Here is a 1,044,259-nt window from a genome sequence, read left to right as displayed (position 1 = left end):
AGTTTCAATAATACATTGAGAATTATTAAATCATTGACTGTTCAAATAGTTCATAGCTATTATACTACTGAAATTATTGATTTATTTGTAGGTATATGTTACATTTTAAGTAGCCTACTGTGCTTGATTGTAATTAAAGCTTAGTGTTGCAATCAGTATATTAGTATATGTACATATACTCACTTTGTAATATATTGCTCACAATACTTATTAATAATATATCATGTTTAATAGGAGTATAATACCTACGAGTTTATACGATTCAATTCATTAATTGCGAAAATATATATTTCTACTTATTTAAAAATAGATATTTATAATCCCAGGAAACAACGATCATAGAAAAACTGAACACGTTTGATAAATATGTACTTGCAATGAGTTTTTATACTAGCTTTAATGTAGCCAATAATAATAGATAGAAAAGCTTTTCCTGTTTACCCTGATAATGGTTACTTTGTTAACTCGAAAGAAGATAAAAATACGTAGGAAGCAATAGCTAAACGCGAAAATAGTATAAGCTGAAACAAAATGGTCACTTGGGTATAAAATTTATGACGATGTAAGAATGAAAGAATGCTACGGAACTCGTTCTGCAAGTGTGTTTGTTTTAGAATTTCTCCTCTTTTTGACTTTCCTTCCTACAAATTTTCATCTTATGTCTGACAATGCCCATTGTGTTACCTCATCGTGGTAACAGTAAGTAACGGATGTGCAAAGCGAAATATCATGTTTTATCTCGTCCCGAATTTTTAATATAATTGATCGAATCTTTGTTTCCATATCAAACAAAAAATTAAAAATATTCAAGTAATAATGTGTAAACCAAGGTCTTTTAGTAGATTCAATTAACTGCAACTAATTCTACGTAACAATATAAACGATAATTCTTAACATATCCACAATACATCATTTATAAACATTGTAATACTTCAGGAATTATTAGCGATTTTACAGTAGTTGATATTTTAATTTGAAAGTTTTCGTGATTTTATGTAAATGTATTTTTACAGGAATAATATCAAGTACTATTTGTATCAATATATTTGTACCATAATTTGGATATTTAGTATACTTGAGTTTAATATCAGCTTTTAATAATCGTTAATGTTTCGCTCACCTCTTTACTGCAGCGATATTAAATAAATTTTCAAAGAATAAAGTGTACGTAACCTAAATGCGTATACCAATTGCAAATAAAATATCTTGAAAATAATCGAATCAACAAAGAATGAGGAAATATCGCGTGTGCATAAAAACAAGATAGCTATTGAAGATCAAAATCAAGATTTAAATTCAAGATAAAAGACATTTGCATCAATTCTTCAAATTTCGCAATTTTCTTTACAAGAAATTCAAATTCCCTCAAAATTCCTTGACACAGGTGAATTAATCGCTACACAGATGCTTCTTCTATTAACTTTACTATTCTCGAAGAAGTTATTACGACTATGACGAATAAATCGATAATAATTTTCGTTAATTAAATTTACCATACTTTTCGAAAATGCAAAATTCAGATAACCATAGAAAGGGAACTTACAGAGGATGCGATGACAGAAGAAAGACGGAAACAAGCACAAGACAAGGAATGGAAAGGGGGTCAGAATGGAAGAATAAAAGAAGGAATGCGAGATATTAGCGTAATATTATAGTAGAAAGCAGTAGAAATGCATAACATCTTTCGAATGTAGAAGATCACCGAGTAGTTAATATATCAGTCTAGTGGCGCGTCCACGTGTCGTCATCAGAATCGAGTGGCTCATTGTTAATTCACACACCTAAACGTCACCTAGGTTCCTCGGCGATTATGAAGAAAACTAGGTGAATTGATAACAACGGTACGGAGGAACGATTCATCCCTGTACGCGAACGTCGAAGGGCGCCGGACACTGGTGCGCAAGCGTCTCCTGGAACGAGGTTGACGACGCTGCACGGAATCGCGACGCTGACGGCGCTCACTTGAATTCTCGCCGCGTGTCCGTTGGCCGACTCGCCGTCAAGTCCCATTCGGAGCAGAGTTTGAAACGCGACGGAGCCGGAAGTAGCGCGCTTCCGCCACCAATCCTTCCGTCGTACGAGATCGACATGTCTTTTTAGATAACAGAGATATATCCCTTCAGATCGTTATACTCGATTCCGTCGTTCTTCTCTGTCATCGAGCTTCACGAGGTTAATTAGTTATTTCTATAATCGAGCTTTAATAGCTTCGATACACTTGGTCGAGTTATGTGGTGCGCGGGTGACGAGAAAAGACAGTGGAAATCGTCCGTAATTAGTAAAAGCCTTAGAAGAATATGTTGTATAGAGTCTCCAAGAACGATGTATGTATTTTATCAATCCGTACGATCTGAGTCTCCGGTAATGCTATTTTACTGCTAGAAGGGATCTTGAAACGTCGATACACGAGTGATGAGGTAGGAAGAAAAATCGGGGATATGGTCAGAGTACTTTGACAATAAAGAGAATACTCTATCAGAGGTGAAATAATTTTAGGATTTCATTATTCCTGGCAAATTCTTCAGATTCTGAACCGTTCTAATACTACAACTCTCGAATTATTCCAACACGGTTAGTGAATTCTGAAAATTCGAAAAAGTGATGGAACCTTTCGTTACCAGATTATTTATTAACTGGGGAATCAGTAGTCGATTCTGGTGATATTTGCGCCTTTTCGTTATCGCTGACAAGTCGAGTCAATTTTTATGAATGAAAAACATTCTGTTGGGTTTCCTTCCTTGGGTTTCTTGCGGTGATATCATTCGTGAATTGTTAAACTGTAACGTGACAATTCTGTACCGATCCAGAACTTCGAAATACCGGAAGATGAAACTAAGAACTCAGACAGGCATGACAAAGTGGAACACCGAGAATTGAAGTTTTGGGGATTTATGTGGCCTACTTCGGCGTAGTCCTTCTCTCCAAGGATACACAAGGTATGTTACCTATTACTTGTTGCCTTTACGTACTTTATTTATTCCTGTATTATAATTTTGTATCTCATATCTTGAATTTTCATTATTTTGCATTCGAACGTTGTATTATATCGCCTGAGCTTCAAACATTTCAAATCCGTCTTAAATTATAGCGAAACAATGTAATCTATACCTAATAAGACATGACTTAATGAAGAAATTAATTAATGGAGAAATTAATAGAAATTTTTATTGGAACAGTGAATTAACAATACTCGAATAATTAATTAATATTCGAACAATTTAATTTGAATATTATTGAAAGGCCACTTTTCACTAAAGCATTATCAATCCTTTGTCAGTTATAAAAGTCGAACTAGAATTATACAACTTTATCAGTGACAAAAATATCATTTCAATTTTATTATATTTCATTCGTAATTGGAGAAATAAAAATTCTGTATTATCGAAATTTATTTGCAGTTGAAAATATTGTCGGATAACTACTCTTCAGTGACAATATCTTGTGATATTTATGAAATTCCATTTGTTTAATTTATTTACGAGGCATTAAAAGCTCCTTTACATGCCTGCAAATTTGATATTCGATTCAATTTAACATATTGTTTTAAGCTTTCGCGATTTTCACGGTAATCTCCTTTCCCCCTTGAAACAACGAATATATGGTAGAACGTACGTCGTTTTGCTTTACTATTTGTGCGTGCGTGAAGTTGTCGATCGATTATTGAAAAAATTATACATTCCAACGATCACGCTTTGTTTAATAAAAATGTAAATTCATTGCCCGTCTCACTGAGAAAGGGGAAATGGTTACATGGAAAATCTTCCACGCGGAACAAAATGAAAATATTGGAGTTTATTCAAATTCGAAAATGACCGATTGGTACCCTGCGACTTTCATGCTAGATAAAAACTCCAATTTTCAATGGTGCCAACTGTAATGTGGATGGACTCAGAACCATTTATTCCACTCAACCAAGCGATATTCAAACTATGATTGACACAGTTAGAATAGATAAAAGGAATGCCGTGACAAAAAAGAGTGTCATTTTGGTTTGGCTTTGATGTTTATATCGATATCATGGTTTATTTTAGAAGATGAGTATTATATAGAAATCTATAATTGAACACAATCTGATACCAAGATATAATTCGTTTATACACTTTAGAAATATTTTCATATATCATACGTTTGGAATTATTATTTCAAAAGAGATAATTTCATATTTATTAAGTAGATTGATTATTCGAAAGAATATATTTTTTTTATTATTTAATTTGTACTTTACAATTTGTCCAGCTGGAAATTCGGTAAATTTTCCTAGCTTTATTGCTAAATAACATGTGGATGGCTACCCCCAGCGGGATACCATCTTTGAGTTTGTCTATTTTATTTCTTTAGCGAGGCCAGTGAGGTGTTTTCTCTTTAGTCTTCTTTTTACGAGGGTTTTGCTCGCTTCAGCAGCCAGCTGGTTTGGATTCGAAAGAATATGAATTACAAATCTAATATTAAATAAGGGACCATCATCGAAGAAAAATTATTGGTTTAAAATTTCTAGAACGTGACAAGAAATTATTTATTTAATTAAAGAAAAAATGTATGCATGGTTAGAAGGATTTGTATATCGATTCAAATTTCTATACCAGAATATAATAATATGATATAATATGTTGTATATAATAATATAATACAATATGTATAATACAAAATTATATGTATTTCTCAAATACTTCTATATTGTTATAAGGATTTCTATCGGATGTATAAGACAAATTTTATATATGTAGATAATGTAAAAATATTTATCTTTATTAATAAACAGTATTTTATACTCTTACAGAGACCTTATAGTAACATTTTTAGAAGGGTTCTTTATAAATACGCAAGACATACTAGAATGCGGAAATGATAATCTATGTATAATAGTATTAATCAAAGTGAATATTTAATTTTAGTTTTCAAAGCAAACTTGATTACGTAAAAAGTATGTAATTGATATATTGAAAGCTAGTAATATTATAGGTTTTCACTTTCCAATTAGCACTTTTAAGAGATATTAAAATAAAATTACAAAAAACGAAATTTCATTTTCTATTAAGTTCAGTATTTTAGCATGATCGGAGGATTAGTTGATAGTGAACGCAAAAGGATTCTAGTTCGTGCGTTCTATGTTGAACTTCTAAAGGATAATCGATAAATATCGATTAGTTAATTCTTTGTGAATAGAGAAAGGTGTATTTGTATTATCCTGTCATGGTCACTCAGTTCAAAGAGTGATATAGGCCGAAATACTCATTATTCTAACTAACGCTGTTAAAAATTAATATTGCACGAATAGCTGTAGAGAATAAAGTTTTGTAAAGTGTAATGAAGCAACGTTGAATATAGAAACCTATGAAACTTCTTCCCTTTAAGCGTATTATTACAATATACGATAAAATTAGGTTTCAAGGACGTTAATGCAAATTTCCTACTATGTTCAAAATATTCATCTGTATTATTAAAAATATTCATTCGTTGTTTCTGCAGAAAATTTTCATACACATATGTGTTCTAATATCTTTGCATAATTAAATTGTAATCCAGATTAATTGATTGTAATATATATATATATAATATAATAAAATATAGTATATATAATATATATATAATAATAACTTCTTTAAAAATTTGTGGTTCTCATGTAACGTAAAGTGATTACACTAGTTTAAAAAATAAATGAAAGAGAAGAGTATGTCGAGAGTAGATTAGTCACAGTGATGCTTTGTAGTAACTAATACGTTTGATGAATTACTGAGTAAATAATCGATAGCAATTGCGATAGCGATTTAATTACATGCTAGTGATACGACATTTTCATAAAATTATCAACAACTAAACAGTGCTGATGTGAAAAAAGACATTAATGTACTACTATGTTGTTTAAATTGTCGACTCTACATATTTCAACTTCGCTTTCTTACTCGGTAATAAATTAACTTAACAGTAATAAAAAAACTTAAGTAACAAATGAAATTGGAAAAATTATATTAAATTTTATTTTTGGTAATTAAAATGCAAATTCATATTTATATGTTGAATATAGATCATCTTCCGATATGTAAACAAAAGTTGTTTAAACAGAGCATGTTAATTCAGCAAACAAAAATTCCTCTTAAACGATTTCCATGTTCAAAACTAGTTAATTAGTACAACTATTGAAAGGAAAAAATTCAAATTAGATTATTGTATGGAAAAACGTGAATTAATGAATGAATTAGAAAGTCTGTTCTCGTATATACTTTTACTCGAAACGTTTATATCAAATTCTGTAATAAAATATCTTTCGATAAACTGGAGTGTTATAATCTGAATTTTATCGACAGATTCAGTGAAATCTACTTAACGCACACGGAAATCGTTAAAAAAAATTCTGGATAAATAGTTACAGCCGCTGTAATATATCACGAAGAACGACGAATCACATTTTACGAAAGAGCTGATAAAGTGCACGCTACGAGCACACGCCACCCTTCTTGAATTTGTGTTTAACTTAATACGGAAAACCCGTCACGAACATCTTGAGTAATAAGAAATAAGAGCGAATTTCACTCTTAGAATATTTTCGACGTAATGTTTCTACATGTTTTGCTGAGACTTTATGAGTATGGTCAGTTTGAAATAATTACTTACCCTCGCACGCAACGATTAAGGGAACACGTAAAAGTTTTATAATTCCAGAAATTAATTAGGATATTAGTTATGAAATATATATTAATTAATTAAAAAATTTAATATCAACTTTAAGACAGTATTATATAATATCGTCTAAAAATAATATAGTGATTTTTATTTTATATATCTACTTACGATGATGGAACAGGAAACTATGACTATCTAACTGGAACTATTTCTAAATATGTTAATGTATTACAACTAAAGCAACTAAATCGGTACAACTAATCAACTTCTAAATGACAACTCACAACTCACAATTTACCTTAATCAACGACAGCAAACCAACACTTTCTCCACCAAAGCATCCCTTTATAATAATTTTCGTACTTTCACTGCACACACGTGTTTCACAGTTGCCCATAACTAAAGATGGTCACCTATGCCTTTCCAGGTATCCACTTTTCTTTGTTTGCTATTTTTATTAACATTTTTGAGATAAAAATAGCTATATGACAAATATTATTGTCTCTGAATTATTTATATATTCAACTCGTATTTAAATTTATTTATTTAATTGATATTAGTTTATGTAAATTATTCTGACCTAACAAGCAGAGTTTTGCAACTCGAAATAGATTACGAACATCAAATAAACGGAATATAGTAAACACGATAAGTCACGTTTTCTTTCTCTGAATTTTATTCCGATTGAATATTGAAGTGCACGGTCAAGCATTGAATCGATAAATCAAATGTTGAATTTATTTAACCTACAAGGACTGGTTTTTCACGAAAGTATTCTTATATTTAACAATTCTCAACATTCATCCGCTGACATTATCCTTGCGTAAATTTGATTTTTTCTCGCTTAAGTGATCAATAAATTTTAATAAATCTCAATCACAATGGGATAGTTTATTGAAAACTATTAATTTCAAACGGGGGTTCGTAATTTTAGCGTACAGAAGGAAACGATGTGACGTCAATGACAACTTTTATAAACTGAAAGGTGTCGTATTAGGTACGTCATAGCTAGCAAAAATGCTAAACATAAACATACATACAATTATAATTAACTGCGAATATCTATGGCAGTTCATATTTTTGTGAGCCAGAAATGGAGAAAATATGACTGAAATATTATATAAATTTTTGCATATCGTGTGCATTCTGTATGAAGAAATGATAATGATTTTCTAATTTTGATGCTTGACGGTTAGAAAGCAATCTATCCTATACCCTATCTAAATCTAACGATACAAAGTTTTTAGAGACTGCTACTAAATCTACGAAGTTTTGTAACAAGTGTTATGACATAGATTTATGACAATCAATATTTTTGAAGCGTTCAAGGTAATATCAAAAACATACATATACTTGATATTAAAATCATATAAAAAGAAACAAATTGGTATTATGTATGCAGTTGATTTGAAATTTATCATGCAAATAAAATATGAAAAATATAATTTATTATGTTTTCATAAATGCATAAACATGCGCAGTCCAATTTTCACCTCAACATGGATTAATTTACCATCTTGTATGCGAATACCACGTGACGATGTAATATTACGAACACCTAGTACCAACAACTACCAGTAACAGTATTACTTTCAATAGTGATATAGCTGTAGTCCTATTACACAAACGAGATAGATATTCAGCGTTCCATAAAGGAATAAACTGAATGCTATATCATCGGTCACAGAAACGTGCACGTTGAAACTACTCGGGGATAGCAATTACACTCTGTGTCATTATTAAAGCGTAATTCTACAAAATTGCTGTTTCTTAACCGTGACGAGTTTAATTGCATTTATACGAACTCCCTATTGGACCGATTTCTAGACAGAGGACGTAATAATCGGCTACGATTAAAATGGAAGATAATAGCGCGAAGATTTCGTTTCGTCTTTTAGCTAAACGAAGAGTGAGAATAGTTCGTGTCACGTGCCACGTGTCACTGATGTCACGAATGTAAGTAAAGTCATGAAAAGATCAGAAATTCCACTGGACTGTGATGGTCGCTTGCGTAGAATACTGAAATAAGAAGCATTCTGCAAAAATGTTTCCTAATTGTAATGCTAAGTCAATGATTTAGGTATTCTTGGGTTAAATGTTGTTTATGGTATTAAAAGGAACATTATAAAATAAATCTATAAAATGTTGAGATTCTTTTATGCGCAAATAATAATCCAAATGTAATCTTTCAGATGAAGTAGTATATAAATCGTATGAAAATTACTAAAATTAATAAATTCTTTATATGTATACATTTATCATTCATTTATTCGGAAATATATTTTATGCCGCGAATGCAACGTTTTAATACTAAAAGAAGATTAAGTATCGAATAATGCAGTTCATCTTAAATTTATAGCGTTGTTCCTGCGTAGAAATAAATGATGAATTTGTCTAGGACATGTTCGAATTTATATAAGAGATTTTATAGCATAAAGTACGATAAATTTTTTTTCAGATCCTAATATTATTAATTCTATCCCTGACTGTAATTTATTACGATCAATTTATTCATACAAGGTCGTGCTTTATCATTAGATAATATCAACAGACTCAAAGATTAGGAAATCATCTCTGCATCGATGTTTGGGTTTAATTCGCAACTAGTTTATTTATCGTGATAATAATGCAAATGGCTCTCAAAAATAGTATTAGCAGGTTCTATTGGATGCGTGCGATCTATTCTCATTATACTTATCTGTCTATAATAATCGAACGAATTTCATTATATTTAAATAAAGGATTCAAATCGATTCCTCCAGGAGAAATAAATCGAATGTACGCAGTCGCACAGCGCAGCTATTGCAATCGTTGCGTAGAAATTTGTATTTATTCACGCTATTCGAGACGCGAAGAATAGGAACGTTAGGTATAAACGTGGTTCGTTCTCGAGATATTATTGGGTTGTACACCGTTATCGCGATTATCCGTTTTCATTGTTACATACAATATATGTTAAAACATATATCGACGTTGTAAAAGTCGTCTGACTGCTATAGTGACGAGAATATGCATTTCTAAATCGCGATGTAACAAATATCAATGTAATATTATTTGTATAGCTAAGACACTTTTAATAATATGCATAGTTTTACTTTGGTTTAGTTAGTAATCACATGTTTGATTAAAAATAATTACGTCTAATATGAATATAAGCATGTAACGAATAACTTATTATTAATGGAAGACATGAAAATGTTAAGAAAAATGATTATATCACGATTTTTTGCAGAATATGTTATTGTAGACTATAACAATATTATATCGTTATTCATGTTCGATAAAAGCAATAGGTTTATAAATATCAGAACTATTGGACAAATCCTACCAAATGAAATATCATCGTATTTGGAATATTATATTTCTTGAACATCTTTTATTTTTATCTCTTTTTAAGAGACAAAATTTATAACACGCGTGTGCTAGACGTATATCGAATATATGATACTAGACATGAATATTTATTTTAAGATTAATTCTTCTGCTACAAATTATACGTATTACAATGTCCTATTATCGTGTATAACGAACCAGAAAAAAAATGAATTTCATTTTCAAGATAGAGCATAGAAAGATACAGAAACATGTATGACCATAACAGAAGAAGTAATAGACCCTATGGCACAAATGTACAATAATGGACCACCTAAATCCCTAAGTGATGTTTAAAGCCGCTTAAGAGAAGAATGAGAAGCGTTTATGACAATCTCGCTTATTTGATACGCAGTGGAGATCGATAGCAATATGTTGAGCGTCGTGTCATTCAAAGGAGCATTTCGTTCGTATAGGTACTTGCCACTTCTATAAAAAGATATTTCGTTACTTTCATGTCCTTTACAATAACTTTTCATACCCTGTGTATCTATAGTCATATGAATAACCCTATTCCTGCTAAATTATCCCAATATAAATTGAATTTAATATATTCCAATAAATAATTATAATATTAAAATACCTTTATATGTATAAGAGATGTTTGCATGATTTTCAATTATAAAATGTACTTTGTTTTATAAATATTTCTATGTTTATTAATGGAACTACCATTTCGCTGGAATATTTTTGTCATTGAGATGCAATGTCTCTAATACTATTCCCGGAAAATATCTTTCTCCGAATTTTATACAGTTTTGAGGATTTTACCCGCTATTACAAATTTAGATACCTAACGATGAATAGCATGTTCATTAGCAGTAACCTCTTCAAAAACTATATTAATATTACGTGCGGCGTTGGCCGCAGGATGGCTAAGTTTAACGTTAGAACTAACGATCTGTAATATACTAGAATAAGTGTGCTACACATAGATGATTATAATTAAAGTGGAAGGATGAAAATAGATAGACATATAATTCTGCTTGGAAGACAACTCTTGTTTTTTTTCGATAGAAGCTAATTCCGCCAAAATTACCTTCCGTCAAAATCGCTTGTTTTTAGATACCGCAAAAATAAAAGATCTGAAATTCGTCATTTTGACGTTCTGATAGTTTTAGCGTTAAATTTACAAGAAGAAATGGCACGAGTTTCAGGCACATTTATTGTAACTTTTCAAAGAAAATTCTACAAAATTCTCAACGCTATTTCAAACGAAAGTTACACGAAACAAAAGAATATAGATCAACGTTCAATTTTATGCAATCTATACTGCAGAAAAGGAACTTAAAGAGTATTCAAACGAACATTTCATATGATGTTACAGCCGAATATTTATCTCGACTTTTAACTTTCAATTCCTGAAATTATTTGAAACTGAAGATTATTACAAAGCAAAGTTGATGATAGTCACCCATGAATATGACAACAATCTTTGATGTAATACTTTCAAAAGTAATCAATCACTGTAAAATTTGTTCAGACTGAGCACAATTTTCGGTTATTTTCGATCATTTCACGCGTGAATGATAGTGAAGCAAAATAATTACTAGTACACGCGTATGTGATTGATCGAGACCTAAGACGTTAATCGTGCATGTCAAGCAATATTTGTCCGATTTTTGATCAGATGCACCGACGAAAGAAAGAAGGAAGAAAAACGAAACGATCGATTCAGATTAATCGCTGGGAATCTCATTAAAGTCAACAGGAAGGGAAGAAGCGTCAAACTAGGTTTATCGGCAGTTTTTTCTGCTCTTGGGAAAATATATTTGTATAGTTATATATCGATCTAATTCCAAGCTGCAGCGACTTTCATCTCCGCTGTCGAGGGATATTCAATCAGCTGACTGGAAGCGGCAACTTCCTTTGCTCCAACTAAATAGTGAACACTTTTCACTACTTGTGCAAAGCCAAATTATCTTCTATTTAAACAGTGTCTGAAAATTTTACTCTAGAGAGACGATAAGAAAATATTTTCTAACGCGTGTTATATATTATCGGTTAATAGAAGATCTCCAGTAATTAAGTTGCTTCTGGTATTATAGCGGAAATTTTAAATTCGTCGTAGGATTGATTAAGCGAGATATCAAAGCCTAAAGATCCAAAATTAGTCGATATTATCAAATTAATTGAATTATTTTATTCTTTTATTGTCCTTCAAGTTGAAGAGACAATTCGATATTCGTAAATGAAATAAATATGAATTTTAAGCTATTAATTTACTGCCTCATAATTATCGAGTGGCTGATTACATATTTGTAAATGCAGGGAATATAAAATTTTGTGAAGTGTTATTACTAAAAGGATATACGTATACAAGATACTCTGTAACTGTAATTGGTGATGCAACTCAAAAGGGGATGACTCTACATAAGAAAATAAATGGAAAATATAAAATAAAGCTTCTTCATACGAAGCTTTGCAAAAAGAAATTCATTTTAAATACTTAATCTGGTAACTATATCCTACTTACAATATTTCGCGTCGGAAACAATTTTTGTTTATGTTTTGACCAATATTGATAAAAATTTGATTCGTCAATGTCCCATTTCACTTTCAATACTGAGCAATCATTAATGCCTTATTATATTTTAATCGTTTTAATAATCGGAGTCAATTCATTAGAAAACCATCAAACAAAAGTTAAATTTTCAGGAAAACCATGCTATTATCTAATTGATTTTCACTTTATCACGTCGACCAAACAATTTGAGGAGAAAAGAACGAGCAAATTGATCCGAGAGTAAAATAGCTCAGAAAGATATTAATTTATGCAATATATCTTATTGCCATTTAACTGGAAGGTATATTTCGTTTAATTTATGCGTATGCATAATTCATGTCGTCGAAGATCGGAGCAAACGACTAAACTACTTTTAATCGAAAATCCATTTTTCACTGTGAATCTATATCTTCCGAGTTACATTGGAGTACTGTTAATTGGTAATCGATGTGTCGTCATCAAGCAACGCGCATGTAGTAGCGTCAGTATTCAAAAAACAAAAAGTGAAAAACAAAAAAAAAAAAAATAAAGAAGAGTAAATCGTAACTGTGTGGAGACAAGAACTACCGGTTGCAAATTGTTTGAAATTCGTAGACGGAAAGACAAAAACGGGTAGGAACAATCAGGAGGAAAAAACCGGAGGAATTGTTCGTGGATTTTCAAGCTGGTCCAAAGCTCTGCTTAGCTGTTCGTATCATTTGAAAAAGCAATAAATTCGAAACGAATTATCCACAATGCTATCGGAACGCGATCGTTGCCTGATTCGTTGGTTCAATTGTTCAGAATGATTCGTCACGTACGTATAGGATTCGACGTTCGCATGCTGTATGCTCTGCTTGTCCATGGGATAGACTTCGTGCGTAACTTCCCAGATATTCTGAATAACATTTTAATCCGTTGATCAATATTCTGTGGGAAAATTTAACGCGTCAACAATATTGGTTATACATGTACTATTAATTTTCTATAAAATTGAAGATATAAGCTGCACAAAATACTTGTAAACACGAGATAATCATTTTTAATTTTTGTTACTTTCACTTTTATTCTACTTAATATCGATGTGAATATTTAAAAAAAAAATGATTTCTATTCGTTATTAAGTTATTACATACATAGTATAAGTCAATATTTTCCGGATAATAATTAAAGGCAATTAAATAACATTCATTTTATACGAATATGAAGCGTGAAATCAACTGAATATAATAAGATGGATGAATGGTTAATTATTTCAAAATAGCAGGTAGTACTAATACAGAGAACGGAAAATAGAATTCGATTTTGAATGCACTTCTTGTGTGAGTCTAAACTAGGCCGCAGTGCAGTAGAAGCTTCTCGCAGTATTACCACTGCTTTTGGAGAAAATGAGTATACTTCGTGAATGAACAATTCGACGTTGCTTCGGAAAATGTCATGTTAACGATAAAGATCTGTAAAATGAACTCCATAGTAGTTGTCCTAAAAGTGTGATTATAAAAACAGTGTCATATACAAATTAAAATTGTAATTGAATATGCCAAAATATGGCTAAATTAAATCTTCATTCCAAAAAAATTATTATTAATATTTTGTAATTCATAACAGGTTTTATACAGTATTTTTTCTGAAAATTAAAAAAGCAGTGAACACAAAGGAATATGGTATAGAATCGCAAGAAACCAAAAATATTCGAAATAATACTGTGAGCCATTTTAATAGTTGTATATATTATAAATGTAAATATTTTAAATAAAATATGCAACAATCTCCTATAGATTTCTTTAGCTTAATATCCTCAGGGAGGAAGAAGAGTTGTTCCTGACTGATTTTAATTTGACTTGCTCGACCACTGGTTCGCGGTTTATGACTTTATATCATTAAGCTACATATTCCCCGAAATTTCCGACTTGTCAGGCTCTTCTCACTTTCCGTAGCCGAGGTCTTCTCCCCGTTCCATTTTCATTATCTCTCGTCCGTTTCACATCGGCTGCACACAGAGGCACGACATGTACCACGAAAACTCGTTTGACCCTGCGCCCAAACACCGCAGCTACGATCTGCAAGGATGAGAAGAAAAAATATTTGTATCGTTCACTCGCATCCGGACGAACGTGACGTGTGCACAGATAAGACGTGCGGTTAGATTCTGGTCTACGATATTTCTGCTGTTTGACTAGTGCAAAATGAAGCATGGAATATTGAGGGTTGAAAGACGAGGGAACGAGGGATAAGAAAATATATGCTCCTTTAAAAGTCGAATGTTACCGAAAAAAACCTTTAAGGAAATAACGCGATATGATAGAATTCTAGTCACAATAGAATTACCCGATCTGATACAGACAAACGCGCTGCGATATATCTGCGATCTTTATACATCAAAAAAAAAAAAAAAAAAAAAAAAAAGAGATGAATATTAAGAGCGAAAGTAAAGCGTAATAAAATTAAATTGGATTGTTAATTGAGAATTTTTATATGAAAAATCTGTAAAAATCAAATGTTTTATGAGAAAAGCAAGTTTTAATACATTTAATAGTGTCATCGCATATATATTCTTGTACATTTACTTTTATTTGTTTTCATCACAAGCAACCAATATTATAATCTGAAAATAGGCAGTATTACTATAATAATCCAATGTACATACCAGAGCTAATTTATGTGTATATAGTCAAGTTAGAGCGAAAACAGGAAAGCAAAAATTTTGTTAAAATGCGATGTATTCGAAGGAGATCGCACTGAATAAAAGTGGCCGAAGTAATTTATGTTATTTTTCTATGTATTATAATTTCGTGTTCAAGTATAATTCAGAATGTTATGCTGTGCAATACGTTTTTTTTTTAATGAATGGCAGCAAATTACGAAGGTCAAGTGAATCAAATACACAATCGTTGCGTGTTGCATGAAATTCGGTTTATTCTATCGCGAAAAGAAAACAATTGCATGATGTAGGGCTGTTTGTAAAAACTCTTTTTTCTTAATATATTCTAGTATACTAATTCTTTGTTTATTAACGTAACTTACGTATCTGTGTTTTGTACAATATTTTCTGAAGTATATTCTAATATTTTCTATCACTGTAACATTTTTTCATATGGAGGAATTAAAGTAATTCACAGTTTACGTACAAACGTTGGAATCTTTCTAAAAATTGTTACCTTAATTTACTCTTTCTTCTTGCAATATGGGATCCAAATTTTATGCCTTTGGTAAATTGTTAAGTCGAACAACCTTCAATTCTCAAACATCTCTTTCGACATAAATGAATATCAATTTAAACGAAGATCAATAACAAAGGGATCTCAACAACATTCGTAAATGAATTCACTTCAATTGGGTGTCCTTATCTGGTTTATATACTAGCTCTTGGAGACAAGCCGTCGGTGAAAGAGGTATTTCTCTGTAGTATTTGACAAGATTCCAATTAGCATGACCTATTACAGTACTATTCATAATCGTTCCATCATTTTGTCATCAAGCACATTATATTTTACTATGTGATATTAAGATACGATTTGTAATATGTAAATATGTAAATATGTAAGAAACACGTGTTTTCAGTAGTATAGATAAAGAATAAATCAAACCATTTAAACTTTGAAATAATGCTTTATCTTTATTTGCTATCCTTCACAAATTGTATGTACCTTCTATTCATATCTGCAGTTACAGATATTCTTTATCTGTGTTTTAATATCAAAGGATCGAAAATCTTTACTCTCTCGCAAATGATTATTATTAAACTGAAAATCTGAGTCCCATACTCGGGTGAAATTATTTAAATTTGAAAATGTAATAGATTACTACAAGAACGAATTATGTTCTTTTCAGAATGCTGAGGAGATGATTGGGTATTAAGGTGAAGGTGTCAGTGGTTCTGGAAGTTACTGCCACCGTAATTTTTGCCTAGTGAAATGGAGATAAATGGAACAGACAGCAGCCTAAACGGCACTGAAGCTAATCGCACTACTTCTCCAGTCTTCATTATCAGCACGCGTTATATGACACAATGGTGAGTATATTTATACCTTTACAGCATATACATATAATTCTTAACTGGTGATGTATTAGAAATACGTAAAGTTGTTAGTAAGATTCTGTAATATTTCCATGAAAATATATAAATCTAACCTTATAATTTTTAACGTAATCCAAGTCTATTAAGACATTTATGGTCATGTATTACTTGAGAGCGAAATCAATGAGAGAGAATTAATCCATTAATAGTTGAATAGAATTTCGAATTAATCGCGATCAATTGGAAAGTCGACCTCATCGTGGCTTCAAAATCTTTCCTCCTAAGATATCAGACAAAATAGAAAAGAGATAGGAGCAAACTTTAGGAAACCGATACATCAAACACTGAACTTAGATACTTAACTTGTCAATGTGCACGAAAGTTTTTCAGTTAATAAAGAAATGACAATACGTATAAGATTAAAAACATAGGACGTAGAAAAGATATTCCATGCATCAATGTTTGTTTGAAAATACAATTATACGTAGAATGACTAACATTTAAATACATTTACTTAATATTAATATTGAAAACATTTAATAGTTTTTGTTATTTCGAAGATGAAACTAACAAAAATCAGATGGAATTCTAAAAAGCTGCTCTTTTAAACCTCAGATTTTTTTTTCAAACGTTACATTGTAACTACTTACAGAATTCTGTACATACACAAAGTGAAAAGATGTTATTTATAATATGTTATGGAAGAGATTAACTATGAAAAGTTGAAGAACATTTTTAACTTTCTAGTGAAGGTTTAAATACCGTTTACCTGCAAAAATTTCAGAAAAAGGTAAAAAATAAATTATGAACAAACTCGTGTATTTTGTTTTTGATTTGTGCAAATATTACGGTCTTTTTTTATTTCCATTGGTAAGTATTAAAACATGGACTATCGTGAAAATCAACACGCTCAGGTGACAATCACATTCATAATTCATAATACTCAAACAATGTCGATCATCACAAATAAATTGTAACAAATTTTCATCTTGAAACCTAGAAAAAACTGAGAAAACCCTCTCTTCTCATTTAAAATTTCGCTTCAATCTGTAAGCTAATATACACAATGATTCGTAAGTTTTCTAGAAATATGATAAAAATTTCAAGACAAGTATGTATGGTTTTCAAAATTTTGACAATATCCTAAGTCTTAAATCCTTTGACAGTATTATAAATCAAAGAGATTTCCTTAACATAAAATAGCTATCTACATTTTCGTTTCTCGCGATAACAACAATAATATTCTAGGCATGAAGAGAACATTTACTAATATTATAATCAGCTGCAAAGTGAAACTTCTTGTATCAAGTACTACCGATGTGTATTTATGGAATAATCACCTTCGGTGAATTACTTCGCTCACTAGTAAGTATTCAGGCTGTGCTTGGTACACGCAAAATTTTCGAACTGTTTCGCTTAAGGATATGAAGTTACGAAGCAATTTAGCAAGAGGTACCGGGCATTTATAAATCCGCTCTGTAATGGGTAGGAAAGAAATGTTGACCTACATTTTCCTTAACATTAAGCCATACGATTATAATACTTCACCAAACACTTTGTCGATTAAAAAATATCTGGATGCTCTATTTATCAGTGCATATATGTATCAGTTTTATTAAATTCAGTTTGATAATAATAAATATATCACGAATTACTTCCTTCTTCAAATAATAACTTGTAACTTTTCTAGAAATATGATAAGAATAAAAAAATTCAAGATAAGTCCATATGGTTTGCAAGTTGATCTAATAATTCAATGTTGTTTGTATTTTTAATATATCAATCGTTTAAAATCTTCAACTTCTTTAATCATTTTTTCTTCTTCTCACAACACTCACACTCTTTCTGATTATCGAAACAAAGGACACGAGATTGAGACATAAAAATTCAAAGATCTCATTTAAAATTAATTACAAACTTTAAACTCTTAATTCTCCAAGAGAATATTGAAATGCAGAATATCGTGACCTCTCTAAGCTAATACACAACTTTAATTATTAACCAGACTTTTACTTTTACTGTGAAATACGTTTTTCCGCCGTTGTGTTACAGACAGAATGATTGACAGAATGATGACGGAATACAATTGCATGTAACAGTTTTATATTTACACGATTTTGCATTCTACGTTCGCCTGGTTCGAACGGATGGTTTTTCGAATTTCAAGTGGCCGCGTTGGTCGTAATCTATCGGTCGTTGTTTCCACAAATGCTCATTATTGAAGAGTAATGGCATCATGTGGTTTCTCTCGTGCAGCCGATATTGGTTGTCTGCGGGCATGCTTAGGAAACACCAAGGTTGGAGGAAATGAACTTTCGCAGCGGACCAAAAGGAAGACAAAAATTTCTTGAGGGACTTGTTCCTTTTCGAGACACCATTGTTCTTCTGGTTGTGTTTAATGAGTACTGCTGTGTATGCGGTAAATGGGTATTCGTTTGTGTCTTGTAGCTGTTAAAAGACGTCTAGAACTGGAGATGCATCGTTTTTGATATGAAAGTAATATATCTCGGAAAATGCGTATCTCTCCTAATAGCATTATGCATTTCGAAATAAGAACGAATGAAATATACATTTTTATTGTCAATTAATTTAATTTTATAGCCTTTGCTCTTGTAAATGTTAATGACTATTTGACAATTTAATTCGCGGAAATTTTAATGATTATGAAATAACTGTTATCTGAATCTATCATAAAATAATTGTTCGAATAAAACAATTAGTCATAAAATTGCTTATATTTTTTTTAGTAAAAATCATAGTTATGCGAGAACAGAAAAATTTGTTGGCAGATAATTGCCCAAGATAAAGTGATATTTTAGAAACAAAATTTAGATTGAATGTGCGTATGAGTTATTCAAATGTATCAATTTTTAACTATAACATACATTGTTGAGTAATTTCGACTACGTTTTTGAAAGATAGCCCATATGCAATTAAAACTACGATACTTGACATTAAATATCAGTAATAGCGTTATAACGGCATTATATTATTTTTCGCAAATAAAAGATACGATTGATACTTTAAAAAATCTCTTCGCCGTAATTGATTTTGTTTCAACTTTCAATTACCTGTCTTAATAAATGTAAAATTTCGCTTCAATCTCATTTATTACTACTAAAAACATTATGTAATGATTGTGTACCTCTAACTCTATCACCTTACCATAGCATAATTAGGTTACAGGCAATTTATTTAAAACTGAACCTACTCTCTACCATTTTTTTACGACATGAAACAATATTCCTCGATTAAATTGACCAAAAGAATAAATATCATAAAGCATGTAAATATAATTATTGTGAAAGCGTCGTTTCAAAAACTAAATATGCATCAAACTGAATAATTACATTCATGTTACGAATATTATTAAGCTAAGCTTATTATTATCGATAGGCATCAGGTTGTGCGAAGTAAAATATAAAATAATAACTCTTCTTTCTTCTGTATTTTTAACAAATTTATAATGATACTATAGAACAAGCTTGAATATCAAAATTTTCGTATAAATATTAACACATACAGGGTGAGCAAGTTTAAAATTTTGCACCAGAGATTCGCTTTGTCAGTTGGCTGTGGTCTGATACGACACATATACGGGTGAATTGCAAACAGATACCTACAACGAACGTTCGTTTCAAAGGACGGCCTCTGCGTTTTCCGATAATGCAAGCGGTGTACCTGTGAAAGGCAATTACTATCGAGAACAATTTCTTTTAAAGGGGATGCCTGGCCAGAATATTTTCTCCTCGTTTTTTCCTCTTTTCTAATAAATAATCGATACTAAGCAAGGAATAGAAATAGTATAGCTTTCAAAGTTACACGTGTAAAACTATTTTCTTCTTTTATTAATCTATATAACGTATATAATTATAGCGAAGGAATTTCAAATTTATATGGTTACATATAATATATTTACTATATGTTGCCACGTTTGAACGAATGAATACTATTTTTAATCAGCCTTTTATTCCCTTGACCGAGATAGCTTAAACATATCGGAACTTTTCTGCAGCGAATATTTCAAATGAAAGATTGTATTTCAGTTAATATGAGCGACTAAGCGAAATTGTATCCGACGAACTTCAGGGAAATTGTATCGCAGCGCTTGTATTGCTGCTACAACTTATTGTACGTGTACAATACGGTTATAATGTTTTCGTTTACTTTTTGCACGTAATCAAGGGGAAAAATACGTTGGGCAGTAAAAGTGTTTCGTACCGAATGAAATTCTCCTTCTTCCTTTCTTATTCTATAGTCTGTTGAATTACAATGTTTCAGATTGGGGAAAATTTCTAACGGAATGCAGATTTAATTTTTGATTTTTCAGGGACGCTATATTTTTCTTTAAACACCGTAAAAGTTGTTAATATGTATATTTTGCTGGAACGTTCCAAGTGATTTGGAATTATGTAGTACTGTACAAAATTTTTCATCGATTGCAATAGAACAATAGATTGAATGAGATTTTCATGCGATATCATTCAAGCACAACAGTAACAATTAATGCGTAGTCTCCGTGGGAATTCCCTAAATGCGGATTATTATTACATAATACCATAATACCGCACGCTTAATATTTCCAATACAAAGCGAAGATCCAACTATTGTAATATTACAATATTGCACCATATCGACAGCTTTAATAAAATTAGATTTATAATACGTAATTTTTCTTTCTTCTGGCGACACTCCTTTTAATTTCTCTTCAAGATATCTATTTCTATTCAATACGTTTAACGTAAACTCGAGCGAGGCTCAAATTTCTTAATAAACCTATCTTTATTTGTAATTAATTAACTGCAAAAATAACTAATTTAATTGTTACAATATTAAAGGCCCGTATGAGAATTTTCGTGGAACTGTTATGTAATTGTTAAATCATCATCCGTTGTTTGAACATGCCCGCACGTACCAGCGAAATATTTATCCGAGGCTATCGATTTAAAAAACATATACGTAAATCGTTTCATTTTAACAATTAAAATATGAACTATCAATTACGAATCGAGTATTACACACGATAGATTATGAACAAGTTTTAGTTAAAATATAAAATATCGCAGTACAGAAACTGTTCTCACTGTTATATGAAACTCTCAAACTGTTATATGAATTAAAAAGAAAGATCTATAGAATTATATGTTATAGTCGTTATAGTAATTCACGATTTGCGTTTGAAGTACTATTTAATTTTCAGTAGCAAATGAGATTTGAGCAATCAGCGGTTTTAATAAATCCTTTCTCATTCGCAACTGATTTTATCTGGATTATTTCTTGAAATTATCTATTATATGCGGCAAGATCAATGAAACACGTATTCCATTCCAATTAATCTTGTAATCCAACCTGCTAAATTTCATTCTTATTAAAGTGTATAGAAAAAAATAGAATTTCCTATAATCACATGCACTAAAATATAAAATGATAACTCGTCCTTTTCATACGTCTACTACATTCTTAAGTTTTCTTATTGTATTCTTAATTCGGGTACGATAAAAATGTCTTTACAATTTTGTTATATTCACTGAAAAACATTTTATAGAATAAGGAGATCAGAAAATAACAAAGTTCCTAGTTCGAAGAACGCCATTATTAACTTATCTGATTGACCATATCAAATATGCGAATTCACGCTTGTATACGGCTATTTCTCGACTCTTTTAGTCTATAATTTCGATCTGCTTGTATTTCAAGCATCAACTGCTTTTGAATACTGTGTTATTAGCAACAAATCAACTGTTTGCATGATCCTTAAAGGTATATGACTTAATCTCAATATACGAATGTTTTACGAGCGTTTGAGGCATGCTGTGGTTAACGGAACGAGACTTATCGGCGACTCTTATTGAAAATTAATTTGTAATATCACTAAAATTATTTGAGAAAGAAAGATAAGATGACTAAAAATCAGGCGTCAATTTAGATAGTATTTTAAGAAATATTACCGGTTATTCAAGACAAAGAACAGGAAAATTAGCGTTTCAAATGAAAGTAATGTTGTAGCATTGTAAGCAGAATTGTTTGTCACTTGACTTAAATAGAAATAGTAAAGAGAATGAACAAACAGGTAGCTCGTGACTTAAGAGATACAGAGAAACCTTAGCCACCTTGTTTCTTCAGAGAAATAGACAGGATCTACTTTTGAAACGTATCCTTACTTGCGACGAAAAGTCGACCTTGGTTCAATGATTCGATAAAGAACATGCAAATCACATGCCAAATTTGCCGGTTCATCTACAAAAGATGCCTACTCCTTTTCTACAGAACTTACTGATTACCTCTTCTTACGACTTAGGATTATTATTAGAGCGTACTCATATTATAAACGATTATATAAAATTTGTGTGGAGATAGTAAGAATAAAATAATTTGTTATTGTAGAACAAGTGAAAACATTAATCCTTATGAACGATAGCGAAAGATTCCTGGGAATAAAGTACAAAATTTTATTATATTGTCTTTGTGTAATATCTAGATAATTATTTGAAGAATTATAAAAGCAACATTCGAAGAATCTTTTAGTTCTAGAACAGAACATTTTTATCAATCTGAAATAATAAAACTAGTTAATCACTGGCGAAAGGAACATGGAATATCATATGGAAACTATCTTAGTTACATATACATATTGCTTTGAAGAAATTATCCGTATATGTGTATGTTATAAAAGTTTTGTTCCAGGAAACGACATTTCATACGCAAGAACCCCGTCTAATTAAAAGCATCACATATCAGTATCACAATACGCATGTAGAAATCACACTTCTTTTAATTCGCAATATTTATATAAACTAATTATATGCTTGTTAAACAAAATTTATCAGACCGCACCAGTTTGTAATATTAACATTCGTGGAATATTCTTTATGTCACTTTACACTCTCTATTGATTCAGACAAACAATCTTTCTCAAACGTGCTCTATACATCACTAAAATTATGTATTGCTCTGTTGCCATAATTTGGAAATGAAGCAGTGTCTGCTACAAACTTGACTTCGAGTTTTGTTTTCCAACTTCGATAAAGGTATAATTCAATATTACAAACGAGCAAGAATTCAGAGCTAGCTTTGATGAGAAAGAAATGTTTCAAGAACGAGTAGAGCAATGGGAAAAGTAGGCGTGACAGTGAGCTGGCATCGAACAAAACTAATCTGGGGCAAATTGCACCCTTGACCTAGCCACGTTAATTCGCGTATCCCGTAGAGCTGAGGTTATATGAACGAACTGGTGAGTTTCGGTTGATGGGGCCAGTTGTTGAGTGCGTGGGTACATGCTTGTGCTGGCGTAGTAATTTCGTAAAAAGAAGAATCCATGTCGTGCAACAGAAACGAAACACGCGAGCTACGCTCAACTCCTGATCGACCGATCGGACACGCGATACTGTCGAAAAATTTCAAATATTTGCGTGAGTCTATCGATAAAATGGTCAAATAAATGTGTATCTAGCGTATTTGATAAGAATTTACGATATTGATTTATGTCATATCAAGAGTTACAAAAATTAATTTTTCGAAACATTTTCTTTAGATTATTGGTGACTATTCGCAAGAATAAGCATTTAATTTTATGCTACTTTTTATTCTATTATAGAATTATACACAAATAAAATGTATCGAATGTATAAAATGCTTCCAATATTGGAATATCCTCATTATTATAGTAGGATAATAGGTATTCTAATATTAACGTCCGGTAACGTACTGAATTGTAATTCAATTGATTGTTGAATTGTAATTAAACGTAAATCCTATACATTAATATATGTAGTCACAACGTAAGAAACTGAAATGTATAATTAATTAAAAATTGATTTCCATATACGATTGGAATATTAATTGGAAAAACAGTGTAAATAGAATACACATGGAATCGAGTATTCCTCTTCGGATTTGTTGATTAAAACAATGTTCGTTTGTTAATGCCGATACGGTTTCATAAAAAGAATTTAAATTAAGTTTTATTATAAAAAGATTAAAATATTAATTTTAATAATGACGTCAGTGACAGTAGTTATTAAATAGTAATTTTGCATATTTGATAATTCATAAAATCATAATGTTAAGTTCTTAATATTTTTATATGTAAACGCAATGAACACTTTTCTTAAAGAATTTAAAGATACAATTACGTATTAAGAAAATTAATACCCTAGTTTTTAGAAAGTAGAAAAGGGTAATAAAAATAAAAGTACGATTTCTAAGTAACTATGCCTCAAGTAATTTGATACTACAAAGATTTGAGGGACCCTTGTTCAAGTCCAGGTCAAATACAGGGTAATGATAATGTCCTCGCCTTTTGGTATTGAAATCCTTTTTCAATAAAACTCTAAACTAATAGGGTAGACCAAGTCTTTTCATTCTTATCATATACAAAAGGCGCTCTTGAATACGGGTATTCGAACATTACCATCTTTTACAGATAACATTATTTGGTAGCGCTGCGTCATTTCTTTCACGACTTATTGAAATACGATAAAACCAAATACGTGTCCTTTGATGTGTATCATTTTCTGCTATCGTGAAAATGGGCTTCGGAACTTCCTTCTGAGTTTTATCTTTAGTATTTACAATATGAATATGCATATGTGCGCGTGCTACATTGACAGGAATTTTTTGTAACGAAAGTTTTACAAATCTTAGATAATCTATATATAGAACTAAATCGCGGATAATATTTAATTGAAAAAAGTACTGAGATTTATCTAAATTTAACGTATTACTATCGATAAAATATTAGAACTATATAAAGTTACTATCTTGAAAATATTTTATTCAATAAATTTATTATTGGATATACAAAATTTACTTATATTTATATTTATATTCTTAATTTATATTATTATTTAATTTATTTATTATTATTATTAACTTATTTATATTATTCTTATATTTATATTCTTAATATAAAAAATTATATTTATATTTATATAAATATAAGTAAATATAATTTTTTATATTAAGAATAACTAGTTTCTTTTGAAATAAAACTGTAAAAAAATTTGTTGTTACATAAAAAGGTTTACTTTGCCAATCGTAGAAAATATTTGTTGAATGTACATATATTTATTAATAGTCGTACAATATTTGTTTCTTTCTCACAGATAGAAGAACTTTTATCTATCATATATAAACATAATATAAACACAGTTTATACATCTATATACTATATTTACTACACTGTACAGTACATATTCTTATGCTTGAAGGCCGTGTTTCGGCACGCTCGTTTTCTAGAACGTATTTAGCGAAACATCTTTTTTATCGCTCTACGAGAGCTCCATTATGCTAGATCGTCAGATTTTCGTGCCCATTTCCCACCTCTTACATACTAATTCTCTCTTCAAACATTTTTTTTATAAGTCGGCTATCAGCAGTTTTTTCTATCTTTATCGACTATTTCATTATTCAGAAATATTTCAGTCTTTAATGATCTGACGAAATAACTTGACCTACATTTGAATTTGGATTATAAAAATAAATAATTAATACGTTATACGGTGTGAGAACTATACTGACAACACTAAACACGCAAAAAATTTTGTTGCGTATCAATAATCGAACAAAATCGATGAATTTCACTTTCCTCCACAAAACTCGAAAAAAAAAGGATGAAAACTATCAGAATTAAGATTTTCAAACATACATGTTTTATTAAAGACATACAAGGTTGAAATATATAATATGTTAAACCTCAATGCGTTTATTTATCGTTCATAGAATCGTCGTTCTAGTCGTCACGAACTTGGAAAAATCTTTGCAATTCCAATGATCTGCATATCATCTGCATGCGACTAGCGACATGTAAGGTATAATATGATTTTCCTATTACTGAATGTGTGTTTCTCATGAAACTCGTTTCACCTTCCTTTGCGTAATTAAACTTCGTATGACACAATACAAGAGAACTTCCAGCGTACGTACAAGCCACTGCAAAGTTATAAAAATTTGAATAATGGTTTATAAAATCTAACGAACTAAATATAGTAGCAGAAGGGAAGCAATCAATTTCTCAACTCCAAAAATTAAAATTTTAAACCTGATCTACCCTTTTGTTTCGTATTTTTCGTTGATCTCGTGCATTGAAGTACGCTGACCTATAAAAAGGATTATAAGGTTTAAATTATATTGGATATTTACATTTCGGTAATAAAATAAATATTTTAATCAAGAATAAATAATGTTTTATAAATCTGAGTTCAGAGTTTTAAAATTTAAATGCATGTAGCATTTAGACGATAGTTTTTCATCAGGGGTTAAATTCATTAAAGTGTGATTATTCTGTTATTTGAGGATCGATTATCCAAATACGGCGTAATCTTTGTCCAATTTTATGAAATTATAATGAAATTTGATCTATATAACATTATACGAATTTCTGTCATCAACATCATTGTTCTTATACATTTTAGCAATATATTTTTTAATTGAATAGATAAAATCGATAAGATTTAACTCATTTTCCTTATTATAGTATTGCAATACTATAGGTTGTGAAATTAACATTGGAATTATAATTTTCAAAAATATATTCCAAATCTTCAGCTCTCAATTATTTCCATCAATCAATAACTCCATTTCTTCGATCTGTTATATTTTGATTTTAAATCCACTAACACTTCAGCTTTCTTATTTCCTAACCACTCATGCATGACATAGTTTTACGCCTAAAACGGTCTTGAAGTTTTCATTGTTGATGTTTCAAATCAAGTCAGAGTCCCTGCAGCAATTCTTTTTAGAGTACCAGCGGTTGGCATTTAAAAGAATTCTGCAATATTGCAGTAACGACACGTTTAAACAATAAATGTTCCGCGAGACCGTCAACTGACAAGCCTGGCTCATTTCTCAATTGAGTGTCGAGAAGAACGAAGGGATGGAGGTTAAAAAAATGGAGCTGATGAAGCGGCGTAAACAGAACCATCAGCTATTTGACTCGCGAGCCTGTTCAAAAATTGAAACGCGGCCTGTAGTGTTTGAATGAATTGTGCTCGGCTGTCCAACGAGAGGAATCTGCCATTGTTCAGGTTGCATTTGCTCATGTGAATTCTGTTTTACGTTCGGCAACAATGCATATACTCAGGATCAAACATACAGCAGAATCATTTAGTTTACACGATATCAAAGCCACTGTGCGTTATTACGGCGTGTTAATCAATTGCAACCACGGTTATACCATGGATGCGAAAGGGCGGAAGTGGATACAACGGGGGTTGTTTATTATATTTTAATTACTTCTACACGGTTGGATCGCATACTGTTTTCATTCTTTTTAATCTGACGTTAAAACGCGTTCACCGATTTGCGATGTTCGATTCAATATGGTTTAAGCGACTGAAATAATGCGTCGGAAAAGTAAAACGGGAACGTGGACGTTCTTCAAACAGTGATAGCGTTATGCTTTTGTTCTTTTACATGTGAGCAATGTTCTATACGGCATAGCGTACGGCTTCGCGTTGTTCATTTCAGGCACCGAATTATTACAAAAATATGAAATAATTGAAGAGTTAATATAATATACGTAATTTATATATTAATTTTATTGGCGCTAAAATTGGCTATAATTTTGTATGTAGTAGATATATTTTTTATATTTTTGAAATGGTCAGTGAGCAACGAATTTTATTTCGGATCGAACATAATTTGTGACGCTATGGATAATTAATAAAAGGTAATAGGATAATTAATAAAAAATTGTGGGTAATAACTCTGTCTTGTATATAATAAAGTATGTACAGTAGTTTTACGTGAGTATGAAACTAATGAAAATTAAGGATTTCTTAATTAAATATTTTCCACTTTTAAACAGAATATCCTCAAGCATGTGGAAAATACGCACATTGGAGAATATGCATTTATCTATCTGATGATTTCAGTAGAATTTTAGTTGAGTACTTCATCAAAAAAGAGAATTCGATCAATTATACGAATAAGAGCAATAAACGTATATTTTCCCGTACAAAGGAATTAAAAAGTGATAAGCAAATACACATATACGTCAGCAATGAATTTTTTCCTATTTAGGTTTGAATTATATTCATCGTTAAACTGTATACTTTTTTATTAAATTGAGAATGAAGAGATAAACATGTCTTCTGAAAGAATAAAACAATATTGAAATACAATTTCAGTTGTATATTCATTACAAAACGTTTTTCATCAATATCGGAAATGAAAAAAGAATGAAATTTCAAAATAAAGGTTGTTTGTATTGCTAAATTTTTAAAAACTATTTTTATAAAAATTCCATTCACAATAAATATTCGATATCATTTTAAAAATGCGTAGTTATAAGGTTTCAATATAAAGTAATATCTATATTTTATTTATATTCTACGCAGTTAAAACATATTTATGTTACATAAAATATGAAACTTGTACACACCCGTTTAATATAAAATATTATTTTTATATGAATAGTATTACATAGAAGAAAGAGTCAGAATAATTCCATTGCATTGTATGGATGTATATGTACGTCGCACATGCATATGACGAAGATAAAGCGAAGAAAAATAAGCACAGCACTGGAAACTGTGGTAGGCACATTGTGATGACATGGAGGATATTGATTTTCGAATTTTCATTGCGCCGTACAGAGAATAAAGGCAAAAATGCATTTTCTATGTTGAACCGAAGCGTATTGCTTTCAAATTGCGTACTCCAGTTGAGGTTCTCAGCACATGTGTTCGTATATATGTACGTATGCGCATACATTGTAAATATTTAATTTAACCACGATACGGGAAAAGCTCTATACATCAATTTTCTTACGTTGAACACGAAATATGATTTATGAAAAAGCAAAAACTTATACATATATACCTCTTTGCTCGACATAATACAGCAATTAAGATTGAAGTAAATCTTTATCTTTAATTATGTACTCTAAATATTTTAAATATTTAGTACATTTAGTACAATATCAACAAAGGAGATTATTTACACGAATCTGCACTTGAAAGCCAAATTAATTCTAGTCCTCCTTTTTCGTTAATTAAGTTATACATATATATTATAAATGGTAATAAGTTAATAAGTAAGTAAATCATCTTGCCGTCTTAGCAGAATGTACTAACAGAATAATGGAGATTCGCGTTACCATCAAGTTGGAAGATATTTAGTGAAATTAACTACTTTAAGTAGAATGCTCCCTTAGAGTCAGACATATGCACATTCTATATCAACCATTTAGTAATTTTATTCAACTTCATTCTGTTTAATATTTTGTATTCAACCTGAAACAGCTAATTTTTCTGTGCTCACTGAAAACTGTTTATTATTATTTTATTTAAAACAAAATAAAACATACATACGTAACGTAAAAACCTTTACCTTCACTCAAATTGACCTAAGTTCTCTGTTCTAAGTTCTAAGTTCTAAGTTCTAAGTTCTAAGAAACAAAATAATTTTCGATATATATTGAAATTGTATTTATATACAAATACATGTAGTTCCTGTATGCTATTAACTTAATGAAGATGGATAAGATTAATTAAAATTAAAGGATTTTTTATCTATATTACGACATGAAGCAAAGTGTGAACGACCATGTACACATACCGAAAGATGATCTTGTACGTTACATAATTAATTATAGAATGTATGTTTTTGCATTTGCTTTAATCTATCAAAAGCAACGAGAGCCAATGAAAGGAATGATCGTCCATAACGAAAGTAAGTTAATTAATTAATCTAAAAGAATATGAAAATTGAAGATAAAGATTGTTATTCCAACATAAAGTATATTCTTCTTTTCAGAGAAATTGACGAAATTCAATGACAGTGATGAGGTCAAGAAGCTGCTGAGCTTAGCAAGTTTCACAGTGCACACAATATGCATATACCTACGTATAATATATTCAGGTCCGAATAGAAAATCAAATGTTCGAAGAGTTTGCAAACTCTCTAGAACTCGTCACTAAGAATTTTGAAGAAAATACATTTCAGTGGATTCAAATACGTAGCAGGTTACCAGGGTTTATAGGAAACTATGAAAGGATAAAGATGATCCTCAGAATGATGTCTCGAGATAATAGAAGTGATAGGGGGAAAGTAAAAGAGAGAAATGACATGGTGCTAAACCTTAGACCGAGGAAAATAAAATTCTGCCGTGATTAGATTAAATGATATGGTTGTCTGATTTGAGACTAATTATGAATGTAGGATATTTGCACATTATAGAAATACGTTCTATAAATGTTACAACATACTCACAATCAAGTAATTTAAAAATTTCGTCAAAATAACTTCCGTAAAGTAAAAATATACGTAATTCACCGATGATAAGGGAAAATATGACAATTTTGATTTTTATCGGCGAATGACACATTTAACGTTTAAAATTATTGCTTTCATTTGAAATGATCAGTCATATGAGATTGGGAATATCGCTTTCTACTTTTCCCTTTGATTCTCTCTTGATGTTGTGTCATCTCTTTCCGTGTGGTAAAAAATATAGGAAATACACAAATATCGTACACCAATTAAGTAATTACGAAAAGACCTATTTTGGAAGAATTTATCTTCTCTATGAAATATTATAAAATCTTTATTCCATAATATTGAGTATAAAAATATATAATATTTAATTCTTTCTCTATTGTCACAATTCCCATATTTTCCGAAGTGGCCAGGAAATAAATATATTCTAACAAAAATTAATATATAAAATCATTCTTCTTTAAATATAATAACAGTGTAATAAATAATTGATCATAGATATTGTAACTGAAATTTTATTCTCTGATTAAACCTAGATGTTTGCCAAAATATTTCTTACCGCGCGCTATTGACTTTTATTCATCATTAAATCATTTCGGCTCACAAAGGACTGCATTCAGACTGTCAGCAATATCATTTGTCTCCTCAACTACAGGTTGAGTGTGACATTAGCATAATAGGTATAATAGATAGCATAGGTATAATAGGTATAATTTTAGGCAACGAATAACATCCCCTATCCTATTTATATTAGATCTCTTCTACGCAAAATCTTTAATTATGTTGTGTACAACAATAAGTACAGACAGATACACAACATTCATGATATACGTATTCCATTAAGAGAACTAACATATTAGGAAGATCAATCATGTCGGCTAGTTGGAATCTATGCCTAGAGAAGACTATTCCTAGATCGTTTTCTTCTGATTTTATCCCGATCAAGTTCCAGAAATGCGTGCCTCTTCATGTCGTGTCAACGATGATAAATCAACTTGAATTTCGGTCCTATAGCTGTCAGGGGGATACAATCAAGACATGAAAGCGAATCAATCTTTTCAGGTAAAGCGCTAGATAACTGACGATATTGCCTCGAATGCTTTTTATCGACTATATCTTCACGACCTAAATCATACAATATTGTCTGTAACTACTTTAGTACGTACTTGTTTCAGTGAAATTGCATATTTATCGATTTCATAGAAAATTCAAATTAACGTATTGCGAGTCTAGCTTTTCACTTCAACGTTAAAAGGTTCTAATTTATCGTTGTTTTCCAAGAAACCATTATAAAACACTTTATTTACTTCATGTTAATGTCTGTTTTGAACTTTTTGTTGTACAAAGTTAAACATCTGTTGTCTAATACATCAAGAGTATCATTAGTTCCTGATATTTTGTGAATTTGCCTGCTTTTATCGCAAGCCAGGAAGTTTTTGAAATAATTAAAGCACCTCGGAGATAAGTGTGAAATTACTCTAAATAGATTTGTTTCAAATTGCTCACATAGATAATGAGTGTCTAATTTTACTGGTGAACATTCTGTTGCAAGGACACATTCTGTTACAAAAACTTCATTGCAAGTTTAGGTTTTAATTATCATATTGTTTGTAATATCGAGTAAATAGGAAACAATTTCCTATAATATATATCGAATGTTTAATTGAATATGTATATTGAATCATTAAAGCATGAATTTACAATATGCGAAAGAAAATTATGAATTGGACATTCTAATGAAAGTCCGTAATTTGTGTTATCATATAATGAGTTGAATCAAGGTACGTATTTATATTTTGAAAGCTCTTCAATATTTATATGAGAGTATATATTGTTAAAATGTAAAATTTCTGTTTCTCAGAACGACATAACGACATAAAACGAAATAGAGGGCAACAATGGCTAGATTTACAATAAAAACGTGAAACTCTCTGAGGCTCGGGATTCATTTTTTTTTGTCCCTTTTTTGTTTCTTCTCTTTTTTTTTTGTTCTGCATTCTCTATCATTCGTATTGCCCACTTAGCTTCTGTTTATTTTCTGTGAGTTGGAAATCCGAGTGCTTAACGGTATGTAACATTAGCTATCTTCTTTTGTAAAAAATATCCGTACAGAAAACTAGATACCTTTCACATTTTCCTTTCTGTTCCTCCTTGTAATCACATGTAATACAATACTGACCGTTAGATGATCGAGAAATAATTGTCGAGTAAATTGAAATTAAAAGTAGCAGAAATAGCAGTAGTAGCAATAGATACGAAATTGGAATAAAAAATTGAAACTGATGTAAGATGATTAATGATGAAATATTCAGAACGATGTTTACCAATACACACACTTTTGTAAACCATAAGTGGACGAATGCTCGGAAATAATTAACAATTGCCATTGATAGTAACATCACACAATAAAGCTTTAAAAATCAATCATTAATGATTATTGGCCAATAAAACTGAAATTAGTCTTTTATAATAATTCAGCTTTATGTTCATTTCGATCTGGCAGAATCTCAACATTTCTAGGTATATCCGACGGAACTGTCAAATGGCGATGACACGTTGATGTAAAATGAATAAAGACACCACACCGTCGTCGCGTAATTACTGGAAATTGATACGCATACTCATATGTATGACGTATAGGGGAGCAATGATGTATATACATAGATCATTTCAGCTAAGCGATGACAACATAATGTTCCCTATCAGCAATGTCTATACACGTCACTTAATTATGAGCCAGTCTTTGTCTTTTCATGAAACAGAGATGGAGGCAGACGAATAGTGAGTGAAAGAGAGAGAGAGAGAGAGAGTGTGTGAGAGAGAGTGAGAGAGAGAGAGAGAGAGAGAGAGAGAGAGAGAGGTTAGGGTGGAGAGATGGCATTAAGCGTAACTTGATTGCTATATATCAAGAGATTCCAGAAACTACTGATTAGTATACGATTAGAAACAAAATAAGCGAATAGGTAGTGGATGTAGGTATCAACAAAATTCTAGGTATCAAACTAGTATTCGCACTATATACTATATCTATATCACTATATCACTATAATACATAGATTATTTAGTAAATAATCGAAATTAATACTTGCATCTTTGTATAAATAAGCCGTATTTATTGACACTTTGTTAATAGCTATTTCTACTGTCCAGCCACTTATTTTTGTCCCCGACTGTATATGTTCAGCTCATAAAATTACATAAAACCAGAGTCATGAAAAATCTATGTATTTCTCGTTTTTGCAATTTCCTGTGCGTAATATGTACACTAATTAAACGAACGTGTAACCAATTTTCACGCTGAACTGTGATCCGTATGTCTAGAATCAGATATACGTTACTAAATTAAGTATTATCAACTATTAAATCACCAGGAAATTGGATTTCCTTGCTGGCATAAGAATCAGTTGATGTGACGTTAATTATATTTGTATAAAATAGTTGTTTAAAATTGAGTTTACAACTAAATGAACACCGACGCTCAAAGCTTTAGGATTAAAAGAAAGAAAAAGAGATACTTGGATTTTTTGATGGAAAAAATATGAACGTATATGTTTAAAATTTTATATTAATTAAATTAGATACGAACCAGAGAATGAAATAAATCAATTGATGTTTAATTCAATAGCGATTGAAGATAAATTATGAAGAACACAATCAGTTTGAGAGTCGAGTTTTGGATTATGACTTCTGCTTTAAGGGGAGGATATAGCAATACAGCTTTTGTTCTAGGATAAAACTTCAAATCCACAGATTGGTCCATAAAAAACGTTAAAAACTATTCGCTGGCTTGTTCCTGAGAGACTTCTAAATTTATGGCACATTTATTCATTACTGAATTAAGCCATCGAGGAAAAGCGAGAATCATAAGGCGATAAATATTCATTTCTATTATATTACGACGATATCTTCTACTTACGATGAATAGACGCTAATTTCTTTCAATCAAAAATTTATTAATGTACGAGAAGAAGAATTAGTAATATATAATTCGAAATGCTTTATTATTTCTTCTTCATACTATATATTATAATATTTATGCATTACATTATAACAATTTTCATAATGAAATTAATGAAAGCTTCAATGTAAAATGATATCTATATAATCTACAGTTTTATAATTTAAGATAAATAGTAATCAAATAAGATTTCCTTTCTGCAGATAATAAGATAAGATTTTTAAAGAAATTATATATTACAAGATGCTATCGCGAACGAATACCAGGAAAATTGTATTTATATAAATTTATTACGAAATAAACGACAAAAATGCGTCTTCATTGCATTTACTCGTTCAGAATTTAGGAATTTTAGTCATGGTGAGTGTTATACGCTTTAGGATCGACTAGATAAATAAAGGACACTATTACCAGAGTAATAGACTAGTGATAAGAACTTTAATACCCTAGTATTAAGAGTCGTGAAAGCTTGTAAAGGGTGGATAACAGGCAAAACAGGAGATTGAAGTACATGCAAAGTACGTAGACAATAAGAAATGTTATGTTTTTAAATGTACCAAGGGTATTTACGTTCAGCCTTGGGCCAATTTTTAACGCGTAAGGATAATTTAAAGTCACGCACATAGTTATCTCATTACTCAGTGTGCTGATCAATTGAAACGGAATTAACTTCAACTTACACACACAAACAAGATTTATACATTTTAACTCAATCCTTATGATAGAAGGAAAGGGTCAGTAAAGAAAAGAGCTCACAAAAGTTGAAGAACTCACAAAAGTAACTAATTTTTTACTCCTAATATTATAGTGGAAATTTATTTGCAAATAAGAAGTATTGTAGTGTATCACAACACATACGTACAAAATTTTTAACTATCGTTACTCTGGAAATTCTAAAATCGTTTTGTTTTTTCTTGTCAATTAGCCTAGTCTCACAATTTATATATCGTTAATTGTTCTTTATTTTCATGTAATAAATATGATTTAAGTCCTAGCAATATCATAGAACTACTTTTATGTAACTGCCTTGATACGTAACCTTAATAATCAATCGAGTGACAACAGCACAAAAAATATAATTTATCTCCACAACGAACTGCCAAATTCTAATCTGTGTAAGATATATAGTTTCATTCCACAACAAATACAAACTCGAACTCCATAAAATTTATGATATATTGAAATTTATTAGGAAATAAAAAGTAATTCATAAAATAATATAATGAACAATTATCTATTTACTCATCGTTAACAACTTACGAAAAATCTTCCAAGCTCTCAATCAAAAAACAATCTAACAAAATACACATTCTTCTTCATACACATTTAATAATCTTTAAAAACAAAGAAGTGCTAAAAATTTTAGTTCTCTCGATCGCAGAAATCCATTTTACAATATAATATACACATTTATACATATAATATATGTATAATATACACAGATATATACATATATGTATATATACATATTCTACATTCAATTCATTGAATTGAACTACGCCACAGTTTGTATTTCTTGTAAAAGGAAAGGAGAGTTCTATACATGATGAAGTCAGAAATTAATCGTACGCTAGAGAAGATAGAAGAGATACCTCTATCTTGAAACATCATTGAACAGTGATCATGTGACACGGATAACTCGACATAGGTTGGCTACTGATGATAACATTGGCGGGTATTTCCTCCCGACTTTCCGCCGAGGGTCTCGTCTCGGTTGTTGGATGATTTCAGTGTCACGCCGTGGGCGATCGTATGCCAGCATAGTTATTAAACGCGTTCGTTCAATTCCCCCGAGCGATCAAGCTTCCCCTCCGTGGAGTTTGCTACATCACTTCCATCAGCATGCCATCGTAACACTGATATTTATGGAACACGCCTGCCCTCCGTCCAAGTGTAAATCCGATTTGATCTCTACCTATATTAAGCTTCCAACAAGCCCTTGAATCGGTATAGAAGAAAATCGGCCTACAATATGGATCGTCAACACCTCTGTTTTTGACAACACGTCTTCTAGAAATTCTCCATGGTACTATGGTTTTGCATTAGTCACGGTGTATCGACGTTTTGATCGATTCTTTCGTGAATTCAGAATGGCTAGAGCAAACGATGGAAGCTTACTTTGAATGAAATTTACAGCTTCTACGTTGGTGAACAAATCACTGATAGCGATCGTGTAATGAATAAAACTAATTGGCGGTTTTTTATAATTAACACAATGGAATTCTCTTGTACATTACCGAAGCAATAGTTTGGATACTTTAAAATTGACGAACGAATTTAAAATTAGCAAATTTGAACGAAGTGTATTTATTAAAATTATTGGATGTGGATACGAAGGAATTGATTGTTATTAGATGTACGGTTAAAATAATGAAAATATACAAAAGCAAGTTACTGCGATGTTTCGTATAATTTATACGAATTTGAAGAGTCAAGGTTTTAATTAAATTTATTTCCAGCTTGTGTTTTTCATTACAACGGGACAAAACATGAGAAGTAGATGCAATAATTAAAAACATGAGAAATGCAAATTTATATTATAAATTACTGTTTCATATCAAGGTTTGTAGCCGGGATCGCGGTGATACCTTAAAATTTGTAATATAACGAAACTGTTTGTTGCTTAGTAGCAACAGTAGAAAGTTTCTTACTAAACCCAGAAGAACCTGGAAAGAAGTTGCCGAATTCTTGACAAGTGATAAACGCAGCCTTAGCGCCAATCCTTCTAACCGCAGCTACGTCCAATCTCGGCAAAATTTCTGCCAACTTCGACTTTCATCTCTAGACTTCTGCACGCCGAATTTCATTTGCACAGAGAATGGAACTAAAATCAACACAAAACAAGGGCAAAGTCGAAAGGAAATTAAACGGAAGATGTAGCTTCGTAAATTGCTAAAAACTTGACTCACTATTCATTCTTAATATACACATTTCTTGCTAATGGATATTAAATTTAAAGTATTCTACAAACACTTGAAGAGGATTATTTTCGCTATTTAATTATTTTTGAGATAAACTGGCGAAAAGTAATATAGAAAAGATCGTAATTGTTCGTAATTGTAAAATATTATTAAATTTTTTTATATTATTCCGAAATAAATGTACATACATTTAACAATACGTGTATTTCTGAAGATATTTTCGTGCTATGTCTATTTGTATTTTATTTCAATGTGTAATATTCTATATAATTTTTTTTCTGTGTAACATTAAACATTAATGGAAAGTGAAATTTTTCTACGTTTTACTTCAATTTTAGCAATATTTCTGCGAATTACATGATGTTGAAATAAGAAATTACCAATTCAAGGCACGAATATACATGGTATATATGTATATGTAGAACATATTCCCCTACATATTGTAGTTTCTACTCATCCTCACTCGCTCTCATTTTCTTTTATTTTTGCCGTTGGCAAGCTACGACCAAGCCGGTAAAATTCAACTGATGATGAAAATGGTAGAGTTTTCAAATACAAACAGCAACAGTCTCTAAGAGCATATTTTGTCAGTAAATAATTCGATATAAATCCCCGAGCTAAGAATCTCCGGAAATGTGTACATACCCGTTAAATGATCAGATTTCTAAATCAAACTCAAAGACTGGAGAAGAGATTTAAATCCTTTGATTATGACATTTTAATCCTCTTAAGTCATAGTGTAGATCTTTTAAAGGTAAAAGATCTAATACTTCTCGCCCTGAGGATTTTTATGATGTAATCAACCAGTAAATCTAGCTCAATTCCATGGTGTATTGATACTTTTTAAAATGTAGGATTTCGTTTTGAAGAGATAAAGATAAATAAAGATAAATTGGTTTATATCGTAGTTTCCTTACTTTATTTTTTATTTATAAAAACAATACGACGAATGATTTTCCACATTATCAGTATCACTGTAATAGCGCCAATAAATTACCAAAATTAGAAGAAGACGGTAGGATTGAAACAACATATTTATGACCATAAAATATAAAAAAAAAATTGAGCTTCGATTAAACTTATCCATGAACGAAATGTTTCGTGTACTGATTTTATCCATCAGGGGTTGCATGAGATATCTCCTAATTCGAAGTTGTTTATTTGACGCTTTGGAGTGTCCTAATATTAATTCTCAGTACTATATGTAGTCCTTGTTTAATGAAGTGTACTAAAATCGATTACGGGACAATATACATACGTATACAGAGGCCTAATACTATTTTACATCATAATAGATATCCATGTAGACGTTGATGTAGAGAGATGTAGATAGTTACAAAGGTACATTATATTGATCAAAATTTACATAGCTATAGGTTTATACATACAATTAGGAAATTATGTATGTAATATTTTATACATCCTATTGACATTACGATATTTCATTTTATTGTAATATTCGTTTAAGTAAAAATGAAAGTATTGTTTAAATAGAAAAATCGTCGTCTGATTCATAGAACAGATATTTTACCCCGGAGGAAATATTTACTATTAAGGAGAGAAATCAGGCGAAAAACGATCAACCTGTTTAAGATCGTGCCGCTTTCCTGTACAAATGCCTACCACTTAACAAAACGTTCTGTAATAAATAAGAAGAACGAGCAATGTAAAGAAACAAAATATCCTTGTTACTGTTGCAATCTAGTACCATTATGTTCTAAAATATTTGATGGAAAAGCAGAATGAAATGAAAAATGTATTATATTTATCTTATTAATCATACACAGTCGCGTAGATTCAACATCAAAGAAACTTTAAATGAAATGTTAAAAATATTTCCTCTCATAAGAGAATAATTCGATATTCTATAACAAAATCTAATTTCCTGTAGCGTATTCCTCCCTTCATATTATCAGTACAATAATTATAATACATCTATAACATCAGTATAATTGATGTAAAGATAAAAACCAATTAAAAAATATACCTTCATAGAAAGATAAATTATTTATAAAGTGAAAAGAAGGTATCGAGTATCAATTTCCTGAAAAGGATAAAAGAATGAAACCAAAAAGGAGACGTACATACCAATATTGCATTCGATAATATAATATCGTCGATAGTAAAATTCCTTAACGCAAATATCTATCCATTGACTAAAATGAGAAAACGTGATTTGATTCATGCACGACATAAGTTTCTACGCCTACCGATCCGAACTTCCCGGAAAGACTTTTTTGCGATAACGGCCTATTTCTCTGAAGGGGTGTATCGCGGAATTTAAGGAAACGATGTCACGGGAAGCTGTGTACCACCGAAGAAGAAACAGCGGAGCTGATATCACCCCTGCAGCTATGGGTTATGTATTTCGTGCATGGCGAGACAGGGAAGAAGCACCTTTTCAAAGACTGCATCCAGTTGCGAAAGAAGAAAATAAAAATAAGGTTTCCCTTGAGGGGGTCGTGAGGAAGTATTGTGAAATGGGGATGGTGTGATGTAACAATTCGTCATGGTTTTCCCAAGTCCTTTGGTAAATCACTGCCATCTCGCTGAACAGGTACACTGTTCTGTCACACTACCCAGATATATTGAATCATAATATTATGTGTCATAATATAATGGAGCTGATTATTCAATAGATAAGTAAATCCTTACTTGTTAATAAATATACATATACGAAAAAGTTTTAAGTCCTTTTAAGTTAAAAAATAATAAATAATTCACACTTTAATGGAACATACATGTGATACTTTTTGCAGATTTGAATTTAAGATTTAGCGAATTGTATCTTTGCCTAAATAGAAAAAATATAGTTAAGAGAGGATCAATTTTTATCGAGCGTTATCTTATATCTTGTGCGAGATATTACTAGATTTTTTATGACTTAACAGCACGATGCACACCTCGATTTTCCGACAACAATCGATTTTCCATAACCACTTGAGGAGACCGTAAATTGAACCTTCGACATTGAGAACGTCTCGAATCCTATAAATCTCATAAATTTTTAGCTTACATCATTTCATTCCTGTAGATGTGAAAATGCAAGTAACCTCGATCTTTTATTGAAAAAAAAGTTTTTTGAGAATTCTTCATATTTTAGTCTTTTGTTGGCTAAGTAAAAGGTTAAAAAATCCTAACAATTATTAGTTATATTGTAACAATATAAAATTAATTTTATATTTAACTGTGTCTATAAAAGTAGAAATTTTAAAAACGTCGAACGTATGTAATATTTCTGATTAACAATTCGGAACGTTTAAGCTACAATTATCGTACTGTTCGTATCCTTTATTGCCTCCTAATATACGGAGGATATAAAAATTTTAAAACATTTTTTATAACAATGGCGAGCCATCTGCTAACATTCTGGGATTCGTTCGTATTCATCAACTCCTACAGTTTAAGCTCGGTTTCATGCAAATAATACTCGTGTAGGCCGTCATCTCTTCTAGTAATCCTAGTTTGTTCTAGTTTTTCAGTACCACTGGTGAGTAGCAACAATTAACATTGAAGATACTGAAGAATATAGATATTGCAAAATCATTTTCAAATCATCTTTAAAGAGTTATGTAGAAATGAAGAAGTAATCTAATTAAAACGATGGAAAATATTTTAGTATCGTAATAGTGGTTATAACTTTTAGAGGGTTAATTTCTTCAACGTGATGCGAGTATATTAAAATCAAAATGTGTTAAATCATAAAAATATAATCTCAGTTAATTTCTGACTTTTTCACATATATCCCATTGTTTCTTCTACCATTAGTTTTTCGGATTATTACTTCCTCCTCTTAAATTAGATGCGTTTAATACGAAATTATTCATTGTCATTCGATTTTCAATTAATTAAGCGTCGATCACCACGATTCATTTTACAATTAAGATCGAGTAATGTGAGAATCATTCTCGAATCAAATCAAAACAATGAACGAAGAGCTTAATTAGTCACCAACTATTTCAGAATTAAAATCACAAGTAATCACGGTATTATCAATTTCTAATCAGTTCCTTTTCGAGATGCTTTATATACTATGTATAGATTTTAACTCAGTGGTATGCACAAGAGATCCTCCTACACGCCTTTGTTCTCGTTCATGGTTTGTTGGTCGAGACAGAAGAATAGACCACATTGACTAATATCCATATGTTTCTCATATGTACACATGATGTATCATGAGCCATATAATTCCCATATTATGGTAATAAGAAACAAATTAGGAATGTATGTTCAATTTTTAAAGTTTATTTAGTTGAATAACGTGTGATCGTGACTGGAGGGATATTAAAATCTGTCAAACCGTGCGAAAGTGTTTTACGTATTCTCAGAGTGGAACCAACAAATTCCAATAATGTCGATCCATTCCTGAAATAACTCATTTTATAACAAGTTATACTTTATCAAAAGAATTGAAGAGAAAATGTCCAAATTTTTGGCGAATAGAAGATTACGATAAAGGATCGTGACATAAAGAACAGCGGTCAAACCATGCGAAAGTGTTCCACGAGCTCTCAGGGGGGAATCAGCAAATTCTGACAATGTCGCATCATTTTGATAGCTGTAAGGCGTGTCATCCATTGCGACTCGATACAATGCCGATGGCAACGGTTGTTTTGGTTCATTGCGGGACGAATCGAAACTGCGAGTAGCATTCACATAATGTTGGAACGATGCCTGTCTGCTTCGGTACTTGTTGCAGTTGCTCTCGACGTTTGAAATTCCTCTGGCTGCCCTCCCTTTCCCGCAATTTTTTTTCCTCCTCGTTCGTTTCAACTCTTTCCCGCTCACCCCATCTTCGTATTGGTTCGCCTTGCTCGCTCATCCTTTCCTCTCTGTCTATCCGTATGATCATGCCATTCCACGGCGATGATCCTCTGCTTAACAGGGCTTACGTAGCAGCTACCCTTCACCGTCCTCTTGGCACACATATATACAAGGGTGAATCTAACATACCGGCAAAGCAGCGTCGATTACTGTCCATGTATTTGGGCCGCCTGTTTACATAAATAAAACTTTCGATGAACTTCATTCACCTTCAGGCATTTTTCTCTTCTCCTTTTTTTTCTTTTTTTCTTTTTAATTCAATTAAATGGAAATGTATGCGAATTATATTTTGCAGAGTTCTCGAAGAGGAAAAGGTCAAGGAACAGGTATGAAGAAGCGAGGTACTTGAAGTGAATGAAATTTAACTAGAACTCTCTTTTAAATATGGTGGATCGCGTTATAAGTTCTTGAAATTTCGATAGGTTGTGCATTCATTCCATACGAGATGCTTCGCTTTAAAGGGATGAAAAGCTGCTTTCTATAAGTGAATCGAATGGCAGATAACTGAGATGAAAGTTATCTGGTTTGCGGAATAAGGTTTTATGATATGAAAGTGAAAATTTGAGACTTGTTTATGTCGTGAAAGGAAATGAGTTTGATAATAGAATTATTGTTTAAGAATAATTAGAGCTTTCTAAGTGTTCGTTTTAGAGAGTATAAAATAAACAAAAAATGAATATACAATGAGGAGTGGGGAGATGTTCCTCGAAACAAATGTATGCAACGAAGTTCAAAAATAAACAGAAGATGTTATAAAGTATATAGAGATGTTAAAATATAATAGCGTATCTATATACATAGGTATATTGTACATTTAAGTTACTATAAGAAGTATCATTCTTACAAAAGCTAAAAAATCTCGATATAAGTATTTATTTTAACATTTAATTGAATACTTTAATTATTACTGTAAAGTTTAGTTAAATGGAATAATGGAAAATTATTATTTCTAAAAAGTTATAATTGTGTTAATTTCGTAAACTCATTCTCATGTCCAAAAGCAACTACTATATAGATCATTCCACAATTTCGTGAATATCATTAAACTAAACCTTTGCAAATTAAATAATATTTGACAGAATACGTGGAATTCACGAACGAATGGAATGATTCAGGTTAAAGCACTTTTGACAAAAACGAATCAAGTTAATTAAAATATTTTAACGAAAGGCATCAGCGTGCTTATAACCGAGAACATTCAGTGTGCACACGCTTCTTTAATCAAAAAAAGATTTTTCATATGCTCAAAGTCATTTCTCACATCCTACTCTCTATTTAGCTTCTCTCAAGCTTCCTCTCGTTGAATTCTCCTTTCATCCAAAGGTATTCAAGAGGAACTGAATATCCGCCACCTGAGTATCGTTCATTCGGTAAAGAGACTCTTGCGTAAATCCCTCAACGCAGAAATGTATACTCTGTCATTCGGTTGAACTATTGAACTGTCCTCGAAGAAAATACCTATAGTCAGTTTAAAAAGTATTTACACAACGAATAATTTCAGAAGAAATTTCGTACAACTTATAATTCGTACATATTGCTATGAATGTTTAAGATGATGAAAATATGTAAAAAACTCAAATGTTTTGCACATTACGGAAACATTTAAGAGAATTCCATAATTGATAGAAATAACCACGAAGAAGTGCTTTTTGACAAGTCTCCTCTTTAAATGTGCGATGTAGCCAAAAGACAGTTGACTCTGTCTCTGAAAGTCCTTAAGACTGCAGTACGTATACTCGTTGTACGAAGTAAGTTGACATCTCGCGAAACACGCGTTTTCTTGCGCAAGAGTAATGAAGTAATTAAAAGAGAGGTAGAAAATGATAAATTGAATCGTTAATGGATCACAATATAAAATGCAACAAATACTTAACTTATCCAAATCACAAAATACTGGAATAAATAATTTCAGAAACGGAAACATTCGCCAAATTCATTTAAACACTCACCATTCGTCATTCTTATTCGCCAAAAAGAAATTCAATATTGACAAGTATCAAGTGCAAAATTATTGAAAAATTCAGTGCCAATATAAATTTGAATATTTCAACCACTATTTTAGAAGTCACTTACGAAAAAATAGCTATTATGACAAAATAACACGTAGAAGAAGTATCATAAATTAATGAAATGAGAAGGAAAGGGAAAAATTTGCAACAAAATAGAAAAGAATGTACATGAAGCAGTAGAATAGTGTCATTTTTACGAGAGTAAATTTATCATCTTTAGCTCGAATGGACACCGTACAGGGGTAGAAGAAGCAAGAGTACAAGCTTTTTAATGTATAGTCTACGATAAAGTATAATGGTGCTTTTATACGTGTTCAGTCATTGTATGAATGTTGCTGGGCATTAGATGTTATGTGCGAGATAATGGACCACCATATACGTATCTGTAAATATTTTCACATGCGTTTTCTTGTTAGTCCCAAAAGAATGGGAATTTTAAAATATAATTTTGTTTTGCTCCAAGGGAATAACACCGAGTACACTATACCCCGAGTCACTTACTACATTCTTAATATATGGGGATACTGTATAATACAGTCATCCTAAATCAAATTTACTAAACAGTTGTGGTATTATTTACAATAAAAGCAGAAATAGTACGACATAATATATCACTCAAAAAATTTTTTTTAAATGATGGACGATAGAATTTATAAGAAAAATATAATTATTATCACAAATAATAGTGGCTTTTTACTATTCTAATATCCCACATGAAGTTTTTCTAAAATCTCTTACCCACAACGAAGCTCTTGGGAACCCTATTTATCTTTACCTACCTTTATGGAGCACATTTGCGTTTTCGTTACAGACGCTTTCGGAAACCAAGACTACTGCAGACTTTAACTAAGTGTACTTGAAAATTTTTTCTCAGACCTACAATCTAGGTCACCTGTGCAATTTCACGACATCTTAATTACGAATCGCCCGTAATTAATAAAGAATAAGAAAACAATTATCTAATGCAACAAGAGTTTAACGGATAGTTTCCTTTTAAGCAATTAATTTGATGATTGTTTACTACCAATGAACTAGCTAACTACTAGGTAATGATATTGTATCGCGAAATTTTTCTATTGTGATTGTTGGATGATTTTTCGAATAGTTACCAAGCGTTGCGAAGAATATCGAAATAAAGTGGATTGAAAAGTTGCGAGTGCTCCCTGACAAGGGTGTCTCTGGCTGTTCGACTCACGGTTGAATGACCTTGATGAGCGGGCATTACAACTCATTAGACAAAACGGATACTTTACCCTTGTTTCGATGCACGAGTTGCGGCAACCCATCGAGCACCCTTTCCTCTTCTAAAGTATCCTGCAAGCGCCCTCTTACCCCGAGCCACCCTCCTCGACATTCGGCTCTTACCAATACTCCCGTGCTCCCTCTTCGAACTCGTTTAAATACTCTCTCTTGTCTTTACAGTTACAGTATCTTTAATCTTCGTTATTTTAAATCGTGAACTAATTTTCTTGATTAACTTTCATTGTATCATTAAAAAAAAAAAAAAAAAGAGAAACATATATTCACTAGAAAGCTTATATTTTAAGTTAACGACAAATAGGAAGTATTAGATTGATGAATAAATTTCTGTTATCAGATTCTGCTTATGTGTATATCTAAAATTTTGTTCTGGAATTTTGCCAAATTGTTGTATTTTAACTATCGAAATATAAAATATATAAAAAGGTAGTGTAATATTATTAGATAAATTGGATAACTTATATTTTGGGGGAGTATTAATCACAGCAAAATTTTTTAGCAGAAAAAGCGTTCAATATCCTGAATCAGACTGTTCTGTTACTCTTTTTTACTAATACACTTTCCCATTTGATCTCTTGTCTCTAAATATTCTTCCCTCATGGGGATATCTTTGAATATCTAGTATTAAAATATTAATATTAGTATTTAATCTTACGAGTTATGTTTATAATATGAATTTTGAGACATGTTTGTGGTGAAATAACAATTAATGTGGCACGGGTATTGGGTATTGATCTAACATGTTTAGGCCCTGATACATGTACTGTACTGATACGAAGATTTGTTCTTTGTCGGTATGATGTTCGCTCGAAGTTATAGTTAATTACAGGTAGTTGGCTCCTCTTTACGAATCATTTCACTTGCCAGAGCCATAAAAAAGAAATGCCGCCATAACGAGGACAAGTATTTACGAATCATTTCACGGTGGTGCAACTTGAAGAGAAAGCCTGCTATAACGAGGACAAGTATTTACCCTCGAGAACATTGAAACAATGGATCTCATCTCTCTCATCTTTTATTCGCGTGGCTTCATTGTCTGCGTTCGCAGAAACTTGTTCTAATAATCTTAGAACGATCTTATTGATTTGCAAATCTGATTCGAAACCGAAGACGTTCGAGTTAATTGTATTCGTGTAAACCCTTCGATTAACTTCTGGCTGGAAGGAAGCGTAAAATTTGAAGCCTTGCTTCTATCAATAATTTTACAATTCCAAAAATTTAATTAATCATTAAATTAGTTATTATACTGAATGTAACGAAGTAGAACGTTGAAAAGATCTGGTACGAATTGGGATTGTTGAATCGCAAAATACGATAAGCCATTTTTCAGATAAAATAAACTATTTAATTGTCTGAAATTTCAAAAAAACTATTTTAACTATTCAGGGGAAGAACGATAATGAAGGACTATTATCAGGATCGTTTCTGGCAAAAATTAGAGCAGTAAAAAGAATTCTTTGAAACGTGTTTGCTTGAGTATATTACTCTTAATCTATGGTTTTCTTATTTTAAAAATATTATAGTCACTAGACCGTTTCACTGAATATGCATTCTTAAAAGGAACTTCCATGTAAAATTATATTTTATCTGTTTAAAAAGAATTCTAATTATAGTAGAACAAAAGTTTAGTATTCATAAAATTGATGTAGAATTTATTAAAATTTAATAGATGTAGGAATAAGAAAATTTCACGTAAAATTTCTTTATACCTGTTTTTTAAGCAACGCATCCTTTTCAGTTTTACAAAAAATTACCCGCTTCTATGAAGTGCGAGTTTATAGCTCATATACCTCATTACCATATTCATGAAATTTAAATACCGCATTATACTCATATTTACAATCACATGAAGTTAAAATATTTTGGTATTTTAGTATTTCTTTCATGGAAGTTTCTCCTCCTATACATTGCTGCACTTCTTCTTAAAGAACGTAATTAAAATAAAAAGTTGTATATGATAGAAGGTTTTTTTTATCGAAAAGTGTGCAGTACATCCCAGGAACTACAGGATGCAAAACGATAATATGAAATATAAAAATAGCAATTAGCTGAATATTTACAAACGTATAAAACATCTTTTTTTTAACCACATCAATGTTAGTAACAATAATAGAAATAATTACGGTATTACAAATACACTACCAGCTATAAAAATTAATACATCAACTGTGATATTCAGTATAAACGCTTTTAACTGCACTTATATTCTAATTGCCTTATTACAAACTTCTTATAGTATTAAGTCTTATTTTATAATATGAAGTACTAAGCAAAGTAGGAATTTTCTAGTCTCTCAGTAAATGCAAAATAATTGATATTTACTGCAGGCAGTGTGTATATAAGCCATTTACAGTGGATTCTAAATTACAAGTATATCACTTAACCCACATTTTAATTTTAATTTTGGATGGTTTTAATTTTATTAAAAAAACCTATATAAAACTGTATGAAAAAGCAGTGAATATTTTGTAAGCTAAACTCATGAATGAACGACGTTAATCAGATCTTTCATAAACGTGAAGCTAGAAAATGCAAGAGACAGAGGTATGTTTAACCCGGAACAGTTACGATCGACTGGCTAAATTATTTAAAAACGAGTCACCCTCTTTAAGGCGCAGCCCATCGTTTCTTGCCTAGCGGCGACAGGGACCTGCGAGAGAGGAATGGATGTGGTTCCATTCATGCTTATTTCAAGCTCATTGTGTGCCCGGTGTATTCAGCCTTTGACTTGCTTCTCGTGTTGCCACTGCAGCAATGTTTCATAGAGAGCAAGAGGCATGTGCATGTCACTAGCTAAAATCAGGAAATATCGCTGTCACATTTTCTTCGATGCTAACGAACATTACTAAAGAAGTAACGCCCTTATGATTCGATGATACCTCCTAATGCCTTTTGTAGCAAATCGTGACACACTACGATTTTGCCAATACATTACTGAATCACCAACTTATATCTAGAACAGATATTGTTAATATTCTGTTTGAAAATGAACACAGAATAATAGTTTTGGAATAATAATTTTCTTCGAGATAAGGAAGTAAACTTTGAGATGATCGATATTGTATATGTTATTAACGACGGCTGTCAACGCTAGAATTTACCAGATCGATCAAAATTGATCAAATAATCTTAACTATTTCTCGTAGAAATTTCATAAACTCGCGACTATACATTTTTAAGTTTGAATGATCTTTTTGTCAAATATGGGGATGAAAGTTTGCCCTGTCTCTTGCACCGTGTATTTCTTTTCTATACTTTTCAGTTTGATTTCTTTGGTACAAGTTCCATACTGCTGTCGATAGTTCTAATATTAATTATATTTTTTAACGTTTTTACTGTGTGATTGATAAATCAGGCAAAGGGAGTCTGTTTTATATCTATGCTTGCAATGGAAATTCAAATAACATATTTTAAAGGTTTATATCAGTTGTGTATATGCTGAAAATTTCATCAAAATCGATTGATGCAGAAGCGACAGGCGTCGAAGGATGAAGATCGTAAAAAGGTCTTTACATCTATTTTCACGATTTTCACCATTTATCACCGTTTGTCGCTCATAGCAGTACGTCTATATGTAACTGGCGTAAATTCTCAAAATGTGTTGTTTAAATTGTCATTATAGACCTAGATAAAAAAAGCTTGTAGAAAATTTTTACTTTTACTTTTTTCTTCGCGATTTCGACCAATACCAATTTTTCCTAAACTTTTTTTACACGTCATCTAGCAAACTAATTTTTCTAACTTCTCAAAAAAAAAGATAAAGACAATAAAAAAATTTGAAGATGTTTGATTCAATTTTAAAAAGGTTATTCCATTTTAAAGATTGTCCGATTATTAATAGAAGTAATTGTGTATCAGAATTTGAAAAGGTTCAGTACAGTATAAATGATGAAATCTTAGTATATAGCGCATTTTATATAATAATTGTCTTTGTATGATGTCATCATTGTTATATTCTGATTAACAAAAACTATAGAGATAAGTAAAGTATATACTATCTATGTAAAGAATTAAGGAAACGAAGTCAGCTTATCTTCAAACGACGCGATATGAAGTCAAACTAATTCAGAGTATAAAGTTTCATATAACGTCTCCAGAAGACTCCAAGAATCAACAAGAGGAAATTGAAGCAATTAAATAACTTCCACTAATGCGTATGTTCCAACATATACAGTCTATCATACTAAAATTTTCAACAAGTTCTAAAATAACTATGCGCATCCAATGTCTAAATAATTTCTGCCTCAACTTACTCTGATCTACCCCAAAATTAAATTCTTCAAGCTAAAATATTACTTTGTTGTGCAACAGTGAATAAGTTTAAAATCAAATAACAATAAATGTAATTTCTGAAATAGAAAATAGCAATTAGTTTAACTTTGCGTTTTTAAAAATAAAAATTTCTGATGAAAATATCCTTAACGTGTTTTTCTTCAGTATTTTGTCTAAGTACGAATACTCTAATATTTGTAATACAATTTTTAGGAAACGGGAGAGGCAACGGGAACGTCTTTGTCGCATGTACAATCAGATTTTGACGGAATGCTCGCAGCTAAATGGAAGTTGGCCTGACCCGGATGATCCGCGCTGGAGCAGCGGGGAATATGTAGAACTTCTGTCAGACTGGTTTCCGTCAAATATTACCAACGGAACGATAACAGGAAATGCAACAACCTTATCAACTGGTAACACACAATTAAATTTTTCTCGATGCCATTACTCATACTTAGTGAGCCACATTTACTCGAAATTGCTTTTTATCATTAAAACGTCGTCATGAATAATTTTAACAAACAATTCTAATGATATATATATCTAATTATTTAATTAATATATTATAGTATATTAGAGTGTATTATATATCTACTATTCGTTATAACATATTACACACTAACTACTATTAGCATATTACTTAAATAGGTTAGTTATAAGTCATGAAATTTTTTAACTCGAAAACAATAATATTCTCTACTATGTTTGGTGCTTACACTTTATATATATACATGTTATTTCAAAATCAACTTTGGTAAAAAATTAATTAATGATGGTTCCAACTTAATGAATAAAATAGTGACAAGATTAAAACATAACAGCATGCAAGGACCCAATATTAATACTTCTTTTTATTTATAATTGAACAGAAATGAGAAGCGCTTTTTTACTGAAAAGACATTCTATATATTAAACAGCGGAACCTTTTGCGCCTGTTCTACCGCCCTTCGAACTTTGGCAGACGATACTGATTGCTTTCTCCCTCGCATTATGCATACTGTTAACTGTCGGCGGTAACATTCTCGTCCTTCTGGCATTTATCGTAGATAGGACCATCAGACAACCGAGCAACTACTTCATTGCCTCATTAGCAGCTACTGATATGCTTATTGGTAAGTTTTCCTGTTTTTATATTTTTTTATCGTACAACTATGGGTAAATTATTCTTATTTTTGTAAATGATATTGCCTTGAAAAGATAACAAAATATAATTACACTTTATTTATTAGAAGCGTTGGTCATATTGACACAAATATTCTGGACTTATATATGTAGAGTAAAGGAAAATTGTGTATGAAACATTAGATAGTTAAATTATTACTAAATTAAAATTATTAGTATATAGAAATATTATGCATTACAATACAATTACAACTTGTATTTTATTACATTTCATTACACGTTATACTTCAGTGAAATTACGTAGTGGGTTATTTTTTTCCATTTTCCTCTATTTCCTCCTTGCTATTTTAGAAATAATACTTTAAAATATTTGTATTTCGCCTTAGGATTTCAGTACATACCAAGCTTGCAATCATAGAATTTTGTTAGAATAATTTACATGCAGTGTGATACCTTCTATGTTGAATTGATCTAATCGTGACACAATTGTTAAACAGGCACCGTCTCCATGCCATTCTACACGGTCTACGTTCTGATGGGATATTGGAATCTTGGGCCCTTGCTTTGCGATTTATGGCTGTCCGTAGATTACACGGTATGCCTGGTATCCCAGTACACAGTATTACTGATTACGATTGATCGATTTTGTTCAGTGAAAATAGCGGCACGATATCGCAGCTGGCGCACGAAAAACCGCGTAATCTGGATGGTCACCATTACTTGGATTATCCCAGCCTTGCTCTTCTTTATCAGTATTTTCGGTTGGGAACATTTTATCGGCTATAGAGACTTAGATCCTGGCCAGTGCACTGTTCAATTTCTCAAAGATCCAGTTTTTAACACTGCTCTTATCATTGGCTATTATTGGACGACACTCGTGGTTCTATTTATTCTTTACGGTGGTATATACAAGACAGCTTATGACATGCAGAAGAAGAGCGAGGCAAAACAGCGAAAGATGCAATCCATGGTTGCTCTAAGTGCCGGTGCAATGTCTGGCATGGCAGGTCGTGCAGCAGGAATAGGAATATCGAAGACACAGAGCACTCTTTTGAGCCAGGATAAGCCAAAATTGAGTGCATCGGTTGAAGAAGGAACAGGTGGAGATGGTTCAGGACAGAAATCTTCCTCAAAGACTTCTGGAACTGGTGCAACCGATTCGACTGAAAAGCAAGTGTATGGAAGCACCGTCCCCACAGAGACAGAAAAATCAGAAAGATCTAGTAGTCCAGCGTTTGATTCCGACGAAGAGAGCACTATGGGCCCGGCTCAACAGCTCAGTAGCATCAGAAAACGATCCTCTCTAGCTGGACTGGTTGCTCAATCTGGCGCTCTTCCAGTCTTCTCGACTAATGGCCACTTAAATGGAATCGTACCCGCGAAGATTGACATGAATATGCAGTCGAAAAAGTTTCTCTCGGTGAACTCGACGTGCGACATAGGTACAACGACACAGAAAGCTCAGACATTGCCAAAGATCCAAGAATTGAGTCTCTTAGATACAGACAACGTGCTAGATCCTGACAAATCGAGTAGCCAGACGTTGACACCTGAACAGTCTCACTGGAATGGTGATGGTCCCAATCAACAGCAACCCTTGACCTCCGCTGAGACATCACCACCCACTCATCCTACTCGGTCTATTAGCAGCAGCCAACAAAATATTATACCACCGCCTACGCAATTTCAAAGTAGTCCACAAGTCTCTGACAGTCCTTCTACTTCGTTATCTGACAGACCTAAGTCACTCGTTGTGTCTTCTCATGGCACTGGTACTTACGACATTTTGACTGGCTTGGATGGCGGAGACTTGAGATACATGGACGAGAGTTCGGTAATTTTACCAAGTCCTTCTTACGAAAGTCCATCGTCTTCTTTGTCGTACAGCTTAGCGAATCCTCTATCGAGTGCACCATCATCTCCAATTTTAGGAAACGTGTCTGCAGCGCCGAATACGAGTTTGTTACAAGCTGCTCTAATCAGAGCTACGGCGCAACAAGTCAACAACCAACAATCGGGTCAGAATAAACAAAGTCAGCCTCAACCGGTGATGTCTAATGCATCCAGTCAGACGCATCCTCCCCGTGTATTCATCACTCAGAAATCAAACGCTGCTTCTCAGACCTCACCAACCGTTAGCAAAGTGCATACAGAGGTTACAGTAAAGGCGAAGGACACGAAGCAACAGCCTGTGACGACCATTGTCAGCACACCTACAGTGGAAAATTTTAACAGCGCGATGAATCAGTTTTCGGATCCGGATACGAAGGTCAATCCTCCTCAGAATTCATCCTCTAGCGGTAGCATGGTTCCAACGATCTCTGGCACAACAGGAAACGAACAGGATCCAAAGAAACAATCGAAGAAAAAAGATTGTAGAAGCAACGAGGAAGGTGGGTCCAGGAAAGATTTCGTGAAGACAATTGGCAAACGTTTGAAGACCAAGACGCAAAGAAGGGATCCTTTATTAGGACGACAGAAGTCTCGAACAGAGAATAGAGCCAGAAAAGCGTTTAGGACGATATCTTTTATTCTGGGCGCGTTTGTCGCCTGTTGGACACCGTACCACATTTTGGCGCTAGTGGAGGGTTTCTGTTCGAACAAACCGTGCACGAACGAACATCTATTCATGTTCTCATACTTCCTGTGTTACACTAACAGTCCTATTAACCCATTTTGTTACGCCTTGGCTAACCAGCAGTTTAAGAAGACTTTCACGAGAATATTGAAGGGTGACCTGCACATGACGTAAAAGAAAGGATAAAGATGGAAGGAGACGAGGAGGAGATAGAAGATGTAGCTTGGAGGTGAATATTACGAAGAAGAAGGCCTTCCATGATTAAATACCGAATTATATTTACACGCCATGATTATGGTTAAATTGGAGAATAACGTAGTAAACAGTTTAAATACAGACGAGTCGTGTATCGTGTGCTTCATGTATATAGTGATAGAGGATGCGTTGGTGTAGTTTTAGATCGCAGTCAAGGATGTACATAATGTATATGTATGAATATTTGTTAAATTCTTGTGCAGAAACATGCGTAAGCAACATGTAGAAAAATAACGTATTTAGATAGCTTTAGGTAACTGTGCGTATTACAATAATAATCGCTACGATAAGTGCTTCAATATATATATATATATAGATTATAAATCACCGATTAAGTATTCTTTAAAAAGGAAATAAAGATATGTAAATCTAGTAGTTTAACGAACGATCGAATCGTTCGATAAAAGGAAAGAAGTAAGATTATAGAAAGACATCGATTTAAAAAAAGAAAAATATCACTGCATCACGATGAATGTTCTCGAGTCAAAGACGAAAAGCTTTAATTATTCATTTTTGCGGCCAATTGTATGTGGTGTTATTGTTGTACGAGCCTCTCGTGCGAATATTATGGTTTCATATCTTCAACGATAGAGAAATATTTTTTACGAGCAACGAACCAGATGGAAATAGCTCGTTTCGAAGAAGTACCAAACAATCAAGGATTTTATTATCTATGTACACACTGCCTTAGGGTGGCCTACTGTTACGCGGGCCTTCTTTCTCCGAATTCAGTTACATTTGGTGCTGTCCTCGCGAACGAGCGTCCACGGATTTCTAATCGATAACGTTTCCTTTTAAAATATTACGTAAAACGCATTGACTTCATCGGATGAAGTTTTCAGAAACTCATCGATGACATTGACATTACCTTCATTTTAGATTTTATAGATCGAAGAGGATTCCCTATTATGCAAAAGGGAATTTTGCTTTTCTTTAGAAATTAGATATTTTGTTGTACTTCTTTGTAGGTATTTTAGTTGAAGATTTCGAATGGTAGAAGGATGTTACACTTTTCAAGTAACAGAATGATCACCGAAGATTTAATCGTTAAAATCGCTTGAAACTTTGAAAAAATTACTTTAATAATATTTCTATAAGAAAAGATAAGATCATTACACCTTAATTTTTTTAATTAAATTACATTTCATCAAAATGAACAAAGCGGAGACTTTTGAGCGGTAATGTACATTTCACAAATAAATCTAAAAATGATTATGTCAATGTCATTTATTCATTCGTAAAACACTAATCGTAATAAGCGACGCAGTTTGTATAAATCAACGTAACCATCACAGCATATACTTATATAAACGTTACGAGGAATATTTCACTTATTCATAATAGGTGCATACATTTTACATTTTATTAATCTTCTTCTATCCTCAAATGTTAATTATTTATTTTTTTCGTCATTGAGATGCTCTACTTGTGTAAATTTTAGAAAAAAATTCGGAATTTTATAAAACGTTTCGTTACTGTTTTGACTGAGTATGCTTTCTATTTAAAAAAAAGGCATATTAATGAAACTTGAGAAACAGGTGAAATTGGTCTCGCGAGACTAATCCATTAACGATGTACAACTTTGATACTGTTAATCGAGCTTTCTGATACAATCACTAATTAAATAAAGACAAAAACATTAAATCCAAATTCCTTTCCAGATATCATGCTTTAAGAGGAATATATTTTTAAATAACGTCTACACAGTACGACATAAATCTTACATAAAGTTATCACGGTTATCACCGGATGGAATTATTTCCTTATATAAAAGAGGAAAAGAAAATTCAAACGTTAACAACGTAAAAAAGAACGTCAGATTGATATTTTTCGCTGTTCTTCGTAAAATGTACGTTGTGAAACTTACTTTTATAATAGCTTTTATGCAATATTGTATTAAGCAAATGAAAAACAGGCAATATTTATATTTCCCATGATTTAATCATTTTCAAGCGTTTGTACCTTTTTTACGAAAGTGTAAGCATGCAATTATCTTGCACGGTAATTTACGTAAACTACAATTTGCTCGTAAAAGTATAATTTTCGTGTTTCATGAACGTTAAACGTGATCGAAACAAGAATACAAACGTGAGTCACTTTATATTTTAAATGATTGTACGGCGGCTAATGTAATTATTGTAACCTTTGTTAGAAATGGTACGAACTCGATTTCGTGTAAACGCGAAATGAAAACACGCGATTTTCTAACTACATATATCACATTCTGATAAATAATAAGAAAAATAGGAAGAACATGCAATTATCAAAATTTCCTATTACATATTTAGTTCTGTATCTTTTTAACTCATATTTATTGCATTTTATAATACTAATTTGTTCTTAACTACATTAATATCTTTTACATTTCTCGAAATTCACTGCCAATAGCAACGGTCGTTCTATTTCTTTTTCATATCTGCAATTATTTATTTCATCTAGTTAGGGCTGTGATACCTGATGAATCTGTTATTTTTCATCCTAATCTCTTTGGAATTCTGTTATATAACAAAATACACGTCTGGAGGAAACTATGTTTGGGAAAAAGAAGAGAAGGCATGGAGTAAGTTACTAAAATGTCCAGTCGAATACTATACACAGTACACATGTACGTACAATATATATGATATTAACAATAAGCCAGAAAACGTGTTATATCATCTTCCTTTCTTTGAAGTACATCAGTATATTATATTAAAAATATCTAAATAGAAGTTTCTAGATGGCAAAAGAAGATGAGAGTGAATAGGATATGCTTGTTAAAATGTCAATTTTTTCAGAAACTCAAAATACATGGTTAGTGTATAACACGAATAACACAATAGATCGAAAATCGATCTTCTAAAATGAGAACGTGTAATACCGTGCAAAAGTGTTAGATGTTCATGGTGAAAATAAAATGTATATTCATAAGTTTATTAAACAAAATGTATTCATACGTTTACATAAACAAATATATTTTATGTTATCGTAATCTAGATACATTATTTTGTAATTAAGGACACTTGACAGAGCTGATTGAGAATAATTTCAGAACAAATGGTTCATTGCATTTCTTTGTCGGCCTGCTAAATTGATTAATGTGTTCATAATCTCATTCATATTATGCTAATATGTTCTTGAACATATGAGATGTAAGATCGAAATTTTACATCTTTTCAATAATTATTCTCATAATGTACAGGCCTCAAACATTTTATTATTAACTTCTTGGAACATCAGAATTATCAAGCTGCAGTCGTTTAACTTGGAACAACTTGACTGATTGAACGTGCAATGAAAGCACACAGTTTTCTGTTTTATTACTTTTTGTCGTAATCGTTTGGAATGAGCAAGCCATTCAGGCAGAATAACATAGAATTTCCATTGAGTATATTAAAAACGTTTCACTAGGACATTGTCAACTAACGAAGCACAATGACAGGAGATACTTGACTCAAATAATTAATGATTCTAAACTAGAACGAAGACAGGTGTCACTCAAATTTCATATTTCTATGTTCAAATTGTCAGTATGTAAAAGAGGAACGAGAACATGTAAATCATTTAAGACTTTTGCACAGAATGACTATTACCAGAAAGTTCGATGTTTGTGTACATGCAGAATAATTAACATACTCGCTTCCACACAGCTGGCGTTCCAGCAATGATGTTCTTCTCAATATTCTAACAATTTCTGTGTCAAGTTACACGCAAAATAAAAGAGGTAAACAAATAATGATTGCTTGCGAGCTACATAAGCGTAGCGTGAATGCATAAAGGTAGCATAATCAATAGAACATAAAGATACATAGAGAGTAAGCGTAATAGCGTTAGAGAAGATTAAAGTTAATGTTTGAACGAATAAGAAGAAAATAAGCATGAGAAGCCTAGATGATAAGTAGACGATCGTCGTGGAGAAAGTAAATATCTTGCGCTCTGCAATTTCTTTCTGTGTGCCGAAGCTTTCATCGCCGTAGTATTCTTCATTAACGCCTACCAATGAAGCAGAGTCATTAAGAACGAGAAAAAAAAAAAAGGAGGAGACGATAATGAGCTATAAGACGTTAGGTACAAGCCGTGGAAAGGAAAAAAAGTCTCCACGTTTCGTCTCAATTAACAGAGATCGAAAATCAATTAAAACGTTCGTTTCTGGGTATAAGTGCTCGTCGTGTTTCTAACCATTAGAAATGGTTCGTGGTGTCTCCTGATGAATTTCACTCTTCCTACCTCAAAACAATATACGCAAACACAAATATGAGAGTCATGCTGCGGATCGGTTTTTGATTCGCTATGAAATATATGTACTGATATTTTATAAGATATTTGTTGCTTTGCGTCATTAGGTTTTATATACGATTGATTTTGCGCCGAAGAAGTTTCTGTAACGTTAAAATTTGTATGTTATATAAAATTTTTTGACACGATATACATATATATATATAATTACTTTCTTTTAATAAATTGATGAAATCTTGTTGCTTCTATCATTCACTATTGAAGTTACGAATTAATCAATTGATCACTTAGCTCTTCAATAGTATTTTTAAGTAAATTTAAGTAATTTAAGTTGTTGTTTCCGTGACTGATAGTTTATTGACTTGCAACCATTGACTGACATATATTGTGAAAATTACCTATTTATAATAAATTACCTAAGATAATTTATTACTTATTCTGTTAAAACTAGTACAAACAGTTATACTCAACTCTTATAAATGAGATTTTTAGTGTACATAGATCTTATACATTTTTGTTTTAGAATTATTTATAGAAACCATAAATTTATCAAAAACGTACAAAAAAAGTTAATGAGGTATTGCTTGATAAGCACTTTATATCAATATATATATATGATAAAAAGAAATTGATGAAATATTACATTCTTTTAATCCAAAATTGATTGATAACAAACACTTAAATGCTTCTTACTATTACTTCGTTAAAAAATTACTTTATTTATGATACTCATTTTTTAGGACAGAAAGATATTTAAATTCGCTCTTGAAAATTAAATTCATTTCTCTTCGATTTTTAGTAAAAATAGAAAACTGATCTGCTACAAGACAGAAGGAAATATAATGTGCTTTCATGGACATCCTTGTCTATCATGGGATCAATGAAAAAACATTTCGTTGTAATTAAATTCTAGACAATACTATGCGTGCACTCGCTCGACAATCTGAACTTCAACAACCCTTAAGAGCTAACAATAACATTCAAAATATATTAAATTTTGATTATCTTCGTTAAAATTGTTCTCTCTTTGATTGTGAATATGATAACAATTTTTTAAGTAAAGAAAAAGCATATCTACAAAATATATAATTGCATTAAAAGCTTAGAACAATTAGCTTTTAAGGGTTAATTAAGGAAAAATATAGAGCAAATAATCTAATTTTATCACAAATACAATATCGCAAGCTATATGTACAATACGTACAATAAGATTAAAATTGAAAATATTAAAAACTTCTTGTACTTCGTCAATCACTGTAATGTCAACCGCATAAGTTAAGATATATTTGCATTTGACATCTTTGATCTTAATCTATTGCTTCTAAGCAAAAATTTACAATAATTTTAATATTTAACGTTAAATGTTCCTCTATAAAAAATTATATTATGTTCTAACAAAATATGATATTTATCGTTTCTTGTATAAATTAAGTTGACAAACTCGTATAACGTACAATTTAATATACTATACAATTCATTTTGAAAAGTATTGCAAAAAATATCTGTCAAATGTGAATGTATCTTGAAAGCGTTAAAAAACAGACTTTTCCAAAACCTCGCTGTTTTATTAATACACGGAAAGCAAGTCCAATAAACAAAATAATTGTTATTACAATCGTCATTAAATATGAATAGAAGTGCTTAAATGTCACGTGTCTGAAAGTAGTTCTATAGAGGAAAAAAGAGTTGTGTAATCGCCGTAGAGAAACTGTTCTTATTAGCGACAGTCAACAGTGTAATAAAGTGTGTGAATATATGTTGTATAATGAAATAGGACGCAAAACGAAAACGGACGCATCTATATCAAATCTGTACTAGCGCAGTAAAATTGTTAACATCGCACAGCTGCGCTTTCAAACGCTGTAATGTATATGACGCATGTTTATATGCTGGATTCTTAACAAAAGTTACATTCTACTTATTTTAAAGAAGAAACTTTGCCAGAGTGGCATTTATGGCGTTTATGTACACGGTGCAATAAAAATTATGATACATGATATATTAAATGAAAAATAAAGAAAGTTATGGAATAAATTTGGAAGAGGGACGTGTAATAGCTTGTGCTTTAGATAAAAGGATAACTTAGCTTTGAAAGAAAGAATAATTCTCTTTCAGGACAATCTTTGAAAGAAAATTCCTGGATGTACGAAAAATCTTACAGTGAAATATGAAAGAAGACATAAAATGTCTTATATCATTTTATAATCTTATTACGAAAAGAATTATTCCACAGCTTCGATTTATCTTCAGATGCACCCTGTACATACGTGGTTTAATACTTCTTAAGATACACAACTGATTACTGGTATAGTGGAGAAAAACTCGACATTGGCAGCTCAATCATAACTATATAAATAACGTAGTTACATGAGTACAGTGACATAGTTATAATTAGATAGCAATTATTTCTTTTTAATTATTTATAATGCATTGTGCACGCAGCTGTACCGATGTACAATATCAATTATGATGGATGATAATGTACCTAGTTATTAAAACTAAATAAAAGATATATATATATATATAACATATGCAGAAGCAGCTACAATAAAGTGAATAATGTGATATGATTGTAAAAATCTATTGTGCATAGCATTAATAACCTTCAGCACCGTTAATCATTCATAATATTTTAGCAGCTCTAATGTTTAAAAAAAATGAAGATTCGTTTTAAATGATGACTACATTCGAGTAATAAAAGGTAATTTATTTAAACAATAATAAATACAATATCCATGAATTTTTCATTTATGAACAACGAAGACAATGTTATTTCAATAACACGTTTCTCCTTGTTTATTTAATATCTTAGTAGAATGGTAATTTTATTAAATAGATATACTTTTCGTATGTTATGTATGATAAGGAGAATTCACTAAATAATACAAACTAAAAAAGACACGTATTTATCATTAAATCGGCATGTAAATAGCTACGATAATAAAAATATGTTAAATATGTTTAATGAGATCCCTTATTTTCATTACATAATTTCGTTTTGAATATAAAGTACATATACCAGTAAATATGTCTTCAATTTTCTCTATTAAATAAATGAATAGTAAATTCATTATTAGCATTCAATTGGAATAGATTTGCAAATTCATTATATCAAATTGGAATAATATTAATATCAAACCACAGAGAAGATACGTTAAATCATAGCCCTTTCTTCTGCAGTTCGTTTGCTATTTCACTCACATACTCATGATATATCCACGACTTTTAGATTTTTTTTCGGCGAAGATATCGATATTCCACTTAAAGTAGGTTTCAGTGCGGAAATTAAAGATCCAAAGTGCTAAAGAAAAGTAATCTGATGCTTTCATTGTAATAAAAAGTCTGGCCATTTCTTTTCGTATTACGGGTCTCTACTTCGGAAACTAGGCGACGAGGAGAACATGAATTACATACAAAATAGAAATGGCAGATTTTCGCCATCGAAGAAAGATGCTCTCTCTTTATTATGAATTTTAAAACATAATGAAAGGGGAAAAAATATATAACATTTTTTTTGAGACAAAAATTATTTTGAAATGGATGAAATGAATATTAAGATAAAATGATAGAATGAATTATATCCAACTCATAAAATGCACTAATCATATTGCAACAGTCTGTGTTGTATGGTTACTATTTTATACGTATGATTGCATTTTGTATACTTTTATTATGCATGTTATTGTATATATATGAAAATGATTTGTGTATATAAATAACAAATTAGTTGGACTTGCATTTCATTTTTTAATCAATTTACGGGAATGTCACTTTAAAAACATATATAAAAGAGTAAAATTTAAACATTTATTTTGTCTGTCTAAGACAATTCCTATTTTACTTAAATTTTTGTTTCAATATTAACTACTGCTAATGTAGTAATGTTATTTTACGTCCAATTGATAAAGTATAGAATGGTATGAAAACCAAACACCCAACCGGTAAAGTAGAGAATCGCATGGAAACTGAACACGCGAGGTACAGGTGTCACAAACAAGTCTGTAATTATAATAATTTTAGCCATATTATCATATCCAGATGTCGCTAGAACGTGCAGATGATTTCGCCATCTAGCAAACGCTTGCAGCAACTACATGCATGTAATATATGAGTTGGGCTGTGCTATTTGGCTCCGGTGTTTGACCGTTTTTGGTTATAGGGCTGGAGCGCGTGTGTCAATCGTTTGTTTGCACATAGTTTTTATAATAAATAGTTTAAAATGTCAGAAATCTCGATGACAGAAGCGCCGCATCTGCAAAAAATAGATTTAACTACTTTAAATCTTCAACAACTCACAGTATTGAAGCAACAATTGGACCAAGAACTCGGTGTTTTCCAAGATTCGTTGCAAACGTTAAAAATTGCTCAAAGTAAATTTCAAGAATCAGGATCATGCCTCGAGAAGATTTCTCCGTCCATGGAGGGTATAGTTACATTAGTATTCTATCCCGTAAATTCTAGTGTAAAGAATCTTTTTGATATTTAGTACTTTAAGGTTAGAAAATGTGAGAATGCTTAACTTGCTTCATTTTAGTAATATCATTGAATTTATTTTAGGTAATGAAATTCTTGTACCACTAACTGGATCCATGTATGTGGTTGGAAAACTGGTAGATACTAATAATGTTCTAATTGATATTGGAACTGGTTATTATGCTCAGAAGAAGGTGCCAGATGCAAAGGACTACTTCGATAGGAGAGTAGCTTATGTTACCGAGCAAATGGAAAAAATTCAGCAACTGGGTCTTGAGAAAAGTAAAATTAGAGACGCGACAGTGGATGTAATAGAAATGAAACTTCAAAATCAAATGCCGAAGGAAGATTGAGAACGCTTATAAAACATCAACTTTTTTAAATTATGCGTTTTTACCTAATCTGTTCTGTACTTTTATTGGTAATGTGATTAAATTACATTGTTCTGTACTTTTGTTAAGCTATGATAATAATTACTTGACATTTTAAAGGAACATTAAATTTTATAGTGATAAGATATTTTAGCTATCATTTTGTGATATTCACATTCTGTAAATGTGTGTTATTTATTAATTTGTTGGCACTACTTTTTATTTTATGCTTATATACTTCTTTCTAATAAATAGTAAACAAATTTTACCACTATTGCAATAAAAGTAACAATTCTATATTTGAAAGTATAAACTATTGCATTGCAAGATGATTTGATCAAGACGAGTAGGTGAGGAATTTGAGTAAAAAAAAGACGAAAGTAACGAAGGTGAATTATTTATTTGTTTTTCACTTAAGTAAAACTTCATTCACAAATAATAACAGCTTTTACCTAGAAACTTGTGATGATACAGTGTGGCAGTTATGTTTTACGGAATGTTTTACGGAAGAGGTATCAAAATCATTGTCAGAGGATAGAAAACACGATATAATAGTACTGAAACAAGTTCTCGAACACTTTGGCGCGACACATCGTCGATCTAATACATAATATTATGACATGTTATTCAGGTTATAAATTCGTCTCGTTGCAACGAGACAGCGCAGGTCGTAATTACATGTAGATAATTAGCTAAATTTTTATCCTATTTACACGAATAACATACGGTCGATATTTATGTTAACGAAAAATTTTTGTCGATCTTCCCTCGTCGCACTTAATTTCAAAATTTTACAAACAATTTGCCCTCTCATTTCGATACAGTCATATACGTATAGGGTGATTAACGGGTTCATCGTTGTTATCTAAAACTGCACAGCAACAGCGTAACTGCGGCATTCAAGAACCATTCTTTAAATTGTGTTGCTGCACCTCCTGAAACAAATAAAACAATACATACGAATCTATGAAAAAAAATATATATAGAACATACAAGAAGATATAACTAGACACTAATATTCATAGATAGTTCTAGTTGTTGAATAGTCAATCTTCAATGATACGAAGAAATTGTTGTTTTGCAATTAATAGTCTTTAAATTAAACGATATATAAAAATACTACATTTACGTTTGTGCCGTTGTACTTTCATTTCTATTGTATCATATAGATGAAAAAATTTTAAACATAGATAAAAGAAATAAAGTAATGCAAATGAAATAGGTAAAATATACTTGCGATATTATAAAGCTATTATTAAAAAAGTTAAAGAAAAGAAAAAGAAAAAGTTATATCTCTCGAATAATACGATTAATTGATTCAGTGCTATTTAAGATCCTGATATTCGAGATTTAAGATTTATAGTAATAGATAGGTACTACACATAAGACATACTTTTCTAGTTAATTTCTTGTAGTATATATTTTGGTATCGTAATACTTTTACTACCATTTATGGTAGCATCAATAAGATTAATTTAAACAGTTGAGAAGAACTCTTCTGATATTATCATAATTTTACATTTCATGCTAATTTCAATGAAACTTTGACGTTACGCTGTGATTGATGTATAATTTCAGTTATTATTAGCATGATTATAGTTTGATTAGCATATTACACGATTGAGTTGAGATTAGCATATTCAGTTGATTATTACTTTGACCTGATCAATATGTTATCAAGTTACTTTTTTACGGTATATACTAATGCTCCATTATTTGTTCTCCGTTTATATACAAGATACTATGTAGAATTTTATTAGTACAGTAATTGATATACAATAGACTTCCATATAATTTGGATTTGTTTATGTGAAGATTTACCATAAATCTTTAGAAGAAAGAAATCTTTGCTGAAGGCGACCTTTGAAGATGTTAACTCCATCATTAATCGGGGATCTGACAATGAATTACTTGAATAGGATATTAAAAAAGGAATTCATCTAAATATATATTTATTCTTTTATCTAGGTTTCTATCGTTAGAATTAGTCGTTATGAATACACATCCAGAAATAACAAACATTTTAATTTTGAGAAGAACATAGTTCATATAATAATTAAAACGGGAAATTATGTAGCCGTTATTTTCTTTCTCTAACGTAAAACATTAATAAATGATGAATATTTATATTTCTCAAAAATGCATATTTATTTTGGGTACGTTGAAAAATACATTAAACGAATATAAAAGGAATTATTAAATATAAAACACTTGAGAAAAATCTCTCCTTTATATTTTGTAATTGATAAAATAATTAATTCATAAAAAGATTCGTTGCCGTTAATCGGAAACCACGTAAGGTCACAAAGCTTTGTAATAAATCCAGAATGCATTATGATACTTTTGATTACGTAATTGATACTTAGGAAAATCCTTGCATAAAGATGAGCCTGATATCATAGGGATTTTAAACAGTACTAATTGCAAAACAAATGGAAAAAATAAGTACCATCGGCGAACAATTATAAATAGATCTGTAAGATATACCGATGTAAGAAGATTCCCGAGTTCCTAGTACAGATGCCAAACGTGGCCGTTCCTCGATCAAAAAAACACCAGCTTGTTTTTTATACAAATGAAAGACATTAGCGTTGCAAACAATATGTAATCTTCCGTTGTTAAAGCTATCCGGTATAATCTCGAAATCCAATCCTGCGATACACATTATTTGCTGATTGTCACTGAGCTTGTCCGTTACGTTCATTATGAAACTGGAATTCACCTGAAATAAAAAATTTCGTTTACAAAACATGAAATTAGGTGATAATACATGACTAATGAGATTTAGCAATTATTTTATTTGCTAATCATTCTGGAACTAGTAAAGATGAAAACAATTAGGTAGGCACGAATACTTTTCGCACGTTGTCTTTTGTGTTACTAGGAGTATAATTTTTTAACGTCACTGGATAATGAAAGTTATAAAAAGATAGCATTATATGAGATATTTTTAATTTTGTTTTAGATTTTAAGTTTCAACGCTATTTGGTTAGATATAAGATATTTAATTAGAGATCATGTTTCAATTACTATTTTTCGTTTACACGAACAAAGGACGATAATATTTTTAGTTTAAAATGTCATTAGATATTTTATGATGGTAATAAATTAATAGTCCGTTAAACGTCCGTTCATGAATAAAATATACGTGTTATTGCCATAAAAAGGACGAAAGGAAAGGAGAATGAACAGGATAAGGACAATACTACATACAGTAAGTACTTCCTGCTTCTCAATAACACTGTAATACTTCTCTCTAGGGAACCATAAATAATTTGTGGTGTATTCAACTACAATTATAATGTTTATCAGATTGTTAGGAAATCCATAAACCGTTTCAGATTGCTAGTTTGCACCGAAATGAGACCTAGGGTTAAATGAAGTTGCTTGTAGTTGAGGATAGCCGAACCAAGTATAATTTCCTGAACAACTTTGTACTACGCTTATAACGGTATCGTGTCGTTGCATTCGCGAATCGATCATTTTCTCAACACGTTTCTTACTGTTGTTTTAATGTTTCGCTTTTTACCTTAATATTACAAGTGGTTATATCAGATTTAATCGATATTCGTTACATACATAAATTGAAAAAAAAGAAAAAGTAATTTACCAAACTTGACAATTTATATTTATTGAAATATTTTGGAGATATTAAAATCTATATTTATAAAATGAAATTTTTTCATTATCTGTAAAATTAAGAATTTGCTTCTTCTATTTTAGTGACTTTCAGATTGTTCAATTATCTATTTATATATGTATACTAATAAAACATAAAATATTAACAGCGACATTACAGTCAAAAGTGAAATATTAAATTCCAATTAAAAGTTCAAGCTTCTTTTTTGTTTCTCAATAATCATTGACGTATGGCGAATTTATGAGAACAGCAAATACCTGTACAGGATCATATGATTGCAGGCCGGTATATTAAATTAAAGACATGTGCAACATGCCTACATCGATACCCGTGTGCCTATACGCAGGAGGAATACGTAAAGCGTGTACAAAATTCAAGAAGTTGCTTAAAAATGATTTATTATTCTTTTTCGACGTTCATTTGCATTTGTAGCGTTCCGAGAACATTTTAAAAGAAAATATTGGAATATAAGTGTATATTGTAGCACATTATTTATGGAAATTATACCCCATATAGGAATAATCAGCACGCAATTCCTTTAATTTTGGAGCTTCTATTATTAGGATAATGTAAAAATTACTTTAGAGATCATTTGCAATAATTTTACACTTCAATATTTTTCCCCTTAACAAATAGTCGTTTACTTTAATTTCCTTAGATTTATTAATTTATTATTTTATTAATACACTTGGGTTTATTAATTTTTAATAATTTTAATTTTTAAAAGTAACATTTAATATTATTTAATATTATTGGATATTGAATAGGGATTGAATTATAAATCTGTTTGTTGTTTCAAAGCGAAGCTTTTTTTTATTGAACACTAGGTTTGATTGAAAGCAGATCAATAAAATTCATTGAAGAGAATGAAATATAGCAGACAAGAGCAGTAACATATTGATTCGAGTTACAACGACAACTTATCGGAAGCGCCAAACATCTCTTGGAAGTTTTTACATCTATCAACCTACCGGTACCCCATTGACAGTCCACGTGACATTTGCCGGAGGGTTTCCCGAAGGAACAGTGCAGTTTGCACGCACAGTATCTCCTACTGCATACCGCACCTTCTCGACTCTTACTTGAGGTTCGCCATTCGGGAGGTCTGAAATCCATTGAACTTCTTAATAACGGAACAAGATTTCGACTTACTAGGTGATAATTAATTTCACATTGGTTGATTTTTAATTTTATTTTAACATTAGTCGATTACTGGATTTCTTTATACGTTTTATATCAATATTATTATTGTATTTATTAATTATTATATTTTGGTACATAAAGTCATTTAAATATTAACGTGTACAACTGTATAATAATGTATAATTTATGTACTACATAATGTATAATTATTTCACTTAAAGAGATTTTTTTGTATAAAGATGGAAGATTTTGTATTAGAATAATTTATAATAATTCTTTACTTTGAGATGGAAGGACTAATATATTATAAAGAGTAGGTTACGAAGGAGAAGAGAAGTTCAGTTTTATTAATGACATTATACTTATAGCTCCAGTACGAGCATAGAAGATATATGCAACAAAAGATCAAATCTTCGTGAATTGCAAAGAATTATATTTTGTTCGTTGCAACGAATTTAATTGAAAATAAAAGAAACTGAATTAATTGTTGTTTCATGTAATTCTCTTAAAACATTGAATCATCGATCGAAATTTTCATTAAAATGTCGTATTTCGAATTATCACAACTCTTTTAATTGTCTTACTAACTTGACGATATCCATTATTAATTATATATTATCCGACCATCATCCGATGCCACGTCGTTCAATTTGATTTATTGTCATTCATATATTTCAAGAGCATATACAGGTACTGGCGACGCGCCATTGTTGGATGAGGTGGACGCTACTTTTTCACCTTGTGGTATCCTGCGGTAAGATATTCCGTATACATAACACGTCATGTACATCTCGAGGGATCATTATGCTGTCCACAGAAGGCAGTCAATTTCCTTGTAGCGGTAGCTGTCAAAGAATTGTCTCACTTCTGAGCTTGAATGACTTCCGCCTGGTAGCTAATCCTCTGTGTCCCGCGATCCTCTCTGTATCACTCTCAAGGACACGATCGCTGAAGATTACCATTTTGAACTTGTTTGGTAATGTTGTGAATGCGGGACGATCATCCCGTCTCGTGAGAATGGAGAAAAGGAAGAAAAGCAAGAGACTGTCTGAGGGATACAAGGCAAGATTCGAAGGCTCGATTCAGTATCGAGCTTTTACGAGCGATCCGTGATCGGAAAGGAGAGGCAATCACCTCGTCTCTTCAAAGAAGAATCGCTACCGTGATTGTGGCGTCGTTAAGTCGACGTTCAACGAGAATACGAGACGGTGGGAACGAGACCCCGATATTCCTTTACCTGCTTGTCTCCACTTCATTTTGTTTTTTCATTCCTTTTTCTATGTTTCGTTGCTCTACCCTTTCGAATCATGTATTAATTTGTCGTTATCGCTATGATCACTCTGTTCATCGCGTAGAGCGTAGTCAACGGCCATAATGAAAAGTGCCATGATGCGAATTGAAGACGCACAGTGTGAATCGATGAAAAAATAATGGGTCACGAAACGGTTGCCGACTTATTACTGATATTCGAGTATTCATTCAATGTATTCATTGAAAGTTAATAGTGCATATTAAAAGGTCAATCCGGAGGAACTAGGTGAGACGATATTGAATGGAAGTAGGGTTATGTTTATCAGGAGTGAGCTGTTAATTAACAGTAACTCGGTTAAGAGAACCGTGAAAGATAAATGATGAAATGAAAGAAGCCTGTTCGGTGAATTTAATGAGACCCACTGTGGTCTCTCTTCTCTTGTTCGTGTGTTTTGTTTTGTTGAGTTTGACGTCGTCGTTTATTTCAATAATCCTACGGTTAGTTTAATTCTGCGTGGATGGAAAATTTTATATTTGTAAAATGTGTTATAAAACAAAAATTGATAAACAAGGAAAGGGGTCTACTTCATAGATTAATTTTGTTAATTGTATGTGCGATCGAAATAATAATAATAATAATAGATTAATTTATTTAGTTAATTCTAAGATAAAATAGCCATGAAGATAAAAACTAATAGACGAGTACAAAACGTTTAATGATCTAACCCGTAGGAAACAATGATTTATATATATAATTCATATCCTAAGGAGAATTTCATCTTGCAGGTTTTTTTAGGAATATTAAGTCAGCGCTAATGTTACAGTGTTATGCAATTTCTTAATATTTCAATGAACAAATTATCCCCTTTGACTGTATTTGCTTATATCATGCAGCTATATATGTAGATATCGGAGGTTGTTAATGTCTTTTCGTGGTTCTAGTGTGAATAGATCTTTGCTTACGAAATGACTTGATGATTACGAGTTTGCATACTAACGAAGAATAGAAATATTGTATATTGTAGTCTGCATGCACTTCTTCTCTTTCAGCCAAAAGAAGCGATGTATGCTAATTTCAAATTAACTTGCATATGTTACGAGCAAAACATCATATTTAAACAACTTGCGTTTCGTACTTAGACAAATTGCGTTTTAAATCAGCAAAAATCTGAGCTATTTAATTCTTCTAAACTGTAGACGTATATGTCAAATTTAATTAGCATCTAACGCAAGTAGATGCAATAACTATTTGTTATAATATTAGTTTCTATGTGTCGGCCGTTCTTCGTATGAATCGAAAATAAAATTGCGGTACTTACTAGCCACATGCATGTAAGCAAGGTCTACCAAAGTAGTGAATGATGGAGAATCGCCAGAAACCTCGCAGAGATATTTTCCAGTGTAGTTTGGCTGCAGGTCCCTTAAAACTACGCGATGATCATCACTTTTATTTAGCTGCAAAGTATCAGTAAAAATCTATTAATCACACCTGAAACAGGATATCAATTAGCTGCAATTGAAGTTAAAGAACGAACACAAAAATATAGTTAAATAAACGAAGAAAAAAAGAAATATAATGAAAATCTTCAAAACAAAACGTATTTTCTATATCTTGAAAATTTAGTGATGGGATGGTAGTCGGCATCAATATCAATCGTGATGGTTAGTTTCATATTTGTTACAAATGTCGATAAAATATTCCTGTAAATATGTTTTCATCATGATGCAACAACAAATTTCAGAGATTTTCCACGTATTCGATGCATTTCGATGAAACATAAATCTTGAAACGTTGTGTGCATCTATCTGTAATACAGAATAATTGTTTTATGTCGGCATAACTTATTCGAATAAAATTCGATATCGATAGTTGTACGATAAGATAAGCGCATATTTTTCTGCGAACGTCATCGTAATCGAATTTGGAACGATGTAATTAAATTAAAATTGAGAAATCGCTCCAATATGAAGCCGGCCGGTTCATGCTACTGTGACTCGATACAGTTCGAGTAAATTCAGCGGCGATGATTACAGGAAGGTCTGAACTGCGAACGGAGCGCGTACCATTTATTGCAAATCGATCGCATTTACTCGTTCCCTTTGACATCCTCGCACATTCGCCCGTTTCTGACAAACAATACCTCACAACATCGATTAATTACATGTTGCCAGTGGCAGCATATAAATCACACAATCAATTTTCGTCGAGTGGTGTGAACACTCTCATGATCTAAGTTGCCAATCGACCGTACATATTCATTGAACGAACACAATAACTTAACATATTTCTTCATACTTGAACGATAATCTGGATGCGCGATAAGGTCGAGCTATGGAATTTTTTAATTTTGCAAAAATGCAAGGAATATCGATATTCAATTTCTTGTAGTGTCTCGATACTTCGTGGCATTTTAATAGATAATTAAACACGCGGATAAACTTTTAAAAAATGTAATTTTAGTTTATTGTAGCATCGCTTTAGTTTATTAGTAGTTTATTGCTTTTCGGTGATAATTTTTATTGCGTTTTTTTTTATACTTTCATGTTATGTAATATTTTAACGTGGTATATCGCTAAATAGATTTTTATGTATGAATACATGTAATATGCAAAAATACATAAAATATGTATAAGAAATATGCACACGCGTTATAACATCTAGCAGGTAAAAATATTCCTAATTATATATTACATTTTAAATATACAGAAAACGTAACACAATATATAATACATTAACTTAGAATTATATTTCTTCGTGACTGAGATATAGTCAGGTGGATCGATTACCAACGCTAAGAAGAGGATAATTTCTTCCTTCTGTTTGAATTAATAATAACAATAAACGATATAAACGATAATATTTACAATTAAGGCACTTGAAAGTAAAATCTTGTCCCTGGCTTAATCACAGAACCTTGAGTCTCAAAAGAGCAATTTTTAATATTCCTACAAATGTAGGAACTTTGCTGTTTCCTAATATCTTAATATCACTAATGTGACTTTGATGTACTATTTCAATTCTTGCAGACGTGTGAAAAAAGCAAAGAAGTAATCTCGTGGAAATAGCACGCCAGATTTCGCTCGGAGGTTAAGTATGGCTCGCTCGTTCGTAAGAACCTTATAGCGTTCCGATTTCTCAGCATACGCACGAATCGGGTGTATAATTTTCATTCTCTGAAAATATAACATCGCGGTGTATTGTTCATGCATTCGAAGAATTATGTGGAGAAGAAGAAAAACGGATTGCACGGAGAGAATTACGGATGAAACGTATCGCTGGGAAATAAGTAGGGATCGATCGACTATATTCGATCGGAGTGCAGTCACGCATCGGTTCGGTTGGTTCATTGTACATACCATTTCACACCATGTCTCTCTCTAACCTCCATCGATTCGACAATTCGCTGCCGGCCACCACGCATAAATTCATCCTGGCTGACTGACAATTTTAATAATGTTACTGTTTGTGAAATACGAAGTGCCAGTGTCTGTTAACCCCATGTACACCCTATTCCCTTCGTTCTATTTGCTACTGTGTGTGCAATTGTACCTACAGTTGCACCTATGATTCCCTTAGGGAATACATTGCGACAAAAATGATGCAAACTATGTAATGGCCAATGAATTTACATGATGATTACGTGTTGAGTCGGTGTGAGTAGCTTATAGAGAAAGCATTTCGAATGAAAGAATAATTTTCTAGCTGAGAAATTGATTTTAGTTGCGATACAAACAAATAAATGATCGAACGGAATTATGTCTTCATCAGTCTTTCGTCTTTACTCGCATTTAAGTATGCAGCTACAGTATGTAATTTCAAGTTGCCTTGCGTTGAAGTATTTATCTTGTGATGAACAATGTTGCTGATTTAGTTATCGTGTATAGATATCCTGTTTATGTGTAAGATGTATACATTTTTTGTATGTTCTTATAAATAATAATCTTTATTCTATTTTTATTAATTTTATCTTTGATTCATATATTTAGATTTACGCTTTTTACAGGCTGTCAATCGGAAGGAAACGATATAAGGTATTACTATAATGATATTACGTGACGTTGAGCTGTTACGAATGAATGCTATTACCTTGTTACTCTATGTTTTATTGCGTGGTTATTATTGACTGATCGATGTGTTATATTAGGATCCGGTGTTTACTCGAAAGTAAAAGTTATAGACGATGTACTTGGGAACGCTGGATACAGTAGAAATTTTTTTAGGAAAAAGACGGAAGTATCTGGAAGAAAATGTTGCCTGCTAAACAGGTTCCAGCGTTTAGTTTTCTATAAGATATTCTGAAGACGTTAGGTACGCTAACATGCCATAAACGAGTTCTAGAAATTTTCTTTTCCTTGTAACTTTAATATGAAAATAATAATATAATTTGTTAATTAAATTTTATACATATGCATCAGTAAGCAGTTCTCGAGTTATAAATACTAAGTATAATGCTAAATAAATTCGATTTTAATTTTATTTTAGCAAGATTTTTCAAAAATATGATTTTTACCTAAAGCCGACTGTAGAAGTTTACTATGCTGAAGCAATTTTTAACCGGACTAGGCCATAAAAGTCGGTATTACTAACTTATTTTCTCTCTTACAGATCAAAGGTGGCTAGAATCTTTTGGCGCATCGTGTAAGATTACAGCGCTATTCAGTAGTAGACTTAGAACGGGGCTAAAAAGAAAAATATTCATTGCGATCACGATATCCATTGACCGAGAAAAAGAAAATTGCAAGGGAGAGGCTAACGCTACATCTAGCCTACTAATAAATTTTTATTACTTTTATTAGTGCTTTTAAACACTTTTTTTCCCTCACTTTAAGTACATATTATTACATATGTTATATACTATGGATAAGAAACTTGTATAAATATAGCGAACAGAGTTCACGATACATAAGTACACACGTTATAAACATTAGTTTGAGAAGATTATTACGGTTGTCGAATGAAATTATTTCATTATTAACACTTTATACAACGTTTGAATATATTTTATGAGATTTGCAAATTATTCATTATTGCAATATTCATGATTTGTCTACCAATCACATTTCGATAAAGCAAGAATATACCTACGTAAATTGAACTACTTAATTATTATTAAATCATAATTATTAAAGTTTATAAAACATTATCAATTTGAGAATTGAGATCCTCCTGAAGTTTATAGATCAAGTTATATATATTGTTTTTTCTTAAGGGAGATCCAGGTAAATATTAAAACACAATATTACGTAACATTACATCACAGCTTATTCGTTTTATCTATTAGAAAGTAATTGATAATTGATAATTCTCGTATAAGATTATTTGTAGATCTAAATCTATCAAAAGAATATAAGGATATAAAACACTTTTATTTATAATAATCTTTCCTTTCACAAATATTTAATTCGACGAATACAAGTGAGGTTAAATCCAGTATTACACCAGTTTCCACCTAAAAACAGGGTGAGCATACATCAGCTCCAGAATTAATCTTGTCGAAAACAAAGTTTCCCGGCGAACATGTATCCGTATAAAAAAGAGGTCGTATCGAAATTTTTGTTGCTCCATATATTACTCCCCGTGAAGTGGTAGGTGTGCGTTACGATTTATCGATTCAAGGGGTTGTCCGTACTTTCCGCCGGTAAAATCTAATTGGAAAAGCATTGCGTGCATGAAAACGCTCCAGTGGTTAGTCGGTCGATCGTCCACGTTGGTTCGTGTACATGGAATTCGTGACGTCGCGTAAAGCCCTTAACAGATTTTTAACTTGCATCGAAGCGTTGATTTTGTGGCGTCCACTCGTTTCTTTTCTCTGATACGCGTTCCGCACTGCACGCGAACACCGTGTGCTTTGTTTCGTATTGTATCACTCCTATATAGCTCCTAAATAGTTCTGAAATAGCTTTATGGGATCAAAGAAAGTTGTACTTTTTATGGAAGAAAGATACTTTCGATACGGATTTCGTGACTTAGTCGGACGATAGGATAGAAGATAATTTTTCAGTGATTTGTGAAGATAGCTCATTGTATAATTTTGAAGAAAAATGTTTCGTTTTGAAACTATGTTAACTCTTTCAGACTATCATGGGGCGAAAGTTCATTGTAATGTATGAAGATTACAGGGAGAGAACGTAATGAGGTACGTTTTCTATTTTTTACAGAGAAAGTAATTTTGCGATTCGTTATGCTGTCCATTCATCTCATTATCAAATTTGGGTTTCTTTATTCTCTTCAAAATTAAAAGATATGGATAGATAATTAAATTTTACGTAATAAATAAATCGAATTAAAGTAGTACAATAGTTTTAAGCGTAGAATTGCTTTGTTGCTTCGATGTATTTAAGAAGGGTCGATAAGAGAATTCAGAGGATTGTTTCAAGATTTCGTTAAATTAATTAAACTGTCTAAAAGAACATGGTTTACACCCGGAAGCTTCGAGCAGTTCCAACTAATCAGGATTTCTTCCAGATCAGCCAGTCGTAGCAACGGTACATTCTGCTTGGTCACCAGTATTTGTGCACGCTTTTAGCAAATTAGAATGTGACTGACGAAATTTTAACGTTCTATCGATTGTCTGTGTACTAGAATGGAATATATGTTTTTGCATTTTCTTAAAAATACCGATCCTTCATTGATTTCCTTTTTTCTTTGAATTTTCAATGCTTAATATATAATAATGATTGATAATAATATTTTTTATGTTCTATCTTTATTTCTTAAAGTACTTGGAAGATAATAAACTAATTTAAATACTTATCTATTAATTCAGATAGATGGCAATACAAGAAAGATATACATATTTCGTATCTTCTCTGTTCCCTGTTCAAATGTTTAATTCCTGACAATTTCATCCATTAGAAAGCTCGCAGCAGTATAGAAAGTACAGAGCAATATATCTGTTTCGAAAGCTTCTCTAATCAATGTTTCGAGTATTACCCTCACATAAATCGTTGCCACCCTCACTATTCACGGTACAGCACCGTAGACATAAAAAAATTAGTCAATACGATTTAGCAGTTAAAAAATAATTCTTGAAAGTCAAAAGCTAACGTTAAAACAAGAATTATTATTATTTATATTAGTTTCACAGAATTCAAAATTATACTTAAATTATGTTTTACGTAATATATAGCAAATGTATTTTTTTCAATGACACCAAAATATTGAAGATATTTGTTCTGAAAAATTTTGACATGAAATTTATAAATTATTCTTTAATTATGTATGATATTTTAAAGATAGTTAAACATTGATAACGAAGATACTGCTGTGAAGAACATTTTAAATTAAAAACTATGGGTAACAAAATGTCAATTGGCCTGACATAATTGGGAAGTTCATTAACAAAGCTAGGAAATGAAAATTTCGTAGATGTTCATGCCATGAAAAATACAGCGAATACAGGGTGTACATTTAATTACTTAAAAGATATGGTATATGTGCTCGTATATAGGTATGTAGTTTGTCAGGTACAACTATATAATAAAGTAGGACATGAATGGTACTAACAAACTTTCACGCTTAGCGAAACTTGGGGAAATATAATCCGAGAGACTCACTTCCGTTTCCTCGGTTCTCGACGATTGCACGTCAGGTGCGAATGTAAAACGTGATTCGCACAGGGTCGCCTTCCAACTTTTAATAAGTAAGAAATTCTGGGAGTGTTCCTAGCTCGAAATAACTCGACGACAATTCTCTGAGTAGCGTCCAGCAGATTACTGTTGCGAAATCTCAAAAACCGCCTTATTTAACCAACTTTAATTAGTGAAACAACCGATTATAAGCCATCGTTTAGATATTTTTCAAATCTTAACATAAAAACATTGAAATATTATGAACTTATTAAAACAGAAATAGAATAATTTATTTAAGTAATGTAAATCAAATAATCGAAGGGAAAAGATCATCTTTGACATTGTGCAATTTTATAAAAATAAAATATTTGTGAATGATACTGAATATTATATGAATAGATCGTAAGACATGAATACTTACAATGACCTTATTACCCAATTCTCCAAAAGTACTTGTCGGTGGCAACTCTTTAGGAACGTATCGAAAAAATTCAGAACCTTTGTAGTACCATTTCATTACGTATAAAGTATCTGATTCTAAATCGTATCCGCAACTCATATTGACAGTCGTGCCAGCTGCTACAGCCAATGGAATATCGATAGATATATTCTTAAGTCCGCGTACACCTGAAAATAAAATAAAACGATATGATTGTTCCACTAGCATTTATATACATATAGTAATATATGATACAGTACGAAATTTGTTTCTGTATATTTTGATGCAAGAATTATATAATACAAAAATTTCTTATGAAGATGATTTGTATGTAAAATGTTACGTTTTATGAAATTGTCTATAAAATAATATTTTAATCAGATTTAGGAATTTTGCTTAATTTAATTCAGATTGACATAATTGTGTTTGTCTATTATTAGTCGTTTTAATATATTTGAATTCTCTTTCTATCTAGTTGCTATCTTTTTTCTACATCTTTCTATCTCTTCGCCCCATTTACTCTTTAGGATACATTCTCAAATTTTTTGTGAATTAAAAGATCTAAAGTTTAGCATTAAATTAACCACGTCGTAAATGTTATTATTTAGTAAAAAATCGAATGTTTACTTTTTTAAACAAGTTTGTCAGATAAAGGAAAAGCTCTCCTATAGAAATTGTAAACCTTCCTTTAAGGTATACAAAGTTAAGCGACAAGCATTTATCCTATAATAACTTAAACAGACAAGTACTTACGAAACTTTCTACGTAAGCTTAGCAACGTCAGCGTCGACGTTATTCGCCCATGGGATTACATTCCCAAGAAAAGAATTGCGTGAAAAGGGTAGGAAAAAGTTTCGACATTGACATCGATTTTTAAATATTACTCTAGGGAACTATGCGGTCTTACTCGTTTTTCAGATGGTAATAATACGCGTTTTCAACTTTTGTCGCCTAATATTTCCATATACGTAGAAGCATCTAAAACTTTCTATTGTGTTAAATTCTAATCACGGATAAGGCTTACTCTCGTGAAAGTTCCACACTTTATCTTTAACTGTGTGAATTAAAATTTACATTTACCTGAAATGATAGTTTTCATGGGAAATATGAAACCATATTCGTTGTTATAGTATCATGATATTTACGAGAAATAATATGCTGTAAATATAAATGAGAGAAATAATTATGCCCCTGCGTTTGTTTTTTCCTTTAAAGGAAACAATGTTTAATAGTTTAAATTGTATTCAGGTGCTGTTGATATTTAAGATTATGTATTTTAATTCTTCTTGATTTCTAGTAAACTGTTTTTACATTTTAAATTAAGGCTTCAGAACATCAATTATTTTAGCATTTACAATTATATTCTTATGCATTCTGAAAGTAATAGACTAGAATTCCTGGATATTTTAAACGTAAGTATTAATTAAGCATAATTTTAACCTTTTCATTCTCAAAATGATTACAAACATTTGTCTGTAATTTTTCCACCTAATACGATCATACGACAGATAAATGATCCCCATAAATATTTTATAATTAGGAACATATAAGGAAATAAAATAAAACCATATCCATAATTATAATATATAATTGATTCTCAATAAAAGCCACGTTCTTTTTTATAATTCTAAATATCTAACCATACAACTACACCATCGCAACAAAAGGGTTGATATATCGACTGTCGTATGAAGTTCGATTTTATTCCAATCGAAATATTTTTTCTTAATTTCCTTGTATTTATTGTGGTTTGAAAATTGGATAATTTAAATAATTTTCAATCTAGAATTCAATTTTTCCATTATAACGAGAATAACTACTGATAAATAATTTTCTCGCTTCTTGCTTCTCCGAATTCAATTGAAACTTGTATGTACGTATTTCCAGAATAACAAGATCGCTGCGGTAGAGATCCAAACGGTACATCTTATATTTATGATTAGACCTATAACAGAATGAATATGTGATGCAACCGCCTACGGTAATGTTTGTCTATTCACGATAAGAGGATGTGCCATATTCCGAGCTCACAGTTATCGCCAACGGTTTGAAAACTTTGTCCGTTTCGTCGGTGTTTCGGCTTAAGGGAGGAAAAAAATCTGTCGCAAGTTAAACGTCTAGCTCGTGGATTTGCGAGATCAGCACGCGATGAACGTGAGTGGCATTTGCGATGCCAGACTAACGTTCTAGCTTCGTCATTAATTAACCGTTTTTCATGGAAACGCGAAACTTGTTAATTATTCATGATACAACGTATACAGAGCCAGGATACTGCACGTGTAACGTAATTAGTTCCTAATTGATCTAATAAATAATTATAAAGGTACCACATTAAGAAGCATGATACACGTTTCTTATCCTTCTATATTCCTTTCCCAATCTTACTGTGTTTATTATAGTAAATTTATTATAATAATATATCGCAGTAGCATATTATATAAATTACGTTCTTAATAGGTACAAATGTTTCGTTTTACGAGAACGAATATTCTCACCTGTTGTGAATAGATACCATTTAGACTTACGGAATTATAGAATATCGTTTTCATACATTGTCTAAAAATTCAGCGGTATCAGAATTATTTATAATAAAAAAGGGAATGGGAAAAATATCTAATTTCCACTAAATATTTAATCTAATGTTTATGACTTCACCTCGTTTGGATAACAATCTACCAACGTTCAAATTTATTCGAATCCATGTTCTATCATAGTTATCATAAAGCTTGGTGCGTTGGCAAAGGCTAATTAGATTAATGTAATGGTTACACAGGTCTCGGAATTGTGCATACATAGATGATGATCGTGTAGAATCAGTTGTATGACTGAAGACACAGCGGGAGACGCACACATTCATCCGGCAGATTGTTTCAGTGAGATTTAAATACCCGCTGGTCGCTAATCACCTCGCTAATCCTTAATTACTGCCCTAGCCCGATTGTTATTCGCATCACGGGTTCGTGGAACACGCACCTTCCATTTTTGGAAGATGAAACCTTCCCATAAATAACAGTACCCCGAGACAATGGCGTTGCATAAACTCGCTACCTATATATCAACTCTCTTGCCCTTAAATTATCGCTGGAATAATAGGGCAAGCGTAGCTAGATCCCAAAATCGTTTTCCTTCACGACCACTTTGCCGCGTTCTTCGTCAAATTGCGCAGCCAAACGTTAAACACAGACCATTCGGGATTAGGTACACTACATTCTGTTATTTAGATTTCGAAACCCTCCTAAAGAGTTACAGTTTATATAATTGAAGTAGGTTTCAAAGACGACAGATTTTATATGCGATTACAACCATTTTTTTCGTTAGAAAGTGAACGCATCGAAAAATAGACCCATGATATATATTGCTAATTTATAATTTATCTTTAGAACTGGTCATCTGCAATTTATCATTTTTATAAGTATTATCATTCGCTAAATTTTTATTGTCTCATAATATGTAGACCATAATATGTAGACCCCAAGATGTAGACGATACCTTACAAATCGATTTAATCGGGATATATTACATTATTCTGTAGTTCGTTTGTAAAATGAAAGTGATAGAATAATCAATTTATAAAGGTAATTTAAATTCTAGAAAATCTCGAAAATATTATGCAAATCTGTTTGGAAGTTCAATACAAGTTATTCAACTGTAGTTAGATTAATTTATTTCCATTTTAAAATTGATATTTTACAAGACACCCACGATACACATCTTTGTAGTATATTATTATATAAAATTTTAAGTAAAGAAAATACTTCATTTATACTATTTTCGATAATGGCTAAATGTTATTAGCCGAACATACATTTAAACACTGTACTTATTTAAGAAAATAGTTTTTAAACGAGCAATTTTTCAGTAGATGAAATTACATTCCCAAGCAACAAAAAAGGTAATTTCCACACACCTCGCTGTGGGAATTGTTTCAGTTCACAAAAGAGGGTGTGTCAATGCTATAATTAGATCGGTGCTATAATTAGCGAACGAAATCAGATTGCGTAAAGGAAATCAGATGCGGAAAGGAAATCAGATGCGTAAAGGAAATCATATTATACCTACGGATTTCTTATGTTAAAATTTAATTTGCGCTCTTAATTGGTATACAGTTAGCTGCGGCAATTTCTACAATCATACAGGGATTTATGTTGTGTCTTTATTAACCACAAGACACAGTTGTCACACATTACGATAAATTACTTTTAAATGCTCGCTTATCTCCGAATGAAGATTTTGCAAACATTTTTAAGTATACGGCGATGCCCGTTGAATTTTAATTAGGCCTTAATTACTTATATATTTCAACGGCCATATGGCGTTAGCCCCTCTAAAAAGTCTTCAAAGCATTATGCATATCCTTGGCAAGATCCCTTACGGCCGCAAAGACGGAAAAGCCAAAGGCGTAAAGAGCTTGTACTTTGAAATGAGATTCCTTTCTTCCTTCAGAACTCAACTAAATGAAACCCCATTCCTGATACACCGTCGGTTGTGGACCCTTTTATTGTTTTGTATAAAACCAGGAAAAACGAGTGGAAGAGAGTCTCGGGAAATATTTGTTACAAAGAAAATATCGTACCCGGAGCGGTCTATACCATAATCTGCTTCAGCATCAAAAGAGCACTGGAGTTACAGATGATAGTATGTATATTTATTGCTTTCATGTTATCAGGCATCTTAGGTCTCGTATCCTTTCTATTTCAAAAGAATAATAGTGCTAATTAACTGAAAGTTATAACGATCGGCAAATAAACAAATAATATATGGTTACATTTATGAGAAGATGAGGAATATTTCGCCTAAAAATTATTCGTTTTATTTTTTCAACGAGCGAAAGATACTTGTAATGTTTCAACAAATATTTTCGAGTAAAATTAAGATAAGAAATCGCATACGTTAACAATGATCCTTTCATATTTCTTTCTCATCCTCCTAGATGTAAAAAGAAATGTTTTAACAATAACATATTTTATAGAAAAGATTCAATATGATCCAAGAAACGTAACAGAGTTCAATATGTAATAAAAGATAAGTTTTAAAATGTTGAGACGCATTTAAATACTTTCGTAATACACAAGAAGCGAGTTTAATAACGCTTAATAACGTCGAAACCCCTCTGATATGAATCCATGGAAAACTAGACATTAATTCTGACGATTGGTATCGATTCGGTGAAGAAAGTGGCTAGAAGGCGGCACGAGGCCGATCTTTTAATCCAACAGATGGAAGTGTTACGATCGACTTAGTATTGCTACGTATCCGGAACGGTGCCTTGGCCGTATTTAATTTCCAATGGAAATCGAGAATCTACCAGTCGAAGCGGGCTGGCTCAGTTAATATTGTAAGATTCAGAAGCGCTCGTTGAATCTTTAAAGTTTCGAACCCGTAGCGGGAGAGACGGCCAGCAATCGGAAGCAGAAAAAGGATTTCGCCGAGTCCAAAGCGATACGAACCCTCGAAATGGTCTTGAACTTTTATACGATGCTCGTAAAAAGTTTTATAATAAAATGTACACCGGAACAGACTATCGAGGATAAGTACCTGACGTCGTCTAGTCGCATATGAGTATTTTCAAACCGCGTCTATTTCCCGGATCATTTCGTGGTTTAACGTAGCACGTATCTTTGATGTATATCACGTACACCGAATAGCTTTTTTACGTTCGTTTTATACTAAAGCTTTCAAATTTATTGTATTTAATTGCTTTTAATCTTTCATCTCTATTTATTTCTTACGTTAGAGGAAACTCGAATACTTTTGTAAATATATAATAATAGCGTGAGCTTGTACCGCTGAAGTATTGAATATTTTATATTTGGAATAAATTTTGAAGCTACTTCAATCTCTAATTTATGATGCAAGCTTCATACTTAAATATGTTCAATAAAAGTGTAACGTAAAAGAGAAATGAAATATCTTAAATTTGATAAATGCTTTTTAGATGTCAAAATATGGGCAATTGAAATAACTTGATTTAATCTTCAATGTACAATATTATATACAATTATTTGATTGGTATCTGCATGTATAGAAAGGTGCCAATCTATAAACTTTATTATTAGAAGAAATAATGAAATGGAGAAAATAAAAACAAAGTCCATTCCATGCGATTATGTGCTTATATCCCTGATTATGAAGTACTTTAATATATTTTCGGTTTAACCGGATATTTGATTCTTTCTGCTGCTTTTATAGCAGGCGTACAAAAATGTTTTAAAAACCAATTTAATGCTGATTTTAAGCAAATTTAGTGTACGTCCATTAAACGTGAATACCCAACGGTGCAGTGCGGTGCACGCTCGAAATACTTTCGAGAGATTTTACATGTTATTAATATTCTTAACCTCTAAAATTACTAATAATTTCATCAATTCTCTCTCTATATATAATTCTGCTTTGTAATATTTAAATAGTTCTTATCTAAATGCATGGATGAATTCAGAATGTTATCGTAAAAATATTTGAAACGATATTTTAAAATACTGAAAAGTTAATTTGAATATCAAGATATTGAATAAAGAAATTTATAATTTATAAGATAAATATCACTTTTATTTTCATGAATATTTTATTTCACTTAATAAACTAGTAGCTTTAACTCAGACAAATATTTATAAAATTTACTTCTCAAGTTACAATATATTTTACGTACTATACACATTCCTTAATTAATATTCTTTTAGTTTGCATTTGTATATCTATTACAATTTTTCATAACAATAATTAGTAAATTATTTTACATATATTCTTTATTGTATATAAAAATCTTAAAAAATTAAATAAACGTTTTGTCAATGAATACAAAATAAAATGTTTCGTAATAAGTACTTTAAAGTTGAAGTAGTTTAATATTCGTAACATAGTGATGTCTTCTTACGCAGACATTATGTACGCTAATTGTAGAGATTTATTTTCACATTATGGATACGTGCTTGCAGGCAGTAATTTAATCTGTATCGCGCTATTGTTCTTCTATCTCCAAGGAGGAAGTTTACTGTTTCAAAGTACAAGCTGTGTTAACTGTTTGCGGGAATATTTTTCTCTAAATAACACGCGAGGTCGCTTTATGTTACACAATAATTTCTGACTAATGTAAAATACAAGCTACAATTAACGCCATTTAATAAATTTTATATAAATACATGAAAGAAAAGTAAATAATATATGCGTAAATTTAATAAATTCAGGAATTTGATATTTTTTCTTATTATTTTGAGTATTTTATCGATAAAAATTCCGAGAATCAAAATGGGTCAAATCGTCAATCCAATCCAATTTATCATTCAGTCGAGAATAAACAAACTACTGGAAAAAGAAATACGTATTTCTGCATAGTCCGAATTGGTTCATCGTGGCAAAGTTTTGCTACAAGAAAGTCGGCGAAGTAAGTAACTCCTTTGATAACCTTTCTTTTCTTTCCTTTTATCTCTTTCTTCCATTCTCTTCTGATATGAACCCATCCTACTGAAACTGTTCCTATTGAAAACAAATGTAAGAAATCTCAATACAAATATACAGAATTTTCCATTTGTCATGACTAACAATTTTCCTATTTTTGTTGCTATATTTAATTTCCGCTACATTATATAGATAATTAGAATTGTTTAGAATTACAAAAGTTCTTTTAAGGAATATAGTCGATAACTACTTAATTTTTAGATTGCTACAACAAGAGCTATATACAGAGTTGTAAGTAATAGTTTAAGTAGAATTATGGTTTGAAACAAACATATTACAAAAATCTTGGAATATAAATTAAGGATGAAGTTTAAATGAACTGAAACACACTGAGACATATATACAGTTCGATACAGGAAGTTAAATAACTTAAACTTCATAAATAGCACTTTAACGTAGGAATTAAACCAATCTCTCCTTTAGAAACACTGTTATTTAATCTATCCGTATTTAAAACAAACATATTATCTTAGAATTACAGGTTACTATAGACTAGGCATAAAACCGAAACTAAATACAAAGCTAAAAAGAACTAAGATAAAACACATTAAGATATATACGCATACAGTTGTATAAAAGAAATTAAACAATTCTAACACTATAGATTGCAAGTAACGATATAAAATAGAATGCTGGTTTGATTATTAAATCACTCCTTGTTTCAGAAACAATTTTCTATCAACCGATCCATGTTTGGAACAAGCGTACTATGGATACGAAATATGCCACAATAGAGTTCCCAATTCCTCGTTGTCTTCTCTCGTATCAACCTCCCGCGTACCCACCCAGCTACCCTCAGTTGAAACCCTATTCTGAGCGAGCTTAACTTCGGAAGTATGTGTTGCGTGTTTGTATACGGTTGTGATTTACTCGCTTCGAGGGCTATGTATCTTCCTATGACTGGCTCCTGTGAAAACGTGGAGAGTGGCAATGCCAAGAAGAAAGCAGAGGGCGAAATTTGTCCGTTTTCTGTTGATGGTGTGCGGCAGTATAAATTCGTCTATGTATCAGTGGTGGTCTGTTGGATTGCTTTCGAAGCTTCCAGTAACGCGTTTGCCTTGCAGCATCGTAATCCTTGGAGAAGTTCATGCTGGTCACATAGTGCTGATACGGTTCCAGTTTCAAACTGGTGAAATTCTGAAAATCAGGATTTTCAGCGCTTTGCGGTTTAATTGAACCACATTTACTCTATTTTCACATTAACTCTTTGTCGACCTTCATTTATAATTTAATCTAATCTATTGGAAGTTAGGTTGCACAAATCATTTTTGGTGCTTTTCTATATGTCTATTATATTTTATTATATATATTATGTGTATAAAAATTTAATGCATAACTCACGTTATTGGTGTGTTTTCATGTTGCTTTATACTATATCCAATATGTGTATAAAGAAATTGAATATATTTTTAAATTATGTATTCATTTGAATAATTCTATATACCATTCATATTCAAAGTCTACTCATTACGAAGTTTGGAACTATTTGATAATTCATTAGTGTTAAAGAACGAAAAATTTGTGGATTACATTTATGTAAATTTAAATTTCATAATTTTCTTATTAAGTACAGATCCATGCAATTTTAAAGTCAAATTTAATCTATAATGCATTCATATTTTATATTCCGCTTTATTCTCGTTCATTTTTATTGGAAATACATTAAATTCTCACGTGTTTAAATTTATAGTATTCAGTAGTTAAAAACACAATGTTTTCTCTAATTCCATAAGACGAGGTATTAAATTGTGAATAAAAATTATAACAGATGTTATATAGGTATATATACGAAGAATATTAATGGTAATCGATAAGTATACCTTAACTAACAATAAGTTTACTTACTTATTGTAAAAGTACTTATTAAGTAAGTTAACTAACAATTAACTTACAACAAATACTTTTTCATTTTGTACATTAATTGCGTATAATTATATTACCAATTACGTATTCCTCTTCGCTTTGGTTTTACATGCAATCAAACTAGCACAATATTTTACAAAATATTTTACAAAAGCACACAGAATCGGGTTTCATTTTATATGGATTTTCAATTTTAATTTACTCAATGCATTGTAAATATTCATCCTATTTGTTTATGTCATTTGTACACAAAATGTCTTTCAATATGAAATTTCAAACAAATTTCTAATCGAGGCAAATGTAAATTACCACTTACAATTATAATAATTTTCCATATGCGTGTAAAATAACACTCACACTTCCAGCGAAGTTTTCATTATCAATTTATTTACATTCTATTTAATTAGTAATAATAGCTATTTAATTACATTCAATTATCTTATTGTATAACGATATTTTCTATTATTTTGATTCCGCAATTGTTATTGTGCATGAACTTTTGCTTTTTATTGTATTTTTTATTTAATATAATTTTGCTTTGTAGATTTCATATTATGTGAAAATGAAATAAATTCTCTCTGTTAATTATTTGTAAGGTTTTTTGGAAAAATTGGTTGACAGACAAACCTCCCGCCTGCGATTGAATCATCAACATAATGCAAACACGTCTTTAGTAGTGACGATTGGCACGTATACGAGATTCTAAGAGAAACCTGGATGGTTTAAAGCCATGAAAGTCTGGTTCAACAACCACGAAGGTGAGAAGAGTCGTAGAAAACATGAGAATATGAGTTCATTGTTGACTACGAAGGCTTGTAGACGTGTAAGGGGATTACACTTTATCCCCTCCACCCTATTGGTATAATATACAGCTATTGTTGCTGGGCTCGCTTCCTCGTAACTTCGTGTATATATCAACGAAGATACGCATATTTCTTTTTATTGCATTTTTGCACTCTCGAAACAAATAAAAATGTTACGTCGCACCTTTCCGGCATCTTAGGATTATTTCACAAACGACTTTATGATATTTTATCTTGGCTTGATAAACAGCGTGCGTGAGAGGATGTGTAAAATTTCACGGAAGACAAGAATTGCGTCAATTAGAATTGTTATTATGTTGTAAATGTTTACTAACCGTTTTCTGACAAGGAACAACGATAAAATGTAAAGTTACGGAGGGAAAGTGCAAGAAGATGCATTTATGTGCAAACGTAATGCCGACAAATAAGGACATTCAGAATTAGCATTTAAAGTTTTGTTCATTACGTGCAATTAGATTCATTTTGTAGAGTGTAATTGTTGGCTAAGTTGATAGCGATTTATTTTTTATTAGATGAAAGGATTACGCTTGTTCGCTGGAAACTTGGTTCCATTCCAACAGCAGATTGCTAGTTTTTGTCATTTGGAAGCATATCTAATTAATAGAGTTTCTTGCGAAATTTCTTTTCAAAGTGATCCGCTACACACTATCTTACAGATATCTACAAATTTTATTTTTATTCTGTTAGATGTAAATGCATTTTTTTAGTATTTCTTATTCAAACATTGGACGTCCTCTTTTTATAATTATACATAACTAATAATTGTAAGAAAATAAATTTGGAATCAGTACGTGTACCACGCAATCTAAGAATTGTAAAAAAAATGTCAGCTTTTAAAGTTTTGCTACCTTACAAATTTCCTTCGTCAAAAATTTACCTAAATGGAGAATATTATTACTAATACCCGTAATATTCAGATTAGAAGCAACATTATCAAGAGATACATTACAAGTAAAATTAAAAAAGCAATTCTAAAAGTTTGGTCCGTAGTGCATACTTGAAACAGTACAATAAAAACATCCATAATTCGACGTAACCCAGCATCAGGATTTATTTTATAACGTGAACAGAGTAGCACAATTCTTTTCATCCGGCGAGTTATTGCGTAATGACGGAATAAACTAAAACAGTAGGCATTATCTGGAAACAGGGCGCAGGATATATTGGATCGTTCGGTCATCGTAAAACTGATTATCGATAGCGGATGCGGAAATGGAAGCTCTATCTGTACCACCTGTCGTTCATACGTTACGTTGAAACGAATGCTTCCTTCCGTCAAGATGACACGTGTAAATGCCCTCGATGCGCCGTCATTCGATGCGACAGAATAACACGCGTCTGTCACAAGATAAGCCGACGGAATCTAATGTTTCCTCCTAGAAACGTACGCGGTACAGGACGAAACAAAGGCGTTGCGGGTAATCATCGACAACTACAGCTCGTTCGCTACACCAGCTACTTACGCGTTCTTCCCGGTTTTTTTCCGTTACGTGAAATTATTTTAACCTATCATTCTCGCGGAAGCGTGTAATGTTTATAGTGCAGGGATGTACGCGTGCAGTTTGATGGCGATTTCGGTTCTTCGAAATCGAATCGCGCTATTTCGGGATATTATTTTGTTTTGCATATTGACTAGGAAAGCAATAAGATTAATTTACAGCGAATTTCATATATTAGTAATTGATAATAAAATTACAAAAATTAGAAACACATTATTCATTTGAAACTTAAGTAGAAATTGTCATTTTATTTCACATACCGTTTAGGGGAGTAGCAAGCAGTTTAGAATAAATTTTATGCGTTAATGGTTCACAATAGGATCGCAATATAAATTAAAAACACATTATCTGATTGAAAATTATGTATAAAGTACGTAAAGTTTGAGATTACCTGTGTTGATGCTCACGCGTCGCAGTCGCAGTAGAATGGACCGTTCTACTTCAGACACTCGGGAACAACATCAGTAGAATTATAAATAAACAGACATAATGAATAGTCATAATTGAAATGATTTTCTGTATTCATGTTAATATTATCGTAATCAGTGTTACGTTAAATTGTTGAAATCAATAAGTTACGACTATATGTATTTATTATTTTGTGCTGTAAAAAAAGCTAGTAAGAAACAAGTATTACATTAGAAATCAGAAAGATGAAACAACTAATCTAATTAAATATTGCGAACTATTCAATCACAACTATTTATCCCAATTTTGCAATAATTTGGTTTCAACAATTAAGACATACTGATTCATAAAATTGTTTAATTACTTATAAGCATTTTGTTCGTGTCAGTTGTTGCGAATAATCGGAGAAATCAATTTACTTCTCCTCAATGCGTTACAAGAATCTGTTTAATTAAAATTTCTCCGACTCATCCATCGATATCTACTTCCTAAGTTTGCATTATTGAATTCGTTATTTCTGCTTCGTCAAATTTTTACCCGTTAAGAGACGGATGAAAATTCGATGAAATGAAGATATATGAGATAAGTGCTTTAAAATACGCATTACACGGAGTCTTTCTTTTTGTTGTGTAAGTTGGAATCTAGGAACGGAGAAGCAGCAGAAAATTTACGAGAACCGTACGTGTCGGCGCGAAGCGATGTATGTATGCTTCTTTCGATCATCACTGAGACATAATGATTTTGTTCCACGTTCCATCAGGAGTCGTCCAGGTTTTTCTACGGTGCTTGATATCTCGCGAACCGATACGCAACGCAGTTCCGCATTCGAGAATGCCTCTTCCTGTTGTTACGTCTCTTTGCACCTTTTATTTATCGTTTCATGCAGTTCAACCGCTTACGGTTCTGCTCGAGACTTTCCGGGACTGGTGTAATGAGTCGGCCAGACATCATCGCCCCCGCATTCTTTCGCATTCCGGTACCCACGCTTGCTTCGTGTAACTCGTGTCTGCATCGAAAGTGCAGTTCATTGTGAATCGCGACCTTATGCGATTTTTAGCTTTATCCAAATGCTTTTCTTTTTCTCTGTTTATTCAGATCATACATTTTTATTTTCATCAACAAACTTTTAACTCTGATAGCATTAAAACTATTAATGATATGACTATTCTGACTATATATATATAAAGAAAGAAATATGTTATATATATTATCTCTTTCGATAAAAACTAGAATATATTTTGTATTTAATGTTTCATTTGTGTAAGTAATTGGAAATTTGGGATAAACAATGTAATGCTTTAATACTACATAATAATTTCATATTATATTTGATATATTAGATATGTTACACGATATATGTTACATGATTGTAATATGATATGTATTATATGATATGGTATGATCTGATATATACCATATGTTACAGTTATAAATTGATATTCTATATTGCAACGTATTTTGTATCAATTAGAAAGTATTAGAAAGTTGATAAAAATATTAATAAAAATTACGCTTTCCTGTCAGTACATTATAAAAATGCTAATACTTGCTCCCAGAAATTGATTATAAAAGTTAATTATTGATATAAAATTCATCAAGTAAAGTATATAAAGATTCCAGTAAGTTTCTTTTCTAAAGACGCTAGTAATATTTAATTGAATTTATATATCCTGTAAATTTGATATATATTACTAAATTTAAGTAAAATGTAATTGAAATTAATTTATAGAATTAAAATAGTAATCAGTACCAACGCGGGGAAAAATGTCTTGTGCGTAGGAAATAGATTGCAAGATGAAGAGCAACACGCGGTACAAACTACGAGATGCAATGCAAACACGATACGACGCGAATCTGCAAAAGCAATTTGAATTTGCCGAGAGAGAATTTAAATTGCTTTCGAACAGTCTGAATTACAAGGTAGCTTCAAATTGTCTTCTAGCAATTCACATCCGGTTTGCATGATAGAATTCATTTCTAGTACATACAATATTAAAGTGAGAAATTTGACGATGTCGCGTCGTATCGTTGCGAATAATTCGAACGTATCGTTGCAAACTATGTCATAAAACTTCAGAATGTGTTCTCTTTTTTCTAAGAATAAAATAGACATACGCTAATAATGTATAAAATATAAAAAAATGATAATTTTTTATATTGTTGTACACTAGTTTTCGAATTTCCAATAGTTAGTGATAATAATTAGTAATATTTCGTAGTATTTCATATAACTTAAAAAAATGTTTCAACTAATAATAGAATATTCAGAAGAAACAATTTCCATCCTGTTAAATGGATTGGTGTTATTATCTAAAAGTACGATCTAACATCACCTCTTTTCATCACGCTATTTCTATTATATTTCAATTCGATCAAAATTTGATTTTGTTAAACTTTGATTAAATGCGAATTTTATATTCGATGAAATTTTACCACGAAAAAAGAATATGTATTATATTTATTTTATATTCTAGAACAGGTTATATAACATAACGTAACACGTATTGGTTTTTGTACATAAATGTGTTACGCAGAATTACAATGTATAATATCTTATTCGTCCCTAGGTCTGATAAATTGACGATGATACACGCTATGTTTGAGTTTATACAGACTATTTATACATACATGTGTTATTTAAATGGAGATTCATATATTGCTTAGTTATTAAATTTTCATTAGTCACGTGATGTTTCGAATTATAATGTTTGGTCTGAATGATAATATAATTTGAGAATAAGATGATGAAAAGCTGAGAGGAGGAAGTGAGAGAGTATGCTTCAGGGTGAAACCCGTCAGTCCCTCAACCTTGTTGTGACAACTAGGTCTATAAACTCTGAACGCTTACATAGTTGGTGATTTGCAAAGGAAAGTGTTGGCAGCCACGAAACAGGTGTCTCGTGTAGCAAACTTTCCCTGCAGATATGCATTTAATCCATTCTATCTAATAATAAAGCAATGTCTGCGCTAATCGCAACTAGCATTACGTGCGTGAATAAGTGTACATAAAATAAATATTTATTAAAATCGTTGAAAATAATTTTAGTTTTATTATGTTGCCTATATTCTCATATCTTGGTAAAAAATTTATCAATCTGCAGTTATTAACTATTTATCAATCTATAGTTATTATGTCGTATAAAGTTGTACTTTTCTCTGTGATTAATGTACCCTTGAAGGTAGACGAAAATTACGATAAATATTATCATCATAATTCTGAAGCTTCATTTGGTAACAGCAAGGGAACGGATATAAAGAAAGTAGCAGCTAGTTGATTAGATTTATTACACGCAGTAATGAAAGGACATTGGTACGTGAAGTGATGAAGACGGCAAGTCTATTAGGAAGTCAGGAGTCGTTAAGCTAGGTTTAACATACGTGTAACTAATGAGTCTGGTTTTATTTCGCAATAAATAAAACCCTAGTTACCCGTGAGATCCTCAATTTACTTGTTAAATAATGATAAATGACACTGACACCTCAAATAGATCTTGGAAATAAATTAAAAATATAGTATACTGTTTTACTAAAATGTGTTAACAGTCTGTATAGCAAAGAACATGATCTTGAAAATATCCTAATAATGGAGCAATGCATATAATTTAGTTTGCAATATTGTGTATAAATATACTATAAACAAATAAATCTAAACGATAGAAAACTTTTGAAATTAGAAATAAATTGAAAGTCTGTTATCGACGTCGGAACCATAAGTTCAATTAAAACGCGCGATATTCGATTTTGTCATGTGGGACTACTATGTCATAATATAGAAAAACGAAGCAAAATGCAATAAAATCCACGATAAAATTCCGATGGTTTTGTCGCCAATTTTCATTGACTATTCTTGCAAAATCATTTAATCGTGACGAACTCGTTAAAAATTAAATTACGATATCTACTCGCTCGAATCTTTTAAAAATTTGCAATTCTTAAAAGATTATTAATCGAGGCTCCTCTGATCAGAATTCGAATAACAGATTTAATTAAATTCCGTGCCAGTGGGTTTTGATTTTCTGTTATCGTGCTCGCGGATGTGTTCAAACTCTGCACCACTTTCCAGTTCGGTTATCAATACAAAATGGTAAAAATGAATGTTCACGATATAATTCCGCGAAAGTTTATTCTTTGTTATATTTTACATACGTTGTTGCATAAAATACTTTGTTATTTAATACTGTATAGCTTGACAGAAAATTAATATCTGTAGAATATGTATCTACAGATATCTACAGATATAGTGTATTTATAAGATAAATATCAGGACGTGTAGATTGTCCAAAGTTATTCACCAAAGGTTTAACACAGTTTCTGCCTCTCATTTGTAAAACAATTCCAACTTTGCTTCTTACACATCCTTTTGAACTTTGAACCTTTTTATCTTCGTATGCCTTAATCCTTATCCTTCAATTTTCTGTCGTCTGTATTTCAACTTTTTTGTACTTTGACTCTGATTGTCCAACTTACTTTTGATTCTTATTCTTGAACGTCGTGTCTTTGATTTTTTGAGTTTTTAATATCTAAGCTTCCGTTCTCTAGCTACATATATAAAGAAATTTTTAAGTTCGTCGCTTAAGATTAAATAAGCTTTTCTATCATGACTTCTTAACATAATTATCTAATTACGATAACATATTGATTCGCATAATTTCTAATTGTACATTATATTATATCAAATTACATCTTTTTATGAAAATTCAAAATTACATCCAAGTAAACGCTACAGAAAGAACATCTAACGAAACTCGCTAAAACACCGAATAAACTCGTCTAAAACATTCGACATAGAATATAAAAGGTTAGAATATAAAAAGGAAAACTGTGTTTCCAGTTTTTGGAAATTAATTGAAACGCGATATTCGATTTCATTGCACGCCATACGTCCAAATCCGCAAGTGATTGTGTGGTGAGAGGTGGAGAAAAAAAGGAAAGAACAACAATACATCGTGCTCCCTGACTGAGAAATTTTCTCTACGTGTGGCCAACGAATAACGTTTAATTGCCACGCGCGAAATTGGGACAACGCTGGTTGTCAGCTACGTCTCGTAACGCGATTGCTTTCGTTTCTCATTGCTCTTTACTTTATCCCACTCGTCTGGCCGCCGAGTTTTTTAATTAAACGTGGCTTTTCTGATGTTAGTGCAAAGGTAATTTCATGTGATGATATAGGAAATTCCGTGACCAACCATAGGAAGCAATTCTTCGATTGATTCCGCGTCACTTATTTCCTTCGTCCCTAATAACATGAGTTAACAAAGCCATAATAATTTCAAGTACACATTCTCTATATGCAGATCGATATTCTATGTTATTTAAATCTACATTCATTAATTACTTCCTAATAACATTCTTGATCAGATACATTAATTATTTGCTAATAAGATTTTTCCTTAAATAGATACTTTTTTTAAATAAAATGGAATAAATAGGGAAAGTATAATGAGATTATATGGTGAAAAGTTAAATGTTTCTTATCATTAAAAATTAATATATTATATATTAATATATTATATGCATAATATATTATAATATTAATTATTATTAAAAATTACAAATATAATGTAGTTAATTTATGAAGCTATAATTTTGTTCATTTGTTTTTAATGTTAATTGTGAAGATGTCAAAAGTATAGTTATATATATATATAATTAGACTGTAAATATTTATTGTTCATAATATGTGCGTTCTGTGCACTTTGCAACGTGAAATTTTCCATATATGTATAAAAGTCCACAGTCCATAAACACTATTAATATAGCGGCTACCAACTGCGGAAGAATCGTACGCCATTTTAGTTAACTGAAGATTTACGATCTTGAAAAGGAAAAAAACAATGCAATTCCATAACGACGGTACAAATACTAGGTATAACACGACAGCTGGCCATCAAACGCGTCAGGTAATGTCAGAAAAATTTATATTTTTGCAACGTTACAGTTTAAGAGCATTCTTTATCGTAATTCGTTTGTTTTAGTGCAGAACGATTTAGTGACAGCCAAGTACTTACATGAAAGAGAGTTAACGAAGTTCGTGGCGTGGTTAGATAAAGACTCAGCGTGGTAAAGAACCGAGGACAGTGGAAAATCGCAGCGTTTATTTAGAGCTTAGAAGAGGAAGACAAGAGTAAGAAAAGAAAGTATTTAGAAGGAAAAATTTAATAGAAAAGGATCTAGTTCCAAGTCTAAAGGATACACGTATGTTACCAAGGATGTACGATGTGGAAAAGAGTGTCTTAAGAGTGGAGAGACAAAAAGAACAGGAAACTGGAAATATTTAGAGAAAACTGGCAAGTGAAAGCCATAGAAAAAGCAGAACGAAATACTTCTAAGAAAAATACAAGATAGGAATGTGGTGATAATATTACAGTGTAATGTAGTTGTCACGAGTTTATATTTAGTTAGTTGATTAAATTTAAGTTACTTTTGATTATAAAATAGGTGTAGATTAGATAAATTATAAGAAACCGTATTAGTGATGTACGAGATGTTAAAACAAAAAGATTAAACAATTCAAGAGTCAAATCTAATATTGATTTTATCATCCATACTTTCGACGTAAATAGTAATTTTGTACCTCCTTCCACCATTGAGCCGCATATAAATGATTTGTGATACTATCGATTAAGCTATTTAATTTTATGTTAATTCGATTGTTTTAATTTAATTTGTATTCTGTATTTTATTTGTTAAAGACTATTAATGGTACTTGTCCTGTAAAATAGTTAAGAGTTTAATATAATAACAAAAATTGTAGCAACTACTTAACGAATATTTCAACGATTGCATGGTTTCTTTTGAATAGGAGTTTGACAATATTCGGATTAAATTCGAAGTAGATGAAAGTTCTGCAACGGTATGAAATTTTCTTCAGGTTCTGACACTTTGGTTCCCGCACCGTTACAACTAATTTCTAATTTACTTCTCAGAAACTTCAGTTTTATGACACGTAATTAAACCACGAGGAATGGGAGAAATAAACTTCTAGAAACTTCGAGAAATAGAGCCTAGCCATCCAGTTAGGATTTACATTACTCTGCTGAATCTATGTCAGTAACAATCTAAAAACCCAGAACTCTCTATCATTTTACCAACATTACGCGTTTAATTAATAATTTTCTTTGTAAGTTTCTCCAAACAGTTTTTCATTTCCCCTGAGAAACTTGTTTAAGTTGCGTCATTTCTGAAATACACGTGCGATAGGTAGGTTCGTAATTTACCAATTTTCTGAAGAAAGAAACAGTCGAATTAAATGTATAATATATTACTTCATATTTGTTGTCAATAGTTTAGCAACTTGTACGTCAACCATGAAGGCTTAACATACTCTGCAGAGTGCAAGCTTCTATTAGAAAATACTCGGTGTAGAAAGATGCATTAGTGAGCTAAACAATGAATAAGGGAATAATAAAGTCAAGCATTGTTCAACATCGGCCAGATATTCGTAGGGAGTATATAATTCTTGTATAGTTTATCGCGCGCTCCTCTTCGTGGCACGCGTTGTTTCACAGTTGTACCTGATTACCTGTTGTTGACGTGCGTGGTATAATGAAGTGTAAACAGCTAGAAAGAAAAATGAGCTCTTTTACTGCAGCGAAGTACTTTATTACCAGGCGCGACGAGCCGGCAGGTGTAGTCGTGCATTCATTGCATCTATGCGCATCCGGCAAATAGTAGAAAATTACATGCAGCCCGTGGTGCACTCCAGCATATCTCTCGGCGTGTTCGTTAGCGTTTCAACGTTTAAGCTAAAATACAATCAATCCAAATTCTCGCGTTCCATTTCTGAACGATGTCGTCATTTTAACGCGGCGACTGGGTGAAGTATTAATGAGATGCAAAGACACAGACATGTAGCGTTCTTTAATAAGAGTTGATAATTGAAACTTTTCGGAATTACAACAAAGCGCTGTAATCATAGTTAGAGCACAAGATGTTATTCTGGAGATAAACGTAGTTCCTCGTAATTTAAGAACCGTTATATAATAGTGGGTGATTCATTTATTTGCGTGTTTGGTTAGTTTTTTGTTAGAAGTAGTTAAATTTGCATGGGTGTGATGATTGAACGATGGCGTATTGATGTAGTCGTTAGGGTACTGTGATTAAAAAACAAGAACAGAATGATTTTTAAATACGAAGGATAATGACAGCTAAATAAATTCGTATATGGTTATGGTGTTAAGGAGAAAATGAACAAGTATTTAGAATGCATTGAATCGATCACTCAAATATTTACTGATATATTCGAATAGTTTAGCAACTTTTAAATTGTAATAACTTTTAAACCAATAATTTCAAGTTTCAAGATATAACTATCTTAATAATACTAATTTGTAATTTGAATTCAATAGGATTCAATAATACGAATTGACTAAAAGGAAATTAGTGATGAATGTAGTCCTTAATGTGTCAATCACAAAACAGATATCGTTTTGCAGTAGAATATATAGATGGGTTCATTCAATCACGATTTACGATTCCGGGTTAAAATGGGTATCCCCGCAGACATTTAGCTAAACTTTCGTCGTTATTACCAAGGATTCTTCCAACTTTGAATAGTTCCATCGAGATATTTAAAATTCGATTCTTCTGAAAAATGGGAACATTTGCGGGCACAGAGTTCATTCTTTATCGCCGTTTGAATGTATTTTACAAGTGTACCATCCGGAATTTAGTTATACGACTTATTATGTATGTCTACGGCGCTAGATTCAAGAACTTTTAGAATATCAACATTACCCATCCTTATCTTACAGTTCCTATGCCAAAGTTTATGATATTAACGATATCGAAAGATCTTTAAGCTTGCACAATTGAAATTTTGTCCACTAGAGAAAGATTGTCGTCTGTTATAGTTCCTTAGTTCAATTTGAAAACTAAGGTTTAATAATTTCTATGAATAAATTAATTCAATAAACTTTTTTTTAGAGTTATTAGTCGAAGTATCTTATTATTGTCACTATTTAATTGAAAAGGATGTTTAGTAAAATAATGGGAATATAAAGTATACGATACAGACCATATCCGAAAGAATAGAATTGTCATTTGAGCAAGAGAAACATAAATGTGAAACAAAAATTATTCGAATGTATAACACCTTAGTAATTAGTAAACTTTATTGTATACTTATAATATATATTATAACCGGTACGTTTGATTTTATTACTACACAAATAATGTAGAAAATTTTAGATGGTCCTAATGCACTGAGCAAGGACTGCATTGGATCGTAATACATGTTCTCAATCGTGTCAAAACAATAACTTGTTTTATACGCTTTTTGTAATGATGTTATTACATTTATGGAACTCTTAAACATTATTTCACCTTATTGTTCGTTCTTTAACGAGTTAAATTATTTCGAGTAAAAAGTTTCGTCTAATCGTACACTATCTGGAAAACGTTGCAAAAGTAAACGAACAAAGATTATCGTAGACACGAGCTAATATATGGCGATGACTTCGGAAATGTTTTTACTTTCTCTTGAAACCCTACCGCTGGAAAATGGGAACGTCTGGGGCGATGTGATTTCGAACTGGATTGGAAATTCATTCAGATGGTGCTCCTTGAAGTTACAGAAATTCGTTTCCTTTCGAATAGTCGAGGAAACTTTCGAAGGGAGGCATTGCAAGTTTAAACGATGTATAGCATAGGCTATGGTTCATTATATTAGCGGAGGAACTCCATTCAATTTTTCAAAGACATTGAAAAGAAGGAGCACGGTGAACATTCGCATTTCTCCGCGAAAACGACGTGTTTCCCCTGAATACCAAGACGCTGAGCGTATCTTTATGGGTCGATTACTGGGATAACAAAGAAATGTTTGGAGATGTCGTGACATTTGTATTAAGTAGAATCTCGCTTCTGCTGCGCGATAGCGAATAATTTCTCGTAGAAGTGGCTTTGTAAATTGCAAATAACAGAAAGCAAGTTACTATAACTCACCTAACGAAATATTAACCCGTAATATTTTTCCGCGTTTAGTCTTCATTTTAGATGCATTTCCATAAAATTCTTACTTTTCACAAGTTCTCGGGGATAGCGGAGATAATACGCAAAAATATTTTTAACATTTCGTAATATTCTGTTTGTTAAATTAGTTCTTACCGCGAATAATAAAGCTCCATTTCCACGAAGAAAATAAATAACCAATGGATTATAGAATAATCTTTAATATTTCCTTCATTTCAGTTAATTGACGATTATAATTAATGGTACATTATGTGACAAATTTTTAACAGTAGCATATTAAGATGTACGAAATAAAAGAAAGAAGATTACGAATATTATATTTTTATTATTTTAGTTTTGCGTAATTAGTATTTATGTGAAAAGGTAATTACAACAAAAAGATGGAAGTCCTTATAACAGAAACATGAAAGTCGTTGTTCTAATAAAATAACAATATAAAAATATTTGAATGTTTTATTAAAATATTAAAATATAATATACTTTGAATTAATTAAAATATCTTAATATAAAAACCTATGGATATTTCATTAAAATATATATTTGAATACATGAACGAAAAATGTAATTAATTCTAACAATGTACACGAAAAAAGATTAATGGAAACAATATTATGAGAAATATTTCTCATTTTGTTACTATTCGGGTTTTCTGTTCTGAAAAATTTAATAATCGAGCATTTGATAAAGTAATTTCAAATCGATCTAACAAACCACTCAGATGGAAATAACGGGTCCACCAATGCTCTAGAGGCGATGTTATGAAGTAGGAAATGTTACTGGGAAAGTTTGTTTCAAGTCAGTTTCATTGAAACATAACGTAAAATAGTAGAGGCTTGAAGGAGTAGTTAATTGATTTTATCAAGCTTCCAAAGCTTTTGCGCTAGCTGACGTGCGAAACGGAAACGTTTATAAGCAATTAAATGAGTTCGTGAGATTGCAAGGCTTTAAATTAATTAATAAAACAAAACAAAAAAAAACAAAAAAATTGCGAACCTGAAATTGTGTTTGACAAACACAGAACATTCTAACTTTAGATTATTTTCTCCAATAGGCGATATGTGATTTAAATACACACACATATATATATGTACATTCTTGAATTCTTAACATGTAGTGTAATAATAATTAGTAAACTAGAAAAATAAAATTAGCCTTATTACTATCCTCATAACTTTACAATCATTAAAATGGGAACATGTATATCGATAAAAATATATTTAATATTTAATGTATAATAAGTCGTAGGTATACTTAATCCTGTAGATGGACATATTATCCAGTTCTCAATGTATAATTGACATTGATAAATGATACTTTATATCAGATTTCATGTTGCGTTTATTTATATCTGGGAAAACTCAATATATCGATTGTCGGTATTTCATAATCAACGTCAAGGCTGTTCTCCATTACACGATGAATGTATTATTTATGATTATAATATACATTCATATGATAATGTCGGCTTTTACAGTAAATGGTACTAATCATTAAATGCATTACAAATTTTTCTAGGATATTTGCTAAGATGATAAAGAACTCTATTCTCCTTTTCTTTTCTTTTCACATTTGTTCGAAGCATTCTTTTCCATTCTGCATAGTTGAACAGTTATAACGAGGAATTTTTCTTTTCGAGAGAAACTTCAAGAAGCTGCATAATGTTAAAATAAACGTGAAATAGATACACAGGCTTACGAAAATATTCGAGCGCTTGTAGATGGCTATATACTAATTTTTTGTTAAATATACATATGTTCACAATAAATATTTTATAATTTCTATATACATTGGTTCCAAATTTGACCAATATAATCATGACAGTCGTTTCACGATACAATGTACATCAAGTACTTATGTACCATACATTTTTCTTCATTAGAATAGAAAAGATATTTTTAATATATATATTCATAAAATTATTCACTGTAATACGTACACAATCACACATCAGTCGGTTATCAAAGATAAACATTTTCAATCGTAAGGATTATCCGATAAGATCATTAATCGCGACAATCTGCAACGATACGTGGTACATTATAACGAATCGGATCTCTTCGAATTTCGAGACCCAGTTTACGCAGATTATCCCGAAGGAATAGTCGATCCACACTCGGAGTTGAGCCCAAAATCGCTTGAAACGGAAACGAGGATTTACGTGAGTACACTTGATCGAATTTGCCCAGCATCTTCGGCTGCGCTTCCCCGAAACGTTATTTAACAGGTATCGCTTTCCTGAAACTCAGCCCACACCTCGATGCTTGCTTTCTCCCCAGTCATCCCCAGGATCAGGCCAAGCGACTTTTAGAGAACCAGCCAGAGTATCGATCCCTCTCCTCTGCTTCTCCTTGAGAAGTTTGACACCGTAAACCGGTTTAGCGAAAAATGGCTTAACTTCAGAGTAGATCAGTCCCATAACCTTTCCTCCAGGATCATTATACTATCTTAGGAAGAATTGATTGTGATTTACCGTGACCGGGGATTGCGCGTTCTTTGATCCCGTAATTGAGTCACCATCCGTGTCTGTTGTTCGGAAGAAAGAATGTCCGGTATGGTATTTCAAGCCGGAGAACTACTCGGTTCTAGAGGATTGGTGACGCTTAATAGCAGTAGCTTTTCAACGATGCTCTTGTTCTCGTTTGGTGGGATTCGAATGCACCCGGTAAAACGATAACATTGTAGAATCGATAGTATCGAATATACACTTTCGTTCATAAGTATTGGGATACAACTATTAGAGAATTATTAAGCCGCGTATATTCGTTACTATCGAATATAGATGTTTCTGTTCATAAGTATTAAAACATTTATAATAAAAAAAAAAAGAAACGAGATGTACTTGACAAATCATTAGAGAATGATTAAATTGCGTATATTCATTTGATAGCACACTTTTCGTATTTCTCGTATTTCCCTCGTTCTTTGCTCGATTTTTATGTGAAACACGATTTTCAAAGATTGAAGATAATTTCGATATTGCTCTCGATTCTTAAAATACTTTTATAGAAATTTTATTCCGAATAACTGTCACGAGAGAATTTGTGTTTCGGTTACGATTCCTATATATCGGATTTTATATTGCTGTTAGATTACATTTTCGAATGGATTTTTATACCGGGTTCAATAAACGAAATCCTATGTTCCGCTGAAACCTGTTCATTTATATATTTTTTATTGCTTTTTATTGTACAGTTCCTTTAAATATGTATAAATAATTTTCGCCAATAAATTTCGCCAAATAGTACATAAAAATTTTATAAACGAAGCACATGAAACAATCGTGAAATTTTTAAATATTAGGTATCTAACCAGAGGATAGTCAAAAACGTACCTTTAAATAATACATTTTGATTTAAATCGATATTTCGACTGATTCTGAAGATGTAGCACTATAAAGTACAATACGACTCTAAAACTATAGAACTATAAATGACAATCTGCAGCTGTTTGACCTACACTTTTTCCAGGAAATGCGTATGTTTAGTAGTAGTAATGGTAAGAAAAATGCAGACACTGTCACTGACCAACGCGCTGTTAAATCTGTGAGTGTGTGAGAGAGATAGCCATAAAGAGTTATTAAAAAATTCAGTTCTTTTCAAGCGACGCTATCTCAGCAACAGAAGGTTGTACCGAAATGAAACAGAAAGAATTTTGCAGAGGAAGGTTTGTTCTCTTCGAAAATTCTAACTAGATTTGAAGATGTTTATTGGTTTTGTAACAATAACTGTATAAACTTTTAGTACTTTTAGTAGGTGTCGCACGTGTCTTTAAGATTTATTGGAATAAATATATATATATTTTTTTTAACAATACCGTTTATAATAGTATTGTTAACAGTTCTTATATTAACGATGATGTATTTAAATTTTCAAAATTAACTTTATGAAATTATTCAAAGCTATATCTTACAAAAATATTGTTTACGCAAGAGTTTTGTGTGTGAACTGTCTTTATATATTAAAATTATCTTCTGGGTTAAATTTACCAATAAAGGCAATAACGCTCATAAAATAGAATCAAGTATCGTTTTTCTTATTTTTACGTGAAAATACACGTTTTAGAAAACGTTAGTTTAAGATTTTCTCAAAGCGATAGACCGAAAAATACGTTTCCGAAGTAGCGTCAGTTTCGTGGCAATGGTACGGTACGAACGACTGACAGAAAATCTACAATGTTTTTCAAGTTTCCTATCAAAGTTTGAACGAAGCATTCCGCTTTCGAAAACGGAGCGCAGTTTCTCTAGTCCTATCGAAAAGATAAATCGACCTTGCACCAGTGTAACAGGAAATGTTACGTTTCCTTGACATTTGATGGATACGAATGGCTGTAATTTCAATCTTGAACGCCGCTGCCATGGATGGTTATCCTGAAATTGTTCCATGAAATAAGAAATCTAGACACGATGAAATGTGATTCAGCATTCAACAATCTATTACGATCGATTCATGATTTTATATAATTGGAATGACTGTAAAGAATCGCATCCAATTTATAACGAAAAATTTAATATTCAATATATTAATCATTATATTAATTATTAATTCTCTTGTTTTTAAATGTACTCTATATATATATACTTTGTAGAATTAGTTATGCAAAAATAATTAATTATTCCCAATTTGAGCTGTAGATTCCTTTCCTTATAATATTCTATATTTAACGTTGTACAATCTGGAATTTGTAGGATGGACAGGTATTCAATGAATATCCAATTCATAAATTTTAGAGACGAAACTAATTTTGCAATTACCGGCTGCCTAATAAATGAAACATAACTACAATGAAAGTATTAATTGAAATCGATAGTGTCATAGCATAAACGAGGTCTCTATTAATATTTATTTCATTTTAATATATATATATATATATAATTATAGATAAATTATCAATTATAAATTAAATAATTTCAGTACATTTATATTTATAGTTTCTATTATAAATTTTAGTTATAATGTAGATTGATGATGATATAAAACATAAACGTTGGTTCCTGAAATTTCGAGTTTGTGATTTTTCATTAGAAGATTAACCAACAGGAAAATGCCGTCGAGAATGTTTCAAGAAATATTACTGTATATTATTCACGACATACAACAAGGGAAATAGCAGACAAAAAACTTTTTTTGAACAAAAGTAAGCCATTCTAGAATTATTCTTGCAGAGAAGAATTATTTTAAAAAGAAAAAGTAAGCTTGATTCAAATAGGAATTGTAAAAAGCAATGGATAAATGGATTCCGTATATTGTGAATATAGCCAGATGGCTATCCTAGATAGCTATCGCAAAGAAATATGTAAAAAGAATCCATTCTCAAAACGTATCTTTGTTTTTGATGAAAAGTTAGATTTTGCAGCAGTATTTATTAACGTACTATAAGAATATTGTTGCTGCTATTATGTAATAATTTCATAATATTGCTATGATAAATAATATGCTACGACTAATAATAATATTATAATATTTCCTAATATTAATATACGGTATTGAATAATACTAGCGTTTATTAATCGTAGTGTCTAGTTACAGCACTCTTGTTATCTGAATCTACTTATCTGAAGTTAATCTTCTATTGTTATAAAGGAAAAATCCATACGTAATGAGAAAAACCAATGAATTTCTATTATGGCGATGCTTGTTTTTCGATAGAACGTTTTCGATATGAACAGAGTTCTACCGTATAATAATAACTGAAAACCGTTTCACGCGCTTCAACAATGGTTCAATACAGGTGAACATGCAAAGTACATGCTGAAACCACCTAGTGATTGTTTAATGGTCATGTGCAGAATCTATCCGTTCCCGTTTACTAACCTGAGGCTACAATTACAGAAGAAACGTATTGTAGGCAAATGTACGGAATGTGTACGGAATTAATAAAGAAAAATAACCGTTAGTAAATAACGAGAAATGAATATTTTCACTACAACGTAAGATCTTATGTTTAAAAAGAAATGACCATATATAAGATGTTCAAATATTAGGATACGAATTTTTGTCATATCGTCATATTCCTCTGATTTTTATGAATGACCAATTTTTATTTTTTCAATTGATATATAAATCTGGTATTGTAAGATTAAGTAATTATCGAGAGAATTGTATCAAAGCGCAGAGAAATAATTTTGGTTAATCATCATACAATGATTGTAGATAGTACAATCCGAAACATCATGTTATCCAAAATAAGTACGAAAACATTATTTATTATTTACATGTCATATTTACAAAACTAACATACACGCGAAATTATTTTCTTTTTTAGTAATAGAAACGAATAATTTTCATAAAATTTTCTGTACTTAAACGTGTATATTTTTATATTAAAGCAATCAGATTTTTTGACATTTCCATAAACCGTATAAATCATCGCATTTGTTATTTACACTCTTTCCTTTGCATTCCACGTGAGTAAGTACGTAATTACGTGAAAATACTCGACCCCTAGAAAATTAATTACTACGTTCCCGCCTAATGGAATTCTAAATAATTTTGATTGATGAATGGTTCTGTGATGATGAATTTTCCTCTCGAATCAGGAACCGTGTCAATCCTTCAAGATGTTACGTAGGAGGTTAGAATCGTGCGGACGAAATTCCGAATATCGATTTGTAATTTGGCACACTGGTCTCAGTGACACGTGGATATTTCATCGATATCTCAGAGCTGGATATTAGCTCTGATTATGGCCAATTGTTCTTACCGTGAATGTATATTGGTTTATCCCTTCTTCATGTTTGCGTTCGTTCATGCTGAATTTGTCGAAATTACGAGTCGTGAAAGTTCACCAGACCTTTATTAAAACTACCGGGAATAGACGTTTGTATTCGTCTACGCCAAACTATTGTTATACTCTTTCTCGGCCCGGCAAATCGATAATCGTTCGCTTCATTGACTTCATTCGATGAGCACGTATGAAAAAGATAGGAAAAGGACGTTTACTCGTAATAAATATCGTGGATCCCAAATTTATCATCTCGCTCAATTGACTTTTACGAGCCAAGAAATGCTTCAACCTATCACGATTAATCTCGCGATTAATTAAGTACAAAAGATTCCTATAAATACAACGAATTAGAAACTAAATTATTGACGATAAGAGCTCTTGTCTCGTAATTACACGTATCTATATTGTCTCCGATTTAATGGTAAATCTGTAATATATTGATTTGTTATGTTCGCGGCTGCATTTCTAAATTATTGACAATGGCTATTCTCTTTTAAAAGTATTTACTTTAAAATAAGAATAAGAAAGAAATTCTTAAATACATTATTTATTTGTTAAGATTTTCATTTAAATATTTCCATAATATTGATATTTTCCCTTTGGAAGATTTCATTAATTAATCTTTAATTAGTATTTTTGTTGCGATGTATTTTATTAAGGAATGCAAAACGAAAGTTCAATTTGATTAGTTTTAAACCTCGTTTAAGATTGAAAATAGAATTAAAATGGTAGACAGAATGAAAGCAACGTGCGGATAAAATTGTTTAATAAAATCAAAAGATGAAGTTTCCTGTTGAATAATTTTAAATATTGACTTTGAGAACTTTAAGTACACTGTTTCCACTGAAATGGATTAAATATAAAGAGTCTTTTAGTGTGAAATGTTTTAGTTTTAGCAATATCCGCTCAATCTTCTGAGAATATTCAGCTTTAAAAGCACGTAAATGTAAGGCTGCGTCAAGAAGGAAGATTCATAAAGGATGTAAATTATAAAAGCGAGGAATTCGGTAAACTTATATACTTATATAACTTTGAAGAAATATAAATTAGTTTCTAACTGAATAATACACTCGAAGAAGATATTTTATACATGAAGTAAAGGGAAAGAATAAAATAAAATTGCGTTGTATTTAATCTTTAAACTTATCTAATATACAGGGTGGTTGGTAACTGGTGGTACAAGCGGAAAGGGGGTGATTCTACGCGAAAAAAGAAGTCGGAAATATGGAATAAAAATTTTCCGTTTGAGGCTTTGCCTTCGAGAAAATCGACTTTGAATTTTCGCTCGGTACGCGCGCGGTACGTTATAACGAATCTCACTGTAGATCGTTGTCTCGATGGAAATAGTTAAAAAAAAAAAAAAATTTTTATTCTATATTTCCGACTTCTTTTTTCGCGTAGAATCACCCCCTTTCCGCTTGTACCACCAGTTACCAACCACCCTGTATATGATTTTAAGAATATAGCAGAGTTATTATCTTGAAACATTTACTTTTGGTTAAATTACTGACAAGCATTAAACTTTTTTAAAAAAGAAATCAATTTACGAAAAGAGTTTTTCATATATCTACTTTATGTTCCTAAATATATTAATTCTATTAACTATTTACAATTTATATCTTGTCTTTCATTCAATCTCTCAATCTCTCATTTATATCTTATTTATTATACGTACATTTTTCTAACACATTCGTTTAAAATCACTTTTGTTTTTTTCGACGATATAACATGCCATAAGAAAAATTATCTTTCTCTATGGAGTAAATCATCGATCCCGCACGTCTGTTGTGGATATTGAAATATTTGTTAGCATTGCGGTTTCCTTCGTGTTTTCCATACTCTGTAGTCTTCCTCAAGGAGACCTAACTTTATGCGACAGTGAATCTCGCGATTCGATGCAGTACCGCGTAATTTACATTCTATAAAGTGTGAAATCCAATTTTACGAACCACGTCGTATGCGCTAGTCGCCTCCTTTGGTCGATATATCCGGCGAAAAATATATTTTCTAGAAGACTTTAAAGATGTAACGCGGTAGAAGCCGTAATCTCGGTTACTGCCGAGACGTCGCGACGCCAGCTCAATATCGAGTATACCTTAAAGATCATTACGTATCCGACGGCCATCGCGCCGGTGGTCAGGTATATTACCAGGCACGGAATTCGACGTATCGATTTGCAATTTAGCAAATTGATAACTGCACCAGATGGATAGCCCATTGACTCGATACAATAGAACCAATATCGATGTTAGCGAGAATGCATCACGATTTTGCCTGGTGAGGACGAATAGGAATTTCAAATTTTATCGCAGAACTTGAATTTTCCTGTCGCCGATTTTCCCTTCGAACTGTGCAAAATTGCTAGTTTTCTCGTTGAAATGTAACCTCGTCTTTTATCATTTTATCATTTAGATACGAAGCATGTTTTCTAAAAAAACCGATGAAACGTCACAATAATATTACAATTTTTAAAATTGTATTATTTTGTCTTTGCCATTTAAAAACCTTATTTAGTATTGTATATCGAGAAACAAACTTTATTTTTAATAGTATCAAGTGCATATATGTGTATACTGTTGTGTAATAACAGGAGAAACAATCGGATTATTTTCTCGTTCATTGTGTATTGTCACTGCTACTGAGATATTGAAACACACACACACACACACAAAAAAAAACTGTCGAATATATGTAAATTACGAGTGCAACAAGCTTGAATCCGGAAGCTCGAGTGGACAACTCTTCAATATTCCGATAACGAGTGATTTGAGCATTTGTATCACAGATAACTGAACATTTACAGTTCTCATTTACAATATACTAAATAGCTGGAGTCCTCTTTTATCAGAGATTTAAATTGCGAATTGTTGAAATACTTGGAAAATAAAGTGAAAGATTTTTTACGTAGGAATTTGTATACTTAACAATAGAACACAAAGTTTTAATATTTTATATATTTAGAACTTTTAGATATCAATAAGATATTAATTATTAGCAATGCGCACTCTTTTAATACCCAAATCATGTATTGTAAATTACAATAAATGATGTTATAAATATATATTACAAATAATATTTGACAAGACCAATAAATATAGATATACTTAATATATACTTATATGTATAATTCAGAATAGACGTTACCAACATGTTAAAATATTTCTAATTGAAAAGTTACTAATGCAAGTACAACTTATTCTATTATTAAACATTTATTATTATATATATTTTACTATTAAATCTTCAAATCTCTTTACCAAACTAAATTTGTTAAAAGTTATATGCGCTATGATGTATTTATAAAATAGTATACATATTTACAATTCCATTGTTCAATTAATTTTAAACAAGTAACTTTCATGCACATTGGTAAGTAGAAAGAAAGCGGTGATAGGTTGGAGATTCAGGAAAACCAGACAGCAGGAAGAACTTCTGAAGAATGGTCGTTTCCTTTTGGCCTTTTTCTTCTTCCTCGAAGACAAACAGCTTCAGTTTGTGTACGACAGCTACTGTATTCGTATTCCGTATCCTTCCACGCATAACACTTCCCTGTGTCTTTTCTGCATGAGGATTATCTCACGAGACGTTCTTTCATACAATTAAATAAGTTATGGCTTATTCGTCACATACGAGGCATTCCAATTTATTGTAGTTTTTGAAATTTTAACGCGACGACGTATTTATGGACGTATAGAAGTATATATGGAAGTAATTGATTATAGATTTCTGTTATTCTAATAAACTCGCTCTATTGTTTGCTTATTCTTCAGCGTAGAAACATTATTCTCGATGGATTCATTTATATTCCCATTCTCATGTGAAATAAAACACAGAACTGTATAGACATTTGTGAAGAATGTTATTTTCATTTTACACTGCAAACAATTCTGCAGTAATGAACACTTTATATTAGTTAAAAATATTTTTTTGTTTCCACTACACATAACAATATTCTGTGGTCTATATATTTTCACTGTTATGATTCCTATGCTGTCTACTTTTTATCATCATGAAGATAAAATTTTCAACTTTAATCTTGGCTATTGATTAAACTTTTATGATTTTTATCGTTGCACATTTAAAAAACCATATTTTCGTCACTTTATGATTAATTCTTAATTGTGCCAGAATTACCTAACCGTGAATTTCTATAATTTATCGAATAAAGCATTCATGATTAAATTGCGGATTTTTGTGCATTTATGAAAAGCTTGAAAATGTAGGAATGCACAAAATGCACGTAATATGTAGAAGCACATAAAATATTCAAAGTACTTTTTATAATATTTGCTAGGTAAAATATTTTTCAACTAAATATCCATTTCTTTAATTACATTCATAAAAATATAATTTTGCATAAATATCCGCAGTTTATTCATGATACTGACATAAGATTCCCATTATATTCCTTCCATTTCTACTCCAGCAGTCATCTCACGCATTTATGTACCACTTATACACTCCAAAACAGGAAAACAATTATCTTTGCGAGAAAATAAAACACTCTACACAGTCGTTCGTAGCATCAGTTAGGCCAAAGGCCAGAATGTCAGAGCAAGTACGCTGTAACTTTAACGCGAAGCATGATTCAAATATGTGGCCTATAAATTCATTCGCGTTTTCCCTTTTCCGCATTCCCTCCGGTTTGATCTATACACCAAACTGTTCTTTTAAATCTTCCCTTCTGGCCCGTTCCTCGCCCATTCATCTCTTCCTCATACGCCGTGATTTCTTTATCCTTCGCGAGTAGTTTACTGCAAATTGAAATGGATTATTCAGACAGCCGGTTTTCATTTCGTACTCTATATTTCTCGAACCCTATTCCTTTCTTTTTCTCTCTCCCTCTTCTGACAGCTTACAAAGTAAAGAGCGATATCGTTGTTTGGAAAAAGGATTTCAGATGGAAGTAATGGTAATCCCGAAGATTCCCTTTCAAATGTGGCTAAAGTTCAGCAAGAATCAGCAACGGCTTATCGGGGTTATGACACACCGGAACCCTGTTACCAACTCTATCTCTCCCCTTCGCAACTTTTCTTTATCATGTGAATGTGAAATCACTCCCTATCCTGTATACATGTACCTGCTTTTCTACGCAGTAACCGTGCTATAGATTTCTAGAGATGTCTTCGCTAACTCTAACTATATATATTTATTTATAAAATTTATTTACAAAGAAGGATGAAGTAAAAAATGGCCAATTTTCGCGTAGCTCAGCCACCAAAAATATTTGCAGAACGTTATTCTATGGGTTCCAAAGAATTATGTAAGCACAATTTTCTATTGTGATTGGTGAGTTGATGTGTTTGGAAAGTTGTAAAAAAGGTAATTAAAGTATGAAGTGAACAGAGCGAAAAATTGGTGATCGTCAACTTCGAGTCATCATAACTTTGTAACAAATGAACCTATAGAATGACGTCCTATAAATATTTGTGGTATCTGAGTCTACACAAAAATTGGCCGTTTTCTACCTTCTTGCTTTATATTTTGTTAGAAGACAATTAAGAATTATGCACCAGTTTTAATCTACCATAAGAGTAATATTTAAAATAAATTCGATTTTGCATATTAATGGAATAAATATGTTAAAAATTTGTTACGCGGGTACGATATATGTAATTAAAATTAAAATGCTGTCCCACAGAATCTACTTAATTAAAGCGTTCTATCTACTACTTTTTTAATTTTCCAAGATGAAGTGCTGCGTGCCTCCGAATCACTAATTATCATTCTATAGATTTCTCACTCGCACTTTTTCCATCACACGCAATTTAAGTGCCTCAAGAAAGCTATGAAGGTCGTATTATGCCACAGCCGAATAGCATTATCTCAACTAGACAATCTTTATAAATATGACGTTGCTAAACAGTACGATAATTCTTTAGCCCTTTGATCATCACTCGAAGTTTGTCTTCACTACAAATAATTATCTTATAGCACTAAGAAAATGCGAAAATCAAACCCGTACGAAGAACGGTACTTTTAACTCTCTCTCTCTTTTCGCAATTACTTTAATCACTTCTACTTTTAACTTTAGATGTGGAAAATTATTAGAGTTTTGTCTTAATTCCTTTATTCTAGAGAGATGCTTTGACAACTCTCTCGTAGCAACACAATTGAATTTACGATGTAAAAACAACATCGTAGCCCGCTCTTAACGATTCGTTTGCGCCGCTCGAGGATCCACTTTGATGCGACGAATCGCTTGTCTCAGTTCCAGAAGTAGCACCGTGAGTCATTTTATCAAAAGTTTAATACAAACGGTAACTTTCTTCGTTATTCTCTTCCTTCCGTCAACATTATTCTCGTATAATGAGGGCCGAGGAGTATAATTTTACGGCGAACACACTCTTATCGCTTACATTCCATTCGTGATGAATTGAAACGAAGACAAACATTGCCACAATTTATGGCAAGTGCAGCGTAATTCGTTCTATGAGTGATGGGATTATTTTATTGTAACGTATGATCGAAATGTGAAATAGGAAACGATCATTGTGCAACATATGCAACAATATATTACTCGTTATTGTAATTTGATACTGTTATGCATTGATGCATACTGGCTTACGAAAGTATTCGAACATACCATACTATTAGTCACATACCCATATTATACCCACTATACCATAGAAAATTTTCACGTCCATATTGCATGTGTTATACGAAAGATTTTGATATTTCACTAACACTGTATAGCGTGATACGATTATCATAACTATATTGGTCAAATGTGAAACCGATCTGAAAATCAATTTACATTTGATAATAATTACTGTACTGTAGATTGGTATCTTAGAAAGGAGTCTTTTTTATTGCATTGTTTGTAAAAATGTGGGCTGCTTGTTTAATTACATCATCGATTAACATATTTTTTATTGCTTAACATTTAGTTTTATATTATTATACAAGTTATTGTATATGACTACTGATATATGAAAAATCAATTTTTTTCTCTGCACAAATTATATTGTGAACAGAAAGCATAGATTACTTCGAATAAGTTTTGGAGACCATAAGACAATACCATTCCCAGCTTCATAGAACAAGTAGCTTCTCCTTCAAATTTAAGCCAAGGCATTGCGTTTTCTTTGAAAGAATGAGAATGCTGCTTCCATTGACAGAATCAGAAATAGCAAATCGTTTGAAAGCAATAAATCAGACTGTTGATGGCAAAATGTCGAACCGCAGTATCGATTCGCGCATTGCTACGAATTACAGGCACAGGTGCACATTCTTCGCAGAAAGCTTGAGATACACGCTATTAAGCAAGTTATGTAATTAGGTTAATAGGATTTGCCAGAATTACTAGTAAGATTAGTCTTTATATAGACGGAAAGCCTCCGAATGTTACTTCTGTGCTTCAGTGAGCTACTTGTTTTCTCAGGCAGAAGTCCAAATTCATTTCAATCTAAGGGAATAGGAAACGACTATAGCGATTCCTCTAACAGAGTTATATGTACTTTACACTTACGGTAAAGAATACGAGTGCTTGGTAATTAATGTCACAATAATATTTCATTAATGTTTGATAAATGTAGTAAGCTCGTCTGACTATGACTGGTATCATTTCAATGTAATACTTTGAATTAAATAAAGGAATAAATTTTAAGAATTGCCACGCAATATATTCTGACGTTTCAAAGGGAAATGTGGAATATCACTATAACAAGATCAGATTTTTTAATTTTCATTTATTAATGTTGTTTTAAGATGAAAGATCGTCAACGAGTGTAAATAACAGATTTTAAAATAAACATTTTTTATAGTTAGAATAACTTTCGTTTAATTTACTCACGATCAACATAATTCGCAATTATAATTTCCATATCTCTGCAATAAAAGCACAACGATCCTGATACATAAACATATTTATCAAATGAAATTCATAACTACGATTTCTTAACCTTCTGTTCATTAACATCGAAATTATTTTAAAAATGAAATTCTATATGTATATAGCTTTGGAATAACATCGTTATTGTGGTACACCGGTTCATAAATATAAGTCCCTAATTATTATTTAACGACCTCTGTTTGATAGTTGACCAAGATATTAGAGGCTGGCTACGAAAGTTATTAATAATGGCTCGATGGGCACGCTAGTGGAATTTAATTACGAATAACTTATTCGAAGTTCGTGTTCTTCTATCGGTTCTTTCCTTTTTCGTTTTCCTTCGTTATAGGTATTTTTCCATTGATACTTTTTTTTTTTGGTGATTCGTTCGTGCAGATCTCGCGTTACATATTCATGCATATCTTAATAATACAACTGTACCTGTACTCACGGTCGTGCAATAACCAACGACTTTACATCGGAAGACTGGCTCATGCTTGGAACTCGGATCTCCGGTAGTAAAATACGCGGCTTAATTGCTTAATTTCTCACAAGTAAGCCCTCGCTCAGCGTCAAAGAACAAAGGCGAGCACCCGTTACTTTGGCCTTCTTACTTTTACGCGCTATCAACGTTGCTCGTCGCGTGACACTTTAATTATGCTGTCGTGTAAATCCAACTAAAACTAACTTCCACGCTGAAAATTCGATTCGATTGGTAATTAACGTGCACCATGCTAGGGCATTTTCTATACTTGTAGCTTATTCTATTGGATTGCTTGTTTCTGAGTTGGTTTGTCTAAGATATTAAATTCTTTTCAAAACTGGTCTCTTAATTTTAAAGGAAACAGTGACATAAAAGTAGCATTCAAAAGGTAAATCCATTTTATACAACGGTCTCTCGGCAATCACAAAGCCGATACTAAACGATTGAAATTGAGATATTTATGAAATTACTTTTAATTTTATAAAATGTATTTTATTGAGCGCGATTGTTAGAGTGTAGATGTTTGTGTCTTTAAAACGTATCGAAGTATGAAAATAGAATATGCGACATATGAAAATTTAATAAGCGAATGAGAATAAGTACATGTATTGAAAATATGATATTACTTGGTTATTGTGATTATAATGTGAATTACAATAAATTATAAACATTTTTCTATACTGGCAGTGATTGATTGATGATCTTCATGAAATAAAATTAATTTATAGTTCGACATATGTTCGTAGTGGCACATGACATGTGATAGGAGCATATTTAAATTTACTTCATTATTCAACTTCCGTTATTATTGATCACCTCACGTAACATTGTTTTAAAATTGAATATTTTCTTCGAAATAATGTTTCATTTGTACAAAATTCTCTTTCTAATATTTCCATTTACTTATCATTAGTAAATAATAATTACTTGGTAATGTGTGTATATAGCCGTATGCACTTTATAAATTTGTTCGATGGTCGAGTATATAATATTAGACTTTACAAAGTATAAATATCACGTCTGTATATGAACTATGCAATACAATTTTGTAATCTTCAAAAAGTTGTGCGACATATGCAAAATAATCGATATATGGTTAGAAAGTTTTAGAAAATATCTTATTATCAATTTTCAATAAAAATATACAGAAGTAATAATAACCGATGCAATGTCAATGAGTAAAACATTCTTTTTCGTGTTGTTAGCAAATTACATAATAAAATTAAACATTCGATTTTCACATTAGTTCATAATTTGATTAAGTTTGACAAATAAGCGAAATCATAGTTTGTATTACTAAACATAAAACAAAGCCTTAGATTACATATTGTTGTTGAATACAATTCTTTATATTATCCAAATTGCACGAAACATGTACATATTTCATTGAAGTAATAATTCAATAGGGAAATGAGTGGATATGTTTGGTCACATAATGAAATACAAATGATAGTGCTTTGGATACAGTTAGCCATAGACAGTATACGAAGAACCCATTTCCCAAGTCTAGATACTTTCCAATCTTTGTTAAGTGTCTACGTATAGTATTACCATAATGCAGATGGAATTCAGTCTTTCTGCTATTTCTGAGATTAAATTGCTTCTACTTCGATTGGAATTCGTAATGTCTTATCGTGAAATTCTATTGCTCCACCTAATCACTTTCTGTCAATTCAAACACTTTTTGCGATCGTGTTGACATTTCCTTCAGTTTACACAATACTATACGATCTTAATTTATAAGGAACGCGGTATTATAAATGGATCCTATGTCGCAGCATTATAAATAGTACTATAAATGAATACTGATTCAATTCGGTTCGTTCTATGTTATAGAAATGTCAATTATGAAACTTTCATGTTTACTTAAAAGTAAAGGACAATCGGAGATATACTGGAAATTTTGAATGCATCGAATAGACACACACAGCTTTTTCTGCAGCAGAATTTTCTGATTAACATTAGTGCAGCAAACACAAAGAGTTTATATTATACGATGAAAAAAAATATCATGGAGTTTGGAATGGAAAAATTAACTTTGTACTTTCTGACTGATTTTGATGCAATAATTAATAAAAAATTTCGTTTTTATAATTCGCATTGTACTCATGCTATGAAAGATTTTGTCATATATATCATGATTTTGAGAATAGTTTCGCTGATAGTAATAGCAATGATAAAATGACATTTAAGCTACTGCAAATATGTCATATATGCAAAGTATCTGCAGGGGGCAATTAACAACATTATATTATCTCTCAAATGTTATTCCATTTACGGCATTGAATGTTACCAAACTTCGTCTCTATTCCATGTTCATTATGTCAATCAAAAGGAATTGTTCGCAATAGCAAATGAAACATGTCACTTTACTTATAATTATAATATTTTGAATAAATTTATTTCAATTACTTTATCATTGTATAAATCTAATGTAAATGCCGTATCCCTTCACAAAATTTTGTTTCTGATATTATAAAAAATCTGTATTTAAATATTCTTTGCATAAATAAAACACTGACACCAGTTAATACATAAACATAATATTTAAATACTTAAATATTCGATGCATTCACTGTTAAATAAAACATGACACTTTTTCCTATCTTCTTTTATTTTTTAACGCCATGCTTTTATGCTAGGATTATTCATCGTTATATCTTATTATCGAATCATATTTCAATTAACTTCAATTTATTCTTCACGAAATCCGTCACTCTTTCTGATCAAGGATGGGGTATTAATAGAGTTCGACGATTTATGGTATTAGTTTATAAACAATTTACGATCTAGGATTTATAGGCCCTTCACGTTTTTATGCCGTTTTGGAGAGTTCAACTTCCCGCTCGTTCACGTTGTTTTAGTTTATTTCCTTTCGCGATAGTTCTATCAGAACATATGCGTGAATTTCTCTCTCTCCTCTCTCTCTCTCTTCGTGATCCGCCGATTGCACACGAAATAAAAATAAAGTGCAGTTTGTTTTTTCTATGTTGTTACTGATTGATTGACGTGTAATTTTTTTTTTATCCTTCTGCGTGTATTCTCTTACCAAAAAGCTAATTGCATTTCCCTTTAAAGTAAAAGGACTAGTCTTTCAACTTCAATGATAAGACATTTTTTGATGTCTCATTGTTAATACATTAAAGTCGATTTGTTATCAAGTTGCGTTAATTCTGTCGTTTGAGGCAAATGGCATTTCTATTTAAGCAGAAAATTAATTGAATTTTTTTCAGCACGACTTTTCATAATTACGTATCCCATTCGTGAGGATTCTGTTAATGAAAATTTGGTTTGTATGTTTAATTTTTCTCTTCTAGCACATCTTGATTGTCCTTATCGCGAAACATAGACACTATCGATGGTTAACGGATATTAAAGTCTACACTGCACAGAAGTTAACGCTTCAGTTTTCCAATTACGCTTCAATTTTCCAGTTATACAATGTTGGTATATGTTGTGAAATAGGATAGCCTTCTAGATACACATTGTTGCAGAATGGGTTTGCACAGAAAATGATTCAGACAATATAGAGTATGCTAATTTTGGAATAATGTCTTGCATCCGTGATCCTTTTCATTCCTCTTTCTTTCTATCCTTCGGTTTATTTTCGGTGAAAATGGATTTTTAGATAAATAAATAGTAATCTTCCAATTTTACATTAAACTTTTCTTTGTATTGATAATTTTTACTAAAGTATGAGTCTTTCGAACTTATAGTATAAATTTAAATTTATTATACTTATATAAATTTCTCTTATATTTGTAGATTTCTTTTTTCTTACAAACATTGTATTGGATTTTGTTTCCTTCTGAATGAACAGTACAAAACTGCGTATACATAAGCACACTGCACATGCAAACACGTTATATTTTAAAATTATTTTATACCGTGTTTTCGTTTCACAATAATAAATTAACTTGATGCACGCATAATGCCTACTCTGTATACACTCAATTAAACTGAATAATTGCACTAAAATTGATTAATTGTGTCATTATATGTTTACGAGATCTCTAAGTTATTCTGTAAATTAAATAAATACGTATAAATTGGGCTAGAGAATAATAAGTGAAAAGAAAGAAAAAGCTCAATAAAATTCACAAATTAATGGAATAATTTATATATTAATTAAGTTATGATTTTGATATTATAATGGTGCGTCAAACACCTTAAAATTTAAACAAATGCCTGGAACTTAGTACGTTTTTCACCGGCATAACGATTAACAAGCGTCTGTACTTCTCGACGGGGAAACATAATTGTTCCAATATATAGTGTAGAAGGCAGCTATTAGTCTGATATATATCTGCATGTATTAAAGTACATGAAGTAATTGATGTGACTTCTGGTGTATAGCATTCACTTTGATACTCTATATAATTCATTGAATGAAATAGTCCTCGGAAGATGTATTAACTTCGTTCGATATACTTATTGTTACGTCGTCATTGACGCAACACCGGGTATGAAGTTTTGATTATGCCACGGTAAAGCTCCACATTATTTTATTAAAGTCATTTTCAGTGACACTGAATTTGTTACGAAATAGATTTCCTGTTAGCAGTGATTTGACACAGTTTATTATAATATAGTGAAACAATAACTTTCTCTGTCGAATCTAATCTCATTCTTCTTCTTCTTTATATCACAATCTTTATCTATTTTCATGTTTGCAATATATTGATTATACATAAAAAGTCAGATGATCGAATTATATTAATATAATTGTATTGACTGTATATTTATTGAATTTTTCATGAAATAGAATTTTTATCATTCATAGCTTTCATTCTAAGAAATTTCAGATTCTAAGAATTTTATATTTCGTACAGAATTTATCTTACAAGGAGATAGCAAGAACTGCGAAATCTGGAATGACTTGGCTGCATGTATATTCGATGCTTCAGGTTGATAGTAAAACAACCCCAAAAGGATTGAGTGTATGGTCCTTTGTTCTCGAAGAATTAATCGAGAAATTATGTTCTCGGTGTAGCAACTTCTTATGTTTTAAACGTTCTTATTACAAAAAATTGTAAATAAATTAAAAATTGTAAAAATATGAAGGAGCACTATAATAAATAAAAATAATGAAAAATTTATCAAAAAAATTGTAAAAATTTAATATTAAGAAGGAACATGACATTAGTATTAAAAGAATTTGTAAAGTATAAGATTAAAAAAAAAGAAGCAAGCAAAGAAAACAAAGGGTCGTGCCGTCAAATCCTTTTGTTTTGCCATCAACCTAAGGCATTTAATTTCGCAGTTCTTGCTATTTCCTTATTAGAAGAATCACTGAATCACTGAATGTAAATCACTGAATTTATCGTCAGATGACGTATTTAATACACAAATACGAATATGTGCATTCGACGTAGAAGGAGTCTAATGTTGAAAAATGAATTTTCTTAACATTCATAATGTAATTCCTATACGACTGATTTACTGTATTTTGAAAATTAGCTTAAGTGTTACACATGATAGAACGAGGCTATACGAGATTTCCTACATGTTTTCTGTAGCTCATAACTATATTTTGTATTTTCTATCGATATTAATTGCTATTACATCCAACGATCTCCAACAGGAATAAACAAGACAAAACACTACTAACAAGTTAATAACTTCATTGGTAGACGAAGTACGAACTTCTACAATGGCGTGATTTCCCCTTTCTCTCGAAGATAAATTGGTTACGCGTCAATAAAAATTTTTAATTGAGTCTAGACACGATCGTAAATTGATTCCGGCCTAATAAAGAGATATGCTTGCACGCCTCTGGGGTTTCTCGGGGGAAAAGGTAATTTTATCTACACGGCCCATTCACGTTCGTTACCGAATTGTATTAATTGAACACAGAAAGTTCGTTGAAATAAATTCAAAATAATCAGAAGGCTTTCATTTCTCGTGCAACAGTAGCGAGAGATCGTAAACATTGCCAAAAAGGAAATTATGTAAGTTTCCAGAGAATCATTTCTTTTACGTTATTTAGTAGTTCACGGTTACGTTTCACTTCAGAGAAACAGCTCTCTTAGTTTGACTAATGTTTTCTACCTGAAAGAACCAGTTCTTTCAGACAGCTTTACGTTCGCAATTTAAGTTTCTTATTTCTAAATGCCCCGATATCGTCCGGTTTTTCGCTACATTTTCACTTTAATTTCTCGTTACGTTTGCCTGTATTTAAACTTTGCACTTTAATCCTATAGATGTGTATTGATTTGGCCATAATTTCCGATATTATTCGAGTGTTGTATTTTAACAACATTGTGATTCTATCTTAGAGTAAGTTAATCAGAGATATTCTTGAATTTTATTGAAAGAGTGTAGAAAAATATAGTCTGACATTAAAATGGAATGTCATTTTTTAAATTTACTTTTCATTTATTAAATAAATCTCTTCTAAAACTTATAAAACTCTACCTATAATTTCAAATTACAATTTGTTATAGCGGTTAATACCATAGTGGATATAAAGAATAATTAAAAACAAAAAATAAAAAGAAAGCTAGTTGCTTTGTACTGATCTTCACGTAACTCGTTTCGATTTCCCTTGTATTGAAAATTTCTGTCGAGTTTCATATTTTCTAAATTTCATTCATTTATTTAATCCCAAGATAGAAGCTTTCATACCAAAATCTGCCTACGCTGAATGTATGCGTGATTCACTTCAATTTTCCTTATGATGACATTTTTTGTCAAGCTTTGTTTTCTAAAATTTCAGCCAATTATTACCAGATCCTAATACGGAAGCTTTTGTACGAGAATCTGTTCACGTAGGATGCGAACGTAACTCGTTTCGATCTTCCTTGTGTTGAAAGTTTCTACCGGGTTCTGGTTTTTGAAATTCCAGTCAATTATTACTTGATCCTAATACGGAAGCTTTCATACGGGAATCTGTTCACGTAGAATGCCAACGTAATTCGCTCCGATCTTTCTTGCGATGAAATTTTCTGTTGGGCTCTATTTTTAAAAATTTCAGTCAATTATTATTTAATTATAAGACCGAAGAGTTCGTACAGGAATCTGTCCACGTAGGAAGCACACGTAGCCTGTTTCGATCTTCCTTGTGATGAAATTTTCTGTCGGGATTTGTTTTTTGAAATTTCAGCCAATTATTGCTTGATACAGGAGCTTTCATAGGAAAATCTGTTCACGTAGGATGCGAAAGTAACTCGATTTTCTTTCTGACGAAAATTTTGTGGCGGGTAATATCGGTGAAAAACCTTTCTTAATCCTATTCCATGGCGGTTCTGTCCGACATAAAAGGAGGAAACTGTAATGTTCCATCGAAGCGGGCGCAGAAACCCATTCTCCGCAATCGGTGAGCAAATGTCCCTTCGGTAGATTACGATTACTATCGACATCTAATAAAGACGGCCTCGAATTCCGTAAATGCACTAGATTTTCTTCAGAATCGAATACTTCCGGTGAGATATGTTTGCACCCAACATTTCTTTCGTTGCCTCGATACTTTATCTCAACGAAGTTACGTGGTGTAAGTCAAAACACGGCTCCCGTGTACAATTCCCGGCAGCGATTTCTCAACTCTCGAAAACCGAGTTTCAAATACTTTTACGAAGACGAATGAGTTGGCGTGTCGTTTCGAAAAAGCCCCGTCGCTTTCAGCTGTAGAAAAGCGCGCCAACGAAAACTGATTGAACCTTTAAAAATTACAGACCCCTATGAGATACGTCGCTCCATACGGGTATATCATACCGAAAGCTATATGAATATTCGTTCTCCCCTTATTTATTATGCGATAACGATTTTTTTAAATCAAAATGATTCGATCATTATTAATTTTATTAAATATTAAATTTATTAATTTCGTCTGACATGATATGAAATTCGCGAATCTATTACGCTAACAACTGGATAGAACATCGTCGTTCTCTTCATTTTGTCTATTATCTCATCAAGACTTTTTTAACGATGTTTAAATTTATTTAATTTGATTTGAAATAAAATCAAGAAATTATAATATGTTACGTCGTGTGATTTGTCGTATGATGTTGTAGTAATTTGTATATTTCAAGAAATTATATAAGTAAATTGCACCAAAGCTACGTGAGATGTTACGTTCTCTTTTTTTTTATTATTTACTTAATTTTTTTTAACACGATTTGAAGTAGAGCAAAGAAGTTATGTATTACCAAGGATTTGTACATCTAAACGATTAAGTATCTTTAATTGATTTGAAATGATAGAGAAAAGTTATGTATTAATAAGAATTCGTATATTTTAAGAAATTGCACTGTTTCTGTTTTTATTTTTGAACGCTTGAAAATATTAATTCTGTCGTTTGTTTTCTTTACGTACTTGTAAAAACTGCAATGATATTAAAAAAAAATCAATATGGAAAAAATATGAAAGAACATGTACAGATCCGGTGATACGCGATGAATTGCAATGGAATGCGAAATGCGTTGATTATTCGCAGCAATATCAAACTTGACGTAATTGATCACTTTCAAGTCTTTTATATTTAAAGTTTCAAACGTAACTTTGTTTCGGCCCGATTTTTTACTCGGTTATACGGAGGATATTCGATTTCTAGATCACAACTGGCAAATAAATTTTCTGGAGATTGAATCAGCAACATTGGCGGATGAGGTCAGCGGCAAACGTAAAAGAACCATTCATTTCCCGCTCTGATCTTTTAATAATCAGATAGCTAACACGAACTTACGTATTTATTATCCATTGAAATTTAAATATTCGTAATTAATAATCAAATTAAATTAAAGATTTTACATTCTAGGATATTTAATTTAAAAAATTGCAATTGCTTTCGTTTAATTGTTCTTTCACTTTTTAAAGATTATTTAAAAAGGTAGTGTAAAAGAGGTCCAAAATTGTTGCGTCTCAAGTAGTAAATCCTCCTTTTAAATTATCATTGATATGGTACCAGCGCGCTTCCTTAAAATGAAACAAGGGATGAAAAATATCGCAATGGATCACTGCGTATCTCATTCGCACGGTGATTTCTTACCGATCACAAAAACGGCGAGGACGACAAAAAGGGACGCGAAAAGGGGAGGTCGCGCTTCTCGATATCTTGTGGCACTTCTCATCGTGTTTCCGTGTTTCCAATTTGTTTTTTCTTTTTGTTATATTATACACTCATACGCTCACGGTTCACTGCTCCGTGTTCATATTAGCACATCCTCTATCTACTCGTTGTCACACTTATTCCAAAGATCCATTCACCAGACACTTCACCAAAATGACAAAATCCCTTGTGTTCGTTCGTTCATTCGTTTCGAAACATCCACTGGTAACAGAGAGAAACTTTCTGATTTTTAAATTAAACACCAAGCGAGCGAGTCTTCTAATTAAAAAAAAAGAAAACGAACGAAACAAAAGCGAAGGGTTGACTCGGTGAGACGAGAGTTCGATTCGTCGATCTCTGGTCGGCGATGGCGCGCTGCGCGTCTCGGGACGGCGTAACGCGAAGAGCTCTTCCGGTCGACGTACAAGCGGCTACTGAGGCTCCCGCCGCAAGCACGGAAAGCTTCCAGTGCGTCGACTCGGTCATGCAACCCGAAAGCTCGTTTCTCTCTCCTTCGTCCCCTCCTCGGCCTCTATTCGTTTCACCCCCTCGGCCATTTTAGCGTCGTCGTCGCGATCAGCCGCGCCAGTGCAGGCTGCGCGCGCGAGAGAGCTTTCACGTCCTAAAGCTGGATAGAAACCCCAGGGAAGGGGTGATTGATTGGCGATGAAACTTCGCGACTGATTGAATCTTTTTTACGTTTCAATATCGATATCCCTGAGTGGGATGCATGCCACATACCGGAAGTGGGTACCGGGTTGCGCCGGGAGCACTATGTACTGTAGGGATGTTAAGTTTCTCGAGAATGGGGGTGAAATACCAAAGGTAACGATAAATGATTACAACGAATGCGTGTTCTTAAGAATTTAACGATTTGAAAATTAAGACTCACAAAATCAAATACTCACAATGATATATGCCTACTCCCTATGTTAGATATCATGACATAAAAATTTATTGATTATACATAATAAAGTAAGATTTTGGTTATGCATATTCATCGATTATAGCAATTTAAACATTCGTATTATTATATCCTTCACGATATTTTATATTAGCTACTCTATTGTATTCTTTTTTTATAATATATTTTATATGTTGTTATCTAATTATGTAGCGCTAGTTCATTTTAAATTTTCAACGGGGAGAGAATTAACCAAAGAATTGTGATTGTCACCACGTAGTCATTAATTCATTATTTTTGTCCAAGTATTGTAAATAGTAGCTTTCATACATTTTTTCTTATTGTATTTTGTGCGTTACGTTATTCGAATACAAACTTCAATTTGATTAATCCCTTTCTTAGTAATCTAGTACACATTTCATTGCTTTGGCGTATTAGTCAGGACACGCATTGATTATGACCATAGTCCTATTCGTATTGTAATTCTTGAGATTTGGATAGACTGACAGCGACGCATCATACATGGACACTTTGATCTATTGCTTCCGTTTATTTGTCAAGCGTATAGTAATCCTTGGAACGTGAAAATGAATGGGTCACGTGCAATGGAGATGTGAAGTTTCACGTCTCTTTTTTTTTCAATTAGTACTGGAATGTAGGTTTTAATGTTCTTATTTTTTGGGTATATAACAGGGGTTTGTTTTAATTAATATTTAAGAAGGAGCTATCACAATTGCGTTAGATAAAATTTGATTTTACGCAAATATAATTTAAAATACATTTGTCACGTTATATATCTCTTATCTTTGTGAAATGAATTCTTCTTCAGTTCTCTTTTTTGATAAGCTTCGACAACTTATAATCACATTGATTTTAACGTAATTTCTCGATGATCTTGTTAGTAAAATCGAAGTTAGCTATTCAGAGGGAAATTACTAGGATAGATAGAAAATAGGAAAATATTGTACACATTTTGCATTAAACGATCTTCAATCCTATAAGATAAAGTTAAACTTGGAGCTACAATTAAACTTTATCTTAAATTTAATTATCGTTTGTCACGTCTGGAGCATAATTCGTGTGGGAACACGCAATGTTCGGACTTCCTTGCAGAACCGTTATGTGAATCTCACACGTCGTTGTATGTTTTATTTAAGTGATAACGTATGTAGGAAAATTCGATAATTAATTTTCTACCAAACAAATGAAGTATACTTTGCGACAGATGTTTATTAGAATTACCAAATTTATCAAAATGTTATATTTTTAACTTGATAATTATTTAAAACGTGCGAGAAAAATATGTAAGATATAATAATATCTTGTGAAATATATAAAATCTTCAAATCTATCAACAGTATCAAAATGTTATATTAGGTGCACAAAATGCTCTTCATCAACTTCCGAACATTTATGCTCTCTCGTTTGAATGGATTGTTGTGCTGAATGAAGTCAACATTCGTACATAAATTACGCCACAAATGTTGCTCATCAAGACGTTTCAAGATTATTTACGAGTACATTATCATATTTTTCTTCGATCTTCGCGTTACTACATAAAGTCAAAGGTCATAAATTAAAAATCATAGAATTGCGCTTAAAACAAACAGGTATCTGGAAAAATCAAAGTTAACTCTATCTATATATAGAAATATTTTGTCTACTACAAATGACGTACCACCCATGACCACGAAAGTTTCAACAAATACTTTTTCGATATCGAAAAACTTAAAATGTGGCAAGATGTTATGAAATTTCATAAAATTTATTATTGTTATGTTCGTTATATATGTTTCGAGATATCGATTCTGGATATGTATTGTACGTATACTGTGAGTCCCTGGCTGTCTTTTTAAAGTAAGATGTTGATAGAATTTCTATCAAACTTGAAACTCTGAAACACGCTCGTACTTTTCCATCTCACCTCATTATTGTGCTGGATATAAACCGAGCAATCCGATTTAACCATGGCAGAAGACAAAACAAATTACGCGCTTACAGAGAAAGTTTACTAATATTATCTGTTTCGCTGATGCAGGATTTTTTTTTTGCAGAACATCAATCGGTTTCTTCAGAAAATTTATGGCGTGATTATTATAAGTAGATGCTGCACAAGATCACCCTGCGGCCCCTAAACGTCTTTCAAGGAGGTAGATACGAATCGCCAGTAGAAGGTTCTTATTAACAAGCTGATCTACCTTCACTCGCACGAGTTTCACAAAAGAATATCTCGCAGCGCAGTTCGGTGAATTTTAAATCTCCTACCACCGACTTAACATTTGTATTTTGGATTTATATTGATACACAGTGGCTACTTCTTTTAATTTCGTCTGAATTACTGCTCTTCATTTAACGAGAAATTTTTCTACCGATATTGCTCATCTTTATTCAACAATCCTAACAATTCAACGATCCTACAACTCATTTGAAATCACATTGATCGACTCTATATGTTGAAAATTTAATTCTAAAAATAATTTTTATAAATCGGGAACCTTAGAAATGAATATTCTATATATTCTATATACATAATATATGTTCAAAATATTGTACAATATAGACTGATATTATTTTACTTTCGATACTTGTCAACATTTTCGTAGTGTATTTGTATAATATTTTATTGAAACTAATATTATGCGTCAGTGATTTTTAAAAGGAGAGAGATACGGGAATTTTTGTTAGCTCACATGATGCCAGAAAAGTGAAAACGTGTGCTCGATGGCGCGTTAAGAACAGCGACGTGAATTGCGTTTATAATGTCAACGTGACTTCTTCTCTATTTTCTCAACCAAGAATTTCCACGTGTTTTTTCCACAGCATCTTTAATTTGCTTGTTTAACGTTGAATACAATTCCAGATCTCGATCTGGAACAGCAAAAATTCTTTTTCATTTTTCAACGTAACCTAATTATAAATAATTGAGATTCAGAAAAAACGAGAAATTATTATCATAAAATCTATTTTCAATTGTGACATGTATCACTAATATTTCCTCATTTTCAAAAATATCGTGGATATAGGTCAAACAATTTGTCTAAAAATTTTAATCCAATAAATGTGAATATTAAAAACTGGTCATAAATATCAATTGATTGCTAACTTTCCATTTTATTTCAAGAATAGATATTTTTGTGTAATTTACAAATAAATAGGTTGGTTGGTGCTCTTTAAGAAACATATAATTAGTGAACACAATTATTATGTTCATTAAGCTCAGATGAATAACGCAAGATGACATCTGAACGGCCTTCAACTGCAATGCATATATTGTAGCATATCACATCTAATTAATCCGTGTTTGCCGATCAACATCGACAGATCACTGATTATAGATAACATGGTATTCAACTAAAGTGCATATGAAAATGAGAACGACATTTAACGATTCCTCTAGTTGTTATAGATTAATGTATGCGATCAGTAGAAATTCTTCTAAAAAAATTGTAAAATATAATTGAATTTTAAATTAGAGACATTATGTCACTTATTACCACGTAAAATTATTTATTTCCTTGAATTAACACACCAATGTACAATATTGTTAGATTGGTACAATTTTTAAATAAAATGCTAAACATTTATAGATTTATCAAAACAATTAAGATACTATTCGTTTAACTCTACGATTGGATTATAGTTCAGTGTAGAAATATCCTAAAGATTAATTTATAATATGTAAACATTATTATAAAATAAAACGAAATAAAAAACCACAGATAGAAGAAATAAACCTCAATAAAAAGAAAAGAATAATTATGATTTGTTAAATTCTTGTATCTATATTATTTCCAAGAGATTAATTACGATTAAAACATTATTTTGTTCGTAAAGTTAATAACAAATACATGCAAACATAAGAGAGTAAATAGTATATTCATCAGATTCTATAGACGCAGTGAGGGAACTATCATCAACTCGTAAGAATTCAATCCTTCAAAATTAGATTTGGGAAAAACTATCGTGATCATCGTGATAATCGTTCTCCACTTATCCGACTGGTTTGGCATAAATGACTTAAGCTGATCTAAAAGAAATCTGGCAATCACGACCATATCATTTAAGAAGAAACAACTGTATATCACAAACAGTTAAGTTAATTAAGACCGGATGGATGAGTCGTGTTCGAGTAAGTGACCTGGATTCAAGACAGGGTATTAGTCGAATCGAAGTATGATTGACGTTTACACGGCAATAGCATTTCATATGTAGCTATCTACATTTTATATTTTAAGTAGTATCATTGATCTTGTGTAAGATTTCCATAAGCTTATGTTCCAAGAAGTTATCAATTAGTATAATATTTACTTATATCACATAATTACGAAGAGCTTTTAAAAGGGTCCACAAGACAAAGTAGCGAATTGAGTAAATTTTGAGGAAGCTTCAGTTCTAGTTTTTTAAATTTGATCATGTTTAAAATGATAATTATAGTTTTATGATAAGGTTTCTGAAGAGTTTTGTTCTCCTAGATTAAATGAAAACAAAAAAAAATCAATAAAAACTTCATAATATTTTAACTATTTGACTAAAAGATATCCCCACCACCTATAAATTTATTGTAGACCCATGGGCTCTGTTCGGGGAAAGCTTCTCGATTATTAATAGCATATATTTTAGAAATAGTACAAGTAATAAAACATATTATTTTATTATTAAGACTGTGTCTTTCGAAGTTCTTGTGGGGGATATCTCAATTCTCATTACGACTATCATCTCGTTCTTTCTATTTGGCGCGTGAATAATTCTCTAGGAAGTGAGAATTATACTGCTAAGAAGTTACTTCGTTCCATTGTTTCCACTTCTTATTTAATCTAACGTTTTAAAATCATTTTGAAATCTCGTAGACATTGAATATTATTCAAACTAATGTTTGAAACAAAGTCTTCAATTAAATTCTGACAAACATTGTTATTATTTCATAACTTCTCTGTGAACTATATGCTTCATAGTTACATAGGGTTATGCAATCCTTATTTCACGTATTATTGATTTATCTGTACATATGTATACTTGGTTTATTCCTATATAATATTTCTCGCGTTAACTTAAATTTGATTAATTTTTTATCCATACTTTAGATTCACTAGAATTGTATTATAGGTCAGATCTGCTAAATATTATAAATTTATCTCCTTCTTAAAATTATGGCTATTAACAGGTTATATATTCTGAAATAATAACAGTTTTGGTTTCATTGTTAAATTACTATAAAATGTCCATCTGTGCTAATAAAATACATTGAACATAATATATTAATATAAAAATTTAAAATCCTTCTGTGTGTATTAAATACGCGAATGCGAACGATCATTGGTTAACTTATGAAATATTTCTGATATAAATTTCAACTAAAATTTATTCCGTTCAATTCTTCTATTTGACAATATTACTCATATTTACGCGAGTTTTACTTTAAAAGTAAATGGATGATCCTGAAATAAAGTTCGGTTATACTTGATTACATAAACTAAATTTTAGGACGACCATGTTGGTCATGTTAATTGCATGTTGAAACATTTCTTAAGGACGACTTCAACAAGAAAAGAAAGAAGGTAATTTTCTTTTGATAAAAATGTCAATATCGCGACACTGTTGATTTTAAGCTCGGGTTATTTTTGAAAGACGGAGTTATTTGGGTTTTGTTATTTCAATTATACCAACTTATGTAAATCTTATATAAACGAGACCTTCGCGTATTTCAAATGCATTACACATTTTTACCATCCAATGATCACTTAAAACCAATTGGATTTAGTTTTTATTATCTCTCCGTAAATTATTATTAGATATAGTTTAGTGATAAATTTTCATAACTGAAGATGACAAAAGATTATTTCAGAATCTAGTGTCTCCAGTTGACAAATTTTGCAAACAAACAGGCTTATATTTCAAGAAGCTCAAATAATTAATGTCACCATGGAAACAAAATATGCTCGTTGAGCACAACACGATCTGTCGCCCACTAAAATATACTGCTTCGTTAACTTGTCTAGCAGACGTGCATAAAAAATATGAATTTCATTATTAACTAGTATTTTATATGTAGAAAAAGCACTTTAAAATCAAACCGATAGTAAACCTAACAATGTGTGTGGCACTTTATGCAATACTCAATTAAAAATGTGGTTAAGATTTGTTTGTACAAATCGTATCTTTTAAATAAAATAAATTATGTTAATTTATAAGATTAGGTACATTACACACACACACATATATATATTACAGTGATTAAATGTAATTTCATTCTCCATTTATTTCAATTATTTTGTCTGAACAGGAATGTATGGAGAGCTAGTTTAAAATGCAAATTTTATTTAGTAAGCCTATATTCATCTTACACAAATTAGGTTCAAGTGCGTTAAAAAAAGTTGTGATTGAAAAATCGAAACGTATAATGGAGTTCTAAGTGCAATAAATGGGTGTGTCATAGGATACTTCACCTTTTTATTTTTTAAAACTAATAATAAATTCACAAGCTCTGAAAGCATGAAATGCAACTTTTATCGTGCACTTTCCAACGATATTTCGCGTCGTATTAAACATGCTTCAAATAAATAACTGAACTGTTCTACATACGGACACATTTGATAATGTTATGTCGCCAATACTCAAAATACTGATCATTTAATTCGTAATATTTCAACGATAATTAAAAAATTTCCATAAAAATGTGTAAAACTCTTGTATTTTATAAAGCCATACTCGTAACATGGATTACAAACCCGGCTTAATAAGAGCAGATTATATAATACGTGTACGTGAATTTGTAATAAAATTTAATTTAAATTCTAACTTCACTTCACTTCTACTCAGATCGAAGATAGTTAAATATACATTATATTATATTTCAATATTACAATATGTTAAGTTCGGAACACACAGAAGAACTACGCGAGATCTTTGTCGGCAAAGCTCATAGCACGTTCGTGTCGACGTCAAGGAATTAACAGAAACGGACACGACATCTTACGATATTTTGCAAGCTTCACTCTCTTTTTCATTCTTCAAAAATAATTATGAGCAGCGAAAGTCTATCACAATGAATTGCTGTGAATCGTTGATGCTGAAATGGATAATTCTTTTCCAGGAGCTATTGAACGTACCTTTTCCATCAAAAATATTTTTAATTTGTATGATAATATTCGCTTTAATATCATTGTTCGTTATGTTGCCTGTTATTTCAACTAATTTTTCATAAAACGATCCAGTAATATTATTTATAATTTGACAATTAAATTTTAAATAATTTAATGAACACAACAATGAATATACGTCATTAGCAGCGAATATTTTAATTGACCATATATTGTCCAATTTAATAAATCTATAATAAGCTATTTATTTTTCTTCAATTTAACAAATATATAGAACACTATTTAGTTTCTACCAATCTAATAAACAATTTCCTAAACCAAATATTTCCAAATAAAGACCTAAATATTCGAACAAACTGAAATATTCAGTGACGACGTATTTACAGTTTATGCAGAGAGATTCCTGCTAAATCCAGTAGGAAGGAATCTTTCGCAAGAACACCCAAAGAGACACGTTCAGTCAAAATATCGAAGCAAAGGAGTTTGTATTTCCGTGTGATGGAACGCGAAAGCATTTCGGATCTCACAGAAGCTGATTCTATATCAGTGGACAAACATCGTGCTTAAACTTGCTCACGAGTCTCTTACCTGGTCCTGACGACCGACGTTCCGTCGGATTTTCCGATAATGTTCGTAACCCCTCTGCCTCGAGACGAGACGAGGCTACTTGGATCTCACGAAGCTACGCCAAAGTGTGAGTCGCTCTTCTGATTCCTTTATACGGCACCTCTTTGCGTTTGAATTCCTAATCTCTTGCTCATTACGTTGGCGGCGAACTACCGCGAGCTGGAAGCGACATATAGACTTCGCGCAACAATAATCATGTTGTGGCATCTTTCTTCAGCAGTGCCACTCTGTATATTAAATATAATAAAATTACGGAGCACGTTTATTCACACGAAGATAGTATCAAGGGAAGTGGAAAATCAAGCTGATGTCGTTAAGTCTTTATAAAGTGTGTGAAGGGAAATAGAAAATGAAGTGTAGAAACGTAGTGTTACATGTTGGTATAACAGGTGGCAAAAGTGAAAAACGTGGAACTTGAGGTTTTCATTTAATTTCTAACTTGTGTGCTTTCTGAATGGAAAATCTTTTGTTTTATCGGATTATACAGCTGTGAAATAATAAATATAATTTTATAGGCAATATTGAATGAGTTTTAACTTAATTTGTATTATAGGACCAAAAAAAATCTTTTTTCCTTTCAAATTCTCTATGTCTTATGCTTTAAAGACCTACATACACATTAAAGGGGATCTCAAAGATAGTTGTATATATATCTCATCCTTCTTAGATCTATATTCAATCCCTCTAAACAAGGTGAAGTGACGCTTTAATAGCATAATGCAAAACTAACTTACACTTAATGTAGAATTAACGCGGTTCTAATCTTAACTTAACTCAAATCCAACTCATCATACTGCATAGTAAGTTTAAGCCAGCCTACATAGTATATACTTTGACTACAGCCAGCTTAACACATGCCTGTAAGAGTACAAGTCACCGTATCTACGTTCAGTAGTGTAGATCAACGATAATTCCAGTCAAATATCAATTTTCAAATTATCTTATCATAATCAGCTTTTATTCCTCCAAATTTTATCAATTCTCGTGTATCTTATACGATTATAATTCACCATAAGGAAAATACAAGCGAATCTAATCGTTCCCTTATAAAAGAAATAAGCAAGGTTTAATCTTTAGTGTGATGGAATCGAGAATTAAAACGAGAAGGGTATTTATTGATTCATCTCGCTATTATAGATTAATGTAGATTAATGTAAGCAATTAGCAGAGATTCTTCGAAGAAAATTATGAAAATCAAGTGTATATTAAATTAAGGATATTGTACATCTTTTATCACTACAGACAGAAATACTTTTATTAGTCGTTCGAATGCTCGCTAAAATAGCCGAAAAGATTTTTACCTTCCTTATGACTTGAACATCGATATATGTGTTTTGTGTATATTTTAAGATTTCCTTTTGTTAATTTTTAAATTCCTTCTGCAATTTTGAATAGAAGATAATATTTTTAAGTCTATATCGCAAATTATATAATGATATTTTCTTCCTATTATAACTTGTTTCTTAAGTAGATATTTATCGCAACGCAGCAATCTTTGCATTTATGTATCTTTTCTATTTGGCGCGATAGTAAAATTTGTATAAAACAACAAGTATTCTTTTAGGGTATTTAATATATTTTCCGTATTACGTACGGCCAAGCACTTAAAGGGTGCGTTACAAGGAAACGAGATGCAATCTTTTGTTCGAATTCTTTCGATTCGAACTGTTTCGGCGAAGATTTACAATTGATTATAGTGTTTAGCCGGTAAACCACGGGAATCGAAGCTGGTATGCACTTTTGCGTACTCGTGTACCCTTTAGTGTATATACACGTAGGGAAGCGAGGGCGAGAGAAAAATTTCGGTGGCCCCAGATGCGGCCGACCGATCGAACTTTAACGTCGTTTGCAAGCGGCTTCCCCTGGCCGCGGCGCCGCATTCTCACGTTCCATTGCGAAACTGTCGAAACTGTCGAATCGCGGACAAAGGGCGTATAATGCGAAAGTTAGAAACAGAGAGACGGTGAACGGTGCATGCGCAAGAGGACGCGCATTGCTCGCGCGATACGACACAGCGGAAGTTCTTCGACCGTATAATATTCCACGTACGAGTTGTCACTTCGCGACCGCATTTCAGTGACTAATGAGCGCTTTCGAAAGCACGTTAGGTACTGTCAGATACACGCTCTGTTATATCGTGGACCTCTGTGAAGGGATCTTGATACATGCGCACGTACAAGTACACACATCCTCGAGAGCGAGTACGCGATTTCTCCGTGTGCAGACTTATCATCCTTTTCGGCGAATACGTACACGTACGTGCCGAAAGGGAATGATGGCATCGAGGACACGTATGTGTCGCCATTCTCTAGAGTGGAGTTAATTAAAAAGTAATGGACTGGTTTGACGAGGTGCGATTTTTAGGAACTTACGTGGTGAGCGAAAAATTGAAGGTACTTTGATGGAAAATATTTCCAGGCGTGAGTCTGTGGAAGACAATCTTATGATCTAGATTTCATGATAAAGATATTGGGATGGGGATTATTTACGTTTTTATCTGTTCGCAACTTTTTAAGAATTTTCTGCATATAAAAAAATACATAATAACATGAGATGGGATATGTGTAGGATATATTATAATCAAAATTTTATAAAAATTATTTCTAATCTTAAATGTAAAAAGATGTATGTTTTTATACTTTGTAGCTTATTAATTTTAACAATCTGTATGTAATAAAACATTAATTTATTCGTTTTAATACTTCGTACAGAATGAAACATCAGTTTGTTGAATTCGTATAAAGGAGTTTTGCATGTTATTCAGTACAGGAAGCATTATCAAAGAATTATTACAAATATGTATATCTTGTTTCTTATAATATATATATTTATTTATTTATTATTACATATACTTATTTCTTATAAATATGAAATATCTTTACATGAACATTTTTACGGATTTATTACAATGTATAACGATACAACTCAGGTAGAATTAAGATAAATAATTATCACGGATTTAATAAATATTTAGAAAGGGCATTTCATTCATCGATATTATAATCATTGACCAATATATTTAGAAAGAACATTTTGTTACACAGTTGCTTCGATATTATGTTTGTTTAAACCATATTTAAATAAAATTGAAATTATGTTTCTAGAGATGCTCTGTGACGTGGATTTTCGAAGTTTTATAATTTGTAAGAAATATTTCTTTGTTAGAAAAACACGAAGGGGGGAAACTTCGCCGACTACAAACGACGGTCTATTTAAAATGTTGGTTGCTTATTTTGAAAGGGGAGGGGGAGGAAGGAGAGGAAAAAGACAAAAGATAAAGTATGATGCGGCTTGTCTCTTTAGTATGAAAGAACCTTTCATTTCGTGGTAAATCAAAGTTTTCTCGGAGTACAGATGGTGCATTTGGAATTTTTTAAAAGAAACAAGGAATGCGCTGCGCGCTCGGATCTTTGCTACTTATCCATAAACATCTTCAAATAAAAACTCTTTCCGCGAATCTTTGTCATTCGTAACAAAGGAACCTTTTTCACGCTGTACAAATACCAAGTTGAGAAAGAATTGTATAAAATTCAGGCACGAAACCGCTATATTTCTGAAACTGTGTATTATTACTGAAATTAATAAACATACACTTCGACATAGAGATTAGAATCCTTCAGCATGATAATATTCGCAAAAATTAACAGATTTTATCATTTTTTCACCACATATTATAGAACAGTTCACTTGTAACAAGGTAATTTATTTAATACAATAACATAGATAATCTATAAAATTTGCTTGGAAAATTCCATTCATTTTATTATCAAACTCATTGCTGTAAGGATATTCACTAATACTTGTTATATGTAACTTGTGGTTCATAAAATTTTGCTAATTTAATTAGTAATAAATTGTGTGTGAAAGCTCAGGAATCAAGCAAGATTCATATAAAAATTTAAACCGAAATTTTAATAATTTTAATGTAAAACCATTTATTCCATAATTTATCATCTAACATGGAGAATATGGATTTAATTAAAAATGCAACACATTTCAAAAAATACAAGAAGAAAACGTTTAATATGTATAATATATTGCGAGCAGTGTATACATTGTTTCCGCAGAAGTTGGTGTAGGAGAAAATGTAAATAAGAATAACAGAATACATGTATGTCACTCTATTGCTTGTACGATAGGAAAAGAATTATATAACAAGTTGGACGCAATTATAATAATTTGCTTCAAGAACGGACTTATTTGATAAATCAAACGTTACAAACGATATAACCACTTGATGCTCATCGGTTTATCTCTATAGAAAAATATTAGCGGAGCAAACCGTTTGATCGATATTATTCTATGAACTATACACATTTGAGATCAATGAGGTGGTTAATCAAAGTAGCAAACGTAATCGATGCTATTATATAAAATTTCAACCAGGTAAACCGATGAAATTATGAACAGTCATATCGAAATTAATCATATGTTTGAGTAGAGCAACTTACAGTTCGCAAAACTTAAACGCTAGAAAATAATATCATAATGTATTGGTTATCTATATAATAAAGAAATACTAATTGTAATAATTCAATGCATACTATACCAAAATCTATATATAACATCTAACTTATCCGCAGAATCTATTATTTCCTTCACGGTGTTAATATAGACTTATACTAAACGATGATCAAAGGACTCTGAGAAAAGAAAAATATTTAAAAACAGGTGAAAATATTTTAAACTGGTGAAACATGAAATAAGAGAGGAAAGAAATTTGTTATCACGTTCGCGGTTTATTATATCAATGTCTCGTTTACTTGTGTATTCGAATTAACAAAAATACGTATCAAAAATATGAAAAGTTATACACGTTGGCATTTCGCGTTTTACTGGCAAACTTTTCTTAAAATTTATGACTCATAAATTCTTATATTTACGCTATAGAAGCCCTTAGAGGCTAAATTATACTTAGAGCCCTTCGATCTTGGCCCTGTATACTCCTAAAAAGCATTCACTTACAAATCTTACAGCTATTGTGCAATTTACGGTCGCGACCAGTTTCAAATTGTTGTGCACGAACTAAGGAGCAATGAGTAAACGCGTAAAATTGTGACACAAAAAGAGTGTTCGTAGTTGAAACGAAAACCATAAAAATACAATGTATGAGTCACTTCACGTGAAATTACATATCCGTTTATTCCTTTTCAATTTTTTTGTATTTTTCATTGATAGAGTTCAGACTATAATTTGTATAAAATTCTATAAGTCTAGATAAAGCTTTCACGCTTAAAATGCAGTTTAAAATAGAGCCTCTTACCAAACATTAAATTACCATTCCTGTAATGTAGGAATAACATTATGATAAATATTTTTTAATGAACACAAGCTTTTGCTTCGTAGTATGATAGATTTAATTCAATATGTTCAGACTATATTTCTAAGTTCTTTAATGAATTTTCTGCAAAATTAAATAAAAATCTATAAAATTAAGGTTAAAACGTTAAAAATACATACAAGTAATAAAGTTTTGGATTAATTGAAAATTTCAGGAGAAAGAACTTTGCTCGAGGTGGGATAAGGTACCGTGCATATTTATTGTATTCATCTGGTTTCGAGATAGCTCGCTATTAAGTTCATGGTTTGAGAACAATTTTCAGATCGTTAAGGAAGAAACATGGAAAGCTTAAAAATCGTATATTAAATGGGAATACCAGAGAAAATCCACATTGTTGAATCGAGCCGTTAACGAAAAAAGAATAAAAAACAAATAAAAAAATTCATGGGTCAATAAGAGATAATTCTGAATGATAAAAGTTTGTACTTAAAATTTCAAATTGCAATACATAAGAAGCATTTTTTATTGATATCAGTCTATTTGCTTCATTTGATCTTTAAACCTAACACGTTACTTTAAGCTATGAAGTTGGAGCATTGAATAAACTATACAATTAAGTAGATTATTAACAAGTATTGTGAGTTTTTATATATTTTATGTGAAATGACTCATACAAATCAATAGATTCTTCACCATTATAATAAATCCGACGATTGAGACAAACGTAATATTGTTCGATACATTATTATCGATCGAATAAAATTTGTATAATGCAATATACTCAGTATCAATATTAGAACTTTATTGTGCTTCTTCACTTAATGAGTACATCCTCTTGCATCCTATATCAGACTTACGATAAAAACGTTCGAAACTCGCTGACATTGGAGAACTTCGAGAAGACTCGATTTCACGGTTGCTTCGGCAATTAACAAGCTTCTTCTGTGACTTCACTTACAATAAGACTTTTTTAATTTTCTCTACTTAAAAAGAGAGATAGAGAAGGAGGAAGAGTGAGAGTGTATTGCACGTGACCTGTGATTAGTCACGAAGGGAAGATCGACTACAGACGAATCAGTAATTAAGCTGAAGTAAGAATTAACCGAGTAACAGTTTTCGTAATGAAAATAGCCTAACTAAAATTTATTATATCGATGCATATGATATGTTTTCGTTTCGAAGCTCGAATATTTTCTAACTAACAATATGTATTAAATTTTGTTTTATCGTTGATTAAACCTGTCAGAAGCCAAACTAATCAACTCCATTTTTTAACAATTTCTCAATTTCATTACATAAGTACACGATTAATGTTTAATTCTGAAGAAACAAACGGTGCTCTTATAACTTCACTTGTTGCAAGAAGATGGCATACATAATACTAAATTTTAAGATAAATTTAACAAGTAATGTTTGTAACATTTCTCTGTTACCTACGTGGCACCTTGATTTGATGGCTCAATTGGCGACCACGTCAAAGAAGAATATACTGATCATAGACTACGTGTATTGAGCATTAGAAAGACTGAAACTTTATTACTGTTACAGACATGTCGCTTATGTTTATTCAAGATAGAAAAATTTGATCCTTAACGATTCTTCTAAATTTAAAACAATGAAATCAATTAATCAATGGGAAAGTGCATCAAATCGCGTGAAACTTGCATTGATTAAATAACATATTTTGAACAAGCAATACGCGACTAGAATTGCATTTGATAAAACGACATTTCACATGCAGTAACCTAACAGAAACAGGAAAGAAACAACCGTGTTTTATCGTTTCTCGCAAACGTGATCCAACTTGAGCGATCGCGTCTGCCGGCACAGACGATTGAAACGCGAAAAATAGTCCTTTACAAGTAAAAGGAGTGTATCTAGCGAATCTTAAAGAGGATAACTACGATAATTTGTTCAATTTGTTGAAGAAAGGGCGACGGTCGTGGCGCGCGGGTATTACCCTAAAAAAGGAAATCTTTACAACCTTGGGGGGGCAACAATCAGGGCAGTTTTATGTACAATAATCTCTACCGTGGCTGAAATTTGCTTCATCGCCGGTAGCATCGCTTTGTACAACCTCGAAATGGTACTCTTTACAGCCTGCGCGCCCAAACCTACACCGTTGATTTTTAGTATCCTGCACACGCCGGATTGTGTCCTTTGTGATATTCCTCCTCTATGGCGCGTAAAGCTTGCATCTACATTTTTCAATTCCACAAACGTCCGTCTCGGCACAAAAGAACGCGCTGACCTTCGTACGTGAAACAATCGTCTATCCCGGGATTGTTTGTCCCGTTAAACATGGTCGCCCCAGACTGTCACCGTTTTTGCTTTGTCCACCGATGCGAGGTAGGCACCGTGCGGATGCCAAGAAACTGCTGTCACCACAGTTCTGAAAGACATAGTGTAACAGATTGATTAGATCAACGCAACTTTTTTGCAATTCGTCGTACATGACGGCTGCAATTTAGAGATTTCCGGATTTTACAATAGATTAAAGTCGGCGGAATTAGTAACTTGTTTCTAAATTTAAAAACATATATATATATATATATATATAAGTATATATACATATATATATATTATATATATATATTATATATATATATATAAGTATATATATATATATATGTATATATACATATATATATATTATATATATATATTATATATATATATAAGTATATATATATATATATATATATATATATGTATATAATTGGTGATAAAAATAAGTGGACATATAGTGGAATTAGATAATTATCAATGAAGTTTCGTTAAACGCATCTTGTTTATGCAAAAATATAAATATTAATTTCATTTACTTATTAAACGATCTCTATAAGGACATATGAGAAATAGACTTAAGTATATAATACTAGTAGTAGTAGTATTATATAGTAGTATTATAAGTTTATTAAACTTCATTGATACTTTTATTACTTGTTCATTTATTTTTATCTCTGTACTTCACAATATTAACAGCAAGGTTATCTGAATAAAGGTGCTGGAAAGTTGACAACGAGGTAAGAAGAATTACAAAGATTACACGAAACAACATGCAATGTATTAACTGACTGCTCCGAGGTGAGCATCATTTTGAGGTCAATTGTGGATCTCAGATTGCGTTTTCAGATCGTAATAGCCTGATCGAATCGCTGCGACCACCGGCTAACTGTTATAAAAGAACACCGGTTTCCCATGACTGGTATATATCGGTAAGCGAACTGCGCACACGTTTCTCACTCGTCTGGTGAATTCGCTGTCTCTGGAAACAGGAAAGCACACGCAAATATGTCCGACGTGGTTGATTCGAGTTGGCCACGGCATCCTTTGCGGTGCCGGTCATACCGTTTTCTCTGTTTTCTCGTTTCTATTGTTTTTGCGCGGTAGCATGCGGTAAATATGTGCTAGAGGATTGTCGTAGCTCCGTTCGTTTCATCCGCCGCTGTGAATCGACATAATGCGGTGAAGGACACGGTCTTAATTAGGATGACTGAATATCATTGTCTTTCACCAGTCTTGTCTCGTCAAATGAGAGAAAATGGAGAAACAGGCCGCTCGGATACCACGATTTTTGCAGGTAGATCTTCGCCTAATATGGATTTTTATCTGTTTACTGGTGAACTAGTTTGAAAATGCTGCTAATGATTATCGATAAATTACATTGATGAACAAATTTCTATTGTATGTGTCGGTTTATGTTGGATATTTTTTGAAAGAAACAAGAAATACTTTAACATTTTTAACTTAGAAGTTATCATTCAAGGAAATTGGAAGAAATTTTACCTAATTGTAAGTAATTGTATCTTATTTAGTTTATACAACAATAAAATCAAGCATAATGCATTTCTTTTATTATTATATAAGGTTACATGATTTTATTTACGTTATTTACATACGTATTTCAGCTTTTTTATTACCAGATTCGTTCGAATTTCGAATATGTCGTCGTTGAATTTAATTCCATGGAAATGTTTCGTACTGAGGAAGTAACTTAAATACGAGACTTTAGTTTGTCTGCAGCCAAGTGTTACGCATATACATAAATGTTAAAAACTAACTGTTTCCCTTTTTCCACAGATTTAAAGCAAATGCCATTCTTAAATAGACCTAAGGCATGAAACTTGGATGTATTTCCTGCAACTTTTCTACTGTTAAATCCAATTTTTAAATGTGCCGTCTGATACAGCTCATTGTATTCTAAATTCATATGGAACATTATTAACTTGTTAGATGATGCAATCTGCCCTGAACAATAATTCTTATTAGCTAACTTATACCAAGATTGTATTAGAATCTATTTTGTAATCTGTTCGATAACAATCTGTAGTGTTACATATATATTATATAATCATATAAATATATATTATATATATTATAATATTTATAAACATATATTATACTGTTAAAAAGAGTTCACTTAAAACCTTACATTTCAGTTTTTGCCTTTTTTGATTCCTAAAACTCTATAAAATCCAAATCTCGAAATCAGCGAATGTCGATCATTTACCACAAAGAGAGCGTATTTTCTTTTGTCACATTTTTACGTTCCTACATATATCCTGCCAAAAACCTCTATCACATCATAAAACGAAAAAAGATATATCATTCCGTTGAATGAAAGAATAAACGTAACATTCACATCTCGAGAATACCGCCTATAAAGATATTATTACCGCAATACGATACTTTTCTCTTTGTGTATCTTTTGTTAAAGAAAAACTTTTGTTCTTGGAACCGCTAAGTTACGGAAGCATTAAAGCGACAACAGACCACCCTATACGCGAAAATCAACGATGGCGTGCACCGCTTTCGCTAAAGATTTCATTTGAATGTGGAAATACACAGTGGTGCGTAATTTTCTGGTCCGAGCGGCTTTGCCCATGCAGCAAAAGGTCTATAAAACCTGAATTCCCGAGGGTGATTCACGGGGCTCCGTAGAATCGTAAAAGGGTGTTTCTATGCGAGGACAAACGTGCTGAAAATGACATACCTTTTGCGTCTCGAGTAAAACTTCGCCCGGAGATAGTGCGTCGAGAAACGGGTATAAAATGTCTGTATATTTGGAATACTATAAAGGTCAAGTACAAACGGAGAGAATGATGTGCTAAAGGCAAATTGGATTCGTAAAAGTATGATTAAAAAATTTATATGTCGATTGAGAAACTTTTTGGGAAATGTCTATGGTGGATATAGACGAACATTACAAGAGAAGAACATGATAGATACAGTTTTCATAATTTTCTAATATTAATGTCGCTGTATGATTAAACAAAAAATTGTTAATATGACGCAATTCAAAGAAGAAGTTAACGTGTAAGATTCACAGATACGTTAATTTATTGCCTCTAATGTTACATAGTAGAAAAGCAATTATGTATCATAAATACCGAAAATATTCAAAGTAAATTCATATTTTTATAAATATACCTGATTGAAAGAAATGAAATCTAGAGAGAAAAGTATTTTACTTATTAAATATTACAGAGAGTACTACACTTTGGATATTTTACATATTTTTGTAAATTATGTGTAGTCTATGCATTTTTCACTTTCAAATTTCGCATAAATGCATAAAAATTTGCAGTGTAGTCATGATCTTTTACTCTGAACAATGATTAAGTTGTCGTATACATATATAAACCTACGAAACTATAGACAAAGTAAAAATTTCGAGTTCAGTTGCTGACAACGTTCTGCATACTAAACCAGGTCACTTGCAATATGATGGATTGATGCTGCAACGTAGAAAAACTGACCAAGAGAAAAACATTCCGGTGTTATTTTTTGACATCCATATCATTTTTGCTTGTACCTATACGCTCTTATATTTCATTTATATTGTACGCAGCTAGCGGAAAGCAAATGATATTTATACATATATATCAATTGAAGTACTTCGTACTTTATAGTTAGAAGCTGTCATTTCTTAATCAACATTGATTTTGATTTTGGTGAAACTATGATAAAGACTCTTCGACTAACATTGACATTGTAAAATAAATAAGTATTCTGATAATACAATCATCGTTTCATTAATTTATCGATAATCCACATAATTTTATTTTTTCGTTTACAACATTGCGTAATTTTATAGTTATAACAAAGAAGTTTATTAATTTCTTAGTAGACTTTAGATACATGTTAAATGCATATGCGAGTGTCAATATACGCTTCTATTCTTAAACATAAATATGCAGAAAATGCAAAATACACAACACACATTTTTATAATCTTCCTAGTCGAAAAACGAATTAAAATTTAGATTTCCCTTGTCTATTTGCATTCTATAAAAATATGCATTTGCATGAACATGCGCTTGGTTCTAAATAGAAGGACAAAACGAAAATGTAGAATACCATTTTTTTCACTTGAAACTTCATTTTTGAATAAATCGATATCGAAGTCACATCGAGTGCTGGCGTTTACGCGCGGACTCACTTATGCTTCGATCAGATATCGTTATAACCTACTTGTATTGGTGCTCGTAATCACATATCAAAAAATGAAAGATGAACAATAAAAGTTCTCTATTAATGCAAAAATTGTCGGGAATAACTCCCATTTCTCTACCAAAGTAATTGCGTCCTGCGTACTACGCTCGTACGATTGCTTCCAAAAGTATTCTGTATTTTCACATATTCCACGTATAATCATCTTCTTTCGAATTATACTCAGCAGTACGGTGACATCATACATGGAAAACGTTAATAATTTAATATTTAATTTAATATAATTTGCTACTTATTAAATTCAATTTGTATGAATTATGAAATTCCAGGTAATAAAACGAAGTTCTTACTAATTATTTATGGTATATGAATATTTCCTGTTGATACTGTAATCCACCTAATATTGGATAGCTTATGAAACGTGTACATATAAGCTAGAAATGTATAGTTGACGAAAATAGAAATTTACATTAAATAGAAAATAGAACAAGATACTAGACTTTGCATTTTATATTTCTAGGAACATATAAATCAATTGATTCAAATGGGAACATTTAAAGTTCCAGTGCTTTTGCTACAGAACTAGGGTACTTATTTTCGTTTCTAGTTTCTAATTAGGACATTAATTTCTATCTTATGGATAGCAGAGTTAAATTTATGGAATCTTGTTTCCACATAAACTAGAATATTAAACATTCGCTCTTTGAATAAAAATGAAGTTTTATAACATTTCTTGCTTTTCCACCTTCTAATTAGTATATTAAGTGTTACACTATTTCAAATTGTACATTAACACGTAGTACTTGCCGACCTATAGTGTCTATAGTGAGAATAAAAAATGATACTCTTTAGAACATGGTTTTGCGACATGCGGGTATACTTTACGCGAATATTCATGTTCGTCCGAGAGCGAAATAAAGAAAGAAAAGTCGGTAATATACATGTATGTATCGATAGCAAAACAAGCAAATCCGGGCAAAAAATTGCGGATTAAGTAGAAGGCCAACAATTAAAGAAGTAAAATCGCTAAAAACCGCTAGAAATGTTCAATAAGTTTCAATGTAAGATAGATAGGTGGCAAATAGTTGATCCTACAAACGAGAAAAAAGAAAGAATCAAATCGATTGTACATGGACGCTTGATCGATATGCCTATGAGTAAGTAAACTTTGTTTCTGACAAGAAGGCGGGCTCATATGGGAGGAAACAACAATGTCGAAGAGAGAAAAAGTATTGGAGGAGAAACGTGCGTCGCGACGACCGCCCGTCGTGCACGGCGTCCGCCGTCGTCACCGCAGGCAGTGCTACCATCCACGACAACCAGCAACGACAACCAACCACAACAACAACGATATTTTTCGAAGTGTCTCGGTTCCCTATCCGAGATACCTTTGCGAAACCAGCTACCTACGTGGTGTGTATTGCGAGTGTGATAAAGGAGCCCTATCCATTTTTGCCGAAGGAGTGTGGAAATAAGCTTTCTCGAACGACGTTTCCAACCGTTACTTTGCCTCTATGGCTGCCCCCTTTGTTTCTCTTTTCCTTTCATTGCATTGCATTTCGTTCGGTCGCCTGTTTTTCCCCACCCACCTTCTATGGCGAGTGTGCTAGTGTTTAACCAAGAAAAAAATGACTGGAAGAAACGCGAAAAAGATTGGTTAACCGAAGAGAAGAAAAAAGCCGAGTAATATCATCACAATTATTCAATCGATTCAGTTTAATTTCGCCAAGTGTTATTCTATAATTGCACCTGTTTTTTAGGAAACTTCGCTAGTTATTTGCGTTAGGATAAGAGAAAAGGAAAGCAGGACATTAATTAATTCTTTTATAATCTTCTTTCTTCTCTAGTACTATTTCTGGGTTTTTCTTTTATACATTTTTTGATGATTTACTCGTAACAATAGTGAATAAAATTTGTCTAATGTACTTGCTTCTGTTCCGACAATAGCAAGAATCAATCTTGATAGTGAAGTATGCCTTATCTTTTAGTGATTGTTGAATAATTAAGAAAAAAAACTCGATTTGTTATAGATCAACATGTAAACGTCGATAGACGATGTTTTATAAAAACCAGTGGCAAATAATTATAGAAGAATGAGGAAGGGAAGTGGCAAGTGAAACGTATTCGCTAGGAGAGCAACCAAGGATTTCAGATTTCAGCTTCGGGCGATGGATTATGCGGAGCGCAAGGATTGTAAGAAAGAGGATATTGTTGCCGGGGGATCACTTAAGGAAAGAAAAGCATCGGAAGAGCAGCGTCGCCTATTTTGTAGCATAAGTGCGCCTCATTTATCCGGTGGAACGCGAAATAATTAACAAAATTGCAGAGAATATTGTGACTTAGAGCTTCAAGTAAAAAATTTTAATTTACATACTATAATATGAATTTATTATAAAAACAAGTAGTTGTTTCCAATGTGTATTACTATGTGTGCTATTTAAAGAAGTACACAGATGACTACGTTTTGGTTGGAGAAAAGCAGTTTTTTCAGGAATTCGTTTACATTCGAGCGTATTGTCAAACTTTTATTCAGAACATTCTTTCTCAGATCATCGAGAGTGTCTAAAAAATCATAGCTTATCATTACACAAAATGACTAAATATGCTTACCACAGTTCACAGTATAAAAGCAATAATATGTAGTTAGAAATTCCATACTGTAATTTGCATAAAAGAACTATATATTTATTATTATTCAGACACTAAAGACGTGTTACGATACCAAAGTGTAATACATAATCTAATGATCTGAAAACGTTAATAACATATTCATCTATTCGCTAAAACTTGTATCATAAATTTGGTTCTTAGACAAAAACATAAGTGTACAGGATACCGATAATATCCAGTTTCCCAACAGCATTTTCATCGCAAATCTCTATAAATGTTATAAATTATAATAATTAACGAGCAAAAGCACCTACCTCTTCACATTTCGGTATTTATAATTATTTTTAATTTTCATATTATAGGAACGACGAGTTATCACCAGTGGCTAACACCAAATTCATATGCAACCGCCAATTATTAAGTCGGCTGATTTACGCGCAACGTGTCGAGACCTGTATTAAAATGAATGAGTGAAAAATATGATTTATCGCACGGAAAGATTATCGAAACATTGTTTTATAAGTATTAAAGGGGAAGCAGGTTGACAGGCAGGAGCTGGTCAATTTACTCTTTGGCAATGCGTCTTTTATCATACTTAGCAGCTCCTTTGTAATATGTCAGTGCAAAATGATGAGCACCACCTGTTGACACAGTCGACGTAGGCGATGCCTTAAGGCGATAAATTTGCAGCACCGGCAAAATGAGAATCTTAACGCACCTAACCGTGAGATATAATCTTTCATTGCGCAGCAACATGTTGACGCATTCACACAATGTATTTTAGATTTTTATGAAAACACTGCATCTTAATATTTTTCAGTGTATTATATCATTAATGGCGGAACTAATCCAATTTGAAAATTATTCGAGTATTAATAGAGTAATACCGATTATCAATATGTTTTTCAACGAATAATAAGACTTTTAACATTCTAAGAAAAACCTTAGCATAAAATGGTTGGTTTTCAATATTACTACGTAAATTTCATTTCTTGTTTCTGCCTCTAAACTCAAAAAACATGTATATTATTTACCGTAATTTAAAAAATAAATACAATGATTATATTAAATAAATTGGATAGAAATAAATTTACCTTGAAATATAGAATAATATTCGTAATAAGTATATATACTTATTTTAGGTTATAAGATAAAGGATCCCTTTATAGGCAGTAATTTATAAAAAGGAATCAATTTCACGATTCTGTTTATGCAAGTAATTCATCTACACTGGCACGTTGCCATTTAATCAGGGTAAAAATGTTTGTTACATTATATATGTATCACCGTCCATGTGTTTATATAAGCTAAATGAGCTACGGTTACGTAGGCGGATGAAAAAGCGCATAATTTGAAACATGATTTTCCTTCTACTAACAAATACACGGGGCGGAATTCGGATATTGTTGTACGGTATTAATGTTAGAAAAATTAGATATACACGTTTCATACGTTTCGGTATCCTATTTAGAAAAATAGGAAATTTTGTTACAATTTAGCTTTGAAGATGAATATAAAGATAATAATGAAATTAGAAATTTGTATTTAATTATTAACATTTGAAGTTCTCTTACGAATAACGCATTATTACTTAAAGTTAATTATTATCACTTCTTTTGTATTCATTCTGGTGTGAATTATCATTTAAATACTTTTTGCGATTTTATTTTTCGTCGCAAATATAAAAATACATATAATTATAATTAAATATATATAATTGTATCGTATAATTATCGTATTTGGTAAAAGATAAGGTATAAGAAATAACTACAAATTTCGAGGTTAACCAACAAAGATGTCTTTGCAAATCGTATCGTAGTAAACATTCATGCTTAACTGAATGTGGAGCGCAAAGCGTTGCAGGGTTAACTACCTTTACGTCAGAATTAATTGATTCGGAAAGCTGTTGGATGCACGCCACAAATGAGTTTACAATGAATTTCAGCTTGATACGTTCTGTCATTTTAAGCAATTCAGTGATCAAAGATCTCGTATGATCGTAGCGGACACTTGCTTCAGTTTATCAATTAAAAAAATATCAAATAAAGTTTATTTATATGTACACATCCAAAAATCTTTTTCGTAATAGCTTCTATTATCATTATACATCTTTGCAGTACAAGTAAAGAATCTTAATTTATCTCGTTTAATTCGTAACTTGTACTTTCTTATCTTAATGATATAAATTTCACGAATTTTGTAGTGAATTTATAGTCGGAAATCTTTAATATTCAATTTAAAGGTTGTATTTTGCGTTGTGCAAAAAATTCGTTCTCTGCACTTTACATATAACAAAATTATTTTATTCAGAAGCAATTATTTCGTGAAATAACTACCTTCAACATATTTTTCCACGTTTTCATCCACAACACGTAGATATATATCCTTCCATTAATACCAATTTACCAACGTCACGCCAAGAATAGCGATGTTATAGCATAACGAACTCTGCAATGTTTCATGCATTGAGCCATGAATCTCATTCTCGAGTGCTTCGTTTGATTTTCTCAAAACTTTCTTTTCTCTTTTCTATCAAATAATTCAAATTTTCCTTTGCTTTTTACTGTATACAATCTTTTTACAAGGAGAGATTGGCATGTCAACATACCCTTTGGTGAAAGTTAAGCGCTTCCTATTATTCAAATCGCTAATGACTGCTTTTCCTAATGACGTACAGCTATGCAAATTTGCTTCCTTTAATCTACGGGCTACTGATTTTAAGAACATGCTTAAATCAAGCCTTTCAATTACCTGGTGACGTGTAATGGTAGGTTTATGTCGACAGTTCTTTACAATTCGTTTATCATTCTTTTTGTCGTATATACGATTTAGAACTAATGAAATGTATTAAAGTAAAGATTTTACTTGCTTCAAATTTTTTTTAAAACAAATTTTAATGTTTTATATTTTTCAGTACCATTTATATTATCAACCATTTTAAATCGCCAACTAATTTGTAGTACAAACTTTCGTCGTTTTTATTTGTTTAACGTAATTATGCATAATAATGGTCGAAAATATGTAACATTAAATTATCATCGAAAGATAATGTCCATTCTATCTGTCAGATAGATTGAAAGCGTCAAATAAAGATTATTCAAAAACAATATAATCTATTCCCATTCATTATTTTGAATTACTACAATCGATACAAAAATAATTTTCACAAGCATTTCACATTCACTTATTTTCCAATGAAACTTTCATCAATCATGTTCTACATTTTCTTCTGGCATTATTAAATTTTTAAAAGCTACATAAAAATACTATAAAATTCAATACGTTTAGTATTAACTAATTGGCATATAAATGCTACAATAAAAACAATAGTACGTAAATGTTTTTTATAATGCTCACTGTATATAAGAACCAGCAAATGCGCCAAATGCGTACATATATCAATAAGAAGATAAAACAAGCGGGGCATCTGCATGATTTTATTATATGTCCGGCATGCAACGCAATCAAGGGAACGGTGTAGAAAATCGAGTAAATCTAGCGTTGTATTGAAGCAAAGAAACGAACAGGCCCGCGAACATCCGCGGAAGAGTTTGAATAGCGCGATGGCGATTACTTTCTCCGGTGTATTTAGCGGCCGAGTCACGGAAGTGAGTGATCGCGGGGAGCAATTCATAGACGCGTAGGAGTCGCGACAATTCTGCAAGGAATTCCGCCGGTTATCGAGACAATCGTGTATCTCTGCCATCAATCTACGTGGCCGCGAGCGACGCGTATCTGAATGCTTGCTCGGCCACGAACAGTGGCGCCTAATGGCGCGCTCATTGACGTACAGTTCCCGGTGACTCTACGGGCTGCAGGGTACGAGAATGACAATACGTACGATGATTAGATCGGCGTCGTTCTCACGGCAAATGACGCGAAACGTCGCCACAAACACTATCGTCGTAAAGAAGCAACGCCTGTGACACATCATTGCGCTCGTAAGCAGCTTTCACAGGCTCCTCTTTTGTACCTTCGTTGCATACGCGAATGCGTACACGACTCGGATAAACCTGTATGTGAAAGGCGGTTCATTATTATTACAGATATGTAGATTTATCGAATTATAAAATCGCTAGGTTTTTCGAGATACGACCGATAAGCGCGAACAGGATGTTCCTGTTTGGTGTCAAAGCGCCTTATCGACCAGATATATTGATAATCAACATCTTTTCCAGTATTCAGGATTCGCGGAAGCATTTCTGAGAGTGTTTCTCAGAAATTATTTCACCCGCAGGTTTATTATTATGTGTGGCTGCTAGTGGTAGTATAGGAATCTGATGAAATCAGAGAGTAGAGATACAGTGGATTATAAATGGTGTACTAGGAAGTATCTTTATGATTTAGATGTTTGCGGTTTTTCTAGTAAATGATGTGAAAATATTTTAAAAGAACGTTATATGCACATTTTACCGGTTATTCTCTATTTTGTTATTTAATTGGATATAATGTAATACACTTGTCTGCATAATGTACTGTATGATGTAATCTAATCTATTTGTCGTTCTGCATTTATATACAATTTTTAATCAATTACAAGATTTCTTCTTTATATTCTGGAATTCAGATGCGTGAAGATATTTCTTCGTATACTTACAAGAAACTTTCATATTGTGGTTCGACGCAGTAGGTATTTCAATTAAAGCACTATACAATTTAAAATATACGCAATAATTCCACAATATACAAATGAAATCAAACACGGAAGCGTCGAATAATACAATTAAAACAAGCATTTAAAAGAGATTTCAACATTCAATAAAAATTTAACGATTTATAATGAAAAGGTTAAAACTGTCCTACTTATAAACGGAATAATATACAAATGTTGCGATTAAATCTGTAATAAACTTAGCTGTACACAGTACCTTAAGCAATGTATGTATCTGTGTGTTTAAGCGCTTTAGGTAGCGCTGTAACAGGAAAATCTGGAAGCACGAGGCAAACGTATACACGTTGCCATAAACGATCAAACGAAACGATCGTGACAATGAATTCCGCTGTAACACAAATTCTCTTACTTAACCCATGTTCGCGTTACGGTTACGAGTTCATATTTGATTCGAATTCACGCTTGGTCCCCCGAACGTTTTCTCGAGTGTATTGAACATACAGTTTTAGTAAACGGCAGCGAAATTCCACGCGGTTCTCCGTTAAAGTTTCGCACCGCTTGTGCGAAATTCTGCTTCACTTTCACCACCTATGTAAGGCTTCCTGGGTACATCAGCAGTGGTTGGGTGCAACGTTGAATCCCGTGAATACTTATACTCAAGATCGATGTGCTGCATCCTCGCACGGTGCTCCATTATTCCTACGTTAGAGTTAGTTCACCAGCAGTGGCGAGCAAACTTCCTGCTTTTTTTACCGTGCCCCTTTTTAATTCTTAACGTACGATACACGCTAAAAGGTCTATTTCCGTTCGGCAACCATCTATCTCCTTTTTCTAGTTTTATGCAAAGGGAGGAGAAGAAAAAAGAAATCAAAGCTGCAAATGGAACGGCTTGATAGAAGGAATGAGAGAAATTGAAGCAAATAAATTGCATAGGTACATTGAAGAACATTCCAGAAACGAAATTACTCTGTAATATAAAACTCCATTTGTTGGAACAAGATTGTGATTAATGTCCGATTAACTGAATTTCTGCTTTGAATTCACATACCTGAACGTGGCTCCTATTACGTGAACGAAAAATGATAGACAATGAAATAACTACAATACGTGAACTTCTATCATATAAACTCCAATCATATAAGCCGTTTGACTCTCGAAAATTTTAGAATAAAATCAATGAACTTAGACTATAACATTTATGATTACACAGTTTTTAATATATGAAAGTAGTAACGTACTTTATATACGTCTGACGTGCATTTAAAATAATTACAGAATGCTTGGAATTGATGACAGAACGATTTAGACTTTTTCTAGAATTCCTATCTAGATCAATATTTCTTAGGAACACAAAATTAAGAACGAGGGAAATTCAATCATTAGACGAGCTTATAGAGTTAACAGGAAGCGGAGATATATCTATCGGTTAAATTCTTCCTACTTGATTATTAAGTGCAACGACGTGCATCGGAAGGAGAGATTTATGCTAATCTGATAGGAATATAATATGAGGATATTGCATCGAATATGATAGAAATTAACTTGCCGTGATAGAGATAAGCATGTAACAGTAGCCTTTTAACAACTTTTTGTTTCGAAAAGCCCAAAATTAAGGTAAATTATAACGTGAAAAAGGGCCCCTTGGCGTTACTTCGGATGCAGCTGGCGCGTAACTTTCATCGATTTATGATGGTTGGAAGTCTCTGCGTGAAAGATAAGTGAAATATATGTACCAGCACTTATGTATATACTAATAAATTTGCGGTGTCTATTAAGTATTAATATAAATAAATTTTCTGCAAATTAATTATTTTATCAGTATGACAAATAAGTAGCAGTTTGTCTATATTTAGTTCAAAGCAGATACTTCTGGAGGATTGCTAGGATTTCAGGAGAACTGTAACAGCTGTTTATATGGATTTAAAGCTGCTTAGTTATAGTATTTCCAGATTAACGTGCTCTTGAGCAACGTTATCCGATCAGAAAACTCTTGCGTAATGGAACTAATATTAGGGAAATGTTGCTAATTATTAAGTTATTAATTAACAACGATAATGAAGTTATAACACTTCTGACAAAAATTTGTTTGAAATTACACGCCAGATAATTGTTCCATCCGACGAAAATTTTTAAAGCTACTTGTGTAATAGTTCACTAGTAGCCAATTCTCAATTACTATTATTAGAGAAATTTTACTATAAACGCTAACAATGATATTTATAGTGGCAACAAGTAATAAAAGTGAAATTTGCAAATTACGTGCTAGTTAATTGTTTTATTCAATACAAAATTGTAAAAATGCTATATGTACAATAGAAGTCTCTAATAATCATCAATATTATTAATTAATAAATTATTGTGTAAGAATTCACTGATATTCTTAATTAATAAATTGTTGTAGACAGAGACATCGACATCCACAAATCCCAGACATCCACCACATCTTCTCCTGTAAAGTTTATTGTCACACAATGGCCTAAAATCTCTAATCATAAATACGACCACGTTATGGAAGATGCGCAACGACCTATTTAAAAAATATTAAACTGATGCCAGTAACCGCAAGAGAAAAGATCTATACGCGGTTGATAGAGAGGTTTTATCGAAAGCTGATCATCAATAGAAAAATATAACGAGCAAAAAGGAAAAGGGAGGATTGTTAAGGGTATGAAAGGGAGGGAAATACGAAGGAACGGGGGTGGAAGAGAAGGCACGAGGTTGAACTGACATGTATATCCGTACCAGCTGCCAGCTCCTGGCACGAAGGGACCTAGGAATGGGAAAAACAGATAAAGAGCTCACCGGTGCTTGCCTTTCCGAAGATACGACGAAGATAAATGACATAATATCGTGCCGGACTGGCCGATCATTGCCCCAGAAACGAAATCGAGTTAAGCGAAAAGAGTGTTACGGGGCAATTGATCTCTGACGATGCTTCGTTACGCTGGGCGACAATGAAATCCGTCTGATACTCATCAGGGAATGCCAGGAAGATTGCTTTCCTGGCTGATTCAAACGGTTAGGATACACGTGTACGGTATACGTATCGACACATTCAGCCAATATAATGTAATCCTTTTTTTCTTCATCCGACATGTTTACCGTCTATCTTCCCTCTTCACTGTCCTGAAGGAAGAATCGCTGAGTATTCATTACGCCTTTTGGTCGCCGTATTCACTGACGGCTGTGTTTAATTCCTTGGTGATATTGATTCCTTACTTACAATTACTCGGGAACTGTCGATAAACGGAACGATAAAATATGCGCCATTCGAAGAACTAACTTCACGAATCAAGCTAACCATCTGGATAAGGAAATACCTACTTTTGTAACAACAGCGTTACAATGATCACTGGACATCGTCATATTTCACAAAGAAGCATAATAATAATCGATCGGAGAAATTTATGAATACATCAACTAATTACTGTTGTTGAGTTTACGACATCTGTAAATATTTACTCGGCACGGTCGTAAACCATCGCCATAAATCATTGCCCCGTCTCGCTACCGCGACTTTCAGCATTATCGGCAGCACGCTTATTAAAGGACCAGCGGTTGAATAAGAGAGCAATGAGCGTTAAGGCGGCTCACGGTATTTAGGTGTCCGGTGGTATATTATATCTGTATAATTAGGAAGACCCAATAATTTCGGCGTGGCTAGGGGTACTCGATTAATACGTGGTCTAATATTAAACTGTTGATCGCAACCTCTACCTACCAATCAGAGAGTACTGTCTGAAAGTGGACAAGTTTCCAGAAACGGTATCAACTAGAATCTTGACTTTGCCTTATTAGGAAATTTTTGCAATTTGTTAAATTCATTCCAGCCACCGTATATTAAAGCAGTCTCAAGTTTTTAGTTACCTTGATGCATAGTCTATAACGTTTAACTTTGTAATTACTCGCTGCTGCGTGTGCTAGGATAATATATTATATACATACTTTTTTTTAGGCATTCGTAGTTGAAGTATGGTATGCATGGCTTGCTGGAACGAAAAATATCAGGTTATCCCAGCGATATAACTTGCAAGAATCTCGAAATCGCTACTTAGATTTCTCCACTTATCACGAAGCCAGTTTATGTATGGAAGCACCTAATTTTCGTCTTCCGTTGATTTATCGTTTACCACTTACGATTTTGTTTTATCCTTGTAATCGCGGATTTATTCGAATATTTCAGGATGAATTATTGACTGGTATATTTAAGTAGAATTTTTCTGCTGTGGAGGTTAGGTCTTCTTCGTTTCTTCTTCGTTCCTTCTTCTAGTATCTTCTTCGTTTATTTTGAGTGAAATGAGATATTAACTTCTCTTTATTTATCTGAGACTGCTTTTATTCTGTATAGGTAAGCAGTTGTTGCGAAAAACGTTTTTTTCAAATGGAAGTGAATGATATAAAAATAAATATATTCTCGGATGAGAAGTATTTTATTAAATGTTCAAAATAATATACCTGCATTTATAAAATCTTTCATGAATTTTTAATATTTAATAATAGATATTAATGGTATAAGCGAAATGCACAGGTATTTCTTTTTCCATTTGTTTCTTTATTATAGAAACAATAATCATTGCATTGTGTTCTATATAATATCATAAGAACCACAGGCTGTTCTTTTACTTGCTTTAGAAACTATTTATGTTATGCACTGTTTAATAGCAGCTGTTACTATATATGTACAACAAGGTATGACAATTATTTTCCCGATTATTACAAACGTTAAAGCTGCTAGATTCTGATAGACCCCGCTTACTAGTTACGAGTTAATTTCAAATAACGCATTAAAAATGAAAAATAGTTATTAACGTGCTATAAAGGTGTGGTTACTAGCATTATATCATTCCATATCGCACTGCTTATAGTAAATAGTTCATTTTATCATTTTCAGTGGGTATATGCGAAATGTACTCACGAATGCGTTGTAAATATACAAAACCATAGCCTTTGGCAATAATAACGGTAGAGGTATAAAGTAAATCTTCAGATAATGTTGCTGGCAAAGATTGAGATAGGAATTATTTACTTTATATTCATCTACTCTTCTTACACGTGTGGACATTTATGTATTAGAAATATTTCACGAGATATTTTAACATCGTTTGGTATTAAATATTTTCACTTGATTTATCGCTTCTGGTACTAGTTTTAGTTGGCAATCTACGCTTTAGAATTCCAATGACAAATGTGTATGTAATCTATCATGATTCATTAGCTGTTATAAGAGGTGTTTCTGGTGTTTCATGCCAAGGCCGATAAGTATTTGTTACTTATCCTTTATTCCAAAATCTTACGATTAACAAGCCACTATGAAACAATAATAGTCCCTCTTTAAAGAAAGAGTACAAAATTTAACCAAGAGCTGCAAAGGATTACCATAAACACGTATTGTTTACGGGTATAAACGATAAAAAGAGGTAAAAGTGTCCCATCTTTGTAGTCGAAGGATCGTGGTTGATACCAATACACGCGACGCAGGTTGTTGCAAGAATATAAGAAAGAAGACACGAAATACTTGCAAAAACCCATGAAATACACTAATCGAACTACTTCCTTAGGGGTCCAGTTATACCCTCTAACTATCGCGGTGAGCCATCTACTCGTAAAGTACAAGACAAAATCGCCATAAATGCGTGCGTGACTGAAATATGGCGCAGTAATGTTTATGAGATGCTGTTACTTGTCAGTTACCGCTGAAAAGAATAATAACCCGTGCTGTTACCACGCCTGGCTACGCACTTATTTATTAATAACAAGTTACACAAATCAAGGTATCGCTGGCTTCGCGGCGGAATGATAGCCTTTATTCCCGCTGCTCTTCGTGCACGTGGGAAAACCATTGTGCCTTGGTTTGAGCACATCCTTCCATTTTCCGCATTCTGGCTGCTCGAGTTAACGACGTTTCGGGTTATTTTGCTTATATATACTTTGCGTTAGCGCGTCCTTAGCTACGCGATCGATGCGATTTTTCTTCGATGGAACCAGTTATCATAAACCGCGTGTTAGCCGCGCCTAAGCGAGTTGCTTTATTTGAAATGTAAATAAGGATGTTATCAATTTTAGATCATTGATTATCGGATAGAAAAAATTTCGATCAAACGGGAACGCGGCTATTGGTCTTTTTCTTTTTTTCAAGAACTTTTTACGTGTCAGATTTTATTGACGTAACAGTGAATGTATTCTGACAGAATTCGATAATTAAAAGATAAATGAGAATGATTGTGAGACATTAGGTACTTCAATTTGTTTGAATTCTTCATTTCGATCATTATAGGAAATTATACGCGATTTAATTTGATTAAATTACAAACATGCATATAACTCTTTATTAATAGCGAGGTATGTAGTGAGGTAGTAAGTTATGATACGAATTTAATTAGAAGAACATTATTGGCGTCGACTTATACTGTATTTATTACATCGCTTTATAGTTCATAAATTACTTAATTTAAAGCAGAAAGTCTTATTAATAATACTATGCACGAAAATTGTATTGGATCAAAAGATGCAAGTAGAATTATTTATTAATGTCGAGAAAATCGAAGATTGTACTATACTATAATTAATTATATAAAACGCTTAAGTATTAATGAAAACAGTCTCGGTGTATATCAAGGAAGTTTTCAATTACAAAAGTACCTTAACAAAAACTCATGATCTTTTAAAGTCTTATACAGGGTATTTTATGTAGCTTTTTTCCCTCTACATCTGAATATTTTACTACCGTGACACTTTACACGTTTTTCTCCTTTATGACGTTACATCATTCTGCATAATATATCCTATATTCAATAACTGAACTTTTCTTCATTAGGAATTACCAACAATCGATGCTTTAATTTCACAACTTTAAGAATAACTCATTATATTTTAAGATCTACGAGATTTGAATAAGATGCCCGAGGGTTGCCCGACTACCTTCTCGATTTCCTTGACAAGGAAAGCGAAATCGAGAAAGCTCGTTTTACTCTTCTAAAGCTTGTTTTACTCGAGTAAATCTTGTACAGCACTGCTTTAAATATATCTCTTATGGAACAGAAAATAATATTACGTTGATCTTTTATTATTATCTTCTCAGTAAAGATAATTTCGTAGTTACAAAGGATATCGTTTTATAGGTAAAGATTTTAAATAATGAATTAAAAAATATAGATAAATTTTTTTAATTAATGGAATTACTACGAGTCAAAAAATTTCCCAGAAAATATATAAAAACCAAACTCAATAATAAATATTGGAAAATTAATTAACAGATTAGATAACGAAACTAAATAAATGTTAATTCCAGAGTATAAAATTCACAGAAAAATATTATATTTACCCTAAACAGCATCAAGCATTCCAAAATAACAACTGCTATAAACGCGAACGTTTCTTTTCCAAACTAGGCTACATACTAAGAAGTAGAACGTTCAGCGAGAACACAGGAGGCAGTCTTGAATAACGAAGGAAAGGTTTTATATCTAACCATAACCCCTTGGTCTTTTATCAGGACTGGTTCGCTTGGTATTTTTCCTATCTCGGCGAGGCAAGCCAGATAGCCGACAAATAAGAAGAGTATCGCTCGCAGTAATCTGTTAACTTTGAATCTAACATGCAGTTACATATCCATTGCAAGGATGGTTTGCGTGTTATAGGATTTCGCGAAACGGCCGAATCTCACGCGTTATCCGTGATAGATACGGTTACGTGTATCTGACTATCGAGAGCGCGCATTAAATACAGGATTGTAGAATCATTGCGGAGCGTACGCGAAGCTTCGACGCGGACGAAGGAGGCGGGAGGCGATTGTAAAAGGGCGAGGCGCTTATTAAGTTAGTGCCGGGGATTCCTGAGCGCGCGAGTACGCGCCACAACGTATGAATTACACGATCCAGCTTCGTACGTCCGACGATCATGAGAGAAAAAGCGGAGGGAGGAGAATACGACAGAGAACGAAGGTGATGAGGACGACTGGAGGAGAAATGACGACGAAAGATGACGCTTCGACCGACCCCAGCCGCGGCCGCGCTTCGTCTATAGTGAAAGTAATAACAGTGAAACGTGCGCATACACCGGCAAAATCACGCACGCAGACCAACTCACTGGACCAGCTTCTACGTGACTGGTACTTAAGCTATTTTTCGATACGACCGGTACTTAGGTGCACGCCGGACTACACAACCGCCCGCTGGGCTCTCCCATAGAAACCACCACCGAAGATCTCGTAGCGTCCTTGGGAAGCTCGAGGAGGCCGAGGACGAAGCGGTCAACGACTAAGAAAGGGGAAGGAAGGAACGGATAATTGTAGAACGGGCCTCGCGATATATCCACCGTGAAATTTGAGTGAAAACGATCACACATGCGCGCCACCACTGAAGAAGAAGCGGATAGTCCGCTTTCGTTTTTCTCATAGTCCCCTTTCCTCTTCCTTATCGTGACTTTGTCTCGATGTTACATGTAAGGATTGCAGGATATGTGATGGATGATGTTACGATATCAGCGGAGATTGTTTATAATTTTTTAGATCGAACCTGTTTAATAGACCAACAGAAAAAGCAAAGACATAATGGCAATGGACAGGAGGAACACGAAAGGAGAATTTCCTGGAGTGGATTATTTAATTGCGATCAAGCTATGTTTTAGACTATAAGTATAATTCATTGAAATCTGAGCAAGTTAAAAGTTTCTTGTAGTATTTGCACTATTAAATCTATTGAAAAGCAAAGCATATTTACGAAACGCAATTGCAAATTTAATAATATGTCGATAACTTTGTGTGAAAGCAAAAAGCTGATATTTTATCAATAATATTCGTCTATACAATTATAATAGAATGGCTACAAAAAGTATTCGCACACCACTGTATCTATTATAGCCTTCACATATCAATTTCGATTATGTTCAAGTATATATATACTTATTCATATATACGTAAACATGAAAGAACATGATAGAAAACTACTTCATTGGAAAATAAGGGTACAAATGCAAATACTTGCATTGCGATCACAATATGTCATTATTTGATAAGTAATTAACGCACACCTCCTGTATTTTATACAACACCTTTTTTGTTTTCAATCTCACGTACAAATTGTGGTACGGTGACTCCCTTATCACGCATATTTTATTATACGAAAAATGAATGTTCGTTCGATGCGACAGTTTGAATTGCGGGAGCCGACACGGTGGCTTGAAGAAGTTGCTGGCTACCAAGCTACCGTATAAATTTGCGATATCGCGATGTATCCCCCATATATATATGTGTGTATGTGTGTATACGTATATACATATACATATAATAATATATAAAAATACTATGTGCACAGAGGGTCTAACGTAAAATGGGCGGGGAGTGTCCACAGATATACATGTAAGTAGAGAAGTTGGAGAAGGAAATCGGGTCACGCCGAGATATTTTTCTGCGTCTTTCCACTTTACTAGGCGAAGGTTAGGGGATGTAAGCGTTCGAACGTGTATGCTCTGGACTAAAGAACATACATACACAATTTCTCTCATCGGCGATACGTATGCAAAGCACTGGAAGGTGCTTGCAACAATTATGAACGGTTTGGTGATTCTGCACGCAAGAGTAGCGCGCATTCGAGTCAGGACGATCAGAGCCGTCAGAGAAAAATGAGAAAAAGACAATGAAAAGGAGCTGAAGAATGATGCTATATACAGGCCTTGATAGCTTCGAATAGAATGATTACGTAAAAATGATTTTTAGTTGAACGTTAATGTGATTTTAAGGCTTGCTTATTCAAATACTCTGCGTCTCATAACAGAATTATGAAACCAATCTAAAATTTCCAATTGAAGTGCTCGGAACGAGAACCGGTCAACTCCACTATCGGAAACTTCACAGTATCAACTGTCTAGCTAACAGTAAGTTCTCCTGTAAAAATTGTTTAAACGTGTAAAGATTATATTAGTAACACATTTTTCACGAGAGATAGTGTAACTAGTAGTGACAGCTTCAATAGAATTTCTTCTTCTTCAGTGGAGTTGTCAGTTTCTTGCATCGAAATTAAGAATAGATAAATGAAAATCTCTAAATGCAGGTTTATTTATCAAGAACCATATAAATAACGAAGATTATAAATTCAATATACGTAATATTCATTTACTATCTGTATCAGTTTGTGGATTTAAATTTGGACTAAGATTTGGACATCATAAGTCATTTTTCGGTACATGTTTTTTTGCTAATGAAGAAACATCTTCTAATTTTGTTTTTATCTAATAGGTAACGAATATTATGTATACATCTTCTCTATAGACAATAAAGAGATAGCCGAACTTTTTTTAGGCGAAAATTTGGAAAACATAAATCACTGATGCTGCATTTTAGGAACTAAGTGATTTTTACATCTGGGAAACTACATTATCTCGATAATCAGAGGTGTCCTAGTTTTGTAATTAGCAATGCGGGATATATGTAGTTAGAATTACTACTACACGGAAATCCAATCTTTGCAAAAAAAAGAAAAAATAAAAAAGAAAATAAAGGTTCTTGCGCCGAATCTTTCGATTCTTATGCAGTTACAGATTCAAGATATTAGATCTAATAAGTTCATGACTTTCTGTTATGTAGAGTTTACAGCTTTGGTACTACATCCACTTCTTAGAATACCAATGGGGCAATTAATTTAGAACATTGAATAAAATTTAATCTAAATAGTTATGAGTCAACAGTGTAAAAAATGGTGGAAAATTCAGACGTAATTTGCGAAGGTCCACAGCTTAAGGACTGGTTTAGTAGAACCGATCGATCGACAATAATTTTAGCAGCAAATTGTGTAACGGTATCGATACCAGTGCATGGCCTCCCGTAAAATAAACGCGCGATTATTTCCTAGTATGTTTAAATAACGTATGGAGGCGATTTACGAGTTTTCTGCTTCCAGAATGTAATTTCTAGCATCTTCAAGTTGTCTTTATTACAACCATAAATTGGGTGCTACATAGAGTAGACTTACCAAAATCGTACCACTTAAAATATATTACGCTGTATCGCCCATTTAGTGTTAATTTTTATGCAAGCTAATGTTGGAAATTAGAGTTTAATGGTTGAGGATCCTGCTATTATATATGTTTAACTTCTTCCTAAGAGCGAATTAATTTTTTGCGAGGAACCAATCTTCTAAAACTATTGATATTTAAACACGTGTTAAAAATATGCAGTTTGTGCTAAGAATATTATGCAAGTAATAAATACAAAAATTATTCAGTACCTAAGAATTAATAAATATTAATATTTTTAATATTCCCTTACTATATCTAATAGTTTGAAATAAATTATGAAATATTTCATTTAAAAAGAGGAATGGTGTATATAATACTACCTATATTTTATAATACTAGTTTAATAATAATTATCCAAATAACTCAAGACTGAAAGTAGTCATTTAGTTGTCGTTGCCGAATTAACTTTTTGTACCGATAATATGAAAATTTATGAATTTTTCTTCGAGATAAGCTTTTGAAACAGTTATCTATCTTATACAGGAAACGGTAATTAGAGTAATGAATAAGATCGTGTAGAAACACGGTTGGTACGATTAATCGTAAACCTAAGTTCATTCGATTAAACCAAACACAATGAAATTAATGTAACTGATTATACCGTACAGTTTGAATTGGTAGCATGAATCACCAATCGTTGCTTCAGGTCTGTGTTTGGTTACTACATACGTACTTGTATGATTCAATTAGGTTCATTTCTGATTACGCGATTTGATATGAATGGTTGTAATCAATATGGGACTGATACAGAATACTAATATTCTCAATGATACTGACTTATAATTTCAGTTTTTAGTATATTTTAATATTACAGAAAAAACTAGTTCTAAAGTTTATGAAGGTGTCCTCCAAATAATTCACATATTCACACAATACAGAGTGAAAAATACTTATTAAATATTCTATTACGTATGATAAGTGAGTTTAATTAACAAATTTTCTGACAAACGAATATCCACCATTTTAATATTCATAATACAAGTATAAATAATGAGTACATAGTATAAACAGTGAGAAAAAAGAGTGTTTTACATATTCCCATAAATTTCAATCACCTAAATTTTCATAACAAGATTGTAAATTTGACTGAACATATATATCACTGTAGTTCATGAATTATTAATTGAAAGATTTTATTTTGCTTAAAAATCAAACAGTACCACATAAAATCATTAAATATTCTGTTACTTTGAAGTTATTGTATTTAATTGTATATTATTGATTTTGTAACAGTTATGAATAATATAACTGAAGTATTTTACAGCGTAATAATATTAAATAATTTCAAATGATGAATTAAAAAAAGATGGGACTAGATTTGAGTTAGTAGCATTGATTAAGCATTACTAATTATGTAGGAAAGTTACTTACGAATGGTTTTTCAGCACAGTTTCAATCATATTGGTAGTGACTGACCAAATGAAAACAGATCCATCCGAAGAACCAACCGCTATGTATTGGCCATCTGGACTGAAAGTTGCTCTCGTCCAATCAAAGCCGACTTTAAATCCATCAGCACTGAAAAATAAAGTAACGCACGTAATTAATTTCCTGTTTCATTCGGAAAGATACTTTAATGCAACGATTTCATCGAAATTAAATGTTTGTTGAAATGTATTTGTGTTATTAGATATTAGTGTAAGTACGATACTACATTACTTTGCACATAACTATTAAATTGAATAGTTACCAATGAAACGTAAAAGGAATCAAACATTAAAATCTTTGAAATTCTATGAAACCGAATAAAAAATTTAAAATATATTTAACTGAAGATGCTTTGGTTCGAGTTTTGATAGCTCAAATTATATAAAATTGTACAAAATCGATCATGCAACAGGCCCGTTTCTCTACTTCTGCATCCCACTTTGTAAGTCGTGTAATGTTAAATAGATTCGTAATAAAATTATACTCACCTAAATGATCCAATGATCTTCTTCATTCGTAAATCAATGAGTTTTAACGTATCGTCTCTGACACAACTCAGAAGGTAATTTGCATCTGGAAACAAGCAGGTGCCGCTATTTGAATTTGCATGTCGTTAATGTTAAAGTTAAATTGGTTGTGCTAATACGGTTAGCAATACAACAGCTTGTCTATTCTGTTTGAATAAACATAATCGCTGATTATGTTCTGATTGCATTTACTTCATGCCGTGGTGAAGTTTCCGCGGTGTTGCTCTATTATTCTAATGGCGACAAAAAGAAGAAGTACGTAAGGAGAGGAAAAAATACGTTTACTACGGCTTGAAATGCACTGAGATGCTAAGTAAATAATTCCTTTTCGAGACGCATAAATCTTATGGGGAGGCGTTCGAGAAAGGTTTCATTGTGAATCTACCGGCCACATTTCCTAAGAAATGGTACATTATACTTTAATGGAAGTATACATAATGTATTACGTTGAATGATAAAGGAAAACCATTAAACTGGCGCGATGTAATCGAGCAGAATTCTACAGTCTCTGGCAATATCGTTTCATTCGTGTTCTATTCTCGCTTTTGCCGAAATTAATGAAACGCGAGCTGCATATTCCCAAAGAATTCTTTAATAAGTATGACAACCTAACAGATGTTTCTGGATATGAATATTTCAAATGTCATCATAGAGTGTTCAGTGTTCATAGAACAGACAATTCTCAAGTGTTCCCTCAACTGAAATTGTAACCGCACTTGGTTTCCTTAGAACATTTTACATTTAGTCAAAATAAATTGTGCATGATTGCTTGTAGCTTTTTACCAATCAAGTAATTTCATTATTCCAAATTTATAAGAATCATTGTCAATTCTAAAATTAAGAAGTTTTTGCAACAGAATTGTCACAGTTTCTTTATTAATTTTAAATTTCTTTTAAAGTAATTTATGACAAAGTATTTTAAACATTGTTTAGATAAAATAGATGCCTCTAACCTTTCTTGGATTTTATTCGTGGGTCTTTTTTACAAATTTAAGCTTATATCAGATAATCACTCGAATATTTCAATTACGTATTTATAGCGTTAAATAATGATGTTTGGGTATTTTTAGAAACCTTGTAAATGTTTGATGTGCATAATTCAGAAAAAATATGATATATCTTTTCGGTGACTAATTAATAGCGAAATAATCACCGACAAAGCGTTACCAATAACAACGACGTTCGCTTCGTAGAAACAATTTCAGGAATTAGAGGTGATAACTCCATGACAGGAATGGAAAAGTTATACAAAGTATCTGAAAAGGAAACTTACCGCGAGATAAATCTAACGACGTCACTTTCCCTTCCAATAAAATATCATTCGAACTGGACTCGGCTCTGGTGTCCCAAAATCTAATTCTCTGATCGAAATGGCCGCTAATTATTGTAGAACCAGCACCATCAGAAGTTACAAGATCGTTACAACTGGAACCCGCAAACTTTGTCTCTATACCTGTAAAACAAAATTCAACTTACATCAAGTATCTGTATGGAAAATAAATTTTGTAAAACGTTTATTTGCTAGAAGTATTTTATTAGATTAATTATTTATATAATAAAAAGTTATTACACATATGATACACATTCGAATAATAATTTAACAACTGTACCTATGAATATTTACTGGACGATAACTTTTACTATTTTGTGAATCTATATTCGTGATCTCGTACGTTTCATATTTTATCTAGAAGAATTAATGATTAAAAATTTGCTTTTGCAATATTTACTGCATATGTATGTACATTGTAACGTATACTACAATACCCTAGAAAGAATAGACGCAATCGTTTCTACATCTGAAATTTCAATCAGATCGTGTATTTCTGTATTCACATAAAATCTGCTTACGTCGGTACACCTAAGTTGACGGGTATGATGCATCGCCATGAAGTAATTGGACCCAGTAATTCCATCTTCACAGGAAGCACAGTGCCTCAAGCGATATCAATAACCGACGCGACGTATCGTCGCGGTAAGTTCGACAAGCCGATTGATCGGCTAGTAAATCATCTTTGATTTAATATAGATCACCACTGACAACGTAAAACGGGCAGTTCTATGTAAAATATGCAATCGTACGAATGAACAGTTTGGGCATAGTCAGCTGTTTAACTTTATTCGCGATTTCCCCGTTCCAAACCCAATAACTGACCATTGAATTCTCGAATAATCTTTATCATAAGACTTTATTATAGATATTTAAATGCAAATTTAGGTAAATTTTTTGAAAGAACATATCGATGTCGTAAGTATAACACAATATATGTATATACTTTGCCTATTTCCTTTGAATTTCCTTATGCAAAATAAAAAAAAGAATAGTAAATTTGAAAATATGTGTAGAAATACGTACATAAATTAATTAAAAGAAAAAGATGTAAAGAATAACTATACGTCGTAAATAAGTATTAGACATTGTATCCAAGAAAATATGGTATAATATAAAACTAGTATAATTAACAGTAGCAATTATATTTCCTTTGAGACATATGGTCCAATTCATATAACAAATTTATTAAATATAAAATTAATTTATAACCTCAATTGATTCTTTGAGAATCTGCAATAGAAATTAACTCTTATGTTTATTTTACTTTCTCCAGTGATATATAATTATAATTTACTTTGATAAAATCAACTGAATTCTAAATTCTTATTATTTTGTTACAGCACTCGCTGATGCGTAAGTATTAATTGCACGTTCGTATACATTTACGCGAAGTTTATAGACACATTTTATGCCCTTTGTATCCGTTTCCTCCGTTACACGTTACAAACAGCAACAGTTTCCGGATTCGAGCAACTGAAGTACAGTCTAAAGTACCTAAGCGTTTCTCGTCGTCGATTCACTTTTCCTGCTGCTACCCGTATTAGCTGAGAAGGGTTCTCAATGGATTACAGTTAACTATAAACGCGAGTTTCCGAGCGCTTTCAATCTCGCGAACACGCTCTCTTTTGTGAGTTTTTGAGGCTAATCTACATTTCTAACGACTTGTGTCAAGCAATTCATCTGCCATAAAAGCATACATATGGTATAAAATGATTTCCAAGAATGAGTAATGGATCTTTCAGATATAACCATGAGCGAATCGCAAAAAGTTATTAAAACAGGAAACAAATTACTCTCTGCCAGCTAATGACGCCATTTATCATTATTCATCAATCGAAATTTATTAGAATATCTACGATAACTTAACTTAAAAAGTAACGAGGACGAATTAATGAGCTTTAGTTTTTGTAAATAAAGATAGAATGATATAAATTTGCTATATAAATTTAAAGATAATATTGAGGAACCAGTAAATTTAGAAATAAATTATTTCTTGCGTCCCATAGATTGGTACTTTAAATAATGAATAAGCATTCCTAGAATTCCCTAACAGAGAAGATATAAAAAGTTGAACACAGAATATACGATATAAAACTTGAATTCCTTATTTACACGAAACTACATTAGTCTCCGACTTTATGGTATATCAAATATTCTGAATGGAACAATTACTATAATCCATTTACCCATTATCCTAAAATTATTTAAGGCGAGGAAGATAAGGAAATGATACCACTTTAAGTGATAAATCTTCATCTCTCTTCCCAGATATTCTGGCTCTGCTAACTATTTGCTGTTTATAAACAGGAATATTCCAATTAAAATGGAAGAAACGCAGCAATTGTACCCGTAAGCCGGTGCAGCTGCGAAACATTAACAAAACGATAGGAAGAGTAGCGAAGAGGGATAGGTAATAATCCGATAGAAAACAGCTGATCCACTTTAAGCATCGGTTTTTGTCTTAAAGCGTCCTGGCTAAACAATAATTCACGCTTAAACGCGCTTTCAGCAACGCCGTTCTCCATTGTCCGCTCCTTGCGTAGCGAGATTTATTTGCGCTAAACTTTTGTACATCTCTTCCACCGTCGTCCGCCTTTCTGTGATAGCACCGGGCTTGGTTTTCACTATTTTGCCCGTAGGACCGCGTTCACAACAAAAGCGTGAGAACCCTGAACCAAAATGAATGTCCGGCTTGTGTCTGTGTGTATCAACCTGCCCCCGGTTCTTCTATCTCCGCCTATGTGAAATTAACTTGGATTTAACTCGTGAAAGCGTACAAATTTCGGCGAACGGTTCAAGTGTGTCCTACTGGATTTACTAAACCAGCTTTATATTTATACGTGTAAAGAATATATACGACAGAAGAGAAGAAAGAGGGGAACGTCGAATTGGAAGAGAAAAAAGAAGAGCCCGCACTAGTACGCTTACGCTGTTTTTGAAAAAAAAAAAAAGGATTGAAGTTTCGCCTTTCCGCGTTTAAATTCATCGAGTGCTCGTATCCGCTTGGGACAACTTAGCAAAAGAACTCCACTTTTTGCGTTGAACGAGTACACGATCCTCCGTTCCAGTATTGCTGTACAGAGTGATTTCAGAATGACTGGGATTATCTGCAGAGTTTGAAAGTACACAGAGACAGCGGTCGTTGGACAAACGTGTACGTAATATGAGTGATATTCGCAGATTTGAGGAAAGATATAATAAGTCACAAAAAATAAAATACTAATAAAATAAGTAAAAATAAAATAATAAAATTCGATGAGTATTCAAATATTTTCATGAGCCGCGGTGTATTAAATCGAACTCGAGATCGAATTTGGGAATTGATGTTCCAGAAATCGTGATCTCCCTCGTGTCAGTTTTATCGCATTGCTTCGATTCACCTTTATCGTAAAAAATTATTCGTTCCTCCGTTATGCAATCTCACCGAAACTCCTTATATTTCCAGGGAAATTATGTGGAATAGGATTTTTATTATCGGATTGATGATTTAGAAAGGGATAAGCCGATTATTTACAACCGTTCGAAACCGATCGTATCCCGAAAAAGAAATACAGATCGTAGCTGAAGATTCAGCAACGGTATATAGCTAGACCCTTGCACGTTTTCAAGCCGCGATCTTTACGTGATAAGCGGTGCTTTGAAGAAAGGGGCAAAAGTGATAATTTAGTAGCGGGGTGAAAGTGGCTATTCGCCGCGGCGAAGTACAGAGTAGGTGAGACTCTTTCAGCAAATAGGGGCGACTTTAAAGGGTACGAAAAGTAAATTGAACGAGGTGAATGGACATGATCAACCGATATGAAACGCGAACCAACGAAAGGCATGAATAGTTTGCAAATGTATGCAGAATTTACAATTCGATCCCTATGGACGGTTGACTAATCTCGTGAAACCATATCATTCGAGGAACCCCGTTCGAGATATCGATTTACACTCTGGTCAACATTGCTACAGAGGTAGCCGAAGTTGTGGGTGATGTGCGGCCCCCAATGGTAGGTGGAGTTCTATTGACAAAGGATACACGATGTAGCCTGCCGTGGATGATAGTACACCGGTCGTATTAATTTGCAAGATTCGACTGAAGGATCATAGCGAAATTTACCCACAGTTGCCGAGATTGTTGCCACACGACCTGTCGACAGAGAACTTGTAGGTAAATGATCGAAAAGAGACTTAACTGTTACCGTGGAATACTCTATCCGTTATAAACATTATAATTTCGTTCTAAAATTAATTGCATGACGTAAAGTCTCGTCAACAATGGCTCGCAAAAATATTCGGGCACCTGTAGAAATTTTTTATGAATATATTACGTGTTATACAAAATTACCGTTATACGTAATGAGGCAGGATTATCACGGTTATGTTGGTAAGGTTTGAAACAAATCTGAAAACCTACATAGAAGCCACACAGATAACGAAAGTATGTAAAAAGACAAATGTGTAAAAACTGTTTTAAAAATGAAATCTTTCATGGAGTAGAAAAAGAAGAATATGTAATCTTTTAAAACTGTGCAATGGGAAGATATGTCAAATCGAGAGATAAGAGATGACATCTAATAAAGAAAAAAAAATAAAAGGAATCATGTATTGAAAACATTATTGAGCAGAATATTTCTCACCTAAACGGCTGACAATTGCCGCGTGCACACAAATTGATATTATAGATAGAAACTAATGGCTTTATTTCTATGCGATGGTGGTTTCCGTGGATTTGTTGACTGTTCTGGGTAAATATTTGAATAATAAATATATCATGTCGAGGCATTTTCGTCGCTGCACCGCGAATATATTTCATAATGATCCTCAATGAACGTGACAGGATCATAGCTTTTCACTATTCCCTTAATCGTTTTCTTTTTTTTTTTTTTCTTGAACCGATAAAAAATTGCATTACTATCTTCTTTTGCAGAGATTCTATCTGAATATAGAAAAATTAGTGACCGTACAGTAAAGTTTGCAATTCCTCTTTTTTGCAAATAAATTATACAGAAGTATCCACATAAACTTATGCACGCATCCAATACAATATCGTAAATTGCAATCATTTATACAAATTCGAATCTAGAACATGTATAAAACTTGACGTGTTACCTGATTACGTTGCTTTCATTCTTTAGAACAAAATATCAGGGAAAATTCAAAACCTCCTCGCTGCTTTAGGTGGAGAATAAAACATGAATATTAAAAATATTACGTGACGCTTCTTTTTAATACAGTTCGAAAGAAAAAAGAGGAAAATAAAAATCAAATTTTCTTGCCAACAACGACACGTATTATACATCTTCGTTAACGGTCTGTATACAAGCAATTTGCATTTCATTAAAATTTTCGCGCTAAAATATTCAGTTTAAGACACTAGGCGATTCGCCAAATAATCTATTCAAAAAACTTTGCAAACTTTTATATTAAAACCGGTGGAACAGAATTAAGGCTGTCTCGTTACATGCTGATCTAAATTAAATTTCTTCTTGTCGGAACTTCCGTTTAATCGTTCGTCCCATCTACCTTGAAAATGGGCGCATTCATCCTGCATGAATTTACCAATTTCTTATCGAGCCCTTTTTATCGAAAAACATCATCCGTTAGAGCCGTCACTGATCAAGAACAAAAGCTCGTCTGCCGACAAGAAAACTGCAGGTTGAAGCAACTTCGAAAAGATTTCGCTAACTGCTGATAAGAACGTTATCGTCTTAATTAATCTCACGAAGTGACGACGCAACGAAAGATCACTTTTATTCGATCCTTTTACGAACCAGTCATCTTCCAACCGAATATATTAAAAATCCTTAAGAAGATCCCAAAGTTCGAGCATTAAATTATAATCAGTGACGAACTACAAGCGAAATAAAAATAATATGATCCGACAACTATTATGGTCATTGCGGTGAAGTTTATATTTGCTTGAAAGTGTGTAAAAGTGTTTAATGACTTGGAAGATCGAAGAATACTTTTACGCAACAATTGAACGTTAAGTTTATATTAGGTCTAGAAAAAATGTTTTGTATTTTTAATTCCACACTTTATGTATTTTATGAACAGAATGTATCGTCATTCTTAAACGTTGAAATATTTCCAGTCGCTGAAGTATTCTTTAGTAACATCAACAATTTTCTTTTCATTTTTCGACCATTTTTGGTTCAGTAATGTTTGTTGCTTTTGAACCTCGAACTTCTTGCAGTCACCGATACGTAGTCTGTGGACATTTTGGCTTAGAGCCAAAGTCTCGTTTGAGAAATCTTTGGTATCACTTCTTACACGTGACATTGTTACTACTTGCAGGAATAGAATAATCTTAGCAGTGTCAGTAACATTTTTATGTATTTTTCACTATTCTTTGATTTTAAGTAATAGCTATAACCATAATGCTAGGCGCAAATCACGCTATAAATTAAATAAGAGTATTATAGACACGCTAAATGAGGCTCTTTTTATATTCAATAGAACTTTTTATTTTTTTACATGAAATAATCTCTCTTTTATGTATCATAATCCGGCAAAGTTATCGCACAACATCGTCGACGCTATTTTAGATTCCTCTATTACGGCAACGTTATGCCTCCTGATGATTCGAATTAGGCGTGTAATGGCTTTACGGGCGCTCGTAAATAAGGGAAAGCAACGAGAAGATGCCGAGAATCGAATATAAAGGTGCGAGGAAATTGAACTACCCACTTGCAAAGAATTTTTTATATTAGTAACCGATTATATTAATATAACGAGACATTATAATCTATTAAAACGTGTAGAATTAATTTATTGTATCAATTTATCCATAGATTATTTAGAAATATTTTAAAATAATTCAATGCTATTATATACTTAAACTGAAAGTAACACTTTACTTTTATATAAAATATAAATATTAAAAATTATTATATTATCTTATATATTCAGAAACCATACATTTAGGCGCAAATACGTGAATACAACAACTAGTAAAAATTGTTATCTTGAGGATACTTTAAAACGCGTATGATTAGAATATTAAACCGTAGAAGAATTTCAAACGAAAACAATGATAATAGTAGTTCTACATTCGCTCGCATTAATTTCACGCTTTAATGGTTGAAGAACGTATATGTATATATATAATGTTCAATTCTTTGACCTGTTCCACTTGTAGTGCCTTATTTTTATTCCACTACGGATTAAACTAACAAGATCTAGTTCACGTATCAATAACAAGGCAATATCGCAGTACTTCAAATGTAAAAAAAGAAAAAATACATAACTATCTGAGAAAGAAAATAGGCAATTACGTAAAGGAAAAAAAGAGACAACTATTCATGGAGATACTACATGTTATAATTGTAATCGTAAAAATCAATTACTTTCTTCAAATTACTACAATATTTCTACGTATCCATACTTCTATCTACAGGTAGAACTATTTAACTAATTTAACTAATTGATAATATAAATAATGTATATAAGAACTAACTAAATATTAGTATATTATACAAATTATAATATAAATAATATAATTAATAGAGTGCACCCTATTAATTAATTCTATTGTCATTTATAGACTCTGTAATACGAGATAACAAATAATGGATTAAGCAATTCATCTCATGTTTCTACGCAAACCTACAACACGGTGATTGATTTTACAGTCGTTAGTAAACTCTGTAACAGTCGTTCAATTTTCTCAAAACAATTCGTCCACGTACAGTACAGTTAAGGGTGGCCTCAAACTTATGGCTCGTAATAGGCGTACATACGAAGAGGCAGAGTCGCGCACCTTTTATTGTCCCACGACGCTAGTAAGTATATTAGCATTATTCATGACTAATGGCAATAATGAGGAGCGTGATTACTGGTAATGCTGTACATTATTTTCTGTCTATAGCACAACAACGTTCTGGTTACGGTTAAGGATAAGAGTGCGCCAGTATACTGTGTACGCTAAACGCTTGCTATTTGTTTGGCACTGGTTACTTACACGCTTTGCTACGCAGGTCCCAAATTTTTAGGGTACGATCGTAACTGCCAGTAACTACTTTTGAAGGCTCGCCAAGAAACTTCGCCGCCATCACCTTCCCACAGTGGCCCGTTAGAGTGTGCTGAAACAGAAATGGGAATGTCGTTTTGGAACATTTACCAACTCGTTCCGCGTGATAATAGGATCATTTGTAATCTACGTGACGTATTAAAAATGATTCGTAGCAATTGGATGCTTGGATTCTACTGGCGAGCATATTGCTGTGGTTCTGAACTGTGAAAAGTTCTCTTGATAGCATGAGTTATGGAAAGTTATCTATTAAATTCTGTAAAGGTACTTTTTTTAACATGGAATACTTGTAATTCTATGACTACGAAATTTTTATGCCGAAAAACTCGTAGCTTTTTCATATTAATGGTTTGATAAATCTATTAACTGTCAGCTTTTTTTATATGTATAAAACTTCTATATAATTCTATAGATTAGAATTCTTTTAATTCATTTTCTATTATGAGTCAGATTTTAGATTTTTTGTAGATTACATTTTATATAACATTCTGCAACTAAACTCAGTTAAAAAATATTTTTCGTTAATCGTTTGATTTAGAAAGGATCTTTATATCTGGGGATTGATGCTACGAAATTTGTACAAATCTGTATATAGAATACGTTGCTTATTAATATATGTGTTGCTTTATATAACTACACAATAAATAAAAGTAAGATACAAAATGGAATTAAACTTAAATTTTGTGTAATTTTATTTCCCGTGAAATAAGAAACATGTATAACTGATTGAAACTGTAATGTAAAATAGTTATGGTATGCACTGTATGCAAGGTACGACGTAATTTATGTTGCAACCGAAGAGGTTTACAGTGTATACCAGGTTTCCTTTTCGAGGAAATTGAGTTTGAAAATCTGAGTACATGCGACAAAGATGCCTCGGTGATTCTACATGTATGTCACTATTAGGCTTCGATGTAATATACTCTACACTCTGTCTGCATCAAGCTGATACATGTTAACAAGGAAAGCTATGATTGATCAATTAATAAAGTCAATAATTTCTTAACGTGCTGGAATATGTTGTGAGGTACTAGGAATATAATGCATCGCTAACGTACTAGGAAATAATACATCATATACATGTAATAATACATATCATATTTATTAACTGAGTAAAATAAGTAATTAAATAAAATCAAATAGAAATAGCATGAAATTAATAAATATGAATGAAATATATAAATTACTTCTGCTAAAATAAATTGAATTTCTAGCTAGGATCGTATTATTGACACAGATAGATTTTTTGTATGTATTCTCTTTACTGAATTCTATTTACATGTTAAAAAAATAAAATAAATATAGCATGTATATCGATTTCTGGAATTATATTAAAAGAGTGTGTGTAATTGAAATACGATAATTTTTTATCAATATTAGAAAATTGGCTAATGTAAATATAATTGTTATAAGATTCTAATAATGAGTTGTTTCAGTTTAGATTTATTAGAATGAATGCAATAATAACCATCGTAATTCATAGTTTAGTCAATATAGACATTTATAACTTAAATAACAAAAATATATACGTATTTAAATGAAACGATAATATAATACGAAAAACTAATGCGAATATGGTTACAATATTTCAATTGTTAGTATATCCACGTCAATCTCAATTGTCCAGTTGCGTGACTTTGATTAAATCAATGAATACGCTTTGAAGTTACGTGTCAATATTCATATTAATTTCGGTTAGTATCCCAAAACATGATCTAAATGCAAAACGTATTGATCATTTTAATTTCAATATATTATTATTGCTTATTCCCTTACATCGTAGAATGAAATATGTATTGAGGTATTTAAATGACATGACGTGAATTTTCATCGTAAATTTTACTGCATTATAATACAGCCAGATTGCTAGTAACATTGCTAAAGCAATCCTGAAAAACTTTTCATAAAATCACGCCGCATCGTATTAAGAACAGGTATTTATAGATAACCAGTTTATAATGAGAGAAAATTATTATAACTACGGATAATATATATTTTATGAATTCAAATCTAGATAGCCTATATGTCTATATTTATATATATATTTCGTTTTACATAAATAGTACAGTACAAAATGGTGTATATAATTAACTTAATCTTATGAGAAATAGCCTCTCCAATAACTCAATTACGAAAATAGAATATTTTGACATTATCGATATATTAACGTTTATGAAATAATTAAAATGTAATAATAATACTAATGTATAATAATTTGGTAATTATGTTTATCAGTAATCACTGTATAATCAATTCGTTCCTGTAAGTAAGAAATATCCCGGATATGAATGAATTATAAACACCAATTATTAATTCATTTCAGTCATAAATGTAATCAAATTGAATTGCTTGTTGCCTTACTCGTGAGATACGATACATGTACATAACACTTTCATTTATATTATAACATTAATATATATTTTATAGTACAGCACTAAATTTTTCCAATCATCAAGAAGTCAATAATAAAATATCTTAATACACCAATTAATAGCTCTAAATAGTACACTAGAAATATTTTCTAAAAAACTGAAAAAGATCAGGACATTAAAAAAATAATACGTAAAGTATTGTGTAAAATGTAGTACAACAATAGAAGGAGAAGCTTCCTCAAGTAAAATTCAGACAAGAATAGAGTTGAGGATTTTTTCATGTACATAGTTAACTATTTTAAGGAGTTGGAGAATGTGGAAGAAAAATGTTTATTTCAATCTGCTATTCTATAAAATATATCAACCCTGTGTCAAAAATCTTTTCACGCAATTCTGAATGAGTTTTCAAGTTCTTGTACATTCATTTCCCCGTCAATTTCTATTCTGATGTCTGACCATAATTGCCGTGACTACTATTGACGCTTACCCGTTACATATACTCCTTTCAGAAGCCAAATTGACTAATTCCACATTTTCTAAGATTCACAACTTCAATATCTGGATACGTGACTAGTATCGAGCTTTTCAAAAAAAGCAAATGCTTTATTTCTATAAACTTATTTGTTTTCAGAAAATGATAAACAAGGATAAATTCTAAGGGAATTATTATATTCAACGCAGTTTTCTTTATTATTTAATTTATGAATCTAATAGATACGGCTAATATCATGTGTTATAATCACATCTTTTCAAACAGCATATTCTAAAGAGCATCCAATTTATCGAACATGCATAATTGTAAAACGATCTCTAAGTTATCAAAGTGTACGCTTTACGAAAACACTTTACTTTTCCCTCGCGTACTTTCATCCCATAGAACTGGTTATCCAGAACTTCCGATCGAGATAGGCGCGTGAATTATAAATATAGTTTGCTCACTAATTCATTTGAGAACTTTGTCATCGTCCAATAAAAATGTCACCGTGTAAAAGTCGCGACAACGGTCGGCCACTATTTTCCATTGACGCCTCTAAACAATAAAAGAGCGAGATATACAGGCTAATAAAGTTATCCGACACACATGGCCTGTCCTCTCTGCTTCGCCATTTAATGGTGAAGAATTCAAGCGTAACGTCGACAAGGGAAACACGAACAACTCGAGGGCTGTTCCAGGGTACGGGGCGCCGTGAAAAAGAAGAGTTCGCCAATTTTAAGGTACACGGGCGTCGGGGGCTCTTGAAAAATGTCCTAATGTAAATTAATGGGCCAGAAGTTTAGCCAGAAGGGCTGTAACTTGAAAGAAACACAGGTAGGAGGGCACCGGCACCCACCTACGTTATACGAGTCAAGAAAAGAACTTTTTCCACGGAAAGAGGGCAAAGGGAGAAGAGAGAGCGAACCGAAAGTATACTATAATCCCACGTCTCGAGAAGTTGGTCGAAAGTGCAGAGGTGAGTTCCCCGTTTCTTACAGGAGCATCAAACGATCCACTGGATTCTCTCTTCCGATTGTATCTTCCGCTCAATCAGATCCGAATTTACGATTGCACGGTCTTTTGCGATGTTTATCAGATTCAAATTTCTTTTATCGTCTTTCTTCTTCGATAGTGAATCAAATAGGCAAATTTTGAGGTAATCTCGAAAAAATCCAGAGTAGAAATTTATTGTCTTAGAAATTGACTGGTTCGCTTTAAATTTTTCTGGAGATATATAAATTACATTTCTTAATATATGGTTATGCAAAAGGTACAAAAAAATGAGAAACGCATTAAGTAGGTACTAAGATAGATAGAGATCTTAATTAATCGTATGTCACAATCATATCTGCAACAATGATTACGACGTCATAAAATAAATTATTTTAACAATAATTTTAGAATTTGTTTATAATTTATAAATACTTTGCAGCCTGCATCAAGAAGTATCTTTCTTGAAAAGAAGAAAATTTGACATAGGTATATACAAGTTTCAAAAAATATATTAATCTTATAGTAAACTTATTGGTATATCTAGTGAAATCAGAGGATCACGTGAAATTCGCTAAAATTCAAAATGGCAATAAAAGATTTAAAGGACACACAAATTTATAAGCGTGCGTGCATTTTTTAACATTTATGAATAATAGAAAAAGACACAGTATAGTATAGATACAAACAGCAAAAACAAAGAAGATATCAGTAATGTTCCGTATTAAACTAGTTGCTGAAGACACAAGTTCTACAAATAAAGAACTAAACGTAACTTTGTTTCAAACCCAAGAAAAACCACTAGAAAAGGTAAAATAAAATGCCGATTTCACGGTAAAACCACTGGTCCGCGAGAGGTTAACTTTATATATAAGAACATTACATGGCTTTTTCCAATCGCACGATTCAACGTTCGAAGTGATTTTCCTCTAAGAAAATCACAGGGCATCGGTGTAACGATTTGCCAACTGCTTTTATCGTTACAGTTTTAACTTTAGTTCGATTCTTTTCCTGCACTGTGCATAAACATGAAAGAAGCGAAGAGGTATTCAAGCATATTGCATTCGAGTATTCTTCGCGTTTCTGTTTTGTTCATGTAGCAACAATACCTGTGTGATTTATACAACATTTCAATGTAACAATTAAAATACTTTTTATTTAATAATATTCTATCGACAGCAAGCAAGTGTCCAAATATTTTCGAGCGGTGGTCTACGTAAACTTCCTCTCTTTCTCTTCTTTACGCCTGAAAACACGAAATCACACGTTATACATCGTTCTTGGAAGATACAGACCAAGATTCACGAAATGTAGGTGATATCGTCTTTTTATGGCGAGCCTGAAACGGCAATGGGAGACGTGTACCAGATGCATCGTTGCAATAAAGGCATAAACTCTTTCGTAGAGTTCTGTCGGAGAGTGAACCGCCGGCAAGATTCGAAGCAGAAAGAGGAATACTGCGAAAGAGAAATAGATGGACCTTCTGAGTTGTACGAAGGTTCAATTAAAGTCGGTAAAAACAGCAAAGAAGAACCTGGTAACCTTCCTGGAAGTAACTAGCGACCTCAGTTTTACAACCAGTACGTTGTCTTCGTTTTTAAAGCCCACAACCGCGAGTTGTATTCGTGTTTTGCCACTGTAGGCACCTTTCAGGTTCTTCTTTTACATATAAAAGTATGTGTATACAAAGGTATAGCGACAAATTGCTGTTTTTGAGTAAACTTTGCACTTCATTGGCTTTTCTCTAAGATCGTATTATTTAGACAGTTGATCCTACGAATGTGTATTACAAATAAAATCCATATCTTGCATTGCTGAATATATCATCGATATATTAGAAAAGTGAATGATTCAATCAAAATGTTTATAAAATGTTTATAAAAATAACAAAATGTTGTCGTAACTAATTTATCATAACTTTGGCAATTATCATTGAAATAAATCATCCATGTCACAATTATTATTACTCTCACTATAGAAAACCTTCTCGTACTTTATATAATATTTCTAAATAAAAATGGTCAATTGTACTTTCATCGATAATCAAAAAAGAAATCTAAACAACCTCACCAATTAACATAAGACAAGATTTTCCACTAGAAATCGCAAGAAATCTACTGAGAAACATATAGCGAAACGTAACTCAGTCGACCACGGGAATGCGTTAAGGATGTAACCTAATCCATTCTAGTTTTCCCAAAGCAAAAATATGCTTTACTCGACTGCACAAAGTTTTATCGTATCATGTATCGATTCACGTAAATCGGCTGTTGTTAGCTGCAAAACAAACATCGGCAACTTCCGCGGAAAACATCTCAGGTAAGACACGAAGGTTATATATGCGTTGCTCTAAGCAAAGTTTACACATACTGGAATACTAGCCAGGCGAGCGCCAAGCGACGGTTCTATAGCGTTCTCATCGTTTTTCACTGCCACTTCGTTAGTACAGCACGGCACAGAGTGTTTCCGCGAAGCGGAATTCCGCCGCCTTAACGTCCTATCCCATAATTACATCCAACTTGGCCGATGGTTTGGGTTTGATTGGCCGAAGGTTGTCGTAGCCACGCTCGATACTTGATGAGAAGACCGAAGGAGGAAGAATCGTGGCCGCTTGGTCGCGTGCAAAAAGATCCGATGTACACGTGACTTAGTGCGCCATCATGAAATGTCGACCAACGACACGAGATATCGCCGTTTTATTGGTTTTCCCGGCCGAAGATTATAGCATGTTAACCTGTTACATGGACTTTTACGCGGCAAAAACCGCCCGCTATAAAGTGACACCGTATAAACCGACAAGTGAATGGTGAATAGCGCACATAGTCAACTGGAAAATCAAATTAATTAGAAGCCAAGAGATGGGGTGGGGATCGAATTAATAACAGGATCGATAAATTTCCGTATGCGCGCGCGGTTATAGATATAATACATGCTACGAATTACTAAACAGGACGTTTTAAAACACTTTATGCGCCGTAAATATTAGTGAAAAGGTATTCGTACAGGTAAGTATTCCAGACGTTTATACTGTAAATGTTAAATATCTGTTTGATAATTTAGTGGATTTGTCGGCGTATGTGTTTCGAATTTTATTCAATGTGTAACTTGGTGTAAAAGGAAGAACGAATCAATCTGTTTATTTGATGTATGTTTTTAAGAATTTTATTGAGAAAGGTTGAAAACATTTGACGTATGCGTGCGAACATATCGATATGTTGTTATTACTTGCATATATGATCACATATATCATGGATTTATTGCATTTAATATATAATTTGCAGGGCTTTATGTTTAATGGATGTAAAAGAGGATTTATAGTTTGGCATTTGATATTTAATAGAACAAAATCGAAATCTCTTTGAAATTTTCTGGTACTGGATGGTAATACTGATCATTTGGCATTCTTGTATATACTAACAATTTTCATCGTATCCTCTCCTGCTAATATTGACAACTGATTTCGATATAAAATGACATATATACAATTCAACATAATATATTGATTAATTATAATACTATACTAAATAAATTCAGATATTCCAAATCAGAGTATAATAGCATGTGCATGTAAAATCATTTCATTTAATCATAGCTTTGTTTACCATTTCCTTATCAATTTCTATTTTCTCACATCCCTGAGTATTCACATAAAACTAAAGTTAAAATAAAATAGATGAATATTTAAAACAGCATCTAGATCAATTAGAATACCTTTTATAGTATTAATGAAGCATTACTAACCTAAGTTTCATAAAACCAACATGAAGAGGAGCAAATCCCAACACAATGCAAACGTACATAATCAATAACTCAATTGTTCACTTATTAATTAAGCTGTCCTATGTTAACGATACAATGACATATGCTTCACAATAATATCGTTTCGACCAAAAGATCTATTAAGCCGTTATAATGTGGACTAGAAGGGGTTATATACAGCGGATTAACAGGGAACGTCATCTAGCAGCGTGTCCCTCCATAAAGCGATAAAATATGAACATTATTCCGGACACGTCTCAATATCCATTATCCCAAAGTTTCTAAAATTTGCATTTACCACTTTATTGCACTTTCAAGCTCCTCAAAAATATTGCGATAAAATTCCCTATACTGACATTATTATCATTTGTATTTATGTGTGCTGGATCCTTAAGCAAATAATATAGTTCGAAAATCGTCGTTTCGTGAAAACCAGCTAGATCTATTGATGCACGTCAAAGAGCCGTATAATAAAAAAAAAGAATAAAGAAATCCAACTATACGTAACATGAAGGATAAGTACTTAGATGCTTTTATCGAAGACTATTTGGGTGCGACCCAGGTATTCAACTGCTCGACTACATCTTCAACATCTTTAGTTGCAGCCTAGCATCTATATTTCCAGAACTGCAATACTGGGAACACATGAAAAGCCATTTCCCTACTTTACCATTCTTTCTTGACAGCCTTGTTTCCTATCTTTTTCCAACGATTCGATATTGGCCACTGGTCGCATTTTTCATCGAAATTATGGACGTTATATATTCGAAAAATAAGAGAGAATATCATGAAAAGGTAATAAATTACGGTTGTCGAGTAAACATTCCCGTTTAATTAATCCCATTAACGGACCGCCATTTACCGAAATTGAGACATCCCGTTCGTCCCAATTGGATTATCATAACGGAATTTTAATAAAAGCGTTACTGTTATAATTGCTGTAGTGAAACGTGGATCCTTGAACGAAGCGATCTTAATAAATAGGTTAAATAAGGAACAAAGGATGCTTAGGTACAAATGGATTTTTTAAGATAGACCTAGAACAATGCTATTGCATTTCGCGGGCGTTCTTAAATAAAATTTCAATATTTTAAATATTACTTACTTTTACCGAAACACTTGTTTCCAGTGATCTCTCGACATTTTCGGAAAATATAACTGCAACGTATTGCTTTATTTAAAGGAAAGAAATGAGAAATTATTTCAAAATACAAGTTATTTCAAATACTAAAATTTTATCATGAACTCCACGCTTGAGAAATCCAACGGCGTTATTCTACTTCTAACCATCTTAAAAAATGTCCCCTTTGAAATGAAGTTTCCAACTTTTCTTTCGATAAACTCTTTTTACTATATTAGAAATAAGAAGATTAAACAAGAATTAAATACTCTAAAGTTTATTTATATGTCAGTAGATAAATTATTTACTTTTAAAATTTCGCACAGGCGCCACAGTGTCATTTTAGAACTAAAATTAGAAATGTTTTGTTAGATCTTCGTGTTAGATGAGAGTACAGCGTGGAGCTTGAGCCTAAACCAACATTACATCATTCTATGTCAGGCAAAAGTGATTTGTCCTATGTTTCATACGGTACGCGTGAAAAACACATCCTGAACTCACGTATGATTAAGCCTTAAATTACGCACGACTGCAATTATTCCCGGTAGTTTATGGTTGTAGTCGACGAATTCAGATGAAATGACTCTTTGATCTTCGTAATAACATAAATGGCTATAAGATGTAGCCCGAAGCGTAAGAGTCGGAGAATGTGAACTAATGTCGTTGCTGGTATTTTCTGGTCTCTGGTCGTTGCTGGTTTCGTAAATTGAATTGTGCATTAAACGTATTACTTAAATGTATTGCTTTGTGCGTGTCATTGCAATATAGTTAAAACGATGGACAAAAACTTCTCACTGTGATGAAAGTATAATTCTATTATAAAAATGAAACATAAATAAAATGCAGGCATCATTATTGCATTTATACTTCCACATATTTTTATATTTTTGCTACAGTATTATTACAGATACATTGACATTAAATCATCATTTAATACATTGAATTAAATAATTTTGTGTAACCGAATTGTTTAACGATATCATTAGTGAATGAATTCAAGTCGAGCGCGAAATCCAAGTTATTTTCTTTTACGAGTTTCAACTTAACTATTCTAAAATGGAAGCTACAGTTAATATTAACAACGAACGTATAATTTATTACTGACATTTCAAATATTAATTCATTTTTTAAAATCTAAGATAATGATATTCTACGAGAATAGTACAGGAAATATTGTATCTCAATAGTAAAAGTATCAATACCAACGATACGATACTTAAACTGGCGAACTTAGTACAGTGGAAAGGAAAAGTCCAAATGATGAAAATAAACATTTACGTTTCTCGTGCTTTAGGTAACAAACAATCAATTATTTTACTCAATATAAATATTTGAAAATAAAAAACGTGGGAAACTAACCAAACTTGAGAATTTATTGTGAATATGAAATTTATAGTAACCATTTGATCACTGGCATCAGGCCACACGTTGCTTGGCGAACATGTCTCTCACGCATCAATGGAAACAAACGCTTACCGTTTCGTAGAAAACTTCGGCGAAGTACAAGGCGTAACGGAATCTTACGTGCTAAATATAGAGATGTCAACTAAACTCAGGGATGCTATGAACAGTTAGAAACAGAATGCATGATGTAAATACTGTTCTACTTAACATGTAAATACTGTTTTATCTATATACTGTAAATTAGGAAATTAGCTCTATATGTATGCTTAGAAACGTGTGTGACGTAAGCTTGTTAAAAATACAAAAGAGAAAATTTAACCTACACACTAGAGAAACGACTTTTAGAGTGGCCTTAGACTATCAATATACAGCGTATCTATTTTACCTCGATACAGTTAAAGATATTTCACTGTATCGAGATAGAATAGACACCCTGTATATTGTCAATATTTCAAGGTTCTCAACTAAGAGGATCAATATCTATTGTCAATACACTATTGTCAATATTTATTGACATACCGAATTTACGTTCAGAACTTTCAAATCTTGACGATATTATTGATTGTCAGAGGGAAATTGACATTCAATTACGTCAATACTTTACATTAATTCATTTTACAGATATGACATTATGCACGCGCTTATTTATCAAGCTGTAGTTACTCCCAATCTTTCTAATTTTTTTGAGAATTACATCCTTCATAATATTTTATTTCTGTTTTAATGTTACAAACGAAACTTAAATGGAACTCTATATATTTATGTGTGTAACATAGTGTGCAACATTACAGGAGGAATTCATCGATCTATGTTCTATTAGTGTTTCAAGATCATTTAAAGTTTCCCTTCGTTAAACGGCTACAAGAGTTTCCATACTTTGAAACTTCGTAACTTCAAAATGAACTTCAAGTCTTGCAAGACGTTTCACTCGCTACCAGAGTACGGATGTGGTTTCAACATGATGATGCATCTGGTCATAACGACCGCAGGGTTCGAGAAACGCTGAACAACATGTTTTCTGGTCGTTGGATAGGAAGAGGACGTAGAATATCCTTTCCGAGATTCCCAGATTTCATGTTTTTACTTTTTTTTCCTTGTGGCGTTTTGTAAAACATAAAGTTCGTTGAGAAAAATCTGCTGCTCGGATCACTGATGTCTGCCAACAAATTACCAGAAAAAGTTTCGAAGAGGTAGAACTATCAGTCAAGGACGAAAGGTAGCATCGCATTGATGCTCAAGGTCATTCAAGAGGAAAAACATCGGGATGCATCGAATACTTTGTGGACGGTTTTTCACGAAGGAATTGACATTATTAGTTAGATTTTGTAAATTTAACACATTTGTTACAAAGTTACAAGTAATCGGCATTAATAATTTCATAATAAAGTTATGAAAGTTTTACAAATAAATTTTACCAATTAACATAATTGATAATTGATCACTCTGTTAATGACTTTAACTTCTAACAAAAATCATTCATCTCTCAAGCTGTGTACAAATTTTGCAAATGAAAGTTTAAAATGGGATTTAAAATTTATCAAAATTATCAGTACTGTTTATTAATTAAGTTTGCGTTTGAGATCTGCTTTGAAAACAACTAGAGGATATGAGGATGAGAGAAACATATCGACGTAAGGTAGTACTTAAAATAATGGCTTAAAATAGATTAAGGCAATTCTCCAGCTTCGAAGCTATCTTTTTCTATTTCTCATAATTTCGATAGGATACTTTCGAGACGAATTGTTATTGCCCGGGGTAAAATTGGAGATTTACAATTAATTTGAAAACATGAAGATGCTCGTATCTATTAATTTCCCGATGTTGCAAAAACGTTGACCTTTGATATAGAGATAAATTGTAGGTTACGGAAAATATAATTATAGAGAGAAATGTCCATAATCGGAATTTTTCTTTTATTTATCATGGACTTGTACATTTCTAGCATCATTCACATCAGTTAAAGCTTTCAGCTGGTTTTCAAAGTTTATTGGAATTCTTCGGGCTTGGTAAACATTTTCGCATTTTTCAGGCGTTTGAGTTTCCAAACGATACGCGGAGAAGACGTAAAATTTTAATCTCTCGTTCCAAAGGGCATAAAGTGTTCCGAGTGCACGGCTAATCACACTAAATCGCAGGACATGGTGGTTGTCCTTTTATTTTCTTTTTTTTCTTTTTTTTTTACATAACGATCGCAATGAAGGTTCGCCTCGCGAACTTAAATCAAATTCGCTATATTATCATGGCGATTTCAACGTCAGGAGAGGAAAAAAAGGAAAGATTCGCGATGGCGTCTCTGTCAGTGGTACGTGTTCAAGTAGAACAGAGCGCATCGACACTCTCGTTTTGCCGTAGGTATTGCGTTAAAGGAGAGCGTTCATCGGAGAACCAGCGCGGTTCTCCTTTCGATATTCCTCCTAATTATTGGGTCCGGTGCCTATCGAAGACCCCTGGGACGTCATTTCGATGCGGTTGTTATCGGGAAAGCTGGTAGGCGACCGTGAACATGACAAAGAAAATAAGAAGGTTGTCTAGGTAAATCTAAGCACTTGTTATTTAGTAGGAACCTCCAGCTTTGAGACGCGCCGGTACTCCAGAAGCGTGCGAGCCAAAGAAAGAAGAGTCCAACTCGAGGAAGAAGATGCTGAAGGTGGCGGAGAAGCAATAGAAGAGGAAGAAAAAGGGAACTGGATGGAGGAGAGAGAGAGAGAGAGAGAGAGAGAGAGAGAGAGAAGAACCGGAGGAGGAAGCACTGGGAGGCACTTTACTAGGTGTACGTATACTGGGTGTTTCCTACCATACAAAATATCATAATACCATTACGATTCATAGAAATACGAAAAACAATTGTGCAAATGTATATATCAAATATTAAGATATATAACATACTTTATATACTTTGAATTTCTATGTATCTTAACATGTGGACGTTATAAAATCAAAATATTATTATTTATATACATCAAGTATATATATGTATGTATACATATTCAATATCGGTTTCTAATTATAATTTGCACGTGTCAACAATTTGTTCGGGAAATCGGACAAGCTTTTACTTGAAAATACAATAAAATAAAATAAAAACACACACGTGAATTAATACGAATCTCTTTCCTTCGTTACAATAAAAAATGCATTTGTAGTTTACTTACTTGAGCTAATATGTAATTAGGATGTACTTATCTGGTTTACCTTGGTATTAAAGTTATAGGTAGATATGAAACAAATGAAACTCTATTTGTGCATCTACTGGAACGAAATCTTTCTTAGTGTCTGATTAACATGATCTTCTGTCGACTGAATCTATTTATTTGAATATGAAGGAAAAACCATGAATAGTAAAGTGAATTAATAAATTTCTATCATATGAACTGTCTGTCTAATGACTTTATTCATATAACTGAACTACTAGAAATTATTTTACTATCCCAATAACAACTTCAACAACCGTACTTACTGTCTGATTAAATGAATTTCTGCGGACTGAATTCACTTATCTTAATATGAACTCCTATTATATGAATGAAAATTCTTATTACAGAAACTGTTTATCCCCCTAACGAATTCACATAAATGGACTTCCAAAATGTAACTGAATTATGTATCTTTACTTGCCTTACTACTGTCCAATACACTCTAGCTCTATTAATATCCATTTAACTATTACTCTTCTTGCAATGACAATTTCAAAATACTTAGTGTCTGATAAAATGAACTTCTGTCGACTGAATCTACTTATCTGAGCATACACTTCTACTATACGAACGAGAATTCTTATTGTACAAACCGTTTATCTAGCGAATAATTTCCAGAATGTAACTGAAACACCATGTATCTCCATCTGTACTGCTACTGTCCAATACTTTCTAACTCTATTAGTATCCATTTAACCATTACTCGCCTCTCAATGACTGTATATCCGTCCTGTACGAACACCATGCAATGTAAACAAACGGCAGTTTTTATGCTCGGTCATGGTACGCTTAAGCGATGCAGAGCATGACAGGAATAGCTGGCACGTATGAGGATACACCCTGTAGATCGTGGGCGCCTAGACAGCGAGAGCAACGTCGACTGAATGGTAGGCTAGTACCTCCCATACGTACTTACGTTACGTACGTACGTACATACGTAGATCATGGTTGCGTTAGTAACATCGCTAACGTAGATACGTACGTGCGGGCTGAGCACAGCGCCGAAGGAGGTTCGTTGACCGCCTGTGAGACTTCTCTCTTCCTTTATCGCTCTATCTGTCGTACTGTCTCTCTCCGTCGTCGTCTATCTACCTTCCTTCCGTCTTCCTTTCTCCGTCAAGACTTCACCGCGACCTTGGCGATTCAATGCCCGCACCAGATAACTCCCCTTTCCAGATAATAGATTATTTCATACGTGTAACTAGTCGTTGGTAGCAGCCTCTCTCCTCCTCTCCTCCTCACCTCCAACACAACTCCTTCCAACGTGTATCGACTACTCTCTTTCGCTTTCTCCTTTCCCCTCTCGGCGGTTCTTCCTGATAACTCGCTTGCTGAACCGCGCGAACGAGCGACCAATGCTCAAGCATATAATACTATAATACTATACACACTCGATATGTACATATACAGAAAACGACCTAAAAAGAAACTCTGATGTATTTTGGAGAAAAAATTACACGATTTCTTTTTTTTTCGAGATTTTTATTACTGCTGAAGACGTTGACACGAGTGTGTCGTCTGCTTTTTTTATTAAATATTTTATGTTGCCCTCGCATCTTTGTAAAATAAAAGAAGAATATGTAAAAAAAAGAATGCCATGGCGATAGTTACTCGATGTCTTGAATCACTGAGTTTTTGACAATCGTTTGTTTAAATAATAATTCCCGATCAAGCTGTGTGCCAAAATGTTTCTGATGAAAAGATTATATGGTGAAAGATTGTGTGATTATATGTCGCTCTTGAGGACAGAAAGTGAAATTTCAATAGTAGCAAAAACGTTAAGAAAGAATTTTAATCGTCGAGCACGTGTGATTATAGTAATTAGACTAGCGTTTGGTGTAGACAATTTTTGTTGTGAATTTTTAATATACACCTCTTCTGAGTATATAATGAAGGATTTAAAAGACATTTGAATTTTTGTTTCATTTGGCTGGAAATATTATTCTCGCTGTTCGTGTAGATTAGTACTTGTCTTATACAGGTTGAAGGAGCTCCCGCCAAGTGTTGTGATGCCTGTTAAGCTAACTTCTAATTAAGTGCGACGAGGACTGTTAAAGCAAGTTCAAGTTGCAGCTAAGCGCTATGAACACTATTAAACTATATACCAAAATCAAGCCCAATTTCTATTAAATAATATGTACATAGCTATAAAATAATAATTTTGGCAGTCGTTCTTCGTTTCAATTAGAAGTAGAATAATTAACAGTATTTGGTGGAAAATCGAATTAAATAAATAGGTATAAATTAAATGATTAAAAAATAATTGCGATCTAACTCTGTATATGTACGTAGCTTAATACGTACACGAAGAATAATTATATTGGAAATGTTGCAGATGTCAACTAAATTTCGCTCATATTCATATTTGCCAATTTTAAATATGATATAATCTCAAGACCACAATCTACATCAAGTACTATAAATAATTTATGCGTGGTTACTTGTTAAAGAAATAGAAAATGTATGGCGCGAAGAATCAGGTTCTATTTAAAACTGAGTGAGCGTGCCGAACACATTAATATCGTTATCGGATGTAACACGATTAAACGACTGGTTTACATTTTTTTCAATTCGAACGAGTTTTTGATTAGTTTTCCGTGTATTGTCGGACACCTCGATTAAGAAACTGAGAATGAGAAACGCATTTAGCCTCTGGTTTCTTATAAGGATTGGAAACAGGAATCTCTTGATTTACAGAAATAGAAGATTCCAGTTTATGATTCTAATGAGAGTTAAACGTTTATGTATACATTGGAAATGTGGATAAGAGAAACCTTGTCGTTTCTCCACATTTGGACACCTTCCCACGATACGGTTAAGGTAGGAATTATATTTAAATATTTAATATAACTTCTATCTTATTTAAAATTTATCAACATATACGGAATAATTACCATAATATATTTACTTAATAGAGATTATATCTTGAAAGACAAATAATTAAAACAATTTAGAGAGTTTGTTACTAAGAAAATTACGTTAAATACGTTAATTCATTTTGGAAGCATAAAGATTTCCACTGAAATGAAGATATCAAGAAGTAAAATATGTATCTTAGAACATTTTAATCAAGGACGGTAGTTTCCTTCTTCCATCTCTTATTTTCTTTTTCTTTTACTTTTCTCTTGTGGGATCTCGATTATGTCGACTTTTATTCGTCAAAAGTTATCCTCTCTAACTGGAAATAGCTGACGCCAATCGCTTGCATCAGGAATTTTTCATCATCGTTTGAACATTCCGCATGCGTGAAGAAGAATTCGGCTTTCGTTATTCGCAGTTGATATTACTGTCTTTCATATGTTATCGGATGTTTATGGCATTTTCAGATCGGTCATACGAATGTATTAGATTTTCTATGTAGCTATGACGATCAAGCTGTTGTAAAATGTTATACTCTTTTGTCAGATTGAGTTATTATATTTCACGTTCTACGATTTCATTTCTATTGTTAATTGTTTATATTAACGGTAATTTATATTGTGATTTTGTAGGAAGAATTATTACATCGAATGAAATTGCTCAAAATGTCAATATGTAAATTCCAATGCCACACTCTTCCAATTTGAATTACGCCACTTGTCTCATTCAGGTTAATGGTACACATTAAGAGAAATATGTTTATAGTGTGCATAAAGTTCTAATGAATTTGAATCTACAATTTCATGATTTAGTTCTCTGTTAATATATTTATAACAGTTATATCTCATAATCATATCAAATATCACATAATGGTATTTTTAATATATATAATATATTATATAATAATATAATAATAATCCATAAAATTTGTAAAGCTCGGTCTTATATAAAATATATATTTCAAATAACTGAATACCTATAGAAATAAAATTTCTGCAACAGACTACGAGAATAGCTGATACCTAGTCGCTCGAGGAAAGAATTTTTCATCTTCCTCGAATATCTACGATTATACACATTTTTTAAATATGTCACTTTATTGACTGTTTATGTATTATGTATTATTATATGTTATGTACTATTTATAATTTATTAAACTACTTATAAGCTAACAAACAAAAAGATGAACTAATTTCTACTATTATGACTTAAGTCAAATGGCAGTATAACATTTCATTGAATCAATAATTTTTTCAAATATATCCACTAAAATGTAATTATATCTATCAAGACGAATGTAATTACGCAACATGTTGGAAATTTAAGGAACTATTTATTCTCAAGTTAAATGTTACTCGAGACATTCCTCGATTCTATGCTAAAGGCGCTTCTAATTGTCTCGTCTGCGCAAACTTTGTATATGTCCGACACCTTTTACACTGTTGTTACGCTTCCGTGAATGCATTGCCTGCAAACTTATCGTGAAAACATCAAGACTAGACAAAGATATATAAACAAAATTTCCTGACGTGTCGCGTTTAATTATCTATCTTCTTCGTTAAAATTCTGGCAATGTTAGCATTTTTTATCACGTTAAGAAGGAAATAGATATATTATATTATAAAAAGGAGATAAACTGTCCTCCTTATTATCGTAAACCTAACCTGTTGATAAGATGGAATTATCCAAAGACGTATCAGTTAGTTGGTTAATTTAATTATTTCAATTTCTTTGCTCGATAATTAATAAAATGGAAGTATAGATTAAAAAATTTGTTCCTTTATGAAAGGGAAATTATGAAAATAAAATATTCCTATTTCACTTTTAGCAAACAAAAATGGTTTATAGTATTCTGAGAAGATGCCAAACATGAAACTGAAACAACAAATCATGCGTATCAATAAGAATATTTTCATATTTTATTCGCACTTGGGATATTTTCTAGTGCTAGAAAAATATAACTGGATAGAAGATAATCGAAAGAATGTGAGGTCAAAAGTAATAAAATAATAAAAACTAAATCCTATAATAATAACAGAAGAGTCCATGATAAACTATGTAGATAAAAAGAAATAACGCTGATTGTCAGCGAACTGTGAATGTATTGCTTCAAATGTAATATAATTACCCGATAATGCAGTTATACGTGGGTTTCAGGAGTCGACCGAAGTGTAACCATAATGTGCTATCCGTGGTCACAAATTGATTGTAAAACGTTTCCCGGGGTTTACGATAACTGTAAAGTGGTGGTCATTGTTTGGTAAATAAAAGCAGAATGGTTATGTAGCCTTGTGGTAATTGTCGCCACTTATTACATTGCTACGTGCTCGAAAAGGAAGTAATAAGACTTACGTGATTTGTAGCAAATTCTTTACGTGAAAGCAAAACGACCACCTTATAGGGCGAAGAAAAAAAGCGAAGCAAAGCTTCGCTTCCACGTAATGCAGTCCATTCATATTATGCAAACGGTATGAATCGAACAGAGCTGAATAAAATTGACGCAAGATATCTTATTCCATCTTACTTTAGCCACGTAATGTATCGAAATTTATTCGTCGGAGAAAGATATTTCGTAGATATTTCCAAGGGAACTAATGTCGAATATAAACATGGAATAATTCATCATTGAGAGGAAAGAAAACTGACGAGTTAAACTGGCCGCTTTATATAAGAAATTCGAATGCACGATATGACATGAATCTACGTATATTTTCTTCGTACCATATTACAGTTGTTAACGAAAGTATTCGAACATTTGTCCAAACATTTTACAAATATATTATATGCGTTACACGAAATATTTTACGATTTTAATAATATCCGATTATATAAATGATATAACTAACTTTTCTTTTAACGTAATCAATAATATTTTACCATTGTCTTCTAGAAGTTATCTTTAGTAACATTGTGAGTTATGTCACATTTGAAATATATGCGCTATATCTTAAAAAATGAAAAAATGTTAAATAAGGGTTTTAATTAAGAAAAAGAGAGGGGGAGGGGTACGTAGATAGTTTTGGCCCCGTTTCATTGATCGTCACGTAACCGGCGGTGTAGACGACGGTCTGGAGGCGGCAGTCTCGCGGAAACCACACACCAAAGCCATGATCGCCTGCGGGGAAAACGTGGCAACGCGGAAAAACACGGTACAAGGAACCCGTGTGCAGTGTGCACCGACCTTAATGCAAATTCAGTGGCGGCGCTCTTTCTGTCTTCTTCGTTCTCTCTCTTTCTCTCTCTCTCTCTCTCTTTCTTTTCGTCATGCATCCTCTCGTTAGCCGATAGTACGACGAAACTGATCGCGCTGCAGGAACGAGACTACACGAGGATGAGAACGCGATTGAACGTCCGGAGTCACGGAGTTTCTTTCAACTCCTTCCGCCTCTTCCTCTTTCCGGCTTGCGTACATTCCTTGCGAATGTTCGCGCGAACGTCCTTGCCACTCCGACCGTTCATTCCTTTCTAGCAAGCATCACGATTGTGCCTTCATTTGTTTAATACCAAAACAGAAACAGCACTCCGACCGTTTTATTATTTTCATTGTTCATTCTGATAATTATGCGACTAGTAACTTTATGCAAATTTTACTGTTTATCTTCGGTCTCCTTTTTTAGGAAACTTTATACTGCCTACAAAATCAATCGAGAGAGTCTGAAAAATTAATATAATTTTCATTATTTTATTAAGAAAACGATAATTTTAACAATTTTTTCTTATATCGTAAATATTTTGGAAAAAGTAACTAAACTGCATAGGTATTTTCGTAAGAAGTAAATTTTGCAAGCAATGCTTATTATGAACGTGTTTTATTACGATTTGAAGAAATTTTAAGTTTAGTTTTAATTACTCGAAATGTCTCAATTACATTCGAAATTTGACATGAAATTTATTAAGCGATATATTTCATTTTTATTTTAATCATATCATATAGAAATGATTGTTTCTATGGTTATTCGGTTTGCAAATATATTTATAGTTAATACTTCCAGTTACATATCTGGATGACTGATCAGACATGAGTTATGTTATTTTGAATTATTAAACTCGTTATGCAGAGATGCTGTACGCGAGATAGCAGAATGTAGCAAAGCTGGATGTTTGTAAAAAGAGATTTAAATTTAGCATCGCGTTTTCCCTTTCGGGCAGATAAATATATTTATATCTTCAGTTCGATAGTTTAACCTTGTTTAAGAATATTGAACGTATTACTATTGCTTACTATATGTAAATACTTTATCTCACCTATATTTGACAATATATATATTATATAATATTCTGTGGAATTAGCAACTTATTACTATAAATATCCTAATAAATATATATTTATTAACATAATTATATATTTGCAAAAAGAATACTTTCATAATCAAATTATTTCAACAAACTAAAGTACCATACCATCATAGTGCTATATATTAAAAGCTAATTGTTCGATTTACTTCTCTTTTATTTAAAGAAAGCGCGATGTTTCTGCCTTTAGTATCCTTCTCCGCGTCGGTTCATTAAACAGAGATTTATTTATTTACGCAACAGCTCATGAAGGTAGTAAAAGCGAGCATAAAAACATGACGATTCGTGCATTACCTAAATCAGATTTTCGCGCATCGCGAGAAAGTCTTTTCAATTTATTTTCCCCGATTATTATCTCATCGGATATTCTCCTCGGCTTGAATAAATTGTGAAACTTAATTGGACACCCTCGAATAATAATATCCTACGATTAATTATGCATTGAGTCGTCTCGTATACCTTCGTACGTGTACGCGAAATTATTCAGCAAATCGTCCAACCAACGAACAAATGCTTGTCCAGCCAGAGTGGAAATTGGCTCGAACCAGTTTTAATGATGAGTGCACACTGTTCTGCTGGTAATTTAGCATTCATAGAGTGGGAGCACAGGGAGTGTTCGTCCCTGGTAAGTCTTGAATTTTCGAAAAATGGATTTTCGTTGTTTCAAGCTGAACGATATCAGGCGTGTTTATAAAACACTTTTCTATTAACCATATAATGTTAATTGATTCGGTGATGCATATTTGTTGATAATGGCGATCCATCAATCAACCAGTACTTGATATATCTAGCGTATTTTATGTAGAAAAAGCGCGTTCACTTTTCAAATTTGATGAAATGCACGAAGAAGGAAAAAAACAGGCAGAAAATAGTTAATTGAGCGAATAATGGAAGAAGTTGCTCAATAGGTCGCAATGTTCGATGTGAAAACGGTGTGTAACGCGTGGAATTACTTGCGGAAGATTATGCTCGTTCCTTTCGACGCTAGTAACGAGTGCAGGTGCGTGACGATGCCTATGACTCTTGAAATTAGCTTCCTGATCTTTAGAATTTCATGAAGAGTTTCGAGCCGAGATGATTGTTCAGGTGGATGTCGCATAAAATACAATTATGAAGGAATGAAAAAGATGAAAATGATGCGAGATTATGGAACACGGTAATTTGATATGGTCAAAAAGCATTGAAAAGTTTATTAAGTGTGTAATTGACTCACTGAATGAGTTCAACGTGAAATGTCACAATATTACAGAATTTTTAACACGATGCAGAAAGTAGTTCTTGAAAACTACTAATTGATTAGTTATCTAAGTTTGGAAAATTTTCTAAATTTCAAAATAAAACGTAGAAAACGCACAAATAAATTATTATTTTTTAGTAAGTACTTTTCATTCCAAGTAACCGTAAAATTAATTATAATATCTCGCAATAGTATGTTCAGATGAATATAGCAGTTTATTACAACTGAATAGGGAATAAAATACAAATTTTGTTGCAGATATGTGGCAAATTAAATAAAATATTCGACTAATTGAGTTCCATACAAATAAGGAAGTAACATTCACGTCTGCCTTATATAATAATAATAGCGCCATTCCCTATTGTTCTAGCACATAATTTAACACGAGTAACTATCACATGCTATTAAAAGAATTATACCATGTGAAGAACCTAGATGACCTTGATTTCTTCTTGGCGCCTATCTGGTGAATGAAAATAAATTCATGTGGCGCTTCATTATAAAGGGACGTAGTTGTTGAGATATTAAAAGTATGCACTTTTTAAATATTTATATATATGTAGGTACGACTATAGGTAGAGAAAAGAAATTTATAAAGCGTTTGTAAAGCGTTTATAACCAGTTAAAAAGTTTAATACTCATGATGATCTTTATAATATTTATAAATATTTTTTTTTATTGTATTTATGATCACTTTTGGAACACGATATATAGGCAATATTCTAAAATTAAATGCTTGATTGGCACCAAATAATTGCATACGATTTAACTTATATGTCAACAGACAAGCTATTAATTTTACGCGTCTGACTTCAACTGTCTAATACTACTTACGCTCTCCAGGTCTCAGAATTCCATCGTAGTTTTTCGTATTTAAACACCTTTGTGTGTTTTTAAAATAAGCCATGTGATTTCACATACCAAAGTATATACACTAACAATTGAAAACAACTATCTTCAGTTCAAACCTAACTATCTAATCATTTAACGCAAAACAATCACTGTGACCTTAAAGCTACCTCGATTTCACCAATCATCTCATATTCCTCGTAATCTAACAATAAGAAATAATGGAAGATACACGCTTAAACCAAGTACATCGTAACATGAAACGTGGTGAAGATGAAAAAAATGTCGAAGGAAATTATGACGCAAATAGAGAATGCAAATACGCTGCGGTTGAATATGGTTGTTTGAAACCAGCCTGTTCCTTCCGCAAACGGACAAGCTGTTCTCAGCGTCTTGTACAATGGTTGCGGCGTTTCGGTATCAGAGAGGCATGAAATTCTTCGCGGGGAAAAAAAAGTTTCGTTCCCGTTTGAAGTTTTGTTTCCGTGCGGGATGCAAAATACGAGGCACGAGGCGAATAGATATTTCGTTCTACGGGAATGTCTCACTTCTAAGGAGCGGCCAGACAAAGATGCAAACCGTTTCCAATCGAAGAAACGTTAGAACACACTCTTCTAGGAAAACGAGGAACAAAACGCGGATTGTTTAGAAATATATAGGTAAAAGAATATCTATGCTGACCGATTTAGACAAACCAATAACAATGCGCTTTGTAAACGACGCTCTTATTGTTTACTGTTATTGTTGACTCTTACTGTTTACTTTTACTGTTTACTCTTATTGTTACTGTATATGAAAACTGATAAGATTTGTATACCTAATATCATGATATGATTTTTTTAATGCTTCACAATATTGGTACCATAGAGGTGCATGCGCATGTAGAATTCGAATCGGTGATTCTTACAAAATATACGCTTGCATTTTAAATATATCTTGTAACTTCTACATCTATAAATAATCTACTTATAAGTCTACAAATTGGTTTCAACTTTTACCAATGTAATCGCAATAATCGTCTCTTACTAACAATGAAATTTTAAAATGTTTCATACCATATACCTAATGCATCCGTAAAAAGTTTGTACAGGAGTTCAACCACTTTCATAAACCATTGTATATAATATATACAAGTGTAACATGTTAATAACTTCCGCAAAATATCTCCATTTGTCACTCGGAACGGTCAACTGTAATTTGTATATCGGAACAACGCGAGACCGATTTAGATATATATATTCTTATTGTTCGCATCTCTCGGTAGTGACGTTCATATTCCTCGACACAATGGCGGCAACGTGCCAGCAGACACAGTCAAATAACCGTCCTAGACGCGGCTACGAATAACTGTTTTGCATTTCGGAACGCTCGCAGACTTTACGGCTACGAAGGCTGCTCGTAAGTTTACATCGGCATGCAGTGCCTCTCCCTTCTTTCGATCTTGGAAGAAATTGCTCATGTAACAATTCGATAACCCGTCAAATAGGGTCAATGGTGTAACCGCGGCCTTATACACGTGCCGTTACTCTTCGGCTACCGTTTTCGTTCAGCAAAACCAGTCCCTGTCTTGAAAAGACACTGGGTCAATGCCTGTGACTAATGGGTTAAAGGTCATGTGACTCGCACGTTCGCAGATAACATTTGATCCTTTTTTCTGGGTCTCTAGCTCGTTTTCTACGCAGGATAAAGGCAGTTCGTGCTACATATTTCGATACGCTTCTGTGAGAAATAATACGTCGACTCTAAGGTAATATAAGATATTTGCGACAAAAGTGTGAATTATGCATGCTTACGGGATTTTAGAGGAGTACAGGTTCGTTTTGAGAATTTTAATAAGGCTTGATGGTCTTGGTCATAGTTCGCCTAGCCTCGATTCTATTTGCGTGATTTTTACACGGAAAAATCTGTTACTCTCGTAACTGTCGTTAACTAGTTTGTGTGATTAGGTGGAAAAGTATATCAGTGGAAACATTCTTCAAATAGTTTTGGTAGAAACGAATGAGTGAATAGAGATATTAATCGTAAAGTAGTTGATACAATTGAAGAATTATAATTATTATCCCAAACAAATCCACAAACCGCTTTATAACTGAAAGTCTATGTGAGAATAAATGGGAAATATTTTTAATTAAAGGCGAAACTTCTTTCTCCTTTTTACCGAGGGAAGTATTAACTGAAGATTATTAACATTAAAAAACTACTTTAAATATTGTGATGGTAAAATAAAATACCAGCAATAAAAGAATCATTTATAAGAGCAAATAATTTCCAATGAGTAAAAGATATAGGAAAACCAATAGTTCCTTTATAATAGTGTATTTAAATACAAAATACGATTGGTATTAAATATTAAAACTAAAAATAAGAAGGTTTATAAAATTCACACATTCTATGATCTAAGTTTCCTATTTAATTAATGAATCCCCTCATTTTCATTTAATATCGCAATATTCGATTCTAAGAATTAAATGCCTCTATTGTTTGGCCATTTATTCTGTCACGCGTAATCATTAACGTACGTGCTGAAGCCGGGACAATTACCGCAAATTGCTAGGTTACCTGATACCTGACACAACGTTCGATGAAGTCCCACGTGAGACTAGACAGAAGACTATGCTCTCGTGGGACGGGAACCAGACGAAAATATATAATTTGCATTCAATGTCGAAGGTATTTATACTCACCTCTGTACAATATGTGTGCATAAAAATGACTATGACGCTATTAACAACGGCACGAAGGCCTATAAGTAACTATTCTATTCCTATAGCTCTAGAAGCTACCTGGAGGCAAGGCTTTATTAAGATTTTAGTCAAGGTCACATTGTCTGGTACGCTTTGATTTACTGCTCCAATCGATGAAGAATGGAGCAGCCCACCTACGGTATCGTGTGTAACGAGCCAGAGGATTCTGATGAAGATGCAACGAATAAATTCAACAGAACCAACTGGAACGATGCCTTGGTTAACTGGTTTCCTGCTCTCTGTCTGAATTTCTAATATCTTAATCAACTTCCGCCAGATTACGAAGAGATTAGACTAATTAGGACGAAACGATGTGTGGAAACACGATTTGTCTCGACTAGTTCACAAATAGGAATTTTATTGCAATAAGAATGATACATTGTCGAGTTGCAGCATGATTTATTAATCCTACTATGGTTTCGAATTTCTAGATCCTAATCTCATTCTTGTTTCAATAAGCAAACATCCAAAGAACAACTTTTTTACATATTTAATACAAGATGCATATCAAGAACAATTCTGTATTTTTCGTATTTCCTGAAACATAAAAAATTCCCGAACAATAAAAGGAACACGATTGACTCTAAGATGTCCCAAAGAACGGGGTAGAGTTAAGACCAGAAATTTTAAGGGGAGAAATCTGCTCTTCGCCCATACGAATGCTATACTTAAATACTATTACAGTTGAAATGAACCTCGTATAAGGTTCCGAACGCCCAATACAGAAGAAAGATAGACGAAAAGTGATAGAAGACGGGAATCGGAAAGATGTGAACGTTCTTGAAACGATGGTTCGATGTGCCGCTTCGGAGACTACAGATCTACGATATTGGCTACCCCTGGTACGCTGCTGTTCCTGCGGTCTCCGTCGCATCGAAGGTTGCAAGACCCTTGCTCCTACCAGCCAGGAAATGCTTGTCGAGAAATTGATTTGTCATTACTCCGTGTGTAAAGCGGAGCTATTGCGCTTCGCCGATGTCATGGAACGCATTCATGAAACCTAGCACTACACACGGCCAGAATGCTCAGGGATTTTTAAGAGTTATGTCTCCGGGATATATACGACTGTGTTATTCACGCGTGTGTACGTACATGCGTATGTTGATCGTACACGCCGTCTATGTACATACAGGAACCAGCGTGGCGAACTGTCTTTCCCTTTCTCTCTCACTCCGTCGCGTTCGAACGAGCAACACACGAGGGCCAAGTAGTTCGCCTACGAAGCACGTGATAAATCGATGCCATTGAAGCTTGATGCGGGAACGGAATAAGAATGTACCATGAGGCTCAGATTATTCTCGAGATTCCTTTCACGAGGAGGCAGGGCTCCTCGTATTCGCTCCCAGGGAAACGCAGTTCGGGAAGCGAGGTTTTACGAGGATTATCGCGCACAGGGTTCATTATACTTGAACGCGCTTGCTACTTTATCCGCACCTAGGATATACGAAGCTCGCGTGGAACCTTATTCCAGCCTCGCGTTCATTGCGTGCATGTCACTCGGTTCAATCTATCGACCTACAGGAATTTATTATTGCCACTGCTTCGTACTTCAATCATTCTTAATAACGTTCGGCTGGTAAAAACAGGATCATTCAGCAGCAGGAAATATTACGACAATGATACGTTCGGTATCGTGAGACACACGGGTTCAACTTAATAATAGACGGAGATAGCGAATAGCGGGTCATCGAGATATACCGTGAAACAAACTATTGCACAGTCTTAGAAGTTTAGTACGAACGATTTGTATAAACTGACCTAGTTCGAGGATCCAGAACCTGCTGAGCAATGCCTTCTTACGAGCAGTGCTTCTTGTTTAACTGACAAATGTCTTTTTCATGCTTAGATATGTGCTATTTGGATTGTAAGATGGTTTTAGACGAATGTTGCAACTAAGGAATTTCTTGTCGGTGCTCAAATCGAAATTTAATTGTGGGAATGTCGACAATGGGTTACTGTGAATTCGTGTAAAAGTATTCTACTCGTTAATGCTACAAGGTTTACACGATTTGTAAAAGCAGCGAGAATGAGTTTTTACAAACAAATAAATAATTGTAAAAATGTAATTCAACGTAATGGTTGCTTAAAAAGTAACCAATGTACATGTTACAGCGAATACTTTGCAAAAACCTATAACACAAATTAGAGACACGAAAAAGAATTTGTATCATTCAGTGCTACCATCATATGATCAGTAAAATCTGATATTATGTAAATGAAATAGAGAACTTGATAAAAAGAACGTTCTTTTATCACAACGCAATACATATCTCTATCTTCATTATATGATTTTATACAAGCTTCTCCTATCGTTGTAGAGGGGAAGGATGCCTCGATTTGACAATAGAAAAGATCTTTGGAAACTTGATTTGGAAGCGTCATATACGAAAGAGAGATGTACAAGATCATAGAAGCACGAGACATTAATGAAAAAGTAGTATCGTCCGCTGCTTAGCCGGGCAGAATTTAGTCGGTGTAAATAAGGAAACGAGCAGCTCGACTCTCCGTAACGGAACTGCGTTAGTCATCGGTGGATTTGCCGACGAATAAGCCCACGCATACCCGAACGGGGCTACAAATTCTTCAAAGTGGCGGCGCACTTTAAGATGACGATAAGACTGGTTTAAAAATATTCTGCATAGCTTGGTAACGAACCGTCTCTGCCGACAAGCGTGAACTCATCGCGAAAAATCACCACGTAGCACCAGCTTTGCGTGCACGTTAATAGGCAGATACTAATTCTTTTTTTTTCCACCGGTTGGTTCGAGTACACCTTTCAAGGTGTAGCGTACTAGCGGTGCGTTCTTGATGTTCAGATAAATCTGGCGACACACAGATAAGATCTGCCAAGGATAGGGGAAGGGAGTTATGCGGATTTTTCCACGAGGGGTTACAGCTTGAATGTCCGCTTTCCTCTGGCTTCTATCTCGGTGGGCTTATCAAGGAGACACCGTGTTTGCTGGCACCGGAACTGATGAGGTCTTTAGCTGCCGCTCTTGCTTGATGGATGAAGGGGTTTACGCTGCGCCTGTAAACCTTCCCTTTCATAAAGATCCATAAGCAGGATTACAAACAGACTCAATTAGGCTGCAGCGCTCAGCGAGACATGGTCAAGATGCGAAAAAACCGTAAGAGATTACGTTTTTTATGAGCTCGCGATTCAGAATATCGCTTCTTCGACGAGATAGGGATCGACTTCTGATAGGTGTTGCATCGCTAGTCCTCGCGCCAGTAAAACGAACATATTATATTTGCGAACTACGCGTGTTGAATTTTTATGCATTTTATGCATTTATAATATATCTGAACGTGCGCAATAGCATTAAATGCACATAATACGAACAAGTACATAAAATATCCAAAGTATAAACAGTACTATTTATATAATACTTGATACGTAAACAAGTTTCCACCAAGGTTTTGCGTTTTTAATCATATTCTGAAGAATATGAATCTTGCATAAATATCAGCAGTCTATTCATCAACCCCATAGATTGAAAGTATTACAAAGTCGGTAAGAGATCGAAATTCAGAAAGGAGGAGAAAAAGAATGAAAAAGCGGGAAAGGGAGGAAAGTTAGAAGCGGATGATGTGATCGGTAAAGCCGGATGAAAATAAAGGATCCCGAACAAGCTTTATAAGCTGTAACGTAACGCGGTCACTAATCGCTTTTCACCTGTCGTAAAGTTAGAACGGCACTGAGGTAATTTATCGAGAGCACCAGTAAACGTGTAATTACTCATAAACAGCGGCTTTGTGACGAGTTCTATGGAAGGTTGCCTTTCTCTTTTAGTTTGCTCCGTAGCTAGTCACGTTCTACCCGTTGCAATTTGACAAGTGTCGAAAACGCGAAAACACAAAAGCATTCGAGCCAAGTTGTAATCGGATCGATACAAGAGAACAAGTGTACAGCGTTAGGTAGATACCTCGGTTGATTCGAGCTGTTATGGTTAATTATTCACACGGAAATTGTCGCGCTGGTATCGCGCGCACCTGCGTTCTTTCTCATTTTCGAAATTCACAGTGTTTGCGAAATAGAAATTGGAAACTGACCGACCGTGCGATCTTTGTGAAATTACAAATATAATAAATAAACGTGTGAATATTGTTGATGCAAGTTATTAACTTTTTCACTGCGTGTTACACATACAACGAATTATTAATTAAATGATAAATGTATTTGCCTGTGGTAAAACTGGCTCTAATTTTACCGTACCATGTCGTATTCCAGGAAAATAACGAAGGATATTGCTGTTATGCATATGTATGTTTCCATAATTAATAATTGGTAAAGAAGGTTTTCCTTAAAAACTCAGAAACATTCAGCCCTGAAACGATGAACTATTACTAGATGTGAAATTTACAAATTCTGAATTAAGATCCAATGATAATGAACTTCCCATTTAATTATTTAAAACATCTTAATTCTCTTTAATCTGTGGCTATACAGAAATTATAAGTCTGCGAGAAGTGTTTATGGATATATTAAGTGTAGGTTCTAGTTAAAAAAATATTGATTACATATCACAAACCACCAGGAAACTAGTAGATTTGACATAAACTATCGTTTAGAACCCTATATTTCGTCACGTTTAAAGCGTTCTAAATGTGTGCCTGTGTGATGCTAGCGCATTTAGCGCTGGAATAGTTACCACGGTTTTGAATAGCTGCTATTAAATCGTGATACCAAACGTTTATATTCTGCTTTTACTGTTCCGCTTATTTTTTTACAGATCCCAAACCTGGTAAACTTTTGGTACTTAAAATTATTTTAGAACCATTTATTTATCCTAAACCATACTCATCTTCGATGTCATTAACGTAATCGCTACGATATTTCAATTAACGTTCATGAAATCGAAACACTTGTAAAGAATCAAAATGTTGTTGTAGCGGTTATAAACAGGATCGGTTTTCTTTTATGTTGGGTCTGTTTCACTACCTTTTTGAGGATCGCTTTCATATTGGCTCGATTCTCGTATCGTTTCTCTGACAACCGAAACCGCTATTGCCTGAGCCGTATTATTATTTACGACTGTAGGGCCATTTACAAGCACAAAATCCCGTTTCTAAGCCAAAGGGTATTAGAAAAGGAAACGTTTCTTGTGTCGTTCCTTGCCACATGATTACTTCGGTTCTTTGGATTTATACTACTCGCGTCCGTTATTCATAGCAGCACCTGATCACTTCATTTTTACTGCGTGACTAATTACGTATGAATTGTTCGTTTAACCTAGTAAAGTTGCTAATACAATATTTATAAAAATCTCAATTGGAAAAGTCAAAAATATATGGAATATTCAATCAAGATGGAGAAAACAAGAAGAGGAAAGAGTACTCGAAGCCCTTAAGTACAGACGTCCTCATTCTGATCCATTATCACAAACGTGTTGCCATGCAGAGACTATTTACTTGTTGATTTCATTTATCAAATCGTTGTATCATAACAGTGAATCTAACATGCTTATTTTACTTAGTAATGTACATATGTTTCTCTGTAAAAATATTTTACGATTGAAGGCATTCAAACTTTACTTCATAATCTACATCTTCATTTCAATTCTTTAGAATTCTTACAAAAAGTAACGATTATATAAAATTTCAAAAATCGCAATCAATATTAAGATAATTTTTCATCCTCAGCGAAACAGTTGTTGGATTATAAAATTACTTTATAGAAACTCACGACAATACACGCGTATATTTCCAACACGTAAAACAGCAATCATGCAGGAGTGTCTTTTTCTCTTTTTCCTTTTTTTGTTTCTTTTTTTTTAATCGGTTTTTGACAATTTCACGAGATCAATGGACACTGGCGTACATCAAAGCTGGATAAAACTATTACATCGGATTCCGGCTGCTTTTTGTTGAATTACGCAGATAGGACGTATCAAGCAGGCGCTATATAAATGTACATAAAGCTTCGGTTCGGCAACATCAAAAACGTACGCGTCCACGCGAAAAGCGAACAGTGTTAGTACTACCCGACAAATCAATACTACACTCGGACAACACAATAGGCAAGTGTCACTGCATCGATAGTATGTGCCATGTGCCAACAAACTAATGAAAACAGGGCAGCCGGTTGTTGTACGAAAGTTAATGATGTTATAAACACCGCCGGCTTCAAAAGGCCTTGTTAGTCGACGGTTATTTTTTTTCTGTTGGTCCATTTTCTTTTTTTTTCTCGTTTTTATATTCGTCCTTTTATTCCTATTCTAGTGGACAAATTTGATCGTGTGCACGTAAATATTGTCCCTCGCGTCGTTGTAAAGGGGAGCCGGGATCTGGGGTCTCGAATGTAAACTGGCCGAAAGAAATTCTATCGTCTTTCGATTTGTTTGGAAAAGAGTGGGCGTGTGCGATGGCTATTGTATCCCTTCGACTGTTCGCAATCAAGTGCCAGAAAATATAGAGGAATTGTAAATAGGGTTGACATACTACCCACGATCGCAATACGGCTTTAACGGAAATCGGAAATCGGAAATCGAAAATGTTCGCTTCGTTCGAAATGAGATCTTTAATTTTATGTACACCGTATTTTGAATATATATTTTAATATTAAATAGTTAATTGATAATACATATTTAAGAATATATAGCTGTCACTATAATAAGCTTGGAATGGAAATAATTTTTGTATAGTGCTAGTAGCAGTTTCTGATAACTGGGAAAATATATTATGCGTGAATATTTAAATACTTTGTGCAATATGATAAATTGTTGTATAACGAGTCTAAGTTATAAATAACGCGTACATATGCTTTTAACAAAGAATTAATCGATAATTGCGACGCAGCGAAGGAATTAATACTATCAGCGTTTCATTGTAATAATATCTTAATCTCCCACCGAGGCTTAACCACTGAACGTAACAAAGCAACCCACATCTGATGTTCCATGTATTGTGACGTTTTAGAGAAAAAAGACATATTAATGATGACATTTCATTTTGTAATTATCGTTATTTAATATACTTCTAACAATTTTATAACGCCCATAATTTTTGTTTCATAACTTTTTCATGGCTTCGTGGCTTTTATAAAGTAATAAAGATTCAAAGACGATGATAAGTCAAATAAAACTCTATAATATCCTATCTTTACCACTTTTAAAAAGTGAAATTATATAATTCAACAGAATGATACGAACGTGATTCAGAGAACATGTAGATTAGAAATGTCCCGGGCATCATCATCCAGGAACTTGTACGAAACATATTTATGATACGTTATAAGAAAATGGATTGTCACGATACAGGTGACTAATTGATTATGACTATGTCATCAACGCGCATTAACATGTCCATAAACAATTTTTCTCCTATAGAACGAGAGAAACTTTTAATATCCTTATTTTCGACGTAATTAATATAGAAAGAAAAGTTCGTAGGCTGCCACTTGTTAACGCAATAATTGGCATTACTGTTCGCTGATGAGTGTTGTTCACTAGCCGACCTGGTATTATATTTATTACCAGGAAAGAAGAACATTTACGAGATACATATAGCACATCCTGTTAAAAGTGCACTAATGCATTATATCGCTGCTTCGTATTATAATACACCGTTTTAATAAAAGCTTTTCCCCATACGATTTCCAATTTTTTTACAGCATCAACGTGCTAATTATACGATTCGCGTCGACTGGTTAACGGTACTGTATCGGAGTAAAACAGCACTAAGTTAATTGTAATATTGAGTCATACTTCTGACACGTCTAGTTGCTCGAAACGAACCATATTGCTTATTTGTATAAGTATTTTATGCTCTTAATTGTGCTAAATAATCATATTTAGACTGTGAATTTTTATGTAAATTCATATGAAAATAACATGAGAGAAACACGATAAGTACATTTTTATTAATTTTCTAATTTTTATGTCTTTTTGTCGTAAATAAAAATGAAAAGATCCTGTTAAATATAAAAACGTAAGACCCTTGAAAATAGCTTTTAATTAAAAGATTCGTTTTATTCTTGAAATTTTCAATATTGCAAACAGAACTTTACTCTGAACATTTTCTATATTTTTGAATGTTATGTGAATTTTCTAAAGATCCACAATCTAATTATACTAACAGCGAAAAATTTTATTCAACAGCACTGCTCAAAACAAACGAGTATTTCCCAGTCGTGAGAAATAAATGAAGGGGTTCAGGCACTCATGGTAGATCTATGTGATTCGCTGATGAATTACTTGTTAAACAGTTTTAATATATAAATAGCATGTACTTTAATTAAAGCAGGAAATAGTTTCTATGAGAAAATTACAGTTCATTTAGATTCATTCCGGTATTTATGTTACATTTTAACATCATTCAAGTCGTTTTCTCTTTAACTAACAATGAAACGCTTGTTTAGTAGAACTTAATCAACATGTAATATATTCACCACTCAGTCAGTCATCGCTTAATATATTCAAATTGGGATATAATTACTATTTAACCAGTCGGTCAATTATCTTATGTTGAGAGTTAATTATTTCATACTCGGATTTCAATTCTATATTGAATATGCACCGTTACGTCGTGTAGTATACTGAATTATATTCCTAAATTGTTAATTATTTCCCATATATATCATGATAGATATCTTCGCATTTTATGTGCTGCTATCAAGAAAACAAATAAACAGGGAATATACTACGCATCACTATAAAAATATCTTAATGATACGATGGCGTCCTGAATTTTATGAAAGGAGTTTCATTCTATTTTGCAATTTTCACTTTCGTTTACAGATAACTTGTTCGGATTGGAATACATCTTTATAAGGCTTTATGGATATATGTATAAAGAATTCTATTTAAATAGATAAATATAATACTATAATATAATAAATATAATATTTTACATACATAAGTGTTTTCCAGTTACTATATGGTGACACAGATAACATTAGAAATTACGATTTTTTTCTTATTATCATTCACCTTTCAAGACTACCAATTTATTTCACCCTATGCGAATTTCGCTTTAACATTATCGTCCTGTAACAACAGCATCGCTGCAAGAAATCATTTGTCTACTCTTCAACTCGTATTGAATAAGAGCAAAATATTCAATTCCACTTGTTTGTTAGGTTTCTAATTTAAAAAGGATGCACGGCTATGAACTAGCACTGTTACTGGAAAAATCTTATAGACCTTAAGGGTAAAAAAGAATTTTGCATATAAGAAAATGCAAAATTCAAAGAATACGACATCTTTCTCCAAGTGCAACGACGCATGTATATTTAGGAGATGGAAAAAGGACAGATAAGGCTATATTGTACAATAATAGCTGGGGACAGGTTGATGATGAGTGCAAGTACGCTGAGAATATTCGACTTTTTAATTTCTATGTATATAATTTGCCAATTTTTACAAAGCATCTCGGTTACTTGATTTAATACTACGTCGCGGCATTTGCATAGCACTTTTTCATGAAATTTTATATTATCCAAGGTGAAACGGGCAATGGCGTGCAAGGGGTTCTATCTAGAATGTTATATGGTGTTTTCTCTGAAAATTATTAAACATAGGAGCAAAATGTTGTCTCGTATGTAAGATTTACCGAGGTCTTTTACATGAAAAGTAGGGTGCTGCCAGCCAAGAAAGGATAAAATGGAAATACCCTTTTCAGTTTTTTTTTCTCAGCGATGTGACACATAAATCAATACTTAAAGTATGTGATAATGAATATCGTTGTCCAACCGATAATTAGGTTCCAATGGTATGAAACAAAAATTACGCAATGCTTGAATAAATTACGCACCGTATTATAATAACATTGAAATTTGCAGTTACAAAGATAACGTACCATCTGATTCCGAACCCTTTCTTTTTACTCTTTCTTTAACATTTCAAAATTGAAAAACACCGAACTTCAATTATTTTCTTTGTACCGTTTGCTTCTCTTCGTTCAATTTAAAATCCAGTCGTTATTTCATAACGACCTGCAGAGTGTATAACTTTACATAAAACGTTAAAAGCGCGAGGAATTTTAAATACGTACTTCAAAATATCTTGTAAAATGGAAAAATGCTAAACAGAACATTTTAACCAAGGAGTGCAGTTTTCCTCTCGATACCTTATTTGCATACCATCAGTTAGATAAATAGCAGCATAAATGTGATCGATAAGAAACAAACTACGATTATAAATGTCAGCCACTATCGCTGATCGGACTACTCGCTTTATGATGAAAATGTGATTGTGGGTTTGAGCGGTAATTGCGTCAAAGTGCGTAACGAACTGTCACCAAGTTGTAATCGGTTGCTTATAGGATTCCAGCGGTGACATCAGAGCCCCGTTGGCTTTTTGCTGGAAACACTCGAGCTGGGTAACAATGCGAGACATTTATCTCCGACAGGTCGCGTTGCAAATTGCAGAACGTCCCTTCTAGTTGGTTTCAGAATGAGTCCTCTGGTCGTTAAACCGCATGTACATTTGTTACGCGCACCCTTAACAACGCGTTCATACATTTCCGCGTTCTAACCAGCCCCGCTTTATGCGATTATAGTCACAGTTATTCGTACGGTGTCGATTCGCGAATCGTTTACGCTACCAATTTACATACGTGCCAACATATCCTATTAAACGCCATAGTAAGTTTCAACGTACGTATACATTCGGACATATTGAACGTAGTTTGATATGCGGATAATAGAATAACAATTCTTTTCCGTATATAACGTGCTTGCCTCTCTAACTCCATGCAAAAGCTCCATGTCATATGATTACTTAGATACAGTACTTACAAAAAATACGTATAACATTGTATTTATTGTAGACTTATCATACCAATTAATTAGTCCTTATGAAATTTCGTATCATTTAATAATATTTCTTCATACGAATACAAAAATTTGATATATAAATAAAATGTAGAAGCTGATAAAAGAAGAAAAGAAAGAAGTCTCATTGGAAAGTGAGGATGTGTACGAATATTTTTTGTAGTCACTGCATGAAGATTATTTACAAGAATTGGATAAAATTCGTGATTGCTTATGTGATCTGATCCTGGTCTAAGACCCAGTGAATGTTTTGGGTCAATTCATACAATATAATTGAAGAATTGCATATGAAATATGCACGTTGTAATATATATAGAAAATATGCTATAATATAGAAAAATAGCTAACATAAATATAATCAAGAACATAGTAATGTGAATGCCTAAAGAAACGTAGGCCACGAATATATTGAAATGTACGTGCTATGCACACTTGATTATTTTTGACAGGATGAAAATAAATGAACAGAGCAAAAGATAAATTTTCATTGAATATTACGACAAGTACTGTACATTTGATATTTTATATATTTTATCGTAGTATATGCACTCTGTGTATGTTTGCACCTTTAAATTTCCTATAAATCCAAAAACATTTGCAATCAGTTTCGTAAAACAGAGATAAACGAGTTTTATGAGTCTAACAAATGAAATACAGTTTATAATCGTTTTAATCTGAACTAGTTAACATTTATGAATGTATTTCCCATTTCCCTAGGCATCAAATAAAATCACTGATACACTAGCGCATTTGTCATATCGCAATATTTATTTAGATTATCTACGCCTACGCATACGCGCGTGTGTGCTTTGATACGATTACAGCTACTTGTCATCTATGGTTGCAGCGCTGCACGAATAAGCAATCTACAGTCTACAGCCCGAGGGATTCCGCCGACGAATATATTAACCATATCGAGAAATAAGGTTTCTGATTTATTTGATATCTACTGACTCTTAACAATTGCACGAATCGTGCTCAGAATATAAAGAATATTTCAATTTATTTAAATACCTTATAATAAAAGTACCATTTTTGTATGTAAATCATCAGAAAATTAATGTTATTGGACAGTGAAGATTGGTGCACGTTAAATGCAACTTCTAACATCGCATAACAAGAAGCAAGTTCTTTAAGTAAGTGTTCTTTAGAAAATGTTTATAGCTTCGTAGAAAATACTGTAACATTTGTTCCGTTTTATCGGAAGACTTATGACACTTTAATTTCGTCTTTAGTATACTATTCGCAACGTGCAACAGTGAATCTACAAAGATATGCTAACAATTTCTCCGTTCCTCACTGTTGACTTTGTATCACAGCTTGTGTGAGACATTTTGTTATAAATTTCTAAAATTTAGAACTTTATTGTCCGTAGTGAAAATTTAAAAACAATGTGGCTCTTAGTTTGTAATGCATAGCTTCTCTGATTTTTATTATTTTATAGAAATATTTATAGAAGTGAACGCTATTATATGTATAACAGTAAGCAATATTTTCGAATTGAAATTCATTTTTCATTAGGTTCACAGTCTGTTTAATTTGACTTAACTGATATAATGAATTACTATGGTAACACAATTGCAAATTATGAATAAAATCCTGCTACTATATTGTTTAACACAATTATTGTCTTATTCAATTCTACAATTGAAGTAGTTTGGGCTCAATATATTTGTAACCAATTTTTAATGTATTCAGAGCTAATTTATAATTAATGATAAAAATGCCTTTATTATTTTGTTCTCTGAACACTCATTTCCTTACTAGTACAAGTAAAGGATGTTTAAAACTCCAACATTGATTTTCCAATTTGTCTCATAAAAATTGAAAGTAACAATGATTACTGGATATTGTCCAGAAATTTGGCAATATCTCAAATGCCAGTATGACAATTAACAGTAAAATGCAGAACTCTTGAATCGGAAAAGAAAACGTTACGATTGACTAGTTTAACATGTCTCGAGCAAAAATAATAAAACAAAATATCAACACCCGTAATAGACTGCTTAACCACATTTCTCGTATCCTTAAAATAGTGTGTGAATATTCTAATATAATATACCGTAACATTTCTAAGCGAAACGTGCAGCCATTACTCTTGAACGTGGGTGCAAGAAAAGTTGGTGCAATAAGGAAATATCCAATAACGCCAACCCACACGTTCCACTAAGATTTTGTAACAGCAAATTCTGAATTTTTCTATGCCCACCAATAAATACTATACAAGGCAACCATGATTCGTTAAAAATTGGACTTTATGCAATAATCAATAAAGCAAAATGTTAAATCCATGCGAATTATAAAAAGCAACGATCGATCCTTAAAAGTTAGATTTTATGAGATAAACGACAAAATAGAATTCTAACTGCATGCAATAATTGTTCGAAGGATTCGTACTCGTTATATCTGATTAAGATGAAAGCGATCTTTCATTTGGTTGTATAGGATGTATTTAATTCTACTAGAAACTATCTCGTATCGTATCTTCCATCTTTTTAGCGTCTCTGATTACGTGATCTTCTGATGAAAGATATAACTAAATCAATCTTAGATAATTGCATCGCGTAAGAATTGTTTACTCCCTTTAAATTAGTAGACAAAGCTGAACCTACAATTATCTAAGTGTCATCTCCAGAAATAAGAAAAAATTTGGCGTAGAAGTATCAGTTATCCGATATACTTTCCATTAACTTCTCCATATACATATAATATAATAAATATCAATCCTATCCTAGCTGAAATTAGCATATTATCCACCGTATTAGCATATTAAATATCGTCTTAATTTTTCAACGTTTAAATACATTTTGATTTAGCTCATAATTTCCTCCTAATATAAGTATCAATAAGCTGACATGAGTTTTCGTGTTATTGATTTTTCTTAACCAATAACATTGTATTTTGTATTCCGTACATTGTATTTTAAAGAAAGTATAATTCTCATTTTATTTCCAATCATTCACAGCAATATTGAACCAATAATCATAATTATAGTTTATCATTATAATTATAATTACAGTAATGAAGGATTCAACTATAGCGCCATCGGTGTAAAATTAAAGAATCATGTTGATTAATGATTATATCCAATATATTTTTCCACGTTTCCATAAACAATACACGCAACTAATAACCCGTAATCCTACGTAAATTTCCATAAACTCATTTTACCCTCAAAGCATTCAAATTGCATTGCTTGTCCCAATATCTTATCCCAAAGGAATTTCTACAAACAACACACTCTCCTGGCAGCCCACCATGCGACATAAATTTTAATAAACCTATCAGCTAACTTCATTCGCCTCACACTGAAAGGATTCGAATCGTATTACTTGTCTTAAGCTCGGTGAAATTAATCGTAGTCCCTAAGAAGCGACTGGCTGCTAATAGAAATGCCCGTTAGAATGTTGGCTACGACGTGAAGCGTAACCAGTTCGAAACGCCGGAACGGAATCAAACGAACGCGCTGGCTACAACTCCGAACTATTACGCTGTTCGCTTATATCTTGATAGCCTCTGTTACTTAACACATGGTTGTATCTTTAAAACGATGACGCGAATCTCATTGCTCCACATGTTCTCTGTGTGCTTGTTCCTCGATGACAGTTCCCAGGACTATTAAGTCGCTTGAGCCTTCAAGGGGGGAAGGGATAATATCCAACAGCCAGGAGCAGCACGATTTACAAACGGTCAAGAGATCCATGACAATTCCTTGACGAGTGTGAGTCAAGTTCGTGGTAGCCAAGATTCAACGCGAATGAAAAGCTTCCGAACAGGTTGCTCGGACAAGATCCACTTGACGTTTTCCTGAACGTTTAACGTTAGCGCGGTGTGTGCGCAGCCGCGAAGTAGCTCGAAGATTTATGGCATCCGTTTTACTACATTTTAATGCGGTACATACGCCGGGCTTAAAGAACGGGATCACGTTCGCCGGCAATCATTTGCGATATTATTTTACCCGATGATAATATCGAGACGCGCGGCGAATACGAGTATGGCAATTCATTTGACGTATTCTGCGTGTTACGCCATCTACGACCCATCCAGATCGCATCGAAACGTAATTATAGAATAGGAATGAGAAAGGATAAGACGTTCGTCAGCGTGTTTATGGTCAGAAGGCTCTCTCTCTCCCTCTCTTTCTTTTCCTTCCTTTGATTGAGATACTTTGATATGATAAAGTACTATCGTGCGTTTTGGAAATTAACGTGCGAAGATTACCCGTGGAGAACAATTATATATTATAGACAATGTTGCGAACACGGAGGATATAATTGCCATGAGTTCTTTGACAGTTGATTGTTTCGTTACTTGTGAAAAGAATTTTTCAATTTAAATCTTGTGCTGATAGTATCTGTTCTTAATCTTAATAGCTCGTGTAATTTCTCTGTCTTCGTCGGATACGTTTATTAATATCGAAGAGAGAACATAATTAGAAGATACCTTGCAGAACTTGTACAATAAATAGGAGAATCAATTATTACTATCACGCAAGGAATTTAAGGAAAGTAGTACAACTACAATTTTTTTTCAAAGACAAGGTAATTACAGGCGACGATATGTGATATAAGATACGTATTTACGATATCTACAAGATTTCATGAATTTACATGCTATTACGACAACATACAGCAACGTGTCTTGATATTTCGTGGCATACTATTAAAATTTACCATTACCACAGTTTTCTAAGATTAAATATTTTATTCTACTACTTTTCTACTAAAATTCTCATTTGAGAACTGCATATGAAAATTATATCAACTTCTTCTACTTCGAAAGTTGTCGACCGGGAAGTAATGCAAATACGTAGTTCGGCAAACGAAGTCGATGCTCAAGTCGTAAGCTTGTTAGGATCAACTTCCACGCGTTTAACTGGACAGAGAAAACTGGAATGATTATGGAAGATAAAGCAGTATTACATTGTAATAAATCAATCACGAGAAAACGTTCGTAATGCAGCCTATAGAAGTTCTATAATACACCCTGCGAGAGAACGATAAACCGGTGCGTATCGATTAAACTTTAGTGCAACTAATTGTAAATAATTGAACTATTAAGTTGAGTTATAAATAACTTCCACTGTGACTAAAAGAAATTTGCATTCTTGGAGAAACTTATGTGGCACATTGCAGGTAATATTTTTTCTATTTCTGTAATAAATACATGCTCGCAATTTTCTGGTCACTGATCTGAAGCTAATCAGCGTGTTTGAAGTGTGATTTTGAATTAAAAATAGTGGAAAACTTGAAAGTGAACACGTTCGTATGAGTCTCCGGGTATTCAAACAGGAGATTAATGACGACTGAAAAAGACATTTTAACATGTATGATTACGTGACGACATAATAACATCGGACAATGTGTAAATGGTTTTTAAAGTTTCATTCAAGAGACATCAAAGATAAACTGGAGTAAGATCATTTACTAGACACAACAGTAATTTCCAGTATAATAAAATGATAACGAATTCAAAATGAATGACAGAAAATAATTATTTCTTTATTAATAAGACTTTCTAACTTACTGGTACCAAATACAGAAAATAAATTTTTCTACTGTTTATAGAATATAAATAGGTACTGATAATTGCATTAGTTATGATGACATTTACAATGTGGAATTTATACAAAAAGGATTAAGCTGTTTTCCAAATTATTATTTAACCAAAACTTTCAATGACATGAAATTAAACGTTACAAGAACATTATAATTAATGCAAAGTTTTAATAAAACGTCATAAATGATACAATATAGAAGCTGTGTATCGAACGAATGAATGCACCTTCTTTGTCGAAGTGTCACTGTTTTCATCTTTTTAAAATGGGAAATTGCAATGGCTACCAGGGAGATACTAATACAGACACTAATGGAAGAGATGTATCCTTGTAATTTGTAAAATTGAACGAAAATAAACTTGAAATCGTAACACGTACCTACATCCAGAAATTGGAATGAGTGCAGCAAAAACTTGAGGAAAGACGTTGTGCGCATATCAATTGCAAGGATGTGGTTCCATTGCATGATAATGCGCGACCGCATGTAGCAAAACTCACACGGCAATTGAATGGTCAGTTTTATCACATTCACCATATCCGCTCAACATCGTCTCTATAGATTACCATCTTCGTGTAAGGTTAAAAAAATGCATTAAATGGGAAAAAATTGTAAAACGCAAGAAAACATGATATAGCAAGTTCTTTATAATTGCACAGAATGCATACAATGTGCAAAAATATATAAAATAATCAAAGTAGAGTACTCGTTAGAATATTTAATAGGTAAAACAAACTCTACTTAAATTTTGTTTCTTTAATTGTACCAATAAATATCCACAATTAAATTGTAACAAATTAGTAAGAAGAAGAATAAAAATGAAAGTTATTTATGGTTCGCCCCAAAAATTTGAAATTATTAATAGTACTCGAAAGGACGTAGAAATTAGAAATTGACACTGTGTGTCATAAGTATGTTATGTTAACTGTAATTAAAGAAATAGTGAACCGTACATCATAATCTTCGAGTACCGTATTATCGCACTATTACATATTCCGACGTCTACGAACCATTTATCCAAAGTGCACGAGAAACTAACGGCAACGAAAACGGGTTGAAAGTAAATTTTAATTTCAAGTGCAACATTAAAGCAAGAAACGTGAAACGTTGTTTAGCTACAGCAAAAAAGAAAGGAAACCTCCTATTGGATATCCTCTTTAAGGATCTCTCTTATTTAGTCATTTTGCTATCTATGAAAATAACGACGATCATCAAACACCATTAAACAACAGGAAACAAAAACCAAATAGCACAATAAAATTATAATTTCTATTCTTTTAATGCACGTTATTTTCGTCAAGTGCTCCGGAAGCTCGAACTAAAAGACGAAAAAAATTTAATTTTCATTACATTAGATGTTTATACTAACTAACTATGTAATTGGCAATTACACGAGGTAAATTGAATCCGATAGAACGATCTTCAATGCTCAAAAATAGACGAGCTGCAAATGACTTTTATTGTTTCGCACGCGAATATGGCTACAAAAGGAATTTCAGCTACTGATGAGGAAAATAATTGAAAAAATAATTAGTATCCGCTGACATGAGGAAGCGAGACGACGGGGATGATAAGTTGAGCGAGGCGTGTGAGGAACCAGCAATATTTAGCGTCCAAAGACCTTAAAAGCGAAGGCGGGCAAGGCCAGGAACCCAAAAGGCTCATTCCGCGAAACCGCGGAAGCGCAGTGCCGGTGAACGTACTTGAAATCACACGTTGAGTTGCCCGAATCGCGGGGGCCTTCCTCCCTTTAGTATCCCCTCCAGAGTATCGTTTCTTCTCCCCCCTCTACCTATCCAGGCAAACACACCACTATCTCCTCTTCTCCTTCTCCCTTTCCAGGACGTCCCGTCGCACTAATAATTCGTGAGTACGTTGCGGTGATGTTGAGCATTCCACCTGCCAACAGCAACCGGGCACATCCCCCCACCTGGTGGTACCGGCAGGAAAAGTGGCCGCACGCCTTGCAATCCCAGCATTTCTGTGTTGGTTGTGGCCGTGAACGGGGCTCAAGTCCAAGGGCACGCGAGGGAAAGAGCGAGAAAGCGAGAGAAAGAAGGAGAGAAAGAGTAAAAGAGACAAATGAAGAAAGAGTAAAAGAGAGAAAGCCATCCGAGTGCTACGACAGTCTATCTTGCGTACGAGATCCACCACGTCTTGTCGATCTACCCTGGTTCCATCAGCCAACCGTCCCAGTCAACGACACTCGACCAAGGTACGTAATTTCTCACGAATGACAGTTCTCTTGCCGTTTAGATCCTACCGCTCTAATTTATCGCTGTATTTCACGCGCGTTCGTTATTTTATTGTCACCGTCAAGTAGAGTCACGACAGAGTCAATCGCCCGCGACAGACACCCAGAGTTCAGTAGGTAGAGAAGATGAACAAGTGATCCTTTTAATTTCGCTCGATCGAGAGATTCGGTCTAGGGAATCGAATCTACCCTCTCCTCGGATGTAGCGCGAATGAAAAAAGCTGGTGATTTATCTCGCAGTCGACGTTCAAAGAAGCGTGGATTGAAAATTCCCGTGAGAGAAGTGACGGTTTGTCGCGCGTTGAGGACCTCCTCATAGATCGTCGCGTCGCAAAACGTCGCCCCAACGATGCTAGGGAAGTGCCTGTACCGAATGAAAACGATTCGAGGCTGTTGGGAGGTATCGAGCACCGGCAGAAATTCTAAATCGGATCCTTTCGAGAGGTTTGGCCCCCGCTGGTCCTCTTTTTTTCAATTAAACGCGAAAACTCTACTACTACCACCACTATCACCAGCCTGATCGGGCCAACCTGGCCTCAAATTTTTCCATTTCGCGTTTTCACGTCTCGCCGATTGCTGGACGAGACATCTATCCCTTCATCCCGCCCCTCGGATCGTATTCCGACGAACCGCGCTGTATTCTCAATAAAATCGATAAGTCCAATCCGCGACGGTTATACCTATCCACTCTACGTATCGCGAATGGCGGCAAAACAATTTTCCACCTGGATGATTTCGCCCACTCGGAGGGAATTTTCGGTTCTTCCCTTGGTGCGCCTGCACACGCCGGATTTGGAATAATTGATCGCTGCGAGGAACGGAAGTGCGTACACATACGTACGACGTGTAAGACATTATCCTCATACTGGCGCGGACAGCTCTGTTCCCTTGTGCTTTCAATCAAAAAGCGTATTACCTTGTTACGACATCGTGGTGTAAATGAAAGGACTGCCGTTGACTAGATGTCGGTTGATTTCTACGATTGCTACGGTATACCACTCGAAAGGCAAGCAAAAAGGAAGCTCTTCGCAGCAGTTTGCTAGGAGGTGCTGGTGATTCGTTTCGAACCGTAAAAGGGTGGCCGCACGATTGTTTTTGTGCTACACCTAGAGACGTAATTCGCTTCTATCTTTTTGACGGATGATCTCTCACATTGTATTCTTATTTATGTTGAGATATAAATAAAATAATTTTCAAATAACAACACCGAAATCAGTATGTGCAATATATAAATAGGATTGTTGATAGGACATTAGGAAACAGGAATACCTAAGTGTTTCAAGGAGCGCGCGTTCGGTGTTCGGTATTCAGTAGCCGCGATCTTCCACACACTGATATTCAATTCCTGGTTGCGCGGTGGTATTTGCGAGAAAATCGGTTCCTGTAATTACCCTAATGAATGGCAACAAAGGCAAGATCCTTATACCAAACGATATTATGTTCTCTCTTGCATAGTCGGTCTTTCTTCTTCTTGTTCCTTTTTGGTCTAGCTGCAAACCTCGCGGCACTAAGACCGTTTCCTTCGCCATTACATTGTGGCGAACTGTTCGACTAACTTTGAAATAATTAGTCCGGATAATGAAGTTCAGCTGCACAATGGCCTTAGCTGCAGAGGGTAATGAGATTCACCCGCCGTTCCCCTGCTCGCAACTCCTCCGTTTTCGTGCGATATTGATTACTTAAAGCCCTTCAATGGTTTTACAAGAGGCTTAAGGGATAGGCGAATCAATCTTATCATCCTTGAGTGGAAACTACATCATTTCGCACCTCTCTCTGTACGTGACATGCCAGCGGTAATTCAGTCGTTAATTAAATACGAAGAAAGAAGCCAAGTCGCGTTGAGTGGCTCCGGCCGTGTCTTCATCAACAAAGTCACCTTTTAAGACTGACTAGCATAATTACTTCGCTCTTAGATTTATCATCGCTATCAATATTTCTTCGCGATTACACATCGTGTTAGATTAAAACTTTGGACAGCTTCCAGTAACTGTCTCTTCGTGTCAGTTTGCATCATAATATAGCGTTTTCATTCGGAGAAATGAACTCGCAATCTTTTAAACAGTGCATAATGCATATATCGTTTTATAACACAGGAATAATGTATCTGAGTAATCGTACGAAATTCAGTGAAACAGGTCGTGAAACAGACCGTGAAACGTATTAAACAAAGCGCACGTTATATGTATGTCGCGATCGTATTTGCCGTTCTCTATTTCTTTCTTTCTCTTTCTTCTCTCTCTCACACGCACACTGTTCTAGTCGAAAGAAAATAGACGCTGAACGCTAATGAATGAGAACATTTAATTTGCGAAAAGAGAGTAAACAAGTGTGGCACATTTAAACTGGTCGTTCTGTACGAATTGTGTAGCTAATTGAGCGAGGGCGGAAGCAAACGTTGTTCGTACACTGTTCCAGAGATAACTGTTATCGATAACGTTCATCGCAGTGCTTACCGGATGATACTCCTCGCCGGTGGCGAGCGATTCTTGCGATTCGATATAAGGAAGAAGTTTTTTTCTTCTAACTTGAAGAACGATTAATCCATTTGCTCTCATTAAAATACGGCGAAGTTGGAATTACACGTTCTCTTTTTCTTCAATAGAAGTGTCTTAATTTCAAATAACAATAACTACTTTGAAGTAGTCATAATGAACATTTTATCCCTTGCTTTGTTTAATTGTTCAATGAATTTTCTTGAAGGTAGAAAAAAATAAAAATGCAACAATCTCATCAGTAGCATTATTAAAATAATTGCTTTGATGCGCCGTGTTAAATAATAAAATAGTCTTATCGTTATTTATAAGAAAAATCTTTATCTGTGATGCGATACTCACGCTCTGATTCCATCGCTCATCGAAAAAAAATACAAGAAAGTGCCTTTCATTTATTTTTTAAGATAAAATATTTATAGACTTATTAGAAATCCTTTTTACTTTCATGTTTTCGGCCTTGTGGACAGTGGACGTTAAAAATAGACCATTTTTATCAATTTGGCTTACGAGAAATATTCTATGATAAGTAGTATTAATAGCTTTGCTCCACTTGCCTGTTCAATCGAGTGCGAATAAAAAAAGTTAGTCGACGCGATATGTTACTAGATTCGCAGTAACCGGAAAACATAATATTATTGTCGATAAACCTTTTATCAAATAAGTCAATGATGGCTTTCTTCTGCTAGCAGTTACTTAAAAATACAAGGTACTAAAAGGATCTTGAGCGTAGGAAAATTTAATGAAATTTAACTTAACGAAGGGAAAAATCGTTCTAGTCCGGGAACATTCCAATTCGTTGGCTAATCGAGCAAAAGGGAAGAATTCAACTCAACGAATACTTGCGGTCCATTGTTTCAAGGTACTATGGCTATCGACAAAATTTGTCATTACAATAGAAATTTACTGAGATGATTGACAATTTATATAACTTGATAACTTTCAATTATAGTCGTGTATTTTATAATCACAATTTTCAATCATTATCGTATAATTTTCAATCACAATCGTTCATATTCACAGTCTTCTTGTAGTTCAAAGCAGTCCACGAATAGAGTATTAAATCCAGGTATAATTATTACATAACAATTATTTTTAATATTTCTAATATTCATATGATTCGAAATCCTACAACCTGATCGGTTCTTTGATGATAATTTTAGCGAGACATAAAGCAAACTTCCATAAGCACCAATCATTCAGAATCATTCATGAGTCGTAACAGTTTATTTGAAACAATCTTCTGCTATTGAAAAATGTGATCTTTATTTCCTGAAATTTCTAAACTCTAGTCTATGATAAATCTGTAACTAAACAGATGGTAAGCTACGCGAACTATAAATATTGTAGCTAAATCTTCAACGTGACAATTCAGAATGATGCACTGGCCGATTTGAGAGTGCATCAATAAAATATTAACGAGTACTGCGATATTACTTCCTCGCAAAAAACATGCATCTAGCAGGAGGGTCGAACGTCACGTAATATTAACGCTGTGGCTAACAAGCCGTATAAATTGCGAACAAGACTAGTTTCCTTCGATGGCTTCGTAGAGTTTGTAAAGACCAGTGAAATCAATCTTATCGCCCTTGACCGGATGCAAACCCGCTGGTGACCTTAGAAACAGCGTAAGCTCCTAACAAGAGTGACATGATTGAAAATGATACAACAGGTTTCCTCCATTAATTTATTTGAAACCTGGTTTGATACGGTAGAGTCTTGAAATAACGTTGCAGTATTGAAATGCTGCCACGCGTTATTCGTTAATATTAAGTGGATATTAAATTTTTTAATTTCACTAGAATTTCTTATGTTCATAGTAGAGAATGAAATAGATAAAATTGCGGTGGCTCTATATTTTCAAATTGTTCGAAGTATTAGTAGCATTTATAGATAGAAACCTGAAAGTAAATTTAATTCTTCGAGGCAGATTCTCCTTTTAACAACGATAACAATAATGTAATAATATGGACTACGATTCACTGAAAGTTGAAAAAGTATGTTCAGCATAATTTTCAGAATAAAATACCTATGTAATTTTATTCATCAAATTCAGGTACCAGCGATGTCAGAAAAATTATAACGATTTAGTAACTTTTTTAAAAGTTACTTTAGAACACGTTGTCCCATTAGTCTCCAAAGAGTTAAATTCATCTAGACATCCCTTTAGTATTACTTCTGAAATATTTTATTATCACATATCGAGTACTAACATTGTAACTATTAATAAATTTCCTTAAAATAAATTTTATATGAAAATAAGAGACGATACAAATCAATGATAAATAAATTTTATCATAGATAACAAACGATGCTTTTAATTTTAGAATTGGAAATTTTACTTTACATATTACGACAAACATCTAACGAGAATACACACTGCTCTATGAGCATAGTTCATCAGTGTAAAATTACTTTTGCGTACACAGTAATTGACTTTCCAAATATCGCAACGAATGTATACGGAATTATAGTAATCCCCGTTTCGCATGGTAAATTACAGTTGCTTTGAAATTAAATGTGATTGCATACGGATCGAACACGCGCAGCTAGGTGTTACTGAAGCGTAAAATGAAACATCCCTTGATGGCGAGGAACGAAACCATAGATACTTCTGGTTTGGCCGTCCTTGAGCTAGTAATCCGTCAGTGAAGTTTTGCTGGCAGGGGAACATCGAGAAACTTAGCAGTGACATAATCTGCAATCTGCAATGTTGCAGATATTCTCTTTCGGCACTGTTGAGTAATTGAACTAGTTTCCGGAGATAAGGTATTTGCCTGCGAGCTAGACGAGTTACTGGCTAGGATAATGAAACACTAAAGACATTTTTAAAGAAAGTTAGGGGCGTTTAGTATCTAGAGGCTAACGCATAGGATGCTCTCTTGGCGGATTTCAAGACACAAATCATTCTCTAACTATAATGAAAGATAGCATGTGAATATAGAGAGTTTATGTTGCTGGTTCGATTTCTTGCTTAGTATTTATTCAGAGAAGAAGATACATTTTATGATGTATGGTTGATTAAAGATAGATATGTTCGAAAAAGATAAATAAATAAGTTCCTGTTATATCAAAATGATAATTAATCCTGCATATGCGTGCTACAATAATCGATTTTAATAATGAAAATTAATCTTTATTCCAATCATAAATCTGATGTAGAGCCACGCTATACTGAATCACAGCATCAATTTCATGATTGAAATTTCTATGGTGAAATTATTACTACATAAGTATAAGTGTATATTGCCAGTTGTAGAAACGCTTTGCTTCAGTTGAACGTCGAAAAGCATTTGCTAAATAGACCTTGAACTAAGAACATAAATCTTCATATCATAAAATATTTTTCTCATTTCTCGACTTTAAAACCGTTCTTAAAGTGCATGCATTTGAGAAAACATATCATATATTAATATTGACCCCTGGTTTATGTCAGTGGAAGTAATTAAGTGACTTTTATAATGTGTCGTAATTAGGGTTAGGATCTACAAGTAGGAATTGAACGTGTCAATTAAAGCTAGAACGATATATGCTTGTCAACTTGTGCACGATACTGTGACTTTCATGAGATATACGATGCAGTAAATTAAATACTTGGTTGTGCGTAACCGAAGACATGCAATCACTTCGACTCGTTTTCGCGTTCGATCGATGAAAATTTATTGGTTAATTAGATGTACGGTAACTGAAAGAACTATTTTCCTCGCTCAATCGGCGAATAGTGTTGGCTTTTAGTTCAATATTTATTACTCTTTAATGGATTTTATAGTTAGCTGTTAACGTCCGTTGAATTTGAATTAGCATCGAATTAATATCCAGCGTAACCTGCTACTGTGCACTTAGAATGTTAATTCTCCGAGCCTATAAAATTTAGAAAGAAGATTTTAATCTAGATAATCTGAATAGAAATATCTATTTTATGAAATATTTAACGCGTTCGATCAAATATGTCCATAAAATGCATAAAATATTTCGCTCAATCAAACAGAGAGACTCTGTTGAATTAAATAATAATACACAATCTTCGAAATGTTCTAGATCTTATTCCATTTTCCATTGGATTATTTCGCTGAAACTCGAACCACGTGTTGAATGTTCCAAGGGGAGGGACGTGGCATAGTCGGAAAAGGAGATGCTAAAAAGAATTTTTTGTTCTTTCATAAAGTTCTGTGTAGAACATCGGTGGTCTTGCACAAATTTACACACAAAGGAACGCGTTTGTATTCGACAGAAGGCATTAGCGTGCGGGAACGCGTGCGCGTGAATGCGTGCATTTGATTCCACGAATCCCAACGTACGATTAAGGCACCGTATCTTTTAAGTATTCGTTCTTAATGAGGTAACGAATGCTGCCAATTAATCGTTTTAACGCTGTAAGTCTACTACTGATATGCTCGCATTCCTGTGAACCAGAGATTGTTGATATAACAGAATGTAAGATAGTATATGTACAGTGTACACACGATAATTTCCCTGGGAACTAATACTGGATATCTTACGTTTTAGAATCAAAAAGAGAAACAAGTGTTTAACGAACATTAAGCCGATGTACTCTATAATTCCTTTTGTATTGTCTTGTTGTAATTGAGTCATTTTTTTTAATAGGTTAATATAACAAAGCGTATACGAGGCATTCTATACAGTTGGAATAAATTGTAACTTTAGCATAGTTAGAAACGAAAGAGAGTATGTGAAATGTCGTAGAATAAATATATTCTATAATTAATTTTTACGCGTTAGTGCATGATTTACATCTTCTTCTGCAATTTCTGCTCGTGTGTTTCGTGTATATTAATAATAGGATGGAAAATTTTTGTTTTTTAACATTTTTAAATCAACGCTATGTTTTATTGCATAAATAATCGTAGAAAAAGCTTAAGTTATGTATTGAGTAATATGAAGGAAAGAATGGACATCTTCTGTATCGCTTAAACAAGAGGAGAAAGTTTACGTGGACGCTGAAATAAGAGCTAATAAACATTTAGATCGACTATCGAGCACAATGCTCTGAAATTACACTGAAAGAGTGAGTCAAAAAGAAATCTGATGAACGCGACGTTTGTTTCTGAAACTCGATCTTCCGCAAACACAGCTTCCAAGAAAAGATGTCCAATAAAATGTAAGGATACTTCTGTACCCTTGGAATCGAGCGTCACCAGCCAGCTGAGAGGATTATAACCGCCTCGCTGTTATAACGGTACAACCATATGCGTACGTATATACGTATTACAAGGATTCAGCTCCGAGCGAAATCGGAATAATATTCTTGGAACTCCTAGCAAATTTTCGCGCCACCTCGAACTCGTTTCTACGGAAGGAAGTGACCGTGTTCATTCGGTTACGAACTGCTAAGAAGCCGTAAAACTTCTTGGCTAAGAAACTTCTCATTAAGACGCGGAGAAGTAAAGAATTAACTCGATTACGATTGGCACTCGAGTCGTTTTTCTCGAGTAGTCGAGAACGACGAGCCAAGAGAATTATATTTATCTGACTTATTATGATTTCTATCGAGACATGTGCGATAATTTTAATTATTTTACTGTTGTTTAAAAATTCAATAAAGATGTATATTAATACTTATAACATTTTTATGAACAAATTATTTTGCTACAAACTTGATCAGATTTTAATTGTTACAAGATTCTAACTACTTGAATATCGTTATCTTACAAACAACTTAATTCAACGAGATCAAATAAATTATTTTGAAATGATTTTTCTTTTTTAGATAACATCTTCCAATAAGATAACGTTCAAGCTTGTTCTACGAACTGTAGTACTGTCGAGTAAAGTGTGATTCTCCATAAAAAGAAGAAAAAAGAAATGTAAAGAATAAATGTTTCTAATGAGACTTCGTGTTTCAGAGAATCAATTTTGAAAACAACAGGTATAACTGTGTACTTCACTCTGATATGAACATGGTGATACATATTTTTACATCGATAAAAATCCAGTAAGGTGATACATAATAAATTACAACGTCAACCATGCGTATAAAGGTATTCAAGAACTCCAAGGCCAATTCACTACCTGTTAGAAGTGAAGTGCGGTGTGCAAGATACGTTTTCAAAATCGATCTTCTGGAAGACGAAGACTCGTTTAAAAAATTCTATTCTTCACTTTCGACTTAATATCTTATAGGGGGTTACCTACGTGTTCATTATGGACTTATTCGACCTCAGCTAGCACGTACTTCAACGATATACACGATAATGGCGATCTGAATGTAAAAGCCAAATTAAAAGTCATAAAATTTAGAAGGGAACTTTAAAACGATTCAAGCTTTTAATACTAAAAATTATTTATGGTAGCATATAGTGTGTACAAAGTGTAATGTTAATTATTTGTACGTAAATTAGATCAATTTTTAAGACACCACAACGCTAGATCTACTATACTTAAATACGAACGACGTTACATTTCGACCTAACGTCGTTCAAAGTGAACTGGAATAATCTAAAATGTACTTCTTCCTTCCCAATTACCGATAATGACATTATCTCAAAAATTTGTAATTATTCGCCTTTCGTGCCCTCTTCAATCAAATTATATCCTTCGACATTTTTGCATGGTTTATTGCGAGTCACGGTTACAACGATTCAATTAAACGTGACCGTAATTGGATTAAACACATGGAACGGCGCCGTACGTCTCTCGTATCATTTTTACACAATCCTAACTATATTTTTAGTTCGATATCTGCCCGATCTAATTAAGTCTCTGTTAAAATGAAATGCACGAAGATTGTCGATGGCTCCTTATGCGCGAACGATTTCATACTCTTTCTTTCTCTCTCTCTCTCTCTCTTTCTCGTTGCTTAGTGCTCTCGTTGATGGCTCAAACAGGTACTTCTCCATACCTTCTGACATCCGAGACAGATGATGGGAACGCGTTTGAACACGACCTTGCGGCAAGGAGAAGCCAACGATCCCGCAAACAGGCACTGGCTGTCGCTTCAATTTTCACGGAGTTTCGCGACTCCGCTAAAGCTGCTTTTTACCGCAGCGGTTTCTCATCAACTGCGTTCTTTGATGCAACATCATTAAACTTCGTAATTTCGCTTCTCCATATCACCACAAATAATTGTTTTCCACCGGGTTCGCGCGGTTATTCTCTAACAATTAAGGTTACCGCTCGTGTAAAATTTCATTTAAATGCTTGTAGCGTCAGAACACTATAATCGTATAAATAGAACGCCAGCTCAGACATCTTTGTGTAAGGCTTAAGTACATGGACATTGTTTTCATAGTTGATTGAAGGAAGCTGGTTTCTCACTTTTACTTAGAAGCGTTGATCTAGGCTAGTTTGTAGCAATTAGTTCGTCACTTAGTTTCATCGTTCTACGATGAAGTGCTAGCATATTTGATCGTAGATTAAATTGCATAAAATAAATTCGAAAATGAACTTGCACTACACATTCAAATTTCTGTCCCATGTTCCGCATGAATATATATAAACGTGTATAGTCGAGCTGCATTATAGAAATGCAATTTTATTTCTATCTATCGTAGCCGTGATTTTAGTAAATAGAAAATACAAATCAAGCGGTGAATTCATAGATAAAATGATTTTCGAAGGAAAATAATTTGAACAACATTGATACGAAACATTAATTAAAACCATTTCCATGTCGGTCATCAAAAACATCAAATATTTAAATTCATAATACCGAAACACTTTTAAACAAATAACTATATTAAGAATTATTAGATCGCAACTCGTCGAAGGGTATCACGATTGCGAAGCGGTATAATGGATCGCTTCGAATATCGATTACCATATCGATGAGCCAATGAGTTCTCTTGTATTACAAGATAATCACGGTACTAACGTCATTCAGCTGAGAATTGTGGCATCGCGAAGCGCGGATGCGGCAACTCGTCGTACAAGTCGCTCAATTAGAAGACCACACGAAAGAGAACACACTCCCCCTTGGTTACCCTTATCTCTTAGTTGGAACTCTCTCCTCGTGCTTCTTCGGTTGTCTGTCTCCTTCTCCTACCCAGACTGAAATTCTGATAAGGATAGCGGCGGCCGGGGATGGAGAACGCAGCCACTTCCGCTTCTAGATCATTGTTTGCGAACGGTTAATAGCCCCCTGGGTACTCCTACCCGACCACTAGAAGTCTGGCCGCTCTCATGAAAGCGCAAATCATCTTCCATCTCTATTCTTCGACGCTGTTCTCTTCCATCTCTGTCTAGATACGCCAGTTTCCCTTCTTTTCACCTCTCTCGGTGTTTCTAGCTGTCTTTTTCCTTTATTCCTCCTCTTTCTTTGTGCCCCCCAATGTTTCCAGTGATCGTCTCCTTTCTTTTTCTCTCTGCCTCTTCCTTACACGGTCTTCTTTCTCCCAATTTCCTTTCTCGCTTCTTTCTTAGTGTTCTCCGTCTCGGTTTCCTCGAAAAATTATGCGCTCTGGGAGGTGAACATCCGTTTTACACAAGACCAACAACGTACACGATGCGTGTTTCGCCCCTCTCCCCGTGTGATTGTGCGCGTGGACCTCGTGCGTGTACCACCACTGTTTTCCCTTCGAAAGCGTATTGCTCACGCGCCGACACCACTGTTCACAGCGAGAACGTAATTGAAGACTTCGGGCTAGAATGGGAGTGCCACGTGGACGAGCGAAATTAATTGCCGTTGGCACCGTTACACCTATAGATCGTAGATGGCTCACCGTGAACCATGTGTATCGGCACGCTTCTCGGAAACAGAATAAAGGATTCCTTCGTGGTTCGTTGGATTCGCCAGATTCACTGTATTTTCATTTGTATCGATCGATATCTTGCATCGGATTTAGGAGTCGTGGAACACCTCGATGGTTTTATTGTATATACAGCATTGAATTCATGATTTTTCCGAATGGTATGAAACACTTAGAAATTGGTGATTTATATGTCACGAAAGTATAGAAGGTTAATTTTGATAAAAAACTTTTTTCGATTGTTACAAATTTTCAACTGGCGAAAAAAGTCTATTGCCAGATAATTTGAATAATTCGAAAGAGTGCTGAATATCGAGTAAAATGTCGAATATAAATGAAGTATATTTGTGAAAATATATGGATTCAAAAATCTGTGGAATTAAATGACTCTCTGTACAATGTCCGTAGAAACTCCATTCGACGGTTGTTTTAATTTTCTTCATACTTTCGATTCCTTTCAGCAAGTTTTCCAAATTTCCTCCCTTTTTTTACATACTTAGTGTAGAATACCTTGCAAAAAGTTTCAAGAAAATTGATCAAAAGTAATTTTCATTGCATTTGTCAGCACTGGCGCGAATACATTTTCAAGAGAAAAGCATACCGGTAGTTTGCAAGTTTAAAGCGAAAAATTTGCATTCAACGGGTCACCACTAGTTTCGCAAGGTCATACGGTACTAACTTGATCGAGTCGAGAAATTAATGTCAACCACTTTTGAACGACGTCCTGACTGGTTTGGGACAAGTAACTACGTGATCTCCGGAAGAATTAAAATTCAGTATATAATTGCAGTGGAATGGAGTAAAAAGATGTATTCGATAGTTCATAAATAATTCAGGAAAGGTACATGTATTTTATCAAGTTCACGATTAAAGTTAATTCCATGTCGAGAAATTTGATATAACGATACTATTTAGGGATAGCGATAAAAACTATAATTTTAGATATTTTTCTTTTAACATAACAAGATCTCACGAGGTACTCCAATTAATTACATACGAAATTTAGTTTAACTTAAGAATGCATTCTATATATACATATATACATATTTATGAAAGTATGATCCCTATGAGAAAAATCATCATTAAATGTAGAGCAAATACTAAAACAGGCGAAAAGATCGTTCTGATAAATTACTACATTTATTGTTTTGCATAAATCTACATGAATTCAATTTGACTGTGAAACACTCGTGCATAGATCATCAAATATAATATGAAACATTACAAACTTCACGTTTTAAATTTTACCATATACAATGCAATTATTAACATTTATTCTCTATGAAATTTCACATTATCTGTATTTGCGACCAGTAATGCACGAAATCTTAACGATACAGAAATATTTCTTTTTCTTTTCTTCTTAAGATTCTAAACGTCATCAAATAATATTGCAAATTAACTAAATTATTAGTTTTTTTTGTCAATGTTAATAGAAACAAGGAGTTGAAACATACGATAGATCTATTACTTGAACTGCAAGCTAAGCCTACATATAATAGCGCTATCTACAAGTGATAAAAATTAATAACACGGAATATCTCGAGAAATGGTCTATCGATCTCTTTGCATAAATTAAAAAAACGCGAATACGTGCACGTATTCTCGTTCAATATACTTCTCGACTTAGTTAACGGTGCAAATGACTAACACCCAGCGTCGGATTAGTTAATTCCATCATCTACGTGCGTGGGATTCGGTGCTTGTCTTCGAAAGGATTAACGGTTACGCGTCTCGATCGAGAAAAAGAAAGGAAGAAAAAAGGCGGATTGAACGAGGAAATGATATTCGTTTCGATGTTCGATCGAAGGAACACGCATTCACTCAGCAAAACGTTAAATGAACGGCACACGTCTGTTTAAAAATAATTGGCCAACCCTGGAGGCGTTCTACGACGATCACTGATACATGTATCATGGCCAGGAAGTAGTAACAGCCCCCGAAGCGGCGTTTGAACTGGCTGGACTTCCCCGAAATCGGCGATCGACCAGAGTACAGGGTGTTCCTGTTCAACCTTGCTGAACGATTATCTCCGATACCGTTGATTGTTCAAGGAACTGCCTCGGATCGTTTCCACGAGGAGGCATCGCATCGTCGCGATAACGCGACTTTGTTCTTGAATGATGAGACTTCTGGGATCCTAAACTTGTCCCCTTTGTTCCGATGAAGCTTTATCTGACCGCGTTCGAGCGAACTTCCTCCGTAACATGCAAAGTGTTTTCCAAGTTGTTTAAAGTGGAATTCCGAAAACGTGCTCGAACCACTTTTGTTTCCACGCTGATAGCTCGCAAGTGGTTCTTCGCATTTCTATTTCGAGCCACTGGTGATTCCATGAATCGTTTATCATTGTGAATTTAAGTAAACTAAAGGGACTTATGGTTTTATTAGGAGTTATACGCCATTATTTCTTTTCTGTTGAGAAATTTTATTCCGCAAGTTCCGTTACGAAGGAAATGATAATTGCGACGAATAACTTTAACAGAACAGTCAACGGGTTTCAAAACTATACGATCTTTAAAATAATACACTCTGCGTACTTTTATACGATGAATCTGGTTTTCAAGATGGTTTTGAGAAAATTGTATTCGACGATTGCTATATTTAAAAAAAGATTTTTGGGACTACGGAGACGCGAGGTTAATTGGAACAACTTAACGAAGAATGAATTTGTGGGAAATAAACGAAATTGCCGAAAAGACGGTCGTTTGATACAAGAGATAACAAACGTACTAAACAAGGTATCTGATGCTGGTATACGATCGAATTAATTAAGTAATTACACGGCTTGAAATACATGTTCTCGACTTCCTGTATAACCGAAATGCTGATCTCCAGCTGTTTTACGTGGATTGCGACATCTTCGATCGCGATAATTGGGAGAACAATGTCCGGAAGCGCGCTTAATCAGAATCAAAAGTAGCTGGTACGTATTACTGGATAACGGTAGACATTAATTTGAAAGTCTGACTGGAACCGGAATGATCCGCGTATACGAAAGCAGACAGGAAGCAAAGATGTAGATAAAGAGAATCAAAGTCACGAGATAACTGACGATCATGCTACATTTGGCTATACAACTACCCTAATTAGGTTTTATTCTCTTTGCTTTTGATGTTTCAAATGTTATTACTGTTAGTAATGCTTGAAAATCATTTTATAATATAGAATTGCAGGCAAAGTTTAAGAATAAAAAAATTATTGAATTACTTATCTGATAATATCAATCGATATAAAATATTTTACAATGTATTGATATCTTTTCGTGAGTTTAATTCAATGTACAGAAATAGAAGATGAATTAAAAATTAGATTAAATTCAGAAAAGAAACAGAAGAACAGAAAAGAAAGAAGATGCATATACGACAATTAATTAATATTTCTTTGTTCGACTTTATGTCTTGGTGTTGCGTTACTTAAAACTAGATATTGTTATACTGCTAATATTTATAACAATATACGTATAGATAACACGTGTCATTATACAGAATCTACCAACAAATGTTATAAAATAATTTATTGTCAGCCTTATTTATAGTTGTCGCTATTACATTTAATATATGTTAATATTATAACATTAGTACTAACGAAGTTATTTTCTGGCAACTAATTTACTCTTAACCTTCAAAGATCAAAAAATAAGCTTGAAGCTAAAAAATTCTATATTTACTTTGGTCTGTTAAGTTGAATTAATCGTTTGTAGTGTATCATAGTGGAAAATTTTGTTTTTCTACCATAAAAAAACCGTGTGACGAGACAAATTCAACCATGTGTTATAACATGGCGTTAAAAAGCCAACAAAAATAACCTTCTATTATTGCAAAACTTCTATCTCTAGTTTCCGTATGGCGAAAACTAGAATCAATATTTTCTCCAAACATTTCGATTTTTATAGTTACAATGTACATTTTCGTTATTGACCAATCCACTTAACCTTCTCTGTAGGTATATTTTCTTACATTTCACGTGCCCAAACTAAGCCCATTTGTGCCCAAATGTAACTTTTTCGCTATCTTACACTTTCAAAAACATTAAAAAATATTGTGTGATACTTATTAACATTTTCACCACGCTATATAATCGTTCATTAAGTCGAATGTTTGAAACTTTTTCCAATAGGAATAAAGATTCGGAGGGAAAGAATTCAAGTATGAAATTTCTCTTAGGCCGTAAACAACCCAGTTTACCCATGGAGGATTAATTTTAATAAAAATGTACTGTTAGCTTTTACGATTATGACTCGTACGATCAAAGCACTAATCATTTCCTTCGTCTTCTCTCTTCCTCTTCGCTTGAGTTATAAATATAAGATAGTCTTGCAGATGTATAACGTAACAAATGCAACACAATGTAATTACAAAACAATGGCACGCTTTGGGTGGTACACTAGGCTTACTAATCTTTCCGGTAATGCGAGCAGAAAGAATGGAATCGACGTTTCTTATGGAATTCCCTTGAGGGTTCGACGATGTGGACGATGCAAGGCGTCGTACAACCACATGTACTTACGCGATCTACCGCTAACGAGCATGTAATATTTACATCAGCTGCAATAAACGAAGGTTGTTCACATCTCCTTCGCGTAATCGAGAGGCGAGAGTCCCGTAACGAGGTGCCGGACTTTGCTCATGCTTCTCAGCTATGGAAACGTATGTGCACGTTGTTTTTTCTTCCTCGCCTCTCCGATACCATCGTATTACCATTATTAACGCTATGCTACGTCGAACAATAAATTTCGTAAAGAAATATTTGTATCTGTGATGAATAATGAAGGAACATTCATCATTTTGAAAAATTATTATTTTAATCTTCTGTATTCTATGGTATCATAAGATTTGGAAAATAGATGTAATACATATAATAGATAAGTTTGTTCGTTTTCTGGTGTTATGATTATTTCATTATTTGGAAAACTTTAGCAAACAGGATCTAAAAATAGACGTATTAGAATTTTCTGATAAAAGGTAAAATGTAACGATAGTTCTTTTAAAAAACAAATGTGAATAAATCTATGGAGCAAATAAAAAGACATTTTTCTGAAATGATATTGTTATTTCAAAGCAAATAATACTATTGAAACTAGAGATATCTCTGATCAAAAAGGATATAGTAAAAAGAAGTAACCATTTTTTTTATAACAACGAATCTATTAAGAAATATAAAATATCTACATCTATATCTATAGATACTATATCTATATCTATATTTATATCTATATCTATAGATACTTGTAGATACTTTATATTTCTTAATAGATTCATTGTTATAAAAAAAATGGTTACTTCTTTTTATTATATCCTTTTTGATCAGAGATATCTCTAGTTTCAATAGTATTATTTGCTTTGAAATAGCAATATCATTTCAGAAAAATGTCTTTTTATTTGCTCCATAGACAGGGAATCAAACGTAAGTCGAAAAGGTTGAAGATAAGAATTTCTCAAATAGCGAAACAATTTCGTAGGATTTCATACCTACGACTACCAATTTTGTTGTAGTATATTATCTTATAGAAATCAATTTTATCTTATCAACATATTTCATGATACATCAATGTAGCAATAATAAGATTAAAAATCGTAGTACATCCTTTAAACCGTAATTTTGTAATCTTTAACCTTGAACTTTGAACAAGCTCGTGTACACGTGTTATAATATAAATTTCCATGTAATTTTATAATTTTCCTGGAAAATTCACAGGAAGGCAGTAGGAGTTTTTCTTGCGGTCGGGACCCGAGTTTGATGAGAAGTAACTGTTAATTTGAACCTTTTTAATTTTTATATCTCGGGGATCTCCGACATTTCCAAAGAACGTAGACACGTATCTAATAATCTACAACGCAGTTGTTTCGCAACGTCTCGAACATGGATTACGCATTAGAAATCCTTAGTAGAATATGCGGTTTTATTCCAGGGAGTGTAGTGGAAATCTGTTCGTCTTGACCTTTATCGTAGAATGAACATCTCTCCGGTATTTTATCATGATTATATGCCTGAAGGGTGTGGGAATTTAGAGATTTATAAATTACGGAAATTCGTTACAAAAGCTGATAATATTGATGGTGGATGGATAGCGAATCTGTTTTTTGTAAAAATGGTTAACATTCCGAATCAAAATCTGCGATCTTTATCTATCTCTACGTTTGCGTGTTATATAATTTTTGGAATAAATACGACATAATAAAAGTAAAGGAAAATATAATAAAAGAAAAAAAGCGTAAAAATATTAAGAATTAATTATAAAAGTAAATGTCCAACTGTTTTGTTTAAAATGTCGCTTTCAACAAATTTGGAGCATTTTATATCTCTTCTTTATATAGTTCATTTGGTTAATTTAAATTTATATTCAACAACAGCTAAGTTAAGCTTAAACAACGATTTTTATATTGGTGCATCTATGTACTTTTTAATGAGTTTCATAAAAAATGCTATTAATTAAATACACATTTTTAAAACAAGTAATCAAGAATGACTATAATTCCGATCTGACAGTTCGTTCTCAATACACATTTGACTAACGTGCGTGTATTATAATGCGGCGATGTGATGTGGCTTTCAATTTGTTTAATGGAAGGATAAAACTGCTCGATGGACGTCAAATTGGATTTTATAAGAGATGGGAGGAGCGATATTTATTTTCACGCCTCCTGGTATTTGCTTCATTTCTCGCGCTTCAGGAGAATGTATAAAAGTGGCTAACGCAATGAATTTCGACTTGAATATTCGTTCTAACGAGAAGTGAAATATCAATTAATATCATAAAATTGATTTTTCATACCAGCGATGAAGCAAAGACATTTATGTGGACTTTCCTTAAAAAGCGTTAATGTATAATAAATAAATATCGAACGATAACGTGAGATACCGTAGCTCACAAAAATATTTACACGTTTATAGAGACTTTTCAACAATATATGATATGTATATAAAACACTTTGAAATTTTATTTTCACTGTAACGAGACAGCATTATCATAATTATACTGATGACATTTGAAACGAATCCGGAAATGTACATATACAAATGCTTCTAGATCTTTGTTGTAGAAATCGTGAAATAGTGAATTATTCACTCGTATTAAGAATCTACGATATTTCGTAAGACCACTCTGAGCATTAATTATATATATATATATATATATATATATATATATATATATATATATATATACAATAATATATATTTCAGATTACGTTTCATTCACTACATGATATGCATTAATTTTTCACGAATCGTATATCTGCAGTAAATGCCTTGTAACTTCCATATATATTTTCAGATTAGTTTAAAATTTTGCGAATATAGGTAATCAGGATAATCGTATTTCATTATAGTATCAACAAAATGTTGAACAATTTTTGATAACACAATTAGTAGACATGTATATATATTTTCTATGGCAAATGTTCAAATACCTTTTGCGATTCACTGTATCATGTCAAAGATCGAATTTATTGATGTACTCGAAGTATAGTTCGATTTTGAAAAATATCGAAATAAAGTACCGTACCGTGCGAATAGCTAGCGAGAAGAATTATCTACAGTTTTCCCTCATAACCATGGGACACGGGATTACTTGAAAACCAAGTTCTTCGATGGCGTCGTAAATGTCAGAAAACATTCTTCCTCGAGCCAGCTGCAAGAAACGTAATTCGAACGCTTAGCAGATTGAAAGCTGTTACGCTGATACGATGAAGTACTTCTTTGGAATACGTTTTTGTCCTACACAAAGTTTCCACACTTTTCTCTTAAACGCCTGGAAACTGAAGTATCGAGCAAGGAAGCTGGATAATACAGAATCAAATACCTGGAAATACTTGACTTACATTAATACCGTTGCTGGACGTTCTCAAGCGAGCTATAAGGTAGATTGAATGAAATTTCTTGGGACGGAAATGATTTCTTTTTTTTAATACGTATGAAGCCACATTTTCCGGTATTAAAATTGCGCTGTTTCGTGTATTAAGCTTCGCTTAAATACGATTTCCTCCAAGTTTCTGTAATGATTTATGTTGCACTTTGTAGGGGCTTGTAATTTTTCTATGAAAAGGTTAGCAAATCTCTTACGTTGATTTTTCCTTCCTCCTTTCCAACTTTTTATTTATTCGCAAGTAGGAAAACTGGAAAAACTGAACAAAGAATTTCACATGAATTAAACGATATATAAATGATGATTTTATTATTTTATGATGCAAAATACATCTTATATGTACCAAGCAGAGACAATTGCTCGTTAAAGACAAATATGCAAAACACGTACCAAACCACTTCATTCGAACAAGATAATGGTGACTGTTTGGTGGCCATCTGTAGAACTTACTCATTACAGTTTCTCATAACCTGAGGCTACAATTACAGCAGAAACATATTGCAAAATAGATGAAACGCATGTACAATTAATGACGAAACAGTTCTACATATGTTCTACACATTCTATGAATAATCATTTGTTTCAAACGTTCGTTGGTTTGTTAACAGAGGTTATCAACTTATAAAATTGTCAAGTTGTTTCAGAAGTAGTATGAATTTTGCAACAAAATAATAACGATAAACTCATTCAATATATCGTGTTAGGTCAGTATATAAATCTCTGATGTTCTTTCCACAGAGAATTCCGAATTGTAATCTTCCTTTCTTATATAAATTAGGGGGACTTTGTTTGTTATTTAGCATATAATTCAAACATAGATAGATAGATAGAATAGATATAATAAAAAAATTAAAAAATAATAAAAAATTAACCTCTTTGTAATAGTACAAAGAAATTTTTCCAAAGATATATATAAAAAGAGGATGGCAAAATATTTCGTAAAAACTAACAGTCTTCGTTACTATTTTACAACTTACGAAAGAGAATATGTATTATTTATAACATGATCTATTACAACACACTGCAACTTAATCGTGAGAACTGGGTCGCATACAAAATCGATTCGAGAACGTAAAACATCTTACGAAGAGATTTCTCGAAAATCCTGATAATATCAAGCGTATCGGTGGTTTTCTTCTGATCTGTTAAGTGTCGCGAATTGCAAATCACTGGCATGGAAGGACGAATAGGATTGAAATGCCTGAAGGTACACTGAGCGTCTCTTCCGGGAGGCAGCAGTCGACCGAAGAGGATTACAAATGACGTTTAGAGTTTGGAGGCGAACTGTACCTCTCGGGTAATCTACAAGATATTTCGTGTTCTACCGTGATAGTTTTAAAAGTATCGAATTTTAATGTCCCATTTAATTTATGTACCTAGAACATACGGCGAGTAAAGATATTCCCAATGTATTACATTCCAGTTGATGCAGGAATTCTTTTGTGCCTGTAGATAGCGCGTAAATCATTCGGACATGCCAGAGTTAAACGTGAAATTTTCTTCCAATCAGGCCAGTTGCCAGGTTTCCGGCACGTAATTAAAGACACTCGAATCGCTACTTGGCGATAACGAGACAGCGAAGAAAAGTAGGCGGATAGCGAGCTGGACAGCTTTGAAAACCGTGACTAACAACTTCATAGATGAATATCACGTTCAGTTTCAAATTAGTCTTGCAATTAAATTCTTACGACATAGTTTACGACATTTCTTATGTACCATCTTAAAGATATTTCTTACACAAAGTTACCAAACGTATAGTTTCATGTGTGGCCATAAATCCTCTTTCAAGTTAATTATTGAAATTTTGCGTTTGTCTGAAATTACTTGTCTTCAAGACTATTTTCCCTTAATATTTTCAATGTTTTATCATTTGACACGATTTCAAAGTAAATAAAAATTATGAAAATTAAATATCTATTTACGAGTGTAAATAACTTTCTCATACATAGCAGATCGAAAGTTTTAAAATACTGGAACAATAAAATATCAAATTTAACCAATATGATCGTGACAGTCGTGCCTCGTTGCAGTACTGATAAAATTTCAAAATATTTTATATAGCACATACAATATGACCATAGAAGCGTTCCATGCTAAGCATTGAAATACTTTCGTGAACCAATGCAGGTGCGTTTAATATTATTGGAGTCTGAGCGATATCCAAGAGGCTAAAGATAAAATGTCAAATATTTACCAAAGAACGGCATTCGAAACTGCAGCCACAGTTAAGTGAAGCTTGAAAATGAAATTTCAAGTGGATGTTACTCAGGTGATCCCGTTACTCCCCCGTAAAGGAGTCGACGCGACAGTTTCAGAGGCACAAGTGGAAGCAAACGCCAGCCAGTATATTATACACATCTTTTTAACCTTCGCGCTCGGTTTCTACGCTTTGCAAATATTCAAATGGCTCCGCTAATGGTCTCCCTTTCCATCCATGTGCTTGGGTCTTGCATCAAAGTGGCACAACGTGGAGCAACCGTTCCAAAAGGAACATGCATCTTCCCTTGACCCACCCAATGCAACTTCTGGAATCCGAAAATTACGGACTAACGGAAAGTCTCCAACCGTCTGGGGTTCCTTCTCTCGTCTTCTTTTTTTCTTACTCTTTCTCTTCTTCCTCTTCTCCTTCTTTCATTCACTCTCTTCTTCGTTGTATCTCGAGTAGCCCCATTCTTTTACATTGGTCGTTGACTTCTCTGAGGATCAGTATACGGAATCCCAATTGAAATCAGTTGGGAGCCAGTTTTTATGTACCTTAAATTACATCGTTACCGCAAGACCTTTATGGATATTCGATATACGATACTCCTTTCGGCTCCTGTTTCATTCAGCAAAGCCAATATGGTGTGAAGTGTCCGTACGATTTTATTTCTTCGAAATAATTCGGTTGTTTCGGGCAATTGTAGTAGACGTTGTACATAAAGTTTCTGAGGTAGCACTTAAATTGGTAGACGTTTATTTGATACAGAAAATCAATAGAAAAGTTTTAATGGATTTACGAGACGATACTTGTAATGTAAGGATGTTTGGAATGTTACGTGTTCATTTGATATTCTGATTAAAAATTCAATTTATCTCTGACATTTTTTTACTGGTAGGATTACAAGAATATAGTATGCAAATTTGATTATATGGTCTAGAATTTTTCTGAACAAACAGAGAATACTTCCTCAAGTAATTTGTTATACGCGTTTCTTGTTAATGATCTCGATATACTAAAGGCTGTTAAACTTCCTCCACTTTATCAATTCAATTTTAAGTATAATAACTCGGTAACTTTTTATTATACTGTTCTCGCAATCATACATCTTATAATCCATTTCTAAACTTGTTGATCTACATAGACATTGAAAAATTTCTTCGCGAGATACATACATCGAGATATATTCGATACAAATTATTACAACACAAAAGATTCAACATGTAACGTTACTGAAATATATTTTCATTTTACGAATACAATTTCAAAATCAAGTCACTGTACATATAGGAAACATGGTAAGAAGTTCGATCCATTTACGAGCGAATTTCGAACTAAACAATATAGTAGACCTATATTAAATAGGCTGTACAGTGTTGAAACGTCTGCTCTCCGCCGCATTACGGTCTCCCGGTACATGTAAAGTCCAGTAGCTAGTCGTGGAACACTTGTACCACCAAGAAAGCGAAATTTTGCGAAAGTGCACGCAACATGGCAGCTGCTGGGTAACAGTCAAACTTGCTCTAGGCCATTTAACGAAGTCGTCGAACTCTCCGTAGGAGTTCTATCGCTGGCAGCTTTGCACGAGAATACACCAGCGCAGCGGTCCTTGGTATCGTGCGATAAGAATAACAGTCGAGTCGCGTTAGAGAAATGTAAAACGGGAGACTACCCACGCAAAAGCGGACAAAGTTGCCTCATGATTTCTCCGCTTGGGTCAGCGGAACGTCCGTCAATTTTTCTATCGAAGAAAAAAAAGAACAAAGGAAATGATTATCAAACGAACGCATTCCATACAATTGTAATGCTCGTAAACTCTGCTTCGTTAAATCTTCCGTATAATCTTCAATTAGAGATTCTAGGCCGATGTAGCCCTCTCTCTCTCTCTCTCTCTCTCTGTGGATGAAGAGATAGGGCAAAAACTGGTCGATAAAAAGCGCTGCGGGCAATTTGCAAGATTAAGCAACGACGTCTCTGTACTCTCGTAGGCGTTTTTACAAACTTTTACTGTCACTATCATTCGCATACAGTTTGGATGTATTGTGAATAAACATGGATAGAATTGTGAATAAAAACATGAATATATCTTTTTTAATGTATACATCACAGATGATGAATTCGTAAAATCAAATTAACTTTCTGGTAATTGATAAGTCGAATTAATAATTGAGAATCTTTCGGATGGTACACAATACACTTATGTATAACAAAAAGTATTGAATGAGCATAATACAACAGCAACGCGATGTGTTATGGTCATCAAAAAATTACTTTCAATTCCGGAATAATTCTTCGATGAAGATATTTATTTACATATTATATAATTAATTTGATTTTATAGATTTATCATATATGATGCATACATTACGCTACAAAATGAACTTTTATTATACTTTAATTCAACTTACATTTTATTACGTGTAATTTAATGTCACATTTATTGAACTTTATACACCATTCCGTATCATATCTACATATTACGTTATAATGATATTCGATTATAACATTGACATGTTATTGAACGGAATACATTTAGCTAATAATTTTTCGCTGTGTAATATTGTTAAAATTCTAATTTCCATTTTAAGTTGTCAGTGCTCGTGCTCTTATATCTTTATCTTAAACAAGTTCCTTAACATCCAATTATATATAAGAGAAAACTTAATTTTTCTCGCTTTATTTAATAATTTTTCTCAAAATTTGATTTGTAATTAACACGAACACCGAAGTATAACTCACCAACCAATTAAAGAGTAATTCTATGAATAATAATTCTCGTCCGTGCAATTTTTCGTTTTTAACCATGAAGCAGAAAACATTCGCAAGAAAAGAAAGAAATATTCGCATGAAGCCCGAGGGACGTGGCGCGGGAACAGGTGGCGAGGGAGTAAAAATGACTTTAGCAATTAACCGGGAACGTGACTGTTTCCTTGCTAATACGTTCGAAAGCTGGGCAAAGCGTTTTCGGGGGCAGGGGTGGTTTCCCTCCCATCGTTTACCGCGCGCAAACAGGGAAACGTACAAAATTCTGCGCAGAGTTCAGGATACAAGCGTACGGTGAAAATAAAGGCGGGAGGGAAACGCTTGCGTTCGGTCCCGTTATGCAGTCTCTCTGGTACACACCGAAAATGGTTCTGCTTCAGTTGCCACTAAAACGATGGGAATTTCGCGTTACATGCGGCCAACGGCCAGATGAAAGGAGAAAGAGCGAAGCTGCTTCTGCGGTAACAGCAGTTACAGCGGTAATTTTACTTTACGCCGGGGCAATAAATGCGCTCCGCTCACGCACGCTTCCGCGATACCTGTGCCTTTCCTTCTCTCTTTTCCGCGGCGTCTGCCCTCATACCTCCTGCTACCTGTTCCTTAAAGTCCAGCGCCTATGGCGTGGCACGAGCCTCGAAAAAAGAATCAAAGAAAATCGACGATATACATCACAACCTGCCTCGTATTGCTCGCGTAAGATCTTTATTAGCGCGCTCATCGCAAATCGCGTTTCACTTCACTGCCCTGATTAAACGGTTCCCCTTGATAGGAGAGATTCGCGTTTTATTGGATGAATTTTCAAGCCGCCTGAGCACTGCTTACCTATTTACTTATATATCCAGTCGAATGGAAAGAAGACCCTTTAAACCGTGAAAAGGAAATCCTGTTGAAGGAGAGTTCCGAGGTGAGAGTAAAATGTTACGAGAATAGCAGCAAGTGTGGAAGATACGTAAGAATGTTGTTGGACTGAGTTTCAGATATCTCTAGTGAGTCAACATTTTGATTATTTAGTGTAGAACGTTTTTGTGGATACATTATGTGCGTTGTATTAAATGTTTTGGAACTTCATTAACACTGTAATGAGACACAACCGTTGTAACTATGTTGATAAAATTTGAATTAGATGTAGAAATGTACATGGCAGTTACAAGACATTTTGTTGCAAATGTAATATTAATTTAGTTATCTACAGAAATCTTAATGTTGCTTTGTTCAAACAAAGAAAGTATCCTGTTACTTTGATTTTTACATTCACCCTTACTGTCGAATATAAAAGATTATATTATTAAAACCATATTTACTGGTATCATATTATATTTTCTCCTTTGCTTTTTATATTGCATTGAAAAGCACTAACAAGGATTCACACAATTTTTTGTTCTCACAACAGCAGAAAAATATGAATGAATTCTCTCAAACACGCGAAGCCAGCAATGAGTTATATTTCACGACGAACGGTTACTATTTTATGGAGAAGCAAGTGTCCATCGATTGTGCCCATCCGCCCTATCAATGTACAACCGCGAATTTCCAATTGCTTGCTGCCACTGGAATTAATTTACACGACTTTCGGTAAACTGAATCGCATAGGTCTCTCGTAATGAGAATGTGGATTGGTTCGGGCACTTGAAATTCTCCAACGTGTATATAATTAACCATTCGAATAGGAACAAAGAGACCATGTCACGAACTACTAGTTTTGTGGTTCACACAAGAGTCCTCTTGTAGTAAAGGAAATCTGGTTTTCGATACCACCGATTGCTTATACCAAATCGTAACACAATTAAGCAAATCTATTATGTTGTTCGATGTGAGGCGAATCATTGATTGTACGTGATGTGCTAGTCTGCATAATTTAATGTTAATGTCAATTATGAGCGCTACCTTGACAGAATAACAGACGACCATATATGCTATTGCTATTAGTTGCTACACATAATAGGCAAGTCTGAAATGTTCCGAGTATTGAAATCGAAATTAGATACATTAAATATTATATTTGATATATAATTATATATTAATTATATATTAGATATATATTATCTACATCTATTATCCAAATTATGTAATATTTTAGTAATATACTAAACATTTAAATATAGCAATAAATATTCTGTTTACATATATAAATAAATCTTGATTACTGAATTTGTAAAATATGTAAATTCACACATATACATAGACAATATGAATACTTATATAAATTTCTCCGATATCAATTACTTACAATTCGATTGTAATTTGGATATACATAGAAATCATTGCAACATTATCAAATTTTAAAGTTCGAGTATACATAAATTCATAATACCGAATTTCTTCAATCAGCTATATTAACGCAACGACATTAAAATCATTAAACAATGAATTCTTTTAGTCAATAGGATACATCAATTAATAATATTAATTAATTAATTAATTATCAATTTTAGATAATTAAGCATCGTATCAATATTATACAAACTTTCATTGTGAACGCTTTTATTCAATTAATTTTACTGCTAATACTTCGTTTCGATACGATTTTCTAGCGAATTCAATTAAATATGCGTTAATGACGCGATAGTTGCACTATCACTGTCGCTATCAGAATATCCGATCGTTTTCAGCATACGACCGCCTGACAGCACATAATTGTTCATCACATGAATGGGAAATAGATGTGTCAATCTCCTCAAGAATAGAAACCCCAAATCTGATCACTGGCATACAATAGTGCGATAGACAAATCGCAAGACAGATGACAAACATAACCGATGTGTGTCAATATCTAGATTATTGGAAATTATATACAGTTAGCAAGATAACTACACGATTAGTCAATTGAAACTGATATGATTTATCTAGTACTTAAAACGATTAATTAATTAATCACTTGTCAAATATGTAATTTGATTATTACATACAATCGTACCAAATATCTTCCACATTCATTGCACTGACATATATTGTATTAAATGTCCATTACAAACTATGATATATATATAACACTATATATAATACTAGATATATATACTATATATAATACACTATATATATATATATACTATATATAATACACTATATATAGAATACATAGATATATAGATAGAATACACTATATATAATAATAGATCACATATGACGCATCAAATATAGTCAATTTAAATTACAAGAATTCGATTCATTTATTTGAAATGTACAAAAGTCGGAATACATGGCAACGATCCGTAACAGATTACAAGGAACTTCATTATTCTTAATATTCCCACCATCAATACATCAGAAGCTAATAAGACTAAGTTGTTAAAACGATAGCCACAGGCGACAAGAGTACTAAATCATTTTTACGATTCACTTTACGATCTGCCGATCATAATGTTTCAACAGGCAATTTTATAGAACCGTTAGACCTAAATTAGATATTAATAGAGGTAATGTACCAAAGATCCGCACAGTGACCACAACACGAACACCTTAAACTAAACTGTGTCATTCCTCAGCCCATTGACTTTGCTGCTCCATATCTAGCACTAATTAAATACTTTGCACTGGTGGATATATATACTGGTGACTATTACGAGATATATTATAGTAGTTCCTAGATTAATCCATTCCAGTTACTAATGAAAAATTTGAACATGCAAACATCTACGAAGTACATATAGTATGTAAAAATGTACATAATATTCAAAATAGAATACTGATTAGAATATCGGAAGCTTTGAATAGATCTTTATTTCAGTCTAAGGTATTTTCCTTTTACCAATGAACGTAATAATACGACAGTACAGATTATAATACACTGAAATTTGGATTAAAAAATATATATGTATACATATATATATATATACATATATATATATGTGTGTGTGTGTATATATATATATATGTATATATATATGTATATATATATGTATATGTATAATGTATATATATATATATGTACATTATACACACATATATAGTCAAAAAATAATTTTTACATGACATTCATTCGTCATAATTTTCCTGACATCGCTAAGACATATTAGAATGTAGGATTCCATTTAAAATAACCATAGGTCGTAGTGGTGCCAAGAAAATTATAATAAGCTAGTAATCTTTCTGGAAGTTGACTTGGAACGCATTATCCCATTAGTCTCGAAAGCATTCATTCGTATTCCATTTTCTCCATCATACTAACAGAGAAACAAAATTGTACAAGCATTCGTAACTTATCGATAACTCTTCCACCATAACTCCCATTTAACCATAAATATGGATAAACCTTTAAACTTTTGCGTATTTGCTCCAGTTATCGTTACTGTTCGCAGCTAAAAAACAAACTCTGAAAACGTTATTTCTTCCGAACAAGGTGGTCAGGACGGAATCAAGCGGTGACGACGCGTAATTGCTTTTGCGGGTAAACAACCACGGTAGAGTTTCATCGAGCAAACCCTGAACACTCTTAGTGGGATGCTGGAAAGCGGAGAAAGGCGAGAGGGATAGTCCAGAAGGCGCGGCGTAACTCTCGGGCGCGCGTATCAAACTTTGTTTTGTCACGGGAGGAGTCGTTTGCCGCACGCCGACGTAACTTATCCCCGTGTTTACTAAACGCAGTTACGTCCTGACTGCGCTACCTAGTGCACCCTCGTAGTCTCTTCCTCCACCCTCTTTTCTTCCTACCTCTATTTCTGTTTCCTGCTCATCTAGAATCTCTCTTTAGCTGTGTCTCGAACTGCCTACCGGCGGGTACAGTGGCTGCAGGATAAGCGCGCGCGCGCCTTTTCACCAGCCGCACAGGGGCACTTTATCCAGGGTGCACACGCCATTAATTCCCTCCCTCCACCCATTCTCCACCTAGTTCGCGTTTCTCGTGTGAGCGCAGAAATTTCAGATGTCTCTTTGTGAAATGGTGTATCCAGAACGTTCCTCCATTTACTCGGTTCTATCCACGGCGCCGCTGTCGACACCGCGTAGACAAGTGTGCTTGGAAATTGCGCGGGGTGTGGAAAAGGGAAGCTCGAGGAATGGGGGATGGTAGGCAAAGTGCTAGGACGTTTCGCGGCGCGTTTCGTGGGTACCGAAAGAAAAAGCCATGCCCGTGGAGAACACGGCTAAATGACGAACAGAGAACCCGGAAACCAGACAAACGTTTCCACGGGGTGAACGCTTTTTTCGGCTACTTTGATCTTTGTATTATTTCAGGCAGCTACTCGAAACGGTCCCTGTAATTGGTTCAAAGGTCTGTTGTTGGCGTGAATATTAGTACGATGATGTATAGGTAATTGCAACGGTTAAAGATGCATTTCTAGAAGAATCGTCTTGCAGAAGATACAATTTAAATTGTAGGCTGATATTTGTTATGTTGGTCGTAAGCGTATTTGAACGAAGTTTTTGGTTGATATAGTTCGTTCCTAGATTGTGAATGATATGTTTTCATAAATGCAAGTTCGTCCGTAGATTGAGTCTATATATTTTCCTCTCTAGAGATCGCTAATTAAACACATTACACAGATCCACATCGGATTCACTCCAAATATGCAATAAAATGTGAAATAAGAAAGTGGAGATGTTTCTTAAAAGGTTTTAAATTGAGAATCTTTATCAAATATATATACTTAAGACGATTATCTGTTGATATGAGAGTTAGATTGAATTTGAATAAATTGAAAAAAATGAATAAAATTGATGTGCATAGAAAATATCTACAAAGAAAGTGTATTACTTTTTGTAGACTTCAATATCCCTTTTGTTTAGTTTAAATGATTCATAACCTATAAAAATTGATATTTAATTAAAGTTTGCAGTTAAGTCATCTCGCGAAGTAATGTTTCGAAATCGTTAAAGCATGATGATAAGTTGGCTATTAGATAATTACAAATCAATCAGCATTTAGAAGTATTGAAAGCATTTAAGCTTTCAATTAATCATCAATTACTCGTCAGTTACTCGTCAGTTACACGTCAGTCATGCGGAAACCTTAGAAGCAACCAGCTTTCTAACAGTTTGTCGAATTAATTACCAGTCACTTACTAGATTGAATTAAGTTGTTAATGTCTATATCAATAAGCAGATCAAACAAACGTTTCAATCAATTTGATATATAATTCGGACGTTTGTAATATGGTGTGGGGAAAATGTATTTGTTACAATTCATTTTAACGTTATTAATGATTTCTCATTTAAATTATATTACCCTATGAATTAGTAACAAGTGTGTTTTTAATTAGATATGGAATTGAATATATGATATTTGATGATCATATGATATATGCTATATTTGAATATAGAACATCTAATTTTGTAACATGATAAACATGTTCTACATACAAAATTCTACATACAAAAATGTAGCAATGATAATAATTCGAACACAATTTCATAAGCTTATAAAATCTGATCTAATATTCAATAGTTGACAATTCATTTTTAATATCCATCAAATACACCCTATATAGATATGGATGCCTGTTATTTCAGTAACCACAAACATACAGCGAGAACATTTAATTCCATCAATTACGAATATTAACGATCTCAATACATTTTCCTAAAACCCTTTAAACTGCCAAAAGAAACTACTAACAGAAAATCAGATTCACGACTCAAGAAGTTCGATAAGGCACCTTATTATACACATACCTTAAGACGTTCAATAACTGACCAGTTCAATACTTCAACCAGGAAATCAGTCTTCATAGTTAATGCTTAACGCGTTAATTGCCAATAAATTTCCCGGAATAGTAATAACGAAAATCTACGTGATCGAACGGACAGTTGACTCGGAACAAGCGTATTGAATTGATTTTGAACGTGTCGTATTAAAACCACCACCGACTCATTTTTCAAGCAGCATTCCGCGTGCTAATGCAAAACGTAATTTATACACCGTCTGTGACACGAGATAAATAATTCCCGGCGAGTTTATTTGGCATGCGTTATTCGAATACATGAACAGTTCACGCTGAAAAACGAATTGAAATCACTTAGCACGCACAGAGATTATGCAAGTGGAAAAAATTTGTTTTCAAACGAATGTTAGTTGCCTTATCGTATCGCCTCTTGCGACAGTATGAAGCTCGCTAGGAAGGAAAAATAGAGAAAATTCGGTTTACAAAACAGGAAGCTAGACCACGTTGTAACACGGCATGTACCGTTTGCAAAACCGGCTTAATACGAGTTGCAGTACGGGTTATTTTTTCAAGTAAATGGGGTTTTGCACAGCGAATTATGCATACATGTCTTCTGATCGGCGTTTAGATCCAGTTCATGAGCAGTTGCCGGTGTTTTTCTTGGTCAAGGTTCGCGGGTCTCATTACGTTAACGAATCCGTATTAAAATTCACGACTTACGTGTATTTACGTATACGGGGCTAATGGTATTATCGTGGAAAAATATTCGATAAAGTAAGCTTTACACAGTTATTTAAAACGCCTGGTTTTATCTTTCTATGCGTGGATAATGCAGGCGCATTTTAATAATACTTTAGTAATTATGTGAAGTATTTATTTGGACAAGTTTATCTTAAATTTTTATTAGAAATATTATCGTTTCGTTAGATTTATCTGATATTTTAAACAACTAGTTAAGAGCAAAAATTCTATTTGTTTTTGTTGAAACACGCATTTAAATCTTATTATTTAATTAATACAACATTCAGAATAATATTATATACAGATAAATATGATAGAGTAATTATACGCGCAATCATCGTTACAAAACTCGTAATAATATACACGTTACTCAAATAACCGGTATCTGTAATCTAAAATTTCATTCGGTTCGATAGCTTGTCTCACGAAAGTTTCTCCTAGGCTTAACACGCGAGGCAACATCTGCTTTGGTAGAAAATTCATCGTAAATTGTAGCACCACCATGCTTCTATCCTTTCCACGTTTTCACAAGGGGGATTCAACGACAACACGCAAAGAGATCGCGTGCGAATTACAAGCCGCTATAATGCTTTGCGGTGTAAATCCTAGGGCGAGCATTGGCTAGTCGTTCAGCTCGTTCGTCCATCCGTATGTACGTTTAACGGGTTATCATCGGGAGCCCTCGTAATTCCGTGGCTGGTGTGACAGCTCAATGTACCACAAATAGGGCCCACCTAGGAGGAGGAGGATCGTCATCCATATTCAGCGTGTTGAGGATTCCGTAACGTGGAACGCGGCTATCGCGTCAGCACGATGTCACGCCGATTCAGATTTCACCGTAACGACGTTGCTACGTAGCGTGAAAATCGGCATGCGTCAACCCACGACATCTATTTTCGTCTCATCAGCCAATTCATGCGATTCTCCACGCTACTTGGTTATTTAATTACACCGTTACATTGTCCTGTTCCACGATCATCATTTAACGGGTATTGATAGTTAAGATTGATTAGGAACAGCTAACAACCGGTATCTACTACTGGAATGTACCGGTTGTCGATGTTCCTGGACACAGGTGCATAGAAAAGTAATTCCTGTAATTTGTGGACGGCGAATGTTTATGCAAATGTCTACTTTTATGAACGCGAGTAAAAACATGGAAAATGTTGTTTACCTACTGAATATCATAACGAGCATTCCTTTTTGAATATTTTATATATCTTTACGTGTTACACACATTCCACGCAATTACGCATCTTTAGTTTTCCCATAAATGTATGCATAAACGTATGCGATCTAGTTATGTGATTGATAATATATAGAGTATTGATAAATAGTGGAACTTTATTTGGTATGTAAATTCTGGGAATTAAGTTGAAGGAAAATTTTTTTAATTTTCTAGTATTTCGAATATAAAGATTCTTATTCAATTTAAATTCAGCAAACATATAATTTTCCGTATCCTTAAAAAATCTTATAATTAAATAGCAGTATTTAAGGGTGTCCTTTAAGTGTCGTACGTATGGTATATCGACAACGAAATCGATTGTTTCCCAAACGCGCAACGGAGATACAAATGATCCAAACATCCAAAAGATGTCAAACGATCGAAGCGATGTTTTGAATAGTCGCATACACAAAAGGAGGACGAATTTGCCGCGAATGGTGCGAACAGTTTGGCCTGCGAGGAACGCCGACAGAGTGCTGTGAATCATCCCGCGGGCAAATAAGGTTGCAACGCGCATCCCGGTTCGCGATGCCCACGCGCCATACCATTCGTCCCACATACTGAACGAAATAACAGTACCGTTGTTTCGAGATCAAAGATTTTCGCGTTCGAATGAGGCAACGGCATTGAGAAACTCGTCTAAATGGTGAGAAATCGGTCGGCATCGCGAGCACTTAGCCGTTATAACGCCGCAATAATTGAGATATTCAAAGATATCGTGCGTGTTCGAACAACAATAGAACCTTGCAACGTGTTATTTTCCAAGCGATTTGTATGCGGTGATTGCATCGCGTGGTTCATCCTGTGCGCGACATCCTGCATGTCGTAATTCCGTCTACACCCGATTGATTGATTTAATATCAAATACGCGGACGTATCAGATGCGTTTCATTTTCTATGCGCGATCTGACCTTTCAGCTGTCTGTTAATAATTGTCTCTCGATGAAGTTTACTGACTTGTCTACCAGTCTTCAACGCGTCCCACGATTGAAGCATCGTAAGCGTATGAACGTTCTTAGATACGAATATATCTCGATACATGTGGCTCTCTTGCTTTCAAAATTTACTTTAGACGATGAGCGAATATATATATATATATATATATATATATATATATATATATAATCCATATATATAGTATTTAAGAGACAGATTGACACACTATGACTGGCCAAGTATAGCGAATTGCTGGTAGATCGTGTCAATTTCTAAGGAAAGCTTCGATAAGAATTTGACAAAATTCGGTAACTTCCTTTTAAAGACCTTTCAATTTAAATCAGTCTCGCAGTTCGCTAATAAGTTCATAAGTTTGTACTTTGCGTATTGTTGAGGTTGACTGATAGAAGAACAAGTAGATGAATTTGTATTAGAGAAATATATTGAAATAAATAAAGGTATAAGTATAATGTATATAATAATCTGCTGATCTAGATCCTCGCTCTTATAGTGTTACAATACGATAAAAGCGATAAGGAGCACGTTCATATATTTATAGCAAAGGACGTTACCGAAAAAGTTAACCTTGTAGCTCTAGCTGAAGGTAACAAGAAACAGCAATAGGAATCTACTTATAGCTCTTTTGTTTGTAGTCCTTGTAACCCGAAACATAATTTATATTCAAGGGCACAATAATATGCACCTTATTTCGAATTTTCTGTTTCATTAAATTCTGTTCTCTTCGTAACAGGGGTCTTCAGGTCACGGATATACAAAAGTAAAGATGTAGAGGTATAATTTAAAAGTCAAAAGTATCATTTACATAACTTCTTATAATTTCATTCTCCCTTAATAATCCTATCGAATCTTTTCATAATTACAAACGCAAACGCTAGTGTCCTATCATCTCTGTCATAATAATATTAATTAATGTCATTCATTATTTGCTACCTCTGTAATACATTCCTCCTCCTTTACAATTCATTTACACGAGCCAAAGACTCTTCCTTAAGGAGGGGAAGCCTCATTGCGACGGTTGGAAGAATGTTAAAACCATGATGAGCGGTATCGATGGTAGGAAGCATATTGCAGCGTGACTTCCGGTAACGCATGGTGACACAGGGATGCAAGGGAATAAATTCCGCGAAAGGCCATACTTAATCGAGTCGACGACAGGGCACAAGGGGATAATTGTACATGTCCGCGAATGTTCGCAATACGGTATACGAACGATTGTTCCCGGAACCCGATCTTGCGTCACCGGGATACTATCTTCCCGCACCGTGAACGATAAACTCTTTCACCTCCTCCCTTTTCCGTAGCTCCTCTCCCAGCCAAGACTTCGGTTCTCACGTAGAAGAGGAATTCACCAAGACGAATGCTCGACTACCGGACTGCAAGGGTTCTCGTGGAACGGCTAAGCCTCCAGCCCGGTAATTAATGGCCGACTATTATAGTCTTTAATATCGCGCGCATGAAGTTCGCGCGTACGGTTTTCTGTTACAGCGAAACGTGCTGTGGGTTTTCGTAGCCGGCCACGCGATCAAACCGGTATCCATGTAACGAAACCATTTGTTAAAGGCGCTTACCACAGATTTTCGTTAATGCCAGACTATTGTCAGCGTTAAAAAATATTCGTCTACTTCGGTCTTCTTAAAGCAGATTTACTGGGGCTGTTAAAACGCGATTAGAAACGTTTCGATAGCACTTTAGCGGGAATTGTTCTATTCCGCGTAGACGTAGAGATCAGTTTCTCGGTGAATCGTACAATGGTTTTTATCGAAGGATCAAATTATTAGATTTAAGGTTCGTAGAATTATTAAAGGAATAGTGTTATTTTGAATCATGTGTTTAATTGCAAGTACACCAGACAAAATAGTATAGCGAAGATAATCCATTGCTACTTTTCAAAATATAGTAATAGTATTGAGTCCTATGATGTGTTTACTATATCATTACATTTTATCAATTGGTTTAATGGAAAGATATAAGACATCAAATTTTTTACCTACAATTTTTCTAACTAAGAAGCTAAAATACTACTATGAACTGTTCTATTTCTATTACATATTAACGAAGGCGATCATTTAACAAAATGAATCTTAAAATGACAAGGAAAGCGATCTAAACAGCGATTGATAGTCTCCTCTACAAGGGAAGGATCCCAAATATATTTAGTTATTAGGTTTTTATATCTTGAAATAGCCGGACCTTAATCCCTATAACTATGACACATTTTCGTCACGCAATATTTCCCACTATATCGCGCTATTATTTCTGATTTGTCGTCTCCCCGTCGATTATGACATTTAAATAATTCACCGCTTTCGATGCCACGGTCGGCGTTCAGCGGCGTCGAATTAATGAGATAGCCGTCGGGCGAACGACTAGAATAAATTCGAAATCACGGGCATGCGTAATAGATCGTATTTCCACGGGAACACCATGGGAACATAGCTCGTGACAAGGGTAAACTCTCATAAAGCAAATTCGCCTTGACATTCCCGGATTTATGAAGATTTCCAAAGTATCTCGTAAAAAGTGTTTACTACGGGCAAGAATTCCAACGACCGCCGCTTACGAGAAAGTCGTGCACAAGCTTCCTCTCGGGTCGTAGGCTCGGTATCCTGGTACCAGAAGAGCGAGGTCGATGCCCCAGGAAAATCTCGTGAGTCGCAAATCCTTCCGAGCGTCCGCGAACCGACGTCCAGCGAGCGTGAAACGTCGTTAATCACGGTAGGATTCGGTATCGAGTTTCATCCCCCGCCCCCAGTCGCTATACTCCCAGCCACTATTCTGCGTTTTGAGTGTACTAGCTCGTTCCACTCGCTCACGAGCAAAGTATCAAAAGTTGAAACACGCTTTCTCGATGAGTTTCTCGCTCGTGCTCGAAATAGGTCTGGCCGGGGCTGTTTAAAGAACGTTCTAACTCCAACCTGATCGTTCGTTCCTCACGAAAGGGGATTCTATTGCAGGTAAAATATTTAGACGAGACTTATGCTGGTATTGAGATCTCTTTTTACGAATGAATATGGCATAAATGTTTCGATGATGCGATCGTTTTATCGTATATTCGGGAGCAATGAAGATTTGTCGCCAATCACGTGCAACTAGCCAGACAAATTATATTTAAAAATTTATCTCGACATTTGAAACAATTCTGCTTCTTTCCATAAATGTAACTTATGCCAGACACAATGCAAGTATGTGTTTCGTTTAGATGACATTTCTAGAAAGATTGCTTTCGAGATTGGGAAAGTGTTAGCGTTTTTAAAATCCTTTATAGAGCATAATATTATATATAAATGCAGCGTCATACTCTGTAGAGAAACCAGAAATACATATTATATCAATCTACATATATATATATATATATATATATAGATGATACATGTACATATTGATAGTATGGAAATATGTATTTAAAGAAAATATCTGATAAGCATCATCAAATTATTGGAAATTATAATATTACCATGATTGCTCGTTTACTGAAACGATCGGTACGTTAATTTATCTTTATCGATAATGTGAATAGCAGACGCATTAATAATTGACAAAAATAATTGTTAATATAGTCACAAAAAGGCTTCACAGCGGAGAGTAACTTAAATGCAGTATTTCACGTGATTGCAATTACGTTGCGGTTCGAATTACTGTTCAAAAGTGTGATAATATTTTGTGTAAATAGTTATTATTATAATTTTTATGAAAAATAAAAATTTCAGTGTATATATGTGATCAGTAGAATATAGACATTTACTCAAATTGATATTTTCATTAATATAACTAACAAAATAGAATCTAAATGTTCACTGAACTCTAAATATTATTGTGACGAATATTTTACTTTGGATATTTTACATATTTTAGCATATTACGTAAATTTTGTATTTTTCTCATTTTTGCCCATATAAATTTTGCATAAATGCATAAATATTCGTAGTCTAGTGATTAGTTTATGTTATTTTGGCATATTTCATACATTGTATATTTTCTACGTTCTTCTACATTTTTCCACATTTAAATATCACTTTTACAATAAATGACATATTTAAAAAATATTAACAAACTAGCAATCAATTTATATTATTTTTCTAATAAAAACAGATCTGTCTTCATAGTTATTGAGCAATTAATATTATTAATTTTCCAGCCCGACGTAAAAGTAATTTCTAACGGGATAAAGAACTGGATCAATATTGTAATTTCGAAATGCAATAAAACCAAAAGACGAATAGTAGATATTATATGTGTCATCAATGTGCTCGTTGTGAAATATATAGGTTTGTTAGATATGCATTGGACGTCATGTAGCACATATACATCCGATAATTCATTTTTCAAAATAGCAGACCAAATAGAAATGTTATTTCCGGAAATATATCATTTCCTTTTTATACAGATAAGTGTAAGAGCAACGTTCAAATCTGATAATATGATTCGAATACGATTCAGCCGCTCAATCTTGTTTCGTACTTTAAATAGTGCGTGAAATCGTTTAATCGATTATGTTTAAATTCACGAATATTAACCGATAACGTCGGTGACGTTTTAGTCGATTGATTCCATCTCAAAAATTAGAACATTGAATTTTTTTCTAGTCAATCTGTTTTGTTTAACAGTAAATGTTTAAACAGTAACCGCTCACAAACTTTTTTTTTGTCACACTACTTAATAAATATAGTCGTTGAGCATGTTAGAATTATGGAATTTTACGTTAAAGTGAATTGAACAGATTGAGAAGATGATCATATGGAAATAATATAAGAAAAAGCCTAATTCTCGATATTTAGGAAAATTTATATAGTAAATTTACATACGAAACTTTTAAGAGAATAATTTTATTGTAAAGTAACATATTAATTAATTTGATATTTTTTAATTCCACATAAAAGTTTATTAATTATCAATAGAATATGGATGTTTACACATTTATCAGATAATTTTGAAAATGTACAGAATGCACATAATATGCAAAAGTATGTAAAATATCAAAAATAAAATACTTATTATAATTTAGTGAACGAAATAAATTTCTGCTCAGGTTCCACTTTTCTAACGATACTCATAAAAATATATAATAAATTTACTAATGCCCGTATAAATATATTTAACCAAGTTATTGTTTTAAAATTGCTTTCCTTTTCAACAAAATTTTCGATATCCGTTCGATCATAAAATAAGGTTGTTGACTGAATGGAACGTCGTTAATAACGCGAGGAACGAGATTTCGGATAACTGAGTGACACGCGAATGACACGCGCAGGAATTACATTGCACCTATTACGGTATGCCGCCGCAGGGTGCACGTGTTAGTTTCACGTTGTTTCGCTATGCAATACATTGCATCAGTGTTCTTGATATTCTGGCAAGTTTCGTTAATACAAGCGTATGCGTACACGATCGAATACGCAGGCCACGTGATTCTGTTTTCACAGAAAGAACCATCCATCGTGGTTAGCTTGAATCACAATACAAATAATAAACTTTCATCATGATTATCGCTAACGACGAAGAGCAAAGTTTTACTAGCGAAAGAGGTGAGACGCCGCCCTTGAGTTTCCCTGTGCACCGCTGAGTCAAAGGTCTCCGCCTTGAATAACGTCTAATTGGCCGCGCCGGGAATGCACTGTTCCAAATAGTGGTCTGACCCCTTGTGCCAATTCTACTTCCGTTCAAGCGGTCTGCTGTCGAAAATCAGCTGAAACTTTCCTACTCGTCGTCAGTTATTCGTATATCAGCTAAGCAACTGTAAAAATTAATCGTACTCTTCAATGAAAGATGCAACTTGCAGTTTCTTTACGATCTAGTTACTGTTTGCCACAATGAAACTAATTAGTAGAATATCAAAGTTTGCGATATAGTTTCTTTTCCGAACAAAGTTCGTCTATTGGGAAAATCAGTTTCAAAAGGTTCGTGATTATCTGTATAAATACTTCATTAGTTATTTCTTCTCTTAAAACAGTTTGATGATTCCAAACGTGTTAGTAATTTACTAAACTTTAAACGTGCTTTCTGAAGACTAGGCTCAAGGAATCAGAACTCCAAGGTTCTTTTTACAAACAATAGGTTTCACCACTTATTTATTGAAATATTTATCTCGATTTATTGTATAACCTACGCTATGCTCATACGAATAAATCTCCCATCTTTTGATATACATATTTTTCCAACGCCACTATACCGTTACATATACAACATAATCGACTATCACCTTCGTAACATCTCTGCCACGTCGAACTTTCTCGTCTTTATTACTCCACAAGCGACCAAATCGATGTTTAAAATGTTCGATCACGTCTTCCACTTTTTTGCTAGCTTTCTGTTACTTCGTACTACTTGCTCCTTTGTCTATATAAATATGTCAACTGTCTATTTCAAGCTGTAAAATAAGAGCAATATATTTTCACTTTAAACGATTTCTTTCACGTCTCGATTTTTTCTCCAAACTCGTTTGAAACGTTCCATCATCTATAGAATTTTACGTGGTCGATGCATTGTCTCTTGGCCGTTATCTCCTGTCGAGTGTGCCAGTGTGTGTGTACGTACGTGTTGTCGCAAGATTCAGGTTCACAGACGATGACTACGCCCCGAAGACACTGTCGGAGCAGACAACCAGTCAGACAGCGGCGTAATAAATTGCTACCGTATTAATGACGCTCCCGCGCACCGACAGCCGAGGTTAGGTCATGACATCCTTTCGGCCTCTGTTAGCTCATGTGCACCGCTGTACCGTACCGCTGTCTTGCGGCCGCCTCTTCCCCAAGATTGACCACCAAGTGATTATCATCAGCTTGCTACGAAGCATATTGCTATCATTATCGCCTTAATATTCGCCGTACGAAGCCATTTTCTGCTACAATGAATTTATTTTAGAGACTGCCTTACACCTTCACGAGTCATAAACGAGATGACACGTGGTGTTTAGCCGGTATTCACTTCCGTGACCGTGACGATCAATTTGATTTAAAAGGACTGAATAAACCGTGCATGGTGTAAACTATATATTAAGCACTTTGCAAGGGAACGAGCCTTGATATGTAATGGATAAAGAATTCCTTGAAACTGGCATAACGTGTTTTCGTTTAAGAAATAGAAAATGGGAGTGAAGTTATTGTTTTTTGTCACTTTTTCAATAGGTAAATTGAACTTTTACGAATTTCACAGATTTCAACTTTTTAAGATTTCATAGATCTATTTTACTTTATTACGGATGGCGATTCTGATTTAACGAAGATGCAGATTGTGTTTCGTTATTTTTAATAAATTTTGTGACAAGAAACATTGAATACAGATTATGTTTAATAACATAAATTGGCTGAAAAAAGATTGCAAAATAAATATTGAGTCAATCAACTGCCCTAATATATTTATACCTCAACTTGATCAAATAATTAAAAATGTTGATAAGGGGGAAAAATGACATTTTTACATATACATCGTGAAAACTGCAAAATTCCCGTCTCGATTGTTCTTTTCTTGAAACATCGCGGTAAGAAAATTGAACTATGATTGAAAACACGGGTCGGATAACTCAAAGACGGATACACTATATGAGGTTCGAATCAGGAAGAAAGATGATCGGATGGCAGCCTGGTGTGCTCTTGCGGCGGTCGGTTTCGAGTCGATAAAAGATCGAGAAGAATCATTTAATTCTTCGCGGAGGCTCGGCCTGGGCGTACGTGATTTGTGTTCAAAGCAAAGGCCGTTCGTCATTGCAGGCACCGTTACGTCCCACGGGCTCTCGTGGCTCGAAAAGTCAAAGTTAAATTTAACGAGCTTAACCGATAACTCTTGCTCCGATCTCTGGCTCTCATTGCCTCCCTGTGTGTACCGGTACGGCTCTCTTCTCGTAGGTATCACGTGGAAATAGATGCCAGCGGCGAAGGCCCGCATCGCATCGCGTGTATCAAGCCATATGCCGTGGAGATTCGAACAGTGATCCTGTGTGTCAGTCGGCATATCAAATCGGGGCTGCATGTGTTTCTATTCCCAGGCGACGTTGCGTCTGTCGCTTGGAGGCTCCGCGCGCATTTAGTTTACCGGTCGCATGTAAACTCAGTGAAACGAGACAGCAGATAACGCGAGAATAGAAGGCAGAGAGCAGCCGCACCAGACTACGAGAGAAACATAGATATAGCTATACAGAGTGTGCCAGTAATCACGATGCAATTTGCAAGAGGCTGATATTACGTGGAAAAATAAATCGAAAATATGAAATAACATTTTTTTTTCGTGCGGTTCTTCGTTCCTGATAAGATTCCATTTGAAAATTTTTCTCAATATATGTAAATTTGTAATTCAATTAGTAGGAGCTTATTCTACACGCGAAAACGAGACAAACAGGTAGAACAAAAATTTTTCGCCTAAGGCCAGAGTTTTGGAGAAAGTAGAGGTAGAACGTGTTAAAAAACTGGCACGTATGTACTTGCCGAATGTTGAAATTGAATTTTAGCCAAAATAAAGAGCCTTATAAAAAAATTGTATGCTACATTTTCGGTTTATTTTAACGCGTAGAATAATTTTCTGTTGATTTCATTTTATTTAAACCTGACAAATTTTCTAGCTCGTTCATCTCGAAAACGAAACGTCACACGAAAAAATCTTGCTCTATATCTTCGACTTGTTCTTTCATAGACAATTGTCATTTTGTTGATAATATGGCGTTTACTCGGACACCCTGTATGTATAGAAACCTCTATAACTGCGTGGCGTCTCACCGGTTGCGTTCTGAATCCCACATGTAGCTTCGTCCCCGTACGAACAATGATATTACGGTTATTTTTCAAAGGCTGTACTGCCACCACTGACCCGCTATTACTGCAGATGCAATTCATTACGCGGCACTGCGCTAAAGTGTATAGTATTACGGTATGATTGATCGCGCCGCGTGATCCGCGGAACTGCCACGTCCCATCTGTCACCAATAAATATCCAATTTCATGTTGCAATGATATATAAGACGCTTTAACGTGAAGTTTTTCCTCCTGGCTCGTAATAGGATCATTTATTAAGGAAATTGGTCGTGGGCGATGTTGGTCCGCCCGATCTTCTTTACAACCTTTTAGTACTCGTCACGTCTTTGCCTTGGCCGGATGACGATGAGTTACCAGCTAGACGTGCCTTCGCTTCGCGTGGCTCCGTAACACACGAGCCGCTAAGTTTTTCTTCTTCGGGGGAAGGTAGTTGGTTCGGTGTTTCCCTCGGTCTATAGATGACGGCGAGGCTGGGTATAAAAGCACACACCATTTTTCAAGGCTTCAGTCAACGCAAAACGAGTGGATTCTTTCGAAGGCGTGGCGTATGTGGTGGCTCCACGCGAGCAACTTGTCGATATGTCACGTTTGCCTCGGAATAAAACTGCCTGGGAAAACTATTTTCGACTTTACCGTTTCACTAGGCTACTCAACTGGTATTCGATTCGCTGGAGGAACGTTACTCCTTTTGATCTTTAGCCTTATCCCCCGAACTACTGCGCGCAGCAGTCCTGTAATCTCCGTTTGCGGTTTCCTGTGCGCTGGGAACATTAGTTATCGCTTGTCGAAAGAAGAAAATATCAGCTTAGAAGTTTAGAGGAATTCAAATTTAAAATGTTTGAAATGGTAAATAATCATTTTCAATTCATTTCGTATTGCTTAACACGTTGACTGTCACAGTGGTCGTTGGTGATGCATGTTTGTTATTAAATTTTTTTAGAAAAATTGATATATGTTCATTCGCTTGGAATTCATAAAGGAAGACGATAGTAAATTGAGTAGTCAAAATTGAGTAATTGTACACTCGTTACGCCAAATTTTACATATTTTTAGATATTTGGTTTTGATCATTTTAATTAGTTTACAGTTGCATCAACCATTATGATAGGTTATCAATGACTTGGTTGAAGTTAAAGGTTGAGTTTTACAATTGTGGAAAAGGATTGGTTTATCTGAAGCATTCTGACAGTCATGGTGTTTAATTAGGAACAATAATTTATTTTTTTATAGAAAGTATGATCTAACAGAGTAGATGCACGGAATAATTACTTTTTCAGTAGAAGATTCTCACTTTCACTTCTCTATTTCACCATTGCGAAATTCAATTAATAAACGCAATTAACGATACGCACAAATATATGCGGGCATAGTGACAAAGAAATTAAACGAAGCATAATCAGCGTAACTGATAAACATTGCATCTTATGTGTATATTGTGCACATGGCTATATATGTTTGTTTGACGCTCCATACGTGTAAATTAGTTGGACGACTTAATTCAAGTTCTTTCGATGCTGTTACACATACTTCGTATCAGATACGCGCATGCAATCTTCGACTAATCTCGACTAATAACATGGGCGTTAACGAATCAGTCACGCAAACAGAAAGGAAAATATAATTACATTTTTCTTGAAAACATCTCGCCGAGGCGATTATATATTTTCTACGTAACTCCGGGTGCTTTGCACGAAATTATAGCTACAATAAAAGAACGTGTTAATTGCTTTTGCTATTCTACCATAATATTTCGACGATTAGAAAATACACGGACGTATATAAAGTTCAGATCTGGGAATTTGGTTTTTGCGATGATGAAACGAAACAGATGCTCGAGAGATCGATACTCAAAGAAAAGAACGTAGAACCGTAGATTTGTTTCGCTTTTATACCTCGTGTACTCGAACAAGTTGATGAAGAAGGCCAGTAAAAACTTCCAATCGTTGATCTTTGTTTGTTGCGTCCAGGCTCGAGCTTCCTGCGGTTCATGAACATTCTAACAATACCGTTCCGATGAATATCGAGAAATATGCAGGTAATTCTCAAGCGGAACATTAACCGAAGAACAGAAACTATAATCGTTATCCTTAGTCGAATAGTTTCAGCAAACCTGAATTCCAAATTACTTTTTGAAAGTCTTATTACGGAAAACTATTTCCATTGTATATTCTGTGTATATTGGAATATCTATTTTAATTATTAATTGGTGTCCTTTGGTAATTTTCGTAAATTCTCATTAGCGATGCGTTTTAACTTTTAATCTTTTACTGGATTTATAGCGTTGGATTCGTTTAGGGACTTATTTAGGGATCTATTTAGGAATTTCGTCAATTTATTTAGGGCCCTTTTTTTAAAAATCACTTTAGGGCATCCGCTATTACAAGTAATAGGATGAAAACATTTTCCGCAGAAATAAATATTAAACAATTAAAAATATTACAGAAGCGCGAATAAATATTAAAGAGTTCAAAAGAAATGGCCATGGACAATAATTTTTTCTCGCATCGTACTTGATCTCCGAGACTTCAATTAAATTTATATTACGTACACCCGATAGATTTTAAATGATATCGTGAAATAACTAATACAAATAAAAAAGGGAAAAATGGATATAATAAATACGAGTACCAACGAGCACTCAATCGAACGTAACTAAAATCAATAACGTAATAACGAGGCGTAAAACTGTAATAATACCAAATACGAAACGTGAATAATAATAACAACGCATCAAGAAGATCGTTTCCAACATTTAAAATGCATTTCGCGTCGGTTGAAATAAAATGTGTCCCGCCATTTTTATCTGGCTCGCTTAAGAGGATATACATAGTCACAGTATAAAGCCCAGATTCGAAATGAGGATAGAAGAAAGCAAGAGCAGAGAGGAAAGAGAATGGTAGTTGTTAAATGAATAATACCGGAAGAATTGAAGTGTGTAAGAGTACGACGCACGATTCTATTGAGTATAATTCTTGGCGATTGCGTCATTAACTCTGCAAGTAGAGGAAGGAACTGGTAAGAAAAGGAAGAAAAACGGGGATGCACTGCGGATATTCCTTCGTAAAGAGCGAAATGTGCTACATAGTAAAACTGTTACAATGCACGGGATTATTTATCGATTGATACAAATGAACTGTATATTGTACATTTGGGAAACAGCGCAAGTATGACTAAAACGCGTGTTTTTCAAATCTGTTACGTTTTAAAAGTTGTTACGTTTGTCAGGATTATCGCCTTCGATCTCTATTTTCTACATTTCAACGATATTTCAATTTTTAACAAAATATTTGCAACTGTAGGATCGAAAGACATTTTAGTTTCGAGTTATATAACATTTTGTAGCGTAAATTTTTTAGTAAAAAATATAAAATAGTTTCTATTATATGAAAAAAACATGTCGAAAACGATTGGATGAAGCACACATATTGCGTTCGAGGATTATGCATAGGTATGGAGATGAAAATTGTGTGAAATGAAATATTCATGTTACAAGCGAAAATCCAGTTGAATTGTTACTATCATCTAGTAATTAGTGAAAGTTACTTACTTGCTGCAAGTTTATTAAAGTATCGTATGTATGTATCAGGAATGCGACTAAAATATTTCTTGAAAATTCTCCAGATATCTTGACTGTTTAAGAATTTAATATCTCGTTCGTCGTAATCTAATCGCTTATTTTTAGTTACTTATTCAGGCTATAACTGGCATCTAAGAATTCGCCGTGTAAATGATTCAAAACTGTTTGTCGGAAAGTGTGTTATCGTTTAACTGGCTCATATTTAACGATACATTACAACGTAACATAGTATTTGCAACTATACGTAGAAAATAAATATGAGCACAAAGTATTCAACGTAACGTCCAATTTCTTTATGTTATCTGGGTTTGATTTAAAAACAACGAGCTCCTACATCTTCATATTTTTGAATCAGCTTACTGGAATGAATTAATACTATAAATTCACATTCAGCAAGATTATAGCTCACTCCCATTTTCCTTCCAATAAGTCATATTATTCCTGTATATAGATTATACCCATCCGAGAATCGAAGGAACGTAGCAATATTATCTCGTGCTTTTCGACTGTGGAGCCTCTTAAACATCCGCAGCGTGCACGCTTATTACGTTATATCTATGTGCAATAATATAGAATTATCTATTGATTTAGTGAATGAGGGGGTGAAGGGAAACTAGTAGATGCCTGGGGGATGACAGTGGCGTTGGCGACGGCGGGAGGGGCGTAGTTTAGAACTGGTATGCGCAGGAGAGCGCTGCCTTGAATGCGAGATTCAAAATTATCGCGACGATTCGGAACAGTTAGGTTCGTCTACCGGTCGAGAATGGCGCGCGAGAGAGAAGCGAAGAAAACGGAACTGCTTCACCCAGCAAATGTATGCGCACTCGCAGAGATAACGCGAGGAGCCCCTCTCTTTCTCTTCGTTTCAGCAACCACACACACTCTTCCTTCACCTCTTTCCTTTTCGTTGGCATTAACGTGCTGATGCGGTCTCAAGCTTAGGTTAAGAGTAGAGGTTAACTCTAGTGTCCATCTTTCGCTCTACACGATGGATAATTCAGCGTAACTTAACCGTGTCTACGAGCGGCAAAAGAAACGGCGACGGCGCTGTTAAATTGTTGCAGAATGACGACGGTCGGCTAGTTTATCTCCCGTTTCCATTGTCTCTGCGAATGTCGGTGAAGGTTCTTGTTCCGGGAGATTTTGCCTACCGAAAAAGATCGAATCCGCGTTGTATCGTAGCGCAGCATTAGCGTCCGCCCATGCAAATTGTTTATTCATCCTGAGGAAACTGGCTGGCAATAGCTTGCTAGCTTGTCGGTTTACTCTTGCCACGTTATAAAGGCTTTTAAAACCTCTGCTAGGAAAGATAAACGCCAGTTAAAGGCGAATTTACAATGGCTCATTTTGGTTGTACAATGTCGTTTATTCAACAGAATTGAAACAATGAAATTGAAAGGCGAGTATTTACACGTTTAAATTTCACATTTCCTCGCGAGAGAGCTCTCGAATATTTAGGTCGAATAAAAGTGACTTTACCTCGTTTCTCGATATGCTAATTTCTGTGTATTTTAGTTCCGGTTTTTGTTTTACAAATTCTAATGTTTTTTTGGACAACTTGTTAAATAATGGAATTTGCTTTTATCTACATTTATGTTATTCTCATTGCCTTTGAAAGGGATTTTCTAGTAAGTCACATTTAAAAGCTTGAACCGAATTACATGTTTTCAGAGATTATAGAGTTTTAGTTTTCTTTCATCTTTAAGACATTTTCCGTGTATAAAGTTAATTTAGTAATAACAATACAAGTAATCCCTGAAATTAAAACAGGCAAACAACAATAGGTTCGAAAAGTATTTTAATCTTTCCTTTATATTCAAATCGTAGTTGGATTTACTTCAACAGCAACATAAATAACATGCATATCCAAGCCCAATAATTTTCTTCTTTATTCTATCCACGTTGCGGATAATGATAAATTCAAAATCGAAGAAAATAATAAAACATTATCTACATATTGTTACGTCAATCAAGATCCTCGTAATAAGCACTTTTCATACAGCTAGTAGTCGGAACAGAAATAAATCCTGTCATCGGTGATGTTATCCACGGGTCGTTGGGGAATTATAATGATTGGCTTGCCTACTTCGTAGTAGCTTGTCTCTATTGTCTTCTTGAATGTCAGAAAACATATAGGTTTACAGGGCTTCAGTTTCGCGAAGATAACGATCGATGTTAAACTATGACAATAGAATCGAAGCCTGCAGGGGTTTATTGAAATTATTACATTGGAATAAAAATTTTATTACGATTGTATCGATCGTGGTCGATAAGGCCAAGTAAGAAATACTGAAATGGCATAGTTGATTCGAAACTTTCAGCCATTCGTTAGCATCTATGTTCTTCCTACATGGCATCCTAGCTCCATGGAAAAAAATTGTTCGACCCTTCGTGATACTCCATCATGGGTGGTCTACCGATTCCGATAGCGATCTCCTTTAACGGTAATATATACTTCAAGAAGCTGCATTACTAGCGGAAAGATAGTTATCTCATTCGATGAATATTGCCAATGATCCCAATATATCAATTGAAAACAGTTTTCTTAATTTCCACAGTTCTGTACGTGACTATAAAACATAGGTGTTATGATCATTTTTTTTAATTCACTTAGTCAATTCAATAAAAATCAACTATTAGATTATCATAAGGATTGAACATAAATCATATCTTGTTTCTTGCATTTTTGTCTCAATATCTAAAACTTCTTCTTTTTTAACCAGTCACGTCAGTTATACGATATATCCATTTGTTTCGCAGCTTGAAGGTAAACGTAAATTTATCTGAGAGTGTCTGTTTTATGCGATTGGTAGCGGATGTATTATTACAACACATATTCTGTTCTCTTCAAACATTTGTATCTAGTTATACAAAGAAAATTGTTTCCGCTGTAACAACGGTAAAAACGTCGAAAGACTAACTGTATGCGATAAAGAAACTCTCTTTTCTTACTTACTGAAGAATTACTAAAACACATCTCCCCTTTTGGCAGGAAAGATGAATTAGTGTACTAATGAAAGTAAAAGCTTAGGAAGAGGGAGAGATAGTAGAAAAAATAAATGGTTTGAGCAAGGGGAGGATGCTATTAAAAACCAATTGTCGATCAATGCCTCGTCAGTATCTAGTAAGCAATAGATAAATGAAGATTTTGTATGATATATGATGTCTAAAATTATTCGCTAAAAGTGTTTTTAATCCACCATTTCTCAGTGTTCAATGTACAGTTGTATCATTGTTGCGCACGTGTTATTCAAGTTATTTTCCAATCGTTTTCATTACCTTTCTTTATCTTACCGTTTTCTTGCTCGTTCCATCGTGATTTACCTTCCCAACCTGTCTACTTTCTTCGTTCTTGTTATCTATCGTTTTATCTCGCCCGTTTTCACAGTTGACTCGGTATAAAAGTCAATATTTGTCCTCAGATCCTTTTGGTGGTCACGATGTTCTCTGATTTCGCTCATGAAAATTGCTCGGACTGACCTCTTTGAAAAACACGCGCAAATCCTGGGCGCAGCTGCGGCCGAAAGCTTCTCCATTTGACACAAGCGTCAATACTGAAACATTAATGCTTGCACACGATACGACTCTGTGATGACTACTTGAAAAAGCAGATCCTTTGCTAGACGTTTTCATTAAATTTCCTTCCAAAGAGAATACATATCGACGTATGATAAAATTAAATAATGATGGAAAAGGTCACTTTTCATCTCTGCTTTCCTACACGGAGCTTCGAATACGCTTTATACATAAATAAGACGTTTCTAATTCATTTTGAAATCTTATGATTTCTAAAATTAAGAAAAGAATATCGTATAAAATCTCTGCCTCTAAAAGTTTTATATATTTTTAAATTACTGTCTATCCGTATCTTGGTGTTTACGCAAAAATACACAAAATGTGCACACGATGCTCAAACATATATTAAATATTCAAATTATAGTACTTCTTATAGCATTTAGTAAGTGAAGCAAATTTCTGTGTAGCTTCCATTTCTTTAGACGTGTGTTCACAAAAATATAAAAATACATATACAAATGTAAAGCTATAAAGATATAAAAAAGTAAAAGCATAGGAAATTGTAAAGAATTCGCAGTCCATTAATGAGAAGAGAAACAGTGGGCAATAAAGTGGAACTAGAGAGCTGAAAGTGTTGATTGAAACGTGCAGATGAAATAAGTATAGAGGGATACCGTTAGACGAAACCGTGGCCTATCTCTTGACGTTTTCTATCATAAATTAGAATATCTCTCTGATCGACCACGAAGGACAGTATTTTCCAATAGGAAGCTGTCCAACCCCTTGAATCATTTGTTACATCGAAAATATAATTCTATGTAGCAAAAAGCGATGGACAACAAAGCAACGGAGGGCAGCAGAAGAGATACTAATCGAAATGTCGTACAAACGGAATGGAACCGATTTACTGTTATTCGAAGACCAGACGTGGTTCTATTTCACATGTCAGAATAAGGTTATATCGGTTTATCTAGACCTCGACATTCTTTGATAAGACCCGCATTAAATCTCGTTCGTGGATTCGTTCGCTCTCTATTCCAAGTTCCTAATACCTTCTTACTAGACTTTGCGGAGGATTCGCGGACTCAAAGCGAGGGAGCTCACGAGAGATCATGATAATTATTACGTTCGAGTTAACTGTGCTCTCCCTCTCTTCGATTGATTACTTTCTTCGATAGCTCGATAAACCTCTAATCATAACTGAACTGGAATTCGCACTCGTCAAATACAATTGGTACGTTGTAGTTGTTATTAGAGAATATCGTATTAAATTAGCTAAGTACATATTACTTAATTAAGTGTAACATTTTCTGTCGTCTGTATCTGTGTTGATTTTTCGAAATTATTATTGTTATTTAAATATAAAATATCTAAATTAATAATTATGAATAAGTTAATATCCAATAAATAGTAGTTAAATTTATGATGTTTAAGTGTACCGTAATAGAAATTGTAGAAATACTGCTAGAAATAGAATCTAGATAAAAATGTATCATCTTGTACATTTTTATATTCTTATAATCGTTTATTTCTCCCTTTAACTGTATAGAAAATAAAATATGTTTCTTTCAACAAGGCAATCAAAATAATATAAGGCAATTTATATATGTATATGTATACAATTGTTTAGATCCAGCTTTTTCTACACTTAAACAGTTATAGTCATTTATATGTACAACTGTTTATTTCATCATCACGCAATTACATAATGTTATTACATATATCAGTTATCAAGGACTTTTACTTTATTCTACACAAACGTGCAGAGAATAAATATGACGTGAAGATCTATTCGCGGAATTACATTACCCGGTCATCTTTTTTAATGCCTTTTAAGCCTGGGAACTTGCTTCTGAACGTTCTTGTATATATGTAACAGTCTATTAGAACGTACAACGAGAACAGAGAGATGCTGTCTAAGATGGTCGATTTATACTCTTGTGCTCAGAGTCTCGAGTAACGGACTGCAAAAGATAATTATTTTGGTGCCAAGGGTTCATCGTATATAATTGAGAACGTGGGTAAACACTTAAGTGACTTTACTTCAATTTTCCTCGTATATCCTTGCGGTGTACCTCATCATGTGCGCGGCGATCATGTGCCGTTTGACGACGATCATGATTCCGTTGATATAAGCTATTTCGAATTCACTTACATGAACCGGCAAAAATCGCAATACCAGCGATATAATTTGAGGAACTAACACGGAAGTATAAATTCTGGTCCATCATTCGACTCGACACGTTATGGACTTTTTCTTTCGACAAAAACTGTTCTGAAGACTCCAAAATTATGGTTCCAGTAAGCGTAGACTATATATACTTTAGTGTATGACTAGTCGGAATTTTAAAATTCTTTTTGTTCCAGAGAATTTATTCTGGAATTTTATAAGCTGCTATTTTATACATTAAACTTGCGTTCTATACTACGTGAAATTTCACTATTTCACAGAAAATAAGTGAAACGATGATGATATTAATGAATAGGTATCATTGATCATATACATGAGACTTTCTAAGCGTGTATTTATTAAAGCTGGCAATAGGACGATTACGTAGTCATTTAACTGCGTTCATTTCACATGGACACTTTTGCTCGTGCAAATGCCGGAATAATGACTAAAATGACTGCGTCACGGAAATGATAATAAAGGGAATTAATCTTTGTCATAGGAACGACCATGGTTTTCCGATGTCCTCGCTGTGTTATACTATTGCCGTAAAAGCCGGTTTAATGGTAGTTAAATCGTGATCTAGTGTGATGATATTAAACTTCGGTAAATGTTTATCTCAAAAATGAAATTCGACAATAATATTAACGAACGCAGTTTAATCGTAAATTCAAAATTTGTATACATAATTTCATGAATTTTATTCGACTTCAAAAAAAGACAATTAACTATATAACAATACGGTAATACTATTTCACAGTATAATACTTTTTCTTCTAAGTGTCATTGTTTCTCAGAAAACGTTTAATAGACATCAAAAAATCATGTTATGCAATTAATAAGTTATTATATATTATGTATATATGTTATCAATTACGTATCTCTCGCCTCAATAATATATTATTGCTTTCTTTAACGAATTTGACCTATTTATCCTTTAAGTCTATCTTTTCTGCAGTTTTTGAACAAAAAAACAATTCACATTTAATACGATACTCTAATACACGTATTGTACGTTCAGAAAAGGCCAATTGTTCAGGTTTCGTGCCATAACTTGATCAAAACGATCGACTCATTGTTCACGAAGAGGACCATATAGCTACTCGTAATTGCTATTGGCCCCGTTGTGTACATTCAGGTCGGGTCATAGGCGACGACAACACAAGGAGCAAGAGGTGAACGAGGAGGGTTGGCGGGGGGTTACCGTAGGAGTGTGACCACGTATAGATACGACACAACGGTATAGATACGAGGTAACGGGAGGAAATTAGAGGTTGGACAGTGATCTCCGGGTCAGTACCATGCGACACTCCCGAGAGACCTCCACTCTCCTCTATGATATCGCTCGATTCTAATTAGCCGAACAGTATCGACATCACATTAAGGAAATTAAAACTTTCGACAACACTCTAATCAAGATCGGTACACGCATATAATTCTTGTTTATCCAGTTGGTCCGGTTTACTTAGCTAGAGAAATTTCTCTTACTGGCCCACGCCTTTATCGATTCAGTTATACTTCATGAATATTATCCATATATATTAAGATTATTCCTCGCGCACTCAAGGAGCATTGGTTTGCATTTTCCGTATAAATAATCCTGATAATCTGACTCCTCCTACTCGTAGGAACTAATCTCTACCAGCGAACTTGTTTATCGATTTGATAGCCTCGTAAACCAAGCGGCAAAGTTTCTCGTGGGACCAAACGTAACTACCAGGGTACCGTGGACGGTTCCAATCTGGCGTGTACCGTTAAACCCGACGACGTTTGCCGAGTCAAGTCAGTTCGGTGCATACCGTGCGCTGCTATGCGCAAAAACGACAGGCGAGCTCCTTTCGCAGGTAGACCGGTTGCCTCGCGGCCTCGGATTCGTGACAAGAAAGTGGGACGCGTGAAATATGCGTCTGGTTAAAGCAGGCGCCAAAATAACACATAATACCTCGAAGCTTACATCCTAACCGGAAGGGGAGCTTGAACGTCGTAGTAAATAGCAGCGATGGAGGTACGCGCACACGTAACTGGCTAGTTCAAATAAATAACACTATCTCCATATATGCTCTCCCATGTATGCATTTCGTGACAAATTTATCCTAACGAATATAGAGGCAGGGCGACGAAAGGGAACTAAGAAATATCGCGTTATCTAACGATCAACGGAAATCCAAGACGGCGTGCAAATGGCTGCGCAAAGAACGATCTCGATAAATGTCGTTACCATCTAGTTCCATTACCCGATTTATCGTCCCGCTGATTCAAACCCGCCACACTAAGATCGCCCGTATACGATAGAGAACATTATTAAATCAGCTGTATAATTATTTGTCACCCTGATAACGCCCGTCAGATAAATCCGGTTGGATACGTTTTCCACCGTGTTCCATACACAGCCTCCGACAACCGACGATTCATTTTCTAGTTTGGCCGAACCTCAACGTACGCGTAACAAACCCGATTTCATCGGTTGGATCGAAAAGGTCCTCGACCTTCATGACCTATACCCCATCGTAGTTGTAGCACGATACCTCCCACGCTCGGCATCAAAGAGCTTTCATCATCATCAAATATATCTGTCTCGTAAATTGCACGGTTGCGCAATAAATTTCACGGGATTTTTTCGACAACAAACATTACGAAAGCCTGCTCAATCTATCTATTCGACAGACTCGAATACCGAAGTAATAACCGGCCTACTGTAATGTCTATTTAATTTACGATTTAAACGTTAATAACCCCGAATCGTTCGTTTGATATTTCCAATACCTTTTTTAAAAAAAAAGTTTGGTTTCGTGCGCGATATTCGTTTCAAACGTAACCTTTTGAAGTACGAGGTCATCGTGACATCGTTAGTTTTCTCTGGACCTTAACAGTTATGCCAGATATTTCATTAAGTACAGTAAAAAAAATTTCTTTAAGCGGATATGTGTAATTACAGGTATACACGATTGATTTATAGTAGATAATTATTTTCATAATTATCAATACTGAGGCAACTGCGGTGTTTCTTATAAAACTTGATCATACATGATTGTATATTTCCAGCTATTTTTGAGGAATCAGTTTATCCGCCATTCTATTCCTAGATTTGCTTTCAAAATCTTACTTGTCATTCATTCATTCATTGTAAATCTTACTGATCTTATTCAAAATCACTTAACGCATGACATTCATAAGTAGGATGTGGCACTAGTCAGACCTACATTTTGTAACTCAATGGAAAAGTAATAAAAACTAAAATACAACATTCGTGTCAGCAGCATTACCTAAATAATTGAATCATCGTACCATATGAGTCATTAGTAGTAATTCTGTTACAACACAAATAACAGTAAATTACAAATCTCTATGCTGTTACTATGCATACTTGTTAAATTGGAGACAGCACTTTAGATATCTTTAAGCAATTTCTTCGCGTCTATAATGAGCCACATAACCAGTAAAACGGACATCATCATGGCGAACAGAGTTCGCCAAGAAGAAGTCAATAAACCAACAATAGCGAACGTTCAATTTGTCACATTCAAAAGTAGGACTCCCAAAAGGCAAGAAGCCAGGAGAAGCACGCAAAAAACTATCAGATATCTTCTCAAAGAGAATTTCCTATTTCTGCTCGTCGCTTTTACAGCTCCCACAGCAATTATAATAAACCACATCAACGTTCCGTCATTACAGTGCAAAGGTATTTTACATATATATGATCATTGGTGAACCGCAAGTGCCACGGGCTCGTTAACCTACTCGATAACGCTCACTAGCCTAAATGTCTAACTTTGGTTTGTCCCGTCTGACGAACTCTCGAGATCCCCTGGCTGAAACTGCTTCACGCAAAGACCGTTACAGAAAGCGCGTACGAGTTGGCATACGAGCGAAACCACACGAGCCCACCTGTGCACTGGCCAAGTCAGCTTACAAGCACGTGGATCGTCACGGCGCCGTACAGTGGCTCGCGAAAGTATTTCGACACTTATCATAAACAAACTATATGTCCCTATTATCGACATCTACAAAATGTTGACATTTCATTAAAACTTTGACATTAATTTCATTAACACTGTAATGCTATAACTGTAACAAGGCTATTGTGACTGCTTTGGTAATTCACTTATATAGAAAGTACAGGGTATTTGTTACAAACATATATTTAGAAAAATTAGTACATAACAGGAACAGCTATCTTAAGCATATAATGAGTGTCAAAGATCATTCTGAATATTAAGGATATTCACGGAATATTAGTTCCAAATTTTAAAACACACGATACACCTATTCATAAAATGCATCTACAAGTGTTCAAATACTTTCTTCACCAACTGTATTTCCATTCTGCGTTTCGTTTAAGTGTAACGAAGTGATCTCTATTGGCGTTAAGCAGCTCCCACCCTCGCTTCCTCTTTTCCGCATGTACACGCGTGCGTGTCCATCGCGTACAACGATGACTCTCTCTCTCTCTCTCTCTTTTCTTGTCGCGCTCTTGTCCCTTTCCCCTGGCCTCTTTATTGTTCCAGGTACACGCTACTCAGCTGGCAATTTATGTAGGCTACTTATGCAACGGCTCGAGCTGGTTACCGGCTAGGTCAACGAATACGGGCATTGCTTGCACGCGGCAATCGCATACCAAGCCTGACCGCAACCTATATACTGCCCTCTCGGCGACTAATTAATATTTTTACAACCGGCTCGCCGTGACGCTACCGATCGATAAATCCTTCTCGATAAAGATCCGAGTTACAGGGATAAGGGGATACTTACTCGGGAGTTATTTCGACTCGATCGTTCGATCTGCGAGCGACAATGCAACTGATTACTCTTCCGTTTAGTAAGTTAAGCAGCTGGACGAGGCGAACCCGCTGTTATCGATGCCAGAGTGTGGACTCTGGTGTTTCCGTGAGAGAGTCGGGTCACTCGTAGAATTCTTGAAGTTTATGACATTTGTCCGATTAAATATACATTAAAATTGATCGTAACGTCAATCGAAATCAATGCATATTTGTTACCTTTCCACTAATTCCCAGAATTTATGTCTGGCTAGTGACATACTCCGCTTACAAACATCGCATATGTACGTTTCGCTCGTTGTTAGAAAATATGCGGATTACTGAAATACGTATTAATGGAAATGATCTCTTATAAACAAAAGATTGGGAGCCGATAATAGAAACTGAACGAAATCGTTTCATTCTTATTCGAAAGGTTTGTTCGTTCAATGTTGATATTTATAAAATATTACTCTAGAAACAAAATTATTCAACTATCCAAACAGCGTATGTCATGATTGCTTGGAATAACCAAGATTCTCCTCTATCTACTTGTTTTCCTATAATAATCATCTGCAACAGTATCTTGTAGGGGCAGCAGTGAATTTCAAGCTGAATTTCTTCTCTCTTGACATAAAAGCACCCGAAGCTTCAAGTCTAAAGTACACAGGGAGCATCTAACTTCTGTAAAATTTGAAATGTTGTTGAAGTATGCGTGTTTGGAAGACTGGGTCGGGCGACAGGCATTTTTGAATTCCATACGCGTCGCTGCACAGTTTCGTGACCGCCGTAGGGGCCTTCGTTCGCGAAATCGCAGGGAATGGGCACAGTTATGACCGGTCGTCTAGGTCGTTAGTTTGGTCGCGGGGAAATCAGAGCCCCGGACGATAAAACGTGAGGAAATTCGGGCGAATATTCGGTAGAGACGTGACTCGAGCAGGAAGGTTAATAGGAACTGCCGCACGTAGCTCATTCTACGGTTGCAGCAGGTGCATATTATTCACGTCTTGGCCGGATAGATCTCGCGCAAATTCATAAAGCAATCCTTTGTACGGATACTTCTGCGAGGTTCGGTGCTCTTTATGGAAATTTCCCGGGATGGTGGCTGCCTTATGAACAAGTCCAAAGGAAACCGTAATCGGTAGAGGTGAAACGACCGAGGGGACAGTCGACAGAGAAAGATAAAGAGAACTATTTCTAAAATTTTTCAAGAAAGACTTAAAATATTGTCGACCACCTTCCGTGAAAAATTCTTCCCTCCATTTTATTTCTCTTCCTACTTTCTTTCACTTCTATATTTCTTTATTATTTTCTTTCGTTCTTTGAGTCTACCTCCCACGTGTCGAAGAATTCTTTATCGAGCATTAACAGCGCTAAAGAGCGAGGGCGGCAAAAAATTGTTAACGATCTCCTTCGGAACAATCGATGGTTTAATCGAGTACAGTTTCACGGCCATTAATGATCGGCTAGCGAGGTAAAGTCGAGATCGGTTCCGCATCTTTTCCATCCTGTCGTTGCGAAGACATTCCCTGCTCTGTTGAAAAATCCACTCCCCCTTCTTCTCTCCCCCTGGCCATTCTTTTCTGAACGATGACGTAACCAGAAGCTTGTTCGCCGGAGGAATTTAGTTTTACTCGGGACAAGTTGCCAAGACGTCCCACTAATTTTACGATCAACCGCCAACGTATACTTTGGCCGACAGTGTTGAGTCCGCAGCAGGTACAAAGCAGGTACCTAACAGTGTACTTTGCCCGATAACGATACTAAGACGCTTCCAAGGGATCACGTGACGTTAATTATCTTCGAAGTAGTTGCAAACTGTGGTAACGCAATAGAGTAGGGTTCGTGAATACTTTGTGTACCGGATCGTTCAAAATTCTTTTGACTGTCTCTTTCCAAGGAAAATTGTTTTCTATCAAAGTTCCGGGTTGATGAGTGATGAAATTATGACGAAATCAAACTCGTTATCACCTGGCAACTAAAGAATAGGTTATCTCTGCATAACTTAGCTAACACCTAAGCGACTGCTATCGCTCGTTTTGTGGTTGAAACTAACGAAATATCACATAAATTCGAGACGTAAGGCTATTTTTGGTTTGCCAACAGCGTATTTCTTTCCATGACTGCAATGAATCCGAAAGTAGCGATAGACCGTGTTGAAGCAGAAGAAAATTTCTTCCTGTTCGATACTACCGGTCAGACATACGTCCCAATATACGAGCCACTTACCAGAGAACCACGTATGCGCATTCCTGCCTTTAGCGAGATAGGGATACATGCACAGTGTCTTTAATATGCGACAGACAAGTTGACCTCGCCCTTTTCGTGGCGGTACTTGTTTTAGACTATTATCCAAGTACGTAGCTACGTAGCAGCTACCTACTCCGCGGTTACTGCCAGAGAATTTATAATAACCAAGCTATGGAGTTACCACGAGACCGTGCCACGCTCATCGTCGCGAACAGCCACGCCGTGTGCCATCTTTGACCATATTCTATATCCAACATGCTGTATCGACAAATATATGCGATCCATTCGAATGACAAGGTGCTAACTTCGAACAGGAATTAGAAAAACACAAAGCTAGTATAACTAGAAATTATAAGTAGATGCAGAAGATTCTTTGTAAGATTCGCGAATTATTCGGTGAGCTGAACGTGGTATATCCTTAAATGGATCTTGATAATATCGTTTATTGATGAGTAGATGTAACATTAGGATTAAAGTTGTTCAGTTTCCTTTATTCGATGTAGGAGATAATTCTTTGTAGCTCAAGCAATTTATATTTTGTTCTGAGTGGCTTGTAAAGAATAAATTGGTTCGAAAATCTGCTCGTAATTTCTGTTTATTGTATTTCTATTACTTATTGATATTGTAACCATTAGTATATCTACAAGTTAAATTATAACATAAAAGAATAAACTTTATATATATTGGAATCGAAAAGAATTAAGCTCCGGATTGATATAGGCCTGCAAATTATCGTTTTTAGTAACAATGATTACACATTCGTTGCATATTTCACACATTTACTGCTACATTCATTAAAAGTTACGCTTTTTATTTCACTTGACCTCTTTTAATTCGTAATATCCTTTATATCCTTTTAATCGAAGATGCTCAAGAATGGATGATGCTCACGATTAGCGCCTATAGGCGACTTATAAATGTACAGAAATGGAATTTATATTGGACAATATCCATAAAAAGCATCGACTAGGTATTAAATTAATAGAGGATACAGATTCGGCCGTCACTGTCAACATAAATTACCACATCACGCAATTATTAAGAAAACAATTCTATGGAATGTTATTTCGGTTTTAGTGCATGTTAACCAGCAAAATACATAATAAATCCGGATAATAAATGGATAATAAGAGCTAGTAAAGCCGATAGTTATAGCCAGGCTATTGGTAGCGTCTATTCTGTTCAGCATATGATCGAGCAGACGGTAGGTAAGAAGGATTACAGCAAAATCAGATAACCCAAGAGGAAGCAGAGATTGGAAGAAAACATTAATGCAAAGAACCGTTGACGGTGTGAAACTACGATGAAAACGATAATACGAAGGCGACTCATGCTAGGATTAGATGCTGATGGATTCTATAACCTCGGTCGTTTATTCGGCTATTCAAGAACTGGCCGTCTCTTCTGAACATATGTCATATAGCAAACGACGTTGTAAGTTCCTCCGGTGCATTTTGTGCTATAAACCATGCCCCATAATACTCTTTTCACCATTCTCTCTTTTCTTCATTGGATTATCTACGCGACGCGGCCGGTTTAGCAACTGGTCTAGCTACTCTTACTGCTCTGTTACTCTTACTGCTATGAGCCACTGAATCTCTATTAGATAGGTCTGTCAACATGTTATATTTCAAGTGACGATGCAGATACTTAGAAAACTCTCGATCTATATTTGTAACCCATTTTCAATATCCTTCTTTCTTCTATTGGTACGTCTTCGTATTCTATATCATTGCTTGTGAGACTGGAAAGTATTCTTCAGACGTCGTGACTCATTAAAATTATTTATAGATTTTATTACCTTGAAGTATAATTGTTTATTTCTTGATAATTGAACGATTAGATTCTGTAGATATTTATTGTTTTTCTATCTGTTTCTGTACGAAGTGATTATTGAAAATATTTATTACCTTGTGTTGACGTAATAAATGAGCATCAATTAAATGACATAATCGCATTGTGCGGCAAGACGACTGTCAGCCATCTGCCGGTTCGATAATCAAGACGAATGCGTATTCGTTGTCATGGAAGATTCTCCCATGATGCATGTCCTCTGGTGAATCTGAGGCAAGCCCTTTGTAAATTGCTCATTGTGGTACGCAAGTCTATTAGTATGAAAGTATTACAACGTAATTTATGAATTGTCGTAGTCATATTTTATCTCATAAAACCAATTTTCCTTATGAATACTAATTTCTATATCTTATATTACTTACGTAGATAGCCTTACTTAGTAGCAATTCTAAACATTATGTATCTACTATACAAATCATAATGAATCGTATCGAAAACTGAAGCACTGTATGAGAAATATTTAATTTTGTTAAAACAAATTCAATTTATAATCATCGAACAGCATGTAAACATTCCATTATGATAGTTATATGGAATATAAACATAAAAAATGATCGATTAAATAGAAATAAAATAATGAAATAAACAGTGAAGAATCAAATATATTGATCGTAATTGCCAATCCATGAATGCGTAAAGCTTCTATAAAATTCGCTACAAATAACGTTTCTAATAATAACAATAATAATAACAACTTCTGAAATACGTTAGAAAACCTTTAGAAAAAATGTACCTATCAAACGAACACAATCTTCACACGATTAAAATCTGATAATTGGTTGTCGCAAATTGCTACTTTGTCCAATTACACTCCGCGTGTGTATATCACCCTAAACATTATCCTCTGAGCTCAGGGACGAAAATCAGATTAGAACGGTAGCTGGACGATTTAATTAAAGGATCGAATGGCAGTAAAGTCGAAACAGACTCTTGACCTCGCGGTTGAGTGTTGGAACGACCAGACAGGGGCGAAAGCGTTGGCGTCTGCGCAAAGAGGAACAAATCGGCGGCAGTTGAAACAGTTGCACGCAGCAAGCTAGACAAATATGTGTATCTACGTATCTACGTATCTCCGTTGGAAATGCCCATTATCGGCAGATTAAACGGTACAATTTCAGATCTCGAGTGGTACTTGAGCCTCGATTCGCCGATTTATGTCGACTGTCGTATTAAACGATCGTACCGAGCTCTACGCAGTATCGTCTGTGACCGATGAAAAACCGACGGATCGTTTCGATGAAATCGTATACACCGGGGCCAGTAAATGCCTAATCGATCCTAAAGAAGAAAAAAGGCAAACAAGAAAGGACAAAAGAGGTGGGAAACACCGGAAGCATTGCTTTTACGACCCTTTTCAGTCGCATTAGTCGCATGACAGCATGTTACACACTGTACGCTGGCTAATTATTAATGTTACGGTTATTACTGCTGCATTCGCCGCGGTTATGAGCCATAAAATAACGTTTTATCGATACGCAGAACGTGTTTCACAGGAATAGTTGATTGATCCTCTTACCGCTTTTAAATGCCGGCGACCCATGCCTAATGAAAAGTAACGTGTTTAGCAGGATACGTTGCATCAAAATTGAAAAAATATACATCTAGATATTAATAATCCATCACTTTGGTTTAATTGATTTTAGTTTCTAGCTGATCGACATATTGCTTTGTCAATGAAGTGGAAACGTTGAAGATACACGCAGCAGGATTTCTGGATATTTCGAAAATGTATATATATTGAATCTTTCTGTAGTTTTGAGGTATTTGGAAATAACTATTTTTGCAAATAAAATATACAATTTTTGATAAATTATTGGTATAACCTCTGCATTTTTTCTATAGAACGATTTATATATAAGTGCTTCTGAAAAGTCACACACCAAGCAATATACTGCAAAGTTAAAGTTTATAATAAAAAACGGAGATAATTTATAGAGCAATTAGTTCAAATATAACAATAAATAGGATGTCTTCTTTTACCCTTCATACGGATATCATACAACACCGAGTACACATTAATCGAGGAAACTATAATTGAATTTGAAAGATATTGCGAAAGGCTATAATAATTTTTACACACTTAATATTAATCTTACTCAGTTCATACGTGCAATATTTCCACGTGTAACACTTTCGCCAAGACAAATAATTAATTTTGTCTAATCTCCCAATATTCCAAACTAACGTTGAAACCAAACTTACCTCATAAACGAAATCATCCATAGAAGCATACTGTAATCATTTAAGATAACAGTACAAGCCATAACAGTACTCGCAACACCATGCGTTATTTCACTGCTAAATTTGTTAAAAATTCCGCTATGAATTTCATCCACGCCTTTCAATTACTGTCGTCATTACATGATTTACGATTCGGGTATTGAAATAACGAAGCGATTTCTCAATCAACGCCAGAATTATAAAATCAACATTAGCCTCTGTTGTTTAAAAAATTACTACGTAATGCTATCACGCCATAATATTCGTACAATGAACGACCCGAATCTTTTTCGGCCATTGTGCCCGAGCCGTTCGATTTAAAAGTTTCACGCTGATAGATGTTATTAGCTGGAGGCCCGTGTTCATCCATTACCAGCTTTCATAGACGGAAATTTATTCGTCATCTCTACCTTCTTGACTCGGTCCCTCGCAAGCTCCGCTACTTGGAATATGAGAGCCACGTATAGTCGCACCTTCTTACAGGCAGGGCAAGAGAAAAACCTGGAATTAATATTTCTTTCTACGCCCTCACCCTATCTACCCCTATCCACTCTTTTCCTCTTCGCTCGTTTTCTAAGGCGGATTCTCCGAGAAACTGTGAAAAGAATTTAAATTCCGTAGCCTGACTTCTTATAACGGCTGGTACGAAGGCTATGTGTCATATTAAAAAGTTCAGCGGAGGTCTTCCGCTGACGTTTATTTCTTAGACCTGGTGATAATACGACGCCAGAATTTTCATAGCTTTATCGCTGGTTTGACTTGGCCAGGTGTCTAACCAACCGCGAGATTATAATTCATGTAAAACCATCGAAGATACCTGGATTCGTGAGACTCGTTATTAGATCGTCATAAGATGCAGAGGATACTATTTATTCCTTAATCCGACCGTGAAACAATAACTCGCTTTCCTTTCCTTCGTAGTATACGCAGTGGAAAGGAGATCACAAGGAAAGGATTTAAACAGACTATGACGAGTGAAAATGGTTTCACTATTGTTGTGTCAGAATTCAATCTTGCTATACACAGTGTGTTGAGGTTAGCTAAGAATAGTTAAATGTGTCAAAAAATATGAATGAAACGAAAATGTTCTTAATAAAAATTGTACGATATCGATGATCTCGATGTAAAGCTATTCAAAGAATGGAGAACCGAAGCAATTTTCCGATATTTTCAGCAAAAAGTAAAAGAATTGTCAAATAAAATATAGACATTTTCTTAACACACGCTGCAACTAAGAAAACCTATCAATTCATTATGTTTCTGTCCTTTGAATCAACTTTACGACACATCAATAATTCAAACCCAATATCTATTTTATCAACACACTTAACATCTATCATCGTTACGTGATTCCTTCCAAGTTCTGGTCTATCAATTAATCACGTAATACAATTTATTGGAGATAGATAATTCACTTGTATTTGGATCTAACGTAGAACAGATTAAAATAAATGTTCTTCTCATTGCATTGCAACACGTGTAGATAAGACTAGTTAATGCAGCTAGAACACACTTCAAATAGACGTGATCGCTGGAAGGCAGTAGCGATTTTCATGGGGCTGATGCACGCATACCATTTCAATATTCACAAGCGTTTCGCGTCTCGCGTGCGATATTGCTAACTGTATTGCACGTGTCATTATAGTAGCACTAATAACTTACTGTAATGGTATTACGTGCCGTTCGGTATATTACTTGGAATGTCTTTATGTGAGAGCTATCCGCGTGAAACGATGTGTATGATCTATTCTTCGAATAAATCGATCCTCAAATAGACGGATATATCCAAGACATATTGAACACTTTACCATTAGAATCTGAAATTTCAAACCAGTGTAGTTTTATTTATGGAGCTATCTGAAATCAATGGCTTCAAAAGAATGAAAGTTATGTTACAAGTACAGCGATCAATTTTAGGAAAGTTACTTTAGTAGAGTTGTTCAAAATATACACAATGTATTTCGTCATTCTTGTTACATTATCACATGATTTTACTTTCTTTAGAAATATACTTGTTTTATTTATTTAATATCATTTTTAATTGGAATATTTTTGTGTCTGTTTCAGAACTGGTTCAGAAGAGCCAACTATTGCGTTAATATTGGTAAGTAAACTATTTTATGTTTGATCGAAATTAATTTGCAATTGGATGATCATTACCAATAAACTAACAATAATTAGTTTAACGGAGCTAATAATATACGAATATTATGAAATATACTTTAAAATAAATGACAAATGCTAATGATAAACGCCATGCAAGCGTGAAAATAATAAATATTCATACGTTGCTAATGCATCGATCATTATTTGTCTTCTAAATTATTTACATTTTAATATTGTGCATAACTTATTGATAATTCATAACCTATTTCTTCAAAATAGTCAGTGATTTTAATACTCAAATAGTTGTCAGTGGTAAAACAGCATATTCTGTAATAAATTAATAATTATGGTTTTAACATCCGCAATTCATTGAACATAAAATCACCAGATAATAATGTAAATCATCTGTCTTTTATAAAAAAAAATCATATTTATTATTACAAAAATTATAATCGCAAAAAACACGTTTCAACCACAGAATAAAAGCAACATATCACAACATTATTAGGTATGTAGCGGCACATGATTCAATGGAAGATTTGAATCGGGAGAGACTCATATTGTTGTGCTTTGGAGTGCCAACATTGTGTTCGGTTTGCTAGGTTTAAAGGTAAACGAACTCCTGACGAAACATTATCGCCGTTATTTGTGATTGTCAACCGGAGTTACATTTGTACTTTTTACAATACCACCGGTCGATATAAATAGACGAACATGCTCTCTAGGACAATCATTATAGCGGATCAATATAGCTAGTCATACAGTCGAATAGCGTAGAGTTGATCAGTAGCATTGAGCGAGCGAAGATTTCGACCGGCATATACCATCTCTGTACTTGTATTTAAAGTGATTTTAATATACACTGACTATTAAAATTTTTAATAAACCAACCAACACGTATAATAATAAACCAGCTTAGGTATAAAACTAAAATTAACTGAAGAACGAAATCAATTCAAATTCTTAAAATTTTTAGTTACATCACTATAATTTTTAACCTTTCGTATATTTGTTATCTCTGTTCCTTTCAGATGCAATTATTAAAGTTGAAAAATTTAATATCAGTACCCTGTAACGTTTCGTCGTAAAGATAAATGATAAAGAAGACTCGTAATAAGCAGTTGGTGGTTTCTTCAACCTACGACTCTTCTTTGTTCTCTGTCGTGTCAACGCGAACTTACATCTTCTTTTCTCAAAATAAAGAAACGCTTTATCGCGACAGTAACTAAAGGGAATTTCTGTCATCCGGTGCGACATCTTGACATATGACTCCTTAAAGTTTACTCGCACGAAAGTGCAGTTTAGATTTCTCTCCCGACGCGAAGTCTCCTGACAGTCGTTGCAGTCCTTTCACCCGAACGGATTCACGTTATTCATTTTCTCATTCAATGGCTTTATACATTTGACATCCTATCGTCCACAAACTGTCAATAGCCATAAACCGAACTATTTCAAATGGCCAAGCGAATGGAACCAATAAATGATGTGTTAATATCTTCATCGTAATAAAAATTGATGAAAAAATATATATTAATATTTCTTTTTTCTTCAACCATTTAGTTTAGAATATATATGCATATTATAGCCATTGAACAATCAAAATCATATTTTAACAACACTTATTCGAGATATAAATATTCAAATGTTTCTATACATCGACAATTTATTCCACGGACAACAGATCTTACAAAGCGGATTGTTATATCTAATATAATAAATGTATTATAATTCAATTAAATTGACATTCAAATAGGATTGTTTTTTAACGTACAATGACTGACAAAAGAGTTTAAAATCGATACTCGTGTAACTCTATGAATGCTGGTAATCTTCATACTAAATATTTTTGTCATGTTAATAACGTTTAATTATTCTAAGATGTATATTATATCTGTTGACAAATAAATTCATTTTTTGATAGTAAAATAAAATTATCTTATAGAGTGACAGGGCATGTACATTTCTAAGGATATTCTATACGATTTGCTATAATCTTTTCTTCTATCTATTCTTCTAATAGCCTCTAACACTTGCTACTGCTAGTGTGACTATTTCACTGACGAATTAAATTGCTTGCAGCGTAAATTAGCGGAGATGTTAGATTGGTTTGATTTCAAGATATGCAAGAGGCTAGTGATTCAGACGTTTCAACGATAAACCAAGTTATAGAATACGTAGCGTGTATAAACGCCACGTAAGCGTGCCACGCACGCTTCGATTGGCCCGAGTCGATACACGAGGAATTGTCAATTTGCTCCTTTTAATGAGGATTCAACTCGATTATGTAGGATGGGTCCGTTCCGCGAATGTAATCGATTTATTTGATCGCTGATCGAGTTTCCAGAATAATTACGCCACTGACAATTAGATATCAACCATGCATTAACGAATCATCAGCTTCTCTGGCTTTTGTTCGAGTAAAACGAAAACTTTTCTGCCTTTTAATGACGATTCGATGAAGTATCTTAGCTTTTAATAAATTATCAAAATAGTGAAAAATACTTTAGGACAATCTGAATTTTTTTAAATGAAGAAAGTACATTTTTTAAAATAAAGTATCCTGACAAAAAGTACCAATGACAATTATCACATAAAACATGAACAACATTATATGTATGTACGAATTAAAATTATATAGTCTAATTTAAATCTCATTTAAACTATAGTAACTACTTATGATCACAATTATACCAGTTAGTAGCTAAATACCAAAAGAGTGTTGGTATAATTCCAGTAAGATTGCTGTTTATACTAATAAATCTCAAAATGATGTCCATTAGCGATGGTACGTTGTCTGAAAAGAGCAATCACGGATTGTGATGGTGTTTCGATTATTGCCAGAGTAATAACAACGTAAGCTCTAATTATTTGATCCATTATGTCTTCTAGAATGATAGGTTATTGTCGGTAAACATCTTCTTTTAAATTTTCCCCGCAGAAAGAAGTCTAATAGTCTCAGATCTGGTGCTTGCCATAATATACGTCCATTACGTCCGATCCAATCATAAACACGTGATTTGATAAACGTAACAGTACATTCAACGTTTACCAACCTAACGCTTCATGAAGCTGTGATAAATCGAATAATTAGAGCTCGTGCTGTTATTACGCGAGAAATAATCGAAAGAGCATCACGATTCTCGTTTTACACGATCTATTAACCACGATGAAAAATCATCTAGAACTCTTAATAACGTGAACAGCAAGTTCTCTCTTCATCCTAACACAGTTTTGGAGTTCGATCATCTCTTTTACAAGTGAAATTATCACATTCATATTTTTCACATATACATAAATTTTCCTTTTATTCTGTGTTGGTACCAAATCTAGTAAACTTTTTCACATGACTTAAAACTACATACGTTTACTCATGATTGGCTAATAAATTAGTCTTTAAAAGGAATTATCGCCTATAAAATTAGGACAATAGATCACTAGTTATAGCCGTGATAATCGATGGTAAGAGATAAATTCCTCGGAGATATTACTTCATAAAAGTGAAATTAAATATTCAATTGATACACCGATACGCGCTCACGGTAAATATTCTTCTTTCGTGTTTCGTGATGCGATCGAAACGTCAATATATGCTCGATTACGTTCGTAATAATGCAGGCAATTAAATTATATTTACTTTCAATTTATATCGTTTACAGTTCAACCGACTCCCGGCAATCAAACTTGTCCTGTACCTCAATTACCCCGCGTTTGGCAGCTGCTGTACAAGTGCGTTCGTTAAACAGTGATTACCATGCAGCATATGTATGTTAATAATAAAAGTAAAACATTAATTTGAATGATGGCCGTACCTACGTTTATCCGTAAGATCGTAAATCAGTGATAACGGCATCACCTGCAAATAAATTTTTATCCTCCTATTTAGCAATTAATTGTAAATTATAACTGTCATAAATTTTCCTTTTGTACAGTCTATAGCAACACGTTAAACCAGTTGTTATTAGTCTTTTATGCTTTTTATTAAAAGCTGATAAAATCATTAAAAGATACTTATTATATTATATTTAGATGCTTCCGATTATTGAACTGAAATATACATTTATAGCATTCATAGAATATATAAGAAATACGATAATTAGTAAATGAAAATTCTGCACTCTTTATAAAATTGTAGATATTAGTACGTTTAAAATATTCTAGAGATATATGGCAAGATTCGTACGACCGCATTTTATTACATTAAATTCTAATTAACTACACAACGTACAAAACGTAAGCCTATTTGAAGTATAATTGTTTCGTCCATAAAACGTACACGCTGTACCGTGAACGAAAAATCAACTTAATATCTGATTCATTCCCAGAAAGTTTCCATTTCGTATCACTAATGGACACATTATACCTTGAAAATGGCTCTTCGATTTAATTTCTAATTACTGTCGCGACCATTAGTCGAAATAATCATTAGCTTATCGGTGTCATTCGTAACTGCCACGCTGTAGCGCTCAACATTCTCGGTTGCACCACTGCTCGAAGAAGAATTAGAGACGATTATAACGCGAGAGTTTAATGTTATATCAACTAGCATACGACAGCTGTACATATACATATATAGAGGTAGAATAAGATAAGAGAAATGAGGGCAGGAGGATTGGCTGGTTGGCGAATAAGGGTAGAAAAAATCGTAGAAGAAAACGAAAATCGGAACAGTGGTAAGAAAAAGATGGACGTGGAGAAGCGGTTCTGAACATCTCGTTTCCACCTGGCCAAAGATATCTCGAGTGGCTGTGTAACGCGGTAGGACGGCACGTAATTAACGCCTCATGTAGATGGTATCGTGTTGTGGACGATCCGCGTGACGACCAGTGATGTACGGTCTCAGTGCTGTAATGGAATATTATTATCAGTCAGCATCAACTCGTTGAGGTTGAATTAGCGACGGCGAAGGCACGTTGTTGGCAACGAAACGACGCTTCGAATTGCCTGATCCGAGTAAACTGACCAACGACGATAGCCGATGGTCCGTCGATGCAGCCGTGCGTTGCAAGCTACCACGCAACAGTGAATGGTTCCTTGGAAGCTAACCGCCAGAGACAAGCCAATTCATCTCGGAACTTTCGCTGTCCAGGTGCTCGATCATCCAGCAAGCGAGCGAAATACTGCATTCTGGAGATAGCTAGACTCGCGGAAGTGACTAAGGGATGAAGAATCTTAACGGGACTAGCGAGCGTGCCGATCCGTTCCAACAGAAAACAGGATTACTCCCGAGAGATATTGAATTTGGCGTGCACTGGGCGAAATGATGCACGACATTGAACCACTCGATGAGCAGAGAAGGGGCAGGGGGTCTTTGGCGATGAGAGAAGAAAGTTTCCGATTAAGAAACTAGGAAATTATCAAACTTTGTTTTGACGAACTTCATTCTATCAGATCGATCTGCTTACCTTGTTATGCAGTTCTTTTTTCATCTTTCTTTCTTTCTTCATTTTTTTTTTTTTTTTAACGAGCCTCAAGTTTCAAACTTAATTACGGACCCCGGCGCGACAGTAATTTCAAAACAATTTAACAAGCTCGCCTTGAAAACTTTATCTAGGACAATCGGCATAAAGGGCTCGGTATTGCCCAGCTCCTGGAGTTCCATGGCGAAGACGTTCGACGACGCGATGAAGACAATGGCTGAGCAGAAGATCGTTCTCCTCCCTCGAGAGAAACGAGGAATGAGAAAACGGCGGAAAGATCCGAGGCAGCCATTGTGCGAAAACTCGCTGTCGAACTTTGTTGACTTCTTAAAAAGTCGTAAAAGACGGGCCGAAGGTTCTGTCCACAACTGACGAGGATGTCCTTTCCGACACCCATCCACGTTGCCTGGAAAATTGACGTCGAGGACGTTTTTCCAGCCTCGTTTTTGTCACGCTGTCCGATGCGCTTTAACGTACCCCCATTCCTCCTCTTTCCGCTGTCTTCTTTCATCCAGCCGGTCTCCATCTTTTATTACGATTGCTTCTTCGAGCATGATTGATAGGTTTGCATCTAAACGCGTTTCTTAGCTCCAACAAATTGATTACCTAGACGAGCTCCACGTTTTTCTTTCTTTCTTCGACCGATAATCCGAACTTGAAATCCCGCCTTCGTGATTTATACGAAGATTTAGCTACTCCGCACACCGAGATACCATTTTCTTGAAACATTCTAGATATATTCCTACTCCGATTCTTATGTGTCCTTTTTAGGTCGAATAGTTTTAGTTCCTCTTTTATTAGATTTTGCAATCTTCCTTGAGGTTTATATATAACATCTCATAAAATTCGAAGATATTATTTGAATGTATTAATAACAAAGAATAATGCAATGCATGCTGCTTGAACTTATTTCATATTTAGATTGATTGTAATTAATGGCAACAGAATTATACTCACGTTGCTTAAATTTATTTATAAAGAGGTTTGCAAGATTTAAATATAAGATTACTCATCTAATATAAATATTTGAGAAATTACTAAGAAAATTACACGTTATAGACTCAATACGGAACAACATTTTTAAGGATCAGAACTTGTTCACCACAGTTTCCTTGTAAGAAAACGATACTCTTATTTTTACTGCGGACAATTACGAGACTTTAAAACCAGAAAATCAGAACACTTTCTCTCACCGCGATAAAATTTCAAGCGTCTAAAATTTCAAAGATCGAGCTCGATGTTATCTTTTACTCATCATCGCTCAAAGAGAAGTTCGTTCGACTAACGGTTTCGTATAGAGATTGTAGCGTGTCGAAAGCAGAAACGGCATCACGCCAGGGCGAAATTACAGAGAAGTGCCGTTGGATGCACAGCGAAGAGGAACTGCGACAAATCCAATTTTACTGCGATCAGCGCACGGTTCTGTAGCGGAATTTCGAGAAGCATAGACGATTTGCATCGTTGGTCACCATGGCGGATAAGTGTTGCGGTCAATGGATGATCGTCAGGACGCTTTTGATTAGCACAAACGAAAGTGAAGAAGTTCTAATCTGTGGTCGGCGCACGTCAGCCAATTAGAGTTCGCCGCGGATAGCTCATCGAAGTTAGATTGCCAAGACTCTCTGGCAAACTTAATGAGGAGATTTATATGATTTCCACGTCGAATAATCCTGTTTCGCCTCGGATCGCGTCTCTTCCGGATGGAATTCCAAATCGTAGGCCAAAACGTAAGAGCTACCTTCCTTTGAAGGGAACTAGACTTCAGTGAATCCCTGTTTGTTTCGTCAGCCGCAAATTGTTATCTCTTGCGATTAAAAATTAAAGGGATTCCAGCTATTATGAGCTATTCTAGTTGCTATAATATATATTCAGCTATAACTCCATTTTTCAACAATTTCTATTATTTCGAGTAAATAAATAGATACTCAATTTTTGAGATTCAAATTGTTCTTTAAATGTGAATTCATGTGAGTTTGTTATCGATGTCAACTAATTTTCTTTGAATATTATGGCCCTCCTTTATCTAGATCAGTTAAACGTTACCCAATCCGAATTCACTCTATTATAAAACCAAAAATCATTTTACGTAGTTTCATAGTGTCTTATAGTTTATAAATAAAGCTTGGTCCTTTTTGCAACTCAAGCATTATATTATCCTTTAAAGTGGGGCTGTCTTATTGCTGTTAACCATTCAATTCCTAAAGTTTGTACCACATTAAAAATACATAGAATATAATATTTATTCCTTAATCTTGCCCTTTTGATAATTTCACCTCTAAATGTTTTTGCATACATCTTCCAGTATATACCAAACTACTAAACTAAACTTATAGTTTGCTGAACTATTCGCTTCCTCTCTGACGAGAAAATAGTGGCTTAGAAAGTTCGACGCTACTATCACTGATTGTTTGAACGCGCGAACAAAATGCTCACGGGCTCTTCGTACAATATAGCAGGATTGTCGCTTTGTTTATAATTATTCAGCCTAAATATGTATGACTGAGTGCACGTCGCTTTCACGTGAGTGGTTATGCGCTCGTGCCTCGCTGAATATTTATACCTCGCATAGATATCCAGGCCACAAGACGGAAGATGAAGCGAATCGAAACGGAATAGCGAATGGCTCGGAAGAATTCTATCATCATGGCCCGTTGTATCAAAACGAAATAAAGAGGAATCCTTTAAGGTGAATAGAGCAATCTTTTATTTCCTTGCTCGGCTTGCCTGTTTTCCCTCTCGATACGATCAGGATCAAAAAGACGAGAGGATCCTTTATTGCAAAGAAAGGAGAAATTAATCCGAAAGGAGAAGGAGGCAGAGCATAACCGTTTATCTTTTATTGGCCGCGTACTCGTCAAACGAGAATAGTCAACGCAATTTTGGGGCCGAAATATTACGAAGGCTAAAAGTTATTTCCCTCTACAAAGCTCTTTGACTCGGCACACAATAACTGTTCCTCAGAACGCTTTATTGTCGTATTATCTAGCCTTCGAGAAGTTTATCCCAGTTAGAAGTTTCCTCGTGAAAAATTGGCATTATTGAGACTTGTTCTCTAATTGCTCCACTCTCTTCGAAAGTAACCGAGTGTCTGATCCCAATCTAGCCAAAGTTGACACGAAGCATGTAATTATCCGTTCCCTCGAGGTGTTCATTCTCTAACCACGTTTTATCGAGTCTACGGGGATACGGTATCTCTCAAGATCGAAATGAAAAGATTTAACGTGCTCCAGGGGCAAGGAAAAGACCAATGAAACGACCTCGCCGAGGCGAGAAGAGACCCAACGTTTCAAACGAAACGAAACGAAAGGAGAAGAGCTACTTGCATTCCTTCACGCTTATTGGTTTCATCAGATTGCTTTGCTTCTATTAGGTGATGTTTATACGTATACCACGTACCGCCGACACGTTCTCTAATACTCGAAAGAACATCAAACAAATGGAACGGCGCACTTATTTTACGTTCTGTCATTTTATTTTACCTCAAAGCCTCGCGGAAATCTATATATTCCTTTCGCTGATACTCGATCTCCATTATGTAACAGAGACACCAGTCTGCGTTAATATTTATAAATTCGTCATCTTGCATAAGTAGACCTCATATCCCTGTGTTTGCAGACCATAAATAGAACCGTAGACAGAACTATAGACACGTATTGCATAACATCTTTCAGACGTATTATCTTAGCTTTATCGTAGTTCAATATTTTCTAATAGTAACTGGTAACAGTTCGAATCGAGAGAAAATTCTGGCTCATCCGTTAATATTGGCTACTGTTTACACAGTATAGCATGAACAATCGCTAGTGGCTACTCTATGACGTCGAAGCTGCATGGAAGGAAAGAAAAAGAGGGCTAGCACGGGATAAAGAGGGTGGACATTGGATATCGCCCCAGGGTACTGCTAACAAACCTCAAAATGTAATAAAAGCCAGATTCTCGGTATATGAGTATGGGTCAGTGTAGGTGTGTTTTCCTTAGCAATATCCAAGCAACATCGTTCGTCCACGTTCTGATCCCAGAAATAAGTATCATATTCGATACCTACGAAGGAGGAGGACGGTTAAGAAATGAAAATCTGTCAAAGACACAATGAAACGTTGTATAGGTAAATGTATAGTCGTGCACCAACAGTTGCTTTCGAAAGTATCGTATCGTAGGAGTTGACAGTCAGATACTTAAGTAGATTCAGTCAGCAGAAGACCGACACTAACTGGAATAAATTTGTTCCGATAAATGGAATTCTACCGTATAAAATTTTCTCCTATGCTTGGAAATTATGTACGTACATTTTTCTTCGTCGCTTAAAGATTATATATGTACAATACATATGTAGATTATATAAAAATTGGAAACATCTTGTACTATCAGATATTATCTCATAAGTAGTGCGATTTTTAGAAAGCTGAGTGTGAAATTTAAAAACTGTCATATTATAGCGATAATAAAATTTCCAAATTTTCTATGATAGACATCCAAATACTTTCGTGAGCCACAGTACAATAACCTTAGATGATTGTATAGATATCTATTACATACAGAGACACACATGTACGTGCGTATGTTTGCGTGGCAAGTTAGAGACATTCGTTCTCGTTATTGATCACCATCCATCCTGTGGCCAAGGGTTTTCGAGAAAGGGTACGTTGACTGACGGGGAAAGGGAGGAGTAAACGTCCATTGTATCGTGGTCAGCCGCCGGAATATTACTGGCAAAACTGCCTACTGAGTTTACTCTTTGCCTATGGAGGCCGATCGATAACTACAATCTGCGGTCACCGTTAACGACGAAGGTCAATACTGACAACGAACACGAGTTACAACAATGACGAGGCACGGGACCCGCAATGATGACACCCATGAACTCGACGAGTATAATAATCCGTAAATTACGCGTTTAACAGGCTGTCGTCATCACGCGAACATTTCACCGAGATTTTACATGGCTCACGTACCTGCCTGCATTTCTTGTTTCATGTCCTTCATTCACGCGTCAACACGTGATTAGCCTTCATTTCTTTTCTACTGCTTTTTTTTTTATGTTTACGCTCGTTTTCTTACTTTTGAATATTTTTGGCAACTTCTTGGGTTTTGGAAACTATTAGAGTAAACAATAACATTATTTGAATTAATTAAGTACGAATATATAATTCAGTGACGAAAATTATGTTTACATGTCAATATGAAAGATGACAATAAATTATACTTTGCCTTTTAATCTGCATTTTCAACGATGATGCTTTGAATGATGTAAAGTATTTCTTTTTTTTTATGAAATGTCAAATTATATATTTTTTTAAATTATTAATTCCGAAAGATTATATTTTTGCATTTGATTTACTCATATTCTTTGATTTAGATATTGATATCTAATAATGAACTCAAAATAACGAGGCGATTGAACAATAATATAGTGGTACGCAGAAAATGTATTAAAAGTATATGTAGAATATTGGTTTTCCATTATTGCCTTTATATTCCATTATTTTCTATTATCGAATAATATTATTCGAATAAGAGATGTTCAAATAATAAAGATTCGGTTATTCCTTTGTTGTATATAATTTTTCCGCAGACCTGCTCAGGATTAACTAATCATTCAGGTTTCCAAAATGATTTTATTTTAATCTCTACCGTGAGTAATTTTATTCGCATAAAGCTATCACTACGAAGAAAGGCTCATATGATCCAAACTCGAATATCCGGAGCGGAAGTGTAACATTCGTACACGTGGATAGAGGAGAGACCGATAACGAAGCTTCAACACTTTAAAACTTTAGTAAAGTTACGTTGACTCGAAAATTCGAGATCATCGTCGGAATATTCGCGATTAATGCGTTAGGGAATGAGATGATCATCTCGAGGACGTGTACATGAAATTCTAATACAGAATGATATCATAAACTTTTGCTACTAATTTACTCGTCTTCGATCATCATTATACGATCATAGAACAAGAGTGAATTTTCATCTAAAACGAAACGTTCATAATTTCGTCTTGCTTCATGTTCTTAAATACTCATCCAAAATTTATGAAAGAAGAGACATTTTCAAGAATGGCTTCAGGTTATGTTCCATTCTTTTATGAAGAACGTCGCGTTGTCTGCGCAAACAAGTCTTGAATAGCATAGTGTAGCATTGTGCCCTCTACGACGCTTCATCGGTCTTGTTTTCGTGTACTTACAATTGTAATACAGCGTACACCATTACCATATAATTATCAGTATTAGCAAGTTCACAAAGAGACGCATCATCGCGTTTTCGTTGCATACGCACCTTGCATAGTATTTCCTCGCAATAGAAATGTGGAAGAAAAAGCGAATATAATATTTCAGCGGAAGGTATCAATAATCTAAAAAGATAAGTTAGCACACACAACCAGCGATTATCCAGGAATATTAAAGTGTACCTACATATCGTATTTATATTGAAAAAAAATTAAATTTTATGTATCAAATTAAACGTACGAATCTATTTGTCCTATATGATAAGAATGTTGCAAAAAATTCTCAAAAACCTAATCTAAACCTATCGTATAACGAACTGAAACTACGTAAAAGATATTATTCTACAGGAGATTTTCTTCTTTACAATATTCAACGAGCTGATTTTTACGAATTCAGTTATTTTTATTTATCAAAAACAGCAGTAAATATTAAACGATATGAAATATTATATGATTAAAATACTTAGGATGTACCGAGAAATAATATTCTGAGGAAAAAAGTTAATTGCACCAACCTGGTGTCTAATGAATCACGTTCCACACGTTATACATTACAGCTCCTTCAGAAAGTTGCCGAAGGAATTTCAGATACACTGAACAGTTAAGTTCTTCGACCGACTGGAACCGGTAGGAAGTCGTTCATATGGATCCAAGTACGTTGTAATTACGAGTCGGACCAGTAAACAGGATCTTGCTCAGCTTTGTGGAAAGGTGGTTTCAGGTAATGAGAGGAGGCTTTTATTCGAGAAAATGCACATGTTACGTAAGAATACGTTTCAAGTTCTAAGCAGGTGTTAGTTCGGCATAAACGTTGCTCTTATGATCAATTCTAAATAAATCCATCGTTCTCTCCGGTGAATCGTAACCATCCACCGCAAGGATATTTCCGACAGAACGATTGTAAACGATGTACGAGCAAGATTCCCGAGCCAGAGTCGAACGAGTTTCAATATAGTCAGCCTCGCGGAAAAATACTGAAACCTATATTGTTAATCAGGCAAAAATTTCCGCGGTTACGCTGGCACGAACGAAGAGAGAAGAGCTTTGGACAAGTGCCAATCTAGCATCAAGGCGCATAGCCGCAGCCAAGAGCTGCCACGGACGAATTGGTACATGATGCTTTCACAGGCCAGGTCGTCGAAATCGCGTATTTTTTATTTTTTCTGCCCTGTTCTTTCGAAATCCATGCGCGCGAACTACGTTGAATTTCTCGTGTTTCCTCGACCAAAGAAAAAGAAGAAAAACGATCCTTTGAATATGGCACCAAGGGTTCTTCCGCGAAGAAGAAAATTTCCAACACTCCGCGAAGTTGAAATCTCCAACTACGGTAGAATTTCATTTATTTGAATCCATTGGGAACGAACAGTTCATGTAACTGGAGTTCATATAATATAATAGAAAGTCACTGATTCTTTCTCCTACTAGCGATTCTTTGTTCATATAACAGGAGTTCAGATTTAAATAAGCAGATTCAGACATCAGGAGTTCGTTCAATCAGACGGCAACTAAAATTTCCTACCAATGAATAGAGTCTTATTATACTTGCAATCTTTCGTTCATATAATAGAAGCTCGCGTTTAAAAAGTAGACTTAGACAGTAGTAGAACGTTTAGTCAGACATTAACTAAAAATTTCTCCGCATAAATGAAGTTCTACCATGTAAGTATACTTTCGCCTCTTCACTCTCCCGTCTGTCGTTCTACTGCTTCCTTCCGAACAACGGGATTTCGATTAAAAGAAGGAAGGCATCGGCAACTGAGGGTAGCGTATACTGCTATACCTAGTCATGAAACAATGTTGCTGTCGCGATTTTCCGTGTTCGATTAGCAAAGTCTCTCGTGCTTGGAGCTTGAAAGGTAAACGAGAACCTCCTATATACCTATCTCTGTATGCATCATCCGTTAGAAACCGCGACGCCGAGGTGAAAAGAGAATAGGATAAAACGATGGAAGAGGAAGGTCGAGGAAGGAGATCCTGGAGCCCTTCGGGAAGAAAGTGAAATACGTTACGATCTGTCTTAAGCCTCTCTTCCGCGGACGATACGTCGTGACTGCTCTCAATAATAGGACTCTCTTCGTGGCGCGGCAGCGGGTGGAATATAATACCGGCAAGCAAGTAGAGTGAGGGAAACATAAGATCGTCAAGAAACGAAGAGGGAGCTGGAAGAAGGAAGAGAGAAAGACGGAGGAACAGGAGATGAGACGAAGCTTTCCTCTGGGTACCGTTATTTCGCCAAGGTTCTTATTTACCTTTCTTTCCTTCTTGCCGTTCTTCCTTCTCCACACATCGTATATTTTCGGGGCGGAGGGCTCGATACCGACCCAACCACTTCGTGATCCACTGATCAACCTCGCGACGAGTCGTGAAACCTGGTCTTCCGGCGACTCACGTGGATGGAACGAGGATGCTTCGTGCCGTGCATACCGCGACTGCCCTTTGAACGATCTCACTACGTAACCTAATGAAAGCACTTCCGAAACTATTAGCTTATCCCAGAAGTAATGGCACATACGCGTAGGATAACTCGCGGAAGTATTTCAATGCTTAGCATAGAACATTTTTACGCATATACTTGTATGTATTATATGAAACATTTTGAAATTTCATTGGCAGTGCGATGAGTAGGGTTTTTATACGTTTGTGGGAAATTTTGAATGTGCAAAAATGTGCAACAGAATGCATACAACAGTCTACGCATCAACGAAGTCTCAGTATCTGAGCGAAGAAACTTCAGTTGATTGAATCTGTTTAACCTAAACTCTTATCATATGAACAAAGATCATACGTAGCAGATAGAATCAGTGTGTAGACAGTTGTACGAACTGTCTGTGCAAATATATGGAGTTTTACTGTAAACGCTTTTCTATAAAGTTACATTCAAATAACGAACGCAGATCGAAATACGAGTCTCCAAAACATTCGGGTATTGTATTTTGAAACGGGAGTTAAAGTAATTTAAACAATCGCTATTTCTGACAATAAATAATCTAAATAAACATCACGTAAATATATAGAGCGGAGACGATGGTTTTTAGTCTGGAATACAAAATCTATATTTCAATCTATGTTCAATATTTGCTTATAACTTCAAAAAGCGATTGCAACAAATATTTAAGTGACAGCTTTTTCTATTTTCATTTGTAAATTACGCTCCTATAGTTATAAAAACATTTCTACAGTCCTGTATAATTTTTTTTACGATCAAGTATACGGAACCGCGCGAGCCAACGGAATTTCTGATGAAACGACACTTTTTGCAGATTTTCAAGGTTTCGCACTTTTTCATTCCTTCTCTCTCTCTCTCTCTCTCTCTCTCTCTTTCTCATACCAGCTCATCCTTTTATGTTTAAAAACTCGTCTTGATCGAGTATGTAGCTAACAAGTTTCTGACTCGACAGTTTACCGTATCTGTCTGCACAACTAACGAGGACAACCTAACAGCTCATGATTCTTGTTTCCTGTCTTACTTCGAACTATCATCGACCATGCAACACTCCCTCTATCCGGTGAATTTATGTAATTCTGCAAACGGTGTCTCGTTACGAGGCACGTGTAGGAAAGCTGACACGAAGGCGACGTTATAGCCACGTCGAGCCGATAGTTTCGGGCCAGTTCGATGTAGATATTGCTCGATAAATAGTCAGTGTATCCGCGACACGCGAAACACATAAACAACCGGACACGTCACCGCCACGAACACGTGAAATTGATCGTCACTTCGCGCCGCAAAATGTGAAACGCAGACCCTGTTGGTGCATCTCACGTCAAAATTAATAATGGCGATGGTTGAATTTCAAGAACGACGGATTATAGTATAGATCCGAGCGTGTACGTTTGTGGTCTGAAGCGAAAGCCACGCCTAATCAAAGCTAAGAGCTTTGGTGCCCAGGATATTCCGAGGTAAAGTGGCTTTGATTCTATAACATAGAAGCGCGGTGTTTCTGTTCTATGGGAATAATAATCCAATGAAGACTGACTTTGGTAAAATTTTATTGGGAGAAAATTCTAAAGAGTACTGTTGAATCCTACGTTGTTCGAATTAATTCTTACAGAACCATATTTTTCTTTCTTTCCTTTAGAAATTAATCCTCTTTTTATATATTAATAGGCTTTTGTTCATGAATAGGCTCTTGATCTACAGATCACTCGTTGAATTATGAAATTTATGTGGGTAGAAAGGATTAATAGAAAAAGAGTGTTTGAAGAAGCGAATTTTCAGAGTTCTATTGCATGATGATTTCATTATTAGTGGGAGAAGGTTTATTGAACTGGAAGTATTCTCTTATTATGTCAGAGTGATGTAAGTATTTCACGATTGTACATTTCCGTCTTTTAATAATGGTAACTATCCATTCTTCTGTACCGTGTTTTTTTTTTTTAATGATGAAACTGCACTTTTACTATTCTCAAGTTCCTTGGTTGTCTCCTTTAGTCGCTGCAATTAGTAATACGCGTTTCCGTCTCCGTGTCATTAAACTGCCATATGCTATACAAACGGTCCCAGGTAGATTCAAAGAGAATAATCTAAGTAAATACAACGTACGGATAATTGAGTGTTCCAATTGTGAGATATTTAGATAACGGGATATCGTATAAGAAAGATTCTACTGCATTATCTTCGGAATACTTAACGTGATACTTAAAATTCATCTACAGTTATCCTAAATTTTTCATGTTCTCAAATTTATGTTGCGTATTATTTATCTATCGTTTGATATATTTTTACTTGTTACGATATAATGGCTACTCTTACTTACATACAACCATACTTCATTATCCTCGTAATAAATCAATTTTACTTGTATTAACATTTCTCATCTTTTCATCGAAACTACATCATTTTCGTTCTTTGAATATCATCTATCTAGAAAATATTGTTGCGATCGAAGTAGATCAGGTAATTCGAAAGACAAAAAGAACCAGACCACACAATTATCATAAAAAGTATTATACAAGTATTCTGTTACGATTCTCTTTTTATCGCTACTATTAAGGATAAATAATACTATAAATAATAAGGATAAAAATCAAGAAAAATGGTAATAAAATAAAGAATTTCAACAATGTTAAATGTTGTTCAATACTAATATGATAAACGAATGTGACTATTGCTTGATGCTAGGTGTCGTCTGGTAGGTCCTTCCGGGGAACTTGCCTGTGCCAACGTGAAATGTCTCTTTTCGTCAGTTACAGTTCAAGGTTCACCGCGTGGCAAGGGAAACGTGTATATAATACCGAATTCGGTACACGAGCATGGGCGGAGTGAGATCGTAGATTCAACGAGTAACTAGCGCGCAGCTGGCGAGCCTTGCAAATTCACGATATTCGCGAATCGACGGAAGTTACCACGTATGTTCGGAAGGCGGGTTGGTTTAGGGGCACTTTGAACCAATGCCGAGGCTCTTGCCAAGCTCAGAGCCCAGCTTCCTCACTCCCATTCGACTCACGGTGAGGTTATTTCGGAATGGGAAAATTATTTCCCTCGGCATACAGGAACCTCCCTTGACGGGAGGAACAGCCGCAACTGATCTCGATGCCGCGTATTTCCGCTATATTTTAAATATGCCACGAGATCGGACCGAACGATACGCGTTCCAAACTTCCCACTGCCAAGTAGTCGGCTGGCTGCTTTACGCAACTGCTTCGACAAGTCGACAAGTATTGATCGTAGTTAAAATCGTAAAATAAATCTGATATCAGAGATATTAAGTAATATTTTGATGTCTATATTGTACTCAAAATTGATTTTGGTGCAGCTCTTTGTTAAAGCAGATGATATCTTTTAATTTGACGTGCATATTTAATATTCACAGTTTGTTTACTTTTCTCGAGTCATCTCTCTTTGCGCGGACTTCCACTGTTGTTGGCTCGCAATCGATGCAAGGTAAAAGTCAATTAAATACTTTAGATTTGAAATTTCCACGATGATTAAACCACATATTTATGATCCTTAGGGTTCCAATTGTGTTGTTAGTATTAGTTGTTAGTAGCTAAACGCAACTGATAACACGATTGCAACCCGAAAAATCATAAATATGTTAATATAATATGTTCCTTTAAGGGTCCGTCATAAGCAGAACACCACAAATCTTCTCTCCTCGTGTTACGTTGTCGATGAATGAAATTTTACACGAGACAAACTTGACGGGTTGTATATCTCAATTACACAACAAGTTACTCTCGATGTAATTACAGAGTTAGGAGGGAAGGGAGAGAATACATTCGCAGAGGTACGGGAATGAAGGCGATGCGATGGCGGTAATAGGAGGGTGGATGGAAAATCTAATTTTAAAGATGCTTGGCTGATGCGGCTCGGCACTTTAACGGCACTGCCTATGTGTCCCGGTAATATAATAATATTAAATTATGTCCCGACGCTTTGTACGCTTTACGAGTTACGCTAATATCAGGGTGATTAACGTGCGTGCCATACCCTAATATGACGTACGAAATTCCACAAGATCGCCAGAGCATAAAATCCCATAAGACGTATCAAAATTCTGTATCAATTAACCTGATACTCTGCATTTGTGGTACAGGGTATCGTAAAGTATTCGAGGAATATTTATAGACTCGATTCTGTACATCAGAACGAGGGAAAAGATCGATGTACAAAAAAGTCGTTCCACTCTTACTTTTCAAGTCGTGAACAATTTTATTTTACGCTAGAAATATACTTCAGAGAGAAATCTCATTCTTGGTGTTTCTTATTCTAATATCCACGAACCTACAAAAAATCACTAGGATGTGAATAGTATTTTGGCTGCCAGAATGTGAAATAACCATTGGCGTTAGAATCGATTACTGTTGTCCAGGGAAATAGAAAAAAAGGTTTGGCAGCCACTGTGAAATAGAAATTTTTGTCTAATTTGAAAGATAAACTTCAGACGATATTCTTGTACATGAACTTTTTTCATAATTTTCATGCCCAGAATTGATCCTATAAATACACCGAATGTATTTTGTAACAAACTGTATATCCTTGTATAGAATATATTAGTGCGAATGTTTTTTTTTTTTATATAAATGGAAGTGTATAAAGCTTACTCGTTCGCAAGATTTTTACTGCTTATTACTTGAGTTTCGGATATTCGCATAACGGAGCCACCGCCCGTGAAACCTCATCCCTTTTACCCAACGTTGGATCGGAGCATAAATTTCACTTTACCCAGGAATTCCTGATTTCGTCCCACGATCTTCAGGATAGTGGGTATCTCGCCTGATTAATGGATGGTTGATGGACGTTTTACGAGGTATTGGTTCTCGTGGATCCTCGTGGATTCGGAGGAAATCGATTGATCCTCTCATAGACGAATATTGGTAAAATAGAATCAATTTCAATAGCCAATCGATAATTTTCAGTGAATCGTTAACGGTTGAGAGAAAGGTATTATTAAACCTCTAAAAGCGAAGCTGTCAAATATATTACTATACCACTGTACATGAGCTTCTTCCAGAAGACAAATTCATTAAATCGATTAATGATCAAATGGTTAATTATTGTCAAAAAACAAACGAATATATCGCCTATGAACTTGTACAATTTTACTCGTCGTTCATAGATTCTCTATTTTGATCCGAATGATAATGCCTATGGATCGCGGCTTCGAATGAAGAAACGTGCACGAAAACGAAAACGAGTACGTAACGCGCGATGCTCACAGTGAAAGGGAGGAAAGAGAGTGGTACATCCGCGTTACTGGGTAATCTACTTTGAGACTGAAATATAGAACATAAAGTTCAGGCTATATCAAAGACCAGGTGCGAAAATTTAATGCGCCGGTAAATTAGCATACTAACGAGGACAGTAGAAAAGTGGGAGAGAAAGGAACGGGCATATCCAAACCCTTGCCTATCACGTGCCGGCTAGGTCGATGGAGCAGCTTTTCCTGTGATAGTAATCAAGCAAAATATTGTAGCAACAGCCGCAGGCACTTCTGTCGAGGTTCTTGACTCTCCTCCTGACTGTATCCCAGGTCCGTTGTACTGGTACCTTGGGAGATTATCGGACTTCTTTCTCTGCTTCTCCCTTCCTAACTTATCTTGCAGTATCCGTCCCCCACCTTCTTCTTCCGCTTCTTCGTCTTCCTCTCTCCATCTTTCTTTACTCTCTTTCTTATTCGCTTCATTCTTACTCTTTCTATGCTTTGGTCATGAATAAGTCGATACTTTCGTTACTTACGAGAGCAAGTACCGCGAAAGAGTGGGTCTATGGACAAAGTAAATGAGACGAAGGAGGGCAGATTGGAAGAAAGATTAATAAGGAAGGGATTAAGAGACAGAGAGTAAGAATGTAAGGAGGGAAAGGGTAGAAACGGCGAAAGAGGAAGCGAACGAAGGGAAGTTTAGGTGGTTATACGATTCTATGGCACCACGCTAACCGGAGTATGGACCAACCCATGGCTAAAAGTTGGGAGAAACTTCCTAATGTATGTAGGAGAGTCGGACGGGCGGTGGCTTGCATCCATTCTACGACCGGCCAGTCCAGGTCGTGACCTGCCAACTCTCCCTTCCTTCCAATCCTTACTTGCTTGCTTCAGATCTCCCTTGAATTTCAACGTCTCTTCTATACCCTTTATGTATTTTCTTCCCACTTCACCTCGATTCGGTATCGATATGCGCGTCCAACCGTACGTGTATCCAATTGCTAACCTCCTAACCTTCTTTTACTATGTTCCTCGAATATAGTATTCTCGTGATGTTTAGTCATTTGAGAGACGTAAGGAAAATTAAGGAAATCTTTGATAAGGTAGATATGGACCGTTTTCTACAGTTGAATTAATATTATTACTAGCGCGAAATTACAAGTTCCCATATTAGTAAATACATTTGGATAACAGTAATAAGTTTGCTAATAGCATAAAGAAAGTTTTGCATGTAAATTAAAAAAATCAGTTTATCTGATTATCTTATTTGACAAAAAATTATGAAACTGTAAATTATAAAAAGAATTGCAGAGCTTATAACCTACAATTTGTAACCTGTTAATTTATTAATATCGTTAGTCAGATATCATCGGTAAATTATTGTGCAGGTCACCAATGTTTTTTTCAAACTGCACATCTTACGAGCACTGTTTGTGAATGTGTATACTAATGAGTATGCGCCTTTAAATCGTTAACTTGGTATAAATACGCATGTTCATTTATACGTTTTGCATATATGCGTATTTAAACGGGATCCACTTGGTTTTTGTGCTACAGCTAACACATGAAACCAAAGAAATGCAGTTTAAGTAAGGTAAGGAAGATGCAAATTAAATGGCGTTCTTATTCTTGGCGATTCCTTCCTATCGATTCTATTGGATCTGAGCACGTGTTTAGTCTGCACTAAGTTTTTGCCTCCGCTAATTAGCTAATAACGAACCTGCTTATTTTATCTCGTATTTCTTCATTTTCCTTATGAGAAAAATATGTGACAGCAGGATACACGAGCAATGAGATCCTCGTGATGCTAGTTATCAAGTCCTGAATAATAGAAGGCCCATTATTTCTAACGTGTTAAGAGTTCTGGTGATTTATACACGTGGATATTCTCGTAATATTCGCGGCGACTTATCGACAAGTCTTGTATGATAATATCGAACGATTAGATTATTTGACAAGCAAGTGTTACAAAGCAGCAAAGATCGCGACATTCAAATCCTCGTTTCTGATTTGTCTCGATTTATGCGAGATCTTCTTTGCGCTTCAACATTTGTCCTAGAACTGTTATTTATGCATGTATTTCTCCCGAGTGACCGCAAACGCCTACTCGATTGTAGTTTGTTCGAGAAATGTTTTAGAAGCATATACAGGATGGTTGGTAACTGGTGATACAAGCGGAAAGGTGGTGATTCTACGCGAAAAAAGAAGTCGAAAATATAGAATAAAAAAATTTTCTTTTTTAATTTTTCAAAGTCGATTTTCTCGAAAACAAAGCCTCAAACGAAAAATTTTTATTCTATATTTTCGACTTCTTTTTTCGCGTAAAATCACCCCCTTTCCGCTTGTACCACCAGTTACCAACCACCCTGTATATCTGAGAAGTAATTTCTATCAGAAGTTATTTTTATGTGTCTCAAAATAATCCTAGGATAATACTTAGAAGCTATTATAGAAGTGATTTTTCATGTTATGTTATTAAAATATATTTTGTTCCATATCGATATTATTCAATAAATTAGAATGTACATTTCGATGGTATTTCTGATTACCGATAAAATATTAAGAAAAAAAAGAATGGTACATTGGTTATAATGTTACAGCAATATACCAAGAACAACAGAAACTATAAGGGTTTTTCAAATATTCTTTAAATATTCTTGTCCTATTTAAAAAACGAATATAATTACATTTTAAATACAGAAGGAGGTACATACCATTTAATTTTCTTGTATGATATATTTTTTTTAATCTCTAACCATTTTACGTGCTGTTTTAGCTCCGCCTAATTGCGCGAATGTTCTCTATATTTAAATAAGTAAAAGTATTTATAGTTCGTATTCCATTTGATTTATTTTTTATTTGTGATTTATCTGATTGATTAAATGCGATAAAAATACGGAAGGAACGGAGAAAAAAATAGTAAGAGGAAGAAGTGAGGAACCTTTTAGTGGTCTACTTCTATTTCCATTCTTGGTATGCAAGAATTTTTCTCCTAAGAAATCCAGTTAGGAGAGAAAAATTCGAACTCGAGAGGAAATTTTCAGGTTTCACAGTTCTACGATTCTTTTATTTGTCTTCTTTATAGCATTTCGAACGTACGATTTCAAATCATTATCTAGACGCAAGAACTTTATTACGACTTTTGTTAGTCTCACTTTTTTCCTCTTTATTTATTTCACATTTTGTTTCACTTGTTTTAAATAAAACCTTTTGTTCTGTATACGATTATCGACGATATCAACGATTTAGTCACGTTCTTTCGGGCTACGCACGTTACTTGAAAAAATATGGAACGTTCAAAAAATTTTGGTGTAACAATATGTAGCCGTAAAAAAGCTCCTAACGAATCGTGATGAATGAAAGAGCCTTTTGTTCTCGGATACAATAAAGGTTGCAATAGAAATTATACATGATATACGAGCTCGTATAATTAAATTTAATAAAATTATGGTTTTGAAAGAAACCACCCTGCGATCAAAATTCCAGTTGCTAATAAAATTAGTATCAGCATTAAGCTGATAAAAAATGAATAAATAAATAAATCTAGTTTGGTACGTATTCTATTAAAATATTGTAATTAATTATTCAACGCAGTCTTCCATAATAATGTTTTTACTTCCTTTATCGATGCACGTTTAATACCTATAAGAACATGAAACTAACTTTGCATATAAAAAGGAATTGTTGACCAGTCCTAAAAATTTTCAACTTAGTGAATACAGCATCCTGTATCGTAGAAAATAATCAACTAAATTTCTGTTCGCGATATTGTATCGACATCATCCGGTAAAAAACATTTCCTTTATGCACTCATTAATAAATTTATGCACGTTATTTCATTGCTCTCTTTCACTTTACACAAGCAACAGTAAAAACCGCATAGTTGAGTGATCGCAAAACGCAAATGCGTTTTCAAAAGATCTCAATTGCTCGCCATAGGCCTCGTAACATTCGTTGAACACGTGTATAAAAACTAAATTCTACATAAATGTTTCCCATCTGTCGCGGTGCTTTTCTTTCTCGCGGTCTTACGGAAAGAGGGATAAAGGCGAGAAGTGAAACGACGACGAACTTTCCGTAGCCTTTATCCCCGTTTCTTATTGGACTCTCAGGTGCAAAAACTTGTACGGACTGGTACGTGTATTTCTGCTAAACATGAAAATATCCAGCTAGTTACATGCTGTTACAACAAATCGAAAAATTCTTACGTGTTCCGAAGCCTGTATCTCTCTCGTCTGTACGTGTCAAACTAAATGCACCACTTACCTGCAACAAAAAGGAAATATGCAATTTAGCGTACTTTTTAAATAATTTACATAATTAACATTTTTTAGCTTTTCACTACATATCCTGAGTAAAACTCATCATATTTTATATTTTATTATTCGTTTATTATTGGCCACAAAGACGAACTTTTATAACTTTATATTTGATCTAAAAAAGCGTTTTTAGCGAAATATGAAATAAATTTAATATGATGATAATAAGATAATTTAACTCTATATGTCTAGAATGAATATCATTTTTATCATCATTAGAGTAAAATATGAAATAATGTCAGAATTTTAAACACATTTGATACAATGATATTTTAAAGTACGTTTGTGACAATATTAAAGGTAAAACGAATGTATAAAACATATAGCAAGTATAACAATTTAAGATGAAAGCAAAGGGAATAGCGGTTATAGAATTAATTTACAACAAAGATTCGAAAGTAGGAAAATATCGCATTAAATTTCCATACCGTGAGATTTACAAAATTCGCGATTTACATTCTATTGTTGTTTCGACGCTAAATATTCGATTTAATTTTAATGTTAAACCGGGTACATTTCATAATCTCTCTTACAAAAGTAGTACTGCAAAAAAGAAAATTCGAAACTACGCGTAATACAAGATAATTATGTAAATCCTTTTTACTGGGAATTACTTCATGCATCAAATGGCAGGAAGGTTGTAACAAACTCATAACTCGATAAATATATTATGAAATTTTTAAGCGGATTTCCAACTTTTCTCTGCAATTCTTCAAGTTTTTATAAATGCTCCGCGACACAGCCAGTGAAGGGTAATCGAATTTCTCGAGGTAAAACACAGAAACAGCGTCTGAAAACTGCGAGAGCGTAAACAAAATACTTTGCAAATAACGCAATAAGTAGCGGAGTATGTTGGAGAGTTAAATGAACCGACCTGAGAAACGTGCGAAGGGAGACAAATAAAAGAAACAGATGTGAAAAAGGCTGAAGCTCTGTTTGCCGTGTCAAAAATCAACACAAATTGAAATCACCGGCGCCCTATGTTGACTGGAGAAAATCGACTTTATCCGTCTTGAGCTACCAGATTTTTCCACCATCTATCGTATTTTCCAGATTGGCTATTCGATGAGAAAAAAAGCGAGTCACTTTGAAATACGAAAAAGGTTTAAGAAAATTTCACGTCAATGTCACGTTGGAAAGAGTATAACATTTCACAGCAAAAAAAGGAAGACCATAGAATATAAAAAAGTTCATTCTCTATGAAAGAAGAAAACAAATCGAAACAGAAATCCTTTGTAGATGTTTCTGAAAAGTCAAAAGTAAATTTAATTGGATGCTCTTGATGAAATCTCGTTCACAACCATTATTAAGATTGCACGCGATGTTCATGCAACAAAGCACATAAACAGAAGTAATTAAATTCTCTTGTAATTTGGAAGGAATTATTTTGAAGAAGAGTAATTAAATTCTTCCTTAATTTCGAGAAAATTATTTGGGACAGCCGAACGATCAGAGAAAGAATGGAAGCATGACTCGTCTTTTAAATAACGAAATAGAAAAGTTAAAGATCTGATCCTAAGATAATATCTTGCAATAATATTCTTGACAATTTGTTTAATTCTACATGATTTTAGCACGTATACATTATACTTTATTAAATTTCAAATAACTTCCATATCTCAATGATCAAATTTCCTACTTCGTTTACTTCAAGATATTATGTAGCAGCGAAACTAGTCATTCAAAGACTACACGTATTCTAAAAACTAATTACACAGGAAACTAAGAATAAAGTTAAACATTGAATTAAACGATAAACTTGGTGCATTCAGACAGGTTTGAAATCCTATTACGAAATATATGGTATCTTTCTTTTAACTAGATTATCGATCGACAATCCATTACTTTATTTCCAAAAAAACAATGTTAACGTATAACGGAAAAATTTTTCAGTTGCTATTCATTAGATTCGGCAAGCTTTTATTAGGAGAAACCATTTCATTTATAATCGTTCGTTTTTGTTACGTAACGTACGAGGTGTTGGTTCCTATGCTCACTCATTATGTGTTTGGCGTGACGTAACCTTGACTGAAGATTGAAAATCTCGAATCGGGACTCTAATTGACTCTGCTCAGTGAAGAGGAAACGGAGAGCTCGAAGGGGAATGCTAGGTTTCAGGAATTGCTACCGGATGACGAAGCAAGCTTCTCCCCTTTCCCTAAATCAATAACCCTCTCCCCCGATCTTCGAGAAGATCTCGGCTAGATTACGTTTAACTTACGTGGATGATACGCGTAACGTGTACATCGTCCTCATTGCACTACTGCTTCAATTAGAATTTGTTCCGTGTCGCGACCTTCTGAATCATTCATGGATCAACATCGAAAAGCGATACAGAGGAAATCGCGGTGCATATAGAAGGGAATAAAAATCGACCAGATATACAGATGAATATTTACTAAGTATCTGGATTTCCATTTGCCATAAATTGAAGAAATTCTGTAAATACTTAATTCAGTCGTAAATTACAAGCATAGTGTTGTTATAGATATGTATATTAGGTGGTTGTAAAAAGTAGGATTTAAGCAACACTGTAGTGATGAAGAAAAAGATTCAAGATTGTTATTTGAAATAATCGTTCTTTGCTTTGATACAAATTTGAAAATGACGTGATTAATCATTAGGACATGGACGGTATTTAAGGATATATGATTAGCTTCAAATTAGCGTATTTCTAACACGAATCCTTGATACAACATTTTCTAAATCACTCCTGTATTTTGCTATTTCGACGAATTTGTTAGAAAATCTGATATCGTAGACAAATGTATTCGACATCTTTCACAATTTCGATCATTGTTAGTGTAAGTACTTTAGAAGTTATTATTTTGAAAATTGTCTATTTATTTCTACTAGAAAACATCAAGTAGGATTGTAATATATAGCAGGACTACGTACATAAAAAAGAATTAGAGAGAAATAATTTATTGAAACAGTCGCTTTATACAGCTATTAAGTAAGAAATATCTACAGTTTCTAATAGTTTGAAATAGATATACTTCTCTCGCAGTCAAGCAAGTAACAAAACACATAAACGCAGGGATTTCTCAAATTCTATTTAATTGCAAACTGACTTCAAGAAACTTCAACAAGCAAAGTCCAAGTGTACTACCCAAGCTATCTTCAGTTCTGCTTACCCGCATCTCTCAACCCACATCTTCTTGAAAACGTTCGTTGTCCAAAAAATACAGATGGTACTTCCATATAACCTACTACCACCCTTAAACTTCCTAAACTTTCCTATAACCCAATATCTCCAGCAAATTTCTTTATCCAATTGATTAACGTAAGTTTATCGATATTATCGATTTCAAAAGCAACGGGGGAAAGATTTATCAGTGTTAATTCTTCCCCTAGAGCGTTATTTGCCTGGAGGGTAGCCTGTGACAGGTATAAATGACAACTTAGTAACGAGGCGGAAGCAAACAATATCGTTTAACGTTGCCGGTGTTTTCATCGAGGCGATCTTTGCGACCTTGGTTGGCCGAGAATCGCATGGTTGGTAATTAAAAGAGGCAGCGGGAGGTTCTAGGCGGCAGCATATTGATGGGGAAATTTCCCAGCGTGTAAAGCTGCCACGACTTTGGTATCCTCTCCCTTCGATTTCTAATCTGACCGGCGTAATGTCGTCCGTAATTAATACAAGTTGTAATCCCTAGCAGCATTCCGGTTTTGCGCCGGACAAGATATTAGTTGTGCCGTAGTTGTGCCGCAGTTGCACCACCAGGCAACCCGCCTGCACATAGATAGAGATCGGCATTAGAGGTAGCCTAGACCTCCAACTATCTTACTCGTTCCGTGCTTCGCTCTCCCAGCCCTCTCTTCGTTTCCTGTTACAGTTAATGGAAATTCAACAGCGGCACGGCTTCCTAGTTTGTGTAGTTTTCCTATTCAAGTGGAACGTTTTCGATGTTTTTCTCTGCTACAAGAACCGACACGACGTTGACATCTTGTTTTGAAAGAATACTTTGATCCTGAACGATACAGACGTATTCCGGTATCGTTATCGTTCGCGGTTTAGAAGAAAAAAGACTGGTTTAATAGAGATATAAAACATGAAATTCGTTGTCGGATATGGCAGCGGTGAACGGTTTTCGAATGGCTGGGAACATGAACCTTTAACATTTTCATGTGGTTGTTTTACGAGACAACTCTTCCTGTGAATTTCCTATTTTTTGAATATATCGTTTCTTTATTTAAAGACCTTATATTGTATCTTCTAATGTATATCGTATCAATGATAGCCGAATGTAACCGATCTAAGTCAAATAAATATCTCTTAAATTGATTTTTAATGTATAAGAGAAATTCATGATTTAGAAATAATCCGACTGATAGGTTAATTGCGAAATATAGAATATCACGTAGAAATATATTGTGACAATTTTCTGTGTAATTTACGTGTAAATCTTATATGTATTGGAATATGAATGTATAGTTTAATAATAATCCTACATTTGACAATAACTAAAATTTGCTTCTGTAGAGCGACTAATAAATGTATATAATAATTTATTTTTCTTTTTGACTGGAATATACATATAATGCTTATACAGATCGATGATAGATGTCTCAAAAAATGTTATCGTGATTATTTTCGCATTTCAACGCAACGGCATAAAATTCTGAAAAGATGTATAAATACAAACCGATGTAAAGCATACAAAATAAATAACTAGAAACCGAACTTCATTTAATAAAATTCGTCGTATACAATCATTTATCAAGCCCGTGCTCGTTTTTATTTGAGAATTTTCTACATTTAACGAAACGTACGTAAAAACTGAACAGCGTGTAAAAAATTCATGACATCGTTATATTCTCGAAATAAATTTCGAGCAACCAAAAGTTATACCTCGAACGTTCGAATATGTATCGTGAAATTCCATCCAAATTCAAATTTTCGGGCGCAGAAACTATTCTTTGTCGATCTACGTGTGTGTAAGTTGGAGCGAGAACATGATTTCGAAATTTCTATCAAACATGGGGCATGTGTGTGCGTACGTCGGTAGATTAAGTTAAGCGTAGGGATGACGCACGCGATGACATCTCGGTGTTTTCCGTCTGAAATGCACTTCCGGCCTACGTGCCTGACTATCCGCTAGTTAAGAAAGCTTTATGGAAATATTCGTAATTTTCTCACGTAGCCGAGCATACGTTGCTCGACATAACTAAATCTATTTCCATGCATGAATATGGATGGGCTTTGTTTATGATTCAGTAGAGCCGTTTTCAGCCGAGGGATAATGGATTTGCTATTGGAATTTTTTTTCGAATGAGTATTTTCTCTGCGTGATATTTAACGGCGATTAAACGAAATATTTTGCACTGCAGTGCGTTTGCAATTAGTCTGTTTTATTTATCGCTCTTATGATTTTTATACCATTCGACGGAAACCTCAAGATAATGAAATATAATAGAAATCTTAATATGAACATAAATCGTCTTCATAAAAACACGTGGTAGGTAGCAATGTCTGAAGAACGGAAATTTTTAACGTTTAAATCATGACAGAATTGTTTCGTCGTGAAGGACAGTTTCTTTTGTTAGAGCTCATAATTTGGAAAAATTGAAGTTTTATTGCGTGAATAAGGTAGACTATTCATAACATGAATACATTTGTGTGCGAACAGATTTTATTTTAAGTAAACTTTATTTAAGGACGACCACAGGTCTTGACGACATGACAGAATTTTAAATAAACAGAGTCATAAGACGTACTACAAGCCACTGCTGTTTTCATAGAAAATATACTTCATACAAGTAAAGAATCTGTTTTTCTGACATGAAGAATATTCTTCACATTTTCTATACAAACTATATAATAGACTGACAAATTGATTATGTTGTACTAATACATTGATGATTGTTTTACAAACATCTTTATACGAAGAAACATTTATTTGAAAAACAAACTCTGTTATTGTATATTGATGTATTTTATAGATTGTAACACACATTATGTGCTTTATCTAGATTGCAACATAATTTATATAAATTTTTATTTGAAACTGTCGAACTTGTCAGATTCATCATTTTGTTAAAAATATCGGATTTTGTGTATGTCTTGTTTGAAATTGCGTTTCACAAAATCTAGAATAGAAATATTTTTCGAAAAAAGGTGATAGAAATACCGCATTTCTGTACTAAAAGTATTTCGGTTTCAAAGACAGAGTATCTGCATTAAAAAGGAAAGGCTAATATTTTAAATCACGGTATTTCACCTGAGACTGTAACAATTACTATAAAAATGAAAATCACGATTCTCAGCCTATTCAGTCAGCCGTTTAAACACGTGTAAATCCCTACAACGAAAATTCATTACATTTGCGGTAGCCGGGGAATGAAATTATTCGATGGGCAGATAAATACGAGGGGAACCACCATGAACGCCGTAGGCTTAAAGAAATTATCCCTTCCCATGCCGCGCAATGACTAAGGTCGATCCCGCTGTGGTTTTACGCGTTAACGTTTGGTAGCGTGAATCATTTTTCTCGAGTGTGGTAACGATAAATTTCTCTTCGCAGTTTTCGTGCCGAATTCGATACCACGATAATCTCGTTCGCGGTCAGCAGTGGCGTTGCAGACCCGTTGCAAAAAGCATCCCGCATCTTCCACCCGACGAGCCCGTACGATACTTTTTGTCGTAAACTTTTCCCTTTCTTAACCACATAGAATTCTTCATCTAACAGGTATACGAAGAGAGAAAGAGGCTACCTAGAGCACAGAAGTAGATTTATCAAGTAACTTCTCCGTGATACGCGTAGAACTAGGGTATGTTAGATGGGAAGACGAACAGTCTTCGTAAAACCATCAACGACTCGCCAGAATGTAATCTGCTAGTCACTCCTATTCTGGCTTTTCTCCCGCGAAAAAAGATCTTTCCAGTTCGTATCGTGACAATCGTTTTATTCCCTGATGGAAAGTGGCGAGTTAGACGACGTTCAAGGGATGCGATCGCTGCTGAGGTTGAAATTCAATTTTGCACTGTCATGTCGGCTAGAGTGTCCGACCTGACAAGCAACACCGGTCCGTGTAAGTTCTAGTGCGCCGATGTAGTCGAACGTTTTCGACGTAAATCTTTTCACGCTGCATACTGTAGTTTTTACAATCTTTTTATTTTTTTTTTTGAGACTGTAGAGATTACAAAGCATACGTTTACATTCTATATTGTAAAATTTCGTTTTGCTATATTATATTTTATAATCTTCGTATGGAGTGTAGATTTAAATAATTAAATGCACAAAATTCCTGGAAGATCGTTTTAACTTTAGAAAACGTTCCAATAATTTTCATTTTACAACTTTTACGAAACACTGTAGTTTGAAATCTATCGCTCATTCTACTATTTTACAATAGTAACAACAACCCATGGGCATAGATAATTTAAATAATTAAATGCACAGTGTTCTAAAAATTTTGCTTGGAAAGAACGAGAAAAATCTACTAGATAATTTTTTCTACGATAGCCATTTGCTCCATACAATAGATACGTCTATCTTATAGCAACAATACCAGCAATCTTGATTTCGCGATATATAAAAATAACTGTAAGTCACACGATACAAATTACGTGTACGGTATGCAGTTGGTTACTCTAAAATTAAAATAGTAGTCCAATTTGCGATCAAAAATCGCGACAATCTCTGTGTCTGATTGAACACACCGCAGGAGGCAGCGTCGATCTGGTCCAGCGATCTATCTAATACTCCCGAGCGTCGCCTGACATTCGCGGTTTTTCAGGAGTCCGGTGCTTCTCTTGGATTCCTTTTTATCCCTATAGCTCCGTAGCCATCGTCTATCTGAGGCCGTGATCGGCGACTCGATGTTGTTGGAGGCTGGTGCCGCAAACGAGGAAGATGGAAAGGCGTAGGGGGGTCGATAGATAAAAGGACGAAGGGAGAAAGAAGAAAGAAAAGAGCAGCCGCGATAGAGGAGAGGGAGGAGGAAGAGGAAGGAAAAATCCACGGCAAAATAGCGTGGCTGTTATGGCCGCGGCACGAACTGTCACCCGTTTCCGCGTGTTTCTTACTCGCCGCGTTCCACAACTCCTTTATCCTCGGTGGCGACACGGCGCTCGCTGTGTGTGCTCTTGCTGATGCTTCTCGCTACACACTTGCTGCTTTCTTCTTCCCTCCCCTTTTCTTCCACTGCAGCCCTCTCGTCCACCCCTTGTCCTTTCCTCCTTTTATCTCTCTATAGTCGTATGATGAACAACAATCGAGGCATAGTCGCATGGAATACGCCGTGGAAGCGTGTCCCATTGATCTACGAGCGAGACCACGCGCGTTCTCTCGACCACCATCGGATACTCTTCGTGGCTGATGCTATGCTCACGTGCATACGTGGCCGCACACCGCGTGCACGCGCGCTCCTGCGTGCAGGTGAATACAGGAAGAGGCCAGATATGAAAGCTGCGTGCCATAACGCACGCATGTTGCATCTACCTGCCTTATTACCACGGCTTACCCTCTCTCCTGGCTCATATTTGTGCGCAACGTATGCTTTGTGATGTACTGGTTCAAAGACCGCGACCCTTTCTTTCGCGGTATTTAATCCGTTAAGGACCAAGCAATAGCCTATCGTAATACCATAAATGTTTCAATTTCCTTATAGTTTGTAAGATTATAGAATCTGGGTAGAAGTGATAGCGATGAAAAAGATAAGTAACCAATGTTCGGTATTGCCTTTCATGGATATAGAATTTGGGAAAATAAAGTAATAATTAGAAAAGTTGATAATGAAATGTGTTAACGCAATGTTGAACCTTGCAATTAGTTGGTTAAACGAATGTCTAGCTATGGGATTAGAAAGAAGTTGGGAAACAGAACATAATCTCTTTATGTAGAGTAGAATTTGAGGTCAACAGTATTTGATTAAAGTCTGTGTATTTAAATGGAAAATTATAGATACAAGGAGAATTACTAGTCCCAATTATGTGATAAATTAAGATAATCCACGTTTTAGTATCTTTTAGTTAGAATGATAAATGTTAAGTTAATGTACAAGTTTAGCATTTACTCGGTAGCCTTCAAATAATTCGAATACAAGAAAAACCGAGTAAACGGATGAAAGGATTTGTGTAAAAAGGGCAATGGGACGTTGCATTCCTCGTTTTATCATTTCATCTGTTAGATTACTCGTAATCGAATTGTGGAATTACAGTTAGTAGACACACAATCTCTAAACGGATTTTGAAACATCGTTTCGGATATCTCGAATATTCCATAGAAAACTGTTCTAAATCACGTAAATTTTAATTAAAAAGATACGAAATTAGATCTGACTTCTTTATTTTCTATTAAGATAGACCTGCTACATCCCATTCGAAACATGCCGTACGCGCTATAAGCGGAATAAGACGTTCGTAATTTTATTGACGTCGGTAAGATAAGAAGCACATATTAACATTCGTATACATTTCAGTACGTTGCGTTCAACGCGATAAGAATGAAAATCGTGTTCTAGATCAAGGCGTTAGAGCAGGAGCTGGATCCCGAACGGATGAAATCAGCTGAAATAACGAGGCACTAAAAATACTTGGATATTCTTTCACAGTTGAATGCTCGCGCGCATCTTCCCTAACACTGATAGAATAAAACTGATACGAGCCGAGGTAGGATTCAAACTAGCCCAGAGGTTCTTCTATTATCCAGTAAACAACCTTGTTGAAAGAATGGCTAGCGGCTCGTGAAGCGACTGTTCCCCACCCTAACCTAGACCATAAGCATGGTCAACCGATTATTATCGCTTTGGTTATATTCTTCGAGTATACAGTGCATCTTCGAGACTATCGAAGGTAGCCGGAAGGTAACTCCTTAAGTCCAAAGAGAGCCTTTGGAATCCTTTCGTTTCTACTTTGGTACCGATTCGATCTCACACGGTCTATCTCTAGCTTGTTTTACTGTTGCAACGCGACAAGAACTCGTTGCCCCGTTCGGCTCGATTCGCCCTTACGTTATCTGTCTCATTTTCCTCTCAAACAGTTCACGGCCATCTTCGGGTATCAGTGTCGGGTTCGTGAACCTTCGCTCGAGCTTGCTTTGGTACCAAAGTGAATGGAATGCGGACTAATACCGACCATCCGCCATCCATGTTTCCTCCAATAGATAGTTTTTTTTTTATTTTACGACGAACAACTGAATATCGTACAATTGGAAATTTTATTTAATTGGAACTGGAGTTGTTCGAATTTAAAGGACGAATAGGGAAGGGACGTTAAATTCCTATCGTTTTTTTTTTCATTTTACAGGCAAAAATTTTTAGCACAATTTCTCTTTTAAATCCTGATTTTAATTGACAACAATTTAATTTATTCTACCACGAAGACCGACCTGAAAATTTGATCCCATTAATTTCTGTTTCATTTGAAAATGTCATAAAGTAAAACGCGTTCTCCGTTACTAACTGATTTCTCCAGCCATTTTCCGAGCTTCATTCCGAAAATGTAGAAGTTAATTCGAAACATTGCTCTGTATGAATAATAGCTTGAGTCTATGAAACCAAATTTTTCGGAGCTTTGACTGGAATTTAATTATTCTTCGTATGTATGTACCTTTCGAGCGATATCTGGTACGTGTTTCACTGTACATTTAACATTAAAAATATTCATTTTCACATCATTGCAATTGCATATTAGCAATTTGTACGTTCGTAATATTCGTTCCTCTTTTAACCCTTTGCTCAAGCTTTTATTTCGTTCCATTGCTTGCATTAGTAATAAAATAGATTATTTTATATCAAAACATAATAGAAATAGACCACTGTTCATTAGTAGACTGCAAATTTTTATGTAAACTTATGTCTTTATAGATATAAATAATGGAATGGGGATACTAAATAATGATTTGTTTTACCAACTAAATATAACATGTATTTTATATACTTTTATGTATTTTATGTATTTTATATACTTTTGCACATTATGTATATTCTGCACATTTTTGTACCTTTAATAATATGAATATTCTTATAAGTTGTAAAAATGTATTACTATAGCCAAATTATCAGCAGCTTTAAATTTAACCTATTAAATGTGACTCAATTACAACAAAATTTCAAATATAGAACCACAAAGTAATCATTAATATTACTTCTCTTATATCTCAAATATCATAAGAAGAAAACAAACATCAAATATTTACAGATAAATGAAATATTCTCCCCCAAATTCGCTTCTCGAAACGGACTCGCTTTTCGAGGGAAAATGCTTCATTTGAAAGGTAGATGTAATTTAAAGTATTTAATAATCGCCGATAAATATGACAATAGCGGGGATATCAACCTAACTGGTATCTTGTGTTGATGAAAAAGGAAAGAGGAAACGAACAAAAGTTGTTCTCTAGATGGGCTTTCAAAGCAGAAGGTGGGAACGATGGCAAGAGGGAGGGCGGCTCTTCTTATTGAAAGAGGAAATAATACTCTGCTACAAGATAACCGCATTACCCCTCTGTTCCTTTGGGTTCTCTATTCGCCTCCGCTGATCTACCATCCCCTTGCTCGACACGCTGCAAGCTACGACGACGAATACTAATTTGAAAGCGGAGACCACTAACCACGCCACCCCCGGAGGAATTCCCGTGATATCGAGTTCGATTGACAAATAAAATATGTGTGACGTGGGTCGACCGGAGAAAAGTATCTTTTCGTTTTACGAGAACACGTTCCTGTCCGAGTAACGTGATACTGGCCACATTTCTCCGTCGGAATGGTTATGAACTTCTTGGAAAATCTTTTCCCATTTTGGTGTAAACTGGTTTCAAATTGTTTCCAATGATAATACTCTTAACAACGTTGTGATTTGTGATAAATTCAATTTATACGTTTAATTTGAAATTATTTTTTTTATTTAGTAATAAATTGAAACAAGTTAAGTAAAGGACTAATTATACGGAACTAATCGGATTATAGGATATTTTCTGCGATATAGTATAATCTTGAATTTTGATTGAATTTTGAAATAAAATCGTACAATTTCTTATTATGTGTAAACGAAGTTATGAAACGTCGATTCGGATATCTTCCTTCTTGCGAATATCAAAAATATTCTTAAATGTGTTATATATTTATATCAAATTTTTACGACTGGAATTATATTTTCTACGAGCTGAACTTTTGAAATTATTTGCTACGAACTAAGCAGCGAAATAAAAATATTCAGAAAATATGGAGGGTAACGTCATGTAACTTTTAACGAAACGTGACGTTGATCGTGTTTCACGTACGCGAAATCGTTATAATCTTCGCGCGAAATCCTTTACCATTTTTACGTAAGTTGGAAGGGAATGTGCACGCTACGGAACTTTTCCCAGCAGCCTTGTTATTTCTCCGATTCCTCCTATGGTATAACGTAGATCATTCTACGTTCGTGGAAAAATATGACGAAAGATTTTCTATTCTTTCTGAATGAGTATTATGGGATTCGCCCCGTGAAATAGAAAACTAATGGGATTTGCATCGAATACGACGATGTAAAATGTGGTCAAGAATAAAACTAAAGTGTGATGTAATAAGAGGAAAGGTACAATGGAAAATTGATTCCTTTCAGTGGTGGATTTATTACGTTACCTTTATCGACTCTTTATTAGAGTGGAAGGAAACTGAAATATTTCAATAGACGACGTGGCCAATGTATACAATGAAATAACATTAAACTTATCAAATACAGAAATATTCTTCATATAAATGTGATTTGGTTGTATAATGAAGCAATAGGGGATAAAATAAGAAATATAAATGTTTATAAAAAGATTTAGAAAATATTGTTGTGACTTCAGTTATTTAAATGTCGATAAAAATATTCTTGAATTTGATCAATATTTCATTGATGGATTTTCCTGTAAATTACTACGATCATTAAAAATTAATCAAACGTTAACCAAGGATTAATTACAACCCAATGAAAAATAATTAAAAGCATCAAAGACTCTTGTTACTCTACTCTTTCGTCGTAATGACATTTTCAATATAAATACAAAATCAACGATAAAAACAAGAGAAATACACCCTTAAAAGCGTCAGCAATTTTGTAAACGGAAGTAATACACGGAATTGACAGTTTGTAGCAAGATCGGTCAAACACAGGATTAAATGCACGCGGTGAATTCAGTGAGCTCGCAAAATTCATTTTCATGAACATGAAGCTTTATATAAAATACATGTATTTCACTTTTTTGATTTATCGCTATACCAGAAACCAAGCCTTGCCCTGTTCTAACATTCACCCGACCTCAATCTATATATTGTATAACACACACTGTTGCAGAAAATTTTGCAAAATTATTTAGTTCAAAATAGAGAACGTTTATCAAACAAACTGAGTGGTAATATGCAGTAACTAATAAACGTTGACTCGTAAAATTTCATTTCTATCGATATTAAGTTAGTTAGAAAATCCATCATAGTCCGAATAGTTTTCAAACTTGGTAAAACGAGAATCACTTTAACATTAAAGTTTCATTGAAAGCGCCTAAGTTTGATAATAATGATAATGCAAATGCAAGACATGGCTTCGCAATTATGTACGTACGAGTTAGCAAGGAAGAACAAGAGTCCGTTCTAACATGCAAAATGATCATCTTCTAAGGCTCATGATAGAATTATACTTTCCAGCTCATGTAATACCACCATGCGAAGGATCATCGAGTCGTTTCACGTGGCAAGAGGTTAAGGGGCAACAATTTTGCCTGCGCGTTGTACCGCGGCGTATTATCGCGCTGCTATCGCGCATCCTTTTGATAAACGCGAATGGTGAATTCAGTCGTTACTAAGAAGCTAAGATCCTGCCGGTTTGCACGCGTGTGTGTAATTTTCTTATTCCATCGTCTGTTGCTTCCTCGTTTGTCCTTTTCGCTTTTCCTCGTGGCGCGCTGCGCTTCCTTTTCGAGAAATGTTCCTGACCATAACTACCGGCCACGATGAATAGTTAAATCGTGTATTGAGATACTCTTCGATTATGGTTGCAGCCGTAGATTGATCGGTAGCTATCTCGTGTCGTACCTAAAACGACGAAAACGAGGGAGAGAACGGGGATTTAAGTTGAAGGTGAAGGTAGCGAGGAAGAAGACGAAACTGAAGGTGAAGGTGAAGTCTCGGAGAAAGGAAGGTGAAGGTGAAGGTGAAGTCAAGGACGAACGACAAAGATGAAAGCAAAAGTAGAACAAGGATGGACAACGAAGCGTTTTCCATAAGGGACATCGATCGAGGCTCGCGAATACCAAGTCACGATTCGAGTAGAGCGATTGTCTTGAATATCGAAAACAATCTTCAGTTGCTTCAGAACGGAATTACGGAACGGATATGAGACACAGGAGCAATACGATACGCAGTTCCGTTTTCATCGTTGAGACACGTTTCGAGTACATAGTAAAATCCATTCTGAAAATACCAACCCTTGTTAACAAAGTCTGTACGTATCTCGGTCATTTGAGTAAAGATTTAACGCTACAATGAAAAAGTTTGAGTATCTCTAGCGAATTCATCGCCGGCAGACCAAGATGTCTGAAGGTGTAGGTTTCTTCCTTTTTATCTCTCTGTTGCCTTCCTCGCTGAACTGTTCTTTCATATAATCGATGTATTAATCAAGCAGGCAAAGGCTCGGGTTAAGCGAGAACATAGAGAAACGGTATCCAACTAGTTGGAAAGGGTCAAGTATATCATAAACACCGTACGGGAGTAAGTTGATCTCGACGCGAGGGATGCTAGCTAGTTGTCGGGATAAACTACTGCGCCGATCGTCCGATGAGCCTTATCCGAAAGCATCTGTACGACAAATAATAATAAGCCTGGGTTATTAACGTGCCGCGTGCATCGTTGAAGCGAAGATCACACGAAAGATGCCGGCGATAAAGATTATTGGCTCGAGGAACGTATTATCATACTCGAAGAAGATCGTAGCCAAGCAACGATGCTGGCCGACTCTCGGTGTAGCGGAACCTATGTAGAAGAGAAGACAGTGTTGCGAGAGAAGAACAGAACCGAGCGCGCCCGCGCGCACACTCACCGAGGGGGTGAGACAAAGTGTATAGAGAGGGATCCATAATGGCGAAGCTTGGTCCATGGATCTCGTGGTAGGGACCACGTAGAACAGCAAGAGGCACGTAGAAAGACAGCGCGGACAATGAGAGAAGAAGAAAAGTGGAGAACACGTTTGAAGAAGAGAATGGGACAGTATCGAAAGGGTGATGAGGGTGGGGGAGAAACAGGACAACGGCGGGCGCGGGCAGGTTTATAGAGAGGATTTAGATGCGAACGAACGAACGGTTCGAGGCATTGTTCGATATAAGACACGACTTCATTAAGCATTCAAGTAATGTTCAAACATTGTACATTGAATTGTACTTGCGTCCCCGTGGCCTCCTGGCCCCCTCTGTCCTTCTCTTCTCCTCGATATACAGCTACCCTCCCTTCTCCCCCGATACCGACGACTTCGGTTTTGCCCCGGCGTCTACGAACATTGTCCACCCAGGCCAGCTATGTATTGCTAAGTGCAGGCACAGCATACAATGAGAATATCGTCCTGGTGGAACTCGTGATGCCGCAATATCGAATAATGTATAACTATATCACCAGTCGAAGAAGGCGGAGCGAAGAGCAGACCAGCAAACGGACGATGAAATGAAGAGAACCAGTGAAACAAGAAAGGGTTACGGGATATAAAGACGAAGAAGGCAACGTCGTTCCGTTGATACGATTCAGCCATAGTGTGTCGGCAGGACCTAGATAATCCGATACATCTGGACTACGCGCACATGGAATACTTCACCGCATAAGCGAGACCCCTGTGGTCTCAGAGATTACCGGTTAGGATGCCGTGATTCTTGCGCTGTTTGATTCGTGGCAAACAAAGGAGCCGCCTCTTCTTAATGCCGCCGCTTTTTCTTTTTTTCGATTCTAATGCTATCGACATCTTGGATATTTAGTGAAATTCGTTCATCTCTTGACTCGTTATTGATTTCTTATAGGAAGCTTTCGTGTTTATATCAGGTGAATCTTCGCGATTCTTCTTTGATGCAATAAGATTGTACTGAAATAGAGGAACTGACTGTGTGATTTGCGAGAAAAAAGAATGCGAGAATAATATCTTTGGATTCGTAAGGATGAAGAGAGGTTGTAATAATGAAATTAGAAAATTTAGGTAAACGATTGGCAGAGAATTCTTATGCTCTTTAACTGTACACATAATTTTAATAGTATTTCTGTTTCAAAGGAGTATAGCTTTTATCATAACTTGAGCTTGCTATTAATTTGCGATTTTTGATTATAATAGTTTTGTTCAGTTTTATGGGACATAACATATTCCGGAATTTGAAAAATTTGAGGTATATAGGATCCAGGAGCTTCATTCAATTTGGAATACTGAAATTATGTAACCGATAAAAGCTATTTTACAGAGAAGGGCCGCAAGTTATTTCGAATAGTACTCTATAGATTTTATGAGGATATAAAGTTGCTTCAGGGGCCATGGTTCTTGCTACGACAGCATTTTATGTTCTACATTCTTGATAAGACGCGTACCTTTTACATTCGGCTACAGTTTCAATCCGATTGCTTGTCGGCTAGCGATCGCAAATTCGAAAGAAAATTGTATACCGAATTTACCGTGGTGCTAATAGAATTTAAGATGTCGCTATTAGCGAACAATACTAAAAATATAAATTCTTAATAAAAACAATATAATATTGAAGACAATACTGAATATTTATTTGGCTGAAAAATATAAAAAAGAAATTTAGTTTATTTTGATTCAAACACAAAACAATCTCATCATATTTTTGTTGAAACATATACGCGAAAATTGCTAAGTGAATTTATATAAATTGCAGCTTTTCTTTTGGCGCGTAGGCTGCATACTCGATATGCATGACCAAAATTAAATTCGCCGTTGAATTAACATTTTTTCTTCAACTAGCTCACCTGTTTTTAAAAATACCATCCGATAATTTGAACGTGGAAAATTGAATATTCCCTCGCGCGTCTTTACATGGCCTGTTCGTTTTCTTCGCGCGGTAATTTAACGAAATTACAGTCGAAATCCTTTCGCGCGAAATAATGCAGGACGCCAGCCACAGGGGCTGTCTTAACAACGAAGATGTATAACGTTGCCAAGGGAAACAATGACGATGTGGTTTACTGCGGCGTACGCGGAAAATTTTCACGATCCCAGGAAGGAGATCATTCCGGCTATCAGCACAGGGTTGAACACAAGGAGAGCTTGGAACATGCCAACAGCCTAGACTCTCCCTCTCTTGCTCTTTCTCTCTCTCTCTCTCTCTCTTTTTCTCTCTACATGCTGCCACAATGCTAACTTCAATGTAAGCCAGGTGTATTGAGTTTAAACGCGTTTTGCGTAATTGAAGGCGCACACACCGGTATGGAAACGTTTTGCCAGGAGAAACGGTAATAATATCTGTCTTGCGAAGAATTGTGACTGCAATTTTCGACTACCCAGAGCTCGGCCATCCCCCTTTTTCCTTTCCCCTACGGAAGAGCTACGCTTTTCTGCTTTCATCCGCGCGCGAGCTCAGCCTCCGAGCACCAGCAGGTCGTCGTGCCGGAAAAAATAAAAAATATCACGCCTCCGCGAACGTAACACGAACCTTAATGGCATTGTTAACATAATTCTCGCGCACGAGCTCGCGCATAACTTACCAGCTGCGCGGGCTACGACGAATTATTTCGGGGAAGATACCCCATGACGGCTGAAATACATCACGCGACGTAACACCTTCGAAATGCTTTTATTCTCGACTATGCCATCCTACTTATCACAGTGAGATCATGATTTAATGGAATTCCTGGAATTGACATTCACGTGCCCTACGAAATTCCTGGAATCTACGTTCTAATCTAAGTTCTAACTAAATGTCTGTTCGAAAATTCCAATGTCTTCTAAAATCTCGAAGAAGCATTAGAGATTATCATGGCTAGATTTTTCAGAAGATTTAAAAGCACGAGTGTTGTACTTGGATTTTTAAGTCGATGAACAGGATCAATGTAATTCGATCCATGTAGTCGACATTCATGTATCAAGACGTTTTATTTGTCTTTTACCGTTCAAAACGTGTTTCAACGTGTGAAAGTACAATTAGGGCAGCTATCACACTATGCAATTATGTGTATAATATGAGCTAGTACGTTGTAAAGCATGATAAGTATTTTCAGAATATTATAACGTCTACCATATAATTTTGGGTTAATAATCATAACGGAGAATTGATTCTTACTATTTGTTACGTGAAGTGTCGAGATTACGCTTTGCAATATTCTAGTCGCTAATATTCAAATACCGTAAGCGGAAGATTAACAGGTTTTTGTAACATTTTGCGGTTGTGAAGTTTAAAACATTAATCTCTGTTTTAAATATCTTGTTACAGCATAGAGTTTTGGCCCATCTTCTTTCTTAATGTATGCTAATTATCCTATGACGGAGGTACTAGTCTCACATAAAAATTCGTTTTCCTTTTATTGGATATGTAGCGGCACATGAGTCAACGAGTGATTCGAATCTGGTGAAACTCATATCGTTGTGTCTTGCAGTGTCAATGTTGTTTCAAAGGTAAACGAACTTCGGACAAAACATTATCGCCGTTATTTGTAATCGTCAACCAGTGTTACATTTGAGCTTTTTACAATACCACCGGTCGATACAAATAGACGAACGTACTTTCTAGGACGGATTATTATAGCCAGACAGTCGAATAGCGAGCATAGAGTTGAGCAGTAGCATTGAGCGAGCGACTTACGCGATTAGGACCAGCATACATTCTGTACTTGTATTTAAAGTGATTTTAATATACACTGACTATTACAATTTTATCACTCGTCTCTTTAATAAACGAGGACGTATAATAAACCATCACAGATAGTTCGTTTATTTCACTTACTTTATTGGCTGGTTTAAAGATGGTTAATTATTGTGAACTAATTCTTCGTTTATTTATACGCCAATTATCGAAATCCAATCATCGTCCTAATAAAAAAAAGTCTTCTTTCCAGAACTGCATACTTCTCAGATGTAATAACAATACGTTATTGTACTGCAATCAATCAAGTCCTCTCTAGGTTTCCTATTACAGTAACAGATTTTGTAGAGATATTATCGTTTTTAATATTAATACTGACTATTGTTTGTAATCACTTCATTCTTTAGAATCGTCAATCACTTTTTAGAGTCTGACGGTACTTCGTTCTTTTCAATACTTTTCTTAAGACTATTCATTTCTTGTCTCTTTTCGATGTATCCTCTTTACTATATCCTTGACTACCTCGTAAAAAACGTAAAGACCTCGCTAAAAGTATATGAACTTACACCATAGCGCTATATTAATAAACGCCATATTACGCTAGAACTGCGAATATCATGCAGTTTGCAGTATAACAGAATTTGTAATTTTCCTCAGTTTCATATCACTACAGGGATCTAATAAAATAAATGTAAAACTGTAAGACCAAACTAGTGTTGCCCTTTTGCAACAAAATAATTTTAAATGGAATTTCGATCTGTAATTATTTTCCAATCGCTCGTTATTGGAAGATGCTTAATTATCAAAACGGAAATACGTTCTCCGATACAACGAAAGAAGACGTGAAAACAAAAACTAGTTTCTCCATGTACGCATCACCTTCATTTCCATACCTATCCATACGTTCCATTTTTGCATGACAGTAGTTAAAAACAGCTCTCAACAGAAGCATTTTCACGGCACCTTGTAAACGACATATCGTCGTATTAAATAAAGTATTTCTTTCATCTTTTTCATACTAATTCCACGTTGACGCGTCCATAAAAGTTATTCGTCGGCCGCCCGAGGCTATACACCGCGCACAGTATCGAAGAAACACGAGACGAGAAAAAGATCTTTGGTTCGATACGACAAAAGATATTGAAGACTTTTAAATGAAGTCTTCACTTGTCAAGGCTAGTTCGTACGTAGAATGGCCGTCTTTATCCTTATTATGATCGTAAGTTCACAGTCGTAACTAACCGCTGATTATTTTCATTAATGAGTTCTGGAAGTAATAATAAATCCGGTCCTGAATAGCCGGTAATACCCGCGCTATTGCCTGGTCATTTAATAAGACGTTTCTTACCTCGAATAACTTTTCTACGTTTCTCTTACGCACATTTCGCTCGTAATAATATCCCGCGTAGCGAATTGTGCTCCATCCGCGGCATCGTTCATCGAACTTCGGCGTAACATCCACTGTTCCACCAGGCTTAAGTTCATTATCATCTTCCTTTAATGGGATCAACCTACGATAAACTGGATTTAGGCTACTGCTTGATAGTTTCGACATGAACATATCTGCGAAATTGAATTGCACCATACGTCTATTTTCGTATCCCCCATTCTTTTTAATTTTATTCTTTTTAATCTAATTAAATTTCAAGTGTTTGTATTCACATAGATTTGAAATTTCAAAGGAAAATTTAATTTAAGGCATTCCGTGTATTAGAATTGGCGTTCTAGGTTTTATATCGATTGAAATTTTTTATACAAATTCATATTTCGAACGGAACTAAAGAAGTGGAATTGATGTAAGCAAAGACTCGTTCATCCCCTAAATACTATAACAAGATATTGTATTTACTTTGGTAACTGTATAACAAAAGTTCTAAAAATCTGTGATATAAAATATCAACTTTTCAAATGAAACTTCAACAGCATACTACTACTATACTATAGATACTAGATAAATAGTACTATAGATATTACGTGTAGTTATCTAATAGAAGTAATTTTCACATGATTTATTACACTTCCTCAAAGACTAGCTCGTTCAATTATTCTAGATTTACTAGACTTATCAGTTGTTTGATTATATTAATCCTATTATATTTTGAAAAGCTCACATATAGTTACAGAACCATTTGAAAAACAATATTTCATATAAGCTAATCTAATAACTAGATATATGATACCTATTTGAATGCAAGACAAAACTACAATCAAAACGATTGTGGAAAAAATCTTTCATAACAGTCCATATCGAACGTATATGCTAAACTTTATAAAGTAGACGGGTATTACATGAAAATAGCGTGTTAGCATACAACATCGTAGATAATGAGAATAGGATCGACAACAAACGTGACAAGTGAACTCTAATTTTTAATACACGATATTTCTTATACATAAGAAGGGATATAAATGAACTAGGATGAAGCTAATTTCTTCTGGATAAAGTAATAAATAAGAAACTGGTAATTCCACTTATGTAATAGTAATAAAAATATATTTAACCTTCGTGGAACGTACAATCATCGCTATGAGGAAACCAGATGTTTTACAAGTGATTCTGAATAGATTAAATATTTTATAATTATAATAACACCGCCACAAAGGGAAAAAACACGTGTGTAACAGCACGCGAGACAAAGATGGTAAAACGATAAAAAAAAGTAATTTGGCGGCACACGATACGTCGAAAAGGCGTACACGGTATTCGTCTATTATTACCTGCGCTCTTTTAAGGCGTCATCAGCTGGCAATAAAAAGATTCTACGACCGACTAACGCGGCTACATCTAGCTGTAGACTTAGCTATAATTCCGTATAAGGCTTTCGTGCGATTAACAGTTCGAGAATGCGGTGTATATATACGTTGATACAGAAGTGAGGGTATATGCGGTGTACAAAGGGACGTAATTATCGTTAAACTGTTCGAACACATAACAAGACACCTGGTTTCTTTCGTGTAATTGAAATTACACATGAAACCAGGAGCGTATGTACATTACCTCGGATATGGAATAAATTAGTACTTGTGTTTATTAATTGTTATATCATAGGTTCAATAGTATATGACACGTTCTCGCGTTGTGATCTGATTAAATTGTTTTATGGACAATTTAACACCAGTATTAACTGGTTATACTGAAGAAACGATTGCGTTGAGCGATGTTATGATTTAGTTAAGTGTTATTCATTTATATTTGATATATGATTAATGTAGTAATAGTCGTGTAACATAATTTGAGTATGATCCTTATTAGAAACCTTCATTATTTTTAAATGAGAAAGCGAGGGTGATAGGTAGAATTCAATTAAATAAGCCAGTTTAAAAAATCAATCAAATACAGATAGAAACCAATCAGATAAATAATTGACCTTTGCCCTGTGACAAAACATAACTGAAATTTATCTTCTTTGCTCGTTGCCTGCTGAGGCAACTCATTCTAGTAGAGAATTGGGAGAAATTTCAGCGCACAAGTCGTGCATATTAAATTTCAAGCGGACGTTGCAGACTGAAGCTAGTACCTTCCAATGTGCAGAATGTCAAACAAATCCTGATTTCATCAAAAACCGATATCGGTCTATCTGACCGTCCACTGGCATTGCGAATTTTGCCGCGCGATGGTCATCTCGTGTGTTGTTCCGCCCTAAATACACGAACGATGGAACAAAAACCAGATACCATAGGTTGTCGAATGGACGGCCAGCAACGTGAACTAGCCAAAAATGTGAAATCATTGTTACCGTATAATTCACACCGTCACGGCCACCATGGACCTTATTTCTTCCGATTTTTCCCCGAATCTCGGTTTTCTCTGAATACTTAGCCAATTTTTTCGAGACATTCCTTTGTATTCAGTTAACAACACGTATCATCGTAACATTGAAAATAAAATTATATCTCTAAAAACAGAGATATCATAGAAAAGATATTTTCGTATTTAATATTGTATATTTTTTAAATGATTTAACTCTGAAACGAGCGAATTTTCGCTTTGGACAACGAAATTTGTTTCATGCGATGCTCAGATTATTTCAATAGTTTCTGACGGGTTTATGAACAGTAATTAACATTATTTCACTGAAAGTTTGTTCTGCCCGGCTTGTTTAACTCGCATGTCCTATGAAAACACAGAACCATTATATAGACCTAACTATACCATAATATATCCACTGTTTATTATAAAATTTGCTTCTTCATTTTGATTATTTTGATAATATTGTATATTTTCTGATTCAACTGTATATTTCATGAAGATTAGAAAAATATCCAAACAGTTCACTGTCCATTGCATTAGATTGATATAATACGTATTTTGAAATATTTTGTAATTTATACACACATTTCTAGGCTGGTTTCGAATTCGATCAATATAATTCATACTTCATCCTTATTTAATCCTTAATTCAACCAATAAATAGTAACCATTCAAGTACTTTCGTGAGTCAGTGCAAGATTATATAAGGTCAAAGGTTTATTAAAGATCAAAGAATGTATCGCACAAGATTAACCGAACGATTATAATAAATTTCATTTCTTCCCATAAATAATAAACCAAAAGAAATACCTTAGTGTACAACCGAATAAGATATAATCTCCCATAACTGTACTCACACGAAGATACACATCGCGTTCGATTCAACGATTGCGACATCGGCAAAACTCTCATTGGCAGAGTTTGAGAGATATAAGAAGAGGATAATTTCATAGACAAGACGAACATGTTTAAAATCGATGCGTGACACGACGGTATTTACATGCTTTCCATGTTTCACCTTTACACACCAGCCCGCTTAATCGAGATCACGTCAAGCTATAATTTCGTTTACGTCTATTCATCCATCATCTTGCTAGTGGCTGATCGTGACTTGCCAACGCTATGTATGCTATCGCGGTACCGCGAGTCGGCAAATATGCGAATGAAGCTAAGCAATTGATTGAGTTACGTCACGCGTCATTGGTCGCGTATTTATGCAGGAAAGAGCGATGCGTCATTTTGACAGACTCCCTGATACACAGTTTAACACCTTGGTGAATGCTGCGTATCGGAAGAATGCAGGTAGCGTGGTTACCTCGGCCAATGGATTTGCTCGTAGTGAAGAATTCACGATTTTCAGATAAAGGTGAAACCGTCGGTGAAATTGCAACGTTATTTTCCCGTGTATGCGTTCTTCAACTATAGTTTGTCGGGTATATCCTTTTAGAGTAGAAAGTAGAGTAGAGTAGAGTAGAGTTGAAAAATGAAGGGTTATAAAGATGCTAATTACTGATGTTAGTTGCTGTTATTGACCTGAAAAGTTTTGAGAAAAGAGTATATGAATTAAGAATTAATAATTTTTCATTGTATCATTGTCTATGTAAACTTGCAATTCAATTTGTTTGTATATATTTATATATAATATATATCTAGTGATATAGATGTTACATCAATATTGAAAAAATTGATTAACGTGCCAATAATAATTATGTATACATTAATATCATGCACATAATAATGTATATATTAATTTATTATATTTCTAAAATTGGGAAAGAAAAGATTGTTGAAGATGTTTATTAATAGCATTAGATATTTATCAAATGCTTTTTATATCTAAATCTGCGTTATATTTTTAGCTACAATTTAAATTGAGATATTTAAATAACATCAAACTAATTTGTATTTTGTACATGAAATCTGGGTCTAACAATCATTCTACTTACGAATTTTCATTTCGTTGTATGTCTGTATTGCTTTGGAAATATTAATTTTTGTCCAAAATTACTTTGAATGCTTCACGAAATTTAGTGCTATAGGCATAGCAATTACAAGATAACGATTATTATCGGCTAGAATTTGTACGAAGGAAAGAAGTAAACTAAGGAATGAAATTGGTAGTTTCTAAATGGGTCTCATTGTGAGAAGTCGATACAACATCGCAAGTCTTGAGACTTGATAGTTTAAAGGAACGTGATTAGTTCAGAAACAGTTCGATCGTATATAACATCGATCTGAGGAAGTTTGTTCTCAGCGCTGATGAAGCTATTGCGCATTGTTGTATATATGTATAACGGAGAGGAATCTTGGAGTAACGCGTGTTAACGAGCCGTACAGATGTCACACCATAGGACTGTGTACCAACTTCTAATGTTCCGTATGAACATATACGTGTCCTCTACATGCAACTAAGAGAACAAGCCTAGGCACAGTACAACAATGATTAACTAAGCAAGAGGCTGCAATTCATAGAGAAATGGCAAACAGTGAGAAAGCATCTTTTTGTTGAATAATGGTTTAAATGGATGAATGCCATTTCTCACAAAGAAACACTTTATGTAGCTATCATGATATAAACATATCTCATGTCTTGTTTCTTCTACAGAAACTAATGTATATGACTTTAAATTTTTTAAGTTTTACTTTATTCATCTATCACTATATTCTTGTAGTATCCAAGCATGCACAGTAACTGCATTTCTTTTAATACAGGATTCTTTAGTGTGAAATTTTTCATTCTTTTCATATGCAAATGACAGCTACATGTTATATATTATATAATTATCACAACTCTAAGATATTCTAAAGAAATATTCAAATTACATTTTCTAAATAATCGTTATCAAATAGTTTCCATTATTAATATATAGGAACGACAAAGTATTCGCTAGTAGCACGATATATTAAAAAATGATCGATAAAGATACTACCTCTCTAGCACTCCAGGAGGGAAAACGTATTACTCTCGTATAAACAGAGAGGGGAACTTCTGAAAAGTAGCTAACGTCATATTCATAAAAGTCAATGTAATCTCTTATCCGTAGCCAAACTTTTATATAGATGCAGCATAATCTGCTGACGATCGTGTACATCGGAACGAGGTATTTGGTGCCTCAACCGTGTAAGTTGTATGTAAACACACCTGCATACTTTAGAGGCGATAGGTGATTGGATAAGAAGCTATAATCCAAGATTATGGGTATGATGCATCTTTCTTCATTTCCCACATTAGGATAAGGAAATGGAGCAAATTAATGAAGCCGCCAAAATTATCGAAGCCTATCTGATTTCTATAACATACGAGTACATAATTACATTCTTTCACACATTAGTTACCTTACCATTAATAGTCGTGTTGATATGAAATTGTATTTTGCTACCATATTATAGTTTCTCATTTTCTTGATTTCGTGATAGAAGGACAAAATTTAATCTTGAATTGATTTTTCAAGTATACAATACATTTTGAAACTTGAGGTAGAATATTCGAAATTGGAGGCTATTGTCATTCTTTCCACAGTCCATGACGATGGCGATTAAATAAACAGTACTTTTAACTGTTAAGTAAATTTATGATAATTTGATCAATAATCGATTTACATAAAAGCTCACTTAGTTGACTTACCTACACTGTGACACTTGAGTACAAAACCGGTAAGCATAAAACCCGATGTTGTACCGAGAACAAACGTTGGTCAATGAAATGATGCCTATAATATTAATTAAATCAGACGCCAAGAAAATTATTCTTTTATTTCAGACACGGTTATATAAACAGGTCCGGACATTTGTCAGGGAAAAACATCCAACCACGTCTTACTTCGGGCGCCATGTTGATTTTCTTCAATTCTCTCTGTGGACACTTTCGTCTGTGCTTTCGGTATATATGTATGTATCCAGACTATTCCAGATCTGCTTATATGACCGTGATTTCCAACTTTACCTTATCGAAATACAGCAACTATAGTTGTCAATTCTGTCGTGAAAGCTTCTATCGCGAAACCTAATCCAACAGCTAATGTCAATGCCCAGACGTGAACGGGGTAGGAGAACGTGAGAGAACCTGATGAGCGTCTGTCAGAACATCCCCTCCTTAGAAGATAATGTAATTACTCTACCTCGTCTTTATCCTCACATTATCTTCCTGTCTCTCCAAAGATCTTCACTGGGCACTGTTCTCTGACACGAAATCACGTCTTCTACCATGGCACATTCGGAACCAATGCACACTGCAGATTCACATAAATGCGAACGTGGGCAGTCTGCTCATTAACCTTTCGCACACGAACGACACATTACACGGCGAATAAAAACACTAAGATGCGCGATATATCCGTACTACAAGAATGCGTACATGAGAGAACGACGAGATTAATTCCGTTCGTCACGAACACACGCGTCAAGCATTCAACCAAAACAAGGAGTAGCTCCCAACTCCGCGCCGCGGCGCATCACTTCATCGACCGTTCTATCGATTATTGACATTGTGAACTGCGTCGCAGACGAAATCGATATTCCTTTAGCACCCGATGCGCATCCTTGCCGCGCAGCCGAACTTTCGGCGGTTACAACTGAATTTCTATAGCCGCTCTGAATTTATCAAAAAATATTAAACATAACATAACATTATATATAATATTATATATTATAAACATAACATTTATAAACAATTTTTTATGAGAGAAATGGATCACGATCGATTAATTTTTTATTTCATTTTTGACTTCCATAGAATTTTATCAAATTATCAACTGCTTTTAAGAGATTTACAGTTTTCATTTTCTAATAGTATGCCGTATTAAGATTCTCCTACTTAATGATAGGGCGAAAATCAACAAAAATGTAATAATAATAAAAATGTAATTAATAATTAAAAAATGTAAATCTTTATGGACAAAACTAAAAAAATGAAATCTGAAGATTAGTTACATCTAGTAAGTATAACAATAAGTAATCCACCTTTGATATTTTATATCCGTATTTCTATCTCTACACGTTATATGCATTCTATAGAGTTTTTCATTGTTAAATTTCACAAAAATGTGAACATATCTGCGGTCTAATTATAGTAACGAGACCACTTAATGTCAATATTACTGAATCCGAAAAATCAGTTACGATCGTATTAATCCAGAAAACTAATTTTTCCCTCCGGGGTGGAAAGATTGTTTCGTAGCTGTAGTACCGAAAGTAGTATGCTACTCTTACTAGGTGAAAGTATTCGTTACTGTCCATTAATGTTCTTCCTCTCTGGTGAAAAACACGTTTCCTTAGGGAGTGTGAAGTGCAGGCAGGTCGGTACAACACGATTTCCATCGACGACACGGCAGAATGCACGTCGATAGGATCGCGCGATAACGCATACGGAATTCCACGCGCCAGTTTACACGCGGTCGGGGAAAAACTTTTATCTAGCCGGAACGTGCGGAGGAAACGAACCCAGCCCACCATCCATGCGACAGTTACTCGAGCTAGCGCCATTCCTCCAACTTTATACCGAACTTTCCACGAAATTATTTCCCTGATAAAAGTTTTCCAGGGTGTCACTGGAATCAAGGCCGATGTATAACCGGATATTACGCCCCTAAAAAGTCGCGTGAAGCGGTACTTACTGTTGAAGGTGATGAAAATGTTGCACGGAAGTTACGCCGCCGCTTTCATACTCGCCATTGACGCGAGGCGATATAACTCGTAATACCCCGTGAATGATCAAATCAAAAACAAAAGGAAGGAAATAATGATTCGACGTACATAGATACGACATAAAAGACCGATGTTACAAACGGCCGTATGATCAATCACATTACGAGCATCGACTTCCTGCGAGGCATAGTTAACTCTACCGTGAAACGAGTTTTTACCTATTCGCCTTATATCAGACACAGTTTTTCGCCGACTGTGCTACGCAGTTCTTCTATTGTTGCATATTCATCATTCTTGACACTTACGGCTTTTATATTCGCGAAACGAGGCTACATTTTCTTTCTTCATGGAATATCGTTGTCGAGCTACTCAGAGTGACGTTACTTAACATTTCTTTAAGGGAAACTCCGTAGTAACACTCCATGTACCAAGCGTTTCTACGCTGAGAGAGGTAAAATTGTAGAAAGTGTTCAAAATTAAAGGTAAATAATGAGAAACAAAACCAGAAATAGATCAACAAAATTTGGTGCTTTTAGTAGAAAAATAAATAACGATTAAAGCTACATTTCGTTCTTTTCCGAAGAGTAGTGGTTTACTGGCGAGGGAGTTAAGAAAACGACGGGGTTATCGTTTAAACGGAATTAGAATTTCGAATGGGAGCGCAAAATGAATAAAGACGTTATTATGCAGCGGCGTGGTTAAGTGTTTCATCGCGGACGAAATATCGCGAACTTCGCTGACCGCCTTTTAGATGAGCCGGATGAAATATACTTGGCCCGTTGTGGGCGGCGGCCGACTCTCAAAGTTCCCTAGAAATTGCGTTAAACGTCTTCAGCAATTTCGCCAAGTGCTTTTATCCGCTGACAAGTGAATCACGGTTCAAGGAATTGTATAACGTTCGCATTTTGTTGGTTATACGATTTAAAATATACCATTCGCAGCAGTTTTTCCATTAATATTTTCTTCTATTCTTTATAAGGCTTGAAGTGGTATGATTTATAACAAGATTAGGACAATTCTTACTTTTTGGAAGATAAAGTATCTATTCTCTTTGTTTCTAAACTTCTACTACCTGTACGTCGAGATTCAGACAGAATGTAACTTACTACTTAGATCATATTCACCTTACTTTTTGCAATAGCAAATATCCTGTTATAAATTTTGAAGGAACTTTCCACAGATCTGAATAAATTCTTGACCACTCCTATAACAGAGGACCTCTGTTCTCCTTTTAAAAATACAACGCGTTTTGACGACATAATGGAAGAGAGGACATGAGGTCATAAAATGTTCAACAGTACATCGAGATACCACGTTGGGAATAGCCACGAGATTGTCAAACAGAATTCATCAATAAACAATAAGTGACTTCTTCAATTGTGAACATTGGTTAAGTAAATCAACTTTCGTGGACCTTGTAAATTCATTTAAACTCAAAGTTTGTTTATGCCAATTGAATGAACATTGCTAGAACCAATACGATCATGGTGAAAAGACCCGCATCTACCCATGAAACGTAACTTGGTTGATATCGTTGACACTGCAAATTGGTGTGGGTGACTCGTTCAAAGCCGCAGCCACTAAAGATAAAGCTAATTTTTCGATCCCAACCAACTCGTATCGTTGCAGGTGTTTGTACGATTTTCTTATCAGTATCCTAACAATAATGTACAGACAAAGACTGCGTCTCCATAGGAATTGTGAGTTTCAGTGTGGTCTTCTTTGAGTTCTCAATGCAAGCATTATATGTATAGCAACATAGGTGCCTTTTATTCTATATTTATAACAAAATTCATGTCATTAGTAATATTAGAACTAAATAAAGTGATCAAAATGATCATTCGTAATGTCTCATAAATTTAATATGCTGCACTTTTGGGGATTTGAATGAGTTTTTATGAAGAATACGGATAACTAGTTTAGTAGAAGGTAGTTCTAATGTTAATTCTTAATCCCTATTATGGAGTCCTGGAATACCTTTCAATTGTCACACTTTCGTTTTGAAATAACATGACGCAAAATTTCATCCATCTGCAATTACATTGAATGTTGTAATTAATAAGCTGTAAATTATGATTCAAATTTTCATATTGAAATACCTCAAAAACCCATAAGCTTTTACCTTCATTACAATTTTACAATAATTCCCAATAGCAACACCAAATCGTTCCCCAATTGATCCTCAACATAAGAAGCCACCTGATGTTTCGCGATTAATAACACGAAACTCCTCCGTGCTTATGGCGTACGCAAACAGCTGCATTCCTTTTTGCCATGGGACAAGGGGATATAAATGACTGTCGAAAATTCATGATAAATGCGAGGTCAGTTCTCCGTTCGAAACTTCGCTAGCAAAACGATAGTCCTCCCAGCCTATGTATACGTACAGTGGGTTCGCATAAAGTTTGCGCAATTGTGGAAACGGCTGACGTAATTTATGTGGATACAGGGCTCGCGGTTATATGATATTGTATAAGTACGGTGGGGAGAGTACGTATATGTACATTACGCCCATTAATTTTCGTCCAAGCTGGTTCGTAGCAGCGCGTCAGAAACAGCAATGTAGTCGTGAACCGCGAAAAAAGTTGCTCGATTAAACCGGATCCCACGGTATTCCCTCAAACCCTTGGCTGGATTAACAGCTTTGTTATTATCACTTGGTCGGTCACCGACTTTTTTTCCCGTTAACAGATTACGTATGAACTTTTTGATTTGCACACACCCGAAGACATTTATCCGATAATATGTATCCCGAGATATTAACGCTTGAATTACGGGGTTAAATCCGTTTAGCAGCCCTAGTATCCAATTTTCAACCAGGGGAAAAGGTATGCCGTTAAATTAACGCGATGTCGCCAATATGTTTCGCTTAACAATGCTTTTATTTTTATCTTTCCGAATGAAACTTCATTTGAAACAGATTACGCTGTAAGCTTATTACTTGGGCCAACGATTGTGATTGTTAAACATAGGTTTTATCGATTTCGTTGAGTGTCCGCGGTGAACTAAATAGTAAGGTTATTATCTTTTTTATCATATTTATTATATCTATTATATTATTAAATTATTAAAACGGGAGACTTCAAACAAATCGATTTTATTCTACGCTTTTTACTTATTTTTTCATATAATTTGTTAGCTGTTCATTCGTATCCAGTTGGGAATTACGTAATCACGTTGGCGCATATTACACTTAACTTTTCATATTCGATTTTGTCTGAAATGGAACCCCAAAAGAAAAAATTTGATTCTACGTTTTCAGCTTATTTTACCACGTAGAGAAACTTTTTACCTAGATCAATTTTTTATTTTCTAACTAAAAGTTATGTAATCAAGTTTGAATGTGTTTGATAAATTTTCAAATTTGATTTGCTTGAAACCGAAGCTTTCGATAAAAACATTTTATTCCATATGTGTACAGGATAATTTTTAGTCTGATCGAAGCACGCATCTTGCGATATTTTTTGTAGCTAGTATAATATTTATGAATTTTATCAGCTTTTACTCTTACCTAGATTTTCAAAAACTTCTGTACTTCGTAAAAGAACGAACTATGTAAAACGATATTAATCAATTTAATCTAAATTTCAGTTGTTACCATCGTAATCGTAGATCCGTGGAAGCGAGAAGTGATAAATAATTCAACTGTCTCCCAGTATAACAACGTACTTTAGATAAATCACCCCAGATAAACACTCCTGCTATCAGATGTATCGCTGTACCTGTTCCCCTAAAAGAATTATATCCCTTCAGTATCTTAATCTGCTGGTTGTTCTGTCAACATTTAGATATCTGTCCGCTACTTAATAGTGATTAAAAAATATTACACGGATCAAAGTATCGATTTGTAACGTGAAAAATAGGTGTTTGCCTACGGGTAGTTTCCTAACGTAAACAAAGATTCTTATCTTTCCCAGCCAAAGTAACGTAAAGCTGCTTCTCATGCTTGCTAATAGATGTGTTTACATCGTAAAGATAACTTAAACAAAATAACTTTTTGAAACGGTATCGTGTATTTCTAACACTAAACATAGGAAATTGAGAGATAAGTGTGTCAAGATAAGCTGGATTATGTTAAATCCTGAATACATAATTTTTACGTTTGGTAATAGGTTAAGACAGCAGACGTAGGTATGAGCCACTCAGAAGCTAATTCGATAAACTCTAAAACGTTACCTTTTGAAAATTTAGAATTTAGTTTTTTCTATGCTATTTCGAACAAAGACAATAAGAGCCTTAACATTTTTTAAATAACTTTCCCATTATATTGTAACACATAGATCAGCGTTTCCAAAAAATTATATATACCACTACTTTGCATGAAATTATCAAGAAATACATGAAACAATCCGATCCCACGTAAGAATGTCTAGATACTGAGAGTTGCTAAAGGTCAAGCAACTAGGAAGATAAATTCCTCGAAGACCGAGCAGAATGTTCGATATAAAATGAAGTATGCAGTAGAAAGTGCTTCTATATCAACTTAAAGACACGAACGTCTCGCGCGTTACAACTCAATACATGGGCCAAGAAGGCAAGCTTGCTATACACGCGCGAACGCTGCTCGTTTCCCGAAACAAGGGTCTAGCTGGTATTGAGTTACGTTCGCGAGACCGCCACGGGAAACAATCCAGATATTTTATCGAACCATCCAAGTATATCACCAGGCTGCTTCGTGTACATTTCTATCCTCCGAAGGATTTCTAAGGTCGCCACCATTATACGTTCAACGCGGGCGTTTACGCGGTTACATCGACCGGAAACCCCAGTGTTCAATGCACGCGTACAGGAACACAAGCTAGGAAAAGGGGACAGAAGAGGGGGAGACGCCTATTGTACTTAACGTGGATGCAGATACCGCTTGTACAGGTGGACATAATCTCTAGTGCGACTGTAGAACCTTCAGACCTCGAATGCCTATCGTAATCCGCGTTTCAGATCAGCCTTACCAAAGCACGATCAACTTGGAAAAATGTATAGACTCTCTATGAACTATGTTCTACCGTGCCTGTCTTTGCTCCTTTTCTTTGACTTCAATACAAGCTTTAGAATTGAATATTTTTCCGTTATTATTCAACCTCGATAAATATTACGTGTGGTGATTCGTGAAAGTATTTGAAAAATTAGAACAGAAAGCCTTTATGAATTTTTTTTGTATATTATATAGATAGAGATTTTCTTGAATTTCATTGGCAGTGATAGGAGACATGATCGTTATAATTACATTTGATTATTCGTTATCGTTATTATTGATCGTAAAGTTACATTTGATTATTATTTCTTAATATAGTATCTTCCTAGTATCTGTACGAATTTGTTATGAAGTAATTTATAAATTGCGACTTCAAAGAATTTGTGGCTAGAAAATTGAGTATTCGTGTCATGGATCACGGAAACGACGTTGAAACCTGCTTCGTGTAGATACAGATACACGTTAATATGCGGGTGTGACATAGTTTAATAGGTCAAACGCCTTTTTCTCGCATTCTCCGTCTTATCCGATGTTAACTAATATCGTATTTCCGGTATTCCAACGCCGCGATCTACATACCGCAGAGTACCGGTTGGGACTCTGGGAAACCGGTCGATCGTGCCTTTTATTGCCTTTATCCCTCTTTTTCTCAGCTATTCGCGGTATAACCTTAACCTTGAATTAGCTTGATACATTTTTTTTCTTCTTCTTTATACTGTGTATAATTTACGTTCGTTACGGAGTCATTGAAAAATTGCTACGTTCGCGAGTAAAGCAAATGGATACATGGACTTTGTAAATGCCGCTTCATCAGCTACTACGAGTCGGAACGATCGTTTGAAATTCTGAAATAATAATTTACATTTTTCAAAGCGATGAAAGGATTAAAAAGTTTTAAAAATATAAGAACTTTTCTCTTATTGATTTATTTTCTTATTTATGTTCTACAGCAAGTATAAAATTACTCCTAATTCCAGAAGAAAGTTCCATGTTCATTACACACTTTTTACCTCCATCACTAGGTAGCATAAACTCATAAACTTTAGGACCTTTATATTTTAGCACCAAATATAAAACTTTTTTCATCTCGTTCCTTGAAGAAGCTGGAGTAACATTTCAACAAAACATCAAAGTGAACTACACTCCGAAATATCTGACACCTATAGATCACTCGAAATCAAAGTTTCTTCGAACTAATGTCTATGCTCTGAATCGTCTGCTGTGATTTATACCTTGGATCATTTAACGAGAAAGTTTGTCATAGTAAAAATTTACGGGTACAGTGTACGAAAACACAGTGGGAGAGAGGGAGAGAGAGTGTATGTGTATGTGTATGTGTGTAGATTTTTCGTGGCCAATATGTTCCCAGCAGGCTTCGCATACTAACTGCAGAGTTAACGATCACGGATCGATATCTGGTTTGAACGGCGAGACTTTACGACGCCGGGGCCGCGAAATTCGAGGGACCGAGTACGATTTTTGCCTCGGCCCGCGCTGTTTAATGCGAACGCCCCGTAAATCTTCCTTTCGCGAACGTACGAAACCTGTTTTGCATGCGCACGTCCGGTAACGATGTTGTCCATGCAAACACAATCATTGATGCAAGAAGAACGCATCGAATAGATTACACGTAACTTGCGGCAACGTAAATCATCGGGGCCAACGCTAAGGCAGACGCGAAACGATGGATCCTGAAAATGACAATGAGTCGCGTCCGCAGCGTAAATCAGAACCGCGTTGATTTATCACCAGCTGCCTGCATCCGCGCAGTTTTAAATCCCACATTATAAAAGAAAATTATCATCGAAGCGATTTTCCGAGGAAATTATGCAAATTTACTATCGGCTTCGCGCGTACGACGATGTTCCAGGTTAATGGAAAAGGAATGACGTCATCAATGACGCAGCCTTTTAATGCTATTAATCGATGATTTTGTTGTGAAAGTTGGGACATATATGATATATTTATCGGGATGTCTATTTAGCTGAGAGCTTTGACTTTGAAAAAAAAATGTAGGTATTTGACAATTTTTCTGAAAGATGGAAAATTTTCCGAGGAATTCGTTTTTAATGATATTTATTTTTAAAGCGTAAAGTACACTTACATTTAAAAAGTGTTATTGCGTGAATGCGTAAGAAAATGAAAAACTTGATATGGAAAAAAAGTATATCAAAGATTAAAAGCAAAAATTATAAAATATTCTAACCAGAGGATACTTGACATATCAAAAACAAGTGTTACAGTATAATATTTTATAGTTTCTACTGTTAATTTTTAATATATCTCTTTTCACATCAAGTTCTTAATTTTCATTCAAGTAACAAGCATTTTACAAAGCTAAGAAATCTAGTATCTGATGAATTTATGAGATAACATTTCTTAAAATTGTGTATATAAGTATTTCGCTGTTGTGGAAAAGAAGAAAAATTTTCATCTGATTACCGGGGGAACGTAATCGAGTTTGAAGAACAAAGTACAAAAGATAATGTAACACAGCCATTATTGAACAAGGACGTAAACGACTCCGCAGGAAATTCTCTTCAACAATTTTAAGAATGCTTTTACCGTGTCTGTTAAGGTATCTGAACTATTTCAATTGAAACTTACAATTCCGCCGAAGTTACGAAGTGAAACAACACAAATGTTCATTTTACATAGGCGAAGTTTTACAATTCAAGAAACTGAGACTTTCTATGAGAGCATCAATCTTTAAGGACACCTCGCGCTTTAAAGCGTTTAGGGGAAGATTAATCTGAATAACAATCCAATTGTTGTAATCATATAAAATGAAGAAGAACTTATTCCTCCTTGTAATCTTAATATTCTTATGTCCCAATTTTAATTTAGTTGCAACAAATTAAAAAATTGTTTGATTCGCAATAAGTGAAATTTTCAAATCAATCGTCGATAATTCTTCCAAATTTTTCTCAAATTTAAGGACTCTTTTAACGATGGAATAGCATGATTAAGTAACAAAACTGTGGCGAAGAATGAAGAGCGAGGTTAAAATTTCGTTTCTCTTTTTCAATGAAATCGATCTACCTTGGAAATATGATTAAAATGTTAACTTCACGCGTGCTGGATACAAGCTCCTCCTTTTTGCACGAGCAAGTACCAGCAGATCGACATCGGGGACGGCCAAGCCGGGATTTAAGAGCGAATCGCCGTGGTTTTTCATGCAAACGATAGCTTGCGCACGTCCAGCCGCCACGCGAGGCATGATTTCTTTGGCCGACGCATTCGTCAACGTCGCACGGCCGAGTCGCAGAAATTTAACCCGCTCGAGAAATGGACGGCTTTGTGGCGTGCTATTCACGGCCAGACTATATCCACAGCACAAAACGTGGTCCATGAAAAGCTTCGATTTGTATCCCCGTCGTATAACCACCTGATCAGGTTATCCTTCCCTCGGAATTTTTATAAAAATTCGAACATCTATTTCATGATCTGTTATAGCAATTCTGTATATTTTATATACTCTATATATCTCACGTATTTTATATAATCCCTATATCCTACATATCCTATACATTTTACATAGATGATGTAATATTTTAAATCAATATATGACTTTTTGAATAAAAGATAGTGAAATAGTGGATTTAGAAACGGTAGTTTTTTAAACCTTATCTTCGTTTAAAAGATGCTTAAATGCAAAATGATATAATTTAAAGTACCACGAAGAAGTGCTGAATTTGTTATTTAAAAATGTAGAATTGCAGTTTCGCTCGTGCGCATGTTTGCTCGTATAGTAGCCAATTTAAATATTTTAATCTGGAATCTATTTAGAAAACTGAAAAATTATATGTTTTGTAAAATCTTTTATTGTATTCTGGCGATGCGATTTGAAATTAATCGCAATATTTTCGTAACGTATTATGTCCCTTCTCATCTCTTCATTATTTAACCAAACCTTACAATTATTTTTCCAATTAAACTATTATTCTCAACTGTGATGTTCTTAAAACATTTTTCCCATTTCTCTCTCAAAGAGAATACACCATAACTTTAAAATAAATTACTAAATATCTACTAATATTTCCTAATTTACAATTTTCAACAACTGTTAGGAATCCTTTAATTTAACATCAAATTGAATATTATTCTTTTAGTCGTTCATTATATCTACAAAGCATACGCTATAAAATATATGTAGATGGGGAATTTAAATGCATTAAATGCATGAGTCTTCCTATCACAAAGTAGAATTTAATTTCTCATGTAGAGGATGTTTAAAAAAAAGTCTCGGGTGAAGTACACATAAAAATGATGTAATACAAATCTGGCGTTTAAACATAATTGTTTAAAAATGAAAATAGTTACAGTTTATGAAAATATGTGTATCTTACACGTGCCATAACATAAATCATCTCTTGCGGCAAGGATTCGTGTGCATTCGCTAAATAAATTACCACGGCTTTATACATGAATATTTAATCACCATTATCATTTATTCCACCGGTGCAGGATTCGCTACCATGAAAAAAACTTCCGTCAAACTCGATAAATTAACTAAACTCGCCGACTAAACGTTGATATCCTGACCCCCGCGAAACTTCCAACATCGTTTTCAGCATAAATGGTTGCACGCCCTCCGACGAAAGAGTAAATTTCTCGTTTCGCTCGCGTTCGCCTGGTTATTTCGTTAAACCAATACGTTCGCACAGTTTTATTATCGCACAAATTTTTAATCATATTATACTTGGTTTAATTCTGTACCTCTATGCTGTTATGTTCATTGAGCCATATGCTGAAATGTTTTTTTACAATAATAATTATTTAGAGATATATATATAATACCATTCTAAGATTTTATTGAAAAATTATTTAAATCATTGTATAGTGACCAGAGAAAGTATTGATGCATGTCCTTATTATCCAATTAAGCGTTCCTTTATCAGGTTCTACTTTTTTTTCATACCATCAAATTCTAATTGTTATATGAAAGTACTATTAATTCATACGTACTTTAACGTAAGTGGTATTATACAGTTTTCATATTTGTAAAATAAAGAAATATTCGGTTAAAATACAGGTACTAACAAGATATATGGAAATATTTTCCTCATTTTGGTATCTTTATTTATTTTATGTACTGTTGTTCAAAGTTTCGAATATAGTAGTAATTAGTTACTAATATCTTCACTCTTTAAATAACTCGAGAATCGGAGACTAAATGCGCAAATACTTTTCCGATCTATAGATCTATAAAGAGAAGTTAAGTATCTGACAAAAGATAGTACTTTTATACAACAGTGGAAACATTTCCACTTGTATAACCACCAATATAATTATTATAAAGCAATTAATTTTGGAAGCTGACATGAGATAATTGGACATTGAAGAGATCGAAGGACATCAAAACTTTTTAACCAGATGATTTAAAGGGAAAATGGAAAGCGAAGGGGAAAGGGAAAAAATATAATAAGAATAAAGCTCTCATATGTGCGCAGACACATTAGTCCCCGCCTAAACCCTCGGAAGCCGGTCTAGTGGTCGTTCCTTGCGTCGGGTTTAATTTTATTCCGTTGAGCGAGAAAAGCGTCGCTCAGACGAGGGAAAAAGAAGGAAAAACATAGGAAACGAGGGTGGCCGGCCTCGTTCTCGGTGGTTTCGTTCCTTGCCGCTGCCACTGGCTCTAAAGGACGAATTAGATTACCTCCGACTCGATTAAACCGGCGTCATTCGAGGCTCGCCCAAGATAATCTCGGACGTTGCCTCGCCGTGGTTCGTGTTGTCGACACGTTCCACAGGAATCCGTGATTTTCGTGCGCGTATTACTAGCCAGCAACTTTTACGAAACCGTAATACCACAGCGAAAACTATTCCTCGAAATAATTATCCGCGGATAATTATCAACAAGCAAGTTCTCCTGCGAAATATAAAATGCCGTATAATGAACGATAATTTTAATGCAACTTCTGCGTTCTCTCTCTCTCTCTCCCTCTCTTTCTCTCACTCTGTGATAAATTTATTCAACGCGAAATTTCGGTACGTGACGTTCAACGATTCCCCGGCTTCCAACCCGAGTTAAATATTTGTCGAATTCTTACAATTGAATGTCTGTGATTAGCATTTAATGTGCTCACAGATACGTTACGAGGGAATCTCGTGAAATATATCATCGATAGCGGATTTTGAACTTCGAAGGGAGAATAGTTAGGGACATATTTTATAATTTAACCCGTGAGCTGGATGTGATATAGTTTTTATACTCCTCTTGAATTATCTATTTGTTCGATAATAAGCGGATCATTCATTTTTGAAAATCTACAAATTTAAGGAAATAACATACTATAATTGTAATTTGCGTGATGGCGTATACAATGTACTGCAAAGTAATTACCTGAATATGCAAATGTAATCTTACATTGGTCGTTATTTTTAAATTATCGTAACGTGAGTATAAGAAAAAGGAACAATTTAGTATCCGAGAATAACCGTTGACAGCCCTGCATTAACTCGTTGAATGGATGTAATCAAAAGGGTTGTAACAGGAAGTATAGTGAGAATTAATAGCGTGAAAAAATTATAATTATTAATCCGACCTGTCAGCAATATAGTGCACTTACAAGATCTCGTAACAATAAAATTAATCTTATGTCTTAGAAACAATTCATTAGTACCATAACGAAAGTAACAACCATCATAGATATAATTAAACGCTCATCGTTTAACAAATTAATTTATTAACATTTATTAACGTTTTCCTAATAGGATATTATAGATATATTTTTAACCAATGTAAGAACAGCTACGTTCTCTTATTACGAATTTATTTGCATGACTGATTATTAATTATTGACTATTGATTAGAAGCGATTGAACTCGGCCTGTATTAATGAAAGTACATAATGCCAGTTCGAATGCACGTCAATGTGTTTATATGATCGCTATTAAGGGATTGAAACGTAAGACCAGAATATTTAGGAGCTCAAATAGCTAAATAAATTTCTTGTAATAATTTAGAGTATTTTAATTTCGTTAAAAAAAGTTCCCCTTTTTATCTAAATATTCCTGTATTATTATAACTAATTGGAAGTAAATGTAAATAAAAGATTCTGGATATTCCATTTAATTTGCTGACAAGAATATGTCACAAGAGTGAGGTTGGTATCTATCATAAATCAATATTTTTTTACAAAACCGAAAGAAAAACGAAGGAAAACGTTATTTCAAAGAGTACCAGTGTCAACTACGATATTCATGCAAATATTCAATGTTAAAATTTCGTAAACTCAGATCGATCTAGATTCACAAAAAAAGATTCATTCGTATAGAATACCTTAATTTTTCATACTTTTAATTATGCTTTGGTAAACAAAGTCTACAATACCTCCAATATTTTGCTAATGTGTAGAGCAACGTACATTTTGCAGTTATAATTTTACACCGAAAATATCATATACATATTTCTACATACACTTCGCATAACATATTAACGGCAGGAAAACGGTACCTTAATGAAACGATTCCTTTCACTTCTATCACTCTCGGTTTTCTCCACTCTCTCCTTTCTCCCGTTCGCTGTATACAAAACTATTAATAATCAAAAACTTTCCTAGCTCACATTCTCATTTCAAGCTACATTTAAAAGCCCGTCATCCCCATAAAGATATTACACCTCTAAAATATTGAAATTCTACGTGAAATATTCCTATACGATTTAACCTTTGCATGTTACATATATTTTAAAAAAATAAATTCTTCAACTTTACCGTGCATACGAAATTTCTACAGAGACAGAATTCCAGCTCGGATAATGCACTTCGTTAGAGTGTTTTATCGCGCCAGGTTGGCGCGCGCGTGCTCGTAGATAGAAGGAAAAAATTCATGCAAGAGAAGAGAGCCGGTGTAACGGTAAACTGGAGTGTAGCAATAGCAATCGAGATTCGACGGTACGTGGAATCACGCGATGCTATAACTTGTATACGCGTCGCGTATCTCGATTCTTAAATCGTGGTTGTTTTCCGTAGCCTAGGTTTCTCGAAGCCTCGAGCCAAGGGGGTTGTGCGTTATATCGTGCCGAATTGCGGTGCCTCGGCGATACGACGGTACTCTGCGTTTATGTGTGTGTGTGTGTGTGTGTGTATATATGTTGGAGAAATCCTATGAAATAGATGCGCACACACCGGTGGTACACGGTGTTGCAGAAGAGGGGAGCGATGCGACGCGGTACAGCGCGGCAGTAAACGTTAATTGAATGCGCTAATTCACTCTCTAATCTTGTGTAACCGTATTTACGCGTAATTGCAAAATACACGGCCGCGATATTGCCTCGCGGGGCGTGGTGCACTTCTGCGAGCTCGCGAAGGTCGTCGCATACAGAACCGGGATTTTCAGCCACCTACGGGAATATTAATTTACAGAGAGGGAGAGAAAGCGAGCAAGAGAGAGAGAGAGAGAGAGAGAGAAAGTTCGTTGGGACGCCGTGGCAAATACCTATAGCCGAATATCAAGCACGTAACGCGACGTACCGCGCTGGTCCCTGTACTCTCGTTCCGAGTATGGCACTGGCGCGCACGAAACGTTCCCGTAATTACGTTCACCTACCAGAGGAGTTGCTGCCGGAAAATGGGCCGCTATACCGTTTGCAAAAACATTATTTACTGTTTGTTAGCGTAATCTGCGAACGATTCGCTAAGTAAACCGACGTTTTCCCTTAATGTTTTCCTGATATCTACGGTCTACTTCATTTCCTTCCTTCTTTTGAAAGATTGCTTTTTGAAATGGAACGTGGGACACTGTTTTTTGGGAATCATATCTTTTGCATGCGTTGAACGTCGAAAGCGTTTGATAACGTCTTTTGCGTTGGCGATTTATTCGAGATAATTTCCAAATTGCGATCGTTTTATAAATGTGGTCGTCGATAAGAATACAAGTTTATCTTATTTTCGTTAATGACGCTTTTTCTTTTAAAACATCAGGGTTAAAAGATAGAATTCGGTAACGTAAATTAGTCGAAAAATAGGAAACGTAAATTTTAGAAACAACTTTATCGAGCTGAATGCAAATCCGACTAACTTCTAAGTTATCCAACATTCTGCGGATATTTCACGGTATCTCTCTCGGAAGTAGATGAAACGGAAACAAGGTAAAAAGCGAAACGTGACTCTTGTATGTCGATAACGAGAGCAAACCTTATTCTCTCGGAACTGTTCTCATTGTATGCTCGTAGCAAGTTTATGTCTATACCAGCGATTTTAACATTAAAATCGGTCTCTAAATGAAAATTGGAGCTCCTCATTTTTCCCGTTTAATGGACCTGTCGTTCGAGGAGCCCCGTCTCTCTCGAAATAGAATTCACGGCTCTGCCAAGAAAAATCCAACTATTAACACTTCCACTCCGATTTCCCGTATATGCTAAACGACAAAGAAGGAATCAACGTTCGTTGGAGAGGAGAGAATCCGAAAGAAACGAACAGGCGAGCAAGAAAGGCTGATTAATACTCGAGGTATTGTTTTATGGAAATTTCCAGTAGCGCTGGACACTTTTTATTCATCAGCTCTGCAGTCGTGTAACCCATTAGAGGCAAACCCGCGTTGCATTGTCATGCTAAGACACTGATTTTCTTTTACTCCTGATTACCTGCCTTAAATCTTGGGCCAGGTAGGCGGGTTGACCAAGGAGAAACTTGTGCTTTTTCTCCGCCGAAGGCCGGTTGGAACGAGTCAACCTCTTAGGACGGGATCCTTTGACTTAATTACGGGCGAACAAAGGCGAGGAAATCGCGCGGAGTTTGTAGAAAAAAAAAAAGAAAAAAGAAGAAAAAAAAGAAGGAGGAATTCCTACGAATTGCATCGGCAATCCTGCTCGCGTAACAAAATTACGAGATGGTCGTTTGCATTCGCACGAGTCGCTGATGGGCGTCCCGCGTTGAATTACGTAATTTCCTAATACGGTCAGAGGAGAAGTACAAAGAACGATCCATGGACCCTGAAATGGAATAGAATAGGAAAGGAACGGAATAGAATAGAACACGGAATACAATGAATATATAAAGTAGATCCGCGAACACCGAGTGTTATAGCCGGGACTAAAAGTAGCTCTACGAGAAGGTAAATCGTTATCCACGTGTATATACAGGTTTTTACTCGGTGGATCTCTTGCGTGCGGTGCCCATTAGCGTGACATATCACATTAAAACACCGGTCCTCTTTTTGCCTTCGATACCCGTGTGCAAAGTAGAACGCCGCCAGGTTTTTACGATTCCATAATGTGTAGAAAATTCGTAGGCATGAGCCAACGAACCGTGAGAGCAATGAACCATGGAGAAATTGATTTTACGTAGTTAAACCCTGATGAAGAATCGAACCACGGCTTAATGGTCGTTGAACTCGAAATAAATTAAAAATACTGTTAGTTTCTGCTTGAAAAAATAATTCACCGACCACCAACTTGCGTACCTTTAATACGAATCGAGGGGGCGCGAGACGAACGGTTCGATAAATACGTTTATATATGATACTTCGGCATAGATATCTGGCCAATAACATTTGCAAACTATGTAGTCCTTTTTAATGAACAGGCTATTTGATTTCTTTGGCAAATATTGCTTTGCAATTGCTCGTGCACATTAGCTCGATACAATTATATCGATCCTCTTAATTGTAAGACTAATTTGTTTTCTAATTTGCTGGATTTATAGTGGAGTCTTATGTAACTTAGCATGATTGATTAGAGAACTTCGTTCACAATGACTAGGATATAGAAAAATAGCAAACATTTAAATAGACGGAATAATTGGAGGTAAATTATGATCTTCCTTTTTTTAAGTAAAATAAATAAACAATAGGTTTTATGATGTTTAATATCTTGAACAAGTCTAGCATAGAAATAGCGTGTTAATAAGATACGATATCTTTTATGGATCAAATGAATGACATTTATACGTATAAGAAATTTTATTAAAAGAGTTGAATATGTAATACGATATTTTAAACCGTATTCGTTAGAAACCGATGTATTTATAAAATGATCCAATTTTAGCAAATTTTCTTTGATTAAAACATCTGGCATTTATTCAATACTATTCAACACTCATTCAATATAATATTATCACATATTATCACACATTCGTTCAATATACTATTTTAATACTCAATTTTGAACCTCATTAATGCAACACCTGCACTAATAAAATCTCAAATTACCAATTCACGCTCAAACTTAATTAAATAATCCACTCTATACCATAAAATAATCTCTATCTTCTTATTACGTTATCTTGTTTGTTACCACGAACGAATTTCTATACAATGCCAAGAGTTCCATTTCCCACTCTAAAGAGACGTAGCACCTTGTGACGCCTTACAAGCTCATCCCTCTCCAATACGCGTTTGTTGTCACGTAATGTTGACGGACGTTCGAATAGATGCTAATCTTGGTGCGTGGCCGGAGCAACGAAAGTAACAGCGTCTCTCGAAAGTAAACGCGTACAAGGAACGATCTGTCTCCGTGGTAGGCGCAATAAAACTTTCGAGAATGATACATCGGGGTTTCAGCGGCAATGAGAATTATTCGCACGTGAGCGTGTGAACGTGCCTCCGTGGAACACGTGCATAGACACGGTCTGTTGTTGGTCGACGTGAAAATATCATTTCCGTTCGGAGGAACTCTGCAGGATCTGTCTCTATTACTCGTAGTAACACAGGGTACATTGAACGTGGTTGCCGGTATGCGTTCTATCATACGCCACTGCGTATACGAGTGGATCATACGCGTAACCGTTTAAATTGCCGTGTTCTTAACCTTTTATCGTATCGTTCGTGCGTGTTAATTAATAATCTGCGAATACGACGAATGATCCGGTTTGGTATACGCGTTCCATTGATTTTGTCTCGAATTACTCTTCCTGGAATGTTGGTGATCCTTTCTCTACCCTCGGGATCGTTGTAGGAAGTGGTGATTTTAATTGGCGGTCTGATAATTAACATTCTCAAAACACGATTTCGAAGGTTATTTCGAGTACGGCACGAAGTTCTTATCTTGTCGATTTAGTTTCTTTATTGGCAATCATAATTCCTATTTCTTTAATACCCTTAAATTTAGCCGAAACCAGATATACATTTGGCGCAGGCCAATGAACCTATCCCGCGCATTGCGTGGCTTCGTAATTTTTCTCCAGCTCTTCTTTTTTCCTCTACCCGCGGCAGCTCCGTTACAGGGTCGTACCCGTCTCATGGGATATTATCGATTTAACGACGGTGAATCTGCTCGACTTCCTTATTACAGATGGTTTCGAGACTCTCGAGCGTGCCTCGTTCCCGTATTCCGAGGAAACTATGATTGCGTACGCCTATTTTTTATAGTCGCGCCAACGATACCGTCGACCACTTAATGACAGCGTGAATCGCGTCGTATCGCATACGAAATGGATTTCCTTCGTTTTTGAACGATCCCGCGAAGTACACTTATCACCGTGCTACATCCAATTTAAATCAACCAAGGGCTATAGAACAGTGGAGACCACCAAAGTAACAAGGCTGTTTTATCATATCGTTAGGTTTAACGATTTCTTTAAACCTTCAAACATGATTACTTCCATAGATATTTTTTTAACAAAACAAAACAATTATGGAACAAGAGTTTTTATAGAGGTCTTTAAGATCTTTATCGGGGATGCTAGAAATTCATCAGACATGAGGATGTTGGAGATCCAAATGAAAATGGTTCGAATTTCGTACAATAAATTTCGAATAACATCCTAGAGACTTGGTAATTATTTTTATGAAGGCGATTAGATAAAGACTTGATACTTTCCAAGGAAGATTGTGTCCAGAAGACAAACGTCCACGCAGTAAAGTTTTATCGCGCGCTTTCGACTTGTTTTACCGTGAAGAATCGATTCCAGTTAGTTCGCTCACGCGAGTAGTATAACTTTTATTATACGCTTGAAAAATCTTCAACAGTCTCTCTTTCTTTTCCTTTTCTTTTTCTTTTCTTATCTATACCTACGCATTATGAAGCGGTGCTGATAGAAACAACGCCAAGGCCCTCTCTCGTTTAGTTTTAACGATTACTGACCGCCTAACTAGTTTTTCCAATATCCTGTATTATTAGGAATTTACATATTTATGCGCTTGTAAAGCGGCCGCTTCTAGCATGTGATTTCATTCGGAGTCCTTTAATATAAACTTCAATGGCGGTTTCGCGTGATACATCTACAGGTTCTCGAGCGGAAAGTAACGGGCAAAGGGGACGGCTGCCTTGTTTACTATTATCATAAATACGATCTAGTAACATCTTCCTGTCTTCTACGTCCGTGCGTTGCGAATCAATTTCCTCGGCGAAATCTTTAAAACGCGGCTGTAATGAAAGATCACCCTCGGTTCCCTCAATCGATAAGTTCCGAAACCTTGCAACGTTAAGCGGTACACTGGCCTATATTTAAGAATGCTTCGTAAAATCGAACGACGTACTATTATCGTTAGAATCTTTTTGCGCGATTGCACGATTACCACTAATCGCTTTGGGACTAATGAAACAATACGTTTCAAAGTAATGTTGAGAAAGATTGGTAAATCGTTATATTTTTTGCGACACCACTGAAACCTATCTGAACATATAATTGCGTTTTTCAAACGGAAAGAAAAGTAACGATATTACAAATACTGTTTCTAAAATTTACCTTGGGATTTACCATCATTTAACAGTGAAAACAATTCCCTATAATATTAGAATAAAATAATTCCTCATAAAATTAGAATATTCCTCAGAATGGATTATCAATTGTGTACATATATAATGAAATTAAGAAATTGCTAAAAAATAAAGTTGATCGATCTGGCTTCTCAGAGATTCGATTAATAACATTTACATAAACTTATCGTGATAGTAGAATCACGCGAAAACAAACTGCAATGTTACAGACCGACAATGAGAAAACGTTGGCAATGCGATCCTGCAACTCTGACATTCTAATGATGGTCGTTTTCTGTTGGCGAAAAATTTCACGTAGCGCCGATTAGCTGCCGCAAATATATTGTGCGTAACGCCATTGCCTTATACGCGAACGTAATTAGCCGCTCTTACAGCGGGACTGTCGCTAATGAAGGGTACCCGCACGCATTCACCGAGGCTACCGTGTACCCAACGATGAGTAATCCCCGCTTGTGTCTCGTTGACTGATCGTTATGACTCGGCTAACGACAGACACTGTTTCCTTTTCTTTTTCTTCCTTAACGAACGAGAAATCGACTAAGAGGAGAAAGACGAATAGGCGAACGAACGAACGTTCTAAAGAGGCAACGTACGTCCCTGGGAAACGTTTAACCCCGCGACAACGATAGAACCGATCGTGTCCGCATACCAGTCGAATTGACGGGGCCAGAGAGACGATGATAGACGATCGATCGTAGAGCTTTAATCACCGTCAGCGAATCTGTTCGTGCGGGAAGGGATCGTTCGTTCTGCTTGGCCACGAAGAAAGGGAGAGCCGAACATACCACAGATGTATCTGCGCACGCAAAGAAGATCGACGATCGCCCCGGGTCTGTGTTTCACTTATCTGAACCACGGTTGCACCGTATCGGAATTACACGCGTGATCTTCTTATTTCCCGCTGATGAAATTTGAATTATGATAAGAGATTACGGCAAAAGCCGTCGCGTATATATAGCAGGAGATAGCGAACACGATAAAAATGTCTCTCCATCGTCGCGGTGCTAAAGCGCCCGTGTACACGTGCTTCGAATACCGTAACGTTACCTTGAGTGCCCAACAATCCCGTCTCTACCCGATTCTTACCTCAATCCTTTCGTGCTCTATCTTGTTCGGTTAATCGGACCGTCTACATAAATTGGATTATCGCGAATTCTTCGATTAGCTATCGCACGGTCTGCACCTTAGACACGAATCGTCGACGCGCCGTTGTCGCGATTACACCAAAGTGGATTCTTTAAAATCTTCGTGCATATAGTACGCTTAAATTATTATGGATATAATATCGTGCCGACTAACGGATTGCCTCCAAGTTTTTGATTATTTATTATTATAACATTGTACAGTTTTGGATTTCAGATCTTTTTAATCGCGGAAGTACGGTTGAGCTCTTATGTATTTTAAATTAACATATAAAGCTATAGAAAATGCATACATCACAATGATTTTCATTATTTCAAATAGCGATAGTTCCATTTCCCCTTACTTTTCTTTCTTTCTTTAGTACAATTTATTTTATGAAAGAAATGTATCAAAGTAATATAACTTCTGTATCACGGAGTTACCAGTAATACGTAAATTACTTTACTTCGTAGGGAAGTAGAAATATATGCCATTTGCGGATATGATACACAAGATCATACCAACGATTTAACTAGTTTCGCGAAAGTGGAGCGCGATAAGAACGAAGAATGGTAGGAATTCTTATTTCTTTCCAACCTTCAATTATCGTAAACGATAATGGGCACACCCGTGGGAATTTCAGCGTGAACGAAGATCTACGATTTCGTGGAGGTCTACCCAGTTTGGATAGAGCTTCGAGGTATGTTCACAGAAATAGCAAATAACAACGCTACGGAAAACGACAGTAAACTGTAGATTTCCAGGCTGCATTCCGAGCTCTAGCATAACGAGTAATTGCATTTTCCTGGAAGTTCCATATTTTCCTGAGATGCTCTACAAACATTCTTATCAAATATCTTTTCCCTTATTTACAATAGGTTCGAGAAGATTATAGCGTTTTAGATAGTTGATTTATTGCATATTTAATTAGATGTTAGGAGAATCATTTGTTACTTATTTTTGAAAAATACTGTCTTCAGTTTCATTGAACGTACACTTATCGAATCAAGCAATTCAAAGTAGATAGGGACTTCATTAAACAGATAAATATCTGTATTCAAATGCTAAGATCAGTTGATAGTCAGCCAATTATATCTACCATCATTTCATCGTTATAGTAAAAGTTATCGATTAAGCGTCGATTGCAAAAGTTTATCAAAAGAAATGTAATATTGTTTAACGAAATACTAATTCTATAAACGTATTGTACAATATCTTTACATCTTTTCCAAATATCGTTACGAACTTTTTAAACCTTTCAGAACAGTTACATATAGAAAATCATAATGTTAAATTAACATTCATTGTAAAACATTATCGGATTGTTTATACGAAGTATCAAATGCAAATAACATTTTATTATATAATAATATTTGAACACGAGAAGATGCACTGACAAACAAGGTACAATTTCGAAAGAGTGTCAAGGAGATAAAACTTAAACGCCCATTAAAAGTCGGGAGGAAAAGAAAGCTCTGCACTACGAGGCTTCTAGAAATTTATTTGGAAGGGAGCAAAATTACTGTTTGCGGTTTATGCAGATGAGCAAACACGGCCAGATTTACTTCCGCGTGACATCGTCGAGACGACTATCATCACGCAAAATTACACGGAGATATTTATATGGCAAATAGCTGCTTCGTCAATGTTCTTTCTCGCGAAGCGAAAGCTGCGAGAGAGGAAAAAGCAAGATTGCACGCCCCCGTTGGCAAAAGAGCCAAGTGCGGAGTGTACTTCCCCCGTGTCTAAGGACGAGAGATTCTGTTCGTGCTTATCGAGTAAAATTGAGTGGGTCGACGGAGAGTTACGGAAGGAAAAAGGAGAATTAATAAATTATTCAGTTCTCGGGCACGTTCGAACGTACTTGTCTCTTCTGGAATATTTGCCACTGACGCGCAATCGCGATGATCAAATGGAAGAGATAATAATTTCATCGTCGTTTCCCGTTAAAAGTGTATAACAATGAAATGTTTCGCGTAAGATATTCTGGAATGATTTGAATAATTAATTGCAACAATTGATTTAAATGACGATAATTCAGGTGTGATTTAATTTTAATTTCGTCAAATCAGCTGACAAACTTTTAAAGATGGAAGAAGAAAAATGGTAATGATATATGACGATAAAATCATTTTTTAATATTTTTACAGTTACAGTATTTTGTTTTAGTTATTTAAAATTATCTATTCATGCATTTCTTTAATTACTTATTTCTCTTTCGAATGTTCAATGTCATTACATTTTTTTAGAAGCTTAACAAAGAGATCGATAATTTTGTCGAAATTATATAACAATAAAATAATAAAGATTGAATTTATTTCGATAATAATTTATTTCACAAAACCGCAGATTATTGTTCAGCTATTCCAATGACCTGAATCAAAGTACATAATGCTATAGCACCAGCGCATATCATCTATCAACACTCTCAATTGCCTCACAAATTTCTAACTCTATCTAACTACAGAAACTAACTATTTCTATGTGAAATCTGTGAGTCAGATACGCACGTACTATCTCCATGGATATTAAAGCCAACAATTTTCCATTAGGTCGGACATATGTATGAATGTTGTACGATCAAATAGATTCTACAGCATACACTATAATATATTAACACCGCTAATAGAGCTTTTCACAGTACGGATGCATTATTATTCAGTCATTAACTGTGCGCCAATTTGACGTATAGCTACGCAACGCGTGTCACGTATTATTCGTTCAACCAGGATACATCTAGAATTGCGCTCGACTCCCGCGGATTTTTGTGGGATCGCGATATGATTGATGCCGGTTATTAAAACGAGCCTCAGTTATAACTAATAGTATTATAAAAGATCTACGGTTAATCCGTTATTTACGTCCATGTCATTTTCTGTTCGCGCCGATTTTCGTCGAGCTGCGTTTTTCTTTTTTTTTCATTCGTTTCGTAATTTGCATCGCCGTGTGTGATATGCATATGGACGAGATTTGATACCATGCATTAATAAGTTGGAAATCACTGTTATTAACTACCCATAATAATTTTTAATAAATATTCAGAAATCCGTGTACACCAAACGTTGCATCCAGTTATTTGTGTTATACGTATACACACATACCTGTATGTATATATGTAGTCGTGTTTCTAATAGCCTACAAATATCCACAAGTAGTTTAATAAAAGAGGGAACGCGTCACCAATATTAACATGCAAATGAGCTAAATTAGTGTTTTCGAATTTATAGTAGTACTTATATTACATATTATAAAATCCACTATTATATATCTGTATTAGTATATAAGCATTAATGTCAATACGTCATAGAAGATACAATTTGCAATTTAATCGTCAAAATGGCAGTAGTGATTAATGCGCGTATGGAATATTGTTTCTATTTGGGAGCTAAAAGTTGTTTCCGAATACAGCACAAATCGTAGAATAATTTATGACTTAATTGCATCGTTTAAAATTCTTATACAGCAATCATTTTTGCATATGAACCAGTTACCAATTTCATGTTTCACGAAGTACTCGATATATAAGTAATAAAACATGTGTTTTTAAATTTATTTAATGAATCATATATTTAATAAATAACTTTTAAAAAATTTGTAATTGTTCTTTGCATTTTAATTTATGTAATTATTGAAGTTGATCAACATGAGTTTTGTACTACCATGTGTAAAATCTAAAATATTATAACAGAGTTTATAAACTTCATCGACGTTGCGAAACTAACGTCAAAGGAATCTGTTCTGTAAAATACTGATTGGCACTACATCGTTATTCCGCAATTCCTAGTGCGACTACTTCTTTTATCATAAATATAAAATACCTTCATTTATTTATCTCAATCCATAAATATAAGAAAAGCACCGAACCCCAACCGAGTAAATTAACCAATGTTATTAAATAATTTCGAATCTCACATATAATGTTTCGCATAAACCTTTGTAATAATTCATCATCACATCTTCATTTACTTAGAGAAAGAAGAAAAGAGAAACAACGAATTATCTACCCCACACATACGTAACATTTGTCATCTGGTAGCCCAAAACTTTTAATTAAAAGAATCGGCGGGTGCAACAAACAATATACAAGTAATCCAAAGTCGTTGAGTTAAGAAACCCTCCCTTTAACGGTACACGGATCTTAAAGCAATAAGGTTCTACTAGAACCGCAACTGTTACTCTCGTCTCAGCAACACGAGTCAGGGAAAAGTTTCCAAAGAGACGAACGTGGCAGACATAGGCGGCAGGGGGTCGATTCTCTCCGAAGACTCCGAGCAACCACTGCTTAACTAAAGGATGGGAGTAGTGACTGAGTGGTAAATCGAGCGTAGGGAACGTAGGTTCTGCACGATCGAGAAAGTGTCCCTAGTTGTAGGATAGGGTATTGATAGTGGTGGTGGTGGTTGTCGTCGTCTTTCTCGACGAGATTTACGTTCGACGATCCGGCAGGCTTCCAGCAGGTTATCGATTGTACGCAAGGTGAGTTAATTGTCGCCCTCGTCTTCCTGTCGTTCATTTCTTCGTACACTGTGTGGTTTTATTCCACGCTATATCCTTTAATTATGTTCTTGCTGTGATTTCGCGAAACGGGACGGTGGAATAACCGTTTGAAACGTCGTGGGTGAACAGGAAGGAATTTTAAGACGAAGAAACGAGTGCAATCGCATAAAAGGACTTGGGCTATATTGTTTCTACTACAGAGGCTTTATCCCGTGATCAACGCTTTCCTGGAGCAAGCTATTGGCTAGCGTGGTAAACCCACGCGGTGTTGTGCAAGCACGAAGCTGATGAACGCGGAAAGCAACGGTAATGACAATCAGAGAACGGTAGTCCCATTATACGCGGTTAACTCGCTAGACACGCAAGTGTCTCACGACCTTGTGCGAACACCTTCCTCTGCTCGTTTTTCATACCACTTTTCTTATCGTTTCTGTATTTGTGCCGTATCGAACATAAGTCGTGTTCCTAGGTTATAGAAGATCGCACATTATGGTTTTTAGTCGTTCTGATGAACCGTTGGCACTTTAACCTGCACCAGTCTTTCGTAAATCATTGCGCACATATGTTGTGGCTCTTTAACCTGTTAACCGAGTCATCCTCTTAACAAGAAATTTCTGCAATCGTAGAACTGAAAGATACAAAGAAAAGTCAGTTTCGGTAAATGTGGTATGATTTATTTACAGCAAAAATGAAATAACATATTTAGAAGAATAAATTCTTAAATAAAGAAATTTTATATTAATATCCAATAAATTGAGCTTTCCAATGACGAGTTATTGTTAAGAAGTTTAGTCACTCGTTTAACGACGAGGAGATATAAATATTTTACATATGCATAAAAAATCGACAATATTGGGGATGATCCTAAACACTTGAGCGATAGTATATAATATGCATACATTACGCGTATATTACGCGTATATTATATTATATATATGTGTAAGAAACAGCATGCTTCAACATACTAAAATAGTATTCACTAGTAGCGGAGCCTCGTTAAAAGATAACGTCACAATTTTTCCGGGCAGCACGTCACATCATTACGATAAAACTCCATCATTTGAATCAAAGATTCGATAATGCAGAAGGGTAGCGATCCATATATAGACCGGCAACGTGTTACACGTTCGTACAGTTACACAAACTAACGAACGTGTCTCTGTCCGTTCAGAAGCACTCAGTACTCACACAGGTGAGCGCCATAGACACATCGAATGGCAGCATCAAAGAAAACTTATCCAACGATGGCGAATACATGATCCACATATCGGATCGAAAGAGTTGCCTACCAGCGACTCGTCGAAAAAGAGACAAAGAGTACGGTAGAGAGAAGTGGACGAGGCGAAAAATAAAGAAGTTATGAGAAGGCAGTAGCAGTGGGTACGCGGTGTCTAACCTTTATGCAAATAAACCGTTCTCGCGGCCGATAGAGACTCGAGCTTACGGATCGTAATGCCGTTCCGTGGCCCGTGACAAGATCTTTTATCGCGATTAAACGCACGAGTCGCAACACGCCACCTCTCCTGTACCGTCGCGATAACAGCCACTGATTCTTCGAGAGACAGTAAAACCAGAAAAGCTACGACAGGCCATATAGCTTGAGTAGGACAACGAAAGAGGCCTACAGAGTAAGGTGGTTCTTCTTCTTCGTCTTCTTCTACTCGAGAGTAAAGGAGGCTAGGGTGAAACTACGATGTTGGACCACTATCAATCTCGCCATGACACTCTCGTGGTGGAGGACGCGTGAGGGATCGTGCTAGGGACAAGAGAGGCACACTGTAGGGTAAGGGGATGACTCGATGTAATACGACCAAAGTTTAATTACCACATTACTTTGGTACGCTTTATCCATCGTATCCCCGTCCGCTCATCCTTCTTCCACCAAATCCATCAGCAGTCAGGACGGCTGATTGCGAAATACACGGGGATCGTGTACAAGCAAATAGCCTCTTCTCGAAATTCTATACACTATTTTCCTTGAACTTCATCCTTCGGCTCAATCATCCCACCACCTTGACGCGTTCGTGATCGCGGGACTACGTGCAACGCCAAGGTAACCGCTTCTTTTCTCTGTCCCTATCGTTCGCCACTGTTCCATCTAATGGCCGCAGTCCAGCTTTATTTCGTTCCAGCCAATCCCCTCCTAAGTGTCTCTCTCTAACAGTATCCGTGAACGTGTAGCATCTATAGATGGTAGTGGGTAGCCACTTAGAGGCGCGGAGCGTAACCACGCATAAACCAGTTTCCTGGTTATCCGACTCCTCGCATTTTCCTGGTCGACGCACAGCGTGTCGAACCCGCACGGAACGTACCATTAACGGAGGCTCTGCTCGATTCCGCTGCGATCGCCGATCACCAGCAGCAACCTGGAAACCAGTGGTGTGCCGATGCCGCTGCTTAAAGGCCTTTGCTATCGTTTTAAAACGACCACTTCTAGACCACGTCCACGTCATGATACCGAGCATCGAATAATTACGTAACGAGCTATACCTTCGTCTTCTGACCGTGTTACACCCTATACGTACGATACCTGTGACGTTTAGGAGAAGAGGAAGACATTATCCTGTTCGATTGGTATGCAATCGATACGATAACGAATATTCCTAGAGAAACTAACTATTTCATACATTTAGAAAAAACCAAGCGGATTAGAATAATCTGTACCGTGCTTTTTGTAGGATGATGATGTACTTGATGTAGAATGGTTATATATTTAGAATTCTGAATGACTATGATAATCGGTTTTCATCTAGTACTTGCCGTCGTTGGCAGAATTAACTTCCTATGTATTATACACAGACGGTATATGTGACTGATCAACAATGGACGTATCTACTTACGCTGCCGCTCCAGAGTATCCGGACGTTTTACGCGAATAGAATTGCTTGCTATTAAAAAGGAAAAAGTTAAATAGTTCCCTTCTAGTGCCAAAATTTTGCAGATATTTTAAAATTGACAGTTTTTGAGATACGTAACTATTTTAGTAAAATCATTATACTAATAACAACAGTGAATGCTGCTAACTTTACTAAATGACGTTCGACCAAAGTTTTCTAGGTCATCCACTCGGTCACCTCCAAATTTTCCTAAATATCATAAAACGCGCAATACCTTTTTTCGTATTCTAAAAGTCATACACAGTCGAAGGAGTTTTACAATCGTAACGTGTCATATTTTTCGAGGACAACGGCGGCGCGGCTAAATTGACCTTGCGACCCGTAAGTTCGTGAAAGGAGGACGGATTCACGAGAACAAGTGGTCGCAAGAACGTTGTTAAACGAGAATAAAAGTTTCAGAAGGGATCGGCAAAGAAGAGTCACGAGTTAACTTTGTTTCTCGGCATCTCGTAGACGGGATTGGATGATAACGTTTAGCAATTTAACGTCGACTTAGAGCAATAAAGAGGGCGGGAGAGAAAGAAAGAGAGAGAGAGTGCTCACGTCTCTTTCTCCCTTTCACACGGATAAAGTGGTACGAATTAAATCAGCATGGAAGACTTTCTTTACGACGCGAGTAACATCCATAAATTTCGAGAGATCAGAGAGCCGAAGAGCGTATATCGCGGACAAGATATTCGAGTACACTCTTATAACCTTCTGCATAACTTTGAGAATCCGCTTGACCGAGAACCAGTATCGAGAACGGCCTTACGCCGTTATGCGATAAGTCGCGTGCCCGTTAAACGTTCGCACCAGTGATTCGTACGTTTCGTTTGTTGCACGTTCGCTTGTTTGGAATCACGGTTACGCTGCATGGTCGACAGTAAATTAAATCGCGCGAACTAATGAATTAAAAGCGGCCGAGTTAAGTTACATAACATAATTCAACATAACGAACAATGATCCCCGACGAGCTTAAGCATTACTGCTAATTTGCTTTTCAACGTGGATTTTATGATGCCGCGTTGATAAGCGTGTAACGTGATAGACGCTGGGTATTCCAATGATTCTTACATTTCCATGCCGTACTTCCGATCGAATTACGTAACAGACAGAGGAATCGTAAGTAATTTACTTACTTTCTAGTTGAAACATAAGCTAACACTGTAATTATTGTCGAGACAATTAATACTGGAATAGCTTTTGCTAAAAGAGGTATTAAGGAAGGAATTTTAGGAATTCAGTATATTGGTGGGATTTCGTGGAAGGATATTTTCATCTTCCGATACTCGTCGTAAAAATAAATCAATGACAATATATACACACTTACATATTGTAACTTTTATAAGATAGAGACAAACATTGTAAAATTACTGAGGAATTTTGTTTTCTTTTTATCATTTAATATCGTTTAATTGTTTGTTGTCATTTCTAACGTTAAAATAGTTGCACTAAAAGATTAAAAAGATTAAAAGATCTTCTTATATATGTGAGAATATATCAACGAAAGCCTTTAAGCACGATAATGCAAAATTACTAAATTTACGATATTAAAAAGATTTCTGCTTAATATAATTTTCAACTACACATTCATAACTGCTTTTCAAACAACTTTCTTCCTGAAGAACTCGAAATACATGTATAGAATCGCAGAAAGAAATCGACACGTAGTAGGTAGGAAAGATTTTTAATTGGCTCACTCTGAAGTCATTACGAGAATGTAACAGTACAATTTCCATCCGGAATTACTGTCGTCTATTCAATTCAGTTAGTTCAAGATATCACAGTACATATTGGTCGATACAGTCTGTTTTGTGGCCACTAAAATAATCCGATCGTATTAGCGACTGGCGCGAATATCAATTGGACTACTGCTTTGTACGCTCCTAACCTCTTTACATAGTCAAGTATTATTACGGTATCTTATTTACTCGGTTGATATTGGATCGCATAGGAGAAACTTCAAGTAACTAGCAGTAATGCGGAAACATATCGCATTACGAAGAAATCTAGTGGTAACTGAAATTCATAACTTCAGAAATAACATGTCGTATAAAGAGCAGGTGAAATTACAAAATCTAAATGCGTTTCTTATATTCCTCATTGGCCTAAAATTCTCAATAAAATACGAAAGGGACTATGATATTAGATCATCCCATAAGTAGATGTTTTTCTGGGAGTTAAAACAATGTCATTAGTGCTAAAGTTTTATAAAATTGGAATAAGGAACTAATAGGGAATAACTAAGAAAAGGTAAAGAACTATGAAAAGTATATTATTTTATTTTCAATTTTTTATTCTCATCTAGTATTCAAAAACCAACGACTGCGTTACTTATGGAATGATCCAATAATATGTTCGATAAATTTCTTAAAGATAAAAAGCACCATAATATTACCGGTTTGACAAACATTTTCAGACAGGAATCTTATACCATTCACTTTCTATAATATTTAAAATTTTAACATAACGTTAAATCAATGCAATCTAACGTCCTCGTTCGACTCGTTTTACAAGTTCAGCTTCTGGTTAGACTAGTTTATCTAAATATATGAATAAACAAACCACGATGAAGCTGTTCGAATTACGATTTAGTTACACATTAATTATATTAATAGTACCAAATACAGACCAATATGGAATTTACGATTCATAATTAGGGGTTATGTCTAACTATCCATTTTGTAGACTTAGTTATACGACTAATTACTCCAACGTTAACCAGAATTTAAAATGTTTACAAATGAAGTCTAAGATGATAAAGTACCTATTTTCAGTATTCCTTCAAACGCGTAACGTTCGCGCCTTTATTGGATATTTGTGATTGAAGTGAAATATTTAGAAATCTGTAATTACTTATCAACTACATAGCCTCGTCGATAACCTCTACATTAAGTTGAGAAATCATCGTTAATCACGAATATGCGATAAACGACGATAAACCTACCTATTTCTATTATTATTTGTTTCCAAATGCAAATAAACGGAAATGTATACGAATTTTATTGAATATTAATGTCCAGCGATCACAATTTCATCGTTTTGATCGATTCTCAACTGCAGGGATGAAACTAAATTTACAGGGGTAAATATAACGATCGAAAGGCGTAAACCAAACATGTTACGTAAAAGAGAGCAATTAAATGGGATGGCGGGAACGTGCGGCCTGACTTTATTAGAAACGAGTCCGCAAGACACGCATCAGCGGATGAAACGATACGGCCAGGGGGCCATTGGGTCGATCGGTACTCAAGGGCGGACGAATAGCGGCCGCTCGTAAATCGACGAAGACAACGAAGACGACAAAACGGTCGTTTCCTTGCGAAATTCCGCGGCGGAAGATTGTCGATTGCGATTGAACCCGATGAGACATCCAGGCACCGTTATTCCAGCATGGTGACGCGATGGTATAGGCACCTGGTACGAGTGCTACGCGTCTCTCTTTCCATCGTTTGCGCGTTCTTTCTCTCTCCACTCTTTCTCACCGGCTCGATGTTCGTTTCGCTTCTTCCACGTCGAACAGCCTCTAAGCACCGCGTGAATCGACCGAGTGTACGTACAGAGGGACACCGACGCGACGCCCGCTTAGGTCGCACTGTTCACACGTGCATCCGATTTTGCTCTCTTTGGGATCTCCTGCTTTTCCTGTTCCTCACCTTTCTTCTCCATCTTCCTACATTCTTCATCCGTTCTGGCCGCGGCGCCGCCGTGTGTACACTCGTCGTCATAATTATCATTAATTCGGTACGCAAATTCTGGGTTAGCTGTCGGCTAATCACATATTATGATCCACTTTTTGCTCCAATTGATCCGAATAAAGAATCCTTTCGCATATCTGTCCACAGTCTTATAATATCCATTATACACTTAATTGGACATTGCGCGATTTAATTATCTTTCCCGTTATTACGTTCCCTGATACATAGTTTGATATACCTACCTTGTTTTCAATATAGTTTTCATAGTAAAATCGTACGTATTTCGTGTTTTATGGAAATCTTAAATCACCCATCGTTTTATTAATCGAAATAAATAAAAGAAATTTTCCTCTCCTCGTAGCCATCATTAGTCAGACGTTGGTCTTGAAAAAAACCGTAATATTACGTCAATGGCCGTTAACGTGTTAATTCAGGATGCGAAGAATCGTTGTGTACAAAATACACCGTATAACAAAATTACATAATTACTTTACACGGTAATTCAGAGTACTCGGTGAAGCTATGCGTGCAACGTTTCATGTAAAACACCGGTAGACATTTCAATAAATTTTCCACATTCGCAATTGTCCACGTTTACGTAGCGTTCTCACGACTGGTACCCCTGGTTGTCCTCGTACTAATCCTACCGGATTCTGTTGCTCATTAATGTCATTTGCAATCACTGGCTCGCGAGAGTGTCGCCAAAGCAAAGTGCATTCGCGTGTACAAAATGAACTCTTACATTGCATTAGACGGCGAATTATTGTAACTTGTTTGGGGGGGGGGGGGTGTTTTCACAGTTTACAATATTGAAATTCGAAGGTGCAACGAAATAAATTTCATGGGTGTCCCGAGGTTACGGGTTACGTCAGAGCCGGGTCCCGAAAAACCGTTGCTTTCCGACTAAGAATAGAATTTCACCCGATCGCCTGGAAATACCTACGTGAACGAAATCGAGGTCTATCGGTACGTCGACCGGGGTCGAGGGGGGAGAAGAGAGTCAGAGTCGCGATCCCGATAAGAATACGAGGAAATAGCGGAATGGGGGAAGAATTCGGGTGGAGGCAATGGACACGCGAGAAAGGGAAGGAGAGAAAGAGGTTGGCTTGTTTTCAATGGTGTCGAAGCCTACGATCGAATTGTGCGTACCGTTCTGTCCTCCTTAGTCGGCAGCGGTCCCAGTGCCCCCTCCCCCTTCTCCTGTTCGGTCGAGGAAGAGTCGTGCGCCGCGGCTCAGCCAGGTGTACCCAGTGCCTAAGAGCCAGCCGGTCGACGTCGTTATACCCTGCAGCGCGGTGCTCGCGAGGTCCGTATTATCATTGCAAATCGTCGTTTAATTTCTTACGAGGTGGTAACGCGCGCGACTCGATCTCGATAAATCAATCTTAAACGTTGGACGAATTTCTGTGATTTCGTTCGATTTTTTGGTGCATTCACCACCGCGCGTTCTCCTATTGTGACCCCCGGGAACAACCAATCATTCTCCTCCACCGCTTTCGTCGTCGTCGATGTTTCTTGCATCGATTTCATCCTCGTGAAAAACGTCCTTGTGGTATTCCAGAGGAAAGAAGCAAAATACAAGAAACGCCGTTTGGCCTTTTGCCGACTGCTTCGAATTCGATATCGAGACGCGGAAGCGTTATCGATAATCTCGACAGGTATGTGCAACCCACGAATCGCCGCGAATGGAAGCGTTTCGGTCTATCGAGCAAGTGCATCGGTGTAATTATTTCAACGTGTCGGGGCAAAATATCGTGCACGAATGGTTCGTTGTATTCGAACGTGGTCGTTCGTTCTACGGGTGCGATCGGAATTCTCGCAACTTTTTGCCACTTAAGCTTTTTCGTCCGTTTCGTTGAGCCACGCACGCGCACGCGCGCCAATCTCGCGGACGCACGCGTTTGATCGGCGATGTCGAAACCAAACTAATTGTTATTTAGTTTCGCATGACAAAAAACAACGCGATTGCAACAGAGGTGCGTAAAAATACGCCGTTATTTACGTACCTTTTTCCCGCGGTTGAAGCTACGTGTTTTGATAGAAAGGGGGATAGTCATATGAACGACACAGCTTCGAGAGGTACAAATATTGTTGGAGAAACAATTTGTACCGTTGATCTTCAATTTCTGTGATGTAAAGATGGGAATGTGTACGGAAGAAAAGAATTGCTTGACTGAACTTGGTACATCTTCAGTGAAACTCGCGAACCCGGAAGCATTTGTAAAGTTTGAAATACGCCAGGAGTCTTACATTTTTGATTTTATGTTACTTAAAATAGATTAAAATGGACGTATAATTTACTGGTGTTAAATATTCGATCGTATATAATACAATTTTCTAAATTGAGATAAATAATATCGTTTTATATTAAAAAAGGTTACGTATATACCAAAAATAATAAAAATAAATAACATTGTTCTATATATAAAATTATATATATTTATATCAAAATGAAAAATATGAATATCTGTCATTTAAGAAATCTTAAAGATCGTGTGAATCTTTCATGGTAACAAAATTTCGAAATTGACATGACAGAAAAGATCACTTTCACGTAACAAACACCTGCTGATTACCGCCAATTGATAAAAATAGAAGTGTTCAACAACTTCCTGTTTTCAAATCATAGACTATACAGCATCTATTTTGCCATTTTAATCTTGTTAGTATGCAAATAAAACACATAACAACGCGATGAGAAAGAATTGTCGTTAATTTTACGTTACAAGATTTCTATAGAGTGCTTGGAGAACAGGTTGAACGAGTTGAAAAACGGATGCAAAGTGTCGAGACAAATTGAGATTCCTATAGATTCAAATAATGGTCTCTAACCTTATACCAGATTCTACTTTAGAGACTAGTTTATATTTAAACACCAATAACTCAGTACTTATTAGCTTAAGAATAAACTAGAAAATTAATTTTCTCCTCCAATATCAAATATATTCTTCCTATAAATAGAAATTCAATATAAAATCCACCTTAAAGATGATTTAAAAAGTTACAAATTAATACCAGGACTACTAAATTACATAAAATGCACTAGATTATATAGGAATCTATAATCGTGGCCATAATCGTAATCATAAATTAACATAAGAACTACTAAATTGTCTAAAATACTCTACCTTACGTAGCAATACATAATCGTAACTTTTTATCCTTCCGACAACGATCGATGCATTAACGACTTATAAATGAGCATCTCAGGAGTCACACCGATCAGCTCTGCTTCCTATCAATTTCTCGATTTCATTACGTATGAGTACGCGACCAACGTCTCATTCTCGAGGATTTGTGTATGCACATGATTTTTGTGTATCTAAACGAGCATTCTATCATTGTCTTTCTCTACCTCTTTCAATTTGACGAGTTGATCAGTACAGCCTGTGAACGGCTGAAACAATAAAAAAGCAAAGAAAAACAGGTATCTTCTGCGAAAGGAATTGGATCGATGAAGTAATCGTGTGTTTTTTCTGTTTACAGTTAAAGATTGCGAAACAGGTGGAGCGTCACGATGACAAGACTCATCACGGCGTTGTTGGTGCTGCAGGCTATCGCGAGGTTGGGTCGCGTGGCAGCCGCGGAGTCGACGCACGCGGCTGACCAGCAGCCAGTTCCTTCTGCGGTCCCATCGGGACTTTCTGGGCCAGATTACACCGGTCCATCTGCCGGTTCCGACGAGTGTGACCCAGAAATGGTGGGCTTCGAGCTGGTGACTGGGTACGTGTTCACCGCACCCACGAACATGCTCGAGTCCATACCGGGAACTCTGATGCTCACCGATTGCTTGGAGACCTGTCAAGCGAACGATTCCTGCCAGGCGGTCAACTACGAGACGGGCCTGTGCGTTCTGTTCAGCTCGAACGCCGACAGCAATCCAGGTAAGATTGAATCGTTATCGTATCGTTGCGCGTGGATGTTCCGTGTCGTGAAACTCGATCAACGCGCGATATCCTGTAAGACTGCAAACGTATCATGGGTCAAAAGACTAAAGCGTATAGCGTAGAGCCAGAACGATCAGTCTTTCTCCCGATTCGTCGACGTTGAACGGTGCCACGCATCCGCTGATCCTACATATATGTATGTTCCTGGACGAATAAGGGAATTCCACGAAGCGTGGAAGCGTACCGCAGAATGATTAAATGCCTAGAGACGATGGATAAAATAGACGTGTGTCGTTTCGTACGAGCCAGCCATCGCCGCTTTTATGCGGCACGTGAGCCGCCTCTCTGAGGACGTAACGGGTTTCCAGACGATATTCGGACGGTTGACGGCTATTTGCTTGTTCGATTGTGAAGAAAGTATGCGCTGAGGTAGGTCGGACCAAGATTGAGGTCAGCCTATGAATACGCTCGTACAATTGCTCTTATATCATCGAACCTCCATTTACCTTCAATTTTCGTGAACGGTACCCTCGTTTCTTTCCTATTTATTCAGGACTTTGTAGCTAATTTTTTTAGTTAATTGTGTAGAGCTTAGCAACGCGTCAGATGTAAAATTATATGTTATTGAAATCTCGTTTGTGTTTAATCTTTCCGAAGATTATCTTTGTTTCGTTTGTATTGCAGCTTTTCAGTTGATCGTAAAGAGATTAAGAATCCATTTTAAATGTAAAATTTCGTTACATCAAAATTCGATTTATCTTTAATTTTTATAAATGTCGACTTTACTTCGTTTCTGTAGAACATTTTTAGTTAATTGTAAAGAAGCAAGGAATGTGTCTACCATGTTTCGTATTATCGAAATTCCGTTAGCCTTTAATTTGTGAAGGTCAGCTTTGTTTCATCTGTACTGTTTTATATAATCGTGGAAAAGTTGTGTGTAATACAACTTGGGGAAATGGGACAAGAAGAAAGAGAAACGTTTATTTATAATTGGCTTATCGGAAAACGTCGTAAGAGCGATGGTTCAAGTAAGAAGTTGCGTAGTTGTACTGTTGCTGTAATATCGTATTATGAATTTTAATATTGAAGTTTGAAATGTAGAGACCAATTAGAAATAATGGATCGTTACGATGGAATATTTTTTCTCAATTCTGAAATTGAGAACCCTCTAATTAGTAGTTACTGGATGGAATTTTTTAGCTTCTACCGGAAACAAGTTGAAAGAATTCGTGTTTAACTTATAACGTATAAAATGTATAAAAATTTGGTTTATTAAATTCATTAGAGAAATGGCATTGTATAAAACGTAACTGAAATGATATTTATTAAGACTAATGGTTCTAAATTATCTTACCAGTTATATAATTACTAAATATGCATATAATCGTATGAATATTAGGAATGAGTATTTTGAATGTATAAATCGTATGAATTCATGAAATATTGAAGGAATTAACAAATTTTCGTGCAGTGATAGGATTAAAAAAATGGTAGTATTGCAAATCGAAAGAATTTATGCCTAAATGCTTAGCAAATCTGCAATTTAATCATGTTATTCGTTTGATAGAATTTTCTGATTCGTATTTCATTTTTCAAACGTACATATATATTCGATCGTTATTAATCGTCCATTTCGCGGATTATACGTCCAGGTATCGCGTAATCCATGTTTGTCGATAGAATCGCAATAACCCACGTATCGATTTTGTACGCGCTGAAAAATCCACAAGCTTTTGAGCCCCTGGCTAACATCGGAAAGCATTCCCATTTTCCAAAATATTGTTGACTCGGTGAACATTAAGCACATTTTCTCTTGCGGGAAAATTTTTCTTATTTTTACGGATTTAGATTACAAAATATTTTCAACAAATTGCTTAAAAATAGTAAAGAAAAGAATTATACGCAAATTGTAGTATATTTAAAAAAAATTCACTTTCCCTTTTCCATCCTTTTCTTTTTTGTATTTTACTTCGTGTAAATTATCTATTTTTTTTCTTTCTTTTTAATTAATTTGCTTTAATTAACTTGACACTATAAGAAAATGTTACTTGACTATTTTTCTGAATAGGAAATTGTAGTTTCAGTTTATAATATTATATTATACAATCTTCTATGTGTGTGCTCTAGCTAAAACGATAGACGTTACCTGAGACGGCTATCTTCTTAGTCAACACTTTAAGGTGGCACGTGCTTTGACTTCTTAATTATTTTTAAAAACTATTACTTTCCTTTCGAAGCATGAAAAATAAGATCTATCTTCAATGGCTGTAGAAAAATCATTTTTGATTATAAAATTTATGAACTAACATTATAAATAATCCAAGTGAATTGACAATTAAAATAATGAAAATGCAATTATTGTTAAATGTAAATATACCAAAATATTGAATCAATGTGAAATTAAATCAAAGTTAAATTATAATTCCATTTTGCAAAATTTACCAGAGTATGGAATACTTTCTCAGTTACACCAGTTTCCCCAAAATTATAATTTTAAATCGAAATACAAAAAGTTCCGCCAGGGGAAATATCGGAACAAAATTTCGCAGGTGGCAAAATGTGTTAAATTCCGTGTGCTCTCGGTGATATTTGTACGTTTGAACACTTGACAACTGCGGAATGGTATTGCCTGGAATATATATAGCCGGGAAGACACTTCGTCTCTGTAGAATCCCCCAGGTTAAAGAATTTGATTGAGCCACGTCGATTGAAAATCACCTTACGTGCTATCTGTCTTCGATTCCCCTCGATCTTATTTAAATTCTTGTAAAGTACGAAGCAACGTTCGCACTCCGCGGCACAGTTGATTTTTCTACAAAACGTTCGAGCGAAAAATCGAGAGCCAGGCGAAGGAGATTTGTCAAGCACTCCTCGACCTACTCCTTCGTCGCGAGGCGTCGAACCGAAGACAGTTTTAAGCCATTCCACGGAAGAGCGTCGCTCGGATTACGTGTTAAAGTTTCACTGTGTGTAGTCGCTCATTTTTACTGCCTCTCTTCCTCTTTCTCTCTCTCTCTCTCTCTTTCCCTCCCTCTCCCTCTCTCTCGCTCTCTGCTCTTTTTCGTCCCGTTTGAACGAGTTTTTCGCGTGAAAAAAACCGGCAGCGCGAATTTCTGCGCTACGCCGTCAATTCGCGCGTCGATTGCGCGTTGTGCACAGTTTCAAAAAGCAAAAGAAAACATCAGAGAGAGAAAGAGAGAGAGAGAGAGAGAGAGAGAAAGTCGATGTGGAAAAAAAAAGAGCGGAGAGAATATTATTTTCACGACTGCTCTCGAACGGATGGAACTGAAGCTGAAACGCTCTAAAATATCTCGACAAAAGGGAAAAAAATCGAGTGCTCAACAGCTGAAATTCGTTGCTTCGCGCGACCAAGTATTAGATTATATCGTCATCGAGGAGACTAGAATTGAAGCAAATTTGCCAGGCAACCGATGTAAATACGGATCAAACTTTAAAACTTCTTGAATTTGATTAAACCGAAGGGCAGATTAACTCTCGCTAAAAGTTATAGTGGAAAGTTTGATCCCCGTTGGTTGGTAACATCTATTAAAAATACAATTTGCTTAAAAGTCGCGGCGGTTGTCGTTAATGTAATCAAAGATGCATCTACTTACAAAGTAAAATGTTAAAACGTGAGGCTTTGTAAAGAATATTTAAACACTTAAATTAAAGTCGTGTTTTTCAAGGTATAATTAAAATAAATAATAATAAAAGATAGCAAATAATAAATTTTAGCTTCCAAAATTATGAAAACACTTGTATGTATACTTGTATACTTGTATATACAAGTATGTATACTTGTATATAGATCAGCTTTCTCTGAATTCCTAAACTCTTCATTCTTTTTTGTCATTTCTTACTACAACCTCAAATTTCAAGGCAATTGATAGGAATGTTTTTTGCAGTACTTTAATTGTAAAAATCTAGGAAGCCGTAAATCACATCAACCAGAATGAACAAGTGAGCGACATCAAATAAATCATACATTGAGCATTCAATATTATAATCCATTCATTCGACGTTCATCCTAACTACTGGTGCGAAGATGTGTGTATTACGTGTAACATTTCTCAATTGAGTTTAGAAAATTACGTGTATATTACCTAGCTCGAAGGCGGAGATTAAGATGTCATTAATATTCATACGGTGAATAGTATGAAAAGTATGAAGTCAACGTATGATATGATAATGCAAAGTAGGACGTTAGAATAATTTTATATGAAACGCATAAGAGAAATAGGAATATTTTTCGAAATCATAAATTATATTTACACAGAAATGGAAATACATATAAATAAAATAACCAGAGGAATTTAGGAGGAAATATTGCTTATGTGAGAGTAAAACATTATCACTGTATACGCAAAGAAACGGAGCAAGGCATAAAGTTTTATTTCCTCTTTCGCAAGATAGAACTGTTTAATATTTGATACGCCTTCCCTTACCTTTATTTAGACATAAGGTTGTTTAAATTATGATTCGACGTGAATATATTTTTGATTCTTTTCCCCTGATTTCGCTTAGTGTTGTAAATTAAATTTCTGAGGTATCTTTAAAGGAAAATGATAAATTACATTTCATATCTTTTAAGCTACTTTCATATATTCATTGTGTATATTACATATGGCTATTACTTTGAATCCAATAAATTTCAATGTAATGATATTTCGATAATTCGATAATTTAATAATTTCAATAATTCCATATAATCCAATTTTCATGAGAAGAATGCTAGAACTTGCCTTGATATCGTAGATATAATAAATGGAAATAACATAAAACGAAATACCTATATACCGTACATATAATTCATTTCATAGTACCGTATGCTGCTTTCTCTTTAATGATTTAATGATTTGAATAAGAAGCAATAAACAGTGATATATAAGCAATGTATGTAATAATCGATATCTATTTCGAAATTATAGTATTTTAATACTTTCTATGCCGTGGATTTATTCAGAAGCAATATAAACTAAAATTAACTTTATGAGGGCATTATCAACAACAAAAAAGAAAAAAGGAGTAATTCCTAACTCATATCAGATTCTTTCTTCTTCTTTCCATTCTTCGATTCTTTCAAGACGTATTTATTTCTCTTTCAATGTCGGACTACAGTAACATAATAATAATTCGCTCATATTTTCGAAAACAAGACAGATAGATTAAGTACGGTTATAAAATAAATATGAAATCTTACCCCATCTTATAAAATCATGTACATATTAAGATAGGTCTCAATAATATCGAGAAAATAATTAGAGAGAAATTATTAAAACGATCTCCCATTATTTAAGAAAGAGTTAAAACAGATTACATAAAATTCATCCACTATACTGATCATACTTTAAGTGTTACTTCACTTTACATCAAAAAGCATGGATTTCATAAATGATAGGACGAAGAACACGATGCTTAACACTTAACGGGTTAACGATTGCTCGATGTAACAAGCAAAATTCCCGGTAGCATTAACAATGATCCGCGAAAGAGGTTTTCATTAACGAGGCAATCTTACCAGCCGAGTGTTGCGCTGGATGCATTTTCATCGACTGTCATGAACGAAAAAGAGTTGTTACAACAATAGCCTGTAACGATCACATGCATTGTCAGGTAGCTTCACCGCGCCGGTTTCTCATGAATAATGGATACTGCTATAAGTAAGTGTAATGAGAAATGCACTAATTGAATCTTCCGGGGTGTAATTAATATAAACTATGCGTCCGTGGTTGGCCGACCTGTAAGCATTAATTAAATAGTAAATGAGTTAGGTACAACAACAGAAAAACGACGTTATTCCGTGAAGAATTCCTTTGACTACTTGTTAGCATTTTCTATAATGATTACCTATTCATTGAGAGAAAAGGAATGCTCCTATTTATTACATCATTTATAACCTTTACAATTGATGACTAACAACTAAGCCTTACACCTCTTTTTCTTTTATCTTGAAATTTATAATATCTCCGGATATAGGAAGTTTCCATTGGTCCCAATACGATCTACGAATATACAATTGAATTTGAACAATCGCCTGAAAAGAGTGGAGCACTTTTACAACAATGAAAACCAATTTCCTGCCGTTCCGTGTCGCGCGAATTCTCTTGGAAACGCGGCCGTGAATTCGGTATTTCGTAAGGAGGAGAATTATTCAAGAAGCCTCCTCTCGCGCGATCGTTCCCACTGAAATACATAAATTTCCTACGAGTTGTGATAAACGCATGGCTCGTGCTTGCGAAAACATCGAGAAAATAGATCGGTGGATTGAACAAACGAATGATCCGCTCGTTTTATTCATTCGCAATCAGTTTTCACACGGGGGTCCGAAAACAACGTTAGCGAACTGGGGCGAGTTCGACTAAAAAAAAGAAAAAAAAAATACTATTTCACGGCAATCTATTTCCATTAGCATTGCCCTCTCCCCGAAAGGAATGGGATATTCTTTGTTCACGCTTCAGGAACACTTCTCCATTCCGATTCGAGAATTCCATTCGAGAGTACGTTATTGTTAATTTCTGATCTCTTCAAATTCTAAAAACTGGCTTGCCTCTGAGCTATTATAGTCGGCTCATTCTTCTTTTGGCTATTTCTATAAGTGTTCTGTATTTTTAATCTCATAAAATTGTAGAAACTTCCTTACCAATTTTCGTTATTTATACTATTTGGTAATTTTCCAACTACCACACAGTAGCGCTTCTCTACACTTGTTCGAAGTGAACGTTGTGTTAACTAGAATTACACTTTCCACCCATTAAAACGTTTACTTATTTTCATCAGCCGAGATAGTTATAATTCTTTAGTATAGTATTATTTCTCTGAGATTAGAATTGGATCGTAATCGAAAGGAAATGTAAATGCACATTACGCATATTATAAATCGATCACGAATCTTCGTCGATAAATGATAATTTGAGAGGGAGGGCGGGTAGATTCGGTGGACGACCATTTCGTAAGCACAGAATCAATTATCGACGTTCTTCGCGCAACGAGGGCAGAAATTGACCGATCGTTGTTTCGTAATTAACGAAATGAAACGGAGGGAATATCTTCGTCGGCCTTACGCGTGTTTTTTGCCTCGGGACGATATCAGAAAAATTAAATCTCGAGGCACGCACTTAATGATGATGACTACAAGCAAAAAAGTTAGTAGGGTGAGATTACACGGACGGCGGGTGAAGCGAAGTCAAATAGGAGACGAGCAATAAACATGCAAAAGATTCGAAGTGTCTCGCTCATTGGCGATCATTTACCTCAAACTTCTCGAGTTCTCCAGTTGACATGCAGATATACTGCTTGTGACAGTTTGACGTCTACAAACTACATTTTTCCTCCTTTTAACATATCTGTTCTCTCCGCCTATTTCCTATGTCCCCATCTCTCTCTTTCTCTCCGTCTGTCATTCTCTCTAATTTCTACCTGTTTCTTTCCATTTTATTCTTTTACTTTTCATTCGATGGCATCTCGGCAGTCGATGAAACTCGAACGCGTACGAATTTACAGGCTAATTGCGTCACTTTGAGCGAGCACCGTAAAATCGGTCGCGTCAAGCGTGCTTGCCTTCACGGTATTTTCAAGCGATCGAGGAAAAAAGCAACGAAACGGGAGAAGGAAAGTAAAAAACAAGAGGAAGAAGCGTTCGAACGGTTTAAGATCGGCCAATCGGCCAACGTGGTCTCGACGCCTCGAGGATGCAACTGACATGGTTACGCCTTGATGACTTCCTGATTCAGTGGCTTCTTGTAACAATGATCCACAAATAAAATGTCGTCTCTTAGCAGTGTCGCTGCTACGATCGGACGATTCTAACGCTTTTTGGTCTCTACGCTCGTTGCTTCTGTCATTGTTCAAAAATTCTGTGAGAAATCATCGTCAATACCTTTAGGAGTAATAAAACTTAATATTCAAAAAAATCTAGATTTATCACTTTGCCAATACAAAAATTTCTCCAAAGATTTGAAGTAAAAAATCTTTCCTACGTAACGCTACGATTTCAAACTAAGTTCAGAAACGCATGAAACATCGATGAGGAAACAAAGATAAATATAATGAACTATAGCGTAAAGGAGAAAGGAAGCACGAAAAGTATGTACCATAAAAACGACAAAAAAAACTTTCTACAATTGAAGCTACAATTCCAAACCAAATTCAAGAATGTATAAGGCAGATGATGAGGAAACAAAGATAAATATAATGAATTATAAGACGTAAGGTAAAGGAAGCACGAAGTGTACTTCAATAAAGGGCCTCGCATAATTCTTGTTCCGTTTAAAGAGCGTTAGATCTAAAGTTACAAGCATTATTCATACTCGTGATACAACGAGTAGGTAAGATGTATGTATGATGATAAGAGACGAAGGCCCCATCGTACACTTGGAAATTCCACGTAACATTTCGCCAGCGGGGGAACCAGCTTCTTCGTCAGAGAGGTTTTGCACGTTGAATATTTGTTTCTGTTCAAACGGGACCAGCGGTAGGTTCGCAGGCTCCGTGTAACCGTGGTTCATGATCGACGATGGGACAATGACGACACAAGCGGCCCGCGTCACGATCACGAAATTTCTGTACCTGGACCCCGTTACTCGATGATAGGATCGTCTTACCAGCAACCTAACTGCTGTCTACTTTCCCATTTCTCCTCATTCGTCTATAAGCCGTCTCTCTATTCGCCACTATCGAAGAACCATTTACAGAATAGAGTATCTAGTATCGAGCACTGTTCGGTAATTAGTCTTCGGATAATGTATTCCAAGTAGCACGTGACCAGGCCAGTCAAACGATCTCTCCTTCCTTTTTTCGCCTGCAGTTACTCTTATTTCGCTATGTGCAGTTCAAAGTGGATTCGTGATGGATTTATTTGCGAAATTAATCTCTCAGCTTCTGGATACGATGTGCCTAGAGGTAGATTTTATTCGAATAACGTAGTTTTTCCTTTGGCTGGAATCGTGGCAAATGAACTATTTAAAAGTAAAGTATACGTTCGCTTGAAGTTAAGTTATTAAGGGATATAAAACTGAATTATATAGGAAAACTGCGCGTGATCTACGTGAGATTGAGACTCTTTCTTTTTTGGTAGTTTTTCTGCTTCCCTATAAAATAATTTAATCCGGCATGCGAAATCAAGGATATGTGTATATTGAGTTCTTTAAAAATTCGTATTAACATCTGAGAAAAACTTGAAGATCGCATATTGTGTGTGTATGCGCGCGTGTGTGTACGTCATAAATGATATAAATTGTCTTAATGAAGAAAGAATCTTTAGCTATCTTCCCTTTTCTGACCTCTTCGTTTTTAACTACGAATTCCTTCGAGTAGTTTTTGCAGGCTCTTAGAGTATCTAATTTCTAGGCATTAAGAAAACTTTGTAAAAACTAAAATGATTGATATTGGGACTAGGTTCTATCCGGTGAATGGAATGTCAGCCTTTATTATTTCCTTTTAATAAGCTGTTAACGACTTTAAATTACTTATAACCTACGAGACACTACAATATATTTTATCATTTACTATACACGTCCATATATTTTGTGGAAAATATTTTATCAATATAAATGTAGCGGCATATGAGTAAACGGTAGATTCGAATCGGAGGAGACTCATATTGTTGTGCCTTGGAGTGCCAACATTGTTTTGGTTTGCTAGGTTCAGAGGTAAACGAACTCCGGACAAAACATTATCACCGCTATTTGTAATCGTCAACCGGAGTTACATTTGAACTTTCTATAACAACACCGGTCGATATAAATAGACGGACAATCATTATAGCGAGTCATACAGTCGAATAACGAGCGTAGAGTTGAACAGTATCATTGAGCATACGACGATTACGACCGATATACCGTCTCTGTGTTTGTACTTGAAGTGATTTTAATATAGCCAACTATTACGATTTTATCACTCGTCTGTTTAATAAACCAACCAACAGGTATAATTCACTTCAGAAAAGTATTTTTCGTCTAACTTATAATTTAGAAATTACAGATAAGAACTTCATCAAGTAATAAAATAATGACACAAGATTTTACAATTACAGCTACCAGTTTTACATTGACTTTTACAAACAAGTTTAATCGTCGTAATATCATCTTGTCTTGATTAGTACACACATGTCTTGTTATAAATAACCGAATATCCAGATAGTTTCGAAAAATGTATCCAATTATAATCTCACTTTGGTATTGAATCTGTTACAACTTTCTCGCCTTTCTTAAGGTATAAGATATTAAGTAAGGTAAAGATACTATAATCTCCAAATATGTCATAGAGATATCACACACATAGTAACATATAAAATGCAGATGCACTGCAGTTATTCCGAAACATTATCGAAAGAAAAATGTACATAGCTGGGCATACATTATCGATACGTTTGCAGACCGATTTCTTACACTTTAGCAGCGCGTTCTAGCGCAATCAGTATTCAGAATTCCAGCGTTTTCTTTGTGGTTGATTCTCTTCACTGGGGCGTGCAAGTCTCGACAAAAGAGACAAAGGGGAGGCTCCGGTACAAGTCTTTCGAGACACACAATTGCTTTGTGGATATACGTATGTATAGTATGTATGTATATCCACTCGACGCTCTTGAGCTTGCCAGCGAGTCATTTTTCACTCTTATCGGTCGGTGTCTTTATTTAAACGCGAATCGAGAGAGACTTCGTGTATAGGGAAGCTCGTAGAGAAAAGGAAAGAGAGAGAGAGAATGATAAAGAAAATCGCGACAATATCGTCGTCGAAACTTTTCCAACGATGTAGGTGGGATAAGTAGCTCGAACGAAGTGGGGGCTGGTCCCATCGAGTAAAAAGTTTTCCTCGCGCGTTTTGATGGAAAGTCGTGCAACTAACTGGGCCGATACCAAGTTAGCGCTCCTGGTGTCCGAGAGATTTAAACTTTGTTGTTGCATACTTTGGATATAAAGAGGTTATAGTGCGCTCTGGGCGAAGCCGCGAAGCTGAAACCGGAAACTGAAAAAGAAGGGCGGAGGGACCGACGCCCGTGGGAAATTGTTTATCAAACGTTCCGAGGCTGCCACACTTTGAATAAATAAAACTATCCGGTTGAAACCAAGTCGCGCGATATACTGCCCTTCTACTGCGAGTAAAATTAATTTTACGATTTCCACAGCAACTGCCTCAAGTCACAGAGGGATAGTCTTGGCCGATGTAGTTTAGGATCGTTATTTGGAAAATTGAAACCAACGATCTCGATTTCCAGGCGGGATACCACATGCATAAAATATTCCATGATTCGACTTGGCTTGGTTTCAGCTTTTAGCATTACCAGCTTCGAAACGTATGCGCCACGGTTAAATTCTAACTGCTGATCAAAGAGGATTATAAGCTTAAGTCAGTTTGCCTTGCAACAAACGAGGTTGACAACACCGGCAAAGGTCGGCTACGGAATCCGATAGAATTCCAAAGCTGGCTGCCGCTATCTCGTACCCGCTACCGGGTGAAACCGGAGAAAAATATAGGAACATCAAGAGAGATGGAAATGGAAGAAATGAAAAACTGTGAGAAATTGTAGCATGAGATGATAAAGTAATATGAGTCAGTAGCATTCCAACGAATTCCTATGATATTGCGTACCATCGTTTTATTTCAATTCCTGCAATTTCATATGAGATACGCACGCGACATAGGAATGTTCAAACACATAATTAAACTTTCTCAGTCAGAATTAATTAAGTGAAATCGGTGTCACTACGGTTTATTTAAACCTGGCCTATTAGCTAAAAACGTTTATGTCCCTATAATAACGTTAGTACTCCTTTTAGTCGTATTATTCGTTCGTGTCATTCAACTGTTCGAAAAAGAAGTTTCAAGGATCCCCTAATTGCGGTTACGAGCGTTATCCGTATTAAACAACAAATTGTTTCATCTTGCTACGGATTGGATATTATCCGATAGAATGCATTCCAGAGCTGCAACCACACAGAACGAAAGCTCGGAAGGAATCACAGAAGCGTTAACGAAAGATCAAGGAAATGATTTCACGATCTGATTGTCCGGTTATTTACTGTCACTCGCTACGTTACGTCGGGTTATTCACCATCGAACCATCCTTGGATAACGGGGCCTGGCCGCATTCCAACGTCTGTGGCGGCGTTGCAACGCCATAACGCCGCACGTGCATAACGCTAGGGCCCCGATGCATAATAACGATTTTCAGACGAAACGAAAAAACCACACGAAGCCAACCGAAAGCGTTTGCTGGCTAACATTAACATTTTTATGCGTGTCATCGAGCCGCAGTTTTACGCAATGATCGCAAGGGCGCTACCTTTTCATCCTTTAATAAGGATGGCTCATTCTGGAATAGATGAGACCCATTAGAAAGTAACGACGATCAACATTATACGGGTCTGCAACGACGTGGCTAAAACGATTTTAAAATGGAAAGAGATTGCTTTCAGCTATTTCCATCTATGGCTGCGTTGGTCAACTAGGGGTACCCAGGGTAGGGTTTCAAACGGACAATATTACTGTCGCAATTGCGTTGTAAAAATATTACTGCTTTTTATGCGATAAAATATCGTCGTGTAACCGAGAGCAGAGTTATTATTTTGCGCGAAACCGAGTCAAAGTCAAGTGGCTTGGTACATTTTTGGCTGTGAGCTTCAGCTTAATGAATTTTCAGTCGCTCTTGGACGTCTGGCGGACGTTGAACGAGTAAAACAAACGGTTACACGAGACTTTTGTCATGATTATACACACATATATCTCGTCAATTCATAGCTGTTTGTACGTCGAGGAAAATTTCATTTAGAATTGGATAATAATATTACTTTTCATTGTGGTGAAAAATATGCTGAATTGAAATAACAGACAGTATACCATTGCTATGAATAATGCAATATGTGGCTTCTAAGAGGCGTATTGTTTAACTTCATCCGCCGAAGAATAGAGAAAAGCGATGACGAAAAATCGATAAAAATTAAAGTATCAATTCGCAATTAAAATTATTGATAGCAAGGTCATAATAGTACTTTGATTGATTTTTCACAAAAAAAAATTCCCAAGCTGAATACATTTTTTTATCCCTCGAATTCTGTGGAAGACCTAGTAATTGCAAACTTTTGGCCAACGGTATGTGAACTAAAAGTTGATAAAGTGAGTAGTTTATGATACGTTGACATTTTATCTCTACTATTTTGTTGACTACTCTTGGTTGAATTTTTTAACGATACATTTGGTTGTTGAATCAAAGCAAGTTGCACAAATTTCCAAATTTATTATCTGCGGACACGCATTGTAACAGTTGCCGCATTCTTGAAATTGTCGTTTCGCCTAAGGTTAATTGCACAACACGGATGCCGTAGTCGAAGGGTGAGCTTCACGCGATGCGACATGCATGCAGGATCGTTTACGGTGGGCGCAGCCATCGGTATAACCGCGAAGTCGCGGCTCGGCGCCGCCAGCAGACTACTGTGACAAATTACACATAATTCACGAGTCAATTTCACACACGGTTGTCCTGCCAGGAGAGACAGCGCCGTTGAATACGAGCGTGCCAGGTTAATTCGAGGAACGAACGACTTGAACCGTGAACGGAAGTAAACACGCCAGCAACGATGATACGTGCAGATCTTCGTAACGAATGATTGGTTGCTTTGCCGAGCGATAACGGTCGGTCTACGCAAATTGCTTGGTTTATTCTAATTCTAAGAAACAGGTGTCTTCGGCAAATTGTATCGGTAATTCATATCGGTAATACCAGAGGTGGTATTCAAGGAAGAAACATGAAATATGAACTGCGATATTGAGCTATCTAAGAAATTCTTGCTGATTTTTATTGGTTGCATTTGAATACGTGGAAGTAAATGAAAGTCAATGAATACGATATATGGGATTCCTGTATCGTAGATATATTCAAGTAGATATTCAAAATTGGTATTTTTTTTATGTAATCCATAAATAAAACAAACTCTACTCTTGATAAATATTTGTTATTTTGCTATACAGTGATGATGTAATAATTGGAAAATAATAAATTTTTAGCTGGAAAATGAGGAAGATTTATTAGTAAAATTATACATATTTCAAACGGATATGACACACTTAAGCAGATATTTTGCGACTGACTGCATACATAGTCTAAAGAGATTCGTTACAGTTGGTTAAATTCTCTGGACGTGATAATGTCTCAAACATAGAGAGAGATCAAATGTATCTCTGACGTTTGGAGTAGCTCATTCAATTGTATTGATTTCCCTGAATACGTTCATATAAATGAAAAAAGGTGAAAACATATGAAATTCATATAACAATTGTAATTTAACAAATTTAATTATCTTCTCATATATCCTTTAAAACGAGGTTCGTTATAATTGGTTGGTCTTTCTAGCAGCTATAGTAAATATATTAATGGCGAAGAGAGAAAATATTTAACGTTTTAGTATTTATGTAAACAATAGGAATAAAATATCAAATGTGATTTGAACCATCAAAGATCTTTATAAAGACAAAATCATTCCATGTTTTTTAACTATAATTTCCATCATTCCTTGAAATCGGAAATTTAGTACAATTTAATAAATTATGCAAAAATACGACATATCAAGTTACCGTTAAATGTGTGTAGGAAGATCCGTTACTCGTCCCGAGATCGTCCACATTTATGGCAAATTTATGTTATTAATTCGACATTGGATTGTAACAACGTGTTTCACCTTATATATATAGTAGACATATCAGGTGTTTAATAAAGGTGTTTAATATGAATAGTAATTAACGAAGTATCTAACTGTACCGTATTTTAAGAAATTACTATGAAGGGATAGGTCGACATTAGCATAAGAGATAATAATTGCTTCTTGAATCATATCTAAACATGAGAATATTTATAAATATTATATTTACATCAATGCTTATCAACTTTACGATAAATTGTACTTACACTGTATCTATTTATAGTACGTACAGTATACTAACGGATGAACAGGAATTAAAATTGAGATTAGTTTAATCAACTTTGTTCGTCATAAATATATTTCTACTAAAGTTTCCTTTTGGATCCTACGTGGAAGAAATATCTATAGAATATAAGATTCTTCCGTGATAGCGTAACTGGTATGGAGTTATAACTTATGGCTTATGTAGCTCATCACGTGTCACCATTATCACATGCCACAGATTAGTACGTAATATAAGAGCTCCGGTAATACACATATGCTGTACTGTATTTAAATACCGGCTCTTAAGGAATAATAAATCCTTCGTGCTACCGTTATTCAAATCGTAAGAGGCGAGGTATTAGTTGAACCGTTTATTAGAGATTCAACTGTAAATGTAATTATTCAAACATCTCCAATCTTCAGTCTAGATTGGTATCGTTGTGTCGCAGGTGAACCGGAACAGTTTAGGTTACGTTATATAATTTGCAGTGTACTTTGTTTTAATTCGTGTTTCACATTTTATGTGGCATGAACTATCAATGATACTTATCGTATAACATATAGAATACAAGTTAAAATAAAATATTTTAAAGCTAAATAATGTGATTTAAACTTAGTTCAAACTATATAGTTGACTATAATAAGATAACAGCAATTGGAGGTTAAGATAGTTGATAAGATTCGGTCATGAGTATATTCGTTCACAACTCTGCTGATCAAATTTTCCTTTCTTATTATATTTTATATTAGTTAATGATGATAAATGATTTTATATAGCATTTGTTCATTGTCCACATATAATATATAACTTCTACATACATTCTCGCATGTATTTCAAATTACACAAACATAACGATCGTATCTCATCACGGTAACCATTAAAATTTAAAAAGATTCCGTATAACGCACATAATATATCTACAAGAATTTCCCATAAATATAGTTCAAATATTTTCCGACGCTACATTCCGTTACGAACCCAAATATCCCTCGACAAACATGTGAAACCACCATTCTTTTACCCCCATACAAGCTAAACCTCTGAACATTCCACTTGTCGACGTCAAGGTATCGTTTTCCTAGCATCGAGTCCACAAGACCGAGTTCAAAAACCTTAGCGATTAATACGGGCTGAGTCTGTTTTCGTGTGTCCAACGACAAGGAACGCGGAGCATTGCGTGTCGAGTGATCGCGTCAGCGTTGAATACCGAAAGAGTGTACACAGTGGATTTGAAATAGCCGTGGGAAGTACCGTGGGTCCGATGCCTTTCGAATACTAAATACCCCCGGCAGTCGACTACACTTGGTACACGTAGGCAGAAGGTGGCAGGTAGCCTGCTCGATCGCTCGGAACCAAAGCGTTAAAGCGTTCGTTGTCGCAATACGGGTGCCCGCGCCTCTAGACACGCGCGTGTGCGTGCAAACGCGTGTATCGTTTCGCGGTTGTGGCCGCGGATATCCAGGTAAGTAAGGCATACGTAAGCGAATACCTTCCGTGTACGCTTACATCGCGGTAGTATATGTTCACGGTGTCGTCAAACGACCAGCCACGAATGCCACAACATAAACAGAGAGAGAGATAGAGAGAGAGAAAGGTTGAGATCATTCGTGTCCACCGGAATTTATGGGGTCCGTTCGAACAGCACCGCTACAGCTTGCTGCTGAATTTGCATAGAGTCGAACGCTAATAGTCGGAGATAACCGAGCCAGGAAGAGACACCTCCGACGATCGCCGGGGACGACGCCTTCATGCCACGCGAACTTTGTGTCGACAATCTTGACGAATGAATTTTGATTTTTTTTTTGCAGAATATTGTTTCTCCCTTCTTTAATATTTATTAATACGTTGAGTGCGGGTGATTCGATGTCATCGACGTTTAACATGCGAAGAAAACAAAATTTCCGGAGCTTTATTATGTAAAACTTTGACGATGAAATAAACGTATGATAGAATATGAATATCGGGAGTAGTTTTGTCATAGCTTCGATAAGAAATAAAAAATTGTTCAGAGAAATAGGTATTGAGCTGCAGGTATAGAAATAATATTAATATAGACCCTTAGCTATAGATATAGGTGTGGTTCTGCCATACTAGGATTAAGCAACTTCGATTAAGATTGAGTTTTGCTGTGGTAGTGTTTTGAATAACGACTGATTGATATGTAGGTACGGGTAGTTAATAGTGGTTTAAATATTCGAGTAGTACTTATGTCAAGTTGTAGTAGGGAGACTGAGTGGAAACTTGTTGCATTGAATATGTAGTAAACTAAGTGGAAAGCTAGTTAATGTTGATGCGTATCATTACTTAATTCGAACTTGGTTAATTACATCTTTCTTAGGCTTAATTCGTATTTGTAGTTTGAACTCTTTTAATATGTATTTGAAATATTTAAAGAATATAAATATAAAATATATATACAGGAATATAAGCGAAGTAAAATGAAGTTTTTAAAACATCAAAGATTTAAACAATATAAATAATTGATTTAGTTAATTCTATAACAAAGAATTGGATATAAAGATGGAAGAAGAAAGATCGACTATTATCGAAATAACAATAATAAATAATTATAATACATAATTAAAATAAAAATATTCTACTAAAAGAGTACTAATACTTCACAGAATTATTATTCATTAAAGAATTCATTAATATGTATTTATAGATACACAAATTATAATAACGAAAAGATTTTTAAAGAATAAAATACGTATCTAAATGGTCTTCATTGGATTAGAATCTAAAAGAATAGATGTCTCCATTATTTAGATGGACAGACCCTCGTTCTGTTTATGGTTTCAGAATCTACAAACGACATACATCGAAGTCGTTTAGTCATCGTGCTCGGAGCAACTTCTCTGAAAGCTTCCGAATCGATTAATACCAATGTTGCATAGTCATTCGTAGTTCAAAGGTTACTGCTGGTCGTGAAGGTATAACCAGTAGTCATTGACTTCGTCATACCTGACCATTCGACTATTTATCTCATCTTACAGCTACCTGAGGTAGCCAATTGTGTTCGATAAAGCGTATTAAAGTCCTACACGTTGGAACTACCAAGTAGAGAATTACGTGTAGGAAGATCGTTCTTTAAAGGATTTTACCAACACATCATTACACGCTGAGATCGATGTATGCAAATACTGAACAGTTTAAAGATACTATAGAAGAGAGTGTAAAGCGCTTTCAGTGTTGAATTACCGTAAGATAAGATCCCTGTTCAGAGATTGATGAAAATACGCGTGTTCAATAATTGTTTTATTGTTGAGATATACTTTTATTCTTTCAAATCAAGAGAAGAATACCAGATCAAATTTTTCTTAAATACACAAAAAGAAAAGGTATATTTACACATATAAGTAGAATTCGCTATAGAATACCAAATGCGATTTAAATTTTGTTCAATCCATTTTCTAGTTCTATAATAAACATTTAGATAATAAACATTTTTATTTCAAGAAATGACATTCTTCACAACCGATTCATATAATTAGAAAAGGAGATTAGAATAAAAAAGAAATATAATCTCAGTTAAAATCACAATATTCAGACAGTTCCAGTTTTGTCACATTATACAACGCTATATTTCGTATTATATAAATTCCAGTCTACTTTTAAACATTACTAGCAGTCTCAAAGTCATTACACATTAATTCCTCCAAGAATCTACTATCAGATCCATAGATTGACAGCGCCCAACCTTATGTATACATAATCAGAGGTCTTCATCGTCTATCCTCAACAGTAACATGCTCATGGCTTCCATTAAGCGATCCAGACAATCTATTCCACGGCTGACTTTCTCCTACGTGTAAAAAGTGCATCAAAAGGTAAAATCACAAGATTACAAGCATATTGAATAGACAGAGCGTGCGTGCTCGAAGTGCGAACAGTTTCCGGCGAAGCAACGAAAGTAATTACGTTATTGGAACCGCTCCTCTGTTCAGTCGTGCAGATCTGGTCGCGTGCTCGTGACTCAGCTAGTACGTGGTGTTGTGCTTGAACGGCACCGGTTTGCATAGGTTGTGCTTTGTCTCTCTCTCTCTTTCTCTCCTTCTATCTCTCTCCATAGACCCAGCTAGGCGTGGTTTCGTGTATTAAATTCTTGCCGCGCCTGATGGGGTGCACGGTGCATGCACGCAAATTAGAAACATACCATCACAGATACACGGTTTGCGCCCTCGTGAAGCGTACTCGTTCTGACGACATTACGCGGCCTGAAAAAGTGACGAGCCAGTCCGCTGCGAGCTTCTGCCTTCAGCTCGCGTCGCGCTTACGTATTTACGACAATTATACAACAGCGAAATGCATATTTTCGTGTCTGAGGCAAGATGGTCCCCGTTGAAGGCGTGCGCGTGTTATCGCGTCCTCGTTGCGCCCGACAGCTTTACGTCGCGGTAACTTTGTTACGATTATCGTGGCTAGACTCTGCCTGAAAGGATGCTCATTTCATTTGCCGAGGAATTGGTTGAACTAGAAGGAACACGTGCTTGGAATATTGTATTCTCTGCGGCTGCGGACCACGCAGTCCCGTTTCGTGACACGTTTTAGGGAAGATATTGCTACATTCAGCTAATTGTCCTCACGTTTGGTGAAAATATTAAGACGCGTTGGAAGTACACACTGAAATTTTGGATAAATAATTAGAGAAGATTGTACGAAGATATGTATACATTTATGAAATGTCCATTTTCCATTCGAAATGGTTGGCTTATTTTTTAGACTTATTTTTCAGATTAAAAAGTATATACATTTGGAATTTTAAAAATGTATTTTAAGTAAGTCCATCAAACAGCAATTAAAGCATACAGAATTGTATAAAGATTTCGTTGTTGAAGAATTTGTTGAAATGTACATTCTGTGTTTATAATATGAGATCAACATATGTAAGAAATATACATTCAGAAATATATATATCGCATTCTTTTCTTATTACTTGTTTCTTTTCCAGTAACAATATTATTACAATAAATTAGTACCGGCATCAATACCAACATCTCGGTATCTTTATACTACAGAATGAAATAATTATAATACATTTATTGATAAGGAGAGAAACAATATTTCCAAAATGCTTCGAACGTTTCGAAATAATTCAACGGAATACGTAATGCAGCACGAAGGGCGAATGTCGCGACATTTTTGAAAGTAAAATTTCGAAGACACGCGGCTCTGGACGCATTATCCCCTGGCGTGTCACAGGGTGAAAAGAAAAAACAGCAAGGGCGATGGAAAAGTGGAAAAAGAGAAGTGGTCGTGACGAGGAGGACAAGCACGACAGTCGAAGAATGTTAAAAGTACGAATGCATTCAATTCCTCGAATTGCATCACTGTCTGCCGAGCAGACAAGAAGGCGGAGAAAAAGAGAGCCTCTATCGAGTGCAAAGGGCGATTGAAAATGTTGGCGCTGATTCAACGAGAAGACTTTTCTTATTCAGACTTTGTATACATGCTAAACTTCAGCGTACGCTTCGTATTCGTTGTACGGACAAATTTGAACGAAGCAAAATATTTTATTCGAGCATTAGTCAATAGATGAATAACTATAACGAGACGATGCTAGGCAAACAAAAAAATGGTCTTCGTTCTTCTTCAGATTCTTAATCAGTTTATTACAATTCAGGCGATTTAAGTTTAATTAATTTGATATCATATTATCAATATGAATATGTTATATATCGTCGAGTCCTTATGCTGAGTCAAATTACTTGTATTGAAATGTAATAAAATGTCACTTACCTGAAATTATCGAGGAACAAACGAGTTTATAGAATAATGTAACCAGATATGCAACTAGAGTTTATATAATAAGAATTTGTTGATTTCTTTCATTGCATTAGATTTTTCGTCCATTTAATAGGAGTTCAGACGGTAGAAGCTCGTTTAATCAGACACTAACTAAAGCTTCGTTCCAATAAATGGAGTCCCACCGTAGCTTGAGACCACTTTACTGATGTGGACCTATTATTTTACTTGACTTGAAATATCCTTCCTAATTTTAAGTTGAGGTTCTTTCAACTGACTTGACTTGAAAGAATCAACAGCCGCTATCTAAAGGAATGTTATTTCTAGTCTCATACTTGGTATTACTTCCTTGATCTAAATCAACTTTTACTATCTAGTTTGTATTAAGTCCTGTTCAAATTGATTAAATTGTTCAAATTCGAATAATTTAGTATCGAGTAGTAACACTCGTACAGTTCTGCAAGTTACTTCGTTTGAATTAAATTCATGTAAATATCAAGCGACTTAAATATCAACTTAATTAATTCGAAGAGGTTCTAAACGGTTGATTGCTAATTAATATTAGAGCGAATTTCATTGAATATGTAAAAGCTGATGGCAAACAGAGTTTGGACAAAAATATTCAACACAAAGTACCAATACGAAATAAAATAAAACTCCTGCACGTATATCGTATCGGGTTAATAATCGCCGGTCTATCGGTTTATTAAAGAAATGGAGAAAAACCGAGTTATTTCGATTGCGATTCTTTTGCAATCGTTTGCTCGGTCCGATTATTTGTCGTTTCTTCGTTTTATGGAGGCTGCGTCAACTCGTGAAAGCCAGTACAATTGCGCAACATCCGGTTGGTGGCTACTTGAAAAACTGTGACTTTACACGGCACGTTAAGCCCGCGTAACGACCGGCCACAATTATGCGCTGGGAAACGAACGTAAAAGTACACGGCACAATCTTATTGCGGGTGGTCCGGCAACCATCGTTACCTTAAAAAAAAACTTATAGAAATGAAACTGTACATGAAAATTTGTGTAATGACAGCTGCCAAGATAAAAAAGGTTTTACTATAACAACGAATCTGCACTCTACACACGTGCTTATAGAAAATAATAATTATTAAGGAATTATAAATTGTAAGTGAAATGAAACTAGATTGGGGAAAAGTCTAATGCAAATGAGAGGATTGCGTGACTTTATGCGCACTGATTTCTTCTCCAAAGTATTCGTACGAGTGCACTCTACTCTTAAACAATAACGTATTCTGTTCTGTGTAATATATCACGAACATGATACGTAACATTTAAAATCACGGTACTAGAGGGATAAACGATAAACGTATAATTCATTGCGTTAGATTTTTCTCCACTGGAACATCTATAATTACAACTCTTCCCTTTGATCAGCTCTGTAGTATATAATCCAAATTAATTCAAACCTGAATAAGCTCGAAAGCTAATGCGGTAATTAAGCAGCTCGATTAAATAATTATTCACTGTAGTTAATGTAGCGTTGTTAAACATATTTACAGAGTGTGAAATAGTAATTATTAAGAACAATTACTGGACAGAACAGGCTTGGAAAAATCTAGTCAGTTATCGAATGGCGTGGTATTCAATTTTACTCTAATATTCAATTTGCAATAATATAGATGTTCACGCAATTTCTTACGGTTCGTTAAGTGTGAAGGTTACGTCGATGATGGTGTAAGCTTGTACGATAGTCTTTACTTCTATCGAGTTGTATTTAATTTATTTATGAGAAACGAGCTATACATAGATATTTGAAATATGATCGCATAGTGGAGTGGAGTGGAGCACCGTTTATGATTCTTCGATAATAGAAAATTATCTTGCAATGGATTAAATTAACTTCTTCCATGATTGCCGCCAATTAAAGAACAAAATTAAGGGACTTAATTTGTAGCGCGTAGCAAATCTAATTTCTAAGGAATTATGACCATAGAGCGTGGTTTCCCATATGGAAACCTTTATTATCATAATCGATTGCATCTTTGATTTGCTACAATATTAACACAGCTAGATAAAGAAAATTTGTGTTTGTATCCGAATGTCTAATCCGTGATTCTTAAAGATACAAGAACACAATCTTTAATACTTTCAAGACTGAATATTTTTTATTGAATGTTTTTTCTATTGATTATTAATAATAATAAATAGTAATTCTAATGAGATAAAATGGTATGAGAACGTTTATCGTGAAATAATTATCACGTCAGTAAATTAATAATTCCACCACTTAACAGCGAAAAATATTTCTTTTTCTTCAAGAAATATTATGTACATCTATCGTATATTACTGAAAGAAAAAGATTCAAAACAGTCTCTAAACCACGACATTCTACCCTGGCTCGAGTGATCTCGGTAATATTCAAAGTGGAATGCTTAGCGAGACCACCGTGTATCGGAATGCGAGAAGAATCGTGGAAAGTCCACGTAAGGAAGGAATTTCATTGCCTTTGTTCGCGAAAGGAAGAGAACCGGAGGGACGCGACAGGGAGGAATAACAGCGGTTAGAAAAAGAAAGCGAGAAGAGAGAAAAGGGGTATCCGAGAGAAGATAAAGAAAACCAAGATTGTACATCAAGTTTACCGCGACGAGGAGTCCGAGGAAAGGGTTGGGACATTGTCGATGCCACTTGAGGTTGAACCGTATCTAAATGTAGCTCGTATATCAGAAATCGAACTATTCCACGGGTACCATGGAACACAGACGCTTTACTTGCATCATTTTGTGCGATCGCCGTTCCGTAATACCGACGCTGCAGATGCGGCCAGCCCTGGGCCGTTCCGCATTTCCCTCGATGTCGTGACAACTTACACGTGGAAGTTTCCTTTCTGTTACTTCCTTACTAGCCTCGCTCACAAAGAATCCCTCTGTCTCGGTATATGAAATGATGTAGAATGTTGCGGTGGAACGGTGCACCGGTCGATAAATCTGTGCTAGATTTATGACGATATAAAGCTATTTCGTTTCGCTTAAGTACGGAGGCGCACGTCCTTCCGAAGCGGAAGATTTTTCCGGAGCGAAGTGGTCGGACGATAAGACCCGGCCCCGAGACGAATAACCCGCTGATAGAAATGAGCTCGATACGTTGCCGGAAAGTAGAGAAGCGTCCGGTTTTGCAAGGAGACGACGATAGCTTTCAAGGCAAGCACGTTAATCTCCCTACTATTCCACTTTCGTATCGTGACAGAAATTAAAAGATTTATGACTGTACGCAATCTTGCTTGGAATCTGCATCCCCAGCCGAAGAAATGGAAGTAGGAATGTAAGGGAAGCTGGACTAGCGCCAGAGCGTCGTGCTCTCAGAGATTGGCAGTTTCGATCCGACACGCTTATTGTTTTATTTCGCTTCATACGCTCAACGAGCAATTTGTATTCCTCCACGTTGATGGATAGCGTGCGACTTCCGTTACCAATACGACTTACTAGATTTTATATAGTGCAAGACGTACGACGAGGATTGGTACAATTAAATAGTCTACTATGGAAATTATAAGTTTGATTTGTTGAATATTAAACGGAATTTCTTAAATTCTTGCATTCTATAAAACGCATAATAGTTCCAAACTTTCGATCAATATATATGTGTAAATATATAATTCCGTATGTATGAGTGATATGAATAGTATAAGTGAAATTGAGTCAGACTTCGTGTCAAACACGATCATGTTATAATAAAAGTAACCATCGTTCTAAAAAATTATCGTCTATTATTATTTGAGAATTTGTCTTAAACGACATGGTAAGCAGAAATTCATACTGAACGAAACCCAGTGAAATAAATAACGAGCATCAACCGTTTCATGATAAAGTTAAATTTCCCTTCAAGAATTAGTCTTGCTCGGTACACTTAACGACTAGTATTTATCACGCATTTGGGCGTTCAGGTATTCCAACAGTAGTTTGTGGTATAGCAGGTACGGGAACGATATTTTTCATAGCGAAACGAGCGACGCGGAAGGGAGCTGGTTAAACGAACGGTGAAAAATACGGAACGATAGCAGCGGTCAATACCACGGCCTACGTGTGACGCTTCTTTTCCGCAGTCCAGGTAGAAACGTTCTTTTCCTACGTGCACAACTACCAAATCGATTCAGCTGGCTGATTACTTGCCAGGACCATTCCCATGTTAAAAAACCGAGAACGGTTAATTGATAAATCGTGTTTTGTGTCAACTGAAGTCACAGTTCTACGGATTTTTAATTAACCACCGTCAAAGGTTATGAATCAGAGCTAAAAGAGATCGCGATAATGCAAATAATTAAGGTGACCGTATTCTTTCCCCTTTACAATATTCGTTCTTTCTCGCGTCTACGAATATTCCCTGTAATTTTCGCTAACATAGAAAAAACACGAAAATATGAAAATTTCCCATATCGTATTTAATTACCCTTTGAAGAAGAAAATTCGTTATAATACAATTTCATGATAGCGATAATTTTGTTAAGTGTGAAACTCGATCAATTCCATATTATCCATTATGATTTCTATAAATTTATTTATCATAACGAGATAGCACAAATAATGGTAAATTTCAGAAAAATGAAAGAAAGATATCTATAATCGTCGTTCTTCCAGGTATTTTAATTTATCAAGTTAATCAACATAGCTTCTGAGCGATTCGTATCTTGAAAAATGAAAGGATGCCAGATAGGACATTTAGTGGCTTGGATAGTGGGTTTCATGACATTTCTAATTGTTAGAAGGAAATTCAATCGAGGAGAATATTTGAAGTCCTATTATACGTTGCTTAGAGACGAAATACATGAGAATATATGAAACTATATAAAGCGTACCCAATGCCTAACAGAGATGGTATTTTTCGATTAGAATAGGAGAAACGAGAGAAACGGTTGAGAACAATGTAAGAAGCGTGGAAAGCTCTCCAATAAAATTCTCTGGGTGCCTGTAAAATATTTACGATCCGACGATGTTCCATTATCTGGTAATGCGGTAGCATTATAACGAGTAAATGGTACCTGTCTTCTGCATATAGGCCCCCGGAAGTGGCCGTTGATTACTATAATGCGCTTATCCTTCGGCCCGTAACGAGTGAAGATCTTCCTACTATCCGACGTTCCACGAATGATTCGACATCGTAGATCGTGTCGAAGCCGCAGAACGAACGTTCGTTTAACGTTGTGGTTATCGTTGTGGTCTTTTGCCGACCATTAAAATTAGCTACAGTCATTAGTCCCGCGAAGCCTTCTAGAGCCAAGTAATTGAATATCTTTAGCGCCTGCTGGAAGATCGATGTTCCGTGTTTTGGCGAACCTGTTACCGCGTTAACTTGTTCTTCTCCCCGTGGCAGTCCCCCACTCCCTCTCTATCTATCTATCTATCTACCTATCTCTCTCTATCTCGCGGAAAACTTTTCGACGAATCACGATCGAAAATGCCCCACCTCTATCCGTCAAGTTTGCCGAGATTAATTATGATTTCGTAAAAGAGGGATGATGCGACAGCGACACTAGGGCGCAGAAATTATTCCACCACTTAACGCGGCCCCTGTCCTTCTCGACTCAACCATCGACAGGGAAAGAATAACGAGCTGCCCCGAGCGAGAAGTACTTTCGTCCGCTCAGAGTATAACAGTCACTCATCCGCATCAATATCAACTTGCGAAGTTGAATTAGAACATTCATAGCTTCGGCACTGCGCGCCGTGCAATTTATAATTTGTAAAACATATTTTAATCAAGAAAAATATACACGCTGTGAGTATACACGCTGGTATTTTACAAAAATCAACGAATTATCTCCTTGTCTCGTATCGTGTCGTATTATTATTAGAAAATTGGGAAATTTAAAAACAAGTTTTCAAGCAATGACATACACGTATCACCATGATCTAAAAGTTATTTTTAATAAAAATCAATAGTACTCTTTTAGACTAAAATTTTTACTCTTTTACATTATTCGACATATTTCTCGATAGAATGTATTTAAATATTTTAATCCAATTATTAAACGACGTGGCACCTTTAACGATAAAATTTGTAAATATCTAAAACCTTTCCTCCCCCTTTAACTGCATCTGTTTGTTTAAGAATATTCTCGTTTATATTTCGGAAGCGATAAGAAGAGAAATCCAATTTTTATCGGCCTAAATGTGTAACCTGATTCGACGATTTCTGTTGTTCCAGGCGCTCTTTCACAATCCCAGTTTCCAGTATTCACGATTTACGCTCAGAAGAGCTGCTTGGCTGTGAAACCATGCGAACGTGCCTGGTGTATCGACAGGGTCCAGGGGCATCGTCTTCAGGGGCACACACGCAGAACTATGAATGCCTCCTCGCGACAGCACTGTTTGGAGCTCTGTTTAGGCGAGAGAGACTTCCTGTGCCGGTGAGTATGAAACATGGCTATTTTTCGTTTGCTGCATCGCGAATCCTATTCAACGGACGGTCGTTTTCCGGCGACCTGGTTCTTTTTCCCGTCTTCGGTCGCGATATCCGCCTCCAGTGTTGCGGGTGGCAGAGGAGGCGGACGCACTCGCCTCGAGATTCAACGCGAATCGACACACGGCGCACAGGGCTCTTCTTCTCTCTTTTCGTCTTCCCCGAGTAGATCTTGGAGAATCGAAAGCACCTCTACACGCTTCGGTGCGTTTTCCAGTTATTGGGTTCCTCGATCGAGAAGGAGGACGTTACATCACGCCCCTACAGAGTCTCGAGTGTTTCTTGGTCATGAAGCGGCCATCCCCGACGTTTCATGCAAGCTGGAACATCGAAGGGAACGGTCGGGCTATCTTTCTGGAAAAGTTGCAGAGAAATAGCTGCGAGCCACCCAGATTCCTCGTATATTTGTCATTTCACTGGATTTTTCCCTATTTACAGCTATAAAAAGTATTTGTTGTATGTGTTAGTGTTATAAGTTAGTTAGTGTTGTAGGATGGAACGATATATAGGGGCAACATTTTCTTTCTTTGCCACTCGTGACTTCTGAAAGTGAACGAGAGAGAATAAACCCTCCTATAGCAGCGTTTAATCATTTCTATCGATTTCATGAATTTTTCGTGATTTTAGTAATTTACTTGCTGTTTCTAGCGAATTATGTTTCTTTTACCCGATATTTGCTCGTTATATCACGAACAACATTTTATATATTCACTCTAGAATATTAATAACAGGACTACAAACTACTATGCTGCAGTATGAAAAATTCGATACTGTGAAAATGAAGCGTACATAGAGTCCGATAAAAAAGACGGAGCTTTATTAGATAATAAGACTATGCGCAAATACTCTTTTGTATCCACGGTACGACTCCTCTGCCCCTGTGCGCCAGTCAACGCAGAACGTCGATTTTGTTTAAATATTTTTCTCGCTAAATATTTTACCGCGCTACATTCCCGCGTCTGCACGCGCGCTGTTTTTCATTGTTGTCACTTTGCGTTCGCTCGAGGGCATTAGAGGAACGCTTTGATCGTGGCCGGACTAATTATGCCCACGTCACTGCGTTTTCTCCTTTCCCCATAGAAAATACCACGAAAGAGGGAGAAATCAAAATTGGCACGATATCGTGGCTATGCTACAACTGCAATTATACATCGATGACGGTGCGTCAGATTTTAGAAAAATTGACGGGATCTCGATCGTTATAATGATCATTCGGTCTAATTTGTAGTCGAGCTCATTACCGTCAGTTGGATCGACTTTTCTTCCGCATTCATCTCTGAATACAAGGGTTTAGATACTGGCTCGAGTATACAGTTACCAGCCGGTTAAGTATATACGTACATGTCATAAGATCTCGTTGATTTTATTCCAAAGATTATCGGAAATTGCGTAAGTAGATGCAGTAATGCATGTTAAAACCTTCTCATTATAGTTGCCCATAAAGGGATGATCGGTGTAGGTTGAGTCAAGAGAATCAGGTGCCTCAGTGGTTAGATAAGAATTCGCGATTTTACAGATCCGTTATCTTCGTATCGTTGCAAACGACGATAATGCGTGCACGATTAGAGAACTTCTTCATTACGTTTGAATAAAATGAAGTTTAAATCAGAATCTAAATTTAATTGAAATTAACTAACTGTTTAGTTGTAAGTTTGTAAGTAGATTAATTATATCTTGAAAATGTTCTTCATAGTAATTTCTATATGGTTTTTGACGAAGTTAGTTTTTAGGTAATAAATAAAAGAATCTTTTGCCATTACGAATTGATATTACCTTTAATATTCAGAAACTTATAAGTAAAGATTTTTGGACAATTCCTACTCTCTACTAAGATGCTTTTTAAATGAATTTAAAATCTTTGTCTAATTTTTAAATATTTCGAAGGAAAAAGTGCGTGTTTTCAATTATTCCACGATTAAAAATGTACCATTTAGATTAAACATATTTGAAGCAAAGCTTTCCGCAAATAGTTACCGGGGAGATTTTTTTCTCCATATCAACAAAATGCACGATCTTTTTTCAGTTATACGGTTTATAGTTATCTGTTTCACATGAACATTATTCATTCATATGCGTCGGTATTCTTACACTTAAGACACAGAAAGACCCGTAGCTTTTACACAAACATTTGCGAAACAAGTAAAGCTAAACGGTTTTGAAGTTAAAAATATTTTAGTGTGGAAAATGGTAATGAAAAAGAAAAGCGTAGAAAGACGGAACAAAGAGAATATTCCAGCGTTTCAATTATATACCATCGACTCATTTTACTAATCGGATTTTTTCAGCCATAGGAGCGCACGAAAGTCCTTTGACGCAAAACGATCGCATATTTAATTCTCTTTTTCAAATAGTCTATTCTCCTCTGCTATCTATTTAATTTCAAATATTTATGTCAAAGTCAGAATTTTTGAAGCCTTTGTTGCCTAAAAAGTGGGAATATCACGGATATAATTCTTGAAGCAGATCTAAGGTACAACAAAATTGATGCTTGATAATTGTGTTGCAATTTCATGCATTTTTGGTCGAACATTCTTTTCTACTTACAATAAGAGGTATATGTTTTACTTAAATTATTTTCATATAAGTCACGTTTAGATAATAACACGAGAAAAAGAATATTCTTTCGCGTGAATGTACGAAAAGATTCGTTTCTAGTAGACCATAAAATTAAGATTTATCTGTCACAACCCGCAATGTTAGGAATCTAAGGTGTACAGTTTAGACGTTCTAGATGCTTTTGATTGAATGCTGCGTTTATACACAAAAATTTCCCCTTATGTTTGTATTGTAATATACGAAGAAAAAGAAACCTACTTCTAAAAAATTTTCGACTGCCGTATTCGCATTTGACGTTAATAGGAAATTCTATTGAATGTTCAGTGGATCATCGGTTGTCATACGTTTAGTGGTTGACAGTCCGTGGCTCGTTTGCAGCCAGTTATTACCTGTCATGATTATGACATGGTTAGTTATTAATTAACCTTTATACGGGGATGTTTGTCACAGTTCTGCTACTAGGAAATTTATATTAGTACATCTGAACGTTACAACGCAGTATAGTTTGTGCCAAGGGATTTATCATAGTGTATATATACTATACTTACTGTATTGGAGCTAAGTGACAAATAATTTTGATTTTAAAAGTCAGAATATATTGCTACATTCTGCGGGTTAGAAATTTTGAAACGATGAGAAATACTTCGGAGAAATTATTTTAAAATAATTCTAATAATTAAACTGCATATCTTTATATATTTTTAGAAAATTGAGAGATACAAGAATGCGTAGAATGCATTGACATGCAAAAGTATCTAAAATATAATATTTACTAAGTAGAAAAATTCTCTATCTATCGAATTAATTCTAATTCTCTATATTCGCAAAGAATATGAACTTGGATAAATATCTGTAATCTAATAATACTAAAATCATTATATAATAAGAGGAGATTGTGACTCAAGAGAAGATTCAGTTGCCCTAATATATAATATTAGGTTGTCCGAAAAGTTTCTTTAGTTTCATAAGATGATAATAGATAAACTACAATTTCTGTTTTATATTATTTTATTAAATTAGGTATGATCCATTTCGTTCTATTTCTATTATTATATTCGTGCACAATTCAATAAACTAATATAAAACAAGAAACATTGTGCGTCTATTGTTTCTTTATAAAACGAAAGAAACTTCTCGGACAACCTAATAGATACGTACGTTTTAAGTTAATCAGGGATCTTATCCTCAGTAGTCCTTTTACGGTCAATTCGATAATTAAGAGACGTCAGGAAGACGTTGATTCGAGGAATTTTAATCTATTAGCCATGTGAAATATCGGAGTCCGGTAAGCATGCGGAAGAAGGGAGTTTCTTCCGATTTCGATAGAAACGCGCGTTTATGCGATATCACGCCGACGCGTCAAGCTTCGCATTCGTGAGCAAGATTGAACGTGCACGTGCACACCTTGAAAGCACCTAAGCGAAAGGTCTCTGCCATCTGGTCGCCTCGCGACGACCCTCGAAGCGAAGCTTCGACCCGAGGCAGGGTCGAGAGGTCCTTGCCCAGCCGGAACCATATCAAAAGTGGCATAGCTATGCGTTCGTATCTCGGAAACCGTGGAAAGGGGAGCAAGGACTTGATCTCCACAAGAACGAATGAAGTTCCGGATTGAAGACTCGTGCGTGGCTCGCGGACCCGACTCTATCATTCCGGAATTTCAGTTTGTTCAGCCGTGTATCAAATCGTCTTCCGCTTTCTTGCTATAGGAAAATATAAATGGAACCTTTCCTCCCGTAGTTTTATTTCCGTGTTCGTGAGGTATTTCAAAGCTCGTTCGCAAGATCCTTCGTGTTATCTTAAAGTCGTTATTATATATATAAAGGTATATTTATAAATAGGTGTAGACTTAAAGTTATAGATAAGAACTGATTAAGTTTGATAATGCACAAGATGCATGTAATATCAGAAAATGTATAAAATAATTCCCTATCTACGAGATATAGTACTTTATCTAAAGTAAAAAAAAATGTACAAATTTGTACATCAAAATCTTTTGATACAGACAATAAAGCATCTTCGCAATCTCCTATTTAAAAAAAATATAATTTCCTGTTTAAGATAAAAAATTAATCTTCAAAAATTCAAATAAATTAATAAATAATAAAAATTCAAATCTAGTTGTCAATTAAAGTTCCACTAAAAGATCCATTCTCAATTTAAACTATTATAAAATATCACAAAAGAGAAAGAGAGAAAGAGAGGGAAAATTTATTGTCTCGAATGTTATATGTTTACGAGAAAAGGCACGATGTAAGGATCTGTAGAAACACGAGGGTTTGGTTTGGTATCACGCTCGCTGCTCGAAACGCGGAAGAGATAATGAGGAGGAAGCGAACGTCTCCATTAAAACTGGAAAGACCCCTAGACATGGAAAAGGCCCTCGTCCAAGAGTGTTTGATGGTCGGTGTTTGCGGATAATCGAAGGTAAGCCACCAGAACGGCGTTATTGCGCAACGATACGTGCGTGCGGCGGTGAAGTGGGTCGTCTTGGCGCTTAACTTGGCCTCGGTTGAGAATCGAGCCCCGCGGTTTCTAAGGATCGTCGGTGTAGATCGCATTAACATTCCATAGGAACGGTATTTCCTCGGCGCAATCGGCTGATTAGGCGTCCGCGGTTCTGACTAGCATCGTGTTCCGGCTTCTCCCGCATGATTGCCTCGATTTTCAAGCACGGATCCCGCCGGATCTGTTACATTTTGCTACGCCAGCGAAATTCTACCCACTGTAATTTCGAACCGCGCCGGATCAAAAGAAGCATTCACGACATTACTCATGATGTATGACTCGTCGTTCGAACTAATCGATATATTATGTTTTCTTTCAAGAATATTCGTCGGACTACGAAAGTACTCAAATACTTTACAGGAATATGTGTTAGACAAAATATTTTGAAATTTTGTCAGAACTATGACAATGTCTTAAAATTAAATATCCTAATACAAGGAATATCAGTGAAGGGTTAATCTCTTGTAACTTTAACAATGTTGAAGTAATTACTTCAAGAAAAACTTTACACCTTTTCTTTTGTATATCCGTGACCTGGAAACTGCTGTTACGAAGAGAATAGAATTTAGTGAAGCAAAAAGATTCGAAATAAGGAGAGGTTCATATTATCGTGCCCTTGTTTTGTTTTGGGTTACAAAGTCTAGAAGCAAAAGAGCTATAAGTAAATTCCTATTGCTGTTTCTTGTTGCCTTTAGCTAGAGCTACAAGGTTAACTTTTTTAGTAATGTCCTTTGTTATAAATATATGAACGTGCTCCTTGTAATGCTTTCCTATTGTACTGTAACACTGTAAGAGTGAGGCTCTGGATCAGCATACACTATACCTATACTTATTACAATATATTTTTCTATAATAAATTCCTCCATTCGTTCCTCTATTAGTCAACCCCAACAAACAAGATCTTCGAATTTTTATATTCTTATGATGTTTTCCTAACGAAAAAAAAATTCATTGTTTAAGAAAAACATTGGCATAATAAGATCGAATAGCAAGTGTATAAAATTTAAGATTTACCTGAGATATATGCGACCACAAATAGCATGATAACAGTATAACAAACTGAAGCTCGCGATTTCCCGATCGTTTAAATAATTTCATATTTCTGTAACACGCGATAATGATGATATGATAATAATTTTGGAAACAGTAATAGAAATCTTCCAATTCTTGTAATCTTTTTCCTTGAAAAACACAAAACAGAAAAGAAATGTTCATTTAAACAAACCATCGAAATCGATATTTGGAGCGCAGCTTTCAAAAGTAAACAATATTAATTATTATCCTCTCGTTTCAATTTATCATCGGCCCGACTCAAAGGATCACAAAAAAGAAAATGGATCGGTTTAATCATTCAATCTCGTGACAAGATCCGCGGCAAACCCCTGGATCCGGTATATGCTGGAAGTGTACAAATAACGCAACGAAGCGTGGAACTCGCAGAGGCAGATTCAACGCGGTTCTCCGCTTTCGAAATGTTGGCGATTTGTTACGAGCAAATGGTAAAGATCGGATAAACTCCGAGCGGTGATGCGCTTCGTTCTGGAGTGTTTGAGCCAACGACGAAAGGTAGAGGACGTAATAGAACGAGAGCGAGCGAGAGAGAAAGAGAGAGAGAGAGGAATATAAAAAAAGAGCAACAGCTCCTGCAAAAGAGAAAGCACGAGAAAGAGAAAGGGTTATAGCTGTGTAAGATGGAACGAGAACGAACTGACAGTTGTTGTGCACGAGGTTTTACGACCGTTGAGATCGGTCGAGGGATCGATCAAAAGCGAATCGGTCGTTGGAGGATCATTGTACGCGCGCACAGGCCTGCGCCCAGGATCTAGCAACAGGAGAGATAGGTTATTACTGGCGGCGCGCCGTATCGGCGTTCCTTGTTACCGGGTAATGAGTTTATTGTTTAAGAATCACGCCGCAGTTACATGTGCTGCAATCAATTACAATAATGTAATATAATCGTAGCAAGGACCAGCGGCGCGCAGCCGTATAATGAGGTCCCTTCTCTAATGAGAGGATTGCTAGCGAATCGAGTTAAGCTTCGGTGTAGGCACATTCACCTACCGGTAAATCGTATCGATGTGTTGGTGCACTGAATCGGCCAGGTATTCTTAAGGTAGTGCATTCACGTAACGTCTCTCTGTGTACACTCTCGGGTTAGGTTCAGCCGGAAAGAAACGTCGGTAGCGTTACTCCGTATATCAACGTCGCGTCGACGCGTATAACCTAAAAGAGTAGATGGGAGAAGACGAGGCAAAGGAGAGAAAAAGAGGGAGTATAAGCGGGCAGAGGAAAGTTGAATTCAGTTTCAGCCACGTCGCGACGAGATAAAAAGTTGAAAGTTCGTTGCCAGCCGAAATTTCACCGGAGATACAGCTTAGGAAGAACGCGCAAAAAGCCATTAACTTGTAGCGCGAAAGAGTTTTAGACGAAAATTCGCCGAGCCGCGAAAATTCTACTTATCCAGTTCTAGATATTCGCCCTCCGTACTTTCAAAGAACACCAACATCGGAGAGGGTTTAATCGCGCTAGAAAATCTAATGGCCCGTTACCGGTACATTTACCGAGCAGCACGTTGTCCGATGTTGCTCCTGATCGAGTTTCTCGAGCGGGCAAATTACGATTTTCAACGGATTCTAGACGGAGGACGTATTGTGCTTACGTGTTGCGAATGCGTGAAGATAGTGAAAGCAACCGAATACAGAATATATGGGACCCTGTTCCAAGCTGTATGCTTAAAGTTCTAGCCTTGGAATCTTTTAATTTATGAATCAAATTGTGTAATCAAAATTGTATTTATAAAAGGTCTTCATAACGAACGTAAAATAAATGAAACAAAATGGAGACGTTCAAATAGTACTCAAATTAACGATAAAATAAACTGTTATCTCTTTCCAATATCTTGATAAACTGAAAACTGCAGAAGAGTGATAACGTTAGAAACATTTCTAATCATTTGATTCTTGTGAATTGAATATTAATAGTCTTCCTATGTAACGCAGTTAAGAAATTAACAAAATGATCAATTTGACTTCTGACAGACTAACCATATGATTTTATGGTATTTGTACGGTTTTATACTGATTTCTCGTAGCGTAGAAAAGAATATTCACGTTTTCAAACGAAACGATGTAAAGTGTACTAGACGATAAATGAATATACAAATGAAGTAGCGTTTCTGTAACGGAGAGTTGCCACGCAACTAGTCACCGTGGGGTGACTTAGAAGAAAACTGCGACGAATTGACCTCGTGAAAATGTTCGCCTCATGCAAAAACCTATGATACCTTCTATTTTTTCGACTACCATATTCAGGAAGAACGACGCCAGCGAATTATGCGAGAGCTTCGCAACCAACGCTTCCGGTGCGGTACAGTGTTCGTGAACGCTTGGAAATTCACGCTATATCGTTGAATTCGGGGGTGGACGCGACGTGCACGTTTCCGCTGGAAGGAAGCGAATGCTCGATGGAGGAAAACTTCACGGCACATAGAGAGAGAAAGAGAGAGACAGATAGACAGACAGACTGCGTTAGTTTTCAGCTTGCTTTGCCATGCAAATTTTCCGCGAATATTTTTGTCTTCGGTCCCGCAATTCTCACTAATATCGCGGCATTAAAGTAGAATTGTTCTTCCGTGCCAGTTTCGATCGAGGGATTTTATTATGAAGAAATTGCACGTTCTTAGTGTATTCGTATTTAATTTCTACACGACTGCTAGAAGGACCTATGATGACTCGTTATGAAATAAAAACTAAATTCCGAATAATAGAATACACTGCATAGGTAAAAATATATTAATTTCCATATGGTCATCCGAAAGGAACTCCCAAGTTTGTTGAATAGATCATTACACGAATTAATTGAGGATATAAATCGAGCATACTATTACACAGATGCACTGACGATATATTAAAATTGAAGGTATGAACTGAAGATATAAATTCATACCTACATACACTACGTGTTACATTGTAAGGATGAAATTATTAAGTACACAAATTATTAAACTGTGTATTTTCATGAACAAAATATAGCTTAACTTTTATGAAGTTGAAATTCTTCCAATTATTCCAATGTTCTTCGTTAAAGTCAATGAGTCCTTTTAATTTGTCCGATTCAAAACTATTGAAACTTAATCGAAGATCCGTAAGTAGAATCAGTCGTTCGTAGCCAGACATGAAATCGCGCGATGTTTAGGAATAGAAATGTATTACAGATACGTACTTCGAATGAAGAATACATGGAACTATTACAATTAGGAATAAATCACTCTATATTAGTCCATGTTATAAAATTCAAAATGAAACATTATATGAAATGAGGAGAAATCTAAATAAAATGTTTCAGAAAACAGAAACCACCTACTGTATCAATGATAGTGAAGCTAATAAATGTCTATTACTTCAAACAGGAAGTTCCACAATGCTTAAAAAGAACAATGCACTGTATATATTTAAATTGAAAAATACGAGGAGACATCGAGCAGGAATAAGTTTTGAATTGGTGTTAATAGCATGCTGGCTGATCCAGTTCGGTTCGATGTTTGTCGAAACACGTGTTCGACGCATTAAGCAGTAACAGCACGTTCCTGGTGACAGTTATTGCGCTCTAGTTGGACTACAATTTCCTCTGTTTCCTCTGAAAGTAGGTTACTCTTCTCGGCCTGCGCTTCCCGTGCACTTACCATTAAGAGCACTGCCCGTAACAGCGACACATCCAATTATAAGTGCGAAATTCATTGTTCGGGGAAGCGGGCAGCGGTTCAGTGGCTGATCTTGTGCTCCGTGCGCTTGAACGACTGCCAACTTGGGCGAGATACCTCTTGGTAGAGTGTACCGGTGAACTACTCAGAGGCGCCAACAATCCCGGAGTCAAGGAGCTCCCTTGAGAAATCTTCTGTAGATGTGTGGCGAAGAGGAGAGAAGAAAGGAGCTCGCAAAAGGGAACCAAGAGGATTGAAAAGTATGAAAGCGAAGTGCACCGACAAGAAAAAAAGGCTCTCTTGGAAATAGACAAGGTCCATCGATGGACCAAAGATTAATTCATTTACTTTCATCTTGATATGTCAGTCTGGTGACTCTCTAGATATTTTAAGAAGAAAACCTGTGTTAGATAAATACATATAACTATATTATGAACATCTTATAAAATGAAGGAATTTACCTACACATGTGTTATTAGCGTGTTTAGTTGAATTTTAATTGGAAAAAAATAATTAATCTTGTCGAATAAATAGGGACTACAATTACATTTTACTAAAATTACTCTAATATATTTTCTTTATCGTCTGAAGTACAAAAGGAAATATTTCTTCATATTTTTAATAGTACTTTCTGAATTTATAGAAAGTACAACGCAAACTCTAAGACCTTAAGATGACTGTACGTACGTAAATCCATTGTAGAAGTTTGCAACATCAGCAAGAAAGAAATTAAGGCACGAGAGGACTAAATAGCGAGTTCAGTTGGAGAAAGCAAAAATAAGTAATCGTTTTATTTGCAGAATTATATAGATGGTAGACGAGGAAAAGCCCCGATCTTGATCAATAATTGTAACGATGCGCATTTCAAGAGTGAAACCCGGATTAATTTCCGGGCACAAAGAGAGGCAATCTCAATAATTCGTCGATAATGCTATTTGCGTACAAAGCTTATCATCGCAATGTATAATTCCATTTGTTCGAAAGCTAACTCGGCTCGCGACTCGTGAAGTACACTTTGTAGAGCACTTCGTCGATTATCGGTCGTAATTTCAGTTCACAACGAATACCGTTGCTCGTCATTGCCACTGAACCATGCTGGACGATTAGCATTCACAGCGATTCTCCTGATATTCTCCACGACAATCCATTCATTCGTTATCTCATTAAAGTACTCTATACACGTACATTTATAATTTTAAGTATAACACTTCTTTCCTTCTTAATAAAATATTATAAAGAGTTATATGACACATGAAATTGTTAAAATAAATAATTATAAAATCTAGTATTTACAGTAAGTAACTTTCTAATGTAATTTAGAAATTATATACTCATAAATACCTGCATTTATATTTTTTTAATTGTTTTTACTACTATTTTACTACATTTTACTACTATACTATTCTCCCGACTAATTTATTTACAATAACTGTTAGTTCCTAGATTCTACATTGCAATTAAAGGCAGTGATTAAAATCGTAATATTTTTTCATAATCGAACAACATTCTACTTGATAAGTTAAGCGAACAATCTATTCAAACGATAATTATAAATGAATTAATATTCTTAATGACCAGATTTTCTATAAAGCGAAGCATTATAAATTTATTTATCTAATTTCTTATTTCTAATCAAGAAAGATATTCGTATATTTTCTTATACATTCTTCCTCTACAAATGCAGTTTAGAAAAATTTTCACGAGAGAAAATAAACAAGAGCTGCATACATTCAATTCAAATAACAAACACAAGTTGCCATTAGATTTCAAGTTTAGTTAAAAAGTACTCAATGCATTTCGCGTAGACATGCTTTACAATTCATTGATTCAATTTAATTAAAATCGTCTTTTCAGACTCAATTACATACTTTCTTTACTAACCATACCATGCAACATTATTCGCTGTACTTCTACCCATCAAATTATTTATCAGTAACTAAGGGACGTCAAGCAAGTAAATAAATATAGCGGGTAAAGAGACCGTTCAGCGAGCTAGCCTCTCGTCTAGCCACTTTTTCCCTGTTCGTTCCTAGTCGTGTAGCTGCGTGACCGGACGCTGCAGATAGCTGTCGATTGAAAACAAAGCCGTGAACTCTGTCCACCGAGCAGAAAGGCGATTCTTTTCTTAAAACATCCCGAACATCCGGTCTCGCGATATCAGGAATTGGAATCAAACACTTCTATGGTCGAGATGAAGAAAGATGAATAAACGGCATTTCTACGTAGCGTGCAATGAGCAATTATCGCAAAGCCTGAGTTAGATGTTCGTGCTCCACCATTTTCTCTGGTGGCTTATAGCTACGGGCGTATACAACATCGTGCAAAAGTGTTGAGCCATCTTGATTGCATAAATCTTGGCTTCGAATTACGTACGAGCTTCGTGTGTAATCCTCTTATGCAATGCCGTTGAATATTCTCACGATAATAGAAGTGTCTAATTTCTATGATTTCAGAAAAAATACATTCTTGTGGAAGGTTAAGTATCGGGATTGTTTCATTTTGATCGAAGAAAAACGAGAAAATGTATTTCTTGAATTTCTATGAAATAACGAAGAAATTCAAATTAGAAATGGAAGATTCTTCATTAAGGTGTTTGGAAACTTTGTAGCGTTCTTGACAACAGATGCGTTTGAAAAGGAAGAAAAATTCCTGGCAAAATCTTAACACGATGAAGGATACAATAAAATTCTATTTCTATCGAAATACATTGCCTTTAAATGTTTCTTAAATCTCATATAGAAATAGACGAATAAAGATTAATGACATGAATAAATGATAAGAAGTATATGAAAATAAGAAATTTGTATCCATATATTTAAGAAAAAAATCGTTCAAGTACCCAAAACCGCATCGTTGCGAATGTATCAAATTTCTGTTTAAAGAATTCCATAAATTCAGTATAATAAAATAATCTGAGACGAGTGTAAGGGATTCTGAGAATTTCGTGAAATCCTATACAACAATATAAAAGAGAATCGTGTCAAGATGTAGATAAGAACAGGAAAAGAAACGCGTCGTGTTTTTGTTGGCGCACGAAATTCGCGGACACTCGGCGTGCAAGAAAGTTGCGAAAAGCTGACACTATAATTACCGAGGTACGGCGATTTAATTCGCGAAAAAAGACAGATTATCACAAAGTGGTTAACCTGTCGAGGAATTTAATGAGTTAAGGATTGCTCGGGAAACACGTGCACGTATATAGTAATTTGATCAGCGAAGACTGACGTTTTAATTGCAGCCCGAGGATGTGATCCGAAGGATTGAAGAATAAAACGTATATTGAAAGAGGGTCTCGATGAACCAGGGACGTAGCAATTACTCGGGCGAATACTAATAACTAACTGGTACGACATGTGGCAAAGCAGGTGTCCTGAATCGAAAAAGAATCAAGAAGAATAAAAACGAAACAGGAAAAAATTGGTAGAAAGGGCGTGAATGAAGGTGCAATGAGAGAACCATCGAATTAATTAAAACAACAATTTATTAAGTTTATTGAAACGAAGCCAGCGTTAGTTATAGGTTTATAAATTAAACATCTGTTATTGACGACAACGCTTACAAAATGAATAATTACGTAGAGAGAAATTGATTAGCATCGCCAACTAAGAATAAAGATAGAAGGAAGTATGAAATAGATAAGGATCAGCTACTATGTGGGTGGCATACTTGCTGCAAGAAAGTTTTAACATCGGCGAGCATCAAGCAATCAATCATCTGGTAAAGTTGTTTAATTCCTTCGGTAACTCGCAACATATATATACTACGTTATGGTCCAGAATATACGTAGTAACTTATATGGAAACTGTATTGATCGGCGATTATTCGCAACGAAAACCTGCGTGATACATAGATGATAACTTGTGACGTAGCAACGAATACTATAACATCGAAACTTTCATTAAAATGTTCTTATCGATAGGGAAATCTGATATATTATTCGTACGCGGTCATTATCGTTGAGACTAGAAAATCCCTTTTTCAACTTTGATTAAATCGGAAGGCATTTTTCGCTATAGACGTACTAAACCATTATCAGGAAATTGTTCCGAATCCCTAGCAATTGCGTGCAATCCACCCGAACGCTCGCGAATCGATTCCAACAACTACACTCAACTTCTCTGTAAATCGAAGCACGCGATACGCTTCGTTTTCCTGTCGAAAAGCCTGGGACAAAAGACTTTGAATCGACAATGTGTCACTGAAAAACAATCAGTCCGACATATGGGGGGAAAAAGTTGTCTGGATTTTATACTATCATCTCACTTTGCCAGCACGGGTTTTAAAATACATGACTCTTTGAACGATTAACATCGACGATAATTGTTAAAAATACATCAAGTTCGAAATATATATTTACAGTGATTCGAAGTAAGAAATCCTATTTAATGGAACAGAAAATAGAAATAAAATTCATTTTATTGATTTTATTAATTTTTCATCACTTCGTCTTAGTTAGTTCTCATCCAATACTAAAATATTATTTTTCTAAATTTGGACTGAAGTGAAATAAGAGACAAGATATATCATGTAATGATAAAAGCCTTGTATTCTAATAGCTGTATTATATCTCAGATATGTTCTACTTCAAATGGCTCAAGGAAAATAGTTCTACATCTAGGAGTCGTTTCTTTTCATTCCTTCATTGCTGTACGTTTCTCTTGCAGCCGTCGATCTATCTTACATTGCTCTCCGACCCATCGCTGCCGGACACACAATTCTCTGCTTCATTCGATAGCTATTACCGCGAAACCACAGGCGTATCTTTCTTACTGACGGACTACACAGCTGTGCCGCTACAAAAATTACGCGTACACACACTATGAAGCTGAAAACGCTGCGTTTTACTTTCGTCTTATTGTACGAAGCTTCCCATTCCCGTCGACAGTTGTATATACCATCCTGACTGCTTTATGTCATAGCTTTTAGAGAACAAGAATTTTAAAGCATAAACATAACAGCATTCTACTAATTAACACCTTGTCTGCGGTTAAAATTGTGAAAGAATTTTTGTTTAACGGGAATTCTTTTTAATATCTCGTTCAATTGTTATAATATTTGGAGCTTGAATGTTCATAAAAATTTATGATATATATGGCTATTGAAATAAAAGAACTTAATTATCAAAATCAAATTATAATAAATTATAAGAATATAGAATTGTATTAACAATAAATTTCCGAAATATTACTACAGTATAATATTATACTTCTAGCAGATTTCTACTTATGCGTTTCAAAATAAAGATCACTTAAAATTATCAAATCCTAACTGCGCACCGATTGATAAAACAACCTTCTATACAAAACGACAATAACAGAATATTTCTTCGAGCTGATAATTCTGAGAAATATCTCATAATGGATGAATATCACAAAGATAATATAGTAGTAGTAAAAAAGAGTAAATCTTAACCATTCGTTTACAAAATTTCTATATAAATCCTCTTCGCTATTAAGATCATTTCTTTCTTTACAATTGAAATTTGAATAAAAGCCGAGCTTCGATAGCGTTCAGTGTAGGAAAAAAGAATAGGTCTTAACCTTTCATTTAGAACATACCTCCTTCATCATGAACACCATTCTTTTACACCTTTTCTTCGCAGTATTTAAATTTGAATAAAAATCTACCTTCGACAACATTCAACGTAACTCTAACATACGATAGAATCATGGAACGTACATTCGTTTTGAGAAAGCTTCGTGTTACCTATATGTAGAGAAACTCTTTGTCTTGCGTGCAGCGTATCCCTCGATCGACACTCCGCGAGCGCATAAACGAACGCTGAACAGTGATCGAGCTGAAAGGGCCGGAGTTGAACAGAGGACAAGCAGACAGTTCTCGCGAGTTGGATAATCGTCCGGACGTTGCGATCCGGTATTACTCGGCCCCTGGGGTTAAATTGCGATCAAGGGCTTAGCGGTGATTCCCGAAGGCCGATGGAAGTACGTGACTGATTTCTACGATTTATTCGCGTGCGCACACATTGACAGTCCACGGGGCCTCTGGCTATAATCGATTCTATTCGTCGTCGAATATCCACCGCGTGTATTCTGCCATTAGAAAGGACGACTCGATGGTCACTCTAACTTTCAGCCCTGAACGAGTCTGGTCACACCTTCGAGCCACAATCCTCCAACGGTTGACATCGACCCGTTTAGGCGACATATCTGTGGTATGTAATTAAAGCGGGGATTAACTTTACTCGCTCGCCATCGAAAGAAGAGTTTATCCAATCGGTCCATATTGGTTTCCATCAGTCAACGTTTTTAAAAATTCCCTACGAAAAACGACGTTGATTCTTTCATCGGATCTCTCGTGTGATCTTTATATGATTTCATAACTTAATTAATATTTTTGATGGAAAAACGTAGAAAATATCGTGTAAAAGGAGGAAAGACGTAATGGAGTAGGTCTATTTCAATTTCACTACGAAATTCCATGTTAATTGTTTACCAACGTGTAGTGAGACTTCTCGATTATTTTATAATCTACACGAATTTCTAGATTGCAAAAATATAGAAAATATTATGTAGACCTGCAAAGCAGCTACTCATTCTACTGTACTCGTTCGTTAGTCTTCTTTTTAGCATAGTACAATTTCATCCTTGTTTCTCGATTTGTGTAGAGGTTGTTTCATCTTGTGAGTTCACTTGATCGTTGTATATATATAGAATATACAATATTTAGTACAAATTATTCGATGCAAATTACTTAGTGTAAAAGTTGAATGTCCCAAGAACAATATGATTTTACAGTATCATGATTCAGGAAAAATTGAATGATCAAATAACACAGAAAAAAAAACGCCCAAAATGACACATTAATATATCGCATACTACATTCACTCATACTCCGCAATATATGTAGATTGATATATTGGTATAAAACATTTATTCGACCGAGAGTTTTTTAAAAAAAGATTTCGCTTTAGATAATAAAAGGATAACCGTTAGATTGTCCACGAAAGACCATTCTAAAGCGACAATGCATTGTAGACACAATCCATCATCATTCATTCAGGCCAATAAATCATGTCGGATATGGCACGACTAGGGGTCAAGGTCAGTGCACATATCTCTTCGACGAATTCCACCGAGCATTTACGAAACACGTATCTAATTGCAACGTAGCTAAAGGGGTTCAAGGCTGGCAATCTAATGTCACGAAATAATTACTCGAATTTCACGGGAAAGCAAATGTGTCATTAAAAGGATATATGGCCGACGCAATTATGTAGTCGCTGGACGTGTTTCAGTCGATCTCATCCTTAGCGTGCCTGTGGACCGGGCACTTAAGACCGTGCGCGAAATTAACGGCACTGGCCGTTCGCATAATCCAACCAGGCGAGTAACGGCGCTCGCGTTGCAATTAGCTCGCAGGAAACACATGGGCAAACGAATATTCGGAGCCGAGAACCGACCAGAGAGAAAGAGGGACGATTACACCCTCGACAAAGACACCGTTACCCAACGATGTGTCCGCTATACTACATCTACTGCACGACATGTCGTATCGAATCGTACACGCGCAATCAGCCTTCGTCTTTCCCTTCCGTTTTGCATGATCTCTATAAATAAGCCCGCGAAATGCAAAGCAAAGACGATCGCTGCTTACAATGAGTACCAATATACCGTGGGAGGTATAATGAAAGCTTGCCTCTAACCTTGCTATTGCTCTCAGACTGAAGAGCAAAAAGGATCGATCGATGATCGGGTCAAATCTATTTGCAAGCGAGATGCCACGATCTTCGGCCTATTGTTCTTCTATCGATCGAACGGTCGTTGGAACGATACAAGTGCCAATTTGCGGAACGATTATAACAGTACCATTACCCTGATTATCCTGGCATATTCGTATAGCGTAGAGATCTAAGTGTAGTTTGCTAGTCCTCCAGTTACCTGTCCCACTTTCGGGACGTGTTCCTTGTATATCTCGTTAGACAGCCACCCACGTGGCTCCGAAATAACCTACCAGTCCGGTGATGGGTAGCGTTGAGGTTCGGTCGGTGAGCTGGTGATGGTAAAGCAAGTGCATCGAGAGGAGTAGTAGGAAGCTGAGAGAACAGAGAACCGAGAGAGAGTGAGAGAAAGAGAGAGAAAGAGAGAGAGAGATACAGAGTAGGTAAATGGATGGATAGGTGGACACGGAGGGAGACAGAGAGAAGCCATCGTGGTAAGCGATGAGCACACGCCTGTCGGATCCGACATAGCTACTGAGAACAAGGTGGCATTGGGGGATACAGCCAGTCTCTCGATCGCAGTCGGCCGATAGCTGCCGCATGACAAGCCCAAGGGGTGTACATAAACGGGTGAATCTACCTAGCCAGGCCTCTCCACTTCGTGCGGTGCAAGAAGACCCTTGTCCACTCTGTGTCTCTCCCTTAACCGTCCTTCTCCCTCTAACTCGCTGTAGGTCGGGTCTCTTGACTGGATTTGGTCGATAGCCTACATACCAGGTTCGCCTCTCTGGTACCTGTTACCATTTCGATAATTGTGTACGCAATGTCGTGGTATGGATAGAATGACGACGCCGCTGCTTGGGCTCTCGGGACTAGGGCTTCTGAGGTTTCTAGGGACGCGGCATTGCTGCTCGAAAACAACGAGCACGAATACCATCGCGAGGCTGTTGGTTAAGTGTACACAGTAGTGGCAGACGATACCGTTTCTAGAGGGCTACTAGCTGATTAGCGATGCGCTGCGGACTCAAACGTCTCAGGACACGAAGAAGGAAAAGAGCAAGTGTACGATCGCAAGAATCCTACCGTCGTAAATACGCCACGAATCGTCCTATCGACTTAGGATCCCGATACACCGTCCTGGGAACGTACATCCTTTTCGTTCGACTCTTACTTTCTATTTCTCGTGGTCGTTTACCGGCAATCGTTATTTGAAGACGCACGCCGCTGAATCTCGCGACCTGATCGCCTGACCAAACACAAATCGAGTCAAAAAGAGAAGAGACTTTGAGGGGGATTCGAGATGTTTCCATTGATAGAAGCAGAAAAGTATCTTACGTATAAAAAGAATAAATAGGTTCGTTTTAAATGTATGCTAAAATATTGTCTTATACAAAATTCTATAAAAGAACGTGTCATTCATATAGTCTTATAAAAGCTCAGTGGATTCTCTCAAACAAATCTTGCTTACAACTTAAAGACAAAGAGATAACATAAAGCGTTAACTTGGTTAAGAAACTCACGACAACTCGCCTTGTTCTGTCTTCAAATATATATCTGTATCTATGTTTATGACTGGTTTCGCAAAACGACACAGAGAAATAAAGAGTAACTGAGCTTCCCCGTTGTTTCTCTTGCACGGATGACGTCGCACATTTATACGTCAATACATAAGTTCAACAAAAATTAATAACTCACAAGTCCGACAGAATGTGCTTTTACCTTACCATTGTAATTTATAATAACTAAACATAGTAATTCTTGTTCCGCATATACTTCGCAACTATTGACAACACCCAAAGACACGAAATACCTTCACTTTCAATCACATCCATGGTTCTATAGAAAGCTCCTCCTCTAGAAGGTGTTGCTGAAAGGGAGATAATCTGCTCATGGAAAATATGATTATGAAGTTTCCTCGTATATAGCGAACTTTTGCGAAAGTATCTATGGATAAACATGAGCCTAGTCTTCCACGAAAGCTTTAGTGCAAAATTCAGGTTTTCCTGTTTGGAATTTTCAAATTAACCTCGTTCTCGATACGTTCACACCTAGAGGGTGTCTCAGTAATTACGGTACAACCAATAAGGGGGGTAATTTCACCTGAGGAAATGAATACAAATAAATATAAATAATACAAATAAATAAAAACAAATATAAATTCGAACATATAGAATAAAATTTGTTCATACCGTGTCTCGTTTTCGATAAAATTAAAAATATTTTTAACATATGTGCATCAGACTAATTATCGACTGTGTGTGAGCAGGAGGTTATTCTACGTGTGAAAATAATATTTAAAGAAAATAGAATTAAACGTGCTTAGTCGGGAATTGGCCTGATACACGTACATTTGATAAATTTTCAAATTTAATGTTCTCGGGAACGGAGGGTCCTATGAAAAAATTTCATTCTACGTTGTCGATTTATTTCCGCACGTATAATACTCTCCCGTGGATCAGTCGTTCCTGTGCAGTGTTGAATTAGCTAAGGTCAAGTACACTTGACAAATTTTCAAACTCAATTTTCTCACAAACGAAGCGTCATACGAAAAAATGTTATTCGACGTTCTCACTATATTTTCACATGTAGAATTGTCCTCTTGCCGGTCGTACCGGATGATTACTGGAGCACCTTGCATGAGAACGAAAAAGAGACAGGAATATCTGCTTCCCCTGTTCGTTTTCGTAGCAAGAATTAATATCCAACGGACTGTATAAGAGAGCATTCACTTTTACCTTGTCCGTTCAGCATCGTCCCACAATAAATTCTTCTCTCTTTCTTTCCTAACTCAACTCGGTAAATGCTGGCGTATGCGTGGCCGTGCACGTACGTGCAACCCTAACGACACTAAAGGAAATTTGTAATGAAACGTACAAGACATAATGGCGAAGGAGGCCGGGGGAAGCCACCGGAGCGATTTATCACGAACGCGATGTGATCGAGGCTCGCCTCTAGCGCTTGGACGTTAATAACGCTGGCTGCGAATCACGAAGTTCTATCCACCGCCACCTTCTTCTCCTTTCTCCGCCGTGTCTACCCCGATGCATACCTAATAAAGCAGCACAGCCGCATCCTCGACGTTTGCGCATCGCCTTTTCCGTACAACTGGATAAAAAGGCGTGTAGCAGCCGTAAAGACGACAGCGACGCAAAGGCGCTTGACGTTGACGGTGCCGCACAGTCTCGATGATTTGCCCCAAGCTAACTAATAAATATAGGATGCGCAATGAAAATTGTGTGACGCAAGAGGGTGCCAGGGATAATTCTCTTTTTCACGCCAATCCGCGACGTATACCTCGTGCCGCGTGATTGACAGTTTTAATCAAGATTGGTTGAGATTATCCGGGATATGCAGTTGAAGACACAAATTGAAGAGAATAACCTTGGAAGGTCGTAAATGTTTCTATAATCGAAAGTTTATACAGAGTGGAAGGTTACACAGAAGGTCGTTCAGTAATTGCTAGTACAACCGAGTAAGTGGTGATTCCTTATGGAAAAATAAATTGAGAATATAGAATGGAGTTTTTTAATCATAATAATCATTACAACCATAAAATATAATCATATAAAAGAATGAAACGATCAATTCATGTAATTAATATTAATCGATCGAAACAAAAACACGAGGACTACGTACAAATTATCCCAATACAAGGACTTTTTTTAAACGTTCGAAATCACGATTCACAGATTTTTGCGGAAAGGTAGTGATGACATTCTAGTCGTTTGTCGGTAAACACCTACTTTCGAACGAAACGGTGCCCATAAACCTAATTCCAGCATCTTTCTGTGGTCAGCAGAAAATGCAGGTCACTCCCGCGTGGCGCGTTCTAATCGGACAACTTTCAGGAAGAGAGTATTAGACGGTGGTAGTTGATCGTGGTCGTTGTCGTCTTCTTTTAAACGACTATTTCTTTAAGGTCGGTTCGGAAAGGGCGTAATGGAGAATAGCACGAGTTCGCGTCCCGGTTGTCCAGTCATCCAGTTTTTTCTCTGGTTTGAACGAACGTTTAGGGGGGCGGAAAACGCGCGGTTGGTACGGACACTGAAAGTTCGTGCTCGGTATTCGTAGTAGCGGCGCGGTTGTACGCCGTGGAACGACGGGCTACGTGTATAGCGATTGAGTTAGTGATTGTGGTGGTCCGGAACTGTACGGACGGATGTATCCTGCCAACTAGATAGCTTTGGTACGGCTGAGCTAGCTAGAAGATGAGAAGAAGAGAATGGGCCTTTCCGAGGGAGACAGAGGCGATGTTGGCGAACGAGACACCGGTATGTGTAACAATCCGTGATTGCTGTACTGCCGGGTTCGACGTTCACCTTCAGGGTTCCTCTCTATCACCCTTTCCTTACCTTCATCTCCTCCGCTTCCCTCCTTTCTGCTTGCTCGCGTTTTATTTCTTGCTAAGCGTCCCTCTTTGCCTCCCTTCATCGATTCGCCGATCCGTTCGAACGAAACGACGGCAGACTCTCTGTGTATGCTCTCTTCTACCACCACAAAAAGACACGAAGAAGCAGCGAAAACGGATAGATGTATATCAGAGGCTATGTCGGGGATATACGTTTGATGCAAAAGTGCAGAAACAAGCGAAGAAACGCGAATCGACGAAGCGAGGCAAAGAACCGAAACGTGCTAGCGAATCAGCCAACCAGTCATCCAGGTTAGAACTAGCCGAGGTAGCCACTATCGAGTTCGAGTCTCATTCAACGAGTTGGCAAACTGTTCCCAACGCTGCTCGTTCCCCGTTTCTCTGACCTCCGCTAGTATTACCACTTGAACAGAGAGAAGGAGGGATATACCCCAGGGAAGAGGGAGAGAAAAGGCTCGGTGCAACGCGTTTCCTACCCTCTTGTAACTTTTATGATCCGCGTAAAGCAGCGATTTTCATCGGTTTTGCGCTCCCTACTGCCTCGCACCGCTGCTGCTGCTGGGTACTACTCCTTTCTTCTTTCGCTTCTCTTTCTGTAGTCGTCACTGCGCGCGGCTCTAATTAATTCGCGCTTTCCCCTCCAACCTATCTCTCGTTCGTTTCTACACGTACAACCAAGCTTCCCCGATGAACGTAATACCGAAACACAAGTGGATGCTTGTGGATAATAAAGAAAGTATGAATCTAGTCTTTCGATTCGCCTGCGCGCTCTTGTGGTTTTAAATCTTCTTTATTCTATCGTTTTGTCCGTAGGAAAGATTTTGAAGCGGTGAATATTATACGCTTATATTATAGTATTTTATTCCTATTATTAGTATTATTCTTTCCTTTCCTTTCCAAAACTAAATTCTCTGTGTAATTTTATTTAAGTTACTCGATTCGATTTCGGTTTTTAAAGTGCGAATAAATATCTTGAAGATATTTCGTTCGTTCCACAATTTGCAAATCGGTCTAAAATCTAACTTTTCTAAATTTGTTGCTCTATAATTCATGGGAAAATCAATACAAATAATAACATTTATTTCTTTGTATTGTAATGTTAAAAAATCTTCTTTTGCGCATCTATACTATTATGTTTTCTACTTCGAAATAATATCGAAGTGTATTCAGTATATATATATATATATATATATATATATATATATATATATATATATAGTCAAACGAAACACCAATAAATAAAGCATCAATTGACCTATTGTTCCAGCGATGTATATTTTAATCGTTATGAATACTTTCGCGATGGTGTAGGGGATAACCGGAGATATTAACATCGTGTTTACATCCATGTAAAGACAGGAACAAAGTAGAGAATCGTTTTTAACAGGCGGGTCGGAGACGGGAAAAATAATAGTGTCGTATTTGCGTAGCAAGTGTCATAGAGGAGCTTTACCATGCAAAGCTGACAGATGGCTCAACATTTCGAGCTTATGTTGCAAGATGGAAACGAATACATCCGGATATACGTCACTACGTGCACGGATGCACGTACAGTTTAGTATCAGCCTGATTTTCCGACAAGTTAAAACCACCGATCCCTTCTACGTTCTTCTGCAACAAAAAACACATGCCACGATTACCTGGATAAACAACAGAAACTATAAAATTGATGAGTTTCGTACACGCAACGCGTTCGAGGCGTAGTGTATTTATTGGTTTGGTCGAAGCAACGCCGTTATTTTTATTCCTCGGGGCGGAACTTCTGCTCTAAAATCGATTTTATCACGGTGAATCGATTAAACATTTTTATTGCTCTCTATAGGAGGTGTGGCTCTGATCCTAATTACCCGAAATACCTGATTCCCTTTCCGAACCAGTTAACCCGGACCCTGAAATTAAACTTAATTCACGGTTTCCTTTGAGCTAGATGGTGGTACGTGATAATGAGATTCAACCATTTATGTATAATCTAACCTTGGATCCCATTTATAGATACATTGCTAAAAATTAGTTCGACTTGCTATTAAGCAGTAAAAGATAACATCAATCGATACACCATTCTTTTGCTCACTATCGTTCGTTTATAAAATGAACTTGACAGCGATTTAAATATGTAGAGCTGCTTCATTTCACTTTTCGCTTGGATAATTCTTTTCTATAACGGATAATTATTAGTTACACGCAGATTTCAGATTTATTTAATTTGTCACGCGAAGGAACTTGAACAGTACGTTTTTTAGAATAAAAGGGATGTATTTATGTGCACGAATCGAGCGTAAAATTTGCTTCGCTAGACGACGATTCTTCCTTCGTTTTAATTGCTAACAAATGAAGAATTATATAATACGTTTGGAAAGGAAACAATCTTACATAAATTGCTCGTCTGATTATTTCTCTTTGGTGACTCAGTCTACTCAAAGGATATGAAATTCTGATTTTAATATTTTCCGGTGAAATGTTATTGATAGTAGCGGAGGATGAGGACGCGGTATTAAAAGGCTAACGTTCCTTTGATTCCACTAGCGCTCGTTGCCTTCTCTCATTTCATTCCCTTTTTCATTGATTCGAGACTTTAAATGGGCTGATTAAGACGAAACAGTTCCTGATGAAGAGACGATCATACAATTTCAATTTATACATTTACTTTTCTGAGAAAAATATTGATTTCATAGCAATATTAAGTAACATCATGGTGCTACTAGTTACAAAATTCTTCGTATATTCTTTAAATTTTTAATATTATAACACAGATGTTAGATTCGATTTTTTGATTTTTATATTGACATATTGTATTTTTGTATCAAGGAGAAATAAAAAAGATACTAAACAGTTATGAGTACGTAGAATCACAAAAAAAAAGGAATAGTACAATACATAGAATCTTTTCAACAATGATAAAATTAAAGATTTTCCAATTACTGGTGCTATTTCGTTCTAAGACTTTCGTAAGCTAAATGATTATCGTTTCTTAATTCATTCTAACAAGATGTTAATACACTGAGTAAGTCTAATCATAAAACACTTCATGCTGATATGTAAATGTACAAGATTTTATAAACATTTTTTAAAGCAGAAATTAAAAGGATAAAATATTTCTACTTCGGCATATAAATACGGAAATTGCACAAAGGCACGAAGAATATTTCTATGAAACCATTTTCTCCGTTGGAAAATCGTTCAAGTTGGCAACAATCGAAACAGAAATCGCAGGCCGGACAATCAAGTCACAGTAGGATTTCCGTGGAGAAAGAAATCCCTCAATTTTAGTTGGTTTCCAGTTGAAACGCGATAGGTGTGAAACGTTGTCGGAGGCGAGAAGTCGGTTGACGAGAATTTTTCCCTCGAGGGACGTTCGAGCGACCGGCGAACCGTATTCCTCTTACAAAGTCAGGGGAATACGGAAATTACGTATTCGCAAAGCGCTCATTACCGAAGATATTTCGAAAACTTGGATGAACTTTCGCGTGTGCAAGTCGAAAGACAATGTTGCAAGTTCCAAAAACTACGTCTTGCATGGATAGATTTCAAAACGAATATCGAGGAAATTACGCATCAGAAAATACCGCGTAATTTAATCTATAAAAAAGAAAGATTGAAACAAAGATTCTCAATTTCCAGCTACTCCATCATCATTTACCAAAATTAACTAAATTACTTATTCAAGATAAGTGGCGCCTCTGAAGTGCCTGCTGAGCTAATTGCACGTCCCTGCGGTAATTATAAAAATTACAATTACGAGTAAAAGACAGATTCCTAAATAATATTCTCCGCTAGTGCAAAGGTCAAAAAACGTAATCTCGGACATTAAGAATCAAATTTTTTAAACTGGATATTACAGCGCAGAGCCGAGCGGGCGTAGCTGGAATTCCAGGTCACATTTTTCTTTGGCAGCATCGTCCTTCTTTTTCTCCGAATGTCACTTCATTTAGACTAACGACCGACAGCAGGCGACCGAATCAGCCACGAAGAATCTGGACTATCGTGCCAGAAAATCTGGAATGTCTAGTCTCGTGCGTCACGCCTATGCGACTATAGGGCTGCTAGCTTTTCAGCCGGCTCGATAGCCCAATATTTATTTCGCATTGTCTCTGCCCGCTATCGTTCCCCTCGGCTTCTTTTCGCCGTTCTCCGTACCAGGCGGAAGTCGTGAGCCGGTCTGCATGCATTGCATGCCGCGCGATGCGATGCGATGCGCAACAACGTCAAAGAGACCCCGCGATTTCCCTATGCAAATCGTCTGCTCTCCTCCACCGGGGCTACCAGGTGAATCAAGGAATCATGGAGGGGCAAAGGGTGAGCTGGTACACCAGCAATGGGACACACATCGACCAAGGGAAGAGGGAAGGGTGAATCAGCTAAAATAACCGCCGGGAATAATGCCATAGATTGGGAGGACGAGTTAGCGCGCGCATTGCGAGAAATGGACAATATATCGCTGGACCGGCCATTACAGGGGACCATTAGATAGTCGACACGTCGAGATAACGAGCATTAGCCACACAACGGCCACGTTAGGTAGGTGCTCGCTACGGTAGGAGTCGCGCCAACCCAGCAAGATCCATAGGCAGAGTATCACAGCTGATCATTCCTACGTTTCGTACCTCTTGTTTCCTGTTCTCGCTATTTTCAGTCACGTGTTCTCAGTTACCTTCACGCGATCTCCTACTTTCTTAGATGTCTAGTTTTTCAATGAAAAATGTCGCGCACGTACTGTCTCATAAAGATATTTAAATTTATCATAAAAATTTGGCATGTTTATATCGTGCGTGCTATATGAAATATTTTGGAATTTTATTGGTACTGTAATGAAACACTAGTGTCATGATTATATTGGTAAAATTTTCAGTCAGTCTGGAAATGTATATTGCAGTTACAAGATATTTATTGCAGACATATATTTAATTAAAAAAAAAAAAAAAAAGAAATGAGTATGCAGCATGAATTCACATCATGTATTCTTGTCCAACCGTTCAGCTTCGGTTCACAATCCAATGTTCTGAAATTTACTCATGCTGCTTGCACTAATGATGATTCGATTTGGATAGATGACTACTCGTGCACTCATGTGTACCGAGGCCTCTTAAATTGCGATGTAATCGGAGTAATTATTTGGAAAGATAGAGAAGATTGAGATCGTACCTTATTGAGTTTGATCTCTATTATGGTTCATTCTTTGATTAACGTACTACTGAGCAAAAGTGTTTATATAATTTTATGTTGCATGTTAGAGATTTTACGTTTAGTAAGAATTAATTTTAAAACTTTATTGGATCACTTTGAAGTTGTAATGGATTTAGATGTTTTTGCTTATGATTGTTTCGACTAAAATTTGTTTCTTGATCATCAATCAAATCTTACAATACCACGATAATCTTACAAGCTAATCTCACTTCTTCTTCATTGTACTCCATAATCACAGAGAAGTACATTAAAATTCGATCATCATTTGACATTCCACCCTATAATCACAGAAAAATTCCTTAAAACCAATCGTCATTCAACACTGCTCAATAAAGCTAGGTTCCAAATACCCATAAATCCCATAAACCTCTCAACGACATCAGATGTTCAATTATCCGAAGTAAAACCTTCCTCAGTCTTAAATTCCTGAAGACAATGAATTAACTGAATGCTCTTTCACCTTCGTTAAAGTGTACGTACTTCGAATGAGTCTCGGAGACGAAGAGAACAAATAGGACTCGTAATTTCAGATGGCTAACGGAGGAGTTATAAAAGTGTTATTTAAAATCACGCGGGGAATAGTATAGGGAAGGCATTCAGGCCGAAGTACCCACGCTAGATCTCGTGTAAAGAGCAGACTTCGCGATGCAGGACGTTTCCTTTTCCGGCGAGGTAGATGTTGAGATCGACTCGGGCCCGTGTCCCCCGTCCCTCGTTTCGCCATCGTTCTCGTCCCATCACTAACGAAGAACAGAAACGCTCTCTCATGCGGATTTCTCTCGCGCTCTTGCATTATTGCACGCCTCCTGGTTCCGCTGCTACAGTTGAATAAAGAGGCTGCTAGGCTACGCCGGCAAAGAGGAAGCATACCACGACTCAGTGGCACGATACTGTGCGTAATTTCCTTTGTTTCTGCCGCGCCGTTAGTTTCCAAGTGATTTCAAGAACAGTTCGATTACCTTCGACAATTTCGCGGAGCAGCCAACGTCTATCTTCCTCTCGGCAGTTGGCAAGGTGAATGTGTAATCGTTGGAACGATGGAAGAAGCTTCCTCCGTTCGCAGGAGAGAAAAAAAGAAAGAAAGGTTATGAGGAAGAAAAAGATAGAGGCAAGACGAGTGAAGATCGAAGAGGGTTTATAGGACGAACAGTGCAAAGTAATTTTGACGTCTGCTAGACTAGATCGTCGGGGCTTTCTCACTGCACTGATTCGTCGAAATACAGAACTTTTTTTATCGCGCTTTTTTACCGAGCTTCTCTTATCCCGTCAGCGACGACGTATAAGCTCGTCGAAATCTAATTTTCTACAAAATGATCGAAACGAAGCCAAGAGACAAAAAAGAAATTTTGTCGGCGCGCGTATCGATGTACCTCGTCTTTCGAAAGACTATTGCAAACAAGTACAGAGAACGATCGCTGAGATCCCTTATTTGAGGCAATGTTTTGCAATAAAAAATATTTCCAAATATGTTACGTGTCTATCAGAACATTGATATGTAGTTTTTAGTATGTTATTTCATTGTCTGACTACAAGTGAAAGTAGGACTGTTCTACTTACAAAAGATCAGACCTTCTGATACGTATAAAAATTAGTATGAGAATATTGTACAGAATAGGTAATAACATTCTTTTGAGAGAATTAGCAATTTCTCGCTTAAAAATAAACAAAAGTAACGAGACTAGAACCGAGTCGATTAACAAGAGGTGGCTTCCGGCCACCTTTCAATCTCGAAATTTCCTTTCGTATATTTAATCAAGGTTTCTAAGGAAATTATCCTGACTTCGTCTCAAGGTCTCAACCTCACATTTTCATTACCAGATCCTCTATATTAAATTACTGGGTATGTATTAGGAAAGATAAGATCTCCCCATCTAACGATACGTAATTTTAGCACGAACATTACGAATCACAGAAACTCGCGAAGAAGCGAACAAATTTATTAAACCTTTGTTTTTTTCCCGACAAACATGAAGAATTACTTCCGTTTTGATCGTATCACATTGTAACATCTTACTCTTTATGAATCACCTAGCGCATCCCTTAATCGAGGCGCCTCTAAACGACGCGGAGCATCATAATTTCCCGAGAAAAATCGGATAGGGCATCGTAAACGTCTTCATATGTAATTCCACGAGGAAGAGATTTATCTGGACAGGAGGGAGCGGCGAGGGGGAGGGGGAAGATAGCACGTCGGCATCGTTTGTATTAGCCTTGGCTGGGCCATAATTTGCTGCTAATTAATGCTAAAAGCCGCGCCGCGATTTGTCTTAGCCGGTCGGCGTTTACGATAATGATATCGTCGTAGGCAAGTAACGACTAAGTAGTTTAGTCACGTCCCACGCTGGAGAGAGTATACCTTTCTACGACGGGCGAATCGTGGTGCTCGATCGATCAGGCTTTTCTACCGGTGTGTCCCCGAAGGCTAGCCCCATACAACGGCGAGAAAGGGGCACCTCGTTAGTTTCAAATCGGTCAACCGCACCGAATCCAGCAAAGGACCGAGCCCCAGAGTCGCGTCCAGTCCGAATTCCGCAATAGACATCGACTTTGCGTGCGTTCATGCGGAAACACCTCTTCTCCATGTGTGACCGTCACAAAGGGGGATTCTGGAACTGGTTGGTCGCAAAGAGGACCAACGATCGTTAGGTGAAGCTCTTCGGATCGCGCCCTCGAGACGCGCAACCGTCAAGACTCAAAAGGGAAGAAGCTAAGAGAGGAGGAAAGAAACGAGACGAGATAAAGAAACGATAGAACGAGATACGCGGAGAAGAAGGATAGCTTAGTGGGAGGGTAAAAAGGAGAGACGGGAATGTGGTCGATATCGCAGATGATTGCGCCGTAATCAGACTAGCCTCTCTACCAATCTCTCGAGCAGTTGTCATACCATCTTACCTTCTCGTTACCCGAACCCGTGGTCCAAGGAAAAATCGTGTAACGAGCCGGATTCGCAAAGGAGAGGAAACAGACGGTAAATCGATAACGATCGATCCATTCACAAATAGACTGGCACGTTATAACAGTGTCCGAACCGCACCAGCTATTAAAATGTAAATTGATCGGCGTACGTTTGACTAAACAGTCACCAGGGGCTGCCGGACGTATAGCCATTCGATTGCATTGGTCCGGTTTGGTCCGCGATTCCCATTCCTATTATGCGGTGCATTCCATTTAATTCAAGAGCGAATACGGGCCACAGCTATTTCTAATGAATGACGAAAGACGTCGTTAGGATTCAGTTTCAAAGGAAACTGTGTATCGATGTGTTCGATGAATTCCGATTAATTTCGTCGCTGTTTTATGACACTGTGTTTTGGAAACTTGGTTTAATACATGTTCTTTTTCATCATCATGCTCATCAGATATGTTTTGTTTTAATTCAACATTCAATTTCATTCATTCTCAGTCAATGCCTTTAGTTGATACTTACTAATTGTGGAGCACTTGGAAGGAACCATCCTTCTTCTTGGAAGGGATCCTCAAGATCGAAGTCATCGTCTTTAAATTTAGCAAATTATTCGCAAATAGTTCTTTCACGAACACCGTCTTTTTTTAAATAGTATATACTTCATTTACTTTTGTTTGTAATTATCCTCTGCAATCTTAAATCGGTCACAAAATTAGAAGCACAATTCCTTTAGTAAGAAAATATACGATCAAATTTTAATATCATTTTATATTGATCTCATCGAAACTCTGAGAGTCGTCTATACAGGTCAGCGAAAATTCATCACACGATTCAATAAAAGTGAACTATGTCGATATTGAAGTAACGAAACTAATGGTCGGTTATTCTGCTGTTACAATTGTAATCGTTTTACAAGAAACTCGACGCGCAGCAATAACGTATTCGCGGGCACGCGATGAGAAATGGCGGTAGTGGGCTTCACGAGAGAACAAGTTACGATAGCCTACGAATTACGGCAATTCAACGAGAGTAATGTTTTTCCATCACGTTCCAGCCGGTGGGTACACGACTTGGACAATCGTAGTACTCGTACGAGGCATTCATGTAACATTCATCCTCTAGACCGGCCGCTTCCGCGTCTATTGTCAACTCGTAGGTTAAATCTGGTCTCCCTTTCGTTTCAGAAAAGAGAGACGTATCCTCGACACACGCGATAGTTATCATACTGATGGTTATGTGTCAAAGGGATTAAGTCGTTGTTGCGTTCGCGCCTCATTTATCATGCGATAAACGTCCGTGCCAGAAAATCGTTACTTGTTACCTTCGAGTTCAGACGTGGGCGTTACGCCGGATCTTCGTTTCAGATTCACTCAAACGCGCCTTCCTGATCGTCCCTCTAAGAAAGACTGATCCTACGTGGTCCCTGCAGCCACTTCTATAAATCATTTGGCATCAGTAGAACGTGCGTGTCTGAATTATATCAAGAGGCTAAACCATTTATATTTCGACCCTCAGCCAGGTATAGGCAGAACAAATATATATATACATATAGCAAAGTCGTAAAATTGGTCAGTAGTCAAATATTACAAATCTCCCAGGGATCGAGAAATCAGAAATTTCAGACGTTTTGGCTGACGCAAGTATCTAGATTCTTGTTTAAGGGCCGTTCAATGATAACCCAGAATCAATTTTTCTTTCGTAGTACAATAGAAATTTGATTATCAAACATCGATCAATGGAACTATCTATTATCTAAACATAGTATAACAGGAAATTGTTAGATTTTTGTCTCAAAGCTTTCGTATTCTTGTTTCATTCTAATATCTATAAAATGATTCAAAAGAAATAATCATTTCTGATCTCATGACTCGTAGAACTGCTGACGAAAAGCAGAACTTGATTCAGAAAACTAAATATTGGTGCTTGTTTGCGTAGTATATGTCCAGTTCTAAATCTATGAAATTGGATCAATCAATTATCTTACTTCCTGATTGCTGTTCCTACAACAGAGACAATCCACTACGAATTGCTGTTCATCTGTCGTGATAATGAAAGCTAATATTTCTTGGATTGTGATAATAAGAAAAGTTTAAAGGTAACGCCAACGAGAAAACCGTCGTCGTTACAAACATCAAAGTCGTACTGTGATATAATGTGTTGTATTTCGCGATAAACATCATGAAGCTAATTACATTCCGCGTGAATGATCTCGCGATCGGCGTATTTGAAGAGCAATCAGAATATTGGGAAATCTTAATCGAAAGCGTAATAGCTCCTACTTCGTAAAATTCTTTAGAAAAGTTAAGTGGAAAAATCGCGCGACTAAGAAAGATTAGAAGGACGCGGCGCGTCGCGACGTTTGGACTTTTGTGCAGATTCGAGAAGAGATTTCCAAGGTTCTTGGGCGAATCAGTTACACGGGTTTGCTCGAACAGGCATCTCCATGCTCGTTAATTAGCCGCGACATCCTTATTGTTTCTTTATACAAGAGTTTCAATTACCAGTAGCAAATCGAGCGATCGGCCCGATGTTAAGATTTGTACTCGTTGTGCGTATTATTCCGCGCACGGCCCCGATAATCGCATCGGGAACATTCATACCGTCTTTAATTAGTTGTCCAGCTCGCCTGCACCGATTTCCAATATCCATGGACTAACGAAGCTATTTATTGTTACTCGGGAATCCGTTCAAAGTTCTCGGATGAGATGATACTGGGTTTAGCCAAGGAAGAAGGCAACTGCAATAACGGAAACGGGTGGCCAATTATCGAACATTGTACCGAGGCACCGGGGACACGCTCAAAAATTTCTTCGTTAGAATCTTTGCAAATTCTCTTGGTTAGAGTCTTTTGTATGCGAGTGAATGGAGGTCGTATAAACACGAAGCTACGGAACTGAATTCGCGTTATGTTGAACGTACGAGATAGCGGAAAGAGGGGCAGAGAAAGAGAAAGGAAGAAGGAATTTCCTGTGACATTTAAACGTACATTAGCCTGTCGTTCTGCGCTATTTCTTAAGTATTTATGAAGAGGGAAATTTACCGGGAAGTAAATGACAACGTGTATTTGCGACGTAACGACGCGGATCAAGAGGATGTAAGAGACAGGGATAATAGACACAGGACATTATAAAAGATCTTTGCCAGGGAAGTAAAATTGCTGGAATCGAGCCTGTGCAAACTATTGGGTTAAACATTTGCAGTTAGAATGTACGCGTCGTTCTGAGCTATTAAAATACGATTATTATGCTACACGATTCTATCCCGTAATTAAAACTATATATTTGTATGTATGTACCTATATGTTATTTTTAATGACCAACTGATCGGAATCTAAATGAGTAAGAAGATAATTAAAATTAAAAGCTGGGTTGATCTTAATATATACATTTAAAAGTTCTTCACTTAAAGTATTTTAAAGTTTGTTACTTTTTGAGATAACATTTAAATAATATTATTAATTGTCAAGCTATATAAATATTTACCATCACATTATTTTCATTCGACTCTTCGTTTCAATAAATAAACCTACGTATAGAATTATGGTCATTGAGCTGTCAATGTACACAATGTACTTCATTGTTTATTATTCCATTATCAAATATTCCGTCTTCATATCTATAGATCACTCAAAGGTTGCTTCTGACTGGATTCGTGCAATTACATGGTAAATATTTTGACTCAAATATCCTATCAACTGAAACGATTCCACTTTATTTGATTATTCCATCCAAACTTCGAGCTTGAATTTTAAGATATTGGAGCTTAGCTGACCCTAATAACCCGATCTTACTCTCTTACCCAAAAACTAATATTCGAAGAGTACATCAAATAAAGAAGATGCTTAAACTAACAGACGTGAAGTTACGAGTATCAATCACAGTAGCTCTTTCGATTCAAACGAAGGAGAACTAATACACGAATCAATTGCTCTATTAGTAACTCCAGAAAGAAAAAAACATGATCCAGTTCGATTCGATCCGCGAATGTAATTGAACCGAATAGACACGAGTGTATATTTTGCATCCTTTAAAACGCAAATGTAATACGCACAGGCTGCAATCAATTAGTCACCATATAAGGATCAGGCTGTACAGCGATATATCTGCGGTGCAGTTGGTACGCGTTGAATGCAGCCAGTGCAGTAGGTGTACTGGCTGGTCAACCAGTAGTCCCGCAATCGTCGGTACTCATCTCGACGGGTAGAAACCCCGCTGGGCCCCGTCGTACCGCCCCCACTTTGCTGAGCCTGCACCTTGTACAACGACTTGATGGCAGTGACAGCGACCCAGGCAATCGCTACAGCAATACCAACTTACCTGGTTACGAGATGCATAGTGGCACGCGAAGACCAACCAGTATCCGTACGGGTATAGCGTTTGTTTAAACTAAACAGTGGCGAATCCAAGTAAATCATTCAAAGCTTGAGATGGGAGAATGTTAAGGACCGCCAGTTGTCAGTTAGATCTCTAATACGTATGGCATACCCGACTGTTTCGACCCTATGCCTGCCTCGTCCGTCTCTCTACCTGCCTGTCCAATCTATTCCTATGCTTGACTCGTCCGTCTCCGATACTTTTGCTTCTCCTCGCGAAACGACTTCCTTGAGTATAGGAAGATAGAAAAGATAGCGAAGTGCATGTGGACACTGTGAGGTTTTGGAGAATTGTGGAATTTTTTGTATTACGATTTTTTAATTAGTATTTTGCTGTTATATTGTCTGTGTATGAAAATAATAGAACTATGATAATATAATTACATCTTTTAAATGTTATTTTATTTAATGTCACTATGTAATTATTACAACCGTTTATTACTTCAAGTTTCCAAGTCAAGGAACAAAATTTGCAATCTATTTTCTCATGAATAATCAAGACTTCAATTAGAATTCTACAGGAATCAATTCTAGACGAAGATTATCGAAGTATAAACACTATTACTTTTTCTTCGAAGCTTAACCGAAGCGTAAAATTGCCGAATAAAACCAATACCAAAAGAAACTGTTAATGTAACACTGTAAAATTGCATGCAGTAAGAGGAGCAAGTTGATAAGAAACGGGATCGGTGTGAACTACACAATACAATGCTCTAGCCTCTTTTTTCCCCTCTTCTTCTCCAAAGAAGTTATATCTATGCCAGTAGCAAGAACTTCGGTATACCTTTTACGCCGTCATGCATAAAAGTATGCAAAGGGTGCATGATAGCGAACTCCTTCCCCGTTTTGATTTACATAATTCGTTATACGCGGCGGAGCATCGAAGGCATTGCCGCGAATATCATTGAAAAGAATTGTTACTACACGCGTCGCGCTTAGTGGAAACTGAATGAACGTTCGCGCACGCCAGCATAAATAGAATAGAAGGTTTTTAGAAAGAAACAAGGAGTCAGCCAGCAGGTGTGGAAGCGAACAAACGACGAAAATGTCCCGTAGCTTTTACGGACGGGGTTAATGATCTTATAGTCGCGAGGCCAGGGATAAAATGTAGCAACGGTTAAAAGAACATTCGCTTTTAACATGCATCCTTCTCGTCTCCTACCTTCGCCTCTTCGCTATTCCAGTTCTGGTATGCACTGCTCTCTATCTCCCCTCCCCTCTCAATCTTTTTCTCTCTCACTGTTTCTCTCGTCCCTACTAGCTCAACCCCCATTTTCCTTCGGTGTTTGCATGACGTTCGTACGGGGTTGGTTGCGTCGTTACCGTGAAAGATAGGGACGTGCATGCGCGCAGAAATCCGACCATTAAAATATATCCTGTCAGTATGCACACCGCTGTGCACAGATCTCGACAGTGTGTACGTACAAACAGGCGTACAGAGCAACGTTGCTCCTGTCGTCGTACTGCTTGCTTGTTTGCTTGCTCGCTGCTGCTGACCGTACTATTCTTGCGTGTTCGTTCCTAGCGACTTGGGGAGAATTACGGCGAAGATAGCAATAAGAAAGATACGACTTTATCGCGACTCTGTTTCTATCTACGTACACCTCTGGTCCGGTGTTCTTCGCCAACATCGTACTACCCATTGCCGGGACGATCGACCCTCTTTTCTGCTCTGTGGACCCTTGTTCCATTTTCCTTTTATATCTTCGAACGTTATCAGATCATAGTCTGCTCGTAGCTCGCATTACGCACCATGAACCCGTGGCAGATTTTAACTTTGACGATGTCGGCTTTAGATACGCTCGACAGTGTTGTTGCTGTTCATTAGAGTTCGGACCGACGAGGGATCTCTCCGAATAAAAGGCATGGTAAATATATAATAGAGGCGTAAGTAACTTTGGTATAAACACCGACAACGTTAAGCGGATTATAACATGCTTATAATTTCGCGAGTTACAGATTGGATCGATATATCGTGTTTAAGTCGATAAAACGAAATACATATTGTTCAGATTACAATGCACTTTAGATAATTAAGTTAGAAATTTGTTTGGTATATATTCTTTATGATAACGAATTATTCTATGAATTTTTTACATCATACTTTTTTATATGGTTTACGTAATTAGGTTAGGTATATTTTGCTAAAGATGTAAAGTTAATATTTTTATTATAAAAACCAATCGCTGCATGAATAATTTTTCACTGAACCTTATAGTTCCAATATTATATACTTTATGCAAGTACAGTTAATATATTCGACTAAAAAGTGGTACTTGATGCCTTTATCATAAAAACATGTATTCGACAGAAATTTAATAAAAAATCTTCTATTAGCTACCTTGTTATAAATTTTAGTAAAGAAGCAAATTTATTTTATGATATTAACAAGAGAAAGATTTCTATCTTCAATTGCACTTGATCATCCTGCACCATGTATCAACGAAGAATTAAGAATTCCTAATAGATGTTCAACTAACTAAAAATTTCTCTTATAGAAGAGCCGCGTATTGAACGATCAGAACAAGCATGTACATAATGTCTATAAACGGGGCTATCGAGCGTCGTTAACATGAACTGTTACAAGAACTCCTGATAGAAACGAATTCCACGATAAGTGGAAGTTCGCTCTTTCTCTCTATCGTTTTATCGTTTGCCTATACAGGTTACACCAGCGATGATAGCAGGAAATTTCTTACCTCCAACCCTCGTCCCTTTTTCCTCTCTCGTTCTTGTTTCTCTATCTCTCTCACAGTTTCTCCAAGTCTGCAACTCTGTTGCAGCGATTTGCATATGCAAATGGAAGCGATAGAAGTAATTAATTCGCAATCAGGCTGGCCTTACCGTGCTGTTATATGTATTCGCTATGATTAGAAACCACAATTCATTAGCCGTAGAGATATTTATTAATTAGCATCGTGAATGTAGGCGTACACCTTCGATAGCAGATTCAATCCTCGTCATTAGATACACTTTCTTTTGTTTCTTCCATGCCACCATCGAATCTATTCGTCCTTCGATCTTTCAAACCCTTCACGAGAGAATATTTCTTAGTTATGTAAAAAGCTTCTCCAATCAGTTACTGGTAATAGAAATACCTTATCTTTTGTGATCCTCTTGTGAAGAATAATACTATATTAGAATTGGAATCATATTGCAATTCACAAATTTTCACAAATTCATCAACCTATCTCTCGTTTAAACAAACAAAAACTTTCATATGCTAAGGAAATCCTTAACATAAAATTATGCATATTGATAATTCCTTTATATTCCCTCTACATTTAAGAATCTAACAATTATTTCATACTTTCTTCGCATTTAAGGAATTCCTTAACGATAGAAAAATACGATTAATGAACAATGCGATAGAAAGTACGATAGAATGACGAAGATAATACATCAACATTGGTGATATTTTAAAATACAATGTTGTTTATATATAATTCCAAATATAATATTCTTCCACGCAATGAAAGGAACATAAAGATCGAATTTCTTCAGTTTTTATCAAAAGATGGAAATGTTAACACAGGCGACAGTTCGTTCGAACATCATCTACAACGTAAAAATTTGCCGTTGAGTCGAGTTTGCGAAGTTTTCGCAGCACCCTATTTCTAAGACACAGCTGGGCCCATATCTTAACTGCTTGCTTGCTGGCCGACAAAAGCGCTATACCGATGTTCTGAAACTCACAAGGTAGCACCTGTTACACCCAGAACGTCGTTGATCGACCTTAGAGCCAGCTGGGCCACCCGACACACCCTTACATTAACTTTATCGTAATTACATCGGGCGACTGTACTGTACATATAAACGCTAATACCAACGAACGTAGGGACTGCGTGTGAGTTGCGTTCGTGTGTGCGCGTCCCCTAGACGTGTGTATCGTCGCTGTAACGTCTAATTCCTTGCACCTCGAGGTGCTTACCGAGTTCCGAGGAAGCAACTATGCAGCCTCTATGCTTTATTTTCTCGCAGCCAGGTAATTCAAGCATCGCGATTTCTCTTGAATCGTCGCCAAGAAATATCGCGCACAGCTATGAGGCAACGTAAATGCTGCCACATGATTCCTTAGAGTTCCCTCAAGTGATTTCTCGAACCTTTACGATCAGTTCTTCGACCCCTTTTTTTCTTCGAATAACATGATACGAGAGCGCAAAGGTAGCAAATGCTCGAGATAAGATATATAATATATGTGCACACGTTGGTAGTAGGAAGTAGCAGCACCGCAGGCTTGATTCCTTGATACTTTGCACGATATAAGAGGCAAAGGGTTAATTCCGTGTTCCCTGACAATTAGCTTTGGTTTCTGCTACCAACGGCCATTTATATTCTTAAACGTTACCAACGCTTAATGCTTTCTTACTACTGTACGTTAGATTTATGTGAATAGAGATGTAGAAAGTTAAAGCGTGATACAGAATGAAAATAGAAAGATTTCTTAAGAAAAAATAAGGAAGAAAAATGGGTCTAATCCAATTACGAGACTGTAAATTTATTTGAAACTTATGAAGGAAATATGAAACGCTTAAACCATTCGAGACCGGCGACTCAGACGTTGAGTCACGCAACCTATTTTTCACTAATTGTGGACTCAACGTTAGCACCATTTACGAAAAATTTACCGACCAATTCTTCCGTAACTAAAATAATTAAATCGGAAGAACGAATCAGATGTTAAGATAAAGAGATAGATCGTAGAATGAAGTGCCGAAAGCATAGCATACACGCTATCCCCAAAACGAACTAGAATAGGAATATTAAATTCGTAAAAATGAATTACCACAATACAAATTATAATCGAAAAAGCTATTGTACCACTGAGAACAGTTTTATCGAGATACACGAATCTCCCATTCGTTAATGCTTAATAGAAATACAGTGAAAAAATCCCTGCACCCTTGAATTCCTAGATTACCCCGACAGCTTGGAAAAACCCTGATAAAGAATGTACCGTTTGCTCTTCGAAATAGTAGTTGTAGAAGCCAGAGTCGCCGAAACTTTTTCCCTGCCGGTGTCGTTTTTCGTCCCCAAGGCCAAGTGATCGAGATGGTGACGAGGGGAGGAAAGAATGGAGAGAAGAGAGAGCCAGAAGAGAACGAGACTGGCGAGATAGAAAGACGTAGATGCGGTATCGGATGCGAACATCGCCGGAAAACGGACGACTCGTAGTGGTGCACTTTGTTCGGCCGATAGATAGGTGGAGAGCGGAAGGGAAGCAGAGAAGTGGGATTGGAGAGAGGGTTGTGGAAGACGAGGGCAGCAGGGTGGGTTATGTATTGGCACATGAACGTAATTGTAGCTATTTGTCGGGAAAGCGAGAGACTGGAGAAACGCTAGCAGGGAAAGAGGGTGGTGAGTGCTGGTGCAACGGGGAAAAGTCGATGTACAGAGGGATGAAACGGATGGTAGAAAGAGAAAGAGAGGAAGAGAGAGAGAGAGCAAATTCGAAGCGTGGAAAGGGTGTCTCGTCCAGTAGTCGCGGCTGAACGCGCAATGCATCACGGGATTGCGTAGACGACGTATATCTCCGAGTAATAGCACATGGATACTGGGTGGGATACCGAGATCCCAGCTCGTGGCTGTTCGTAACTACCAAAATGTCCGTTCAAACTCCTCTTTCCTCCCATTGGTTATCTCCTTCGATCTTGACCTATCTTTTATCTCATAGCCTTTTACTCCTTTGCAGTACTTTCCTCGTTTTGTCTTATCCCTCTACCTATTACTTAACACGACTCGACTTTTTAATACTTAGGAAGAGTGTCGTCGAACGAATTAAATAAAATATTTATTGAGTCGATTGATACTGGTTGAAAAGCGGGATGATCGAACCTGGTTGATCTACGATTTTATTTAGTAAAGGTAGATATTTATAAACGATTTCGTTTCAACTACGATATTCTCTGTATCAAAATTTTCGAGACATTTATGTCACCTGTGAAATATTTTTTAATCAAGAGCTCGAGAGAGAATCGGCTGCCTATTTCGCATAAAAGTCGGACGAATTTAATATTTCCAGGAAGCAGGCGAACAACGAGGTTCATTCCAGTGACGTATAGTTCTGATATACGTTTACGAGTAACGCATAAATGGAACGGTCGTTGTATGGTAGAGCATGGGCATACAATCTGGAGTTGATTAGTTTATTCCAAGCCGAGAAAAAATGGATGCAGATATGAAGCCGTTTCGGGTAGTTCGGTACAAAGAGCCGGGACTCGCCACTAGCTTGTTTTTGCCAGACGATCATTAATATAACCGCTTATCCTCTCGGATTGTGTTCCGACGTCGACTCGTGGGCGTAAAAAGGGACCACGAGGTTATAAAAGAGTAATGCAAATTAGCGTTTTTCAGCTCGTATACCGGTATACGAATACCGGTGTGCACCATAAAGCGCAACATATGTGACGTGGAACAACGAATGTCGTATTGCACGGGATCAGTTATCCAATTCATAGTCGATCTGCCTTTTAGAACGCCTCCTCCTCGTTTCGCCCTTTATCGCCTATAGACTGTTAACGGATCAATTTAACTTTCGCAACGTTTCCTAGCACGGCTATTTTCGTCGAACTCTCCGCGGGCCAGATGACATCGACAAACGTAACGCAACGATGTTCCCGCGTCCACAATATTTTATCGCTCCCGCAGGTTTGCGACGAAATTTTCCTCTTCGCCGCGACACGCCCGCGGAGATTTCATTGGTTCAGCTGGAAATATATGGCACTGTGTGTTCCAAGTGTGATCGAGGATAGAGATCGTTCGACTGCACGGTGAAGCTATAATCGTTTGCATTTTGATGCGCGAATTTGATTTTTAATAGACTGATCATTGGATATAATCTTTATAAACTAGCTCACCAGCTGGATACCTGCCATAGAAATCTTTTACGTCTATGCTGTGTGTGTCGTATGAAACGTTTTGAAATTTCATTAGCGTTGTTACGAGACACGATTGTCATGACGACGTTGATCAAATTTAAAATCAATCTTAAAATGTATATAAAAATGACAAGATACACTATTCTTCTAGCAACTGACGCAGGAAAATTTGTTATATATCAAATTTCCGTTTTGTGTGAAAAACAGAAGGAAGAGAAAGATTAATTTCATATTCGTAGCGACCTTCAAGCACGCCTTGAATTATCTACATTGATAGACTTTTTAGCTTCTTTCAAGTGTAAGTTAAGACGACGATTTCCAACATGCAATATCAATTCTAAGCAGTCGAATAAAATAAACTCAGCAACAGAAATAAATAAAATACCAGTCGACCAGTACTGGTGTAACTAACACAAAAATCTTGAAAATTCTTAACGAAATATACGCATATGAAATAAAATCTGGTACTAAAACCGTGTTTTTTAATTCGACGAAGAAATCGGCCTTTTTAATACCTGAAATTACGTGAAATTCTTGCGTCTCTAGATGGCACGGGCGCGCGGGAATGCCACTCGTGGTGCAAGTACGAAATTTTTCTTCGAAAAAATTACGTCAGGAAAGCGGCTTAAATACCGGTAGAAATTCAATTACGGTTGACAAGCCGCAAGGACTGTGTACGCCGTAAATGGTGCTCGTTGCGTTCCGCTAAAATTACGAAGGGAAATGCGTCTCTAATGCTCAAACACGTAAAAAGTCGTCTTTTCTCTCTCTCTCTCTCTTTTTCTTTCTCCCTCGTCTTCGTGGGGATCTCACTGAATCGCATTTACTTATTCGATTTATTTATTTGACCCGACCCGGTTGCCAGCCAAGCTTCATCGCCTTCGTTCCTCGTTCGCGGCTGGATGGAAATTTAATGCAAGTTAGATGCGTCGAACACAGTCGATTCGTTTGTATTGAAACGCCTCGTCCTGCCGCGCGACGAATAATTTGAGATTCATCGAGATGCAGCGGGCCGAGTCACTTGTAATTCTTTTCCGTCGTTGCCTCCAGCGCAGCGGCGCGTTTCCACCGTCCTGACTCGTCTTACTCCGCCCCAACCGCCCCTGATCCGCGCTGTCTTTTTTGTCTCGCCATTTGTTCGAAATAGTCCCGGCGTGGAAAGATGGTAGGTGGAATTACGATTGGCGAACGGAGAATGGGAGCAATTGTCCTAGGAGCTGAAGCAAGAGGGAAACAGTTCGGCTGGAAAAAAAAGGGGATGAGGGTGTGGTCGATAGAGGGGGGTGAAACGGCACGCCCGGACATCGCTCTGTCGAAGTTAACTTCGCATTTAACATCTGCCTGGGAGGTTAAAATTTCCCTCGAGGTTTTAAGTCGTACGGCAACGGTATATCTTTTGCCTCGATTCGAGAAAAGAAAAATCAGTGGTGACTTTATCGTTCGAAGAGACGGTCGCTCACTGGTCAACTTCTTGCTTATGCACAGAACAAAGAATAGATAACATTAAATGACAGTAAAAATTGGACTGTGCATTGAAATGTTTCATTATAGCGTTAATCAAATTTTTAAATGATTTATGAAACACACACATACAATGTGAATATGAAAGTTATCTATGATAAATGATGAATTTCAAGAATTAAAAGGAAGATATTAAAAGAAGAGGATGTATTAAAAATGAATTTCAAAGATGGAAAATCGAACCTTAAATTTTTTTAAATTTAATAAAATAAAATTTGATGGAATTTACGCAGCATCTAATTTAAAGAATGTAAGTGTTACAGGTGTCTTACATACAGGTTTCTGCATACTTTTTGACGTGTCTACAGAATGAATATTAAATTTCAAACAAATGCTCAAAAAGCAAATGATCCACAAACAGCTATATTGATTTCGAGTTCTTGAATTAACTATTGTACGACAAAATCGATAGATATAAACTTACTTTATAAAAAACAGACGATTAGAAATTTTTTAAACATTTAGCAAGAAGTAAAATAAAATGACAAAACAAACAAAATCAAACCTACGTATATTTGAAAATAATAGCAGATTGACAGACAGACTTATGAAAAATGTATTCGTCGAAGGGGAAATAAAGAAGGCGTGTTTAATTTCTCCATTCGAATGGCAATATTGGTGGAGCGGCAATTTGCGCGAGGAAATATCGTTTGACGTTTCTATTAAAGATCGATGACGATCAGACCGATGCGTAGCCGCGCGTAAATCTTGTCGCGCCACAATCACAGACCGGATCAGCGAATCGGATAAAAGTAATTCGCGATAAAAGCGATTTCCCGAACCGCGTGCGCGGAATGAATAATAAACGCCGCTGGAACGCGCACATCGTGGTCCAATTATTCGAATCGCGAACAATTCTGCCGAAACTTGTTGATTTAACGAACAAACAGTCAACTAGATACGTCCGATTACGAAACCCTTCATTTCTGTTTGTGCTGTTTCATCAAACGATATCATTTGAATTTGATCAATTCGATTGTCACTGGATCGATAAAAACAGCGCAGCCACTGGCTTTCCGTTGAGACCACCGTGCAAACGATATGTTTGAGACGTCGCGTAGTTCTCTCAGTTAACTACATTGTTCAACGACTTAGAGATAGGATTCGGGAGTTTCAATTGAGTTTTTCGTCGAAACGATTCACAGAAATGTTACGTCCTCGTTCCGAACTCTGTGAGAATACTTTCTAGCTTAAAACTAGTACTATACTATCGTTCGATCTATCTACGATAGTATCCTAATAATAACCGTATAACGAAATAAAAGTTGCCGAAACATTTCATTAAAAGAAAATTGGTGGAACATTTTTATTAAAAATATTTGAAAACATTCTAAATCAGAATGAGTGGTATGTACCTTGAATTTGGTAGTTATTCGAATTCACTACACCTATTTGTGTTTAATTGAACATTGCGAAATTTTTTGTTAAAAAATATTCCAGATCAAAATGTGTGGAATGTTCAAGCGTAAAGAATAACATTTTATAGTTAATTGGATTTACAATTATTTCAATCGTTTATACTTGGGCACCAGGGTCGATAGTCTTCTCTGAATTTTTTGACTCTGCTCTGTTTTTTTTTTTTTTTTCATCTTTTCTCTAAATTTATATTAAAATTACTATCGACCGTAACATTTTTCTGTTCTATTAAATAACTTCAACTTCAAAGAATCAAGTCACTCAGAATACGGATTACCGAGTTGATAAGGAACGTCTCGTTGGCAAATACGATAAAAAGAAGCTCTACGATAATCGCGAGACCTGCAGACGATTCGATTATACGTTCGACTCAATGGCGGCGTTTATCGCGACGAACCGCATAAGGGCGCGGTGATTTTTCGACTTGGATTCCCTTGGACGAGAACTCTGAGAATATTGAAATCATAACGTACCAGCCATGAATATTATTCAGGTCTTAAGGCAATATAATCCAAAATCGATCGAGCGACGTGGAATACATTTGGCTCTCCGCTGCTCACTTTGAACCTGATGTTCGAGGAATGAGAGAAGCATCAATGTTCTAACCTAACTTTAGGTGCAAGACGATGATGATTTAGTACTTCAACTTTTCATAATCGAAACTTTCAAATTTCTTTGCTTTTAGTTTGATATATTATCTATTCCATTCTATTATAATGGAAACCGTAGAGATTTTATCTAACAATTATTTGTAAATTATTAGAAATATAATATAAAAGATGAAAGAGCAAAAAACATAAAAGACTATTCTACTAAGGCTAAGTAAAATTACAATCGAAATTAATTTCGAATCATATTTGAAGATAAAGGATTCAGCTGTATAAAAATTTCGACAAAATTTGTTATTACTTGTTCTATTCATAATTTACAGGAATCAATTTTAATCATAAAAGTTATTCGTATTCCAATTATATCATATTACCATTAGTAGAAAATTTCATATTTTCATGAACACACAATTTAGGAAACAGAGCCTAAATTCTTATATGTACAAGCATTTTCCTGAATATTTTCTATATTTATACATATTACCTGTATATCTTGTACATTTTTGCGTCTGTAAGTTTCCTAAAAATGCATAAACATTAGTGGCCTAATTAATGTAAGGTAAACAAGAATATCACTCTTCTCGCTGCGTTTACATCTAAAATAGTGAAAAAGGGAAACTAAGGCCAAGCAATCAAAAACTAAACGTCTTTACTTCCGGAGAACTATACGTTCATTACACGCAAGCATTAACGAACATGGACAAAAACGAAGAAGAGATGGGAAACTGCTCGGTTGAATCCTCTGTAAACGCTGGTAAATTAGTGTTTTCGCAGTTGAACTATGCACTATTACGGGGCACTATTACTAGCTAGCATGTAATAATTGCTTCGACCTACGGGCGCCAGGCGTCTTTGAAAAATAGAAGAAAACCCACTTAATACGCTCGTATATTTTACCGTGACACGTTTAGAGAGTGAGCGGTTCTAAACGCAATATTTCTGTTTCACGCCATTAAAGACGGGTTTCTTGTTGATTAAACGCACCATAGAACAATTTCGCTTCGTTTTACATTAACAGTCACTGATCTTCCGAGAAATATTAGTGCCGAGTCATGTACAATAACTCATGAAAATATTCGAACATTTGTAAAAACATTTTATAAATATCTTATTTGTTGAAATTTTGAAATTTTATTAACACTGTGATGAGACTCCACTATCGTGATTATGTATATTGCTGAAGTTTCAAACATACACACAGCATACTATTTAGTGCATGTAATGTGTTTTGCAGAAATCGTGAAATATTAATAAATTTCAACATTCGTCAGGACTATCGTTAACACTTTATTACATTTTAACCTGGCTGTTCATACAGTATACTGATTTTACATTAGATATGTTTGCAATAAATAATATTGTTTGCCAATAATATGATAGTATTATCATAGTATTAGTTTCAAGATGTTTTATATAATACATGCAATATATGCATAAAAGTTTTCTATGACAAGTATTTAAGCACTGTAATGTGCTATAGATGCAAAGTAATTGTGTCTGCGTTCATATAGGCGTTGTAGTTCGTTTTAATGACAAATTTGCGAGAAGCTACAGTGATTCGTTCAATTTGTGCTGTCGCAATATTTGGGAACGTAAAGCTCGTAGTTTTGTGGAAATTCATTAGTTAGCTTCTATTACAATTTCCCCTATGGACTCTGTGATTCCGCTTTGCGTCATTGAAACTTAATATAGTTACACACTGTTTCATCGGAATCCAGAGGTTTGCTTTCTCTGTTACTTACTCCGGCGGTTTCATGTATTAATAGTCGCAGTAGCTTAATAGACATAGAAGGATTCTGGTCATTTTGTCAGATGTTGTGCAACAGGTCAATTCGTTTGACAGTTCGATGGAATACTGGGTTTTAGCGTGAAACATAGTCATTGCATATGGTTTGAAATGTCATTTCTAGACTAATGAAATTATTGGTGCATTTGTATACGGATTTAGAAGATAAAGATCAACATTTTAAGTGAGCATATTTCTTCTTTTTATTCAATATATTCAACATAGTCGAAGAAGTGGTAAAAAAAAATGTTTTTTTCTTTTTGTTTCAGATCTGCCAACTACGCAAACTCAACGAAACAGTGTGAACTTTCAGATATGGACCGGCTAACCGTTGCAGGATCAAGCGCTTTCCAATCTGCTAAAGATTTTGATTATCTAGAAAACCACTGTGTGGACGAACCGGTGAAACTTTGTGAATTCAAGAAGCTGTCTGGGCGTATCTTGAAAACTGTGGATTCCGTATATCAAGATGTTGGCAGTGCAGAAGAATGCCGAGAACTTTGCTTGAACTCGCCATTCCGTTGCCATTCTTACGACTATGGCGACACTGGTGATATGGTGTGCCGTCTTAGCCATCACTCCAGAGCTACTCTTTCGGATATTCAGGTAAAATATTATGCCAAATTATTATTTCCTTGACAAATTATTTTCAAACAACTTCCACTTGGATTTCTGCAAATCGCATTTGTCACTGTCTCTGTATCCTGTATTGCACCGGACGAACAAAAGCTTGAGCAAAGGCTTAATTAATTAACACCGCAACAACTCGCCATATTAATAGTAATATTGAAAGTCTGATTGATCGTAACCATAATCATTAAGTATTTAAAAAGATAGGACAAAAATTAAGCGAATAATATAGAGACAACTGAAGCTTAAAATAAATCCTACTTGAAACATATCTAACGATAATAAAATTTAGTACATCGACGAAGTATTAAATTTTTCTCCGAGAACGAAATTTGTTTCATTTAGAATAAAGATACTAAATTAAACTAAAAAAAAAATAACAATCTGCATCAAACTACATTTTAATTTTAAAGTTAATATTCTCAAAATTGGAACAGAATTGCTATTTTTTATTCAACCAAAATTTACAACAGAATTTTTCTATTAGTCGTTCATAAGAAGAAAAAATAAATCGAGGACTATGACGCCACGTCACGTTTAATTCTCGCGGAACAACTGGTCGTTTGTTCGTTTGGTTCATGTTTAATAAAATGCTATTTCGCGGCGTTCCTGTGAAATGCCGTGGGACGCTGTTCGACAATGTGAGATTTCTCGTTACGTGAACTTACTTTAATTCATTTGGCACGACGAAGTAAAACAATTCAACGTCAATTCCGGGCATAGAATTCGCTTGGAAATCGTAGACCACACATTTCACCAGTTCTACCGTGCACCACGTACTCTTGAAAGGTCCGGTAGGGATTTTCTGTAAACGTGATTACATTGCACACGTGCAAACCAGGTCGAACAATTCGCCGAGAGCGCATTCATGGAAAATCGAGTTTCCATCGCAGATGCTTACCCTATCGAGCCTGTGGGTGGCTCTTCAGTTTGCGCATACGAGAGAACGGGTATCTCGTGGTCCTGAGAAAGTCAAGACAAAGACTTTTCTTCTCGCCAACCTGTTGAAGAATCGGCTCGCTCTATTTCCACTAGCGTTCTACTATGTCGAACTGAATCACTAGTACTTCTTCCTTTTTTTTTTTTTTTTTGTATAATACGTATCGTAAATCGCGTCATGGTTCTTATCGCATCTTTATTTCTTCTCAATTTGATATACGAGAAGTCCTTTAAACCGTAGGAAAGAAAAAAAGTCGTCCATTTTGTCATTTAGAAGGATATATCGATAATATAATATTGCGTGATATGTCACCATGGATAAAATATTGGAACGACCAGTGGTATTTTGGATGACGTACTCTCGCAACCTTCGGTCCCTTATTCGTGTCGTTAAAAAGAGCATAAACATTTAAACGTGGCAATTTGAAACTCGTTTCCTATATCATTATATGTCTTAAATAATACGTTAGGGTAATTGTATAAAGAGGTAGTATCTCAGAGTTGATGCTATAATTTTGGTAATGAACGAGCAAAACCTGGCTTGATGCATTTAGCAATTTGTTAGGGGATAAAACGATAAACAAGAACACATTTGTGACAGTTTAAGTTCTGTAAATAGCAGGCAATTATAACACTGGTTAGCTATTCTAGTGGAAATATGCAAATTGTTATTACCCCATCGACACAGATTATCGTATTATCGAGAAGAATTGGCAAATTAGCATTACAAAATGACATACATATACTACTACAGTTATGAGATAATTTGGAATTTCGTGGAACGTATATCACAAACCACCATCATTTTTGATATAAGATAGAAAAATGTTTTTGACCATGTAATCACTCAGTACACGTCAATCTCGTATTCGAATAATTTAAATATTCTACCATTATAGTCGATACAAAATTACAAAATTACACATCTGCTATACCACATAAGAAATTATGATACGACAGGTTAGCGTTTAACATTTAATGATAAATACAATCTCAGTTGGTTCGAACATTTCAGTAGTGATACATTAAAGCATCACGAAGAAATAATGGATTAAATTACAAACAAACAACACAGAACTAAAGAGCTCATGATATAATGATAACAACGGAAAATTCATGCTTAATTTCAGGAACCTTATCTTGACGTGCCTGAGGGCTCAACCTACGAATTAAGCTCTTGTTACAACGTGACGATCGATTGCCGTGCCGGCGACATGGTGACAAGAATCCAAACGAGCAAATTGTTCTACGGCAAGGTGTACGTGAAGGGTTCGCCAAATTCGTGCGTACAAGACGTAAAGGGCGCCTTGGAATTCGAGTTACGAATGGCTTACGACGATTTGGAGTGCAACATCAAACAACAGGGTTTGGGCAGATACTTAAACGACGTGGTGATCCAACACCACGACACCATTGTTACCAGCTCCGATCTTGGTTTGGCTGTCACCTGTCAATACGACCTGACCAATAAAACAGTGTCGAACGAAGTCGATCTCGGTGTACACGGTGATATAACGCCCGCGTTGTCCGAGGAAGTGATCGTCGACTCGCCGAACGTCGCCATGAAGATCACCGATCGTAGTGGAAACGAAGCCATCCCATCAGCCGAAGTCGGTGATCCGTTGGCACTGAAGTTCGAGATCCTCGACCCTAACAGCCCGTACGAGATCTTTGTACGCGAGCTAGTGGCTATGGACGGCGTGGACTCCAGCGAGATAGTCTTAATTGACTCGGATGGCTGCCCCACCGATCACGTCATCATGGGTCCGCTCTACAAGTCCGCTACCACCGGCAAGGTAAGTTCCAGGCTAATGGTTATCATTTATCGTTAGCTGTAGCGCGATGTGAACCACAACGGCGCCACCATAAGCACGCCAACTTCTCGGTAGAGACTTTTTAACGAGATCGTAAACGGTTACGTACGGAATTAGTTTCTTTTTTCTTTCTTTTTTTTCTCTTTTTTAAGGAACACGTGTCTCGTTACCCTCGACACTCTTTAATGGTTTCGATCAAGCTTTTACTCCGCAAAAAGAAAATTGGGTGCTTCGAACGTATTCATAGAGCTGTTTATGGAGCAATAAGAGTTTATTATAGAGCGAATGCCAATACAAGTGGAGCTCCATCTATCTGAACATGACGAAGGACACGCAATTCACTTCGTATAATAGAGTTCTTGTAATATGAGGTCAAGAAATTTTCTCCCCTATCTACTAGTACTTGTCATTCATACGATAATAGTTCAAATCGAGGGATTTAATCGACAGATCTATTTAAAGGGCATTAATTAAAATTTCGTTTCAATTAACGTCCGAACTACTAAGTCAAAAGATATAAAGTTCGCAAATTACAAGTTCTGACATATTCTGTGCAACAGCTGAATTTGTTTGGCTATCGCACGATCACGTTAACGTCTCGATCAAACCTAAGCGTTTCGAGGAATCCACTGTCCTAAAAATCCTCTAAATAACTTCTTTCAAAAACATTGTCGTCACGTAACACGATCATAAATCACTCTATACGACGTCATTAATGAAACTACTAAAGACTACGAACGATACGTAACCAAGGAAGTATATGTTAGACAAGACTAGAAGACATCAGCTGTCACAACAAGAACTGTTATATTACTCGCGTCGGTTTCAAGATGTTTGTAATTCCTCCTACACGCGCTTCTCGGAGTTAATGATAAAAACGGGGATAAAGACCGATTCTAATGTGACGAACATAGCAAGTCAGTCAACGAGGCAACTAATAGAGATGCTTGGTATCGATAATGTCGATACTTGGCCAACGAGCGTTATAGGAACTTGTGTTACGTTGTTTCGCGTTCATAGGTACATTCTATAAGGGTTAGAGGAAGGAAAAGGGGAGGGTTGGAAGAAATTGCGAGTCAACCAGTCAGTCCGACTGCATGCTAATCAATCACTCAAACGGATTTTACGACGGGAAGCAATTTGCTCGCGCCATAACAAGTCGTGCTATGGATGCACCGCCGCGCTGTCTTAGCTATAGCGCTGCATGATGCGTTGATAACAGCTTCGGGGGCTCGTTATTATTTTCACCGTGTAATGCTAGCTGTCGTCTGAAAATTTGGAAAGCAAACAGCTCTTCGTCACGGTTGACGTAGAACATGATACATGGGCATGTTATAAACGCAATTGTGCCTGCAAATTGGCAAGAATACTTGGTTATGCAGACAGCTTCTGATGAATGAAATACGTTACATCGAAGTAAAAATTATTTGGTAATAAATAGACTGTGAATTTTTATACATTTATGAGCGTAATAATAATATAATTTCCCATGTACATTCCGTTTTTAATTATATTCGAAAAATATGAATTTACATAAATATTCTGTCTAGTAATAAAATAATTGTGATAGTACGAATACAATAATTTTCTAATATAATTCTTTCAAAGAAAGAAATTCTTCGAGCATCTCAAGTTTTTCCTCTGATTGAACTAGTGATGAATATTCGTATCTTAATTTGGAAATAATTCAAAATTTTTCTCTATTACAAAGATAACATGGAGATCATTATAATTATAGTATAGGACTGCCCAATATAACGATGTGGAAGGAAGATTTTATTGTTTCGTGGAGACAGAACGTGTAAAACAGATAGCAAGGTAGTGACAACGTAAATAAAACTCCCTCGGGTTACCTGGACCCATGTATTTCACTTACGAGTTAATGCAATATCACTTACCATATACCCCAGAGATATTTCCATTTTGATTTCTGCTTCTAAAGAAGGGAGAAATAAAGAACGAACGTTATGAAAATCAGGATCGTAAACTGCATATTTTCCATTTTTTCCCTTCATATCGTTATATTAACGTTGATAATATTTTACTTTCATATAAGAAAAAGTCCTTCCACTAACATATCATTGTTTAAAAGAATTCTATGAACAGTTGCAATTTTGAATGATAAAATTGCAAAATTTATCTTCCTACGCAAATCGCCGAAATTTTTTTAAAAATTAACGGGAGTTAACGGAGATTCTCTCGTATTCAAGAATTATTAAACGTTCGCTGAAGATAAATCTCCGTTCGACGTTTTGTTAAATTTCTCAACATATTTACAAGATGTTAAGGTATAAATAAAGTAGGTGGGGGAAAGGGGAAATATTGGATATACATCGATGTAGGTATCAAGACGTTGATCAATGATCGTACCACGCCCAATAACCAAATGGATGACATTATCGATGTAACAACGATTCAGACATTCGAGCGTGCATGTTATAGTGTCAAAACATCGCTGAATCATCGGCGAGACGTAATTCCACGCGTGGAGTGCAAAATCTCTCGAAGTGTCAGCGAACTACAAAGAATAAATTAATTTTGTAATTGCATTACTATCACGGTGAATCGCCATAGAATTTGCCCATTTACCCACATCACGGATCACGCATCGTAGAAACTAATTTGCATAATCTAAAAATTTTCACCGCTGTACGTATCAACCCTCTCGCTTAAGTATTATTTATCGTTCGCCTCGTTTATTCCCCTATTTCTCTAGCGAAATGCATTAATCATCGAAAGATTCTGTTATTAAATTCGGTTTAATGAAATAGAACGTTAAGTAGAATAAACGTGCGTACGAGGTACGACACTCGAAATTAATTATAGTAATCAATTACATGCAGAATTTATATGATCTTGAAAATGTGAGGTATAACGTAATGAATCCTTCAGCAAATTGCAAATTTCAATTATACTCATCGACCGCTTGTTATGATTTTATATTGGACGTCAGATGAAAAGCTTCTTGAAAATAAAACACCAGAAAGATGATTCGCCTTAATCATCAAGAATGATGGCGCATAACTGTCTTAACATGATGTGAGAGATCGTTCTCTCCAGTAATGATCATTCCTTCCTCATGAGAAAGCGTAAAATTAGCCCCGTGATCGTGTTGACGAAGGAAGGATACAATCTGTTCGACAGAGCTAGATACCTAGGGAATGTTACAGCTGGCCGCTAACCATATTGGATAAATTGAATGTAACATATAGCAAATCTACCTTAGAAAATTAGAAATATTAGGTGCTTTAGATAGATTGAGAACACAGAGTAAATTAGATGGTTCGGGCATCTAGACAAATCTATTATTTTCGACTAAACCTAAAATAAATTTTAAGTATAATATATAAAGTCCTTCTTTAAGACTTTCTTTTAGAGAATTTACCTATAGTTTTGGTTAGTGTAATTCTTGTTTCACCATATAATTTGTTCGCGAAGTACCAAATATACGATATAATATAATATAAAGGATAAGGTTTAACAAAGAAGGAACCTCAAAATCGGTCTGCGGTTTCAGCTCGTTAACTTTTCGCTGTATGAATAGCCAGGCTATTCGTTAAAAATTAAAGCCGCATCGACGAATAATGACATACGACTATCTTAACGACGTGAAAGATTATTCGTCCAATAATGATCGTTCCTTCCGTGTGTGCCGCATAAGGAAGCACAAAATTAGCTCCGGGACTCTTGCATTAGTACGTGGAAGACGGTCGGTGCTCGCGAGCCCGAGCATCATTAATTCTTGCAAATTTTATCGGCATCCGATCGTCGCGTAAGATAAGAAACTTCACACGTCGTATGATTTAAGAGGTAGCCGTCATAGTCACGAATGATTTCAAGTTTTCTAACCACGATATAATTATGCTCCTTAAGTGAAGTTCGCGCGTACGAGATCCATCCGGTCCGATAAGCTCTTGAACCTTCGCCATTTTTTCAATCGCTCCGAGTTCCTCATCAACTCGCGCGAATCTACCGATCGCCTCCGATAAATTAACAGTGTTCCACGCTTGCTAACGTTATGTAACCGAAATTTTTATCGAAGTGTTCAATTATCTTGGCGAAGCTGTCTATCGATCTTTAAGGTAGATGTGGATGATGAATCGCGCTGCCGGATAAACGTGATAATGTTTATTTAAACAGGAAAGATAACACAGAGAGATTTTATACAGTGGAATAGCGAACGAAGAGAAACGAAGTACCTATATAGTTTAACCTCAAATATATGGTATTCCGATATTTTGCTATATACTTTATGATTTATCAGGCATATAATATTTATATACTGAAGTATGTTCGAAAGTATTCATATTATTAAAGTAAACTAATAGAGAACTTTTCTTTGTACGCGAAGAAACTGTTAATAATCTGAAATTTTGTTCTCTGATTATTTCTAGGACTCGAATATGTCATCATAATTGTTTTATTAAAAATATCTATTATCTTTATAATACGATTTTAATATATGAAAATCAAATAGATCTTATTAAATTATCTTCCTATAGTCTCGTGATACATAAATTAACAGTTTCAAAGTATTTTATCATATTTAGAAAAGTCATGGATTCAAGGGTAAAAGATAGTAATATTTTGCTAATTTTTCATTATCGTATCATACGAACAGCAAAACATCTGATCTCTTCCCGAACGTCTCAAAGATAAAAGTTCAAAATTCTCCTTCAGGATAACCACTGAGTTTTATTACCAATTGTTTCGTATTATCAAAGCAATGGCTAATGGTTCACAGTAAATCTCACTTCATCGATTTCGAAGAACACGTTCACCGGTTTGAAGGTTGAACGTCCTACGAGATCTTGTACGCGATTGATGCTTCGGCTGTCGACGAGTAAAACAAACGGATCGTTACGATATAGTCGCAGGTAGAAAGAAGAATGCAAGGATAGGGGGCAAGAGGGGGAGAGGGGAGAACAAGGGGCATACCGCCTCGTTAACTCTTCGTTCCACATCATTTGCTCGCGCGGGTGCGGGCGCGCCATGGAGCAATATCGCTTTATTAGAAAGTAATAACAGTCCCGGCTTGAAAGAAAGAGCAAATTTATATCCGCTAATTCAGGAAAGATGCGGCACATCGAGATATATCACCGAGTCGTGTACACCCTTGACACCCCTCCTCTGGCTGAGAAAGAGAAAGAGAGAAAGAGATCCGTTCCATTCGTACCACGATCTCGTCCCGCGCCGATTCCACAGATCACGCGAGCTAACCTCATTTCCTCCCGAGACTTGTCCAAGTAACGAGGCCTGGATCTACGAATAGCTGCTTGTACGTGCCCCCTCGTACACAGGAAATTACAATTCGTGGAACAAGAATCTGACTAGAAGAAGCCCTGCGAATAGCTAGACAGCGCTACATGGACACTTGTGATAGTCTTCCGAGTACATAGAGTGTTGCAAGAAACGGCTCGAAGACTTTGTCAGCTTATAACGCTCGTTGAGAGGGAAAATATGTAACGTCCAAGCTACTAAGCTTCGATGGATAGCTAAACATAATGTGGACGTAGATGACTATAATGAAAGTAGTACGGTGAAAATAGATTGCCGTTTGTAGAGATAGTGGCGAATTTATTCTTGAGCAGAATGTTTATAATTTGCGTAAGTATTTATGTTGAGGTAGAAACTTGAAACACTCGTGTATTAAGATATAACCATTTAGGTTTTATCATGCCTTGAACCATGATGGGTGCATCTATAGATAGGAAATATTTACGATACGAGGGAAATATTTACGATCAGAGTGCCCTGTACAGTCCAATAATTGGAACAAGAGTTTCTAACGCGCTGCGCACATAGCTATTAATTACATTTCTATCGTAATAAATAGTAATTTAGCTAGAAGCACTTCGTCAATTTTTAAATACATAACAAAAATTAGAGTTTGAAAATCTAAGTGCCAATCGCAATAAATTCTAAAATTATCCCTTTAATGGAAAATATCAAAAATTTGTCTTTGCATTTATAGTAATAAATAATCTCTTTCTCGAGTAAACAACCGCTGAAACAATTTAAAAGAATTCTTGGTGAAAAAATGACGGATGTAGTTTTTTCTAAAGGACCGTTGCTTAAGAATGCGTTAAGTGGCTGATTTTCATTGTACTGCTCGAACAAAGAGTCGTATACTTATCATGTTAACCATGGAACTAGGTTTTCCCAGACTACGAGTGAGTCCGATTTTTTTTTCGCTTTATCCATTCAACGACGTAACGTTACTCGTTAATAATTTCCGTTGCTTTTTACGGGCACAGAATTGAACGAAGGAAAGAGGGATCATTAACGCATAGAATGGTTGATTAAAGCCGTGGAAGAGATAGAATTGGAACTTTAGGATCAGTGAGAGACGAACGTCGAGACTAACAATTATAAGGATCGTTAGAAGCGTGTACGTTAAAGTAAAATAAGTGAATGAATTATTCGGTGAGAAATAATAAAGTATGTAGAAAGAATGAATAATGTAAAGGAAAAGGACATTCCACAAAAGTATTTGAACAGTCAATTATTCATTATATGATTAAGCTGAAAATTTAATGAAATTATCTTCACGCATTAATTTTATATCTAAAACCAGTATTCACAGTGTACAATAATTTTTTATCAAGCGTATATTTACAGTAAATGTGTGCTATAATTCTATAGTATATTCACAGTTGGCTTCTAATTTCTATATTTATATCTTTCGGATTGTATCGATATAATTATAATAGTCGTATTTCTTACTTGGATCGCGGATTTTTATGCGTTTATGAAAAATTTGAATATGTAGAAATATTCATATAGCGTATACGGGATAAGTAATATGCAAAACTATAACATTTTCGAACCAAACTCTTTCAAACACATATTTAGAAAGTAAAATAAATTTCTATTCAAGTTTCATTCCTTTAATTGTGCCCATGTATTTGTATAAAAATCCACAGTCTATTCGCTACAATATCAATGAAATTTCAAAATATATTCATAAAGGTTTTCTATGATAAATGCTCAAATATTTTCGTGCATGAAACCCCTTTTGGAAACCACAATTGCCGCCGGTGAACTTCTCACTAACCAGATAGCAGAACAACTTTTCACCCAAATAAACACACTGAGTTGAAACAAAAGAAAAAGAAGAAAAGGATAAAAAGACGATTCTCTTATGAAAATAATCCTTCCCCTGATACCTCCACCCTCTTTTACGGCCTTCTATGACGTGCAATGTTGCAGCACGGAAGAACAGTCGCAATCTTGTTAATTATAAATGCTTATTACAAAAAGACTGAAAGAAAGTCGGATATTAAAAAAGGATTGTGTTTAATATCTTCTACTTTATTTCAAATGAGATAAAAGCTTGAGAACAATATATTAAACAACAAATCTTTCATTATTTCTAAAATTTAAATCATCATTTAAAAAAGAACATTTCCTGCCAAATTATTAATATATAGGGTATTTTACATAACTGAGCAAAGTCATAGCTCTAGATCAACAGAACATAGACAAACATTTTATTAGGCAAAATCATATGATTTCGAATGGCGCATGAAAGATTAAGACTGGAAATATTAAAAAAATGTTAATGTTTTGTATTTATTCTCTATACAAAGGTATTAAGTCACTTAGCTCTGAAAATTCTTAGTTGAAAATATATTTACAGCTTAATTTTGTGAAACTTAAGAAAGAAAACATAAAGCAGTAGTCTGGTACTTACATTTTCCTCATTTAATTTTATCTTTAATTATTTTGAACTGTCGTTTCATTTACTTGCCTGGAACATCTTGTATATATAGTAAATAATACAATACACACATATATTCGTAATACGATAATTGAAAAAACTCTATGAATATCATCAGAGGGTTTAATTCGTTTACTCGATGAGATTACCCATCGATGATTCGCTTCCTTTATTTGTAGCCTTCAGTAATTTGATTAACCTTGAAATAGCAAGAAATACGAAACATGGAAGAAACACTCGGTTGGACCTGAAAGGCCTGGCAAAAGGATTCGTCTCGTCTAACTAGGAATTTGCCAAAAGTCGGGTTTTCCGGTATGTCTGTCACGTAGCCAAGCCACGGTACCGGGGCTCTTCCATTTCACAACCGGTTTGAATGAAATTGGAAACATTTCTCAGCCGCCACACTCGCTCCTCTGTGTAGACACTGGTATAAGCGTACAATATACAAGGTATTTCGTGACATATGAGTCCTACTTTGAGTGTACGTTTACGAATTAAAAGCAAACGTCTTCAAATTTTGGTTAATTTTTCCTGTTAGATTACTATTTGTTTCCGATCGTAAAAAGTAATATGCAAATTTAAATAGGAATTAAATAAGTTGGATGCAACATTACTTCCATTAATATGATTCAAAACTCTCTGAGTTGTCTTCCGGGTAAAATATACACCTCTTTTCCATCGTATTTTTCCTGTTTTCTCGTTTTTCATTGTTTATGTAAATGGTACCTCTACGTAGAATATTTCAACAAGTTAGTTTTCTATTTATGTTAAAAAAAGGATAAGAAGCAAGATTATACAGAGATATGTACATTTAAATTTTAAGTTTTTAAGTGTTGTTAAGATAATTCTTAACATATTCGTAATATTTCCTTGTTTTGTTAAATGTGTTAAACCAGTTATTTAATCTGGGAGAATATCTCACAATAGTTGTTTAATCTAGACATCTACTATTTCGCAAATTTTTTAAATACATAGGCAAGAAGGTAATAATAAAGTACATTATGCACTCTCTAAATTCATACTTAAATGAGGAAAAAAGTTAATTATTTTAATAATATATTAAAATATAAAGCAGAACATATAACGAAACTATAATTAGACTCAGACAAAAACTTCACTGCTATTTAGCCTGGACGGTAATTCATTATCATTTTTTCATCTACGCATCCTAAATTTTGCTAATCTCTAAATAGTTAACCGATTTTTAAATTTATCCTTAGACAAGCCAAAAAGTATTACTTCAAAAACATCGTGACCAAATAAAAAGTGACAAAACAGCAATTCTAACACAAGAGTAAAAATCCACTTTCCCAAATTACATTCGCGAATAAAACTACACGTAGCGATCCATTTTAGCATACTGTCTCAAACTAATAGGATGAAGGATCAAGCGGAAGCGAGGACGAACCTGTACCTCACCGACGCGAAGTGATCCACGGCGTGGTACATTTATGACAGCTCCGTCTACTACGTTTTACGGGAGTACTGTCATCACTCTCGAGTTTGCTACTAAACGCAGTCGTCGTCGATGTCACGTTCGTCGACGGTTGCCGTGTATTCCGGTTGGTAAGGAACGTAGAAACAGCCCGTACCAGATGCCGCGGATACACCGTGCACTTCTTTCCTCGCATTTTACTGACCTTCGTTCTCTAAGGCTTTCCGCCGGGCTCTCAGCGTCGGCTGACATGGAGTTAATAAAGTTCCGCTCGTTCCGCGAGACGCGTTCGCCAAAGAAACAGCTAAATGAAGCTGTACGTGGAATGAAGCATATTTTAATGTCTTACTTCTTACCCCTCCCGGAACCCTCTACCCCGATAATGTACGTGCTCGGTGTGTAAATACGGTGAACTTGGTAATGCGCCGCAGAAACCAGTTTCAAAGGAGCACACGCGCGTGGCGCTAAGCGCTTTATAACTAAAACCGATCGTGAATCGTGGAACGCGATTCCCAGTTCGATGAGGAATCAGTAAAAGTGAACGAAACAACCGATGAAACGAATTGATTTCCTATAGCGCCACAGGTTAAACGTTTAGCAACGATAGGGAGCGAATAATGATACGCGAGACTGCAGTGTTTTGTTGAGTTACTTAAGAATTTTATGGAATAAAGGAGGAGATAGGAAGTTTCTGTAATTATAAAGCGAATACGAAAGAGTTTGGTTTCAAATTTTCAGAAGTTTTTTTTTATTTGAGTTATTAATAAACGATCTGCCCGAACCTTCTTGAATAATTGAAGTAATATTACTAGTTAAACTTTACAAGTCACAAGTTGCAAGTTACTTTGAATTATAGTAACAACATTGCTGATCACGCGAATGAAACTTGTAACTTGTCGATTCGTTCTTTAGTTTTCGTCCTTTATTACATATTTCTGTGTGACTAGTATATATTAGGTTGTCCGAAAAGTTTCTTTCGTTTTATAAGATGATAATAGATGAACAACAATTTCTGTTTTATATTATTTTATCGAATTAGGTATGATCCATTTCATTCTATTTCTATTATTTATGTTCGTGCATAATTCAATAAACTGATATAAAATAAAAAACATTGTGGGTCTATTATTTTCTTATAAAACGAAGGAAACTTTTCGGACAACCTAATAGTATATTATTAATCCTTACAATGAAGGGTAATAAATATTAACGGCATGTTAAATAAAGTACGTAGAAAAGAGAGACGTAAGTAATGAATACTTATCGTCGACAGGCTAACATTATCGAAGCAGTTTGACACTACCAACGAGTATAAAACGTCTAAAGATATAGCTAAAGGGAAAAGAAAAATTCAAACGGTACGATCCTAGGTACAGGTGCTATTTATATTGAAATAGTTTCAATCTCTGGGGACTGGAAATTTTCTAACGACACAAAATCGGGGTAACTAAATTGTTTTCCATCGCATAATTCTGTAATTGTCGTTATACGACTCTAGATCTTAAAGAAGAAAAAAATTGGGACGCGGCTGGTATAAGGTGCGAAAACCAGTTTGCCACGATCTTCTATGACGCACATTGCGTGCGACGAGGAACGCCTGTACGTGTTACACGATACCTGTGTTCTACAACGCTTTCTGATTTTTTTATCAGCACGCGAACAAGGGCGAACGTAATTTCAGTGGACGCCCCGTAATTGACGGGATATTGAAATACTTTGTCCAGAAGCACCTTACGTACGAGTTACGCCGGAGATAAATGGTTTTACCTTTCATTCGAAGAAACTTGATTGAATATCGATCGAGAAAGTACAAGCGTATGGAAATTGAATAAGTTCAAAGACCATAAACGGAGTGTTCGAGGAAATGTTCCGCAGATTTTTCAAATATTTTTCATTTCATTAAGTAGTTTCTAAAATCCTTCGTTTTTAATAAATTTATTCATTGCAATGATTTCTTTTAAGCGAAGTTCATTTTTTTATATTTAATTATCCTCTTTTAATTTTCGAGATTATCATTTCACACATCATCCTGAGTGAAATTATGTAAAATTGTTACAACCCCGTTATGTCCTTACTGAAGCCCGTAAGGTACACAATGTCGTAAATGCTCATCTTTCACAGACGTTTTTCCAATCTAATTACTACATTCTTCAAAATACTATTTTATTGTAGTATATACCACGCATTAAAGAATTGGGGTATCCTTGTGTTTGGAAATTTTATGTATCAAAAAGTGATCAGAAACCTACTAATTAGATATTAATTACAAACCAAGATAAGGACTGTATTAATTGTAGACTTGCTGATTACAGTTTAACGTTCGTTACATTATAAAGATAATATTTCGAAGCTCCACAATACGTGAGTCGTGTTGTAAAATCGATGTTTGATGACATCGTAATTCGTCTATTGTACTAGATGAAAACCATGAAAATTACGAAACATTGTGTTGTATTCAGTGAAGAAACAATTTAAGTTTACAATGAAGAATGAGGAGAAAGAAATGAACGCGGTCGTCAGTGCTTAACAGCATCCAGGCTATTTCTATGAATGGTAAATTGCATCAGAATACGCAAAAGTCTTTGTTGCGTCCGAAGAAGTTATTTGACACAGCTGTTGACGTATTATCTTAATGATGAATAACGGCACAAAACAATTCCTCGCGTGACTTGCAAATCCTCCGGAAGTACAGCATTTTTGCCTCCTTGATTGTTTTCACAATTCAGAAAATCTTCAACGGTTCACGCGTACATATATCTTGATCTATTTTGACAACCGCGAAAATTTTGCGGAAGAAAAGGGATATATTCTACGGAACTTCTCGAATAACAATTTGAAATTAATTGTTTGACTGCGGATTTTTATACAGTTTCATGTTTTTAGAAACAGAATGATAGGAATGAAACCTACGTTAATCTGTTTCACTTATTAAAAATTATAACGATTATTCCACTTTGGATATTATATTCGTTTCGTGCATTTTTGCAACTTTCGATTCATTACCGATGCATAAAAATCCGCAGACTATTAATTACATTTATTCAATTAATTTATTATAAAATAAAAGTTTTCATCATCTTTTTATAAGATACCTGATTATTGCCTTAATACTTTAACGTAACAGGTTCACTTAGGTTTGTCTGTAGTTGATCAATCTCTATAATGTTTATTTTAATCCATATCATGTAAAGTACAGAATGCAAATTAAGGTAAAATACCTTTCGACTCATACAAAAATACTAATTGAGAGTTAAATTAATCTTTCGCACTCTACCTCTAAATTACCATTATAATCACGAATATATCACTTCTTTATTTCAGATCCTCCTCTCGCACTTCGACGCCTTCAAATTCCCTAGCTCTGAGGTGGTACAATTCCGTGCATTGGTGACACCTTGCATGCCTACTTGCGAGCCGGTGCAGTGCGATCAAGAGGAAGCCACCGGCGAGCTTCGTTCCGTCATATCCTTCGGCAAACGTCGTCGTCGTCGTTCCACTGGCTCTTCCGCTCAAAGCCGCGACGATCTTCTTTTGGTACAATCCATTCAGATCACGGACAAGTTCGGATTCGAGCACGACAGCAAGACATCGAACGCCAGTTCGGCGACTAGAGACACCGTATTCGTGGAAAGCGAGGACATATCGTCAACGATGGGAATGTGCATTAACTTGGGTGAGGCTATCGTCGCTGGTACCGTCTTCCTCGTTGCTCAGATCGCTATCATCGCCGCGTGGACCTTCACCTGGCAAAGACGTCGTCAGATGCTCAAGCATCAAGAAGCCCTTTCGGTCTCGGTTTCCGTTCCCGGAATGCATTCCGTTCCAGGACGCACCGACAGCCTCTGTAAGTTGTACGACACCGGATATTCAGCGCGCCGTTTTTGAATAGCCTTCGTTTCCTGCACCCGTCCTTCAATCTCGTCTTCCTCCACTGCCGACGTCGTGAACCTCCAGACGACTTCTCAGAGATCTTTACGAGCAAACAAAACGCACGTAATTCCTTCGTTTTTTAAGCTTCCCAATATGCAAAATTAGGCTCGAATTCTTCAGAGGAAGAATTTTGCAAAATACTTCGGTTTCAGATTTTCGAAGTATTTAAAAACTAGTATTTTTTGTGTAGTTCTTAGAAACGCCTGTAATTCAGACCCGAATAGAAATTTTGTAACGCCGAGAATCTCTGAAAGTACTGGAGGAATCTAATTGATAATGTTAATTCCTGGCGCAGCAGTTCGTTGCTTTGTAATCGGGATTTGTGCAAATTTAGAGTATTCGGTGAGGTTTCAAATCGATACACTGGGCAGATAGAAGAATTTTCTTTTAAATCGTAGGATGTCTGGATAAGAACTGCCCGTATGGTCGACGACACTTCGTGCTCTCTACTTTATAAGAATTATCGCGTGTATACCTTTCTTCTCTTTTCTCGAGGATAAACGATCGATCCTAAAAACAAAGCTGCTTCTTACCTCATTTTACTAACATCGATGGTAATAACTCATCAGGAAGTTGAAAAAATATGATTCAATCATGGGTGCAATTTCAATTAACGAGTATTCAAAGGAACAGAAATAAACGTAGCCTTCTATGATCGCTGATTTCTTCTTTAGCTGTATGAGGATGCATCGTTTATAACACCTTTTTCTATGATTCCCCTGTTGCGTGACGGACAACGTCAATTAATACGACACGTGGAATTAAACACCGTGAAATGCATACACGCAATACACTCTCGAACATCGATCATCGCAAATTAGAAAATGTTACTGACAACCCGCGTAGCTTTCTACTTAACTAATTTCACTAGAGAAAATCGTCGTGATAAAGCCCGACTATAATTAAATATCGAATTAAAACAGAAGCTCGCAACAGCTAAACGAGGAATCTGGAGGAAACTAATTACACAGTAGCAGTTGGAAGCAATTATGCGATCAAAGGAGGCCGGCTCGATCGATTATCTTGCAGCTTCGTCATCCTTCGTTCATAATCGCGCATAATCTTCCTGCTTCCTTTGCGACATTTACTTCCTTCATTTTTTCTATCCCCGTTCTTTTTTCTTGTCGTGTGTGAAACGACAGGGACAGGATAAAGCGAAATAAACCGAAGCGGGATGAGGCGTGGTTCCGAAGGTGATGGAGGTCGACATGTACTTGCTACGTTGGATAGGGCACCGGTGCGGACTCTAATTAGCATTGGGAATCGAGCATGATTATGCAGATGCTCCAAGTGGGATATCAACAGGAGCAAGGGTGGGATAGAGAAGGTCAGAGGGTAGTGGTTGAAACGGAACGACTAGAAACAGTAAGAGACAGCAGTAGGAACTGAAAGGGAGGGGGGGTGCAATGCGCGTCAAGGGGTTGGCGGAAGGTTAATTGCCTCTTGTGGCGTCTCGGGGTTAAGCTAAGCTTCGTAGGGTTAGACGAGAATTCGGGAGCAAGAAGGGTCGAGAAACGAGACAGCGAACGGCGTTGGGATCGCATCAAGGATAGCTACGTACAGCATACTGGGATCGTATAACCGCCATCCCTTTCCGACTTAACCTTAGAGCCAGGTTTCGGCCATCCGTGTCGGTCAGGTTAATTTACATCGCGACACGTGAGCTTATCGACGTGCTCCGATGGTTACGAGTCATGTCTAATCAACGGGATAAGTCTTTGATGTAGCGCCTAGAAGTATAGAGAGCAGTTCCTCGTTGTTTCTTTCCGGAGTTTATCGCACGGTGTACGCGCGTAAACAAAGTTATTAATATCGCGATGAAAGATTCTCGAGGTGAATAAACTTCTATATCGTGTTTTAAGATAGTTCTAGCTTATTGTTGGGAAACAACTGGCGTGCACTAGGTTAATCGATTCAACAAAATAGCTTAAAGTTTCTGTTAAAATATTTAGTCGGGATATTGCTAGAGATATTTTCCGCGGTGAATTTCGAGATTACGAAAATTCAGTAACTACTATTACGGTTGTGGGCGGACGTTTACGTTAGAGAAGTTACTTCGACATTTTCCTAGCTCCCGTGCGAATCAGAGTTCAAATATACCTGGGAAAGTTATAACGCGCAGTCGATCTTAACTTCGAAACATAGATCCAACGTGGAAACGTCGTCGGCACAATGCACAGGTCAGAGAGACAGTACGTTCGAATCGGTTACGTTTCGCTGTTTGGATTGCTGTTTAACATAACAAGCCTTACCGGCCGAACTTGCTAAAACTATGGATGACGTCGAAGTTTCGTTACGCCAGCAAAATTTTACAGTGAGCCAAAACCGAAACCTACGACCGGGTAGGAGGGTTAGAACGGATCTATGACAGGGAATCCGGTTGTATATAGGGTAGCGGAGGATGGTGAGGGCGCCCGCGATACGTTGGGTAAATTTAAATCGGTTAGCCGCCGTTGCCGTCGGGACTTTATCGATTTTGACGAGGCACAAAGGCTTCGGGATGGGATCGGGTTAATTGAGAAACTTGAAAATTTGAATATGCTCGTCAAGACAAATGGAGAGGATGGAAGGCAGAGCAAAAGAGAAAGATAAAGACGGGCAAAGTGTGAATCCTCGATTAGCATGGGACGTTTGCGTTTTAGTTAACCGAACTTGGGATCGTTTCTCTGTTCGACGTCTGTCTATTATCAGCAAACACGCTGCAAACCATCTAGAGTTTCTCTCTGTCCCTTTCTGATCGGTTTTAATGGTGATATCCCATCTTTTGTTTCTCGTTTCATCCCTAAGTAACAAAATTGGTATAATTCGTAAGTTAAATATCTTATTACACGATTTGATAGATGGGTGGTTTTCAATTGTACGGTCGTGATTTTACGGGTATAATTTTCAACGAATAACGGTGGAAACCGTATAACGGCGTCGTTTGTTTTTCGCGGTAATCCGAGGTGTGACGCGACGCTGCTGGCGCAAAACGATAGTGAAACGTGAAAAAAAGAGTCATCAGTCGGAGATATCGAACTCGCGTTGAAAGGACGCGCGCTTTAATTATTGGTACTAATTGCCGTGGAGATTGCTAGGTTTTCGCTCAGTTGACACAATGGAAACGCGAAGCTAAATGGAATTTCTCTTTTGAATCGAATGGCATTGATTGAAAACATAGGATATGGGTGTGACGTAGTACTCTAGCCATTAGAGCACGTTAACTGGACCTATTGTGCGAACGTGCATCTGCAGGGAATGCACACGAAATGACGCCGCTCCTCCCGCTTCGATGCTGACTATTCTATACATATAAATATCAATACACACATGTATACATACAATGATAAGATGCCAACGACGGTGCCTACACGCGTATCAATAAGCGGCGCGACTTTAACGACTTCATTTTATACTTACGAAATATGCTAAGGATTTTTCGCTAACGCTGACGTAGTATAATCCAATTTGCTTATGGTGAGAGGGTAGAGCCAATTTTTATACAACCGTTCGAACAACCTAACTGTACGAACGATAAAATTGCGAGCCGCGAACGCGTATGCGCGCACGCGTGTACGTGACTCGCCGCTCGCGATTTTTTAGAGGTATCATCCTAACGCATATACGAAAACATACGAGATGGTGCATGAAGAATGTCGTTCTTCCTCGCTTGACAACCTTAGGAAAAAAAAAGATAAAAAAGAAAGAACATTTCGAACGTTTCATCCTAGCATTTCTCGTAAACGTTGCTGTAGAGTCATCGTTCCCCGAGAATATTACAACGATGCGAGGGAGTCTGAGATTTTCTCGCGCCATCTTGTAGAAGAAACAGCATTTTCAAGTAGTTTTATAGAATGACGCTCGAGCACTTTTCATCGACTTGTTCGAACACACCTGATTATCTGCTAATAAGCGATGGATAAAGCGTTCGATTCAAGTCAATGGAAACTGCATCGTTTCTACGTCGATAAGGTCTCTTATAAAGTAATCGTCCCACTATTAACGTGTATACGATGGAAGTAAAATCGTGCAAACATGTATCGTCATTTCATTATGTAATTAAGATTAAGTTAACGCGGCCTGCGGGCGAACAAGTCGCAGGAGGTGCGGTGGAACGATAATATTAGGCTCGAGGACGATCGCTCTCTCGATGATAACGCCGAGAAAATCACTTTTGCGTTAAACTCCGACGTTGGGGTACTCGGCGCTTTCGCGCGTAAGAAGTTTGCTTTTCCCTCCCTTGTTTCCTTTTTTCTTTACTTCCACGCTTCCTTCTTCTCGTCCTTCTTAATGAGCCTTATATTCGTAGCCTTGCCTACTTTATCGCGTGTGTTTACAAGTGTGCAGAGACGTCGGTGCTTGTCCTCGAGCCTGAGGTGCGCGCCTACTCCGTCGTAAGCTTGAAAAGCTCGAGTCTGTTCTGTACCCTGACAAGCGTGCATGTTTCCACTGCTTTTCACTCCTTCCCCTATCTTTTCCCCTCCGCCGTTTCTCTCGATCTCCTTTATCTCACGCCCCTTTTGTCCTATTTCTCTCGCTTGGAAGAAATCAGAAAAGCCGACTAAACGATCCTGATTCGCAATTACGCGAGTCACGTACAGAGCTTACCCGACGATCGAGCGTTTTTACATAACACGCGCACCAATCATAATGGCTTATTTATTTTTTACGTTTAACGTATACCGCTCTTCAAGAATACTCGTATCTTGTCACGTTTTATCATTCTGTTTTTTCTCTCTCCCTTCTTTATATTTTTTTTTTTTTTATTTCTATTCTTTCGCCTTACGCGTCCACGTCTGACACATAGGCTAACCACGTTCTAACGACGTCCCCTTCATTTGGACGCGATGTAGCGTGCAGGCGCGTGCACGCTTGTGTACACGTATAAAGGCAGACAGTATCGAAACGAGCATGCGATTAAACGAATTAATCCGTCCAACGTGGAATTCGATGTGTACGCGCGTTTAATTAATTCCTCGTTATTTTTATCTCTATTCTTTTTTTATACCACAGTATCAAGATGTCACCCTTTGGCTAAACTTCGTATATTTCAGTACCGTAATACACATGTTGTACATAGCATATATGGTACAGAGAAAATAAACTCATTTTATAACGAAATGTTTTGTTGAGTTATTGTAACAATTTATCCCTTGGTTCTTTATCATTTATATAATGTTTAACAATGCGTGATAACATTTCAGATATTTATTCAATATCTCAATAAAAGTGAAACGTTTTTCTTCCCTTACAGAGTATTTTATAAATTTAACAAATGGTATGCATATGAAAAAAAAATTAAATAAGAATGGAATAATATAATAGTAAATATACTAGCAGATCTTGGACGAAACACTCACTTTCTCTCTTCTCTCATTGTGTCTAAGGTATAGGTCTGTTAGGTGAGCCTTACTGAAGAGTCCATACTATAATAGTAAATATATATATATATATATATCTTCCCTCTTAAAACAACTTTATATAAAAGGAATTGAAGGAGATTGACTGATCCGAATTTAATAATTCGTGTATGAATTAAACAGATTTAAAGCGAATAATTCTTCTTAAATACCATTCATTTGTTAAATCTTTCGTGCAAAATCTCACACCTCGAATCATTTTCCGCTATTATTGTTTTAAAATTCCTCCTCTCTTGTTCTGAATAGCTTCACAGGACGTGAAACGTGTACCTATTCAAAACCACGACTTAACCGCGCTACTATACGTGAATAGAATTGTACGACCTTTGTTTTTTATATATTATACGCCACTATATCTTGAAAATTACCATTCTTAAGCAGGTGAAAATAACGAATAATGATACAAACGGAACGTAATAATAATAAAAATATATTTCACCAGTTATATTACATTACAAAATAAAATACATTTACTGTGAAGAAACTATCAAAATTGTTACACCTATATTTCAGTAAATAACAAGTTTGAAAATGTTATTGTTTTATACTAGGTATAAATATTTTGCGTAAACGTTAGCAGCTTCAATTAAAAATATTCCATTATTCAGAATGAAATGGAAATATCACAAAAATGGTTTTATCAAATTATTGAAATATTTTTTATAGCGCTTCTTCACACCTTTGTTATTACCTTTTGATAAACGATGTTTTCAACTATGGATAAAATTTGTATAGGAACTTTTAGAAGTTTAACATCCTGGAGTACAGTTAATTAACTCTTAATAAAAATAAATAATGAATATTAGAAAAAAAGCATTAAATAAATACATGTATTATCTTTCTACGAGCCTATATATTGTATACAATAAACAGTAATAAAAATCTTGAATTCCATTAAATGTGGAACAGCTTGATATAGTTTCAACGATAACAGCTTCGTATGTTTTTAAAATAGCTCGAGGCTTAATGGATGCTATTAGTTGTAAGAGGTAAGTGGCTGGAAGTTAGTCTTTAGCTTATGTATTAGCAATGACCAGGTTAATCTGAAGACCTGTTAGAAGCTTAAGTAGGTTTCCTGGTAACTTGCTGCTGCGGGACAGTTACATACAAACCATTTGAAGTCACTAGGAACGCTGCATTGAGGATAAGCGGCCATTCAGACGAGGCCTCTGAAACGAATCGTGCATCCCTAACGACAGTAGTTTGGCTCACGTACGTATCAATCAACGTATTATTATGCTAAATGTAACCGTGTCCTGCTTGTAAATGCGCTGAATTTCGAGCAAGACGAGACGCAAAGTTCATCGATTGAAATGCAGGTTCCCAGACGACACGTTAGCAGGGGTCAAGTTATATGAATATTTCACTTATTTGTCATTTCATAAATATGTTAAGTCGGATAGAAAAACGTACAAATATTTCAATGTTTCTATATTTTAGGTACAATAATCTTTTAACTAGAGAAGTATTTTTAATTCGTCTAACTAGAGAACAATTTTGTTTAATTTTAAAATTTATTATTATATTCATCGATATTATGAAACAACGTTAATAAACAGCGCGAAAGTTCGATGATATTGAAAGCTTCATTGCAATACAGTATTAATAACAATTTTGATGATTTTTTTTTATAAATCATTGACAGAAACATGAGTCATGTAGGAAAAGATATCGTAGCCTTGTGATTGCTTTATTAATTACACTTGATGAATGAAAGCAACAATTAATCGTTTCTTGGCATTTCTATTTCTACAAATAAAATTATACATAATCTATAACATATAAAAACAAAAATAACAAAATTCGCCGAAATAATACATAAATTTTTTGTAAGCGATGCACATATAACTATCCCGAAATTTTTAGATATTATTTACTCAAAGCATAGTTAAATGTGTGCCCATAATATATCACGATTTAAATTGATAGCTCAATTGATTCTGAAAATATAGTACTCTAATGTATAATAGACGTATCTCATTGTAAGCCCACAGAATTATGAATGACAGTCAGCAGCGGCCTGACCTACATCTTTTTTAGGAAGTACGTATATTTAGTAGTAGTGAAGTAGTGCTAGTAAGAAAATGCTGACTCTGTCTGTCATTGACCAGCGCACTATCAATGAGCTAGTGATTGGTCACTAACGCGGTGCGAGTGAGAGGTTTGAGCATGCGAGGGAGTCAGCGACAGAGAATTATTGAAAAATTCGGGTTTCTTCAAACAACGATATCTCAACAGCGAAAAGTCGAATTAAAATGAAACTGAAATGGGAAGCGCTTTGCAGAGGAAGATGTACTCTTTTTGACGTCTCTAATTATTTGAAGATCTTCATTTGTTTTCCAACAGTAATCGTTTAGACTTTTGGTAGTTTCAGTAGATCAAGGATTTAATAGATGTCATTCCCGTATTTAAGGTTTGCTGGAATAAATGTGCATACTTTTTGAACAATGCCGTTTATAATCGTATTATTAATAGTTTCTATATTCATTACGATGCAAAACTATGTGTGTTTTGTAAAATTTTAAATAAACATTAGAGATAATAAAATTCTTAATTATTCTTTTATTCCTTCACTTTTCGCGAGAGCTAACTATCGATATTTGCCGTATAAGAAGAAAACTTGTGAAGTTTGGGAAAATTGGACGAATAAAATGCTAAGTAGCATTATTGCATAATTTTACGAAAATAATAATTTCAAATTGGAATACTAACTTAATATTAAAAATATAAGATATCTATTTAAATAAGCACCTTTCCATAAATAGCCTATTCGATGTTTATCAAAAGACGAGAGCTGTTTAACCAATCTTGAATACCAATCATTATATTGTCCACGTATCGATCCAACAAGTATATTCTCAATTATATACCTTGAAATTGGGATTTCCACACATTGCGCCTATCTGAGCAAAGCTAATTGCAGCGAGCGAACGCGTATAGTGGATCGATACTTTTGCATTATACATTCAGCAAGCAGCAACCCTCTGTCATGTTAGCGCGCAATGGCCGGCGAGCGGTCAATTGTCGAACGAGGAGACCAATTAAAATCGGGAGTTGATCGTGTCCGACAAAAAGCGTCGTGTTTCAAAAACCAAAGCCGAAACAGTCACGATGTTGTCGTTCACCGGGGTACATAATCAAGAGAAGTGGGATGACGAGAACGTTTTGGAGAATATCAAGTTTATCGTGCTGCACGAACGAAAAGTGGACCACGTAAGTATCCAAGATCATGGGTTTCCAGCATCCGTTAGCCGGATGATGGGCTACGCTCAATCAGCGTGGGAATCATGTTCAGTGACCCTGAGAACGAAATTTATGAGCACGATACCGTGGCAAAGGACGCCTTTGCCCGACAGTGAAAAATCAAGGAATGCTAATGGACCTGCCTTATCCTTTGATATCTAACCCTTACTCGTCGTTCTAGTACCTGTCGCGTTCGCTTCGACTAGTCGATTTACTGAAAAATTAATCCCCATTATCAAGGGAAGTACGTGTAAACAACAGGCTTTATATCTACTCGTTAGAACTATTTAATACCTTCAGCGTAACAAGGAACGTGCTAGCTATACAATTTAGCCTTCGCCACTATACCCTTTCTCTTGATGAAAACTTTCGAATACAATATCTCGTGCTAACTAATCTAGTCTAGTGTTAAATCGAACAGTGTACGTTTCCTGTGGCGACACAGTTACAATCCAAGTATCAACGTAGTAGAAAGGTTATTTTGTTCTTTGAAAATAGCGTCGCCTGACGCTATCTTAGACTGGGGCTGAATAAAGTGCAGGATTATCGCGTCGAGACTAGATCGAAGAGCTAGCGGGCGCAACTTATCGTGCATTAAACAAGAGCACAGACTCGGCTGGGAACGATTCGGTGAGACCATTCGACGGGTTGGCTATGTTAATGAACTGGATCGAGATAATCGCGTGCAGCACTCGTAGTTTACGGCTACGGTAACGCGGCAGGAAGTGCTAACCCGTGGCTACTGGGTGACAGGACATGCTTTCGTGATATCGACCCGTGGACCGAGATTTCTCTATTCGCATACTGTAAAAAATCTTTCTGCTATTTCTAGATGCGTATAAGTACTTCGTCCTTCAGACGATGGCATTGCTTGTCGAGATACGATCTCCATTTAGACTCGATTACCGTGGACAGTATTTCAGAGATGTATTTTAATGAAGGTGTTCTGTAAATTAATTAATAGAATAGGTATAATATATTGTATATAAATACATTACAAAACCGTCGTTAAATCTTTCATTATTTTGAGCAAGTTTCTTCACATGTATATAAATATATAAATAAATATACATAAAACAGATGAAGAAACTTGCTTAAAATAGTATAAGGTTTGTTTTGAAAGAATATTATATTCAATATGCATAATTGTTCAAGGCATGTTATATAATAACGTGATTATTTATATTGGTATTCTGTATATTATTTTTTTGTTCAATCTGTTTAAAAAATACATATTAAAACATTTGTAAATATGTAAAAAATATAAAAATAAAGTTCTGGAAAGAGAAACATTGACGTTTCACATAGTAGTGTTCTTTTTTCTTTTTGAACATAGTAATCCGATGTCTTTCTCAGCTCTGTATAAATACGCACTGAACAAACAAACGTATCAAAATACATGAACGTTAAATACTATTGAATACACGTCGAATAAACAGACGTATCAAGTTTTCTATCGAAACTAAAAATCGCGGGGATAGTTGGCAGAAGGATAATTATTAATGAGAGATATGAATATAAAGATATGAATTGCGATACAGCCACGAACATTCGCTATTTGTTCATTCACTTCATTCGTTCGTTCGCGTGTACGATCGATCACCGGGGAATTAAACAACAACGTGTAAGATATAAATTGCGTAAGAAATTGGAAAGTAGTTTCTGTTAGAACAAAATAATATCTCAGGGGAGCAACGGTAACCACGACGGATCATCAGTCATCGTACATCATCTTCTATAAGGAAGCCACCTATAAGATATCAACTGCGAGCCATTTGTCAAAAGTCGAAATGGTCCTATCGAAATGTCTCTCCAGAATTATCTGGTTACGACGTCAGACCCAGGGAATTCCGGACAATCTGTCCCGCTCGAATTATCCGACATTAACCTCCGGATTATTGATCCCTCGATTTCGATGATCATGTTCGTTACTTCGTCGATCTTGAAATAATTTTCAACAGGGACCGCGGCTTATCTTCTGATGAGCCCGAAGTTTTTATGGATTAAGGTAGACATAATGACGTGGGAATCTCCCATTATTGCCTTCGATGCAATTTATTTCCTGACTAAAAATAAAGCTGAAGTATGGGAAGAAATAATTGTATGCATTAAGCAAATTTGAAAGGAATAAGTTTATGAAAAAGTGTTCTTCGTTAAATAAGGCTTTAGTTTTTTGGTTTCTGATTTTTATAATAGGATTTAATATACATATATCAGAAGAAGTTAAGTTACTTCTGATGTTTTTCTGTAATCTTCGTTTCTTTAAGCTATACTTACTTTTTTATGGTATTTCTAGTTATTTTTAGTTTCGTGGAAACATCTAACAGAACTTTTATGTTTGTGATTCATATCATTTACCTACATGGGATAAACGCTATAGTCGAAAAGAATTTCTAGCATAATTTGTGAATGTGTAAAAAAGGTTTTAGTCTTAGGAATAAGTTTTCAGGGTATTATCATCCAACAAGAAATAATTTTACTTACTACAATAAATTTGTAGTATGAGATAACATCTATTGATTGAATATTCATTTGTGATTACAATACCACTCTAGAAAGTATATCAAAAAAAGACTTAATTGTGTTTCTCTTTTAGTTTCAATATTCTCGGAAAGCAAAATATAATTTTTTAACAGTTTAAACGAAGAAAACACAACACAATAATTTTAATCGTCAAACAAATATGGCAGTAGAAATTTAAAAAATGTATCAAGAATCCACACCGCGATTATTGAGAAGAACAAACAAATAAGAATGTTTGATTAAATGTATTGTTTAACTTTAATTTGCATTAAAATTGAAGGATCGATTTAATTATCCTATTCATTGTTTACGAAATAACAGTACATAACGGTAATTTTGCCTGAAAATTCGATTCAATCATACTTAGATTAATTACCACATTCTTGCCCTACGCATTATTCAATATTCATTTCGAAATATACAATATCAACTTCTCAAATGAATGCTGCGAAACTGGATTTCGCAGTGTTCATCGTAGCATGAAGTTGCCAAAATGAATTAACAACAACAAATCAGAATATCGGAGAGCGAATTGTAAAATTTAATACAGAATATACGTTTCTCAATAAATATACAGAAGTACATACAACTCCATTTACTACATAACTGAAAGAAGTATTCACTACATAATTCGTTTAAAAGATATACACAGTTGCTAAATGCGATTCTAAAGCAAATAGAAATTGCTACAACAGAAGATTCTTCTTCACGAGTTTAGATTATTTTCTTTTCTTTACTTATTTACATTTTGGAACAAAACTGATCTTCCAGTATTAGAATCTGGTTCTGTTTGTTAAAAATATAATAAATAATTATTCTTGAAACATAAAAAATGTCTTCCTCCAATGTCTAATTAAATTTTGTTTGACGATTGAGTTACGAATAGAATGAAAACTATTTTATTTGTAAATTCTCCATGATATCCAAAATTTTACATTAGAATTCCAATAATTCTTCATGTATAAATTTTAGTATAGCTCCTATCCTACCACCATCAAAATCGATAGGTCTTAAAAAATGCAAATAAAACAATTCAAATTATAAAGATTTAAAAGTCGATATCACGGTTCCGCTCTGTGTACAATTACGTAGGACATTAACAAGAGCATTCGAAAACCTAAGAGCACGTAAGATAACAGAGATAAAGATAACAAGGGAACTCGTTATCGATAATGATAATATTTTGCTTGCACGCGACTAGCAGCGTAAAACGAGTCACGGCGCCAGGATAAATTCACATTTTATTCAAACAAAGACCAACGGTAAAAAATTAACCACAAGAAAATCCACAAAATAAAATCCCTCCTCTATATACAATCACACTGTCCTCTCAAATATTATGAGATGCTTATTCAGCAGCCCCCTGGTATTAACGCATTAAGTTATTGCTCTCACTCTTACAACGTCACATACATAATCCTACTCCGGGAGACAATTGTAGTTCGTCGCGTCGTTCTTTCGTCCTCGCGAAGCCGAAGCTAAGATGGTCGAGCCGGTGAAAAGCGGAAAGCTCGAACAAAGTGTGCGCCAGCCACGAGGCCGAGGAGAAGTAGCCCCGGTGTAAGTAGCGGCTGGATTCTCGGCTGTTGGAACGGGCAAAGGGGGTCGAGTGGATGACTGACTGGAATGACGGGGTTGGCTAGTTCAGGTTCAGTTGGCTGGGGTTAGGTTGGGTGTCACCCAACGTAGCCAGAAGCCTGGGCAACAGGGAAAAAAGATGGGAAAGGAAAAGAGACGGGAGAAGAGACGCGAAGTCCGTGGTATGAAAGACGCCTTGGAAGGCAGAAATAAAGCAAGCAAGGGTGAAGGGGGAAGAGGAGAAAGGAAGAAGAGAGTCTGTTGTGAAGACGGAGGCCCACATTCCCGGGGGGCGGTCGAGCATACCGCAGGATGGGAGCAACTTTCCGCTTCGATCTGCTCGGTTATATCGGGGCAACGCGTGGTGTCACGTAAACCCAAAGAAAACACCTCCTCGTCTTTCTTCTTTTCGAGCTTTCGAGACGCTTCGCCGTTCCGCAGTTACACTGGCTATCCGCCGAGTATTTTCCACTCGCATTCTTCGCGGCCAATAGCTGGCATCGTTCACGCCGTCGCTATACTTCGTCGATAGGTGGGAATAAAAAGAGGGACCGTGGCGGAGGGATCACGGAACGAATCGGACAGATGAAGGAAATTCTTGATCCCCCTTCGATTTCGTTCAACTGCATTGATTGTGCGCTGTATCGTAGAGATAACAGGAAGTCTCGCGATAAATATTTATTGGATGAGCCATTTCGCTTTCCTATCGAAATAGATCTCTACAGTATCTTTGTGATGCCTTCTCTTCTAGAATTATAAACAATAACATCTTTCCGCAGCATTTTATTTTGTTGATATTAACCTCGATGATACGCGTGTCAAATTTGCAAAAGAATTCTTGCACGAGAATTTTAATTTTATTTTGCGATTGTTTAGCATTACGCGTAACATTCGACATGCTTTTGTTCCCAAAAAGCCATCTTCTGAAAATTCAATGAACGATCAAGAATTTAATCAACGAATCTAATTTAGAACAGAGATAGAGCAACAATTCCAGTATGCTCGACTTAGCAGTGAAACAATCTTTACTTAGACTTCAATACTCTTTCGTATTTTCATATATGTTTTCAAATTACTCTCAAATTTGATCAATATGATAGTCGAATGTCATAGAAACTAATGAAATTTCGAAATGTATCGTATAACGTACATATTATATTCATAAAAAATGCCTACAAGCGTTCGAATGCTTAGATCAGCCTGTGTATCTTCTGCGTTACAGGTGGTCCTACTATTATTTCCCTATTACAGTTGAAATGTGACAAAGTGTTACAAACGCAGTCGAAGGAACAGCAAATCCGTATTTGAAATACGAACATTTCAATCAGCCGATCCCCTGGCATTTGTTCCACCTCCCTCGAACATCCTCCCGTTGAAATCCGTTATTTCTTCAATTCATCAATCGAATTAATCTTCCTCGATCGACAACGGCAGTCAAACAGGATTCCCAGGATAAAGTGGAAGTCGTTTAGTTAGAAAAGTGCTTTCGGATATTATTCCATCGTAGTAATCCAAGAGGGCGTACGAAATCCGACGGAACTGTTCCCAGTCAGTGAACACGCGGAAACCTTTTTGAATAAGGATCGCATGGTTGAAACTCGGAGGATACTTGAAGCTCGCCAGTGCAGCGAGAAGTTGGACGGATTGGCTGTTGGAACGACGCCTGGGAGACGGAAGCAGACGTTTCGATGTGGAGTAAACGAAGAAGAGAAACGAACGAACGAACGAAGGTATGGGAAAGGCATAAGTAGAGGAAGAAGAGGTCTGCTGCTCCTGGAGATTCACGAACCTTGAAATGAGAAAACGTTTGGGTTTCAACCTTCCGTTTCGGCGTTACGTTTCCCGAGCCTCTAATTAAAGAAGAAACCTAATAAGTTCGTGGCAAACAACGGGAAATATTTACGCGCGGTTGAATCGTTCGGGCTTCGTTGTAATCTTGTATCTCATCCGCCCGTCTTTCTACCTGCACAGGATGCTGTATTAAAGTAATCTTGTTCCATCTGTGTTCAAACGGTTTGACATATATATATATACAGGGTGGTTGGTAACTGGTGGTACAAATGGAAAGGGGGTGATTCTACGCGAAAAAAAAGTCGAAAATATAGAATAAAATTTTTTTTTTATTTTTTCTTTTTTTTTTTAAATTTTTTCCATCGGGACAACGATCTGCAGTGAGATCCGTTATAACGTACCGCACGCGTACCGAGCGAAAATTCAAAGTCGATTTTCTCGAAAACAAAGTCTCAAACGAAAAATTTTTATTCCATATTTTCGACTTCTTTTTTCGCGTAGAATCAGCCCCTTTCCACTTGTACCGCCAATTACCAACCGCCCTGTGTATATATGTACATAATTACGTACATACATATACATTATATTACATATCAATGAAAATACCACTGTCGCATATACTTACTATTTATAATAATATAACTTATACATAATAAAGATTTTTGGATTTAGTTAAGTACCTATATCATTCTTAACAAGTAAAGTCAGTGAATGTAACAGGAAATTATATACGACTTTCAATTATCCTTATTATTTTCTTATTATGAATTCTCGACACATTTTATCAGGTCTTTCGTTATACGACGCATTATTACCAAATCTATTTTATTTTTTAGCTTCATTCATTCGAAAAGGTATGAGATATCCTCGTGGTATCTAAGTACTTTTACATTTTCTATGGGCAAAATTCGATCATCGCATACATCATAAATTTAATTATCCTCAGGAGCATGAAGAAAATAGCAGTAATACAAATATTATCGTACAATAAAAATCACGTTTATGAATCGTTTTAAAGCCGGAGAAAACGACCTAGAGGTAGTCGAAGAACGAGAAAAGTTTGCCATAAAGTGCTGTTGTCTATGAGGCGGAAATAATAACGTTATTAAAAGGCAGTTTCCTATGTGCGATGGTGTGTATAGGTCAAGATCCAATTATCCTAATGGTCTGTGGAAATTTGCGAAACTACATTAGTTCTCGCAAGTACTTGGTTAACTTTTGACTGATTTTGAAAATGCCCTTCTGCATTTTCTATCTTGAATATTTTCAGCTACTCAAAATAACAGGATTTTTATTGTCTTAATAGCGAATGATTACTTATTATTGAACAAGAAAAAAGAAGAATAAAAGTACATTTTAATTAGCCATAATCACAATTGCAATCTCTAAATGAACATATTTGTTCCAAGTTTGGTTGTTTCATAAAATTTATTCATTTAAAAACATGGTTCAAATCAATCGAATCGGAGATTTCAAAAAATACAATTCATTATAACTCATCGTCAGAAAATTATACACTCATAGAATCATATCATAAAGATATCTGAATATTTCATAAAATTCCTTAATAAAGAATAAAACAATATCATTGAATATCTTTCACATCAAAATACACATATATGCCATAATTATTACACTTTTAGAATTATTTAATTAACTTTTGATCGGTCAATGTTGAGTTGTAAGAATATTCATCTCCCTGATTTCTGGTTATCCGTGGCTGGGATTTCACATGTCTATAACTGATAACGGTGCCAGTTGCGCGCGTCAATTATGAATATATCGTGGATCTCGCGGAACAAACTCGTAAAGGTCGCCACGTAGTTACGATAGGCTGTTCGATTAAAATGGCCATTGTCGCGAATTAACCACCACTTAAACCATTTTTCCCCATTTCTCGTCGTATCGCCGCGCTGTTATCTTTCTGTAATATCGGCTGGCTATGTTTCAGTTGCTTTTGCGCGGTTTCACCCGCGGTTGATAAAACGCACACCGAGCTACCGTTAACGAGCTACAGAAACTTTTGTTTCTCCGGGCTTACAGGCGCAATTTAAAGTTAAACTTGCAATTATTTACGCAGCACGTGTGCCCGGTAACTTAACCGTCACTCTTGCTGTGTCGTTGTTGTTGTTCGACGAAACGTATTTGAAATGAAGATAATTAATACTTTAAGCTTTTCGTTTGGGGTCGAAGAATTTTCTCGGAAGCTGTTCTCTTGCGCCGGCTGATTTCCCACGGGATACTAATCCTATTGTGGACGGCTAACTTTTTGTTGGATACCTTCAACTAACCTAATATACTTCTAACCGGCGGTTGTGTTGAAAAATATCCGTGGGAATCATTGTCGCGGGATTTTCATCGTTGAAGAAAGAAACCAATGGTTGTTATTGAAACGAAGGAATTAGTATGATTATGATGTAGACTTACAACTAAATTCTCTTGTTACAATGACAATGAATGATATTTCGAAAAGAATAAAGATAATATTAATAACAAATGATATTAATTAATGTAGTGTATTAAAATATTAAAAGAAGGGTAAGACCAAAGAAATCAAACTAAAAAAGATATATAAAAGATATATCGTTCAATTTTATCCACATACTTCGCGATACGAGATATTAAAAACCACTTTGATAATTTTAATCTTAACTAGGACCCTTTAATAACGTGCTAATACACTTTCCCATAAGTCCTCTGCATGGTATATGAAGGGTAATGTAATAGAGCGCAGGGGTTATCCAGGAACAATCCATCGAATCGCTTGTAAAACCCAATTTAGCAACATAAACGTGATTCAGTTAGACGCGAGCTCACGAGCGTGTTGCTTTAAACGAGTTGCGGTTGCGAGTTATGATCGTTGCAAGTTCACGCTTCTTCACGGCGTCCTTCCCTCGGCCAGCGAATTATGCAAATACGAGAGCAGTCGCCGTCTAGCACGACAGCGATTCCTCATTCCTTATTTTTCAACCGGATTGTTTGCAGCCGGAAGCTTCCAAACTCGTTTACGATGTCCACGAAACAGAGGAACGCTTTTCGAGTCGTGATAGGCGAAACAAGATCCTCGAAATATACGCGAAGTAGCGAGCAACTTCGCTTTCCTATTCGCGAGCAAGAGCAAGCTATGTGTTGAGTTTTGAATTAAAAATCATCAGACGATGTAATTGAAAGTTTTTTTGCAAGAGGAACAAGCTGAATTACCGTTAAATGGTGGTCATTATATAATAGAATGGAATGTTGCTTTTCCAGTGTGACCAATTTGCATTAGCACCGTGAGGAAACAACTTCGAACATCGGCACAAGGCTCTAATTATCTACGGTAATTATGTAACCATGTATTAACCTGTATTGTTTCACATTTTAATTATAACATAGTTACTTGGCGTTACAGTGATTACAGTCGAATATGTAGATTCGACTCATCTTGCTATGGGAACTAACATACAGGGTATCATAGTTCTTTTTAGTTAAATTTTATATATATATATATGCTCTGTGAGGATATGACTAAGCAAAATTATTACATAAATGCAGATTGTCCAAAATATTATTGTGAAACAATAATAATAATAATAGTGTGAAATAATAATAAGTATTTTTTAGTATTAAAGATTTATTTATGGAGAACATGGGTAGAGCAATATATCAAATAGCCTTCTCTTGATAGGAATAGCAAATATTTTTAATTGGGTCATAGAGATAATGTTCTCTACTAATTGGATTTTTATTACCATTTATTGGATTTATTTTTGGATTTATTTACTTTAAATTATTTTAAACTGGTATGAAACTAGTCCTTTTTCTAATTTCGTGACTTAATTTGCATCTTTCATGTAAATACGTATCATACATAAGTATATTGCATAAATATGTGCCGACTTAGATTTCAGATGAACACGAGCAACATGTTCATACTTACTCTGTAACCACAAGTAACCATAAATTGTAAACGTTTTCTTATCTTATATCTCAGTAACTGTAAATATATTACCGTTTGAATATAAAATTCTAATGATTTTATAAATGATCTATCTGCATACAGCATTATCTTTACTTATGTTCATTGAAATGTATAATAGATTTAATGCAGTTTAGCTAAAAGATATTACTTGTATAAATCTAATACTATCGCAAATTATATTTTAATATTTAAAAAGATTAAAATATGAATATTATATTTTTTTATTTCGAATAAATTATTACTGATAAATTATTTAATTGCCATCCAATAATATTTGAATTAATATATGTCATGCAAATAATGTTGAATGATTGCTGTTTTATTACTGGATTAGTTATCATATTGTACAAAACACAATGATAATTATGTTTAATTATTGACACCAAATTAATAAATATCCAAAGCGTATAACCATATAACAATACAATAATATTTTATACATTGTATGATAACACAAAAGCTTAAAATTGCGTCTCATTTTTTAAATTTCATCTCATTACGGTTTTTACAATCTTCTATTTGAAACGACATAATTACATAATATCTCTTGGAATAAAAAATGTAATTTAAGAACTAGAAAAAATTTTTACCTCTTCTATCCGTCTACATAAACACGTTACATCAAACCACAATGCATAAACGTTGTAATATCCACATTATAAATTTTTCATGGCAATTTTTTTGCTATGAAAAAAAGAACAAATCCCAAACCGGGGAGTATTACAATTCAAAGCACGTTTAATAGGTAACTCAATTTGAGTCGTTTAAACGGTATTCGGGTTAAACAACCGCGAAATAAGAAGTTAGCAGAAACCCGTTGTTCCATCATACAAAAAAATCCAGCTCGCAACGCGTACGATTACATAACACAAAGAGAGGGAGCGCCTTTCTGCCGTGTCTGCCGGCTCTCTACAACAATAACAATCATAAATCGGTTAATTAAACTGTGTCGACGAGCTGGGGAGCCATTCAACTCGTTTCGCACGACATCGAAACAACGACTCTGGAGCCGAGAGGAACGAAACAGAGAAGAAGAGAAAAAACAAAAACAAAAATTCCGTATGGCCGCTTACCTGATCGAGTACAAACTCCAAAACAATCTCTCGTGATCGTTCTGACCTATAACTGGAGCATAAAACCAGCTTGGGTCACGGTGTATATAGGGTGCTACAAAAAGTTGATGCCAAATATAAAAGAAGGTCTTAATAAGCAGGAATCCAAATGTCCATTGCTCTACAGCAATGTATAATATTCTATAAATTGTATATCTCAAAATATTATATTTAATTTGCTATTGTAATTTATTGTAATTTATATGTATTTGTATTGTAACATTTCTTCTATATTTAATCACTTATTCAAAAATATTTTAAGTTTCAGTGCGTTAATATTCCTATACAATCTTCTATTTAAGATAAAATTATTATGTCCAATACACAGGTTCGCGAAAATACTCGAACAGTTGAAAATGCTTTTCGAATATATTACGTGTGTTATACATATACAATAGGAAACATATTGAAATTTCCTCAGCACTGTTATGAGATCCCAGTATCATAATTATATTGGTAAAATTCGAAATAAATCCAAACATATACATATAAGTCACAAACGTTACTACATGTCATCAATCAATTATCCATCATAATAATACATGTCAACATTCGATAGAATCATATTTGACATTTTTTACATGCTTAAGAGATTGCTACCTTGTGATATGTTATTCATGCTGTAATACTAACTTTTTACTAAACATATGTTTACAATAAATACCTTCTAACTTCTATATACATTATCAGATTAATTTCAAATTGTACCAATATCATCATAATACTCGTGTCTCATTACAGTACCAATGGTATCTCAAAATGTTTTCCACATAACACAACCAATGCGAAAGCAAAAAGTCTTTATGATAAATGTTCAACCATTCTCGTGAGCCAGTGTAATAATACTAAAACTAATATTTTGCCCACAAAACGACTTATGAAAATTTTTCTGCTCGTTTTAACAAACATTAAATAGTCCTAAAGTTTGACACCAACTTTCTAAAACATCCTGTATACCCCCCTCAATTTCTGCAACATGGACGTCGTTTAATAAACGGCAATGATATCATTGAACGATATCATGGCCGACGTAAAAGAAATATGCAGCAACGTTCGTTAAGAATAATGCAATTTCCAAGCTCGTCGAACGCAATAATGATATATTGCCGAATGATAACATTCCGTTTCAGCCGTTTGCGGAAGGCTGAACGCTATACGCGTCAGCTAGCGGTGAACTGGGAAGGGGATGCGATTCAGGGGGTGAAAGAGGGTTGGTGTGTGTGTGTGTGAGAGAGAGAGAGAGAGAGAGAAAGAGAGAGGGAGAGAATGAGTCGGGGTATGTGTAGCTCGACCAGGATGGAAGAGAGGCCGGACGGGAAGGGCAGTTGAAAACGGGAGCTCCGTAAACGTGGCAAGCGCCAATGCAGCATAACGACACAGCCAAATGGTTCGACCATTACCGCGCCAATATTACCTGCTCAACTGAATTATTGTGTCGAGCGGCCGCGCGAAATATCTGGCATCGATATTGAATCGGTGGCGGTCGCCGCGAGAGCGGCTCATAGAAACGGAGAACGAGGGTGATGAGGATGAGGACAGGTTCGACAGAGAGGTCGCGAACGCGTGAACAGATGAGAAAGGAAGCCAGGAATGGGAGCAGGGGATGGGGCGAGAATTTTTACGAGAACGAATCTCCCAGGCACAAAAGCTCGATTTCACGGAATAACTTTCAATAAATTCAAGCGTTCCGCAGCAATCGAGAATTAACCGATGTAAGTTGCATCGTTATTTTATTATCCTTTCAAGCTTCTAATTGTTGTGACGTGTTATGGCTGCGGCGCTTTTGCTGAACAACAGTTTCTGATTATCTTTTAGGTCGTACATTTATGTTATTGTAATAGAAATATTAATGATTTCCAGAGCGCTATGTACGAAATTATAATAATAGAAATGTTGTGGATTTTGAATTTCATCGTTTCATATCATAAATAATAGCTACTAACTACAATATTATACGATGTATCGTTAGTTAAAATTACACAAAATTACTACTCGATGTAAGGAGTCATTTATCTATTAGAAAATTTTATTCTTGGGAACGTCGCGCAAGAGCAGACCAGAGAATTCTAATTCTAAATTATATGCATATATGATATCTATAAAATGTAATATATAATAAACCTGATGTCAACATTTTCAAATGTGATAAAAAACACAACAACAAGAAAGTAGGTTAGTTTCCTGGCACTTGAAGTAGTAGGAAATAATTTTGGCGGATTTCGTTAGCCAACAGGCAAACAAACATATCGACGAGCGCGTAACTAACGCAACAGGATATTGTCGTAACTATCGGGGGCGAGCGTAGTCGAAATTGAATCGAGCATCAATTTGGTAAGTTAATTGCACGTTTTGTCGACGACGAGACCTCCGTCTCAATTATCCGATTTCGTTCGGGGCTTTTCTACAGGCCACTTGATATAACGTTCAGTGGACACGAGTGGATTCCCAGGGAAATGACGGGGCAAACCGAATGAAAATCAGATTATTTGGTGCGTAATCATTTTCCACGGGACAGGGTTAAAGTTATTTGCGATGGTGCAACGAAGCATGCAGGCCGTCCGGTGCATTTACTTCGGATGCTGCGATTCGCGAAATCGCAGTTTATGGACTATGCTCGGGCTCCCGCTAATGTTCATCGAATTCATTTTGTTGACGTCAATCAATTATGCGGCCGCGGATCGCTCCCTGGGGAGCCAAACGATGCAACACTTCGCTTCGCGGATATATTATTACGTGTTGCGTTTTCGATCGTCGATCGTTCACCTACAAGACGGTAATTCATTCATAAGGCTATATACGTACATACGCTACCCACCGGAACATGATTCTTCCTGCGGTCGACGAATTACCGTAACGTTTCCTGTTTAATGCAGACGATGATCGTCAGATTTCGGCAATTTCTATGTAAAATGTGTATAACGGATAATAGAGACAGATAATTACTTTGACGAAAATAAGAAATAAATATACTTGGAAATAAGAATGTATTAAATCAATTCTAAGATATTCCATTCAGAAAGAAATTGTTAAATAATCTATTTGCCAAGCGTATGATTATTTCAAGTATTAATGTAAATAAAGGATAATTATTCCAAATATTAGATTTTTCATATATAATATAATATTTCGTAATACATATACGTATATCTCTCTCCATTAATGTGAAATATTTATTTTTCAAACAACTTGGTACTGAAATATTTTATCAGATCAATTAGTAAGAAAAGGTAGGAATGTAGATTTAGATATCAGATAATACAAGATACTTGCTGTAAAAGCAAATATTGTTTAATGAAATAGAAATTGATAAAAACTGTTGGAAGTCTTTGAGTCTGAATTCATTTGGTTTGCTTTGGTTAAAAAGTAATTTGTAAGTTAAATGAATCGTGCGATTTCATTAGAATGTTATAAACAACTGAGTTCAAAAGATGAACACGATGGAGCCTTTTTAAGTTTAGCATCGAATTAATCGTCATTCTGTATATAAATATCAAATCGAAGCGTAATTAGAGATACATAACAGCTTTATGGATTCATTACTTCAATTTACACAATATTTTCTTTGTGAAACATTCTTCTTAACAGATAATTTAAAATGTTGCAAATAGTACACAGCTATTAATACATAGTAGTACACGATAATCAAAGTTGGAATTAACAGTCTGTAAACTTACGAGTTTTAATACTGGCATAAAGAATGACTGAATATGCTGAATGTGGATGCATTGGAAATATCTCTGTAAGTAGTCAATAAATTCTTTGGGGTAATAACAGGTGATTTGCTAATAGGTTCTGATAATAAATTTAACGATAAATTTTAGTAATTAACTCTCCTTCTCACTGATATATTATTGAAATAAAATACAAGGTAACATAAATTCCTGGAATGAAGACATTCCTGCGTAGAACTAAGTAATTTACAATGCTTACTTTGAAGCACTGTAAATAGAACGTGCATAATTTTCCAATTTTTATTTTGTGTAATAATTACGAATTAAATTAACTTCAATTTGTTACAACAACTTTTCCTATACTACACGTGTACCCATCATAGTATATAATTTCCAACGTGAAATTATAAAGAATACAGCATTAAATACTCCATCAATGTTGATGTCTAACAAAAAACGCTTCATACTCGAAAGGTTAATCTTATCAACAAGAACATTTCCTAGTCACTTCTGTTAAGTGCTCTAAATTTAGACGTTCAACGCTTTGCAGCCATTGAAACTCGGGTAAGTAATTCGCCTAGGGAAAGTTCTCTCATTGTCAGTCTTGACGGACTCTCTTGAACCTGTCAAATAGCATCAAAGTAGTCAAAGAGCAACCGACACGTCAACTTCAAGGAGGGTTCATAAGTAAAACCAGATCCCTTGCAGCCCTCGGCCGGCTGTTGGCCAGCTAATGCGATTGTTATTACACGTATTATCTGTCCGTGAGTAATCATGTTTCACATTACCATGGCTCGTTCCTCGATCAAGCTGGAACCTCTGGTGGAATCGGTGCTCGTGGGGCAGCGTTAGAAACGCCCACTCGTACGCAAATCACCGTTCGCAAACATGTGTGCACTCTTTCGACATGTTCGTACGGAAACCGAGAGTGATCCGGCACGGTGTAATACACGGGCACACGATCTCGCCAACGGGCAAGAGAAACGCTGGCTGCCCTGTACGAATAGTTCCTGATCGCTCTACGAATAGTTTACATGGCACGGAGGCGTGGTACAGATGTACACCGGGGATCAGAATAATACGATACGGAATTCATGAAGGAAACCAGGCACCGTTGATAGAGTGGTTTCGTGCTGCGTTACACGCCGCTAGAAGGCTATCATTTAATCGTTCGATGCTCCAATATGAGCTCCCATCGTAAATAAACGCTTTCTTCGAATGTCCCGTTCGATCCTACGATCTAAATCTCGATCCAATCGTTATGGATCGAGCTGCATCCACTCCGGGGACTTTGCGAACGCTAAATCGTGCGATAAGCTCGGCCACATTTCTTAACGTGATTGCGGGCGGTATTACCCACGCTTCTATACGAGATTTCCTTGATTAATGAAGTATCCGACACCTTCTTCTCATGGATTTTATGAGCCTTCGAGTAATATATACCTTCTGTAATATACGCGTATACGCTTTGCTATTGGAGTATGTGTTAAATATTTTATCGCGCACGGTGTGTAATATATAAATAGGTGTCTCTTTTTATACATCTAGTCGTGTTTTAGACGTTTCTGAACTTATATTTGATGAAAATAATTAATTTTATCTTGTCGTATGTAAATTGCGCTTGATTCGTTAAACAATTATTTTATCAGATTGTAGAGTGACAAATCTTATTATGAATCTTAGAAAGTTTAAGTATGTAATAGAATATAGCGAAAAGATATCTTTGCTTTTGTTATTGTAAAGGTTTAAGTATCTCACTTTCGTTCTACCTCCCCTTAATGAACTTTCGTTTTTTCTAATAACTGTAACTTCTTAGACACTTCTTCAATGAACTGATTATTTGGAACTGAAATTAGAAGCAGAATATGTAATAATAAATCGTAAAATTTATTCTAAATTAAAAAATTATCTTCAGTTGATGGTAAAACTAAACTATTAATTAAACGATCTCAGAAAATGTATTTTCATAATTTTACGACATAACTATTATATTTCATGATATATTTTGCATAACAAAGGATTAAAGAATCATACTACAGTGATTAAGTCAAATAAAATTACATATCATAAAAGCATTTCAGTTCATTTAAATGTAAAATAGATAATTTGAACTTTTAGATCGAACGTATCTCATATTCAACCAATATATCTATTCTATTACTTTCAGACATTTTGCTTCTCAAGCGAGATAAATGAACAAGCATACCAAAGAATTTTAATGTTCTTAGGAATTTTAATTTTCTTATTAGAATGGAATACCTCCTGAGTAATAAGAAACGGAATTAACATAACTCACGCGTGGCTAAGTGTATTCCTATGTAGATAAAGAGTGTTTCCGGCGATAATTCATAGAACGATACCTAGATTGTTTTTGATCGCAAGAACGAGAACTGACTCAGGAATGTATGCAGCACGTATGTTCGCTTCTCCCCATGGGCGAATACGTGCTTGGAACGTAACCATCTATCGAACATGATATTTTCAATATTCTACTCCCTCGTAACTATTCATAAAGTAAAAACTTTCCCAGCCCTGTGAAATCCCTGTGAAAATGAATAAATTCGGAAATTGATATATTTTTTAAAAGTTTTTAAATTCAAAACGAGACGAAAGTTTCGATTTTCACATCCTGTTTTCTTTTCAACTTTAATTATGTTACAGAGAAGTATGTATATACTGCATGTATGTCTATACTTCAATAAAATTGTATGTAATTATATTTACGTTAGATACCTACGTGTAATTTTAGATTACGGGACAATATTCTGTACAACTAAGATTGATGTTGTGTGAAAAATGCATGTATCTAAAAAAATCTAAATTGAATAATATAATACAATCAGATGATTTGTAGTTTGTAAAATTCCATCTGATTTATTAACAACGAAATTCACTAATACTAGCAACTTTGTGACTTCATAAAATTTCACTGACAGTATTTGTTCAATTGTACAAAAGGTCCCAGAAAATAAATAAATTACTAACAATTCTTGAAATATCTAACTTCGTCCCAAATTAAGAATACCAATCGACAAACAATATAAAATCTTTATCACACATTTCATCAGTGAAAAAAAAGAAGATGGATCTGGTGAAAGTAGGCATAATACGCAGACTGGTCGATTCAAGCATGCGAGTGGATGGAATAACGAGAAAAGATTACGCTATACAGCGAACTGTGTAATTTGTTTGACTGTAGAGTGCTATTAGGTAGATTAATCATTCAGTCTCGTTTCTTTTTTGCCAGACCTCGTATGTCATTAGTCGGCCGATAGATCATACTGCGAGTAACGATATGCGTTCTGCCTTCCATTTCAACACGCGCAACATGGCTGTATATGCAACTGAACGTGGCGTGTGCACACGCGATTCAAACGCGAATAAATCCTGGATACGGAACGTTACAGTCAAATTCGAATCGCGTGTTTCACCTGTGCAAACACAACTTAAAAAACTAATCCTCCCCGCTGGTAAACGAAAAGAAAGCTATAGACAGGACATGGTGTCTCGTATGGAGAGAGATAGAAAGTATCGGTAGAGGGGGGTCAAGTGAATTTTCATTTTATCCACTGGGAACGATCTATCATTCGACTCTTTCGTCTTTTTCTCGATATCAAATCTCGCGTGGAGAGGTCCCATGGCAAAAAATACGAGCTTCGGAGCGGCGCCTGCTGGAATCTATATTTGTACGTCAGTGTGGCAGCTTAATTATCTATGCGGAGTTATCGGAGCGGCCTCAAGCAGAAGAGAGAAAGAGAATCGGGGATCGTATTTTCTCGCCGTTACATCCTATTACTATGCCAGAAGAAGCCGAGGCTATAAGGGAGGTAATGGAGTGGTGGTTGTAACAAGATTCAACCGGCTGAAGGAACGAATTCGAGCCGCGACACGGCCCAAGTGGATTTGAAAGAAAAAAAGAAAGAAAAAAAAGGAGGAAAGGAAGGAAGAAGGGAAGGAAGAAAAGTTTTTCGGCTTTCGTCACACAGAGAGAACAGACTTGTTAACAAGACACTCCTCGCACGAATAATTAAGCCGAAACGTCTAATTATGAAAGTCCTTCGTTAGTACCCTTTCCACGTAAAGGGAGTAGATAAGTAGATGCGCGTTCTCGAATTCGAGTAAAAGCCAACCTCGGCCGCCGAGACGACTAACTTGCCCTCTCTGACTCTTGGTAATTTACATTGCTCCAAATTTGGTACGCAAGCAAAGAACGATTTTAAAACAAAGCGTAGTGTCTCAGATTACTCCATATCGGTTGATACGTTGAGGCTTTATCATGAAATTGTTTTTTTTTTCAACACTTAAATATCGTGTTTCAGTTGTTTTCTTGTTGCAATTATTAAGATACGTAGATGTTTCTGGCGAAATTGATATCGAATTTTATTGAGATCGAGATGTGATTAGGTACATATTCTTATTTTATTCTTATCGTCTAATTGTGGTTATTTACGTACAGTACATTTAAATACAAATTAGAGAGTGATTGCTTTAGCGAATCCCTTAGTATTAGCGAATCGTTTAGTTCATATTTTAGAATTCATTGTAAATAAATTATAGTGAAATAAAATGTATTTTATATACAGGATGATAAAAGAAATAATCTAGAACTTGAATAATTAATAATCATTATTGGCGGATATAAAGAGGGTTTAATCGATATGGATTTTGACATCGATTTCTGATATAACATAGATTTCGTGTTTCTTTATACAAGTATTGAAGGAAATTAATTTACTCGTTAACAATAAATAACGTTGCTGAATCACAACAACGAATAGGATATGTGTGTATACCGGATAATATATAACAGGTTAATTTGATAATGTATGGATATCGATATATAATTTATACGTATTGTATAAGTATTGAAAATTAATAACTTTTAGTTGATATTATTATCATAATTTTCCATTATGATTGAAATACGACAATTGGTTCAGTACAGATAAATAAGAATATTAATTTTCAACTCAGTAGAATATTATATATTTTATCAGAAGTTAATTTTGATGCTTAATTTCGGAATAATCTTATCTCTGCATAGATGTAGGAACGGATAAGGGTAAAATATAATACCTCTAATGAATTAACTTAATCCCATTACGAATGTATTTCTGTTTCTTGATACAAACATACAATCTCCTTATGCAAATGAACGACGTCAAACGTGACGACGAATGCTTAAAATCTAATTTAGCAAGAGCAATTATACACGACTATCATATGAGAGGAAGTACATTGTTATTCTTGGTTTGTTTGCAAAAAGCTGAAGTTTTTTTTTATTAAACATATCAATTTATTAAACATTTGAAAATTACTAATTTTAAAATTCATAAACATAATCAAATTGTGTAAATTCTGAGAAATAAAAATCTCCCAAATGAAAATCGAAGTGATAACAATAAAACGAACCAAAATAAAATAAAAAGAAAAAGAGAATCCATCGTTAATAACCTCGCAGTTGGTGCGACGTTAAATCTATACATAAAAAAAAATAAAAATAAAAATTAATCTTGATTTCTAAATGAAAAGTAAATAAAAAATAAACGATGTAGTATATTCCTTTTCAGATATTAGAGATCAAAAATAATTCCCAGATATAAAGTATTAAAAAATAATATTATATATGTGATAATATAAAATAGTATAATATATAAGATCCCTAAATATAAATTATTATTATTGTATAAATTATTACAGAGTGAATAAAACACAGACATGTAAATATAACAGTTAAATCAAACAGATTAAAAGTATCGCTTGTACGTGAACTGCTACTGCATACAAGAAATGAATTTTTGTGTAGACGTGTAGCTAGTACAGTTAGTTCTACAGTCTACAACGTTAAATTAATAACGGTGCAGTGGTTTCGATGAGGTTAATGATCTATATGGGGTCGAGTCCAAGGAGCAAGCTTTCGATTGGTGATAAGAGGTTTAAAACTGAGCTAACTATCGATACACCAGGTTCTTTTGTACAGTTCACTTACGTGGGTGGAGCTAGATTAGCTTGTTGTTAATAAGAATTTTTTATATCTTGCCATCTTTCTCGAAAATGTTTAGAGGGTTAAGTGCTGGTATGGTGAGTTAAAGTGCCGTAAGGTGATCTTGTACAGCCTAGGCCTCTACTTGTAATCGTTAGGTCATAAATTTTATTGAGAGCACGATCACCGTTCTATACAGGAAGACTTCCGTATTAGTGAATCAGATGACATACAATATTATTTAAAAATATCTAGACGCCTGTTTACTTCTCATAGGATGTATTTTTATTTAAAAAAATCTGAAATAAATCGAATGACAATAATTTTTTGTATCAATTGTATTATTTTCATAACGATCGTAATTATGTATAATAGAAGAGTATTAGACGGGACTAAATTGATTTTTAAAAGCTAATATTTTTTCGAGACGATCAATCTGTTAATTTATTATAAGTTCATAAAGTTTTATATTCTTATAAACATAATTATATAATGAATATGAATATACATTAATCTTTCCAATTAAATGTACAAGCTTTAGTTTGGAAATTTTATATATCATTTTTTATATTTTTGTGTATTCAACAAATTTCTCCACTTTTAAATTCTCTACGCACGTATAAACTACAATTTATCAATTTAATTTGATCCGTATATATAGATTACAAAGTTCACCTTTTTCTATACATTCAACCAATTCAATTAATTTTACTTGATTAATTTATTCGTGAATTAATTTAGTTTAATCAATTTACAAGCATTTGAATTACCCATTTCACAGAAGAAATTAGCAGTGAAAACAGGAAAATAGCACAACTGCAGAAGGGAAGAGAGAGAGAAAGAGAAAAAGAGAAAGAAACAACAAAATGGAAAAACGTTTGCTCAAAGGACAGTGGTAGCTCTGCCTGCCTTAATCTCGAAGAAGGAAGTTGGCGCGTACAAAGCAGAACGTTCTCGTGCTCTTGAGCCGAACTCGGAACGTCGAGTCGTACACGTAACACGATTCGTATTTCGTCGTCACAACGAGCTGTGCTTGCTCGATCGGAATGAATTCCATTCGACGAGGACCGAGTAAAGGCGACGACATTTCCGACATATAGGAAGTCGTAGCCGGCTACTTGTGCCCTCCTGCACGCTCCCGTAGCAGTGCCCGAGAAATTCCGACAAGAGGGCTCGTTAAAGATTCACCTACCCCACGTCGACCGTATTAAGGTCAGACGAACCCACTCTACGAATAGTGATTTTCCAAATGCATGTATACGTGTACGTCACATTTACGCTCTTCCACATCCATATTTCAAATGGGGAAGTCCATCTATACAGGGTGTGCCTAAAAATTAATCTACCAGCAAAATCGTTCTGTTTGCTGCAGCAACTGTTTGAGACATTTTTACCGTAGTATACTATAATTGCACATGTGCTCAAATATATACATCACACTTATCCTCTTAATCACTCGTATCTTTTTAAATGAATAAGTTTATCTATATAAAGTGTTTGTAAGAATTAATTATCGCAGTAACTCGTTTTACTTTCTTCAGAGACGAAGGATCGTCACTCGTGATATCTTCATTACATAGACGCTTGATACATACGTTTTTGCATATTAATATTTGAAACAGGCAAAGTCTAATTATATAGAATGTTCCCAGAAATCAATCGTTGAAACGAATCGCTGCTATTAGTACAGAAGAAACGCTACTGTTTGAGATATTTCGGTTGTACATAATTGTATAGGCACTTGCATATTCGAGGAAAATAGGGTGAGGTCGAAGAAGGAGGCACTGTCGAGAGTCGTAAGTCCAAGGACAAGCGTTTCTGCGCATTTTTTTAGATACTAACGTGGTAACCTAATTACACGTATAGCTGAAAAGTACGCGAAGTCGTGTGATAAATGACAAAAAAGAAAAAAAGAAGGAAAAGCGTTCGCCGCACTCTCGAGAACATCACTTTACACATTACTTGAGCACGCCTCGAGTGTCTTACTTCGTTCCTTCTACAAGATACTTGCCGTGATTGTTTTTTCGGCCTATAACAAAGCAATATTAATACCATTAAAAAGATGGAAATTCATAGAAATATTCCGAAGAACGGTTGTTTTAGAAAAATTTTATAATACAATTGCAAATTATTGCATGATTAAAGATATGACCGCGAAATTTATAGTCGAATAATAGCTAACGTGTTGTCTTTCTCCACGTAATATTAGTATCAATTCAGTCAAATCATTTGTTTATGACATTATCGAAATATAAATTCATTGCTAGCGGACACCAGTAAATATTGGTAATTAAAACCGAATAATAACACAAAAGATACGTTATAGCTCATAAATCTATTAAATAAGTATTGAAATATTGCTCCTAGCCTAGTAATATGGCTCGTGTATGCAAATAAGCAATCATTCTAGCTGGTCACAGTAATTTGTACGATAAGTAGCTTCGAAAATACTAGTTCAACAAATTCTCAACAAAAATGAATCGGAAATCTGGTTTCAGAGGACAAAATAAATTATACGCTCTATATATTCAATCTTCTTATACAGCTTTCTCGTGCATGCGCCGCATATCTTATTAGTCTACTATTAGTATAAAACGACGAGTAGCAACATTCGAGTTAATTGTAAAGTATCATCAATCTTGCATAATATGTTTTATGCCGCGTCCTTTTTTGCACGATTGTCGATTCAGGTTGCTTGTGTCGTGGATGATATACGGCTAGGCTAGAGCATTTGCTGTATATGCTTCAAATATGCATATACCTCACAATAAAATTAAAAATTGAATACTTCTTAAATAATATATGTAATACGATTATTCTTGAACGTACGTGTCTGATTACACACGTATCGATTTATACTAATACAATTAAAAGATACAAAACAACATATAAGAATTGAAATGCGTGATTAAATTTAAATTCTCAAAATCTTGATTTACGTCACTATGATTTTCAGATTGTTAATTGTCGGGAATCTCTATCGAAGATCATCGAGTGAAAATATTTCTAAACCCTGTGAATCATTAGAAGGGTAAAGATTAAAATAATCTTGGGGACTTTGTTTGAAGAGCACCCTGTAGATGAACGTGTAGGTTCCAGTGATAGCCGAGAACGCGTCGATAAATTTCTTATGCGCTAGCACCCTAGCACGCGCATACAAGCGACGACCCGTTTATCCATCGATTTATTTACCGCTTTGCAGACATCTCGAGCTTCTTTTTTGGTCACCAAAACGAATGGCCGAGACAGCGACAAAATGAAGGGGGGAAACGAATTTTTAGCGAAGGCTGCCACCACTACATGCGCGAATCCGATGAAATATCGGGAGAAAAGAGCAAAGTCGTCGCTGCACGAGAAAAGGAAGAATCACGATGGAAAAGTAATAATCGTACGTTTGCGTTCGATAAAGAGGTAACGTGTAACGAGCCAGAGATTTTCTGTAAAAGCATCTGGAGAGTTCCATTGTCTTCGATACATAGGGAAGATTTAGGGGGAACTCCCTTGGAGAAGTATAATTCACATAGGACAAAAGTAACAACGGAAAAAATTATTCGCGTACGTGGTTCGTATCTTTCAACATCCCGTTTCGAAATGTACGACTGCTTTCAACGAAATAAAGGGTTAAGAGCATTCCTAGTAATTCTTTAGCTTTTTCTTTCCTCTTTTCCAATTTTAGACTAGAGATGAAGCGTTTACATAAATTTAGAAAATTTTAAATGATAAATATTTAGAAATTCTCATACTGAAAGAAAAATTTTGCAGTGGAATATCCATTTATTCTATTTAATAAAATTATTAATAAACTTTAAAATGTTTTAAAGTCTGCTATCAAGATGTATAAATTATTTCTTGAGGAATAATACAAATATTATTTTATTTTATCTCTTTCATTCTTAATTAGAATAGAAAAACGATCCAAAATAAACAATCCCCGGCTGTAACAGGTTAAGAAAATGCACTTATCAAGTTGTTCGTTAAATGAAATTATTCGCGGAATCAGATATTGCATTTTAGTATAAAACATAGTCTTATTTTAGTTAACATGCAAGATATAATTCCAATAATCCTGGTGAAGAATTTTTCTCTGTGTTTTTCCATTCAAAAATTAAACAAACATGATGCATTCACCTTCTCTAAGACGATTATAAGGATGTAAAGTCGAGTCAAGCGGTTCAAGTATATAAAACACTCACTTAACAAACATATACTGCATTCAAATGCTAAGATCACCCGACAATCAGCTGATTATATCTACATCTACTTCGTCATCATGGTAAAATATAAATAGTGAAAGATTATCAAATGAAACAGTACATAATATACAACATAATATATATATATGTTCAGTTTTATACTGATTCGATAAAGAAAGATACGATATCTTTAAATTCTTCCTAAATTCAAAATTTTCAAGATAAACCAGCAGAGGAAACTGACACTACGCGGGTTCATTAACCTTAGCCGCCTAACGCGTTAACTTAAAGACAATGAAAGCAAACATAACATGCACGCCTTTCGTACACGCGTTACCAATTAGGGTGTTTAACAAAGCGCTAATATTAACACGTCACATTCAAGACAGTAGACATCTATGTTTGCGTAAAGAGGTGTAAAGAGAGAATCAGCCCAGTCGTATTATAAAGGAAAATAGTTTTCACGATTCTGTTACGGTGAAAAGTCACAGTGTCTTGCGCGACAGTTGCACGGGATGTCTGCCATACGAACAAAGTTCGACGAATTCTGTCTAATTGACCCCCGTACAAAGACAAAGTTTCGCCGAGCGGGGAGACGAAGTTTCAGAACGCTGTCTTCTATTTGACCTCACCACGTCTATCGTTCCGCTGCAGGAAACTGTACAGACAGAATTGGTTTCTTTGGCTTCGAAGAGAGAACACGGCTCTTTGTTAAAACGACACCTGACAGCGTGTGTAATTCTGACAAGGCGAAATTAATTAAATTACCCTCATGTTTGATTCGTTTAATTAAGACTATTTCGAAGTAGTTTCATTGTTATTTCCTCTCTCCTTCTATTTTCTTTTAGCAAATAAGATATGAAAACCAACGAGAAAAATATAGTAAATATTTTTGTTCACTGTCACGACTTGAATGTTACTCTATGGTTAAACACAGAGAATTTTAGTGTAACGTAATTGAAAATGGAAATAACCTGCTAGGTTGAAAAATATCTTTTAAAAATACTATGAGTTTACATAAAGGAGTTTCGCGGAAGTAAAAGATAATATAATTCTTAAGACAAACGATGTTTTAATATTTTCAGTTTTTTTATACTGTGATATTATCAACATTTTGTAGGAGATTCAAAGCCAAATAAAAGGACAATTTCGGCAAAATGAGATTGGTTACTGAATTTTAAAGCTGTTTCCCGAAAAAAAAGTAGCAGTGTAATACATCATGTTCTTCTCTGTATTCTTCATATGTTCCTTCATTGCTTGAAGAAATTTGATCGTTAATACTAATATTGCAATAAAATTACTGTAATTATGTATTGGTTATAATAGTCTTTCTACCATATTAAACTTTATTGTAAATTTTTAAAATTCTTGTGAAAGAATGTGCTTTGCAGCTATTAATCCTCAATTTATCGTGATTAAATTTTATTGAGGTCCTGTGTAAAGATTAACAAAATTAGATTATATTAACTCTAAGTGAAAAGGAAATTGCATTACGAAGGTACTTATTTCGAATATTGTGAAACTATATTAGATTACTGAATTATTAAGCTACTAAAATAAATCTTAAATATATTCATGGTGTGTTCAGAGGAGAATACTGTGAAAAGTGGCCAGTAATTCAATTTAATTTATTTATTCTCCAAAATTAAAGGAAGATCAAAGAAATCTCTACGGTGAATCACGCGAGAGACCTTGAAATGAGAGCGCGAACATGAAACCATCGTCAAAAGAGAAACCTACTACATCGTTCTAAAATTACCACTAAGATCACAATGAATGCACTAAAAGAAGACAGTATCCTTTGTAAAGAACTTCGTATACCACATTAATTAATCCCGTTAAATTAGTTCTTCCCTAAACTGAATGAACCGGAAAGAGAAAACCATGAAGTGAATTAATATTTCGATACGAATTCACGGCAATATTAAATTTAACTGACAGTTTTTTTTCAGAAATTTGTTTATTAAAAAATTCTAATTACAATTTAGACCTTCATTGTTTTAATAATAAAGTTAGGATATTTTACGTGGAATTTAAAAATTTTAAATATTCAATGTTTTTTATAATAATAGTACAAAGATCGTTAGAATTATGCAGTTTCCTTATTTTAATAATTCCAAACAATCTTCAATTTTCACTGTACTATTAGAAGTATAAAAAGGGCGTGAGTCTTCTGTCGAAACTCTCGTACGACTTTTTATAAATTGAAATTTATTACAATAAAATCTATAAGATAAAATTGCAATAAATCAAAGTAAAATTCTTCTATTTTCATATTTTCCTGCCATCGAATGGATTAACAGGAAATCTAAAAATCTTGGTAGTAAATTTTATTTTAAACGCATACTGCAATTCATATGTGATTTCCTCTTATCGCTTTGTCCGAAACCAGTATTGCCACAGAGACAAACTATTAATCGATTTAATAGTTTCAACTTGGTCTAGATTGAGACGTTGGCGGCAGCTGGCGATAATTAAATCTCGTGCAACTCTCGAAAGACTGAAATTGACATTTCATTACCTAGGAAACGTTCCTCGATCGCTCGGATACAAATTACAATAATATCAATGATATTATTCGTATAATCGCAATGCATTAAACCATATAAATAGTAATACTCGTTAATATATTAAGCCAATATGGTTATAAATGCTAACATGAAATTTTATTATTCAATATGCTTCTTCACTATTTATTTGTTTGTCTGGTCGATGATGAATATTAATATAAAAATTTTATTAACACGTGCAATCAATTTAAATACAGAGGACAAAGAAAATGATATTATTTTGTAAACTACATTTATGCAGAAATATCCTATAAAAAGAGAAGATACAAATATTCCTGAAACAGAATCAACATTCAAAGTAGGATTTGTATCATATTAAAATCAGCCAAAAACAGTACTGATGTATAAAAATGCGTCTCAAAGGACAAAGAGAAAGTCTAAGAATCGTATCTAAAAACTTCCAATTTCCAAGGAAGATTTCGCCATAAACAGTCAGTTTCGCCGCAAAATTCCGTTGAACTTGTACCATTCTGTTTCCACAGGGAAGTTCAGATACCCGGAGACTTGTAACCGCAATCACTCCTTAGATTACCTCGGCTTGAGCAGTTTATAATTTTGTCCCGCAATGGATACGAACGTTTTCTTTCTCTACCTCTTTCACCGATTCTCCCTCTCCATCTTGCCTCACCCTTTTCTGTTTTAGCTTATAGCCGGTTGCGCTAAGCACATTGTTATTGGGTATCAACAAGAACGATCTAAACATCAGACTTCTGGCAAACCATTCGTTTTAACGACTAGAAATGGTGTCCAGTTTGCTAACGTGGCAAGTTAGAGTACCCAGAAAGTTCTAATTATTTAAAATTATTTTAAATGGAATTTTTATACGAAAATATCGTAAAAATTGACTTTTAATGTTTGCTTAAGAAATTATATGTTTTTAGATTTTAAATAACGTTTATATGTCCGGGAAATACAGTAGACTTCACATATCCGGATATGCATTTATGGAAAATTGAAAATTACATCTGTGGGAACATTTACAGAATGCAATAAATATAAAAGAAATATAAAAAATAATATGCAAAATACAATATTCGTTATAGGATTTAACAAGTGAAAAGAATCTCTATTTAAGTTTCGTTCACTCAGTTCTATTCATAAAAATATAAATTTATCATTAAAGTTTCAACATGACAGAAAATTCCTTTTTATAATAAAGTGTGGTGCTCTGAAATATATTTATTAGAGTTTCTATAACGTTTAAGTCACAATAGAAACTCGCGTTATAAAGCTCAAAGGAGGTTGGAAAATCACTGAATGAAATTTGCATTTGGAGGAAGGTGTCAAGGTCACGGAAGTTGTTTCATTACCACAAAACTTTCATGTTCCTGCTAGCTACGTGCACTTCTAACGTCTTGCGTAACAGTAATTGATGCATCATAAACACAATATGGCTCTACTCCAATTGTAACCCGTGGGAACAGTTTCCGGCTATATAATATTCCATGTAGCAAGTCTACGGGTCACTTGCGGCATAGCGTGCGACCACTGACTTCTCATATAACTAACCTTTTCGCGGATTTCGACTCCCTCAATGTACATATAGTAATCTCATATTTTAGGTTCAAGTGAAATTGTCACAATATCATCATCCAACATATCAAGAGATCTGTGGATTATTTTTAATTTCAAATAAATATGTAGTTCAATTAAAAGCTTCGCTTTACTAACTATTATTAACTTCTAATCCAAAATTTTATATTTCAATCTTGCTCATGATTGATCAAACAAAGAAGACTTTTAATATTCTAAGAAAATGTTCAGCGAAGAATAGGAATGAGCAGCTACACACAAATAGTAATTGTTTTGCATTTTTTTCAAACTTGAGATATTTTTTAATGCTAAAAAATAGAATTAAATCTAGAAAATAACTGAAAAAAATATAGCAAAACTATTTGGATATACAATCACACTTAAATAGCAACACTTAATTAGTACTAAATTATACCTTCTAATAGTTCACAAAAATTATACAGCTTTTAATATTTCACAAAGTTCAAGGCTTGTCAAAGCTTTAAGGTTTTTGGAAATTTTGTATGACGTTATATTCTTCTATAAACATCTTTGGAGCAACGAAAAGTTCACTGTCCTAACCTTTCGCTTATGTGATCGACTTATTATCCTTTCTACACAAGAGTAGTTTCTCGTGTATAAGCCGAGTATAATATGATCCAGAAAACGGGCAGAAATGATCAGAATGCGTGAAGTTCGTGCATGATAACGTGTTTTAGGGGATGGATTAGATCGACACGCTGTCTTATTTATACACGCCCACGTAGGCGAATACCAGTTCATGGACCAGCTTCTACGTTCTATCGATAGCGGCTGCTTGAATTATGGTACCACCCACCAGCAGCTTTCGACCGCATAAATTATTCAATAGCAGGCCGCACACCTGTAATGGAGCAAATCAGTTTCGCGTAAAAGTGACGGTCACGGTTGCAATTATTTCACACGGATCTTGCTCTGCGATTCCACGAAAGAACCTGAAGTGTTGCACGCAATTAATAAGCCGGCCTGTCTATAGCGTTTTCGTTTTATTGCAATCCCATTAATGCGTCCTATACGTTCCCGAGCAAAATTGAATCGCGTTTATCTTCGGCTCGTTTCCACCGTTCACGCTTCTGTGTTCCCATTATTGCGCGTTCGTTTCAAATTGCCATTTCATAACTGTTTTTCGGTCTCATTACTGCGTTTATCACGCGACAAACTTGTGGCAACTGGCATTCCAAGGTCGAATTTGTTCGAAAACTATTAAGAGAAATGTGAAAACACGAAATGATTTATGATATTGTTACATTATTCCTGTCAGTTTCAACTCAATCATGCATTTTTATTGTTACAAGAAATGTGTATTTCGGATATTGGAGAAAAATATTAAGGAATCGTATATATGAATACTTCTATGTTTCAATTTTATGATAAAGTTCCTCTTGAAATATTAGGTTAATTTAAAGAACAACCATTCAATTGGTTTTAACTAACATTTAAATTCTTCAATCAAATAAAACAATTTCATTTAAAAGGGTATATTTATATCAACCCTTCTGGGTAGATTTTTGACTGATGATTAATAGACATCAAAACTTCATAATTTCAAAATATAATTATAGTCTTGAAGTATTTTCAACTCTTTATTTCAAACAAATATTTACATTTATATTCAATATTTGAAATATTCGTAAAATCTAATCTTCAAATATTTTCATTGAAAACTCAGTCCATTTTTACTTTCCTTCCCTTGTATCACAACAATATCAAAGATTTAATTTTCCATTCTATTAGTAATTATAATAACGACGTATGAAGTCCTCGCATACAGCGGGAGGAACAATTTCTTATCTCGAAAATATGATGTTGTTCTCAACGAGCAGAATCGAAAGGAAGGGAGGGCGATTGAAAACCGCAGAGCAAAGTTATCGCGGCCGAAAATTGCAACGCGTTACGTTCGGTCAGCTCGCAACACGAATTAATAGGAATCCAACGTGGCACATTTATTTTTGCCAGCCGGGCGAAATGTTACTCGGAAAACAATTCCGTGTCTGGCGTGCTTGCTCGCTCACGAGGTAGCGGTAATTTTTTTTTTTCGCTGGTTACCTCCCGCTACAAGTAAAACGGCGATCGACCGCGAATGCGCGTGTAATCGGTGACGGGCGTCTCACGTGGTGTTTTGCCCGCAGCCGAGCGAGCAGAATCGCGAGGGCTTTCACAGACACATCGAGCGAAACCAAAAGAGAGAAATAAAGACAGAGAGAAAGACAGCACGAGCGCTGTGAGAGCTGGTACGCATTCAATTTGCATCCGATAAATAAAAGGCGCGATTAACGACGGTCCATAGCGATGGACGATGAAGGGTGTAAACGAGGGAATCCGCAAAACCCATGTTCCAACAACAACGACTGCGGCTACAAGAAGTGACCGCAACTTCAATCCTATCCGACTTCATTTCCATCCCACTTGAACCCAGCGTTCGCTTCTTCTTCTCTTTCATGGACACGCCCTTCCTGGTTCAGCCCACGACGTACCCTGCGGTGGTGAGAGATGCCAAGGTTGAGTTTATTATGATTATAAGGAGAACGGAGGTGAGACTCACGACTCTCAAGACCGGCTTCCCTTCGATCCTCCTTTTTTTCTTCGTTCAACGTTCTTACTTCTCAATGCCGCGTAGTATGATAAAATGGATGTCTGACCGAAAAAATCATGGGACATCGTGCAGATTAACATCGTCTAGCGCTTTACCATTCAAGTTACTACGTATATTCATTTGCTCACGTAGAAGCAGTGTAGTACCTAAGTTTTGCAATAAAAAGATTACAATTTGACGATATTTTCGAATAGATGGACTAAGGAGATCGTTAATTTTTAAATGCACGTAACTTGGATTTTTAAGTAAAACTATATGGCTTGTTGCAAATTGATTAACATTTCGCTGCTTGCTAGTTCTAATTTAGTTCTTTCGTTACGGTAAAAATTAAACGTTATATTTTGCAGCCATTTTTTATATTTAATTTTTAAATTGATTTGTAAACGCTTTACACAAGAACGTGGCTTATTACTTAATAACTTCTACTATATTATATTACATCTATAGGCTATCTATGAACTGCAGAAGATGTATCGAAGAAGAGAGCGACTCTATGTGAAAAAATAAATATGGTAGAGTATTTAAACGTTAAACAACATTAGTTTGCCAATATTAACGTTTCATGTCTTTTCGCGGTCGCATAACCATTTTAACACTATGTGTTCTTTTCTTTATTTCGAAAACGTGTCATCGCTTGGCTATCGAGAGCATATCAGCGCCGATCTTCCCTGCTCTTACGTATTCTTTTCAGGCTGTGTCCCTCTCGTCCCGTTTGCCTTTCTATTCCACAGTTATCCGAAGTGAGCTTTCGACTGTGTGGCGCTAATCGTGAGAGGCGGCGCGAGATTCCGTGGAATCAAGGGTGAGGATGCGCCGCGACCACAGCTACTTCTTTCAATGAACGCTGCAGGCCTGCCGTCTGCGGTTCCGCTTTCAATGAGAACGCCCCGTAAAAACTTTTAAGTACTCCTTCCACGTTGCCGGAGGGAGAAGAAGGAATCGCGAACGGACTTTACCTTAGGAAGACGGTAGGCAGTTAGCAGACTCAAAGAGTAAACCTCAATCGAAAGGTGCAGAGAGGAGGGGAATGATGGCCAAACCGGAAACTGGCTTCAAGTTCTTACTGTCTGCTTTCACTACTTTTCGGTTCGTGCAAAAGCATCCAGCCGTGTACTTTAATTAAATCGTTGAGACTAGAGCCACGCCATGCATTTCGTAGACGGTCTTGTACCGCCGGACCGCGGAACTTCTTCGAGGCGAATAATTGTGTACGAAATTAAACGGGATCGTTTCCGTGGCAATTGAGACCAAGCTTCTTTGAAGTAACATGTATTGAAGATTTCTTATTGTTAGCCAATGTAGTGTTTGGAGAAGTTTCACAATTATCGCAATGAATACAATCCTGTATCGTATAAAAGAGATTTAGTACAATGAGGAGGAGACTTTTTCATTGGTAATTATATAGCTAGATCGTTTTTGGTCGTATAATAATCTCGTTATCTATTGTACAGTAAATCATTATTAATATCAATTGAGAAACTGAAACTATTCATTTCGTCTGAAATACTTTCTCGTTCATTCATTTATTTTGTCCCTTATAGCTACCTTAAACTTTCTAGAAGGTTAGGTACTTTCCTAGGTACTTTCTGAACTTTGAGATTCTTAATCAATTGTCATTTTATCGTCAATAATCAATTTGTCATCACGTTATAAATTACAAAAGGGCTTTTTAATGCTGCTGTGGCTCATAATTGATTGATATACAGAAAATGCAAGAGTCTCATCAACAGTCTCTGATGGTGAGAAAGAAACACAAGATGTCTCGTCATCCATCCGTAATCAGATTTATCCTCTATCCGTTCTCTCTTAACAAGAACGGCTCGTGATGAACCAAGAATAAAAGACTTATGGCGAAATAGCATAAAACGTTATGAGTAAATAAGAGTATATCTTCATTTTAAAAGGTCATTTGCTTTATCTTTCGATTCCTTTGTAAGATTCATTGCAACAAACTGGCTAGAATAATAAATAATAACAGTAGAAATGAAGAAAAACATTCAAAGAATTACTTCAATTTTTTAATTTCAAATCGCAATATATATTAATGAAAATTTTTCTAGAGAAAGATAGTTTCAAAAACATTTATATTTTAAACGTAGATATTCAAATGCCTAGATTTTTCTTAGAACAGTTCGTCTTCGGGAAAATGTTCCATTTCGAAATTTATATCACTGTTTATTTTACTTTCAATTCAAATTCTTCGCCTCTCTTCTCCTCAAATTGAAATTATTCAGTGCTTAACTTTCAAACTTCCACTCCTTATTCCCTTTAGCCATTCATTGAACCTTTAAGTTCCTGAATATGTACTTGCTTCATAGATGTACTTTCGTGTATGTGTGCACAGACTTTTATATTTTCCATTCTGTTTCCTTAAGTGAAACTTTGCGGCTGTATGTAAGAAACCTCTCTAGTGTAAAAGCCAATATTTCCAGCAAATTTGAACAATCATAAAAACAAATTTGAAATAGAAAAGCAAGTGAGTTCCATTTATGAAACTTTTATCAAATTTATCTCTACTCTAGCGACGAGTGAAATGCCTTCCAAAAGATTTTGAAGCACAGTGATAAAAGAATCGTCGTGTTTACTCAAGTCGATAAATTATTCTACTTAGTAAAATTTTATGGACGTTCAGCGAAACAATGGAATGTTAGAAGACCAACATATACCACATTTCAATAAATTTGTCTCAGGATAGGCTACACACTTAACTAAATAAAAATATATAATTCCATTTAAAAGAGACTTTGAAACCGTAAAGAAACCTCCATCTAGAGAAGGTTTGTGTCCGTAGTAAAATGTCTCCTTCAAAATACACCAACTTATATTTGAAATAAGTAGTTTAGTAGACATTTGCTTGAGAATATCATAATAGAGCATTATACGTATATATTTTACAAAACCAATAATATTGAATACACTGTTACATCTAACAAGCTTCAGCTATAAATTATAATTTATGCATCCGGTTACAAGAAGGCCAAACACATTCTCTCCAGCTTCGATTCACCTGTTTTCTTCTTACTTACGGTTACCATTCCTGTTCCCATTAACATTCTTAGATTACGAAGCAACAGCGAAATCACAGAGCGCTGTGCACAAAAGACAGATAATCCATGGGCTTTGTGGAGGAAATAACGATTCGATCTGTCATGACGGCTGACGTCTCTCGTTCCTTATCCATTTTGAAGGTTCAAGAAGTTCTAATCCATCGTGCAGCTTCGTTCCTTAATGAAAAACCGTGATTGTGCGCGACCTTGCACAGCACATTGCCATAAAGTCAAAGAATAGCAGGTGCCGAGATCAGAATGATCGTTGTCGCTTTCCATATCGAAATCGTCCGAGGAAAGATTTTGCGAAGGACGCGAAGGACGCAAAGGACGGCGAACTTAGTAGAACTGGACGTAATAAGACGAGTGATCAAGTGATCGAAGATGACGTTGCGGTTACACCGAAGAAAAATCGGGGACAGAGAAACGAAAGCGGCCCGTAACAGTAACTGGCCATTCTTCTCTTTTTCTGTTTTCTTTACTTTGTCTGCAGACTCATCGTTATAACGAGCCAACAGTATTAACGCGATACATTCGATGCAAGATGCATTATATAGCTCTGATGTAGTGATAGATGAAATATCTAATCAATGGAATCAGAGCATGCGATCCAATACATGTACCATCTTATCATGTGGTGTTTTGTTGGTTTTGTCAAGAATAGTGAGGATAAGGATAAATGTTTCACGCATGTCTTATGGATTGATTAAACAGCATGGAATTGGTCAGTTCGATTGAAATTGAGGAAGTGATAATAGTATTTTAATAGATCACGTTATTTTGCAATTGAAATGAAACGAGGACTTGATAAATTCATTAAACTGTGATATATTAAATATTTAATTCTCTCCATCCTTTTTTCAACAAATACTTTTATTTTTGTAGACGTATCATTTTGCATGTGTCATGTTTAAGCTGTAGATTTTCTTGTTTATATATGATCTTAATTTTACTATTATTAATTTTTATATTGTTAAAGTTTATGAGCATATCTGTTTATATAAATAATAAAAAATCAAAACTATATACAATTGGATATTTTATATATTGTAACCTAATAGCGACTTAAAGTTATAATAATTAACTTTGATAAATCTATCTTTAATTCCAATATTAATATCACTTTGATGCTTCACGAATTCACTATAAATATCTCATTACTTCACCTTTCAACCACCAGGGAAAGTTCGCTCAAAACCAGGCAATGGCCATTCATTTTCTCCCTCGTTCCTGTTTTCAATTTCCGGTGGTAGAGAGCTCGTCAAGACCGAGGAGCGGGATGAATCTGTGGCTTGCTACAGACACCTGCGGGATTTTGACAAACGTGTATCACGGCCAGTAGCAGTTTATCGATCCTGTCCTAATAAGACACAGCAGAGCAAAATGAGGCAAAGCTCCGTATGTACAACAGCCACACAGTGTAGACACCGACAGGGCACAGAAAAAGCGTGTGATAGAGAGAGAGAGGAAGATGAGGATAGATCTGATTAACGCGCCGTCTTGTCCCATCCACCTACCCACGTCTTCGAGGCTTGATTGGGGGCGATAAGCAGTTTATGAAGCAGCTCGGCCAAGAATAATAGATTAGCAAAAGACTGAGGCGTGAGACGATGTTAAAGGAAGAGGAAGAGGAGGAGGATGAAGGAGAAAGGGCGGTCAGGGTCTATGGGGAGGAGAATGCAGTAAACAATGATGGGTAGCCTCCCGCGTTCAGTAACTGCCGCGATACTCTAACATGGGAACTCATTACGGGGTCTCGCGTGAGCGCATCCACCTATACTTGATTGCATTATAATATGGTCTGATCCCTCCCTGATCGTCAAGTGATTCTATTGCTAGAAGCTACATCGATGCGATCGATAATCTCTTTATACGTATTTGTTCGATATCGTTTCAGAATAAACAACATATCGGATCGAATTTTAATAAGGAATTGGTTAACAGGGAATGGACATTTAACAGATCGTTGATAAATGTAATATATTTCCTTTTACACGTTCCTTTCTCTTTTTTATTTTTATTAGTGTTATATTTCTTAATTATTTTTATAAAAATATAAATATGAATTTAATATTATTAGTCATGAACTTAGTATTATCTATCCCTCAAGGAATGGATTTATGAAAATTGGTCTATGGAAATAAGTAACTTATAGTGAGACAAGATATGAGAGGTATATTAGTCGATATCAACAATCTAAATCATATGACATTGGTTTAAAATTAATTAAAGTCAAAATTGATCCTTCTACTATATCGAATTTTTATATTCTTGGAATAAAATCGGAACGAGAAATCATATTTTATACCTTTCTTGGACTTAGAAGGCTTCTATAACAATTTTTAATGAGAAAAATACGCAGATGACGCAAGAGATGTAGCAAGGTAAACTCCCTTTGAAGGATGCGGCTGGCGCGGATATGTTCGCATACGTATAGTGGTACAGTGTATTATATGATGACATAGCACGGATATTTTCTGTTTTACAGCAATGCTAGAATTCTTCTTATGTCGGACTAGATTAATGCGGTGCAGATTAAGTTCTGGAGCTTAAGAAAATTTTCCAAGATTACATCCGTTATTACGGCATAAGAAGCTGGTTAATGTTGCTTTATACGTCAGAAATAGGTATTAGAGGAGATGATTACTTCCTGCGAGAATGTGTTGATTCCTCAGGCCTTTGATGACGAGGTACAAGGGAAAGAAAAAATTCGTGAAGAGAGAAAAATACTATAAGTGGCTCCACCCAGTAATAACAATGATCTAAGCACTCTGGATATTATTTAAAATCTATTAGACTGGTTGATAGGCGTCTGTACATTTTATTTGAAAATAAATAAGAAATAACAAGTTGGCGTAATAAATGATGTGTTTCAACTAATTCATCTGTATATTAAAAATAAATTGCAGAAAATAATTTGTTTTTATATCAAGATTAGATGAACACGTAAGTTTCCAAGTAAGTTTTTAATCTAGATGACACCTTTAAATAAAATAAGCAATGCGGAGATTCAAATGTTACGTTTTGAAAACAATTTAATTATAAAACAATAAAACTAGCAACAGATTAATTTACAACAGAAGTATCTATATACTTTCAAAACTGTTCTTATTTCAGCTATCTTTGAATAAGGCACTACATAATCTACGCATTTGAGACACTGTAAGGCAATTTGTTCTTGGACATAACAGAATTATAATGACTATACTTTGAAGAATTTTTATTTCTGAATCTATTTATATAAATAAAAAGTCAGATAGAAAATTATCTCACTTGACAGCCAAATAATGAATTAATAGAAAAAAATCATTTTCATGTTTAAACGAATTAACATATACATAATTATATATTGTTTAAACAATATCCAAATCTGGTTGAAACTAACGAAAGCTGATAGATAATTCTCCTGAAATAAGTTAATCGCATCTTATAATTGTTTCCTGTTTAAAGTTTCAATTAAAATAGTGTAACGATACAAAACACGATAAAGTGCACATTAAATATCAAGTAAATGCGGCATAGTAGCGCTTCGAGAGAAATTTGTACCTTCCTCTTAACAAACAACGGTCTGAAATTGGAAAATTATAGCGAACAAGAAACGTCAAACAATTTTACCGTGCATAATAACGTAACCACTTTAATGCATTTTGTTATCCAAGAGCGCGGGCAGAGACTAAAGTGTCGTTTAACATTCGTCGCTGGAGGCCAGAGGCAGTTAGAGGCCAGGACCTTGGGCGAAGGAGCTCCGCCGACAAATTATGAGTAATAGCTGTAGAATTGAAAGCTACAGAATATTTTGCGGTAATCTGGCGTCGAAGGAAATAGAATCCATCACGGAGGTGTCTACGAGGAACTCATAACCACGTAGCCAAGGTAAGATAGTGGATTGCATGCGAAATACTCGCGTTTGTCGAGGAATTGCCGCACAGTGAAACAAATAAGGAGAGGGAGAGGATGAGCGGGTGGTTTGCTCGAAAGAAAGGGCGTGATAAAGAAAAGGGCCAATGTACGGGGTGGCCTCGATGCATCTTCGTGTACGCGACAGCAGAAGAAGAAGAGAAGATGAGGGAAAAAAGGAGCAATGAAGAGAAGAAAAAGGTAGAAGGAATCGAGTGGGAGAAAAGGAGCCCACGAGCGTGCTTTTCTTGTCGCCTCCATTCACGTGTCATCAGTCACGCGAGTAATGAGTGTCGGAAATACAAGGTTTCTTGAGTCAAACGGGGCTTTGCCCTTCTCTCTCGTTTACTCTATTCCCTCTATCGCGCAGCCGACTGCTCCCCTTTCTCCGTATTTATCTCCCTCCCGTTCTATCCTTCTGCCAGGCGAACTTCTCCACGCTATTTATTATGGTCTGTACGTGCATACGTGCGCGGAAAGTAAAGCGCACGTCTTCGAGACGACATCAACGTACCACGGGGTATACGTACCTACGTACAGGGAAGATGTTCGTCATATCTCGCGTAAGGATCTACTTGGGATGACTTCACCCGCTGCGTACTCATTCGTGCTTGACATAGCGACGCCTACTGAAAGACAAATGGTTAGATGAACGAACGGATACGAATAGTCACAGTGTAGACTATTTTCGCGACAGCTACCAACGTTCGAGATAAATGACGAGACAGTTTCGAGAATCGAGGGACTGCGAATCTGTACCTCCACCGTGCGTTGGCAATGCCACAGAATCTACATGTGCATTCATAACGTTAATGATAGTCGAACGTAACGTTGATGTTGCAACATGGACTGATATATGTATCAAGTTTCGATAAAAGTATTTTGCAATTAACGAGAAATGTTAATATCGATGCTTCCATTGATTAATAGACTGTGAATATCCATGCATTTGAATGCGTACATAAAAATATACAAAAATACTTCAAAAGCTTCAAAGCAAAACGTGAGGAGTTGAACGAATTTTTATTTAGGTTCTGTTTCTGTGGTTTTAAATTCACAGAAATACGAATTTGCATAAATATCCGCAACATACTGATAAAGATGAATTCTAATTAATAAAAATTGTTTTTTATATTGTGGAGTGAAAAATAAATAAGGGTTCGCATAATGGAAATAGAAATTCGTGATTTGTATTGTAGTTCGTTTCACTTGGGCTGACCAATCAAGTCTTAATCTACTTTATCAAACAACTCAGGTTAATTCTTAATTGTCATAGTGTTTGTTGACAAGTGTGGAGAAATTTATTCTATGTTATTAATCAAGATCTAAAATTTAGTTATTTATTTCATCTCCTTGTAATAAATGAATTCGCTTTTATAAGTCATTTGTTTCTTAAAAGTCGAACATAAATCATATACCTGGATAATCAAATCTAAAAGTTTTACAAAAAACAGAGTCGATCGATTTAGCTTCTTAAAGATACATATATGAAAGAAAGAAATTTCCTAATTAAAAATTAACCAATGTATTATTCTTCCTACATTAATTTCCATATTAACATAAATCTGGCAACGAATATATACTTAATAAAATAAACAGGAAATAGCTCCGTAGCATAATTGCTTTACTCGTTTCACTGAAATCCTTCATATTCAGCATTATTTATAGATACTTAAACAGTTCGTATTAGTTTTATTGAATCGTTAAATATACTCGAAATGGATATAGAACGTACATCATAACGACTACAGTGAAAATTCCTAGAATAAAATATGATTGATATCCCTCAGTTTATGAAGACGAACAAGGTCATCTCAAAAGTCAAGTACAATTTATATTCTAGTTTTGATACGATTATTGATAAGCATTTCCGAAAAACAGTAGTCCATCATTTGTCGATTTAAGCGTGAACACGATCGCTCCTTGACAGTGATTGAGAATCGAGTTCGACCAAAATTGAATTAACATGGACGTGGCATTTATCATTTATGATTAGTTGCGAGATTTGCACGTGAAATGTTTTGAATTCCATGCAAGTACATCTTCTTATACAGGATGCTATATATATCACTTCCACTATTAGCGATTTATGAAAGAAGACGTAATATAAAATAATTTAGCTAGTTCTTATTTGTAGTCGCCAAAAATTCTTATATACATGAGTTGTATATATATGAGTCGTTCAGATGTGATGCTGATCAAATCCATAAACTGAAATCACGATTACAAACATAACTTTCCAAACATTTGCAACTTATAATTATTTATACCACGTACATACGATAAATAAATTTATAACAATAAGTCATTTGTTTTTTCAGATATTGAATATTAATTGTCCACTTGAACAATGAATCTAAGGAATTCGTAGAAACTGGCGTTGGTCAGTTTGATTTCTGAAAGTCTCGCACACGAATTAACTATATTCGCGTAAAGATCTGGATATATATCCATCTGACCTAATTTTATCGTCAATCCAATTTCTTATCTCTGCTTACAAAAGAATTTTCGATATTTTATCGTGAGTACGTATAAGCGAGGATTTGGATAATTTTGGTAAAAAGAAACCTATGATCTGTATCGAAGGTAATGTGCAATGTGTATTGCATCCACCTGGTGGTTCGATATCAAATCTTTCGTCCGTTAATAACGTCGAACGACAAGCCTTCTCTGTTCGAAGAAGGCCAGAGAGAGCGAGTTCTTTGTTATCTTCGAGGAGGAGGCTATATCCGGCTAGTATCGGCTGAAGCAGTACGTGCTTCATTGTTACGGAATAAAATTTCATCGAGCGGACATTCCGTGCACCGGTTCGAGGATCAGCTTCTCCGGAATTCCATTTCGTTGGCCGAGAAACTAAGGATCTCTTCCTGCGTTCGTTAATAAAGAGTACTTTTATAACGATGTTTCATTACGCGGCGCGCACCCCATCGTTCCTTTCCTCCGGTAAGCAATTTCCCATCTATTATATCCTTTTCGGCGCGATGGTGTTAAAATTGCCGCGAGACTCTTCGCTTTAAATTACCTTCTTGCAAGAACGACAAGGAGGGCCATCAGGAGCGAAAGGACGGTCTCGAGTGTCATATCGAGTCGAGAGAATCGAGGATTCTTCGAGGCAAAGTACCACTTTATATCTCCTCCTATCGCTCGTTGCAGTCTACTTGCCCGAACGCAATTCCGCTACCTGACTATTCCTATGGAAAAGAACAAAAAATCGCCCGATTCCAATAGATATAAAGTTATCCTCATGAACGACTTTCTTGTATCATCACTGTTTCGATATTAGTCGTAGCGACTGTGGCTGCAGCTATACGGAGTCACACTAACCTCCTACGAGTTCTTTCACGTAGTAACTTACTAATAATACTAGCAAACTGACAAGTTACAAGTTATTAATTATAGACTAGCATTGTTTACGATAAACATTTTCATTGAATTAAACGTGTACTAAGTCGGTTGTAAAAAGGTACAAATTCAACAGTGAATGATCATATCTTTGTTTACAACTTCTTTACAGAGAATGCCTCTTAGTTGCGGCTCAAATTTATCATCACGTGTTTCATTACTATCGCTATTTATTACAATGGTATGTTATTAAGCGATCGACAAAATTTTGTATTCATGAGCGATGCGAGAACTATATTAATTATACGTGTAATTGAAGCCTCGTGAAAAATGAATTTCAATGTTAAACGCAACGAGCATATTAATATGCTGCTTGAAGCGACTTCCACGTCGATCTGTCCGCGGATACCGACTGAATAATTCAAAGTCTTCTAAATATTTCCGGAAGGCACTTTCACGGCTTTAAAATATTCCTCGTGAATCCCCTTATTTCCACGAGACTTCCTTTAAAATTCGTACAGGACGATGTATTCAGAGAGAAAACTTTGCATCTTTCAATTGATAATGAATAAAGGAAATTCACCTGTGATGTAATTCCAATAACGTTTCTGAAATGTAATCACTGTTTGGAATACTGTGGTTGTTCAGAATCTAAACTTCTTATGTAGAAGAAGGATTCGATCGGAAAGAAAGAAAAAATAGAACGTATCCTATTAATCATGATCTTATTATTTATTATGATCCTGCTTTTTATAACGTTCTTCGCTATGTTTTGTATTTTTAATTGCAAAATTGTATTAGTCAGAATATTGTATATTTAATAAAATATTTAAAAATAAGTGTTCTTCTTGTCTAATTTTTATTAATAATTTCACTAATTTTTATTTTGGTAAAAATACAATATCGAACAGCGTTAAACGTACATGTACGGTAATCTGCAAAGAAATCTTAATGACTGGCTCCGGGGTTAGTCTTTAGTATAATAATCCTAAACGTTTCAAGGTAGATGCTATTCCAGGCACCTAAATAAATGCTTTCGGAAATTAAGAAAAAATTCCAGAACTTTTTTTATTTTTCCCGCAGAGTTTTATATAATAATAGTCTTTTCATCTTATATCTTTTCATAGACTTTTATCGTAGAGATTACTAGTCGCTGCTAAATAAAATATTTCGCTAATATTTTAATGTATACCTAACTTAACTGATCAAGTAGATCGTCGAGAACTGATCAAAAAGATCATATCGATTTACTATGAAAAATAACAATATTTGCCCGGCTTCTCTGAAAGAATCATCCAATAACATAACGTTGATTTATTAAAATAATTTACAGCAAAAAAGGATCTTACTTCCTGCATGACTTTCGAATATTATAATGCTTCTCGTACAATTCATATCTTTCTAGTTTACTGAAATACTAGCAAAAAATAGCAGCGCTCCTTTTACAAGCTCCTTCTTCTTAACACACGAAGCAGCAAGAATAAAATAGATTGTGATTTCTCAAGAAAATTACGATTCACGGTTCGAAGAGTAGTAATAAAGGGATAAAAAGAATACGAAGGGCAGCGTAAAGTGTATTTTGCATAGGAACGTTTAACCTAGCTGTCATCGTGAAGGTTACACGAGGATTTTCGCGAAGGTAAATACGAGAAGAGTACGCAACAAAATCCTTGGGCGCTTTTAATGAGGTCAGATTAATTACCGCGACGTATTATTAAATGCTGGTGGTGGCACCTCGGTAGTTTGAAGAGTGCGACTGGCGCCGCGAGCTATAATAACGGATAATTAAGAGTAAAAACAAAAGCAGGCTGGTTTTCACTATTCGACCCGGCTCGATGGAACGTCCCATGAAACGGATCGAGAAAATGAACAGGGCTGGGCTGCGCGATTCCGAATTATGATAACTGTAACGACGATCGTCCGGCCAATCGTATCTGAGCAACTAATCGCACCAACAAGGCCAAAAAGTACAACGTGCTTAATTAGCAGGCCGGTTATCGGGTCGAACGCGAGCACCTAACGTCAAACTGGTAACGAGCTACCGGGGGATGCCGGCAGCCCATTTAAATTGACTTGCATAACCGCGTTGCCAGAGAAAGAGAAAGACTAAGAGAAAGAGAGAGTGATGATGAAGAGGGAGGGGGGAGAAAGGAAACACGATAGAGAGAGAGAGAGAGAGAGGAAGGGGAGAGAGAGGAAGGATGACTTTGCCTCCGCCCCTGGTCCTGGTGGAAAGCCAGTAAAAACACGCATCTATTTCCATATAACAAGTTTATATATTACGCCGTCACCGGCAGCACGTAGTTACATTTGAATACGATGTCCTAAAGCCGAGAGCAAGCGGCGGCTGGTTCAGCAGAGCCAGCAGAGGTACACATAGGTACATCGGCCACGAATTAGGTCCGTGTGCACGGCCGGGCGATGAGCACCCAGCGTCGATTGCACTCCACGAATTGCAAAATGCAACTTGGCACAGCACGAACGCTTAACTTTAGGTAATTAGCGTGGGACGTTGAAGTATTTCGCCGCGCCAAACTGCCAATTACCACGGGCCCTCCTTCGCTTTACGATCGTCACACCCTGGAACGGTTTAAATTTCTTCGGACAGCTCTCAATTTACGACGCTTTTACTGCCCTAATGAATCTCGAGACGCTTCGGAACGTGAATTTTTTTCCCTTTTCCTCCCCTCATTTTTTTTTTGTTTTCTTGTTGAAGTCTCTGTTGCGGGACCTCTATTATCCCAGCGAGCGCAAGTTCTTCCATCAAATCAATAGGGAGACACACATACGTGCACTCACGTTCATAGGTATTAGAATACCTCAGCAGTATTTAGTCCAGTCTCATATGAAATAGGATGACTAGATTAAATTATTATCAAGGAAACAGTCGATCATGATGTTGCATTCATGCGAGGTTCATGATTTAAAAATTTCTAAAAATTATTCGCAAGACTTAGCTACAAGAGCGAATGAACAGTCTTCATCGTATATTTTCGTACGTTAATGGTTTCAATAATTCTCGAATAATTTCTGAGTTTACCTTTATTTTTATAACTATCTTAATACTTATGAAAGGAAGTATATATACAGCGTGAAGCTATAGGTCGTAGGAATCAACGTCGCTATGGCTTGAAGGTTCCTTGAGAAACATTATTTATAAAAAGTGGATAGTCACAGGCGGAGATGTAATGCGATGGTAATAGATTTTTTTCGCAAATACAGATGTAAAGAAGATTTCGAAGTACCTTCATCTCGCTTTCTTTTTTTCTAAATGAAGCTATGTATGGAGTACTTATGTAGCTGTTTTTTTATAGGTAGCGCCATAATAGCTATCTAGATGGCTTCAACGAGCTATAACGGCAGATGATTTGGGATAATGATTCTGGCATTACAAGTGATGTTGAAAGTGGTGACTGCTTCGTTGAAAAACGTGAAGGTAACCGTAAAATTCCCTCTAAATCCCTACCCATAAAGAAACAATCTCTTGATTTATTGAGCTCCCCAATTGATTTCTCTACATTAAAATGAAATAAATCAGTCGAAGCAAGGTAATCGCCCAGCTTATATTTTTTTATACCGAGCATATTTTTAAAACGTTCTTTTAAACAAATTTAATGTACCTCCACTTGATTTATGATTTAAATGATTATTTATGATAAATATATCCGTTTTTGATAAAACTGATCTTAGATTGTCATCTATTACATCTTTCTTATAACGACATAAAAAAAACGGCAAAACGTGTCTTGCTATTAACAATTGATTAAAAAAATTTTTTTCCCACAGTCAAAGAAGAATTTGGTCCTGGAAGAATTAATAATCTATTTTTGCACAAACGCTTTCAATTTTCTCGTTGGTAATAAAATACTGATAGTTTCTAATTTAATCTAATTTATAGTTATTAATTTATCTTAACTTATAATGAAGTAAGTAGATAGTACGATTATTCTGTTGTTTTATACATTTCATTTCAACATATCAAATTTCAGATACGAGCTTTGTACGTATTAAATAACAAACTGGGGAATAACAATTTCATGCACAGATATGTAAGAGAGAAAATTAACGATATTTCAGTGAAATATTTTACGGTGTTACAGGTAATTCACATGTTTCTGCTTACTATTTATTTTGAGAAAACAAAGAATTACCATTAGCAACGGAAAATTCTTTTATTTCTCTTTTCACGTTTATTTTTAAAGCAGATATTCCCTATGCTTCGTCTTTTTTATGAAACAAATACCTAAAAAGATTACTCTACCTGGATTTATCATCCGGTACTTATTTTATAAAATCTTATTTACCAAACCTAGATATAATGCATCGCATCAAATATGCACCAAGTCGGATTACCTCTCTGAAGTATCTGAAAACAGGCGATTTAAACCTTAAATACGTTAACCAGAAAAAACGCGCAATGAGTATAAAACAAATATTAAAACTGGTCGTTAAATAAGAAAAGCCGATGTTATCGAACAAAAAGCTGATTGTTTCATCGCGTAAGCTGCTATTCACTTAAACGTGTTTCACATCCCTTTAAATGTATCAGCACTTTCAATTGCAATAAAACGTGTTAGAAGCACATGTGTATAAAAATCAACATAGAAGCTACACGTAAGGCGGCTTATGGCGCTGGTCCGTAAAGCTGTCGGTAATCACGATCAAAGCGTAATGAATCAAGAAAGGATGTGCTGATGGTACGCAATTGGCTTAGTTCAATTATAAATAACACGACGGTGAATGGGCGAACGAGGAACTAGAAGACGTAATCACATCCGTTACAAGCGGAGGAGACGCGGGCCGAATTAATTATTATGAGGAAATACCTATGCCGCCTTATCGGCGATCGAGAAATTATGGATGGCTTGATTAAATATCTGCACAACGAATGCATAAGGACAACGAAAAACAACGCAGCGGGTTAGAGAGAGGATTCACGAGGCTGGCCGCTGGTTTGCACCAACCACCGGGACAGTAGGGGGGCTGTAGTGGCCGTTCGAGGGTCACGGGTTGTTATTAGCGTTAAAACAAACGGCCGCAACGTAATTATCGGCCCCGTGCCGCAGCAGGTAACAAACGAGGCCGTGCGATAGCGTAAATATTCCCAAAACGAAAAAGCTGAACAAAGAGGGTAAACGAAAGAGATTGGGTTGTATGCACGTGAAGCTTGTGTTGGGTATCGTTCGTTTATGAGCGACGGAGAGCAAAGATCGGAGAGAGAGAGGAAGAGAGAGAAAGTGAGAGAGAGAGAGAGAGAAGTGGGAGGAGAGAAACGAACAGGATAATCGGAAAATAGATGAAGAAAGAACAAAGGGAAAGGTTGCTTTTGTCGACGGGTCTGGACATTGCCACAATGCCGTAGAGCCATGTTATAGAGAAGTTTCGGCCGACCACCGTGAACAAAGAGTATTTGCACGGCTACTGTGCTTTGTTTGTCGAATATTTTGCCCATAATCGAGACACGAGGAACCGTTTCGACGGAGAAATACGCGCACGGAGGCCAATAGAATTTGCAGAGGCAAAACCGAACTCGCGCCTCTCGCACGCCGCGAATCGCGCGGCTATGATTCGTGGTTAATGTATCATAGCGCCGATTCGCGAACGGACAACGCCGCCAACAGAACGCGCGCAAGCGCAATTTGATGTTTATTGTTCGTTTTGTAGCTTCGCGGCTAAAAGCGTTTGTTATAACGACAAGGAGGAAATAATCTGGGTGGTGTTGTACAACGATTTTGTCATTAGTCGATGAGCGCAAGTGTTTGTCGGCCATTCTACAATAGCTCCAAACGAAATGGAGCGCAAATTGTAAAGAGAAAATGTTTAATCGTATCGTGTTGTATTGAAAACCGTTCAATAGCTCATTACGGCCTCGAAAAATATTTTGCGAACGACCAGTGCATCGTTTGCTGATTGTTTCAGTTGTGTTAAAAATGTTACATGTATTGATAATACTATAGGTAACAAATGATTAAGAATTGTATGATCGTAAAATTGTGAAGATAGGACTAACAATTAAACGTGTTGTTGTAAGAAATTTATTACTATTTTTATTTTGAAAATAGGATGACGCTTTATTCTTCGCGTTAATTGCGCATTTTTAATTAAAATGTAATTACAAAAGGTTTCATTTTTATGGAAAGGAAATCTAAAACTTACAAGAGTTAATTCTCAATTATTTTCGATTTAATCTTTTAGAAAGATTATTTTTTTTTAATTTGATGTTGAAACGAGCGCTGAAACGTCGTATAATCCTAACAAAGTTGAAATATAAACGTAAATACTAAAAAATATTTCAAAAACTAACTATTCAATTTCATGGATTACATAGATTTCCAGCATTCAGCAGATTTAAATATTCGCAAATTTAAAATTATTCAATTTTGTCTTTAGATATATACTTGACAAATTATTATGAAATTTCGATAATAATATCCAAACAGATAATTCTTCCATTTCCGTGCAACTATAGTAGCTATACATTAATATAATTTAATTTATCTATAACAGTTCAATTATTGTTAACATAATGATGTATAGTATTAAATGTGTACCTTTCATTTTACTGCCTTTCAAATAATACTATTTGCTTTTTATCGTTCTTCGCTTATCTTTCAAGCCCTACATTAATAGGTTATTACGATCACGTAGAACATAAGCAGTAGATAAAACGCAGCAATTATGTAACACTTTTAAGATATAATTTCAGATAAATATAAATATAGAGATCAAAATGAATAAAAGTTAATATCTTCTGGAGTCTTAATCACCAGGAAAGAGAATCAAAAAGGGAATAAAATTGTAATGACAATATAAGAAATAAAATATTTCAGTTTCGATTTCTACATAAAACAAGTGGGAAAATTTCGCCGACGACTTAATTCCAGAAATTATTTTTCTATATTTTTAGAATTCATTTTACAATAACTTGTAAACCAATGTTCGCAAGCTACGCTACAGAAACTATACACGCCCCTTTACTTGAAATTTTTTACCTTAATGAAACGTATTTAATACGCGAATGTAGCTACACTGGCTCCGAAATATTAAATACATGCACGCACCTGTTTCGTATGCATATTTCATGAAACACCAAGGTGAAAGACCATTTATATTTTGAATTGCGCTTTAAACTGAAAAATAATAGAAAATATATTTTTCAGCAGCGCGGTGTATGTATGGTATTGTACAAAAGTCCTAAGCCATTTAGAATGATTTTATAATTACAATTAATTGTATATTTTTATGAAATATGTCTACGGTGGTTACACGGAGACAAATTTTTAGACATTCTCCTTATGATTGTATTTATTCCTAGACCTTTCTGCTTTACAAATTTTTAAAAAATAATTCAATAAATAAGGTCTTGAATTACATATATAGTTATAAATATTATAATGTTTACTCGTTATATTTATTAAAATTGAATTATACTAATTATATAAAAATTGTTTGAAGTGCTTGAAGCTTGAAATACCAACAATAAGATAGTAGATTCGTCGAATGATTATTTAACTAGAGCTTCTAAGAAATTTTTCCTATCGAAACGATAAATAACCACACATAATATTACACCAAATTAATCAACATCTTTTTAACAAATTACCAATACTTCTTGAATTCAACACTTGTTAAGAGATAACAATAGATTCAAAATACGACCAAGTATTTTTACATTTATTTATGAAATCAAATTCCGTTTCAGCATAGTACGGTATATACCAACTTGCGTGTGATGCTTTAAATAAGAATCTCATTGAATACAATCATAATCGTTCAACTCTATATTGGCAAACAATCAAACTGGTGGAGAAATCGCCAAGATCGGATTCGAGTCGTGTAGCTCGTTAGCAAAGTTAGATGGTTCGAACATTGGGATCCACCGGTTTAAACCGAATAAGGTTCTGATGCCAGATTATTCAATAAAGCATCTTGTATCAATTGTAAACCATACTCTCTGTGGATTAAATTGATCGGTACGTTAGCGCGCCTTAATGAATCCGTTCGTGACCATTCTCTGATTTCGCGTAATGAATAATACGAAGCTCTCTCTCTCTCGAGCGGTGACGAATATCGTTGGCTATCGATTCAAGATCTACGCTCGATCACGAAAAGCAGTATACCCTCTGCACTACGTGTGCATACGGAGGCTCCTCCCGGTTCGAAGATAATGAGGATTTTCAAATTACCTTGGGACATCGTTATGATGTTCGGAGAATTAACGATGGGTGGATATCTTCTCCGCGTGGGGAACCGTGCGAACACACATTCCTCGGTATATTAGGTTTAGGTAAGCATGCGAGTTAATCACGTAGACACAAAATGCAATATGCAAAAGAAGAGACAGAGATATCTAAAGATAGAGAAAGGTGAGAAGGGAGAGGAACGAGAGAGAGAGAGAGAGAGGGAGATAAAGAGATAAAGGAGATTCTAACTCTCTGTACGATCAACGCTGCGGGAGCAGAGTAGATAGGTGCATCCTCCCGTTCCGAGTAAGAGTCGATAGATTGGACTTACTTCGTCTCTGCCTGTTTATGCTTCTCCTTCTTTTATTTTCTCCTTCTCCTTTCGATTCAGTGATCTTCCCTTTCTCCCGTTCTCGTTCGCCGGGGCAACTGTAGCTCCGTTTTGTGAAGGACTCTCGAAATGAATGGTATAACATTAAGCGTATCGAGGATATAAGGCGGAAATTCTGCGAAGATTCGTTGAATTCTAGCAGAGATTCCCATTGAAAAGTTATAGCTTGGTCTGGGTACCGTGTATATGCGGATGATATAACAAGGATGTAGGGATATAGGATGGTATCGTATTTTAATTAGTTATACGAGAAATGAGATTTCTCGTATTTCCTTTATATATTTGTAACATATATTTGTATATACCTATATTTCAAAATGTATTTATACGTACTTTTAATATTTTGTATAATTGCAGATACTTTATATAAAAAGTATTATACTACTAAAGAGTACTACTTATGATAATAAAGCAAACAACCTGTGCTTCATATAGCCAAGGATACAATAGCTGGTAATATGATTTAACATATATAATCATAATATAACTGTTCTTCTATTTTGATATTATCAATCCTAATGCAGGAATTTTTATACAAAAATCGATACTATTAATTTCTAGTATAAGGATTTTCATGGAAAAGCACAATGCACATCTCATAATTCCTTTCCCAACAACCAACTGCTTCATCGCAATGTCCATCATCATTCTAAAATTTCCTATTTCTAGAATCAAAAAAGCATAAAATTGTAAGAAACGCGGAAGAAAGGTCAGAATGATGTGTCAGTTTTCTATTCATGAGCTCTGGAAAGTGAGATCTCGCCACGTGACCGAAATGGCCGATGTCGAATTAGTTACGTAACACGGGTGTGAAAGAAGCGAGTGATTTACGCATCCATGGCAATAGCAGCGCTACGTTTGACTTCACGTTTTACCCCTCAGGCTCCCTTTAGCCCCGCTTCAAGTTCATGGTATCTCTCTCTCGGTATCGTTCTCGTCGAGCGTTCCACAGGAGCGTCACTCCCACTCCGCTACTTCCTCTTCTTCTGGCCGGTTTCTCATAGTTGCGACCTTGCAATGCTGCAGGAAGGCCTGCCGCTCACCGTTCCCCGGGCCTCATAGGTCGGCGTGTTGGACCGTTGCAGCTGCAGCAGAGGAACCAAGACGACGAGTCGATGATAGTATGTAGTGTTGGCCGATGGTGGTAGTGACCGATGGTGGTGGCGGTGGCGGCAGTGGCAACGGCAGCGAGCCACGAGGAGGCAGTTGCAGCAGCGCTGGTTCACCTCGTACTACGAGGACGAGACATTGGCCTACCACGCTCGACCTTGCCAGTTCGTTACTCTTTCCCGCTTCTCTTATGCATTATACGCGGCTATCCGGCTATGTTCGTGCCATCCCTTCCCTTCTGTCCTTCTTTCTACTCGCTCTTCCTTCTTCCCGCTTCGCCGCTTCCATTTAATGCCTCTCCTCTATCTCTTCCCCACTCTATTTCTATCATAGTTGCTTCGCTTCTCTCTAGTCGTCGTACCAACTCTTCTATACCTCGCAACTCTCTCTCTACCATCTTCCCGATCCGGCTTTCTTTTTATATATCCATATAACATACGTACACCTTCCTCCATCTGTCTCTTTCTTCTTTCTTACGTCGGTTGAACTGCTCACCGTGGAAGAAAAGCATGCGTAAGCCGCTTCGTCATCATCGCACGGTCTCATTTATCGTGACTACGTTTCCCTCGAGTCACGAAGCACGGATCAGAAGAAGGAATACGATGGGAGTATTACGTTGTCGACGGTGGTCGAGCTCCGTTGCTCCAGCTTCAAGGGGAATACCCTTCGCGACTCGAATTATAATTAATTAACAACAGTCGTGCGCCGCGCCACGGTCCGTGATAATATGTCGGCTGGCTCCATCAAGCTTCGTTAACGCAGCGATTCTCCCAACAACCACGACCGCCACTCTCAGGGACTATAAATTTCGCAAATTACACCGATCGAGCGTTAAAACCAGTTCGAACAGTGAGAATCGGTTTCTTGTCGGGACAAAGTCCTCCGATGTTCTCTTCGACGAACCACATTTTACCAACTTTTTTTTTCCAACCCTGATCGATTAAAAGGGCCGGCACATCGACGCATTTAATTGGCGATGAACGCTCAGAGTATCCAGAGGACAAACCAGCCGCGAATCAGAAAAAGAAAGATTCTCCTTTTACTGCAAACACTCTGTACGTTTGTCATTTTAATCGAATTTTAGAGACAGGAATTTTAATCGATTTTAACGTAATTTGATTTTAGGTGGTCTTTGACTTTTTGATAATGAAGTTTTCTTAACTTTCAAGAATTTGTAAATAATATTTAAGATATTTTTATTCAATTAATATAAAGATTTTGTTATACCGAATCATACATTAATCGCTAAGTATCTAAATTCGTTTTTTGATATACGGTTGCTTTTGAAATATGAAATTTATAGCCGAGAAAAGAATATTATCAGAAGATTCGCTTCCTTTCATAGTTTAATAAAATGTCACGAGTAAGTATAATAAGCGTATAATATTTAAGAAATACAGTGCGTAGATATGTAATTTTCAAATCAATCATTCCCTTAGTGAAAATTTATAACAATAAAATATTGGACTATAGAAACATAAAAAATATAAAATATTTCGGAAGAATATACGAAAAACGAATCTCGATAGTTCAAAATAAATCTCTAAACAATATTGTGTACATCTTCAAAAAACAAGTTTCTCAGAAATACAGATGTTGTTTAGGAGACAAGTATATCCATGTACAACCTTATTTACATTTCCATAAAATATGAGTGTACATACTTTCTCTATACGGTCGTTTAAATGCTCAATAGTGGAAGCTGTTAAAGACTCCACGCTAAATATAGCGTGACAATTACAAGGATGAGAAATGTCGACGTGTTAATCGAGGATTGAGTAACGCCGTGAAATTTCCAAATGGCTTACCACCTGCAACGCGATGTATTAATGTAAATTAATGGCCGTTCGATTCGATCTCTTAAGACTTGCGGAGACGTCCCGACTTCTTGCTGGCCGGAAATCAGAGAACCGAGAGGGATATTCGAGGTTCAGACCAGGTGGACCAGGGATAGTATTTCTTGCGCATCGAGTTTGATCTGCACGTTCAAGGCGACAGCCGAGGATAATCGAGACGAATGTTTCGTTTAGAAGCGAGTCGATCGAATTCCTGTGGCTTTGAAACGGGGGATACGGAAAGAGAGACGTGGCCGATATGCGGCGAACGATCGAAATTTTTCTTCGGCTCGGACTTAACGGTGACAGGTACCTAGTCCATGTCAAATTGTAAGTCGATATCCGGCCGGCTAGTCTCTGTTCCTCCTTCTTCTTGCGCCAGAGTAACGTAGCATCTATTTCAGAGATATCTGTTGACTGAGAGGATGGATGTTAAAGCGACTCGCTGACTTGAACCGGGTACATTGAACTCAGCTGCCGCGCGCCGCCGCGCTGTAGTGCAACGTCGAACGCATCCTATGCTTATAAACCGTAACGACACGTGGAACTAACGGACTTTGCCTGCAGCCCATCTACACCCGCGGGAGCTGTTGCAGCTCTCTTCCTGTCTCACTCCACCAATGACTTCCGCCAACTTCATTTGGGAGTACGCGTGTACGCGCGAAATTGTGACCTAACATCGTATGATCTAGCCAGCAAAAGTCATTAACTCTCGATGGATGTTGTTATTACAGTCAGGTGCGAAGATGAAACGGAACGCGCCACAGACATCGGATCCTGTCACGCTTCGAACGACTAGCAATGGGCTTTGGCTTGTCTTCATTGCTATTCGGTAGTTAACGATACTGATGAAATGTCTACTTAGACGGGTAATAAACCAGTTTTACGAACAACTGTGCTCACTGTGTATATTATATTACATAGAAATCTATCTCCTTCCAAATTGCTGAGAATGACAGTAAAATTACGTCTCGTATTTTAAGATGCGCTATTTTGTGAGCTATGTGCACTCGATAAAGACTTTTATGTATTTTTTCGAGCATCAAAGATGGGAGAAATGTATCTGTAGCTTTTAATGCTTTTTATTGCAGTTGGTAATGTTGGTGTGGTAAAAAAGACTTTTGGAGAGGAGTAAATTAGAATTTTCAAAATAGAGTAGTAGTAAATTTTGTAGTGTTTATCTTGGAAAAAAAATTAAGATAACGTAAAATAATTATTCTTTCGTTCATATTTCCGGGATATAAATTTCACGTTATGTATGATACAAAATTAAATTCGTCGAATCTTTCTTATCGGTAGACTAAAGTATTAAAAATTGATTTCCTTTCGATAAAGCTATTTTATGACATTCCATGTTCTTTTCCCTCATCCTTCATATTAAAATTAATATACTAATAAGGTAACAAGAAAGGTTGTTAGGTATTTAATATTTTTACCAAAATTATTGAACAACTTATATGTACTTCCATATTTTGTTTCTATCAAAGTATATGCCACTACTTTGGGGTTCCAATTTTATAATAAGTTAATTTAGATATTTACATGAAGCTAATCCATTATGTTGATCCAGACGTCTCAAAACCTTCTATTTTAATATAAGAATAATTGATTGTGAAGGTAACGCACCCAATGTACTCCGGCTCCAGAGCGTCAAACAGAGTTGAACCCGATTTTAATTAAAACTTTCCATCGAGAACGTAAATCTGCGTGGCATTCGCGAAATTAAAACGGACTGTAAATAAACGGTGTAAAGATTTATTCTTCCTTTCAGAAAGCTTGTTTCTTATACCAGGAAACTCGTAAAAGCTTCAATCATTTCAATTGATATCAAAATTTTACAACTTTCTCAATCTAAATTTACATGAATATTTGTTTCGCTGGTACTTGACATTTCTCTATTTTCATCTTCTGAAACATAAACGCAAAAAATCAGACCAATCTGCAGTATCTTAGAGAAAGCGAACAAAGAGGAGAAAAAAGAGAGAAAAGGAATAAAGCAGATCTGATCATTTGACTGGAAAACTTCTGCAGAATGAAAATTTGATCGATTACTACTAAGCAAATACAGCGAAGCAATGCATCATCGTTTCGAAGTGAACACTTTGATCAATCGTGGTGCAGTCGAGTATTTCCGCACTCCATCCCGTATCCTCTCTCGGTGTTCCCAATGCACAACAAGTTCAAAGTACTTTTCGAACGCTATCTGCAATTCGAATTTCAATTTAAAATCGAAACCCTAGCAGTTAAGTATTGTTAGACGTAGTAACAAGCATGTGCGATGCCAATGAGGACGACAGCTACTTCCTTGCACCTACTCATTTATACTCATTTATTCTCTCTATACTTAGTTATTCGTTCCATTTTTCCTAGTAACCAAGTCAAATCGATCGGACGTATATATCGTAGCGATTAAATTAATAGGCTACTGTTAAATCGTAGTTACATATTGAGTTGATATTTCAGAATTGACACGGCAGGTCTCATTAAAACCATTTCAGTCTGAGGTATACTTTCTTCGAAGCTGACCATCTCTGCCCGTAATGGCGGATGTGATGACGAGAGTAAATCTGATATTACAGGGACATTGGCAACCGAGAACACGAAATGTGGAATATTAGAACTATGTTCTAAGTCGACATAGCAAAATTGTAGCGTATAGTGTTCTATGATATACAATTACGTAAATGTTACGAGAAATTTCCTATACTTTTTTTTTGGAAAACAAAGGTGGTAAAAAATTTCTTTGCAGTTAGATGTAAAAGTATAGTAGAAAGATGTGCTTTGGAAAATAAGGTTTCGCTACTAGTATACGGCTGTCAAGTATTAAATTATTAACTTTCTTCTTGGAATCTTTTGAAGAAAATCTCTTAGAAACGTAAACTGTACATATTATATACAGTAAGGTTAAAAAAATATATAATTTATTATACTAAAACATAATATCTCAAATATTTAATATATGAAACGAATAAAATTGATAATAGACATTCCTTAAACGAAGAAATAAAAGAAAATAAAGTAATCTCATGAAAAATCTGAAGAAAAATGAGGATGACGGATTAATGAAATTATTTCCTGGGACACAAAATGTGCGTCCATCGCTAGCCGACTGGAATGAAGAGATTCTCAAAGAAACAAGGGAGATATTGGCTTCTGCCTTCTCCCTTTTGTCCTAAGGGCAAGAACATGAAGTAGATTGATAGACGCATCAAAAAACTGTGATGTCTGTTCACAGACTTCCGACGAGCGCACGAAATGCCTCAATTATGAAGACATATTTTAAGAATACAATTTTATGCCTAATAGGATTTCACTTTTGCCACTAAAAACGAACATTATTGAACCGTTACAAGTAAAATACATTCAATAAAATATTGTATTATTATGTTAAATTATTAACGGACTATGGATGTTCATGAAATTTCATATTATTTGTGAATGTAACCAAACAAATAAAACTTAAAGATTTGTTTCACATATTAAATATTATAGTGTGTTTTTTTTATTTTTGTGCGTTGTATGCGCCCTGTATATTTTTACGCTTTTAATTTTCCCATAGATGGATGAACTAATAATCCGTGGTTAGGAAATTTAAAAGTTATGCACTACAGACCAAAATTTTCGAAACATTACATGTAAACCCGAAAAGAAATTAACTTTTTATACTTTTCCCTATCGTCTCCCTTCAATATTCCTTATCTATTTGATCCATAGTAATCTCGTCCTTTATGTACTCTTTAGGAAGACGGATCACTACTTCAAGGAGATATTAATGTATGAACAGCAGTTATATCCTAGAACGCAATCGGGGTATGGGGTTGTTTGTAGAAGCTACTGTAACCTCGAAGTGGCCTTTGGCACCATGATTATTCCCTTGCTTAGTATTCCAGTCATGTGCTGTAATAGATAACCAGTAAAAGATCTTTATCGAGTAAATTAAGCGATTGATCATTTGGATGAAATCAAGTTATCGGATATATGGTAGTGGCATATCATGGAAAAATAAAACAAAATTATTACCTATATTCGACGCGTTATATATTAGTTAAATTCGAGTTAAATGCAATGTGAATCTTCTAACGCGATTGTACATATAGCTTAAGATACGACTAATCTCGATAAATTGATAATTATGCACGAGTTACATAGATCATTCACGTGAAAGCTTTAAATATAAGATACTAAATTTGATGAGTTTCCATCCATAATAAATACAAATAACTTTCAGTAAGAATTTCTGTTGATCGGATCATCAGTAAGCTTGATGAATTTGAAATCCTGCAAATCTTTATCCGGATAATCGATATTTTACTGTACCCTCGTTAAGTTTTATAATAGTTATAACATTTATTGCTAGTTCTGATCAAAGCAATTTATCTTTATCCAGTGTTTCTGCTGAGCTTCTCAACTATAATCGGATAGCGAGTGATACGCCAACTACTTCATTACTCGAGTGTCATAACTTTCGTTGTTATTTGTAATGGCAATAAAATAAATTATTCTATCCATATATGAGTCGCAAATACTATCACATCTCACACATACAGTAAGTCTACTATTGTATATATGATTCTACTATAGTAAGGAACATCAATCGCCACACGGATGTCTTTTGTTCTACTCCAAGATAACCTGTATATAATTAAATTGGCTCTAACGTCATCATGTTATCGCCCGGGGTATATTACGGTACCTACAAGAGCATCTGACATGTATATTTTGACATTCATTAACGAATATGAAAACAGAAGCACTTCTTTATTTAATAAAGAAGAACGAAATTTTGGCAAGTTCTATTAGAAGACAATTTAACATATGCAATAATGACAACACGTATCTGTACACCACTATATTTATTATTAGATTTATATGCACACTAGTTAAGTAAGTTCAGCCATTACAAATTTCGTATCGCTTAGTAATACTTTCATATTATTATAGAAATTTGATACTATATATGGAACTGAAACGTAGAATCTAATAAAAATGAAACGCTTCATTAGAAAATAAGAGTGTGTACAAATACTTTTTGCAGCTACTATAAATAATATAATCTAGACAGTATGCTGGTTCACAAAAACAAACAGAAATTTATAAGCAATTAAAAAGAAATAAAAAGGGGAGTATCTCAGGAATTTTTATAAATATTTTTGCAAATCATAATACAAGTAAAACTTTTTAGGTTTTAATAAACACTTCATAGGTTTTAATAGTAGCGAATTAGTATCAATTCAGAGGCCAGAAGCCAGAATATACATTCAATAATAAAACTCATCAATTCGTCCATTTTTTCCCATCATAACAATATCCACGATCTACGATATCTTCGACGATAATTTCGAAACGACGCGCTCGATATCATCTAGCGCGTTGTTAGAGTCACGAAGCTACGATGTGATCCAGCAGACAAGAAAGGAAACCGATCTTTCGGACTTGCTTTACCGATTGATTCCCTCTCCATGTCCGCAGCAAAGAGTTACCTGGCCGCCACTTAACGAGTACGTAGACATCACCATCACCGCGCTTTCCGAGGATCACCCAGCTGCTATGACTTATCAAATATATTCGATCGGCCGTCGATTCTCGGACGTTACCCCTGTATTTTCATATACGTGACTCGTTTTGCCCGTGATACTCCCTCTTTTGCATATTCTTCTACACTCGTCGAACGATCTTCTCGTTTTGACGTAATACGCCAACGAGAGGTTAGTATACTACCTATTGAGAAAGTTGATTCCTTCCCGAGAACATTTTCATTTTTCCAAATGATGCTCGAAATTGGTTTAACACTACAGCGCTGAATACGACCATCCACTTGTTGTTTTTTATTTCACGTTACTTTGCCGCCCTTAATCTCACAGTCTACGTCTTTATATTGGTACTCCGTGATTCTTCATACCTTCCTTAGAATATCAGACATACAAAATACCGTTTAAATTCTTTTCTGAGTAGTAAAACAAGTATATATAAAATGTAGAAAGAAAGAAATATAATTATTGCTCAATTTCTTAAAAAACGTATTTACTTCTACCACTAGTCTGTTTGTTGAAAAAAGATCGTAGAAATAATCGTAAATCCCAATATGAATTTGAAAGAATAATGTTTATAGTGTTTTCATCCTTTTTGTTGTTTAATTTATGGAGTTGATCAATGTGACTTGTGCTGTGATTAAATATTAATCTGAAGCCTGACAGTTTAATTGTTATTTTATGTGTGTATATGCCTATAAGTAGTAGTATAAATTACAGTAAAGTATAAAATATCTTGGAAGAAGCCATTAAAAGGGAATAATATCACTGCTCTTAATTTTTTAATACACGCAGGTATTACATTATGTCTAAATACCTTCGTTCCAAGGAAATTTTCTTTATATAGGAAAAGCAATTCTTTCATTATTTGTAACTGCTCATAAATCCCTCATAAAATCTCATTACATCTCTAACAGTAGTTTAAAATAATACGAGTTATTGTAACGTGCGTGTTATCCATTGTCAGTGAAAACGAAGCAAAACGGACAAAAGAAAAAAAAATGAAGAACAGGAAGAATCAGGTACAATAATTAAACCCAGTAATTAGTAACAATTATACGATGGTAATTACGACGACTATAAAACTATAGCTCAATAAATTTCTGTTACAAAAGCAGTCGTATCGTATATCTTAAACTTTTAATTGTAGTTTTAATTGTAGTTTTAGCAAAAACACCAAAATTATATTCACCGCGGAGAAACAGATACTGCAATAAATAGTAGAATTATGGAAAACCGCAAATCGCGGTGAACGAACTGCTGGCGAACTTAATTTATTTCGACGCGTGTATGGCAACAGAAATTAAACGTAATATCCTGGATAAACAATAATCGTACGGTCGAACGCATTACGACGTTTTGATCTGTTCACATTGTGGTCGAAAGTAAATATTCCGCGCGCGACGTTCTATCATTAATAAGCGGAATGCGTCGACGAGCGTGCATTCTGTGGAAGTTGGATGCGGTAGACATGGTAAACTATATAATCCGTCGAACGCGGAAATTTCGCGTTCGATCGCCAAAGTGAATTCGATGTGCACAACTACCCGTGAAAATGTCCGGACGCGCGTCTATCCAGGAACATAATAATTGCGAACCTGGAATGTAATATGTCATAGTAATCCTCAGTTTCGTGCACGGAAAACCTGAATTAAATTCGATTCCATATCCATTCACGTTTTCTATGCTCGTTTAATATACAGTTGTTCACGAAAGTATCGAACACTTGTAGATACTTTCTCATGCTGAGATGTTTCTCATGCGAAACATCTTGAGATTTTATTGGCACTATAATGACTATTATGATTATGTTGGTAAACTTTGAATCAAATCTGGAAACACACATAGAAACTACAAGATATTTAGTACAAATATATTACAAATATATATATATATATATATATATATATATATATATATATATATATGCATGCCATAGAGATCATAGCAAGAGTTTAAACAGTTAATTATTCAATATATAAATAAGTTTCAATATTCAATGGGATAAAGAGGGATCTTATACAGAAACGACGTACATTTTAATGGTGTTCTAATTTGATCAGTTGTTGATTCATGTTCTTAAATAATTATTAAATGGAAGATTTAATTGATTTAGATTTTTTAAAATTTAGTTATGACTGATTAAATGATCATGGTAGAATGTCACAGTCATATCATAACATGTGTGGTATAGAATATTCCAAATGATGTAGATAATTTGTGTATATTGCAGTATCTACCAGTGTTTAGATATCATGAATATTATTGTGCAATAAAGTACCTTGATATTACGAGTAAATATATCAACAATTCTAACTTTTCTAATAAGGGGTCCTTAAAATCAAGACGAAAATTACTTATTTATTTATTGCACTCAATCTACCGCATCCACTAAAATATTTTGCAAAGTAACAAGACTACGTACAATAACGAATAATATAGATGTATTTACTATTAACATACGTATTATACAAACAATTTGCATTAACATCGTCCTGTTTCAGCATTTGCATATTTCTAATATTGCACACATTATCAAGCTTAATATATTCCTCGGTGCATCACCACCACACCTTCATTCTTAAAAATAATATCTATAATGTACTGAATCTCTTTATTATCTTTAATTAAAATCTCTTCATAGCAAAAAAGTTTTCTTTTTAAATAAACACATTTATATAAAAGTACTTTACAGAACAGCCGGCGGAAGTCGATAATAAAACATAAAACTACCGTCTTACATTTGCCACGAGCCATTTCCTCCCATCTTTACGTTCTGTGGAATATCAGAACACGGATTAACGATGATCTTCCTTAACAGTCGTGTATACAACAGCTATTATCATATCGCATACCGGTACACAGAACGTTAAACATACAAATGATTTTACTTTTGGTTGCTACATTTCTCAGTATCAGGTAATAAACGTTACCCTTTATCGTACTTGTCCTAAACATTTTGCGACCACTCATGACTTGAATACAAATGACACTTTGCTCGTACGATTCGGTATCGCTAGGACGAATAACAAAAGTCGATGTTGCGAAGGGCAGATGTTAAATTCATATTGAAATACATTGAAAAGATGATACCATCTTGGCTATTAATTACGGACAGATGTTAATTCGTGGAGATCTATAAGCTTGGTTTATAAACCACTTTCGATGTTACATTCATGCAACTTATAAATCATCTCAAAATTTTAATTAGCTTCAGATAATAACCATTAGTGATCATTAGTAATTAGACCAGACCATTAGTGACCATTAGTAATTAGATGAACTCGATAGTGATAGCCATAACTCCAACACTGGAATGTGCTTCGAAATGTTGCTCTTATTAACGTTATCGTAGAAATTAGTATCCTCGTTCGAGTTAAAGGAATGTGAGCCCTAAGAACAATCTGAACCATAAGCACCGAACAGATTAGACGTTCTTCCGTTGTAGCGCTTCGATGCAGGAAATTACTTTATGGCAAGAATATTGATAGCGATAGCTAATGCCTAGATACCATGCTTTTAAATGTTAAGTAGGCAATTAAAGAATGCATTTGTAGTATATTCCGTAATTTTAAGTTTTCAGAAATAAATGAAAAAGCAAATTCAAATATTCCAATAAATTTGGTTAGAATTGAATAGAACAAGATAATCTACTTAGCCTATATTGTTTCAATAACTGATTTCATTCGGAATATTTTTCATACATGAGTATGGAGAATATGGAGAGATATAACACGAGTACAGCTCTTGTTATACCTCTATTTCACACATCATGAATTACAAGTACTTATCCATCTTACTTCTGATAGTCCATCTCATTGTCGGTAGAACTTTCCCTATTTTGATAATCATATGTAAAGATTGATGATATCTTCTGCACGAACACGATAGATAATATAACGTTAAGATAAGTGTATTCGGTTTAATACATGTTAATGCACATCGATATGTCATTCGGTATAATAATATTCAATATAAAGCTATTGCTCCGATTTTATATTATACATACAAAGCAGTTGATCATTTAATTAGTAATTCAATATTTAACGATTGATGATGTTTTCATTCAGAGCTCGATATTCTCTTACATTTCTATATCAATAGATTTTTTACTATTAAATAAGTTTAAATAAATAGTTAAAGCGTGTATATATCGGAAAACACTTATCACAATAAATTAGGTTCACGAGATAAATACATCACGAATAAATAACAATAATACATTTAGATTTAGAAAGCGTTCGTATAGCATGTGCATTTATTTGTGGAACTGAGCCAATCAAATCCTATATCATGTCGACACGCGTCGGGTTGTAACAAGTGTCGATTCAGCGACGACTGGAACACGTACTACGATAGGTAAATAGTAAATAGATACGGAATCGTGCGCGACGAATTCTACATCAGCGACGCTATTTAGCTTTGTATTACCTGTGTGATTGTACGAACATCCAAATATACCTATTTTATACGTTATTACCAGTTTTCGTGGCCAGAATATACGTCACTAGAAATGCTTCCAATCAAATCAAAATACTCATTAAAATAATGAACTCAAATTGCTGTAAATAAACTCTTAATAGTATTATAAGTTCTATAAACTGCAAAGTTTTTATACAAATTTACACTCTAGATAAATTATATATTTTTTCATATGTACATCCAGCGCATTTTTACACCTGTAAATGTCTCATATAACAATGTCATTATTTCCTGCATTAATAAACAAAATAAAGAGATCGAAAACACTAGAACAAAAATACACAAAGTTTCCTATTTTCTACGAGCACAAAGATGTCTTTTTTTATGAATTCAGACTCTCTTTGTAACTTTCCTTGTTAGTTATCGTAGCTGAATATCGTTCTACGATTGCTATAACCATGACATTCAATTGAATAGGACAATTTATCAAGCCGATTGAAACTTCTGTAAGGATATACGAATAGAAAAACAGAGTGGTTCGTGTTAGCATCGGGACCGAAACTGGAGGGATAATCGAAAATATTTTCCAAGCGACCTTACTCGCACGTGCGGCCCATTCGATTCACGTTTTTGCACATTCCTTCTCGACACTTTGCAGGCCCGTTGCAACGCAAAAGAAGCAATGATCCAAGACCAAGGGGAACGAAACGTTGGACGGGCGAAGAGCACGTGTCGACGGTGAGACGTGGAAGAAGAAGCATGGTAGATCAGTCACGATCGAAGAACATCGTAACCCGCTCGAGGAAATAATATCGCGAGACTAACGGCGTAAGAAAGGTTATTACGCTGGTAAAAAACCAGGCGGCATTAAATTTAATTTCTCGCCTCAGAGAAACTTTGTGTACGTGGCCTCTCGTGCTTGTGTTTCGCGTTTCTTGTCATTAGACCCGACGAATCTTTTTAAGCTGTTGTCAAGGATAACGTTCTATCCCGTTCTTTTTTAATTCGAATCTTTTTTGTAAGATTATGTAAGGCACCTCAATTGAAAGTTTCATCAAATGCAATGCGACCCGGCTAGAAAAAGATACCGTTATAGGTGGTATAGATTATAATTGATGGGTTTAATCTAGAAATTGAGCTGGAAGTTTGTCGATTTTTTCTACCTTCCTTCTTTTAAAAGTAGGTATAATACCAGTGGAAGTAATCTAGTTTTAAGAAAATTTTTCGTTTTTTGCTTTAAAGTGACTACACTTTATGCTGATAATATCTACACCAGTAAAAGTGATTGACACGATTTTATGTGGATAATGCTAAATAAATAATAGTAGAATTAAAATAGAAAGATTTTGTTTCTGATGTGTGGAGAATGTAATATCTGTAAGAATGTAACATAAGAGTATCTCCTCATATCCGAAGGCATTTATTTCTATAATATCAATATTTTTCCTAGGAAAAATCCATAAGAATGATCTACTTTTCCATGAAAATTCCTCTGTTAAAACGTTTTTAAAATTGTTTGAAGTACTAATGAAAATCAATCTCTTAATTATTTTCCAATCATTATGTTTAACCTCATCATGTAAAGATATAAAATTTGAATTTTAATTCCAAATACCAAAATTCGATTTTCATAATGAGCTATGGAGCGTGTTTGCATCCTGTATGCCCTAGATAAAATATGAAAATTAATAATGCCCGAAATTGGCCAACAGTTAAACCGACTATTCACAAACTTGCAAGTAAGTAATAAATCAGAAGTCACTTTGCACGCTTATAACAAAGTAATGGTTGTTGCATAACGGGCTCGTAATAACGATCGCACCTGATCGTATGACGTCCTCCCAACAAACATTAAATTCAAACTTCAAGTAGTTAAATTTTATTGCGTATACAAATTTAAGCGAGAAATATATATTTTATAATATATGAAATAAAATTTTTTGATGAAAATTGGTTTTCTTTATCTTTGATTTATTGGTTGCAAAATCATTTTACTTCAAGTTGTATAATTTAACAAAACAGTAGCTCGCTGCGTGTACCTTGTAGAATAGTAATTGTTACATTCACTTTAAAGCGTCTGTATTAATACAACGCTTTGTTACAGAACACTCTTGAAGCTCTTGAGAAGGGTCGATTTTAATGGGACAACGTGCATGAAGGAGGGCAACGTGTGAGAAGCTCAAGTTTACCGACCACTGTCATGGAGAATGTGAACTTGTACACGTTCCAAAGCGGATAAAGACATGTTTCCATGCCAGATGTCTATTCTAAAGAAATATATATGTAGAGTTATTTCTGCAGCTTTACGAATTTCTTTTTCTTTATGAGACAGTAACATACACACATACTGCGTTTTATATTCTTCTTTAACTCTGTCGATTTTTTGTCGATATTGATATAGGGCATAAAAACAATTCATATCAAAAGGACCAATTAATTATTGTGCAAAATATAGCATAGAATTTCCTTTTAATGATTGAATGCAGCAAAAATATTCTTTATATAATTCTAGTAGTTCGATTTCCTAAATATTTTTTAATAAAATATAAAATATTGTTGGTTGCTTTTAGCTACAAATGGAAATTTCTTCGTGTTTTTAGAAGATGGAATGATAGAAACGTTTTCATTTTTAGATACATTTAAAAATTATTTGCTGAAGGGAGAATACTATTCGCTTTCATTGAGGCGAATCATGGGTACCTTTAGATATTACTTAAGTTATTCCAAGCGTGTTTACGAACATTTCTTCCGTGTGTTTACTAACATAGTAGCTATTCTGAATATTTTACCATACTATTAGTTCGACAGAACGTTGGCTACTAGAATCCCGTGAGAGTATCATCTTCTGGTCATGGTGTTTATCTAATACTACTTCATTTTTTTATAGGTATGTAATCCTATAGTGAAGACGAAATTAGAAATACTGATAACGAAAACTGTTCAGAAAGAATATACAGGGTGGTTGGTAACTGGTGGTACAAGCGGAAAGGGGGTGATTCTACGCGAAAAAAGATGTCGAAAATATACAATGAAAATTTTTCGTTTGAGGCTTTGTTTTCGAGAAAATCGACTTTGAATTTTCGCTCGGTACGCGTACGGTACGTTATAACGGATCTCACTGTAGATCGTTGTCTCGATGGAAAAATTAAAAAAAAAATTTAAAAAAAAATTTTTATTCTATATTTTCGACTTCTTTTTTCGCGTAGAATCACCCCCTTTCCGATTGTACCACCAGTTACCAACCACCCTGTATAACTATACAAATATCAATCAATGTTAGGAAAAGCATAAAATATAAGAAATATAAATCATTTGACAAGATGGTTAAATGAAAATTTTATGAAAACATTTAAAATTTGATAAAAATTCGTACAAAATGTCTCTGGAAGAAGTTATATTTATTCTTGACACTAATTTGTTAAATAATGATAATAAATGATGAACAGTTGCAATTAAACACGTACTATGATCAATCGTCTCTTCTGTATCGAACAATTACTAATTAATTATTCTGTATATTTTACAGCAAGAATAGATCAAATCGAAAACGTTTCAGAAGATATCACAAACCAATGGCTGTCACATAATTACTGAATAACATTTCTATCACGTTGTCATATCTCACCTCTGATATCGAGCATTCTCAAATCACTCGTACGTTCTATCGTTGACAGGCGTTCCAATGAAACAATTGCATAAAATAGCATAACGCAACTAAACGACGATAAACGAAGGCAAAGAAGACAAATGTGATTAAAAGTAACAGATTTATCGATAAAATTCAATAACGCGATGATTTATCGAAAATATTGAGGTTGCAAGATGAATCGAAAAGCCTATCAAGGTCACGATAAAAAAGCGAAATTTCATGCTAATATCAGAATACTCTATTATCAGATGAAGGTTGGCAATGTTGTATACTTATAGCTAGGCTGCGGGTATTTATGCATATTTATGTATCAAATAAAATATTTATTTCACTTGCTAAAAGTTATAACGAGCGATATACCTTGGATATTTTATAAAGTTTTACATATTATACATCTGTATATTTTTTCACCTTTAAATTTCGTATAATTGTATACAAATCCGTAGTATATTTATAATTTTTGACTTGATCCAATGCGTTAATTTGGCCTGGAAGCAATCAATTTTATTATATGTATTCGGAAAGTTCGCACGATGAAATTCAGTAAAGACTGACATTGCACGTTTATAGAATTATCACGTCATTGAATCATAATATACACATTTCTTTCATAAACTTTTTATCGAATACCTGCGGATAAATTGGCTTATTGTCAGCTGATTTTAGCATTTGAATACAGATATTTGTTCGTCGACTAACGTCCTTATCTACTTGACTCCCTTGGCTCGGTCAAGCATGCTCTATCCCCACGATTGTGTTACGAAAGAGAAATCTATCACGCAGTAGGAATATGAAATTCTGTTTTATCAGAAATTAAATTTGGCGTGTGAACGTCATTCGTGAAAAGAACAAGGTCGAAGGACAAGCCCAAAACACTATCGAGGTCACGATAAAAAAAGGTTTCATTTTAACGTCGGGATACTCTATTATCTGATGAAGGTTTGCAGTGTTCCGTGCTTATAACTTATGACTTAATCCAGTGTTACGAACGTTATGTACTAAAGCGGGGGACGTAATGATCCCCCCGTACGGATGAACCACTTCCACGGCCGTAGCACGCACATAATGCATGAGAATCGAGCGTAAAGGGGATGCGTTACGTAAAGTGCACGGTCAGACGATATCGATCTCCGTTTCGATCGAATCTCACGGCTAAAACAAGGCTCCCACTCACCTCGAACAGACGCAGGAGTCTTCCGCAAGATAGGAGCATGTCGAGGCTTCGATACTCGCGTGCCCTGTGGCTAAGCGACTCGCTAAACCTCTCTTCGTAATTCGACGATTCACGATAAGGCATCGAGAAAGCTAGCAACCGGCACAGTGTCGGCAAACGATCCTTTCCTTCTTCCATAGAGTATCCATCGGAGGATCCTTATACCACGATACCAACGAGATCTCAGTAAAAACCGAAGAAAAACGTGTTCTTAAGGTTGGATTTCCTATAAGCGACCGATGCTTATACATTGATACAATGGAAAGGAATGCTTCTGGTTTCCTGTAAGCGATTTTCAACTGTTGCGTTCGTGTTGGACATGCTGTAATGCAGGAGGAATGCGGATCTGATTAGATAGCTACACTATCGAAGATAATAACTGATAATTTTTTCTCTCCAATATTTTGTATCTGAATATTTTAACTTTATCGTGCTCTTCGAACTTGTATCTGATTTTCAGTCTAGATTAAAACTGTGCATATCAATAACGACATTTCTCTTCCGTGAAATTTAGCTTTCTAACAGTAGAATGATATGATCTAGTCAGAAAAGAGCACAACAAGTAAACAGTTGTTTCTCGATAAGCAAAGAAGTTTTCATACTTCGTTGAAAATTAGGTGATAAATGTTTGATATTTATCAATATAATCAAACGATTCAATAATCAATACATATTGATATATACAAATAAAACATACATAAAGACAGAATACATATGATCGAGACAACCGATTCAAGTAGATAAGGATCTTACTCGTCAGGCATATAGTGTATCTATAATAAATACCGAAATCAATCAACTAAACCTGGGACCATTGTGTAGTTACGAAACGTTTACTCTTACTCAGGGAGGTGTGTATTAACACTATGATCATCCACTCAAACTACATACCTGCACCTGCATACTATAACTATACCACTCTAAGCAGGAATCACGAGATTTATCAAGAATAAAATACGGAATACTTACGTGCGAGCGCGCGAGGAAAGGGTAATAAGGCTAAATACACGTGTGTCAGCGAGCAAAAGAACGTTAGAGAGGTGTACTGAAGTACACTTCAGCATACAAAATAAAGAAAGAAAGAAAATCAGATCAAGGTGTTGTAACGAGAAAATCGCGTGCCGGTGCGTTTTAATGGCATGATTCCTCGTACAATAATATTAATTCATCCGTCCATTCATCACTCAATTAAGAATTTTTCAACCATCACAGTATACGACTGGTTGGTTAACTTGCGTTTCTAGATATATTAAGTCGCGGGTCTGTTAAGAAAATAAATCAATTTCTCTTTACAGCGCGGTACGTCGCGCACCTGTTACCTGACGTCGGCATTACCAGGCATAAAGAAGAGAGGCCGTGGCGATTGCAACGATGACAAAGCTTAGAAACGATATTAGTTCCCGTATCAATAATAGAGCCCCGTAGGCCGGTGGAATGGCGAGCAAGTGGCGCGTAATATAGTCGGTATTTACGGTGTCGCGAATGGCGCGCTGCGTGTCCGAACGACAGCCGAGTGCCCGCAGAGACCGCACGCAGTCGTAAACATTCGGAAACAATTTAGCCACGGCTGATAGTCGCTCTCGAGGCGCTTCAATAGCGCGCGAAGGTGGTACGTGTCCGACACGTATGCATTCTGCGCCATGGGGTGTGAGAGAATGGGAATGAGATGGGCACGGTCATTACGCCACCTAGCGTATAACGATTTATGCGGCTCGTCTTTCAGACTTTTCTCTGTTCCTATAATAGTAATACAATGTGTGCTCTGTTTTCACCTCAACGGACTCATCATTTTTTAAGGTTATAACAATCGAAGAATTTGATCGGAAGAATAAAATATCACTATATGTGTGAATCTTTTATCGAAAATAAGAAAACGCGGTTCGTCTTTCATATTCTTTTTTTTTTTTTTTTGTTTCTATAATAGTAATGCATACAATGTGTCTTCATCTAGAAAAGGCAGAATTCTTTAAGAATATATCGAATGGAATGGAACAATGAAATATCACACATATGTAAGCATTTTATTCAAAATAAAGAGATGACATTTGCTTATATATTTAGATTTAAGATAATTCGTGTCGCTCATAAATAAATGAACACTCAGAATACGCTGTTTTTTTTACAGGCAACGTGTCAAATTGATCCAGGTAACCTTTTCACCATATAGGAAGATACATAAATACGAGATAGAGGTTTTTGAAATCTTCTGACAATGAGTTAATGAAACGAAATATCTCAAGCTTTCAATTCCTCGACATAATACCGTAAACGAGTACCGTTCATATCTTAAAAAGCAAAAAGCATAATGAAACCGAATCCGGTTACCTAGGTGGTCCATTCACAAAAACGACTGTGCCTGATCCACCGATAAGATCAACGTACGATAGAAAATGAGATTTCTTAGCCTGAAAATACCATCATCACCACTGTCACTAACGACCACTGTCGCCTTTCATGTTTCGAATTCCTCTACTTTCACGTTTCTATGTAGAAAACTATAATTTTGCACAAGCTACATTCATTCAGAGATTGAACGGGAACACCTTGTACACGTCAATGTCTGATGGTTATACGTTTTCCTAGTGAATTTCACGTGCCACAGGAGAAAAGCTAGATATCGGTAAGTAATCATACGCTAGCTGAAACGCAATGACGTTACTATCAATATCGAGCTTATTGACATACGCTGCGTTATATACGCAGCATATATCGCAGAGGTGTAATCAGTGTGGTCTTTTAAAGGTTCGCGCTGTCATTCCCGCCCGAGATGGATTAGATTATTATGCGATCCAGACGCGTGTTTAAGTCTTTCACACGAAATCTAATAAAATGACAAAGAATTCAGAATAGAGGATTTATAGAATACTTGCCTTTATATCGATAAGATTTTCTGTATTTTTGATATTAGACACGTAAAATTCAAATCTTCAATTTGTTACAGGAAATATGTATATTAATCATCGTTATATGAAAAACATACGAAAAGAATATGACGGAGTAAGATTAAGATAGCTGGAAAAGAAACAACTTCTCAGATTTACGAATAAAAGTTTCTTCAGAATTTGTGAGAAATTTTGAAAGCAATCAAATACAGGGTCATTTTTAGATATCTATTATTACATGTCTTTAATCATTTTTAATCTAGTCATTAGCGAATCATTAATATATTTGGTATACAATAATAAAACATAGATTTATCTGCGAGCGAGTAGTATCAAAATTAGGAAATCAACAAAACTGAATTTATCATGTTCGTATAGTCTTTACAATTTACCAATGACAATTTGTCAACGGTTCTCTACTGCTATACAACGAAGGACTTAATCAAATGTTCCATTCCATCATTCAAGGATCCTCTGATTCTCTGATACAAGATTTCGTTTGGATAATTCGACTTTGACATTTCTATTCACTACATCATCCTTTTCTGTGTTACTATTGTCGGTATGTTTACGTTTCATCGTACACTACGGTGATTCAAGCGCCACCAGTAGTTCGAGAATAGAGACGGAATGGGTAAAGTCATTACAGAATTCCGCGCGTAGTGTCGTGTAAGTGCAACGCCACATAATGTCAGGGCACCTCAACAACTATGCATTCTAGGTTGTCCAACCAAGTCGGATGGAATGTATTCACAGGAAAGTTTCCTGTACAGTAACGCACTGTATGTAGACATGTATTCTTACATGTACTTGGACACTATTGGTACTTCTGTCAAATGAGATCTTGCATGAAAATCACTGTGGTAGTTCGTGGTTTTTTTTTTCAAGATCGATTACTAGAATCCGATTACTACAGTTTTCAATAAAAGCTTCGATTAAAAATAGAGAATAAACATTTTTCTGAATACACGTATAAGCCTTTGTTTTTGATAAAATTGATTGTGGAAATACACCAAGTACGCGTGCATCTAGTTTAAAATATTAATTTGGTGGGTCGTACTGTACACTTTTCTTTCTCGTCGTGTTTACATCTATAAACATCGCTAAGCGGTGTAATCTATTACTATCGATTATAAGCTATCTGTATCTATCGGTTTATTGTGTTTGGTCTATAAATATCAGAGATCGTTACACGGATGCTTAATGCATTTTCAGAGTCAATTTTTTAAAAACGAATTATTTGGAAGAGTTTCACTCTTCATTATCAATTTATGTTTGCTCGATAATACTGTACTCCACAAGACACAATATGTCAACAAAATAAAATAACCAAAAAAAGACAGGTTTCACATAGATTTTATATGGTAATCAATCTTCCAACAAAATACTAGTACAAATGCAAAGATAAAAACACAAAAGATAGGTGATTAACAAGGATAGATACTAAGGATAGATCCGACGTGGTCATAACAGTGTACTTCCTGAGTACATCAAACCAGGTAGAATCTCGTTTGCCTACACGTAAGTGAAAATCTCGTTTTCACCATAGCAAAAAAAAAAAAAAAAAGGACTACTGACAGTCGTTCCCATCGTTGATCATTAGGAACAGCCATTAAAGTCGATTTGCGTTGCACGAGTAAAACACTGAACGTTGCCTGGCTCGAAGGTACGTGTCATCATCACGGAGAGTCGTACAAAATCCTCTAGCGAAAGACGAGAAGAAAAAGAAAACACAACAATGTTGATGACGTTACAGTTTGATGACAGATCATATTTTTACCAGCAGCCGGATCGGAATTGCGTACGTTAGTTTCTGCAGTAAATACAAAATTGAAGTGGAGATGTAATTTTATGCGAATGATTTTTTTTGCTACGTGAACTGACTGTCGGTTGGTAACACGAAATAGTTACCGCAGAAACGATTAGGAATAATTAACCGCGATATATTATTCAAACGCGTGAGACGCAGTAACTCGGTACAAGGGAATTCTTTATAATGCAGAGCATTTCTTTATCGCGATTTTTGTCACGAGACAAGAAAGCCATTTTAACGTTCCTCTTTTTTTCTTGCAATAATGGAACTCGTATGATAAAAACTCTTATTAGAGTTTCAAGTGTGATTGCAAGTAAAGTGCAGGGGATGGTTGCTACTTGCATAAGATTCATTTTAATGAAAGGCACAACATGACATATTTCCTTTTATGTCGTAAAAATATCTGTTTTGGGAACAATCTTAATGGCTCATAATCGTTAATCGTTAAAAAAAAATGAAGAAAAATACTTGTGCAATATGTATAAAATATTAAAAATATTTATGTATAAATGTTAATATTAAAAAATTAATGTATAAAATGTTAAAAGTGTTATAATTAATATTCGTCCTGATTGTTCTAAACCAATATTAAAGAATTGCTTCGCGGTTAAGGATCGTTTCCAATATAAATTCTAATTAATCAAAATATAAATACATTATATTCTTTCTAATAATAGCTTTATCTTTTCATGGAAGGAATTTTGTTTGCTACTTTGTTGTTTAGTTTCTAGCTAACTTTTAGTTTCTTACTTTGGTATGAGAATCAAGGAGGAAGATTATAATAGGAGGATTAAAATACTTATAACCAAATTATCTGAGAGCAGATTATTCTGATATGGACATAAAATACGTCGAGAGACTTACAACCAAATAAAATAAACTTTCTAAAAACAGACATAGAATTAAGTAATAACCAAGTCACATGATTTTATCGGAAACCAACAACATGGAATTATATTCGGGATTAATAGATCAAAACCGATATCACGGAAGAGATTTGTGTAACTGCGAAATGGTAGAAACGAAGTAGTCTCTGCGCTATCAACTGCGATAATCCAGAAGAATGTAAATCTTAACTGCAACAAACAAACTGCATATAACACGAAGTATATCGTCTTTGAACTGAGAATTCATTGAATTTTGATGAATTATCGTTCGAGAAGGGTTAAAGGAGAAGTACATCGGTTAACGAGGAGGGATTTCGAGTTTCGTGAAAAGGGTGCACTTTAGCGCGTCGTTTGGATCGAAGACATTTTGCTGTTCCGGGAAGTGGCTGCTCCTAACATTTACTTTCCATTGGGAAGTTCGACAATTGGCGACAAAGAGGTCGCCCCGCGTTATTTATTTCACTAAGTGCTCTCGATCGTTCGTTACTTGGCTCCAACTTCCTCGTTCCCTTGTGAAAATTTATGGTTGCAGGCTACGTGTAACTCACGGATCTTGTGAGCACGCGCGCGTACCCATGTTGTCCGACAAACCAATGGACTACGATGGAAACGCGAAAATTCTCGGTAGGCTAGGAAAAGCTGGTGAAAACAGAGAAAAGCGGCGGTGCTGGTTGTCAACTCGCGATTAGACGTGTTGCTCTGCTATTTCATTAGACGAGTCTTTTAAGTTCGATTTCAGCTGCTTATTTTTACCAGACAAGATCACAAGATTTTTGTAACATTACTGATTTTCCTAATGTTATGTTTTGTCTAAATGCTAGGTGGACAAATATTGTTGGTAGGATTTTTGTTAAGTTAGAATGTTTAAGTAGGATCTTGTTGTGTAGCAATTTGCTAATTAATAATGTTACCGAACTATGTGACACGTTATATGCTAATGTAATTTCGCAATATGCCAAATTACGTTTCACCAAACGTTCGTACAGAGAATTGTGTTATTAGGATTTTTGATAGATAAATTTGAGAGGCACTTTCTTGTACGATAATCTATTAATTAATAATATTAATATGTTAGGTAACAAGTGAAAGATCGTAGCGGTTTTCCACTGTTGCTGATTTGAATTTCAGTAAAACGCTGTTAGAGTGAAAATCCTATTACATAGTAGTGAATCAAGTGACAAATTATGAATTGTAGACTTCTATTGTACAAACAATTTATACTACTTTATATTTTCGCATCCAATAGACCAATCAGATGCATTTTTTATCAAAATTATTACTCTCATGTAACCTGTAGTAATATGATAACTTCTAAAATTTTACTAACAATATTGATTCAAATGTGCACGAAAATCAAATAATATCAGTAATTTCATCACAATTGTAGCTTTAACATTTATACGATAATATAAAATGACAGTAATAATATGCTTCAAGTACACAAATTAAATATTTTATAATAATGCTTGAGTGATCAGTATAAATGAATAATATATATAATATGTTTTAAATTGCGACTACGAAGAGAAGCTTGTATCAAATACAATTTTCAATTGAGCAGAACATAAATTGCAGGCATTTCAATGGTCAAAATTCTATTATGCTTGCTGCGTAGGATGTACAACTCGGTTGTGCATATATTACCATCATTGTTACCGCACATAAATTATTATAACTACGGTAGAATTTCTGTTGTGTTCTATACATACAACATTCTTTCACGAGTTATCGCGAAACAGATATATTCCATGTTATATATTTTGCTTCGGACATATACTCTATCAGAGGTTTATTAATATTATTTCGGTCTTGCAAACTAATATTTACAACGTGAAATTTCCAAAGTGATAAGAATAAAAAGATTTTATGAAATTCACGAAATTCCTTTACGAGAATAATATTATAATTTCATTATTACATGAAAAACGCATTCTAGTGTAAATGATTATAAATCAACAGACTTAACGTAATGTTAAAAAAGAGCTTTTAATGCCCAGGAGTCTAAAGTGAAACCATAAATCACCTTCCAAATTGTCAAGTCTACTGTATCCTCCATTCGAATACATCTATTGTCCATTATTAGTAAAGCACGCACATTTCTGGATCAATCACAAAGTCACATAACTTTAATTTTAAAAAACCTATAGATGGAATGAGGCTCTACTAACTTGTTTTTTAAAAAAAAGAGCATGAACCACTATCACGCTGAACACTTTATTGAAATTAATTTTTATGCATAACTTGTTAATGTGTAATTTAGTGTGTAAAGTAATTTTCTATCCCGCGCTTTAAGTAATATTGATCTATTCACATTATTCAATAATACGCTGAATTATACAAAACCATTTTGTTTCTTAACGTTTATCAAAAAGTTTATAAGAATTAACACCGCGAAAGCACTTATCAGATTAACTTCATGCAAATGCATTAACTTTATTACTATAACTCATCAACAATCTTCAGAGTTCTGTATTCAAAAAATGATTTTGAATACGAAATGCCATATAATTATATAGTCATTACCAGTAAGAGAAACATATCATCAATCAAGATTCCTTCTACGTTGTCTACAATTATATCTACACGTAGCCACAGAAAAAATATCTTCCACTCACTTATTAACTGTAAATCTGGGAAATATAATTTTATCTTACAGTCTTTTAAAGTGTCTAAAGCACTATGTAGCAAATTACTATCATCTAACCATTTCAATTGGATTTCAATATAAGTATTCGGTCACTTTTCTCCTGTTTTACAAGGATGGGTACAAAGAATCAATTATCACGTCAGCTATACCTAACAATTTTCTACCTAACAATCTTCCACCTCGTAACTACCTGTCATTTTAATTACATCACGTATGCAGACTATAATTGGTGCTAATTTGTTATTGACAAATAACTTTCGTCATTTTTGTGTATAAACTAAAATAAAGCGCAACCTTATAATCAACGAGACAATGAAAAGTGAATTTGAAAACAAACGTAATTATTGACTACACGTTTGAATATATAATACCACACGCGATCAAACTTTTAATTATGTCACAATCAAGTATCATTTACATCTTCTAAAACTCTTGTGTTTTACTTTTTTCAATTGCAAGAACTCTACCGTTCTTAAAATCAATTATATTCTGAAATACATAAAGAGATAGGTCGTTTTGAAATTATCTTTCTCCAAGTTCGTGGTGTTCATTTAAAAATAAAATATCGGCACCATATTTTTTTACTAAACAGAAAATCTTAATCTTAGAAAATTGAAAAGATAAATCATTTTCGAAACATTTTAGCGATAAAACTAGCAACGAAGGTAATTATTAGTCTTCTAACGCTTTTAACGATAAAGAAATACGATTGTGCCAAAGAACTTTAAGTTAAATGAATAGCCCGGAAACTTTGTCCACATTTGATAAAAATCGTACGAACCAAAAAATTCCTCGGTCTAGTAACGAGCTGGTTCACGTGAGTATTGGCCTCCACACACCTGAAGGTACAACTTTAAAATCTCACCGACTACGTAATCGTATGCGAATGATAAATATCAGAATAACTGTACACGGGGGTACGGAAGCCGCGATTCGCAAACTGATATCCATACATGTATCCGCATGTAAATACGGGCGGCAGAGGCAGCGAGAGAATTCTATTAAACGGACCGAAAATTGGATCGCCTCGGGAGCGGAAAATATTACAGGGATGCCATTACAGTTTTCCCCTGGTTCGATGGCGCGATGGGTTCGGCGAGGCTGTGATCATAAAACGCGCGTCGAAATGGCCGCGATCACGCATATCAAATTTAATGGGCATTTTTCACATGTCCAGTTGCCGCGTGCAGATATCTGTGACGATCTTAACGAGAACGCGCCACGGTAAGCTGAGCCATGGGCCGTGAGCGGCACACGCGTGACACATGCGATTAGATCGAGCACGCGTTCTTCTCTGACCTCCGTGCCGGCTATTATCAGACCTGCAATGGCTCGCGTTCGTTCTAATGTGCGAATCGCACGCGCCCAGCTCGCGAACCTCGACTAATGGGCCACAAGTGGCCTTTTAACGGCATCGCAGCCAACCTATTTCACGTAATACTAGGCGCCAAAGTCCTGATCTCTTCGGATGCCTCCTCTTTTCAGTAGCTATATTCGCTAACAATTCGTATGTTATACGAGATGATTTTCACACCATAAATCTTGAATTTTAAATTGGAATAATTGACGATTCTTTATCGTATGACTGTTACAGAAAGATGAGTTACAATTTATAATACGTTTTTACTTTTTTACGGTTTTAAGATTCAGTACATTGTCGATGATTCCTGTACTAGCAATTTTGTCTGTATACTTGGACTTGAGGCTCAATACGGTTTTTCATCTGCTTGCAATTTTGGAAACTTCGAAACAATTTAAAAAATATTGTTCGTCACAATATTAAAATATCGAAGTTCTGCTTGCATGTTCTGTAATTTATCGAACGAAACAAAGATATTCGAAGTCATTGAACATTTTCCTACGAAAATTCCTCGCCTTATAACAGTCTTGAAGAAATTTGCATTTATGTTATTTCGCAAGATTCATAACTTCTTACTTTAAGGGATGAATTGGTGCACAGGAGGTATAGTGGCAGCGGAGGAAGAGGGATGATTATACCTCGCAACAACGCGCCACCTCGGAGCGTGAAGATTACAAAGGAAACAATTTTTAATTTTGGTTAGAAAGTCTTGTCACATCAGAAGTATTCTGTGGACTTGGATTCAACCGACTCTTTTTTATCTTGTTTCCTGCGTTATTATTTATGTGATATAGAGTTTCAAATTAATGAAAATAAATTTCACCGAACTGAAATCGTAACTTCCTTCTTTTCGACGAAATTCGGCGTTTGAGCGAAATTGGAAAAAATAATAAACATTGTTTTCCATACATAAAATTTGAAATTTTATTGTTTAAAAAGTACTGAATCAATTTTCACTTGGCACTGATCTTTTGAACTTTAATTTAAAAAGTATAAAGCTTTGTATGTTTAATAGTAATTTATATATTTGTACATTTAATAGTATTATATGGATCGCAAGTTTGATTAAACGAAACATAAATGCCAAAAATCATGTTTTAATTTTAAAAGTGTTTGATTCAATATAATTGTATAAAATCCTATCCTATGGCATAATCTTTACCCTTGTGAATACTCTTCGATCTGTTCTACTCGTTATTCTATTGAAATAAAAACCGTTGCACAGCCTTTCAATGCAGATTTTAAAAGCATTTATCATATAGAAGATTAATCTACCGATATGCCGGAAATTTCGTGAAAATTTACTGCATCTTCTACGAAAGATTTTGTGCTACATTGGAATTATACAATTTTCGCAATTGTCCTGTTCCTTTCTAAATATTTCTGAATTTCCGTTTCGCTCTTTTTTTATTTTTAACACGCCGTTCATTAAATTTCGTGATATTTTAAATTATTGCTATAGAATTTAGTAGTAGCAATGATTCTCTCTTGAGCTCTTAATACAATATGTCATCTTAGATTATCTTGATATAATATGTTATGACTAAATGCGGATTTTTATGGAAATTGAAATTTTCCTTTATAGAAGAAAAAAAAGATAGAACTTACGGTATAAACGGAAGATAATAATACACTTTGGAACGTTAAAAATATAATAAAAGTGCTAATCGAGTTTAAGAGTGAGATAAGAAAGATGAAAATAATTGGCTACGCGAAAATTGATATTTCCGTTAGAAATATAGCATGCAATGTACTGGGTGTACGGCTAACCGTCACAAAAACTATTACTGGATTTCCACAAAAAAAAAAACACAGTGAATCAAGCAGAAATGTAACAGCATAGCAGAATAAAAAAAGAAAGACAATATAAAAGGTAGTTCTATGTGATGACATCTCAAAATGCTTCGTCACATCGAACAAATTATTGCAGAAATTATTACTACAAGTAAAAATAATTTGGTTCTGCTAATCATTGTGTTATTATATTATAGAAAATAATTGTACTATAATATACCTTTAAAACCTTGTAGATCAAATATGATTTTACGTATAATGTGGTATATAATATTACTTTCTACAAAAGATAATAAAATTTCATGAAACTTGTGATGCATTAAATCCTCCTATAACTGCAATTTAGGTTTATTTGAGTGAAAATTCCAAATTAACTGACAAGACTAATGTAAGTACTTCCGTATACAACAATAATACTGTGTAAAGTAATTATTTGAAACATTGGTAGAAATATTGCAGAATAATCTCTGTACGGAGATTCCAACTGTTCAATAGAAAATATATATACATAACTCAGAACAGACACCCAAATTGATTAAACAATTGCAAGGAGTCGGTCTTTCTTTTCGATCATCATTTAGTGTTTTATTCTGTAATTCTACTATAACCTTTGACTTACTTGTTTCATAAAAGTTGCAATATGGTCATATAAGAAGATAATATATCCAAATCGTAATTATTATAATTTCACCTCGTTGCTATAATCTTACTTTTACAAACCGATAATTGTTACGATTCGTTTCAATATTCGCAATTGAAACCTAAAACCCAAATTGTATAACCGTTATAAAAAGTAAATCGTCACTGTGAAAATATCAGACGAACCTCTTGAAAACACCGGCTGGTACAATCGTGTATGCACAAACGGGTTGGTGCAGCCATAGTTCGAATGGCGCTCGATAATTATAACCGTTCGTTAAATTTCCACGCTCCACGCATGTCTATCGTTTCATGGGTTTCCATTCAAGCGTATCGAGTGTGTCTGAGGGTCGAATAAAAAATGCACGACTTAGCAGTTAGGAATCGCGATGTTATTGTATGCACGTCGTGCTCTGCCCTTTCCGATAACTTCTTTTCCCCCTCACCCGGTAATTTAAACCACTTGCAAGTCTGACCCCGGGTACCATTCATCTTCTAGTTCCGAGATTTGCGGCCCGTGGATGCATCCCGCGCGATAAATTTCATCCACTAAAATATCTGTTCAATTCTAGTTACGGTCAATGCAGAAATTAAACGCTTTGAAAAAGGGAAGAAGGTCGAGGTGATATTGCAGTGATGAGATAAATGATCGATACGATACTCGTGTTAATGTATGACTATTTATGCGCGAAATTCATATTCTGCCTGCTGCTCGTGCGCTTCGTATTGTACCAACAATGTAAGTTAAAGCTCCATAATATTTGTTTCATAGTGGTACTCGTCGAAAGAATTTGGTGATTGATGATAAGTAAAGTTAGGTGTTTGCAGTTTTAATTGATAGATTCGTTCTAATGCAAATTCTAGTTCTATATGTAAAAGTTTATTTATCATAAATGAGGTTTCGAAATTTTGTATGAGAATGTATAACTTGTCTGTATTATTCTTTTTGCGTCGATTTATGACTATCATAAAGTTAGTTCCTCAGAAAGGAAGTTATTACTTGAATCTTACAATTAGATACGGTTTTTATCTGTATTTTCAATTACCTGCATCATTTAGTAAGAAACTTTAAGTTTCTTTTTACCAATTAAAGTATTTTAACGACTACATTATCTTACTACTACTTTTACTATTACCATACTACCGTAGTAAAATCTCATGAAACTTGGAGCATATCAGATCTTTTTGCGATCACAACTTTACAATAAATTTTCTAACACGAACATCCAACATTCTCATGGTGGACGACCATACTCCTTTCCAATTTACCAAAGGATACATACATAACCGAATATTGCCGATATCATCTTAGAATTCTAAAATTCTAAAAAAATAAGTACGTAATACAAAGACCGACATGTATTAACATTCTTAGCAAAACAAGAGACATTTCGATTGATAAAGTGTCGTCCCCTTTCACACATAGAAGCAACAGTATTCGGAATTAATTTACTAAATTTCTAAAAGAAAAATTTTGCTTTTAAAATTGGTGAATTTTTTAATTCTTATATGTTTCGCCCGGATTATTTAAAATAATCGTATACTTTCCATCACGTAGCAGAAATATATCGGGGAATTTATGCACCATTATTCGTAGTGATTTTCCAAGGTGCGGCAAGATGCATCTTGGTATTAATCTGCGTTAATTAATCCGCAGTTGCAAGCCGCAAGTAATGGGCCGCGGTATTTCACGCGGCTCCAACGCAGACGCCTCGCAACGTCGAGGTGGCCTCGTATGAGGCATGGACCAATTTGTAACGCGTGGCCCTCGTACCAGAGAAAGAAAAAACGAGCGCCAACTGCAACGAATGGAGAGAAATCTGGAAAAGCGGAAGCCTGCGGTCCAATCGTGGTCGTACGTAGAAACTTTTACCCTGAAAATTCGCCAACGTGAATCTTGCTAGTCGTTAGTCGCGCGCTTGTGCGCTATTTCTCTCTTTCTTTCTCTTTCTCTCTCTCTCTCTCTCTCTATTTTTCCCACTTTCTCCCTTTCTCTCTTCATGGTTTAACGATAAAGTATTCGCAGGACGATTTATAACAATTGTTTGAAAAGGATTGAACGTCTAGGTATGTTGAAAATCGAAGCATTTTTGGAAAGCTGGGAAGGGGGTAGAGGAATTTCCCGTTAAGGAAATTTTCTTGCTTTCTTCCATTCCTTTACTCGGACTTTGTATTTTAAGTAAGAAAAAAGAGATGGAAAAATCTTTGGAAGAATAGAAAGGAAAAAAAGCTCTTTGGAATACGTTCATTAAAAATATAACGTTTCAGAATGTAGAAAACGTGAAGCATTTTTTAAACGCATGGTAGAATTTTTTGGCGAAAAAATTTTTCGTGAAGGATAATGGAATCCTTGTTATTCAAATTTTTGTCGGTTCGGTCTATTCGTTGAGTGAATATTGTAAATTTCTGTCACTATTAAAAACGAGAACATTTTACTAAATTTTTAATTTGTTTTTAATCCATGTTTAATTCAATAGTATGAAATATAATTCTTTATTTTAAAGTATTACGAATGTCAGGAATAATTGAAAGGTAGTTAAGCATTTGCCTACTACAAGTGATAAAGTACTCACTACTAAGCATAAAATGAGTATCTCTATCACGAATATTTCTTTCGGAACTATTGTCCTCAATTCTTTATTTTCTTTTTTTTATAGTTTTTTTTAGAAATTTTTTCTATTTTCCTCACAAATCTACTGTTTCGAAAGAAATGCTAAGATTTAATAGCGTAAACACTTCACGCAATACTCAATTAAAGACCTTGTGAATAAAATGCGTACTTTCGTCGATAAATTGATTGAAATAAAGTTCTACCGCGTAACCACATTTCCATATCCCGTATGCAAGTAGCTACTGTCGAGAAGTTAAGCTCAAATAAATGCAAATAGCAGGATCCTTTATCAGACTCTACCGGACGACTCACTTTTCAACCAAATCATAACATCGCATAAATTTATCTGACGTTTGGCTGACTTCGACTCATCTGAATAAACGCTATCATATTACAGATAAAAGAAATATAGAAAAAACGAAAACTAACACGACCTTAATTCTAAAATGTATACCACGAGATAAAAGCATTCAAGAATTCACAAGAGCTGTTTTACGACAAATAAAACGTGAGAATCTGTTTCTTTGTTACTGTAGATAAAATGAAACTTGAAATGTTTCACTATCTCAACTTCATTCATATGTCACTAGATAAACCACGTAAGCAGTTCGTGTTATTGTACATAAATGTATGAGACTGTAGTCTATCGCCGTGAGAGTTAAGATCTTCTCTGCGCATGTATTCATAAAGAACAGTTGTTTGCATAATATAGTTTCTTCTTTTATATCATGCAATTTCTGTGGGGAAATTCTTGGCATCCTTAATTGTTTATGGAATATTACAGTAAGAAATATTGCCGACAAGCTAAACTATGTAGACGGTATTGCATAAAGTGTTATATGTTATTTCCCTCATAAGTAGTTCACATAATAGAAAAATTATTTTGATAATTTTTAGAATTTACTAGAGTCATGTCTCAAAAATGTTGCCAAAGTAGATTATTCCATTTTTTAATTATATGCTACATATGTGTGTACGATTATTAGATTGCGAATTTCTATACGAATTCATATTTTTCTATATAAAATAAATGAAACCTACGTAAAAATTTGCATCGTCATTTAAATATTATAACGAGGAGTTTGCTTTGAAAATTGTATAAAATTTTGAACATTTCAATTTTTCATAAATGCGTAACTATCCGCAAAGAGTTGACGTGAATTTAAAAAATTAATAGCTAAAATAATTTAATCTGAACAATTTGTACCGTAAAACTAAAATATAAAATATAAAAGAATCTTATAAACTACAATTAAAAATATACAATTTATAAAATCGTGATCATCAGCTTACAAAAGCTTTCAATCCTGCAAACAGCAACATTATATATTGTCTATATTTGTAAGTACATTTGAAGTATTATTAAGGATAATAAAGAAATGAAGAATCCTATAAAAATGATAGAATAATGAAACGAACACTGTTCTCGTAAATTTCGCTGTTTCAAGATTATGGAAATATTGAGAGAAAACTTGAAGAATCAAAGAGATTCGCCTCGCTGGAGGAGAAAAATCTACATGTAACGTTTTCAAATCAGTTCTAAAGGAATGCAAATAATTTTTGCTGATTTCGATCCTAGTTTGCCAATCAATAAAACTGTTCGTTTTAGTAGAATTTCAACAATTCTTTCCAGATCTATAAGACAGGAACTGAAAAATAGAAAATACGGGAGGCAGAAAGTTTTTCATTGAAGAAGTGTTTGTCAAGTTAATAAGTGCTTCGCACTTTTAAGATACTTATATACGGAACGAAGTATAAGGAAAAGTCAACTAGAAGCATCTGGATTGTTATAGTAAGACGTAGATAATAGAAATAAGATGATTACAAAGAGATATCAGCTATAAGCTGAAAATAATTGCAGATATTACGATGCCTTCAGCTTTTGCAAAGTACCTCGCATCAAAATAAATATTTTTGCATAAATTCATATACTATTTTTATTTATACGTGTCAACGTAACTTCTATAGACAACCGTAGTCTAGTTTAATAATCATAAACAAAATTTAAAAAATGATGGTTTCTTCAAAAACACAAATAAAATATACCAATTTTCAAGGAACTGCGTTAACAAATCCCAATTTGTTATACTCTATTAAAGTATAGTCAAATATCGTAGTGCGAGATTCGAAAATAATGTCGAGCCGACGCCGCATCGTGTGAATTTCAAAGGCATGCAAACACAATAAATTTACTGAACCATATATCATCGGAATGGGCGTACACTTGACGGAACTATCAGGTCACCTTCTCGCGAACACAAAGCTGAGCATGAAGAAACTTTACGATCCAATTTCGATTTACGCTTTCGCGTAGAAATCAAGATTCTCCTGGACGTAGCGCAATTTTCACCACAACTTACAGAAACACGATGTTTTTCCCTTCGCGAAACCCTTTTTTTTTCGAAAGGTAAGACGTTCTTTTACAGTTGCTGACGAAAGTATCCGCACACTTGTAGACACATTTTATGAATATGTTATGTGTATTATAGCGAACGTTTGAAATTTTCATTAGCATTGCTATGAGACTTGTCTATAATAATTATGTTGGTAAGGTTTGAAACAAATCTGAAAATGAAGACCGAATTTACAGCTTTATGTAACACACACAATGTAAAATATTCAAATACTTTCGTGAAAAATAGCAGATTATATTTAATAAGATTAGAATGTTGTAAAATTTTAAAGACTCGTACGCACTCATCTCTTTGACATAATAATAATAATTTCTTTATCTAAAGATATCCCATCTTTTCATGTCTCGTTCCAGTTTTATTAGAAATTAATTATATCATATTTACATCCTCAAGCATTAAAATACACCTAACTGAACCTGATTTGTATTTAATTTCATGATTATACAATAGACCTAAGTATCTTCCATATACATTGTCGAATCGCTTTCAAGTTTTACCAGCATATTCATGATACTCGTATCTCATTATATTCTAATAAAATCTCAAATCGTTTTATATCATACACAAAATATATATGTAAATGTTTTCTATATTAAATCTTGAAATACTTTCGTGAACCACTGTACATGTCAAGATCGCGGTGCAATCTTTCATCTATAGCTTTGAAAATGTTCGTTGCGTTGGCATCCCGCGAATTTCTAGGAAGATCCATCGACACCAAGATGCGATCGTTTCCGGAACGTGACCTTTATTCGTCCTTGCCATTGGGAAAATCCTTGGCGCCCTCGAGGATTTCGGCCGCGCGTAAAGAGGCGAGAGGAAAATCCGGAAGAAGCAGCGTCGGAAAAGGATTCCCAATATTATTTCCCAGCAAGCAGGGTTTATAGGTTCGCGTTGATGGGACACGTCGGTGGCGCATCTACTCGCGCTAGTGTCGCTCGTATAAGATCTTCCCTTCCTCCTAAAACTCGCATCGTTCCTTCAGCGAACACGCCCCTGTGCATCGACATCTGTCGCAATCTCAAACGGGCATAGAAATCGCTCACGAGGCTACCAAGACCACAAGAAAAAAAAATGTCTTCGGTTAGATGACACTGTTCTACAGAAGCGAGGACACTGCTAGTATTACGGTTATGCGGTCAACCACCTTGTAATCCGGAAGTGTTACGCGGCCTGTGACGTTGGTTCGCCTAAAGTCGTGTGTGGCCTAGCGCAACGAATGCCGCGACACATACTTAGGATAATTAAAGCAGGAATTTCTAATCACGATTCCGAATGAATAACCTTGCTACCGGTTAGTGAAATATTATCCTACTATTGAATGGACTTAGGTGGTATGCACAGTTGGTGGTCGTAATATTTATTAAGTAACTGAGGAAGTCCTGTCGTTTCTTTTATGACAAAATGTAATAATGAAGAAATAAATAAAACATATAATCTTATTTCCTTTATTTCGATGGTTCGTATTTTTTGCATTTTTATTTTCTCTTAGAATAAACGACAGAATTTTCTTGGTTCCCTAATATACAAGTGAATGCATTAATATGTGTAACAAATTTCAAAGAGAGTGCGGGTTCAGTGGAGAAGTTTTGATTTTCATGGAAAATGTCCCGAAGCATAACTTAACAATAACACACTAAAATTGACAAATAGATCGATAACGCTATCGAATTATTATTTAATGTTGACAAGTTGTTAACGTGTTATATAAAGGTACATAACTAATTAAAAACGTTTCAATATGCGCATGACTGCAGTTTGCGTGATAAATCCAGTGGAAATGATCGAAAATTGCACGAGAGAAAATATTTAGAATTATTTATTTCGACTGGAATAAAAAATTTACGAACTGCCTGTACAGCAAAAAGTCGCATTACGTTTCAACATGATACGTTCCTCATACGAAATATTTACTGTCACTTTACTTAACTCTAAAAGTAACCTTATGCTATATTTGTCAAAACATGTTGAAAAATACTGGCGTTTCTTTCGAAAGGGAATTCCTCATGAAAAACTTTTTCGGACACAGACGTGTTCTAAAAATATACAAGAAATATCACTTAAATAATAAAATATTTTTTAAAGGGAAGTAGAAAACGTAGAGTTACAAAGAAGCAAAAGGACGAACGGAGTGACGGATATAGCGTAGAGTAATGTTACAACGTGGTCTGTACATAAGGCCACTCTTGCAAGAGACAGAATTTACGCCACATTCTTAAATTAAAATAGGAAAATGGTGCATAATTTATAGCTTGGAAGGTTATGCTTTTTTTACAGCTTTCTTTTTACCCAGTTTCTGTTGCAATATGTCGGAGATCTAATTTATCGCAGGGATATTTAAGTACTTTATTACAGTATACTTAAGCAATTGTATGGCTTTTTATCTTTTTCATAGGGAAAAGAATGAATATTACAAATACTCGAACTGTATTATAAAACTTGTAAGGAGAAATATTAATAAGTATTATAAATATTAAAAAGTATTATATATAATATATTGCCATTTTAATCTTTGACGTTAAACAGACTTTTACATACATACATACAATAGCGAATACAAATAAGGAGCAGCATGAAAAATTGGTCATTTGTTACATGTTGTAAGGACAGCACTTCGGTCTCGAAACACAGTATTATCCACATGTACAGATTTCCATAGCAGCTTGCTTCAAATTTAACTGCATTTCCACGATAAAATTAGTAATGAAACGAACGCTGAAAGTAAATACTGCGCACAACGCTTCCTTTAAAATCCTCTGGCAGTAAACATAAATTAACCGTGAAACGATTCCTTGCCGTTGTAATCCCAACGACAATGGCTCTAACGATCAGCTAAATTTAACGTTATATCCAAGAGACCGCCACATCCCAACGAAAGATCATCGCTTAGCGATAAACAGAACAGTTTATTTATCCAATCGATCTGTTTTTAAATTAACGAGCTCACTCATTAACTGACCATCGATTGGTTATTTCGCGAAGAAACTTGCCATCACGAAGATTACAAATATGGTGACCGGTCACCACTTCATGCGTAGTTGGTCGAACATACTTGTTCACAATTCATGCAAGCTTAGAGGCGAACGTCGGAGTAGCTATGGAAAAGAACTGTTCCCAAAGGGCGAAGCTGCATCAAGATAGTCGTAAAGGTAGCGTTACGGTTGCTAGGATAAGCAGCTTCCATCCTTGAAATACCTCCTAGATCAACGTCGGTATTTCTTCGCCTCTTTGTTCCGAACGATGAGTCCGGCGTAACAAGAGGAGAAGCCCTGAGATCGCTAACATTGAACGTCGAACGGTTGAACTCACACCAACGTGTAGACGCGATGTTGACACATTCTATGTAGGAGACGAACATGCTCAATTTTGTATAGATAAATGACTTATCGACTGAGATAACATGTTCATCTTAGTCTTAAGTTTAAATATGCTTCATATTTCTATTTGGTGAATTCGTAAAGTTTTTGTAGCCTGAAAGTACTGTATGATCTCGTAAAAATCACTTTAAAAGAAAAAGAGTCTTAAAACAATTTCTGATTACAGGTAGTTTTTAAGTTATTAATCATGCTTTACGGAAAAAGACCGGTTACTACATTCACAAGTTAAAATAATCTATTGAATATTATACTTCAAGGAAATATTAATATGTATGTGATATCTACGTTAATTTCGAACTCTAACAGTAAGTCGATGACATACCTGATGTGCTATTTAATATTTCTCAAAAATAGCCAATTACTATAACCAATTAGCAGATGTATCTTGGAAAAGAGTTTATAACATGTTTTGTATCGTTATAATATATTTGTCGATTTTTTAATAAATCAAAATAACTCGACTGTTCTTTCTAGTACTAAATGCACTTGCCACGTTATTGAGATAGTCGAACGTTTATCTTCGGCATCGACATACAGTCTAAGGTACTGGCTTCTATTCTCGGTGTACTTTACACTTCGAGCATCGAACCTCTTTCGTTCTCTCTACTCCTTGCGAGTTGTATGGAGGCAGATCGTAAACCACAGTGGGCACCGTAAATACAATCGAGTGTATGGCCACTTTAACAAACATCGTATTAACCGGTTCATTTTATTCTTCTTATAGATTTACCGCAGATCGGGTAAGAACACTTCTGGTATGAGTACAATTTAAATTACAACGGAGATGTTATCCGAGAACTTGATGTTCTTTGTTACTCGACGGTATGATATGTTTAACAGTGTTTGGGAGACGCTACTTAAGTAAAGATGTTTTCTGTGATTTACTAGATGTACCGGAGGAAATTATGCGATATGAACAGTGGTTGAGGAGATTGATAAAAGATATTCTTTACGTTTTTATAGCTAACATCGTCTGACATCGAAAGAAATGGAAGTCATCCATCCAGTAAAAAATACGTATCTTTATGCAATGATTTTGATATTTATCCTCAAAAGTAAGTTTTTAATACAAGAAAATCACAAGTCCGATCAAACAGTTTTGTTGAAGTCTAGAAGTCATCTAATTCCATTGATTAGTCATTCGCTATTTTTGGTAGATATTAAATAGGATATCTATTTGTTAGAACGAGTTTGAAATTCATTTCTGTCTTGATGTAATAAGACTGTAGCAAACACTTATGTACGTCCCAACTGTAAACACGAAAACACGTATTATCCTTACGAAAATATCCAATTTCCGACAAGAGCTTAACATATCTGCGGTAAATACCCTTTGTGAAAGCCTTTTAGTTTGTGGCAAAAGCCTTCCAGCATGCTATTATCGTTTTGATACGAGATCGAAAATGCAAGTATAACGAGGGTTAGAGGGCACCGTTTCCCAAGTGTGTCATGAGGTGAAAACGTTTGCTCTTGGGTTCACAATCCCGGCAATTATGGCTTTCGTAGAAGACACCCGTAACGAAGTTTGTCCCGCGTTTCGATCTTTGCAGAAACCTTGCGTACAGTCGCCGAAGCAATTTATGTTACCGAACGATCCTTGCAACGCTAAAGTTCAGTTACATTTGAGGTTAAGCGGCGGGCTCTTAACGTGCATACCATCTTGCGACTACCAAGCAACTTTCTCGCCCCGAGGATTAACTCTTTGGACAATTTCTAGCGTGGATAATCGTACGTTTTACAACTATTACGTAACTGCTGCTTCAGCTATAACTTGACGTACAATGCAACGATTGAAGACGCATCGTTTGGAACGCTTAGAAACAGCCAGTCTATGTATAAGTTAATCATTTTTTAAAAATGATTTATGATGTGAAAATGCTTTATCGTCAAAAAACCTTCACAGAACAGTATAATGTAATGATTTTATAATTGGCGGACAAAGATCACAGTACTTTAAGTTGAGACTCGCGAACTTGAACTTTTTAGTTTCACAATTAATTAAGCCATAAATTTATTCTTTACTAGGATACGTTTTCATGAACAAGAACGTGTAATCAATCCCTTGTAATAATATATGTAGAACACTATTTTATATCGCTAAGTCATTTTTAATGAGCAACTAACTTGCACTGATTGGTTTCTTAGTTTACTACGTTATGTGTTGATCAATACATTTTTAACCGCTAACGATTTAACCGCTCGGGTTTATGATACCTGGTACTGCCATTTTAGAGAATTTCTAAAATTGTACTATTTAATCTCAAAACCAGAGGTCAATGTGTAAATAGTACTTCCTCACTGCTGAATTCAACATCTGCGGATCGAATAAGTTGTTGTTGTCTGTTTAATAAATCAAATCAATGGAAATACGATTTGTACCATCGTATAATATCTCGAGATTGTAAATTCGCTTCTGTTTCTCGCAATGTTTGATCATTTGTTTTCATTTACCTTGATTAATTCGACTCGTTCAATAGACAAAAAGTTTTTGCTTTAACACCCTCAACCCCTCTTTTTAAGACACAGTTAGGGCTAATGCAAAACGTTATAATAAAGTTTCGTGAATATATCCTTATTTATTTAATTGGCCCGAATGTCTTATAACCCTAAACATACAAAATTTTTACAGACTTTGTACTTTGCTTTATCCCAACTTTCATTTCCAAAGCCAATAAATTCCACATTTTGCCCAATTCTAAAGCTAAAACTCGGGAAAAGACGCTCGTAAAAGATCGAGTGTCTCGTAGAAGCACGATTTTTGTGCGACCTCATTGTAAATGCATTTTCGAAAGAATGCTATCTCGTTGGAATAGTCGAGAACCGAAGTACGTGAACAGGAGCACAGTGTTAGAAAGTAACGCGAATACTTCAGTTTACTGGGACATGATGTAATAAAATCGTACAATCAGTTTCAACGAGCAGAAACTTATGTATTTGCCAGGATACTTCCGCGTAGTAAGAATTACCGTATTATTTTTCCCTTCTGCCGACTTCGTAAACATTTATTCTACTGTGTTTGCTCATATCCAGTTATGAGTTCTGCTTAACACGCTGCACGCTCAACGAGAGAGATTCTTCGTTTACGTTTAAATCTACAAACGTGCAATGTGTTTAAGTGTGCTCGAAAATTTTCTTTTTATACGAAAACAAGCAGATTGCGGTTGCTCGGTTATTTTTTAGCAAACAATCTGCTTTCAACAGGTTCAAAAGTTTAGTTTCAGTCTGTGTTGGTGAAACATAAAAAATACATCACTGAATAGGTGGTAATAAAAGCTGGAGAACTTCGTAATTTTTAGGAGAAACAGTCAGAAAGCTATAAAGTGAAAAATATTCGTGAGCTTTCGGCAAACTTTTTCTTAGATATAACTAAGTAGCAGAGGAAAGCAAAAACTAACATGATATTGATTACTCACATGGTCTTGCTTATGAGATTAAAACTTGCAGAAAATGCATACCAAAATCAACTGACCTGAAACAAAATAAATATATATAGATTAGAAATTTGATAAGTGAAAGAACACAATGCGAAGATCAATAAAATCGATCTCCATGATTCCAAAATAAAAAAAAAAAAAGAGATGGACACAAATATATTTTTACAGTTACCTGCAACATAAATTTATAAGCTCACGCTATGTTTCACAATATTCCTTTGCAAACAGTTTTACAAATCGATTACACAGTTTTGTCGCAATTGATACGAAAGGGAAATTGCCCATAACTTTCGCAATGGTCGCACGTACACCAGTAAAAATAAATTGTGTCGTTTGAATCACGGTCGTAATAAATACCGTGTGCAAAAGTCAATGTTTAAACGCAAGCAAAAATAATAGGAAGAAGTAATAGTAAAAAAAAAGTGTTAAAGAGGGAGAAAGAGAAAAGAGAGTCCAAATGTCAAACCTGCAAAAATATCGACCACAATTTTCGCTGGTTTTCAGGGCAAATGGGAGCATTCAGTGGCCTTTTGGCAATTCTAAACTCCAAGAATCGTCATGACGATAGATCATGGTCGGGGAGGGTCATGCGTGGACGCATTGGAGACACATTTAACAAACCACCGGCGGACGATTCGCAGAAAATAAATAGGGAAAGCATACGCGAGGGCAGGCCGCGTGAAAATTATGTGGTCGCCTGATATATTTCCCATTCACCTTGAATTAATGTATCGCCGATATTACCGCGATGCATCAAAAGCCTCCAACCCTTTTCCCACCAAACACTGCCTAAAAATTGGCCGGCGTTGATGCATTGAGAGCAGACCGTGGCGTGGGTACGAGTTGCGGATGAAATGCACCGGTTCGTATTGGTGGCCTGTTCATACGCGATCACATATACTTTTTTTTTGTTCTACCCTCAATTTGATGCCAGACTATGGAAAAAGTTGAACGAACATTCTCATCGATGTCGGGTTGACGTGCCTCGTCGCTGCGCTAATAAAACATCGACGACACGATTGATTTCCCAGGGTACGATTATTATTAGTGCTGATCGATGCCCGATACCCGACGTGCTGCTTTCAACGTGATTCGCTTCTATCGAGACGCGTCACGCTACACCAATTGATACACAAATGTTTCAGAATTGCTACATCTCTATGTGTCAGTGCAATAAATTTTATTTAGATATTATTTTAATCTGCGAAGATATTGTAATTGAAGTGCTTTTTAAAATAAGAACCTATAGGTCTATAGCAAATATTTTTTAATCAAATAGTTCAATTATTATGAAAGCATTCGTCTTGTAAATATAACAATAACAAAGTTCTTTCTAGAAGTTATTACGATTATCAATTCAAACCTGGCTAACATTAAAAGACTAGAAGTAAAACTTCAAGAGCAATGTACTGATTTTATCAAGTGAATTCATTATTTGGTCTGTTGGATCTTTCCTGCAAAAAGATCCTCAATTTCTTTATTCAGACGTCCTCTAATCTTTTCGTACGTTATTCTATTTTTTTCTGTCAAAAATAAATCGTATCATATCTATTTTTACTACGACTAAGACAGAGATAACTGAAATTAATTTGACCTTATTAATTTTTAATTCCAAATTAATTTTATACTTTTCAGTAATGAAGATAATTTTGATTGATGTAAATAAATAATCGCAATGAACTTTAAGTGGATATAAATTAGTAGACTTCTTAATAATAACACCGAGTAAGAGGTGAATATAGCAAGATGAATATATGTTGAAGAGCGAGGGTCGAAACGCGTCCAGCACGCATGCATTCATAAGCCGACATATTTTTTGAAATGCTGCCAATGATAGTGCGAAGAACAATTGCGGCGGTACTATTACATCGGTACCGATGCAATTTCTTTTTCACGGTTTCTGAAGTTGGCATGAACTAGAAAATTCCAGTCGAAATTCTGGCTAGGATTAAAAAAGTAGTTTGATCGAGAGCCCACGATTTTATGGCTTATTGTTCGTCGAGATCACAAATTTCTTTCCAACGAAAAGCGTGCACAGGACATTTATATAAATTTTTTTTTACATGATCTATAAATTATTCTGAACATAAAATGTCACTTACACTATAGATCTGTTTCATTTCATGTCACTAGAAAAAAATACTCTTTACAATGATAAGCTCAAATACAAAGACAAATTTAACTTTGATATGATTAATAAATCAAATAAAATGTATTAGTAATATATTATGTACAGTAAGTGATATTTTTCATTTGGAAGAATCTACGGAATTGAAACAATTTTAAAATACCTATATATTTATTACGAAGAATAAAGAAAAGATTTAATGTTGTTGAAGAGAAAGTTCATGAATGAAAATTCACTTCTGTTATGAATCAATCGCTCAATTTTACAGACACTAAGTAGTTTCTTTTTTCTTCAATTATTCTATATAGATATTTTGATTGATCAAAACATCTTTAATATCGTTTCCATTCATTAAACTATTTAACAAAAAAAAAAAAAAAATTGCAAAAGATCCATATAACCTAATAATGCACCTAGAACAAAATTTAACGTGAGGTTTAAGCGAAAGGTCCATATATCTATCGAATCCACAGTCGAAAAGCCAAATTCTTATCTCGATGTAGACGTTGAATGGAAAACATCAAAGGACAATCAAATTTCACTTTAGGAGAAATTCGAATGAATGAGGAAATCTAACACAGAATCGTTTGTGGTACTCATGATAGCTAACAAATTTGTACGCGTTTGTAGAACATATTTTTTTTCTTTCCTTTTTTTCTGTGGAACGTTGCCAAATGGAATTCTACAAGACAATTCCGTTATTGGTATCGCGGTAGACGTACAAACCGATTCGTCGATGAATTTGCGATTCCTTTGATCCGTCGCGTTCGCAATACCGGAGCAATTCAAAGCGGAGAGTTCTCTTTCGAGCGTAAAACCATGAAAAACTCGAAAATATTACTCTCTAACGGATCTACGTTCATGGACAGTTACTGCGGTCCCTCTAACTGCCCGAGAAAAACGTATTTGCTCATTCTAGTGGGAGCATGTCGACCCTCTTTTTACCCTTTCGCTCTATTTTCTAGAAATGCATATTTATCAGTTCGGCAAGTAGCTGCGAAAGGGGGTCTTAAGCTGAATGGGATTTTAAGGATATAGCTCGTTCTCTGCTCTTTATTCGTGGAATTTTGAAGCGAAACCTCCTCTTCTCAAAGCTTCCCTCTTTTCTTTACCTTTCCCTATTGATTCACCCTTGCTCGTGCATCTGCTGGTGCTAATCAAGCTAATTGTGGAAATTGTACTGCATTAGGACCGAGGAAAAACATGTAGAAAAACTTACGTTTTATTTGCGTCCTCAATATTATATACGATTTCGTGTAGAAAATACGAAGAATTGTACATGAATGAAAATACTTTTCGAGCTACCTAAATCGTACATTACTTTATCGTAATATTTTCGTCTATGTTGAAATCCTCAAATTTATTGCCTTTTCGGTGTATACCTTACTGTTTTATATTATTAGATTTTTATTTCGTTTTATTCAAATCGATTCCGTAATTGATAAAAAAGACCATTTGATTCACACTTGTGTTATAATTCATGTACTTCTCTAGTACACATCCTTTATTTTAAGTCTATTAATTAAAAAAGAAAGAAATGTTTATTAATCAGTAGGTTTTCTTTTACGATTCGTATTATAATCTAAATTTGCAAGTATCTCTGTGTTAGTAGCACGTACAAAGTTTCCTCGTAGCAATAAACGTGCAAATTAAAAAAATTAGTAACGTAACAATCTCATTCCAGGAAGCTAGATATTTATTCAGATTAGTGTCGTGTTTTTAAAAAGACATAGTTGTTAAGAAAACATTCTCCTCTGAGGGACTGCATACGAAATTTTAAAAGCCACACGTTTCGTTGGAATTAATTAACACATCCCTCGGTCTTTTATTTTAATTACTTAACGACTTAATAAAGTTTATTACATTAATTATAAGTAGTGTATTTGCTTTTTATGATATATAGCAGCTCGTTTCAGAGAAACGGGCAAAACACTCGCAATTTATTACGTAGAACTTCTCATATTTTTACTCGTGTTTGTCCACTTATGTAGAAAGTATTTCACTGCACGTGGACTCTGCCATAACCGACACATGTGCAGAGCATTCAGTGAGTTTTCATTAAAACTTTATGAGGTCAACGTTCGCAAAAAATTCTCATATTACTTCTCTATACATAAATAATAAAGTTATTCTCTCGAGGCCTTCATTTCTTTTGTCCTACACATAAAGATAAACGAAATATAACAGGGATGTATGATGTGTTGCTCGCGGTAATTTCTTCTTTATAAATTTGTTACTCCCAATTCAACCTTTGCGACACATGCATCTAACAAAGGCATTTATGTTTTCTAGCATATGACGATGCAAAAATGATTTTCGTAATGGTAAACGCATAATCTTCGTTTATATGCATTTGAAATAAGATATTAAAGCTAAGAACTTAAAATTATTATAAACGTTGTATGGATAAATGAGAAATAAAATGAAGACACGAAGTTTGCTTCGATAGCTCGGTTTCGACAAATATTACGATGATCTCAAATTCTAGTCCATAACATAAGACATTGGAGGTTAATATTATTGATAACAATCGTATGTCGATTTTGAACTATTATATATCTATATGAAATGTTTAAGGAATTAATTAGAAAAGAAACTGCGATATAAAATTGAGAGAATTTTTTCTATTTTTGGTTGTTTGTAATGTACCCACTAAATACGCCACTACTTTTTAATTTGGACTTCAATATGAAGAAGAGAAGCTAATAACAGAAAATGCCATTGGAACAGTCCATTTTTATAACGATATCAAAAACCACATGTGTGTCTTCATGGTCTCTCGAATTACACAATTTTCAATTGTACACACTCATAAGTAATATTAATAATAACGATAAGTAAAATTAAATTTCGTATTAAATTTATACAATATTAATAAAACAAGTTCATATTCTGCGTAATTCCAAATCATCGTGTATCGAATAGCAATTTGGAACATTACATTTCACCAATTAATGCGGAAAAACGCAACGTGTATATCGTTGAACATCGATTATCCCATTTTCTGCTCGATGGTTAGTAAATCCAATGCGAAAGAGACGCCTGGCCAAATCTGGCAATACATAACATCGCGTGTCATACGCACATATTGAATTATAACTCGGCGTTATCCATGGATCAACTGCAAAACACATTTAATACGCGTCGTTCGCCATTTGCGTAGATGTCGAGTAGAGTCGTACCAATTAAACGGAGCGAACAAGGGAAAAGAAAGAAGACGAAAATTACACGAAAATGAAGAATCGAATGAACGAAGACAAACAAATCCACCGGTAGAAATATACAACACAGGGTATACGTGGAGAAGAGAGATAAAGTGAGAAAACAAAGGGTAAAGGTAGGTTGAATCAGAACGAGTAGTTATATAGAGGCAGCAGAATAATCAGTACGAAGTCAACGCATCTATAGTTCTATGGAATTGACCCCTTCCTGACAGGCACAAATATAAACGATGAAACCTCCATGAAGACCGATCGATTATGGTCCCAACGTTTCGATGGGTGTTAATATTTGCGGCGATGCTTAACGTGCTCCGATATTCCTCAATTATTATTGTCCGATCAATCGTACTTTTCCTCGAGATCCCTCAAGATTCTCCCAATGGGGAAATCGGGATGCTGATCATGAAATAACCTCGAAGGAACTTTGGTCCATTATCCTTTAAATTTTTATGTAATTTGTACTTATAGGTTTTTAACAAGTCAGACTGGTTAAATTGACTGTCAGTGATGTAAGTCAAAATTGCGAATTTGGCACGTAGTGGGATACAATTTATAAACAAGGCAACAATTTTTTAGATAAACGAAATGCTTAAGTAGTGTAATGAATATAATACGAAAATATTATACAAATATTTTTAACGATTGACTTTTAAATGTATTATACATATGGAAAAGTTAAATTAGTTTAATATGAAAAAAAGAAAAGCACGAAGATTGTCGTCCATTATTACAAAAACAGAATAATCAGGGAACATGACGTTACACAGTGCGGGAAATGTCATTTAGGCGACAGAATGAAAAAATGAATATCATTGCAAAATAATAAGTAATATTATATGTTTTTACTTATATTATCTAATTATTATCTTTTGCAATAAGGTTTCAGTGTCTTTGCTATCTTATAAAATAAGAAATATAAATTATTATTATTGTTAAAAGTGTAAATACATAGTTACTATCAAATATTATTTATCAATCATAGTATATCTCCGAAATGATTTAAGAGACCTAAAATATTCATTTATAGTATATAAATTTTAATACATGCATATATGTAGATATAAAGATAATATAGATCAGTAATATTTAAACATATTTCTCCAAACCTTCTGAATGCATAATATTAACTTGTGTAAATTCAAGTAATTTGTGTGCAAAATTACCATGATAATCGCCATAAAGAGGAATCGAGCAGATTTACCTGAATTACTTGTTAATCACTCATTATTTGCATTACAAGCTATTTAAGCTATGCATGCATTGTCAGCAACGCAGAGAGATCTGATATTCTTCTATTCTCATTTTCAACCAAACTTGCTAGTGTATGCTATTAAATAATTAAAATCAAATATGCAAATATTAGTCGTAGAAGCATAATGGTGTGAAATATTTTTATTCCCCGTTATCATAAATTCTTATGTATCGTCGATCTGAATAGATGATAAAATATACGACAACTTATATTACTGTTTAAGTCAGTATAAAATTATGAAAACAATTGGAAGATACAAATTTTATATTTTTATCACATCTTTATTTCAATAAGCAACAAATTTACTGTTATTTCTAAATAGTATTGCACCTTTATAAGAAAAGAAATACCGATCAGTTTATAAATTGTGAATCGCGGGTTTTATTTAGTTTGCAAGAGTTTTAAATCGAATTTGTATAGTTTTAGTCTAAATGAAATTGTTCGAACAACACTGAAAGTAATCGCTTATTGGAACATTTCTATTTGCAATCGTTTTGTTTGTAAAAACCAGCGATGCAATGTTATACCAAGTTTAGTTTTGTTTATTCAGTCCGGGCGGAATAAAATTGATATGACTGATAGAATGAAAAAGAAACAGGAACGAATATTTTCAATTACCATCAGGAACATGGATAAAAAAAGAGAATAGATTCTCTCTCTGTCTCGAAGAAAGAGAGGTTGATTTGACGCATTGGTTTCCTGTAATTTAATTTCAAGTTCCCGAAGTATTGGATACACAGCGCGTTACAAGGACACTGAAAATCAAAGCTTAGATGGTGGATCGATAGATTATGCTTTCAAAGTTCAGCCAACGAAATGCGAAAAGGACTTTAATAAATGCTACGAAAAGTTTTTTAATGGTAAAACAGGAAGTGGAACTTACGTACTTCACGCAGAAATCATTAGCTGTGCAAAACATCCCAATACAGCGAGATGTAAATCACGTCGAAGCAAACAACCGACAGTGTAAATTTCCACTTTAAATTTATCCACTGACGCTAAATGAAATCGTAACTCCATCCTTCTTCAAATTATGTAAGAAAAATACGAAATACTGTAATCGCGTAAATGAAAATTGGAATAAATATTTTTCACGAACTACAAACAAACTATATTAATTAAAAAACATATAATTTACATTTTAAAAATTAAAGGTATAAAATATTTGTGTTAACATTAAAATACAAAACGCTCCGTTTGTTCAAATAAGTAATTCCATACTTCAATAGCGCGCATAAAAATTATAACCCTACTTCCTTCATCTGTTTCCTAACAAACAAAATTTCATCACATCACACTCCATTAACCACCAATATCCATCTGAACAAGTTCGACCAATTCAACGCGCAAGGTTTACCTACTTCAAAAGTGCGGACTATAATGAACGCTATATAATCGGGTCATTTGAACATCGGCCCATGAATTATGTAAAGAATCGGATATTCGCGATAGAACGGAGTTAGCCAGGAGCGAACGAACCCGAATCTAATTTTCATTCGCGTAACGTATCTCGATCTCTTTAATCGGGCCGCTGAACAAAATTTAGGATTTTTCGAGCTAGCTGGGTACATCGGTTGCCAGGCAGTGTTTCAACGAATTGCGAATTACCCCGGCATTCGAGGGGTTGGCCGATGAGAGCGACAATTTTCAAACCGGCTGGAACGTTTCGTTTGGTCCGTCGCCCATTTGTTCTCCCTCATACTCCTTCTTTCTTAAGAACGAGGGAAAGGAATTAGAGATTCAAAAATAAGGGAGGGGGTCGTTTTCTCGTTAGCGAGTTTGGATCTCGGTGGAACGAGAACCGAGAAAGAATAGGGGCGAACCTTCCGCGGGCTGGACGCGGTGGAAGAAAGGGGAGCAGAGACTGTGAAATGGAACGAACACGCTGGAATTCAGGCATTCGTAGTTTATTCTCGTACTTTAATTACCTAGTTATCCCGCCGATTTACATAATGTACTTTGCCCGTCGTATCGGGCGTCGACTCCGCAAGCCAGAGTTTCCAATCGGTTCAACTCCCTCGTGGATACCTAATCGAGAGAAGGGTAGTAAGGGATGCTGTTCAGAGGGTATTAATTCCTTTAGGCTCTCGATCGTTATAACCCATTATTCTCTACGGCATTCCCACCCAAGAACATCCCAGCGTTGACTGTAATTGCCCTTTAAAACACGTTCTCTTGCGCCATCACCTCGTGATAACGAAAATGAAGATCAATTCTTTTCGTTTTAAAACAGCTTTCGAAGATTCGTGTATATCTGCTCTTGATTTATCAAGTTCCTGGAACTGTCGTTGGAATGGAAATGTAAAAATCTGATGAATGTTGTAGAACGAATAATATAATATACGTAAATAGGAATAAGTTGATATATACATAGATCAATTTGGAGGAATTTTAAGAAAACGTTTGCTGTAGTATATAGCTTAATATAAAAGAGTGCATTCTTGAAACTGTCTGTAGACTCTACATATATATCTTTGAAGGATGATGAGAATGAGACATGGATTCACCATCAAGAATTAACTCGTCTCGTAGTGGGCTAAATTAATAAATCTTGACTGATATAAAATGAATATTTTTTTCGTTCACGCTGTATTATAGTTTTTCGAATTTTATACTTGCACATATAAATAGGAGAAACTTTGATAATTATATTTTGAACTCGACTAAACATTCCAAAGATTCGAAAAGTGAAACTATGTAGATTTTGTAAAATATTATTGTAATAATATAAAACAATCAGACCATCTTCCTCCTTTATCTATTCTCCATAACTATCATCTATCCGTCAAACGGTGCGCCAGTAACTGTAGCGTTAGCCTTGAACCTCAACTAGGTTCAAAAATCTATTCTCCCAGGAAAGTTGTTCCTGAGGCAATCGTCGAAGACTCGCGCTCCTTTCACTGCTGTCTGCATCCCCTGGAGAAAGAATCATTATGCACCTTGTACGGTTGCACGTTGATGTTCACAGTCGCGTTTTACGTTTACATCGATGCAAGACAAAACGGCGTACACGCAGCAGTTCTCGCGAAACCGAAGGCACGCGCGTGGGATAGCTCGATGGCAAATCGCAAGATGAAAAAACAGAAAGGGAGAAAGAGGGGTCTAGTCTGTGGGTCTAGCTACATAGTATCCCACGCTGGTCGAAGAAATCGTGACTGGGCGATCATAACTCGAAAGTAGTCGACGAACCCCGCATGGAGCGGGTTAACGAGGCTAGGCTGGTAGGGTTAATGGGTTAACAGGACAGTGAAGCTGGTGTATCGTGGCCGCGTCGCCCTTAATTCACCGCTTGTGGGATCTACTCTAAGGAAAAAGGAGGAAACAGGCATGTACGCTCGTGTACATTCCTCTGTATCGGTCCTTAGCGTGTAGGAGAAGCTTGTTTGTATGGGCGCTTGTAGTTTAAGAAAGCAGGCGAAAAAGGGTCACTGCATAAGGTGAGGTAGTTCCGATTGGATGATCCGGAGGATGAAAGAGCCAATTCAACGAAAAGCGTTACGGAAAGAAAGGGAAAGAGAGGAAACGACGATCAACGAAAGATACACGACGGGGGGTGAAAAACGAAAGGAACGAAATGCTGAACGCTGGAAAACGAAAGGGGTTAGGTTATATATTGTAAATACGAAATGAAGCACGCCGAGCATCTGAGTCTTCTTTCCTCGAATCGAGTCGACGGAAGCTGGCGTAAGAGGTGACACAACTGACACCTCGTAATACCAGGACTTGGGCCGACGCCAGTTTGCATAAGAACTGCACATCCGGTGTGCAGCCGATGCGCTTGTACGTAACCAGTAACCATGTAGCAACCACCGTTTCCTCCGCGTGCAGCTTGCTATCTATTCGATAGTCAATATTACGTGACACAACACGCTGCTACGTGCGCACTCTCGGTGTGACAGCCAGCAGCGTCGTATGCCGGTGCTACGGAGCCAAGGTAATGGAATATTGTCGTGTTGAATCTACGACGGATATCGCCTATGACTTTCCTATGCGCGTCTACTCCCACTGGCGTTGGTAAACGTTACAGAAACCAGAACTATTCCAAAGGAAAATCGAACTACGTTTCACGGGGGAAGAATAATGCTCCGTGACAATACAGGGACTTAGCATGATCGTTTCGCTAACGTGAAAAAGAAATGAGTGGTTAACATGTCTGGAATACGTTACAATGTTTGCGAACGGAAAGAGCGAAACGGAGTAGAACTTTGCAAGGAACCTTAACGTTTATCAACTAATTCGAGGTGTTTTTACTTGTAAAAATTGTAGTATGAATGAAATGGATATGAAGGACAAGTCATCAATATCTGTGAATATTGATATTTATACAGTACGTTAAGTTATATTTATACAGGTTATAGTAAGCATTTCGAGATAGACTTTTCTTTTTACAATGAACACAATGACGTAATAGAACAGGTAGTTTGGAAAAATATAAGTTAATTGTAATTTTTAAAATGATATATTATGTTCCATTTATAAAGAGATATTTTACTTCGATAGATTTCAATGGTGTCAGAAAGATTATATCAATCCTAGAATTCTGCTAACAATTATTTTGAGATTTACATTCAAATATGGATTATTTATTGAATACGTTCTTGGTTACTTTATAAAGACTACGGATAAACAGTGGGTAGAGTAATAAAAGTGTATTACACACAAATATTACAGACACCTTTCGTGACATACATTTACTGGACTATGAAGATATTTATTATTATATTACTTGTTTATTATTGGTTGATATTTTGTTATTATGTTTCAATTAAATACAACTAAATTAACGTTCAAAAAAAAGATCGTAAAATTCAATTATTAACTAAAACTAAAGATCGCTGCTGGAATATTTGACACACACCAGAGAAGAGTCGATAGCGGAATTTCAAAATATTCCCCATTTCTCAAACATGGAAAAATCAATATAGTAGCGATCAATCCGCTAATCCATCGAAAATCTCGGTAGACTGTGTAAAGAAAAAATGGTTTTCCTTCCGGGTAAAGTATCGATAGGGGCTGATATAGCTCCGGTAACCGAACTGCTGGAAGCGTAAAGTGATTTTACCTTGCGTTCTAACACTTAGGACGCGAGGCCGAGATGACGATGGGCGCGAGCAAGATCGTATTTATCTGCTGGTCGTAGCCAGCGCCGACTTCAGGCGGTACTCGGCGTACAAAGTACCGATTACAGAATTCACGGACCGTGTTATTTATCGACTATTGAATTTCAGATCGTAGATTTTGCTCTCTAATTCATATCTAACCGGCGATGCTTATAGCAGAAACAAATCCTTGCAATCACGGGGGCCGATTATCATAAGGGCTCCGGCTCGAGTTATGCTAGCCGAGTAACGGAAGGATCGATCTTATCTTCCACGCCGCTGTTACTCGTCCTGCCGGCCATTCGTTACTCCTGTCAATTGCCACTGTCAGTTGGAATTCTATAGCGACTTCGCTCTCTTCCGTGACTCCAGCAACAGCGCTATGCCGCGCATAGCGTGTTAGAATGGTCGTCTGACCTCGAAAAAGTCGTTGAGCGCTATGTAGACTAATATCGTCCAGCGCTTAACTATTCGAGCTACCGTATATTTATTTTTACACGTAACATAGCTCTCCTACGAGATATACTTTGCATAGTCCATAGATATAGTATAATACAGCGATTGGAATAACTAAACACCAAGTGATATTACCGTGCAGATTGTTTATAGCGTACGCAAGTCTTTAAAATTAGATTACGAAAAAGGTTAGAAAATTTTTATACAAATCATAGAATTAAATTAGAATTATAAGATAGTGGTGAAATTTTAAATAATCCGTATCAATCTATGTAGCTTTACCTAAAGAAACAATTTATACACATCAGAAAGATTTACTATTACTACTTAACAAAAATTAAGTAATAGAAAATGATCAAAATTGTGATTTTTTCCAAAACAGACAGTTGTTTTCAAACATTGTATCGCGTCATTCGAGAAAAACGCCCCGGAAGCATACCACGGTGTAATGTGTTTTTCCTGCGAATTGTTTTCAGACCAATTGGAAATTTCAGGCACGCGTCTCATTCCATGGCTAGTCACGATAACGAGAAACGGTCTGTAGTGGTTTTACAACCGTGGAAAAATTTCAATCGTAAACTTACAGCGGTCGAGGATTAAGTTTCGCTTTAGCTTTAGCCGACCCTTATATCTCAGCTTTTCGAATTAATACCCGCAAAATGGAGAACGTGTTCTATGCAGGCTACGCAGGAAATGGACTCTTACAACGAGGATGTAGGAGACTGAAATTTATATGAGATAGTTTAAGGGTGATGTTTTCATGGAATGTTTCTCGACCTATCTAATCGATGGATAAATAGAAAGAATAAGAAATAAATAGAATGTAAAAGAAAGATTTTTAATCGACTATGAGGATAACGGAGAAAGTCATTAAACTCGATTTATCAAAACACAGAAGGTGTTCAACACTAATGTTTATAAAAACTATTATAATAGCAATAATAATTATTTCATTTATCTATATAGTAATAAAAATAATACCTATATAAATAATAAATATTTATTTTTATTATAATATTGCTAATATTTATATATTTATAAATATGTATAAAAATAGGAAAATCGTAGACATTCAAAATAATGTATCAGATGTTTTGCCTTGTTCAACTAAAGCATGCAATTGAACATATTTTAAAATGTGATCTCACTTAGGATTCAATTTTCAATGAAACTTTTACCAAAGCAATGATGTCAAGGCGCCAAGTAGAGAGACGATAGAATGATAACAACCACGCGACGCGGCGTAATATACCGTATTGACGATTATCGATGCTGTGAAGATCGTATTACAAGGAATATTTAACGGATCATTAAACCCGAATTGCGCGCACGTCTATAGATTTACGGTAGATCAATGGCTGGGGCTATCTAGTAGAACGAAGGAAAGGCTTGGATGTGCTTAAGGCCGCGAAGTCGAGCCAAGGCGTGGTGATTTTCTTGTATAAAGCAACGGGTAAATGCTTCCTGCTGATCAGTGCGGTACCATCAGTCGCGTCATTCCCGGTAAGATCTGATTTCCAGGGGCAAATCGGTCGCTGTGTGAGTCCAATGTCGACAGGAATGCGAGACGATTTACGTTTAAATAATAGGTATCGTTAAATGGGCGAGCGTGTGGTCGCGTGATCGCGAGCACATTCCCTTTTCTTCGTAATACCATATTTTAGCCGCAATCTTCGTACCAAACGTTGATAAGAGCTCGTTCCGCAACGTAGCTCGATAATATTAATTAACACGTAAACACATTACCTCTTTATGAGTTCATTTATCTCCCTAACATTTTACGATGCCGCATCATTATCCAGTTATAAGAAGAACGTGGATGCACGAAGGCGAGATTTCCATTGCCATGGTGAAATATCTCAATTTCAAAGCGGCTTGCGCGCACGCTATTCCTTCAAAGTGCGGGCCACTTGATTATTTTTGAGAGAATATAATTTTCTTACGGAATTAAAAATGGGAAGGTTCAGGTTGATTTTATCTTTTATTAGAGATAGAGATTTTAAAAGTAACACAACTTAATGGAGTTTTCCAGGAAAGGCGAAGAACTAGTTTGAAGCTTGCAAATAATTATTTATTAAACACATAATGTTGGCAACAAAAATTAGCTTAAGTAAATAATGGTTAAATATTGTCTTCGTAATTTTGCATTCTTAATCTTCGACTGAATGTTACTACTAACTACGGAAAAATGAATTGAATTATGTATCTATAAAGAGATTACTGTACTTGCGAGATATAAAAAGTAATAAATCGAAATTTAACTTTACACTCTTAAATTATACTGCAAGAGATGTTCTTCTTGATATGCAGAATATCTGTACGAGAAATCTGAAACGTTCAAACAGAGTGTTCATATGTTACAAGCTAACACGTATTATACAGTGTTCGCTGAGACTTCATTAATCGCTGAAACTCTGTCGATATCATCGAATCTATCTTTTTGCAGGTTCGAAACGGGGCCAAAAACATTTAGAGACCTTCGTTCGTGTTGTAGGAGGAAAAAGTTAATTACGCCGAATTGAAATTTCCTCGACCCTAAGTTGGATACCATTAAGACCTGATCGTTTTCTACCGGAATTGCACACGTTCTACGATGTTACACGAAAGAATCGATTCCATGTGCCGATCATAAAAAAAGCTACGTGTGCTGAATGTTAGTCAGCTGATTGATTCCAAATGATCCATCAATTTGAGACACTTCGAATTCAGGATATGGCAGAATGTAGTTAACGTACATATATAGTGATTTAATAATATCTTTGAAATTTGGGATTCGGAATATAATTATAAAGTATATATTATATAATGGAGTATAATTTTAACATACTAATGTGTGTATATTCAATTCATTAATAAATAGCCAGTGTATACGTATGTAGGGCAAGTAACAATAATAACACGTATAATGTATGCAACAGTATAATGCTAGTATGAATATAGTAAAATCTTTTAACGTATCTGATATGTTCTGTTATATACTGTTCAGTTGTTCATTAAAATGTGTTGTGATATCAAAAACAAATATTGTTCACGACAATATAATTATTATTCTGGAAATCGATTTTATTAATCCTAGCAGAGGAAGATATTACATGCTCACCCTTAATTGAACATTATTATCAAAGATTTAATATTAGAGAAAGAAAAATCTTTTTTCACTTCTAATTCAAAATTAGTCTAATTTCCAAACAGCATCACACAATTGTTCAATCACGATGATTGAAAAATATTCTAGTTGACAATATTCTATTTTATTAAATTATAATATATTCTGACATAGTTATTAATCAAAAATTCTAACTCAGCACACAAGAAAGCCGAACATCGTACATAAATATTCATGTTCTTTATTCTTTTGTTACAATTTACCACATTGAATCCAACAACGATCAAAATAAAACAATTCATTATTATGACTTCCTAACTATAAAAACACCAATAACTTCTCATTACAAAAGCGAGCCTTTGCAGGGAACAACCACGAAGAGAATGCAGATCCTTTCAGCGGGAAAGGAAAACGGGAAGGAAAGGAGGAAAGGTAGAAAGAACGGGAACTCGTAGCCCCATAGTGCGGTGGCATAATTAATTATAACCGGTTCTCCACGTTTCAACGAAGTTACTCCGTTGCTGTTTTATTAAAATCCTATTAACTGAGATGAATTCGTGGAAATCAACTGAACTTTTTCCCATAGAATCACAGGGGCGGAGAAGCGCAACAGCGCGAGATGGAAGAGGAAGAAGACGAAAAGGAAGAAGTGAGAGTCTCCGGTAATAGCGCAACGTCTCCAGAAGACAAGGAAATTCCACTCGGCGTCTGTCGCAACGTTCTCCGTTTTCTCTGCGGAAATTTTATTATGCATCCGTGAGGGGTTCTTCACCGGTTGCGAAGCAGGATGAACAGTGCTCCATTCGAGCACGCGACACAAAGGAAGGAAAAGCCGAAGGAAAAGCCCTCGAGCTTCTTTTGCACCTTCCGGCAACACACAGCATTAAACTCAGTATGCAGAAACGTATCGTGGCCCTCGTATCGATGGTTCGATCCAATAAACGGGACGCAGGATGGGTTTCGTTCGCTGTTAAGCGAGAAGTATCTGCCGCGCATCTCGAATCCTGCAAAGTTGATTATGCATAAAAGAACAAGAGTTTGGCGTTTATGCGGGGAACACACGGCATTTAACCGCGGAGTCCCGCGAAATTATGAACGGAGATATTAGGTTGCGTAGTAAATTCCTTCGCGTTTAAAAAGCTCTAGGCTTCTTACTTTTACATAAGATGATGTATGGATTAGCTGGTTCTATCGTCTTAAGTAAATGAAATGCGTAATCTTCTACCTCATTACTCAGAAGCTGTCCTCCAATTAAAAAAATTCAATACGTATACTTTTACATTCTCTAAATTATTGAATTACTACCAGCGAATAAAGTTTTCCAAATATTGAAATAATTTATATCCCAATATTAGTAGTATGGTAAATATTCCAATAATCTCAAACGTCATAAATTATATAAGAAACTATAATAATTTCTGCTATATTATAAAGAAATCTGATTTGCTCTTCGATGTATCAACGCGTGTAATATCTTTACTTCTAGAACGCATTATTATCTGAAAAATTGAAACAATTGTCGAGGTTATTATTACAAACCCCCCAATTGCATAGATATACAGCATAGATTGTTGATTCGTATCAAAGGCATACTTTATGTCTGGTAAATATTCAGTCTCTCTTGAAATATCGGGGAATGCTTGCGATCAAGTTTATGAAAAAAAGGAAAAAAAGGGAAATAAAAACGATTTGGAGGGTAAATGGGCGTTACAAGATCGTTGGCACGCTTCCTACTGTGAACCGCGATATCTCAGAAACTTTTGAAGTTGTCTCGTTCCCTTGGGGCGAAGACGATTTTCCAGCTTTCGCGTAAGCAGTGATGAACATTCAATTCTTCCTTTCGTGAGTTTTCGAGCAGTTTCAGTCGTGTAAAGGATCGAATAGCTTTAAATATTACTCGAGTCTTAAGATGCTTGATAACGTTGAAAATCTCGAGGAACTTAACAGTTTCAATGAATTTAAAGGATTTCAAAGTCCCGTCACCCTTTTTCAATTTCTTGAAACTTTTGCGACTTTGATCTTATACGTAGCTATATGTATAATACTGCTTACGCCAATCTAATACATACTTTAAAAAATATAAATAAAAAAATAAATAAAAAATATAAATAAATATATATATATATTTATTTATTTATATAATATATAATTTATATTATATATATATATATATGTCGGAGAGGACATTAGAATTAGGGTTAGGGGCGTGAAACGAATCTTCGTTTGGGTTACACGTTGTCGTTGTGCAATAGAGAAGACATTGACTAGTGCAAATACGATTATTATAGAGCCGGACAAGTAGCCGTGGTAGTTAGGCACTCGAGAAACTAATGACAATGATCCTAGGTTCAATAACGAATCCGCGGTCGACGGGATGATAGATGAACGTACTCACAAAGTCTAAGTCTGGTTAAAACGTGAAATAACCACTGATCGCGAAGATGTTACTCTTTTCATCGATGAGATCGCGAGCGAGAGTGACTTTCCCGTCCCGATGATGCCACAGAGGAAAACTATAATGGAGTGTGTCTAAGGATACGAGATCATCGGATTCGTCGAGAAAAGCCTTCGTTCAGAAAGTAAGGGAAATTGACGTTGCTGCTAATTGGTCAATCTCCATATCGGTGGTTAGAAAAAGATGCTAGCCGCCCTCGAGGGAAAGTTGCTAGTGGGAGACCGCGCTCGTTGAAAAATATGTCTCCCCTATCTTCCCGTAGTTGGGACAAAGACTGTTTTTCTGTTTGAAGGACTTTAGTTAACTAAACCTTAAGATTTATAACGGGCCCTCGGGCTAGCCGAACATGTACTGCGGAGACGCATCGACATCTGGCAATCATCTTACTCGAAGAATAGGGTCTGCGTGTGGCGAGCCACGGGACAGAAACCGTTGGAATGTTTACTGTCGCGTGTCGCCACGAATATTTTCTTTAAGGAGAGCTATAGAATTACTCCATACCTTTGCTAGGCAAATCCCGTGACCGCGGCTACGTTCGGCGACTGACTGTCGCCTCGAGCCCAAGCTCATTATCACAACTCTCGAACAATTACAATCGGATTGAATAACTACAATTGTTCAATTACAGACTCCGGTGTTCTTTCATCTCCGACATATATATATAATATCTCTTCAGATATAGTAGCTATTTTGCTAATTTTTTAAATTCAAAGATACTTTTCATATATGTAAATATATTTCAATTAAGTTTCTATCAGTATATATATATATAGGAATATCTTCAAAGAAAAAGAATATGTCCTACTTAAATGGAATTTCAAATAATTACTGTACAAATTTGTTTAGCTATATCGTTACTTTCCAAATTATTCAGTTTTTGTTCTTCAATCTTTTGTATTTTCACTTCTGTTTACACGAAACATTAAATTAAATTAATTTTATTTCTTGATACGACTGCTTGATTGTTGTATTAACAAATAATGCCTAGAATCATATAACGAAACTTTATCTAGTCTTAAGAACACACACAAAATATATCTTTTGCTAATTATATAATAAAGACCTAAGACCTAATAGAAATTTCTCACAACACACAACCCAGATAGAATTTTAACAACAAATTTTTTAAAGATGTGGAAGCTACAGGTATCGCTTTTGGATATTTTCAAAAATCCATTGCAATCGTAGATCCATTGCATGCAAAACGATAACAAAGCAATATAAAATCTACCAAACAATCTTAGATTTGAATTATATTCGTGAAATGCAAAACACACGTATTGATCCATTCCAGGTTTACGACACGTATTTGTCGACGCGATATCGTTGAAACCAACCGATCACTCCTCGATCGTTTCATCACTTGTCGTGGTCCCCTCATTACGAACCTACGCTCCGTTCTCTCCTGTCCCCTGGCAGATATTACTTCTCAGGATTTCCATAAAAACATTCGACCGAAGACGTTCGTCCGCTTCCTTGCTCCGACATTACCTTCATTCCTTCGATTGTTCGCCCCCTCCACTCGACTCTTAAACATATTTTTCAGTTCTTTTTATCACTTGTCGTTCCGAGTAAGTGCTTCCTTTTTATATTCTGTCAGCCAATGTGAACGTATTCGGAGCTATACCTAATTCAATGTCACTCACCTCGCACGCTGCTTTTTCTCTTTCGGCACAATCCGTGAAAAGGTCTCACGAGAAACTTGCGTTTACGGGAATCTCAACCGATGAACCGAAGCGCGTACTGATGAACCGCGTTTCCTCTACAATAGATACATCATCGATAGACATTCCCTCATGGTAATATAATATACTTTTCACCGAGTAAGGTACACTCGGACCTTTGGTGTGACGCCGAATTATTCGTGATAAAAGGAGAAGGCTGAATGAGCGTGAAAAAAGGGCACGAGAATTAACGAAACTGAGGATAAATGGATAGATAAATAGTGATTTGTTTATTGATTCGTCTATCGCTTGTTTTGAGCTCTTTTCAATTTTTTCACGAAGATTACTACATAAACACCTTAACGACATCGGAAAAAATGGAGAATGGATGGTTTAGTAGAAATAAAAAGTAGAAGATCTAAAAATGTAATATAAAAGTCCTATGAATGCAGTAAAAAATGCAATAATTTTTGAAGATGTGTCGTATGGGTTTAAAATTTCTTTAGAATGGTTAGAGACATTGATATCATATCATTGTTATAATTTCTTGAAACATAATTGCAGTTGCTTTTCAAATTTTTGTTACAGAAATAATTCAAGTAATCTTTTACTTTTGTAACAGGAAGATATTTATATTAATTTTATTAAAAATGTAAAGAAGAAAATAGAAGAATTCCGTCAGACGGTTCTAAAAGTATCTTCACAAATCATTGAAATTTGATTAACCGGGAGTACATCTTTTTAGAATGGAGAGGAAGTGAAAAGTTGACGTAAGAAACTTCGGAGATAAGAAGCACTTTATGGATCAATTATTAGTTGAAGGAACTACGAAGTTGCATACACTTTGGTAACTTACCATCTTCTTCCGTTTAAACTATGGTCGTGTTGTATAACAAAGATTATAGCTACATATTTCCGGGTACCAACACTGATATGGATCAAACTAGCAAAACGAAGTACACGCTGTTGCAATTTCCACAATTCTGATTTATTTACAAAGTTAGTTTCGTATAACGAAGTAACATATAAACTGTTATATAAATTTCAGTAAATAATTTAAATCTTTTATTCTAATTTCTAATTATAGAATCTTCTGTTTATTTCTAATTATAGAGTCCTATGTAATGCATATTTACATATACAGTATTTATTAAAAAATGAAGAGGGCAAATAAAAATAAGTATTTCTCCTATTAATTAAGAATGAAAAAAAATTCATCACATTTCAACGTATTGTAAACTTATAGCCCACTATATCTAATAATCAGTTTCAACTAAACTTTTTTGCTTGGTTATCAAATAAAGTTTATTAAAATTATTGCATTATCTAAATTATTTGATATTAAATATCCTTATCGTCTCATTTTTCCCTCCAATTTTTTTTAAATAACTCAGCTCCACTAAATGTATGGGATTGCTCATAATGTATATTTAACATAAAACAATAAACGTTGCAATAGAAACTAACGTTGATTAAACCACGATGAAACGAAGAATAATCTGTTAACATTATCGAGATAGAACGAAACGAGACACAGGGGAAGGAAAACGACAGACCGAATGAAGAAGAGTGTGTGATTTGGAAAAAGATCGAGAAAAGTGGGAAGGTCCTCTTCCAACCATTAGAAGTCGCAGGAACACATATACCACACATATTTATCTCCCATCCAGCTCTCGAATGGCCAACGGAAGCGTGAAATTCCCAATTTCTTTTCCCAAGCAACGAGAATATCCAAGGTTCGCCTCCCTGTCTCTACCACTCTTTCACTACTTCAACTACATACTTCTTTCACGCACTCACACATACCTATACATACACACACATCGTTCTCGATCTTAGGAAACACGGATACACACACGCAGGAAACATATACAAATACACATATGAAGCGAACGTGCGCACAGGATGTCCGTTAACTCTCGTCTTCTTCCGATACGAATCACGAATCCCGAATTGGACAGGCAGTGGTAAGAGGAAGAACGAAAGGGCCAAGGAGCGGCCGAGACAGTGGTACCAAGAGGAGGAAATTCCTGCCGTAATTTCTGCTATCCACCCCTAACTCTCAGAAGGATCCTTGTACACGGCCTGCGGGGAACATCTGTTTCTCGAATCTGTTCGAATTCCTAACATAAGGCGGTCTTGTCACGCGAATCGATACATGTCCGTGTTTATCGCGCTTCCAGATAGTCCACGGATGAACGTGGCTTAAGAGATCATTGGATGGATCAGGTGCGATACATTATATACTATGAATATGAAAGACACATCGCTTGCTTTCCCTCAATTTTGCATTTCTCTGCATTACATTTTGCATGCATTTGGTTACTTAATATTGAAGGAAAAAAAATTTATTTAAGGGAAATATATAAAGTTTACAAATCTAATGTTATACGTGAGGGATACAGTTTGTTAGTCCTTGGGATGTAAGAATTTCTTCTTTAGTTGGAAGTTCTACTTTTTCAAGTGTCGTATTTAATAAGTAAGTGATAAATAGATTGTGCTTGAAAGAGCAATGTAGGAATAAGTGGAAAGTAATGGGACCCATTGATATCAATCGAGGTTCAAAAATCTCCCTTTACCTACATTGTTTACTGTTTCATCTTACAAAATAATTGAATTCGTTGATTCAATAATCCGACTATACAGAGAGAAACGCAATGCAATAATTCAAAGAATCCCAGACAACGATAATTACGCTAGAAACTTTCGATTACCGTGTTCGTAACTACTCCCAAGAGTTCCTGACTCGCCAACGGACTACCAGGACCAAGAGATTTCACCGAACTTGGCGAACTTGAATATCGATTTAGATCACGCTCGATGAACCTCTAAGACTCCCGTTGCCTTCGATTGAAACGTTCACCGTGGTGAGCAACCGCTTCAATTTGCGGCTGTCCTCAACTTCCTGCCTCCTGTGCTCTATTCTCTCTTCCACGCACTACCCTATACTTTCTATTTACCTCTCTCTCTCTCTTTGTCGTGATTTAACGATCAAGAGATCTACGAGATTAAACTTGAAAGAATTATGTTCGACTGTCCGTTTCGTAATACGATGTGTTCGAAACTACATATTCAAGAGTCAAGATTATAATATCTATAACTATTTATCACAATCGTAATAAAAAAATTGAAAAGCTGTAGAAAAGCGAAAGATACTTTAGTACCTTTAGTTCCTGTTCAATATATCTCAATTTTTCTGGACGATACATTAACATTTGTGATTCTACGTTGCCAATTTTTAATGCAAATTTTTTGTAATGTACAAGAATAAAAAGTAATGTTTGAAATTTAATATACTTGAACCTAATTAATTAATATAGAAATGTTATAACGATGCGATATAAACAAGTATAATGATGTACGAATGGTTTTCGTAGCCACTGTACATCTTTTTCTTATATCATCGATTCCATCGTACGCTCGAGTCCCTCGTCCACGCACTACCTTATATTCTCTCGATCCAACGATCAAGCCCGTGAGATTTAACCCGAAAGACTTATGCTCAACAACTTATACCCTGTCGGTTCCGCAATACGCACACGTTAACTACCATAGTGTGTATAATCATATGTGTTTGCAAGTATACATCGAAAAGAGCCAAGTGCATCCAGCGAAGATACAGCTGTGGAAAAAGGGGGACCCGCGATGCGCGGAATCAGCGAAGCATGGAACTGGAAGTGTATACCTAAGAGAAACTCAATGCGGTAGCAGAAGCCGAAGGTGAAAGAAGAGAAAACAAGCGATCAGAGGGGACAGCGATAAGGAACAAGGGGGAAAGAGAGGACCCAGAGAGGGCAGAAACGTGGAGAAGATAGGGTCATTGGGGCCATGGGACATCTCACGGTGCCGCGACGCAGGGATGCGGGTGCACTTAGTCCTCTACCTCTCTCTCGTGAAGATGTTATCTATCTCATACAAACACGCCGGGTACACGAGCGTGAAACGTGCAGAAGCTAAGCTGAACGATCTACTACGTCCTCTCGTTGTCAGCGTTTACGACTCCTCTCGTAACATATTAATTTGTCTAATCGGTTTTAAACGTCCGCCTCTGTTCTTCCCAATCTCCAAGTGCAAATCAACGAGGCCGAGCAATGGTCGATGATTCTCGGGGTTGATGAATGGGAAACGCGTGAAACTGAAATAAAAACGAGACACAAGAGGGGTGGACAGGCCGTTGTCACAGATCGAACAATGCTTCCAATAAAAAGAGAATATCGAAACGGCGTTTGGGAATTATTGCTGTTATCTGTTTACGCTCGGTGATTTTTAATCGAATCAATTTTCTATTGGACATATACACGTACAACGGTGATTCCGATATCGACCATGTGAACGGCTTTGATATCTAATACTCGTATCACGGGGGATAGGATAACCTTTTAAAATAGGGATTCCCGTATTTAGGGAATAGGATATAGGAGAGAAGACAAACAATGTTTGATTGACATAGGTCTGCGTCAATGCCGACAGAGATAAACGTTTTGTTTTAAGTTAAACTATTAGGAAAAATTATCCAACAGATACTCATTCACTCTTATTACTATATACTCGATATGTGATATTATATATATATATATATTTAGATTTTAAACGTTTAAATCAATTTTCGTTCACTTAGTTGTAAGTAATTATTGGAAAATCAGTGGTAAGTTGTTTGCATTTTACAACAATCTATTAGTCAATTTCGAGCGAAAAATTGGCCTTAAATAAGTGTGATCTATATTCATTTTGATTAATATGCTAATGATGACCTGATAAATCTGAACATGTATAAGAGAAACATATAAACCACCAAAATGTAAAGAAATCAAATACAATATTTCATATGGACCAATTATTAGTGCATATTTTTTAAGATTTCGATATTGAAATAAAATATTGAATAAACGTGATTTTTAGCAGTCGATATATCGTATTGTATACTTGGTGAGATCGAAAAAAATCAAATAATCTATCAAATACCAAAATTCTGAATCTGAATAAAAATAACACATGGTTGAATTAATGAGAAAAATCTGGAATTGTCCGATAAGAAGTTTAAATTCTGAGTAATTTGAATAACCGTTATTTAAAATGTTTATTTAACAAAATACTAGTGAAATGTTAATGCTATAAAATTTTGTCCTAAATTTGATTATGAATATTTCAAGCAATCTAGCTTTATATGAAAAAGTTAATCTCTGTCTAGAAGCATTTGCAGAACCAATTTTTAGAAACAAACATATCACAGAAATTTTCAGAAAGTGAATTTACATTCCGCACATCTACGTATATAAAATTTTAATCATGTTCACGCATGTATAGTATGTAGAAGTTATATTATTAAATCATATTTAAATTATATTCGAAGTAAGTTTGAATCGCAGACATGGAAACCATTAAATTATGACAATTAATGGTGCTCTGTATATTCGGTAAAGTAAGTTGGAATTAAATGTATTAAGTCTGTGCTATGTTTGGTGAAATACGTAAGCTACACTGAATTTATGTATTATTAACAGGAATTTAGTATGTTTGCAAGTTGAATTTCAGTTATATTCATATCAAGCACACAAACGTGAAATTGTTACAATTTATTAAATAAACTAGGGCTTTTATATTGATTTAACGTTAACAATTTGTGACAAATATTCAAAAGTCCGTAAAATATTAACGCTAAATACGTTAGAAACGAATAACAGTAAAAAAAGAATAAAAAAGGAAAGAAGAAATATGATTGATATTAAGAGTAACGTGTAGAATGTAAAAAGTCAGTATACGAAGAATATTTGCAAGCTTCGATTTTCATTACGTTTCCAATTCTCAGTTCCTGAATCGATTTTCTAAGTTCGTATCGTATCGAAGATTTCGTTGCTCGAATCAGAACACGTGCTTTACTAATAGAATTTCAGATGTCCAATCTTACAGAAATATTCAGTTGGAAATAAACGTACATCCTCAGTTAACTTGGAACCACGCCAAAGAATTTATTTCAAAAAAATTTAATGGTGAGCACACTGCAGGCGAGTAGAAGCTCGAAAATTGACCTACTAGTGAAAAAAATCTTAAAAATATACTTACTCTCTACTCCTTTCGATTTCTTTAAATATATTAATTTTTCCTTCATTTTCGCCTGTTTCCAATGCATTAATTGATTCAATAGATTATTGATAATCTAATTGTATTTTCTCAAAGATTAACATTAAGAACTCTTCGAGCAGAAATAAAACGAAGAAAGTGAATTGACCTGGAAAAAATTGTTAATTCTAAAAAGAAACCACAGTAGCGGAACTGCGGATTTAAACAACATTTCTGTTGGTGAATCTAGAACGAAAATAAACAGTCGAGCGTATGCAAGCATTTTTACGAATGCGTATTACTTGTAAAGAGATTCCACGTTGAAGTTTTCGGTAAACTGAAAACAGGCTTTGATTATGTGAAGTAGAAAATATATCTGGCATACTACGAAGCAAAAGGTGCACTAGAGTCCAGATTTATTTTTTTATATTTCAGTTTCAACTGCTCTTTAACTCTTTTATTATAAATTCTTAACATAACAACCTCCACATAACTATATGTTTATATTTTACAAAAGTCAGATTGTTCCTATAAATTGGAAATAAAATAGAATAATTAAATTTTTCGATCCGAACATTCAAGTGCAACGTATGATGTTTGCGAAATTGGCTTACTTGCATATAGAAAAGTGAAGATTTATTTTATTAAATTATTAACAGAATAAATTTTCATAGGTAGTGCACGACACGCTGTTACTTACTTTGTCGCTTTCTCACATTTCCTAAATATTAACTACGTACAAAAAACGTATTAAATGTTTTAATGTCGATCGAAATAGCCTCTTACCAGAGTTAATAAAAAGCGTGTCTCGGATCTGGTTTCCTATGAACTGCACGTCACGTTGAATCAGTTCAAGGGAAGAATGAAAGAAGAAGACAAGGTAGACCACCATCAACGTATTAGGGTCTCGCGATTTAGCAAAGCGTTTACTACTTACATGGTGTGATAGCCGAGACGTGGTTTGCAAGGTAGACGTAATTAAGCATAACGTCATAGTCAAGTGCACGCAGTGGAACACCCTCGTTCCTATATCACCGTATCGCCGTTAAATTATCGTTTTTGCGCCGGTGTAGCCGTTGATGGACTCTACGAGCCGTGTAACGTCGTATCAAATTACCTTTTCTTCGTCGATATCCCAAAGTTCACTGGCAGAGAATTAAGAATTTAGATTTGCGGTTGCACGCTACTCGAATCACTTTCACAATTATCTTAAGTTTATAACACAGACGAAATACTTGCTATCTTTTAGAATTCTTATATCGATTAATATTTATTTTTAATTTGTAAAACATAAAATTGTATTTTACACTTATCATCGTTTATTAATCTTTCAGTTACAATCTGCATTTCTGTATGCAGAAGACGAACAGTTTTCTGAAATTTGAATAATTCTGACATTTCGATCCAGTAAGTATTTAATATCTCGAAACGATAAAATAAAGATGAATGTCATGCACTTTCATCCCATTAGAAGAATTCTAAACATTTGCAATTTCTATAAGTCTAATATCATAATATAGAAAATACCTAGAAATTTGAACCGACAAAAATAATAATTAAAAACGATTGTTTCTTTTATACCATACTTTCGTTCGCTGTGATAATCAACTTTACGAACATTGCTGAAGTCTACAACTCGGTAAGATCGTACAATCAGCAATATTCCATCCTAAGCTGTTTATGGAATTAACCATGCCGTACAATCCATGCCAGTTTTCTTATCGTTTGAACATTCTTTACCTAAGAGCTACATAAGGAAGTTATTTCCTACATTCTGAAGCAAAGGAATTGGAGGTGGTGTACAAAATCGATAAGTTATAATGGATATCTGAGAGAAACGTAATTTTCCAGGCTGTCTGGAATCGCAATGTTGCACAGAGAAGTGTAGTTTAAACTTTCTTGGAGAATTATCCTGAGCCCAGCTGCTACTGAACTAATTTAAAAACAGATAAACCGAAGGAGTATGTTAATTGGGTGGATTGTTTAAACTGCTCTCGATCCGAAAACAGATTCTTGTTGATTAGTAATTATTCGCTAATTACCCCCGATGCAAAACAATGCCAGGAAGAAATTAGTTGAAACTAATTGAAAACGGAGTTTTAAAGTGACCTGATCTTGTTCTTATTATCTTTCAGATACTCCCTAGATTTAATCAAAGATAGAAGAAGGCAGAATTCTAATAATTCAAGATAATAAACCCAAGTCCCCCTAGCCAATCAGTACTTTACAGCTACGGATAAACGGGGTGAACCTTGTAACTGAGCCAACTCATAGCTTTAAAACTGTAAGGGATGAATGAAAATTTCATTAGGCAAACTTAAATCGTCTCAGATTTGTATCTGCTCCAGAAATGGAAATTTCAGTTCTAAAAATTTCAAAATCATCTTTCTTTGGTTAAAGCGAGTTGTGTATCGTTTTATATCCAAACAAAGCGTAATTTAATTCTTCTAAATCCTGTCAAAGACGATCAATTATCAAACGATGATTGCTAAAATATTAAATTTTCAAGCTGAGTAGCCATACAAACCTCACATAGATAGACAACTTTAATAGAGTATAGGAAATAGAAGATACGCGTAAGTAAATCTAGATAATACGATTAGGTAATATTAAAGGCAGCACTAAATCACGAACGACCCGTATCGGTTATTAGAAGGCCTTTTCATCGCGAAACGCACGATTCCGGGGGGAGATGCTATTTATCAGGGAGTAGAAATTTCCGCCGTAGAAACTGACCGAGTAATTTGATAAATTAACAAAAATTACCGGGCAAAATTGTTCTATGCATGGTCCGTAAACGTATTATATATTCCACGATGTTCGGTATGCCATATTATTATCGTGTACAACGTAGAAAAGTATGTATGCCGGATGATAACATAGCATACCGTGCTCTTACCACCTCCCGATGAGTTCCTATAGAGCGAATGGCAACTGGCAAAGCTTGGGATAAGAGGGCAACAAAGTAGAAAAAGCGTGAATGTTGCGTTTATCACTGGGAAAGTGCCTTGCATCTTAAATAATACTGTTTTCTTAAATTGCGCTTATAGCTGTTGGTTACAAATAATGCCGAGTTGTAAAGCAAAAGTACGCAGATTATACTAAGCTTTCTTGTTCGAACATCTTTTTTATTCTTCACGTACAGCGCGCTCAACTGTTTCCTTCGATATTCTCCGAGCACTATCTACCTTCGTGGAAATCATTACTGATGTTACCAATTAACGTGCAAAACTAGTGTGTTAGTTATGATACAATCAATAGCATTACTGATCTTGCGAAATGATTCTAATACTTTCGAGGGAAATTCATTTATAGCTTTTTAATTATATTATAGATCTAAAAACGTACATGATTTGCAAAATATACTCGACTGATTTACATTTAATAAGCTGCGTTTAAAAGCTGTTTATAATAGGAATGAATTTTCAAATTTTCATAATAAATAATATGATGCGACATATTTCTATTAGATTGAATTATAAGACAGAAAAGAATATATTTTATTAAGCTAGAAATACGAAGATTTAAAAGCTATTATAAAACTTCATATATGATATTACAGAAAGAAATATTAACATTGTATCGATAGATTCTGTAATTATTTCAGCGTACAAAATGCTACATCAAGGTAAATTCAATTGATATTAGCTTTTTCAAATATCTACATTTAAAGCTTTTATGGATAGAACCAATTTTCAAGAGCTTTTAGGTAGTTTTTTGTTGAATACGAAACATAATATTTATGGGAAATGATATGCAGCAGCATAGAATATTGTCAAAATGACCATCTCTTATTCGAATACATTCCGCAATACACCGGTCCATTGAATCCTTTCGAGGAAAACGGAAAAATAAGGTTTCCGAATTCACGAACATCTCTTTTGTACGAACGTACTATTCGTTGCTCTCGCGAATCGAATTTATACGCCTGATAAATCTGATTCTTTAACCACAAACGAAAAATATTGTTACTTTCTAACAATATTTCAACATCGTAATATTATGGTTATATTCCTAGAATGAAATATACAAATGTATCTATCACAATTTTACTTGCATAAATATTAATTTCTACTTTAACATTTTTATTGCAATATACTGTTACATTCCAACAGCAAATTTATACAGTAGGAAAAACAATTGCATAGCTCTGAGAATTCGAGTTTTCAACTATTGTTGCAAATGGTAGAAACATGCAATCAAAAATTAATTTTTAGGGTTTTCGCATCTATGCACTTTTTGCTTGGAGTTCAAGAACCCGTACGAAATATGCAGATAGATAATCATTGTTATTTGGAAGCATTCTTTTTCTTTTTTGTAATAAATACAAATAGTACCTATACTACGTAGTTTTCTTTTATTAAATAATTTTATTTCTCTTATATTCCTCTTTTATAATTACATTCTCTCATAATTCATTTCTTTAAATTTCATTTGTTGTTAAAATCTTGATACCTTTCATCAATTAATCAATCAACGAACAAAATTTACTAATTATTATACATATGTTTCGTAAATTATTAAATTACATGTCTAAATACTCGGGCAATCCTTTAAATAGAGAAACATTGCTACAAAACATGGTAATAATGGAAGGATGTGCAATGCAATTTCGAGAGCATCAGAGTCATATTTCATCGATAAAAATGTTTTTTAATCACAGAACAAATGAGAAACGAAATATGAATCCGAGTCACAACAGTTTAAAAATCCGAATGCCAATCAACCATTTATTTCTTATCAACCTAACGTTCCTACGACAATAATTCGTCACGCGAAACATGATCGTATATTCATTTGACGTAAACAGAATTTACGCCTTCACGGGAATGAAAACGAACGGCAATACATGCATCGAAACAGCGGTTTTCTTCTACATTCACTATTGAATCACGTACCATCAATTTTGGCGCGTGACAGCAGAACACTTCGCGTTCCGTAACTCGCTAAAGAATATCACCAGCTGACATTTCTTCTCTCTTTCTTCTAACTGTTGTAACATCATCGAAATAACGCTTCGTGAACATAGAAACTCGTGTTACATCTTTTGTGTCGTTATGCACAGTTACATAAAAAGATATTTTTTAACTCTTTTGCAATTTTCATGTATGTACATATTTGTTATTTATTACGTCACAATAGCGTATTAAATATCTCTATTTCTTGGTTAAAATAACTAATATAAGATTGTTAATTGAAGTAAGTACTATGTCGTTGAAATCGAGTTTCCTATTTTCCATTTCTTTACTGTTCTACTCCCCAAATTTCCTAATTTTTCATTTTTCCATCTTTAATTTCCTAATTTTCTAATAATTTAATCTTCCAGCTTTGCGTTCCTCTATCTATCTCGTTCTTACTTTTCTAAGCTTCCAATTTTTGCATCTTTCTACTTTTTACTACATACAATAGCCTTGGCAATTATTCGAACAGCACACCTTTTCACTGCACTTCTACTATAAAAGCTAAATAAGAGTTCTCTGTTGTTATTAACATATACGACTGTTTTATCCGAACAACGAACGCTATGGTCACAACTAGAAATCATACATGACGTACATTTAAAGCTACATTCAAGCAATGTCCAACAACTATCGAAATCATTCGAATAGCTATGAGCGACACTATAGCTTTATAACGGTCCACTTTCGCCTGTGTAGAAGTCGATCCATGCTAATTCTATCCAAATAATAACAGATCCACTCATTCGTTTGATTTCCGAGCACATAGAAAAGCGGATAGATTAGAACGAAAGACGATGCTCGAAAGGAGAAGGACAGAGAAAACGAGTCGCAAGTGTGTAGTTAGTCGGAAACTGAGAGACAGGCGAGGAGAGGCGAGCAGAATTAGAAGCATTGCGAACTATGCGGTAGCGGGCAAACCACGTCTGGTCCATGGCTTGGAACTGGGATAACTCGATACACACCGGCGGGCACATACGTGCAGAGAACGGCCCTCGCACGTACATTGGGATATGCAATTTACCAACCACCGGGTCCGTGCGGTTGGTAAATACACGCATGTCAAAAGTTCCGTAACCAGCGAGCCAGCACGAGTGAAGTCGAGTTGAGTCCTGGGCCTGTATACGATCTCCTATAGAATACACACATAGAGAGAGGGAGAGAGAAAGAGAGAGAGGGAGAGAAACATAGTTCTTGGCACGCGAATGCGTTAATATAGCGTAAAAACTCGAGGAGCAAGCGTTCCGCAGTTTCTACCCGACCTCACCGGGGCGTCTTTGTGAATTTATCGCGACACAGTCCGTGATAATGACCGTAATTATTGCGTGCATTAATAGGGTATAGCGGTGAAAGTGAAAAGATGAATGCAAAAGCAGCTAGCTGCGCGTGCAAGCGTATCGCCACACTTCGCATAGTTCTTATCCCTCATAGGAAAATATGGAAAATTTTCGCATCTAGGGCGTTGGACGATGTGAAATTAATTGATACCTGTGATGAATGTTGGAGAAATAGATTACTTTGTGAATAATTGATTATTGGGTAATAACAAGTTTAGGGGAATTTCTTGGTCGGTACAGAAATAAAAATATTTAGAGAGTAAAAATGAGAGTAAGAATGTAACAAGTAATAGCGGTGGTATTAAAACAGTACGAAATAGGCAGAGGTAGATAATATACAAATGTAATAAGTTCGAGGAAAATTCAAGGGTAGTAAGGGATTATTATATTTTAGTAGCTTCTTCTTACTTTCTTTTTTGATAAGAAAATTGACATTGTTAGTTAAGCATGTTAAAGATTAAAGATATGCTGTTAAGAGGACGTCTCCAGTTGTCACATTTAATAAAATAAAACATAGTTATAAACAATATATTTTGAAATTCCTTGTGTGAATGTCAAATATTTATATATTTGATAAAAAATGTTATTCCATGATTAAATGTAGCTTTAAATCTAAAAATATGTAGTATAATTTACATAAATCAATTTTTTATATTCATGTGCTTCTACTAGTAATTTCAATGGAGGTATTCTGCTCTACATTATCACATTTTGCACTGCAGTTACTAATAATTAAAAACATTTTCATTTAAGTAGTTACACTTTGCAGCGCAAAAAATGCTTAAGGATGAATAAAAGTTTAAAGTTTCGTGTAAGGTCGTAATTTCTGGAATTCGATTTAAATTCAAATTATTCTAATTACAAACAAATATATACGGTGGTATGGACTTTTTGCGTGAAATTTTGCATAATTTTTTACTGTACTTTGCATATCGAAGGAATCGCAAGAGCAAAAATGGCGTATACATATGATATGCATTTGGAGGCTCATCGTACTTTTTAATGTGTGGCACTTTACATACAGAAAGAGATTATTTGCATATGGTCCACAGTGCGATCTGTGTAGTAGTGACGAGTGTTTCCAAACAAAGATATTTCTAAAATTATATATACGGTTTTACAAATATATCAACTCAAATTCTATTTACTGCTAAATAATTTGCATCGTTTTATATTAATTATATACATTAGAATACTTCGTTTTATATCTGTAAAAATCGTTTAGAGCACTCAAGCACAGTGTGCATTTCTAAAACTGTAATAAACATTTCTATACAATCTACGATCACCACGCAAATGTGATACAATTAAGAAAAATTAAATTACAAAGACTTATAATAGAATGGAGTGTTCATAGAAATTTAGGTTAATTGAGCAGGTTAGTTAATAGAAATTATTTAATTTAATAGGCTAAAAATCATTTTTCAAAAATTGTGTCAAAATCTTTTATACAAATTCCAAATCATTTCGCATATTGTACGAGTAGTTCTGGTTTAATATTTGCCTGACGAACGCAAATAATTAATATATAAAAAAACGGATTAAAATTAATAAACAGCCAGTGAAATGAGCTTCTTATATCTAAAGGGAAAGCTCATGAGAGCTAAGCTTAATCGTGCAACGACCGCGAAAATACATGTATTGTACTAAAAGCAGCAAGATGAGGTCGAGGAATAACACAGCGGTCGTGTATGACCTAACGCTAATTTCCTCAGCCAGCAGGATCCGAATAACCACGTAAATCCGACGGGTCAGATTTTGCCCAAGCTTGCTAAGTCGTGGATGGGTACATTAATTCTCCTTAAGCCCGGTGTTTATATTAATACCGGGCAATTAATAACGGTTAAAAGGCGTTCGTCCACGTGAATTGGCTCGTGGTAAAACCGGACTTTGTTCCAAAATTACCATGGTTACGATCTCGTGAACGAAAACCTACAAAGGAGTGAACCTCAAATTGCATGGGATACCGTGTACTTTGATACCATGTACTAGAATGGGTAGGAAAATGGTTTCTTATGGTGAGATAGATGAAAGTTCCAACATAGGTTCTTTCAGGCTTCATACAGATATCCTTTTCTATAGGGATGATATTGAGCTTGTTTGAATATATAAAATTGAATTAAAAATATATGCGTGTATTTGTCGTTTTTATGAATTGAATTTTATAAATTATTTCTGATGTATATTACGTAATTTTATAATTATGTCATGAAACCGTAAGAACTACTGACAAGCTTATCTCACTCAAGTGATAACATAATATGTTTTATTTATTCTTTGTAAGTTAATGTAACATACAATGATTTAATAATCCAATTTCTTATTAATAATAGCTCTATATATTGCCTTAATACTTTTATATTCAAAATGCTAAAAGAGAAAAAACAAAAGACAAGAAGAACAAAAATAAAGTATTACAAAAATAAATATTTTCGGAACCATTGCATCTTTTACTTTATTGCTTTTTGATACCGTTAACTACGTAAAATCCTCGTGTATATTGCATAATTCGCCTTATATAGATTCAAAGATTAATAAAACAAAAATAAAAAACGACTGAAAAATATCAACAAAGACAGGACTATTATAGGAAAGACGAAGACAAAAATTTGAAATGCACGCTAGGGTTGCTACGCAAGTATACATAGACGGTACAAATGGGCCTGCGGATACCGATGTAAGATTAAGTGCACGATACCGACCTCGTAATCCAGTCTGTATCTGATAGCGGGGTTACCGTATAAACAGACGTTCAAGATCGCCTTTGATAGCCATGGCCACTTTAGTCCTAGCTCTATGGGCCTGTACAAATAGACGAATGAATCGTATTACTACTTACTCGGCCAGCCCAAAGCTGCTTAGAATGTGTATAGTTTTGCCAGACATCGGCCAGATATCGAACATTCTGAATTGGATAAATAATAGCGAACAGTGCGGAAGTTAAAGCGTTTATATCCCTATCGAGTTACTGCCCGCGGCCGAAACACCTTGTTGATATTGCGGTCGATTTGTCGTTTTCATCTCTATGCGCAGTATATTATCGATACTATATCACTTATATCCTACGAGCCGCGCAACCTGAAAAGTATCCAGGCCTTCCGGTTGTTGCGTTCCACGATAGTTTTCGCTTCTCTATACCTTGATAGATTAAAGGATTTGAATTATCTGAATTAATTGAAAGATATGCGTGTAACCTACCGATGTATCTCTCGCGATCGTGTTTCTTTGATGTACAGTTATTATCAATGATAATCACTGGAACGCAAAGAGTTTGTTTGATTTGTATTCGCAATGAGAATGTAGACAACTCTATTAGTTAGGGGGAATTAGTTGGAGTGGAATTTTTATGATGTATAATATATGGCGTATGGAAGTACGAAATAAACTTAATATAAAGTGATTAATACATATATTATATTATAACATATAATTATATGATTATAACATATATGATTATAACATATAAAGTGATTAAAATATTTTTTTTCATAAGTTTCTCGAGCTTTAAATATTTGTCTATTTCGATTCCTATTTGTAAATTGTTTAAAAATGTTCGATTATAATTGTATTACAAAAATATAATTGCTTATATTTATTCTCAAAGTAAATATGTACTGTATTATCATATATTTCCTTAAATAACGTTATTGTGCACTTTCGTTTAATTCGAATTTATTGTATACGACATCATCTATAAAAATACTATGTATCATATTAACGACGAATAGTATTTTATAAAAGGACAAATACGGAACGCACGTGTAAATTTTATAGAATAAAAGATGAGAAACTATTTTTCAAGTATGTCTTTGTACATATATGTAATTAATTATATATTTTATCTTGCTGGATCCTTTGACGTAACAAGAATATGTACAGGAAATAGTGACATGTCCAGTAAATCAATAGGCGTGATTTTTGTTACGGAACAATTTTTGTTTTCTGTATTGATATGTTCGCTGGCCTGGTACATGCGAAGCGTAGGTTTGCTATGCGGAAACATCGTTGAAAAATTGGACCCATGAATTACAAATCCGTTAGGGCCACCAAGTGCGCGTGCCGTGTCATGGGTTTACGATACGTCAATCGTAATTGACGAAGATAAAGGAAGAACGATGATCCTGCGGACGCAAACACGTGCAAAATTGTCGAATAACAAATCAATTTCTAGATTCGTCATTTTTTCGTTCGGACTGTGGAAACGTGGTTTGAAAACAGCAGTATTCCCCGTTTTCATATTCTAGGATATTTTATTTAAAAAGATTCTGATATTTACAAATTTTAATACACTTAAATCAACTCCATTCAACATATTCCTACTATTATATACATACTAAGAAACTACAATTCTAATATTGATAATCAAATCAAATATATCGTATAATTTTGTAATTTTTTCCCCAATCAAAGTTCTTATTTGAGAATTAAGAAAGAAATATTCGATGCTTTATCAAATATATCATATCGATGCATTTTTAACAGATGAAAAATCAGAAACGTCGAAGAAGAAAAGTACTCGATGCTTTATCAACCGAACGGTTCTTCCTAATGATAATAATCAAGCATCGCATATGTCATGTAATTTTGTGATTTTTATTGTGAACCAAAATTCTTATTTGAGAATTAAAAAAGAAATATTCGATGCTTGATCGACTACGTTACATCGATGTACCTTTAACCGATGAAAAATCAGAAACGTCAAAGAAGAGAAGTAGTCGATGCTTTATCAACCAAACGGTTCTACCTAATATTAATAATCAAGCATCATATATGTCATATAATTTTGTGATTTTTATTGCGAGGCGAAATTCTTATCTGAGAGATAAAAAAGAAATATTCGATGCTTGATCGACTATGTTACATTGATACATCTTTAACCGATGACAAATCAGGAATGTCGTAAATACTATCGAAACGCAATCGCGTATCGAAGATTTTTCGAGCGGGGATTGAGCTTGATCCTATCAAGGCTCTCCTTTTCTCCATCGAAGACACGATAGAATCGTGAAATCGGTTGGCCCGTAAGGAAGTTCACCGAATTCGATTCTTCGTAATCATTCTATTGAGGGCATGGTATCCCGAACTTTCGAGCTGACCGCGATGGAAAGAGTGAAACTTTTTGAAATAAAAATTGATCTCGTTACCACAACCCATACATGTCGGCTTGAAAAGGTGATGAGAAGAGCGTTCCATTGGCCAGCTGCGCACATCTCCTCCCCATTTCGATGTGGCCAAGCTTGGAATTGACCAAGGATAGGAAACGCACCAAGAACAAAACGAACTCAGCAAGTCCGTTTCCATAGAGGAACTTTCAAAATTCCACCGCCGTCCTTGCCGCTCGCTAAAACTTGTATCGAAACAGATTTTCCTGCACCACAGACTTTCCACCCTTCTATCCGAACCACATGTTTCTGTTTACTTTATTTCCGGCCGTCGTGGAATTTACCGAATTCCGTGAGTCGTTTGTAGCTAAAAGTATCCAGATAGAACGTTAGGAAATAAGGCGGAAAACAGCGAAATCCTTTCCCCATGGAGTCCAAAAAGAGGCGAACCACGGATTCTTTCGTACGAGCAATTGGAAACGATTGGTATCTGAATTTTTCGCTGTTCCGATATCTAAGTTATTACTGGAAGTAATTATTAAAGAGAGCGATAAGTAGTGAGAAGAATGAAAAGACATTTAAATTGATAATATTACGAATTTCTTTATTTTATATAAGTTTTAATGGAGAACAGTGTTTCATCAAAAGTGCTGATTCTATGTTATAGATTTCTGTCACTGTGAACTACTTTGTTTATTTCTTTTTACGTGGAAGTTATAATCTTTTGGCAATTTTAACACAAATGTTCATCAGAAAGCTATTATTTCCCCTACACAATGTCTGTGTGTATGCATGTGAGCAAGAAAATTATAAATTATAATATTAAATATATTATTCTAAAATAATTGTAATCAATTTGAGTTTATTCAGTTTTATATCCACGATACAACCCTCTTTTTGTATTACTATAGTGTATTTTCCTTTACTACTGCATGAAATTTAAATACGAAATTAAGAAGTTAGCTCTAGAAGCGCGATATTCGGAGTTTCAAACAAAGACTCTTCATCGTTCGCGAACACTTTGGAAGTTAAGAATGTGATTCTTTGTCGGTGAGTTGCGATGTTAGCGAAAGTTTGGAAATCTTTCGGATTAGGTGCAAATAACGAGAGTAGCGAAGAAATTTAACGCGTCTGAAATTTGCGATAGGAAGTTCGAGTAATCGGAAACCTTTTTGAATAACTAAGACACTTGAAAATCGATCTTCCATTTTCGCCCTACAGGAAATGAAAACAATAGCGTGATGCAACATTTTTTCCGTGATCCAATTTATTTTCACCAACAATAAGAATAGTAATTGCAAGTAGAGTAAAAGCGTGATTAGTTCAGTAAAAATTAAGGACAGTCTTTTATGGCAAAAATGTCAGTTCTCAAAGAAGAGGAAATGAAATGGGGTAGAAATAGAGTAAAAGAAAGATAGTTGAAATAGAGAAAGGAAACACGAGCACGAGGGAAAACTGGGAGAAAGCGGGTAGAACAATAGAGGATGAAGAAACAAAAGTTTCTCAGGGCTTGGTTACCAAGCAAAGGGTCCAAACGAAATCTTGAACGTTAGGAACGTTAGACGTTGAAAACAGAAAATACAAAGAAAATTCAGTAAAGTCGCTTGAAAAAAAAAGAACAGAAATGATATGTGGGAAATATACGTACATATGAACGGAAATACGGCATATTTATATAAAACCATAAGGAACATATATATAGTTGAAAAATAGAAAAGAATTCCATAAACCTTCAAAACCTAGAACAAGAATTTTAAGAAACGTTTCTTTCGGATATAACAATAAATCACGAGAGATATTTAATTATAGAATTCCGCGCATTTTTCTTCTTTTAAATTTTCTGTATCTCATTCTTTTCCCTTTTCCTACATCTACATTTGAAATATCCTACATTTTATTCATATATTTCGTATATTTCATTTTTACACGTTCAAATTTCCCATAAATGGATAGAGAAGTGCAGTCTAGCAATCAGAAAACATTACAGTGTCTTCGTTCTGTTCATTTACCGCGCTTGGTACCGTGTCAACAAATAGTTAGACTAACTTTTAGCAATTGCGTGGTCATTGGAAAGCAAGAATCGTGAGAACGAGCCAGGCAGAGGCGGGTTTATCGTAGAATGTATACATTGTCGGAAACGCGTAATGAGGCGTCGCATCGTTTGGCTTCGTCGTTAAAGTCTCGGGACACGCAAGTTGTGCCAGCGATTACCGGCAGCGGTCACAAGGTTGACTTGTGTGGTCACCGAGCAATCAGTAAAACCCTACGATATATTTCTCTGCGCGTGTATTTCTGGACGACGACAAATATGCGCGCATCGTTGGTAGTTCGCGTATGCATCGATAAACCACAAGGTATTCGCAACTTCCAAGAAAACGAAAGCGAGAGATAGAGAGAGAGAGAAAGAGAGAGAGAGAAAGAAGGAGAACGAGAAGAAGAGGTTCCACCGTGATCTGACCATTCTGGACACGGCACGGCGTGAGAGAAACCTTCGGCTCGAATCAGGAGTTATTCGAATGCATTTTCAATCGAATCATGGCATCCGGAAGAGCACGACGAATATATTTTCCTGATTTCTCTGTGTAACGTGTGACATCCACTGAAACTAGAAATTCGATGCTCATAGCGTAGCGTGACTCTACTGGCGATTTCCAGCAATTTTAGATCGAGCCACGGATGACGTGCTTTCGAGAAGAAGATGTTGTATGGTTATGAAGTCCGAAAAGTTTCTTTCGTTTTATAAGGAAATAATAGACGCACAACGTTTTTCTGTTTTATATTAGTTTATTGAATCATGCACGAACATAATAACAGAAATATGACGAAATGGATCATACCTAATTCAATAAAATAATATAAAACAGAAATTGTTGTTCATCTATTATCACCTTATGAAACGAAAGAAACTTTTCGGACAACCGAATAGATTACGAATATTTATGCTTTTATAGCAAATTTAAGATTGCAGAAATATGTTGAAATTGCAGAATACGCATAATATGATGTAATGTATGAAATATTTGACGTAAAGTAGTACTTTTTATAATGTTTGGTAGTTCAAACAGATTTCTATCTAGGTTCCATTCCCTTAGTTATATTTATGAAAATATGAAATTGCATAAACATTTGCAGTCTAGATGTTAATAATTTGAAAATATATTGGACTGTTGGAGTTTAATCTGTCACGTTGTTTTAGTATTTCCATATATGTCTTTCCAGTATAATCCTCATCTACTTGAAGAATTTACATGAATTTACGTGAAATGAAATTTTAATTTTTGACGACGTTATCTCAGGTGTATTATACAGATATCTTTGTTAAAACTATTAATTAATGGTCTTCTTATTTGAATGTACTTTTTAGTATAGGAGGATTCACAAATAAATTAAACTACAAAAGCGTTTTGTTCAGCGATCAGCAGAAACATCCATATATAGCTGCAAGTTTTTCAAAAGTAACGTTAACCATCAAGCTATTTAAACGTCCCCACTTACAAAAAACGCTTACGCGCACCATGTAATTTTCTCTTTGAAATCATGATACCCGGTATGTATAAAAATTTTTCGTGTAGTCCATAATTTAAGAATTATTCAAAGCATGCAGGTGACGCAGATCATTCTGGTGATATTGAAGCAAAACATAAATAACAGGTGCTGAGAATAGAAGATCCACGTGAAAAAGTCTATTGAAATAGACGAGGCGATGGATAAATCTGTGAAATTGATGTCTATTAAAAGCTGTTGCAACCGGTTAATTACTAGCATCAATGAGGAAGCGTGTTGACAGTGGGCACGCAAAAATATATTCCTACCATTTATACGGTGTAACACGGTGCTTAATGAATAACTCGTCAAATAACTTAAGTGAAAGGCTCGTAAAACACTATCAACAGTTGGCTCTTATAATGAGCTTCTCTCGGCCGTGGAAATTTCGTGATCATTTCTTGTCCGACACTCGTTGAAAGAAGCCAGATGGTATCGTTGGGAATCGTGTGGCGAACGCTTTACGTTCCCTTGGCTTTTATTAATCACAGCACATGCATACCGCGCGATGCTGAACACGTAACGTAGAGAAATGCGAATCACGCAACATGTAGTGTTACGAGTTCATTCAGTCGACAAATATCAGCTGTAATCGTGATTACTATTCGTTGCATTTTTTTCTACGAGGATTGTTTGATTCATATCGCATCGTATTGGTCGTTAACCTCTAGCTTTGTAAATACCGAGACGGGCACGTGACGTAAATTACGATTCAAATGCGATATATGCACGATACTTCATTCGTGATGCAATTTCGCGTGTAATTTTATTTTCCTGATAAAATTACGAGCTGTCAAATAGGTGTATAATATATCAAGGTTCTGCCATCGATTTACCTAGAAATATTTAAATACATTGTGTGATTCGAATTAAAAAGATATTTTATGGTAAATGTGTGTACATAAAATCAAGTAAGGTATCTTTATAACATAATATATTTGTAGTGGAATATTTAAACATAAATAGCGGGGAGTGAAGTAATAGGTATCATTAGGATAATTGTAGGGGCCTTTCAGGGAACTACATAATCAGGTCTTAATCGATAAAACAGCTACAGATAAAAGAGTATTAATGCAGTGTGCAATGAATAATAAATATGTGTTAACGTATGTCGAATACGTAATTAAGAGAAAAATGCGTCTATGGGAAAATTAAATATAAAAGTATGATTTATGATATAACTCGTTACTTAAGAAAAAATTGTAAAATTCCTTAAATAGTTTGACTCCTTTCTTTTTCTCTTATGGATGAAATCATTCGCGAGCTATATGATTTTAAAACTAATTTAAATTCAACATTTTTACTGAAAGAATGCCTGGTAGTGGAAGAACGTAAATAAAGAAAAATTTTGAAAATGTAGGATTTAAATAAAGGTGAGCTGGGAAACTTATAACTAGTTGACTTACAAAGAATTTTATAAAAGAAAAAAAAAGGAAAGAAAGGAAATAGAGAACAATTGTAGCAAAAATTTTCCCTACTTTTTTCCATTTGATTAATTGAAACGTTTTAACATCAAACATATTTTTGAAAAAAATCTCACCGATTGAAATCATTTACGCGAACATAGAATAATAAACGATTAACAACACGACCTTGCGAAATTATCAGAGTAATTCCATGACTTCACGATATTGCAAGAGTTTCCGGGTTTTATAAAATCGTAACAGCGATTTTAACAACATTATCAAATTGTTTTGACTCAAATATAATAAACGTTAACGCATTTATTCGATATTTCACATTCGTCTGATTTTAAAGTTTTCGGCTAGCTTTTTCAAATTGCAATCAATACACGTTCACATGTCGATACGCTTGTCCAATCGAAGGCAATAATTTTCCGATATTCTGGTTGCAAACTTCCTGTTTCCAGTATAATCATTAATTATCGAGGGTTTCGCCCTGGTTTCGAACTTCCCCGGACAAATACGTTCGGAAGTGCGTGTCCGCCGCGCATACACGCAAAATTGACCAAGTAGCACGGAAATTACAACCGCAATACGTATGGGGTGTCCGTAGTATACGAAAACTTGGACCTGGCTTATAGTATATTCAAACTTCAATTACAGTTTCACAATAAAATTTGTGGGAAACAAGCAATAGTCAGGAAAAGGAAATTAAAATGGAAAGATTTATTATACTATCAGTTGCTACCATTGGGTCGTAGTATTATTAAAAATTTGACTTAAAATTAAAGCGAAAACTAAAGCGGAACTATGATTTAAAAAGTTGGATGAAATTATAAAAAGTTCTAAAAATGTAAAAGTGTTGAGAGTTTTGATTATTTCTAATCAAATATTATTAGAGAGAAGGATCTTGACAACTAATGTTTTTCTATAAAACCTGCCTGTTTAAACATTTTTACTTTGTTTTGGAACTTTGATTTCATTCGCGCCAATCATTATACCCACGAATTATGTTATTATTCGGTCAGCAATTCTAACGAAATTTGCCAGTTTTTCCAAAAGAGGTCAAATAGCGGAAATCGATCACTTCACTAAGTTCCATCTGAATCGCGATACACTTCAAGCATACACGGTCACTAGTTCGACTATTTCGAAAGACAGATGTCTTCCGTAGCGCGCTTTCCTTGTAGACGTGCTTCGATGTATTTAGTCTAATACTTTCTATCAGCTTCCTAAATACGAGGATCGTTCGAAAGAAACGTAGGTTTCACATCCAACAAAGAATTATCCGGAAGCTTGGCTGTCACTCGTATTATGTCTTGGATACAAGAAGCTTGGGTATCTGGAAACGATCTATTTGAATGAAAACGGCAGTATAATGGATCGAATAAGAAACTCTTTACGAATAACAATTTTATCATGATGATCGAGGCATCTTCTTTTCTGAAGAAGAAATTCATCAAAAAGGGAAAGGTCGTTGGAAGACGTACATAGAGGAAAATCCAGAGTAGAGAAACAGAGACAAAGAGACAGTAAAAAGGGTGACGGAGAGAAGGGGAAAGGCTGAAGGGAATTAGGGGGCGAATGTGTGGTCCAGTAAGCGGCAGTCTTCAATTCCGCGCTGTGGCGCGGCAGTGTAGCCCGCCATTTGCATATGAATCAGGATCAGAGAAGCGCACCGAGGTCCCAGAGCGTGTACGTAGCGGCCATGATACGGGGACAAACAATCGCTCGCAATTATGCAAATCCCGTTGCAGTTGCACGATGTCTTGAAAAAAGAGGAAGAAAGGAGGAAAGGGATGAAAAAAAAAGGGAAGAATCAGGGAGGAAGAAGACAACGAGCTCGTTCGTTTTACGGTGGATGGGCCGCGGGGACAACGCAACGAGGAAAGAATACGTGAGGTCAGGAAGATAGTCGAAGGTTACGTGATCAAGAGTGGGATCGAGTATGGGTCTGGATATCGATTATCGACTCCTTTCTCGTTTTGATATCATTGTGCGTCTGTCTACGAGTCTCGTATCGACCCGTCCTGCTTGGAAACTGCTCTTCTGCATTACCAGTTCCCACTAAAAACCCTCTGCGTTGCCGAAATCTCACAAGCACACCCGGTCTACTCTCTTCTCTCTTTCTCTCTCCCCCTCTGTCTCTTCCTCACTTCTCTTTCGCATTTGCATATGAATCCGAATTGGGCGTGAGGGATGGTCGGTGGTTGGCCGCCGTTGCGGGAGATGATAGTACTGGACGAAGAGGAAGAGAAGCTCCCCTATAGAGAAATAGGTATACGTGTCGCGTATACACCAGCAGCCGCACTACAAATTAGCGTCACGAACAACTTCCTTATTTTTCATATTACAGAACATTTCGGGAATTGGTGAATTTTTTTTTTTTTTTTACCGAGACGAAGAACGGGGGTTTATTCTTCTATGAAATGACGCTGCAGGTGACATGAGGAGGACTTCGGTAATTTACAACGACACGACCTCGAAACATATACGGTACTCAAGGATTAACGTAGTATGTTACTCACTTCTGGCGAGAGTGCGTGTACGAAGTGATGTCCGTTTATCTTGCAACAATTTCTTATACGATGAATGAACAAGCAATGAGCAGCCTTGGGGAGTGATTAATTGCCGCGTATGTAAGAATGATACATTGTTGCAAGCTTTGGAGCTACTGGTCCATCTTCGTATGCAGTACCTTGTATAATGCGGAAGATGAATGCCAGGAATTTCAAGCCTAAACCATGACTTTTCCGAACCGCGTCCAGTTTGTACTCGTATGATAATAAGTAGGACAATAAGTTTAAAATTAAGTTACCATTAATGTTATTGATCATATTACATCAGTGTTGGTTACAATAAGAATAAAATATTTAATTCTCTATTAATTTAATCATCAATCGTCAAAAACGAAATTACGTTATGTGTTCTTTGTACGCAATTAAAAAAATATTATTAGAGAAATTTCAGAAACATTACCAGAATTACTAAATATTCTTACGTAGCAACAATTTCGCTACAAAAACAGGTAGAATTTTACAAATAAATCTTACAGATAAATCAGCCATTCTTTTATTCGATGAAAAATTAGAAAATCCTAAAAAAATTATAACCTATAACATGTAAAAAACTTACTAATGTTTTTGTAAGAGTAATATAAATTACTAATAACTTGTCAATTAGCTAATGCTATTAGTTGATAAATTATTATGTAAAAGGATCCTGCTAATAGCACTTCACATTTCAATTTTTGCGTTAAATGAAGAACATTTAAGTACTTTTGTTTGAATTATACCTTTACATTGTTCGTATAATAAAATGAATAAATTGATTGATCATTAGTTATAAAACGAACAAGAAATGTGTAAATCTGTTGCACAGTGTCCTATAACAGAAATGCAGTGGTAAGAACCAACGATTTCGGCGTACGCAGATGGAACGGTGCTCAGTGATGGACTTTGGTCCATTTCTCGTCTGTATGGCGAAAGTTCTGAATCACTTTGAGTACTACTGAAAATCAGGAGTTCTCGAGAGCTTCAAAAGACTTAATAGGTTTAACGAAGTCAAATATAGTGGGAACCGCAAACCACTCAGATATGATCTTTCCTTCGTCTATTTCGTTTATCAAAGGTGAAAGTTGAAAACACATTCTTTGTATTAGTAAAAGTAAACGAAAAATGAATATAAATATTGTCAAGCCTAAAGATGATAAATTAAAGAAAATGAATTTTAAGATATCACACTTGTTGAAGTATCAAAATCGTGAAAGGAATTTACACTTATATATATATATATATATATATATATATATATATATATATGTCGGATCGTCACTGGGAATGGGGTTGTGGGCGTCAAATGAATCTTCTCGAGGATTAGCCATTGATACAGTACACACAGGCGTAGTTTATTGCAATGATAGAATTATTACAGTCTTAACAGTTGATCACGGCGGTTCGGCACTCGCGACGCTAGTGACGATGTTCTCGGGCTCAATAACGAATCCGCGGCCAACGGGATGACGACAGAACGTTCACACAAAGTCTAAGTCTGAAAATAATCACTGATCGCGAAGGCGTTACTCCTTGATCGATGAGATCGCGAGCGAGAATGCCTTTCCTGTCCCGATGATGCCACAGAGGAAAACTATAATGGGGTGTGTCTAAGGACACGAGATCATCGGATTCGTCGAGAAAAGCCTTCGTCCAGAAAGTAAGGGAAATTGACGTTGCTGCTAATTGGTCAATCTCTATATCGGTGGTTAGAAAAGGATGTTAGCCGCCCTCGAGGGAAAGTTGCTAGTGGGAGACGCCGTTCGTTAAAAAATATGTCTCCCCTATCTTCCCGTAGCTGGGACAAAGACTGTTTGTCTGTTTGAAGGACTTTAGTTAACTAAACCTTAAGATTTATTACGGGCCCTCGGGCTAGCCGAACATGTACTGCGGAGACGCATCGACATCTGGCAATCATCTTACTCGAAGAATAGGGTCTGCGTGTGGCGAGCCACGGGACAGAAACCGTTGGAATGTTTACTGTCGCGTGTCGCCACGAATGTTTCTTTTAAGGAGAGCTATAGAATTACTCCATACCTTGTTAGGCAAAACGTTCATCCCGTGACCGCGGCTACGTTCGGCGACTGACTGTCGCCTCGAGCCCAAGCTCATTATCACAATTCTCGAATAATTACAATCGGGTTGAATAACTACAATTGTTTGATTACAGCTATAGTAGACTCTAGGTTACAATGTTGCGGGGTTATCCAAAATTCCAAAGGCTCCGGTGTTCTTTTCATCTCCGACATATATATATTTTACACAAATATTTACAGACTGAATCGAACAAACTAAATAATTAAATTCTTAAATACCTGCAGATCAATTTTTCTAATTCCACACTTTCACTTTTACTTTTATTTTTACTTTTACTTTTATCGATCGAGTAATTTTCTAAATATTTTCGAAGACTTCGCAATTTATACATAAAGAATGCACGTGTGAACTGCGGAGCAATAACTCGCAATTTCATAAAATATGCATAACTCTTTCAAAATTAATTTCTACTGAACTCAGCAAACATTTAACGTCTTCCTGTGCGATTTCTTTACTCGACAAAAAAGTATCCGGCTGAAGAATAGTTGCACAACGAGTTTTCAAGAGCAAAGAATTTGCGATAGCTAGAACCTCTCTTCCTGGTTGATAGTAAACTATTATGCAAAGGTTAGTAATGCATTCATTCGTGCTATCCTAGCGCGCAATTTTCAAAGCGTTCTCTAGAGTCAGACGATACATTGCAATTGCTGCATGCGTGTTAAAAGCGAAACTTACGAGATTATTATGCGAATCGTGTACATTAGGGAAACGTACTCTCGATATCGGCTCGATTGGGAACGTCACTGACCATTATCAGTGAAATCTTGCAGCATGAAAATTATTCTTTCCTAGCCATCCGACAAATTGCCATCTTTATTGCCATTATCGGGCTCTGCTTATCGTAGGTGGTAAAATCGTGAGTGAAATCCCAGTACATTTAAGCGCGTTTAAATGCAAATGAGAGCCGTGGTTGCCCCCTTTCATCCTCGTACGATACGTGAATCCCGGGGAGCGATGACGTTTGAATAAAATCCTCAAGCTCTTTGGTGGAAACTTCCTACGTGACCTTGAATTTCATTCTTTTTCGACGGTCACACAGAAAATTAATATTGGCACCAGTTACTGACAAATCTCAAATGATAAAAAAATATAAAGATTTTTTTAAAGCATTTAATAACTATAACAATGGAGAACATTGGTTTCACTTATAAAACATTTACAGAAAGAAGATAAAAAAACAGATTAAATAAAGCTTCACTTCATTTTTGACCCGTCAAGGGTATCAAAATTTGGATTTGAATTTTTCAAAACAAAGTCGGTAATTTAAAAAAGCGATAAAATTTTAATAATTTCACTTCACGCGACTTTCAGGGTTTTGCAGTGCATAAAAGTGTATTAAATTCGTATTTCAATAATATCGTCATATCTATTATACTTCGGAAAATAAGGAGAAAACATTTTAACCTTTAGGTCATGCTTTCAGCCAAAAGGAGCAAGAAGCAGGAGAAAGATTGTCCGATTTTTCTATTGACATCCTACGTAAACCAGAAAAGTTTCAAAAAATCGGAATTTTCGGACAAGCAAAATTCCCTTGTAAGTAATGGTGCAATAGAAAACTTCAACATTGCGGTCGCGTACAAAAACATATTTGAGCTTCTGTATCCGCGAATTTCGCTGATATTGGATAACATCGATATACTATGACGGAAACATCCAATGATATATACGCCACGTAGGTGATACATCAACTATATAATTTCATATAATGGTTTGAGCAACCAGAATCTGAAATGTTTATTTGTTGGTTAGTCACGATGAATTTTCCTGTTAACAAGGATAATCCTTTAACGTTTATGCTATTCTACAGTGAAACGAAATAACTATGTGGACTTCGTTGACGATATTTGAATTTTATCACGCATGTAAAAGTATGATTAAGGTATTTTATATAGTAATTAATTTTAACATAATCTAATTTATACATGAAATTGTATAAATGTCTAGTTTAATTACATATATTATCACATTGAATATATATCATTTTGGAATTACGGAACATGGGAGAAAACTGCTCAATCTTATAGATTTCTAGAATAACGTAGTATGAGATCATTTCCTTTTAATCTTTAATTGATATCATTGAGTCATAACAGGCGACTCACAACAGTTTAAGACAAATTAGTAATTTTAGAATTTTACACTATCGAAATCACTAATAGTATTTAGATCATGTAATTTAAAAATCTAACTTATGATCGTCTATGACTCAACGATATCGATTTAGGGTTAAGATTGTAAAGTCTACCACCTTAAATTCTATAGTTTATAGCTTAGAGTTTAAAACTAATATATAAGTATTTACTAGATATATATATTAATAATATATTTCTGAACACTCATTAAAATTATCAACAATAATTAAAACACAAGTTGTTATAAGCGAATGGCTTCAAGTCAATTTAGTATAGTAGATTAAAAATACGAACACGTTTCAAAGTTGTAAAATTACATTTAAGCAAAGCAGACTGACAGTGTCACTTATTTCGCAGAACAATTCTTGGAAAACGTGAACCTAATTTGTTAACCAAATAACGAGCTGGCTAGATATGAAGCACAGAATGTTGAAGAATAAACTATTGTATTAAATCATTTCAGAATACAAAGTAAATTTTGTTTCTACAGATTTCGACTAGTATTACAAACATTATCAACGATTCGTTTAATTTTATATTTAACTCGTATCATCGAGAATGAGTCTATTAAACCGCGTATTATCATTAAGATACGAAGTACTTGAAAACTGGTGTTGAGAGAAGGATAATACGTATATCTTTAAGTATGAAACTAAGAAAGAAGTCTTAATGAAGCTCTTACTTTTGGGTAAAGATATACCTGCCTTAAACTTTAGTAGTTTTATATACAAAGTAGCCACTTAAAGTATTAGGGAAGTTTTTACTTTAACTTAGTAAAAACAATAGTAAAATTTTCAATTTCGAATCATTCGTATTTTCAAGTCTACTACTACTACTACTACTACTTTCCGATAGAAAGCAGTTTCTGTAGGATAAACGAAATAAAAACAAAAGATATCGGTACTTTTAAATTAAAAAGATACAATTAACTCAAAATTTGAAATTTATTATTTTTTTTTATTAATATTTTGATTACTAGTTATTTTGAATAATCTTAAAATAAAATACATCCAGAAAAGAGCAAAAGACAATTTAATTTCTTAAACAGACGATTAATACTGTGTGAGTGATTTTATTATTATAAGAGTAACTCATTTTCACATCGAAAATTTGAATCCTAACATTCGGGTTAGTAAATATTTCGTTATAACTCCACGAGCATAACCCTGCATATAACTCCGCGATATATCTGAAAATACGATAAGCAGCAGCAACCTGCCATTCGCTGCCAACAGCTGTCCACTAGATTTCATAAAGCTGACGTATGTTTTTCCCCTCTGATTCTCGAGAATTACTAACAGAAACGAGAGGGATAGAACAGCGGACTAGTATTTTTTTTCTGTGTAAAAATTTTTTTTCCGAAAGCTTCCTACTATTGTGGAAATTCTATCTATTATTTTCGCAAGATGTTTCTTTGCGTAAGAATTATTTGACAACGTGAAATAAAACAAAATGAAATATAAAACGAAATAAAATAAAATAAAGATTCCATTTCGAAACGTGGATTTTGAACGCAAATAGATTAGTAAGAAGACACATTTTTAAAATATTGTAAAATTTCCATACTTTTTAATAACTATGTAGGACTGATTTCTATTTTGGTTGTTGCAACACATAGCAAATGTTTACAGCGTCTGTAATTTAAATTTCTGTATAGATTTTTCAAATTTTAGTAGAAAATTTAATGTTCATTCAGGATATGTAAATTCTACACATTAATTTATATGTATAAAATATTCTTGCCATCGGTTTAGACGAATACCATAAAAACTTGTTGGATAGAATCTACTCGAACTTGAATAACAGTTATGTCGCATAGGAATTACTTCAAAAGTAATTTCTTATAAACCTAATTATTAATAGAGATATTATCGATAAAATTTGCATAAACTTGCAAGTAGAATTACATGTATATGTATATACTTACAGTTTGTTACAGTCAGAACCTGTTCTTTCTAACTTATTCATATATTTTCTCTTGAGCTGTTAAATATATTCAGCCTTGCTACATTATTTATTTAAATAATTTCCTAGTTGCAATTTGAGGCTTTATTGGCTAGGAAGTACATATTTTGATATATATGAAAGATTCACGACATAGCGGATAACGGATATACAATGGCGGACATATAACTTCCCATACATCAAGTTTTATTGTTTGTTATGTCATATAGGAAGGAGATAAATCAACTTCCACAGTGATTTTTCAACGGGAATTCATACACGATATTTCCTATATCTTAGATGCTTCAATATTGCTAATTATTTTTAAGGGGAGGATTACTTATATTCCTAATTACTTTTTTTTTAATTAAAAAATTTACTTTTCCTAAACAAAAAAATATATAAAATCAATTTCCCTCGAGCTCATTTTCTTTCTGAGTTTTAAAGCCAATTGACATTCTTTTACACCCCGTTTGATGCATTTTGTTATTCTCTCTAAAAGAATATTACAATATTTGAGTTTGTGTATGAAAATATATTTCGAATTTAATTTTGTAAAATTTGTCGCATGAAAAACAATGAAACAATAAAAATAAAATAATATTTTGTATTTTTTCTTCCCTTAATTAAATATCTCACCTACATAACTGCATGCTTAACTATTACTCTAACCCATTTTAATCTAGAACTATTATTAGTATTAAATTTCATTCTATCCTTTCTACACATTTTTCTATAGAAAATCATCTTCTGTTTTTTTTATAAAGTACTTTGGCTGTATCCTATACTGTATAATTACACACGTAATTATAAACATAACACTATTACCGTCATAGACAAGACATATTGTGTCATAGACACAAGCAAAATTTCTTGTCCAGGGATAGGAAAATTGTCCAGGATATATAGAAATGATGGAACGCAATCATATGATTACACCAGAGATTACTTCTGACTCTACTTCTGTACTCGCGTGTGAGCTTAAATTTGACTTTGCAAGAGATTTCACAGATTCTTTCAATCCTTGTTACCTGTAAAGCAATCACATCGCTTTTGTCTGCTGGAGTAAATTTCTACGCTGGCGAGGCGGATTGTAGCTGTGTCATGTGATTTCCCAGGGGCATGGCGTACCGACATTTTGCAAAACAACCGTATAACAGCTATGACCAAATATGTACTCACGTTTGTACACTACAATAAAAAGAACTGTAAGAAAGCCGCAAACCGGAGCAACAACATCAGATGAAAAATCTGAATCTGTGCCATGATAAATTAATCCTTCTTTTTTTACGACTTCAACAGCTACGGGTTTTGTAATTACCACTCCCACCTTTGTATCTTATTCCTGTAACATGTTATATATGTAATATTTTATATTAACAATAATTTCAATTCAAATGAGTTACATTTACAAATCAATTTTTTAATCAATTCCTTCTTATGGTTATTCTCTAAAGGACTTTAGTTATAGATGAATTTATTATAGATTTCTTTATTAATATATAGAAAATTTATTCTTATTATTTTTGAGTATTTAAGTTCGATTTTATTGTCGCCCATTCTAATATTGATACGTGGATATGTTCTCACTATTTCGATTTTTTAAATCACTGCTTCAAAAAACATGTTTTTTACTTAATTTATGTGTGTTATTCCGTATAAAAACACTGTATAAAATATACACTAGGTGAAAACATACATCTTTGAATAAAAATTATTACCGTGGCACAATAAACGAATTGAGAGCTTTTTAAAAAATGTCAACATCGAAAATATGAATGAAAATAAATCAATTCTCGGTATTAAAACTGTTATTCAGAGGAAGCTAAAAAATATCGCAAATGGAAAGTAAATCTTGGTGTTTGCTAAAAGAAGACAGAAAGAGAGAGAGAGAGAGAGAGATACACACACGCACGCGCACACACATAAAACTATTCGTATTTTAAATGGAGGATTTAAATATATATGAAACTCTGACATTTCCAAAGTTACCTTGTTATCGATCATTTTGTTAATATCTACATCGATATGTCAAAAAGAAAACGCAAGACGAAGATCGAATTGATAAATCGAAACAAGAATATGATGCTTTCCATATATAGGAACATCCCGTACTACAGATCACCTTTATAAAGCATTGAATCAACGAAGAAAATTATAGGAATTAGAGCAGAACTAATACGTCATATCACGACATATCTCCCTCTTAAATCAACGAAGGTGTGCATTAAAGTTGGCAAATGTACATCAACTTGTACGCGTACATTTTTCTGAAATAAAAACAGGAAAAAGAGAATTAATGCACGCAAACGTTGTAAAAGGATGACAAATAAAAAGAATCGAGAAGAAAAGAGGGGTTTCGGAAGAGAAGGATGAAGGAAGCGGTGCAAGAACCAGCGGAGAAAAAAAGCGAGGGTCGGAAATCGCTAGAGTACGCGACATTACGCGTAATTATAGCGGCAGCTAGAAGAGAACACGAGTTAAAAGTTATGATAATACGGTACACAGTGGGCAGCTTCTATAAATGTACAGATGTATATAACATTAAGTGTCCTGCTGTCTGTATCGCATCTTGCGCGCACTTGTGTGGTCATGAGTAACCTCTCTTCTCTTCTGCTGTTCTGGACAGAATCTCCTTACTGATCTCTTTGGCTCTTCTTTTTTGGTTTTCTACATCTAGGACAGGGCCATTAATGCTTCTCCAGCCGGTTTGTAAGACACCATATAATACATTGACTGCGACGCATGCAAAAAATTTCGTTATAAATCCTTGAAGAGACACTCTTCGTACAAGCGAACGTGAAGAGATTTTAAAATCGAGTGCGTGATAATGTGAAAGAGTTTGACGCTCAGGATGACTTTATAAAGAAAATTAGCGCGAATTTTGAAGAGTGTAATTTAAATGTATAAATGTTCGACTCGTTTAATAGTCTTGGTTCCCCGAAACCAGTAGAACATAATGTAAACTAAATTTAAGTAATAAAAATTGTATATCTAAGTTCGTTTACTAATTGTAAGTTCCACTTTCTAAAAATTTAAAAACTATTAGTAATACGTTAGTGAAGGATATAATTCTATTACACATTGCTAGTTTTATTAGGGCATATAATGTTAGGGCAGGAATGTTAATGCTTTTTAAATCAGTAGATAAGATATTTACATCGTATAATACATTTGAAAGAAAGCTTCTCTATAAATTCTATGGGAGACGTATTTAAAGTAATTATAATATATTTCAAATAAACTTAAACAGTTCTTTAAGTTAATCACATCTCGATGTGAGAAAGTTCGACATTTATGTTGTAATGACTTTAGAAGTGGCAGGGTTTTTGAAGGGTCCCGACGATCTTACTGAAGTCAATTTAAAAGATAAGGAATTTATAGAGTTAATAGAAATTTTATATATATAACACCGAAGAATTTATTTGCTATTTGAAAAGCTTCTTCTAATCTTTTTAATTAAGGATGAAAAAGTTCTCTAAATAGGTAGAAAAACTACTGCAATTAATCCAAAGGGTGGTATTTCAAACGGATAATTTTTAAGTACATCAGTGAATATAGTACGTTACGCGTGTGGCAGCGCGATAAGTAATTCACAGATTTCATAAAAATCTAGAAAACTGCTTCTAGTCATCGACACATCATTAATATCTGTCTACACTTTGATAAAATTCCCTTAGCTTTCAAAGAAATGAATCAAGGTATACAAATATTTATGAGCGACAATGTATATTATCAACGAGTCTACTAACAGGTCTAGCAAGGAACAGGCACTCCATACATCTTTCGCCACAATTTTCCCACTCTTCCTTCTCATCCTTTGCTCCTGTCAGATCTCCACGCAATTTCCTATACTCGACGCGAAGTTGAACTTCAGTTCTCATGCGTGATTCCCTGCTTTAACAAGGCCGCATCTTGTTAGCTAAGAGTAGAGACAGTGCAATTAGATCATTTATGTCAGCGCCACATCACCGCGTCTTGACAATCCTCTTCAGACAAAGGGGACTCCACGCTGCCAGAGAACACGTTCTTGTTCCTCACTTTTCTTTTTTCGCTTAGTCACCAGTGTACGGTTCGTTTTCTGATTCGAATTGGTGGACGGATGTCGTAAACAGGTTGCGGAGAAAGCGTTCTGTCGTCAAACCGGATGACACGTTAAAGGGCCGACAGGGTACCGCGAAGGCTGGTCGCTCGGACACTTTGCAGCCCAAGGGCCGTAAAACGACTTGGAGTGCGTGTTAAGGGCACTAAACGGCCGTCTTTTTCGAGAGGGCAGCTGGGAAGAATTGATAGCTCCGCGACTGCTGTTGATGGCGATCGATGCTCGCTCGTTATCGTAAGATTTGTTGCTGGCGCCGCGTACTACATTGCGACCGCTTGTTCGCACCTTGTTCAGTGGTGCGCGCCCTTTATGGCCGGACATAGTCGAGCGTAATAAGATGCTTTATCGGTGAATCACCACGAACGAGTGCGCACAATCAATCAACCCGGACGCAACGCACTTTGGAACGCGAATTAATAGCACCTCGTTATGAACTGACCGAGTGGCTACGCGCGTTCTCTAGCTTTGACATTCAAGCACAATCGAGTACCACTGACGAACCCGCTAACTAACTTCAAAGATACTTCATCGAAGTTTTAGTAGTAGAATTATGAAATCTGATACGAATTCAGGTTATGGATTCTGATATGGTTTCATTTTTTAAATCTTTAGATATCCTTTGCAGGATTTTTAGTTATTTAGTTATTTATCTTTTCAAAGATTATCTTGTAAAAATTTCTTATGTGGCGCGATATCAAACTTTCTGCTTGCAACATAGAAATATTTCTTTTATCTTTAATGATATGTTAAATGTTTGAAATATAGTTTGAATTGCCTCGAAGATAAAGTTTTTACAAATTTTCTTCAAAGCTACTGACGTTGCATCTCTTGAGTATAAAGAAGATAGGCATCTGGCTGTGAGCTTGAGAGGCTGTAAAGTATCGAAACGATAATTGAGTTTATAGTCTACCAATTGCCAAGACCATTTTCCAAAATCATACAGGAAATGAAATTAAGAAGAATTACTTTCTCACAACGAATAAAATTAAACGAATTAAATTAAAGAATTTCTAAAATAGAAATTCTTCTCAAACCTAAAAATCTAATCACGATCAATTTCCACTAAACCTGGTGTAACTTCTAGCCAATCGAATTCTCAACATTTTTAACTCTACCACAGCTCCTCACTAGTAAAAGAAGAAAAAAAAAGAATGAATACAACAATTCCTCTCTCGCGACAATAGACGATCCAATAATTTTCCCTGTCTCTCTCGGGATCGAATGCATCATTACAGAGCTACGCACGCATCCAGCATTCTAATTTAAATAAAGCACCGTCGATCCAATTAGCGAATTCCTTTACACAAGCATCCTACCGTTTTACGCTAGTCCGTACAATCTTTCGTCTGGGAATCCTTGAACTGGTTGCATCCTTTGTATCCAGAAAAGAAGCAAATGAAGGATAGAACGCAAACAGTCCGATTAGGAATACCTGCTGCTCGGAAACGAAGCTGCACCAGCGAGATAGAGGATCGCACGAAGACTGAAAGCGTCGATGTTTGGAGTTTCATCGAGCAAGTTGCTTCGCTTTCGTGGAATTTAGCGTGAAACCAGCCAGTCTGTGGAGAGAGGGTTGTTAAGGGTTTGCTTTCGAAATTGATGGCCGAACCTCGCTACGACGAACTGGGAGTCAAGTTGATGGACCGAGCGACGATAAGGTTACAGAAGGGTGATCCAGGATGGTTGAACGGAATACAAATTTTCCTCCAGATGAGTGATGTCGAGAAGTTTCCACTTCGTTATTCACTCTGCTGGGTCTCCGACCCTCCCTCCCGGGTGTCGCATCGGACCCGCGTCTCGAGACGCGTCGTTACGACGTCCCTCTGCAAAATTGGAATCCGTGCAGCAAATTTGTTTCGTTTACCAGCGTGGCAGCAACGGAGATGCAAAGTAAATCGATACCGGCGAGGAGAAAAAATATCACGGAAGCTTTCGTTTGAGCGATGCGCCACTGGCTTTGATAAGCCCGCGAAATAAATCGCGAGCAGACGAGCCGAATTTGTTTTTACGCTAACGCGTATTTATTTTCGGAGAAGCTTGTGCGAAATTCGAATGAAAATTCGATGTGTAATGCCCCCTTTGAGAATTAAACGGGTAGTTTCGATAGTAAAAATAACCAGGAAGGGATATATTTACTTCGAATGATGTTTTGTTAAACGTATCGTTTAAATTGTAATAGCGTGGTTATACACGCTGTTTAAAAAAATTAAAGGATTACTCTAAACAATTCTGTTGCATCTACTAAGTGAATAAAATCAGAGATATTCTATAGGTTTGATAAATCGACATGTTATTCATATAACACGTTATTCTGTGATAAAAATTCGCTTTAAGATAATGATAAATCCGTTGACCAGTCCGAAAATCATCGAGATACGTAACTTCTACTGTATACAACATCTAATAGTCTTCAATCTTATAAACTAAAGTGGACTTTGAAGTTGAAACGAAGATTTATGTTAAATGTAATTTTTATTCGTATGTTCCATAATTTAATAAAATATTAACTGATGTATGTTTCTTGCAAATGCGTATTTCAAATGAACGAACGTAAGATTCACATGTTAAGAAATGCTATCATTTCACCTGGCACGAATGCAAAATGAATAATTAGGAGGGCAACGACGACGTAATGAACAGCGTGCATTGTTATCACGACGCTAAATGCACCCTGGATTAATAATCACGTATTTCGTCAGTTAACCAATGAATTGCGGATATGATTTGTAGTGAACTGCGGTATGACTTAATGAAGATCCATGCACGGGACAGAAAACCGCAGCATGATGTGTGTATACAATATACACATTTTGATGGAGTAACATTGGCGTGTAATTGAATCGAACATTGCGTAAATGCACGCTTCAGATACTTCAGATAGTTCGAAATTCCATATCTTCTCGCAGAAGGAGAATATATGCAATATTTAAAGAGTATGCTGAAATATCTATCGGATCTCTATAATAAATATGCTAAAAATTTGATGGTAGATAAAAATAAAGACTGGAAACGTTTTTTAACATCTGTAATAATTATAAAAATATAGTTAATGCGATATTATAAACACAGATAATATTCCCCTGCTTTTTATGCTCCACAAAAGAATAAAATAGAAATCGAATCGTAAAGATTAGAAAGTACAGTCTTCTAGAGAATAGGAACAGAAAAATAGTCAATAACCTACGAGTTGCGTTGTTCAGAAGCTTGCTACAATTTACGACAGGGATACTGAAGCGAATAAAAAAGTACTCCAAGTCCTACTAAGTCTTTCAGTAATAAAAAGAACAACCCTTCGTTCGTTCTTAGTCCTGAAGGCTCGACTATTAACCGACACGTCCCCGGTTTCCTTAATAGCCCAAAGTCCAGTGGCCAACGAAACAGAGGTACTCGTGCCAAGGAAGTTACTTCTCGTACACTTTATTCCATTCAACGTCCGGCTTTTGTCGCGTCTTCCGTTAATTACTCAACTGTTTCCTTTCGTCTGTGAACTTTGGTCAATTGTACGTTAGAGCAAGAAAAAACGTCATAAATATTCATAGCTTGTGACAAGAATTTTACCGATCGAATTGAGAAGTTTGTGCCATGTTGTAAAGAGCATTCGACTATAATAAAAATAATGATAATTAAAGAACAGGTTATACATTTATTTCTATTAAAAAGATAGATTTTTTAAAAGAAGTACATAATATAAAGGAAAATAAAATTATTAATATTTTTATAAAGCAATGTGAAAAATTTTTAAAATTGACGTTTTATTAGTTTGACACGTTCATTGCATACGTCTTGTATACGAGCCAATATATATAGTTTTATAGTCAAATTTTGGAAACATTAAGTGCTCCATAGAATTAATAAGAAGGCAACTTAGAATTTTATCTGATTAGAAAATGTCTCGGTAAAATGTTCTATCAATGTCATATTTTACGAAGAAGTACAAGATTTTTCATTAATGAAATTGGTATATGATTTAATACAAATGCAATTAGAAAAGTGACTTTAGATCATCGTGACATCGACTTACAATAAGATGAATTACAAATCAAGAATCACGATATTTGGAAAAAAGCTTGCATAATATACATGATTTTATAGTAGACTTTATAGATAGCAAATAGATTTATACCACATTTTATAGTACAGAAATAGATTTATAAAATTATTTATTAGCATACAGTCACATAAATTAAAAAATTAAAATTCAGCGAATATCACTCGTATCAGTTATCATTATCCAAGTTTTTTGTTGAGGTAAATAATAATCGATTGAAATTTGCAGATGTTATCTCATCTAATAGCGCTGCTTGAATTTGATGCAGAGCAAAACTTGCACGAATAACTTGCAACAAACAGAAAAACTAGACTTACATATATGCGATAAGATAATATTTTTAAGATGTAAATTTTGCTTATGGAGTAAATGCATTTGCAAGATACAGAGTTACCAGCAGCAACCTACGGTTTCGGAATTAATATCCATTTTACGAGGTATTTCACTTTACTTTGATATCCTTCTTCTTGAAGTTAAACCGGCAAAGGAATGTCACGGTTAATATACTTTTATTACTGGCGGCATTTATACGGCGATTAGCCTAAAATCTTCCTTGAACGGCAAATCCAACGTTCACCGGTGTCGCTTTTCATATTTTGCCCTCGAAACATCTGCAGACATTAATAAACGTTGCCATATGCGCGTTCATAAATTACACCGTAATATCGATTAATTATTAAGAGAGCAATCTTGTTTATTATCATTGCACGAGTTTCCTGGGAAAAGCGCGACGAAGCCAAGCAAGAGCGTTATCCGCGGAAGCGATGGGTCGAGATAGTTTCGTTATTTATAGAATTTAAGTTTTCCGAGGTTCTAAGACAGCGCAATATATTTAAAAGTTCGGCAAACTCTCAAAAAGTGCAAAGCACGATACAACTTATAACTCTAGTTTTTTCAGGAAGGCATTAAACGCTTTACACCTTTATCTTTCTACCTCTGTCTCGTCTACCCTCTCTTCTTCTCATGTACATAAACCACAATGAAACTTTTGGCTCAAGCTCAGAATGAATTTTATTCGACTTATATTCGGTACATTTTTGTTAGTTTGTCAGCCGATTTTCACGAAAAGGAAATCTTGTATGAAAAGATTTATTTATTCGAAAATTTGATCTAATGTTTGTATTTTAACAAGAAATCATACAGTGAGGCGAAAAGTTTCTGGAAAACTTTTATGCGTTGTATAAAACATTTTGAAATTTCACTGACATTAATGAAATATGACCATCATGATTATACATATAACCATAAATAGCCCAGGCTCTTGTTACAATGTTAATAAAATTTCACAACACGTATTGTATAATACATAATACCAATAAAAAAGATTCTATAGTAATCATTCGAATGCTTTCGTTTGTCACTAGATTTACACGGTGTCGGTATTGGTTAATTATTCGCTATTAAGCATAGGAATATGTAATTACTCGACAAATTTCCATCATTTTTGCCGTTTCCTTCAATTCGATACCCGCCATAAACCTAGTTCGGTAAAAAGCTATCTTATCAAATATGGAAGCGATTTAGGAACGAGCGCAACTTTACTTCGGAATGTGCATTTCGCAAACCATCTCTACTTTCTTCCCTTTAATACTTCCGTCGAATGGCCGCTATTTTAAAGTGCATTATCCCATACGGTGGATAAGCTACGAGTTTATTCTTGTCTTTCAGCTCGATCGAACGATTTCACCATCACTTTGCGATTTCATTTCGAAAATAGACATGCAATGGCTGCACAAACTATTATCACACCAATGTATTTGTTATAGCACTTACAGACTAATTAATTAGATCCAAGTATATTAAATTTCCTACCATTTAGTAGTACTTTTACACAACTATAAAAATTTTACACTACGAAGATGAAATGTAGAATGAAATATAAAAAAACGTTTTGTTGAAATATGAGGGCATTTAGCTATCGTAGAATGTAACACCGATACAGAATGCGTTAAAGGAACTCGACGTTTATATAACTGATAATATCGATTTACCTCTTCATAACAAGGATTCCATCTGCGATAGAAAAGGATACCACTTAATTCGCGTACCTATTAGGTTGTTCGTCGAGGATGCAGTTAGTAAAATCTCTGCTTAAGCGTTCTACTGGCGCTACGTTCCAAGTAATTTTCAGATGTGAAGCACTAGACTGAGTGGAACGTAGAATATGTTTGATATTACTACAGACAGTAATTTTATCTGCATATTATGGTTTTAATTGTGAACAGATCATTTTGTATTCGTGTATATTTATGTGATTTTAGTTTGGTCACGGTTGCAGGTATGCAATATTAATGAAATTCGTGAATGGTGAATTGTTTAAATTGATTTGTTTTAAACACTACAACAATTATCTTAAAGACACTTTAGAATAAGGATAATTTAGAATAATGGTAATTAAAGTGTGGAATTATCGTTAAAGTTGGTAAATCTATCTTTAAATCGCAACAGAATAGAATTATAATATTTTTCCGACACTCAAGAAATATAATTTGCTGTAATCCTCTAAAATAGGAGCGAAATTACCAGCATACAATATCAAGCATGTGATAAAACGTGTTATAAACGACAAAGCAATCGGTATCAGTTAACTAAAAAACTCATTTGGAACGATAAAGCAAGGGGTTACGGTTAATCGGAAACGCTTAAACGATATTTAAGCGTTAACTCTACAAATTACTCTGCGAAATGCTATTGCGCTTTCCCGATAGACAACTGTTAATTCAACTACCAAACATGTGGATTTTTCGAGCCGAGCAAATAATAAAAACAAATTCATAAAATTCTTTCATTTTACGATATCGGAATTTATATTCTCTTAGAATATAAAAATACGTCGACCATTTTTTTCCCTGTCAATAAAAACGAGTTGAATGGATTTCGAAATTTCGACCAATAAAACGGCCTAGTCGAATAAATAACCAGGATCAAAAACTCAATGCGTGTATACAGTTTTGCAATTAAACTTTGTTACAGCTAATGGTTATGTTGCTTGTAAACCAATTTTTGTTTTACAGCATAATAATCGCAAATCTATTTTTTTCCTATTTTTATATTATAACTTTTTAATTTAAATGCTTTCAATGGCCTACATGAATTTACATTTTTCTATTATACCTATTACTTTATTTTGGGAAGATATTCTGTTGTTCACTTTATTTGTTCTTGCAGAACACTTCTTCGCTGATTTAAATCAACCTATCATACGATTCTTCGAAATACTTTCTCCATTTTGATATTATTTTTTGATGGATCCAAAGTATACGATATTCTCGTATTTCCTTTCTCATTCGTTATACTGTGCATGATTTAAACAACATCTACCTTACCATACCGTTTCTCTGTTAAATGCTCACCATAGGATTTTACTATTAAATTCCAGGACGCCCTGTGCAGATCCCGTACAGACAACGGTCGAATAATTTCGTATCGAAACAACACATTCTTGAGGTATGTTGGTCAGCGTTACGTTTATTCGAACTGAAACAAAAAGTAACGCGTCCTCCCCTTCTCGGAAATTTATGAGCATTTTGATATAAGCCCTAGCACGTTTCGAGCCGATAGAAAACTGTATCCAATGTCGAACAAAATTGCGGAAACAATATATTCAGTGAACGACTGGATGAATAAACGGGCACGTGTATCGATTTTCAGATCGATAGGTAGGTACTGTTTCGTTTGCCTTCAATCCTCGTAAGGGGTCGAAGCGCAACCCTCTCACACACCCCGTCTCCGGCAGTCTGCTCGTTTATTGGTTTCAGTCTAAAAACAATGCCCTTACGCAGCCGCGTCGTTTCGCTCGCGATGGATGTAACGTACACTTGGCAAAATTGTGGTTCGATCGTGCGACCTAACGCAGTATTTCATCCGCCGATGACAGCAATATTTGCCCAATGCAAATTCATAAAACGGATATAGAGTGCGCCGTAATTCGTGCCACCGAAACCGAAGGACCGAGTGAAACAAATCGATCTTTCCAAATTAAACGAAGGCGAGCTCCGGTATTTTCTTTGAATTTGCCAGACAAACGAGTAGAAAAAATTATCAAGTGTAGGTATATTCTGGTAAAAAAGGACTAGAATAATTTAGAAATTTGTTAAGTGAAAATGCTTAAGATCTCGGTAAAGTAAATAATATGTTTATATCACTGTTAAAACTTTTTATTTCAATACAATTTTCATTACTGTAATGTTGTTATGTTGTGTTGATTATTTTATGAAAACATTGGTAATTCGACTGAAATCGAATGTTTTTACCTCACATGATTTTTATAATATAATGTCCAGTGTATACTTTTTATTACAAGAAAGTTACAATACGAAATATGTGTTGTTGATTATGAAAAATGCCTAGATCAAGAATTTGAAAGAAACGATCTCATCAAGTATTTTGCGTTGCGCCTATTTACAATACAATTACTTTGTAAAGTAGTGGAAATCAAACGGTTGGTTTAAGTTGGTCATTGTGTCGTTAAACAGAATTCAGTTCGCGCGTCAAACGCACAGCTTTAAATATCTCGAAACGAGAAATATGTGACTTAGGCGACTTTCATAATCACCGGCACATATGATATTTGACTGAAACAGTAGGTATTGTCCGTTGAATAAATCGTTAAGCATTTATGTCATATACAGGTACCAGCAACAAATATTCAAAGATCGTTTTTCTGAAAAATAAATCTCGTTGGGAAAAAATTTATGGCGCAGTTTTAACTTATTTTCGAGACAGGAGTCACCGCGTATTACAAATTACGCTATTTCCTATATTCTTTGGAAAATGACAGAAGAATTATTGTTTGCGTAAATATCAACACGTGAATATCGTTAATTTAAAAGAAGAGCTTTTTTTACACTTATTAAGTTTAAATATAATTATAACGTAAGAAGAAAATTTTAAAATGGTATTCGTAACGCTGGTTACGTACCACGAATAAAGCATAATTTTCCTAATTCAAAAACGATGGATGCAGTTTTCAATTAAATTTAAATTAAAAAAGAAAGGAAATGAACGAAAAAAGTTCTCCGTATAAAAAGTGCCGTACATGTAGAGAAGATAAAATATTTTAATATCCGCGGAATCGTTTAAAACGATAAAAAAAGATATTAGAGGGTTTAGTAAAATACTATCAAAGCAATAATTAAATATTAAATATGAATATTCTATAAAACTTCACATATTTTTATCCTTCAAATTATCTTTCATACCTTAAATTCCAAATTACTTTTTATTCAAAATAGCAATTTCATTGAAAAGTAACTATGTACATGCAATTATCGAGTTTCGTTAAATGTGGTTTGCTAGGCGTAACGAAGTATCTGAATTCAACACGAGTGGACAAACTGGAAAGCAATTTAGGGGACGAATAACGTAAAAAGCAGTAGTTACGTGAAATCTCGAAGTGCGTACGTGAATTTGTTTACCATGGTGATCGAAAGAATTTGGATCAAAGAAGAATCTCGACCAGAAGCTGAAATAAATCCAAACTAGAGAAACATCGTGTTCACTGAATCCTCTTTCCATGTATGTACATAGATATAGTGAAGCAGATGGCAGGGCGGAGGAAACGCCGGTGAAACGACGCGACTGAGGTTAGGGTCAAAAAGGCGAAAAAATAGCCTTATTCAGTGTAAACCCACGTATCCCCTTGGACAAGTAAAGCACGGGGAAGGAAGTCAACGACGTGGGTTTTCGTGAATAAACTCAAGAATTGTATCGTAGCCAGAAATATCGCCACAAAGGAAACAAATCCCGGTAGCAAATTTGAATGTTCGAAACCCCTACGCGTTCTACGTATCCCTGTTTACCGTATCAATTTGTAATTCAAATTTTACCACCTTGTTTAATTTTCGATATTACATTAAAGTTAGTATCATATTTTTCGAAAATTATGGTTTGCTTCGAATAATAATTTTACTGATTTTTCTTATGTCGTTCTTTCTTATCGCAATCTTTTCTTTGTTTTATGAACAATTTCCTAAATGTTTTATCTATTTGTATAACACAAACGTATAACATGAGGAATAGAAGGTATTTTTGCCGCGTATATTTTTTTATACAAATGGATATTAGTAATAGTAAGAAATGACTCGCGGGAAACCAGTGGTAATTGACTCAGACCCTTCACAGTACCCAACAGAACACCATCTTTCTTCACAACACCATAATACTTAAACATACGATTCTACGGCTCCGTTTATACCTAGCTTACGTCAGTGAACTAACTCGATAGGCGATTTCAAACGTATCCCTGGCCGTGTAAATTTTCATTAAACGTCATTTCCTTCCCCTTTTCGAAGGTCGACGTAAAGGTATCAACACGCTCCCTAAGTGAAATTTCTCGAGCCGTGTGAGCGGCTGGTTCGACTAGCAGGAAACTTATTACGTCGAAACAATTTGGAGAAACAATATTGTATCGTAGCGGGTCAAAAGGGAGCGAACCGAATGAGCCAGCGCGGCTGTTTGAAATGGAACGTAGAAACGCGAAGTTGGACGACCTGATATCGGGAAACGGAAGTAACAGCAGATAGAAAGGGATCGGTGGATGCCAAGACGCGAACGAGTATAGCTTCCAGACTCCCATGGGATGGTTAGAGAGACGCTATCGGCCACTTCATTGCTCATCATGGCGTACCAGTTCCAGCCTGAACAAAGCTTTCGAGCAATGCTTTTCTTACGGCTCCCTAATCTGGCTTACAGAAGACCGGACGACGCAATGCTATTCTCTTGCTTCCTTCCATCGCATCGCTTCAATTTACGTTGGCAGGGACCATATCATCCTAGTGAACCCGTGATATCTCAAGTAATGTGTGCGATTCTAGGCTACGATTTGTACCATTACGCTCGATTCTAATGATAGTGTAGACACGAAGGAGATTGAGTTTCAGACACAAGAAACTGTAGACCTGAGTTCCCCCAAGGAACTGGACTGGTATTTATAGTGGAATTTTACAAGTTACAAGGTAGAAGTTATCAGTGCTAAAATATAGCCTTGAACGATAAAAAAAGATCTCTTCATTTGTATAAAAATTGTATTAAAAGTAGGAAAGGAGAACTTGAAACTTGACAATTTAGTGATATTGCTGGTAAAATATTTGGTAATCGAACAAGTGGTACAAATTATACTTCAAGAGATTTCATTATTTGGTAGAAAATTATGTGATGGGAAAAGGCAAGATGCTAATCTTCAACTTGTAACTTCTCAATGTACTATTGTTAACTACTATTGTGTTAATTATAAATGTTAAGTACAATTATGATAATTTACTGTGTACAAGAGTGATTCTGAGAGATACTTGGTATTGTGATTCAGATACTACTGTTGAATAATTTGAAAAACACAATTCCAGTTACTCAGTAAATGTAGCTAAAGGCTTGTTAGATATATTATAAGTTAATAAAAGTATTAAAGATGTTTGTCGTGGTCGGCCAGATTTAAAGACCAAGGCATAATCTACGTGACTGATAACTCAAAATGAAATTACAAAACTAGTAATCAACCAACTGTAAATGAAGAATTTTTGATATGGAAATGATAAGTTGAGAGATTGTATAAAGGGCTGATTTATTATAGATTTTTCTACTGGCGCGTAAACTTCTACTGCAGAAAGAAAATGGCTTTTATCTTTACGAATATTAGAAGAATACATTTATTACCAAACAAAAATTATGACAAACATTTCATTCGAAATAAATATTGTTAACTCTTACATGATGAAATTGTTCTTCCAAATTATAGTTTTATTCAGATATTCTACAGTATCAGATATATGTATACTTTTATGAAATGTGTACATTTTTCTACAAAATTTTGACGTGTTTTGGAGTCACATGCAATAGTATATCGATAGCAAGTTATTAAATATTCTACAATATTTCTTAATAAAAAAGTCTTCTCAAATGTAATAAGACCAGAAAGCAACAAATTTGGTAAAAATACATTAAAAACGTACCTGCACTGATTGTATAGTGGTTATTTTGCAATAATCGTTAAAATTAAACAAAACACGTACTTGTGAATTTGAATTATAATTTAGAATAAATAATTATTGCATGACATATATAATAAATGATGTGCCTCTGATAACAATTGTGCTGTGTACAATCTTAATTTTACAGTCCAAATTTTACATTATTCCTCACACAAAGTCAAGTTTCTTTCGTATTTAATATATTTTGGAGCCTCAATTTGATTATTTAAAGCTGTTCAAACTAATAATTTGGCATCTTTCAACTGCAAAAAGAAACATTAGTTACTATATTATGATATCCATTACTAGTTATCATTAAAGTTAATAATATTTAAGTTCGTCATTGGTATAATTGGTTAATGATTCTTACTAACTATAGGAGATGGAAAAGATTATGTTTAAAACTTGATATCAAATGTTAGTAAACAAGATGCGGTATAGATGTTGGTGTAATTAAAATACTATCACGGTTGAAAGAAAGCTAACTAAGCGTGAGACGATTCTACCCCTTTGAAGCGGGTGAAAAAAATTTGACGAAATCTACGACTGCGTCAATTATCAGAGCGAGCAAAAGGTATCACAAAGGAAACAGCCAGAGCTGCGTCTCATCACTCGCAATCGCGTTTATACCGGAAAAATTGCAGAGAATCCATTTTACTTGAACCGAAGCACTTTGATGCGGTGGAAATTGCTTGAAATCCGTTTTGCTTGAACCGAGGCGCGCCTACAACCATGATATAATATCGAGAGAAAAATTCTGCTGTACCGATTAAACTGTTGGTACGTCAAAGGGACATTTTTCTATACGTTCATGTCAATCTGACAAAAGAATGGGAAAAAAGTGAACGTTTTCCTAGAGATTTATAGATCGAATCATACAACAAAACACGCATCACGGCAATTCAAATTATATCGAATTTCATGAAAGCCATATAATTTGCACAAATTTATAATATTAACTGAAATTAAGTATTCCTAATTATGGAATTAATTGGAAGGTACGATAATATAGACGTCAAGCGATATCGAATATTATTTGCAAAATAATGGAAGTGATATTAATAACATGATTATGGTATACGAGTGCATATTGTGGAACTAGGATATTTTTGATTAAAATCAAAATATAAAAAAGCTATTTATTATGAACGTATCTATTAAACGTATCAATTATAATAATAATATAATGACTAAACGTATTATTTATAAACATAAAAATAAGTTTATTAACATTTACGAACATATAAAATTAATTAACATAAACGAGGGATGTTTCACTTAATATTGACGCAGTAAATATCTTTTCCAAATAACAACGGATAAAGTTACATTCTTTCACAATAATTTCTTCAAGCTTTTGCCATTGGTCCCGGCACACAGTTGAATGCTTCCCTTCAAAAAATATCGCGGGTGTCCAAAGATATCATACTTCTAAACAATAACTTATAGTTCTATATAGTCCCATAGGTAAACATATTTCGAGACAACTTTTCACTCCACAATCTATATATTCATAATAAAACAATAATGACTACTATTTTTACTGATAATAGGATAATATCGGTAAATACAAATCATAATAAAAGACATTAAATCTTCCATAGGTAAACTGGCTCGTTTATTGAAACAAAATTTCACTCTTGTATTTCTTTGCTTCAAGTTTTCATTTGAATTGAAAGAAAAAGTCTCAAACGTTAAAATTAACGAACATATGTAGTAGAACCACAAATAAGTAAGTGGTTATAGAAGGAGACAACGACTGGTTCAACATTTTTTCCCGAAAATTTATGGATCTAGATTTCTGAAAAGTTACGCTTGGGTATGAACGACCCAGTTTGCTTATTACTCAAATGATAAAAAACAATTTCGGAGGGTTAAAAAAACGGTTTAAAAAGGAGCTTAAAAACGGTGAAAAAGAGGGTTAAACAAATGAAAAAAAAAAACAAAACAAAAACCACGGTTCGCTTGAATATTTCTATTCCTTCGATAATTTCAATAACTCCCGCTCTACCGATCTACAAAAATCCTGCGTCTCTATGTGCTTGTATATATTCCAACTTTTAATTTCGTACAACATTCGAAACAACCGGTGCGTTTAAAAGACTTGAGGGTAGGAGCGGACAATCCGCGAGCGATTGCAAACAACGGTGAACAGAAGGGTGCAAACGCGAGGGGTGAAAATATTTTTCTAATCGATCCCTGTTCCATTTCCCCTCGCTTAGGCAAAGGCAATTTTAACAAACGTCGACGGTCATCGTGTCTTCCTCCGCCATCGACGTCATTCACAATTTGCAAAATGACTTTAATTAACTCGATTTAATCTGGTGACAACTGGGGACGGCGCGGTGGAGCGAGGCGAAGCAGGTACAGAGAACAACGCAAAAGGGGAACAATAAAAAGCCAGAACGACTGTTCCGCTTCTCCGCGCCGAAATACGCGCGCCAGCGAACCGACGTGTCGGATCGTAATGATTACCCGCCGCACGCCTACCAGGTACAACACGACGACGGCTGGTGACGACATGTTAAACCATCATTCGAATTCGGTGGCCGACCCTTTGTTGTGCGCGTGCGAGTTCAATTACACGCGCCACGCACAGGTATTATCGTCCAGACTGACAACGGAATCACTGCCCGTACTGCCACCATTTTCCAAACAAAAGAAACCAGGAACATTAGCAGGTATTTGCTTGCAGTTTGTGACGAAGATACCGCGACTTTCTTGCTGTTGCGGGATTTCGGTTTTCTAAGAGAATTTTGGTTTTTATTATGCAGTGTTATTATCAGATATACTATGTTGATTAGGATAATTAATGATAACGATAATAATAACGATCCAGAGTTTCGCTGAACAATGAACTCATTCGGAGTCCTAAGGTTCGCGTTTTGAAGCTCAAGTCGTAAAAACTATGCCCGAAGTGTAGTGGACGATCATAACGATTAAAGGGTCTTTACGTTTACGACCTAACATGAGTGAAGGGTTTGAATGAACGAATACTTGGTCTACATAAATTCTCTAGAGTGCCAGAGCTATGGAAGATGAGTGCTAGGCCAAAGATGGAAGTTACCGCAAAAAACTTACATTTATCAAAAATGTAGCTCTTAGCTATCGTAATTGGACAAATGACTCGATACAACAAGGCAAGGTGTTACGAGAGATACGGTTTGTGGAAAGCTACGGTAAAGTTATAAATGATCGTGTTTACGAAATGTCTACATAATAATAGGACTTTACGAGTGACAAGGTTTAAGAAAGTATGATAAATGAAGTTCGCTGTTATTTCTCTCTCTCTCTCTCTCTCATACTATTTCTCTTCCATATAGATTATATTATTTTTCGCTTCATAAATAAAGTCAGTCGTTCATTTTGAAAGAAAAAGAAAATACGAAGGAAATTTCTGCACAAAGTTCTTTTTTTTAAATAATTACCGATGACCATTTTGGTTATTGAAGTTTGTTTTCAGGAAACCCAGAGAAATATACTTTTCTAAAATATTGTACTTTTTACATGGTTTAACTTTATCGTCTAATTTATCTTCAGCTATTAGTCAATCAAGCAAACAAAATATTTCATAACTAATTTGATCCCATCTACATGAAAATTTCGACTGCAATTAATCTTGTTTAAAATTAGTAAAGTAAACAACCTTCATAAATCTAACCCATTTTAAAATATATCTTAAGAATTTGTTTTAACGTTTTGTAAACATTTTCTATTAGACGAGATTTATAATTGCAGTATATCGCAAACATTCATTATTAACAGCTATTTGTATTATTAGCCAAATATCTGTAAAAAGAACTTTTGTGATCCTTGAAGTTCAAATCTATAAACTTCAAAGAACACACAAGGTTGCTTTTGCATAAAAAAGATTCTGAATATCAAAAATTAATATGCTGGAACACAAACTCCTAATATTTAACACTAGAACTACTAGCGTAATCAGTGTAACGAATTCACGATTCTACCAATGATCAATGAAAATTTTATTTTTAATTTTACAACGTGTATTTTTGGGAATTTGAATGATTTTCTGTAGAGAACATAAACAAATTTTTTTCCTCGAATTACATATTCTTTTATCCGCCTTCCATTTTAATTCGTTTGATATAAGTTCAATCATTAGCTGGAACATTTAATAATTTATTAAATTGCATTGCAATAATTTCTTAAAATGAGAAGTATCTTGTGTTTGAATCACATACTTACATTTCTAAACTAAAACTTCGCAGGAGACAAATTTATTTTGTAGGAAAACTCTAGTTTTTAAAGAAGCAGTGGCCCGTACTTCTATTCTCGGAAAATTTCGTCGCCATATTGTGCAGGGAAATGGTCGTGCAAATCCATCGCTGGTACACGACTTGCTTAAAATTTACGCAAAGTTTCTTGTCAGTTCTGCGAGAGGTAGGAAATTGAAGTTAGAGAGTGTCAAAGTCGTCACAAAGACCAAAATGCGTTTTCCACTATATGAGACTCGTTGATGCTACGCCATTGGTACGTCACTTGGAATAACTTGACAAGTTACATTAATTAATATCAGGCCAAAGGAACTTTATTGAAAAAGACTTTATTAACTATACTTTCGATACTCGTCTTTCGTCTTAGTGAAAAAAGCTCTATAATAAATAAACGTTACCCGAGAAAAGGCGCCTTTTTAATTAGTTTGAAGCAATACGTAGAAACCTCGATTCAATAGCAAACCGAATGAAGAAACTTCTACAGACCTGTTACCAGGTAATTCATCGGTTGTGAAACTGAATTGTAAAAGTAGAGGACAAGTAAAAAAGAAAGAAGCATGCTTTTCACAACAGCCTTCGAGACAACCTTACTAACCAAAGTGGAGAGGATTGTCTATTGATTAAACGACTCTTCTGTAATAAAGAGATGTCTCCACCTTTTAACTCATTTTTGCGGGTAAAAATTATCCACAAAAGCCACGGGAAATTGTAGCTTTCTTGATTAATCCTTGAAATATCCATCGTTTAAAGCTGCATTAAAACTTCCAACATCTAGCATATGCTCATTGAGTGAAGCAAGAGAAAAGCGAACAGATGCAGAAGAAGAAATGAAACGAAGACAAGAAACACGAAAGAAGAGAAAAGTAAGAGAAAACATGAACGGAGAAAAATAGTTTACTTTTTTCATGCACGAGAGCATCTTCCGTTTTTTCCAGGTTTCCATCCCTTTCATCAACCAGGCCGGGGAATAGAAAGAGGACGCGGTGGCCAGCAATAGGGAGGAACCGAGGTATCCGTCTGTTTCACTTGAAAAAGGCACTTTCCCGTAGCAGCACAATAACCAGGACCAGTTATGTACGTGCCTGAAATAAAACGGGACCTTCGTTCTTAAAGTGTTCCATCGCGCGCGCGTTGGAACGCGGGCCGAGAGAAAGAGAGACGCCATGTTTGGATAACAAAATCGATGGACCATAACGCACAGATCCCTTCGCAGATTGGATATTTTGCTGTATTTCTCCTCCGGCTTCACTCGGCAGCCGAGACTGTGCCTTCACGATGTTTATTTCATACCTGCCAATATCAGTGTTCGTCAAACGCGTTTGAAAACGGTACAGATAGAAGGATCTTCTCTTTTGTATCGGTTCGCCGTCATAAGACAACGTGTATGAAATTGAATATTTGTAGCAATCCTTCACTTCCCAAAAGGAATCGTCCAAATTGCTCGCTCGATAGTTGGAGACTGCATCGTCAATACGATCAATGACTCTTTTTCCTCTTTCGTACGGTGAATAATTTTGGGAAGCAATGTAGGATACAAATGCGGAAATATCTACTTGGAATAATATAATTGTTTAAAGATATAATATTTTACGTATAAATAGATATAACTACTTAACGAAGTATTAGTACTTCACAGTACTTTGAATACTTTAGATATAGAAAATGAAAATTAGTGTCTGATATTTTGATTTATAATTAAGAACATCGATGTAGAATAATATAAATCTTTTCATTCCGATAAAATAGAGAAAAAGTAAAAAACATTTAGAAAACAAACTTCTACAATGTACATAGCTTGAAATTATGTACGTATATTGAAAAAATCAATATCTATGTTATCAAAAATCGAATAGTAAATTTTTAATTTTAATATATATTGTAACATTTTATTCCTTCCAGTATTTCCTTTAATATCAAATATTGTAATAAAACGTATTTTATTTTCAACAACTCTTAATCTGTGCCAAGTGTGTTTTATAAATAATGTGAACCGTTATTTAATCTGAAATTGTTACACTTATTATTTTTATTACATTACATCACTGCATAAACGTAACATATTCAAATTGAAATATTGCCTACTATTATATATGCAGTAATCATTTTATTCGCCTTTCATTAACAACAGTTTTGCGGTAATGCGCCGTCAATGATATATAATCCTGGAAAACAATGTTATTACAGCGATTACGAAGAATTATGGTATGAACTGCTCGTTCCGACGAAATTCCAAATAAAATTGAATTAACGATCGACGACGATCGTGTTCGAGAAATTCGTTTTGTATGTTCGAAAAGATTATTGATTTATGAAAATTATTTCGGGTCAATCTTTCAAAACGTTCTTACTCAGATCAAATTACTTATATGGATTAATTCACTAATATATTACCGCTTGAATGTCTGAAATCATTTATTTGATGAATAGAGAATCCATACTCTTTATTGGAAAAAATATCAGTGAATTTTTGAGCGTTTAGATTGAATTTTAAATTAGTATAATCATTGCGAAGCAGATAGATTACAATTAATTATTAGTTTACATTAACTCAAACTTCCAATTCAAATAATACTTAATCTTATGTCACATATGTCGTTGATCGAGCAGAAAAACAATTTTTCTTTCAACCGTGAATACTAAAAATTGATTCCAAATTTTTAAACTATAACTTTCACAGCTTGTTTCTCAAACCAATTCGTCGATTTTTTTCACGAACGAGTAAATGCTTCATTATTCATCCGTAAGGATCAAATGAGACGAAATATATCGATGGCGTGCTTCAATGCGATAACGTAAGCATCGACAAGAATGCGGCCTCTGACAAATTGGCCGGTGTAGTGGGATTATGATTAGTAATTCGTATCCCTTGAGGAATTAAAACGAAGCTCTGCTGCTTGGCGTTCATGCATACGAGCATTATCATCCTTTATTGTCCACCAAGCAGCAAGGAGAAGTAGAGGAATCGGTTGAGTCAGAACCTTAGACAACCGCGGCTCATTCTATTAAGCTGCTCGTTTCTCGGATTAAATTGAATCGTGCCCACAAACGAATTAATTTCCAGCAACACGGACCAAAGGATGGGTAATGGAATGTAAAGGATAAAAGATCTTTCTCGCGAAAGCATTCGGCGCGAATCATTCCTTGTACCTGATACATAGAATTTCAAATAAGAACCATCATCCAATTCCGAATTCCGCGTGATACATTTTTCACTGTCAACTCACTGGTGTTTTTCTATAATCGTTTGTCTATTCTATCGCGTAATTTTTTGACCATTCAGAAATACAACATTGTACAACAAAATATATTGATAATGTTAAACAAATATGTACAGAAGTGGTATTAATAAAGGAGAATAACTTATAAAAATCTGGATAATATTAAATACAGGGTGGTTGGTAACTGGTGGTACAAGCGGAAAGGGAGTGATTCTACGCGAAAAAAGAAGTCGAAAATATGGAATAAAAATTTAAAAAAAATTAAAAAAAAATTTTTTTTTTAATTTTTTTTTTTAATTTTTCCATCGAGACAACGATCTACAGTGAGATCCGTTAGAACGTACCGCACGCGTACCGAGCGAAAGTTCAAAGTCGATTTTCTCGAAAACAAAGCTTCAAACGAAAAATTTTTATTCTATATTTTCGACTTCTTTTTTCGCGTAGAATCACCTCCTTTCCGCTTGTACCACCAGTTACCAACCACCCTGTATATCGCTGAAAACTTGAACAGATTAATTAAACAAACAAAGGATCATAGTAGATTAAATTACATATAATAATATCTAGTAAATTTTATAAGAATTTTGTTTCATTTCCTTTATTCTTCTTGGCCGTGTCATGCATAATTTTTTGCAATTCTGGTTTTGGTGCAGTACTTGTTATTTAGTTTAGATTATATCATTTAATAATTGTATAAATTAGTAATATATTATTATTAATATACAACTATTAATATATATTGCTATCTTATAATTTACACATTAAAGTTAAGATATACATTTAAACTACCAATTTATGGAAACTCGCAAACAAAATTGTAAAACTAAAAATAAAACTTTTTAATCGATATAATAATACTACAGATATTCCCAGATAATCCAGATATTTTGAGCATAGTGTATGTATATATAACGTATAGAAGTATTCAGTATGAACAATATAAATTATCAAAATACTTTCGCACGAGGTTTAGAACCTAACTGTCAATATACAGTTCACTGTTATAAATAGAACGACGAGGAGCCACATTGCGATAGGTAGGGGTTAAAATTGCTCTTTCCTCCATTCTCCCTTTTTTGGTACATACACGCGCGAGAAAAAAAAGAACGCACGACACCCTATAGAATCATTTATCTGGTTTCGAAGACAGGAGGGAGCCATTCACATACGCACATTTCGAACGAAAGGGAAACAAAACATTTTTTACTTTTACGTAATTTACTTTCACGCATGGAGCGTGAAGCAACCCTAAGGGGATCGATATTTCACGCTGAAACCCGACTCGACGAAAAGAACACCGGCAATAGTCCCAGTTGGATGACGAAGTAAACTGCGCCGACGAGAGAATTATGCTTTCTGAGGTTGCTTTGTACCGTGAAAATAAAACGAAGCCAATGACAACCGATAGAAAATGATCATAGACAGCTCATTTGTAACGATTGTACGCTCCAAACAGGATTGTGAATAGCCTTGTGAACTTCTACGAGTGGCTGTAAGCTTCGTTTCACACGCGATGCTAACGCTACGATTAACACAGACTAATGTGGCCAATTTATATAATTCATTACAGAAATTTTACGAAGTTACAACAGTATAATTTTTTGTAAAATATATGACAAAAAGCTTATATTTCTTTTTCTATCATATGTTACCATTGAACCCATTGTTCAATCGTAGAAAATTTGTGTACTATTAAATTCATAACTAAATTGCAAATTAAAATAATAAGTATATAAATCGAATAAGAATCAAATTGATATATTAATGTTTCTCCCGATACGAAAAGCTAAAAAATGATTTTGAAAACTTGATGGTCGATTTGATATTTCGAATTCCTTCTTTATGAAATTACAACTTTCTAATTTCATCCATCTTGTCCAATTCATCTAACTATCCATTAAATAAAACATCTTAAAACAATGTACAAGTAAAAACAAACTACCATCAACCACTCAAACTACAGTTTATACCATCCTAAAACCCTTTTCCCAACATCATTGACTGCTCACTTGAGATCATCCTCTGGAATATCTCTGTCTGGAAAAAGTCAGTGTCCTGGTTTCTGTATGGGAGCAGTTGGAGATAAAGTCGTAAGGTAAAAAGGCACGCCTAAACGCGAGCCTGGGCGAATTACAATGGAGGCGCAAAAGCAACTCGACGGAGGATTATTCTCGCACGATGTATTCTTGGGATCGCGATGCCGCAGCATCAGTCCGCTCAGAGGAGTGGTTTAAAGGTCGACACAGAGTTTCAGAAGTACCACATAGAAGAAGAAATATAGGTTGAGGAAGAAGACTCCGTTTGGAAGTCGATTCCAGAGTGTGCTGGAAAGTTCGTGTAACTACGTACGAGCTGTGTGTGACCTGTATTACCGTATACTCGCGAAAGAAACCCTTCTGCGGGCAGGTCTGTTCCGGAAGATTCCTCGAGTCACCGCATTTCGCTCGCTCAGGAACTCCACGGTCGAAGAACGTTGGTTGGGGAACGTTCGTACGGACAATTTTCCTTTAAATACAGCTGGCAAGAATGGCGGTCCTTTGGTAACGACCCACCGCCTCCTCATCCCCATTCAGTCAGTCCACCCCTAAAAGACTTTTTCGGAAGACTACGACCACCTCTAACCTTAAAGAGACAAGGGGCGGACGACTTTCCATCTTACTACAAGATTTCTAGATCGTGCATCGATATTTCAACATCTCCCTCTCCCTTTCTCTCTCTCTCTCTCTCTCTCTCTCTCTCTCCCTCTCTCTTCCTTTCTAGATATTTACCTATTTATTCGTTCATACATTTATTTCTTTACTCTATGCTCATGAGTAGAGAGCAAATTTTTATACAATTCTTTTTTCTTATTCAAAAGGTGGAATGAAAAAGTGAAATAAAAAAGAGATGATTATTATTAAAGAAAAAAAAATAGAATCGAGATTTGTTTTACACGCTGAATATTATAACAAGTACTTTACTTTGGATATTTTGTGTATTATATGTATTCTGCATGTTTTTAGATCTTCAAACTTTCTTATAAATGTATGAACATTTATAGATACTTGGATACATTGGTGAAATTCAACAAAATGTAGAAAATGAATGAATGTAGAAATCTGTAGAAAGTGATATTCTACATAATTAACTTGTTACTGAGTAACTCATATTCATGCAACTATCTATCTACATATCCCATTTTCATTTTCTCTCTAACTTCATCTTACTACCTAGGTTTTTGCTTTTTCACCCTTTAAACTGAGGTGGCTGGTGACGTTTCAGTTCGACCCTTCTAGTGCTCTGCTTTCATCGTCCCTCCTCCGGCCGGGAAAGTCGCCACCCGACGCAAACCTTTGTCCTAAATGATAAACTTTCCCCACAGGGCACCACCGCGAAAACTTTCCTTATAAAACGTCCACCGATAGGGAAAACATTTCAAAACTTCACTTCCTACCTGGTACCGAACGCTCAATACGCTTCCCTCTCACTTCCCTCCGTAGATATTTTTATTTTTACTCTTCCCTCGATCGCGACCGATCGCTCTCTATCAAGTTTCAAAACTGTCGCTGTGGGACTGACCGCGAAACTAAAAAATAAATTCATAGATAAACAATGCGATTATCTATGGAAAAGAACAAAAGATTAATGTATTATGGTAACAACGGTGTCATATTTATATTTGTCAACAAAAGCGATAATAATTTAGAACTGAAGAACTACTGTAATAAAAAGGTAGTAGTACTACTGCGCTTTTTAGTAAACTAATAAATAATAGCCCAAAATCAATCAAAATTGAATTACTTTTTCAAACGCGCTATAAATCCATAGTTAATTAATATTAGTAGTAATAAACTTTTGGACTCTCGAATATGAAACTTATACCTTTCTTCCTCTTCTTGAATACAATTAAATGTCGGAGCTGTCTTCTTATTATCGCAAACCGTTCAATTACAGAGAGCGCCTTGCCTAAGTAGATTAGGAACTGACTAGTCAGCCCGAACGAAATGAGATATCACGAACTTTTTCTTTGATTTCTACGATGATTAATACATCCATCTTCAGCTCAGAACACATTTATTTAGGATTAATTTATATTTTTATAATTTGTAATTTGCATTTATGTAATATCATATTTTATATCTTTTATGAATAAAACTAAAAAGATGGAACTCAATTGAGTTTTGTTTCATCCATTAAATATCATAATAAATACTTCAGATATTTTATACATTTTTGGATATTATGTGCATTCTATCTATTTTTGCACCTTTGAACTTTCCATAAATATATTTTGTTAATTCTTGGCGGAAATAACCGATCACTAATGAATAGACTGTCGATTTTTATACATTTATGGGGAATCTAAAGATCCAAGAATAGACATAATATACGAAAATGTATAATGTTTAATAGATAGAACAAATTTTTGTTTATATGTATCCATAACGATGTGAATTTGTATATGTACCTAAACTGTAATACTGAAAGTTACGCTCGAAACTAGTTACAGTGTTAAGGATAACAAAAACCAAAAACTAAAAACATTCGGCAAATGTTAGTGAAAGTTTCCTAACGTTTCGGATGGTTAATGCAAATAAAACTTGCAGAAGGGATCTGTTATGCAAACGCGATTATGTCGTCTCCATTAAACGATAACAAACTGCATGATATAAGAAAAAAATCTCCTGTAGCGATGGGGAAATAAAGAACAATTTCAGCGAGTTCTCCACAGCAGGTACTCCTTGAATGGTGACGGTTGAAACTCGCTGTGAACTTATGTAATCCGAACTGATGATATTTTACGTTTCTCGCAAATTAAAGGACAACAGCCCGAAAGAAAAATCTGGCTCTAATCTCGTAGACGAGATGGAACGAAAATAGATCTTTGCCGACTTATTTCGAAACCCAAGCACACGTTTTCTTAATTGAGACTACAGAGAAAGAATATAAATGCCCTGTTATTAAGTTAATTTCCGTGCGTAAAAGAAATACTAATTTTATTGTACTGTTCACTGTAAAAGCATTTCGTTTTCCCCATTTCAAAAGTAGAATATAGAGTGTAAGATACAAGTGAGAACTCATAATTAAGTACATGAATACTTTAATAATTTTTTATATAAAATGAAAAATTATATGAATTAATTCATATAAGACAAGATAAAGCTCCATTTTATATGGCGACTTAAATCATAAGTCTATATAATATTAAATAATTATGCTCGTTCATAAATAACAAAAAAATGATATCGTTGAAAATATAAATTAAGAAGTAAAACACTGAAATAGTGCGAGCATATGGAGTTATAAATAATCGTTCCTTGCATGAATGTAAATCCGCTATATAGGACTTGCTAATTATTCTCTTATGTCTGGATTAATTAATTAGATACCACCCCGTTAATTATACTAGACAAGGAGATTAAAAGATTTAAATCAGCTAAACGAAGTCATCGTAGAGGATCATTTTGCCCAAGTAATCTTTTCTCTCTGTAACCATTTCCTGTGCTATATACTATGCAATATCTTAACAACGGTCATTTAGACTATTACTTATTGGACCTTAGCTCTGTGAATAAAGCATAGCTTGCTATTATTCGAATAAGCAAAATAAATAGAAATTCAGAATATTTAACTCGTGTTCTTTGTGTTATTTAGCTATTACAAAAATTTTAATAATTTAATGAATCTTTTATATTGATATCATGGTTATTACAAGCAGGCTTAAATGTAAAAAGAATTGAAAAGTCATAATGTGGTAGATATAAAAATATAAATTTGCACAGCAAGCGTAAATATTTAAAACACTACCATACAAATTATGTTCGAAAGCGTCATAAATATTTTGCTCGTATATGTAATTTTAAAGATAAAAATTTTGTTAAAGTAAATGAAAATTTGTCCGTATTAATTCTACAGAATAAAATGAATGACATATATAATTCGGAATTACACTCCTTTATTCTATTTAATACCATTTTTCCGTGTACGACCTGGTACCGGTACCATGAAATAAAATTCTTTCCTATTCATTAATACTAATCGTATCTATATTGATATGATATTCTTTGAATTGAAAAACTAAATACAAGATAATATTACATACAGCCACAATAATCTGGTCGAGATTAATGAGAATATTTTAACAGGTCCAAGACAAGCGCGAAACCTAGTCATGTTACGCGACTTTCTTTCATTCTAAATTACTTTTCTCGAGACGATCGAATACACAGAGAATGGGTAGAACATCCTTAATTGAAATCTGGGACTAAAATCCGGCAGCAAGATATACGCGGAGGGCGAGGGAGCATGCGATATAACGCTCCTCTAATTTTCAGGCAGCGCTCGACGGTCTTCAGTAGGGCGCGAAATAAAAAGAGCCTGTGGAAGTAGACCGAATTAGCAGCGGCGCTCCGAGTAGGCGTAAATTGCTCGACGCACATCCGCGCACGTCACGGCCGGTAAAAGTGCGGCCAGAGGCAAGAGGAGAAGCTCGAGGATACACACACTTACGTGTGTGTACACGCGGCCCAGGTTAGAATACTCTTTAAACTTCTGTCCGTATTCGCGGAGAGAGAGCAAATCAATATGGGTGCGGATAGCATGCGCATTGCAACGCTGGACTTCGCAAACTGGCGCGCATGGAATTTATATTCCTGTATTTTTGAGGGAAAACACGTAACCGGCGGGACGCGTCGCGGAAAACGTTTATCGTTGCTCCTTGTATTTAGAGAAGCCGTCGAACCGCGCCGTGCCGGTTGCCCATCGGAACAATTTACTCCACCGACCCGTAAGGGGGTTCGCCTAGAACAAAGAGTTCGTTACATTTCGAAGCGATCGCACTACGTGCGTTCCTGTTTATTTCACCCTATGAAAAGCAAGCCAGTTTTTAGTTTGCCATAGTACGCGATGCGAGAAGAGCTTGGAAAATGTAATCGTAACTCGTACGATTAAAATCGATTGGGGTTCGATGTTGATTAATTGTAATCATGAAAACATTCATGTTTGAAAGGCTGAGAGAGGCATGAATGATTACATTTGTATTATTTGAATATTTCGTTATTAGTCTGCGGTTGTCGATGAATTTATGGAAAATATAAATTAGTAATAATATATGACATTAATGTAAAGTAATGGTTATAGAATTTAAAGGGTGAAATTAACCCTTAAAATTAAATTAATTGTTTAGGTTCCATTTCTCTTTTTTTGTTACGTTTAGAGAAATATAAATTTGGTTAGACACGTCCGTAGTCTGCTTATTATGTCATTCTATAAGTAAAAGAGTTAGATTATAACATATTGGGTTAGATTATAAAAATTTTCAAATATATGAAGTTGTTTTGAACACAGCATTTAGCATGATGTAATTTACAACAGCAAAGATATTTAATGTGGAATTTAATGAAATAGTACGAACGAAAACAGAAGTTCTTGAACTTAAAGAAAGCAGATTGTTACCTTAATCACTGTCAACAAGGTAATAAAGATGGTTGTAAATAAAACTTTAAGATTGCGAGTCCAACACGCTGCTCGTAATACTGCGCACGGAAAACATATTGACGAGGAAACAATAAAACGAGTCTGTGTTTTATGTTATGGCTTAGAAGAATTGTTGCTTGAGACGATCGTAAGCAAATAAAAATGTAAGGAAGACCGATAATTTGTTGTCCAATATGTCTTATATAATAATGCCATAATTCAATCTAAAACGTTTTTAAAAACATAAAACAAATGAAATCTTTATCATTATTCATCCTCGAAAGAGAGAGTAATAAATGTTATTATGAAAATATTATTCGTATTATTTTCATAATGCTTTTTACGATTTAATGCTAGTAATATAATTTAAAGATCAGTCGATGAACCCTTGTTACGAAATAATTGAGTGCAAACGCAGAGTTTTCGCGTATCTTTCAAATTTAAATCAATTAAAAAATTATACGGGTTTAACACAATCACCGCCAAGTTCGATTGAAGTTCACGCCGGACACATTTACATTCGTTTCTGTACTCCCCGGACTCAGTTGGCGAACGCAATTAAAATTGGGAAGCGCATCAAATCAGCGAACCGTTGAATACTGTTTGGAAAGTAATGACAGAATCTGTAATTTTGCCTCGCGATATATCGAGAATATAAACGAATACAGAAAATTTTGTGCGACGACAAGTATTCAGGAGCGTGGAATTTTTCATTTACGTGACTGAACAAAACGAAACACGGTCGGTTCGCAAAAAATGATCATTCATTAACGCGATGTTACGTGCTTTTCTTTGTTCTATAACGAATAAATATACCCAAGCTGAAATAGTATTTAAAGAGTTTCCATTCTATCAATACATGGGTAGAAAATTTATACGTGTATATATAGAAATATTGTTACTATGTTTGATAAATTGAACTTTCGTACATGTATATAAATTGTACTACACACAATCAGATGAATCCTGTACTAGGACAATAACTTTTTAATTTATAAATTAATTGTGTAATCAAAACCGTATTTCACGGGTTTCATATATTTCAGTCAACATGAAATAAAAAAAAATATAATATGGAAGTTTGAATAAACTGCTGAATTTAATAATAGAACGAAACCTCTTTTTTTGCAATTTTACCCCACAGGATAGAAAATATCATATACATTATCGTATTTTAAATTTTTACTCATCCGCTTTTGCCTTTTAATTATAAAATCTAAACTTAAAAGATTAATTTATAAAGAGTTATCTAAAATTTGGAAATTCAGTTTTTAGGATGTATTGGAGAACGATTGGAGAAGGTGTATTTGACATGTAGAATTAACAAGAAGAATACCATGTAAGTGTACTAAAATAAGTAATACACAATAATAAATAAAAAGGTAACAACTACAGTATTTCTTTCACTTTTACCGGCGCATGCAGGGAAAAACACTAAAAGTAAAAGAACTTAAATAGAAAAGCCATTATTTTAAGGTGAAATGACTGCAGTGTGACCGCCACTTTCAAGATAACAGTAAAATGATGTTAAGTTCATATGGAAAGGGGAAATGCACCACATATGTAATGAACCAAGAAAAAAATGTTTTCGTTTTTCTTTGAAATTTATCCTTCCTACATACATTATACCCAACGTACATTATACCGAAAAGTTCCACAGGAATAATTTCTATACTAAAAATGTTTCTGACAAAATGTTAATTAAAGAGTCACTTCTCTTTGCTTCTGTTCCTGAGTTACTTATTGCTTATTTTCTTTTGAATAGTTTATAGACTAGAAAAATGGAAAAATGTAATCTTCCTAAACGAACATTTACATATATACCTTCCATACTACAAGCATATGAAGTATATTAATAGATTTGAAATATTTTCAAATTACACGATAAGAAAATATTACCAGAGAAGGCTACGTTGTATAATAAAAATTGTACTGAACTATAACAGCTAAACCAATTTGCGTAGCATTTAGGAAATAAACGGAACGGTCAAGAGAAACAATTCTCTGTAAACATTACGGACTCGAAGAAACAAAAACCGAATGGATGCGTGTTGTTTTCCTATCCAGGGTAATCAGTAAAGAAAACGTTCGAAGATAAAAATCCCATTTCCCCAGGTGATTGCATCTAACGAAATTATTTGCCACTTTCGCTAGCAAAGAACCAATCCTGCGTCCTCAATTACACACTTTCTTACTTTCAAAAAAAGGAGAAAAAGAAAGGAAGAAAAACAGATTGCAAATGAAACCCATAAACATAACCGGATGAGTACAATTAAATTTGGTATATTCAAAGATCTGTGTAATTTCGTCACTAATGGAAAGAAGATTTAATTACACGCAAGAAGTGAATGTAAAACGAAGCAAAAGAAGAGGGGGGGGAGGTGTTCTGGCACAAATTTAATTGAAAAGAATATCGAGCCCCGCCCGTGGAGGATTTCAAAGCGAGCAAACGTGTTTGTACATCCGCGCGCACCGCGAGAAACCGAGAACCGAGGGAAATCGATCGAGGAAGCTTTCTGGAGCTTTGCTTTTCCTCTGATTCCAGTTAAGTGTCCAACGTATCGCTCCCTCTACTTCGTCTCGAATTTTGCGGAAGGCTCGCCGTCCGAGCTTTAATTGAATCGGCTGAAATTAATTTCAGCTGTCGTGGCCCCGGAAGGTCGGCCAGCACTGGGAGAAAGCGAGAGCTTCCGGTCCAGAACGCGCGAATTGCTATCAGGATGAATATCGTCCCTTAAACTTTAACACTCCATCGAATGTAACTGCACAACTTCCACACACACGTATGAACATAACATATATACCATGCACTTTATATGTAATCCGGATGGATGTGTGCAGATGGGTGCGCGAATGTGGTTCCCAAGCTAGCAAGTCGTCCCGCCACGAATCACTCGGATGGAACTAAATGTTCGAAACACGAGACGGTGAATATCTGCCGACTTATAATTCGAATATCAATATTCAATGCCACTTCCAATGCGTCGCTATAATTTACTTGCCGTTGAACGTTCCTTCCTACTGTTCCCCCGTTAATTGAGTTATCACGTATATCGTGATCAAAAAAATCTTTCCACCATTCGAGCGTCGGTTTATGAGATGCATACGACTGTGACTTGCAAACGATATGTAGAAAAAATTTGGGTGTATTTAAGTGTATATATGATTGAGATAGAAACGCGTCTCAAATTATACGTTTATCGATTACGTACCCCGTTTAGTTTTCATTTAACGTCATATAATTTACTCGTTTAATGCTTTATTTCATTTATGCCACTTAATTTATTCATACGACTCGATTACGTGCTTTGAATATGGTTTCGTGCGGAAATTAATACGTGTAAAATACGTTGGATCATCACTTTGAAAATTATATGAATATCGCTGTAAAATGCAAATTCCAGGTTAAAATTAAAAGCTGTTTTAAAGTATATGCGTTGTGGTATATACTCTTTTAAATATACATTTTTGTTTGTTCGAGATATTATATAACGAGCGACAAAAATTTATTGAAACTTATTTACTTGTTATTATGAAATTACTTATTACTTATTATGAAATTTTTAATATATTCTACTGAAAAATGGCATATGAAATATAACGTATTTCAGATTTGTTACATGGTATACATAAAACAATATATTTATAATTATCAAAATTAATTATAATATGCTAACACCTACCAACTATCACAATAAACATAGCTATGTATATCTACGTATCTCCAATAGCAACATTAAGTACAGAGAAATATACTCTTCATAGTGTAAACATTATTAAAATAGCACTATAGTTATTAAATAATACGTCTTCTTCATTTATCAGTCATATTAAAAAAAATGTGCTGAAAATCACTTTGGAAAATGTATTCGCTTAAATAAATTTATCTAACATCACCTATTAATATAAATCATTGCATCCAATACAAACCAATGCATAAAATAAAAAGATACATAATTTACATTTGCTTCGATGATACATCGATAAAAGAGAGAACCGTTATGCGATATGGATATAGCAAGTTGATTCTCATAAAAAGAGGTCAGAGTGACAATTTCTGGACGAAAACCATAGTACGTGAAGAACGACCCGTTTCGTTTTCCGATCGACAGACCGGAAGTTGTCGATGGCCGCGAATCGATTCGGCTTCTCGTTGAACCTCGTCCCCTCTACCATTTCCCCATCCCCACAACCGTTATCCATAGCGCGTGCGGGATTATAGTACAAAGGTTTTCGAGCATTTACGTGGTTCGAATGTAAATCCTCATCCACCGACGTGTTTTGGAAAGGCACGCTATTTTTTGTCTCTCCTTTCTCTTTCTTTTGTTCTCTTGACTATTTATTTATCAAGCTGAAATACTCTTTCTTCCGAATAAAAATAAAGATACTACAGCGACAGATTGTGTGCGAGTTAAACGTTCGGTAGAACAGATACTAAATATTTTCGGAAACGAAAATGGTAATGAGGAAAGTCCAGCTCTATCATCCACTATCAAGCCGGCAATTGAGAGCAATTTATATGTAAAAATGGAGAAATGGAGAAATATGTGCCGTTAGAACATCGTACTCAGTATATACATTCAAATTAAATGCAGTCGATTTGATGGTGAACGAAACTAAATTAATCAAAGAAATACAAAAGTTAAAAGTTTCTTAGAGACTGTAACTTTGGTAATAGTATAAGAAGATAATGTATTGTAACTCTAATTTCTTTGACGATTTATAATGTCTAAAGTAGTGTAAAAAAGTAGTCTTCATACAGGTTAAAATTACTTTCATGAAAAAGAAAAGAATTCTGATAATTATGGGGAATTACGTACTTGAATGTTAATGAAAAACTAAATTGTAATAATATAGATACAATGATAAGTCACTACAGACAATTAAAAATTCATTTAAAATGTTCAATAATTCATAATGAGTTCCTAATAATAAAGATACTAAATCCCACAAGTTATAAGCCGGTTACACGAATTAAACCCAACGCTATCGCCATAAGTTCTCACCATATTCTTATTTTTCCTCTTTAAGACGATCTTAAACTTTTGTGTCACTCTAAAAGTCTCGAGGATTTGAATCAAATAGAGCGAACATAATAGGCATCTATTGCGACTGTTCAAATTTCGGTCTCTGATAATTTCTCACCGACGTATTTTAATTTTTATCTGCCTATAGGAATTTTCATGTTTAATTATAAAAATCCTGTTTCTAGACGTACACAGCTGTATGGTTATCCAATGAATTTCATGATCTAAGCGTTACACCGATAGACTCTCTTTGACACGTGCTGATCTTCATTTCGTGACATTCACAGATTTTGCTCGTGGTGCTCGCAGCCTTGAAAAGAATCCGCACTACCGCGTTCAATGAAACGCTGTTTTAAAGAAATTCCAATACCGTAAGAGTACGTTTAGTGATTCAAGACGACACGGCGTGGCTTTTCCTATTTATCCCGTGTATTGGCACAGAGAAACATAAAAAAAAAGATACCTACCTGATTCAATGAAAGCATCAGTTCCTCCCTCTTTCTTACCTTCTTATTTTCTTCTTTTCTTTTTTACTTCATTTTGCCTTTCTACATTGGAAGAAGCAACACACGTTGACGTTAGTAAGTGTATTAAACCCAAAGTATTAGATTAGAGATCGCGTGTTTTCCTAGATATGTAGTCAACGTATGAGCAATAAACCCGCAAACTACAGGGTATTTCGTGACAGTTTCACATCGGCGAGAAGTTGCTTTAAAATCACAAGAAGATTACAATCCCTGAGAAATACCACGTGAATAATATGTCTTCTTCCTATATATGCAGTAAAGTTTCTAAGTCACGCTGTGAGCGTATTTTTAGTGCCTTTATAGCGGTTCAATTTACGGGTATATTATGTATGAATATCGTATTTGTAAAGAAAAAATATATTTATAAAGATCTGTTGGCGAATAGAAATAGTATCTATATATAAACGACATATTACTAGCTATTATTGTTTTTTCGTTATAAATCATTACAATATATTTTTAAGAATTCTACTTGTAGTAATTCTTATTTACTGTTGTTATAACAAAAATAATTAATTTGTAGGATATAACATTTATAAAATACCGGAAGGCATTAAACTTATTCGCAGACACTTTATACCTTTTACTACCTTTATACTAAAAAAATACAAAATATCGTTTAACACTTAAGCTAAAAGAAACAGAGTATTATTCATAGCTTTATGGCGATTATACACTCTGTTTCTTTAGCTTCATTGTATGATATATCACAAAGACGAAACAATCATTATTATACGCTTCTTGATGCAATGCATATCCGTACTTTCGAAAATAATTTACACGCTCCTATGCAAATACGATGCATACACTCCATCGCCTGAAATGGAAAACCGAAACACATTTGCCAGAGGATCTGCATATTCACCAGATTTTCAAACTCAAGTTTCCGAAATGGGGACGTCGTCATAGGAAGCGAAAGCACCGTATACCGACATATTTACTGACTTACTTTCGGCCGAAAAAATTATGTTCTGCTCGTGCGGTACACGCGCATCATGCAACGGGTTACATTTTTACCTCCGATTGTTAAAAAAATAATAGAAATCCAGAGACCTTGTGGATAGGCGAGGGTGTTATAATTTCACATTCATCGACATAGTTGTTCGCATGTACACCACTGTTCGCTTATTTCAAGTTGTTATACCTCAATGCTTTCTACTTGTTTTGAAATAACACTACTGAAGCTTGACCAAAGTGTATGTACAAATTCACGATGAATAAATAACTAAAAGTAACATTTAACACCAATTACCAACCTTTAACACAAGAAATAAAATCGGTTAAGCTGTCAGTAATTTTATAATTAAAATACATGTGTTATATAAAAGTAAGCAAATGTTGAGGTACTTTTGAACGTTGGTGTAATTTACGCGTTTAAAGGGGCGAAAAGGCGTGTTGGTTTCACGTGCATCCGAGGGCAAAGCGACGGACAGTCGCGACGTCGTGAATTTCGCGTGATGCTCGCGATTTTTCTCTGTATTTTTCTGTCGTTCCTTTAGCCAAGGCAGACTCCCCTTTCGCTTTTACAGCGGCCCCACCGCTATTCCCTTTTTGCCTCTTTCTCTCGACAGAGAGAAATCCGACCATGCCGTGTGCAAACCACAGATGACAAACACGAATGCAAACGGGGCGCAAATTTCAGCCGCCACACCGCCTAGATCGCTGAAAGTTAAGGCGACACTGTGAAAAAAATTTTTGAATAGCTCTCACGCTGCCTCGAATTCGTCTGACTTCGTTCCACGGATAATGCGTCCCGGTGAATGCGAGATTTTTTCTCGTCTCGTTTTGTGCTCGCCAGGCCGCAAAATGCGGTTGTAAATGTGCAGCAGAGGCCAAATTGTTTTCCCTAGGCGTTTCAATTCTAATGAAATTCGCGTCACTAGAGTGTGTCAAATGGAGTAATAGTATTTAACAAACACTACTGTCAATTAATAATTTCGCATTTCAATTAAATATGGCATATGGCATATTAGAACATAACAAACGTATAAGGATCGCACGGGAAAAATATAATAATTGTTAGATGTCTAAACATAGTTGGGAAGAAGACTTGTTAAATCCAAAGATAGGAAAATCAGATAAAAAGAGAGATATTGATAACATGAGATTGATTAATAACGTGTTGAATTTCAAAATTGTTTTTCTATAAAGATATGCTTTTCTTCTGTAATCTTCCATAGTTAAAGTTGTACAGCAAATGAAATAAATTGACATATTAGCTATGAGCATCGAATAATCAATCTTCTGAATAAATATTCTTAGCAATAGTCGTATTCTAAAATAATCTTCTCTTAACAATGCATACACAAGTAGAATATTGATTCAAAGTGAAATATATTATCTGTTCTACGATTTCAAAATCTCCCTCTGATTGCAACCCAAACGTAAAATAAAGGGTGAACCTCAAAAATTCCCGAATCCGCAGAATGTTCTACTCCGCTCGAGAACTTTAACGGATCGCCATTGTCTGCCTAAGAAACGATTCTTAACCCCCGATTACTCCGTTCCGCCCTAAAGATTCAACGAGGGGTATTCGTTCTAAATTCCCTTTAAACGGTTTTCCAGCCCCGCGGAGAAAATGCTTTCGTCGCATCCAAGCAACAACGATAGCGATAAACCGGCGATAATGATGCCAATTTCGCGTGACATTCTCGCAGGAGAGATCGAGCAAGGTGGTGGCACAGTTTGAAAACCCAGCCGCGATCCGTACAGCTGTTCGTGAGGTAATTACGTTGGTGGCAGTCGTCGGAGCCGAGAAAAGCGTTGTCTTCGAACACTTATCGTTATTACCGCGATAAATCAGCTTAATCCTTCGGTCCCGTGCGAACGGGCCGTGTGTTCACGGAACCAAAGGAAAAGGGGTGCGCCATAATTTAAGCCTAGTCGTCTTCGTTTACTCTCCTTTTTTTCCCTCTTTTTCTCCCTCCCTTTTTTTCAGAGATACCGACCGCGATTTTTTGTCGAGCGGCTTCCTAGGAACGTAAAACGACCACGTGGCGCGGGTAATAGCACCGGAATGTCTCCGGCTAAGAAAATCCATCTTGCGCGAGCAAAGAGCGTCTCGTTCTTTTATCCAATTAGAAGTGAAAGCGTCGGTTCACGGAATGTGTGGCACGTTCGCTTCGCGAAGGAAAAGAAGGAAGAAAGCTGCCGCCACCGGCACAGCTCCAGCTCCACTGTTGCCCTGTGAATCTAGAACGATCGAGTGTCTGTTGCAATTCGAACAATCTAGCATATGTGCCACATACGTGAAACCACCAACGCTCCCGTTAATTAGCATTCTCTTGCGCCACCGCAATCTCTTCTCGTTTCTTCCTCTCGTTCGATCGGCAAATTATACATTCACCTACCTCCGTGTCGAACACTGGCTGCTATTATTAGAATTTCATTGGAGTCTCTTCTGGAGAAAAAAAGTAAGTGGATAGTGAGCGTCGCTGGTGTGTGTGATAGTGGAAGCATACTATATTGAAACGTAACGTTTGATTACAATTTAATTGCGTGTATTTACGCGTTTTGTGGTATCAAGTATAAGTGGTATCGTAAATTTTGTGCTTCGTATAAAATTAAAAGAGATAATAGCGTGATTAGTCGACGAGTAATAGTAATTGTATCGTGTTCGATATTTTTGTCGAATTTCTTACTCAGAAAGCTATATATGTACACGGTGAGGATCTAGAACAAGTCATATCTCTTCTTCCAAGCGCCACGATGCATGTGCATTTTATAGTTGAAGTATTTCTTTCAAATGGAAACATTCTTCTTGTTTATTCAGGACAAATTTGTGTATGATGTAACAATTTTCAATATCTAAATTTTACAGAACTACACTGTTCTTTTTCGCAACCTATATTATTGAATTAGTATTTTAAATCCTTTTGCAAATATTCCTATACATAAAAACAGAGTTTTATTTCGTCCCTTCATAAAACCTGCTGTCCGTGTTAAAGCAAAATCGATAAAGTTACGTACATATATATTGAGAAGTCCTCAATTTATGATCCATGCTACACTTTAAATAAAGCGAAATACCGAAAAACCATAGATACAATGTAGATTTTAGAACTTTTACGGTTGACATTCGGAAGTTTTTCCGATTTCAAGGCCAATTAAAATTTTTTTATTGAAACGCTGCACGTCTATTTTTATAGTCATGAAAAAATTGTTTGAGTAAAATACTAGAAGGATTGTTATCTTATATATATATACCTTTTTTTTAATATATATATATATAATTGCGCTTGCGAATATTAAACTACCTCTGAGATTCGACAGATTATTTTATTTAAAATTTAATTATCTTACTTTAGAAGCCACATATTATGTGGTTACGATAAAATCTCCATTAGAGCGGTTTATCGATATCTCGTTTAGTTTAAGAGATATTGACACATCAACCATCCTGTGTTTATTAGTAAAAATCGATACAATGTAACGAGTTATAATATACGTGAAAATTGTTGTAAATAAAGTTGCTGCTTAATATTCTTAGCAAAATAAATATAATACATATTCGACAATGTATATATAGAATACATATTTACTACATAATGGATCTTTTAATTTTTTGTTTACTCCTGTATCTCATTTGAAACATCTAAAACCGAGAAGCTATATTTATTTTTATTCCATTATTTGTAGAAATGCAATATAATTCTCATGTTTTTAAACGGAACTGAATGCGTTTATCAGATGGATTTTATTGAACGATAAAGTAACCACCCTGGACTAAAATGGAGATTATCGTGTGTTATTGGACAAAACAGCACGATACAAAACATTGGCATGCAACGGAAACATAGCTATGTTTCGAAATAACGGCTAAGAATCATTAATCTGTATCGTTTTATGCTAAAACGATGATAAACATAATCCTAATGTTCATGAATATTTCATATATTGTGACACAGACGATATTCAAAAATATTACCAAAATATTCATAGACTATAGCAAATACAAAGTGATAATAAAAGTGCTGCTGCTTATAAATGTGACTATAAAATTCACAATTTGAAAAAATAATATTATAATTACAATACCTACCTACAAAATAAACGAGGAAGGATTTGACATCAAATGGACGATTTTTCAATTGATATTGATAGTTAAAAATAAATGATAAGTGAAAAGATAAATAAATATTTTACGGACAGCAATAAAGTCTAGTCTGCAATGTGTTAAACTGTCGTAAAAAATATTACAGAAATTCTCAAAGAAAATAGAGATTATAATGTTTCGATTCAAATTTAAAAAAATGTTCTTTGAATTATTGATTACAATAACAGCCGATACGATAAGTGAATAATAAAGAACTAATGACTGGACATAGTAACAACATAAATTTAGAAGAAAAAGTTGCTTTCCTCTCAAGGCATTAATCGGAAATGTGGAAAGATCAATACCCACAGCATTGACATGTTAGCTCTACCACCAATACTTCCCAAGTAGTTCCTAAACGTCTTGCAGAAAAAGTTCTATGCCAAGATTATATTCAACGTTGATTTTATGCGGCCGATTTTATTAAATTCTTTATTCATTAAACACATTCGCAACGACCATAAAATATCAGGAAAGAATATCGATATCGTATCGATTCTCAATAGCATAATTCTTTAATTTTTCCTAAAGCGCTGTTTTATCGTGAAATATAATGAACGAGAATCCTTATGGAAGGATTTACGAGTAATGAATATTTTTTCTTCAATCATTTATGCAATTAATCAAGTCATAGCATATAAAATCTCTGTCATTACAACTTAATTGGATTACAAATTAAAAACGAAATGTATTTTTCGTGTCACGTTGAACACGTCAAATAGTCTTGCTGAAAGCAAAGATACTATGAAGAATACACACACGCTATAAAAAGCAAATGTAATAATGTATACCATTATAAAATAAACATTTTCTCTTTTTTACAGAAAGTAGTTAATTTTGAAATCATTTGTAATATTAACCAATATCTGTTATATCTTATAAATTCTTGGGATATAAGCTGAAAAACAAACTAACTTGTTTTAATACAATGTAATGTATTGATTCTCCAAGCAGAATTTATTTTTTATTCTTATACGAATATCTACTATTTAATATCGTTAAAACAGAAAATGTTAATTAAGTATCTTTTAAATTAAACGTACACTGGAAATACTACTTTAGACGTTTAATTAACTCGTTACAAGTCTGTATAAATACTAGTTTAGAACTCATGCTTCCTTTTATCGAAGAAGATCCCTTCTGCTAAAAGATGTAATAAATGCAAGAATATATTGAACTTGGAGGAAACGATAATGAAATGTCGGAATCGTTATGCCAACGTATTGCTCTCTGCGTTCTACGAATAGTTACATCTCGAAAGCTCACGAGGATTATTCATTTCACCTCAACAACCCTTAAGGGAGTTCCTTCGACGACGAAGGAGTTGGTGCAAGGTGTATGTAGTTGGTACAAACCGCAAATCCCGTGGCGACCATTTCAACCCTTACGATTTCACAGTGCTAATTCACTATACCCAGGAAATCATCGAAGGTCTAACACGATTCTGAAATAATGGATTATTACATAATGGTTAGGGAACATCGAATACACTATATCCAAATCATCAAAAGGCAAACTTATCTAAATATTAATATTATCGATATTGAGAAATAAGTAATTAAAATTAAATATAGCATCAAAAATAAAAATGATTAAATATTAAATAAAACTCCATTGAGGTTTCAAATGCTAGAAAAAGAAATTAACAAATAAAAATAACTAGCGTAAGAATACTAATGCAAGGAAGGTTTAGAAACATTTCCTGTGTGAAAATGTTTGTAAAGTGGCTTTGAGCACAGAAACTTTTGTTTCCCAAAGGAGCACTCTTGAACCTCTTAAGAGAAAAAGTTAAAGTATTCCGTCTATTTATGCTGTTCACGATCTTTTAACTCTTGGTCAATGATTTTGGAAGTTTAATTTCTTTGAAAATTTCAGAAATTAGAGGATTTTATTAACTTCACTTTGTCTTGTACGAAAGTTTTGCGAAAAATTTAACTCCGGGCTGAAACAAATTTACATATTTAGGAAAGTAATTAAACACTTTAGAAGTTAATATAAGCTAATAATTAACTTGAATATATACGGCCTAAATTAGTATGACATAATTTTTAAGCGATCGAAGGATAAAATATTGTAAAAGCGGGTCTCATTAAATGTTTTCCGAATTAAACTTGCAAATTAATCCTATGATAATTAGATTTATTTAAGGGAAGAATAAATTGAATGATTAAATAAGTCAGGAACTTTTAACGCGAATAACTTTTTGTTCTAATTACTTATAAGCCTGGAAAGTTTCTGGATCTAATTGATGATCTTGCCTGTTAATTGCTATTTGATTAATGATTTGTTAAAACTCGTAGACTAATTATTTAAAAGGTTTCTTTCAAAAAAGACGTAGAACAACAGCCTGTAAATAAATACGAGCCGCTATTTATCATATAATGCTACGAAGGATATCATAGAAATAAATACAAAAATTTTATTTACAATTTGTATAAAACAAAAATATCTTGACAGTGAACATGATTTTCATACAATATTATTCTTAGTTATTACGAAAAGAATGCAAGTAATTATCTCCCACGGTTGAATGTTTCATTTCTAGGTCACTAGCTTTAGTATCCATTTTATTTAATCATAAATCTGATATAAAAGCTAGATTGTAGAAAAAAGTGGATAAAAATTCCAGAAATGTATTTAAAATGATTTTCTATTAATTTGTAGCTCACTACGAATATTTAGATGTATATATTTATCGACTAGAAGCTTGCATTTTATGGAAAGAAATATATTTATGATGACTGATCTGCATTGGATATGTAAGTATTAAATTGCAAGATCTAATGGAAGTCATTAATTCTACCGGTTAGACACTTTAAATAACTACGATATTTATAGAATAAATAAGAGTAAAAAGTTCGATTGGTATTTATAATCTAAAATTTCGGTTTGTCTTTAAAAAACCAGTATTTCCCTACAAATTCGATATTTAAATATTTACTTTCTCCTAAGGTATATATATCATATTTTATTTCAAATTTAAAAATAGTTAAATGTTTGCTACGTTGCTACTGAAAGTGTTTTATAATTTCTATGTGTATAATCTAAAATTCTATAAAAATGTCTTTAATTATTCAATCAACCATTGTCATACTGCGTTCTCACATTATTACATTGCGCTGAAAGTAGTCGAAATCTCCAAAGACCATTTAATTCGAAAAGAGCACGACAGTAAGTTACTCAACCTGAGATTTACCCACTTGTTTGTTCATGGGAATTGAAACGTTGATGCGCGTCACGGTTCGTGCCGTATCGAATGTTCGGCGAGACGTCTTTTCAAACACCATAAACGTCTATCATGATTGTTCCCCGCGGAAAATAAAGTAATGCGCATAGAAGAGGATTCTCCACCTTACGTCACGTAGCATATTTTGTAAAATACAGGTATCTCAGGCGTGTAGAGACGCCAAGCTTTTCGAACCCGAAGAAGCCTCGCAGCTAGATACAGCCATATCGCTTTCAACGATATCTCATGCGCTCACCATGCACCTGCTTTCGAGATAGCAACAGAGTACTTCTCCACTGTCCTCCTGTTTCCCTGCTTTCCCGCGTCACCTCTCGACACCTTACCAATGCATTTCTCACCCTTCTCTCGCTTCCTCCTCTGTTTCTCTCTCTCTCTCTCTCTCTCTTCTCAATTTATCTCGTTCCACCTTCCTCGTTTCAACCATTTCCCCTCTCTATCTCTTTCTCTCTCTCTACTGGTGCAAAGCAGATTGCCAAATATCCACAGGTTGTTGATTTTAGCGACTATGTGTTGCGAATAGCATATCACCGCACGTGTCAAGACGAATACAGACAAAGCTGAATGGAGTGTAAATGGAGTGTGTGCTGAGGTGAACAGCGGAGATTTCGATGGGCCCTTAAGCTATATTGTAGCTATAGGGGATGAACATCCACGAAATTTTACCGAGTAATAGGCTTTTTGTTTTACTATCGCGGTTGGGGATTGCGTATGAACGTAAGTACTACGTGTTATATGACGTGTTATATCACCTAACTGTTTGGAGTATATCACCTAATTATAGAGGAAGGTAGAATTTGAAGACTATGGAAGAAGATGATATGTTACATTTTCTATCTTTTACAGGAAAGCAGTTTTTAAGTTCACTACGTTGTCATATTGCCATAATCGTATTAATATTTCGTTTTAGAGCTAAACTTTTTAATTTCCTTCATAGTTTTGAAAACATTGCTCGTCATAATAATTGTACATTCTGCTTCCATAAATCTTCGTCAACTTATCAGCTACTTTCAGAAGATATACATGTTTGGATCTAACGGGCCCAGGTTTCTTAAGATTATGTTTCAATATTTCTTATAATCAATATATACATTCAACAAACTCATTATTTAATGTAGCTTGTAATCTACTTTAGTTATACTATTATGCACAATAGCTTTATGTGAAATAATTTTAATTTTGAAAAAATTCTAATTGAATACGCGTTCCTTGATTATTAACATTTTCACGAACTCTTTACGATGTTAATTAACAATATTTGCAATTAAACCAATAAAGCATTCATATACCTATAGCATATCGAAACATAATTTGTAATGAATTTATAGAATGATTGTACAGGATTACATAAAAAAATTTTTAATCATTATTGAAAATTGCTTTTCATATTTATATTCCTTTTTTACAGCAACAAATTTATATAACGAATCGTATTTTTACTTTATTACACTTTATCATACCCTAGTAAAAAATACTTCATAAACACAGATGAAATGGAATCATCTCTACGCAACCAATCCATCATCAACTGGATATTCCAAACGCGATTTTATCTTGTTTTTTCATCGATTGATAATCCGCTGACAGATTAAAATAGATCACCGTGTACACGGGTGACAGGGGCGATCAAAGCGTTAAAAGAACACATTACCGGCTGAGAGCTCGAAATGGAATTTGACGGGCGAAAAGCGTACGGAAAAGCACACAAAAAAAGGAGATAGGGAAAACGGTGGGAAAAAAGTGATCGTCAACACGCTCCAATAATTCGACTCGATTCTGCTCGTTAATTGGTGGCGTACGCGAGGCAAGATTGCGAACGCTTGAGCGTGATAGGCTTTCCCCGGATCCAAACATGATCGCGCTCGATGCGTCCGAGATCATCGACGAAATTCAATCACTTCGATATCGCGATTTCGGTGAATCGGCCAGAGGCAGGAAGTTGGAGGCGTTGGGGCGCCTTACCTTCCATATATAGGTTGCCTGGATCAGCCGCATCTGCTCTCAATGCAGCTCATATCTGAAGCCTTACGACGTCGAAGCTTGAGAAGGCGATAAGCGGTCGAGAGGGAGTTTCACGGGGATTCCATCGAGGATTCGAGTGATGTTCGGCTTGTCGTGCTAACCAAGAGAGCGCGGAACTACCAGTCGAGCGGTTTGCGAGGAAACCAGAGGAAGGTTAGAGGCGGAAGTAGGTACTTGGATATGGAAATGGGATGGCCCCGGTGCAAATGCAAAGCTCGAATCTATCAATTTCACTCTGCAGATAACCGCGATTCTCGGTGATGCTGGAGAAACCAGCCAGCCTAGGTAATCCGCTGATTCGAACAGTAAACACAAAGACCTCCAAACTTGAACGGTTCTATCCATCGAAAGGGGGATGAAAAGTGAGAGAAGGAATACTATAGAGAAAGAGAGTCGGGAGAAAAGAAATTAATAGAAATTTCTTTATGGTAAAATGAAATAGGAAATACAAATTGAATGTTAATTGTATTACAAGATAGAAAATTTATTTACTCTAGTTTTCGCTTCAACGCTAACAAATAGATACATACATATACATATGTAGCTAGCTTCATCCTGCCTTAGATTAATAACAGAGTGGGTTAGCATTAACCCTTGACGATCGTTCGTCACTCGCATACAAGTCCACATAACGATACGCGTTATACGAATGCTTTGATGTCTGTTGTTGGTAACGCGATGCGCAAATGTCATGTTGTTATGTCGTGTATAAGTTTGTCCCTCCTTCTCTTGCACTCTTGCTGTGGTCGGTAACCATACGAACGATAACGAGCTTGTCGCGTGTATTTGATTCGCTGCGTCGCGTCGGCGGATACGAATCCAGTGAATTTCGCTGGGCCCGTGTCAATCGATACACAAAAGGATGCTCTTGATTTACGAGCACGCATGCAGTTGTCTGCGAGCAAGTAATCACACAGTCAACATGCATTTCAAGGAATGCAATAAAGACGTTATTTATACAATCAATTGATAAGGCATTAACGATTAAAACTGAGTCGTGCTTCATATTCCTAACTATATGTACAATTAGAAATATAAAGAAAAAGTATCGAAGAGAAACGAATTGAAAAATCGACAAAGATTTAGCTAACAAAAGTCATACAAAACATAATTATAGGAAGAAGGGAGCTTCGTGCAGATCTGTAGATAGCTCTTTATGGCGAGAGGCTCATCAGTACAAGACTATGCTACGCACGTAATCAGCAATATGTATATGCCGTGATTGATTGTGGAACGCACGGGTAATGTGAATGTTAAACAGGAGAGATATACATAGTACGGTATCTAGCAAAACATATGTCTGCATCGAATTGATTAAGGAGACTATTGCTCAGATCGTAGAATTATTTTTCTACGTTGAAGCTTTTTCTGTGTTGAAGAGTATAAATAGATTGTGAATATTTATACACTTGTAGCAAACTTAAAGGTATAAAAATAGGATTAAGAAAATTTCAAGATACAAATATGGGATATAGAAAATTTAAAGGTACAAGAATGCACATGGTATTGATAAATATGTAAAATATATAACGAATAACATTTAGTGGATGAAACAAATCTCTACTTAGATTCCATCCTTTTATCGTTGTGAAGTGTAAACAATCGCAGTCTAATAATAAATTTTTGAAAGTTATATATTAATGTAGTCACTATTGTATTATTTTATTTTTCATCGAATCAAAGCTTGTGTGCAACCCGACGCAGTTCTGCAGTAGTATTTTAATATACGTTAGCTAAACTATCGCTTTTCTAGAGTATAGTTCTTTTAATTAAGATGTTGGGCACATACCGGGCGCTTTATTGTTACGGAGTTTCCTGATTATTCCTGATACCTCTACGGGAAAGTTAGTTTAGTAGGGTTAACTGGTGGGTTGTGAGGGAAATGCTCGTTAAGGAGCCCGTAGATGGTTACGTTAATTTGTACGATGAAGAAAGGGTTACAGAAAGCCGAGGATAGTATTGTATAAGTTGCTGTAGAACGATGCAAGTATTTCAGCTCTGCGCTTTTCATTTTGAACGGTCGAATTATTACGCTGAAGAGGAGTTGTGGTCTATTAACTTGTGAAGGTTGAAAAATTTACTCAGCTTCCATAGGTTATTTTGACATTTAATTTGTCATTTAATAATAAAACAATTTAAAGCTTATGATAGATTTATGTATCTTTCGCGTGATGTTACGAAAAATATTGACTTTAAAACAATCATTAAAAGAACAATCATTAAATAGGCACAAGGGATACTATAAAAATCAAAATAACAGAAAACAATCCCTATTTTTAACAGGGCAACTTTAATCGTTGCATTTTAATATTCCTTTCCATCCTGTATTAAATGATTCGATTTATCAATGAAACTAACGATTACATTTATCATACGGAATTATCTTGCAATTTTACCGAGTTACTGAATGAAACATGTAGCATTGTCAAAGTGCAATTCAAAATAATTGAGAATGGTCTTTTCTGAATGGAGAAACCCAGAAAGAATTTCGGTAACATTGTATGATAATGTCAGAAAGCTGGAGAGCAGAATGTTGGTCAGTGAGAATCTCATATCCATTATGGTGTCGTTATTTATCACTGCCCTGTTTGTCTCTGGTTTCTGTTGCGGAATACGTGTAGCAGTTATGGTGAACCTGATGCGACGAATGTCTCTTTTTGCTTGTTTCGACGAAAGTAGATGAATTTTGATTCTGGGCACAGTAGGAACTGACTTTCACGTACTGCTCGTGATTTGCAGCACGGGATCTACATCCGTACAAAGTGTAGTATGTTTGATTACTGTCGCGTATGGATCTGTTGTACACGTGAGCGCCGCTAATAACACTGCTAGAGACATTGACCCTAACAAAGTTTATCTATCCCATCTAACCTATGAGTTCAATTCATTTGCAAATTACATGAGTATAATACGACTCTCTGGTTGATAGTAGACACTATAATAGATATGTGGAAGATAATTATTAACTCCACATTCGTTTATAAGTATTATCGTACTTGGCGGTTTCATACAAAACGCGATAATTGATCTAAATCATTACGGAAGCGATTAACCGATCAGAATTTCGAACTTGTGCAAGATAACGATCTGAAATATACAATAAAAGTTCGCAGATACTACTTGTAGGAATTAATATTTTATTTGTATACTATAATATCATAACTTTATCCTATTTAAAAAATTGTAAGTTAATTAGGTAAGAAATTCTGGCTCAAAGTTGAATCTGAGAAGTTTGTTTAGAATTTGAATCTCATCTCAAAATTTTGGTTCTTCCTAATGCAAAATTCTAATGATCAATATTTTTTACATGCAAATAAATATTCATACCTATAAATTCATAGGTAAACATATTTAAATGGAAACTGTAAATAAAAATTGTAAAACATCTGAGATGAAGTTCAAATATTCAAAATAATGTTTTGACTGGTCAAAATATCCTTTCAAAAATTTTTTTATACAATACTGTTATCGATAGACAATAATCCTATGAATTTCAATTATCACGCCCGTTATTTTGTTTACTACGTTTTGATACGTATAATACGTATTTGTTTGATACGTTCTGATCAAAATAACGGGTATACAGAATTTTATGTTGTAATTGGACAGCTCTTGTCTAATAGAAGAACCAGATTGTAGAGTTAAACTAAAAATTTTAAACACAGACTTATCAAATCAATCAAAACATATGATTCATGTTTCTTTTGTATACATGTCCAATAATCTATGCAATATTTAACAACAAAAAACCTGTTCTACGAACTGACAGCTATCATGCATACATTTCTGAAAGAAAATAATCCAACAACTTTGTAATCATGTGTCAATAGAATTCTGTATTCATGTGTTGAAATACGCTACATTTTTGTTAAATGTTTCTCTCTTGTTTCTTTCTAAAAACAGCGCTCGCTATTGAAATTTGATTATATCAGCCTTTTCTTGAAAATGCATATAAAAACCAGATATGATAGTATTAACGTAGAATGGTTATCATTCATATTTTGCAAACTATACTCTAAATGTTCAAACATTTATATTATTTTGTATTTAGAACATTTATATTATTTTGTATTTAGAATATTATATTATTGACAGTATTCTTTTATATTTAGAATATTGCATGTAAAACATTCTAACCAAATGCTGTCGCTATTTCGCCATTTCAGATTTAGTTTAAAGGTAATGGTGCAACTATGATCATCGACGAAAGCAATTTGATAATGGCCGTAAAGCGACCAAGAGAGTTCTAACAATAAAGCTGGTTCAGTTGCTGAAACAGACGTTATGGATATGGGACATGAAAAAAATAAATAAATATGCGCGACGTGCATGATTATATGATAGCAATAATCCACTACTAAAGAATCATACCGTTAAAGAAATACGAAAAAGACGAATGAAAAACAAATTATGTCAAATTGAAATATTTCCGGAGAATTTCGAAAATACAAACGGTGTTAATAATATGCTTCACGGAAAATATCAAAACACTGAACGTACGTAGAATTTTTATCAGTAAAAATAGTGAAATTTATATAACAAAAAATGGTAAAACACGATGATTTCGCGTGGAACGTTACAAATGTCCGATCGATTTTATGTTGCACGCTGCATTTGAAACTAATTGCTGCAAATAGGTATTTTCAATATGGCGAATTGATTTACGAGGGACTAATAAAATTGCGCGCGGCATTAATAAATAGAAACATGTCAATGCCGCTACGTGATATTGTATAAAATGGTTGCATAATGCATAAGGGATCGCGTTCCATGCAAAAAGCAAATCAACTGTTCACCTACGTAAAATGCACAAAGGAATGCATACTTTACAAAAGATGAATCCATTTTTCGGTCTATATTGCACACAGAATTGTATATTCTATAAAAAAAAAAGAGAGAGAAAATGGATCAATTGAGTTTTCAAATATTACCATATTTCCTGTGCTTATCCGATCTCTCGTCTGCTGACTATCAATTTTTCAAATGGTTGAAACTTTAACTTCGTAGGCGTAAAACGGTTTCCGTTATAAGTCCTTCAAAGTATTTTTAAAAAATTTTTTGGAATTATATTAACGAATTTACCAACTATTAATGCATACGTAAAAATAAAAAGAATTTATTTTTCATTTTAAACGATTTAAAAGCCCTGGAATTTACCCATGGAATAAATAGAATTTAATTAAAAGTTACATAACTATAAATTTTATGCCACATTTTTACCACTGTACTATCGTGATTTACTTACATATCTACATATTTACTTACATATTTATTATATCATTATATTGGTACTGTGTTACTACAATCAACAACAGTCATAGAAATCTTTTGAAAGTTTATTATGAGTTGCAAATCTTATTGCAGTGATATGATATTCTGGTTACCGTTAAATTTTAAATCTTGACTTTATATCAGAAATGTGAATATATATGTATATATAAATCAGCAGTTTTAATTAAAATTTAAAAGGGACATAATTTTTTCTTACGCAAATTAAACATATCAAATGGAAATGCGATTTACGGATCAGTTTCTTAAATGAAAACCAAATAGCAGAAGTTGCAGAAAATTTTAAAGATTGTACCTATTAGCTTTTTCACAATTTTACCTACATTCGCAGTTATTCAAGAATATTTCAAACGAAAAATTAAAACTCATTAAACATATCATTCTATGTTAACTGAAGAAACGAAAAGTGTTACTTGTAGGATACAGATATTCGTGATATTCAATTGTTTGGTTTTATGTATATTGTCGTCGAGGTTGGATAAAATATGTCGCACAAATATAGGATTAACTGCAGAGGATCGTTACCCATGAAGAGAATGAAATTTCATGTTATTACAATTTAAGTTGACATTTTTCTTTTATTTTCAACAACTTTTAAATAGAAGATTGAAACGACAAATTAAAATAGCGTGAATTAACTGGAAAAGTTTGCATTCGAAATTTAGGTCGTTCTTCAAATCCTACATTCGACCTGTTTCTTTTCATTTGATAAATGTTATACATATCTTAAAACCTACATTATTTTGAAAAACGCGTATTAAATGCATATTAAAAATTTCAGCACTTAGGATAAGAATATTTTTATCCGGGTATTTATACATGTTTGTTTATTACGCGTATACATATATTTACAAAAAATTACAATATAAATGTAAACTATCAGGCAATAAATAATCTTTAAATTTAACAGTGTGTCCGAGTGTGGAAAATGGTATATTTCAAAACTTTAATTTGCTAAAGCAAAATGGACAATGGAAATACAAAGGGATGAAAAATATATGTACTATCTTAATCTACGTGAAAAAACTTCCGCACAGTTTTTTAAAAAACGTTTAAAAAGACAAAAATAAAATGAAAATAAACAAAAATTGCACAGTATTTCTATAAATAAAGGAATAAATTTAAAAAGTTTATAAATTTTCAGAAAAGCCATGTGGCTTTAACGTCGTTTTTATCATAAAAATAATTGCTTTTAATAAAATGATTTTAATGAAACAATTATTTCCTCCATTAAAGATTGCAATTCGCGTAGTAGAAAAAATTAAATAAATAAACGAACTGGTGCCATTAAGCTACTGAAATTTTTCGTGTTACGAGTTCATAACCGGTGGAAATTTCCAGTACCATGAATTTTGCATTGAAATTTGGCTACGTAATCCTCTTCAGTATGCCATTTTCCATCGTACCAGGACACAGAAATGTGTGATTACTGTTATTGCAATCATTATTGTCGCATTTATGCACGGTAAAAGACAGGGGAAATATTTTACACGGCCATTTCAAAATTTTGGCTGAACGCTTGATACCAGAAGCGAAAAACTTTTACAGATATTAAGCAAATAATTGCATAAATGATCTGTAAGCGCGTGCAGCACAAGTTAATGATAAAAAATTTTCAAAGGAAACTGTTCAACGTTACCTCAAAAAAATTTATTTTCCATTCATGCATCATCTTTTCAAGCTCCCAACATTTTTTCCTTGTGTAATGAATTAAAGCTCTATTCAGTTTACTTAGAAAGAGTTAAAGTTATGAAGATTAATGTACGCTGGCGAAGTTACCTAGGCCAATGCTAGCAATGTGTTAAAAAGGCAAAACGACTAACAAAACGTGATTCTATTCACTCGTAAACTGGTACACAAAGAAAGGGTAAATCCTTGTAATCATTTTAATGATAATTAAATTGTATGCTTTGTACCGTATATACCAGAACGCCAAGAAGAATTCTTTCAAATATATAAAGCTATTCAAAGCTATAAAGCTACAAATAAAGCTACGAACAAGAAGCGTAATTAAAAATATCATATATCTGAATACAAATAAACATAAAAATTTAACATTTTGTAATTCTTGAAATAATAAACATTTCATTAATTATAAATCAAAACGTTTCTGAGCTTTGATTAAATTAAAAGAAAATCTAAAATAATTTAATCTTACATTCACTGTTGGATTCAAATGGAAAAATACAGTTCCCAATTAAATTAATTAAAAATGGTATCAGAAATAAGATATTAGTTTCCATCACCGCGTTTGTTACAGACTAAATTCTATATCTCAATGGTGTAATTTGTAATTTGTAATTAATAAAATTCGTTAGTCAAATTGTTTAAGAACACGTCTTCGCACAAAAGTTATCAAAAACAAGTATAATACTTGAATTAGCATATTTTGGACGCTGTTATGCGACTGAAAACTAAAATTAATTGTTCTAGTACGCACATAGAGGTTGTATTTTCATCTTTTCATGAAATTTCTTTTTATATTGCAAAAAAAGAGTCCTCTATATTTTTTTCACGCTTAAGTCGTTTACCATTTCAACATTTCAATCGTTCACGATAAAATTCGATTCCGTGCTCATTGAATGAAAAAGAAAGGCGAGCTATTCAAGATCGTGGTAGATAAGCGGAAATAAAAAATAACGCTCATCAAACGAACAAGAACAAAGAGATATACACAGCGTGCAAGTAAAGTCGCACACTCATCACTTCTGGTATTAATCACACATACCATCGTTGAAACGCGTTTAACGTGCGAAGAAATTAACAAGCCGCGATAAAACAAGAGTTAGATGGGAAGAACAACATGTAATGTCGTGTTTCATCGTACAGTGCTCCTCGAAAACTCCGTTGGCAACATATAGAACGGCAAACGAACCTTTCATCGTCGACGCATACACAAAAACGCGCAGATCCACTGTATCGAGATACGCTGCGCGCGTTAATTAGTACTCCATAAATCATGCGAACAGTACGCTTCCACCAGGCTGATCAACCAAGAGCACCTACCTGTGTTAATTTCGTCTAGACTACACCAGGATAATTCCAGCTACATTCGAGAAACTAAAGGATGGTTTGGTGACTTCTCCTCCTGTCGCTAGCTGACGATTATAAAATAATCTAACCATCTGAATGGTTTATTCGAAATTGTCTTAAAGAGCGGCTGTATGAAATACATAATATGTCTTAATTGATGACCGTATAAATATGTAATTTATGTTTTATGTAAATAGAAAACGTGTAAATACACCATTGCTGGTAAATGTAAAAAATTATTAAATAATAATTTGTTTCTTTATCTGTTCATTAATATCCAAAAATTTCAAGATAGATGTATGTTGGAGAACTTTTCATGACGTAAAGGAATATTTTATATTTGTAGTAATAACATGAACAGATATCCTACTTTCATATAAAATGCCCATAACATGGATAATCATAAACCGATTTCATAACCTCAGAAAATTCATAACATAAGAAAACATTGGATTATAGAATGGTAGCTAACGAAAGTTATTTCCTATCCGATTCATGTTCCCTTCTTACAAAGAATTTTTTCCTATAAATAAACTCCTTTAGAAATATTTCAGAATATCATCAGTCAACGATATCTAAAAAAGTCAGCCGTATAAGGGCACAGTAGTAATCAGAGTATTATAAAATGAAACAAAAGGATAAATAAAATGTAATCCATCGATTTATTACACATCTTTTTCTAGATTCTCATCCGAGTATTGAACACAATTCACGACCAAGATCTTTGAACATACACTGTAGAAGTAGTGTGAAGAAGCGAACACTATCTTGCTGCTACTTGCCTGTTAATAAGTAACCAATAAAGAGAATTTTTAAGAGGGAAATCGTGGTCGTTAAGGCGTCGCTTCGAGTATTTTATAGCTAACAACTATCTAAGCATTATATTTCACGTATTAAAATAGAATCAAAATGAAGGCGTACACTATATATCGATCTAGACAACGTATATCTCATAGAGATATAGCACAGATTCGTTCCTCCCCCGTGATTTCTTGCCTCACGGCACCGCGTGAAATAGACTCGATGTCGTCATCAGGAACGAGAACGTTCAGCTCGTACGTTCACGCTCCCATTTAGTCGTCCCCGCAATTAGAATTCCAATTAAAGCGTTATCAAAGCTTTCGTTCTAATTATGCGTGCCTTGACGAGCATTAATAATCCCGCGTTCTGATATCACCGGCGATACACAATTTTCTGCAACGTCTTATTAAATCTCGGCTTTTCGAATCATTACCAACGTGGACAGGTTCCTAAGCGGTTTTATGTAAGTGCCTTAAAGATTCTATCGTAATTAAGACTCGATTCAGATTTGTTTCTGTATCAACTTTTCCTTGACCGGGATTAAACCAGCCAGATAGCTATTAAAGAATGTACTTATACGATACCACGAGACCGAAAGATTTTTAATAGAATTTTGTAAAAATTCGAATTACACGAATAAAAGAGAGCAGAAACAGATAATTTTTAATTAGTGGATACGCGTATCAGCTGCGGAGGATTGGAATATTTCGAAAAGATTAGTGAATTCATATCAGACGACGAAGCGACTTTATGATCGTCCATTAAAGTGGAAATGCGTAAACAGAAATATGCAATGATGATATAAAAAGCATAAGAATTATACGCTGCACAAGAACATCAAGAACGAAATGTTTATTATAGGAAAGTTAAGTTGCAGACAGATTATCTCTTTGATTCAAGCATTCTTAGCTTATTCGACAAAAATTCTCTAACTCTTCAACTATGATTTTAAATGATAAATGATTAATATGTATTACTTTATAGGTATCTGTAGATCGTCGATATTTCACTGCAGTTTAAGTTAAATTGTATAACTTTAAGATATTTTACATCGTACAAACTTTATGTCAAAGACGAAGCATCTACCAGCGAATACCAATCATAGGTTACTGTTCCTTTCCTTTTTTCCAACCATAATGTACGAGTAATAGGATCGTTATCGCCCGATTCAGAAATTTTTAGATTAAAAGGATTACAATCTCCGAACAGCTTGTGTTTATACAACTTTGATTATCCTAATAACTTTGACAAGGCGAGACGACAAGAACTGCAGGAAATATCTGAATAACCCAAATGCAGAGAGCGAAGAGACAATACATTCCGCTGATGGGTGTATCGTTATGAACGAAGTTACGATAACTTACGTCAAAGTGATTTTTTTCGGAAAGTTCAATGTATCTCGTGACAAGTAACTACTACCGGCATTAAGTCACGTATATCCAATAGAAAATACAGTTGCGGTGAGGAGAACGCGGAAATGCTTTCTAGGTTCCCTGTCAAAGGCACCTTAACAGAAACCGTGGAATTATTCATGAGCACCTGCGAAAATCGTTATTTGTTTATTACCATTGGCAGAACGACGGCGAGTTATTTTTATAATGAAGGCAATTCCATTTAAAAATGAAAAAAGTAATAATTCATCAAACGGAGTGATCACTGTGCAACGTATCATTTACGGCAAAATAGATACTATGTAGTAACTGGAACCGGTTACGAGGACGAATTATCGCCGGCAGTGCAAATATCGCAATTTTCGAATTCTGAAATAATAAATTATTGTTACACGTATTCCTTTGAAAGTTTTGCTACTCTTAAATTCCTTTGGAAAAAGTTTCAAACTGTATGAATAGTACTGAGCTAAATTTTGAAGTATAAATATAGCATCTATGAAATCAGCTGTCAGTTTATGGTGTTGCTTGTCATTATATGTATATGTGATACAAATGTATATCAAACATAATTTATTACTTGATCAATTATTGGAGATATTTTTGCATTGGTACAAGTTAAATACATTTATTTTCGTAACAGCTAATGAAACTGCATTGACGTTATTTGTGCAGAATGATCATATCTCAATTCGTCCCGAAGAGTAATTCAAATTTTATATCCATTGTACCACTGTAAACAGAGTATTGAAGAACTTCCAACTCTTACTTCAAACAAACAAAAGCAAAAATAAAATATTTTTATACAAACCATATAGCAATAGTCTAAACAAACTTCTGACATAATCTAAATAAAAAATGTGCAGTATTTAGATAAATATCTTATATCTTACAATCTAATAACTAGAAAAAAATAACTAATTAAATACACATACCATAGATATATGTGAAAATATCACATCAATTTCAGATTCATATATTTCACAAGAGTAACATTTATTACTTTCAATCTAGTAATTACATAAAATATTTGTTAGTTAAATAAACGTATCATAAAACATTGTTTCACGTGGAAAAATATCATATCAACTTTCAATCTATATACCACTTAATTCTCACGAGCATTCAGTATATCCTCAATTCAGTATATTCAAAAGAACGCAGCACATTATTAATTTGCAAATGTCTAAATGACATCTCCACTGAACTGTCGGAGACGTCACTACGTCCGGAATGAGTTCATTGTAAGTAGATGTGCCACGCAACCGATCGTTTCTCACGTGGCATATACGGCCCTGTGCGCAACCACATCTACCATTCCATTTTTACAGGCTCTAGGCAACGCTGGTTCAGGTTATGGAAATAGGACGACTAACGATTCGCTTCCTTAGCGACTATGTAGGAAACCACCTTCTACACATTGACAGCAGCAACGTTAGGAATTCGGGAAAAGTTCCGCCGGATAAAATTCCAAATGGTTAGAATACCTATCGTTTTCATCGAAATGTTGGATTATTGCATAGTGAAGACAGGAACGCAGGAAAATCAATATTCCAATTCGTGTAACTTTTCATTATTTTTGCGTTAGTTTATAATTTTATGAAAATTTGCATTTATGTATTAGTGTGTGTTTAACATGAACACAAATTTTATTATATACCCAGATAATATTCTTCGTACCAAATAATTTTTACAGCATATTTTTAAAGTTTTACTTTCTCCCTAAATATTGCAGTTAAAACAAGTACGTTACCTTTACTTCGTTATTAAAATCTATGCTTTCCCATTTCATTACATGTATTGTTGTTAGAATCGTCTTTCAACAGAAATTGGAGATTTTTCATTCAACGTTCTATTATATCCTCCACTGAAATACACACGTATCAGCAATCTTTCCTGGTCTCATTATATTCTCCAATGTTCCATGAGTAATGTTGCAAAACAGTTTTTATTTCTCATTTCGTTATCTGTTATTCTCTGGTTACTTGTTTTAATTGCGTTATTATTATGTTTAATTACACCTGTAATAAAATCGATGGAGTAACAATACTATTATTTTCATCCACTTTATGGATGTAGCGTAAAAAAAGACAAATTAATAATTTAATTTTGGCGTGAGAAATATGATACAGCTCAAATATTTCCTTTTTTAATTTAGAATCGATGCTACAAATATCGGTAATAATTTAATTTATTCTGTTAAACGAATTTATTAAATGTTAAATAATTATTTGGCAATTATTAATTTATTATTTAATCATACTATAAATTATAGATCAAACAATTTACTTCTCAATTCAAAATCAATGTGTCATGGGTATTAATAATAATTGAAATTATTTTACTGTATTCTTGCACTGAGAATCCTATGAAATAATTACGAAATTATACATTTGCTTTGAAGTGATTTCACTGTTTTGAACGTGTAATATCATAATTCGACACATATGGTTAACAACGTAAATATGGAAAACGTGATGATGACAATTATTAGGATTCATAACATATCGATCAGGGCCCTCTATGCGTTATATTTCATGTGGACATCGCATTTTATTTTGTGTCTGTATGATCGATTGCCTACATGACTACCTGGCTGGTTAGCTGATTGGTTGTTTAGTTGGCTAGTTAATTAGCTGGTTCGCCGATTACTCAACTATTTCGATAGCAAACCGGTCAGTTAATTAGTAACGTGATTCAGGGGAATAGATCAGAACAAATGGCTACCGGTGAATCTAATGTGACGAGTTCGGAAGGTTCAAATCTACGGTGTCAATGCGACGTTAAACTAATTGAGGCGAGTCATAAGGAGACACAGAAATAACAAAGAATTCTTGTATACATAAAAAGCATATAATAACCCATTGAAGTGAATTTATAAAAATAACAACTTTCTTATGAACTTCCCGCATTAGAACTTCCCTTTATGAAATATGAAACTAGTGGATGATTTTTTACATCTAAAACCATCAAATATTTCAATTAAGAAAATGATTCTGCACAATTAGAAACACTGGTATTTCCATCAATATCTAGATAAATGACAAAAATGAATTTTATATTGCTACTTGTCGGAGTGTTACAGTATCAATATTTTGCGTAAAAATGCTTGGAAACTACTTGTAATACATAACTTGTAACAAATTTTGTTACGGGTTTCTAAAGAAGAGTTTTGCGTTTTGAATTATTCAATACAAAACCCGATGTTATATTCTTCGTATTTGAATCTAGATTTTTGACCCTTTGGATGATTCTCATCTATTTTATTATGAGAAGAAAAGTATAAAATGGAAAATATTACATGATTAAAATCTACTAATTACTAAAGATCATAATGTGAAATGTAATGTAATATACGAATCGAAACGAGTAAGAATAATAAGAAATTAAACTTCTGATAAAATAATAGTAAACTATTTGAAATTCCATTTGAAATAATACTTGGCTCATTGAAAAATACATAACTTGTTTTCAAAATGTTCAACTCATAAAATATAGTATATACGTTCCTCCTAAACAAGCAAAATGCTACATTCAAGCTACACTATGTAGCAAATGATACGAAAAAGGCGTATTACACTGCCATTTTGCTCCTCGCTATTCGAAAAGTTGTCGACCAGAATAATCCAAGATTCCAGCTCCTCAACAAGGAAAAAAAGATCCCTATACTTTCATCGGTGTAACAATCATCTTATTAAAGTACCTAACTCACACGAGGATTTCCCTGGATATTGGGAAACTGCAACGACGCTTCAGCAAGATACGCGCAGGGATTTGCCAGGGAGAAAAGCAAACAAAGGTAGCCGTTTTTCCAACGGTTAACGTTTGCCAGTTAGAAACGCAAGAAAGAACGAAAATCCCAACAGTGGAGATAGCTAAACGTTTTCAAAAACGGTGAAAAGGGACGTCATCAGACTGAACAAAACTTGTCCTGGCACAGGAAGATGAATTCTGGCAAGACAACTTAATAACAGGAACGTGCAAACGCTTCGTGAATTATGTACTCGGGGAAACGAAGAAACGTTTCAGCCTGTCGTACGGTTACCCAATGCATTCTGTTAGAACGCGTCGGAACTAAAAACCACTCAATAGAGCTTGCGCACGGTTAGTCACATTCCCCTAGCTGACTAACCGAATTATTTCGTCTAATGGAAGTTACATAAATTTACAAGCAATCAGGGGCTCCGGGACTCGAGTGAAAAATATGCTGGCAAACAGCGCAGCCGACGGGAGAACGCATAGCTTCCAACAAGAAAGAACAAAAATGGGAATGGAATGGAGGTGCGAGAGAACCGCGAACAGGCAAGACAACGATGTGTAACAGGATTTCGACCAATGCAAGAAAAGTATTAAGAACCATTCACCTGATTACCTTTACGCGTAATTTTGGGGAAAATATCGCCGATGATTTAAAATATATTTGATACAAGCTATTTAGAAAACAACATTAAGAGGCAAATATAGGAATGTGTGGTAGTGGAATTTCATCAAATTGTATAAATTAATGATAAAATAATGTTTATAGAGTCGACAAACTTTATATCTAAATTATTTATTGAAGAATGTATTAATTGTAATTATACAAAAAATTTGCTGTATGATGTAAAACGTGAAAAGAAGGAAGATTTAAATAAACTAGTATTCTATAAATGGCTAATTTATAAAAAGGTAACACAGATCTACCATTTATTTTATAACGTAATGTTTATAGAGAATTCATATTTCACATTTAGCTCATGTGGCTCGACAACTTAAACATTTATTAACTTTCATCTTTAACGAAAATGCCATTGGCAACGCGCAGAGAAAATAAGAAATTGCATTACTCGTTTTTTATAGTTTTATAACGAGATGAATGCACGATGCCAAGGACGGTGGGCTATGAAAAATGATGAGTGAAAAGAAAGAAGCCCATTTTCCTTCCGAGCTGCGAAGACCTCGTCAAAAGAAAGATAGCATCATCAAACGAGAATTGTGTAAAAATACAAAAATACGTCGTCGTTGGAACAAAAGAATTTCGACTAGCGTTTCTCCTTTCGTTTAAGTGATACTCGTCTACAATTTATCATTTTTACAAAGGAGAATATACTATAAAATATGTTAGAAATTGAGAGAGACAGAAATAATTAAAAATTTCGGAAAGATATAGAACTTGTTCTAGGAACTAAAAATATATTAGATATGTAAAATGACAAAGTCTTCAATTGATACAATAAACTACGGCACATAAGAAAGACGTATTATGTGATTGATTAATTCATTTCATTAAGCAATTAAGAAATGAAGACTCCACAGGAAAAAAGGGGGTATGTCAAATTTTTACATTACTGAGAAAACAAGGATTAATTTTATACATAACGCCACAACTTCATACTTACAACAACTCATAGATATTATATCAAAATAAAACATTTTATTCTTCATTTTATTCTGCATCGTCTTCAACTTTTATAATACATTAAACTATAAAAAACTGAGACGCGCGTTGTGCACCTCACTCTCTCGCAACTACTGTAAAACTGAGAAAATTCTAATTCAAATTAAAAGAACATAATCAGTGATAAAGAGCACGCACAGGAGCATACGAAAAAATATTAAACTCAAAATTCGTTCGATATCCCCTCTTTTTCTTGTGGACCCTTTAAATATTCCAAAGTTATTAAAGACTCTTTTACTAAGTTTGTACGTTTATTGGCGCTTTGTAGAAAATAAAGCTAAACGCAAGAAAAAATTAAATCCAAACCAAGTAAGGTTGGTTTTAAGATTCTTTCTCTTCCTTCGAGAAACTCTTACATTTTAAACCAATATTTTGTAGTCTTTTATTCAATGAGATGCAGGAAGAACATGATTATATCTGATGACACAATTCGAAGAAGAGAGGAAACTTTCAGAATTCTATCCAGAGTCAGTCACGTAACGGAAACTTGGCGATGAAAATTGTTTCAGACAAATATTGCATGATTCAAAGGGGAATATACAATGTTCTGCTCAACTTTCGTTTCAACACTAAAATTTTGAAGATTTTAAAACTACCATCAATTCTTTCTCGCTTGAATCATATATTTTCTACAACTTGAAAACATTCTTCTGGAACACTGAAAACGTTCAAAACATAATTATAAGACATTCATAAAGTAATTTTATAAAACATTCTAAGATATGAAATAACAAGAAATTATTTTTCTAAGCTCAAAAGCATTTATTTACTTATTTGTTATCCGTGTTCTATAATCCTTGAAAATTTCTTCAGTTTCTTTGAAAGTTAATTTGCGTAAATCTGATTCACAGTAGTTTAAATGCTTTGCAGTTAGATACGTACATACATAGATTTTTACATTTCTTCTTTGCTAAGCACTCTTCTTTGTTCGATTTCGATTCTTACACTAACTACTTTAATTAACGCTTTTCGATAAAATCCTGGTACACAGCTATTCGATACAATTTCCAGGGTCAGAATAAGGCAAACAAAGCTTGAAATGAGCTGCTGAATCGTTAAAGCAAACCTGCTCCTTTGAATTTCCAAGTTTCAAGAAAACTGTAAGAAGTCGTTTACAGTTATTGAAGTACAAATATCACCAGCAAAAAGTTTTCCTAATTTTTGTACGAGATGTGGTAAATTAAAAAGCGAAACTTCCTAGTAGCCGTACTATAAAATGATGGCATTCTCAATTAATTTTCCAGCAAACAATTTCTGATCAATAGTTTCGTTATCGTGTCTTTTTCAGTTTAATAGAATTGACCTTAGAATTTAAGATATCTGTACTCTGCCCTTTTTTTTAAATTCAAAGTATTGATCGTCATGTTATTTTTACTATACTGCAAAGCATTTCCTTAAACATCTAGTAATTAGAGGGAAAACATTCCTAATTAAAAAATATGGAAAACATCTCCGGCCTCCTCCATTTTAAAAATAACGATGAATTCAACGCTTGAAGCTCTGATTTTAAAAGCTCCAGCACATCATTAATAGGAATTTATTCAAACTTCATATACAACTATTAGCAGATTATAAACATTTATAAAAATTCACATTTTTATGAAACCAATGAAATTGATAGGAGTAAACAGAAATTTCGCATATAATACATTTTCCAGATATCTTTGAATATTTAAATTTTCCATAAATGCAAGAATATTCACAGTCCAATTACTAAATCTTTAAATTATTCACGAAACGTTCAAGTACACAAAACATTTAATATATGTATATAGCAAAAACCGATAACAGAATATCCATAGCATTTTTCAAATCATTTATAAACATATATACGTAATATATACGATAATATTCTGGTATAGAATCTTGTACAGGTTTTCCAACCTATAAGCAACCAGAAACCACGTCCATTTACCCTGTTGGAATTGCCTTCCCTTGACAACAAAGTCATTTTATGCGTTACGTACGAGGGGGAAGACACCTTAATACGAAGAAGCGGTCGCCACGCGTGTCCGTTCCAAGGCCGACGATTTTATAGGCAGCATTTCATTCGGTGGCGTGTTTCATCCGCGTCGGACAGTATATTCTCAATTCGAAACGATCAATCGGCGATCAACCGGATACCGTGTAACAAGAAAGCGGAGGGGGCGATGTGGCGGCATTAAAGAAAATCGCATCGGCCAGTTCTACCGAGATAAATCAGCGGCGCGAGCAACAGATCGCTGTTTCTTTCGGTGGACACCAGATCCTGACAGATCTTGCCATATAAAGCGTGCTTTACACGTAGTCACTGCCTACGGATACATTGCGATCGCGCGACCGGAAAGTGGGTGATTCCGATGATCGCGGGGAGGACACTGAAAAGAAGCGAATTCAAAGGGGAAGGGGGATGATAAAGCGCCGCGGGTTTATCGTGTTGTGAGTCGCTGCACGAGTCCACACGGACCGCCGCGCCACGCCGCCGAAGTGGTTTTCAACGATAATGCCGCTCAACGCACCGACAGCGTACGAAGTATCGCGCGCGAATCGATGCCTCGGCATTTCCTTCGAACCGCGTTCGATTCGACCGCTACCATTGCATACCTTAACGATACGTCCCCCGGTTTCCGCTCGTTTGCGGAAGAAGACGAGAATATATATTAGCGAATCATCTAGATTCCAGATCCCGAGATATAGGATATGGTTGAAAGTATTGTGAAGGGGGGGCAGGAAGTGATTCCTTGTGGGAAAATAAATCAGAGGAGTGGAATAAGGGTTTCTCGTTGAAGGTGTAGTCTTTGGGAAAATTGATTTATAGTATTTCGTACGCACGTATGCACTCATACAGGCACATGGAAATATTGGGGCATTTATGTTTGCTACTTTTAGCAGGTGAAATGTTTGAGATAATATTATACGATATTTGTAGTAAAAATAAAATTTCAACATTCTACTAATTATGTTGTGAGAGAATATATACATGCGTAGAAGATGTATAGTGTTTACAGTATATTTATTACAAGTGCGAAACAGTAATAGCCAACAAAAATATTCGAATTTACTAAAATTTCTACACTTTAGAACTTGAGAATGAGGAATTTTCCCGTTTTCAATTTATTTACTACCTTCATGCAGTTCTTCGCACTATTGTTGAAACGGAATGTCTCTGATTGTAATAATATTTCTACCAAACCGATGTTTCATAATAGGACTTAACTTTTTCCTGACATTATACGTGATATAATATGTATGTGCCTAACTTTGACAAACAGACGACTGCATGAGACTTTCATAACATTTCTAGAAGACAAAAGTTCAAGCTTAAAACTTCACGAACTTTTACATTTCCACTTATCAAAACTTTTGTAAGATATAATGAAAAAGATATAATGGATAATTAGAGCAGGAAATCTGGACTTCGGGATTTTTCTTTTGGATCCTTTACGAGTCTAGGAACCTTGAACTTTAACGTTTGAAGTAACTAACGTTTAAACTTCATGTCTGGGCCCACAACTGTGCAAAAAATTATAATATGTAAAAAATAGATCAAATAGTTGCGTTTATTATATCATAGAATATTTATAACACAACAGAGTTTATGTAGATGTAAAACACGAGAACTGAATAAAAAAATTTCCTTTCTTGAGCTTATAAAAATTTTCTTAGACCTTTAAAAATTTCCTTCTGAGCCATCAGGGAATGTTATTTTACATTTTCAAGAACTTTCCTTTTAGAGTTTTTTCCATCAATGTTTTTTTTTAAGTTTTTAAACATTTCTATTTTAACGTTTAAAAAACCTTTTCGCGAAACCGATAACTTTTTATTCTAATATTGAATAAAATGAACCGATGGTGTATAAAGTAAAACACAAACACATAGTAGATAAGCGGAAAATACTATTTTATCATCGACACCGTTTTAAAATTTTACGAAAGAGTAAAATGCAAAAGAATTGGTCTGCTTTGGTATATTATAGCGAGAAGAGGTTTAATCTTCCTGGTTTCAGATAAAAAACCAAACACAGGAGAGAGGAAGAGGGATAGAAAAAGAGAAGCTTTTGTTCTACTAAAATGTGGAGGATATGGAAGACAAACGTTACTTGAAAGCCTCTTTGAAATAGATCGTTTTTAATCGTTTCACTGAAACCAAGGTTTGCTAACATAACTAGCAGCTTATAATTACGAGATTAAAAAGTTTTGTTACGTTCTACGTTATTTTACATAATACTCACAAAACATTTCAAAATTAGAAAATTTATTTAATCAAAGTATTTGTCGAAAAAAGAAAAAGTAGCTTTATTCTCTTTTCTCTACGAATATCCACCATCAAATTATTTCTACATCTTCATCATCCTTTAAATATCTTCAATTAATTAAAATAATTCTTGCCGTAAATGGGCCATAATATTACTGTACGTTCATCGATTTTATCTACAAAACATAAATACAAATTAAATAACATTATTTAAATCCAAACCATAATAAATCATTCTAATCATTTATCACTTACTGATTCCAATTAAATCACCGGGGATGTATATACGTAGAGTATCCAAAATATTATACGAAATTGCAAAGCATTTATTAGTGCGTATAGACAATACATCTATAATAAGAATTAATGAAACAATCGCTTTATCTCCTCCACGTACCGAGTAATGAAATAGAACAAAGTTGTATCCTACCAAAATACCAATCGAACACATTTAGAACACTTCTCTCCGTGAATGTACCAGCAATTAATCTATTTATCGAGCAAAGAATAACACGCTGGAGGTGTATAAAACGGGGAATGGTTCGGGGCATTTCCGTGAAAGCAACGAATTAGTTGTTAACGCATCTGAAATTGCAATTAGAGGCCCGGGGGTGAAACAAGAAATCCAAACGCCAGGGGCGTTCGCTTTCTCTAGTCGTACACGTTCACGGTTAAAGCTACCATGCTGGATGCTGATTTTTCCAGCATGAATATTTACGCCGTACCGCGCTGGTAAATCAATATACGCGTAGCTGCCGGCCGATCCGACTGCCAGGGCATATTTAAGAAGCAGACTCCCATTTCGAAGTACCATGAATAAGACTTTAGTCTTTTTTTTTCATTCTTTTCTTTCTTCATTCTTCCCCTTCCGGGGGATCAGGGAGATTGGCCCGTGCATCTGTTCTAGCTAATCCCAGAAGAAAACGCGACGGAAGAATAAGAAAGGAGGGGAATCGTAGCGAAAGCATGACGTAAACGCTCGTTTCTTCGCGTTCTACCACCTGGGTAACACGAGATCGTAATCCCGCGGAAATAATTCCTCGTTGCTTGGAATTCTTGCATTCTTCAAGAAGTCGTACCTCTTAGCCACGCTTGCGTATCGTCGTCGAATGTTTTCCCCAGGAACAAACGAAATTCATTAGCCCTCCAACGATAATCCTCAAGTAAAACACGATACGGATGCCAGTCTAAATTACGAGGAATAAACAGATAGCGAGTAGGAAATAGCGCATTAGGATGGCAACTGTCGCCTCTCAATTAAATAATAGTTAGATAGTTTGTGATCTACAGAATTGTAGACAGATTTTTTAATTGTGGTGGGATATGAGAATAAGATATAAGTATCTGGATATAGTACGAAGAAAACGAGGGAAAGGTACAACAAGTTCATTTTTATTAATTTTTTATGTCACATGGAAGGATTCAAAGGTGTATAATGCCTAAAAATAGACGATAAATCTCGAAATTAAATAAATTGACAATTTTGGAATTGATTATTAAGTTAAATTTAAGATTGGTTATCAGTGGATTGGTGAAATTAGTTATCAATTTTTTTCTCTATGATCTTTATATATGAAAACATATGAATTTAAAAGGTCGCACTACCTAACTTCGATACAATTGTAATACTCATTACTTATATTATTGCTAAATGGGCCAGTCAGAAACCACATTGAATCAATTTTATAAATTGAAAAGTAGAAATAAGCGATATTACAAATATTATTCTTTAAAATTTAATCCGTTGTTAGTAATAAATTACATTTTTCGCGTTGTGAGATAGGTTGCTTCAACGAAAGATATGAATGTCTGATCTAAGAAATCTTTAGGTGATAATCTGGATAAACTGGCGACTATTCTCTGATTTCTGAAGAAATTTTCATCTATATTCTCAGCATGAGAGAGATGATAAAGGAAGAATAAAGATAAAGTGGACAAACTAAAGATATAGCCGAATTGATCGAATGTTCATTGCCATTAAAAATTTAATGCTAAAACAGCTATCTGCAATTTATTAAAAATTTGGAAGATAAAATTATAGGTAAATGTAATTCTGATTTATCAATAAAACTTCTTCCATTTACCTGCTATCGTGTGTATACTTTGCATGGCCGTGCATGGTGAACAACAATAACAGAGATGTCGACGATATACGATGACGTCAAAAGCGTTCCGTGCGAATTCTATCGATCCCACATAATACATTTTTCCGCCATTATTTTCTATTGTCGATAAATACCCATCGAATATTTTTAGAGAAACTAGCTGGCTGTTGGCTGTTTGCTGTGGGTAGAATGATATTCATTTAAACGAAAAATGACATAAAAGGGAAAATGATAATCGTACGCAGAGTAAACAACCTGCTAGTAAAATTTAAATTATACACGGTGATCCCTTTAACTTGTCATTTAAAATATCTATGATGATCAAAAAAATAAAGAACTATCCATGGAATTATTCGTTCCATGCGTTGGATGCTACCTTGCTATTTTGTATGATATATTCAAGTTGAGAGCGACAATCTCAAACCCCTATTATTATAATAAGACAGACAGCAAATGATATATCTCTGCAAACATATCCAATCATAGATTCTATGTCGTTATATGCAAAGTGAGACTTTTCTGATGATTAAATTAAATGACAGGAGATCTTTTATCCCGAGAAAAATATACGAATAGAAAAAAATATAAATCTATTTGCTGATGGCTGTCCGGAGTGTATAAATTCTCGAGTAATAATTCCTGGAATTTTAAAAATAGTTCCTTGTCCAACACATTAATCAATTTTTAATTTTATTGTGTCATGGTATGATACATTTTACAAACCTATATTACTTATTTAACATGAGTACCCTTTGAGTACACGCATTTAGCAAAAATACGAACATAACACAAAAATACTAATATTTCTATCACTACTGTAACCAACTAAAAAGTACAGAGTCCCGTACGATTTTTATTCCAACGACATCGACGCACTTTTTCTACAAAGATTTTTCCCCACGACTTTCAGTTTAGCCTATGTACAGGGGCGAAAAAAACAGCGAATGAACTCTTAAATATTTCATGGCGGTCGAAAGATGTGAATTACATGATAGAGTGGAGAAAGATGGTGGTATCCGACGGTAGTGAAACGCAGCCGCTGGTCGAGAAATTGACAGAGAAAAGAGAAAAGAGCAGAGAGTGGGGTAGAATCGGGGGAGGAAGAGGATGGTAAGGGCGCGGTTGGATATGTTGGATGTGGATGGTACGAGCATGGTGCGGCATATTATGCCGTTAATACAGTGCATATCGGGATGCGAGCAGCTGGTGAGGAAATCACGACCGCCCCGCTACCCTTGCTTTCCCTCTTCCAACCCCCTTAAACTCCGTCCCATTTTACCACGAACGAATCTGTACATACACCTTCGTCCTTATTAATATATGCCAGTGCCGCTCTCGGTACAAGTACCACTATTTTAGAATTACCAGGACTGAAAGTTACTCGAGTGTGAACACAGAACCCTTTTCCCACCAATCTCCTCGCCCGCTGACCGCACTTGCGTCTCCCTAGATTTGGAACACGATGAATACTGTTCGCTGAGCGCTACCGATAGCGCTGTGACCGAGCAAATGACGTACAGATACTTCCACCTTTCTCACCTTTGACCACGTAATTTCGACCAAGGCTAATGTAAACAGAGGAGAAATTAATGCTTGTTTCGTGTGGTTCCTGTGGTAGAACGTAATTTAAGTTTTGGTGCTTGGATGGAGACGTTGGTATTTATTTCGTTATATATACTAAGAGAGTGGTTAAATTATTTAGTTAGTACGTATATAGTATGTTATTGTATGACAATTTTCTTTGTAATTGATTTAAGAGAATAAAATTCTGTTGTTCATTCGATTAAAAATTTAATTCATTTATCAAAAGAATATAATGTTGCCTATAAACTGCACTGACATTCGGTGAGAAATTTTTCTCCTTCTGCGGAGCTAACTAAATTGAAGAAAGAAAACCAACGTTTATAAGGATCTCTCACTTCCAGGTCTCATGACTCATCAGAATATTCATGTGATTCTTTGACTTCGTATTTAAAGAAGGTTACATAAACGTTTAAAGTTGATTCGTAGAATTTAAAAAATGATGTCGAGCTATTAGAAAAGAAACGAATGAAAATAGTTAATTATTGAACAAATTACGTGGAAATTATTTTCTATCAAAATACAATATTTATAAAAGATCTACGTCTGTTTAACCAATTCAATTTATATCAAAAATCAAGTGAAAAAAACTAAAGAATAAAGAATTGAAATTTTTAATAAATTAATTATCTTTTACAGAATATTTACGGAAACTACTTCTTATATAAATTTCGTCAAAATTTATGTCGGTTCGATACATCCTCCTACTAGTGCCGATAAAAAGACTGCTAATTACAGTTATAAATTATAAATTACAAATAGATGTTGCGTTAAATCTATGTCAAATATCTATGTCTTCAATTGAAATGTCTAAAAACAAATGCAGCAATCATCGTACAAATTTCTTTTAGCTATATCAGATATGGTCAGACAATCATATTCTATTTATTACAGTAAAGTTGATAATTCTATTTAAAGGCGCAAAATGAAAAATTAAATTCTCCTTTAATCTTCTTTAATTTGATTATACAATTTCGACTATTTTTCAATAACTACTATTGAGAATGCATTTCACCACGACAGTAAGTAAAACAAATATCCTATGTTTCACTACAGCTAGCGGTAGGATATACCTACCTATCCGTTAAATTTCCAACTAATAATTTCTACAATCCACCATATATAAGAAACTATAGCTGTAATCGTATAGAAAATCGCGATCCTCTTTTACTCGAGTACTTGTTGAATTTAAGACGATTGAAAACTAAGCTCCCCGATTTCTTGAAATCGAGCGGAGTGCCGAGTGGGCGGATATTCCTCGGATGGAAGAAAAGAGGTTCTCGGGATCGTAATGCATTACATGGAGAAACGAGGTTTCGGCGCGTGAATTCGAGCGTGAAACCAATTATCGGCGGATACCATTGGAGCCTCGTTTACACCAACGCAGCATGCAATCGGACCCGTTCACTGGGAATATCGGAAATAATTGTCTCCGGTGATACGAGAGGAACGTTCGCGTGGCTAGTTCGGCCAATCAAGTTCCCTACGACTCCCAGACGGCTTCTAACATTCGGCTGGTTAATGAGGAACGAGAATTTCTACGATGAAAACGAAGACGAACGCGAATATCTGGGGCGGTGGCAAACTTCGAATAAGCTATGCTTTGGTGTCCAGAGTTTCGTAAAGCCGGCATCCGACAATAAACCGTCAAATGAGAGAAGAAGAGGGAGAGAAACAGAGCCAAGTTTTCCCATTATCCATTAACCTAATTAGGCCGAATTTTGCATTATCGGCTGTTTGCTCGAGCACACCCCGGCAAAATACGCCCTGTTCATTTATTAACCGTATGTCACGTACTTTTATTTACTCGATGAAACTTATTTCACGTAGCAATTCGTTCCGCGTAAAGATCCGGTGAGCTGTTTATTGCCCCGCTTAAATTATCGGTTAATTAACGTGAAATTGTTGCCAGACGGCGCGACCTCGGTGCTCTAAGAACGATCACAATTAATTTTGCTACATAGTCGACAGTGTTACTGGGCTATCTCGTTGGCGTCGTGAAAAAGAAAAGAAATTAAATTCTATTGAATTGATTTGTCAATGAAAATTAGTAATATCAAGACGAATTAAAATATATTATAAATTGAACACTCTGTATATTATCATTCATTACTCATATTATTTATATATTACGAATTCGTATGGTAACGCTTCCCAATTTACAGCTCGTAAATTCCATAGTGACCGAAGTTACAACCACTTTCAATTTCCTTCTTTCTAAAACAAACTATAACAAGAAGCATAAACCAGGTTCGTTTAAGTATTCATCCACTCTACAAATCATAACTAACGCATTTAATGTACCACTTCACGAAAAGCAAGGCTTATTTTCATTGTATTACCTCGTTAGGATACTCTGCGCAACTTGCCAGTTATATACAAGGCGATCGTCTTAACTGCTTAATCCCATGTATTATACTATATTTACCAGCCAGAACCTCGTAACTTTCAAAACCATTAATATATAAAGATATTCGTGTCGTGTTTGAAAGGGGACGCAATTAAAATATAATATAATGGATCATACCTAATTCGATAAAATAATATAAAACAGAAATTGTTGTTCATCTATTATCACCTCATGAAACGAAAGAAACTTTTCGGACAATCTAATATATTGTTCCATATCGTAAATATAAAGGATCTGTAGGCAAAGAGTTCGTCAATTTAAAGAACAGTATTATAAGGTTTAACGATTAAAAACGACAATTTTATTATTATATATTGGCTGACTCATAATACGCTATAATACGTGATTACGACGATTACAGAGAATAAAATTGTCGTTGTTCGATATATCCATAATTTTGCAATTAAAATACACGCTGCAAACATGAACAACTGGCCAAATACTCTTAAACGACGATGCATATCTGTTATGTACGTCAGAATGGTATAGATGATGAAAATTGCTAAGTACGCGCTGAATGAATATGAATGTTCGTCTACGTTAAAATACAAAGACTATATATCCAGCGAGCGAACACGATATCGCTATCTGAAATGCAGGGAACATCCAAAAGTGCTCGTGGAATGACTGTTTCGTCGACTTCTTAATTAACAACTTCCGAAAAGCGATGAGAAGTCCCGCGGCTGAACGAAGGAGCGTCAAAACGTTCCCCCCGAATCTCCGTCTGTGGATAAAGCTAATTAAATTCTAGCGCCGACCTTTGCTTGTACGAACTACCAAAGCGAACGTGACGAAAGCACGAGGAGGCGTTCACGTTTAAACGCAATTTGCATTTCATTAATTCGCCACGATCCCAGAGATTTTACCCGTCCGTCTTGACAGGATTCGCCCGTCCCTCGCAGGGACGTTCCACGTTTCTGCTTCCTGCTTCTTCCTTCTACCGCTCCCTCGATTCTCGACGTCTTTATCAAACATTCCCGGTCAACTAGGATTAGCTGGTTCTAATGTAATACTCATTGCACAGAACAAGTCTGCCGTGCAGAAATGGATTGGATTTTTAAAAACTTGGTCAGCATCTTATTCGTTAAGAAGTAGATTTTACTCGTAATTTCAGAAGTCTGAGCTATGAGTTGAACATGAATGATATTGATCCATTTACGACACTACAGACTGTTTTTATGAACATCAAATTTCACAAATATAATAAATGTAAATTGAGTTGTATGAGGAACGACGTATTACCGATGTAAAAGTGAAATGTTTTATAAATTTAAAGGAAAGCTCTGTTAATTAATGTTGTTTTAACTATTGTAAAATTAGTCGAATGTATGCAAGTTGAAATATTGGAAGCTATTTGAAGACGAATCACCATTGATAAATGTTAATATTCTTCAAAGAATACGCAATTAATGTGTTTAAAATTAACAAAAATTACGAACTTCATTTATCGTTTAGAATAATAATTATCTGAAAGGATCATTTAAATACAAATTACCTAAAAAATAGTTACCTCAAACTATTAGTTCTTACACGATACTGCACATGATACTACGATAAGTATACTGCACAAAAATTCAAATCACATCGCACAAAATACCTTGTTAAACATACATACTCTTCAACCCGATTAAATTCATTTGGACAGAAACTACGGTATTTTGCATAACGCAAAGTGTTATTCCACGTATGCACGGTAGTTATTACGTTTGTTGTCTACATGGATAGGAAGAGGGGGCATTAAAAACATAAAGCAAAAGGTAATACTTGGGCAATGAGTAAGAGAAGATCGGAGCGTGGTCCGCATATTACAGCTCCAAAATCCACGTGGCTGCGTCCTTATCTCCTTTGTGCTCTCACCATCCAGTCGCGAAATTTACTTCCACGAGCCGACTGACCCCGTGCCATTAGTATTTTTCATGGAGTCGGCTAACTATGTTCCCCAGGAAGCGGGCTGCTATTATGCTCAATCCCTTATCGTTACTGGCCGTGCCATATATCGTTGGAAACCGCTTCCTTTCTCCATCGCTTTTACTGACCAGGTTAGAATCGGACGTTACCTACGTACCGAAAATATGGAGGAACTGTACTTGTACATAGCCGATCCCGCCAGGTCTTTTGCCATCGTCTATTCTCGTGGTTGACCAAAGAGCCGCGGGCTAGTCTGTTCCTCGATAAACTTTTCTACGGTGGAACATAGTAGATAGAGGTTTACGGCTCGTTCCCGAGGCATGATCGATGATAAGTCGAGACGAAATTCGCGTTACCGAACACCCCGTCTCCGCCTTTTATTTTACAAGTTTTATCGATGAATAGAGCATACATGTCAAGGACATAATGATATATCCGAGGGGACAAAAAATTGTCTCTCACCGCGAGTCGCAGTGTATACGTAAGCAAGGCATCATCTCTTGATCAAATACCGGAGAGGAATAAGGATTACACCGGGTACTAGCAGGTTTTTTTTATCTCTCTTCTCTACGTCGATATTATAGGCTCGATGTACCTTTATCAAACCTTTCGGTCACGAGATCCATCATAATAGTCAACAATCTACGCTGACATCCATCTTGCCCCCTTTCAAAATCGGCGACACTATTATTAATGCGTTCAAATATCAAAAGTTCACTACGCTCTCACGTTTTTCAGGCATAACGGGGCAAAGGTGATAATTGAATTGCGTTCGAAAGCAAAGTTTCAACGTCATAAACAGAGAAATGGATTTGCGAGGTCGAATCCTAATTATCATTCGATGATAACGAATAAAGAGTCAAAATTGTTTCCGATAACTAATAAACAAACTGACAAGAAATATGGAGTAGAAAGAAAGAAGATAAAATCGTACCTTTAATCAATTTTTCCAGTTTAAATATTTCCAAACAATGAGAACCACAATCTTTTCTAAGAACACGTTCGAAAATGATTCGACCTATCGAAATTTTAATTAACAAGACATAATATTATGCTATTTCTCAGCGAAGATAGAGACATAAGGCAACAGTTGGTAATTATGGACACGTCATGGTTTTCTATTAGTGAAGAGATATACGGAAGGCATTTCTTTGAAACGTCAAGACCCCAAGCTCGTTTCAAACAAACGGGGCACGTAGATAAGTTCCAAGGAAGATCGCACCTCGCCCAAACACCTGCTACGACGATTTGTCATCCATAACAGAGCTTTCGGATCCTGTGTGTTCCGGCTATGCGTCGGAACAGCTTTCAGCGAGCGCTTCAAAGTACAATTTGTCATCCATGCCGGACACCGGACTCTTCCGCGCATTCCAACGGCTTTTTCTAACAACGTTACACGACCTCGAAAAATTGATCCGCCAAATTTTTAATAACGTCTCTGGTCTGGCGTTAAAACTTCTTATACCGTGGCATGTTCATTAAACCTTGGACCTGAAGCTGTTGTCGAGATACACGACATCCTTCATGTTTCACCGGATAACTAATCTTCATTTTCAGGTCTTAAATCATAGTAACGTTTGATTGATAATTTGTTTTGGACAGTTACTTTATGATGCATTCTATAACGCTTGATCATAATGTTTGAAAATTGATATATGGTGAAGAGTATACAGGGTGACGATTAAATATTTCTGAAGTGTATATAAGGTGAGTTATTGTAATATTTCCGTAAAAGCCGTCTTTGAAAATCACACTGGAATATTTTAAAGATTTTATGTACATTTACATATAGACAACTATATAATGCGTATGCATAGATATGACAAAGCTTACTACATTATTGTTTATACTTTAGAATCTACGTACAGATTATTTAAGCTGAAACACTGGACATTGAAGCATTGGAACTATTGAAATTAGTGAAGAATTAGGAGTGTTCCCTAAATTTAACCGACTGCTTAATTCGTACAAACGACTTACAATTAGAATTTAACCTTCCCTTAAATCAAGCACCTTGCCCGCATGCAAAATCTATTATTTCGTTGCGAATAAACTGTATATCCGTACACGCTAGTCAACAAAAGGATTCATTTAATTTCAAAATACAGGTTAAATGTTAAAGTCTATTACCAAACTATGCGTACCAAATTATATGAACTGTTTAACCAATAATATTCATATAACGTGACATAAGTTTTCAGTGTGTTTCAATATAATCCCGTTTCCGATATCATGACATAAAACAAATCATATTCAAATATTGCTTTTCAAGCACAAAGCTGAGCGAAAAATTCTAAAAACCAGCGATTAAACATGTAATTGAACTATGGCATCACGCTGTACACCGTTAGGCATGTGCCATTCAATTTTTCTATTTCTAACGCACATGCCTGGCGAATAGTTGTTAAAGTTCAATCAAGCCTATTCACACAAGGTGAAATTTGCCACATGGATTGGCGTTGCGCGGCGAACCCGCTGATGTCCAATATTTTTTTTTTTTTTTCTTTATCCCCCTCTAAATGTTCATTTCACCCAGTTCGAAACATAGTTTAATGGGAGAACGAGAATAATGTTAGTGTGTGAAAAAATTTCATTTTTCGTGCAAACGTCTGGAACATCTCGGAACGTGGAATCCTGACAGGGATAATGAATGCAAGCAGATGTCACGGGCAAACGTGGCCCGCGTTAAGAGCGCCGACCGCAGAAAAGAAAAGAGCACGTGCAGGGATATACGAGACCCTTTAGAGGAATATAAATGGAGTTTCGCTAGTTTGGAACATTGTCACAAGAATGACTTAGTGAGAAGCTTGATTCGAAAGAAAGTTACAAAGGCTAAAGCAAAATATTTGTACGTCTGCTTTTTTTATATTCAGCGAAGAATATGTAAGATAGATGATGACAATTGAGTTAATTGAGACGTGTTAAAATTATTAATTAATATTACCCTTTATTTCTCTTACATATAACTTGCATATCAGATATTGTGTAAATAACGAAAAATAGGATGTTTGTTCTTATGATAAAGTTACATTTTTGTAATTTTGTTTACATATTTAAAAAATAAAAAAACTGTAACTGTAATATGCAACCACCTAGATAAAATGTGTTTTGCTAACCTGTTCCATGGTACTGCAAAATCACGTAGAAAATGGACACACGAATACAATTTCGCCTATGATAAAACATAGCAACACAGAATACATGTAGACGTGTACGTGTACGTATTCGTGATTGCCAAAAGAGGCTGAAGCAAATGATGAAGTTGGAAACCCTGCGAGTTTTCCCCAGCCAGCATTTCCTCTGCCAGTGATTCGCTTGCCTTTTGCTGTTTCGCATCGCGAGGCAATGCTGTCAAATCTTCCGTTCGGATGAGAAACGAAGCGGAAGAGCTGGTTTCTTTCTCCCCTTGCTTCCTAACGCCGCCCTTTTCTCGCTCTCTCTCTCTCTCTCTCTCTCTCTCTCTCTCTCTGTTTCCCTTTCTATTCTCCTCATCTCTCGCTTCTCTTCCGTCAAAAGTTAGCGCGCGATGCAAAGTTTCGCGATTTTATTGATCGCAAAGTTTCGCCGGCTCGCTCGTTCCGTAGAATTTTCAAAAAAATTGCACTCTCCGTTCCGGCACGGTTTATACGGACGTGAAATTCGTTGCGTACGTTTCGTATGCGAGCTGCCAACGAACAAGAGGCCGATCTAACTTCGAAAATATATCTCTAATTTCCAATAGCAGCTCTTGGTTTATAATTTTACCTACGATCACGTCAATATTTTGGGCTCGCGGCTTGAAACTCACAGAATGTTTTATTGCCTGCTGATTTTGCTGCCAGGTATCGTTATTTTCCAAATAAAGCGCTGGAATCTCCACGATTTCAAACGTCTCGTTCCTTTCTTTCTTCCTCCTTTCTTTAATTAAATTGATTTATACGAATACGAATATTCTCACATACTTTGAAACAAAAATATATGGATAATTACTTTCTCTTTTTTTCATTTTGAAACAAATGTATCTATTATATGTAATAAATTCTGAGACTCAAGCGTACCACATAACTATGTCAAAAACTTGAATAATGTTCCAAAAAATTCCAAAAAAAAGTGGGTCAGAAGAAGGGCAGACTTAATATTTTACGAAGCAATGAGCATTCTTGCTTTTTCCAGTCACAAGACCAAACGATTGCAGCAAATGCTCTTTCCATCTGTGGCGTCATATATAATAAACACGAATAACAATCTCGTGAGGGATGCAGCGCTTTTTCATTCCATATACACAAAACTCAGTGGCAGAACTACCTGTACGACCGGATTCTTTTATTTGCCATAATTAAATTTGTAATTGAAATATAATATCGTTCTCAGAAGTTTCCCAATGAAACAAACTAACCAAAAGCTCCGGTTTAGGGGTAGGGAACATTCATTCGGATTACAAGAGTAGTTTTAATACGGGCTTCAATTCATTCGTTCACGTTAATTTATTTTTCCATATTCAAAGATTCTTGTATAATGAAATGGTGTTTGATTAACGTATTCGTTCGTCGGGATTTAAAATGTAATTAAGTAATGACAATTACCCAACGGTTCCTGCCATTTACAGATTTTTCGCTCCAATTTTGTTAACGCCTATATTATTAAATCGTATATTTAATTTTCCCGTATGTGCACGCATATTGTAAAATAATAGACTGAAGAGAACAAGATGAGAGAAATGATTCGTCCTTCTTTATATTTCATATAAAGCGCATATATCGAAAATATGAAATCCTAAAAAACAGAGGAATTCTATTATCGACATGTAAATGTTCCGAATTTAAAAACTGCAATAAAAGTATTTTGTTGGAATATAATGCATAATTAAAATGATTAGATAGTGATTATTTATAGTTTTAATTAGAATTTCTATAATGCTGTGATTAGATGTTGACATGTGATCATTAAATGTGAAAATAATAATATGTGATATTTATACGGGTATAAATTCCTGGAAAAAGAAGATACGAATGCTTGTTGCAAATATTCAATATTCAATAATATATGTAAAGCGCCCTTTATAAATTTTATAGATTTCCACAGCAACCATAATTTTCAAAACTAATTTTTACAATGTGATATAACTATTTTATATAAGTAGTAATTTCCTCATATAGATATTTTTTTATTTAACGTCGAGTCTATCGCACTAGAGCACCAACATCGAACAGATTTTAAAGAAACGGCGCGCCTTTCAAAAAATATTCCATCAACTCGAAATTTATGATTTCATACTCTTCAAATAGTATAAACTATTAGAATCTCTACCGTGGAAGACCTAAAAAATTGTACATGTAGATATCCCTCGATGCGATGCGGAGAGAGTTGAATAGAAAACGTGGAACGCTTCGTTAAATCGAGATTATTTATTTCGAGCTGTGCAGACAACTCGAAAAGCTTGAAAATGATGAGCTAGAACGTTGCTCACAGGAACATCCATAAATAAGACTATTCGCTTCGTAAGGCAGAGGATTCGTCGTCGACATTTTGCATCCCTTTATGCCGACAATGTAATGTGATTTCTGTATTACAACACGACGTAGGCTGCTCAACGTTGAATACTGAATACTGGAAAGATTGTATCGTCATGAAATATCCACATAACTTTCCACATAATCGGTCGTGATCTTATCGCGTACAAACATTTCTACAAGTAAAAATGTTTTATATTACGAAGGTAGATGCTGCGTTATTAAAATGTTATGTCGTCATACGAATGAACGGCAGACTTGAATAAAACACGTACAATAAAACTTCATATACTATTTCCGAGGTAGATTAAATATTAAATAACTAGCCTGTTGAAATTGCTTGCACAAGGTTCATTTAGCAAAGTCATTTACTCAAATTGTGGCTAACGCTTGGAAAAATAAGAGAAATAAGAGTCGATTAAAGATTTAGAATCATTCTTCCATGTCGTTTAAAGTTTTTGGAAATGGCTTAATAAATCGTGTGATAATGTTGTTTTCACGAAAGAACTTCTTCCTGAAGATAGATTCCCTAGAATAAAAATTTTTATATTTTTCATCTTTTCTATTATTCCTGTACTGATGTCGCAGAAATATAAATTTCATTTCAGAACGATGAAAGCGTAGAAAAGGCAACACGATTCTTTGTTACACAAGAATTATTTCGCTCTGTATTTACTTCAAATCGCATTATACACGAAAGAGAAATACACGAAACAGCAGACATTAAGGATTAATCTTATCAATTAAATAGATTATTTAAATCATCGATTGCATACTAATTAATATATCTGAGAGATATTATAAGTAAATTCAATAATGGTAAATATAAGTAGATCTTATATTTAAATATTAATAGATTTAAGGGATTTACATAAAATTAAATATTAATCCTACAAACATCAAGTAAAAATATCTCATTTTAATTTCGATAAATCAATTGCTCTATGGATTAGACCATGTTAAACAATATTAAAGCAAAAGATATGTATGGAAGAAGGGTGAACGCATGGCATTAAAGATCAACAGGTTATAAATAAAACCACTCTACCGGAAAAACTGGAAGGATTTGTTATCCTTAACGTTTTCATCGTGTTTTGTACTTGGCAACCGCATCTATAACGGTGCATTTTGTTACCGTTTATTTGCATTTACGAATCCTGCTGGTTGGTAGCAATAATGGTCCGGTCATTTATCTGCATATATGGCAATCTTATTCTATGGCGAATCTTATTCTCGATCATGTTCAGTCTCATGGTAGAAACGACTGTTTCCGCATGCGTTAAGGAATCTGAATTCCAAGTTTCATGCAAGTAACATCAGCTCGTAAAGAAGACGAATAGAGGTGTATATCGTATAGAGAAGCGGTCGGCTTATTACGAAGGTGTATTCGAATGTATGATTTATGAAATCAAATGTTAGTCGAGGAAATTTCCACGTATACAATATATACACAGCGTCCATGTGGCTATTGTATGATATCTGTTCGACGAGTTAATTCAATCATTGATTAATTATACACGTTTCATCTTAACGATTTGTATTTTGAACAACAACAAACGTTAAACGTTTCTTCGATACATTTAAAAATAAAAGAAACGAAATTTAATACTCTAGTAGAGTACGTTTGTAAAAATTCTATAGAGTTTTTTGTTTAAAATGATAGATCAAACGAAACGCTGGCGAATTATCAATTTTTGCGTTGCTTTGCCGTAAAGTGTAATTAAATGTTTATGGTTCGGGTGCCACTTCTTACTCGTACGATTGTGAAATCTCATTGTGGGAAACAAAATCTCAAAAGAAATTACCGATTTCAAGAGAAACCAAACACAATTTGAATTGCTAAATAAACGGATAGGTATTCGAGTCGTATCCAACATGTAAATCGGCTTTTTCTTCTTTTTTCTTTGTTCCTTCCTTCCTTTCTTAGTTTACGAGTCAGTGTGACAGATCAATTTGTAGGGTAGTCGTAGTATCAGATTAAAACAAAACGAATTTAAGAATGAAAACGGAACAATAATGGGATTCAAAATAAAATCGTTTTGAAACAATCGCTATTATACGTGCAGTTAAATATATTATCCTCGATATCTCCAATTTCGTTCTATTATAAATCTTGAAACGTATTACTTTTTCGATACGTTTTATCTTTATTTCGACTTCGTGCAGTTTACGATTGTCATATTTACTAACTCGATGTGTATACATACGAATACATGTGCACATACATACAGAAACAAATTATTTTGCAATAACGTTAAGAGTACCTCTTTATTTATTCTCGCTAAAATGTACAATCGGCTACAAAGTTCTATATTAGTGTGAAATATCAAATCGAAGACGATAATTATAATAATTTTTTTTTGACACCAAGAAAAATGTAAAAAGATATAGAACACAATGCGACAAAAATCTACCTGACGAATAAGAAATACATTTTTTAAGTTAACTTCGTCATATTTTAAAAATGTGAATACCGTAGCCTTTATATTAATAATTCTTTTTGGTGTAACAACATAATGACTAAGGGGATACCAGGTAACTAACCAGAAAGATTGAAAAATCATAATGATCGGAAGATGCAAAATTACAAAAAGCGGCAGAAATATAATAATACACAAACTACAAAAGAAAAAGATACTCAGAGGCTCTCTTAAAAAATACTCTTTAACGGATTATGATTAATAGTTTCTCTTTTCCATAATCTCGGATAAAACCCAGTAAACGAGAGGCGATTGTTAATTTACAGGACGTGACGTGTATCTGGAAATTTGTGGAACATCGTCATCGCATAAAACATTGCACGCAGCGTATATACACGGTATATAATGTAAAATGTAAAACGCATCGGTTGACGATAGCTTATCCAATCAGCGCACTGTCAGTTACAATCCGCCGGCTCTATTACTTATCGATTTATCTTAATGGAACGTGATCGTTATTTATCACTATTTTTCAGTCGCAATCGCCGCGACCGGCTCCATTTCGCTCTGGCTCGACCCCGGGTGCTCAGATGGGAATAAAAAACATTTTGTAGAAAGCAGAAAAAGAAAAAAAAACCGAAAAATGCGGGAACGTAGGATGGATGGAAAAAAGAAATGAAAATTTCTACGTTTTACTGGTCGGAGAATGGATTGTAAACGATCCTAGTGTACACGCAGATTGCATCGCTATTAGCTGAAATAGGTTTCGCCTGCGCGGTCTACCTTCGAATCGATGGATCAATTTCAGCTGCAATTCGAATTTCTTTTTCAAGTCGAAAATTTGGTATTCGATAAGCGTTACGCGTAATTACTTTAACGCGCCACGCTGAATTCCAACGATATATAAATCCGACGATCAGGTTCTTTCGGAATCTCATCGAGATAATTCTGTTTCACTGTACTCGATAACTTATTCCGCTCGCCTAACTATTCTACGATCAATACGTCGAATACAATATCGTTCTATCATGAGCTGTTGATCAAACGGATTGATTTCGTTTAGAAATTGAATTGTATACAAGTACGTATTCTTTTGATGCAACGCAAGCAATAAATCGTATTTCTAATTTTTTAATCGAGGAAATTGATAAGAAATGGCAGACGTAGTAGATTAAAATTTAAGTTATGGTAAACGTGGAATAATCTCTATACACTGCTTTCTACAGAGACCTCCACTTAGCCTTCCAGTTAACCTTCAACCTTCAGTTATCTAAGGTCAGCTTATAATAATGGTATAATGTATAGAATCACGCCTAGGAAATGTAAATGTGAGATATAATAGTAACATCGCCGAGTTGGGATTTCGCTTTAATCTACGAGACCTTTTTTTCTAATTTCAATATATAGTGAAATCTCAAGCATTCTATCGACATGAAGAATGGAATACACATGTTCCAAGTTAAATCTTGCTTTCCATAGAAATCTTTCCTCTCTTCCATGTTAGTTTTATATCCCAAACATTGTAAATCTACTAATGGAATTTATAACCTAAGGAGAATTTACAATATGGGATATAAAAGGAATCATGAAATTTTTACCGATTACAGAAACGCGTATTTGCTTGCATCTAAATATCGAATCACGTTCAGCCAATCAGAAAAAGTACTGGTTATATTGTAACGCAATTAATTCATGAGCTGCAACTTGTATTACTATAAACAATGTATCAGTTGCTCCACTTTCCCCAATAATTTCTATTAAAGATTAGGTAATACGATAAAAAGTATTAATAAATAAATTTCATTATTAATAATCTAGGTATAAAAATTGTTTACCCTCGTGCATTTGACATATAAATTATTATACTTTCATAATGCATATTGTTGAAGTGGTCACCACTTCTACGAAAACTCTACATCTGCTCAAGCACTGAAGCCATCGACAGCGTAAACAAATGACTGCGACGAAGGCAGACCATAAACAGTAGACAGGCGACGTTGGCTTCGGGGTTTTCAGTTATAGGGTAACACAGCTAGAGTGCAGATCTGGGCTAGCTCAAATGGTATTCTTACTTATAATTACACTTCTGTATTAAATATATTTTCTACCTTACAATTTATCCACGAGTTTCTCTGTTTACACATCAAATAACTTCAACAACAGTAATATCAAAAATTTGATATAGAAGACTCTTTTCATTTAAATATTTTAATTGATTCTGACATCACAAGGCAATCGACGTATTAATGAGACCAATAAATAACCAGACACCCGGTACAATCCGAACCAATCTTAATCCTTCCTCCCTAACATCTCACCAATATTCCCCAAGACCTAATTTTCTCATCTAACAGAATCCTACAACGATCGCAGGGACGCAGTTTATCGATGATAATCGATTAATATTCATCAACAGATTAACAGGGAGGTTCACGGTGTGGAAGGTGCGAGCATCTGGTTCATCGTTGCACCGACTACCTATAACGGTAGTTATTACTCTACCAGGAGGGACGCATTAATTTGCCGAGCGTCCCTTATCAGTGACGTTTCATTTGTCACCAGGTTGTACCATAAATGTCACCGAGGGCGACTGCCAGAGGCTTTGCATTCTGTGCGCAAACTTGCGTCTTGCACAAAACCGTTGGTTAGATGGTGACGGTAAGTCTACGCATAGAAGTTTACGTGTAAGAAGAGAGAGAGAGAGAGAGAGAGAGAGAGAGAGAGAGAGAGAGAGAGAGAGAGAGAGATAGGGAAGAAGCACTCTTGTCTACGTGGTAGACGCCTTAAAGCTGGTACAGTGCTTAAACGCAACTGGAGAATCTCTTTTTCATAACCCTACTTTATGCTGTACGCTGTCCTCTCTTCTATCAACCCTGGTTCAACCCTTCGCCTCATCTGGAGAAATTTCAAAGTGTTTGGACACGCGAATGTTGGACTCGTCGACATAATTGTCAGACGTCTGTTAAATTTCGCAGAGAATTTTCTCATTGTCGGAAGAGGGAATACGCGAGTAATGTTTCGGCCTTTCTTTAAAAGATCATGTGTGTGGCGAGAAAATTATTTTCATGCATACTTGCGCTTTATCGAAGACTTTATGTGCGAGTCGTAGATAATAGTAGTTAGATTAATATTTGAATTCAATGTTGGGTAAATTGAATACGAAGGAATTTGTATGAGTGGAATGTGAAGAATCAAAGATTTGCTCCTCTATAAATTAATAGTTGAATTCAATATTTCTCAAATTGTTCCTAAAGGGATTCATATGAATGGAATGTGAGAAATTTAATTAAATTATAAATTAGAGACATGCTCCTCTGTGTTCAATTTCCTTCCCTTTTTGTTTTATGACAAATTTTATTCATTTATTTTTAGATTACGGGTATCTATGTACATATGAGGAATTTAAGAATGTAAAAATGTACAGAATGCACATAATGTATAAAATATGTAAAATATTCAAAGTATACCTACAATATTTCTTATAACAAATTTTTTGAGTTTTGTTTCTTCACTTGCGTTCATAAAAATATTTTATATGGTATTTGCACGATAATTCTATAGTTTAACATATGTTTATATTCAAAAATTATAAAATGGAAACGCGTACAAAATCTATTTCTGTAACATGTTGAAACGTAAGAATTTGAAAATACCAGCACGAATATTTATTTCTTACTTTGCACTCGAATTAAAATTTCTCCGGGATCATAACCTGCAATACGGAATGCTATAACTGCAACTAATTAAAAACTGAAAGTTTCTAAAGCATGCGTGTCTTTTCTCTGTGCCCTCGTATCAACACAGCAAGAAGCTTAAAATCTAAGATATTCAATTAAAACGTATTGCCCTTTTATTAAACTGAAATTTTTCCTTTCTCCTCGCATACTAACATCGTTCTATACTAAATTCCTTCTAAAATTAGTATCGCGTACGATATAAACGATATTTCTTAAAATATCTTCGAGTCAAAAGCACTCCGGGTAAAGTTTCTACGAAAAAGCAAACGATGCCATCCAAACAACACTATCAGAAATTCCAGAAACGAACAGCCGTAAACACAAGTTTGCATACTTCGAAACAGTGGAATTTACTATGCCGTTTCACGTAACTATTTCAGCAATGCAAACATACGTACTGTCTATCCCTCTTCTCGTTGCTTATCCAAGTGGTTGAAGTAATCTGAACTACGTGTTGCACGCTGCTCCACGCTCATCTCTCTTCCCGGCAAATACCATTAACCGCTACCTTCGCGTAGCAGGATCAAGATTTTCTATTTCCGAAACGAAACGTGCAATAATGTGCACCGTTACTTCATAATCCCTGCGGTCTCGTGCTCGTACAGATAAAAACTATGAGTAAATGCCGCTTATAGATTTTGCAGTTACGTCGAGGCCGGATAATTAACTGATACTCCGATTCGTGGAACCGGAGCCTAGCAGAGTCAGACCCCGGAAACCACTGCCGTCCGTGGCCGGAATCCAAACGCAATTAGTTACACGCGCGCTGGGTTAGCTGCAAGACCTGAGTTCCTATTCCTGTACATCCTCTCGTTACACACACCTACGTAATCCTACGTGGCACCACACGTTCCACGAGCCGATCGTCGAAAGTCTATCTCGGCAGCCTGGAAGCGGATCTTTTCGTATTTCCTCCTTTACGGTGTCTCGACCTTCCAGGCTCTTTCTTCAACCCTCTTAATTTCCTGGGCCAGTTAGGTAACGCAGCAGCGGCATATGATATTGTAAACATCGCGTGAAACACCGTACGCCGATCGTTAATAGCATAATGACGTTTTCCCTTTAATTTGTTTGCACTGCGTCCCTCGTGCCAGCTCGAACGGTTCACGTCGGCAAGTAATAACGTTACTACAATGGGGGTACTATGTAATTATCATTGACAACGTTTAAACGGATGTATACACCGTGGAATCGATTTCCCTCACGTACACGTCGAATTAACCATTTCAAAGGATCGCCACGAATACGTGTGGTAGAACAGTCGGCTGACACGCGAGAGGCTTTATTCTTCCCATTTTCACTCGATTTTCGAGGATCTTGGCACGAACCTGTGCTAAAATAGAACCGAATACAGTATTAAGCAGTTAACTGTATTTGACGAATATACGCGTCAAACGAAAACTTCATTTCGTTGCGTTTGACGTGTATACTCGTCGTCGCTTGTATTTATTTTCGCACTCCACTACTTAACCTCATGAGAGATTTCTAAAACTAAATTCCACAGTTAACTGGTTAATTGGAAAAACTCTGGGGTGGGGTCGTTGATAAATCGTTGATAAATTTCTTTTACTTACTAATTTACTCAAATAAGTTTGATTAAAATATGCGTGATCTCTCATCTCAATTTGAAGCCAGTTGTTATTAAAAAAAATTTTAAGTATTCTTATTCGTTGAAACAAGAATGAAATTGGAATATAAAATTTCGAGAGCTATAAAACGGTTTAAATACGAAACTTTATGTGTATTACATCGAAAGGGTTGACTTTAAAACTTACGTCGATTAAATACTTTTTACTGCTACCAACGCTTAATTAAACGCTGTGAAAGGAAATTTAGTAAAAGACCAAACTTCCTGCACTTCATTTGTCAATATATATTTTTATTAGTTTATCACCACGGTTTGTATCTAAGTATTAGTTAGATTCTTTTTCTTTTTAAAACAGTCTACCTGCCGTATCTTTTTCTTGATATTATCGTTGTAATTCAGGAGAATCTTTATTTAAGTCCAAGTCACTTTTATTTAAGACCCTTTCCATCGAACAGTATAAATGTTTCACGATCGCGTGCCAGCAACGGTTCATTTGGTAACATTCTTCGTCGACTAATCGTCGATCGATAATTTGATTTACGACGTTAACGTTATATGTCCCTATGGACTGTGAACGCGGAAATTGTAAAACCATATAGGCACACTATAGCAATCGACTTCCGAGACTATTCAACCGAATCTTACGAGTGAAATTACTTTTCGTTTTAACGTACTACCCACCAAGTCGCGTTCATTCCATTCGTGGCATTCGTGAAGTTCTGTCGCTGTAAGCGATGTCGAGACCTCACCCTATTGGGCGAGGCTACACCCCCGAATGCTTCATGGAGACCGGCAGCCTCGGCTAAGTGAATGCATAAATTTCTCAGCGTTTGTTTTAGGGCTCCACGCACCACCACGGAACGCAATAACCAGGCGTGTTTCTTTGAGCTTTATGGCTCTGACTCGGCTTCTACCATAAATGGGCTAATAAACAGACCGGGCCAATACCGACATAGGCTTTTACTTTTCTCTCCCGCTGAAATTCAAGGTGCCACTAACTGAATGAATGCTTAAAGGAACAAGGCTTGTTTGTTCCTTGGATATGAAACGATCTTCCGCTGTGTAAATTCTATTTGTAATAATTTTATAAATAAAATTTTTATACGGACATTTTAGAAAAATAGATGTAAATAAAAATCTTTTATTTCTTTTCTTTTTTCTTTTTACTTTCACAGTGAAATGTAAAAGTAAATTTCAAGAATTGTAATAAAGTTTCAAACATCTATGTACATCTTACGAATAAACCGCCATTGAGATTTTATATGTATAGTTAATAAAAAAATAAACAAAATATAAAATAAATAAATAAAATAAATTCAGAAAATGTTTCAGAATATATATACTATAATTAAGTGAGAAACAATATAGAAAGAATATTTAAGTAATACCAGTTTGTAAAAATTTGTTTTTCGATTTGCTGTATTTTCAATAGAACTATAAACTGTTTAATTTCATTTTTATAGAACCACTTACAATTTCAGCTATTTTAAATATAATACCTTTGATCTTCCTATTTCACTTTTTAGAAGTTTTTACGTGTGAAGTGTATATAAAAACTGTTATAGACGCAACATATTTGTCACGTAAAAATGAATCAAAGTCAATCCGAATAGTTTCGTACCAAGTTTTACTTTATATTGACAATTCTGAGGTTTGAAATATTTATTCATAGTTTCAACACAGATCCAACGCAGTACGGGTCCACAAATATTGATTTTATTTCTGCTGTTTCTCTACCGAACTTTGTAAATCGGAGAAAACCGTAGAGCAATCAAAAAATAGCTCCCGTAATTTTAATTCTACGAATTTTCGAGATAAATTTATTTGGACACACTAAATAATCTCATATGAAAATTACGGTGATTTACAATGTTTGTAATTCAATTTCATTATCCGCCTTATTAAATAAACAAACTGGTTCATGACAAATTTATCAAAATGCTTTGTAAACGGCATAAAAGAAATACATATTTTTATCGTATCATTAACCTAATAATTAAAATCTAGAAATCTATTTTATAATATATTGAAGACAGTAATTTAAATTGATTCTAAAATTTATAAATATAGAAGATCGTTACGCGAAGCAAATAACTACATAGAAACATAATTCTCTATTCATACAATTATTATGTTTCATCTATTTACACCTATATTAATCAAAATCCTGAAAAGCCACCATTTACACCTATATTAATCAAAATCCATTTCACGCTAGTATAATCTTTGCATTAAAAAAAAAAGAAAAAGAAAAAGAAATGAAAAAAGAAAGAAGGAAAAGAAAGATTCATATTTCTCGTTCCCTTCTCTTTCAATGTATATTTATCTCTCCGTACGAAAAACCCAAATAAAAATTGCTTAAAAGGATAACCCAAGAAACTATATTGTGCATCATTGAATAATTGAAGGAAACACTCCACATAAAGGACATTTTGTTAAACACCGTATACATAAATTCACACTTCTCCCAATAATAATGCGTGAAAGTTTCAGCTTAGAAGTCGAGAAGAAAAGTTCCAATACTATAGAGCGTCGGGTAACCGCCGCTTCTCGTGCCAGCCAACTTCTCGTACAGCCATTTTTCGATCTCTGCCAAGTTTGATATTATTCGCGCCTACGTCGTACATAAATTCAAACACTCTGCATGCATATATATCGGCCAATGCATATATGTATATACCTACGTTCCCAACGCCGAGTGGGTGTTATTAATTCGCCTCGTACATCACACGGTTTCTCGGATTGGTTTGGCCACCGAGTTACCGGTAACTTAGCAGGAGTTAAATGCCACGGCATAACTGATTACGAACTTCCAAGTACGAATGCGATAAAAATTGGCCTGATGTTAGGTAGCAGAAATGGCATGACGGTACTTTGTAAACAAGATAAGAATATGGATTACGTTTTGATTGCAGCGGGATGTATGAACTATCCCACTGAGCGTAATGCTAACGGGCAGACTGCGATTCTTCATGGAAAGATAAATGGATAATGAAGAATAAAACTTGCTTGAATATTTTTTGCTACGGGAAAAATCCATTTTAGAGATCTGAAATATACTTCGCTGGTAAGGTTCCATTTCGAAATAAGAGACGTACTCCCTTTCCTAGAAGTACATATATGTATAAATCATTGACTGGTGTAGCTCCTAAAAGTTTTACATAAATACACCGTATATTAAACGACGAAATAAATGTACAAGGTATTTACTTAACACTTGCGAGTTTGGCAGAACAACCAGTTTTAAAGTAACTTTTGAGAAAATTTCTGAATTGTTATAATTCTTCTGACATCAGTAACCTATTGGAATAGTGGCGTCAAAACTAACGAAAAGGACTAAATGTTTGAAAAGGAAGGTAAAAGGGAAGTACGTAACCACACAAGATTTTGTAATGTGTCTTAAGAATTTCTGCGTACCTTTCCTTGATCAAATGGAAGAGATTCTCCAATAAAGAAAGACAGAAGTTGTTAAATAATAATCGTAAACTTAGTTTTTGACTAGTTCTTGCAAACATTAAGAGTGAGAATTTTATATTGCACTGAAATTATAATTTTATATGGAACAGTATAGTTCAGGATTACGTTGGGATTCTATTTATTCGAACCAACATCGTCAGAATGCTGAATTTTACCAATTTACCGAACTCGCCGTTAAGCTCCTATTTATGCGAACTAACTGCTCGCGGCATACTGCTTCTCCCAACTCATGACATCCTGATGATCAAACTTATTACCTCACCGTCTATACCGTATTGAAACATGCGAGTATAAATCCAGTTATATGAACATCAGCTCCTATTATACAAACGAAGAAACGATAGTAGAGAGGAGAGTTAGTGGATTCCTATTATCCACATGATCCAGTTATCCGAACCATCTTCTCGAATCCCGAACAGTCCGGACTAATGGAGTCCCACTGTATTTAATATATCTATTTATATTTTTATCACTGTGTAAAACTTGTCCATCTCCTAATAAAAAATCCTACGATACGTTTAAACTTCAACTCTCATCCTCCTAAACGTATTCAAAGCCACGACACTTCACCTTCGCGGTTTTATTTACGTGGAGAGCAAAACCGTGCGGAGGAATTTCTATTTGTTGCATCCTAGCACATTCTATTAAGCCAATAGACCAGTGCGCGAACGAGGGTAGCATTTAAAAGCGAGGCGACATCGACTATCGATAGGGAAACTATCCCGTCGAAAACGTGACTTAGCGCGGCCCTTGGTTTTCCGTATGCATCTGGCAACGCGGGGAATTCATTTACGCAGACCTCTAAGTGTTACGATGAAGATTGAGAGTGTCTAGCTGAAAATCGTTCGCGGTCGCCCAGGTATTTTCATCGAAAGACGACTCGTGCCACGGCAGATCTCAAGAGGATTCAACGATCCATCCTCTAAAGACAATTTGCATTTCACTGCTCGATGATGGGATACGACGATCCCCGACGATCGCTAAATTACTTACTGCTCCACGTTCTACCGCGATTACTGCTTTATCCAACACGAAACAACTGAATTATCGAATTAAGATTAATCACTCCTCTCGAGCACGAATAATAACCTTAAAATTGCGGACAAATGGGATCGACTTGCAGAAATTACGTGAAAATACTAGATTATTCGGGTAGTTTGTGAAGACATTGTATTTTCACGGAATTATCACCTTGCTGAGCGATATTTCATTGAAATTTTTTTCGATAAGTGTTTGTGATCTACAGGTAACTCTTTTCTTTAGAAAGTTAGTCATCTTTTTTAATAATGCTTCGAAAAGTATTTATACATACCTAGAATATTCCTTTTTTTTCGCAATTAATAATACTTTAAACAGAATATTTTTAAGTCGTTCATACGTATACACGAAGGAAGTAATAACGGTTAGTAAATACAAAGAAGTTTCCAACTTAACTATACGTTTTGTCGCATTTGTCCGCAATAATCCCTAGATTTCGTCCACAGTCATGTACGAGTTTAAAGTAAACTCTCAGAGTTTAACTTTCAGATTAATATGAACTATACCTACTTCAAGTACTTCAGCCAAGTACATTTTTGGGCCAGAAATTGTTTCTACTTAGAGTAGAAATTAAATTTTCTTCAAACAAAAACTAACTTCTTTGAAATATAAATTAAACTGCCGTTTCGTATTAACTGTTAAAACAAGCCAATTCAACGAGATTTCATATTCTTACAAACGTGATTAAAGAAATGAAATCCAAAATAGAAACTTGTTTTATCCATCAAATATTATTGGACGCTTTGCTTCGCATATCTTGTACAATTTTGCATGTTTTTTGAATTCTACACATTTGTACATTTTTAAAGTTTCCAAATAAATACATCCAGTTTGTGGTCTACTAATTTCCTTTCAAATAAATTTCATTACTCATCATGATAGGAAAAGCTCAAAGACTTTAGGCATGAAGTATCACGACTACAAAGGATACATGGAAGTTTAAGTGATATTCAGGGCGCTTTCTGAATTCTTAGAAAAGCAGTTTCGAGTGATCCCGTTCTTGAGGAAAATCCTACAAAGTTTTCTTCTAGTCGAAGGTTGCATCATAAATCAGCTATTGAGTTCACACACTTAGGACGTGTATGGATCGATCGAAATTTATCTACATCGAATAGATCTCAAGCGATATTCTCTCTTTTTCTCTCCCTTTCTCTCTCTCTCTCTCTCTCTCTTTCTCTCTTTCGCATTAGATTCGTGCGATTCCAGTAATTCTAGTGATTCGTGCAATTCGAGTACGCGATATGCAAGCACGTTATGCAGTTTCCACGACGCCGAACGAGCAAACGCTGCAAGCCTGGCCTCTTGGAACAATGCACACAAAATATAAAATTCAAATAGAAAGCGCGTTCACGGCGCATGGAAACCTCGTGAAATCGCAATTACTGTCACTGCGAACCGAAATGTTTATCTATCAGCGTTCGTACATTCCTACAATAAATATAATAATGCTTCCAATTTTATGCATTTAGACGGAGGATGATATGAAATAGATTAATTTTAATATCAAACAAGTTAAAATGGACTCGGTTAATCTACTTTAACGATGCTCTTAATTCTATGTAACAATGATGGACAAAGATTGATTAAATTATATTGGGTTTTATATTGAATAACATGAATCGAAGTAGATTAAGTTGATTAAGGACATCTGTCATCTTTGTTCTTCGAAAGGAAAAAGTCAATTGTTTTATGTAAAATGTCTATTCATTCGACTTCAGTATACCATTCCTTCCATCTGGCAATTTTTTTTATATTGGGTCATAACATAAATTCGCCTTGCTCCTATATTTTTTATATAATGTCGATTATGTGGTGCGTTTTTCCTTTTCGATGGCAGAAGGACATAACGTGATAAAAAATTCCTGTATTTTTAACATGTTTAAAATTTCATAGAAGACCACTGAAATAATACATATATAACACCTGTAGGTGTGAAATTGGTAGAGGATCAATAAAACGATATAAAACCAGCAGACGAAGAAAATCAAATATTTAAAAGAATAAAATATTCTGGTCTTCATATCATCATTTATCGATTTAAATACTATGTAGCACATTCTGTTTCCCTTTCTGAAAACGTTATTTTTTCCGACATAATAAAAATATACCACGAATTTTCCTTTTCTCTACGAAATATATAAAATATAAGAAGAATGTCTGGATACCGAAATTCAGCTAAAACATTAATATGCAGCTGTTTTTATTCAAGGCTTAAATTTATGCTTGCTTAAAATTATATAGATACAAGAAGACGTTTAACTAACTCCAGTCGATTTACCTGGAAAACTCTATCAGGAATATCAAAAGTTTCTGATTTGAACAAATTGTACAGTCCGAGCGCGTTGTTGACGCCCGAGGCAATCGTGAAACTTCGATCGATGCAGCGACCATCGACGTTCCTCGAGTTTGAAATTTTCAACTTACGGTACAAGGGGAAACGCTGAGAAAAGATAACCACAAAGAAGAAGAGCAAAGAAAATTCGACGTGAGAAATGGGAACGGTGGTAGAGAATGTTAGAGAGAAAGAGAAAGAAGGGAGGAAGTTGATTACAGAACAGATCGTGTCACGCGAAAAAAGAAAGCAACCCTTCTTTCAGAGATGATAAGAGAAACAGGATACGACGAGTGGCAGCTCAATTTACCTCTTGTTGTACGGTTTGATCGAACGATAGCATCACGGGCTACATACTTGTTATCGATCGTGCCGATCCATGAACTTTCGTTTTCGTTCGCCTGGTCATCACTCATAAGTGACTCACTGCCGGTGACTTTAGGTTAAGGTCTGCGCATACCGTTCTATACCTTGAGAGAGCATCAAAAATATTTCTAACTGAGATGATTCGTCAGCTAAGGAAGGAAGGGGGCAAACAAGAATGCTGAGCAAATGTTACATCACTGCAGGATGAAGGGTGGAAGGTGTATTACGTAGAAAAATTCACGATCAGGAAGTCGAAGGGATCAAATTGAAGAGTCAAAGCTGTGGCTGTTGATTAGTATTAGATTGATAGGAAAGTTCGTACCGTTTTTAACAGCTGACATATTAAATTCTACAGAATATTTTGACTAGAGTTTTTTTAGCGTACATGATGGAATAATGCTTTTTTTTTAACGTAATAAAATTTGTTATATTCAACAACTTTCTTTTGATGTTTATTCAAAATATATACAATCAATCGTAAAATGATTTTTATATGCTCTATAAAAACAAATTATTATTTTCTCACTATTTTTATTAAATTAAAATGCTACGAAATTCCATTACAGGGTTAGAGTATTGTTTATATAGGTGTGTATATTAGATGTATTATATCATATAATGCTATATATGCTTCATTTACATAGAAATAGTCTGCTTGTAAGATATACGAAATTTTTTGTAATTAATTGTACATATATGATATTCCTTTCGTAAAATTTAATTATTTTGCTTGTAGACAATTAAATAACATCGATTCTTTAAAATATCGTGTTCTTTTACATATATGTTTTATTTATTTGCTGAAATAAAGTAATTATACGGCGAAGATATGGCCTCTTGCTATTAGCAAATATTCTCTATTATTGAAATTATTCAACTGCTAAAGCACACGCATTATACACAATCATATTGCATGTATATACGTGAATATATGAGTAAAGAATATATCTGTGTTATGTAATACGATTATCGTTTGTTATCGGATTTGCTTCTAATACGGGATTTGAATAAACTATTTATTAATGAAAATACGGAATATATCAGAATATGTATCAAATATCGTATTAGCACTGTATGGTGCAGTTTTAAGGGAAAATTATATTCCTGTTAATCGTTTCAGATAATGATTAGTCAATTACCATTCCAATGAGTTCAAACTATTAGAACTATATAAAACAGGGAAATCAATCATCTATACTAGAAGAGATTTTTTACGCAGATTACAACGAGAATAAATAATAAACTTTATTTACTTGATGATTAAATTTTATTTCATAATCCTCTATGAATCTCTCTATGAGTCTCTGTGAATATTTAATACTGTGCAAGATACCTCACGTTTTTACAGACAGTATGTTCAACAGTGTGAAATACATCTTTCTCGGCACACTAATTGTGTTTTCGGCAATCATAATCCATTACTTACGTGATATAATCATATGACAAAAAAGTCAACCAATAAAATGTCAATTGACGGAAACGAGCAAAACCCATCGCTGTAAGAGTCAGAGTTCGAAAAAAGATCCATAAATCTAATAGGATTCCCTTTTTTCTCTACTCTCCGTTCACAAAATAACGTAAAGTAAAAAATAAGCTTATATTGGTGTGCGTAACATAGAATCCTTTAAGCCATAGAGCTTTGATCAGACAGCATTGATGCTGTCTATTACGAACCAAATTAAACACCAGCTCACATTAATATCCTCAAATTAGCCGTACCACTTAAAAAAAACACTGCTTATTATTTCCCATATATCGACACGTATACGATTACTGTTTAATAAAATATTAACTAATATATAATAATAATTGTGTCGGAATTACGTTTCTTCGATAGAGATTACTCATTCCAGTTACAACAGCCAGACGTATTTCCCATTTCACATACGCTCAAACATTCGTGATAGAGTTCAGAACGGTAAGACACACCCATAAGACGCATAAATTAACGTCGAGTGGCTGCAAAATTAACGAGCGTTAAATTACAGGCGATACGTGCGCATTATTTATTACCCACAGAGGAAACTTTCGATGCTAAATTAATGTCATTATAGCCTACCGTAACTCCTTTCCTTTAGCTACGTATCTACGGCTACTCAGGCCAGCCATTATATTAATGACATTCTGTAACAGCGCAAAACAAAGATCTCATTCATGATGATGCATGCCAGAGTGCATCGACTTGGCATTCCATCCGATCGAGCATTGTACACTATGAAAACTGATCTCGCTAGGAAAATTAAAGATTATTCCTTCGAGGATTATCTATGAATCTGCGCGGCTGCATCTCTATCTACTAGCAGCAAGACACGGTTCTGACCAGAAATACTTTTCTCCTGTCCGGTACAGACAGAAGTTAATAAACAGAACTGCTCAGCGCGGATGCAAGAAGAAAACGTTTGCTTCTTTCTCCCAAGACCTTTCATCCTCACGGCAGAGTGTACAGTGATTCACGAAAATGGATACTCGAACACTTACCAGAGATTATTTCTATGAATATATTATATATGTTAGACGAAACTTTTTGAAATTTCATTAACGCTATGATGAAACACAACTGGCGTGATTGTATTCGTAAAATTTGAAATCGATGTGAAAATATATATAGAAATTACAAGATATTTATTGCAAGTATATGCTTCGCAAAAATTACCAAAGTAGTCACATAGTTATTTATTGATTGTGTTAGTACGCCGCGATACTTGATCAAGTTGTAATTAACATTAAATTCTGTATAAATTTTCAGACGCGTTTCAAACTGTACCAATATAATCATGACAGTCATGTCTCGTTAAAATACTAATGAAATTCAACAAAATATTTTCTATATACTCATACAAAATTTGTTTTAGTGTCCAAATGCTTTCGTGAGCCACTGTATATATTGTCTACATAAAAAATCTTGAAAGTTCGCATCGCGAGCTACAGTCTTCGCCTTCTCTTCATTCTGTCTGATAGAACTAAGCCATGCCGCGTTTCCTTTCTTAACTTTCGCGAGTTGACATCCAACCACATGACGATTTTATATCACCGAGTTGAGGCTGCGAACACATGACAGAAGTGTTTACGCCGCTGTGAGTTTCTACTCCCACAGAAAGCCGGCACAACCACTAAGATGCACGCCGTCAAAGGAACACGCCTATTTGGAAATCTAACTGACGCTTTGGCCGTGGCGTAGACACGTGCATACGTTCGCATACACGCTCTGTCAGCGGTGGATAGATGGATGCATGCATAATTGATGTGTCTATGTAGTGAACTTGTGTACATACATATGTGTGTACACACGTCTGTCACGTTTGCCCGCTAAATTGCGAGGCTTCCAGCCGAACTTGCCCAGCTTTTCATTCCGCCTAACCGTTTAAACGATTCTTCCAGGCTGAAAACCGCTAATTTATGCTGAATCTCCAAGGAGCGATTTCACCGTTTGTCCGAAGATACGGTAGCTTTCGCGCCGATAAACGGTTCATTCCTGGGAATTCCTATTCATTTTTAGATCATTCGTTCTGTTTTCTTTATACTCGTTAACAGCGATAAATATCTTCGCGAGGCAATTACTGTTAGATGAAGTTTTCGAAGAAACCAATGGTATGAATAGGTTTCTGATATGGTAAATAGATTTAGAAATTCCTATGAATGCATCCGTCGAAGAATACATGATTAATTATCCATGTGATCTTATGATACATAATGTGCTGGTTTGTTTCTAATTTTATCAGTTTATCATCAGACTAAGATCTTATCTTAAGATCTTATAGAGCATTTGAAGCAAAAATCTGCAAAATTCAAAATACATAAAATATCTAAGGTATAATATTCGTTCTAATAACTAGTAGATGAAAGAAATCTTTGCTTGGATTCTATCTCTTGAATTGTATTTATGAAGATATAAGTTTGAATTACAACGCAGTATTACTGTATTTTGTTATCACACCATTGTATCAACATCAAATCATTATTACTTTCCAAGTCTTAGATTAAAGAAAAAAGATTATAGCAAATTCTAATTCCCCTCTTCCATAAGCAGACAACATTTCAATTTGAAAATTGAGAAATAAATTTGGTCAAGTATCACCCTTGGAAGAAAACAAATAAAGCACACCGGCAAAATGATTAATATTACAGAGGAACAGAGCCAAACTGCAGACAAGAAATATATTCCTATCTATTCATTTATCTTAATGTCAAAACAAGATACTCTGTCTCTTTTGATCACAGAGAAGAAATACTAATGGTGAATTCGACAAATACATAAATGAAGAACAATTTGTAAAATACCGTCATGTTTTGCTAAATACGTAAGTCCAGGCAACAGCTTTTTATCTTCTGGATGACATGCAATTTACGTAAAGAAGGAGAAAATTTAAGTGGCATCTGCAAATGACAATGGTGTCTTAATTAAATTCTAATTATCTTATTCAAATAACGCAAATCAGATCTCAAAATATGTTTGACTATCTATAATCTTGATAATTACTGTGTCAATTAATTAATATATATTTTGAAATTTTTTTAATCAAATTATTATTATTAATTATTCAATAATATATTCATTGAATATAAAAATTTAAATTACTTTGATATTTTCAGGTTAAATTTCAATCTATAAAATACCACTCTACCGTAATAAGTTCATTTAATTAGACTACAGATGTAAAATTAATTTAATAGAAAAGTGTAATATTTATTTTCATATCTTTAAAAAGCGAAGGTGTAAAGAAATGTCCTAAGAAAAATCTAAATAAATAATTCAAATAATCTTGTGATTATTTTTACTAAAGGATTAATTGCTTGTAAACGTGTTGAAACTCTTACTTTCGTTTCAGCAACGCATCAAATTCATCTGCGTGTCTATAATTAACAATTAGTAGAAAATTGTTAACACAAATGATTATTCGGTATAAAACTCATTTTAATGTCGTAATAAATATGCCAAGCAATCAATTAGAATACATGTATCTAAATATTATTACTTATCTTCATTCAACCCTAGAACCATTGAAAAATATCTAGATCCAAGTCTTACAGCTGTAATTTATTCCTTAATGCGTCTCTAACCCCTGACAAAAGTATTTTTGCGGTGTGACGAAGAGTTTTGAGGTCAGAAACAGGAACAAAGAGCAGAGTTTTCCCTCGGTATTTATTAAAGCATTCTTTATTGTCTCTCTACAAATAGAACCCCATACATGTACATCATATAGAGCTTTAAGAGCTGAAGATAACCAAGGAAACGTGTACGACTACGGCTTGCGAATCACGTGCAGTAAAACTGATATGGGGACCACTTCATTGCACTTTAAGACTTACTCCCCTAAGAATGCTTCTAATAAACTACAATGTTTCTCTTCTGACACAAATACAAACGACTGTACAGTGACGCACGTAGCTTAAGGACTAAAGAAACGATATCGTGGTTACTACAGCTTGAGAAAATATTTTACATTTCTTCTAGCAATCGACTATTTCTGTATTTACCACTAATATTACTCTTGTACTTCTTTAAGAATTTGTTATTTGCTATTGTAGATTTAAAGAAAATCGAAAATATCTCCTTAAGTCGATATTTGAGTGAAAATTGTAAATTCTCGTATTGAACAGCCGAAGTTTTTTGGTTGTCTACATAAGGATTAAAGATTAGAATGAAAGATATATAACACAATATGGTAAATAAAAATAATTAATGAAATATTATTGAAAGCATTAATTTTAAAGTACAAAAAAGTTGGATGATTTTGATTCTTGAAGTATTATTTTATGTATAAAACCCAGTGTAAATTATAAAAATTAATCTAATTTAGCTACTTTTCTTAATGAGGCATATATTTGTTTGTTGGTGATTTACAATTGAAATCGAATGAAATTTCTTAAACTCCTCAGTAAATTATAGTAATGGAATAAAATATCGGACTCCTTCCAGATACAAGTTATACATGGTTAAAGCTTGAAGCAAGTTTTGAAGAAAGCAACTTTCACTATACAGCCGCAATAAAAAGTAAGTGCATGAAAAAAATGATCGTTCTATTTAATATGACAATAAGTACAACGTAGAGATCTAGAATTAAAACAAATATCCGCAGTACCCGATTATTACGTACAATCAGCATTATGAAACTTTTCTTTTATCTGTATTGTTGGGAGGTGTAGTAATAATTTGTGTCATAAATTTCAGACCAGAAATGACGGGATACCACATAGACTGCAATAACTTATGTCACACGGCAACTTAATCCTACATGATTAACGAGTACAATATGTGAAGTCTTTGCTGATGACGTTAGATAGCGCAATTACTATTGATGCAGCTTCTCGTGAGTTGTGTCAACGTCAACCGATCATTATCCATCTTATCAAGACAGCTGCCTGTTTTAAGATTTCGTATGAGATATATTAGGATCTTTAGAATGAAGAGTATGAAGGAGAGAAAAATTTATTTAAAGAAAAAGGAGACCAATTTCACTTTTATTTATGTCTTTCTTAATGCGATTCTAATTTATCAAAAACTGTTCATGACAAAAATTCAGTCTATAGTAATGCCAAATGTATATATAATAATAACAAAGTTTTAGAAGAAGCAACTTTCACAATGAAAAGCATAATACAAAACCCCAACTAAGAGGACATTATGAAATATATTATTAGAAAAAGTGATAAGGAAAAATATGTGGATTTCTAACTGCATACAATAGTGAAAAATTGTAGAATTGTAGAAAATTGTCTAAAATTGTAGAAAATTGTAGAAATAGAAAAAAACTGTAGAATGTGAACGGTTCTTGTTTGAGTTGCAGGTTTATTATCCTTTAATTTATTACCTTTATATCGTAACATGAAATATTAGGTGAAGTAAAAAGTTCTGAGCGCTTTTTCGCTTTATTTCGACGATGAAATTAACATAGTCAAGATTATTCGATTTAGATTAAATATGCGCCGTTTTGTTCGATTACTTTTGTCCATTTTGAAGGCAATTTCATAATTCCGCGGTTGAAGAAGTCCTCGTCCCTATTGGTAAAAAACTTGACCAGCTCATTTTCACAAGCCTCTCTTGAGGCCAGTTTTGTACCATCAAGAAAATTTTGCAAAAACTTAAAAAGGTGATAATCGCTTGGTGCCAGGTCTGGACTGTACGGCGGATGCGATAGAACCTCCCAGCCAAGCTCTCGGAGCTTCTGACGCGTCGTTAAAGATGTGTGCGGCCTGGCGTTGTCTTGATGGAACACAACACCTTTCCTATTGGCCAATTCTGGCCGCTTCTGGTCGATCGCCTGCTTCAGTCTGGTCAGTTGTTGACAATAGAGGTCCGAATTAAGTGTTTGCCCCGATGGGAGCAGCTCATAATGGATGATTCCCTTCCAATCCCACCAAACACACAATAAAACCTTCTTGGCCGTTAATCCACGCTTGGCGATCGTTTGGGCCGGCCCACCGCGATTGGACCACGATCTTTTTCGGCTGTTGTTCTCGTATGTGACCCATTTTTCATCGCCAGTCACCATCCGCTTCAAAAATGGGTCGATTTCGTTACGTCTCAACAAAGAATCGCAGGCATCAATTCGGTCCAAAAGGTTCTTTTGCGTCAATTCATGTGGCACCCATACGTCGAGCTTCTTCTTGAGACCAGCCTTATGCAAATGGTTCCAAACGGTTTTCTGGCTAATCTTCAGTTCCTGGGCAATGGAATAAGTGCTCACATGCCGGTCCGACTCGACGATTTCCATGATTTTATCCACATTTTCGACGATTGGCCTACCAGAGCGTGCCTCATCTTCGACGTCCATATTACCAGAACGGAATCGTTGGAACCACCGCTTTGCTGTTGCATTCGATACTGTACTGGGTCCATAAACAGCACAAATTTTTTTGGCCGCCTGCTCCGCCTTTTCACCTTGGTCGTAGTGGTACTGAAGAATGTATCGAATTTTCTCTTTTTTTATCTCCATTTTCGAACGCTGTAACACACAACTGGCTTCACCGAACACAAAACTGACAAAGAACCTTTTTGATGCGTAATATCACCTTGAAATCGGTGTATACTATGACTCGATGCGATGTGCACATCGTGAGATATGGCTCACTAAAGACATCTAGCGAAAAACGCTCAGAACTTTTTACTTAACCTAATATATAAGAGAAAAAGAGATATAACAGAATTAGGAAAATAGGATTGAAATTTATAATATGCTGAATAGACAATACGTAGATTTATTAGATAAAAGGAATATATGAAAAGAGCAGTTTTAGATGAATGGAGTCTAGAAATGACATTTTTTTATGCTGACATACGACAAATTGAAAGATCCTTATGAAAAAGATGAAAAATATTGAACTATGTGATATAAATGAGCTATTATAACGAATAAGTGTCTTCTTAAAACCTGTATTTCTCGAATAAACGTTATGTAGTCATTATTATTAAATCACGGAATAATCAATCACGTGATAGAATTAATTAAAATTAATGCTTCAAATATTTACTTTTTGCGATATTGGAAAATTGTTACATCGCAATATACAAAGCTTATTTAAATCAAACAACTCTTAATTTAATTCATATTTTTGTTACATATTAATTTACGTATATGACATTCATATTGCAAAATAAGTTTTAAAAATCCTGAATTTCGGAGTGAAATATTAATATTCACCTTGAATCTTCAATATTCATTCATTTAAATATTCTTTACACATGGAAGTACATACAGTTTCGAGTTTGCAACGGTAATCAATCAGCATAAATAAATTTTTTTTCGATTTGTGAAGGTGTTCTCCGCGTATGGTCGATGAAGAAGATTTAACTCAAGAAAATTGTTGGAAATATTGCCGGCGGAGACGCACAAATTGCCCGTCACGACTGTAAGCAGTCGTACGTAGTTATGTGCCGTGAAATGGATCGAACTTTATTACGAATGGCACAAATCGTGTTGGTTGCGAGAACTTTTGAAATCGGTTTCCAAGAGAAACCGCTTCAGCAATGCGTGTTCAACGCCCAAGTACCTGATTATTAAGCCGAGTGGATAATCACGATCAACAAACTACCATTAATTACACTGCCAATAATTGTCTCGGAATAACTAAACGCGATTAAGATAAGGTTATTCGCGGAAAGATATTTTCATCGCAGATTGTATTAGTGATATAAGCTTTATAATATGCAGAATATGAAATAATACAAAAAATCTTTTAGCAACAGAAATTAGCATAATGTCTCGATAAATAGAAACGTATATTTGCAATGTTGGTAAAAATATTTATTTCCTGTTATTATTATTGTATTTTTCGAAAATTTCATTATTCAAAATTAATGTTCAATTCTTCAGAAACAGGTGATTTATTTCCATAGATTCATTTATCACAAGAAGTTAGAATAAATACCTAATGGTAAACATCAAGAGAAATATTAAAAAATATTTCTAACCTGTCATCATCTTTTTTACTTTCCAATTTATAGAGTTAGTCAATGTGACTTCTGAATTTATATTTGTATCTTAATTTAATATTTCTTGCTCTATCTGTTCCTTGCCTCAGATCGATCTAAACATGACTTTAACTTCACACACTAGATGATTAATTATTTTTTATCTATGTATTTCTGTGCGGAATATTATAAACAAATAATCTTTCATCACCAAATATCTCATTGAATCTACTACCATTCGCAGTAATAATTATCGTATAATTACAAAAAGAAAAATCCTACTTCTCCAATGTGTAATATACTTAATTCATTAGACTATCATGCGATTTAAAGAAAATATATCCACGAATACCGCGATTCATGCTTTTTACTCTAAAACAAATCTCCGTGTACAACAAACACGTAAAAATTCTTTTTAAACGCATTATTTGTTAAAACTGAGGTTCAAAAAGCCTGTTACTCTTCATAGAGGATTTTCCCTGAACAACACTGAATATTAAATTCATAAATAAAACGCGAAAGAAAAGGAAATCCTCTAAAATTTATATCCTTAACGGGATTTAATACGCCTCAAGGACTTATCTTTGTCGAAATTTAAGGATATTCGATAGGAGCACAAACGTGATGCAGTTATAACACGAGGGGAAATTTAATTAGCTGGATTTTCATGGTCACGGAAGACAAAAGAAAAACGAACGTTTTGAAGATGTATAATAGAATGACAAGCGGTGCAATTGTGAGAGAATTCACTTTCACACGATAATTTAGTTACAAGTTATCATCTGTACCGCCACCGCGATGCGCGCAACACACGTTTACACCGAGCAAACGTGATTTCAACGCATAATATTCAACAGAGTTCAAGCCCATTCATCACGACGAATTGTGTTAAGCTACGCGGGTTCAGCAGCGCGAAAATACATAAAGTCCTCATAATGCTTGGACCCGCCTCGTGATTTATCATTTGCATTTCTTGAAGAAAACACCACCCACTTCCAGTTCTATACTTTCGAGGGGTCGAAGTTCGCGACAGTCATCAAAATCTCTCGGTGGAACCAGTTCTCTCTAATTTGAGCTCTGATAAGGCTGGTATTACAGTCGATTCAAGAATCGCCGGTAGTTGCGGAGGACGAAAACGCGGTCGTTCTTGAAGATCAACGCGAAATCTCCACTTAATTATACTTGAGCGAATCAACTAATTATCTTTTTCTCCCTTCTCACCTCCTTCCCTGACGTCGCAACATCGGTGCTGCCCAACCCTCTGGCCTCTCATCCCTCCCCCCTCCCCTGATTCGTCTTCTTCCTTTCTTTATTCTCCTTGCTCGAACTTAACCGAGCGAATTGAGTGCGTCCGTCTAGTGCAGTTTCTCGGTCGATATTCCTGTCCGCTTTCATCGTAACTATAGCAACGGCGATTCACGAGGAGACCTTCCGAACTGGTCTATTCCGAATAAAGATTCATCTTTAATTATAATCTTTGATCTAGCGAGGATCCTTTTGCCCCACCCTGCCTATCACGGACGCACAGACACGTCTACTTTGGACATTATAATGATTCCTTTGTGTCTTGTAATCAGACGTCCTCCTTTTTACCCAGAGTATGTTCGTCCTTTCATAAGAGGCAGTCCTAATTTGAAACGTCAATTTTTAACGAGTCGTTAAGTCTTTATAGCCGGCGACCGGTTTCCCTAATAGATTGCAGATTGAACAATCATCTCGGTCATTATAGTCGTTTATGCATACAGAATGGATTGTTTTGTATCGCAGATAGTTTATTTTCTTTGGTAGAAGAAGATGTTTGAAAGGAAAAAAAGTCTCGAAGAAAGAGTTACGTGAATAATAGTGTCTTTTTATAAAATACATATTTTATTTGGAGAAGAAACGATAGGGGTTATATTCTTATAAAACTCACACAGGAAACTTATATTGTGTTAGATATTTCTTTAATGAAACTGCAAGTTGGTTATATCTAATCAAATATAAAAACAGATCTTAATATAATGTCAATAAATATGTATGAACATTGATTCTGATTGCGGTTCGATTTGTTGTAAAAAAATGTTTTAATAAATTAAGCACTAGGTACACACTCCTGTGCAAAGAATAGTTAATTAAAAGCTCGCAGATTTATAGATGGAGGTACAAGGGTTTACCAGAAGAACAAGAAAACATACAAAATATATAGAATTCGAAAATAACAAAAATCACAACGATGAAATAACTTAGAAAAAAGTAGATATTTGTATTTACTTTAAGACCTTTTTATTATAAAATATTCTGTAGAACAACGCTATTCATATTTAACTGTACTTTAAACCGTTTACCCTAATAACGACAGCCCGAAATTCTAGAACTCACTTGATATGATAATGACACGTTTTCTCTTTTAACTTTGAAATGAACAATTCAAACGTCATTCTAAACAGTACAGAAAAGAATAAACTGAAACATCGGAGAAGCACAGTTGTGAAGAAACAACCATACAAGCCGGAAGTGTTTGCAGTGCTTTGAAAAATTAATCTCTGCTCCGTAATACAAAGCGTTACATTCGTCACCTGTTAATCGTTGGTAAACTGAGCAAAATCCTCTGAACTGGCGTTATAATCGTCGCGTGTTATGTAAATCATTAGTAACTTATTCTGGAATTTACCGAGGACAAGAGAAGGTGGTTAAGAACATACCGTGTGTTTAGACAGATCCATGTTGCAATTTGAATGCAAATATCAATGAAGTACACTGCAGCTGTAACTTCAATATGCATAAACTTATTCCAATGAAGAGACATTTCTCGATTCGAGCTGTTATTGTCATCTTCGCAGTCATAGCTTTAAAAGAGAGAATAAAGTAAGAAATAAGTGAAAAACAACAGCTGATAACGAAATAAATATTTTTAACACAGTTCTAATTCATTGACAAATGTGACATCTATTGAGATAATAAACTTCGACCAAACGCATTTGCTCATCTGCGTTAATAATTTGTTACTAGAAAAGAAATATTTTGGAGTCATTTTGAAGATTAAAGTGTTACTTTAAAAAAGTAATATATTATACGAAAGAGAAGGAAAAAGAAAGAGAGAAAGAATGTTTATAATAAATCGTAAATACCAAGGAGATAGTTTTGGACTGAGAAAAGTTGACCAACGTTACTTAACATTAAGTCAATTTGATAGAGAATTAGAAATATAAGAATTTAAAAATACTCGATCCTTAATAGTTTGAGAAAGCATATCAATCTCTTAAACACTATATAGATTCAATATAAAAATCAATATATTAATTATCCAAAATTCAATACATTATTTTTTATCTGGCAATTAAACGTAATTCCATTCTTATACCCTTCTCATATGTATAAAAAATTATTTTACGTGAAAACGTTTGATCCTGTTTTGTCCAGTACCTAACGAACCTCCAGTTTCCATTGAAACACTATTCAGAACCATGCGCATTCATCACTCATTCCACACATGCAGCACACGGGAGCACAATGTGGTTGATCCTAATATATCAACATTTGTTTATACCACCAGAGAGATTGCTAGACTCGTCTAATTGAACCGTCACTGGTTCGCAGATAAGACCTCCGCAGACTCTATTTGAGGATACAATGGAGCTAGAACACTGCGTGCGAAATTATCTGACATTGTGCCATTATAGTCGGTAGTCGTCCCTCGATCTCACGACCCAACAAGGAACATCGTGGTGCTGAAGAGTAGGAGAGGACGCAAGGGGACAATCAGTGGAATAGGACAGGCACTGGCGAGACGCACAAGTTGAAATGATGGTAGGGGATTAGCTGTGTAAAAGCGTCGCAAGAGAAAGGAAGATAGAGATGCAAGGAAAACGAAGGTTTTACATTTATCTGTGGCAAAGATCCATCAACTAATTCCATTAACTTAAGACTTGGGATTAACGAATAACGCGCACGAGGGTCTCGCAAAGACAGTAATTAAATATCCCACTGAGAGAGCGATTTCGTCACGTAGATAGATTCGAACAAGTTTCGAAAACTTCCTGTAACGCGATGTGAGGCATTCATTTACGAACGCAACTGTGAATTAGCGTCTAGGTTAAGATACATGTTGGAAGTTTATATGCGTGTGTGATGAACCTCCCATAAGCCAAACTGGATCAACTCCATTTCTTTATCGATCTCTTAATTTTATTAATATTCAATTCTTAAGAAACAAAAGAGTATGAATCTTTGCTCCTTTGAATAGAAGACCTATGCCTTTTTCTTCCGATAAATACAATTTAAATATTGAAGCTTTGCCCTTGTTGGTGAAAACCGTTCAATTATTGAATTAAAACCCAAAAAACGAAAAGGAAGATATACGAGAATATTTTAGTATCTTAGTTTTTAAATATGAAAATAGTTTTGCTTATAAAAGTGTAGAGAACAGAAAACTGAAAGCACAAAATTTTGTCCACAGCTGGTGAACTATTTATTTCTCCAAATAAAACACCGTATTTGAAAATAATTTGTTGGTTGAATATTTCATTGAAATAACACATAATTTGAATAGTTATTCAAAAAATATTCCATTCAAACACGAGCTTGATCCGTAGCGACACAAATCTAAATCCGTATTAAATTTATATTCAACAAACGACAACCTATAAAATATTCACAGATACGAAATGATATTTCCGATCGATCACATATTCCCGCTAAAATTCCATCCGGTGAAATTAAAAGTCATCAATAATTATCGGATATTATCATTCACTACGCCACAATTATCGCAGTAATCAGACTGTTCGAGATACAATACCCAAGACCTGCAATAAGCCAAGCTCCAGATTTAATTAGCTCAGAATTCAGGAGTTTGGTCGGGTTGGAATCTCCCCGTTAAAAGTTCTCGACACTTTTAATTTAAATCCGGTTCATATTTGGGGCAAAGGGTGCAGAGAAATGTTCGCGAGTAAGGAAGAGAATAAGTCGGATGGCACTGCGAATAACATCATACAAACCGTGTCCCATTAATTAAATTCCTTCCAAGGAGTTTTGCAACCCTGTCGGGATGGATACCGCGAATGAACGTGGCTGGTTCGTTAGATTCGAATGGCTGCGATATCGAAAATAGTTTCGTGCTCAATTTACGTTTAAAGCATGCCATGGAATGTCGGCTTTGTGTCAGCTGTGGAACATCGACCATAGAAATTGAAGAAAGATATAGAATGAGCGAAAAGCACAAGAGAAAAGAAGGGGTAGCAGTGAAGATAGACGAATTGGAATTACCAGAGCCATATTGGTTTAAGCGTGGTATGCATAATTTTCTCTATAGAAAAAAATCAGATAGATCTCTTTCGATCCATGCTTCAAATAATGCATAGAATGTAAACCTTAACACCTTGTTCATTTAAAATTGGTTGGAATACATTTTTACCTTTATTTCTTCTTTTGCTGATATATTTCGCAAGTTTCGAAAAATTAAACGAGCCATTTTGGAGGAAATATCAGAATGTAATAATTCTGCAATAAATGATGCAATAGTGAAATAAATGAATTTTTGGAGAAAACAATTTCGAAGCTTGAATATCATGAGAAATATCAACAACGGCCAATGAATATCTGAAATAAATTTATTTACAAATTTTAACCAGCATTCTGGCTCAGTAAATGACAACTGTGAAACTTGATCATAATTTAGTTTTATAAATCTACTTGAATGAAAGAGTGACTTTCTTAATTATCTTATTATTTGTCTATGAAATGAAATAAGTTCGTATTTTAATATTTATCTAGATAAATATTTCCTGAAGCAATAATTTCCGATTCCATTGTGTTAATTGTGTCAGAAATACGGATATCCTTGCCTCAAACACGTAGGCTCATACAGTTACTATACAGGTCCTCATTATTAAAATGAGAACAATTTTGAGGGCAAATGCTTTTACATAACATAATACGACTCAAATATATGTGAAATACGTTACAATATTTAAAATTCAAATCATTATATTTGAAAGTGTTTGAAAGTGATTCGCTTAATTTCGATATAAATTGAAGTTACTTTTCTAAATAAAAGCTAATAAATTAATTCAAATAACTTCAGGTTATTACTTCCTACTTTCATTCCAAATAATCTTGCACTTTTCATATGTCCGTCTTTATAAAAGTAATTTCAAAACTTGTTAATTTCATATACGTATATCTACCATAGTAGAAACGAATCGAAGCTACACAGAGAAAACACGTAGTTCCCGTGGAAAAGAAACCCGGCGCATTCCCCGTCGTTCTTTTATAACGAAAAAAGCAATTCCTCCGGCGGATTACAGGTAACGTCGTTAAGTAAAAAATTTTCGCACGTTGTGTTATTTCGCGATTAATCTCACGCCAATCAAGAAGACGCCCGCAATCACGAGGAAGAGAACAAAGGGTCACGTTGCATGGGAAACAATGGCGTTGTAACGAGAAATGTCAAAGAACGTTCACCTCACTCTCTTGTCGTTCCTTTTCTGCGCGCGCGATCGCGTAGTTTCGCAGAAAAACAGCACACGCCTTCCACATTGTCACGCGATGCGTAATAGCACACGCACGGTGTCGGTTCGAGAATAATGGATACAATAAATGCACAGTGTGCCGGCTCGAAAAGAGACGAGGCCCGTTGACTGAAGTCAAAAGTGTAAAAGCTTGCGCTTTCCAGCCGATTTCACCCTTTCGCTTTTAGCTGCAAATACAGAAGACCTACATACACGGTTCAGAGCACGTTTTAACTTGCAACTCGAGCCGCGCGTACGTGGTCAGAGCACACGAGTACCAAGCATTCGAAGAATGGCGACTTGAATTGAAGCTAAATCCGATTTAGATCGGAGGTAGTCATTGTGCTATATCTATAATCTCTTCTAAAGCTCTGAACACCGTAATTGGAGCGTGTCTAAGAAACTCCTCTTCCCCTTTCGTTCTCATCTTCTCTTTTTTCTTCCGTTTCGTCCCTCCTGCTTCCCCTCCTTTCTTCCTGTCAACCGTTCATTCAATTCTTTTCTGTATGCTTACGCTCCGACAGAAATGGATGGAATTAAATGGCGAGAAAGGTTTGGTCGCTGAATGATCCTCTAATAAAGTACCAGCCAGATCTAATTAAATTATTAAACGATTCCGATGAGATAAAGAAAATGGTTTCCAGTTATGTACGCTTCAATCGAATTATATTTTGCTTTGTAATTGGTAATTATCGATCAACGTCGGCAACACCGACAAAATTATCTCTTTTGATTTTTCAATTATACCCGATGTCGTTGTTGTTCTGTTCGTGCGTAAAAACCCTCCGGTGGATAAATATTTAAACAAGCCGTAGTTTAATTCCTTTATATGAGGCTGATATTTAAGGATAAAATAATTTCGTGTTGTTGACCGAAAGCATGTTAATTAAAAGAAATGTCATTATTAAAAAAGGAAAATATTTGAAATACAGATCACAATAAATAAATGCATGAAACAACGATAAGTGTATTTTGCATTTGCTAATAAAGGGTCAATCCAATATTCTGGACTGATTGAACTCGTGATATGCGCTAATAACATTATACTGAATTTATTGACGAACGACTGTGTATAATCAATTGCACGTTATTCGACTGTAGAATAATTAAGAACTAAATTTAAAATATGAAAATTGTAATATTTATTTTCAAATATTTGTAAAAAAAATACAATACTAACATGTTCGTTGTTAGACTTCTATCGATATACTGTCATACATCAGACAAGAGTAACGAAAGTCAGACGGACTAAGAATTCGAAATAAAAATTTCAATGTCAACCTCCACGACAAGCATGACTCGAAAAAGCGACGAAACTCTCGCAAACCTTATTTTAAGAACACCTAAGCTCTTTTTAGACTTTACCTAACGTGATATAAACGATGAAAGAACCAGTGAAGTCTAACTTAACACTTCGTTATCCTAACGATGAAAACGAGTTGTCGTCTTTAAATCTCGTTATGATTAATATCGACTGACATCTGAAATTCTAATGTGCATAGCAGCTCGATCGCAAAACATGTAACTGGCAATCATGGAGGCAAATTGCAAGCGTTCACAGTTCTCCATTAACGCTATTCAAGACATGTCTGAAGCAGGGCATTAATTTCTAATTAACGGCTAACTGATATAGGACATGACCTCTCTCTCTCTTTCTCTCTCTCTCTCTCTCTCTCTCTCTCTGTTTGTATATGTCCATCAGTGATGCCAGTTCCGTTTCTGTATTCGTGTTGAATTCTGCATGCACACACCACCGCCCGTTATTTGGGCATATGCTTTTATGAATCTTCCGGCGAAGTTCATGCTTCTCTGCATCACACTGGGTTAAAACATGAAAGAAAGGAAGACACCGGCGCTGCTTTTGAAAGTGGCGTAAATACTAATTACTTTCGCAGTCGTGGTTATGCGACTGAGGTCGAGGACATCAATCGAGGTACGTATCAAGGACACAGAGAAGAAACGAATGAAAAAAAGTGAAACGACGGTGGAAAGAACTAGCTTTTGCCTTTTCACGCTATAATATATATATATATATATATATATATATATATATATATATATATATACCTATAAAAGATGTTACAAAAAAGTGGGCGATATTTGTAAGATATGATTCTAGATAATAAAGAAAGTTTGTGTATAAAGATGTCAGTCGAAAAATGTTAGCAGGTGTCGTGGTAATACTTATGGACGTGTATATATGTATATGTATATATGTATATATCTCACCGCAAGTTCCGCCAAGATTCTTATAGAATCCTAACACCAGTTTCGTAAACCAAGGGTTCACTTCGTCTCTTTCTCTACTCCCATTCGAGACATAGTTAGCTGGCCAAATATCTACAGGTTGTTCATTGTCCCGCGTGTGTTGTTCACTACAAACGTGCTGATTTCGTTAGGCATGTCCCTGGCCAACGGCCAGAACATTTACACCATTCCACGACAGAGAATCTGCAAAAGTTTCCGATTCTGTCGTTTCCAAGTGTTGCACGGAAACACAAACGGTTCCTAAATTGGAATTGGAAATAGACAACGCGGTATACTGATTTACACAAAATGGAGTTTAATAAGTAGCATGAGAACAGAATGTGAATTATTTCTGTTGTGAGCAGAATAGAAGTAATATTTATGGACGAGTGAATAGGAGTATTTTATAAAAGAATAGTAATTGCAATATATTTGTTATAAAATAAAAATTGTCAACCAACCAGAAATTTGTAGCTATACGAAGAAATCTTATATGGATGAAAAATTCCTATGCGACCAAAGGAAAGTAGAGAAGTCCTTCCAGGATAGAAGAAAATATTTCGAATATTTTCCTATACATATAACTTTGAGAGATTCAAACACAACAGAAAATTATTTATGGACCTTCGTATATCGAACTCAAAATATTCTCTATTAGTAGGAAACTGCAAAACGTTAATTTATAAGTATTAAAAAAAAAAAAAAATAACGAGAAATACGCAAATTATTAAAATACCAAATAATTTGTAAAAGCTATAAAAGAGCCAAACGTTTGCCATTTCCATTTCATTTAAAATAAAAATATCTAAAATTTACCATAATTTAACAACATATTTAAAGAAAATTCGACAAAGATTTATTATAATTAGAACGAAAATGAACGTGAAATTTAAATCCTTTCCTCGTTGAAAACGCTGTACGATGTCCCAAAAAAATTTTGCGAGTGTACACGTAGAATATATATGTATTTGAAAACATACTCGCGTTGAATTCAGATCTCGTGTTTCGTCCTGCGTGAACTAAATACGCTGTCACTGGCTAAATATAAAAAATATAAAGGGGAAAGTAAAAGGGAAAAATAGTGTAGCATGTAAGGCCAAAGAAAACTGACGTGAGCAAGGGTGCTAATTTTCGTTCCTGCTTAACTGCATAACTCGACACGTACACGTACAATGAATACTATTCATAATATATGTGGTTTATATACGCTCAATAATGAGACAGGAAATAGGAAGAACCCGACTTTCACAAACTATAACGAATATCGATTGTCAGTGCATTCACCTCAAGTACGATGGTAAAATGATAATTTTATATTATAAAACAAAATTCTTGTACCAAATGAAACACGCAGCAAAACTAAACATCAAACATTTCTTGATGATGATATATTTGAGTCAATTTTTTATTTCGCTTTTTTTTATTTGGCCATCAATTGGTTCCTGCAATTTAGCACCAATTGCACCATCTTCTAATATATTACAGTATCAAAAAAGATTATGTAACAATTTCCTAACATAAAAGTATAACAAACAATTAAGTATTTCATTGCAAACGCACTCATTGTTCATTTATCATGTGCGATGGAAATGACAAAAAACAAAAACTTGAACATACAAATTAATACATAAAAATAAATACATAAAAATTTGCTGTACGAATTATTATCGTCCTTTCTTAATTTCTTAACTATTTGTCAAAAATATTTAATACTATATTATTCCGAAATAATTCAGAATAATATAGTATAAAATAATAAAAATATCGAAGAATAATAAATTGTTTTAAACGAACTGAAAATCCAATGTATATATATCGAAAAACGAATACCTTAAAGCGAGCAACTGGTGCCGAACATTTTTCCAGCCTTTCATAAATGGAATTGCTAGATAAACGAGGCAGAAGGTAAACGTTAATTCCGCTAGAAATTTGCAATCATCTAGAAATAAATCAATAAAAGATGGGAGGCAGCGTCTGGCCACATGGATTCTCCGCATGTACCGTTGGGATTTAATAGGTATTACGTGCAATCCGGCCTTAATTCGATAAAACTGATAGCCACCCGCTCCTTGTAGCTCCATCGATGAGCAACGGAAAATAAAAATACCAGGAGGAAACAACGAGAAACGGTTCGTTCTCTTCAACACGCACGCGGCACAAGGACACCGCAAAGCCAGTGTTTAGATTAATTCCCTGCACTTTTTTTTTCTCCCTCCGTGATATTCCCGCAGCGTACCTGACATTCCTACCTATATCCACCTATTCCTATTAGGGATGTAAATGCGGTAATTTTGCAAGGTAATTACTGAGCTCGGCTTGAAAGTAATGCCTTTGAACGAAGGGGACTACCATCGTGGTACCCAGTGCCCACCGTGTTACCCTGAAATTACTGGATGACGCCTGAGAGCACCTTCGTGTTTCCTGAATTAACGCTTCAGCTTTAGTCGAACCGGTTTACCCATCTTTTTTCTTCTTTTTCTTTTCGACTTGAATATGACCATTTGTCTAATTTCCATCTACCTCTCTAAAATCATTTTTACCTTTTCATCGTGAAGATTAAGAGAAATGAAGTTATTCCATTGCTTCGCCTGTCATCTGTATTATTCAGAACTCATTACACTTGTTAAGGTGTTAAAATTTAGTTAAACATATAATGTAAATCCTAAATAATTAGCATAATCTTTCATCTGAAAATTTATCATTGCGTGCAACATTTCTGTTATTCTTCGAGACATGAGAAAGTATTATATTATAGAAATGCATATTATAGTTTCATAAATGTCACAGAATGCCAGTAATAATATTTTTATAGATACAAGTGATCCAATTTTATCTAATTTTGTTAAATATCACGTCATATTCTCTTATTCCTGATACGATAAGTCGTCCGTGGACTTATAGCTTCAAAGATGCAGTGTAAGATCATTACATATAAAAAAAAGAAATAATAATTCTTCTATTGGAAAATATTCTCCAAGTAATTACAAGCGTATTACGCAAAAAGTAGCGAATAGCAAAATCATTGCAGCACATAATACAATCAAACAGACAAAATAAATGCTTCCGAGATTCAATGATTGTAATTTTGCATTGATGGAAGTGAACAGTACTTTCAGCAGCCCTCACAACGTAAAGATCTCTATTTTACTCTTTTCTTTGATATCTAATGACCTTGCGTTATGATTCATTAAAATTTTCTAAATGACAGCCATTGCACCGACATTGGGAAAAGGAGGCATAACGTATTATTTAAGAAAATTGAAGTAACTTTTCTGATACATTTCCGGAGAAAAAAGTTTATTATCAGCGTATTATAGCATCTTAACGCTATGCAACTTCCAAAACGAATACTTCCTTCGTACCTCTAAAGATAGAAGGGAAAATATTTCAAGTGCACGACGTTATAGCTTTACTCTGTACAAGGATATATTTTATATCGGCGATCAGAGGCTAGCAACGATCAAACAAAAAACTCATGTGTTCCAGCCAAAAGGAAATCGAGACATAAAGCAGCAATCAACGAGCCAAGCCTCGTTAGAACTTAGTCATCAGTTAATTGCGGAAGTGTATAGGCAAGTAGTAAAGTATGCCTGTCTTTCGGTTCGTATTAGATACGTGCTTTAAATACCATATTTAAGTGGGATAAAACTCAATAGTAAAGTACGTCTCGAATAATTAAAACCAATTGTAAAGGCGCATGTTCGATGGCATTACTTATTAACTTGATTAGTCTTAATCATTTGTCTGCATCTTTACGTGCTTCCTGTATACATTTCTTCTTAATAGCGTAAATGAAAAACTTAAAATTCGTATGTCGTTATTTTACAGAATTATAAGAAAACTCAACCCACATTTAGTGGAAACTATAAATTAAAACCTCTCCTCAAAGACTATTTGGAAGAAGATAAAATCCAGAATTATATTATAAAACAGAGGATTTATATTTAATATAGCAGAATTTTATACGCATATAGAATTTTATTCAATTTGCTTTATATATATATAATACATTTTATAGCGAGGTATAAAATTTATTACTCTGTACAGTAAAATAGAATTATATTATAAAGTTTGATGGAATCCATATTTAATATAGTAAAATTTCCCATAGGTGTTAAATTTCTTTTATCGAAGAAAACAAATTACTCTATAAATTGGTAAATTCCATTGCATCACTAGTAATAATTAATACGAGAAAAAGCTCTTTCGTTTATTAAAAATAATTCACATATTAACACACGAATAAGAATTCCACCCAAACGTACCACTCAATTTTTAACAATGCATGATTTAGGTACAAATGCTTTTATAGTTAGTGGCGATTTGACAATTAAAGGGTATTCGTGTTATTGTTACGTGGCTGTTATTTACAATCGTGAACAAAGAACGGGACATGAAAAGGAACGCGAGAGCTTGCACCTCTATTGGAGAAAAGTGTAAAAGGTATGGCGATTTCACAATGGTGAACGACCAGGAAATCACTGAGGGCTTCGCCAGAGAATCGATACCGTGTCGGGACGTGAGAAATCCAAACGACTGGCGCCCTACTGCCGCGAAATTGAGTCCATTATCGCTCTGACCAGGTACCCTCCAATACCATCGATATTCGTTTAACGCATCGTTTCCCTGCCAGGAGGGTGACAAACAAGGGTCCTAGCGAGAAATATAAAATTTAGGAAGCGAGGTCAGCGACCAAAAAAAGGAAGAGACCATCCAAACCGCCATGAAGATCGGAATAGAGAGGGAAAGAAAGAAATGGATGATAACCCATGGCTTTCAATTCTACCGCTACTGTGAGAAACTCTTTTTCTTTCTTTCTCCATTTCCATCTCTCTTTTCCTTGTTAGAAAAAGCACTGTGAGCAAATAGAAAGAAAAAAAACTGAGAGAAAAGTAAAGGTACTTCTATGATTAAGGGAAAAACTTTATTCATGAATTCCATCGCATCTATTATACCCGCTCGAATAAAATCTATCCGCGAATGATCCTGCGTCTTACAGGAGCAATTCGTTCCTAGAGAAAATACTGAAATTCCGTAATTGCGCCTGCTTTTTCCAACTACTTTTTCACCGACTGACTTTGAATAATCGATGTGAAAGTAAATGTTATGCGTACGCATTTCCTGAACGCGTCGCGTCGCCGAGACGAGAAACTGAATAAAAGGAACTGTAATTTACAGAACGAGAGGCGTACTTACATATGCGTTGATACGAGTCAACTTCACCGAGAATAGCAGTAAGAAATATTGGCTCGCTACGTAAGGAAATTGATCAAGGGTTCCTGTTCCGAGAATAACGTCTGAGAAACATTGTAGACCGTTGGAGACGAAGTAGAGGAGAATAAACATCAAGCGGTCAGTTCTCGCACCTTTCATCGTGAATAGCCGAGAGTGGCTTGGCTACGCCTCGAATCCCTCACAGTTCGCGTGTTTTCTCGTAAGTTTACGCGCCATTGGCCGCCAATCTTTAGAATGAAACTGCCGCTGCTGAGTGGATTCTCAACGCGACTTGCTTCGAGAACAAGACGCCAGGAAAAAGTGCGTCGGGTGAACAGTGAAAAAAGGGAGCTTGAAGGGAAGAGAAACGAGAGGAAGACCTCCGAGCGGATGAAATACCCGTATATAACAGTCACGATCCGAGGGCGACGAATAATCACATTTAACATGTCCAACGATACGCGAACAATACACCGACCGTCCTTCATACAGATATATTACACATTGTATTCCATTGGCAACGCCACAGCTATAAACGGCGATATTACCGCATAGCAAGCAGCCTGAAACCTTACAATGCATTTTAGAAACGCACTATGAAGTATGTCATGGAATTGTAAAGTCACGCTATCGTCCAATCTACCTTTCGTAGATACGCTCGCGCTTGTTGCACGCTTACATATTGTCGACGACTAAGTCCTCCGTATGATTGTTCAACACAGACAAATTTGATTCTTTGCTCAACGCGTTATCCTGGTAAAGAAACGATAGGTTGTGCAAAAGTTCTAGGTTCTTATGAAAATAATTTGCTAGAGAGATAAGTACTTGTCCATGTTTGTTGTACGTACTATAAAGTTTCTGAATTTGTGCTAATTCCTTTCAGACTACTTTTACATATCTTTATAGATAAATAGTTATTTAGAACGTTGTATTTAAACAACTCATAACTTCGATTTATTTATTTTGAAATATAGTACCTCGTATAATAATTGGAAATACTAGGAAGCTTTTGAAGAAAGAATATTTTAGCCTAGAATAAGAATAATATATGCGTTTCTTACGTCATTTTACAATTTATATCGATTCAATTATTCCGATAAGAATATCGTACAAGTAAATATTTTGCCTACAATAACACGTTAACCGGTACCATTTCTGGTATCATACTCCTCCGAGTATGGAAAATAAGAGGACATCAAAGTGTGATAAAAACCTTGAACAATAACACAGCAGCCTCCACGCTAAATCTTTTTCTCCATCTCAAACCAGCTTATAAACTTCACGATAGTCGTCAGAAGTTATTCTACGACGTCACCGTAGACACGCAATCTTCACGATTTCATCAAAATAACAACATATAATAGCAAAAATACAATTACATATATGGTATCCGAGTCTAAAAGCAATTGATGCTTTTCATAAAAACTACGTATCTACGTGCTTAACGTATACGCATGTCTTTCATCTCAACGCAAGAAGCTCTACTGAACATGTAAAAAACAACAATCATTCAACTGATGACTTCTTTCCTTTTAACGAGATCTGGCGAAGCAAGCACAAAGAGGAAGATAGTACACGCGAGGAAGATAACCACAAAACTTTCAGTTCCTTACCAATATGAAGAGTCGGTAGGGAACGAAACTAGGACAAACTTTAGATGAGAGAATATCGACATCATCGACGAAAGGAGACAGTATTATTCTTTTGTGAAAGATTATGGAAGCATCCCAGAAGTGTAGCCTATTTCAAGGAGACAAGGGTGGCGTTGAAGATCCTTCGAATGATTTCACGGAACGATTCTGTTGGAATAGTTTTTGCGAATCGTCATTAGCTTTACGATCTCTCGACAACAGATTTACATGAAACGCGGCATAATAGGTCGTCCAGAAAGGTGACGATAAATTTCATATTCTAGTGCTGGCAGATTCACAGACCATCTCGCCTTAGAATAGCTCTGTAATTTAATGCGCGTTTTGCTAAGCATCTGTTTATACACTTCCTAGGACACACTACGGAGCCAATCATATTTTCATAAGGAGAACATAGGAACCTCTCATTATCGTGCTTTCTTAGCCATTTACTCCTTTTTCATGGAAATCTTTCTTTATTCCTCAATGTAGCATGATATATATACAACAATAAATAAAAATAAGGTCTGCTGTTTTAATGTATCCGCATTGTCATAATAATTCGGTAATAATTTATGTGCTTTTACGTGATTTTGTGTGATCATTCGTCTATCGCGATATGTTAATTTATAATTAAAATCTGTCGCAGTATGAAACGATATTGACAATCGATTGATGCGATAAACATTTTGCAATGGTAATATTATTGATAGGTATAAGGATTTTATATTCCGCGAACGAGACACCACGCATTATTATTACAGATATAAATATACAATGGAGAATATCAAATTCAATTTACTTTAGACTGTAATATAAACATTTGAAATATAATGATTCAAAGTAAAAGAAATAGATTCTTAAATTTAATATTATAGAAAAGAAAATTGAAAATTACGAACGAACATTTCTCTATTTATATTTTCACCATTCTACTTCTGAAATTATTCATTACCCGACTTCGAACAAATTATATTTAAATAATATTCGAACACATATATAAACATAATCTATGTAGCATACGCTATTTGAATACAAAAATTACCACATGGAAAAGAACGAAGTACGTCAACGATGGTTCGATGAGTAAAATACAAGCTACATATTTTTGCAAGATCAGCTGCATGCAAACTTTTCCACTTACCTTTAGCCGGAAGTCATTGACGGTCCACACCCGGCTGGCGTAGTCGTTCGACGCTGCAAGCATCAGCGTTCCCGTAGAATCGAAATCGACGCACATCACCCCAGCGTTACTGCCAATAAGTACTCCTTTACTCTCTGACATACCTGAAACGTAATATTTATCATAAATCTAAATTTGTAACGAATACGGCTTCAAAATACAACTAATTTGAATTATTTGTAATTTATTGCTTCTACATCGATTGTTTCCGATACCATTCGTTCTTCTATCTGCTATTAATCTCTTTTCAAATCATATCTTTTCCTTCCTAACCGATTGAATCAATCAAACTACGAAATTCAATGGAAACAGTGATGGTCATTGAGTGGAATAAAAGAAACGAAGAAAATCGAAATGAATTAAAAATGAAAGATAAAGCGGTATAGAAATGTGGAGAGAAGCAGAAGTCGAAGATTACGAGAGAAGCCGTCGAAGTGACGGGCTAAGCGGATATAACCCGAACAATAAGGACGGATGTTTCATCCAATTTGCAACATGGCGCAGAGATTACATTTAAGCACGTTATAGCACGTGTGATCATTCGGCCATAGCAAGGAAACGTTTCTAGCGGCGGACAGGACTTTAATAAACGCCTGGTTGTAGCTCGGCCATCCACTAACGCATCGCAAGTAACCTGTTGATTCGTTAACATACTTCATTCAGACAGTGAAGAGAAAAGAACCTTTTGAGAACATGTCGCGATACGCTTCGCCTTGCGCGTCATCTCCTGTTCCTGTTCGCGTGGCACCTGCCTATTTTTGCTTACTCTTCTAATAGTTAGACCATCTTATTATAATAACCGTCAATAAACTTGATAATAGAGCACGATAGAACTCATCACAGAGTAAAATTGGTATGTAATAGCTGCATATAAATGTCATTCTAAGATGTTTTTGAAATTTTTTAATAAAATTAATTATCGTAATAGCGCATGGCGAACACTGATTACATCCTACAGTTGGCTCTTTGTTGTGTGAAAGGGAAATCTCCAAAGCACGTATTCATGAACAAAAGATGGCAACAAAGTTTTAATTGGCCTATTATAGCAAGTTTTAATGAAATTTTAAAGTCACTTTCGTATCGCTTGATTGGCCTGCGTAGCCTCGTTAAAGTAAGGAAATTTGATAGATATTAAGGTGATGCTAAATTACTGTGACAGAATCGTACAACAGCAGGCATTATGATTGATTATTTAAATTTTCAAAGTTTCCAATTTCACATTGGCTTCGAGAGCGGTTAATGCAATCAGGCATCCGTACTGTTTGACATTACCGCGTTTAATTCTGGACTCTTGTGACGTTCAACGAATCCGAGCGATAAACCCAGTGAGACTTGTGACTGAAACGAGAATGGTGTAATAATTTACGCGATCTATTGCAACTCGTTACAAATTTGAATAATAGGGGGACCACTAAATAGATTATACACATGGGGATCTCGATGTTTGGACGCAATATTTGCGTAGCAGGGGCCGTTCAAAGAATCGTTTACCTTGATTAATCGCTCGTTTATCTGTGACGCGCGTACCGTGACGAACATTTAAATAATAGACGACCGTTCTAATAGTACGATTTTGTTTCACTTAATCACCTTTTGAGATATTCCAAAGCTTCACCTTCCTGTCAGCTCCACCGGTGGCAAGCATCCTCTCGGCGGGAGACCATTTTACGGCATAAACTTCTCCGTCGTGTGCAGTCTGTAAGGGTTATTAAACACTTGACGTATAAATTTTGAAAACTTTTAGGTGCATGCATGGGGCAGTAATTAATAATAACAAGCGTATCGGATTGTAATTATGTTGTCAACTTGGATTATAACAAAGTGTTTAAAGTACAAATTTGTTTCGGGAAGATCATTATCGTTTAATATTTCATAAAACCCTGTGTAAAACCTTATTTACATTACCTATACCGTTTACTAAATCGCGAGGACTTTAAAATTTATAAGGCTGCTACTTTTTATAAGAAACTTCTATCTAAAGTAGTTACTAATATATAAAATACACTCTTTTTTCTTTTGAAAATGCTGACAAAATGGCAGAAATACTTAAAAATATTGAACATTTGAAAACTAACGAAGCTAATATTATTTAACTATGAATTTCATTATCATTGCTTTCATTAATAGAAATTTTTCTATCATTAATAGCAATGTCCAATGAATGTAATATTCGATAAACAGGTCGTAGAATATGAAAAAATATAAAATATAATCCTACTAATAGCAAAATGCATTACATTTATAAATATCGAAATAAATGTATAATAGGTTTCATGCACAAATCGCGCATTCTATCAATTTCATTGTATATAAATATAATAATATATTCCATGTAAAATGCTTTAGTGTTGAAAATATGTAACTAAATACAACACATTAAACTTCGATGCTATTTATATGATAGACAGTCCATACTCGTTAAAACTAAATGTAAAATGGTTCAAAAATTCATACAATTTTTATTAGAACAAATTGTATTGATAAACTATGATTTGCGAATTACACTGTGTGTTCTCATTTAAAATCGTAGTATAAATGGTATTAAAGTAAAGCATATAGATACATTACAAAACAGTTTTAATATCCACATCATTTTTCCCCTTTTAAATAATATAATAATTCAAATTGTAGTTTTTACTGTACTATATACTAACACCTTGATATATTTTTAAATGGAGAACAAACATACTTAACTAACTTAAATAACATGACATTGTAATATATTTAACCTGTCTATACTATAAATAATACATATTTCTTACATATACCCAAATAGAATATAACAAAAAATAGACTTTACGTGATTGTAAACACCGCTAAAATACATAATCGTATAATAACACGTACATGAATATTCTAGTAACATAACATGCATAAATGAGAAATACAAGTTCCATAAACAGTAATAATATATGTATTCAATAACTAAGTATATTCCCATTAAGTAGCTTATTGTTCTAGACACACGGAACTAACTTAAACCAATCGATATTATCCTGATACCTAATTTTAGTAAATATAGTGATAGATATTCTTTCTATGAAATCACATTGTTATATAGAAAAGACTTATTAACACTGTCAGAATAACTATTTGTAAAAGATCCATATAAATACATATATCTGCTCTACCTATTTTTGAAAGAAATTAGACCTTTTAACAGCTAATCTGCTTATAAAAAGTAATAAAAATAGTGTATTTATTTTTCGTTGATTTGTAGATACATAATATGTGGATAAATTATATCTATATAAGACATGTAAATTCATTAAACGAAAACGAATGTTGCATATGCACGTCAATATGACAATATTTTCTAATTAAAAAATGGTATGCAATTAATATCAATTTAGTTTCTTTTTTAAGAAAAGAAAAAAAACAATTTTTTTTAATAAAAATTTTTTAAATCTTGATAAGGTTGCAAAGAATAAATAACGTAAGTTTGTACTATAAATAATTCTTCTCTCTATAAAAATATATATATTTATATATATATAAATATATGTCATATCTTTTTAAAAAATACTTTAAGTATTCGATTTATAAATGTACCACGTATTCAAATCATTTCTGATGCATTATGTGGTTCCAAATCTTTTTCAATAATCTAAGAATGTTTAATTGGACATTTAAAATCATTGTATGATTATTAATAATATTAATGCAGGAGTAACATGAAAACAGAATGCTCGTGTAATTGTTCGTGACATAAATTTTGCAAATATCAAGCATCGAGTTTGCATCCAACAACTTTCTTATTTTGTCATACAAAACATGCATTTTCGTGTTACAACGAATTAATAAACATTTGTACTAGAATTTCCACAGTAATAGCGTAATATAAAGTATTTCATAAATTAAAGTTTTGTCAACGTACAAACGTGACGGATACTTTTGTTGGAACCGCAGTAGGAAGACCAGAGATTCCTTCTTTTAAACTGGATCTATCGGGACTAACAGGTCGTGTGTCGCGAGCCGCATCTTCCAACTCTTTCTGCACTTTTGCTTGCCTTTTTCTGAAAAAATATATAAACATGCCCACGATTTAATAATGATTCAATAACTATTAGAAATAAAATATTCTTGCATATAAATACCCAAAGATATCGGAAAGTTGCCCTTTCTCTTTGATCACTGTATTGTTATGTTTCATGCAAGGTAAAACAATTAGTAAAACCAACGTTTCGCTGTTGTTATTTCTTCATATTAACAATAAATCTCCCAATTAATTGTTATTTTAAACGTTTATCTTATTATTTTTATTATTTACATTAGTTATATTTATTTGTATTTAATAATTATTAAGTTTACGTATTTATTTAGTAAAACATATGTTTCAGCATAATTGCTTTTTTTTAATTCTCTTCATTTATTTTAAATTTACTCGCTCACTTTACTTTTTTATATTAATTTGTATTATAATAATACATATATAATAAACATGAACACAAAAGCAAAAACAAACGAAAAGTATGGACATATGCGAACGTATGATATGATCAGCTTCCTTTAAGAAACGACCCAAAGCTGTATTGAGCTATAAGCATAATTTTTGTCACGTCACTTGCACAAACTTACCCAAATTTTGATATGGTTTGCATCAAAAAGGCTGTGGGACTGGAAAAACTCTCACTGAAAATAAAATGTCAAGCATTGTGAAGTGCTAATGTAATTGCTACAATGATGGTATCTTGACGTACCCCTTCATTCTCTCGCTCTGTGAAAAGTTTAATATTTTGCATACTATCTTAAATGATTTGTAAATATTTGTAACCGACTCAAATGTTAGTTTTAATAAAATCTCATAATTTTTAATTAAACGTATTAAAATGTATTGTATCAAGAAAATATAATCAATTATTCAAACATAATCTACATTAAATTCAAGAAATTAACATATAGTGTATAATAATGTATCAAAAAACATTTCAAAATATCCAAAGTCAAAAGAGATATGTATTTTTACACTTACTGGTCATAAAATCATAGAATTTGAAAATTCAGTTAACTGCAATAATCTTATCAAAAATAAAATTTAAATATAGCAAAAGATTACCCTGTACATATATTTTTCTTGTTCTATTAATTGAAAATACTGCTGTCACAATGTGAATTCTTTTTGTTCCAAATTTAAAGAACTTCTCACTTTAAAAATACATATATGATACAAATGCATTATTTTGAAGTGATAAAAAACAATGTTAAAGAAAATATTCTATGTATCTACAATAGATAGTGAAAATGGAATATGTGAACTTTATTAAACCGTTAATAACAAAATAATCAAATTAGTATAGTACCATCATGCTAACAAAATTAATAATTCCAAATTTCGTGCATATGGCATTCGTAAATTTAAAACTATTGATAGAGAACATAATTGCTAAAAGGTATCAAAATTATATGCAAAACTTTCTATGATAATGTAGCAAAATTTAATTTAATAATGTAGCAAAAAATAAAATTTGTCTTGATTTATTAGTATAAAATATCTTCTTAGATTATTAATTTAATTTTACTATTATTAATATATATTATGTATGTAATGAAAACAAATGTAAGAAACGATGAAAGAAACTATAATTGTATTACGAAATTCTGCGACAGAATTTTTGTTTCCTTATCATAATATAAAAAATCTGTTTCATTTATATATTTTATATAGTTGTATATTATATAGATGAAGCATACTAATAAAGTTATTTTAAAGCACGAAGTACAAATGTAACTTCATGTATGTACTACACGCTGATAACTGGGCATATGTATGGGTCTATAAGATTTAAAAATTTAAAAATTATACATATGCATATATAAATGTGTTTTATAAATATTAAATGCTGATTTCTTTTTTTCTATATTCATTTGGATAATTCTTGAAAAGACATAAGTTTATTATATCTAATAGATATTATCTATTCAAAATGTGAGAGTTTTTGCCGACAGACGGTACATAACATCGTATGCGATCGATAGCATATTTGCTATGATTTTTATTCATTGCTACTGCAAGATATGTACAAAATGAAGCCTATGGCATATTAGAATAGTTACAAAAAATTTAAGAATTCTACGATTTATTCCAGATATCTGAAGGATAATGTCTTATTGAATTCTGAATAAAATATTCCCTATTTAGCTTATTTTAAACACAAAAATATGTATGTAGTATAATATGCCAAACACATTACATGTATTTTAGTATCTCCAGAATGTGATTAACATATCATGCAATTACAGATAAATTATTACAATAATGAAAATATTTTATCACTAAAAAATAAAATGTCAGTAATTCTCAAATGCAAACAAAATCTATCTATAAAAAATATAATTAGCCTAATATTCTTTCTTATTTAATGAAACGACTATACTATTAAAATCCTCTGTATTAGTACGAATCATACGAATTTTGGATGATGAGAATGGATGATGTAAATATATATATATATGTTTTTTATGCAATAAAATTTGAAATTTATGGATAGTAATATTTAATTAAAGAGCTTCCAATTAAGAAAAGATTATAAATCCTACATATTATATTAAAATACACAAACTGCAGCAATTAGTCAAGCATTTGAGGATAAATTATGAAAGAAAATATACAATAAGCAAGTAAAAGAGATCTAATCTATGCAAAATATAGCAATAAAAGATTAAAGATACAATAAAGATATATTGGAAATGATACAACCTTTGCATGAACATATGGTTTCAGAAAACATATGATACATACAATGAGTTATTATTTACAAAAATATACTAATTGTAATTATGTTACAATTAGGTCAAAAGCCATCACATTTTCTATTTAACAATACAAGATAATAATCTTACACAAAAATTTAAATTACTTGCTTTATATAAACAAAAAATTAATAGAAGGAGAAAGGACAATTAATAAGGACAAAACGCCAGCAAAAAAGAAATAAATATGGTACTTACTTCAGAAAATTGTCGTTTTCTTCATTTACTTTCTCTGCATCTCGTGTTTTGTACTTAATCAAACGTTCTATTAATTGGCGATTTTCTTCCTATAAATATTAAAAATATATTAGCATTTACAAATATAAATATATATTATGATCAAACATAAATCATACAAATTATGATATTAGCGAAAAATATTTTACATTGCATATTATATTATAAATACCTGTGTTTTTCTAAGTTTTTCTTCTAAAGATGCAAAAGCAAGTTGCAAGGCTTGATGCTCATCCTTTAACATTTGATTAATACTTTCTAGCTCTCTTTCTCTGCTAAGAGATTTTGATACTTCTAAACGTAAATTGGCATTGAGCTCCATACTTTCTACCACACTGTAAATTTTACAAATATTATGAGATTAATTATTGAAACGTATAATACATATATGATTGGAAGAATTTGCAATTCTGTTAATGAAAAAAGACATACATACCTTGCTTCCTTGATTTGAAGCTCCTTCAACATTTCCTGCAATTTGTTATTAAGATCTACTATTTGTTGCGTATGTTCTCCTTTTCTTTTATGTAATGTTGCTAATTCTTCTGCTTGCTTTAAAAGACGAGCTTCAAGATCAGCATTTACACTTAAACCAGGAGTTCCACTAGCTGCTTCTCGGCGTAGAGTTTCATTTGCTACGGTTAGTTGTATATTTTCTCCACGTAATGTGTTTGCACTTTCAAACAATCTGTTATCTATAAAATAAAGATAGTATTGCATATCTATTAATTCAAAGAATGATATATGTACATTTCAATGGATATTAAAAAGATTGTAGCGCATCAAGTCAAAATATAATAATAATAACAAGTTGATAATATATCACTTAAATTTTTGTAACTAACTATATTAAGAATTACATGAAAAGAAATCTTACGTAAACTAATAAGATCTAAGAAACAATATGTTTGTTTCTTGTTCCTTTCTTGTAATTGTAAAATTAGATCTTTCCTCCAATTACTATCTTCCCTCGAATGTGATGATACACCTGATTCACTGGCGGCCATTTTCAGTGCATGAAATATCTCTTTACTATTGTTGTGATGTAAATTATTTGTCTTTTCTTATCAAAGTTGTATAAAAAACATTTGACAGCAGAACAGTTGGTAGATATTTTGGCAACCTTCGACATACACTGCTTTATCACAAAAAATTTATCTTAGACCAGTAATGTTTCATTTGAACATTAATCACCATTAACATCGAAAAACGTCTTACTAATCACATGACATTCAAATTTATCACGAATATTTTTAATTATGAAAATAGCTATTCTAACCTAAGTATACCAAACACTACACTGCTACCCTGAAATTGCCGGTTATTCGAAATGTCGATATGGGTGCTCTGCGAGATTTCGATACTTCAGTATTTGAATTTCAAACACAATTTCACTGAAGTCGGTAACAAATGATAAAATATTTTGCTGCAACTTCTATTCAGTAATCAGTTACGTCATATATAAGTAGCATAGATAAATTAGAATAAACGCCTATTATTTATTCACAATTAGAATGGGATATATTTGAATATGAACAAAGTAAACTAATGTGCGGCAGATGATGAAGCAGTTCGCTGCATCGCGTTTTGTTCAGCTGATATCACATGCCATTTATCTAGGTTTGATATTTGTCTTCTTCAAAATCTTTCTTAAAAACAAAATTCTTAAAAACAAATTATTCAATTTATTTTAAAACAAAATATTCATTACTCTATGTTTAATTTGCATTTTAGATTCATCATTTTTAAACCAATATTTATATTATATTAATTACTATTGACTAGCATATCTTTTAGTAGAATAGCAATCAAAATTGAAATGTAGAAACAAATATTTTTGGGCTTGTCTTCCACGTTCGAAAAGTTTTGTTACTATGAAATACAGGAAAAGAAACGAACGATGTCACGAAAAAAAGTCAAATAAAGATACGGTTAATAAATTGGAATTAACTAACAGGTATAAATATTTCTTTTAAATTATATGTAATTTTATATTAATTGATTGTTAAGCGCCAAGAATTGTTTAAAAATAAAAGAAAGTTTGGATAACTCAATCATAGAAATAGTAATCAAATAATTAGAAGGCGTCAAAGAAATCATGTCAATAACCGACGTCAACCTGGTCCAATGCAATATGTATTTTATGCCATACTTAATACCGATTTGCATATGAATCGAGGAACAGCAGCGGCAAATGTAAGCGTGATATAAATATAAATTATTTAATAATTGCCACAAAATAACTTTTAAAATATACATACTTAATTTAAATAATGTAAATTATACTAATTAATTTTAGATAGCAGTTGGTTTAATGCTCCTTTATAATATAATAGACACTGACCAGGTGAAATGTCAATATATTGATAGCTGGACAAAGAATGGGTATTATATACTATACTAATTTTTCTATATTGATAATTGTCTGTAGCAATCTATGATATTGATTTTATATTTAACTTTTAACTTCTCTTGCAAATAAGAAGAAAGGTAAACGTGATACATAATTCATCTAATCTATTATGTAAAAACAGACAAAGAATAGTAATCTTGAAGGGATATGACCACAGACATTTGAAATACCTCCAACAGGAAGTAAAATTTATAGCACTCGGAACGTACGCAGTTCGACAAAGGTGGGGACGGAATAAAGCAACCATAGTATTAACTGTTTTTGGACAAAAAGAAGATTTGGAAGATGTTTTCGAAGGATTAACATATTTACGATAGTAAAAGTTAATAAAAAATAAACCCATTTTTTGAATACCAATAAATAAAGTTCTTCCTTTAACTCGTCATTTGTATAAATGCATGATATTCTACTTTTATCACTGGCAAAGTGGTATGTAATATCAGTTAAACAAAACGTACTTGCAGCTCTATAATCTATATTAATTTATAATCGACAATCTATAATCACATATGTTACGACCGTTCGCGGAGAGACGCGGTCGCGAGGAAAACGCGTCAGCGAGAGGCGTAAATTCTCGCTACGATTCGGTGAATCGACGCCGCGAAGTAGTCGTTCCCCTGTTTCCACGTATAATAGCGATTTGAAATAAAACTAAACTTGTATGAAATTACAAATAAAGTGTATGGCAGAATGTCCTATGATCAGAAATGAACTATAGAATTTTATACTACTACAATATCTCATAAAGCATTACTTCATTACGCACTAGTGCAATTATTATTTTAATTACTTATGTTGCTTTATTTAGCGACGCGTTACATCTGCTATACAGATATATGTACGTATGTGCATATGTACATATACGTATATATATACTTAACTGTAGTGATGTAGTGTGGAAGAAAAAGAATGATTAAGTGAATTCGATTATCATTCCTACTAATTGGAATAAAAATATAAAAATAATATAATATTCATGCCATTGATAATTTCGAAAATGAAATTATTTATGTGGTTAGAGCGTTAAAAAGTTAACAGCACATTAGGTTATCTTGAAAATCACTGTTTCAACCGACGTTTATATAGATTATGCATAGACGCGTACTATAGATGCATGGAATTTTTTATTTTCTCTACAATAATAATGTGCAATTTTATAGTTCTACACAAATCTTTATAAATCATGGAACACGAAAAATTATTTCATGTTACATCTAAAATGAGTTATTATTCGCGCTATCTCTTTACAAATTATATGCTCCTAATACGAAATCGCAAAATTGTCTGAAAATTCTATCAATATCTAAGAATTTGTAGTAATATCAATGATTTTGTACCAGGAGAATATAATTCATAAAGAAGTGGCAGGATGAAATACCTACTTAAGTTACGTTCCTTATCCTACTAATCTGTTTTACCGATTTCTAGGTTTGCAGAAATTTTGTACTAATGTTTTAAAGCTTTACACTTACTTATGCATACTTACCTCAGAGAATAGAGTGTGGGTATTGGATACAGATTGGGTATCGATTAGGCACGGATTGGACACGGATTGGACACGGACTGAACACGAATTAGGCACGAATTAGACATGAATTAATAGTTTCTTTGATCTTTCACTGACAGGACACAGATGGATCCTGGCAGACTCGAATGCCACTTATTTATATATATATTCCGAAAACAAACCTGCCCCCAGGTCACCATCAACAATGCAACAGTTCCTAGCAGGGACACAGTCCGATACCTGGGCATGACCCTGGACAGGAGACTAACGTGGAAGACACACATCTCAGATAAAACGAAGCAACTAAAGGACAAACTAAAAAAACTCTATTGGCTCACGGGCCGACACTCCAAACTAAACATACAGAATAAAATTACCCTCTACAAGACCGTAATAAAACCTGTCTGGACCTACGGAATCCAACTATGGGGAACAGCAAGTAACTCCAACATCGAAATACTACAACGATTCCAATCGAAAACGCTAAGAGCCTTAATAGACGCAGCTTGGTATGTTACCAACGAAACCATCCATCGCGACCTCAACATACCTACAGTCAAAGAGGAAATAGCAAAATATAGCGACAGATATAGCAAAAGAGTCAACAAACACCGAAACCCCCTAATCACTGGACTACTCGATACGACGGACCAGATTCGCAGGCTGAAGAGGCACTACCCGCTAGACCTAAACGTTAGATTCATTTAGTTATCCAAATTAAGCATATGCACTTACTTATAATACTTATAAATTATACCTATCTATAATAAGTATTAACTTATTGTAAATAAACAGCCATGTCACTGCGCCACGCCAGAAAAATTACTGAAAATTCTCAACGCGAGAATTGATTGTAATTTCAACAAATAAATAAAAAAAAAAAACTTATTTATATTAAAACAAGTGCCTGTTTAAAAAATACATTGTCTACATATGTATGTAACAAGCATATATTATTTAAAAAAAAAAGAAAAGAACGAGTCACAGTTCATTTACTTAGCTATTTAATGTAGCGAAGGCAACTGGAGCTTTGGATCTGGTCCTTTCGACATTTGCTCGGAGACTGGCTGAAACCGATCAACGGTTCAATGTCGGGGAATGTTTAGATTATCGGCACATGGTCCGTCGCGATTATTGACAACTGACACGGGTCCTCGAGAAAGGTTTCCACGTTTATCGCGTACAATATAAATAAAATGTGTAATATCTAACTAAAATGTCTTTAGAGATCTAAAAGAACATACCATTCTATTCTTGGAGATTTAATTGCGGATATGTAATATTTTTACATACAATTCACTTGCCAATTAACGTCAAATTGAAAATCACTGTAAGAAACAATTCAGACAAGTGTCAGTCTTCCTCTATCACACCCGCTTTATACCAGCATTAGCTCCGCCCTCAAACGCCCGGTTATTTTAAAAATTGCCTCGCAATAATTCAGGTACGTGAATTAGATTTAATTCGAACATTTTCATGAACTTCGATACTTTATATTTTGAGTGAACTGAGGTGCCAGACATTCAAATGAAGTTTAAGTCTATCGAAGCCAGTCGATATTCTTTATTCTTTATTGAATTGCGAGTAATTGACGCGTACCTCATGATAATTGAATTGAATATAATTTCTCTATTCGCCATATCAAATCCCAAAGAGCATAAGAAACACTCTGATTTTGTTCTAGTCGGTATTTCAGAATCCGAGAAACAAAGTTCCAATTTGATATCACGTCGAACGTCTGTCCTTAGTCAGTGATATAACTGAAGTTCATATAATAACAGCTTAATGATTCTGTTTATTACATACGTTTTCTCGTTCATATAATAATAATTTACATTCAAATAAATTAATTTTGTTCAAATAAACGGAACACATTCAAACGAACTAATCGTACTCGACATAATATTATAAATTGTAGAGGGTGTAATAAAACCTTCAAATGGTCGGTATTACAGAATGTGTGGCGTGGTCACAGATGAGACGTATGTACCGTAGATATGACGCAAAGTACATCTTTATCGCTTTCTACAATTGAGTTATATTATAGACGTATAGTTGAACTTTAACCAATTCCCATATAATATCAGCACAGATGTGTATTTAGGCGATGATCCTATATTTTCAAAATTGAATTCCTTCGATGGATTGCAGGATTTATCATTGGAGTAATTTTGGATGTCGGTATCTCATGTGCCTGGTTGAACATCAACGAATATTGCAGATATGCTCGATTGTAGCGTTGCATACGATTGGCGAATATTGCAGTCGAGGGGGAAGAAACAAAAAACAGAACTGTTAAAGCGCCAAAGGTTGCACGCGAAGCGGCGCCACGCCCGCCCCACCATATGGGACTTTTATTCAGAGGGGTCAGAGGGGAGGCAGTTGGTCGGCGCAGTCGCTCGCCGCGTTTTATGCAACCAGTCTTGCTTCGGAGCGAGTGAGTCTACTCCAGCCTTTGACAGACGAGGAAAGTGTGTGTAGTGACATCGGTGTCTGTCTGGTCGCTTCTCGCTGATCGCTCTTGTTAATTGCACGACCGACTGTTCCGTCGAGACAACTGATTCGGCTAGATCCGGTTTTCTTCGTAGTTGAGTCAGGACACGATCGTGTAAACGTCCGTATTACGTATATTTTCGTCAGTTGTGTATACTGTCTTTGCCGGCAACAGCAACGCAAGGTTTAAAGGCGGTGTCGGTTGTGTATTCGGCACCCTTGGCCATCGTGCAAAATTTCACCTACCGTCTACTAATATAGCTGAGAGGTATACGGGTTGCGGACTCGCGTGTACCGATCGGAGTGCCAGTGCGACGACAATCGGGCGTGCTAACACGGGTGTATTATCCACAGCTGTGTACATATATTATGTGTGTATGTGCGTAACGTGCGCGTAGAGGAAAACGAATTGGCCGCTATCGGTGGAAAGAAAGGGATAGAACGCGAGAAGAGGGTGGGAGAACGAAGGCGGCCGTGAATCCACTATACGCGGCTACGTTCACGCCGCCGCGTATTTCACACGGCACGACACGAAACAACAGCACACCGTCGGCCCAGGCCTACTGAGGAGAGAGACGAAGCGCATCTGAATACCGAACGAATTATTACGAATTCGTATAGCATTGACGCGCCTTTTGGCGCGTATAGCCTCCTCATTCGGTCGACTTCTTCGACCTCTCCGTTGCTACTATGGCGGACGACGAAGTTCTCTTCGACGAAGTTTACGAGCTCTGCGAGATTATCGGCAAGTGAGTAACGAATTCGTGAGAAAGAATGAGACAGCTGCGCTAGTACTATGTAGTATGAGTCATGACTAGGGAGAGGGAGCAAGTGTCAAAATGCGAAACAATTCAAAGGTAAGGGTGAAAGAGATATAAGATACTATACTTTGACAGGCGAACGATACGGGAATGCCTATGTTACACGTTAATTCTTTGATATGCGTACCGTGTGTATAGCATAGGTTATGCGTGTTCGTATTGAATCTGGGGACAGTTGCGCGCGCGTAAGCATGTACCGCGTGTAGAAACGATGACGTATATTTGTTGACTCAAAAGGGGCGAATGGGTAAGTAACAATGCAAATGCAAGGAAAAGGTGCGTGTTGAATAAGAAGTCTGGTCTACGTGCCTATTCATGCAAGTTTTATTTCAAGTCTTTACAGGTTGTCTCTAGCAACGTGACCCACCCTTTCGATGAAAACCCATGAACCATACTTTTACCTTTAAACTTGAATATCGTATGCGCAAGAAATAAAATGCTGTCCTTATATTTTATTGATGTTCTCACTAGCAGTTAATCGTTCATATAAATATTTTAACAATGCGGTTACATGGTACGCCCAATGTTCTGTTTATAAGTGGGTAGTATTTAGCAGTTACGAAGAAAAGCGAATTTTAAACTACATCTAATAATAGAAAACAAGTATTTTATATTGCGTACTTTTGAAAGTTTCATTCTATGAATGGAAAGTAACGTAATAGCATCTTATCATCGTATCAGTTGTATAAGTGCGCACTCTGAAATGCTACTGATAAAAATACCAGTGTAACGATACAACTAATACATGAATATCATACATTAATATTTGTATACGTTTTTTCTAGTGAAAAAACTTAAATGCCTCCATTTTATAACTGACACAGTATTTTTCTAAGAGTGATAAATATAGGATAAAAAATTTAGCAGTTAGTTCTCATTTCTTCAAATTTTATAACTTTTTAAAAACATAAAATTTCGAGATTTGTATAAAACAAAACCTTCAGAAGAATAACTTTTGCAATATCTGTTTATCTTTGTATTCTTTTACGATATAAACTTTTTATTTTATATTGCAGAGTTTATAGTATTCGTTACAATGTGAAAGTAAAAAATTTATAGATTGTCTGATTTTGTACATTTTGTTTTTTATAATTTACAACATATTGGAAATTAACTTTTTAATGATGAAAAAGTGAAAAACAAAATATTATAGATAGTTATTTCTTTGTATGTAAATAGAGATTCATTGTCGTTAAGAGTGAAAAAGTGATTTTGATATATTTCCTATATTTTTTATTCTAAAAATTAAAGTAGGCTCTTAGTATATTAAACCTTTATTAAAACATTTATGTTAAGAATAAAATCTTAAGGAAAAAAGATGTAAATTGTTTATATAATGAAACAATGAAAAATAGTAAGTTATGTCAGAGGAAAGAAATAGAAACAAATGTGATTCTGATATTTGCAATTCACATTCATCTGTCCGTACATAACAATTTATAATTCACGTACATAGCATCTGTCCCTGCTTTGATAAAATTTTCATTTTGTAATCGACGCTTTGTATTACACAATATCATTCACAATTTTTTATTTCAATGCTTGAAATTACGCAGTTTTGTCTCAATGAAATGTAACAAAAGAAAAAGGATATAAAACGAGCTCAGTAATAAAATACGAACCTACATAGAACTGCGCATTGCCCTGATACTTTATATTATTTTTCAAATGTGATATACTGAATCATATATAGGCTACGAGCAATACTGTCACATGTTTATAGATAACACGTTAGTTTCAACTTCACTCTCGTTCGATGGAACATTTCAAGAGCTTCAGATCGTGTAAAATCCTGTGACGAACATGCTATTTCGAAATTCTCGTTACATGACCATAAACCCTCTAAGAAGTAAATTCACATTAACTTCCATTAATTCCCTTTGCTTTCTTTTTCTTTTCCGTAGCACATGAATTTTAATGTTGATTAAAAATTCGATTTATCCGAGTGAGCACTTCGACGAAAAAAAATTGGAATTTCAAGAGCTTCAACTGGCGTAAAATTCCGTGATGAACGCGTTATTTTGAATTTCTTGTTGCACGACCACTAGTCTTCTAACGCTAACTATTATAAATTTGAGTGAACTTCCATCTATCGCTTATTATAATTTCATTTCTCATTTCTTCTGACTGTATGCGAATTTTAATGTTTATTAAAAGTCCAATTTATTTGAGTGAATGCATTGACGAGAAGAAATTGGAAATGTGTATCTGAGAGGCAGGGAGAGGGAAAAAAAGCGTGGAAACGTTGCAGCACATACGTTTCCCTGGGCTCGATCGAGCGACCCCGGAAGAGAAGAGTTCCAATAAATACACGAAATTGCAGTAGCAAGCCTTAACGCTGGCACATACCAGGTAAAATGCAACTTGGCCAACACTTCTTTTACGATGCTCGCCCTACTTTTCATCCCCCTCGTAACTCAGTCGTCGAGGGTCGTGCATACAACGGCTCTGTCTACATGTTTTCTGAGAAGTTAGAGTAAATTCTTGATGATGGAATTTGCCCTTGAACTTAATTACAGCCGGTTGTCCAGCGTGTTGGACTTAGGAAGTAGCGGAAGCAATCGTTATCATACATTTCTCTTGATGCGTTTGATATGGCACGTATGCTTTTTCTTCAATGGATTTGTTGGTTGAGCAAATATCAAGCTCAAACGATCAAGTTCAATGTAATGAGATACTGAACAAGGAAAAAATCGAGGTCGAAGTGGTCGGTACGCGATAGGAATTGTATACGAGAGAACACGCACTCTTGGGAACATTATATTTATATTTCGGAAATTTCTATATTTGTAGTATAATGGAGAGACTGCGCAATGTTGTAGCGTTATTTTTTCAGTTTCATGCGATTTTTAAAAACAGTACCAAATTGTATATCGTTGAAAATATTATTTAGTATTTGCAATATTTTCTAATATTTTAACATACTGGAAGTTTAATTTTCTTTGTAAAAGTCAAGAAATATAGTGAAGTTATACGTGGAATACATGGAATATGATTGTTAAATACCATATTTTATCATTATTAATTCCATGAATGCTCCGTTTTATTTAATAAGCTTCTTGCGATATCAAACGATACTCTATATGTAATATTACGTTACATAATTTTTCAGAATTATTTTTTACAATGTCTTTGCACAGAGATATTTCTCTTACGTAAATCTTTCTGTATAGCGATACAATAGGTTGTATTAAAATATTTTCTACGTTACAAGTACATATGTACTTAAAGTTTGTGCATTGTGCATTCATCACAGAGCGCACCTTCGAGCGCTCTATAAATACAAAACCGTTTTAATGGGTTTTCCCTTCTAAAGGATTATTTGTATCAAGCGGTTTCCTCCCCAAAGTGCAAATTTCTCGCTAAAGTTTCTCATCATTTGGGTTATCCGAATAGGTACTCTACATAAGTTCTATAATTATATCTAAAAGCAAAGTAGAACAGCAAAGATTATAGAATTTCGATCCAAAACAATTAATTTTTTCCATTATGTTATCACATATCAAATTATTTATTTTTCTATTGAAAAAAGATTTTTAAAGTTATATCAAAAAATTCGAAAAAATTATTCATTTCGATTTTTAACTTCTATTTCTAGAAATATCTTTTGCTAGTATCAGCTTAAAGCACATCATATTTACAAAAATGTGTTAGATGCTATTTTATGAAAATCTAAGATAAGATATAAGTAATTAATTTTTGTCTACAAAAAATTATTTATTAAGTGTAACTTTTCAAGGAATCTGTCTGGCCTTCTTATTTGTTCTTTTTATGTACATTATACGAGTAATTTATTTAGTACCATAGCAATAGGTGCACTATTCGTTTCTTACATGTATGTAGCTCTTTGGCATATCGCCAATTGTTACCGATGATGTGAAGTTGGATTCTGCTTAATAGAAACGAAGTGTCATCGATCCTAATGAATCGCGTCTAAAATGGAACGATACAAAGTCGACATTAGCTAAATGTTTGCGAAATGTTTTTGTTGCAATATATTTTGTGCTCTACATTTTCTAAATGTATCTTAAATAACAAAATTTATATATACCTTTTTATTTATTACTTTATTAAATATATATTGTTAATATTACATTATTATTACTTCTTTGAAATACAATGTGATTATAGAAAGAAGTAGAGTAAAAACCATAGTTTAACAAACAAGATACGAAAAACACAAAATTCTTTTAAAACTCTGGTGTTAATATCCAATAAAGTGTCAGAAATGCATCTGAGATCAACTTGCTAGGAAGTTTTTGCTTGATATTGGTCAAGTATTTCCCTTTTAAGCACTCATACCCTTCCTGTTGATATATCGTGAGTCCAATATAGTTCCATTAAAATATCGACCACATCCGACTTCGATAGCCTGGGAATTGATGCTTGAAGATTATAACAGACCAGAACGAGATTTCCCAAGTGATGTCGCATTAATATCATTGCTGTCAATCTGTTCTTGAATGCATGTTTTAAAATAAATAGTCGTCTAAGATAATCGACGGTACAAAATAGTGGTCGAATTTCATGAATTTCTTAAGTACTATGCATCCTACAGAGATTTTCTAAAGAGTTTAAGGATAAATAATCGACTTGCCCTTTGCCATTACCATCTTTGAACAGGATATTGATTGTATGCTGGTTTACCATTATCCGCTGTGGTCATTAGCCCATGAATGACTGTATAAACTTCGATGTCCTAAGAATAGTTTAGAACGAAACTTCTATGTTCACCTCTCTATCTACCTCCATTGACGGTATTCCATTGAGGAACAGCATTTAAGTACGAGCAGCTAGCGTTATATTGGACATTACATAGCTACGTTTGATCGACATGGTCAAAAAAGGAAGAAACTATATTCTAAATTAGTACAACTTCTTATGATATCTGAGAATTAAAAAAAATGCAGTAATAGTTGCAATTGCTTGAAGTTTAGAATTGCTACATAACTTAGATTTAGTTTAGACAAAATTGTGTTGCATTGTCTTTTTTTCTTTTTTTTTTATTTAGTCGAAACGTATGATTTAATGACACAACGATGGTTGTAGTTATATCTGACCCAGTTTTTTGTGAGAGGATACCTATATTAATGAAAAGTTGCAAATATTTCGTGTATTCGGAGCAACTGTCCGTGAGTGAAACGCTGAAAGTGGTTTTCTTTGTTTCCGTACGTTATAAATAGAGGATATAACGGGTATTTGTGGAAAGCAATCGTATTTATCGCGGATCTCATACATGGTATCAATTCCCCGAGGATTTTTATTCTAAAATATTGATAGGTTCCGATGACTGGTCGGTGTGAACAGTTTTAAATTACCGTAATTCTTATACCTATACTGTGCTTATAACTATTTTTACTAGAGCTACGTGATGAATACGTTTTTAAAAAATATATAAAGTTGTTGATTTATTATTTCCCCAAACAAGCCTGAGATAAAATGTTATTAACGATCAAAATTGAAATGCAAATGACTGTTATCCATCCTTGGAATCATTAAATTTGTCAGAACGTGTCAAATATGTAAATAAATTCAGTACAAATAATTTCAGCAAATGTTTGTTGTTATTGATATATGTAAATGAATTCTGCGATACGTTCTATTCAAATTGATAGATCATATTTTCTTATGAAAACAGATTTATAATCTTTTAAATAGGCTATAAATTAAGAAATATAGGTTGCTGTGAAAAATGTCCAAAAATATAAATAAATATTACATTATTATTTTGTTAGGCAATTAATATGTCTAACAATGTATTTTAGGTGATTCAATAACCTGTAAATAATGTGATCTTTGTATTCATCGATATTATCCCCTTTTTGCTTGAATCGCTTTTTTAATTCGTTCGCCTGTTTATGATGTATTGATGTTCTGTTCACTTCACGATCGAATTAATTTTTTATTCGTAGTAGAATTCAAATCCAGTAGCTACAAAGATACGTCTGTGCATGTATTAAATCGTTCATAAATAATAGTTTTAAACAGCTTGTATTTTGTATATAGGATTAATTTATTTGTCAAATATAAAGCTTCACAAATTTTCATAATTTGCATACTTTAACAAATCATACGCATTTCTCATAAAAATTAGTTTTGCATTAGGAAGAAATTAATTATCCTAGTCGTTCGTAACATCTAAAATACCTACTTTGTAAACTCAGATTCTAGATACAGTTTGATATAGTTTGATAATCGTTCGATTTACAATTCACGTAATCTTTCGATTTTATCAATACTATTCATCATTACTTAGATTCATAGATTTCTAGTAGATTTTATTAATAGAATTACCTACACATTTCAATTCAGCAATAGTACCTATCCTGAATCAATTTTCGCTAATATCTAACGGTAATGATTTCACACTGCTGCTACAGAATCCTCATAATAGAACTACGCATTAATCCTACACTAATTATTTCGTTGAATGTTCGAGACATACGATGGTAACTAGAAATGATAAAGATATTGACGGTTTCAAGGTGTTAACAGCAATAGGAGCTTACTGTACAATGCTTTATTTAATGTACGTCAGTTATTTAATGTATATCAAGGGCAAAATGTATTTTTGTCCTGTACGTGAAGGATGACAGACTTTAGAGCTAGGTCGATGCGAGCGTGTAGTCGAGGATACTGAAGTGAGAAAGTTTGATCCTCTCCAGTTCAGAAGTGGTATTGAATTGCTGAAATCTTCTTGGCAGATCACGGGAAAGATCACTATGGATGCAAACTGACATTCCATTGTACCAAATAAATTTGGAATTTTACACTTTCTATGTCAGGTGTCAAAATTCTCCAGATTTTCAAGCCAGTAAAGTAACTATGTATATTAGTTAGTTATGAGAATTGAAGATTGTGATTTTCATTTTTTTTTTTTTAATAGAATAATACGGTGAATCATTTCCTTTAATGAGTAACAACAATTAGTACAAAGAATTATTTCAAGGATCTATTTTGCTTTCAAAACTTCCAATATCGTCACGCTGGTTTATATCACACTTGGAAAAAAAATTATGCAAATAAGTATAATGAATTTATGTATCAAAGAATATATTCTTAGAGTTATGTTGATAGTATTTACTATGAATATCTATGATATATTTGAATATATGAACGCAATTGCGGTTCAAATAGGAGCAATTGTTATTTCAATATTAAAGGTAAAAAAAACCTCCGCATAATCGTATGGTAATACAAACGTAGATTTCCCATTGGCATTCTAAATTCGAGAGAATAATATAATTCTCCTTTTCAGCGTGTAATATAACAAATTGGCAGAGGATTTATTAAGAACGGGAACAGCATCTAAACTATTTATCGCGTTTTGCATATGCCTTGGATCTGACTTGGCTAATTTTTACGAGATACATATGATACTAATTTAGATGTAGAATATATTATAGCGCCGGTTTAGTAGAAGAATCATTAGAAAGTCGTAAATTTGAATATATTTGTAAAAATTAACTTTAACAATTTACTACTTTGTGGATAGTGATGACAGAAGTATCATTATTTTACCCAATAAAGTTATTTGACGAAAGAAATGGCACAATTTATAGAATTGTTTCAACCATCTTGTTAATAGAACAATATTTTATTAGATACTCCGAGAATCTAAGATTATTATTTACATTACAAAAGAGCATTTTTATATTAATCCTTAAACTGTAAAATGGATATTCCATGCTATTTCGGGCTATTTCGACCGGGTTGTGTTTCTCACAAGGGAGTAGGTAGAAAACCCTTTTTTCTCCCCGTCTAAAAAGTGTTATTTGGCGAAAATTTTGAGATAACTTTAATTTAGAATGTTTGAAGATGTTATATGAATCTTTTGGATTGTCTTAACATATGTTGCCTACTGAAAAATTCATTGAACATGAAAGACCCACGTTTACAGTTTGATGGTACCGTAGAAAACGTTAACAAATGATTGTATTATTAATCGCTCCTTGTTTCAAATCGATATTCCTGAAAAGTTTCCTGTATAGTTCTATATCACTCTTTTACAAGTGTGCTTAAGATCTTAGGATCTATAGTTATTTGAAGGAAGAATTGTGCAAATGTTTTTCTATGACGCTTGTGACTCTAATTTAATGTTTTAATGTTATGAACATACAGAGATCTTTTTTATTATATTTTTCTTAGCTAACGTTATGTACTCTTCAACAAGGTCTTGAGCTTTGTACAATGTCTATATATCTGAAATTGCCGTTTCGCTTCTTAAAACATGTAAGCTTTAATGTCTGGCCGACTTTATGACTTCACTATATCTTTTCTACCGACGGGTAAGCGTTTCTCAGCTGTCTGCAACATTTATACAAAACTAGATACGCTCACATCCTCGAAGCTTCTTTATAGCTTCTCTGTTTCATAATACATAATAAGTTTCACTAATAATTATATTCGTAAATTGCAACTCATTATCTCTACGACTTCTCGATTCTGACCAGCTAATCCGTAATTTATATGAATTCAATAACGCGGAAACAAGTGAGTATGGAGCTAGAGTATCATTGTCGATACGGCGTGGCTTCGACGATGTACTTCATCGAGCATCCTTTCTGTCTTCTCAAATGCGCCTCACCTAATTCTGTTGCAATTCAGTCTGTGGTTTTGCACAATTTCTTGTTTAATTGTGCATCCATTGTTACGTAATATCTATTCTGTTATCAATTTTGTTATAATAAACAGGAACTCTAAATTATGATTCAGGTTTGTCTTATCAATCTTACTATAGTAAATAATTGGTTCTTTATCTGCTTAATAGTGTGGAACTTTCTTTGTTTTTAGAATTTACAAATTTTGAGACATAACTTGGATAAAGAGATCAACTGATAGAAAGGCTGTCAAACTTATCTTAAGCAATAATATGTATTATATAGGCAATAACGTATATTTTATATTATATATTAGGTATATCGATAACTCAATCATTGTAAAAAGAAGTTAGTCTTGGTAAGGTCTTAGTAAGTGATTTAAATTTATAGTCTACTGATTTTGTAAGGAGCTCGGAGATACTACTTTTAATCAATAAATCTCACCCATCCCTCACTTTTCCAATTTAATTTGTCTCTTGGTGTGCAATTGATATAACGGTAAAAAATTAACATAATGAAAGAATAAATTATTTTATGTAAAACAAAGGATCAAGATTCATATGTAAATTCAAACATAAATTAATATAAGGAACAGATTAGGATTAATTTTCCACTAATATGTATATTTTAATATGTCGAAAAATTTAACGAAATATCCGGAATAATCCGAATATTTATAAGCAATAGTGTAAAGCAGGTTAGAAATTGCTATAGTTACTAAAAGATTTAATGATTTCCGTATAAATTAAGCAAGTATAAATAAAAATTAAATTATAAATAAAAATAAGCGCATATGGTATTGTGCGCTAGATAGTATTGTGTATGTGTATGAAAATGAAATGAACAGCAACGAGGCGATAACTGTTGTCAAAAATTTGTGTGATGCTTCCAGGTAGAATAGTATAACTACCCATACATACCGACAGTATGTAAAATTTCGATCGAGCGGTTGGAGTCCTGCATGGCAATCATGCATTGGATGTTCTACGCATGGTTCCGACAACTAGTGATGAATGTTAAAAAAATGCTTTAAATTGAGCATCTGTCAATACAGAATGTGAGATATATGTGAATGTGAGATGTGGTAACTCTGAATATGTAATATCGGACTTTTGGCTTTATTTTAAAATACGATATATACTATACGTAGTGCATATCTATATGCATATACTATATATGAGAACTATTTTAACCGAGTAACGTAGTATATTTTCGTTTATTTTATTAATAGAATTTGTTTTATAAATAGAATATATCTATCTCATACTTGTTAGATAATTACAATCATTTTGAACATTCACTATATCTGTATTAGGCACGACTACAGTTACTTGACAAAATTCATAACATTTCAACTTAAATTTGTTAAGATACAAATTATTCTATTTAATGTAAAATTGTGATATTATATTGTTATAGTTATTGTCCAATTTAATGTAAAAACATAAAATTACAAATCTATAACTTTTATTTTGCCAATTTAACGATGTTTGTGAATTAGTAAATTATTATATTAAATTAGTTAGTAATTTTTTAGTTAATAATTTATTAGTTTTAGTTAGTAATTAATTAGTTAGTAAATTATTGTACAAGAGGATCCATTGAATCGAATCAATTAATCAAGGTATTGGAAATAGTTATTTCAAAATAAGCTGCCAATAATAATCCACTACTCGGGACGTAAGTCTTTCGAGAACAGTCATACGAAATAGTTCAGTGTATGGGATAACAACGCTAGTAGTCCATCGTTCAGAACGAAGCACACAGTGAATTGTCATCCACTTGCTCTTTATGTCCAACCAGTTGTCCAATATTAATTTAGCGAGCGACCTTTGTGAGAGAATTGTAAACCAGAAAGGTTGTCTCGGGATTTACAATACTGAGAAAGAGATAATCCATGCGATTTAATCGTAACGACATATATACGTTATACACACACACATGTGGTATATAAACGGTATATCGGCATATTCTGCAAAAAAAAGTCAAATGATGGAGATGAAATATTTCACTGTATTATTATATTTCTATTATTGGATTACTGGACATGAAATTCTTTTTTAAATATAGTTGACCACATTTAATTAAAATAATTCCAATGCACTTTGTCAATAATTAACTAATTTCGTTATTCTACTATCACACGAAAATTCTATTTATTTCTGATACAATTAATAATATTTGTATTATAAATCTTTTTACCACTTAGTATATTTACGTAATTTATAGAAAATGTATTGTTCTTTGATGTGATTGACCTGACAAATTCAAAACCAATAATATCGTACATACGTATAATATAAAATAAATTAATTTAATATTATATTCTTTTGCATTTATCGTTTCTTTTATAGCTAATTTGTACAATACGTTCAGATGAAAAATTGTATTTAACTACAATTTTTTCTTGTGAGCTAACAACCATCCAGTTATGAAAGATTAATTCAGTACTCAGGTATGATTAATTGGCAATTTCTGCCAAGAAAGCTGTTATCACGTGTTAAAGATGGTATATAACAGTTCTGAAATGATTTAGATATTGCAATATACCCTGGATATGATTCTACAACGTAACCGTAGATTTCTTTCATTTCACGATTTTTTTTTTTAATTAAATTAGGTGTCGAAGATATCCCGTTTATTACTAACAGATCCGGAAAGATTTTCTCGTTTTAATCTACTCATACATAATCGCGATAAAAGTGAGAAATATAATTACTTAATTTTTAGTAGTATTCATTAATGAAAGCTAAAAGTCACTACCGCTAGAATGCCTTAAAAGAATTATTCTTCATTTCTCATGAGAAATACAACATTAGTGCAATTTTGCATGGAAACTACTTTTTAAGGATTTACTTTTTTACGTATTTTTATCTCTCCTTTCGAGAGGTAATTATACTTCTACTCCACAAATTATATTGTAGCATAAGTCGTAGAAGTAAAAAAAATAGACTTAAGAAGCGATTAAAGCTTGAACGTGTGCATATATTACCATTATAATTACCGTAAATTGTTTAAAGCCGTATTCCAGGACGCAAATGTAGATAATATTACCGAATAATATATATTAGAGCGTTACGATTCGAATTAAAAATGTGCCCAGATATACGTTTATTTTTTGAATTCTTATATTACTACTTGTTGTAATTGAAACTTTTGATGAGAGAGGCTACATTTTACTTTTTAAATTTATGTTTTAATTTATTTCCCAAAAGCATCTTTTGTCATTTAATTGACAATAAACGAGGAAGATGTTTTTCAATATTGGAATGATATTGAAATTTAATGTAAATAATTGCAGTCATTTTTGTGCAATAATAGCGAAACAGTAATCGATCGTTGGCCCTATTCTCATATTTTCAAATATTTGTAGCGTTTTTACTAAAGTAATATTATAACATTTTAACGATGCAATTTTTCCAATGATTTTATATTTGAATATAGTACTGGGTCATTTTTAACGTAAAACTATCTATATTAATAACATTTCTCATTTAATATTTCTCATGTTTTAAACGTTTGTACCGTTCTTATTAGATTGTTAGTAGCTGAACATTTCTAAGAATTTACTGTTGAATTTTAAACTAGTTTATTTTGAGCATTGAGTTTTTTCCATTTTCATAATATTTCTCATTGATGTCTCCCGTTATACGCTTTAAATATTCCACCATCTTTATTAAATAAATATAATATTTTAATAACTGAATATTTCATGCGACTTACTGTTGCAATTTTAATTAGGTAACTAGGTTATTTTTAATAACAGATTTTTTATTCATGTTTATCATATTGGTATTCGATATTAAATTTCAGTATCCGGTATGAAATCCTTAGATTAGTTTTTTTTTAATAAATAACTTAACTGCTAAAATACGGCGTGAAAAATATTTCTGACAGGCATAGTTTCGCCGTTAATTGAAAAAAGAGAGACTAAATTGAGTTTACTGTTAAAAGGTAGCAAATTTAGAAAAGGGTAATTGTTACAGCAAACATACAAAGTAGTTTGAACAAGAATAGAGTATCGAAAGTAGATAACTGATGTTTACGCATACAAAGTATTAAAAACATGCAAAGTCATGTATGTCAAACATCTGTGTTATATGGGCAGAGCTTATGCAGAACATATGCAAAATGTATGTAAAGTTAAAAGGGGTGCAAGCGATTTAAAGACTAAAATTCTTTACAAGCATTCCAGGAGCTTCAAGATAGCTATTTCAGTTGTTAAGGTTAAATTCGCATGGGCAATTAAAATATTGTAGTAGAATAAGTACAAACAAATAATGTAGACGATACATTCTCAGATAATGAATACTGAGTTACGCGATATAGAAGTAATGAAGTCGAAATGCAAATGATTATTTAATGAAAACAGTTACTTTACATAATATGTTATCATTAACGTTATAATTTGTTAATTAGATGATATAACATATTTACGTAAGTATTTGTACAGTATCTACTTAAATACCTGTATAATTGTACAAATTGTACATTGTATGTTCCATAAAATTCTGCAATTTTATGAAAGATCAAATTAAGGGCGTTTATATGTCCTATTAAAATAATTCTTTGTATGATTAAAGATTTTATTTAAGGAACACTAAATAGGAATGGTACGTTAAAAGCAAAGATGTGTTTCAGTCATGCTTGAATTACTCGGAATGAGCGTGTAACTTGTAGCAGTAAACGTGTGAAGTTCAATTACGATAGCCTGAGCTTTAATTTACAAGTCACGATAGGGTTAAATATGATAATTTCTGCCGTCGATACGAATACTTCAATTGCAATCTGTTTACAAAGTATATAATTTGTTTAACGAGGCAACGAAACATTATTTCTTAAATAAACGTTTCATGACATTGTAAAATGATGTTCACGAGTCCAGTTTAAATTACATCAAAATATAATTTTTGTTGAAAGACTATATAATGGTTAAATTATTGATCATTATTTCTGCTCCATTAATTTTTGAACTTCATTATTGAATCGTTATTTTAATAGTCACCTCATTAGGTTAATACCCTTAACAATTTATAAGTTAATGTACTTAACACAGTATACATGTATTACATTATGTATTATATTCCATAAAACTATTCTAGTAAAATATATGTTGACATTCTTCTCATAGTAACGAAGATCGACAAAATCACAGCCTCAATAAAGCATCTCCCATAAATGGGATATGGGCGAGGTATAAAGTTTACTGTATAAAGTAATGATATGGATGGAGCTTTTGGGATTTCATTGTTCGCGAAACCGATCTCTGACTGATGCCATATTCATCTGCTGTTTCAGGCTGGGGTATTGTATGCTTTTACTATGCCTATACTTATACCTACATTCACCCCTTGTGATCCCACATCGAATTTAGTCTTCGTGTTCTACTTCGTTCGACATTTTTCAGTTTGCATATATAGAACAAATTTTATCGTATTATAAAGTTGATTCAATAGAAAAACATTAGTATATTTCTATATATAAAGGAAGTTCCATTTAATTTACCGAGAAAAATTATGTCAGGATTAAGCTGATTAAAGGTTAATAAATCATCACTAAAAGATTATTTCTTCGATTTAGATGATACGTGGAGTACAATCAATATTTTATTATGCCTTCTTTTATACATAATGCATTATAGAATATGTAAGAGAGTCTCATTGACGATTCTGTCTTGATTAATTGACGTTTCCGCCTAGGAAGTTCTGCTAGTCTTCTGTTCCTTTTTAAACGGATCCAAGTTTTCTACTCTACGCCCACAGTAACACAATTTAAATTAAAATGCACTTTGATCGAACGTACAATTACTTTGTGCATGTCCTCATTCTATTTTCTCACTTTTTTTTCTCAAGCGTGCAACGAATTTGTAAATCATAAGTACTACATTGTTTCGCATAGATTTCCATAGATATTGGTACTCTTTAGCTTGAGCTCTTTTTCTTGGTTATTTTCTTTTTCATGACTATATAGGTATGTTTCGCAATACATTATGTCGAACAATAGCTATGTTTAGAATAAATTAATTGTCAAAGTTCGAACGAAACTTATATGTTAATGTATTATTTTGTTCGGCAAATCTGAATTTTAATTTATGAATTTAAACAAATTTCTCATATCTGCTGCATCTCTTATGTCTGTCACTAATTATTATTATCGAATGTTTGGGAGTCATATAAATATTTAATGTGTCAAGTATCATGGATTTATAAATGTAACACAGAATACTTTGCAAATTAATACATCATTTAATTCTCACAGGTACAGAACAGTATTATTTTTTTTAAATGTTTCACATCCTCTTCAAATTTAGACACTTTATTTATCTATATACATTAATAAGACAAGTTGTGAAATACAAGTTCATCGCAACGCACATTACTCAAAGAACTAATTCCACCCGGTATCTATCTCGTAATTACTTCGTTAATGAGGCTTGTCCCTGTTGTAACAAATGAATAATTTTAGCTATTCAAACATCACGACTGTTATTTTGTATAAAACAAGAACTCTCTTTAATTAATGTATCTGCTTACTTTACCTCATCAACGTGTACTTCTCTAAATACCCACAAATTAGTGACGCTTTACTACTTTATTTTATACATATAAGTAGAATGATCTTTGGCATTAAATCAAGTCGACCGTACTCTAATGATGCAACTAAATAAATCTTCTTTTAATTTTCAAACTGTTGTACTTTAACCACTGAATGAATCCTTCGCAGAAACACGACTAGAATACGGAATATTCATGTTAAAACTCCCCTTACACAATCATTACAGTAGTCTATTTGATATTTACTAAATAAACTCCCAGTATTAATTTGTCATATGACGGGGAGCAGCGAGAACTTCTATCTAGATTCTGAATTGCACAAGGAAATTGGACGCGTATTTATACGTCTACGTATGGTATACATTTTGTGTGGTTCTCTCTCTCTCTCTCTAGATAAATTGCTCCTGAACATTTGATTATGCATTGAAATGTATGAAATTAAAAGATATACAATCAAACTGTTTATGCAATTTTAATGTTTTATTAAATTTTATTAAGTCCGGAGATAGATTATATAAAAATAGAAGAATGTATAAGTTTTCTTATTTTCCGTAATATGTTACTTTAGGACGTAATTTGAATAATTTTCTAATTAAAAAATCGGATAAATCTTCATTTCTGCTTAGAAGGTTAGCCGAAATTTTTTAGGCTAATATAGCATCTGTGTTTTTAGTTTATTAACTTAGTAATTGTTTTTTTAACATAATATGACGTTGTTTTACCTTTCATTATATGTAAGATCATTTTCACGTAAAATCAGTTTCCGTCTTTATAAATATGATCTTTGAAGATGTGTTAATTATAAACATAAGCCACTACTTAAGAAATGTCTCCTCTTATAATCTCTCTTTTTATAGCTCGTTTTCTTACGATGTATTACTTCCACTTATCTTGGTTATACATCTTCAGAGAATGCTATACATCCCTTTCATTAAAAACGATTTCTTCAATACAATCTTCCTTGTTATAATATTACATTCGTTACAAATATATATAATTTATTACTATGATTTTATATCTTGGTATAAATTAATAAATTTTTCAAACAAAACATTTATTACTCAGTTTTTGAATTAAGAAATATTCTTCAGCGTATCTTTTAATTGAAATTTTAAATTGTATATTAAAAATTTGCGAGTACATAATTACATTTCATCGAGAAGCGGCGATAATAAAAGAAGTATTTATCATATGTTGAATATGAAAAAATAAAGAAAGCCGTTCTTTTGTAGAGTACAATGCTTTGACTCTCAATAGCAATTGACGTATTATATACCCGGAGTTAAATAAACTTTTGATTAAACCTTTTAATGGGTCACTGTAAAGCAATCGTCGGCTTTTTCTTCTTTTTTATTAGCTTTGTCCATGCATTTCTGGGAGTCGCTGAATTAACCGTTGTATGCAACACAGTGAGCGAAAATTTAAAAATCGGAAAAGGTCACTTCACAAACTCGCGCATCAACTTTTGATTGGCGTTTTAATTACTACCACTTAAACTTCAATTCTCGTGACAAGTCGCATAGGGAAAAGCCTAGTTTTTTCTTCCACGGTCGAGTCAATGGCTTTAGTTGGCAGATCTACTATATTCTAGAAAATCGCTTTCAGCAAACTCGTTAATCCATCGATCTTAATATTTAAGGGGAAAGGTAAACTTTTAACCAAATATTTTATAAAAAATCATTTAAAAAATGGATCGTTGTAAATTTATAAAATTTTAACTTCGAATTGATTCTTATGAGTAGCCTTGCATATACTTCTATTTGATTTACAAATATTGGAATAGTTTGGAATTTTAGAGCCTACAATCAATCTATTTGGTCTCTCGTTTACTCGAGAATAAAGAAATATTATACATTTATATAATTCTTTGCATTTTTTAGCTTTTTTCTTGTGAAAAGTTTTATACATCTACTGCTGCAATATGCAGAATTGCAGCACAAAGCAAACGAACTACATTTACCTACTTAATGCTATCTGAATACAAAATATTTTTTAAGTTTAAATATAAAGTATAATAGGAACGTTTCAGACACAAATCATATAAAATGGTGTATATAAGGCTGACTGTAAAACCTCGGTGACGTGCAATAATACCTTGATATATTAAAGTTGAAGATCTACGAAATTCTTGTCGATAGTTCCAACAAGCAAAAATAAAGCTTCCAATTTGTGTTTGAGCAAAGAGAAGAAGAAGAAGAAGTTGCTATATACGCTCGTTCCCATCGTTCTCTGGTCCTACATTCCTACATGGTATCTTCGGTTAAGACGCTTTCCTTTGATTCCTCTCATTGACCTAATTGACTGTGATCCCAGAGGTCTCACTTTACAATTGGCCGATTGTCGGTTGAAGATACCTTAAAAACCTCTATTTCTCACTTTTTTACATTAAATCTTCCTAGAAACCTGATTTTTGTTCACTACAATTATACAGATCTGCAGGATGAGTCTTCTAAAACTAACATTTGAGATATGTATTGTCAAAATTCTTAATTATGCGGGAGGATGATTTAGACAACAATTAAATGCTTAGTATAATTTCATGTGATTTTTTATTGGTTGACGTGTAGAGATTATATTTAACATTAAAACATTATTAAGCCATTCGTTTATGTGATATTTTCTTTAATGAGGAAACGTTAGTATATAGTATAATTATGTAGAGTGATGTTTTTTTAAATTAAACGTAATTTTTTCCAGAAAATGGTACAATCTAATGAGTCAGATCAAAGTTTTACCTTTCAGGTAATATTTTCTCAATATTTTACTAAAAGATATTTACAGGAATATTTCTCTTATGCTCTTCCATGTATTTAACGAAGATCGGAAAATGACTTTCTGTCTCGTTCCAATGAATGGAGGAACTGGGAAGTAAACACGTAGAAATTAAAATTCTAGCAAATTCTCAAAATCGTAAACGAATGCAGATGAACATAAGTATTAAAGAGATGCGTTCAAACCGAAAAATACGGTCGAGTGCACATCTAAATATTTGATGAATTTCCAGACTCCAATTTATTAAAAATGGAACTTTTAATGAATGAAATTCTATTCTATTTTTTTCAACGTGGGCGCTTTTAGCGAGGATTTCCTTTTATTTAATTGCAAAATGAATTAAAAAGTTATTTCATAAATATTAATTCTACTTGGACTATTTATGAGGAAAATGTACTCACTTTATTAATTCATGTAGTTTACTATAGCAAATTTTTTGTTAAATATTTCTTTTTAGGACAACATCATAAATAGTCTTCTAACAGGCAATTTGCCACGTAAGTTATTGTTATCTCGTTAAATATGTGAAATTTTGTACTATATCATAGCTTTCGAACTATATTCGTATGTTTAAGATAAAAATACTGCATGTAATGTGACACTTCTATCCTTAATGTAACAGATTTTACTTTGTCGTAACGGAAAATCTTTATTTATACTCTTTCTGTTTATGCTACTTAATGTTTCATACTTATCTACTTAATAAGTTTTTTTGGTAACACTTTTTTATACTGTAAACAGATTACGATGCTCGAAAGTTAATTTAAAGCGTCACAATGTTTGCCATTAATCGATAGCTGTTAAGTAACAACGAGGTGTCGATAATTTCTTGTAAAAAGTGGGACACGAACAAGCACACCTTCTTATTGGGTTACTGCGGTTGAAGATTGTCGAATTACTGCGCTTTTACCGACGAAAGTTGAAGTATGTCATTTTGCATAATCCATTTAATAACAGAAGGTATGAAAAGAATGGAAAGGTGCCAACTGTTTGAGATTTCCATTCTTAAATATGGAAATGTTTTCATTGCATATCGAGATATTTATAACCACGATACTTAGTCACTTATAGGAAATTTAAGTGTACCAAAACGTACAGAAATCCTTAGCAAATAGCAAGTAAGTTTTACTTGGTTTTACATATTTTTCCAAAGTAAAGGAGCTTTCTAAATGTTTATATTTGGATATCTTTCGTATGATATTGTTTGCAAAGTAAAGCATTTCTTTTATAATATTCTAGTTATATTTATTTATAATATTTCGAGATATTTTCTTATTCATAGAATGGAAGGGAACAGTAACGGAAGAATTTCATTGTACAATTATACACTGTTGTATCGAAGATACAATGGAATGTAAAGCTTGATCCTGTCGATGATATCGTAAGATATGTTAAGGTTGAAGTCGGGTTCTGCTCAGTTATCGTCTCCTTGGTTCTTGACACGAATCTTCGAGTGCCTAGGTATGAACTTTTTCTCGGTGGAGCCTTTATGTGAGAATACTTGTTGCTCAATGGAACAATTTATAATCCAGTTAAATGAGACGGACTTTAATCTTTTGTAAACATGCGTGTCCGGATTTTGTTTTACCCGATTTGCTCTGCACGACTACTCACGATCTAGATTGTAGCTACACGTGAAATAAATACCACGTACGATTTCATAAATCTTGATTCAGGATTATATTATGTTACTGTGAAAAGATTTGCAATGCAGGGATAATTAGGTACATGTTGTTATTATTACTTATTGACTTATTTGCATATTCCATTATGGATCAGTGAAAGTAATTAAATTTGATTTGCATTGGCTTGGTATTATAAATGCAAATAGTTGCCAGCATACAATGAAAGCAGAAACAAATTGATTAGATCTTACGAGAATATTAATAGTTGCTGTAGCTGTAAAGTTTACATCTATCTATATTTTAATATATATTTTTTTATTTTATTATAGTACAACGTTCTTTCTCTTTCTAAATATTTTTCTATCGGATACTTCTGAAAGATATTTTAACATTAGCTACAATGTGTAATAACAAAAATTCACACTCGAATACCAAATACATAAAACACGAAATTGGAATAAGAAAAAATGTTCTTTGCAACATATTTATTCTTTCTAGAATTCTTCTTGTAAAATTCCTCGTGAAATATTTTTCCTACTTCCAGAGCCGAATCATTTTACGATATCATGTTTTATATGAAACACACTGTGTTATTTACATATACACATATGTATGTATACCTGTAATTCGCACGTTGAATTTAATCAAAATCGGTGACCTAGATATCCGGCAATCCTCTTATAAATGCATGCATACATATTTTGGATGAACCGATTACATAACTTGGTTACTTAGCGAACTTAAAGGGTCAGCGTGCTCGAGACAGATTGCATCGCAGTAATGCGTGGGCAGTTCGATCGCCGGATAGACATCGTTCGATGCATTATGGTTTTCGCGAATTCGATGAATGCGCGCGTGGTTAACATACGGCAAATTAGCCTGATCGATATCGGCACGAATACACCTTATTCGCTGACGTGCGAATGCTAATTCAGTCATCGCGTTTATAACTCCACAATGGACATTAAGCCTTCAACACAATGAATTGAATTAATTGAAAGGTTGGACGTGAAAATTTTCAATACGGAAATGAGTTCCGAAAAATTGTTCACCGTATAACTTCTATATGTGTATTATATTGTCTTTACTTTTATACTTTGACATCGAAACAAAATAACTGTTCTTGTGTCCCATACTTAACAAATATTATTCAGTTTATCGAAATATATTTTCACGATTCGAATAAAATCTACGAATCATTATAACTGATTTAGCATATACTTAGAAATATTAATAATTTTCTAATTTACTATTTTTTAATGTCTGTAACAAGTGACATAAATGACGAATGAATAGTTTTAAGGTTTTTAGATCAATCAATATAATTTGTATCAAACTTGAGAAATTACTTGAACCAGCACATACTTCATATACGAAATAATAATATGTGTCAACAGATTTTTCAGCATACAGCATTGTTAAATTTCGATATTTTTCTATATATCATATTTACTAATGTCTAAAATAAATTAAGCATTTAATCTCAAAAATAACCACAAACGTAACATAATTTAGGACGAGTGAAACGTGAATGACATTTGGCGGTCGTGTTCTTGTTTCAGGGGACCATTCAGCGTGGTTAGGAAATGCATCCACCGGCAGACAGGGCAGACGTTCGCGGTAAAAATCGTGGACGTGGCAAAGTTCACATCCAGTCCTGGTCTAAGCACGAACGGTAAGTTCTCGGAGAATCAGAACGCGTGTATACACTTTGGTGTTTCGCCATTAATTTCCGCCGCCTATCCTGCTCGAAACAAACGTATTCTCTGTGCTCGATTTCATGTTTACGCACTGATTCGAAGTCACGAATTCGCCCGATCCATTGTGTCATTCGGTTGAAATTGTATTCGTTCTCCTGAACTTAGTCTCCTGGATTCTAATGTGGAACACGTGCGGCAAATTTGCGAAATTAAGTATAAATCCTGCAGTAGGTATTTGTATGCTTCGCTCTCGAATTATCCGAGCGTAAGTTTTTATTTTGCTTCGATTGAGAACTTATTGTTAGCGAAAAATATGATGCAGCAATTATTTGAATATTTTTGTTGTCTGTCAATTATTTTTAATTGTTTAATGAATTCCAATAGATGATAAAGCTTATCGCCTTCCACGATATCTTTAATTATTTTAACTATTAACATTGTTCAAGTATTTATGTGAAACACGTTATACTTTAAAAAGATTCTGATTATATGATTCGCATATATGCGTATCATACGTATATCGCAAATTGTATATATTTTTAGATATACGTAGACATGCGTATATGTATAGATGCCTTTGGCCACGTGGAGTTGGTTCTCCTGATAGCAAGCAAAAATAACTTCATTCTGGACTGACATATTGTAATGTGGATAAAGATTAGCTGCGTGATTATTTAATAGTATGTAAAGTTTAAGCTTTTGACATTAATATTATTAACCGTGGAAGTTATATATAAGATATGCTGGAAAGGTGATTTCTTTTTTTATAACTAATTGAAAATATATCTTATCATAGTTTTAGAGAGAAACGAGGCCTTTTATTTGGTTCGCTGTCTTCACGTTCCATTCTTCTGAAAGAAAGAAATGTATTATTTGTTTATGAGAAATACGACTATCAGAATACTTCATATAAGTGTATATTTGTTGCATGTCTAATAATAAAAATCATCTTTTTTACATACGTACGTCTAAGAGGTATATAGTTCTAATAATAGGTAAAAAGGAGATGCATCGCTTTAAAGGTTAATAATATTATGAAAATGCGTCATAGTTAGAACGTAATTTCAAGAGAATGCTGGAACGTCACAATAGTGATAAAAATCAATTTTATCAGATCCGGTTCCTATAGCAAGTAATGTTCAACGTGTTTCCAATATTTGTCGTAATGTTTCGTTGTGACCGTTTCATATCGACTTTTTTCAATCCTGCAATAGCATGTCGAATAATAATTTTTAACTATGAAAGAATTTCTATTGGCAATCTCTCTGATTTACTCGTGTCATATAATTAGTAATTGTATAAAGTTTATCAATTCAATGGTGAATGTAAAATAGACTTTTTATGAGGAAAATTAAGTTAGTGATGTATATTAAAATAGTCACTAAATCACTTTTTTAAATATTCTACTAATTTGAAGCTTCTGTGATTTCAAAAAATACAAGCGAGTAAGAAGAACGAATGATTGTGATACTATACGAATATCTTTTAAATTACGAATTATTAAACCGGTCCAATTTTCCTCGAAGTTATTACTTACAGAGTTATCAAAGCGATTCTGGTTACGTGCTGTGTATACAAATGGTTTAATGTTGTAACAGTGCGCATAGTTACAGAGTTAGAATACAGAATTGTGATCAAAATCTGAAGCAGTCGTTGAATTATTTATTCAATTCCCAAGTACTTTACGATACTAACGGAGAAGTTTAGAAATACTTGCAAGCGCTATATATTTTTTAATTATAGTCGGATGAACACTTAATTACGTTAATTACGAATTGATTTCGATAGGTTTATATGGTTCTTATGATTTTTACAATGAAATTATGTTTCCATCTTGTGCTTAATTTTTTAATTTTAAGAGAAATCTTCTTTCGACATAACAGAATGAGAATAAATTTCTTACACTTTATGATCAGTTTTTCTTTTATCTTTTATTACATTTTCGTATGTATTATTGGAATATGTAAAAAATGAGAAATGTCATAAGTGTACGATTGTTGCAGATTTGAAACGAGAAGCCACGATATGCCACATGTTAAAACATCCCCATATCGTAGAGTTATTGGAAACATACAGCTCGGAGGGTATGCTCTATATGGTATTCGAATAGTAAGTACAACCATATTTAATTTATTTCTTTTTTCGAAGGATTTTGAAGAAGAACTTGTGTTAAACTCAACGAAGTGTGTTTTCAACCGACATCCCGTTTGTTTCGACTTTCGCTTCTTGCGCGTGATTTTAATAATTCATCAACGGGAACAGAAATACGGTTTCGTCATGATTTGATCTTTAGATTCTACTGGAATTCTCGTGATTTCATAAAACGTTCGTTTAGACCGCTATAGAAGCATTTGAAACGCTTTAAACATGGGAAGAAGAGTGGAATGAAATGAGAGCCGAGCGATGCTTTGGTTACGCATTTATCTGAATTTGTTCATAATTCCTTAAAAGACTCCCTTTTGAATATGCTTGTCGGCAACAGCGTTTTTTCACGCACCTCTCTTTCGACCTTTGTTTTTCATTTTTTCAACTTTTCGAGTTAAATGATTTTCTAAGTGGAAGACCACGCTTTTTCAGAGCAATTAGAAGTGTAATGACATGAAAAGATCCATGATGTATCATAACTACATTTATACTAAAATTATATCAGATTGCATTGGACTTTTTGAAATGTTCGTAGGAGGAAAAACAAGTAGGAAAAATTTAAAAGTGACGTATCTTTAGAAAAGTAGCATTTTGTTAAATGTGCATTTTGTAAATATGTACCCTCACTTTCTAACTTCTCTAATATAACTTTTTGTTAGTTATTTGGCAGCTTTATGATGCCTTTCCTGAAAATTTGTCCTTTTTAGTAATGAATTTAGTAGTAAATTTTTGAGGTAGCTTTTGTAAGCTTCAAAGGTGCTCAGCTTTTCTATCGCGAGGAAAATGTTTTATAAACATCAAACTAAATGTTGGCAGGATGAGAGAAATTTTTGATGAGCGTTGCACATTTCGAATTTACAAATTACTATTTTTTATATTTTTATATTATTATATTTATTATATTCTTTATAGTGAAAGTTTGTTTCCATTAACGTGAAATTATTGAAGTCAGAATTTTTATCCGTATGGTGTTTAATAGTACGTATGTACCTATGTCAATTTCTGGAGTACCACAATTAGTTTTTCTCGATACTCTAAGCCGCAACTTTGTTGAGCCAGTTACTAACCATGTGTTGTATGTTTCCCTTTCATGCAACATAATTATTGGCACTTATCCTGTAGTATTTATAATAATGTAAATTGAAACCAATTAATTGCTTAAAACAAGTATTAAAGATTTGATGTTTGTAATTTACAATAATCTCTTGAGTATATAATTTTCAATTTGTGGTAAATCGTGAAATCGTTTACATTATAATTTTTACAAATTTGAGAACTTAGTAACCTTCGAATAAAATTTATTTGGTTTATCTAAAATTGCAATGAAGATTACTTGGATTCCTTGAAGACAGGGACTTTTCAATTAATATACTTTCAAACCGTAACTTCTTCGTCACTCTGTAACACACATATTGTGAAATACAGCTGTACTAAAATAAAAAATAAGTAAAATGGGATGTCAAATTCATACATGTTTGACGACATACCACTTTATTTAGCTACACATTTCTCGGTACAACATTCGACTTTCGAGAGATCAATTATTTTAAAGTATGTGTATGTACAGAGAAATGAAATGAAAGAAATATCAATGTCGTCTTAATATTAAAAAGCTAAATATTTTTAAAGTTGAATATTTATTTCTAGAACATGTAGTTGAAAGTAAAATAAATGAATTTTAGATATGTACAATATGTATGTATATTGTCGAAAAACAATATATATTTTGTAATACCTGAACGCATATCGCTTGATGTTTGTCAGAGAACAAACAAAAAAATATATTTTATAGAAAGGATTTCAAGATAAAAAATGGGTCCGTTAGAATAATCCTCAGCGAAAAAAAAGGTCGAGAATATGTAGATTCTAAAAAGCCAACCATATCCACGTTCTATTAACATACGTATACATACATACATGAAAACAAGGCTTTAAAACCGAGAAGTGGAACCGTTACTATGGAATGTTATAGCAACGAATTAAATCGTTTGCAGTTAGTTTTAGGCGAAAAAAAGCTGTTTGATAGCTAAATGCCACCATTGCATAGCAATGCTCAGTTTTACACGTTCCTTCAGTAAAGTAAACGATAATAGGACTTAAGATAAAAAGTTTTAATGTATTCAATCTATTTTGCGGTTCAGCTGATTATCCTATATTTAGATTCATGAAGTAGAATGCTCTTACTTGCAAATGCAATTATGAAATGTTGCTAGTAATGAAAAATGGATGGTTTAATTAACTTAAAATTTCAAACCTTTTATGACGTAGTAGAAGAAATATTAAATATTAATTAAATATTAAATCATTAAATATCGAATATTAAATATTAGAAAATATAAATATATACTCTTAACATTATGCGATATAATGCGATATATAAAAAAAAATTGTTGAAGATAAAAATAATAGACGATGCAGAGTATTTTCACTTCTAAATATACGCTGGTTTACTTCATTTAATTAATTTTAAATTATATATCAAGAGTATTGTTTAAGTACATAGTCGCATCTTCGTTTTTTCATTCTGTATTTCCAGAAAATACTGAATTATAAATAAATAACTATTATTTAATCGAAACAAATCAAAGCAACGAAGTTTAGAATAGAGAATCTATATAACATTTGTTTGATTAATTCTCGAATTCAAACACGAAACGTTTATGAACGTGACCGGATATGCTCGAAGTTATTGCTACGCAAACTAAAATCTGTAGAAGATATTTACATAGGTTTGTATGATTGCAATCATCAGTGATTGTGGCAAGGATCCGTACCGATGAAATTTTCGTATTTAATAATGAAAAGCGATATACAATCCTCGTTCATAGCATGTGCAAGGAAAATTCTGTGGCAAAAAAAGTATACGTCATACCTACGTTTAAAAAACGTAGTTAATTTTCAAATTGACAGGCAATATTTTGTGAGTGGTATTTATGTATGAAAAATTATCTAAACGAATTTTTCAGTCATTGCGGCATTTATAATACTATAATAATTATTTATTTAATTTGCAATAATGCTCTTTGGAATAGCAAGATCAATGTTGTATGCCCCGTTTAAATAAATTTAATAGAATAGTAAAGTAGGAGAAAAAACGATTATTCTATGTTAATATTGGAACTATTAACATATGACACGTGATATCTTGTAATGTGTTGTTCACATAACCTACACGAGCTATTTGCATTGTAGAGAAACGTTAAACTAATTGTTTAAGGAAATAATGTATTTGTAATACATGCTTTATCGTGTAACGAAGAATCGAGAAGCTATTGCAAAATAATCTATTCATGGAGATTGTAACTGTATTAATAAAAGAAAATAGAAATAAATAGATAATAAAGTCGTCATCGTAGAATGAAATAAGCTTGTATGTCAGCAGTTGTTCTAATTGGATACTTAGTATTTACGAAGCAGCGTGTGACACATCATATGAGTTAGCCACGCGTTTTAATAGACATACATGTCAAGAAGCATGCAAAGTTCTTAAATGGTAGATTCACGTGACGTGCCGTCGCACTTTACCATTATGTCAAAGTATTATATATTACGAGCAATTCTCTGTAAAATATTACACCATTCATTAAAATTTACGTCATACAAATTTCATTACGTTTCTTTATGTGAAAATATTTTTGTGAGAAAAACTTCTTCAATTACTATTGTTTGAATTTGTCTGTCACGTACTAACCAGTACCCTCATAGAAACTTTACGTCATTATGAATCGACCTAATTAGTGTTGAATGAATCCGCGATAATTGGGACACATCGTGTTATAGCAGGGAACTTCGTTACGATTGTTAACATAATCAAGTCAGACAACGTTGCCGATTACTGATTGTCAATGTGGTTTGTTAATTTAAATTGTATTTATTTCTTATGATCAATACGCACTACGCATACATTTTGTTGGCAGCTTAAAAACCAATAATTCTATACAGGGTGGTTGGTAACTGGTGGTACAAGCGGAAAGGGGGCGATTCTACGCGAAAAAAGAAGTCGAAAATATAGAATAAACATTTTTTTTAATTTTTTTTTTTATTTTTCCATCGGGACAACGATCTACAGTGAGATCCGTTATAACGAGACGTGATAAAGTGCACGCGTACTGAGCGAAAATTCAAAGTCGATTTTCTCGAAAACAATGCCTCAAACGAAAAATTTTTATTCTATTTTTTCGACTTCTTTTTTCGCGTAGAATCACCCCCTTTCCGCTTGTACCACCAGTTACCAACTACCCTGTATATCTATCTCGTAAATATCGAGATTCGAACAATTTGTTCAATTTTTTGCAGAAAATGCAGTTTGAAATAGCAGGATTCGTACTCTTGTTTATTTCGTAATTTCCATTGTACGAGAAAAGTTATTGAATTGTATTTTCGTATGAAAAGAAGAATGTTATGCTTTTTCATTATCCCGAATAAATAAATAAAATAAAAATTTGTCGATTCGTTACGTGATGTATCTGTGTACAGTACTTTAAAAAAGTATTTAAACATTGGTACAAACATTTCGAAATATCATTAACGCTATTCATGTGCATAACATTCATATGCATTTTAAGATTAGTTTCGAATTTTACCAATATAATCTTATCTCACTACAGTAGTAATGAAATTTCAGTGCCGCGTAACATGCACGTTATATCCAAAAAGTTTTCTATGTTAACTGTTTAAAAATTCTACGGACCACTGTATATATTTCTTTTAAGATCATTATGTTTTGTTATGCAGTCCTTCGAAATACGTGTCGGTATTGAAGGTCCGTAGCAAAATACGATTTTTTTTCCGATGCTCCCATAAATTGTTACACCTTGTAAATTATGCATTAATGTCGTGCTTCTGTTTCAGTATGGATGGCTCTGATTTATGCTTCGAGGTCGTTCGGAGAGCAACTGCTGGATTCGTGTACAGTGAAGCGGTAGCCAGGTAAGAAGATCTTTACATTGTGCAAAGGTTGTATTTCAGCCATAAAAGATATCCCTTTTGTTTCGAATGTACCATCTGAGCACAGCGCTATCTTTTACAATTTAATAAAAGAAAAAATATTTACCCTAGACCACCTGAATTGCAACAGCTTTTTATTATATGTATCAGTGATGTTGTATCACAGTGACACGAGTTTACGACATAATTTACACGGGAGTTCACTTGATATTATTAAAAGACATGCTATTTATCTCGAAACAATACTGCAGTTATTAATCTCACTATGATCCTTACGTTTTCTTTTCGTCATCCAGTCTTCGTGTTCTCATTTATATAACACCATTTCTCCATTTCGAGAAACGATGAAAACGTCTGTTTTTCGTGAATAATGCTGTTCCATAAGTTTATTCCTATTGGAATTAAACAATCTTTTCCGTTTAAATCAGTATTAAACTACAAAAATCCGAGATTAAATCCTCAGTTAGCTAGTTGTTGGAAAAATATTGTTAGAATCGTAAAGAAGATTTGTAAATTGCAAAATAAAGCCTGTACGATTTGTATTAATCGAACGATTAATATAAAAATCACATTTACGCTTTGCAAATACTACTCATTTCAAATATTAGATTTATGGAAGAAAACATTTCAAAAATTTAAATTTGTATTTTTGAATAGAAACTTCGTGCAAAAATGTTTCTTCTTAATGTTTCCTATATTCTAAAAGAATAAACTATCAAAGTGAACCGATAAAAGTTATCGCGATAACGAAAGTTTTCGTTTCAATCACGGATTATTGAATATATTTAGAATATTGAATTGTTCTCTGCTTATCTATACACCGTTGTTTAACTGTGTAGTATGGTCATTAAGATTTCGGAAGCAGATGATGTTTACTTATGAAAGTTTTGGTCGCCAGTTTGCTGAATCTATCTACGTCGAGTAGAGGTAGATTAACCAGCAGAATGATGGACAGTGTAGGTACATGTCACGTCCAAAACTGTCTCTGAAATGCGTTTGCTCTCTTCATGGTCATTTGTAAGCTCACGTCGTACCTCATAGCTATCACTTTTGAACGTCTGTAGCGAATACAGTTAGCGAATCATTTTATTTTCTCGATTAAAAATCCGCATATTTTTACGTGTTTTTACTACGGCAAAGTTCTGATTTTAAGGTTACAGGTAAATAGAGAATGAGAAATATCCCGTAGCGATATAAACGTTCATAACTAACTTTAATTTTGATACACTATTAGTAAATTCTCAAAGAAGTAATTGAAATTAATATGAACAATTTGACCACATAAGGACATGATAAATAATATATTTATTTGTATGTGCTTTAATGGTGTATATTAATATATGTATTGTTAGTAACAATTGTTACTAACAAGTAACCACAAATTGATCAAAATGACCGGATATTACAGTACAGTGAGTACTACTAATTCTTTGAATCCTTTCAATTATTTGGAAGTATGTAAATTCAATGATAATTAGTAAACAATTTCAGCGAACTTCTGATGTAATCTATGATATTTAGAAGAGGTAAAAAATTATTTAGATATTTTAGATATCTATGTAGTTCTTCTTAAAATATATGTATGTATATATCCCTTTTTCGGTTGTCCAAACTCAAATATTCTCTTGAGCCGTACTATGTCAGCTACATTGATATTTGATATTTCACGTTGAAAAAAAGAATTTCAATAGTGCACTAAACATAAACCTCTGGGGACGTAACTTATATAAGTTATGGATGTGCAACCTTCTTGACTCACAAGTTCGGAGTTATAGATACGATAGACATGCGAGATGCATTAAACCTAGTTACAAAGTTATTATTCGACACCGTCGAAAATCCACTTTGCTCGGAAACAATAGCAAAAGTCAATCTCCATTTTGACATTAATAAATTATTTGTTACGCTTTCGCTATATCCCGAAAGTAATCAAAAGTTAGGATTACTAGTTAAATACAGGTTAGTAAAATTAGGAACTACATTTAATATCTTAGATATTAAGAGTTCTTAAGAGTACGACGTTAAGATAGTTTCTAAATTCGGAGAAATTTTGTTATTATAACTACTTACTAAAGTAATCAGAATAATTTTACACATTTAGTACGATGTATTTTTTAAAATTTGAAGAATTTTTTATAATTTTTGCAACTGTTCCATATATGTTTCTTACATTACACATTTTCCTTTCTCCTTCTTTTCTATTTTTAAAATTTTTATTTCTTTCTTATCTTTATTTTCATTTTCATTTTTATTTTTATAGAAAATATAATAAAAAAAAACTTCGTAACATAAAAATGTTTTACATGTTTTCTATAGGATGAACAATCAACTTCACGAATTGTTTGAAACATTCCAATATTTAAAACATATAAATCACGAAAAAAGAGAGAAAGAGGAAATGTACGAATCTATTACATTTAACAAACTTTTATGGGGCAGTAATTCGTATTAGCCAGTGGTTTATATCAACAAAAACAATGTCTCACAGGTGAACTTAATTTATTGATATTACGAAAAGGTCGCGTTATCTTCTAACGGGTGGATAAAATAAATTTTCACATATTGCTGAAGTAAATATGTAAAACATTGGATATGTCGTATCCTTTCTGTTCATCGTTGATATTTAGGATTCCATATATTGTACAAAATGCAGTTATTAAACGCTTATCGTTTCGTTTCCATTCGATATCAATATAAAGTAGTACATGTACATATATATTTTCGAACATTCGATTCGGCTGTTTATATCGTATCGAACACTCGATAGTCGATAACTCGATTGAAATATTTACCTGTTAATCAACTTGGAAATATCTTACAAGTACATGAAAGGGGATAAACTGTTGTATTAACGAATTGTATCCGGCAACCGTTTCGCCCTTAACAGAAAGTCGATTGAACTGACGTTATCTAGACAGTATAACGAATATGCAATAAATACACGAGAGCCGAGCGCTTTGACCATCGTTTTTTATATCTCGGTCAACCTTCAATAATCCCTGTATCTCATTCCTTTAACATTTTCCTTAATCGCCTGACCTATACGGTTAAGAAGCATAGACATTTTTACGCTATTTAAACCCGAGTTAATTTTACTTTGACCATTTTAATCCACAGTCGTTGTGTTTTCAGAATCCACGTGCCTTCTTTGAATTTTATGCTTAAAACGTCGAAAGCTTTTCTGTTTGTTGATACCAGAACGAGATATCATAACGAGAAATTCGAGAATCGTAACAGGATTTTAAAAATCTGTTGAGGTCACAGTGGTAGTATATAATACTATTTTTGTTGTATACTCAATATTAATTTACCAATTCTTTAAATTATACGTCCATAATTCGTTAAATATTGAAAACAATAAATATCTAACAGATTTGAAAGCATTTGTGAATGAAAATCTTTCTTTTTTCTCAAATAATCGCCGCTGCACCGCAATACGCAGGCACATATGCATTTCTATTTTAATATAAAACCAGTTCTATTATTCCCATTGCTCATGCTTGCAATTATCTGCGTACATTAAACTGTATCCCGAATAGCGTTCAACTGTTGTAATATAGTGAAAGCCTAAATAACATTGTGCATGATACTTCATAAGGTACAAAGTGCGGGCGTGCATATCAACGTATAAAAGTATCTGACCTCGTTTCGAAGTTACACCGTTTTTCGTTTTTATCATTTGTTCACCTGTCTTGACAGAAAATGTTACTAGGAACTTTCGACATCCATTGCTTTTATCCACAGATAGAACTCGTACGCGGTACGACTCGCAAGATATTTCGGGAACATGTATATGATAACAATTCGTGAGAGAACGCAGGAAACGTTAGACAGTAATTACAAAGATCTAAATGAAGTTGTTTGAGATCAGTTCGTTTGAAATTAATTACTTCGATTTGACATTGATAATAATTTTGGTAAATATTCAATATATTGGAAATATTATCAGACAAAATTACATTCATAGATGATAGTCTTTTTATGTACACACAGAACTTCGAAAGATAAGCAGAAATAGGTAAATAACGTACAAAATATAATGGGTTTCAGTTTTACACTATCAGATCGAGAAAAATTTGCTATAAAGTACATGTTTTTTTTTGTAGTGATCAGTTTTTCTCATAAAATTCTGTTTATGCATCATTAATCTATATTTCTATCTTTTTAATTTTTATCATATTGCAACTCTGTAAAATAACTTTGATTAATGGATCTCACGAGACGGAAATTCGATATTTTTGTCGCAGTAAAAGATATACTGTTCGCAAGAAACGTTACACCATATCATAGTTTGAGATTTATTGTTTAACGATGAAAAATAGAAGTTTCTTATGAAAACTTATAACTGGATCTAATAGCATTATACAATGTTATTTTGAAATGGTCGTGGACGAAACCTGAAAAATATACGCTATTTAGTTGAAGTGAAATAATAGGAAGGACAGTAGTGAAAATGTTCATCTATTCTTGTATTCTTGAATATAAGATGATTTAATACCGACTGACGTCCTTCTTTATATTTTTGTATATTAACATTTAATACTCGTTGGTTGAGAGAATAAAGATATCTATATTTTATATAAAATTCGGCTCAGTTATTTACCAATTACTTTATCAAGTAGTTAATTTATCAATATATATCTGATTTACCGTTAGTAACAGTAAATAGACTGGTGTTATATATGGATGCACTAATATATGTGCTGTATCGAATTAACATAGATACCTTTTCTTCTATTTACGAGAATACGGAAATGTTTTTCGATGGAAGGGACAAATTTAACTCCAGGACATAATGTAGTAATAAATCAACTGCTATATATACTTGATCGTCCATATATTTAAACATTTGAGCAGCCAAGAACAACTGATCATTGACATAGTTTCATCAATGGCAAGAATAATTTGCCATAACATAGTGTTGTAGTTAGAAAATGAAGATGATCCTAATTTGATGATCAAAGACTGTACGAACCACTTACAAATCATAAAATGCTCATTCCAAAATCGAAAAGTATGAAGGTAGTGACAATGTTACAGACATTATTCTTTAAAATCTATCTTAGAATTTATTATTTATCGTATTTTTGCTGCAAGCTCGCTAAATCTTTGATCATTGTTTCTCACATTCTACTATATATATCGTGATAAGACCGAAGATTTTCATTCATCGAGATGAATAGACAACGCGTACATATATTTTTCAGCCGCCTCATCTCCCGTAGGATAGCAATATCTATAACAGCAGCTTTCGTTTTCCAGCCATTACATGCGACAGATCCTGGAGGCGTTGCGATACTGCCACGAGAACGACATAATTCATCGTGATCTAAAGCCGCAATGCGCTCTCCTGGCAGGCAAGGAAAATTCCGCACCGGTGAAGCTACGCGGCTTCAGCGTCGCCGTGCAACTTCAGTCGTCCCAGGCAAACGGCGTCGGTATGTTTTAACACTTCCTTCTTCGTTCTCTCACGTTCTATCTGCGTGCATAGCCGTTCTACAGAACGTACTCTTTCCTGCGCATTCTCCAGGGAAACACCGCTACGGCGTTAGCTCTCTTCGCCAACACTTTCGCGTTCGTTTTACTTGTCCTTTCGCCGGTGTCAAACATGTGCACACCACTGCACAACGGTAACAATACAATGATCGCTACCACTGAACCGAATCGACTACTTCTTTTTTCCACGGAAAATCATAATTTATGATTGTATCCACCCGGGCAAAGTGGGGAATTGATGGCGCTGTCGTGTTGTTACTACTGATACAGTGTATTCTATGCTGCATGATTTTTCAACATTATAAACAATGTCTTTGAATGTTAGGAGTTCTCATAGAGAAGAAGATGTATCGTTGAATGTAAGGAGTTCTGTTAGAGATAAAGACGTATGAAGTAATGTCTTTTGGTAACATTTCAGGAATATTATAGATTAAGTACAACAGAAATTGAAAGGGACGGGTAAACCAATCTTTTGCAAATCATTATTTTGAGCTGTATAAAGTAAAACTCCATTTCGATATACTTCTTGTTATTATCTGTCCATAGTACAATACCTTTGGATTTGTGTTAAATATTCGTAAATACCATAAAAGCTTTAATTAAATATCATTATTTTCATAAATGTTAATGAATGTCGAATTAATATATTTATGTTCTCTTTAATCTTCGTAAATATTAGAACATCGGGAAATAGATATATAAAGTAGATACTATATTTTGTGCGATATTGACGCTCCATTTTTGAGATATTGGCCGATTGTAAAACATATCCAAGATGTCTCGATAGATCAAAACAAAAGAAACGAAAGAATGTTTATAATAACATTACATGCAACATTATATAAGTTCGAAAATTCTTTATGAATTATTACTTTTGATCCTGTAAAATTTACCGTATTCAAAGAATACTTAAAGGTCAAAGTCCAAGTGTTTTCTATAATTTTCATTATCTTTCCATAAAGAAAGACGTATAATCTTATTGTGGATATCCCGAAGCAATTAAACGCTATTCCCAATGCGATGTATTAACGTGAAGCCGTGGAATAGTTAAAACAATGAAAATTTCACTGCTCGGTTGTTCAAGGTATTTCGAAATCGAGCGTTGCTTGCTCAACGATTAATTTTATACGTATGGTGCGGTTTCCACCATGGGCCACCACAAAGGATCCAGTTATCAAAGCAGTTACGTATGTAAATTCATATGTAGTATGCTGATACCGGAAAGGTTTCGTTATAGACGTTCCGTGATGTGTGAATGACAATAAATTACCGACTCCTCTGTACATAAAGCAAGCAAACTCGTTTATCTAGGGAAGTGTAAAGGTGAAAGGGCACTGTAACGTTTCTTAGGTTTGCTGTTAGTTCTAGAAGAGAGCTAACATCGTTCGGACATTAACATGGTGACCAAAAGTCGCCCTTATTTAAGAATACTAGTATATTAATTTTACAGCAGAATCGTTTTAATATCGAAACACATACGTAATACGCTTCTAATATTTTTTGTAAACATTGGAGAGGCAGCATTCCGTATTAATTTGCACATTATTATATTAAGTTTCTTTTTTTTATATATATTTGTTTTAATACTGTTTGGGACGTAGCAAATACCGTGGTAGCTTGTGTCGATTAAACTATATTAAATCGAATTCGATCTTGGTAGCATAATATTTGGTAGCTATATATTAACTCTCGCACGTTCTATTAGTGGGTAAATATAGTTTGCGATAATCAGTTTGCTGTTGCGTTATATAATAATATTGCATACTTCAGCACCGATATCAGATTAGATTAAAAACCGAAAAAATGGAAATATTATTCTGTTGGTATGTTTATTTTTGTGGCGTTCTATTTATTTTCACTTAGTAGGTTTGAAAGTCACTGGCGAAAATGGAAAACTTATTTTCCAATCAATAATATAGAGTTGCGTTACTACCGAAAGCCGTGGGTCGAACAATTTTAGTATACAAAAAGGGTAGAGTAATTAAACGTGAATTTTAGTAGGAGTTGGAAACTTATGAAGTTTCTTAATAGAAAACTTTTACTCGTTTCCGAGAAATGACCGAGTTTCAGCGTTTTTCAGTCAGTGAGAGGTATCCCTGGGAAAGCTGTTTTCCAAAGAGAAATAATTTCTCAAGAGAGAAAAAGAAAGAAGAAAAACAGAAGATTCTACAACTTAAGATATTTAAATATTTGCAAGTAGTAAGTGTAATTGAATATTTTCTTTGTGTTACTCGCGCGTTCTTGTCCAAATTTCGACGCGTTAAGTGATACATATTTATTTACATGTAATATTACAGAAGCTTGCTAATTTTTCATTACACCGTTGAAAGGGATAGTGGTTGAATGTGTGCAGAGTGGAATCCATTATTTACTAGAACGACCTTAACGAATGTCGTTGAGGTACGCGACCTCCTTTTCACTAGACAGCGTTATAGGTACTGCCTTAAAAGATTCAGAGGCAAGGAGATGAGCTTACCCTGAGGGTTAGGACATTATTGCTGCCGGCAGAGTGACATATTTGTAGACAAAGCTGATTAACGTCTTTGCAAATGAAAAGCGCCACTTAATTACTCGAGAAGACGATTCTCTGCTGTTGAATCGACGAGAAAAGGAAGAGACTTTCTTTTCTAGTCACTTGAGTATTACAAAGAATTCGGCCAATTAAAAGATGAGTCGAATATAAAATCATGGATTGAATGCTGCCTCTTCACGATCTCCAACGACACACATATATATATATATATTATAAATATATATATATGTATATTTCTTTTTCTTTCCTACATACACCGAAACAAAGTGTGTTTTTTGAACATTCGTTAAGAATACTTTTAAAAAGACACTTGGTATTTTTGTATCGTCTCTCTGCTGAATGCCCTATTCTTCACTATTGGCTGGCTTGGTCGATGATTGGCAGTCGTATTCGAAATTTCTCGATGTTCAATGTGCAGAATGCAACGGCTTTTATCGGTTCTTTTTCTTCCAAAGAATATCTCCTCGTTACTTTCTCAACGATTATCTTCGTTGGTGTCCGTTTTACTTATGACGATCCTCTCTGTTGCTTCGATATCGCATGATCTGACGGTAAGTAGAGTTTTATACCTGATCAAGGCTTCGATGTATATCACGACGATAAAATTTATATACACCCGATCGGGTTTCTAGTTTATACGATCTGAACCTCTTGTTACTTTTTACGTACGGTAGAACCTCGATTATTCGAAGCAGTTAATATTCATGAACGCTTTCTTGTATGAAAAGCGGATATTATGCGACAGTATGTAATCATGTTAATTTATCGACTAAATCTGTGGTTAGGCATATTGTTTATAAAGCAACTTATTTCAAAAATTTGTATGGATTTTATCGTTTTTTCATTCTTTGAATGAATATTTTGAACAGTAAATGTTTCAAGACTACGCGGATAATGATATTTTTGATATCATATTCTTCGTATCTCGTTTAATTCATTCTATTACATTTGACCCATAATTCAGAATACAGTTAAATGAATGTATAGGTTAAAAAGGTAATTTATTGTAGAGATAAGCGGAGAAAATATATGAAGCAAGCAGTATTTCATAATTTTATTTTGTTTCATATATCAAACAGTAGTCATATGCCACAAATATTAATCAGTTTTTAATTTTATATGAAAGATGTAATTTTATCTTTTTATAATGTTATTTTCTATCAACAACTCTTTCCTCTAAAAACATTTTACAAATTAAATTAAAAGTATAATTGCTTTTTAAATATCAGTAAACAAAAGAGAGTTTAAAAATTAAAAATTAATCGTTTGAGAATTTTCTTTTTATTAATCCAAGTGCCTTAAGCTCATTCTACCTGCTAACTCATTACTCGATACATAACATACAGTTTTTATTAACATGTATTAATATAATATTTAGCAAAAATAGTTAACTGTCTATACTTGTTTCCAATAATTTTATGAAAAAATTTATTTACGACAATTTTATAAACCAATTTGAACGAAACCAAAGAGAAAGATATCGGATCCATTTTCAACAATTTATAAAATATACTAGGACAACAATTCTCCGGTAATAGCTATCGTCATAACTCTGAAACTAATCTGTTACTGTATTTCTGTTACATCATGCACATACTTCTCCTACTAAATTTTATTTTATCATTCAAAATAAATTTGTTTACTCATGGCAAAAAAATTTATTTTCTCGGAATAAAAACCATTGTAAATTGTAAACACAGCAAGGGCGACGAAACATTATCTCAGTAGGTACTTTTAGTTTTGGAAAAATTGTAAAAATACAATAAATACGATACTAGATTTCTCAACTAAGATTTAATATATCCTTCCGGTTATTAAACTTTCAATAAGAAGCTTTGTCTTCTTGAACTGCAGAAAATACAATTTGAAATGATATTTAGTTTTTGTCACTTCTACACTTAGATACGTTCCTTCGTAATTAGTATGAAAGTAATAAGGCCTAGTCAGTCTTCCGTAGACAGTTCTATTTTTGAGGAAGGAAGTAGCATCTAATGAAGAAAAGTATACCTTGATGAGACTAGGTCTTGGATTATACGATTACGAACTTACGACTACTACAGCTCGGTTATTATCTTCTTCGAAAAAAGTACAGCATCGTGGATCTATTGACACGGCAGTGTATGAAACTCGATTCCTGTTCTTAAATATTTCATGAACTTACGAGTGTCTACACAAGTGCAGAAATATGGTGTACAAATGATTAATAATAGGCAGCTAAACTTTTGAATATAATGTTTCGTTTTAATTGATATAAAATATCTGTGTGTAGCTCTTTCAGTAATTTTCCGAGTCCTGCGGTGATGCGGTTCACATAATTTCTCGAAATATCGCATATTAGTGTACATTAGTAGCGTATGTTATGTTAATTTAATAATATTATTAATTAGTACATTGTTGAGAATATACTTCCCAGATGTTGTAACTACACAAACAAATTTAGTCATAAATGAGGCCAGTATATTGTTATAAATATATATTTCTTTTTCTTTTTAAGCAAATGACTTTTCGTTGGATTACTTCATTATTTAGCCATCAAATGAAATAATTTTATAATTCATTCTATATCTCAAAATCTCGATTCCTGTTGTTAAATATTCATTTGTCTTCATTCAAATATTTATTATTCTATTAACTATTATTGATTCAAATCATGAAATGAAAGGAAATAGTGTATTCTTTGAAGCATTTTTGCTTCTGAAAACTTTTTGTTCTCCTCAGAAAAAAATGTCCTTTTCAGAGGTGTTGGAGCTAGAGCCAGCTTCATCAGAGATTTGATGATGCGCCGATGTCAATTCGCACGCTTGAACACTATTTGAAAAAGACATGATTTACAGGACGGAACCCTGAGGCAGGATTAACTCAGTTCTGTGAAGGTGTCAAAGGTTTCAATATTCACACAGATTAAGGACTTTCTACGCATCGTCGAAGAAACAACCTGTAATCCACTGGCAATTGCGCTACTTCGTTTCGACGAATTCAATTTGCTATAAGCCAACGAGCATTTATATAAATAACAAAAATAAATGAAATAGATTTTACTAATCGAAATTATGTCAGAAGAAAGCTTTCGAGGGGGAAAGGGAAATTTCTATGAAAAGATTATCATTCACAATAAACTTAATTTCTCTTACGAAAAGTCATCCATTTCTAAATTCTTGAAATCCACAATTTACGTATTATATTCCTGTCATCAGTATTGTATGATGTAAATTTATACAGGAAATGCGTTTTGTAATTCCGCTTAAGCTCAGGTATTGAGATTGTTTGGTAATTGAACGCTCGGATAATCGGATACGTGAATAATCGAGGTTCGATCGTAGTATTAATTTCAGCCTCTTCGTTGCTGCCGCAACCAATACACATTAACGAATTATGAACATGATTTTTTGTATATTCATTACTTAGGAAAATCTCCTCTGTTTCTTTACTATTTTTCCACCCCTTTTGTTGTCCTAAATCTATTTTTATGATAATCGTAGGACGAATCGTCGCGCCACATTTGATTGTATCGCCGTTAAGAGCCGTTGATAAAATGCACTTTATTATAGCAATCGATCCACTTCACTCGATGCTCATGCGTAAGTGGTCGGACCTTCATTCATGCTCTGTGATTCGTTTAAAATCAATGAATCATTCCATAAGATCAATGATTCTGCACCCCTCTCCTGTTCCTGTCTGACTAGTAGTGAAATTTATTTTTAATGCAGCCGGCATTATATTATTCTTCGCCGTTGAAAACTGACTGAAACGCAGAAACAGATACCACGATACATTTTTCCTAGAAGATGTGGAGTATTGATCCGGTTGTTTGTGAAAGAATGTTACCGAGAATCTAAACAAGCACACTACATCTCGTAACTTAGACTTGGGCACATCATACAATTTAAGAATCGAATACCTGTTAAAATGATCGTTAAAAAAGGATTTGCCTGAGAACAACGTGGATGAACAAATATTTTCTCTTTAAATAATAGCTTTCCAACCTTCACATAATTTGTTCATTTTCTGAAATCTTCGTCTTTACTACTTCTATGTCTTATCCCATATAAAATCGTAAATTTTTATATAACTTATTTTTATATTCTTTCCAACGAGTTTTTCTTAATAATTTGTATCTTTCTGGTATCTTATTTTAATCTTACAATAATAGTTTAATTAGACAAGTTCTTTCGATGCTTTTCATAAGATAGACGAAATATATTGAAATAGAAGTTAGAAAATTCTGATGAGGATTTATATATTTCAAACGGTAAATATTTCAAACTTTTTTTAATAAACGCACATTTTAGCGGACAGCGCAACTTTGTCGGGATTCTACATAGTAACCGTGTATGTAGTAATAATTTAAAAATGGAGGAAAACGATTTTTCGTATTACCATTGAGAAAAGTTAAGAGCCCTGAAGCAGATGTTAAATCCGTTGCAAAATGTATCCATTATTTAATCTTCTAACTGTCGGAACTAATTTTAGCTATCGAATAATAAGAAGAACGCAAATTTTAAAGAGAAAAGTACATCTAAAAGTGGAGCAGCAAACTTTGTATCTTCGAAAACTGAATCTTCTTGGATTCATGAGCTTCTGGGTGAACTCGGTTTAACGAATATCAGAAAACTCCAAGTTATACGTCTCGTGTCTTTCGCGCGAGTGCAGTTCAGATTTCCCAATATTACAATTAATAACTTTTATGTATTCATATTGCTTCGACGAAAACCAATAACGATGTGTGATTAAAAGTATTGTTATCGTGTCGATCAAATAATAGAGAAAAGGAGAGAGTTCGGTGTTGTTACCTGGAACAGCCTTTCTGTTTAATTTTCCGCTTCTCACGTACTGAACATAAATTTTTAGCATCTCCCGCAATTATTTTACAGTTACTTTCTAGTTTCTTTTGCAATTGTTTACGCTTGAAAATATAATGATACGCTGGTAGTATCAAATAAATTATTATTATTTCAAGAAGCTCGTAATAATAATTATTAAAAGCGTTAAAATGCAGCGGAATTTAAAACTTTGATTATAGAAAGAAATTCAGAGTATGAAATTAAGATTCTATAAACATTTCAATTCGAATGATTAAAATTTCACAAAATCTCGGGCATAGATTCAAAATTTTCTCCGCTGCGCTATTGAAAATGCTTGGAAACATTTCATGTTACATTAGAACGCGTGGAAATATTGACCACGGTCTGCTTGAAAACGTTCCAAAAAAGAGAAAAAGAAAGATTTATTACACACGTTTAATGGCTACGCGAGGAAAGAGCATCGCATAATTACAAAATTTGATAACTTGAAATTTGGTTTGAATGAATACAGAATGTTACACGACCGAGTATCGGCAGTGTCTGAGCCCAAAGGGGCAGCTCTACTTGAAGGCCGACAACGAGGGTAAGCCTGACCTAACCTTTAATCATCACTTCCGCAGGAGCCTTGTATCATCATGCCATATGTATCACACAACTCACACACACGTCCAGAACACATTCACATATACACCACACATTATGCTACCATCTTAACCCGATCCGTGTGTCCCTCTCACGTTACTGTACTTCTAGAAGCTGCCACTGCTTGCTTGCTTGCTTTTTCCGCGTTCAGATTTCGACCACGAGTCTCAAACGAGTCGTTTCGATGCGCGCCGAGCTCGAACATTTTCGTGTTGGAAATCCATTCGGTGTTTTATCGAACCTACGCCAGGAAACGAATTCGTGTTGAAAGAAAGTCCCTTGATGAAAATTCCATTTTACCATTCCCTCACATCGTTCAGTCATCCCTCTACCTTTCATCATTGTTATATTGTTCGATGTGATTTTCAGTGTAAATGATTATATAGGGTGTTCCGTGATTCTGTATAGATGAATAGATCTTACACGTGAGTTAGTGTTTCTCTGCACGAAGCTTCGTTCCTTCCATTCCTTTATTTAGAAGATTAATCTCGTCAAGGTACATTCATCTCTTTTCGTCGATTAACTTATATTTTATTTTTGAGATATGGATGTATGAAAAAGATACGTAAAATTGAGAAAGCAGCCTTCGACTTATTTTTCTTAAAAACGAAGCTTCGTACCTCGTACTGATTATAAGAGATTACACTCTATATTTTCAACTTATTTGTTACGATGCACTTGAATTTAACGATGCCATTATATTAGTGTTATTAATGTATCGTAGATTCCATTGCTGTACCATATGTACTACATCTATATTTTTATTCATAAATGGAGTAGCTACATATTTCAGTGTTACTTAGCCCATTGTTAGATCAGAGAACGAGAGAGATAGTACAACTGCGTAGCAATAAATTGAAATCCGGATCTCACGATAAATTTTTAGTAGCTACTATGCAAAGACCTAATTAAACTTCACTTTTTTTATCGTCTATAACAAGACACCACAATGTCCAAAGGAAGTCGTTCGAAAGCAAACGAGGGACAACAAACTTATTGCCAATGGTAGTGAATAGAGAAAGAGGGAGGAAGAGAGAGAGGAGATAGAAAACTCCCTTTATCTTCAATGACCAAACGAGTCAACGAGGTTAACATTCGATTGTTCCGACAGAGGCACACTTTTGCTAAAGAATCGCTTAGAAAATCGTTTTCCCCGGGCCTCGACCTCAACTCTGGCCCGTACTAAAACTCGATTCTTTGATACAATGACACAAACACAGGTCTGTCTTCCTCTACGAATAACGGCGATGACGATAAGGTTCTTATCGTCGATGATGGCAGATGCTGCACACCCTGACATTACTCCGCCGATAACGATCCTTGTCCTATTTGTCTGTGTTCTTTCGATAGGGCTGACGTCTCCGAGCTGCAATTTCCCTTTCGAGGACCTGACCGACGCCGAGGATTCGCTAGTGAGCGATACGGAGGACAATATCGGTACTCGTATGCCTGCCACATCCGCATAATAACGAGAACCGGGGGTAGACACGACAGGCAAAAAAAAAGAAAAGAAAAGAAAAAATAGAAGAAAGGAATAAAATTTTGAATAGAAAGAACCTTCGATTTCCTCTTTAAAAAATGTCGTCGATCCCATATGTCCAATCATTTAGTTCGAATTAGAACACGACAAACTAACATACCGATGGCTCGATGGGTTACGGATAAAAAAGACTGTTCGATTTCTGTCTCGACTCGTCGCGATATCCTATCGACAAGTACTATCGTTATGCTTTCGAATTAACATGGGGCTCAATTAAAATGTTCCTCGGTTGCTTGTTTTCGATGCAATGACACGCATATTCGTTCTACCCCCGTGTCGTTCAATTATGTCAGCTTCAGAACAACACGTAGTGTCTGCGTAGACACTCCACTTGACCTACGTGCGGTAGTTTGTTCCTGTAAAATCGTTGTGCAGGCTCGCGTAGTGACAGATACACGTTGTGTCGTCGAGCTGCCTAATATCTCAAGAACAAGACAGAAAGACCCGTTCTTTCTTTTTTTTCTCGTTCCTTTTTTTTTATCTCTTTCCTTTAGTTTGTTTCCCGTTCGTCGACGTGTCCCGTTTTTTTGTAGCGTGTACGAATGAATCGACTTCTGCTTCATCGTTATAGGGATCCCACGATTGAAGAGTTCATTACGATTTTTTGTTATCTTGTTTACAATCGCAAGTAATTTCTTCCGTGAATATTTTTAAAATTCAAATGTCTAAATGTCGAACTTGATAATATTCAAATACTAATGTTAAATTCCCTTTCGTCCATTACTATAAACAGAAGATAACGGAGAAGAATAAGAAGAAAACTAATTATCTGGTTTAACATAAACACATTCTCTTGTTTGCTACATTTTTATTTGTACAGGTATTTGTAAGTACATACGTGTCACGTACGTACGTGTATATTTTATAATAAGTATCAGAAATATTTAAGAAAATGATCTTTTAATTGTCACCTGTCATACGTAATAAACTCTTCAATGTTTTCCTTGTTTGTTGGTCTGATGCGTTCAAAAATTGCCCGATTTTTTGGGCTTGTTTGTGTCGTCATTGTTCGTAGCGGTAGACTAGCCTATCTTTATGTGTCTGTTTATATGTATGCCTTTGTGTATGTCGTATCGTATGTTATCTGTGGTGAACTGTCGTACGTTACATCATGAATATTTTCTAGCAGTTTTTAAGAATTTATCGTGCAAGTGATATTCGAACGTAAGTAAGTGTCTAGATCTAAATGCAGATGAACGTTCTACACATAGATGCAATTCATCATCATGCTATGTTTCTAACAACGTATCACTGTCATAATAATCTCATATATTTAAAAATATCATCAACGTTGAATGTTATAAATAATATTTAAGAAATCGTCTTCATAACGATCATTATTGTCATAAATCATGTCTAACACTGAGAAATCAATTTCAATATTTTTATTTATAGGAACTAATCTTTTCTTGAAAGTAACGTAAACAGACAGCTTAAAGTAAACATACGAAATAAAATTCTAGTTACTTCGAATATAATTGATTAAGCAATTGAAATAAGTAAAAAAAAAAGATCGAGTAAACAAAGTCAAGTGGTACGTTTCAGTACAGTTTGTAAGATTTTCATCGTCGAGAGTTAGATCAAGCGAATAGCTCTGCGTGAAAGTGATTGTCGCGTAACACCCTCCGTTCGTGATAAAAATTTTAACGTATCAGTAAAGGTAAAAATTTACGAACGCGATAAAATTATGCTGTAGAAAGTGCTACGTTCGTTTCGAACGATGCTATCTTATTTCTAGTGTCGATTTCAGATTAAATATAATTTATGTTATTTGTTTAATCTGCAATTTGCGAGCGAGGATAAAACTGCTCTATACTTTTTCTAGCCTTACGGGTGACACGAAAATACCCAAAAGCAACAGTAAAAATTCACTTTCTGCTACTGCACAGCTTCACGGACATGTAATTTTGCATTCGTATTTATTCACATACACTCGCTAAAATTTAATGCACTAACACACAATCATATGCACGTGATTTATGTCCGTGATGAGCTATTTGTTATTTTTTGCTATTTATATCGCTGATATATATTTATAGAAAACACGATATTTATTTTATTTATTTATGCTTTCGAACGATAAAAATAAAGAAGATACGTTGAATATTAATTATACTTGAAATAATGCTATCGGATCCCTATCTTTAGTTTCACTTGTTTATTTGTTTAAAAAGAAAACGTTAAAACTAAAGAATATGAACAAAATGCTACCCGTCAAATAATGCAATTGAATTTCAATAGAATTTCGATCGATAACATTTCATTCCATGATTACTCGCAGAATTCATAAAGAGGAACATATTCGATATTACGCATGCACGTTTCATATTGCATAATTCTTATTCCCTTTGATATCGACAATTACACGCATAAACGTAATATCCTTTTTATATTACTTTGATGCTCAATTTAAAACTTTAAGCTCTATATTATCATCTCCATTTCGTTGTACACTTTCTTTTTTCTCTACTTGTTAATGTATGACTCGTATGATAGTTTAATGTATTTTCCCTTCATACATTTTTTCATGTTTTCGTATTTCGCGCTAGATATATATATATAAATATATATATATATATATATATATATATATATATATATATATATATTGTATATTTCACACTTTCTGTGTATTCTAATTTTGACCTACTTTGAGGCATTTTCGCATAATTCCGGTAGATGTAATTCGAAGAGATGGACGAAATCTCCTTTAGCTAATATATATGCTAATTAGCTTTTTCTCTTGCCTTTCTTTTACGTAAACAACATTTACCTTTTACTAAAAGATTTTCGCAAATAGCATATGCTGATTTGCAAATTTGCTTCTAAAACTTTCGTCATATCAAAAGCATTGTGCATATTACTCTTTATGTCATTTGCAAAGAAAGTAAATATCTCACTACACGTACACTGAATTGTCAATGTGAATGACCTTCGAATTAAACATTCTGCTTATATGAATGTATGTTTTTCTATATATGTATGCCATTTATATCACATGTAGGTATATCATATTTTTTAAGAGGTGATTTGTTAGAAACAGAAACCTAATTACCTGTTTTTGTCTCGGCAGATACTGAAATTGACAAAATTGTTATATCACTACCGTGATTAAGAGCACATTAAATAATTGTAAATGGAGTACAAGCATTTATTTAGTTGTTTCAATTAAATGAAACGTTCATTAATTTTAATACTATAAAACCTATAATAATCTTCTAACTTAAATTCTTCATTACCTTATCTTATAATATCAAGTATCACGTAAATTAATACAAAGATATTTAAAGTATGGTATAATCAAACAGTTAATTAGTACATTACAGCGTAGCTTCATAAACCTATTTAACGTCTTAAAAAAAAATAAGAAACCCGAATTTTATTCTTTTGAAATCCCCGAAATACAGATTTGAATTTCTAATAAGAAATAGGATAGTTAGGTATTCTGTTTCAAACTGAACGTATTTAAAATGTTATGATAATGATACAAACAAGTTGTAATAAACATGTTTCCCGCGTTTGTCTTGATGTTTGCTTTGTCTTAACAAGTGTATTGTCTGTCGTTCTTGTAAACATGAATGTTGACTTCTTAATGGTCTACATATTTGCAGCACGATATCTCGTTTCTGCAACTTCCATCAATCCTAGATATTATTGATGTTTATACGTCTATACGTTTGACTAGCACGATGCCATTTGCAAAATATGCATACCGTGCTTGTAAGTACTGTGCGTTAAACGCGGCAATGCGTTTCTCTCGTCTCACCGAATGTTTCATTTATTTCGCATTTAATATACTACACATTCGTTTGTCGGCATTATCTACACATACTGAGCTCCGGTCCAGTCGATCTAACATTCACGGGATAACGAGCGGTTCTTTTTTCTTTCTTTTTGTTCATCGAGCCTCGATCGTTAACGCTTTCTTAGCGTCGCAATAAAATTCCCGAAAGCTCTTAACCCTCAAACGCCAAACCGCAGACGGCAATGACTCGGTCATTTCCAAACCATATAATATGTATAGAATTTTAATTTTGCACGAAATTTCACTGCCGCATACGGAGGGAAATTATACATCATAAAATTTCGGCAATTTTAAAATTATAGAGATTACATATTATACTGAAATTATATATGGAACCGTAAAATTATGCTGGTTATATCATATAACAAAAATTATGTACTCTCTTCTTTGAGAAATATTATAATCTATTACACTAGAAATGTATCCCTTTGTTTCATTCAGTGCTTGAATTCCAAAAGGCCGAATCATAGCCCAAAGAGGGTTAAATTAATTATTCAGAATACAGATTACCCGCTTTTTATTCGTCATCGCAGCTTCCCTTTTTCTCCGTTTCTTTTCTTTTTTTTCTTTTCCAATATCAAACGACCGGGCGCGTACCTCTTTTCTCAAGATGTTATTAGTTTCCGATAAAAATCGTCGATCGACGTTGATCATATACGCGGCATTGAACGTGTTCTTAACAGAAGCTGCAGTTAATCGACGTGAGAAAAGTATTCGTGGAACGCGATACGAGAAGCGGGTCGTTGTTTACGAATCGTTGATGACCGAGAGGTGAGAAGTTTGCGGGAAATGTTGAAACTTCTCATTTGGAACTTACCGATGAAGTTTCGGTCGGTTCTAAAAGTTTCTTCGAACGTGTAACGATCGACTGTGGACTCTCGAAGCAATCACTGCCGGCTCGCTTCCACCATGCCGAATATGTCGGTTATTTTACATGTTTCTGATGGTGTTCTTGGTCGTGCAGGTCGTGTTGGATGCCCACACTTCATGGCACCGGAAGTGGTCCAGCGCAGACAGTACGGAAAGCCTGGTGACGTCTGGTCAGCCGGAGTACTACTTCATGTCCTATTAACTGGTACACTTCCATTCGTCGGCTCTCGAGATAGACTGCGAGAAGCAATTTGCAGAGGACGAGTACAGGTAGAAATTGACCAGACATTACATTTTCTCTGTTTTTACAAAGCGCGCAAGAAAGATAATCATGTTTTGATGTGCATTTAGCTCTGACGAGCACGCTTCCATATCTGTCATAAGTATAATAAATGCGTAAGGTATTCGTAAAACTTGCAGATGGGATCGCCATTATGGGACAATATCAGCGAGTCAGCCAAGGATCTCATACAAAGAATGCTCACAACGGATGTAAATCACAGGATTACCATACAGGAAGTGCTGAACCACAAATGGCTCAGAGTAAGTCGTCTTTCATTCAATCTGTTTTAACGTCATTTCCATATTTAACGTCATGTTCAAAATGCTTTTTTTTTCATGTTTTAAAGGAAATCAGAGTTTTCGAGCGTTTAGAAGTCTAATCGATACATATGGAGTAAACTCTAGGGAGCTTAAAGCTTCCATCGCGAAAATCTGAAAGAACTTTCGAAAGATAATCGTGTCATCTTTGCGAGATAGATATTTAGAATTCAGGTATTAAAGTACTTAGATATAGTTAGTACTAAATTAATGAAGTTCGAAGTGGTGAAATCGTGAAATTTTTAAGAGGAGAGGCATCTTGGGATTTTGAAGCAGTACATACGTTTAGTAGAGATGGGTTCGAATACTTGTATAATGTAATTTTACACTAGTTCAAATTTGATTGAGAAAACTTACGTGTACTACTAAAAATGGTAGAAAACGATATTTTTAGATCATATAGCTTTGGGATTCTTTATCTGCACTTTGGGAAATGTAAGTGGAACTTTAATATAATCGAACCTAGGCCAAGTGGTTTGGAATCGAGAACCTTCTATTCTCTGTGTAAATCTTTCAAACGATAGCTTTTTGTTTGCAATACGAAATTCGATTGAAGTCGGAGTATACGCTGTGTAATATTTATACCTAGTAACGTAGTTTCTTGCCTTGTAAAGTTTGAATATAATTTTCGCGACTCTATATTTCATGCAAATATCAAAATAAAATCTACAAGGGTCCATTCTGAAGTTCGATACTAACTTAGTCAATATAGAAAATGAAAAATTCTCTTTTAAAGTAAATTTAATAGAAATCGACTCTTACGAAGTGAGATTTTTGCATCAAAATCGATTTGAATTCGTGAGTGCGTATTGAAGCCTATTCTATCCTTAGTGTTGAGCCATTTGTGTTAACAACTTCTATTTAATAGATGCTGCGAGCGCATCTGGTTCTTTTTATATCGTATCAGGTTTTCGATAAACGGCCTCATTTTCTGTTATTATATCCGGTGAATGTACGTGCGCATGTCCATGGCATATGGTGTAATAAAGTAAGAATATACTTATATGATACGACAGTTAGCCAGTGACCTAAGGTAGCGAAGCTTGGAGTCACCCCATATATCGATGCAATACACGTGCAACTGGGCTATCGATCGCTATAGCAGGGGCAAAGTTCCACCGGTTAATGAAAATAACTGTAGCGGTGTATATTTTTCCCTGTACTAGTTACAGTTTTTTGAACGTGACTGCACATTCGCTGAAGTCCTAAGAACTTCATAGAAACGCGCGTTAATGATCGTCCTTTTTTCGTTAAGAAGAAATTGCCCGACACAGGAGTTTTTTCAAAGCGAACATTTTTCTACTCGAACGTGTAGATTGTTTCCTACAGTATATAAAAATACATGTGCATATATTTGTTTACTTTTACTGATTTATTTTATTTTAAATAATGAATATTTATTTTTGTTAAGTATATACTCGCTAAATAAAAAGGATATTGATATTTCTGTGATTGATAAATATGGGAAATTTGATTCGTTCTTGGCCGATGAAATTAATGAGAAGTAATTAATACGAGGCGTTCGTTCGATGCTCTAATTTCACTAAGAACTTTCTCAAGTGATTTATCATACATATCATGGCGTAGCATTAATATTAAGTTCATTATTCATTATGACAATATTGAAGTTGCATAATCTCTAAACAAACTATATTTGTAGGATCGTGATAAGGGCGTGGCTCGAATACATTTAGGCGAAACTATAGAAGAGCTTAAGAAATTCAATGCTAGACGAAAATTGAAGGAATCTGTAAAAGTGGCGATCTCGTCGTCGAAATGGCACATCCCGTATTCGGAAATTAACGGCGACAGTTTTTTCGACATAGGCGATGATGAAGTTATAACCACAGGTATAAATATTTTTAATATCTATTTGTAATGTATATATTGGTTAGCTAATTATGAATAAGTAGGAAGGAAACAAATAATTTAACCATTAATCTTTATATAAAACTGAACGAATTAAGGAAGTAAGTGTCATTAAATAAATTCCTTAAAAGTTTTCAATTTTAATTATCATTAAAACATCATAATTTGTTGATGTTTTCACTTGGTTATTGTTATTATCTTTTGCTTGTTTCAACGTTGCTTAGAGTTGCAAATAATACGTGATATGATCTAATATTAAATCAGTTGTTTAAGTTAGTTCCAATTCTAATTAAGTGAGTGGTCATTTTCTACTTTAATATCGTTTAAATTGTTGAGATTTATAAATTCGTTTCATCAGTATATTCTTTTTATTACACTTCTGAAATTTTGCGTTAATTAGAATTATAGGAACTAGTATGTAATATCGAGAATGATTCAATGTATCAATTGTGTATTACTTATTACGTACTATCATGTGTATCTTCTAAAGACAAAATTAATTTCTAGGTGCTGTAGCTGAAATTTTAGACTCTCTGGATGATATTGAAGTACTTCAAGAGAGTGGAAGACTGACACGTGCTGAGATACTTAATGCAGTTGACGATTATCGTCTTCGTGCCATTCTAGAGGTAAGAATATGTATATTAAAGATACCGTAAAAATGATTTATATATCAACTTTTCTGATTATATGCATACATATATTTCATATTTCGTAAGATAGTATATGAAATGCAGTTCCCACATTATCTTAAAATGTTCCATATACGTAATTCGTTTCCTCTGTTAAAAGGTATGTTGTACATCAGAAAAGAAATTTAATGAAAATTTTTATTTCTTACTCATAAATAACTCTAATTTATTCACTTACTGAGTGTCGATAATATAACGACTAGAATGATAAAGAATATCATTTGAAGTCAATTATTACGAATTTATACGACTATATACTTATATGTTCTTTTCCAACGTAATTTTTATTGATATAAATTTTCATTACTGGGTATATCTGAGAATATAAACACACACACACACACATACTCATATGCACTTCTAGAGTTCCTACTTTACCAATACGCAGAACGGCAGTTTCCGTCATTCGTGGCGCCACCGTTAGTTTCTGTCGGTTTATATTTACGCCAGTTACGCGTCCTCATTTGACGTGGGAAAGAGCGCAAGCGCTCGAAGTCCGTTTATTAAGATGGCTGACGTGCTGGTCTGATAAACAAAATGCTATACAGGATTGAAATGGCGCCGTATTTCGTCTTCCATCGCATAGATGTTTACGTGCATCTCTTTTGTGTTATATAAACGATCGCGTGGGATCGAATAGCCCTCGTGTTAAAACTGGAAACGAAAGTAAACAAGAATGCGGCTTTGTCAATTAATGTACGTCGGCGAGGTCGAATTGGTCGGTGACCTGCTCGAATTTGCCTACCTCTTGGTGAGTAAATCGATTTTGAACAAAAACGCGGGTAATCGTTCCTCCGTTGGTTTTCTCTTTTTCTTTCGTCGGTAATGTAAACAATATCGTCGCTCCATCCACACACGAACCAATCGCTGTAACGTGATGAGACATCTAAAGGTTTCGTGATGAACTAGAGTATTTTGCCGCGAATACGATTAGTACATGGCTGACAGACGTGATAAGCGGATGTGTAGGAAATAAGCACGTTTTATTCTAAATTTATTTAAACGTTTGGACGAAATTGATCTTATATTTGTTCAAGTATTATTGTTTCTATTTCCTCTATGTCTATGTTCTCGATTTGTTAATGATTATTAACGATTTCAAGTCATATTTATGGGAATTGTATTTCACGATATACAAGACGAAATAACTTGAAACGTATTTATGAGATATGTAACATTCTGTAATATTATACATATATAAGCGGTACTATTGATAATTAGATCATAAGCGTGTAATTGTTATTTGTAGTTGAAGTATTGTTATATCTTTAGTTTGGAAAGTTAAATAGAATGACTAATATGGTTATTGTTCTTTAGCTTTACGATAGAATCTCGACCCGAGTTCCAACGCCATGTCGAGCGCCGCAGACAGATGCAGTTCAGCGTGCGCGAGAAGTCGAGGAACTACTTCGAGAAATAGAGCATTCAGCGATACGAAATATCGATAGGGCGGATCTTCGGGAGCTCCATGAACTTCTCGTCCAGCCGCACATGAGGGTAAGTTTTCGAGAAATTTATTTAAATTTCGATCGATTTGTCGATACTGATTTTGGCGCGAACTGCAATTCAAACAAAGCTTACTGTATGTACGTATAATCTCGTGGCACTATACTAATCAAACAATAAATTGATTCTTGAAATTTTATGTAATTAAATATACATAATAATATATAAATATATATTATATATATTTTATTATATTTTATATATATTATACATATAATATGGAAAAGTAAAGAATATAGAACGAATATAATTTTTGGAGGAGGTATAAATTGTATTTGAGTATAAAATATATAGGGATATAAATTATATTCGTGTTTATGAGGAGGACAAATTAAGATAAATGATACACCCTCTCACACAAAGAAATATTTCATTTTTAAATAACTTAGATTGTATTAGAAACAAAATGCAGCTAAATCAATTTAAGATTGTAAACGTTATACATTAGTAAAAAGACTAGACTCTTTATAAAATATATTTCTCAATTAATTGTAATGAATATGAGGTTTACGGCGTGTTTATTGGATATAAACTATATATAGTCAATAATATATATAAATTTATTTGTATATCAATCTAAATAACGATGGGAAGAAACTATTAAATTAGATCTTTCTATTGAAATCTAAATAGTTATTGGAAAAATATTTATTGATAGTTTCTAGAAAGAAGATCTGTTCATATTCTGTTTTTTTTACTTTTTCTGTTAGAATTGCATACAATTATTATGTACTCACTGTTTATCGATACAGAGTTTCAATTCCAATCGCATATCTCACTATTAATTATACGAAATAGGATTTCTGACTAATTCTAGATAAATTTATCTTATTTCAACGCGGACATATGGTTGACACGACTTTGTTCCAGGTGGAAGCATTTTCGAGATTTTAAGGTCCTCTCCGCTTCTTATGCGACGACACGTCCAACGACCTATAATCTATCGTTTACTTAAATTCACTTTGGGTCATTTGCTATCGCTTAATGTTACATTTTATTAATGTACAATTATTAAATGCCTCCATGTGGAACCAATTCGTTCGTACACTATATTCTTCTCTCGAAACTTGTTACATTTCATATAAAATATCTCTTATATTATTACAATGAATTAGCTATATATATTTAAAAAGTAAAGTATATAAGATATCATAAGACAACATAAAACGCCCTAAAAACTCCTGCGTCTATCTACTCTATCACAAAGACTGTGTAATCTCGGAAAAAGCAAAAATGTATTGAAACTGGGTCGACAAATTGCTAATCATTACAATACCGTTTCCTTTCTCTCTTGTTTCCCGTTTTTGGTAGAGGCATCAATGCGAAGGGGTCTTGCGGCGTACTCGCAATTACATCGTTCTTCCTTTTCGCCGTGGCAGTCGTCGCTGGTGGTAGTATATTTATCGCGGTGTTTGACATTGCATGCGATACACCGTAAATAGGGCACAGAAATGTAGGTCGATCGTTAAAATTCTCATTTAAAAATCCCGTAGCTGTAGTGAGAGAAACACGTAAAGAGGGGAAAAAGATAGTACGAAAGAGCAGGACAAATATGGAGGAAGAAGAGAAAAAGACAAATAGAGCTGGACTAAAAGAACGATAGGACTGTTACTGTGAAAAGAACAAGTTCTGATAGTCGGCTGGATCTACGTACCATCGTGAGCGACGACTTATTAATTATTCCTTTCACGCTGAATGTTACACACGTTCGTTATACTCTTACTTTTCTGGAAAATTGGGTTGTCCGATTCTGGTTCGATTAGCGTTATGGAAATTTATTACTAGCCCGAAGCGTTTGGGGGTTCGTCATTTGGAAGGCTCAGGAAAAATTTTGCGTGTCATTTTGAGCCTGAGGAAAATTCATTACCCATTTTTGATGATATCGAATAGTATAATTATGTATTCGTTGGCCAATAATTAGAATATCCGTAGATAATAAAATGCTTTTATTTTGTTCGACTGTCGCTTTTTACTGAAAGTGCATATGCCAGGTTTCATAGAATTTCTACGTTCCTATATTCATATAATAAAGGAAGCTTTTTTTTTTAAAGAAGTGATTAGTATTTATTATTAAGATAGTTAATTCTGTGATAATAGATGTGTACTTCTGACAATTCATAAAAAGGAAGATTAAATGTTCTCTTATAGGTTCCACCATAAGTTGTATAATAATTACTTAAATTCACTTTGGGTCATTTGCTATCGCTTAATGTTACATTTTATATGTACAATTATTAAATGCCTCCATGTGGAACCAATTCGTTCGTACACTATATTCTTCTCTCGAAACTTGTTACATTTCATATAAAATATCTCTTGTATTATTACAATGAATTAGCTATATATATTTAAAAAGTAAAGTATATAAGATAATTTATATGCAAGTTAATTTGTAAAATGATCCACAAACTTGTTATATTTTATATTAAATATTGTGCAGACTAACACACCCTGCAAAGATCAAATATTTTTGTAACGAGGAGGTCTTGTTATTCTATTTATATTTAACGAAATTTAAATTACTATAAGTTGAAAATTAAGTACAATTAGGTTAATTTTGATAATTTTACATTTCGTTTTGATAATATATAGAAGTCATATTGGACATAAAATTCCACGTATTATGCTGTAAAATAATGAGGGGAGGTCGATTATTTCAGTATATGAAAATGGCATTGTTTGTACAAATATAGCGTTCTTTTCTGAAAGATATATATCTAGTTTAAATATATACATTGTCTTAGCTATCATACATCATCTTAGCTATCATTATTGCTAATGCTACTACTCATATAATTAACACATTAAATGCAGTTATTTATATTATAAATAATCCATATTTGTAAATACAGAGTATTTTTGTATATCCATTTGAAACAAATATTAATTATAAATGAATGTAAAATGTCAGACTTTTGTCGGTACCTTCAGTTATAGAATTTATACATATATATTTCGTTTTCAAGAGACCATGTTATTTTAAATGAAATTGATAGTTCAGAAAAGGTTTAGTATGTTCCGAATAATTTTAAGAAGTTGTCGTTTGTAAAAAGTGCATGTCAGAAGATGCGAATAGTGGATCCTTTCCAGGACTGTATTAACGCTTCCTGGTAGAGTTTGAAAATATCCAGAGTGAAGTTGCAGTTGCAGAAATGATAAAATATAACTACTGTTCGAGCGTTCAAGAGTTACGATACGAGTTTCAATACGATTTCGTCCGTACGAGTCAGTTAGAGAAGCGAAGCCGGCTTGATATACCTGTCGCAGTAAAAAAAAAAAAAAAGAAAAACAAATCAGCCTCGACTAAAGTTCGCCACTTGTTTGCGTATCAACTTTCAATCTATTGTGCTTTACGTACCTATTGTTTCAAATTTGTTTTTTACATGAATCTTTTATTTTCGAATATATTCACTTTCGTGTTATCTCACATTTTACATTTTAATTTTACACTATTTTAAATAATCAAATAATAATTTTGTTCTATGAAATATCAATATCTATAATAAAAATTAACAGAGATACTGGGACAAATTTTTATTGTAGTTTTTTCGGTGTACTAGGAACAAAAATTTTATGCAGTTTTCATATCACATCTTTTGTATTGTGTCATATATGTATTTGTACATTTAAGTATTTTATTATCAACAAATATATGGTAAATAATGATCATAATACGAAGTACAAGATACTATAATTACAAAATAGGAATAGTATATCTTACTGAGGTATGATGATTATTTTATTAATAGGGAAATTAAGCTAATATCAAATGAGTCATGCAAAGGTATTCTATGTTATGCTTTTATAGTCAATAGTTCTTTTATTCTCTTTTCATATGAAAAATATCCAGTTTCAAATATTGAAAAACACAGAAAGGGGAAAGTATCATGTTTAAAGCTTCATGAATAATATCGAATTTCAAGATATTTCATTCAAGAAATCGAATAGGTAAATATTTGCGCGTGAAATATCTCGTCCATGGATGTCAAAGGTATAACAATGCCAAACATAAGATACGTTATTTTTTTCACATTAATGTTTTTTCTAGTTTTCCTTTACATGTAAATACCAAACGATAAGGAAAATTGTGAAATATCTTGTTCAAAATATACGAACGACATCGAATGTCGAGAAATCTTGTTGGAATAGGTATTTGTACCTTGGATATCTCCTTTGCGAATACCAAGTCTAATGTTGCATCATCGAGTAGGTTCGTCGAAGCGACTTGCCTACAGCTCGTTCTGGAAGCAATACTTCAAAGAAAATGTTTGTCAACAGCCTTTTAACTGTTGCATCAGACGTGTTCTGAATGTCTCATAGTGTTTACAATCGATCAATCGCACTCAAGACTATTCAGAGGAAGAGAGAGAATGGTGGAAAGGAAGGAATTTGGTAAAAAGCTGACTTCTCTTTTGATATTCGTTCGATAGAGAACGAAGTGGTTGACGAATTTAAAGCGAACATTTTGACAAATATATGCGCATGAATATTCGATCGACTTCGAGATCGTGCAGGTCGACAGGTCGACAGAACAGTACTTGCAAATAGAACAGGCAGTTAGTTATTCAGATCTTTTTACTCGAATATCGTCCTGTCGAGCCATCGAAGTGACCACGATCAAAGTTGAATAACGTGCAGTTTATTATCGTAACGAATGTATGTATAATTTATTGACTAGTTAAACATTGATAGACGTGCAGATTAAATAATTGAAATGTTAGAAATGGCTTTTATCTTCTATAAAAGAATTTAATTCTCTTCTTGAAAAAAGCTTTCTCTAAAGAAACTGTTCGTAAGTTGAATGTAATGTTGTAATTGATACGCATAAAATTTGTTTGAAATATATTTTTATTAGTAAGCTAGGAAAATTGTCTACAAATAATTGCGATATTATTTTTGAGGAAAATTTTTTCCCTTTCCACTATTAGAATATTTTGAAATGTAATTCTGTTTTATAATATTTTCGTTCATCTTTTTTATTTTACCATCTTGGTATCTATTTTATGTCCTTATACATATATCGCGATATTCGCTGTTTGATGCGAATGTCGTGTTATTTCAAAGCAATTTGTTGCTTGTGTATTTAGTAGGACAACTGCAACTGGCTATTTCGGGCTTGTGTATACGTACTGCCTATTCAGCTGGTTTATATATAGGTAGAAACTATTCAAGAGGGTTGAGGATTGATCAATTAGCTCGTGTTATACTTTCTCTGGTACATTTTGATCCCTACTATTTTTTAGCATTCAATGGATTAGTTGGCTAACACGCATCGGGATCAACTAGAAACTTCGGGCAAGGTAGAAAAGATCAACCATGTCCAATTTCGTACTATGAAACAAATTCACTCTACTACACATAATCAAATGTTTTTTAAGGGACAGAACGAATTTTTTAATTCAATTTCCGTGACACTTCTCACGCCATTTATATACAACGATGAATTGAATTAGTATCAGTTAGAGAGTTATATATTATTTTCGAAATTGTATATATAGAGATAAAATAGAAATATAGAGATTAAAAATGCGCCATAAAAAATATCTATACTTCATAAAATATAAAGTTTACAATAAATGAAAGACAAAGTTGTTCATTCCTTGTTTCACATATTACATTACTATCCAGATCTTTTTATTCCACTTTTACTAAATTTCTGGGTACAAGATGTCTTTTTTGAAACGATGTTTTTTATATTTTGCTAACAGTAATATTTGATCTTATCCATCGTAATGAATTTGATAAGCTCTGGATTATAAAAAAGTTAGTAACAAAACGATATGCTATTCTGGTTTCAACCACTGAATATTCTATATTATATTATACAAAACATAATATATTTTAGATTATAAGAAAAATCTGATTAATTACAAATAACAAATTAAATTTCTTTCATTCTAACATTCATATTATTATACTGTATTTTGCATTTCTCACTCATTGGTTCCGTGCATCTTATGACATAAATGAGACGCGATTCTTGTAGTAAACTCTCTACACTATTTTATCTTTTCCTTTAATGCGACAAACCTATTACATTCCTAATACGCCCCTAATACCTTCTAAAAGCATTAGAACAATTTCAGTCAGCTCATCTCGTATAGCGCGTTTCGCATTTCAGCACTCAAACAACAGTCGCCGTAGCTAAAATTTTTCCAACAATCACTTGAAATATATTATTCTTCTAGCAAACCAATAATATTATCTTCCATTAATTACACAGTCTCGTTACAGCTAAAATCAAGAAGCTTGTTACATTCCTAATACATTCTTAGCAGCACTAGAACAATGTTAGTCAGCTTATCCTCTTATTACATTCCTAATACAATCCTAGCAACATTGGAATAATGCCGGTCAGCTTATTCTCTTTCTCACACGCCTATCAATGGCCTCTACTATTTCCAAAAAGAGCAAATACCTCGACTCGAACGTGCCAACATAGCCAGCCTCGTCAAGCATCGATACGCGCGCGAAACAGAAGAAACGATTCTTAAAGTTGGGTCACGATTGATTCACGTTCTATCTTTCAGTAGCACCGGGACGATGGTCGAGACTGCTCTAGACCAATCGGCAGTTGCTGGCGTTGGCGGTACTGCGAAAACGTCGGTTCTTCGACGCGGGGGTTGCTGGTCGCGTCGCGCGTTAGACCAGGGAAGCCGAGGGTGAGACGGCTGGCAAGAGCTGAAGGGTATGAGGGTGGGGGATGCTCGTTGGAGAAAGGGGAGTTGATGCCGGCCGAGGGTGGTGGGCGTCAGGCTACGAAAGCTAGTATGTCGCAGAACGTAGATCGCGAGCGACGCGTTCCGCTTCCCCTAATTCACGGTTTCGTCGACAACTGTACTTCCCCTGGGGTCGATCGTGTTGCTGGAACACGTGGAGATGATTACCGTTCGGTGACAGTTCGCGTACGATCGGTCCACAATTTCCCTTCTCATTGGTGAGACGTGCTACGAAACCATCCACCGGCGAAGAGCGCTAATTTCTGGCAACATTTTCTCGCGCTGCCTGTAAACACCCGGCAGTCCACACTGTTCGAGACGACCTCTCGCGAGCGTCACGTATTTCTACCTCTTGCGTTCTTCGATATTGTGTTTTATCATTGTGATCAACACGGCGTGCTTCGCTGATGGAAGTGTGTTGTTACACTGGAGTTTCCTGATTCGGTAAATCCACCAGTAGATCATCCAAAACGGCAGATATCCTACTGACCGCTGACCAAGCGTTTCCTTCTCATCCTCTATTCACGTTTCGCCCGTTCATTCACGAGTAGCCCACTTCGAGCTCGAACGTTTGATTATATGGAGAACGCAATTGGTTCGAGCTCGATAGTAATGGAATTCGCGTTTTGTCGCTCAAATGTTTTTATTTTGATCTAGTTGTTACGAACGTTTTCTTGAACTAAACACTTCGCCAAGAAATAAACATGAACCTCGAGAAAGGAGACAGGGTAAATAAAGCATTTGTTTACGTACTTTCGATCGCGCGACTAAAGTTCGAGACTAGTCCGTTGTTGAACTACTTGGATCGCAGCTGTACGTCTCATGTTTTCTCGTATTTCCCTAGCGATTTGTTACTTTTACGTGGGTGTATCTAATTTCCAGAAGTATCTACAAATACTAACTTCGGTTTTCAAGGGAGGAGCGCTGAGCTCTGGCTCGTTGAATGAAATAGAGCGAAGCTTTCGACGTATCGGTTATTTGGATCGTTCGAATTTACGAAAAAGATGGGTCGCGTTTCCTGCCAGTGTGAAAGAATCTCGTGTAGTGTGTCGCAGGGCGTTGATCTCTCGGGCGGTCACCGCGTGCAAAAAGCCGTCGAATGTCTTTCGTCGTGAATAAGCACACGTTTCTTATGTAAGCTTAACCCGATGGATACAAAGAAGCACGAAAGAGTAATGCGGAGGAGTAATATTCTCGAGTATCGTTTACACAGTACTCTACAGTGACGCAAATATTGGCTGGTCTGGATGAAAACAGAAACGGCTGATTAGGCAGGGGATACATTAATATACGAGCTGATATTTTAGGATCATCGGTAGTTTTCGAAAGACCTTGACTTCCCTAAATTTCTTGATAATTTTCCTATTAAATGTCACCGGCAACTCCTTCGTTTTTTATTCTTTAACGATGCTTATTTACTATCGCCAAGTTCCTCTCAACTCTTCTTCTTTTTTTTCTAATTCAGGAAATTTCTATCTGTTTAAAATGCGAAATATTTAAATATACGACAAATTGATTTATTTATACGTAAAATGGAATTATGTACAAGGATGTATTTATACATTAGCGAATTCGTATTTCGTATGGTAATTTATTCCTTTAGTTGGCATTAAAATATTTTATTCATCGAGACGGCCGAGTTATCAGCTAATTCGAATAGGATTAATTAATTTTGTTATACGAAATAAACCTATCGATATTTCGTTAAATGCGGTACGCTGTGAGCGATAATGATTTTAATTCTCGATCGATCGAAAGCCAATAATTTTGCGGTTTTCCTTGGATAATTTAGCAACGTTCTCCGATCGGTGCGATAGATTCCGCCAGTTACTACCATATTTCACACTGGATCCTATTCCTGTCATAATCGGTTCATCTTACCACCAAGAAGTGGCTCTTTTCTATCATCTGATCTTTGCTCCTAGGGTATACGGGGTGAACCTCGTATCTCAGACAGGTTGTCTGACTCAGCTGTTAAGAACTTGTGGCATCGATGAAAGCCGGTTTCGGAAGCTGAAAAGCTAGATATATCGGACACTTGCCGCAATCGTCTTGTATTTTAAAATGCCATACCAGTGTCTTATCGGATTTTTATCGGCTTTTCTATCGGTGCAATCGATAATCCTTCAGGGATTTCTTGAAAACTTACAAAGAATATTTCAGGGATTCCTGTGTTTCCCCTTGAATCGTTTCGATGTAAACGCTTACGCTTTACTCTTACCAATACTACGATGTTTCATCGAACGTATCTCGATGAAATACATACATATTCTTTTTATTGAAGAGCCTCGGAGCAATTTGTTACATTGTCTACTGTGTATGTGCGCGTGCGCGCGTGTGGGTCCTTATATTAGATTAAAAAAATATATTTCGAGCTTTAGTATGGTACTTCATTTCGCTGTAGGCGTTATTTTATTTCACTTTGCGGTTCTTTACATCCTGTGCGACCCTATTTTTTTCTCAGGGAAACATGAAATTGTTCTTTAAATATAGCGTTTTCTATTGGTCATAATCTAATTAGAAAGTTGCTGCCGAAAGAGTTGTTCTCATTTCCATGCTCGTTAAAACTTTTCCGTGGTACAGCTACGAATACCATCTAACAGTATCTACTGCTATGTATTCGTGATCCATATTGAATTATATTGAATGATAAAATTGATGCCAGATCAGAAGGTAAACAAATGAATAGTTCGTATTAAGCATTTTTCCAGTATGAATTGTGTACGTCTGATATATTTGAAATAGATATTTGAAATAGAAGTGGTTCGTCACATGGCAATCAAATTCGCTGAATGAACTAATCGTAATAGCAGAATTATCGTTTAATAGCGTCTACAAATTTAACGTGTATGTTTCGTTCAATGTGAATTTTAAACTGTGTATGCGCTTGATAAGATTTTGAGATTGATATTTATTAAAGTTTCACTTATATTTTCCGATTATAAGTTACTTTGCTTAAGTTGTCTGATTGATTTTATGGAGGTTAAGAAAAATCTATGTACAATGTGTATGTACATTCGAATCTAAATTTGAAGTTAATTAAGTAGCCATGTGGCCGGTAGAAACGAAAGTACATTTTGTTTAAAAATTAATCAGAATTATGGTAAATTTCATTACAGGCAGAGTTACTTATTTGATGAAGTTTGTAATTCGAAAGTTCATCATTCTCTATCCTTTTTTCATTGAATACGCCTATCCCGCGAAAATTTGTCTCGCCCGAGATTACACTTGATTCCGTCTTGAAAATTCCGTGAATACTTTGGTAATAAGGTTTTACATAGTTCCGTCCCAGAAATTCCGTACATAGTCTAGGTAGTTTTAAAAGCGCAAGTGTAGTTTATACATACCTGTTTCGATACACATATTCCATTGTATAGTACTACCACAGCGGTGCTGTAAAACAAAGTGTCTGTGTAAAGAGAGATATTCGAGAAGCAGTAAAATTCATGTAGCTGTTGTAGCTTCCGTAAAAAAATAGGTGTTTTAAAATCACAAACAATGAGTTTATAACGTCATCATTTTTTTCGTGTTTCATGCAATTTCATAATCTTCTTTAGCCTACTTTGTCTTTTTAATAAATGTTTCGATAATGTGAAAAGTTGTTCTTATTTTCAAGTATTAGTACTTTAAGTATCAGTACAGTTTCAAGTATCAAGTAATTGAAACGAAAATTCTCTTTCAACAAGAATGTGTTCAAATCAGGGAAATAAAAGTACAATTTCCCGTGTAAAATAATTAATAGAATTATTTTTAATAATTGCTTGAAGTTCTAATGCTTCTATATCGTATTTGAAATTAACTGTTATTATAAATTCTCATTAAAATTATGAATATTTTGTGTATTTTTTTTGTGTATTATAAATATTTTGTGTATTATACATATAATAAAAGTTGTCGTACATTTATTGAGGATCTATATATTTATACATTCAGGAATGAGAGAAAAATATCTTTTCAGGGAATTTTGTATTTACGCTAGATTGAACAAAAATTTGAACTCTATTGTAAAAGTCGACATCAAGTTAATTACACATTAATATTATTGTCCTTTATGTATTATCAATACTTTGCAAACGTATCGACGCATCATTCCATAGAATATACGTGGCTATCGAGTATGCAAATAACGATAAACACATTTAATAACGATACATACCATTGTAAAAGGAAATTGACATGTCCTCACATAGCAGTATGTTAAATTTCGCGCTGATTTTCGACCGTTCCAAGATATTTTCGTGCAAGTTATCGCGTCATAAATCGATTCTTTTATTTATTTGGCACAGCGTCCCCGTAAGTTCGATGTTCAATAAAGTCTAAATTATTGGAGCATCCTCAATTACAATTTTGGTAAAACGCATGTATGTAAAACCTTGGGTCAGTTCCACGTGTGCGTGGTTGAGCTTCCGCGGTTAGCTCAATAAGTTCCACAATAGTGCAACGTACATCTGGCAAGCCTCTGATTTTTTACTTGTTGCGAAATTAATGAGTGGTCGATAGCGATTTGGCACTGTACAGTATAGCTTTCTCGTGGATCTCTCGGCTCGTAATTCAATGGAAACGAATTTTTCGTAATTCGTTAGCGGTACGATTTTCGAGGATGGTCGTTTCTACAAAATTCCTTCAGCCGAATAATTATCCGAACAAAAGATCGCGTACCTTTAAAATTCAATACGTGTATCCCATTTTCTCCTTTTAAACCTGATTTTGATTCCTTCGTTACGTTCCTTTTAATGAAACTAGAATTATGCAAATACGAAATCATTTTTATTATACATTTCTCTGTTCAAACTTAATTTTCTATAACATTAGACAATTTAAAAATTACATATTCCTTAGCTATTTCTGTATTATGTTAAAGATATGTCAATAACAAATTTTTATTAAATTAATTTTTATTAAAATGTTTATTTATCAAATTAAAATGATAAAATATAATCAATTGCAATCTATCTTCGATTAGATAAATAAAATCCTGGTTATAAAATATCATAAAAGAAAAGAAGCTACAAACGTATAAACGTATTTGAACTAAAGGTGTAATATCATCGTCGTGGACGAGACATATCATGTCACAGTATCACGTGTCTTTTCATTAAAACATCGTTCACATATTCCGGTAAAAGACATTTTGCTAACAATCGTAAATGAACTTACGTTCTTTTTCATAAAATATATATAAATCTTACACGAGAAACATTAATCGTTGTACAATACGTAGTGCATACCGAAAGATAAACGCGTTCATTCATAGGGTCACGTGAACGCGCATAAATACGAGAAAGTTAAAAAGAGCCTCAACAAAAAGTGTCTGATGGTACCTACCCTTCTATGACGATAACAACACATATTACTGTAACACAATGAAACAAAATTACTATCCCATACCACTACATCCAGTCTCCAACTTCTTGTGTCAAAGAGGAGCAATGAACGCCATCGATGAACAAGCATAACCAACCACCTCGTTGCTTCGAAAAAAGCCCACGGCAGTTTACACAACCCCATAGCGTACGTTTACAATCTCTTTCTTCGAATGTTCGCGCGATAAGCACACGTTGATTTCCTTCAGATGAAACGGAGCAAAAAGCAGAGAAAAAAAAGAAAAGGAAAAAGAAAGAAGAAAGAAAGAAAGAAAAGGGATGCAAAGCAGCGAAGTCTGCACAGTCGTAGGAGACCTGCGCGTTAGCGCATTGATTGAATTTTGTACGGGCAGGCTGACGGGGGAGAGGGAAACCATGGAACGACAGAGGGATGGGCTGGCGGAGGGTTGCTAGATTTTTGAGGGTGGGGAAGGATCGAGCGGGGATTCGAAGCGACGGGTCGTCGGGTCGGCGGGTCGACGAAATTGTCGAGGGTGGGAGGACGCGGCGAAGCTAACGGCGCGACCCGTCTTACCGAATCTCTTCACTACCTCTTCGCTTTAAATCTCGTCGTCGCGTCGCCAAAGTTGCGGTGAAACCTTCTTCCCGTCTCCCTTCTACACGGTGTCCAAGTAATAACACGATAATCTTACAAGGGGTAATTGTATGTGAAGGAATAAGCCGATAATATAAAATAAGATTTTTTTTATATAACGCTCCGTTTTCGAGAAAATAGGGTTCGAATATGTTGAGATAAGAACTGGTCTGTTACACGCGCACTTGATAAATTTTTCAATTCAATTTTCTCGAAAACGATGCGTTCTACGAACAAATTTTATTGTCGATTTATTTTCACATGTGGGATAACCTCCTGCCGATTATTCGCTTCTATTCGGTCATCAACTTCAATTCGGAATCAAGTAAAGTTTAAGCATTAGGTTCAGTATTTGTCAAATATATTTGACAAGTGTTCGAACTCGATTTTCTCGAAAACAAAGCGTTTTGTATGAAAACATCTTGTTCTTTATTTCCGACCTATCTTTTCACGTAGAATCATCAGCTAACCGATTATTGTACTATGATCGCCGTGACACCCTGTATATCCTTCTTCCCTATTCCTCTCGTGTTTTCTTTTCCTCTCGTCTGATTCGGCCCCACTTGTCATTTCGTTCTACCTCCGTGTCTCTGGTTCACGCGCTCGCCTATCTTGACATTGTCAACAGTTAAAACTCGAATGTTCGTCGAGATTGCCGAGATCGGCTGAAACTTTCAGATACGATCCATGAACTTTAACATTACGGACGATTTGTGGCGCGTTCGACGGAAACAATTCGAAGAAATGGATCGGTGCGCGAGAGAGTGAAAGATTATTACCCTGGTCTTATCGATGATGAACGTTATTTGGACGACTCTTTTTCCGAGAATGTCGTATATCGTTACGTTTTATGTTGCAATCGTTGGAACGCGAAAGAGAAATATAGGTTATGCAGGGTTAAATGTGGTACTTGGAGAGGGAAATATTTTTGCTGCAAATACGGAAGAACGATTATAAAGATAACTGTAATCTTTATATTTCAATTCATGTAATCGTTTTATATCTGCGTTAAATTTTATCTTTTTTTAGTTTAAATGTACAATTCTTTTAGATTTATAATTCTAAATATTTAATAAAAAATGGTTATTTTTTTTGCAGAAGATTATCGTAAAGTACATAGACAGCATTTTACAGATGTTTAAAACCCTCGATTAAATGTACGTTTGTATCCTTCTCTAAAATTGACGAATGGACAGATCGATACCAGTAATCAGACATATTCATTCTTATTATCACGTTTAAATCTCTCTTTCATACACATGTCCAATTATTTTCTACGAATGAGAGAGATGCACAGGTTTATGTATATTATATTTTCAGTTCATTTTGAATTCACAAGTATGGAATTTAATACGATTCTTAATCGTACGACCAAATAATATTTAAATAATTGATATTCTTGAGTGGAATTTGATGTTTGATTACCTTTTCCCCGTAATAATTATGATTAATTACGAGGATTTGGTGAATCCATGGAAATGACTTACTTTTGTTCTCTTTTTCTGATGGAAGTTTACGATAATAGCCGTGGAAAGGAATTCTTATTTCGGCCGAAATAACAGAAAGAGCAACGAAAAAATCTTAACCGCTAGAGAGTATGACAGACTTAAAGAAAAGTGATGGTCCCCAGGTATTCACCATCTGCCTTGAAATTAGTATCAACATAATAAAAAAAGAGTAGAACAACTTCACCATCAGATAGGGATTTATCATCGTGAAAAACAGTAGACGGCACATGAGAATGTTATGTAAGAATGTATTTTTCGTGGCGACTAAGTCCTCCTCGTTGAAGCTTGGGAATTGTCTTGGCAGAACGAAAGGCCATTTTTTCAAGTTAAATGATCTCGTAGGAAAAACAGCTTCAGACATTTTATTACAATTTCATATTATTTGTATATACAGGGTGGTTGGTAACTGGTGGTACAAGCGGAAAGGGGGCGATTCTACGCGAAAAAGAAGTCGAAAATATAGAATGAACATTTTTCGTTTGAGGCTTTGTTTTCGAGAAAATCGACTTTGAATTTGAACCCTGTATAAGCAAATTTATGATACGATTAAAAAATCAGAGAATAGACTCTTTAAAGTAAAATAAATAAAAATGGCGAAGTTTCTTCAGTCTTGTCCTCAATTGTAGGAGTAATATTTTTCTCCGAATGCTTTTTATATGACGCTCTTGATTTTTTCTATATTTCCATTTTTATGTTATCTCGTGTTTGAAATAGCCCATAAAAAGAAGATATATTAGTTTAACCAGCGAAACACTATGGCTTTGGTGGAAACCAGTAAAAAGTATCGGAAGAAAACAAGGTAGCTGATTGTTCGGAGTCAAACGCGCATATATCAATGGCTTCGCAATTTCTCGGCCACAGTAGCCTGTAAAAATCAATTAGCAGAGTCGGGTCTTGCACTAAACAAGAAGAATGAGACTGGTTAGCCAGAAAATTACAAGCCTGAATACATAATGGGGTCCGTATTTCTCTCCACCTAAACTGCTATTCGACTGAATTTCCAAGGATTCTTGATATATATGTACCAATGTTTTCCTGGTTTCATTATAGAGAAGACACGCGTTCGCAATCTCATCTGTGTGCTGACACTTTGTCAATTGAATCCTCTACAAATCGGGTATTTTTCCGATAAATCGTAGAGCTAGTGGGGAATTTAAGATTCCTTCGTATCACGTGATCAGTCCCCTGAGGGAATTCGGTGATATTACTAGTTCTTGTGTTTCCTACGGACGAGCATTCAGGCTATGCTGGTTTTGTCATCGAGTCTCTTTGTTTGCGTTCGAGCATGAAAACGCGCTCATTCCACGCTCATCTCTCTCTCCTAACTTTCACAGCATGATACTGTTTTTGATTTAGTACTGGTGCAACGTGTGTACGTGCATATTCTTCCTTCATCGTCATTCCTCGCGCCCATTGACAATACCGAATGAGGATTTTTTTCTTTCATGGGTTTCTGTATTGTGTTTGCACAGGGACTTTGTCTTTGGCATTCACACCCCTCGTTACGTCTAATATTCTCCGAATAATATTCGAATTAGAAACAAGATTCTTTACCGGCAATTCTAAGCTATTGATCGATAATTAGATGCGCGATAAGAAAGATCACATTGTGTTAGTTGATTTCAATGAAGTCTATAGAATTGAATTAATAATCGAGACAAATGTGCACGGGTAGATTTTTATCATTATAGTGATTATTCACAGAATTATATTCAAATCCGAAAAGAAGGGTCATTTTTTTGATGATTAGTTAGGTATCTGCAGAGAAAAGTTGCGATACTAAAATTGGTTTAAATCAAATTCGTAGTGTATCATATGTAATTATGTATTATATAATAATATATAATTTTTATTATTAAAAATATTTATTATATGTAATAATGAGGTGATATATACATATCTATATGAGTGAATTTAACTTGTTTAAAACTAAATATTTTTCTACAAATAGAACGTATATTTGATATTACATTTGAGAGGATGTGACTTCGTTTAATTTAAATTTTTTAATGGCGTCATTACTAGTATCGTTTTATAGTTTTTTTCTCTTATTGAATAGAAATGCAAGGATTCGAGTAATTCCGATGGATTCGATGCCAAGCAAATGTAGGACGATTTTCTAGTACACGTAGAAACTTCTTTTTTTTTATAAGAGGGATGTATTTCAACGCTGCAATACGATCCTCAAACATATTTTTCCATCTACCCTTGGATAATACGATCAGTTAGCGACCTCGCTTGGATCGAGCTCGGATTAAAATTATCTTTGAATGAGCGCCAAGATATTCTTCTAGCGTTGAACATTTTATCATGTCAGATATCGAACATCTACCCAATGGATCCGATGGTTCGTACGATTTTACGACTTTATGGTTTCTTTTCATTTATATCAGACGCCTGCAGTAAATCGGTGCTGATACATACTCTACGAAATTAAGATATTTGTTCCAACGTCAAGATATTTAATATCGTACTGTTACGATGAGAATCATTTACATTGATTTTACGAAATTCAGCAGAGGATCGTAGTGTTATAAAATTCATTGGAAAATAATACCTATATTTCGTAACTGTTTAATAATGAAAAATGTTTTTTAAACCTTTCCTCGATTATATAATTGTAGAACTACACAGTTAGATATTCAATTAATAGTGTTTATGTACATTTAAATTCATGTGCCTATACAATTCATATAACTACATCGACGCGACATGTATCGATCATATCGACTAGATAGGCGCATTTGTTTCGCAGATTGCCAGAAATTAATAACTAAATAACAAGCTTACGAATATTTCAGACAGTAGTACCCACATATGTTTGTCGGTTACATCATTTACTACTTTGAAATATTTGTGCAGAATATTACAAATATTTTACAAATATCGATTACTTTCTTCTTTAGTCTTTACGTTAATTAATGTATCTTACGATGGAACAGATGGATTTTATATACACGTGGCAAAGATATTTTACGCGTTATCAGTAATTTCGGTTTCGCATGTTTATTCGCAGTTTATGATCATATGAAGGGAGTCATCAAGTTATTCATTAAAATGAAAAAACATAGAAATAAGTAGAGTAAAAAATCAATATAAATTTTAATTCTCATCTTGTTTTATTGAGTCATAGGTAAATTTCAGTTAGATTATATAAGTTTTCTTTTACATGACGAGCGCTATGTATGGTTTTTATCGTTTACAAAACACAATATATGAACGAACACGAAATACCCTAAAATATCCGAATAGAAACTTATCTAACATAGCATATTACTAAAAGGTATCTACAAGTGTTCGAATATTTATGTGAGCTCATATATATCTATATATATTATTCGTGTCTTTCTATAACACGAATGGTAAAGGAGAAAAGTCGTGATGCTGGAAGGAGACGTTATTTCTCAAAGACACAGTCTAAGCGCCGTCTAGACGCAAGTGCATTAGCCGGTACCATTATTTGTGCAATTATTTCGTGTTTCCTTGGTTATCTCGGTGCAGTCAGGCGTTCGCTTGCGTACAAAGACGAAGATGGAAGGGAAAGGATAACGTTTTTGAAATATTGCCAATCCTCTCAGGGGGCTGCAGATCGAAGTTACACACCCCTCCACTGACTCCTTCGGGGCGGAAAGCCTGTCGTAGAAATAAGAGTTTAAGGAAATGGAAATGCAGAGGGACGTACATGCGAGTGCATAGAAAAGGAGGAAGAGAGGACGAGGTTGAGAAAATGTGCGCCGTAGGGAAAGTTTCGACGCCGGTTGAAAGAGGAAAGAAGAACAGGGACGGAAAGACTGCGAAAGTATGACTTTTAGACGAAAGCGCTTCACGCACGTGTTACTCGTTTTATAACGTTCTGCCTCATCTCCTATCTCCTATTTCGGACGGAGAGCTTACGTAAACAGAAAATATTTGGAAAAATCAGAATACGTTTTGGAACATGTATTAGACACATTTATAACCGCGGTGCCAGACCGAGAGGCGCCCTTTGATTTACGCTCACCGCTTTCCGTCTCTTTCCTCTCGGGTTCTCCCTGTAGTTCGATTTAATTGTGTATATAGGTCTTTAGCCAATACATTGATCTTTAGGTTAAAACATATCAATATGATAATCGAAAGCTGTAAGAAACGATTAGTTGATGTAGAACGTAAAATTTATTTGTTGAAGTCTGAATTTCGTATACGTGCGAGGCCACCTGTTTCTAATAAATTTCAAGTCAAAAGAGCTTCATATTTGCATAAACAACACTGATTGCGTTTCTACTAGTTGGATTCCAAGGGAACGATGTAGGTCGTATTTTCAAAGCAGTTGCCCTCTGCACTTGCATTCTTTCATCACAAAGGTAAACTACGTCGAACAAAAGCAACCTTAATACGTTTAATCGGCACGAAGTTTCCTCCGCTTCTTCTTGACGTTCTATTTCTCCAGCAGAAACTCGAAGGAAGCTAGCACAGCTGCTAGAAATCAGATTTCCTCTCTTCTCACGGACGGTTCTGGTTGATCGACACAGATTTAATAGTTTGGCCAAGCTTTGATTGATTTATTTTCCAGAAAATAAGAGAGATCCTTCAAGAATAGCGAATCTTTGAAGTTTTCAAATTTCTGAACGAAAGACGACGCATTTTATGGACTGTGAAAGAATGCATCGTCTGTTGTATCATCCTGTATTATATTCATGACCACGAACCGCTTCGTTTGCCATACTTTACTTACAAAGAACTTCAATCACACGCGATGTCGATAGTCTTGCATGTCGCTATTCGGAAAAAATTGGTGGGCCCTAATAAACCTTTGCTCTGGCAAAATTTACTGCGTGATATGCGTTATAAAGTATATTTTGATGAGGTTTGAATAATCGGGGAGAATTACATTGCATGTATATGTATAGAGCAAATTATATAACCTTATGTATATAAATAAGTAACGTAATAAAATTGAGAAAATTGTGGCTCAGAAGTATAAAATTGTATATAGGTTATCGAATTTTATCAAATTTACTTTATATGATAAATTATTCTAAGCTATACGCTTAGATATATTTCTAAGGTATATTTCTAAGTAATATTTCTAAGGTAGAAGGTATAAGGTATATGAGGTAATATATGAATTATAGTATTTGAAAGTAAAGAATAAAAATTTCTTATTGAAGATTTAAAGATAGAAGGGTTATATTATTTTTATAATTCGCGAAGTCTTAAATGATTTTAATTCATTTAATCTTCATAACATTTTGAATATAATTTCAATAAACGTAGGATGAATTACATCGTATTTGTTTTATACATCGTTTCATTATATTAGAAATATATTTTATCATAATTAATGTAAGTTCAAAAACACGATAGGAATTTTTGAAGAAATTTTCGAAGGTAACTGAGAGCTTTGAGCTTGCATTAGGAAGTTAACTTTAGTATTTAAAATCCTTTCGTATGTTTGACCAATACTATATTATTCTACTTCATTTAGACATTTTCGCGTTAAATCGACGCATCGTTTTGCTAATTATGCAATAGCATTATATATGAGAAATTAATTTTAGTAATTATCGATATGACTAGCTTGTCATTTCCATTTTATTAAAATTGTTCGCTTTGAATGCCTCATTTTATGTAATATTCAATTATAATGCATAAGACAAACAACCTTTTCTTTACATGTTTCGTCTTATGTATGCTATGGTATAATATGACAGAAAAAATTAATTACTTCTGAATAGTGTCTTATTCGTATCGATATCGTTGTCCATACCTTTCTTTAATAAAAGGAACTGGTTCTTTACGTAAGCTTCAAATTGCAATGCAAAAGGTTCTCAAACACTTCTCGTTCTTTGTCTCGGCTTCTTCTGTGTATTCTTTGTGTCTTTGATAAGGTGTTGTTACCTAGATTTTTCTATCTTCTGTATAAGGTACCCTTGGGTATGGGATTATTCCGTTTAATCATTTGATTCAATTTTCTTTGACATCACTGAGATATACGTATTTACGGCAGTGCTACGAAAATTCCGTTTACAGGCACGAATATCCTCGGCGCGTTTCTTTGTCGATGAACAGTTTCACAAGTCACTGATGCCGCCAGAAAAATTAATTTTTCTATGACAACTCCTTTTCGATATTGAGATGTAGCGAAAGTGATAAGTGATTCATTTTAACAATTCTAGAGCGGTACGAATGAATATCATAGTCTTTTTGTAGAATTGAAGTAGAATTTTGCAAATCGTAAGTTAAGCTAAGTGTAAAAATCTCGAGACTTAATAATCTGTTATAATTTTAACAATTTCACATTGTCACATTAAGTGTGACAAAACGTCGCACAAAATTCACGCAGTTTCTTGAAAGCCACACTTAGTTCCGTGTCAAGTATGAATCACGTTTACAACTTTCCACAGAATTATCTTCTTTGTACTGTCCTTATTCATACTCATATGAGCTTCAAATCTTTCTTTTTCTCGAGGTGACACGATCTCCTCCTACCGCAAATCCTCTGTGGACGTGAACACGTGAGGAATATTACAAGTTGCTGCGTGCCACCTGGTGCTCACTTTATTAACGCCAGGTTGAAACACGACGTTCAAAACGAGGCAGACCACAATGACACAAAACCAACAAATTTTCATCTCTTTCAATCTCACAGATTCTAAATAATTAAGGGATTCAATTCACGTTTCAAATAATAAGGTTTACCCAATCCCTTCCTATAGCGAGACACGAAAGTATATGTACCCTGGTGATACATTGAATTCGTACGATTGATAATTTTAAACTTGAACATCATCTAGATGTCTGTCAATGTATTTTCTGAACGATTCAATTAAGCATTTGCTCGGCATATCGTTTATTGAAAAACACTAATCCATCATAATATAAATGAAAACTTAAACAAATCATCTTTGACACGACAAAAGTATTCTTTCTCGTGCGTGTGGTTTAGCTCAAGGTGAATCAAATCTTCTTTTCCAATTCCAAACCCTTTGCCTAAACCTTTTCATCGAATCGGACGTAACCCCATAGGGTTTCTTTGAATGAAAACCAATCTCCTCTCCACCGTATTCTCAACTAATCAGTGCACGAGCGATGTAAGTGAATACTTGGATGAAAAACCTGGACATTTAGTGAATCGCGTTCGCGTGTGACGATCGTCGAAAGCGAAAAGAAAAAAAAAGAAAGAAATGATGTAGCCGCGAATGTAAAGAGAAGGTGGCGCATAGGTGTGGTTACTGGAAGAGGAAAGCCAGGATTCTTGATGCAATGTGAAGTTCGTCATGAACCACCCTGCGACCAGGGATCCGCTTGGCTCCAGGTCGCCGGGATGCTGCTACCACTCGTGGAACCCGCAGGTGTATCCACCGTGCAGGGTGTGTCAGAGGCCGGTATTAACGCTGCAGCAGTGCACTGTACGTCATCCTGCGTCCTATGTACGCCCTTCTTATCCAGAACCAGGACAGCAAGAGGAACGCCCGCGACGTCAGCGATCTGCCGAGACACCGTCGCCACGGAGGCACGTCGATATCATCGACAGGCGGCCACCCTCTAACCCGTATTATCACACACATCCACCGCCAAGCTCGTCCTCTGGACATCATCTGAGTAAGTCGGTTAGCGCGGCTAGGCTCGGGTCGCCGGGTGGATCGCTCGGTCAACGTTCTCCGGGTACTCGAGCACAGAAACCACCGGCACTCGAAACGCCACACAGATGGATCGGAGAGGAGACCAAGAAGTCATTACCATCACACGTTTATAAATACTACCTCGCTCATACCAAGGAATATCGTCGTCAGAATATCAAGGTAATTCTTTGGGAGCTTTATGTACTGCGAAGAATCGAAAATAATTCTTCTGAGACAGGGAAGGAACAAGCAATGCATTCCCCTCTCTTGTCACGTTATGCTATCTTATTTGTACGTAATCTTATTTGTAGGTGTGAAATTTCTAGCTAATAGGGGTGCTTATTTTTATGATTGCAAATATCGGATTTATCCATGATTTCAAGTGTCTTCTTCTCTGAGCAGCATGAAAACAGGAGATCACTTTTTTGAAATATTGAAAATTTAACGAAAGAAAGAGCACAAAATATAAATTGTTTCGAGTCAAACATTTGTTACTAATCATTAATTCTCGGATGAAATACTTCTTAAGAAATAACGTCCTAATAAAAGTCCTAATAAAATGTACTATTATAAATACTTTTATCACTTTTTCGTAACACCATATTTTTTAGAATTGCTGTAAAAAATGCAGAGTAATTAATTACCGTAAATCTTGATTACGGGTATTAAAATTATATTAATAGTGGAGGATATTTGCTGAGAAAGGTGTTTAGTCCGCATTAATATGTCTCAGCCGGAACAGAATTATTGTATAACATTTACATTTTACAGGCATACATTACTCATAATTAAGAGTGTATAATGCTGTGTTATCGTACGGCTATTACACATGGTTGTGTTTAATAAACATATTTCACGATGGCTTATGTGTAGAAAGGTGGAAGGATCGTAGCATGAAGCACGTAAGCAGATATACGTACACCATTAATAAAAATAAAAGTGTGCAAAGCTTCCGTTAGTTTATAAAGACGTATGGCAACAGAATACAGCATATTTGGATATTCTGTGCGAGATACCGGAACGTGTCTTGCTGTACAACAAGGATTGCTTCCATAAATGTGTGCGTCAGTAACGTTTTGATAAAAAATGCACTGTAGCCAGAGATTTGTGAAATAGCAGAGCGTTCCACATAAGTGTAAGCGTGATACAATGTTATTTCCATAACATTGCCAACGTCCAAATAATTCTACATTGTACTTCGCACGAAATTTATGCGTGCTTTATAAAATTTTAGGCATCGTTCTTGATACATGACAATAATTATATTATTATTATATAATGAAAGGATATAAATACAATTATAATAATTTATAAATGAAAGAAATATAATTTTTAGAAAGCTAATTATGCAACAAATTTCGTTTAAATTGTATAGAAAAATTACTTTGTTTTCTAGCATTGTTCTTTTATGATTTTTAATTATTTTCAATTATATTTTAATGCTTAAAAAATTAAATATTTTTAATTAGGGTAATATTAGTAAAACGATTAACATGTTATGTATATAAAAAGAACTGTCAGTTATAGAAGGTAAAATGTTTGCAGCGTAGATTGCATCGCAGGTTCTAACGAATCTGTTAATATAGTTATATACAGGTTTTGAACGCAATTAGCTCTTTCAAGAATTCCAAACTTCTCGCGTTAACTCAGTGAACTGCCTAAGTTTAGTAAATTTCTACACGGAAATCATCATTTCGCTTAAACTTTCGAATTTTATTAGCTTTTACGAAAACTGAGAAAAGGAGGGACATTTGTCTCTTAATGTTTCGGTTAAAAAACTAGTAAACTTTTATCATATATTTACGTTGGACTTGAGTAAATTTTTTATATATTTTTTAGTCGACAAGAATTTAAATCACATTTCAAGAAAGAGAAATTGTATGCGTAATTGTTTTACATTAAAATTTAAACTACTTTTCGTTACTTTTCGGTAGACCTCCAACTATGTAATTGCACAAAAATTACACTTAATAGCTCCATGCATAATTAAAAATAAGTATAATATGCGCGACGACAATTAACGTTATTTCTTAGGCTGCCGTAAGTTATTAGTGTACTTATGAAATTGTGCATTTTTATAGCTCACGAGAAATTCTATTTTGATTATTTGCAACGGATGAATGAAATACCAACAAGCATTGCAAAAAGCACCGGTTTGTACTGAAATATCGACGAACGCATATACCGTATAGTTTTAATTCGATTTTGCTGAATTACAGGGAAATGAAAAAGTCGATTAAGTTAATTAATTGGCATCGATCGAATATCGAGTAGTGTACGTAATTTGATTCAGATATATTAATCGGTTTGATGGTTTCAAGTATAAAAACGCAATTTACGTTGTATCTCCAAGAATGCACATTGCAACTGCAACTGCGATTGATTGTCGATAGTTGACGGCAGATGGCAGCATTCGTTTCCTGTGTCTTTTCATTTATGTTTAGGATATATATATATATATATATATATATATATCCTAAACATAATATATATATATATATATATATATATATATATATTTCTTTCGTCAAGTTATTATATTGCAATTTTTTTTTATCTTTTATAAATTTGAAGTATTCATATACGAATTAATTAAAACATTAAATTATAATGATTAATTTGATTTAGAAATTCAAAATTAAGTTTGCTGAAGGATCAGAAGACTTTCCTTACGTTTATTAGTACGACGACAAGTATTGCAATAAACATTAAAGCAATTATTGAATTCTTATAGTTTATAAGTATTGTAATTTCCAAGGGACAGAGCTGTTATTCAGAAATAAAATTAATCAGTATCGGGACATTTTTTAATTAAGTTAAATAAAGAAAAGTTCCCTGACCAGTCTGCAGAGATAAACGTCAGATCATTTTGGATGACCTGAGGAAACCCATATGTCGTAGGTTAATGAACTCGTGTCAAGTTGTCTCAAGACAAGAGGAATATATATACATAGATGTGGGGTGAACAGCATACGCAGTCAAAAGAAAATACGCGGTTCCATTAAAAAAAAAACTTCCTTTGAAGTCTCAAAAGCGCCTTCGTGTAAAAAGAAACTATCCTCTTCATATGAATTTCCTCTTTAAATTGGAACAAATTTTATCTAACGCATTTTTTGTTTTTGTTTATTATAATTGTACGATATCCGCGTATCGTCGATTAAAACGAAAGATTCTGTATATCAATAAAGATCATCCCTTACGACTTCATATATTTTTATCATTCTCGTTCAACCTAATGTATGTAATTACATATACATGTATGCGTGACATTATAACAAAACTGGTTCTTTTAAAACATGGTTTTTCATTTGTATTCGCGAAGATTAAGCTACGTATACGGTATAAATTTACCCAATAATTGCAGTTACGATAAAACATCTCTTCGATCTCGATAATAAATGCAGTTTCTTTCTAAAATGCCTCTTCGATAAAAATAAAGCGATTGAATCAACGTTCGCTCGACGCTAACGAAAAAGTTCTCATCGAGATGATATTATCATACGCTCTTTTTGCAGTAAATATTATGAAAATGAAATCCCAATAATTTCCCGGGCGAAGCGCTTCTTCTTTTACATTCAAGTGACAGCCAGAAAACTGGGTCAATTAACCTGATTCGCGCTAGCATACGAGTACGATGAAAATAAGACGAAAATAATCTTCTTCTGCCATGTATCGTATTATTATTCGTGTTTCGCAGAAAGCATGATTTCATTCATAGGGAATACCTGGTAACGAGGGGATTGTTAAAAGGCGAATAGAATGTGATTTCCTGGAATCGATTAGACGTTAGTTGCATTTATTGACGCCATTTCATCGAACGGTTGATATTCACGTTGCTCACATGCGCTCGCACAGGAACTCGCGAAAATGCGCGACTAATTACGCGCGTGCGACGATAACGGCACCCGTTGTTATGAATGTATGTAAGTAATTACCGTGCAGGTAAAAATTAATTAAGGGTCAGACTGGAAAGCTATAGGACCACTATACACCAGCATCGTATGCAAACTGTATTGTAAATATAAAATGTCCGAACCTCCGGCTGCGTTACGAATGCCGATTTCAATCAATATTGACGCACAACCCTCTACGTGAACGTAAATAAGCCATAATGTTCTTCTTGCACACAAAACACTATTCCCAATTATTGATTCGCGAATATTTGACGATATGGGGGTAACGAGTGATATAATTAGAGGATTTGGCGATATGAATATCACCATATGCTTTTTCAACGCCACTTTCTGTGAATTTTTCAATTTCAATAATGAATATTGAATACTTCGATACTGAATTATATAATTACTATTTAGCGTTTCAAGAAACGATTGATTTGATAATACTAAATTTCAGAGTAAATTTAGAAAAATGATCGTAACTGTTATTTTTCCAAAATAATTCAAGCATAATTTTTAAACCGGATATATTCCCATTTATCGTGGAGTTGTATATCCTAATAGGTTACATTGATATAAAATTATAGTAATTTTGAGGTTTTTTAAAGAGTTACTTTGGTACATATAAACCAATTAACTTCTAAACAGACAACTTCTGTGCGAGTACGACGTAAAAAGAATTTTTTTTGATAGAGATCTTTCCGAGGATATAGGATTTGAAGATTCACCAGATACGCAGGTACCGACATTTTTGTTGCATGATCCATTTTTTCCATTTATCGATAAAATCGGAAAAATAACGCGTTGCTTGTTATCGATTGTGCCACTTTATCACGCCACAGGATATATGGATTCTTTAATCCGATATTTTCTTTTGCAAACGAAGGTGCGTATGAAAGAATATTGGCCTCCTGTATTTTCGATTTTTTCACTTGAAGCTGGGTCGTAACTGGTCCACTTGGTTGTAGCATTTGCAACGTATGACGCGTGATACAGCATAATGTGAATCAACCAGAATTTTTCTCTTTGAACCTGTAATTATGAAAGATGAATATGCAGATACGCTCTTAAAAAATCGTGCATTTATCATGACTGTATGCACATGGCTAGTAAATTTTGTTGAATATAATATATTTCTTTTGAAACTCGCATAATTTTAAAGAAATGTACTAGCAACTGTTCCGTGATCCTGCAAAAATGATTTGTACTAAAGAAGATTATAAAGCTTAAGAAGATTACGCATTTTGGAAAGCACAGCATGAAAGTGTGTACGTACATTTTTTAAACGATTAACAAAATTTCTTAATCTGGCACGAGACATCAAGATTAAAGCATCTATATTAGTTAAAAATACAGAGATAGATGTAGCACGATCGATATGAATTTGTGCAAACTATTCTTTTTATCTTTGTAATATTATCGTGCATATATTTGTGAATGTATATTTATTTGTCGATATATTAATATTAAAGAAATAATTTTCAATACAATGTAGATTCAGAAATATTTATATGAAGAAATTGATGAGTTTGGTTAAAGTCATTATGTATTCGGAATTTTAAATAGAACAATCATGGACTTTAATTAATACAAACATTGGTATTAATTAATTTCTTCGCTGATATTACTTGCCATATGTAATATGTAATATGTATATTCAACATGTACCCAACATTACAAATTTAAGAAATATAAACTTTTCCAATGAATTTATTCAGCTTTTTTAAACAAGTTATACTAATATAACATGTTATCTGAAAATTTGATAACTAAAGAACGGTAAATATACTTCAACGTCCGTTTCTTCGTTTCTCTTTTTCGTAGCTATGTTTCACCAAAAATATATAGGAAAATAAATCCATTCTACTCGGCAATAAACGGCAAACGATATTAATCATTCTCCAAATTTACAACGTGAACTTTCCATGATTATTACAATCTTGGTTACAACAGTATCGTAGATTTCATGCTTAACTAGAATATTATGATTTACTATACGATCAGTCATTCATGATTCATTTAACGTGATCTACGACACGATATATTTTAATTCGTTTAATGCATTAAGAAATTCTAATGTCCCAATGTTCCAGAACCTTAGATTTAGTGGTTCGTTTAGTATGGTTTAACAAGAATATTATCTGAACCCACCGGCGAATATAAGCAGGATGGTATTTGGGTCATTTTGTGGCAAAGAAAACTATTTAACTATGATTAATTTTATCCGTTATCCCTTGTATATATAATACATTTTTAACACATCTTTTCTCTTTGTATTAAATAGCATTCATGTTATAATTTAACTCCCAAACCGTTCATATTCGTGTTCAACCTTTGTCATTTTCCAATAGAATATTTCAGCACCCTCAATTTTTGTCGAATACATTTCAAGTCTTATTATATCAAATATTCATCATATTAATTCTCACACACGTATTTGTATTTACATTGCAGAAGATCTATGTCTAATTAAATTATGAAGTTATTTTTAAAGTTGTTACGAAACCAGTTAATTTTCATTTGTAATTGTGTTATTTTCATTTTAATGTGTCAAAATATAAATCACTTTTTATAATACGTATCTAGTATGTTAGATATTAAGGACAAGGCTCGACCCTCAATTTTACAATATGTAAAAAAGGATGCGATTAATGATACCAAAACTTGACTGCCTTTATCGTATAGCAGCTACTTCATACATTTCAAAATTTCCATCCAACGCTACCACATTGTTACTATATTGTGTTAGTATACATTCGCAAATTATTATATTAATAAAAATACGATACATACCGATGATCGAAAGAAACATCAGATAGAATAATGTAGTATCACGAATAAACAATAAGATTTTTTAAAACCGTTCTCGTTTTAAAACTCTCAAATCCAGTGAAAGCTATCAGGAGCTCACAAAGGGATTCAATGTCTCGAACGAAGCTAATTTTGTGGAGTAGAAAGCTGAATAACGATACGACACAACCGTTCCGTTCGTTCGAAAGGACTTACGGACTATTTGATATTCAAGGGCAGTACTGTACCGCGTTTAGATATTCGTTACGTGAAACTACCTTAGATACGGCGTTATATCGTTTCGACGACTGGCACATGAGCCATTCACAACATATTGCGTACACGCGAACTGCACCGACCTCAGTTTCGCTACCAATTCGAGGGACACCTAAATGTTCCTATTATGAGCACATTTATTCCCATTATAGCTCTATTTAAAAGCTAATAATTTATACGTTAATTCATGTGATACGACCCTAATTTCTCTAACGTTTGAAGATCACAGGAAAAATACATTTCTGTCGATTTTGTAAATTTTGGTACCACATTTAATGTTAATGGCAATGTACTGAATTTTAGAATTCCTCCGTAAGAAAGTGGGAAATGTTAGTTATCCTGTTCTTCCCCTACAGTTTTCATTTGTGAGATAAACAAGTTTTCTAGATTCTTAATTTTATCGTTTATAGAAAGAAAAAATTCTAAATTTAAAATGATACTTGAGGAGAGAATTCTTTTTTGTACTTTAAGAATCATAGATCACAAAATTATAGAAATGCTATATTAATATATAAACTTAGAGACTTCCCTGAGACATGTGCATTATTCTACAAATAAATTTATGCATAGTCACATCAACACAATCAGTCCAAATCATTACGTAATTACATTAAATACGAAATTATGTTAAATTGCTCAAATTTTATGAAAGATTGGTCTGGTTTCGAAATTTTAGCAGTTACAATTTTACACGCATTTTAAAATCGAGTTTCGGTGGTGCACATGCTTAAACTCTGTTCTCCAAAACAGAATGTTAGTTTTATGATTCTCATCTAGTTAGGTTCTTTGTAGCTGTCGTAGTTTAAAGTTTAAAGTGTTCTACAATGAAGATATTTATTTCCAGTCGATGTAGGCTTCAAGTGGAGAACTTTGAGTGATTTACAACCACATATCTATGCAACCGGCTAGTTTAGTGATGTTGGCAATGTACGATGAAACATAAAATGTTAAAGTTTACAAATAATACGTTTAGCTTCTCATTTATCATCGTACAGTTTTAGAATGTTTACACAAGTTTCCAGTTACACGTATGGTAAGAGTATAAATTTTACAAAGAAAAATTCAGTGGAACTTTATGCATTTCCTCGAAAGTGTATTAAAGTTTCAATAACGTAATTTATACCAGAAATTCTGAATTTTTTTCTCAAACGTGTATCGTGAAAATCAAAACTCAATCTAATGTCTAATACATGAAATACACAGAATATGGAAAATCACTTTGTGGTTGCGTTATTTGTTCATTTTTCACGCAACATTCATTTTCTTTCATTTATTAGTGGTTGAAAAAACCAGTGCTCTATATATGATATTTATATACTACAAACACTTGCTTGTTAGTCATTCAAACAATATCATTCGACGAATACTCACATGTATATTTATCTATTTGCATAGAAACGCTACAGTAAAAAACGATCAGTGCAGTTGCAATAAATTCGCTTCAATAATATTTTATATATTTTAACAAATATTGAAATTTTAGCAACATATATAGATGTTGTTATATTTACAAGCAGAATCAGTAGAAAGCGGAAATATCCATACAGGTGCGCTGAAGAATAAAGTGAGAATGAAAAAGAAACGAATTCTTGCAGACCTTTAAGTAAAGGTGACTTAACAAATGCAACGCGTTGAAGAAGTCTTTAAGAAAAAGTAAAATATATTGCGAGACTCGTTCTTCAGAGCTTCTGTGACGAATAACGGTAATGATCATTTATTTTGTTTGCCGTCTATTCATTTTATAATTTTTAGAACGAGTCAATTTGTAATAAGAAAAATTTCTCTTAAAATAGCACTCTGTAAAGTAATTTAGATTTATTATATTTATTTTACATATTGCAAGAACGTAATTAAAATAATTCTAAGTAGTTCTTTCTTTCTTTATGTTTCAGGTAAGTGACTTCCATTGTTATACAGTAATACTGTTATCCAATATTAACATTCCTCAAGGAGGTAAGTTTTTATAAATTTTGTACTGTAATTAATATTAATATTTACAAATAATATTTGAAGATAGTTGCGCATATAATACGAAATCGAAAGAGATGTATTATTTATATTCTTTAATCTTTTACATCATATGAAACATTAAATTAATGACCAAATAACAGTTCTCATTTATAACATCCAGCCTTCCTTCAAAATACTATTGAATTAGGGAAAGTATTTTATTCACAAATTAAATTCTACTTTCATTCTCATATCGTCTCCTAAATTTGATTTTTTTCTATTATGGTGATATAATATCAGAGAAAGCAATAAAATCTCTGCAATTTTTCTGTACTTTATATGTAAGTAGATTACTTTAATTTAAAAAAATATTTTTATTAGTTTTGAGAGAAACTAATATTAGGTACTTTATTTACATTTTTCAGATTATAAACTCTTGCAAAATATTTAGGGTAAAACTCAATAACGTTAAATAATATCTTGTCATTTCTGCACTCAAGTGTAATTCGTTGCCATACTAAATACTCGTCGAAATGTAAATTAAATTATGACGACTAAAATACAGACGACAATAAATTTCACAGGGTTTTCCTTGGTCTTATAATAATATTATATTCTTAAAGTATAAAATATATCGTAATTGTATAGCTCGAACTTTTTTCAGAAACAAATGCATTGATACACGATTTTTCAAATATAAATTGTTTCTCTCTAAATTTTTATGCACGGAGATATGTCGGGACGTTCACTTATGGCATTGACGCACACAATGTGGGAGTTCTCTATAGCTCTGTTTTTTTCGTAGAGACAAATTCAGAATAAATCGAGAATTTTCGAGCAATTTAACCATAAAATCGCATATCGTGAGGCATATCATATCAAGCAATCTTTAAAACCGGAGAAAATATCGACAATTTAAAAGAGAATCGTTTTCAGCTATAGAAATTATTCACTTCAACATCTCTGACAATACGACAAAAATAGATAGTCAATAAAATTTGTTTGTATTAAATAAGTACTAATAAATAAGTAGTAATAAGTTAAATATGTAAATAATTACATAACGCTATAATTAAGAGGATTGGTTTTCTCATCACAAAATAATTGATAAAATAATATAAGCGTAATTAACGTAAACGAAAGATCAAAAATTGAATCACTGATTGCTTGAATTCTCCAAATTTCTACAAATTTTCTTCCTGCCATTTACATAAATTAACATATTATTCTCATTTATTTCTAGAGAGAATACGACATTTGTCATGTTCACATTATCATTCGAATTCTTGAATCATAGATACATAGAATCACAGAATCAAACATTACAATATCTGTAAAACAAATGTTACACATAAAAAGTATTAATACAGGAAAATGACAAGATTTATAAAATGAATGTTACGCACAAAAAAATGTTACTAATAGATATAGAAAAATAAGGATATTTGGAAATTAATATGATAAAGAATATGATTAATAAACTGCGAATTTTTGAGCCTCTATGGGAGATTTAAAAGTGTAAAAATGCACAGAACGCATATAATACGAAAAAATATATAAAACATGCGAAATGGAATACTCAGTACATTTAGTAGGTAAAATAATTTTCTCTACATGTTCCAGTTCTCTAATTATATTCATAATTTATGTAAATATTCGTAGTTTAATTATTAGGATTCATTTTAGACATTTTAATATATCATTTTAATGTATCTGTAACAACTAAAAAAATAAAAATAGCAGTATTGAGAAGTCACTATAACTGATGCTGATAATATGCAATGTAGTAATAAACATTCTACGTTTATGTATAATTATAGATACCTTATGGATGCAATATTTACATGTACATTCGTGTTAGCGAGTTATCGTAATCGTAATCACACGATTAACGCGTATACCAGTCGCATTGATTTTTGGCAACCAACTGCATATGCATGAGCTGTAAATCTTTTAATACGCGTATCGTTAAAATTTCGTGACTTTCATCAGCATGACAAATGAGCTATCAATTTCATGAGCATAACACGTACAGCGATTATTCGGCACTCCAAGTATTCATTATCGTCGATTCTAGTTTTTACAGCTGTCGACTAACGGAGGAACAATTTTCAACGCTACGATTCTGTATACTGCGCGAAATGGCTCCACAATACGTTGGGTGTACTAAATTGAAATTGCAATTTGCGCTAAAGGTCCTTTATCGGGCACTATGGATTGACAACGAAACAGTTTCCAAAACTGAAATAGTTTCGTCTAACAATTTTAACACGTCCTCCAGTTTTCTGACTATAAAATAATTATTGGTAAAATGAGATCTGAATTTAGAATTGACGCATCTGTAACTAATTATGAAATTTCTTAATTGCAAAAATTTAAATTCGAGAGATACAAATGATACTTATTTTATTTACATAAAAATGTCTTTCCTGCTAAGAATTACTTGTATATTTATTTTCAAAATATAAATAAATATAATTACGTTGTTTTTGTTTGTTGTATAACAAAAGTATGACGCGACAATAATGCATTTTTAGTATTATGCAATTTTATATTTTTTTATATATATAGTTAATACAAACTAATCATTTTGTTATCAGATAAATTCATTAATTTATATACACGTGGATAGAACAATAGTTTGTAGGATAAAATGTAGTTTTATTAAAAAACGCTCTTTTTGAAATATCCACGTCCAAGTTTTTCCAGTCATGCAGAGACATGGTTTTCGAACTAGTTTTCTCCATGAATATAAATTCGACTTTGACACCAGGTTTTCACGAAAATGAAATCAAGGATCTATACGATAGCGAAAATGTATTGATTCCATCGTATAGAGTGGTTTTTCACTTTTTAATAAAAAATTTTCGTTTTGAGATTGAAATTCACTCATTCAAACTTTTCATCTCAAAAACGACATTTATTATATGTCAACCTAATACAATAATTTCGCCTTTTATAATTTATTCGTGTTCATATGTTTTATTCAGTATAATATCGGAATAATATCGTGTAATCTATTATATGAAACCTGTCTTTATTTAAAAGTAATATTGAAAAAATGAGCTATTAACTTTTAAAAATCTACGATTGACAGTTAAAAGATTTAAGACGTTGCTACATACTAATTTTAAATAATCTCAATATGCATGGAAGGAGTGTGTTAAACAAAAGAATTTTTTAATTAGGAAACTTGCGATGCGATATTCAAATATTACCGACCAATTTCATTTAGTTTGTTTGTTGACAATTAAAAAAAACTACGATTTCGCAAAGGTGGTAATTAGAGAATTTCCGCGAAAGTTTCGTTCGCGTTACTTTTCTTACGTTACTTGGGATAGTGAAAATTATCTTACTTCTAAAGGAAACCATCCGTTTCTTCGATAACAAAAATCTTCTTTCACAGTGGAACTTCCGTCTTCGGATTGCCCGTAAAGTTAACTTGTCTCTTACGCTTTTTCTCTTACGTGCTTGGTAAATCCCTTTTCAAGCAACATAGTGTTTTATTCCATTTACAAGCGACCAACACCAGTCGCGTTACAATGGCTGCATTGGCGTATCCAGTTTGCAAGAACGGATAGACCAGTGCAGGAAGAAGAAATCGTAGAATTGCGTACCTTTTGCAAGATATTGCCTAACCCTCCCGATACGGATTGTTTCTTATGCCACACTTCACATCGAAGGGTAAGCCATGCTCGTGACCTGAATACGTTTTAGCCTCTTTGGAAAGACTGTGAACAAATAATGCAATAGTAACTTTCAAAGATAGGATTCTGATCATTCGACCATTTTCACCATTTACCAGTTCTGTCGACTTTATGACTTGAAATATATATATACACATAATATTTGTACACATATGTGTACATATTAATTAAAAGATAGACATTTTCCAAATTGTAGAAAAACATTCAATTCTTCAACTGGGAAAAGAAAAGGGTTTGAGAGCTAAATGAAAAATAAAATTATAGGGAGTTACAAAACACGTTTTCGTTATAAAAAAGAGCTATTGGATGTTATTGGATGCATATAAGTATTCATAAACCATAACAATGATTTCTATGTGTTGAATACATTGTATTGATAAAGGTTGCAGCTAAACTTCAAATGCATCCATTAAAAGAAATATAGAAAATATGGAGACAAAAATCATGTTTGCTTCGATGAGTGCTCCTGAAGTTGATCACAATATCTGTCAACAATCTGTATATGTATGTGTTTTTACAAAACTACATAGTGAAACTTTAGTCATAAATATCTTGAAAAATATAGGGCATCTGATCGTACAATGTGGTATTTCTATAAACAATGATGAAATCTACCACGATGAAAAGTTTCAACTAGATCAGTTACCCAAAATTCTTACATTTTCCTCGTTAAACCGAAAGACAGGGTCATTCTTAACATGTAGAACTGTTCCTAAGATAAGAGACGTTGAACTATATATTTTTACAAATTGTTTTAACTACTTCTCTAATTTCAACTGCTGTTCATCATTCTCTTTCAATAAAATTAACTCGACATTAGCTGTCCACTTGACATGTCAGAGTCAACGTTTACGAAGAAACAGACCGAATTAAAATTTAATTACTTGGAGCAATTTCCTCGCCCTTGAGAAAACATGGCTTCCAATCGCGTCTTTGTCTCTCCTCGTTGGAAAAATGTTTACGAGCAAATAACGGCGGTAGGACTCATCTTTCATTATCATTTTTCTCCAAGTAAACTAAAGTGTGCGGGATCGATGTTGCGTCAAGTCGTTTATCTTCGGTAGCGCAGCCATGGCATCGCTCTCTTTGTTAGTTTCCAGAGAAACACATTTTCTGTACATGCACACTTCTGTTCTCCTTTCCGGACACAATCGTTCTTCTCTTAACCGAACAGCTTCCTCCGCTACCCGCCATTGACACCGCACTGTATAAATTTATTTGTAGTCGCCATTTACGTACACCACTTTGTCAATGTGCGTTATACGACCTATTTGCAACGAGAAATAATGGGCTTGTCGGTCTCAACAAGAACTATTACTTTTTCGGGCGTTTGTATTGTTTTAACTGGTTCAATTTTGCTGCGCTATTTGAGTTTTTGCTTCATTTCACTCTCATCTCAATTAATGAGAGGATGTCTAACACTAGGACTATCGATCTTTAATATGCACTTGTATTTATGCATTGCACACAGTTGAGTATAATTCAAGCAATATAATGAGAATAAATAATTATAAATAAATGTGCATGCGTAATCGTGTTTGTGTTTCGATAGAAGTAATTATTGATATTATCAAAAACATATTTGCACGTTTTTAATAATTATGAAAGCAAAAAATCTGATAGCCAGTCATTTTGACCGGTTTCATAGTTTTAGTGTTAATTTACTGAGAAAATCTTTGATTATCACTTTACTGTCTTCGTAGTATCAATTTCATTTTCAAACTTGAGAAACTGTTTAACGATAAAAACAGCACGATTATATTGAAAATGACCCATAGAGAACAGCAGGTTTAAAGGAATTTGCATATTTAGAGGCAGTGCGATATGCAAAACGATATGAGATGTATGGAAATTTCAGTAATAAAAGTTTTCAAGCCTTCGATAGTTAAATCAAAGGGAAAATAAAATGACAGATAGGTATGTTAGCATTGACTGAAGGTTTTATTAAAACGCTCATTTAAAATGCATTGTAATTTGTTCGAGTTAATTAAGAATTAATCCCTTAGAATTCCTTCATGGTGCTTTTACTGGTTTTAGATACATTTAAGATAGAGGGTAACTTTGTGCTCGTTTCCTCTGTAAAGGAAACTATGAGATGGGAGCAAAGGTAGAGTAAAAAAGCATAAGATAGAGTAACAGTCTAGCTAAACGATGTGGTAGTATTCATTCCTTCATGGCCTTGAGCAACCAATTGATTTTAAGCGAACTTCAGTGTTTCTATAATGGATTCTGTTAGCTGACTTAAATTTTAAAGAAATATTTCAAGCTGTAAATGCAATCAAGTTTCAGCATCGTTCCGCTGATAATTCTGTTCTACCTGAAATAGTATGTTTGTTTTTAAAGTTCGAAATTTGGAAATCTGGAGCAGGATGGAGTGTAATACCGAGGTTCATATAGTAACGTAAAAAAATCAGAAAAACTGACAAAACTTTCAAACTTAATTTAGTTTAAATCTAGAATTCTTTAGAATTTTTTAATTGCTCATCAGTTGATTTTTAAAATATAATTTTTATAATTATATAAAAGATATTTTCTACAATTTTCTTTGTTGGCAAGGTAAAATGTATTTCGCATAGAAGAAACAGAATTCATAAAAGAAATAAGTCGGCAATGACCAATTGTTTATATTTAAAACAGGCTTATCAAAGATTTGTCGCAACTTGTTTGTGAAAAGGTTCAAAGATTTTTCTCTGCTCTGGTTACTTTTTCGCAAAATTTTCATTTGAGCTTCTTAACTATATTGCTTTGTTTCTTGAAAAAAATGATAGGACTTGGGATTATAATCCGCTATTGTTTCAAATACAAACAAACGTTCATGTTCTTTTAAAAAGTCAGAAGTTATATTATAAATGTCTGTACTTTTTAGTGAAAGTAGTAAATTTTTCTAAAGCTTCATCCTTTTCTTCTAAATTTTTCTTTCCAATTTCATTTGAAATTCGTACAATAAAAGATGATTAAAAATTATAAATGTTCTGTCAAATTTTTGTTACAAAGTTGCACAAGTGGAATACACATGATTTAAAAAATTATTCTTTATAAGGATGATCTAATTATTGCTTAAGAAGTTTATAAATAATGAAAGAAAGAAGAAAAAGTTCAATAAAGACATTTATTTTTAACATTTACGTAGACGAAGGAGAAACAAAAATAGAAATACCTTCTTAGTTATATTAAAAACGATGATGTAGGAGTTATATGTCAAGAATGTATGTCAGAAAGTACAAAACTATTTTTTACACCTTTGGTATACAAATAAATGAACATATAATAAATTTATGAGAAATAGAATTTTCATAATTGTGGCAAAACTATTTTTTGTAATTAAAATAATAAATTTTATGGTTATTAATGTCTAACCGCAGCATACTTTATATTTACTAATAGTTGCTAACCAGGTCACACCCTACGTAAGACACAAGATCGTATGATAAAGTCTGAAGTAGTTTAAAGTTCCAAAAAGATGAATATGTCTGTACAGACATAATCAGATTGGTTAATGGCTTGGTAGTTTTACATCTTATTACAAAGCGGATCTAAATTAGTTAGATATCACCGAAAATTCAAGTAATTAGTTAGATAATTACTAGCTAAGTACACACACCTGCTTAGCAGCAGGTTTCTATGTCTAAACTTAAGTAATTAAGAACAGGTCCAAAGTGTTACTATGGTAGAACTTTTAAGTAACGTGCAGTGACCGCCTTACACTATATTTTAAGTTTAGTACTTAATACATTGATCGTCTAATTTCACCATATTGTAGCAGTAAGTATACATATTATCGATTTTAAATAAAAAATTATTCACTGTAACAAAATGTTTAGATTAAAAAATATAAACGAGGTACTCAAATAGGAATACGCACTTGAAGGATTTAAATAAGTCGTTCCTTCTTGTTTTAGGTACTAAAATCATTACGAGTATCTAAGAATAATAGTTAACAATTAAAATGTACAGTTTTTAGATAGAAGATTCTATTTCCATATTTAATACTAATTTTACTGTTAAAATCAATATAGTTCCTCAATTCTGCAATTTATAGCGATTATAAAAGAGAATACTTGATCTTGGATGATTTCCACGAATCTAGGAACAAACATTCTTCGTTTCGTTGGTACTTTTCTGTAGATTTAAAGTCGAGCGTCTGACTTTCTAGGAATTTAATATTCTCGTGAACGATCTCAACACGAGAGCGGGAAAAGCACTCTCATCTGACGAGTTACAGTGTTAACGAGAATTGAAAAGAATCGTTTACGAGGTTCAGGCATTCTGTTCTTCCAAAAATCTGGATTTATGTTTCCTACGTGTACTATATGCGAAACTTCCCTCGTTAGTACGTGCCAAGAACATTGGATATCACGGATTTATCGTTTCCAAGAATTCCCCTTGCCTAATCAGTTCAATATAAAAACCAAAAAGACATTATTTCTTTTTTATTCATTAATAATAAATATAGTTACAACACATGCGATATATGATCTTCTATATAGGATGGTTGGTAACTGGTGGTACAAGCGGAAAGGGGATGATTCTACGCGAAAAAAGAAGTCGAAAATATAGAATAAAAATTTTTTTTAATTTTTTTTTTTTAATTTTTCCATCGAGACAACGATCTACAGTGAGATCCGTTATAACGTACCACATGTGTACCGAGCGAAAATTCAAAGTCGATTTTCTCGAAAACAAAGCCTTAAACGAAAAATTTTTATTCTATTTTTTTTTTTTAAATATTCTATTTTATTCTTTTTTCGCGTAGAATCACCCCGTTTCCGCTTGTACCACCAGTTACCAACCACCCTGTATGTTATTCTTATCACATCCTTATTACATTCTTATTACATTCATTAATAGAAAATTTTACGTTAATAATACTAAGTATATCAGTAACTACAATTCGAATCTGAAAGAATTTACGCATGTTAGGAAGACATGACCTTTTGTACCTTCTGCCATTTCCATATTCACGGTCAAAGAGTAAAGTATCGATAGAAATTGTTTAAGGTTGTTCTCACATGACCTTAACGACGGTGAAAGTGTATTTACCGTTTGTGACATAAATGATGGATCTTTATAATGCCTATGAACGTCGAAACAGGCGTTGATACGTCGTACATGATACAGCGTCTGCGTAAATATTATATTTTCTTCCGCAAGTATACGTATGCATAGGCGTTGTTGTATAAAGTTACTAAAGTTCAACGTTACAGAGATGAGGCTAACGAAAACTCAAAAATAGATTTTATTATTATACTGCTTAACAGTAAAAGACATGTCTGCGGGGCTTCTGCAAAAAAGGGACAAATAAAAGTTAGCTAGATATCATTGAAATTAATAAGCTTATATGTCACCTATGAAATACGATACATGTGAAAACAACTTGTAACTAGAAACATGAGTAATATCATCTCGAAGAAAACATACAGTCGAGATACAAAAGTCTCCATTAACCTACAAACATGAGAGCCGACTCGGATGACTTAATTTAATCAAACAATTTCCTCACAAATTAATTGAAGAAATAATCTTGTGTATGTAACTTTACAATAAATATAATTACACGAGTCAAATAATAATTCTGAGAATAAAACTTTTTGCAGTTACTTATATACGAAACAATATGAACTACAATTGGTATATTGAAACTCGTTGTTAAGCCTTCCGTAGATATCGATTTATGCGCAGATCTACCCTCACGGTAGAACTATTCGCACATCTATGCATAGATATCTGCTGTTACTTTCTCTTCGAGATAAAAAAAGAAAAAAGCAAAAAGAGAAAGAGAGGGAAATAGTGAATCCTCATTCGCAAGGATTGAAAAAACAACTAGCAGCAGGCACTTTAAAATGGAAGCATGCGTCTTTTGGTGAAATGTTCTCGCGGCTCAAGGCATCAACAATGGTGACATTTTCAAAGATCCTTCAACAACAATAGACCGGTATTTCGTCTTGAAACGTATACAGTGTTCCTTTATGTCTGTGGCACAATGCTTTTCGATCGTTCTCGAAGGGTACTCAAATCTGGAAAACCGATCATCCCTTCAGGTGTGTGGGACTCAGTAAGGATACGAACGCCAATTTTTGTAGAACACGCGAATATGTACTAGGTGAAACTGGTCCAAGGTGAATCCGTTGAGAATTGTTTCGTGCGTACCGACCAGACCAGGCACACAGATCTACACAATTCTGCTAGAGTTGTTTGGTTACGTGCGTGCAACTAGGAAACCGTGTCCTGGAAATGCTGAGATTAATGTAGGTCAACACTCACTCCTAAACTTTAAACATGGTTCCTCTCGTGTGTGTTCGTTCGACGAACAAGCGTGTATAATATATGAAAAATAACCGGTGGAAGCAATATAGGTAGAGAATCACGTGTCCGATTAGGAAAATTAGCCTACTCCCAGGTTTCTCGTATGGTTACAGGCTTCATTTTAATGGTTAAACTGCGTTGACGTTGACTGACGTGTGCTATATAATTCAACGCTTCGGTTATAATGAATGAATCGCTCCTTCTCCCTTCGCGTTTTCGCGTCGCGCAGTCTCCACTTTGACGCATCTACTCTGAGCTCTAGATACGTGTATATAGTGGATTATGCGGTTCGTAACTTAAACGGAATCGAACGCGTTTTATCTGTCTCGTTGACGATGGAACTGAAAGGCGATTAGAGGTAGATCGATAACAGTTGCTACCATCAAGTGTCGAGAAATCTTACCATCCAAACGATCCGTCAATAAACGTCAGGCTATGGTGAAATGTGGATACGTCACTGGTGCGAAAAAGATCGAGTGGAAATAAGATTATTTTTGCACTAACTCGACAGAGTTTATGATTTATGACATTTGTTTAACGGATTCTCCTTTCCTCCTCTTTCTTTCTCTGAATTTATCCGTCGGGAAATATATGTGTATATTTTGAGGATTCTGTGTTAGGTTGAAAGTCTTATCATTCTTATTCTTTGTAAGGAAAGAAGTCAACTGCCTCGACTAAAGTTTCTATTAAATATTCTTCACTATAATGTTCATCCACCTATCTACCGATGCATTTATTCCATGGTCGTATGTTTTAAATTTGCTGTCAGACTTAAAATATTGAATATTTTTCTTGATGTAAATTTTTATAAATATCTAAACAAATCAACAATCTATCTAACAAAGACTATGTCTAAGCTGTATCTGATAACAGAATAATGTATTGAGCAAATTCTGAACAGTAGATAATTTCTTCAACAATATTGCCCTTCCGAATATTTCTTCTTCTCATGTTCTCTTCTCTGTATCCTGATAAATGATTTTCTGAATCTCTCATTCTAATTCTCATTCAGAGCCATTAATAAATGTACCTATTATCATAGTGTTCCAAAAAATTACTCTTCTGTAAAATTAATCTTTTCAGTTATTTTAATCCATTGTTCCAATTGCTGAATATGCAGAATGTAAGAAATTGAAAAATAATGCCTACGTTGACAGAAAAAGGTTATCATTCATTATTTTTAGAATATGCTTTTATGCAACGTGTAACATTTTCTCTAGAACAATCATAAAAATGTACATTCAATTTAATCTTAATAGTTAATAGTATAGTACTCGGCCTAGGATTTATATAGATTCATAGCATAGAAATTGTTTCAATGATTTCAGAGAAAATGGGTCACGAATTTCAGAAATATTTCCCACAAGATTACAAGTCCCTTGTTGATTCTTTTAAACAAATATCTCCTTAAACATATTATTTTGTGATATCAAATTAAGAAACTATGAATATTAAATGTACAATTATTTGTACCTATCTATTATGTACCTATTATGTACAATTATTTCTACTATCTAAATCAATATAAGAAATCAATAATTCGTGAAATGAGAATATATTTATTCTCTTATATCCAAAGTATCTAGCCGTGGCTAAGTTTCAATCTCAAGGTGCAATACAATTTCGGATGATTATGAAAGCAGATTTGATAGACCAAGGTTCATCACGGAGGATCAATCATTTAAGAACACGAGTAACTTTGCAAAGCAAATTCTATTACGTGGAGAGCATGGGAGATTTATCAGTGCATACGTTGCGTCGCATTGTTCGATAACTTTTGCAAAATTGATTATGATCCATAAACTCCATCGCTTGCGCGGGCTGACACTTTCCAAGAGAATACGAAGTATGGAAACAATCTGTATCTATTAGCCTACTGGGTATAAGCGCAGCCTATTTGTCCTTTATCGAGGAAAGGGAAACAATAGCAACAGCGCTTGTTCTTCCTGAAACAGCAATGCACGGATGCATAATCGAATTCAAACACTTGAACGTAATCAGCCCGCTTTAGAGATATCAGGTCGATCCTGAATGTAGCCGAGAATCGAGGTTACTATGTACAATGATGATGCGATATCACGAGAGCCACCTAGCGTGGAACGATCGATTGTGTTTTTCATTCACGCGGTTTTAACGTGCGCGACACATACATATCGGCACCCCAGTTTTGACCCCTCTAGCAAGGCTATTTCCGGAGTGGACAGGAAGCCTCTGGCTGAATCGAACCATCAATCGCCTTTTCCTCTGGCATGAACTTGCGACACTCTGAAACTGAAGTTAACGTACCTCGAAATGAACCGTCGAAATACACTCGACGACAGACCGTGGAGAAAAATGTTTCTGAATCGAACAGGAACAGAATTGTTTCACGGCAGGAACAGAAAATGATCGAATGGTATAATAGTACGTGAAGAAAGTAGCATATAAGATGGAGATAAATAGGAAACGGACAAGGGAAGAGGAATCGAAGGAGAAAAGTGTGTGACTCGACGATAGGGCCGGAGATTGTTTGTGGAATGGAAAGAAGGAAAAGGACAAGAGTAAAGTAGGAAAGTGGGGGTTGGAGAGACATACGATGGGAGAAGGACACAGGGGAGTGTTGCCGGAGACGGTGGGCGAACATTGCGGTCCAGAGGGATGAAGGAGAGGCTTTACTGGCAGTGAGGGCTAGCGATACTAGCGTATGAGAGAACGGGGATGGACGGCGTGCCAGTATGGCGGGGAAGAGTGGATAGTTAGGTGGTGGGTGGATAGTCGGGGTAGTGGGTCGGTTGGTTGGTTTGCGTGGAGAAACTGCGCGGCAGTCGAGGCCGCGAGGTTCAGTGCTAGGGAGCGCGGCATCGCGATGTGTCGGCTTCAACCTGCTGCCGCACTCGCTAACGGCATTTCTCCTCGTTCAAACGTTCTCTTTCTACCTACCGTTACTCTCGAGTGACACAACGTGCGTTTCTTCCTCCTTTTATCTTCATCTTCTTCGTTCCGTCTTGCCTTTTATTTTCTCGTCGTGTTTAATTTCCAAGCTCAGTTTGTTTCTCGGATTCGTCCACGTCCACGCAATTACGCGTTCATTTTCCAGTAATTTTATACGAGTCTAGATATCGTTGATCAACCGCGTGTCTTCCGCGAGTGCGGTTTCGCGTGTGTTATCCAGTGCGTGTAACCACGTCGCATCGAAACAGTGACGTGCTTGTCGGTCGACATGAACGCGAGAATAATCGAACCGGTCAGAACCATGTGGCGACAGGAATGGTAACGTGGTAGAGGAGCGGCTTCGGTTCCCTGTACGAAATGGAAATGGATCCGTACGCGGTTGGTTGGCCGCCTCAAGGTCATGGTGTCGGCAGTGCTACCGGAGGTGTCGCTGCCAGTGCCAATAGTGGTAACGTGAGCGACGGTGCGAACACCATACCGCGATGCTGGAGCAGACCGTGCAGATCGACCGATCCGTCGCCGATGCGACCAATCGAGCACAGCATGCGTTCGACCGAGGCGATGAGATCGATGGAATCGATGAGATCGATCGATTCGGTGATACGTCAACCATCGGCTGATCCCATGCGGGCTTCTGTAGAGCATCATCAGTCGAGTAGATCTTTGGAGGCTATGGGTAGACCGATCGAACAACAGATTCGCACGGAACAGCCAAGATCCGCTGTTGATCATCCCGCCACGTCTTCCTCTATGTCTTCCACGCCGATGAGAAGCGGCATCGAACATCACGCGATGCGCGCTATTGAACATCCCTGTAGACTGAAAGATCACGCGAGTTACATACACGACCATCACTTTGCCCGAATGCATGATCACGGCTGTAGATCTGTCGAACACGTATCGCGGATGCTAGAGCATCGACTTCACGAGCAGCATCCCGGTAGACCGCCGATCGAACAGACACCTTGTCGGTCAATCGAACATCCTCCTGTGCGACCCCCGCCCGTCAACTATTCCTGTCGGCCTCTCGATCACGCTCCTGGAAGACCTATGCCGATGGACTGTGTCATCTATGGTCCGCATTCTCATCCACCGCCAAGGTTACCCAGCGAAAGCCCGTTTCGCGTCAACTGCCCCGTGCATAGTCCCTTCCGATATAGATTCCCGAACGGCGCTGTCGATTATCACTCGCAACATCAGGTAAGATAGCAGTTCCCTTCATGCGGTATTGGATAAATCGGCTAATCGTTGAAGTTACGAAGTTTACAGTTTCTTCTTTCAATAACTTGAAAATTCTATATTTTTGCTTATTATTCTGATTGGCGATGAATTGAGAATATTTATTATTAATATGAAGAAAATGTGTTTAATTACGAAGAATATAACTTACATTTGAGTAATTAAACGGTATTAACATGTTCGTAGTAATTAACGTTTAGTCAATATTATATGGAATGAAATTACGACGTGAAACTCACACATATAAAAATTGTATATATCTTTCAAAATCGAACTAGTGGAACGGAGAATATATGTATATATGTATGAAAAGTCAAGGAAGGGATATATTTCCAGTTGATAGTGACTTTCAGCACATCACATTTTTTGCAATATGTAAAACTTACTTCATTATACATTCTGTCCGCTGGTTCGAAAATTTAGTTTCGATATGACGATGTCATTGAAACAGAAAATTCATTCGGGAAGTTACACATGATACTAGACACACATAAAATAAAATGTCGACAATCTCAAGAAATATTGCGCATTTGAGAAAATCTTTTTACCTTTTTTCCGACAAATATTCACAATACTTGTAAAAATATTTGTTATCAAATATATAAATACATAAAACTTCAAACGAACAGTATAATCAAACAAAAATATAAATTTTACATCTTCATTTCCTCCTCTCTTTGCTAATACAACTCTTTTATAGTAATCACAGATGGGTAAAGATTTGCTGCAAAATTATTATTACGTTTTCAATTCTTCAAAAGAAACGAATTACCTGTACAATTTTCGTGGCGAAATAATTTTTTCAGTTGTTCCATGAAAAAAATTTCGCCAACGACGAAAATCATTTTTACCTCGGAAATGATCGTCCAAGCAATGAAAGCCTCTTGCCACTCGCGTCAACGATATCACATTCTGCTTTCAAAATGAAATAATGCCGCGACGCAGCATAAACGCGCCTTGTCTTTATGAATTCCAATGTTTAGCACCAGATTCATATTACCCCGACGTAATTAGTTTCTTTTATATGTTGCGTTTTCTTTGAGGCTCTCGTAAATAAGATTACCAAGCCGTTCGCAATGATACGTCTGTGAGTGTGGCCACGAGAGGACTGTATAGCTGTGTCTATGTCGATAGGTTCTGTGCACTTCTCACTTTAAGAATGTCGTAGAGTAGTGCTTTAAAAGATTTGTTCAGAATGGTTTTCATGTTGCGGAAGAAAATGTAATTGAAGTTTGTGAAATATGATTTTCGATGCTTTGGACGTTTTCGGTGATATTGCAGTGTTACAATTTAACAAAATAATACTTGCATTAGTTTCTATTCGTGGTCATAGAAATTTAAGTTTGCGTAAATTATCAATAGATGAAAAATCTTCCCAGTTTTTAGTTTATAGAAATTATCGATATAAATTTATTCGAGTTAAAAATTGATGAATGTAGAGGATTTAGGAAAATTAAAATTAAAATGTAGTATTTTATGTTTTATACGTTTTGTTAGTATCGTCATTTTTTAAAATACTTTACTTTTGATTTTTATAAATTCGATGAAATGGCATATTTATATGCGTGTCAATTATAATAAAATATTTTTTGAATTTGATATTAGAATGAAGGTTTCCTAATGTCCAAAGAAATAGTGTAGACAGCAAGGGCTCTCTGATAACAGATATAAGAAAGATTACTATCAGAAGAACTATAAAGCCACAAACGTGGACTGTGTGAAATAATATTTGTCGTGCTGTGGTGAAGATATTGGTTTTTATATTTGCATAACTAACTATTTCAATTATAATTTCTTTCTACGAAAACGTTCTGAAAGAATATCTGAAATAATTTTGACAAATTTGTACATGTTTTTATAAATATTTGACCAAACTAAACAAGTGTACATATTTTATCATAGAGAGAAATTGTTGTTCTATTATTGTGATGCATAAGAGAACAAGTAATTCGGTTGAATATAAATCATTTTTTATGTATGAAAAATAGGCTTTTTAATTTATGAATGCCTGATGATTGTATTACAAAAGATATATAAAAATAAAAGATGCTGAATAGAATATTAATATCATCTGTTTACGCGTATATCTAATTTGTTTCATAATGAGGTCATAATTTAGAGAAGCTTAATTATGCACTTTTTTAGCGTTAAGGTGAAAACTAGTTTGCTTGGAAACTCGTTTAAGATTGTGTTAGAAAAGTACGAAGAACACGATGAGTTTCGTTTTCTTTGGTAATTAGTACTAATTGCCACGACAATTTTAGACTGTATAACGATTTTTTTGTGTAATATTTTCTTTCATTTCCATTTGTTTAATTGAGGAAAAACTTTTTTTTTAATATCTATAACAATCTCAAATATCATATTGATTTAACATATTTTTTTAATCTGATAAAAAATCGAACAGAAGATAATAAACGCTGTGTTGTTTGCTCTTATTATTCCGTTTGCTTTACGGGAAGAATTTTACAGAATTACGAACGAGAGTTTCGTGTTTTCACGTTTTATTTTGCACTCGTTTTTTAATATTTATATTTCATATATACCATCGACTCATTAATAATTGTTGTTACGTAGCGTTTATGCATTTATTTAAAGAGTACACAATAATCTTAATTTAACTAATAACTATATTGTCTGAAAATGTCTAATTGTTTCTTATAATTTAATTTTACTGTTGATTAGAAGAAATAACTTTATCGATGTTTTGCCACATATAATATCGACCGAACTCATAAAACTTTTATAGCCATGTTCATTAAAAAATAAAGGCAAGATTAGGTGGACTCCTGTAGACTAACAAGTCTACGAAATATTAAAAAAGTTTTCCTTATTTAAACCGACATGGAATTACTTCCATCGTCTTACCCTCGGTAGAGTTTCGAAAATTGAAGATTAATTTCTTTTTTGCTCGTTACAGCGTGCGTGTTTGTTCCAGACAACGTTGAAGTAACAAAAAAATTTGGTTTGGGTAAAGGCAATGATTTCTCGTAAAGAAATTAGATTTTAACGAGCAAAATCATTTATATATTCGTATTTTCTATATTTTAAAAATGAGATAAAAATAGCCTTTTAATTTTAAATATTATATATATGTATTACATTATTTACAACATTCTTCGATAAAAATCAATTCTAAAATATTTGCGCACTAATTATAAATATATATATTTATATATTTAATATAGATAGCATTAAATTAAATATTTGGCAGATGTTGATTGTAAGAATTCGGTAGGTGTATATTTTAAGAAAAATCTAATCGAAGAAGATTATAAGAATTCAAGGGATCTTTCCGAAGCCACGTATTTCATATCACCGGCGTATCGTACACAGATCGAATTTTCATCAAAAATAAAGCTATTCTTTCTTGGAAGAACACAATACGTTTCTATTGAAACCGGAATCGGTAAGAATAAAATCGCGCGCGCCCCGTCTCTCGGACTCAGTTTTACGAAAGAAATCAGTTCGTTGCGAATCGCGGCACGATTCTTACCATACTCTCTATCGGAAGTTCTATCTATCAGGAGTTTTAGTTGGAGTAACATCTGAATTTGCTTCTCTCCGTATCCTCCGTATTTTTCCAGACAATTCTGAAAGGAACGCTCTTCGATGGTTCGGCCGTTACGCGTTTACAATCCCCTCGTCTACGTTTACGTGCCCAAAATACAAAAGGACACCGGATAAAAAGGGGGTAGCCTACTGATTTCACAAGTTTCACCGATTTTCAGGGAGGATAGATACCGTACCGTATGCGCTGTTCTGGGAGCTGCTTGTCGTACAGATCCACTCTAACATGCAAATTCGAGTCGTTTGTGCAACTGGAAACGTGACTCGCTATCGATCGATATCACATCGAGCGGCGATTTAAGCCGCTGATCTCCCCAAAATATCTTTCTCTACAGTGAAACGCGATAACGTTTCGCGTTTCAATTCCACTGATATGAGGCTGTGCTTACTTCGAGAATCACGGTTCGTCATTTCGTTCATGCGTATCCAGCAAAGTATTCGAGTTCAACATCAACGAAGAATATACGTTATTAATATTATATAATAACTGAAGCGAAATGATCAGACGCCTGTTTGAACTCGATACTCTGTGCGTATACGATAATGACTTGCAGCGTATGCTTCGCTAAGATAGGTCGTTTTATTGTGTAAGTATTAGAGTTTGGTGAATACGCTGCTAGCTAAAGTTTCACATTATCTGATGTAACTCCTTGACATTGGTCTTCGTGTCTTATATGGATCGAGCATTTATGTATAATAATACGAGTTATTTATTTAATTCATTCTCTGACTTATCAATCGAAATATTGAAACATCATTGATAATAATCCAAGAAATATTTTTGTCAACTCCTAAACATAAGGATCGTCTCTACTTAAAAGGAAACGTCAAATAGTAAAATAATTCATAATATTGAGATAATGTATACTAGAGCAGAACTTTCGTGTAATAGCGTTTTTCGATTTTTGTATCGAAGAAAGTAACCATACTTTTTCGACATTATGATTTGCATTCTATTCGTTCGATGGATAAGATTTCTTCATGCTTGAGAAATTATTTGTTGCTCCAAATAGAATTTGAAACGTTTTCTTAGAGATTGAATGTTTCTCATCTTTGTAAAACAAGAAGTATAATTTGGCTTATGTGTTGAATGAGATCTCGAACGATGAAGCGAATAGCATGATACCATACAATATACCAATGGTATACAATATGACAGTTCGATTACATTTACCTGATGCGTTGGTAACCAATTCATGGTGATAGTAAGATTGTTTCAGTGGAAAATGATCGGTCAGCATAATGTAATTGCCTGTAATATGAACGTATTACTCTGTTTTAGCCTGTTGTGATTCCCTGCTGATCCTTTCATTAACGTGTGTGTATAAAGGATTCACGAGATAGTAATAATACTAGTAATTACCAATTACGAATACGATCCATGATAGTATAGAGAATGCATTGTATTATGGTTTAACAGTATCTTTTTCCGTGTTTGGATTATATTGAAAATACTATTATGTTTATTATTATTTTGTTTGTTTAACAAAAAGAATAATTTAATTTGATAGTAATATTAATATAAGAAATGACCGTCATATAAAATCTTTATCTGATCGACGAATATATTCGCTTTTGCAAATGGAACGAAAATTTCGACGTAGATACGCAATGAAATATTATTACCGCAAGTTTGAACGTAATCTCACCATTTTGTGTTTTTATTTTACCGAAATCAAGATTGCTTGATGAAATAAAAACAGTGAGACGTAGGTACTGTAAAGAGCAGGAAGGTTTTTATCGAGATTATCGTAAACTTTCTGCACGGTATTTGCAAATGACATGATTAAAATCCAACAGATAAGAGTCTGCAGATATTCCCTCTCAAAGCGAGCTTCGAGATATCCAAGATTACGAATAACCAGGAATATCCGTGTAACGAGGAGCTTTCAAGATCTTTCGCGGAATTTGTTATTCGTCAATTTACTCGTAAATCTGCGAGATAAATGTGCGTTCCCAGAAATAATTTATTTTAGGAGAACTAAACACAAAAATCTAATGCTAAACGTACTTGTAAATTGTTGTGTTAAACATTCATCACGTTGCCAATATTGATATTTTCGATTTTATTGCTTTCATAAATTATATTTAGTATATCACATGGTGTAGGGTTGTATGGTAATTATATTTTTCAATCAAGTCCTTATGTATGGATTTTAGAATTAGTCGTTTTCTAAGTGTAGGTATTTACATAATATATTAAGTATACAATATTTTTGTTTATTATAATTAAAAAAATTTTATTAACTAGATATAGAATATGTTATATGATGGATTCTTTATCTTTTTATTCTTATCTTATATATTTTATTTATTATTATTCTTTATTATTTTATTCTTTTTATTCTTTCTCACTACATAAACTTGAAAGTGAAGAAATAACGTCTATGATCAATGAAATATCGTGTGGATTATTTCAATATATCATACATCACATTGATAAGCTTTATGCAATCATGCTGAGAAACGAGGCCTATGTTAGCATGATTTCGGTCAGTATAGGTTTAGTGTACATATTTCAAGATTGGGGTTAGGTTGGTGTTGGATTTTCCAAAACATTATTATTCTACGGAATGAGTTATGGAAAGCTGTACGTACAGGATTTCGAGTACGAAGATAGGTAGAAGGCAAGAAAAAGAAATAGATGTTCTTAAAAGCGGTACATCAATAGACATTGACATTTTGTATATCATACTGATTGGATTTATAACTTAGTGTGTTCTCAAGTTTGAAGTGTCTTCTTTAAATAAATGTTAAAATATTTTTTATCCAGTTAGTGGGTTATTCGTACTGCAATGAGTTAATATTTTTCTTCTGATTGCTCGTTCAACGTGTAATTATTATGACGATAGACAATGATTATATTCTTTATAATTTTTAATGAGATAAATCAGAGGCTACCATAAATTTACTAATTATAGACTATTATACTTGTTGAAGTAATTACATCGAAAAAAACTCTACACCTTTTCTTTTGTATATCCGTGACCTGAAAATTGCTGTTACGAAGAGAATAGAATTTAATGAAACAAAAAATTCGGAATAAGGAGAGGCCATATTATTGTGCCTTTGAATATAAATTTTGTTTTGGGTTACAAGATTTAGAAACAAAAAAGTTATAAATATATGAACGTGCTCCCTATTGTATTGTAACACTGTAAGAGTGAAGATCTGGATCAATATACACTAATACTTATACTTATATCTATACTTATCTCAATATATTTTTCTATTACAAATTCATTCACTCGTTCCTCTATCAATCAACCTCAACAATACTTTTTAAGAATCCGAATAAGCAAAGCTTATAAATTTTTGGAAAATGTTAATGAGTTACAATGATTGCTTCTTGATTGAATTGTAAATAGAAAATGAGATATAAATATTAAAGAAATACGCTATTATGTAAAATTTCCTATAGTAAATATTTGAGGTCATCGAGGTAAAATGTGATATTATTACAAGTTCATAGTATACAGAATACAAATTGGGGTTTAATAAATGCAAATGTGCATCGCAGAGATGATAAGGTGAAAAAATTCAGGAACTAAACGGGCGGAAACTTGGAAACTTTCGGCACACGTGTGGAATATCGGTATCCGGTGAGTCAAAGAAACCATAACCACACATTATCGCGTAACAGTAATAGAGGAACTTTAATTTCCAACGTAATTTCGATTTAAGCCATTTCATTTCATTTGAAATACTCGCTAAGTGCGTTTCTATTGCAGTCCTCGTACAAATTTCGATTTCCTAATACATCCTTATCTATATCTAACATCGATTTAATACATTCAGTTTAATCAAATATAGTATGATTTGTATAATATATCGAAAGGCATAAAATAGGCATAGAATAACCTATTCTCGATACTGTGTGAACATTTTTCCTTATTATTCTGAATTCTGAAATATCGATGAATGTGGTTTTAACAAGTCTAAAAATTTTTTAATTTTCTATTATCCCGCTCTTATTATGCATAGTGTTTGAAGCGACATTCATTCAGAGTAACTGTATTAACATAAAATTGCACCGAATATATTAAACTGCCTTAAGATATAAGCATGTAAATGAATAATAATTTTGTCTTCGAAATTAGATATTGGTATACGATAATTTTCATTTCTTTTTTAACGAATTAACACTAGGAGATATGAAATTTTAGACGAACTTCGATGTAACCACGAAGTAAACATTTTTATAGAGATATTTTTATATTTTATGTATATTTAGATATATTTGAGATTTTTTGCTTTATTTTATGATTTATGGTAGGAAAATTACCATACAAGAATATAAGACAACATAGATGACAATATTTTTAAAACGCGGCTTATTTTGACTGCAACTTTAAGATCCAATCTATTTATTTCTAATTACATGTATAAAGTGAATTTTTCTACTTAGAAACACATAAGGCGGTCACTGCGTTTAATTTACCGTGTACTTTCTATTTTGAAATTACGTTATGTAATCCTGTTAAGAATGCAACAAGGTGCTCCTTGAAATAAAAGTTACAATGGGATAATGTTGAATCATTGAGATAGAAGAGAATATATAGTGTTAATTTATACTCAGGATACATATAACACACGCCAGATGTAGTCTAATCTTACTCGTTTGTACTCCTTTGATTCTTCTTTTTTTTTTTTTTTTTTTTAACATAAAGGTTTAATCGATGGCCGACTTTTATGCACCTGAACAGCTTTCGGATATACTTTGTAGTCACTGTAAGAAGCACGGTTCGTTGCATGTTCTCCTTTTCTTTCGATTCTGAGTACGTATGAAATTCAGTTTAATATACATTAGATAGCTTTATCGGACATCCAAAGCAATAAATCCACCTTCATGACTACCAAGGGATGAACTTTCTTCGATCTTAGTCCATGACTTCAATTTTCTTCTACGTATTGATGTGTTTATTTGATTATTCTCTCAGAATTCTGTCTTTTGATCATATAGTCAGTTATGAATAGAACATAATTTGATCATCAACTTCGTAAATGCTTGACAGGATATTTATCAGTTGCATATTAGTTACTGATAATAAGAATACGTGTTTTTCTAGTCTAAATAATTTTACATAAATTTCGAAGTTCTCTTGCGTATTATAAAAGAAATTCTTTAAAAAATTTCATATTTAAAAATAAAATTCAGTATATTATTTTACGCCGAAGTTGTTTGACGTCAACGAGAAATGTATTTTTTACGATCACGTTTATTTTTATGTGAATATGTTAAAAACATTGTTTTGCTTCCAATCGGGAATTCGTAATGAAACTTTCCAATATAAATAAATTCGTGGAGAAATTTCTAAAGATAGATAATCCGTTACAAAGTTTCAATAGTATAAAATTAAGTTTATTTATAACATACATACTTCTCTGCCTCCCTAAATGTCACAGATATTATTAACATCATAAAATATTTGTTAACAAACACATATGTGTTGAGCACACTTTGCCAAATATGAAAATGAATAAATAAAGGCAAAAGAATTTTAATCTAAAAACGTAAATACTTTTTTACAATAAGCAAATATAACACTTGAAACAAATATACACATGTATATCTGCAGGAAAACGTCATTCGCTCGTTGAGTTTCAAGCTTCGTTGAATACTTCGTGTGTGAACAGAAAAGTTCCGTTTGAAAAGCTAAAGTTTACATTATGCTTGCAGAATGTGAAATTCCACTTCATCGTTAAACGTAATTGATAAGAAAAGAAAATGTTTATTGTTCTTGCTTGCTCTGTTCATTTCTTTCCGCTAAGCCGATTCCTAGGAGAAAGGAGCGTCTGTTTCCTGGAATTCGTGCGAGCGAGCAGTGAAAAACGGTGAAAAACCAGGGAACGTGTTCGCAAAGAAAAATTAAGCGAAACAGGCGGGAAAAAATCTTCTTCCTTTGATAACGTCGTTCATTCGTGTTACCACGCTTCTTTTACTTTAGCTTAACTGCACGCGTAATAAGTAACTGCAGCGAGGCACCCTATAATACACGTTCATCACATAAAAGGCTAGATGGTGAAACTTGCCTATAGCAATGAGAAAGAAAAAAGGACAACGGAATCATGGAACATGTTCGTGGGAATGGAGAAGCAGCGTTAAGCTTTCTGAATTGATGACTTTTTATACCCGAGCTATTCTTTTTTTCTCGAGCAACAGAAGAGTCACGGATCGTGAATGAACTGTTGAGAGGATCCTCTTTCTGTTCTCTGAACCTGCTTAACATCATGATTTATTGAGCTGTGTAATTTACAACCGTATTCATTATTCGCCTTTACCAGCAAGAAAGAATTATATCGTCATTTTTTGTCGAGTTTTACCGACTGTTTAAAGATTGTTCCACTTCAAGCTAGGATAAATTGCACATCTGCAGGGAGAGTTTATCAGATAGATCATCTAGTTAGTAGATGTCAGAGCTTTTCCCAGCAGAGTTTCGATCACGTCCTTAACAAAATTTATGACCAAACGACCACCGCAGCAAGTCCACAGCTTGGATAAATCCGCCTTGCGGCCTTCCGACTCAGAGGTATACGTCTTATGTTAGTCACTTTTTAAAGGAGATAACATGAGTTAGAAACGTAAAAAATAAACCCACATATACTCTACAAAAGACTGACATGCATACATTTTGTCGAATCAAATACTTTCGCAATGTATATATATCTTAAATATAATATTTTTCTGCCTTTTTAAATTGAATATAGCAGTATTTGCAAAGATAAGGTAACAATTAAAGTAGTGTAAATTATCACAACATTCGCACATACAGATTTATTGTTATACATTTAAATAATCCTATTTTTACTGTTTAATCGTATTGCCCCAACTGCATCAATAATGAAAACCGAATTTAATCAGCTTTAACAATCAATAGTTTGTGGACATTCAGTATGCAAATCAGTAAATATGCAATCATATATTCCAATATTACAACAATATGTAGCTATTTGTACAATACGTTGATATATCCTCGTTATATGTTTCGTATTGGGTAGAAGAAATATAATCAGCTGTAAAGCCGGCCACACGCGAAACTTTAACTGTTCAAGCATTTCGACGAGGAGATTATAAGAATCTTGAGAAAATATAAAATGTCGAAACTTCAGTGCAGATTCTATAAAATTTGCGCAGTAAAATGGTATATATTTCTATCTCTGTCAATTCCACGTCAAAGAATAGGTGTGATCATGAGATGAAAAAAAATTAGATAATTACAAATTTTATTTAGTTCTATGAAATTACCAAATACAAATAAAAAAACTTACAAACCTAAAGATACTATACATTATACATGTTACAATTTAAAAAATTAACAAATTTATGTTACAAAAAATTTATGTATCTCTGTGAATGGAATTTTTAAAAATATTTTCCTTATAAATTTAAATTTTTAGTTGCATTACTATCAGTGTCGACGGGATGTTTTTACAAACTTACTTTCTTCTTTTTATGTGTGAAATTCGCAATTGAAATTATATCCACAGGTTATGAAACCTCGTACAATAAAATCCAATTACGTACACGAGGCCAAAGATGTTTCTGTTTGTTCTTTCCGTTGATTTCTGAAAATTTAATCGATCTAGCTGAATCTAAACGTGGTTGTTTGCTCGGTAGAATGAAACGCACTATTACCTCGTTAAGTGCTCGCTTTACAATTGACAAACCTTTAACAAGAATGCAAACCATCTTCCCCAGTTCTATCTCATACAGGATGTTTTCTCTCGGAGAATTTGTCACTCAAAATGTTCACAGACAAAGCTACCGCTTTGGTGAAATTAAATACGATATTAGACGAAGAATTTCGCGGGGTTGTACAAATAACAACGTTATAATCGGACAGCATGGATAATGGTCTATGAAACGATGTTATTACGCTAGAAGGAGGGATTACGGGTCACTATATAACCCAGAAATTACTTGTGCCGCATTGACCTCGATAGCAACGCGACTGATCTTCAATATGTCCCCTTGAAACGATGATTTCGGCTTACTGACTGTTTAATCTCTTGTCCCTCGAGGTAAAATTTACCCAATAGGCCAGACGACCGCTTCTACGATTCCTCCAGTGACTTCTTCTCTTACTGATTAATTCCCTAACCTATTTTTGAAAATGCAATCTCGGGCAGTGAATCGAGGACAATGCGGACGTTTGCCTCCTTCGCCTTGTTCTTCCGATCGGCTAACGTACTTAAACTTTTCAACTTTTCTTTTCCCCTTTTCTTTTTCTTTTCTTTGTATTTTTTTCTTCTTTTTTTTTTTTGTTCCCGACTAAAGCGCGTGTTTAACGACCATCAAGCTTGAATTACTTTACGCAGAGGCCAGTATCTTGCCTTTCTCGACTCTCGTGTTCTATTTCGTTCGCCTTATCCGAGTATTCCAGGATGAGTTAATTATCTTACAAGGTACGAGCGCAGCGGTGAGTCGGCGATTTTTAATCAAATATTTTCTGCTGAAGTCCGGAGAATGAATGTAATTCTGAAATGAATGTGATTCTACCGGATGTAGGATACAGCACTAGTATCGCGGTATTACGTTTCATTAATTGCTATGGTTAAGGCATGTCCTTTTCTTTGTCAAAAAAAATTTGGCAAAATGTATTAACGTAAAACCTTTTATCTGACTAGTTACCTCTATAATTACTGTATGATTATGTCATCCTATAGGTAATGCCGTAGAATAATGTGTGATCTGTTATTCTTTACATCTTTGTTCTAATTTTATATGTATATAAATAATATTTACAAATAAACAGTATATAGTTTTTTTACATTATAAAAACATATAACTATTCTTCTACATATTTCGAATATTTACTTAACTTTCCGATTCATATAATACGCTGCAATCTGGTAAAGGGCAAATTCTTTCATGATTCCATTCAATTCACCGGTTATAATTGGCTTCTCACATTCTTGTAACAGCGATTTCTATACTTTTGCAATATTTGCTTCTTCTGTTTTTCCAGCATAAAGCTTCCTTTATTCATGGAATTTTTATCTCCGTTTCTATAATACGCGGAATCGAGGCAATGATTCGCCCGAATACACCAGCCGGGTTTGAGTGGCGAAGTTTAGTGGCTCATTCTCTATCACTTCTCATTTTCTCGTTAGCGCGCTGCCGGGAACACCAATTTCAGAAACAGTCTACGAGGTCAGCAATTAAGCACTTCCCGTCGTTTATCGTTTTCCCTCGAGGGATAATTATTGTTCACACGAACTAACTATTTCGATATATACAGGCTACGAGAATTCATCATTCATGTACAGTACCGTACAATAATTATACTTATTCCACCGTCGATAAGTTGCAACTAGACAAATACGGTTTTTTCTCTCGCGGCAAAACTGTGAACGATATAGTTTTCGTTGGTCGGGATTGAGTTTATATTTTTTTCCTTTTGCAAACTTCAAACTTTTTGTTTCTCCGCAATTTCATTGGATTGTTGGTATAGAAAATTGCTACCAGTGGCAATTTTCGCAGCGATTTGTTGTTGTTCCTTTTTTTTTTTTTTTAGCTCACGATTGGAATATAATAACAATTTAAGCGTAGAGGAAAAAATGCGGAATGTTCATTTTTAGCGATTTCACACGATATATAGCGCATTTTGTTGGTGATAAGGGGGACTACAGAACTGTCGAATCGTAAGAGGTTGCTGAATAAACATGTTAGAGAGAATTTATTTACTGGCTTAAAACCAGTAAATAAACCAATAAACCAATATTCATTGTCCACTTGCACGAAACAAATATTATTCTCGCTCCTTGTACTTCCACTATTTCCGACTAGTGAAAGACTTCTCACTTCTAATCTTAGAGGTAATAGATCGTTTCTCTTTTTAATTGCATTGAAATACTTTATTTGTCCAAGTAGTAGCTGAATTAGCAAATCAAAAAAATTGAAATTACTGCATTTCTCTCTCCCTCTCTCTCCCCTTCTATTTCTCCCTCTTTCTTTCTCCCTCTCTCTCCCCTTCTATTTCTCCCTCTTTCTCTCTCCCTCTGTGATCATCAACTGCTGACGTTGAATTTCATAAATGACAAAAGAAATTCATTCTTCAGTTTGTAGAAAGAAATTAGAGAGGTTAGAACAATTATGTTCCATTGTGATATACGAGCCGCTTAAAAGCCAGATTGATTAACTCCATAAAATAAAACGTAGGAAATAGTGGTCACATTACAAACTTCATTTCGTTCTGTATTTGTGCAATAAAATTGACAAATTAACAAAAAAGTGGAATTGGTCACCTTAGCTTCTCAGATGTTTATATATTGTTATTACGTTTTATTGTAGTATATATACATATTTATATAGGTATTGTTATAATGTAGATTTACATAATGCTGAAACACCAAGATACGTAAATGATCCCACAATAGTAAGAGCTATCTCCGGAAGTACTGTCAGAAATTGGTTTGACAATTTTCGTTTCGATATGCAAAATCTCGGAAATGGAGAACGTGATCGACCAAATCGTTTATTGGATTCTAAAGTTTCGCGACAGTTGGTAGAATCTGATGTTCGCCAAACGACTCGAGAGATGTTACGCAAACTTAGTGTTTGTCACGCAACAGTTATAAGCGGATTGCGGAAAATTGGTAAAGTCAAGAAACTTGATGGTGGGTACTGCAAAAACAAACAAGTTGAATAATCCTTTAATAGTGTCTTCTTATATTCAGTATCAGTAAATTAGCATTCCCTCGATGTGTTAATTGTATATAGCTGTAATTTTTCAGAAAAGTATAGGTCAATGGACACCTTTGTTTTTTTTAGATGGAACGCCGTATATATAGGAATTTTATCATGACATAGAAAAATATGGAACGTTACGAGATAGATTTAATGCACGAATAAATCTGTAAGTATAGTATTTTTAACTATACAACGCATTACAATTCAATGCAAACTTACAACATGTATGTACATGAATATCTGGGATATCATTAGCAAAACGTAAAAATATAGTAATGAAAAGATACTAAGAAACAAAAGTACCTATATCATCAAGTAAAATAATTATAGTAGATCAACTTCTATAAGATTATCATTTTAAAACTATCAAAATTGTCAAGTAATTTCAGAGACTACATGTCTATGATAATAACAGGAATCTGAATGTAAAGCTAAGCATTAATATTTATGCAACTTGGGAAGTTTACAACCCGAAGAGAATTTCACTCGTGAATCTTTATTGAAAAATAAAAATTTTCCTGAGGAATCTTTTAAATATTTAGAGGTTTGAAAATATGCAATTTATACGAAATACCTCCAGTTATTCAATGTTTTACGGATAACTATGATATTCAAAGCGTGCCCGTGTACACGCCTGGTACGTGTTTTCGATATAGTGGCATGCGAAATCCTTTATGTGCGTGTAATGATACCAAGGATGATCATCTACATAACTTGCAGCCGGCTCGTGGAACTGTTTCATCTACGAGGTATAGCAACCGTGACGTTCAATCGATACCTGTACAATTAACGATGATTGTCATCATGGCTATTATACATTTTGAAAGGGACGCGAAAGGACTCGTTTTAGTTAATGCATCTCGTCTAGTCTGCACGTGAATTGAATGGTCGAGAAGCGGAAACTTACATTTCCATAATCAATACGCGCGCTCTTAAGTGTTTCGAAGATTTCCGTTACGATTAGACAATAGCGCACAAAAATCCATCGCCTTTACAAGAAAGATGATGTCCAAGAAGTTGAGATACTTCGATGGTTCTTTGATAGGGCGATAATGTAGTGGACGAAAAACTACCAGGAAAATTTCGATATTGAGAAATTGTACATAGGGTTTTTCAGGTTTCAGGTTCTTTTCGGCTAAATGATATCAAATCAGTTCAAATATTCTGTAACAATAAGAAGAAAATAACAATTAGTTATATAGTATCATTGTACTAGCACAGAAAATGCATTACAGAATTTATCATTAGAACGAATTGTATTAGAAATGTTCACTGTAATTTAGTTCGCGTTGGGATTACGAATAATTAGATTGCGGGTGTTTATGTTAATTTAGACTTTGATGAACGTTGTTTATATAATGAGACAAATGCAACCTAAAGTGAGATTTGTTCCATTCTATAAATATTAGAATGAGTACTTTGGATATTTCGTATGCTCTTGAATATTATGTGCATTCTGTACATTTTGGTATTTTTAATTTCTCATATATGCATAAATAACCTAAAATTTAAATGCTATTGTAAAAATGAACATATAAATCTACTATTTCCAAAGAGTAATATTTCAGTTACCGATGTAGACTGTTAACAATGGCAAAACCGAATATCATATTTTTCACTGATCTGAAAAAATCATACAATTACTTAAAAAAACAAATTATTCAAAATTATATTCATGTATATATGAAAATATAGAAACATATATAGTTTCATGCATTACTAATAAAAGTTATGGAATGTTTCAATTTTAAGAAAATAACAAATAATGATATGAATGATCAAAATAACGAAATTAATTCTACGGATATAAATAATAATTTATTTTATTTTAATAACTTTTCGAAGCAAAAATTCTCGAAACTAGTAAGGTTTAACTGACTTTTTTTTAAAGTCTTGGATGAATTCGTATGTATGTATGTAATGTATTGTTACGTGCCTTCTGACTCGTGAAACAGCATAGCCGTAAACTCCTAGTCCTAAAAGACACCCGTGACGATCGTTACTGTCAATTCTCGAAATTGAACGACGTACCTGAAACTGCGTTCGTGTTTCCGTCGTGATTGAGATACAACCTAGTACTTGTGTGTGTTTCACAGAAACTAATCGATAAGTTCCCTCTAGAATTTTCATTCCTGAACTGTCGACATCTCAGGACACAAATATTCAAAGTTTCGTTGGCAATTTGTTGTGTTCACATTTATTGAGTTCTTGATCAATAATTTTTTCCACAATGAATTTTATTATAATTAATATTATAACACATAATATTTTTTATACAAATAGATTTGAGATTTAAAATAAAGAAGATAATCAAAGGAATACAAAAAACATTTGAAATGTTATAAGAGTACAGATCATTAGTTCAGATGCTAAGCAATTGTAATTTTGAAAATAGTTTAACGTTTATCGAAGACCAGAATTATTACTTACGAACTCATCAAATAGCCAATTACGGGTGCTGGTCTATGAGTTCATAATACATCAAATGCCACTTAGAATGTGCAAGACGCTTGAAGTGCTACTAATTGATAGAAACGGGAGTGCTACTTTGATGATGGCTCAAGCTCTAGCTACGTGTCTCTTTGTTTCATCATAAAGCAAATTATATAATCCATAAAATAACTGACAGATTGAAATTACAAATAATTTAAGTGTTAAAAAAATAATTGCTCATCTTTTTTGAAGAAGAAGATGCAAATTTCATACAGAATATAGCTTAAAAAGTTATAAATGTTAGACATCAGCACATGAACGTTATAAATACTAATTTAGTTTAAACTAAATTTAAATTAATACTAATTTCTTGTAATATTACATTAATATTAGAAATTTAAGAAATAACGTAATCCTCCTCAATGTAAAATTCTCAAAAACAGTAAGTGTAAAGCATTCGTATCGTAACTTTACTTCCTAAGAAGACTTAACACCCACGATGTACACCAACATGTAATACTATGTTCTACAAGATGTAACATCATCCGTAACATCACCTATAATTTCTGATAAGATCCAACATGGTTAATACTCCTTACTGTCTAATTGTAAGTCGGATTTAACTATACTTACAGTAATAAACGTACATAGAAGCAAAATGTTATATAATATTTTTGACACAAAAGCGAAGTAGACTGTGCAGCTCTAATTACTCAAGCTTCTTACAATTTGAAATTGAAAGTTTACTCTCTCTACAAAGTTTCATAACATTTCAAACTACACGATCTTTAAATAGGAGTATCTGGTATTTGCATCTTACTGAAAGGATGGACGGATTCCTTTTTTTTCGCAAGAACGACGTTCTTCGTTTACCTAGGATGGTTGAGTAAATAGCGCGACGTTTCTTTCATTTTGAAACACCTTGAAATATAACGGTCGGAATAAAATTTCCAATAATCGTTATAGTTTCTTCGCCCGTTAACGAGATAGGATGTTTAAGGAAAAAATTCCTTGTTTCGTCATTTCTTTTATTTCGGCTCGCTTAGCAAAATAAATTACTGAAGTGACGTTTCGAAGCAATAAAATATACAGAGTTTTCAATGTAATGGTCGACAAAAAGCGCGCTGGTATAAATTTGGTGTCTTGGCTGAGAAACGTGACTTCTTTATATTCTTTAGATATTACGTCATCCATATTTTTATAAAATCAATTCTGGATAAAGGTTGACAAATGTAATAATGTTTGTTTCAAAATTTCTTTCAACGATGAAAAAGGTTGAAATTATACTGAAACGTGTAATACGCTGTTAAAGTTGTTCAAACATTTGGTACCATCTAGAAATATATACGCAAACAAACTGTAACAATTTCGTTGCATCATGTTCTCACCATAAATTAATGTCGCGAGAGGGTCACTGAATCAGAACTGAGTTTTTTTAATGACTTATATTTACAAGCAATTTTGTACAAAACTGTAATTTGCTCGAAACAAGTTGTATGTTTAACATAAATTGAAGAATTCATAACAAGTAGATTTGAATCTTTATTGAACAACATATTTACTACATTATATAATTGCACTACCATATTAGAACATTTTGGACGGAATAAACGAAAATTCTATTGGAATATATCGCCACCTAAATCATTAACTTCGATCATCCTTGTTTTCATCGTAATTCCCTGAATTGTTTAAAACATACTTCAAATTCTTCCTCAAAACCACATTTCACCTACTAACCACAATATTGTTCATAAAATTAAAGTAACTAGATACAGCCGATGTAGGCCGCCTTTCCTAGTTTGAATATGCAACGTGGACCTAATCGTTTTGAGCAAATTGATCTTCAGAATTGTAAGTAGTACAAACCAAGTAATTTGGCACGAGGAAAACAGTCGCGTCCTAGCAGGTTCAGGATTGCGAAGGCGACCGGCCATTATTTAAAATACGGGGAGGTTGTTGGGTTACTATCTCCGGTCAGCCTCAATGGAATACATTAGCGTTATGCAAAGTGGAAGAGAATTTCGCAGAAACCGCTTCACAGTAGCTCGTCGTGTATCAAGCTTCGTGTAATCTCTCCGCGTGTCCCTCTTTCTCGTTCTCTTTGCCAGTTTCTCAGCCTCCTCTTCTATACTGGTTCTGGTCTAGCTAGCTGGTGGCGCGAGCACCAGCAAGTAGTATGTGTATGCGCGTAGTCATCCAACGCTGCAAGAAGTTGCACGCTGCGACCAGACCACCAAGCGTTTCCGTCCTTTTCACCGTTGCGGTTCACGGCTATTCTACAATCTCGGGCACGATAAGTGGGTGGCTCGTTGCTTTTTGATCAATATTTAAAAGCTACGCGTCACCTGAAATTGCGCCGCTAAGTTTCTTGACCTCTAACGATCGTTCCACTAACTGAAACCCCAGACAACCGAGATTGTCTGGGATAGCTTTCGTGGACGGCTTGGACTTTTGACCACATGTTATGCAGTTTTGGAACACCTGTGTTCCTTGCTCTACTAATTGCAATTAAACATACACTGTCGCTCGAAAGTTTCGGAATCCATTCGATTTGTACTGCGGTGTTGGTGGTCTATGAAATAAAATAAAATAGGGAATTATTTAGTTCTGTTGTCGATTATTAGAGCGATATTGTGATTGATATTGAATAAATATTTTTAAAGTTTCCGGTGGTAGTACATGTTTGGAAATGTTTTTCAAGTGATCTCACGAAAGTAGATTTAAAGTGTTTTTAGTATACATTTCACAGAACTGTTCATTCATTGTTTGAAAAGCATCGCATTTTATAGTAAACAGATCTCTTAAATACTGAATATACAGACGCTAGGTTTTGATTATTATAGTTTATAATCCAGTGAAGTTTAAATACCTAGTTGTATAATGAAAATTCTTTTGAACTATATAATGTAAAGAGCAATTATTAACATCCTCGATTATAAATTCACTAAATTATTCGTATCGCGTCTACAAATTTTAATTGATAATTACGACTTTAGAAGTCGCGAAACTGTAAAAGTGGGACGTTGAGCATATGTAACCGACAGTTGGACTATGTGAATTGTTTTTAAATCAGTACATTTTTACAGTATAGCAAAGGAGGCAATGTTTCTTTTTTGTTTTGCCTTTCACTCTTTTCACTCTGCCTTTCTTTCCTCCTCTTTCTTAATTGCAAGTGACATGTAATATCAGAAATTTGTTTTTAAATTTCTGTGTTAAGTTCTTACATATTTCTATAGAAATTAAAGCACCATTGATTTAAGTATAACAAAATTTAAAAACTATAAATTTTGGAAGTGAAAATTATTAATTTTTTTCATATAACACGAATTATTTTAAAATAGATCCAAAATGATGGTACGCTGGATTTAAAACGAAATCGATGATAGTGCGTTATATTGTGTAAAATGCAAGTTTATCGAATTCTGGATATGTATATGTGTTCAGGTTACGACCCTGCACCGCGTAAAACTATCGGAAACGGGATATATAGGGACAAGATACAAACTTTACAATGTTTCTCGATACAGTTATGTATTTCCACGCGAACCTGATTCTCATAGTTTCCTATGTGGATGAATTCAAAAGGGAAGCGCAATTCACGATGCTCTAACAATTCTTCGTTAACGGTAGCTAATTTGCTATGAAAATTAACTGGCAGGTAATAGACTTGTCGATTATTGGACTAAACAAAATTCCAGAATTTTCGCATCGATTTTGTTGCTATGACGAAGTAATTGTCAGCTACTACGTTTTCCATTTAATAATCGGTTAATGTTTATTTCGACTTTGTTTCAAAAAACATATTTTTCTTGTTACATTGTATATGATATTATTTGTTTTAGATCAAACAATGAATATTTCAAAAATAAGGCTATTTTCAATATACTATATATTCCGATGAATTAATTCCAAAACCGGGTAAAATTGAATTTCCAGCGACAATTTTCAAATTCATAATTAACCTGATTATCAAATAATATACCATAACTTGATCTGTTATTTCCAAACAATAAATCTTATTAATATCATCTAAAATTGAAGTTCATATTTCACATTAAAGTCCACATTATTTTACATTCGAATCAGCTGAGGCTAGTGTATTTCACGAATAAATCATGCGAGCTAATATTTTCATTCTCACGATACTGTTAACGTTAACCGCCAAAAATTCATAGGCCATGTACCGATTATTTTCACTCAATCACTGAAAGATTCATCTCGGCCCTGTTGTTTATGACATCCATCTTTCACGATTCATTCGGCTGAATGAACTAGGTTGTTTATTACTTCGCGGCCATTAAACGCTCTTGCGCATCGGGACGCGATCTTTTAACCTCCAGCCATCGCCAAATCGCTAATCGATACGAAAGACAGCGCTTGAGAGATGCGAGCCGTATGAACGCTTCGTCGAACGCCTCTCGATATCGAATATGGATTATGCATGCGGGCACTACAATGTTCCTGCACGAATCTAAGTCGCGTTGAACCATGATAAGCGCCTGGATATTTTCCAGCTATGAATAGCGTAATGCCTCGTTATCGTTTCAGTGCGTACAGCAAACTACTCGTTAATACGAAATTGTCGAAAAATTTTAATTCCTACAAGGCAGGTGCACCGATCATTTCTGTTACCTATGTGAATAATGCTCAATTGTTCAATATTTCTAATTACGAAAATATAAATGGGATAACAGAAGATAACAGAAATAATTCTATGATTATTTTTCATTTGATATAAGGTTAAAAATTATTCTTTTTTTAGATTATTTGAGCTTCATGTTTCATTATAATGTACAGATAGTGTTAAGTACATACAGTGTTTTGTGAAGGCTTTGGAATATTTATATCGGTAGTCTTGTAGTGGATAATTAAGTGCACCTTTGGGAGGTACTTCAACTTATTTTTATGCGGAAATAAATGACGATGTATTCTCTTCGTGGTACTGGTTATTTACTGTTCTAGCTAGTTTACAAATTAAAAAAAATGCTATAACAATACAGTCTACATTAAGTATTGTGAAATTCAATAATGTTTACAGTAATATTAATGTGTCACTCTTTCATTCTTTGAATATTATATGTCCAATTTTCAAAATAATATACAAATAAATTTAATTGCCACAGTTTGTCGTTTAGCTCAGCAATTTAATTTTTTTCCGATGGATAGAAGAACGTACTCGTAGTTCTTTTAAAATTTAATTATTTGACAGGCTGTTATTTAACTGCAGAAATAGGCGAACTTTGGACTACTTAAAATAGAAATACAAGGTCATCCTGGTGATCTTTTTGTCCCTATATTGATCTGCGAAAGAATTTTGTAGCACGGTGACACGTATAGAGCGGCATAATTCCGAAATATCATTGATTTCGAGGATTTTTTTTAGCAATCTTATGGTTTGATCGTGAAAGAACTTAGAGCTATTTTTTCTCGTTTGCAACGACCACATTCTCTAAACTTCATTCGCACTTGATTAATGTTGATTTCATATTGCTAACATGGCATGGGTTTTCAATGTTTGTGACGGAAGCTACTTGAAGATGATAACGAATCCATAAAAAGGAACAATAAAAAGAAACAAAGGTTAATGGGAAGAAAGGGAAAAGAAGATTTAACGTAAAACACTTCTAGAGCAAGTTCAATTCAGAGTGAAGTGAGAACGAAATAGGCGCTATTTATTTTTATCGCGAGGACCGTACATTCCATTTCTCGAGAGTGTATAGGACGGGCAAAACTCTTCAAGCTACTTTCGTTTACATTTCGTATTTATTCAAAGTCGAGCATTCATATAATATTACGTTTAACTCAATTCACGGACAAGTGACACTTCTCATGAAAAGGCTAAGTATCAAATTTGTTTGCATCAAAACTCAGCATGAAAATTGCTTTTAAACCTTAAACTTCTTCTTTGTGCGATTGTTCAAAGCTTTTTCGTAAAATTATATGCATTCTTTTGAAGATATAGTTTAGAAAAATATGTACGTCAGGTGTAAAAACGAACTTTTTTTGAATATCCAAATATTTTGAATTACCATGACACTATTTCATTGTAATATGTGTATTCTATTTTTGTCAAATTATCGATATCAATATATAGCTACCAGAATAATATAATTAAATTGATCTTTGTTTATAATCAATAAAAGCGACAATTTAATTAATATTAATATTGTGTGTACGTGAGTGTCTCATGAATAATATAATAATGTGTGGAAATAGCGACTGCACGTGCTGTCTCGTTATTTTATAGATTCACACAGAATTAACTTATTCGAGAGAAGATCCTGTAACATAATTTGATATCTTTTACTTTTTTTAGTAAATGATATCAATATCATAGTAAATGAATTTTATTGTGTCGGAACTTGATCGAAACTGAAATTTCTATAATAATACTGATATTACGTTAATAATAATATAATAATAATAATTATTATTATTATATAGTACTATATCACAAATATATTACATTATTATAATATAATAACATTAATATTAATAAATCGAATTTATAACGTAAAATGTTAAACACTTTTCAAACTGCAGAATGACGTTATCTTTGCATTAATAATTTAACATCCGTAGAACGTAAGCTCTAAAATACTAGACCGGCAACGTCGCGTGAAATTCGTCTAAATCCTGTTTGCCTGGAGAGACGAAGTAATTAGCAAATCCTTATGTCGTTGCTTTAATTAGCACACAATTATTTACTTTTCAAAGTAGCGACGCCGCATACTTAAGTTTATTCGGTTGAATGCTCGTTTCCCTAAGCCTTTTCGTGGTGCATCAAATCTGTAAGCTTTATTGACAGGAAATCATTACCAGCAGTCTACTTAACCGCGAAGTGTTCTTCCTGATGTCTGTCTACTTGCGAATTAAGCAAGTTCCATAACTGTCTTATTATTCCACATTACGTTACTTCAGATTAATATTGAAAGTGAAGAACAGCTATAGTAGTACGATAATGAGATGCATTGCTTATAGATGTTTGAGCTTTGATATTGTAAGCATTAAATATACGTACATATTATATGTGACGCTGAAGTTTATTGCGAAACGAAAATTGAATTTGCTTTACTATCTCGGAAGCTGCACCATTTCAATCATACGCATGAACAAAATATGTTATTCATCTAATATAATAATTGTATATTATTATTGTAATTGTATATTATTGAATTTTGTTTATATGAGATAGGAAGGGCTTAGTTAATCAAAAGATGATCGAATCGCTACATTTATTTTATTTATCATATGTGTTATAATTAGAGAAAAATTAAGAACAAGGAAATGCATCATTAATAAATAAATTTCTTTTCTTCATAATCATTTTAATTCAGAATTATTGCACGCATTATACACTTCTGTTATAAATAACTTAAATTTGCTTATAGACGAAACTGAAATTTATTATATTTATTTATGTGAAATTTGAGCAGGCACACTGACAAAGGTTTAATCTATCGGCAATGCATGGCTTTCTAAACCTAATCGATATAACTTAACTATAGAGAAATGGCTTTATCTGGCACGGCCTAAAGCGATTCATCTGCGTTTAGGGACGACATATTACCTATAGGCGGATCTAACACCATTTCTCAAGCCGTCCACCGATAATCTAGTCCCCTCGGGATGGTTTACCATGCCGTTTGTTCGAAAATATAAAAAAGCACTTCGACCTTATCCAAAGATCACTTCTAGATTATCGTGTCAGTTTCTTCACTAAGTCTTCACCTTTCATCGATGTTATTGGGACATTTAGATGATATATCACACGTATAAGAAATGTTAGACAAATTCTCTCAATCGGGTTAATTATGTATCTTTTATCTGACTGAATCTCATGAAACCAGAGACACTTTCTTTTTAAAATCAAAAATTTGCAAATAATCATACTTATTAATGAAAATAATGACTGTCGCCGTTCGATGGATCAAAATAGGCCAATAGGTGTTGCCTCGTTAAATTAGAGATAAAAAGATGTTGATAAAAAGTTCATTCGTAGACGAAGGGGAGTATTCTATTACCAACTCCGACATTTCCAACTCCTTCCGTTCACAGTCAGGAAAGACAAGGTTAGTTGATTAGGTGGGGTCGAGACTATTTAATCAAGGAGTCCAGCTTTCGAAGCGAGGTTCTTGCAATGAACGAGCAAGTTTATCCTGACCGGAGATTTTCTCGTGATCCAGGTATTTTATTAAGTCTTTAGAAATCCGGTAGCGGTACTACTATATTTTATACAATTCATATATAGCCCTCGTATTTTCATTATTGTATGACAAAGGAATTTTCTCCAGCTTTTTATGTACAGTATATTGCACAATGTTTCTTTATTCAGTTTAATGATCTCAATCAATTTAAATTTAAATCAATATCTTTATTGTGGATACAGATTTATTCAGTTCAATAAGTTCAGTCAATTTTGAATAATAAATACAATATAAGAAGAGGAGTTTTGTCCATTTTTTTATCAGTTAATCGTTTATTTTAAGTGGTAGAAAAATAAAGTGTAGAAATGAGAAGTGTCTGAAGTTAGACTGTGAAAGAAGAGTGCGTGACTACTCAAAATTTTGAATGGATGTATATTTTCGAATGTAGAATAACCTCCTATCGATAGTCTAGTCATATACAAGAGGGAATTGGCTAAATTCACTACTCGATTCTTTCATACATAATACAACAAACATGTCACAAATTACTCATAAAACGTTATTGTGACGATCGAACTAGGATATCTGTTAAATTTGCCATCTCAGATACATTGATTGCATTGGAAATATTAAACACGTCGCAGATTAGATTCATGTTACGTTAATCGTATAATTTAATTGAAATGTAAGTTAGGCATACCCTGGTGCCTAGAGTGTTAAGATGGTTTAGTTAGACCTTGACTTAGTTAGATCGACCAGTTCTGAATTAGTTAGTTATGTTTGGGTTGGGATGTAGTTAGGATTGAATAGATCCCTCGACTCGGAAGCAAGGGAGCGAGTACTCATCGTTGGTCCACTTCCTGGCAATAGCCATAAACGTGCTTCACAGAGAGAGGATGTTCTATGTCCAAAATCAATTGTATATCTAAAACTGGTGCTCCAATTCTGAACAATTCCGTGGTTAATGTCTCTCATAATTACATTCGTCATGAAACACGATTATTATAATTAGACAAATTTGAAAATGATCTGATAATATATGCATATAAATACTGCAAGATAGTTATTGCAAATGTATACGTGTTTAGTAAAAAGTTAGTACTCAGCACTAATAGCCATCTTGAGCATATAATAAGTGTTAGATATGGTTCCACTGTAACCACAATAGTCAAATCTTATCCGAATGAAACTTCAAAATGTTTTGTCTAACGCATAATGTATTCATAATAGGTGTCTACAAGTTTGAATGCTTTTATGCGCCTGTGTATACCTCTTGCGGATTAATTTGTTTAACCAACAAAATATATATACTTGGCCTGGATCTCGGTACCTCTCTGATCCCAATTAGATAGCGAGTAATTCCAATGCACCATAACACCTAACCTAAATCGAGTATACAGCCCACGCCAGTCCAGGAGCAACGTGTTTTGCGGGTACACTTCTGTTATTTATGCAACCAGCCTAGCTCATTATGCGACTCGCTGGCAAGTGTATTCATGAACGGAGCGCGTTAAGGTACGTGAGGTGGTCGCATGTTGCACGTACGAGGTCTCGTTCAAGAAAATCGCATGCGTCGGAACGTATCATGGTTGTCAGTCATATTAATAGGACCGTTAATGAAGCCGGCACCTTGATGAAAATATGCTAAATAACATAAGCCTTTTCGAAGCTTGAAACTGCCAGCATATGGTACAGAGAATATCATCTGATTTGAGGTATAACACACGTCCTTATTTTTTGAGTTATTTATATTTATATCTGTTTCAACATTAAATTCACATTACTTATTTGATAGATATATTATTCTTTTCAGTATCATTTAATGACTAATTCGTTTTGACAGAATTAATCTCCTATTATTGTAAACCTTCGTTAAATACAGTATACGACATGTAATTAGGATAATATGGGGAATAAAATTTAATTAATCTGATTTTATGTATGTCACCATTGAGCTTCGTTTGATTTTGCGAGTATCATGTAACCACTGTCCGAAGGACGAACTTTCTAATTAAAAGAGTCGTGAATGATGGTTGTACGCGTTATCACTATAGTGGCCTACCTATTGTCAAATTTCAAGCTAACTAAGCTACAGTGACACAGTAGCTCGTTACCAGACATGAAACTTTTAAATTGAAATGGAATCAATGCTCGTAACTGCGATTACCAGTGTGCATGAGATCCTCTTCAAAATAGCGTTGTATTTACATGTTTGCAAAGTTTTAACTTTTGTGTAACTGTTTCATACATCTAAGGCGTCAGACGATTGTACGTGATTTACAATTTAGTGATTCTAGAAAGTGGAAATGTAATTTTGCTTCTAACAATTATAGACATTACCTTTAAACAAAGTTAATTTGTTACAAAGTCTGTAACTTGTAATTCGAATTTCGTAAAATTGTAAATGAGCTTAAAATTTTGAAATTCTTTAAGCTCTACAAAGTGCCTGGGAGCTCGTAAAATTCATTAAGTTTAAAATTCAATAATCCTACAAAGTTTGATAATACTAGTGTTCCTATAATTTTAAAAAGTCCATGAATTCTTAAAATTCATGAGTGCTTGAATAATCTTAGAGGTCAGAGAGCTTTAACACAAAACTACATCGTTATCTTTAGAACCTAATCCTAATTTTAAATAAAACGCTTTAGTTAAAATGAACTTGCAGTAAACGACTTGCGAGGATAACAAAATAATTATCACGGATAATCTAGATTAAGTTCTCTGTATTTTTATCTTACGATTAAACAGTGTGTTTATTCGACCAATCGCGGGGAGACGTAATCGCAAGGAGAGACGTCAACGGGGGTCGTAAATCCCCGTTACGATTATAACAATCGACACCACGAATTGATCGATCCCCTGATTTCCGTTGAGATAATAGGGGTGATTGAGGTTGTATAACCCTGGGATTCACAGAATTATAAATTATATATTTCCAGCACTTAGATTACACTGACGTAGAGAAATAAGTAATTAACAACTTGTCGCACGAAGCTAAGATAGATATGTGCGTTAGAGCAGGGCTCTTATAATTGGATTCAATGTATTAGTGGACGTAGCACTATGAGATATTTAAGAGACGAAGTGTATGCTCGACAATACCGAGACCGACTCTCGCGTTATGATTAGACTGCCCCGTTGGGCATTAGCGTATACTTAGTAGTTGACTTTTCCAACGATGTAGAAGAAGTGAAGTTGAGTGACGATGCTGTGTCCGAGGAAAGCTAAGGATGGGTGTGTCTAGCGCACGGGACCATCGGATTTGTTGGTGCCGATGTTATTTAGGAGAGTGAGGGAATAGGCTTCGTTTTTAATTGGTTAAACGAAGGGTCTTAACTGCCCTCGAGAGAAAGTGGTTAGTGGGAGGAAAGTTGCAGCGTGCGTGAGAAAAACCAACTTTCCCTTGTCCAGCCGTGGTAGACAATAGTGTTTAGAAATTCCTCAGAACCAGATGTTTGTTTTGTTTAAAGGACCTTTGCAGGCAAGTGACTCGGGTTTATGACGGGTGCTTAAGGATATTGAGGGTACGCCGTACGGAAAAGCGGACATCTGGTGTCCGTCTGGCCCGCGGTGTGTGACCTGGGCCAGGCAGAGAGGCCCGGCGTAACATCCTCCCCCCGTTGAGAGGGTACCGATCAAAATTTCATTAAAGGTGGAGTTGATTGGAGCAGCCGCCCGACTCCTTGTTGATTGCTGATTGTCCTCATTCTGCTTGATCGGGTTGGCTCGTTGGTAGGACGAGCTGTGTGGCACGTCGTTCCAAGATGCTCGTTGCCGTATGACTTGTGGTAGTCTGGATGAGGCCGTTGTCGCCAGGGTGCCTTCGAAGATACGGTCGAAAGTCCGGTGCGTTGAGGATATGTTGTCTTCCTTGCGTTCTGGATCGCCGTGGTCATCTGCATTGCCTGGCGCTTTTCTATTGTGGTTCGCGAACCAGGAAGTGTCGTGAAACAGCTCGGCCCCTGAAGTATCGTGAGACACCTCGTCCCAGGAGGTGTCGTTGTACAACTCGCCGATTTCACAAAGGCACGTGAAATCCGTGGGTGGTTGCACAATGAAGACGTGAAGGAGGTCTACGGTGGATTGGGGGACAGGGCTCCCCCCGCTGATACATTCGTATCGCGCCTTCTTGATGATGCTTGGTGGTTGGACCGGCGTGGTCCAGTTTACTGCGAAAGACAGAATTGGAGACATCTTACCTTCCGTTTGGTTAGGTTTGGATCTGGAGCGGGAAGATTTTGCATCTCGGTCCAAGATGCTCGGCTCCGTATGAGTCATTGCCGTCCGTAGGTGTCGTAGCTGCCAGGGAAAATGGATGGCCAGGCCTAAGGGTTGTTGCGTTGAGAGCAAGTGGTCCACCTTGTAGGCTGCACTGACATCGACGAGTGTGGTGTTTTGTTTCAGCCCATTCATCGGTGTGCTCCATTTCGGCGATAATGTAGTAGGAGACGGCATGTCGGCTGGTAAGGTTTCATCCGTCTGTTGATCCAGAGACTCTTGAGCGGCTGTCTGATTCAACGCGTCTGATGGCGTGGAATCAGATTGTTGCGATGTTGATGATGTGAGCGAGGTTGTCGTTGTGTCTCGGGTGGGTGACACGTTGTGAGTGTCACGCGATGAGGTCCGCATGTCATGCGACAAGATCGGCGTCCGAGTCGATGCGATATTCTCCGTCGGCTCGGGTTTCACGCATGAATCGCGTGTTTTTGTTGTCGACGGGGTTGTTGCTGATATTTGTTCAAAGAGACCTAGGAACCGCACGTCAAGCTCCCGATGCTCTTGCGATAACGAAGTTAAACCCTCAGCTTCCCCCTCATCTAACCCATCTAGCTCGTCTTGAACCGCGAGTATCGTCCTCCAAATTTCATCGAACGAGTTGCGGCAAGATATTAGGAAGAGTCTGTTTGCCTTCCCAGACGCTTCGTATTCATCGAGTTCGCGCCTTATGGTTGCAAGTCGACGGGCTACGGCGCCTCGTCTCCGCCGTAACGTGCTGATTAGTTCAGCTTGGGCCATATTTGATTTTAATAACCGGAACGATCTTGCTTGATCAAATGGACGTTGATCTGGGACTCGGTTGATGATCGTTACGATGCGGCGTTGGCTCGTGTAGATGCTGAGCGACGGAGGTGCTCCTCTCCGATGGCTGTTCCCTTGATCAGCTGACTAAGTGGTTGGAACTTGGATTTCACGCGACACTGTATAGTCACTGGTCAGTGCACTTTTTGGGCGACACGAAATCCGGCTCGAAGGACCATGTTTATTCGACCAATCGCGGGGAGACGTAATCGCAAGGAGAGACGTCAACGGGGGTCGTAAATCCCCGTTACGATTATAACAATCGACACCACGAATTGATCGATCCCCTGATTTCCGTTGAGATAATAGGGGTGATTGAGGTTGTATAACCCTGGGATTCACAGAATTATAAATTATATATTTCCAGCACTTAGATTACACTGACGTAGAGAAATAAGTAATTAACAACTTGTCGCACGAAGCTAAGATAGATATGTGCGTTAGAGCAGGGCTCTTATAATTGGATTCAATGTATTAGTGGACGTAGCACTATGAGATATTTAAGAGACGAAGTGTATGCTCGACAATACCGAGACCGACTCTCGCGTTATGATTAGACTGCCCCGTTGGGCATTAGCGTATACTTAGTAGTTGACTTTTCCAACGATGTAGAAGAAGTGAAGTTGAGTGACGATGCTGTGTCCGAGGAAAGCTAAGGATGGGTGTGTCTAGCGCACGGGACCATCGGATTTGTTGGTGCCGATGTTATTTAGGAGAGTGAGGGAATAGGCTTCGTTTTTAATTGGTTAAACGAAGGGTCTTAACTGCCCTCGAGAGAAAGTGGTTAGTGGGAGGAAAGTTGCAGCGTGCGTGAGAAAAACCAACTTTCCCTTGTCCAGCCGTGGTAGACAATAGTGTTTAGAAATTCCTCAGAACCAGATGTTTGTTTTGTTTAAAGGACCTTTGCAGGCAAGTGACTCGGGTTTATGACGGGTGCTTAAGGATATTGAGGGTACGCCGTACGGAAAGGCGGACATCTGGTGTCCGTCTGGCCCGCGGTGTGTGACCTGGGCCAGGCAGAGAGGCCCGGCGTAACACAGTGAATTAGAACTACTGGTTGCTTTAATTAAATATCGTGGCAACGCAGTTTCATTACACAAACAGAACACGCGTACTTTAGTTTTATTTCCCGAAATTTCGGGTCTCACGCTTGAAATAGTTCCGCGCGTGATACGAAATCAGAGAAATCCCCAGAATTGTAATTCAGAAGTCCTCTGTTTGCCTTTTGTTTCACATGTATATATGTGTGTATGTACGTTGCATCATCTATAATTCCATGTCTCTAGATATTACGCAAGTTCTAGCAGGATAGACGAATTCGAAATGAATTCAAGTCCCCCGTGTAGCGAGCTCAGATGTTTCAATGAAAATGTAATCTGTAGCGGAAGTACACTTATCAAGTGGAATGCTTTCCATGTGGAGAATCCACGTATTTCGAGAACTTCTAACACGATCCACGGAATTGGTCGTCCTATAGATTCGCTTTTATTGTATGTTACGGAATAGGTACTCTTCTTACAAAATTCACATGCTCATCTGTACGCTTATAGTTGCAGGGATTTGGCCAACATCCAAGTGTGTTTCATCAATAAATGCATCTAATGACGACCATCTAGCGAATATGACAACATATGATTTCGTATGTCATCGAACATTTCTCTCATTTTTACGTGGAGCTTTCTTCAGTTAGGATGAAATATAAAATTATTATGGATTATCATATTTTACGTTAAAACAAGTAAAATCACAATAAAATATATAAAATTACTTTCATAAAACGTAATTTACGGTGGTGCAGATATTGCATGAGCTTAAGTCCTGGCTGTGACCCAATATGTGTATATCTTCATAATCTCAGAGACTTAGAGAGAAAGAAAGGGAGAATGTGATCGATATCGAAATGTGGTTTGGAGCGAAACGGCAACTTCTGTGAGCCATTGCTCTCCTCGTTGCCATCTATGCCTCAACTGGCTGGTAGTAACCAGTTCAATATGCACCAGCGAACATCGATCGACTCGATCGCTCAGCACATGGTTCCCGTTAGTTTGATGAACTTACGAAATACTTGGTGTCGTGGCAGAATGGGAACCAACCCGTAGAAACTTAACAATGGTTCCATAAATGCTTCGCATTTAGCAAGCGTCAAACTAACCTGAACTGAGGCGAAGTTCGTTGCAGAAACTGTCATCCGAGGTAATTTCTTACTCCCGTGATTTTGGGCGACGATGCTTCCCGCGAATTGCGCTCTCGATCGGAAAATTGTTATGACGGTCATGTTTCATAGAAATGAAGAGTCCTTAGGTTTTTCTGGAATTTTCTTAAAGCTACATTGTCCGTGAATAGTTGTGGAATTTGTGAAATTGAATTGGTAAACGGGAAGTATTTGTGTGTTTCATACGAAAGTATGGAAAGGTTGAAAATTTGTTTATAGGGCTAGCGTTAGTTATATGATTAATATATTTCTTTCCGGATAGAAAATTTTCGTTATGCTGTTACTAAATAGTCTTTGTTAAAACGTCAATATCAATATCATAATTATGAATAATAAGATGAGAAGAAGTATATGAAAAATACTAAAGAATTATTTATTACAAAGTAGAATTAGGTTATTTACCATAAATAAATTAGCATAGTCTTGTTATTAATATTAGTCATCAAAATATTATGTGAACTAATTGTATATATACGTGCATCAGTTTCAGAGTATCTATTTAATTGTTAATGTACCTCGAGATATTTGTGTTTATGCTCCCGAGAATGCTATTTATCGTATGCTTGACTTCATCATCACCTTTGTTATTCTACTGCAAAGGACAAACAGTATGCAATTCCCCTATTATTTTACACTACACGTAGCTTAAAAACTAAACATAAAATATTATAGCAATATTTTCGTCAAATCTAACATACAAAACTAACAGCAGTCACTAATAAAGTTTGCTAAGTAATTTTATTCTATGTATACGTATATACATCTAGATAAAAAGGCATATATGCATAATTTAACTCGCCAATCAATTATCAATTATATTAATGATTAATTTACCTTACTCTGAAAAATTTTATACAATAAAATTTTTTAATCTAGTCCAAATGAATGGTATCAATTGATCAGCATTATTCTTACATAACATAGAACTCTATATCTTACACACAAGTTTCTTACATATATATTTATAAATAACAAATAGAATTATTGTCTATGCATGTAACTCTTGGTCAATATATTATTCTATAAGATGGAACTGCTTAAAATCCCATAATGCTCAGACAATCCGATTTTATAAATCTGATATTTACCTCAGTATTTATGTGGTTCATCAAATTCCTTAATGTTATCCAACCCTGAATTTCAGTATCTCGGATCTTTAGTAATTGACAAAGCCAGGGTATCATTTTAGCGGTTCTTGTCACATGAGCATGTAGGATCTAGAGATGGTAATTAGTAACTTCATTGGTAAGTTTGAGAGAAACGTATAGTTAGATGTAAAAACAGAGGTACAGCGGAGAATGACAAAGTTTAATTGGAAGTTTAATTGGAATATTTGCTTCGTAACTTCTGTGCTGTATATAAAGTGTATATTTCTGGCGAATATGAAACGTAAGAAAATTGTTCAGAGAGTTGTAATATCTTAGTGAAATTAAATGTTGAGCTGTTATGAAAATTATTAAGAATTATTGAGAATTATTCAGGGGTCATTGTGCGGTTACTAGAATTTTTCATGCAAAATTTGGTTTGATGTACATATTGTACAAGTATGAAACGAGGGTAGTATCAGGTCATCGTAATTTATGAAGTTGTACCTTACTAATAATATTCAATATTGGAAGAGGATATGGTGGAGAGAGGAATGGTGAAATGTTAAATTTTAATGATGTAATGGGTGAACGGTTATTTAGAACCTCAGAGGTACATGTAGTATATTATAATGTATTATAGTATCTTTGGTATAATTTATCTTTCATTAGGAGTTTTTTCTTTCATTCAACGACTACTATTTATTTTTTATACTGCAGTGAGCCTTGAATCTTTATGTTCCAAGCTTGCCTTCATTGAACAAAACAATTCGTAATATTTCAAGAAGATGTTTAACGTAGAATTGAGGCGACAATCTATATGTACCAATAAGAATTTTTTATATTTTGTTTAAATTTGACACATTTTTTAACAGTAGAAAAATACGATTGGATCGAGAATGACCAAAAGAACGCAAGAGAAATATATGAAATGTATGATGTACATTCCAGCTCTTTACTTCTGTTTATGAAAATATGAATTTACATGAACATCCGAAATTTAATAATTTTCCAAGATCTTTTCTCTTAATAATTTTATAATTCAAAGGTTCAATCTATCAAAGAATCATTCTCCATTCAACAATATTACAAATAATATAAAAAATAATACTTGTCACACTTTCGTACATAGTATTACGTAATGCAATAATACGTAACGAAGCATTACACTCCAAATGAAGAGATTTCATTAGCATATCGTTGGATAATCGTCGAACATGGTACATATAGTAACACGATCGAACACATATGCATACATAGACTAAATTGTATCGCGGGAATCTTTATGTGGCCAGTTTTGGAATTAAGGCCTAGTATCGGTCAAGTGATCGTCGTCACATCGATCCTTTCGATCAGGTTTGCGGCCACGGTAACATTGTTTGCAGATGGTCGGACTATCGACTAGACCGCCAAACCCATTGCGGCTATACAGGAAGGTTCACCTGCTATGTACGCACGTCACGACCACGAAATGATTTAATTCATTATGCCACCGAGTACTGTAGCGATCGCTGATTGGGATATCAAATATTGATGTAGTACAAGCTCATACGCGCATGAGTCGTGTCGTTTTTTATTCGAATGTTCCGTGATCGAATTTTTCTTTTGATCGAAATGAAACGACGGTGATTGAGAGGCTTCGTGAAAAAGAGACACGATTTCATTGACTTTTGGCTTTTGTACCTTCTACTCTTACAATGGTGTCCATTCCATTACCTTTAGACACCGTCACATTTATGATGTAACGTATGAGATGTCTGACTATGAACGATTCATAATATTTTACTGAATATACTATGCAAGATATAAATGATTATGTGCGTAAAAATTAGAAGAATTGAAATCATATATGCTTTTGCAACTATGACATATATTAGGATGTAACATATGACATATCTGACTATTAACGGCTGATACTAGTTCACTGAATGCCAAACAAAATATGGATGTTTGTACATACAGAAGTTACAAAATTAAAATCATATATTGACGAAAGCTCTTAGTTTTAAAATGATATACAAAAAAGAAGGGAAATCTCTTAGATCCAAAATGATACACGAGATGATCTGTGAAGATAAAGGGATTTATGGAAAAATGAAGTTTCATGCATTTCCTCGTTATATTACAGTGATACAAATCTGTAAACAAGATCGATGCTTTTTCAATTGCACATATAAGATTCATTAAAACCTCTTCTACTATAAATGAAAAGAATTGTATCGTGTTCCTGTCTTTCACAGGTAACCTTAATGATTTAAATTTATCATTGTCCCAAGGATTTAAAGTTTATCATTAGTGCAATGTTATCGTTGCAAGTTTTTTTCTTTCAGTGAGTGTCAGTTGCGCGTAATTAATCTCCATTGAAAGACTCTATGCAATTTTCAGTTCTTTAATTTCTTTTGCCCGAGATAAATAGAATTTGCACGGAAAAAGTCTCAGTAAAAAATTTTTCGTACTCCGTGCATCGACTAAATTGAAGAATCAGGGCTACATACTCGACACCGTCGTGCATCCGTCGAACGTTTCGTGCGTGAAGTGCAATCGAGTCGTTGGCGATGCGTTTCGCTTGTGTCGAAGTTAATCGCTCGCGATTAAAATAAATTGCAAGAGATAATGGCTACCGGATACGTGAGATGCGAATGGGATTTAAATGTAAATTTTCTCTGTTTTCCGCAACTATTTCTGAAATCATTTCCACGGCACACACGTGTTTCGTTTTTCTCTTTAGCCCCTGCTCATCATTTTCCACTCCCGAACAAATTTCAAACATTTACATTGTTGTTTTATTATCTATGTTTCTTTTTTCGCTGCTTTTTCGAATCGTTACTCGATAAAAGAGGTTTCACGTTCAGCATTAACTTGTTCGAAAAAGATTGCTGGAGCGAAATGCTGTGCAATGCTAATAAGTAGCTGTATGTATATCTAACATTACAACTATCAAAATAATCGAAATGACCAATTTGTAAGTATTTGCTTGTATATTTACATTAGTAGAATGCGAATGTTTATGCATTTGTGAGAAATTGAAATGTATATGTATATGTATATGTATATGTATATATTGTGTATTCATTTATGGATATGAGAAAATTACAATGCCTTATTATTTAAAAGCCAAATTGAAAGTTCATTGATCTAGTTATTGCAGCAGAATAATTTACGTTTAATTGACGACGCAATTTCAAATATAAAACTACGTCTTTACTGTTCAATAATGCAGTTAGGAATTCAATACATCAAAAATGTCTTTGTGCAAACTGTAAACTCATAAACCACGAACGCTGTGAACACTCCATAAGTACATTAAATAGTCGTTTTACGTTATTTCATGGTTGTTTTATAACACATAATGTTGTAAGTGAATTCAGTGTATTCAGTAATTCAGTATTTGTTACGATGCTATCCCAGTCGTCCTTACGATAACAATATGCTCGTTTCTCTCTCCTGTATCGTCTTCTGCTTTAAAACCAAGATAGAGAAAGGGGAAAGTTTTATTAGATCTGCTGATCTCTTTTTGATGCGTCTTTTTTCTCTAACGACGACGAACGGAGATAAAATCGTATAAAAGAGGCTCCATCTGCATGTAGAGTAACTGCGTTGGTACTATCCATGGCAAATGAGAATTGTGATTTCTAAAAATGTATGACCCTGGAAACTTGTAAATTTGATATAAATATTCCATCAAGCTATCGTTATTGAAGTTGACAACAGTCATATGATGTTAAGAGTTTGTACTAATTCGTTATAGTAGTTGACAATTTTGGTGTATGTAGCACTTTTCTCCTTTCAATTATTTTTCTGGCTTTTAAATTCATATTAATGCGTATTTTTTATATAATTCAATGTTAATTACATATAATATTATTGAAACACACGTAAACAATTGATTTGTCTGTGTCAAATCTAATAATATTATTACATTACGATAAAAGAATATTCAGGAAAAAGGAGAAAAATGAATCAGAACGTGTAAGTAGTAGTGCATCGTATACAGTCAGACGCACATTCTCTTAAATGAAAATGCTATATTAAGGAATAAAGATATATTGACGGAGAAGGAAGAGAATAAATCAGATAGTGTAAGTAGTAGTAGATCCTGTATGACCAGACATTCTCCTAAATGAAAATATCAAGGAATAAAAGTATGTTAAGGGAGCAAAAGGAGAATAAATCACGTAGTGCGAGTAGCAGTTGATTGTATATGGACAGATGTACATTTTCCTAAAGGTATATAGATAACAATAACGTTATAATCGTTAACTACACTTCAATATAGTACACTATTAAGCGTTAATAACCTCTATAGATCTATCAATATTATTAATATTACTATTTCATACGTTCATATAATATCATTGTATGAATATTTTCTCTGTGTACACTATCTATTTTTCTACTGTTATTAATATTTTCATTAAAAATATAAATATCTCTCTCTTTCTCTCTCACATACACACACATAGTGTTATTTATATGTCTCTACAAACATTCATATTTTGTTTCACGAGAATTAGATGATAAACGGAATTGTGCGAAATTTATCAAACTTAATAGCTGTATGAATAATGAATAATCTTATTAGAACAATTTTTGTGTTCAATTGCCGCAACAACTATATAATAAGCGATATGAAATTAAAACGGGAAAAACAATATATAACAATCTTTATTTGTCTCTTTTTTTTATTATTGTACTCAAATTTGTAATTTAGGTCGGTACGTATATCTCTATTTCGAAATTTCCCATATGAAACTGTGTTATTGTGAATTCGAGAACATGGGCTTTGATACATTTGCGACAAATTGTAAATTTGTGGCTCGCGTGTCCTCAATAACTGTCTGTCCCCAATAATATGACCAACTCTGTCTCATCGAAGGGATTAAAATGTTGTATCTATACATTGAACACAATTTCACTGTATAAAATTACATTTTTTTATTTATTCGTGTACAATTCGTGGTACAAGTCAAGTACGAGAAATTTTGTCGTATGAAGTTTCAGCTTCTATAAAAATATAATGGAAATTAGATCGACCATACGTGTGCCTAATTGACTCTTCGTGTGATTGCTTTTATTAATATACATATTTTTGCATTCGAGATGGAATGAGGCCTTTGTCATTGACTCGCTACATATTAAGTCAATGAAGACTGTTTGATTATCTAAGTAGAAGACGGTTATTAAGTAGATATAACCGTGCAATAATCAAAAATTATATTATATGACATTTTGACCTATTTTGACAAAATCCCTCATTTTCTAAGCATACATTCTCTGCATTCTTTTATTCGCGAATTAAAAGTCATCCAGTTTAACTATGTTAAAGTTTTACTCAAAATTCAGCCCAGCAGGTTTTACTGCATTCACATATATATAGTACGATAAGGTATAGGATCACTGTCGAAATCAAAGAATCAAAATTGTAAAATACTGTTTTCTGTATTCGGGCTCTGACTGTGGAAACGAACATGGCAGATAATACATACAGGTCATACATCTATTGAAAATATAAACCAGGTTTTTCGAGTCAGACTCGGCTTTCGAGATATTGAAACTGTAAAATATATACTTGCATCTATCTAATGAACTACTAAACTTTTAAAATGTATGCAGATTTTAATCACCGTGTGTTCCATTTTCGTTGGGGCAATTAAATTCCAAGTAGAATTGTTTCTCATTTGTATTTTTTCTGTACATGTAATAAGAGAAAGAATTCTATATGAGAGAAATTTCACACGGAGGAATTCTATTTTTTGATTCTATTTCTTTAATTTCGTATTTGCCAACTTAATAGTAACGGACAGAAAAATAAATTAGAGATATGAGAGATCTGAGAGTATATAACGCATTATTATCTAATGAGAATATTGAAATATTCATAATATTACAAGAATAGTAAACAGAGTTTTTAACAACTTCCTAATATATATTGAACTTCATTGTGAATTATCATTGAAGACTTTTAAATATGCTTAAAATATATAATTAAGGATGTTCGAGAGAAAGAAAGCTTATGAATGTGTTTGTAAATTTATTTGTACATCAAGCTTCTTCTCTCTATCATCTTCCATTGTCATTGATATAACCAATAACAAGAAACAATTTTCATGTTATCAGCGTCATCGTATGGGCTCTATTGACGTATGGTAGAGTTAAAATTGAAGTTTTAGCACGACAAAATCTCTGTAACAATACACCAATCCAATAACTTCACGCTCTATAGTAAAGAGCATTTATTGATATCCTGTATCAACCTAAGGTCTTGTTATTCTATTCGATCAGATCTCATTGAGGCTTCTTCATTAAGTTTTTCGTAATAAAAGCCATAAGTGACGCTCATCTGAAGGTTGTACTTGATCTCGCGGTGCATGTCAGAGAACGAATTTAGAGCGGAGTTTGTAAGAGTCATGACCGCGAGAAGAGTGGTTGCATCGCGTTCTTTTTATGCCTGTATCCCCGGTTGCCATTCCGCTTTCTGCAATTAAAACTTGTCGCGTACATGTATACTGGTTTCCGAGGAGCAGCAGCCGTTCCAGCAAGGGTTGCAGCTGGATCACCGAGTGTTCCACGGCTGCGACCGTAATTAATACGTAGCGAGAGCACGAGTGGCTGTTTATCTGTCTTCCGAAACGGCGTTACGTTTTAAGGGAGAAACCGTGATAGTTCTCATGATAAACAGCGAAAAGAGGATACGAGCCTCTTCCTTCCCGTTCCCTCGTACATCTTCTGAATGATACTTTACAAGATCGAGGCTGATTCTAGAGAAGCTCAAAACTCCTTCTTCGTGGGTCGGTGTTAAATTGTTGCTGAAGATTTGGTAATACGCGCGCTACTTATTAAGCTAAATTCATGGAATGGAACGTTTAGCAATAGTGAAATTATGTAGTTCATATTAAGAATTGTCATATCGAGGAATATAATAGTTTACGAATAGCTAGTCGAAATTTATAAATGGGATATTCGTGTATAATACTTTTTAAATTATATATCAACATATACTACAGAGGTTATTCGTTGAGCAACATATAATTAATAATACATTTGGAAGCGCAAAAAAATGGGAAACACATAAACCACGTAATCTAAGTAGTATTAAACCATATGTAGCTAGACATCTCTTAAATGCGTATAAACAATATTTCATCTGTATTGGTATTGAAAATAATTAATTCCAATTGTAGAATGGTTTTTTACCTAATACATATCGTAAGACCTGGTAATATAGTAACATAGTTATTTATTGGTACATTTAAAATTGAGAAAAATGTCAGGAAAGAAGGAAAGAATAAATTAGATGTTCTGAATAGTAGTAGCTCGTATGTGGTCAGACGTATGTTTTCCTATATGGGTATCAGCAACGTTACATATATATGGTTTCATAAACCACATTCAGAAAAAGAAATGTGTCCAAATCAGTTATTTCCAATGCACATACTTATGTATTCCTACATACATATTAGAATATTCAGATTTTAGATGCAGATATCTTTGCAGGAATTCTTTTTATACTTTGGAATTATTCTAATCAATGGAAAATAATGTCAATGGATTATAAGCCGATCGGATAAAAGAACAAAATTCTTGAAATTTACATGGCATGGTTATGGTAATGTTCATAACTGCGCTGCTGTCTTGAATTTTATACAAAAATTCGTTATTAATGCAACTGATATTTTTTCATTGGATGACATTCCCGTATGTTATTAAAAAGTGTATTTTGATTGTTAATATTCAAACAATTGTTTTACTTTTATTTGAAGAGATAATACAACGAAATTCTTTCTGTGGTATAGAAATAAATTAATTTTTTAAGTAAATGTTGTAAGAACGTCCTTTCTGGCTATTTAATTTCATATGTTGACTTTTTCAAAGACTCAGAAATGATTTACACATTGCAAATAGACGTTGCAAATTTGTTACTCGTAGAATATGCTATGAAGATAAACGAGTTTGTATGTGGTACACAGATAAATATTTAAGGACAGGTTGGTTTTATGATATCAGTTCACCCCAATAATATGTTGGAATTTTATTTCACCCAACTTTCCAATTAATTTTTTATGAACCATTTACAACAAAAGGGTTCTCCACTCAATTTAATGCACCTTTATAGGATAATAATAAAAGTTGCTTACCCTGCGTGAAGTATTTCAGATACAGTTACGTTATATAATTCTTGAAATATTGATATTTAAACATGCAACGTAGCACTTCGTGAGATTTAATTTTGCAATTCCCAATATTAATATAATTTTAGCAATAAGTTACGAAAATCTTATAAAAATGATTCATATATAGTACGATAAATGAATAATAGTTTCCGTACGCAAGAAGTTTTCAGATTTTTCCATAATATTTTTTTAAATTGAGTCTTCCAGTTTTATAAAAAAAATAGAACTATTCATCTTGATAATAGAAATAATGGAAAAATATAATCTACTGAAAATTGATAATGAAAAACGTAATTGTAAAAAAGTAATGTAAAAAGTAATCTCAATTATCTATCAACAATGTAAAGTTACGTAGGTAACACTTCGATATGTACCTAAATTGAACATTCCATCTAACAAGACACGTATTAATAATTCAAGACTACCGCGTGTGTCGTTTCAATAACTTGAAAATCAAGAATGTCATGGAAAAAACTCACCGTTTATCTTCAACATCGGATAACGGGAGTTGAGAAGAGAAAGCTGAGCGTGACTGGTAATTCGGCGAGAAGAAACGCGGGTAAAATAAATTTGGTGGGTGGTAAAAAGGAGGACGAAGGCTTCGAGGGTATGGAAACAGTGTTATCTCCCCCCAAACAAAATAACATGCGACCCAGCCGAACAGCAGAACGTCATAAAAAACCAAATGTTCGCGTTCTATCTTCTCCGCGGTACTTCCTACATCTCATCAGCTTCACTTCGTTTCCTTCTTGTCCTTCCGTCTTTTCTTTTTTTACAGATTTTTCCCTACCATCGTTTCGGTGTTGCTTTTCAGATGTTTGTTTTTCTTTTTGTCACTTTTTCTATATTTTTACATTCGTGTGACTGTCTCGGGTTTCCTGTTCGTACCGCCACGTAGAGGTTGCTCCTTCATGCGGATGCAGTGATCACAAGAATACTGCATTAACCACTATAGGTTGTTCCAAAATGTTTATCTAGTCTCTACTACGAAAATGGAGTGAATTTGAATGCGACCACTAAAGTGGCCGTGAAATCTAGTGCTTGTGATACTTAACACGCTAACGAGCTTTAGAGTCAGTTGTACGCGGTACTTGATATCTGAACGTTTCGCGGTTCATCCAATTTGCAGTAAAATATATCGATTTTAGTTAGTTTTTCTTTCGTCACATAAAAAAGTGATTTTGATTTGTTGAGGTTATTCGGTGTGTAAACAGAGAAAACACGTGGATAAGTTGTAAGGTAGAAAATATATTTAAATATAAGTGTAATAAGTAAAAATACAATTTGAGCTGGTCCAGATCCGCACGCTAGCTGTGTTACCTAATAACTGAAAAACCCCGAAGCCAACGTCGCCTGTCTACTGTTTATGGCCTGACTTCGTCGCAGTCTTTTGTCTACGCGCTGTCGATGGCTTCAGTGCTTGAGAAAACTAAAAAAGACCAGATGTAGAGTTTTCTTAGAAGTGGTAACCACTTCAACATGATTGATCATCGGAATTGAAGTTAATGTTTTGATGGTTGAAAGAAGTAACTTTAAACATTTTGATGGATAGAGAGATTTAAGATCTTCTTCAGAGCTATACGACGTTAACTTGAAGCTATCTCCGTGTCTTCCGAAAGTAACTGGAGCAATATTATTATAAAACATCTTATAAAAAACATTAGTAACCAATGGTTTCGTTTCTGTTTAATTCATTCTCTTCTTTATTTTCTATTTATTTTAACAATTAATTAATCTTCTATTCATTAGTTTAATATTGCAGAGACACAAAATAAGCTTTTCAGATTGTTTCAAAGGTGGATGCCCTTATATTATTTCTTTACTAGCTAACTTTCTGGTTATAAATTGTACATCGTATACTATTACACTATGTACTGTACCACTGCTATTTTATTTATTTCCCCATCTATAAAAACATGATACATGTGAAAGAACGATAAAACAAATTAAACAAGTAGAATAATTGATATGAAAGACGATGAGAATCAAAAATAAAACAGAAAAGAAACTGATGAATTTATCACGCTGCAGCTAAATAACTTAACCGACCCGATTCTAATCGAATTATCTCGTTAAGCTTGGTATATTTAATCTACACAGTTCGGTTTAATGAACGTAATTCGCGTCAAATTTACTTAACTCAGCGTATCCCTCGCAGAATTTCCTTAACTTATTTTATTCGATCGAATCTGACTCCCAGCTTATTTCATTCGTTTACACGGTACCTTTGTAACGCGTCTAATCCAGTCCTAATCATTATATTTAACCTAAACTGTAGCCAATCTAGCAACAAGATTAGCACACACATCCAGAACACATCTAGCCCACATAACTCAGTTGAACCTATCTAACTGACGTATCCTGTGCCAAATCAACTTAACCCGCTAACCTATATCGAGGAACGGCTCAGACGTCGGTTACTTAATTTAATTTAACCCATCTAATTGGGTTCATAGGATAACTAACCTAGATCCAACCACAATTGCCGTAAATCGCCCAACTTTCGGCGACGGTGCAATAAATCCTAAATCGTGCATAAAACATCCAATGTTGAATTTCTGGCGATTTTGCCACTGCTGTTTTCATCGGGAAACGGGGCGACATTGTACAACGGCTCACTAAATTACTCGAATACTTGTCATAGAAACTTTTTTATGAAATTTTATTAATACTATTACCATGGCTGTATTGGCCAAATTGGAAATCAATCTGATGGCGTATATGAACAGGATATTTACTGTAAACATATATTTAGATGTTAGTAAAATTTTAATAATATAATCGTGTCTCATTACAGTGCTGACAAAATTATAAAATGTTTCGTGCAATATATTCATAAAAAGCTTCTTCGGTAAGTATTCGAATACTTTCGCGATCCATTATAGTCTGATAGCGTGAGGAACTTCTGGATTTACGCTATAACTCGGTCGCCGGCATATCCTTTGATAAATTGAATTAAAGTCGACCAGCCAAGCTCTCGAACTTGCCGATAGACCCGATGATGAACGCGGTGAAGCACGATTTGCTCCTTAATTTTCAGTAGTCGCTCCTGGGAAATGTTTGGGACGAAAAACTAGCTTGGAAGATGCAGAGGGGAATGGTAAAAATGTTGGAAGATTTATAGGAGCGCCGGAATTTAGGTTCCCTTTTGGTATTGTAGGATATTGATTTATTTCATAGCTGATAGGATTTCTGTCGAGTGATGAAAGAACCAGTTGTTTCTGAATATTTCCTGGTTTGACGTTTTTACAATAGAATTGTTTATGACGGTATAATTGAAATCGTTAGGCAAGTGGAAATAATGGAATTTGCGAATGAAGTGAATTGAAAATTAATTATGATGCATCTAATTGCTTTTAAGATATTGACAGGATAAAAATCCTATTTTCTCTCCTATAATAGGTACTTTATCTTTAGAGCATGATATGAAATTACGAAAAATCGTTATGAAGTTAATCATCAAACGTATTCCTTCTCGCTTCAGAAACTGATAATTCAATGACTCATAAATTATAATAACTGAAAATATGAATTTCATGTATAAACTTCTTCCATCTGTAGTGAGTAATTATCATTCAAGTGTGTACAATCTTTCTAATTCCACAAGTTTCTTATTATAAGTACAAATTCCATTAAAAACATATATCAATCTGGCAATGTCAGAATTGTAGAGATAAAAGATAATGTGGTGGTATTATTCTGGAGCAAGGTTAAATTCCTCTCCAATCCATCCCATCAAAACATCCCAACAAATTCGAACCAACCGTCAAACATTCCGAACAATGGAAGATAATACGAGTGAATGGTCTCTAAATCCGTAGACACCCTGATATTCGATAAGAGCTATTCTGTCAAAATTCCCAGTAAATAGCTTTATCATCTTTCCACTCCTCGAACTGTGTTCTGAGCTCTCAGATTAAATCGACACGAGTCAAAAGCATTGTCTCTTTCCTAATTGACACACGGTCGAAGGGATCGTGACAAATACCAGGGATGAAGTTTGGAAGAAAAGGTGAAAAGTAGCCACCTTTGCGTCGGTTGTACCGGACAAGCATGACTCTTTTACGTCCCCCGAGTGTCTGTAGCAGCCGAGCATCATTTATGATTATCTTTTGTGCCGTTAGTGTCCCCTGTTACATGTGACCTTTCCATTTTCTCCCTTCCTCTCGGTTTCTTCGATAAAAGCGGTCACGGTAATCCTTTTCCGCGGCGAACCAGCGTCAGAATTATTGATACACGGACCAGAGTCTCATTTGTTCGATAGCTTTTTGTGCATCAGACTGCTGCGCGAACGTTGTTTACACACGACGATAGGTCGCGTTTGAACTCACGAGGAGCTTCCAAATCATCGATGTCAGCGTGTAATTTTACGTTTCCGACCGACAAGTAATGTTCGGCTTATACGGAAGATGAACGATATCTGCGTTCTTCAGCGTCGTTGCTTCTAGTTGAGATTACCGCTGATCCACGTTGTGTACATTGCTTTACGGTTGTGCAAACGTTCCAGCAAGTCACGTTTTGAGTTAGCTTTCTGTTATTCTTGTGGGTCTCTGTCGATGTATACTTCGAATTGAAATTGAATTTTCTGCTGCTCTCTGTTGACCGGAGAATTGATTTTTGCGAGCTCCTTCGAAATTGACTTAACTCTGCTGCGATTCTTCGATTTTCAGAACTCAATCTCACTCTTGTTTCGACAAGCAAATAGATTTAATATTTTAGGAAAAGCTTTGATATAATATTATAATGAGAAGACACACATGTTAACAAAGGTTCTTCCGTATTTTACTTAAATATAAGAAATTTATTTACTACAAAAGAACGATTGGTTTGAAAATGATCGATTTATATCCATTTTGGCCGTGATATTTAGGTCTTTGACATACCATTGATCAGGCTGAGTATACCCGTAATTGATCTATTGTACACACAATAATGTACCCATCAATTATGAAAATATAAGATCATGTTGTTATGATAGCATCGTTTATTGTATACATCGAGTACAATATTATATAGGGTGCCCCAATTTTTTTCCTATAATACATACACATTATACTCTAATAACCACGATAACAAAAAAATGTCATGTAAACATATGTTACTAGAAACATTATTAAAAAGTTAAAACCATCTTTAGCAGCCAGAAGTTATCATATTGACAAAAATGGTGAAGATTTTCAAATTTTCTGATTACTACTATATATTAAGATATACTGACAAGGTTTGGTTGGAAAAAAACTGGGACATCCTGTATGTTATGTCGAAATTTTCAATCAACATTTATACGCTGTACAAACACTAATAAGAGTAACTTATTTCATTTATTTTGTATTTTCGTCCATTTACTCGTTTCACGCAATATGATTTCAATGGATTGGAAAAACTGTCGTATATTATTTTAAAATTTATAACTGAAAAGCAATTTGATTTTATAAGCGCACACTGCATTTTCGTTTTCAAATTATTATTTTTTTATTTATATTCAAATTTATATGTATTGAGTTATTCAATTATTATCGTTAGCGTACTGTACGTATGTGGTGTGCGTCAAAAACTATGCCCGTGTAATTTTTGCAGGCGTACATTTACATTAAATTAAGCAGCTGTACTATGCTGTGACAATCAGTAGCATTGTCAATTGGAATGAATTTTTGAACACCTGAACTTTCCGGCGAATAATTTGTCTTGTGCATTTTTTAATGCACCCGTTAAATGTAAATCGAAACTTAATTTTACGGCGCAACGTGTATTACATTAGCGAAGCATTAACAAACATGCTACGGCTGTTATTATCTGCATATTATAAATCTAAAACAAGATGCACAGACGCAAAATGAATTTCGAAATGCATATGTAAACGTAATATCGTATAACCTCAATTTTCGACGCGTTGATTGTTTGGTCAATATAAAATATTTTTATCAAACATCGTCACTATTTTGCATTTTTTTAGTTTTTCAAGTCGTAGTAAATATTTCTTATTTCTAGTCAGTGATTTTAGAATTTTCAACAAGTATGACAAGATTTGTTCTTGTTTTGTGTGTATTGTGGTAATTATTTTTAGGAACTTCATAACGTTCTGATTATCTTCTAGATAAGTAGAATACCTGTCGATAGAATTAAATTTCACGAAAAATGAATAATTTATCACTTTATTAGATAATAATTTATTATATTTATTTTTAGAAGAATAATACTTTTCTATCGCATATTTCTAGTTTAAAGGAGGTATTTTAAGAAACAATACATAGCATTTGTGTGCTCCGTAATATAATTCCTTCTGATCACACCACCTGTCTTATCGATTTTTCGTAAACCCACGAGATTCATTATTTTCTCTCGTTTAAATCCTAGTGAGCGTAATTACATGAAGCTTTCCTTATTTAATTATTCCCTTAGACCATATGTTATTTAAACACATATACTTATATTTTAATAATAGAATATAAAAATTCTCTTCGAACTACATACTTTTATTTAAGATGTCAAATAAATAAAAGTGTAATTATGCTAATTCAACTATCATATTCAACAATAAATATTTTCTGATTTATATTGAAGGAAATTTGTATTAATAACAACTTCTACTGAAATACTGTACAAAAATGTTTTCTCACACATGATTAATTTTATTCCTAGACCTGTTTTTGTATTTTTAAACCAGTTTTTTAACGTTATGAAGAACATTAAGCTGAAAAGAAATATTATATTCCACAGTTGTATCAAATTATGATCCGTATTCCACAGTTGTATCAAATTTGCTGAACTGCAAATGAATGTATTCATAAATGTTGAAGATCATTATTGTTATGATTGTATTGATAATGACGAAATTATGTACAATATTGTGCCAAACAACAAATGCGATGAATAAATCAAAATGAACGAAATTGCACGAATATTCCCATAATAAAGCCTTTCAATTTTTATGGATGTATTCTAACTCTGTCAAAAATATTCTGCAATTTCTGAAGAATTAAAAACGATTATTTAAAAAATAGAAAAAGCAGGTTCCCCTTAACTCTTTAACGATGGAGTACATCAATTGTTGTCCTAACGTAATTAATCTAGAATCATTAATATCTTAAGAGAACACCAGTCGGTATCGCAAGTGAAACAATCACATTGCAACATAAATCTTAATGTACAACATAAATCTTAAAGCACCAAAAGCCTTTGGTTCCTAAAGACAATTCACTTATTAATTCACTTAGTCGTTAAAAATTCACTTATTAGTAATTCAATAACCTCTGAAAAAATGTATGGAAGGTTACTTAATAATTCTTATCTATAAATCATTCGGTATTTAACAAAGTGTGTCCTATCAATAAAGTGATAAAATCACTTTGTTCCATCATCGTTATTGTATCAGCATCGCGAAGTGATTAGTACAAGCACAATAGTACAAAAAAAGAAAAAAGGAAAGAAGCAAGACCGTTGAGCCGAAAACGACAGGTTTAAAAAGTGAATATTTAAAGGAGTGGAAAAGGATGGAGCACGCGGGGGAACACCCGGTATGTAGCCGGTCTGTGAATTCACCCCCGATAGTCCGCAATGCGGAATTTCTGGTTCGAACGTGCACGCGCGAAAGAAGCAAAGGAACTTCCGCGAAAATTCACGTGGTTGTCCCTTGAAATCGCATTAAATCTTTCCTGTGGCCACGTTCTGCCGACTTCCTCTAAGTAGATCGAATTAACACCAGGCTAACTGCGAACTTCTTGCCCTCCGTTTCCTGTACATGATTTAACGTATGAACATTTCGTCACGCGGCTAACCAACTTCTGTCTTTTTTATGTTTCAGGTAAGTCTGGAATTCGAGTGTTCACTTATGTTACGAGTTATCTCTGTTGAATCAGGTAAATATGTCGTCGAAATAATTTTTAAATTGATCCGCTCCGATTTTTATGAATTTCTTTATTTCATTAGCTGGATACATGATCGCTATATTAGTAATATAGTAATATTAGTAAATATAGTAATTTTTTGACAAATAAATTACTTACTTCAATAAGTTTATTCGATGCAGAAAGATATATAAGTAAACATAAATCAAATCACATGTAACATAATTACTTATCTCTTCTTCTACTTAAGTGTAGAGTTGATCAGTATGGGTTCTGGGGACTCATATATATGGTTTTACTAAACATTCGTAAGGAGTGAATTTTTTATAGTATTCTGCTTTTGATTAGGACTGTTTTTGGTTATAGGAGTCTGTTGATGTTTTATATTCATTCCTATCTTTCTTTTGCTGATCTTACATATTACTTTTTACGCGTTGTTATTTTATAAAGAACTTGTTAAGCATGAGCCTACCAGCTCTATCCTCTATCCCCTAATTTATTCTCTGAATCAAATTGCAGTATACGGATTACGTCCTCAAGTTAATTTCAATAATTACGAAGATATGTGTTTATAGGCGTAATTTTCATCTTTACAATTCATAAATTAATTTATATATAGGATTATTACACTCCAAGTTTCAATTTTATTCAAAGCTGTATATAAATATGTACATACATGTATACACTTTGAGTGAAGTATAATTCTATCTAGCTTAATCACAGTCCATATGGACAACTAGTTTATATTTTATGAACTACGAAAGAGGTAGGAAATGAATACTAGTCACGAACTAAACATAAATCACTCATTGTCTGAAACGGTTAATTTATTATAAACTGCTAGTGATAGCAGCTACTTTACAAATTTATGATGATCACAGATCCCCTACGATTAACGAGATCGCTCATTAGCTCGGATCATCATTCATAATGCACCTTTCTTTACGTATTACATTAATTTGTGGAAATTTTATTTTCCAGCAATATGAGTATTATCACATGTTTAATAATTATACATTCGCTAGATACAAATTAACTCACTTATTATTTATTAATCTTATTTATTATAAATTATTTAATTTATCATATTACAATTTACATTATTATTTATATTATTTAATTTCATGTATTAATTTTAAATTTTTTGAATTTATAATTTAATTAATGTTGTATATTAGATATCTTGTTTTATTAATATCAAATTATTCAGCACGTTCTTTATGATTTAAGATGCTTTATACGAATACAACGAAAAATAATATTATAATAATTTATTAGACAATTTATCATGTATGTGCCTCAATCAGATTAACTGATGCAATTAATCACATACAACATGTCCAATATATTAGTACTTAAAAGATCAAAGTACACGAACTAGAAGATAGTATATAACCGACCACCTAACCAACTAGTAAATCTACCTAACCGTCTCACCATATTTGACTTATACTTTAACTAAACTGGTAAATCTACCTAACCACACGAGCTGGTATATTTAAGTTATAATTTAGCTTGAACCGTATGTACTGTAAAGCCAAAGTCGTCCTTCACGCTCGGGATTATTCTACTGTATGTTCACCAACACTTAAATATATATTTTCAGATATTTCTTTCTCTTTACGGAATACAACTTATATAGAATTAATAATAAAAGGACTAAGAAGAATTTTTTGAACAGATATACGAATTTACTACTGCCTTTGCTTCTTTTGCACGAAATATTCATATGAAAATGTTCTGATTCATAGGAAAATTTACATTTTCTCAACTGAATAAAATATGATCTATGTCAATATATCTATATATTAATTTTAGATCAATTCGAGTGAAAATGCATCGATTCATAGGAAGAATGATATTTTCTTAATTAACAAAAAATAATTCACATTAATATAAGTACTTAATGTTTCTATATTTAATATTTAAATTATTCACATGTTATGTTTAATCATCTTTTTAGATTAGAGGGAAAATAAACATTACAAGTAATATTGTCTTTATCAACAGTTAATTTATCATTAATTTCTGCATTTTAATACTATTTTTACATATTTTTATGAAAAATCAAGAAAAACATTCGAACATTTATGAGCGATTGCGTAAATAATGAGCTAAGATTATACAAGATATACGTGGTGTAATGTGCTATCTAATGGTACAGATCATTCGACGTTCTACAGATGAAACAGATCTACTCAATATACCACGAGCGTTCTACTAAATTAACTTGTTAATGTACCTCATAGTTCACTGTATACTTAAGAACCACATCACCTTAAGGGGTTTCAAATTAACTTGATAATATATTGGAGATAAAAGCAATATGCAGTATTGAATGAACTTCCTGTATATTCAATTTACTTCAATATTTGGCGAATTCATATAGATGCATATTATGGTAAATCGTACACTTATTTTTTAGAGAGATTTTTATTCGATATATAAACGTATAAAATAAATGCAATATACCTATCAAAATCACTCTCACAAATATTACTTTTATAAATGTATCTTGGTATTTGTTATTATTTATGGCCTTTTTTGTGATAAATAAACTTACGCAAATACAATAAGTCAACTGTTTCTCGAAAATTGAACATTGATTGTATTGTCTACGTAATGGAATTAAGAAATTGCCAAAAATTGCTCAATTTGACTTTTGTGAAACTCGCATAGTAATAACTGAATAATGATTATCATTATAATTATTGATAGTGATTTTTATTATTAATAATAATTCGTTCAATCAGTTATGTGATCAAAAATGAAATCGCGCTAATTGTAAATTTAGCTGCAGGAAAGGTCAAACATATTTGATATACATCTTGCCTTACTTGATTGATTTTGATTAATCAAAAGAAATTATTATTCTCGTAAATAAAACAAATATTTGTAATACTGAAATTGAAGATGGCATATTCATTAGGACATGGAATTCGTTAAAGTTAATAGAATTGTTGATAAGCTTGGATGTAGTGGAAAGGTAACTGTTGTATTGGCATTTAATAAATGTTTTCGCGTGGAATAACTTGCTATAGGCGTTTTGATTGTGTCACGAGAGTCAGGAGTTGTTTATAGAGTGTCACTATGGAAAATTTAGTAGGACAAAGGCATCAGGGTAATCGTTGTCATTCCGCTTTCCATTTGCACAAAGCCTCTACCGCGCGGCCAATTGCCTCGTTGATAGATACTCTGCAACCTGCATCGAGGCTTTAACGACCTACTCGCTTGCCTCTTTTGATGCTTCATCAAGGATTCATTAAAACCCTTTCTACTTTAATCTCTCTCGTTGTCACTTGTGAATTTACTCGAAAACAATCTATGTCAATGTCCATCTTATTTCAATTACACAGTAGATACTAAAGCCTAAATTAAAACATAGAAAAATTCTGTATGTCTCTGTATTTTTGTAAGTTACAACTTTTATATTTTGTAAGTTTTATTTATAATGCGACTACAACCAAAGTAAGCGAAGCCTGATAAACTAGCTTTCTTGACATTAATTGGCTGCATTTAAGACACAGAATTTAATTAGTGTTTAAATTTATGATTCCATTTCTTTTGATTTTATTAAATAACTACAATATTAAGCTTTGAATATTAATTAGAAGTGACAAAAATAGAAGTTCGTCCCTTTCTGCTGATAATTAACAAGACATCGTAAATTTACAAGAATGCCTGACTGAATCTGAAAGGTACGAAATTAGAGGCTACTTTTATGGTAAAGATCATTTCTACATTACATATCTGCAGAATTCACGCAACGTGTTTATGCATGGCGTGTACACTATTCAGCATACACGAAAGGTCCTCATTGGTATTCTCAGATTTCTTCTCAAGTCTGCTTTTTCGTCCAACAACTCTCTTCAGAAATATCGTAACAGGAAGTTTGACTTCCAAAATAACTTTACATGAATCTTTACAGTGTGCTGTTTAAATTTTGGCGACCTAATTTCTCAGCCTTTTGCATTTTCGAACATCTCGATTCAAGTGCTGAGAACTTTCAAAATTACAAATTCAAAAGTTTCTGTTTACGAACTCGAACTCTTCGTACTACTAATCCTTTATAAACGCAATTTGGTTTGCTTGTGAAAGAAAGAAACTATATCTCATTAGAGACTTGCCCTTATATACCGGAATTTAAAAGTTCATAATTCTTGCAAAGTAACCATTTGGTGTTTAGTATAAAGGAACACTAATGAATGAATAAAATTAAATTTTTCAAGTCCATAAACATAAACCAAATGATCTATCCATTAAAATTCTATAATAAAAGCTATAAAATTCTAAAATTGTGTTGACACAAAATTGAAAAATCGTAAGAACCATTTCTATAACTTACAGTTTGGCAATTAATTAATATTATTAATTAATAATTTATTATAGAAAAGAACTATCCTACTTTCAGTAATAGCATTTAATATCTAACTTAATTTCGTTGACAGGTTCAGAATTCGACGTAATTGTCGAAATTTATATGGTTGGTTGAGTATTCTAAGTACACTCGATTATACATCCGATAGATCCCTCTTCGTTCCAGTTTAACGGTTTAAGTTGCCATTAATCGAAAATTTCATCGCAATTAACGGCGTTGCACAGGCTTCATAGACGGAGATATGCCAGCTTGATAAGTTCATTAGCGAGGTATTCTATGGAGAGGGCACGGTATCTCAAGTGATCTTTTCATCCAACACTTCGTTCCAATGAATGACACCGTTATCTAGGGCTGTTAGTGATTGGATATTTCAAGTAGAGCTATGTCTTCTGTAAGCTTGTAAAGAATTTTGAAATTAATCTGTTCTAAATCATCCGTAATAAATATTAATTTTATCATCATTTCTATGAAGTAAAGCTTTGATTAGAAGTTAAGAAATTGGATTATTTGTAATAATATAAATGTCCCGTAATAATATAAAGGCTCCGGTGTCCTTTCATCTCCGACATATATATATACATGTATACGATGATATATAAAATATAAATATAAAAGAGCAATACAGAATTGTAAAACATACATCATCGTCTAAGTTTGTCCTGTAAAATATTTCTCCATCTGGAATCATTTCGAAGATACGTGTCTATCGAATCACGTGACACAGGCCGTATGTCAAGCACGTTCAGGATATGCGATAGGGAACAAATAGATTTACCCGTTGTGACGATGAATCGGATCACAGGATTTCGTGAGCGAGACGTGCAAATTACGGAGCGACTGTTTCTAACGTAAAGTTCAATTTTCTGTGGACGCTCAATAGCCTGGTTCCGCATTTACTCTATTTTCAGGGCTGGCTGGCGAAGGCCTCGAGTTTTTCCTTATCGTGAGCAATCACAATATCTCCTCAGGCGATGCGAGGCATCTCGTGCTTTGAGTACGTTCCACGGAATACTTCTCTTATTTCTATTTGCACACTTTGCGAGGATGCAGGAACAAGAATCCGTAACGCGACGCGAACCTTCCACACGAGCATAAAGTACCTCGCTGGCGTGCAACGTAAACCTATCGTAAAAACTTAATGCTTCCTGGCCATGTAACGTGGCTGATGCGCACTTTTCCGTATCGAGAAACCGTTTTTACTTTCACACGACGCGACGTATCTCCATTTTTCGCCGCCTCTTTATTTCTATGAGATTAAAGTTCCGACTAAAATTTGTTGACGTTTGTTTTAATACCATTAGCCGATCGTGTTATACCCAGATGATGTTAACGCCGTATTTTTTTTTTTTTCGAGATTGGTTGCTTTTAGAGGCTGATTTAATGCCCTTTAATGGCGCCATTGTTCAGATGAATTGAGTTGTTAGATTGTCAATGTGGAATGAAATTTGTAATTCTTTTTCCCTGTATTTGTAAAATTTGTTACAAGCTGAGTTGTTTTTTAATAATGAAATCGAAGAGTTTGCAACGATAAGGAAACTGTTACAATATTTACATCGTTATTGAAAAAGAAAAAATTGTAATAATGTAGGCTTCATATTCAATAATAGAAAAGTTTGTTACTAGGAATATTAGTTAACTGTGAATTTGTAGCATATTTGAGAAAAGTACTTGATTTTTAGTTCACTTATGTTAGTTAGTCCAAATTATCAGAAAATAGAGCTACCTCCTTATTGTAACAGCCTTATCACTGTGATATGTATAGTGATATGAACTTAATAATGTAAAAATTTGGCTATGTCTGTTAATTAATGTATATCAGACGAACATTATTTGAGTTACATAAACCAAAGTATTTAAGTTATTCATATGTAAAAAATCAATTTTAGGTTTTATATTTATTAATCATTTTTATTTAACATTTACTTAATGTTTATTAATCATTTACACCGTAAACATTGTAAACTCACAAAGCATTAAGCCTTTGAGTTTAAACAATATACCTTATACTAGAACATTCTCTTTCTCTATTTTACAATTCCTTTTACTCAACTTAGACAAACGACTAACACACCCCTAAGGAATGTCCGATCACGTTCGGCCAAAACTCTGAGTAACCTTATACTCTTTTACTCTCCAGTTTCCAGTAGTACACACAACCAGTCTTCTCTAGCACTCCCAACACACGAAACTCAGTCTCTTGTTATAAATATTTACACAAAACTGTTTCTCCCAATAGTATTGGTTAAAAATTGTCATGAAGGTTGATTAAATTGATGTGATAAAATGTGTCTGTTTCGTAGTGAGAGATGAAACTAATGGAATTTGTGTTAGGCGATAGGTTAACTAGTTTTTACGTATTTCCATTTCTATGTCATTCGTTTTGTTACGGTATTGTGTAGTTAATCACTCTGTGCGTTTTTTTCGAATGGTTCTTCGATTATTTTTGTATGCTGTTGTGTAGTATGATTGACAAGCAACGAATACTTCGCTTATATTGCCGAGGGAGTTATCCTTCGAATAGATTAACTTGTCTTCCAATAAATATTCCAGGTTACTGTTATTTACAACGTTCATAGATAAATATCTTAAATATTATTTAGATCGTAGGAAATTTCACGACGTTTGGATAGTTTTAATATTTGCATTGAGAAAAAATGAGGAGGTGCTAAATAAGTTTTGGAAGTAAGAGAAAGAATGATGAGGAGAAGAATGAGATTAATGAAATTATATTTAACCCTCGTTAATTTAATATATTGTAATTATGTAAAAAATCGAAAGAACTATGAGATATTTGTATCTCCCATGAAGATTTCATAACATTTGTTCATCTTTAATAAAGTTGTGTGACAAAGACAACTATTTGATAAAATAGATACAGAAAATAAAACGACATGTATCGATCGTTAATCTTGTCATTATTTTATTTCTATGCATCAAAACAGTTTGATCGTATGAAAGTTGTGAGATCAGAAGCAAATCTTACAGATCAAAATTTCCGGTTACCATCATTAAAATTGTACAGCGAACCGCGTTGTACATCTTGGCGCGTAACTTACTGTTCATAATTGTTAAAACTTTAAAGAAAGTTATTTACCAGCTGGAGTCGGTTCTTCTCACGATCCATTAAAGTTCGTAATTAGTTCTGTTCGTAAGGAGTTTCTTTCCAGAATACTCGCGAGACTTCTGGCGAAAGTCTTTTAAGAAGACTTCGATATCCGGTTCGTGTATTGTTTTATTTACGAAAGCCAGGTGCGTTACATTCTCTAGTGCATCATTAAATCGACTCGTTTCCCCATGATTTATCACGTTGCGTTAATTGGAAGGAATGTTCTCCAGGTATTCCTCTGTTTCGCACGCAACACGGAAACCCTTTCGTGACCTACGAATAACAATGGTAATTCCAATATGTCGTCTTCAATGTAAAAGTCGTCGATATGGAAGAACATTCTTGGAAAACTAGGACGCGTCATAACGCGACAATCTGCTTTCCCTGATAGAGCGCTCGTGAAATCGTCTGCTTAAATTTCGAGTATAGGAAAGCCGCGATTATAGCTGATCCAAATGCACATTGCTTAATTGAATAACACAATCGAGTGTATGATTAATGGGAATAGGATACTTCACAGAGAAAAGGAATGCAATATATATGTATGTATTGAGACTTTATTTTATTTTATTGCATTTTAATTTTATTCTAATTAATTCGATTTATTTTACATCTATTCTATTTAATTCTTAATTTGTAAGCTCTAAATGCGTAGCTATTATTATTCTATTTATTCTATTTCGTTGAATTTTATTTCAGTTAGTATTATTTATTTTAGATTCACCCAAGTTGTAATTTTTATTGTATTTCGTCTTTATTATTTTGCGAATTTAGTCGATTTATTTATTAGCTTGTTGATATTTGTTAAGGAAATAATATAACAAAATTTATGTGTTTATGATTGTATGTCAAACTTATTGGAATAAAGGCTTATTGGTCTAGATATCTGATTTAGGCCATGTGAAATGTGGGCTAAGGGTATCGTTTGAGCAAATGATAAATCGTTCGAATTTTTATCATAATGAAGATCACTTGGTATAGAAGGATAATTCTGATTAAATCGTTCGGAATATTTTTGCTAGGATTTAGGTTTATCTGGCAGTCTAAAAAATTTGTTTTTATGTCTATTGTACCATGTATTTGTAAGAGATTTTATATTATATTTTCCAATGAATTGTTTTTAAGGTACCACGAATCTATGAAATATTTAACTCTTCATTCACTATGTTCGATATTTTTATTTTATGTATAAAAAAACTGCATTTTGTCTATATTTATCAATACTTTGTGATTATATTCATTCCATATAAAAGAACAACTAACTTGCTTCAACTAACCGAAGAACAAACTTTTTTTAAAGATACTATAGACATAGAATGATTCAGAATCTTTCAATTAATAACCGTACAGTATAAATATAAGTGGCTGAAGATCTGGGTAGTTCAGAACGAAATAGAATTCATGCCAGTGACCCTAAATTTATAAATAACGAAGTGTGTGTGTAACCGAGTAGCGAGGTCAGCAAAGGAATAATTTATGTGCCTTCTGGGACACATTTTCAACATAGCACCAGAGGATACCGTACGTTCGATTATCGCAGAATTTTCGAACAGAATAATATTCCGTTGGAATCTTTAAACTACACAAAAATGTAAATTCGCATTTTCGTAATCCCGGTTGTCAAAAATCAGCTTGGAATTGAGTAACTTCGATTTTACTTGGAAATAATCAGATCCAATTGCGGATCTTTCGAGTATTTCTACATTTACACGCGCTGTGACGTTCCTTCAACATCTATTATTTACACATTTAGCCATATGTCGCATTGCATATCGATTTCAAGCGTTCCTTATCAGTATACAAATAAATTTTATAACCTTTGAATTATATTCTCTATGTTGTAGCACGCTTCATTGTTTGATTATTCTTGATTAGTACTTCTTTTTTCCATCGACATCTGACAATTTTATGAAATTCGGAAAAATTGATTTAAGAAATTTTTCTTTCGGATCGTTTATCGTTTGACGAAATAATAATCAGGATACGATGGAACCTCCATCATTAAAACACCGATTAACGGAAGATTAATTATCAGAGCATCGATTGGTCGAAAATATGGAGTTGGTTCTTCCAACATTGGATAATAAGTATAGAAATTAGGGCAGATAACATTTCTATTCGAAAGTTTTTGTTTGTATTTGATATTAACGTTCATAAAATAGTTCAAAGATATGAGTTAGCTTTGTCAGTATCCAAATAATGTGTGTTATAATTAATTTGAATAATCCAGGTTCTATTACACATTATCTAATTTTTTCAATGATGTTACATATCTTTTATGCATTATTTCACTTCTTGATCATTAATAAAAAGTGAATGAAAAGCCGAGAAAACGAACAATGTCTTTCAGTGAGGCATTCCTTTAATTTCCGAATTCTTTAGCTTTAAATATTTCGAAAATGATCCTACATTCTTCTAAAAGCTTGTTGACTTTATAACACAGATTTAGATCCCCAACGAGAAAAACTAGAGAAACGAAAGGATTGTTAATTTGCAAAATTACCCGCCATCTTAGCAACCGGTACCACAAGCATGTATTTTATAGCTTCGCTGAAACATCTAAGTGTTCTTAAGATCAGGACCTTCGTTATATTGCTCTTTTTGGACCCTCCATTCCTTTGCCTGTCATTTTTCTTCTCAATGAATTGTGACTCTGTCTGGGTAATAAATGGTCCACTTACTCCAAGGATATTTCCCTTCTATCGTCTTGTGTCGCGGAATTTTCATCGGCAATCGCAATCCAGGCATTGCCGCTTGCACAACGATAAATTCATCCCGAACACAAACCGCGAGATTTAATATTCCAAACATTTTACGTTCAATAATAATGTAATTGTCACGCGTAACAAGCGTCTTGCTAGCTCGAAATTTATTAAATTTCATAAGATAGATGCCATCTACATGCTTCATCAACTGTTTTCTAAAAATATTAGTTATGATATTTATATTAATTAGACTATTGCCTATACTAGATGAAAGAAGATGTAAGGCTTAGGATAGTCGCTGGCAAATTGAATTGTTTAGTTATTTTATCATAAATTTGTTATTTCATCTGCATCAAGTTGCTCTTCTGATGTAAGATACTAAATAAAGTAAAATTTGTTACAGTTTTCCAATAAATAGATATTTTAAACCACTAACGATTTACGTTGAATTAATACAACATTTCATTTGAAATATTTTTCAATCAATTTACACTCTCAAATTTTATTTTTTAACTTTATGACTATGAAAGGAAACTCTATGGATTTGTCTTATATTTGTTTCATCACTGTTTCTTCTACTTTGATTGTACGATTGAAGCTTTCTTGCAGACTACATTGTAAGTGTAAAAATTAGAAAATGTCGTTGTTTTATCACATAATATTCTACATACCAACGAGAACACGGTGAATTTTGACTATGTTAGTGGAAAAAAATAGAAGATTTTCTAATGCATTTGGATTATTGTACACTTCAGATCGTGTAATAATCAAAACAAATCAAATTTCAAAAATAATTTTAAGTCGGAGATGCTTGTCTCTCTCCTAAAAAAATTAATGTTCGGCACCTGCAGTGTTGTCTACAAGAAGTCTTCAATTATCCTACGAAATTTTTAAAGAACTGACCTCTGAATGATTTAATATTTATTGCCTGTATTGTAAATTTACAAAAGTAAGTGTTTATAGTTTTGTTTTATGATATTAAAACGTGACAAATTACGCTAGTTTCATAAAATACTTATTATTTGTCACAGCCAGTCAAAGCGTTTTATGATCACTTTCCTAAAAACGTGGACGTTAGGTTGCCACGTGTCGTAAGAATAACCGAAGGGAGACTTTCCGCAATAAAGATACTGTTTTCTGATCGAACACACGAACACGATATCAGAAAATTTATTGCTAATAACTTCCCTTACGAGACTTGAGAACCTTCGCGCTCAAAATGCCATATACACGCCAATCAAAAAACCCAATATCCGCCATTTAGTATACCACCAACAAAAAGCAAACCATGTTAATAAAAGTCCAAATTCTGTTAGGATCAGCATATTTCAACGAGATTTGGACAACAATTCGCCCATACACTTCACGTAACATCGATCATGCGCATTCATCGCTTCGTTGGGTTCTAAAATTTAACGCAAAGATCACGAACAACCATCGGTTATGATGCATTCGTTTTCAATCAGATTTGCACAATTAACTTTACACAACTTTTCATTCACAAAATTTTACACACATGACCCCGAAAAATTCAAAAGTTACTGAGTACGTAGCCTATAACTTTATCAAATCTTCAAAGAATCTATCTAAAATTGTAAAAAATAGTTATATCCTATTATACATATATTTTTCTAATTCTTAGAAATAATTACATCTTAGAAAACTCTCTGTGACCCGAAAAAACCAAGAGTTATCAAATTTAGCCTCGTACCAATACTGTGCCCCAATTCCCTTGAAATCACGTCCCTCGCAAAAATACTAAGATACCTGGGGCACTTAAATGTCGAGGTTTCATAATGGACAGCGATTGTGGCGCCCTATCGATATTCGATACGACATAGGGTCAGAAAAGTGGAAGGAAAGAGTGGAGAGGAGGAGTCACCAAAAACGAGACCCTAGTTGACGAAATGGAACTATACACCGATAACTATACCATGCTCCCTCATACTCATTGTCACCTTTGCCACCCGTAATCGTTTGTAATGGCGACATGGTAGGCCAATAGTCGCGTTTAACCTCCTGTCGTTTCACATCCCTATCGATCGTTTGGATTTATACGAAAGCAATTAATCGAGAGCACGAGGAACGAGCTATGTATCGATAGTATGGTGCGGAGGAGGGAAGAAATTCGATGCTGGAGCTCGCGGGGCTTGCGGACCAAACATTCCAGAGACGTTCAAACATACTGCAACGCCTGCTAGAGCCAATTGGTCTGAGTTGCTTGGACGGCAGCCAAGTACGCTATCCTGTCTGCAGACGCATATCTCGGAGTCTCGGCCAACGAAAGACAGAGATAGCTCAGGGACGGATAGATAAAGGGAAATCGGAAGTGGGGAAAGCCTCGACTAGGAAAGTACGAGAGCAGAAGGATCCCACTTTTCGGTACATCATCGGAAATGGGAGTAACCAGAGGCCACCAACTTTACTCGTTACTTTGCTCCGGCAAAAAGAGGATATATGCATCTCGCCTTAATGAATTGCCGTGAACATCTTGCCGAGAGTTCTTCGCAACTACGTTCGAAACTAGTTCCTCCTCCTTTACTGCTCTATTTTCACCGTTCCTCTTTTCGAGCGCTATAATGAGAAACTATACTAGCGCGGGCTTTGTATTATTAGGTCACTATCTTACGCGATACGAACTGCCAAGGATAGTTTCTTTCCCTTTCTTTCGCTTTCTTTTCCTTACCTAATTCATTGGAATTGAATTATTTCCTTCTCATTCTTGTATAAAATTGGATCCTCGTATCGATGCATCGGTAACGCAAGTCTCTCTATCGGAGAATTCCCGCAATATCCTTTATTGATACTAACAGTCACCTGGTTAACAGATATTGGTAGGATATCTTCAACATTCGTGTCTATTATACGACCGTAACGTTTCAGTTACGTGAACCTTGCACAATACACGTGTTGCCTGTTCCTTTCCTTTCTTTTTCTACTAGCCCGCACAGCGTACACCTTCGTGAACGATCATTGAACGCTCTCTGTATCATCAGCAGTTCCGACCCTCTTTTTTCACACAATGGTGTTTCTTTCATATGTGAAATAGCTCCGGGAGATATTTCGTTTCGAGAATATCTAGTCAGCTCTGAGAAGAAAAAAAAAGTGAACGAGAAGAGAACGCATTTGCCAGGACTTGGTGGCACGTTTCCATGACAAGATTCGAAAATGACAGTCGCACATGCCGCCTCCATTATATCCTTTTAGAATTCGACCTATCCTTTGCTTTGTCTCGCGGGAACAGCGATGGCTTCAAAGCTGAGAACACTAGGTTTTTTCCTCCAATTCTCGTGACTTTTCTCTGTTACTGGCTCTCTGGATTTTTATTTCTACTCTTGTCACTATGCCACGAGAGATGCCGTTATTGATGTATAGTCAAAGAAACGAAGCGGAGAAAGAGATGATTTTCTTCGACGATTTATCACGCACGCAGGAAGTCGCGTAGTAGGTATATCATAGTTGGAACGTTAACTGCTTCGAAAGCACAATACACTTCTCTGATCGTAATGACTTTTGGCAAGTGTACAACGAGTAAATTACGTCATTTTACTTAATTGGAATTTTTATTCTCCTTTGACGGTGTTCCGATTCAATTTGTCTTTAATTGTCACATATTTCATTTTACTCACTTATCGAAAGTATTACTTGAATTATTTCCGCTTGTGGAATGCCACGTACAAATTACATACAAATCACCCGACATTTTGATGTTCGTTATGAAGAATGACAATTGAATTTTTCAGTGGTTTATCTTTGTACGTAAATGTAACGCGGTAGTGATATAGTGTCATTAATTGTGATTAACATTGTGTTGGTTCACTTTTCATTTGGAGTGATTGACCATTAATCAAGCAAAATTTTTAATAAAATGCATAAATATTTGCATTAAATTGATACCTTCCGTTTGCTCTTGTATGGTGAAATAATATTAGTTATTCAAGCTGCATAACATTAGTGAATAGTATTAATCATTATACATGTACATGTATAACACAAACCTAATTTTTATATGATAGAAATAAAATATTGCTATTATTTCACATATAAATTTGTTAAATTCAACGTCATTTAGATTAAAATTTATTCTTATACGTTTCGCAGAGAAATTGATGAATGTGAACTATTCGAATTAATATTAATGAAGTGAAATTCGATAAAAAATAATTAAAAATTCCTATGGAATTGAAATTAAGTAATTGAATTTAGAGTTATTGAATTTCATAGTTTAGAAGTGATTGGATAGACAAAATTATTTCGAAATCTATGTATCGTATTGATGGATTTGACCATTGCTACATCATTTGCAAAACATCATATTCGTGTGTCTCCATGTATGATTTCGTTTTGGTCGAGCGGTATGAATTACGTTACGCCGCGGTAGATTCACCCTGCGAATGCATAGTTAGATTATAGCCATTGTATCAGTAATACATGGAGCAGAAATTATATATTCAACGATATTTTATAGTAAACCGTGTAAGTGAAGTGTTTTGAAAATTAATGTCACGATACGTCAAATAGATAAATCGTATTTCGTGCCATATTAAACGCTTTTAAACACCCAGAGTACTCTATCAAATTTGATTGGTGTATAATGTTATTCAATGTACAACTATTTATTTGTGTCTGTGTTGGCATTATTGGTAAGATTAACACAATTTGTTTTTTAATTGTTAGTCGCTTATGAATTCTAGTTGAAGGTAAAATTATGTATTCGATTTATTAATAATCGAATACGACGACACACGAATGAACTATTTTATTCATTTTCTGTATTTAAAAACCTGTTTTTCCTTTATGTTTCTTCGATGTATGTATAGACATCTCACAATATTCTGGTTATAAAAATAGATTATCTTTGGTGCAATTTCAGTCGAAAATATGGAATAATATTTTCCCGCGTAAAAGTGCTTTATTTCCAAGAAAAACAGCTTTAAAAATCCTGTTTCGAAGATTTCGAAAAGATATACAGTATTCGTAAAGAGTGCAAAGAGATTGCTGATGCCTCTTTAAAATAATTACATCAACAGTTTTGTGAATATTTTATGAAATTTAAATGTAAATTGTCTACGAATTAAAATATCAGTTATTCATGTAGATTGATTTTATCTCGAATAAATAGATCTTTTATTTTAAATTTTGATACCAATTAGTCCAATTAGGTATCAATTAGATATTTAGTAATATACCTTAATTGGTGGAATTCATTTGATGGCATATCATTCTTCTATATGGTCCTTAGCATTGTACTCTTAGACGACGGATATTGCAATGCTTGTCTTGTTCTTGATATACGAAACTTTGGTAACAACATGGAATTTCCTTTAGTTCGTGATGTCTCAGTCCACAATGTTGGTCCCTCCGGTTCTCTAGACTCTAGACTGACACAATTAACTCCTAATTCATGAACTATTAAATTTATGTCATATCGTCACTTAAGACTGAAGAAACAATCTTCTAAAACGTTTCAACAATAGATGTAAGTGTTTTTCTACTATACGTAACAGATTAAATATCTCAATCTACATTCAGACCAGTCTAATTTAGTAGTAATCACATTTCGGGTTATTGATAATAATGAAATTTAATATTATAATATTTCTCAAATGATATAATGCCCTTGTTATTAGATTAGAGTACCAAAATGATACAAATAATAGAGATAATCAATATATTGAAACACCAAAATACAGAATGTATCTTATAATATATTTAATAACACGTAGAAAATAAGCAATATAGATACAACGGCATTGATCATTTAATAATTAAATTAATAATATTCTGCACGAAATAGTGATAAAGATTTTATTAGAAGTAGAAGGAAATGAAAGAAGAATCTTTCTTTCATACAAAATTTCACAAATCCTTTCTTCATTTATACCACGCGTTTATGTACATCTATGCACGTGTTAAAAAAAATCGATTATTACGCACGACGTACTTACGTGGGTAGGAAAGTCAAAGAAGCAGTATACCGTGTGACCTCATGCATTTTACAAGAAGATTATCAATCAAGGTTCGCTTGAACTGATAGAAAGCAATTTTCAGGGTGATGCTGGAAGCTGACATCAGCATCATCACCAACTTCTTCGTCAATATATCGTTAGATACTTAGCAAGAAGATACGATACCGTGTGGAGGTTTAAATCATGTTCTCTTTCCGTGTAAAGGTTGCCAAGGGAGTAAACATCGTGAAGAAGGCTTAATGGCTATAACGATACTCTCGAGAACCTCGATTTAGTGCGGCCTTTCCCTACTTAATTAACAGATAATTAAGTCTGCCCTTCTCTGATGACCTTTCACTTTCCTTCTCACCACTTAATCGATTATACGTACGATCGATATTGTTACACAGCATTACTCATCTTTTTCTATACTCTTTATGAATTACGTATGTTAATGTATTAGTTTCCATTAAATGGCTTGTTTAAATTTTAAATTTTGAGTTTTGTAATTATCATTAGCTTCAACCATCTCTGAAGAACTACTATCATTATCTTTTTGTGAGTAAGAAATATAAAACGCTGATTTCCCTACATACTTTCAATTTGCATCACAATGTGTGTTCAAAAGTTAATAATAATATCTTTGTTATGTTGATGGAGGAAGATCTTTTTTTTATTATATGTCCTTTCATATTGAATAGTTTCTGAAATACAAAGAGCGTTTTTGCATTTTTTGTTTTAGAAATAACTTCTGTTTGATTCTATTCGATTCTTCAAAGATTGCATGATTATTATATTATATTGTACACCGTAAGAAAAAACCTCTTTTTATATAAATATTTTACTTTCAAACTTATTAAAATTGTCTTAGTAAACAAAATTCTTTCCGTATTAAAATGTGTATGAAAGTTTTTATGAAATAGATGAAGAAATCAGATAGTGAAAATATTATTAAAAAAATATTATATATATTAAATATTTATGTTTACATAAAGGTGAAATATTAAAGTGTAAAATATCGGAATGTAAATAGTAAGCTTTCTGCATTTTTATTATTTTCGAAAGACACCTAAATCCTTAATTGCGAAAGTTTATTGCCATTCGTCATTTACCATTTCTTATTTCAAGTTTCGCTACGCATGGACCATGTTTCCTATTTCCAGAAAAGAAGATTAAGTCTTCGAGAATAGAATTCTCTCTGACAGCAGCGTTATTGGAAAGTGTATACTTCGTGAAACTTTGTAAATTTAACGTATTAACGTTTCCTCGTTGAAGTCCTACTTCATAAACTCTTTCTCTGAATTGATAACGAGTAGAAATGGAACTAGTCATCCTTCATCCTGTCTTTCTTTTACTGCATTATTTAATCTATTGAATATTAAGAAAATATGAAAACATATGCCTAGTCATTAATCATATAATCATATAATTGATAGAAACATATTATCAAAAGTAAGGAAAGTTTTTAGTATATGTGAATCTAAAACTAATTCTAGTAATTGTTATCTATTAATTATTAAATACTGATATATTGATATCTACTAATTAAAGTATATACTACGTTTATGAATCGACCAAATTGTATAACTGTATAAATATTAATAACCAAATAATAAAATCAATAAAAATCAATTTATATCTTCAGAATACTGTCTAAATTTTTCCTGAAGAAGTCAATAGATACTAATATATCGGAAAATGTATTGAATACAGGTCACTTAAAAACTTGTACAAAATTCAAGATACTATTGATAATGTGCTGATGCTGTTAATGATGTGCTGAGCTAATAGATATACGAATATTCTCTAAGAAATATTCTTTCTTCCATCAAAATTTGAAAGTTATGTTATAAATTATACAATTATACTAAATTATTAATTACACAATCCACTATCTTATTTAAGAATCCACAATTTTTCACAATTATACATGCAATAACTAACTATAATACGAGTTGAATGCAAATTTTCACGATGCTTATCCTATAAATTTTAACATCTTATTATATCACAACACGGCCAATGAGATGCGTCTCCAATAACCTACTTCCTCACTATGTTTAAACATGTAATATCATTACGTAGAATATTTTGTATAAGATAATTCCCCTAGTTAATTTTACGCTGAATATTCGACTCCCCAACTGCCAAAGGTAAAATCGCTGGTCAATATAACATCGATCGAGCGGTCAATGGCAAATGATTGTGCTCGCGATTCAATACGTTCAATCTAAAATTCAATCAACATTCCTTTAACCACCTTTTCAAAAAAGAAAAAGAAAAAAATGGCGGCAGATTAGAAACAAAGGAATCCATCGAGTCTTTGTCACGGAGCCACGACGCTCCAATAACGATTGTTTATCGAGGCAATAATCGATGCATTCAGCCGATTCAGGCCTGGCCAGTCTAGACCTTCGCGTTTCATAATAACCTACATTAAGCTGATTTACGCAATCGGAAGCCGAAAAAGGAAGCCGGTTTCACTGATTTTAATCGGATTAATGGCCGACCCAAATCCATTCCCAGTGATCCATTCCGGTTGAAAGTATCGCCGCACACGGAATCGTTTTCCCGCTTCCATAGCAATATTGTATCCACGCATCAGTTGCTCTTTCCAAACGGAAATGAACGATCAGGCGTGCACGATTCCACGTATTATAACATCCTCTTGACTTCTGTCAAAAACAACGTATCTGCTTCTGTGCATCGTTATTCGTCGATAATTTTTGGCCGTCCATGTTGCCCGAGTTTTCATTTCACTCGCTCTTTTTTTCAGCACTCGCGTATCGTCTTCCTTTTTAAGAGCCGATGTCATATCGTTGCGTTGGTTTTGTAGAAGAACGACATAGCTACGAAAAGCTAAATTTTTCAAAAATCGGTTTGAAGTAGAAAATTGACATACAGTAGCTACTAAAAGGTACATAATTGGCACATTTTCCAATGAAACTTTTTATCAAGTTTTGTATTTCATTTTCACAGTATCGAATTTTTGCAATTACATAAAAATACTGTTAAAGATACAAAATTCGATACACTCGGATCTAATTAATTAGTATATAAATGTTGTAATAAATACAATGACGTGCCCAGTACTTTTTACAGTCATTTTATTTGTGATACTTCGGGTTCCAAGTACAAGTTACTAGTACGTTGCATTTTATTCTGACAAAACTTTTGTTCGGTGAACATTTCAGTTCGTTTCTTCAGAGCAAATCTGGAAATGAGGGTTTCGGGTCTCAGTAACGCTATTTGTATTCTTGCCGTGTACATAGTTCGACAATCAGATACAGGAAATGTGGGAACAAAGGGAACGACGTACCAACAACGCGATTGAAACTCGGAAAATCACTATTCATCGTGAAAGTGTAACATCTGAAAAAGTAAAAAATTATTAATAATTTCAGCAAATGCGCCGTGATTTATTTCCATTTCCAAAATTGATAAGTATTCTTGCATCGTAGCTAAATATGACGCATCTAGCTCCAGTAAAAAAAAATCTTTCCCTCTGGGAAAATACCGAGTTTTCAATATTCAGAGAAAAACGAGTTAGCTTGCTGCTTCTATATTTCATTCTGTTGCGCAATCAAATAAATTGATGCATTTGCGAATATTACAGTTATGCGATTCGATGCGCAAATACATTTCAATCCATTGAGATCCGTGTGCGAAGAACATTAAAAATTAGCGATACATTTTAAGTCGTTATGTCACCTGTGATGCGAATTTTTATTGAAAACAGTTAGTTAACTCAGACCTGACGTCATCAATTGAATTGCGCTAAATGTAATTCAGTCTGCTGAAGAAGATACATTTTAACTTTTCCTATCGTAGGGATACTAGGATTTCTATTTAATTGTGTTAATAAGATTCGTGTAAACGCTCTTGATCGATACATAATATCCAACACTGAATAACTTGTCGAAGAATGATATTTTTTTTACGGATTATACGTTGTTATATTTATTTTTCTTTGAATTATTACGTCAAATTAAATCCAGTAAAAATACTGTTTATCCAAATCCAGAGAAACTTCAATATTTAGCAGAAGTTATCATTTTACAAAGTAATTAACTTCAAGCTTATACCAAATAGTCCTCTGTCGATCTTATGAAATAAATAGCATAATCTAATGTTCTGGGAATGAGAGGATTCTCGTGTAAGACGAGAGTGTTTGGAACACGAAAATGAACGTGAGAAGAACATGCTGTTGGTCTAGGATGATGGATATACGAAAGAAGAATGTTCGGACCAAAGTATTTGATATCATCGTGAGACTAAAGTGTGCGTGGTCGCTCAAGATTTTTGGAGAATATGACGGGAATGCTTCCTTGGGACAGACGTACAACTCGGAGTGTATTACAAACGTATTTGAACTGACGAGAGTGAAAAAGGCAGAGAAATAGACACAATGTACTGCCAGAAGTACATGGCGAATTCAGTTAAGTTGGTATCGCGAGTTAAAACGGTGATAGAAAATAATTTCGACAATTTTTGGACGGTTAAACAAAATTCGTTATCAATTATGGTTTAAACATATATATAATACATGGTGTTCCATCGTTGTTTTGAGCGAAATAGAAAAAGGTGATTTTTCCCTTGATTCACTGATCTACTAGAGTATCTCTAACGTAAAATTAAATTATTTTTTGCTTGAGAAATAATCCTCTAACACTTTTGTACTCGAATTTATTTCACTAGCTTACTATCTAGAATCACATCTCCCTAAATATCGCTCATTTTTTTCAACACTCTGTATACTTATCACGTAACAAAAGCACGGTAAATTACACTTTATTCCATAATTCTGTCGTAGCGCGTTCGTGTCAAAGGTTGCCTTTTGATTTTCTTCTGATATATTCAAAATGAATTTATTTCGTTTTTATCGCGGATTTTACGTGCACGTGCTTCACCATGTTGTCGCAAGAGACATCAAAGAGCACGGGAAGCATTCTATTCCATACAGGAAACAAATCATTCCTTTGTTTGATGTTTCTCTATTTTTAAATCTCTCCGAATGCATTTCTGTATCAAACGCGTGGAAGAATGTTTCTTAGGAAAGTTCGAGGAAAAATGCTGTGCATTAAGGTTATAAAATTGTTGTTACGTTACATGAATTACTGGCACAAGGTAGGCTATCATGCATCTTTCTCGCTTTACTCTGCGATATCGCGTATGATTTTATACGATATTTTATACGATATTTTAATACGTTTTTCACTGAACGTGAATATTTGATAAATACGATAAAATGAGATGTATGACCTAAGTAGTTAAATAATGAAGTGAACGAGTGTTTACACGATAAAATATTTCACGAAGTTGATGAATTGAATTGTTTTTCATTCATGTCCATACCTTCGATTAAAACACATTTAATTAATTATTAACTATGTATATATAAATGCGTAGCAAAAGTACTTGAAAACTTTATTATTAGACAGTTGTGTTATATTCTCGTACAAATAAATAAATATCTCGCTTTCTTAATATCCTTAATTGTTTTAATGGAATGATTACAAAAAAATTTAATTTCAGATTTCTTTCATTTGTATATAATCATTATGTATTTAATCTGCGATTAAAAATTTGATCAACTTACATTAAAAAGTAGCGTTTATACAGATAATTATAGTGATAATAAAATAATTCAATAAGATAATGATATGAAAGTAACATAGTAGATGAATTTTTTTAAGTTTTATGGGGATAAAACACAACCTTTCAATTTTAGTAGATATATATGGGGACTTTAACAAGTGTCCATGAATTATTTGCAAATAGCATATTTGAACACGAAAATCATACACGCCACTCTTAATTCCGTTATATACAAATTAATATAGGCGTTAAATGGTACAGTGTTTTCCTTAATACAATTCCGTTGTTCTTTCGCAATAAGAAATATTACTAGTGGACACGCATATTGAAGCTTTCAACGGAGATGATCGATTACACGTTCATCATTCTTCTCGAGAATAATGTCAATCCTGGCTATCTAAACTAATATGCCACGTTGTTTGGAAGTAAAATGGATCGCTCCCAATTTAAATTGTTCATGCTTTTATTCCTGTGATATAAACTACGCAAAATTGTTGAGTTTCACTTCTGTACGTTACAAAATGTTAAAAAATTTAAAGCTATAAAAAAAAGGTGGTAAAAACGACGATGTGTTACATATTTCTTTTTATTTTTAAACTGCATAACAATATTCTGAACTTTAAAAGTTAAGTTCTCCCAGCACATGTTTATTTTTGATACATAATATTTTTAATGAATGAAATTTTAGTACGATATTTTGGTTTGAAAAATGTGAAAATTCCTTTTAATGTGAGATATTTACAGCCAAGTTTCTTTATTTGAGATTTTCCTCGCGTCAAAGCTCAAACGTAAATATAAAGTAATACGAAACTAGCCTGTTCTAAAAACGAATGAAAAACCAGTGGGTGGATAAATTAACTTTATTTTTCATCGTTACGTTGCATCGAACGGCTGCATTAATTGCTTCCAGATCAATCAACGCACTCGTCTAACAAACAGTACGGTTTTCCCGAAAATCAATTTTAGAAATGATGCTTTGGTTCACGTGAACGAGAATTGGCGTGTAATCGTGTATAAGGTATTGTTTTGATTGGTAACACGAATATTTCTTCATAACGACAAGAAATAAATAGCCAATCACATCACATTGTTTTTCGCTGTTATTGTCAACTTTTATGTTTTTTTCGATTTTGTGTCCGGTAAAAAAATTCTATCGAATAGCTGATGATAAAGCTGTTAACAAGACAATCTCATTCAATTTCAATCCCCAAAATTTAATTTCGTAAAAACATAATACAAATATAACAAATACGGATCTGCAGAATGGAATTATCATCGACACAATTAAAACAAATCATCATATACAATTAATTAAATTCATTTATAAATAATGATTTCATAGATCAGTTGTACTTCCTATTTTCTTAAAATGTGGAGAAAATTTATAATAAACCCAAAAAATCGTTGTAAAAGGCTTTAACATTTATGAAAAAGAAATTTCGTTCTTCTTGCGTAGTGAGTCTATTGAATAATATACTTCTAATACAATTTTATGAAAGTAAAACATATCTGTAGACAAAATCGTAAAACAAAAGAATATCAAATATTTGAACTATTCGTTATGATTCTTAACTAGAATACAAGTTTACGTACAATTTTCATGTACAATATGATTTGTTGCACAGTTGCACCGTAAAATAGTAGCTTAGGTGCACCTGAATTTCTTCAATATTATTATTGCCAACGATAAGCAATATATATTTTTAATAAATACGTAAATTTAATTCGCTCGCGTCTTCTCAACGATCTAAATTTATAATAAAACCAAAATATCTCGTGTAGATCAACAATTTTCACTGTCAATTTTAGAAAGTTATTTACGAACTAAGTAACTGCACTCTTTTATAAACTTTTCTCTTTATGTCGTTTCAAAGACAGCAATCGAGAGACCGTATCCCTAGCCACGTTCTCTGTATCGCTTCACCCAAGTAATTTCGCGAGCTGCTGAATAAGCGGACCTTGATACAATTTCGATCATGGCCGGTATTTTCATGAATTTCTAAAACAATCTCCAATTATCTTTCACAACCTATTTACTTGAAATATATTATTTTTTTCCACCGATATCTGCAAATCTTGTTATTTCTTCTCCACTTATTCGTAACACTTTAAGAAATATTCTACACATCTTCGATTCCGTGCACAATCTCGTTCATAAATATTAGTGTATTTGGGAAAAGTTCTTAGAACTTTATCTCGTATAAATGTAAAATTCTGGTCGATTGATCATTTTCCCACTAATTTGGAAGGACTATTATATCTCGTATGAAGTCCGAGCTTGTGTCGTAATACTTATCAATTATAAGTAAATAAATATTTCGTACGAATGCAAAATTCTGGTCGTTTTATCGTTTCTCCGCCAACATGCGGACATTACATCAATTATGATATCTCGCATGAAGTTCCAGGATATATCCTGATATTTATAAACGCGCATGTAATCGCTATAGTAGCTATGTAAAGCGAGTGGCAGTACGAAAACCAGGATAACGATCGAGCAATTGCTCGAGGGATCATTGAACATAGAAACGCGTCAATAGGGCGGAAACGGATTCCTAACGTTGCGGAAACATCGACGTCAATGCGCGGGAGAGGGCGGAAGACAGTGGCATTGGCAGGAATCGTGCCGTGAGAAATATTCAACCCAGCGCGTAGCGAGAGCCAGAGCATGCTCTGACTGGTGAAGGGATGGCGAGGGACGTTTTCGATAAAAGGTAATTCAATTCAGTGGTTCGGCTTAACCTGAGCCTAACCCGCCGTGAATTCTGCGCTACCGTTGCCGGGGCAATCACAGAGAGCTGCGGCGACTGACGAAAAGTCAACGGTCACAATTCAGCGCGGACCTGCGTCATCCCTTCTTTTTTTCTCTCTTTCTCTTCTTTTACGTCCTGATTCCCGGTTTATCGCCAGCATGTGACGAGCGGACACGAAACGAGACGGCGCGGTGGCGGGTGACGCATTTATCGATTCGTCTATCGCTTTAATTTCACGTCCCTTCTCACTGACAAGAAACCGAACGGGCGTACATCCGATTGAGACTGACTGGACCGAATGCATTAAATTTATATAGGGCGTCTCTATAATCGCAGTATAAATGGTTAGGGGATTTCTATGTGGAAAAATAAGTCGAAAGTAAGTGGAATAAAGTTTTTGCCTATGAAGCTCTGAAGTTTTCGAAAAAAATGATTTTTAAGTTTGCATTTATCGATCCAGACCTGGTAGTTCGGTAGTTAGTTAGCAAGTTGTATTTTTTGAGCTAAATTATCATTCATAAGTCACGAGACTTTTAATATACTTAGAATAGGTATAAATAGACGTCGTAATTTTAAAGTTAAGTTGACATTTAATAGATAATCACGTGTACTATAAAAAAAATTAAATTTCACTACTAAGATTATATCTTGTGATAAAAGCACTATTTAACTGAGATTGGCATTATGACAATCTTCCTGTACTATCGCTGATATTATCTTTTTCGTTATAATACAATTACAGAGATACCTTGCGTATATTGAGAAAAGCAGTTCTGAAATGAATGCACGTCGAACTTAACTGGGAACGAAGTGTGCGTTTGACGTGTTCGTTAACGCTGTACCGAGACGTTTTGCTGCAACCACGGAACTGGAGAATCTTCTGTTCGTCAACTTTGTTGGATTTTATTTCAGAAGCTGGTCTATTATGCCTGGCAACCAACTATTTTTGTAGTTTTGTAGTTGGCAGTGAATTTTGTCGAGAAACTCTGAAAACGTGTCCTAGGAAAAAGCGAATCTTCAAGTTTCTCGCAGAGCATGAAACAGGAAGTGTTCCTATTTTTCCTCCAGCAATTCCATAAATGAGAATGTACTCTGCTTTTTCTTATTTCTTGGCGAATTTTGGAAAGTTCTTCTCGCGAATCCGCGTGTGGTCACGTTTGTTTTTGCCAGTCGAACTTCTTCTTTCCCATTGTCGACGTCATACTTGCCAGAGTACTTGACGACGCCTTAAAACTAACAGTTTCCTTTGAAAATCGAGTATAAGCCATGACATCGATGATAAATGTTGGAGGAATTACCGAATGAGGTACAGCTGAATTTATTTATTTATTTTTGTAATGCAGAAGATAAAATAGTTATAATAATAATATTTTATGTTAACATTTGGTTTCACAAATACATGTAGGTAAAAATGAGCTATATGTTAATTCGTTTAAATTATTATACGTTATTATTTTTCATGTTCTAAAAAGAGGTATACAATTTTAACCGTAGCTAACGATAAACGTAGAAGATGAAATAGACTTCTAATTTTGTTCAGTGTTGCATGAAACAATATTTCATACATAGATACATATATTCATGTAGTTCCCAGTTTCATGAAAAATATCATGAAACTTTATATAGGGCGTTAACGTTGCCTACACGCTGTCGTACATACATGGTATACCTTTACGACGACATATATGTAGTGACGTTGAGCGTCAATGAAACGCCCTTACATTGTCCAGCAATGAGGATACTAAAAGAATGTAACTGTGTACACGTGAATGGGAGTGTCAAGAGCTAAAATTACCTTACACGTAACGAGCGTGTAGGCAAAATAATGTAAAGTAAAAGGCCTCGTAGCAAGCCTTCTTCTCTTGACCTTCTTAACGACATTTTTCTGTGATAAATATGAACAAAATACCAAATAGTTTTTACATTATATAATAGGTATATGTATTGTATTATTCTAAATTTCATAATTATTTTTTCCTTCTACGTTTTCTCTCAGTTGAATTTTATACGAAACCCTCTGTACGTATAATTTTTATACAAGAGTAATTTATGTATTTGTCGAACAAAACGTTTAGTTTTGACAAATAGAACAATGGGCGAACGTCAAGAACAAGCAAGAAGCGAAAAAGCTACTCGTCAACAGAGCAAGTTTTATCGATTTAGTCAGGAAGGAAGAGCACGTTCTCTCCCTCAGTGAGTTGTTCTGTTATCAATAGAATTTTCATTGAGCCCCGTGTAACCGTACAGAGAGTCCTTCATCCTCTTCTCGCGCAATTCTCTTATCGGAAACGTTTCAGTCAGGTGTCCCGATCGATAAAAAACGAAGTTAGCTGGCTCTTAAGGATGCTTCAGCGCCCGAAATCGATTCGTTTCACCTTGAAATGTGTTGCCAAGCACCAGAACTCTGATAAGCGCGTGATTTCCGTTTTATTAATTTAACAAATGATTTTCATTTTTCGAATTCACGTAAGTTTTCTGTCGATAAAATATTTAGTTCGTGATAATAACAAATAGAAGTTTCTGTTTCAAATATTAGCAGAAATATATTTTTAAATAAATAAATATATATTTATATATTTTACATATTTACGTTAATGTACGAATTATTTTCATGATTAAATCCACACGCCGTTTAAAAGCTGCATAAAATAATTAAAATGTAATGTCATGTAATAACAAAGATTATATCACAATTATTCATTAAACTTTAATTATTTTCAATCATTTTGTTCGTTTGTAATTCAAAATTCTTTAATCATTCTATACGACAGCACAGTTGATGCTTATCTTCTCGAATCAATCTTCATCTGGGATTAAATAAGTTTTACGGTGAAAATCTACAGTTCTTTACAGATTTCCTTGAAAGTTTGACATCTGTAGATCGCGCGAAGAGAAAAATAGGAATGATTAATTACTCATGAATTCGAAATGTGGCTTCTGAAAGATCATTTATTAACGTGTATCATCCTTTCTCGCGAGGAATATTATTATATCGTTCCTTTCCCCATCCAGATGATAGTTTCAGTTCCAATTTCTCTTCTGTTAAATTTTCATGGCATTCATCCGTAGGCTAACAATATCTAATGTGTCGACGCGCATGCTAGAGTAATTTCACAGATTCACGATGTCACAAGCAGATACAAACCGGCTGTATTTTTTCCTTATTTAGATTTCCGGCCCCGTTCACAACAGCATTTCCTAGCTTTACTGACGCAACCAAACATGGATTTCTCGGTCTTTATGCTGCTCCTTACAGCCAGAGAAAACTTCCTCTCCCTCTTTGTCTCATCCATTTTTCTTCCGAAAGAAGTTATGAATTTACGAAACAGATTTCACGTTGTTCAGCTCCTTTTTCCTTGCATCATATTTCGTTGGAATTTCGTAACGCTTGTTTCTATTGTAGTATCTTTCTTAAGATTATTTGTCTTTTCTTTCTTAGCTATATATAATAATGTGCAAAAAAATGGTTGCTAATTAAAATTTATCTGTGTTGAGAAGAGAATCTGCAGCGATAATAAATATTTTTAAAGTGCTTTTCCTTCGTCATGAATTCAAAGTAATATTAGGTTTTTCTAATAGAAAAATATGTATAATAATTTTTGACATATTCGACGGTGTTAATTAGAAGTTACTTATTAACAATGTATATGTTATAGTTTGATCGATCGAATTGTGCTAATTTTTACAATGTGTAAAGTTAATAATAGTAACTTCAAAAATATACATCGTGTAATATAACGAAAATCCGCAGTGTTAATATATGGCGTATCGAAGTTATTGCTGTTTGTTCTTAATAACTGGCAACAGCTTCTACAATCTCTAGTTGGAAACTAACAGTTTTAAGTGGAATTTCAAATCACTGTTGCTAACACTACACGGAACACATAAGACAATTAACTATTTCAGTGCCAATCCTACTCATGCAACTTCAACCAACAACTTGGAAACTAATACCTTGTACATAATAGAGTAGTCGTTGTAGTAGAGTAAGTTATTCATTTTTGTAAAATTAATTAGCTTTGCTTTTTTGCATATCACAAAGTATATAGTTAATAAAACGCAATTATTTACTATAATAAGAATAGGATATTTTTTAGTCATGTTAATTTTATAGACGATTCTCATAATTATGACGATTTTAGATACTTAGATACTTTCTGGCGATTTTATGCAAGTAGACCATTCGAAGCAGTTGGTAACTTTCTTGACATCTGAACATAATTTCATGAAAGTGTTTATGACTTGATACATATTTCAAATATAGGGCTTTGTACTATATATTCATTCTGAAATTGTAAACGCGAAGTCACGTTTTTTAATGACTCCTTATCAGCACGTAAATAACTTTTAGTTCTGGATGTTAAATGAGTATTAAGTTTTTATGGTAAAACATAAACTTCAATGCAGAAGTAACCAAAGTAAAAATACGAATGATTAAGGTTCGAAGTTTCAAAATGTCCTCGATAATAAAAGCCATAAACTCGTAAGTTTTTATTATTTACAGTATGACGGTTTAGCGTAAGACATTGAAATCTTTTTTTCAAATATCATCTTTGGCGTTCTTACGTAAAAGAAAAGGTTCTTCCGCGAAAAAAAAGGTTTTCAGTGATCTTAATCTTAAATCTCAAACAGATTATATCAATAAGGAAAATATATACACAATTCTTTTAATCTTGAATATAACAAAGAAATAACAATCGTGTCATAAATCGATTTTCTATTATTATTTAATTATGCTATTTAGTTTCTAACGAAGTTGGTGGAAGATATCCGCGATGTTATCAATCAGTATCTATTAATATCTGTGTGTATCAAAGAAAAATATGTTTCCACCATTTATTTAGATGTATTTCTAATTAAACGTTAAACTGGAAAATATGTATTTAGTTTACTCTGATTATGCATATATCCTGTAATCGTAAGTTGGAAATCTGTAAAACTTTGTATGTTTTCCTATAATACAATTTATATTTGTCATAGATTTGAACGATTCGATGCTTCAGAGCATAAATAAACATCTGCTTCGTGTAATTTATTTATTAAAACATAGTCTATATAATATAATATGATATATTACAGAATTTGATTTTATTTATTATTTTAAAATATTCATATTATTCGACATTTTATATTACAACCGTTCATCCTATCTGAAATGTTACTTAACAAAAAATAATACGTATTATTACTTGAAAAAATCATATATTCTCTAAAATATATAAAACGTAATCGTGGAAGAGTGCATTCAAGTCATTCAGCGAGTGATTTTGAATGGAAAACTTCATTCGGCTGAATCTGAGGTGACATAAGAAATAGGTCACGTTTTATGCGACGTATTTGCGTTTAATATACTCGGCAACGAATTTTTGCACATAGTCCTTGTAAGTCGATTGCCCGAGGCCTTCGCTTTGCCGCGATGATCAAGCGGTTTCAATCCCAACTCACCCCGGATGTCATTATGCTTTATTTACGACTTGGTAACAATATATGGAGGTGGAAACTGGGTAGCGACTGCTAGGTATATATACTTATCTCCATCCTCTCCTGATGCGGCTTTGTTTCAATTAGACGAGTCTTGTATCGCTTCTCGTAGTTTGTTACATAGTTCTCTGCTTATCCTGATTAAATATATTAATTAGAATTTCGGATAGTGACGATTGAATTTCACCTATTGAATTTATGATCAATCGCTGGACGAAGAAACATGATTGGAAATTTCTATTCCCATTAAGATTTTATAAATTTCTTTTAATACTTCTTGTCAGAAATCATGGAATAGTTAATGTATTATGTAAGTGGAGAAATTAATTTCTTTATTTGGAGCTCTCTTTAAATAGGTTCATCGTTTATTTATCGATTTTACTTTGAAGGTTTTTAATTAATAATTTTAATTGAATAACAAATTGAGTTCTCAACTGAAAAGCGAATATGACGCGGCCAGCGTGCATATTGATGCCTTCTGAGGAAAAAGTATTATGTCATTAATGTAAAAGTTGTGATCGGTATTTTAAGATTTCAGAATAGTACGAAAATATTAAAATTTAAAATAGATTTAAGTAACAATAATAGTACAATGCAGCATTGCACTGACAATTAGTAAATCATACTTGGGTATTTTTTACGCCGCTATTTCTGTTAATACTTTAAGTATTAAAGCTTAACTTATACGAATAATCGCTTCGGTGTTTAAGGCATATAATCGTTTAGGTATCGATCATTTTCAATGTATCCCTGGCCTTTCATGGTGTACTTAGGTTTTGTCAGAAGCCAAGCAACTGTAGTTCTTTAGAGAAAATAAGCACAGAGGAATTGCTCGGAGATTGTAAATTGCCTTCGAAGTCTTTCATTAGCTCATTATACTAGCTTATCGTAAACTCTTTGAATTCCATGAGAAATTGCAGGAAGTTCGAAGCCTGCTTTCGATCTAATCTAACTTACATCAATTCAAAGATATGTATCGAAAATCTATAAATTCGATTTGCAAGGCTACACATTCATTTTTCCTCAAATTCCAAATAAGAAAATACAGCCATATAAATGGGATTAGTTTTCAACTAATTAATTTTAGATGTACATAGGTCGGATTAAGAAACCTTTTCTTATTTCTTTGGTATAATATGAATATGAGCAGACTAAATTGTTGTGTAAAATTTCAATCCTCGCTTTCTGAGAAGAGAATGATCTTGACCCAGTGATCGCAGAGAGATCGATGTTTCAGGGTCGAACCCCACTTTTCCTGCAGTATTTCGACTCTACAAAGAAGATTTAAGTTGCAATAGGCTTCCTTTTTTCAGAACATTTTAGAGAGAGGTTATAGGTTTCTTTTAATAGAACTTTCATTTTCCTCGTGCTCTGCGAATGTTCTTTTTCGTTTCTCGCTTATTTGTTTATTTAGATATATTTGTAATATAATTATTATTTTAGAGTATTGAGAATTTCACTTGCATTATTTGTAACGTCATTACAATTCGCTAGAACTTTTTCGAATTTATTAGATTGTTATACTTCTATATCTCGTGCACATGTAGTGCATATTTTTAATAGAACTATAATTGCAAAAAATAGCGTGTTTTATTGAATTGTGAATTTATTCGTAATATACGAATTTAACATAATTTTTAATATAACATAACATACGAATTTAATTTAATTTAGTTCAATATAATTATATAGTTAATACATTCAACATAAAAATATTTCTTTGTCTTATGTTATAGTTGTGTAAAATTCATTGTATATTCGTTCACTATCTGTAACATAACTTTTTAATGTACGTAAGTATGGCGATTGAATTTTAAAGATTCCTTCTCACGTAACATTAGGCTCCATAAATAAATGTCAATCGTAATTCATGATCGAAGTAATAACGTCGAAGTGGAACTCTTCGTCAGTAATTTCACTCTCGAAACTTGTCTCATAACAACCGTGCTTTATATGCTATCATAGTGAAGCTAGTTACACAGATCTGCATTCTCGGTTTCTAACGCCCTGGCCCTACTAAGATTAGTTCTTTGCGAAGTTCGGTTATTGGTTCAGTTGTTGGTTCGGTTGTTGGTTCGGTTGTCTATTTAGGGCAAGTTAAAGAGGTATTTCTATTCTTATTTTTGAATCTTGTTACTTACATTTAAATACTTATTTTCATCATTCATTTTACTTTAATAGAATTGAAGTTACTATATAGTACAGTATGTTTGCATTCTGAAATCTACCACAGATTAATGAATTTTTGAAAGCATCTTGAAATTGAAATTTTATAAAATATATAAACTTATTTGACTTTTACTCCTTAGGAATTATAAATAAAAATATTATTTTAATTTATTATACATGTACATCTACATCCGAAAATTTCAACTTGCAAATACAAAGTTCCTCGCAATTTCAAAATTACGTAAATTTGCCATACTTTCAGAAACGAAACATTTCTACTCGCAGTTAACGGCGGTTATAGTACCATCTACCAAACAGCAATAGTTCCTCCAAGTTCCGTTTGGTCTTGTAATTATTCGACACCTCTGAACTCAAGTCGTCGTATTCGTTAGTGCACAAATAAGTGATGATTTGTTTAACAAAAGTAGTTACCATAGGAGCTTACTGGTGTCGGTGTACTCGATACAATCTCCCTTTGTCTGTATTTCTTTTTTTTTCTTTTTTTTTTTTGTTTCTCATTTTATTCCAGTTTCTTCACGTTTCCACTATATATATTCTTACCCTAAAATCGAAGAACCTCGAACATCTTGAAGAAACAGGGAATGAGTTTTCCAGGCAGTAAAGCGATAACTTTTCATTTTCTCCGACGCTTAACGAATTCGTGGCTGAGTGCCTTTCAATCTAGACGCGAGTATTTTTTCCAATGGCCGCAGTTCGTCTAACTCGATCCAATGGATAATAATCACCTGAAATGCACGGTCGAGCGATAACTCTAAAACTTTTTTCGAAAATTGACAATGGTTTGATTTTATTGTCCATTAATAGCAATTGATGAAGATTTTTATACAAATTCATATTTTTGTGAACTAGTAAAGAAATGAAACGTAGATAGTGATTTGTCTTACTTGTAAATATTATAAATTCCAATAAAAAAGGATTAGAAATAATTTATTCCAAAGGATTCGGAATCCTAAGATTTTGTTTTACAATTTTATTTTGCTATTTTTGACACAATTCCTGGCATATAATTTTATTTTTTTGTTTGGATGGTTCTTACCTAGTTTCTTGGGAAACTAGATCACAGTTTAATTAGTTTCTTCAAATTAGATCTCAAGTAGAGAGAAAGTGGCATCATTTTGAAGAATTTACGGAAAATTTTCAAGTAACATATTCCAATAATAGTGATAGATAGTTTTTCTCTAACGTAATCAAACATTCGATAATCATTTATATGAATTACAAATAACCTATTCTAAAGAACAACGAAAAAGGAACGAAAGGAGTATAATTTCCTTGATATCAGCTTTTAGCTCATCCAAAACGACGAAATCCGAGAGTGAATTTATGGCCTGTCGTGCATGCAGCTATTTCAAAGTTTTATACGCTGCGGTAGAGGGGGTTAACGTATTACAGTGAAGCGATGTGCTAAAATCTTATTACGTTCACGCAAATTCGGGCAGATTCGGCAAAGTGGTATCTAGTCTGGAAAACCACGAGCTCCGTAGATCGTGAAATAGAGGAAAAGTTGGGAGGAAATTCGATGTTAGGTAAGGATTGAGGGTAGAGGTCAAAGAGGGAATAGCGACAGACAGAGAACACGGGGGTGAAGCTAAACGAACGAAGGGGGAGAGAAGAAAACCCGCATCCAACTTTTCGGGAACAACTAACGCTCCCTGTGCATTTTTTGGCACGAAGCCGAACTTACCCTCGCCGCAAGTGGTAGACATCAGAGTCGCGTTCACGGTGCTTTTAACGGATTAATCTTATGAGCAAATTTTATACCTCCACCGCCCCCATCCGGAAGAAAGTTTTCAGCGTTCTTCAATTATCTCGCTCAGTCTGCGCCCCCGGCCTACTTTCCACCGGTGGAATTCGTGTCATTAATTATCAATCTGTCAGCACCCTCCTCAATCGTATGTTAAGTGAATCGCAAATGCAGTCCACGATCTTGGAAAAAATGCTGCTTGAAATGCAATCTCAAGGAGTGTAAATAGCTGTGGCAAGGACAGCGTTTAGAGAATACCGTTGCGTATAAATTACATAATAATGCACAGTTTGCACTTTATCCGCTCCCAGTTGGCCAATTATGGACACTTTTTAAATAAATTAATGAGATAGAAGAGCATTAGGGTAATTAAGGTGTATATCTGCGCGGAGCAGTTTTATTTATTAGAAAAGTTACTGTAGCTGGAAATTTAGGTTTGTAGGTGGATTATAATGCGGTTGTTGTTCTTAATTTGTGTATTTACGGTATTATGTATTATTTATTGCGTTGATTGTTTTTCTTCAAGTTTGAGAAAGATAAATAAGTATAAAATGGGTAATACTATCTTAGAAATTATGTAATTTCTAAGATATTAATTTATAAGTAATTACATGATTAGCTAATACACTTTAGCTCGCTGTAAGATTACATGAAAATCTAGCTACTTGATTAAATGAACGTTACTAGCTAAACAAGCACTGATCTTCTCCTACTACTTTTCGAGCAAGATTAATTTCTACATGAAATCTTCTTAGTGTTCATCTTTATATATTTTAATATATAGAAATACTACTGAATAGATATTTCATATTAATTACAAAAGCCATTGTGTGATAACGAACTCGAAAGATAATTGTATAAATTACAGAAATTAGTAGAAAATATGGTTAGGAGTAAATATTTGTATTTAATAATCAATTTTATCCTGCCAATTTTTATTTGAAATCTTATTCTAAGCAGGAAGAGTTCTGTATTAAGAAAATTTAACTTTCAGATTTGAGAACCTTTTCTAGTCGTCGAGCAAAACAGTGGGGAGAGCTCGGATTAAACTTTCCGAAGTTAGTTAAATCGCGAGATTTCCTTAACGGATTAATTTCGGAGAATGAAATACGCATAATTCCTGAATGAAAATTGGGCAAAGCTAGCAACGTCTTTGTTCAAAGTTCATCATAAAAATTTCCCGTGAAATAACAGATTCGAAAGTCAGTATTTTTATTGCTATATCCAATAAAATCGAGCTGAATTGAAATTTAATCTGAAAATTGAAAAATTTACATACCTACACGTATGAATTAAAATCTTTTGCAAGTTCTTCTTAAATATCAAAACATCGCAAAATTTTCTCATTATTAGTTTGATAAACACTTTATGAAAAGCTTACGCTCTTGTCAGGTGTATTATACAAATTTTTGTAGAGCCAGTGATGTTAGCGAATCGTTAAGAATATTTTTATGTTTTGGAGATCCTGGTGAGACATACATTTGGAAGGTTTAAATAAAAAGTAAACTTCCAATAACATTTTATATTTTCAGTATGTACCTTACCTTAAGTATATGGAAATGTTGGAATTTTAGTTAAAAATTCTGGAATATTCCTGAAATTTATTTTGATTATTTAATGTCACTTGGAAGGATAAACATTACGTAACTGATATATAATTTCTTTTGCGTAAATTTCTTACGAACGAATTATCTGTAACATCATTATCGACAAATTATAAATTGAATTCATTCAATTTCAATTGAATTATCCATTTGACGAATATTGTAGGCGTATGGAATGAATAAGAAATACGTCATCTATTGAAATAAGGGAAAACGTATTGATGAAATAAGCTGCATTTAATGGCGACATTTATATAATCGTATTAGATTTTGATTAATTCTCGAATTATAACTCGAACAAATATTCGAAGGACGAGTGAACGTATTGTAAAGCTTCCCTTTCACATGATCTATCATTAAACCGTGATCTCTGATGGATTGCAAAGTAGATATTCGTAACGAAGGGAATAAAAGATGTTATTTAGGCTATATATTGAATATTTCTGAAATAGTATATTGGTAAAAGAAACATATATATATACCTGATCTTCGAAATATTATGATAAATAATTTGCGCTTTGATATCCTAATATGAGAATTTATATTATTAATTATTTAATTAAATTCTATGAATTACTAGAAGAAAATTGCAATATTTTAATATTATTAAAATCTCTACTATATACAAGTAATGTTAATACTAATTAATATATTATTATATGATATTATATAATTGTATAATATTTTTTAATATATAAAATACATATGTCTAGCATATCTTGAAATAATGGAATATTAATATATCCTTCTTTATCTGTCTTATTATAAAAATATGTCATATGATATATCGCATTGTTTGAAACTGTCTTGCTACATTAATTGTTGCTCAAAGTCTCTTTACAATAATTTAGAATCATGTTCAGCGCGGCATACCTATGTCAAAGTTACTTCTAAGATTCCTCTTGGCATTTCGAAACTTAGGATCATCCTTCATAAGATGTCAACTTCAGACAGTTACCTGCCAAACCATGCGACAGCTAATTTAGCGATAAGACAAATATTTTCTAAGAAATAATTGATGACAATTTAATGCGCTATCGTTGGTCGCCAATTTCGTACCAAACAGCTATAAGAAAATATCTTATAAATGAAACGATTAATATTAATTTTTATCTCAGATCTAATATTTTGTATCCATATAAGTTATATAATTTTAACCATATTTGAATCAGAAATTACTTGAGAAATTATTTCACAAAACGTTTATTCAAATTCGACCTATTTGTTCAATAGGTAAATAAAGAAATAATACAAAACAAATAATTCCCTTATCCAAATAAACTAATGTATCCAAATAAACACATCATTAATCATTTTATAAGTAGAAATATTTTTATTTATACGATAAATAATCACTTTCTAATATTTTATTCTATCTAATATTTAAACAATATCCAAGCTTATTTTGCTGCATAGTAATTGTACGAAAATGGAACCAAGATATTCCTGTTACTAGCGTCTATCGATTGAACAAGTTTTAACAACATTTCTCGGACAACTATCAAAGCTTGCGATCCTAATATGGATGCGCTAGCGTTCTCCGTAACTATTTGATTACAGTAGCCTGGTACATGTAGCTACGTAACGAGAGAAAAAATGTTTAGGACAAGAACGTGCGGGGGCTAGAAGGAGGAAATTGGTTAACGAGAATGCGTTTGTAAACGTTTGCAGAGAACTCCCTGCAAAATGACAGAAATCACATTGGTCGCTATAGAACTTTGCCTTTGTTAGCTGGCCCGCGACACTAGCGTCAGCTGACCTATTTCATTGCGGTGCAATATCAAAGAGTCTATGAATTGACTCGGTTTCGGATTCCGCTTCAATCTTGCGACCCCGAAAAGACCAATTAAATATTTCATCTTGACTGCGTCACTTTGCCGGCACAAACGCTTGACAGAACAATTAATATCACATTAACACCGCTTCTTTAACTTTTTTGTTACTAGCAGGACATGCTTATACTCGCATGTATATAATGGACTTGATGGAAAAGAATCATAGTCTATATCAAATAAAAATTCAGATTTTACCATCGTATGTGTATCAAAGCAGTGTTAACTATAAATTTACCGACTGTAATAACAAGAAATTTATTTAAATACAACTTAAATTATGGAATTTATATCCATCCTCATATTGCAGTAAATTTCATTTTTTCTTTATTTCTATACAAAAATGATCGATGAGTTTTATAACGTTGATTAAAGCAATGCGAGTTTTTAGTGAAATGTATTTAGTAGAAACAAACAGAGAAGCTGAAATACAAGTTTATATATGAAGAAGGTCGAGTTTTCAAATTCATTGGTTACATGTATGATTAAATATGGCTAACATGACTGTGCAGTGCGAGTTATCTCTATTTAGCGTTGCAGATATTGATAGTAATATACGTATGCTCCTCAATGACGTTGCTATATTCCAATATTCACGTTTTCCAAGTATTACTTTGCTGTTATAGCACGTGCACATGATACGTAACAAACGATTTATTATTTGAATTGTAGTTATTTCTGATACAGAAGCTGGTATCTCTGTACCTTCTAAATCTACAAATTTGTTGTATATTTATGTGCTAAATACATATAATTTTTATTTTCTGTTCAAACTATTGTTGATATACTGAGCAGTACTGCTATCTTAAACTATACACGTTTGCAAGGATACTGTTCACTGTATCTGTGAAATTTCATTCGAGACATTTTCGACTAACTTAAACTCGAGAAGTTTAAACAGTATCAATATTTGTGTTACACGTTTGTAGCGTTACTTTGGGTTTCCGGTTGACAATGATTTACCTCGAATTAAACTTTTAAATTAGATTGAGAATTCGAGTGAACTAATGCTAGATGCTTCGATACCTTGATGTCTTTAAGCAATTAAAAGTTCTGATACTCATTATGATAACAATAAATTTGCGATTATTTCACAAAATAACAAGTTTCTTCTTATAGATGGAATATTTTATAATGACATAAATATTAATCGAAGGAGAAATAAATTAAAAATAGATAAATTTGTATTAAAACTAAGTAGTGCAAAGTTTTTTATTCTCACTCTTATACTTACTTTTGAAGAATTCCTTTAATCCAGTTAGATTAATCCTGAATTTATTAGCACATTACTTTAGGTATTGTTAAAGAAAAGTTCTTTACAAGTTAGATGATATTCTTCAAAACAAAAACTTCAGATAGATATCTTGTATAATGTGATAAAAATAGGAGGCTTTGAATTTTGGATTATAACTAATGAAATATCATTGCCATTGATTAAAGACATTAATAACTCCAATGACTTTACATGTCGTGAAATAAAAATTATATACAGTAATTACTTTTTACTTTTGCAAAGAATATATATTTTAACTTACTGAAATAATATTGAAGTATGATATAACACTTTCCAGTATATTTATATTTAATTAGATAAACAACTATTTAAAGAAGGAAGGATCTGTTTAAGAGTAAACAAATCATGTAATATACATATCTCTTAAAATTGCAATTTAATTACTTCCAAAAATTGTTTGAATTATTGAACAATATCTTTAGTTTATTGACGTCAAATATGTCTTTATAGTTGTTGAACAAACATCGAATATTTAACTTTCGTCAAGTTGTATTTGACTGTTTTGGAAACAGACAATATTTCACTTGCATTTACAACAGAGATATTTGAAAAAATATTTTGCTCCACAAAAGTTGTATAATATATCACAAATGATTATTTATGATGCATGATGGTGCAGAAGTATTTCACCAATAGTTGTTTTCTCATAAATTTCACGATATAAATTGTGGGATGCTTTCATGGATTTTTCGAAACAATTTCGCTGTAGAATCTAAAAATAAGGGAAGCACCAAAATTTGTATTCATGAAACGTTTACGGAAGTGCATTAGGTATTCCTGTTTACGTTTTTTAACAATTCGTATTTACTTGGTTTTACGTTTGAAAAAATGTGAAGCAAGATATTAACAAAAAAATATCACTGTTTTGTCCTAAATCTTAATTTATATAAAATATGTAGCAAATTATATAGGAAGATTCCATCATTTTTTAAATATATTTCTTTCAATAAAAATACATATAAAAAAGCGGGAGGTAATATACTTTACTTACTTCGTTGAAAGTTAATCATTCAACAAAAATCATTAAATTTTCAGGCTGTCTTATAAGTCTATAGAGATGATATAATCTCAAAATTGAAAATGATTTACTCGTAGAACAGTAAACGCAAGCACATAGTTGGAAGCGCTATAGTTATTTTTCAATTGATATTTTAATATATTTCCAATGTTTTTGAGAGGATAGGAACATTGAAATATAATATTTTATATAGAAGCAGCAAGATGAAACCAATGATTGGTTAAACATTCCTATGTTATTGTTATAACATTTTATATACAAGTTAGAGTATTTAAGCGTCAGTATATTAGAAAACACGATTCAATTTTCATATTTTAAAGATAAAATGATAGAAATAAGAGATTGGTGTGACTGAATATTTTCTATCTTCGCTATTTTTTAGTATTTTTTATTTTACTGCCTTTGTTGTCATATCATATTGTTGTCTTTTTTTCTGATTTTGAGAAAAATGCTGCACAGCTGAGTTGAGCAGCTGAGCGTCATAAAACATAAGCCAGTCTAAATCTGAAATTTCTAAAAGCCTAACAAATCATCGTAATAAATCACTCAACCATTCTCAACTTATTCCAACTACGATGCTCACCTTTCCTAGGTTTTTTCATCTCTTTTATTTTATAAACCTTCCATTTTCCACATTCCTTTTTTACATAATTTAGACACTCTTCATCTAACTTGTCTTTTATTTTCTTTTTTCCCATATCAACTGATTATGAATTAAAATGTGTTTGCAGTCCACATATTTTTGTATCAATTTTATCATAATGATTCATATTTTTCAGAATTAATAAATTTTACAATGAACAAATATCTAATTATATCGATGAAACTCTGAAATAGGATTAAAATCAATGAATATTAATTATATCAATAGTAAAGAAATATTATTTATAGAAAGTATCCTTCGTCTCAAAGCAGTGAGTGTGCTCTATTTTTCTTCAAATACAAACATACTTGTACGGATATTAATTACTTGTCGTCATTATTAGTCGTGTTCTTATAGTTGTTTTTTGTATATATTACGAATATCGATGTTTCTTAATGGTACGATCGTAATTTTCGAAGTTGCTGTTATTTATAAAGTGCTATTTATCCCCTGCGAATTGTTCCTTTCAACGGGCCAGATAACGACTTCGCTTAACTTTTATTTCCCAGCAATAGCGATGATGTGAAACGATAAAAACAGAACGTACTCATCGCGTGAATACACTGCTGGGAGTGTTCTTTCGGTTTTTATATGGCAATTTCTACGAGAAGAACCAAATACGAAATAAACAATCGTTATGTACAACCTGATAACAATACATCGGTGCATTTCACAATGCATTTATTCCTCTAAAGAAATTTTATGGCCTACCATTTCGTTAGGTTTCATAATGAGGCATGAAATTACACAACGTGAATGGAAATATTACATTATGTAAACAAATGCATAATAAAGTTAAATTAGAGTATTTTTCCTATATCGTTAAATTCAGTACAAGAAAGTTTTGAAGTTATGAATTTTCAATTACGTAAGTTATCTACAAAAAATTTACATATTTAATAAGAAGAGAGAGACATCGCTAATACAAAGGAATATTTTGGTCACTAAGCAGGTTCATCTCACGCTATATGTTAAAAAAACTTTAGAAATTAACACATAACAGACAAAAATTTCAAATTGGTTCGCAGTCGTATTATAGTGAAGCTTCTGCCAATTTTATTATTAATTTGAAATTAATTTTACAGGCATGACTAATAATTTCTTTTGCTTCAATTGATTTTTGACAAATACATTTTTTAAGGTGACAATATTCTAAATTGATTTTCTCGTACTCCCGGTTTCTATGGGATACGTTCCAAGTATGTGATCTTAATTCTTACTCCGTAAATCGAGATATTTCATGTTCAAACAAATTAAAACATTTTGTGGTTTTCTCGCAAAAAAGAAAACAGGCAATGCATCTTTAATCCGCTCGCTAAAAAAATATTCGAATGATGGATAACCTTAAGGATCCCAATTTAGAAGTTTTGAAGATACTATATGAATTTTTCCAAATTTTTTAGAAGACTTCTATCCACTGAAAAAGTACCGTACATAGATGAACTTCGTTTACGGAGTAGGAGTTAAATTTTTGGTTAATAGTATACACATAGCAACAACGAATGTTTACCATAACAGGTACATGTTTTAGCGTTTAAGCATTAAATAGTTATATAGAAATTTAGATATTACTAATCGTAAGCACATATCCTCGTGGATTTCTAAATTCATATTTACACGTACATTACAAATGTTTACGGCGAAAACAATTAGCAAATATTACACCAACATAATTCATTGACAGAACTTATGACAAACAGCATCAATGTGTTAGACTGGTCTCTCTGGTTACATAGAACCAGATTTCGCTTACAAATTCATTGTAATATCCTATACATCGTCACCACGGGCCTACTAACTTTCAACCAAACTATGGTTAATGACACGATAGACATTCCTTGCTATATCTGACTGTTTCGCGCACTTGTGCCAAGCCAAATATGCTCGTTTATCGTTTCTACACAATTACATCATAGCGACCCTAAAATCCGTATAATGAAAATTCAGTGATTAATTACATTCATGCGGTGATCGGCTAATCTGTTCCCGTTGACTTACATTTGCATTGGTACAACGCAGATTCATGGTGGAGAAATTATCGTACGTAAACTAGATTGTTCAATAGAAATTACGAAGACAGATATACGATAGAATATACGAAGGAATGTAATTTACTAGCTGGGTTATTTCGTAATTAGAAAATTCTCTGAAGACAGCACGGAGAAATTATAAATATTATTATATATGCAGCATGTATAGTTACGACAATATCAAAAGTTATAAGAATTATCGACGGAAGTTCATAAAAAGAAACAAATATTTTACCAATATAAACTCAACAGTGGCGAAGTAAATATTTTTTTTAAACAGAGAATCTCTGACTTTAAGTAGTATTACAAAAGATAGGAGCGACAGTAGAAATAGACGCACATACAGAAGGAGAAAATAAAGGAAAAGAAAATTGGAGAAAAATCCCGATGTACTTCTGCAAATTTGTATATAATACACGCACATTCAAGGCAATACAAGGAGATAGAGAGAATTCCTGAAAGTAGTCAGACAAGAGAACCAGCAAATAAAAATTCCTAAAAAGATGTAGAAAGAAAAAGCCTGAAAAAAGAAATAGTAAAGGCTTTTCACAGAAGCACGCTAAATTATGATTAAGAAGTTTAACCTCTTTCGTTTCAAAGACATGTACTTTCTAGAATCGTAAAGATCCACGAAGCATGATAACGTGGGCTCGTTCAAAAGAACGAATAACTAAGTCACTGCGCGTAATTTCGCTCGAATGCCTTCATATGTGTCTTCAGAAGAGAAAACTATAAAAGTCAGGGACGTAGGTGAAACGTCTTAGAACTGTTTCAAGTTGAACGTTACAGTGATACGTGATCTAAAGCAAGAATGTTAATTCAACTATTGTAATTCGGCTATAGAAATCCAGGTGTAGCGTTTGTTCAGACAAAAACGTGATTATTTCTGTATTGTACGATAATCTGCATAATTACAAGTAAATGCTTTCGAAACTTTGTTCCTTGATATCGTGTAAATTTATTCATTTTTTCGTTACTAGATAAAATAACCTTTTGTCAGAATATTTGAAAATTACGTTTTTCATATTCATTCAAATTGACTACTTTTTAGGAATGTTTGATAAATGGTATTAAACTTTTGGCATTTTTCAGATATTTTGCATTTGATATTGCCCATATCCTGTTTTATATACACGAATAAAAATTAACCGGAAATTTAATTCCAGCATTAAATATTTCAGAATCGTTAAATGAATTTGGCTCTTTTAATAAAAATATATATCTCCTTTATGTTTTTTTAAAGAAGATAATGCACTAAAATTTAAGATTATTTTTTACCAAAACTAAATATCGATATCACTTAATTTATTAATAGTCTGTTAAAGTGTACTATGTTACGTATACGTAACATCAAATTTTATTCAAAACTTTTCTTTCCTTTTTATAATCACAAAACATCTTCGTTTGATTTCATCGTTAAATAGCGGGCGAGAATTTATGAATCTTAATTGTAATTAGTTTTCGTGAGTTCTTTAATATGTATGTGTTAATGAGTATTAAGAAATGAATAAGAAATATCATGAATTGCTGACACGGTACTTACCCTCACAATTTTATTTAAGTATATATGTAGGTACAGGATTTTAGGAAAATGAAGAGCTTTAAATTATGTGCACCGACGCGTGCACCTAGAAGACATCCTCGACCTTCGTGCTCTTCTAATTTCTCTAATTACAGCGTACAGTTACGTATTAGCATCTCTTGTTTCGGATGATGCACATCCTCTTCGGTACAAGGTGACTCGACAAAAACTGTTCTGTAGAAAAAAATTTTTCTGTAAAAAAATGTTTAGAAAAGCTCAACATTTGTCAAGTTGATAGTTAAACTGTGAATGTTTATGAATTTATGGAAATTTAAATACACCATGCACGTAATATGGAGAAATCTACAGGAATATTTAAAGTTTCATTTCATTAGTTGTGTTCATAAAAATATGAATCTGTGTAAACATGTGTAGCGTAGTAAATATATACGAGACGCAGTTACTATCTAAAAACGTCTATCTCGAAATTAAATAAGAATATCACATATGACATTTTAAGTTTGAAGATATATTTTTGTATTCTTTATTATCTTTGTATTTTATAACTCCGAAATTAACTTTAAGACCTTTGATAAAATATTTCTTGTTCCCCTTGCTAGATATATAGCCTTAAAACTTCAGATGCTTCTTCTTTTATCACTCTGTATATTTTAGAATTCTCACCTCGCGGGTTAAGCTAAGTGGGCTGTCAGGAAGAATTTTCTTTGCGCCATGTTGCTAGCAAAAATGACAATATTTCTGCTCATCTTCCCTCTGCTAAATAATTTAGGTAAATAAGTATGTAACAGTTTATTATTTGATCAAATTTCGTAATAAATACTCCTCCCTAATTCTACCAAAATTGCATAATTGTCAAAAATATTACGAAATTTCTGAACAACCCAATAGTATAAAATTCAAACTTATCTTTTAAATGCTATTATCCATAAGATCCAGACAAAGATAGATAAGATATCCATATTCCAGGATGTCTTCCAGAGATAAAACTTTCAACAAATCTATTTCTTCATAGTTGCAATTATACGTATCTTAAATCTAAATTATTCGAGTAATTTCCATCCACTATTACTCTTTCGATTAATTATAAATAACAGTATTTGGCTATGTATTAAATTTATGTTTATTAATATTTATATAATTAATATTTATATATTTCTCTATAATTAGAAAATTGAATTGACCATACGTTGTCCATAATAACATGAAGCTCAAAGTAGCTGGCTGAGCTTGCATAAACTAACCGGCATCTTGTAACGTTTGGCTTAAAAGTTTGCCGCGATCGCTGCTCTTAATTAACGTTACAAATTGAGCATACAATACGGCTCTTTGATGAAAGCATTCCCGTGTTTCCCGTGTGGCCGTGTGTGTTTAAATTCGAGAGGATACTTCGTGCATTCGAGGTCGTGTCAAGGTTTCACTTGCAACGAGCTGGTTCGTGCTATGGTGACGTGCTGAGAAAAGCGAATTAGGTCACAGTGTACCACGGAATTTCGTGACAGTCGGAACTCGTAATTTCGCAATCTACAAAATTGTTGAATAGTGTGTCCTCCCTCAAGTTGGAAATTATACCGTTATTGTCGAGGTGTGTTCTAGCGACTTTTTCGCTAAACAGGTACGTTACTAGAATTCTTTATCACGTCGTTTGAGTCATTAACGATAACATCATCACCTCTGTGTCATTTTCTCGCAATGTTATTAAACGGAAGGTAATAAAGCTACCTTTTCTCATTATTTTTCTCCTCTTGTATTTGCATGTTGAACTTCTCGTACAAGTTCGTTTTACGTTGTTACGTTGTATTCGAGACGTTAGTATTTCAATTAGTTAATGTTACAAGACGAAATTCTCTCGCGATAATTTTGTTAAATGTTATGTTTTGTTAAATATATTTCTAATTAGAATTTAAGGTAAAAAGAAGTTAATGTAATTTTCGTATAGAGATACCCTTTTTGTTTAAAAAATACCGATGTATATATTTTTGATATTCAATTAACATATTTATATTTTTATTTAAATGATTTTATAAATATTCACAAAAATAATACTCTAAATGTATCCTAAAAAAATGATGGAAAGATCCAGAAATCGACATTGTTTCCTCCCCATATTTAACACCCCTTACGCAATAAATAAGTAGAATGGAACTTTACGCATTCTAAATAAGTAGAATGGAACTTTAGTTACGTAAACCGGTCTTTATGTTTAAAAGAAATATACAAATCAATAGAAAATATTTTTAAAAGTAATATTTACGATGAAACTTACATTATTATATACACAGGACAAGTGATAAAATATTGAAAAATCGGATGAAAATATCCAGCTGTTATTAAAGTGTATTTTACGTTTAATTGAAATTATTGATTAAAAACCGGCTATTGGATAAATCAAAGTTGTTATTATCTGAAGTTATTATCTTTTCGATCTCCACGATAATTTTAATTTTGAAATCGAATAAACGAACGAACGTGAAAATATGTGTTAACGTCCAATTTATAGAATCCATACGTAGTGTATGATAAAATTAAATTTTTAATTAACGCGGACTTAACTCATCTGGTTATTGATAATTACTCAACTTACTTAACTATTATAAAAAAGAATCGTGAGTCGGAAAAGTTTAGGAAATATTGTTCTAAACTAAATATCCTTCATTTTTGTTCAAGAATATTTCAAATATTAATCCCGTTGCGTTCTTTCCTACCCAGTTATATTTTTCTGACTTTAATAAATCTCTCAAAAGTTGGTACTTCTCAAGAAATGTAGTAATCATTGTTAATGGCGTGATTTTTTGTTCCAATTTTCTACTCTAGATTTTATTGAAATAATAAATGTATTCTTATCTATAAAAATGCGAGCGAAATTTAGATATAAAAAAGGAAGAGATATTACTGAGTACAAAGCAGAGAGGAGAACGTTTGAGACAATGTTTCGGAAGGTATTAATAAACTCGAAAGAAAAATTCATTTATGACGCTGCTATGGAAAGAAAAAATGTTCTTCCTATTATGGCAACGAGACTGCTCTGAATTTAGGAAAATCTGATTACGCGGATTATAATAAATTAACACAAGTTGAGTAAACGTGAATGTTCGGCACGTCGTCGGTGGAGTTTCGCATTCTGAAATGGTAGAACTTTGACGATAGCTGCTGCTACGGCTCTTCTATCTACTGCCAAAACTTTCCTTATTATAAATGCAGCCATGTAACGTCGATTGAGAACTTTATATAACTAAGCATTCTTTTTTATGTTAGAAAAAATTATCGAGCAAATTTTTGATCAAGATTTCCTGCACAATTTGTTAAAATCTACTATTTTGTGAGGTTTCTATAAAAACTTTCTTACGCGCTGATAAAAAGTTTTAATGAAATTTTATGAAAATTGTTCAAGAATTTTAAATAATAAATATAATGCAAATACACGGTATTTTATAATACATGGTAAAATTACGAAACGAATAATTTTACATTAAGTCGTATATTATGAATGTTAAATGATATTTCGAGAGAAATTTCATTTCTGAGCAAATTTAATTACGTAATATGTTGTATCCAAGATACTTCATATTTAATTTCGAAATCAGAGAAGAAACTATATTCCACTAACTTTGAAAAAAAGAAAGAACATCCAAAAGAATTTACTCAACTCGCTATTTTGTCTCATGGGCCATTTTTCCAGAAATCTCCTCAAGTATAATATTACGGAAATACGCGATCAGTTTAAACGAACTCATTCACGCTAAAGCTATAATTATAAATACTTGCAAGATCGATTTGATATCATCGTTTCGTCTTTCGAGCGTGTAACACATACCTATACCATTTCTAGCTCAACATTTTTATTCAAATCCGTAGGTTGTTAGGGATCCTATTTATTTTAAGGAACTAACGAGCCGTTGGCGTTTTAATTTGTACTCGCGATTTCGTGTAACGAATAAACTTAACTGAATGGTACGCTGACGAGCGAAAACACAGTCTAAGAAATTGCACGTCATCAACCTCATTTCGTTGTGCGCGCGCGGAATGAAAATAAGCGTCGCATTATAAAACGCGAAGAATCGCGTTGTCTACGCCTGGCATGCTTACCTCCATACTTAGTTCGTTTCACCTCCCTCTAACCAGTTGTCGTTGTTCAACGTAATCGTTTCTTTACCACCTTTAAACCGTTGCTTCTCAGCTCGTGCTGTAATTGTTCTGTATCGCCGGGTTATTCTGTATTCAAGGTTCTATCTTCCGTGAAAGACTATTTTTACAAACATTCGATGATTGAGAAGAAAAGCAAGGTGCAGTTTGTAGGGGAAATATATAAGATACTTGTATATAAATGTGTAATGGCTATTCTTGTGTTGGTACTATTCCGTAGTATTAGATTTAGAAAATATAAGGTATAGCTTAAATGTTGTAAGAATTAATTAATCTTGTAGAAATTTTTATTGCTTTATTTTTCTTTAGAGCTTTGAAATTTTCGAACTTTTAGACGGAGGTAAAAAGTTACGCTAATTAATTAATTCGTTAAATGTTTCTGAAACTGGCTCCATTCACACAAACTCTAGAAAGCTGACCCTTCGAACTCTCGTTTTGCAAACTTTCCTTTAAAACTTTCATGCATATGGAAGGTCACATTTTCCCGGTCACGCTCCTGCAGGAGGGTTTGCTGAAAATAAATTCCTCTTTAAAACAATTTACGTCAAGTTAATTCCACGTGCGAATACACGTGCTCGATTTCTAATTATATTGGAAGTGCCATATCTCGCAACGCTTTCATTTGTAGATTTAGAGTTGAAAAGTGAAGTAATTGGTGATGAGTTAACAATTCTGATTTCGTCAGTTTCATTTTCGCAAGTTTTCAATTTTTTATGCAGGTATAATTTGGGAAATACGAAGCGCATCATAAAAGAAGTTATCTTTGATTTTATAAAATGCGAAAGCAATGTTACGTTATTTTGACAATACACATCGATTTTCCAAATTTTTGGTATTTTTTTCTTTATTTTTCTGTTTTACAATCAGAAACAGATACAGCATTGCATGTAAATTAATTCCTGGCTTTGTATTTTTTTCAACTCCTGAATAATATAATAAATGATATATAAAAGAATATGATGTGACAATCAACTTTTTACGTCTATTTCAAAATACGGATCACGCATGGAAGATATGAATTTAATTGAATCTGAAAATGTATAAAATAACAATCATAATACTCGAAAACCTATTTTGCATTTGTAAAGATTTTAAATGGAATTTTTATAAAGTAAATGTTATATATTTATTTTCAATTGTATCCTTGTTTTATTTGTATAGATTATTCGTATAAAATTGTAAATAATGATTTTTTTAAATTTATACTCACTTAAAATATGTAAAATTCATACCATGTTACAGCGCTTAAAAACAAAATTTATTTGTGACTTATAAATTTTGTTACTAGACATTATCTTATTATAATAGGTTACTAAATATGTACAGTGATAAGAAGATAACTGACATATCACTCCTTTTAAAGGCATACAATTTACGAAAAAATGGAAAAATGTAAGTATCATTCTCGTAAAAAAAGTTTGAGTAATTTAAAAATTATCCCTGCAATGACTAGTCATTTCTGGTAAATAATCGGGTGATCTCACGAGATATCTCGATGGTAAAGAGATTCTAGGGATTTTCTGTAAGTTGCCGCGCCATCAGGCGGTAAACAGTGGAAGCTCTACTCTAGCTACCCTGTGGAAAAGAGGAATGGACGCTCTCCGTGAAAATACATAGCTCGCGATTACCCCCGTGATATCAGGAATGTACATTTACCGACCAAGCCTCTGCACCGATGTGAACCATTGATTAGATCAGGATAGACCTGCCGTTATATGAGAACTCGTGTCTCACGTTCTGAAATACCGACCACGAAAAAAGATCACAATGTTTCTTACACAGTCTTCAATTTGTTACAGCGAACATAGGATATATCAATTTAATCATCGAAAGCAATAAAAGCAATAAGTTATAAAAAGATCTTCATTTAGTAAACTTTCGAAAGCAAGTCTGTCACACTGCATAATTGATTATAACACCCGCTTGAAGCGATAACCTCTAGTTTGGTTTGAATAAATACACATTATTATTATTTTGTGAAGTATTCTTTATTCTTTAACTATCAAAAATGCAAGAAGAAGAAACTTCAATATCAATGTAATTTTTTTAAATAGGACTACATTTTCAATATGACTATATTTCTAATGACGTAATGAGTACAAATGCACAACTATGTTATTAGAAATAAAAACCTGTCAAATTACAATTGTTTACTTACATCAGGCCTTAGACTGCTGATAGTTCAAATCTGTAATTGAAACATATTTGATTCATTGTATGTATACTTATACACTGATATACGTATACGTGTAAAAATTCTGCTTGGTATAAAATTAAAATAGCAATATTATATCAACTAAATTATAACATATTCTAAGTATCGACTTAGTGAGACGATAGTTTGATAAATTTTGAAAAAATTTCAGAAGTAAACTTGGACGCGACGTTATCGAGGTAGCCTGCCGTAAAAATGTGGCAGTGACGTTTCACTAAATATTGAACGCGATACTCGGAGGTGCATATAAAAACCTGAAAGAAGATTCCGTTCCATATCTTACTTAAAATTTTAAATGGTGAAATAAATTCGAGCCGAGATGCTCCAACTTATCCGTGATTTTATACCATTTCCCTCAATTTCACACTTTTATGGGAAAATATTTCGATTTTCCGCTACGTCTTTGAAAGTTACAATATATTACGTTAAAATCGTCACTGAATTATTTTTTTTATGTAAATAAATCTGTGCCAAAATAAAACTTTATACATAGAATATATGAATTAAGGTATCTATCAGATAAAAGAAGCGCCCATCATGTATGCATACACGTGCAATTAAAAATGAAAAAAAGAACGTCACGTCATTTATTTCATTTTATGTTAGAATTGGATTTGCCATCGCATTGGATTTTGCATTGCCAGAATTTGGTTGCATATAAAGATAACACCCATTAATCTGGAATGCAAATGCGTGATGGAATAACGAAACAAATGAAGAGTTGCGAAATATACAAATTCGACCAACTGCCGGTTTGGCGCGAAGTAGGAAAACAAATTTCGACTGGTACTTGAGAACCAACTATTCTTGAGAAGTTCCATTTCTAAAATATAACAAAAAAGACATTTTTCAATTGTTCAACCTTATTTTATTTCTTATATTACCAGCATAGGGCTATTAACTATAAAGTTATTAGAGCTGTAATTACTTAGAATTCCACGTTGTCCTTCTCTATTATTCTTATTCTTACGAATAATTTTTATCATAGGCTAAAATATTACAGGAACGTGGGAAATTAAAAAAAATTTATATGTTATTTTAAGCAACGGTTGGTTCTGCATACGACGAGGGCAACTCAAAGCGCAACCAAGAAAAGAATTTTCTTTTACGTGTTTGACTGGCTTTATATCACATACTATTAGTATTCACGATGTGTCCTGAATATATTTTTCAGCGTTACTAAGTTAGACGTCGAGCATCGGAGCTTTTTAAAGAAATTCTAACGAGCCTGGTTCTTTATAAAACGTGAAATCATATCAGTTAAGAGGTACGGATATTTCGATGAAAAAAGAAGGAAGAAATTAAAGGTAACCACTTTCGGTAATAACTTCATTAAATGTTCCTTGATATAGAATGAACCGAAGGAAGCTGTTTGTACGCTGAATCCCATAAACGTTCTTCCTACGATTTATTTTTAACGATATCTTTAAAATCTCGTGCATTGTTGCTTGAGGATTTATGGTGAATTATAAAAAAATGTGACTTTTTGTGAGATAAGATATTGCATATTGCGTAGATATTACATTTCGGTAACGTTAGAACAAAGATAATTGAGGCATAAATCTATCGCACAAAAGATTTATTAACGTTCATTATTAGCTAGAAAATATCTTTCCAACTGATTAATCGATAGCGCAGCGGATACGTGCATCAAGTTTTTAATTGAAAACTCGAAATATATTTTGTTTTGATATGGAGATTAAATATCCTTATCGATGGTTCATGATGATTTCATGATTTATGCTATTATTTTACTAACTATTGTACTCGTTATTGTCATAGTCTTATTATTATTAGGTTTTTTGTTCTTAGTAAGGTTCTTAAGCTTTTTATCGTACGTCAGCTTTTGATCGTATGAGAATTTTTATAAGAACTTTATCTTCAAGATTTTATAACGGATTTATTCTAATAGCGTTATCAAATAAATATCCACTTCATTATTTTCATATTTTCACTTCTATTTAATTAACAATTATTCGTACCTTATTAAATGTACTCATTCTATTTCATTTCTATTATTAATAAGTCTTAAATTGTTTACATTAATTATTAAATTAATCTCTCATTATAAATAACATATAATAATTGTTCATTCCTCTTTGTCTTCCTCCTTTCTTTTTTCCATGTTCAATATTATTACATTTGTAACAAATAATTACATTTTCACTTAACGATTATTCGTTCATGAAATTTATTAGATCTCCACACGTCCGTCATAAAAATAAAATAAAAAAAATACCAAATTGTTGAATCATACTGCATATCGTCGATCTACGAATTTTCGATTAAACAATTCATTTTGCATACCATTTCGTTCTTGTTTTTACACATTCAGCTGCGAGTCTACAGCAATTAACAGTGCGGCATTTAACGTTTTGCACTGTGCAGCAGCGTTGCTTAAAAGCCCGGTCGCAGACAGACTGTGACGCAGTGTAAGTGGAAAAACTCGTACATAGTCAGCCGTCAGTGGACGGTCAAGTAGTAGCGATGCGTAAAGGGGTAAACTCGGGAAGAGGCTCTCTTTAGCGAAACATATTTGATTCATGGCCGATTAACTTTTGCGCATACGCGTGCACACAGCCGTGGCAGAGCTCTATGAAAATGTGGAACACGGTTTAGCAATGTGAATTTTGTGTATGCTACGACAACGACCGTGCTCTACCGTATGAAGCCTGCAAATAGCGTGGTGAATTTACCGCGACGAACGTCGAATTTCGAACGTTTCGGTGGATGCGAAAAATGAGCGAGGAAAACAGCGTAACGTGAAATTGTACATGTCATTTATGCACTTACGATTGGAGTACAAGTAATTGTTTGAATTTAACAATCATTCGCAAACAAGAAATTTATCTAGTTGTGCAAATATTCTTTTCTTTCTCTATTTTTCAGGAGCATTAAATCATTCTGTTGTTCCTGTTGTTTGTGCAGGGCAACTTGTAAGTTATGTAAGCTTACTCGAAACGTGAAAATATTAAATGTCTTTTATACCTACAAATTAAAGCGGATATTCTCTCGGTGTTATTAGCGATCAATTCGTATCGTTTAGTTGAAATAAAAGGGTTTCGTTGAGTTAAGATAATTTGGTCGATATATAATTTTATCAACTTCGTATCATAAAATGGATTTAAATCATTATAAAAAAAATTACTGTAATATGAAAATTGTAAACATGCTACTTTAAATCTATTTTAACAAATTATGTGCTATATAAGAAACGATTCAGAAGGACACGACCAAAATTATATAATTCCTTGTGATTTAAGAAGTGTAATTCAATACGTCAAATATAACGAAGATATTATTTTAAAATATTAAGGATTGTACTCGTTATCGAAGATAAGAATTTAGTAGATAAAATGACGAAAGAAGTCGCTCTAATCTTATAGTAAGACCTCAAGACCTGCTCTTAATGAGGCATAACTTCATTTCCCGGATAAAACTGAAAACACTGGATTATTGGAACAAGGAATGGAAATCTACAGCTCTCTTGAGTAAATGAACGATAATTATAACTTTCAGGAAAACAACCGTTTCAAGAGTCACGTTCGATACACAATATAAAAATTATTCTGACCATTTCATTCTATATCGTAACAAATTTTTCATTATTTTTTACTTTTCACGACATTGACAATACGTAAACTATTATTTGGTTTTGCTTTCGTTTGTATTAAATGAAAGAAGGACGCTGCTGTGTAGAAATAAAAGTTTGTAGATACTTATGCGTTTCTTTTCGAAATATTATTTTTGGTTTCGAAATATTTCGCCGTTAAAGTATGTTGAAGTTGTTGATCAAGCAATTCTCGGAATGTAAACTGAAAACAAACCAATTTGTTCCATAAATTATGAAATTCGATCGATGGTTTCGGCTCAGTGGTTTATAATACGGGTTAATACAAGTATAAACAATCAATTTGAAAAAAAAATCGTGAGTTTATCAATCTTTTCTTAATAAAACTAAAAGGATTTATTACTTCGTACGTCCTTAACATTTTCAGAATTTCCATATAAGACAAATTTATGTTGATATGTGCTGCGTTTAAGGTTCTAAATTTTTTAAAAAGATTTATTCACTCATTTTTCTTTTGTGACGTAATAATTGCACAATGGCGACGAAAATGTCACGACAAATCGTGACGCTTAAGCGTTGTATAATGCAAGAAGAGTATCATAATGGTGGCTCGATGGCACGCTATGCCGGGACGATATAAATTAACGCGAAAAATAAAAGTGTTTCGTGCAGGCTACGATCACTATGGAAAATGCTGTACGTAAATGCACGCACATGTTCGCACGAAGGAAAATAAGTACAAACAGAGTGTGTAAGTTTAGCGACTTCGAAGCACGTACGAACATGCATGCAGAGGTGAAAGAGACGTGAGTAGAGAAAAGGAAGGAACTGGCAATATACGAGCTCGCATGATATGGAGGAACATACACAAACAAGAAGAATAAGCTAACAAATTTTGTGGTGGCACGAAACGTGAATTATCATTATTATTTCATTGCATTGCGGTGAAAAGCGGAGAAAAGAGAACTCCGTGAAACGAGTTCTACTACCGCCAATTTCGAGAACGAAATTTTCTACGTGGAAAAGCTTTATCACAATTTTAAAAGTTCTAATGGCTGTATATTTGACATCTAAATCATACACCCGTTGATGGTACAATTACTTTATATTTCTGTAGTGTCAGTTTAAATAAAAGTTAATGCGATACTTAAATTCGAAATCTATTTTTAGGTCATTACTATTGTTATCGATATTACGTTGTATATCTTAATGTTATATATCTTGAATTTATATACTAGACATGTTTTATTTTTCTATCGTTGACTTTTAATAATTGTTATATCAGTACATTCATTAGTAACAAAATCATTGGAAACATTTCTATAATCATTATTTGAATGTAAAATTATTCCAAAAACCTAAAATTAGAATGTAATTAAAATAATATTAAAAATTAATTTCCTAAGTAAAATACTACTACTACTCATGGTATATTCAACATTTCTAATCTCCCATAAAAATGTCGGCAGTTGAAATTACCCTATACGTACTGATAAATTAACGTCGATAGTAGCAAAGTGCTAATGCTTGTAACTCTTGAACGTGTAGATACATTCGTAATTAGAAACGTAGCAGCGTCAAACATTTGCTTATACTTTATAGAACAGTCTTCCATCATTCTACCTTTATTTTATTCACCCTGTATAATCTATCTCTTATGTTTTTTACGCGAAACATAAATAAATTTTCATCCGACAAACTATAGGCACTACGTAACTTCGTAACTCTATTATACTATATTTCGTAACAGATACAAATCATGAAATGTCTCTCACGATTTGCCGACTTTGCGCGTGCTAATCGAAGTTCAACGAAGAAGCAAGTTTCCTCTTTAGGAAGAGAAAAGTTTTACCGGACAGAGAAGTAGCCAGAGGCAATATGGTAGGATGTCCATTTTTCGCAGGTTCGAGTGCCACAAAACAGTACGTCGGTTATCGTGCAAGTTACAAGACATTCTTATACTGCAGTGCTAGGTAAAAGTGGAGTATTGGACTTGAAAAGTGCTTCGTCAAGCTGATGGAAATTCGTTACTCTTCACTTAGCTACCAGCTAAAACGCTTAAAGAGCCTTCACCATTGTAAATTCCACCCAGTGTCCTGAAACTGTGAAACGACGACGACAAAAATTCAATCTCGAGGAAATTACGAATAATTGAGACCTACTCGAACTACACTTGAACTTTCTTACCGCACTTGTCCTTTAAATATTTGTCGGGACACGGTTTGGCAATTAACTACTCCGTTCGTAGTTCGTTATTTCAGTTTGTTGTGCTTTGTCGCGATCTTTTTTCGCACGAGATGACGGCCATTGCTTAAGAAACTTTTTAAGCTGTCTGTTGTCCCTAAAGACCCCTGTAAATATAATAAAGATCGCGAAAGAGAGGAAAGAAAAAAAAGATTGTTCGAAAGAAAGTTATAGTTTACACATCTCGTAGTCTCGATACAAAGGATGCCTGCCCCCACTGTCTTCGAAAGTTTTCTTTCGTCCTTTCGTGTAAAGTAAAACTTGCAGAAAATTTCAGTTCGTCGCAACAATAACCGCTCGACCCAGTTTCCACAGGAAAGTGTGATTTGTTTTCAGCGTTTTCCGAAACATTAACGGAAACAGGAAACAGGCGGTAATATTCAAGGTATAACGTTCGCTCTCAGAAATTAGAAGTACGCAGCTTGTTATTCGCAATGCGGTTTCCTATGAATCGCTGAAATTTTTAAAACTTAAGGATCTCTGTCAAAGTTATCTCATTCATTTTTCAAGATTTTGTATCTTCTCTTAATTAAGGAAATTTTAAGAGATTACGTTCTTTGTGGCATTTCTTGAAATTTTTGGATTACAAATGTTCAAAAATGGAGAAACGAGTTTGCAAATCGCTTCTCTAGGTTTCCAGAGTAAAACATCGTATTATAATGAAAGAAAGTTCTCAGAGTACTGGAATAAGATTTGAATACAGCGACTCGGAACTTTCAGTAATTTATGTAATAGAGAGCTCTGTATTTATGAATTTCGATGTGTTACGAATAATCCAAAGAATAGGAAATTAGTTATTTCAGTCTGCGTTGATTAAAAGCTGCAATTAGGAAAATTTGATCTCCAAAAAAGTACAGAAATAATTGAACTTCCTAGTTTTGAAGTTGTAACATTACGTCATGTTGTCACTTAGATTATCGAAGTTCTTTAAAAAATAACTAAGGAACCTATAGTTTGTGTTTTAAACTATTAAGCTATTAAATTTTATTAATGGGATACCATAATCCTGAAGAACGTACATGTATTAATTAATTCGTTCGCTTCTTTGCACGATTCTTTTACGACCTCGAAGTCCATGCAGTCTGTGGTTTCCTTCTTCTATAAAACGTCGTTTTTTACTTATCTCCTTTTCAGTGGATCTGCTCTATAAACACGGTGTTATTTTTCATCGTTGGCACACAGCAAAGAACGCTTCGGTTTACAATTTTTACTATTTATTCAGCTGGCTAGTCTTTTTAAGGTTATTCGCCGAACTGTCTAATCCAAGCGATTCCCCGGTTTCAGTGCTTTCGGTCCTGATAAAACCTTCGCAGGAATAACTGTTGAGCGCGTATCGATTCGTTCCACGCTGTTTTCTATCGCGTTACTTCGTTTCTGTTCGCGAACTTTCAATAACCAAGTATGCACTGCACTCAAGGAGTCCACAAAATGGATCATAAATGATTCACACAGTGCTGTATATTGAATCTCGAATTTTTTAAAGCTTTCGCGCAGTGTTTATTATTCATATAGAATCATAGGTTTTTACATGATTTCGATAGTTGAAATACATATCGTCAACTACAAACAGAATGAAAAATGATAAAGTTAACGAAACGGAGAAAATGATGACTCAAGGGAAGAAAGTGTTATCGTACAATTTTGAATTCTCAGTATTGTTTAAACAGAATAAAGTTCTTTTTTATTTTATGTACATAATTTGATTTAATCTAAGACCGCAAAGGGCCCCAAAATACCTGGATTTTCTGCCTTAATCATAAAAATTGGAAAAACGTCAATGTGAGAGAAAGAGCAGTAACTCAGTTATAATGATCAGTTTCCGTACAATTTATTGTGATGATAAATTCTCTAGTCAGTTTTTTTTATTAAAGAAGCATAAGAGTTGATTGCCACTATCACAATGATGGAAGAATATTCTTCCTTTAATGAAGCCACATTCTTGAACTATATTTCCAGTATATAATTTATTTTTAGCGCTTTGTATATAGTAAAATAAAGGAAAAATCAAAGATCAAAATTAATCAACACTCTGGATGGGAAAATATTCAACTATCTCTAATATAGATACGGTAATCGTGAAGTCGAACTCATGATATATTTTTATATTATTTTCCTTTTAACGTAGTACATATAAGCAACGTTTTGTTAGAAATTCTCAAAGTTCAAGGAATATCAGTTAAATAGTAAAAGGAAATATTTCTTTCATTGTTAAATGATAATATAAATTTTCTACTTGAAATTATATTTGAATTATAATACGAATATTTCAAACCGATTTCACGAGAATTTTAATTCTCCCAATTGTACAACTTTTCCAATTTTTCAAACAGTCGATAAATAAACCTTAATAAAAGACAATAAAAATAAGGAAATATTGTAAAATATAATAATAATAAAAAAAAGAATTACTACCAATAACGATAATTTTATTGAAAATTCGTCTGCTTTACATCCACATTTCTATTTCATATATTTTAATTATAATATTTTAATCGTGCCTTTAGTAAATAAACTTTATGAGAAATATGAAAGAAATTTTTCCACTTCAGAAAGTACAAAAGCCTCGCCTCGGAATTCTTATAGTGATCATTACATAGCCGACCGTAACTCTCAACGATTCTTAAACATATATTATTAAGGTACAATAGCGGACTGTGTATACCTCTGAAAAGATTCTGTACGGCACGTATTTGAAGCTCGAGTGTATTTGCTAAGTGGCGACTGCCGGTGTGGTTTATAATACTTGGATGAGATTGCCAGCTTCGAAGGGTTGAATAATCTCCATGAACTCTGAACCATATATTACAAGTTCGAGAAGAAGTGGCGTTAAAAGAGATCGTGTTTCCAGTTGGGTGGTGGACTACGTTGCTCCTTTGAGATAGCAACTATATGACTTGGCACAGACGTACCGCGTTTTTCTCATAAATAACAAGTGCCCGCAGCTCAGTTAATTTGTTTCGTATATATAATCGAGTTAAATTAAACGAGAAAATTAATTATATGCAGTTTCATTTATTGTTATGTCAGAATATAAAATGTTTAATGTAGAATGGAGAAGTACCCTTTTAGATTAGCATAAAATAGAAGTAACCTGTGTTTGATTTTTTAAGTTTGAATTGTAAGTAGATAATTTAATTGAGATTTTAGAACATTAATAGCTTTAATCCCTGCCTTGACAAACTGACGATCGAACGCCTGCTGTGTTATATTTAAGAAATCCAATGGAAAAGCAAGATAAATCCTAAAAATGGTATATCAAACTAGTTAGAAGATTCCAAATCTTTATAACGCGTACTATACGTAACTTTTAATACATGAAGTCATATAAAACTTTGTCCACATTAACTTCCTCCAGTCAAGAATTTCACTTCCATCGCTTCTCTAAATCTGCGCTAATACTATCTATCTTATACCGTACTACCATTATCAACTATTATACATCCAACGCGCATAGGAGTACCATCTTCGCGCTAAAACGAAGTCCGAAATCTCAAACTAAACAAACTCTCCCACGAGGGAGTCTAAAGTCTCAGAATCAACGCAAATTCTCCGAAGTTCAACGATCAAGAATTTAATCCGATGATCGTAACTTCACTTGGTCTAGGATATCATGCATACGACGAAGTATCAACATCGTAAGTTACAAGAATGGACAGCTCGTTGTTCTATTCGCTACGCCCGTATATTCATCTCGTTGTTCGACAAGAATCCCAATTGGAGCTTCTCACCTTGAGACCATCCATCGCGACCAGTTCCTTGTCGCGAGTCTCGTTTCTTAATCACGATCAGCATAATTCTATTCCATCAAGGCTGACCCCCTTTTTGAACCGGAGGGATGCATTCGCGGTACGGGGGAAAAGATTGAAGCAGCGTCGAGTAACAGGGGGATTGGCGGGAAGTCGAACTCCAAAGCGCCAACAGCAGAGCGCGCACAGTCAGTGTTCGACCAACCGTCTTCACGTACGCTCCTGCCAGCATAAACGCTCCGATTCTTTTCTATTTGCGCGAGTGACACTCGTTCCTTCGTAAACTGGTTGGTACCCAGCCTTTCCAGCTTTGATAAGAAAGTGATAGGCGATACGTGACAACGATTGGTCAATGTAAATCGACAGCTGTTTTTTTTTTCTTGAAGGGTTGGTTGCTTGAAGAGCCGAGAGACGACGATGTTGTGTTACGTGAGTCATCCTGTTGATTCGAATTTTTATATTTTTTCTTTTTTTCGTCGAGATTTTGGTTGATAGAAGTTGGTTCAAGGTTAAGAATAAGTAATGGTTTTGGAAAATTTGGTGGTACGTTTTGCTAAAAAAGTTTGCTAATTTGATTTAACAAATACGTAGTTGAGTATCTAGATATTTTGATCGATCGGGGACTTTAGATGAAAAGTGGTTACAAGTGGATCTCTTTTGGGAAGTGAAAGGTTAATAGGGAACGAGTGTAATACACGGAAATGTATAAAACATCCGAATTGCTGGTTATAATATTTAATAGATTCAATTCTTTGATTTGTGTTCATAAAAATATGATACTACATAAACGTTCGTTGTCTGAAAAGAGATACAGGAGTCGATATATAAGATTCGCGTTTATTTCGAAAATTTTGTTAATGAATAATTTTAGTTGGTATAGTACTTCATCAGTACATATAGAAACGTGTCTTATATTTGCAAGCGTGCAAGTTTTGGAGATTTCAGTTTATATACGATTTTCTAAAATTAAAAATTTTGTCTTTTTTTGTACCACTTTTCCTCTGATAATGAGCCAAATTGAATAGTATCTATTGTACTGTATAAATTATGAATGATGTAATGGGGGGATATAATGGGGAATGAATAAAGTGGGTATAATGATAGCCACAATAAATATTACTAAAATGTATGACCAACTACTACTTATTCTTAGACTTCTATAAACTAGTTACTAAAATATGAATATGCGGCACAAAACTAAAATGGATGGATTTGCCATATTTTTATAAAATTAACAAATTATAAGTTTGAATTAAATACTCATCTGAAATAACACAATATATTAGGTAGAGATAATAAAGTGGATTAATAAATTGCAATTTGCCGTTGTTCTCATCGACGTCCTTCATTTGAAGTATAGCTGCTTGAATTAATTAATGCATCATGTTCATAAATTTAGAAGATACCATTTTATTTGATCGATATCTTAAAAATGAAACAATCTAAAGACAAAGAACGTTTCAAATAACAATATTAAAGTTTAACGGTGTTATGGAAAGAATGTGGAAGTCTTCATTCTCTTCGATATCCGAGTCAAGTTAAAAGTTCCTAAATCATGTTGCGGTTTTAAGTATAACATACATCCGTTGGAACTTCGTATCCGATTTTGAGAAACAGTATATCTCCGCTTCACGGGTTCCTTTGAAAGCGTTACAAAACACTTCTTCGTGTTCTACAAGAGACAACTCGTTTATTATATCGAAAACTTTATTTGATTTATCTCCATTAAACGCACGTACGTTTAACAAAACTCAAATATGGCTAGCTGTCATTTAATAGTATTATAATTATAATTAATGCAAATTTATACGCGACAATTTAATTTTTCTTTATAAAATAAATATCGCAGTCGTCGATGGAAAAGACGTAATACATTTTTATATTGCTAGGCTGTACGAAAGAATTTGTAATATTGAAAAAATTTTCATTAATTTGTTCGGTATTTAAAATTCAATAATCGGATATTACTAAAATGTTCTTCACTGATTTTTTGTCGTATCTCTTCAATTTTCGTAATACTGAATTTCCTTTGCTTATTCAATGTATTATTGTAATGGTATTTTGCCAAGTAATCACTATTGAAGAGTTGTAAAAGATTTCTTTTCAGCGCATGTATTTGAATCGCTGATCCTATAATCCAGTGGTTTCCTGAATGAGTTTGGAAAATAATCGACATACATTGAGATTCGATCGTTTTCTTCTTTCTTTTGCTGTAAAGCAACATATTGTAATTCTTTAGAATATTTCAATTTATACACATATATATTCAAATGAAGTATTTAATATTTTGGAATTCAAATAAAATTTTGGAGTAGCTCCTTAGAAGTTAAAAAGCGGTTTTCATTCGACGACAGAGATGAGTATAGAGGATGACGTATATCATTCGTCTTTCATTTAAAACAGTAATATTAATTACATAAAAATATATAAAAGCTTTAGTTTTATTTATATCGATACTTACAACATTATTAAATATACGATATCTTTTCCATTCAATAAGTCTTTTAATTGAATTTAGTATCTTATCGCAAAAATTAATTAAAAACTTAATTTTCCGTTTATAAAATACGATTAACCATTGGATAATAATCATTACCAATGTTATGAAATGTTATTCGCGAGTATATTGAATACTGTTACTTATTTGAAGTTTTAAATGCTTAAAAATTAATGTAAATACTACCGGACGGTAGTATTTACTTTTGATGTTATCTCGTATTTTTCTTTTTACATTTTTTTATTATTTTTACTCCATCCGCGTTACCTAAAATAATTTTACCAGTTTAAAGATTTTCGTGCAATTACGTACAAACGCATTTAAAATGACCTAATTAAACAGAAGGTTTCTACATCTACTTCTCAGAACATATTAAATCATCCTTTCGACATGAATGCATTAAACTCTTCGTGTATCTTTACGAACAAAAATTTAAGACTAAAGCAAATCCACTCATCCGGCTGGTATATTATATCTCATTTAGCCATCGTTTGCTTACCCTTAACTACCTTGAAAATATTGCTATGTTGAAGCTTTATAAAGTGAACCAGCGAAAGGAAAATTAATTAAATATTTCAACCTATTTTTATTCATTATATCCTTGGGCTCTTTATATCCTTAAATCTAGGCTACTAGACGAACTTTTTCGTAGCTTGTTTAAAAAAAAAAAAAGAAAAGGAACATAATGCCTGAACAAATTTTCCAATTTTACGAAAATTAAACAGGGGAGAAAATTAAACAACGCGAAAAGTTTGAATTTCTTAATATTTTGCGCTATTCATAACCTTTTTTTAATGTTTTAATCTTTTTTTTTTGGTCTTTTTACTACAAACTTTAATTTCATACTGCATCTAGTTGAAACGGAAATATTCATAGTTTTCCTGATATTTGCATTTTCTTTGCGGTTTTTTTAGCATTACATTTTGTTATATGTTTGATTTGGTTGAAAGAAAATTATTTACTGTGAATGTTCGTCGAATAACGAAATTTTAGACAGGCCTTTCTGTTTAAATCTGTTAAACGGAGAAATTAAAAAGAGACATTCGGTATCGGTTAATAAAACGTAAATCCATTTCTCAACGAGATAAAGTTGAATATCAGGCATCGATGAAAGATAGACAAAAACGGGTAAACACTAGCTGATACGTCGTATTATCCGCCTCATTCGCCGGATATAGCACCGTACTATTATCATTTATTCCAGTCTTCAGAAAACTTTTTTAATAACAAGGAATTGGATACATTACTGCCTCGTAAAAAATATTTATCGGAATTCATCACTGAAGAGGATGAAAAGTTGAATAGTTGAATAGAATAATAAAAAAGTATGAATAGTGAAAAATCACTAAAAGCTGGTAGTGCATACATTATTCAATAAAATTCTAATTCTATGCAAATATCGTGCTTTTGAATTTTCCTCAAATTTCATTACTAACGTTCAATGTATCATATTTTTAATAAGTTATAAAAGTACTAATTAATTTATTTTCACACTAAAACGATGAAAACATCAGTTATCAGGTTACCCCAAAAGTTTATTTCGTTTTATAAAGAAATAATAGATGCACAACATTTTTTGTTTTATATTATTTTATTGAATTATGTATGATCCATTTTGGTTTTGTTCCATTAGAACAAAATGTTATTTATATTTGTATAATGACTTGTAAAAAATTTTTTAAAATATGTTATTGTGAATTAAAATAACTTTTACAGGAAATTCTAAACAAATCATTTAAAGTAGTGAAAAGTCAAATTAGATCATTTTGATGCATTAATGGATCAGCAGAATATTTTACTTGAAAAAGTAATTAGTATTTCTGTGTTTTGTTTAAATTAGGTCGAGCAAATTGTTCTTTGATGAATGTTTTTAAATTATAAAGAGAAAAATATCATAAAGGGAAGTTTACTATTTCTAATATTAACTGTAATAGCTATAACGAGAAGATGAACACTCTTTCGAAAAAGCGGAAAATAAAGATACTAAAAGACTATATTCTGTTGCCAAGGAACTAAGTTAATTAAGAAATTATATAGGTTGAATTTCTTTCTTCCATTATCACCTGAAGCTTTATTCTTCAAACTTATTGTGGCGACACCTAATCTGATTTATCCCTTTCTTAAAAATTGTATGCCAATAAAACAAGAAAATAATATATTATAAATAATCTCTTAAGTAATCTCTCTAAAAAGTTGCTTCAATAAAGAAAATAACAGAACTAATTTTTAAATGTAATAAAAACAAAGTTTAGAGACAAGAGAAGACAATACAATAAAACAATAAAACAAGACAATAAAACAAGAAAATAATATATTATAAATAATCTCTTAAGTAATCTCTCTAAAAAGTTGCTTCAATAAAGAAAATAACAGAACTAATTTTTAAATGTAATAAAAACAAAGTTTAGAGACAAGAGAAGACAAACACGAAAGTACACAGAAGTGATACAAACAAGCGGAATATTGCGACTGACAATGTAAATTCGTAAAAAGTTTGCACGAGCGCGTTGCAAGGTTTTGGTGCCCCTTTTCGTTGAATCAACGAACCTGAAAATTAAAGATCGGTTCAAGGTCGACGAATCGATTTCAGTGAGTAACTCGTTGGAACGTTGTGCACCGTTGAACTTGCTGGCAGGGAACTTGGTCCTCCTGTAAGAGGGAAAATCTAATTTAAAAGATAAGCGGCCGCAATGCACCTGGATGCCCAAGTGGTTTAGCTCATACTTATCGCGAGATCTGCTCTGGATACTAATGCCAATTTCGAATGCTTGAGCCTTTGCACCGATGCGAACACATGTATAATAGAATTGAATCGCAGTATGATAGGAAAGAGGTTAAAGATCAGCCACTTGGGCAGAATTTTTTGAGCGGGCTTCTTATTGTAGAAACTGAACTACATCTGACATGTCGTTATGAATCTCGTGATTAATGTTCCTTAATTTTACATTACAATCCTGCAATGCATTAAATACATCGATGTACACTATCATTTGCATCCTTTGACTTGTGGAAACTAATAGCAATATTACATGAATTTCACCCAAACTTTACAAGTTATTAATGAATTATCGATCAGAAGAAGTTTCTTCCTAGGGAGAAAGCTATCGGTTTTCATTATTTATTGAGAAGCTTAGCTATTACGCGAATGAATGTATCTTGTTCTGAAATTAAATTTAAATATGCGATTAGTCGATATCATATGATGGCATCCACGAATTCTGTAATTAGTTATATAATTTTATTATTATGAATTTTATTTATAATTTTATAATTTTTCTACCAAAGACAAGGAAATATAAATGTTTATTTGATTGAAAAATTTCTTTCATCCCTTGACACATTTAAAATGAAACATCAACTGATACAATGAAATGTCGTTCGAATTATTCTAAATAATTTTGATATTCAGGAAATCAATTATAATCTATAATTATAATTATGTATTTACAAACGATAGAAGTTTATGGAATGTTATGCACGTAATCGCGAATGAATAATATTATACGAATTGAACACGTGATTTAAGACGAGTCTAATCTAAATATGATACATATCTAAGTTAGGTCTGACATGCTTAAGCTTACAATATATCTAACCCAAGTTTAATTTAGTTAAATCAAACGTGATTTACCGATGTATAAATGCACATAACACTACGAAATAACATACCGAGGCTCGAAATACATTCAACAAGATAGTTTTAGGTGGAATTTAAACTATGTTAGATATCCTCATTTAAATAATCCAAAATTTAATGCATATCTGATCAGATTCATTTTAAACGGAAGATTGCAGGTTCATGATAAAATATAACAAAAATTTATTAAATTACAGTGAGTGAGTTATTGTGGATACAATCTCGTTTAAATATCGATAATAATTATATGCTATATTTTTAAGCTTCTACTTCTTAATGAAATTTCCACGATACTAACAAGTAATTTCTAAAAAAAACTAGCATACTCATATTTTAGAGGTTGTCACAATAAGTTTTCCCATGCGCAAGTTTCGTCTTTCAATATTCCGTTAAGTCGTTACTATCAATTGTCTAAAAGTTTAATATTAAATTTAATATTAAATGAAAAGATAATTGGCAAATACAGCAAATATTTTCGGGATCAAATAGATATCGTTATTTCATCCAGTTTACATGCCGTTTATAAAATAACATACTGAAAAATGTCCACTCCAACGTACATTAATTACGAACATAAAATTCCTTAATAGTCTATTTCAATTATAAATTTAAATTTATCTATAAATAATATATAAATAAATAATAAATAAAATTTAATTATAAATTTATTTGTGCATTGATCGTGTTTTAAAATCAACACAAACATTAATTGCGTTATTAAGCTTCCTCAGAAATTTTAGTGATTTTAAACTGCAAGTAAAATTACCAGAGAGATCTTAAACAACAAACAAAAATACTAGTATATCGATAGAAAATTCACTTTTAATTATGGCTCAAGTGAAAAATCGCATATCGATCGTCATTTTATCGCAATTTTATTATTTCAACATTATTGTGTATGCATTGAAGTGAATTATCAGCCGATGAACGATTGCTGTACAAATTTACATCTACTTACGTGTCATGACGACAACGGTAAACATGAAAATTTCAAATTGATTTTAATGCCGAATTGATTGAACACGTTGATTAGATACGGGCGTATTAAACGAACGAACGGATAATCTAACGTCCTGCGTGACGAAATTGCAGAAGGTACATCAGCCTAACAAACAGCACCGATGCTGGTGGCTAAACCTATTTCGCTAACGATACGTTTGGAGCACGATGATAGATTTCATATTTTTCACGATATAACAAAAAGGCACGATCCAAAACAAAGCTCTTTAGGAATAAAAACACCAGATTAGAGCCTGTTACTGCTTTCGTACAATAAAACTTTATTTACCTAAACCTATTCGGGGACGAACAATTCTTAATAATAGAAACGTCACAGTAAGTTTAATGTTTATTTTTATCAACTACGATTTTTTATTTATACTGTAGGAGCGGTGTGTATGTATCTATGTATTTATACATAGGAGTTAGATGAATGGATTTGAATCGACAAAGATTCATTTAATGGGCGGACGCTAACTAAAATTTCGTTTCAATAAATGGAACTCTGTCGTATTTATTGTGTTTGGACGAGATATCTCGCCACAAAATGTTTAACGCTTTAAACGAAATATCTGGCGATATAACCTCCTTTATGAGGGTTTTTGGAGGAGATATCACGTGTGTGATAAATTCGAACAAAAATCTAATGGAAAATGTTACATAAATTTGTAGAGTATGATATACTTTCTACTCCTTCGTCTACTATAGGTGCTTAGTATAAATACTAAATAATTGAGGAAAATTGTATAATTGAATAGAAAGAATAAATTCATCAAAAATCTTCCTGTAATGCTATACAATTCAATATTTGGACGATTTCTATATTTTCCATAGGATACAATGCGTGCAAGTGAAAAGTTTTCAACGTCTAAAGATATACCATTTGCAATTCTCCTAAACAAAAGAAGGACTAAAAATGCTACCATTCTTTAAACTTTTCTTTCACACGGAATGTAAATTCAATTGTAGATATAAAAAATTAAAGACACCAGATATCTGGTTCGAAATATTACACGAACGACGTCGCGTTACGAGAGATCTCGTCCCTAGCGTCGCATCAACGAAATTGCATCGCGAAATATCTCGTTCACAGCACGAAGGGTGTAAGATTGGTCTCAGTTCGGACAAAGGTACTGAATATTTATATTATCAATCCATGTTCAGTAACGTCAAATATAAGAATAATATTTCTTCGTCTCGTAGGCTATCCGTTTTATAATGTTCTTACATATATTTCTAAAAAAATTCATCCTACGTTCTAGTACTATTAAACGAAAATAAAAGAGATGTTCATTATGCTGCCCACGGAGGATTAGATTTTGCTTAAGAAAGCAAATTGATTGATGAGAAATGATTTGTGCAATGTTTTTAGGTTCTGTCCATATGATTTCAATATTTTATGTCATACCATATCATATAAACAATCCACTTTAATTGCACAGAGCAATGCTTGCCTGAACGAGACCATGCCATTATCACTTCTTGTCTGAACACGTAATATGAACCAATCTTAATATGAGGTTCAATCCTGAATCTCGTTCAACCTTCAACAGGTAGACTACAGGTCTTCAATATCGTTAAAATTCCCAAAATTACTCGAATTCACCGAACCCGATGGTAACCCGAACGAAGTTTAATGCGTATAATCGTAAGAACTTGAAAAGATATTTCAAATGAACTACATAACATGCTGATATCCAAAATCCACATTGATAAAGTCACTTTGAATCCCTTAAATTCACTTAACTTGACTAAATAGTCACAAAAGGGACACAATATCATCTGCCAGCTGTAACCTCAAGCATCGTTAAGAAATTTTCCCAATTTCTACATTCTTCCAGTGACGCGGTACATTTCTCATTTTCTTCAACGAACGAACGAAACGCGGAGCAAAGTAAACGAGCATAAAGAACACGACACATACTCCGACTTCTCGGAACGAGTTCGTATAAATTACGAACTATCTTACGGTTTTAAAGACGCGAGTCAGAAATAATCGACGTGACACGCGTTATGCGGTTTCCAGCACGGCGTCTCGTCGAGCGAGCGCTTCAAGAGGATAACATTAACATAAAAGCGTGCAGCGGTAACCTGAGAATACCGGGACGTCGATGAATCGTAATGGTATAAAAGCAGTGAAACTAGAGCAGGACACACGACGCGGCATCGTTTTAGCGGAATTAATTGAAATTTACGGTAACCCGTTGTTACCCGATTGATCGTTGAACGCTAACAATGGTCTCCAGCCAGTGCCTATTTATGGTTTTGTAATTCTAGATCGTAGAGGTGGAGTTTCTGTCTCACACGGATGTGTTTTACATATGTGTATATTATGATTCTTTGTAGTGGTTATAAAATGGGAAATGGAAAATGGATAAGATATATCGGTAACGGTACACGGTAATACATAATGTAAAGGATTTTGGAATGTGTAGCAAACGGATAAAATATATCCGCGGGGAAGTAGCCGATTACGCTGACAGAATCGTGAGTAATATCTTATGTCGTTTAAAAATGCAAGAATTATATATATACATATATATGTGAGTTATTTTATACTAGCATTTAAATCAGCTATGCTGTTATTATTTTTGTACCTTCGTAATGTGTCAGAATTTTTTGACAGAAGAATTTATGGTCCAATAAAATTTATGTAGGGTATTAGACAAGCTATTAAAATGTTTTACGATGTGTCTATAAATATCATATTGACAAATGAACTAATTTAGTAATTTATTTAATAATATATACTATGTACATAGAAATATGGATGGATCGTATAAATTTTTCAAAAATTTTCAGTCTTCGAATGACTATAATTTTTTTAACAACAATCGTACAATAATATAACACAGCTCATTTTGGAAGACTAAGCCTCTACTTTTTTCTTGCTAATGTGAAGATAGATTTGTCTTGATAATTTAAAAAAGTTATAGCTATATGGGGTATAATAAATATTTTTCGCAACTTGGATTACTATGAATTTGGAGATCGAAGGCACTCCTTTTACAACAATTTTTTATAAAATCGGTGTACGATCTTTTGTCGCTGTTATGCCGCTCTATTAATGAACAATGTGGTGGTACCATCAGGAAGATCCAAGGTACACCATGAAAAAGTTTTATTATTTTAGCTTTATTATTAGGTTATCCTTGCCCAAAATTAATTCATTTACACTATATATTTTAAAGTCACTTTTAATATTCAAGTAATATCAAAAATAATATTTCGTTAATTGATTAGACTTTAATACAAAGGACTTTTATCGGAATATATTTTACATTTCCAATATAATAGAATATAATGTACATCTAGATAATATTACTACAGGTCAAAGTCCAACAATATCAAAGTACTACAATAGTAATCATCTTGAAACAAATTAATCATCTTAATGCATCTATATGAAATATTGGATAAAAGCTCTGTTCGTCAATGCAATATATACATCAATGAAAACCTCGACGTCTCAATAGTTGACAAAAGAGCTACGTTATTTGCATATGAAAGCTCACTAAATTACCAAACATAAACTAATGCATTACTTCTTCAAAGCGGACTAATGCCTTGCATGATAAAATGGGGCATTGTTCCTAACTGGGCCGATACTTAACAAAATTCTAAAGCTTATTACCTTGCGGGACAAACACCCTACGTGAAAGAAAAAATCTGTTTTGTAGTTTCACCTCGCGCTCGGTTGCGTTTTATTCTCAATTACGTTGCCATCCTGTAGTAAAGTAAAATTAATCTACAGTGTCTTGGGTTGCGTTTGAGGTTCTTCCGTGTAGTGCTACCTATCTACGGGAAATTGTGTCAGCGCAACGAATGAATAAAGCCTTTCCATTAAGAGAAACATAGTGAAGCGTGTACGCTGCGAAAAGAAGGAACGCGGAAGAAGAAGAAATTGGCTCACGAGAACGCAGCCGTGCAAATTACGAAAGTACGAGTAGAAGAAACTTTAAGTAGTGTTCTGTAATTTCATTTACCTTGTTACCTTCCTTTCTTGACGACTCTTCGATAGATATCAAATTGCCAATTAATCGGTGTAGTGGACACTAATAGACGTTGTTACATTATCTCTTCAGAAGCAACACTCAACGGATTGGATATTCTATTTCATTCGATTTTTCTTCAGCTTAAATATGTAAAGCATAACATATTCTTTTGTGTTATAACTAGTTCATGAATGTTTATACATTTATAGGAAATTTAAAGATGTCAAAATGTGCTGTATGCACACGATATTTAGAAGCATATAAAATATCTATAGACAGTACTTGCAATACTTCAATGAAATGAAAATCCTTCTAAAAATGTCCACTTATGTTCCATTCCTTTAAATGCATTTTTAAAAATCTGAATTTCCATCACCATCCATAATTTAACTATAATTTATTGTTAGTTTCATAGAAATACGTCAACTTCGATTGGTTGTTGGTTTCCAAAATAGAAAACTATAGTTGAAGTATGAACATCTATTTACGTACCTTCATCACATAAGATCCAGTTGAAATAAAGTATCAAATACAATTTAAATCGTGACATTTTTCGGGTGTCCTTCGATATATTCCAGAAGGAAACAGAAAATAATCATACGATATTAACTGGTTAGCTGTTGCTGCCTCTTTGAAAAGTGTGTACCTATAATGTGTCGCAAAAGGTAAGCGATGACAGGTGTACTCGTCAAAAACAGCTAACTGGTTAATAATTTCGATTAGTAATGTGACCGTGATAATATAAAAGATATTTCCATTATGACAATGTGAATCTAGAAAAATTTCATCTTCACCGCTGAATGTTTCATTTGCTAAGCCAGTTTTCGCTCGAGCTGAAGCCCCGAGAAACGAAAACAATGAGCATTCAGAGCCATGGTCCAGCCTGTTCTTCCTAGTCTTTGTTTTACACTGCTTCCTGCTCCGTCCATTCTTTCGGCCGGGACTCCGTTTATAATTGTTCGCCATTAAGTAAGCCCATGGTTACCGGTTGGGAAGTGTATATGCAGCAACGAAGATCAACTCTCGTAACTTGGTCCGCGCTGTACACAGTTCGCCACCACCACTCTATCTCTTCTTCCGCCTTTCCTAGTTATCATCTGCATAATTTTCGCCACTACCGGTGCTTGCACAATCGCGGTACACGAAACCGAACGGTGAATGTACCATCGAGACAACGGGGTTAAGCGTTGTACAGAATCGCGGATATGGAAAATTGATTCGATATTTACTGCAGGCAGGAAGAGTAAGCAAAGATTTTTGATATGCACTCCGAGATTTTTGAATATTTTCGATAACAATAAAGGTTGATTGAATAGCTAAATGATTTTATATATTATATAATATATTCTATGAAATATATAAAATCGATCAACTCCACTTTTTATAAATTTCACAATTTCATTACGCGAATACACGATCAATGTTCAATTTTTTCCACATATATCTTACTCCCATAAATTTATTTAGCGCAAGAAGCAATCTCGAAGTTCAAGGCAAATTTATGAAAATAGTAACATCATCGTCCTTCCTGGTTTTTAATTTATTTAATTGATCAGTATGACTTCTGAGTAACTCGTATGAAGTTTCCATTTGCTTTTTTATTAAATCTAGTTTTCTTTTTTGAAAAGAACAATACTCGAAGCGAATGTAGTTTTCTTTTCATAAAATGATGTCAATATATTCTACGAGTAAAAATAGTAAAAAATGTCACATATCGATCGAACGAGTGTTGCCCTATGAAATACATAGGTTAAGAAAGACACCACAACATATTGATGCTACACATCGATCTTTTACGTATGGAGAATTTTCAATTAGAAAGAAGAATTAATGTAAAATATTCGTAATTCATTCATTAGAATGAAAGGAAATCAACAAAACGTTCTCCATAAATTAATGGAATGGATCAGTAATGGATTTCATCTTTAACATTTCAGCGCTGTAAAATAAAGCTAACATGAATATCATTACTTTTAATCTTTAATGTTTATCTTCATCAAACAAAAATCCCTTGTTATTTTGTACTTTCACTATAATTTTCATAGCTCCCTTCCTATAATCATAACGCAAAATCATCTTGCATGAAAACGATCGTTAAGCAATATGAGAGAAACAGAAATTCACTTTGTCAAAGTAGTAATTACATGCACACGTACCCAGTTCTATTTTACCATGAACACGTTGAACTACATTGATTATTCCGTTTTGATCGAGAAAGGAAAAATTCAATATCGAGAAAATGTAATTACGTCGTTCCAAAGAGCGGTCTTGAACGCTGCCAATGAACATTGTTTCGTCCAATTTGAAAATAAAGGACTTCTCAGAAGGACTTTGTATTCGTACTTGCTAAGAGAACAGAACATTTTCGTGGCTTTCTGTGGATAAGGGGTGAGGGGGTAGGTGAAAAAGTTCGTACGAACGGAATCGCAAATACCCTTTGTAATGGATTCAGTAGTTAGGGTGGAGCACAAAACCGACCAAGTTGTCCGATGTAATCGACGCTGTCGACGTAAAATCGTAGGCGATTATGTAAAGCGGGTCGTGTTATGTAATGACTCCGAGCTAATTTGTGCATACATTAATTCCGACTTCTGCAGCGGATGATCTTTCATGCCTGGAGTACGAATGTTTTATTGAGTTGACTGTTCTCTGACGTACTGCGAGCGACAAAATTGAGTAAAAAGTTGGGAAACGTAGTTGTCTACGGAATTAAATGAAATGATAGATAGATGTCTAATTGTAATAAATAATGTAGAAATGATTCTATATTCTCATATCAACGAAATCTGTTTATTTTTAAATTTATTTACCAAAAGAGAATGATATTTTTTTTTAAATTTTAATGTAATAATCCTTTTCTAAGAATAGAAACTACGATAATTACTACGGTATAATTTAATATTTTACAATTGTTAAAATCACTGAAGTTGTATAATAATACTTTGCGATTTATATAAAGAATATTCTTAATTTTCAATTGTCAAAACGATTATGGAATATGGATTATTTAGCTCCTATTTTTTTAATTGCAATAGATCAAGATAAGTTTTTGTAATACAATTGAAATTTAAAATGTATTTTTATTTTCTAAAGTATGAAACCATTTATACTTTTTTTCATGAATTATATCAAACGAGTCGTAATTTTTAAAAAAACTAAAAAAAAAAACGGATTTAAATTTGGGTTTAACTCAATACAAGTTTCATATAAAGAGCAAATATTTAAGTATTCTTTTCTGTTTATTATATGCTGACAAATAACATGAATATCTTATTAAGTACATTTCTTTATTTTCAGTTCTAAATTTATGTACCTACATTCCCACAAACATTGATTTATAATTAAGACTGAATGAAGTTTGCTATACATATGGATCGATATCACTAATTTGTTATTTATATAACTTTGTTATCTTATTATATAAAATGACTAAATAATTAAGCGATGATATTGATTATCTGCATTGTAACGAATGATTTTGAATAAAAGGTATCAAGCGTGAGAAAATAATTAACGAGAAAATTATCGTCAAGCCCATTTCATCGATGATATTATGCGACTATAATATATATTATCTATTTTCGAAGACAATAGGTATATAATAATATGCCTTTTTTTCGTTTTACGATAATGCATCAACGAAATTATGTTCATTTTATCTAATATTAAAAGAGGAATTTTATATATGCACTTGTGTACCAGTTCACGAATCTTATATGAATGTTAATAATTTCATTTCTCGAATGAAATAAATGATAGATTTAAAAAAATGAGTGAATTCACAATTATAAAAGATCTGATTTTCTACGATAAAAATACCTAGGAAATGCAGAAGTAAATCTTTGCGTAAAATTTGCTTTGAAATATCGATTCTGCAATTAAATTAAAGAAGAGTTGTCATCTTTATACTAAAACATAAAACGTATACTTAAGACGTAAATGTACTAGGTCATAGAGTGATAAAGTTCATAGTATATTTGACCGTCTTGTTGAGATAGAAAGGAAGGGAAAAGAAAGGAAAGGAAAGGGAAAAAAGAAGGAAGAAGGTATGTGTTTCGTCTGAATCCTGGAGACTTGCTACTGAATTTATTATTAAGGTTTCTTATCAACCTCGTGTCTGACTACAGAAATAGTAAAGGTTCGGTCAGAGGGCATGTATGGTGACGATTAAGCGAGAACTTTATAGTTTTGTTATACATTTGTATTTATTTTTTATTTATATAAATTTCTCGTGTCATGCGACTTTCATGATCATTTCACTTATGTTTCCTAGATTGAAAAATAAAAATGTACTATGTTGAAATTGGAACTTTTTTCCACGCTAATATTAGTATCATAATTGTAGTTATTAGTATAGACACAGCTCTTTTTTTTTTTATCAAAATTGGCGAATTATATAAATTCACGTGGCATATCAAAACATATCAAATGCCATGGCGAATATTATATAAATTGACCATTATTTATATTAGCTCGTTTCCCTTTTTTCACAACAATTTGTAGCAATATTTTTCTGATTCTACTTATAGAGCGTACTGACACAGTTTGGTTGAAAAATTTTGGCCATTCTTTGTAACTGCTATCTCTATCTGCAGCTCCTGCTTCATTCATAGTTTGGCCGTGTAACTGTGTCACATACAGACATTCGCCAGCCATAGCACGTGTACATTGGTTCTTCCGCCATCCCTGACACATCCAAAGGCACCATTCCTTTTACCACTTCTTACTCCCGGCCTCTTTGAGCGGAGCTTCAGCTCGGGGCAGAAATTCTTCTAGATTTTTTTTCGTTTTCACGTATCTATTTCTCAAGCAGCCGCTGCATCCCCCTTTTATCGGGCATACAAATTATATGAGAATTTCACAAGCTTTTTAGGTATCTCTATTCACATTACGTATTTTTATATTATATATACATATTATTTTATATTATACAGTGTGTTTGTCTTTAAGTACATTTGTTTTATTTTTACGATTATGAAACGTTCTGATACAGAAATTGAGTATAGTATCCATTTCTCGAATGATATTATGTAATGATACACCAATATTATTGAACATTTAATTCGTCATTTAATTCGTCATTTAGTTCGTTTAATTGTCATTTAATACAAAATTTACTTTACCATATATAGTTACCATATATACCATATTTTCATATATAGTTTTGATCAATGACAGAATTAAAGTGAACGTGTGCGAACAAATACAATGCTATGTATAATCAATTATTGTAATCAAAATTGTATATTTTTATTAAAATCAAATGTTCTTTTAAAGTGAAACGAGGACTTTAATTAAACTACATAAAATATAAAACTAATAATTAATTGTTTACAACTAAGCAATTATTTGTTATTCCATATTTTATGTATAGTTTCTTATATTTTATCTAATTTCAATAAAGTTTAAGTTTATTATGTATCAAATACACGTGTGTATACATATAAAGCGTATAGAACACAATTAAATGATAAGAAATAAGTCAAGAGAAATCAGTGGATTTAGGTAAGACATATTATATTCATTCGTTTCGAAGAATACAAGTGCCGTTTTTACGCATAAAATGACATCATCCCATCACATGGTTTCCACCTCGAAATTGCCCTACAACGATATTGCATGGCACCTTGGCCAATATTGCTGTTCATTTTTCATGGTTTTCCTTCATGAAAGGCATTGCTCCCTTTCTCATTTTGCTGATTTGTGCGCAATGAGTTTTTTAAAATACGGATGAGATTTTCCACACAATGGGTTTTTCAAAATACAAACAGCAAAGTAATCGCCTGCTTTAGAAAATTATTCTCTTATTTACCATGAAATTATATTGTTTTTATCGTTTATACATATATGATACAATGACGTAAAGAAGTTAAGACAAATAGATCTTTATTTAAAGCCATACATATAAAGTATTTTCACAAATTTATAGATAATAATTGATAATAAAAACTGCAAGTAAAAATAATTATATAATCTTTTTAAAAGTAATTAAATATGTATCGTTTTTCCAACTTGTTTCTGAGTCTATTTTCTAACTTGATCTTTTGTCTACTATTTTTTTTTTTGTATTTTTTTTCTTTCTAATAGATTATGTTCATTGAAATGAACACTAAAAGACTTAATCATTAGATTACAATAAAACAGACAACAGCTAATCCAAGGATCCAGTAGGCAGAATTGTCGGTAGGATGCGTTAGTTTTCGATTACAGGATACTAACACACTTGATATACCGTGCCAAAATTTGCATGGAGCAATATTATTTTACCCTCGAAACCGCTAACTGGCTCATCGACGTGCAAATGTGGTCACAAACGGTCGAGGTTCAGCTGGTCGTAATACCTTTTAACGTTCACTGGAATTAAGATAATTTATACCTTTAATGCTACCTAGGTTTACTTCGAAAACCGCGACAGAGATTACTCACTTATTTCAACTCTGTTTTAGACCAATTGATTTATTTTATATATCTTCTTAAGTAATTACAGTATATTTTCATGACCTAATTTAATTTTAGTTTGGTTACTATAATAGAAGTTGCACTATTGTGCCATTTCTGCACTTGTGTTTTAAGCTATCGAAATATATTTTATTTTATAGAGTAAATTTGACATTACGAATGTTAAATACTTTCAAGATTACGTAATTCTTTTGAAAAAATACTTTTTAAAAATTTAATAGAGAAAATATATGTATTTATAATATTGTATTTCCTACTATTTGTTAACATATTTTATCAACTTTTGCACGTAATTCTAACATTGAATATGTTGTCTATCTCGTTTCATTATTTTATCTATAACTCTCTAATCTTCATTCTTTAATATTGTATACTCTGTTCCTTTCACAATATGTTTTATATTCCTATGACCTGAAAGTTTCAATGCGTTATGTATATCAGATAAGATATTAAAACGGAGAATAAACTTTATTAAAAAGTTTGCATGCTCATTGAATTTAATTTCTCTACGAACATTCTATATAAATTTATCACTATGAATTGAACGAAAAATATTATTATGGTATTTACTGAGTAAGCCTTTAAATTTTGGGAAACCCGTTGACATACTTCTCCAGCAATTACTCCAACTACGTTTCGTTTTGAATATTCTCGTTCAACTACAGCAGACTAGTGTTGGAGTTTTCGTAAACTCGACTTCTAAAGAAATTGCATAAGTAAAAGTCAAGTGGAGCAAAATGGAGATCTTTAGAAGAGCGAGCAATGTCACCATGTCTTAAAATTAATCTTCCGAATCTAAAGTGCCGCAATGTCATTAAAATTGTCAAAGAAACAATCATAATTCAATTAATTTACATTATCGTGCAATTCAACATTTATAGTAATCGCGAATTATTGTACACGTATAAATTCTTTGAAATAAAATAAAGTAAAATAAAAAAATTGAAATAAAAATTTTTCATACAGATTTTGTATTGCACGAGAAATTTTGAAATCGTAGAATAGTATTTCTTTTGTCTCCTTTCTGTCTTAAAAATATTAATCTTACTGATACATTTGTCGAAATGAAAATAAATCTTGTTACTGTTGATGATAAAATCGTTAAATCGCAGCAGTATAGTATAATTCAGATACAATTTATTGCAAATTTTCATACCTGTAAAATAAATACCTACCGTAAATAAAATTCCCAATTAAAAATCATAAAGGCTATATAAATAATAACTCGTTTATATACTATATTATACAACTGCGCAAGAATTATTGGTTTTTCTCGATATGTAAACATGTTGCTTCCAAGTACGATTAAATTTTTCGCAACTCTTTCACTAAACAAATTTCATACCCTTTGAAACGTATAAATATTTATTATTCCCCGAAATATATTGCGTTTCTAGAACTTTCAATCCTTCGCCCGTATTTATTTTGTGCTTCGTATTCTGTTTAATTCAGGGAACAAATTACTATAATGGAGGAGTTAGAAAAATGAAATTTATTTCAGAAACGGAAAGAGATTTTTTTTCTAATTTAGTAAAAGAATTGCTGAAGATTTCTTTTTCAACGTAATTAAATGAAATTACTGTTCATTGTTTCTCTGTTTTCGAACTAGAAAAATTCCTTCAGAACAGACGTGTTTCCCTGGCGAGCGAGCAGTCTCTAATTAATGAATGCCCGATGGGATAACATAATTAACGACGTTAACGTCATTGGGAATACCATCAAAATTGACGGCACGAAATTTCCTACTTTTAATAACAAACAAACGAACGACGAATAAACATCTCGATGGACAGTATAAACATTTCAATAATCAGAAACAAATCTGGCACAAGGGTTATTCATGAAACAAAAATACGTATAAAGTAATATAACAGAGCTTGAAGTTTTTTACGTGGTATCTTGGGAAATTTCGTTCTGAATGATTGGCACTGCAGCTACGAAAGTGGTTCTCCTGAGAATATGTATGCTGAAAAAATTATTTTTGGAAGAAATTATTTTAAAACAAGATTTATTCACTGAACCAGTTTGTTATTTATGTCAGTCCATGATCACACTTGATTATAGTTACACAGTCATTTAAAGTTCCTGATGAGAGGTTTTGTTCGTTTCGTTTGTCGACAGAGCCTGAGCGAAAGGACACGTCAAACGAATGAAACATTTCATCGTTTTTTCTTTGCTTTTCTTCATTACAACGTCACATTTAAATATATATACTTCGGACTCTGTTAATCTGTAAACTAATCTAATATTCGTAATTTGTACACACACAAAAATTAAAAAGAGTCTCACCAATGAAAAAGGTAGTAAAATATCCTATCCTCGATACAAGTGATTTAATAGCTGTAAAAATGGTTAATGATCAACGTTTCGATTTTTACTTATAGATAGTAATCCGAATCTCTACAAAGATGAAATTGCAGCAGTAAAGAAACAAACAGAATTCTCTACTAAAATAAATAACTTACAATTACAAATCATCGCATTTTAAACATCGAAATTAGCAAACATATATATAAATTATAAAAATGAACGTGTTATCCTTCTATTTCAATAATTTACAATGAATTATTATAAGTTGTGGAAATATTTGAACTTCCATTATTCTCCCGATACTCAATAATATCTCGTGATATATCCACAGAAACACAAACAATCGTATCAGTTTGTGAATAAAATTTTCGATAAGCGCGTAAATTCCACTAGTCTCGCCTATTTCCTATCCGATATGTGGCGAATCCGGCGCTTTCGAAAATTATGGTTAAATTTGTAGCGATATCTTCGCATTTTCGCGCGTTACATACGCGTAAACACGCGTGCAAGCAAGGAGGATTTACATATAGATTAGACGGATGTTCACGGCACACGGGAAATAGAAACGTGGTACGGCTATCAATGCGAGTCATGCGACGATTTTGGCTCGATTTCAAGCAAACCGGTTCCAGACGCGAATGAATTTCGTACACTCGTATTTCCTCTGTTCTCGCCAATCGCCTTGTCCACTGTTGGCTTCCGTTCCTCTTCTCTTTCACGCGTGTGAATTTGCTTCATATAGTTGCTTGCAAAAGTATTTCAACGCATATATACCGCAACTATATTAGTTAAACTTAAAACCAATCTAAATATATATATGGAACATTATAAGATATTTATTTTCTACGTATAGTGAGCAGTCTAGACAGCCTAGCCTGTATGTAGTACAAAATTAGTATACGACATTGATAGCAATCTTTAACATCTAATAACTGTTAAACATGATTGCACTAAATATTCAAGCTAAGTCTATACTGACAGACAATGTTCCCGGCACCTGGCCAATTGTCTATCAGTGTAGACTTAGCTTAAGGCTTATTGATGTGACGGGTAATTGACTGTTTAAATACTTTTGTGATCTCTGCAAAATATATACTTTCACTAAATATCGTGTACCTTCTATATAAATTTTTAGATTTTCTTTAAACTTTTCCAATACAATGATGATAATCTGATCTCATAAAAGTGGCCATGAAATTGTAAAATATTTCATGTAGCAGACGTAATGTGTATTTGTTCACTTTTATAAGTATTCGAATAACTTTTTAGTTAATACAAGCTACGATACATATGTTCGACAAAATTTTCCCTAGCTCCGGACATTAACGCATGAATTCGAACGCGGCAATTTCGGCATTGAACGAAACAGCTCTTCACAGACACTGGCACCTATCCAACGAATTGTACCGGTACTCTGAAAACGGTAGCATTTCACACGACATGCCGTATCGTACGTCGCGAAACAAGCTGTCTCCACGTTTGCCTCTTGGTCTTTTTTCTTCCGCTTTTCAAACCGTCCGACGTGGCTCTTCTCTCATTACATAGCTTGAAAAAGGTTCGGAGGACCATTGAACGTGTCGATGTCGAGACGTTGGGAATCGATCACGGAAGAGTCAACGACATTTCCTACTCGCTTTCGTCTCACTATTTTTCGAGAGGTTCTCGATGCTCATACGTCTTTGAGAGGAATGCCGTATAGAGGATTTTATGTTAGAAGGTTTATCGTTCCATCGTTCTGAACGAGTTGTGTCAGAGGAGATTTAACACTAGAACTACCAGTTTGAAATATGTATCTAAATGTTCTATATACATATATACATGTAGAATCTCGCTCAAAAGTAATAGGACAGTTATTATATTTGCTTCCAAAATAGTTTAATCTATATTTGATACCTTATAAGACAAAGAAAATATATATTACTAATTATATATCAACAAATGCAATTATACATAAAAGAAATGCATGTAATTTAAAATTCATAGTGTACGCTAAATACCAAAAATTGATATATCTTAGCATAAAGTTTATCGATATATGATTAACCAAAAATCCTTTTGCTTATACATTTGATTATGTAAGAATATTTATAACCAATGTTATTGTCATAATTTAACGATATTCTTGGACAAAAATAACATAGATGAGAAGGGACAACTTTAATATTTGATAAAATTACAAAAATTTCATTTTATTCAATTTAAAATACCGACAAAGGAAGACAACAAAGCGGTTAATTTTCAGCGTAATCACAATATTTCAACGTTAGATTATTTACGAATAATAATCGTGTTTGGTAACGTGAAATATCATAAATTACGTACTCGTGAGCGCTTTATACGGCATATTGTGTAAATTACGATTCAAACAATTCTGCGTTATGAATTTAACGAATGTTCTCCGTGTAAAAAATTGGATATGTTTCCAACGTACAGCCCGCAAAGTATGTAAAAGCAATTGTTGCATAAACTGCAATGTTTCGGCGGTACGTTGTATAACTATTTTCGTATTTCAATTATTCAGTCAGCGCAGTTTCAACTTTGTACCATTAAATGCGAAACCGCAACCTCTGCGAAATTTATTTTTAACGAATTCAGAGTTGCTTACAATATTACAACTACTTCGTATTCAACCGCTTTAACGAATCTGGTGGTTTGTTATACAAAAATTTTATCGGCTGTTTTTGTATTTACAACAAAGTTTTGTTCTCTTTTTTAGGAATGTTACGATCAAAATTGGTTCTGATAAAATTAAATAACATTAAATTAAAAAATCGAGATAAATGAGCTTGAAGTAACGAGATACGGTACCAAACTATTAAATTAGTGCACATGTAATGTTTTGTCAAATAGAATTTCTCCAAAATTATGAATATGTTTAACATAATCAAATAGAGCTGATAATTATAGATGTAATACTTCGGAGAAATTATGTTGCTAAAATTTTATTTGAACAAAAGACAATTCATCTGCAGCAACCTAATTTTTCTTTTAGAATATGAGTTATTTAAACGTTCGACTTTATATGAAATTTTGAAGTTCGAGCCATATAATATTTAAATTCCATGTACTAAAGTTCGAAACCTTTTTTTATTATTCCCTTTCAAGTATCAACGTTCACGCACGATCAATAAAACAAACTCATCACCCTTATCTGCTTCGCATAGGCGAAAAAAGCCTGACGGTAGACTGCAATATCCCGAAATTTTGTGAACTCGAAAAACAAAGGTATTTGTGTGTTTACGAACAGCCGTCTATTCAGAGGCTACGCAATATTGCGTCTATGATACCAAAATAGCGTGACACCAGTTGTTTTATTTCGCTCAGTTCTATAGCAACCGATATTTGACTGGTGTTTAATTTCCCCTCGTTTGATCTTCTGTTTCAGGCGCTTTTGCAAGCACATGACGTAGCGGGACATGAAGTTTATGGCGAAGAAGCGACCAGAGTTACACCGCCGCCTCTTCTTCCCTATCTAAACGGAGGCGATGATCTCGAGGGTCAAAATGGTGATTTGGACCTCGAGAATGTAACACGCGTCAGGCTGGTCCAATTCCAGAAGAACACCGATGAACCGATGGTAAAATAATAATATAATACGATAATATATTATTATACTATACTATACATTTAACTTATTAGCTCATTTCATAAATTTTGCCTTTCTTTTAATGAGAAGCTTTTGATGAAATTACGAAAGAGCATTATGAGCGAATAATTCATAGATGCAACACGTGTAATAAATAGATGACTGAATCTTTAAAATTTATATTTTTATGAATATAATTATAACAACTGGAATCTACATAGAATATTATTTTAACTACCACATATCATGCAAAGTTACTACACGTTAATTTTATTAAATAAATTTCATCAAGTGAGTAAATTTTGAATATTTTAATAACTCTAGTATAATGGAAATTTTATCAAATTTTTTAATGCTTCCCGAGCTGTATTTTTCTGCAATTTCTTTTGTTTAATATGATGGAGATAGAGACATCATTTAATGAATATTTTTTCTAATTTTATTTAATTCATCTTTTTCGACAATCAAATTCTTTCGAGACGTAATATGAAATTATGCATGGCTTAATATTTTGAATTTGACCCTTTCATTCAAGGACCTCGTTACTTTTCTCATTAAAAGATTACATTGATATTCATGTACTTTATGCTTTGCTAGTCTTTCATGACTAGAATATATATACATTGATATACAAAAAAAGCACGATGAAAACGCACCGTTATTTATTTTGCTTGCAGGGAATTACTTTAAAAATGAACGAAGATGGGAAATGCGTGGTAGCAAGAATTATGCACGGTGGTATGATACACAGACAAGCAACTCTTCATGTGGGTGATGAGATCAGAGAAATTAATGGAATACCGGTGGCTAATCAATCTGTCAATGCCTTGCAAAAGATACTCGTGAGTACAATACGAACTATAAATCACAAACATCCATGAATTCATAACATTAAAATTAAAATTAAAATTAGTATTAAATCTATATAAATTATGTTTTATTTAGTTTCACACACATCACACATTTGAAAATTCTTTAATTTTGTTTGTTTAAGTAATTCTGCGCAGACTGAGTCGCATAATTGAAATAGACTATATCTCGCGTTTCGACAAATATCTAACAAAACGAATCACACGATAAAAATGAAATTGTGTAATGAAATCTATCTTTTTACTTTAAAAAATCAACTTACGTATTATTTTCGTAATTGCAAGTATACATTTTATGATAGTAAATGTTCAAACATTAATATTCCTTTTATCTTATGATTTCAATATATTATTCCAACATATTATTTATATTCGTCATTTTAAAGAAATAACATTTTTAATTCATCGGCTGTCTACAACAGCTCATAATAATAAATAATAATAAAATTCACAACAATAAAATGTTGAAAAGTCGAATTCCCTTCAAAACATCTTACTCTAAATTATTAACACGCAAAATGTTCATCAAGATAGATTGATATCAAAATATAAAGTGGTACTTTTACAGAAAACTTGAAAAACCAATGTACAAGCACTTTCATAAATCAAAATCTCTCCAATGTTCAATTAGTAGATGCTTTCCGACCTAATATTCATACATCGCGTAACGTGTGACGTTCGAATGTCAATGGCCGTCATAAATTAGTGGGATTTTTAACATCATTTCCTTCTCTAGTATTGAATGGCTCTGCCACATTTCCAAACAGCTAATGCTATTTTTTCCAATAGCGATTTCCATCGTAATATCAACGACGAGAACATTTTTACTATTAAACAGGTGTAAATTATCAGCAAGATATAAAAAATAGTATACCCAAGTAAAATATTAAAAATAAGGAAAATTGTGTGATTAACATGGACCTTAAATATTATAGATCAAAAGCTATTACAACTATAATGGATTAATATTTCTTTTTAACGACGATGAAAATATACTACCATAATAGTTGTCCTCGAAAAGGAAGGGACAATTGCGAGACAATATTGATGAATCGACAACAAAACACATACAGCGAGTTATACAATCTGACCGATATCCATGAAATGTCTTTTGATTTTCGATCTCTTATATGACCAATAAAATCTTCCATCATTTTGATATGCACGTCAGATTTATCGTCAGTTTCGAAGACCTGACAATGAATGCAACAATAAACCGAAACGTATACGGAATTCCCTGTGATTTATATAGAACGGTATGCATAAAAATTCTGAAGATGATGTTTATATATCGCAGTATTCTCTATACCATTTAATTTAAACAAGAAATAAGCTATCAAAAGAATATTCGTACAAATTTTGTGAAAAACTGAATTCATAAAAAGAAACATTTTTTTACACAATGCAATCTTTTAGAGTTTTCGTCAAACCACGGATACAACCTACTTCAATTATGTGACGTACTTAAACACGTGTACGGTGTGTCTAAATGCGCTGTAACATAAACGACCTATCCACGAAATTATTACTTTAACAATTCCGCTTTCTGTTGCAGCGAGAAGCACGAGGTTCGGTGACCTTCAAAATCGTGCCGTCTTATAGGAGCGCACCACCCCCCTGTGAGGTACAAGTAAGCCCTAAAACCCAAATCCAAAACCAATCCCAGAGCCCAAGTACAGTAAATAAACCCGTGGCCGCGGCAGTGTCGACGAGTACCGGCTCGGCCACTGCCGCGAGCAAATCCGGAAAATCAGTGAAAACCTCCTCGACCACCAATAGCAAGGAGAAAAATAAATCTAAGTCTTCTAAAAACAAAAGCGGTTCCTCGTCAACCGATAGCACGCCTAAACGACGGCTCAACCCATTATCGGCTCTCAGATCGCGAAAATCCTAAACATGAAGAGTCTTCGATAAGTTGATCCGGTATATTCTTATAGTTTTATTAGCGCCAGTTCAACTAGAAATAGTTTCCAGTTCGATTTCGTTCAATTGGTCTTCTCTAACGATCAATCTGGCTTTCGATTACAATCGCTTGGAAAATATCAAAGTATTTTCTTATAACGCGTAAGTAGGTTAAATAACGATATTTAAGATATTAATAGGTAATTAATATATTGACAGTGAAATTGATATTCGTTAAATTTGTATTCTTAGATTCTTTGATGGTGAGTGAAGGATTGTTAGTCTAGTTCTGTCATTCATGTTACTGTTTCTTATGTGAATATTGTTGCTATGTTCCTTGGGCTTTCATGTATTAGCTCTTTCACGTTAAATTATGTTTCTGAAATATCGCAAAATTCTGAAATCTAACGTTTCACTTTATTCAAAGTGATATTATTCGAAATATGAACCATCAAATTTAATAAACTTTAATTATTGTGAAACAAAATTATGATTTTTATGATTGTACTAATGAACACCGTAATAGTACATAGAACTAGTTCTTTTTGGGTAAAACACATGAATGGATCCTCCAGTCTTTATATATTTGTTGAAAGATTTTATTTACTTGTAAAATTAGATAGTTCATGTACAACAAACTAATATTTCAATTTTAAGATAATATAGATAATGTTGTATAGTTTGTTTTTGTGTCTGTATATCTATTAAAAAATTATTTTATTTACTTTAGATTTGATTATATTGAGAAACAGTTCTATCAATATAATCGTACGTTAAAGAAGTTAAAGGCGAGTGAGATTTATAGGTTTTATATTAACGAATTGTTTCGATAAGCGTTTATTACCGGTCTACATGAAACAATGCTCATAAAACAAGCGTAATTGTGAATAGCTATATAACGTCACTAATTACCAAATATAAAAGTTCAAATAAATCAATTGTCAGATTATGTAAAATTGCCGTAGGTATGTTGAAATGTCCAAGGAATATTAAAAATCAAATTATTGAAGCGTACTTCGGTTTTACACTTTTGTTACGTATTCACAAAAAATTCTATAGTTCTTTCATTTGTTAAAGAAAGATTATATCGTCATTACGTGATGCAGTGCCAACCAGTCCTTGTCATTTAACATTTTGAATATTTGTCTTGCTATCTTCATTAACGTTGAACGTTAGTCATATGTAGAGTACTTTAGTTTAGTTGATTACATATTTCGGGAACACGGCATACATATAACTTAATTAAAAAATTTAAAGTTGATATGTTTTCACCTACATATTTTCGACTTACTACCTAATATTAATTTTATGTCTGCTAACAGTACGAAAATTAAATCGTAGATATAGTTCACAGCCTGCGCGATAATTAAACACATTTAAAAGACAGGTATACGTAGTTTCTATAGGTATCTACACTTGTCACTTTATAAACTATGTTACCGTAAATAACTGTTTCATCTCGTGTCACTGTGATCATAGAAATTAATTGTCTGATATTTAGTTATACAGTTTGATAGCCTGCAGTTCACCTATATAGGGTGACGTTAAATAAGAGGATGCGATATAACTTGAAATTAAATAAGGAATTCCATCTTAAAGCACGGCTGAAGATAATTTTGAGAAGTTCATTACTGAGAGCGCTCGAATTTGGTACAAATTATTTCTAGTCAATTTGTATTCTTTTTTTTTATTCGCCCTAAGTTTATTCATAATACGTATTTCTACAAACGCAAGATTTGTATTTTACAATGTTTTAATATTATATAAAAACGAATAATATTGGTGGATATTTTAATTACATTATGATTAAAAATTATCTAGTTACTTTCAGTGCCATTTAAAAGAATAATTTTCGTAAATGTTTTAATATTATTTAAAACCTTCTAATCACTATTTATCGCTAAAGCGAACAGCTGAAGTTTCCTTTTTGTATTTAGTCTCGTATCACGCGTTTAATTTTCTGTAGAAGATTGAGCATGATTTGAATAGAATTACAATGGAACTTGGGAAGTTCCTCCGGTAGTCGCTAGTTTATACATAGTTACACACCAAGTTTCACGAAAGGATAAACGCGGAAAGAGGCGATTCGTATAGTGGATTACGGTGTACCTTGTGTACTCGCATCCGTCGTGTTTTGATTCCACGTGGAATACATCTGGTGTTACGCAGTTAAACAACTAGAGAGCTTCTGCGAAGCGTTAAAGCTGTGAGCATTAACTTTGCGTTCTGAATTGAAATTCTGATTGCAATTTCACTTCTTGAAATCATTGCGTTTAATTTTATGCGTTTCAAACGTAAATTGGGCACTTTATCGTGAAATAAATATTGATCACATAATAGTAATCACAAAATAAAAACATAGCCCATCGATGCTGATCAGCTAATAGTATTGCATATTTCTATAAGAAAGATATTGAAATTAATTCGAGTGTTTTTTGAAACACATGTACCAAAGATTATGAACATTGATATTAACTTAGAATTTGAGATAGTTTTCTATAGTTTATGTCAGTATTTAAGCTACTAAAAAAATAAATAAATAAATAAATGAGATTATTTAAGAGATTAAAATTTAAAAAGTAGCTTAAGGAATTTTTATTTACATTTTGCAAGATCTGATTAATTATACAATTTTAATTATACGTCGTTACAAACATTTCTTCCATTATTTCACTAAATTATATTTTAAATTGTTTACACACATTCTTTATGCGATATTACATATTTTCATTTCGTTGTCAAAGTTAAGGAGCAAATTTATTCAGAATGATTAAACTGATAAACATGTCTCTACTTTACATATAAATTGACGTAATTAAGTATGAGTTATTGAAAACGATATTTTCTTTTTAATTAGGGCGATTTTTACGTATATTCTGATATCGCGTGTTGTATACAACATGTTAGGAATTAAAGTGTAGGTTACGTTGAATAATGGTATCTACATAATAGTTTACGTGAATATCTAGTTGCTTAATAAACCTAGATTCTACGAAAAGTGAATCGACTAGGAAAACATAATTTATTTGTAGATGTAGCGATGTAACTGCAAAATATTTCTCAATATATGGAAAGTATTAAAGTGTAGAATCGCAGTTCTCGAAAGTAAGAAAGGGGGTTCATATATATATGTGTGAATATATAACTTCTAATATATCTTTCATTATAAAGTTTCAATATAATCTCTATATATTCGTACCTGAACATTACAATCGGCTAATATTGTTCTTCGATTTAAACAAAATTTATATATATATATATGACATTTCTTTTTATTATTTTTAGAATGTTGGTATAAAGTTGTCTCTAGAGTTAGGTGAACTATCAAGTAATTTCCAATGTCATTAATGGAAATGTATTTTTCCAATCCGCACTCATTAAATTCTTTTGCTACAATATAGACATAGCAAGCATTTAAGATAAGCAAACCGACTCGTTTTTCTAAAAATGTTCGCAAGCAGGGTAAAATAGCTTTTTAATGATATTTGAAAATAAAGTCAATCCTTTCTAAAAAATATTCGTCCGTCCAATAGTTTTGATAATGACTTAATATCTAGTTCGCATTAGAATATGGAAACTATAGTATTACATAACGTTTGTATCATAATTTTGCCTACTTTGTGTGAATTAATTTCTTTTCATTTTTATTTTTTTTTTTTTTATAATAATAACTGTATTATACTAACGAATGATCGATGCATTAGTTGACTGTGAGATAAGTTAATTGGAAATTACTTATGGTTTCGCCTAATATTTTCGTTGACCTTAGAAATCCATAGACATTAACGCTCTATACTTAAGTAAAATTCAGAGAGTAGAACAATAAATGTGAATTTCATGAACCAATAGGCATTAAGAAATGATAGAATTTCATCGAATTTCAATGTACTGGAAATTGAATTGCTAAAAGAATCGAAACTGGGTCAAATGTGGAGGTTTGCTGTTCAATTTTGATATCTCCAAAGTTTTTTACGTGCAAATTATTAAATGTAGTTATCTGAAATGATATCTGATACTTTTGCGAATTCTTTGTAATATATAACATTACTATCTAAAATGAGATATATCGTAATTATATTAAAATTAATTATGATCTATTTTCTCCTTTTAATTAAACGATATATTACATTGTCAGACAATTCATATTTTAACAAATGTTCTAAAAACAATGGTTTTATTAAAATTTTATACCTAGATGAAAATACATTTTTTCATTAATTTTTTCTTTAATTAATTTCCAAACTAATTTTTATGAAATTGTATGTTCGAAACTAATGAAATATATGGATTTTGTCTTCAATAAACCGAAAAAGTACGAGAATAATCTCATATTAGGAAATTACGTTTATAAAATCAATATATATACATATAGTAACTCTACTTCACACGTACAGAGTGAAATTAATGTTAAAATGAGGTATCTAATACGGAGTACGAGATAACGTTATAAATTCATTATGAACGGTGCGCGGGAAGCAGCAAGCATAATGCAGATTTTTTTAATGAAGCTAACTAGGATTTAATTGAGCCATTTCTTCTCCCTCTACAAATGAGGTTTTCAGTCATCTGCTAACGAACTATGAAAAGAACGGGCTTGAATAGGTACAATGTTCTTTCTATACCAACTGTCGCTTCCACTAGAAAATAACGTAATTTTCGTCCACCATTGCAAATGTACTTGTCCAAACTAAATTCACTTTGACGTGTGAGCGTAAACTGAATGAATTATTCAGTGAAACTGCTAAACGGAGGTTTTCACTGATTTCCTTAAAGGCATACAGATACACACACATAAACATATACACTTATTGCATTGTCTACTTTCAAAATATTATTTTAACACAAAAAACACTTAAATCCATTACACATTCGATCAATTTTTTATAGCGAGCTTGATTTACCGTTTCACATATCAGAGAGAGAAATTTTAATTTAAAATGATCATAATATCTATTCACATTATCAAATAATATTAATTTATCACGTTTCGCAAATTGTTTGGTATGCTTCGTTCGATAATTCCAGTTCCAGTTTCTTTCTCTATATGTGAACCGTAAAATGTACGAAAACAAGAAATATTCACTTTTCAGCTTAATATAGATAGATGTTATTTCAGTACCCAATGACCTCTCATCAACAGAGATTCAAACTTTTATCGTTGAATAATTTGTTTTCTCACGTGATTTATCTTTGTGATGATTAGGTTTAACGCAAAGTGAAACATACTTTGCTACTACGAATTTCCCACGCTGCTTTCGATTAATCACGTCGTGATTATCGATCTGCAAAATTACGCGTTATCTATGCTATTCAGCTATATTTGAATAGCACACACATGCAAAATCGTGAATTTATCAGTTGGTTGAATAGTATTTCGCGAAATTAGAAGGAATGTTTCTCGCAAACATGAAATGCCATTCGATTTCAGCTTACATGTGATTTTTTAATTAAAACGTTTGATTACTACGTTCATCCTTGTTTTGCGTAATTAGAAATTAGAAATATATAATTCGATATACATATAGTATACATATTATAGCGCAGGATTTTGAACATACATATATACACATACACATAAACACGAATATTTTCCCTTCCTTTTTCTGCTTCAAATATACATATACTTACGTATGTATGTATACAATATTTATACATTTGTTATTTAACTGCTTCATTTCAAATAGAGTACGGAGGAAAGTAATTTTGCGATGAAAAAATATGTAAGGGAAAGACGAACTTTCCTCTTCTCTTAAAAGTTTGACTATAACTCAATGTCGATTCTGGGTAGATGGATATTTATTATACGTCATAGTGCAGACAATATTAATTGTTAACTAGTCTGAGTGAGTGTTGAAGTATTAAATATATAAAGCATATGATTACATACTTTTTAAATATTTCTGATCGTTTATAATAATTATTTAGTCCTTGTATATATTTGTTTTAAAATGCATTGTAATGCTTGTTTCGACTATAAATTTTTTCGAGCCTAATACAAACAATTTACGAGGTAATTATACCACACAATCACATTCAGAAATGAACGTGAAACTATGACCCTGAAATTTTATATTATTTTTTAATGCAGAGTTTGTTTTCCACGTATAGAGACGATATAATTAAAATTTCTGGGAAATGTTGAAAAATATGAGCTTAATAGAAGTAATACCCAGCATCGCATAACATACGTTATCTCGCAAGTTATTCTACGCTAAATCTCATATTCAAACATCTCACGGTTTTCTTAGTTTCGTTTCAAATTTGTAACATTTATCGGTAATTTCGAAAACGTAATTTATACAAAGAAATTTTGTTAATTATTGTGCGAACAATTAATTGCATTTAGCATAAATATAGGACGACTTAAATTATTCAGAATTTTTGATAAAAATTTAGGTTCATAATTATTAATAAATATTACATTTATTTATCTATATAAATTGAATTGACACAAAATGAGAGAGCTGAGACTTATTACTATTAATCTTTATTTCTTTATATCTACCAGATTTGTTAAATTTTACTGCTCGTAATAATGATCTATCTCTCATTTTCATTTCATTAACAATATTACTTTATTATTAAAAATTTTAAATAAACTTAAGATTCAAATTTCATAAGAACTACATTTCTACAAGTTGTCGGCAAATGCTGCAATCTTGAAAAACACCAAGAAAACTATGGCACCAAATAAACCGATGATTTATCGTAGAATAACTGCGCAAACAGGGGGCGACGTGATTCATCGTATACGTATACAAAGGGTGATTTTCCTGAAAATAAGTAGAAAGTGTATGAAACTTTTTATTTACGTGAAACTTCCTTTTTAAAAAAATTGACTTTTGTTGGATCATTTTTATCAATTTTCTCCGCAAAGTATCATTATATTTCGTTCTAATAAACGAGCAATGGGTTGCATTTAACAAAGTAGTAGTCTGACACACTTTTCCAAGCTTAATGGTAGCTTTGATTAGGCAATAAATAATGCAATACGTCTTGAGGCGTCAATATTTATTGCTTACCGAACCAGTTCCATTTTTAGTACACAAAGCTGTGACAAATTACTTCTTTAAGCAACACATTCAATTCAGTCAAAATATAGCAATATTGCCTTCCTCAATTAAAATGACTTATCTACCTAAAAAAAATATCGTATTTGAAAATAAAACTAGAGCTTTATTTCCATTGCGTCATCTCTGTCCTTTTCCATTCAATTTAAAATATTTCATCATTATTTCATAGCAGCCTGTATAATATAACTTTGTTTGAAAGATTTCAAATATACAGGGAATTGCAAATATTTCAACATATTGATCATTCAGAAATCACACCGATCGACTTTGCTAATTAAAAAATGCACAAAACTGATAATATTAGAAACACAACTTTCTAAATTTATCCTAGAATTTATTATTATTTATATCATCTTATAAGAATAAATAAATTTACTTATAATAAGTAAGTTATTTGTTTCCCAAGTATCGAACATTAATCACGTGTGTATCAAAATTGAGAAATTGACAAAAAGTGAACTTTATCACTTTAGCACTTATATTTGTATATTGAAGACTGAATAGATTCTAGATAAGTCACTTTAAAACAAGAAGGTTAACGTTGATCGTCCGAATAAAAACTTATCGAAGATTTGCCTATCGATGTTCTAAAATTTAGGCTCCAAGAAACATTACTGTTCTACATTTTAGACTTGTTTTATCACAGAAAAATCACTGTTCGAAAAAAGTATCACGAAATACGTCTCGCCCTGTTGAGAAAAATACACAGAACGCATATATAGATGTGCAGACAGAAAAATCGCGAACATAGATACGGTAGATAATTCTTAGCTCGTTGTCTGTCTCATAACTTGCCATAAGTCAACTATTCATGGGCACCATATAGAGACAACGTCGAGGCAGTTTGATACAAGCGTGTCGGTATTTCAACGTGGACGCAGAGTCCTGAGTCGCGGCCGACGAATTCCGAATTTTGCGCCTTGTTTCGTTTCATAATTACATATATTCACGTGCAAAGCAGCGAAACGACGAAACAGGGACGAGTCTCATTTTCACTGATAGAAGATAATTAAGTGCGATCCCGCAATCCGTACCTGTGAAATTCGAAATGAAAAAAAAAGAACGAGGAAGAAGAAGAGCAGAAAGCAATGATGAATAGAAACGCAGACGAAAACAGGCGAAAAGAAGGCAAAGTTCAATAGTCGAGCGGTGTAACAAAACGCTTTGGTCGGCGCTTTCGAGTCCACGGCGCGTTTGCATGTTTCTCTCTTTCGATCCCTTCTATATATTTCTCTCGTTCTGTGTTCTCTATCCCTACGTATTTACCGGTGCGTTCCATTTCACGTGACCATCCTAAATACCTTTGTCACTGCTCTCATTCGAGGGATATATTTCCGAAACAGTATTAAAGTTGCGTAATTATCGTAGTACGTGATCTAATGGATTAAAAAGAGGAGAATGAAACGTTTCTTTGAAATTTTAATTTTTTGAGCAGTTATTTCGAAAGCTATCGAACGTTGAATCTCTTATAAGCAAATCTATACATCACTGATTACACAATTTTAAATAACATCATTTATTTCTCTTCGACTAACATAAAATTTACCCAAATTGTTCTTCTAAATGTAGAGGCTAAATGATTTAAAATGAAATTAGTCAAGTAAAGTGGGACAATCTGCCTCCAGTCCTTCTCATTCTGTTTTCTGTTTGAGTAATATTTTCTCTTCTCATCTTTATCTTTATTATTCTTTCTGTCTGTCTTTATATCTTTTCCTCTCTCTGTTTTTATTTTGTCTGTTATTCCATAACGTCGGGTTAATCACATTCGTTCTGGTAGACAGTAATATTATTGCGGACAAGTTTCGTAAGGAATGCACCTTTCGTTACAACATGTGTTGGAATGTTGTTTGTTGTTTTTTGTCGTAAAGAAGCTTTTGTTACACCCCTCATTATACCCTCACCTGCATGAAGGATATCTTTGCAAACGTTGAAAGCTTTCCTTTCTGACCGGTATATATTATATACTATAGTTTTCTTGCATCATGATTTTAATTAATTCATACTGTGCGATTTCTCTCGATCTTGATCGTTCGAACAATTTTATTCGATCGCGCGAATTACATTTGAACGCTCCCGACATTTTTATTTCCTGCACGACGCGATGCATACTCGAATCGGTGATTGAATTTATTTATGTGGAAGAAACTATTCTTTTTAAATCGTTAGTTTATACAGCTAAGGATCTGCAAATTTCAGATCCAAGCAAGAGAGAATTTCTACACCATTTATAAAATATTTCTTGAATAAAATTGAGCATTAGCTGTTAATGACTTCTCTTATTGAAAAAGCTGCAATTGAAAAAAATGACACATAGGAATATCGTATATATGGATGTGTAATTTCGCAAGTAGTTATTCTAAAGTCTGAATTGGAAAAAGTAAAAATTCTAGGATTATCTGGGAATTTAGAAATTCTGAAATTTGATTGATAAAGCTATATATGAAATTCGGAGGAAATATTTATGTGGCAATGGTACAATATATGTATAGTACAATTTTATACCGACGATTATAATGTAGAAACTAAAGATCATAAAAGTTGCAATATTTTAATATGTTTGAAGTCAACAACGCCATATATACTTGAAATAAATTTCAATATCGAGCTAGTGAACTAATCGTATAAAAATAACATGATGGAATATAAAAATGAAAAGTAACACTCATCTGTAGCTTAATCCTTCAACTTCGAAATATAGCTACTTTTGAATCAGCTTGCACAATTGAATTAATATTATTAGTGAAACTTTGGAAATCGTAAATTACAATACAAGTTATCAGCATTGATAGATACGAACTTGGTGATAAAATAAATCAAATTTTACAGAAATAAATTTGACAAATTGCGAGTCATCTGATGATCAATCACCGATCCGAGCAAGTAGTGCGATTTGATTTTTTCTTGGTATAAACACGCGAGTATCGTAGAAATATCATTGTTATACCTGAAGTCATGGCAACACGCGTTTCAATCATAATCATTTCGCATCCTCAACACGAGCGGATTCTCCTTACTTAGAAATGTCCAGATGAATGTCACTGAATGTGCAAACATCTCTAAACATGCAGCTGAGGGTAGCCAATCTTACGATGAGTTTTACGTTCTCTATCCGCACCAATTTAAGTTTCGTAAATTTGCATTTTAACACAATCTCAGGGGATTCGATCAGTTTTGCGAACAACAATAACGACGATTTGCTGTAAACAAATTATTGTAATGTAAAAGCTCCTACGTTTCTCGTACCTGAAGAACGAAACGCATCAATACAGATCGTTTACGTGGTCCGATGATTCAGACAATAGTTTCTTGATTAATTGTCACGTGAATTGCAATTCTTTTAATTTCCTATTGATTTTAGTTTACACGAGCATGAAATAAATATAACGCGAGATCATTGCCTTATAGGAGAACTTAGATAATTTGTGAATTCTTATGTTTCTTACACCTCGCTGGTTCGCGACGGAATTCGATACGAATGTTAGGTGAATTTTCATTTTTTGACGATAAGATGCGTTGAAAAATTGTTTGAAAAATTTTAGACGTTTGTTATAAAAGTTGTTGCTCTTCATTGGTTAAAGGTAGATAATATTTTCTATTCTAAATTTCTTATTTTCTTATTCGATGATTTATACGTTGAATATGTTCAATAATATTACCTTTAAAAAAAGTAGAGGTAATACACCAATGTATTTTTATTTTTCAGAGTAGTTTATCTTTAAAAATATTGCTTATATTATTTGCTACTCATATCTTCAAACATACAGACTATAGCTCAAAATTTGAAAGTAAACGTCATTGAATCAAACAATATCAACTATGGTATTTTATTATTCAATGAATTATTGAATTTTAAATATATAAACTAAATGTTTAACATATAATATAAATCAAGTATTGTGCCCAAGATCGAGATCTCTTTTTTTATAATCCATAAAAAGTATTCCTACACACCCAATATAAATATTCTTGCTTGCAATATCCTTTTTATTTTTTTATTTTTTTTTCATCATATTTCCGAAACCCTTTTACCTTTTAAAAATTTAAAGAATGTAGATTAGAACCAAAAATTGCCTGATATTTACCGAATTCCATAACGAACTAGTCGGGTCTTCAAAATAAAAAAAAAGAGTATTGGAATTTTGTTATTTATCGACGTTCCCTTGACAGACAGTACGATTAAAATCCTAATTTCGCGGCTACAAGCGTGATGTTTTATGTCTCGATTTTTGTACATAGTTTGTACATGTATATAGCTCTATGTCGTTTCGATGTTTGATCCAGCGATCCTGTTTCATTATCCAACATGAAGAGATTGCAATATCACCACGAGGTGAGGCCATGTCATCTACATGTGTACAGACGGCTTGATTGAGATAGATTTTGTAAAGCATTGTAAATTGTGTCGAAAAGTACTATATATACATATACATACATATATAAATGTTACACGAAATTCGAAAGTTTATCGATTATTACATGTGTAAGTAAAACCTGCTAATGTAATGGATTCTATTATGTAAGATTTATCTCGATTATTGTGTCGTTCCGATCATACTAAATGGACCAGCACAAAACAGGCAAACGTTCAAATACTCAAACTGATTACCAACTTTATTTTTCAATTATTAGACATATAAATTCTTCACGCTAGTAATCAAATCTATTCAAAATAATTTTTAAATTGATTTAATAAAATTTAATTTTTAATCTAAGCTGTTTAAAGATATATGTGATTATTTCACAAATTACAGTAGCGAAACGCAAGGAAGAAAAGCGACGTTCGGTGTCCGAAACGAATCTTAACTACTTTCTAACACTTAATCGTTCCTGTTTTGTGCAGCAACATATTACTCACACTTAACCAAGCCGCAGTTTTTAAGCAATCGCGCTTACAATATCGATCTGTATTTTTACGAAACCCCTAACGATCCATGCATATACCCGCTTGTAATACGCTTAAGTCTGTGTCAGTCTCTGAGTCCCAGAGATACCAATATCAATGGTGGACCTCGTTCAGCTGGCATAGCGCAAAAAAGAAAAACGTAAGTGTCCCTGGTCGTTTGTACCGGTGGGCATCTCTCTCTCGTGTTAACGATAAGAAAACGAATTGTACCACACGTTGTATCTGGGAAGTGATCTTTCTCTGTTACGTATAGTGTCGGACACGAAAGCAGAGACCCGTCATCGGCGGCGACAAAACGAACAGCGGTATTATTGCGGCGGTGCATTGTACGAAGATATAATAAAGCACGAACTGCTGGAACATCATGATTCGTCGCACGTCACCTCCAACGTGATTTCTCTTCTCTCTGTTTGTCGTAGATATATATATATAGACGACGACCACTGTGCGCGGACTCCGATCCCTCTCGCACATATATATATATATATATATATATATTATTACCTGAAATTTATGATTACTCGTGTTGTTCACCCTGTGCACCGATCTATTGTCCATGGTTATCACTACGGGTTACGGCAATATCTCTTAGATCTGAGATTTTATTTACAATAGCGAGCATATAAATAGAGCAGTTCAACTTAATTTAACATTTTTTTTATTTAAACATAGAAATTTGAAATTGTATTTTCTTTTAGTCTATATTTTATATTTTACATTCTATATTTTACGTTTATAATTGTCCAAAATGCAAGAAACGTTTTTTTAACTCCCATATTGTAGACGAAAGGGAAAATGAATTTTTTCACGGTGCAATTAGTTGATTTTACGAGTGATAATTTCCCTATTTATACGTTCGCCATTATAATCGAAGATCTGACAAGACGGTGAGAAGGACCTGCCAATCGAGATGAAAGAAGGAAAGTGAAAAATTGAGAGATTTATTTCTAGAGTTCGATACTGCTAAAGCATTTATTATTTTGTATTAATTTTTCCTTTCGTTAATTCGATCGCTATATACAAATTTGAATTTTACGAATCATTCGGTGCCGTAAGCTCGTTAAAAGTTTCCTGCTCTACACATTAACTTACGATCCTTTGTAAATTGCCAATCCCACACAAATTGTTGCAGTATGCGTGGACCAAATTAGGTAACTGTTACGTCTCTGTGTCTTTAGCCTATTCTCCTCATCCATCGCGTCAACATTATTATCTTACGTATGTACAGCTTGAACCTCTGAACGGTAGCAACCCGAAGGGACGTACCGCAAAGGAACAGTGAACGAAATTACGAATGTGATGAAAATTTTCACTATTAAAATCTATACATCGAATTTGGCTTGGAAATGAAAAATATCTGGAACAATGTAAAATATGCCTTTCTCGGTGTTAATCTACCTTGTAAATGGAGCTTTTAGTTCGAAACCTACAGCACTCGATATTTGTCATTTCCACGCCAGTAATTAGAATCTCTCGTGTAATCGGGATGCAAGAAATTCGTATCACGATTTCTGAACATATTTCACGCCAATTATGTAGAAGTATATACGTCTTTTTCATATTTTCATTTAACCATCGATTATATAAAAATATATCTGCTACGTAGCAGATTGAAACTAGTTTAAAATCAATTGAAATCGCATCACTTTCTACAGTCGCAAACTTTTTTACAATTTGAATATAAAGTCTATACTTTCCTTTCTCCTCCAGTAAATATATTTCATATATATTGGAACTGCAAATTCTCCAATTTCGATTCTTAGAAATATCATCCCCTTAGTTTGAGAATCAATTAAGTCACGCGACTGTATGAACTAAATTTTAACATTATAACTTACGTATCTTTCATAACGATAAACATGCTCTTTTATGAAACATGCTCTTTTTTTTATTCAAAATTAATCTTAGAAAAGATTGTTATAAGAAGATACTATAAAACTGTAAAAGAATACCAATTAGAAAAGGCGTATTGTTAGGTGATCAGTGGTTAAACTAGACTAACATGAAAAAGATGTACATTCTACGTGACCATCGTGAAACGTGTTAAGATAGTTCGATGTTTTGCTTGATAGTGCGCGTCCTATTTCTTTGCATTTGCACATACGAGATGCAAGGCCAAGAATACCGTTACCCTAATAAGGAACCCTCTGGCCAGACACTCGATGGTAGAGTGCAGTTCCAATGGAAATCAAGCAGAGAGAATTCAACAGCGTCAGCAGCAGTCAGTCCACCAGACGAGTTGTCGATAGTGCAGTACCTGCTATGTCACTGTGTAGAAGTTGTCGTGTTCCCTTTCTTCCCGGATCCCCATTATTTACCTATCATTCGTCAACTATTCTTTCCTGATCCACTTTTTTTTTAGCTCTCTTTAAAGTAGAACATAGCTTCCAATGCACGCCGGCAGCCATTCGATCATCATTTCTCCGTGCACTATCCTTCGAGAACGTTGTTAAGAAATCGGGCGAGGCCATACTCGCAGTGACTTTTCTAGAACAGTGCGGCTTGAATTCCTGAGACTCCTTGCCCTCATCAATGGTTCCTTACAGACCAGTTTCATGTTCATATACTACTATTTCAATAATATCGAATAGTTCGCGCGATACAACGAAGTGCGATGGTTCATTACGAATAAAGTGTATATGAAAATAGAAAATGATTTTTCTTATGAAACTGGTCTTTATAGAATGCCTTCATTGTCTGTCTATCTTTATGCTTCACCGTCTCACGTACATACATACACTAGCCGTTTAATGTTTCCTCTTTTTTCTATAGAAGTATATGTGTATGGTAGACATTGTCACTTTTTTCATCTTTTTTTTCTCGTTAGAAGTACTTGTACAGTCTAAAAAAAAAAAAAGAAACCGTCTTTGAACGAGTGATTATTCAACAGGCCGCATTGTAACTGTAAAGTCTTTGCGGAGATGAGCCGCAAACAGCGTGACTAACCGCCCAATATCGTAGCTTCGAACGTGAGTAAACTGTGACGTTGCTCGACGCTTGTCAAAACGGACATTGCTCGATCGTTGTTGGAAAATCGATTATAAATCTCAACTACTACGTCGAGATACTTTTTATTTGTCGTGTCTTTCACCTTTAGATCTGTAGCGATCAACGGACTTTTACAGAAACTGAACCAAAAAATGTTTCGATAACTCTCGACGATGTAACCGAAAAAGAATCGATTTTTCCTACGAAACGACGAAAAGTACCGTAGTCTTTGGTTCTCCAGTTCGCATCTTGGTGACGCTTTTGGCTGTCGCGAAGTTACGAGCTCGATTATTTTCGTATAATCGAACAAATCGATTATACGAAGTTTCACGGCTCGACAAGTTCGAGGGGAGAGCTAGAAGGGATACTGCATGTGTCACAGCAATGCGCACCGTGAATCTCGGAAGCGTTGACGCGCGCGACATCCCAACAGTAGGTGTTCTTTCTTTTCTTTTCGTTTTCTTCTTTTTCTTTTTCTTGCGTCTGTTCTTAATTATACCAGAAAGGAATGTGAGAGAAAGAGAAAGATAAAAGAAAAATGACAAAAACTAGAATTCGAACATTCAGCCTGAGATCAAGTTTTGATGAACATGTTAATTAATCGATCTTCCTTTTTTCTGTTTCTTCAACGCTCTAGTTGTTCAGGATTAAGCCTCTGCCAGTGTTAGTAAGTACCGCCACTTGATCTGGTGTGATTGGACTGCTGTAGTTAGAAGGCTATGCGTTTATCATACATATATACATATCCACATTACATATTACGTTTGAACACACGCATATTGTGTACCGTGTGCGGTGTGAGTCTGAGTAAATAAGTTCTGAACGATACGTCAATGTTAAACGCTCCGAAAGTGGAGGCACTGCTCGTGAGTTAATCGTGTGTTTAATCATTTCCCTTCGTGAGTTTGGTTTTCTTTTCTTGCTATAATCTTAGCGTGCCATTTAACAACTAATCAATATAGTCACATATACCTATTTATTGATTGTGCATTTTGAAATAAATAGTTATGTATAATATATATACGTGCAATATCGGTACGCTTGATATTGAGTTCTCAAAGAAAATATTTGATTAGAAGATATTAAAAATGTTTTTCGCAGCGAAATATTAGGATTCATATATGTGAATTAACAATTTCTTTGAAAGTCTGCAATTTACCCAGACCCAAGCTGCACGATCATTCAATCATCATACCATATGCAATGGCAAGAAAGTAGGCTTCCATTTACTTCATTCGTTCCCTGCATTTTTCAGTTCTTCGTTTTATATAGTTCAATATCTTTCTAGGTTTCTGGATGTGATTTAAATGAAAAAAAAACGTTTCGAGCGCGTATTACATTCATGAAAGAAACCCTTATCCTTTTTTCCTTTTCACCTTTCCATGTCCATCTTTCTCTTTCGTCTAGTACACCTAAACACGAGAGTCTTCCTTTTTACTGCTAATGCAACGAAACACTGTTATGGCGAGCCTCGTAGTCACTGAGAGGCGTAGATGATTGCGCGACCATTGAACCATCATATTAGATTTAGCTGTAGAGACTAGGCCTGTACGAATATACCAATCTCTTCTGACTTTTTTTCACTCTTCAACTTTCATCTAGACTATCTTATATACTTTACGCTTAATCCTCGATCTCTTTCCAATCCCTAATTTTATAGCGAATATAAAAATATACAAAATTTATAAACTTTCCTACGAAATTTTTCTCCTATGAAATCTATCGGTCATGTAAGAAAATCTTTGTTATTTTGAACGTAACGCTCAAGAATTATAAAATACTATTCAACGAATACGAGAAATGAGTAAAGTTTCTCGATTGAAAGTTTCAGAATTATTTCGCGTAATTTCATGCAAAATACATGCTGTTTGAACGATAAATTACCCATCTGTCATAAAGTCGTTTAAGTTTTTAATACGTATAATTTGATTTAGATGATATCGATTTAATTCATTGCTTCTCGAGGTTCTCTGTTTTATTAAAAACATCATGTTATTCTTCATTTAGCGCTAGCCAGCTTTCGTTGTTGTGACCATTGTGTTATGCACCACATATATCATTTTCTAAAAATTAATAAAAGGATACGTATGAAGATTTTCGTTAATATTCAAACTTATAAAAATTACATAAATGATCCAAACGAATTGTATAATGAGTGTTTAACTGTTTTAATTCTACAGATATATAGCATGAATTCTTGATCAACTGTTTCTTTTCAACTTATCAATTTATCAATGCATTTCTAATTAATGATAATTATAAAAATTTTCTATGTGAACATCTATAACCAAAAACATTATTTGTTCTGTAAACATCTTCAAATTAATAGAATATGCATGATTATCATATATCAGTAGTTTTCACCCACGTATACACTGAAGAGACTCACATAATTCGTATCCTAAACCATATAAAGAGCTCATACTTCCCATCAAATAAGCATCATTTAAAAAGATGCATTCAACGAACAGCTGAAAAGACTTTCTCGTTAATTGACTATAGATCCATTGATAATTCGACCGGTTCGATGCTTCAGCCACTCAAATGCTTTCCATCCGCCAAAATAAAAAAAGAGAAAAACAAAAATGCCAAAACATTGTCAATGGTCGAAATTCACGCAATTAATTCGTACAGAGCCGCGCTAGAATTATGGTAGATGACCTGAAAAACCATTTTTTCGGAAGCAGAGATATTCGTGCAGGGCTGGTTTCTCATATAAACACACGAATTTCATTACTCACTATACATACCACCGTCCCTTTGAATTCATTATGAATCATCGTCGGCATATTTTTCGATTGCGAATGATACGCGCCGCAAGTCAGATGCCATTTTTATTGTCACTCAGCATTATTATTCTATTCCTTCGTATGCCGTATGTCTTATTCGCACATTTTAATGTAGAGCCCGAATGCATATTCTGCATATCGCGCATTTTTCAAGCGTGTACGTGTGCGTATGTAGCGTGCGTGTGTGTGTCGGTGTGCTGTGTACGTACTACTGTGCAGCATCTAGTGCTTCAGCTTATTGTCGAAGATAAAAAGAAAAAAGAAAAAAAAGAGAATGAATGTACAGAAAGAAAAGAAGCGAGTCACTTTGTTCATATATATGCATCGCTAGATGAACGATCGTTGCACTGATTTTAATACGATTTAATAATGACAACGAGAATCGTATAACTGTCGTTCTAGTGTCGTTCAACTTTTTGATCCGACCCGCTATCTGCGAACGTACGTGTAAATATAGGATGACAGCTTTTTTAATCAATCGATCATTTCTGGTCACTAATAGACTTTCATAACCTGACAGACTTTCAATGCGATTTAATAGATTTTTCTTCTGTTCCTAATGGGTTGTTAATAATTATGAACTAATGCCGCGTGTGATTACTATACAAATGCTTTACGAACAGAGATTTATGCTTCTGCAATAATTACAGATGTGAAAATGGAATTTATTGTAAGTTCACGTTCGTGTAATTATTCATAATCATCGTAAAATGTATTTAATAGAAAGATGTTATTTGGATATGATAACTTTGTAATATAATCTACGAGCAAAGATAAAAGAAAAATTTGATTAAAAAATTATCGTTAAGCTTTGAAACGTGCTCTGTCCTTGCTCGAATTGGATAAAAATGTTTGGAATAATTCGCACACGAATTAAACAAATATTAATTCTTTTACTTGTTTTTTTATCAATATAATTTTAATTTGTATTTAGAATTTAATTCTTATATATTTATTGAATACATAAAGATACAGAAATCGGCCTGCGAATACCATTTTGATTGAACAAATTTAATAAAATTTTAATTCTCGTGAAATTGCAACGTTTCGTTAATTAAAAATACACACTAGAATTTTATGTTTGCTTTTTCGCGATATGGAATCAATATGTTATTTATATGAAAAGAATTTATTATTAATCCTACTAAAATATTTTTATACCTACTACAGATATGCATATAGATTTGATGAAATATGTTACTCTTATTTTACTTTAACTCGCAGATTGCATTACCAAAATTGCAGAAGTATCCGAATATTTTATTATCGAATGTCTTTCATAATACTCATTATAACATTACACTGTAATTTGAAGGTGAACGTTTTACTATGTCGAATCAAGTATTGAAACCCTTCACTTCCGTCATGTTCATAAGGAAACAATGAAAAATCCCCTTTCGTAAAGTGTTTTTCGATGCTTCAAAGGTGTGAATGATTCGTGCTACGCATCGATCGCTGATAGCAATTCAAGCTGAGTACAAAATCTCGTTGTAAATGCCTATGTCGCGTTGCGCTTACTCGCTGTAAACGCATCAAACGCTATCAAACTAGATCGGAGAAAGAAATGGAATGGTATAGAACCAACAATAATAATCTAACAAACTAGTTATTTCATTAAAACGAAGTGTACATGCTGTCTGCAAGAACTATCGCCAGCGCCAAATCGCTTAGCGTTTGTCGCATTCTCCGCTTATTTTTCGCAGTGGTTCGATTAATTTGCGATAGCATAACCTGGGCTAACGTAAGTAGCATCGACACAGCGATCGATAACGTCGTAGAACGAACGTTTCGCCGACGCGTTTTAGGCCAACGATTAATTTATCTTCGATGTGATTCTCTATTAACCTAAATGGTGTCGGTGATCTGAGTGCGAAAATTGTCAAGTGTCACCCCACCACCACCCACAATTTGTACGATTACTATGTCACGATACCAATTTTCTGCACCGTTAAACTGTTGTTATCATCTCTCTTTTTTATTTTTCTTTCATTTTGTTTCCTCTCTGTCTCCCTTTTCGCGTCACAGTAACATTTTTGAGCAGTGTCAAGAACTCTCGATGTCATTTCACCGATTTCATATAGGATCACTGATACAGCGACCAATCGAAAATGATCCCGTTGAATAATGCGACAAATAAAGCTAATAGTTGAATCTTTCTGCACCGACAGATATTCGTTCGAGCACAATTCGACTATGATCCGTTGGAAGATGAGCTGATACCGTGCGCACAAGCTGGAATCGCGTTTAAAACCGGCGATATACTGCAGATCATCAGCAAGGACGATCATTATTGGTGGCAGGCGCAGAAGGATAACGCGGCCGGTTCCGCGGGATTGATCCCTTCGCCTGAACTTCAGGAACGACGTATCGCTTACATGGCAATGGAAAAGAATAAGCAAGAACAAGGTAACAATTGAATAATTGGTGTGGTCAAGTTTATTCGTAGATGAGCGCACAAGCTAGTTGTTTTTTAAGAGAATATTACTTTTACTTGTAACAGACCAAATGTCCAATGATTCATATTTCAATGAATGCTAAAGAAAAAGATTCGTTTATATGTATGTATAAGTTGAAAAACTAAAATTTTATACATATGTCAGTATAATAGTCAAACTGACCAATTTCTTCGGAGTGATCGCTTGCTTCCTGAAAATGAGACTAAACCATTAGATATATGCAATACATATTTTAATGAAGTTATGAGTTTTCCAAGAATTTGAATGAGAAAATTCATAGCTTTAGGATGATATATAAAATGATCTACAAAGATAAAAATAACTACTATAAGAAAACGTATAGAAAGGTAATATAACAGAATTGGGCATTTCATTTGTTACGCTATAATAATATGAATATTTAATAATTATCATCAGAAATGCAGTTTTTGAGTTAATCTTTTTGTTTGAAATTAACCTGCAGCGGCTATCATACAATTTTCTATTGATTTGTAGCTTATAAGCACATGTTTGATATAGAAACATCTTTTCTTCAAATTTATAGTATTTTTTTATAAACAAAATATGGTCTTTTTATCTATTTAAAATATATACTATTTCTAATCATGGTCCATTATAAACAGCGTAATTTCATTCTCAAGAATTTAGTTGTTGTGGAAACGAATTAAAATAAATTCTTTACCCTTTATTTCTATGATTTTTTGGCCGATCCCGAACAGGAAAATTTATATGTATTCTCATGTGTTCCTCTGTAATTTTCTAATTATACTACAGAAAGAAGTAGTTACTGAGGGTTCATAATATAGTTGTGCATTATAACGACGTTTAATATCGTAATTAATAAACGTGAATTTACTAATAGGTCTAAAGTATTCATCATGTTGCTTGTATATTATCAAGTCGTACAACATTTATTTCCACTTAATTCTATTACTTAAAACAACAGTATAAATAATTTCATCCTGTTAATATCAAATTTAAATATTTTCTGAAATACACATATTTTCACCAATTTTCCCTGGCTATCTCGTAACGAGATCAAACCTGACTGTCAAGAGGATTTGATCGCATGAAGGATAAAACACGAAAAGCAGCCGTAATTAACTTCTGTGATATGACTGCAGCAGTAAAAGAACGTTCTTTTTTCTCTCTCTCTCTCTCATCATGTAGTCTAGCATCGAACGAGTTCAGGGTAATTATAGGTTCCAGCAGATCGCATTCTGTCTGATATTCAGAACGGAAAACGAAATATTTTCGCCGCGTTTTTACCATTGCCTTACTGTATCCATTATCAAACCCTGTCACGTTTGATTCTCCGATTAATTTCCACTACTCTCGCTGCTGCCATGAAACAAATGTGCTGGTGAATATGATGTCATGTATGTGTTGTTAGATGTGCGCAGATTTTCAATGGAGCATGTAGTATCGTTCGATGTCAGTCATGTCTATCGTGCGATACTGGTTCACGAGAAATCTACCAAGTTCATTCTGCGTGTTTTTTTTCTCTGTTTCTTTCTTTCTCTCTTCATCTCTCCAGCGATGGAACGAATGATTACGAAAGTGTTTCAATGATTGATCGTGCGTGGTTACAAATAATGAAATTGCAATTTTCAATCGAACGAGCCCACGCAGTTCGATTCGCGAAACTTTTTGTAGAACCAATTTTGTATAATGGAGGATTGTTTTATTCATTTTGACGTGTAATGTACTTCTTCTGAACGTTTTGTTCCTCGACGTGATACAGAAACATTCCAGCCTTCCTCTATGTTTAGGATAGTTTGCTGTAAAAGATTATAACATAAAATAACATAACAATATAACATAAAAATTATAATTATTGTATGAAATGATAATGCGAAGGGTAAGGAGAAGGGAAAACGTTACAAAACAATTTTATCTAAAAAAAAAAAAACAAGTTTTAATACTTTAGATCGATAGAAAGGCGTGGTTCGATAAAATCAACTACATCGTTTATTACTGTTCACGGTATCGAGTTCATGTATTTTCATTAGGTAGGTATTTGGAAAGATGTAAGCAAACACACACACGAATAATCGCTCTGCATTATTGTAATTTCGTTAAATTGAATACTGTAGAATGTAGAATATTGAAACAAAGCACAAAATATCCACTCTTAATATCATTAACCAGCCTCCAATATTTTAAATTACTCCCTCTTCAATTATTGAGTATATGCATGAATTTTTATTACTCCTAACATAATGCAGACTTTGATTAATTAAAAATGGTGAAAGTAGGAAGAGAGAGGAGATTCGAATTATTCAATCCCTCTAATCAGGGGAAAAAGTTAAAAATAAAATAAGAATAGAGATAAAGTTAACACTTTTAACTTTATCTGATATAAATATTTTTGCTTTGTAATCCTTCCTGACTCGACAGTTCCATAGCCCCAATTACCACCAACATAATATACCATACACCACCCAAAATGTAAAAATACTAGAAATAAGCATTTCTTATTTCTCCTCGTATCCTTTCTGTCTACTGTAAATAGAAGTGTACATATCTTTACTGTCAAAAATAATGAGCAAACGAGAATAGAAGAAATTACTAGAATACAGAAAATAAAAGAAGGAGAAACTTTTGAAAAAAATGATTGCGGAACCGTGCATCGGGATTAGCAAAGCAGAATGATAGGTCGAAAAAGAAATGATTAGCTTCAGTGATACAGCTGTTATTTTGTGTTGTGCGGGGCTAGATGCTGAAGGAGAAGGAGGATGTTCTTCTCACACCGAAGGCTGCGACGGTTCGACAGGTATGACTCTGCCTTCAGGTAGACAACGCGTAGAGTCACGTAGAACCGTGTAGTCCGCATGAAATACAAAATATACTCGTTCCGTGCTTTCAAACACATGCATTAATTTGACGAGAATAAAAGGAAACACTATTTTTCTGAGGAAACTAACCTTCAGGAAATTAACTTGGCGCTATATCTTTTCTTTTTTTTTAAAAAAAGAAAGAGCGAATGGCTTTGAGTCTCACCAATGAAAATGATCGATCGAAAATCAGAGATCTTTGTGCTTATGATAATTTCATTTAAATGTTCTCAATATATACATGTATATTTTCTTTCGTACGTATCGAATCATGCAATACATCTCATCATCACGAGTCGTTAAACATCTGGGACAACATAAATAGTTGGGCTGACATGAATAGTTTTGTACCAATATTTACATTTCAAAACCACAGGTCAGTCAAATAACGAATAATAGGGAATGATGGAAGGAATATTTTCTGTTTAATAAATTTTATGTCCAACCTCGCTGTATTTTTAGCAAGAAAGCTTTAAAAATGTTGTTTTGCTTGCCTATTAATACGAATACATTATTCATTTCCCTGGAGTTTTATTGAAGTTTCAAACAACAAATTACATATTGTTTCTGCTACATGGAGGTTGTATTGTTCTGTCAGCTGCAGTTTTGCACTAAGTAAATCAGCGAATTATGTGGAACACAAAATAATGCGTACTGGAAAATAAAATCGCAACGAAGGTAATTTATTATTTTACTATATGACTAAAACTTTGTCATCCAATACAATTAGCTAGCTACATTAATAAAATATAAAAATAAAATTATTTAGCCTTCATATCAAACAATATATAATTTCTTATTTAAAACCTATGAAACACCATGTATGAGAACAACTTATGATTCGTCAGTAAAGGCCCACAAACTCTAAAGTTTTATTATTAAAAAATTAAATGAAAATGAATATATATTTATTCCCTCCAAAAAGTTTCCTTTCATCATCCCCTATATCATCACCTCCTATTTGATTAACATTGTACGTACTCTTTTTTTTAAGTTATCAGATCTTGTACAGATTTAACTCTGATACATCTGGTACTTAATATGCAGTTAAAAATTTGCGACTTTTTGTTATTGTTAATGCAATATATAATCTAGGATCTATATAACTTTGAAATGCTAAATTAAATTGAATCAGAAAATTACTATTATTAACAGACAGTGTTGATGTCAGTTTCGATCTTAACTTAAAGCAATTATTATAAAATCAAACTTTAAAGCAATAATTCTAAAACGATAAATTCTATTATAATTTAAGTATGTAGCAATTTACAATTCTTTTATCTTATAATCTTTTATCATTCATATGTACACGCTACAACTTATAGTTTTTGTAAGAAATAGTTTGTAATTGATACAACATATAGAACATAAAATTTTCTATGCAAATTCTTTATAGAAAGAGACAAGTGTTCATTGGAAATATTATTTAAATGTTTTGTGTGTTGTAATATAAATAACAGAAGGTAAATAATATTATTAATTGAAATTACTAGATTGAATTATATTATATGGGGTAATAAGAACACTTCATTCCATGGAGTTTTCACAAACTAGTAGATCCTTTTCTATCTTGTTATTTTACTTTAGTATTATACTTTGTACAGCGAGTTACTATACGTAATACAGAACATGCTTTCACGTGGCGTGCTTCGATGCATGCTTTCGCTAAACGTTTCACGCACTTACGCTTGTTTCGCACGACACCACTCGCAAGCACATCGTCGCAGCATTATTATGTTGAGATTTTGAACGAACATAATTCGACCTTCATTTTGAACGTTACTATCTATTGAATTTATTTCTCTCGCGAGGACGATTATAGAGTGTAAATTACTTATAATAATTTTATATCACTGTAATAAGATGACACAGTTGAAAAAACAACATAACAAGATGATACATAGTGTGTTTCGAAAAGATTGAACAAGCTTATATAGAAGTTCTATGCGTTGAAGCAAGAGAAAAGATTCATATAAACAAATGTTTCAATGCGTTTTATAATGCGTATTATAATGTGTAGCATATATTATGCAGTATATACATATATCATACACACGAATATATTATAATATTATAGTCATATAGTCCAAAAATCTTTTTGAATGAATTTGGCAATCTGTGACAAGATCAGTTTAAATCATGCATCGAATCTTATGGAAGAAACTACAAATATCTATTTTGACTATCTATTCTTGCTGCTATTATTCATCTATCGACATATATTTGTATGAACCTTTTTTTTTATTTTACATCTTTAAATTTGTGGTCCACCTTTTTGAAATACACCTCTCTTAACTTCTCAAAATTATTCGTATAATTCGTACTTATTTATATTTCGGATTAAGTACTAAAAAAAAATGTTATTATATTCGCACTTCATTGTGTTTCCAACATTCCAACCCGAAGAGGAAGTGACTAATAGTATCCAAATACTATTACTAAATTATTACAATTTCAATTGCCCATAAATTATCTATCATTTCTAAAATCGTTCAAACTCGTCATAATTATGCTCTGATCGTGACGCCGATTCTCAAAGATCTCACACATACATACACACATATACACAGAGAAACCACCCGAGGATATGCCCTTCAACTTTCATCTTGTGACCTGCTGGAACACCCATCTCAGTGGGAATCCCACGCCCTCCTTTATGGTTATGGCTTCTATGTAAAACTGGCTGATTGAATGAAATCTCTTTACCATTAGAGAGAATATGCTTACACAGTGATTGACATTTACTGAAGTAGTTCTTCACTTCTATTGCGCGTAAAATGCTCATTCGGGCATTCAAGGAGAATGCTAATTAGCGATAATAGACTTTGCTGAGTGTTTCGATTACAGCCTACACGTTACACTATGAACGAATTTCAAGGAACGTACATACGTTTATGAATGGCATAGCAGTTGATAATGAGTTATTCTTCTATATTTATTTATTTTCATCTTGAAACGAAGTAATTTTCTATCGTTGATCGTGTATTGTATTACCCGTTGGGACTGTTCTCGTTGTATGCAGGTTGTTTTTTAATATGAGACGTAAATTGCCACGAAACGTCGGAATTATATATTCAAATATAAGGAAGCTTTAACTAACTTGTTGGATATTACTTTAATATATAGTAATAATAAAATAATGAAAAGAAGAATTAGTAGTTTGAATATTGAGTTAATTGTGGAATGATTTACACGTTGGAAATTATTGTAATTTAGAATACTAAAGCTAGGAATTGATGTCAAAAAGTCAATTAATTAATTAATTATTTGCATCATATAATTCCCGTTAATTTTCCTACCAACAAATTATTATTTACAACATATGGTCAATGTGTCTCTATTTAAAACAAATTTATCAATATTTAAACATCCCATAGACATATTTGACATATCGTGCAATCTATAATAAACTCGTGTTCTGAAACAATTATTCAAATTAAACTAAATTATTTGAAGCATTGGGTTTAAATTTAATAAATTAAAAATGCAGAAAGAGCAATCTCTGGTTAATAATCTCTTTCTACGACTTTATGATATAATAGTACTTTCATGTTATGAAATAGCCTGCACAGAAAAAAAACTTCAGCGCTAGATAATTATTTGGATTGAATCAATCTCGTAGCGATCTTGTATGTTGAAATAATCAATTTCATTAACTATCCAACGAATTTATTCAATTTACTGAAAGCCCAATTCTCTTTCCATTTAACGAAGTCAATAATTCCTTTCTTTTTTCCAAGAATAAATTTTTATTTCATTTTTATCTCAATTCGCAGAAATAAAAATCGTCTTGTTTACAAATTAATCTACATATTGCTGTTGATGAATAAGAGATACGAACTTAATAAGTTCAAATATATTCTTCTATTAGTTACGCTCTTTAATAATAACGCAAAATCCTCGAACTCTATAAAGAATTGGTTATTGATTTAACATACAGGAGTCAGAAGTAATTCTTTTACAGGATATACGATTTCAAGTGGCTCTGTGAAATGATATTTACTTCAACTGCTCGACTAATCAATTTTTTGCATTTCCAGTGAATTGCTCAATATTTGGCCGGAAAAAGAAGCAGTACAAGGATAAGTATCTCGCGAAACACAACGCAGTCTTTGACCAGCTGGATCTGGTCACCTACGAAGAGGTCGTTAAGCTTCCTTGTAAGTACCCGTGTGACAATTTATTCTTCTGTGTAGATTATATCTTAATCTTAATCTTAGTCTTAATTAAGACCTTTATTGATTCTCAATGTAATTAAATTTTTTAAGATTAAAATTAGCTTATGATTAATAAATCTTAAAAATAAAACAGTATGTGATAAAAGGATCTTTTAAATGATTCAACCATAAAAATTTACTAGTGGAAATTAATATGATTTGATTACGAACTTCTGTATGTGCGTTAGAATGAGTGATTCGGGTAATTGGATTACAAGTTACAAGTGGAGTTCTGAGGTTGGAAATTGAATTGGAACATTTGTTGGAACATTTGTATTAAAATCGAGTAGAGAGCGATAACCAGTAGAAAAGAGAACGACTTGAAGGATACACGTGAAAATAATTTGAATACTACAATATTTTAAAATTAATTTCTATTTTTGTGTTTATCTTAAAAGATAAAAGATAAACATTTTATTAAACTAAAACGTAGTTTTCTATGGGAGAAATGAATGAAGATGTATCTTATGTTTTTAAATAATCAACTTAAGTATTTAAATATTTCTTTAAGCATTTCTTATTAATATTTATGATAATTTTTTTCAGATCCTGCATTCCAACGGAAAACGTTAGTGTTACTGGGAGCACATGGTGTCGGTCGTCGTCAGATAAAAAATACCATTATCGCGAAGCATCCTGACAAATATGCCTATCCTATTCCACGTAAGTATAAAAAATTTTCGTTTCAACTTACATTTCTTAAAAATATCCAGTATTAAATATTCTAATACCATAAAATTTATATACAAATATTTCTTATGTGGAACTAATGGACACTTGTAGTTTTATTACCTTATAATACCACTGTTGAACATTACAAACACGAAATGTTTCGTGTTCGCAATTTACCAACTACAAAATTTCATATTTCAATCCATTAAAAAAATTCAATGCCAAAAGTCAATTTGCAAACATAGATCAAAACACGTCTACTAAAAAAATAGTGAATTAAAATCAAAATTGCCTGATTTTTTAGATACAACGAGGCCTCCACGGAACGACGAAGAGAATGGTCGCAATTATTATTTCATATCGCATGATGAAATGATGGCTGACATCGCTGCCAATGAATACCTCGAATATGGTAAATAAATCATTGTCAAGTCCTTTTACATTTTACATAAAGAATTTTCTAACTTAAATCTTTCCATAGGTACGCACGAAAACGCTATGTATGGAACGAAACTCGAAACGATCCGCAAAATACACGAAGAAGGCAAGGTGGCGATATTGGACGTCGAGCCTCAAGCCTTGAAAGTGTTGCGTACGGCGGAGTTCGCGCCTTATGTAGTTTTCATCGCAGCTCCGGTATTCCCAAATATGCCTGATGTAAGTAGAATATTGATCGTTAACATCTTCCTGGGGGAATCGAGCTAACTACCGTCGCGAGCTTAACTATCAACTAATTGAGCAATTAATTGCCCGTTGACGAGATTATGAAACTTGAACGCTTGCGTTTAATTGAATTCACTGGGATCGAGAATTGCGTGGGTAGTTAAGTAAATATATATAGTAGAAGTAACTAATTCAAAATATATGAATTGCACAAAAATAGTTGAAAAATAATTGACAGTGAACAATAGCTTCAAGAAGAGTAATTTTTAATTTATGTTTTTCGAAATATGCTATTAAATCCTGATGTAGGTAAGATGATTCTTGAATTTATAATGTGTATACTTTTCGGCAAAATGGAAGCTACACAATAAAGTTAATATTACTATTACATGAATATTAGTATTACCAAAAACATAATGAATATACAATATTCTAGTAAAATGTATTCATGAACGCCATTTATTATAGATGATAAGTTAAAGCATTAATGGTTTCATCATAAATCGTAGCAAATGTGAAAAATCACAAAAAGAGGGAGACTTTGCCTCTTCTATTTTCTTTACAAAAGAACACCGAGAACTAACAATGTGAATACCCTGTATCATCTCTTCTATAAAGAAAGTTAATTTCCTTGACTCGTTCTATTGTAATAAATCCTCAACGTACTTCTCCATGTTTGGAAATGTTGAAGCAACGTTTAATACTTGTTTCAGTGCGACGGAAGTCTGGAAAGACTGGCGAAAGAATCGGATTCACTGAAGCAAGCGTACGGTCACTTTTTTGACCTGACCATCGTCAACAACGAGATCGATGAGACGATCGCACAATTAGAGGCAGCCATCGAGCGGGTTCATACGACACCGCAATGGGTACCTGTGTCCTGGGTCTACTGACAGCGAACCTCGCCAATTCGTCAGATCACTAACTGTAATGGCTCATCGAATGTGAAACAGTGATCATCGAATCGCGATCCACCGAACGACCGGTCCGTTTGCGATCGTTTTACTACGGCCAACGACAAATATTCTCAACGTTGTACGCCTGTAAGAATTCGCGGTGTTCGTGGGGAATTATCACGATGATAAATCGTAAATAGCCGATTCGTAAAGCAAGACAAGCCGCGTATAAATACGTCGGACCAATCGAACGAACGAATTTACCGTCAATTCTTCGATCGATCCACAGCACGATATCGACTGGAATGCGTGACTTTGGCCGTGTGTTCATTGACTTTTTTCATTACTAATTGAATTATTCTATAATTATTATTGAATCGTCGTTATCGTTGTAATCCGCGGGTAGAGGCGAAGAGACGAAACTGTTGATGTTATCGCGAGGCGCAGAATACGACAATCAAAAAAGCAGAGAGAACATACATTTCGATTTTTCGATATATAAGTTCCATAGGACTGTAATTATTACTTCCTCGATAAATATAAGCAATACGATTTTCCACGTATCCTTCGATATATATCGTCTCGGTTAATGGATCAATTCAACGAGTCGTCATGTAAACGAACGATATTAATTTCCTCACGATTATTTTAATCGTGCAGTTTTCTCTCTTTCTCTCCTCGCGCGTTTTCGCTTCTCTCTCTCTCTCTCTCTCTCTCTCTCTCTCACTGTCACTCTATTCATTTCCTCTCCGCCTGTCTCTTCGTTCCGTGATCTTGTTTCTTGCATTTTCTCTCCAGACATTCCTCGCGCCACGTTTAACGCGCGTTACACGAATTTATCTCTATACATATAGTTTTCGTCAGTCTGGTACGGTCTGTACGATAGCGATGCAGAAAATGGTAAACGATGCGATTATTACCAAATAGAATCGAAGAGCAGCGAGACTATTTTGCTCTTCGAAAATTACATTCTATCGAAGAGGATCAAAATGGGGAACGGTCGTTCGAACTGTTCGTGAATGTTGACCGAGTGGACACGCTTGTACCGTTCTTTGAAAAAAAATCTGTCAATCGACTATCCGTAACCTGTAATTGCCTCTTATCGTACTCTCTTATAACTACTTACACAAAGTGAAATAAAAAAAAACACTAGGACCGCGCTGTCCGATAGTCCGCCACCGATATCCCACCGTAATAGTCAATCTTTGTCTGTTCAAGTTTAAAGGAAAACCGGACTATCGACAGTTAGTCGTTTACCTGTAACTTTAAGCAGTAGAGAAACTTCGCCGATTTCGTCTAGTACTTCTAACATCTAACACAAAGTTCATCCGTTGTCGTGAGACTCGCGATGAACCTTCGTACGTGTATATGCGCGAGCGCTATTCTTTAACCGTATTGTTTTGTTTCCTTCTCTCCTGACTCGAGTGTTTCAGTACGGTTCCTGAAACTTTCCTGTGCTGCGTTTTGATTTTTCGCCGAATCTAGGACGTCGAATCGCGTGCATTTCTTCATCGTCATCATATATTTTCTTTTTCTCGGTCTTCTGAAGCAAAGATGTCAGAAAACATCTACCCGAATATCGATCTACAAGATCTATTTAACGCTATCTATCGGTGTTGCTTTTGGTTCGAGTGACGCGCATCGAACGAACGTCTTAGAACCGGCGTTGATCTCAGCAAAACTACTTCCACGAGATTACGTTGGATATACGATACACATGTACAATGTACACACATCTCAAATGTAATATCACTCGGTTCGCATTGCACCCTCGTACAAAGCGCATAATCGAATGACGAAGTAACTGAACGCGGTTTACTATACGATATTTATAACACGTAAACTCAAGTAAATAGATAGTCTACCAAACTATATGAAATAATACTAAACACCGTCTCGCATTAAAGAAAAATGAAAAAAAATACGTTGTATAATGATAAAAAATACAAAAGTCTAGAACACGTACACACACAGTGACACGTGCATACACGTAGACGCTTATATGAACATAACGCGACGTTACATACACATAATGCAAACATGTACACGTAATATATATACATATTTATGTATATAATATATATATATATTATAATACATATAATATATAATATATATTATATACAGAATTACACATGGACATAAAATACAGATACGTACACGGACAAGTAACGCGGATTCACGAGAAACAGATTTAACGACTAGTTAATTAATTAAAAGCGATTAAATAAATTAATTGTGTAACTAATTAATACTAAATTACTAGAAGACTAATAGGAAATTTGCATATACAGCCCGTAGAGCGAAGGAGTGAGTGCGTGTACGTACGGGTATGGTGTGAATCTCTTGCATTCGCGATCTGCGTTGTGATCGACCCTCACGCGGCTTTGTTCAGAATTTGTTCAATTACAGCTCAACTATTTATAAAGATCTCGAGAGGAACATACGCACACATAATACACGCAACAGCACATATGTACATGCATACTAAAAGATAAAAGAAACATACGTTAGTACACGTATACATAACAATTGCAAACACGTACAACATGCGTACACATACTACTAGGTTTTACTACATTCTTCCTATTCGACACACGATATTAGTCATCGAGCGTGTAATTATCCTTTATTAAACGCGATACTTCGATGATGGAGTTATATAAAAAAGAAAAAAAAAGAGAAAGGAAGATCGATGCACGTTCTACTGTTCTATCTATATTTTGCGGAGAAATATCATTTCTTCGAGCAGCAAGCCCACCAAATACACGAAGACAAGTCTGAAATCGTCGAAAAAACGGGAAAAAGATGAAAAATAAAAAGGAAATGTCGCGTGAAACTTTAAGGGAAGCTCGTGTCGGTATGATCGTTTATGTGTGAATGAGAAACTGTCGAAACGCAAGAAGAACGAATCTTCAGTGATTTTGTAATATTTCTTATAAGTTGTAGCTGCCATATCCAGTAAAATTAAGTACTAGGTGCGCTGGGTGATTATATGACGACGACTGTTACGATAACGATTCTAATGGTGATGATGGTGGTAATGATGATGATGATGACGATGATAATGATGATGATCATAATGATCCTACGTGCTCCTGCAAGTGTGTGTCCGCGACTTTGGATGAGTTACGCTAAGATGTTGAAAGACGACGGGTCTAAAGAAAACAATAACAGTTCATTACAATTATGTAATTATAAGTAAGAGAAAGAGACGAAGAGTATTATAACACGTTGTTAATTGAATTAATAAAACTAGCCCAAAGTGTCTACGTAGCTTTTGCTTAATCGCCTTCCTTGTTGATCTATTAATTATACGTGGAATATAATTATACATATAATACATGGAATTTCGTCATAATGTATATCCAATCTTTTTTATGTTGAAACTCCAATTTTTTTTTGTTATATTTAATATTTGTATAACCACTTTAGTAATTCCGATCTTACCCTTAACCAGATACTTTTATAATTAAGGAATGAAGAGTTAATAACGACGAATCAATTTTGGGTAGATCCTAACAAATGTTAATATGACATAATTTATTATATATATATATATTATTATATAAAATATTAACAAAGGTAATAAAAAAAATAAAATATAAAACCTATTGAAATAAAATCATCTGTTTTTAAGTATTATTAAGCCTCAAGTAAAAATTATTGTTTGTTCATAATGTAGAAAATATAAACTATTTCTTTTAAACGTTGTATTAAATACTCTTATTAACTACAAATGTACATATTTTATATTATTATATACAATTGTTCTCTGCTATCACACAATATATTAATATATTACTTCAATAGAAGTGGCAGCATGAAGGTATAATTTGCAATTATCAAAATGTTAAATCGACGATTAATATCCGAGCATAAAATTACTGATTCAATAATTTTACGTTTTTAATCACTTTTCTCAAAAATGTATGAAATACATATTACATGTTTTATGATACGGAGTGCTTCAATAACAACGCAGAAGTTCGTTAGAGTTTTAAGTACCTAGATTGATCACATAATTTAATCGCACGTCTATCTATATTTATTATTTATTTACTATGACCTACTTCGCGTTTAAAATACGCATATTTAATATTTTAATATTTTAATTTATTTAATATCATGACCGTCCGCAAAGAAAGTTTACTGTACTAAATTTTTACATAATTATTCACAGTTCCAAAGGAACTTTAGCCGTATCTATTTTTCATCTTTAAAGGAGGAGCTGTTCCTCTTTCTTAGTCATCTTCTCATTGCTGTAATTTAAATAACGTTTGGACTGAAATGATATTCCTAATGCACTATATTTACGCTACTAACCGTATTATAATATCCTACCTATTTAAACAACAATTCCATGTTAAATTCAAATACGTCGATGCTTCCTTTTCAGTGGATGTTTCCGTGTCATGTTATTTCTTTTAAGTATTATCGAAGGTGGGAGAAGCAGGTCCATTCCGGAAGTTTCTATCTTGTTGCACTGATTCTGGTCCATAGCAAACATGTACTCCAGATCGATATCATACCTTTGTAAAAAAACGTATAAGAAAATTAATTTGATGATACTTTAAAAGACTTTCCTTCAACAAAATTTATTGAATGTTACTTTGTACAGTTATAACTCAAATCTAATTCAATCTCGAATCTAACATGAAACAACCGATGATAGAATAAAAGATTATTTTATAACAAAATTTAAAGATATTGATTTTATTCGATTTTTCAATGCTCAGCTATTCAAGTCTACTTGTATCAGTGAGGAGTATTCCAAGAAACCATAAGCTAAATAATCTAAAAGCTAAGTCTAGAATATTCTATATCATAGACATACACATATGTAATTACTTCATAAATAAATACGTTTAATAAAACAATCGAATAAACTTTCCAGTCTCTTCCGAACTGTCGTGCATCTGGGAGAGCCTGGATTCTAGTGGGATAAATATTTCATGAGTCTATGGTGTTAGATATCCACCGTATTAATTAAATCCTCACATAGGCTCAGTCATTAGTTATCCGTGTCCAAGAGAAATAAAACCATGTCGTTACTCACCTGGGCAATTTCTCGCGAAGATAAGAAATAACGTTAGCTCCAAGACTTGGCTCTCGACTCATGATGAAGCTCGATAAATATCGAGGACTTTTACTCTGTTCCGCGCAATGCATTAGTAATGCCCACGATTTGTAGTCCGAATCAAGTACGTATGTATTGTACACGCCCTCATCTACAAAATACGAGTAGGAATGGGAATTCAGAACTTTGGATGTTGTTCAAGAGTTAAGTTAATTCATAAATTACATGATATTGCTATTTGGCAATATGTGTATCTATAGGGTGACTCATACAATGTATCACCTTAGATTATTTTATTGTTGGTGAACCAATTGAAAATATTTTTGTTTGGTATAATATGATTCAAACAAATCATTAAGTGGCTATTTTCTTTTTCAAAGTCTTCAAAATTACCTTTATCTTTGTATAGGTAAATCTATAACCCTTCTTCATTCATCTTTTAGTGAATGTTTGAAACAAATTCGAAAGAAATTACTGTACGAGATACATGACATTTATTGTATCATATACTCGAGTGTATCTATACTATGTATCAGGTATAAAATATCGATGTAAGCGAATGAATGGAACAAATGTATGGCATCAATTTTTGCTTCTCTTATCATATATTGTCGTAATAAGTAAAATCGGACAAAACAATTATTACTAAAGTCAAATTTCTTGACTTACATTTATTAACATTCTGAAGCTTTATTCACGAGTAATATAGACTTTCCACAATCCTCATTTATCATTAGTGAAATCAGTAGTCTAATTCGTGTTTGGTACAAATATTGCTTGAAATTCGTATTCCTAATACAAAAAAGAACATTCAAGTATCGTGAACCTCTATTATACAAAATATTTTTAGAAGATAATCAAACATGATACCTACTAAATCGATTGAATAGGAAACGAAGAGTTGTATGTCTGTAGAGAACAGAAAAGGGGGAAAAGTGGGTGAACTACGCTTCTCGTGAATAGTAGCGATTGTGAGCTAGATAAGTATAGCGTATGGTCGAAGTAAAAATCAAAAGTTATATTGGTACATAACATTAAAATAATTTATGAAGATATCTGTAGCTTCCGGTTGTCAAGCATATCTTTCTCACAAAACACACTTCGTCAGTGCTAAAATTAGTGCTTCCGTTGTTTAAAATACAAACTTTTGTAGAATCGTTCTCTTTACAATACTTAAAATTAGAGAAATATCTATAATTTAATACTAATAATTTAGTGGTAATCTTTCAGTGAAAACGAATATTAATAAAAATTTGTCTGTAAACAATTCTTACTTTTCAACTGTTCCTCTATATAATGTATGAATGCGCGAAGTTGATTTCTTATCTTTCAGAAAAGTAATCTATCTGGTTGAGATATATCCTTTTTTTTTGGTGAAAGATAATACTACTACCGCTTTTCCTCTGGAAACTAAATCTATCTACGAAATGATAATTAAAACTCTGCTTCTTTGAGGTTATCAACATCGCTTTTTGTGTCAGAACGTTAACGAATCCTTGAAACATTTAATATTTGAAATATTTAATACCATTTCCAACGGAATATAATACTGAATTTTATTCTACCATATATTTCATTAATTTAATTCAAATAAATGAAGTATTTTTTCCATTTGAAATTAGAAAATCGTTGTATTGATTGTCTATTTTAGCATAGTGAAATGGCAATTTGACACTGATTGTTGATAAGAAACCAAAGAATACTTTAAATGCTTAATTAAAATTCCTCGTACTAAATAATTAGAGTTAATTTAAGTCCATTCGATTACTAATGTATTATAAATTCACTACAATCAGAGCAATTCATTAGATTCGTTAAAAGATTTTATTAAATATTTACGCAAGTCCTTGATACTTACACGGATATTCAGCGTGTACCCAATGAGCAGGTAATTCTGGAGAAGGAATCTTCCAAGTGATGTTGCCGACAAGTTGCTCATTAATCGGATCATCGGTGAAACTGTAAGTGAAATTCATGGTAACCTCTGTGCTTTCAGGCGAAATCGACAATTCGGCTCGCATGCATCTATATGCGAGTGCTTCCTCCGAGCTTGCATAATACTGCACTATGTACCACGATCCAAGAAACTGCAAAAAATTTAATTTCTTTATTAATGTAGCACAGAACGTGTCTTCACTGGTAATCCGTGGAGCTGTTCGCATCTAATACTCGTTTTGTTATTCGCGCTGTGATGTTAATCTAACCTCTCTAACGGACTACAGAGCAGAAAGCAAGTTCTCGAGCAAAACGTAAGTGCATGGGATGTTTAATAAGCGAAATATTATATTAAGCGTGAAAATAAATATCAGAATTTACATAATTCTATCGATAACAGGAGACGTGTGTTTATCGTTAAATATTGTTCTGTTATTTCATGAATATAGGCTTTGGAGAACAAGTGGTACAAGTGATATGTTAAATCCTAAAGCTTAGAAAATTATAGGTTACTAGTATTTTGAAAAAGGTTATGAAAAATATGTTTATGTGTGCACCATTTTTCCTATGAATAGCAGTTCTGCAACTTTTTATTAAGGCCTTCAAATATTCTTCAAAAACTTGCACATAGAATTTGCATGAATACAAGTTTTAAAAATTTCTATGAAAAATAATAAATTATTTTGATCACTTTGGTAATTTCAATGTGAATGTAACCTTGGTGAAAACATTTTGGTTGAAAAAGATTTCCTGGTTCTAAAATATTCACTATTTCGAATCGAATATACTTAATTCTTCGAAGCAGCATTTCATGTCTCAAAAATAATGTACATATTTTTGACGATCGCGAGGTGGTCTATTCTACAGATGATTTATGCGAGAGTGGAAAATTCGGTATCCCTGTCTCGTGTAAACGGTGCAGAGAGGTTCGTCGGTGTTTACGTGAGGCAGGTCGTGCAATCGTTGCCGTGGACTGTCATTTAGTTCGGCATGCAATGCAAAACTGTCCCCCTTTCTGCCTCCCGTGCATTCATCTCCTGTAGAACATCCATCCATCTCTCTGTCTTGATTATCATTATTTCAACTGCACGTCGATATTTACACACCGTGAACAAAGAAAGAAAATTCGTATTTCATTCGTAGTTGATCCTTTTTTTAGCATTGAGAATTCACAGTGTTTCTTTTCAATTCTTTCCTTAATTCCTTTCTTTCTCGATTGATGCAATTCAAAAATGATAAAATTAATCGTAAGATATTTTCATAATTATCTTGTAACGGTAGTGTTATAGAATTTTTATATAAATATTAAATTTTTCCAATTTTACTTGTTTTAAAATACACTCTTTTCTTAAATAGGATTTTGAATTATACAAAGATTGAGATTGATGAGGCAATGAACGCTTGAAGCTCAAAATTTAAAACTTATGCTATTTGTGGTTAACTAGTCACGAAGGAAAATGTCACGTAACATGTATAGCTCGTTGCTTCCCGAAGTGAAGAGATTATAGTAGCTATTCCCGTTATCAGTTCCGTCTAAGACCCACGAAGAACAGTAAGTACTATACTTTCGTGAGCTGAGAGCCATAACTTTATAAATACTTCTTTATTGTTTGTCGATTTTAAGAATTCACAATATGAATTTGTATGTAAATAGACATATGAACATTTATGTGGATTAAGGAAATCCAATTTAAATCCAATTGTGAAATATAAAACTAACAACATAAAATAACAATAATTCATTATAAATTACACGAGGGTAATACAGCTCATGCATAAAATTAGTTTTGCCATCAAATTACAAACAGATAACAGGAATGAAATAATAAACATCTGGAGTTTGAAAACGTCATTGTCTAAAAATAAATATCGTGTCAATATTTTTTGTGTTATCAATGGAGCTAACCGATTCAGTTCATTGCCTATTTAAATAGAGAATACCAAGATTAACCTCTTAAAAGGAAAGCTGATTATCTCATGTATTGCTAGTGGTCATCGAATAAGCATTCAATTTTGCAAACGAAAATTTTAATGTCTTAAAAATAGATTCATTACGAATATGAAATTGCTTGATTTAAATAATACAAATATCAATATAATGAGAAGTAAATTCAATATTATTTTCGGAGGCAAAAAAAGAACAAAAGAAAACGATGATCGAATTTTCTCTTAATTTTATCATTTCCTATTGACATAGATGTATTATGAAATAACAACTGAAATGGATAAAGTAACTGATCGTAGATCACATAAATCATACGTGAAAATGTAATAATAAGAAACATAAATATTAATAAAATTCTAAAGCCAAACTGTTTAATCTGTGACCATACAAAGGTGTTCAATGAAATGAAGTAGTTTTAAATGCACGCAAGGTACATATGTCCGAAATAGCCTTCCCTTAAACACGCATAAAGTTCCAAAAATAAGTTGCTCCAAGTCTTCCTTTGAAAGAAGATTCGCGATATTTTACGCGAGTCCTTGTCTACTATATAAATCGTACTGTGTCGAAAAATTTCAAAATTTTGAGTCAGTTATAAGCACAACGCATCTCTTACAATATTTTAACTACAATCGAACCGCAATATCATGAGGAAATTGTAATTCCTGTTATCGCGTCCGTATACGATCGGGAGTATTCAACAAACGCGGTCCAATTGCGCTCCCCCGCAATTATTATTATATATTCAAAGTACATATTGATCGGCAATCCGTCGTGATCGTCTATTTATGAAATCAGAACATCAACGAGAGATATGTAACTCGATGTTTAACGATTCTGTTCTATGTAGCAATTAGGGAAAATTCAGCAGCTGATTATCAGCATTAACGTATCGCCAAGTTACCATGTTTGATAATGCTTCACATTAAAAGAAGATATTGTATCAACGAGATTTTAATAACGTCTCTTTCCTAAAAATTTTATATTGTATAAGTATTTTCATTGTAAATTGTGTTTGGATCTATATAACTTAAAAGTGTCTTTAGATTATTGTAATTCTTTTGTACCGAGCTTTAGTGAAGTTATTCTGTTTATTTTTCATATAATTCGATTCGCATTGATTTACAATCAAATGAATCATTCGAGCATCAAATTAACTAATTAGATTCTCTGAAAATTTCTTAATTTTAACATCCAGTAGAGTACACGATTATTGTTTAATTTTTCGGAAACCAAATGGTCAACATCAACAAAACTAATCGATTTATCTTTCATACAACACAAATCTAAGATGAATCCAACATGTATCTTCTACGGTACTAAATAAATCAAAGTATCTGAAATTTAGATTCCGAATAGAAGAAATCACAATAGGTACATTACACCGAATAACTCCATAAATAACGAATACAGCATTCACGGAGCGCCAAGGATTTTCGTCAACCAAGCGATAATCAAAGGTGACACGAAACGTACCTCGGATATGTCAAAATTTCGTATGCCCTTTACTTTGGGACACTTGGTTTTGTCCTCCCGCCTTTTCCACGTAGCGGCGGTACAGTCGATCAAACATAGGAACAACAGTAGCACTATTATCGGCGAATAGAATCTCTCGCGTCTCGTTCCGGGCTGCATTCTCGGTCACATTCAAGCTTCTATCCGCTTGGCACACGCGGAGAGTCTTCTTACTTCTTCGCTCGATAGGTTTGCCTGGTCGACTAAAGGCCACCGAGTCGGTCAGAATGAAGAGCGAACGCGCTCATGACTACCACTATCTGTACAAACGAAGAGGGGGTGGTCACTATCACGTTCCTCCCTTTGCATTCTTGCTACTCTTTCGTTTTCAATCGGCAACTTGTTCTGCGCGTCGCGCGTACGATCCTCGTAACTGGCGCCAGCTTAGCTCAGGACTTCTGATCGTAGGCGTGATCGTCGTCACGGCTAAAGAAGGGCATCGACTGTTAGACCACCTCGTCCCGCTTACTCTCTTACATCCGACTCGTATCTTCGCCGTCTTTTTACAGCTCGTATACCGCTTCGTGTTCAAGGTAACAGCGAACAATGTTCGACGAAGCTCTATGTCCTCAACGAGCGATCGATGAACGTTATAATTAGTCATTCAATCGAATGAATAATACCATATACGAATGGTACTAGAATACCAGGCAATTGTTTTTTAGGTTTCTTATTTGAGGATAATCTAGCGATTCATATCTTCACTGTTTTGTATAACCCTATACTATAGGATGTTCCACGTCTCTATACTAAATTGTACTAGTATATTATGAATATAGGATACGCTGTGTATGCCAATAAATTAGTTTCATACGAAGAATTGCTATAAAAATTGTTTCAAAAGTTTATGGTCTTTAATTTATGTTTTACAGCCTAGTCAACATCATCATGCATATCGTAAAACGATGTGTACTTAGATCCGAAAAACTTGAGTCTAGGATTATGTATTTGAATTCAAAGGCTGTAAATTTTGAAAAAAATGTTGAAAAAGTTTGATTATTTAGGTTTGTCGCAGAAAAGAAACTTATACATTAATTTCGCTTATATCAATACATTTGTTCATGATTTAAGAAATTTTTAATAAAACTCTATTATTTTAGTACAATGTATTGGGCAATAAAATAATAATAATCAATAACAATATGAAATATTGTCTTTGAAAGACTGTCGGATAAAGAACGAAATTTAATTTGTACGTGATTGCAATAGTTCGTATAAATAAACTAATAATACGCCAAAGTTATAATGGCACAAGTGATATCTCATTTTCTTTTTATGATTAGGTCATTAATCTACAACGAGAAAATTCATATAAACGGTGTTCGCGTGATCGATATCCTATTTCAACGAAGTTCATGCTTCCCTACTTTACTTTTAGATGTTATAAATCATAATTATTTTGATCCTGAAACACTTTAATTAATAAATTTCAATTTGGCTAAATATAGAAAAATTAAGTTTGCTTCGTATCTCGTTTCCTGTATAGATACAGTATAATAGGAGTAGAATAACAACACGTCAGTATCCAATCATTAAGCAGACCTGAATTTTAAATAATAAATTTCATATTTAAAATAGCAGAAGATATTGACAATACCGTAAATGAAAATGATATTAGTCATAATGTGCATGAAATATTTATAACACAAAAGTATCGATTGTTCAGAATTTTAATTAGTCAGATTTAATATTATATTTGCATAATGTAGATTTTCTTTAATACATTAGGATAATTGAAGTTTATTTTTCATTTTAAATTTATTTTTCATTATTTACTTTTATTTAAAAAAATCATAATATAATATAATAATATAATAGATGTTTATGAAATTGACTTAATATTAACAATTACATAATAAAGTAATTTTAACATTTAACTACATTAATGAAATTATGTAACTTAACTGTAATTTATTACATCAAGCGGAATTAAAGAATCCATTAAATCCATCAAACGCATCATTACTCGTAATACTCTTAATTTTCATTGAGATGAATGTACTGCGATTAAATTGATGTACACTTAATTAATATGCGCCTTTAGATGCGTTTTATACCGCATGTTCTTCTTCGCGATCACTATTCAAGAACCGTTGTCGATAAACAATTCAGTAACAGTTCTGTGAATAACTTCGACATGCCATCTCGTCGTACGAAAACGTGTTCGAAATAAATAATTTGTCATTTTCTTCATGATTCACGGTATGTATGACACAGTATTACAAATATCCTTTTAAATACATTATATATAATTGTTCACGTGAAAAACACTTATATCTATGTTTCTGTTACAAAAATGGTTTCTTTTCTATAAAGAATAACTATGAGTCATAACACAGCGTGATTGAAATCTTTTGTTAGTGTTTAAACAACCTTAACTTTCATTTACTATGATGACTAATTTTTTCGAATTCAAAAGCGATGACAATTACTTCATTGTTGATTGGTTATAGTCCTAACCTTATAGGATAATAGTGTTTAAACTGACCACATATGATTTGTTTATTATGTCAAGAACAAACATTTTATTGATAATTTATATTATTTTTATGCAAAAAGTAAAATTTTTCATTCAAGTGTATACGTACATATAATGTAATAGTAACGTAGTCATTTCAAAACGATTCTACGGGGGGCGTATATAAATTAACACTGATCTGACGAACGAGATACGTACGTTATCGTTTATATTTCTTTATCGGACATCCTTTTCCTCTACTTGGTAGTCGGAATAAAATAATTAATGCTAAAACGAAATTTCGGAAATAAAAAGTTATATCGCGTATAAAATTATTATTCGAGGAAATGACAGAATAATTAAAAATAGTATTTATTTACTAATTATTATATATAAAATATATTTTATTTAAGTAAAAAATATTTATTGTACATATTTTAATAATAAACTTATTATGGTCCACTTATAAATACCATAAATTATTTCCATGGTGGTTTTACCTTTTGTTGTTCTCCCTTTGTAGATATTTTCTGTGAAATTGGAATAAATTCACTGTTGTCTTGAGTAATCTAGGGATGTAAAATATACTATATATTAGTGAAATTTTACCTAAATTATAATATTTCAAAATAATATGAAGTAGACCTATGTACCTACTTCTGATATAGGTTGCCACGCAATATTATCCTCATCTCTAATACTTGGTTCCTTTTTTAAATAATGTTTCCTTGGTACTTCTCTGCATAGTAAAGGTGAACTTGAAATATCTCCCGTAATTTTTGAAAATTCTTCCTTTGCTTGCTGCATCTCAGCAATCTAGGAAATATCAAATCTTATTTTACAGATATAGATATTAAAATCAACTAGAACTTACCAGCCTCACATATTTTCGGAGATCATCCTTAGATTTTTTCCTACTAGCTACTGGAGTTTCATCCAGTGATGTCATGGTACATTCACTTTGATCACGAAAATTTTGTGCATCAGTTACGTATGACATTAACTTTATTGGTTCCTGGGAAATCTTTGTATAGCAGTTTGGCATTGATTCAGACTTTCTTGGACCTCCTGATTCAAATAATTTTTCAGCATGAATTTTTTGGAGAGGAGTCAAATTTTCCATATTTTCCCCTATAAATCAATATAAATTATATTATGAGTAAACAATAAGTTACAATATAATAATTCTACCTGATATAATTCGTAAAGCTTGTTGCCATTGTTTCTGCATCACTGAATGAAGTTGTTCTGCAAGTTGAGATTTAGTAGCACGTTGAGAATTAAGTTGCGCTTCTAAAAAGGATGATTTCTGTAGAGCTTCTGCTAACTGAAGCTCACATAATCTTTTCTCTTCTTTATGTTTTTCCTCTAGTAAATTTATTTCTAATTTATGCCTGAATAAATTATAAGTAATAATTATATAATTAATGGTTTTCTTCAAGTGACTTGAAATATGCTTAAAAGAAATACATACTTATCTATAATGTCTTTAATTTTTCTAGCTGCACATTCAGCAATAACCTGTTGTCTAGTTTTTAATTCCTCAACAAATTCTGATTCAGCAGCATCAAGTTGAGTTTGAAATTCTTGTAATTTAGCTTTTACTACCTCATCAACTTGTTTCTGGTAAATTTCTTGTAATTCAGATCTAATTTTTTCCTTTTGCTCTACGAGATATCTTGTTTCATCTTTGGCTAATTTCTCGGCTTTTTTGGCATCGTCAAGAGTTGAAATCAGCGAAGTATTTTTTTGTTCTAGAATTAAATTTCTGTTATTTTCTTCTTTTAATTTTAGTTGTAAATTTTCTTTTTCTTGTTTGAGTACAGTCAATTCGGCTTCGCAAGTATCTAGAGCTTTATGAATGACATCCATTTCATTTCTAACTTCTCCACCTTTTAATCGTTCTTTGCCTAACTCTTTTTGAAGAGTCTTTAATGTTTCTTCAGATTGTTGATATTTTTCTACTAATTTATTATATTCTACTTTCAATTTTTCGTACCTATTTTCTGCTTCTTGTACAAACGATTTATAATTTTCCAATTCATCAGCATGATTTTTCAATAACTCTACCTTTTCCTTTGTTGCAATATCATTTTTTTCTTTATATCCAGCTGCAAGGTCTAAAGCTTTCGATAATTCACCTTCATAACGTTTTATCTGTGATTGAAATTCTGAAATCTCTAATTGATGTTTTTCTGTTACATTCTTAAGATTTGTTTGCAAAGCACTGTGTTCAATTTCTAACACATGCACTTGTTGCTTTAATTTGGACCATGCATTATGAAATTGTGTTATCAATTCATTTTTTTCATTATCTACTCTAAGTGCTACTGCTACCTTTTCTTGTTGTTCTAGCAATCGTTTTTGGAGTTCTTGAATTAAGTGTTCACAATGCTGTAAAAAGTTTCCTATTATTCAATAGAATAATTTATTTAAAATATATAAAAATTGACAAAATAAATTTTTATATACCTCTCGTCGGAATTTTTCTTCTTCTAATTTAATTCTGTGTAGTTCTTCTTGTGTTTTAGTACCATTATTTTCCCAGAAATCTGATAATGACAAAAGCCGTTGAGATTTTCTAGAATAAAAGTAAAATTATATTACTCCCGAAACTAAATTTTTTATTAAACACACACACATACAGATATGTAATTTTGTTTATAACAAAAATTACCTTGGAAAATATTCGGTATTTGTTGATGCATGAGAAATATTCTTAATAAGTGGTATATCATGTGTTTGCTTTATATATTGCACATTTCCATTGTGTTCAAAACTTTTGTAAGGTTCTGGCAAATATAATGCATTACATTCTGTACTTTTTGTTGCAGTATTACTTTGTATTAATTCATTATGCAATGAAGTATCTAACTTTTTATGCGTACTATACGTTTGAGTATTATGCATATCAATTATACTATTTACATTGTCTACATTTAAAGGGATTTGTTGAGTAATTGGTTCCCTCTTTTGTGCATCAGCTGTTTTAACAACTGACTTATCAATACTGCTTGAATTCATTGATTTATCTATACTTTCTACCTCTTCAGTCTTTGACACTTGATTTTGCATACTTTGTCCCCATGTTTTAAACTCTGAGATCATTTTATCAGTCTCATTCATGTGAAATGAATCAATATATGGCAAGGATATATCAGCAAAAACATCAGACTTTTTGTTAGATTTCAATAACAAAATATCATGACAGTCACTTGACTCATGTGGCTTAAATTCCAATTTTCGATTAACAGATTGTCTGTCTGCAGTCCTATAGTCTTTACTTCCAAGACTGTTGCTACTCTCATTAGATATTATACCATTTTGTTCCTTAAGATAATTATGCATGGAAACCCTGTTTATCCTTTTTGATAATTCTAATTCAGTAGCTTCCATCTCTTGAAGTAGTTCATCAACATCAGAGATCTCCATTTCTGGTATGTTAGTTTTAGAATGCGACTGCGGTTCTTCTGTTGTGCTAAGTAAAGTTGAGGTAGATGGCATTGAATGCAATTGATTGGAAGGAGATTTAATACATATATTATTTGTACGTTTACAATTTGCTGGATGAGAATGAAATTTCCCTCCTGGAGAATTAAACGTAACATGCGGAAAACCCACATTGCAAGCAGTAGGGGAAACCACCACAGAGGACTGGGACGTTAGAGAGTCATGCTTATTTTCATCGTGTTCATTAGCATTAGTTGCATTAGTACCCATAGACACAGAGAGACGATTCCCCAAGTTTATGTCATTCTGATGAGAATTATAGATATGGTTTGGTAATGAGTGACCATTAGGGGTTGATGGAACAGACAAGGATTGACGAGGTTTTACAGGTGTATTTTGTAAGCTACAGTTTTCACTCACAGAAAATTTAGTTTTGGGTAATGTTTGCCTAAATTTGGCAACTGAATTACTCTGAATTTGTGATTCCAATGAATTATTTAGCAAAATAGCATCTAAGCTAGTATCTTTGGATTCGATAGCACAAACTCTGCTTTCTAGTGATTGCATATGCTCCACAAGTTCGGATATTACTCCAGTTTTTTTATTACTATAACAATCTTTCATTCGATCAGAATTAACATCCGATTCTGAAGATGACGACACAAGGAACAGATCAGGTGGAATTAAGAGCAAAACATCTGTATCATCAGAATCACTCATCATCCATTTAAATTTCCTTTCACCAAAGCAAATTAAATCCAATTATCGTATGTTCCCAAAAAATTCGTATGTACACAGTATTTACACAATATTTTATACATCCCTCCAAAACAGTAAAAAGTGTAAACAAAAGATTGAATTCACTACCTTATTCATTTAATATTAAAAGATGGTTATAAACCTCGACAGTATAGACAATTTGGAAGTGTTCTCAAACGATTGTCACTCATTTTCTATTTTACACCAAAAAATTACATTATGATACATATATTTTAAAAAATCCGTAAACTAACCAAACAAATATTCGAACAGATGCATTCGCATCATGTTTTAACTAAAAATACGTTGATGCCATCGACAGATGGCAGCACAATGCATTTTAAATTCTTTAAATTAATGTTTTTTGTAAAATAATTTATTTTCAATTCTTTTCTTTCATCGTATATATAAAAAAGTAAAAGGTTGTTAAATAATTTACATATCAAATTTATTAAGTTTGTTGTAGAAATCAATATGACATGATTTATAACTGAACTTTCAACTGAATATTTAATCCTTTTATTCATAAAGCTTTATCGTTTTCCGTTCTCCATTTATATTAGATATATATTTTATTTCCACTTTCCACTTTTCACTTTTCATTTTTCATTTTGTCACAAGAATGAAATATAAATTTATGCTACGTTCTATCCTTATGAAATCTATATGATATGTATGTGTAGAAATATACGAACTGGTCGTGAGAACTATTTATTCCCTGAAATTAATATTGTATTAGAAGAAAATGTTATGTTATTATAAGAAAAAAATGTTGGAAGAAATCTAATTATACTTCTTTGTATTCCAATATACCACATATCGAAAATAAAAAAAGAAATAAGAAACTAAAGAAAATAAGGAAATGAGATACTAAATTTTAAAATAATTGTTTGTTTATTTTATTTTACGTGCAGAAGAAATACAACTTGTTTCGGTCGTTACAATTATATTAAAAACGTTGGTCAGACGAAGCTAAACTAAATCATTTTTCTTTCTTTCACTTGAATATAGAAGAACGCAGAAAAAAGAAATAAATGTTCGAAAAATTCTTTTTAAAAACTTTGAATGTTTGATGATAACATAAAATTACTCTATCCAGCACAACGTACATCCGTACGGAGTCATTATGCTGGCTTTGCAGAATATAAAGCCGGAAACAATACGAAGTCCAATCATTCAACAAATTGTTGACGTTATTGTTTGCGATTCAAGAACGATAATCTTCGTGTTCGGTGTACATTTCGCAGCAATATTGTGGGGAACATCAAAGATGATTTCTCTGAAAAAAACGCAGATTACGCGATTCTGAACGTTCAAGAACGAGCTTCGGATCCATTTGGAAGTTCAGTACGTGGTGTAGGATTCCGAGGTTGCGTGGAATATTACTTTACGATTAGGTATCGAGTTCGGTAGCACGATTCGATTCCGGGGTTGAACGCGGTTTGCTGAAGCTGTAACAGCCATTAACCTCATTTACTAACGAACTATAGCGATAATAAAGTGCTAATCCTTTCTTTCCATTCCTGTTCTCTAAACGAACGAGAATAAGGGACAGGGTGAAAGCATAAACGACGTTCTTATGATATAACTATATAGCTTGGCAACGATATACCTACATAGCCTGGCAACGATCAATTTACACGAATACAGCTAACGAGATTCGTATCAAATTCACTCGTAATTAACTTGAGTTAGTTACTAAAAAGTTATATCATATTTCGATCATTTCATTTTAGAAACTTACGTACCTGCGTAACGACGGGTTCTTTTAATTCTTCGTTTGCTTTTCATGATTCTGTCTACTACAACTCTTGTAAATGCTAATAAAATTTGATACTTTTTACACGGTATTAATAATCTCTCTTTTGTGTGTTTAATATATGGTAAACGTATTTCGCGTAGCTATATCTATACAGTGCAAACAATCCCACGTCCTCTTCCATATCCCTGATATCGTTCTTAGTCGTTTAGTTTCCCCCACGATGCGAAGAACGGTATGCGGGTCAATCGACCCGATCAACTGCTTCAACTTTTGTTATACGTTAATGTTTCTTCAAGTTTCTGAAGTTGTCATTCGTCGTATCTCTTGAATTATTGATTCTACGACTAAAAGATGGAGGCTAGAAACGGAGACAATTTTACTCGATCAACTGTTTCGCGATCTCTGCTTAATAAAATACTAAAGAGTATTTTTCGATTGGCAACTTCTTAAAATGGTATCGAAGTTCTCAGTTCAAGAAATAGATTATCTATTGAACAATTGCGTGGCAAGAACTTTTTTAGGACTCCTAAATTATTTATGCATATGTATATCTTGGGAGGGACCAAGTAGCTATGCGATACATTACAATTGAATACTCTAAACTTACAAATTCTTATTTTTTTGAACAGAAATTAATTTCGACGAGCACTGTTTTCACTGTTAATCACAACAGACTACCTAGTACCATCGGTCGATTGGTCTACAACTATTGGTCTCCAATGTGTATTTATATGTTCTATACATTGATAGTCAGAATTATAGCGACGACGTAGGCAATGACAAAAATATAAATTTAATTCTAGCACAAATCAAAAATACAATTTTGATAATCTTCATTTATCTTTGACTATCTTTTAATTTTAACTATCCTTTTATCTAAAGGCCACAGGAGTATCCTATTATAGAACATTTAGATACCTACTTTTCTATTATCTAGATTTCGGAGTCCACTTAGTATAAATTATCGATAGAAACGTAATTCTCTCCGTTTATCGAACCGTAAACAGCTAATGCCTCGATTAATGGACGCTTCCTCCATTGAGCTGTAACACGCCATCTTGTTTCCACAATCTTAGCCCTAGATCTCTTTATAGCTTATTTTAAGAACAAATTGCGTCAGTTATCCAAATTAGATACAAGAGAATAATCTCTTATGTTTCGCGTGAAAGGAGCGCAGTTGAACTCGAGGCACAGTCGTCCGTGCTCCCGTTGACCAAGATTCGGTGGATCAACATTTCGCTGTGTTTACTAAAGCGGAAGATGAAGCATTTCAGAGGCATTCGAGTACGATTGGTTTACACTTAACCTGACAATTTCGCGAACTGGAGTTGTTTCGTTGGTCGACCGTTTCCTATCACGATCGTTGCTATGAATTTCCAATGCACGTCGACGAATTTACACTTTTACGCTTTCGATGCGCATCGCAGGTGATTCATCCACGGTGATCGTGAAATGTGAAAACTGAATTATTTGTTACAGTATACTGATCCGATAATCGAATTTCGCTAATTCTCAAAATATCAACGACTGAAATAATGAATGTCGCCCTGAAATATCGAAAGAGCGAAGGAAACCTGCTACGAACGAATCATTCAGTTCGTCAAAAAACAGAGATTGGCTTTATTTTGTTCACTAGTCGCTTTGGATAAAACGCAGATGAAAACTATCTTTACATCTTTCGTTATAGATGAAGATGACAGTTATACGATATTTTCACGTGGAACGACTGGTGAAGCAAACAGATACCGAACAGGACAAGTAGTGGAAACAAGGATTCCGTGGAATCGGGCAGACGCGACGAAATTTGACGAGGATCACTAGGCTTGAAGTATGTTTGATCCGCGGCAGTGTGCAATAGTCAGCAGACACCACCGTACAGAGAGGGAGAACGAGTTCGAAAGTACAATCAATAAGTTCGTTGGCTGATCTTCTTTCCGGGGATAACTACCACTCCGTTTCCTGCTGGACGAGCAGTCTACTAGAAGTGACCCCGGTGCCAGGAATCTTCCGAACGGTCGATCAATAACCTGGACCAAGGAGAGGAGAACATTGACAACGCCGTGGGAATCGGCTGATAACTAATAACTCGGGCCTAACGATCCCTGTGGACCTGTGGCTGGAGAAGGAGTTGCATGTTCGAAGAAAAGCAAATTTAACCCTTTATACTCTGCCGATCGTCCAGTCGAATGGTACATCTACTCACGGTCACTGGAACTGAATGCGTGCTTTGCCCGTTCCCATTGTCTGCGTCTGTGACTGGCTACAAAGAACATATCGCTGTTTCCTTGTTTTCCTTTTAAATTCTGCATACACACGTTGCACACGATGCAATGTTTATTCAAGTCGGCTATCGGAGCGTGTCTGTCGAAAAATGTTTCTTTGCTCGTGCTCGGCTAAATATTGTATTTCGCGTATGGCTCTCGCTCTATAACGATAGATCTTCCCGGTGGAAATGGAGCATGTTAACTTTTTGTATGCGAGAATTAATTATATTTCTTTTGCTCCGTGGAGGATAAAATAGGAGAATTAGGACAATTGGTAGAGATAGATCATTGAGAGAGATGGATCAGGTATTTCTCGAATTATCTGTTAAATATGTTACACCATTTTTACTTCCATCGTAATTGGACATATGTTTATGAAGTTTATATTACATTCCCGTAAAATTTCGAAAAAAATCAATATTTTAATTGGTGATAAGAATAATACTCTTTTTTAATCAAAAGGATCACATCCTTCGTGGTTAGAACGTGACGTTTCGTCATAAAAACTGGTTATAAAACTTGGTCATAAAAACGATGATTTTGAAACCAATGCAATGAAGCAATTTAATAAACGAAAGCATAACTTCTCTTAAATTGGCTTAAGCAATATGGGAAAAAGTTTACAGTAAAATAATCTCACAAATCTTACTCAGTCGAAACATTTGTTGCTTATTTTACAGTGTAATCGGTCTGAGAGTTTAAACGAAATAATAAAAGAGAAGGACATGCATCTCTTTTGCTGCATATATCATTTCCAATTGGACATTGAGATATATTCAAAAGGGTAGTTTTCTGCATAAGCAACATCGTTTTAATATATAATAAATTAATATTGTAGAAAGAGAGAGAGAGATTCCAATTTATTATGTTTGATATAATAAACGTTAAACGTTATAGGAATTTTATTGTAGGAGGACTATTATAAACGTTTAACAACGAAATCTACCAACTTATAACTTTGTTTAAATACATCGTAATATATTTCTTATTTAAATATATTTTTACATGTTAAACCTTCATTTTCTTACGTTCTATTGTTTTAAGTGCTTAGCTTTTTTCTTCCAAGAAATTTTAGATACGAAAGTAACAATTCTCTTTGTCGCTGAAGTGATGCTGTGCCTTAGAACGTGACACCAAGAGGTAAACAGGGTATGTAAAGGTGCTGGTCTAAAATTTGCCTACACGTGAATGCAGAAGAACGAAGGAACTTCAAAGTAGTACGCTTCAAGGAATATGCATAAAGTACTTTGAAAATTGTATTATACTCGGAATAATGATAATTCTTCTTGTCGACGTAAAATAATAATTTCTTCTTGTGTAAAGCTTTATCTTCCGACGTTTCATATTATTCGAAAAAGAAAATATTATCGTAGACAAAGAATAGTTTTAAAGATTACTTGACGTATAAGTGTTCTAACCATTTGTAAATAGTAATACATATATTTTTTAGTTTAATAACAATGGAAATAATGGAATTTTAGATAATTTGACATCTTTATATTTTTAATCGTTTTATCTGCTTAATAATTAATTCTATATTTATATATTTAGAAATGGAGGAATTGTTTGTTTTCAAGTTCTCGTTTTTCCACTTTTTGTATAATTGTTATTAATATTATTCAAAGTATCTCTTTATTATCAAACGCAATATTTCACAATCTATAGGAATATTTCGTGCAAAAAGGATAATTGATAAGGTAATACAATAGCTGTTGAATACGAAATTTAACCGAAAAAGTGCAGAATATTAAATTATTCGATAAAATGACAAATTAAATGTTCCGTAATATGTTTTATACAACTTGATACTCGCATCAAAAATTATTTCACGTATTCTCTTCTGATGTTATATTGTTTTATGTATTTATTTTACATGATGTACTACTGGGAATTTTAAGTGAATATTATCTGTATTTTATTAAAATGTATTTGACAACTTTAGAATTCTTAAAATGATTCATTCCAGAGATTAATAGTATATTTACACTATTGACTGACGCACTAGAGGAATATTCCATTTTTATTTTACTTTTCGATATCTGAAATATGACTGCTACGATATAAAGATAACGTTTCGTTTGCTAAAAGAAAAGTAATTATTTTTTAGCTGTGCAGAAATGGGAGCTGTCTTCGTATATAAGAAATACAAATCAATAAATAACCACAACTAAAATTAAATCAGGCCTGTCTCCAATATTATATATTTCTACCTATTTTCTAGAAATTGATATTGTAATTAATTATTCCTAATCAAATTTCAAAATTCTGAGCCCTACTGGAAAAAAAAATAACTCGAGGAATGCTGTAGAGTTGAAAACAAACATATCCATAGACGAAATTAATTGCTTTCAACAATAAAGCAGTCAGCTTTTTATACACGAATATTCTCCTTCTCCTTGTTGAATGGCGGACAGGTTCGAAAACGTGGTCGCACGCGAACATTATGCAGGATACAAAATAGGTTTTTGGTGGCATGATAGATTGTCGTGTAACTACGCGAAAAGGGCGTTATCGAAAGCTGCGTTGGGCAAGGCTCTTGACACCACTGAAAGATAACCAGCAGCCGAATAGCCTCGAGTCTGACGGCCCGCCAACCGGATGAAACTTAGATCACTTCCCTGCCGTTCCTGAAGATAAACTCTCGGAGATAAACTCGAGGATCTTGGAAAACCGCGGCAAGACCGATGGCTATGCTGTCTCTGCAGTGCATCGGGACCCGATTCTCCCTTTCGTTCTCTTCCAATTCCCTCGCCGTTGGCTTCTGGCTTCTGCACCCTCGTGTCTTCTGTTCTCTTCTCGAGACGGCATCCGTATCTCTTCACATGTATCCATCCGGAGCATTCACGGTATATCGTTCTGCTCTGCGTCAGCCTTACCCAGCCGTGAAAACTACCTCAACTTCTCTCTTCGATTATTTTATTATATTTATCGCTATGACCGAGCTTGCTTCTGCGATAGAGCTACGAGCAATGGAAAAGTCAACAGATATATATTCAACAAAATTATACTACGATGTATACTATTTTCAAGGATATTGATTTTTAAATATAATACCAAAACTTGATAAATATATTTCTGTTATCATTTATAATTATTATTTTATGACTATATTGTTATTATTTTATAACTATCATCTTCCTTTTCAGATGATCGAAAAATACGAAAGCTTAAAATATCTACGATTTCAAGAGGAATCTATCAGGAGCGTCATATTTTGGAGAAAAGTTAAAATGAAAAATTGCTTTGGTGTAAGTACGTTAGAAATTTCTATCAATCTAAATATAAGAAACATTTATAAGAACCAGTCTGAAATACTCGTACGTTCTAGAAATTTAAAAACTTAGCTATCTTACCGGTTATTTATTATAATCTTTTTACTGTTTATTTTTTGTTACTCTTTGCCACATGATTTTTTTCTTCCGTTTTATTAACTTCCTATTGAATATTAATGTGTATTATACATCATTTATATACATACACTATTTCATGTAGTATCCTGTAGTGAATTTATCGTATTGAAAGTAATGCTTCATGGTTTATAACGAAGTATTTACGTGTCATTTTCATATAACTAGAAAGCACGATTGTACTGGAACCAATTTTGATCTCGAACAAAACTGAATGATGTTCGATGATTCATTCTCGAGGTCATTTCACTTGTACGGTAAAGATCGAATAAATTTTGTCTTTGTAATATCGCAGATAGAATCGGAGTCAATCGTTTTGGACGCTCAGTCGGCAGTAAACTCGAAATGGTTCTCGTCGCAAAGTACGCTATAAGCTCGATCGATCCTTGCATTTACCGCGACGTTTTACCTCGTTCTTCAGAATTATTTATTCCTTCTGAAGACGTTCGGACGAACGTCGATCCCGCGAAGTAGCCAGCCGCGCGTAAATCTACGTATTTTAGAAAGATAAAAAAACGAATATACGATCCATTGAACAGGGCATACGAATTGTTATAATATGAAAAAGAATAATAAAAATGTTACCGGAGAATTCTCTACTTTGGGAATCTAATAAAGAAAAACGTAGTCACACAGTCTGCTGAGCTTGAATGTCTTGTTCCATGATAGAACTGTTCTAACTTCATTAGCCGATAGAAGGATTTTCTTTTCCAATTTTATCAATTAGAAATTGAATACATACATATATGTTTTTATATTTATTTTTATTTTATAGTTTTATTTTATCCTCTACAATAATTATACTTACGCATATAACATGTTAATACTACACCATTGACGAATATTATAGAAATTCAAATTCTGGATTTTCTTTTGTTTTATCACGACCAGCAATATATTTCATATTATGAAGAGAATGGAAACATTCAGGTTCGACTCCTAAAATCAAACAAAAAGACAATTTTCGTAACACGAGATTAATTGACAGCGAATTTTATTGCGACTGCCCTATAAAAAAAATAGAAATTGCGACTTATCGAGTTCTCCTGTAAGTCTTCATATTTTATATATTTTTGAATATTGTCTGGATTCTATGAATTATGCACCTACGAATTCTCCATAAATGCAGTGTACTAATAACTACACTTATTTATGATACAGTAAACCGTTTCCTCGGTCCTCGTCATGGTGACCACTAACTCTTAACGATATCCGTGATTTTGTTTGTGGATGTTAGAAGTCGAATACCGAGTTTGGCAGCGGCAGTAAACGTTAAACATCGATTAAGGTAATTGGCGGGTCGCGTTCGTTGCGGCTATTATACGAACGGGAACCGCAGCCGCATAAGCGAGCAAATTCATGGCTGTATATACGTTAAATAATCCGTTTAACGATCGACGCGGTTCAGCGAAGGCTTACCATCGATATAAAACGATCCTGGTTTTATTAAGCCACGTGACGCCAATTCATCCAGTATTTCTCTTCTAAGCTTTTTATCGCAACACATATCCAGTTGTTATTAATTATTCGACTTGCAATAAAAATAGCTACGTCACGTCGTTGCCGTTCGAGTGATCCGATATGTTTCCGGTTCGGTTTCCACGCAGTATTAATCGAAGTGTCGCAAAGAGAAAGGAAAAAAAAGAACAATTCTTGTGGAAGGAAATAATAGAGCGATCAAAATTGGTGACAAATGTACACGTATTGATAGCAGTTAAAAAATGGCGAAACGATTATTAGCGAAAAATTTTTTATTTGTTTTGGTCGATTGGGCATTTGCAATTGGGTTGAAAGTAGAAAAAGAGGCGGAAATTGGAAAATTCGAACGAAATAGACTGGTAAAATATATGCATCTTCACGAAAATATTGGAACACTTGTGGGAACTCATTTGGAATATACTGTGTTATACAGAACATTTTGTATAAGTACAATTAACATGATTACATTGGTAAAGTTTAAAACAAATCAGACAATAATACATATATTGACGTTATAAGATACTTATTACATTTGAGAAAAGTCAACTTTTTTAGTAACTTTTTTACAAAATTATTGAGACACATTTATTGAATAATTGAAGTCAATTACCCATTATATCAATAAGCCTTATGTGCTACTGAAATGTCAAATGTTTTTTATATAACGCACAGAATATGTTCATAAAAATGTCCTATGTCAAATGTTTGAATACTTTTGTGAGTCATGGTGTATGTATAGCTAATGTATACGATCATATTAGGTGAGGCCATTTATTTCGATTTTATGCTAAAGTTTCTCTTAAAACATTATAAGACTTTTTATTTTCGACACGGGAGCGAGATTGAGATATAAAATTCGAGGATCTGCTACAGTATTAAAATTCTCCCTTTGTAGTATTCCGCAGCTGGATTTTATATGTTTAATCTCTCATCACAAGTACAAAAATATGATCTCTTTCTGAGAAATAATTTTTAACATAATTTTACAAATATTAATGTGCTAAAATAATAAAGTTTCATTCCGGTACATTTTTTTGAGATTTAGTAATTTCTTAAAAGATTAACAGCGAGGAAATGAATTAATTTCTTTCGGAAAATCGTGTCTTTCTATTTAAACGGAGAATATAATGTAGAAAGAGAAGAAAATGGAAAAAGAAAGAAGTCAGCGATGATTAAAATTCTTCATGTCGCTCCGAGATTACGAAATAACTTTTAAATGACTTTATAGGTGCCAAGCATTCTTCGAGCACCCGATTAATGTTAAGAAATCAAAACGTTGGTATTTGAAATATTTTTAAACATTTCGATATGTTATTAAATAGTAACATTCCACATGTTTAATGGCAATTGCAATTTCCAAGACTGCACATATATGTACATATATCGACCAGACATTTCACATATGGCGTTATCTGATAATAATAGCTTAGCTTTAAAGCGCTGGATAATGATAGAACTGATATCATGATAATACAAGCGGGAATTTGGCTTTAACTGCTGAATACTTTTCATCGGTATTGTTCCTTCCTCATTTCGAGTGGGTAGAGTTCTACGAAATATCGAAGTACTTGAAGAGATAATTTAACGTTAATTAGTGAATTATTATCGTGAAAAACATGCAAAGCAAGCAAGTAGCTGTTTGTTGCTGGTAGATATTCACTCGAATATGCACAAAGGATAGATAGAGAAACTGTATTCCGTTGTTATTGATTCAATGATATTCAAAGGTAGTTCAAAGATAGTTTGAAGGAAGGATTTGTATTGAAACGAATAAGATTTAGCCATTTTTAGACATCTTTCATACACATTAACAAGACAGAACATTAACAAGTATGTTTGAAACGTTAAAATGCTACAATTAAATACATATAACAAGTGATAAAAAGAAGAAAAGTTTCAAGAGAAAATTGATTGATGTTATGCTGTGTTTACAAAACAGTTGTTTCAATAAAAGTGTTGTATTATTTTTATGAAACGATGCAACGTTAAAATAAAGAATTGTATTATTATATCGTCTCTCGAGGTAAATTGATTCGAACTGATCAGATTTTTATACTTTTTTTACGAAATTTGGGTAATTTTATTTACAATAGGTAATTTAAAACTAGAAAATAAAAAATTTGGAATTAAATTAAGAATCTTTGATAGAATATAAAATCTCGTTCTTTTAATCTAATTAATTTAATAATTTAAGCTAATTAAGCTAAACAATTTAAGCTAATTAATTGACTGACGAATATTGATTAAATTTCTTACTGCTAGATTATCAAATAACACTCTTTCTAAACAATGCTTTCGCGATATTCTGTTGTTTTGTAAGCGAAATAACAATGGAACTGGATTATAAACAGTAAAATGAAATTTCATGACATTTTTAAATTGCCTGCCTGTCTACACCTGTCGCTCATTTATAGTACTTCGTGAAAAGGCGAAAGAAAATACTAAACAAGTAATTTAAGTAGCGAGCAAATTAAATTAACAATTAGCATATGACATAATTTCACTTCTGTGAATCGAGTTTCCAAGAAGCTAAATTAATTTCCGTCTTCTCACATACTTTATTTTAGAAATGTTTGTAACGATTTGTCGACAAACGACGCAAGCAAAGCGACGACATAAACTTACTATTCTAAAAGTGGAAACTAGACGTTACAAAACGGAGGTTTTTTTTAAATGGAATTATACATTCTTTTAATTATAATTTGTTAATTAAACATAAATCGATGTCATATGCAAGAAATCATCAGTTTTGAAAATATTTTAATTTCAACATATCAAGTATTCTAAATATAGTTAAAAACTTTCCATTAAAACTAGATTTACTACAACGATGTCAGAATGATCAATTCTTAATTTTTAGTATCAACATTGTCGACACATTAATACGGTCACAAATGTTCTGGAAAATATCTATTACACGAAGTACCTTAAACGGAACAATCTACCATGTGCAATAAGACAAAGCATCTTACAAGTGAATGCTCATACAGCGCTATAGTTTATTTGATGAATCTTTAGTCGAGATTTAGGAATATATAATACGAAATTCGATCGCTTCGAAGGCGTTATACGATCCGAAGATTTAATTTATACGACGGAGAAGCATGCGAAGCTTCGTGGACGAGTGCGCCACGAAACAAATTACGCGCGGCGAGTATATAACACCAGCAAACAGAACTGAATTTCAATATTGTGTCGTGAAACGGACCAGTAAGAGAAAATCACGCGAGATTCTCGGAAACTGAACATACCCGTTTTATCGTTCTTCGTCGCTGATCCTGGAGTATACAGGGATGCGTAGTAGGAATTTCTCCAACGCGACAAGCGTGCCTTTGTTCGAGAAATTTTTTTCACGAATATATTCACCTCAGCTTCCTGAAGTTTAGACATGCATTCGATTTCAGCTACCGATAAACTCATGCAATCGAACATAATCCGCGTACTCTGATGTGATTGATTGAGCGTTATTTATTGATTTTGTGTGCGCTTTTGTATTAATTCTCAATGTCTATTTTAATCCAGGAAGTAGATTAGATTTTCATGTCCAGAATATTAAAGGATATATAAGCTTCTCAATTTTGTTATCCAGGTGCAAAATCGATTTTCAATTCTTAAAAAACGAATGATTTATTTTAATAACTTCGTTTAACACTAGGAGGTTAAATAACATTTAAAAACATGTTTGTAATATATACATTATCCCTGTTCTTTACCTTTCAATTTATGAAGTTGATTAATATGGCTTCTGAACGATTCATATAACGGTAATCAGACGTAAATATAATAAGTACCTATTTAATTTTTATTAGCTTGTATAGAACTTCTTGAGAGATTTAAAAATTTAACAAAATAAAATGAAAAATAAATTAAATGGTATTGGATTGCATTTTTATTAATTCTAAGAAATCATTTCTAGAAGCAAGAATCTTGTAGTATACCAAAGTGTAGTATACCAAATTTTGAATATTTTCGAATATTTAATTATATTCATTAATTGAAAAATATGAATAACTCCTATTAATAAAATTAATAATTCTTTCTGACAAACATCGTTAAAAAATAATGAATACATTTTTAATAAAAAATTCATATTAATACATGATATATGCGCATCAGAGTTTTTCATATTAATACAAGAGTAACTTCACCGTGAAAGTATTAAAAATCATTTTCATTCAAATTTATCGTATTCCCTTGAAAACTAGCATTAACTGTAAGTTTGTTCGTTCTTTTTCACGAACCGAAGTGGAACAAACAGAATTTCATTTTGAAGCGTTTCATCACAAACTTCGTTTTCTACCGTTAACGAGATAAAACGTTCGAGGGCCGGCAACCAACTGCATTCTTCATTTTCAAGGACATTAATCATTTTAAAGCGTTTTCGCTGGAACCGATTTTCAGATCGTCTCGAATATCAGAGACATAAAACCGGTACTTTTACGTGGACAACAGGTCTTGTAAACAGCATTGCCCTGTTATTCGTCTATTTTATCTTTCTTAAAAGCTTCTCGTACAATATCAAGAGCGGAAGAGAGAGAGAGAGAGAGAGAGAGAGAGAGAGAGAGAGAGAATTCCGTATGAATCGTTTGGTGGATTACGTTCATTTCAAACGGAACAATAATATCGTTGAGCAATGTCAATTTATAAAGAAACAATATTCCTTCAAAGCAATTATAACGAAGCAATATGTTAGTAAAATAAAGGAGAAAAACTGAATATTCGTTATCGAGATACGATTTTAATTTGTCGAATTAATCGAAGATTGCACATTAAGTACATATTTAAGTACTAGATTCAATAGTTCAAATTATTATTGTGACAATTTGTTATAAGGAGATAAATACCAGATATTAAGAGATGTACGTAAATACACGATGGATTTATAGAAGGTCAACGATATATATATAGTATAACACGTGATATGTATGTATGTCACATTTTTCAATATTATCACCGGCGGTGGTCAACTTGAGGCTCTACTGAATCTGAATTCCCTGAAAAATACAATATTCCGAATGTAACGACACGATAGAATGGATGGATGCTCATATCGTTTGAACCTTTGACCCGATGAAGTTAGCTTTTCAATCGCGCATGTAACAGAATGCCCCGCCTATTTCCATACATACATACGTTACGTACGGATTTTTTTTATCAACGCAAACTGTTCGAAAACTAAGGCTGGGTCAGTTATTCAGCGTACCTGTTGCCTGCAGCAATCCACTTTCACAATTCTCTGATCACTGAAAGGTATAAAATCAAACTATCGTTCCGGCTTTTGGGTCGTTAGAAACAGATCTATACTTTTTTGTGAACGCACTCTTGTTTCCACGCAGAGAATTCTTGAAACAATCCTGGTTTTCGTTCTATGAATTCAATTCATTCATCTCCTCGAAAAAACTTCTACGAATTGCTACCTCAGAGAGTTGAAAGCTTCGATTTTCTTTGTATCGAAATTTGGAAAAGAACTGTTTCAGAACGATGTTTTTATTTGGATGATTTGAAGGGTACTAAAAATTAAAGTTTCAAAATGCCGACTCAGACGGTTGAGAAATACGTTTTAGTTATAATATATTACCTACGTAAAGATAATAAGATTTCAAAGCTTCGTAAAGATATTACTATTCGTAGAAAAAATAGATGATCCATTATATTAGCAGCCAACGTTTGTTAGTTATTATTTAAAAATCGAATCAATCATTTCGTCGCCTCATGTATGTTGCTTTAAAAGTATTATTTTTGTTATAATGCATCAACTTATCCACGATGTCTACATTACATACGATTTTCTCCCCCTCTACTAAAATAATTTCAGGAAAGAAGAATAAGAGATTCAAAAAATAAAATAATACAACATTACGTTTTGAATGACATATAAATTAACACTATAAATGAATAAAAGTATGATCGAAAGTACCGCTATCGTCGTAAGGGGTTGCGACGATAAATATACTTCTCTAACTGTGTGTACATCCGGATTAAATGGTATATTCAAAAGGAGTCGGATCTCGGTTATTATTAATGCGGCAAATTACTCAGCGAGTTCCGTTACGTCTCCGAACCCCTTCTTTTCATGGTATTCGCTGTTTCCACGCGCATCTTTCTCTCGGGGCATAGCATAAATTTATAGCGGCGCAAAAGGCTCGTCGAGACGAACACGATCGTAGAAGAGAAGAATCCTCCGCTCGTTTCGCATAATATCTGGCGAAGTGAGCGCGCGTAAACCGGCGTTGCTCATCGCTCAAACGATGACAAGTGATGCTGACTGATGTTCGCCGCGGTGCGGCACCCCAATCGTCTCTTCTTCCTTCTGGCGCCCGACGCCCTCGATCTTCGTGAGAGGAACGGCTCCTAATGGACTGTGTTGGGAAAAAACGCGTCCAGACCATAGTCCAAGCTGTAGACGCGACATCATTTTAGCGGCGTACACGAATTCCCAGTTAAAAGGGAAAGCCTGTGACCTGAGGATTCTCCAAGACGTATACATATGATTTTGATCTCAAATATTGATAGATATGAATGAAATCGTTGTTGAATATGTTAGGGATAGTATACAACACGATTCTGTATAACAAGCAGGATGTGTTTGTATGAATTTACTGAATACTAAAATATTTCTTTGAATATTATTGTTTTAAGAAGTACATTATTTTCCCAAATCGCATTGTACGGGGGCAACTTTTTGATCGTATTATACGAGTACCGCAATATAGATATGTATGAAATCATTGTTGAATATATTAAAGATAATATAAATATTAGTGACACATTGGAATTTTTATATACGCTAGAACATTGTTTACGTGAACTCCATTTATTTGAATGAAATTATAATTAGTATCTAATTAAATGAATTAATACTGGTTGAATTCACTTATCCGAATGTGAACTCCTATTATATGGACAAACAGTGATGAGAGATATCAGTATTAAGAGAACTCAATGAAATTCTTAGAATTATAGTATTAATATTTTTACCACATCACATAGCCGATATTCAAAAGACTCACTTATTACGCAGTTTAAAGAATCATCAAATTTGGATGATTTAAAAGTTGAATTAATTTACTGCACAGCTAACAATTAAGACTCATCTCGAAGTAGATAACGCAAAGAACGAATTTTCTTCAGAAGAATGTAGCATAAAGAAGGACGAGTTTATAATCTACAACGAATGACGTTGCAGGATAAAATCCTGCTATTGCGTTGCCGATTCTTTCGTAGTTCGTACAATTGTTTATTCGATGTTACATTATCTATCTTGATAGTAAAAAGAGTCTGTATTGTTGAACTAGATGCTACAGTCCGATTCTACATCGACGTAGCGCGATTCGTTCTTTTTCTTCTCTTTTCTCTTCTTCTCTTTTCTCTTCTTCTTTTTCCTCTCTACAGCCCCGATCTCGTTTCTCTTAGCTCATATTCGAGAACCAGGGCACAGGGAGGCTGGGAGGGCCTGCTATTATTCCGGGGAATCACTTTATTCCGATTATTTCCAATCTGCCGGCGATAGGTGGCGTTTTATGTGGTCATGGAGCCAGCTGACTCGATTGCTAGGATGGTTACTGGCTCTGCTCGTTGGCTGAGCTGTTAGGCAAGGAAAAGGGTTCATATTGGCAGAGTCAACGGATAGTGAAGTTAGTGGCGTGAAATCTTTCTTCTTCTTGCGATTGGCAATGAAATAGTTACAAATGGTATTGTAGATATTCATGAAGAATTAAGGGAGTTTACTCAGTTTATATTATCCACGCTTTCTATGTGAATGGGGAATAGACTACTTTGTCTTCACTTTATCTTCTCATAGTACAGATCGTTAGGGAAATCAACACCCTAGTGAACTAGAATATTGTACCCCTAATAAGGAGAAATCATAAATGAAGAACAAGTTTGTAATACAATTTTACAATTTGATGATTTTATTAAATGGGCTTTCCAAGTTCTAAGATAAAATTAATTCCATTATCTCTCTCTTAATTAAAAGAATCTACGTAGTTCCACTATTTTTTAAATATCTATATTTTTCATAGTTTAATCAGAAGCAATTCTGCTTGATAAGTAAAAATGTCAAAATTTTTACAAAACAAGATTGGTTCGCAAACGAATGCAGCCATTCGTATGCTTTTGCGAACGTTGACTGTAACTGGACCCACTTCAGCACCTCCGCAAATATTGATTTTAGCGAAAATTGGTTCGGACGAGCGTTGCACGATTCAAAATGAGCTATTTAAATTTTTTTATCACTTGTCATTTGACCAATCTACGTTTAATCGAAAACCACAATTTTTTAATAAAAATTTTTACTCTTTCGTAGTATTATTAGATTTAACATTATTAAATATTTTTATAATAATGTATACATATGTATCATATATGTATGTTACCATACATGTATATATATATGATGTATGTACTATCACTGAAAAGTTTATAATTACTTTTAATATTTACGATTTATCACAGAAAATAAAATAAAAATTAATATAAAATACCGTATTTTGCTATTTTATACTTTTAGTAGATTTATTGAAAGATCTGTTGTATTTTTTACACCTGATTTTTAGTTTCGATTCCATGAATTATAGGATTTATAATATTGATACCATAATCGAATAACCAAATTCACTTTACACATACAAACATTATCGATACCTTTAAAATTCTTTACTAATCTTTACACACTACGCGTTGCACAAAAATCACTTCATATAACAGAACTACTCTATTCACACTCGTAAAACCTATCATATTTATTGTAATCAGCTTAATTCAAAAGTTAAGACTTTAAAAGCGTGCAACGAACAGTAAAATTTACTTGAGAATTCATTGAAAAATTTCGCGTGTACCAGCATCGTAATTAATTTCAATGAAATATTCACATAAAATATTCCATACTCATTACTCTAAATAGCATATCCTACGCTTATCGTGTATTGTAAATTTAAAACTATTTTAGAAAGCAGAAAACTCTCGTTTATTTAGCCATACACAGGGTGTTCCTTGCAACTGGACCAAGGTATACATATGTAGCTTTGAAACGGTATAAAGATTTTGGTAGATAACTACCTTCGCGCGCATTTCTCTTTTACCCTTTATACAAGTTCCATAAAATTAAAATTAAAATATCTTTCAAGCTAATCTATCGTAACCCCAATCTCATTTTTAAAAGCTTTATTTTATTGTTGAAATAAAAAATAAATTGAGAATCTCGGGAAACTAATGTGCTTTTTATTATTTTACTAAAGAAGCCTTAAAAAGACTGAAGTCGAATAGTTAAAATTGAAAAAAATCTCTAATTTTCTCTGATCAGCGAAATAAACCGAGCCACTGTTTCCTGGCAGCGTTCTTTCAGAAGCGCAGGTCACAGCAATTATAATATAACAACACATGGTTGTTATTCATGTTCGAACGCGAGAACATCGTATCGCTGAAAGAAACAAAGTCGTTGTTCGAATAACGTTACGAACGGGCGCGTAAATATCCTGTACTGTTTACGGCGCTACCCGAAATCGATATATCTTTTTTCATTGAATTGCTAGTTTCCGAGGCTTTATGTACTTTATCCAAGGCTGGAATTTCGCAACCGCGAGATTCGAGCCGAGAGAATCGACGATTCTATGCTGGCGAACACTGAACATCTTCCGGCCAAGGGCTGATTCAGTAGTAAAGTTCGAAGCCACAGTCGTGAAAGAAGTATACAAGGAACGAAGATCCCCTTCCCACCCACGGAGACGACCAGTCTGATCCATGAAAAGGGCCAACTCCTCGTTGAAACGAGGCTTCTTACGAACTCCCGTTACGGACCTTCGTGTAGTTCCTCGGGCTTCTTTTACGGCCAGTGAAAAACAATTCGTCTCGTATAAAACGACTCGCCATTTCTAAAGCACATTGCTAGGCTCGGTCGCCTACGAATAGAAACATACTTGCCTGTTTTTCTTTCGACGCTGAATCGTGGGCTTCTTCTAGCACGATCGATTTGCACACGTTTCGGGATTGAGCGCTGAAACGTTTAACACGCATCGGAATAAAGAGGATACTGCGTATATGGGGTGTCCTGTATGAAATGATATATTGTTCTGGTTGTATATTAAAATTGTAAGTTCCTATTTCTTCTTAGAAATTGTCAACGAAGTGTAAATGAAGTGTCTTTAATTATGACACTCGATAAGAGTTATGTTTTCCTTTGGATACGTGTAAAAATATATGGATCGATAATGTCACGCGTGTCTTTCGGAAATTTTAATTACATTGAGATGATGAAATGATTATTAATATTGTTGAATTCGTTTTTGTATGCTAAATAGAAGCAGACAAAAATATTGTTAGATGTACTGTTGATTCAAATCTTCTTAAGAGATGATCGTGAACAACGATTTTATCCGACATTATATGTGCCCTTTGAAATAGTACCAGTTCCCGAGAAATGTTTTTATATAATATCAAACAACAAGAGATACATGTATTTAAGTAATCCTATTTATGTGTAGATCTAACTTTATTCTAGATAATTGATGTAAAAGTACATAATTCTATTCTACATTATTGAATATACATAGATGTTGTTAAAAGCATTTAATTTTATTACACGCAGTTTATAAATGTTTAGTTAATAAATATCAGGATAAATCAAGTATTCTAGTCTATAGCCCTATAATAATAAGTTGGAATTTA

At 34.2% G+C, this 1,044,259-nt stretch overlaps 9 protein-coding genes and 1 long non-coding RNA gene across 24 annotated transcripts; 6 read left to right on the top strand and 4 right to left on the bottom strand.

Moving 5' to 3' along the window:
* The first annotated feature begins 1,711 nt into the window (after nt 1-1,711).
* LOC117204840 (muscarinic acetylcholine receptor M4) lies at nt 1,712-57,927 on the top strand. Its single transcript, XM_033442625.1, has 6 exons — nt 1,712-2,417; nt 2,497-2,936; nt 16,307-16,487; nt 50,171-50,370; nt 50,875-51,069; nt 51,577-57,927. The coding sequence occupies exons 3-6, from the start codon at nt 16,390-16,392 to the stop codon at nt 53,829-53,831; spliced, it is 2,748 nt and encodes a 915-aa protein (XP_033298516.1). The 5' UTR covers nt 1,712-2,417; nt 2,497-2,936; nt 16,307-16,389; the 3' UTR covers nt 53,832-57,927.
* Nucleotides 57,928-62,222: 4,295 nt separating this feature from the next.
* Nucleotides 62,223-63,117, top strand: LOC117204962 (prefoldin subunit 5). The gene is made up of 2 exons (XM_033442915.1): nt 62,223-62,551; nt 62,685-63,117. The coding sequence occupies exons 1-2, from the start codon at nt 62,347-62,349 to the stop codon at nt 62,951-62,953; spliced, it is 474 nt and encodes a 157-aa protein (XP_033298806.1). The 5' UTR covers nt 62,223-62,346; the 3' UTR covers nt 62,954-63,117.
* Nucleotides 63,118-63,352: 235 nt separating this feature from the next.
* Nucleotides 63,353-123,578, bottom strand: LOC117204960. 2 transcript variants are annotated; one of them, XM_033442914.1, is made up of 6 exons: nt 123,062-123,575; nt 76,999-77,204; nt 70,325-70,460; nt 67,583-67,716; nt 65,459-65,693; nt 63,353-63,906 (listed from the first exon to the last, which is right to left on the bottom strand). In XM_033442914.1, the coding sequence occupies exons 1-6, from the start codon at nt 123,141-123,143 to the stop codon at nt 63,833-63,835; spliced, it is 867 nt and encodes a 288-aa protein (XP_033298805.1). In that variant the 5' UTR covers nt 123,144-123,575; the 3' UTR covers nt 63,353-63,832. The 2 variants fall into 2 exon arrangements, with proteins under 2 accessions (XP_033298805.1, XP_033298804.1); XM_033442913.1 differs by lacking the exon at nt 63,353-63,906 and having other exon boundaries at nt 65,237-65,693; nt 123,062-123,578.
* Nucleotides 123,579-139,251: 15,673 nt separating this feature from the next.
* LOC117204959 (autophagy-related protein 16-1) lies at nt 139,252-739,304 on the bottom strand. 3 transcript variants are annotated; one of them, XM_033442910.1, is made up of 13 exons: nt 738,843-739,304; nt 738,402-738,660; nt 738,138-738,300; nt 737,927-738,015; nt 735,557-735,610; nt 734,856-734,994; nt 732,569-732,674; nt 730,940-731,082; nt 172,951-173,071; nt 164,946-165,125; nt 163,634-163,718; nt 163,089-163,235; nt 139,252-139,422 (listed from the first exon to the last, which is right to left on the bottom strand). In XM_033442910.1, exons 1-13 carry the CDS (start codon nt 738,970-738,972, stop codon nt 139,326-139,328), a joined length of 1,713 nt encoding a protein of 570 aa, XP_033298801.1. In that variant the 5' UTR covers nt 738,973-739,304; the 3' UTR covers nt 139,252-139,325. The 3 variants fall into 3 exon arrangements, with proteins under 3 accessions (XP_033298801.1, XP_033298803.1, XP_033298802.1); XM_033442911.1 differs by lacking the exon at nt 139,252-139,422 and adding an exon at nt 149,968-150,108; XM_033442912.1 differs by lacking the exon at nt 735,557-735,610.
* On the top strand, nt 365,467-463,326 carry LOC117204958. The gene is made up of 6 exons (XM_033442909.1): nt 365,467-365,857; nt 367,686-368,083; nt 394,889-395,090; nt 441,887-442,223; nt 444,317-444,982; nt 457,480-463,326. Exons 2-6 carry the CDS (start codon nt 367,717-367,719, stop codon nt 458,041-458,043), a joined length of 2,136 nt encoding a protein of 711 aa, XP_033298800.1. The 5' UTR covers nt 365,467-365,857; nt 367,686-367,716; the 3' UTR covers nt 458,044-463,326.
* On the top strand, nt 519,724-520,954 carry LOC117204963. Its single transcript, XR_004487163.1, has 2 exons — nt 519,724-520,370; nt 520,466-520,954. It is a non-coding gene; the product is annotated as an uncharacterized LOC117204963 (long non-coding RNA).
* A 535-nt stretch (nt 739,305-739,839) lies between the features above and the next one.
* On the top strand, nt 739,840-740,695 carry LOC117204927. The gene is made up of 4 exons (XM_033442852.1): nt 739,840-739,922; nt 740,026-740,161; nt 740,265-740,350; nt 740,500-740,695. The coding sequence occupies exons 1-4, from the start codon at nt 739,840-739,842 to the stop codon at nt 740,693-740,695; spliced, it is 501 nt and encodes a 166-aa protein (XP_033298743.1).
* A 3,601-nt stretch (nt 740,696-744,296) lies between these two features.
* LOC117204897 (peripheral plasma membrane protein CASK) lies at nt 744,297-1,008,690 on the top strand. 10 transcript variants are annotated; one of them, XM_033442785.1, is made up of 22 exons: nt 744,297-745,127; nt 766,313-766,425; nt 768,454-768,559; nt 773,447-773,524; nt 778,805-778,980; nt 788,366-788,452; nt 793,325-793,500; nt 793,651-793,773; nt 795,491-795,680; nt 796,207-796,328; nt 797,709-797,888; nt 975,078-975,269; nt 975,956-976,120; nt 977,703-977,777; nt 993,651-993,680; nt 997,971-998,208; nt 1,000,978-1,001,034; nt 1,005,136-1,005,255; nt 1,005,859-1,005,975; nt 1,006,289-1,006,396; nt 1,006,466-1,006,641; nt 1,007,361-1,008,690. In XM_033442785.1, exons 1-22 carry the CDS (start codon nt 745,069-745,071, stop codon nt 1,007,538-1,007,540), a joined length of 2,868 nt encoding a protein of 955 aa, XP_033298676.1. In that variant the 5' UTR covers nt 744,297-745,068; the 3' UTR covers nt 1,007,541-1,008,690. The 10 variants fall into 10 exon arrangements, with proteins under 10 accessions (XP_033298676.1, XP_033298677.1, XP_033298678.1 ...); XM_033442786.1 differs by having other exon boundaries at nt 977,703-977,771; nt 1,007,361-1,007,540; XM_033442787.1 differs by lacking the exon at nt 788,366-788,452 and adding an exon at nt 786,885-786,956 and having other exon boundaries at nt 1,007,361-1,007,540.
* A 2,030-nt stretch (nt 1,008,691-1,010,720) lies between these two features.
* LOC117204899 (apolipoprotein D) lies at nt 1,010,721-1,018,135 on the bottom strand. 2 transcript variants are annotated; one of them, XM_033442797.1, is made up of 5 exons: nt 1,017,977-1,018,135; nt 1,014,482-1,014,710; nt 1,012,603-1,012,774; nt 1,011,888-1,012,075; nt 1,010,721-1,011,805 (listed from the first exon to the last, which is right to left on the bottom strand). In XM_033442797.1, the coding sequence occupies exons 1-4, from the start codon at nt 1,018,133-1,018,135 to the stop codon at nt 1,011,916-1,011,918; spliced, it is 720 nt and encodes a 239-aa protein (XP_033298688.1). In that variant the 3' UTR covers nt 1,010,721-1,011,805; nt 1,011,888-1,011,915. The 2 variants fall into 2 exon arrangements, with proteins under 2 accessions (XP_033298688.1, XP_033298687.1); XM_033442796.1 differs by having other exon boundaries at nt 1,010,721-1,012,075.
* Nucleotides 1,018,136-1,020,856: 2,721 nt separating this feature from the next.
* On the bottom strand, nt 1,020,857-1,024,987 carry LOC117204896 (thyroid receptor-interacting protein 11-like). Of its 2 annotated transcripts, none has more exons than XM_033442784.1 (7): nt 1,023,151-1,024,987; nt 1,022,946-1,023,054; nt 1,021,948-1,022,867; nt 1,021,665-1,021,867; nt 1,021,348-1,021,604; nt 1,021,127-1,021,289; nt 1,020,857-1,021,042 (listed from the first exon to the last, which is right to left on the bottom strand). In XM_033442784.1, the coding sequence occupies exons 1-7, from the start codon at nt 1,024,644-1,024,646 to the stop codon at nt 1,021,023-1,021,025; spliced, it is 3,168 nt and encodes a 1,055-aa protein (XP_033298675.1). In that variant the 5' UTR covers nt 1,024,647-1,024,987; the 3' UTR covers nt 1,020,857-1,021,022. The 2 variants fall into 2 exon arrangements, with proteins under 2 accessions (XP_033298675.1, XP_033298674.1); XM_033442783.1 differs by having other exon boundaries at nt 1,021,131-1,021,289; nt 1,023,151-1,024,646.
* Nucleotides 1,024,988-1,044,259: the final 19,272 nt, after the last annotated feature.

This window comes from Bombus bifarius, unplaced genomic scaffold, assembly GCF_011952205.1.
Source record: "Bombus bifarius isolate JDL3187 unplaced genomic scaffold, Bbif_JDL3187 scf7180000007984, whole genome shotgun sequence".
NCBI lineage: Eukaryota > Metazoa > Arthropoda > Insecta > Hymenoptera > Apidae > Bombus > Bombus bifarius.
This window is presented reverse-complemented; position numbering and strand designations above follow the sequence as displayed.

Excerpts from the sequence above, each read along its gene's own strand:
- LOC117204840 (XM_033442625.1), top strand. The coding sequence starts at position 16,390 with ATGGAGATAAATGGAACAGACAGCAGCCTAAACGGCACTGAAGCTAAT. Across the intron at positions 16,488-50,170 it reads ACGCGTTATATGACACAATG|GAAACGGGAGAGGCAACGGG; the intron begins GTGAGTATATTT and ends TACAATTTTTAG. Across the intron at positions 51,070-51,576 it reads AGCTACTGATATGCTTATTG|GCACCGTCTCCATGCCATTC; the intron begins GTAAGTTTTCCT and ends ATTGTTAAACAG.
- LOC117204962 (XM_033442915.1), top strand. The coding sequence starts at position 62,347 with ATGTCAGAAATCTCGATGACAGAAGCGCCGCATCTGCAAAAAATAGAT. Across the intron at positions 62,552-62,684 it reads GATTTCTCCGTCCATGGAGG|GTAATGAAATTCTTGTACCA; the intron begins GTATAGTTACAT and ends AATTTATTTTAG.
- LOC117204960 (XM_033442913.1), bottom strand. The coding sequence starts at position 123,143 with ATGAGAAGTGCCACAAGATATCGAGAAGCGCGACCTCCCCTTTTCGCG. Across the intron at positions 70,461-76,998 it reads AATTGGGTAATAAGGTCATT|CTAAATAAAAGTGATGATCA; the intron begins GTAAGTATTCAT and ends GATACTTTGCAG. Across the intron at positions 65,694-67,582 it reads GGACTGTCAATGGGGTACCG|GTGAATTCCAGTTTCATAAT; the intron begins GTAGGTTGATAG and ends TTTTTATTTCAG.
- LOC117204958 (XM_033442909.1), top strand. The coding sequence starts at position 367,717 with ATGACAAGACTCATCACGGCGTTGTTGGTGCTGCAGGCTATCGCGAGG. Across the intron at positions 395,091-441,886 it reads GAGAGAGACTTCCTGTGCCG|ATCTGCCAACTACGCAAACT; the intron begins GTGAGTATGAAA and ends TTTTTGTTTCAG. Across the intron at positions 442,224-444,316 it reads CTACTCTTTCGGATATTCAG|GAACCTTATCTTGACGTGCC; the intron begins GTAAAATATTAT and ends GCTTAATTTCAG.
- LOC117204959 (XM_033442910.1), bottom strand. The coding sequence starts at position 738,972 with ATGGCCGCCAGTGAATCAGGTGTATCATCACATTCGAGGGAAGATAGT. Across the intron at positions 738,301-738,401 it reads CTTCAAATCAAGGAAGCAAG|TGTGGTAGAAAGTATGGAGC; the intron begins GTATGTATGTCT and ends TAAAATTTACAG. Across the intron at positions 734,995-735,556 it reads CAAACCATATCAAAATTTGG|AAAAAGGCAAGCAAAAGTGC; the intron begins GTAAGTTTGTGC and ends ATATTTTTTCAG.
- LOC117204927 (XM_033442852.1), top strand. The coding sequence starts at position 739,840 with ATGAAATACAGGAAAAGAAACGAACGATGTCACGAAAAAAAGTCAAAT. Across the intron at positions 740,162-740,264 it reads GAGGAACAGCAGCGGCAAAT|ATAGCAGTTGGTTTAATGCT; the intron begins GTAAGCGTGATA and ends AATTAATTTTAG. Across the intron at positions 740,351-740,499 it reads GATAGCTGGACAAAGAATGG|ACAAAGAATAGTAATCTTGA; the intron begins GTATTATATACT and ends ATGTAAAAACAG.
- LOC117204897 (XM_033442785.1), top strand. The coding sequence starts at position 745,069 with ATGGCGGACGACGAAGTTCTCTTCGACGAAGTTTACGAGCTCTGCGAG. Across the intron at positions 745,128-766,312 it reads CTCTGCGAGATTATCGGCAA|GGGACCATTCAGCGTGGTTA; the intron begins GTGAGTAACGAA and ends TTCTTGTTTCAG. Across the intron at positions 993,681-997,970 it reads TTAAGCCTCTGCCAGTGTTA|ATATTCGTTCGAGCACAATT; the intron begins GTAAGTACCGCC and ends CTGCACCGACAG.
- LOC117204899 (XM_033442796.1), bottom strand. The coding sequence starts at position 1,018,135 with ATGCAGCCCGGAACGAGACGCGAGAGATTCTATTCGCCGATAATAGTG. Across the intron at positions 1,014,711-1,017,976 it reads GAAATTTTGACATATCCGAG|TTTCTTGGATCGTGGTACAT; the intron begins GTACGTTTCGTG and ends AATTTTTTGCAG. Across the intron at positions 1,012,076-1,012,602 it reads CTTCGCGAGAAATTGCCCAG|GTATGATATCGATCTGGAGT; the intron begins GTGAGTAACGAC and ends TTTTTTACAAAG.
- LOC117204896 (XM_033442783.1), bottom strand. The coding sequence starts at position 1,024,646 with ATGATGAGTGATTCTGATGATACAGATGTTTTGCTCTTAATTCCACCT. Across the intron at positions 1,023,055-1,023,150 it reads AATACCGAATATTTTCCAAG|AAAATCTCAACGGCTTTTGT; the intron begins GTAATTTTTGTT and ends CTTTTATTCTAG. Across the intron at positions 1,021,043-1,021,130 it reads CGTGGCAACCTATATCAGAA|ATTACTCAAGACAACAGTGA; the intron begins GTAGGTACATAG and ends TTACATCCCTAG.